Source organism: Bicyclus anynana, chromosome 18 (assembly GCF_947172395.1).
Source record: "Bicyclus anynana chromosome 18, ilBicAnyn1.1, whole genome shotgun sequence".
In the NCBI taxonomy this organism is placed as follows: Eukaryota; Metazoa; Arthropoda; class Insecta; order Lepidoptera; family Nymphalidae; genus Bicyclus; species Bicyclus anynana.
In genome coordinates this window covers 7,305,542-8,302,108 of record NC_069100.1, presented here as the reverse complement: position 1 = coordinate 8,302,108, position 996,567 = coordinate 7,305,542, and the positions used below count along the sequence as shown (strand labels likewise).

The window sequence follows — 996,567 nt, the reverse complement described above, 5'->3', positions numbered from 1 at the left end:
TTTTCGAATCACTGCTGAGCTCGAGTTTCCTATTAGAATGAGAGGGGTTAAGTCAAAAAGTCCACCACGCTGGATTGGCGGATTGGCAGACTTCACACACGTAAAGAATTAAGAAAATTCTCTGGTGTGCAGGTTTCCTCACGATGTTTTCCTTCACCGTTTGAGACACGTGATATTTAATTATTAAAATGCATATAACTGAAAAGTAGAAGGTGCGTGCCCCGGACCGTATTCGAACCTACACCCTCCGGAATCAGAGGCAGAGGTCATATCCACATATCACGGCTCATCAGTTCTCTACCTACACTAATATGTGTCCTATATCTTTATATTTGAGCACGTTAAGCCGTCGGTTCCGACTTATTTTATCTACCGTGGTTCCGATCATTAATCATTATCATTAACAGCTGATAGTGATCATTAATAAGCCTATCATTATTACACAAATCATGCTCGTATTTGAGCAGTAAGGTGGGTTTTAACTCAATATCTCCTCGGAGACCGTTAAAATAGACTGATAATAAAAAAATCCTTATCTTTATCTATATAGACATATCTATACAAATAAATAAAATTGAAGTGTCTGTTAGTAATTTTTCAATAAATGATAAGTCACAAAATGCATATGAAACTTTCAAAAATCAATTTTTACATTTTTTAGCTGGCGCCACGCTAGCAATGTGGATTAGCAGACTTCACACACGCAGAGAATTAAGAAAATTCTATGGTATGCAGGTTTCCTCACGATGTTTTTCTTTCACCGTTTGAGACACGTGATATTTAATTTCTTAAAATGCACACAACTGAAAAGTTGGAGGTGCATGCCCCGGACCGGATTCGAACCCACACCCTCCGGAATTTGAGGCAGAGGTCATATACACAGGGCTAACGGCGGGTATAACATTAGTAAGGATAAATAATTACTACCTCACTGCAGTTCTCTAGTCCTGAAATTCATGTTGAAAATTGCGTTATTCTGATGACCTAAAATCATTTAAATTTCAAAATATAAATTGTCATTTCCTGTCCTGGTTAATACCGCTTAGATAGTGAAATAATGATCACTTTACTCGTCTTTCTATGTAGTCTGCAATTTTGCAACTTGGTATTGTTATGATTAGCAAGGGTTTTTAATAATGTTCCCAATAAGTTTCCAAGTAATATCGTCCATATGTCAGCGTAATTTGTCATTTTATACGAGGTAAATAAATAATGTAGGTATGTACTATGCAGTTATGATATTTCAGGAAGACGATTTGGTAGTAGAGTGGTAGAATGTGTTAGAAGTTTATAAAGGTTGGCAACCCTAGTATTATCAAAATTGACAAGGTAATTGGCCCAGTTGGGCTAGTGACCTATTACGGTAATTTGCCTATGACATTCAACTTCGTTTTAGCACTTTACCTTCGATGTATACACGTATTTCCTGTGCTTTAGGTGTATAAGGGTCAAAACTCATTGTTACGGAAACTACCTCTGCTTTGCCTCGCTAACTATATGGTATACTACTATACGTATCTCACTTTCAAAAAACTGAAGCAGACTTACAAAATTAATGGCGGTCGGTCTGTCTTCATAAGTGCATCTGTGTGTGTGTCGGCATATACGTATTATGCGAACTAGCAGAAGGGGGGTGCGTCACTTTTTTGTTCAGGAGACGGTGTCTGATTTTTTTATTACGTCTATGCTCATAAATATAAAATTCTCGTGTCACAGTGCTAGTTGGCATACTCCTCCAAAACGGCTTGACCGATTTCGATGATTGTTTTAGGTAGATCTGAAGTTGTTATTTACTTTTAAGCTAAGACCATCATGGCCATAGACATAGACAGCGTTATGACTCGTATTTAAAAAAAAATATTATTAAAAATTTCGTGTATTCATGTCTCAAAAAACATAATATTTTTTTCGCTAATGAACAATTTAGGAATTTTTAAAAAAAGTGTCAACTAGCTTAATAATAAATAAACACATAACTTCAGATGACCCGTTAGCACGTTTGAGTTTTGACCGCGATAAAAAATACTACAGCTATTTATTATTTGTATAAGAATTTATAATCACCTTATAACTCATTAAGTACCAATTTATTACATGTTTTTGTAATTATAAACATCGTAATAAAAATAATGTTAAAGGTCTCTAAATTAATAACTATAGTACGCTTAGTATTCACTAGCGGACGCCCGCGACTTCGTCCGCGTGAAAGTCGTTGTAAACTTTCAACTACCCCTATCCTACCACTACCCTACCCCTACCCTACCCTACCCCTGCCCTACCCCTACCCTTTTGTTTCTATAAAGAACATACAGACAGACAGACAGACAGACAGACAAAAATTTTACTGATTGCATTTTTGTCATCAGTATCGATCACTAATCACCCCCTGATAGTTATTTTGGAAATATATTTCATGTACAGAATTGACCTCTCTACAGATTTATTATAAGTATAGATTAAAAGGGCTCGTAAGTTTAACGTAGTGATTATTTAGTTCTACCGGACGCCCGCGACTTTGTCCGCCCTTAGACCTCCTTAATCCGGCCCTCTTGCAAAATCCGTTCTTAGTGGACGTATACTAAGTGTAAACTACCTCCCTGCCAAATTTCATCTTTGTACGTCAAGTGGTTTTCGAGCTTTCGCATTTATATTTTAAGATATACCTAGTACTCGTAAGGACGTACGTTTCGTCGTAAGGATTTTTTTTATTTGTCTTCAAGGAACAGGCAAAGATATGTGTCCATACAGCCTGTCCAATCGTGTTGAATTCTAAAGTAAATTCTATAATAATACTACTACACTTTGATCTTAGCCAAAAGGCCGAGAAGCGAATAAAGAAACAAAGCCCTGCTTTTTCTTATGGCAAAGATGTAGAAACTCATTTTAGTCAATAGTTTTATAATGCCCCATAATAAAAATATAGTTATCTATGGTATTTAAGAAAATGAAAAGAAAAAATTAAGGTAACATACGTGGGTATTAAAAATTTGTTAGAAATACTTTAAATTCAAAAAATAAAATTAGAAATAAAAAATAAAAGCTCAAAAATTAATCGAACTGTCATAATAAAAAATATAGTTTTAAACAGCGTTCTAAATTCGAAACCAAACTAAATAAGTAATAAAATCTTCTATTTTAAAACGCACAGAAAGTAGGTAAGTACGCAAAACGAATAAAATTTCAAAAGTGTGGTCATAAAAAGGATATAAAACTCTCGCAAATTGCAATCATAATATGTTAAACTTATAAAATGCATTAACAGTAACCTTAAAATAATATTATAAAGTAGTATAATATTTCCTTACCGGAACTGGTTCGGAGCTTGAAGACACTCGGCACTCACAAATAGTTTTACTACAATAATATTTAATGCTCGATTACGCTACCTTTTAATCGAATTCCAATAATGCAGAATAATCGAAAATGAATTAGGCCTGCAATTGCGCTTCTGTCATTATTATCGATATTGTATCGTAATATTTAAGAACAATATCGACATTATCGACATTATTAAATCTTATAAATTTGAAGCATAACCGCGACTGAACGGGAACGGGAGTATTAGTCAAATTAAAAAATATCGCAAACATATATATAAAAGACCGGCCAAGTGCGAGTCGGACTCGTGCACCGAGGATTTCGAAACCTGGGCGGCTATTCTGTAACGATGTTTACAACTCACAAGTCCGAGATTGGAATTGATGTCAATCTTTCTCTGTACACGATACTATAGAAAGATAGTGGTGAATTCGAAACTTGCATTAGCGAATTATACAAAACATCGTTTAAGAAAAGATCTCCTGTCGGTAAAAGTTATGGTTATTTTATTGCTAAATGTTGACGTTGCATATTTCAAGATTCACAGTTCACGGGAAGTACCCTGTAGGTTTTGATTTCCTTGCAAGATGCCAGTTCCAAAATATGCGGCTTAAATTTTGTTGCAATTTAAATGTATTGTAGACAAGAGTATTTGATATGAATTTCAATTTAATAACTCTACGCATAAATGAGGAAAAGGAAAAAGGTTTAAAATTATTATAACTATTTTTATTTTATGATGTGATTAAAACTTTACGGTTTCCGCAATTTTTCCTTTATCTATGTTATACGAAATTGCTTCGTACGTAGTTTATGGGAAGTACCCTATAGGTTTTGATTATTTTGCGAGTGTCAAAAATTTGCAACATAAACGGCTATATCTTTTATTTGTGAAGGCTTAGAAGTTTGATTATTTCACAGCTCTTAGGGACAGTATAGCTGAGTATTTGATATGAATTTCAATTTGATACCTCCATGCGTTCCTGAGAAAAAGGGTCTTGACGGACTGGCAGGCAGACGAACACCGAAGTGATCTCATAAGGGTTATGTTTTTTCCTTATTAGATTCTGAATCCTAAAAATAATAATTATGCACAACACAACAAAACACAAAACATAGCGCAATTAATATTTATAACAGCATTTATAAAAATTATAAAATTATAGAAATACTTTTTCTACCAACAGTGACAGATAATTGTGACTAAATGTACTTAAGGTTACCTTGTCAGTAATTACCTGGGATTTTATTAAACAATCTGGTATTGTCGCTTGGGATAGGATCCGACACGTTAAAGTATGCGCGTTATCATCTGAGTCGTCCGGTCATAAAAGTCAAAAAAGATAGGAATGTGCAGCGCGCCTACCTGCGCACCCTAATTATCGATAAACGGCTACCTGCGCACGTGCTAATGATGAGTCAATAATGATTTGGACGATTCTGATTGGTCGGTTTCTAATGTAATTGCATTGCGTATTTTTTTTGCTATAAATGTGTTTACTGCAATTAAATAAATACATTCATGTGTTACTAGAACTTCAAAACAAAGATTTACAAAAAGCTCTAATTAGAGATCACGCGCCGCTTATAATAAATTTGGCAGAAGACGAAGATTCTGATGATGAAGACTCAGATGAAGATTAATTTTATTTAGTTAATAATTATATAATATGAAATATGTATTATATTAAATCAAATATTGTTAATTTTTTTAATTTTGTGAACAAGATACGATAATAAACTTTACTTATCGATAATATGTCTTTCATTGTTACACCCTTCACTAGACGGCTCCATAAGACCCATAAGTGCAAGCGAGATAGATATAGAGAAATGATTTATGGCCCTAAGACTCAGTTGTTAACGCGCGTACTATAGTAGGTATCTACAGTGAATTTCAATTTACCTTTTTATTTATTCTTTCATTCTTTTCCAAGACATCTAATAGAAAATAGATGACGCTAGGTGTTTTGCTTTCCTATTTACGCCAATTATGTAGCAGATTATACTTTTTAATTCATCTAATGCAACGTTTCTTAGAGGCATTTTAAACGTCTTAATCTAAGCAGGTGGAAACGCGGCTTACTGCTAGTTTTTATAAAGCCATAAAACAGTGATAAAGCACCTTCCGAGTTAGTCCACAACGTCGCATTCGGGTTTGCGCGGTCGCGAATATAAGACGTACACTTTTTCTTTATCGAAATTGATTTAAAGACTTTATCGATATCTCGAAGCTTTTCAGTATACGCGTCACTATTTTCGTTCCCGGCGTCCAGCGTTCGATTTTCAAACTTACCGCCATCTTGATCGTTTTTAATAACTTTCACGCGTTCTATATTACAATATAGTCTGTGGCCACGTGGAAAATTTTGTACAAACTTTTTTTAAAACAAAATGCTAATGGTATTCAGAATACAATATTATTTGTATTACGCTATAAAGTAAGCTTGGCTAAAGAACTTTAATTTGGCGTTTAAAGTGTGAAGGAGTATATAAGAAGAAGTATAGGTGAGTGATTAATTTCTAAAATTAATTTTAAGATTCTCAGATGGAATTTATTTACTTCGTTTTTAATTTAAGTTTTCACAGTATATCTATTATTAAGATTCTTGAACTATGTAGCTAATGTGTAATCTAAGTTATTATTATGCAATCATCGACCTTCGTTTGGAGTTTTTTTTTTGGTATAACGTATCTTGGTAATAAGTATTTGATTATAATATGGGAGTCATGATAGCCCAGTGGATATATCCTCTGCCTCCGATACCGGAGGGTGTGGGTTCGAATCCGATCTGTGGTATGCACCTCAAATTCTTCAGTTGTGAGCATTTTATGAAGTAAAATATCACGTGTCTCAATCGGTGAAGGAAACATCGTGAGGAAACCTGCATACCATAGAGACATACCAGAGAATGTTCTTAATTCTCTGCGTGTGTGAAGTCTGCCAATGCCAACTCCTCTCATTCTGAGAGGAGACTCGAGCTCAGCAGTGAGCCGAATCTATATATAATATACATGATAATGAAGTATAATATTATAATTTAATCATTACCCGTAACTCCATCATGATGAGTTTCGAGGTATCAATAAGAACATTCCTTGGATGCGTTCAAAGCTGTTTTTTTTATTTTTTACAAGTTAGTCCTTGACTACAATCTCACCTGACGGTAAGTGATGATGCAGTCTAAGATGGAAGCGGGGTAACTTGTTAGGAGGAGTATGAAAATCCACAACCCTGTCGGTTTATACACAGCATCGTACCGGAACGCTAAATCGCTTGGCGGTACGTCTTTGTCGGTAGGGTGGTAACTATCCACAGCCGACGCCTCCCACCAGCCAGACCTGGACCAATTAAAAAACACCTCCGTCGTCCCAGCCGGGGATCGAACCCAGGACCTCCGTCTTGTAAATCCACTGTCATCTCACTTATGTTAATGATAGTCACCGGTGCTCTTTGAGGCAAGGAGGTGTAACACCAAAATCTCATATACTCGCAATATATGTACTAACGTATCAAGGAGGCAGTCGCAAAGTTACCTATCTACATTATAAAGGACCGGTAGCTTAGGTGATCGTATCAGAAATGAGGAGATCCGTAGAAGAACCAAAGTCACCAACATAGCTCAACGAGTTGCGAAGCTGAAGTGGCAATGGGCGGGGCACATAGTTCGAAGAGCCGATTGACGTTGGGGTCCCAAAGTGCTGGAAAGGTGACCACGAACTAGAGAGCGCAGTGTTGGTCGACCACCACCAGGTGGACTGACGACATCGAGCGAGTCGCGTATTGTGATGTTTGGAAGTTCCTACAAAAGGCCTATGTCCTGCAGTGGACGTCTATCGGCTGATATGATGATGATGATTTTAAAGAACACAACAAAACACAAAACATAGCGCAAAGAACATAGAACGTAGAACGTCCGAATTATTTCTGTCGGTGCTGATCCTAAGTTTATATAGTCGAAGTGTTTCGACTTAATCTATGTCGGAACTACGAATGATTTTGATATCTGATAGGTATCTGATAGGTATGATGGATCTTTTGATAAGTTAAATAGTAGATATGTCGCTACGCCCGTCCACCTGAGGTTAGGCAAAGGTAACTGATAAGCCTCATTCATGTGTCTAAAATTCCCTTAAAATGAGATACACTGATGCTATTTGGTGGCGAAAAATAGTAGATTGTTATACAAGTTAGCCCGCTTCCATCTTAGATTGCATTATCACTTACCATCAGATTGTAGTCAAGGGCTAACTTGTAAAGAATTAAAAAATATATATGGGACTAAAAAGAAAGAAAAGGAAGAAAATGAGTTTATTCATTTTTAGTGTCACAAACTGTACATCCTATAACGGGTGTAGCCCCGCGTGTTACACTCTACTTTTCATTCAATGTTTTATTTTAATTAAAAATTAAATGTACAAATTCTTCAATTTTGGATGTTAAAAGGGATATCGGGCTTTTTCCGATAACCTAATTCCCGACTTCTGTGAAGATGAATAATGAAACTGTGGGATGTGGACGTGGGAGTTAATAGTTGGGTAATAAAATTTTTCTTAAGTAGGATTTTTTTTCTTTATTCTTTCCCATAGGGAAAAGGCAAAGGTACACCGTACAGCCATGTCTTCAGTATAGGTATATCAATTAAATTCATATCAAATCCATGTATTCAAGTTTAATTCTACTATCGGTATACAGCCTGACTTTAGTTCATATCCGATTTAATTATAAGGCATATAGCCATGTCTTCAGTTAGTAGCTTCTTCTAAACGTGTCGCTATATGACATTCGTTATAGGATATTAACTGAAACAACTATCGGCACATCATGGCGGTAATCTCGTGAGCAAGGTCCAAGTATTTTGAAACTATAAAAGTATGATTTTTTGCCTATTGAATTGGACACACATGATATCAGTGTAACCTTCGCTTACGCAATAGGCGCTGCTTACGTGGTGCCCTGAGGTCGTTTAGTTCTTTCCTCAATTAACCGCCGGGTACAGGCCTGTTCCAGTCATGTGGCCTTGAACTGATTCCAACTGACAAGCGGGCATTAACCTCCTTACATTTAGGGTAGGGCTGTGAAACACTAAATGCAAAGTGGCTCGTCGTAATCAACCCATATTCGCTCACTGCTGAGCTCCTCTGAGAAATAGAGGGGTTAGGCCAATAGTCCACTACGCTGGCCCAATGCGGATTGGCAGACTTGACACACGTAAAGAATTAAGAAAATTCTCAGGTATCCAGGTTTCCTCATGATGTTTGTCCACCGTTTGAAACACGCGATATTTAATTTCTTAAAATGCACACAACTGAAAAGTTGGAGGTGCATGCCCCGGACCGAAACCCGGACCCCGGGCAGAGGTCATATCCACTGGGCTATCACGGCTGTGTAAGTGAATCTATGAATGTTATATTAGAGAACAGATATCGCTGGTCCAGTAGTTCACCAGGATGGATGACCAGATTCGAGTATTGAGTCTAAAATGTACTTATTCACTCTTGTCGTGAATCAATGACAGAAAATACTGAAGGATGGGCATTCCAAGCTTGTTTAAGGTAGCTGAAAACTCAAATTGAGTGAGCTACAACTTAACAGAACTACAAAAATAACGGTTAATATAAAAACGAGTTTGTATGAATAAGTTTATCATTAATTTTAATTGGATGACCATTATTATTTTCTATGAAGCTATACAACAACCAAACTGCGATCTTACTTTATGTTAACGCTAACTTGGACGGCTTATTTAACTTGTATAACTTTATGTATAGTAACTTGACTAGTTTTTAACCATCTTCAAAAAAAGGAGCGTTTAAAAGATGCATTACTTTGAAACGCAAAAAATAACATCGTATCTTTGTCCTTTCTATTGATCGGTTTGAAGGCGGTGCCAAAAAACAAAATAAGATCTATAAGAGCCTATATGGCATAGCACCGCCTTGATACGATTACGATGATATTGATGATTTTGATGATGATATTGATGATTACGATGATATTTTACGTCAAATTTGCATCTTTAAAGTCGGTTAAATTTTATTGTTAAAAAGATTTTATTATGGTATCACCAATACCAGATTGAGCTAATTCTAAAAATATAAAATCTTACATTGATTTTATTATTTATTATTTATTATGTATATTTTATATTTATACATGAACAAATGTACTATTTTTATTATTATATTTATATTTTTTTTTTGTAGCACTATCCCGCATTTAATTACATTAATTCCTTTATCCAAAGGTTGTTGCTTTAGCAATAAGACCGCCTTTGCACATACTTGTTTTATATGTTTTCTTTTGTTTTCTTAGTTATTGTTTTTGTTTTGTGCAATAAAGTATAAATAAATAAAATAAAATAAAATTGATTAACCCGAGCTACAAACTAAAGTTATATAAGTTGTGTTCCGTAGGATTTTTCCATAAAAACGGCATAAATTTACTTAGCGGGAAAGTTTGCTACAGCCCTCAGTGCAGCGCGGCCTTGCATAGCTATAAGGTAAAGGCCAGCGCCCACGGGTGCATGACTTTTATCACGTACCACCAAGATATCGTGTTTTATCTTACGTTTTGTACAAGGAAAGCCAGGAATAGGGCTATAATAGGCAGGAATAGGCATACTCCGACCTAATATCACGTGAGTTTTAGCCGTGTTTCATAATCAATTAATAAGATTAACACTCACGATAGTAATAGGGCAAGATCATTAAATTGTATATAGTAGCCGACGTCCTGCGGTTTCACCCACATAGTTCCCATTCTTGTAAGAATACGGGGATAAAATACAACCTATGATACACAAATAACATGGGTTTCTAGTGGTAAAAGAATTTTCAAAATCAGATCAGTGGATCCAGAGATACAACACCACAAACTTCACCTGTAAAGATTATATGATAATCTTTACTAATATTTATAGGAACTCCATGTAGGATAATCCATATAGGAACAGTTTTAAAGCGTATCATTATCAACCCATATTCAGCTCACTGCTGAGCACGAGTCACCTCTCAGAATGACAGGGGTTAGGCCAATAGTCCACCACATTGGAGAATGAGGATTGTCAGACTTCATTCACATAGAGAATTAAGAAAATTCACTTTTCTTGAAATAGACATTTCTTGAAATAGACATTTCTGAAAAAGGTGCATGCCCCAAACCGGATTCGAACCTACGCCTCCTTGGTGCAGTGGTATGCGCGGTGGATTAACAAGACGGTCCTGGGATTGACCCCGACTGGGCTGATTGAGGTTTTCTAAAATAGATCCAGGTCTCGCTGGCGAGAGCCTTCGGCTGTGGCTAGTTACCATAAACTGAAAAGGGTGTGGATTTTCCCGCTTCCATTTTAGATTGAATAAACACTTACCATCAGGTGTGATTGTAGTTAAGGGCTAACTTGTAAAGAATAAAGTCAGAGAAACTTACGAAGAAGAAGAAGTATGTCTGACAGTTGCAGGTATTATAAATAGAATCTATCTATCAGTATCTACTATTTATAAATAGACCTACTATGCGTGATATACATATAATTATCATCACTACGCAAATTTTTCAAAGACAAATTAGTGCCTGCTTAATACGGTAGTGCGCTTGAAAAGGGCACAGTTTATCATATTCATATCTCGACTGGTTTCTATGCGGCACCATTTTACATCTTCAAATTACCAGTCCAAATACTACGCACATATCGACCTAACAATATTGATTGACGTCAATAATAAGTATCAATCAGAAAGTTGAAAGTTGAATGTTGATTGCGATTAGTCATTATCAGATCATTTGAATGGTCTTTCTCGTTGTAGTAAAGGGGATTTTGAGATTAAACGCACCACACTACTGCAATGCGGGTTGGCGGGCATTTAGCGGTAATGTTTGATTCTATAACGATCACAATACGGTCAAAGATAACTAACCTATGGTAGGAACATGGGGTGATATATGCAAATTTCTTGCAACTGTTTAGCCTGAGGCTTCGGATCCCGAGGTCGTAGGTTGAGCTGTGAAATATTGAGCTTTTAATTTTTTCAAGGAATTAAAAAAAATAATTTAAAAAATTTTTGGAGAGCTTAGATGTCGATCATTATTATCACTTACATATTGATAGTGATCGTTAAATACCAATTATCACAATTAGCCCGCAAATTCGCGTTGGACCAGCGTGAAGATGAGGGCACTATATCTAATAAATTCTATAGTTATAATAAATCTTCATTCCTTTCCAAATAACTATCAGGGGGTGATTAGTGATCGTTACTAATGCCAAAAATACAATCAGTAAAATTTTTGTCTGTCTGTCTGTTCGTTAAAGAAACAAAAACTACTCGACGGATTCTAACGAAACTTGGTACAACTGTTCTTCATACTACTGGGCAGGTTATAGTATACTTCTACTACTACTAGATACTATCATCACGCTACAATCAATAGGAGCAGAGCAGTGAAAAGTAAATTTTGGAAAACGGGAGAAATTACTTAATTTTTTAAGCTTCCGTCGCAGCCTTAATGTAGGGTAGGGGGTAAGGGTAGGGTAGGGTAGGATAGGGTAAAGTGGTGGTTAGGGTAGTGGTAAGGTAGCGGTAGGGTAGGTTAGGCGTAGGATAGGGAAGGGTAGGGGTAGGGTAGTGGTAGGGTAGGGGTAGTTGAAACTTTACATCGACTTTCACGCGGATGAAGTCGCGGGCGCTGGCTAGTTCTCAATAACAGAGCGAGGGCAAGGTCCTGTAGTAGCCGTTAAAATTAACTGATAATGATGACAACGATCTAGGAAAAATCTAGGAATTGACGCATTTCATGCCTACAAATTACATTAAAATTAAAAAAAAAAAACATTTATTTCATTAAGGCTTAATACAAGCACTTTCGAAATGTGAGGTAATAATAACATTATTAGATAATGGTGATAATAATTAGTCGAAAACTTGAAATTAAAGTCACAAGGGTTCCAATTGCGCCTCAGAAAACCAGAGAACCCAATAACTATAGACAAGAAACAATTTCTTGCAACTGTTGCTATACTTTTTGTATACTAGGTTCTTAATACAGGTCATGACGTTAATTAAAATCATACGATATATTCATTTGCTTACTTTTCAAATTCCAGTTAGTACCTACTTCCACGAACGTAAGTTGAGGCGTAACTATGACCTGATTTATTATTCGTGTGTGTGTGCTTAGGTACATATAAAATGTAGGATCTGTCTGTATGGACTAAGATATAATGATTAGACATTCTCAATCAAAGATTTTAAACTATTAGATATGTAACTAACAAAGATCATAAAAAAAAGTTTAAAAATCTCTTATCCGATTAGAGAAAATAATCACCAAAAGGTAAGAAACAACATGGTATTAATCCACACAGCCTTAATCTACATAATAATATTATAAAGAGGTAAAGTTTGTGGTGTTGTGAGGATAATTTCTGGATCTACTAAACCGATTTTGATATTTCTTTTTCCAATTGAAAGCCCCGTTACTTATGAGTGTAGGCTATATATATTTATCCCTAATTATAGCTTAATGGTATCTGTCGGACTTATCACCGAGGGGTCACGGTTCGATCCCCGCCTTGTTTGGACTATTGTCGTACCCACTCCTAGTATCTACAGTCTTTCCCGACTAGTTGTAGGGGAATGGGAATATTGGTCATATTTATTTTAGAATTGAACATTCTCCTTATTAAAAGTCGGATAAAAATCGATTGGAACCAATTAAAAATATTAGTAAGCATTATATGCATAAAACAATTCAAAGCCGAAATAGCTGATTAGACATGCAATTGTATTCATTCATACAGAAATGCAATAATTAATTATTTATGCTGATTTTATATTGGTTTCAATTTACCATTTTACCGTTAATTCAGAATAAGCATAATTTATTCTAGGAATTAAACTACGCACTACCTTTTTGACACCAATGCCTAAATAAAATATTTATATTCAATTTTAATAATATTCGAAAACGCGTGAATCATCATTATTTATTATCAACCCATATTCGGCGCACTGACGAACTCGAGTCTCCTCACAGAATGAGAGGGGTTAGGCCAATAGTCCAACACGCTGGCCCAATGCGGATTGGCAGACTTCACACACGCAGAGAATTAAGAAAATTCTCTGGTATGCAGGTTTCCTCACGATGTTTTTCCTTCACCGTTTGATGAAATGCACACAACTGAAAACTTTGAGGTGCATGCCTGGACCGGATTCGCCCACGCCACGCCCTCCGGAATCGGAGGCAAAGGTCATATCCACTGGGCTATTACGTGCCTTGAATAACTCTAAAGACACGTGAATAACTCTAAAGAAATTAGAAGCTATTAAGCCGCATCCAGACTCGATGGCTTGCCGGGTGGAGGATCCACACTCTCTGTCTTATTAAGTTACATTGCATGTCTGCTACATGATGGACGTGATTGAAGTGACTGCATTAACTACTGCCAAGTACTACGTACGTATGTAGGTACCCCGCCCTTTCACGGTTTGGCTATGTTGGGATTTTTTATTCTTCTGTCGACCTCCTCAATTTAAATCCTTTATTAAATTGTTCCAATGTCAAAATGTATTTATTTCAATTAGTCTTTTTTTATTCTTTACATGTTAGCCCTTGACTACAATTTCATCTGATAGTAAGTGATGATGCAATCGATGAAAGGTGGCAAACTTGTTAGGTAGTGGATGTAAATTCACACCCCGTTCGGTTTCTACAAGACATCGTACGGGGACGCTAAGTCGCTTGGGGCTACGTCTTTGCTGGTAGGGTGGTACTTAGCTACGGCCGAAGCCTCCCACCAGCCAGACCAATTAAGAAAACCTCAATTGGACAAGCCGGAGATCGAACCCAGGACCTACATCTTGTAAATCCACCATTACGACACAGAGGCTGTCAAAAGTCTTTATAGTCTTAGTTCATAGGAATTTTTGAAACGTCGATATGCTATGAGATAATAGTGATAATAATATAATGCCCCATCCAGAATCTCCACAAGGAGTCTCCAGACTACACGATTGCCAACGGAATCCCATAAAAGAATTTTATTATACCTTCTAATCAAGCAACAAATCTTTGGCCTGACAGTAATAGAGGAGTCTACCATAGTCATTGTTATACACAAGGCCGCAGTACCGGACAGGGAAGTAGATGTCAATAAATATAGTGCTCACCTTACCCACACCTACTCGCACCTATGCATATTGCATTCTGCTTGCATAGAAACAGTAAGCGCTTATATACATTTTTTAACTGACTTAAAAGAGGTATTTTAAGACTATCCGCTATTAATAATCCTCCACAGGTCGTTAGATTACATTCAAAGTAGGTACTCGTAGTAAATACTTAATAATCTATGAGCTAAACCGCGATTTGTCTGGAAAAGTTCCGTGTTGCCGACGGAAACCTATAAAAGAATTTTATTATACCTTCTAATCAAGCAACAAATCTGTTGCCTGACAGTAATAGAGGCGTCTACCTCATTGTTGTACACAAGGCCGCAGTACCGGACAGGGAAGTAGATGTCAATAAATATAGTGCTCACTTTACCCACACCTACTCGCACCTATGCATATTGCATTCTGTTTGCACAGAAACAGTAAGCGCTTATCTACATTTTTTAACTGACTTAAAAGAGGTATTTTAAGACTATCCGCTATTAATAATCCTCCACAGGTCGTTAGATTACATTCGAAATAGGTACTCATAAATAATCTATGAGCTAAACCGCGATTTGTCTGGTAAAGTTCCGTGTTGCCGACGGAAATCTATGAAATAATTTTATTATACCTTCTAATCAAGTAACAAATCTGTTGCCTGACAGTAATAGAGGCGTCTACCTCATTGTTGTACACAAGGCCGCAGTACCGGACAGGGAAGTAGATGTCAATAAATATAGTGCTCACCTTACCTACACCTACTCACACCTATGCATATTGCATTCTGCTTGCATAGAAACAGTAAGCGCTTATATACATTTTTTGACTGACTTAAAAAAGAGTTATTTTAAGATTCGTATGAATGAATGTTAAGAGTGTTTTTCAAAGTATATTAGCAATATTTTAATATAAAACGCAGGGTTAAATTTTAATAGAAATTAAATTCGTTCAAGCGCGCAGAAAAACATGAAGCTTTTTAGGTTACCAAAAAGTTTATATTTTTCTGCGCAACATTATCTCACCGATCTAAGGCGATGAGTATTTTATTATCTTACTAAAGCCAACAACGTATTGTATTTATATTAATTCTTCATTGAGCAAATAGTCCAGGCTAGAGGTTCAACAATTGTATATATAATAGAATAGCTATCGAAACTTTTCAAATTTGAACTCCTTAGATAAATGGTGGAGTTTTTCATGCTTATTTTGTGGAATTTTTGACATACCACTCAGATGGCCTACGTAATAGAAAGTAGAGCTTGGAAGTGGGAAATGAATGCCTTCGTCTATAAATAGAGCAACACATAGGGGTACCAGGACTCTCAGGAGGTCTGACAAAGTCGCCATGTAACCCTCATTCATAACACTTGAGGTGTTAAGCATTAGACTCTGGCTTTAATTAAACTCTTTAGACATAACAAAACTAATTACGGCAGAGATGAGATATCACTATCTCAGAACTCTTTGAATTAGATCCTCTTTGATATATCGTGATGAACGGTTACGATGGTTGCTAAGCGTGGCAGCCAAGCGCAAACCAGTTAAAGTTCGACAGTAAAAGTATTGCATAATAAAAGTAGTGCAGGTCAAGTGATAGTGGCGGAAGACGCGACATTGGCCGGCTGAGAACCAGGCCGGAGCGATTTGAGGAATTGGTACTGGTACCAATTGCACTGGTGCCCGCTAGATATGGGATTAGATCATCTCTTCCGGAGATTGTATTGCTCTTAAGTTTACTTTGTTATTTGTTAAGCCAGCGCATGACTGCTATCACGCCTACCACTCATGCTTACCAATTATCATCAAACAATAATGAAACCCATGACGTACCATCCGAAGCCCGTTTAGATGGGACCCCATAAAAATTGTCATACATTTTTCATGTACTTAAGAGATCTCAGGTGTCTCAAACGATGAAGGAATAACATCGTGAGGATACTTGCATACTTGAGAATTTTCTTAATTCTCAACGTTTGCGGAGTCTGCAAATTCTCAGGTTTGCAGGTTTCCTCACGATGTTTTAACCGTCTGAGACATGTGATATTTAATTTCTTAAAATGCAAATAACTGGAAAATTTGAACCTGCGCCCTCCGAAGCAAAAGCAGAGGTCACATCCACTAACCTATTTATAGCCATTCTCTCAATTTTGCCGTATGCTTTCGCATATAAAAAGTGCATTAATTATAATAAGGACCGCACCACAAGTCCACCGGTTAGATACAGTTCAAACCAACCCTTACCATACTCCTGGCTCAATGAACAGCCAATAAAAGCAATTTGAGCTAATCAGTAGACCACCGAGCTTCGCGGAGTTGCCAACCACGAGCACATAGACCAATCAATGCACAGAAGTAGTTAATAGTTCATGAATATTTAGAACTAGCTGACGCCGCGCAGTTTCACCCGCGTGGTTGCCGTTCCCGTAAAAATACGGGGATAATATATAGCCTATAGCCTTCCTCGATAAATGGGTTATCTAACACTGAAAGCATTTTTAAAATCGGACCAGTAGTTCCTGAGATTAGCGCGTTCAAACAAACAAACAAACAAACTAACGTGGCTTTCTAGTGGTGAAAGAATTTTGAAAATCGGTTCAGTAGATCTCGAGATTACCCCCTACAACACCACGAAACTTTCCTTCTATAAACAGATGTATATCATACATATAGATATGTAATGTTGCATGTCTGCTTAATTTAAATAATTGAAAAAAACTGACTGACTGAGACTGCATAAAGTATAAAAAAACTGAAAAGAAATTAGAAAACAGTCGGGACCTATTAAATAATGTAGAAGAAAATCATTCTATCCAATATCTAAGGTCCCGACTGTTTTCTAATTACTTTCTACACTTCTGGACTGAGCTTATTTTTTTTCTTTTCAGTTTTTTTATACTTTATGCAGTCGGGTTTTTTATTTCTTTAATTAATTTATTTATTTTTTTATGTTGTTCAGATCAATTCAAGTCAAGTCAAAATTCATTTATATTGCAATTGGGCTTAGTTTACAAGCATTTTTATAACGGTACCTAATGTTATTAAATAACAGTGACAATTACCTAGTCAAAAAGTTAAAATGTAAGTTACGAGAGTTCCAATAATTATATATTTCCGTTGATATAATTCTACCGCCGCATCCACTAAAGTGTAGCGAATTTCATTAAAATTCTCTGACATTGTACGCCCGTTGAATCCATTTCAAGAATTTAAATTGCTTTATCTATAAAGCGAGTAACAAATTCATTTCGCTATTTTCCAATCTAACAAAGCTGTGTGTATCGAATAGATTGTTTTACAAATTTTCTTTTTGTATTGTTTTCCCTCTTTCTCTGTTTTTAATTATCTGTAATTATTACGCCCCCCTCTCAATTTAATTGTTTTTTTTAGGTCAGTTCATGTAGAAAGCTAAATCTATTATAAGTTATATGTTTTTCATTTAATCAGCATCTTTTCAAGAGAGACAAAAGTTGATAAAAATATATTTAGTATACATAATACTTTACTAATAGTATTTACTGTTTTTAATGAAGCGGTTTGCGGCGTGATTTTCGGTTTTAAATTTAGCCAGACTATATGGGAATGCCGCCAAATTTTGGTTTTGAAATTTTCGTCCCATTTATCATTTATCCGACCTCAATATTGAATCCAACGCTTACTTTAAGATGAGAAGACATAGCTATTGTAAATAATTACTCACAATAGCAATGCTGACTTTACTTGTAGTTTTCTGACTTCTTTTAAAAAACTGATCAAGTTTCGTCATCAACCCATATTCGGCTCACTGCTGAGCTCGAGTCTCCTCTCAGAATGAGAGGGGTTAGGCCAATAGTCCACCACGCTGGCCCAATGCGGATTGGCAGACATCACACACGCAGATAATTAAGATAATTCTCTGGTATGCAGGTTTCCTCACGATGTTTTCCTTCACCGATTGAGACACGTGATATTTAATTTCTTAAAATGCACACAACTGAAAAGTTGGAGGTGCATCCCCCGGACCGGATTCGAGCCCACACCCTCCGGATTCGGAGGCAGAGGTCATATCCACTGGGCTATCACGGCACATCAAGTTTACTTAGTGATTAAGTGTTAAGGATTAGTTTGGTGATTTTTGTATTTATATTGTTATCTCGTGTTGTGTTGTGGTTTAAGTGCTGTGTATGATAATTTATTGTTAAAATGCTGGAGTCACACCAAGAAGGTGCAATCGTACTTATTACGTTTTATGTATGTTATTTAAAATTGTAACAAGATTGTTTCTGACGGCCTCCGTGGCGCAGTGGTCTGCGCGGTGGATTTACAAGACGGAGGTCCTGGGTTCGAGCCCCGGCTGGGCCGATTGAGATTTTCTTAATTTGTCCAGGTCTGGCTGGTGGGAGGCTTCGGCCGTGGCTAGTTACCACCCTACCGGCAAAGACGTACCGCCAAGCGATTTAGCGTTCCGGCACGATGCCGTGTAGAAACCAAAAGGGGTGTGGATTTTCATCCTCCTCCTTACAAGTTAGCCCGGTTCCATCTAAGACTACATCATCACTTACCATCAGGTGAGATTGTAGTCAAGGGCTAACTTGTAAAGAATAAACCTTACCATCAGGTGAGATTGTAGTCAAGGGCTAACTTGTAAAGAATAAAAAAAAAAAAGGTCTGGCTGGTGGGAGGCTTCGGCCGTGGCTAGTTACCACCCTACCGGCAAAGACGTACCGCCAAGCGATTTAGCGTTCCGGTACGATGCCGTGTAGAAACCAAAAGGGGTGTGGATTTTCATCCTCCTCCTAACAAGTTAGCCCGCTTCCATCTCAGACTGCATCATCACTTACCATCAGGTGAGATTGTAGTCAAGGGCTAACTTGTAAAGAATAAAAAAAAAAACCACTTTTATGAAACAAATAAAAATAATTACCTATGATGAATATGACAGTTGTGTCTGTAATGTAATTGTCCTGTGGGAGTGCAATAAATGCTCTCCGAGAGACTGCATGGCGACACCGCTCTTACATTGGAGTGCCTGCGAACATTCTGTGGACTTTGGAGCATTGCATCACTTGCTATGCGTTAGAGGACGAAATACACTTAAAAAATAGATTTTTATGTGTTCATAGGGATGATGACAGTCTTTTAAATTGCATATTAAGAATACATTAATAGTAAAGCAATTTTGTAAAAGTAACAAGGTATCTGCGATCATTACTTTCGGAGCTACAGGGATTTAAATTAGATTTGCGGCGCTGCCGCGGATCCCTGAAAAACGCCCCATACAAAATGGTACGAACTTATGACGTCGAAGGCAATTAATGATCGTTAGATTTGTATGGGCGTTTAAACAAAATTACTAATATCTTTGTTATTTCTGCGTTTATGTTTATAGTTCATGTATTAAAAAATGTCACATTTAATGTAAGAAAACTGTATGAATTTTCATCTAATTACGATAAAATATTTTTAGTAGATTTTGAAATTTTATAATCTTATTTATTTTGCAAATATCCAGTCAATCTTTGCTTTTTATGTTTAAATTAGTTAACATTGACCTTATTTACCCAAATGTATCATAAAAATCAATATATTCAAACCTAGTCATCATCCCCATTGTAGGTAGAAGAGCTTTTGTGACAAGAGAGGAAGTACTGTGCTTAATTTTTGCCGATATGCAGCTGTGGGAACACGGCAATGCTACTTGGCGGTAGATCCGGAAGGTCTGAAGAGTATGATTGCCGTTGTAATTCATCATTCTCAACCCATATTCGGCTCACCGCTGAGCTCAAGTCTCCTCTCAGAATGAGAGGGGTTAGGCCAATAGCCCACCACGCTGGCCCAATGCGGATTGCCAGACTTCACACACGCAGAGAATTAAGAAAAATTATGTTATGCAGGTTTCCGCACGATGTTTTTCCTTCACCGTTTGAGACACGTGATATTTAATTTCTTAAAATGCACACAACTGAAAAGCCCCCTACTTCCTCCGGAAACGGAGGAAGAGGTCATATCCACTGGACTATCACAACTCTACTTGGTGTTACTGATACCAATGATATAGAACAACATACAGGCAAGTCCATAGTCAAAAGCTAGTCATAAAGTGACGTGTACCCAATGTACCTACATGTTATAATATACGTCCACTGTGTATGACGTTGCACTCAATTAACGAAGCAATTAAAGCAATTAATTTTAATTAACTAATCACTGTTACTGAGAACACAGAGTTTCCCATATTCCTATTACTCAGCGAGCACTTAAGGAAAATTTTCATCATTATCACCTTATTTTATAGAAGAATACCTTATAGAAGAATACTTTATAGAAGAATACCTTATAGAAGAATACCTTATAGAAGAATACCTTATAGAAGAAAGGATATGGAGCTTAAACCCACCACGCTGCTGCAGTGATAATACTTGCCTGTTTAAATATTTTTATTTTTTTTGTTAGCATGAAATTCAGTTTTCATAAATCCCACGGGAACCATGGATTTTCCGCGATAAAAAGTAGCCTACAACCAAACCAGTGAAAGTCCCATTTAAATCCTTAGCCGTTTCAGATATTAATAGAAAGTCTATGACAATTAAAATGTTTAAAAATGTGTGTATGGTTTTTCCTGATCATGCGTTTTGCTAATACACATAGATATTTTTTTTTTATTCTTTACAAGTTAGCCCTTGACTACAATCTCACCTGATGGTAAGTGATGATGCAATCTAAGATGGAAGCGGGCTAACTTGTTAGGAGGAGGATGAAATCCACTCCCATTTCGGTTTCTACACGACATCGTACCGGAACGCTAAATCGCTTGGCGGTGCGTCTTTGCCGGTAGGGTGGTAATTAGTCGCGGCTGAAGCCTCCCACCAGCCAGACCTGGACCAAATTAAGAAAACCTCAATCAAATCAAATTCAAATTCTATGACTTTTTCGGCATATATCTACGGTTTACACAAAATAAATTTTCGTATTTTGCAATGCTTTGTAATCGCTATAATGTTTCGAGTTTTACAGTTTCACCTGTTTAATATTTTATCATAAATTATGGTAATCTTATCATATGGCGATAAGTGATAACGGATAGCCCATGTATGTTAATTGTATTCTGTTAAGTCACGTTGGATTCGAACTTGGCACTTTTTATAGAATACCAAATTAATGACTGAACTAGCATCATGTTAGATCCAAGTTTTGAGTGCCCAAGCAACCGGTGGTCAGGGCTCCAGAGTGAGGAATCTCCTCACAATACGCGCCGTCTTAAGGATTACTGTCTTCTGTATCCGACCATTGATTCAACAGTCAAGCGAAAGCTATTATGTTTGTTGGTCGAAGCTTTTAGCTATGAGACCTTTGACTGAAACGACTATATTAAAACAATAAATAATGTTTAACAATAAATGAGGTACACGTATTCATTTAGAAAAACAACTAGGTGTCCTCCATTTTGCAAGTTATATTCGTGAAAGCCTAAGCAAAATAGGCTAATCTATACTAATATTATAAAGCTGAAGAGTTTGTTTGTTTGATTGAACGCCCTAATCTCAGGAACCGATGGTCCGATTTGAAAAATTCTTTCAGTGTTAGATAGCCCATTTGTTGAGGAAGGCTATAGGCTATATATTATCCCCATATTCCTACGGGAACGGGAACCACGCGGGTGAAACCGCACGGCGTCAGCTAGTCTTATAATAATGAGGACTATACCACAATATAAAGTGGTACGCCTACATTATAGCTCTAAAATATCGTATTCCAATGCTGGTTTACAGGCTTGAATATTTCTAAGAAGAAAGAAAATCTCAGTTTTTCACAGCCCGACGTCGAACCTTGAACATCTTGAAAAACATGACGGACGGAAAATGCTCTCATAAAATATAATAGTACACAGCTTCTTCGCCGGCGAAGACGAGGTCCCCGATATCTTACGTCACCCGGGCGGGGGCTTTATTACTCACAATCAGGGGGGCGCCCGGACTGATACAATACACACTTTCAAAACGACCCTCTAATACGGGGTCCGAGTCTCAGAAGAGACACACATAGAGAGTCGCCCCAAACCCCCTGATGACGTCGATAATTCCCATAAATAGCCCAAGACAATCGAGAAAAAGAAACTTGATCCGAAGCCACATAGACTAATCTCTGGACCGAGATGGCAGTAACACATACTAATACGGCAAGTTAAATAAAACCTCTGAGTCTCAAAGGAAATGCTCTTAATAAACGCTCAAAAGACATTTCACCCATCTCTCCTTGTGCTTTCGGGCCCCACCAGGCTATACTTCTCCGCTCGTCCAAAAGCCCCATCCAGCCCCGTCGTTGGGGACCCATTATGGAGCCTATGGCACTTCATCATCATTATCAGCCTATTTTAACATCCCACTGCAGGGTCAGGCCTCCCTCCTCCTCTCTTATAAGAGAGCTATTCGGCTCACTTTTGAGCACAAGTCTCCTCTTAGATTGAAATGGGCTAGGCTAATTGCCCGACACGCTAGCCCAAAGCGGATTGAAATATATTCTATTAAAAATTTTAATAAAAAAAATTCAAACGACTTCCAACTCAAAAAATATCTTTAACTAAAAAGCAAAAAAAAGAATTTTCAAAATCGGTCCATAATTGACGGAATTATCGCTGGACATACATAAAAAAAAAAAAAAAAAAAAAAACATACATACAGCCGAACGTAGAACCTCCTCCTTTTTGGAAGTCGGTTAAAAATAACATCCTACCTATGTGCTACCTTCTGATCAGTTTGAAGGCGGTGCCAAGCCAGTGATGTTTTAATTAAATACGTTTAAACTACAAAATTTCTGTGGTTATTCCAGAAACAGCTTTAATTAAAACACGACACTGGCTTGGCACCGCCTTCAAACTGATCAGAAGGTAGCACATAGGTAGGATGTTATTTTTTGCTTTTTAGTTAAAGATATTTTTTGAGTTGGAAGTCGGTTGAATTTTTTTTATTAAAATTTTTATTTTTTTATTTTTAGTGTTAGCATACCCACTGCGTGTTTACAGTCACAACATATCTAAGTGGAAAGTTCTTATCAATTCTTCATCACCAGACCCTTAATACAGTCGCAATCCATCTAGGTGGAAAGTTCTCATCAGTACAAATTTATCAAGTCCAAACACAAGGTAGCTACTGTGAACCGTCGAGGAGTTCTCTTCACTATCCCTCGTCTTCATCATCAGACCCTTAATACAGTCACAATCCACCTAGGTGGTAAGTTCTCATCAATACAAATTTATCAAGTCCAAACACAAGGTAGCTACTGTGAACCGTCGAGGAGTTCTCTTCGCTGTCCCTCGTCTTCATCACCAGACCCTTAATACAGTCACAACCCATATAGGTGGAAAGTACTCATCAATACAAATTAATCAAGCCCAAACAAAAGGTGACTGCTGTAAATCCTTGACGAGTTCCATCGTCTGTGTTTCGGCTCCATCATCAGACCAACTCCAAACCTTCATAAAGTTGTAGTGGTTTAAAATACCTTATGGAAACACTAACAAACGTACTAGCCGTCTCTACAACTTTCGAAAGTTCCTCTCAATTTCTCCAGGATGCCATCATCCGATCCTGACATGAAAAAAATGGGACCACCCTGGAAGTAAACCCTACAAAACAAAAAAAGAATTTTCAAAATCGGTCCATAATTGACGGAATTATCGCTGGACATACATAAAAAAAAAAAAAAAAAAACATACATACAGCCGAACGTAGAACCTCCTCCTTTTTGGAAGTCGGTTAAAAAATATATTCTATTCTATTGACTTAAGATAAATGATTAACAATGACACCAACGTATAGAATTAAGAAAATTCTCAATTGTGTAGGTTGCCTCATGATGTTTTTCCTTCACCGTTTGAGACACGTGATAATTAATGTCCTATAATGCACATAACTAAAAAAAAAACATACATACAGCCGAACGTAGAACCTCCTCCTTTTTGGAAGTCGGTTAAAAAGTTGCAGGTGCATGCCCCAGACAGATATAAACCTACGAGTACGCTCTCGGAATCGAAGACATCGAAGGAAAGGTGCAGACTAACTTGTTAGGAGGTTGAAAATCCACACCCCTTTCGGTTTCTACACGACATCGTACCGCTGAATCGTTTAGCGGTACGTTACTGTACGGTACGGTAGGTTGTATCCACTGGGCTATCGCGGTGCATACTCATTAAAAAAAAAAAAAACTTGCAATAAAGGCGTCCTAAATCCCCAGTTAGCAGGGTCCCAGGTTGCGTGCACTTCTGACGCACATGCTAAACACTTTCCACGAATGCTCAAGTGACCCAGATCGCGCTGTGCGTCACTGCACTGGTTTCATATTCATCACTTCTGTGCACTTTCTACGATTGTCTTTTGAATTACATTTGATATTGAAGTGTAAATGTTTTATACATGCCTTTATATAATGTGACGGATGATTGGTCTAGTATTATAAGGTTGCCTGGAAGATCCTACTAATATTATAAACGCGAAAGTTTGTATGGATGTATGTTTGTTACTCTTTAACCATTCGCTGCCCGCGAGTATTTTATCGAAAAGCCCGTCTGCGTTGAAGAAGCCGACAGTCAGGGAATGCGGTTTTAATCTACCGTTGTGAGCCATTTAAAAAATCTTTATATTCCTCTATCGCGCGGAGCATGATACTGTGCTCGCCTATTGCCCTTAGTTTACTTTATATTTTTTTACATGTCACGTAACGGAACATTTAGGAGTCAAGTGGTTAAGGCCGCTACTACTAAAGCGATGGAACACATGATACAGCGAAAAATCCATGGTTCCTGCGGGATTTGAAAAAAAACTAAATTCCACGCGGACGAAGTTGCGGGCGTCCGCTCGTAAGTAATAAATAATAAAATCATATATGAGACAAAACACTCCAGTGATTCATCCATAAACAGTCTAAAATAAATTTTGTACCATTCAAAATTACTCTCATTATTCTATCATAAAAACTGATACAAAAAATTGGGCACGGTAAAAAGGATTATCGCTAAGCAGAAGTGTCGGAAATGACGTCATATTTTGTTACATCATCGTAATGGTCTTTTTAATTTTTTCCTCTTGTTGTGATGTGCCAAAAATAGCCTCCTCCCTTCATTCAGAAGACGATATGCACAACATTTACTACCGACAAAATACTAGACCACGAGGGCTAATAAATTGTATGATTGTATAATGTATAGTGATAAAATATATTTGATCAAGCTGTTAGACACTTTGATTTACATTTTACTAGGTCTTGCGTTCCTTAACATGAGGTGGGTGGTGGTTTTCCGAATAGATAATAATTTTCTTGAAAGTCTTTGAGTTGTTGAACGAAATACATTTTGTGAATGAGGGGTAAAAGTATGACTTAGTGACATATCAATATATTTTTTTGAAAACATTTGAAACCATAAAAATTTAGGAATAATATATACCTAATAAAGACTTTTTCTCGAATGGCACAATAAATTAGAAATTAAAACTGTAAAAGTACCTTAAGAGCTTAGGTGTAAGTATACACTTACACCTAGGCTGCTAGGCGTACCTTACTAATACTACTACTAAACTAATACTTTTTAAAAGTAATTGTTACATTAAATTTTGTTTTTAGTTTTAGGGTATCGGTGTAGGTACCACATCCCTTCTTGTATACTTGTTACTTGTTGACTTCGACGTCCCAAGTGGTTTTAAAGCCGGCCGGTTTCGGGTTGTCGCAAAAAAATTAAAAAGAGGTCAATATCAAGGCAACGGAAGATTACACGAAAACTGGAACTTTGGCCGGAGATTTACCTACCATCTAGTATGAATTTTAGAACTCTATATATCTATCATAGGTCGCAGAAAAGCTACCATACACATATAGGATTTTATATTTTTTAAATTGACCCCACTTCTACTACACTTCTACTTCGACTCCACTTCTACTACAGGGACTTCCAAACATCACTTGCATCCAGTGAATCCCTGCGACCCGCTTGATGTCGTCAGTCCTCCTGGTACGTGGTTGACCAACATTGCGCTTACTAGTGCGGGGTCGCCATTCCAGCACCTTGGGACCCCAACGTCCATCGGCTCTTCGAACTATGTGCCCCGCCCATTGACACTTCATTTTCACAACTCGTTGAGATATGTGGGTGACTTTGGTTCTATGACGGATTTCCTCATTTCTGATTCGATCAACTAACCTACCGGTTCTTTATAATGTAGATAGGTAACTTTTGCAACTGTCTCCTCCAATACGTCTAATAAATATATTGCGAGTATTTGGGGGGTGTTACATCCCCTTGCCTCATGGCATGGGGGCGTGTAGCGATGAACGAAAAACCCACGACTGATGCACCTCACTTCCCAGCACGCACGAATCTTACCCTCGCCCGCATATCATGGAAGTGTCATCAACGAACTGTCACCATTTTTATAATAAACTAGCGGACGCCCGCGACTTCGTCCGCGTTAAACTCGATGTAAACTTTTAACTACCCCTACCGTACCCCGTTTTATAATTATTATTAATATGAACTTTATACAATAACAATAAAGCTCAAATTAACTACGTTTAAGTTAGAAAACATTTGTATGGGAAAAAGACAAAAAGGGCTATTTTTATGGTTTTTCCGGCAATTATTCGAATTTTTCTCGCCGTAATAACCATCCTAGAACTTCAACGAACATTTTAAAAAAAGAATTGGCCAAATTGGTCCAGGCGTTGTTGAGTTATGTGAAAACCAACGCATTTTGCGATTCATTTTTATATTATAGATGGTAGGTAGCTAAGTAGATAGAAATGAAAGAACAAAATGAAAGCAAGCAAGGCTTTAAGGGCCCTTCATGTTAAACGAATATACATACAAACAATGTATTATGCAATTGCGAAAATATTCGAAAAGAGAAGGTCAAATCAAAACCAGTTTTGGAAGCTTACGTCATATTACACCACAGAAATTTTTTATACTTTTTTTGAGGACTTTTTTGTAGTTCTTTTTGCGAGAAATGAATTAACGTTCGGAAGAAATGCTTTTCATCGTTTTTTTGGTTTGGAACAATCGAATGTTCAATGTAACATTAAAAGGAAAATCCACCTTATGTTATTACATTTAGAGCTTAAAGTTGTTTGAGTTAGTGTAATAATAAATTCGCCCTGGTAAGCTGTCGTAAAACTTTATACGTAATAAATGGTAACTTAAAATGGGTTCCGTTAACTATTAAACATCATCATGTATAATGAATATAAAAAATACATTTAATTATATTTTTATAATTGACGTATAGAATACCACCGCCTTAACAAAAATATTAATTCGAAGCAAATAATAATTACATATTCCGGAAGGTCAATTATTTCCTTATCTATTAATAAAATATCATATATGAAAAAAAAAATGTGATTTTTTGTAAGTAAATGGAGCCAAGGTACAATGAACTAACCCTATGTACCCTATGTATGTAAAACATTAAATAAACAACATTAAAAATGAACTTTTCTAAAATCTTTTTAGTATCTACCTAATACAAAACTAAAAAAAGTTTTTATTTAATCTAGACATGTACAAATGGTTGAAGTACCAGGATCCTTAATAGTAGTAAAGCATTGAAGTATGTGAACTTTGGCACCTGTAGGCATAGTCTCAAAGGAGTTTACTCCTTAAGAATCGATTTTTTCATATAATTATAGCCCCCGGTATGAAAAAATATGGGCAGAAAATTCGATGAACGAACGACAGCGTTACGTTTTTTGTGCGCAACCTATTCTGCGCACCTTTCACTTTTTATGCGTAAGTATTGAGACTGCTACGGGGCAACATACACCTATTTAGACAGTCGATCTGAAAGAGTAAACTCCAACTTTTTTTCTAATATGGCAGGCAAAGGTTTAAATTCTACTTTCACGTAACTCTAACATTTTAAAATCGCCAAAACGACTTTCATCGGCACTCGTCCTTCGGAGCACACCTGCTGTCTCGTTTTTGCCGCGTTTTTTTGCTTTCCGCCATGCTTTTTTTTAGAATTGACTCATCCGTCAACTCTTTCTTGTTATAAAAAGAAAATTACAATGTTGTTAATACGGTATTCAAATTCAAATTCAAAAGCCTTTAGTGCTGACTTACACGGTAATTTTGGTGGTAAAAAATTATGTGTACATAATCTGTTCGTAAATTACTTAAAATTACCTACACTCATAATAATTTTACCTTAGTTATACATACCTACCTTCGAAGTTCTATCATCATAGTGATATATTATAGGGCTTTTGTCGTTTATTTAAAAATGAATGAGATCATCATATTATTAGGCGTATCCAAAAACATAATGAAATAGTGTTTCCATTCAAAGTATTTACTAAAACGTTACCTGAAAAAAAGCTCCAGTCAAATTGGATCAATAGTTGTAGAGAAAATTGCACACATATTAAACAATACGGGTCGATAATCGAACCTCCTTTTCTGGTTAAAAATCAGAATTGTAGGTCATATTTTTTTTTATTAAACAAATATTATTTTCTTGGGTTACTAGCAACCACCAATTTCGATCTATACAAAGCCTGTCCATAATCTAAAATTGACGACGTAAAATGAAATAACTAATGTTTCAACTGAATCAATATTTGATATCTACTCAACTTTAATGAAAATGGATAAATTTAGAAAATTTAATTAAGAGATGTTGAAGTTTGCGTAAGCATTTTCTCATCGGTATTTTCAATAATATAACTATTATACAAACTATTTAATCTGTACGCAGAACTTGGAAAATAGCGTATGAGTAAATTCATGTTTAATTGCTTAACAACAAGCAGACTAGTGTTGTGCGGTATGGTAACTTTTATATCGATAATATTTAGAGTAATTATTTTTCAATATTTGAAATTTATTAATAATAAGATCGTGAACCGTAAGCAGAAACCTAGGTCAAATGTTCACTTATTATAGTGTTGTAGTAAGTACTCGGTTTTGCTCCTGGTTTATTGAAACTTACAGTCAACTAATTTAAAAAAGAACTTACAGTGAAGTAATTTTTCAGTATAGCAAGTCAATAAATAAGAAGGTCGATGGGTCCAAAATGGTAATAGGAATGTAATTTAATTTTTAAGGTTACGATCTATTATTTTCATTACTTTTTTATTAATATTTAAGCTTTTTGAAGATAGATGATAAAGAAGTATGAAGGTCCAGTTATTATAGTTTGTACATAGTGGGCTTGTACTAGTAGATGAAGTAGTAGAGAATTGGAAAAATAATACTTTTTTAGTAAAACTGCTACAGTTATTTTTTAACTGTAGATACTCAATTAAAACTTTAAGATTGCCTATATAATCTATTTTGAACTGTTATGTAATATCGATAAATATACATAGGTAACACAAGGCACACCACTAGAGATAATTTCAAAGCCCACATAATTACTAGGTTTATTTTGTTTCCAATGCCCACTAGAACCATTATTACTCAAATTAAAGCAACATTGTAAAGATTTTTAAAGTAAAATTAAAAGTAAACCTTACTTCCATAGACATAGAATAGAAATTTGAAAAGCTGGTAAAACACATAAATTACTTCTACGATGGGTAAAGAGCGCTTTACAATTTAACGACTTACCCTCAATTTTTTTTCTATTTCGCTCAAGGAATAGAATTTGGATTCTTTAACAAGGTATAATTTTATTTTATACACCTGTTTAGAGTGCAGAGTAAAAGTGGTGCAGGTACCTAGTGTCGTGCATAAGTTTTGTAATTAGTGTAAGCTAGGTAATCTATCATTATCATCAGGTGCCCTCTTCAAACTGAAGTTTGGCGGTCAGATGGAGAAAACTTTTCCGATCGCTTGAAATATTTTTCAGCTGGCTGTAATTACTCTTGGTCCACTCCTTAATATCGTCCACCCATTTACGTCTCTGCCGTCCTCGTACCCTTTTTCCGGCTATCTTGCCTTCTAGGCTCAACCTAGGAAACTCGTAGAGGGGTCCTCTTTGCAGATGTCCGAAAAATGCAACCTTCCGTCTCATTACAGTTGTCATAAGCTTTAAGCGTTTGCAAGGTAATCTATACTAATATTATTAAGGCGAAACTTATATATCATATAAATTATGTAATGATTTAACAAGTATATGTCTTAAACTAAAATGTATATTTTTTTTTATTTTAGCGCATTCAAATAAAAGCCTAAATAAGCTTTTATTAACTAATTAAGCTTAGATAACCTTATTAAAAGATTAAAAAAAAAAAAAAAAAATATTCTTGACTTTTTAGTTAACGCTGGAGACATTCAGTCTGTTGATCTCATTCAACGCATTATTGTTACAAGTTGTTCGCCGATTTTTGAACTTATTTAGTTAACTAAAATAGATAGGCATATGCCAGGGCTCAAAGTCACTCAGCGGGTAATGGAGCGAGCTATGCTTTGGGTTTCACTGCGTGATCAAATCAGAAATCAGGAAATCCGCGGACGAACTAAAGTCACTGATATATCTCAGCGAGTCGCGATGCTGAAGTGGCAATGGGCAGGCCACATAGTTCGAAGAGCCGATGGGCGTTGGGGTTCCAAGGTGCTGGAATGGCGACCCCGCACCGGAAAGCGCAGTGTTGGTCGACCCCCCTCTAGGTGGACCGAAGACATCAAGCGGGTTGCAGGGAGCCGCTGAATGCTGGCGGCTCGAGACCGTTTTGTTTGGAAGTCCATGCAAGAGGCCTATGTCCAGCAGTGGACGTCCATCGGCTGACAATGATGATGATGATGACATTGCAAACTTTTTTGTGATTAGGTGATCATAAGTACCTACTATTTATATATTATGTTACATTAAATCTTTAACAGTTTTGGCAGCCTTCGCAAAATAATGACTAAGGGCAAAAATTGGATACCTTGGGTTACATTTTTACAATTTAGAAGTGACGCCATATTAGATGAAGTCTGATATCACTAAATTTGCGAATTATTCTTAGCAAATCATTTGACACCCACATTGTAGAATTGCATTAAAAACAACTGGTCCGCCATGTTGGATTTAGACTGACGTCACTTTATTTTTCGAATTATTCTTTGCAAGCCCTTTCATTTGACACCCACATTGTAGACGCGCATTATATACAACTATTCCGTCATCTTAGATACACCACCATGTTGGATTTAGAATGACGTCACAAAGTAAACCATGCATTGCAATGCACATATCCAAATAAAACAAGTGTAGGTATAAAATTTCAGCTTAATTGGTTGAAGATATTGAGATTGTAGCATATCTTGTATTGATATCTTGTAGCTCAAGATTGCTTCAATATTGAGCTACAAGATTTCACCTGAATAAACATGCATATACATACATACATTGTAAGCTAAATGAAAGCTTGCATAAAAGTCATTACTTACTTCTACAAAACTACTTCACTAGATGATGCAATAACCATATTTTGTAGAATAATAATGGATTATTTAAATCATAAATGCTAAGGTTACTTAGTTTTCATTATTCTGAAAGCCACAGTCAGCGAATAGAGCTTTTATGTGTGCGTGTATATGTATTTGATTCGGTATGCATGTGTGCCAGGTATTGAATTGCACTATGCAAGTGGCGCGTTCCGTAGAATGCTGAGTTGGTCTAAATCAAATTGCATCATGTCTTGCGACAGCATCGTACGATACTATGACGTTGTTAAGCCGCTAGTACATTAGGTGTTTTATACACATATTAGAACATGCAGCACTTCTTATTGCTAGCCAACATAAAGGGAAAAGATTGCCATTGCCATTGCCTATAAGAGCCTCTCTAGCCATGTTAACTTTCTAAGATAGAAAACGGTCACGAAAAATAAAAAACGTTTACGAAATGAATTTCGATATCGATATATCACCTGATCAATGTAATCGAATTGAAAAGTCTTAGCGAATAATAAAATAGGAATAAAATAACACAAGCTGGAATGATTAAACTGTATTCCAAATAACTTATTACTCATTCTTAAACAAATCGTTACTTTAGTAGATGGTTAATACATTAATTAAATTTACCTAACATTAACACCACATAGGCACATAACATGACATCATCATTTTCATAGACCACAATACCCAACCAAACCTCAGAGTAAAACCATAATCATTAATAAACAGTACAGATTAAAATATTTATCTGGAAGAAGGAGTTTTTATATGTTGTCTTATGTATTTATAATTATTAAATAATTAAAAATCTAACACGAAGTTTACCATGATGTCTATTCGTTCAACGGAATCCCTAGTACAAAATATAGGTATCGTTTCTAGATTAGACTTTTATATTGGGTGAGTTTGTTGTGGGCTCTTCTCCGACCAAGCTGCGTTTGGATCCTTCGTAACTTTGATTTTAAGATTTCGACTAATTATTATCACCATTATATAACCATATAATTGTGACGATTCGGAAGTGCATATAAGCTTAATTGAATAATAATATACGGATTTCCTAATTTTATGAATAAATAATTACTTAATAAATGAATTTTTTAGACAGGTCTTAAAATTAAATGTCCATTGCCATAGATTCAATGTAGGTATCGCTCTGACTTAATTCAACAAATAATCTAAGTATCCAATCGGAATTTTGAGTAAACCTGCATAGGTTTACTCACAAATAATGTGGCTTTCTATTGGCAAAAGTATTTACAAAATGAGTTCAGTAGATCCATAGATTACCCCTACAACCTCACAAATTTTACCACTCTACAATATTAGTATAGATTCGCCTACATAACATTATTAAATTACCGGAACCCACGACCTCATATTATAATTTCAATAAATAAATAGCAATAATCTCTGCGCCTAAAGGAACATATCCAGACAGTGTGACAAAAACCCGTGACCCTTTTCGAAGGCGCAGGAAGGACACAATCGTCATTGTGACGTCATGTAGGAAGCGACCACATTCCGACGGGCTCTCTATGAATGACCACAGTGACCACACGTTTGTGACAACTGTAGGGTTTTTTTTATAAACTTAGTCTATTTTTTCAACTAACAAAACAATTCATAATATTACTTACATCATTGTCGTCATCAACCCATATTCGGCTCACTGCTGAGCTGGAATCTCCTCTCATAATGAAAAGGGTAAGGCCAATAGTCCACCACGCTGGCCCAATGCGGATTGGCAGACTTCACACACGCAGAGAATTAAGATAATTCTCTGGTATGCAGATTTCCTCACGATGTTTTCCTTCACCGATTGAGACACGTGATATTTAATTTCTTAAAATGCACACAACTGTAAAGTTGGAGGTGCATGGCCCGGACCGGATTCGAACCCACACCTTCCGGAATCGGAGGCAGAGGTCATATCCACTGGGCTATCACGGCTCACTACTTTACTTACATCATTAAATGGTTGAAAAGGGGTTAGAAATTTGTTTAAAAATTTATTATATTATTTTATTATGTAAAATAGTACAATTTAGATGATTTTTTACAATATTCTTATTATATGTTTTGTCTCGAGTGAAACAATGATTATATTACAGATATATAGATAAATTGATAAGCTAATAGACTTTGAAACAGATCGTCTCGATCATTTTGATCACGAAATAAATATATGCCTATACATAATGATTAGTTAATTATGCGATAAAGTTATAAATTATATAAAATCTTATCGTATCTTGATTTCAGCTGTGCGTTATGCGCAGTTTGATGATATTGCTTGAATTACGCAGTAGGTAATCATCAAATTGCGTTTTGATGATTTTGGCTGGTGGGAGGCTTCGGCTAGTTACCACCCTACCGACAAAGACGTACCGCCAAGCGATTTAGCGTTCCGGTATGATGTCGTACAGAAACCGAAAGGGGTGTGGATTTTTATCCTCCTCCTAACAAGTTAGCCCGCTTCCATCTTAGATTGCATCATCACTTACCATCAGGTGAAATTGTAGTCAAGGGCTAACTTGTAAAGAATAAAATAAAAAAAATAAGGTTGATTGCGAACAGTTAACCCTTAATTCATCATCATCATCATCATTACTGGATGGACGTCCACTGCTGGACATAGGTTTCTTGCATGGACCTCCAAGCATAACAGTCTCGAGCAGCCCACATCCTGCGGTTTCTTGTCAATCCGCTTGATGTCCTCGGTTCACCTAGTGGGAGGTCGACCAACACTAAAACGATAAGAATTAATCATATCACACTCTGAAATTTCAGACATTTCCGAAGTCCATGTTTCAAGTTCATGTTTGCCAATTAAATATTTACACGAACAATATTTCCCGTAAAATAATATTTGAATTAGTTTATCTAATTACAAATAAAATATCATTGTCGGTCTGTTATCAAGACACTCCTTACACGACAGGCTTTAGATTATCACGCGTTTAATTAGTGATTTATAATGCAATAATTTGTTAAATTGTACCAACAAAGAACTTAGTTACGGATTTAGAATTTTTTAATAGGATTTATAGTAGTAATAGCGGAAGCCCCCATTTCACCACTTTAGGGGTTGGATTTCTTAAAAATTCTTGAATCACATTACATTTCGTATTTTTTTTTTATGATTCACAAACAAATTTTTAAAACCGTAACTTTAAAAAAGAAGGACTTTCCATACAAACTTTCAACCTAACTTTGAATATATTTTACACACGTAATTAATATGCATATTGCATACCGATGCCAAATTTTAGCTTGCAGACAGAATGACATTCACTTAAAAATAGCTTACATGATTTGTTTACTTAAAAATCTACTATATAAACTTGCCCTTAATTACCCTATTTCACTAGGGTACGGCTGAACCAATTTCGACATTTCTTTTTTTCGTGATTTATTGTGAGAAGATTCTTACGAAAGAAAAGAATAGGAAAACTACGCCGAACGTTAGATAAATTAAATAAAAAAGTTACATTTGTATTACCCATTAGGTACAAGACTTGTAAATTAATGATCTTGAGGGAGCAAATTAAATTTACCTCTATACTTAAAGGTAATTTTTCAAGGTTGTAGGTGTATTCTCTGGGTAAACTGAACCGATTTTGAAAATTCTTATAGAAAACCACGTTATCTGTGAGTATAATAGGCTATATTTCATCCACGTATACCCAAGGTAACGGGAACTACGCGAGGTTCTGCTAGTAGTTAATATAGGACAACGTCAAACGGGTCAGCTTAGAAAGAAAAACACAATCACAATTCCTAGATATTTCCCAAAACGAGCTCAGTTAGACTCCGCGCCACGTAAGAAGTCCCGCGCCTAAATCTGAACTAAAATTTTCAGCGCCTTACACAAATGACAATAAGACCGCCATTACCAAATGACAATGAACGCTATTAAGACATCATCACCGCGTCTACGGGACTTGTTTCGTGGCGCGGAGAATACTTACAATGTCCTATCTATACTAATATTATAAAGTTGAAGAGTTTGTTTGTTTGATTGATTGAACGCGCTAATCTCAGGAACTTCTGGTCCGATTTTAAAAATTCTTTCAGTGTTAGATAGCCCATTTATCGAGGAAGGCTCATCAAATATATTATCCCCGTTTTCCTACGGGAACGGGAACCACGCGGGTAAAACCGCGCGGCGTCAGCTAGTCTACGCCCCTGCAAGGATACTTGTTACTTAAGAATAGGTTTTACATATAAGTATCCCGGTTACAATGTAGGTATTTCGTTACTCTTATCGATGTGGCTACATAAATCATAACCTACATAGATAACGGTAACGGAAAGCTGTTTTATAACGGAATTGGTTATATCTACAGCTACTACTTATCATTGATTTCTTATCAATGAAATCGTTAGGTATGTTGCATGAGATCGTACTAACTGGAATATTCTATTTAAGATTACTGCCTCGATGGTTTGGTGATTATTTGGATATGAATCTAAATGTTTCGGGTTCGAAACTTCTCTTGGCTACATTTTACAAAGTTGTGACTTACGGCCAGTTCCTTCATCGCAAGTAACGTCATAAATCAAAAGTGTCGGTCTTATTCACTGAAAAATAAAGTCTTCTTTACTACTTACCACTTTTACTGTTACTTTAGCGTTACATGAAGAAACTGGCTGTTAGAGGTGAAAAGTCTTCTTTACTTATTATATATTATATATAACTAGCGGACGCTCGCAACTTTGTCCGCATGGATTAAATTTGTTCTATTGATGAAAACCACATTAAAATCTGTCGAGCAGTTAAAATATCTAAGCGTACCGACGGTGGGAGGCAATTTTATTACACGACTGCCAAGAATGGTTATGTTTTTCGCGCGTATCTTGGTTCTAATAGGTATTCTTTATTTTATACCATGTAACGATAATAGAGTTTGGCTAAGGAAAGTAGCGACTGAAATCACCCGCGAAATTAAAAGAAAAATCGGTGAAAATTCTCAAAATTATATTGCAAATATTGGAATAACTGTGTTTAATACTATTCACATACAAAAAAATAATTTAAACAAAGTACGAAAACGCATGATTTTTTTTATTTGTTTAAATGTTTTTTTTTTTAAATTTGGCGGGCGATTTCAGTCTCTTACCTACCTACCTACATACCTACCACAGATAATATCGTCGGAAGATCGTAGATTCGATCTTCGTCTGACAATCATTATACCCGTTCCTAGTTTTTGTATTCTGAGTCCTTCATAAACAGTGTATTGTTACCGTCCGCATTGATAGTCTGATAGTCTTCAGTATCTATTTCTCAGACTAATTACATAAGGGCTAGTATCACACCCAAATTCACGAACAAAATTATGTCAATTTTCAAAAAAAAAAAAAAGAGCTTAGATTAGGTATATCGAATACTTAACTAGAAGTTGTTGACCGTCTTATACACCATTCAACTACACAAAAAAGTATTTTTACGGAGCTCTTTAACCGACGAATAAATTACAACTATGAAACATGGATTCCATTGTGACAGTTTTGAGAATAGCATTAGATCGTTGATCAAATACTTTGACAGGTAAGTAAAGTCTAGCGAGGGAGGTCCCTTTCTATTAGTCTGAGGTCCTCATTGATAGTCTACTTATCTTCAGTATCAATTTCAAGTTATCATATTGTTTTTTCTTTAACTCATCGGCTTGATGCAAATCTTAGTTCACGACTTCATTAATATTCACTACGCACCATATATTGATTTCTATAGAAAGGAAAAAATAAACGCACCATGAATGTAATAACTAATAAGGATACTTTTTTGTACATATTTTATCTGTAGTAATACATATTATAAAGAGGTAATATTTGTGAGTTTCTGTTGTTGTAGGGGGTAATCTCTAGATCTGCAATACTGATTTATTAAAATTCTTTTACCAATAGAACGCCACGTTATTTGTGAGTTTCGTACGCTCATGACACTCACAAGTAACGTAAACGTGGCATATTACTCTAACCCCGTATTTTCACAATAATGGAAAAACCGTGGGTATGGTATAAGTTAGTTTTTAACCTTGAAGTTTAGAAAAAGTAATTGCTTATATCCTCACAGCGGGAAACATGACAGCTAATATTTACTCGCTCCGCAGAAAATAATATTCTCAGAGAAGACGCCCTTAGAGAGTCGTTCCGCCCATCTACTCTGCTTCTGCCTTCGGGCCCCATCAGGCGATGCTTCAGCGCTCGTCCAAACCCCCCGGTGACGCTGCTGAGGTCCCATAAGGAGCCTACGGCACTTACACAATCAGAAAAAAAAAAACAGAAAATAAGCTAGTGACAGGAGCCGCCGACACACCGCGGGGTTTCATAAGGGTGCACATATCAACGCCTCCACCCTACCTCCCACTCTCAGCAACCTTCGTTACCTCGACACCCTCGTCGAAGCAGTGGTAACTACACCGTTCCTTTAGACATCTCTTGCATTAGGCGACTACCACGACCAATGTCTTCTCGGACCAAGGCGCGTTTGGAACCCTCGTAACTTTAGTTTTAAGTTTTCGACTATTATTACCACCATTAAATTAAATTAAATTATGACATAATCCTTGACCTTTCAAAAGTGCTTGTTAACTAAGCCTAATTGAAATAAATGAATTTTGACTTTGACTTTGACTTGAATATCCGCAACGAATAGTTTAACTGAAGAAATGAACATCGCGCTTATAGTCTGGCAAGTTCGTTTATGACACTCCCATGATATGCAGGCGACGGGGGGAAAGACGCGTGTGTGAAAACGTGCGTGCGGGGAAGTGAGATGCATCAGTCGTGGGGTTTTCATTCATCGCTACACACCTCCCGGCCCGTGCAGACCATCGAGAGTGTCACAAAGTTGGCAAGCTATAGCTGTCACGACTGTTACGCTCAAACTACGTACATTTAGACGGCCTCCGTGGCGCAGTGGTATGCGTGGTGGATTTACAAGACGGAGGTCCTGGGTTCGATCCCCGGCTGGTCGAATTGAGATTTTCTTAATTTGTCCAGGTCTGGCTGGTGGGAGGCTTCGGCCGTGGCTAGTTACCACCCTACCGGCAAAAAACGTACCGCCAAGCGATTTAGCGTTCCTGTACGATGCCGTGTAGAAACCGAAAGGGGTGTGATTTTCATCCTCCTCCTAACAAGTTAGCCCGCTTCCATCTTAGACTGCATCATCATTTACCAACAGGTGAGATTGTAGTCAAGGGCTAACTTGTAAAGAATAAAAAAAAAAAACATAATTTGCTATGAGCGCTTGCACACTTTTTTCCATGATTGTATAATTGCCGTAGACTCCTTAATGGAACCTCAAAAGCTTCTCTAGGGGGTTTGGGCGAGCGCAGAAGCATGGCCTGATGGGGCGTCTAATGGCGTCTCCTTTTACCTCTGAAAATTAAAATTACTCTCTGACAATTTATTCTGTAGGTAATGTAGATTACAATAAAATAAAATAAAAAATAAAAAAGCCTTTTATTTCGCACAAAGTAAATTTTACATAGTGAACTAGGTTAATAAAATTTTAATTTTGTTACAAAACTAAAAAAATACAATTTTTCTCAAGTAAAAAAAAAACTATACATAACTTACTTGAGATTACAATAGGTACTTGAAATTAAATTACACATACATATTATATTATTACACACGTAAAATGTCCCAGTTCGTACATGCAGCGAGGTCACCGCGGACAGGAAACACGTGGCTAACATCGTACGATCTTTCGACGTAGTAAAAACTTGGTCTCGGCGCGCTCTGCAAACACGCGGCGGAGATACGGCTTAGGGGCGCGGCCGGTTATCAGTTACCTTTACAACTGGCCCATTTGCGATCTTGGCATTGCTTCCTTTATCTCTTACTAGCTGACACGGCGCGGTTTCACCCACGTGGTTCCCGTTCCCGTAGGAATACGGGAATAATATATAGCCTTTCTCGATAAATGGGCTATCTAACACAGTAAGAATTTATCAAATCGGACCAGTAGTTCCTGAGATTAGCGCGTTCAACCAAACAAACAAACTCTTCAGCTTTATATTATTAGTGTAGATATTTTAGTATGACTCAATGTTGGTTTTGCTTAAACTCAAAAACTGCATGACTGATTGAAAAGTTTCATTTTAACATATTTCTGATGAACCGAGTACTGAACGAGCCCGAGGGTAAATTTTTAATGTACTTACCAAATAATTCCTAGATAATAAATTATTATCTCTTATTTTCACAATAAATTAAACAACCAAATCAATAAACTACACTTTATTTTATTGTGTTGGTCTCCTAAAAAGTTCGTTTTCATTGCACAGTGATTAATAATAAATAATAAATAATTTATTAAATTTTAATTTTAACACAATGCTTCATAAAAAGCCGATATATAAATCAGTACCAATTATGTAATTTATTACAAAAATTCTAATTTGAAAAGGTTATTTTGATAATTGAATTTGTTCTAAATATGTTAAAATTAAACTTTTCAAAGTGCAATCCGAATAAACAGAAACCATTCATTTATTATTGGTATATGGGTCCAGTGACTAATAATACATACAGTCCCATATAATAATAATACATATTGAGTGTAGTTAAGGGTGAGACGTGATTGCCCAGTGGATATATAGTGCCTCTGCCTTCGATTCGGAGGGCATAGGTTCGAATCCGGATCGGGGCATGCACCTCCAACTTTTCAGTTATGTGCATTCTAAGAAATTAAATATCACGTGTCTCAAACGGTGAAGGATAACATCGTGAGGAAACTTACATACCTGAGATTTTCCTTAACTACGTGTGTGAAGTTTGCCAGTCCGCATTGGGTCAGCGTGGTGGGCTATTGGGCCTCTCATTCTGAGAGGAGACTCGTGCTCAACAGTGAGCCAAATATGAACTGTTAATAATGAAAACTTTAAAAAATGATGATGATATGGACCCAACTTAGAAATAGACCCTTTCCAATCGAATAATCCAGAATTATAAAAATTGGATCACTCAGTTAAAGTTACGCGTGTTCATAAATAATAAAAAAAACATATTAGACGTGTCGAATTAAGTAAGAATCATCCTAGTATCCTCCATCCTAGAAGAATAGTACAGCAAAGGTAAAGGTAAAGGTTTTGACAACCCTGATACAACGTGATAATCACACACAATTCGTAAACATCATTCGTGATACATTATATCCTCTCGCTGGCACGTGTAGTGTTGAGTATAATGCTCAGACCAATTATCTTTGGACTTGTATCGCACTTAAATTCACCAACAAAATTGTCTATGTTTTTTTGAGAAGGACGAAGTAAACTTGCAAATCGAAGATATATAAATATATCCTATGTCCTTACACTACACACAACTATAATTTTTAAATCGTAATACACACACGTGTAATTTTATCACAATGAAACATCGATTCTATTGACGCAGTTTGTATAAAAACGTTAGATCGTGATCATATACTTTTGACAGAGGGGTAACGTCCAGGTCCTATAGTAATTGGTCTGAGGTATAATGTAAATCATATTGATATTACATGACTAAGATAGTATGCATAATATTTTCATATCGAAAAATATTAGCATTAAGCCTTGGATTTAAATTCATACTTTTTTGTATGAAAACATCTTTTTAGAATTTAAACTATCGTGAGTATTATTCAGTTTGGATCGTGCCGTGTTGCAAGAAACCAGCTCATGACTAAGGGCCCCGTATGGGTTCGAAACTAGTCGGTCATACTCCGACCTTATATCACGCGAGTTTTAGCCGTGTTTCATAATCAATTAATAAAAAATCGTTTATGTCAAGTGAACTTCATATTTTATTTACAAAAACTTTTAAAAAGTCAAATCTGTCTTTATTGACTACTCATTTGAAAGATAGAATCTGTAGACAGACAATGTTACATTTTAATTAATAGTATGTATTTTATTATTTTATTTTTATTCTAATTAAATTACTTTTCTTTTGTCTTCATTCCGGCAATCATATCAGCCGATGGACGTCCACTGCAGAACATAGGCCTTTTGTAGGGACTTCCGAACATCACGATACTGAGCCATCTGCATCCAGCCAATACCTGCGACTCGCTTGATGTCGTCAGTCCACCTGGTGGGGGGTCGACCAACACTGCGCTTTGTAGTGCGGGGTCGCCATTCCAGCACCTTGGGACCCCAACGTCCATCGGCTCTTCGAACTATTCCGGCAATATCCGGCAATGGACTACTTAAATCTGTCCAAAGCACAAAAGGTAAAACTTGTAGAAAATGCCTCAAGTATTTGACATTTTTCTTTTCTTAAATCAATTCTAATTCTTCGGCTGGTGGAAGGCTTTGGCGGTGGCTAGTTACCACCCTACCGACAAAGACGTACTGCTAACCAATTTAGCGTTCTGGTACGATGTCGAGTGGAAACCGAAAGGAGTGTGGATTTCATTCTACTCCTAACAAGTCAGCCCGCTTACATCTTAGATTGCATCATCACTAACCATCACGTGAGATTGTAATCAAGGGCTAACTTGTATAAAATGAAAAAAAAAATAAAGCGCAATCACTTAATGAGCCGTGATAGCCCAGTGGATATGAACTGTGCCACCGATTCCGGAGGGTGTGGTGGGTTCAAATCCGGTCCGGGGCATGCACCCCCAACTTTTCAATTGTGTGCATTTTCAGAAATTAAATATCACGGGTCTCAAACGGTGAAGAAAAACATCGTGAGGAAACCTGCACAGCAGAGAATTTCTTAATTCTCTGCGTATGTGAAGTCTGCCAATCAGCATTGGGCCAGCGTGGTGGACTACTGGCCTAACCCCTCTCATTTTGAGAGGTGACTCGTGCTCAGCAGTGAGCCGTATATGGGTTGATAACGACGACGAATCACTTAATTAAAAATACGAAAATAAGCAACTTTTACAATGGATTGAAGATGAGAGCATATCCGATTGCTTAATTAGTCATGACAATGGTGCTCGAATTGCATATTGCAGACTGAAAAATTTTTCAATATTTATTTATTACATGATGATTACAAGTATGTAAGTATTAATTGTTTTTTTTTTCATAAATTTTTTTATTCTTTACAAGTTAGCCCTTGACTACAATCTCACCTGATGGTAAATGTTGATGCAATCTAAGATGGAAGCGGGCTAACTTGTTAGGAGGAGGATGAAAATCCACACCCCTGTTTAGCTTTTACCCTATAGGTTGCTTGCGTAACTTCAGGCCAATATTTTTGCAGGCGGTAAAATTATCCTTGTATTTATTGTGTTTTGTTAACTTTAATGGTTTTGTCGGCCTCCGTGGCGCAGTGGTTAGCGCGATGGATTTACAAGACCGAGATCCTGGGTTCGATCTCCGGTTGTTAAAAATAACGTTCGTTGTTGACCACAAGTAACATTGAGACGTGGAAATTTCCTCTTTTGAGCGCCTCATTTTTCATGACAACACATCTTACCTTACCTTATCAGCCGATAGACGTCCACTGCTGGTCATTGGCCTCTTGTATGGACTTCCAAGCACAACGATCTCGAGCCGCCAGCATCCAGCGGCTCCCTACAACCCGCTAACACATCTAACAGTATTTAACATCATTGATATAAGGCACTTGATTATCGTTTCACCAAAATTATATGCAAGTGTTAATAACACTTAACAACTTGTTTAAGACTCCGACTGTATTAGAATAGAGCTTGATTTCTATTGTTAAAAATGTTAGACGATGGAAAAATTATATGCAAGTGTTAACAATACTAACGTTGACTTTATTTCAACTGTAATTACTTAGCGATAGGGTTCAAATTGAATTGTTTAAGTGTTACATGTTAATTGTCTTGTCGTCCGATCGTCTGTCCGTGCAATGTGTCACGTAACCGAAAAAAGTTGTGCGTTTCCATTGTTACATACGGCACGATATTCTATGACTTTTTTCCAAATTTTAAAAATAAAGCAGTATTTTAGATAGCAGTGATAATCCAGTGTACATACGTGTATGACCTGTGCTTTCTATTCGGAGGACATAGGTTCGAATCCAAACCGAGGCATGCACCTCCTACTTTACAGTTATGTGCATTTTAAGAAATTAAATATCACGTGTCTCAAACGGTGAAGGAAAAACATTGTGGAGAAGTTTCGATTGAATTGATTGATTGAGATTGAAGCGAATTCATATCAGAGTTTTTTCTTAATTCTTTACGTGTGCGATGTCTGGCGATTTGCATTGGGCCAGCGTGGTGGTCTATTAGCCTAATCTCTCTCTTTCATGAGAGGAGACTCGAGCTCAACAGTGAGCCGAATAAAGGTTGTTAATGATTTTGATCGTGATATTAAATAGTACAAATAAAGGGTTATTTCAATGATGAGAACATTTTGCAATTAATAATTCACCTGTGGTGAAATCAGTATGCATTTAATTTTGCTTTTTATTTGCAACCTACTTTTATAAATTTATATTTCGACTTTTAGAACAAAGCACAAATAAAGTATAGCTTGCTTACATTTCTTAATCTACTAGTGACATAAAAATACATTTTATTAAATTCTAAGATCACTTTTAATAAACAGAGGGAAACATAAAGGGAATAAAGTTACGAGTATTAGTCAAAACAGAATTCGCCGACGACACAGTGCTTAAGTCAGCTAGTAGAAACTATAGGTTCCAAATTGCAGATATAATATGACGTACTTTCCCAAAAAAATACCTAGATTTGCTCTTTAAATTAAAAACCTTGAAAGTTCCATGATAAGTGAAAATCGTAAGTGCCGCGAATCTTAACCGACATTAACAAACTTAACAAATCTTAACTTGCCGCGTAACTTTTTACTCGTATATATTATGACGTCCCGTCTTTCAGGACGTACATTAAAGAAAGTTCTGTTGCTATGCGCCTTTGGAAACGCGCGCGAGATCTAGGACGTCAGTTTTTTCCTTCAGCGTCATTTGCTGTTCACCCCTCGCTTTTACATTTAAGGGCCCGTCTTTGGTAAAAAATTAAATTTTGATTAAAGGGATGTATTTCCCCCCGTTTTGTTCAGCAGTCGTATGATATTTTGTAATTGATCAGGTAAACAGACGCATAGCCGAGTATTGTAATCATTGTTCCTAGTATGCCTTGCACTATACTTACTATTTTTAGTACACATCTTTTATAGCTGATGGGCAACGGCGATGGCGATTTAAAAAATCAAAATCGAGCTTTGTTTATTTAATTAGGCTTTGTTTACAAGCACTTTTGAAACGTCAAGTTTTGCTATTTGTAAAGACCAAAGTTTCGGTTCGGAAGGAGCAGGATTTTTGATATAAGCATAGTATACCCCAAACGAACTTTATCATATCATATGGATTGATAAACATATGTAAGTACCTCTCGTCAGTAGACACCCCATGGCGCGCATCCTAGATATACTGGTAGACCATTTTTTTTGTTTCACCAATAATTTAGTCTATAAAAAACAGCAATGATTAATATAATATTGTTTCCTCTAGTTATCTATGTATCTAAATATGAGTAAGTTGGATTGCCGGACTTTTAGGAGAATTGGTTATAATTTCAACATTAAGCTCTAGTTTACGCTAGTGGCTAGATATTGATATTTCTATATTGTATAAATATAATTTGACGAGTATTAATATTTGTTAATATTGATGTTGTTATTAAATCCTACTTCCTAATAAATTCTAAAACCTTAATAAAAGCTTTCTATTTCTAAATCGGTTTATAAAACACCGAAGATAGAAAACGTAGGCCCTTAAACAGGTAGAAAATAATATCCCCTTATCAGTCGTTAGCCGGTATTTTAACTGTTGCCGAGATTTTTTGGAAAGATTTTTTACTTCACGTAATTTAGTGAACCGATTGTGTAAAGATTGGCCTTTGTTTAAAGTGATTTTGGGGAATTCTTCTCAGACAAAATTATGTGATAGATTCTTAGAAGAATTTAGGGAATTTTTTAACAGTATTGGCAATGACTGTTCAGGTGCCGGGTATTTTTGCCACGTTTTATTACATTACTAGCGAACAAGGTCGAGCTTTGCTTGTGCACTTCGCATAAGTCCCTAGTCCTACCCTACCACTACCCTACCCAATCCTATAATGTATCTACGAAATGTAGGCATGCGGTCACATACATTTCGTGGATTCATTCTTATTAAAATTGATTAGCTTCACTTTTCTCTATATATCATCCATATACTGAATCACTTCATCGGTAGATACCTACGGCTTAATTTTTTACACAATTTACCACGATAGCCTGGGATCCGTGGAACAAATTTACAAGTGATTAAATCAAGTTAATTTTCCGTGAGTAACTTCATCTTGACGAGACGCTCAACTTTTTTATTTACGAAAATTCTTGATTCTGGTATGTAGCTGGGTTACCAGATAATAAAAATTTCTGAGCGTCGGAACGAGACAATGTACCACGCAATTTGTAGGACATTGTGGCTGTTAAGTTGTATTAATTAAGCAACAGTAAAAAATCATCTGGTTAGTATATACAAATAGGTAGTTTAAGGAATAAAATAAGAACACGTTGTACTTTTTCTACTTTTTAACCGACTTCAAAAAAAGAAGGAGGTTTCTCAATTCGACCGTATATATATTTTTTAAACTACCTATTAATCATTAGTTTAAAAAATTCCATTATTATTTCTCCTGAATTTAATATCTCCTTTTTTCTATTTATGAGCAAACTTGGAATATTTACTCGTATCAGTAATAAGCTTTACTACAATAAAGGATAATTCAGTACGTACATGCCTTTTAGGTTTCTGTGTGTTCAAGGATTTTCCCTGCGTTGTATCAATAAAAAAAATAGAAAACGGTTTTTTTTCCTGAAAATTTTTAATACTTATGAGTTTTTTCGTAGAATAGGGAGTTAGGTAACCATTTTACGTAAGTAAACAACGAATTAAGCCACGGAACAAAGCAAAACAATTTTTTACAATGTCTGTCTGTCATTTTTTATAATGTTTTCGTCTACTTCAGCTTTTGATATACATTTTTTATGCTGTCATGTCTTGAAAGTTCTCATGATACATTAAGGCGTAATTCTTCTTATTTAGCCGACATCGTAATAAATCAAAACCTTAAGGCAATAATTCTTGCACTAATTAAAAAAAATCATTCTTTGCTCGTACGTAAGAAAGTATTGTCGCCTGTAGCACCACAAAGGTTTTACTTAGATCATAAAATTGTGATACTTGTTTTTCTCTTTTCAGTTCATTACTTTTTACGCAGTCAGTTTTTTGTTTTTATTTCTACTTTTTAATTTCTTCAAGACATAACTTTATTTTAATAATTTAAATATATTTTCACGATATTTTATATGATACCCAGGCAAGAAAAAAACGTACTCACTTCCCACCTTTTTTCCATAAAAGGGCAAATTTATATAATAGGGACTTCCAAACATCACGATACTAAGCCACCTGCATCCAGCGAATCCCTGCGACTCGCTTGATGTCGTCAGACCACCTAGTGGGGGGTCGACCAACACTGCGCTTACTAGTGCGGGGTCGCCACCACAGTTCGAACGAATTCAGTGACTCCATATAAGTTAAAAACCGTCCAGTTGTTTGGATTTTAGGGCGTTCCAAAGAAATGGACATACATGCACGCCTACATACATACCTACCTACAAACATAATTGCGCTCGAAAAATATTACCCTCCTTCTGACGCAATCGGGTAAAATGTAAGAATTTATTGTACCCCTGTTAACGAGGAAGTCATTTCAAAGTATGTTAAAGGAAGTATGGATGAAGTATCTACTTTTTCTAATATAATCTAAATCTGTTTTTCAGATAGCATAAGTACTGTCACAATCGCCTGTATGACGTTCATAATACGTAGGTACTATTATCATGAATCGCTGCAAACTTTCAAAAGTGAAACGAACTGTCGCCCGCACCATCCTATTTTTTTTTTTTATTTTTTACAAGCTAGCCCTTGACTACAATCAAACAATGGAAGCGGGCTAACTTGTTAGGAGGAGGATGAAAATCCACACCCCTTTCGGTTTCTACACGGCATCGTACCGGAACGCTAAATCGCTTGGCGGTACGTCTTTGCCAGTAGGGTGGTAGCCACGACGGAAGCCTCCCACCAGCCAAAAAACATCCTACATGAAACGAACTGTAGATCTGTTTCTTTCTTTGTAATGTGAGGTTGTGAATATACGCCTTAAATATTTGACGCTTCTAGATCTGAATACTAGACAAGTCTCTCGTCAAGGCTGCCTTATAAAAAACTCCTATATCAAATCTTCCACACGACCTTCTTACTGGAGGTAAAACAATGTGAGGAATATTTTTAAATCGATTCATATATTCAGGTTACTGTAAATGTATTGACTATTAGGTATACAAAACGGATTTTTCCGATTGTATCGAGCTTTTATTTTTGTTTGCGAGATAAATTTATTTTGTAGGACGCAATCGCGATGTCATTTAAGGACTTTTGAAAGGCTGCGCGGGTGTAAATTGTGCGTGTGGGGAAGTGAGGTGCATCAGTCGTGGGTTTTTCATTCATCGCTACACGCCCCCCGACCCGCGCTGACCATCGGGCTGACAAACGAAGTTGCCAAGCTATCCTATCATTCATCATTATTGTCAACCAATATTTGGTTCACTGCTGAGCTCGAGTCTCCTCTCAGAATGAGACGGGTTAGGCTAATAGTCCACCACGCTGGCCCAATGCGGATTGGCAGACTTCACACACGCAGAGAATTAAGAAAATTTTCTGGTATGCAGGTTTGAGCATTCGACTCTGTGGTATCGGATCACGAGCCTAAATGAGAAATTTTAGGACTCAAGTCTAACTCCCTGTGATCCTTATATATACTAGACGGAGGTCCTGTGTTCGATCCCTGACTGGGCCGATTGAGATTTTCTTATTTAGTCCAGGTCAGGCTATAGTTACCACGCTACCGGCAAAACACGTACTGTCAACCGATTTAGCGTTTCGATACGATGTCGTGTAGAAACCGAAATCGGTGTGGATTTTCATCCTACGCCTCACAAATAAGGCTGTTTTTAGTTTAGATTGCATCATCAATTACTATCAGGTGAGATTGTCAAGAGCTAACTTGTAGAGTTAAAAAAGCTACATAGGGAACGACCTTTAGTTAATTAATGTAACACGTGTTTTAGCTAATGAAAACATAATATAAACAGACAAATTCCGTTCAAATTAGAACGTTTCGAGTATGGATGTTGTTTTCAAAATATTGCATAGTTCTCTAATTTAGTAATCAGTTAGCGCTAAAAGCTGGTGCCAGGAATAAATAGTTTGCACGGAAGGTATCAAGTGTCTAATAACATCCACGTTACACTGTGTGCTAACAAAAGTATACCGCAATAGCTCAGAGGCGAAGAGTTATCACCAAGAGGTACTGGTTCAATCCCCGCCCGATGGACTATTTTCGTACCCACTCCTATTACAGTCTTTTCAGACTAATTGGATAGGAATATTGGTCATGTTTAAGGCAAATATTCTTTGAAAAAAGCAGCTGCTTGAATATTGGCAGTGAACCGCCACCGGATTCGGTCCCAAAGAATATTTCAATGAAGGTTTCAGCTCGAAGACTTAACTGAAAGCTACCGTAAATCTATTTCGACCAGTGCGTGCCAGTGATGACCTACGGATTCTTGGCTGCTAACTACGAGTATGAGCCTCAATAGCTCAGAGTCACTCAGTGGGCGATAGAGTGACGTATACCTGCAAGATCGAATCAGAAATGAGTAGATCCACAGTAGAATCAAAATCACTGACATAGTTCAGCAAATCACCAAACTGGAGAGGCACTGAAGACACATATTTCGAAGAGCCGATGTATATTGGTGTCCCAATCCATGCCCCAGAAAGCGCTGTGTTGGTCGATCCCCCACTTGGTAGGTTACTGGGAGCCGCTGGACGTTGGCGGCTTGAAACTGTGGTGTTTGGAGGTCCATTAAAGGAGGTTTACGTCCAGCAGTGGACGTCCATCGACTGATGATGATGATGATGATGATAATCATCCATCCATGATAATGGAATTCAACTAATTAACCGATGGGCTATTACTATACTTACACCTTTCGAAGCGAGTATATTTTCTTATTTTATGGTTTCTTCTACGTTATGTTTATTAGCTCGGTTCGGCATAAATTGTGCTTTCTTTTAAATAAAGCCACGTGACCGGAATAGGTACTCTGTTTAGAATTTCAAACTCAATGGAAATTTTAACTTTCGTCGGTGTTGTCGGGCTATTAAAGTAGCAGAGCTAAATATTGTAAATATTATAAACTAGCGGAGGCACGCTTCGTTTGCGTGAAATTATTTTTTCACTAATCTTTCGCGGCATCCATTCGTAAAATACCGTTACAGATCAAACTTCAAGGGTCTCTATCTAAGGAATTTTTCGAAGCTAAGGATCTGGCGACTGAATAAATGATTCCTCATGATGTCCTGCAGAAGATATCAAAAAGTTACGTTTTATAATTTGGACTATTGAGAATCTGGACCGTAGAAATCTACTGCCTTCCAAAGCCATAGTTAACTACCGCACTTACCGATAGTAGGAGCATGGTTTTTAACCAAGGATAAAGAAAATAGCCTATATGTTGTACTATAACCTCCTCTACTTACCAGTCAATCGTAATATTAATAAGTACGAAAGTCCCATTTAAATCGATTCAGTCGATCCAGAAATTAGCCCAGACAAACAGACAGACCGATAAAAAATGAATAAAAGCTTGACCGTATTTTAGTATCTCGAAAACTGTAAAACATGCAACCCGAAAAACTCTTTTTACACAGTAAGTTTAGCACCCAATTAGCATTTTTTTTTGGGACAATTCTGGAAATATTTATAAAAAATTTGTGGGGCGGGTGATTTTGTAAAGCCTGATTTTGGGCCTGTAAAGACAGAGCAATATTTTGGACTCAACCAGTATTGGTCGGCATTTGTCTTTCTCTTGTCTTATCGTCTCAAAATATGATAAACGCATCTTGGTTTGGTTTGGTTCTTGCTGAACAACGCTACAGGTATGACTGTACCGCCTGTTTCATAGCCCCACAACTAATCAATAACCAAATCAATCGATGTTTACATTCGACGCAGATGTATCGCAGAATCTCTCAACGCCACGAGTCTATTCTCAAAAAGTAAAACATTTACAGCAAATTGTTTACATTTTGAACAGGAAAATAAGCATGCGCCGACGAAAGATTTTGTAAACAAAACCACTTCATTAATGACTTTGATACGAAGCTGTTTATTCTTACTTTTATTTTATTAAAAACTAGGAAACTTTTAGCTATTTACAGTAGACGGCTATTCAGTGTACAAGTTAATTAACATTTTTTACAACATGGTAAAATTACTGCAGCAACTTCTAAATTAGAACAGGTATCGAAAGCTTCATAGTAGTCATGCCAATTTTGGTTGGGCAGGGAGAACAACACGAGCGGAAATAACTATTACTACTCCATAGAAGAAGTTATGAAATGACCTTTTCTACCTTCATTTCTAAATTCTTTGTTGGTAAACAGTATTCATCAAGACAGGTTGTAGTATATATAAATTTAGATACATTTTCAATGCAATAATTCAATAGGCTAGTTGACACTTTTATTTTTTAAATAGACTTAAATTGTTCATTATCGTTCTACTAGACTGAAGAAAATTCATCATGTTTTTTTTTTGAGATTTTTATTTTATTTTTTTTTAAATACGAGCCAAAACGCCTGTCGGCCATTATGGTGTGTTTCATGGCGTCACGTTAACAAATTCTTTATCAGATGGAGCGTTTGTCAAAAAATATTTGATGACAATTAGTCTGACGTTTATTAAATCAAGTAACGTTGTCACGGCACAAAATGGACGACAGTGTTTTTTTATTCTATACAAGTTAGTTAGTTAGTCTTTGACTACAATCTTACCTGATGGTAAGAACGTCTTAACCGGTAGGGTGGTAACTAGCCACGGCCGAAGCCTCCCACCAGCCAGACCTGCACCAATTAAAAAAAAACCTCAATCGGCCTAGCCGAAGATCGAACCCAAAACCTCCGTCTTGTAAATCCACCGCGCATACCACTGCGCCACGGAGGCCGTCAAAGTTGTTAAAAACTAAAAGTTTTTAAGAATAAAGAAAACATCAGTATATATTCCATGACCCAGGATTCGAACCCAAGAAGTCGCGGTCCAAAGCCACATGCGATTACCACTGCACCAATGAGGTACTGATTATAAATATATACTTTGCTGATACTTCAAAAAATAGTTATAATTATATTTCTTTTAAACTTAATGTCATTTAATTTTAACTTATATAATTTTAATTTTATTAATTAAACATTTGTATACCTATTAATGGTGAAACATTGTTACCTAATTCATAAGAACATCTTTGTATAACTAAATTTAATGTTTCTTGTATGAAATTTAATGTTTTCTGATTCTGATGTTTTAAAGGAGCTACTTAACCCTACAACCCTATACATACCCTTGAGATTTTCTGTCTGGCTGGTGGGAGGCTTCGGCTGTGGCTAGTTACTTACCACCGTACCGCCAATGAGGCCAAGCGATTCAGCGTTCCGGTACGGTGTCGTGTAGAAACTCAAAAGGGGTGTGGATTTTTATCTTTTTCCCAACAAGTTAGCCGGCTTCCATCTTAGATTGCATCATCACTCACTACCAGGTGAGATTGTAGTCAAGAGCTAACTTGTAAAGAATAAAAAAAAGCATAACAATATCTTATTTATTCATAATTATGTCAAATTATATGATTCAACTAGCTGACCCGGCAGACGTTGCTTTGCCATAAAAACTATTTGTAGGGGTTATTTGGGTAAAAAAATATTACTTATAGGTATGAAAATAAATGTGGGCCGATTCTCAGAGCTACCCAATTCTTTGTCGTTACACTCTTAACAGAGTGGTCGTGTTCGTCATTTGGTGGCAAGCCTCACTAGCCGTCGCCATTAAAATCAAAATCAAAATCAAAAATCATTTATTTCAAGTAGGCTCAGTTTACAAGCACTTTTGACACGTCAGTTGACTTTGTAAAGATTCTACCACCAATTCGGAAGGCAGGTTCTGCTGAGAAGAAACCGGCAAGAAACTCAACAGTTGCTCTTTTTAAAAAATCATACAGTATTATAATTTACAATTGATGATAACATTTCTTATAGTTTTACTTTTTGTGTGAATGTGGAAGCTGATCGAATTGCATCCAAGCGCTTTATCCGTTCCTTCATTCATTTCCTTCTCTTTCATTCATCATTCATTTGATCCATTCCTCCCGTAGTGAGGCTCTCCTAGCACATTCGTGGAGCGATCCATGAAGAGCGGTTTTTACTTGGTCAGTCCAGCGCATTGGTAACCTGCCACGTGCTCTTGCACTCTCCACCGTTCCTTGTACTAACCTATCCAATAGGCAGACAAATTGACTTAAAGTTTGGTAACAAACACCGACATGAGAATTTTATATATTAGATATCTTTTTTTGTACAAGGATAACATATTTCCTAATAGTTTTCCTCTTGCGTAATCTTTGTATCGCTAGATAACGGTAGATAATGCGTACGTGACGTTGTATGCGTAGACAAATCGAATGTGCGTATTCCTTGTGTCAAGGGCTTGCCTCAGTGCCTCAGTCCTCATTCGCACGAAAGTTAAAAAAGCGATTCGTTTAAACCCAGCGTTAGCGTTTTTATTTACGTTCTTATTTTAATTCACGGTCTATTTCCAACGCCCAAAATTGAAAATACAACACTGCTCTATAAAAAAGCGTCTTGTTTTAAAAACGCTGTCGAGTGAACATATATTTGGGAGTGCATTTGTTGTAACGCTTTTTTAACGTCCGTTAAAAATACTCTCGTGCCATTGAGGCGTTACGTCGAATTTTGTGTGTCAGTTTCTACACGCAATTCACTTATGTTGTAAGCAGGAGTACTAATGTACAAGATGGCCTTATTACTAGCCGGTGGTTTCACCCGCGTAGTTCCCTTTTCGTTGAGAATACGGACATAAAATATAGCCTACGACACTCACAAATAAAGTAGCTTTCTAGTGATAAAATTATTTTCAAAATCGGTTCAGTAGATCCAGAGATTACCCCTACAATACTACAAACTTTATCTCTTTAAAATATTAGTATAGTATTGTATATTATTAATTCCATTAATTCCAGTCAGTAAAATGACATTTCAGTGACAATTACACTTGTCATTTTATTGACTTGAATTATTAATCGTTATAAGTCTTAAAGAAAACGTGTAAAGCCATTTCCTATTCCTCACGTTGTGTTTGTCAAATTATTACCGCATTATTATACAGTACGTAAGTATTACCGAATTGATCCGATTACGTGATTTTCTGAAAAGTTTGAATTTAAAATTTAAAACTCATGGAAAATCACTATATCTCATTTTTGCGTGTTTATGGTCGTGCATTAACTCAAATTTTTATTTTACACAATAATATATCTAATAATTGAAAATATCTTCTAATTGATGGTGTAGTCACGCCCTAAATAACTTGGCTTCGTCCGTAGCTTCAGTCGTCTATGAAAAGTATGAACTAGGTAGTTATTTTTTCTCCCAACAATATTTAAAGAGAATTTTATTTTCAATTTTCTAGGGAAATGTGCCTAACAAAATGCTTGATTGGTATATTAATCACATTATGTCCATTAAACATTGAATTTAATTTAATAAAATTAAATTCAATGTTTAATGGACAATTTTTAATTAGCATTAGGTCAAGAATGGATGCAGATGGAGCAACTCAAAAATCTCTTAAAATATAGATTAAAATAATAAAAAAAAGTTGTTGTATTTTTTGGAGTCGGTTAAAATTTTGCCAAAAAGTAGGAAACAAAACGATATTGAAATTCAGTCACACTTTTTATCCCATGATTTCTGATTTTCATACATTATGTAACCTTTGGTTTTGTGTGATTGGAATTTGTAATTTGGTTGTATCTCTTTTTTTGAATTACGTAATATGATTATGTAAAATATTTATACCGTCGCAAAGAAATATTGCTAATGTGTCAACCGTTTGAATAATGCAAAAGATACATGAAAAAGATAGAGTATCTTGTGTATGTACAATTTTTTCAAGAATACGTTTCTTGAAAAAATAGTAGTACCTAATCGAGCCACCAGGTGGACTGACGACATCAAGCGAGTCGCAGGTATTCGCTGGATGCAGATGGCTCAGTATCGTGCTGTTTGGAAGTCCTTATAAAAGGCTTATGTCTTACAGTGGACGTCCTTCGGCTGACATGATGATAATGATGATGATGATGATGATGATAATCGAGTGTCTGTCCAATAAAGTCCTGTATAGGGTTGACACTACCCTAATCCCTCATTCGCAACAAATGAATTCCCAAGTACATGTTCACACGACAGCGTTTTTAAAACATGACGCTTTTTTATCGAGCAGTGTTGCATTTTCAATTTTGGGCGTTGAAAATTGGCCTAAGCAATCAACGCGAGAAATTTCATGACATCGTTCCCAAAATTCCTCAGTGCCTGTCTAACGACAAAAGTCCTCAAAATGTGCGTGTTGTCAGTTATAACCATAGATGTGACATTTGATCGAGCTCCATTAGAAAGCTCAGAGCATCTCAGCTGGCAATAGAGATCTGTGCTCGGAGTATCACTCTCGTACCTCTGCGTTATCAAATCAGAAAGGTACGATCTGCAGAACAACTGATGCGGTAACGCTTACAGAACAAAGTTCAAAGAGGCGATGGGCACTGCAGCCTCAAAGTGCTGGAGTGGCAACCCCATACTGGAAAGCGCAGTTGATCGATCCTTCACTAGTTTCGATGCTTACGGTTTACAGGGAAAGGGAAAGTGGGTTAGAGGGAGCCGCTGGATACCAGCAGCTCAAGACAATGTTATTTCTATAAAATTACTGTTTCTTAATTCTGTATCTTTCACCTCTCAAAGCTCCTTATAGTCCTACTAATATTATAAACGCGAAAGTTTGTATTGATGTTTGGATGTATGTTACTCTTTAAAGCCGCTACTACTAAAGCGATTTAGCTGAAATTTGGAATGGAGATAGATTTTACTCTGGATTAACAAATAGGCTACTTTTTATCCCGAAAATTCCATAGTTTCCTGAGATTTGCGAAAACTGATGATTTTGATGATGTGAAAGTTTGTTACTCTTTCACGCCTCGACTACTGAATCGAATTAGCTGAAATTTAGTATTGAGCCTGGAATAACACATAGGCTACTTTTTATCTAAGAAAAATCCAAGGTTCCCGAGGGATTTGTGAAAAACTAAATTCCACGCGGACGAAGTATTATTATGTAGAATATGATCAGCTAATTCATTAAATTGCAAAAGTCTAGAACCGCGCAAGACTCAGTAACTGTAGGATAGGATCAGCGATGAGGATTGCAGTGCCGTCTCTCTAAGATTTAAAAAAATCCAACGTGACTATTGTTCTAGGCCTTAGTCAATGAATTCGCCAAGTGCCTCAGATGGGGCAGTTACACACAAGGTTTCACCTGAAAATCAGCGCCACAGCTCGCTGTGGCATCGTGCTGATGTGGACACCTTTTTTGTCCACGACCATATAGATTTATGTATATTCTGTTTGTTTCGTTTATTACTTAACTTGTCAGCAAAATAAAATATATTTATGGCAAATAAAAATATATTCTATTCTATTAAATTCTATACTTATGCAAAATTAGCTGTGTAGGTAATATAAGACATTCTCGATTTTTCCTCCAACTTTAAAATTAAAATATAAACTTATTCGCAAAATCGCACTTCGTTTTTTGTGTCACATAATTGCACAGATGCTGTATAAACGTACGTGAGTTGATCGTATTCTACATTTCAATGAATTTTATTTTGCACGGCGGGGTTGTATTGTAATTTCATATCAGATTCCTTACTACGGGTAAACGAGAAAGGATCGAAAATGTACTTGTATTATCAGTTTCAATAAATAGGAATTACATAATCAAATGATTACTATCAGTTTATAATAATTTATTCCAGCTAAATGTGTCATGGCAGATCGCATGCACAGAGTCTAAAAAAATATCTAAGTATCAAATAAATATCAAAAATTAGTAAAATCTATACTAATATTATAAAGTTGAATAGTTTGTTTGTTTGATTAAACGCGCTAATCTCAGAAACTACTGGTTCGATTTGAAAAATTCTTTCATCTTATCTATATCTTATCGGCTATAGGCTATATATTATCCCCATATTCTTACGGGAACGAGAACCATGCGGGTGAAACCGCGCAGCGTCAGCTAGTCATGAACAAAGATTAGACTTTATCGTTGAATATATTACACCCTGTTAGGCACTGTGTCATAAAACAGAAAAGCATTTTATTCTTGATTGGTAATGGAACAAGATCTTTTCTATTGACTCTAAATAATCAGAATCGGTAGAATGGAAAATAAAGTTAAATACTCGTATGTAAATGAAACGAGTAATCGGTGTACAAAAGTAAAAAAAAAAACAAAAAAACTAGCCAGTCAACTTGAGAAACTCCTCCTTTTTGAAGTTGAAAAAAGTATTTTTTCCACTAGGACTTAAAATGCTTTATTTCATCCCAGCTTTGGTTTGCTATATAGACGGGCTTTGTAAGCAAGAGAATTAAAAAGACAATTTATAAATATACTAGCCGCCGTTCCCGTAGGAATACGGGGATAATATATAGCCTAACCTAACCTAACCTTTCTCGATAAATGGGCTATCTAACACTAAAACAATCATTCAAATCGGACCAGTAGTTCCTGAGATTAGCGCGTTCAATCAAACAAACAAATAAACAAACTCTTCAGCTTTATATATTAGTAAAGAAGTATAGATAAGAGTACTTAAAATCGAGATGTTATATCTTAGTAAGGGCACACAGATGGCGATAACCGGAAATTGGAATGAATAGAATTTGAATAGCTTTACTTTACTTTTCACCTTCATCTACGATAGCGTCCGGTCAGACCACGCCCCGGCTGAAACGCCGAGACTAACATTTACAGGACAGACAAATAACGAGATAAAAGTATATAGAATTTAAAGCAGAAATACCTAAAAATATCGGCAAATCACATTAAAAATATTAGGGACTAGAGGACGATTTAAAAATAAAGCTTTCAACCCCTATTTCATTTCAAACCCCTTCCATTTTTATTTAAATTTACTAATCAAATTCAAAACTATCATAGATACTCCGAGAATGGTTCGGTCCATCGCCCGCTGTGTGACTCTGAGCTTTCTTATGAGACCCATATACTATGAGATCTATGGTTCCGAGACTTGGTCGCTAATAAGTCTTAAAACTATAGCTTGGCAAGTTCATTGATGACACTCCCATGATATGCGGGCGACGGGGTGAAAGACTGAGCGGGTGTAAAATCGTGCGTGCGGGGAAGGGAAGTGCATCAGCCGTGGGTTTTTCATTCATCGCTACACGCCTCCCGGCCTGCGCGGACCATCGAGAGTGTTACGAACGAACTTGCCAAGCTATAAAATGTCAATGCTCGTAACCATAGGTCATCACTGGCACGGACTGTTCAAAGAATTATGTCTTCAGGCAATGAGGAATTTCCAGTGTTGAGCACATTATTATCCTTTGTTTAGTCGGGTAAAAGGGTCAGCCACCGAATTTGATATTGTTTTATTCAACCAAGAATACCAAATTCCAAGAAATCGATGCTTAGAGTGCGAATATCGAAATGACCGTATCGATTAATATACAATTATACATCTGAAATTCAATGACATTTTGGAAATCGATTCAGGCCACATTTTGCATTTTTTTTTCTTATCCTCGTGTATTCGGAGCCTTGAGGAATTCTTGATACTGCTTTATATGGACGATGAGATGTTTATTGCTAGAGTTCCAATTACATTATTCTGTGCCACGCGGTTTTAGCCACGAAGATCCTGTTCTCATGAAATCAATGTGGCGAAAGTAGGTAGATATTATTCTTTACTCCTGATTCCAGTGAAAGAGCTCTGTGAAAAATTTACTCCTGATTCCAGTGAGAGAGCTCTGTGAAAAAAATCGTCCAGATCTATTTATACTTTGTGGAGTTGGTAAGTGGTGAAACTACCTCGAGTTTTCGAAGCCTGGAATAGAAATGTATGAAAAATATTTATGGTCAATACATTCATATCCGGAAAATGAAATTTAAGTTAAACATTTTATTAATCACTCGCAACTTTTCAATAAAAAAGAACTATTTACTTTGTAAAAAGTTTGGATTGGAATATTATAAACACGATTACGTTCATAATACATAAAATGTCTATGAAATGAAATCTGGAAGTAGGTATTAATTGATTATGAAACACGGCTAAAACTCACGTGATATTAGGTCGGAGTATGCCCGACTAGTTTCGAACCCATACGGGGCCCTTAGTCATGAGCTGGTTCTCGCATCGCAGCACGATCCAAACTGACCTGGCATACTCCGATCTAATATCACGTGAGTTTTAGCCGTGTTTCATAATTAATTAATTATTAAATAACACTCATGGAAGTAGGTAAGTATTTATACTGTATTAACTCCTAAGTACACACGATGATGATGATGATTAAATTCCTAGATCTGTTTAAGTTGGATTTCAAAGGGACTCTTGGGACTTTGAACCCCTTGACTTTCCATACGATTAACACTCTAGAGGTGATAACATCTCACTCAATACCCATAGTAAGTACTTCACTATACTTCTTGTTTTATTTATCTAGGCCAGTACGGGTATTTCAACGCAAAGGACACAAAAGAATAACTGTGGTTTAACTTTTTTATTTTTAAGGTTTATCAATGAAATGGTGGGAATACAGCAATGCTTCTTGACAGCAGAGATAGTGCTTCCGCGGAAAAAAATTGTTGCAAAAATCTCTTCTACCACAAAAACTCCCTAGTCTCTTTCTATACTAATAACTACTCTACTACAACTCCATAGTCTCTTTCTATACTAATATTATAAAAAAGTTTCTTCATGTAAAGCTAAAGTAACAGTAAAAGTAGTAAGTAGTAAAGAAGACTTTGTTTTTCAGTGAATAAGACCGTCACTTTTGATTTATGACGTTACTTTGACTGTTACTTGCGATGAAAAAAACTGGCCGTTAGTTAATAAACAATCAAACACTTCAGCTTTATAATATTAGTATAGATCTTCACTTATTATCTGCACTGCACTAGGCAATGTAGCCTATTTACTTGGAATAAACGAGCTTGCATTCGCAAGCTGCAAGCTCTCATGGTTCATTGATCAGAGCCACCCAAGTTCAGTTGGCAACTGCAGTCGGAAGTGCAAAAGGATAAAAGCGCTGCAAGGTTGATAAACGATCAATTGAACACTCGCTGGATGGTTGACACAATCGAGCGTCGTTACTTCACGCAAACTAAATGTTAAGGGCCCTCCTTATTTTTATGAATTATTTAACTTTTCATTTTAAGAAATTAAATATCACGTGTCTCAAACGGTGAAGGAAAACATCGTGAGGAAACCTGCATACCAGAGAATTTTCTTAATTCTCTGCGTGTGTGATGACTGCCAATCCGCATTGGGCCAGCGTGGTGGACCATTGGCCTAACCCCTCTCATTCTGAGAGGAGACTTGAGCTCAGCAGTGAGCCGAATATGGGTTGATAACGACGACGACGACGACGACGACGACGACGAATATATTCATCATTAACAAACTTCAGACACGAAGAGAATTGAGAAAATTCTCAGGTATGCAGGTTTCTTCACGATGTTTTCCTTCACCGTTTGTGACACGTGATATTTAATTTCTTAAAATGCACATAACTCAAAAATTGGAGCCAGGCGCATGCCCCGGATTGGATTCGAACCTACACCCTCCGAATCGAAGGCAGAGGTCATATCTACTGGGCTATATATTATTTTAAAAATAAGAATGCCGTGACGGCAAATAAATGAAGAATACAATAATGTGAATAGGTGATCACACTTCACTTTTTTTTATTTCACAGGTTGTGCTTAACTTAAAAAAAATATATTTTATTACTTAATTAACTTAGTTTTTCTTAATTTTACAAATCTATACAATACTTTTTTTGAGGAAATACAATAGGGAACTCAGGCTATTAAATAGTTGTTCCCTAATGGTGATGATTCCACGTGGGCATGATTTTGTACATATAGAGGTACAAATCGTGCCCACGAGGAAAGGTGGCAAGAATACTGTCTGCATTTCCGCGATGGACAGCCTTAGCGCAAAAATGAGCCAGACCTTCAACACTAGCCATTCTGCGTTGAAGAAGCCGACAGTCAGGGTATGCGGTTTTAATCTACCGTTGTGAGCCATTTAAAAAATCTTTATATTCCTCTATCGCGCGGAGCATGATACTGTGCTCGCTTATTGCCCTTAGTGGGTTTACTTTATATTTTTTACATGTCACGTAACGGATACGATGGACGACCGGTCATTTAGGAGTCAAATGGCTAGTAGAGGTGAAATAATTCGGAGACATTTTTTGGCATTAATTTAGTTGTAATCAACTGGCAATCGGTGGTTTACGAATCTGGCGCCATCGTGAGAAACTTTTTGTCATAATACTACTAATATTATAAACGCAAAAGTTTGTATGGATATTTGTTACTTTTTAACGCCGATACTACTAAACCAATTTGGCTGAAATTCAGAATAGAAATAGATTTTACTCTGCATTAACACATGGGCTACTTTTTAACCATGGGAAAAATCCATGGTTTCCGCGGGATTTGTGAAAAACAGAATTCCACGCGGACGAAGTCGCGGGCGGCCGCTTGTTAAGAAATAAGACTATAACGTCTTATTTCTTAATTGAGCTATTTGTCTGTCTGTGAATTCAGAATAAAATAAAATTAAAAGATATTTTCTTTTTCAGCCCTTCAAAGACAGCCCCTTAACTAACATTTTGTTACTAAGCGATGTTTGATTGAGCCACTATCGGACACACGCGAATTCGTACGCGTGGCATTTGATTTTTTTGTATTTCTATTATCAGCCTATTTTAACGGCCCACTACAGGGCCAAGCCTCCCGCCTTATAGAAGGGTATATAGAGCCTAGACCCACCACGCTGCTTCAATGTGGGTTGGTGGAATAAGCCACGGGTTGTCCTAATGGTTTCAGATCTTTATTTTCTCAAAAGAATCACGTTAAATTCGCTTTGAGAGATACAATGAACTAAACTAAGATAATTAATTATTTACGAGTGTAAAGATTAATTACATTTCAAATTATACATACAAAAAATTAAATAGTAAAATTAAATAATTGTTATAAATGCGGATAGTTACAAGTTACAAGTTAGAAAATTACATGCTTGTTACGTAGAATACACGACTAGTTTTAATAAAACAAAAATTAGAGGTTATTGAATGCGATTTGCACGTGTAACAATGACATGTAATACAATAAGTTAAATTTAATTTCTTTTCGAAAATAAACATAAATTAAACTTTTTTTATATCGTATCTTCTTCGTAAAAGAATGCACAAAATCCAATAATTTTTCAATCAATCAATAAAAGAAGTGCAAATATATTTTTTTAGATAAATTTTACAATAAGAAACTTATTCAGATTTATCTTCAAAGCCTAATATTTGTATAAGTTATGAATCCCATGTGGATTGGTGGCAACTGGCAGTTTGGCGTTGGATAGCCAGGCTGATCCTTTGCATAAAAAATGAGTCACCGGTCGATCAATTAAAATACAATAAAAAAAAATTAATAACGGTTAATAATTAGAAATTATAATTAGGGTCAAAATATGACACGGAGCCGCTGGATTCAGGCGGCTCGAGACCGTTGGCTTGGAGGTCCGTGAAGACTATGTCCACCAGTGGACGTACATCGGCTGATAATGATATCAATGACATAATTATTATAACAAAAAACTTCCTATCTCAATAAGAATATTTGCTAAGCAATACCATAGCACCTTATTAGCTTAGCACCTCCTTTCGCTCTCTGTAATTTTTTTTAATAAATAAACATAAACACACATCACTACCTAGCCCCAAAATATGCGTATAAGTTAACCTCCATAATAATGTACAAAGACATTTACAATTTTTAAATTGCTAGACAGATCAAATTAAAAAATTACAACGCCATCTATCCCAGACGGTGCTAAACTTTAAACAAACCTTGAGTCTACATTGAAATATTTCTAATATTCTAACACTAATATATCGGTTATAATAAGAAAATGTTTAAATTAAAATATTTGAATACGATCACACGATTGGTTAATGAACCGTACGATTCTACGTCGTACCTTATCGCCCTCTTGTAATACCATAGAGAAATAGCGTCATATGCGTGCGTTTTTCAATTTGGAATTCAATCCGGCGACGCCTATATATATGCCGTAGTACTTGGGCAGCACATTTAGTCCCTACCAATGCTCCTGTGAAGTGCGAACGAATTTTTAAATTTAGATCTTGTAACATTTTTCTCGTTCACTTTGCGTTCAAAAATTTTTGAAACTGTGATTTGAAATCGTAATTTTTTTGCAATAGTTTTAATTTGTGGTCGGTATTTTTTTTACTATTCACAATAATTTAATTAAATTATTATTTTTTTTATTGCATCGGTTTTTAAAGATATTTTCGCGCGTGTAATAAAACCTTCACGGTATTTTTTAAAAGGTAAGTTCTTTTTTTTTTTTTTTTGTAAATACAGTTAAATTTTTTGTATTTTTTATTATTGTTTTTAATGAAATTTACCAATTTTTATTATAAGTTTTAACCTGCGTTGTACAAATGAATGAAATAAAAAAAGGTTTTTTAACAAACGCTGCCGTGGGTAAGCGTTTGCGGTAAAAAAAAAAGATGATGCAATACAAACTGTCTATTACTGTCCCTTTGCCTTTGGTTAATAATAGAAAATCACCTTGTTCTACAGAAAAGTAAATTCTAGTTAATATTTAACGTTTTAAAATGGTTAATAATTACAATAGAACACGTAAGAATAGTTTTTAACTGTTTTACTTTAAAATACTTACTATACTTATTTGCTTTAAATAAATATATCTATATCAATGTTGTTTCTATAAAATAAAATGTTTTCGTTTAATTTCGTCGGCAAAGTACGTAATAACTTAGTAGACAAAATTTATTTTTTAAAATGGTCAGCCGGTAAAAAAGTATTTTAATATATATATTTAATCGCTTACAAAGTAATTGTGCGAGGATGCCCCGAAGAATTAAGAAGTGCCTTTTTTATTTTTATATCAATAAAATAAATGATTTATTTTATTTACAAAATTTTCAAGTTTATATCTCAATTTTCTTCTGTTTTTTTTTTAAATTTAAATCCCGCAGAATAATCGGTAAAATTTTCCAAAGCGGTATCGTACATACAAAACAAACCAATGAACTTGAGAATTTCTTCCTTTCCGAAGTCGCTTAATAACGTAATATCAAATGAAACATTATTTTGCGCGTAAGGCCTTTCCCTAAAACTATAAATCATCTTTGATAGTCACCCTAATTTGGAAGGCTCACAACTCGTGTTGGAGCCGCCTTGTGGATTTAAGCTCAATATTCTCTATGGTTAGAAGAATGTCTGTATTCGGGTCGTTGAAATAGACTGATAAACATGATGATGATGGTTTATGCACTTTATTCCCTTAACCGGTGTCCATACATTATCGTACCGGAACGCTAAATCATTTGGCAATACGTTGCTAACTGGGCACGGTCGAAGCAGTATTTAAAGAATATTTGCCATATTATCTATTAAATATGACCCTTCGTCGGAAAAGACTGTGTTAGGAGTGAGTACGATAATAGTCCAATCTAACCACGAGTCCGCCCTCTCTTGGTCCTCTCGGACCAAGGCGCTTTGGAATCCTCGTAACTTTAATTTTAAGTTTTCGAGTAATTATTATCACCATTATTTTAAGAATATCTGACGTTACGAAAGAGCTTGTAAACTAAGCCTTTTTGAAATAAATGAATATTGATTGATTTATTGCCCCTTTACCGTTGAACTATTGTAGCTTTTTATTGTATGATTTTTTCATTGTATAAAATATTAAATAGACCCGGATCGAACTCCGGACCTTTCTGTCGTACACCCAAGATACGTCTTTTGGTTGCTCTGTCAAAAACTTCATCAACATCAGGCACACACAGGGCAAGGGTTTTCTGCTTATAGAAATTGAATATATAGCTTAGACCCGCCATACTGCTAAAAATGGCGTTGGCGGGCTTAAAGTTTGAATTGCATTGACCGTTAATGTCAATGATATAATGACTGACACCGACGGCTTTGAAAACATTTGCCATACCTTTTATAATATGACCAATATTCCCATCCCCCTCTAACTAGACTGTGTTAGGAGTGGGTACGACAATAGACCAACGGGGCGGGGATCGAACCACCACTCGGTGATGAGTCGTGGTTCGATCCCCCTATCTTACCGTTGAGCTATTGAGGCTTGCGCGCAATGGGATGCGCGGTGGATAGCACTTCTAACTTCGGACTGTTTTTAAAACACTACTCAGTACTGTATTTGAACGTCAATTAAAAAAAACTCTCGTGCGAATGAGGGCTTAGAAAAAATTTCTTTCATTAAAGTAAAATTTCTTTTGTTTCAGAATAACCGTTACCAAGAATCTCATCCCGTACAAAGTAATAGAGTATTTGTATATCGAATAGCGATGTATTATTTAGTTTTGATTCTCGCCGCGGTGGCGCTGGTGGCGGGCCGCCCGTCCACCGTTGACAGGCATAACAAACTGCTGGACATTGACAACCACATCGACCCTAATGGTGAGTACACTGCTTCTTGATAAGCCGAAGTTGCAGTTAGTGGTAGGGTGGTGGTTAGTGGTGGTTAAGGTAGTGACCCTGACTGACCAATAACGACCTCCATGACGCTGTGGTAAACGCGGTAGATTTACAAAATGGATGTCCTGGTTCGATCCCCGGCTGGGCCGATTGAGGTTTCCTTAATTCGTCCAGGTCTGTCTGATGGCTTCGGCCGTAGCTACCACCCTACCGCCAAGCGATTTAGCGTTCCGGTACGCTGTGTATAAACCGAAAGAGGTGTAGATTTTTCATCCTTTTCCTAACAAGTTAGCCCGCTTCCATCATTTTACATTACATTATACAGTAGTTCTCTCTGTTAGGACGATAGTTACCTAATGGCGAAAGTGTCTAACCAATATTTTTTTTTAATCCCTTCGATCGAACCCAGGACCTCCGTCTTGTAAATCCACAGCGCATACCACTGCGCCACGGAGGCCGTCAAAAAATTTAGGTTCTTACACAAATGTAAATCTACATTATCTGCGAGTAACATAGGCTATATTTTTATCCCCGTATTACCACGCGAATGGGGACTACACGACTGAAAACGCGGGGAGTCCATTATTACAATAGGTTTAAACTATACACGTTAGTTAGTTTGTAGTTAATTATAAACCACCGTATATCGTTAACTTTGTGAGCGAATTGAAGTTTTAAATTATCTTTTTTCGCTACATCCAATTATATTGAAACCTCCTAATATATTTTTTTTAATTTATCCCTCTATAGTAGTACCAACTGGAAAAGGAAAGCCGTTCGTAACACTGATAAACGGGCCGCCTGCGACTCTCGCCCACCATGCCGGCACCACTCTCGAAATAACCTGCGAGGCGGTGGCCGAACCCGCGCCATCTGTGCACTGGTTCAAAAACGATGCCCCTGTGTATGAGGTAAGTTTGTTTCATACTTATAGTTTGTAAACAAGGAATTATTGGTCCATCTGGTAGTAGGTAAGTCATGGAAAACCATTGCCTATAAGAGCAATACTTTGCAGAGAATGCAAGGAAATCCTTGAATGCCTTATCCTCGGCAACTTAAATAATAGACGCTAAGCCTCAGTGGCCTATTGGTAGCTTTATCCAACAAAGCGATGCCATTAGGCGGCGAATGATGGAGTCACGAAAGTACAAACATACATACGGGTCGAAAACAGGACTTCCTTTTTCGTTATCAACCCACATTCGGCTCACTGCTGAGCTCGAGTCTCCTCTCAGAATGAGAGGGATTAGGCCAATAAACCACCACGCTGGCCCAGCTGGATTGGCAGACTTCACACACGCGGAGAATTAAGAAAATTCTCTAGTATGCAGGTTTCTCGCGATGTTTTTCCTTCTCCGTTTGAGACACGTGATATTTAATTTCTGTAATGAAAGTGAAAAGTTGGAGGTGCGTGTCCCGGACCGGATTCGATCCCACGCCCTCCGGAGTCGCAGGCAGAGTTCATATCCTTCCTATCCATATTCCATTTCAACATCATCATTATGAGCCGGTAGACGTTCATTGCTGGACATAAGCCTAATGCATGGACTTGGACGGTGTCGAGCCCCAGCATCCGGCGGCTCCCTGCAATCAACACTGCACTTCCTTTTTTAAAAACGTATCGCATCATCAAACATTAAAATTGTTTTTTTTTTTTCAGTACGACAAAGAGTCTAACGAGATCATAGACACGAACCCGAGTTCCCTCGCGCGGGTGACATCCACCCTGCTGGTATCTCGGTCTGAGGACCCAGCGGAGTACACGTGTCTGGTGCTGGCTGGGTCCAACACCGCAAGAGCTTCCACTCTGGTGTATAGCGCTGGTGAGTCTCCACAAGAACTTATGGCCATATCACTTTTATGAGTCTACAAAAAATATTTTTAACAAAACAATTGAACCGACTTTAATCTTTAAAGTCGATTCAGTTTTTTTGTTAAAAAGATTTTATATTTCTGTTTTCAGTGTGTTCTAGCCTCAGATTAAATACGGACTAGTATCGCACCCAAGTTCACGAACAAAATTTTCTGCCATTTTTTAAGGAAAACTAGCTTAAATTTCATACATATTTTATACTAAACTAGCAGTTTTTGTTCGTTTTTTACACCATATAACTACACAAAAAGGTATTTTTACGGAGGTTTTTAACAGACGGACACGATTGTAAACTATGAAACATCGATTCTTTAGAGATGATTGTTTATAATCGCATAAGATCGTTGATCATATACGTTGTCAGAAAAATAATGTCTTGCGAGGCAGGTCTTTATCTAATTAGTCTGAGGTTCTAGCATAGTGACGCCACGCCACGCCCGCCACAATATAGGCAATTTCATTCACTAATTTCAGTTATTCTGATTTTAACACATTAAATCCTGAACCAATTTTCGTAAAAATTTAATGGGACCAATCTGGAAGTAATACTCTTTCAAACAAAATAATAATCTTCAAAATTAGTTAATAAATGACGAAGTTATAAGGTGACAAGCATAAAATAACTGACGCATCAAATTGAGTGTATACTCGTACCTCCTCCTTTTTTGAAGTCGGTGAATAAAGACACATTATGATCATAAAACAAGCATAAAGTTCTACACCCTACTACCGCTATACTCAGTTGATATTTCTCTTGAGCAGTTTGAAATACCTTTTAACCCAGTTTGACAGGCAGAGGTATGGAATAAATTAGTCTAGCCTAAATTTCTGGCTATCTACGTCGTAGCTTTGACGGCCTCCGTGGCGCAGTGCTATGCGCGGTGGATATACAAGACGGAGGTCCTGGGTTCGATCCCCGGCTGGGCAGATTGAGATTTTCTTAATTTGTCCAGGTCTGGCTGCTGGAGGCTTCGGCCGTGGCTAGTTACCACCCTACCGGCAAAGACGTACCGCCAAGCGATTTAGCGTTCCGGTACGATGCCGTGTAGAAACCGAAAGGGGTGTGGATTTTCATCCTCCTCCTAACAAGTTAGCCCGCTTCCATCTTAGACTGCATCATCACTTACCATCAGGTGAGATTGTAGTCAAGGGCTAACTTGTAAAGAATAAAAAAAAAAGCTGTCACACGCCTTAGCTTACAACCAGTGTCACGTTATCCACATCTACATAGGAACTTTTCCCAGCGTCGAATTTTCATTTCTAAAATGGCTTAAAGTAGTAGTTATATTTATAACTAGCAAGTGCGAGTTTTGAATTCACCCCTATCTCTCTCTGTCTAACACGATACTATAGACTGAGAAAGATAGAGATAGTTAACGAATAGCACTACTAGTCTGATGGTAGGCTTCGGTCGTGACTAGTTATTACCTAACTGGCTAATTTGTCTTTTTTGTATTCCTCTACTCAAACATCACCTCTTTCATTTAAGCGCGTCTTGGACCATCAGTTAAATGATTATATCACATGAGACATTCAAGCATTAAAATGACGATTAAACAAATGAAAAAATGTCCTTTCTACACATTTTTTATGCAAAACACGTTTTTCTCCACGATCTCAGTTGATTGTATGATGCATGTGTAAATCATACATAAACGAGTATGTGGTTTAACGTAATACGTTTGTTTTTTTTTTACTTTTTATAGAATATACCAACATTAACATTATTAATAGGTACTTATTTCAGTCTGATTAAAATTAAATTAAACTATCAACAAAATTACATAATAAAAATAATCAAATGTCACAGTCTACTTTAATAAAGGAAATTAGATATGGGACTTAGACCCACCAGACCACTCTCCAATTCTGTGACGATGCGGATCGACGGGCAGACGGTGGTAATGCTTGAATCTGTAATGATCAGGTATTTTTGACAATAATGGGAACCGGCATAAGAACCGACGTTATATTATAAACAGCCCCCCTAACCAAGTGGCACGTTGATTCTCTTTCTACGATCGCTAACGCTTCGAAAACTAGAAAGATGTATAAGAATAACAGATCTTGATCACGTGGACCGTCGATAGCAAATGTCATTCCCGTACATCTATCTAGTTTTCGTAGCGTTAGCGATCGTAGAAAGAGAATCGACGTGCCACTTGGCTAAGAGGCTGGGTGAGTGTGACGCCACCAGCTTTCCAACTCCGGTCTGAGGATTTTATGTGAGGATTTTATGTGAGGATTTTATGTGAGGATTTTCATGAAAACGACATTAAAATTATAGTGAGACTAGCAGACGTCCGAGATTTCGACTATGTGAAATTTAGTTTTTCTAATCCGGATTCTGGATGAACCATGGATTCTCTGTATGTGATATATGTGATATATCTTCCAGTGAAAGTCCCATTAAAATCCGTTCAGCAATTTCGAAGATTAGCCAAGACAAACAGAAAGACGAAAAATTTTTAAAATGTTTGATAATATCTAATATCCTGTAAATATTTATAAGCACTTGCAAAGACACAGTTATATATAAATCACAGACAGATACTTCAATTTTATTTATATATATTGACTAGCGGTCGCCTGCGACTTCGTCCGCGTGGAATTTAGTTTTTCACAAATCCCTCGGGAACCATGGATTTTTCCGGGATAAAAAGTAGCCTATGTGTTTTGCCATGCTATAATATACCTCAATACCAAAATTCAACTAATTCGGTTACGTAGTTGAGGCGTGAAAGAGTAACAAACATTCATATCATTAAAATCATCAGTTTTCGCAAATCTCGAGAAACCATAGATTTTTTCGGGATAAAAAGTAGCCTATGTGTTAATCCTGAGTAAAAAATCCAAATGTTAGCCAAATCGCTTCAGTAGTAGCGGCGTTAAAGAGTAACAAACATCCAAACATCCATACAAACTTTCGCGTTTATAATATTAGTAGGATAGGATGAAAGCTGTGTCTTCCAAAATATCCACATCCACTGCATAGTAAGAAAAAAGGCCACTATACTATTTGATGGGAAAAGTATTGGCAAAGTGAAACCGTACCAAATAAACAAAATCATTTGTCACATATAAAAGTTTGTATGTAACGCAAAACTAGGGTAAGAGTTGGTAAAATAATGCACACTTCCTTACCATAACCTTGGTTGTTTTATGCGCCTTTTACGGGGAAACTTGTTTATGTTATCCTGTGCACATTTGCTATTAAAATTACGTAGGATTATATTTTGGCCATATTTTTTTACTTACCTATACTCCGTTTTTATTGTTCGGAGCATGATTTTATATAGTCTTTAAAGGTAATATGTATATAATTGATTATTAAAAATAAGAAAATAATCAATTTTAATCAGTTCCTGGCATATACGTGTTCAACCAATTATACCTATATACAAACGAACTTACAGCTTTTATAATATTAAATTCGGAAAAAAAGTCGTTAGATCATTCATCATCATCATCATTATAAACCCATATTCGGCTCACTGCTGAGCTCGAGTCTCCTCTCAGAATGAGAGGGGTTAGGCCAATTGTCCATCACGCTGGCCCAATGCTGATTGGCAGACTCCACACACGCAGAGAATTAAGAAAATTGTCTGGTATGCAGGTTTCCTCACGATGTTTTTCCCTCACCGTTTGAGACGCGTGACATTTAACTTTTTTTTGTCGTTAGACATCAAAGCATATTATTACGCAAGATAATATTTTTGAAATTCACGAACTGTTATATCATAAAGTATTTTTTCCATTTAACATTAATGCGTCATTAAGTATAAAACTCTAAAACGGCTCAACAAATCTGGATGATATTTAGTATTTTTTTTTTTTTTATTATTTACAAGTTAGCCCTTGACTATAATCTGACCTGATGGTAAGTGATAATGCAGTCTAAGATGGAAGTGGGCTAATTTGTTAGGAGGAGGATGAAAATCGACACCCCTTTCGGTTTCTACACGACATCGTACCGGAAAGCTAAATCGCGTGGCGGTACGTACGGTTGATACCAGCCAAAACAAAAAAAAAGTAGGCCAAAAAAAAAAGGTAGTAGGTATCTACCTACAGAGATACATAAATTGTAAACACATCATATTAAGTTAGACCACAACATATATTTTTACTGTGATATGACCACGTCATAAATGCTGTGCAGTACAAGGACAAATTAAAAATAAAATATATGTAAATCGAAACGAAAAGTGTCGCCTAAAAGAACCTTTTTGAGTAGTGATATGGTTGTGTAAAAAGCCTAAACTTGTGGACTATAATGATAATAATTTAAACGATAATAATTATTTGATCGTGCCGCTATATTTTTTTTAATTCGCTCTCGCTACTTGTCAACAGATGGCAGCACGGATACATCAGAACGCTCCAAGCTGGTGCCTCTAGCGCCTCGCATCCTGGTCTCCTATAAAGTACTGGTGGACGTTATGGGCAACAATGTGGTGTTACCTTGCCGCGTGCGCGGACACCCTCGACCTATCGTCACTTGGAAAACCAGCAATGGACAGGACGCAAGCGATGACCCAAGGATGAAGGTAAGATAAAGGATTTTACGGCCCTCGTAACGCAGTGGCGTGGTGGATTTACAAGACGGAGGTCTTGGGTTCGATCCCTAGGCAGATTGAGGTTTTCTTAATTGGTACACGTCTGGCTGCTAGAATTACGATGTCTTTTAGAAACCGAATGGGGTGTGGATTTTCATCCTCTCCCTAACAAGTTAACCCGTTTCCATCTTAGATTGTATCATCACTTACCATCAGTTGAGATCGTAGTCAAGGGCTAACTTGTATTAGAATTTAAAAAAAGGATTATTTATTTATATTGTAAAGAGAAAAGATTGTATTTTTGTGTGTATAGAATAAACTCAAAAACTAATGGACCGATTTGAAAAATTCATTCACCACTACAACAACTAGTACAACCACTCCATAGAACCTTCTAAATATACCATCATGCATTAATTTGTAATATCTTAAAGGGGTATATAGCATAAGAATAAACATAAGCAGCATTTTCGATGATAGTTCCCAGTTGTCATTTTCCGACATTTTCAACAATAACTCATATTTCATTCAATTTACACAAAATCCTATCAAATTATAAACCGAAACCTTCCTCATGGTTGTTGGCAAACCGCATGAAAATCTGTTCAGTACTTTCCAAATTTATCGCCAATAGACAAATAGATAGTCACTTATTTTATTTATTATTCAACAAAAAACACATTTCAATTAAGCCTAACCATAGTGCAACACAAACCACAATTGGTTTTACTGTGCACTGGTTATTATTAGGTACATAATACAATAAGTATTTATAAGAAAAAACTAACTTAAATCTACAAAATTAACGAATTATAATTATTTAAATGATAATTCGTTAATTTCGATACTTAGTTAAATCCTATAGCTTATTTATTTTATTTAATTAACTTACTCGAGTAGTAAGTTTAATAATTGCGATTTATCGTTATGTCCAAAAAAAATTTTTTTCGCCCCTCGGTGAACAATATGTTTTTTTCTTCCCAGGTGCTGCGTTCAGGAGAGCTGTTAATATCAGATCTGCGCTGGTCCGACATGGGAGAATACTATTGTCAAGCGAGCAACCTGTTCGGAAGTACGGAGACAAGAACCTTCGTCTATCCGGCCAAACAGTAAGATTCCATTTTACGTCTCTATTTATTTATCTTCTCCTTGTAGGTCTAGTGATTAATCTTTGTGGATCAGAATCACTAGGTTATAGATTCCTGGGTTCGAGCTTTGGGTCGGGTTTTGAAATACAAAGCTTGTTTTTTCTTCTAAAAAAACAGAAAAAATATGAGACCAAAGTTGGGAGTTGGTTGTGTTACACCCCCGTGCCGTCGAGAGACTTGATAGTCCAGTGGATATTACCTCTGCGTTTGTTTCGGAGGGCTTAGGTTCGAATCCGGTCCGGGGCATGCACGTCCAACTTTTCAGTTATGTGCATTTTAAGAAATTAAATATCACGTGTCTCAAAACGGTGAATGAAAAACATCGTGAGGAAACCTGCTTACCTGAGGATTTTCTTAATTGCAATGTGTGCAAAGTTTGCCAATCTGCATTGGGCCAGCGTGGTGGACTAAGGCCTAACACCACTCATTCTGAGAGGAGACTAGTGCTCAACAGTGAGCCGATTATGGGTTATTAATGATGGCCCTAACCCCACCAACGCGCATTGTAGCAGCTTATTGACTCTATATCCCCTCTCCTATAAGAAAGGACGCCTGCTGGCTTATTGATCTTTATTAACAACCTATTAAAATAAACAACTAACAAATGTCAGCTACCTACTATACGATATCCACGAAGGGTTTATTAATCGACTAGCTGACGCCGCGCGGTTTTACCCGCGTGGTTCCCGTTCCCCTAGGAATACGGGGATAAAATATAGCCTATAGCCTTCCTCTATAAATGGACTATCTAACACTGAAAGAATTTTTCAAATCGGACCAGTAGCTCCTGAGATTAGCGCGTTCAATCAAACAAATAAACAAACAAACTCTTCAGCTTTATAATATTAGTATAGATTAATTAAACTTGATTTTTTCTTTTCAGGCGCAAGGCGTTCACCGACAAAAAAGTAAAAAGCCTCGAGTAAACCAAATTCCTGTTGATAGTTTAGTTTGTAAGAGCGCTTCACACGCGTCGCGAGACGCTGCGATTTTTTTACATTTCATAAGGTTAAGTGTATTTTTATTAAAAAGGTCGGCTGGTCCGGATTTTAAAATTTTGCAAAATTGCTTTTAATATTTTTATTTTATTTGTTCCTGGCATGTTTGCAATGTTACTTCAGTAACAACTCGCGCGCCAATCTTTGTAAAATAGTTGTATTAATTTATAAACTTTCCTTATGTGAACAACAATTCGTTTCTATTGTATTTACTGGCTTAGGAATATATAGAAAACCAACATACAAAGTGGTTTTTACCTAAATATTGTAAAACAAATATTTATACAAATGTGAGTGTACCTACTGTTATTTACATAGAAAATGGTAAATAAAGTTATGAGCATGTTGACAACATAGAACAATTTAAATGGTGAATGATTTAACTTGCCTAAAATATTTATTTAATGTTTTCAATTTTTAAGTAAATGTTACACCTGGCTGAGTTTGTTGTGGGCTTCTTCTCAGACCAGAGCGCGTGTGGAACCCTCATAACTTTAGTTTTACGTGTATGGCTATATTTATCAATTTAACTTCACAATAATGTAAATAAAACAAATGTTCAAAAGTAAAACTCACTGAATTATTTGAATAGTTTTTTTTTTTACTTTCACAAACTTAATATTAATAAAAATAATAATAGTATTTAATATAGTATAATATTTTGGCAATAAAAACGCCGCGTTTCAACCGCCTGTGTGAAGACACTCTAACTGTACCCCAGTCTGCCTATTTTTTTACTTTATTGTTTTTTTAATAAATAATAATATAATGTATTATTAATATTATAGATAGAGACGTTATTAATATTATAAGGAACAACTATTACTGTAATGGTTAATGTGATCCAATGAATACTTACTGTAGACTGTGATTCAAATAGATATCGAAATAAAATACTATGAAAAATATTGGCTTTTTATTTAAAAACCTTTAATTAAAAAAAATATATAAATAGGTAGTCATTTCGTAAAAACCCTCTTGGGAAAAAATATCAATATTGATTAGTGTTATGTAAGTACTATATTATAAATATTCTTTTTATAATTTACTAGTAGACACCGTGCGTTTTCACCCGCGTGGTTCCCGTTCCCGTAGGAATACGGGGATAAAATATAGCCTATAGCCTTCCTCGATAAATGGGCTATTTAACACTGAAAGAATTTTTCAAATCAGACCAGTAGATTTCTGAGATTAGCGCGTTCAAAAAAACTCTTCAACTTTAGTATAAATATGTACATAAATAATGTACATTAATACATACTTTAATATTATAAATGTGAAAGTCGAAAGTAAGTCTGTCTGTCTGTTACCTATTCACAGCTAAGCCACTGAACTTGGATGTAAAGAGATGAATTAAAACTAAGCTACTTTTCATCCCTAAAAAATCCATGGATCCCGCGGGATTTATATATTCAGCAGCAGTGACGTGCATAAGGTATTTAACTAGGGTAACACTTTCGGTAAAAATTGGAAAATTCCTTGTCTAACTATGTATTCTGTGATTCAAGGTTTGTATTGAGTCCTTACAAATTCATTAGGCAGTGCATTTTCGCATCTATGCAGTGCACGACACGGGTCCGCAGCTGATTATATCTAGATATACTCATATTGAAAAAATATTTTAATAAAAAAAATTCAACCGACTTCCAACTCAAAAATTAACCTAAACTAAAAAGCAAAAAATAACATCTTACCTATGTGCTACCTTCTGATCAGTTTGAAGGCGGTGCCAAACCAGTGATGTTTTAATTCAAGCCGTTTAGATTACACAATTTCTGTGGTTCTTTCAGAAACAGCTTTAATTAAAACATGACACTGGATTGGCACCGCCTTCAAACTGATCAGAAGGTAGCACATAGGTAAGATGTTATTTTTTGCTTTTTAGTTTAGGTTAATTTTTGAGTTGGAAGTCGGTTGAATTTTTTTTATTAAAATATTTATTTTTTAATTTTTAGTGTTAGCACACCAACTGAGTGTGAACTGACTGTCCTCCGTCTTCATCACCAGACCCCCTATGCAGTCACAATCCATATGGGTGGACAGTTCTCATCAATATAAAATTTATCAAGTCCAAACACAAGGTAGCTACTGTGAACCGTCGAGGAGTTCCCTTAACTCTCCTTCATCTTCATCACCAGACCTCTAATACAGTCATAACCTATCCAGGTGGAAAGTTCTCATCAATACAAAATTATCAAGTCAAAACACAAGGTAGCTACTGTGAACCGTCGAGGAGTTCCCTTAACTATCCTTCGTTTTCTTCACCAGACCCCTAATACAGTCACAACCCATTTAGGTGGAAAGTTCTCATCAATACAAATTTATCAAGTCCAAACACAAGGTAGTTACTGTGAACCGTCGAGGAGTTCTCTTCACTGTCCTTCGTCTTCATCATCAGACCCTTAATACAGTCACGACCCATCTAGGTGGAAAGTTCTCATCAATACAAATAAATTAAGCCCAAACAAAAGGTACCTGCTGTAAATCGTTGACGAGTTCCATCGTCTGTGTATCGGCTCCATCATCAGACCAACTCCAGACCTTCATAAAATTGTAGTGGTTTAAAATACCTTATGGAAACACTAACAAACGCACTAGCCGTCTATACGATTTTCAAAAGTTCCCCTCGATTTCTTCAGGATGCCATCATCAGATCCTGACATGAAAAAAATGGGACCACCCTGGAATCAAACCCTTCACAGCAAAAAAAGAATTTTCAAAATCGGTCCACAAATGACGGAATTATCGCTGGACATACATAAAAAAAAAAAAAAAAAAAAAAAAACATACATACAGCCGAACGTAGAACCTCCTCCTCCTTTTTGGAAGTCGGTTAAAAATTAAGAAGAGTAGAAACAATTTCAGTTCCAAAAAATTATTCTCTGTCAAGTCAATCAGTGGTATTGTCTTGAAGATCACATGTTGAGTGCCTACCTAAAGTAGACAGCCAATTCAGGCAATCAGTGGTATTACACCAGGGAACCCCTATATACCAAAAGAAGGTATCTTCATCTTGTGATGAAACCTATTACAGGACTCAAATGTGATTACAAATATAAGAAAACTAATGTCGAACAAAGGTTATTCACAACACTTGTCAGGACAACTTAATCAAACTGTAACCAAAATAAGACCCTAGAATGGCAGAGAATGACCTTGAGTGGAGTCACGTACTTGTGAACGATGTGTGTAGGGTTAAAGGTACCTTTGACTGATATCAAACACTCCCCTTTTCCACTCAAGTCACTCTCCCCGCCTATCCCAAGTAACCCATAAAGAATTACACAACAAGAGATGTGGACGGCTCGAACGCCACGAGCACACTGAAGTAAACACGAGATCGAGCGACGTCATATTCGTCACAGACTACTATTTCCAACACTAAACGGCGATAACAAACCTAATCTTTTTCCTTAGTGTGCCTTAGGGCTTGCTTATATAAGCGTCCATCACTGATGACTGGACATAAATTTCGAATAATTAAGACAAATCATTTCAAATTCCGTTTTATGATGTATTCGTGATTCTACACCATTCGTCGACGTTAGCGTGCGAATGCGGCCACAGAACTTTACCTGCCATCGAGAAAATAAAAGCGAATCGTATTAGGTAATTCACGAACCGGCAAAAATAATGATTGAATGATAATGAATGTTTTAAAAATATTGTATTAAAAAATAGTTCACATCAACGGAGAGAACGACCTTTGGAAGTCGAAAGAAGAATGGCCTACTTACCTTTTGTTAAAGGGGTAACTGATAAAATTGGATCGTTCCTAAGGAAAAAATACAACATCAAGACTGTGTTTACTCCTTTACAAAAGATCGCCCACATGATGCGTTCTCCAAAGGATCGTTTGCCATACCAGTGTCCAGGTGTGTATAAAATCGACTGCAGCTGTGGTAGCTCTTATATTGGACAAACGAAGAGGCCCATAGCAACCCGTGTAACAGAACATATACGAGCGATAAAAAACAACGACCCGCAAAAGTCTGCGATAGCTGAACACATTCTAAGAAAATTCTCTGGTAATGCAGGTTTCCTCACGATGTTTTTCCTTCACCGTTTGAGACACGTGATATTTAATTTCTTAAAATGCACACAACCGAAAAGTTGGAGGTGCATGCCCCGGACCGGATTCAGACCCACACCCTCCGGAATCGGAGGCAGAGGTCATAGCCACTGGGCTATCATGGCTTATCTGGTATACCTTGAGTAAGTACTTAGAGGTAATTATGGAGTTTGGATGGTGTTAAATTTTGAAGATAGCAGGTTTCGAGAGACCAGACCCTCGATCGACAAGTAGAAAATGTAATTGTTTTATATTTTCCTCAGCATAAGAGAAATCATGGTCCCCAGCCGAAACACACCGTTAGGTAAACTTTAGGGTCTCTAAAGCAGCATTATCTAGTATTAGGTCTGACAAGATCGTTGATGACACTCCCATGATATGCGGGCGACGAGGGGAAAGACTGCGCGAGTGTGAAATCGTGCGTGTGGGGAAGTGAAGTGTCAGTCGTCGGTTTTTCATTCATCGCTACACGCCCTACGATGGACGACGCAACGGCCCGAGCGACCCATCGGGAGTGTTACGAACGAATTTGCCAAGCTATAGTAAGGAGCTTTTTTGAAAAGTTAGCCCTTCTCGATCTCAGGTGAGATTGTAATCAAGGGCTACCTTGTAAAGAATAAAAAAGGGTGATCATCATTATCATATCAGCCGATGGACGTCCACTGCAGGACATAGGCCTTTTGTAGGGACCAAACATCACGATTCTAAGCCACCTGCATCCAGCGAATCCCTGCGACTCGCTTGATGTCAGTCCACCTGGTGTGGGTCGACCAACACTGCGCTTACTAGTGTGGGGTCGCCAATCCAGCATTTTTCGACCCCGAAAGTAATAAAGCAAATATAAAGCATCCATCGGTATCCCAAAAAAAGAATAACTTAGAGCGACTTAACTCCATTAGCGCGTTGCGTTACGTTGCGACGTCAAAGCGCTGCGTCGTTTTCCATATCATCATCATCATCATCATAGATATCGTCAGTCCAACACTGCACTTTCTAGTGCGGGGTCGCCAGTCCAGCACCATGGCCCATGGGACCCCAACTATTACTCGACTATAACTAGGTAGGTATAGCACCACTTATGGGGTTGTGCCCCCAAAGCTATCAGTGTCGCAACGCGCGTGATGTATCATTTTGTAAGCGCAGAGAGTAGATATGTTATTGAAAATGCAAATCGGCGCACGCCTCGATAGCTATCATTAGATGTGGATTTGTGGAGCGCTGAGCATCGGCGCGATAGATAATTCGTGCATTTGGAAAATTGCGTTGTGTAGGTGTTTACAGCCGGGTGGAAGGCATAAGCGGAAGCGGAAATACTTTTGTGGTTCCTTATGGGATATCTTTAATTATATTTTTCTCTTTTTACTGTAGTAATCGTTGGGTAAACAGGTATAATAGGTCTATGGATGTTAAGCGGAAAACCATAACCTGTGTTCGTAATTTTTTAAGGAGTTTACTCCCTAAGAATCGATTTTTCATAATAGCCCCAGGTATAAATAAAATATGGGCAGTAAAATTCGATGAACGAATGACAGCCTTACGTTTTCAACAACCTATTCTGCGCACCTTTTACTTTTCAGGCGCGATTATTGAGATGTACATATGGAGACATACATGCTGCGGGGCAACCTATTTAGACAGTCGATCTGAAAAAGTAAACTCCATTTGTGACACTGACACACACTTTTTTATGGTAAAAATTATGATTTGAATTTTTTTATAAAAAAAATGTTTAAGTATACATTAAAAAAAATGTTACGATACATTTGTCTATTATTCCGAATTGAATTAGCTAATGTACTATTGGTTATTTTTTACAGTTTTAATCACTTTTTTCAAGACACTAACTTAAAACGAGGTTTTATTTGCAAAGGTGATATACATATATTTTCCTTATTATTAATTCCATATTTTCTTAATTCCATTATTCATTTATTTAATGGCGTAGTAGGGTTTTCTACCTACTTGTTTTCTAAAAGACACAATAAGCTCCTCGTAAAGTGTATTATAAAATTTCTAATTCTAATAATGCGAAAGTCCTGACTGACTTTTACCAAGACTTGTGTATAAAAATTACAAAAATAAATATTTTTTTAAAAAATGTCGACCATTCTGAATATTTTTTTTTTGTATTTGTAAGAATATATTATGTACAAGCGATTTCTCATTTACATTCGCTTAAAATCGCTAGTATCTCATGCCTTGAAGCGGACATAAAATAATTAATCGTTATTTGCAGCGTACCGAGACACATCACGACTCCATTGAGCAACCGACCACCGACAGACGCGTATAGTACATATACATATTATAGCGTAGCGCTCTTTATGACAGAGACCGATCGAGGAAGTACTACCTCCAGGGTTGCCAACTTTACCAGCGCATTCCAGCCAGCATTCTATGTAACAAATGTCATCCGGTACCTACTTGTGGATAGTCAGTAGGTAGATGATATATTGTCAAATGATTTGATGTTTATTTTAATAAGTTGAAGATCAAAATAATGAAAAGGCCAGCTGGTCATGCTTGGTCAAAATTAAAAAAAAACAGAATATGTATCATTGAGAGAGTTTTATTAAAAGTACAGATGTAAGAGTATAAACTTAACAGATAGTACGAAACTAAATACAGGTGTAGAATAATCTCTTCTTCTTCAAGTTAAACTTGCTCTCGCTTTTAACATTTATGATATACGGCCTAACAATACGTCGCCGCCGTCACAATGTTAGCTGAGTCGGAAGATAGCGACCTGACCCCAACAAGTCCTTGTAACACCCAAACCGATCGGAGGGTTGGCAACCCTGACTACCGCTATGATTATTTCTCCAGCCAAACAGTTTCGGTGTGAAATAGTGTATTGAAAGATGGCCGACTATTTTGACTCCTGTACGTTACAGAAAAAAAATACGAAAAATCATCATCCATAGGATATAAATAAAAAAGTGTCTGTTAGTAATTTCAAGATAACTCAAGTAATTATAGTTATTTACATGATACTAAAACACAATCAAGTTCTTTTTTTGAAATTTTTGTATGTCTGTCTGTCTGGAACGGCTGAACCGATTTAAACAGTGCTTTCACTAATAGATAGAGGAGGTTATTGAGCAACATATACGCTACTGTTTATCCCGATAGTTCCCGCGGAATTTATGAGAAACTGAATTTCACGTTAACAAAGTTGCGGGCGTTCGTTTGTTTTATAATAAGTCAAAATAACCAAAAATAATTTCCATTCACTGTTGATATTTTTTGAAACCTACAAAATAGCTAGGTATCTAGTATCTATCGTCACCTCGAAGCAACGTAAACATAATTATTTATGTATCAAAGTTATCCGTTTTAGGACTATTTGATTAAACAATATTTTGAATTGAATTGAATTGAATGAAATTCACAAAGACGTGATATCCATTCAATACCAAACAACTCGATGTGAACCTGTCCAACTTGGCCTCATCTTTTGACTGCCAAAACGAGAACTGTGGATTGACACGATTTATTTCTATGGCCTACGATCCTATGTAATCCATGAAAATATGCTTTGAATTTGGAACCACTATTTATGTCTCTCGTTCAATTATTAGTTCTTTTTTTTTAATTTTTAACAATGTCAATTTAAATATAAAATACAAAACACTATTAAAAATTTATATAAAGAAATCAACCCTCCCGCTGCGGGATATTTGAGTGCCCAAGCAACCGGTGGTCAGGGCTCCAGAGTGAGGAACCTCCTCACAATACGCGCCGTCTCAAGAATCACTGCTTTCTGTATCCGACTCTTGATCCAACAGTTAAGCGAAAGCTTCTTAAGGTGTCGAAGCTTTTCGCTATAAGATCATTGACTGAAACAACTATCGGAACAATAATAGTTGACTCAACATTCCACATGGCGGTATCTCGTGAGCAAGGTCCAAGTATTTTGATACTTTTTCCTTTTCGGCTTTAACCAGATTATCTTCATGTGGAACAGTAATATCAACAATTATTGCACGACGCACTGACCGATCAACTAGCACTATATCAGGTCTATTGGCTACAATATACCTGTCAGTGATAATCGTTCGGTCCCAGTAGAGCAATGCATTGCTATTTTGAAGAACTGACGCTGGATCGTACCTATAGTAAGGCATCTCAAAATCGATAAGGCCATACTGAACCACTATTTATTATATTATATTATTATTATTTATAGAGAAATAATACATTAAGGTACTTAAGCTAACTTATCCTAATAAGTATACAAATCATGCCCATGTGGGTGGCAAGAATACTGGCTGTATTTCCGCGTTGGACAGCCAGGCTGATCCTTGCGGAAAAAATGAGCCAGCCCTTCTGTCACCAGTCGAGGCAACTAGCCGCGGTGAAATGATTCGGTGAATTTTTTTGGCACTGCGACTCCATGGCCCAAGGGTCTCTACGGCCAAAGCTACAAATATGTAACTCTCAGTCAGAGAGGCATACTTGAGCCACTTATCGGTTTCAGCTTTTTGTGCTGAATCACTAGATTTTAAATATCTTTCTGCCAAAAATCTTTATGATAAACTACCCTCCTCCCAACTTGTATCAATAACGAGGTTATTAAAAGTGGTTACTAACCAGCTGTTTTTTTACTGTTGCTTAATTAATAGTTATACAACTTAACAGCCACAATGTCCAACAAATTGCGTGGTACATCTCGTTCCAACGCTCAGATTTTTTTTTCCTGGTAACTCAGTTAGCTACCAGAATCAAAAATTTACATAAATGAGCACCCTGTATAGGCTGACTTCTTGACTTTTATACGATTACGAAGCTGGCTATCACAGACTTATTGTTGTATAGAGCTTCATCATTATCTTCAACTTAAATAAAACTAATTACATACATTTTCAAACATATAATAATACTGCTACTGACCTTAATATCAAAAATAATGACATTGTTATTAATAATATAGAATCAACAAAATTTCTAGGTATTAATATTGACAAATTCTGTAACTGGAAAGCTCACATCCATGGGGTACACAACAATTTATAAGCTATAGATCAATAAAAAATTTGAACAACAGGTTCAAATACAAGCTATGTATACCTATGCAGAGGCACAAAGTTACCAGCAAAAATGTATACTGCATGGCGGTAACTTTATTCAATCACCTACCTGAATACATAAAAAAATTAGCTGTAAATAAATTTAGGAAGACATTATTTGATTTATTAATGAAAAAGTTGTACTATAGCGTCAATGATTACATGAATGAAAAACTTAAATAGGGACATTGACCATAAAAGTGACATTTATATTGACATTTATATTAACATTAATTAATTCGAACTTTGTTTTATTTTTATTGTTTGTAAATTTGTAATTTGTAAATTAATTTGTAAGATCTGTTAACTTTTGCACGCCAACTATGGCAGGATATGTGTTAAAATATAATATAAGACCTATGTAAATGTACCATATTCTGGCGAAATAAAATTGATTGATTGATTGATTGATTCATCGCCATATCACTCTATGGACGTCCACTACAGAATAAAGGACTTTTTAAGAAGATCCAATCACTACGATCCAGAGCCGTCTGCATCCAGCTTCTCTCTGCGACTCATTTAAAGTCGTCGGTCCACCTAGTGAAGGCTCTACCAACACTGCGCTTTCCGGTGCGTGGTGGTCATTCCGTCGCCTTGCAAACTCAATGTCCATCTCCCATTGCCACTTACGCTTCGCCACTCAACTCTACATAACTTAACGAGCATAATGTATAAGCATAACAAACTAATTGAAGCACTCATCAATTAAAGTAATGAAATGATCTAAAAAGCTCTCATCCGCCGATCGGCTGTCGGAGCGACCTTGCTCTGAATCGATCGCATCTAATCGCGAGTTCGTTATATCGCTGCTTGTCATAATAATGGTTACTACATGTTTAGTGATGCTACTACGTACTACTTGATATCGATATCTTATTTTCGGTACACAGGTAAAGGTAGATTTCTTACCTATGTACCGATATACTATTTAAGAGCTTTGTAAAATAGGTAGTAGGTAAACTCATAAAAATATTATTTTTATTTTGAAATTATAAAATTATTATTGTTTTTTAACTAATTACCACTGTGTGATACTCGCTTAATCAGTTATTTACTCATATTCAACTTACATACTTAAAGAAATTGCAAGTAAAGTCAAAGTCAAAAACTTATCATATCACCGTGCGGATCCATGCATAAATTATCAAACCATTATCAAAAGAAAATTTTCATCGACACTAAGAACACTAATAAAATTATGAAAAGTCATGTAGGTAATTTTTCATTATAGTGTTTCGATAAGAAAATCATACCTAGCACCTTGTTGATCTATACTGGTATAAAATATATACTGGTAGCATATATTTTTTTCACATATAGGACTCACTTTTTATACCATTTAAGTAAATTGTTAGTGATAGCCCAGTGGATTTGGGCTTCGCCTTCGATACGGGCGTAGGTTCGAATCCGGACCGAGGCATGCATCTCCAACTTTTCAGTTATGTAAATTTTAAGAACTTAAAAATCACTTGTCTCAAACGGTGAATTAAAAACATCGGGAGAAAATCGGCACACCTGAGAATTTGATCTACGTGTATGAAGTCTGATAGTGATAATCTACATTAGGCCAGCGTAGTGGAATAAAGTCTAACCTTTCTCATTCTAAGAGACTCGTGCTCAACAGTGAGCCGAATATGGAATGATGACGCCTACGTTCTTGACTCAGGCTCACAAAATTTTTAGAAACTTAGTTTTATCGATAGAAAGATTTATCGATATTTAAATAATTGTATACCGCACATCCCAATAACGATTTTCATCTTCAATAAATAATTGACCTTAAAGTAATTACATGTTATTGTTTGGGATGATTTAATAACACGTTTTCAAAATATCTCGATGTTTGATGATTCGATTACGATCAAACTATAAACAAATTATAATTAATACTTTTTTAATATAAGAAAAAATTTAACTTGTTATTAGAATGATGCCAGAATTATCACCTTACCTATCCTGCAGAACTTTTTAATAAATTTTTTTTTTTATATTAATACATGTATTAATATAAAGAATTAAGTACCTGCTACAATAATGCCTGGAGAAATGTAGAAAAATATGCGTGAGGAAACCTGCATACCAGAGAATTTTCTTAATTATCTGCGTGTGTGAAGTCTACCAATCCGCATTGGACCAGCGTGGTGTATTGGCCTAGCCTCTATCATTCTGAGAAGAGACTCGAGCTCAGCAGTGAGCCGAATATGGGTTGACAACGATAATTATGGACGTAGTGATTTATGGGAAATATTTGACTGACTGACAGTGACTTTTTAAGAAGTCGCAAAAATTCATGCCGACTTTACATTTTATACCTGCCCTGCAAATGAATTACGAGTACCGTATAATATTATACTTATAATTATTTTTGTAATTATTATTATAACTACCTTGTTGGTCTAGTGGTTAGCTTGCGGCTCTAGATCATGATGTGCTCAGTTCGAGTCTTATTCGAGCCTATGAAGTTTTTCTTTCGTCAAATTATGATTAGCCTGGACTTGGGAAATTAGTCGACCGGTAGACCCCTAGTGCATCGTCATATAAATCCCAAACCCGTCATCTCGCAATGAAGCAGCATGGTGGGTCTAACCACACAAATCTCTTCTTCTATAAATTTTTTTTTTATTTACAAGTTTAGCCCTTGACAATACAATGGTAAGTGATGATGCAGTCGAAGATGTTAGCGAGCTACCTTCACACCCGTTTCGTTTTCTACACGACATCGTACCGGAACGCTAAATGGTACGTCTTTGCCGGTAGGGTGGTAATTAGCCACGGTCGAAGCCTCCCACCAGCCAGACCTTTAAGAAAACTTCAATCGGCCCAGCCGGGGACCGAACCCAGGACCTCCGTCTTATAAATCCACCGCGCCACGGAGGTCGTCAAAAAGAGCCTTTAAAAATAGGCTGATGATGATATTACTAAAATAAACTCGACTTTTTTAAGTTAAAAGTTAAATATTACCTACACAGTAAGCGCTGATAAGGCTCGATTTGTACTGTAATTTAAATTTGAAGGCTTTAACTAGAGCACGCCTCACTTCACCGCCTTAGGTGATCGATACGCCACCGCAGGCAAGTATGCTCTACTACACGCACATTTGTTTTTATTCTGTCAACGACTAGCTTAATTTACAAGTTAATCAGGTCTAACGTTTTTTTTTATTCTTTACAAGTTAGCCCTTGACTACAATCTCACCTGATGGTAAGTGATGATGCAATCTAAGATGGAAGCGGGCTAACTTGTTAGGAGTCTTGTAAATCCACCGCGCATACCACTGCGCCACGGTGGCCGGTCTAAGCAGGTAATACAGAAATAGACAGAGAGAATATAGTAGAGACATAGATATTAGAGTTCGACAGAACTTAGTCTCACCTGAGGGGATCACAGAGACAAAATACAATGATCGTAATTCAAATTAGTAATAAACTTTCAAAATTTGATCCTGGAGATGCAGAATTATTCTGATATTTATTAATAATCTTCCAAGTAAGAGTGAATAAGTGTTAGAGTAAAAGGACCTCGACAGTTACCTGAGCTGGATAGGTACCTTTCGCTAACGTATCCGGGATTTAGTATAAAAACTGTTAATAGTATTCTTTTTTTTTTGTATAAAGACCTACATAAAACGCACAACAAAAATAATTTGTGTACTAAATATGAATCTGATTTTCGAGTAGGATTTAGAAACACTTCTCGCCTCAATCGGAAGAATATTCGGCAAATGGTAGAGCATACCGACGATCGGCTCACATTCGTTAGGCCCATCTCTCATCTCTAGTAATGGAATCTCACGTGCTCAGGATGCTGTGTCAGTATATATAGACCTCGTTTGGAGATTCACCATCACTCCACACTCATCCTCCAATCGATACAAACATACAACTGATTCGATTTGGTTATTGTGTAACACTGTGGTTTAGTTTGAACACAACTATACAAATCTATTGGAAATTTGGAGATAAAATCAAATTAAACAAAATGAAGGTAAATAGATAATTATTATAATTACATGGATTAATACTCAAGTTAATTGATAAATTAATTTACTAAGATCTCATATAATATGTAATTGATAAAGTCTACGAGAATCAATAACAGGACGGCTATTTTGTAACGATTTTTTGTAAAACTCACAAGTCCAAGTTTCGAATTCATCTCTATATCTCTCTCTGTTTAACACGATACTATAGAAAGAGTAAGATAGAGGTGTATTCGAAACTCGCACTTGCGAATTATACAAAACACCGTTCCAGAATAGCTCTCCAGAACTGAAAGATCACGAAAGCCTCGTTCTTAATTCGCTTTGGTACGAATGCATGGCATGGAGTGAAAAACATTCAGTCTTCTTGAACAAGATATGTAGGAACATCGCTCTGGCGATAGACATTCTCGGAGGACTATATTTGTTTTAATTAATGTGTCAGTATACTAATTAGTTCGTACTTATTCGCCGAAAAATATTCTCAGTCCCCTCCAATTACTCGTAAGTCTGAGTCAGGAGTGGGTGCGACAATAGTCTAAGGGTTCATTTACACGAGCAGCTACTGCTACCGACGACTGCAGTCGACTGCCGTTGGCTGCCGCCGAGACGTCGAAGACTGCAGTCGACTGCAGTCGTCGGTAGCAGTTATATCTCGGTGTAATGTCCGGACTATCTTTGATATGAGGCTTCAATGAAAATGTCAATTTAGAGAATAAAAATTAAAAAACTATTAAAAATATTGATTTAAAATAGTTATTAGATTAAAGAAATGTTACTACTCACAAACTTTGACAATTCTATGATATTTTTCAGTTTATTTTGGTGTGCTGCGTTCTCGTGGCTTCGACAATAGCAGAACCTCCAGTGGATAACAGGTTAATTAATAATTACCTACTATTATTTATAATCTCTGCGTGATCGAATTAGAAATGAGGAGATCCGCAGATGAACCAAAGTCACCGACATAGCTCAACGAGTCGCAAAGCTGAAGTGGCAGTGGGTGGAGCATATTCGGAAAGCCGATGGACGTTGGGGTCTCAAGGCTCTAGAACTAGAAAGCACAGTGTTGGTCGACCCCTCACCAGATGGACTGACGACATCAAGCGAGTCACAGGCATTCGCTCGATGCAGCGGCTCAGGATCGTAATGTTTGGAAGTCCCTACAAAAGTTCTGCAGTGTACCTACGTCCATCGGCTGATATGATGATGATTATTATTATTATTTATAAGGTAGGTATTTGGTACTCAACTGTTCTGTTCCGTTGATAGGTTACTTAAATTTTAAGTGGAAACCTCTTTTATTATTGGACTTTATTATCTGGTTTTTGAATTTACAGGTCAATACTTTTTTAGATTTAATGGTTTATAATTTCGTTTCCAGATACCTTCCACCACAATCTTTTAGTTCATCCCCATCGCAAGCATACGGCGCTCCGGCTTTTGGTCAGAGGCAAACTGGTGCTGGGTTCAGGTAATTATTAAAAGCTATTGAATTATTTACATCAAAATTTCCTTATTATTAGAAGCCACAACTTATCAATCAATCAATTATTATTATTGCATTTTCAAAAAATAAATAGGTACCTATCACGTGTCTTTTATCCTAAGAATTTCCTTAATTGTCTACGTGTGTGAAGTCTGCTAATCAGCATTGAGCCACGTGGTAGACTATAAGCCCATCCCCTCTCATTCGTGAGATGAGACTCGTGCTCAATAGTGAACCAAATATGGGTTGTTGTTGATGATGATGTCTTACTTTTACCTACTTTCATTACTTTTATCTACTTGTATAATTTGATAAATCTAGACTTATTTCACTAGAAACTGCAAAAGAAATTTCTTAAAATTAGATTTTCTTCGCTTCGCAATAAATATGTAGGTGTTTGCAAGCTATTCAAATTGTAAAGGGATGGACTGATATTTTTAAGATCTAGTGATAGGTATAGGTAGGTATCTTACGTATAACTCGTGCGCATTAACTTGATACCGGGCTTTCAAACACAACTAAACAAACAGAATACAAACATGATTCGGGCCAGGTGTCAATACGCACGAGCTGTATTTAATATCTCGATCAAATAGGTATTAATTTTTTAATGGTTTGTTTTACAGAACTCGCCCTTCGTCAACGTACGGCACCCCATCAAGATCTCAATCTCTCTCTAACCAATACATACCTCCCCGATCATCACCAACTTCCCAATACCAAGCACCGTCTTCCCAATACCAAGCACCCTCATCCAAATATCAATCGCCCTCATCTCTGTATCAAGCGCCGTCTTCCCAGTATCAAGCACGCTCTTCCTTCAACCAAGCATCGTCTTCCTTGTACCAAGCTCCAGCAAATCAGTACCAATCACCGTCATCTCAGTACGGCTTGCCAAGCCAAGCTCAACGTTCAGCTAGTGGATCTTACACTGCACCGTCGCAAGAATATGGATTACCTGGACTAGGAAGAGGTATAAAATTTATCTTAAATACCTACCTACTGTAATAATGGTTTTCGCCCGAGGAAATACCCAGACCAAACCTGAGCTAGTTTGAAAACTATATTAAATCTAAATTGATTCCAAATTCCGAACGAACCCAGGATTTTCAGGATACTAAAAACTAAACCATTGTCGACGCCATAGAGGTCGTCAGTCGTCAAATAAAGTGCTTCAAGATCTCAACGGTAAAAACGGTTGGACTCATCACAGAGGGGTGGTGGTTCGACCCCCGCCCCGTTGGTCTATTGTCATACCCCTACCCACTCCTAGCACAGTCTTTCCCGACTAGTTGGAGGGAAATGGGAATATTGATCATATAAAAGATATGGCAAATATTCTTTAAAAAATGTCGCCATTTTTAATTACTTACATAATCATTTCAGGAGGCAATCAAGCCGTATTCGGAGGTAATGACTTGAGTCAAAGCAGGCAGTATCTGCCACCAGGCAGGGGGTACGATGACGGCAGCAATGGGGTAAGTGACTGCCACTATTCTATTCTATCTAGGTATTTTTATACTCGTATATAGGGTTCTTTGTGAAACAGCTTGTGAAGTGAAGCGGTGTAAAAATAAATTGACATAAAACTTACACTGTATTTTCTAAGGCTTTTCGGGGTCAGTAAAAGGGCGTCACCAAATTAGACACGGGCAGCAGCACCTCTGTCCTCTACCCTCTAAATAAAGCCCAATGCTTGCTTACATTAACAATCACCGGTATAGTGCTAGTATCCTACTCGTACATATCCGATTGATAGATAGATCACGTGACTACAAAAATATCTTGCAATAAGCTTAATTAATGGCCCTCACTGTACGATATGTCGAAACGTAATGGAATCGCTCGAATAGCTTGTGCTAAGGTCCTTGCCTTCCTTTACAACTGCATTCAGTTCTTGATAATGTGTATGGAATTCATTTACATCTCTTGACTATAATGCAGGAACCCGCAAACTATAGCTTCGAGTACATGGTGCAGGACGATTACTCGGGCAATGACTTCGGACACCGCGAGTCGCGACAGGGAGACCGTGCCGAGGGAGTTTACTATGTGCTGTTACCTGATGGAAGGAAACAGGTCGGTATCTAAACTGAATTCTACACCTTAATGAGGAGTATCTGCGTGATGAAATCAGAAATGAGGAGATCCGCAGAAGAGCCAAAGTTACCTATAGCTCAACGAGTCGCGAGAATTAAGTATGTCGTGGCTATGGACGGGCATATACATTCTTTAAAGATCCGAAGGATGTTGGGATCCCAAGGTGCTGCAATAGCGACACCATTAGGAAAGTGGAATGTGGTTGACCACCAGTCGACCACTAGATAGACGACATCTAGCGGGTTACAGGAAGCCGATGGTTGCTGGCGGTTTGAGACCGTGGTGTTTGGAAGAAAAGTAGATGGTCCATGTCCAGCAGTGTACGTCTATCGGTTGTTAATGATTAAGATGATTATGATTGTTTAAATTCAAAATTCATTTACTCAATTTTACTTTTAATAGGTGAAGATTACGTCATAATTTAATTTAATCTAATGGTGGTAATAATAGTCGAAAACTTAAAATTAAAGTTACGAGGTTTCCAAACGCGCCTTGGTCCGAGATGAGCCCACAACAAACTCAGTCGAGGTTTATTTTTTTTGTTTACCACCATTTTACAAACTTATTTAAAACTAAGCACACAGTCTAACACCAAACTTTTTTATCATTTATATACTCATTAACACTATAAGACTTTCCTAAAAGCTTGCGTTTAATAAAAGAAAATAAGTATGTTAAAGAAAATAAGTACGCAAAGGAAGGCAAGGTAAGTTTATGACGATGCTAATTAACTGCCCTTAGACGGTTACTGCACTGGCGGTTAGGGGATCCCTCGGGCGGGTCATCAATAAATGTTAATTTGAGATTTGAGACGTGCACTTTGCACATACTAAAAATATCGAGGCGTCGTTATCAACCCATATTCGGCTCACTGCTGAGCTCGACTTTCCTCTCAGAATGAGGGGTTATGCCAATAGTCCACCACGCTGGCCCAATGCGGATTGGCAGACTTCAGATGACAAAGAGAATTAAGAAAATTCTCTGGTATGCAGGTTTCCTCACGATGATTTCCTTTCCCGTTTGTGACACGTGATATTTAGTGCCAAGGGTCAATGTGTTTGTGTTTGCAGACGGTACAATACGAAGCGGACGAAGAAGGATACAAACCGCGGATATCGTACGAGGACACCGGCCGAGGAGCGGGCTACGACAGAAACAGCCAAGCTTACAACAACCAGTATAACAACGGACCATATTAACTGGACCAATTTAAAAGCTACCTACAATCTACATATTAACTTAGATACCAATTAGAATCGATTTAGAAATGGATAATCGATTACGTTCGGCATCCTATGCTTACAATAGACGTATTAGGAGTAATAGATCACTTACGTACTTCGTTTTCAATGCTATGCGTTACAAAACCTTATCCGATAAATTATAAGAATCTTGGTACTTGGTACCTACCTATTAATAATTTAATTTATTTTCATCTCAAATCTCACCTATGCTTAATAATAGTAATTTGTAAATAATTTTCTACGACTATGCTATGATTTAATGGATTTTGAATAATTGTATTTCTATTATACAGCTCGTGCTGATTAACTTGACACCTGGCTCGAATGATGTTGGTACTGTGATTGTGCGGTTGTATTTGGTAGCCAGGTGTCAAGTTTAATGCGCACGAGTTATAGTACTCAGGTACTATAATGAAAGGCCAGTAACACCAAATTAGAAATATACTTGTGTGTTTTTTATATTATTTATTGTAAATATACATACTTCGACATGGATATATGAAAATAAAACAAAAAAATGGTTTTAAGACATTTTATTATCTACTTTTACCTATATATTTAATTAAATTATGGTTTGGACAAAATCGCGCCGCAAGCGCTACTATAAATAGTATGAGAAGAGCGGACTATGTAGCGTGCTCGCTCGTACAATAAGGCTGCCTGTCCACTAAAGCGGAGTGAGGCAGCGGAGCGGAGAAACTGACGGAGTGTCGTACGGTGTCTGTCCACCGGAGCGGAGTGAGAATGTAACGTGAAGCCGAGTTGCAGACGTGATTCCCTGCTCCGTTTCCCAGCTCCGCTTACCATTTTTATATGAATTTTTTCTCAGCTTCGTTTCTCGGCTCCGCTGCCTCCCTCCGCTTCGGTGGACTGGCCGCCTTAGGTTCATGGCAATAACTAGTGATGTGTAACACTTCTATCGATAATGTTATCGACAAAATTTTAATGATATAACACGAACAAGTCTTGTACCGCGTGACTAACCCGTTCACACCAGTTCATGATAAGATACGCTCAATTTTACATGCCTAATTAAAAAAAAACATAATTTGTCACTACCTGCAGCAATATATTTTTTACATATTATTATAGATATGTATAACATTTTTGAAGTTCCGTAGTTTTATAAAATCACACCTCTATTTATAGATCTACAAGCGAATTTTTCAATTAATTTTATGTAATTTTTGTAAATACCACTCTTATATTTGGAACAGAGTAACATAATTACGCTTTTTTTTAGTATAAGTAATTTTTTTTATATCGAAAAATTCGCCAACAGAGCAATTATAGGCAACCGATAATCCAACAGGAGAAACAAACAAAAGAGAATATGTTTATACTTTTTTATATGTTCTGACATAACAAACTATAATGAAATAATATCCCGAGATAAACCATTATATTGTACAAAATAAACTCTTGAAATATTTGACACATTTTAACCATTATTAAACGCCGCCATTTCAACGTGCTATGCGCCCATGGACTATGACGTCACAAATGTCAAAGGACACTTCCCTATTGGTCGCCTGAATTTGTGTAACGTGGAAAATTACATCACTTTTCGAAGTGACCAATAGCATAGTTTCACAATTACTAAACTTCTTGTGGATTTTACCAGGAGCGAAGCTACTGCCGTAACAGCTGTATCAATGATACGGGGCCCCCGGACTGCAGGGGCCCATTACGTGTGAAAGCAAAAATTAGTAAAATGTTATCCACAATCCAAATTAGTAAAATTTAATCTGCCTATAAAGTTTTCACTTTTGTGAATAAAGTCACATGACATTTCTTGTGTGAATAAAGTAAGAATGAAATCTTTACCCTTCGTATGGGCAACCCCACTAATTTTGATACTGGGCCCCCTTAAGGCACGCTACGCCACTGGTTTTTACACTAGTTTTAATAACTAAAAGAAGTTTAATCTGTGTAAGTTAACAAAATTTTATTATATTAAAAAAAAAAAAAAATTTTGTTAACTTACACAGATTAAAAACTAACAAAATATTGTTACGAGTAATAATAATACATACCAATAAGAAATACAAGGAAAAATATCTACCCTTTAGCTGTCTAAAGATTTTAGCTGTTTGTGAAACAATAATAACTTATTTCTTGAAAAAAAGTACACTTTCCAATACAGACACATAATAATAAATAATAATATATTTGACTAGACATTACGGTAAATTTATTATAGTCAATTTTTAATTACATATGTATAATAAAAATGTCATGTATGATGAGATACACTTTAAAGTATAAAAAAAAATGTTAAGTCTTGTAACATTAAAGGATTATCAACAAGTTAGTTGACACTTTTTTAAAAATGGTCTTCAATTGTTCATTATCGTTCAAGTAGATTAAAAAAAATACATCATATTTTTTTGAGACATGAATACATAAAAATTTAAAATACATTTTTGACAAACGCTGTCGGTCATGATATTTTAACTGTTTCATGAAGTCGCGTTAACTCTAAACCTTGTTTGGAGTGTTTAACAAAATTATATGTTATTAATTAGTTTGACGTTTATTCCTCTAATGACATCAAGTAACATCGTGACGTCACAAAATAGACGACAGCGTTTTTGACGTTTGAAAAAATTTAAAAATAAGTATTTTTTTAATTATTTTTCTATGAAATCCTTATCCTTATAACTTTTATCAATCAATATCGATATATTTAGGACACTTATTTCAAGCACTATACGAAATTAAAAAGAATTTCATCCGAAAAATCTTCAGATTTATTACTTTACTTCATCACATAGAAAGAAAAACCTTGTTCTTTTACCTAAGCGAATTCTACTAAATATAATAATATTAATACACAATTTACATAATTTATTTTCAACAACAAAAAACATTAACAAAACAGTAACAAATCAAAACACGACAAAAATAAATAAAATTTAATTTAAAATAGGGAACTTTGTTCGCGTAGTTTGAATTCATTTATATTTTATCCATTGTCTCTCTGACTATCCATTGACTATCGACCTAAATGAAATTAAGCCTGTATTTTGTTGCAAGCTACGCATATTTTTTATTTTTTCAATTATTAAAAAAGTGAAAAGACAAACCAAGGTAAAAAATATTTTCAACAGGTACCTACGAGTATATTGTCTGAGATACTCGTATTTCAATATTACCAGTGGACATCCGTGAATTTATTTATTTAGCATATTTTTTGTTTGGCTATTACTATTGTAATAATAATATGCTAAATAATGCTAAACAAAAAAATTCTATCTTTGAAGATTATTTCATCAAGATCGGTCCATCTGTTAAATCGTGAACAAACTATTATCACATTTATTAGAATAATTAAGTATTCAAATTAATATTAAAAATAAATATATAATACACATTCAGTATTATGAAAAAAAGCAAAAAATAATTTACCAAATAATAATTGCATTTGCAATTCTCCGCTATCAGATTGAAAAGTAGAGAGAAGCAAAATGTAACAATAATTGCCTATTCATAATGAACTTCTGGATTGCAACGCCTGCTTCTATTCATTAATCGATCCTAACGCTACATAGCTAATCGAATTATTATCGATGGAGCCTACGATAGTCAGTTTGTCAATCCATGCTCCTAACCAGTGGCGAGCACAAAGTTTTTAACTAGGGTACCATTAGAAATACAAATTGTACAAAATGGAAAATTCTTTCTCCAATAATAAGAAAATTTCTTTCCCTCAGGTTAGGCAGTGCATTTTTGTATCTATGAAGTTCCCGCCACTGCTCCTACATAAGTAGCTAATTATGGAGTTTGTAATGTGGTTGTTTTGGAAGGTTCCTTTGGCCAAGTATAAAACGTAATTTGTTGGTAATTTCTATGGGGTATCATGAGGAATAATATCTCCACTAATCTTAACTTGTTAAAATGATTTCTCATATGTGTAGAGGGAAAATTAAAAAAATACAATTCACACTTATATGTATGTATGGTGGAAGGCTTCGGCCTTAGCTAGTTACCACCCTACTGGCAAAGACGTGCCGCCTAGCGATTAACCGTTCCGGTACAATGTCGTATAGAAACCACACTCCTGTAGGTGTGGATTTTGATCCTATTCCTAACAAGTTAACCTGTGTCTATCTTAGATTGCATCATCACTTACTATCAGGTGATGTTGTGGCCAAGGGCTAACTTGTAAAGAAAAAAAAATATGGTGACAGTCTGGACCCATTAAATCGGCCAAAGCCAACACATTCCAAACTCAATAATTGGCTAGTATTTGAATGTTAAAAATTCACTCGTTCTATTGAATAAATGAATTTCAAACATACAAAATTTTCAAAAAAAATAAAGAAAAAAAAAACATTGTGCTGCTTGGGCTCGTCAACCTTTGGCATAAATATTAAGCCTCATCGCTACAACTAAACCTTAATATTTCATCATCGATAAAATATGTCAGCAGAAGATGCGAATTAAGAAGAACCTTCACCCATCTGTTTATTGGATAAATAGTGTATTAAAAATTATATTGCGCGAATGTTGTCTTAAAGTAAAATATAACATATTATTACATGAAGAGAAAAAGACACATTGTCAACCAACAACATATGAAATATTTTCGATTCGTCGCTATTGATAACAATTATAACGTCTTGACGAGAACTCGTGGCGCAAATTTTGGCTGGTGAGCGGCTTCGGTCGTGGCTAGTTACCACCCTACCGGCAAAGACGTACCGCCAAGCGATTTCGTGTTCCGGTACGATGCCGTGTAGAAGCCGAAAGGGGTGTGGATTTTCATCCTCCTCCTAACAAGTTAGCCCGCTTCCATCTAAGACTACATCATCACTTACCATCAGGTGAGATTGTAGTCAAGGGCTAACTTGTAAAGATTAAAAAAAAACCTTTAAGCTTACGGACCAAACTATCATTAGTAATAATGGTCAAAAATTCTTTGGCCAGGAGTTTTTTTGGTAACCTAGTTATAATATATTTTTTAACTTACTAATTCTGAATATATACAACTCAAAGGTGACTGACTTACATAGTGATCTATTAGCCCACAGCCAAAACCACTCGACGGATCGGGCTGAAATTTGGCATGCAGGTAGATGTTATGACGCAACCGCTAATAAAGTATTTGATCAATCCCCCCCCCTCCCCCCCCCCCTCCCCTCCTCCCCCCCCAAAGAGATAATAAATAGGGGTTGAAAAGTTTGTATGGAAAGTCCTTAATTTTAGAGTTACAGTTTAAAAAATTTGTTCATAAATCATAAAAAATAAGAAATATAACGTTATTCAAGAATTTTTAAAATTCAACCCCTAAAGTGATGAAATAGGGGTTGAAAGTTTACATTGACTTCCACGCGGACGAAGTCGCGGGTGTCCGCTAGTTTAACATAAAACCTTTCATCCTTATTCGTCTCAACACATTCCATAAACAAAAAGCGAAATCGGAAAGCTATCGCTCTTTCGTTGCGATGTGAATAAAAACGATATTTTCGCCACTATTGGATGAAATTTGTCTTTATTTCATTTCGAGATATATCGTGGTACCCTACATGACTCCAACAGTAGTTGATCCAAAGCCAATGAACAGATAGGTGAAGGTCGTTTCTAATGAGACTAATAGAACATCTCTAAAGCAAATCAAACATCGTATTCCAAGCACAACACTTTTAATATAAATCTAATTTAGTGGACCTGCACTAAGTACTGTAAGTACTACTTTACTGAGACATCACAGTTACCGAGATTAGTGTTCTAGTTCTAGTGTATATACTATACAATTGATTGAGTATTTCTCATCAGTCGTTGCAATAACAGTACATGTTGAGGGATGGAAGGGATGCGCTGATGCAGTGAGGTTCGTCGTTGTAACTGAAATTTAAAAATTATTTAATAAGTTAAATGATTTGTGATAAGGACTTTTATCGATTTCTTTCATAATAAAACTATGGTAGTTAAATCCTGAGATAAAACATTACTACTATCTGTAAAATAAACTCTTATACTATCTGATATATTAGCTTTTTTATTATTATTTCCCATTGGGAAAAGGCAAAGGTATTACACCGTACAGCCATGTGTTGACATATTAGCTTTTAAAACACCGCCATTATAGCGCGCTATGCAAACGTGGATTATGCCATAAATGTCAAAAGACACTGTCTATTGATTGCGTAAATTTGGAGCCTGGAAAATTACGTCACTTTTCAAGTTTCACTATTATTAATTTTCCTCCCTCCTTAGATCAGAGCTTACTGCTTTCAGGCAATTCGGGTGATGACACTCCCGTGATATGCGGGCAACGGGGGGAAAGACTGCGCGCGTGTGAAATCGTCGCGTGCTCGTGGGTTTTTCATTCATCGCTACGAATACCCCGGCCCGCGCGGACCATCGCGAGTGTGACGAAGTTGCCAAGCTATAGACATACCACGCTACTCCGGGGCGAGTTAGCGGGCTTATGGTGATAATATTAAATTCTTTAACGACTTCTGTCAGATGTTAAAAGATATATGAAGTTTTTCAATAAAGAGAAAGAGTTTCATTTAGCAAAATCGCAGCAAGCCGCAGAAACTTTTGGGTCTCGCGGACGTTCAAGTGGATTGTCATAAGCACCAGGCACAGGAAATGAACTTTTGAGTCTCGAGAACGTTTGGTGGTACATGTAAACCGGGATGATTTCTTCCCGGGAACGGGTACAACGCGGCAAGTTGCCATATAAATTGAGAGAAAAATAAGAAATTGTATTATACTTACGCATTTGTCCTAGAGATGTCTCTAGTGTCGAGTTGGAAGCGGTCTTCTTTGACGACATACGTCATGGACGCTTCGTACACCCCCCGCCCGGGCCCTACTGTTAGCTGAAATGGACAACACTTCAAAATAGCGACTACAAAAAATATATCAATAAGAGGTAGCCCGCACAATGTAAGAAGAAAAGAAAGAAAAGAAAATAAATTTATTCAGATTTAAAACTTACAAACAGTATCCTACCCTAAAGACAGCATGTCTGTCTGTAACCCTTAAAAAGAAAGGATGTACAGCTCAGCTTATGCCGTGTACTACGTACAAGTATAATGCACGGCGCTGATTTTCAGCTGAGACCTGTGTGACGCCACAGCTAACATAAAAGTATATGAACAAATTCAAATGAATTAAAATCAATTAAAAAGTCATTTACATATTTTACTTTTAGAAGATAAGTGCATTTGTGTGTAAAACTTACGGAGCGTCAGAAAAACAGAAAAATGTTTATAATAAACTAGTAAACGTACAAAAATATTTAGTATCGCGATTAAAAAATAGGAATTGGAGGTAGAAGGGTACTCTACATTATCATACAAAACTAAATATATAAAATTTCATTAAAATCGGACGAGCCGTTTTGGCTAAGAGTGGGACTAAGATTAAATTTTTCGAGTGTTTATTTGTTACGATTTAACACAAAAACTATCTGACCAATATTAAAAATTCTTTCACCATTGAAAAGATACAACTTCACCGCGTGGCTACATTTTAGCTCCACCTTCAAGTTTAGTATTCCATTTTGTTTTGCCTTACAAACAGTTGTTATTAAAATAAATGTTTCTCTAATACATGTATGTTAGAAAACTAAAAAAAAAACCCCACATTCTACGCAAGAGAAAACACAGGGGGTTAGCTATAGTATGCGCATTATCATCTGAGTCGTCCGGTCATAAAAGTCAAAAAAGATAGGAATGTGCAGCGCGCCTACCTGCGCACCCTAATTATCGATAAACGGCTACCTGCGCACGTGCTAATGATGAGTCAATAATGATTTGGACGATTCTGATTGGTCGGTTTCTAATGTAATTGCATTGCGTATTTTTTTTGCTATAAATGTGTTTACTGCAATTAAATAAATACATTCATGTGTTACTCGTTGCGCACTATGGATACTAATATATAATAAATTTGGCAGAAGACGAAGATTCTGATGATGAAGACTCAGATGAAGATTAATTTTATTTAGTTAATAATTATATAATATGAAATATGTATTATATTAAATCAAATATTGTTAATTTTTTTAATTTTGTGAACAAGATACGATAATAAACTTTACTTATCGATAATATGTCTTTCATTGTTACACCCTTCACTAGACGGCTCCATAAGACCCATAAGTGCAAGCGAGATAGATATAGAGAAATGATTTATGGCCCTAAGACTCAGTTGTTAATGCTATTAGTATAGTATTAAATTTTGGAAACTGTCTCACCTTAACTTGATAGTTTTCAGTCAACGGTTGGACCTTTCGTCCAAACTTCCCCACGTATCCGTCGGCATCTTTCGCCCCCACGAAGGTCAGAACACCAGTGTTAGCCCTTTGCCGCATCACCCAAGCGACCGAAGTCAGCGTACGAGGCACGCATTTGGTCCTACGATCAAATTAAAAGTCTCCTTCACTAGGAATTAGATATGGAGATGCATCGCACCCAAATTCACCAACAAAATTGTCTGGCGTTTTTATAATAGGGGAACCTAGAATGCTAAATTCGCAGTTAAGCGTTTTGGGAATCGATTAGATTTGGTAGAGTTTTATTTTGTAACTTGAAACCCCTCTCACTCCATTACTTTACGCTCAAGTACACTGTTGTTGACCATGACTAATAAGTAAAAGTCATGGTCTTAAAATACGTTATCAAATCAAATCAAACTTTCAAAATAATAAATTATTTATCTTCTAAAATAATAAATTATTTATCTATCTTTCATAAATTTTTCTTCTTTCCATATAACGACCACTCTCTATAACGCTATAAAATGTACAGTCGTTACATAAAGTTTCCACTGTATAATGTAATTCAGGATTTTTTAAAATTCCACCCCTAAAGGGTTAAAAAGGGGTTGAAGTTTTTTAAATATAAATCATTTAAGTTTTGATTTACGAAACTATAAATAGAATGGGTGAAATAGGGAAGTGAAGTGAAGTAGAAAGGGTGAAGGGAAAGGGTTTAAAACTTACCGGACAGTTTCTGTGAGCGAGTTGATGAAGTCAACGAACGCGTTGGCACTCTTCTGGTACAGCGGGTCAGATGTGGACACGTTCTCCCACGACAGACACGAACACCAGTGGGGCTCGATGCCCGCCTCGCTGCAGGACCTGTTCTTTGGTATCTGGGGGAAAAATTGTTTTTTTTTTAATGACGATTTTCAAAAGAATTTGGTTGTAGGACGTGGGACTATAAACTTACCGGTTCTAACTAGGTCTACTTGTCGACTATTAAAAAGAATGGAGCTGTTTCGCACCCAAATTCACCAACAATAAAGTCTGTCGTTTTTTGAGGGGGACGAGGTAAACTCACACATCCAAAACATTTAACATCATTAAGTATATTCTGTGTCCATACACTACACACAACTATATAATTGACTCGCAATACACACACGCGTAATTTTTACACAGACTACCAAGAATATATAGAATGTTCGATGTTCGATTACTTGATCGATTTTTTACTGTTCCGTCAAAGGAATCGATTATTTTTAGAAATCGTACTTTGCGTTCTTTAGTACACAAACAACACTCACCGGTTCCAACAAAGTCAGGCCTCTAGTCAAGTCAGCGCCCTTGATTTTGTAATTGTTCCAGAAATGTCTCAAGTTCAACACGTCGGCAACTGTGGCATATATGTCGTGGGATATGGTCAGCACTTTGCGTTCTTTAGTACACAAACAACACTCACCGGTTCCAACAAAGTCAGGCCTCTAGTCAAGTCAGCGCCCTTGATTTTGTAATTGTTCCAGAAATGTCTCAAGTTCAACACGTCGGCAACTGTGGCATATATGTCGTGGGATATGGTCAGCACTTTGCGTTCTTTAGTACACAAACAACACTCACCGGTTCCAACAAAGTCAGGCCTCTAGTCAAGTCAGCGCCCTTGATTTTGTAATTGTTCCAGAAATGTCTCAAGTTCAACACGTCGGCAACTGTGGCATATATGTCGTGGGATATGGTCAGCACTTTGCGTTCTTTAGTACACAAACAACACTCACCGGTTCCAACAAAGTCAGGCCTCTAGTCAAGTCAGCGCCCTTGATTTTGTAATTGTTCCAGAAATGTCTCAAGTTCAACACGTCAGCAACTGTGGCGTATATGTCGTGGGGCGTGGTCAGCACCTCGGCGTTCTTCAGCAGACTCTCCTGCGCGCTCGGGTTGCTCTTAACGAAGGCGTCGGGCAAACGTACCGCCATCAGAGGTAGACGCTCCTCGAGTTTACCTTGGAAAGTGTCACGTACGTTGGCGTACCTGCGGGAAATTATCATTATCAATCAGTTTGACCGACTTAAAGTCAGGAATCCCTAGAACATTTTGTACACCTGAATATTAACAAGCTAATTTTTAAACTCACGAAAAATTTGCTGGTAGCTGACTGAGTTACCAGGAAATGAAAATTTCAGAGCGTCGGAACGAGAATGTACCACGCAATTTGTAGGACATTATGTCTGTTAAGTTGTATTAATTAATCAACAGTAAGATCTGATTAGTAACAACTTTTGTTACTCTTCCCTCCTTCCAACTTGTAACTCCCAGACTCAAGAATTTTCGTAAATAAAAATGTTGATCGTCTCATAGAGACGAAGCTACTCACGAAAAAATAGCTTATTAGGTAGGTAATCAGGTGTACAAAATGTTTTAGAGATCCCTGACTATTATTACTGGGTTATTAATGGATCAGGACTCACTCCTTATAAAGGGAGAGATATGGAGCAGAAGAACAAATGACACCGATAGCTCTACAAGTCGCGAAGTTGAAGTGGCAATCGCGGCGCACATATTTTGAAAAGCTGATGGATTTTGGGTTCCCAAAATGATGAACGTTGGGTTCTCAGAAACCGCTAGAAGCATCCAGCTCTAGACTGGGTTTTGAGTGTCCAAGAAGGGCCCATGTCCAGTAGTGGACCTCCATTGGCTGATAATAATTATGAATGATGATTTACGACTATGTCGCTAATCACCACGAAGAACCTACGAATCCAAGCGACGACTCAGACCCGACAAAAATTCTATAAACAGAAGCATCTAAAGGATGTTGACTATACATTATTTTAAATATTGTGATATTGACTTATCGTTGCAAAATTAATAAAGACAGAACTTGCATACTCAATGAAACATACCAAAAGCATCTTCGGAAACATCCAAATCAACTTTGAAGAAACCTGGTACAACTTTCAAAAGGCTAAAGAGACGAGCACCACAAGATGTCATGAAATAGACTCTACATTATTCTGTTTGGACAAATCAATGTATTTTGCATCTAACACGCCTTAATATAAACACTTAAAATCCAGCTGAATGTCTCACGACAGATTGCATGAATAATGAGAGTCTAAAAAAAATTATAAATTGTTTATTTTTGTACAGAAACGCCTACTTCTATTCCTACTTCAACTGACCTTGGACCATGATCGCCCATGACGAATAGAAGAGTGTCCTCTTCTCTCGATTGTCTCTGAAAGTCCATAAGGAACTCAGCAAAGTCATCATCGGCCGTGGAGATCATATTGAAGTCATCGTGAGTTATATCCGCAATGAATGTGAAACAAAACTTCTTGGCGTCGAGGTTTAAGAACTGAAACATAATTTCAAATTCGGTAAAGCCGTGATATCCTAGTGGATATGACCTCTGCCTCCGATTCCAGAGGGAGTAGGTTCGTATCCGGTCCGGGGAATGATCCTTCAACTTTTCAGTTGTGGGTATTTTAAGAAGTTAAATACCTATCATATAAGAATTTTCTTAATTCTCTGCGTGTGTCAAGTCTGCCAATCCGCATTGGGTCAGCGTGGTGGAATATTGGTCTAACCCCTCTCATTCTGAGAGGAGACTCGAGCTCAGCAGTGAGCCGAATATGGGTTGATAATGATGATGAAATCCAACACAGTGCACAGAATTCAAATCTTTATTTCAATATACAATCATCTTCATTCCAAGATATTAAGAAGATAGATTATAAAGAGTTTGTGAGATTGTAGGGGATAATCTCTGGTTCTACTGAAATACTTACGAAAATTCTTTTACCACTAAAAAGCCACGTTAATTGTGAGTAGGCTTATTTTTATAATATGATTATATTTTATCTCCGTATTCTCACGAGAAAATAAAATACGCCGGTGAAAGCACGGATCGTCGGCTAGTATCCATAAACAAATATTTAGCTGACTCACGTCTTATCTTTGCAGGTTTATTTGTTTTAATACTTATCAGTGGCGAGCGCAAGGTAATTAATTAAGCAGTACAAATACAAATTGTAAATGGAAAATCCTTCTCCAATACAGCTTCGTAATAAGGTAGACCGTAAATTACATCTATGAAATGCACGTCACTGATACTAATAGTCTATGCCCACAGCGGACGGACAGTTAGGCAGAGATGGCGAAACTATAACATTTTAAGGATCCGTAGTCAACAAGGAACACTTTCCTTTCCATTGAACGAAATTTAATGATGTTTACACAAGCAGGCGAATTATTTAAACCATTTTGTGCGTTGTCCTGACTATAAGTCAAGGATTCTGCCAAAAATGGAATATTGACACAATTTCATTCTTACAAGGAATGGTTATCAAAAATTCTCCTTTTGTAGTTGGGACGTGATGATAACCAAGCTTTGAAAAGCTATAAAGGCCATTTAAGCAAGTTAAGGAGAGATGTTAGCCCTTGACTACAAATTCACCGTGATGATGCAATCTAAGAAGGAAGCAGGTTAACTTATTAGGGATAAGATGAAAATCCACACCCCTTTCGGTTTCTACACTATATCGTACCGGAACGCTAAATCGCTTGGCAGTACGTCTTTACCAATGAAAGCCAAGGTCATCTCGCACCTACTTCTACGGCGTACAAACTAACCACATAACAATTTTTAGTAAATGATATAATTAAGATATGGGTTCATTTACACGAGCAGCACGTTGCCAACGGCAGCTGGCAACTGTTACCGATGACTGCAGTCGACTGCAGCCAACGGCAAACAACTGTAGTCAGCTGCTGCCGAGATATCGGCGATTGCAGTCAACTGCCATTGACTACCGCCGAGTCGTCGCCGACTGCAGACGTCGGTAACAGTTGCTGCTATTGTAAATGAACCCTAAGGATGAGGCAACATACTTGGTCAGTAATGTTAAGCATAAGTTTGTACTGCGGCCGGTCACCGACGCAGTACTTCGTCTTCTTGTTGTGCCACTTCTGCCCGTTGGCGGACTCCTCCAGGTAGAACGCGCGCAGGTAGTGGTCGGCCGGCTGGTGGTTGAACCCGTTGAACCGGTACTGGAACGTGCCTATCGCTGGCATGTCTTCGAAATACGCGGTGCGGTAACTGTGGATCACCCATACACATATAATAGCAGACACTCTACGGCTCCACCCGCGTTCCCTTTCCCGTGGGAATACGGGGATAAAATAAAGTCTTTAACACACACCATATATAATAATTTTCAAAATCAATAGATACAGAGATTATTCCCTACATGAGGTTGTAGGGAATAATCTCTGGATATCTGGAAGCTCTCATAGGCTATATTTTATCCCCATATTCCAAGAGGAACTGGAATTAGGCGGGTAAAACTACGGGGCATCTGTTAGTAGTTTATAATAATAAGTAATGCTTATTTCTGCCACCAAGCAGCAATGGCGTGTTATATTCTATTAAAACAGGCACATGAGGCTTAATGTAATCAAGATAAAGCATAGGTCTTCAGATTGACTGCACAAGCGCATTGTACCATGTGTTTCTTGGGAAGTGATGCTCTGTGGGGGATGTTCATCAACATATTTTGTCAAGTGACTATAAAAATAAACTATACTACATTTTCAACAATATTTATAATATTTACTCGTGTTTCTAGAATTTTTCAAGACCGAAATTGCAACACATACCCATATTCCTTCAACTTGTCAAACATAAATATTGAAGCATCTAAAGTCCCGTTGTTAGAAGTCTTCCTTCTAACATCTGGAAGTTCCAACTCTGTCTGGCCCGTCAGTATGGGGAACAAGGCAGCCGGGGTTCCATCTCCTACTATATTGTAACTGGAAAATGTTATTGTTATTAATAGTGTAAACATTAAAAAACAGTGACCCTAATGGAGCACCTTGAGAAACTCCAAATTAGTGATTGATTTAAAAAAGATTACAAAATAGCTTCACAAAAGAGGCCGGAGAGAGGGGAGAATCCACATCCGCTGGAACTATTGTTGTACATAAGATGGAATGAATATGATATCTTTTTAGTCATGAAATTCTACAACTTTTATTTAAATTTATGTCCTTTTCGTAACAAACCGATCAAGTGTGTATCGGGCCACAAAATCATCCACATTTTGCATGTAGGAGAGGTACAAATATTTTTAGCAAGGTTTCTACTTATTACTGTCTGCGATATACCCAAATACCATACCAAATCACGACTTTCTCATCCCAATAGTCTCCAAATTAAAACATGGACAGTCAGGACTGCAACACTGAAGATCACTGACTTGTCGAAACTATAAGGTTTTCTATCAGACTAAGGAACCCTATAAACGCAATAAACAGTTAATTTTAATAATAGTTAGTTAACCAACTCACCCATTCAACACTGTAGCACCCAATATCTCGGTAAGAACTTTGTAACTTTTGGGCATTCTTCTAATAAAACCGTTTTTGGAGGTTGAGTCGAAACCTATTATTAACACATTTATAGGTTCCGCTGGTTTGGAAGCCTTTGGATGCACAGATTTACGGAACCCTAGAGTATAGCCTATCCATTTTGATGGGAGAACACTGAAAAACAAAATATAAAATTGTAATAGTTGCTGTTGTAAATATGTAATGTAATTAAAGTAATAATTTTAATAAAAATTAAATTGATAAGTAAAATATCGATTTAATCCACCAATTTCATATATTTATTGCAAATAAGTAATAATAATGATAAGAATCTTAAAAACTATGAAAATAACATACAGTATAGGCCAAATGTTATCTCCATTATGTTATTGTGATCTTAAAATAACTTGTTTAAATAAGTGATTACATTTTACTGTGTAAATATATAATCTATAGTATCTATACTAATATTATAAAAGGTAAATTTTGTGAGTTTGTTTCGGTAATATCTAGATCTACAGAACTGACTTTGGAAATTCTTTTACCAATAATAAGCCACATTATTTGTAGTCACTTTAGTCATGGGCTATATTATATCCCCGTATTCTCACAGGAACGGGAATTACGCGGGTAAAACAGAGTTACAACAATACATATAAAGTAAAATGTGATTTTCTTCTTACCTGTCTATATGTTTTCCTGAACACACTACTTTGACATGGTCACTTCTATCCAATTCGTAAACGTCACCTCCATATATATCAAAATGCGGTTCCACTATACGTTTAAAGTCATTTATATACACTATATCACTGTACGAACATACTATATCTTTTGTACTGTTCAAAATTTCTGGTACCACCCTGCATGTTGAGTGCTGAAAGTATTATATAGTATTTTATAACATGTATTGTAAAAAACATGTACTATATAATTAAAAAAAACCCCGGACATACGAGTAGTGCGAGTAAATATGATTCCAACCTATGTTATGTTTATTGAAATCTGACCAAAAATCTATATATCTATAAATAAAATAAAACTCTATCGCCTGTTGAGTGATTTTGATTTTGAGAAGACTTAGGAACCAAGCCTCGGATTCGTAGTTCATCACTGAAGGCAAGTATTAGTTTAAATAAATAAAATATACTGGAACTTACATAACATTTAACCCAATCTTTACCGTAGCACACGACTTTGGGCACTGGCTTCTCAAACTGAGCGACCTCTTTGGCAAAGGGATCTAACTTTGGTATATCACAGCCTGTTCCTTTGTCTTGTTTGAGAGCCATTTCCAAACGCTTTTCTATATACCTAAAAAAAATCATAATTATTACTTTTATTACTTGCAAGTAACAGCAATTAAATGTGCCGCCATACCTTATTTTTTATCATTTATTATAGGTACCCTCGTATTATAATTTTTTTTAATAACTCTTTGCAGTTCACTAAATGGACCGACAGGGGAAGATTACAAAGGGTATCAAGATCTTAATCCAGCTCTGGCATTTAAGTGACGTTGTAGTTTCAATAATAGACACATATTATTCTATACCAGTTTGGCTTTGAGTTTGGATGTAGTAGTGTAGCCTTATCCATATTAATATTTAGTTTGTAGATTATCTATAACTTTGTAGCGTGTCCATAGTGATATTTAGTAAGTTTATCCATATAATGTTAACGACAGTGTAAATCCCATGTGGCATACACATGTCGACGCATGTGCTTGCCAACCACTAACTTGAAGCTCTAGCATTTTGTAAAATATGAAATCACATAATTTATGTGTTGAACAGTAAACGGTGATCGATAAACACGCTTTTCTTTGCCCCCTTACCGTCTAACCACACGCGGCAAACAATTACATCACGAACGCGTTTATGTGTGAAACTGTAGACCTCAGACCAAATACATATTGACTTGTATTGCACCCATATTTTTAGAATTTAAACTAACATAAGAAACTTGGAGCAAGATAGTGTTAGTTCGATTAGTCTACAAGAAGACGGTTCCAACCAACATGACATTCACCCATCCCTCAACCCCTCTCTCAACGCGCGCTTTGACGGGACAAGGTAAACTCACACATCGAAAATATGTAACATATCGAAAATATGTATACACAGTTGTGTGCAGTGTAAGGACACAGAATTTAATTCGCAATACACACACGTGTAATTTTAACACATACTAACAAAATAACGCTTAGATTCGTTACACGAAATATTCGATTACTTGATCGATGTTTAGCAGTTTGCAGAATTGATTCAATTTAGATATTGATTTTAATACAAATATGATATAATTGAGTTAGAAATACTTACAAATAAAATATAACTTCATATTTTAGTAAACTAGAAGTTATTATGAGCAAAATTATGTATATTCTCTGATAATAATGTAATATACAAAAACAAATACAATTTTAAGCTGAAAAAAATAACTAAAAATGGATAAATCTACCTAAATACCTGTAATCTAGTATCCTATACATGCACATCCCATCACTAATAATTTTGTGTGTATGTGAAATACTATACTAGATTCTATACTAGGTTGCAAACTTAAAAGAAAAAGGTAAAAGGAGAACATTCGTTCAATTTTAGAAATTGTCTATTAACTAAGGAAAATAATAAAAAAAATATTGTCTACTTACTCAATCACTGAACCTCTGAAATGAAAAAAAAACACTTTGGTTAATAATTTAATCATGCCAATTTCAAAAACGAAATACAAAAATAAGAAAAAATAAAAAAAATATTAATCTAGTCTATTATATTCAATTATACTTAAATTATATCTATTTTAGTTATGTAAATTAACCGTGTCTGTTTATAAGGGTTATAAAAAAATTGAGCTATGCTTATTTTGAAAAGTCTATAGTTTCTTAAAAAGCATTAGACAAATCAAAATATTTTTAAAACAAAACTATTTTTTTGTTACTAATTTTTATTTATCTCTTTTTGTAAAGGAAAGTAAATAAAACGATTCTCTCTAAAAAGTCATTCATTTTGAAAAAAAAATATAAATTAAAAAACGTAATAGAACTCTAAATAGTTTTTAAGGCATAAATAGATATAACCTAAATAACAATTCGAAACATACTAACATAACAATAAACAATACAATTACAAAAACAATAAAATAACATAACATAACATAACATAACATAACATAAAATGTAAAAAAAAATTTTTTTTTGAAGCAAATGCTAAGATGCACTTTTATTTTTTATAAGTGAACAATAGCTTTATATAGATACAGACACTAAACATGCATGCAAATGAAAACTATTATAATAAGCATAATTTTAAACATCTAACATTATATTATCTACACGATGCGTTTCAGTTTCTATGGCTAATTCAAATAGTAAATTGCATACTAAGGGTTTTTGAAACTCGAGCGCATTTCTCCATCTCACTTCGATTTACAACAGAAACGCGATACCGAACAGTTGCCTCTATTCGCACGAGAGTTTTTTTAACGGACGTTAAAAAAGCGTTCAAATACAATTCCCAAGTACATGTTCATACGACAATGTTTTTAAAACACGACGTTATTTTTCGAGCAGTGTTGCATTTTAAATTTAGAGCGTTGGTAATAAACCTTCACTTAACTTCATAGTGTATTTGAACGCTTTTTTAACGTCTGTTAAAAAAACTCTCGTCCGAGTGGGGGCGTAAGAAACCCTTACGTCACCGGTTCATACTCTATTTTATCACATGCAATTATTAGTTTAATTACTTACTTAAACTTAACTCTAATGGCACCAACATTGTTAATACGAAATCATGCGTAGGTCTAACATGCAGAAATCGACAGAATTACCGCAAGTGTGGTTTGCCCTAAAGTTTATGCATATATGTTTAGGAAATTATGTTTATAAAATAACTTTTTCATACAAAACTACTTTGTTTTTCTTTTTTTTTTTTTCGTAGGGGGGAAAATCCTCATGGACACCCATGTTGGGTAGTGCCGGACTCTTACCGGCTAAAAACCCCTCCTACCTTCTAGACGTTTGGTGTTCCTGCCATAAAGCCTACCACCAACGTCGCGAGTCTTACTTCCCATTCTCTCTTTCATCCTTCTCCTTGATCTTCATTAGTGTCCAGATAATTCCTAACTATATTCCATTTCTCACTGCATTCCAGCATTATATTTATTACATTATCTGCTGTCATCTCTTGTCATAGGTCCTTCGTTACTCTTTCAGCTCGGAACCGAGGGCAGGAAAAAATTGTATGTTCTGCATCATCATTGGGGTCAATGCAGTACATGCAATTGGAGCTCTCCGTTTTTTTGATACAAAAATACTTGCTTAAATAAATACATATACACAAATACTACGCTTGCGTTTGACTGAAACGATGACTTCTTCAAAAACCGTGATGTATTCAAGGTCTTTATGAATTATAACAGAAAAAGATATTTTATATATAAAACGTATTGTTGTTAAAAAAATAATACATACCTACCATAGAAAACATATCTACAAGTATCTATAGTATAAAATGATCATTGCTTACAATAATCACCGATTATCTAAGTAATATGTAAGTTATCTAAACAATACATGCGTTTTATCTGTTAAATAAAAAAGTGTGCTTTATGTTAACATAACAATTATTATCTATCGATTCACATGATATGATATTATACGTGTTATTAATTGTAATCATAATTAAATATATCTGCTTTAATGGTTAATCGACATACCTACTTGACTTTCAAAAAGTGCTTGAACTACCACTACAATACAATATGTCTACTTGATATTTTCAAATTCAAGTGCCTCACTACAAGCTCTTAAATCCGTAGCTATTCCATAATATTTCGGTATTTCGTACCCTGAATGCCATTATGGTACGTTTACACGCTTGCGAAGCCTTGGCAAGGATCGACAATTGCAAGCATGTAAAAAGGGCGTTTGGCTTGGCTTGCGTGGGCTTGTGCCTGCTTGCTTCCGATCCAGTCGATTGTCGGTTTTTTACGCAGATCAAAGGGCGTTTGCGGCAAACGTTTGCGATGCATTTACATGTTGGTCCGCGTTTAGTAGCCATTGTGATCTCGCGGCGAGTACACGCTTGCTTGATTTTACAAAAAATAAATAAAAAATGAGTTGCTGGTCGAATGAGGTAATAAAAATACGTTAAATCAAATGCAATAGCCGTCACAAGTTCGGTGTCCGCCATGCTTGGATTTATATTGCAGACAGACGCATTCACAAGCGTATAAACGCCTTTCTAACGCCAAACGAGATTTGTGGAGGCTTGGGACTGTTTGCAGTTTGCCAAGGCTTGGCAAGCGTGTAAACGTACCTTTAAGCTTATTGCAGGAGCGTTTTTTGGACGTCGTCGAATATTTCATTCACTAAATTCGTACCATTTACTGAGACAACATTACCTACACCCTTATGATGGACAGATATCATGATGGTTTTGCAAAAGGTTGTGGTAAGTCACCAATTCCTCAGATTAGGCCTTTAATCTATCTTTTCAGCTTGATTTTACTTGAATGACGTGACTATCACCTCCCAAATGAAAATGGAAGGAGAAAGTATGAAAATCGATTCTTTAATTCACAACATTTATACATCTATACTAATATTATAAAGAGGTAAAGTTTGTAAGTTTGTCACATTTTTTAAATGGGGTAATCTTCGGAACTATAGGTCCGATTTCAAAAATTCTTTCACCAGTAGAATGCTACATTATCGGGGAGTGCTATAGGCTATAGGCTATTTTATATTAGTATGATATATATTTGCCGAATTAACACAGTTTTTGTCATACAGGTCGTACCGAAAATCCTCTTTAGCAGACTTATTCGCATGCGCTGACTTAACCATTGTGTAAAATTGAAATTAATGTATGGAGGCTTTATGTATCTTTAAAAGTTCTACAAAAAAGTCCGCGACACCATATATCTATCTTCTATATATTAGCAGATATAGTACCTTTTGTGTTTTAAAAATTATAAATTATATATACTTAGGTTTGCGTCATTATTTATGCTACTTAACTTAAATCCTTATCAAAATAAATTATTTAATAATCACAAAAATATTATGGAGATAATATTTGCCCTTTAAAGTATGTTAATTAGTTAAATAGTTTCGAATATAATACAACATTTCTAAAAGACGCAGAAATCCGCTACATGATGCCCCGCGCTTTCAATTACGTAGTTCCCGTTCCCGTGTGAATATGGGGAACAAACATAAGCTATGACACTCGCAAATAACGTAGCTTTCTATTGGTAAAACAATCTGTCAAATCGGTCCAGTAGATCCAAAGATTATAATTTTAGCATAGAAGTCTCTATTCTCCTTTGTCATCGCACCACGCTCATAGGGCTGGACCGATTTTGCTACGGGTAGGGGTAAGGTAGGGAAGGTATAGGGTAGGGTAGGGTAGGGTAGGGTACAGGTAGGGTAGGGGAGTGTATGCCTAGGTTAGGGGTAGGATAGGGGTAGGGCCTACCCCTATCCTAGGGGTAGGGAAAGGGAAGATTACGGGTAGGGTAGGGTACGAGTAGGGTAGGGGTAGGGCCTACCCCTATCCTAGGGGTAGGGAAAGGGAAGATTACGGGTAGGGTAGGGTAGGGTACGAGTAGGGTAGGGGTAGGGAAAGGGAAGATTACGGGTAGGGTAGGGTACGGGTAGGGTAGGGGTAGGATACAGTTAGGGTACGGGTAGGGTGGGGGTAGGGTAGAGGTAGGAGATCGATACTGAAGCCTATTTTCTATTTTTTGTCTGTCTGTTTGCCTTTTTTTGACCGGGCATCACGCTGAATCAAATCCCAATGAATTCAAATGATACTTAAGACGATTTGAGACCTTAATACGTAGAAGGATAATAGGATACTTTTTGTCGCGAAAACAAAATCAGAAATGGGTGAAGTAGGGGTAGAAAGTTTGTACGGAAAGTCCTTAATTTTTCTAGGTACATTTGTAAATGTAAAATGATAAGTGGACTATTTATTAGGTATAAGTTATAAAACTTGCAAAATAGAATGTGAAACAGGGGTTGAAAGTTGACATCGATTTTTACGCGGACGAAGTCGCGGGCGTCCGCTAGTTTATACATATTTACACTTAACTTAGTATCAAACATGTATTCAATTATGTACGCCTACAATGCTTCTGAAAGGCATCCTTAGGTAAGGTTTCTTCATAGCAACCAACTTGTATCGTATATGCAAGTGCGCAAACAATATAATTGTTGTTAAACAAATAATAATTATTAATATTATGTAATTATGTCAGCAAGTGGTTACGAGGACATGTAAACGTTTTCCATAACTCGGCCATCTATACTAATGATAAAAAGAGGTAAAGTTTGTGGTATTAGTAGGGGAAGTAATCTCTGGAACTACTGAACCGATTTTCTAATATTCTTTTACCACTAGAAAGCCACGTTTGAGCGTGTCGTACGTAGGCTATATTTTATCCCCGTATTGTCATGGCAACAGGAACTACGCGGATGAAACCGCAGGACGTCTGCTAGTAAATAATAATCTTGCACTTGTGTGAGTATAGTGTATATGTAATATGTAGGTATGTCTGTATTTTCAGATGCGTTTAAGTGTATACTGGGAAGGCGGTTCGTTGTATTAGCAATTTAAAATATTGGTCTTATTAACAAGAGCAGTTGTCATTTAGAAAAAAATCTACTTTTTATTGAAAATTAAATATTTGAATATTCAAGAAAACTTGGGAATTATTTCGAGACTATCAGACGCCGCGCGGTTTAATTCGCGTGGTTCCCGTTCCCGAACTCGGGGATAGTGTAACTTCCCAACAGTGAACGAATTTTTCAAATCGATTCAGTAGTTTTCGAGCCTATTCAATGCAAACAAACAAACAGTCAAACAATCAAATATTTATAATATTAGTATAGATTATTTACCTACCATGCACTTGTTCGTGTTGTGACCAAAATATTATAGTTTACCCGATTGTCTATTTCATTGCTATTAAACTTTTCAATATTAAGTTTAAGCTTGAAATACGAGTAGGTAGTCGTAGTAGGTAAGCGCGTTAGTATAAACATGCCATATTACCTAATAGGTACGTTTTCCTTATTTTATAGAGATTGCATTATTTTTGCACGCAACAGTACCTACCTTTTTTAATGTTGTATACTCGGACCAATTACCATAAGACCTGCCTCGCTAGACGTTACCCCTTTGTCAAAAGTATATGATCACGATCTAACGTGTTTATAAAAACTGCGTCTATAGAATTGATGTTATAATGTGTTAAAATTACACGTGTGTGTATTACGATTTAGATTTATAGTTGTGTCGAATGTAGAGACACAGAATATTTATTGGTGTTAAATATTTTCTACGTGTGAGTTTACCTTGTTCCCCCAAAACACTTCTGTTGGTGAATGTGATACAAGTCCATAGGTAATTGGTCTGAGCTTGTATATAATGATGAACGATGATGCATGACGTAACAACCCAAAGCAAAGCAAGTTACCTTTTTGTTGTTATTAATTTATTATAAATCGAATCCTGCAAGAAATAACATCGTAACTCACTTTTGGGCTCTTTTGGATTACAATCGTATTCTTACTGTAAAATAAATAATGCTCAAGTCCTTCTCGTAAAGATTTTGTACATTGTGAATTATACAAAAAGTTAATAAAATAAACTAAAAGCAAAAATCTTTTTTAAAAAAAGCTTTTATTTAAACGAAGAAAACGTATATTATTTTATTTTAATTTTATTTTTTAGTTATCACTGGCTAGGTCTCTGAGTCATATTTTCAAGTTACTCTTAATAAGCCCTTTCATTTGATACCCATATTGTAGAAATGCATTTTAAATACGTACCTATTCCGCCATCTTGGGTGGTTCGCCATATTGGATTTTGAATGCAACATATCGTGCATTGTCATCCAAACTTAACACGTATACAAATTTCAGCTCAATCTACTTCAAAATTGAGTATAAAGAATCCACCTCAACATACATACATACATACATTACAAGCATTAAAAAAAGCTTTTAAAAAATTATCATACAATACAGTTGATCAAAGTTAATCAAATGTATTATTTGCTTATAATGGCAAGAAACAATTACGCATACTGTATCCTTACTACGCCTTACGACTTTGAAACAAACGCCTAGCTTATACAGTGTAAAAATACATAAAATATATAAATGTAGACCGATACTAATACGATGTAAAAAACAAAAATGAGTACATTTTTCTAAATCTTTAATGCACTCGTCTGAAAAGTCACTAAATAAGAGTTACCATGATATTCCTTGCAGGTTTCGTTGTTATGAGTGATACATGACAAAATCCCAAATTACCTTTTGTTAACATTAGGAGATTGTAAAACTTCACCCATCTTATTTCCCATAGAGTGTGCAGTACCAGCATTAGATTTATTAAGTGTTATTATTCTAAAAGTGGAAACAAGCAAAGTAGCAATTAATTGACTACAAAAAAAAATCTAACAGCAGCAGTAAAGTCTGTAATCTATCGATAAGTCGGCAATAAAATGAATAATAAAATGTGGCAATTTCCGTATGCATCCAAACGTCGACTGATTACAGACAGGTGGTAAAAAAGGGCATTCCTTTACCTACTAGTAAAGGAGTGAGCGATTCTAAAAGCTTAAAACTCAAAACCACACCAATTTTAAACATACTATAGAAAAAAATAAGATGTCATTCATAACAATAATTTATTAATATTCAAACACAAACTACACAATAATTATAGTTTAAACTTTATAGTAGGTAATGCAAAGAAACTTAAGTAATTCATAATTATGTTTATCAAATAAGCATCAGTTTTCTTAAGACTTCTTTCGACTTCAGTGTTTCTTAACACTTAAAATTTATGCACCTTCAAGGCAGGATATAATAGGCATCTTCTAAGCAAGTGCTCTCCAACCTAGACCTAATTATTGTTTTCCACCAAGCATGATTGTAGTCAAGCTCAAGTTTTTGCTCAATTTCTTGAACCTACAGTCCTTACGGATTTCAAGCCACCTAATCTCTGCTAAACTGTGGCTAATCTACAAGCAAAGTTGGCAAGATATCTTATCAGCTTTAAATCACACTTTATCAAGTAGGTACGTGCCACAATTTTATTAGGTTGATATAGAATATTATCGCCGATGTGGGTTTTGATTTACGGCAATATAGATTCTCGGAATACATACGGACAATATTCATGTTTGAGAGAGGAACCATTGCCCTTCTAGAACTGCAGCAAATTCTGTATTAGAACCTGTATCCAAAGCTGCTCCTGATCTTGATCTGACAAAGTTTGGCTGTGCAGGGAGAACAACACAAAAGGAAAAGGGGGAGTGCTAATCGATTTTAAAGGGATTCCTTAACCCTACACGCGTTGATCACAAGTCCCGGGCTTTGCTCGAAGTTTTTCGCTCTGCCTCACAGTGAAACTGGCGCCCGCACTTTGAATCCATGGAATACTAAGACATTCGACTCTATTATGAGAAGTCGTAACCTAGGTTATACAAAGAAATTGTCATTAACGCTAGCACAATGTTATCTTTTGTTATCGTCCCATTCATAGATTAATGTAGGTACTATTGAACACTTTACTATAAGCTTAAACCAATGTACCACTTTTGAACTTAACTTTAAATTTGACTTAGTAAAAATTGCTTTTTGGTCACATTTAATAACTAAAATCACCTGCTAAAAAGGGTACAGTGCAATCGTCCTTTAGTTATAGACAACAATCCAAGTTGTACATAATCAAACGCTTTATACAAATCACAAAAAGACTGAACGACCTTTTATAAACAGAACAGCTTAAAGACTGCAAATTATTATTTTTGAAATCATTAAGTAACCTATTTTATGAACCTACCTAACCAATTTAGCATTATCTTCTCTAAAGCTAGCTCTATGTTAAAGTGTTCTTTATATTAAGACATTAATCGTTATTATCAGCTCGTTCCTTGCCCCACATTAAATTAGATTTGTTATTACATGCACAATTAGCGTATTTTTAAGTGGCACTTTGCAGTTGCTAACAACTCGAAAATCCTCTTGTACCTATTCAATGTTTGTGATATTTCTGCTTTCTCGTGAAGTGTTGTCGAGATATCTACTACAAGGCTCTCATGCTATGAGTATACACAGTCAAATGGTACTTAAATTAATTTGAGCATACTTTTCCCTTATTGGTCATTGCCCTTAAATATATTTTTTTTATTTTTTTTCATTCGATAGTCTTACTGGTTTTAAAGGCTTTAAGCCCTCCCACAACTCATTAAGATTCGCCCTACTGCTGTCCTACGTGAGTTGTCCGTGAACCCGATGCTTTTGGTGTTATGCCTCATTTTTATTCTATCATGTCCTTCATACATTATGTAAAAAATACATATGGTGATCGAACTTCCGCGGTCAACACATATGGCGGGTCTAATCTAGATGCATAGTCTATGATATACTCGTATATACAAGTGATTCGAAGAAAAAAAATAAAGGGATTTCCGAAAACGATTTCATTATAAATATATGACTAATAAATTATACTAATTATCATATAGATAAGTAGGTACGCGATCTATCTATCTATCTATATATACTCGTATATACAAATGATTCGAAGAAAATAAATAAAGGGATTTCCGAAAAAGATTTCATTATAAATATATGACTAACTAGCGGACGCCCGCGACTTCGTCCGCGTAAATTTCGATGTCAACTTTACTACTACCCCTACCCTACCCTACCCCTACCCTACCCTACCCCTGCCCTACCACTACCCCAACCCTACCCAATCCCTACATCTACCCTACCCTACCCCTACCCCCACCCTACCCTACCCTACCCCAAACCTACTCCTACCCTACCCCTACCTTACCTACACCCTACCCCCATCCTACCCCTACCCCCATCCTTCACCTACTCTCACCGTACCCTATCCCTTTCCTACCCCTATCCCACCCGTACCCCTATCTCACGCCTATCCTACCCCTACCCTACCACTTCCCTATCCTACCCGTACCTCTACCCTACCACTACCCTACCACTACCCTACCTCTACCCCTACCCTACCACTACCCTAAACCCGGCCCTAAACCTACCCTACCCCTACACTACCCCTACGCTACCCTACCCGTACCCTACCCTACCCTGTAACTTCTCTATCTTACTCCTACCCATAGCAAAATCGGGCCAGTCCTTCGAGAGTGGTGGTATGACCAAGAGAAATAGAGACTCCTATGCTAATAATATAAAGAGGTAAAGTTTGTGTGGTTGTAGGAGGTAATCTCTGGATCTACTGGACCAATTTGGAAAATTGTTTTACCAATAGAAAGCTACGTTATCTGCGAGTGTCATAGGCTATGTTTGATCCCCATATTCACACGGGAACGGGAACTACGTAAATGAAAGCGCCGGGCGTCATATAGCGGAATTTCTGCGTCTTTTAGAAATTTTGTATTATCTCCGAAATTATTTAAGTAATTAACATACTGTAAAGGGCAAATCTTATCTCCATAATATCCTTGTGATTATTAAATAATTTATTTTAATAAGGATTAAAGTTTAGTTGTATAAATAATGACGTAAACCTAAGTATATAAAATTAATAATTTTTAAAACACAAAAGGTATTGTATCTGCTAATATATAGAAGATAGATATATGGTGTCGCGGACTTTTTTGTAGAACTTTTAAAGATACATAAAGTCTCTGTACATTAATTTCAATTTTACACAATAGTTAAGGCAGCGCATGCGAATAAGTCTGTTTAAGAGGATTTTCAGTCCGACCTGTATGACAAAAACTGTGATAACTCGGCTAATATATATGATACCAATATAAAATATAGCCTATAGCACTCCCCGATAATGTAGCATTCTACTGGTGAAAGAATTTTTAAAATCGGACCAGTAGTTCCGAAGATTACCCCATTTGAAAAATGTGACAAACTTACAAACTTACAAACTTTACCTCTTTATAATATTAGTATAGATAAACTATACTAATTATCATATAGATAAGTAGATACGCGATCTATCCCCCACAATATAAACCACGTGCCATACTTGGAACTCAATACGCTATCGAGATTCGAGGTATTTAGTTACTGTTTCGAGTATTTTACCGATAACAGATAATATTGTTGAAATAACAGCAGTAACACGTTGACGAGTACACATCAGATCAACGCTCCTGGCATGCCCAGCTACAGATACAATTACTTTATGCAGCTATTTTTCAAATTTCAACATTATCTCACACCCCAAACCCAAACAGACTGCGTAAACTGATTTTAGCTTTAGCAACCTTACTAATACTTTTGCTATCAAAAGTTTTAGTAAGGTTGCCTTTGCGGCGTTCACCGAAAAATCGAATTAATCACTTAAGACACTCATGATCAACCTCCACTTCACTTGTGAATTTACAGAACTATATTGAATAAAATGCATTCTACTTTATGCAATAAAACTCAATGCAATGACTCCATGTCACAATGGTATACGAACTGGATTTACAAGAGTCCTGGGTTAGAGCCGGCGGCTGGACCGATTGAGCTTCGGCCGTGGCTAGTTACCACCCTACCGCCAAACCATTTAGCGTTCCGGGATACGATATCGCGTAGAAGCCGAAAGGGGTGTGGATTTTCATCCTACTCCTAACAAGTTAGCCCGCTTCCATCTTAGATTGCATCATCAGGTGAGATTGTAGTCAAGGGCTAACTTGTATAGAAAATATAAAAATCAACAAACCAATGAAAATAAAACAACCGCTACATGTGACTCCTACGAATTTCCCGCCAAATTCCTGATTGTAACTTTTGAAATTAGACAAATTACAAATATCCTGTGGTCTATAGGAGCTCTAACTCTACCCTCTTCATGCTCTACCAAAAAAAACCGTGCGGAATAGCAAGCAAAAGCTAACTTAGAAACAACATACCTTCTTGTGACATCTAAGTATGGTTCTCTGTATGGAGTATTCATTGAGATGTAGTAGAGAACAGAGAATATGATGATCATGACTATAATGATTTGATTCCTCTTCGAGCGATACCATCGTTTGGTCTTGCCAAGTGACATCTGAAACAAATCATCATCATCATCATCATCATCATATCAGCCGATGGATGTCCTCTGCAGGACATAGGCCTTTTTTGGGCTATGGTCTTCCATACAAATGTTGGGGTTCATTTACACAGTCAAAGGCGGTCGCCGACTGCAGTCGACTGCCGTGACTGCCGCCAAAACGTCGTCGACTGCAGTCTACTGCAGTCGTCGGTAGAAGTTGCTGCTGGTGCGAATAATTGACTATAAAAGAAACGAGGTCAACACCAGCTTGCAGAAGTTGACTTTGCTGAGGCAAGTTTGCAATTTTAATGAATCCGGCCAAGTCGGACTCGCACACACACGGTTCTGTACCTTTATCTATAAAAAAATATTCGAATAGAGAAACTTCCAATCGTTTTTGAAGTTGATTAAAAATAGTGAAAAATCACAATAATTGTTGTATAGGAGCCCCCTTAAATATTAATTTTATTCTGTTTTTTAGAACCATTTTGTTATTAAAGCTGTAACAGAAATAAATCATCTGTGAAAATTTCAAGTAAATATCACAGTCCATTAGATAGTAGAAGTAATAGGGTGCCATTTTTACCCTATTAATACAGAACCCTAAAAACCATCTGACTCCATGGCATTTAGCTGTGGGGTAGTAAATCTAGCATAACGTGCATTTAAAGGTTCCTTAATAATACTGTCTATTAATAATACCCCTTGGTTTACTCGCAATGATGAATCCATCATATGACCTACAAGGAAACCCCAACCATTTGTAAGGAAATCAGAAAATTTTGTAGAAAGGTCACACAATTGCTGACTACTTTTACTTTTATTTTATATTTTAGATGTAATTATATATAATCATTTTAATAAATAGGACACAATCAATAGGACAATAATGAACATATAATTTTGTAGTTTGAGAATAGTTTAATTTTTAACTTATAACAATGCTGTATATACTTTTAAAAGATGGCTTCCTGTAGCACTAGCATTATGATTTTCCCATGTATAATAAATGATTCTGGTTGTCATTGTTGGTATAACTAAACAGATAAATAAATAAATAAATAATAAATAGATTAAACACCTCAGACGCCTTGCTAATTCAATAGTAGAAGCAGTGCCTAAAGCAAACTGACATACTTGATAATAATTCGTAGATTGTAGAGTGAAAACTATATAGATTCATACTTTATTCATTCATTAATAGTTTGAGTGCAAAAATAATTTAACTGTTACTTAATCTAATGTATTCTGCAGTATCAATATAAATAGTTGATTTATACATACCCACCCTACATACATACCCTACTACACTGTAAAACCAATTTCATACTTTGTTGGAAACAGATTGAAAATACCACAATGGACAACTGTTTTATAGCCACTTGCAGTTACAACTATTAATTACATTAAATACAAGCTTTAAATCTTAATTAAATTTGCATGCTCATAAGTTTCATTAAGTATGAATTTATTGGGTCTCAACATGGCAATATATTAGGACTTCTTATATATTTTCTTTATTATGCAATATAGAATATATTATAATTTATAACACATAAATTTTGTTAAGATAATTAAAAAATTTAATTATAGGTAATAATTTTTCCTAACAAGAACTGTTTTGTATAATAACTTTTTTACTACCTATTAGTGTAGCAGTGCTTTGGATTCATGATGTTTTTAACATTCCTTTTTCTTTCTTTCTGTTTTCATTCCATCTATGCTATGATCATGATTTGTACCAACATGTATGTGAAAATTATGACCACCAAGCAAGATATAAGCCATTTCGATTGTGGGTTCGATTCCCACAACTGGAAAATATTTGTGTGGTGAGTATGGGTGTTTTCCAGTGTCTGTGTGTATTTATACATTATATAATTATTTATATGTAGTATATTAATGTATATGAATATTATAATATCAACTATCTTAGCACCCATAACACAAGCTACTCTGTATGCTTACTTTGGGGCTAAATAGTAATGTGTATTGTTTAAGTATATTTATTTATTTAGTTTATATTTAAATACTAAATTTGGGGATCTATATTAACTGCCCATGAAGAATATAAAAATTCACTAAAGTAATCTGAATTATTTGAGACTAGACGCCTTTTTCCAGGATGAAAGTAGCCTATCTGTGACTACAGAGAAAAATCTATTTCCATTCTAAATTTCAGCCAAATTGCTTCAGTAGCCGCAGCGCAAAGGAGTAACAAATATACACACAATCTTTCAAAAACACAAACTTTTGCCTTCATAATATTAGTGTGATTATAATTAATTATCATAATAATATCAACAAACAAGATCTGTTGATTGTTGATATTATTGTCAGAAAAATAACAGGTGTCACTTGGAATAGACAGGCAAATAACCGTTCAGTGTGGCGCGCTCTAGGGAAGGCCTATGCTGTAAAGCACAACAATCTCGACACGCCTGTGTCAATCAAATAAATTTTTAATAATTTAAAGATATTTGTGATTGTTAAATAAAGGCTATTATTATTTATATTATTATCAACAAACAAATTAAAAATGAGGATTTGAATCACTAGTCATTTTGGTGGGCTCTAGTCATGGATAGTCAACTAAAATCGTAGTTCCCATTCCAGTGGAAGTACTGATTATATAATTTATATAAATTTATATAAAAAGTTATTATTATTGAGTTAAAGGTGACTAATACAAAAATAACTAAGAAAATGGGTTAAGGTGTTTAAAAGTTGTGGGGTAGAATAACTGAATGTCTGCATATATACTTGAGTGGCGTTTCAAATGAAAGCAGACTGAAAGAAACTATCTTTCGTAAGCTTCGTTTTATGAAAAAATTGGCACATTCAATCAATTCAATCAAAATAGTTTGTATTGAAATCAACGATTGAATTCACAATTTTCTTTAACCCGGCCCACATATTGCAACAACATTTAAACTTTTCTGTTATGATAGAAAGAATTTCTGGCATTCAAGTATTTGTAAAATAATTCTAGATAATTATAAAATCTTGGGGGTTTTTCAAAATTTTTTTAATTTTAATTTTATGTATAATGTTCCTTGCATACCTTGTGAAGTATTGCTTTTTTTATAGTCAATGAATTTTCAACATCAGGTGGGTAAGAAATGTATTGCATTGTGGTACGACTATAATAAACCAAAAAAAAAATTAACAACATTATGATAGGTCAACCTTGCTCTGCAGTTTGTCTTATCATAGAGCTTTCATGATCATCATCATATCAGCAGATGGACGTCCACTGCAGGACATAGGCCTTTTGTAGGGACATGGAGCTTTACTTAAATAAAAAAAAATTTACAAGACGGATGTCTTAAATAAATTGCATTAACCTTTGGCAAGTTAACAGACATTACTCAATGATTTTATTACACAAAGGATATTATTATTTTCCTTAAAATAAGGCGAGTTCTAATTATTATATACCTTCATTTAACCGTATTGTGGAAACTGGACACTGAAATTTTTATAAACATACACCATCGATTTTAAACCATTCAGATCAAACTGACAATTTTTAAACCAGCAGTTGAAAATTTAACACATATTTCCATATTATATTAACTGCTTATCTGTTATTTTACTATGATTGAGTATAATTTTATATTATAATTTATTTTCCTCGTAATGGTAGACTTGAATTTTCCATTTGCACAACAAATTACAAAACACTAATCCCGAACTGTCAGTTTCAAACTGACGGACGGTCAAAGAAAAAACCAAACCAATCTTGATAAACAGACGCTGACGTTGACGGTGATATCTTTAACGCTGACGGTGACGTTTAAATTGTAAGAGGACTTTTCAGTTCACCACAAACGGGAGAAACGAAGTGTTACCAGCTCCTTAAAAATATATATCCCTGAAAATGATACGCAATACAAACCTCTTATGAAATCAGTATAATTTAAATCTGCCTTACAGGAGATCATTTATTTTGGACCCTTTTTGAAAGTACCGGCCAACAAAAAAAAAATACGAATCATTAGGACTAGCCATTTGGAGTAATAGCTAATATGGCATGAAAGTTCTATGAGGGCTTTTTTATACAGGTTCGACGATTCGTTATTTCCATACATTTTGTTGATTTTCAAAAGTGCCCGCCAAGAAAAAAATCTGGTACGTATCGTTACAACTTGCCATTTTCAGCAATAGTAATTATGGCATAAACATTGTAGTATAGCTCTGTGTCAAGTTGTATAACTTTTTCGATGATTCCTCAAATGTATATATTTTATAGATTGTTTATCAATAAGCTAAGCTACAAAATGAGGATTTCCTTTATGCAGAAAAATTATAGTTGGGAACCCTGAAAGATGTAAAAGCGTATAGATGCCTGTCAATTGTTGCACTGACAATTCTTGACATTAACAAATGACAGTAACCGTGGCATATAAACAAGATTTTAATTTAGCCCTCTACATTCTCGTCCAATTCGTGCGCGAACACATAAACACGCTGCCTAACATGAATGTAAAAGCTTCACGTGAATGTGAGTTTGTTTGTTTGCTACGCTTCACGCCTCAACAACAAAGCAGATTTATTTTTCACCAATGTGACGCTCCATTAACAGCAAGCAACATAGACCATATTTATTCCTGGAAACTATATTAAAACGGGAATTATTGCAAAAAATAATTAGTGAAAACGCGGTAATCCACTAGTATTTTATAGTTTTACTTAACACAAAAGATGTTTTATATAAATTTTGTCATACCTACCATTCTGTTTATTACTTTGTCATACAAAACTTCTAAAATTGCGATTAAAAAATAGGGAGCTGAGAGTAATGCCTAGTTCGGACTACTTTAGTATTTTAGTCGAGTACGAACAAGTTTTGGATTTACCACCGAAAAAATTGTAAATTCCCTATAAGAGAGTGGAAAATAGATACTTTAGACCTATTCTCATAGCCTCATAGTTAAGTAGGTATATCAAATGTCCATCATGTCAAAAAATATTTCAAAACAGTCGAGCGATCGAGCTGTTTCGGACGAGAGTCACAAATGTGGTTGCCACAAAAACTGTACAAGGATGTTATTGTCGACTGCAAAGCATGTACCTACCTCATCATTATCAACCCATATTCGGCTCACTGCAGAGGTTGAGTCTCCTCTCAGAATGAGAGGGATCCAATGCGGATTGGCAGACTACACACGCAGAGAATTAAGAAAATTCTCTGGTATGCAAGTTTTCTCACGATGTTTTTCCTTCACCGTTTGTAACACGTTATATTTAACTTCTTAAATGCACACAACTGGAAAGTTGGAGGTGCATGCCCCGGAACGGATTCGAACCCACACCTTCCGGAATTGGAGGCAGTGGTCATATCCACTGGGCTATCACGGCTCTCACCTACTTCTCTCACCTTAGGTACCTACCTAATGAAGTATTAAGTTGATACACTAATTTAGCAATTAATTAAACATATTATTATACAATATGTGCCTACATTAACTTATCGCAGTTACCAGTTAAGAGATACCAGTTACAGTAACCAGTTCCAAGATTTTAGTAAGTATAAATAAAATATCGTTGAACCAGTTGACCAATAATACGAGCCAAGTGGCACGTCGATTCTCTTTCTAAGATCGCAAACGCATCGAAAACTAGTAAAATGTATGGGAATGACAGATCTTGATCACGTGACATGTATGTTTAAAATAGAAGTGCTGGCATAATCACATTAGACCGTGTACAGTCGGTGCGATAGTTTTTAAACTTTATTTTTTATTTAATAATTTTCCGTTTATCGATTAACCTTCCACCACAGACCACAAATGAAGCCTTCCACTACACTATAATCCACTGCAATATTCTACGAGTACCTACATCGTTCTGGTTCTGGTATGAAACGACTGGACCGCGCGAAGTTTAAGTTGACCGGGCATCACGCTGAAACTACTGAATGAATACGAAAAGGCTTTATTTGGGAAACTTTGTGTCGATAGAATTAAATCAGAAGGCGGTGAAACAGGGGTTGTACTACCAGAAAAATGTTAAAAATAATACTTATCATTCAAAATTTTTCAAAATTCTACTCATGAAGGAGTTAAAAGGGGTTTGAAGATTTTTATATGTAAGTAGGTATATAAATCGTCCATGTTTTGAGTTACAGTTTTGTAAAAAGATTATTGGACTACCTATCTATTAAATATATAATATTATGCGAATATATAAATAGAAGGGGGTGAAGAACGAGTTGAAAGTATAATTCGATTTCCACACGGAAAATGATTGTGCGGTGCTACAATAAATATGTTAATTATTATTATTCATAGCACTTACCCTAATTAAAAAAACTATAAAATTGTATAATATCATCAATAATACACTCATTTTGTTTTATTTTAATTCAAATACCTATTATATATTATTACCTATATACCTATATTATTTACAAAATACTAACTTAATTTCAACTTACATCTTTCACATCTTTCACGACAACTATTCAAAAAATTTTAATAAAAAAATACAACCGACTTCAAAACCTAAAAACGTACCCACTAAACTAAAAAGCGAAAAATAACATCATAATATGTTCTACCTGCTGATCAGTATGAAGGCGGTGCTAAGCCGGTGATGTATTAATTCAAGCCATGTGAGCATATCTTATAGATTTAGATTTTGCAGACAGTGTTGTTTCATGTGGTCCTGTCAGAAATGGCTTAAATTAAGCATACTGATCAGCAGGTAGAACATATTATGATGTTATTTTTCGCTTTTTAGTTTAGTGGGTACGTTTTTAGGTTTTGAAGTCGGTTGTATTTTTTTATTAAAATTTTTATTATTTTTAAATTTTTAGTGTAAAATTTCTTCTCAAACGAATACATCAGACCCCTAATGACAGTCACAACCCATCTTTGTACAAAATTCTCAGCAATACAAATTAATCAAGCCTAAGCACAAGGTAGCTACCGTAAACCGTCAAGGGGTTCCCTTCATTGACCTTGGTCTTCATCATCAGACCCCTAATAACAGACACAACTCATCTAGGTAGAAAGTTCTCAGCAATACGAATTAATCAAGGCCAAACACAAGGTAGTTACTGTAAACTGTTAAGGAGTTCCCTTAATTGTCCTTGGTCTTCATCACCAAACCCCTAAATGACAGTCACAACCTATCTATGTGGAAAGTTCTCATTAATACAAATTAATCAAGCCCAAACACAAGGTAACTGCTGTAAATCGCCAAGGAGTTCCCTCGTCTGTTTTATGACTCCATCATCAGATCGATTTTAAACCTTCATAATTTTGTATTTCTTAAAGGTACTAAATGGAAAAGTTTACGAACACACTAGATACCCATATAATTTTCGAAAGTTCCCCTCAACTTCTCCAGGATTCCATCATCAGATCTTGACATGATGGCAATGGGACCAAATGGGGACTATACCGTTTCAAACAAAAAAAGAATTTTTGAAATCGGTCCAGGCGTCTTTGAGTAATCGGTGTACATACATAAAAAAAAAAAAAAAAAAAAAAAAAAAATACCGACCGAATTGAGAACCTCCTCCTTTTTGAAGTCGGTTAAAAATGTCAGGTGTTGTCAGTTTCTCATGTGGACATATTTCTCACCACGATCGTAGACAGAGAAGTTAAATTAAGTTTTATTTTCTGTCTACGGTCTAATAATGCGTCATATCATTATCATACATCTTTTGGTAAATATAAGGGAAAGATGGGAAATATGAAATCAAGAATGCAACTTGGAGGAATTAAAAATCTTCGTTAACTCTTTCTTAACGCAAAAGAAAATTCTTCAATAATCCTTGAGTTTAGGGATTTGATGAGGTGGTGGAAAAGGCCACCGTGTCACCAGTGGTAGAGATGGAACTTCGCGGGATTTTGGTGGTTTGGTTTGGTGAGTCCAGCATAACCTCCTTGCATCCCCGTGGTGTGTCGGTATCAATGATATTAAATACTGCTAGTAGATGTGTTACCTACTAGCGCATGAAAAATTAGACGCTCAAAAGAGGAAATTTATATTCAACTCCATGTTGTTAGTTGTAGCCAACAATTAACGTTAACGTTTTTTTAAAGAATATTTGCCATATCTTTTATAGTATGAGCTACATTCCTATTCCGCTCCAACTAGTCGGGGAAGACTGTGCTAGGAGTGGGTATGACAATAGACCAACGGGGCGGGATCAAACCACTACTGATGAACACGACCGCTCTTACCATTGAGCTATTGAGGCTATTAAATTAAACAAATAATACCTAAATATCGTCTACAATGTCGAGTTGTGTGTTTGGGAAGTGTAAAAACTATATGTATATTGTATATACATAAATATATAATGGAGTTAAATACAAAATTAATTGTGCACGTGTGCGCTCAGTAGTGTAGCTAAATTCGGATCACTTTTAGCGGTGATTTTGTAGGGATTTAACGTGTCTATAGTATAAAATATTTTGAATAAAAAAAATTCAACCGACTTCCAACTCAAAAATTAACCTAAACTAAAAAGCAAAAAATAACATCTTACCTATGTGCTACCTTCTGATCAGTTTGAAGGCGGTGCCAAGCCAGTGATGTTTTAATTCAAGCCTTTTAAATTACGCAATTTCTGTGGTTCTTTCAGAAACAGCTTTAATTAAAACATGACACTGGATTGGCACCGCCTTCAAACTGATCCGAAGGTAGCACATAGGTAAGATGTTATTTTTTGCTTTTTAGTTTAGGTTAATTTTTGAGTTGGAAGTCGGTTGAATTTTTTTTATTAAAATATTTATTTTTTAATTTTTAGTGTTAGCACACCTACTGAGTGTGAACTGACTGTCCTCCGTCTTCATCACCAGACCCCCTATGCAGTCACAATCCATATGGGTGGGAAGTTCTCATCAATATAAAATTTATCAAGTCCAAACACAAGGTAGCTACTGTGAACCATCGAGGAGTTCCCTTAACTCTCCTTCATCTTCATCACCAGACCTCTAATACAGTCATAACCTATCCAGGTGGAAAGTTCTCATCAATACAAAATTATCAAGTCAAAACACAAGGTAGCTACTATGAACCGTCGAGGAGTTCCCTTAACTATCCTTCGTTTTCTTCACCAGACCCCTAATACAGTCACAACCCATCTAGGTGGAAAGTTCTCATCAATACAAATTTATCAAGTCCAAACACAAGGTAGCTACTGTGAACCGTCGAGGAGTTCTCTTCACTGTCCTTCGTCTTCATCATCAGACCCTTAATACAGTCACAACCTATCCAGGTGGAAAGTTCTCATCAATACAAATAAATTAAGCCTAAACAAAAGGTACCTGCTGTAAATCGTTGACGAGTTCCATCGTCTGTGTATCGGCTCCATCATCAGACCAACTCCAGACCTTCATTAAATTGTAGTGGTTTAAAATACCTTATGGAAACACTAACAAACACACTAGCCGTCTCTACGATTTTCAAAAGTTCCCCTCGATTTCTCCAGGATGCCATCATCAGATCCTGACATGAAAAAAATGGGACCACCCTGGAATCAAACCCTTCACAACAAAAAAAGAATTTTCAAAATCGGTCCACAAATGACGGAATTATCGCTGGACATACATAAAAAAAAAAAAAAAAAAAAACATACATACAGCCGAACGTAGAACCTCCTCCTTTTTGGAAGTCGGTTAAAAATTATCATTGCTCTATATAGATAGATAATGACAATTAAATACGCACCAATGCCCTCCCCACTAAAGGTCATAACACACCTACCTAACCTACTTGATGAAAAATTTAAAAAATCCTGTTTAAAGTGTTAGCATATCTGGAAGGGATCAACTCAAGCCTTCCAGTATTTTTTGTATGAAACCCAGAATACATACTCGTATGTACAAGTACTGCTACGCACAATGCACATTGATCGGAAACGTGTTGGCCTCGCCTCGGGACAAGCACACGAAGCGAGGCGATATAGTGACGATCACTTGCTGAGTTCATATTGTGTGCTATGACCCTACGCATGTACCAGTATGCTCTGACCCTAACAATGAAATCACTGTATGTTATTGTACGTACCACTATTGTACGAATCTATTCGTTCCGCGTCCCAGTTAAGTTATTCACACTCACACTCACAGGCCAGTATTTGTGTATTTACAGTGTACCAATGACGTGTGTTACATAATACTAAACTAATTTAGGTGAGTTAAGTTAAAATTAAGTTAGTAAATTAATATCTTAAAACTATTAAATAAATATGTAGGGGTAAGGTAACTTAACCATGTACGTAGCTATATTTTTATCTGTTTTTGATTATTTTTCTATTCTATATTGTGAGTAGCTAGTCGAGCGCTGTTTATGTAACTTTTCCTCTGTTTCAAAACTGTTTTCAATAACTTGTTAGGTCGGTGGGTATGTGTTTTATTTAAGACTAGCTGTCGCTGCGCGGTTTCACCCGCGTGGTTCCCGTTCCCATAGGAATGTGGGAATAATATACATATAGCTTATAGCTTTCCTGGATAAATGGGCTATCTAACACTGAAATAATTTTTCAAATCGGAGCAGTAGTTCCTGAGATTAGCGCGTTCAATCAAACAAACAAACAAACTCTTCAGCTTTATAATAAAAGTTAAGATTGGTCCTAAATGATTGGTCCAGTGCTTAGCTAGCTTAAGATGTGAGTACATTTTAGTTAGTAGATTTTATGTCCAGGTCCAACCTATTAAATATGTGCATCATCATCATTATCAACCCATATTCGGCTCACTGCTGAGCTCGAGTCACCTCTCAGAAAGAGAGAGGTTAGGCCAATAGTCCACCACACTGCGGATTGGCAGACTTCACACTGAGAATTAAGAAATTTCTCTGATATGCAGGTTTCCTCACGATGTTTTTCCTTCACCGTTTGAGATACTTGATATTTAATTTCTTAAAATGCACACAACTGAAAAGCTACGGGTGGAATCGGAGGCAGAGGTCATATCCACTGGGCTATCACGGCTAAATAATATTATCATGTTACATAATATATATTTCCTCTTTGGTCCAAGTATCACATTGTGATTTTCTTTGACAATGCAGTTGTTATTGTTAAATTGTTTAATGTTAATTAGGTTGTTATTAGACCAAAGTTAGCGAATAGGTCAGCCAGACGAGACGAATTATGCACTGTGTACTAATAAACTGCTTCATACAAAATATACGAGTATGCAATGTTAAGCCAATAGTCCACCACGCTGGCCCAATGTTAATTGGCAGACTTCACACACGCAGAGAATTAAGAAAATTCTCTGATATGCAGGTTTCCTCACGAGTTTAGTTTCCGCTAGTTATAGTATATGGAAAATTTAAGTAATTAATATCAATAATTCGTTTGCAGATATGAAGTTCCTAATAATTTTTACGGCCGCCCTGACCTTAACATCTGCAGATAAACGATGTACCGGCGTAAACATAGATAATAAATATTACAACCTCAATATTATCAAAGACGGCATTAACCATGTACACGACTTAGTTGTAAACAGAAACGATAACTCTATATACTTCACATATGAAAGTGTTGCGCAAAACGCACCGAATAGAGTTCTAGCTCATATCGACATTGGAACTAAAGTTGCAACAGTTATTGACGGTATCAGAAATGCGACAGCGATTGCCATAGACAATTTCAACAATAAAGTCTACGTCGGAGGTGGAGATGGTCTATTCAAAATAAACGAACATAAAGTACCAGAAAGATTACCTATACATGACGATGTTATGTCTATGCATTTCAAAAATGGACTGTATTTCGTTAACAGAAGAAAAGAGGCTTACAAATTTGAAGACGGTTTCGCATCACTGGTACCAGAATTGAAGGGCATCAAAGTTGACAGACTAGTAATAGATGATGATAAAAATATTTTTTTCACTGAAGACAGGAAGCTTTACAGAATCAAACTGGACACAAGAGCTGTTAACACACACGAGAGGCATCTAGCGTATTATATCACAACAGATATTTATTCCAAAGCTTATTTGTGTACAGACAAAGGATTGTACGCATATAATAAATACAAATTTGTGTTTGATAAAATAGGGGAGTTGCGTAATTTAAAGGCATTGTCATTTCATAGGATGAATGATCCGGTGTATGCTGTTGCTGATTATATTGTTAAGCTTAGCTTAAGCCCCATTGGTTGTTTTGATGATTGAATATTTGATGTTTGATTAAAATATATGGAATTGCAAATAATTAAGTGAATTGGTATTTCCTCCAAGGACTCCTCTTCCATGCGTCTACATAGATTTACTAGAGAGCATCTAGAGAGTAAATCTATGATTTACTAGCAGTAAGTGGTGTAACGAATAAAATATTTTTGATATGACGTACTTTTTTTTAAATTGAAAATGAAAGTTTTTAGTGATTCTTTGTTGATTCTTTAACATTTAATCTGTGGTTGTTAGTAGTAGGGGGTTACAAAATTAATAGTTTATGAAAACATTTTAGAACAATCTGCTAGGATAAAATAAAACAAAATGATTGTCCAGCAGTGGACGTCCATCGGCTGTTAATGATGAATGATGCTGATGACATCATAACAACATGTAAATGTCTAGATTCTAGGACCTAGTCGCCAGGACCTGCGGTGTTCGAAAGCACGATGCGGTTCGACCCGCAAAGGAATCTCCTCTTCAACTCTGAGAGAGATATCTCTAGGATTTCCGCGTAAGTACCAAATATGTCTATTCTGTGTAATTTACTTTTGTCCGAAACTATATCCGCTGTATCAACCATTATTGAACACGAGATATGATAATGAATCCCGCTTTCGTATCGACGAAGAACAGAAAAGCTCTTTAGTCTTTATAAGTATAAGAGGGAATTTAAATTTGCAGTGTAAACCCACAATGTAAATTCAGTGCTGATTGGCAAATATTTTGTTATGTAACTTAAGTAAAAAAGTGGTAGTCCGGTAGTCTCTGACATACGGGGATGTAGGTAACACCAAATTCCTAATTTCGGGTTGTTATTGAGAATATTTTTGGAAAAAAGAAAAACTAAATATTTCATGTAACATTAGGTTGTGTACGTGTAGTAGGTAGTATTAATTAGTAACGAGTTTGTTTGCTTTCGATTTCTTTCGAATTCAGAGAACTATTATTGACACAAGTGTTCTACATAACTAAGGTTTGTTGTCCCATTTCATAAGTTTATACATAGCCCGGATAGCTCAGTCGGTAGAGCATTGGACTTTTAATCCAAGGGTCCAGGGTTCAAGTCCCTGTTCGGGCGGTTAACTTTTTTTCATTATAATTTAAATTAAAAATAGAAGAAATATAACAATGTTAATAATTGATGTTTTCTTCATCGCTATTTTTTGACCCGTAGTTTAAAAAAACAATATATATTTTTATAGCACCTAGGTGGGTGCCTATAACTATAGGTGGCGGCCTATAACTTGACCTATGCGCCGCATTTTCGGATGTTAACGACGTAAGCGATTGTAATGTCGATCGATTGCAATCGCGTACGAAATTTTCAATTATTTGACATACGGATATGTCTTTATATTAACCGACATAAAAAAGGGAGGAGGTTCTCAATTTGACGTGTATGTCTTTTTTTATTTTACCTCATAACTTCGTCATTTCTTAACCAATTTTGAAAATTCTTGTTTTGTTTGACAAAGTATAATTCCAGCTTGATCCAATAAAATTTCATGAAAATCGGTTCAGTAATTTTGTGTTATAATGAAAATACCGAAATTGACCGTACTGTGGCGTTTTCGTTACTTATGCTAAGACCATAGATTTATGAGTCGGTACAAGTACGCTAGGACACACTAAAAACAGAATAATATAATCTTTTTTCACCGCCTTCAAAGTGATCAGACGGTAGCACATACGAGTTCTATTTTCGCTTTTTACACGCTTTATATTAACTTCACTTGTAACTTGTGTTGTTGTATGTATGTAAGAAAATCTTGGAATCATAATTTGACCCACTTCCCTGTCTTTGATTACGATGAAATTTTGCACACGGTCTGAGTTCTGATGACAATACATGACTAGCTAAGAAACGTCATTACAAATCCAATATGGCATCCTCCCCAAGATGGCGGATTGACTGTTTGAAATTCACCCCCATGATATGGATATCAAATGAAAGGGTTTGCTGTCAGGAATACGAAAAAATAGTCACGTGACTTAAATCCAATATGGCGGACAGGCTATTTGAAATGCACCCCTATGATATGGGTATTCAATGAAAGGGTTTGCTGAACACGGGACACGAAAAAAATTATCACTTGACCTAAATTCAATTGTAACTTTTAGTGCGTGCTAAAGGCGTGTTTTTTAAACTAATTTCAAGTTATTAGTTTATTTTTGTGATTTTGAAATTGGTTGATTTTTTTTTGTTAAAAGATTTTATGAATAATCGATCATTCGTTATTTAATTCATTCCTTCGTTTATTCATTCATATTTTACAGGTACGGCTCGGAGTCCGTGTGTGTGTGTGTGTGAGTGCTCTTCACCCACCCTTTCTCAAATACTGCTACTGTAAAACCTACCACTACTTCAACTTGAAGTATATTATAGAGTTTTTTTCTTAACACACTTAAATAGTTATAAGGTATACTTACTAATAATAATTAGGATATTCCTTTTATGTAAAAGATCCGTATTATTATACATTATTAACCAATGATATTAAATACTGTTAGATGTGTTACTAACGCTTAAAAAATGAGGCGCACATAAAACAACGGAATCACACCCCAGAACACCACTATGCCATGTTTGGCACAACCTTGCGAAATGCTCTGCATTGTGCTTCAGAAACCAAGCAAATATTGGGCATACAACATTGATTTTCAGCTAAAGATGTATTTTCGTGAATAAAAATATATTAAATGAAATATAATTAGTAAAAATATTTTTATTTGTTAAATTACTTAAGATAAAGGTTATTGATATCCCGGTGGTCCATACGCCGTGGAAGGTTTGTAGCTGGTCCCCGGGGAATTCAATCCGTTTATGGATCCGGTAAACTGTGGTGCATTGTAATTATACCCTGAAAAAAATATTCAAAACAATATTGAGCAAAGTAAATATAAATAGGTAATAACGCCCCCTTTAAAGGCGTTTATAGCTTTGAATGGACTCGCAAAATGGAGCAAATTTTACACAACTGCCTTTTAATACAGTAGACAGGTACCGTAAAGGTACCATGATTATTCGCTTTTTGTACCGTACAAAAACATCGTGAGGAAACCTGCGCAGAGAATTAAGAAAATTCTTAGATAAGCATCTAAGAATTTTCTTTATTCTCTGCGCGTGTGAAGTCTGCCAATCTGCATTGGGCCAGCATGGTGGACTATTTGGCTTAACCACTCTCATTCTGAGAGGAAACTCTAGCTCAGCAGTTGATAATGTTGATGATGATGAAGTACTTGTATACTAACCTTGGTTATTATTATGAGTGTCGGGATATCTCGCCTGTCCCTCATACCGCACATTCGCATGAAAGCCGGTCTGCCAGTCCGCGTGGTATGTCACTAGAAAATTATTTAAAATATTATTTACAACTAGCGGACGCCCGCAACTTCGTCCGCATGAAAAACGGTGTAAACTTTTAGTCCCTATTGAATCCAAAGATTTTATAATAGAGAAAAGTCACTAGTGCGTCAAAAACTGAGGCGAACAAAAGCGTCTATTTCGTTGAATTGCATAGTAAACAAGGAAAGTTATTTAAACAAATAATACCTAAATACGTCGAGTTGTGTGTTTAGGAACTTTAAAAACGGTATATACATAAATATATAATGGAATTAAATACAAAATTGTGCTTGTGTGCGTTCAGTGGAGTAACTAAACTCGGCTCACTTTTTGCGGCGATTTTGTAGGCACGTAACATGTCTCTAGTATAAAATGTTGTTGATTGTACCCCATTATATTTTTATTTTCACGGTAAAAAGTATCCTATGAACATCTTCGAAGGAATATGAACTCAAATCATGCCAGATTTCATGCAGTAGTTTCGGTGCGATGCGCTGTCAATAATAAGACGTACAGACAGGTAGGCAACCTACCTCCAAAAAATCTATAAAAGGACGATAGGTATTTGTATACTATTATTTGTTGAAAGTCTCATTAAAATCAATATATGCAAAGGTAGTTGATAATACCTTACCATGCATTCAGAATAATGTGCCTAACTCCAGCCACAGACTATCAAGTCTGCAGCGCTGTCTGCAGCGTGCGTAGAGATGTAGGCAGTAAAGAACATATTGAAACCACAACAATTATCGTATTTCCATACTACTTAAAAACTATTGTCTGAAATAAATTTTTGTTTTTGATTTGAAACTCTGATATTTTTCTCATATCTACGTGCGCTGCAAGCAACGCTGCCGAATTGATTGTCAGTGGTCGAAGTAATGCCTAAATTGGTCAAGTATCCCATCCTATTCTATTCATAACACATGAACCACGGATTAACTTTATTAGGTAGTCCGTAACATAAAGATACACTGACATCACGCTCACACACATACGTTTAAGTGTGATGTGAATTGTGAAAAATCTGTAATTGGCTGTAATTATCTGTACTATAAAGAAATTTTATATTATTTTATGTTAAGTCAAGATGTAGATTTATCTTTACAATATACAACAGGTATTGTAATTTCAATTTCTAACTTATGATTCAAAGTAAATTCTTTTGGTATTCAAGTGAAAGGAACAAATTTTAGTAACGATTTTTACATAATGTACCCCTTTCAGAACTAAAATAGCAATTGTGACGAAGTGTTTTAAAATAATGTACTAATGTTTTACATCTTAAGAATCCTTATTAAATGAGCATGTTATTAAGGTAGATGTACAACTTTGCCTAGTAAATTTTTTATCAACGTGACCGTTAAATATCAATAAAAATCGTTAAACATAAGAAAAATAATTAAGCCCATTTTATGGAAAAAACTCAGTTTGTAGAAGAAAAAACCAAAGTTTCATTGGCCGAAACAACTATTCAAAAATAATTACCAAGCATAAAATCAACAGCTATGTAATTTTTCAGCACATGGTACTAAACTGCATTCAAGGTAGGGATTTTTGTATTTTGTACAAAAAGCAATACATATAACTTAAAAGCCGTAATTTAATTTCGGCTAACATATATTGCGTTATTTAAGTAGACCTTGGTGTCAGCTATCACCCTGTAAAATATGTCGTAGTATTTACGGGACACCCTGTATATTATAAATATATCAATAAATAAGTCTGCAGCGCGTGTAGAGATGTAGGTATAGAAAAAAAATATCAAAATATGGTCGTTGGTGTGGTTTCGACATATTTTTTTTTTCTTTGTATCTTGCCAATTAGGCATGCAAATTATTTAAAATTTACATCTTTACAATTAAAATATGTATGAAAATAACAATAATATCAACTTAAATATTCATTTACACTGTAGAATGCCTGTTGAGTTAGGTATTTATATAAATTATTTTTAAAGCAATTTATACAAATACCTAATACCTTTATTTTTTTCACTGCCCACATTCCTAAGCGCTGCAGACATGACATTATACTTGAAAGTGTGTGGCTACCGTAACAGTGTTTACCTATCTGCGTCCTCCCATCCGGCAGCTGCACGCGGTACTCGCCGCGCACCACGTTGCCATCCGACATCTCACGCCGATCGTAATCGTTGCCGGACTGCGCGTCTTTCACCGAATAACCGAACTCGTACGACTTTGGCTGACAAAAAAAATAACCAACAAGCTCATGATTAAGAACTCCGGATAATTTTCAAATTAGTCGGGCATAATCCGACAAAGAGTCGTGATAGCCCAGTGGATATGACCTCTGCCTCCGATTCCGGAGGGCGAGGGTTCGAACCCGGTCCGGGCATGCACCTCCAACTTTTCAGTTGTGTGCATTTTAAGAAATTCTAATTCTCTGTGTGTGTGAAGTCAGCCAATTGGGTCAGCATGGTGGACTATTAGCCTAACCCCTCTCATTCTTAGAGCAGACTCGAGCTCAGCAGTGAGCCGAATATGGGTTGATAATGATGATGATGATGAATCCGACAAATTATGTTTCATCTCACAGGATTGGAAAGATTGCCTTTGCAGTTTGAAATCAAAACGCCAAATTCTACTTTATCTTTCATCTTAATGATCATTATTAATGATTTTATAAGAAATAACACTGTATAATTTATGATGCAAAAGGATTTATTTAATAAGATTGTAACAAGCAACGTTAGTAATGCGAACCAGAACCAAAAAGAGTATAAAATTGAAAGTGACAGCTAATGTCACAGACACAGTAATACAGAGTAATGATGAATTACTAAATATAATATGTGTAAGGCGGTTTTAAAGACATTTCCAACAATTATGTGTTTGATACAGCATATACGTACCTACATTTAAAACTGAAATATAAAAAAATAAAAGCTTTTTTTACCGTCCATCCATCCATCCAAAAGTCACATTTAGACCTAAACATTCTACGTTCAAATCTGAGTATCTTACTTTAAGTTCAACCCAACCGTTTTCCTCAAGACAATTCCCATCCATTCGCACTGACTCTCACTTATAATTTTCAAGAATGCAGCGAATTGAAAATTCCGATTCCATTAGCTAATAGCGCGCCGTGTCCGTAGAGACGACTCTAACGAGCCTTATCCTTATTACGAACGAATTTGTGGCGTCCGAGTAAACTATATTGGGGTCATTATCGGACACCAACCTGGGGAGCGATGGCACAGTGATAGAAAGGCAAGAATTGAGAATGAAACGTTAATAATAAATTCCTAAATTACTTATAACTAAACTAGTGCGTGTTGCCAGTGATGACCTACGGATCCGAGACTTGGTCGCTGACTATTTTTAGAAGACTCAAAGTCACTCAGCGGGCGGTGGAGCGAGCTATGCTTGGAGTTTCTCTGCATGATCGACTCAGGAATGAGGAGATCCGCAGACGAACCAAAGTCACTGACATAGTACAGCGAGTCGCGAAGCTAAAGTGGCAATGGGCAGGCCACATAGTTCGAAGAGTCGATGGACGTTGGGGTCCCAAGGTGCTGGAATGGCGACCCCGCACCGGAAAGCGCAGTGTTGGTCAACCCCCCACTATGTGGACCGAGGATATCAAGCGGGTTGCAGGGAGCCGCTGGATGCTGGCGGCTCGAGATCGTTGTGCTTGGAGGTCCATGCAAGAGACCTATGTCCAGCAATGGACGTCAATCGGCTGATAAGGTAAGCTAGAAGTTCGAAGAGCCGATGGACGCTGGGGTCCTGACATCAGGTGGGTTGCTGGGAGCCGTTGGATGCTGGCGGCTCGAGACCGTTCTGTTTGAAAGTCTATACAAAAGGCCTATGTCCAGCTGTGGATTTCATATTTCATCGGCTGATGTTGATGATGATGAAACTGGAAGTACCATTGTTCCCGTGATTATAATTTGTTTTCGTTTTCGAGTCGGGCTACGTATTGCGGAGCTTTTCTTTCTACAAGTCATTAAAAAATCTCAGTACGTAGTTGGAAGCTGGTGGTGTTACACCTCCGTACCTCGGAAAGCCAACGATGTAGCTCAGTGAGTCGCGAAGTTGAAGAGGCAATTGACACTTAGTTCGAAGACCCGATGGACGTAGGGGGCCCAAGGTGCTGGAATGCTAGAAACCGCGGTGTTGGTCGAATAGGTGAACCGACGACGTAGACAGCATTGTAGGGAGCCGTTGGATGCTGGCTCGAGCCCGTGTTGTTTAAAAGTCTTTGCAAGAAGCCTATGTCTAGCAATGGACGTCCTATTAACTATAAATGAATGGTTACTCAAATTGAGCCCACTTGGTTGGTTTAGGTTTAAATAATTCATCTATGAAAGGAGTTTAGTAGTATTTTAACCACTCTGATAAAAATAATTAAATATCTACTTATTCAATGGTTTGGTTTTTCTAATGGGAGTGAGAATAAACGCTTCCTTGACCGAGAACAAAATGCAGATGCGTGTTGATGTTATTTTAACAAACTTTAATAAGTATCAATGAAACAAAAATGTGCTCCAGCTATGTACTAGCACGAGTGTAATTACGATGAGTTGTTCAAAACGACCTCTACGCTTGTTTATACCAATTTTCCACATACATCCGCGATGACAAATCATAAATGAGTAACAAACCGAAAACTCCACACATCAAAAACCAACCTTAACGCAATCAGCGATAGATATCAAATTGGTTTGTCAAAAAAATGGTATCAACCGCACGAGTTAATTGGTTTTAACTTCAATGAGATAATATAAGATCAAAACATTTTACACATTGTAGTCAGTTTCGTACGAAAAATACGTATTCACACACGTTCTTCTTTTTACTAAAAAACCGTAAAAATGTCACTTAAAGTAAACATCGTAATATTACCTATCGTACTATTAGTTTGTGTGGAAGCAAGAATACGTATATACATAACCGATACTCCCATAGAACGAATTGGAACTAGATTGTACAAGAAAGAACTGTTGACAAACGAATTTGTCGACGCTAAAGAACTGGCCTACGATTCGGCGACAAGAAACTTATATTTCATGCACATGGACGATTTAATACAGAATTCAGGAAGAGCTGTTGTAAATATAATAACAAAAGACACAATGCGAATAAATGGTATAGCAAGAAACAAAGCAACTGCTGTGGATCAAGAAAGCGGCGAAGTATACTTCGGATCAGATAACGGCCTTTACAAATACGATCCATTACTCGGAGAAGCTGTTAACATAGGACTGTATAATATGAATATATTGAAAATAGTGATTAGAAACAACGCAATGTATGTCATAGATGCGAACAGTCATAAGATATACAAAATTTTCGACCACGGCTCAAAAGCAATACGTGTTGGTAATATGAAAGCGGTATTGGAATTCGATGTTGATTATCATAGGAATATACATTACGTGTCAATGTGTGGTGTTTATTGTGCTGTTAATGGTGATGAAATTGTTAAAAACAAGGATTTGACTGCAGTTTACCACTTTATAAGCGATGAGTATACAACTTTTGGTGTAACTGAAAACGGGTTGTATGAAATCGATTGTTTCAACGGCACGGCCAAGCATGTAGCGGATCTAAACTTTTCTCCAAGAAGTATAATATTTGGCGACTACGGTGATATATTTTATTCGGTCGACAGCGGCATCTATCAATTAAAACCTATTAGTTCTTATACTGTGTATAACGTTAAAAGAAATGGAACGTGATTTACAGGTTATTCATTGATTTTTAATGTTGGTTTTAACTTAAAGCAGTACAGGTTTGCGTCCAACGACCATTAATTTATTTGATTTCCAATTTTACATAAGCGTAGTCAATAATAAAAAAATATATTAATATGTAATATTTTTTTAAAATGAAATATTCCTGTGTGTGTTTTTTACATGAAAGCTTTAAACAAACTAATAATGATAAGTATTACCTAAATATTAAACCCTTTATATAATTTACATATTAAGTTAATTTCTATTAAAATTGAATTAGGAAAGTTTTCTGCTTATTTCTATTTTTAATCGACTTCAAAAAGTGGAGGTTTTCGATAAATCGGAATCCTTTTATTATTATACTAGCGGACGCCCGCGACTTCGTCCGCGTGTAAATCAATGTAAACTTTCAAGCCCAATTTCACCACTTTAGAGGTTGAATTTTAAATTATTTTTTAATTACATTATATTTCGTATTTTTTTATGATTTATGAACAAATTTTTAAAACTTTTCATTTTTTTTCAGACTTTTCATACAAACTTTCAACCCCTATTTCGCCCCCTTCTCATTTTATTTTCGGAATAAAAAGTATCCTATCACCTTCTCCGTATTACGGTATTAAACCGTGCCAAGTTTCATTTGAATTCATTCAGTAGTTTCAGCGTGATGCACGAATAACAAAAAAACACGGACAGACAGACAAAAAATCGAAAAAAAAAATTTTTTTAGCTTCAGTATAATGCCCCCAACAAAAATTTACAGAATGTACAAATTGTACAGAATTCGTTTTTTAAGTTTAGATTCTAGATGGCGCTGTCGTCCGTTATGCCACGTTTGTTGTTACAAATGGTATAAGTAAAATCCCAAATTGCGAATAAATGTATATAGAATGTGCATATAATTCGACAAGTTTTATTATAAGTATAGATATATATAAGTATAGATTATTAAAATTAAAAATATAGATAAGCAATAACATTAGAATCAATGATTTCCCCTGAATCGCCCAGTTCACGCAGAGGCACACTTGTTATTCCTAAATTACCTATCCATTGTTGAAAAAAAAAATATTTTAAAAAATAAAATAAGAAATAATATGTACCTAAAATATATTGACTTATAGATCTAAATAACCTAATTCAATTTTGTACTTCATTAAACAATTGTAGATAAATAAATTATTGTAAATTATAACCTGTTGGATTTTTAACCATTTTATCGAGAAAATTTAATTTATATTTAAAGAAAATAAACTTTAATAGAGCTCGTATAGAGTAAACTTTACATAGAACGTAACTTGATTAGTGCAAGGAAACAGTGCTATAGTAAGTACTAACTAAAATTTTCTGTATGTAACTATTATTTTACAGTGCGTGTTGCTAGTGATGACTTACGAATCCGAGATCTGGTCGCTAACTGTGGCCCTCATAAAAAGGCTCAAACTCACTCAGCAGGCGATGGAGTGAGTTATGCTTGGGGTTTTTCTGCGTGATCGAATCAGAAATGAGGAGATCCGCAGAAGAATCAAAGTCACTGACATAGCTCAGCGAGTCGCCAAGCTGAAGTGGCAATAGGCAGGCCACATAGTTCGGAGAGCCGATGGACGTTGGGGTCCCAAGATGCTGAAATGGCGACCCCGCACCGGAAAGCGCAGGGAGCGGATTGCAGGAAGCAGCTAGATGGTCGCGGTTCGAGACCGTTGTGTTTGTAAGTCCATGCAAGAGGCCTATGTCCAGCAGTGGACGTCCATCGGCTGTTAATGATGATGAACTGTTATTTAAAGCCTATTTTTTTTATAATACAAAGACATTAGCGTAAGTCATCATCTAAATAATACGGGCGCCCCCATGAACCTTCTATTGCTAAAGCTTTAGCTTTAGCGTTCTGTGGGGGTGATACAAGTTTGACACGTCTGTATGTGACACATGGTGACACCCGTGAAACACACAGTACGAATTTGAGGAACAACTGCAAACTCGTGGAACGGCAGAATATTTTTTTTTACATCAAGTCACATCGCGATCAACCTCAGACCAATTATTGTATAGGACCTGCCTCGCTAGACGTTACTTTTCTGTCAAAGTATATGATCAACGATCTAATGCGATTATAAAAACTGTCTCTATAGAATCGATGTTAAATAGTTGTAATCGTGTTCGTCGATTAAAGAGCTCAAGCCTTTAGCGCTACAAGATCGTGAGATTACTTGATCGTCAGTGGCTGACTTTACACGAATTTGAATTTGCACAGGAAGTGTTGACTTACAACTTCATTTTCATTTCCATGGTGGTGATGGTGACTTGCTTGGTGGTGGGACTGGCCGTTGTCATACTGTCCCGGGGTTGTGAAGGAGTTCGGTGGTAGGTAGCTGCTAGGGAGCGCTAAACCTGAAAATGGAAAGTAAGGAAATAGATATTTAATGAATCCTATAGTAGGTACTAATCCGCATTGGGCCAGCGTGGTGCACTAAGGCCTAACCCCTCTTATTTTGAGAGGAGACTCGTGCTCAACAGTGAGCCGAATATGGGATGATGATGATGATGATGATAGTACTGATTGATTTCTACTTAGTAGCATAGCGTCAATAGCATGACGTGAAAGCCCAGTGATAGACCTCTGCTTTCAATTCGGAGGATGTAGGTTTGAATCCAGTCCGAGGCATGCACCTACAACTTTTCAGTAGGTAGTGCATTGTAAGAAATTAAATATCACGTGTCTCAAACAGTGAAGGAATAACATCGTGAGAAATCCTGAAAATTATCTTAATTCTCTATGCGTGTGAAGTCTGCTAGTCCGCATTGGGCTAGCGTTGTAGACTACCGCCTAATCCCTCTTATTCTGAGAGGAGACTCGTGCTCAACAGTGAGCCGAATATGGGTTCTTAATGATGATGATCGTTACGCTTAGTTGTAGTCGGTTATCGGTGTTTGAATGGTGACCCCGCACTAGAAAGCGTAGTGTTAGTCAACCTCTCGCCAGCCCCTGTAGCCAAGTGGCACGTCGATGTAAAGGATTAAAGGTAGAAGGAAATTATAATATTAGTGTGATAGTTCTAATCTATTACTATTAAAAATATTATTTCTTACCGGTTTTAGGTGGTAGATATGTATCAGAGGGCCTGTTGAAAGCATTGTGGTTGTAACTATTTGGCTGGTAGTGGTAACCTTGGACGGGGGGCTCCCCGCACACCAGTGGTACCACGCTCAGTGATAGAATACTCAAAACCTGTAATTAAAAAAAATTAAACATATTACAAAATATAAAAATAGGTAAACTTCCATAAAAATCCAACTGCGCAGACTTCCCAACACCAGGTTGAATTTGAGATTTTTCTTGAAATTCCTCAAGATTTGTGACAAAATATATTTTCCGAAATACTTTTCTTTAGAGTAAAATCTATTTCCGTACCAAATTTCAGCCAAATCAGTTCAGTAGTTGCGGTGTTAAAAAGTAACAAATATCAAACAAACTTCCATACAAACTTTTGGGTCAGATTAACTAGGATAATATCTTAGTTGAATCCGTTTCCACCAGTGCTAAGCTATATGCACTAATGAATATCGTTATCAACCCATATTCGGCTCACTGCTGAGCTCGAGTCTCCTCTCAGAATGAGAGGGGTTAGGCCAATAGTCCACCACGCTGGCCCAATTCGGATTGGCAGACTTCACACACGCAGAGAATTAACAAAATTCTCTGTTATGCAGGTTTCCTCACGATGTTTTCCTTCACCGTTTGAGACACGTGATATTTAATTTCTTAAAATGCACACAACTGAAAAGTTGGTGCTAATGAATGATTGGTGGATATCAAAAGCATAGTACAGTAGCACATCTCTAGTGGAAAAGCACCCTAAACGCTAGGGAAGGAAACAATGGGTGCGATGGCCGATACGCTCTGCGTGGAAACCACCATTACAAGTAAAACCACTCTCCCACGAAGTGTCGAACTTAGAGAGAACCTACGGTTGTTTACAGGCTCATGTTACTTGGATTTGCATACCAGTTTTCACTTTCAAGTTCATTATTCATCATCATTATCAACCCATATTCGGCTCACTGCTGAGCTAATGGGCCCCTCCCATTCTGAGAGGCGAATGCATCCTAAATTCCCGACCGCTGGGCTTAATAAGTTCTGACCGCCGAATAATTACGCCGGCCCATTTTTTAATGACTACTCCTTTACAATATTTTCCAACCGCACCGTTAACCGATGATAAACCCAATTTACGCAACAGAAAACAATTAATTGATAGTTTAATTGTGTCATATTGGAAAAAATGGCGCATAGATTATCTGCACACTTTACAAGTTAAAAATAAATGGTGCACGCCAGATAACCCGATTACAGTAGGTATGGTCGTATTGATCGGATTTGATAATCTGCCACCTTTACAATGGCCTCTTGGTGTTGTATCTAAAGTGTTTCCCGGAACAGACGGTGTTGTACGGGTCGCTTTAGTAAAAACCGAATTTGGTGAATTTAAACGCCCTGTGGTAAAACTATCTCCGCTTCCAACGCAATAATATTAATTTACAAAAATAATTATCTTTAGTAATAAGTAAATTTATCTTTATACCTACACTAATTAAGCTTATTTTATATATAACTTATATTCCTCATAAAAATCCCTTTAATACATAGTTAATCATATAGTGTATGCTATTATAGCTCATTATTTAGTTAGGTTTAGTTTAGGTATACCATTATTATCATTATCAATTAGGCCAATAATCGACCACGCTGGCCCATTGCGGATTGGCAGACTTCACACACGCAGAGAATTAAGAAAATTCTCTTTAGAATGTCTATCATTTTTTTTATTCTTTATTTCTCTTAAAGAATAAAAAAAATGATAGACAAAAAATGAAAGAATTTTTATTTTGGTATGGAACTTGATACAAGTTATGCTAAGCAAGCAATACTTTTATACGCATATGTGAGGTACATGCCACAAACTGTGATATATTATTATGATGCTATTAGTGACGACATCACATAATCAAACTTAAATTAGGTAGGCTGTATAAAAATTGCGAAAAAACCACAACATGTCGGTAACACACTACATTACATCCATAATACTTTGTTTTATGACACTGCAATCAAGGAAACGACGTTATAATCTGCTATACATTTAATATGCGTTACAAATTACATACATTCTCTTTCTACGATCGCTAACGCTTCGAAAAGTAGAAAGATGTATGGGAATGACATTTGATATCACGTGATCAAGATCTGTCATTCCCATACATTTTTCTAGTTTTCGAAGCGTTAGCGATCGTAGAAAAAGAACCGACGTGCCACTTGGCTATTGGGGCTGTATTTTATAACAGTAGCTATGGTAAAAGAACTGCGAATGCTGCGATAGACCTGCACTATCTTTTAATAATACCTTTGAAAGTATAGCTAGTAATAACTTTTAGGAAGTTTTTTGCAGCTATCTTATGACCGACAGAAATTGTCATGTAATGTAATGTAAGAGCGTCAAACAAAGTACAATTTTAACAATTCAATTCAATGTTTATTCTTTGTTTTTGTAACTTTATTATTATTCCGAAATAAAGATAATCCGTAACAACGGGGTGATAATAAACAAGTACAGTTTACACTAACTAAGTTAAACAAGTACTTTTAAAAAGTAAGTTTTTTTTTCGTATTGAGTAAGTGCCGATGGCTCCATGTGGGACGGGACCACTACGGCGTCACCGGGGGGTTTAGGCGAGCGCAGAAGCATCGCTTGATGAGACCCGAAGGCTGAAATAAAGATAGAGGACGGAATGACTCTCTAAAGGCGTCTCCTATGAGACTCGGACCTCGGCTTAGAGGGCCATTCGGGAGGGTGTAACCATGACCTGAGTGAATCAGTCCGGACGCCCCCAAGATCGTGAGTTAGGAAACCCACGTCCGGGTGACGTTAGATATCGGGGACCTCGTCTTCGCCGGCGAAGACGCTGTGGTGCTTGTGATTGTGTTGCCCGCGAAGCATCGTCGGTCGTCATGTCATCGTCTGGATCGTAAAGTAAATCGTAAGTTTGACTGTTCGTATAGAGGCTCTACCGCCGCGGTTAGTATCTATATTTATCTATATAAAAAAAAATCTATATTCCCCTTGGTCACGTCATCACGCGTGATGCTTTAACAATTTCCTTATTTTTTTTTATGTGTTTGTTATTGTCAGGAAAAGGTTCTTATGACAGAAAAAAAACAAAAAAATGCAGGGGTAGGGTGGGCGTTGGGTAGGGTAGGGTTAGGGTAGAGGTAATTGAAAGCGTACATCGTGTTTCACGCAGACGAAATCGCGGTCGTCCGCTAGTAATAATATATAAACTCTCAAACTAATATAATAAATATAGATTAAATGGCACCATGACATAATCAATGCACTTTCAATGCTCTATATAAAGGGTTATTAGACCCGAGTATGACTTGCATAGCAATCAATGATGACTTAACAATAGCCATGCATATATGCAGCGGTTAATTTATGATTACCGTGTTGATTGTCATATAGAGATATTCTATTTAAAGAATAATATTTAGCTTCTAATATTGTAGTAAGCCCATATTCGGCTTACTGTTTAGCACAGGATTCCTCTCAGAAAGAGAGAGGTTAGGCTCGTGCTCAACAGTGAGCCGAATATGGGTTGTTAATGATGATGATGATTATTGGAGTTATAAGGTACGCGTGTGACATAGAAACCCGTTCATCAGAAACTTTTGGTTAGCACTCACATCACTGAGAAAGGGTTAAATGAAAAGGAACTAACAACTGGGATTCCTATGATCCATGGTTACTGGAAATGTTGGAAAACCAAGGCAAACGTTCCTGGATCAAATCCAGGATATTCTCAATCATTATATTCCCCAGGTCAAGAATGCTCTTAAACGACGAACTTATAGCTAAAGATTGATTGAAAAGAAAATATACAAGGATTGTATCAAGTGGATGGACGTGGTCTCTGCCTTCTATTCTAAAGGAATTAGGCGTGATTATATCAATATTATATGTACGTTTCTGCTTCAGTTTCACACATAAACGTCCTGTTTAACACCCTACTGTTAGGTACAACAAAACATATATTACAAGACATTATCTTACTTTCCGGACACGCATCCCAGCGGCCTTATCTGGACGCCCTGATAACTTAGACTTTCGCTCTTAGCACCAATAAAAAAGAAATGAAACACAAACGGACCCCAGAAGAGTACTCCGTACCGTACCCTAGCAAAAGAATATATTTTTAAACCCTACAAGAACATCATTGATAAACGTATAAACAACATGTGATTTTTAAAACTTGTAATGTCCTATGAACTGATTGGAAATAAAACAAAAATAGAAAATTACATGTACAAGCATATCTCGTTTATAAATAAGTTTCAAAATGAGATTTCACACAAATCACAGTAGGTAATATAAATTTTACAATATAAACAATTTTATCTTCTATATTTATATTCTATATTATTCAATAAATTATGTTACTTACCCTAAAATAATCCATTTGATGAGGTAGATATGTTTTAGGACACCAAACTGAAAAAAAATAAATGTATTTTTTACTAACTGTCCCGGCAAACTTTGTTCTGCCATATAACTTTATTGCGTACAAAAATACTAAAGTTGCAAATTAAAATGGATTTGGGTCCCGGATTTAAAGGCCCGTGAGAAGACGGGGGTAAAATATAGCCTATGACATGCACAAATAACGTGACTTTCTCGAGGTAAAAGAGTTTTAAAAATCGGTTCTGTAGATTTAGAGACTACCCCCTATAACACCACAAACTTTACCTTTTTATAATATTAGTATCAATCAATCAATCTATCAATTTATTTATTTGCAGATATACATATATATACATTATATATATCTGTAGATATATATTTGCATTATATATACAGGTGGTCGGTAGATGTAGATGGTAAATGTATCTTGCCAATTTGGCATGATATAGATTTCGTTAACACGTAGTTTATAGTAAGTTAATAGTTATATAAAACTATTTTTAGACAGTATATAGTCAATATTCATTTATTTCAAAGGCTAAGTTTACAAGCACTTTCGAAAGGTCTGGTATATTATAAGATATTGATGATAATAATAATTAGTCGAAAAGTGTAATAATTATTGTTTGACGGCCTCCGTGGCGCAGTGGTGTAAGCGGTGGATTTACAAGACGGAGGTCCTGGGTTCGATCCCCGGCTGGGCCGATTGAGGTTTTCTTAATTGGCCTAGGTCTGGCTGGTGGGAGGCTTCGGCCGTGGCTAGTTACCAACCTACCGGCAAAGACGTACCGCTAAGCGATTTAGCGTTCCAGTCCGATGCTGTGTAGAAAACGAAAGGAGTGTGGATTTTCATCCTCCTCCTAACAAGTTAGCCCGCTTCCATTTTAGACTGTATCATCACTTACCATCAGGTGAGATATTGTAGTCAAGGGCTAATTTGTAAGGGAATAAAAAAAGAACTCAAAATTAAATTTACGAATTTTATAGATCCTTCAGTTCATCACAGAGATTTTTTTAGCTATTTAGCACTAATTATTAAACTAAATAACAATAATGTAGGCCATTGTGACTTGTGACCGGTGCCGGTGGTATGCAAATTGTCACATGGAGCTAATTTGTGTAATGATAGTAACGTAACATTGGTTTGAGTTAATTCATGCTATCATAACAATGTTACATTTTGTAATAAGTTATTTAAGAAGAACTATCTATCTTTGCTAGTTTTATAAATAGATAAAGAATAAAGATTAAGAATAAGTTACTTGACTTTATCTTAGTATGTTAATAATATAGTGTAAGTTTAAGTTAAATTGTATTATTTAAGGTATATTGTAAATTGTATTGTTTAAGTTATATTGTAAGTTCAGTTAAAGACAAGTTACTAATTAGTCACAAAAATAGGCAAGATCGTAATTTTATGACGTAGTATTTTATAAAAATACGATCTAAGTCGATATTATTTTATAGTTCAAAATCGGATGAACTAGATCCTGATCTACTTCAACCGATTTTGAAAATTCTTTTACCAATAGATTATTTGTGTCATAGGCTATATTTACCTCCTGTCTTCTCACGGGAACGGAAACCACGCGAGTGAAACCACAGAGCGACTGCTAGTGTACGATAAAATCACTGTAAACTTGTTTTTTTTTTTTTGAAAATAGCATTCCGTCGCGGACTTTTTTGAAGAAAAGAAGAATATCCAAATAACTGTTGTTCTGTTAAATAACGAAGGGATAAGTAGTGTTTTTCATAAAAGCTCTAAGTCGGCTTGACTCTTCCAACAATTTATAGTCATATTTTTACATATTTACACAAAACCTTTATAAAATATACCTATATAAACCTTCCTCTCAAATCACTCTAGTGAGCAGATTTTGAGTTTATCGCAAACAGACAGACCGATGCTTTGGAGGACGTTGTTGTTTATAATAATTATGTATAGTATAGATAATGTGTTTCATATTCACTAATAAAATATTCAGGCGCCTATATGAAATTTTACCGCATATTTCCACAAAGGATAATTTGTGAAATTAATTTCATTCGAATTTCAACTACTCTATGGCTTATATAGTTGATGGAACAATCTTATAGGAGTTGAATTATTTTATTAATCTATAATGTAGCTTTCGAATGGTGAAAAAATTTTTAAAATCAGCCTAGTAGTTTTCGAGCCTATTCATTACAAACAAACAAACAAACATACAAACTTACAAACATAAAAACGAAGTTTTCCTCTTTATAATATTAGTACAGATATCTATACTAATATATAAAGCTGAAGAGTTAGTTTATTTGTTTGGTTGAACGCGCTAATGTCAGGATTTGAAAAATTATTTTAGTATTAGATAGCCCATTAATCGAAGAAGGCTATAGGCTATATTTTATCCCCGTATTCCTACGGGAACGGGTATCACGCGGGTAAAACCGCGCGACGTCAGCTAGTTATACTATATATATATCTAAGCTACTTACAGTTAAAACGAATGAAATCTCTGTATTGGTAACTTTGAACTAACTTTTTTATCTTTCTTGCTTCTTTTGCTATATCGTGTGTATAGTTCAAAGTTAATATCCACAGTTAAATAGTTAAGCACAAGTTAACTGCACCACCGGAACGAACGGCGCGGTTGTCTCTTCCACACTGTGTTACAGTTTTGCGAAATAATGTTTTTATAGAGCGGAACGCGGAGGGCGTCTGTCCATTGTCTTTGCGATCGTCTTCGGGCTGCTGAGAGTGTAGGGAGCATGGCAATCAAATTAGAGAGATCTAAATGGAAATAGATCCATAATGAGCAAAATAATAAGGCCCAAGCCGTGATAACCCAGTGGATATGATTTCTGCCTCCGATTCCGGAGGTTGTAGCTTCGAATCCGGTCCGGGGCATGCACCTCTAACTCCAACAGTTATGTGCATAATATGAAATTATGCCAGCGTGGTGGACTATTGGCCTAACCCCTCTCATTCTGAGAGGAGATTCGTGCTCAGCAATGAGCCGAATATGAGTTATTGAAAATTTCTTATGAGGAACAAAAGCTCGATATTTCACAGCACGACCCCGGACTTGAATCACTGTACCAAGGAAGCAGTTATCGTTACCAAGCAGAGACCTACATAACGTTGGGGGTATTATATCCCCGTATTCTCACGGGAACGGGAACTACGCGGGTGAAACCGCGGGGCGTCGGCTAGTTAATTATACAGGAAACAGGAAGATAAAACGTTTATACCTATTACCTACCTACATATAGAAGTTCATTGTACTCTTAAAGCTTCTGTTTACGCGCTTTGCCGTTTTTCCTTTGAAACACCAAAAACGTGTCGTTACTAAGGCCATCAGCTTTGCGATACTGCAAACTGGCGATGTTATCGCGGTTGTAGGTAATATTTAAGATGTTAACCGCTTTATTGCAAACATGCTTTGCTTGGCTACTTTTCTAAGACATAGCTCTAGCATATTTTCCTTGTAAGTTCTCTGTTTTAGTAAATTTTTAAATCATTATATTTTCAACAATCGTTGAGACGACGTTCCCAGTAACAACTTTCTTGTATCTGTATCGTGTAAAGTTTGATACAATAATGTTTTTCATTCATTGTTATTCCCGTTAAAATACTGATAAATCTATGTAGTATGTAATGAAAAATCTCTTTTGGAATTTTCCTAACATTCCGTCCAAAACCAAAGCTTTTAAGATATATTTTCCCATACAAAAGACTTCAACGCACAACGCGTTAAATGAAATAACAAACATTAAAAAAAATACGCGCCGAATTGAGAATTTTTAAGTCGGTTAAAAAATAACAGAGTTTCCACCCAATGCATATGAGAGCCTGCGACAGCCAGACATACCTACATCTACATCAGAGACTACGGGGACTACGGGGACTATGAAAGTACATAATATTATATCAAAGAATATATTTTAAAAAAATGTTTTTTTATGTGTTAGCAATAAGTTAATAGTGAATACGAAATCACGCGACTCACGAAAAATAGTTGTTTGGTAAATTACGTATTTACCACTAAAGTTACTCCTTTAAAGTTTAAACCCATATTCGGCTCACTGCTGAGCTCGAGTCTCTTCTCAGAATTAGAGGGGTTAGGCCAAACCACGGTGAGAGCACACACGCAAAAAATTAAGAAAATTCTCTGGTATGCGGCTTTCCTCACGATGTTTTTCCATCAACGTTTGAGACATGTGATATTTTATTTCTTAAAATCCACACAAGTGATATGTTGGAGGTGCTTTCCTCGGACCGTATTCGAACCCACACCCTCCCGAATCGGAGGGAGGATTATATCCACTAGGCTATCACGGCTTTTTAAAATTACTCAATGTTAGTGAATCGGCCAGCTGCCCTCTCTTCCATATCTATGTTTTGATGACATCATTTGTTCACATTACTAATTTCCGCATGTAATTTTGTGCAAGATCCCCAGACCTACACGGATAAAAGATTTGTATCTTAATATTTGCAAAAGGTCTGAATCTCTTGAACTTTGACATCGCTTGAGGACACTTTTAAGGCAAATTGCCTTTTAAAAGATTTTTGAAGTTACAAAATTATTTAAATATCTACCTACTCATCAAAGTAGATTCTTTCCGATAGTAATGGATATAACCTCTGCCTTCGATTCAGAGGGCGTAGGTTCGAATCCGGTCCGGGTCATGCACCTCCAACTTTTCACTTAAGTGTATTTTAAGAAATTAAATATCACGTGTCTCAAACGGTGAAGGAAACACATCATGAGGAAACCTGCATACCAGAGAATTTTCTTAATTCTCTGCGTGTGTGAATCCGTATTGGGCCAGCGTAGTGGACTATTGGCCTAACCCATCTCATTCTGAGAGGAGACTCGAGCTCAGCAGTGGCGTGGCGAATGAGAATTTTCTTAATTCTATATGTGTGTAAAGTCTTCCAATCGGCATTAGGCCCACGTGGTGGAATATTAGCGTAAACCCTCTCATTCTGAGAGGATACTCGTGCTCAACAGTGAGCCGAAAATTGGTTGTTAATGATGATGATTTCAAGGGGCTCTTCGACTTTTTTTTATTTTATTTTTTTTTTCAAAATCAAAATCAAAAATCATTTATTTCAAGTAGGCTCAGTTTACAAGCACTTTTGACACGTCAGTTGACTATTTGTAAAGATTCTACCACCGGTTCGGAAGGCAGGTTCTGCTGAGAAGATACCGGCAAGAAACTCAACAGTTGCTCTTTTGAAAAAGTCATACAGTATTATAATTTACAATTAATAACAATTACTGTTTACATTTTTTATAGTTTTACTTTCTGTGTGAAGGTGGAAGCTGATCCAACGACCTCCAAGCATCTTTATCATTAAGGAACTCATCAATGTTGTAGTACCCTCGACTAAGTAGATGTTTTTTAACACATTGCTTAAAGCTATGCATTGGCAGGTCCATCACAGTCTTGGGGATCTTATTATAGAAGAGTACACCCAAACCTACAAAAGATTTTTTTCTCTTTGGAGACGATATGCAGAAATAACTAACTTATGCCCGTGTCTAGTAAGACGTGGGTTTAAATCTCCTTTTCGTTTGTACAAATTAATATTTTGTCTTACATATACTATACTGTTATATATATATTGACAGGCTACTGTTAGTATACCTATTTCTTTAAACTTTTGACGAAGGGACTCGCGTGATTTTAATTGATATATTGCTCGAATTGCTCTTTTTTGAAGAACAAATATAGATTGTATATCGGCAGCCTTGCCCCACAATAAAATACCGTAAGACATTACGCTGTGAAAGTACGCAAAATAAACAAGCCTAGCTGTATCAACATCAGTAAACTGTCTTATTTTTCTCACGGCAAATGCCGCTGAGCTAAGTTTACCAGACAGTTTTTCTATATGAGCACCCCACTGAAGTTTACAATCCAAGGTCACTCCCAGGAAAACTGTGGAACTCTCCATTTCCAGTGTTTCACCATCGATCATTATAGACTTATCTAATTTTTTAACATTTGGCAATGAAAACTCAATACATTTAGTTTTCTTGGCATTCAAAAGTAGATTATTTGCAGTGAACCAATGCGACACATGCGATATGGCACGGTTTACGTCGTCAGAGTTATCTTTATTTCTGTCGGACTTAAAAATTAAGGATGTGTCATCAGCAAACAGTACAATCTCACATATGCCGCTGACATGGTATGGTAAATCGTTTATGTACACTAAAAATAGAAAAGGACCCAGAATTGAACCCTGTGGGACGCCCATTATGGTAGTGGAACCGTGCGACATTTATGCATACCTTCTGCGTTCTATCACTGAGATAAGAGGCAATGAGATCGAGTGCAACACTTTTGATGCCATAGTGGCTTAACTTGAGTAGAAGGGTGTTATGGTCAACACAATCGAACGCCTTGGACAGATCACAGAACACACCAATAGCATTCTTAGAACCTTCCCATGCTTCATAAATATGTTTTAAAAGTTTAGCCCCTGCATCAGTTGTATTGCGACCTTTTGTAAAACCATACTGTTCAGGATGAAACAAGTTATTTAAATTAAAATGACATAAAAGTTGATTTAATATGATTTTTTCAAAGACCTTGCTAAGTGTTGGCAATATTGTAATCGGTCTATAATTATTAAGATCTGATTTGTCTCCTGATTTAAAAAGTGGTATCAATTTGCCATGCTTCATTAGGTTCGGAAAAATACGTAAGTCCACACATTCATTAAAAATAATGGCTAAGTGGGGAGCAATTACATCAATTATATTAGATATTACTTTCACTGACAAGCCCCACAGATCTCCGGTTCTTTTTAATTTTAACAAATTTTTTATTCTTTACAAGTTAGCCCTTGACTACAATCTCACCTGACGGTAAGTGATGATGCAGTCTAAGATGGAAGCGGGCTAACTTGTTAGGAGGAGGATGAAAAATCACACCCTTTTCGGTTTCTATACGACAATGTACCGGAACGCTAAATCGCTTGGCGGTACGTCTTTGTCGGTAGGGTAGCAGCCAGACCTGAACCAATTAATTATTAAACCTAAATCGGCTCAGCCGGGGATCGAACCCAGGACCTCCGTCTTGTAAATCCACTGCGCCACAGAGGTCGTCGAAGTCTTTATATAAATTGTAATTGTGACGGTCAGTCGGTAACGAATCTACCCACTGATTCGGAAAGCGAGGCCTGCAAGGATAAAGATAATTTATCAAAAGCAGTCGTGACTTTACAACATCAATTTCTAACATAAAGCACCTAATCAGGGCTCCGGTAAAAAGTAAAATGGATAACTCCATTACTCAAGTTTCGACACGTCTATACAGACGAAGTTCGTGGGTAATACGACCTTCGATAAACTTATTAAAATAAGCAGATGATACTGATCCATTTGTAATTTGGTAATTGATAATTATGTTGAGAGACTAGGTTAATATTTTTTTTTTTTGGAATATAACTACTAATATTATAAAGAAGAAAGAAGAAAGAAAGAAAGAAAATATATTTATTACTACATTATGCCACACACCACAATTATTTAAGAATAATACCCTGCAAACGCGACAGTTTGTATGGATGTATGTTTGTTTGTATATTTGTCACTCTTTAGCCGCTACTACTGAAGTGATTTGACTGAAAATTGGAATGGAAATAGATTTTACTCTGGATTGACTACTTTCATCCCGGAAAAATCCATGGTCCCCGCGGGATTTGTGAAAAACTGAATTCCACGCGGACGAAGTCGCGGGCGTCCGCTAGTTTATCATATGTCTTTTAAATCATCATCATCATTAACAACCCATTTTCAGATCACTGTTAAGCACAAGTCTCCTCTCAAAGTCAGATCGGTTACGGATTGCCAGACAGTCTACCAATCCGACGCAGACTTATTATTACGTACGTAGAGAATTAAGAAAATTCTCAGGTATACAGGTTTCCTCCCGATGTTTTTCCTTCACCGTTTGAGACACGTATTTATTTTATTTCATAAAATGCACATAACTGAAAAGTTGGAGGTGCATGCCCCGGACAACCCATTTTCAGATCACTGTTAAGCACAAGTCTCCTCTCAAAATGAGAGCGGTAACGGAATGCCAGGCAGTCTGCCAATCCGACGCAGACTTTACATACGTAGAGAATGAAGAAAATTTTCAAGTATACAGGTTTCCTCCCGATGTTTTTCCTTCACCGTTTGAGACACGTTATATTTTATTTCATAAAATGCACATAACTGAAGAGTTGGAGGTGCATACCCCGGACTGGATTCGAACCTATGCCCTCCAAATCACAGCTGTTGTCTTTTAAATATGATCAATATTTTAATTCCCCTCAAACCAGTCGGTAAAGACTGACTCTCCGTGATGAATCCGATTCCTTTACCGTTGAGATATGAGAGAGAGATGGTGTTGAATAGAGATCTTGAAATAGGTCCATGCTGTCTGAAAAACTAAAGTGTTTTTTACTCATTTTGAATAAATTAATCCCCTGAATAATCGCTCATGTTTTCTGATGACTTCAGTTAACCAAAGTAATAAAATTTGCCTTTAAAGTCTGTAGTTATTTTCCCCTGAAAGCGAAAAAAGTATATAACAATTTATTCTTTCTATCAACTAATCTAGCAAATCTAATCAAATCCAATGACGCTTTAGTAACTGCAAATTTAGCATACCGGACTACCCTATTAAAATTACAACTGTTAAAAGTTAGAAATCTAATATAGACTGTTTTTTTTTTTATTCTTTACAAGTTAGCCCTTGACTACAATCTCACCTGATGGTAAGTGATGATGCAAGCGGGCTAACTTGTTAGGAGCAGGATGAAAATCCTCACCCCTTTCGGTTTCTACACGGCCGGAACGCTAAATCGCTTGGCGGTACGTCTTTGCCGGTAGGGTGGTAAAAAGGCCACGGGCGAAGCCTCCCACCAGCCAGACCTGGACAAATTAAGAAAATCTCAATCTGCCCAGCCGGGGCTCGAACCCAGGACCTCCTTGTAAGTCCACCGCGCATACCACTGCGCCACGGAGGCCGTCAAATAATGTCTGTAGTCTGGCGAATATGCTATTGTGGCGAACGAACTCTTTCGTTCGCCCACTTTAGGTTAGGCCATCTACATTTCACATTCCAGATTCATTTCATATTTAGAATTCCGTCGACCGCGCATGCGTGGATATATTGTTTCGCCCATCCATTACATCTTTACCAATTATCCATTTCTCACTACCTCATCTATTTGTTAAGCTTTTATTTTATATCCATATACAATTATTGTTATAATAAGTAAAGTAAATAAATATACAATCATCGTCTTCGTCATAACTATATACTAAAATATATAACCTCTATGGCGATACTATGCATAGCTTGAATCTGTGTACCAAACCATATTTGGGGTAAAACTGTACGCACAATAGCCCATGCAGTTCTCACGGGGTTACGGCAAATTTTACAAAACGCATGCAAATCATTGTGGTGTAATGGTGGAAACGTGGAAAGTTGTTATGTTGCTACAATTAAAACAATCATGTTGTTTTAGCTGGCTACTATAACTTCTGTGGAGATATTTAAAACTAGTCGACGCCACGCGGTTGCACTCGCGTAGTTCCCGTTCTCGTAAGGTTACGAGGTAGACTTATTAAAAAACGGTATATACAATCCAAAAATTACTACAAACTTTACCCTCTCTCTTTATATATTAGTTAACCGACTTCAAAAAGGAGGAGGTTCTCAATTCGGTCGGTATTTTTTTTTTTTTATGTATGTACACCGATTACTCAAAGACGCCTGGACCGATTTCAAAAATTATTTTTTTGTTTGAAACGGTATAATCCCCATTTGGTCCCATTGCCATCATGTCAAGATCTGATGATGGAATCCGGGAGAAATTGAGGGGAACTTTCGAAAATTATATGGGTGTCTACTGTGTTCGTAAACTTTTCCATTTAGTACTTTTAAGCACTACAATTTCATGAAGGTTTAAAATCGATCTGATGATGGAGCCATAAAACAGACGAGGGATCTCCTCGGAGATTTACAGCAGTTACCTTGTGTTTGGGCTTGATTAATTTGTATTAATGAGAACTTTCCCCATAGATAGATTGTGACTGTCATTTAGGGGTCTGATGATGAAGACCAAGGTCAAGGAAAGGAACTCCTTAACAGTTTACAGTAACTACCTTGTGTTCGGACTTGATTAATTCGTATTGCTGAGAACTTTCTACTTAGATGGGTTGTGACTGTCATTAGGGGTCTGATGTATTCGTTTGAGATGAAATTTTACACTAAAATTGGAAAAATAATAAAAATTTTAATAAAAAATTACAACCGACTTCAAAACCTAAAAACGTACCCACTAAACTAAAAAGCGAAAAATAACATCATAATATGTTCTACCTGCTGATCAGTATGAAGGCGGTGCTCAGCCGGTGTTGTCTTAATTTAAACACATTCAGAAAACCACATGAACGGGTTACCTACGAGTAAATTTCAGTCTTCGCTACTGGTACCTCCCTTAATTTCGACTTGCACGATCGACATCGTGGCATGTATAACCATAATTTAAAGTCCGATGCTTACTTTCATCAAAACCTTTGAGCACGCCACGGCGGACATCGCTTTCGTAATTTGGACAACATAAAACAAAGCATAATATGAAAATCGAAACAATATTTACATATACCCATTGTATTGAAATGGGCATCTCATAGATAGTTACATCACCTGTCAGGATGTGCATTTATCATATAGCCTTCCTTTCTTCGCCAAGGGTCCGAAATGGTCATAAAACAATTAAAGAAACATATTGCACAAAATACAAACATATAGATGTTATAGTACCTGCCTACTTGTCTGGTACAAGGCATAAGCGATTTATTTTAAGTTTTTACCTACTGGACAATGTTGGCTTCTGCAGCATCTATCAGTAGGTACTCTCTCTTGAAACTCGAAAACTACTAAATGTATTTTCAAACAGATTTCAGCAATATACAGAATGATTTGTAAGGAAGGTTTAAGTATATAATTTGTTAAGGTTATATTGTGTAAATTGGTTCGAATTATTATGACGAAAAGTAGCGGACGCCCGCGACTATGTCCGCGTGGAATTAAGTTTATCACAAATCCCTCGGGAACCATGGATTTTTCCGGGATAAAATCCATGCTATACTATATCTCAAAACCAAATTTCAGCTAATTCGCTTTAGCAGTCGTGGCGTGAAAGAGTAACAAACATTCATACCATCAAAATCATCAGTTCTCGCAAATCTCGGGAAACCATGGATTATAAGTAGCAGTAATTTCCATTCCAAATTTCAGCCAAATCGCTTCAGTAATAGCGGCGTTAAGGAGTAACAAACATCCAAACATACAAACTTTCGCGTTTATAATATTAGTAGGATAGGATTATTTTAAGTGTCAGAAAGAAGTAGTCCTTTTAATTAAATCTGTTTTTTTTAATTAGAAAAATTAAAGAATAAAGGGCACTTATTCTTTAACTTAAGACACACAATAATTATAAGTCGAACACAATCGACTAGTATTAGCGACCTTGCTCTACATGGTTCAATACCGGAGCACTGTGTTATGGGGAGGTATATTCAATGGTGCGATGATAGCATTTGACGGCACGAATAATTACGTGTACCTCCTTGCTTCGGTTAATCCAAACCAGAGGTTCCCAAACTTTTTTTTCGTAGACCACTTTCTAATTTAACTGGTTCCGGTGGACCCCCTGCTAAAGGGGAATGATTTACGGCCCATACAACGCCGGATAATGGAACCCAGGTATGCCCCCGTTTAAAAGTATATGGAAATGTTAATATGATCTAGTTAAATAATTGGCTTAGTAAAAGTAGGTATGTTTCTTAAAGAAAAATATTTTTTTTATCACTCTTCTAGGGCAAATTGTTCGCCGGTGTACCAAACCAAAGGCCAAGTAACATTTGAAGCTGTAATTTTTTTTTTCTGTTATCAACAAAACTTAACAAAAAAAAAATCTAACAAAGAAATCAATCACGTAAATCCTCGAAAAATAACGTAAAAGTAGGGCTGTATGGTCAACGATCTTAGCTTGTCCCCGTTGTGGACAAATTAAAGACGAATTAAAAATGTCGTAAAACGTTATAGCAAACTATTTTTTTGATATAGTGATGATTTCATTATTAAAGTAGAATTATCAAGATTTTTTTTAGATATAAGTACCTAAAGTGCTGGGTGTAGGGTAGGTCTGGGCCGGGGATGGTCATTCCCCTTTCTATCCAAAACTTGACAAAAGATGTGATTAGAATCCTCTATAGAAATTTTCGTTGCAGCTGAATCAACACCCACCACGAAATAACAATTTTCAAAAAAAAACGTGAGATTTGCATTGATTGTGCTATGAATGGATGACAAAAAATTATATCACCCAACTTTAATTTTTGAATTCTACTAACAGCACAAGGAAGCAATCAATTCACAATTATTTTATTTAGAAAACTCCCTATTCGGTATGAAACCAGATAATTTATCTTGAACCCCAATTTTTGTGTAACATCAACGTAGACCCCTGGGGTTCCATCGACCACTTTGGGAATCGATGATCCAAACTGATGAGTAATTGAGTAGGTTTAAGGCAGCGTGGTACACTTAAAGATCATTTAAATGTTAAAGTAATCTTAATTATTGTTCTTTCGAAAATAGTAATTAGCAAAATAACCGCTTACATCACTCATCATCATTTAGCATATTTTTAATGGTTCACAGTAGGAACATTATAGGAGAAGCTGTTTGAAGCTTCGACTCACTACGCTACTCCATTGTAGGTTGGTGGGGTATAGGTTGACTTCATATATACCGACCCACGACTAATAGAGCCAGATGCTTATTATAGAGCCAGATGCTTATATTACCTAACCATAGCGGACTAGAAACTTTAAGCATAGGTATATGCATTTAAATGATGCAAAACGCAAATACTTTATGGAAAACCGATTGAGTATCCGGTGGACATAGCAATTTCAGATAAACGAAAAAACCCCAATAGCTCAACGGTAAAGGACTTTCATCACCCGACCCCCGCCTGCTGAACTATAATATTATCGTACCCTAACAATGACGGGTCTAAGCACCATACTCCATAGTTTTTATTTCAAACCCTCATCATCTGTACCCAAGTATGCCTGTTAGCCATAGACGCAGTTATAAAGCAACTGCTTTTAGATTAACTAGATTAGTATTGCTCAATTTGAGCATCTTCGGACGAGAGATGGAGAAACCTATAATCTCTAAGTATAAATCAAGGTGATTTTCATCGCTATGCATAATATGGGAACTTGCTTAAGAAGTAGGGTGACCAAGGTTCATAAGAAACCGCATTTTCCTAAGATAAAAAGTTTCTACAACGAAAATTTATTTTGACGGGATAGGTTAAACAAACGGGCAATAATTATGTTATTATATTTAAGAATCCATTGTTTTGGAGTTCGTAATACCTAGTATTTATTATTCGTATTCGTATTTATACCACTTACACTTTGTAATTTACATTTTTTTTTAATTTATAAAAAAAATACCTTCTGAGTGTTAACAGAATCGCTTTCCAAAGCACAAGGGTGTAGCACCACTAACTTCCCAAATCCACGCTGTTACAGATTTTTTTTTTTTTTTTTAAAAAGAGCTCATATCCCGACCGATGGATTCGAATTCAGGATATCATGATTCAAAACTATATCGTACCACAATCTATACTTATAATAAATCTATAGAGGTCAATTCTGTACATGAAATATATTTAAAACTAGCGGACGCCCGCGACTTCGTCCGCGTGAAAGTCGTTGTAAACTTTCAACTACCCCTATCCTACCCTACCCCTACCCTACCCTACCACTACCCTACCCCTACCCTACCCTACCACTCCCCTACCCCTACCCTACACTACCCCTACCCAACCCCTACTCTACCCCTACCCTACCCCTACCCTACTGATTAAGGCTGCACTTCTTTATTTATTCCTCCCACCGCGAGTCGCGTCGAGCGCTGCAACCGTTACACAAAAATAATCCTTAAAGTCCTTAAAGCATGAATTGGTATTCATTCACGCGCAATGGCTTAGCGTATTTCATGTATAACTTTGGTGTTTCTTTACCGATTTTTATGATTCTTTTTTTTATTGAATAGGTAATAATGTTAACTTTCTTATTAGGGATAAGTGATGAGTGTTATAAACATAAGGGTAAACAAATATAATCAGAAAGCTCCGAACTGCTAAGCTATCGGGAGTTACACGTGTTATTGTGAGTCAACCATAAAAGATAGACATATATATGCTGTTGTGTTTTTATAGATAATTTTAAGGAGAACATTTCCGTCATACATGATTTCTATGTAGCTTTAACCATTAAGGCTGTACACGCGACGTAAGCTTAAAAAATTGAGTAACTTCTCCCGTTTTCTCAACATTTCTCTTCACTGCTCTGCTCCTATTGATCGTAGCGTAATGAAAAGTATACTTTAACCTGCCCAGGAGTATGTTGAATAATTGTACCAAGTTTCGTTAAAATCCGTCCAGTAGTTTTTGTTTCTATAAAGAACATACAGACAGACAGACAGACAGACAGACAGACAGACAGACAGACAGACAAAAATTTTACTGATTGCATTTTTGGCATCAGTATCGATCACTAATCACCCCCTGATAGTTATTTTGGAAATATATTTCATGTACAGAATTGACCTCTCTACAGATTTATTATAAGTATAGAAGATAATTGGCAAAAATGCAATCAGTAAAATTTTTGTCTGTCTATATGTTCGTTATAGAAATAAAAACTACTCAACGGATTTTAACGAAACTTGGTACAATTATTTTTCACTAGCGGATGCCTGCGACTTCGTCCGCGTGGAATTCAGTTTTTCAGAAATCCCGCGGGAACCATGGATTTTTTCGGGATGAAAAGTAACCTATGTTTTAATTCAGAGAGAAATCTATTTCCATTCCAAATGTCAGCCAAATTGTTTCAGTAGCCGCAGCGTAAAAGAGGAACAAACATACTTACACACAAACTTTCGCTTTTATAATATTAGTGTGATAGTGTGATACTCGTGGGCGTTATAGTACACTTTCATCACGCTACGATCGATAGGAGCAGAGCAGTGAAGGGAAACGTTGGGAAAACGGGAGAAGTTACTCCATTATAGGTACTTACTACTGTAAGGGCTGGATCAAAGAGGTCTAAGGGCGGACGAAGTCGCGGGCTGCCACTAGTATACCATATAGGCTTACCACTGTATCTACATAATAGTTGGCGAAACTCACATAAACACGATGGACAAGTCTATAACAGTCATAATTCATGGTATTCCTACAAAAGAAGCGTTAATAATGGCAGTGTGCTAATACAGTCTTCCGCGAAACGTTTAATTACATGCAATGTGTGAAAATACTTGCTTTGTGTGACTATGACCCCACACGGGAGCTAGGCCTGTTTCACCATCACCAGGCTACTAAATGGTGGACTTGGATTTGTCATTGGACATTGAGTAGATTACCTATTTAGCTTTTAGTGCGCTTAGGACTTACACTATAACAAGTCAATAATTAAAAAAATTCGACTGCCTAACTTGCTTGCATCTAGTCTTCCGCCTCGCGTATTTTGTATAGCGATTAAAAATAACGTTCTTCTAATTGTAGGTTTTTTTAAATATGGTAAGTAGGTACCATTTTGAAATCTTCTTGATGAGCCCTTCACTTTGATGCCCATTTACCTACTTACCTACCGAGTCTATAGCGTCTCATAGTTGTCATGTTGTTTTTTTTTAACTTCACCTATTCGTCCTAAGAACACTTGGGTTATTAAGACAAATCTAACGATAACTTAATTACGTGAATCCGTTAATTTTTGGAAGATATGAGGTAATAAATAATGTTACATTTACATACATACCTACCTACAAGATACGCGCGAAAAACATAACCCTTCCCTTTTTGCTGTCGGGTAAAAACTACTATAATACACATTTATAGCAAAAAAAATACGCAATGCAATTACATTAGAAACCGACCAATCAGAATCGTCCAAATCATTATTGACTCATCATTAGCACGTGCGCAGGTAGCCGTTTATCGATAATTAGGGTGCGCAGGTAGGCGCGCTGCACATTCCTATCTTTTTTGACTTTTATGACCGGACGACTCAGATGATAACGCGCATACTATAAGCTTAGTCTTGGTACTATTATAGCTACCTACTTGTACATATGTTATCTGTGGCTACGTTACCGACAGTAGGTATTTAATACCTTTGTACGTTACACTAAGTAATTCGAATGTACAAAATACTTCTGAAGCCGTTGCACATTACGACCACATGGTCACACCACAGTCGTTCATTCGCCATCTTGTGTCGAACGGTAACTTTTATAATTACCCAATGGCGTAGCTACCAAGGGGCTAGGCTAGTGGCCACAGTAAAAGGCGTTGCAGGGCCCCGGGACCTTCAATCTAAGGGGACCCTTGAATCCTTTCCAGACTATCACGATCGAACTGAACTTCGATTTCTATATGAATAAGTATCTACCTACATAGGTACCTATTTAATTTTTTTACTTGATAAAAATCAGTTTTTATAGTAGATAGTGGTATATTTCTTTACTATGGTAGTGTAGGTAGTGGGGTCCCATATTTTTATTTGCTCTGGGTTACCAAACTACGCCACTGTAAGTACCTACCTCATCATCATCATTTCAACCAATATTCGGCTGACTGCTGAGCTCAAGTCTCCTCTCTGAATGAGAGGGGTTAGGCCATCCACCACGCTGGCCCAATGCGGATTAGCAGACTTCACACACGCAGAGAATTAAGAAAATTCTCCGGTGTGCAGGTTTCCTCACGATGTTTTTCCTTCACCGTTTGAGACTCGTAATATTTAATTTCTTAAAATGCACACTGAAAAGTTGGTGGTTCATGCCCCGGACCGAATTAGAACCCACGCCTTCCGGAATCGGAGACAGAGGTCATATCCATTGGGCTATCACGGCTGTAAATCGTAAGTACAATACCTACCCCAATAATATATCATTGACTTACCCAGTTACCCCTATAATCATTTTTTTCTATGCTTTACTAATTTGAGCTATTTATTGTTGAAACTTTGTTCAATACAAAAACATATCCATGTTAAATACGAGAAACACGTTGATGATTCAAAACTTTAATCAAAAAAAAACAAAGTTGTAAATTGTAATCGTTAGTTCACAAATGTTTATTTATAGGAATTTAACGCCACCTAGTATCGAATAGCCTAACTATAATACACACGTGCCGTCGGTGTTTGTAAACAAAGCGGCATTTCTTTGTTACACTCAGGGCTGCCAAAAGTTCACAAGTTGAGTTGTAAAAAGTGATAGAGACAAGAACAGATATCTTTCTTGGAGTTTTGACGAATTCTCTGGTGCATTTGTACTGTAAACGATAACATTACAGCCTTGCAGCGGAGAAGAGTCCATACTCTATAGACGTCGATACCCGCCGGATTACCTTTTAAAAATCCATACATACGGATTAATTATTGTAATGAATGAGCGCAAACTAGCCGTGCGTATGAAAAATGAAGAGACAAATCGTTTTGTACGAGTCCTGTGCTAGCCACAAACTGTCAATTATTCTCACGTTTTTGTAGTACCCACGACTATAATTGATCGTGTGTTGGTCATTGCGTACAATGAACATGACTTGTCTAGTATGCCGCGTGGGTAGTGCCGTTTGCTTTTTAGAAACGCGAGAATAATTGACCGTCAATGGCGAGGAACATCAACAACGATGAAAACCCATCTAGGGTCTTGCGGTGCGATGGGTGAAGGTAGTACGTAAAGTACCATACTTTCCACTGATAGTGGAGGCTTTAAAGTTTCATCAGAAGTGGTGAATCTGTGCCAATCAGTCTACTTGGCAATCCAAAGCAGCCAACTGGTATTTTGCCGAGCCGTCAAAAAGATGATGTTTATAATTGGAATGTTCGTTCGATTTACAGCTCGGAACGGCTTGATTATTCCGGCAATCTTAGCTATCAGAGAATGATGATATGCATATTATATCAGACTGGTGAGAGGCTTCGGCCATGGCTAGTTATTACCCTACCGGCAAAGGCGTACCGCCAAGCGATTTAGCATTCCGATACGATGTCGTGTAGACACCGAAAGAGGTTGGGAATTTCATGCTCCTCCTAACAAGTTTCATGCCCGCTTTCATCTTAGATTACATCATCACATACCATCAGGTGAGATCGTAGTCAAGGGCTAGCCTGTAAAGAATAAAAAAGCATCATCATCAATATCACATCAGTCGATGGATGTTAACTGTAGGACATAGGCCTTTTGTAGTGACTTCCATATATTCGGTTCTGACTAAACCTCATCAGGAGGTTCAGAGGACTGCTAACACTAGAAACTTCACACTAGAAACACAGTGTTGGTTAAAACCAACAAAAAAAATCAGCATAATGGGACCCCATCGTCAAGCCTTGGTTTTCCTATCATTTACAAAGTGATGGACTTTATAAATGACAGGTAAACCGAGACTTTTATACCTTGTGCTTTTGAAAAATGAGGAACCAAACCGCTTATCTTATGCCTAGCAGTCCTATGATAGAACAGTAAAAGGCGAGCGAGTATAAGCAGATGCACACTCGGCGAGGCACCTTTAGGTATATCCGCTACTGACGATCAAAACGTCATGATGGCAAGCACATCGCGACCAACATACGAACAGTTTTATCGGCTGTCAAGCCGATAGCGCTGCAGGCATGTGAGATTACTTGTTCGTCAGCGACTGACATTAGTTTAAAGTTGGTTAACACTCCGTTGTCTTGCTCGGCGATCCAGCGAATCCAACGCAATCTGATACCTGGTAGAGCCAATAAGTTTAAGACAATATGTTCAGGTTTTCTTTTAAGAATTTCTAACCCAGCTGCCATTCTATAGTCACACAACTTCCCTCCTTACTTTCCTCGCTACTTCTCATGCCACTCGACTCGGGTAGTGTCTCGCTGCGGCATAACACAAGTGATCCTTAATTTGCTCATAACGTAGACTAGACACCAGGAAATTCAGTGGAAGTAAACTACAGATCTTCTGAGCGAGAATCAATGAGTTTTATTAGAGAATCATCAATTCAGTAAAATAATAACAGTAAAACAAGCAAATTATTTAATTTTTTTGTATGCAATTTGTAGATTTGGCAGCCCTGACGGTGGGTTTCTTTTGATCTCGCCGAAAGATCGCTCGAAAAGCAATGAAAAAATTTAGTTTTGCAGAAACTTTTGAAGGGTAAAGAGCTCTCAATGATTGACTTCAAGTATAGAAAAGTTATAGAAAATGTAAGTTTTTCTTTTGTTATTATTTTAAGAAAATGTTATCGTAGAATTTTCAAGCTTGTTACAACCTTAACAAAGCAAAACGACATACTCAAAATATCAGTTATGTTGGGAAAAATATCAAAGTAAACTTTTTTTTTACTGATTGCTTTGTATCGTGGGTAACCAGTAGCATGCACTTCATAGATACAATAATGCACTGCCTAGTGTTTACCCTATGGACAAAAAAACTTAAACCTGTGTTGGAGAAGGAATTTTATATTTTATACAATTTGTATGTTTAGTGCCTACCCTACTCAAAAGCGATAGCCTTGTGCACGCCCTTTCTGTAAGGTAAAGCTTAAAGCTTTACTGTTCTGTGGGGGACCTACTCAAGTCTCCCAAACTGCTAATCTCACATGCTTCTGAGTTTTTGTCTATCCTGCAGATTGACCAACGAGACTCCAGCGAAAGACAAATTGCGAAATTATTTTTGCATCAATTTTATTTAATTTTTGACGAATATTTTAAAAGTAGCGCCCTTACCATGAAAAATAATAGATTAACAGTGAACAACTTAACTTCTTCACATATTGAAAAATACATTGACAAGTGAAACATTGTTCGTAATCCGAATATTACACAAAATATGTAAAATAAGACACTGATTTTTCGACAATTAAATAGACAAAACAAAAAGATTATTTTGAAACAAAATTATTAAAGTGACTCATTTGGGCGTGGTCACTAAAATTCATTTCCTCTACACAATTCATTTCCGCTACACAATTCTATGAAAAATGGCTAAGGCTATCATCTTAATAAGATCAAAACAAACTCAATAAAACTAAAAGTAATGTTTTAATTAATATTTTAGAACAAAATGTTTCCAACGAAGAACGCGAGTGAATACATAGGTGAAGCAAGCTGGTTCTCTCCACAAAATGGAATGGGTATGTTTTGTTTACATGTCATTTGTTTTTTTTTTTTCCTATTTTCAAAAAAAATCGCATTACTACGAGGTAATACGATATAGCTTTACTACATACTCATAATAATACGATATCGCTATAGTAATGTATAAAATTATTTACATTAGTCAGCTTGATTGAGGCGAATACGCTAGCAAAAGGTCAAGCAATAATAAAGGCTTCTATCTGGATGGGTGACCATATTAGGACTCACTTTTCTTCGCGAAATGAACTTGAACCTTTAATGATCGTGTTCTATACTTACTAATATTTAAAAAAGTAAAAAGGTAGTTTGTGAGATTGTAGAGGATAATCTTTGGATCTACTGAACTGATAGAGACATTCTTTTACTGATAGAAAGCTACGTTATTTGTGAGTGTCAAACACTATTTCATGCCCATATTCACAGGAGAATGGGAACTACGCAGGTAAAACCGCGGGGCGTTTGTTAGTAGGTGAATAATAGTAAATAATGATCTGTGACACATCCAAGTGGGGTGGTGGGTATAAACTCAATATCAGATAATCTATAGTTTGACGCCTCTGGCGCAGTTGTTTAAGAGCTGCTTTATAAATGGGAGGATCTGGGTTTGATTCTGATTTTACTAAATTGACCAATTAGAACCAAGTTTTTTGTATTAGCTCATATATCTACTTGAAATAATTAAAATTTAGATTTTTTAAAGGGTTGGACACCACTGTCATACAATTATAATCCCACAGACAAAAAAATATTATAAGTTGTCTATTGAAAATTGAAATATACATATACATATATATTGTATTACACTTAGCTGTTTGTTGTGATGTTCTTGTTATTTACAAATTGTTCCTTAATTAATAGACTGCACTGTTTCCTCCAAATAGGTAACCTGAATTATATTATTTGTTATTACAACTTTCAGATGCAGATTTATTCCTTGCCTATAATTCTCCTTTTCCAATAGCTCATAGATATTCCAGTTCCACAGATTCCACATCACCGGAATCCTATTTCAATACACCAATCCAGCTGACTCAATCTACACAGTATAGCCCTTGGTCTGACACTCAGTCAAATGATAGCAAACTTGGCTACCGGATGGTATATGATTCTTTGACCCAAAATAATTTGTTTGAGTCTTCGAATTCTGACAATAATGCAATAAGATTTAACAATAACAGAAATTTTTCATACTTTGGCCATCAACAATATGTCAATAGCCCTACAAAGCAATATCCAGTTTTTGATTCTCAAAATTATGATCAAAATCAGATTTGCAATACTCCAGTGAAAGTAAGAGCTATTGTTGGTAGAAAAGTTTTTGAATCTGACAACACTGAGATAAAATCTGAAAATATTGATTACTGTATACGGCAACCAAAGGGACAAGAAACTAATCATACACAGTATGAACTATTCCCATCTAGTGAACATAATTTTGGGTGTACCCAAAAAGAATCTCCAGATCTATCGACAAATTGTATGTTTTCCCCGTCACCCATGATGCCATCACCAAATTTGTCTCAAAATGAATCATTCCCATACAGTGAACATGGGTGTACACCCAAAAAAAAATCTACAGACCTATCAACAAACAGTATGTTTTCACTATCACCCTTATCAAATTTTTCACAAAACACTTCACAATTGTCAGGCATGTTTCATGCAGAACAAACGCCATCTACAAGTAGATTCCAATATACTGAAAATCTATCACCAAAGTACGCAAATCCAGTTCAATACAATGACATGCTATTGTTTAACAGTTTTAATAATATTTCTTATGACAATAGTGACAATAAGTCAGTGACATCAAATTCTACCTTTTATTCTGGATTCAAAACTCCCTATAAACCTTCCCTTCGTAGAGCATCATCTACATCAAGCCAGGCGGGTATGCCACTCTGCACATTTTGTCGCAAGAATGGTGAATCATCATCAGTCTATTTGGACCACTGTGTTAAAGAAAAGATTGGTAACAAATACAAAGTCACTTGTCCAATATTGAGGGCACTTGTGTGCCAGACATGCGGAGCTTCTGGAGACAATGCTCACACAATGTAAGTTGTTTTTTTTTAATTTGCTTTATAAGAACTACAACATTATTTAAAAACTATACATCTTTCTTCTATGTACAATCATTATTTATTCTTAAATTTATAAAAATTATTCTTGACATTATAATATTATTATATAGATATTAGAGCCGTGATAGCCCAGTGCATATGACCTCTGCCTCCGATTCCGGAGGGTGTGGGTTCGAATCCGGTCCAGGGCATGCACTCTCTTATGTTTATAACACTCATCACTCATCCCTAACTAAAAAAGGTAACATTACTACCTATTCAATAAAAAAAGAATCATAAAAATCGGTAAAGAAACACCAAAGTTATACAAGAAATACGCTAAGCCATCGCGCGTGCATACTAATTCATGCTATATGGATTATTTTTGTGTAACGGGGGGGGGGAATAAATAAAGTGCAGCCTTAATGAGTAGGGTAGTGTAGGGTAGGGGTAGGGCAGGGGTATGGTAGGGTAGGGGTAGGGGTAGTTGAAAGTTTACAACGACTTTCACGCGGACGAAGTCGCGGGCGTCCGCTAGTCATGAATAATATTCTCCATACCCCTTTTTCCTCTAGTATTAAATGGTAAGCTGTATATATGTGTGTATCACATCACATCACACTATCACACTAATGTATTGCTACCATGGCATGTCTATATTTTAATGTAAATTTTTGTTTGTTTGTTTTTAAAGAAATTAAAAAAAAAATGTTGTTTTCAGAACTTACTGCCCTGTGCTGCGTAAGACTAATAACGGAAAGCCCCTACAATCAACTACTGTAACATTGAAAAGCACAAGACTTAAGAGTGATGGTACAAAACGTAACAAATAGTATGTACACACCTTTATGAGATAATAAACTGCTATAATGTTGAAAAAAAAGGTTCGAAAAATATTGTTATTATTTCGTAAATATAATCAAGAATTTGTAGTAGTAGTACCTACCAGGGGCGTGCACAGGGTTTTTAACTAGGGTATGCACTATAGTGTATTGTATATACCCTAGATGAGATAGAAAATTTTCTATCACAATAAAGGTTCGTAATGAGTACTCAGGGTAGGTGGGGCATTTTTTGCATTTATGGTGTGCACGCCACTGGTAGCTACCCAGTGTATTGTGTGCTAATGTATCAACATCGTTGAATAAAAAAAGATTTATTTCTGTATTTGAGACTTGTATTTTTTAAACTACTGACATTTCTGAATTTTTTTTCATTTATATCTGGTGTTTTATTGTATAAAATATTCTCTATAGGTTTTAAGTTAAATATTATTGTTCATGTTAATTATTGCACACATGCCTGTATTATGTACTATATATATATAGCCTGTTGCATAATAATGTAATAATGTTTTCATAACTGATGATTTTCGATGATGTCTTTATGTATGGAGTTAGACAAAGACAGATAGAGGGGATCGAGGCTCACACTATCAAGTTATAAAAATATCGTTTAGATATATTTTTAAAATCCTGTATTGAGGGCGCCACAAGTATTTGAAGCCGTTAGTGGGATAAAATATTAGTTCCTTTTTTCCGCAACATGATGTTATTTTTGTTAAGTTTGTAAGAAAATGTTTTTATTCCAAGAGGTTTCATTCTAGTGTGTGGCCAGGCCATTAAATATTAATACTAAATAAAAAAAACACTTAGTGCCATTAAAATGTTTTTAATGTTAACAAAAAATAATAAGTATTAATTTTTTCGTTGTAAATAGATGACAAATTGACAAAGTTATTGCGATAAGAAATTTTTACTTTTCTATTTGACAAATTAATATTGACAAAAAATGGAAATAACGATAAAAATAATAATAGGGATGATGACAGTTTTTTAAATTGTATATAAATTAAGAGTATACTAATAGTAAAGCAATTTTGTAAAAGGAACAGGGTATCTGCGATCATTACTTATGGAGCTACAGGGATTTAAAGAGTCAGATTTGCGGCGCTGCCGCGGATCCCTGAAAAACGCCCCATACAAAATGGCTCGAAAAAATGACGTCATATGCAATGTAATGATCGTTAGATTTGTATGCGCGTTCAAACAAAATTACTAATATCTTTGTTATTTGTGCGTTTATCTTTATAGTTCATTTATTAAAAAATGTCACGTTTAATGTAAGGAAGCTAAAACTGTATGAATTTTCATCTAATTACGATAAAAAAAATTTAATAGTTTTCGAAATTTTATAATTTGATTTATTTTGCAAATATCCAGACAATCTTTGCTTTTTATGTATAAATTAGTTAACATTGATCCTATTTACCCGAATGTATCATAAAAATCAATATATTCAAACCTAGTCATCATCCCCATTGTCATTTAATTATTGACATCCTTTAATGATCGTAATTTAATCTGTTAGTAGGTATTATGTTTAAGTCCGTGAATGAGTAAGAGTATGTTATTATGAATGACTTTACATAATTTTATCATTAGTATATTTTATATTGTTGTATTATTAACTTTCATCATTTACTTTACATTTTGACTACTTATTAAAAAAAATCATAGCAATTACAAAGATAAAACGGAAAAATCAAGATAATGAAAGACATGGATGGCCAATATTTTTTATTTTGACACAAAAAATGCTCTAATTTTAAGTTTAGTTTAGGCTGTCTGTTTTAAGTAATCAAGGATTTGTAGCAAGGTTTAAGTTAAGTTAAGTGTGTTACCCCAGCCTCATGACTACTTGTTTTACATTTTGACTTTTGACTAATTGATGTTACAATCTGTTTTTTTTAAATTACTATCACAAGAATTCATTGATAAAACATTTTTTTTAATAGAAGAAAGCTTCCTAAGCATATTAATATATATATATATATATATATATATATAAAAGACTGAAAAATTTACAAGAAATTACGTACAAAATAATGAGTAAAAACCAAGACTGTACCTATAATTATTGTGATCTCTCGCAGACTTAATTTAGGCTATGTGAAATATGATCTTTATTGTTTTTTTACTATAATTTTAAAGTACCTAGGTAATGAGGTTGTTTTTTTTTTCAGAGGTTTCTTTTTATTTTTGAAGTTATGATGACTAAGGTCATGGAAAAGGAATCTTTTCAATTCGTTAGGTTAATTTTAATGTCGATGTTTTGTTACTTTACGACTTGATTGAAAAGATAGTTATTGTACTTCAGAATTTTTTTTTTTTTTTTATTATGTATAAGCAAGCGCTTAGCTGCAATCACGCCTGATGGTAAGCAGTGATGCAGCCTATGGTGGAACGCGCTTGCCTAGAAGATGCCTATTCACTCTTGACTTGAAGGTACCCATGTTGTAGGAGGTGGGGAAAACGGAAGCTGGAAGAGCATTCCACATCTTTGCAGTGCGTATAAGAAACGAGGAACTAAACCGCTTAGTACGGGTCCGAGAAAGCATTTAATGTGACATACCTTGATGTAGACACACCTTTATGATTGAATTATCAGTGTTGTCATATGCTAAAAATAACGTGTTAACATAATATGTAGGTACGTATGTTGATTGTTGATATTGAATATGAGATTTTGATGTAATTCAAAATTTTCTGTGAAATATGTGTAAAAATTATGTTGATATAATATGCTACCCAACTGTGTTGTACAATTTTTTTAAGCATATTGCTTAGATGTCATACAGGGTTCTCTGTATCTGGTATGGACTAGGCACATAGCTACCATTTGATCAGCTTAAAGTTTATTAATTAAATTAAACAAAATGGCAATTTAACAGTTGATTTTTTTATCAACACTACAAAAAGTAGGTATTGATTTGTATTTAAAAATTTAACATTTATGGTATAATTATTTGCTTCGAATTTTTAAGAATTGAGTTTATTTTTTAAGTCAATTTTATGATTTAAAAAATTAGTATCATATTAGTAATTTAAAAATATTAATTTCAAATAAATGTATGTACTTGTTACATACATTTATATTTATATTCCTATGTAAATACATTTTTTTATGTACTGTACTTTGGTACTCCCTAAGTTTTAACCTCTCACGAATTTCTATGGTACCTTGGTATCTATGTACTTCCTACTTAGATATTCTTAAAAAAAGCATGTGGTTTCTAATTGTGTATATCTAGGTACCAATAAATTGCTATTAGAAAATAGTACCAACACTACACGAAAAAAACATTTTCTATTGAAAAAAAAAATTATGAAAATTGCATTTTATTCGCGTAGGTAGGTACGAGTACCAACTAATAGTTAGTACTGATTGTATTTTGATCTCGGGATAAAGTTAATAATTTGAGATTTTTAAGTTGTGTGTTTTTGATATTAAAATTTTATTAATTTTTATCTATTTGTTTCATTTTCTGATGAATGTATTTGAACTTGTAAAGGACAACCCTGGCAATAAATGCTTGGACTACTTAGTACGGTTATATAAACCAGTACGTCCTACATTAGAAATATTACGTACTTGCTTAGATTACGTGAGTACAGATATAGGGTAAATATTGTACTTGGGCCTAATTGTCTAACGCAAACGATTGAATTTGACAATTGAAATCGTACGTTTTTACTTGTCAAACGGCTATTTCGGATTGTGTAAGCCAATGGAAAGCCATCGGTTGGGCATAGTTTGTTCATTACGATTAGATCGTTATTTTTATACGAAGAGTGAATGATTTGTTAAGATTTGACAGTTATTTGCGATTGTCTTCGAATTGTGTAAAGTTTTATGGTCATGGCTTATGTCAAAAACTTACGATGGGTCTTGAGTCACCTTTGATCGTAAAACGGACAAATTGTGGATGTCCAAAATTCCAAAATAATAATTTATATTTTGTTAAATATCTAAAATTAATATTTTTTTCCATTCTAAATCTCTCAATTCAGTCTCCCCGTCCACAGTTAGCATTTTTAGGACGAAACTTTGCGAAGTGTTTTGTTTGTAAACAATGAACTCTGTTAAAAAGAGTAATAAATAATATATTCTTTGCAATGAACCTATAAAGTCAAAACAATGAAGTTAATTGAGTGCTATTAATCGATTTATATAGGATGCTGAGACTTGGACTCTGAGAGAAAGTGAGAAAAAGAATATACACGCTCTAGAAATATGTTGAAGAAGAATGCTTGAATATCCTGGACACAGTCTCACTCCTCCAAGAACTGGGGATCAAACAGCATCTTTCTTCCAGCATCCAATGCCTTCTTACACACACTTTCTTTGGACGTACCAGAGAAAGAGACGATAAGTCCATAGAGCGACATAAACTCAATACCTACGATATTTAATACCATACCATGTTTTAGATTTCTGCGACATCTTGCATGTTGTTGTATCCAATGTGTTGGGATCTGTGTTCCAGGGCTTATGTGTGTGGTTTAGTTAAGTTTGCTGGTTATTAAGCAAAAAGGAATCGAATTTCATTTTTAAAATTATGATTATGGCGAACGAACTCTTTCGTCATCGCTCATAGGTACATTTACATTTTCCATTGGTGCATGCCCACCCTAGGAATCCTAGGATTCTGAGCTAATAATAATAATAATAATAATAATAAGCTTTATTTTCCCATTTAACTTAACAATACTTAACAATATCTTAAAACTATTCTAACTAATCTATATATTCATCTAAATAGTTAATTTATGTACTAGTTAATAATGGGCCCCTTCGGGTATAAGCCTCCTCCATCTTTTTCCAATTGTCCCTTTCTTTTGTGAGTTCCATCCAACCTTGGCCAGCCACTGCGGTAATGTCATCTACCCACCTTCCTATAGGCCTTCCTACCTTCCTTTTACCAAGGGGACCTTTCCAGTAGGTAATTTTCTTAGTCCACCGTTTGTCCTTTAGCCTGCCAAGGTGGCCTGCCCATCTCCACTTAAGTCTTTGTGCATGGTCCAGAGCATCTGTGAGATTAGTTTTTTTCCTAATAATCATACTGTTTATTTTGTCAGCTTTTTTTAGTTTCAAGATACTCCTTTCCATTGCACGTTGTGTGGTGATGAGTTTATGCCTCGAACTTGTGTTGTAGACCCATGTTTGGCAGGCGTAGGTTAGGCAAGGTAGAATAGTTGTCTCCATTACAACCCTTTTTAAATTAACAGTGTAATTTCCTTTGAAAATTTCTTTATGAGCCCAGAACTTTTTCCATGCTATATTTGCTCTTCTTTCCACCTCTGCTTTATTGTTGTCCTTGTTAAAAGAAATTTGCTTTCCTAAATAAACATAGTTCTTTACATATTCTATTATCTTATTGTCTAATTCTACCGGTTTTTGGTGGTGGTTGGTCATTATTTTTGTTTTGATAAAGTTAATCTGTAACCCTACTTTTTTGCTTTCTACACTCAGCGTCTTTATCATTTCTTGAAGTTCTGAGGCTGATTTAGCAAATACTGCAATGTCGTCTGCGAATCTTAGGTGACTTAAGAATTGGTCTATGATCCAGATTCCCTTCTTTTTCCAGTTTAATGTTTGGAATACATTTTCTAATACTGCAATAAATAATTTTGGTGACAGTGGGTCACCTTGTCTGACACCTCTTTGTATTGCAATTTCTTCGCCTTTATTTTCTAGTTTGATTCTACTAGTTGTGTTTGAGTAAATATTTTTAATAATGTCTATATATGTGTTGTTTATATCACATGTTTCTAATGCTTTCCAAATTGAGCTGTGGTAGATGCTGTCAAAGGCCTTGAAGTAGTCAATGAAGGCAATATAAAGTGGTTGATTGTATTCACTGAATTTTTCTATTATTTGCTCGATTGTGTGGATATGGTCAGTTGTAGAAAACCCTTCACGGAAGCCTGCTTGTTCCACAGGTTGCATGCTATCTATATGAGATGAAATTCTTTTCAGCAGGATGCTTGAGAAGAGTTTGTAGATGCTGGGAAGCAGGCTTATCGGTCTGTAGTTTCCCAAATCTAGCGGGTTTCCTTTTTTGTATAATAGAATTATGCTTGATTTACACCACTGATGTGGTACTTTTCCTTGTACTAATACTTTATTAAAAAGTGTTGTTAGGAATGTGATTAATTTGCAGGCTCCTATTTTTAGCACTTCATTACTTATGTTGTCTGGGCCTGGGCTTTTGTCTGGTTTTAACTTCTTTATATAATGTAATATTTCTTTTTCAGTTATTTCCTCAACCTTTTCTATCTTTTTATTGTGATTTAACTTTTCTTCTAGGCTGTCTTCTGGTGATCTTTTATATAGTAGCTTATAAAAGTTTGTGGCGCATTGTAGAACTTGTTTTCTTGTCGTTGATTCTTTGTTGTCGTTTTCTAGTCTGCTAATCCATTTTTTGTGTGTAGTAAGTTGTTTGTTAGCTTTTTTTACACTTCGGAAGTTGTTTAGATTCCATTCAATCACTTTCTTTCTGTGATTTTCATAGTCTTCTCTAATCGCTTTACTTGTTTCTTTGTAGCAGTCTCTTGTTCTATCTTTCATTTCTTTTGTTTTTTTCTTGATCATAGTTAGTTTTAGATTCTGAGCTACCGAATAGGAATAGGAAATAATAGTAGATAAGCCAATGGGTGGGATTAGAATAGGATAGGAATAGGGAATGAGTCAAAGCGAAGCTTGTCTGTCTGCTATATTATCTTAGTACACAAACTACACTTACATTGAGACTAAATGTTGATGTGTGTATTTTATAATATGCTCAATATTAACAATTTTGCTTTACAGGATATTTGGAATATGCCCTATAACTGCAGACTCCAATATTACAAAAAGCACCTGCAATACAATAGAATAACATATTGGTGTGCTGAAGAAAAGATGGCAAAGGCTTTTAGCTGATAGGACATTGTACTGATGACCCTGTTATCTGGTCAAATCATAAATGTGTGTGTATTATCAAAATATTTGCATAGATTGTGAAATGCTGATGATATTTGATTTGGTCTTTGATATTTGAAAATAAAAGAATACTTACTTCGCTGAGTTTGTTTTTTGTAGTCTTTTCCAAAACTAAAGCTTTCAGTTTAACATTTTACTATTAATATTTTTTTTTACCATTACAATAATTAAATAAATTATTCAAAAAAGTGTAGTTGTAAAAAATACATTTATAATACCTGTGTATGTTCACCCCCTGCAGTTTCACCCACATAATTCCTGTTCCCGTGGGAAGGAATACATGGCCTATAATACTCAAATGTGGATTTTTATTGGTAAAATAATCTTCAACATTGGTTCAGTAGGTCCAGTGTTTACCCCTACAATCTCACAAACTGTATCTTTTTATTACAGTATCTTGACTACTGGTATTCTAAGAATTATGAAAATGACACCTCTGAGGGTGAAATAGGGGTTGGAAGTTTATAAAAAAAAGATTTTTTAAGTTTATTTATTATAATAATAATAAATACAGTAAACATAGTCTTTCAGTTAGACATTTTTTAAACCCTGAAACCACAAAGCTTAAAAATAATCAAATATATACTTCTCATCCAAACAGTCAGCCTGTACAGTACTTGCAGACACTGTTTTGATGATTAGATTATTTTCTTAAATCAGAAAAAAAGTCATCATCATGGATCAGTCATCAATCATGGATTCAGCCCTGCCCACTGTACTTGACAACATATTGGCCATACTTAAATGTTAAAGCATGTTTATTTTTAAATATGTTTTACCGTAAATAAATTATTACAGATGCTATCTTTCTAACAGCTAGCAGGATAGGTACAATGAAGTTACACACTAAATAATCAAATTTATTTTATAATTAACAAAAATGAGTAAGAATATAGATGCATGGCTGACATAGAGAACTCCTGGAATTAGACACACACACACACCACATAATTCTTAAGCTGGCTCAGCTAGTCAGTCTTGTTGTCAAAGCACTCATCTTCATGTCTCTGAGTCAATATCAGTGGTTCATCATAATGGTCTGTTCATAATAATCAATTTAGTCTGAAATTAAAAAAAAAAAATAATCTTTCATACTAAAAGTTAGATAGAATCTTTGAGAGGAAAACATTAGGAGTGGTGTCCTGGGTTTGATCCCTGGCTGGGCCGACTGAGGTTTTCTCAATTGGTCTAGGTCTGGCTGGTGGGAGGCTTCGGCCAGTTACCACCTTACTGGCAAAGACCTACCACTAAGCGATTTAGCATTCCGGTACAATGCCATGTAGAAACCAAAAGGCGTGTGGATTGTCTTACTACTCCTAACAAGTTAGCCTGTTACCATCATAGATTACATCATCACTTACCATCAGGTGAGATTGTAGTCAAGGGCTAACTTGTAAAGAATAAAAAAAAAAACCTGCTCCAATGTGGATTGGTAGTTATGGTGTTAATATACCACTATCAGATGTTAATGATAATTAATGTTCCGAAGGTCCTGTGTTTGATCCCCGGCTGGACCAATTGAGACTTACGGCCAAGCAATTTAGCATTCCGGTGTGATGACGTGTAGCAACTGAAAGGGTTGTGGATTTTCAGTTTAAATTGTAAAGAATAAAAAATAAAATATAACAGTAACATTTTGCTCTCAGTAGAGGATTTTGTATGGTATATCTAAATGCCTAGATAAACTAACTCTGCGAACCCATTGTAATTATGACACTGTTGTTGGCTGGTGAAGGAATAAAACACCCTAAAGAGCTAGAGAACTGTTCAAATCCTTTAATAATAAGTCTGTTTGTGAAGTCACTAATCACACACTAAGGTAAACCTATGTATATTAGTGCCGATTCATACGAGACTTAGAGATTAACACTGGGATAAAAATAACATGCGGACTTTTCTAAGAGACAGAGGAAATGCCCACTCTCTCCTTTTGCGCAGCCCGGATGTGCTAAATACTTCCAAACAAAGAAATTACTGCTATAACTAGTGCAGGGACAAGCAGCAAGTAGTAGACAAGCAGCGCGATCACTTATTAATCGGGCATTGTTGATTGTTCTTCAGTTGGCTAACTGTAAGTTAACCACTTGTAGTTACGCTAACCACCTTAGCCCTGCCTTGCCTGAGTTAAGGGTTGTTTTAATGAGAAACTTCTTAAGAAATGGACATCGACAAAATTAGATAGAGGTAGTTTTTCTTTTTTGTTTACTTTTATATTTTTGATTAACAATAACACAAACGAAGTAAACTTTGCTCCTAAGATCACTATAATTTAGTAAAACTTTGCTGAATTTCTAAATTCTCTTTAAAACCTGAAAAATAAAAACTTTGTTTTGTTTATAAAATTTAAATTTCTAATCCACAGGTTATTAATATGCTATGTTTCACCACAGACTAATAGGATACCCCATTATTTTGACACTAGCCTACACAGACAACAGGGAGATTACCAAATAGTCCAAATAGCCCTTGGTTAAATTCGTTAATTGCGTTTTGTTACTTGAGTTGCATGTACCATTTTCTCACGCTATTTTCTTCAATAGTAGATATTTTTCGTGAAATTTAATGCTTCTTTAATGTTTTAAACAAAAGACATAAAACTTTGTTAAAATATATGCATTATTATGGAGTTTGACTTAAATTTGATAATATTATTAACGATAGTTTCACTATCGTTTTGCATAAACAATACGCAATCTTCATGAATGATTTCAGTTCATCGTTCACCATCCGGTCTTCATATAATGAACTAAATTAGACAATACCAATGTAAAGTTACGATTGATCGTTGATCGTAGCCGATCGTATGAACTTTACGATCAATGAAGTCCGTTAGACAATTAGGCCCCTTATATTCATTGCAAACGTCGGTCATCGGTGGATTATTTTTAGCTTGCAATTGACGGTCAAAAGCGTAACTCGTGTTGGTTTGTTTTGTATTGCAAAATATGCACGTACATATTTAACAATTCATTTATTGTCTATAGTGTGTGTCTGATAAAACTGAGAAAAGTTATTTAAAATATCTGCAAAGAGTTAATTCGTTGGTCCTTATTTGCTGTATTATTGTTCTATGAACATGGCGACTTGGCATTGGCCTATAGATACTGATAACTATCCAGTTATGCGCATAGTTACACCCAGGAATGTGGAACTTCGAGGAATTTTTGGAATGTAAGTACCTTTATTTATTAATTATCATAACCTATCCTAACTATACATAAAAATCAATGCCACTTCGAAGCAATTTTATAACTCAAGAACGGGCTCACATATCAGAATCAAATGTTTAGGCATTGTTCGGACTATTTATTTAGTAGATGGTATAAGTTTGCACAAAATCGGTCGAGCGGTTCTTCATTAATCACATTTTTTGTAACAAATATTCAGGCGTAAGGTTATGGAAGAAGTGCACATAAGTCAAAGCGAAGCTTGAATGAATGTCTAATGCACGAGTAGTTAATATGAATAGTACAGTCGGATACAGTTAACCTGATACTGTAAGACATTCTGATTCTCAACTAATTTTTACTAGAATCATGAAGAAGGAGTTCAGTAACTAGACCTACCTACTAATTTAACTAATTAACCTAGCCATAAATAATTAATTATTATCGATTTAAACAGTAACAGAACAGTAAAAGTTTAAATTTACCGCCAAAACGTCAGTGATGGAATATCGTAATAAATTAAGAAAAGAAATACTCCACTTTTTCAGTTTTCGACTTGAATAAAAAATATGTTTGCAGACATTTTTTTCTAAAAACAATTCTTCGTGTCTTACGGAAATAAACAAGTCCCAAATTATTTGAGATTTTTGATGGAGTTTTGTTCTTCTTTATGTTAGAAAACGGTCGCTGCAAATGCTGCAGTGCATTTACAACGAACACAAATCGTCACTTTGACATCCGTCAAATAAATTGTCATTTCATTTGTCAAATTGTCATTGTCAATTTTATTTTTAAACAAAAATGAAGAAAACATGAAAATCTCGGTTGTTCAGTCGCGTTTTTTCACCAAAGAAACGTAAACGTCGAACCTGATATGCAAAATTTATACGTGTTATTTAATAATTAATATAAAATCGGCACTAAAAACAACATACCAAAATGAGTAAATCTTCAAGTCAGGTCTCAAACGTTAATTTCCAAGAATCCCGAACGTCGGGCCAAGCGAAAAGCGTCAAAGAAGACTCTTCAACGACTCCAGATTTCATTTACGGTGGGCCGTTCATAAAAGTGGACAAAGATGCGAAATTTCTGGACACTGCGACGCCTTTTAATATGCCGTTGCAGGGCACTTTTAAAAAGTACGTACCTACTTAAATAACCTAATAAAAGTAGTATACGGTAATAAACATTCAACTACTTTTAAACCTACCTTCCAAACTGGTAGTTTCTGTACAAACAGACATTAGAATTTTGTGAGGACCTTTTGGAAATATACAAATAAATTTTAATTTCTAAAATTTATCTATCTTCTCTACATAGAAGAAATTACTGTTAATTACACTATTTATAACTCAAGAACTGGCTGGTCTGAAATTGACTAAAAGTTGGTGGAGAGGTAGCTTAGAACCAGGAGACATAGGATACTTAGGGCAGGGGTAGGGTTTCACGCAGACAAGTCGCGGACGTCCGCTAGTTTTTAAATAAAACGGTCTAGGTATTCGACAATAAGCTTGATGTAAGGATTCTGGTTCTATTTTCAAATCTTTTTTGACAATCTAAAAATTTATTAAAGCATTCAACAGCTCTCATGTAGAAGTTCATTTAAAAGTACCAAGCTGCTGCTGCTGTAAGCTGTAGTCAAGGGCTATCTTGTAAAGAATAAAAAAAAATGTTGCCTACATTAATCACAACTGCCTCTTTTCAGGAGTTAGACTATGACTTCTGAACTCAAGGGTTGAGAATAAAATATTGAGCTTCAGTTTCGTGTAAGAAATTCTCAGAAAATATTTTCTGTTGGCCCGGGACATTAAAATTAACATCTGATATAGACTGTAACCTCTTTAGAACTACAGAAAATTCTTACCAAATTTAGCTTGGCAGGGAGAACAACACAAGCAGAGATGAGAAGTGTTAATTGGTCACAAGTCCATGGCTCTGCTCTGAGATTTTCTCTCTGCCACATCATGGACCCGGCAACGATATGGTGAAACTATGGAATGCTAAGATATTTGTCTCAATAGCTAAACATTATCACTCCAAGCCTATTAACCTGCAATATAGCAGTATTGTATGTCATGTCTCCTACAAGGAGGGAGGCCTGAACCTGTGGATTAAATTAGGCTGATAATGTTGAATTACAGTATGAGGAGGTAGGAATAGTTAGGAGGACTTCACAGTTCACAGAAGGTAGTAAATGTATTATAGTTAATGATTTTTTTTAAGAACATTTGCCATACCTTTTAAATATGACCAATGATTCAGTTCCCCTCCAGCTAGTCTAAGAGTTAGGCATGTTAGGAGTGGGTACAACAATAGAACTGTGAGTGGGGATTGAACCACCAGCCCTCGGTGATAAGGCTGGCCTCATAACCACCAAGCTATTGAGACATGATAATGAGCATGATATAATTTAATGATGATGTATGAAAAGTGTGTTGGTGTTAATCAAACTCAGGATTTCCTATTTTATAGCTACACATGCAAATTGTTAGATATATTATCAAATTATGTCATTACTATAAATTCTGTGTATTTGAGCATATACAAAATAAATAAGCCATTTGGTACAAAGTTGTTTGAGGCTGTTACCCCAAAATTTGAGCATATAAGGCTCATACAGTGGCAAGGACAAGGTTTTTAACCAGGCACTAAACATACAGTGCTATAAATTGAATGTGTCTTTAAATTCATGAGGAAACAGACATCCCTTTATGTAGACAAAATGTCAATAATATTAAGTGGGAATATTAAGTGGGTTTTGGCTGGTGGGAGGCTTTGGCCGTGGCTAGTTACCACCCTACCGGCAAAGACGTACCGCCAAGCGATTTAGCGTTCCGGTATGATGCCGTGTAGAAACCGAAAGGGGTGTGGATTTTCATCCTCCTCCTAACAAGTTAGCCCGCTTCCATCTTAGACTGCATCATCACTTACCATCAGGTGAGATTGTAGTCAAGGGCTAACTTGTAAAGAATAAAAAAAAAAAAAAAAAAAAAAAGTGGTTATCACCTATGAAGTTAGTAAAAATGTACTTAAAGATAAACTATTATTATCACATCATTACATTTAACTACGAGTATATGACTTTATAGTCCACTGTTTGATAAGCTTTTATCTCTATAGAATAAGATCTTGTATGGTTTTAATGGAGTATCACAAGAACTTTGCAAACATTAATAATGAAATGCATTGTTTGTATATTGATGTTGTTAATAGATTAGAATTGTAAGCTTCAAGTACTTGTGAAAATCACATGGAAATCTGATATGTGGATTAAAAGATTAGAAAGACAGACAGTGGGAAATAATCTCCATAGACAAACAACATAACCAAGTTCTTGTTAATATACAGCATGCTCAGGAGTATTTCCCATAACTCTAGGGTTATATTCTTTAAGGAAAAATAATTAAAAATGTCTAGGTGTGTTCTAAAATGAATATTTTCAGAGTAGAAAACATTTCTTTTGTAAATAGATCTTAAATTGTGTCCCTTATATCGCATCCTTATATTATGACCTAGCCGAACTTATTCATTGATAAATATCATGAAGTACCTAGCTTACTAGTGAAGTTTGGAGTGCCAGTTGCAGTATCTCGTTGATATCTACAGTCTTACCTCTACGATTACATATATTTTAAAATGCAAGGATAGATAAAGGCGTGTGTTTACGGAAAGTCAGAATTATTTGAATAATTTTGTATGAAAACATAAAAAGTTTTTTTTTTATTTTATGCAGTTTGATTGCTAAAAGAGGACTTGTCTACACCTTGAAATTATGAGAAATACTCTCGAGCACTCTGTATATAGGGGTAGCCAATGCTACAGTCTTACAGAGCGTTTTGGGTGACAAGTACTTACTTCATGCATTCACTAACAGACGCCCGACCTGTGGAACAGATTTCCATAACAAGCCAAAGAGGAAGCTGCTGACAGGGAATCTGCAGCAAACTAGCTCTCGGGGAAATCCTTGAATGATATGATGATATCAGATACATGAATGTCTTATTGCCTATGAGCAGATTGCCATGTTGCAGAAAGTACATATAAAAAAAACTAACAGACGTCTGCTAGTTTGTCTCTGTTAAACTGTTTAGAACTTTTAAAAAGGAATAACTCTGCCATACATAATGTTTTCGTAACTTTAACTGTTTATGCAAGCAAGGAAAGCTCACAAAAGGAATATTTTTTCCTTTTATTGCCACATTTGTCATTGATGTTCTATTCCTATTGGTTGTAGCTTGACGCTATATACGTCTGTACGCCTTCCTTCATAAATTGACTAAATTGACTCGAACATAATTTTTCAATTGTGTCCAGTAGTTCCTCACTAACCGCGGGGGGTCTGCTATTTTTATAATCTTTACTTCTATACTAATTAATAAATAATTATAAAGCTGAAGAGTTTGTTTGTTTGAACGCGCTAATCTCAGGAACTGCTGGTCCGATTTGAAAAAATCTTTCAGTGTTAGATAGCCCACTTATCGAGGAAGGCTATAGGCTATATATTATCCCCGTATTCCTACGGAAACGGGAACCACGCGGGTGAAAGCGCGCGGCGTCAGCTTGGGATGGTATAGATTGACACTTGACAGCAGAGGCGTAGCGCGCCTTGGACGGGCCCTGTATCAAAATTATTTGTGGGGCCCAATTAATGAAGGGTAAACATTTCTCACATAACAAACAAAAATTCTCGCTTAAAATGATTATGACAGTGACTATAGAATGTTTCCAACTTTTTTTTATTTTTTATTCATTACAAGTTAGCCCTTGACTAGTACAATCTCACCTGATGGTTAGTGATGATGCAATATAAGGTGGAAGCGGGCGAACTTGTTAGGAGGAGGATGAAAATCCACACCCCTTTCCGTTTCTACACGACAACGAACGCAAAATCGCTTGGCGGTACGTCTTTGCCGGTAGGGTGGTAACTGGCCACGGCCGAAGCCTACCCATCAGCCAGACCTGGACCAATTAAAAAAAACCTCAATCGGCCCAGTAGTAGCTACGCCCCTGCGTTGACAGGCGTGTGTTGCCTCCCGCAACTCTTTTGCCTTCCCCCACCAATGTCGTCGTACTCCACACAGTAGGTATTTACAACCTACAGCATAACCTCGCAAAAAACGAGTTAGTTACGAGATTTGCCTGTAACAAAATGTCCAAGGGCTAATCTATTTCTGTAACTAATTTATTCAAAATCGGACTGGACTAGTAAAGCTTTTGCATAAGCATAGATACTTACTTTTTAATTTATAATAATAATTAGCAGACAGAAGTTCCCATTCCTGTGACAATATTTGTGTGATGAGCATGGGTTTTTTCCAGTGTCTGTGTGTACATTACATAAGTATACATTATATAAGTATTTATATCTAATATATAAAAATAAGTCGGGTTTTCCTTCCTGACGCTATAACTCCAGACCGCACGAACCGATTTTCACGATTTTGCATTCGTTGGAAAGGTCTCGAGCTCCGTGAGGTTTATAGCAAAGAAAATTCAGGGAAGAGGTAGGGGTAGGGTCCCTACCCTACCCCTACCTCTTCCCTGAATTTTCTTACGTAGCGTAGCGTTGTACGTACGTACAACGGCCAAACCTTAGTGGCCAAGTGCGGATAAGGCCCAGGAAGAAAAGAAAGAAGAAAGGGGTAGCGTTGGGTAGGGGTAGTTTAAAGTTTACATCGAGTTTCACGCGGACGAAGTCGCGGGCGTCCGCTAGTGTAGTATATAAATGTATATGAATATTATAATATCAACTATCTTAGTACCCATAACACAAGCTACTCTGTATGCTTACTTTGGGGCTAGATAGTGATGTGTATTGTTTAAGTATATTTATTTATATAAAAAAAATATGGGGATATAACATATCCTATCTTACGTGATCTTACTCAGTGATAATGTAGCTTTTTATTAAAGAAGGATTTATTAAAAATCGGTTCAGTACTTTCAATAAACAAACAAAATCAAATCTCAACTTTAAATATGTATTTTTTAACAAATTCGATACCTATGAGAATTTATTTTTCTAATAAAATTTTAATAACAAATTTGTTTATTATAAGAAGAATTAAAAACAACAAAGGATTGTATGAATGAGAATAAAGTATGTTCTTTTGTGGTCTTTATTATATTATATTACACAGTCAATATTTGTTTTACAATTATAATAATTGTTTTTATAATTACATATTTATCTATGTTGATGTACATTTACATGAAATCTACATAATCATATGGATATTTATTTTAAATACTTTAACATTACTTATAAACTGTTTAGTTTAGAAACAAAGGTAGGTAGGTGTAATTTGTCTACTTTTATAAAATTGTAATTAATTTATTAAAAGAAAAATGTGTCTTGTACACCATATGATAAAGAACAAAATTGATTCAAAATCAAATGAACAGATTGCAGAGAGTAACAGCTGTACATATTTGTCTTCAAACAAAATGTCTCAATTGTGACCCATTTTATACTGTCATTGACTTTTTCGTCGTACATCATAGAGCCCGGATAGCTCAGTCGGTAGAGCATTGGACTTTTAATCCAAGGGTCCAGGGTTCAAGTCCCTGTTCGGGCGGCTAACTTTTTAACGTCGATTTTTATATTTTTTTATTATATTTCTATATTATTTGTTTTTTGATATTTATTTTGTATTTGACTTTTTTTTATAGAAGTTTTATGATCCAGGATTTTTATCACCTACACCATAAGCCATGCGTTCATTCCCCTGAATACAAAAATTTCGATACTTTAGGAAAAATTAAAAAAACATTTGTTGTTTTGTTTTTTTGTGTTTTTTAGAGTTCCGAATGTACTTACGTACAAAAACAGAACCCTTATTAATAATTTCATATGTTCTATTCCAGGAGTTTCGCGTATTATTCGCTAATAGAACGCCTGCCTATAATCCTAACTAAAGTCATCGATTACTTATCGCGCGAGGGTTCGAAGATCAAGTCAACACATAATGCGGTAAGGCCAACTGTTACTTCTTTATTTACATTAGCAGAACCTCGCGGTTTCTCTCGTGTAGTTCCCGTCCCCATTGGTCTACGGGGATAAAATATAGCCTATGACGCTCACAAATAACATGGCTTTCTCTTTGTAAAAGAATTTTCAAAATCGGTTCGGTACTATATCCAGAGATTATCGCCTACAATCTCACAAACTATACATCTTTATAATATTAGTATGTATAGACTTGTGTGCCTCATGGTTTCTCCTGCGTAGTTCCCGTTCCTGTGGGAAAACGATAAAATATAGATTTATAAGTTGGAAGTGGAAGAGATATAGGTAAGATAATTCTACCCATACCTCGGTTTCTACGCAGCATCGTACCGGAACGCTAAATCGCTTGCCAGTACGTCTTTGCAGTGGTAAATATAGCCACGGCAGAAATTTAGAAAATATACCATCCTAAACTAACCCCAGTGGCGTGCACGTCATAGACGTATTGGAGAAGGAATTTTCCATTTTGTACCTCTAGTGCATACCCTAGTTAAAAACCTTGTGCACGCTGCTGACTGACCCCTACTGGGAATCGAACCCAGGACCTCCCGGTTGAGAACTACTAAGATGATGATGATGATGATGATGATGATGATGATGATGATGATGATGATGATGATGATGTTAATGATGAATTTAATTTTGCAGACTAATGAGGATATCCGCAACTTGATCCAGTACATAACTAAACTGAAAAACGATTTGGTGACAAACAAAAAGTACGATCTCCTCACAGTAGATACTCCAGAAGCTAAGAGATGGAACCAGTGGATCGGAAACGCACAAAGTCCGTACTACTTCACCAATCTGTGGGTGTTCTCAGAATGTTACGTTTATAGACGACTCAGAGAAGGCTGCGAGCTCATGTAAGTTATCTTTTAACTACTTCGTTTGTACCTATTAAACTTCTCATGAAAAAAAAATCGAAACAGAGTCCGAAAGTACTGTTTAGGCGTACTACTTTGATTTATAAATTTTAAAATACTGGTAACGGATGCGACTATTTGCTTGACCCCTCGCTTTGCTCGTGGTTCAATCTTAGAATCCTTCGCTTGCTCGTTGTTTTATACACGCAGTATCACAAAAAACATTGATATTGTACCAGTTGACAAGATAATGGTTCAGTAATGAAAACAACGTTGGAACCATCGATCGTAGATCGTTAGATGGGCCTCAACGCGTCGCGGAATTGTCATTGGTTTCGCACATTGAGTACGTCATCACTCGTAACACATTTCTCTTTAGTCATATTGTGGCTTTGGGTAACGACATAAAATTGAGCGTTCTTTAATATGGAGGGGTCCATCTAACGATTTATATCGATGGTTGAAACAACATAATAAAGTTAAAGTGTAATATATTAATAAAAAGATGATAACTAAACATATATAAATATATGCAAAGATATTTCCCACAATATTTGCTTGGGTGCCAAGCACTGATCACAGAACATTGGCTGTTGCAACGTAGACAGATATAGTCGCATAGAATTTTATGAAGTCTGCGAAATGAGCTGCGATTGTCCCTGCGTGCAGGTCATACCTACGTAAATAACGCGCGCGGGGTGATGCCGTCGCCGCGACCCTACGTAACCGGTGATACCTAAAATATTGTATTGCAATATAACAGTTAAATAATTGCAGTTTAAAGCACGATTATCTGAAATTCCAAATAGAGGCACAAAGTGTCTCTATTTCGTGGTGCCATTTATATATCTATGGATATATAGACAACCAAATGACTTGCATAATAAATAACTATTAAATCCAGTTTTTTTATAAATTTCAGCAAATCTCTAAATAAATTCGATCCGTTCGACGAACAAAAGGACAAGTCGTTCACAAACAGTCTGGAGCCGATGTGCATGGTAGCCGACAAACTGTTCACTATGTTACCGTTGAGCGACAAAGACAAGAGGAAACAGGACTTCATTACCTTGATTAAGGTAAGCATAGCCTTAAGGCGGAATTGTATTTGCCTGACGTGTCGTGTCGTGACACATCAAAACAGAATCGGTATCACACATTTTGTATGCGACACATCAAAAAGTCAAAAGTCAAAATTCATTTATTTCAAATAGGCTTAGTTTACAAGCTCTTTCGAAACGTCAGGTAATAATATTAAACTTAAGATAATGGTGATAATAATTATTCGAAAACTTAAAATTAAAGTTACGAGGGTTCCAAACGCGCCTTGGACCGAGAAGAGCCCACAACAAACTCAACCAGGTTTATCCTTTTTTAGTTTATCACCATTTAACAATAGGTATATACGTAGCCTGTCATGTATATATATATACATTTCATTTCCAAGCAATTTTGTCATTTACATAATCATTGACACTATAATATGACTTTTCTATAAGCTTACGTTTAATAAAAAACTTTGAACTTATTGAGAGACATGCCAGTGATTTCATGTGGCAGTTTATTATAAAAACGTATGAAATTGCCCTTAAAAGAAAAATCAGAAGCCATCACGACATGTCACAACACATAAAGCCGGTAGCTCAATTGCGAAATGCCGATTTCAATCCGTTATTACATCCTGTCAACGTCAAACTATGATTTTCGTTTCGCGAATTAGTGTCGCAATCGCTAATAGAGCGATGCGGATAATGACACTGTCGATAAACGGATTTATATTTGTCTGACGTGTCGTGTCGTGACGCATCATACATTTTGTATGTGACACATCAGTCAAAGTGTAAACGTTACCTGCAAAATAGAGCCTCAATAGCTCAACGGTAAGAGCTGTCGGACTCACCACCGAGGGGTGGTGGTTCAATCCCCGCCCCGTTGGTCTATTGTCGTACCCACTCCTAGCACAGTCTTTCCCGACTAGTTGGAGGGGAATGGGAATATTGGTCATATTCAAAAATATGGCAAATATTGTTTGTAAAAAAAAATGTATGATACCGATTCTGTTCTGATGAGTCACGACACATAATATATTCCTATTAAAAAAATCTCGAGCCTTTTGTAGACGTGATAGCCCAGTGTGTATGGCTCCTACTTTCGATTCGGGGACCCCTCGCATTCTGAGAGGAGACTCGTGCTCAATAGTGAGCCTAATATGGGTTTTTAATGATGATGTTGATGTTCCCTATTGTGTCTTGTGTGTGTGGTCATTGAAAAGACTACTAATTTGAATGATATTTTTTTTTGTATATTTGATAGGTCTATAGTATGATAACATATTAGAACAGTAATTGTAAATTATTTTTCACACCTCAATGTAGGTAATAATTGAAAAAAAAAAAGAAATTCTATGAAAGAAATTTATTTGGCAGAACAACATACCTAGTTTTGTTTTACATGTTTTTAATTCCAGTTGTGTCTATGGGCGAATAAATGCGATCTCTCGTTGTCTCTGGGCGAGGAGGTGAATTTGAACGCAGAAGGCGGCAGCGCATCGGCCACTATCGTGAACCCGCTGCAAATGATTGTAGATCTTAAAGATATGGTAATATGATTTAAAATTGTATATAATAACTTGAATTGTCTTATAAAGTACAACCTATTCTGGGAAGTCCGTTTGGACGTTTGGAAGTAAAAGAAATTTGAATCAGTTTAACCAATTAATATATAATTATCAATGAAATATAATTCTGGTCTCCACGATACAGATCAATCTAGTGTGGAGACCACAGGCAACCAAATGCTTAGTTTTTGTATGTATTTTGGTAAATAAATATTTTTTTTAATAATGTATATGAATTATAAAAGTGGAACTGTTGAGTTTACTGGCAGCTCTTCTCGAAAAAACCAGCCTTCTGAACCGGTGGTAGAATCATTAGTAACTAGTCACTACAAACGAGCAAACCTTAACTTCTGACTTAATTTAAAAAAAAAATCTCGAGACTTTTGTAAAAGTCTAAAGTTAAATCAAAACATAAGTGTGGCCAAAATAAAAAAAAAATATCTAATTCTAATTCTAATCTAATTTTTCAGGTATTAGTCGATGAGTCAGCTAAAATCTGTGATACAATTTGTACAAAGGCGGAAAATATGAACAAAGCTATTGAAGCGGTAAGGAACATTGTATTTGAATTCCAATTCTTCTTCTTTAAACTACGTAGAGTTTAATAGTAACTTAGACCATTTAAATAACAGGACCTGCCTCGCTAACCGTTACCCCTCTGGAAGAGATCAAAAATCTATGATCTAACGCGTTTATAAAAACTGTTGCTATAGAATCGATGTTTCATTGTAGTAATCGCTTTCGTCGTGTAAGGAGCTCCCTAAAATGCCGGTTTGTGTAGTTAAATGACATAAAAAACGGCCAAAAACTTGTAGTTTAGTAAAAGACGGAGTAACGTTTCATTTGAAAGTATTTATTAGATTAATATCTTTTTATTATTATTTTTTATTTTTTTATTTTTTTTATTTGACTATTTATTCATTTTTTTCCGCTGTATTTAAGTTTATTTCTTCTTCTTTTTATTTTATTTTTATTTATATTCTTCTTCTTTTTATATATTTTTACGCAAATTTTTGTAAATTTATTTTTAATTTTTTCAACTATTACTTTTAAATGTTAGCACGACCTATGCTTTGTGCATGATGTGGCTAACTTTATGTTATATGATTTTCACTACCCTATTTTTAAGACAATTTAGGTCTATTTACATATGATTTTGTTGGTGGTTCAAATGAATAAATTATAACAGCTAATGTGTTAACATCTCTCCATTGAAAATTTCAGCCAAATCGGTTCAGTAATTGCAGTGTAAGCCGTGAAAGAATAACAAACATACATACAATTTTTGGCTTTAGTAATATTAGTGTGATTCAAGTAGTCATATATTTCAGAATACCGTTTTCAAAGCGAAATGCAGTTGTCACAGACTCGCGACTCTAGCGGGAGTGCCGATACGTAAACAAGAGGTTTTTTTGACCTATTATGAAAACTATAATTTAGTCGTTTTTAGAAGCTTTTTGATATAAATAATAAACAGTTAAACAGTTTTTCAATTCAATAAGCTATAGTGTTCATATAGATTTAGTGTAGTCAATCAAATTCGTGATAACTATCTCTCGTGAATATTGCTTTTTTTTTTTGCAAGAAAGTGTCCTTTCTGTACCTATCTCTTAAAAAGTGTCAATGTTGCAAAAATTTACAGAATCCTCCTATAGTCTCTATCCGTGCATTTGTTTCATTGTAACTCATTAACTAGCGAACGCCCAAACGGCTTCTTCCGTGAAATTTAATATATCAAAAAACCAGCGTGAACTATGGAAATCCTGAAAAAAATAGTAATCTAGAGTATAATCTATCTCCATAGAAAATTTCAGCCAAATCCATTTAGTAGTGTTAACGTGAAAGAGTAACAAACATCCATACTTCGTAGTTAGTTATAGATTATGTATGACTTAGAAATTTCGATTCGGATCTTTGTATATTGTAAAGTAACGTTAACATTAAAATAATTTGTTTTTTTATGTATAAATACAGATTGCTCGGCATATTTCCCATAACTCTAGGGTTATAATCTTTAAGGAAAATTAATTAAAAAACTTTCTATCCTTGCATTTTAGAATAAGTAAAACGTGTGATACATGGTCGGAATTATTTGAATTACTTTGTATGACAACATGAAACGGTTTTATTTTGTAGTTAAAAAAACATAAAAAGTTTAAAATTATGGGAAATACTCCCGAGCACCCTGTATAGTTTGTATTATTCATATTGATATTAGCATCTGGCAAAACTGTGGGTCGCTAGCTATGTATTATTTTTTAAATAATTTCAGCACCCCGAAGAACCACAAGAAGTGAAGTCCGAAGAGGCACAAGAACCTCCACCGCCGGAGCAGATACCCTGTCCTGCTAAAATGACACTACCTCAGGTTACCACATTTGGTACGTCGTTTATTCGTTTTTTAACCAACTTCAAAAAGAGGAGGTTTACAATTAGACACACACGTATGTTTTAACTTTGTCATTTATTAACCAATTTTGAAAATTCTTTTTTTGTTTGAAAGAGTATATGCTTCCAGATTGGTCCTATTTAATTTTCATGAAAATCGGTATTATTTTTGTGTTAAAATAACTGAAATAACTAACTTGCGATAAAAGGTACTCGTACGGTCGGCTTCAGTATGCCCGTGCCGTCCACTTTTCTTTTTGTGTAATTCTTCATGGGTTACTTGGGATAGGCGAGGAGAGTGACTTGAGTGGAAAAGGGAGTGTTAATTAACTGGTAAAGACGTCTTAAACCCTACATACAACGTTCACAAGTACGTGACTCCACTCAAGGTCATTCTTTGCCATTCTGGGTCTTATTTTGGTTACAGTTTGATTTGTTAATTAAGTTGTCCTGACAAATATTGTGAATAACCTTTGTTCGACATTTTCTTATTTTTGGAATCCACTTCTGAGTTTGCTAAAACAGTTATTTTGTAATTATAGACATATGCTTTATTTTTTTTAGATGTACCTATTGATATATTTTCAGATATAATATGTGACAACGCAGGATACGAACTGTTCACGGACCTGTGCCTCGCTCATTTCCTCATAGCGCAGGGTATCGTTGGACGGGTAATTATTATTATTATTTGTATTTATCTATGAGATATGTAAGATCCGTGAAAGCCTCCTACCAGTCAGTCCTGGTACAATTAAGAATATCAATCGGTCCAACCGGGGATCGAACCTGGGTCTCCGTCTTGTAAATCCATCGCGCTTACCGCTGTGCCATAGAGACCGTCAAAAAGTGGAAGAGTATATTATATTGGGAATCTGAGAGACATAAGCCACTTATGTTTGGAAGGAGAAATCTTTGCTCTGTTTATAGACGATGGTTACTTACTATCATGGGTTAACATCAACGACATCTCGTAAAGAGAAAAGACAAATTGTCGACCAATCGCCGCATTGTTAAAATATTGCTCTCTTTCTTTCGTACCAACGAAACGAAAGAGAAAGGGATATGTTCGATTATGCCGCTATTGTTCAACATTTGTCTTTTTCTCGTCTCGAGATATCGTGGTGTACATTGTAGGTTAACAAGTGGACTTTTATTTTTTTTTCAGGTGAGATTCCACTTGAAAAGCATACCGTGGTTCGTGTCAGATGTCACTCCAAGAGATTTCAGGTGAAAGCAATAATTTATTTACTAGTGGTAGTTAGTGGCGGGCATAGAGTAGAAACCGAAGGGTGTGTGGATTATCATCCTCCCCCTAACAAGTTAGCTCGCTTGCATATTAGATTGCATCATCACTTACCGTCAGGTGAGATTGTAGTCAAAGGGTAACTTGTAAAGAATAAAAAAAAGAATAGAATTTCAACCAGGGTAAACACTAGTTCATGAAACCTTCAAAGAAAGAAAGAGGAAAAAGAGACATTTTATTGTACAACACTAAGATAATTCATATTGAATAATATAATTTCAGATACGTGATAAAATCTTGTGCAGACGCAAAATTCAATAAAAAAATACCGCCAGAGCCAAAAGCAGGTAAATTTGTATGGAAGAACATTAATTATTATTAGATAATATTAATTTATTCACAGCAGGAAAGAAATTCAGTTCACATATCCCCCGTTTTCATTTGCCATTTGAATCTCTATTTTACCCGACTGCAAGAAGGGTTATGTTTTTCGCGCGTATCTTGTATGTATGTATGTAATATTCTTTATTACCTCATATCTGCCAAACCGCTGAACAGATTTACTTAATTAATATTATTTTAGATTAGTCTTAATAACCCAAGTGTTCTTAAATAGGTGAATTTAAAAAAAACCAATATGACGACTATGAGACGCTATAAACTCGAGGTGAAAAATTTTTTTTTGTTCTAATATTGCAATATGGGTATCAAATTCAAGAGCTTTTTGTGAGGATTCTAAAATGGTAAATCATGGCCATGTTTAAAAAAAAACTACAATTAGAAAAACGTTATTTATTAGTTGTCTATACAAAATACGCGAGGCGGATGACTATAGGTGCGAGCAGGTTTGTGAAGTGAAGTTATAAAATAGAGTAAATATATTGATTATAAAAATCGGCTAAGTGCGAGTCGGATTCGCCCACCGAGCGTTCCGTGGAATTTTTTGAACATTTGTTTAACCTCGGTTGGGCGTATAAATTATCGTACTTTGTAATAAACGTAATAAATAAATCCGAAATTAAGCATCTATCGTAACTAAAAAGTGTGAAATGAATGTGAAATAAATTGGATAGAATGATTTTCTTCTACATTATTTAATAGGTCCCGACTGTTTTCTAATTGCTTTCTACACTTCTGGACTGAGCTTGTTTTTTTTTCTTTCAGTTTTTTTTATACTTTATGCAGTCGGGTTTTTTTTGTTTGTTTAATTAATTTATTTATTTGACTAATTAGTTGGGAAATGAGAATATTGGACATATTTAAAAAAATATATAGTGTAGGTATATATAAAAATGAATCCATATATCCCTTGATCACGCCATCACGCTTGAAAAGCTGGACTGACTTCACTATTATTTTTTTTATGTGTTTGTTATTGTCAGGAGAAGGTTCTTATAAAGGGGTAGGGGAATGGTAGGGGTAAGTTAATTGAGAGAAGTAATGATTATTTAGAATATAATATTTTTATTTTTCGAATTGAATTTTAAAGATATATCTTTTAGATAAAAGTGTTTCTATAATTGTAGATGCAGCTGAAGGGGAGGCAGAGAGTGAGCCTACAATAATAAACTCGGAAAACTTGAATCGACTCGGCCACGAGTGGGGGAATTTTGTAGAAGATGGCGTTTTCGTTATCATGGTAACTAGGTCTCATATTTTAAACCTGGCTGAGTTTGTTGTGGGCTCTTCTCGGACCAAGGCGCGTTTGGAACCCTCGTAACTTTAATTTTAAGGTTTCGAATAATTATTATCACCATTATCTTAAGTTTAATACTATTACCTGACGTTTCGAAAGAGGTTGTAAACTAAGCCTATTTGAAATAAATGAATTTTGACTTTTTGACTTTTGTCTTTTGACATATACGAAAAACGACAACGCAACGTAATGCTACGCACTAATGGGGCATTGCTCTAATAAGGAAACTCAACTCACAGCGCTGACGTTGTTGGGTATCATAAACTTGTCTGTCGTGTTTTCTACCACCAACTGAGGACATGTTACAAGAAATTTTGTTTATTTAAGTAGCTGACGGCGCGCGGTTTTACCCGCGTGGTTCCCGATAATAGCCTATAGCCTTCCTAGATAAATGGACTATCTATCACTGAAAGAATTTTTCAAATCGGACCAGTAGTTCCTGAGATTAGCGCGTTCAAAAAAACAAACAAACTCTTCAGCTTTATAATATGTGTAGTGCGCTTGACTACAATAGGGATGATTACTATGCTACAGCCCTACTCGATGTGTACTGTTAACCAACAAACTACTTAGAAATGAAGGTAGAAAACGCATGTCATTTCATAACTTTTTAATTTTTCGTGAGGAAACCTGTGATATCTGCCAATCCGCATTGGGCCAGCATGGTGGGCTATTACCCTAACCCCTCACAGTTTGAGAGGAGACTCGTGCTCAACAGTGAGCCGAATATGGGTTGCTAATGATGATAAAATATTAATTGTTTACAGTGCGACGATTTCTGGACTTCCCCCCACGTATATAAAGACATGAAAAAGTATGACCCGGAACTGTACAGAAAACTGCAGTTCGCAGTCGCATTGCTGTTCAAAGGCGATCTGAACTATAGGAAGCTGTTGAATGAGATGAACTGCGTACCCACCGCTGGGTTCGAGCCTTCTCTGCAAGGTGGGTTTGTGCTCTATATTCTAAATCTATATTTAAATATTTTCTAACAATCAAATTGAAACTAACTATTCTAAAATAATAATAATTTTACTCTTACTAACAATACTAACTTACTAATACTCGGTTTAAAAGAATAACTAAAACTATTGTAACCCTAAGGAATAAGGATTAATAAAAAGCTTTATTATTAATATTCTAAATGACAAAGAGTCATGGTTAAGTTAAATAACTTTAAATAGTTTAAAAAACTAAAAGACGCTTTTAACACGCACTAAAAAATTACAAATATTGGATTTAAGTCACGTGGCTATTTTTTTCGTATTCCTGACAGCAAACCCTTTCATTTGATATCCATATCATGGGGGTGGATTTCAGACAGCCTGTCCGCCATCTTGGAAGTCCGCCATGTTGGATTTGTAATGACGTTTCTTAGCTAGTCATGTATTGTCATCAGAACTCAGAGCGTGTGCAAAATTCTAATCGAAAACCGGGAAGTGGGTTAAATTAAGATTCCAAGATTTTCTTACATACATAGTTACAAGTGAAGCTAATATATGCGTGTTAAAAACAACTGTACTGAGCATTATTTGCAAGACACTCCTGTATTCATATCATAGATCCAGATGCTAATATTGGGGATTGTTCTGCAAGCCCGGATAGCTCAGTCGGTAGAGCATTGGACTTTTAATCCAAGGGTCCAGGGTTCAAGTCCCTGTTCGGGCGGTCATCTTTTTTTTATTTTTTTTTCAACATTTTTTTTAATAATTTTAAATTAATATAAAATTTTAATTAAGTTTTGATAATTTTCTAAATTTTCATTAATTCAGATTTCATTGTGTATTCTTATGGTACATTGATAATATAAATAATATTTTGTATAATAATACTCAATTAAAACCAATAATTTACTCGTAACCTTGTAAAACACTTGTGAGATTAATGTTGTGTATGTTTTTTTTTAATAATGGTGTTTTCCATTCCTAAAGATCATAGAATTTCAATTCGTAAGTTTGAGTTAAAATTGAATATTTAAATTTTATTTTTAGATGTTGTAATGATTGTTGTAATCATATCATTTGCAGTAGAATATTGTAGATTTTAGTCTGAGAATGCTCCAGTTTGTGAGTGAAACATATGTAGGTATTCTTTGGTCGGATCTGGGTTACATTGTTACTTGGGTTTGTTCATCTTTTTGTGGAGAATAGCAAAATAAATCAATTATTTATTGATCTATTAACAAAATTAATGTTGTTGTTATATTTGATATAGAGTATGCGAAATGTTGAATCCATTTTCATAATTCTATTATACATTTTGTGTAATTTAACAGTAAACTTACCACTTTTTGTTAAATTAAACAAATACACTACGGTTAGACATCTATTACATAGTTTGAAAAGTGCTTTAATTTTTTTTAGCCTTTTTCAAAAATGAATGATCTGCTGTAGTCTGTTTCTAAAATACTGTAGTAAAATCATTATTATATTCATTTAAGTTTTAAACCATAAAATATTATGTAAAAAATCTTAATACATTTATCTAGTACAAATTATATATACTTACTTACTTAACTAAAATGCTTAACCGATTTTGATGGCACTCTTTCAGGTTTTACGCCAGCGCCGGTTATTGCTCTTCGCACGGTCAAAGCTGACACAATCTGCGGTCTACCTGATGGCAAGTGGGAGGAGCTCAATCAAATTGACGACAAATGGATGGAAACAGGAAATTATGGGTAAATGTTCATTTTACTCTTTGCTTCTGTTGTTTAGTAGCGATAATATTAGTTAACAATTACTTTGACGTTTAGTACATCAAGTATAATCTACATTGTGACGTCACAAAATGAAAAACAGCGTTTTTGACGTATGTAGATTTTTAAATCAAGTTTTTTAAGAACTTTTATTAATTGATATCTATATATATCGGATCCTTATTCCATGTACTGCACGAAACTAATATTGTTTGTATTAAAGTTGATATGAATCAACTATCCTATTGTAACGAGAGTAAAACATTATCGCCCTAATGAGCCCGCCAATCCGCATTGGAGCTGAATGGTATGTAAAATCCCTTCTCCTAGATGAGGAAGGTATGGGCCTATCTACATTTTGTGTGACAAGACAAGTGACTTGAGTGGAAAAGGGCAGTGTTAGATATCTGTCAAGGGCGCCTTAAACCCTTCACACATCATTTACAAGTGCGTGACTCCACTCAAGGTCATTCTTTGCCACTCAGGGTTTATTGGTAACATTCTTAGTGGGAATTGTTAGACCTGACAGACTTTCATTCAATAATTGTGTTTAGCAGACAACCGCTTCAAATGTCAAACTCATTTTTTTCCGACATATTTAAAAATGTATTTATGTAAACAGAACTTATAGTGTAAGCTAATGGTATCAACTTCTGTTACAGAGTTATCCAGTTCTGTGATAAAGCTGACCCTCTACCGGGGGGCGACGAATTCACTAAATTATAATGAAATGAAGTTCCTTTATTTATAGGCACGTTCCTATTTACGTATTGCACAATTCATATCAAATAATATATAGTCAGGGATCCGTAGAACATTTTGTACAACTGATTACTATCAAGTTAATTGGATGAGACAATCAACTTTTTTTATTTACGAAAATTCTTGATTCTGGTTGCTAACTGAGTTACCAGGAAATGAAAATTTCTGAGCGTCGGTACGAGATAATGTACCACGCAATTTGTAGGACATTGTGGCTGTTAAGTTGTATGACTATTGATAATTAATTAACCGTAAAAAAACATTTAGTCAGTTATTAAAAGTTGAATGAAGCTACTCACGAAAAATTAACTTGATAGTAATCAGTTGTAAAAAATGTTCTACGGATCCCCGACTAATTGTCTATGATTCATCTTTTATAAAACTAAAATATATCGTAATTACACTGTTCGTCGCTAGATGTCGCACTGCAGTGGGCAATTTTGAATCTAGCTTATTTCGTCTAAGGCATATCTCGCACTAAGTGACCACGGCTACGATTTTTTTTTTATTTTTTTATTTTGAATAAGCAAGCGCTTAGCTGCAATCATGCCTGATGGTAAGCGATTATACAGCCTATGGTGGAACGCGCTTGCCCAGAAGATGCCTATTCACTCTTGACTTGAAAATACCCATATTGTAGGTGGTGGGGAAAACTGAAGCTGGGAGAGCATTCCACATCTTTGCAGTGTGTATAAGGAAAGAGGAACTAAACCGTTTAGTACGCGCCCGAGGGATTTCGACAACGTAGCGGTGCAGATCTCTGCGATGCCTAGCAGTCCTGTGGTAAAACGGCGACGGCGGCACAAGATCGAACAGTTTCTGAGCGCACTCCCCGAAATATATCTTGTAGAACACCGATAGGCAGGCAACCTTTCGGCGATGCTCTAAGCTTCGAAGTTTATAGTCAGCCTATTTAATTTATTTAATACTCTCATTTTTAATTTGTCGTCGGCCACTGCTGGTCGTTGCCGCCCAGTGCGCAAGGTGCCTTAATTATTCTTAGCGCATGGTGTCTATGAATATATGCAAGATGTTATTATCTATGACAATCAGTGCGACGTCAAGTCTTTCAAATAATAAAAAATACATATTTCAAACAATATGTTTATTTATTTATTTAGGGATAATTATATTTTTTTTTATTCGATTTAGCATATTTTGCATGATGCTCATTCATTCACTAGTATGAAATTCAATAATTTTTTACTTTTATGTAGTAAGATGTCATGTTTATGTGATAAATTGGTAACATTCAAAATTGATTGTGTACGCGGTATTTAGTTAAATTTAAGTATGTGGGTATGATTTTAGGTCGCCATTTTTAGAGTGAGATGATTCGATTTTTGATATTATTATCTGAATGTGTTAAACACAATTTTTTTGATAATTTAGTTTTAGGGGAATCATTTTAAATAAGTATGTGTGAAGAAAAACTGGGTGCAGGGACCGTAGAGCTTTGTTATAGAGAAAAATTTAATAATGTGCATGTTATGTATATATTATATTAAATAAGGGCAAAGTTCGTCATAAGTGTGATAATCTTAATTGTCATTTTATACTTGGTTGAAATAAAATGTTTAAATAAATGTGTGGTGTTTAATTAATTAAGCAGCTGAGCTGTAGCCCAGTGGATATGACCTCTGCCTCCGAATCCGGCGGGTGTGGGTTCGAATCCGGTCCGGGGCATGCACCTCCAACTTTTCAGTTGTGTGCAATATATGAAATTAAATGTCACGTGTCTCCAACCGTGAAGGAAAAACATCGTGAGAAAACCTGCAGACCTGACAATTTTCTCAATTCTCTGCGTGTGTAAAATATGCCAATCCACGTTGGGCCAGCGTCGTGGACTATTAGCCTAACCCCTGTCATTCTGAGAGACTCGAGCCGAAAGAGCCGAATATGGGTTTAAATTAAATTTTATGAATTAATTAATTTTCACTACTCTTGCTCAAAAACACTGTCATATTACCACGCCACAGCGGGGCTATTTCAGTGGCGGCGGTTAATTGTGCGGCGTTTGAAATATGATAACTTTCGTGCAAAGTTCTGACCGACGTCTGCGGTCGACCCTGTTCTTCTTACATATCATCGGTCTAGATGTGATAGATCGTACGCGCAAACTGACGAACTTTACAGCAGAGACAAGAAACATCTTTTTGACTACTCTTGCTCAAAAACACTGTCATATTACCATTCCACAGCGGGGCTAAACAAGCATTTCAGCCTCTAGGGGCTAAAGTAATTTTGTTTTTTAATTCTTGTCTGTTACGAGTACTAGCCAAGCACTAGCCTACTATAAAACGGAGGAGGGTTTATTCGAAAATAGAATCATTATAGGTAAGGCCCCTTAAGGCCCTGATTGTTTTGAAAAATAAATAAAAAACTTTAAATTGGAATGAAATGCAGCGTTCTAGTCTGTGGAATGCGCTAATTTTTTTTTTTTATTTTTATTGAGTTGCGAATAGAGCGATGTTTGAAGATTTGGGACATCCTGTACGGTGAAATACCTTTGCCTTTTTCTCATGTGAAAGAAAAATAAAATTAAAACATACGATCTACATTTTGGGCCACCGTGGTGGATTTGCAGAATTCATTCACGCAGTTTCCTGACGATAGGATAATGATATGATAAAATAATATTTTAGCTGCCGATTGATGGTTTTGTAGGTTTCATTCCGGCGTCAATTGTAGCTTTGCGGGTTGTGAAGACCGACCTTATCTGCGGGTTGCCGAAGGGCAAGTGGGAGCAACTGAATAAAGTTGACGAAAAGTGGATGCAAAAAGCGCAATATGGGTATATCCATTTATTATTGTAACTGAATCATTGTAAAATAGTAGTGATATACTCCGCGCTACGAAACAAGTCCCGTAGACGCGGCGCTAATGTCTTAATGACGCTCTTTGTCATTTGGTAATGGCGGTCTTAATGTCCGAAAAGCCGTGATAGCCCAGTGATATGAACTCTGCCTCGAATTCCAGAGGATGTGGGTTCGAATCAGGTCCGAGGCATGCACTTACAACTTTTCAGTTGTGCATTTTAAGAAATTAAATGTCACGTGTCTCAAACGGTGACCTGCGTACCAGAGAATTTTCTTAATTCTCTTCGTGTGTGAAGCCTGCCAATGAAGTGAAGGCCCAGCGTGGTGGACTATTGGCCTGACCCGAGAGGGGTTAGTGATATTCTGAAAGGAGACTCGAGCTCAGCAGTGAGCCGGTTGATAATGATGTTGATGGTCCTATTCTCATTTTGTCAATGAATAATAGCGAATCATTGTCTAGTAGAGGTTAGCTTATCCGACTAGGTATATTTTGACGGCCTCCGTGGCGCAGTGGTATGCGCGGATGATTTACAAGACGGAGGTCCCTGGGTTCGATCTCCCGCTGGATATAGTTTTCAGTATTTGGGGTTGTTCCAATACTTAAACTAATTTCCAGTTCGATCCAGTTCTGCGCGAAAGCTGAACCGCTGAAAGTATCCGATAGACCGTGTGCAGACTATGGTGTAACATGCTTCGGTGAAGTTTGTCCACAATAAATAAGTCCTCGGCTGAACCTACAATTTGAAAAAAAAACCAAGCCTCAGTAACGCACTTCCAGGTTTTCGTTTTAATAAAAATATTTTGAATTTAATTTAAAATAAAACGCTTTTTTATAGAATTTTAAATAAAAGTAAAAATACACGATGGGTCTTTTAATTTACCAAAAATGCAAGTGAAGCTGATATTATTATTATACGTTTATTGGAATGTAATTAACGATACGAAAAAAAAATTATAGCACCTTGTTTGAGCCTACCCGTTTCAAAGATCTTTAAGCGCTATCTATTGATAGTTTAAAGCGAGTTTAAAATAACAACAACTGTTTCACTATACCTGTAGATGGCAGCACGCATTGCCCGAATTTGGCCCGAATGGTCTAAAAACTTTTTTATTAATGAAATGTAACATGAAGTTACGTCTCATTTTTAAATGAGACGTAACATGAAGTTACGTCTCATTTTTAAGTATTTATATACAAAAAATTGTAATAAAAACAATATCTAAAAAGAATCGACTCTTCAGCCAGAAGAGCAAAACATCGATCAATTCAAATATTTGTTATAACAGTGTAAAAATTACACGTGTGCGTATTGCGAATCAAAATAGTAGTGAGTAGGAAACAAAATATATTTATTCCTCCTCCTCTCATACCTCGTTTCCTCTCAAAAAAACGACAGACAATATTTTATTCGTGAATTTAGGTGCGATGCTAGTCCTTAAATAATTAGTCTGACAGACATGACGCTAGAATCTAGAGCCATAAATTCAATCAAAAAAGATATGCTCTGGATTCTAGTTTTTTTAGTTTTTATATGTCAAATGCCGTACAGACTAAGTTAGTATTTTAGTCGAGTACGAACGATTTTTGGGCGGTAAATCCAAAAATTGTTCGTACTCGACTAAAATAGAAGTACTAGGCTGAACTCTGCATTACCACAGAAAACATATGGGCATTGCTGGCTTGCGTCTTGCGTGTAAAAATCCTTAACATCATAGACAAATTACAAAATTGACAGTTGAAACCGGAAATCAACTCCTCTAGCGGTGACGTGCTGAACTATTAAAAACGTAATGGTGGCTGCTTGAGTGAAGAAATCATTGCTGACAACATATTTGTAAAATTTCTGAAAACCTTCAGAAACTAATAAAATTCAATGCAAACTTGAAACTTTTAACAGGTATAGTGACCAAAGTTCTTTTGTTTATTTACATTGTTTGCCTTATTTTTTTTATTTATTCTATAGAAAGTCTATAATAATGGCTGACCATTACAGAAATGTATAAAAAGATTTATTTCCATCTATTTTGTTTATAATGGTGGCAATAGATTTAAAATTAGAGGTAACTGATAATATTGTCAATAAGTTTATTAGTGATAAGAACAATAACAATCATTAAAAACTCAACAAAAGCTGTAAAGTTGAATTAGCATTACATAATTTTAAACTCAGAATGAGGTCGTCTTTTAAAATTTATTGAGATACGTACAACGATTAACATTTTATTTACAAATAAGTTAAGATTCATATATTAAAGTTTGTTTTATATTTTATTTCCAAGACAATATTTAAAATTATCAAATACACATATGGAACATTAAACACCAAATTGATTATCATGAAAACAGTAATAAGTACTTATCTTTTTTCTTTTTAATGTTACGAAAATTTTTAGTTAACGCCCCGCAGTTTCATCTGCATGGTTCCCGTTCACGTATTCACACGTTTCTAGTGTAAAAAGAATTTTCAAAATCGGTATAGAGGAATCCGGAGATTACTTCCATTTAACCTCTAGACTAGAATAATAAATATAGATTATTTACTTACCTTAGAAACATGAAGTAGTATTTTTAAGATGAATAAACCTTTCCTTTATAATAAACATGTAATAGAATAGTAGATTCAAATGTCTCAAATGGTGCAGGAAAAACATAGTGAAGAAACCTGCATACCAGAGAATTTTCTTCATTCTCTGCGTGTGTGAAGTCTGCCAATCCGCATTGGGCCAGCGTGGTGGACTGTTAGCCTAACCCCTCACACTCTGAGAGGAGACTCGTGCTCAATAGTAAGCCTAATATGGGTTGTTAATGATGATGATGAATAGTAGATACTGAGTGCTGTAAATTGAATATTATTACAAAGACAATGTGATAAAATAAGAAAAGAAAAACGAAAAGTAGTGTTATTAATATGTTGATGAATTATTTCAGGATGAATGGGTGTTTTATTTGCAACAAAGTCACTCTAAGGAATGTTGTAAGCATATTTGGGGAGGTAAGTCAAAAATCTATACTAAGAGAGACAAATATCTTAGCATTCCATGGATTCACCGTGCGGGTGCTAGGTCCATCGCGTGGTAGAGAGAAAAACGCAGAGCAGAGTCCTGAACTTGTGACTACAGGATGTAGGGTTAAGGAATTGACGATTGATCACACTCCCTATTCTCTGCACGTGTTGTTCTCCCTGCCTAGCCAAATTTAAAAATAAAGCTGTAGGGTTCGTTTGTTTGGTTGAACGCACTAATCTCAGGAACTACTGGTCGCATTTGAAAAATTCTTTCAGTGTTAGTTATATATTATCCCTGTATTCCTATGGGAACGAGAACCATGCTGTGTCAACTAGTTTAATAATATAATGTGAAACTTACATGATGTTTCAAGATGGTATATTCCTTGCCAGTAGTATGGTAACTAGAAGCCAACCATCATACCAACCCCATATCAAAATCAATCTCTGGTAAAAGCCTCAAATTCCTCGCTTTTAAGGTTAAAAGCGAGGAATTACCAAGGATAACAGAAAATAGTCGGGCATACTCTGACCTAATATCACGTGAGTTTTAGCCGTGTTTCATAATCAATTAATGTGAATAACACTCACGATAGTTTAAATTCTAAGATAACAGAAAAGGTCGTTAAAAAATCATTATTGACTGGAGAAGTTGTGTGGTGTGACTTTTACTTAGTATAATAGTTAAAATCAATTTCTTTTCTGACATATATTTGTTGTACAGAATAAAAATAAGAAAATAATCTGTTTGTATTTTTTTCCAGTTACCTTTAAAGTCTGGCAAAAGCTTAGTAACCGTAATTAGTGAAATAATAGATAAAAAAATCATCAAAGGCTCTGTACACAGTGAGGTGTTGTGTAAGAAATGTCAAAAGTTTTTATTGGAATATGACTCACTACAAGTAAGGTAAGCTTTTTCCATTTGGTCCGCAAATACCAGGCTCCTAGGAGCAATGGTTGGCAGTACAGAGATGCAATAATTAACTGCATTCCTCTTTGTTTGTTTTAAAAAAAAAAATTTCATCCACCACCACTAAATCATGACATGATATTTTTTTTTTTGCTCTCATTATTCCTGCAAACTGTCCTTCGACATTCAGCTGGATTTTGTGTTTATATTAAGGCTTTTTAGAAAGCAATGCAATATCTTAGCATTCCATGGATTCACCGTGCAGGTGTCGGTCCATCGCCTGGTAGAGAGAAAAACACCAAGCTAAGTCCAGGACTTGTGACTACAGGATGTAGGGTTAAGGAATTCCTTGACGATCGATCAACACTCCCTTTCTCTGCTCGTGTTGTTCTCCCTGCCTAGCCAAATTAATAATTTATAATATAATAATTATTAATATAATAATTTATTGTCTATTGTATGATATCTTGTGGTGCCAGGTTTCTTTGCTATTAGGTTCTTTGCAAGTCACGCAATTGTTGATAATTAAAGGTAAACCTGATATGATCTCATATATATTTTTTAACAAATACAATTATTTTTTAGATCAAAAGTAATAAAGTACGAACTTACAGAGAGTTTCAAAAAATCATTAACCAGTCACAGTCTCGATTATGACAGCTACAATGAGGAAGTTCCAAAAATCAACATTCTGGCGAAAAAGCCTGAACCTAAAAAGATAGTGTTGCCAGCTTCCAAGTTACAACCTCTGCCACCTGATTTTGTCTTGAGTGGTGGGAAATGGTCGATGACAAACAGTATCCCTGTGATGCCTAAAATTAAGGTAAATATGTACTATTTCGCTTGGAGGTACGTCTTTGCTGGTAGAATGGTAACTATACCCAAAGTCACCAGCCAAAATATTAGTATAGATTATGGATTTCTTGAGTTCCTCATTGTTTAGCCATTATGTCTTACCCTTCCCCTACTCTACCCTAGGGTTAAGGGTTTTGAGAAATAGATGTTGGGCCGATTCTCATACCAACTGAATATGCATATAAAATTTCGTAAGAATCGGTCAAGCCGTTTTGAAGGATTATGGGAACAAACATTGTGACACATGAATTTTATATTTAAGATTTTACGCACGTTTTGATGAATATATAACTGTTTTCAGAATGTGATGACTCTGCCATCTTCGTCAACATTAAATCTCAAAGTCACAGTTGGCTCATCAGTGCTGACCCAGAGCATCAACACCAACACAATAGCTAACAAAACCAAACTCACGCAAAACATTATACCAAATATGACCATTGACCCAAAATTGATCATGACCACGAAAGAGAGCACACAAAACGACCACAAATACGCATCCCCGACGAAAGATGACCACAAATATTCGTCAGATACAAGCGATTCTAAATTGTCGACTCAAGTTTCGCCGAGTAAACCAAACTCCGTTCTAACTTTCAATGTTAATTCGTTGCCAAAAGATTTCCTTTCGTCCGCCATTTTGAAAGTGGATCCCGATTTTGATAGATCTTCAAATAATGAAGCTAGTAATGATTTGGAGAATAATGACGATCAGCCAATGGAAATTGATGAAGGTAAAAAAATAACATAATGACTCAATTAGAACTTTTAACGCCTATTTTACTGTATTTAACTACAGGGCACGTGTTTATGCTTCAATGACGGCCTCCGTGGCGCAGTGGTATGCGCGGTGGATTTACAAGACGATGGTCCTGGGTTCGATCCCCATTTGTCCGATTGAGGTTTTCTTAATTGGTCCAGGACTGACTGGTGGAAGGCTTCGGTCGTGTTACCACACTACCGGCAAAGACGTATCGCCGATCGCTTTAGCGTTCCAGTACGATGTCTTGTAGAAACAAAAATGGGTGTGGATTTTCATTCTACGCCAAACAAGTTAGAATGCTTCCATCTTAGGTTGTATTATCACTTACCATTAGGTGAGATTGTAGTCATGGGCTAATTTGACCGCTCGGCGGTACGTCTTTGCCGGTAGGGTGGTAACTAGCCACGGCCAAAGCCTCCCACCAGCCAAACCTGGACCAATTAAAAAAGCCCAGCCGGGGATTGAACCTAGGACCTCCGTCTTGTAAATCCACCGCACATACCATTGCGCCACGGAGGATAGCAGTGCCACAACTGAGTTATTTGTAAAACTCGTTTCTTTATAAGTGTATGAATCATTGACCTTATAATAAAAGGATGCTCAATCATGTAGAAAATTTCACTTAAAAACTGGCCAATTTTGCTTTGATAGTTTAAGAATTATTGGTAAAGAAAATTATACTTAAAGGCCTTTAAATCTAGTTTAATATTCAATAAAATCCAAAATTCACAGCAAATTCAACCATAAGTATTGAGGTTAAGGTTGAATTTGCAAATGCGACTAGTTGAATTGATTGCCAAGAAGTTGTGTTTGGCACTCATTGAGTGGGGACGTTTTTTGGTCGCTGATTGTGCATCCACTTTTTAATAGGAGATTGAATGAATGAATGAATGAATGAATGAAATATACTTTATTGTACACCAAAAATAATAATTACAGGCAAGAAATTAACTTAAAAACTAATGTACAATTGGCGGCCTTATCGCTAATGAGCGATCTCTTCCAGACAACCAATCGAAAAAGAGAAAATAAATACAAGGAATAATGCATAATGACGGGTGTACACATAAAAAGAAAAGTAGGAGATACATTACACTTATATAATTATATATTAAATCAAAATCAATATATTTATATATATATGTATATATATATATGAACACATACGAATATACATACATACCTACCAACAATTACATATATACCTAAATAAATAAGGATACATTCAAATAAATATATTTATTATGTTGTTGTATGATTGTTGGTATGAATGAATAAATTAACAATAATTTTATTTAACCATACATGATGAATATCCTACTTAGAAAAATAATGTTTTTAGATTGTTCAATGGCAGTTCTATCGAAAAACCCTCAAGACAGATTAAAGTTCCAGGGGAATATTCTAAAGGTGAGTGAAAAATTGACAAGTGTTTCTTATTAAAATGAAAATTCGTTTATTTGAAGTAGGCTTAGCTTTTAAGCACTTTTGACTGTTTGTAGAGACTCTACCACCGGTTCTTAAAATTCGTTCTGCTGAGTAGAGCCAGCAATAAACTCAAAAGTCGCTTTTTTTTTTGTTTACTATGTGACGGTGTTTGTCGGTGAAATTACCTTATCATCCGACAAACGTCCACTGCTGGACATAAGGCTCTTGCATGGACCTCCAAACACAACGCTCTCAAGCCGCCAGCATCCAGCGGCTCCCTGCAACCCGCTTGATATCCTCGGTCCACCTAGTGGGGGGTCGACCAACACAGAGCTTTCCGGTAGTCAGCGACCAAGTCTCGGATCCGTAGGTCATCACTGGCAACACTTAAATTAAATTAAGACAGTTCATTTTTAAACGCCTCAGTTTCGTCGCGCTAGTGACATGTCTAATAGTATAAAATCTTTGCACACGATTATCTCAGCGCCCGCATGGTAAATCTATGGATTGCTAAAATATGAGTATACAGTGTAAACTCTATAACGACACTAAAGGGACTGAAAATTTAATGGCGTTATAGAGAGTGGTCGTTATATGGGAATTTGTTTTCGTCAATGCACAGTGATTTTCTTTTACGTTTACTACTTGAAAGTTTGTGAACATCTAAGAATACAATAACGTATTAATTCCGTGACTTCTACTACAACAACAGTTTACACGTGCAATCCCAATTTGTAAACAAAAAAACAAATTTCTTAGAAAGTATTTTTTGCATGATGCCGACCGTCCTAGGCTAGGATAATAAAGCGACAAAAGAACGTATACAGTTGCACGATGTTCACTTATTTAGGCAACTTAAAAGGTACTTTTTATTACCTAATTGTCGTTATAGAGAGTGAGTGTAACGTTATTATAGAGAGTATCATTGTATGAAAAGCAAGCTAAACTTATCAAATCCATGTGATATCGACGCTTTAGCGAGTTTGACGTTATATGGAGTTTACACTATGTTTGTAGGTGGATATAGAAGAAGATAAATCAGACTCGGAGTACTTGGATATGAAGCTCTTGGGAGATGGCCAAGGACAGTACGTGCTGGGGAAACTGATCCTGCAAGAGGAAGACGGAGACAACGACGGCGATGCCGAGGAGCGTGAGTATTCTGTATACCCGCACTGGCTTGCACAAGGTTTATAACTAGGGGAGGCACATATACAATTTGTGCAAAATGAAAAATTTTCTGTACAGTACAGATGTGTATAGCTTGGCAAATTCGTGCGTAACACTCCCGATGGTTCGCGGGGGCCGGGAGGCGGTTAGCGATGGCAGCAAAACCCACGACTGATGCACCTCACTTCCAGCCGTGCAGTGTCCGTCGCCCGCATATCATGGGAGTGTCAACAACGAACTTCATCATTATCAATCCATATTCAGCTCACTGCTGAGCTCGAGTCTCTCAGAATGAGAGGGGTAAGGCCAATAGTCCACCACGCTGGCCCAATGCGGATTGGCAGACTTCGCACACGCAGAGAATTAAGAAAATTCTCTGGTATGCAGGTTTCCTCACGATGTTTTCCTTTACCGTTTGAGACACGTGATATTTAATTTTTTAAAATGCACACAACTGAAAAGTTGGAAGTGCATGCCCCGGACTGGATTCGAAGCCACATCCTCCGGAATCGAAGGCAGAGGTCATATCCACTGGGTTATCACGGCTCAGAAATTGAGTGTTTATATTTATTTAATAGGGATGATGACAGTTTTTTAAATTGTATATAAATTAAGAGTAAAGCAATTTTGTAAAAGTAACAAGGTATCTGCGATCATTACTTTCGGAGCTATAGGGACTTAAAGGGTCAGATTTGCGGCGCTGCCGCGGATCCCTGAAAAACGCCCCATACAAAATGGTACGAACTTATGATCGTTAGATTTGTATGGGCGTTTAAATAAAATTTCTAACATCTTTGTCATTTCTGCGTTTATGTTTGTAGCTCATATATTAAAAAAATGTCACATTTAATGTAAGGAAGCTAAAACTGTATGAATTTTCATCTAATTACGATAAAATATTTTTAATAGATTTAGAAATTTTATAATCTTATTTATTTTGCAAATATCCAGTCAATCTTTGCTTTTTATGTATAAATTAGTTAACATTGACCTTTTTTACCCGAATGTATCATTAAAATCAATATATTCAAACCTAGTCATCATCCCCATTACTCTCTTCAGATACAATAGTGATGGACGGGTCGGACGGTTCGATATTGCGCGTGGTTTCGGGACAGAAGCTGGTCTACGACGAGGACGGGAAATTAACACTCGTGCCTAACGACTTGGACACCAATGACAACGGCGACACTCAAGGTACATAACAGTACCGCCTTTTTGGAGATTGTGGTACGAGGTCAATTGACCTCGTACGTCTAGCGGCTTCAAGAGTTACGAGGTATATGGACCTCGTACCGCACCACAAAGTTTTACACACAAGTATGAGGTCAAAAAACCCCGTACCGCAGCAAACGTGTTACTAATCGATTATTCATATATAGCCGCCGGTATGAAAAAAATATGGGCAGTAAAATTCGATGAACGAATGATAGCTTTACGTGCGCAACCTATTCTGCGCACCTTTCACCACGGCCTGCTGCTCGTCGGTTGCGCACCTTTCACTTTTTAGGCGTATATTTAGACGTACATAGTGTATGCTGCGGGGCAACATACACCTATTGAGACAGTCGATCTGAAAGAGTAAACTCCATTCGTGCGTTGGAGCTGATACACACTTTTTTGTTTTTTTATTCAATCTCACCTGATGGTAAGTGATTGTAAAGGATAAAAAAAATATAAAAGTGTGTGTCAGCTCTAACAGTATCTCACCTGATGGTAAGTGATGATGCAATCTAAGATGGAAACGGGCTAACTTGTTAGGAGGAGGATGAACTAGCCACGGCCGAAGCCTCCCATCAGCCAGGCCTGGATCAATTAAGAAAACCTCAATCGGCCCAGCCGGGGATCGAACCCAGGACCTCCGTCTTGTAAGTCCACTGTGCCACGGATATTCCGTGCATACTCTGTGTTACATAAGAAATTGTTTAGCATATATTATTGTAATTGGTAGTACAAAAGGAGAGGTTGGCTTTGTCCCACTTAAATAAGGCCAAGGATATATTGATTATGTAACATATTCATACACTAGATGACGCCGCGCGGTTTCACCGGCGTGGTTCCCGTTCCCGTAGGAATGTGGAAATTATATATAGCCTTCCTCGATAAATGGGCTATCTAACACTGAAAGAATTTTTCAAATCGTACCGGTAGTTCCTGAGATTAGCGCGTACAATCAAACAAACAAACAAACTCTTCATATTTCTTCTTTATAATATTAGTATAGATAACCACTATTTCATTAGACTTTTTTTATATTTCAGACTCCAACGACGAATCTCAAATAGAACTGCAAGTGTCAGGCGACGAGGAGACAGCCAACGCGATAATAGCGGCCGCTCAGGAACAAGGTGAGATACATAACGGCTCATTTACACGAGCCATAGAGTGCAATATTTATACTCTATCGAAAATTAACATATTTTTGAAGTGATAACTTCTTAAGCCGTTTCTTGAGCCGTGAGTCCGGTCCGGGGCATGTATCTCCAACTTTCCAGTTGTGTGCATTAAAAAAAAATAAATATCACGTGTCTCAATCGGTGAAGGAAAAACATTGTGAGGAAACCTGCATACCAGAGATTTTTTTTAATTCTCTGCGTATGAAAAGTCCTCCAATTTTCCGCATTGGGCCAACGTGGTGGACTATTGGTCTAACCCCACTTATTCTGATAGGAGACTCGAGTCGAGCTCAGCAGTGAGCCGAATATGGGTTGATAATGATGAACTTCTTATGGGAGGGTAAACCGCTTCGTAACGTAACGCGTTACGGCGCCACTCTGTCTGGCTTCCCTATCTTTCATGCATATGGCAGCAGGTTTAAGTTATCGCTCGTAGATGTACATGTTTTTTGTTAAAGTCAGAACATTTTTTCGTTTTTGCAACTACTTATAACTATTACTGCTGCAACTGCAACTACTACTGCAACTTTATAAAAATAGTCCGACGGCTGCCGCAGGTCATTCACGCTGACGTCGACGGCTGCCGCAGATCATTGACGCCGTCAGTCGTCGATAGGTTAGTGACGGCAGCTGTTGACTCTGCCGTAGGCAGTGTGCCGCTCGTGTAAATGAGCCCTAATTAGACAGACTATTCTAAATTCCTAAAAAGTCCGCCAAGATCCATGTTAGCGTGACTAAAATAATTATTTTTTAAATTGAACAAAGCTTGTCAAGCTTTGTTATTCATCAACGAAATATTGACTCTTGACGAAAGAAATACTTTGAAATTTATTTGACTTTAATTTTAAACTTACTTGACATTAATTTTAAATTGATTTGACATTTAAAATACATAATTTAATATTTATTGACATTTATTTTTTAGTTAATATTTGACTTATTTATATAGATATAATTAATTAGCTGTAATTTACCTACTTTTATTTTTATTTTAGATGTAAATATATATATAATCATATTAATAAATAGGACATTAATGAACATATAATTTTGTAATTTTAGAATAGTTTATTTTTAACTTTTAACCGGAAAACAATGCTGTTTATACTTTTAAAAGATGGCTTCCTGTAGCACTAGCATTAAGATTTTCACATATTTATGAATGGTCCTGGTTGTCATTGTTGGTATATCTAAATAAATAAATAAAAGACTTATTGTTCCGGTACAATGTCGTGTAGAAACCGAAAGGGGTGTGGATTTACATCCTCCTTCTAACAAGTTAGCCCGCTTCCATCTTAGATTGTATGATCACTTAACATTAGGTGAGATAGTAGTCAGGGCTAACTTGTAGAGATTAAAAAAAATAATATTAGTGTAAAAATATTGACCAAAACAACGAAGGAATCGAAAATATCGCTCTGTCTTTTGTCCAACAACAAAAATAAATGTTTTCGATTTATGTCTTTCTTTCGACACGATATCTCGAGGCATTTGTTAGAAATTGCTCAAAGTTTATATTTTTTATTGCAGGTGGTGCATTTATAAAAGTGGAGTCCGGTGAAATGTACAGAGTGGAGTCTGTAGAGAGTAAAACTGAAGAAGATAGCTTTAAACTGGAGACACAGTCGGCGGTAAGTGATCGCTTAATTTGTTTACACAGGTATCCCGTCTGTCTCTTTAAATCAGTATCAACCTTATTTAGAGCAATTTCCCAAACGCTGTGGCTTTTATTAACAACCTATATTCGGCTCACTATTGAGCACGAGTCTACTCTCAGATTAAGCGGGGTTAAGCTAATTGTCCACCCCTCTGACCAACTGTGGATTGGCAGACTTCACACACGTAGAGAATTAAGAAAATTCTCAGGTATGCAGGATCATCACGATGTTTTTCCTTTACCGTTTAAGACGGGTGATATTTAATTTATTAAAATGTCCATAACTGAAAAGAAAAAAGGGGGGGGGGGGGGGGGCTTACGGGGCTTACAAACAAAAAAGGCTCACAAAGAAAAGAAGTCATATCCACTGGGTTATCACGGATTATAGGCTTTATAAAACATAAGTATTATTATTGTGAATGTAATCTATTTGTAACATTTTCACGACTAGACAGCTGAACCGATTTTGATGAAAATTAAGTAGATAAAAATTTCTTAATTTCACTACAACAAAAAAATATTTAAATGCAAATTGCTTGGATACATAAAGTGTCGTTTAAAATAACCTTTTCAGCGATTTAGTTTCCTTGATATTCGGAGTATAGCTAGCTATTTGACTTATTTTGCATTTCAGATGATTTTGAATGAAGATGGACAATTCCGGTGTTTAATGTGCGAAAGAAACGAAAACAAAGGCAAGTTATTTATTTTTTAGACTATTCTTTCGACGTGTGAGATATAGTGATTAATTCTTAATTAGTACAATTTATAATTTTTTTCTTAAAGAATATTTGCCATATCTTTTAAATATGACCAATATTTCCATGCCCGGGATGAAAAATAGCCTATGGTTTTTTTTTTATTCTTTACAAGTTAGCCCTTGACTACAATCGCACCTGATGGTAAGTGACCATGCAGTCTAAGATGGAAACTTCCCAAACTTTTTTTTTTCATAACTTCCAAAATTTAGCCTATTCCGGTGGACCCCCTACTACTTTTCTACATAAAATCTTGCCTACCGAACCGGTGGTAGAGCCAGTACAAATGGACAGACTTGACGTTTCAAAAATGCTTGTAAACTAAGTTAACTAAGTAGTTGGAACTAAATCAATTTAAAATCTTTAAATTTTTACACACACATTTTCCTAATCTGTATTGGGAATTGCCTTCTTTAAAATTAAAACTTTTTAATGTTAACCAAAACCAGCCAGATACGAATGGTACAACCAAAGAGATTTTGTTACAAGATCATACCATTATTTAGAAAACTCCTCATTCGGTATGTATGAAATCACTATAAAACCAGATAAATTTACGAATTGTGGACCCCCATTTTTTGGGGACGCCGGCGTAGACCCCTATGGAGGGGGTCCACCGAGACCACTTTGGGAATCACTGATCTAGAGTAAAATCTATTTCTTTTCCAAAAAAGGAGAAAAACACACACAAGTTTTCGTCTTTATTGATATTAGTGTGATTTTAGGAGAGCCAATATTTGTGGGTGATTCAGACGCCACTATGGAACACTTAAAAAGCTACCACTCCGCCAGGTTGTATATCTGTCGCATCTGCGGCCATATAGAGAGAAAGAGAAGCGACTATGTGCTTCACATGGGTAAGTGGAGGTATTCATTAGTTTCATCTATTTATATTTCTATTATTCATTCATCATTTGCAACCCTATTCGACTCACTGCTGAGCACGAGTCTCCTCTCAGATTGGGAGGGGTTAGGCCAATAGTCCACCACGCTGGCCCAATGCGGATTGGCAGACTTAACACACGTAGAGAATTAAGAAAATTCTCTGGTATGCAGGTTTCCTCACGATGTTTTTCTTCACCGTTTGAGACACGTGATATTTAATTACTTAAAATGCACACAGCTGAAAAGTTGGTGGTGCATGCTCTGGACCGGATTCGAACCTACGCCCTCCGGGATCGGAGGCAGATGTCATATCCACTGTACTATCATAGCGGCCAAACTATTATTAACCATTATTAACTATAATTAATTATAATTTTGCCAGAAGCTTTTGAGGTCACCTACTTGCAATATATTTTTTCATGTACTAAATTTGATATAAAACACTTTTCATCCATCAAAAGGATGGGTGAAAAGGCACAGATGGGTATTAGAAACGACCTTCATCCATCAAACATATGGGTGAAGGTCGTTTCTAATACGGATCGTACAGTGGAATTCATAAACGTTGTAGGGGCATCCCCAGGGGATCATTCAGCCGCTGATTGTCGAATTTAACCTCTATTTGTTTGAGAATTTGACACTCAGCGGGTGAATGATTTGATTTGAGTTGAATTCTACTGTTAGAGTGTACTTATTATAGCCTATTTGATTAAGGATTTAATGTCTCCGCCCTCAGACCAACTATTGTATAGGACCTGCCTCACTTTACGTTAATTTTCTGTCAAGTATATGATCAACGATCTAATGTGATCATGAAAACTGTCTCTATACTATCGATGTTTCACAGTTGTAATCGTGTTCGTCGGTTAAAGAGCTCCGTAAAAATACCTTTTTGTGTAGTTGAATAATGTAAAATACGGGCAAAAACTTATAGTTTAGTAAAAGATATATACCAAATCTAAGCTGGTTTTCCTTAGAAAACGACAGAAATTTCGTTTGTGTATATGGGTTCGATACTGGTCCATCTATATTTGGTCTGAGTCTCCGCCACACGTTTTAGAGGATCACAACGCCGGCACGAGCTCCGCACAAGCGCATCTGAAGGGAAAGATGCACGAATGCGTCGTATGCGATAAAAAGTTCCAGTAAGTGCTATTTGTATCATCATCATCATATCATATCATCAACATCATCATATCAGCCGATGGACGCCCACTGCAGGACATAGGCCTTTTGTAGGGACTTCCAAACATCACGATACTGAGCCACCTGCATCCAGCGAATCCCTGCGACTCGCTTGATGTCAGTCCGTCCACCTGGTGGGGGGTCGACTAACATCTGCGTTTTCTAGTGCGGGGTCGCCATTCCAGCACTTTGGGATGCCAAAAGTAATAAAGCAAATATAAAGCATCCATCGCTTTCCCACAAATAATAACAACTTAAAGCGTTCGCTCCATTAGCGCGTTGCGTTACGTTGCGACGTCAAAGCGTCGATACTGCGTCGTTTTCCATATATTGCCATATTAAAGCGTTCGCAGCGAAGTTACAACTGCCTTTATAGCGAAGTTAACTTTGCCTCATTTTTAAAAGAATATTTGCTATGTTTTTTTTTAAATAACCAATATTCCCATTTCCCTCCAATTAATCTGAAAAGACTGTTAAGAGTGGGTATGACAATAGTACAGCGGGCGGGGATCGAACTTTATCGGCGACCGACGGCCCTTTTACCACTGAGCTATTGAGGTTTCACTCGTTTCGATCAATTGTTAAAACTAAATGGGTTGGCGCGTCGTCTTGCATAGCATTTCGTTCTTCGTCGCAGCGCAGTTGTTGCATACAATGCGTTGATCCGTTGCGACGACCTGACGCATAAGACTAATGAGTTATGTCCCTTATACATGGACTCGAGAAGACAGTTAACCCTCATTCGCAGGAGAGTTTTTTTAAACGGACGTTAAAAAAGCGTTCAAATACAACAAATGCATTCCCAAGTAAATGTTCACAATACAGCGTTTTTAAAACACGACGCTTTTTTTCGTGCTGTGTTGCATTTTCAATTTTGGGCGTTGGAAATAGACTTTCATTTAACTTCGTCGTCATCATCATCATCATCATCATATCAGCCGATGGACGTCCACTGCAGGACATAGGCCTTTTGTAGGGACTTCCAAACATCACGATACTGAGCCACCTGCATCCAGCGAATCCCTGCGACTCGCTTGATGTCGTCAGTCCACCTGGTGGGGGGTTGGCCAACGCTGCGCTTACTAGTGCGGGGTCGCCATTCCAGCACTTTGGGACCCCAACGTCTATCGGCTCTTCGAACTATGTGCCCCGCCCATTGCCACTTCAGCTTCGCAACTCGTTGAGCTATGTCGGTGACTTTGGTTCTTCTGCGGATCTCCTCATTTCTGATTCGATCACGCAGAGATACTCCTAACATAGCTCGATTTAACTTCATACTTAATTTGAACACTTTTTTGACGTTCGTTAAAAAAAAAAAATCGTGCGAATGAGGGCTTAACGTTGAGTATTTATTTTCAGCACCAAGGCGCTCTTGAACGGGCACATGAACATGCACAGCGGGTCGCGTCCATACAGCTGCACTATTTGCCGGAAGTCCTTCGCCTCCAAGTATACCTACCAGTCGCATCTCAAGACGCATCTTGTGAGTATCATTTCTGATCAATACACTAGCGTAGTTCCTGTTCCGGTGAGAATACGGGGCTAAAATATAGCCTATGACACTCACAAGTAACGTTGCTTTCTAGTGGTAAAAGAATTTTTAAAATCTGTTCAATAGATCTTTTAATGGGATTTTGGTTTTTTTTTTATTTATTACAAGTTAGCCCTTGACCACAATCTCATCTGATGGTAAGTGATGGTGCAATCTAAGATGGAAGCGGGCTAACTTATTAGGGGGAGGATGAAAATACACACCCCTTTCGGTTTCTACGCGGCATCGTACTGGAACGCTAAATCGCTTGGCGGTACGTCTTTGCTAGGAGGGTAGTTGATTCATATCAAATTTAATATAAACAATATTAATTTCGTGTAGTACATGGAATAAGTAAGGGTCCAAAATATACATAACTAGATGACGCCCGCGACTTTTTGAATTTAGTTTTTTACAAATCGCTCGGGAACCATGGATTGTTCCGGGATAAAAAGTAGTCTAGGTGTTAATCCAGGCTGTAATATATCTTAACAACAGCTCTATTTCAGCTAATTCGTTTCAGTAGTTGAGGCGTGAAAGAGTAACAAACATCCAAACATCCATACAAACTTTTGCGTTTATAATATGTCGTTATCAACCCATATACGGCTCACTGCTGAGCTCAAGTCTCCTCTCAGAATGAGAGGGGTTAGGCCAATAGTCCACCACGCTGGCCCAACGCGGATTGGCAGACTTCACACACGCAGAGAATTAAAAAATTCTCTGGTATGCAGGTTTCCTCACGATGTTTTCCTTCACCGATTGAGACACGTGATATTCAATTTCTTAAAATGCACACAACTGAAAAGTTGGAGGTGCATAACCCGGACCGGATTCGAACCCACACCCTCCGAAATCGGAGGCAGAGATCATATCCACTGGGCTATCACGGCTCTTTATAATAATAATAATATGTATCAATTAATAAAGTTAAGGATTCCATATAAAACTTAATTTAAATATCAAGTATTTTTTTAAATATTCCAAACTTCAAGAACGATGTCGTCCATTCTGTGACGTCACTAACACACTTGATGTACAAAACGTCTAACTAATTATTATTAACTAATATTTTTGTCGAACGCTCTGCTTGGTGAAGAATTTGTAAACGTGACGTCATGAAACAGTTAAAATTGACCATCATGGCCGACAGCGTTTTGGCTAGTACTGTCAAATAAATATATAAATATAAAAATTTTGTGTAAAAAATCTCAAAAAATATGATAATTTTCTTTCAATCTACTAGAACGATAATGGTCAATTTAAGATCATTTAAAAAACTCAGACCAATAATAGAAGGACCTGTATCGCACTCATAGTCACGAACAAAATTGTCTGTCATTTTCTGAGGAAAACGAGCTTAGATTTTGTATATATCTTATACTAAACTAGAAGTTTCTGTCTGTTTTTTACACAATTCAATTACACAAAAAGGTATTTTTACGGAGCTCTTTAACCAACGAACACGATTACAACTATTTAACATCGATTCTATAGAGACAGCTGTTATAATCACATTAGATCGTTGATCATATACTTTGACAGAAAAGTAAGTTCTAGCGAGGCAGGTCCTATATAATAATTGGTCTGAGTAAAAAAGTGTCAACTAGCCTATTAGCACCGCCGATCCCTAACACCGGACACATAAACAAAGTTGAAATTTCATTTCTCTCCAGGACCGCCCACGACCGTTCAAATGCCAGCAATGTGACAAATCGTTCTTCACGCCGCAGAATTTGTCGCAACACGAGAAAACGCACTCCAACGTAAAGGACTTCGTGTGCAACTTATGCGGTAAGATCCCAGAACCCAGGTGTTGGCAACTTCGTTCGTAACACTCCCAATTGCCCGCGCGGGGGATGCGTGTAGCGATGAATGAAAAACCCACGACTGATGCACACTTTCCCGCACGCACGATTTCACTCCAGCGCAGTCTTTCCCCCTTTCGCCCGCATATGATGGAAGTGTGTATCAACGAACTTTTTAAACTATAAGAATGTTCACTACTTTCAAATGTTAGCTTTCTGTATTATCCGTTGAAAATTAAAGACTCTCGTGAAAGAATTATTTCGATATGTTAATGGGGATGATGACTAGGTTTGAATATATTGATTTTTATGACATTCGGGTAAATAAGGTCAATGTTAACTAATTTATACATAAAAAGCAAAGATTGTCTGCATATTTGCAAAATAAATAAGATTATAAAATTTCAAAATCTATTAAAAATCTTTTATCGTAATTAGATGAAAATTCATACAGTTTTGGCTTCCTTATATTAAATGCAACTTTTTTTTAATATTTGAACTATAAACATAAACGCACAAATAACAAAGATATCAGTAATTTTGTTTGACCGTCCATACAAATCTACCGATCATTATGCACCTACGACGTCATTAAATCGTACCATTTTGTAGGATGTTTTTCAGGGATCCGCGGCAGCGCCGCAAATCTGATTCTAAATCCCTGTAGCTCCGAAAGTAATGATCGCAGATATCCTGTTACTTTTACAAAATTGCTTTACTATTAGCATACTCTTAATTTATATACAATTTAAAAAACTGTCATCATCCCTATTATTATACACTTTTGTGCGAAGCGCTAGTGACATATCTAATAGTATAAAATCATTGGCAGGTAAGGCGTTCGGCACTCAACACAACTTGGAAGTACACGGCGTGGTGCACTCCGGGAGCAAGCCTTTCGTCTGCGAAATTTGTAGGAAAGCCTTCGCGCGGCGCGCTGAAGTCAGGGACCATATGAGAATACATACAGGTATTATATATTCTATTTGATGTCATATGCGGCTCACTGCTGAGCACGAATCTCCTCTCGGAATGAGAGGGGTTAGGCTAATTGGCAGACCAGCACACACGTAGAGAATTATGAAAACTATCTATACTAATATTATAAAGAGGTAAAGTTTGTAAGTTTGTAACATTCTTTAAATGGGGTAATCTTCGGAACTACTGGTCCGATTTCAAAATTCTTTCACCAGTAGAATGCTACATTATCGGGGAGTGCTATAGGCTATATTTTATATGGGCATCATATATATTAGCCCAGTTATCAGAGTTTTTGTCATACAGGTCGGACCGAAAATCCTCTTAAACAGACTTGTTCGCATGCGCTGCCTTAACCATTGTGTAAAATTTAAATTAATGTATAGAGACTTTATGTATCTTTAAAAATTCTACAAAAAAGTCCGCGACACCATATATCTATCTTCTATATATTAGCAGATAATTCCTGTGTGAATATGGGGATCAAACATAGCCTATGACACTCGCAAATAACGTAGCTTTCTATTGGTAAAACAATTTTCCAAATCGGTCCAGTAGGTAGGGTAGGGGTAGGATAGGTGTGAGATAGGGGTACGGCTGGAATAGGGGTAGGAAAAGGATAGGGTACGGGGAGGGTAGCGGTAGGATGGGGGTAGGGTATAGGTAAGGTAGGGGCAGGGTAGGGGTAGGGTAGGGTAGAGGTTGGGGTTGGGTAGAGTAGGGGTAGGGTTGGGATAGTGATAGGGTAGGAGTAGGGTAGGGGAGTAGTAAAGTTAACATCGAATTTTACGCGGACGAAGTCGCGGGCGTCTGCTAGTCAGGTATAAATAAAGAATAAAACATTGAATTTATTTATTTTTTTATACAGGCCAACAATATTTAAGACAACAAAATAATTTACATAATATGATATAAAATAGATATACTGGAAATACAGATTTAAAACATCATCAATAATCATCAATACTTGTACAGTAGACACAGAAATACTTATTATTAATTGAAAAGAGAAAAACACAAGACAGTCAATTTTCGAGTTTCATAGGCTATACAAGGAATGGATGGATATAGTAATGGATAATATACCTTAAGGTAGCCTTCCATTCTTGGCGACCACGCGACCCACTGCTTAGTATGAATTTATATGGAGCACTAAACAAAGACCGAGACCGCGACCAGTTTTGTTTAGTGTTCCATATAAATCATTTTGACGGCCTCCGTAGCGCAGTTGTATGCACGGTGGATTTACAAAAACGGAGGTACCTGGGTTCGATCCCCTGGCTGGGCGGATTGAGATTTTCTTAATTTGTCCAGGTCTGGCTGGTGGGAGGCTACGGCCGTGGCTAGTTACCACCCTACCGGCAAAGACGTACCGCCAAGCGATTTAGCGTTCCGGTACGATGCCGTGTAGAAACCGAAAGGGGTGTCGATTTTCATCCTCCTAACAAGTTCCGCTTCCATCTTAGACTGCATCATCAATAATCAGGTGAGATTGTAGTCAAGGGCTAACTTGTAAAGAATAAAAAAAAAAAGCAGTGTGTCGCCAAGAACGGAAGGCTACCTTTACATTAAAATGAATATATCTCCCAAGGCGAGCGGCCCTTCAAGTGTGACGTATGCGGAGCTAGCTTCACACAGCGCTCCAACCTGCACTCGCACAAGCGCGCCACGCACCTCGACGACAAGCGCTACCACTGCACGCAGTGCCCGAAGAAGTTTAAACGGAGACGGTAAGTACTTACCACCAGCAGCGACAGTGCTTGTACCATATTTTGTTGTAGAGGATACACCTCGAGTAGGTCCCAGAACTTGTGACTTGTAGGTTTCAAGGAATGCATCAATACGAACCTTCCCAACCCGACATGTTCTCCATGACTACGCTAAACAATTTATGATCAATAATTACAACACAAATCATTAATGCACAAAATCACTAACGCGACTGGCAGCGTGACGGTGTTCATGTTGCCTAACAAAAAACTGAACCAAACTCATCAAATACACTCTTATTTACACTCGTACCATCACTGTTATCACAACTTCGTACCTCCTTTTATAACAATATAAATAATAATTAATGTTAATGCCATCCGTACTCGAGTACTAAGCAAAGTGGATGGTTATACCTTACTTACTACTCTTGAGTCTTTTGTATAACTTGCCGCAGCGTATGGATGTTGTCTATGGTACTAATTTTGAAATCCGGCTTGTTCTGAAGGCAGGAAGTCATCAAACCTACGAGCGAGACGATTCGTAATGACTCGAGAGTTCGCGAAATTGATATAAATAGAATTAGCTTGTACCTCATCCAAGTCCCGTTCCGTCTTAGACTGTATCGTTACTTTACAGCAGGTGAGATCTCAGTCAAGGGTTAACTTGTTATTGAATAATAAAAAAAACAAAACATAATTTGTCTTTTTCTACTTGCCTATTTATCGGTTATTTGTTTGGAAAGTGAGCTCAGGAACTTTACAATTTGTCTTATCGCAACTTCAAAGAAAATACTCTATGTTTGCAATGGATATGGAACTCATGTTCTCTTGGTTCGCACCCATAACAGAGATATATTTATTAACATAAATAAATTATTTTATATGACATTCAGTGGACTCGCACGAAAGGGTTTATAAATAAAACTGCTGCTACGCGCTCATGTATTAAAGTAACTACCGTAAAGTAACGTTATACTTCGATTCAATAATAAAGATTATTGTTATGTCCTCTAGTTTACTGGACTATCACATAAAGGCGTCGCACACGGGCGAGCGACCGCTGGTGTGCGAGCTCTGCCACGCCACCTTTGTATACCCCGAACACTATAAGAAGCACGTGCGCATCCACAGCGGCGAGAAGCCCTACACCTGCGAGGTAACTGCTACCACTGGTGCCACTATTGCCAACATTGCTGCCACTACTGTTACCAATGCTGCCACTGGTGCCACTATTGCCAACATTGCTGCCACTACTGTTACCAATGCTGCCACTGGTGCCTCTGTTGCCACAACTGCTACCACTGATGTTAATGCTGTTTCTCTTTCTCTTCATATACTCTTCAGATTCAGATTTATTGAAGTAAAATTTCTTTACGCACGCTTGACTTGGGATGTAAGTTGGTGAATGCGTTATAGAAAGCTACATTGGGTGAAGCTTTTTAATGCACTCTGCTATCTACAAGCATAGTCAAACAGTGTTTTGAATTACCAGGTGGGGTTCTTAAACTTAAAAGTATACAAAAAGGGAGAGTCCTAAATACTTTAAAAACCTGTTGTAAATCTTTTCTATTGTGAATAAATTTTTTGTTAAATATTTACTTCTAAGGGACACTGGTTAATTTTTATTATTTTTTTCAATCTTGATCATCAAAAGGCTTAGTTTACAAGCTCTTTCGTTCTTTTCTAATTGTGATAATAATCATTCGAAAACTTAAAATTAAAGTTACGAGGGTTCGAAACGCGCCAGTTGTTTCTATTTGGGCTGGAGGAAACTTCTTAAAATGTTGGTTGAAGCTTTTGGCTCTTGAGATAATTGATATTATTATATTACAAGGTGTGCGGCAAGTCGTTCAACTCGCGGGACAACCGCAACACGCACCGCTTCGTGCACAGCGACCGCAAGCCCTACGAGTGCGTCGTGTGCGGCGCCGGATACATGCGCAAGCAGCTGCTCTACCACCACATGAACACCAGCGTGAGTTGTGACGTGTGAACAAAGTCATAAGTCAAAGTCATAAGTCAAAGCCTAAGTCAAAGTCATACGTCAAAGTCATAAGTCAAAGTCATAAGTCAAAATCATAAGTTAAAGTCATAAGTCAAAGTAATAAGTCAAAGTAATAAGTCAAAGTCATAAGTCAAAGTCATCAGTCAAAGTCATCAGTCAAAGTCATAAGTCAAAGTCATAGGCCATAAGTCAAAGTCTTAAGTCAGAGTCTTAAAATAAAGGAGAATGCGCCCACATAGGCCCCTTTTGACTTTCATGTCGTGAACCAATTTATAACAAAATTAAATTGCAATTTTCTGAGATCACGTTGTTTTAAAAATAAATAAAATAAAAATAAAATAAGTTTATTTCAGGCCTTGACCCATAGTTGTTAGTGTACAAAAAAAAAAGACAATAGCTTAAATTATATGTTAGTAAAGTAAATACAGACCAAAAAAATAAAAAATAAAAAAAAAGAGAAATAATAACACTACATATTTAGGTATAATACTTACTTAAGATATCTGCCCCTACATACTGACACACCGGGCACACAGGTATGTGTGTGTATCCAGTGCCTCAGTATGGGACAGTCATACTTTTCGCTAATCACCCTCAGGAAGGTGTTAGTGCTCCCCTTCAACCTGCTCATCAGCGTTGCCGTTCGTTTCCGTATGACTGTAGAGAAGCTGTCAGTCCTTCCGTACGCAAACATTGCTGATGCACTACAGTACCGTGGGAGCCCCAACATCACCCTGAAGGCATTGTTGTATTGCACTCGGAGTGCATTGTATGTCTTCTGCGTATAGTTGACCCACAGGCTGCACGTGTATAGCGTCTGACAGAACGCCTTAAACAGTGTTACTTTTACGTCTACAGTAGACCGCGCAAACCTGCGAGCCAACATATTGCATCTGACAGCAATATCTCTCCTTTCCCTTTCCATGTCCATGTCGTCGCACAAACCCTCAGTGACAATATGACCGAGGTATTTGAACTCCGACACCCTCTGAAGCTCGATTCCTCCCAATGTTACTGGTGGTACATTTTCTAATTTTCGCGAGCCCACCCGAAACACCAGAAGTTCGCTCTTCTTAACATTATACAGAAGGCCATGCTTCTGCGCATATCTCTCACAAATTGTAAGCAGCTTCCGGAGCGCCCTTACTGATGGGCTCAACAACACCATGTCGTCAGCATAACTAATATTGTTAACACACTGCCCATCTATTGAGCAGCCGACACCAGCGTTGCCGAGCTCTATAATTAGTTGGTTCATGTAGAGGTTGAAGAGTGCTGGAGACGATAATCCCCCCTGTCTCACTCCACACTCCAACCTGAACTCATCAGAAAGAGTACTCCTCCATTTGACCTGGTTAGTCTGATGGTCATACCAATACTTGAGAATATTGATCACTTCCTGTGGTACTCCCGTACTCTCAATCAACTTAGACCAAAGTATATCATACCTAACCAGGTCAAAAGCTTTCGAGAGGTCCAGAAAGGCAGCGTATACAGGTGTACTCCTATCAGTGTAGTATCTAACGGTATGTTTGAGCGTCAGAATCGCACTTTCTGTCGAGACACCCGGTCTAAAACCAAATTGTGCATCGTGAATTCGCAGATATTTGCTTAGCTGACGCTCCAACAGACCGTCAAAAACCTTGGCTATAACAGTAGCCAATGAGATCGGTCGGTAGTTCCCCTTCTCAGTAATATCCCCTGTTTTGTTTTTAATTATGGGTATGACCACCGTCCTCATTAGCTTCGCCGGCAGATATGAGTAGTTATATGTATAAAGTTTATTTCAACCTGGAAGTAAAGTTATTACCTTTCATTGATTAACAATTAATTGAATAATAACTTCCTCTGAATGACTGTCAGATTAAAAATGTTGCTAGATTTAAAAATCATCCCTTATCGACATAATTATCGTAATCGATTTTATAATAGAACGAATTGATCATAATCATAATTAGTCGTAAAAATAGTAACTGATTACATATAAAACAAAAATTTAATTTCTACAGGGTCATTTAGCAGAGTCGATAGTTGTGAATCAGCCGAGAGTTACAAAATTAGGTGATAATGTAAGTGTGACTATTTTTTTATATCTATATCTATACTAATATTATAAAGAGGTAAAGTTTGTAAGTTTGTAAGTTTGTAACAATTTTTTGAAATGGGGTAATCTTCGGAACTACTGGTCCGATTTTAAAAATTCTTTCACCAGTAGAATGCTACGTTATCGGGGAGTGCTATAGGCTATATTTTATATTTCTGTCATATATAACTACTGAGTTATCGCGGGTTTTCTCTTACAGGTCGGACCGAAAAACTTACTTATTCGCATGCGCTGCCTCAACCATTGCGTATAACTGAAATAAATGTATGGAGGCTTTTTGAACCTTTAAAAGTTCTACAAAAAAGTCCGCGACACCATATATCTATCTTTTATATTTTACCAGATATAGTACCTTTAGTACTTTAATAAATTATTTAAATTTTAAACTATATATTATAAATACAACACACAATGTGAAAAACATATTTATGTATAACTTTTAATATACTGTAGGAAATAGTAGTCTGAGACTGATATTACGTCGCTCGATCTCGTGTTGGGTAGTGCCGACGCTAGGTGGTGCGACTTGTTTCCGTAAAGAGCAGGGAGTTAGAGAGGGGTAGCGATCGGTTGGCAGGAACGACTTGTGATATAAGGCGCTCGTCGTACGGTCGGCTTCAGTATGCTCGTGGCGTTCGAGCCGTCCAAATTGCTTGTTGTGTAATTATGGGCTACTTGGGATAGGGGAGGAGGGTGACTTGAGTGGAAAAAGGTAGTGTTTGTTAACTGCCAAAGGATAATAATAATAATAATAAATATACTTTATTTGCACACCACAAAGACAAAAACAAGTGAAATAAAAACAAATTAGGAAGAGATCAGCATACAAAAGGCGGCCTTATCGCTAAGTAGCGATTTCTTCCAGGCAACCTTCAACACATCATCATCAAAGGATCATTTAACCCTACACACAACATTCACAAGTGCGTGACTCCAGTCAAGGTCATTCTCTGCCATTTATCGGGGAAGGCTATAGGCTATATATTATCCCCGTATTCCTACGGGAACGGGAACCACGCTGGTAAAAAACAGCTAGTTAAATAAATTTTCTTGTAACATGTCCACAGTTGGTGGTAGAAAACACGACGGACAAGTTCGTGATACCCAACAACGTCAGCACTGTGAGTTGAGTTTCCTTAAGATAAAGATAAGATAAGATAAATATACTTTATTTGCACACCACAAAGACAAAAACAAGTGAAATAAAAAACAAATTAGGAAGAGATCAGCATACAAAAGGCGGCCTTATCGCTAAGTAGCGATTTCTTCCAGGCAACCTTCGGTTTAGGAAAACTTAAGGACATCAGCAGGTTTCCTTATTAGAGCGATGCCACATTAGTGCGTAGCATTACGTTGCGTCGTCGTTTTTCGTATATATATGTATTTTAATATGCATCAGTGGCGCATGCCATGCGCGCGTATGCACGGTGGATTTACAAGACGGAGGTCCTGGGTTCGATCCCCGGCTGGGCAGATTGAGATTTTTTTAATTTGTCCAGGTCTGGCTGGTGGGAGGCTTCGGCCGTGGCGCGTTACCATTCTACCGGCAAAGACGTACCGCCAAGCGATTTAGCTTTCCGGTACGATGCCGTGTAGAAACCGAAAGGGGTGTGGATTTTCATTCTCCTCCTAACAATTTAGCCTGATTCCATCTTAGATTGCATCATCACTTACCCTCAGGTGAGATTATAGTCAAAGGCTAACTTGTAAAGATTAAAAAAAAGCACGTTTTACCATAGGCTGCATCATCGCTTACAATCAGACGTGATTTATGCTAAGTGCTTGCTTTATATCAACTCATATTCGGCTCACTGCTGAGCTCGAGTCTCCTCTCAGAATGAAAGGGGTAAATGAATTTTGGATTTTATTTGATAGTTATTTTACCTGGTCATCATTTACATCATCGTCAGGTAAGTGGTCGAATATCGTATCTCCAGCCTTCAATTCAGACTCTATTGTATTATCTTATATCTGGCAACCCCACAGTTGCAGTGTGAAAGCACCTTTATGTTTTAAATTGTGTTGGGTATACTCTTTTTACTAGTGTACGTTTTTTTATTAATCAAGCAAAGATTGAAGTATATTAAGTAAAAAGAAATAATCATTTAACACTGGGTGCAATTTCACTAGGCAACCTATTTGCAATATATATGTGAATGTGAATATTTTTTTATCTTAAATAAAAAAACAGATGAGGGTATATATTCCTTATGTCGGATCTCGTACTAAAAGCTTTTTCTTTTTATTATTTTCAGATATACACAACTGAAGAATCAGAAAAGTTGGCACTTCAAGACAAAAATCGTAAATATATCTCTTATTCATACAAATATCGTAAATCGTAGAAAAAAACATAATAAAAAATGTAACCCAGTCATTTCCATTGATGTTTTTTTTTATTAAATTGAAAATGGTCCTTTTTATGCTATTTTTGAGCAACTTTTAAGCGAATTTAATATAACTATTTGTTACGCAGGTAAAACCAGTATAAGTCTAGATTCACAGAGAGAAGATTCAACTTTATTAGCTATACGTGAGTATGATCATAATTAATACAAAAATAGACAACATTACCACTTTTTATTGATTGAATTACTACAAATGACTAACTGACTGATGAAATATATTTTTAGTTTTCTTTTTTTTTTCAATTTGTTTTGAAAAATTTGTGTTTCATTGTATAATGTGCCATAAAGTATTTTCTTCTTCTTCTTCTTTATAGGGGGAGGGGGGAGGGGGGGGGGTCTGTAAGGAAACCTTGCCATAGAGTAAATAGTTACTTTTATCCCATATTCTAACTTTTATAAAGTGTGCATTATTCGTTTGTTTAATGATTTCGGGCGTAGGTTCGAATCCGGTCCATCTTTTCAGTTGTTTTAAAAAAATCAAAAAATTAAATATCACGTGTCTCAAACGGTGAAGGAAAAACATCGTGAGGAAACTTGGATACCTGAGAATTTTCTTAATTCTCTGCGTGTGTGTAGTCTGTCAATCCGCATTGGGCCAGCGTGGTGGACTATTGGCCTAACCCCTCTCATTCTGAGAGGAGGCTCGTGCTCAACAGTGAGCCGAATATGGGTTGATAATGATGATTCGTTTGTTTTCAGGGAACGTGGAGTCTGAATTGAAGGCTGGAGATACGATATTCGACCACTTACCTGACGATGATGTAAATGATGATCAGGTAAAATATTCAAATAAAATTCAAAATTCATTTATTTCAATTAGGCTTAGTTTACAATAGTATTAACTAAAATTTTGTCTAATTAGCTTTTTATTTACCAGCGGCGAAGAGTCTATACAGGCCGATTCCCGCTCGGTTACCTTTAAAATCAAATTTTAAATCCATACATACATACATATCATACAGGCTATCCCCGTATTCTCCAATGCGAACGGGAACTAAAAAGTTGTGAATTAATACATTATTATAGTTTGCGTCACAGATTAAAGAATAATAGGCAGATAGAGCGCACAAACCACGACGCTGTCGTAGCTATTCCAAATACAAAATTCAAAAACAAATACATTCTCAAGTCAGTACGACACGAAGCGTCGCATCAGTAATTTTCAAATACAAGAAAAATGTCTTGTTTTTAAATATTTTAAAAACTGTTCACAAAACCTTGTTTTTTATTGATTATTATATCAATTTACGTTATTGTTGTTAGTGTTAAATTTTGAAATACAAATTGTGATGAAATTTTGTATATGCGGATGTCAAGGAGACTATAGCCTCCATAACTCAACGGGGTATATTTAAACCGAGGGGTGGTAGTTCGATCCCCGCCCCGTTGGTCTATTGTCGTACCCACTCCTAACACAGTCTTTCCCGACTAATTGGAGGGGAATGGGAATATTGGTCAAAAAAAAAAGAGACGCGTGACGTTTGTTGGGTTTCACCGTTGTAAAGACTCATTCTGGATCATTCTTTATTCTGTGATTTGCGTGATGCATATTTTTTGTTGTAATTTCCAGTCAGCTCCGATCCGGTTGGTGCCGATCGAGCTACCCGACGGTAGCAGCGGCTGGGTGGCCATCAACGCGTAGAGAATAACAAAAGCTTGGGTTCTTATCATTATTTTGGACCTTTTCCGCACTAGGTCACAAAGCTGGCCGTTGTGCGAAGGTCATTTGGTCCTAGATGGATTATTACAGCAGCTACAAGACAATGTTTTCAACCTTTTGTTGATGTGACTAGGAGTCGTACAAAAATTCTTGAGTCTTCTATTGATGGTTGAAACATGGTATGTCATCATATTTAGCTCACTGTTGAGCACGAGTCTCCTCTCACAATGAGAGGCTAATAGCAGACCATCACGTTATAGAGCAACATATGCCTACTTTTATCCCGAAATATAATATAATATGAAATCTTTTTATTATTTAACTTTTATGTATTTGTTAAAACAGTGTAACAGATATTTAGGAATATACCAAAAATTTTCTGAATTGACGGGAATCGAACCTATGCCTCTTTGATTATAGAGGCCAGAGTGCCTTTCCAATTAAACCACTGCCTGAAATTATACATGATATTACATAATTATATAGAATCTTAGGTAAAGTAGGTAAGTTGGTTTTTGAAACCACGATTTCTTTAATAGCAAGGCTAAGCCGTCAAACAAATGTAAATATCATCATCATCATCACTAACAGCCTATATTCGGCTCACTGTTGAGCGCGAGTCTTCTCATAGAATGAAAGGGATTAGACTAATAGTCCAGCACACTAAACCCACTGAAAAGTTGGATATGCCCATAGTAAATACAATTATTAGGAAATATCTAAAAAAATATTACTGTCATATTGATTGTAATATAATGAAACATCCTCAACGATATAACTTGGTAATTAAGTTATTTTAGAGTTAAAATTATGTTACAAAAAATTAAATCAATTGTTTTTTATTTTTATTTGTGTTGTTGATAAAAAATTAAAGCTTTTTTTATGAAATATATTGTGGTTTTTTTTAATTCAATTATAATACAATTTCACAGTACCTCCAGATTTCAAGACATTTAGGTAATTCTTTTGATTTAAAAAGCCGAACAGACGAAAATAACCTCCTTTTTTTCCTAATATGTTAAAAATCTACACCAGCTCATTCTTCATTATAAGTGTAAGTACTTTTAACGACCAGAGTCACGCCGTCCTCCTCATAGAAGAAGCTGATTTTAAGTTGAAATCTACTATTTTTTTTTATATATTTACAAGCTAGCGCTTGACTACAATCTTACCTGGTGGTAAGTGATGATGCAATCTTTCCTCCTCATAGTAGAGCTGATTTTGAGTTGAAATCCACTAAACTTTTTTTTTTTATATTCTCTACAAGTTAGCCCTTGACAACAATCTCACCTGATGGTAAGTGATGATGCAATTAAGATGGAAGCGGGCTAACCTGTTAGGGAGTGAAATCCACGCTCCTTTCGGTTTCTACACGAAATCGTACCGGAACGCTAAATCGCTTGGCGGTACGTCGGTAGGGTGGTAACTAGCCACGGCCGAAGCCTCCCACCAGCCAGACCTGGACCAATTAAGAAAACCTCCATCGGCCCAGCTGGGGATCGAACCCAGGACCTCAGTCTGTAAATCCACCGCGCCACGATATATATCAGATGATGAATGAACGCGGACCAAAAACTCGCTCTACGAGGCACGGGATGAATGTCACAAACTTCCCAACTCCAGGGTCCTACTAAGAATTTGTTGCAGAATATCAGCTTGAGTAATTCGCATCGACATTGGTAATGAAACGTTAACAGACAATTGATGGCTACAAAAGCTATTAAAACAAAGAACAGACAAAATTACAAACTTTGCAGCATCGTCGTAATGTTGCTTGACTGTCGATTTTTTATCGGTTACCTACATTATGGAACTTCACCATTTATTCAGTATAGATGGTGGAGAGAAGTATATTTTTATTGGTAAATTATTGAATATTATATTAATTGACGTAATTGTTGTAAGTGTTAAATTTTCAAATACAAATTATGAAAAAAAGTTTGTATAGGGGGATGTTAAGGAGACGCGAGAGCCGTGATAGCCCAGTGGATATGACCTCTGCCTCCGATTCCGGAGAGTGTGGGTTCGAATCCGGTCCGGGGCATGCACCTCCAACTTTTCAGTTATGCATTTTCAGAAATTAAATATCACGTGTCTCAAACGGTGAAGGAAAAACATCGTGAGGAAACCTACCGCATACCAGAGAATTTTCTTCTTTCCCTGCGTGTGTGAAGTCTGCCAATCCGCATTGGGCCAGCGTTGTGGACTATTGGCCAAACCCCTCTCATTCTAAGAGGAGACTCGAGCTCAGCAGTGAGCCGAATATGGGTTGATTGACGACGTTATTGTTATTAGCATTAAATTTTCAAAAAAAAAATTATGAAGAAAGTTTGTACCTATATGCGGATGTCAAGGAGACGCGTGACGTTTGGATTTTTTTATGGGTTTTACCATAGAATTATAATGTACTTGTATCGAATCGTAAATCTATGGGTTTCACCACGCTACTTGTAAAGACTCGTTCTGGAACATTCTTTATTCTGTGGTTATAAATTCTTCAGTGCAGCAACAGTGCTATAGTACCTACTAACTAAAGTTTACCTACTCTATGTAATCGCTATTAAAGTCTATTTTCTTATAAAACAAATACATTAGCGTACGTCTGCATATATGTGGATACGCGGGCCCCGCCCCCTTGGTCTTTTTATTGCTAAAGCGTTAGCTTTAGCGTTCTATGTTATGTCACTGGACAAATGTGGTTAGGTTTATTACATGTACTTTTGCACAATTCTTCCCATATGTAAATTAATTAGAAAGTTCTGTAGTTATGACGGAGTGTATTTAATTCAAGCATGCAGCATTCATGGTATTCTGATTTCATGAAGATCTTACATCTTACCATACTTACCATAAAAGATCCATAAACAAGTTTTATGTCATTCTTCCACATTACCTTGTATAGCTGCTATTGTCTGTTATCACTAAAACCGCGGGAAAATCCACTTCAAAATGGCTGACGATACTCTTGATTGAAGGAAAAATAGCGTATACCGGATACGGGTACGTTGAATTTATTGCAAAAAAAAAAATAGTAACTATATTAAAAAATACAGCTCAATCAAAAACATTGTTTATTTCTATACAATTTACATTTTGTTTTCGCGTCTTACGTGCAGCCTCCTAACATTAAATATAATTTTTATTACATAAACTTTACAATAAATTAAAAGAAATAATGTTAATCACGTAATAACTTACTATTTACATTTTGAACATAAATACTTAATTTTCTGTTAACATTAACGTTCTATACATTTATGATCTTTTTGGTGCGAATAAAGCCATTTGAATAATAGTTGCTTCTGCGACGTTTTAAAATATCAACCATTATTTAGTAAATATATATTTGAGCAATTATATTAATAATGGCACGTCAATCACAAAAATGGGTAGAATAAAAACAATCATGAAAATGAGTAGAATCTTCTTTGTAATTGTTACCTAATTTAGGTATATTTCAAATAAATAAACGTAGGTAGGTATATTAATATAAGTACCTAACCAATGAATGATGCAACATACTAGTATGTTGAAGTTACGTTGGTTATGAGTGTAAACATAATCCACCAAATTCATAAACATGGATTGAAATTGAAACCTTAATTATTATTTTCAAAGTAAAGTGGTCCTAATTACTACTGTTTAAAGATCACTTTATTTTAATTTGAGGTTTAAATTCTAATCCATGTTTATAAATAAGGCCGATAGGTATATGATTTGTTGAGATACATAATTTATGAATGTATGAGATAATAATTATAATGTATACCATACAAAAAAAAGACGATCAAAAAAGAGATTCTTATTAAACCTTATTGCATTTAAAATGAATAATTGAGGAAAATTTACATAAATAAAATTTATTTGAGCGACCCAAAAGAGTAGAAAATAAATGAGGGCGCTAGTGTCGATCTAGTGGCAACCCTGTAAAGACTATCTGTTTGTCATGCTCTTTCTAGTTGTATGCTGTTTGCTCACTCTAACAATGCAAGCTTTAAGGTAGGTACTACAATCTCTTGTAGAGAAAATAGTCACTTATTTTCTTAACCTACCCACCAGTAGCGAAGACTGAAATTTTTTCGTAGGTAACTCGTCCATGTGGTTTTTTTTAGTCTGAATTTGTTTTTGGCCGAGTACAATTTATGTCCGTAAGCGTGTTCTCGTGGTTTTTTAAAAGGTAACCCGATAGGAATCGGGTTGTTAAGAACCATCGGCCCTGCTACCTACCAATTTTACCATAAAAATAACCTTTGGTATAACGTACTCACCTCTTTATTCAGTGGATTGTGTCCGATGATTAAAAATACTAATTCTTGATTTAAGTACACTGTTAAGTTGCCTTTGAACGCTTTGGTATGTTACTTGTATTATTAAAGCAGGGAGAAATTATAAATATTTATAAACATTATTTTCTATGAAGTCTCATAGCATATATTAGCTTTAAAAAAATACGATTTTAATAATTTTATGCCTCTTCATTCATATTTTTAGGTGAACCCTCATTAAAATGTGCCAAAAAAACTCCAAAGTGTAGTATCTATCGGTGTAGAAGATATGTGATAATAGACGTTTGTCTGTTTGTGTTTAATATTCAATTTAATAACATTTTCAACTAAATAGGTATTTAAAAAAAAATGTTTATATCATATAGGTACCAATTTAAAAATTAATTCGTAATGTCACCATTCAGTTGTAATTGAATGACATTCAATTATTAATCAATGGTATTCAATTTTAATGCAATTAACTTTGAAGTTTTTTTAATAAATTAGCAATTTCATCAGCGGTCTTATATCGGCGGTCAAACTTGCTATTGAGCATAAAATGAAATTTTGTATGTCAGCATGCGTCAACGACATTTGACAAAAATAAATATTGTCGACTAATTGCGGCAGAGTTACTCTTGAAAATTTCTCTCTCTCTTTCCAACTCAAAGATGTTCGATTGCAGCGCTATTGGTCGATATTGGTCTTTCGTCTCGAGGTATGTCGTGGTGCGCATCTCGGAGCTACTAACATATTCCTGAAGTACGAGTATGTGCACTCTCGATTGTAAGATCATGCCATAATAGCATGCAAACTTTATGACGTTTCGTAACATCGTGCGTTAAGCTGTGCAATACAAGATTTTAGGTATCAGCGGTAACGTAGGGACGCGACGAGAGGATATCACCCCGCGTAGTATCGTCGACAGCCGATTTCCGAGACGTCTTAAAGATTGCATCCGACTATACTCTGTCCACTTGTGTGATATAGCGTGATGTTAGTGTGACTTTACACTATTTTGTATATTGTGCGTTCTGTACCATCAGTAGGTATAGCATGTTGATGTAAGTTATACAGGTGGATGTTTTATTTCTTGTTTTGAAAAAAGGGAATCTTGGTTTGATCCACTGGTTTCAATTCAACATCATAAAGTTTAACGGTTCAAATTGTAAATTAATTAAAAATTATAAATCAAAATCAATTAATAGTGATAATTTTAGGAAGGATACAAATATATAGTTTTTGTTACCACATACTCAAATAAAGGCTTGATAAAACGGTAATTTTTTTTTTAATTTTATTAATTTACAATATGTACTAGAATGGTTGTGTTTAAATGAAAGAGGTTTGTTGTGTTGACATGTATTTAATGTTTTACCATGTAAACTACAAGTACCTACTACCAATGCAATGTCTAGAAATAAGAGACAAACTAAAAAATAGAAAATTGTTACATTATTCATATTAAAAATATGTAAAATGCTAGAGTGCCTTTGTTATGTCTCGCCGTACCATAGGCATGGTTTCGTGCTATGTACGTGTAACTATGAGTATACTGTGAGTTTTGCAATCTTTACCATACGTTTTTTTTACAAACTTTACTAATCTGTTTTCCCAAAAAAAAAAAAAACAAATGTTTAGGGTTTGATCAAATTAATCTATGGTATGACATTTTATTGTTTATTTATTTAACACATATAGTCATATAACATGTTTATCTGTTACTGTACGATTTTGCAAAACTTACAGCAGACCTCCATACATGTTATGTTGTGAATTTTATATAATACACAAGAATACTTTGAGCGTGTATTCGACCATTTTGTATAATATGTCAGGCAGTTTAGTAGTAAACGTTGTAAAATTATGAACCCTAACTTTAAAATGCTTAAATAATTGAATACATATATTAGTTTCGAGAAGAATAATTGCATTTCATTGAGTTGAACAATTCAAACTTTTAAATGTTTCATACTCAAAACTAATAATTGTATTCAAATAGATTAAACATCTAATACGTTTATCCTTCAAAATACCAAAAGATCATCATCAATTTTACAATATTACTGCTAAAACGGGCTAAAAGGGTTTCGACAGTACTACGTCATTTTTATTAAATTTTTAATATGTATTACGTCTCATACAACATCCGGCGCACATCAATTAATAATAAAACAATTATTACAGAAAAACTCAGTTTTCCATTCCATATATACAACCAACAAAAACATAGTAAGCTATCACGACATCGAAGTCCTATCGCTAACACATTTTTTTTTCCAATAATTTGAAAATATTTTCTAGAGAAAAAGATATGCATCTATTATTCTGATAACAATAGTAATTTTTAACCAGCTATTTTTAGGACTATTACTTCATTTTAGTTAATTTTGTGCCGACTATAACACTGGTTACGCTACAAAAAAATTACAGATTTATAATCAAAATATTAAATTACGTAAGTATCTAAATTGAGATGGGATGTCATCCAAGAATATTAAGCCGACATACTAGTAACTTTTAGATTTTACTGAAATTGACGACTGTTTTAATTTTAAAAACTTTCGTGGTTAAATTTTCCAAAAAAAACTTACTGTTGAACCAAAACATTCTATAAAATCAAAGGGTAAACTTTAAACGTAGGCGTCCACATATTCGCAAAGTACGTATTGGACGCATCGTATCAAACGGGTTTTTAATTTTACGATAGATAAAATCCGTTCGATGCGTATCAGTGAACGCACTTGTACGACAATGAATACAACGATCCGTTGCATGCGATGCACCCGATTACTACTCACGATGCGGATCTGTGGATGCCTACCATTAAGCGATTGACAGATTTGGGTGCCACATCATAATCATTTACTAGTATCATAATTTTTTTCACACCGTACACATTTATCTACGCTAAAGTAATTTAATTCTAACAAAATTGGTTTTTTTTTGGATCAAAACTATTAATAAATAAAACATATAACCGGTCAAAATTTTGCAGGCAATGTTTGTAAAAGTGTAAATATAGGGAAACCAACAAAAAAAGCGTTTGCTGCTGTTCATGATAACAACGTTTTAAAAATGGCAGATTTTTATAAATTATTCGGTATTACTACAAAACAGTGTTCACTTAATCAGTTATTAAATATCATGCCATGATATAGTTTTACAGCACACAATAAGAGAGTGATAGCATATGCTTGTAGGTAACTAAAACACAATTTTCTAACAAAAATGTCTTGAAGAACACCTGCAAAATATGACCGTACCAAATGTTACTATATATGTAGGTATATAGTTATTGTGCAACCAGAGTCTAATCAAATCTTACATTAAAATCCATTCGCCACATTTTATTTTAATTATTGTTTTTAAGAAAATTTTTTAGAAAATCTGTTTACGGTCATATTTCTTTTCCACTAGTCGAATATAATTGACATCGCAATGACACTTACTACTAGCCTAAAGAAGTGCTAAATTCTAGTTTTACTTATATTTATTACACATTTTGGTTCTTCAAAATGGATAATGGTAGCAATTTTGTAAGACACAAAAATTTAACTGAGACTAAATTGATATTGCTAAAGTTGACCGCACATTGTCGCAAGGAAACAAAAGGAGTAACCGAATACTAGAATGAAAATATCAGAAGGTATCCGCATTCCAAGCGGTAAGTACTAAAATTAGATGTCCAATGCCTTTGCCGCTTATTACAGTGATGATACAATGATGTGCGATCACTTTATAGTCACCATTGGTGGAGTTGGTGACACTATTAAGTTCTAGAAAATTTTAGTAATAATTATAATTTCATGTAAAACATAATTGATACCAATATTTGGATGACCTAATGTAGTTTTATTGGAATTAACATGCCACATTATTGTAAAGCAGAATCGTTACATTATAACAAAATTTAATTACTTCATTTTAAGGGAATACTCGATTTTATTTACACGCTTTTTAATTTTTATGCAAAAGTAAACACAAAGAATCCATATTTATTAAGTAACATAGATGAACATGAAAATGTATTCAATTCACGGAAGTGTCACTATAATTGAATGTTTAGTGACAGTTCAATTACAATTATTCAAATGAATGGATCTTACTAAAAAAAATAATTAAGTAAATTAATTGTAAACTTACATTGGATGTCGAAAATATAGAATTATGAATTTGATATAATAATTATGCGTATTTACTATATTGCAAAGAAGGATAAATCATTTTACAAGATATTAGAAAAGGGTGATTTGAATTTTCAAAGTCACGAAACACATGCAGATGCGGTAACCACATGCACACTCGTAAGCATGGCCTACATTATGTTACAATAATAATTACTAAGTATTAAGAAAAAAAAAATAAAACTCAAAATCGTCTACCTCCATATACCATTTTTACTTTATTCTCTTGTACAAATTCACAACTGCCAAGTTTTTGTAAACAACGTACAACTAATATACCTCGTACGCAAAGAATTAGGGCCAGCGGATACCATCGGGCGGCCAATGACAAATGTTATCAATCTAATTAGGTATAAATAAAGCATATTTAGGACACAAAACACGTTGAAATCCAATAGCATGCCCTATTATGAAAATATATTGTGTGTGCTTATTTTGCCTTCATACGTTGCTTTGACGAGCACATTTACTTAGTATTTTTCGGTCGTCCGCTTGTGTACGTTGGCCCCAATTCGCAATCAATATAAAATTTGAAAGAGAAAAAAAATCTACAGCTTTTCGCTTTTGCGTACCACACATTCACGAAACTAATTCATATTCATTAATTCATTAATACTACTAATTAATCCGTCACTAAAAAATGGGATAAGTGGCTTTATATATTATTTTTTAAATACCGCTTTCATAACACTCCACATCAATTTCAAGTTTGATTTGACGACGCAGAGAAATTAAAAATCAGTCGCAATCAAAACACATCGGGTCGCAAAATATAAAATATACAACCGCGACAGTTTGAAAACGGCACTAATAGAATGATAAGAAACTAAAAACTAAATATTACCTTAATTACCAATTAATTAAAATGGGAATAATGCTTATAAATTCTAAGCCGCTCGCCGAAACAAACCAATAATCCGAAACGCGCTTTGCATTGGACGGTATGCCCAAGAAAAAAAATAAAAAATTAAAAAAAAAAGGGAAAAATAAACAAAAAATAATGGAAATGTAATCGTGTTATACTTGAGAATTGTTACTGTGTCTAATATTATATTAAAGAAAAATACTAATGTCTTTATATGAGTGAAATAGATCACACATTATAAAAATAGTGTCGTACAAATTTTTCTTGAATTACTTCGCGTATATTGAAGTATATTTCGAAATTTTCAGTTTTGCATATCGTCGGTCTAGATGTGATAGCTCGTGCGTGCAAACTGACGAACTTTACAATAGAGATAAGAAACATCCTTTAGGTATCACTAAAAGTCGTTTTATGCGACCAAAAACGTTTTTAATGTACGTACTACAAGTTTTTTACGGGTTACCACCGGAAAACTGTTTGAAGCTTTCCGCATCAAAATCTATTTTTACCAAAAATTGTTAGTTACGAGGTATCACATAAGGACCGACGATATAACAAACAGATTTTATAAGAGAAAATGATCTTTGATGTTGATGTTTTAGTCATCATAAAAAATAAAAAGAAGTTTCATTTAAAAAATATTTGGAAAAGTAAATTATATTTTGTTTAAAATATATTTATTCACTTGCACGTCAAAATTATATTTGGCATCAAGCGTCCATATTATAATAGTTGATGGATTTGTTGAAGTTACACTTTTCGTATTTTTAATATTAAGAAAAATTCGTACGACAGCAAAGGAATTATAGAAATGTTGCCATTGCAAGGAAAAAAATACCGTACATTCAGGGTGTTATTGTAATTATGTGGCGCCAAAAAAATGTATTTTTTGAGGGTAATTATTTTTGTTTAAGCAATGGCAATCCCGACTCCCCCCCTCCCTGCACTCGTAGTGGTGTGGCTGTGTGTGTCTGTGTGTTGCCGTCCGTCTTGATATGTGTGTTTGTGTGTGCTCCGCCAGATCGCCGTTAGCTAGAAAGCAAATACGTTCATGTAAGTTTGCATGTATTGACACAGCGCGATCGTAGACGAAAAATCATAGAGGAACTGTCATGTCATGTTGACAAACGTTACTTTACCGTTTTACATTAAATGTGTAATGTTTTTTTTCGATGTGCATTTGTGTAAGATATATTTTTTTTGTGAGAACCTCAATTTTTTTCATCCAGATCGCAAATGTTAAGTATAAAGTTAATATGTATCTATGTAATAAATCTCTAAAGTGGGGGTAGAAACAGAATTATTGAAAGAAACGGAAAAACACAACAGAGTGAGAAAGAACAAAAAAGAAAACTAGCAAAACTGGACATAATAGACATTTATTAATACTCATAACTCACTAACTTTTTTATTTGTCTTTTTGATATGTAAGTAAGTGACTAATTTTACCACAATACACACAGAATGCGTAAAATACTGGCGGTATATCAATAAAATATCGTTCGAAATACTATAACTCACATCTATCCTCGAAACTTACATCTATTTTTTAAAAGAGTATTTGTAAAGATTTTATTAAATTGTCTATATTTTTAGCAAAAAAAAGACAGTTTCAATTGCATTTTTTTTTTTTTTTGTAAATGTATTTCGAACGATTTCTATAGTTTTTATTAGTAATTTACGCCAAAATAATACAATTGACATACTTCACATACAGGACAAGCGAATACGAAATGTACAGTCGAGCACAAGACGTCTATTCTATTTTTAATATAACAATTTACACTACAAAATATTTTGCATTTTAAGTACAAATCTAAATTCATTAAGCCTATTTAGAAAGCAATTAAACGCTTCCCGTTAAAAATATACGACGACTGTGCTCGACTGTACATGTTTATTTTTAAAATACATCTTATTGGCAATAATCTATTTAGAATCGAAAATTGACGTTGCAGTCAACATTAATTGTTATTGTTTCTTTTAAATCAGATATGTCATTCCAATTTATGTTTTGTTAATGAAAAATATGGAATTGAATTCTAATAATAATTGTGTACTCATATTTGGTATTAAGTCAGTTGTTTCATTGTAGTAGTAACAACCTACTGAAGACAAGTTAGTGTCATAATTTAATATTTCAACGTAAAATATATTAGAAAAAAGCGTAATATGTAACAATTGTATTTTTTTCATTTTCTATATTTCTCATCTTAAAAGTACCAAATACGTAATTTAAAAATATTTCTATAAAAAAATCTTTTTTACTACTTATTTTATGAAAACTTTTTGGTAATATGTAATTTAAAAATCTAAAAGGCGTTTTCTAATCAAATAAAACTATCTCATATTTCAAAATTAAAACTTATATACTATTTATGTGTTGGTAACGATTAAAAACCTATCTAACTATTTTGAGACCTCTGAACTAGTGCGCCAATTTAATTCAACACCTATATTAAGAAAACGAATAATGCAATTTTTTTTTTATTATACTTTTACTGACACTTTTATGCGCGATTAATTATATTTTAACTTTACCTATTGGCGAAAAAAAAATCAAAATGGACATTTATGTACATTTTTATTAATACATAATATTTAGAATACCTAAAAAAATTTTATCTAACATTTTTAAAACTTTGGCTAATTCTTTTTGGCTTTGATATTGTGTAAACAGAAACAAATTAAACAAGCTAAAACAAAAACGTATATATTTTTGGGTGTCATTTGATAAAAATACTCACGATTAAATGATAAATATATTTTTATAAATAATATATATTTTTATTCGGGAAGTGTACACTTTTAATTATAAGAATATAATATTATTTAGAAAACGGGGAGGGTATATTTATTCTTAAAAAGGCGCTATCTATGTTTGCCTGTGAAAAGCTCTCGAATAATTAAAAAAAAATCCTCGCTGTATATCTGCGAACAACCTTGGTAGAAACGCTATCAAAAGGAATAATTTTTGAAAAAGGAATGTCTTCCGACCCGTACAACCCCGGCCCAAGGAACCCAGTTATAGCTTGGCAACTTCGTTCGTAACACTCCCGATGGTCCGCGCGGGCCGGAGTGCGTGTAGCGATGAATGAAAAACCACCGACTGATGCATCTCACTTCCCCGCACGCACGATTTCAAACCCGCACAATCTCCCTCCCTCCCCCCACTCCCCCCGTCACCCGCATATCATCGGAGTGTCATCAACTTGCCAGACTATAGGTACACCCCACGTGTAAAAGTATATGGATATTATAATATGATGTATAAATAAGGATCTGGTTAATTAATTGGCTTAATGAAAGTATGTTTCTTGAAAAAAAAAAAAAATTATCACTCTTCTAGGGCAAAAAGTTCGCCGGTGTAACAAAACGGCGAAGTAACATTTAAAGCTGTATTTTTTAGTATTATTTTTTTCTGTTACCAACAAGAAAAACAAACAAACCAATCAAAAGTCTACAAAAAATGTCCCCAAGACTTGGGGACAAATTAAAGATGAATTAAAAATGTCGTCGCAGTATTTTTTTTTTGATAAAGTAATCATTTCAATGTTATAAACTAAAATTATCAAGATATTTTTAGATATATGTAAATTGCCGGGTAAATTAAAGATGAATTACAGATGTCGTTGCAGTATTTTTTTTTGATAAAGTAATCATTTCAATGTTATAAACTAAAATTATCAAGATATTTGTAGATATATGTAAATTGCCGGGTAAATTAAAGATGAATTACAAATGTCGTTGCAGTATTTTTTTTTTGATAAAGTAATCATTTCAATGTTATAAACTAAAATTATCAAGATATTTTTAGATATATTTAAATTGCCGGGTAAATTAAAGATGAATTACAAATGTCGTTGCAGTATTTTTTTTTTTTTTTGATAAAGATATATGTAAATTGCCGGGTAAATTAAAGATGTCAAATGTCGTTGCAGTATTTTTTTTTGATAAAGTAATCATTTCAATGTTATAAACTAAAATTATCAAGATATTTGTAGATATATGTAAATTGCCGGGTAAATTAAAGATGTCAAATGTCGTTGCAGTATTTTTTTTTGATAAAGTAATCATTTCAATGTTATAAACTAAAATTATCAAGATATTTTTAGATATATGTAAATTGCCGGGTGGTTAGGGTAGGAGTGGGCCGGATCTCATTTCCCTTTCAATTATTCTCTAGTCTTCATACACAAGTGATACCAAACTGAAATAAGAATTTTCCAAGCAAACATATCATGCGTTCTGTTAGCCTCTATGGTCCCTACTGTAAAAAGGTTTAAAATATATGGAATATATTATCTGTGTTAAAACAGTCATTTTTTTTTTCAAAAACTCACTTTATCAATACACTGCAGTCCAAAGTCGACCAAAAGTATTTATATAGAAATAATCTTTGAAAATAAAAGATAGAATACTAATATTGAAAGGCAGCATTCACTGACAGATTAGTATTGCAATGCTGTCCTATTTGAAAACATGCCAACGGATCAGGTGTCGCGAATGATATGCATAAATGTCTAGTTACAATTTTAATAAATTATTATCATTTTATTATTTATATTATTTTTTCTAAAAAAAAAAATCCTGTTCAGAGAAGCACTGCCCTATAAGAAACATTTAAGTATTATGTAAGATTGTTTTCCTCAACCAATTTCCTATTTTAAAGACAAAATAATAGAAATGCCTTCAAATCCATTAATTTAGTTAAAAAATATTCATATTTTATGTATGTAAGAGTACTAACAAATTTATTGTACACCTTTTTTTTAAGAAAAACATCTACACAATACTTAAACGGTCCGTTGTACCATTTCGGTACAGTAGTACGGTACGGTACGTTACGAACATTGGACTGAAAAAAATATCAATATTTTTAAGAAAATCAATTTAATTAGTGTTCAGGCCAAGAATGCATTACTCGAACAATACCGTACCGAGAGAGATTTGATATCTATTTACTTTTTCATTAGGCCGGCAAACATCTACTGTATTTTACATTACACGTATATTATTATTTTACATTAAATATATATGGAGAAAAAACGGCAGAATATATATAACTTATACGACAATAATATACATTCTACATAATATATTTAGACATTTAAACAATAACTTCAATAAAATAGCTATAATATACGTTTAACTACTCGTACATACAGATTTGTGCTATATGGAAACCAACCATAATACATATATGAACGTGTAATGCACAAATTCGGACTCGAAGAAGATCACGGTACGATTCCTTTACCGTACCACTACTACAGTATCGTATCCCTACCGTACTGAAATCGTACCGAAAACATACACAGGATGATTTATTAAGCGATAGTGGATTGCCATAACTGAAATTTTAAGGAATAGCTAAAAACTACTCAAGACTTCCAAATTTTTACAGATTATTGAGTTTTCATACATAATATATAAAAATACAGAAATGATTTTTTTTTATAATCAAGCAAGTTGATCATTTTTATATAATAAAAAGAAATTATTATTGTATATATTATCTTTCTAAAAAACCGGTCTCAAGTATTATTTTTCACTATTCCTCAAGGCACACTCTTAATACTCATCCTGCATATTTATAAATAATAAATGTAACTACATAAATGGCTTACGTAAAGCCTTATTAAGTAATTAATTAAAAAAAAATACCAAATCGACTTAACATTGGTCCAACAACGCCCTACACAATTTACAATTTATGACACTCATGTCTTTTTTCAACACTTTGCATTTCGAAACATATATATTATATTATATATGTTTTATATATTATGTATATATTTTTACACAATTAAAAAGTAACATCTCTTATATGTATTATTCACGGAAGTTGGAACTGTTTTATTGACTGGCACGCTTTTGTGTGGAATATAAATCCTGAACCCAAACGGAATTATTCAGTTAAAAAAGGAAAAATGTAGTATATTTATATTAACAAAATATATTATTATATACAGATAAACAAATTCCTTTTCCTATTTTTTTTTACTTTTTCGATTGATATCTCAATAACGATTAACGATAAGTAAAAAAAAATCCTTCAAAGAGCAATAAAAAAGAACGCATCGCATCTCAACGGAGAACCGAGTAATTGTAAAAAAGAAAACTGAATATAACCATTTTTCAAGATGGCAAAAAATGCACAAAGGAAATCTTGGTCGAGAATTTGAAGTTGAACTTTTCTAGGCCACTCCCACGAGTACCAGCTTTCTCGGAAGATTTGCCTTTTTAAATAGAGTCTGGACTCTTAGTTTTTTTTTAACTGAAAAAAAAAATCACATAAAATTTCTCCCGCCTGACTATTTTCTTACTCAAACGTGGCTCTTAAGTCATTGAGTGGACTTTTTTCCTCCCCATATCCAAACACAGTTCCAACTGGCGTGGCGCGCGCTGCGGCGGTACCTATCTTACTGGTAGTAGGATCTCTTACTAGTAGTCGTGCTCGAGCCCGTTGTTCTGCCCTTGCCGCTGGTTCTGCTCGGGCGTTTGGTTGTGCGCTTTGACGGGCGGCTGGCCTTTGCCCTGGCCGATCTGTCGCGACGACGAGAAACACAGCTTCATTACGAACGGGAACTTCGCACCTGGAATGTCGAGCGGCTCATTGTAATCGGGAAGTGCTGCAGCTATGCTATGACTTTACACCGTATCTTCAGATACAGTGTTTGGTACTCATTAGTGATTTCATTTATGAGCGAGGACTTCCTCGACAGTAATATATGAGGGCATTTTAATACTTTAAAAGTACTGTGGTATAATAGGTACACTGTATCAAGCAACAAAGTGGATGTTTTAGATAGTGTTCTGTTAGAGCTTCGGAGTCATTTTCTGATTGCAATGGTTCTTGACAATTAAATTTTGTGAATTGGGCCAGCGTGGTTGACTATTGGCCTAACCAATCTCATTCTGAGAGAAGACTCGAGCTCAGCAGTGACCCGAATATGGGTTGATAATAATGATATTTTGAGTTTGTGCAATGATTATGTAGGGTATTTTATATCGAGGCAATGATTTTTTAGATAATATGTTGAAGAAACGCTTCATAAGAATGTTTTTTTGCAAGGTTTCACAAAAACATAAAATGTGTACAGAATACAGAAGAAATACTTGCTGTTGCTGTACTTAATGTTTTAAAGCAGAAAAGTTCAATTTGTTTGGCAAGATAAACAGTTGTACATTATTATCGGCAGCCTTCATCTCATCTTCTGAAAGGAAGGCTGCTTGTCCTGGATTACGCTAAAGAATGCAGCCAGGGACAGATACGATTGTTTCGGCCATAAGCACCAATGTGTAAAATGACTTGAAGAAAAAGACATGATGATGATGATGATGATGAAGATTGTGTGGAATTGAGGATAGATGACACTTGCCTGGATGCTGAATGGTGGCGTGGTTGCACGCCATGATGGCCATAACCGACTGCGATATGTTCTGGAACTCCATCAGGCCTGACGAAGACCTGTAACAATAATTGTTATTGCTGTTTACTGTGTAAGATGGGTTGCACAACAAAATAAAATACCGCGATTTTTCTACAGTAGCTAAGCAGTTCCCGCCATGCAGTCATTAAGAATCCTTCCCGTAGAAGTGGGCTACAATCGAATCGTCTGTCACGTCGGGCGAGGTGTTGAAGTGACGCCGTAGTCCTTGAACACCTGCAGCAGCTGATCGTCCGACACGTCGGGCGGGGTGTTGAAGTGACACACGCACTCACCTCTCACTCATGAGCGGGAACTTGGAGATGGTGTGCGGCGGAGCGACGCCGTAGTCCTTGAACACCTGCAGCAGCTGATCGTCCGACACGTCGGGCGGGGTGTTGAAGTGACACACGCACTCACCTCTCACTCTTGAGCGGGAACTTGGAGATGGTGTGCGGCGGAGCGACGCCGTAGTCCTTGAACACCTGCAGCAGCTGATCGTCCGACACGTCGGGCGGGGTGTTGAAGTGACACACGCACTCACCTCTCACTCTTGAGCGGGAACTTGGAGATGGTGTGCGGCGGAGCGACGCCGTAGTCCTTGAACACCTGCAGCAGCTGATCGTCCGACACGTCGGGCGGGGTGTTGAAGTGACACACGCACTCACCTCTCACTCTTGAGCGGGAACTTGGAGATGGTGTGCGGCGGAGCGACGCCGTAGTCCTTGAACACCTGCAGCAGCTGATCGTCCGACACGTCGGGCGGGGTGTTGAAGAAGTGCAGCACCTGGATTGAAGGATTACGAATGAATAAATTAAAAAAAAGAATAAACATATTGTTTTTAAAGCCAAGGTGAGGTACACCTTATTAAGCGAATATTTGACGATTAATCAATATGTCCTTTGACCGGCATCCAAAAATTAACAGCCATGCCGAAGATGTATTTGTTTAATTTAATTTGTCAAATAAGCAACTAAAGACAAATATTTTTGACAAATATAGCATTCGCACAGGTAGTTGTTTGTCAAATACACAAATAACGAACAGTCAAATGAAGTGCCACCATAACAGATTATCAAAATGTCTTCTCGTTTCGATGCATTCAACTGTTGAAATTGCCATTTCACAACTCTAGCCAAACTGAATTCGAAAACTTCTTCCAATTCGAATATCACTTCGAATACTCTACACGTAATCCACCATCTATCTGAATTACCCTTCAGACTTTATTTTCCAAGAATTCAACCGTAAATACGATTATTTTCATGTCATCATGACTTGTGATTGTATACAGTAAAGATTCTCTTTACTGTCACTTTAAAAGGAGATATTTTCTTACCTTGGACGGGGGCTGTATTCTGTTCTTGTGTATGGAGGCGGGCGTGAGGAAGCGGTTGTTCTTGTTGCCCACGTAGTCCTTGAACGAGGGGCTCTTGTCCGGCAGCGGGTAGGGGTTCATCACTTCCGACAGGTATGCCTGTTTTGAGAATCTGAAAAAAATAATAAAAATTATAATAAAAAAAATACAACCGACTTCAAAACCGTACCCGTAAAACGTACCCACTAAACTAAAAAGCGAAAAATAACATCATATTATGTTCTACCTGTTGATCAGTATGAAGGCGGTGCTAAGCCGGTGATGTATTAATTCAAGCCATGTGAGAATATCTTATAGATTTAGTTTTTGCAGACAGTGTTGTTTTATGTGGTCCTGTCAGAAATGGCTTAAATTAAGACAACACCGGCTAAGCATCTTCATCATCAGACCAATAATAACAGATTGTAGTGCTTTAAAGTACTAAATGGAAAAGTTTACGAACACACTAGGCACCCATATAATTTTTGAAAGTTCCCCTCAATTTCTCCAGGATTCCATCATCAGATCTTGACATGATGGCAATGTTGTTCTTTTAGAGCAGACGGATATGTGGATACTTGCATGATAATCGGCAAATAACTTGCCAATGCCAATGACCTCAGACTAATTACTTAAGAACTAGTACTGCGCCCAAATTCACGAACACAGTAACTGTAATTTTTTTGAGGAAAACGAGCTTAGATTAGATTATCTTACTAGCTGACGCCGCGCAGTTTCACCCGCGTGGTTCCCGTTCCAGTAGTAATAATATATAGCCTATAACCTTCCTCGATAAATGGGCTATCTCACACTGAAAGAATCATTCAGATCGGACCAGTAGTTCCTGAGATTCGCGCGTTAGTATTTTTGCGGAACTCTTTAACCAACAAACATGATTACAACTATGAAACATCGATACTATAGAGACAGTTTTTGTAATCGCATTTGATCGCTGATCATATACTTTGACAAAAGTAACGTCTAGCGTGGCAGGTCCTCATGTAATTAGTCTGAACCAATGATAGACGATCAGCCCTTGTAGCCAAGTGGCACTTCGATTATCTTTCTACGATCGCAAACGCTTCGAAAACTAGAAAAATGTACGGGAATGACATTTGTTATCAACAGGCCACGTGATCAAGATCTGTGGCAGATCATACGAGTAATGTTCATGGCCGATAGTGTAGAGGAGGCCTAACACTTACGCCAGTGTGAGCGTGTAGTCCCCCACGGTGACGTTGTTGAGGTTCTGTACGCAGCGCTCCACCGACACGCCGTCCCCCATCTGTACCATTGCGGTGCCCTCTTTGGTCTTCAAGAACTTTATCTGCAACACGTAAATATATCAAGTAAGACACCCAAAACGGGTGAGGAAGGAACAAAGGACTGGAATTTAGTAATAGCTTTTTATTACATACTAGTGGACGCCTACGACATATTACATAGACTTCCTCGTTAAATAAACTAAGTATTCAGTACAAAAATATTTTTCAATACGAACCAGTAGTTCCAAAGTTTAGTGCGTTTAACCAAACAAACAAACTTTCCAGCTTCATATAGTTAATGCTTATTTAACGCCTACAAGCAATGATTCATATGGCATAGCCGCTGTGATTACAGATATAATATAAGCCTTAGGGTTCATTTACACGAGCAGCACGTTGCCAACGGCAGATGGCAACTGCTACCGTAGACTGCAGTCGGTGGCAGTCCACGGCAATTGCCGACTGCAGTCGACTGCCGTTGACTGCCGTTTATTGCGTCGACACGTTGACGACTGCAGAGTTGCTGCTCGTGTAAACTAAGCCTTATGTCTCAGGTCGACTAGTACAAGGATAGAATGCCCTACGAAGTTTTGCTCTGTTTGAAATAATTTATTTTTGACGGCCTCCGTGGCATAGTGGTATGCGCGGTGGATTTACAAGACGGAGGTCCTGGGTCCAATCCCCGGCTGGGCCGATAGAGATTTTCTTAATTGATCTAGGTCTGGTTGGTTAAAGGACTCGGCCGCTGTAGTTACCACCCTACCGGCAAAGACGTACCACCAGGCGATTTAGCGTTCCAGTACGATGTCGTGGTAGAAACCGAAAGGGGGGTGGATTTTCATCTTCCTCCTAACAAATTAGCCCGCTTCAATCTTAGATTGATCAGGTGAAATTGTAGTCAAGGGCTAACTTGTAAAGAATAAAAAAAATCAATTTTGCTCTTCATATCACGTGGTCCACTGCGTCGCTACTTTACCGCTGATACCTAAAGATGCGTAAGTTGACTCACTCTGACGACGTTCCCGTAGAGGCAGCACAGGTTGAAGAGCCGGTCGGCGTTGACGGTGGCGGGATCCAGCCCGTACACCATCATCACGGCGCCCTGCTGTGGAGGAGGAGCGCCCTACATACAGATTATCTGTGTCACATCATCTTATTAGTCAATCAATCAATCCGTCAATCAAAATCCTTTTTACTAACACTGATCCATCGAGCTTCGTGTCACCTAAATTTTAAATTTATCAGCTGTTCTTTTCGGTATATTTTTTTTAAACAAGGGTGGCAAATTAAACAAAATAATATTATACCTAATATAATATATCGGTCGAGTCGTTCTCGAGTTTTAATGACACTGACGAACCGTATTTGCTTTTACCAGTAAGATTATTATATAACAGCTACTCGTACATTAATATAACAGGCATTCGTCGTACAGTATCGTCTGAGAAACTACTAAGTTTTAGTGGCGAAGGATGGAATTTATATGAAGCTAAGCCGTCCCAAAGAAAACAAAATTCATATAGTGTGATCCTAGCTCCGGTTTCTCATATATCTAGATACAGTACTACAATGAATATGCATGGATTTTTAAAGGTAACCCGGCGGGTATCAGCTTGTATGAGCTATTCATCGTTGCTAAGTATGTATGTTTACTTCTCAATAAGATCGCATACAAGTATGATTGTTGGCGACACTAAACTAAAGGCAAGGCTCAAGATATAATTGAAATTTTTGTCACAGTGACTTTTTGTCACCTAGTGTCACCCACGATGTAACCGATTGCTTTTGTCACTCGACAAACAAGTGCCCTTATTTTTAACCGACGAAAGACAGACAACTTTAACAATTCAACGTGTATATTTTTTCATGTATGAACACTCGTAAGTTTTTATTGAGAATTCCGATTTTCATATTCTTTTTGAATGACGGATTGGATTTCGAAGAACTACGAGTAGCTGTGACTAAACGTTGCTCAGTCAAACATAAGTCCGTCCACCCGTCTGTTCGAACCTTCATATCATGTCTCAAAATTGAGCGCACTTCCATATTATAGTCATACCCATATTGTCATGGCCCAGAAACAAAATATCAGCCTAAGAGCCTATTTTTCAACGGACTTCAAAAAAAGGAGAAGGTTGTCAATGCGACGCGTATGTTTATTTTTTTAAATGTTTGATTCCTCCCATTATTGGTCCCATTTTTTTTTTCATGAAAATCGAGTATGTTAAAATCAAAATAACTAAAATACGTCTTTGAAATCGGTTCCTTCTTTTATGTAAAAAAAATTATTAAAGAATAAAAAAAAGATATTTGAAATCAAGTGGCAACTTTATCGGATAATTTTCAGGCATATTGTTATCGGACCCACGAAGACGGGTAGATGGCTTTGAAGAAAAACGCCCCACTATCATGATTCTCTACGTTCATTATGTCGTACGACTCGCGATGAATATCACATTTAAGTATGGTCATGGATGAATATTTTGTTCCCGTGCAATTGTCAAATATTGTTCGACTTGGTGACAATAAATCACATAGACAAAAATCATAAAGTAAGCCGCAGACCTAACACCTGCCTCAGGTTAACGAGCGCGCGAAATTTGTACAAAATAGCATATACCTAATAGCAAAATAAATTAATTTTCTACAGTACAACAGAAGAATTTAAGAAGTAGAAAACAAGACAAAAATAATGATTCGTGCTTGCTACTCTTACACTCAACGTGCACAGGTGATTATATTGAAAGCATCTGTAAAACAAAAAAAAAACAAAAAAGAAACAAAGATATTATATAAATGCTCGACATTAACAAGCATATGAGGATGCACACAAAGACATTTTATCAGTTCAAAACGCGACAAACGCGTCGAAAGAGTTCTTCGGACGCGACAATCGCAATATGTACCTTTAAACATATACTCGTGCAAATATGATATTCTATTAAAAACAATAATACTAATCGTAAATTGTGGTAAAAATCATTTAAAACAGTTATCCCTTTTAATAATGGTTTGTTCTGTAATTTGCAAGTTTCCTCAATAAAAAAAATAAAGTTTGCAATAGATATATTGTGCGCTTAAATGTCGTAATGTGCAAATGCAATGAACCGCGCTTGTGAGCGAAGTTATAACACGTTCGCTTGAGCAACACTATCCCAGATATTGTGTTTTCACGCGAAACTAATTATTATGATACTTTAATTAAGCAGCTTATTGAGGCATTCTGCCGTATCAAATGTGTTCATATCGAGTGGAATGTTATGTGCAAGGTACGAGTAGGTATGGATATTTTCTGTGTCACATTCCTGCGTTACGTAGGTACAAGTCACAAGTATGTGATGGCCTGGAAAGTTGCCCAGTATGTGCGAATTTAGGATATCATGTAACCTTACCCTACCTTATCAGCCGATAGACGTCCACGGCTGGACATAGGCCTCTTGCATGGACCTCCAAGCATAACGCTCTCGAGCCGCCAGCATCCATTGGCTCCCTGCTCCGCTTGATATCCTCGGTCCACCTAGAGGTGGGTCGACCAACATGGCCAGCCCATTGCCACTTCAGCTTCGCGACTCGCTGAGCTATGTTAGTGACTTCGTCTTCGACTTGGCTCGTCTGCGGATCTCGCTCCATCGCCCGCTGAGTGACTTTGAGCCTTTTAATAAGGCCCATAGTCAGCTGACTGTTCGTACATGTGCGTACGATTTAAAAAAAAACTGGCCAAGTACGAATCGATCTAGCAAATTAATAAGTGTGTTTGTACTGTGACAGACAGACGGACAGACATGCGAGTTATCCTGTGAGGGTTTTGTTATTTCCTTTTGTGGTACGCAATTTGAAATACGAACTTTTGAAATGAAACTGAAATGTCGCGTCGGTGTAAACTACGAACGTAAGAAGTTTCACCAAAATATTGCGCTATTTCAGAATAATTCACGACGACTTGAGAATAAGTTGCTCATACGAACGTGGTCATAATATAAGTAATGGTGTATGATGATGAGTTTACTAGTCACATTTTAAACCAGTGATTTCTCCTGATGTTGAGTGACAATGCATTCAAAGACCGATGGAATCTGATTGAATGGATAGATGGTATCACTGAATGAGTTAGTCACGAATGAAGCTGGCGATACTATCTGAGCTAAATTAAATACCTATACTATATGGCGTGGCATACATTGATAACCCATTTCGGCTCAATGTTGAGCACAAGTCTCTCAGAATGAGAGGGGCAAGGCTAATAGTCCACCACCCAATGCGGATTTACAGACTTCACACACATAGAAAATTACGAAAATTAAGTATGTCGGTTTCCTCGCGATGTTTTTACTTCTACGTGATCTTTATTTTTTTAAAAATGTTTCTTAAATATTCATAACTGAAAAGGATGTGCATGTCACGACTCTACTCGGCTTGCATATAAACGTACGTATTTAATTTAGTGTGCATTTTACACTAAACATCAGGTAAACCATACAGCCTGTTCAATTAGTAGTATAAAATTCTACTGACAATAATAATTCAAAAAAAATCAACCTTTTATACTACTCAGAGGCAACATCATAAGCTTGTTAACACGTTCGTTGCGGTACGAGGTCAATTGACCTCGTACACCTAGCGTCTTCAAGGGTTCAAATGGTCAAATGGTCAAAGGGTCAATGGACCTCGTACCGCACCACAGGAAAGTACAGGAAAATCAGTGCCGCAGCGAACGTGTTAAATTAAAAACACATACATACAAAAGAAACAAATAAAAAAAAATAAGAGCTCAGGTACATTACTCACTTGCGGATCTAGTCTAGAATCAAATACCTGATTCTGGGGCGGCATGGGATGGTGCATGGGGGGAGGGGGAGCGAAGGCCTCTGCGCCGTACCCCTCCGGGCCGTAGCCGCGACCGTCGCGCTGCGAAAGTTGCATCGAAATATGTCACTGCTTATGAGGCTGACAACGCATTGATAAAGACTATAATATCTTTTTTTATGATTTTGCCCAATAAAAAATATATTTTTTTTAATTTTTTTGGTACAGATTTTTTATGGCAACCCTAAAACCGCCACGATTTTGGCGATTTACAAATAAATACTTTGTTGACGAGATTTTTGTAACGGTTACAGAAACATTTCAAATGTTATTTACATTAAAATTTTAAGTAACCGTTATAAAAAGAAATAACTGAAAAAACAATTTACAAATAAATAGTATCTGTCAAAAATAGTACGATCTAATGAAATTACCTGATGATTATTTAATTTAAACAAACAGCTTCAAAGATCTTCATAGCTACATGGTGCACTATAGCATGGTGCGAGTGACAGTCCATTTCACTCTTGAAATTTCGCCGCGATTCACGATAATAGTACGTATTTTGAACGTCATAAGACAACTGTCACCCGCACCATGCTACACCGCACATAGTATAACAACCACTCGTTTAGATTAGAAGTTACAATGCGAAACTATAACCATCCTCTCTTTTTTTATGACAGGGGTTAAAACAAAAAAGAAATAATTATAGAGAGTTCCATTAATTAAATATAGTCTGACTAAATAATTTTTAATGACCACTTACCGGGTGGTGTGGCGGGGGTGGCCCGTGTCTGTCTTTCATCATGCCGGGAGGGGGAGGACCTCCGCTACCAAACTCCATATCTGAAATAGAACAGATGCGACATTTATATTTTAAATTATGAAGGTAGACACGCAATAATTAATCATATTTTGTAGCTCGTATTTTATTTTCAAAATTATTTTACCATAAAGGTTTGGTATATTTTTTTAAATTTTTAGTTTTTTTTCAATATCATTATGCTGCAAAAAATTATAGTAGATTATAATAACTAAACTAGCACTAATCTTTTTTTTTCATTTTGAAAATGAAGTTTGTACTAAATCAGATCTGTGGTTATCAAGAGAAAGATTAATGCCCGCTGATTTTTAAAATACTGATACGAGCAAATTATATTTTTCCTTTATTTTTATAATTTACGTTCCTTATTATTTAGTACGAATTATTGCGATACAGAATTGTAAGCAAGTAGTTATTGCACTCTCTGTCCTATTGCGAACATAAAACTGAACAGAGGGCCTAGTGGCAGTCTGATACTGTGACGATTGCGTTAACGTAAACGCGAATTTTTAACCATTCGCTGCCCGCGAGTATTTTATCGAAAACCCCGTCTGCGTTGAAGAAGCCGACAGTCAAGGAATGCGGTTTTAATCTACCGTTGTGAGCCATTTAAAAAATCTTCATATTCCTCTATCGCGCGGAGAATGATACAGTGCTCGCCTATTGCCCTTAGTTTACTTTATATTTTTTTACATGTCACGTAATGGATAGGATGGGCGACCGGTCGTCCATTTAAGAGTCAAGTGGCTAAGGAATCTAGTGGCACTACTGCACAACTGTTTTAATTCCATATACATTCGTGTTTACGTTAACGCGATAGTTACAATATGAAAACATTGAAAACTCCCACTAGGCACACTGTATGTTCGTTCACACGTAAACCTCACTTATCCTATCAATTATATCCGCGAACCAGTATACCAATAAACCGTCTGGATTCAGTGACTCACTTTACGCAAATTGTAACTCGCTAAAAATAAAAAATATGAAATTATCATAACGTATCCATTAAGAAGCAAGCGCGTTCCCTCTTAGACCACATTCTCACTCACTATCAGGTGAGATCATAATCAAGCGTGAGTTTATTTCCTACTAGCTGACGCCCCGCGGTTTTACCCGCATAGTCCCCGTTCCCGTGAGAATACGGGGATTACACACTTATGACACTCACAAATAACGTGGTTTTCTAATGGTAAAATAATTTTCAAAATCGGTCCAGTAGATCCAGAGATTAGCCCCTACAACACCACAAACTTTACCTCTTTATAATATTAGTATAGAAGTATAGATAAAATAAACCGTTCATCTGTCATTTCCCCAATGAATACGCCAACCTGTTGGTTTTTCGCTAGCTACCCTCACACAGCCCCGCTATTAATATTAACGTATTCAAATGAAAATGCTCTCAAATACCATTAAACCGACATGGGGCAAATCGACCAATTACATTAACATAAAAGCCCCCAAAAGGGAATCAATATCAGTTTGGACGTAATTTTATGAAGGTGTTATTAAAGGTACGAGTATAGGATAGGTTTAAATCAGAATCAAATTGCTAACTTGGTATAAAACACCAATAAGAAGATTTAGTGAATAAAAGTGATTAGAAAGAAGATCTTTTGATAAATATAATTATTAATTTGTAAAGTAAAATGCATTTAAATAAAAGTATCACTATTATCACTTAAGTAAGTGATACCTATTAATGTAAAACTAGCGGACCCAGTCAAGCTTCGCTTTGACTTATACCTACCCTACCACTACCCTACCTCTACCCTAACCTACCCATACCCTACCCCTACCCTACCTTGAAAACTGCGAAAAGTCCCATACACAATTTCATCCTCTCTTTTAAGGGGTTGGGGTAAGAATAAAAAAAAATGATCCACGGTTTATTTTTTATTTTAGCCCATCCTTGTAACTATCTCCACTTAAAAATCACGTCAATTCGCTCCGTTTTGCCGTGACCGACACACACACTTTCAATTTATAATATTAGTAGGTATGGATTAAGCTTCTCCAGTCCTTCTCCATATTATAAACCTACTCGTATATGGAGTCACAACTATGCCAAATCCTCTAAGCATGATCAAAAGAGCGTTCCAAACTTCTTGAAATTTAAATTTAAACGTGTAAAAAATCGGGCCGAGTGAAATCAAAAATTTAGATTTTGTATACATGGAAAGAAAATTAGAAAAAGTGGCAACTTATACAAAGTATGTTAGAGTACAGTTTACCAATTTTCTTTAAATCATCACCTTTACACGAAATAGATATATGCCTAATTCAATGTAATTTTTTTATAGCCTTAAATATTTAAGTGTACGATTTATGGTAACTAATATAAGATTTGATCAAAACAGTATTTCAAGAATTTATAATTTCAAGGGACGCTTCACACTTACCTACTATTGGGCAAAAAACGAATAAAGTCCATTTATGGATTTTCCAGGACTTCTTACACCTTCGAATGTTTGGCGACTGTCGCAAGGTATAAGAAGTTAAAACTTAATAATGTCACACAAACAGAGTAGGGTAGGGTATATAAATACGTATATATGCAGTAGCCTACGCACACATGCAAAGGGTTTTGAGGTATCGTTGAAATGAAAGTCTGTATTTGCCATATATGGTTTATTGTGTCGTATGTTCACATCAATGTATAAGTACAATATATTGTGCTTTTGCGTAGAAATGTCCTACTACTATGGATGAACTTCACAAGTTTTTTTTTTTTTTTTTTTTTTTTATTCTTTACAAATTAGCCCTTGACTACAATCTCACCTGACACAAGTTTGAATAATTGATTACACTTCGACAACAAAAATAATTTAAATTAATCAATATAGTTGGACATTTCTAATTTAATTGAATATATACTGCTTAAGTAACAATAGTGTAAGTAAATCTCATCTAAGGGTCTATTCAGATATCGTGGTTTTGCTCTTTTAGTGGAAAAAAAACTTGCTACCGTAAACTAATGCACGCTAAACATACGAGTAATCAGGCCATCCAGGCATTAAAGCGAGTAAAAAAGGTGCTAGTTGTATTTTAAACGACTAGTGATATTCGATTTTATTGTAGCACTAGTGTACAAACTATCAAGATTTCAAACCGAGAAACCGATAAACGATTTTTAAAGATCGTAACCAATTTTCATGATATGTGTGAATAGACCCCGTAATGATATTACCGTCACAAATACACATGTATCAGTCTTTTGTCTGTATATGTTTCTATGCTTAATATATTATGTATAGTACAATAGATGGTATGTAACAATAATGCATAAAAGTATGTCATAGCAACAGAATGTAGAGTTAACTATAGGGTTAGAACTGACAACACAAACCAACATACAGTATTGGACATAATGTTTGAACACGAATGTACGAGTAATAAAGGGGGTTATTTGCAGAAATCGGAATCTTCTCATATACTTACTATAACAGAAATATAGAAATTGAGTGTCTGAATTTTGAATAAAATTGCCAATAAATATTTGGGAAGTCTAGTTGTAGAAGAGTGCACTTACGTAGGAGTTTTGTAGTTCACGGAGACAATATAAAATATAGGCTTCATCAAGATTTTATCAAGATCGGATAAAAGGAAAGAAAGTTATCAAGAAAGAAAAACAACAAGTACATAGATTTTATCCAAGACTAGTTTTGACACTCGCAAATAACGTGACTTTCTAGTGGTAACTTTCAAAATCGGTTCAGTAGATCTCAAAATTAACCCCTACAATAACACAAACTTTACCTCTATAATTATAATATTAGTATAAAAAAGCTTACTCAGTCCAATGCTTTACGTCGGTCAACATTTACAAACACACTTAAATCTAAGGTTATAGGTAGGTACATCAATTACACACTAGCTTTACGTCTGTATACCGGCTCTTAAAATTCTGTCAGGTAATTTCACATTTTAAGAAGAAAAAAAAAGCACTCAAGACGGGAGAGAAATATCAAACGAGAAAATGTGCCAAATGGGAAAAGGAGAAAATAAAGTATCACATTCTAAAAAAATATTGATTGTTAATAAATACTAGGTAAGTGAACCAATAAATGACATTTAAATATTATTGGATATAGAATAAAATACTTAACAAAGATATCATATAAATCAAAAGAATAAAAGTCACATTCACGCAATGGTCATTTAAATGCATGATGCAATAATAGAAATCCGACGACGGGAAAAGGTAGATTTTAATCTTCTTAAGATCTTAGACTTAGGATATCTGTTGTGATAAGACACATATAGATATTTGTATATTATAAGAACCGGTAAACACTTCGATACATACAAATACACGAACTATAGTCAGGAGGAGGGACATTCTCATTCAGTGCAACCCTCCATACAATCGTACAAACCGTTCTGCACAGGGTCGCAGGAGTGCTGGCTATGCTGGCTGTGTTGGCTGTGCTGGCTGCAAGAATCTTCGCTGCAAGGTCGAGGCTGTGGTGTCGTAGCCGTGGCGGCATCTGGCGATATCCCACAATAGTTAAGTCCAAATTTTCATTAACTATATAATTTGCTCCTGTTACCACCTCGTTTCTGTACTGCCTTTATCTGTTTGTAATATTTCGATACGTTATTGTATGTAAGTTTTTTTTATAATCTTTTGTTGTATGTATGGTCATGGTAAGTAACGTACCTGTTGTCTGAGTAGATAGAAAGTCTATCGAAAATAGGCCTTTCTCTGCTTCAGCTATTCTGTTTAAATGTCCTCTGGTGGATTTAGATTTGTAGCGACCTTACTTTTGGTTTTGAAGATGACTGCTGTGTACTTTTGTATTTTTTGTTGTTTGTGTAGGTATGATTTTTTTTATTTTTGCACATTGTTTTGTTATTTTGTCAAATGGTGTCCTGTTTCTCTTCTGTCTCATCGTTAAATTGCACTTCCAATGTTTCGAGCTATTTATGTTCACATATTTTAATTTCCGTTTAATCGTTTAGTTGTGTAAGAGTATCAGGGCTGGATATGGAAGAATTTATCCAAGGAAGTATTGTTAAAATTACTACCACACGAAGCTTATCAAGTATGCCTCAAATTGATCTTAAAGGAATACTTTTTAGGGCATATTCCTAGCATGCAGTACGAAGTTATACTCCTTTTTTACTAAACCCCAATGGCTCATCTGTCTTTGCATAAGTTTTTAATTAACACAGCGACATAACTATAGACAATTTCGTTGAACCAGTGCCACAAAAACTAACTATAGAAATTACTCAACATCAAGTAATATAAAAAATATATTGTAAATAAATAAGTAACAAAAGTGCGTTTGTTTTTTTAATTGAAATATTAATGGTATTACGGATCGACTATTGGCAGGCTTTCAAATAATTACCACGGTCACAGGAGTATGCTTTTAAACAATTAACCGAGTTTAGGTAGGTAGCTGTATATTGGGTTTGCTCCATCGCCACAGTTCAGCAAACGAACAGATCGGAAACAAGCGCATTTTGTTAAATGGTTTTTGAAAATTACCGGCGTTGCATATGCACAGCGCAATGCCGGTAATTTTCTTAAATTGGATGAACAAGTAAAAATTAATAAGAAATCAAAAACCAAAACATGTGAAATATTATTATTATTATGTCAACTGTATAATTTATAATAACCAGTTCACAGTAAAATCAACTTTGGTCTATGTTGCACTATGGTTAGGCTTAATTTCAATATGTATTTTATAGAATAAAAAATAAAATAAAAAATAAACTGATATAAATATCTATAATAATGATATAATATGTATAAACAATTTATTCAAATGGGCAATTCTTGTAAAAAAAAACAAAAAAAAAATATGTAACAGTAATAAAAAATATACTAGTAATAGCACCGTCATCTGATATATTTTTTTTAAATATTATCTCCTAATAATTACTAACTAAACAATATATTATTCTTTTTCTTGACTTCTCGCTTATATATTAAGCAAAGTTGATAATAGTTATTCACTGCAACACATAGTTATTGATAATCATAAATTCAACTAAACACTATTATGTTATTATCATAGGTCGACTCAGGACTCTAATCTAGGACCTCGAGATCCAGAAACAACCGCCAACCAACTAGATCAATGAGGTTTATTGGCTATTGGTAAGATTGGTAGACTTTTTACTAAACTGTACGTTTGCTAACTTGTGATCTCCCCATATGGGAATGAAATCAGTGGACGATATATTGAAATATGTGGTTCATTGCAAGTCAAAATAGAATAACTTTATTTGATAACAATACAGAATAACTTAATTTGATTACAATACAAACAAAACATGGGTCAGATGTTGACGGTAGATAGGAGTTGGTAGGTTGGTAGAGTTAGTAGGCTCTTCTCATATGAAAAAATATCAGCCGTATGTATGCACTATTATTGCATTGACTCTTAGCACACACTTTTGAGAGTAAAAAAGAACATTAGTCATATTAAAATAAAAGATTATGACGAATTGAGTACCTTCCTTTTTTGAAATTGGTTAAAAAAAAAGGAGCACCTTTTAATTAAAGCAAATAAATAAGTTATTTTCTTTGTCAATAATGACTTTTTGTCAACAAAAATGGAACTTTATAATGACACCGTTTAGATTCATTCTTATTTTATCGCTGTTTCTGGAAAGTAGGTCGAAGTAGATTTTATTGAATTAGTGTCACGAGATAGAGAAAAGCTATAGAAAAAATACTTTCATACCGAATTAACGCGTTTCAATCATAGACTGCGTCACAAGTGATCACTTACCATCAGGCGATGTACCTGAAATCAATTAATGATTTTACTGTTTAATTACAAACATCAAGAAATTTTATACTTGTCATAGATAGGACAAATGTTTGAGATTAGGAAAAAGAGCCAATTGGCCAATTTTTATAAATATAAATTTAGCTGAACATAATTTACATAATCAACTATCTTAAGATGTTAATTTGATGACGCGAGGAACAGTAACAAATTTTCTAGCGATGCGACACTTCTTTATACACTGTGTACGACGACATCGCATTTGCTTTTCTATCCAGCCCAGTGATAGATTAATTAATATAAGAAACACTTTTGGTCTAAAAGAAGATGAACTAAGAAAAGAAAGTGATAACTAAGCAGAGGATAACAGAAATCATAAAATAAACATGGACATACAAAATACTGAGGATAACAAAAATTAAATAATAAACATGATTTTTTATACAAAAATATAATTTACACAAAAGTAAAGTAATTAAAGTAGCCGCTCTATGTTTAAAGTAGATCTCTATGACAAAAATGAAAACCTATCAAAACAACTAGCGCTTTTCGATTTATAAATCAAAAGTGGCAATAAATTCCGATGCGATATATCCAGAGTGTCGGCAATGTTAAATAATTCATACAACTGTAACAGTCTGTGTTGCCGTGCGGACGCGGGCGGCTTTGACAATCTATAGTCCAAGAACCAGTGAACCACCCACAAAGAAATAACGATGCTTCTTAATTTTTTTACCTGGTTTAGTATAAATCTTCGACTAAATTATTATTACATATAAACCCAGAGCGACACTTGTCGCAAGGAAACCGCCCTACAATGCGCTGCCCTGCGCCTGTTAACAAGGGTGAGATGTGGGCTCACATCCTTGTGTTAAGCTTCATACGCCTGTATTTTAATCGGAAATAATTTAAACCACTTTATTGGATAACCGTGCCGTGATAGCCGTGATAGCCCAGTGGATATGACCTCTGCCTCCGATTCCGGAGGGTGTGGGTTCGAATCCGGCCCGGGGCATGCACCTCCAACTTTTCAGTTGTGTGCATTTTAAGAAATTAAATATCACGTGTCTCAATCGGTGAAGGAAAAACATCGTGAGGAAACCTGCATACCAGAGAATTTTCTTAATTATCTGCGTGTGTGAAGTCTGCCAATCCGCATTGGGCCAGCATGGTGGACTATTGGCCTAACCCCTCTCATTCATGTTAGGTAGCGAAAATAAGCACGGCGGTAATATTTCCTCGGAATAGCTCTGCGCATATATCTCAACAACCTTACTTTACTTAACAGTTTTTACACTTTTAGTTTAATTTTCAGAATCAGAACCATTTATTTGCAAGAAATATCATACAAAGATGGTGTTATGTAATAAGTAACAATGTTACCTTTAAAAGATATGCAAATATTTAATTATAATAAAATAAATTAATTAAATAACAACGCCATAAATTGATAAAAAAAATTAAAATTGAAATTCAATTCAATTACATGACGTGATTATAAATTTATCAAGAGCGAAATACAAAAACTGCATTTGACTTTGCCCTTGCATTGCATTAAACAGAACAGTACAACTATTTTTCGAAGATATACCAATTTTTTAATCACAAGCTTATAAATTTTAAATTTTTACCTTTTTGAAAGTTGCTAATATCACATTAAATCAATCACGACGAGCTTTAAAGCTTTTTAGTTAATATATGGTGAATCGTGGTGAAATGACTAGTTAACGTAAACACAATTAAATTGTCAATTTGCCCAAAAAAAATAAGTATTACATTATTTAAAAATATTATCATGGAATATTTGACAATTTTAAGTAAAAATCAGTCACCAGCTCTCAGCCTATAAGTGGACACGTGAGTTCTAACGGAAACGGCGGAAATATGACGTGAATTCGTGACTATTTCCCAATGTTTTGTTTTTATTTTTGCCGTTATTTTTATTTAACGGTCAACCCGCCGCGCTGTGTATACGGTAATTGGATCGTTCGAGTGCTTTTATAGAAAAATATGTCCTCGACAAGGATTTAAAAGTTTTGTGTTTCGATTATTATTTTCTGTTTTTGTAATGTTTGAATTTAAACGTCATTGTTGGTTCAGTGGCTAGTCTACGTGACTTAGGATGACTAGGTCCTGAGTTGGTGAACTATATGTTTGCTTTGATTGATTTTCTTTTTTTCAATATACAGGGTGTCCCGTAAATACTACGACATACTCTACAGGATGAAGGCTGACATCAAGGCCTACTAAAATAACGCAATATATGTTAGCCAAAATTTTACGATTTTCAAGTTATATTAATTGATTTTTGTACAAAATACAAAAATCCCTACCTCCAGTGCAGTTTACTGTACGTTTACGATTAATATTGTGCTGAAAAAACAGGCCTAATTACATTTTATGTTAAACTTTTTTTTTGTATGTACTTTTAGGGGTCACAGTGAAAAAAAAAAAAATTACTACGCAAAGTTGTACATCTAGCTTAAAAAACATGTCGATTTAATAAGGATTCCAAAAATTTTACATATTAGTATGTAGGTACACTATTTTCAATAACTTGGTCACAATTTTCGTTCCGCAATGGGTTGATTATGTAAAAATTGTCGAGGTATATTCTGTAGTAGCCTCAAGTTGGTGGAGTATATGGCACAACCCATGTCTGAACGTGTTAAGATATATCATTAAAATCTGTATTGTGGTCTAAACGTCAACACACTAAGCCCTGAAAACCCGCATTGAATGTTAAAACTTTCGTTAAGAAATAACACGAAAACAGCTGAACTTATTAAGACGGCACGCAAATAGTAAACTTTCATTAACAAATAGGATTAATTTTATTTTCAACTAACTGACGCCGCGTGTTTCACCCGCGTGGTTCCTGTTCCCGTAGAAATATGGGGATAATATATAGCCTATAGCCTTCCTCGATAAATGGGCGATCTAACACTGAAAGAACTTTTTCGAATCGGACCAGTAGTTCCTGAGATTAGCGCGTTCAATCAAACAAACAAACTCTTCAGCTTTATAATATCAGTATAGATTTATCTGTTCACATTTAGCCCTACTTATTGGCATGCGCTTTACTACCCTGCATACTGATTCAGGTTATTTGACTTGTAGGCTTTGTTACGTTGTGATCGGATCTGGGATTTAGGACCTAAAAAAACTAAATCCCACGGGGATGACGTCACGGTGTCCGATATCCGTGCATAAAATTCGGTGCACACAAAAATAAACCGTGTTTGGATGTCCAAACTGCACGTGCAGTCAACTTGTCAGCTTTTTGTACATGTGCGAAGGGATGCGAATCTGAAAAAACTTAGTGTAGGAGCCGGTTAACTAATTTTGTCAACCATTCATTCTTTTTGTTATTTTTAGGCCTCTCCGACTCTCTTATTACCATGCCAAGGTTTTGACATCAAATATTTGTTTTTTTTTTTATTTATTGAAACATTTAAATAAACGGAACTAGGATACGCAACACTCAAAAAATATGTGCCAAGCTATTTAAAACTTTTTTAAAATTTACTCGCACTTATTCGTTTTTACATTTTACGGCTTGTGTTACCGCAAGATTTATTTAGAAATAAATATTCGATGAAATCGTTAATCAACTAGAAATACCGGTAGTATGAAACTACTAGTAGTATAGTGCCAATAACAAAGTTTAGTTAACGGTAGAAGCGAAATACGCATCTGTAACCATGTGATAATATCAAAAAAATACAAAATAATCTCGTTAATAATGTACGTTTGGACATCGTAACAATGTACGATGTCCAAACATCACGTGCAGTCGCCTTGTCAGCCTTTTGTACGGCCGAGTGAATGCTTTGTATGAACACATTATAGTCAGAGAGCAGAGGTCTGCAGTTCACAGGTATAAGCACAGGTGTTACCTTTACTAAGGATGTTATTGCCTAAGGGAGCTTGCCCACAATTGATGAAATGCCAGTCACTGTTACAGACTGAGGCTGTATCACTAAATTCTATATATTGAATTATTATATCATATCAAGTCAGACCGTAGTCAGCCGAATTCGACCAAGAAATAACTAATTACATATAATAAAGATAAATGAGTAATAAGAAAATATAAAGATAGGATAAACAAAAGACTAAAATAAAACTCTTGCAGTGTGCTATGTTATAATATAGGTACTGAAATATAAAATCGAGGCAATATATTTTTTTATTTTACATATGTTTCATACTCTTAAATAGCCTCTCTCAGCTGGCTTTAAAAATAAATAAACTGAAAGTTTTACTCTAGTATCCAGTACAAGCCCAATGAAAACTTTAAGAATAATAAAGTCATCATCTCTTGCACTACTTACATGAAAACATTTTCGTAAAATATTAACGTGGCATTTCGTAGTCGATGTTTCTGTGTCCATTATTTTTATTTTTTTATTTCCACCCGCACTTCATAGCCGGGGAAAAGTTTTATGCTTTCTATTTCAGTACATAATTACTTATCCGCTCGAGAGAGCCAAGTTTACATAACAAAAGGACATAATGAAATTTGTGGTGTTGCACGGGGAAGTATTACAGGGCCGGAACAATAAAAGACTGTCGTCATAGATACACATAATATTATGTGTGTCTGCGAGTATAAAATACGTGTATAATACCTATATATAATATTAGTTATAGTAGTTTTATATCTAAATATGTGTTGTTTCTAAATATAAAACCAACATCAACATAATTGGTTGTTTAAATTTATTATATAAAAGGTTTTTCTACTTTTTTATGATTCTCAGTGGCATAATGCAAAACGCTCGAGTTATATAATCGTTAAAATTATTTTATATCAACTAAATGTAGAAGTCAATAACAAACACGCAAGTTAAACTGAATCCAACTAGATTACGAGTATAACGTGATACCAATTTCCTGATACGAAATAGATTAGAAGTTACAACGGAACTACAGTTGAAAGGTAATCCGTTGAAATATGCTCAAGTTTATCGTAACATTTACATAATTGGAGACATTCATTAGCATAATTTCCCTCAAGCTACAATAGGAAACGTAGTAAAGGGCGAGGAAAAGCCTTTTGAATAAAGAGGTATTAGTTCAGCAGATTAAGGGGGCCAGGGACGATATTTATGAAAATCAAATTACGGTTTGTTTTGGTTATTCGAGATGAATAAACAAACGGGGGCGAAAACTGTATTGATGACCTCCTTAGGGTACGATGTGCCGGGGGTATTGAAATATGCTAATTGGAGAATTTGAAATTTCAAAATCCACTCCATTTTAAGCTAATGGGTGTGGGTGAGCTCCCTTTAGTTAGGATTAGCTTCCAAGAAAGTACATTTATTTATTTTATTATATTAGCGGTTAAGCTTCGCTTTGACTTATTTTTACTTACTTCTTCCCTACCCATACCCTACCCTACCTCTGCCTTGTCCCTACGTACTCCCATCCTTGTAATGCGCAGGCGGGGAATGAGTTTGTGGATACCCAATCAATCAAATGGATACAAACTCTTTTCTTCATTATGAGGTCGATGCAATTAATTTAAGACGTGAGTTCAAAGATATTAACATTAACAATAGACATCATACTGATATATAGTTTGGGTATACTCTCCTATAAGCGATGGGTATATCCAAAAGATTTACAAGCAGAACGAAGGTAGAACGTAGCAAAGCGACTATGAGAGAATGCGAGCGTTTAAATGTTGTCTTTTTCGAAATTACCTGAACGCCGAAAAAAAACAGAATAGAAAATAAACGTATTTTAGAAATCTATCAGAGCGTATATAATCTTCAGGATGGTAGCTTCAGTGCAACTATAAAACCTTATAAACGTATTTAAAGGCGTCACAAAAGGAACTTTTCCAAACTCTCGCGGACTTTTACTACTTTCCGAACTTGCATCTAAGTTCCGACTACAATACAAGTTCAGAAATCGGTGCAAGTTACAACTTCTAACTACTTTGTCACTCCCGAACGAATGGAACTTTTAAATCCCGTGAGGTAAATACGAAGTGAAGTAGTCAGTATTATGTAGGTGAGTCTCTAATTGATCAAGTAAATGGTGAGGCGTTTACTTATAGAAAATAAATTATTTTATTTCACAGAAATTAAATCAAATGACGTTGACTTACTTTCTAAATTTGTTTTTGATGTTTAAACCCATTTATTTACTTATTGATAAAAATAATAAAATGTTTGTATTAAGAAATTAACTTGTATAATATATTTAAAATCGATAAGTCGCGAAGCTGAAGTGGCAATGGGCGAAAAGATGATAATTCGAAAAACCAATGGTCCTAAGGTGCGAGAATGCCGACCCCGCACTAGAAAACACAGTGTTGGTCGACCCCCCACCAGGTGGACAGATCGTCAGATCGATCAGAGCGGCTCGTGATGATCGTGATGTTTGGACGTCCATACAAAAAGCCCATTTCCTTTAGTGGACGTCCATAGGCTGATATGATGATGATGCTTAATAGGTACTACTATGTAGCATTCCTGGATGTTACATGCGCTAATATGTATTATATCTTTTATAGGACGAACTGTCAGCTTTTCTTCGTATCGTAAAACTCATTGGAAGTTCCACAAGAGATAGCTTAGGCTTGGCTACGTAACGCAAAAAAGTTCCACTAAACCAAATTCACTTGCACATTACAAATAGCCTTCATTCTTTTTTTTAACTAACTTAAAAAAAGGAGATAGGTTCCCAATTCGACGCGTATGTTTTTTTTAAATCATAAAGTTTCAGGATTTTCAGACAGTTCTTTCCTGTGGTTCGGCTTTAATTAATACGCCACTGACTTGGCATTGCCTTCAAATTGATCAGAAGGTACGATGTTATATTTCGCTTTTTAGTTTATTTGTGTGATTTTGAAGTCGGATGAACTTTCTTTGATAAAAAGATTATTTTTTCATTCTTTACAAGTTAGCCCTTAACTACAAACTCATCTGATGGTAAGTGAAGATGCAATCTAAAATGGAAACAGGCTAAATAGTTACGAGGAGGATGAAAATCCACACCCCTTTCGGTTTCTACACGACATCTTACCGGAACGCTAAATCGCTTGGCGGTACGTCTAGTTTCGCCGTTGTAACTGTGTTAAAATGAACCCACCTGTTTCCATCAGCTAATTCAAGGCCCTATAAACTTATGTATTGTTAGTGTGGTATAGGCAGGAATCAAACTCACTGTAGGGCTGCGGTCGACCCCCTGTGTACTGCGGGGACTGGAGTAGGGGGGCGCTGCGCTGCGCGGGCTGGACCTCCTCAATTACTGCAAAAAAATAATTGCTTTTAATTTCTCAAAAAAGAAAGACTTATTCAAGTATAAAACAAAATGTCATTATAGTAGTATTTCCCGGTGGGTTGGTTTACATACGTTTACATCGTCGTGTTTCACTAAACGACGTGTCTATTAATGCAAAACCTAAAAGCCTAGAAACTTAACACATGGACAACTTTTTGTAAAACAAAATGTCTATACTTAAAAATGATTGTTTCAATTTATTCCTTGAAACCAAAAAGTTCAACACCGTAGACTTCATTTTTAATTTAGTCGTCAAACATTCCAAGACATATGCATCATGTGCAAAAAACATTGTTTACATGAACCTTATTCAATATGGCACTATGTTCTTACTTTTGTGCTTAGTTAAACGGAATTAAACAAAAAGTAAGCGCGCACGGGGCAATAGCTCAATTGTAGCGTGCAAAAGGAATGCAAATTATAACAATTAATATAAATTAATTAAAAAAAAAAAATCATCGTAACTCGTCACCGTCAGCGATTACTTTAAAATCGGAAACACTAGCATGACCGCCGTGAACTTTTTCACGCGGGTGTCGATTCTATAAAACTCCTCGTTGAGAATAATGGTGTTCAACTATGACATTCAAATAACAGTGACACCACATTACCTTGAAAGGTCAAACTTTGTGTGGGAGAGGTCAAACATTAAATTTACTTAGAACCATCTAAAGACATTGAACTATTACTTTAGAGCAAAGATGCCATTTAAAATTAAAATAACTCATCTTGTAGAACCAATGACGAAGGGCAATATCAATTACTGTCATATGAAAAATGCTGTAAGTGGAATGCAAAAATCAAATAAAAGAAAAAAAACGCTCCGCTTTATGAAAACAAATAATTTGGTAAACAAGCTATTCGATTTGAAGTAAGTAAAAAGCCCTATCGGATCAGAGGTTATCTCGGCGGTCATGCTGAGTGTGCATGTATCGACACACTTACCGTAAATTCAAATGTGTCAAGCGAATCCTCCTGGCGACCCTCCCTCCGGTCACTTCCCTGCACATATAAAGACCACCACACTCTTTATCTTCTTTAATTTCTTTTTTATTGTTTGCAAAAACTAATTCGTTAAAATTTCCAAAAAAAATTTAATCTTTCACCACGCATAGCGTTAACGCTGCATGCCAATTCCACGATAAGTTATAAAAGCTACAAAAAATATAAATGGACATACGAGTATAAAACAAAAATGTATATTCCATTCTGTTGATCGGTCTGTCGATCTGTTCTGTGTTTTTGCTGAGACATTTCTATACTGTGTTTGTTCTTGTGTTTCCTGTCTGCATGTTCGTTGTTGTCAATTCTGCTTGTCAAGTCTTCATTTCAATGTTTTTTTTGCTGTTTGGTTTCTTCACGTTAAGCATTATTATGTCTCTCATACGAAAAGATATCAAGAGTGTGTTTGTCTTTAGTTTTATATGTGCATGGAAGATTACTTATTAATATAACAATATCAATGCTTATATTAAAGTACACAGAAGATGTGACAAGGTTCACCAGACAACATTTTTCAAATCTGAAATTGTATTGGACTAAAAGTCATTCCAGTTAATTTTATAATACTATTATTTTCATAAAAACCAATATTGATCTGTTCTGTCTCTTAACCTAGAAATATAAATAATGACAACACAAAATTTAAGCCAAAACGATTTTAAGGACAGAATTCAAATTAATTTCTCTTGCGTGAAAATATTATTGATAGTTATAGAAGATTGACTAGAGATTTCTTAGTTTGGTACGTATGACATTATCAGACATACGAGTACCATTATATTCAAATGTAAGATCCATCTGTAATGTGAAATCTCCATGAAAGAAACACAATTAAAACTGATAATACAGATATAGATAAAATTACTATCAAAGAAATTAATAATCACGCGATAGAAAACATTTCTTTAAAAACTAACTTAGACACGTATGCCAAAAAGATATTCTTTCAAAAAGTTCTTTAGAGTAAAATAGAAGAATTTAAGTAAAATTTTGAACTAGGTACTTCAAAACTGAACCTTGTTCATCTCCTGGTGTACATCTGTTATGTTATTATTACACTGTAGTGGATGCAATAAATAGCTATGTAGAAAAGCGAGATAGTAGGAGTGGAAAGCTGTTATAGAATAGAATAGAAAAGCATGAGTGTCAAAGTTTCAGAAAAGATTCTAACAAAGATTTTTGAACCAAAACCATCCATTAATAATCCCGAATGACAAAATTCTATATGTTGAAAATATAAATTGTTATTTACTAATATTTAACGCTTCAATAAAAATGGCTTTCTTTCTTTGCTTTCTTAGGGAAATTCAAGCGTACTAGTTTAAAGAATAAAACAGGAATACACTTTTGAAAATTACTGTTCATTGTGTTTTCCTTCTATAAATTAATAAAGCTGGTTAGATTTTTCATTTAATTTGTTTTGTTATCCTTTCCCTTTAATGTATACCTACAATACTTATTAATTTACGTACAAAAACTTGAACGAACTTCCATAATCAATTTCAGTTCTTTATCAACTGTAACTCGGGAAACAAAAGTTCCATTTGAGTAGTACGTAAAAAACAGAACTACATTTTTTTCCTTTTCATATTTTCATGTACATGTAAAGTACAATATGTAGTCATATGTAGACGGACTTTATCTTTGTCATTAATTTTATGATGATTTATTTAACTGAAACTTTGACACGTACTTAATGTTAGATTTGTAAGCGATACGTACCAGTTTATATAGGTGGAGTGCTGAAGCAGTACCTAAATTATTAAAAGTTGTGTTCTGACGATCGACAACAATAACTTTATTACCTTAATAACATCATCAAACTTAAGAAACATAATGATTGAATCGGATTATAATTAATTCCATATTGTCAGTTTGTTGATACATATGATATGTATAAACTTAATTCTTTGAATAGAAAAAATATTAGAATCAACTGTTGTCGATCGAAAAATATAGTAATATATTATAATAGTGTCAAAGCTGAAAAGTATCAATAAAATATAGGCTTACAAAAAGTTAATGACAGTTAATTCTGTACAGTCCATGTGAGCTCTGTGAAGTGGGTATGGTGAAGTGTTATTTTGTCATTATTTATGTATTGGGTTCTGGTTCAGATAATTGACGTTCATACTTCATTGTAGCAATGTGGCTTGTGATACCAATACAAAAAATATATTTATTGATTGTCTAATCTGATAAAATAAATAAATTCACCCATTTTGGATGGATCTTTGTTATTTAATCACGATAGAGTGACTGAACATTTGAAACTCGGCACAGAGACATTATAATCTAGAATAGCACTAATGTTAATTCTTATCCCGGATGATAACGGGAATGACGAGGCGGATAAAACTGCATGGCAGAGCTAGTAGGTACTTTATGTTTTTAGTAAAACAGGCCACTAAAGCTTCATTTAATAGTTTGCTGTCCACGATAATAAACAATAAATAGATTAAAGGTTCAGTAAAAGTAATAAAAAGAAAGAAAAGGAAATCAATAAGAGTAATTATAAAATTACTGAACTTTTGACAAAACCCTGCACGAACCAAGCAAATTGCTGAAGCATAAAGCGATAACTATAAGGTGTTGTAGTCTTTGTTCATATTAACTTTAACGATGAAAAAGCTTGGATCTCTTCCATACGCACAATACTCATAAGACATGTACTATATTAAATTGAAATATAAATTACCCATTATTATGGATTATAATAATCTAACTCTATAATATAAACATAAGTGAGCAAATAAACACATGATTGGTTCACATGGCACAATTTGTATTTGCATCCATATTGCACCTGGAAATCAGATATCAAATAGGCCGAAGTTCTCCAATATAACAGGTAGCTCGATTTCAGTAACATTCCAGTATTACTCGTACGTGATAAATACAAATTATAGTGACACGCTGATTTTAAAAATTTGGACAAGTTTAAAAAAATATTTTGAAATTATGTCTAAATAATACTAGTTACTGTTTTTAAAGCATTATGCTTTAAAAACAGTAACTAGTACATTATTGACTATAGAGAATTCTATTTAGAATTATTTGTTAAATAATGAATCTTATATTTTTTTTCCTAGATATTCCGTATTCAATGGTGCAACAACAACTTAACATCTCGAAGAGGCTGTCTACCACCTGTCTTCAGAGGATCCTCGAATACTTCGGCCACATTGCCAGGAGAGAAGGAGATAAGTTAGAGAAACTAGTGATCACTGGCAAAGTGGAAGGATAAGACTTCGAGGACGTAGCCCGATGCGTTGGTTCAACCAAATTCGCGCAACTCTCGACACCAAAGTATACGAAGCTCTGCAAGTCGCGAAAAGCCGAGCCACATGGCGCGACATCGTAAAGAAGCAAGCTTGTGTTAGGGGTCACGACCCTCAGTTATGAGGAATACGACGCAAGGAAGGAAGGATTCCGTATTAAAAGTGATAGGATTACTAATACTTGCATAACTGTAAATTTCGCAGGCGAAGTCACAGACGTTATTTAGGATTCAGTAACTACAATAGTACCGTAACTAAGCTCCGAAAATTCATAGTACCGTTGTATCGGGAATAGCGAATGGTTCACAAAAGCCAAAAGGACCCCGTACCCATTAAGCTTTGAGCAAAAGAGAATGCACGATTAAACCCTTTGCGGTGTTGCAGTGATCATTTTGGGCTTGCAACAGAGACGTATTGATTTCGACTTTATAGTCGGATTGGATACATTTTCAACCGAGTTTTAAAAGTAGGAACAGTTTTTAACCGACTTCCAAAAGGAACAATTTAGTAGCTACTGGCCATGTATGTGATAGATTTCACTGCAATGGTGAAATGTATGAGTAGCACTTAGGACTTGTTTGTATTTCTTAAGTATATTAACCACAATGGCTAACTAAGGGCCTTATTAGAAGGCTTAAAATCACTCAGCAGGTGATAGAGCGAGCTATGCTTGGAGTTTCTCTGCATCATCGAATCAGAAATGAGGAGATCCGCAGACAAACCAAAGTCACTGACATAGCTCAGCGAGTCGCGAAGCTGAAGTGGCAATGGGCAGGCCACATAGTTCGAAGAGCCGATGGACGTTGGGGTCCGATGGTGCTGGAATGGCGACCCCGCACCGGAAAGCGCAGTGTTGGTCGACCCCCCACTAGGTGGACCGAGGACATCAAGCGGATCGCAGGAAACCGCTGAATGCTGGCGGCTCGAGACCGTTATGCTTGGAGGTCCAAGCAAGAGACCTATGTCCAGCAGTGGACGTCCATCGGCTGATAATGATGATGATGATGAAGTATATTAACAAATTGTTGTTTTTTACGTTTTGTTTGCTATTATTGCTTTTAACCTTAAAAGGGCTTGAATTATTTGTCCGTATTTTGTTTGTTCTAACATAAGACTCAAGAGTGTAAAGCAAGAAAATTAATAAAAACCCAGAGCAACATATAATTAAAAGAAATAGGTAATTTCATAAGAAAATCCCAAATTTGACAGCTAGCCAGCGGGTGTTTGTAACTAATATACATTTCACCGTTTGTCAATACCGATATCGAATATCTAATAATATTGGAGAGAGATCTCCAACACCCGGCGGAATGTCAAAGGACACCCGACACCCACTTATCGGCGTGTGATTTCCAATATTTGTCTCTGCAAATAACATGAAAGGACAGATCATGTGCATTTAAAGACAATTCAGACACCCTAGTGACATTCGCGCGAATCAAATATCGCGTATTCTATCCGCGCGAAATTTATATTTAGTAACTATGTATGTAATAGATTTCACTGCAATGGTGAGATAAAAAAAAAGTTCTAGATGACACGAAGTACGAGTAGTTACATATTTGAATTTTATAAGTATATTATCATATTATCATTCATGTAAAGGAACACTTCATATGCGTTCAGGAATTGATATAACTTGTTTAAGAAGTATTAGACAATGAAGCATGCATCTCCGCCTGACAACCAACTAGTCTATTTCAAAGTAAACCAAGCGACTTCCTCTGGTCGAATATAGATTTCGTGAAAATCACACACGAACTCGTTGCCTTACCCGAATAAAAGTGTCAGTCAGACACAGGATGCAGGACAGCTCTGTGTCGCATTTTGTCAAGATAAAATCACATATTTACGTTACAAACTTTAGAACAGAAGAAAGATACTAGCGGACGCCCGCGACTTCGTCCGCGTGGAATTTAGTTTTTTACAAATCCCTCGGAAACCATGGATTTTTCGGGGGTAAAAAGTAGCCTGTGTTAATCCAGGCTATAATATATCTTAATACCAAATTTCAGCTAATTTGGTTCGAGGCGTGAAAGAGTAACAAACATTCATATCATCAAAATCACCAGTTTTCGCAAATCTCGGGAAACCATGATTTTTTTCGTGATAAAAGGTAGCCTATGTGTCAATCTAGAGTAAAATCTATTTTCATTCCAAATTTCAGCCAAATCTCTTTAGTAGTAGCGGCGTTAAAGAGTAACAAACATCCAAACATCCATACAAACTTTCGCGTATATAATATTAGTAGGATATATATAATATTAGTAGAAGTAGGATAGTAGGATTATACGAGTATGAATTATGATTGAAATTATAAAACCGCGCGATTCTTTTCCTGTCTGAGCCTGCCCTTAGTAAGTCTCGCCTACATTTCTCGTCCTACGCGCGAGGCATCTTTATTTCATTAAAACTTTTAATGAGCCCTGTTTAGTGACCTTAATAACGATCTTTGTTATTACTGCACGGCTCATTTTTTTTTACAACGCTGTGTTCTTTCTTGTAAATGGGGACCCCGCTCTCTTTCTTTATATTGTTTCTTTTTACCAGATTGACGAAAGGAGAGTTGTGTACACTACAGCCTTTATATCTACACAATATCCATTGTTTGATGTATTTCAACATAATTTTACATTGGATTTTTTTTCGGTCGGGGGATTTCGATTTTTTATTTTATTGAATAGATCATACTTTTCCATTTGAAATGAGGTGTACATTTCGCCGTATATAGCCTATAGTTATAGCCGTGATAGCCCAGTGGATATGACCTCTACCTCAGATTCCGGAGGGTGTGGGTTCGAATCCGGTCCGGGGCATGCACCTCCAACTTTTCAGTTGTGTGCATTTTAAGAAATTATATATCACGTGTCTCAGTCGGTGAAGGAAAACATCGTGAGGAAACCTGCATACCAGAGAATTATCTTAAGTCTGCCAATCCGCATTGGGCCAGCGTGGTGGACTATTGGCCTAACCCCTCTCATTCTGAGAGGAGACTCGAGCTCAGCAGTGAGCCGAATATGGGTTGATGACGTACTGTTAGTTTCGGCTTATCGGTGTTTATAAAAAAAAACACTTTATTAACTAAAACTGAACTTTATTATTTATAATTTAACTATAGTTCGACAACAAGCTCTATTACTTCGGATCACTATGTTTCGCGACTCGCGAGGACCTGCAAAGGGTCTATAGGCGGCTAGTATTACCAGGGGCTTAGCCTTGTTACTTAGTCCAGACCGGCGGGCATAAACCAGGTCCGTAGCTGGACAGCAATTCGGCTAATCACCAGAACGACTGAATGTTTAGAGGCAGAGCTACGGTTTATAAAGCATATATATTGCTGACAGAACATTTATATCTGTGTCACAGCTCTGCACTATGAATATAGAATTTAGGGATGTAACACCTCCCCTCTTTAAGACGAAGCATCATAGTAAGTAAGATGTGAGTAGAATATTACAATAGTGATCCAAGTATTACAATAGAAGAAATAGAAATGAAAATTAGGAATAACATAATCATATTTTTTCTTTTCCTACATAGGTAATAATATTTAAGATAATACAATCACAAAGAAATAGAAAATAAAAAACTTACAAAATAACATTTTCTTATTATTACAAAAGAACCAGTGTATTAAAATAGCAAATAGTATATAGTAGACTTATGTAATAGTATAAACCAAACATGAAATGGCATTTAATAATTTAGTAACAGTATTAGTATAATAGTAATTATGGAAAAGTACTAAACATAACATTTCAATGTAAATTTCTCCTTAGGAAAGTAGGAGAGTTCTCTGAGCTACTATTGGATTCGAATGCTCTATTATGTGTTTCATAATCGGAGCTAGTATTAATAGCTTGTATATTTTGATTAGGTTTAGTATAGCAGCTATTAAAAATCTGAATACAGCAACCAGAACTAGAATCTAAACTATTATTACGCTTTCTTCGATTACAACATTTTTTATACATTTTGAAAGAAATATAGCATAATACGATTAAAGATACGAGAGTTGTACAAACACTGAAATAACTTCCATATTTAATATGGTAGGGTTGGTTTTCAATCTTTTCAATTTCATCGTTAACTTGATTTAATCTATGTGTAACGTAATGCAAAGAATCTAAGTTTATATGAGATAATTTAATTGGTGTTAGATATGGAAGCGTAGAATTTATTTTCTTTCTGGAACAGCAATCGTCATTTATAATGTTAAAGTTAGGAGTAGGCATATACAATGCAGTTTCGTATTCTACTGAAGGAGAGAATTGCAAGAGTTTATGAAAAGCTGTGCATCCTTTTGGAAGCTTGAGAATTCCTGTTCCAATTATATCATAGTCGTTAATACTATTGTTACATTTAACCGAGAGCTTAGCTATGTTGGATTGAACATATATCCATTTATTATTACTAATCGTTTGCCAAACGTCAATATCACTAACTACGTTTTTATAATCACATGTGTCCGGTATTTTATTTATGTAAGCACTTAGGATTTGCACTTCACACGTAGGATTTGCGACACTAGAATGCACATTGCCTAATTTGCACAGGCGATAGTTATTTGTTAGAGTTTTGCAATCACTGATCGAGTCTGTCATTGAATACAGTAATTTATCGTCTGTTATTGCCAAAAATTTAGCAGTAGGGTTGATCATAGCAAAGGAATGTGGGTTATTGATATCATGGGCAGTAGGAAGGGCATAGACATGGTACAAATTATATTCTTGTAAGAGAACAAGAGGAATTTTAACGACAAATACTATTTTAGAGTCAGTGATGAAACTAGAAATTTGGGATATATCTAAAAGTATGTGCATATTTTCTAAATTCAAGGGTAAGGGAAAATTTTGGGGAACTTTATTTTTATTAGAGTTTAATTCATTATAAAGTTGCATAGGAGATAGTATAGAGGGATGGACAATGTTTTGTTTACCGAATAGGATTGCGTCAATGATATCCTTGAGGTTAAAATTTAAAGTCATTAATGAGCTTTCTAAAGCACTAAAGGTCATTGTGAGATGTGATGACGCTTCTAATTTATTTGTAGTTTGCAAAACGTTATCTAGGATTTTATCTAATTTTTCTATGTTACTGTTAAGTATTTGCTCATTTTCATTTAGTTTCTGAATAGTATTGTAAAATGTACTAATAGTAGAAGAGATAACATGAATATTTTCTTTCATTAAAGATGCAAGATGTCTCTGGTCATCTTGAATTGCATTTATAGCATTAGTAAATATTTGAGCATCGTCTTCATCTAGGGATCCAAATAGTTGTTTAAGTATGGGTCCACCAAAACCGAACCATGAAGACCTTTTAGAACGACCTTTTTCCTGCGTAAGATGAGATAGAGATTGATAATTATTTTCAACATTTTTTAGAAGTATTTCTAAAGGACTAAGTGTGTTAGAACAATCGGACTGTATTTTAGCAGATTTATAACTATGGCAAGTTTCTTTTACGGTATATATAACATTTTTAATGTTTTCTACATGAGGTTTTATGTAAGATAAGTCAGTAAATGTAATAATATTCCAGAAGTTATTGTAGTATTTTAAGATTCCTAGATTATCGAAATATAGACCTGGGCTATCGACTATTGGCGTTATTAACTCGGTTGTGGCGATGGTGCCTGGCGCGATGACCCTGGAAGAGAATTATCGTGGGCTAGTTTAATTTGATCGAAGTGGTAACGGATCTTACGTCTATTAATTTGAATGGTGACGTTATTATTATCATGGGTTTCTATGATTTTAAAAGGACCTTTCCAGACTGGGGAGAGAGCTTTACGTAATCTGTGATGTTCTCTTATGTAGACCATATCTCCAACATTATAGGTTTTTTCTTTAGCATGTTGATCATAATAACGTTTTGATCTTTCTTTACTTCTAAGTATATTTTCGCTAGCTAAATTTCTAGTGGTATTCAATTTATGTTTTAGATTTTTGATGTAATCAGGATAAGTGGCTGTGGGACTTATGTCGTAGATAGAGCTAGGTAAATAGGGCTTACAACCAAATAGAAGTTCATGAGGACTAAAGTTTGTAGTGGTATGTGTCGTACTATTATAGGAAATAAGAGCAGTGGGAAGATATTTATGCCAATTGTCTTGTTCCTTGTTAACAAACGATTTTAAATATTCTTTAAGCGTGCAATGGCTTCTCTCTAGGGAGCCGTTAGTTTGGGGATGATAAATGGTCGAAAATAAATGTTTAATCTTAAAAAGAGATGCCACTTGTTTGTATATGTCAGCTATAAAGTGAACTCCTTGATCGGAGAGAATTGTTCGAGGAATACCGAAATGAGAGATAAATTTAACTAAGCATTCCGAAGTTTGTTCAGCCGTGGCTTGTACTATAGGATAGGCCATTGAATATTTTGTTAAATCGTCTTGGAATGTTACAATATATTTGAATCCTTGGGGTCCAGATTCAGGCAGAGGACCGACTACGTCTGTAAATAGTCTTTGAAGAGGTTCCTGAGAAGTAGAAGTAATTTCCATAGGAGCTTTATTAATTGCTCTTAATGCTTTGTTTTTCTGGCACTGAGAACAATTTTTAACGTAGACTTCTATGTCCTTTTTCATGCCTTTCCAATAATACACATCTTTAAGTTTGTTGTACATACGGTTTGAGCCAATATGTCCTCCCATTGGAGTATCATGATTATCTTTCAATATTATGGGAATTTCGTTAGGAGTAGGATACTTAATTTTATTATGATATATATTTATTTTAATTTTAGTGTTGTGAAAAATAAATGATATGATTTCGTAAATTAATAAAAACCTAAGTTTATCATAAGGATTATCAAAATCAGAGATAGAAATTTCTGTAACTTGTGGATAAAATATTATTAAATGATTACGTAATTCTTTTAGAACCTTGAATATATCTCTGTAGGTGGCTGAGTCATAGTAGTGAGTTTTAGTGAATAGATGGAAGTAGGTTTTGTTGTTAGTAGAAGACACTGTTAGACTATTCAATTCTCTTTCGGACATTTCAAATTCATTTCTGTTTTCTAATGTGCTAAGTATGTTATCACAATATGGGTTGGAAGTATCTAAATCGATAGAGGTAGGATAGGCGATATAAGTACATGCTGTTTCGAGTAGGCTTTGATTTGTTTCTGTAATTTGTGTATCATGTAGCATAGGACTGGAACGTGATTTGATAAAGGATTCATAAGTCAAGTTGTCTGTTGGGTCAATATCATCAATGGTATGTATAGGAGGTCGAGATAAGGCATCGGCATTATTATTGATTTTGCCTGGTTTGTAAATAATTTCATAATCATAATCTTCTAGTTTTAGACGCCATCTTACTAGTTTACTACTAGGATCTTTACAGTTCATAAGCCATATTAGTGGTCGATGATCAGTTACGATTTTTATTTTCCTACCATAAAGATAAGGTCTAAAAGTTTTAGTACCAAATAGTATTCCTAGTAATTCCTTTTCTGTAGTACTATAATTACCTTCAGCTTTATTAAGAGTCCTAGATGCGAATGCGATAGGAAGGTCACTACCTATTTCACCCTGGGAAAGTACGGCACCCAAAGCGTAATTTGATGAGTCTGTAGTCAAGATAAAGGTTTTCGAAAAATCAGGATATTGAAGGATTGGTGCATTAGTAAGCATGGTTTTAAGAGTATTGAATGCGTCTTACTGTTGTTGTGACCAAATGAATTCAACATCTTTTCGTAAGAGACTAGTTAAGGGTTTAGTAATTTTAGAGAAGTTGTTAATAAATTTACGATAATAACCTGCGAGACCTAAGAAGCTTTTTATATTTTTAGGTGTTCTGGGAGTAGGGTATGAAGCTACAGCTTTAACTTTATCGGGATTAGGAGAAACTCCTTTGTCTGAAATGATATGACCAAGGTAAGCTACTTCCTTTCTAAGGAATTCGCATTTATCTGGCTGTAGTTTGAGATTATGTTGCCTAAGGGCATTAAAAACTAATTTGAGTTTACTGATATGGCTTTGAAGATCGTGAGAATAAATTATAACATCGTCTAGATAAATGAAACAATGTATTCCTTGGAGGCCAGAAAGTACAGTATTCATGAGACGTTGAAATGTGGCAGGGGCGTTTTTTAGTCCAAAAGGCATTCGGGTATATTCGTAGTGATTGTTATTCGCTGAAAATGCAGTTTTTGGAGAATCTTCTTCATTCATGGGAATCTGATGGAATCCAGAGGCTAGGTCTAATGTGGAAAAATATTTACTGTGTCCTAATTGATCTAGTATTTCGGTGATATTAGGGATAGGGTAAGCATCGCCTACAGTGATGTCATTTAATTTCCTATAATCAACGACAATACGCCATTTCTTTTGGCCAGAAGCATCGAGTTTCTTAGGAACGATCCATATTGGAGAAGACCATGGAGAATTAGAAGGTTTTATAATTTTCTGATCTAGCATTTTTTGAATCTGTTTGTTAACTTCCTCTTTATGGCATTCTGGATACCTGTAGCTTTTGACATGAATGGGCTGAGAAGAAGTAGTTTTAATTTCGTGACGTAGAGTGTTAGTATGAGAAAGGATATCGCCATTAAGATAAAATAGGTCGGAATACTCTTGACAAAGGTTTAGGAGTGCTTTTGACTCTTCTGAGTTTAAGTGAGATGACCTGATTTGGCTTCTAACTTCTTTATTACGATCTGAAAATTTTGAGAGTGAATTTACATTAACATTGTTAATAAAGTTAGTCTCTATTTCCTGGAATGTATCGCAGGGATGAAGTTCGACGCAAAAGGTTTGAATTTTGACTTCTGTATTTGTCGTATTTAATATAGAAACGTTTACATGATTATTAGGCTTTACTGTAGTCAAGCAACTGGACAAGTATACTCCTTTTTGAATTTGCGATTTTTCAATGTAGCCAGTTTTTATTTCTGGATTGATGACATTGCATTCTATCATCATTTCACATCGGGCAGGTATTAAATATTGAGGTTTTGTAAAAAAGATTTTGATTTGGTGTTGACCAATATGTAGAGCGTTTTTACCATATTGTATAATGCAATTATTATTTTTCAAGAAATCGTTACCTATTATGCCATCGAAATTAAATCCAAGGGATTCAGATACAAGGTGGAATTTACTATAAATTGTTAGTAACTTTTCTAATCTAATATCTAGTTGAAAATGGCCAAAACTTTCTGAGTATTGGGCTGTTTCATCTATGCCTTTAAATTGAATTTTTTCGGATATGAGTTCAGGTTGTTTTGATAGCGAAGTCCTTTTGATTAAGGATATGCTTGATCCTGAATCTATTAAAAGTATTAACGGTTTACTTGAGTATTTTGAATGAACATAAATATGTGGTAAATGAACTTTATCATTATATTGAATTTTATAAATTGTTTCGGAGCTAGATTTTGCTATTATATTTTTCGTAGGAGTTTTACGGGTTTTGGTATAAATATTATTTTTCTTAGTATTTTTATGAGTGAGTTTAGAGGATTTAGTAGGTTCAATAGGCTGAGTAGATTCGATGGACGTTTTGGATATCGTGGGTTTGTTAGATACAGTGGAATTAGTAGATACAGTGGAATCAGTGGATACGGCGGAGTCAGTGAGTACATTAGAACTAGTAGATGCTGTGGAATTAGTAGAATCAGTGAATTTAGTAGAAATAGTAGAATCAGTGGATTTAGTAGAAATAGTAGAATCAGTGGATTTAGTAGGATTTTCACCGTCATGGGTTTGGGACTGGTTACCCTGTTCGTTGGCGCGTGTAATAAATGTATTATTTTTTTCATAATTGACTGTATGATGAAAATAGGAATTAATATTATTCTTAGCGTCATTTTGTACCTGGGGTCCTGAGCGACGCAAACATGGAACCCTAATTAGTTTAAAAAATTGTCCTCAGGTATGTTATGTGAGTTATTCTGGGGACTATTTTCGTAAAGATTATATACTTTATTATTCTGATTTTGAGGAATTTGGCGCTTGGCATGGTTGTATTGCCGTTTTCGGCATTGGCTTATATCGTGGCCTAAATTTCTGCAATATCTGCAAATTATTTCTTTAGGAGGTGGTGTTTGTGAATAATGAGTTATCTGTTTATCTTGCGCATGGTATGAGTTAGATTTATAAGGAAATGGTTTGGTTTGGTTTAAACTAGAAGAATGAGGAGTTGACGGAAAAGCGGCTTTATGCACAGATTGATTAAAATAATTCGATCGGTTCGGCCTATGTTCTATGGGTCTCTTTGATGACTGGGCGAGATTGTAAAATTTTTCCTCTTGAATCGCTAGGTTAATAGCTTCCGCGAGGTTACAAGGGTCCCTACACCTAAGAATATTAGAAATATGGCTTGGTAAACCTAACAAAAAGGTGTGCAAGGCGAGATCTTCCGTGTCGGCAAGTCTCCCTTTTATTTCGCCAGGATCCTTAGTAGAATGGGAAATATCAGTTTGTAATCTGGTTAAGAATGTTTCGAGACGCAAACTGTATTCTAAGATGGTTTCATTTGGTTTCATCTTGCAGTTTTGGAGGTCTAAAAGTAGGTGGCTTCGGTGTTTAGTTTCACCAAAATTGGATTTTAAAAATTGTTTTAGCTCAAACCAATCATCAAACACCTTCAATGAGCAGGCTATTTCGGCTTTCCCTTCTAATTGTGAAAGAATATACTGGAAGAGGATGTTTGCATTTGTCGGATTTACTAAGCGAAGGGCGTTTTCAGAGTTTCTTATGAATGATGTTAGTTTGTTTCGATCACGGTCGAAAGGTTTTATGAATCGGGTTAAATCGCTAAAATTCATTCTAAGGGATTCTGCGGGGGAAATTTGGAGTGGAGCGGGTGTTTCTTCCCGTTTTGCCATAATAACTTAATATTTTACGCAATAACAGAAAATAAACCAGTGTAATAAAGTCAATGACTCGAAAAAATTACTCACAGTAGTACAAGAATCGGTGTCATTGATGAGTCGGCGAATTAATCGGAGCAGCGGCGCAGTGTGTTGCAACGCCGGGTGAGTCGATCTGGGTCGCGCGTGCAATCCCGCACGCCTCGTCGCGATGTAGGTGATGTTTCAGGAGTCTGGACCGCGTGGCAGCACCTCTCGGCTGGGCAGTGAACCCTCGGGAACGACAGGGTATGGCACGATGTGGTCTTATTGTCGGAGTAGCTGGGAGTCTGACTATCCGTCTGTCAGAGAGATCAGGAACGGCAGCAGGGCAGGCAGCTTGGCTCGGAGAACTATAGTTTCTGGACGTCGTCAGGAGTAGGCGTCCAACAGGAATAAATCCCACTTCTGACACCAAATGTTAGTTTCGGCTTATCGGTGTTTATAAAAAAAAACACTTTATTAACTAAAACTGAACTTTATTATTTATAATTTAACTATAGTTCGACAACAAGCTCTATTACTTCGGATCACTATGTTTCGCGACTCGCGAGGACCTGCAAAGGGTCTATAGGCGGCTAGTATTACCAGGGGCTTAGCCTTGTTACTTAGTCCAGACCGGCGGGCATAAACCAGGTCCGTAGCTGGACAGCAATTCGGCTAATCACCAGAACGACTGAATGTTTAGAGGCAGAGCTACGGTTTATAAAGCATATATATTGCTGACAGAACATTTATATCTGTGTCACAGCTCTGCACTATGAATATAGAATTTAGGGATGTAACAGTACGTACGTACATTTCGCTCGTTAGTCGTTACCTACTTCAACCAGTAGCAAAAAAAAATACATCAGTAAAATATGTAGCCTTTTTGGCAGTCAGACACGCAAAATAGCGTTTATAAAAAGAGGCAATATCAATAAGAACACCGTGTCAAGTGCGCCCCGACGCGGGGGAGCTACAATAAAGGAAAAAGAATCACTAGTGATGTACCCGCCCCGCACGCGTCGCTTTGCCGAAACGTTAGGCCGAAATGTTTCGGCACATAACTTTCGGCAAACAACTACTCTAATAATAGTTCGGGGGGAACTCAAATATTAATCAAAATTGTGTATCCTTCGTAGTTTAACTAGAAAGACGCCTGCAAATTTTTCTAGTGTTAAGTTTGGTTTTATTTGGGAAACTTTTTACTTAAATCCGATATCAAGAAAACAAAATCTATATGTTAAAATAATAAACTTATTGATGACATTAACGTGACGAGATACCTACTCGATCTTAAATAAATTAAGCCTATAGATTTTGTTTGTAATATTTACTTTCAAAAAAATCTTTTTAAATAGGTGACACAAATTATTTGACACAAGCGAATAATTTAAAAATTAATTTGTCTACTAGAAAGCGAAGTAAAGCTGGCAAAATATAGAAAAAGTTACACCTGTTCCAATAATCAACTGCTAAAAATTATCGGCCTACGAGCCTACTTTCTGATGAAAATGTTTAATTTTGATAAGTTCAAAACAGATAAATTATGCTTACCAAAGTTTACTAGCAAGTAATCAAATAACTACGAGTAACTAGACTAAAATATCAAAACGCCCACGTTTAAAGTAACACAACTTTTTAATGGAAAATGCATTAAGGTGGATTCATTACATTTTAATTCAGTTTGGAAGATAATTTTAAAGTTAGAGGCATAATTTAAAATGTAAGCGTGTATTTAGTAACTTTGTTTTTAAGTTGTAGTTTTTATATATTATTACTTGTCAGAGCCCGTGGATGGTTAAGTAGATATCCATCATTTATAAATAGAACATCACCATTCGGTGCTCACTCGTTGGGAACACACACACATATTATTATACGTGCCCACACCTACTAGTACGCCTCACACATACCTACGCTTCAGGTTACACCAACACATACGCCTTAGGTTAGTTAAGACATATAGGTGTTAAGTCTCTGTGATGTTTCTAAATCATAGCACATACCGGGTTAAAAAAATAATAGCATCAGGTGGTGCTACTATGGAATTATATAATACTAGCCGACACCCGCGTCTTCTTCCGCGTGAAATTCAGTTTTTTACAAATTCCGCGGGAACCATGCACTTTTCCGGGATGAAAATTAAAATCTATTTCCATTCCAAATTTCAGCCGAATCGCTTCATTTGCCGCAGCGTAAAAGAGAAACAAACATACTTACACACCTACACACAAACTTTCGCCTTTATAATATTAGTGTGATTTTGCATATTAAAAAAAAAACTATATATGCTATAATCTATTCTTTTGGTATCGCAGTAGTGGGGTAAAAGAAAAATTTTGCGTCCGAAATAAGCAGCCGAATTTCACTACAGCCGAATGTTAGGAGCATCACTAGTTTTTACATATAATTGAATAAAGTAATTTAGTTTTTTACAAATTCTGCGGGAACCGGTTAATCCAGAGTAAAATCTATTTCCATTCCAAATTTCAGCCGAATCGCTTCAGTGTAAAAGAGGAACAAACATACTTACACACTTACACACAAACTTTTGCCTAATATTAGTGTGATTTTGCATATTACAAACAAATTATGCGGCCAAAATAAGCCGAATTTCACTACAGCCGAATGTCAGGAACATCACTAGTTTTTACATATAATTGAATAAAATATTGCGGCGGAGTCAATATCTGCGCGGGCAGGCTGTTGCTGTGAATACTAATGCCGCGGCGCTCGCGGCGGGGACTCATCCTGACAATGGTACCAATTTGCTGTAACCAAAACTTACTATAAAAGAAAATCTTACATACTCGTAGGTAGTATATCAAAGATATCTATACCAATATTATATAAAGGAAATATTTGATTGTTTGTATTTTTGTTTGCATTTAATAAGCTCTGAAATACTGAACCGATTTGAAATATTATTTCACTGTTGGGAAGCTACTATCTCCGAGTGTTACTCGTATAAGCTATATTTTATCCCCGTATTCCTATGGGAATAATGAAAAAGAAATAGAAAGAAGAGTACAGCAAACATGGAATAAATACTGGAGTCTCAAAGAGATTTTTAAAAGTAACATGGCGATACCCGTTAAAACCAAATTTTTGAATTCTAACCTCCTGCCAGTGTTGAAATACGGATGCCAAACTTGGAAATACACGGCCAAAGCAAAAAACAAAATAAAAACCTGCCAACGTGGCCTTGAACGTAGCATGCTAAAAATAAAAAGATTGGATAAAATAAGACACACAAAAATAAGGTCTATTACAAAAGCCACCGACGCCTTGAGCTATGCACTAAAACTAAAATGGAAGTGGGCAGGGCACGTGGCTAGACTGAAGGATCAAAGATGGACTTATAAAGTCACTTTGTGGAGAGGCCCACAAGGCAAAAGAGGCAGAGGAAGACCATTGGCGAGGTGGGAAGATGAAATTAAAAAAGCAGCTGGCCCATATTGGTACCAAATAGCACAGGACAGAGACAATTGGACATCTTTGGAGGAGGCCTTCACCCATTCTGGGGTTCTTGTGTAAAATAAAAGAATTACTAACGTTTTAACATATAATTAAGTTATTATAAAACTCTGTAAATTTATGCAAGAAATAAAAGGCTTTTTTATTTTATTTATTCCTATGGGAACAGGAACAACATTCTTCTAGTAACTATAGCTTGGCAACTTCGTTCGTAACACTTCCGAAAATCTGCGCGGGCCGGGGGCCGTGTAGCGATGAATGAACAATCCACGACTGATGCACCTCACTTCCCCGCACGTACGATTTCACACCCGCACAGTCTTTTCCACCCGTCGCCCGCATATCATGGGAGTGTCATAAACTAACTTGCCAGACTATAAAGCATATTTCTAGAGAAAAATAATATTCTAAAAAAAACTACTTGAAATTATACATTGGTATATCATAACTGGCATATACATTTTTTTTTAATAATTTAGTATCCAGTAGACGAATGCTACCCCTAATTTCCAATCATTCGCTAATACCAGAATTTATTTTAATTTATAAATAACCAAAATTTCACAACCCGACCACCTTTTCAAATGTCTAGAATAAATATATCTAAGTCAACATTCAATCAGGACGACGTCGATTATAATATTGGGTCTGCGAGAGTGTAAAAAAACCAGCGGACGCCCGCGACTTTGTCTGTCCTTAGATCTCCTGAATCCGGCCCTGTCGTAAAATCCTTTCTTAGCGGACGTCTACTAACTACAAACCGTATACTAACTACTAACTACAAACCACCTCCCTGCCAAAGTTCATCTTTTTACGTCTAGCGGTTTTCGATAGTGATTGTCGCTTTTATATATGTATTGAGATTATAATTATATCGTCTTAGAGACAGCCAACCAGGTAGTATCAGTTCAACACGAAATAACTCGCAACAGTCACAAGTGAAGGTAGTTCGAACATAAATAATGCAGCATATCGACGTATACCACGAAACGCTCGGAATATCGAATCACTGGCAGTTCTATGAAATTGATCACTTCGGTCACGACACTCCTACAACGAGGTCCTATAATTATGTCGCCAATATACATCTTTATAATATAGGTATAGACCCCGGCAGGTAAGTTGAACCATAATGACATTGTCTGCGCGAGTACAATTAATAGAAATAATTAAATTGTAGTGTCTGTCTGTGTAATCACAGACAGACACTACAATTTAAGTGTAGGAGTTTAAGGAGTGTTACCTAGCTATACTTTGTAATACAAAGTATAGCTTGGTAACACTCCCGATAGTCCGCGCGGGCCGGGAGCGGGGTAGCCACAGATAAAGGAATTAACAGCGTTAGCTTTTAGCGATGTCTGTTCTGTGGGGGTAGCGATGCCCGCGCCCACGACTTCACACCCGCGCAGTCCTTCACCTCGTCGCCCGCATATCATGGGAGTGTCACAACGAACTTGCCAAGTTATAACTGTGTCTTTTCAAGAGCCTATGGTTATTTACAGGATAACAAAACACAAACAAGGGTTTTTTATAGTTTTTGTCTGTCTGCTAAGGAACGGCTGATTTTCTATAAACAAACGGCTTTGTTTTAACTAATACCATTTTTTTTTATTATATTTGTATTCCTCTTTGTCGCTACATTCTTGGCAGAGCGGTTGTGGTCGGTATTTAGGTGTTGTGGCAAGCCTCACTATTCGGCGCCATTCCTTTGGTAGTGTAGGTCTCCTATCACATTAAGAGGGAACGAGAAGCGAACGAAAGAGCGAATCATGGAGAGCGTTTTTCACTTGGTCAGTCCGGGTGACGTGCCATCAGCTCTTGTGCCCTCCACTTTTCCTTGCACTACAAGTCATTATATGTGTCGTCTCGTCATTTGTTATGTCCAAAGAAAGTTAGTATACGACGTTGGTTGGAAGAAAAGTAAGACGCCCAGTTCTAGGAGGATTGAGATGTTGGTCCGGAACTGTGTCCAGGGCGTCTAACTTCGTTTCTAACATTCTCTCAGATTTCTTTATGGTCTTAGCACCATAAAGAAATACTTGTACAGCCTTAAGGAAAATTATATAATATATAATTTTAAGTCAAATATTACTTTTCCTGAATTGAAACTGAAAAGTACTTGGACTACACATACATGGTACTTCATTACAATTCATTTCAATTTGTGCCCCTCTGTGCTATGCACAACCCTATTTTGAACCTACACACAATGGAAGAATCGACCTTAACATTCACAATTTAAGATTACGATTCGTATACCGCAATCAGGTGCCTATTTCCACTGGCACTGTCAAAAGGAATTTCGACTCTATTTCTTTGTACGTAGATACGGAATTCACAGAGCACCATTTTGTAGGGTTGTTGAATATTTTATGTCAAGTCGTGTGATGGGACAGAATTCGTACGGTCACGAAAGTTAACAAGGTAGAGTGAACGTACTGTAAGGTACAGGATGTTTCGGATTGCAAGTATTGAATAAACCTCGTATTTATTGATTACTCCTAAAAAGTTACGTATTAAGAGTCCATTTATATTTTATTTATTACTATAAAAAACGTAATTTTTTAGATTTAAAAACGTACTTTGAAACAAACATACAGCCGCATATAGAATATCCTCCTTTTTTGAAGTAGGTTTTAAATAGAGGTACATTAATTAACAGTAATACATACAGTCGACACATAGTAAATATTTTATATTACCGCAAAGATGTTTCATGAATGGAAAAAATTAAAAGGGCGTAGCATAAAGTTTATGTTTTGTATTTTTTTATTTAAACAAATCAAAAGTCGATTGTGGATTTGATATGTCATTACGGTTTTACCAAAATTGGATAGTAAAGTAGTAAGTAGTAAGGCGATAAATAGAGTCATTAACTAAGCCATGAGAGTTACAGATACGCCTGGTTCGAAAAAGCTAATAAAATACTCAGCCAGGTGAAATAATAGGAAACACCCTGTATACACACAGTATAGTAAATATATCGAAAAGTTTATTTTGAATACGCTTTGAATATGTCATGTGCATGTTGAAGGAAAATCTATATATCAGGGAGTTTGAGGCGCTCAGGTTTGCGCTTTGAGGGCGAATTTAGCTCCGTATTTTTCATTTTATTGTGAAAATTGGCGACGTCACCACTACTGCGGTCTATGGCTTTACAGAAAATCCGGCTTTGGTCTGGTAAGACAATTTGCCTTATTGCAATGAAGTTCTTTTATTTGGCTTACCCGTACAGACCTTCAGTTTGACCTGTACAGATTTATGTAATCGAAATTTCAATCAAAATAATTTGTAACTATACCTGAAGGACACTACAGATGGACGATTTTAGTTTTACTTGATTTTAACTGCAGGTCTGTACGGGTTATAATAGAGTTTTACCAGAAGTTTCAAAACTAGATTCAAAATAAGAAAACCGATGTTCAATTACGGTTATGATTCACAATATTTGTCATGACAACTTAATTAACAAACTGTAACCGAAATAAGACCCTAGAATGGAAGAAAATGACCTAGAGTGGAGTCACGCACTTGTGAAGAAACACTCCCCTTTTCCACTCAAGTCACTCTCCCCGCCTATCCCAAGTAATCAATAAAGCCTTACACGACAAGAAATGTCGACGGCTCGAACGCCACAAGCATACTGAAGCCGACCGTACGACGAGCACCTTATATCGCAAGTCGTTCCCGCCAACCGATCGCTACCCCTCTTTAAAGCCCTACTCTTTACGGAAACTAGTCGCGCCACCAAGTCATGTATTGTCATTACAACTCAGAGCGTGTGCAAAATTTCATCCTAATCGAAGACCGGGAAGTGTCAAATTAAGATTCTCAGATTTGATTTTCTTACATACATAGTTACAAGTGAAGCTAATATAAGCGTGTTAAAAATACTACTACATTGTAAAGTGACTTGGCGTGTTCAGATGACAATCTTCGTACCTCAAGTAACTATCGTATGATGAATATCAAAAAGCTCCTTTCTCAGAAACACCATTACCACGGCATTACACCTTGATCTAATGGACGGAAACGGAGGGGAGAGGACTGCTGGGAGGGAAATGGGGGATGATTGGGGGTAGGAAATTGCACTTCGCAAGGTTTGCCGGCGTCTGACCTCCTTATTGTATGGAAATACCACTTTCACACGTAACACGGTGACAGAATAGAATGGTAATAATAATTACGAGTAGAGATTTGATTTTGCTGTGCCCATGGTAAATTTCTTTAATTACAATCTCTCCCACCGCCAAGGGTCACTGGCAGAGATCTCTTATAGAGATAAGTGTTTCCTTGTCCACTGTTTTTCTTTTTACTTTTGTGTGTTACTAATATTGGTACAAAATAAATTTAAAAAAAAATAAAAAATAAAGTGGTGTAGTTCGCCTGTTTAGTTCCTGATCATTAGATACAGAGATCAAGTCCCGTGAACGATTTTATGATTTGATTTCATTGAGTGAACCCCTTTGACATAATACTCACAATACAAACAACAATTTTCAAAGTGCCTCTTGTGAATTAATCCTTAAAATAGAAGTAATGCTAAAAATTGGTACGAATGCTCAAGATACTATTATAAATGTTTTGTCCCCATCAATCCCCCTTGTGCAAAAAAAAAAATATAATTTAACTATATATTTATTAATAATTTATCCAAGATTTTGATATTCATATTATCTGGTAAACAATTTCACTAGCCAGTGCGGCCATACAAAGTCATAGTATAAAATTAAACATTGAAATTTTGGAAAAAAAAAAACTCTCGTGAACAACTCGTTGAAATTCATTGCGTTAGGATTTTTTCCTTGCTATGAACACAGTTACCTAGCTAATTCAAATCTTAAGCTTTAATGTATGAAGTTATATAATCTATAGAGTTTAGCACCCACTAAATATAATTTATTTTATTGGTCTATAATCGAAAACGACACATATTTGTGATATAGAATTTAATCCCCATTTTCACATGTATGTTTTGATAGGATATGTATTTCAAAAACCATGGAGTGACTTTCAATCTTTACTACACTTAGCCCTCATTCGCACGAGAGCTTTTTAAACGGACGTTAAAAAAGCGTTCAAATACAACAAATGCATGCCCAAGTATAAGTTCACACGACAGCGTTGTTAAAACACAACGCTTTTTTCGAGCAGTGTTGCATTTTCAATTTTGGGCGTTATAAATAGACCTTCATTTAACTTCATACTATATTTGAACGCTTTTTTAACGTCCGTTAAAAAAACTCTCGTCCGAATGATGGCTCTGGTACTTATTCCACTGTTTCAGAGTGTATACTCCTATAAATTTTGGATTATACGATTTCGCTATATTTATTCTATTGTTCACAAGTTTGTAAACCGTATTTAGAATGCTACCCAAATATAGATAACACACTCGATAGTTATTTGCGCAGAGGCGCGTTGATCGATATATTTGGTTTGCTCTCCAGTGTTGCCACTCTGTCGGGGGATTTTTCCCATTTCGCTCCCGATGGGATTTGATCGCTCGCCCTGGTTTACATACTCGTAGAGTATGACAATTTGTATTTTTAAATACACTTGTTTGAAATTTCGATGATTTGAATACTTTATGTTTTTTCTGAACACTCTTGATAATAATTTATACTCAACTAGCAGACACGCTGCGGTTTCACCTGCGTAGTTTCTGTTCCCGTGGAAATATGGGGCTTCCGCACATGGGCCTCCGGTTTCAGTTAAAAAAATTAAGAAATGCATTGGCCATCCCTCCGATTTCTTTTTCTTTTTTCTTTGATTTTTCCATTGTAATTTTTTACTATTTTTATTATGCCCGCTGTAATATTTTTGTAACTCTATGGTAAATTTATCCTGATTGACAATTTAACGGTTTCACTTCCGATATATTATAATTATACCGAAAAATAACACGTTAAATTGCAATCAGTATTTTCAGTTCACAATATGACGGCATATTATATTATCACGAGTGAGATTATAAACTAACGTAACTAACTCTTATTGTGTAATTATTTATGGGTTACTTGGGATAGGCGGGGAGACTTGAGTGGAAAATGGGAGTGTTTGTTAACAGTCAAAGGTACCTTTAACCCTATACACAACGTTCACAAGTGCGTGACTTCACTCAAGGTCAATCTCTGCCATTCTAGGGTCTTATTTTGGTAACAGTCTGATTTGTTAATTAAGTTGTCCTGACAAGTGTTGTGACAAACCTTTGTTCCACATTAGTTTTCTTATTTTTGTAATCACTTTTGAGTCTGCTAAAATTTAGTGGGTAGTGAATAAAAAAAAACTCACATCAAGAGCGACAGCATATTGGATCTACGATTGGACAGACGCCAGCGCGCGGTATTGTATCGCGGGTAGTTGGAGATACGCGACGCGCGCCAAACACTGCCTTATCGCGGAGAAACCTGCCTCGCACGATGTGATGTTCAGTGTATCGTGTGCACACTCGTACTACGCTATATTTAGTACAAGACACCCACGGGAACTATGGATTTTTCCGGGATGAAAAGTAAGTAGCCTATGTGTTAATCGAGGGTTAAACTTTGCAATTGCACGTTGTAGAGTTAACATCTCCTGAGGATGCTCCAGTTTCGGGGTGAAACGTACGTAGAGAGTATTTTGTCGGACCTGGGTGACGTTGTTGCATGAGTTCGTCGGCTTTTCTCGGATGATAGCAAAATAAATAAATTATTATCTATTCATGATGAACTTCCGCCTGCTTCTATTGAATATTTAATCCAGGGTATTAACTATCTTTGTTTTAAATTTCAGCCAAATCGGTTGAGTAGTTGCGACGTTAAAGAGTAACAAACATCCATACAAACTTTCGCGTTTATAATATAACTGTTGGAATATGGAGATAAATTATAGGCCAAAAAATAAAAAAAATATGGCTAAGTTTAGCCGTTAAAGCATAACAAACAAACTCATTTTCACATTTATATTAATAGAAGATGGTACTTAATAGATATCTGCAGATATCCTTATCCAATTTCATCATCACATCATCTTGCATAGTTAAGAAATTTCTCCCGGTAACTAGTTTTTAAAAAAAGGTAAATCGCTTTATTGGGATAGGGAACTAAACTGCAACAAACAGAGACGAGTATATAAAGAACAAAGATTTTAATAACAATCCCTATTTAATCACCTATAAGGAATAATTTTACTTAAAGGCCGAAATAGAGTAGGTATTAGATACCTGAAATTAATTTTGATGGATCCGTGATAAAAGCTATAAGTTAGTGAATTTTGAATAAGACCTACATCGCAAGTTGGCTGGGCCGAGTATCTTTTGGAGCCGTTATAAAACACATTAGTCTGAAATATTTTTATGTTTGCAAGTTTGTTTCCGTTTCCGCTCAGTTTGTTTTTATGGCGGCCATTTTGGCGGGCGGCGCGGCCTCCGGGCCGGCCTTCTGAACTTTTAATGAGCCTTTTTTTTTGTTTTTTGTGCTTCAACCTTTTCCCTTCATTCTACCCACATTAGCATACAAATTTGAAAAATAAATATTACATTCACTTCACACTCGAACCTGAAAGGTTAAGCAATCATTAGGTAAAATGTTTTGTTCCCGATTTATAAATGAAAGAATGGCACCTGTTGTGCCTTTACATTACAATAAAGTAGACGGCCTCGTGACGCAGTGGACAGTGACTCTGCTTTCTGCATCCTCGGCCGTGGGTTCGATTTCCACAAATGGAGAAAATATGCCTGTGTTTTGAGCTTGGGTGTTTTCCAGTGTCTGGTTGTATCTATATATTATAAAAGTATTTATATGTAGTATGATAAAATCAGCTATCTTGGTAGGTACCTATTATGTCAGCCACTGACGACCAAGTAATCTCACATGTATCATATTAGTTTCATATCTTATAAATAAATAAATGAAACTACTACAATACACTTAGCTGTGCGATAAAACTGATCGTGTGTTGGTCGCAATTGGCATGATGTCATGGCACATCGTGACATACGTACACATCAGACATCGGACGTAGGTATCATTAGTTTATCATTATCAACCCATATTCGGCTCACTGCTGAGCTCTAGTCTCCCCTCAGAATGAGAAGGGTTAGGCCAATAGTCCACCACGCTGGCCCAATGCGGATTGATAGACTTCACACACGCAGAGAATTAAGAAAATTCTCAGGTATGGAGTTTTCCTTCACCGTTTCAGACACGTGATATTTTAATATGGGTATTATTTTTCCAAGTTTGTACAGTTTTGCCCCATATAACCAAATGCAATTTGATAGCTAATGATCTACTACTGCTCGTACTACTATCACCCCTTAAAGGGGTCGCTATGTATTTCCGGTGACCCCGTCTATATCTATAACTCAGTAACAATCACTATTAATTTAATTTATAGTTCTATAATAATGTCAGAAAGTGCCTTCAAACTACGGCAGAGCAACACCACAAACTTCCCAACTTCGAGTTACTATCGAGAAATTCTTAGAAGCAAAGTATCTAGGGCTCACGGATACGTAACCACATACACTAACCATTGGACCAAAGGGAATGCGATACTAATTAGATTTCTCAAATTCAAATTAAAAATGTTGCTAGTTATTAACGTCTAAACGTCAGCGTCCACATATCCGCAACGCACGCAACGGACGCATCGCATCAAATCGATTTTCAATTTTGCGGTAGATAAAATCCGTTCGATGCGGATCAGTGGATGCACTTGTATGATTTTCTATACAATGAAAATTACAAACCGTTTGTTGCGATGCATCCGATACGTACGATGCGGATCTGTGGACGCCTACCATGATTCTACTCTAAATTAAACACAGATTATACAAAAATAGCAGCAATATTGAAGCTTTAAAAGCGAGGGTAATCGCTTTCGACTTGACATCCGCAATATCCGGCAGCGGGGCGCCCCCGCGCGGCGGCGGTAATCATTCTATAGGAAATCTATTGATTAAGCTTCTTGATAGATTGCATTAACAGTTTGAAGATTTCTGTAAAATCGATCAATCGATAAGTTGATTAGCAACGTGGTTATTGTTCAAAGGTCGGTTCGGTGCATTATCGGCCATAATAAGTTATGTAGTAATGTTTAAAGTATGCAATGTTACATAATTTGACAGTAAGTATCAAGTAGTATCAGCAGGTATCAAGCATTTATGCTGCTCAGAATCACACAGTGGGCGATGGACATTGAGCTACGATCAGAGTATCTCTGCATGATCGAATCAGAAATGAGGACATCTGCAAAAGAACCAAAGTCACCGACATAGCTCAAATCAATGAGTCGCGAAACTAAAATTGCAATGGACGGGGCATATAGTTCGAAGAGCCGATGGACGTTGAGGTCCAAAGGTGCTGAAAAGGCAACCCCGCGCTAGAAAACGCAGTGTTGGTCGACCATCCACCAGGTGAACTGGCGACATCAAGCGAGTCGCAGGGATTCGCTTGATGCAGGAGGCTCAGGATCGTGATGTTTTGAAGTCCCTACAAAAGGCCTATGTCTTGATATAATGATGATGACATAGTTAGTAAGATTAGCTTATAGATTAACATAGCTATAAGTATTGCCTCATTGATAGGATGTAGAAATAAAGACCATTTTACGAGAAAATAAATCCACATGGATGAAATCGCAAGCTTAAGGTAAAAAAAATATAAATGTCGTATAAAAAGGGTAGGTTGATATCATCTAGCTTCGAGATAGAGTTAGAAAGAAAAATGTTCTAAAAATACAAAGCTTTTAATGCTCATTCGATATTCTTTTAAAAGCGTCCTTAATTCTCGTCCGGTACCTAACTATATTAAGGAAATTATCCGTACATTAGCAAAAGTTAACTGACTCTTTGCAAAACGGGCGGCAAGAAATCACAACTTTTAAAAGTGTTCCATCTACTTTTTAAATTGAAACCTCTTTTAAAAGGCGTCGTTTGCTTTTATTTAACGGAGTGCCGTTTTCTTTAAGACTTTACGGATTAATATTCTTACTTAATAACATTTTTAACTTTAAAATAACCAGTGGCTAGTTTAAAACTATTTAGCCTTGAAACAAATAATTTCTGTTTTGTAGTTTTGAATAGAACTTTTAAAAACATCCATTGTTTATCAAAATATAGAAAAGTATGTATCGGTCGCATCGCATAATAGTAGGCGTCCACATATCAGATATGATTTTCGCGTAATCCAATCCGCGTAAAATTTTTAACTTTACGGTAGATTCGTGCGATCCCTACGTTACGTTGCCGATCAGTGGACGCACTTGTACGACTTTCTACACAAAACTAACTACAATCCGTTTGATGCGATGCGTCCGATACGTACCATGTGGATATGTGGACGCCTACCATAATAGGTAGATAATAATTATTATGCGGTGATAATTCTTCTGATTCCTGAAGTTCAGATTAAGAAGTTTCAGTTCAATTAAGTTGGGTATTATTTTGTTATATTAATCTAACAAAGTCATTGAACTGAATAGGTACACAGTTTCAAAAATTAATTTACCAAATTATGAAATACATATTTCTGTAATCTTCGTAATTTTTTTAACTGTATTTTTCTTGCATATATTCATATGGTATTTAGGTAGTAGTATATATTCATTATAAGGATAGCGCCGACTGTTTCACCATTCGAATATAAACAGAGCTATCCATTTCATATATCCATCTTAACCGAAGCCAGACTAAAAATGTATACATAGTAGTTTTGTTGCAACATATCGTTGTTGTTGTCTTGTTGTTTGTTGTAAATTTGTTGTATTGAGTAATTAATGTGATTATAAGATCAAAAAACATGCACACAATACTTACAGTTTCACATGCGAATATCTCTAATACTATTAGAGCTTTTTTTTTTTTTTTTTATTCTTTACAAGTTAAGTTAGCCCTTGACTACAATCTCACCTGATGGTAAGTGATGATGCTTCAAGAATATGCATATTGTAATACTCATATATTACTTAATGTATTCGGTAAATTTTACATTGCAAATCATAGTGGTATAACGAATAGCCCAGTAACCGTATATCTATATACAGTGGCGTGCGTATACTTTTTGATAAGGCAAATATTATACAAAATGGTAAGTTTGTTTTTCAATGTAATACCACTTATTAATTTGTGTAAAGTTTTACGTATATTATAAAACATACGCCATTGCATAGACATAAATGTTGAGCTATTTTCAATGATTCCATAGACTGCAAACACTTCGTAATTCAGTCTGCATCCACCTTTATATGAGATATTGTTTGCAATCGAAAAGCCGTCTATTTAGTAGCGAAAAACTAACGACAGTGTAAAAAATACCATATATTTTTTAAAGTACAATAGTATAGTCTGTTTATAGAAACAGTTTTATACCATTATAAATTATCTACAACCTGGGCAAAATTAAGTTTTAAGTAACAGTTAACAAGGTCCAGTTAAGCCCTCATACGCACGAGAGTTTTTTAACGCTCGTTAAAAAAGCGTTCAAATACAACAAATACATTCTCAAGTAACAGACATATCAGTATATAGGTTCACACGACGTCTTTTTCGAGCGGTGTTGCATTTTCAATTTTGAGCGTTGGAAATAAACCTTCATAAAACTTCATACTCATATACTTCATACTTCATACATATATTTAAACGCTTTTTAACGGTTGGTTAAAAAAATCCCGTGCGAATGAGGGCTAACTCTGACGTTCGAATTCGATTGCAAAAAAATCTCTTATAGCCTTAAACTACTAACAAGTAGGATTCGAACCTACATTCTGTTTTGTTAAATAACCTACGCTTTTCAAAACACCGAGAAATTATTCGAAAGAGGTTATATTCGTATATTCACATACTATACCATTTTATTAATATATAGATACACTAATAAAAATATTGTAAGATGTTACAGAATGTTCAAGGTTTCCTACAAATTAAAATAGTATTGTTTTTAGCACAATACACTTTTTATTAGTAGCTTTATTTTAATTATGGACTCGTATATACGCATTATATATGTATACATACCTACATAATGCGTATATACGAGTACAATATATATCATATTGTACACTTTGTACATTGTATACAATATATATCCAGATGGATGAAATTATTTAATTTAAAAATGGTATAGTATGTAAAATTATAGCATATATTAAAATTTCATGAAAATACTTACATGTGTAGTCCCAACTGTCCTGGTCATTTTTGAATACGTTCAGTCTTTCAGGCTGAAACAAGAGAAGTGAAATTAAATGTGTGTTTTAAAAATAATTTCAATAATATCTTCGCGCTTCTAATATAAGTTACAAGTAAAATTGAAGAAGGATCTGACTGCTTAATACAAATTTAAACTTCGTACCTCACAGCGATTCTAAAAGGCTTCTATTTTTCAAGGTACAAGTATAAAATCGTTCTATATGGGACCCTAAATAGAACAATGACACACACATCTTCATAAACCGCAGTGTAGTGTAGGTAATTTCAAAAATTGAAGTCCGAAACGAGACGGTTACAAATGGTCGACAATAAATAATGGCAAGTTTGGCGTCTATCCGCTGGTTACGTTTGCCAAATCCCCGAGACCATCCACCATCGAGTGTGCAGCCAAAACGTACAGTCAGCGAGCTCAAGACCGATGTTATCAGTGTTACGCCAGCCACTCACGATCAAGTCTACCGTCAAGTATGCAGGACGCTTAGGGATTTGAGCACTTCCAAATACGGTTATGGGTATGGTTTTAATATTTTGTTATCTACCTACATCCCTAAGCATCTAGGTCTAAGATGCTTGAGATATATCTCGAGACGACAGAATGTCAAACGTCAACCAATAATTGAAAATAACAAAAGAAAGAAAATAATTTTACTTTGGTCAGCTAAACTTAATGCTATGTACAAATATAATAATTTTATTAAAAAAAACATAAATTAATGAAAAAGCACACTGAACAAACAGAGCATAAAGCTGCAGCTAGTTACGAGTACAATAATAACGCGCTTGCCTAGAAAATGCCTATTCACTCTCATCTTAAAGTTGCCCAAGTTGTAAAAATTAGGAAATACTGACTTCGGGAGAGAGTTCCATACCCTAGCCATGCGTATAAGAAACGAAGAAGCAAATCGCTTCGTACGAGTTCTAGGAATGTCAATGACGTAAGGATGGTAAGGATGGAAACCTACCCGGTGTCTTGCAGTGCGATGGTAAAAAGGCGACGGTGGTACAAGCTCAAATAGCTCCTGTGCACACTCTCCGATATATATACAACGTACAACGATTACAATCGAGTTTCGAGCAGTGGGCTAGCAGTGGCAATAATGCTCGAAGCTCCCGCATTAGTGGCATAACTCCAACACTAATGTATTGAGGTCGTCAATGCACAAGACGAGTTCGTCCAACATCGATCTATCTATCACCCGAACGCAATTACGGGCGGAATTGAAACACCGGGCCCAATCGAGCTAATGCCGGATCCTAGATCTAATCACGTTAGCGGGATATTATACCCCAGGGCGGGGCGGCGGGGTAATGGGTTAGCATTTGTTTATGCACTGAGAAAAAAATCCTGGTGCGCCATACTTAAAATACGTAGCAAAGACAGACACTATTACGCTTATAGGTACAATAAGCCGCGTCATTACTAAGTATACGGCATCTATTGAACGTATCCTGCACCTGTAGTAAATAGTGATGTGCTAGCTCCTTGCGTAAGTAGCTTATATAGGTAGCTTATTTTTTTCAGTGTGCCAATTATTGTCATTCATCATTCATCATCATCATTATCGATAGACGTCTACTCCTGGACATAGGCCTCTTGCATGGACCTCCAAGCACAACGGTCTCGAGCCGCCAGCATCCAGCGGCTCCCTGCAACTCGCTTGATATCCTTGGTCCACCTGTGTCGAGGGGGGGTCGACCAACACTGCGCTTTCCGGTGTGGGGTCGGTCGGGGTCCATCGGCTATTCGAACTATGTGGCCTGCCCATTGCAACTTTCGCTTCGCGACTTGCTGATTGTCATTGGTTTATCGATATCCGTGTGCTTTCGGAACATCTAGAGTCAGCCATTGGCGGTCAATTATTCTCACGTTTCTGCAGCGCAAATGGCCGCGAAAACGTTTCATAAGTCGAGTCGCACGCAGCGACCAATAAACAATCAGTTATAGTCGTGGGTGCTGCAGAAACGTGAGAATAAGCAGATCGTCAGTGGCGTGCAGAGGGCATTTATGTAAAAAAAAATATTTTATACTAATATGAGTAATAACATTATCTTGTTCGGTAAAAGTACTATGTAAATAATACCATAATAATTACGTTTATTTAAAAAAAATATATTATTTCTCCCCTATTCTGAAAGGACATCACCTACCTATAGTATTCAAAATAATAACTTAAGCTAAATAGGTAAACGAATGTAACGAATGTGACGAACCAAGTAACCCAATTTTTGTTGAAATCTGTCAAACAATTTCATTGTCAATCATTACCGTAGCGTACCGTATAATAGTAGTCGTTCTATGGAAGCACAACTACTTAAAAGAAGTGTGGGTGGAGTAGAAACACATAAGCTTCTAGATCACATGCTCGGTGTGTTTAAAGAATACCCTTATTTAAAATCCCATTATATTACGTAGAAGGTAAAGCAATTTCCCGCGTCTTAAGCAGTTTGCATAATCTGCTCGCGGCCTTACAACATATTGAGAGAGAGAGAGAAATTTTAAAAGCGTAGATGCAACCTAATTTAAAATTTAAATATTTAAAACTGGGCAAGTGGCGGCGGCTTGAGGAAAAGGCGCTCAGAAGTAAGCCGAACGGCTTAGCCCTTCAGGAAAAAGGTCAAGGCTTGAAAATATTACCGTAGTAAATCCGACTTGACGGATTAATGGAAACACCAGTAAATCGTAATTATTTTTATCCAGAAGCCATCTGACGTAGTCGGAGTATAAGTCCATTTATACATTACAATGTTCTGTAGAAGAAGAAAATTTTGAATAGCCCACGTACTAAGAGAGAAGTAATTACATTAGTTCAATGATCACACTATCACACTAATATCACATCACATCACACTTCACACTAATATTATAATGACGAAAGTTTGTGTGTAAGTATGTTTGTTCCTCTTTTACGCTGCGGCTACTGAAGCGATTTGGCTGAAATTTGGAATGGAAATACGATTTTACTCTGGATTAACGCATACGCAACTTTTTATCCCGGAAAAATCCATGCTTCCCGCGGGATTTGTGAAAAACTGGATTCCACGCGGACAAAGTCGCGGGCGCCCACTAGTGAATAATAAATAAACTACATATACTTTACATACTAATACATACATATTGTGTCTATCTCAACGAGAATGAGGCGTCATGTGTTTAAAATTCTTATACATATAGTACAAATCATAATCACAATTTTATCGATGGATGAAAACTTTAATTCAATCCGATTTCTAGCAAACACAAACATACGGTACCTAATTTTTTTTTTTTATAAATCTTGATTCTAAAAAACCCCTAAAGAAACTTCAATACATTATTCCAACACCAAAGTAATTTCCATTGTCAAAAGAATAAAGTACCGCAATAAAGGTTGACAAAATTAGTAAACAAGTTATTGAAAAGAGTATATATATCCATTTACCCCCAAGGGTGAGAAAATCTCGTCGCGGTCCCTTCCGTCGTATATTTTATTTTCCGCTAATCGGAAGCGGGGCGACAGTGTAGTCGTGCGCCATTTTTTTTTTGCAACGCGAGATCATAAATTATTGAGATAAATTTTAATATAGATTTTATAATACGAAAAATGCTTAAAATGAAATAAATATTCGTAAGTAATTTTCTTGTGCAAGGAATGCATTTTTCACAGCACAGTTCCTGTTGTGATTCAACTGTTGCAGGATTTTTTATTTAAATTCTCTACAAGGTAGCCCTTGACTACAATCCCACCAGGTAAGTGATGAAGCAATCTAAGATGGAAGCGGGCTAACTTGTTAAGAGTAGGATAAAATCCACATTCCTTTCGGTTTCTACACGACATCGTACTGGAACGCTAAATCACTTGGCGGTACGTCTTTGTCGGTAGGGTGGTACTAGCCACGGCCGAAGCCTCCCAACAGCCAGACCTTGAACAATAAAGAAAACCTAAATCGGCCCAAACAGGTATCGAAACCAGGACCTCCGTCTTTTAAAATCTGGAGGCCGTCAAAATTATTGTCATTAACTAATATGGTGGTAGAGAAAATAAAAAAATTGAAAAATTATAATTTGCTTTTACCTTTAAAATTACTATGCAAGCTTACGTGTATTGACGAAGTCTGGATGTAGTAATGTGTATTTCGATGTATGAAAATAAAATATTTCATACATCGAAATACACATTACTACATCCAGACTTCGTTAATTGTAAAGAAAAAATAAAAAAATAAAAATTTTAATAAAAAAAATTCAACCGACTTCCAACTCAAAAAATAACTTTAACTAAAAAGCAAAAAATAACATCCTACCTATGTGCTACCTTCTGATCAGTTTGAAGGCGGCGCCAAGCCAGTGATGTTTTAATTAAATACGTTTAAACTACAAAATTTCTGTGGTTATTCCAGAAACAGCTTTAATTAAAACACGACACTGGCTTGGCACCGCCTTCAAACTGATCAGAAGGTAGCACATAGGTAGGATGTTATTTTTTGCTTTTTAGTTAAAGTTATTTTTTGAGTTGGAAGTCGGTTGAATTTTTTTTATTAAAATTTTCATTTTTTTATTTTTAGTGTTAGCATACCCACTGCGTGTGTACAGTCACAACCTATCTAAGTGGAAAGTTCTTATCAATACAAAATTATCAAGTCCAAACACAAGGTAGCTACTGTGAGCCGTCGAGGAGTTCTCTTCACTGTGCTTTGTCTTCATCACCAGACCCTTAATACAGTCGCAATCCATTTAGGTGGAAAGTTCTCATCAATACAAATTTATCAAGTCCAAACACAAGGTAGCTACTGTGAACCGTCGAGGAGTTCTCTTCACTGTCCGTCGTCTTCATCATCAGACCCTTAATACAGTCGCAATCCATCTAGGTGGAAAGTTCTCATCAATACAAATTTATCAAGTCCAAACACAAGGTAGCTACTGTGAACCGTCGAGGAGTTCTCTTCACTGTCCGTCGTCTTCATCATCAGACCCTTAATACAGTCACAATCCATCTAGGTGGAAAGTTCTCATCAATACAAATTTATCAAGTCCAAACACAAGTGTCATGATTTTTATAAAAAAGTAGTCTTTGTTCTCTATATTTTTATTCTGTGGATAAAATCTGTAGTCTGTGAAACGAAAATGACAGGTCCGATGTGATTGGCTGTTACAAAAGGCGCCATTTATTGTAAGACCAATAGGAACGTTTGGCGGCAAAACGAGGAATTGGAGGGGTTGGTGGCGTGAGCAGTGTTAGAAGGGAGAAAAAAGAGGATTATTCGGGGAAGTGTGGTGTTGAGAGGTGGTTTTGGTGAAACAGTGGAACAGTAGAGATATTATTATTTAATTTGTAATTGTAAAAGGTGGAATAAAGTGTTGTAAGGAACTAGCGGAGTATAATTTTCATCACACAAGGTAGCTACTGTGAACCGTCGAGGAGTTCTCTTCACTGTCCCTCGTCTTCATCACCAGACCCTTAATACAGTCACAACCCATATAGGTGGAAAGTACTCATCTATACAAATTAATCAAGCCCAAACAAAATGTGACTGCTGTAAATCCTTGACGAGTTCCATCGTCTGTGTTTCGGCTCCATCATCAGACCAACTCCAAACCTTCATAAAGTTGTAGTGGTTTAAAATACCTTATGGAAACACTAACAAACGTACTAGCCGTCTCTACAACTTTCGGAAGTTCCCCTCAATTTCTCCAGGATGCCATCATCAGATCCTGACATGAAAAAAATGGGACCACCCTGGAAGTAAACCCTACAAAACAAAAAAAGAATTTTCAAAATCGGTCCATAATTGACGGAATTATCGCTGGACATACATAAAAAAAAAAAAAAAAAAAAAAACATACATACAGCCGAACGTAGAACCTCCTCCTTTTTGGAAGTCGGTTAAAAATGAATTAAATATCTGCCAACCCTGACTACAGTAGGCACCTAATGAAAAAAAGGGAAATCAAGTTTATAGTCGGGCGTGAGCTAATAAATATTCATTTTTAATATTGTGTCCCCCGAAAATGTCCCCAACAAATCGCGACACGCTCCGGAACGGCCCTTTTGACACCGTTTAGTATACAAAAGGCGCCGTTACGTCACTTCCGTTACTGAAAAAAAACACGCGCCGAAATCCCAAACTCGCCCCACAATGGACATTTTATGGAAACGTGGCGCGAAAAATATATTTTTTTTTTATTATGAAATATTACAAAATGTTTCCTTTGTTGAGAGTCTATTTTTTCATTGATAACGTCGTTTTTGTGGGGCACATTTTATAATTTTGTCATTGATAAAGTTGCTTTGGAATTTTATTTTCATCCACACTCAATGACATTTAATTAAGCGCTGCTGAAGAACACAATTGCGCGGAGAGACGTACTTCGTGGAATTGATGAAGGTATGTTATTAATTTGTGAGGTTATAAACAATTCATAAGTAAGGTATTTTGATTAACATGATTGCATACGCAAATAACTCAAACTTCCCATAAAATCCTCTATCTATACTAATATTATAAAGCTGAAGAGTTTGTTTGTTTGAATAAACGCGCTAATCTCAGGAACTACTGGTCCGATTTGAAAAATTCTTTCAGAGTTAGATAGTCCATTCATCGAGGAAGGCTATAAGCTATACATTATCTCCGTATTCCTACGGGAACGGGAACCACACGGGTGAAACTGTGCGGCGTCAGCTAGACTTCTATATGCGTATGTATAGTGCATATGTGATTAGCCCGATAATAATGTAGCACGGTAATATGTTCATTCATTGTGCTTGTGTTTTACTTATAATTCGCATATTTCCTAATTATTATTATATCGTTGCTTCGTATAACAATGCACAATCTCTTGCGTACATTTTATTGTTTTAAACATTGGTGCACCATAGTGGGTCTAAGCTCCTAATTCCCTCTCCTATAAAGGAAGAACCCTAACGTTGAGTCATTGAAATAGACCAATCATATCAATTGACTGTTTTATCATAATCTATCTTATTATAGTTTATATTGTACACCCCTCCACAACAATCTCCTTGGTGGTTAACTTATCGATCATTTAACCGGAGCCGCTGGAGCATAAACTAACACATATTGCGCCAGTTTGCAGCACCAAGTTAAAGTTAACATCGATTATTAACTTTCGAAGTTACCGCTCCAATTATGGGGGAGAGAGCTGTAGCAACTTTGAAGAAGCTTTCGCCGAGATGCTTTTATTAGAAGTGTCAGAGCTTTATATTGTCGATAAATAATTGGTATTTACACGAAAGAAAGGCTAACCTAAACCTAATAATAAGTAGTCCTAACGAATATTATTATAATATATATTATATATAAGAAGTCCTAAAATTAGCGGACGCTCGCGACTTCGTCGCGTCGGGGAATCCAATTTATCACAAATTCCGTGGGTACCATGGATTTTTTCGGGATGGACAGAAGCCTATGTATTAATCCAGTGTATTATCTATCTTCGTTTTAAATTTTAGCCAAATCTGTTCAGTAGTTAAGGATTAACAAACATCCGAACAAATATCCATACAAACTTTCGAATTTCAAAGTATAAAATTAGTAGAAAAAGTGAAGGAATTTTACCCACAAAAACCTGACCGCTACGAAGTCTCTGCTGATTAGGTTTTACATTCAAATAGTCATTATAGAAACTAAAGATAGTCGACTAGTTGACAACTATTGTAGTCGGTGACTAGTCGCCAAGGAGTATCATATTCTAGATAAAGCGATATTATGTACGCACGTTAATAAAATAATTGTTTGTATTTTTGTAATAAATTCACAACTATAAAGGATTGAGTGGTGGATTTAATATAAATTTTACATCTACAGAGTTATTACAAAGGGTATGTATTGCCAAATTGAGATTACTTTCGTTCTTATACTTAGCATTTTCTTCGCTGAAAGTGAAATGAAAAATTTATTTATTTCTCGTACACCCAAGGGGAATGTCTCGCAACGCTTAGGATTCACCAAAATTAAGAAAACAATGTAAAATAAACGAAACACATCGACACACTCGCAGGTGATTTACGCTTAAATCATCTGTACCTAAAGTGTCCTTTACGGAAAGCTCCGAAACCGTGATCGTCTTCGCCGACTGGTCGGCTAGTCGGCACATCTCTAATAGAAACGAATACAACTGATCACATAAGCGTATTGTAACTGACTGACTGATCATCATCATCAACATGAGCATATTTTAATAACACAATTATATGCTCCCGACCGAATTGTTTTTTTTTCGGCCATGGCGGCCATTCTCATTTTGAGATTAACCATGTATGCAGGAGTGGTCTGACCCGGGATTCAAACCCTGGATCAGGAAATAAAATGGCTTTGTGTTTAAAAAATAAAATCAATACATACCTTAGCAAATTCAATCTTGAGTGTGCAGCATCCAGAGTATATGTCGCAGCCGTGTAGCGCCTCTTTCGCGCGCGTCGCCGACTCGATGCTCTCGAACTTGTGGCGATGGGTTAAGGTTCATATTGCTTTGACAATGACTTACTACATAAAATAATCATTATAGGGTAGCTGACTAATATCAAATTCAATATAGACAATATTAATTTCATATAATACTTAGAATAAGGGTCCGAAATATACCAATTTTAATAAAAAATAGTATAAGCATATTTTAAAAACTCAAGTTAAAAATTGTGTAGTATTCGCGTTTATACCAAAAACACTATCCGCCATTTTGTGACGTCATAGTAGGTCATCTTAGTAAACATAACCTAAACGTCAAACTAAAGGATATCCGATTTTTTATGAATATTATTTAAAGGGGTACATACCATGATAAAACGATGAGATTTTTAATGTAAATATTAAATCGCAGCTCGCAACTTCTGGGTCGAAATATCGATATTAAAATTCTCGTCGTTTTATCGTGGTTGAACAACCATGAAATATGTTAAAAATCCGTTTTTTTGCTTAAAAACGATCTAAATGCTTTGTCTGAAGTCTTATTCATTTCGTCCGCTCACTAACTACCCAAGTGTATTTCATTACAGCAATAGATAAGTGATTAAAAACCAGAGAGAATTTCACGTGTAAGAAACACAAAATCCGGAGAGCTTTGGCTTTTTGGTGGCAATCAAACAGCTCTTACCATCGACGAGATTTAGCGATTATTCAAAAGCTTCAAACCGTTCACGGGAACGTTAGCTACCGTCGCTTGGTTTTACATCTCATAATAGCATTAGGGACGCGACGCAAGTCATAAGCGAGCGATTTTATATTTCTTTAGATAAAAGAAAATCTTTTTTAATCGCAACAAACAACAAACGTACATACGCATACATGTTATAGCTGTGCTCCATTTACCCGACTTGATCCCATTTCCGTGGGAATCCTAAGTAATACTAAAACTAAATATGCGAGTGTAATTTTCACGCCTAAACCACTTAACCGATTTTAAAATTTTATTTACTAATGGATAGTTACATTATCGGCGAGTAACACATGCTATATTTTATCCTTATATTCGTACGGAAACGAGAACTACGCGGATGAAACCGCGTAGTTTTCTCATGTATCAGATGCATTGGAAACTTTCTCTTGCAGTCTGGAATAGCAAACAGCTGTTGTGCACTTCAGACTGTAAGACTATCTATAATCCATTTCTCTACTAAAATATAATGTGTAGGTATAGGTAAATGGTGTAACAAGTCCGAAACAATAGTTTCTACAAAGTTGCATGGATCTTAGCATCTTCATGACTTATTCACATATACACATTTTTTTTATTATTATTATTAATTTTCCGCTCCGTCTCATCATAGACAAGCGGCCCGAACATCAAAGTCGCCTGCCATCGCGACCGTAATTTGGGTCGGAACTTTGAGCAAATTTGAATAAAACCACCGTCCGTCGCCGAAAAGGAAAAAAAAAACTAATTACAGCATAAAAAGTTTGACGAAAAGTTGCTAAGCGAAGTTTTAAGTAAACATTTGGGAGTTTTGAGTGCATATTGTTCAATTAAAAAGCCATGCGATTTAGTTCCATTTTCAAATTTATTATCTCACTAAATGTACACGCTAATCTCATAAACGTAGCCAACCTTTATAGTCTACTGTTATAAGCTGATATCATAATCGAAGGGGCAATTAAGAACTTATGCCCGCATTAATGAGATGTTCCTCAATATCGAACTTGAAGGTTGTACTACGTACATACCTACCACTCATGTACCTACGTACTCTTGATTTAAGTAACGTCTATATTAGAAATCGAAAAAATCCTACATCCTCACAAACTTGGATAAAATATTGAATAAACAATATAATTAAAGTTTTGTTACAATAATGCATGCTGTCTGCAAAAATGACGATATGTTAACTCTAAGTTAAGTAAACAGTACGTTCTTTTTTGGAGAAATAAATATCTTTAAACCGAATATGGTCTATATTCACCACGCATCTTTAATGTGGATTTACGGTCTTAGAAGATAGTGTTTTACTCTGTAACAATGCCTACTTCTAATGCATGAATAATCCTGTTTACGTTAAGACACCTGCAAAAATATTTCTATTCATAAAGCTAATAAGCAATACAGGTGAATCTATGAAATACAGCGATTTAAACAAATAACGGAATAATTTGTAGTGAAACTGAAGTTTTCACACATCCGCCTCGCGTGCGGTCGACGCCCGACTGACCTTGGTACAGATCATTGAGATAGGACGCGTGTTACACCGTCGCGTTTGGTTTACCTACTTACTATACTTTATCAAGTCTCGTGTAAAATAATTTTAATAAATCTGGCCCTATTGCAAAATCCTTTCTTAGCTGATACCTACTAACTATACAACAGGCGGTTTTCAAGATTTCGTGATGATTTTACCTTAATGACCTTTATTTATTATGACCTTTCGCATGTATATATTAAAATAATAATCTAGGTCTGATAGATTTTTTACATTCGTAGGTATGTATAAAGCGTTCTACATTATATATTTTGACTTCCCTGTATGTATGAGGTAGGTATATATTATGTTGGCGTACTACGATACGTATGTACAAGTCACATGATGACTTTGTCAAATAATAAAATTTCATGGCAACCTGGTACGCAAACATAGAAAAAGAACAAGCGTAACAGTGTAAGTCGCGCACGTCACAGTCCGGTGTAATAGACGGTCGGTACGTTCAAAGCACGTGCTAGCAATATTTCATCGCTACATACGAGGTATATGTTATATATTTTTTTTTTCAAAACGCCTCAAACGTAAATCAAACGTTCAAATCGTTTTATTTGTTTGATTTAAGCTCGCACAGTCGCATATGTTTTTCATTATTCTATATTTTTCTTCTGCTAATATATTATATTCCATTTGTTTGAGATTTATTTCCAAATTGCCGCGAGGTAATAGATTATTGCTCGGGTAATTTGTTGGTATTTGTTTTGCTGAAAGCTGAAATTGTTTTTTTTTTCTGTTTGATTTAAATAGAGACAGATGTTTTTTACGTCGGTTTTTATCACATTTTACTTGCGTGAGTGAGCTTTTATATTATAAATGCGCAAGTGTGCGAACTTAGTTGTAGGCACTTGTACAATTTTTTTAATGCTTTTTATGGTTACCAAATTAGCTGAACTTTGGTAGAAATATATATTGGACATGTAAGTGTTAAGTCCTTAACACTTACTACTACAATGTCCAATATATATTTCTCTTGGAACTCCCATTGTTGTCATTTTTAAGTTGATGACATTACTTATCACCAAGTAGGTGGTCCGCTAATTTTGTTTTCATTTTTTTTTCACTTTATAATAATGTACAAGAGACCATCCGCAACTCCGTTTATAGGTAGAAACAATTTTTATGTTTTATACTGATATTATAAAATAAATAATCTTTTTAACATAAAAATGGAACCGACTTAAAAGATATTTTTCAGTTATTTTGATTTTAACACTAAATTACTAAACCGATATTTATGAAAATGAAATGGGACCAATCTGGAAGTATACTCAAACGAAAAAAAACACATAATTTGTTACTTAACGAAGTTATGAGGTAATAAACATTAATAATAAAAAAAAAACATACACGTGAAATTGAGAACTTCCTCCTTTTTTTGAAGTTGGTTAATAACAATATCTTTATGTATTCACGTTTATTACTCCAAGACTGTTTACGCAGAATTTCATGATTTCTTTTACGTCTACATGTTAGTAGCTAAATAAAAATCAGAATTGGTTATTTACTCGTGTTTGTCTTACGTACCTACTTGAATTTTTCTTATATACTTCATGCATATAAGTTACATAAGACGTAGACTAAGAAACAAATGTACGTAATAAGTTTTAGAGCGAAATAATCATTATTTTAAATCGGTTAAAATTATATCAACAGTATCGTAAATATTATTTGTCTAACAAAACGTATTTAGACTTTACAGCCAGTTCTCAAGACCTTTTCTCAATCTGAGTGATACACTTATTAAACACTCATAAGTTCTGAATCATAGGGTTTAATTTCGTGTAATTTTGAAAAACCGATTTTATTACGGCACTTAAGACGTCAATGCCATAAAATTTCCAGAACAAACTATTGTAGTGCGATAATATTTATCTTCGTTAAGCAACCGTATTTATAGTTTTAACCTAAATGTTAAATATAGACTATTTATGGCATTGCATAAAGAGATTCTTAAGATTTCATAAATCCGCAATCCATAGGTAGGTTAGATAGAATTTAATTGACTGTGATTGATAGTTCAATTTGTTATTTAATCGATATTAAGATCTGTATTCGATGTAATATTCTTTTTTTTAATATAATGTAAATAATATAATCCCAAGGTACTGGAATGGCATGAAAGCTCAGTGTTAGTCGACCCCCACTAAATGGACAGAAGACATCAAGTGGGTTGCAGGGAGCCGCTGGATGCCGGCGGCCCGAGACCGTGAATCGTGATGTTTGGAAGTCTATACCAGAGGCCAGTGGACGTCCATCGGCGAATAATATTGATGATGATGATGATGAATATAATGTAAACAATTATACATTTAGGGAAAGGTTTCTGGACAGAACGGGGATAATTTGAATGTTCGCTTTGATTTTTCTTGAAAAAAAAAAAAAACATTCTTCAAAACTTCTATTAGCATAGAATAAGAGGGTCATTCATGTCCTTGGAACAGCACTGGATTCCGTTAAGCTCGCTATACTAAAATAATACTTAAACTGTTTATCTGATCGTATCCAGCAAGAAAAGTACCTAAACAAAATATCGTATCGTGATCGCATCATAATCGTATGGTTAGAGAAAGCGTCATAACCCATTTCTCCATTATACAATCCACCTGTTGTCCTCCATTCGGATATAAAACACTACCCGTACACCGAACAAAGTAATTCCAATCATATGCGTAAAGGATTAAGGCTCCATTTGGAATATGGGAGTAGAGCCAGGTATAAATATGGCGGAGCGTATATTTTTATAAAAAGAAAAAAAAAAACTATCTAGTATCAAACATTAAGGCGTGTTTATTTATATCCCCTTTTTACTGTTAACGATATGACCCATTGCGGTGGTTTGTTGAGGTGGGGTTATGCTGACAGCGTTTTACTTACTATTATTTTTTTCACTACGCGTTATAGTAGCGAGCAACTGAGCGTTATCTATGGTTATTCAATTCATTCAATGCTCGTTTGCAAAAATGCTTATAGGAGAGCGATTTTCCCTGCCATTCAGCAGCTAATATAATATGGTTGGGTAAAAGTTCCTTATAAAACAAAGGATGATAGAGGATAATATCCTACAATTCTTGAAAAAGTATTTATTGCGTTTATATATTAACGAGAAATGCCGCGTGTGTGTTTGTTTATTTATCTATAGGCGTTGACATTATCAATGGACATACAAAGATCCGCAAGACACAAGCAGCGCATAATCGTAGCGGCCTCTATACTGATGACCAGACCTTGATGTTCTTTTTTTATTATTTAAATGACTTTACAATTATTTCTTATGCTATTCTCTCACCAAACTCATCAGACATAACATTAATTGTTAATGCTTTTGTTTAATAAACACATAATGAATGATGAATGAATTTAAGATAAATAGAAAAAAAATATAATATTTCTCCATAATATGATAAAAATATCGCTCCGCTTATGAACCCGCCCCGCTATTATTCACACCACCAACAACCCAAGGCGGTGAAAAATATACAGCCTAGTTTTATGATTCACGCCGCTCGCCTAAGAGGTTAGGTACATTTTTATGTTATTTGTTATGTTATTCGCGCTGCGAGTATGAAAGACGGCTTTTATTATGGCGTGTCATAATTTGTGAAGACTGTGATTTGGTTCTAAATGTGTTTTATTGCGTAAGCGAAGATCTAGTTTTGGTGTAGGCTTATTATTTGTCTGGGAAATTGAAAAATTGAAATGTTAGTCATATTCGTAGTTGAGTTTACACGCTTCACTAGGCTCAAGTTACCTATGCACCACGACATATCTTGACATTAAATAGCGACCAATAGCGGCTGAGTCGAAAAATACCAAATCCGGGCTTTTTCTTTAAAAAAAAAAACTCAGTGTCTCAGCCCGACCCAGGATACAAACTTCGTGATCCGAACTCACTAGGCTAACCACTTAACCAACGAGGTAGACCAAAAAGTTTTACTACTACTAAAATGGTGATCAACAAAGTTGATATTGAAAAGGATATTCAACCATGGCCTGCACGCCATTCTTCTTGAACACAACGATCCTCTGCACCAGCCCGTGCGGCGTGCTGATTGTGTGTATGACATCCTGGAACAAACAGAATAGCACGTTTAATAAGTAATAACCAAGGAGCCGAAACTTCAGTACAAAGACTTTTGGACATACGATATTATGCATGCGTTGGTTGCGGAAATAAATTAGGAAGTATTAAAATTGGAAAAGTGTTCCGAATTTTAGGTGAGTTCTTGCTAAAACACGTACTGTGTATTACTATTATTTTTATTTTTAGTATTAGTTAATAGTTATTAAAGACACGTACCAAATACTCAGTGGCAAGCGATTTTACGTCATATAAGACAGTAAGCTTACATTAATTTCAACTAAGTTCAACATAGTCATTTGGACCAGTGGGTTATACATTAATTTCAACTAAGTTCTTCATAGACTATGTATAACTTAGTTGTGAGACTAGTTATTAAGACTTACTTGTCTTATAAGACGTAAAATATGAAAAAGGTACGATATAATAATCCTCAGCTCGATCCCGGGAAACATTTTTGTCTTTTTTTTTGTTTTTCTCATTTGATTTGAAAAAAAAAATAATCAAAAATCTTAAATTGCCGCTGACTTTAATTCAAACATATTCCGTATGCGGAAATAATGTAGCTGCTATGTCGAACGTTTTCATGTATGTAGAGTACCTATCACTTCTTCTCCTTGGAGTATATATTCTTTGGTAATAACCATAGCTTTAACTATTATTATCTATACACTAGCTGCGCTGAAGCCAGTGGTTTTCGTATCATTTAACTTTTCTTTATCTATAATTGTTGAAATGGCATTTCATACAAAGTTACCTGATTCTTTAGATTTTTCGGGTTTTTTTCTGTATTATATAAAAAAGGTCAATCAAATTCACTTTGTTTGTGCAAGACTAACGAACACCAATGCAGTATTACAACATACAAGAAGGTAAAATAATAAAAATAGAGTAAAAAAAATATAAAAAATCTCGGAATATCACCAAAGAGAATATCATAATTACAGTCTGTTTCTTAACATTACGTAATATATAATTTAAGTTTCTATCCTCCATATTCTTTGAAGCAGTTCCGTTATGGAATGGAAAATAAATTTTCCAAGAGAAACAGCCTGTTTCATTCAGCGAACTGTTGAAAATTAATTCTGTGTTTATGACCGCCACTCGAAATTATAAAGGAAATATGAGGAGAAAAATTTTCTATTTTCTCTCTCCGTTTTCTCCTTGTTAAATTGCCTGTAGCGGAGAGATGATGCTTGGACTCTGTCGCCGTAGTTTATAATTGAGGACTCTTTGTGGGGACGTTAAAATAAGGTTTTTTTGTTTTTATGAGAACGGATGCTTATCTGTTATTTTGTTTATTATTATAACTTCGTTTTTAACATTTTTATAATGTGTTTTTGAACAGAAAAATGGAAGTATATAATAAAGCTATTCTGTTATGAATTTCTATAACTCAACTGTGTTTTATAATCGTCTTATCTCTCGCTATCTAACAGTCTGGAGTAAGACAGAGAGAGATATGGACGAAATCGAGCCTCACACTGTGGAGTTAGTTACACAAAAGATCCTAACAGAATAGCGCTACAGATGAGGTTTTGCTTTTAAATTTATCTACTTACTCGTATCAATGATATTTAACACAAGAGATGTGGCACTAGCGCGGACAAATGTGGAAAATTGACTTAACTTCATTTAGTCACTCATTAAAAAACGAACGTTATTTAAAAAAAAGCAACACCTAAATATCATCTACAATGTCGAGTTGTGTGTTCAGGAAGTGTAAAAACTATATATACATAAATATATAATGAAATTAAAGACAATATTGTGCATGTGCACTCTACCGACAAAGACATACCGCCAAGCGATTTAGCGTTCCGGTACGATGACGTGTAGAAACCGAAAGGGGTGTGGATTTCATCCTCCTCCTAACAAGTTAGCCCGATTATATCTTAGATTGCATCATCACTTACCATCCGGTGAGATTGTAGTCAAGTAGTCAACTTGTAAAGAATAAAAAAAAATGTGTGCGCTCAATGGTGTAGCTAAATTCGGATCACTTTTTGCGGTGATTTTGTAGTGACGTAATTTATCTATAATATAAAATTATCATTGACTCGTATAAGTCCTTTGTATTGTGAATGTACGTACATATATGAATAACACAAACTTGTAACGCATCTCTATCTATATCATAGAGGTACTGTAACGTTCAAGTAACTAATATAGTCAATCGCTACATACTAGATGATACAAGATGCTTTAACCACGAGGATTCAGAGTTCAGAAAAATCCTACAAAGACTTAGATTTCATTGTTAAAGACGGATATAGGTAACAAAGAACGAAACTAAAACCTTCAGTACCTTCACGGATTCAAATCTAAGAGGGTTTAGGATTGTTTTTCACTTAATTAGAAGAGCTATTTAAAAAAAACGCCCAATAATCTTAAAAAAAAAACCAAACAAACGAAAGACCGAACAAGGAAGTCACAGGCCTCTGTTAGTATATACTCGTATTCTCGTAATACAGTAATCGTATGTATAAATGCAAGCGATCTAGTTCTCTCGTCTGCACGCCGCAGACCAGGCAAATTGGAAAACATGTGACATTTCACTTGCAGCAGGTGTAATGCAATCTGCACTCGAGGAAATTCCATCTACGAACTAAAATGAACACTGTTACTTTGTACTATATTTATTCGTATATAGTGTGATAATATTGTTGTATAGTGTGATAATATTGGTCTGTATCCATGCATCTTTACTATTATTAAATATAGGATGAAAGTCTGTAAGTATAGAACTCTAATTAGAGTCGAAATGGAAGAGTTCTGGATATTTTTCCCGAAGAAGTCACAGGCAATAGACAGTCAATTATAAATTAAGAATTACCCTAATTTATAATTACATTTACCGTATAAATCAACTAACAATAATAGCAGAGACTCGAAACCTTTTCCGTGTATAAAGAATAATTAGTAATCGATGATTATTTTATAATGAAAAATTCTAAATGATAATTATAATGACAATTACATGGTATACTACTTAACTAAAATTAAATAAAAAATAGATCTATTAGATTCGGAAAGTAAACGGACTGTAGATCGGGTGAGTTTGAATGTTTGTTTAGGAACTATAGAGTTTGGATCGACCGGCTTTGGGCAGTAGCCAAGAAGTAGCAGGTATCAAGGGTCTCAAGATACTCAACCGTCAAATTGAATATAAAACTGTTTTTTTTTATAATGGCCATGGCCAATAATCAAGGTCTGGTATCAGAGGGCGAGACCCTGTTCTCTTGTTTTTTAATATTTTTTATTGACAGTTAATATAATAAATTATGATTGATTGACTGATTGATGTTATAATGAAGGTAATAGGAAATAGTGAAAGTTTCAAAAGAGCTTTTAAACAACATAAAATAAACGAATTTGAATTGCATTGAAGCTAACCTACAAACATCCACATCTTTAATACCAGTAGAACTCACACATTACACAGTAGAACAAAGAAACAGTGCACCCACTTTAATATATTTATTTTGCAGCGATATAAAGGCCGGGTGCAATTGTCGGCGACACGTGTCCGAGCCGTCGCTCGTGAGAGGGGAATTTTAATAAAAAGCTCGCGCCAACGTCTAGCGGACGCAAATGTTATTGGGTCCAATTCCTACAAGTGGTCGCGGCATATTGCCCGCGTACACCGCTTTGCAAATTTATCGTACACTTCAAAATTTTAAAATTTTCACAAAAAAAAAACCTATACCGAGATTCTATCACGACATACTTTTGTAAAATACAACAACGAAAGAACATCGGACTTATTGATATACCTAGTGGTACTTAATTAGTATTAAATTAAATATATTTTTTCGGAATTTACATAAAGGAACATTGATTATCTATACTAATACCTATTATAAAGAGAAAAACTTTGTTTGTATGTATGTTTGATTGTAATGAATAGGTTTAAAAACTACTGGACCGATTTTAAAAATTCTTTCACGATTCGAAAGCTACATTATCCACTATCCACAAGTAACATAGGCTAAATTTTATTTTGGAAATAAATAGGGTTCCGTAAGATATTTGGGTTTTTCGGACACAAGGTGTAAAAAAATCAACCAGAAAAGTATGGTAGGGGTAGGTAGGAGTAGGGTAGGGGTAGGGGTAGGGGTAGGCTAGGGGTAGGCTAGGGGTAGGCTAGGGGTAGGGTAGGGGTAGGGGTAGGATAGGGGTAGTTGAAAGTTTATATCGAGTTTCACGCGGACGAAGTCGCGGGCGTCGGCTAGTTTTCAATACACATGTAATATATTGTGTATAATTGTTTGAAAGAGCAACCCTAATAATCTTCTGGAGTACTTCAAATTAAAATCCATCTCCTCACAGGGCACAAACAAAGAACAAAATTTTATAAATTGGGTTAACAGGAGGGAATCCAGTTGTCGGACGATTAGTACTAAACAAATCACGTTGCAAAACGAAAAATACAGGCACAGTGTAGAGTGCACATAAAACCAATTGCTTCCATTACGCACAGCCACTGCTAGTAGGTACGACTTTAGAATTAGGCCAGACCACTCTCATCTCAAAACATTTCCAGTACAGACATGTCCGCGAGAGAATGTGCGCAATTTGTTTGGCCGACGCTACATCTCAAAGTAAGTAATAGCGAATGCATATCATTTGAATTTCTGAATCCATCTCAAAGCGAATGTGTACCTACACGGGTGGCGCGCTCCGAACGTATATAAATAAACACAAGAGTCTGTCTGTCAATTGATATCAAACAGTAGGTATGTACGCACAGCTCTTATAGAAATATCCAATTAAATTAACGTTTTATCTTGACGCAAGGCATGTCAGAGAAGAAACAAAAATCCTCGACGCTATTCCACTTTAAACGCATTCTGTTTTTGTTTTAAATGTATTTTCTTATTGTTAATTCCCATTATTATTATTGTAATTACAATTTTTTCTACTTTAAGTTTTTTTTTTTTTAGTGGTAGGTAGATTTACTTTTTGTTTCTTTTTTTAATGGTAAATTATGAATTTTATTAAAATAAACGCATGTTGAGTTAGTCTGTAAGTGGGGTGTACAATGTAGCATATTACTTTTTAATGCATGTTATGTTTAATTAGTCATAAGTATTTGTATACAACGTTGGCTTCTGAATAAATAAATGCTACACCTACCGCTTAGAAATCAAATGAAAATCCTCTCTTTATTGTTCACCATAAATTATATTTTATAAACTACTAGCGGACGCCCGCGACTTCGTCCGCGTAAATTTCGATGTCAACTTTACTACTACCCCTACCTTACCCTACCCCTACCCTACCACTACCCAACCCCTACCCCTACCCTACCCCTACCCTACCCCCACCCTACCCCTACCCTACCCCAAACCTACCCCTACCCTACACCTACCTTACCCCTACCCTCCCCGTACCCTATCCCTTTCCTACCCCTATCTCACGCCTATCCTACCCCTACCCTACCACTTCCCTATCCTACCCGTACCTCTACTCTACCACTACCCTACCTCTACCCCTACCCTACCACTACCCTAAACCCGGCCTTAAACCTGCCCTACCCCTACGCTTCCCTACCCGTACCCTACCCTACCCTGTAACTTCTCTATCTTACTCCTACCCTTAGCAAAATCGGTCCAGTCCTTCGAGAGTGGTGGTATGTCCAAGAGAAATAGAGACTTCTATGCTAATAATATAAAGAGGTAAAGTTCGTGTGGTTGTAGGAGGTAATCTCTGGATCTACTGGACCGATTTGGAAAATTGTTTTACCAATAGAAAGTTACGTTATTTGCGAGTGTTATAGGCTATGGTTGATCCCCATATTCATACGGAAACGGGAACTATGTAAATGAAAGCGCCGGGCGTCATATAGCGGAATTTCTGCGACTTTTAGAAATTTTGTATTAACTCCGAAACTATTTAAGTAATTAACATACTGTAAAGAGCAAATCTTATCTCCATAATATCCTTGTGATTATTAAAGAGTTTATTTTAATAAGGATTAAAGTTTAGTTGTATAAATAATGACCTAAACCTAAGTATATAAAATTAATAATTTTTAAAACACAAAAGGTACTATATCTGCTAATATATAGAAGATAGATATATGATGTCGCTGACTTTTTTGTAGAACTTTTAAAGATACATAAAACCTCTATACATTAATTTCAATTTTACACAATAGTTAAGGCAGCGCATGCGAATAAGTCTGTTTAAGAGGATTTTCAGTCCGACCTGTATGACAAAAACTGTGATAACTCGGCTAATATATATGATACCAATATTAAATATAGCCTATAGCACTCCCCGATAATGTAGCATTCTACTGGTGAAAGAATTTTTAAAATCGGACCAGTAGTTCCGAAGATTACCCCATTTAAAAAATGTGACAAACTTACAAACTTTACCTCTTTATAATATTAGTATAGATAAATACAAGATTCTTAGTTAAGTCCACTGTAAGTTGACACATCATCGATGTGGTTTAATAATAATAATAAGCTTTACCACTGACTTAAATAATATGTATTCCGATCGTATAAAAAACCCCTCTTCTTTTTAACGTTCTAATATAAAAAAATTATTGATTAACAATTTGTAAAGATTTCCATAGTCTTTCCTTTCGATAGTCTTAAATATTTGGACATTTCTAATGAACTAGAATATATTGGATCTCATATCAGCTGGTGTGCAAACACATTTCAGTTCAGATAGGAGGGAGGGGAGGCATCCATTACCTCTAATGATATTTGGTGTAATAATGCACGGATTACGTATTTCTTGACTAACCTAATAAAGACAACTGACAGCAAAATATATTAGAAATGTCTACATTATTATTATTATATTATAGACTCAGAATACAGAAAAACACCAGAAGCCACGTTTAGATGTCATTACATAGCGCGCAGTGTGTCCAAAAATTGTAGCAACATCCCGCACTCGTCGCACCCACCCGCGTAATGTTGCTAGTACATGACGCTGTTAAATTTTTTGTGGTAAAGGTTTATACTGTTAGAAGGAAAACAATAAGTGTACAGTTCATCACATTCAATGTTAACTTATACGGTAAATAAAAAAAAACAGTGGGACCGGTTTTCTAGTGATTGCTAAGAGTCAGCAAGAAAATGAACTCTTGCTTGGAAAATTAATATAATTTTTATTTATCTATACCTTATTTGCAAAATTGAATGACAACCGCTTAATATTACTGCCCAAATTTAAAAAATGGGCGCAATTTTGATTTTATTTAGGTATTATAGGACCGATTTTTTTTAAATAGATATTTTAGTATCGCTTATTAAAATTGAATGACAACCGACAAACAAACAAATGTGCAAACAGATAAGAACGAACGAACTTATTATAATATAGTAAGCCATTGTTCTTTGTAAAATTTTAAAGCTTTAAGATTATTTTACACTTTCTTTATCTGCGCTGATTACGCACTTTTATTTCAACTTACTTGCCGGAACCTATGCCTACCTATTTAGTTGATTAATATTTTACTTAAATAATAAATCCTTGATTAGAAATTAAAAGTAGGGAAAATCAAAACCATTACATTGGCAACACTTACAAAATGGAGTCATCGGTTTCTATGACAACGAAATTTACGTAAAAATTATTCATTATTTATTATAAGAATATTAATTTGTGCTACTTACATGTGAAATGTGATCCTATCCAGTTTCTTTTTTTTACCAACGGCATTTTTACACGAAGGAATAGCACAAGACGGCTTAATTTAATTTAATTTGTCACCTGTATAGCACGTCAAACAACACGACAAACACAGAGTGAGTAATCGCTTGGTCGTGTACTAACTCATAAAATGTGTAGTTTAAATGGCTTCACTTCTTTGCGCTATCACCCCTTCTGGTGTTTTTCTGTATTCTGAGATTATAGACTAAGCAGTTTTCGCTGAAGCGCCTATGTCATTGTGCTACTTGTTGGTTAATGTATTTAGCCAAACGGTTCTCAAATATTTTTTGTATAAATCAATCAATTAGCGCTGGACTGCAATAATATACCTACTCCTATGTTTAGTGAACATGCAATTTTAGGTGATAGCGTGTCAAAATTGTAAAGCTGTTTCTTGAAATGGCTAGAATTGAAAATTGGAAAGCTGTGTCTAGAAATTCTGGAAATTGAATCTATCACGGACTTGACAGCGTTTTTTTTTTAATTCTCTACAGGTTAGCCCTTGACTATAATCTCACCTGATAGTAAGTGACGATGCAATCTAAGATGGAAGCGGGATAACTTGTTAGGAGTAGGATAAAATCCACACTCCTGTCGGTTATTACACGACATCGTACCGGAACGCTAAATCGCTTGGCGGTACGTCTTTGTCGGTAGGGTGGTAACTAGCCACGGCCGAAGCCTCCCACCAGCCAGACTTGCGTGCGTGTAGAAACATGTGGCTACGTCTTTTTCAGAAGGATGTAACTAGCCATGGTCTAGGCAAACCACCAGAATGAAGTTAATATAGAACCATTAATTATTTTAATGTGCCTGAGGCGAGTAATTGAGTCCGCAACTTACTTTTAAAAACCAGTTTTTAAAAAACTTCGAAATGTTTTAAAACTAATGACTTGGATGAATCAAAAAAATACTATTTTACTTTTTGTTACATTTTCAAATGTTGGTCCTACGTAATCTACGACGAGCCACGAGACAAATGATAGAATTTAATGCAACCGACACAGTTGCTGAGAGTTTCTGTAACACCAAACTGCCCAACTTATACTCGTACAAAGCTACTATCAAATGTTCAAACTATACCCAGTGCATGCATTCTCCGAACTTCCAACTATATGCATCTAGCTGCCATCTTGCGTAACATGACAACATGGTAACAGGATAACTGGGTAACTTGGCAACTTCGCGTCCGGTACAGGGTCCTCGGAGGTTAATTAAATTACGGCCAATCCTATAATACTAACTCCGTTCATAACTGTTTGATTAGGACTGCGTGATTTGAATCTTAAACGGCGTCGATCCGGTTTATCACCGTCCACAGACGAGATGTGCACAGAGATGCTTAACCGACATTGAAAAAAGTTAAACATATTGATGTTGTAAATTGTGATTATTTTAAAGAGGCATTTTCAGAGTTTCTTATTGACTTAACCGGTAGTCACAAACAGACAATTTTGACATTGAAGGTTTGTCAACCAAGTCAATACATCGTCATCAATACTTAAAAATACAATTGAAGTGATTTCAAGATGACTGTGTTTTTTCAAGTGTTTATACTTATTTACATGAACAACGAACAATATTTAAAAAAAAATGTCTGTCTTTCTGTTTGATCGGGCTAATCTTCGGAACGGCTGAACCGATGTTAACGGGACTTTCACTGGAAGTTAGAGGAGGTTATGGAGCATCATATAGGCTACTTTTTATCCCGAAAAAATACACGGTTCCCACGGTATTTGTAAAAAACAGAATTTCACGCGTACAAAGTCGGGGGTGTCTGCTAGTTTTAAAAAAACTAAATAGATTTGATTTAATGAAAGTGTTGTTGTAAAACTACTAATGAATCTTGATTTCCCGTTCCTGATTTGCACTGCGTAAGTATGGAAAGCCGTTCCAGTTGTAGTTTTCCTTATCACCTATAAGGTAAGTAAGTATCTTCAAATGTCACCAACATAAAGTTCCACCACAGGCATAACCTTACCAACAAGCTTTCAATTAAATTTTTTCAAAGTAATTCTGACGGCCTCCGTGGCGCAGTGGTATGCGTGGTGGATATACAAGACGGAGGTCCTGGGTTCGATCCCCGGCTGGGCAGATTGAGATTTTCTTAATTTGTCCAGGTCTATATAATGATTTATTTATTTTGCTATCATCCGCGAAAAGTCGACGAACCCATGCGACAACGTCACCCAGGTCCGGCAAAATACTCTCTACGTACGTTTCACCCCGAAACCGGAGCATCCTCAGGAGATGTTGACTCTACAACGTGCAATTGCAAAGGTCTTTGATAGCAAAATAAATAAATTATTATATAATCATGATGAACTTCCGCAAAGTAACGCCTGCTTCTATCCAATATTGTCCAGGTCTGGCTGGTGGGAGGCTTCGGCCGTGGCTAGTTACCACCCTACCGGCTAAGACGTACCGCCAAGCGATTTAGCGTTCCGGTACGATGCCGAGTAGAAACCGAAAGGGGTGTGAATTTTCATCCTCCTCCTAACAAGTTAGCCCGTTCCCATCTTAGACTGCATCATCACTTACCGTCAGGTGAGATTGTAGTCAAGGGCTAACTTGTAAAGAATAAAAAAAAAGCGTGATTTACTTACAACCAAGAGCTAGCCTACATATTTGTCTAATAAAAATATATTATTTAAACAATTTAAAAACACCTTCTTAATTCTAAAGTCACAATAATCCATGACGTTCAAGACACGTTTCAGAGTGTTATTTTTTGCAAGCGACTTCTAAGGGACATTGAAAATAGCAATACAAACCAAACAAAAACAAAAATGTACAAAGACTAACCAGAAAAAGAAATTGAAAAAAAAAAAACACATTCCTTCAGACAAACGGTGGAACATCAAAGAAATCGTACGAACGTAGCTGGCATAGAAGGGTAAGCAAAAAAAACTTAAACTAACTTCAAAATTAATTAACTCAAAACTATTTTTTTGCTACCTGGCAGCAAAACTATATTCAGCATCCTTTTTAATTAATACAAATAAACCGTATCTTGATGTAATTAAAAAGTAAATTATATACTGAACTTTACTTTCGTGACATAAAATTTTTGATCGTAGAGTTTGAGATAACTCTGTGACACGTCTTAAACTCATAAATGAAATTTTATTTATTTATTTAGAAAGGAAAAATTACAGCTAAATACAAAAATAATAAAAATAACAACAGAAAACAGATTATAGCCAATTACAAGTTTTCGCAAATAAATTTTACATATTAGATAGCAAGCTCGCAAGGAAAACATACTCTAATAAAACATAATCCAACAAGAAAAAGAGATAATGATAATAATAATAGAGATAAATTAAAAGAAAAGAAGAAGAAAAGGCGAAAGAGAAAAACAAACTACAAAACTAAATTGGTAAGTAAACAAGCAACATAAACAAGTTTAAGTACTGTTTAACAACATACTGTTGTTATTCTATGCCCAAGTTAGCTGCAACAAGGCAGATATAATTGAAATATGTTTTTGGTTCTACGCATATAAGATGCGTCAAACTTCTAGACCGCTCTAAAGTTGCAACACGCTGAAATGCGCAAAAATTATAACACCACAAGGGTATGCTTTTTTACACTGCGCAGTGCGCAGTTATACGCCTAGAATATTATTCTGTAAACATTATAAAGAAACAAGAAAATATCACCCGTTTATAGAAAATAACGATTACATTTATTTTTCGTTTGTATTTAAAATATCGATTTATTATAACATTTAAATCAGTAATTCAACAGTGGAATATACTTATGTTTAAATACACTCTACAGTTAAAACATATTCATTCGCGGTAGTTAAATTTAAAAAATGTTTTCATTATGTAAACTTAATTAATACAAATTGGTTTTTGCCGACGGTACCCGCATCTCCCTACAGCGGCACAGGGCGACAGTGTCTCTGCCAAATTGATTCGTTTCCACAAATTATATTTATAACAGACCTTGTCATTATAATTTACTGCGAACTTTGAATTTAAGGTACAAATATGCCAGAAATTACGCCACATTATTAATACACATTTATTATTTTATACCATTAGAATTAAGAGCTTTGTATGAAATTAATTTTGTGACTAATGATGTTAAATTAATCTTTCATCTTCTGAAAGAAATAATAAGATAAATTGATTCTATTTTATTTATGCTTCTTGGAATCAATGCTTGTATAAACAAAGAAAAGCTACTTTCTTAAAGTTGAAAAAGATATTATGTAAATTAGAGATAAGTAGAGACGCGATAGCCCAGTGGATATTACGTGTGTGTGATGTGGAAGTGGACATTACCTCTGCCTCCGGAATCGGAGGCAGAGGTAATGTCCACTTCCAACTTTTCAGTTGTCTGCATTTTAAGAAATTAAATATCACGTGTCTCATACGGTGAAGGAAAGCATCGTGAGGAAACCTGCACATCAGAAAAGTTTCTTAATTTTCTGCGTGTGTGAAGTCTGCCAATCCGCATTGGGCAGCGTGGTGCACTATTGGCCTCTCATTCTGAGAGGAGACTCGAGCTTAGCAATGAGCCGAATATGGGTTGATAATGATGAATTGTAAATTGTAATAGAAATCTTTTTGTGAATCTAAACATTAAGCTTTCTATTCTTGTGATAATAAATGGACATTCTATTATTTTTATTCGTAACATTTATTACTGTTTATTGCTTCATATACCCGAAGTACATGAATGTACATTCACCACTCACATGCATAATTATGTATGGAAGAGTCTGACCACAAGTCTCGGGTTTCATATAGATAAGGGGTCTTAAGTCTAACAGTGAAATTCATAGTCGTTGTGGGGGCGCCCCTAGGGGATCGTTCAGAATTCAACCCTCAGCGAGTGAATGGTCCCCAATGTCAACCATTGGCGGCTAAGTAGGTAGTCCCAGTAAGAAAGAGATAGCGATATTTCCGGTTGTCTTGCTATTGTTTGGCTTATATATCTTCATCACCAAAAACGTCGTTTAGTCGCATCCTAAGCCCTAAGAACTAACTTGCCGTTGAATACAGAAACTAATTCAACCTCCTCCAATTAGAATGCAAATTAAAATTATCATTATTTAGCCAGTGGACAAGTAAAACCAACTGTGGTTTATGTTTTATCATGTTTAGGCTTAATTTAAATATATGTGTGTTGTAGAATAATAAAGCCACATAAAGCCTACAAGATTGGAGCGCGCAATTCTAATTTCAGCCTACCGTACCTTTTTTTCAATAATTCAAAGTAATTCGACCCTACGTGGCAGGTACGTGTCGGCGCCGCGGCGTAGTTTCAATTTACTTGCAAAATTCAGCGAGCAACGAAATTAAATGATAAGAGTAATTCCGAGTCCCTTCGTAAATTTCTGCGATTAGAATGATTTGAGGGACTCGAGTTGGTAATTTTTGGAAATTGTATAGTACGTTTACAGTAAAAATAGCTTAAAGATTTTTGAGAGAAAAAGTAATAAATAAGTAGCCAAACATGTGATACTAAAATTTATAATTGGATTTTCGTCACATTTTGCATTAAAGATTGTTTTTTTGGCATAGGTTGGGTTTTATTTGCTAATCGAATTAAGTAAGAGAATTTGATGCTCAGCTTCAGGTTGGGTAGGGTAGGGATAGGGTAGGGGTAGGGCAGTGGTAGGGTAGAGTAGGGTAGAGGTAGGGTGGGAGTAGGGAAGGTTAGGGGTAGGGGTAGTTAATAAGCGCATGTAAGTCAAAGCGAAGCTTGACCGGCTCCGCTAGTAGGTATTCGAATAAAAAACTCAAGGCAAAAAAATACTGCGTAATATTAAAATATGAAACACCACTGCTCGTTAACTTTGCTCAAGAATGTAACTAAGATTTAGTAAATTGTATATTTTAATTAAGACGATACGTAAGCAAGCAAGCGTTGCGAATAGGTTATCCACGCTTTACCGTATTCGCGGAACGTTTATATTTTCGGCTATTTTTAAATTTCAATAATCACCAATACCGAATCTATCTATTTCTTTATTATTCACTAAATTACTTGCGTGTTTTTATATACCTAAGCAACAGTAGGTATTTTTTTTGGGTAGAAGTTACTGGGTACAGATGTCAATGTGTATGCAACAATTTATGACTATCGTTTGAGTTGTGAAAGCGTAAAATCGTAACAAACAAACAAAGTTACTTTCATATTTGTAATATTAATATGGATGTTTTATGATGTCTATATTAAATCAGGCGTTACTGCGTGTAAATGCGCAACGAAAACATCAAAATAAAAAATTCTCTTCATCCATCTTTGATTCTGTGCACAGAGGCACAATTAATATTATTTTTAACCTATGATACATATTTGTGACAAAGAGTAGGTACCATGAATTGCCTAAAAAGTATGTCAAGACTACATGATTAATTAACCCTCAAAAGCCTTGATATCGATCCTCGCTCGGTAGACTATTGTCGCACCCACTCCACTCTTAGAACGAGCTTTTAGCTTAGTTAAAGGAGAAACGAGTGTCGAATACATTGATTGTGTTCAAAAATTGGCTGTTATATTTTTTTTATATTAAAAAAAATGTGATGACTAAATTACCATATTAGATTACGAATATTATTTAAACGGGTACATACCACAATAAAACGTCGAGATTTTTAATGTCGATATTTCGACCAATTTGCATGGACTGGGTCCAACTGGGTCGAAATATCGGCATTAAAAACCTCGTCGTTTTATTGTGGTATGTACCCCCTGAGTTAAAACTTTAAGTTGTCACTTAAACCCAAGTCCCGATATATGGAGACACGATTGTGGTCACACTAATTGCAAGCGCGTTATTTTAAGGAAAACTCACGCTCCGCGATTGAGATCCTCCTACAAGCGAGCAGATGTTACTCCGTGCAGGCGTACCGTGGAGGCGGCTTGAGTACAGACTACAGTCACTTAATTTAATCTCGACGGTAGATGCATTTTAAAATTTTCACCTCTTTGTAAATAAGAGAGTATTATGTAGTAAAATAATGAGTTGAGTGCCAAATAGGGATGATGACAGTATTTTAAATTGTATATAATTAGGAGTATACTAATAGTAAAACAATTTTCTAAAAGTAACAGGATGCGATCATTACTTTCGGAGCTACCGGAATTTATAGGGTCAGATTTGCCACGGATTTCTGAAAAACGCCCCATACAAAATGGCACGAATTAATGACGTCGTTGATTCGCTGATCGTTAGATTTGTATGGGAGTTCAAAAAAAATTACAAATATTTTTGTAATTTGTGCGTTTATGTTTGTAGTTCATTTATTGAAAAATGACAATGAAAATGGAACCAAGTGGTTAAGGTCGTGAATCGAATCTATGACCAATCGATTTGAGTCCGATCGCTTTATCTGGGATTAACATATTCTAAAGAAGAAATAGTTATCAAGTAGCGATGCCGAAAATAACAAAGTCCAGAATAAAGTGTTTTTAATTGAGTTCTGGTCCTAGCAACCTATGTATAGGCCAATGTATGTATACAAGCGAACAGGTTAATTTTTAAATGAAGGTAAAAGCATTTTAAATGCATGAAGGTATTTTTTTTAATCTTACAAGTAAGCCCTCGACTACACAATCTTACGTGATGGTAAGTGATGATGCAAACTAAGATAGAAGCGGGCTAACTTTTTAGGAGGTGGATGAAAATCCACACCCCTACACGACATCGTACCGGAAAGCTAAATCGCTTGGCGGTACGTCTTCGTCGGTAGGGTGGTAACTAGCCACGGCCGAAGCAAATAAACCTATTAAGAAACCCTCAATCAGCCCAGCCGGGGATCGTACCCAGGACCTCCGTCTTGTAAATCCACCGCGCACTGCACCACGGAGGCCGTCAAAATGTAGATATCTAATGGGAAGGTCAATAAAGAAGTATATGTTTTTTTCAAGTTTATTATGTCCAAAAATTATCAATTGTTCCTTCCGCAGAGGGCTTTCTAAAATAAGCACCCAATAGCTTGTATCTGTCGATAGGAAATTGGCTTTAAAACTTATAAAATCAAAATGGTTCCCGCGGCACCGTCGGGACTCCCCCGTCTACCGAGCGGTTGTTAGACCAAATTGAATCCAATTGGAAAAATATTATATGCTAACTGTTTTCTAATTCATTTCATTCTTAGAATTTGTTCACTTACTTTTTATTCATTGTAAAATACAAGTAGATAGAGCTCGGCTGGCTGGAGTGACTCCAGCGGAGACCAGCACCAAAAGGACCTATGTACAAAGGCTAACCCTAGTGGCCAAGTGCGGAAAAGGCCCGAGAAAAAGAAGAAGAAATACAAGTAGATATCTGTGGCGAAGAATAAAATTTAGATGAATGTAAGCCTCCCCAAAGAAAAGAAAATTCATGTAGCGTGATACTAATTCAGGTTTGTATGTACATCTAGATACAGTACCACAACAAGTATGGATTTTTAAAGGTAACCCGGCGGGAATCGGCTTGCAAGAACTCTTCGCCGCTGGTAGATATAGTGATCTGACTAGCGTTTGTCCAAACCACTATTATTCATTCATATCTGAGTATTCAACTGTGATCTGCCGATTAATTGCTTCACAATAATTTCCGTGCAAAATATAAAATATAAAAACGTTGCTAGCCGCTGCGTGCGAATCGTTTGTATGGAATTCCATAAATTTTTCGAAGACTTACAATTTGTTTCCTCAAGTTTCAATGAAATATAACCTAAAGTTAAAAGACTAGTTAAAATATTTTTTCCGCGAATAAAACATTAAATGGACAAACAGACATACATTTTTGTAGATTTGTTTTGGGATAGGATATTTTAATAACAGTCCAAAACAATACAGCGTCACTTCACTTGGTCAGACCTATACGCCCGTCATATAGTAACAAATAAAAACACAAAATCTATAAGCACCTTTATAAAAGAATGGAATATTTCAAATGAAAAAAACTCTCGCAAGTTCATAAATCAATTCGCATTTGTGAAATATTCATTGAGCCGAACTGTCGCCCTGTTTACTCGCGAGTGATATATGGCGCTATCGTAAAAAAAAAACTATCGAAACAGGCACCTTACACGCGGAGCGTGCGGAGACTCTATATTTGTCTACTTGATGGAACTTCATCATTATCAGCCTATTTTTTACGACCCACTGAAAGTATTAAAGCCTCACGTCTCCTTTAGGTGAGCGGGAACTTAGACAAACAAAGCTGCTTCTCTATAACGGTAAGTAGGCACAGGTGCAAACTTTATGACATTTCGAAAGAAAGATGCGCAATGCAAAATTTTAGGTATCAGCGGAAATGAAGCTCTGGCCTCTCACCCACCGGCCATCGCCTCTTGATCTTAGTGTAGGTACTTTATGTATACAGTCTTTCGAGATTGATTCATGATATTTCGGTTCCCGATAATTTACTTTCAAATTTGTAAAAAAATCTGTCTAAAATTAAATAATGGAATGGAAAGAAAAAAAATAAACATGAAATAAAAACAAATAGAAATGAAGCGTTGTTTATTAAGAGAGTGATATATGAACGGCAATAAACTATTCGGAATGTAAGGCACCTGATGCACGGAGCGTTTGCAAAACTGCCAAATTAACTAAACGTAGTTTCTCCCGTAGGTATTTAGTAGTAACTTTGATAAGTAAGTTAATTAATAAATTCAATATTTTTTTTCTATTTTTGTGTAGGTTATATATTTGTGGTTACATTACATGCTACCTTAAATATTGCAGTGTTTTCATAGAGCAAAAAGTAGTTTTCATAGCTTACATCAGTTTAATCAGAGAAATAGAAAAAACGAATTCCATATGCTATTACTAATTGGACAGACAAAATCAAGCGAGTCGCAGGGGGTAACTAGATGCAAGCTGCTCAAGACCGTGGTATTTGGAAGTACCTATAAAAAGTCCATGTATTTGTTCATCAGCACTGATGATAATGACGATGCTGCTGTTACCAAAGGGTTAATTGTATTGAAATGTCCAAGTAAGCATTTCTGAGTATATCGGAAACACAATAAAGTGTAAATAACTAAATAAACAAATAAAACGCTCAGTGCGACCGCTAGCCTAAAGTTATTAATCGTTGCGCATAAAAATTTTAATGACTTCTAAACCGTGGCAATCAATCTAATGAGATTTTTTTTTTCAAAATAGCCACTAAAATTTATCGCGACAAAGTTCTCAAGAACGCCGCATAACAATACGACACGTGTTATAAATAGGGGTGCTACTCGATTTCGGCAAAAAAACATTTGGAATTAATTACCATCATGAATCATTTCAATTTCAATGAAACAATATGTAGTTTTTTAAATTAGTCGGGTATATTCCTTCATAATAATAAAACAAAAGTCGTAGAGATCTTTGTGATGAGGAGTTCTTTGTTGTATGGAAACGTACTATCGACGTGTTTATTTCTGCTATCAAACATTACTAGTTTTAATTTGAACATGATGTTTGCCGTTCTAATTGTACGCAAATGAGGCTTCACGCCTATACTCCGTATTGACGGGCGCAAGGTAGTGCATAGGAGAACGTTTATCTAGGGCAAAAGTATTGCTCTGTGAAAGGCGACGATTTATTACTAATAACATTATGTGGGCCATTTCTTAGTTTCGTCAACAGAAACTTTAAAAACTGTATTGGGTTGGTAAAAAGTAGTTACTAATGGACATAAAAATAGTCCAAAAACGTTGTAAACTTTACCATTTCCAAGTGTCGATGCCTATCATTTTCTATTTTTAACTGAGCTATGAATAAACATGAAGTGCAATCACAGTAAAATAAATAGGTACTGTTTCACTTTTTTGCGTTTCACAATTTGGCGTTGGCAACCCTAGAGCTATAGCTGTGTCAGAGTGTGTCACAAACATGCACTCTGCACTAAATCATTTGCTAGGAGAACAGATGTTGTGTATCACACACTCGTATCATAGTTACACAAGTGAAATCCACACAAAATAAGACTTTAAAATAACTACAATAGTGTTCACAGGTTTTTGTTCGAGTTATGCTTTTAAATTTGTTTTTATACTTAGTAATATAATAAAAATATTTTTTTTAAAGCCATGATTGCTGATAAAACATAATTAGCGTCATAAACTTCAGTAAGGTTAATTACTGTATCTATTGTACTTACATTGTATTATTAGATATTGTACAACTCAGATTGTGTGAAACGGTTACTATTCCACTAAATATTAAGAGTAGATCAAATTGATATATTTTTTTTAAGCTAACATGCCATGCTGCTCTTTTTAAAATCTAGATTTTTGATGTCGTGACTGGTGACTCAACCAACAGTGACCAAGGCAGATTCTAAGGAGTACATTATGTTTGTACTTATATTTCATAGAGTATGCACCAGTGGCTAAGGATGGAATTTTGATGAAGCCGTCCTAAAGAAAAGGAAATTCTTATAGCGTAATACGAACTCTGGTTTCTCATATAACTAGATACACTACAACAATGAATATGCATGGATTTTTAAAGGTAACCCGGCGGGAATAGGCTTGCATCAACTCTTCGCCGCTGGTATGTACCATATGTAATGAATGCAATTACTTATTTTATGCAGAAATATATTTAAAAAATATATTTATTACATAATGGAACTTTATAGCAATAATATAAATCAATTATATTATTTTTTTGTTACCAAATAACAACAACGAAGCTGTCCTTACAGAAAAACACTAAACAGAAACAAGGATCCTCTGCTTTTTAGGTAAAATAAAGTCCTAGATTCTGTGCAGTGAAGCTAGATTAGGTAAATCTGAACTCTCCGATTTCGCTTCGGGTAACAGCGCGGCCTCTCTCGGAGAGACTGTTGTTTTCTCCGTATCCGGGGATTACCCATGGTTAGGGTGACTATGATATTTGTAAAATGTCGGACAACTCGTCACAAACTTTTTATATCGCCGACCGTGTTTGTGGAACATTAGAACAGCAGCTGACTTAAAAAAACTTATTACAATCGCGAAAACTTAAAGGTGACTGACTGACATAGTGAACTATCAACGCACAGCCCAAACCACTGAACGGATCAGGCTGAAATTTGGCATGCAGGTAGATGTTTTGACGTAGGCATCCGCTTAGAAAGGATTTTAATCAATTCTACCCCCAAGAGGATAAAATAGGGGATGAATGAAAACTCAATTACATGCGGACGAAGTCGCAAACGTCCGCTAGTTTACTTAATAATAACATAAAGAGTAGTCATTTAATACACACATAATTGTACATAAATAAGTCTCGTCTCTGATCTAAATTTGGAATGTCTCAGCACAAATAAAGCACAGGCAAGAATCCACCAAGGATTTACAAACAAAAGTTTCACGCTAAATTATGTGTCAACATATATCAATTCGAAAATCAAGTAATACCTGACATAAGTTCCATAAGTGTCCCAAAAAATCCGCATATACTGGTCACAATAGTAAACTTTATATTGCAATGCCCGAGGAAAGTGGACTTAGTATAAACATAGTAGAGGAGAGTATAGGACGCTGTTTTGAGTTAGGTACAAGTAGTTCCAGTACTTGCGCTAAGGCTTCTGGAACCTGTTTCCAAGAAAACTCTCGTCAATTTACTTATAGAGTTACCTAGTTGTTCTCGAGTTACCGTAAGTACTTGTTTTACTTGTACTCTAAATGGGTAAGTAAATAAACATACAGGGAATGTGAAAATACGAGTATTTTAAGCATTTTTGCTGCGGCTTTGTCCGTATCGTGCCAATCATCGATATAAATCGTTAGATGGGCCCCTCCATATTAAAGAACGCACAATTTTATGTCATAACCAAAAGACGTGCACGCACATCTTAGTACGTAACAAACGCATGCTGTGAGTGGAGGTGGACTTGAAAAAATATTTACTGTTTTTTCTTATTTTAATCCCTAATTATGCCTTCGTGTTTATTTTGGAAGTGTAAAAACACAAGCCACAACATGAATAAAGAGAAGAAAAGTGAGAAATAAATGACAATTCTGCGACGCTTTGAGGCCCATCTAACTCGCTACGATCGATGGTGCCGTAAGGGAATTTTTAATACTTACTTATACCTACGTATCTACCTACAGTTTCATTTTATTCATAAAGAGCTCTACTTTAAAAATATAGGATAACGTTAATTGTATTGTAGCGTTATCCATATAAATAATAATAATAATAATAATAAAGCCCTTTTATTTTCTCCTTATAACATTTACAATATTTTTTAGTAACAATAATTCCTTAAATCTAGTGTTAGTATAGGTATTTAATATTTACAATAGGTATGTTAAAAAATATGTTTTTTTTTTTTTTTTTATAACAAAAGAGTTTTTTAAATTACAAGGATCCCTCATAGGGTATAGGCCTCCCCCAGTTCCTTCCACTTGTTTCTGTCTTTTGCCATTACTGTCCAATTTCTTCCAGCTATATGTATAAGGTCATCACACCAACGGGATTTCGGACGTCCTACACTTCGTTTTCCTCCTGGACCTGGCCATACTGTTGTGGAGTGAGTCCATCGTTGGTCTGTTGATCTAGCGATATGGCCAGCCCATCTCCACTTCAGTTTTTGTGCTCGTTGTACCGCGTCTGTTAGCTTCGTTTTCTTTCTTATTTCTTTGTTTTGCACTTTATGTAGCCTGCGTAGATTCAGTAAACTTCTCTCCATCGCTCTTTGGCAAATGGCTATTTTGTTTTTAACTTTATTTGTATAGACCCATGTTTGACTACCATAAGTTAATGTAGGAAGTATACACGTTTCCATGACAGTTCTTTTAATGTCTAAACTATATTTGCCTTTCATAATTTCCTTCTGTGACCAATATTTATTCCAGCTTAAAGTTATTCTCCTATCCACTTCGTCCTCGGTGTTGGAATCATTGAATGAAACTTGCTTGCCCAAGTATATATACGAATTAACGTATTCGATTTCAGTTTTATTTAAGTATATTTGTTTAGGTATACTATTAGTTATAATTTTCGTTTTTGTTATATTCATTTCTAGACCTACTTTTTTACTTTCAGTGTCTAGGGATTTAATCATCTTTTCCAGTGTATTACTGTTTTCAGCAAAAAGAGCAATATCATCTGCAAACCGTAGATGACTTAGATGTCTGTTCGCTATATTTATACCTTTGTCTATCCAATTCAGTTTTTTAAAAATGGTTTCCAGTACTGCGATAAACAGATATCCATATAAATATTATTATGTAATTATTTATAGCATATCCATATTAACATTTACTTCGTAGATTACGTATAAGTTATCAACGACAACGTACCAAATTGTAAGTCGACATGTGGCATGCACGTGAAGACACTAACAACTCGAGAACACATTCTTAGCTCTACTAACTCTACAACCCTAATATTTTCGATGTGTGAGCCTATAAGGTTCTTAAAACGACGGACAATTTTATTGGTTTTGAGTGCGATACAAGTCCAAAAGAAATAAATCTGAGTGTGGTTCTCTGATAAAAGATTGGAATTTGGTCAGAACCCTAAGCAATGAAACGACAACGCGTTTATAAAAAAGAATACAGCGGACTCTGTGGTCAGGCAGCTTCATTCAGCGAATCTCGAATGTTAACTTTGTGTTTGTATTTTAATTTCACAGCTCGTTCGTTGTGGACTTGAAATTCGTGGTGCGTGTTTACGGGTGGGTTCTTTTTATTAGAACTGTTTTTTGTAAAACATCGTTTAGTTAATAATCGTTATAAAAAATGTTAGACTTTTTAAGTCCTTTTTTGTATGTGAATTCAACGCAGTAGTGAAGAAGTGCACTGTGCAACAGGCGAATTATAGGGCTCGTGTAAACAGAAGATTGAAGTAAGTGTCTAGAATTCATTATAAGAGATTATTAGAATAACGGCAAAAAATCTATACCTACCCTATACCAATATATAAAGCTGAAGAGTTTTTTTGGTTGAACGCGCTAATCTCAGGAAGTACTGGTCTGATTTGAAAACACAAGACGAAGGTCCTGGGTTCGATCCCCAGCTGGGCCGATTGAGTATTTCGTAATTGATCCAATTCTGGCTGGTGGGGGGCTTCGGCCGTGGCTAGTTACCACCTCACCGACATAGACGTACCGCCAAGCGATTTAGTATTCCGGTACAATGTCGTGTAGAAACCGAAAGAGGTGTGGATTTTCATTCTACTCATAACAAGTTAGCCCGCTTCTATCTTAGATTGCATCATCACTTACCATCAGATGAGATTATAGTCAAGGGCTAACTTGTAAAGAATAAATAAAGGCGACCAGAACTAGTCACGAACAAACTCACCCAATAATGACCCAGTTAATACGAATGACAAATAAATTGCATACAAATTGCAATTAAACCAATTTGCCATTGTTAATTTGTAACTACCGCCGATTATTGAGTTAACATGTTGTACGTACAACATACATACGTTCATTGATTAACCAAACGTCATTAGGGTGGACGCACACTTTTCACCACATCACTGTACGACAGTATGTATTAGACAAAACTTGCATGTATCTAGTTTTAAATAGGTCACTTTGTTCACGTGATCTTCAATGATATTAAGGTGCAGTGTGCCTAGTGTTGACGTAAACGCGAATTTATATGTAATTGAAACAGTTGTGCAGTGCTACTAGATGGCGCTGTTTCAATTCCTTAGTAATTCTCGTTTACGTTAAGGCGATAGTAACAGTATCAAACTGCCACTAGGCCCTCTGATAGACTTGAGCATTCACTTCTAACAGAACATCTAGCATGCGCCGTTTTTATATTTGTCGAACTGAACAACGAGCCGAGCCAAGCATAGAGCCAAATATTGCTACGAACATCTTGAGAATTGTAGCGAACGCTCTGTTCGATGCTCGTCAAAGATATTCTTAATGAAGATGTCACACTTGACGGTCGCGTGAGCTGCATTTATACTCATTGGTTATTGTAAGGGCCAGGCTTAATAAAACACAGATTTACTTTGTGAAAACGGGACGTATATGGTGAACGTATATGGTGACGGTTAGGCACTTGGCGTCTGGAACGTCTGTGGTGTCATTATCTATGACACCACAGACGTTCCGTTTTCGGCCCTTTATTGTAAGGCACAGAATACATAATTAATGGCATTTGCGTCGCTAATAGTTATGTAAAAAAAGCTTGGCTCGACGAAAAGCTCCAAGCAAATCTGCTCGCTGAAATGCTAATCGAAAGTAACATTCGCACGAATGCTCATTACAAGCGAATGCTCAAGTCTATCAGCACCTTTAATTAATGGTACAAAATGAATTAATTTATTCACATTTTTCATCATGGAATACTAATTGTTTTAATTAATATACAAAATAAATGGCAAAAAGTGTAATTGATTTTTACGAAGCAATTTCGTCGTCTCCGTCATTTAATTTCAGGCCCGTCTCATTATGATAATTTTATTCCAACCAATCTTTGATGAGTTTGAGCAATTTAAGCAGGTAGGTAGGTACATTATTATAAATGTAATTTTACTAAAGTACTATTTTATATTCAATTAATTATTCTCAATATTAAATAGCACAATCGTTTTAATGCTAAAATAATTTTGTTAACCGACTTATAAATTATAATTTATAAGTCGGTTAACAAAATTATTTGCCGTTGAAATAAAATGAAAATTTTAGCAAAGGTCTACTTAAAAAAAGGTTCACTCTGGCCTATTAGATTTAGATTAGATTAGTGTTAGATCCAAACTGCTCCAGTGCAGGTTTGCGGCTTATTACAAATTTTGTTAAGTAGTATATTTTTTGATTACAATCAAATATTATACCACTTAACGCTAAATACATACGCAGGCATTATAAAAGAAAATATACACCAAACTCCACTGTATACATTCACGCCGGAAAGTTCCTCAGCTCATAATAAGCTTTAAGCCAACTTTGCGGAACTTTTCCTTTTTCCGCACTTCGCTTTGTGGCGCGGCGACTGGACCCGCGACGCCGCGGGCGGGTGCGGGTGCGGAAGAGGCAGCTGTCGCACGTTTCCGCACCGCACCGGAAACTGTAAACAGTACGTGCGGCGGGCGGATTGTGAACTTGACCGCAACAACGACGCAACAATGAAGTTGCTAACTAGCCCAGTTGCGGACACAAAAAAGCCAAGCTATCTTGAAAAAAACAAAAACAAAAGAAGACAAAAGTCTTCGAACAGTGCGTGTTGCCAGTGACGACCTATGGTTCCGAGACTTGGTCGCTAACTATGGGCCTCAAAGGAAGGCTCAGAGTCACACAGCGAACGATGGAACGAGCTATGTTAGGAGTGAAGTGAGTGCGAAGCTGAAGTAGCAATGGGCGGGGCACATATTTCGAAGAGCCAATGGACCTTGGGGTCCCAAAGTGCTGGAATGGCGAACCCGCACTAGTAAGCGCAGTGTTGGTCGACCCCCCCACCAGCTGGACTGACGACATCAAGCGAGTCGCAGGGATTCGCTGGAAAAAAAGCAGATCCCTACTTGAAACAGGGACAAATGGACACTTGAATCTAATGAAAACTAGCACTTTAACGACAGGTGTCCATAGTCCATCCACATCGTACCTACGTATCGGACGCATCACATTAAACGGATTTTATCTACAGTAAATTAAAAATCCATTTGATGCGATGCGTCCGCTACGTACGTTGCTTACTAGTGTACCTACCTACGATTAAACTTACTAGTTCACAAAAAATTTCAGAATCAAAAAATAGTGTTTAACACGCGACACACACAATATTTTTAGACCTATTCAACAATACCCTAAACCCTAACAATACCCAAAAAGATAAAAGAGTAAAAACAAATCCATACTTTACATATGTATGATGTAGTGCTTATACCTAATATAGTACCTATCCTAAACAATAATTTTCAACATTTTATTTTATTTAAGCTAAATAAAAACTTATTACTAATAAGTTAGTAGCTCCGTGGCTTAGCTCAGATAATAATCTGACGGAAAGACGGAGATGGCGATACTACTTGTTGACTGCAGAACCTTAAAAAAACAAAGTCAATTAGTAGGTAATGTTACCAATGAAGCCTTGGACACACTGGTGTATTAACCCACTGCGAGTTATGCCACTGCACAACTGGAAACTATTCTCAACGTAACAAAGTAACGGCTTATGGCGCGTAACGTCTTAGTTGTGCCGTTTATCTCGTTACAGTAACGAGGTTAGCAGTAAGACGAAGGTGTAAGACACTTACGGGGCTTCCCTCAAGGCGGCCAGAGTCTGTATTGATTCAGTACACTCACCCAGTGACGTGAAAAGATGCAAAAATGCACTGCCTACCCTCAATACAAACCTATATAGGAACGCAGAATACATAGATAAACAAGGAATTCTCCAATTTTCACTTATAGTGCAAACCCTAGTCAAAAACCTTGTGCACGCCACCGTACTCACTTAATGATCTATATCCGTTTCTGTATACCTACATGAGGCCCTGGGTTTGAGTCCTTTGTCGCGATTTTCTGCCTTTGAAGAAAGTCTTAGCAACAGCAGAGTTTGGAAGTTGGTGTTACAATCCGTGTTTAAAAATCAAAATTAATTTATTTCAAGTAGGCTTAATTCACAAGCACTTATGAAACGCCAAGTTTGACCATTGAAAGACTCTACCATCGGTTCAGAAAACAAGTTCTGCTGTGTTTTGGAAAACGCGTTAAGCCGTCGATTCCAATCATTAGCATCTGTTGTGATCTTTACAGAGTCACACAACAGCCCCCTTGGCCGACATTGAAGTAGCATGATGACTTAAAGTTCCAAACTACCCCCCTCTCCCCTATAAAAAGTGTCATACCACTAAACATGAATCCTACCATGAAGTAGTATCTATTTCTCGCAACGCAAACCGCTACGCAACCGAGTCATAAGGCAATACATAAAATCATCATAGATAAGTAAGTATACATATATTTTCGACCCAAACAATTTCCCATCCCATTCTATTATTCCATCATAACGTGGAACGGTGACACGAAAGTTTATATCCTCTCTCGGGTAGATTAGAGGAATCTGTCCTCAGAGAATCATTCTAGAGTAAACAAGGGCCGCCATTCAACACACGACAAGCCCGACGAACGTTCTAAAATTTTGTTGTCTTATATAAGTATCTTAACTAATATTCTGAAGACGTAAAAATCGTAGGAGTAATCTCTGAATGTACCGAAACGATTTGAATAATTCTTTTACCAATACAAAGCCACGTTATTTGTGAGTGTCAAGGATATATTTTATCCCTGTATTTTAACGGAAACGGGAACTACCGCGTGAGTGAAACCGTGTGTGGAAATTCTATTGTGTGATAATGACGTAATAATTAATTTTTGTGTTTTATATTCTTCCTGCATGATAATGTGATTGGTGTGTTCTGATGTGATATTTAATCTTATTAAATACAAATTTATTATTTTTTAGCACACCATATCACTCTAGTCTCTAATTTAAGAAAGTCTCAGGTTCAATCCCGGCCAACCATTTAACGGCCTCCGTAGCGCAGTAGCACGAGCGATGGATTTACAACACGGAGGTCCTGAATTCGATCCTCGGCTGCGACGATTGAGGTTTTTCTAATTCATCCAAGTCTGGCTGGTAGGAGGCTCCGGCCGTGGCTAGTTACCACCCTATCGACAAAGACGTACCGCCAAGCGATTTAAAGTTCCGGTACGATATCGTGTAGAAACCGAAAGGAGTGTGGATTTTCATCCTCCTCCTAAACAAGTTAGACCGCTTCCATATTAGATTATCATCATCACTATCACTTACCATAAGGCGAGATTGTAATTAAGGGCTAACTTGACGTCATCATCATTATCAACCCATATTCGGCTCACTGCTGAGCTCGAGTCTCCTCTCAGAATGAGAGGGGTTAGGCCAATAGTCCACCACGCTGGCCCAATGCGGATTGGCAGACTTCACATACGGAAATAATTAAGAAAATTCTCTGGTAAGATTTCCTCGCGATGTTTTCCCTTCACCGTTTGAGACACGTGATATTTAATATCATAAAATACACACAACTGAAAAGTTAGAGGTGTACGCCCCGGAACTCACACTCTCCGGAATCGGCAGAGGTCTTATCCACTAGGCTATCACTGCTAGGCTAACTTGTAAAGAATTAAAAAAAAATGGATCGTTATTCAAATGTCGTGTCATGAATGGCTAGCTTTAATCCCTAATCCGAGAGCGAGGCCCCGCACCGGACCGAGAGTCGTTTAGCGCGCCCCCGTTCCCTCTAAAAGTCTAAACCCACTCAGACTTGTTGTCTGATAGAAAAACTTCCCCTTGCAAACACAATTATAAAACTTTTTCGCGCGCCATAAATTACGCATACGAAATTTCGGACGAAACAATAGAAACGTCCATTTAATAGAAAGGCCCCGAAGTTTATGTTACTGGTGGTTAAAATGAATATTGTATTATGTTTTGGTTATCTTATTGTACTCGTACCTATAGTTTTGACAGCCTCCGTGGCGCAGTGGTATGCTCGGTGGATTTACAAAACAGAGGTCCTGGGTTCGATCCCCGGCTGGGCAGATTGAGATTTTCTTAATTGGTCCAGGTCTGGCTGGTGGGAGGCTTCGGCCGTGGCTAGTTACCACCCTACCGGCAAAGACGTACCGCCAAGCGATTTAGCGTTCCGGTATGATGTCGCATAGAAACCGAAAGGAGTGTGGATTTTCATCCTCCTCCTAACAAGTTAGCTCATTTCTATCTTAGACTGCATCATCACTTACCATCAGGTGAGATTGTTGTCAAGGGCTAACTTGTAAAGGAAAAAAAAAAAGTTACATAAGACTGTTCTTTTAAAAATACTGTTACATTGTGAATTTAATACTATTTGATTTCCCGAGTAAAATTCGTTGATCCATTAGTTAATGGTTAGTCTTTGTGGTTTCTGATCATGAATATTCGGGATTTTGGGGATCGAACCCAGGACCTCCGTCTTGTAAATCCACCGCGCATACAACTGCGTCACGGAGGCCGTCAAAAATCTGTTAAAAATGACGGACACTTCACACGTATGACTTAACCGACTGTTCAGTTAAAACAGAACTTATAGTCCATAGCACGTGTGAGCTTATTACGAAGTTACTCCACACGAGAAAGGTCAAATTAAAGCCTCCACTAATACTCCTAAATAAACTATCAGTTTAAACCGATCTAATCCACACGCCGCGGTTACCGGGTTAGCCCGTAAGTGGTGGGTATAAAATAGTAAAACGCCCTTAATTATGGACAGACACGGGAAAAGGGTTAAACTAGGGGTTCTGCTCGTTCAAAATTAATATAACAACTGAATGTATAGCCTTATTGAAGCCTTATAGAAAAATTAAAACTAATTTAATTCATTAATACACGTATTTTGAATTAGCCATGAAGCCATGAACTTTTATCTCATCATCATCATCATCATCATCATCAATATCAACCCATATACGGCTCACTGCTGAGCTCGAGTCTCCTCTCAGAATGAGAGGGGTTAGGCCAATAGTCCACCGCGCTGGCCCAATGCGGATTGGCAGACTTCACACACGCAGAGAATTAAGAAAATTGTCTGGTATGCAGGTTTCCTCACGATGTTTTCCTTCACCGTTTGAGACGCATGATATTTAATTTCTTAAAATGGCCACAACTGAAAAGTTGGAGCTGCTTGCCCCGGACCGGATTCGAACCTACGCCCTCGTATCGGAGACAGAGGTCATATCAACTGGGCTTTGTCTATCACGCACTTAATATGTTATTTTTTTTTAATTTGCAAAATAATACAGTAGACATGTATTATCGCCAAATTAAAAATTATATATTTGGACTTTAAATACAATTAAATTAAGTTTTCTTTGAAATACTTAATTTTATCGGTATATTTTGGGCCCTTATTCCATATACGTACTACACGAAATTAGTATTGTTTACATTAAATTTGAAATGAGTCGACTACCCTATTGCAAAATGGTTGTACTAATTCAAAAATGACCCCGTAAGCAAAGACAACGGTATGCCATTTTTTTCACAATGAGATCGGAAAGCTATAGGAATTCGTAGAGGACAGTCATACATCTATTTTTATTTAAAATCGGAATCGGAATTCATAACGTATTGGAATATTTTTCGACATCAAAGACTTTATATGCGAATTCTTTATTTTTATTCAATCATCAAAGTGAATATCAAATACTATGTCAATAGAAGTTAACAAAAAAATAAAGCAAAATTTCAAAACTGCACACAATTTGAATGTTTGAACGCAGCATGTTTTATTCAAATCAAAACTAACTGACTATTATTCATTTAAATTTTATTTTGCCGTCAATGTGACGTGAATATCGTAATTTTTTAAACTGCATTTAAATTAATGGTAGGCGTCCACAGATCCGCACAGTACGCATCGGATGCATCGCATCAAACGAATTTTAGTTTTTTTCTATAGCAAATCATACAAATACGTTCACTGATTTGCATCGTACGGTTAATCTATAGGTTACTTTTATTCACTTAAGCCATCATCGGCTTCCCCCAACTACTAAAAAAGCCTTCTCTTTCCTTTAAGCCTAAAAGGAATTCGTGCTCTATACTTAGCAAATAATGGATTTTATAGATCCGATGGGTAATAAGAAAAAAATTTAAAACGCGAAATTCGTTCAAAATTACGCCATTTCATGCCGATTACCTGCAGTGAAAAATCGCCAAATCAAATTACTGAATATAAAAAGTTTCCACCGTTCAAAAATTTAAAGCGTGCAGTTTCTCTCGGAAATACAGGTACATAAATATTTTATTGCGCCTGTGGGTAATGGTAGACAATTGCAATGCACACGTGCAACGTTATTAGCCTCTTTTTATGCACGTAGACTTTACAGCATTTTCAGGTATGACACAGTTTAAATTGATTTATTATATAAAATATTTTTAGCCTCCAAAAATGAAACACACAATATTAATCAAATAACCAATCATATTTATTATATTTAAAAAGTATGAAAACACTAGTGTTTTCATACTTTCAAAAGTATGAAAACACTAGCTCACGCCGCGCGGTTTGATTCGTGTGGTCCCCGTTCCCGTAAGAATACGGAGATAATATATAGCCCATAGCCTTCCTCGATAAATGGGCTATCTAGCATTGAAACCCATATAAAATTTCAACCCCTACTCACCTCTATGGTGTAAAAAAAAGGCTTGAAATCTTACGTACTAGTCCATCATTGATTTTTCATAATACGGTATTAATTAATTAATACATTGGCACAGAAAACATATGTACAACTATTGATCAAATGTTAAATATATTTAGGATTAAAAATAGCATGAAAGCTTACACTAATTTACCAGCAGACAAAGTCACGGACGCCCGCTTGTTACATATAAGAGCGTTTCACATGAACGCTCTTAATGCGATGGCGTTATGTGATAATGAGAGATAGTACGTGACACGCGACTCCGCTTAGCAGCAGGTGATTCCCGCGTCGGCTGCACACAGCGGGCCGTTACGTAATTCATACTTTAAACGGCAGATTAAGGCCGGCTACACGGGAACGGTTTTAGTTTAAAACAATTAAATATTTCGGTGGGCGTTTATCGCGCGACCGCAATGCGATTTATTTGCGGCTAGGATTGTGCGATTTTATTCGAACTACCCACCGGCTTTGCGCGAATTTTGGCAAATACTGAAGCTACGGTTAATATAAAATTTATTTCACCTGCGGAATCATTCCCACACATTTTATCAATAATCTCAGTTTCTACTGACCAAACTTATATTATACTTAAATACTTTTTATAAATATACACTGAATCACACTGTAATTAATGAGAGTTGCCTAAGCACAAGACTAAAGTTCAGTTTAGTAGTGTTCCTTCTGATAAAAGTATAGGCATGTATAGATATGTATTAAATAGATTACAACCGTAGCGTGAATGACATCTTTTCAAACTTTCACTTTTATAATATTTTTTAGATGGTACATAATTTCTAGTACTAAATTCGAGCTGGGGCAACAAAAAATTAGTAATACACAACATTGCTACTTCAAAATCGAAAAAAAATAATAAATGACTTTGCAATTGCACGTTGTAGAGTCAACATCTCCTGAAGATGCTCCGGTTTCGGGGTGAAATGTACGTAGAGAGTATTTTGTCGGACCTGGGTGACATTGTCGCATGGGTTCGTCGACTTTTCGCGGATTATAGCAAAATAAATATATCATTATTATATAACAATAAATACGATAGGTAGCCGGAAATAACGGAATTACAAGCGGAAAAAGTCGCGGCGTCTGCTAGTGATTAATATTTTAAGCAAGCATTTGGGCAAAGGCATAAAAAGAAAACACAACACGCTGAACAAAAAGTTAATCAGCGGATAGCCTTAGCTATTCAAGGCAATTGCTAGTGGGTAGGTATCTACCGAAGCTAAATTTTTAATGGCTACCCTCAGGCCAGACTTAACCCTTACGAGGGGGTAGGTAGCGAACAGGGTGGGTGATAAATAAAACATCGCGCGTGGAGATTTTAAAATTACCGACCATTTGGGAGGTGCTTAAAATTTAAATATCAAAAGAAGAGGAAATTTTAACAACTTAAACCGTTTTTCAATTTTTTAATATCGTACGACATGGCTTTTGATTTATAAATTTTGTACCATCATTTTAAACAAGACTTACTGAGTTAGAATTTTATTACGCTCACCGTTAGTAACGAAGCATCCCAAGAGATTATTCACTACTTTACTTACGCGGTATATGGCACGTAACTTTTATTTCTTAACAACTTATAGCCCAGGATATGTTCCACGGATCCGTGGCACGTATGTATATATTTTGTGATGAGCTTGCGCTTTCAATTATAGACGCCACGCGGTTGACCCGCGTGGTTCCCGTTCCCGTAGGAATACGGGGATAATATGTAACCTATAGCCTTCCTCGATAAATGGGCTATATAACACTAAAAAAATTTTCAAATCGAACCAGTACTTCCTGAGATTAGCCCGTTCAAACAAACAAACTCTTCATAGCTTTATAGTGTTAGTATAGATTAGTACGTGCAAAAAATAATAATAAAAGAAGAAATTTTCAGCGCATTATTTAACGGCATCTCTTGTAAGAGTGATGAGTGTTTTTCCATCTGGTCTGAAACAGCTTTCACCAACAAAAGAGTGCTCGTTTGAAATTCATAAGCCGCGCTAAGACGCGAACCGTTCACTGTTTTATATCGCTCATAGCTAGATATTGCCCTCGACTTCGTACGGTTGGTGACTGGTATAATCGTTTAATTTTGATTAGTAAGTGATGGTTAAATCAGAGGTCCCAGGTTTAATTCCCTGATCAGTTTAACAGGGTAATTGACTCATATCAAATTTTATACAAACATTATTAATTTAGTGTAGTACATAGAATAAGGGTTCGAAATATATCGACATTAATTAATAAAAAATAAGGATTTCTTATAAAAAATAATTTGAAATCATGTATCTTTTAAAATTTTCCAACTGTCAAAAACGCTGTCGTCCATTTTGTGACGTCACAATGTTTCTTGACGCACTAAACGTTAAATTAATATTTTTGACAAACGCTCAGTTTGTGGGATTTGTTAACGTGACGTCATGAAGCAGATGAAATATAGACCACCATGTCCGACAGGCGTTTTAGCTCAAGACTGGTAATAATAATTGTTTACGTTTGTAACCATTTATGACAAAGATCAGGACACAAGATATAATTAAAGAAAGAATTAAACAAAAAGATGCTATCCATGTCACACAGAGATGTGGGTGTATCCTTCCCAACTCTTATATATTGAAACAATTTTGAAAGATAGAAAACCTCGACTTCATGCATAGGTTAGACTAACTACTGGACTAACGACCGTTTGGCAGTTTTTTTTATTCTTCACAAGTTACACCTTGACTACAATCTCACCTGATTGTAAGTGATGATGCAATCTAAGATGGAAGCGGGCTAACTTGTTAGGAGGGGGATGAAAATCCACACCACTTTCAGTTTCTACACGACATCGTACCGGAACGCTAAATCGCTAGGCGGTACGTCTTTGTCGGTAGGGTGGTAACTAATCACCAGTTCGACCATCGCCATTAATCTTTATTTTCAATAATATAAAATAATATTAATAAGTAAGGCAATACACTCGACTTTGAAGTCCATAAAGTAATTTAATAGACATTTCAAAAGGCTTAAATGGTAATGGATCCGTTTGATAGGCCTGTTGTAGGTAATTAGATAGCTCTTATCATCCCATAGAGACTGTGAAAGCCCGCTCGGAATAATTAATGAAGTTTGTTTTGTTAATTAATTAACAACCACTTAATATTGAATTATTTAATTAATTATTTAAGAGTACTTTTGAATTAATGTTCAGCACGGGGTTGCATGAAGTTTATAAAATAGCTCTTATAATAAGATCTTTTTATGAAATAAAAATCACAGTCCTTAGTCCTTGAGCCCAGTTACAAAATATTTATTCATGATCATTTTTGAAACACACATTCTAATGTACACACACACACACACACAAGCACGCGCACGCATTTACGCGACTCACACACACTCACACATAAACACAGACCGACAGACAACAGACAGTAAAAATAGTCAGGACAGCGTCCTAGGGCATCAGAACATCGGGCATTAAAAATTGATTTCCGAAAAATCTTACTTACTTACCACAATTTCGGGCATTAAAAATTGTTTTTCGAAAAATCTTACCTACTTACTACTACGAGTAACCATCTAGCTGCAAGTTAAAAAAACAATACAATTGCAAAACTCTTATGTAGTAAGACGGTCGCAAAGTTCTCTTCTTATAATCACAAAGAGAGATAAGTGGCCCAAGTATAATAACTGGTTCGCTTTTGAATACAAAGTCTTTCTAACATTCCTAAGCTGTCTGCAATCCGGCAATTTGAGAGACGGGAAAGAATATTTAAAAAGAGCGACAGGAAATCCAGTCTTTTTAAACCACTCTGAAACTTTCAGAGACGCTTTCACTCCGTGGACTGTGATTTTAGATATTCCGCTGTAAAGTTGGGTGTTATTTCTTTTAAGATTTAGCGCAAGAACTTTATCTACAACGACCTGCTCTCATCAAGTATTTTAATGAAATTACCACTCTATACGTTCATAAGAAATTAAATATCACGTGTCTCAAACGGTGAAGGAAAAACATCGTGAGCAAACCTGCATACCTGAGAATTTTCTTAATTATCGGTGTGTGTGAAGTCTAATCCGCATTGGGTTGGCGTGGTGGATTATTAGCCTAACCCCTCTCATTTTTTTTCTCATTTCGACTCCCCTCTCATTCATGAGAGGAGATTCGAAATCAGCAGTGAGCCGATTATGGTTTGATAATGATGATGATGACCATTCTTTACAATTAAGCAGGACAGGAGACACGTGCTCAACAGTGAGCCGAACATGGATTGTCAATGATGATGATGAGTTGAACATCAATAGCTTAACGGTAAAAAGGCCTGACTCAGAGAGGTGGCGATTCGATCCCCGCCCGCTGGGCTATTGTCGTACCTACTCCTAAGGTTTTCAACAGGCTTTTCCGCCTAATTGCAGGGTACTAAGAATATTGGTCCTATTTAAAAAATATGGCAAACATTTATTAAAAATATACCAATAAAATAAGTTATATTAAATATATATTATATAATATTTGTTTCGCTTTTTAGCCAATTATTTTAATAGGCCTTAAAATAATTGGCTTAGCTGTTGACAAAAAAGATACTGAGAAAATATAGAAACCCCATGATTTCGCGCGTTCAAAATACAGCTTTTCATCGATGGCTGGATATACAACATTGATTAACGCTTATAAATCATAAACATAAGGAAATCAAGTCTACATTGAAATATAGTCTCTTATGGAAATATATTTTAGGGGCATTTTTTTTAAAGAATAATTGCCATTTTTTAAAGAATAATCGGGCGATGACCGAACCACGGTTTCTCGTTGATGAGCCCGGTCTCTTTACCACTGAGCTATTGAGTCTGTATTACAGGGTACTGATCCAATTTGGATGAAATTTGGTGTATAGATAAATTGAACTTTGGAGCAAAACATAGGCTACTTTTTATCCCAGAAAATCCATGGATCCCCGGAATTTGTAAAAATTCATGGATCCTCAGAATTAGTAAAAAAAAACTTGTAAGGCCAATACACCGACGTGGCGGTATCGCTGATATTTTATTCGTGCGCAACGTATAACCTCCGCAACGTGATTACACGTGAATAGTTAATGGCTTCGCGCTTGTTCCGATTAGGGGGTTCCCTGGTTACACGGGGTGGGGGGTTACATGGGGGAGCGTAATGTTTACAAGGGGGTATGGGGTTTGTTCATATTAATATGTTCATCTGCCTCCGAGTCAAAATGAACAACAGGATCGCAAACCAATTAACATACTAATATAACAATGGCGGTAAGTTTTTAACCTTAGTATGTTTAGGACTAAAGTTTACCAAATCTTTTTATTTTCAATTGAGAGCCTGGTTTCGATTCTCAACATAAATCAATTTAATATTTTATAATTCCTAAATTACCTTAGGTTTGGTCTGGCGCTATCGGCCGAGGCTAGTCACAACCCTAACGGCATAGTCGTACCATCAAGCGATTTAGCATTCCGGTATGATTCCGCGTGGCAAACATTAGAGGTATTGGGTGAAAAGAAGAATATATGGAAGTGTTCTTATAATCGATCTCCCAAGATTTATCTTAATGTACTGGTACAAAATAGTAAAAGTCTAATTTACAATGATTTTCTTATACAATTTGTTACGATACGTGCCTACAAAATCACCGCAAAAGTGATCACACATGCACAATTTTGTGTTTACTTACATTATATGTGTACCTATAGTACATATAGTTTTTACGCTTCCTATACACACAACTCGACATTGTAGACAATACTTACGTATTATTTGTTTAAAAAACTTTTGTTGTTTCTTAAGCGACTAAATGAAATTATTCTACTAAACTACTAAAGACTAAATAAATTAAGACAATTATACACATTTGTCTGCCTCAGTTTAGATGTACTAGTGGCCTATATCTATCTATATACTAATATTATAAAGCTGAAGAGTTTGTTTGTTTGTTTGAACGCGCTAATCCCAGGAACTACTGGTCCGATTGGAAATTTTTTTTCAGTGTTAGATAGCCCATTTATCGAGGAAGGTTATATGTATATTATCCCCGTATTACTACGGGAACGAGAACCACGCGGGTGAAACCGCGCGGCGTCAGCTAGTATAGTATAAAATATCATTGCTAATTTAAAATAATAGAATCGTATCCAAGATATCTCTTTTAAATATCATCGCAGACTGCACATAAAGAGTCGCCATAATGAAATGCATCGCAGGACAAAAATACAACGCTCGTCGACCCGGAAGCGTCCGGGGCCAACTGATCGATCCTTGGCGTCCGTACAGACAGACGGACGGCGCTTTTTTGTTTGCTCGCAACAACTACATGCAGCGTTCGACCACTATTGTTTTTCTTGCGGCCCAAGACACAAGATATAACGATAATAATTATTATTACATAGAGCCTCAGAAGCTTAACGTTAAGAGCCGTCGGACTCATTACTGAGGGGTGGTGTTTCGATCCCAGCCCCGTTGGTCTATTGTCGTACCCACTCCTAAAATAGTCTTTCCCGGCTAGTTGGAGGAGAATGGGAATATTGGTTATATTTAAAAGATATGGCAAATATTCTTATTAAAAAAATATTACTCTTATATTAAAAAAACTAGCGGACGCCCGCGACTTCGTTCACGTGGAATTTAGTTTTTAACAAATCCCTCAGGAACCATTGATTGGAGCCTATGTGTTAATTCAGGCTATAATATATCTGAATACCAAATTTCAGCTAATTCGGTGCACTAGTCGAGGCGTGAAAGAGTAACAAACATTCCTATTATGAAAATCATCAGTTTTCGCAAATCTCGGGAAACCATGGATTTTTTCGGGATAAAAAGTAGCCTATGTGTTAATCCAAAGTAAAATCTATTTCCATTCCAATTTCAGCTAAATCGCTTCAGTAGTAGCGGCGTTAAAGAGTAACAAACATCCAAACATACATCCAAACATCCATACAAACTTTCGCGTTTATAATATTAGTAGGAAGTAGGAAAGTAGGATTAAGAGCTGTGATATCCCAGTGGAGACTTTTGCCTTCGATTCGAAGGACGTAGGTTCCAATCCATTCCGGGGCATGCACCTCCAAAACAAAATTTAAGTTGAGTGCATTTTAAGAAATTAAATATCACGTGTCTCAAACGGTGAAAGAAAAACATCGTGAGGAAACCTGCTTACCTGAGAATTCTCTTTTTATCTCTACGCGTGTAAAGGGAAGGGTGGAATACTAGCCTACCTAGACCCTCTCATTCTTAAAGGAGACACGTATTCAACTTATAAATACTTGTGGGTTGTTAAAAATGATATTAATAACGCCTGCGAATCCAATATACGTTCCCTTAGGCCACACACTAAGTCTGGCGTTCGTCAATGCAAAAATAGCACCGCCAGTTTAATTGTTATTCCTTTGTAGTCCGCCGATCGGCAGTCGCTGTAAGCCCCATATAAATTAACTGCTTATCCTGAAGCCGATTCGTATTGCTGTTGTCTTTTATCGGTTTTTATTATTGGTTGGCTTTTACGCGCGCTTCGGATGTTCGCTTCGGTTTTTTTTAATACTTGATAATACTAGTACTGGTAGATATATTGTACTTAATAAATACATTTATAAGTTCTTTTATTGTTCTTTACATGGTTCAAGTTTAGTAAAACTAGTTTGTAAATCAAAGGTTACGTAACTACGGTTAGCCTGGTCGGGTAGTGTAAAACCCGCTAAATAACCCTAAATATTCGTTAAAATGGGAAAAAAAATACAAGCGATAGCTTATTGGACGCGGAATAAAATTCTGAGAAAGGTGTATTTTTTATTTTCTGCAAGCAATAACTGCAGTTTTTACAACTTAAATACAAAATCATGAGGCCCTCAGCTTATTGACTATAACTCAAAAACATCAGTGATCTGACTCGTATACTTAAAAAATCCAATTAAAGATAATTTTTTATCCCCGTATTCCCACGAAAAATCCGCGGTTAAAACTGCGAGGTATCCGCTAGTAAATCCGTAAATAGTATGAGGTCATTAACTCGCTCCTAATAACCCATTTCGCAGAATAAAACGGACTACAAATAACCAACAAACGGGTAAGTAACAATAGCTGTAGGAATAAACGGCGCAAAAGTCTAAAAGATAAAATGGCAGAAGCCGAGAATGCCCTCAGGATAACTAGTTAATTTATATGGAGCTTACGTTGGGCCACGGGAATGGCTGCGAAGGGCGGAGCGTTGGGCAGGATGGTAATCGCGTGGTTCGATTTTTAAATCTCTGAGTTACCGCCGCAACGAGAAAATTGTCTATGATTATGTATGCATACTAATACTGTTTGTGAGTGGTTGAATTACCTATAAGTTTGAGAGAAATAATATGCTAGTTAGATTTCTAACAAATCCGTGACGGTTTTCCATTTAAGATCGAGTGGAGCATGAGCGTTTACTTTCAGATATAGGAATATAAAGAAAATACACAATATTGAGTGGCGATAGAAAAGGAGTCCTATGCGGCCTAACCATAATTTAAAAATGTTTTACTTATTAATTTCTTTGTACAGCAGAATCTGTAACTTATTCGCCTGACCTATAATTCTACTAGTCACTGGTAAATGACCAGTGATCTAGTAGAATTATAAGGCGATTTTAAAGATATGACTGTATGTCAAATGCAAATATATGCATGCTTGACATACATATCTTTAAATTCGCCGTTCACGCGGCGCGAACTTTTCCTGCGGTAAATTCCCGTGGCCTGCAAGTAAGCGCTGCATCGATACCGTATAAAAGGACTGCAATAATGGCTGTAGTGTGTTTGTACCCACATTGGCCTTTTTTCTAGAGCCTTGCAAGAGATACACAAGTATAAGGGGGTAGACCAGACCTCGCAATGATTTCCTTCATACACATTCTCGTAATCTATACGTTCACGATTCTATTATAGTCCTTGGTGTGGTATTCGTTGCGTAATGGGACGCGTGACATTGTGGAAGCAGTATATCACTTACGATCGTCAGTATATGATTCCATTAAGTAATTAACTAATCATATCGCTTTGATTAGTATCCATAATTCCATATCCATAATGCTTCAAAGGATATGGTTGACATTCGAATAAGAGGCACATAGGATTTAATTAATTAATACTTATTACAGATACGAGTAAAAGTTGAAATAAGATGGATAGCACATTGTAGAATGTAACATGTTCCTAAAGTGCGTAAGCTAATGAGTTAAACCATTCTGTAATATTCATCATCATCATTCATCATTAACAGCCGATGGACGTCCACTGCTGGACATAGGCCTCTTGCATGGTCTTCCAAACAAAACGGTCTCGAGCCGCCAGCATCCAGCGGCTCCTTGCAACCCGTCTTATGTCCTCGGTCCATCAGGGGTGGACCAGTGATATTAATTTAACAAAATGTAGGTATACTCTTTCCAAGTTACGTTAGTTTTGACGGCCTCGGAGGCCCTGGGTTCGATCCCCGGCTGGGCCGATTGAGGTTTTCTTAATTGGTCCAGGTCTGGCTGGTGGGAGGCTTCGGCCGTGGCTAGTTACCACCCTACCGATAAAGACGTACCGCCAAACGATTTAGCGTTGTACGATGTCGAGTAGAAACCGAAAGGAGTGTGGATTTCATCCTACTCTTAACAAGTTAGCCCGCTTCCATCTTTGGGATTGTAGTCAAGGGCTAACTTGTTAGCAGAGAATAAAAAAAAAAAAAAAGTTAGCACGCTGCTATCTTACATAGCATCGTTACGTGGCATCGCAATCAAGTGACAACTTGTCGAAAGCGTCGTCTTGTTTCAGCGTTCTGCACTCCGCGCAGTATAGTGGCAATTACTGACTGTACAGCGGCGAGAGTCAGACAAAAGACCGTATAAAATAAAGGAGCAAATGAGCGATGGCCCCTCTCCCTGTGCAGCCATCCATCAATCGTGCATCGATCCCATCCGATAGAGTCGTTACAACACATCTCTATCTTGCAAACGTATGTGAAACTATCGAAAAGCTTTTAACCGTATGATAACCCTTAGTATTAATAAATGCGAAAGTAAGTATGTCTGTTAACTTTTCACTGCTAAACCGGTTTTGATGAAATTTGGTATAGAGCTAAATTGGACCTTAGAGGACATTTATTTTTATTGCATTTTATCACGAAAATTTTATCTATGGTTTTCGCGGAATTTGTGAAAATTTCACACGTCCACTAGTCAATAATAAATTTCTTTACATTATGTAATAATCACATAAGTTTCAAATCACAATAAAGTGATAAGAATGTGAAATAGTATACAGAACAAAAAAGAAAAAAAAAACAAGTAACGAAAAAAAAAAATAGAGCGAGAGTGTGAGAGGGGAAAATGTGACCGTGTTCGTTTTTCGTACTTTTCACATTAACGCCATTGAGGAGACATTCCTTACAAGTGCGAGTACCTCGACGTTCTAAGAAATTACGTTTTGAAAATAGCTTCCAACATTGGTTTTCTTCACAGGACAGAAACTAAAGTTTAACTTCTTTGAGCGGTGATTTTCTTAGAAAAACACATCATAAACATTAGTTATTTCCATAGAAGAACAAAGAAGTTTACGTTTATTTCTAGAAATAAATTAATTAAATTTAAGAGTACGAATAGTTAAAATTACTATGAGAGGTACTCGTAGTTAATCACATATAGTCAGTTGATCCACTCTGATGCTAGTTTTTATAAAAACAAAGTAAAGATAAGGAGACAGGATAGCTGTGGTAGTGAGAAAATAATAAAATCTACAATAATGTACTGTATAACTATAAATATAATATTAATATTTGTCTATGGCCAATTCATCTATTCCACAATGCTCATCTAACAGATTAATCTATGGTTCACACATAGCATACAAATTCTGGTACACCTAAAACGTTCACAGCATAACTATAAAGTATGACAGTAGCTAAACCCAGGATTTATATCCGCCACAGCGCGATTCGGTCTACGTAGCGATGTTTGGACAGCCGTCAGACGTCCCCGAGTGAATTCCTAGCTCAGCGCTGCGAACCTCGTCACGACGTTTGGTGCAAGTGAAAAATAATAGTTATTGAGTTATTATTAATGATACATACATTTATTTATTTATTATTTTATTAAAATATAAATATACATTTTTTTTACATTTCTTAATATAACTTATCAGTGTTACATAAACTCGATTGAGTTTTCTGCACACCGGCAATCGTCGTCAGCACTTAAAATAATAATAACTTATAATATAATACAAAACGCACACATACCCGAAGAAACAAATTAAATTTATAAGTGAGGGTATGTGCGCGCATTGGATAATATAGTCATCAATATAAGCCTTTAAACAGTCCACTAGAGAACCGGGCCTCCCTCCTTAAAAGAGAAAGACCTCCTTGAAAATTTAGACCTAGCACGCTGTTTCAACCAGCAAAGGCTAAATAACTGGATCCAATGATATTTAATACTATAGACATGTTCGTGCCAACAATATCACCGCAAAAAGTGATACGAATTAGCTACTCCACTGAGCGCACATATGCACAATTTGCCGCTTTTGTTCGTCTCAGTTATGACGTGACTATCTTTATAATAAAATCTGAGAATGGATTAATGATGATGTTATATAAACAGTATTTAGTCGTAGTTAGTTTAAAAGTGAGTAGTACTCTTGGTGAAGTCACATTCATACCTTTCAAACGGAAACCCTTCAAGTTTCCGTTTGAAAGGTATGAATGTGTAACCATAACATCAACGTCTCTCATGTCGCAGGTTAAAATACGCAGGTCGTAGGGCGTATTACTGGCATGAAGTGTTGCTCTATAATTATAGGCGATGATTTTCCAATTAACATTTGGGAGGCGGTCGTATTGAAATGTTTTAAGATGAATAACAAAATTGCGCTAATCACACTATCACACTAATATTATAAAGGCGAAAGTTCGTGTGTAAGTGTGTAAGTATGTTTGTTCCTCTTTTACGCTGTGGCTACTGAAGCGATTTGGCTGAAATTGGGAATGGAAATAGATTTTACTCTGGATTAAGACATAGGCTACTTTTCATCCCGGAAAAATCCATGGTTCCCGCGGGATTTTTGAAAAACTGAATTTCATATCAATTGAGCGACGAAGTCGCGGGCGTCCGCTAGTTTCCGATAAAACTACAAAAACGAAAAACAAAAATAGTTTTATATTTTTTTAATACTTTTCATTAAACAGTAAACAAACAAAACCGCTGCCTCTTATGACATGTACCAACGTATTACAAGAACAACGGTTAGCTCGGCGCGAGGCGGCGGGAATGCGACGCCCGCCAGACACCGCAAAGTTGCGTGGCGTTTTGTTCGGCGATGAATGTCGCCCGCTCGCGTTACATTCGCGTCGTACACTTTATTTTGTCTCGGCGAGAATGTGGGACCGCCTTTGCGGTGGCTTTAATCTTTGCATCGGAACAAGGGATTGCATGTAAGGGAAATGGGATTGGAAAAAAATGTTACACGGACTTCCATGTTCTTTTACTTATTTGCTTTACTACGAGTGCTTGTACTTTGTGATGCAGTTGTTCATGTGTTGTATCACGATCGAAATGTGGATGTGATTATATTTAGGATTTTTTAATGACTGACGCAAAAAGAGAGTGGGGTTTGAGAATCTTATCTGTGTCCGTCTGTGGTTGTAACGTCCAAAAGTAAAGGACATTTACCATTTAGACAGAAAGTACCTACATTTTACAATGTAGGTCCTTTAAAATGTAGGTCCTTAGCTACATAAATGTGCATGTGTATGTAGGTACTAAACAAAGCCAATGTCAGTATTTTCTCATTATGTTATAAGGAATTTTGGGACCCAAAAATTGACATTTTAGCTGAATTGGTGTCCGGGATTTTTAAAAATTTTAACCGGAGTAACAGGACATGTTGACTGTACAAAGTTTTAGTGAAAAAACTTTTTTTTTGTTTAACTTTTCACTGAAACATTGTAGAGTCAACATGTCCTGTTGCTCGAGTTTAAGGTGCATTAGGATTAGCCGACGGATCTGGGTGACGTTGGTGCTTGGGTTTATCAGTTTTTCGCGGATAATAGCAAAATAAATAAATTATTCAGGTTTGTAATTTCGTTAAAATAATCATGTAAGATGATAGTAAAAATATAAAATCGCTGCGCCTTGATGTAAAATGACGTACTCAAGGTCATTTCGATGAAATATAATTAAATTAGATGATTACAAAAAAGAAGATAGGGGATACTGAGATACATACTAGGCCGATTGGTCTTATTAGGAAATCACATAAATGCAACGCATCTAACTATCCAATCCGCTTAATGTCCGCATGCTCAGTAAATCACCCCGCGCGGTCAGTCGATTAAGATTTATTGTCCTTCCATTATCTGAGGCGCCGGCCGAAGCGCTTCTTGGATTACTTTGCTCTGATATGTTAAATGTACATGCATTTTTTTTACATAGCGAGCGCTTGGCTGCAATCATGTTCGACAGTAAGCTTAGATGCAGCCTATGGTGTAATGAGCTTGCCTAGAAGATGCCTATTCACACTCATGTAGTAAGTGGTAAGGAAAACGGAAGCTGGAAGGGCATTCCATAACTTCGCAGTGCGGATCAGGAACGAAGAACCGAAACGCTTCGTACGCGTCCAAGGGTCATCAACTATGGATTAAGAGTCTGCATCCAATGTATGGATGCAGACCTCTGCGATGCCTGACAGTTTTATGGCAAAAAGGTGAAGAGGGAACTAGATCGAAAAGTTCCTGAGCGCACTCTCCGAAATACATCCGATGTCGTGTAGAAACCGAAAGGGGCGTGGATTTTCATCCTACTCATGACAAGTTAGCCCGCTTCCATCTTACGAGTAGATTGCTTCATCACCATCAGGTGACATTGTAGTCAAGGGCTAACTTGTAAAGAATAAAAAAAAAACTCTTGATCTGGCCTCGACTAAAGAAAAGGATACTGGGTTGTATTTTAACTTACTCTCCAAAGACGTAATCGAGAGCTTACAATTAATCTGAACTTTACAATTACAAATTTGTTTAAAAAGCCCTTTACAAGTCCTCGTTCTTTAAAGAAAAGGAGCTAGACCAACCCACCACGACGTTCCGATGCGGGTTGGCGAGCTTTTTTGTTATTCACCATCAGATGTAATACATAATGGCCGGACCGAGCTTAATGTGATGTCCAAGACACAGGGGTAACACTACCAATTTCCCAACACTGAGCTGAATTTTCTTTCAGAATATCATATGAGAGAAGATTTAATGAAAAAAATATTTGCAAACTCTTCATCTTTCCATCCAAGCATAGGTATAAGCTAGTTTTGAATTCTTTAGAAGTTCATTTACTTTTTTTTATTCTTTACAAGTTAGCCCTTGACTAATCTCACCTGATGGTAAGTAATGATGTAATCTAAGATGGAAGCGGGCTAACTTGTTAGGAGGAGGATGAAAATCCACACTCCTTTCGGTTTCTATACGTCATCGTATCGGAACGCTAAATCGCTTGGCGGTACGTCATTGTTGGTAGGGTGGTAACTAGCCACGGCCGAAGCCTCCTACCAGCTAAAACTAGGCACGGCCGAAGCCTCCCACCAGCTAACTTACTTGTTTCGACCTAAATAGATCAAGGTCACGAGACCCACGCTGTATGAAAATAAAAGAGTTATATTTTTGGGGTTAATACGTTACGTAGCCCGATACCCATCACTCGCGCAACGTATCACGTAGTTAATAGGGAACGTGATTTGAACCTTTGTGTCGTCTCATGACGAAGCGTTTCCTTGTTAACCCTGTCACACTCTTTGTTTTGCTATAGTTTCTAAAAATGTTTTGCACTTTTTTAAACATTTTCCATATATTTTTTAACCCCCAATGCAAAAAGGGATGAAGCGATTTCAATTTAGTTAGTTTTGTATGAAAGGCTATTTATGTGCGAGTGTTCATGTTTGATGAAAATCGGTTGAGCCGTTTAAAAGTTCTGGGGGGTAAAAGTGGGGAAGAATAACCGAATGTCGCCAAATACTCGAGTGGGGTCTCATATGAAAGCGCACTGAAAGAGAATATTAACGAATTGATCGAGAGTGTAATTAATAATTTCATGACCTTAAGGAGTTTGCCCAAATTTTCTATTTTATGTTATTATTATGATCAACATACATGTTGCCTTCCAATTAGTTGGAGATGATTGCATGGGTAAAACAATAGTCCAGCGAGCAGGGATCGAAAAACCATTAAGGGAAATATTTTGAACCAACGCGAAACAAAATACGTGTGGTATAAGTTTACCGAATGACCGATTTGCATACAGTTATTTTTTAACACAGAGCTGGTTTAATGTGCCGCCTGTCCTATTATCATCTTCTTTACCTTAACCTATTTAATAGGTTTGGTAAAATAAGTCAATCTCTTCCATTCGCTTCTATTACGAACTTACTTTTATATTACTTACATATTATAACTTAACTTATCATATGCTCCTTTTACACATGACGTGTCTTCTTTCACACACTCCAACCAATTTCAAAGGTTCATGATGAAAGTAAATTTATTATTCATACTTATATAGATTAAAGGATCGTCGTCATCAACCCATATTCGACTCACTGCTGAGCTCGAGTCTCCTCTCAGAATGAGAGGGGTTAGGCCAATAGTCCACCACGCTGGCCCAATGCGGATTGGAAGACTTCACACACGCAGAGAATTAAGATAATTCTCTGGTATGCAGGATTCCTCACAATGTTTTCATTCACCGATTGATACACGTGATATTTAATTTCTTAAAATGCACACAACTGTAAAGTTGGAGGTGCATGCCCCGGACCGGATTCGAATCCACACCCTCCGGAATCGGAGGCAGAGGTCATATCCACTGGGCTATCACGGCACGATTAAAGGATGCAGAGTTCAATTTGTTTGACACCGGGAATAGTTAAATAAAATAAGTACCAAACAAAATTGTGAGGATCCATGTTAATAAGTACTGGTTTTAGAACACCCTCTATTTCTCTAATCGGTTCAAAGTGTAAGGTCGGTACGGAAATCGCCGTAACGCTCATACTAACAGCGCTCAAGGGAAATCTTTTAGTCGCCATTTAGCCGAAAATCTCTGCCCTGGGGGAGACCCTTCGGCTGAGTTTACTCTCATTGACTGTTTGTTAACAAGTGCAACCTTGAGTTTTAGCTGTGATTTCATTTAGGGGTTGAAATAGAATTGTATGATTTGACGTGTTTTCTGGTGTACCAAATAAGCTACACAAGGAGAGTTTCTTGAATGTGAAGCAACCACCTCTTTCTAAGCACAATTTTATTGACAGTGTCTGCTTGTGTAAGAATGCCTGCATCAGACTCGTTTTGTTGATAATATGTGTGGTTTATAGTATAAGTCCTCTTCGGTCAGCCAGTTCTATCGCCAGTGATGACACCAAGACTTGATCGCAACTAAGGGTCTCATAGTCACTAAAAGAGCGATGGTATACGAGTTATGTTCAGATTTTCTCTGAGTGATCGAATCAGAAATGAGGAGATTCGCAGAAGAACTAAATCACCGACGTAGCTCAGGGAGTCGCAAAGAGACAATCCGCATATAGTTCAGAGTCGAAGTACGTTGTGTTGTATATATAATCCCTGTATTCCAAAGGCAACTTGGAGCTGCGCGGGTGACTACCATGGTGCGTCGGCTAGTTTTTTTTTTAATAAAGCCACTAACGAGTGCGACTTACTTCTAGCTTGATATTCTCAGATAACGACACCGCAACGATATTGGACCATAAAGCGTAACAGTTGTAGAAGCGGAGAGATAAAATTATATCGACCTTCTTGTACTTGTTCACATACCGATTGTCACGCGTTTACTTTTATTACACATTCTGCGTTTATTGTTTCGACATGTAGGAACATCAGTTATACAATAAAGACTGTGTTCTCGTAGTATATCGTAGCAGGCAGCAAGCAGTTTTCATAGCATGCATTGCCTACCTTGAAGACTCATAATAGACCTATATTAGTAAAGGAAATTATCATTTTGTACAATTTGTACGTAAAGTGAATATCCTAATTAATAACCTTGTGCACGCCACTGACAGCAAGTACACGCTGAAGACTAAGACAAATTAAACAACATCAGAAAATCTCGTAGAAGAAAGAAAAGCTATGTATTCTATAGCTCGACCCCAGGACTCGAAATCAGGACCTCGTGATCTGGAGCTACATTTGCTAACTAGGCAGTTCATCGTGTTTAAAGTAGCAAAAATAACGTGTTAAAAGTAGTTAACCGTAGCAGAAATAAAATAGGCTCTAGAAAAACACAGAGATTTTAGGAAGCAACCTTGCAAAAGAAAACGAGCTATACGCAATGATGTTAAATACTGTTAGATGTGTTACTAGGTCATGAAAAATGAGGCGCTCAAAAGAAGAAATTTTCACATCTCAATGTTAGTTCTTGTCAACAAAGAACGTTGTTTAAAAAAATAATACCTAAATATCGTCTACAATCTATCGTCGAATTGTGTGTCCAGGAAGTTTAAAACTATATTTACATAAAGAAAGATTATTATCATTGGCTATATGTAAATAATATACACTTCGAAAAAACCGTTAGATCAAACTTTAATGGTTCATAAAATGACGGCCTCCGTGGCGCAGTGGTATGCGCAGGTGATTGCATAACGGAGGTTCTAGGTCCGATTCAGATTTTCTCAATTGGTTTCAGGTCTGGCTGGTGGGACGCTTCGGCCGTAGCTAGTTACCACCCTACCGGCAAAGATGTACCAAGCGATTTAGCGTTCCGGTACAATGTCGTGGAGAAACCGAAAGTGGTGTGGATTTTCATCCTCCTCCTAAAAAGTTAACCCGCTTTCATCTTAGATTGCACCATCATTTACCATCAGGTGAGATTGTAGTCATGGGCTAACTTGTAAAGAATAAAAAAAAAGAAAAAAAAGCCAGTTTCTTCATGTAAAGCTAAAGTAACAGTAAAAGCAGTAAGTAGTAGAGAAGACTTTATTTTTCAGTGAATAAGACCGTCACTTTTGATTTATGACGTTACTTTGACTGTTACTTGCGATGAAGAAACTGGCCGTATGATGAGATATCAGTTCAATATCGAATTTCTCTACACACCAAATACAATCACCGAGTGAACCAACAACTAAAACAATACTACTCATTCATAATAAGGAAACCGTAGAAAATAAGACCAATATACGTAAGTGCTATTTCCTTTATACGTGGACTTGTAATTAGAATCGAGACCCGCCGCCCGTTACTAGAAACTAGCAATAACCGTTTCGGGGCAATATGGCGGCGCTCCCTGCGGCCACGTGTTGGTTGGGCGCCATAATAATCATTTGTATACAAAATTTGGAATATCTAGTCTAAAACGGCGAATTATTTGTTTTATTAAAACTACTAAAGGCCGGTTTCACCACCTTCTCCTATAAGTCGAATAGTCTAATTAACCGACTTTAAAAAGGAGGAGGTTCTCAATTCGGTCGGTATTAGGGGTCTGATGATGAATACCAAGGTCAATTAGGGGAACCCCTTAACGGTTTACTGTAGCTACCTTGTGCTTGGGCTTGGTATTTGTAATGCTAAGAATTTTGTACCAAACTGGGTTGTGACTGTCATTAGGGGTCTGATGTATTCGTTTAAGATTAACTTTTTTTTTACACTAAAAATGGAAAAATAATAAAAATTTTAATAAAAAAATACAATCTACTTCAAAACCTAAAAACGTACCCACTAAAATAAAAATAACATCATAATATGTTCTACCTGCTGATCAGTATGAAGGCGGTGCTTAGTTATTTGATCTGTGATTTTATTTCCAAAATCTAAGAGATACTGTATTTTAAGGACGGATGGGACGATAACTTTAAAATAGTTACCTATGAAATATGAATTATGTACGATCAATAGTTTAGTTACCCCATTAAAAAATGGAAAAAATGTTACAACTAGTCCCTCTCTCTCCCGCTTCTAAAATATCACAAAACATTACAAAAAAACAAAAGGGGAGGGAGGTTTTTTTACCATAGACAAACACTTGTATCTAAAGGGGGAAGAGCTATTCTGAGACTGTAAAATTACTAATAAATTTTATTTTATATAATACACATATAGTCAAGGAAAGCACACATATTTCAAGGCTACCACAACAAATGCGGTTGTATTGTTTCCTTTAAACATTGTCAAAAAGTCCTTAGTCGAATGTCAATCGCTTTTCTTTGAAGAATTCTTGAATAAATGTCGCAATATTATGAAAATATCAAATGTAATTACCATGAATTAGACGACAAAATAATATTACCAAGCAATCTAAGAATTCCCCGAAAACTATTTAATAGAAATAATTACGTTCTTGAAGAAATTTCTCAGAATAAAGAACAAGAAAATAAAAGGGAGCAAACATAAAAATGCATTATACACGAAGGCAACGTTTGAAGGGCTTAAACGGGTGGAAGGAAAGGTAAATTGGTTGCATGTAGTCCTACACCGCGCACTTAAGTGAACCATTTTATACATGTTTCAACTTGTACACGGAAACGATTCTGAATAACAGAGATACGGAAAAACGATGCTTACTTCGATCAATACAGTAAAAAAATGTTTTGGAAGCTATATAATTATTTTCGACCTTTTAATTTATATCGTTGCCTTATCTGAGTACCCGTTATGAATCAGTATTGGGAAAGGAATTTTTCATTTTGTACAATATGTATGCCCTGCCCTAGATAAAATAGCTGGGCGCGCCAAACTTCGAGCCTACTCTAAACCCGACCCTTACAGAGTGGTTCCTCCCATCTCTTCTGCTTCTGCTTCCGCGGTGCTTTCGGGCGCTATCAGGCGATACAAAATGCGGTGACGCCACTGACGCCACTGACGCCACTGAGGTCCCATTAAGAAGCCTACGGCACTTATACAATAAGAAAATAAAAAATCTGAAAACGAGGTGTATAACTGCGCAGTGAACCTGCAGGGTCATTATATCTGCGCATTTCAGTGTGATGCAACTTCACAGCGGGCAATTCTTATACGCGTAGAACCAGAAACATATTTTGGGCATAGAAACATATTTTGGGCATAGAAATAACTTGGGCATAGAAAAAGAACATTTGATAAAATTCCATTTAAGAATTCAAGATAACTCCGTTAACGTGTAATAAAGACATCTCAAACTCTACAATCAAAAACAACATCAACATCTGTTTATAAACAAATTGCTTCAATTACCGTGTTCAAAACATCAAACCAAAAACTTCACAGTTCAGAACACTTCGGACAGTGCATTAACTGAGCAATTTACACCGGAAGTGATCATGACTAAACAGCTTCTATCAACATCTGACAGGATGTTTGTCGAACAACTGACACGAGCCAGAAGTCTCAAGATGTTTGATGGAGACGCTTTTCCTGTCTGCAATTACGATATCTCCGAGGGTTTTGCGAATTAAATCGGATAGGACGTGGGCGCATATCCCGACGTTCAAACTATTGGAAAAGCTATTTTTAGTGCGACTAATTGAAATGGAATATTAGTTGTAAGTTGAGGAAACATACTGGCTGTTTTGAAATCTAAATCGGATTATTTGTTGAAAACTCTTAATTTATTTAATTAACTCGAGTAATAATAGGTAGTATTCTGCAGTATTCTGGAATTTATTTATTTTTTATATCATTTTAAAATAATGGTTAGAAATAATGTTGTTTGAACGTCCTTAAAAGAGGCGTATGTCCTGCAGTGACCGTCCAGCTGCTACTGATAGCGGTTATGATGATGATGATTATAAACACATTAGCAAAATCACAACTAAATTTCAAATTGCTTTTTTTTTAATTAGGCAAATTAATCTTTATTTTAAAATGTCATTGTTTTTTTTATATTCATTCATAGTAATAGCTTTTAATTAAATTTATGAACTTAATTATAATCAACCAAAAAATCAAAACTGTGTTGTATATCAAACCAGTCTAAGAACAAGCCCACAAAAGCGAGTATTTTTTTATATATTAAAAATGAGTATAGGTACAGTGAATATGAGTATAGAATATAAAGTAAAAAAAGTATTCGAAGAATGTGAAGAACTATAAGAAAACGGTAGAAGCAATAAATCCAATCACGCGGGCAAAGCCGTTAAAAAAAAATAACATAGAAATAAACATCAAACCTACACACTACACGATACTTGTAGCGAACTAAACTACATTTATTAGTTACAATAAAAATCTGCCGTAATCTTTTATGGGGCACGAAAACATACTTTTTTTGCAAACTCAATAATATTACTGAAGTGTAACAGTAGCGCAATAGTAAGCGATTTTTACGATTTTCGCTTAGTAGGTTAACCTTTATTTGCTTCGTTGGTTTGGTTTGGCGGTTTCACCACCTTCTGAACTCACGGTTACACTACCAACATTAGTGTTAGATTTAGTTTTCAATTCAATTTTTTGATTATAAGATTTAGTTTTGTTACTTTCTTAATTTATGTCAAGTCAAGTGGGTCAGAAGGGGGTTAAACGTAAATAAAAGTGTTTCTTACGATAGAATACTGATTGTTCATTGATCAATAGTATAGAATTATTGTTTATACTCGTAGAGTCGTTCGCACTACATTTCTTTGGTCACATGCTAATTTCGGTTACCTAATTTCATCAATTGTACATTTCTGAATATTTTTTTTTTTATTGTAGGAGGAAATCCTCATGGATGACATCCAGGTATCCTGGATGACGATGTCCGACTTCACCGTTTATTATGTGATACTCGGCGGCCTACGGACTAAAACCTCCTACATTCGCAGACTGCAACATTTCTGAATGTTATAAAACGAAGTCGCTTTATCTTCCATTCCAGTCTATCGATTGAAAATAACGGTCGATGATATTATAATAGGTAAAAAGAAACTAAATTGAAATTGCTTCATCCCTTTGGGAGCTATGATGCCACAGACAGACAGACACGTCAAACTCATAACACCCCATTTTTTGCATCGGGGGTTAATAAAAAGAAGTAGCGCACATTACCCATCTAGATAAATTATCAAAATCTGCTGATATCTAAAAGATATTAAAATAAACAGAAAGGTTCGCAGAAAAAGTTGCCATGTCATCGGAGGCCGGTCGAGTTTTGAAAAAAATAACACGAAGTAATCTATCTTTTTGATCGCTTGTACGCTAAATATCGCCCGTCCGGTGTGATGGACGTTTTTTAATTAATTCATACCTTATTTTAATCCCTTTTTTTCAATATTTAGTGGAGAGTATCTTTTGATCGCACCCCGATTGATTATTATTATCTCTTGATAACTCTTCGATCTTTTCTCATTTAGAAGGTTCGATTTAAGTAAGGTAAATTCATAAATAATTTTAAAAATCCGGGTTATTTGACCAGTTCTATTTCAATCTACCATATGGAGTCTCCTTCACACGTGTAATTAATTCCCATGGGAAAACGAGGATATAATATAGCTTTTTTACTCGCGGATAATGCAGCATTCCATTGGTGAACGATTTTTTATAATCGGTCTAATAATCTTACCTCTTTGCTACTTTAAATAACACAATTACGTATGATTTTTAAGACGTTGGCATTTTTTACTTGACTTGGAGAAGGGTTATTCCTACTTCTGTTTGATCGCTAAGGTTAAAACAATAACCTAGTACGTACCAATCTAGCAGTTGCATTTTGAATTCCTAATGGCCAAACACACACATTTGATGACTTTCTCTTATAGGTACAGTGAGTGGTATAGAGGGTCAAATGCTACACCTAATTCTATCCAATAGAACCGGAGATACAGTACCCTAGTTTGAATAAATCTACCTACTTGCATTTTGAATTTGGAATGAGCGCAATAGTAAAAGTCGAGTTCGTTTCACGTGTACATTTGTTACAATTGTAAACTTGAGCGTAACAAATGGTACACCGGAGAGGCGAAGTGGAATGGACGGTCAAGTGTACAAACTTTATTGTCAGCCGCATCGGAGTCTCTCAGAGTGCCTTTGTAGGGTTTTTGTTATATGCGAAATTTTTGTTTATGTTATTTATATGCAAATGGAGACCGGCCATTTTTCATACATTGCTGGGCCCAGATTTGATGAATGAGCAATATCCAAAGTGTGTCATTTATTAAATAACTAGCGGACGCCCGCGACTACTTTGTCCGCGTGAAACACTACCCCAGCCCTAACCTACCCACACCCTATACCTACCCTACCATACCCCTACTCAACCCTACTCCTACCCTACCTCTTTCCTGAGACCTTCTGACACAGGTATTTACTTAAAAGAAGGTCAGCCCTATTATTTAATTTTATTTTATTTATAACAACTTTATTGCACAAAACAGAAAATAACAATAGAACACATACATTTTTGGGCAAAAGGCGACCTTATCACTAATAGTGATCTCTTCCAGGCAACCTAATCATAAATAATCTAAACATCCTGTCAGATGGGAAATGGCAATACAATAAATTATAAGTAATATTCACTAAATAATAATAACTAATATAATAAATAAATAAAAACACCATAATTAAATATTTCCATATTATAAAAATATATACTTTGTACAATTGTACACAATAATGATAAAAACAGCAAAACATGAAATATACATAACATACACCTACATCTACATAGATACATACATACATACATACAATATACATACATACAAACATACATACATACATACATACATATATACATACATACATACATACATACAAACAAACTACATACATGCATACATACATACCTACATATATATAATAAACACATATATATTACAATGATAGATAGTGTTTCCTTACACGATTTTTAAAAATAGTCAGGGATTTTGACCGTCTAATATGATCTGGGAGTGCATTCCAAAGTGTAGCTGCTTTTATAGTAAAAGACTCTGAATATGTTCGAGTGTTACACCTAATCTTACCTAAAACGTTTTGCCTACAAGATCGTAGTGTGTTCCTAGAAGTGCGAGGGCCCAGGAAGTTAAAACGCTCTTTTAAGTAGGATATATGTAGATTACGCCGAAGCCTTATAGGTAACCACTTGAGCTTCCTACGGTATTCTGTAATAATACCGTAAATACATTTAATTTAGGTTAATGTAATGTTTAAACCGAATAAAATTCATTTTCATTTTCATTTCACCTCTAAACCTACCCTTACCTTACCCCTAACCTAAGTACCTACCCTATGTACGTCTTCTGGTTCTAAGTTACCTCTTCACTTTCGTTTTCAATCAAATCGTTGATCAATCAAATAAATCAAAGATGCATTACTATAAAAAGCGAAAAATAACATCTTACCTATGTCCTTTCTACTCGTATTCCGTTTGAAGGCGAGGCGTATACTAAACAGTCTCTTAAAGTTTATATTGTTGTTTTTTTGGCACCGAATGCAAACTTGGATAAATTCATTTATTCTATAAATTACATTAAGCATTTTACTCGATGCTGGCGGCTCAGAACCATGGCGTTTTGTAGTCCTTACAAGAAGCCTATGCCCAACAGTTGACTTCTATCGGCTGACAACGATGATGATAAGGATAATAGGTATCTATCAACTGCGACGCGGCTTAATGAGCCGATACCTAACGGGTATCCACATAAATGTTAGAGCTTCTCTGGTCCCCTACATAAAGTTTACACACGGATTATCATGTGGAGCTAACTTTGAATGTTCACAACGTATTCGATATCTCAAAACTTCGCTTTTGAACTCATGTTCAAACAAAATCTTTCTCTATTAAACTTTAAACAAAACGTGTGTGCTAATTTCGTTAGGATTTATCTGAGATACCATCATTATCAACCTATATTTGGCAGAGGGGTTAGGCAAAATAGTCCACCACACTGGACAGACTTCACACACGTAGAGAATTAAAAAAAATATTTTTTTTCATTTTAAGAAATTGAAAGAAAAATTAAATATCACGTGTTTTGAGACACGTGATATTTAATTTCTTAAAATACACAAAACTGATAAGCTGGAGGTATGAGGAGCCATTCCTCGGAACGGATTATAACCTGCACCCTCCGGAATCGAAGGCAGAGGTCATATGCACTGGGCTAACACGGGTGTACGCATATTTTACGCTAATTATTTAATGTGCGATATGTTAATATTATGTTCGTTCTCTACTAAGATGAGGTAGGGCAATCAACTGATTCCGTCAGGTTATAGTAAAAACACTACGACTACTAACATGGCATAAAACAGATTTTCTTTCAGGTGTTCTTGTTATTTATTTATTTATTTTTTATTCTTTACAAGTTAGCCCTTGACTACAGTCTCACCTGTAAGTGATGATGAAATCTAAGATGGAAGAGGGCAAACTTATTAAGAAGAGAATGAAACTCCACACCTCTTACGGTTTCTACACGACACCGTACCCGAACGCTAAAGCGCTTGGCGGCACGTCTTGGTCGGTAGGCCAGCCAGATTACCAATTAAGAAAACCTCAATCGGCCCAACCGGGGATCGAACTCAGGACCTCCTCCTTGTAAATCCAACGCGCATACCACTGCGCCACGGAGGTAAATTATCTTATATCATAACTTGTAATTAATTATTAATTCTAATATAATTGAAACTCAACTTTATTTTCATGAAAGTAGAAAATATTTTCAGATTTCCAATTTCCTATGGCACATTTAGAGGGACGATAAGAGTCATCTGAAAAACAACTTAACAAGTCAGGAAATAAGGTGGATTTTGTACTGAGGTGTATGAGGTTAAAGTAATTAAAAGTTTACATCGATGATGCTCAGGTAAACGTATTAATTCCACGTTTGAAACAATTACTCGATTAATGCGTTATCTAACGTGCATCGAACATACGAGTAGGTACCTACCTAATTTTGAATTTTTAACATCGCATAAGTATGGTTCGTCAAATTAGGATCGCGTTGCGAATTTTTTTATCTAAATCTAATATATTAAATTCTCGTGTCACAGTTTTCGTTTCCATACTCCTCCGAAACGGCTTGACCGATTTTGATGAATTTTTTTGTGCTTATCCGGTATTTATGAGAATAGGCCAACATCTATATTTTATAACCCTAAGGGTAGGGGTAGGGCAGGGGTAGGGGTAGGGTAGGGTAGGGATAGGGTAGGGGTAGGGTAGGGGTAGGGTTGGGGGTAGGGTAGAGGTAGTTGTTTACATCGAGTTTCACGCGGACGAAATCGCGGGCATCCGCTAGTTTTTATATAATAATTTTCTTCTGAGCTGATAGTGGAAGTTATTGGCCATGAAAGCAAACTTAGTAATAAACAAACATGGTGTTTTTCAATTAAACCAACCTGCTTCTAACACAATCTTCTTTTATATTTTGCGCTTTTATATAAAGTCAAAGTTAATTTATTTCAATTACCTACACTATTTACAAGCACTTTCGAAACGTCCGGTAATAATATTATTAGATAATGGTGATAATATGTGGTTAGGTATAAATAATTAAATAAAATAATTGGCAGAAAACTTAAAATTAAAGTTACGAGGGGTCCAAACGCGCCTTGTTATAAAATTTGTTTCCGTGATCTAGACGACTATTTGGAACAATATATTAGTAAGTACCTAACTAGCAGACGCCTCGCGATTTCACCCGCGCAGTTCCCGTTCCCGGGAGTGGGAATTTATAATAATTATACTTCCATAAAAAGGAATACTTCCATTTCTACTTGCCTATAAAATAAAAAAATATACCTCATGTCCAACAAATATGAGTGGACACAATATTTTAGTGCAAATTCACAACCAAAACGTACTTTAATGAGCAAGTTTTTTTTTTTTTTTTCAAAATAGTAAATTGTTACCTTATTTCCAAGTCCAAATAACACCGATAGTAGTTGTGACTTACCTGAAAAAGAAAAAAATAGTACATTATAATTTTGTTTTTCACTTAAAGAATTAACTAAGTCCATGTAAATAAACATAGGTACTCGTAAATGGTGTTTATGCTAGTAATTTTTTTTAAATGGTCACACAATCTAGCACATAGCTACGCTGTTTTCCTTTACTGTCCCTTTTTATTGTTGAAAGCCCAAAAACGAAAATGTCCCAAGGATGAAGTAAGATATTGTACAAATAAAGAGCAGAAGATTTTTTATAGTAATAACTAGCTGACCCAGCATTTTTTTTTTTTTGCAATTTGGTAACAAACACCGTGACAAGTACAATTTATATATTTAGATTAACGGATCAAGCAGTTGATTGACCAGCAGGCCTACTAAGTATAATATTTTAACTACAACTCAACTAATGAATCACTGCGTCGTTTTTCATCGTATTTTAATTTTTACAATCATCTAAAACAGTGTTTTCAACGAAATTACATAGTTATCGTAATTTTACGTAAAGTGGCATTAGCAAGTAGTAACTTTATTTTAATGAAACAATGAAGCTAATCATCACAACCACTTGATGGCAAAAGGAAAAGCCAAGGACATTTCGTTGAAATAACTGTGTTAGATGATCATATAAAAGAAAATACGATGAAAAACGATGTAGTGACCCATTATTAATTGAGATCCATTATTGTAAGTGGAAAACGATCATTTGTACAGAGCAACAATTCGCAGGGCATGCAAGGAACACGTCCTACAAAGTACAAAGTACCGCTCTGTGTCCATTAACCTGAGACATATGTGATAAGCCTTTGTATGCTTCCGACTGCCTATATAGCTATACACTTATAGACTACAAGCCCTTGAACACAAATTACATGTGAAATGACCCAACGTGAATAACGCTTAGAAGGCTGTTACATCAGAAAATAACTCTGAGCACTATGCCGTCAATTCTGAGCGGTACAGTGGTGAGTAGGGCTTATAGCCTATTACACATGTATATTTTACATAGGAGAACAAGTTGAACTAAAGTAGAACAGCATGCGTTTCTTTTATATTTTTATAAAAATCTTTATTTTAAAGAGCTGAGTCCATTTTGGACTATGCCGGTCCGTAAGGCCGCCTTTGTAACAATATACTAATCTTATAAATTTAATCTGAATTTAATTAATTTCCTTAATACTTGTTTCTTTTGTTAAAGTCCAATAATGGTGAAACATTCATCATAAAAAAAAAACTAAAGCTTGAGATCGTATTCGCAAGTTTCTACTATTTTAACTCTTTCACTCTAATATATATTATTTTGAAAATCCTACTAAAATTGGTATAAACTTCGCAACCTACTTGGAAGATTACTGTCTGTATGATTCGTTACTCGTGCGGTAATACCATTTCGTTTTCAACGCGTACATCACAGCTTTCATTAATGGAACTTAGTGATAAGGGTGACCGTGACATCTGTAAATATAGGACAAGTCCTAAAATGATAAATATTACTTTTATATATATTTATATTTTATATATTATATTATTATTATATATTTTATATTGTTACCCTAATTCTATCGTTCAATCAAAGGCATTTATCTCTATTAATTTGCTTTGCCATAGATAGCATAATAAGTAAGAGCATCCGGTTGCATCACAGCCATTTCAATAGCGAATTTCGTCGTTCCCTCAGAATACAGAAAACCACCAGAAGCCACGTTTAGATGTCATTCTATAGTGCGCAGTGTGTCCAAAAATTGTACACAACAGCCTGCACTCGTCGCAATTCTCACCCGCGTAATGTTGCTAGTACATGAGGCTGTTAATTTTTTCCCTATTTTGTGGTAAAAATTTATAATGTTAAAAGGAAAACAATAAGAGTACAGTTCACCACATTAAATGTTAACTTGTATGGTAAATAATAATAACAGTGGGACCGGTTTTCTAGTGATTGCTAAGAGTCAACAAGAAAATGAACTCTAAAAAATTTAAGACAAGGACAAATAAATAATAGATATAATAAGACGGTTATTATAAAACTTATCAACTAACAAACTAAAGAAATACATATTTACAATAATAATTTTATATATTCCATATAATTATATTATATTATTATTATAAATATGTATTTCAATCGTGTGCACAGTTATTATTATCTCGTCTTATTTCTCTAATTTTTATGTCTCTTAAAATTCAAGTATAAATAAGGCCATTGAATTGGTTTAATATCTTTTAAGAATGTGTTTTGAAGATAAAAATATTTTATTTAATCCTCTTGCTCAAACAAACAAGCAAACAAGTAGGTACACAAACAAACAAAAGACCAAACAAGCACACGAAAACAAACAAATGTGCAAACAAACACACAAACAGACAAGAACGAACGAACTTATTATAATATAGCACGCCATTGTTATTTGTAAAATTTTAAAGCTTTAAGATTATTTTACACTTTCTTTATCTGCGCTGATTACCACAATTTTATTTCAACTTAATTGCCGGAACCTATGCCTACCTATTTAGTTGATTAATATTTTACATAAATAATAAATCCTTGAATTGAAATTAAAAGTAGGGAAAATCAAAACAATTACATTGGCAACACTTACAAAATGAAGTCATCGGTTTCTATGACAACTAAATTCACGTAAAAATTATTCATTATTTTAACATAAGAATATTTATTTGTGCTACTTACACGTGAAATGTGATCCTATTCAGTTTCTTTTTTCTACCAACGGCATTTTTACACGAAGGAATAGCACAAGACGGCTTATTTAATTAAATTTGTCACCTGTATAGCACGTCAAACAACACGACAAACACAGAGTGAGTAATCGTAAAATGTGTAGTTTAAATGGCTTCACTTCTTTGCGCTATCACTCCTTCTGGTGGTTTTCTGTATTCTGAGGTCGTTCCTTTCATTTTATGTAAAAATAGAGACGAAGTTCGCTATTGAAGTGAAAATTACACAAAATAATAACCCATATTTTCATTTACACAATATTTCTGTGGTCAGAAATAACGAAACAGGTAAACAAAAAGTAATTGTTGTAGTATTTATTGTTATTTGGTAGTCAAAAGTGCTAAATGATTAGTTTATAGAGAGGTTTACTGGCTGGCATCTACTCAAAATTGGCGATGCGCTATCGCGTATCCGATTTAGATGAACACATATTTTATCTACATAGCCATATAAACAGAAATTTATCGTTTTCAATACACAAGACCTAGCAAGACATATTTCATTTAGTGGAAAGAGAAATATCCTATTACTTATTGCAACATATTATTTAAATAGTCCAAAATATAGTTTGAGGTAAGTTTCCTAACTAAATATAAATAATTTCCTCATTTCTTTCTGTTTGTTAACTGTGTTAGATTATTAGATAAACACATGGTCAACCTACACATAAGAAGCTCAAGCAAAACAAAGATAAACAGAAAGGTCTGTACACCTACGCTATAAGTGTTATGCAATTCAATGCCTTTTTACTTGAACAATAGAGTTGAAATTAACTTCAAATAAATGAAAGTAACTCAGCACAATATTATGCTATGCCATTGAAGCAGTCTTAATTCTAAAGAGATATGGTTGAAAATTCAGGTAATTTGAATTGAAAATGTAAAATTACAGTCAAATCCGATTACATTTGTACTGATAATGTTGAGTTATAAGATTTTCGCCGTAAATCTATGAAGATTCTATCTCTTAGGCTTCGCAGTAACAATAAATGATTAAGCTAAGACAGCTATGAAATCCTTCAATTACTTAACAATACAAAGGTACTCGTAAAAGACTTCTCAGAGAAGAGAAAGGGGAGCCTATCTTATAAAATCCCTTTTAGATTTGACTCGACTAGCGTTGTCAACTCAATGTTCTGGATCAAAGACTGGCCCAGAGTCTAGTCGAAAAAGTTGTTGGGTATTTTGTAGACAAAATTTCAGTAACTTTTGATACATTCAGTGATTGTTCATTATAAAAATATAAGTTCACGTCTAAGATATTGGATACACCCTGTGCCTCAGAGAGTACGTTATGTCATCGGCTACGGTCATTATAATTAGTAGTCAGTTATGAATATATATCTATCTATCTATACTTACAATAAAACTGTAACAGGTCAAATTCTTTACATAAAAGTAATTTTGAAAAATTTTGTTGGAGGGCATTATATAATCGATATTGAAGCCAAAAATATTTATTTTTCGATTTTTTGTTTGTTTGTCTGTCCGTGATTTTCTTGGCCGGGCATCACGCTAAAATTACTGAATGAATTCAAATGAAACTTGACACGGTGTAAACCATAATACGGAGAAGGTTATAGGATACTTTTAATTGCGAAAATAAAATAAGAAGGGGGTAAAATTGGGGTTGAAAGTTTGTATGGAAAGTCCTTAATTATTTGAGTTACAGTTTTGAAAATTTGTTCATAAATCATGAAAAAAAATACGAAATACAATGTGATTCAAAAATTTTTAAAATTTAACCCTTAAAGTGGTGAAATAGGGCTTGATAGTTTACATTGATTTCCTAGCGGATGAGGTCAAGGGCTAGTAATTATTCTATAAAATCATTAATGAATTAAGTATAAAATATTACTATTAAATTATGAATTATGTATTATAATCAGAACAGCGTGTTTAGGTTTAAGCGACTCTCACAAACAGTCTAATAAGGATGATAATAATACATAATATTATATGATATATGTTATTTCCTATTCAAGTCATTGTTAGCGACAAGTGTTCAAACGGCTGTATGAAAGTTTTGTAATAAAAACCTGTTTGGAGCGAAATCGATAACCCAATAACTCAATACAAATAAAAACCTATTCTGCTAGTTGATGGATGGATTGTAAATAGAAACAGAAAATAATAGTTATAATTGAACGAGTATTGGGATATTTCGCCGAAAACGACAGCCGAAATATATATTTGTTTTTCCGAATATTTCAAGTTAAACGAAAATAACTTTATTGCATCAAGCGAGTCGCAGGGATTCGCTGGATGCAGGCGGCTCAGGATCGTGATGTTTGGAAGTCCCTACAGAAGGCCCATGTCTTGCAGTAGACATCCATCGGCTGATATCATGATGATGATGATGATGATGAACGTTTTTGCATTATTCTGACAAGCGAATGTCGAGTAGTGACCCTGCTTTTAATCGTGTGTTTAATTCCCACAACTGGTTTTTTTTCGTGTATCTGAATATTTTCCAGTATCTGCGATGTTTGTTTAAATTTAAAAATATCGATGTAGCTCACACGTACACAATATTTAATATAGCGACGCACGCGATTTCGCACACGTGAAGAATTTATGGATTTTCTCAGGATATTTGTTGCTCAATAACCTCCCTACCAGTGAAACTCTCGTTAAAATAGGTCAAGCCGTTCCAGAGATTAACCCGATCAAACAGACAGACCGTCAGATGCGCCGTATTCTGCCAAAGATTTACGTGAAATATTAGGAGAATTATGTTAAGAACATTTGTAGTAAATTCTTATTTAATTTGTTACAAAAGATACCATCTCTGTAATTATTTAAACTTTTGTTCAATTAAGTAATTGAGTAAAGCAGGTAAGGCGTTGAAATATTTCCAAGGAAATATGATTTTGCCTCAATATTTTGAAAGCCACTCTGGTTTATTTGTGAGGCTTTTGAGCTGGATGCGGGTGCAAACTTTGGCCCCACTCGCTTTACCCGAGGGCCACAAGTTCCGACGCTCACACCAAATCCGCTCCGCCCTGCGAGCGTCAGCGTCGAGTAGAGCGTTGAAAAGAAATGTATTGCCCATTAGGAAAGTTAGAAAACATTGCAACAAATTGCTTATTTACTGAGGGCGGATTTGTATGAGCCTCAGCTGTTCGGCTTTTTTAAACATCGATAATAAAATTTGAAGAAGAAAATTCTGATCGTCGACCAAGGGTAGAGGCTTACCGTCGACCACAACTGCGAGGACCTGGGGATTCTTCGGATGTTAAGAGTTCTCTAAATTCTTAACACTTCTGACAATTACAGTAAGTAACACATCCGAAATAGGGATGATGACAGTTTTTTAAATTGTATATAAATTAAGAGTATACTAATAGTAAAGCAATTTTGTAAAAGGAACAGGGTATCTGCGATCATTACTTTCGGAGCTACAGGGATTTAAAGAGTCAGATTTGCGGCGCTGCCGCGGATCCCTGAAAAACGCCCCATACAAAATGGCTCGAAATAATGATCATAGGCAATGTAATGATCGTTAAATTTGTATGCGCGTTCAAACAAAATTACTAAAATCTTTGTTATTTGTGCGTTTATGCTTATAGTTCATATATTAAAAAATGTCACATTTAATGTAAGGAAGCTAGAACTGTATGAATTTTCATCTAATTACGATAAAATATTTTTAATAGTTTTTGAAATTTTATAATCTCATTTATTTTGCAAATATCCAGACAATCTTTGCTTTTTATGTATAAATTAGTTAACATTGATCCTATTTACCCGAATGTATCATAAAAATCAATATATTCAAACCTAGTCATCATCCCCATTATCGATTAACCTCGGAATCGGTCAAGTCACGAACGTTGCCTAATGACTGACTGACTGACCGCATGGAAACACATAGTTTTAAATGTGTAAGTCTTAATTGTTGATTCGGCGAAGCCAGTGCGTATACATAGCAATAATTTATAATAGTAGGTACGAGACGAAGCGTTGCCGTTTGAGCGGCGGCGGCGGCGGTCTCTAATGAGCAACGACACTGAGCCCGGGCGATATTCCCGTGGCCCAGACGTTACGCGGCGTGTACCTATTCCCTAAAGTTAGCGCTATTCATGATTATACCCCTACCCCCAGTGTGCTTACACCGGAAGCGAGCTTTGAGGTAATTTTAAATTGGTTCTACAGAAACATATGGAGGCGGTGCCTTTTCAACACTGAAATTTTTAGATTGCTACGAGTATGTTAATATTTTTATAACACGGGAGTGTTGGTTACGAAATAGTTTAAAGCAGAACCATTATAAAACTAGTCTAGAAGTAACCACTTTTTTATAAAGATTAAATTATATGCACCTGTTATAAATAGACTTCCAGCTCTGTTCTTACTACATTCATTTCATGTTAACATTGCTTTATCATGCTCGGTAATAGCTTATTGTCTAAAAAAATCCAACGACACTGAATACCATAAAAGTATTTTTTTTCTGTTAGTACAGTTATATTTGTAGTTCGAAGTTTTTCCAGGTAGCAACAGTGACCTAAATTTTACAATCATATCTAGTAAAAACAAGAAAATCGGTCTAATCGCGGAGTAAACTGACACATAGAGACACATAAAAATACTAGTGCCACGATTTTGTACTAAGCCTTTAACTTCTTTACTTTTCTCTTCAATCTATTATAAGGACATTGATCGAAGTCCCCAAGTACCTAACACATTTAGAACACAAACAAGGAATAATTCCCTCATCACCCATACCTAAGTCACTTGTGATTAAGTAACACAACTTCGTGAGAGGGAAGGGCAAAAAAATACATGTTTGCCCAATTTTCGCGTTCGCGAAAACTTTTCTCGGCAAAAAGATTAAGTGACAAAGGCGTGGCGAAAAGTTGCCATTAAATCGCCTTGAGACCGTTAGTTTAAGTAACATTTCTTTGCTCAAAAAGAAGCTATACAAGCAACTTATAAAGTACCAGGCCAATTGGTCCGAAAATTATATGACCTCTTTCTCTGAAATAAACCTGAAAATCAAAAATAATATTAAAATAAATTTAAGTAAGAGAAAATCCTGTTGTAGACACGACAATATTTTATTAATAAAAAAAAATTGTAGCTAAGTATAGTTTGCAGCTTTTCCGATTATTAACGAGAGATAAATGGTACTGGATTATTTGCGTACCTATTTGTCATTCATGACGCAGTTATAACCATCAATTTATTTTAAACTTCTTAAAGAAGCCATATAATTTGGCGGCCTACGTGGCGCAGTAGTGTGCGCTGTGTATATACAAGACAGAGGTTTGACTGTTGGGAGGCTTCGGCCGTAGCTAGTTTTTAGACTTTGCCCGTACCACTCTACCGGCAAAGACGTACCGCCAAGATATTTAGCATCCCGGTACGATGTCGTGTAGTAAACCGAAAGAGGTGTGGATTTTCATTCTACTCCTAACAAGTAAGCCCGCTTCCATCTTAGATTGCATGATCGGTTACCATCAGGGAAACTTGTAGTCAAGGGTTAACTTGTAGAAAATAAAAAGAAATAAAAAAAAATATAACTTTCATACGAGTAAGTATCCTCTAGAAAGGTTGAATTTGAAACAATACATATCGTGTACCAAGAAGAACCTTATTTAATTAAAAGGAATTTAAAGAATTTCGCTTATGTGTTGTCGTGCAGACAACAAAGAATCGATTGAGCTCGATTGTCGTTTTGCGAATTCCGAGCATGTGGGTGAGATCTAATTTGTATTTGTTGAAACGTTCGCATAGCTTAATTCTAACTAAGTATTCTCGAACTGCCAAGCCACAATGAACGGTTTAGTTTCGTGCAAAGTCTTTTCTGAAGCTATACGAGTCGCTTTATGGATTTAGGGGGAGGTTCCCAGAATCCCGCGGTCGTGTTTCACTTAAAAATTTGCATCTCGCTAACTTTGCTAAGTTAAGTTCCTTTTTTCGTAACAAGTAAGAAACTTAACTTGTTAATTAAGTAAGCCAACTTTGTTGAAGATTAAAGTCTTATCGAGCTTTTAGGTATGTAAGTAAAGTTTGTTTTATAATGTGTGGAAATATATATCGATTTTTTTAGTTCGTGTGAGTACTGTCTAGTAAGCTGAACTTTCAGCCAAGGCCAGTAAAGTTGTTTATTTTTTATTTAAGCAAATTGCATTTCAGTCGTGGGGTTTATAGACAGCTGTTAAATTTTTGAATAATACGTTCGTGAAGTAATTAAATTTATATCCAAAAATAGAAAGTTACGACGAATAATAATCTAATTTAAATCAAATCCAATCAACAAACGGCGGTTTTCCATTAAATTTTAAACTAGAAATTTGTGGTGAATAAATAATTTAAACATTTGAATTTGCGGTCGCGAGCAAATTGGTTTGCATGGAATTCTGATTTTTTATAACTTTTATCACCATTTCCGATCTGGAATGGAATAGAACTAGACCTATATAACACTGGTCTGAGCTAAATAACTAAGCTGGTAATTTAACTTTTTACCCGTGCTCGTCCGAGAAAGTACTAGAACATTGATTATTTTTGCTGCCAAGAAGGGTTGTCTAAAGGGTAACGGGTTTTCAAACCGTCTCATGATGACGACCTTTATACCCTGCGACGTATTGCTCTGTAAAGCTGGATTTATATTTGTCTGACGAGTCGTGAACAGAACAGAATCGGTATCATACATTTTGTATGGTAACGTTTACACTTATGTGACATGTCGTGGTGGATTCTGATGTGTCGCATACAAAATGCATGAAACCGATTCTGTTCTGATGCGTCACAACACGACACGTCAGACAAATGTAAATCCGCCTTAACAGGCGATGATTTTTCACTTAACACGATATATGTTTGTTCCGTTATCTCTTATTAAATTAAACACTTAGGTATACCACTATATTTTTCAATATGCTTTATTTTACTACTACCAGAACCACGCAGTGTTGCCCCGCCTGGTTCCCATTTCCGTGAGAATAAGGAGATAAAATATAGCCTATATTACTCCCTCACAATGTGTTTCTATCAGTGAAGGTATCTTTTAAATCGGTCCAGCAGTCTAATGTTAGTGTAGATTGTATAAAGAGATATAGAGCTGAGAAGATGAATGCTCTAGTATTGGCAACGCGTAATTCTATTTGGGAAATCTGCGAACCCTCTAAAAACTGATTAATAAATAGTTCGGAAGAAGCAACTTTCAATCTGGGATTCTCGACAGCTGTGGCGTCTTGCTCAAAGGCCCGTTCGAAGCATTACTTTACTTTAACGAATAAAATTATCAAGGTCAGAGCGCTTTTGCCTAGAAAGTTCACATAGAAAATTCATTCTTGTTATGAAGGTGCACAAATCGTTCCACATCTTATCTTGGCTGTAGAGCTATTCTGCAAACATGTTTTATATAACTCACTAATGCGAGTTCCGAATTCACCTCTATCTTGCTCATTTTATAGTATCATGTTAGACAAGGAGAGATGGAATTGTACTTATTCGAAACTCGCACTAGTCACAGAATAGCCATACTGTCGTACTTAACTTTAAACGTAGCCGTGTGCCGTGTCTTACAATGTTGTGTTGTTAAGCCTTCCTTGTAATTACGTCAGCAACCATACTCTTAAAAACCTGCCTTGCTTCTCCAGTAGTAACTTAAATAGATTCAGATCACGAGGTCCTGGGTTCGAGTATTAGGTCGGGCTATGAAATACTGAGCTTTTCTTTCATCTACGAAAATTATCAGTAAAATTCTCAGCCCAGACTCCGAAGTTGTTGCTGTTACGAATCCAGTGCCGGTGCCGGTCATTATCATTAACATCAGTATATAGTGATCATTAAAGATTTTAACATCAGCCTTAGCCCACAAACCCATATTTTACCAGCATGGTGGCTTTAAGCTCCATATCAGCTCTCCAATTAGAAGGGAGAAAGTGCTGCATTATTCTGTAGCGACCTTTTAATAACTCGTCAGTGTGAGTCAATTTTATCTCTATCTTTCTTTATTTACATGAAACAATACAGAGACAGACAGAGACGGATTCGAGACTCATATTGTCAAGTTATAAAAACATCCGTACCGAATAACGCTTCGGGGCGTTAAAGCTGATAATTATGATCCCCATCAAACTGACACAGAGGCGGCATAAGCAAGCACGTTTGCCCAAACGAGCTGTGTCACAAAGAGAACAAATATCGAAAGGCTGTGCTGCGACGCAATTACATCCAGCCGTGGCCGGTAAGCCATTCAAAGCCCACTGACGGCCGATAAACAAGCCGGCCGCAAATTAAACAGATGGCGCCACGAGCAACTGGTGCCGGCCCTGTGCACGTGAGCTCGGTTACATGAAAGGAATAACTTAACATTACGTCGGCCACAGACGGTCAGGTACCATACAGAGTGCGTACTAACTAACTGCTAAGATTTGGACTTTCCGGCGTCTGTGCTTCCTGAGACGTACAATTTAAGCACTTTAAGCAATTTAAGCATAGGCGTCTTCTAGGCAACCGCGTATCACCTTACACCTCATTTTGACGGCCTCCGTGGCGCAGTGGTGATTTACAAGACGGAGGTCCTGAGTTCGATCCCCGGCTGGGCAGATTGAGATTTTCTTAATTTGTCCAGGTCTGGCTGGTGGGAGGCTTCCGCCGTGGCTAGTTACCACCCTACCGGCAAAGACGTACCGCCAAGCGATTTAGCGTTCCGGTACGATGCCGTGTAGAAACCGAAAGGGGTGTGGATTTTCATCCTCCTCCTCCTCCATTTTAGACTGCATCATCACTTACCATCAGATGAGATTGTAGTCAAGGGCTAACTTGTATAGAATAAAAAAAAAATCATTTCTTCCATCAGGCATAATTGTAGTCAAGCGCAATCCTAATTCATCATAAAAAAGTGAAAAAATATCGAAACCACACTAATAACTAGTATACTAGAAATGTTTTAATATTTTTTCACTACCTACATCCCTACGCGCGCTACGAGCCGCGCTGTATACTTCACCGTCTGTGGCAAGCATAAGGCACTCACAAATAACGTGGCTTTCTATTGAAAAAAAAATCTCCAAATAGCTTCAGTAGATTTCTGAGTTACCGAGGGATGGTAGTTCGATCCCCGCCCCGTTGGTCTATTGTCGTACCCACTCCTAGCACAATCTTTCCCAAATAGTTGAAGGGGAATGAGAATATTGGTAATATTTAAAAAATAAAGCTATTTATATAGGGGACCTTTACCTCTTTATTATTAGTAGGTATAGACTAGCCGACGCCCCGGGGTTTCACACGCGTAATTCCCGTTCCTGTGAGAATATGACATTCAAAAACAAAGTGGCTTACTAATGGTGAAAAAATTTTTAAAATCGGTTCAGTACATCTTTAGATTACCCCCTACAATACCACAAACTCTACCTCTTTATAATATTAGTATAGAAGCATAGATGATGCGTTTTTATTGCTAAAATGTCAGTAAAAACTCATATAAACGGGCTTCAAAGTGTTAAAAGTGTCATAAATTCACCAAGACGAGCAAGCCCTTAACACCTAGTTTCAGAACAGTTACTTACCTAATCCACTACATACGACTCTCGGGAGTTAAATGATGCAACTTATGTTTTAACAACTCGGTCGCGCGGTGGCTTAGCGGGAAATCCACGAGATAGTTTTTTAAGTATCGCTTTTAATCCGTTGATTTGTTCCAAAATGTGCTCTAAGCGGATTATACAGAGTTGACTGTTCTCGACTCGACTTCCTTTGTTTTATGAATGAATGGAAATTAAATTGAAATTTACAAACACCTTTATGAAAAGAAAGCTATGTACACACGCAGTGGTGAGAAGGTTTCTAATAATTATAATAAGTTAGATTGGATATCTAATCTATGAGTATATTATAAAGAGGTAAGGTTTCCGGTGTTGTAAGGGTTAATCTCTAGATCTACTGAACCGATTTGGAATATAAAAAAGGTAGACAAAGTCTCCATAGCTCACCCAAGGAATTACATTCGTAAGAAGCAACAAAACAAAAAAATCTTTTATAATATAAAATAGTGGCTTTTTCGTTGCGTAGGCAAAAGCGATATTTCAACCGCTATTGGTCAACAATATGTCTTAGTTGACGTATGCTAGGCTGAGTGATTAAACCACTGGAGGATAGAATTTATAAAAATACTTAGTATTTTTAAGTGCACTTCTTTTTCACAAGTAAGTAAATTACATCAATAATTTAAAAAAGGACTTGACAATTTTGTTGATAACAATGCAAAGTCACTTAACCTTCAGAATAAAAATACAATTTAAGAGTAACAACCGTAATGTCTACAATGTTTAACCCTAGCTACTCGTACATACCTATTATCCACCCGTATGGAGAGTCGAAGCAACGGAGAGGTGCACTTAGGTAAATGAGAAACACAAAGGTGTATTCCGTTCCGCTTTGGTATTTAGGTGTTAGCGCACGGCGTACTAAAAACTGAATATTGAGGGTACACTGTAATACTACTGTGTTATGGAAGTTGTTCCGTTTCCATTCCACTTCCGCTATAATGAGATTCTGCATTATTAAGAATACTTCTTAATACTCGCTATATTTGCCTTCTACTCAAAACTAAAAAAATTAGAACTATATTGTTTTTAACAAAAACATTCAACCGACTTCAAAATCATAAAAATAAACTAAAACGCGAAAAATAACATCGTGTTCTGATCACTTTGAAGGCGGTGCCAAGCCAGTGACGTATTAATTGAAGCCGTTTCTGAAAGAATCCCGGGAAAAAACTGTCTTGAAATCCTAAAATATTTAATCGGTATTATACAGGTCCCGTAAATAGCACGACATACTATACAGGGTGATAGCTGACATCAAGAAATACTAAAATAAGGCAATATATGTTAGCCGAAATTTTACGTAAAAAGTTTAAATTTTTCTACGGCAAAGTAAGTTTGTTCCAAAAAATGGGACTAAATACTATAATAAAAAAAAATTTACTTCTTTACAAAAATCTATATAACTTGAAAACCGTAAGATTTCCGCCAACATATACTGCGTTTTTTAGTAGGTCTTCATGTCAGCTATCAGCCTGTAGAGTATGTCATACTATTTACGGGACACCCTGTATATAATTATCAGTTAAAGTAGAGCTTAGACCCATCACGGTGCTGCAATGCTGGTTGGCGGTCATTATCAGGTGTTAGTGATAATAACCGGGCTGATGGTTTAACGTGCTCTCCGAGGCATTCTGGGCTTAGGATTTTAACTGAAATTTTCTTAGAAAAGTTAAAAAAAAGAAAATATCAGTATCATAAAGCCCGACCCACGATTCGAACCCAGAACTTCGTGATCCGAAACCACTGGATCAACGAGGATATTACACCGATGAAATTATTGAGAAAAATACGTTATATAATTGGACGTTTGACTCAAGATTCGTATACAATACATACATGCTAACCATTGCACTACCTCATTAATAGATTTTAAACTTACCCCAGCTATAAATAGCTGAAACTTTAATTGTTTTGAAAAGTCACCGGGTGAACGATTAAGGGCAAACAGAGCCCAAAATTAATAATAATAATATTCCGGCAGCGGTGTCCGAGGGCCTCGTCCTGTCTCGCTCTAATATAAAAGGGTCGAGGGAACGAGGAATAATTGATTAATACTTTGTAGGCCAATTTGTACAACGGAAGGGACTGTGTTGTAGCCATCGAGCTATACCTAGCGCCTACTCGTATAAAATTAATCTGTCCAATCTACACAATCATGTATTAATGTCGTCAAAATTGGTTCAGCTATTTAAGTGCGAAATATTTGAAAAAAAAAATCAAGATTGGTTTTTATCATCATCATTATCCACCCATATTCGGCTCACTGCTGAGCTCGAATCTCTTCTCTCAGAATGAGAGGGGTTAGGCCACCACGCTGCGCTGGCCCAATGCGGATTGGCAAACTTCACACACGCAGAGAATTAAGAAAACTCTCTGCAGGTTTCCTCGCGATCTTTTTCCTTCACCGCTTGAGACACGTGATATTTAATTTCCCAAAATTTCTTCCCAAAAATAATTTAAAATTTTTAGCATCCCAAAGGAATAAGCAAACTGAAGTGGCAGTGGCCGAGCCATATTTGTCACAGAACAGATGGCCGCTGGGACAGGCGTGTTGAGTGGAGACCACGTACCAGCAAGCGCAGTATAGGACGCCCTCTAGCCAAATGATCCGACGACATGATGAAGGTAGTAGGAAGTGGCTGGATGGAGGAGGAAGGCGGAGAATCATATGTGGCGGCGCATCTAGCAGTGGACGGATACAGACTGACGATGTCAATATAAATCAAGTTGCAACGTTTGGTGATGGTTTGGATCCTGTGCGGTATAAATGATGAATTCACAACAGAAATACCTAAAATCAAAACAAATTTCAAACTGTAATTACTTTAATGATAGATCACAAAAAATATGAAAATGTCAATCTCCGCCTATGAATCCGGAAATCAAACAAAATATCAGAAAACAAACAGAGCAATTAAAACAAAAGAACAATTTAAAATAAAAGAATGGGGAGTTCAAAAGAAAGCCATCAAAAATCGGCACGAACCAAAGTAATAAACAACCGGAGGCACAGTTTAAGTATCATTTGGATTAACAAGAGGCTTTTGACAGAGAAGGTATTTAAAAATGGAATGTTTAACGTTAAACAATTTCAAGCGAAATCTGTATTGTGTATAGACACAAGGTGGATAGATAGATAGATTTAATTGAGCGAACACTTTATATTTTTAACCGACTTCAAAAAGGAGGAGGTTCTCAATTTGATTTGTTTTTTTTGTATGTACACCGATTAGTCGAAGACGCCTGGACCGATTTCAAAAACTCTTTTTTTTGTTTTAAACGGTACACTTCCCATTTGGTCCCATTGCCATCATGTCAAGATTTGTGGACAGGTGTATTATTTATTAGACCAGTTTGTGTGTGTGTGTGTGTGAGAGAGAAAGAATGTCCGCCGTTTAAAAAAATACTGATCTGATTTAACTAACGTTTTCGTTATTTCAATGCATATTTATCAGGGTTAGTTTCAGAAGGTTTCAGAATTTGACTGCACACCTTATGATAAACAAAGATGCAACCTCCTGCTTGCCTAGTGCCTGTTCTACGTCACTCGGTGGTTGACAAACGGAAGCTCGAAGAATATTCTAGAACTTAGCAGGTCATAATAAGAGAAATGAAAAGGCAAACCGTACGTAGTACGCGTCCCAAGAATATCTACTACCAAACGGTTAATGTCTACGATGATCACTCTTGTGTATAGATATGACAATAATCCTACGGTTGGCGATTGAATCGAAGATATAACGGATTTGAATACGTCCTCCGAGCTGTGCAGGTGTTGAGGCTTAATATTAGTATACATAACGAGGCAAGCTCGTGTCCCATTAATCATAACCTAGATACGTATTGAAAGGTCGTTCGTGGCGGGTCGCAGCAGGAAATGGCCCCGCACCGGAACTTAGGTATCGACAATACGCGCTGTGATGAATTGATCTACGCTGCTTCGCAGTTAGTTCGCTCCTATGTAATAACCTGTGGTTAATACAGATGTCATATAGGCGTAGTTAGCGTTGCTAGGCGTCCGGATAAAGCCAGATATGTAGGCTTTTTGATTGCGTGTCCGGCTTGTCCGGTCTTTTGTTAGGCTTATTAGCTAAAAAAGTCTTATTTGTGCCTTTCATTAATTAGTATTTAATAAGATATAGACACGACATTGATTTAGAATTTGCAAATCATCTCTAGATAGTAGAAATTTTGGTAGGCGTGAAGGCGTCCATAGATCCGCACCTTACGCAGTAGACATATCGCAACAAACGAATTTTAGTATTCTTTGCATTGAAAGTCATACAAGTGCATCCACTGATCCGCACCGTACGGATCGCATCGAACGGATTTTAATAATATATAATAAATAGAAATTAAAATATGTACAAAATGTAAACAGCAGTTAACACACTTTTTCCTGTTTAAATAAAGAATTAATTTATATTAACATCACCACAGGGGGATCGAAACTAGGGCAGAGTCCATATTAAAATTTCATCGTTTAATCTCCCCCAATGTACGTAAGTCGTACAGTATGTAGTTAACGCTAACAAAGTTCAAGTTGCAATTCGGCTCGTTCAAACTTGTCCAATCCCCGCTTCACACGTCTGAGCCTCTGAAGATGCCCGTAAGTTCACTGGATAAGGGAAACTGCATTTTCGAACTTCGCCACAATGACGATATCTTGCAAACTTGAGCTGATCTTTTGGTAACAACTAACCTCAAAACTAAATGTGTGAAATTCGGATACGTTAAAATCTTATTGTGTTGCCAGTGATGACCTTTGGTTCCGAGACTTGGTCGTTAACTACAAGCCTCATAAGAAGGCTCAGAGTCACACAGCGGGCGATGGAACGAGCTATGCTAGAAGTATCTCTGCGTGATCGAATCAGAAATGAGGAGATCCGCAGAAGGACCGAAGTCACCGACATAGCTCAACGAGTCCCGAAGCATACATACAAGCATCATATTACGAAGAGCCGATGGACGTTGGGGTCCCAAGATGATGGAATCTCGACCCTCCACATAGTGGACTGACGACATCAAGTGAGTGGCAAGGATTCGCTGGATGCAGGCGGCTCAGGATCGTGATGTTTGGAAGTCCCTACAAAGGGCCTATGTCCTGCAGTGAATGTCCAACGGATCGGCTGATATGATGACGATGACAATCTTATTTTACAAACAACAAGTTGATGTCCGCGTCTATACCTTAATAGAATCCGGCCTGCAACGTGGAATCCTGTTTTTTGGTATAAAAATTCCTTTTTAAGGAAAGGTAGTATGAATAATATAGATTTTACACAATCTCTAAATCGTCAATCGGCAAGCGTTTGACTAATCTATCAACACACACCAAATTTCAACATAAACTTATTGCGTACCAATTTGGCATTGTAACTACACATTCTCTTTGACGTACGTATACGTAATACGATATTTAGTCTCTCATTTATTTACTTACCTTTTTTTTATTTTTAACAATGTTAATATAAAAATAAAATACAAAAAACTATTAAAAATTTATAAAAAAATAAACCCTCCCGGTGCGGCTCCAGAGTGAGGAAACTCCTCACAATACGCGCAATAATAATTCTCAAGAACCACTGCCTTCTGTATCCGACTCTTGATCCAACAGTTAAGTGAAAGCTTCTTAAGGTGTAGGTCGAAGCTTTTCGCTATAAGACCATTGACTGAACCAACTATCGGAACAATAACAGTTGACTCAACATTCCACATGGCGGTAATCTCATGTGGAAGGTTCAAGTATTTTGATACTTTTTCTTTTTTGGCTTTAACCAGATTATATTATAACGATATTATTTTTACTTACTCTGTTTCCAGAATCAATGTTATTTTTGCTCACTATAGACACTATATCTTGCTAAATGACCATAAGCTATAGAAGCTCATAAGGCTATATTAAATCACAGTTATCGCCGGGCAGGTGATCACGAGTAATGACGTCATAACTCACGCGTACACACGTCCGCAGAGGTAACGCGTGGACGTAGTGCGTCCGACACATAAATTGAAGCTGCTGTTTCCGTTTTGCGCTGATACGTGGATTAGCATGTTCCATTGTCTCTCTTTATATACCTAAGAAAGAGAGTGATGGTATGCGTGCAATCTTTTACATACAAAAGTATAGGTCGCAAGCAACTACTTGCTAGTTGGTCGTGTTTTACGAGCGGACTGGACGAGAGGGCCTAAGGAACGTAACATAAATATTTTAATGTCACAGGTGCATGACTCTTTTTAACCGACTTCCAAAAAGGAGGAGGTTCTAGGCTGTATGTATGTTTTTTTTTTTTTTTTTTTTTTTTTTTTTTTTTTTATGTATGTCCAGCGATAATTCCGTCAATTATGCACCGATTTTGAAAATTCTTTTTTTGTTTTGTAGGGTTTACTTCCAGGGTGGTCCCATTTTTTTCATGTCAGGATCTGATGATGGCATCCTGGAGAAATTGAGGGGAACTTTCGAAAGTTGTAGAGACGGCTAGTACGTTTGTTAGTGTTTCCATAAGGTATTTTAAACCACTACAACTTTATGAAGGTTTGGAGTTGGTCTGATGATGGAGCCGAAACACAGACGATGGAACTCGTCAAGGATTTACAGCAGCCACCTTTTGTTTGGGCTTGATTAATTTGTATTGATGAGTACTTTCCACCTATATGGGTTGTGACTGTATTAAGGGTCTGGTGATGAAGACGAGGGACAGTGAAGAGAACTCCTCGACGGTTCACAGTAGCTACCTTGTGTTTGGACTTGATAAATTTGTATTGATGAGAACTTACCACCTAGACGGATTGTGACTGTATTAAGGGTCTGGTGATGGAGACGAGGGACAGTGAAGAGAACTCCTCGACGGTTCACAGTAGCTACCTTGTGTTTGGACTTGATAAATGTGTATTGATGAGAACTTTCCACCTAGATGGATTGCGACTGTATTAAGGGTCTGGTGATGAAGACGATGCACAGTGAAGAGAACTCCTCGACGGCTCACAGTAGCTACCTTGTGTTTGGACTTGATAATTTTGAATTGATAAGAACTTTCCACTTAGATAGGTTGTGACTGTACACACGCAGTGGGTATGCTAATACTAAAAATAAAAAAATAAAAATTTTAATAAAAAAAATTCAACCGACTTCCAACTCAAAATATAACTTTAACTAAAAAGCAAAAAATAACATCCTACCTATGTGCTACCTTCTGATCAGTTTGAAGGCGGTGCCAAGCTATTGTCGTGTTTTAATTAAAGCTGTTTCTGGAATAACAACAGAAACTTTGTAGTTTAAACGTATTTAATTAAAACATCACTGGCTTGGCACCGCCTTCCAACTGATCAGAAGGTAGCACATAGGTAGGATGTTATTTTTTGCTTTTTAGTTAAAGTTATATTTTGAGTTGGAAGTCGGTTGAATTTTTTTTATTAAAATTTTTATCAAACATACAAAAACATAGGTATATCCTAACCTCCTAACCTAAGTCTATAAAAACAATATATAATCAATTGCAAATAGATGGCGGCAATTGTATTTAAAATGGCACTAATGAACTATTGTGTAATCAAAGGAAAGCAAAATCACTTGAGATTGAAACATAAAAAGAAAAGTTCAGATCCCTTTTTAGGATAGATCGTAATGAACATAAAAAGAAGTAACTACATAATTTCACAGGGAGTTTACAGGTTGTAGGTACATCGTAGTACACAATTGGCAGACTTCACAACGCAGAGAAATAAGAAAATTCTCTGGTGTGCAGGTTTCCTCACGATGTTTTCCTTCACCCTCAAACGGTGAAGGAAAACATCGTGATATTTAATTTCTTAAAATGCACACAACTGAAAAGTTGGAGGTGCATGCTCCGGACCGGATTCGAACCTACGCCCTCCGAAATCGAAGGCAGAGGTCATATCCATCTGGGCTATCAAGGCGTAGGTACAATACTATTTAATTATTGACCAACTAAACTATTATTCAAATTGAACAAATTAATCCATCTTTTGAAGTGTAAAAGGGAATTTCGCTTACAGAAAACGAAGGAAATGCGTAAGTCAGACGCCGAAGCAGATTACGAAGCAAATCCCGCGGAAGCCGGCAAATTCCTCGTACCGTAATGAAAGGCGGCGTCGCCGGCTAAACACAATGAGATTAGACAAGCAAAGTACATAGTGACGCTTGATTATCTTAACTCGTACTTAGGTTAACTTGTACCTTCCTTACTTAGGTGCTTCTGCACCAGCGGTTCCCGAATTCTTTTAACTTCGGAACCCTTTTTGTTTCACCATTTTTCGCCGGAAACCTTTCGTCTACGGAACGGCGGTTTAAGAAAGAAGTAAACTAAAGACGGGAATACACTTACGTCACGCGGCGTGTGGTAGCGCGCCAGAAGCATATCGGTTGTCTACATGGTGCCATGGAATTTTGGAATGCAATATTTTATCAATAATTATATTAAATCAATAATTTTGTTGAAAATGAATAATAAATTACGTCAATTAAGATTATTACAAGTGAAACGATTTACAATATAGATTTTTTTATCCTTTACAAGTTAGCCCTTGACTACAATCTCTCCTTATGGTAAGTGATGATGCAGTCTAATATGGAAGCGGGCTAACTTGTTAGGAGGAAAATCCACACCCCTTTCGGTTTCTACACGGCATCGTACCGGAACGCTAAATCGCTTGGCGGTACATCTTTGCCGGTAGGGTGGTAACTAGCCACGGAGAAGCCTCCCACCAGCCAGACCTGGACAAATTAAGAAAATCTCAATTTGACCAGCCGGGGATCGAACCCAGGACCTCCGTCTTGTAATTCCACCTCGCATTCCACTGCGCCACGGAGGCCGTCAAATTTTGACTTTTCGCGTACTTACGTACATTTTAAGTTCCAATCTTTCAAAATTATCAAAATTCATTGGAAAATCATTCCCTGAAAATGCAACAAACAGGCAGACAAAGTGACTTCAGTAATTACAATATTTAATTCATATTGTAACGGAACAAAACCACTACTAGCTTTACAATAATGGTTACATAATTTTACATACAGAGTAATGTAGATAGAGTAACAGCACTGTGAAAATAAATTTGCAGTTACAATAAAAATGCAAACGACAATTTCATAAAAAGGCTTTCTGCCCAGGACAATGTACCGCCACATTAATGGACTTCGCGCCGTTACATCGCTTGCAGCGCTTCGGTCCTTTTCTATAGAGGCCGGCGGTGTTTAAAATTCATCGCTTGTAAGCGCTGGAAGTTCTTTAGCGGAGTATCCTTTTCAAGGAATGGATATTAGCGGAGCTCCATTGTCGGCTTAATGTATGGAACAGTTTTCGAAATGTATATTCAGAGATTTTACGGGTTAAATGAAAAAATACATTTGCGGAATAGTTCTCGAGTCGGGAATAGCTAGCTGGAGAGAGAATTTTGTAACTTTTCATATTAAAATTTTCGCGGCCGTGTATTGTTATTTTTGTGGCGAAATAGATATAGCCCTTGAATGCGATCTCACCTGATGTTAAGTGACTATTAAAACCTGATTTATGTTTGTCTGACGTGTCGTGTCGTGACGCATCAGAACAGAATCGGTACGAATTTTGAAAAAAAAAATTTTTTTTTTGTTTGAAAGAGATCTCATTTTCATAATAATCGGTTTAGTAATTTTAGTTTAAAATCAAAATAAGTGAATAAAATACGTCTCTGAAAGTCAATTCCATTTTTATGTTAAAAAGATTATTTTATATTAATAACTTCAAAAAAATATTATATTGAAAGTACAGGCACTCTTAGTTATACTATAGACATTATAGTATAGATATATATAAGATAGATGATAGGGAAAACATATTGAAGACACACGCGGCAGTTTCTACTCGTCTGTCCTTGGATGTCACGTGGATGACCTTATGACATTTTGTTCTGAAAACATCAATATCCCACTGTACTAAAGCTATGTATAGTAAATGGAGACAAAGAAGCTCGTGGCCTTTGACCGTGGCTAGTTACCGCCTTAAAGGCAAAGACCTCGACTTCAAAGACGGCCTCCGTGGCGCAGTGGTATGCGCGGTGGATTTACAAGACGGAAGTCCTGAGTTCGATCCCCGGCTGGGCCGATTGAGGTTTTCTTAATTGTTCCAGGTCTGGCTGGTGGGAGGCTTCGGCCGTGGCTAGTTACCACCCTACCGACAAAGGCGTACCGCCAAGCGATTTAGCGTTCCGGCGCGATGTCGTGTAGAAACCGAACGGAGTGTGGAATTGTATCCTTTTCCTAACAAGTTAGCTCGCTTCCATCTTCGACTGCATCATCACTTACTATCAGGTGAGATTGTAGTCTAGGGCTTACTTGTAAAAAATATATAAAAAAAAATCAGTATCATTTTATTAATGTCGCACAAAACAAAAAAAAAATCTAACAACACCAATGTCCATATATCAAAGCTCGTATAGTAATTTCCGCTCCAAACGACCGTTGGATTTAAATGCTTAAAATCCATTTTCCGTTACACACTCATTTCATCGTGCGGAATAAATCATTGCGGCTAATTGTTTCGTGCAACTGTAACGCTCTCCACTGATGACGTCATAGAACTTGAAGTGTGGAATTTATTGCCTCTTCACCTGGGTATTTTTTTAACCAATCTCCAGCCAGAAAAAAAAAACAAGCAGTCTGTCCGTCCGTGGATTAGCGCAGAGACTATCAGTAGGTACTAGAAAGCTGTAATTTCATCATCATCATTAACAGACCATATTCGGCTGACAGTTGAGCAGGAGTCTCCTCTCAGAATGAGAGGTGTTAGGCTTTAGTCCACCACGCTGGCCCAATGCGGATTGGCAGACTTCCACACGTAGAGAATTGAGAAAATTCTCTGGTATGTAGGTTTCCTCACGATGTTGTTGTTGTAGCTGTTATTGTTGTTGATGATGTTGTTTTCCTTCAACGTTTGAGACAAGTGATATTTGTGTGTTCTGTTTGTTTATTTTATTTTATTACTCGTGTGTGGACAAATAAAGATATATTCTATTCTATTCTATTTATTTTTTTATCTAATCTCGTGTCATAATGTTCCAATTATGAAATTAACAAATATAATAAAATGGCAAAGATTATTCACATGCATACATGTAATAAATTAAAAAGTTACAATACAATACTGCTCTTTGTATGGAAAGTGTGTTATAATATAACTTTTTTTCTATTACAGCACAGTTAGAGCTCTGGGTTATTGGTCTTTTGTGCATAATTTCAAGTTGGTAAATTTTAATGAAATATTTAATTAATTTTATTAAAATTAATTAATTTTAAGTTGGTATATTAATTTTGTTAATTTCATGATGGAATATATTGTTCCAACAATCTTTAACGATTTTCCGGATGCGGTAAAGAATCTTCTAAAAGATACCAATATACTCACGAACGTACATAAGCGGAAACTAAAGAATTATTTTTTGGGACAGCCTGTGTAGCGTCGCAGCACCGGTTCACTCACACTTTTATTTAACTACCCTATAATGATTATTCTTGGTATTTATCCTCTTCTGTTTGTTAATCTGTTTATTTATCCTCTTCTGTTTGTTAATAATGTTCTGTTTGTTCCTAAATATTGTATTATGCAATAATAACCAGTGCACAGTAAAACTAACTGTGGTTTGTGTTGCACTATGGTTAGGCTTAATTTCAATGTGTTGTTTGTTGAATAATAAATAAATAAATAAATAAATGAGATTAGATAAAGTAGAGTATGAAACGTACATAACTTGGCATTAAAGTACTCGTGTCTCTATTATAAATGTCACTTCGTTCGTTTTATAAAATGCAACTTATGCTTTAATGACCGTCATTATGCAACGGGTTCTTAATCTACTACTACTACTACTATTTAGTGCATGTTTATTAGGCGGCAAAATAAAATGTCGCAAAATGTTTTTTTTACTACATCCCCTACATGTTGGTTTTCTCCTAAAATAAAAAAAAACAAGATAGTCGCTCTTTCGCATAGCTATATTAATAATGCAAACAAAGTGGTAAAAAAGGCTTACAAAAGAATTTTATGGATAGTAGGTACCTACCATTCTCCTACATGAAAAGTGAATATGATTGTTTTTTTTTGTCGTTTATCGTATGATGTTGGATATCTTTGGATAAGTCTTCAAAAATATTGTGGGTATAATAACACCATTTCTTAATTCTAGAATCTATTTATACATTGTGAGATGTCGAACTGCTAATTCAAAAATCAAAATCAAAATTCATTTATTTCAAGTAGTCACGGAACCACTGCACAAGGCTCGACACGTGCTTGGCCGGTTTTATTGTTCTTGCTCTAACAATAAATTAACATAAGTGCGCAATATAGATTGTCAAAATACTACCTCAACACAGCCATAGGATATCCAATATAACTTTCGAGATACGAACTCAAATTCGTGCCTTTAATGGCCCGAACGGAAACTTTACCGGTATAGATAGCAGATAGCTTTTAATCTCGGTTTTTGATCGGGTGACTTTGTGATCGTTCGATTTCAATTTAAGATTCATTTCAAATTTCGAACTTCTAAATATCTATCTACCGTCGAAATTGAAATGAAATAACTCAAACGTGAAAATCATAGAAAACGAGAAAAAGTGGTAAGTAATCTACTCTCACACGATATAGATCGTTGCCTAGAAACAAAATCGCATTCGACACATTCACCTTTAAACTTAACACTTTCGCTGCGGCACTGATTTTTCTGTACTTTCCTCTGGTGTGGTACGAGGTCCGTTGACCTCGTAACTCTTGAACACGCTAGACTGACAAGGTCAATTGACCTCGTACCGCAGCGAACGTGTTAAAGTAAGTAAAAATAACGCCTGTCTCTTTGTTTTTATTGTGTCTTTTATTTTTCACCTTTTACTTGCACCTTTCAAACGAAAACGACGACACTTAACGTCAGAAAAAACATAGCAGTTTCACAGGCAGTTACAAAAAATACATTAACAACTACTTAAAATACCTCATAAGTTATTTTTAAATTATCTCATTTTACTATGATGATTGAAATAAATTAGCTCAATTTTGGTCAATATTTGTGCCATCAAAAACCTCACTGCCTACCCTGTTATATAAATATACAATTCGCCTACGTTTAATATTAAATTACGTCACGTAATTTAATATTAAACGTAAGTATATGCAAAATTTCAGAACAGTCTGTTGAACTGCTTTTTCTAAACAAACAAATACTACAAGTTAAATAAAAGCTCGTGAAAAAATTGCTTCTAAAAATGTTTTATCTTCATTCGCAATAGTCAACGTGGGGAATACAAAAGAACGAACGGCACGGATACGATCCTATACAGACTGTATAATAGAAAGCAATCACCCGAGTAATATCGAGACGAACGAATGACCGATGAATGAATGAATGAATGAACGAATAGATGAATCAAAATCAACGCGGCATCTGCTGCTGACGGGGAGACATTACCCTTTACAACTCTTGTCGGTATTAATGTTGGACCACTGGGTCTAATACAACTGAGTCGTCAATGAAACTTCGAACGAAATAACGCATTGCATATTTAATACATACAAGTACACACATTACTTTTTTGAAACAATATTTGATTTTGAAACAGTATTTGATTCATATACAATACGATTTGTAGATAATATTAGGAATATCATTTGTATTTATTTATACTTATTCATTAACAGTTGACGGAACAAGCGGATGATCACTATGAATCATCAGATGAAAAACCATTGCTTACAACAGAACAATTCTCATCAGGATATGGATGGAACGCGACTTACAATATGCTGCTCTGCCATGACTACCAATCAACCTCAAGAAACATGTGCCAAACATACTCAATTACATTCAAGATCGTGTCACCAAGAAGCATGGCAGTAGTACGTCAAAGAAAAGCTCTGACACAGAGCTCAGCCAGTATAACATATAGTTCTACTAATACTAAAATTTCCACATGATTGCGTTTTGTGAAAATCTCTCTAGATCTCTTCAATGTGTTGCTCAAAGAATCGGTCATTTCCATATAGCGGGCACTGTGCCCCATTCTTCGCAAAAATGGATTTCGGAATTACGCGTCAAAGTCAAATGCAGTGGAATCTTTTACGTTTTTTTTTATCATCGCCCGAAAAGACTCGGCGAGAGATTTTTTAGTTAAATGTGATCATGAAGTTGTGTCCAAAAAACGCTTTCGAATACCGTTCTACGCTTTTCTGTGCTTTGCAACCATGTATTTAACAAACGAATTTAAATTCGAAAGTTAATTTTGAAAAGCCAATTTGCGCTGAATCTATCAAAAGTTCGGAGGGCAGATTGAGTATTTTTTTTGTTTTTTTATTCTTTACAAGTTAGCCCTTGACTACAATCTCACCTGATGGTAAGTGATGATGCAGTCTAAGATGGAAGCGGGTTAACTTTTTAGAAGGAGGAAGAAAATCCACACTCCTTTCGTTTTCTACACGACATCGTACCGGAATGCTAAATCGCTTGGCGGTCATGGCGCCTTTGCCGGTAGGGTGGTAACTAGCCACGGCCGAAGCCTCCCACCAGCCAGACCTGGACCAATTAAGAAAATCTCAGTCTGCCCAGCTGGGGATCGAACCCAGGACCTCCGTTTTGTAAATCCTCAGCACATTCCACTGCGCCACGGAAGCCGTCAAAATACGGTAGGTATACAGGCGAGATTTTTTTATTTACATTTATAAAATTTGATTGAATCAGGTGAAATTGTGGTCAAGGCCAGCCCTTGTACAAAATGAAAAAGAAATTGTAATTTACGATTAATGATGAAGAGATGAAAGCACCCACCTCAATCTCATACAAAAAACTAATATTTCGAGGAAGAGTGAAAAAGTGTAAATTCCTTCACTCATTTCAATATTATTGTTCAACTTCAAACACAAATGTTTAAGTTACAGTTTTACTTATCTAATGTTCACAATCACTTATTGTCTACTTTAAAAATCTTATGAACACAGAATACAGGCAAGCGAACGTCTCCAAGTTTTGGACTCTTACAGTGCGCAAAAGCAACTTTAATTCATAACATCTTTACTCAGAAAACTTTAACTTCTCGTATACCAAAGCCAGTTCTCCCGGGCGACGCAATAACTCATCTGCCGGTGTGAAATAAAGCAACACAACAAATAATACAACACAACACATAAAGCAACACAACAACGCCGTTCTGGAAAACAACACACGCGTGTAAACTCGCAACTAAACACGGGAAACGTGCTTTGATATGATTTATATCTTACGTGCGATACACGGCCTGCAATGAACGTTACCAGATGAACGTATGCGATAAAATTACATTATCGTAAATGCATTGTGTTGAAATTTATTGCTTATCTTGTTGCAGTCGTCTCTGAGTTTGAGTAGTATTTTTCATTTCATCAACAAATCAACATCCAAAATATATTTAATTTATAATCGATTTTTGCAGAATACAAAATTCATTTATTTCAAGTAGGCTTAGTTTACAAGCACTTTTGATACGTCTATAAAGATTCTACCACCGGTTCGAGAGGCAGGTTCTGCTGAGAAGAAACCGGCAAGAAACTCAACAGTTGCTCTTTAAAAACATTCATACAATATTATAATTTTCAATTGATGACAACATTACAATTTCTTATAGTTTTCTTGTGTGAAGGAGAAAACTGATCCAACGGCCTCCAAGCATCTTTATCATTGAACTTATCTCATCAACGGTGTAGTAACCTCGACTAAGTAAAAGTTTTTTGACACATAGATTAAAGCTATGCATTGGCAGTTTACACATTTAAACAAGTGATGACCTTGTCAGACAATTTTCAGGGGGTGTACCTACTTGTTTTCGGACGCACCTAAATCTGGAAGATGGCTTAAAAATTACCGTACTAACACCCTACCACCATGGTTCGCCTCGTTCATAGTTTTGTACATGAATATCTGATGCACCAAGATTGAGCTGAATGGTATAAATAAATATTATGTCCCTGGGCCCAAAGACCTATCTTCGCTTATCGTTCGCATGTGATCATCATCATCAGCTCATTTTTGATAGCAGCCACTGCAGGATAGCCCTTTAACCATAAAGAGAGAATTTTATCACACTAATCACACTATATCACAACAAAACCCTTTCGGTTATTATTAGAAATAAGCATGACAATTGATTACAATGATTCAAAGGACCAACTCAAAGAGTCCTGCTATAAAGGTCAATAAAAGCTGCTATTAATTACAATAATTCAAAGGGACAAACTCAAAGAGTCCCGCTATAAAAGTCAATAATAGTTAAATTCAAAGCCTCAAAATAAGTTACTATAATCTCACAATATCAGCACAGATTACAACAGCAACACTAAACAAAGGGCCTCAAATCATTAACCAAAGAAAATCCGGCGTCGGAAATTTTGAAGACGCAATAAATCAGCCGAAATCCCATCAAACGTCACTTAACAGAGAATTGGGGATGAAAAGGGGACCAAAAGGAGGGCACTGGGGGGATGTTAGGGAACACAAATCAAACAAAATTAATGAGACTGACACTAATACAATCCTCATCCAATCTTTCAATGAACGCTCCACGGTTGGTGACTGTTGATTTATTGGAATATCTGAGATGCTTTCAGCACTTGAGCGTGGAAAATAACTCCGGGACAAACACAAACACAGACGGATAATTTAAAAACATTATTGAACAGCAAAATTTTTGTACAAAATAGTAAAAGATAATTTGGATAAACGTAGGTAATATTAATTATAATCAGTCCTAAGATAGTTTCAGTAAATGCATGTTATAGCTTAAGTAGAGCTACATAGTCACTTTAGTGACCACAGAACAGACAACGCTTGCGTTGTTCCGCACACCAGGGTGTACGTGGGCCCCCTTGCTACTGCTATTACTAAAAGCGTTTAAAAGCAAACGCTTTTAGTAATAGCAGTAGCAAGGGGGCCCACGTACACCCTGGTGTGCGGAACAACGCAAGCGTGTCCGCGCATGTACTAGCAGTCTTGTTTTGTTCTGTGACAAAAGGAATAAATAATATTCAACTCTAAAGTAAGGGTGACATATTTAATTTTTCACTAAATATTAAACAGCCATTTAGGTCAAGCCCCTGGGTACGCTGGTTTCAATACAAAGAATTGACACTTTATAAATTTAGTTACCTCTTATATCTGTGTTAGTGACTAAGCTCTTTAAAAAAAATAATAAAAAAAACAGTAAATTATATAAAATGTGTGCCAGTTGTAATCAAGACAGCTTCATAAATATTGAACGGCATGAATATTAAACAGAACCAAGCGTGATATGATTAAAATTTATGTATGAGATATTAAGTAGGTATAATTGACTTTTTTAACCCAAATACTTTGTCTTTTTTTCAATTTCGTTAAACAAAAGTTGGATAGAAGTTATTATGTAAAAAAAATCCTTCTTAAAATCCAAATACCCTAGTTGTATATACTAATAGGTACCTTATTATAAGTGCTTATATTATGCTTTTGCGCTTTGTTGATTTAACATAGGTCTTTATCAATCTCTGCATAATAGTTTTCCGTTGTCATAGAGAAAAAAACGTAATAAGGTACTAAACGTAAATTTCATCCAAAAAAGGTGCTTTTCACGAAGAATAAAAAAATAACTTTTAAAAGTCACATTGCGAAGTTGTGGATAATAGCCACAAATAAACATTTTTTTAAAGCCTCATTAAAATTATATAAACCGTCTAAGAAGAAGATGCATTAAAATAACTAAAGCCCTATACAAATTAGGTCATTTGAAAGTAGTTTTCTAAATTCGGTTAATAAATAAAAAAAAAACTTGCCGGGTGGTCCGCTAAGCTCCAAGCTGACGAAAACAATCAACAGCCCATATTTCACTCAACGCACAGGCGAAGAGTTGATTTATTGAAAACTTTTCCACAACTACCGTTCGCTTTATTTTTAGCCGTTCCCTTTTATAGTAGGTACGTACCTAAATTGTTTTCTCTTGCACATGTTAGAAAATAGCTTCGTAATCCAGAAAAAGTATTGACTTACCTGAAACAAAAACAGACATTATTTAAGGACATGTCATTTTACTTATTTATTCTCAAAAAACTCGACATAGTTCAACGAGTTGCGAAACTGAAAAGACAATGGGCGGGACACATAGTTCGAAGAGCCAATGGACGTTGGGGTTCCAAAGTGCTGGAATGGCGACCCCGCACTAGGAAGCGCAGTGTTGCTCGACCACCCACCAGGTGGACTGACGACATCAAGCGAGTCGCAGGAATTCGCTGATGTTTGGAAGTCCCTACAGAAGGCCTATGTCTTACAGTGGACCTCCATCGGCTGACATGATGATGATGATGATGATGATGATGATGATTCTCAAAAATTCTGCCTTCTAAACCAATAGCAGAGACACTACAAAATTAAAGTTGCTCAAAAAGTTGCTTTACTTGCTGAAAATGTTCGCCGGTGTACCAAAGCGGCGAAGTAACATATTAAGTTGTATTTTTTTTTCTATTACTTACTACAAGCACAACAAACAAGCAAATCATAAGTTCATTGTCATTGTCACCGTTGGGGACAGAGAGAGACGAATATCTTAGCATTCCATGGATTAACCGTGCAGGTGCCGGGTCCATCGCTTGGTAGAGAGAAAAGTTCCGTGTCCTGGACTAGTGACTACAGGATGTAGGGTTAAGGAATTCCTTGACAATCGATCAAGGAATAGAACGACGAAACGAAAGAGTAACAAACATTCATACAAACTTTCGCGTTTATAATATTATTAGGAGGATATGAGATGTACTATTCATTTATTTACCTTATGTTACTTTTAAAAACCAAAATTACGAGTAAGAAGATTTGTCAAATGAAAATTATTCACAAAAGTAATTCCAAAATTATTTTCAATTTATGTTCTGTTTACGGATTTGACCACCTCCAGTTGGGTTAGCTTTGAATACAGTTACTCGTAGGTGTATACCTACTATTTAAAGCGGCATTAAGCAAATGTCAGCCGCCGGCGGGCGCGGCAATGTGTTGATAGTCGAATGAATCACGTCTTCTCAGGTGCCAAGACGGCTGAGCGGCCTGCAACACGAAACTGTGGCATGCGGCACAAGTGTAAAACATTCTGTTATATTCAATTATTATTAATTTATTAGCCCTCATTCGCACGAGAGTTTTGTTTAACGGACGTTAAAAAAGCGTTTAAATATAGTGTGAAGTTAAATAAAGGTCAATTTTCAACGCACAAAACTATTTATAACTCAAAACCTCGAGTTTTAATTATATTAATTTCTTTTTATTTAGTTAGGTTTATTCACTTATTTAGATTAAAATAAAATCCTTGTATTTTTAAAATTTTAATGATATAGGATACAAGAGTGGACCTGTAATGGACCATCTCCTTTTATTAACTAATAAATGAAACAGTCGAGCAGTGCATATGTCTTTTTCTTTTCTCTGCAACCTTCATATACCAACAACAAGTACATTGAGTGTGATGTACGTTGAGACGCACTTACTTTACACGCAAGTTACTGTCGCCCGCTAGTAACAAATAACTCGCATAATTCAACGAGTATTAATAAAATCCTCGTAAACCCAGAGCGACACTTGTCTAGCCCACCCTTAAGCCCCTCATCCACTGACACTGGTAGCTGTCAGCCATTTTGCGCTCGGTGTATTTATAGCGGCGCATTCACTTCGCACCGCGTAAACCCCTCGAGGAAACTGGTGTAATACTCCTGGAATTGTAATAATTACTGGGCGTGACATGTTGGCAACGCTTGTTATAGGTATTTGTGTAAACCTAGTGACCTATCCTGAGCTTACCGCGATGCCAGGCGATAGAAGCCTGTGATTCAGTAATTTGTTGATTGGGGAACTTAGGGTAGGTACAAGAGTTTATTTTATGGGCGCTTGACTGTTGTTTTGTTTGTTCCAGAACCTGAATTGCCAAAAACTACCTACTAATCAGTCAATATTTACAAGTATTTATTTACTTTAATCCATACTTGTATTAATCAATGCGAATTTGTATCTTTTTACGCTTTTACGCGTAACTCCAATGGTATTTTATACTAGAGATGGGGTACTAGCGCATCAAAGCTGAGGCGGACAAATGTGTATAATTGTCTTAATTTTATTTAGTCGCTTATTAAACAACAAACGTTATTTAAACAAATAATACCTAAATGTCAAAAACAATATCGAGTTATGTATTCAGGAAGTGTAAAAACAATATATATACATAAATATATAATGAAATTAAACACAAAATTGCGCATATGTGCGCTCAGTGAAGTCGCTAAATTCGAATCACTTTTGCGATGATTTTGTAGACACGTAACTGATCTATAGTTTAAAATTATCATTGCTTAACTCACTTTTTTAAAAATCCGATTTTAAAAATTCTTTCGCCAAAGAGAAAATGTATGTTGTCACGTTAACGCACGACAAGACGTAGGGGTAGTAAATTTTAAAAATGGGTTCAATTCACCGTTAATGGAGGAAGAAACTGGATGAGTTTTAAATATCTTATAAATGAAAATTAGAAACAAACATAAAACAGCTTTGGTAAATAAACAGAGCAGCTTTACAGTATTTTTTTGATAACATGCACATTCTTTGAGAAGACATTAAACACCTGTGGATTTATAAAGCTAGTTTTTACTATACTACAAAATATCATTGCACTGTCCATGGAAACTGTCCTAATAGATGCTTTTAATGCACAAACGATGCGTCACACGCATTCGTCATGTCCGCTTGATTTTATTGCCAAGTGTCGCATAATGCGTATTTATAGAGGGGATTAACAATAATAATAGTAAGCTCCTCTAGAGCTATTGTTGAATCTCTTGGATGTGTTTAAAGCAGATAAATGATAAAATATAATGTGGTGTAATCGTTTTTTTTTTTTTGGAAAATTAACAGATTTCACTGACGTGACGGATTATTACTAATAGAATGTTGCTAATAAAAAAAGACCAAGGAAATATTACTGATACCATGCTTATTCAAGCACCATTCATAATCATATCAGCCGATGGACGTCCACTGCAGGACATAGGCCTTTTGTAGGGACTTCCAAACATCACGATACTGAGCCACCTGCATCCAGCGAATTGTTACGTCCCCATATAAATGGTAAATAATAGATTTCAGGTGTTATGTATACAGAAATCGTAAAATTTGTTATACTTGTAAATATTTCCACAAACAAATAAATTACAAATTGTGGATATCATGAAACAGCCCATATTCGGCTCTCTGTTGAGCACGAGTCTCCTCTCATCGATGCGTATTGGCAGACTTCACACACGTAGAGATTTAAGAAAATTCTCAGGTATGCAGGTTTCCTCAAGATGTTTTTCCTTCACCGTTTGAGACACGTCATATTTCATTTCTTAAAATACATATAAGGTGGATTGATGAGGATATTCAAAAATGAACCAAATTTGTTTCTCTGAAATATCAAAGTTTGGTTTTATTTAGGTAAATATAATAATTTAGGTTCACTATTACAACAATCATGGCATATAACTCACCTGAAATATCAAAGAAACGACATTTAAAAGTACACTAATATCCTCAGTAATATTCTTTTTATAAGGTTTTTAACTTTAAAAATGCACAAAACAATGTTATATTCTCCGCCATTACATCACGCGTCACCTCGGTCGACATCCACGGACAATTCATAGACGCGCGAAGCGCGGCAAATTTGAAATGTCATTTCATTACATCTCCCCCCCTTAAGATCGAAAATACTAAATAACAATAACAATGTACCTATATACTATATTGATGTCTGTTTTCTTCTACTTCATCTTCTTCAGCTTCTGTTGTGACAGGTTGTAATTTGGTTATGTGGAATAAAGTTGATTCTGGTTTTCTGTTGCCATTGTCAATCCTATAAATGGACTTCGATATTTTCTCTACTATTTTGAAAGGGCCTATTTTTAATTCGTCCAATTTCTTTCTATTTAGTCTGTTTCCATTTTCTACATATACACTGTCTCCTATATCTAACTCTTGCATTTTTCTATTTTTATCAAATATTTTCTTGTTGTACTTATGGGATTTGATTGTATTCTCTAATGCTAATCTTTTATCAGCAATCCACTTCTCTTCTTTTTCTATTGTTTTAATTTCGTTTGGTAGAATACTGACATTTGTACCATCCAGTAAATATTTTGGTGCAAAACCTGTAACAGAGTGTTCTGTCTCATTATATTTCTGTATACATTCTCTTGCTACTGTTGTCCATGTTCTCTTATTATTTTTCTCATTTATTTTACATCTTATTTTATTTACTATGGTTTGATTTAGTCTTTCATTCAAACCGTTTGAGAATGGTGTATTCACAGCTGTAAAAATTAGTTTAATATTATTCTCTTGCAAATATTGTTTAAATTCTTTTGAATTGATGCCCGGATATTGATCTGTCAGAATTATTCCAATCTCATCTGTCTCTAGTACTTTCTTTGTTAGTTTTATAAAGTCACTCGCATTCTGTGTTTTTGAGGTCACAATAAATGCATATCTTGTGTAGTGGTCTACTAAAAGGTGTAGGTATTTCTTTGTTGACCTAGATCCCCCAAAGCCACCGATGGTATCCATTGACATTATCTCAAATGGTTTTGTTGCTGGTCCCAATTGTGACATTAATCCAAATTTTCCTTGACATCTTGATTTATTTTTTATGCATATTTCACATGTTTTACAAATGTTTATGATGTTTTTTGTAAGGTTTTTAGCTGTATATATTGGACTTATTTTTTTCTGCAATTGTCTGATCCCAATATGGCATAAATCTTCATGCACCTTTTTTATAAGTTTTTTACTAAATTCTTCTGAGAGGATAATCTTTTCATGTTTCTTTATTTTTTTGTAATAAATTTCATTTTTGTGTATTAGATTTTGTTTTTTTTCTTTTATTGTTTCATTTTTCTCTTGGTCTTCAACAATATCATTTATTTGTATTAAATTAACTATTTTCAATAGGTCCTCTTTGTTCTCTTCTGATTCTAATACAGGGTTTCGGCTCAGACAGTCTGCTTCTACATTTTCTTTACCAGGTATATATTTTACTGTAAAGTCGTATTGAGATAGGTAATATGTAAGGTCACCCAGTTCTTCATCTGTCCTGCATTTAATATTCATGTTCTCTAGAGGTTTATGGTCTGAGTAAATAGTGAACTGTTTTCCAATGAGCCAGTGTTGCCAATATTTAACAGCTTCTTTCATAGCAAAACATTCCAGATATATAGCCTTTTTTCGTTTTTGTGATTCATTCAGTTTTTTTGAGAAATATGCCACTGGTTTGTCTTTACCGTCTAGTTGTGTCTGTTTTAATATAGCCCCAACACCCTCTAAAGACGCATCTGTAAAGATTTTTATTGGTAAGTCTTTGTCAAATATTTCCAGCACAGGTTGAGAACATAAATATTTTTTTATTTTATTAAATGATTCTTCGCACTTCTCTGACCAAATGAACTTTTCGTTTTTTCTCAATAGGTTATGTAATGGGTCTAAGATAATTGCGCTTCTTGGTATGTATTCATGGTAGAAGTTGATTTTTCCCAAAAATTGTCTGATATTCTTTTGCGTCTTAGGAGTTGGAAAATGTTTTATTGAAATCAAATTGTCTTTTAATGGTCTTACTGAATTATTCTGAATTATATGACCGAGATACTTCACCGAGTCTGATGCAAAGGTACATTTCTTAAACTTCAATCGAAAGCCTTCTTTTATTATTGCCTCTAATACATTTCTTATGTGTCTTATATGTTCTTCAAAGGTGGACGAGTATATCAAAATATCATCAATATAGTTTACAGAGTATCCTGTGAGATTGTGCTTTCTTAGAATATTGCTTAAAATTCTCTGAAAAATTGCTGGCGATGTTTTCAAGCCAAAAGGGAGGCAAGTCCACTGGAAATGCCCATCTTGTGTGACAAATCCTGTTTTACTTCTATCTTCCACCCGTAGCGGTATTGCCCAGAATGCTGAGTTTATATCCAGTGTAGTAAAAAACTTACAATTTCTAGTTTTAATAATCAAATCATCTATTAACGGGAAAGGTTGAGCTTGTGGTATAATAATTTTGTTTAATTCTCTGAAATCTACACATAAGCGGGATTTTCTATTTTCACCTCTTTTAAATGCCAATGTCACTGGAGCAGCGAAAGGACTGTAAGATTCTTCTATTAAATTATTCTTTAATAACATGGATATTTGCTCTTCAATTTCTAATTTATCTTCTATTGTACATCTGTATGGTCTTTTGCTACAATATGTATTTACTAGTAAGTCTATGTGAGCTTCGTAATCTTTAACTGATCCTACATCATACTTGTCCTTAGCAAAAATTGTTTTGTACTCCTTTATAATTTTCTCTATTTCATTCTTTTTTTTCTCATCTAAATGGTCTATTGTACTTACAAATTCCTCTGTTTCTATGTGTTCATTGAAATTTATTGTAAATATTTTTCTATTATTTTCTTCATTTATGTTAGTTTTAGACGTCCTGTCCTGTATATTTGTTGTTTTTTGTTCTATTTGCAAGTCTTCATTTTGGGTTAATTTGAATTTTTTTATAATATCCAATCCTATTATAAAATCATCAAAATCTTCATTTTCCACTATATATATATCCATCTCTTCTTCTAAATCAAATATTTTTATTTTTATTGTAATCAAGCCATCCGTCTTCTTTACACCATTAACCGTTTTCATATATGCTACATTCACATTGTCTTTTTTTTTTTTTAATTTAATCAGTCTTGAATTTATTAAAGAGATCTGTGAGCCTGAATCATAAATTCCACTCACTTCTAGTTTATTTTCTAATAAAAGCTTGATTCTGATTAATGGTGTACTTACTCGTTTTTTTTTTCAGTATTTATATCTACTTCAATAATTGAGTTATTATTCACATTTCTGGCTTTAAAGCCCTTTTCAGATTCATTTTTCTTTTCAGATTTATTTTTCTTGAACCAACATGACTCCTCTGGATGATATCTGATTCCTTTGTCCAAAGATTCACAAGTCTTACATGGCTTCTTCTCATTAGTTTTATTTTTATAACGGAGTGTACTACTCTTTATTATAGTTGAGTTTTTCTTGTACATCATACCTTCATGTTTCCTTATCTCGTTGAACAAATCAGTTGTGTCATTAAGATCGTCCCTGTTTAACTTATTTAAGATAAACCCAGGTAAACCTGTCGCAATAAGATCTATCATTGTTTTGGAGTCTATTGATTTGTTTATATCTAGTATAAGCCGTTCTTTTCTTATAGCATAATCAATTAACAGTCCCTCTTTATACCTGAATGCGAGAGCATTCATAACTATGTCCCATCCTTGGTTTTTAAAAGTTTCTAGAAATTTGTTTTTCCATTCATTCCATTCAGAATTTATTGTTAGTTTTATGACCATCGAGCTATACCAATCCAAACAAGATGTTTCTAAAAATAACCTTAATATGTCTATTTTGGTTTCATCTTTTGTTATATTAAATCGCTCACACTCTTTTTCAAAGTTCTCTATCCATTGCATTGCATTAGGATTCTTGCTTGTGAATTTTTCAAGAACAAATTTCTCTGAAACATTTTTTAGGTTATGTTGATTTTCTTTCTTCGTTGTAGTTTCTATTAATTTTTCCAAGATATGTTGCAAATTATCATCTTTATCTTTTGGTTGTTTTGAGCTCATTTCTTCTAAATATATGTCTAAAAATTGCATATTACCTTCGTCATCAACGTATGTTTTCTTTTGATCTTCATCCAACTTTATCCATATTTTTCTACTTTGATGCCTTTTCTTTATACTATTTTTTATTTTTGAGAAGGTATTCATCTTGACAATATATGTATGATGAGTCACCGGCTTCAGCTCATCAGGTAAAACATAACATTTTCCTTCTTCTGTAGATATTGAGGTTATGGCTAATACATTAGATTTGCCATCATTTGAGGCTATCATCGTAAACTCAAATTGCAGCCGGTCCATCTCCTTTTAGTTAACAATAAATGTCGTTTTATAAGGTGGATTGATGAGGATATTCAAAAATGAACCAAATTTGTTTCTCTGAAATATCAAAGTTTGGTTTTATTTAGGTAAATATAATAATTTAGGTTCACTATTACAACAATCATGGCATATAACTCACCTGAAATATCAAAGAAACGACATTTAAAAGTACACTAATATCCTCAGTAATATTCTTTTTATAAGGTTTTTAACTTTAAAAATGCACAAAACAATGTTATATTCTCCGCCATTACATCACGCGTCACCTCGGTCGACATCCACGGACAATTCATAGACGCGCGAAGCGCGGCAAATTTGAAATGTCATTTCATTACATACACATAACTGAATCAAGTTGGAGGTGCATACTCCGGATGGTAAGCGAACCTACGCCCTCCGAATCGAAGGCCGAGGTCATATCCACTGGGCTATCACAGGCTACAGTTGCGGATTTAAATAAAATTAATTATGACCAATACATAAATCAAATCAAATCACAATTCACTTATTTCAATTAAGCCCAGTTTACAAGCACTTTTGAAACGTCAAGTAATGAATAATGGTGCTAATATTACGTATAATTGATCGAAAACTTAATCCTTTTTGTTTTTTTATTTTATTATTATGGAAATTTTATTTATAGTACAGACAGTCGATTTCTACTAATTCATAATACATAATAATAGACACTTCATGATCTTTTACAAAAGTACATACTCATAATCAAATACTATCACATCTAATTGCATGCCCGCTCTCCGCATAGCTTGGCAATCGCGTTACATCCTACAATACATGCGTGTAGCAATAAATTGAACAATGGCCGCTAGAGCCGCTTATACCCAGCCCTCTATAAATACTAATCTGACACTTGCTAAATCCTAAAGAAGTCTACACACTGAAGACTGAAATCTGACGCAAAGATAGACAGTTCTTTGAAAAATCTAAAGCCGAAGAACGTATTATTATGTGCTACTTTTCTTAACCTATAAAGCATCCGAAGAGATAAGCTAATATAACACTACAAATTCATTACAGCAGTATCTCAATCATTAAATACTCGAATTATTAAGTTAAAAGTTAAAACAAACAAAGATATGGGGACTGCTGACAGAATATAAATTTAATGTTTTGATTATTTATACTACTGGTCAAATATACTTTGTCGCCAATTTGTACTATTGGCTACGTTTGTATATCGGTGATCAGTGGTTCTTTAATAAAAAAAAGCTTTAGGAAACGAATATATTTAAAAAATATGTCAAATTCTGATAATAATTGATGCTCAGTTTTAACTAGGAGTTAAAGCAAACAAAAATATGGGGACTGCTGACAGGTGATCGGTGGTTTTTAATAAAAAAAAATCTTTTCGGACACAAAAAAAAAATAAAAACTACGTCAAGTTCTGATATGTGATGCTCAATTATAACTAGGAATTACAAAATGTATCACGCTAATCGCGTTTCTATAAAGAACAGGTGGAGGCGAAACTAGGTCAAACGTGAAGACGACGTCAGAGGATTATTCAGTATTGCCCTCGCAAGATAATTACAATACACGTTCATCCCTAAGCCCTCACCGCCGCAGAACCGCCCCACGATTAGTTACACGGAACAGGGGTGCCATTCCGCTATTTATACACTCGTCGACGAACTTTTCGCCAATAACACATCACTAACAATAATGTTGCTATGGAAACAAACGTTGTCACAACGCTGTTACTGTACAGAATGCAGGTGAGCGCGCCGATCAGTCATTCAACGTGTGCAGTGTCGTGAAGGCTCTTAACGATTGCCTTGGTAACACAGCAACTTCAACAAGAATCTATTAGGCCTGGAATACACAGATTCTAAAAAAATGCTAATAGGTAGCATGCATATTTAAAGTACAGTTACACATGCTCATTACTAGCATGGAAGTATGCCACTTTTGAGCAATTGCTATTGAGATGATTACAATAAACGTTCATCCCTATGCCCTCGCCGCCGCAGAACCGCCCCTCAATTAGTTACACGGAACAGGTTAGCGCGCCGATCAGTCACTGCGGTGAGTGCGGTGTCGTGGAGGCTGCTATCGATTGCCTTGGTAACACAGGAAGTTCAACGAGAGTCTAAAGGTACAGCTACACATGCTCATAAAATGTTATGCATAGCATGCTCGAAACTTGCGTGGTCTTTGAACTGACACATTTCTTTTTATATAACGATTTATTTATTTTGCTATCATCCGCGAAAAGTCGACGAACCCACGCGACAACAACACCCAGGTCCGACAAAATACTCTCTACGTACGTTTCACCCGAAACCGGAGCATCCTCAGGATATGACGACTCTACAACGTGCAATTGCAAAGACTTTGACATTTTTTTTGTGTTTAGAAGGCTTTTCTTCGGCATATTCTACATATGCCTGCTTAAAGAAAACCAAATGAAAACACAAGCTGTTTAAGCTGAAAGGTATTCGATATTGTAGCAAGTTCTCTCCTAGTGGTATTTAGTAGCACTGGAAAAAAATAGATAATCAAGTAGCCTTAGAAGCCCAGTAGTAGTCAGAACTGTAAATTCATTCACAGAATTGAATAAAATCATCATTTTGGTTGCTGAACAATGTGTTCTAAAAACTTTTGTGAAGAAAAAGAGAAAGAGTTAGACGATTTGGGTTTGTGATTAGCTACGTAAGAAAAAACTCGGAGCAAGATTCTCGCAATTCTACTAGCAATCGAGAAATGCGAGAAGATATCAATGCTTACAAAGGTCATTTGCGCATGTTACTGGCTTGCTAAATAAGCAATAAGCTAAAAGCAATAAGCAAAAGCAAGCACCCCATTCTACCCGCGCTACAAGTAGCATGCCTAGCATCGAATGCATGCCTAGCTCGAAATGAACATGCCTTTTACTAGGAATGTTTTGGCAGTCCTACTAAGTAGCATGGTTCTATGCTAGTAATGATAATGTCTAACTGTAGCTTTAAGTTATGATAACTTTCGTAGAATCTCTATTACTAAGAAATGTTCTTATAGCATTACAAAATGCGAAAAAAGAATTAGTAATGACGACTTATTTATTTCAATACTCCGGTTTAAGTTTGGTAGTTCGAAGGTAGAAAGAAAAAAACGTAAAGTGAAAACTTCAAATTTCCGCTGGGACCAGTCAGTCGATCAACGATACGCGAGGAGGGCGGACGTGCGGGCGGACAGGAAATGAATTCGATTCTCACTACTGGCTGGCAGATCGCGCGATATGTCGAACGCCGATATTGGAAAAATGTCCAATTGAAATACTAACATAGTTATTTCACGAAGGAAGGACTTTTTCAATATTGGCTCATTCTTATAGATGATAGATTCGATAAGTAGGAGTAAATGCACAAGTAAAAGATCTGTGATTCTGCAACTACGAGTATGTATTACGAGTGGATAATTTATGAGTTAGAGGACCTGTTTGTTACACCACACTTGTTTTTTCCGCTAAGCAGCATCGTTTTCGAAATTAAAGTAAGAAGCAATTAAATTTAGTTAAGCAGTAATCACTTAGTAAAATGATAAATTAATTGTAGTACTTTATAATACTAATAATAGTGCTACTGTAAGACAGGGTAGGTTAGGTTAGGTTAGCGGACAAATAAGGATAATAACTACTTTAACCTATTTCGATTGACACTTCTTCATTAAGATATTGTAGCTTTACCTTACTAGTTTTCGAAGTAAAGCATACGCTTTACTTGCCAATAAAATTACTGACACAATGCCTTATGTTGACGGATGTAGGTGGTGCAGTTTATATTTCTACTGGGAGTTGTTCTACAAGGTCATGATCTGCTATTTTTTTTTCTTTTTTGCTTTTACAATTTATTTCTTGTATGAGAAATTTAAAAACAAAACTAAACAACGCTTACATACACAGCTTCAGAGAAATCGTCGTACCTGTTATGAAGCTATAATAATGATCACTAAAACCCATCAAACAAATCAAAACTAACTCGCAACCAATCGACTGAATCACGTTAATGCACTCGTAGCTCAATTACGACGGATCGCGCTTGGCGATATACCAACAAGAACATCGTAACCGTATATTGAATCTTATTAACTCTACATTAGATATGTTAATGCGATGATAGTAGATTAATGTTATGAGATTTTGATAGTTCTAGTTCAATAGACATGTATACATGTGATATTATGTTAATTATTATAATGTAAATGAAGTTACCCAACTGTTACGTCGGTTCTGTGGTAAATTAATTCATCTGTAAGTATATTATGCGACCTTAGGGTTTCGCACCAGTTCAGGTCAATAAGTAGTAAAGGAAATCTGAATTTTTTTACCAATACATTCTTAATACCGGCCTAGATTGAGGAAGGCAGCATATTAGGGAGGTTCAGCCCCGTGTTGTATGATTTTTAGCTACGTCTGACTAGTCTTTGATTTAGATTTTCTTAGATTTTTTGTTTGTGTTCTTGCGTGTGCAGTCAAGTAGTTTTTTTTATTCTTTAGCCTGTAGCCCTTGACTAAAATCTCACCTGATGATGATGCAATCGAAGATGGAAGCGGGCTAACTTGTAATGAATTGAATGAAAATTAACACCCATTTTGGTTTCTACACGACATCGTACCATATGTACGATTATACAAGCATAATCAAACAAACTACCCGTACTGTTAAGAAGTACACGTACCTCTCCTACACTCTGCAACCTGAGGAGGTAAGTGCCTGCAATTTCACCGACAACCAAATAAAAAGTCTGTCGACAAGTCTCAGTACTAAAGCCCAACACTAACCTTTAACAATACTCGATGTGTAAGTCTAAGTTTTATTCTTTTTCTTTTACTACCCTCATCGTAGAAAATTACGTCACAACGTTCTCAAGGAAGCGCAGATAACAGTATCGATAGAAACAAAAATGTTATTCGATAAAATCCAATCGCAGCAAACTGTAATACGACAGACGACACAACCGGCGTGTAGCTACGACAATAACTGCAAACAGACAGTGGAAGTTGCCTCTTTTCTATTATTATTTGTACAGACAACAGGGACACACTACGAGGCGGACTATCGATTCGTATCTATTTCCGGGTTCCAACGTGCCGCCATACTTATGCTTTTTATGCAATGACAAGTTAGTGTTGAACTTTGATCTCACCTGACGTTAAATGACGATGCAATGTGTCGTTATCAACCCACATTCGGCTCACTGTTGAGCTCGAGTCTCCTCTCAGAATGAGAGGGGGTTAGGCCAATGGTCCACCACGCACCAATGCGGATTGGCAGACTTCACACACGTAGAGAATTAAGAAAATTCTCTGGTATTCAGGTTTCCTCACGATGTTTTCCTTCAGCGTTTGAGACACGTGATATTTAATTTCTTAAAATGCATACAACTAAAAAGTTGGAGGTGCATGCCCCGGGCCGGATTCGAACCCATACCCTCGGGAATCTGAGGCAGAGGTCCAAATGGGCTATCACGGCTATGCAATATGCTAACCACAAAAGCTCCGGACTCAAATTCAGAAGGCTAATATTTTTATCAATCTGCCTCGTTGGTGCAGTGGTTAGCCTATGTGGTTTTGGATCATAACGTCCTGTGTTCGAATCCTGGGTACTATGAGATACTGAGATTGTCTTTCTTTTATGAATTGTTCAGTTAAACTCACCCTAAAATGTTTTTCAGATAGCATGGGTACGGTGACAGTTGCCTTATGACTTTCATAATACATACTACTAGCGGACGCCCGCGACTTCGTCCGCGTAAATTTCGATGTCAACTTTACTACTACCCCTACCCTACCCTACCCCTACCCTACCACTACCCCAACCCTACCCTACCACTACATCTACCCTACCCCTACCCTACCCCTACCCCCCACCCTACCCCTACCCTACCCCAAACCTACTCCTACCTTACCCCTACCTTACCTACACCCTACCCCCATCCTACCCCTACCCTCCCCGTACCCTATCCTTTCCTACCCCTATCACACCCGTACCCCTATCTCACGCCTATTCTACCCCTACCCTACCACTTCCCTATCCTACCCGTACCTCTACCCTACCACTACCCTACCTCTACCCCTACCCTAAACCCGGCCCTAAACCTACCCTACCCCTACACTACCCCTACGCTTCCCTACCCGTACCCTACCCTACCCTGTAACTTCTCTATCTTACTCCTACCCTTAGCAAAATCGGTCCAGTCCTTCGAGAGTAGTGGTATGACCAAGAGAAATAGAGACTTCTATGCTAATAATATAAAGAGGTAAAGTTCGTGTGGACTACTGGACCGATTTGGAAAATTGTTTTACCAATAGAAAGCTACGTTATTTGCGAGTGTCATAGGCTATGTTTGATCCCCATATTCACATAGGAACGGGAACTACGTAAATGAAAGCGCCGGGCGTCATATAGCGGAATTTCTGCGTCTTTTAGAAATTTTGTATTATCTCCGAAACTATTTAAGTAATTAACATACTGTAAAGGGCAAATCTTATCTCCATAATATCCTTGTGATTATTAAATAATTTATTTTAATAAGGATTAAAGTTTAGTTGTATAAATAATGACGTAAACCTAAGTATATGAAATTAATAATTTTTAAAACACAAAAGGTACTATATCTGCTAATATATAGAAGATAGATATATGGTGTCGCGGACTTTTTTGTAGAACTTTTAAAGATACATAAAGTCTCCATACATTAATTTCAATTTTACACAATAGTTAAGGCAGCGCATGCGAATAAGTCTGTTTAAGAGGATTTTCAGTCCGACCTGTATGACAAAAACTGTGATAACTCGGCTAATATATATGATACCAATATAAAATATAGCCTATAGCACTCCCCGATAATGTAGCATTCTACTGGTGAAAGAATTTTTAAAATCGGACCAGTAGTTCCGAAGATTACCCCATTTAAAAAATGTGACAAACTTACAAACTTACAAACTTTACCTCTTTATAATATTAGTATAGATATAGAAGTATAGATAATCGCGAATCGCAGCAAAGTTTCAAGAGTGAAACGAACTGTTACCGTACCCATGCTATCTGAAAAAACACCCTAGTTAAGAAGTTGGTGGTACCACACCCCCGATCCTCGGAGAGCATGTTAAGTCATCGCTCGGTCTCAGCGATCATCATTAACATCAGCAGAGCTATTCTGTAATGATGTTTTGTATTACTCGCAAGTGCCAGATTCTAATTCACCTCTATCTCTCTTCGTCTAACACGAGACTATAGACGATAGAGGTGAATTCGAAACTCGCATTTGCGAGTTGTACAAAATATCGTTACAGAATAGGCCCCCTGATAGTGGTGGTGGTGGTAGTCATTAATGAATTTAACATTCTTACCCAAAGCCCGCCAACCCGCATTGGGGGAGCGTGGTATGATTAAGGAGGTAATGATGATGACGATTTCATCTTACCGTTGGACTATTGTCGTACTTACAAGTGTTTCGCTTTATTGGAGGGGAAAATAAAAAGTCATGTATAAGGCTTCTAAAAATTTATTAAAAAAAAAACAATACAAGAAAATGGTAACACGTTAACTTGGTACTGTTGATTTAAATATTAAGTTACACGAACGTCTACTCGCTACGAACTGCCATATGGAATATCAATAAGTATAGCATAAGCACGTCTCTCACTGTTTTCATAGCTTTAGTTTAGCACAAAACTACAACACTGTAACACCATTTGCACAGAAGCATGTAAAAACTTCAGCAAAGGATTTCAAACGGTAAACACTGTAAAGAGAATTCACAAACACAGCTTTGGAAACGGTACGAAATAGGACCAAAAAAGCAAAGCATTTCATAAATTCGTACCAAATGTGACCGTTCGCAAGGAGCGTGTGCCGTTTCCGGCAATAACGGGGTGTACGAGCTTATCTTTTCCCTCCATTAGTCGATTGAACAAGACACTTTTGTTTGGAATGCCGCGCGCGGAACGCTGCATCCTATTGTTTTGTGTTTAGTTGTTGAACAAGTTACAAGATTTGGCGATTCAGATTAATATTAGAGGTTTGAGGTCTCCTAAAGCTACAATCTCTGAAACTCCGTAGTTGCTTACTGCAAAGGAAGCATGGGCTTTGCTTCGGGCAAGTGAGAGCGTTGCCTGATCTAAAGTATACATAGATCTGCCATGTTTAAATGAAAAATTGAAAATTTCGTTATTACATACTGAAGTTAAAGCTAAGTTGTGCTAAAGTTTGTTCTGTGTCCTACAAGTTATAAGGTTAAGGGTTTCAAACAATTTTAATTTATGATATTTGTCAAGGTAATGTTTCACTATACAGTTATGATTGAGCTCTCTTACCTGAAAGGAAATCTCTATAATTTTTATGTCTTAATATTATAATATAATCTAAATGTATAAAACCTATTACGAAATCTCGAAAATCGCTTGAAGTAGAAAGAGGAAGTTTTGCAGGAAGTTATTTATAGTAAACGAAAAACGGTTTTGCGTTAGAGCCGAATTGAGGAGGTCTAAAGGCGGACGAAGTCGCGGGCGTTCGCTAGTATAAAATTACTTTACAGAAGTTCATTATGGTTAATTTAGTTATTATGCTATTCTCTACTGTACAAAACGAATTACCCAGACTAAGCTCTACGAATTCGTTTCACTGCTCAAAACTCATAAGGAATATTGACTGTTTTTTTAAGTAATTGTCAATAAGTCAATTATTTACAGTCCTAAATGAAAGTGATTTACAGTTCTAAATGAAAGAGTTAATTCCGCCACATCTCATGAATTGGGCCTCGTCATGTAAGCAACACAAAATGAATAAACGGCGAATGACAATGCGATCCGCTTATTTGCGTTTTCTCTGTTTGTGTTCTGCGGGCAACCGACGGACCTGTGTGTGACGTTGAGGCAGCGATTTATAGCCCTCCGTGTTGTAAATAGAACAACGCGTCTCTATGGGATTTGACATTAGTCCCTACTTTTATGAAGTTGCGTATTTCACGAAGTTATAATGCTTTAAAAACTATACAAATGCTTAATTACAAATTATTGATCACAGGGATGAATAAATTAAATTCTAATGACTTGACAAAATCTCTGTAATAATTATATTAAACAAGGTCACGCTAATTACATCATTTATAACTCATAAATCTACGCACTCATTCGTATAACCTTTAATTTGTTAGATTTGCCTCCGCCTCAAATAGCAGAATAACTAAGGTATCGGAAAACCAATTAAGTATAGTGTAAACATATTTCTATTAACATATTAAGATAGCCCAGTGGATATGACCTTTGCCTCCGATTCCGGAGGGTGTAGGTTCAAATCTGGTCTGGGGCATGCACCTACAACTTTTTAGTTATGTGTATTTTAAGAAATTAAATATCACATGATTCAAACGGTGAAGGAAAAACATCGTGAGTAAACCTGCGTAGGTACATGAGAATTATCTTATTTCACTGCGTGTGAGAAGTCTGCCAATCCGCATTGTGTACCAGCGTGGTGGACTATTTGGCCTAAATCCTTTATTTATTTCGATAACTTTCAACTTCAACTTCAAGTCAATATTCTGGTGCTGACCCAAAAGACGTCCTCTTTGTAGTAGTATTGCAGGTAGTTAAATATATATATAGTCACTCACGCACTATGAAGTTTATTTTTAGGTATGATATAAAAATAAGAAAATAAAATGAGCAATTCGCGAAGGAGTGACTACAGTTTGGTCGTAAGTAAACTAAACCGAGCGGTAAATGCCCTGCGAAGGCGCGATCAAATAGGACACTTTACTGGCTATTCACTTACTACCTTGGCTAGCTCTAATAATAAAATAACGGTCACATAGATTTTTCGAGAGAAAATCAACGGTCACGGTGCCGTCATAAGCAAGATATAAATAAAACTAAAATAAGGCAGATGTCTAAAAATCTAATATCTTGGGTCACAAAATAAAATATTATCTTCTTATTTGAGTATCAAAAATAACGACAGAAATACATTCTAAATAAAGAATTAACCCAACCAATTAATTAAACCAATAAGGATAACGTTCAAGACTCGTTTGAGAAGCGGATAATGTTCCAAAAAAATGGAACACTAAAGGAGTGCGAATTTCGAAACAAAAATAAATTTAGATTTAGCTTACTTATATCAAAGCAAAACATTATTTTAACATTATCGATTGTATTAGTATTGTTAATAGAATTTTCCTCTGCGGTGTTCAATGTCGTACCTATTTGTTTATTTCTGATACTTACCATGCTATTATTAAAATATTCAAGTAAACTCGCTCAAAAAATAAAAACGTGTGAACGGAGCACCGAAGCCTGCCGCGAGGTGATACGGCCATTTTAACTTTGGTCGTATCCTTTTAACTATTTAAGTTAAGTGAATTATTTGAGAGAGGTGCGCGAAAACGACTTTAGTTCTGTCTCGTGGGTAAAAACTATTTCTTTTTATTCGGCGATAACTTAGCTCTTTAATTACCTACTTAACTAACGACATTTCAAAAGCAGTTTATTTCGATGTACAAATTGCATTTAAATGAAATGGCATGCGTTTATCTTCATTTCTAATTTGTTTGTTGGTAAACAGTACACATCGAGTATGGCTTTAGTCAGTGGCGTGCACTTCATAGATGCAATAACGCTTTTCCTACCTACCTATACCTATATTGGAAAAGAAATCTATACTAATATTATAAAGCTGAAGAGTTTGTTTGTTTGGTTGTACGCGCTAATCTCAGGAACTACTGGTCTGATTTGAAAAATTCTTTCAGTGTTAGATATCCCATTTATCGAGGAAGGTTATAGGCTATATATTATCCCCGTATTCCTATGGGAACGGGAACCACGCGTATAAAACCGCGCGATGTCAGCTAGTTGTACAATATGTACGTATAATGCATACCTTAGTAAAAGACATTGTGCACGTTACTGGCTTTAGTATAGGTATATGAGTCACACAACACGTTTGGGAAGGTTTCAGAACTACTACAATGATTTAAAGATAAATACCGTTTGCATCGTTCTACTAACGTCGTACGTCAGGAACAGCATAGAGAATAATTTTTCTCAATCAAGTTAAAAGCAAACTAAAGTAAACCGAGCTAACAAACTTTGCACAAATCGGACATCCCCGGTAACAAAGTTAAACAGTGTTTGCCAACTAGTTGGACAATTAGTCTCAACTCTGGTGCCGGCGGAATTATCCTACAATAACATCTGTTAGTGGCGCATGCAGCGGATTTCAGCTCAGATGAAATTTTCACATTTTAACTACAAAAGTTGCATATTTTACAAAATTTGAAACATAAATGGAATGGCTCGTATTAGACATTGCGTAACTTTGTCTGCATTTAACTAATAAATGTATGTGCACTTACAAAGCTAATTATTTATTACTAGCTGACGCCGCGTGGTTTCACCCGCGTGGTTCCCGTTGCTGTAGGAATACTAATCCGCTATACTAATAATAATATATCCGATAATAGTCCGCTATACTAATTTTATAAAAAAATAAAAAAACATTAATTAATATGATTCCGTTTGCACCACGGAAATCGAACCTCATTTCGTTCAAAACTATAATTGTAGTAGTGTACTGATTACAAGCGCGCCTTGAATGTTTGAAAACTGAAGTAAACCTAATTTGAAAAGTTCGTAAAACTATCACTGCCTTATTTTATTCATCGGAAACTTCAAGTTTTACTAAACTTCGTCCTCAATCAAGGAGAATTCCAAGCACGTCTATATTCTACAAACTAATCAACCAATTAGTTGATCAACTCGTTTCTTAACCAATCTAATCTAAATATTAATTGGTTCCTGATCCCATAGTAACACGGGGATAATATATAGCCTATATCCTTCCTCGATAAATGGGCTATCTAACAGTGAAATAATTTTTCAAATCGGACCAGTTGTTCCTGAGATTAGCACGTTCAAACAAGCAAACAAACTATTCAGTTTCATAATATTAGTAAGTATAGATTTAGTGTAAAAATGTAATTTTGAAAATAAATAAAAATAAAAATACGTCTCTACATAATATTATAATCATAAAATTATTTCTTCATACAGGGCAAATACTAGAAAATGAGTAAACGACGAAAATATACTATCACTGTAAATATAACAGAAGTTAGATTATTTCAAACAAAATACATAACATTTATGCCTCCAACAAGTCGCTTGAGCAGTTGACTAACCAGTTTGTCTCATGAAGGATCTTTTATAAAATACCGTTCAAACTGATGCACTCAATTTGACGCCGCTGTAATATTTATTAAAAAGTTGCGTTGTACCAAATAAATCGAATAAAATTTTCGATGATTAGCCCGAATTTTGAATAATAATAAATTTAAAAAATATATATTATTTACAAGTAAGACTACAATCTCACCTGATAGTAAGTGATGACGCAATCTAACATGAAAGCGGGCTAACTTGGTAGGAGGAGGATGAAAATCCACACCCCTTTCGGCCCAACCGGGGATCGAACATAGAACTTTCGTCTTGTAAATCCACCGCGCACACAACTGCGCCACGGAGGCGGTCAAAAAAAAGTCGACGGTTATATGCATAAAAATCGTCAACTGATCGCCCAATCAGTCGAGACTTTGCATAATCTGTGAGTACAGTCAAAACATTTGCAAGAAACTCGACGCGGGATAATTTTTCATCAGACACACTGTACCGGGAAGATAAGGAATGAGATTGGCGGAAAGAAGGAGGGGAGGGGGGATTATTTTAAGAGTTTGTTGACGACAAAATTCTTGATACTTGTTATTAATCCCCGCCACGTCCAGTTTATATATTGTAGTGGAATTTTAATATTTCAGATACAGCGTTTCGACGTAATTTGTGTGATGAATTAATTAATCACAAATATCAAGATATTTTCATCTCACTAACTCTGCAAGTCTTTCCTTGTAGTTCAAGCACAATATAATTACTTAATCTACTAGCGTGCAAAGTTTATAAAATGAAATAACATTTGGGTTGTCCTCGATTTAGTAAGAAGAAAACTTGAACAAAATTATATTTTTTCCTAAAACAACCTTACACATATTGGAACCGAAACGTTAAATTCTGAAATTAACGTTTCCTTGTGTTGCAACAACGTGTCTTTAACAATGCAATCAGGAGTTAAAATTTGTAAGTGTTATAAAAAGCCTGCGACAATCAACACTTATCAATAGGTAACCCCTTAATACGAATTATTCTCGCAAGCCATTAAAGTTTTCGATAGTATTTAAAGTAGTAGGATTATTTTTATGCGACTGAGCTCGTAAGCTGTAAACCATCGTCGTCTAAATGCTCCATTTATCTATCGCAGGCCAGAAAAATTAAAAACAAATGATTTTGTAAACATTAAATTGCTTATTAGCTACTAAGCACCTATATCTTATGATGTGGTAGTACTTCTTCGTGTGACTTATGTCAAAGACACAGATGTTTCTAGTGAGTAGCTATTTAATCTTAATAAAATGCGGACAGAGATACTTCATAGTTGGTATCCACTAAGAACGGATTTTGCGACAGGGACGGATTCAAGAGGTCTAAGGGCGGCCGAAGTCACGGGCCTCCGCCAGAATCTTATATTGCAGTCAAGCATTGAGCTGAAAAAAAGGAAATTACTTAAATCTGACGTTTCTAGAAAACTACAGCCGTGTGTGAGGAACACTAAGTTTTAACACGTTTGCCTTGAGATACAATTATTCCAACTTGTGTGATTAATGAATGACTACTGGCACTCAAATTTTACGTGGCAACAAACCTCGAACGAAAGAAGTATATCCCATACTTCTGTTCGATTCGGTAACGTTATCGATATTCGAAAACTATGGGATTTGTAACCTCGTACTAAATGTACTGACTCGCCAAGTTAAAATTGTTTTCGCAAAAACAATTCTCCTACAAAGCAATCGGAGTAAAGCTGCAAACGAACAAAATAAAAGAATCCACTAAAACCTTTATAAATTCAAAAGTGGACTGAAATACAATAACAACGCTTAGCTGAATCTGTCCACTCGGCTGAACTGTTTAACAAATAAAGAAAAATGTAGAACAGAAATAACAATTAAACCTTCGTCCATTCACATCTAAAATTGATTTAATTTTCTAGACTCTTTTCTATTATTTTTTGTTGCAGCATTTGGGATTTTTTGAAGTTATTTGAATATCACATACGCATCTAGTCAATTTTATATTTTCTTCATTTATTTTTATGATTTTAAGCCTATTTAAAAGGCCACATTAGGGCTAGGTCTCTTTCTTTATAGGGGAGGCTGCTCAAATTTTCCTCACGAACACGGTGGTAAAGGGTTGTCTGCGAAAAATCAGTCCTGGATTCCAGACATCATCATAATCATATTCCGGACTGAAATTTTCAGGCAACCTATTGACAATTGACATATTTATTGATATATTTAATGTGACATATAAAACAAAAAATCATACAATAAATGAAGGTTTTTTTTAATTCTTAACAAGTTAGCCCTTGACTACAATCTCACCTGATGAGGATGAATTCCACACCCTTTTCGGTTTCTATACGACATCGTACCGGAACGCTAAATAGCTTGGCGGTACGTTTTTGCCAATCAAGAAAACCTCAATCGGCCCAGCCGGGGATCGAAACCTCCGTCTTGTAAAGGAGAAAGTTATCTCTAATTACTACTGTAAATTGTTAATACAGTCGCCACTTTATTATCGTTATCTACACAGCGCTTTAAAAATTAAACTGTAGCGGCGAGAGCATTTAATTTTGAGAACACTCAGTTTATCAGTAGCGTAAGTGATGTCGTAACAGCACTCTAAGCTACCATTTGGAGCTACAAATTAACATACCAATTTAAATTAAGCTTAGGAGGAGCGCCAGTACATGTAACACACTATATGCAAATGAAGATGAACTGAACAACGTGCCAATAAATCCGCTTGTGTTAGCGGGATTCATTTCGTGAAATAGAACCCACTAGTTTTTAAGCAGCGTTGCCAATACCTATTTTCCAAATTCCCTATAAATGGGAGCGAATCTCCCCAAATTGGGGAAAGAAAATATCCCTATTCCCCACTTGTAGAAATTAAGTAAATTATGTTGGCTTGGCTGAGTTTGATGTGGGTTCTTCTCCTGATGATGAATGATGAAACCTGAATATCTACAGTAAAATAATTCTTAATTTCAACCAACTGTTATACAGAGCGTAAAAAGTAATCTTAATCTAGTCAACACCGTAAAAAGAACGCAAGTCAACGATAGTTAGATATACCTTATTTTAAAGGCCGAAAGTTTGTAAGCCCATGCTCCTTCTATAGGTAAAGTACATACGGTAGTCAATTATGGAATTTTGACTAACAAATACATACTTTTCCACACTCGTATATACCCTGTCAGCTTAATTATTTATTACTAGCGAACGCCCGCGACTTCGTCCGCGTAAATTTCGATGTCAACTTTACTACTACCCCTACCCTACCCTACCACTACCCCAACCCTACCCTACCCAACCCCTACATCTACCCTACCCCTACCCCTACCCCCACCCTACCCCTACCCTACCCCAAACCTACCCCTACCCTACCCCTACCTTACCTACACCCTACCCCCATCGTACCCCTTTCTTACCCCTATCCCACCCGTACCCCTATCTCACGCCTACCCTATCCTACCACTTCCCTATCCTACCCGTACCTCTACCCTACCACTACCCTACCTCTACCCCTACCCTACCACTACCCTAAACCCGGCCCTAAACCTACCCTACCCCTACGCTTCCCTACCCGTACCCTACCCTACCCTGTAACTTCTCTATCTTACTCCTACCCTTAGCAAAATCGGTCCAGTCCTTCGAGAGTCATGGTGGTATGACCAAGATAAATAGAGACTTCTATGCTAATAATATAAAGAGGTAAAGTTTGTGTGGTTGTAGGAGGTAATCTCTGGATCTACTGGACCGATTTGGAAAATTGTTTTACCAATAGAAAGCTACGTTATTTGCGAGTGTCATAGGCTATGTTTGATTCCCATATTCACACGGGAACGGGAACTACATAAATGAAAGCGCCGGGCGTCATGTAGCGGAATTTCTGCGTCTTTTAGAAATTTTGTATTATCTCCGAAACTATTTAAGTAATTAACCTACTGTAAAGGGCAAATCTTATCTCCATAATATCCTTGTGATTATTAAATAATTTATTTTAATAAGGATTAAAGTTTAGTTGTATAAATATTGACGTAAACCTAAGTATATAAAATTAATAATTTTTAAAACACAAAAGGTACTATATCTGCTAATATATAAAAGATAGATATATGGTGTCGCGGACTTTTTTGTAGAACTTTTGAAGATACATAAAGTCTCTGTACATTAATTTACATTTTACACAATAGTTAAGGCAGCGCATGCGAATAAGTCTGTTTAAGAGGATTTTCGGTCCGACCTGTATGACAAAAACTGTGATAACTCGGCTAATATATATGATATCTATATAAAATATAGCCTATAGCACTCCCCGATAATGTAGCATTCTACTGGTGAAAGAATTTTTGAAATCGGACCAGTAGTTCCGAAGATTACCCCATTTAAAAAATGTGACAAACTTACAAACTTACAAACTTTACCTCTTTATAATATTAGTATAGATTATGTTTAGTAATTAATCTTTAGATCATAAACCATACCGATACGCCAAAAAACGCGGCAAAAGGAAAATATCAAAACATGGGTACAAAAGCAGAGTACCTATTTTCATCTATTTTCATCATTGCTGAAAAAATAAATTTTGTATACATTTTCCTCTTCAATGGCTAAAAAGGCATTTCCTTACTCGCTCGTATAAGCCAGCCCTATCAACTCAATTATGTTTAACAAGTAACCTTTAAATGGTGAACGATTCCCCTCCCCCCGTCGCCCCGCGGCGCGGGTCGCCCTGCCCGATGACCCGTGAAACTCCCCATGGACCGCTTGTACCGGTTGCATCATTCCTTCCACGTGATGCGTTTTATATTGGAATTCGTTAAAAAAATGTTGAAGCCTAGATAGACGTCATTCCAAAAATAAATAAATTAGTTTAATTGATAAAACCTATTTATAATTTGATCTGTATGTATGTTTATCAAAAATATGGGTTATTTCAAAAACAACTCATCATCATCAGGTGCCCTCTTCAAACTGAAGTTTGGCGGTAAGATGGAGAAAACTTTTCCGATCACTAAAGATATTTTTCAGCTGGCTGTAATTACTCTTGGTTCACTCCTTAAAACTTAAAAACAACTACTTATATGAAAATTAATTATTTCTATAAATTTCAAAAAATGTGTATTGACACAATTTCTGAAATTCGACATTGAAAATAATTGCTGGGTCAGGGTCTGGCGTTCGTAGGTAACCAGAGTGAGTCTTTACAAGAAACGATGAAACCCATTAAAAAAAACAAACGTCACGCGTCTCCGCAAACCGCATATACAAACTTTTTTCATAATTTGTATTTCAAAATTTAACACTAACAAATATTTTAGTTATTGTGAACAGTTTCTTAAATATTTAAAAACATAAGAAGCCTTTTTTCTTGAATAATATTGAAAATTACTGATGCGACGGTTTGTGTATTACTGACTCGAGAATGTATTACTTTTAGAATTTTGTATTTGGAGCGGATACGACAACATCGTGTTCCGTACGCTCCATCTGTATATTATTGTTTAATCTATATTTAGGATATAAAATTACATTAATTCGCAGACAACGTGTAATTTTGTAGTGATATATAATAATGTAGATTACACAAAAAATTTGGAAGAGGTGTGGATTGTCATCCTCCTCCTAACAAGTTAGCTCGCTTCCATCTAAGATTGGATCATCATTTACCATCAGGTGAGAGTGTAGTCAAGGGCTAACATGTAAAGAACATAAAAGACCGACGATTAAAGAACGCCAGTGTAAGGTGACTGTCAAGGTAGCCTAATTACAAATTTTACAACCTACGAGTATATCAGAAAGTCGTACAAGTTTATTAATTGGCCTTACTCGGCACTCCATTTGTTCTAGCGGAGTGTGAATCAATATCCGTTAGAGCGGTCGTGTTTTGGCATGTGAAACACACGGATTAGCGGATTTTAGTGCTAAATAGAGATGAGAGAACATGTCGAAGACTAGCTGACGCCACGCGGTTACACCCGCGTGGTTCCCGTTCCCGTAGGAATACAGGGATAATGTATAACATTCCTAGACAAATGGGCTATCTAACATTGAAAGAATTTTTTAAATAGGACCAGTAGTTCCTGAAATTAGCGCGTCGATTTTTTGTCAAGAGATATGTCTTTAGTCGCATGCTAAGCATATATGTGACATTGCAGTCAATTGCTAACTTGTAATTAAATAAAGCAACTAGAAAACAATTCTAGGCGGTGTAAAATTACAAGGTATCATTGCCACATAAGTCTTGAAATCAACAAAATAGATAGTCTTAAACTCCTCAAAGGCATTCGCCGTGCTCGGCTGCTAAACAGCAAGCATCGGCCAGCCATTAACCAGTAATTGGATTGCTCACCGAATCAGGCCGATTAGGCAGCGTGTCCCTCTTTTTAACGTAATTGGGGTGATCGTGAACCCCGACGTGTAGGTATTCGTACTCATTGGCTAAGCTTCTAATTAGATTACTACCAGATTACTCGGTTATTGGATCGATTTTAAAATGTAGACGACCTTTATCTTTATTGTTCCCTAAATCCACTTGTGTCTTTTCCAAATTTATCTTCTTAATATTTCTGCGAAAGAATGTTACTAATGATGTCACTAATTTGTGTGCTATCGGATTCTATACCAATATCTTATATAAACACGCAAAACTTGGTATATTTGCAACATCATATCGTATAGTACCTACTCGTATATAGAAGAAATAACAAAGGACTTTAAGGAAAACCTTGGGGTACACCGATTGATCTTAACGCAGTATTTTATTCAACAATACATGAAATATATTATTTTACCTTATTTTTATTATACCATAATTTTTACCTTAGACGCCATGAAATATTAAATACATCTGCAACTTACCTGAAAAGATATAAAAAATAATTTTAATCTTTACTCATATTAGAAAAGAGGTAAAATTTGTTGTGTTGTAGGAGGTAAGCTCTGGATCTACTAAACCACTAGAAATCCAAGTTATTCATGAGTGTCATAGGCTATATTTTATTCCCGTTTTCTCACGGGATCGGGAACCACGCATGTGAAACCATGGGGCGTCGGCTAATAAAAAAATATCCCAATTTAACAAAAATAGATACATCAAAGAACGTCGCCAGTAGATTAAACAGTGCACCCTGAAAGCTCAGTAATTTATTTCCAACTGTAAACAAACAAAAGTAGTAAATAATCTGAAATTTTCCAACCACACGTACACTCGAACTAATTAAACAATACTCATCTGTCATTTACGTAAACAACAAGAGAGCCTTCCGTATTGGAATAAAACATAGTACACTATAAAACTGTAGCTTCTAAATCAATGGCAGTAAGAGCTAAATTCCATCACAGTATTAATTACTACTTTGTAAAACAAACAAGTTATTTCGTAGTTAGTATGGACTTTATTATTATATACCGTAGAGATTGAAATCAAATATACAGATAGGGAAATACAAAATGGTAATAGACCACGTGGGAAGGGGAACGCACTAGTGAAAGTTTGCACTCCAAATAGCAAAAACCACATTTTGTTGTATGGCACAATTTCATAAGAGATAACAAGCAAGTAAGTTGCTTTCTTATACTTATTATTACGAGTATTTAATTTAACGTTCGATGACAATTTAATTTTTGTTGTATGGTGTACTTGTGCCAGTCAGAAATTGGCAATATTGAACATATAGGTGCACGCATAGTAGCTATATATAACATAAGTTTATAATAACTTTGTTATGTTTTAGTGTTTTGTTGAATTCAACTTTTTTTAAACAAACACTTATCAAACTGAGACAATATAATGTATACTAATATTATACAGAGGTCGAGTTTGTGAGGTTGTAAGGGGTAATCTTGGGATTTACTGAACCGGTTTTGGAAATTCTTTTACCACTAAAAAGTCACGTTATTTGTGAGTGCCGTAAGCTATATTTGATCCCCATATTCTCACGGGAACTGAAACAGATGAATACGCGAACCGTCGGCTAATGTAAAATTATATCGCAATTGTAATATAAAAATACTAGCGGACGCTCGCGACTTCGTCCGCCCTTAGACCTCTGGCGAAAATCCGTTCTTAGTGGACGTCTACTACCTACGAACTAATCTGTCAAACCTCAACTTTTTATGTCAAGCGATTTTCGAGATATCGTGATGAATGGACCTTTCACATTTATATATTAAGATAAAAAATATATTATTTTATGAACTATAAGTACATATTACAATTCATAAAAAAAACGCTTTCGCTCGTAACTTATAACCACTTTTCCCCACTGCAACGCTTCGTTCGTTCATTGTGTGTACCTATATACTTTTTTGCCGTGCATTACGAATATCGAACGTAACACGGAGAATCGATGACGTAACAAATACACGTGTTGCGTGTTATGTTGCGAAGATGCTATCGATGAAAGCAATTTGACAACATTGCATGTTACATGAATAGTAACTAGGACTTAAATTGTAGGGCAAACCATCGTAGAGCATTGTCTTCTAGCTTGCATTCCCTGGTGCATCCTACTCTATTACGAGTACAGGCCAAAGGACTGATCAGTAAGCATTGCGATTGTAATGGTGGTAATTATAGTCGAAAACTTAAAATTAAAGTTACGAGGGTTCCAAATGCGCCTCGGTCCGAGAAGAACTCAGCCGAGGTTTATTTATTTTTTACCACTATTTGACAAGTTGGGTTAATTTGATTGGATGGAAAGCGATATTTTCGGTTCCGCCGATATTGGTCGACACATGTCTATTTTCGTAGCGCACCTACTGGGACAAGCTACGCTAAAAAGTTTTAATATTTTTCAACAATGTTTTGGGATAATCATCATCATTATCAACCCATATTCGGCTCACTACAGAGCTCGAGTCTCCTCTCAGAATGAGAGTGGTTAGTTGGCCATGGTGGAATGCCGGTTTGCTCACGATATTTTTGTAATAGTTGTATAACAGAAGTTAAAAAGTCCAGATTATTAATTAACTAAAATACAAAAACAAATGTTTTTGTATTTTAGTTAATTTTTCAGTCAGCTATTATAAAGTTATATTTTATTTACTTGTTCCAAATGCAGAATGTTACTTTATATGCCTACATGAATAAATAACCTTCTAAATGAAAATTAATTAATTAAAAAGTACCTACTATGAAACTGATAGAAAAAATTAGATTTCCGAACAAGCTCTTGACCCAATTGCGATGCCAGTGAGGTTTGGTATAGACTGGTTAAATTAATGTAGGCCTCTTTACAATATGAAAATATATGTGGGTATAGATTATCTACTTAATGCTAGCCACCCACATCCAATAAGCCACATGCCTGCAACGCTAACGGCTTGACATCCGCGCGATGGCCGCGATCTGCATGATGTCATGCAAGTTACAGACTTCCGTAAAAAAAATAAAGACAAAACACTACAAATAACTAGGCCAAACCAAGAACCATAAACTACGAGTAAAACAAAAAGCACTAAACTAACGAACGAGTTATTAAATACACATATTTTCAATCTATCTATCTTCATCGCTGTCAAAAGGTTAGCAATTAACCGTCCAAAGTGGAACAAAACCGACAAGAGTGGACAAAAAGGGATTTCCCGAGTTCGGAAACTAAAAGAAGGGATGGGGGTTCCAAATTTGAAAAGTTCCGCACCGGCCCGAACCAACTAAAACTATAGCGGACGAGATATCGTACTCGTAAACTTTTCGAAAGCAAGATGTATTCATCCCTGGTATGAAATTTAAAGTCTCTCTTTGGTGCCGTACTGTTCGCAAAAAAAAAATCAATCAAATTTTTATATTATGTCAGACTAACTGTTGCCCGCAGCTACGATTGTAGTAGGAGTTATTTTTTTTTCTGGATGAAAGGTACCGAATTTTATTTCGTGTCCTGACAACGTGTAGGTACGAAAATTTTGTGATAGTCGGTTGATTAGTCAAAACATGAAAGCGTCACAAACAAACAAACAGCCTGAATAACTTTTCAGAATATACTTGTACAGGGTTATTCACCTTTTACGCCCACTCATATACACATATAACATATTTTAAACGCGATTTTTGTATGTATGACATTCATATGACAGAACAACGTTTACCGGCTCAGCTAGTTCAATACAAAAACCTATAAACATTAGCTGTCATTTTGCAGTTTTGCTGTCTCTACTGACCGTACACTCATCTTGACAACTACTTGATTGTGTTACAGAAGTTTTACAGGCAACGGTGGTTTAAAAATCTGGTACTATATGTCTAAAAACTAGTGCTTTTTAATTCGCCTTTTTAAATTTTCGAATTTTGTTCAGATTTCAATCTGAATCAAAGACATTGCTAGGTACAAGAAAAATATATGACTAGATACCGCAAGTCAGATAGATTAGTATCCAGCGCCAGATTTCCATGCTTGTAGATAAATCATCGTATTTATCGTATTGAATCGTTTAACATCAATTTATGATTTTGTTTATGTTTGGATATTATTTATTACAGGTCACTGTCGCCACACTGCTTAGCTCCGCCCATCTCTTCTGCTTCTTCCTTCAGGCACCATCAGGCGATGCCTCTGCGTTCGCCCCAAAAGCCCGGTGACATCGCTGAGATCTCATCAAGAAAGTTAGGGCACTTACACAGTCGGAAAACAAAAGAAAAGAAACCACTTAGCTGAGACGTTGCCGCGCATTATAGGGTTAGGTATGACGACAGAGAGAAGCAAGAGAAGAAGTACGCGCCAACCAGAGATCTGGTGACGTCATCGTACCAATAATTTTCATACTACAGAATGAACAAACGGCGTCTAGCTATATACAGGATGCTCGGGATTATTTCCCATAACTTCGAGGTGTTGACGAGTCCACTTATAGGAGGAGCCGAACTGTATAACTAATATTTCATACAAAGTAAATAAAATAATTCCGACTATCCATGTAACACACGCCTTTATCTATCCTTGCATTTTAAATACGTAAAACTTGGCTACGTCATAATTATAAGTATGCGTTTATGGGACACAATTTAAGATCTATTTACAAAATAAATATTTTTACTTCGAAAATATTCATTTAAGAACACATGTTCCTTAGACATGTTTAATTAATTTTCCTTATAGAATATAACCCTGGAGTTATGGGAAATACTCCCGAGCACCCTGTATAACTCTGTGTCTAAGTAGTACTTTTTATTTTTGTATGTATGTAAAAGTTCTATAAAAGACATAGTAAACCCGGAACAGATAACTAATAAAAAATATGAAAAAAGGAATATATTACACAAGTTACAACAAGTTAACCCCGCAAACGGCCCGCAGGCGGTTCGGGCGGACAAGATAACGGATATAGACGTTAAATAAAGTGTCCGATATTGATGTATAGACCGCAGCGCGTTTTAACTGCGCAGTTTCAAATGTACCTACAGTTTTACCTAATCGAAATTTCAATTAAGACCATTAGAAAAAAAAATACAGTTAAAACGGAAACTTTTTATAACGTGCTACAAACGTGCAGTTTTATCATAACTCACCAGTTAGACTGTTCACGTGTACGCGACAGTTGTACATGTGTCCGTCAGTTTTAACTGCACAGTTTTCGATTAGATAAAACTGTACAGTTAAAACTGAAGGTCTGTAGGTCTTACACTAACTTTTATCTCTAGGCCTGACAGTGAAACCAACCCCTGCAGAGAAATTCCCGTATTTTTGAACTTTGTACACAACATCCGCTTCAGTTGACGTCAGAGCCAAGTGACTTCGTACAACATTACATTGTTCGCTTTGAAGGACCGATTAGGGTCTATAAATATGACAATTGTTGGGTTATTTCTGAAACCACGTTCGTCTTTGACGCCCAGATACGAAATTTACACAACAGCGCAAAAAAATTTAAATGCTAGTACCGTACTCGCCATAATAGAGCGAAAAATTGTATAAAATTGTATAGAAAAATTGTATAGAGCCTCAATAGCTCAACGCTAAGAGCGGTCGGGTTCATCACCGAGGGGTGGTGGTCCGATCCCCGCCCCGTTGGACTACTGTCGTACCCACTCCTAATACAGTCTTTCCCGACTACTTGGAGGGGAATGGGAATATTAGTCATATTTAAAAAGATATGGCAAATATTCTTTTTGGAAAAATAAATAAAAATAAAAAAAACTAAACAAAAAAAAAATAAAGGATCAATAAAGTATGAGAGACTGGAATAAATAGAGTTTTCTTCTATCTGTGTTATCGTGAGTGTTCCTTAAAATTTAGGATCTTGCTCTAGCCTTTTATCGGATTCCCTGCTCTACATTTTTTTCATTCATTCAGCTCATTTCAGGGCAACAAAATATGATAATTGTTCGTTTATTTTTGTAATAACGCTGCCCCGACATGCGAAGGTCGAAATGGAATCGCAACGAGGGACTTTATTGCTACGATTGACATAAGCGACTGTCGGGAAACCTTAGGCGTCGACCTCGTGTTGTGTGGAAAAAATATAGCTGCATCTTGTTCATTGAGTTTAATGAGTCACAATCTCAAACTATTTTCAGAATCGTGTATTGCACTTTGTAAAATAATATTTGTGAAATTTGTTTTCAGTTATACTATACTAATTCAATAGACAAATGGTTCTCATCAAAACAACAACACCGGATACTTCAATTTACATAAACGATTTTTTTTTTATATTTTTACCTAAATAAAATACGCCACACGGCATTTCGAACTGTACCTTTATAGGAAAATCGAACTATTATAAGCATAAGGTAAACTTTCAATGCATATCAACAAACTTCAATAATAAATAATTTTCGAAAATGCTGCTGGCTTTGTAATTTAGCGTCGATAAATTGCTTGTTTTCATCATAATGAACTGACATTGTGTTCCGGCGTTTGCGGTCGGGCCGTTCTGTTTACGCGTCGCGATGTAATTCACAATTACCTACCGCATTAACATACTTTTACAGACAGTGTCCCGTTAGCGCAGTGATTATTAACTGTATCTGTATTGATTTTCTTCTTTTATTGAGACAATCCATGAAGATTAATGCCCAAAGAATAACTACGCTGGGCGTGCGACTTGGTCATTTGTAGGGCTGGATTTTTTCCGTACCGGTGTCGGTGCTGCCCCAAACCAGCCTGTGTCATTTGCCATCAATTTCCGAATCCAGCCAATCCCGAGGCTCTAGCGACCGATTAATGGCTGTTCTTCCGCCATTAATCGGTCGCCAGAGCCTCGTCAGTCAGTCTGCAAGGTGCACCACGAGCAGGTGAGGTGGCACTAGCCTCTCCCCCCCCCCCCTCCCGCTAGGTCGGTTCGAAAACATCAAGCGGGTTGCAGGGAAACGCTGGATGCTGGCTACTCGAGACCGTTGTGCTTGGAATTCCATACAAGAGGCCCATGTCCAGCAGTAGACGTATATCGGCCGATAATGATGATGATGATAGTTGATTGAGACACTAGGATCGCCTTACGAATATACGCCTGTTCTTACGAAATTCAGATGTTGTAAAATTGTAAATTTTTTTTGTAATCTCTTCTCTTTTTAATTTATTTTCCAAACCCGCAGCAACTTCTCTACAAACAGTAGACTTAATGACTTTGTGAAATAACCGATTCTGAACGAGCTTTATTCACTTTGCATACATTCAAGATCTACTGTTTTATTACAAACTAGCGGACGCCCGCGATTTTGTCCGCCGTCAGACCTCTTTAATCCAGCCCTTACAGTAGTATCGCTTCAAAAATGGAGTAACTCCTCCCGTTTTCCCAACATTTCCCTTCACTGCTCTGCTCCTATTGATCATAGCGTGATGAAAATTATACTACAACCTGCCTGTAGTTTTCGTTTTTATAACGAACATACAGACAGACCCAGACAGAAAAATTTTACTGATTGCATCTTTGGCGTCAGTATCGATCACTAATCACCCCCTGATAGTTATTTTGGAAATATACTTCATGTACAAAATTTACCTCCCTACAGATTTATTATTAAGTATAGATCTAGATATAGCCGTATTTGGCAGCCGTCCGTTAGGGTTATAGGTTAGATATGAATTGCCAGCGAGTAACGTGTAGGTACCGATGTTCCGTGAGAGCCTCGTGGAGCATATAAATAATTTAGCGGGGGCCATTTGCACGCTACGCCGGTGCCTGCCTGCGATTTGTACCTACATCGATTGACGGGTGACAATCAATAGGCGAGGGGAAGGTACAACCTACGGGTACTGAGAATGCTTTATTTACAGAAACATAAATGAATTGTTTCAGACTTAAATAAAATAAATCATGTCAACAATTTGCAATGGTCGGCTCTCTTTCTATGTACATTTCTATATTCTTTATATGCACATGGTACATAGCTAAGAACCTTAATGAAAAAAAAAACTGCGTCTAAATCAGTCCAACCGTTTTAAATTACAATGTTATTAGTTAGTGGTCCTAACTATAGAAAGAAAATAACAATATTAATCCTAATCAACAATCAAGTAAGACTAAGATATCGGTCAGTCCAGGTTATGAAATATTTTTATTTAAAATTTTCAGCAGTAACTATCTTGGAGCTAAAATTTGGCCGTGTTTAACCCCGTGCCCCGGAAAGCAAAAGCTAAGCCGTTGGTTCCAGTAACTATAGTTAACAGCTATTCGTGAGGGATCGTTGCAGAATCTATTTTTTTTTTTGACAAACCTTGATTTTTGATGACTTTCGTGGCGCAGTCGTATGCACGGTGGATTTACAAGACGGAGGTCCTGGGTTCAAACCCCGGCTGGATCGATTGAGGTTTTCTTAATTGGACCAGGTCTGGCTGGTGGGGCTTCGGCCGTGGCTAGTTACCACCCTACCGACAAAGACGTACCGCCAAGCGATTTAGCGCTCCGGTACGATGTCGTGTAGAAACCGAATGGGGTGTGGATTTTCATCCTCCTCCTAACAAGTTAGTCCGCTTCCATATTAGATAGGCCCTGTAGTTAGGCATTTAAATAGGGATAATGATGAGGATGCAACTCGGCATCTAATAGTAACATCACGTTCTCACATAAATCTTATGTACAGGATTTTAGCAACACATAATGTATATGTATGTAAGTCAGCCCTCATGTTTATATGTATGACATAAATACACAGCCCGAAACAGGATATCGTATCAATCATGCAATCATTTCGTTTCATATCGCATTCTCCTATTTCCTATCTATGATAATATTTCCAATAAGCAAACGCCCACGACTTCATTCAGAGAGATTTACTTTTTCACGAAATTATTTTTCTTCTCTAAAAAATTCTAAAAAGATCTCCAATATACGTTTCAACAATATTTTATTTAATCATTTATACATTAATTCTTAAAATAACTATCAAATTAATAAAAACCACTAAGGAAAAGAAAGAAGCGTAAGTTTGCCTTCGTAGCAAAAGCGTAGACAGTGCTACGGTAACCGTAGACGTTATTGACGGCTACGCATTCTGTGTAGCGAGTTTTGTAGCGAATTAACCTTCGTAGCAGTTACGTAGCACAACTCGGGAATAAGAAGCTTTAGTTACAATATACGAGCATCTACTGAAGGCTGGTTGAATCATTGATATCGAAGTTACGAACAGGGTTATCTGACAAAATATATTCAAATTCAAAATTCATTTATTTCAAGTAGGCTCAGTTTACAAGCACTTTTGACACGTCAGTTGACTATTTGTAAAGATTCTACCACCGGTTCGGAAGGCAGGTTCTGCTGAGAAGACCCACATTTATTTGACCCACAGGTGTCCGCTAATAAATTCACAGAGTTTGTCAAACAAAAGCGTGTGAACAAAAATATTTTATATATCCGACGTCAGCAAAACGATATCTCTCCGTACAAGTCAAAATCAAACGAGATCGAAACCCGATATCGCAATGTCGCCGTGAATCTCGGGCCTGATTGATCCTATAACACCCGACACGGGACTTATTTGAGTTATCCATGCTCTGAAGAAAATCACAAACCAGTGGTGTATTTGATAAGTGTCGTGCTGAAAAAAATCATATAAACTACGGTACTTCGCTCGCAAAGAAAATATAGGGCTATATTATAATAATGTAGGGACACACATATATGTAATGCAAGACAATATACAGAATACACAGCAGGCGATGGAACGAGCTATATCTGCATGATCGAATCAGAAATGAGGAGATCCGCAGAAGAACCCAAACTCACCGACATAGCTCAACGAGTCGCGAAGCTGAAGTGGGCGAGGTAGATAGTTCGTAGAGCTGATGGACGTTGGGGTCCCCGCACTAGAAAGCGCAGTGTTGCTCGACGATTCGCTGGATGCAGGCTGTTCACACACCCTCCGGAATCGGGAGGCAGAGGTCATATCCACTATGATATCACGGCTTTCAGTTAAACTCATAATACCTTTTGAAATCATATTGAAAACCGTACAATGAGCTGATTCAAACATGATGAATACAATAATAACACAAACGTTGTTCATTAAATAAAAACTCGGAAATATTAAAAGTATTATATGAAAAGATAAAAAGCAATCATCGACAAAATGTTTTTACAGAGACATAATAAAAAAATGACACCAAATAAGTTAAAGCAACACAAAAATATAAATAAAATGAAAGATAATAAAACAAAACAAAGGGAGCGCGCGCGAATAAATCAGCTAATTCATCAAACAACGCAATACATAATGCATGCCCGGCCTTATTTCCCGGAGGATTTGTACGAGATAAAAAAAATATCCAACAACAATCACTTTTGATTACTTACGTCCGCGTCCGAGTGCGAGTCCGTCCGAGGAGATCCATTGCGTCTAGAGTAAGAAACACGATTGGCAACATCCAGTGGTTGAGACACCTGGACGCTTGCCAAGGATTTTAGGTTCAAAATGGTGGTATTTGAGTCTTACTACATTTGTCATATGAAATGTAAAGTTTTCGATTCAACTTTAATTTAATTTTACCCAGTTGGATATCAAAGTTAAGCGTTTTTCTTAATTCGAATTGCTAAACTCTTAAATGCCCTTCCAACGTCTGTATTTCTTGCCTATTATAACTTGTAAGTTTCAAAGAAAAAGTAACTAAGACATCTACTAAACAAGCGCATTTCAATTTAGACCTTGTCATTGATTCCTATCAGGCATCAAGCCTATTCATTGCTTAAAAAAACTTTGTTGAATCAGCTATCCAATGGTGTAATTAAAATTTGGATAAAGATGATACCTACGTAACTGCAAACCAAACTAAATGACTAAAAGCTAGTAATGTAATCAATAGAACATGTGATGACAATGTGAGTTGTAGTTTTAAATGTACGTACTTTAATTTTTGACTTTAACCGGACAACAATGCTGTAAATACCTTTAAGAGATGGCTTCGTTCAGCACTAGCACTATAAGTTTTCCTATGTACAGATTATTATTAATGTATTTTGTTGCAATTATTAGTGAATTAATAAATAAATAAATAATTTATTAAAATTCCCAGACATTAGACGATAATTGTACCAAAAGATATTTCGTGTTCGCACTCCACGGCGCGAGTCAAAAACATGATCGCAGCAGTGCAACTAGTAACAGCAGTTGTCAAGTTAAGGCACAAGTTTCCGTCAGTAATTTTAAACTACCCACAGCCGCGTAAGCGAATGCTCGTTTAACAATCTCACAAGTTGCTGTGTTGCAAGTGTCACGAGATGTTTCGAGGTCGGCCAATGTTCGTGTCTACTGTTTTCAGACACAAATAATGTTCTTGGAATTAAAATGAATTTATTTGATAGCCATTCATGTAAATCGACAGAGAAGTATGAGTATTCTAAAGAGACGAATATCTTGGCAATCCATGGATTCACCGTGCGGGTACCGGGTCCATCGCCTGGCGATCCTCTCAATAAAAAAAGTATAAAAAAACAGTTTTACTGGTAAATTGTTGTTTTTTTTTTTCAGATTGTGTATTTGCTATAGGTTCCATAATGGACGAGCGCATTGGTGATGGCCAGTGTTTTAGCATAAACTATCACTCACTACTTCCTGAAATTAGTGTATAGACAAATAGAACTACTTTATTGTATCCTTTTAAGGCCTTAAATTTTGATAAAAACTAACTTTACCGTATCACCCGCAATCCAATGGTATGTTCGAAAGTTTCAATCAGACATTTAGCGAAATTAGTGGTAAATACCCTCCGGTGAGGTTAGGACATACATAAATACCACTCTTTTTCATAGAATGAAGAACATGAAAGCACGAAGGTGACTCCAGCGAACGTAATTACTGTAAGAAACTACGATTGCCTGACGAACCCGAACGAACGATACCAGATTTTACTTAAAAACCATAATACGCAACATTAATTACAAAGATACACAGCTGTTGCGAGACGCGCGACTCTCGAAACTAAACCAAGTTGTCAAGAAATCAGCGGACCGAAGCGAGCCGAGCCATAACAATTATAGCAAACTCGAAAGCGAAACTTAAGTTGAGGACGTGCTCAGATGTTCAGACTAGTTTTATTTCAGTGCAAAACTTTGATTGGTGTTGTCGTATAGCGCTACAATAACATACTTTCAACAACAGTTATTGAAAATCGTTTTCAATAACTGTTGTTGAAACTTTATTCAACTCTGTTGTATTTTTTCATAGCAGTAGTTAATCTATACTAATATTATAAAGCTGACGAGTTTTTTTGAGTGAACGCCCTAATCTCAGGAACTACTCGTCAGATTTGAAAAATTATTTCAGTGATAGATAGTCATTTATCGAGGAAAGCTATATATTATCCTCATATTCCTACGGGAACGGAAACCATGCGGGTGAAACAGCGTGGCGTCAGCTGGTAGTCAAATAAAGGGCCGGACTGATGTTTTGTGGAATGTTTATTTATGCTTAATAGGCTTGCATTTGACTACAATCATATCTAGTACAAAGCAATGAGGTCTAGGATAGAACGCGCTTGCCTAGAGAGTGCCTATTTCTCTTGTTTTGAAGGTCGTATCGTCGTAAGGATTGTAGGTAGCAGGAAACACAGACGCCGAAATGTATTATGGAAAATTATTCCCAACTACTAATATAACGCATCAACACGCAGGTACTACTGGCTAAGTACACTTCCTACTATACGTTGTCCTTAGTACGTCTAACTGAGCTATACTAAGTAACTCGAAAATTAAAAGAAGTAACAGAACTGTAGTAACTTTCCGTTATTACTTACTGACAAGTTAGCCATTGACTGCAATCTTAACAGATGTTAAGTGACGATGCAGCCTAAAATGGAAGTGGGCTTACAGGAAAGAAGCACAAGTTTATCCTACCTTAACTTAATCGACGGGTAGAAAGTCACGTTACTGGCGAGTGTCATAGGCTATATTTTATCCCTGTATTCTCACGGAAACACGAACTATGCGGATGAAACCGCTGGGCGTCGGTTAGTAGATATCATATAAAGTTAATTTAATCAACGAAAAGGAAATAAAACAACGATATTAAGCGTAAGGAAAATACCAAAGTTTATATCACTACATAACAAAGAGCAATTTGGGGCAATCACCAAATAAGTCAAGGGGAAAAAAATAAGGAAAATTAACAAAAAACAAAAATACGACTGCCATCTTTTTTAACGGGGGTGATTATTGCGACAATCATTTTTGCGGCGGAGTCAACTCAATTGTTATTGAGGTTTGGGCGGTAAAAAATTCGTTGATGAATACCGTATCGCTTACCATAAATAGTCTATCAAATCAAGTAATTTCTTGTAAATGCTTGCTAGCCACTTGAGCAATGTATGTTCAAAAATGATCTCGAAAATGAGGCAGGCGATATACTCGTACCTACATCTGTAAAGTTTTGTATACAGATAAAATGTACTAATGTATTTTTGTATATAAATGTGTATAACAAAATAAAACTAAAACCTTGAAGAAGGTTCATTTCCCTAAAAAAATATAGACTTTGATTTAAAAAAAATTGAATTCCTGTTTCAAACTTCAGTTACCATCTAATTTTATTTTAAAATGTAATGTATGAATCTAAATCGCTGTGGGTATGGCCAAAACCTATGAGTATGCATCAAAAATTAACCCCCTCCCCTTTGCCGTGCAGGAGAGATAGTTGAGGGGTAAAGCGAAGTGGCGGAGTAGTAAGAGACTCCTCAACTAAAGGGTTTGGCGCTGGCAGTTTAAAACGTTTTTATGCCAATTATCCTATGAAAGACCACCAAATGAAGAAAAAGACAACTATTGAGTCTTTATTTAGACTGCCAGTTAGTTTACAAATTAATCATTAATGCCGATCTAAAATTATTTGATTTTTTACTCAAAAACAAAAAAAAATATCTTCGTCCTTAGCGAATAACTGACATTCACCTGACTGAAACAACAAAATAAAAATTTCACAATGACATTTTTATTATTAGTTACATATTATGTTATACGTAAACTAAATTATAAAATAACAATTTTGAAAGGGATCTTCACCCGATTATCCAATCTTGTCTTTAATAAAGCATGATAGTACGTCTGATGGGGTAATAATGGTAGTTAAAAAAAATATATTCGTCATACGAACTAACTAACCATATAGTATTAACATAATTGATTCCAATTGGAATGGATTCCCGTTCCGTGTTTTCATAAGCATAAATAAAGCATTAATGTAACGATAAATAACCAAAGCATTCAGACAGGATATCCGGCCGGAGACCGCCGATGGTTCATTACATGTTCAAACAGCGATAATATCTCGACTACCCCCATTTCTGATGTTTAACTTTGGAAATCAAATTTATCAAAAGATAATGAGTAGTTAACGAAGAAACCGGCATTTATCTTTGTTATTTTCTTCAAGCATTCGTTAATTTAAAGAGTAGACACCGAATTACCATAACTTAATTCACGTACAACATCTTTACATAATCGAATAAGCTTTGGACTCTATTAACATAATATTAACTATATTACTCCGACAAAGTGTCAGAAAACTTTACATAAATTACTACCCAGCTAAGCTGTGTTATATTAGCAAAATTATTAATCGCGCCAAGCTTTTAGGGCTATTACAAAATCAGTGTACACTGCATATTCAAACAATAGCACTCCCCGCCCCTGTATAAGCGGTGTTAACTCGTCGAGAGCTCAATTGGAAATGAGTCGAATGAGAATGGGCCGTTTCGCAAATTTGAATTTGGAACAACCGTTGGCCGGTGTTATGAATGCTTTCAGAAATTAGGCTTTTGAATGTGCGCTTTTATAATTGGCCCTCGATTTGCATTTATGAAAATTCGATTCGTTGCATTTTCGCGGTTTCTCTTAATATATTCGTCTATTATGTTTTGAATAATATTGAACGTTAGATACCAAAACACTGTCAGTTAACTTCGGTTAAACAATGATACTGTATAAAACATTTGCTTTACGGGGAACTGCATTGCTTGCATTTTGGTAAATACTCGTACGTCTACAAAATGTGTTTATCGTAAAAACAGTGCGATTAGAAAAATCTGCACTTCTTCTCTCGATAATAATGAATAACTAATATTCTATTAGATGGAAATTCTTTTAGATATAAATTAATACGTATTTTAGGCATAAAAATTGGGATAAAAATAAATAAAAACCTATCAATTTAAGAGAATTTCTACATTGTAAATTGTCGGTAGGCAGAAAAATTACGCCATTAAAAAGTCAACGTAACGTGGAGTGGTCGTATGAGGGGCGGAAGTGACGTCATCCGCTCGAGGGCCCGCTTACGGCGAGCTTTAATCAAGGATTCCCTTAATGCCGTTGTCAGGAAACGCATCAAAGGTGCCTCGCCTCGGAGCCTGTAGAGGCACTTTTTTAACGTAAGGGCGTGGCACAACTGCCGGCGGTATCCACGTACATTTAAATAAAAAGAAATGCTACACAGAGCAGCGTTTACTAAAAATAGTACAACTTTGTGTTATGAATTGAATGAAAAGACACAGATAATTTATCACATCACACTATGTGTGTGCAAGTGTGTAAGTATGTTTGTTCCTCCTTTACGCTGCGGCTTCTAAAGCGATTTGGCTGAAATTTGGAATAGAAATATATTTTACTCTGGAATAACAAATAGGCTACTTTCATCCCGAAAAAATGCATGGGTCCCACGGGATTTGTGAAAAACTGAATTCCACGCAGACAAAGTCGCGGGGGTCCGCTAGTTGAATATAAAATAAGAATATTATAACTATGTGTGTAAGTGTGTAAGTATGTTTGTTGCTCCTTTACGCTGAGGCTACTGAAGCGATTTGGCTGCAATTTGTAATATAAATAGATTTCACTCTGGATTAACAAATAGGCTACTTTTCATCCGGAAAAAATCCATGGTTCCCGCTGGATTTGTGAAAAACTAAAATCCTCCCGGATAAAGTCGCGGGCGTCCGCTAGTTGAATATATAATAAGAATATTATACAAAGGATTTTTTTTTGTTAAATGCATTGTTTTGTAGCGGAACTCTGAAACTACTGCACCCATTTAACATTTTTCAGCGATAGACAGAGCTACATTATCAGAACCGTATTCATAACAAAACAATACCAAGGAATACTAGCTAAGATCACATCCTACAATTCGTTGCTCTATCGCATATCGACCTGAGCCATAAGTATTTAATCTCTTAATATCTCATCAGCAAGCAGAACCTTCAGAATGAAACAAATACTATTAGGCTCTACAGAATCGAACTACAACTGAAATCCTATACTTTATCATATTCTTACATTAATCCGGACCATTTTTCAGCCACAAAAGCCGCCCCTTAAGCCGTGCGCGAACGTTCAACAGTTGAACTATAAAATTACTGCAATATTCAAAACTACCCTCATAATTAAAGATGCTTAATTTATTATGCACGAAGTTATCACGGCAAGTAGATTGTCATCTGCGGTGTACCGAGCTGGGGAAACTTTCAACCGGTCTAGGGTGCTAGGGTGTGCTTGCTTCAGCAGTTTTGACGGACAAGTCCTTTTGTAAACACTATTCTTAGCACACTATTCTTATTTTCAGAACTTGTGGAGGCGCTGATGTGCTAGTGACTATATAAATTATTAACAAAATGTTAATAATTTATATAGTTACTAGCATACGTCCCGCGGATTCACCTGCGTTCCTGTAGGTGTTAGAAGTTAAAATATAGCCTATGACACTCACAAATAACGTGGCTTTGTAGTGGTAAAAGAAATTTCAAAATCGGTTCTGTAGATCCAGAGATTAGCCCACAATGCCACAAACTTTACCTCTTTATTATATTAGTATAGATTCGAAACATATTGCTAAAACAAGCACTAATATACTTATAATGCAATTGTGTAATTAAAATGTAATTATTTGGCATTTAATTGAAAACTTATTTTATGAATTAATACCTAAATTTAAATATAATTCTGTGCTGTGATAGCCCAGTGGATATGACCTCTGCCTCCGATTCCGGAGGGTGTGGGTTCGAATCCGGTCCGGGGTATGCACCTCCAACTTTTCAGTTGTGTGCATTTTAAGAAATTAAATATCACGTATCTCAATCGGTGAAGGAAAACATCGTGAGGAAACCTACATACCAGAGAATTATCTTAATTCTCTGCGTGTGTGAAGTCTGCCAATCCGCATTGGGCCAGCGTGGTGGACTACTGGCCTAACCCCTCTCATTCTGAGAGGATACTCGAGCTCAACAGTGAGCCGAATATAGGTTGATGACGACGACGTCGAAATATAATTCGAAAGTCAGTAAGTCTACCATTCTCAATTATCTCATTACTACTAAGGTTAAATTTCCTTTGCAATCGTGGATAAGTCTGAAAATATTTTAACGCACGGTCACCCTACCCGGTGAGTGATATATGCCCGGGATAGGGTTTTAAATCTTTAAACTTGGACAAGTTTGGAGCACAGTTGTAACTAGTTCGCCCGGGGAAGATCATATGCGCACCCGGTTTCGCGTTTTGAATAATTCCAACATACTTCCGCTACCGGGTTTATTTACCCGGTATACTGTTTAACTTTGTTATTCATTCGCATATCGCCGGCTTACTAACTTATCTTCATTAACTTTACTAAAGTGTTTTAAGTTACTTACTTTAACTTGATTATTCATCATCATCATCATAACAGCCGATAGACGTCATTGCAGGACATAGGCCTTTTGTATGGACTTTCAAACATCGCGATACTGAGCCACCTACATCCAGCGAATCCTTGCGACTCGCTTGATGTCGTCAGTCCACCTGGTGGGGGGTCGGTCAACACTGCGCTTACTAGTGCGGGGTCGCCATTCCAGCACTTTGGGACCCCAACGTCTCGGCAACAACTGAGCGGTGCCACTTGACGTATAAACAACTGAGCGGTGCCGCTCCGACGTCGCAACGCATTCACCCCTCCCCGCCTCGTCTCGGTGGTTGCAAGTCCGGTGCGGTGCCGGAGCGCATCGTGTGACATGCAACAGATATTTCTATGTAAGACGACGCAGCGACACCGCACCGCCGCCGCAACGCATCGTGTGCCCCCGCTCTTAGTCGTAACCGTAAGTACAAGTGGAAATATATTATTACCTCATTAAGCCGGGAATCGAAAAATAAACTAGTTAATGCTGATACATACCTGAAACAGAAAGAAAGCGTTAATTAGAAAAAAGTTAAACTAAATTAATTACAAAGATAAAAGGTAACTTTCAACAAAAAAGTAGATTTTACAGGTTAACTAGAATACCTAGGTTTAAATAAATAATAATAGCTAATCGAATAACGTTAACAAAATAATCGATATTTAATCGAAAAAAAGATTCGATATCAATAGAGGCAATTTGTATGCGTGCTAGTTAGTTATTCGATTACACGGTACAGCTTTTTTCATTGTTCGTTGTTCGACATGAAAGCTCTGTAGTAACTACACACAAAATGAGCGTTTGGTTTTTCAAAGCAAAACTTTTATTTAAAACGTAACATAATAAACGAATCGCGTAAAGAAAAATCTGCTAGTTAATCAAATAAAAATATCGATATCAATAAATGTAAATAGATTGTCGGGTTGTTACTCAATTCTACAGAACCAGTGACTATGTTATTCACTAGACACACAAAACGCCATAATTTTATAGAAAATATCTTCATCATCGGTTTTCATAATAACCTTTGAGCATGGGCAATGCATATATGCTTGAATAAAGTGCCTAGTGCCTCAGAACTGAGTGACTTTCAGTAAGTAAGGTACCTACTCCTAGTTACTATATAGAACTCCACAAAATACGAGAAGGAAATTCTTCATCAATCCAGATGCATAAAAAAGACGGTAACCAGTGCTATTATATACGTATGAAGGGCACGCTCATAACAGCTTTATTCACTGTCCGCTAGTTTCAAAATTAAAGAACAAATACCATCATTTAAGAAAATTTCTTTGAAACTTTATGACAATGAAGCTTAAATGTATTATCAAACAATCGAATTACCGATCGAATAAAAGACTCGATATCAATCGAGGCGAGCGAAGCGCGCGTCGGTTTTGTTACTCAATTACGTCCGTAGCGTCCGGACGGGATGAAATCGTATTAAAACGGCACGTTTATAAATATATTTTAAACAGCCCTTCATACGACTCACTGCTATATGTAAAAGCTCTGTAAGCGACATTGGAAGACATAAATAAAATAATTAAAGCAACTGCTTACTGTTCCACATGGCGATAATCTGCTGAAAGCTGAAACGGAAAAGCATCAAAATGCTTAATCTTGCTCACGAGATTACTACTGGTATATGTGGAATGTCGAGCAAGCCGTTACAATTTATTGTTTTGATAATAATTTCAGTCGATGGTCTTAAAAAGAAAAGCTTCGATTAACACCTTTTAAGAAGCTTTCCTGTTGGGTTAAGCACGATGTAATCTTTGCGACGCCGCGCCGTCGGCGCGAATGAAAAAAGGTTCCTTTCTTTGGAGCCTTGACTTTCTGAAATAATATACTTCTCATAAAAAAAAGTCCGCAAATAATGTTCAGGCTGACTTTTCGTTCTTTGTTTTTGATATCACGGCAAAGGCTAATTTATCATAGCATAATAACAAAAAAAATGTAAGTAGTAAAATTATTATTAATGAATTGTCTTGTCTAATGTCTATAGAATGACAAAGTATACTTAAAGTAATAATAGATTTAAACAAACATTCTAAAAAAATGTGCACCATAATATTGTTTTTTTTTATAATATTAAAACTATATAGTTCTAAAACGTAATGATGCGACTGGCGACAGGTGACAAATGTGCCATTACAAGCATTTATATTTTTTAAGAATAAAAAAAAATTAAAATAAATTCAAAATAAATGCACTTACAGTATTTTTATTTAGAGCAGTCGATCCAAACGGAACGGGAAATATATAAATATTTCATTGGACGCGAGCACGAACGCCGCGCTACGGACGGCTACGGGATATTTAATTTAAATACCAATTTTGTAAATGCACAATAACACAAATTAAATAGAGTACGTAAATTTTTACGACTTTTTAATACTTTTCATTTAAGTTCCCTTACTAACAGAAACTCGCAACTTGTCGGTGTGGAATATTGTTTTTTTTTATATACTAGCGGACGCCCGCGACTACGTCCGCGTGAAACGCGATGTAAACTTTCAACTACCTATACTCTACCCTACCATCAGGTGAGATAGTAGTCAAGGGCTAACTTGTAAAGAATAAAAAAAAAGTGTGATGTCCCACGTGGTCCAGGAACATTCACCTCGGCCTTCCCCTTACAACCTTTCCATTCACCAAGCCATAAAAATCATTTTTGTTAGTCTCATTCATTCTCTTCTCTACGGGTTTAAGCCATCTGGCTAAGAATACCTTTCTTGATTTTAGTTACTTCATCTTCTTTTATACCACAATAGCTGACGCCCCGGGGTTTCACCCGCGTAGTTTCTGTTCCCGTGAGAATACGGGGATAAAATACAGCCTACTACACTCACAAATAATGTGGCTTTCTAGTGGTAAAAGCATTTTTAAAATTGGTTCACTAGATCCAGAGATTACCCCCTGTAATAACAAAAACTAAACATCTTTATAAAATTAGTATAGACAACGTTCTCTTATTACACTAATAAATAAAAAGGATTATTATTTAACTTCCTACATTTAACAAAATGGTTATGAGCTACATAATGGTAGAAACATACTGGTAATTAATTGAGCTACTCTTAATTAGCGGGCAAATTGCGCGAGTTTACGAGATTAAAATTCACTAATTAATTAATTGCGCGGACTATAATGGAATTACTGACTTATTGTACCAAATGTACACCGAAATATTGTTCTTTGAGGTAACTCGTACAATGGTAGATGGAAGAACTACTACGATCCACAGCATTGCTGGAATTTAATTTCAAAATTATAATTTAAACAAATTTGAAAGAGGTCATAGAAAAAAATTAAAAACCAAAGAGCTATTGTTTTTTCTGTAATCCGTATCAATTTCAAAAACCATTAGCGTATTTTTGTATACGTTTTTATAAACAAAATAAGCAAATAATGCAAAGGATCGGTTGATATAACTTTACATGTGTATATTTTTTTAATGAAAAAAAAATAATAAATAAAAGAAGAAAAAATGAGAAAGATTACTAAAAAATAAAGGCATTTCTGACAGAAAAGTTGACATTCAAGATAAATTGTCTAATTGGTGAATAATTGTTTAATTTAGTAATTGGTAAATTGTGACAGTTGGAACTCAAAAAAATGTTTCTATTATATTTTAATATTGAGCATTATTTTATTGCGACTGGACGTAAAGGACATAAATTAAGTCATGATCCCTTCAAGTAATTTAATGAATTTAAAGTAATAACTAAACATAGCTCTTTAAATAATTAATTAAAATACGGGTACCTAATTCATAATCTTTTTAACATAAAAATGGAACCAAACATAATTTCAATTATTTTGATTTTATAACAAAATTATTAAACTTATACCATCTTCAGCTGTGATAGCCCAGTGGATATGACCTCTGCCTCCGATTCCGGAGGGTGTGGGTTCGAATCCGGTCCGGGGCATGCACCTCCAACTTTTCAGTTGTGTGCATTTTAAGAAATTAAATATCACGTGTCTCAATCGGTGAAGGAAAACATCGTGAGGAAACCTGCATACCAGAGAATTATCTTAATTCTCTGCGTGTGTGAAGTCTGCCAATCCGCATTGGGCCAGCGTGGTGGACTATTGGCCTAAACCCTCTCATTCTGAGAGGAGACTCGAGCTCAGCAGTGAGCCGAATATGGGTTGATGACGACGACCATCTTCATCAAAATGAAATGGGACCAATCAAACTTTCTTCTCTTCAAATCTTTCAAACAAAAAAAGGATTTTCAAAATTGGTTAATAAATGACTAAGTACGGTAACAAACATAAAAAAGCATACACGTCAAATTGAGAACCTCCTCCTTTTTTTGAAGTCGGTTAATAAAACCGAATCCCACAGAAACAACTTCATGGGTAACAGTAAGTTTGAAAACCCGACATAACTTTGCATGTACCATCATATTATAATAACTTAATCGAACTGTCATAGTGACATACCTGCTCGTATTAAATATATTCTTTAAATAGAACTTGACAAGGGTCCGGTTAGGACGGGCCGTGAGCCCGTGACACTCACCTTATGACGTAGTATGGGATCTTATTGACATCTTATTATATTATCGAGAGGATAAAATATTCTATTAAAGCAAAGGGTTCATTCCGGAAGCTGATCCATAAAGGTTAATGCTATAATACCATATCTATACATTTAAATATAATATTATAGTAGAAACTACATATATAAATGATACGTATAACGTAAGTAAATACTACGTAAGTGTACACCTGTTCACCTGACTATACCTAATATTATAAAGCTGAAGAGTTTGTTTGAACGCGCTAATCTCAGAAACTACTTTCCGATTCCGATTTGAAAAATTCTTTCAGCGTTAGATATCCCATTTATCGAGGAAGGCTATATATATAGGCTATATATTATCCCCGTATTCCTACGGAAACGGGTACCACGCGGGTGAAACCGCGCGGCGTCGGGCTTAAGTCTCATAATCTCGTCTGATGGTTTTATGTGGGGATTTCCAAATATCATGGTCTCGAGAAACTTGCATGCAACGAATCGCTTGATATGTTCTACCTGAGGTAGGTCGATCAAGAATGCGCTCCGGCACGGGATCTTCATACCAACCACAAGTTTTAAAATAGTTAAGGCTACCATTATAAATTTATATAGAACTAGCGGACGCCCGTGACTTCTTCCGCATGAATCTCGATGTAAACTTTCAACTACCCCTACCCCTAGCCCTACCCTATCTCTACCCCAGCAATTTTATGACACAAGAACCTTCTACTGACAATAACAAACACGTAGTGAAATCGGTTCAACCGTTCACGCGTCATAGCGTGATCAAGGGATATATGAATTCATTTTTATATGTATAGATGAAAAAAAAATCCTTCTCCAAATAAAGGTTCGTACCGTTGAGATATTGAAGCTTATAATACATTTTCTTTGTTTTCCTTACTATATAAACAACTAGCTGACGTCGCGCGGTTTCACCCGCGTGGTTCACGTTCCCGTGGGAATATGGGGATAATATATAGCCTATAGCCTTCCTCGATAAATGTGCTATCTAACACTGAAAGAATTTTTGAAATCGGACCTGTAGTTCCTGAGATTATCGCGTTCAATCAAACAAACAAACTCTTCAGCTTTTTAATATTAGTATAGATAACGCCAGTATAAATAAAAATCTACTCAATACAACGCACCCAGGTGCTCTGTACCGAATGTATATCTATTACTTACTTGGGCCCGTGTAAGAGGATTTGTGTTCCACCCCTCTGTAAATTAAAACAAACCGGAGCTGCCGTTTAAAGTGAGTGCCCGTGTTTTGTTTAATACTATCCTCATTAGGGCAGTTTTAGCCCTCGGATATACTGCATACAAAAATGTCAATTGTATTTCCCATTGTAAAAATAATTTAAAGTTTTCGGAAAAATTTTCTCCATCTGACCGTCAAACTTCAGTTTGAAGAGGGCACCTGATTATGATAATTAAGAAAATACTACTTACTATAGCTTGGCAACTTCGTTCATAGCACCCAATGTTCCGCGCGGGGCGGTGGGCGTGTAGCGATGAATGAAAAACCCACGACTGATGCACGTCACTTCCCCGCACGCACGGTTTCACGCCCACGTAGTCTTTCCCCCTGTCGCCCGCATATCATGGGAGTGTTATCAACGAACTTGCCAGACTATAGTGACTTTCTGACCAGTTCTTTCATGCAGTTGTGAACTCATTGCTCCCAAATCATATACGAGTACACTAATATTATAAAGAGGAACGATTTGTATTTTTGTATGTAACAAATAACTCAAAAACTACTGGACCGATTTTAGAAATTCTTTTGCCATTAGAAAGCTACATTATCACTCCATAACATAGGCTATATTTTATCACCGGATTCTCACGGGAAGGGGAATTATGCGGGTTAAATAACGGGGTGTCTGCTAGTATCTTCTAGTTATCCTTTTTACTAACGTAGACTCTCTATGTTATCCTTTTATAGGCTTTCGTGACAATATTTAAGTATACTTTTTAAGGTGCTGGAATGGTGACCGCACCGGTAAGCGCAGTGTTGGTCGACCCCCTACTAGGTGGACTTTAGCACATCAAGCGGATTGCTGGAAACTGCTGGATGCTGGCGGCTCGAGACCAAAGCAAGAGCAAGAGCAAGAGTTATGCAAGAGGCCTATGTCCAGCCGTGGACGTCCATCGGCCGCTAATGATGATGTTGATGATAATTTTTATTACAAAAGTTGAATGTTTGTCAGATCATATGCCTACCATAGTAGAGAATAAAACTCCTAATAAGCATGCAACCATTTCAAAGTCTACTATTATTTTCCTGGTCCTAAGTTAACAAGAGGTGGTAACCCTATCCGCTCTTAAAAAGGGAAAATTAAAAAAAATATATATGCTTATACAAAAAATTTATCAATAAAAAGTGAGTTTAAACTTTCTAGTGTTTCATTCATAAAACACCGTATGTACATGTTATATATAAACAGACCCATTTTTAAATGAAAAAGAGAGAAAAAAATCTATACGAAGCAAACGAAAAGCCGACCGAATTTCATTTCAGTTTTTCACGTTGAAATGAGAAATGTTTTCCACCTTTGTGTACCTGGCTTTCGGCAATTATGTCTAACACTATACGAGTATTTGAATTTCAGTTATATTTTTGGACACACTTGAATTTTTCAGTGTTCTACTTAAACACGACGGAACTTAGTCGCGCCAGGTGTTTTATTTCTATTGAAAATATCCTAATATTTAGTAAAAGGTTGTACGACGTTTTGAGGTATAGGTATGTCGGTAAATACAAGTCAAGAAAATTCAATAGACATTTCACACAAGGAGTAGAATGACCATTTGACGGCCTCCGTGGCGCGGTGGATTTGCAGATGGAGGTCCTGGGTTCGATCCCCGGCTGAGCTTATTGAGGTTTACTTAATTGGTTTAGGTCTGGCTGGTAGGAGGCTTTGGTTGTGGCTATTTACCACCTACCATCATTTATTTAGCTGATATGCTGGTAAATTTTGCCTTCCGGTACAATGTTGTGTAGAAACCGAAAGGGGTATGGATTTTCATCCTACTTCTAACAAGTTAGCCCGCTTCCATCTTAGATTGTATCACCACTTACCATCAGGTGAGATTGTAGTCAAGGGTTAACTTGTAGATAAAAAAATAAATACCAGTAAATGATGATCATTAATACGCATAGTAAGTTACCTTTCCCTTTTATGTTATACAAGCGAACGCCCCACGGTTTCACTCACGTACTCGTAGTTCCAGTTCCCGTTAGAATACGGGGATAAAATATAGTCTATGAGTCTATGATAACGTAGCTTTCTAGTGGTAAAAGAATTTTCGAAATCGGTTCAGTAGATTTATTGTCCGGGAACCGTAGTAGGTAATTTTTTTACAACTAATTACTAACCAGCTGTTTTTGTACTATTGCTTAATTAACAATTATACCTACAACTTAACAGCCACAAATTGCGTGGTACATTATCTCGTTCCGACGCTCAGAAATTTTTTAATTCCTGGTAACTCAGTTAGCTACCAGAATCAAGAATTTTCGTAAATAAAAAAGTTGATCGTCTCATCGAGATGAAGCTACTCACGAAAAATAAACTTGATAGTAATCAGTTTTACAAAATGTTCTACAGATCCCTGACTAGAGATATTACCCCTACAATACCACAAGTTTTACCTCTTTATAATATTAGTATAGAAGTATATATAGATTGTTCGTTGAACTACATGATAGAAAATACACCCCGCACGTTCGAGCTTTCCTCAAAAACTATAAACTATCAAAGTCATGTGCGCGGGCTGTCGCCAAAATCACGCTCGCAGCGAGCGGGCGTGCGGGATTGAAATCTCTGTGTGGCGGACAAATATCGGTAACTGCATATTGGTGGCGCGGATCTGCGCGTGTTCGGCAGAACAAACGCTCACACCATATGCATATTTGCATTTTTCGACGATATGTTGTGTTATCGCCTCGGCTTCAGTGTGCTCGTGGTGCTCGTTCGATCCGTCCACATCTCTTGTGTTATTCTTTATGGGTTACTTGGGATAGGCGCAGGGGGAGGGGCAGGGGGGAGGGGCTTTGAGACTTGATTGGAAAAGCGGAGTGTTTGTTAACAGTCAAAGAATCCTTTAACCCTACACACAACGTTCACAAGTGCGTGACTTCACTCAAGGTCATTCTCTGCCATTCTAGGGTCTTATTTTGGTTACAGTTTCATTTGTTAATTAAGTTGTCCTGACAAATGTTGTGAATCATAACCTTTGTTCGACATTAGTTTTCTTATTTTTGTAATCACCTCTGAGTCTAGAAATCGTTGCATGCAAACTCTGTATATGAGAGACTGCGATGGCTAGACATGTGCCTGCCTATGCTCCTACAATAGCTAAGTATCTACAGTAGCCAATTACAGAGTTTGAACTACTCGTGTGGCGGACAAATATCGGTAACTGCATATTGGTGGCGCGCGGATCTAGACATGCTCGGCAGAACAAACGCTCATACCATATGCATATTTGCATTTTTCGACGATATGTCGGTGTAATCAAACACTGCATATGAGAGACTGCGATGGCTAGACATGTGTCTGCCTATGCTCCAACAACAGCTAAGTATCTACAGTAGCCGATTACGGAGTTTGAACTACTCGTGTGGCGTACAAATATCTGCATTTTTCGATGATATGTCTTTGCATGCAAACACAGCATATGAGGGACAGTGATGGGCCAGATATATCACATATTATTAAGGCAAAAATTTGTCTGCTTATGCTTATACTATAAGTAAGTGGACGGAATCCAATAATGAAGTTTATTAGTATCAGTACATCGTCGTTAATTTTGGCAATACCTAAATGAATTATGATTTTTTATGAACTACTAGTGACGCCGCGCGGTTTGTTCCGCGTGGTTACCGTTCCTGTAGGAATACGGGGATAAAATATAGCCTATAGCCTTCCTCGATAAATGGGCTGTCTAACACTGAAAGAAGTTTTCGCGTTCAATCAAACAAACAAACAAACTCTTCAGCTTTATAATATTACTATAGATGTTGGCTTTGGAAAAATTAATGTTTCTAGGGTCAAAGACCTTTAACCGTGCCAGTATAAAGCCCATTTTTTTTTATAGTTTCCTCGGCATAATATGATACATCATGTCCCCGGTCGCCAGTCACTTTTGCTGCAAACCTTTAATAAAACATCGATGAAAAGAAAACCAAAAAACACCGTTTTTGTAGGAAAACTTAAAAGGTTTGGCGAATGGAGACATGATTCTTCATGATCACTGTAGAAATTATATAAAAAAAAAGTTTTATATTTAAACAATTTAAGATCTGGCCTTGAAATTTGCTTCAAAGCACGGTCTTAATTCCATAATTCCTTACCTACGATAGGAGTACGGGCTAACTAACTTTCAACTTAAATACAATGAGGTAAGTCTCGCTATCGCAAGCTCTCGGTTTAATACACAGTGGCGTGTTCGTTTATACAGAAACGCTTTGTCGAGACACCATCTCCACAGACGAGAGAATTGCAACGAGTTGGTCCTATCTGCTATAATCGGATAATTTCCACGGTACAACAGTTATTCGTCCGGCGTATAATCACAATAGAAGCTCACTGTGGAGATTGGCCCAGGATAGAGTTAGCATAGAACTTGGTTGAATTAGCACGGCGAGACTATTGCCGCGGTTCTATCGTCCGGTGCAGATGGCAACTTCTTAATATTGGTGTAAAATATATCAATAATCTATACTAATATTATAAAGATGAAATATTTGATTGTTTGTTTGTTTGCAACTATAGAAGCATATTGAAAAATTATTTCGCTGTTGAGAAGCTGTCCCCGAGTGCTATAGGCTTTATTTTATCCCCGTATTCCTAAGTTGTGTGTATTTTAAGAAATTTAATATCACGTGTCTCAATCGGTGAAGGAAAACATCGTGAGGAAACCTGCATACCAGAGAATTACCTCAATTCTCTGCGTGTGTGAAGTCTGCCAATCCGCATTGGACCAGCGTGGTGGATTATTGGCCTAACCCCTCTCATTCTGAGAGGAGACTCGAGCTCAGCAGTGAACCGAATATGGGTTGATGACGATTCCTAAGGGAACGGGAACTACGCTTGTGAAACCGCGCGGCGTCGGCTAGTAATATTATAAACAGCAAATATTGTTTGTTCGTTTGTTGGTAGGGAATAGGGAAACAATATTTCACCAATGGACAGCTACATTATAAGCGAGTAACATGCGCTATATTTTATCCCTGTATTCCTACAGGGATGACAACTATGCTCTTTAACCTGATGTGATCGTAAATCAATACAATAAGTAGCCACCACAAGCCAAAATTAGAGAGTTAGGACATACAGCAATGACATATTAAATATTATGATTATATTTAGATACATACGAATACAATACGTAGGATATTTAGATAATAAATTAAAAGCACTCCTGACCCGATAAACCCGTGAAAGCCTGCATAATTAACGTAAACAAGCGTTATTGAATAGCGATTAATTATGAAATTAATTATTATTAAATCACCGGATGTTATTCGGATCACGTCTGTTTGTCGGGCTGTATACGCGCCTATTGTTTGCCGACACCACAGAAAGGGGTCTTAATTAACCGATTGGTTATCGAAATTTTAGTAAGGTTCGATTTCACCGACATTTGGTTAAACATAATCAACCGTTTAAATAAATTAAACGCCGTTTAGTCCAAATTTCCTGTTCACCACAGCCCATATGCCGGTTAAGGACGTCAATCGGGCGGTTATCTTAACCGAGCTTGTATACCCGGATATTATTCGGTTGAGACGTCTTTGACAGATATATTTGCAGGTGATGTTTTTGTAACGCTCGCAAGTTTCGTAAAGTTTACTATCTCAACTACCAAAATGCAAAGGACCCGTAAAATTATAGAAAGTATATATTTAATATTTAAAATAATTAATTGTCTCCCATAAATCAATCACTTCCTTTGAGGTTTTATGCAACTGGATGCATGCCAGCTTTGATTTATAAATAAAAAACATTAAACATGGAAAAAAAATCAGTGTTTCTAATACGTATTTTTCTAAATCCCTACAAATCGAAGCTGAAACTCCCCAAATTGGGGAAAAAAAACATATCTCAGTTCCCCTAAAAATCCCCGCCATTTGGGGAATTCCTCACAAGTTGGCAATGCTGTTATAGATAATAAATAAAATGTTCATAGATCGTTCACTCGCCGTTCTCAATTGCTTAGTTTACAAACCAGAGTCGACAAAATCCACACCTGTTTTCAACCTCTTTTGTTATACCTTCTTCTTTAAGTCGAGTCATGGTGTCAATCAAGCTCCCTCCGTCAGTGATCTTCCGACGTGTAGCAAGGCCGCGACTCGGCTCATCTCAATATCAAAAGATCCGCCCATAGTGTAGTGAGACATTTGCAATTCAGGTCACGTTTGAGAGTTTAGCGTGCGCCACAGATTGAAATCTTGTATTGCCATCGCACTGTAGCTAATGGACCGAGAGGGTGTAAACAGAGTAAACAAGTGCGTGGTGGTTTGTTAATTATAAACTTACTGTTTTACAGTAACTTTATAATTAACAAAACCAAGATTCTAATATTCAAAATTAACTTATTAATTGTTATCAGTTACATACACTCATTTATACTATTTTGCTATCCCATTTTCCTTAACAATAAAATATTTTTAACAAACAAATTTAACTGACTTCAAAATCACAAATGGCGCTTGGTAGCGCCACGTTGCGGGAAATTTCGTTATTTTCATTTTAACATAAAATCACTGAACCGATTTAACTAGTTACTCCATCTTTTACTAAACTACAAGTTTTTGGCCGTTTTTTATTCCATTTAACTACACAAACCGGCATTTTTAGGGAGCTCTTTACACGACGAAAACGATAACAATAATGAAACATCGATTCTATAGCAACAGTTTTTATAAACATGTTAGATCATAGATTTTTGATCTTTGACAGAAGGGTAACGGATAGCGAGGCAGGTCCTGTTATTTAAATGGTCTTAGGTATCAACCCTTAATCGCCTCACTGCTGAGCTCAAGTCTCCTCTCAGAATGAGAGGGGTTAGGCCAATAGTCCACCACGCTGGCCCAATGCGAGTTGGCAGACTTCACACACGCAGGTAATTAAGAAAATTCTCTGGTATGCAGGTTTCCTCACGATGTTTTCCTTCACCGTTTAAGACACGTGATATCTAATTTCTTAAAATGCACACAACTGAAAAGTGAAACACCCTCCGGAATTGGAGAGGTCATATCCACTGGGCTATCAAGGATCTTACGAGTATACTTACGTTTGATTTCATCAATATACTCGTAACTTGGTAAACGGCACACTCGCTCATAGTAGCTACACACGCCATGGTGGGCTCACCTGTTCACTGTTGCCCAACATCATAACATTCACCACCATGATCGTATGTCACAGGGTTTTATGTGCGGCGCGGGACATAAAAACTAATATAGAGCGGCTCGGATTGTTGTAAAATAGACCCTTTTCGGACACCTACAGATAAGACACGCTATAAAATCAACTATAAAACGGGCTCAGGGAAAATTCGGCGCTCACGACAACATGCGTGGAAGTAAGAAGTTTGATCAGTGACTACTTTACTATAGCTTGGCAACTTCGGAAAGCGGAAACTGAACATAGGAGATGAAGGGTCGTAGCTGACATATTTTCAAAATCAACAGAACGTTCTGTAATCAGGCAGTTCAAAGATAAAACCGTTTGATTTAATTTTTCTTATAAATAGGTGTAAAATTGTAAGCGAATCATGTTGCATTCTTAAAATAATGTATTTAAATGATTATTGAATTATTTAATAAATATACGTTAATATTTTACGAATTGTAGTAGAGATTTTGCGAAATACTACAAAGAGTGAACTTTGCAGTCCGGATGTGGTATTAAATTAAATAGACATGTACGCCAAGGACCCTCCCACGGGTACTCGACGGTAAATTCATATCGGCCAGGGCTGCCACTCGCTCCTATTTTATTAATACCTACTAGTAGGTACATCAAAAACCGTATTAAATAAATATAATCAATATTTTGTGAAACATTAATAGTTTAAAACAAATAAAATGGAAAATAAGCAGCGGGAACAGCCTCTATTTTATTTAATACCTACCTGTATTTTCAAGAGATATACCTACCTGTGTTTTCATCACATAATAAAACATAGATGAATAAAAAATAAATATGGCGGTAGTACCATCCCGATAGTACCTATGTATTGTTCTATGTTCCGATCTGAAAGGATGGTTGTTGTTGTTATTACAGACTCATCAGGCTGAACACCTATGGCTAAAGTTGACTAACGCAAAGGGCTGCGGATTGCAGAAGAACAGAATCCTTAGAATCCGCCCTCTCTAATAGTCGATGGTTTCCACTTAGCACCAGATGGCCTGTTCCATCAACAGTTACTACAAAAAACATAAAATATTTGTGCATACATATAACGCTGGACTGTCACATTAGATTAGGGTAACATTAATATACACTAATATTATAAACAAGAAAATATATATTTTTGTATGCAATGAATAAATTCAAAAACCACTGGACCGATTTGAAAAATACTTTCACCAATAGAAATCTACGCATTCCCACGGGAACGGGAACTACGTGGGCGAAACTGCGAGGTTCTGCTAGCTGATAAAACAACAAATAAACAAAAAAACACACCACACAACGTACCCTTTCCTTCTTACTAAACATAAACACTCAATTGTTAATCATAATTTAATTTACGTAGTACTTAAATTGTAAAAACACTCGAAATACAAATAAACTCGAACACTTCGTTGGGTCAACAGAACCTGACAATAGACAACCCTATCGCTCCACTACAGAGTAAACTTTTATTGGAGGGTACCTTATAAACTTCCAAAGGGGCAGGACGAGGGTACGTTTAACAATTGAATCCTCGACTCGAGTTGTTGGGTTTCTGATAGGACCGATATATACATAAGCTTTCGACGCAAACCCGATTGTGTCCATACAATACCGGAATAGTAAATTTCATTGAGCCATCTATGTTTTATCTATTTTTGGTAACAAAACTGCGTAACCAGGATTTTGTGTCCAGAAAAAGATTGGCGTGTTTTTAACTGAAAAATATTCTTATGTACAACAATAGGGCAAAAAGTGGTTTGATCCTTTATTATAGTGAACGAAGGAATATCTCATCAGACATACCCAACTGCACGGAAAAGTAGCCGGGGATTATGTGGGATTTTTGCCTACTACGAGTGAAATCGCCTCAGAGGTTCCAGCATCTAAAATAGGGTACATAAGTCACATGAAGGCGCATGATCAAAGCCCTCGTCGGACTTGACAGAGATATTAGTCGCTGTTGCCAAATACGGCAGAGATGTGATGGTGATGATGAACATACTCAGTATGTAGGTGGTGCTTAGCCGGTGTTGTCTTAATCTAAGCCATTTCTGACAGGACCACATAAAACAACACTGTCTGCAAAATCTAAATCTATAAGATATTCTCACATGGTTTGAATTAATACATCACCGGCTTAGCACCGCCTTCATACTGATCAGCAGGTAGAACATATTATGATGTTATTTTTCGCTTTTTAGTTTAGTGGGTACGTTTTTAGGTTTTGAAGTCGGTTGTACTTTTTTTATCTTGAAAAAGATAAGTTGAGCATTTCATAGCCTGACCTTGGGGTGGAAATCACGACCTCGTAATTCAAAGCGACATATTCTAACCAATAGATCAACACAGCAGTTGTAGCTACGCTTTAATACTAGGTAAAAACCTGTAAATGACCATATATCATCGGTACTGAAATTATTGATATTAATACGAGTACATAATATATATTTTGTAGAGTAGGTATACTTTTAAAAATACATAAATGTTTAAAAACGTAAGAAGTCCTCTATTATAATTAGTTAGTAGTACCACAGTACTCGACCGAGTATCATAATCTACCACTCAAAACTGACGCATCGCCAAAGGAAATTCTTGAGACAACTTCACTGCGAGCACTTACTTCTTATGATGTTATAATTAACCTTCAAACGACACAGTAATCTAAACTCTGCCAGTTGAATGAAAAGGTCGAATTTTCATTGTGCGATTTTATTACGCGAGAGTCAAAGTTGCCGGTTTAAATGACGCAACTTTGTAGTACTTTTAGTTCGGTTTTCGAACGATAAGTTGAAAATTATGATTTACGATTCAATTTGAGTGTCGTTATAGTTTTTTTGATACCCATGTGATTAATTGCAGTTACCTAGAGTTGCGTTTACATTTGCGATTTATGTTTCTTCATGCATTTCTATCAATGGGAATGATGACCCGGTTTGAATATATTGATTTTTATGAGTCGGTTTTCGGGTAAATAAGGTCAATATTAACTAATTAATACATAAAAAACAGAAACTGTCGAGATTATTTAGTCAAGGCCGAAGCCTTTCTCCAGCCAAAACCCTGTTACCGCTACAAAATTGCTTTACTATTAGCATAATTTTAACTTATTTTAACTTATATCTATACAATGTAAAAACTTGTCAACAATCCTATTACAGGGCGCACTGATTTGAAATGCATTTTAAGAGAGGATGAAAACATCTCATCAGATTGAATGCACCTCTCCTTCGGTTCGAAGGGCGTAGGTTCGATTTAGTCTGGGACATGAGCCTCCGATTTTTCAGTTATGTGCATTTTAAGAAATTAAATACCACGTATCTCAAACGGTGAGAGATAAACATAATGAGGAAACCTGCATACTTGAGAATGTTCTTAATTCTCTACGTGTTCACGTGAAGTCTGCCAATCCGCATTGGGCCAGCGTGGTGGACTATTAGTCTAACCCCTCTCACTCTCACTGAAAGGAGACTGGTTCTCAACATTGAGCCGAATATGGGTTGTTAATGATGAATGATGATGATACTTAAATTAATTCTAAAAGTTGCCTTAAATATAATATACAGCTAGGTATCTCAAATTCCGAGACTGCTACCTAATGTTGCCTAAAATCACTGGATCAATAGAACGACGACGAACAATACAATGTTTTGTCTGTCCGTCGCATTTACGTCGAAAAATCGGGCAGACGTGATTTATCTGACCAATAATACTCGAGCGCCGCACCGTGCACTGGCATGATAATAATTCATTGAATTAGCTCTGATCATATTCCTGGCAGGGAAGTTTTATGACCCTCTCAATATGTAAGTACTTACCTACCAGTAGCGAAGGCAGAAATTTTCTAGTTGGTAAATATATACCGCTTTTTAGTTGCGCAGAGGCGTTTATTGTACAGATTGTAGGAATACTGTTGTTATATCATATACATATTTCGAACGTATAAAATACATTACAATAATGTGGGTATATGAATGTACGGCTTTTGAAAAGTAACCCGATTGGAATTGTGTTGTTAGGATGCATCGCCCCTGCTACCTACAGAAGAATTTTCTTTGAAGTATTATGCTATATTATACAGGTACAGTTTGTGGTATTGTAGAGGGTTATCTCTGGATCTACTAAACCGAATATAAAAATTCTTTTACCAACAGAAAGCCGCGTCATTGTAATAAACTATATTTTAACCCCGTATTCTTACGGGAACGAGAACGAGAAACCGCGTAAAAATTAAGTTGCTTTCCGTTTCGCTAAACACCACAAAGGCTACATCAATTTGAAAGTCTTTTTTTTGTTTATTTTCCCTAATAGTGGACAAACATATAATTTTAATTGATTATGAAACGCGGCTAAAACTCACGTGATATTAGGTCGGAGTACGCCCGACTAGTTTCGAACCCATACGGGGCCCTTAGTCATGAGCTGGTTCTTGCATCGCGGCACGATCCAAACTGTGATATCACGTGAGTTTTAGCCGTGTTTCATAATCAATTAATATGAATAACACTCACGATAGTTTAAATTCTAAAATATAATTTTAAATTTTAAATCCCAAATATTGGAATTCATTGGAAATCGAACTCGAGAACAATAATACATATTCAAGAGTATACAAGCTTTTCACTGTACCACAGTCCGTAATGTCGTTATTATGTAGATAAGTATAATAAATTATTATATACGAGTATTATACACATAAAACAGGAAATAGCGTGTTAGTGAATCTTCTACGCTCGAACAAGTGCAGCGAAAGTGAAACGCAACACTGTTTTTACTCCATTTTCGCATTCAATGCCAGCTATAAGGAAAATATTGTTTTTAAATTATAAAGTACTGACCTAACACACTAAGGAATAACGTGCCTTTCTAGTGACAATAGAATTTTCAAAATCAATCAATAGCTCAATGATGAATGATAAGAGCGTCGAACTCATCACCGGTGGTGGGTGGTGGTTCGATCCCCGCCCCGTTGGTGTATTGTCGTACCAACTCCTAATACAGTCTTTCCCGACTAGTTGGAGGGGAAAGGGAATATTGGTCATATTTAAAAGATATGGCAAGTGTAATTTTAATAAATCAAGAAAAAATCAGTTTAGTGGATCCAGAGATTAATTACCTCCTACAACACCATAAAGTTTACCTCATGATAATTTTAGTTCCCATTCCATTCATTCGCAGTTCCCGTTTCCACCGTGGTGTATCCCGTTCCCGTGGGAATATGGGGATAAAATATAGCCTATGTTACTCTGTGAAGATGTCGCTTTATAACGTTAAAAAAAAATTTAAAATCGGTCTAATAGTTTTTGAGTTAAATCGTGTACCTACAAACAAAAAGAAACAAATGCGCTGATTTTTGAATTTGATCAATCGATATTTTAATATAAAAATTCATGTATTATATGGCACTGTTTTCAAGATCATAAATTTGATTATTTTTGTATGTTTTCAAACGAAAATTTTTATATGATAGAATTTTTTCGCAGACGAAGTCACAGCTAGTAGCCAGTAGCCAGTATTATACTCACTACACAGTAATATTCTGCTCACCCACGCGACATACTCGTACTCTTATTGTGGGAATTTAGTTATTCAAATGAAATTTTCTTTATAAAAACTCCGCCATACGGATAAAGGGTGAAAATGGAATACGTCTGAGAGTTACGTCATGAATTCCCTTTGTATTCTTATAGTATAATATAACAGATGGTCATACAATATGATGTTTTTGTTGAATGTTTATAACACTATATCTGTCATGGGTCTGTCTGTACGTGATGAAGTCAAAAATAAAAGTCTCACAAAAATCAAAATATTCAAACCTAGTCATCATCCACATTACATTGAAAATTGAATTACGGTCTCCAATGTAATGGAGATGATGACTAGGTTTGAATATATTGATTTTTGTGAAACTTTTGGGTAAGTAAGGTCAATATTAACTGGATCTGGATTGCCTGGATGTTTGTAAAATAAACATAAAATTTTAAAATCAAATAAAAATCTGTTAACATAGGTAATTAGATGGAAAATCGTACATTTTTAGTTTCCTTACATTCAGTGTGTCATTTTTCATTATAAACATAAACGCACATATAACAAGATATTTGTCGTATCATACAAATCTAACGATCTCGTGAAGCGACGACGTCATTCTTTCGTGGCATTTAGTATGGAGCGTTTTTAGCGATCCACGGCAGCGCCGCAAAATTGAGCATTTAAATCCCTGTAGCTCCAAAAGTAATGATCGCAAATACCCTATTACTGCTTCTTTACCGTTTGCAAACTCTTAATGTCTAAACCATTTCATGACAAAGAAGTCACATAGATTTTCGTGTTTTTTTTTCCACAAAATCATCAATTTTCTCAACAATATCTAATAAATATAATTAACCCGTAGATCCGTTTAGATGTGAACAAATTAACTGATCCCAGATAAATCTCCGTCCCGTTCCCTCGGGCACGTATAAGTAGGGGTGCGAATGAAAGGCAAATGTTTGCACAGCAGTCGAGCCGCGATCCCGAGCTTATTAACGCGGGTAGTTTGCGATCGGTCGACGATGACCTTTGCGAAGGATTAGTGAGAGTGGATTTAAAGAAATTCATTTTGCAAATACATTACATTATTACTCTTTGACTTAAACCTATAAAGCCGTGATAGCCCTCTGCCTTCGATTCCGGTCCTGAAAATGCACCTCCGACTTTACAGTTGTGTGCATTTTAAGAAATTAAATATCACGTGTCTCAAACGGTGAAGGAAAAACATCTTGAGGAAACCTGAATACCAGAGAATTTTCTTAATTCTGTGTGTCTGAAGTTTGCCAATCCGCATTGGGCGAGCATGGTGGACTCTTAGACTTAACTCTCAATTCTGAGAGGAGACTCATTGCTCAACGGTGAGCCGAACATGAGTTGTTATGATGATGATGATGATATTGCTTTAATCACTTGAGTTTTCATTTGAAAAAAAAGACTGCACTGTTGAGCTGTTACTTCCTCCAGTTTCGCTCGCTCAAATATCGGTCTCGTCAATTACAGTTTGTGTCCTACATCCCATTCTGACAAAAGGAATCGGATGTCACACGAGTACCATGACATAGCAACATTAGTGTTTCCATTACAAGAACATATTGTGTAACGCACAATTTCAGGAAAGTTGAAACACAACCTCATTGTTTTCCAATATCAAAAAGAAGATGAAACGTAACATTACCCTACGACCGGACGCCGTCACGGTTGATCTAATTGCGTGTAATTGCGGACGCGGCCGCTGCGAGCGGACGCGGCGCGTCAAACGTTTTGACAGCTGTCAAATTTGACACCTCCGCGTGTAACAATGGACGCTATTTTGGATTGCTGTGTCACGCTAATTGTGTTGCGGTTTCGCGCTATTTTCGTGGTTCATATGAATACTGGTTCCTGGGGCTCCCTCGGAATGAATACCCGCTAACCAATATAACTACTCGTACATCATAGCAAATAACATTAAAATTCATAAGTAATCAAGAAACATATATTGTTTTAACTTGTAACTAACTGGTTGGCTTTGGCGGGAAAATCGTAAGAATTCTCTCCCAAGATCTAAAGCAAGAGTGTTTTGATTGATTAATGCGATGTTTTTGCTGGACTCCAAAAGTTTTGGTAAGTAACGACCGACTGACGGACACTTTCGCCCTCATAGAACAAACTATATTTAATATATACCGATACCCGCGTGGTTCCCGTTCCCGTAGGAAAACGGGGATAATATATAGCCTATAGCCTTCCTCGATAAATGGGCTATCTAACACTGAAAGATTTTTTCAAATCGGACCAGTAGTTCCTGAGATTAGCGCGTTTAATCAAACAAACAAACAAACTCTTCAGCATTATATACTTGAGCCTATATGCAAAAAAAGGCGAAGCTGTACACTGAAGGTGTACAACGCAAGTAGGTACTAAAAAAAAAGAAATACCGATTTTTAAATTGCATTACCTACGTATAAACAATTAGTAATAAAAGCTCTCCCTTAAGATTATTGACTCATAACAGAACCATTCATTCCAAATGAGAAACTTAAGCCAACGCCTAAAGTTATTTCACATAACTCTCTCTTAAACTTAAAGACCCCCTAAGAGTAAGACAAATTTTCCTCCCCGTTACATACAAAGTTAAAAATTGAAAATTAACTTCCGAAAAATTTCCTCCCGTTTTCCGCAATAACTGAACGCCTCCGCTGAATAAACAAACAATATTTTCGAGTTCCTCAACAAGACGTGAAATATCCCCGGCGTAATGGCGTCGGGGTTAAAAATTAGCTGAATGTGTCGCAATGTCGCAGGCCAACTTAGTGCAGGCGTCCACTGTACAATGACATTATAAACTAAACACGCATTTGTTTGTGCGTTCACACAAAGACAACACTATTCTTTGATATTAACTGATTTATTTGGTTTTCTATACATTGATTTAACAAAACTAATAAAAAAATTCTTTCATATAAGGTGCTACATTGGTATACGTTGAAATTGTTCCACCATTCTTTGTTCATGTTGTAGATGTTTTACGAGCGTATTTTATGTACTAACAAAAAGGTGGGCTGATTACATCATTATGAAAACAGGGCGAGAATGGATGTCTCTCGCAAAAGATACAGATTAATGGAAGAAGAAAGAGGAGGCCTTCACCCGAACGGGATCCACATCACAAGAAGATAACTAACCATACAAACATTAGAATAAATATATAGATATAATTATAATTTAAACTAACACACCTAACAAACGTTTGAAATGTAAATTGATGTGGAAATAAAAGGCTTTATTATTATTATTATAAGTACTAGTAGAATTCTATATAGATACTATGATACTTGTTACTCTTTTCATACTTCAAAAAAAGGAGGAGGTTATCAATTCGTCGGAATCTTTTTTTTTAACGTCTATGTCTCGTTTGAAATAGCGCGCGAACATTGTTCATATCACAGAATAGAAAAAAAAACATACATACAGCCGAACGTAGAACCTCCTCCTTTTTGGAAGTCGGTTAAAAACGCTAAAAGCTAACGCTTATATTACAGTAAGTCCGCCAACTTACGCTGGAGAGCTTGGCAAACGTACATACTAATGTCTGCCTCTAAACTACAATAATGTAGATGTACCGTACACTACGACGCAATAATGAAATAAGGGATAAAAATTCGTATTGAAATGTAATTAACATTTAAAATTTATATTATATTAAATTATTCAGAAAATTCAGAAAGATTAAGAATTGCTCAAAGTCAATAATTTTCGTAAAATGAAAATAATAAAAAAAAAATATTGTGAGACAGTGAAAGCTCACCATTATGTCCGAAGGCTTCTTTTGAAATATTGTTTCTACCATTGCAATTTGAGAAGGTCTAGCGTTTAAGAGGAAATCTTTAGTTTGTGTAATGATGGACATTAATTTGAAAGAAAGAAGTGTTTAAAGTATTAAATTTCAAGAACTTCAGCAATAAAAATTGGACTAGCAATTTTTCAAGACAACTTCCGTAAACAATAGTTTTAATCAAGATATTTTCAGCAGTACAATTATTTATTTTTCGACTGAATATCCAATTTTGATTAGTAGAACCATTCCTTATAACAGAGCACTAACCAGAAAAGTGGTTATTTTTAACTGAATATATCAGTAACGTAGCCGTGATAGCCCAGTGGATATGACCTCTGCCTCCGATTCCGGAGAGCGTAGGTAAATTTTTCGGTTGTGTGCATTTAAAGAAATTAAATATCAGGTGTCTCAAACGGTGAAAGAAACATCGTGACGAAACCTGCATACCAGAGAATTTTCTTAATTCTCTGTGTGTGAAGTCTGTCAATCCGCATTGAGCCAGCGTGGTGGACTATTGGCCTGACCCCTCTCATTCTGAGAGGAGACTGGAGCTCAGCAGTGAGCCAAATATGGGTTGCCAGCCAAAAAAGCCGAAGCCAAAGGTGTTACTCCCCCATGGCTCAGTACGTTAAACCTTGTCATATCTATTAAGATCTGGTAGTCATTCCAGAATCAAACAATATAGTTCTTGGAGAAGCGGTGTGGTTACAAGCTCCAACTCCCCATTTCTATATGAAGAGAAGAGGTCATATGTGGACTATTTAAACAAAATGTTGACGATTGTTGCGATTGAATCAAAACGATCAAAAAGACAATTTCTAGTTACTTTCCATCTACATATATTGATTCGGACAGATGTTACGTGGGCATTACTTCAGTATTTACAAGCCATATAATACGATAAAGGAACACTAAGCACGCAGTAGCGAAGGCTGAAATTTTATCATAGGTGGTTTTTAAGTCTGAATGTGTTTTTGACAGAGTACGGTAAATTAATTACGTCCGTAAAACTCGAGTATATTTAAAAGGTAACCCGATAGGAATCGGGTTGTTAGGAACCATCGCCTCTGCTATACAGAAAGACTAAAGAAAAAAAAATATGAGATACGTATCGTGTATGTCCGTATGTAATCATGTAGGATTTAATAAACAATAGGTCAAAACACCGTGAAAATTGGGTGACGTTAATTAACATGCGGCAACTACCAAACTGCCAATTAATTACTAATTAATTAATTGGTGGGTAAGCAAATTTCGCAATCAACAGCGAAATGTGAACCATAACGCCTAACTTGCATATTCCATACAGGTGATTCATTGCACGAGTTTTGCAAGTTAACGCCTGTAGTCTATTCTGTAACGCGTGCTACGGACATGCAGTTTCAACTGAACAGTCGAACTGTTCATTTAATACAGAAATACACAACAAAATACAAGGAATACAGAATAAAAAAAAAAACAAAATACTTACGTGTGTAGTGTCCGTCAGTTTTTACTGTACAGTTTTTTGTAATGATTTTATTGGAATTACGATTAGATAAAACTGTACAGTTAAATCTGCGCAGTTAAAACTAAGTATGTAATAATGTTTTTATGCCTCGAAGTTATCTCTTTTTGTCTTTGTCAAACACCATACTATAGACAGAAAGAAACAGCGGCAAATTCACAACTCACTCAGTCGAGTTGTAGAGGCATCGTCATATATGTATATGTTCTATTCTGTAACGATGTTTTGTCTGACTATTTGTCTGACTATTTTTTATACAACGACATTGTGAAATTCAAATTTGTCACTAGGTACTTCTCTTTATCTTCGGTTTTAGAAAGAGAGATGATAAATATCATTAAATAATAGCGCTACTGATTGACCTCGAGTGATAGCAATCAAAACTTAAATCGATACTAAGGTTCACAAATATCGATTCATGAAACTATATTCGATTTTCATCACTAAGCCCACGAACCCACTTTAGAGTAGCATTGTGGGCCATAAATCAGACTGATGATCATAGTTAGCAGTAATTAGTAATTCTGCAAACACCAGTCAAGCGAGACCCGTTACAGCGAGCGTGCAATATTCGATACAGGTGATTTATAGAGCGAGCTGATTAAAGCGGCTCAGCCGATTTATTAACGCGAATATACATGCACGCGAAAATGAAGATACGATTTTTTTACACACCAATATAGTTATTAGCGTGTACTACATAAATGCAAAATGCACTGCCTATTATATACCCTTAAGAGTTTACACGTATTACAAACCTGTATAGGACAAATAATTTTCCATTTTGTACGATCTCACCGTACAGTGCCTATAATGTGCCTAGTTAAAAACCTTGTGCACGCCTCTGAATAGAATTAGTGCAGAGCATAGAACACAGTTAACTGCCAGTTCCGGTCATTATCATTATTGTCTACAGGAGGATATCTCTCCTACACGGAGGCACGCCAGGCCTTGTAGGTCCCCGTTAAAATAAGCTTACGATGAAAGTTGATGGAACAGATAGATTGTCTATATAAGGATAATTATTAGCCTATTCACTAATTTGGTCTTTATTAACAACCCATTAAACTAAACATCTGATCAACTGATAAATGTCATCTACCTACTGTATGATATTCAGGAAGGAAAAGTAGCCTACTCGTATGTTTATCCAGAGTAAAATCTATTTCCATTCCAAATTTCAGCCAAATCGCTTCAGTAGTAGCTGCGTTTAAGAGTAACAAACATACATCCATACAAACTTTCGCGTTTATAGTAGGATGTACTGAGCTGAGGACCCCGCACCCAACAAGTCCCACCAAAAAGTCCAACCCAATGATAATGATTTAAAGGACACTTTTAAGTGTTTATTTTTTGTACTCGATTGAAGCAGTCACTCACATTATTAATTTTATTTTATTAAAAAACTACGAGTATACGATTATACGGGTTACTTCTAATCTAGAGTTTTTATTATTCGATTGTACAATTGTATATAATATATATGTATACGTCTTTTTAATGTCTGAATGTAATATTATAATAATAATTAAAATTATATATATTATGCATACATATTTTGCTTTAAATTATCTAATACGATAATAAATTTTTAAAAATTGGTTTTCTCAATGCGGGGTCTTTAGGCACTGCGCATGACGAATTCTTAGTTGCTATGGATCGTATTCAGGTTGATGTCATGGCAATTAATGAAACCTGGCTTCGTCCAGGTGAGGAAGGGCGAGCGCCCACTGTGCCTAACTATAGGTTCATCCACATCCCTCGTCCAGACACAGTTTGCAGTGGCCGAGGCGGAGGTGTCGGTTTCTATATTAAAAGGGGAATTAATTTTAGAGCATGTCAATTCCCTCGGCATGAGACCGTTGAACAAATGTGGTTAGGTTTTACTGTTAATACTCTTAAAATTGCCATTGGCACTGCCTATAGACCACCGTGGCTGAACATTGATCTATTCTTGGATGTTCTTACAGATACTATTCAGGCATTATCAAGGCATGATCGTTTAATTTTATTGGGAGATTTTAATGTAAACTTATTAGATAAAAAGGATAGTAAAAGTGTTAAACTTACAGATTTTTTTAATTATTTACAACTAAATCAGTTAATTACTTCCCCAACGCATTTCACAGATTCTACTGAAACTTTAATCGATATTATCTGTACTGATTTGCCTGTTAGAAGTGTAAGTGTTATGCCAATTATATCCCTGAGCAGACATGCTGTTTTAAAGTGTGTTTTGAGTGTTAAGAAAGACAGAATTATGTCAAAGACGGTTGTTTATAGGCCTCTTAACAGTGTACGCATGGATTCTTTTGATAGGGATCTCGACGCAATACCTTGGGATGACATTTCGTCCTTGTGTTGCGTCAATGATATGGTGGCTGTTTTTACAAGATATGTCATTGAATTATTTGATAAACATGCACCTTTAAAAACAAGAGTCTTTAAAGAAAAGTACAGCCCGTGGATTACGTCCAACGTTAAACTCATGATGAAATTGCGAGATAATGCGAATTCAGTGGCGAAGTGTCAAATCAGATGTAAATAAAGTAAACTATAAGCAATATAAGCATCTGGTGATTGAAGCTATTCATAGTGAGAAGCGTGCTTATTTTAAGCAAGACATAAATAATAAAATTAAACAACCCAAAGTCCTTTGGCAAAATTTAAAAAGTACGGTCTTGCCTAAAAAGAGTGATCAATTGCCGATGCATTTCAATGACGCAAATGCAATTAATTCTCACTTTCTTAATGTACCAGGTTCTAAGCACGTCTCGTTATCTCAGCTAACATATTATGAGTTCAATAAGCTGTATGAGAACACCTTTAATCTTAGCCCAGTTTCTGATGCCGAAATTTTAAAAATACTTAGACAGTTACACTCTAACGCTGAAGGAACAGACAAAATTGCATTAAATATGATTATCATGACATTACCTCAAAGTGTTAATTGTATTAGTTCCATTGTTAACTTGTCAATAACAACATCTACTTTCCCACGTAATTGGAAAATTGCTTTAATTCGGCCACTTGCCAAAGTTTCCAACCCTCTCACACTAAAAGACCTTCGTCCCATAAGTATTCTGCCTTGCTTATCCAAAGTATTAGAAAAAGTGGTATATTCACAACTTTCTTTGTATATTGAAAACCATTTAATTTTGCCAGATAACCAGTCAGGTTTTAGGGCTGGTCGAGGTACGGTAACAGCGCTTCTGGATGTGACCGATAACATTCTTAGGGCACAGGATTCAGGTATGTGCTCCCTCTTGGTACTGCTTGATTTCTCTCGGGCATTTGATAGTATCAATGTAGCACTTTTACTATCAAAGTTATCTTATTACGGACTCACCGTTGATACTGTTAAGTGGTTTGAGAGTTATCTTAACAAAAGAGCACAGTATGTCCAAATTGTACAAGAGGGAGGTAAGGAATATCGCTCGGCATCTGCTCCGGTTGAGAGAGGCGTACCTCAGGGTTCTGTCCTTGGTCCGCTTTTATTTATTTTATACTCTGCGGATATTGCCAAAGAAATTTTACATTGTAAATATCATGCATATGCTGATGACATACAACTGTACTATCATTTTAAGCCAGAAAAACTTCATGAGGCAGTTCGCTTAGTTAATGAAGACTTGGACAGGATATTATCTTGGTCAGATCGTAATTGTCTTGTTTTAAATCCATCTAAGTCAAAATTCATGTTAATGGGGTCTGACAAGCAATTACGTTTGATTGGTCCACTCGTTAGTGTCAATATTGGAGGTAACGTCATTGAAAGAGTTGAGCAAACGCGGAATTTGGGATTGCTTATGGATGAAAAGCTGAGGTTCGAAGACCACATAGCGGAAGTAGTTCGGAACTGTTTTTACAGACTGAAGATTCTTTACAAAGTTCGTCATTATTTATCAATTGAATTACGTACGCAGCTAGTAGAGGCTTTGGTGCTGTCTAAACTTAACTACGCTGACGTTGTGTTCGGACCTCGGCTTTTGTGTCGTACAAAGCGTCTCATACAAAGAGTGCAGAATGCATGTGCAAGATTTTGTTTTGACATTCCCTCCAGAACTCATGTTACTCCTTTTCTAAACTATCACCGATTGTTAAAAATGAGGTCTAGGAGAAAATTGCATCTTGCAGGTCTTCTCTTTGGCGTTATCAAACTGGGCAAGCCACCTTATTTATTTAATAAGTTGAATTGGTCTAGTGACAATGAAAGGGGTCTACGAACTTGTCGTAATGTGCTTCGAGTCCCTTTTCATCGTACTGCAGCTTTTAGGGGCTCATTCGCGTACTCCGCCACTAAATGCTGGAATAATATCCCTCCGCCTATAAAGAACCTTAAGAGTAAGTTTACATTTAAGAAGAAATTAAAAAGATATTTGCTTAGCAAACAGGAGGAATTACAGGATTATGTGGCGGAGTTTTCACTTCTTTAGTGAATGAAATTTCCTAGTAATCTTCATAGATTTCGTTATTTAGGTACATACTACAGTAGTTTTGTAAACTAGTTAATGCAAAAAAAAATATTTTCTTTTTTCTTTTTGTTTTTATTTTTATTTTATTTCCTCATTTCATGTTTCAATTATTATACTCGTAGATTGTTAGATATAAGGCTTATCATTATTGTGTATGTGTGTGTGTGTTTTATTTATACCTTTTAATTTTATATTGTTGCTTAATTTGTTGAAACACTTTTATTTGTTTAGCGTAATCCTATTATTTAGCATATTAATTCAAGGTTGTTTGTTTTTAATTTAAAGGTAATAATATAGCATATTGTCACTGTGGCTATGTATATCCGTGGTGTCACCTGGATCGAGGTAGCAGCTGAAAATCAGCGCCGCTTGGCCAAGTACTTTGCTTGGTTTATGCGGCACAATGCTGAGCTGTTACCTTTTTTCAAGGTTGTGCCAAACATAACGTAGTGGTTTTTGATGCTTCAACTACTTTAGTTTTGATTTTCAATTGATCAGGTGGTTGAAGCATCAGACACAACAATAGTGCTTACTTAGGCATTGTGGTGTATGGCACAATTTTTTTTTTTTAAATAAATGTTTTTTCTTTCTTTCTTTCTTTTCTTTCACTTGTATTTAATATAACAAACACGGGAAAACGTCAACTATTTCCCATTAAATCGTTAACGAGTTAACGATTTAATGGGAAAGAGAGAGAAGAGCACCTTCAAATGTTGACTCCACAGATCGCAAAGGGAAACAAATTAGTCTTCTGAGACGCTCGACACCTACTCGTATTGTAACAGGAGTGTAATATTGTAATTCAGAATCTCCATAAGGAGAACACACGATCGAAGCTCCTTGAACAGGAAACTTATTGTGAAATTGTTTAACTCGCAGTGATATCGCTATACGCACTCTTTACGCCTGTCAACTACGAGTGTCCACGTAAGTTTGATTACATCGTTAACAATACCCTGACATTAAGCGATCCTGCGTGGCGGCAGAAACAACCTGTGAAGTTCAGAGCCACTACTTAGCAATAAGGCCGGCTTTGCATGCCTATTCTTAGTGTTAATTATTCATTTTTTGTGTGCAGCAATTGTTTGTTTCTCTTATTGTCACTCTTCTTCTTCTACTACAAAATATTGAAATAAAGATCCGCTATGTCTCTGGCTCCAAATCTTATCCGTTTATAAAATATTCGCAGTATCTTGATTATCACATACTCTAAGTCTAAGGCAAAGAGGCTGGCGACGTCAAGCTATCGTGCAATAAGGGCCATTATAATTTATATACGTACGCGCGTGTAATGGCACACTAAAGTGATGTACCGCTTTCGCTTCCTACGTTATTAATTTTGCTCGCGAATTTGACAATATCAATGAATACTATGGAAAAAAATAAATGTCTAAGTAAATATACATTCAAATACGCAATCTGTTTACGAAAGTACTTTGAATTTGCTTGTAATAATATAAGCATTCTCTTAATTGTCACTTTGATGGACCAGGAGAATTTTGATGAAAGATCAGCGTCAGTGATGTAGGTAAGTTCATTCTCAAAAGTCTCCATTTTTCGCAAAAAAATAGATCAAATGCTATAATATGTAACAGTTGAAAGTAATCAACCTCCTAACAATTTATATTAGCCTGGTACTCTAGTCTTATTATGATGATTATATGTTTATGAATAAACAATGAACAATTTTAGTAAACATTACAAACATTGTAGTAAGTGAGTTATAAATCAACTTCATATTAAGTAGGTACTCTGTATTACTCGGATACTTTGTTTGGTCTTACGGTTTGGTGTTACTTGTGCGATTTAACTGAACAGTCGAACTGTTCACGTACGTGTGTGTCAGTTTAACTGTACAGTTTTTTCTAATAATAATTGAAACTGCGATTGCATGTAACTGTACAAATAAAACGGCGTACTTAAAATTGAAAGTCTGTAGCGTCTAGCCACATAAAAGAACTTCGTTCCAAAAATAGTGCCCTATAGAGATATAAAATGGTAACCGCATTATAACTAGGTGACCCCTTCCCGCGCCGCACCGCCCCGTCGTGACACCTAGGTGAATATTTTCAAAGAGTTTCATCCGAGGCGGAACGTTTATTTGTTACTCAGCCGCGCGCTAATTGCTTTCTTCCAATTCCACCCTGATAATGGGTTAGGCTGTGGGACAGGCCACGAGCGAATGGCGGATCAGTTAGGGACATTACAACCGCCGAGACAGGGCTAGGCTTCTTATTTGGGATATTGCGCTTCAATGTGAATTGATGGGCATAGGATAATTATGCTGAACTATCCTTAATCCGGGCTGAATTTAACTGAAAATTTCTCAAGAGAAATAAAACTCAGTATGATAAACTGAGTTTTATTTCTCTTGAGAACTGCTGACCAACGAGTTATTCTTATAATTAATACTACAACAGCTCACATTTTCGCCGTTTGCTAAATCCAAAAACTATTAAAGTAATTTCCTAAATTACTTATTTATTTATTTTTCGCAGTGATGTCAACATCCTTCTATCCTACTAGTATTATAAACGCGAAAGTTTGTATGGATGTTTGTTACTCTTTAACGCCTCAACTACAGAACCAATTTGGCTGAAATTTGGAATGGAAATAGATTTTACTCTAGATTAACATATAGGCTACTTTTAATCCCATAAAAATCCGTGGTTCCCGAGGGATTTGTGATAAACTAAATTTCACGCGGACGAAGTCGCGGGCGTCCGCTAGTTATGTACATATACCTCGTACATAAATACGAGTATGTAGGTATCAGTGGTGATATACCTAATCCATTTAAAATAAGAATATTGTTACGTCGTTTCGTAGGGCGTATTTAAAGTGCCTGAAACGAACATAGATTCTTTATCGCTGATATACTCGTAGATTTATTTAATAGGGTACACCCGCAGAAACGCAAAAATTGATTTCCGCCTCCGCCTGTACCTTAAAGAGGTCATTATTTAGCGAGTTCGCGGCGGTTTCCTTGTCGCTTCGCTGTTTTACGCTTCGCTTTTAATTAAACCCATTTCTTTGGCGCCAAACTACGATTTTTCTTCTTATTAAATTTATTCAACTGTAGAACTTCTAATTAAATAATACAAACTGATACATTTATATTATTATATTTAATATAAGTTGGACGTGTCTCTCAGATAAATTTATTTAAAGTTGGCGTAATACTGAAACAATAAATTCTTGACTTTGAAAAGTAGATAACTTTATTTGACTTAAGCCAGCCACACACGGTCTTGACGGTACATATTGACCGTGTGTGGTAAGCAACCAATAGACAGAACAACCTTGTAAAGCTACAAGGATGGTATTGGGTTCGATAGTTTGTAAGGGTATATTTTGTTAGTTCTAAAATTTCGCGGTTAAATATTCCAAATTCCTTAATTGAGCTTTAAATTAACTATTACAAACGATCGTTTTCAGCTTTGCTTGCATTCATTTTGATAAAGAACAGTGCTATTAATTATTATTAATGAAAGACTTTCATTAATAATAATTAATAGCAAGAGATTCTTTGTACTCCTGAGAAAAATGTATGTAAAATTGCATTTTGGTGAATCAAAGACTGTATGAATCCGAGCTACAAACGTGCAGTTTTAACTAAACTGTCAAACTGTTCAAATAAATTGTACGTATATAATGTTCGTCAGTTTATGTATAACTAATTAATGAAACTGTAAACCTAATGATTTTGATTAATATTTCGGTTAGATAAAACTGTACAGTCAAAACTGCACAGTGAAAACTAAACGTCTGTAGAGTGGGTTATGTAATTCATAATATTAGTTAGGGCTATAACACAGTCAGCAAATAGACAGTGTTGAAACATGAACCATAAATCAATTCCACATCCAAACCGCAAATTAAATGTAAACATTTAACGATAATTGTCGTAATTAGGTTTACGACACAAATCGGCTGTAAACAACGGCGTTAATGGGCATTGCGTCTAGATAGAGCGGGACGTCGTAAATTATCCGGATATTTTGTCAAAATTATATCAAATGCATGGATTTCGTTATTTTTATGACATTTTTACATCACTAGACACTGTTCTGCTGGAGTCATAAATCTGAACTAACATTAAAGAGATTGTTTTTATTTTTAGACTATTTAAATTATTTATTTTATTGAATTGTTTTTCTATTTCTATTTCTTTGAGAACGGTACTTTGTATTTAAGAAATACCTAAGTCCCTTTCAGTAAGACAAAAAACAAAGTATTTTGTTTTTTGTCTTTTAGCAAGCTGTATTTCTTTAAAAAATATATGAGAATTTAATAATAATAATCATGTGTTATCAATTCTTATTTACTTGTACCTATTAGTATAGCCACTACGTGCACAAGGTTTTTAACTAGGGTATGCACTATATGTACTAATTGCACAAAATGGAAAATTCCTCCTCCGAAACAGGTATGTAATGAATCATCAAGCATTGCGTTTATGCATCTATAAAGTGCACGCCACTGCAGTATAGTAGTGCACTTGTCTACGCGAATTTTAATAAAATATTTAAACGGATTTATCTGGAAAATAATAAGCAGTAAGAAAATAAAACTTACTGGTCAAATTAAACAGCTTATACTGTGGCCGACGCTTCCAAACGATCCACTTGACGTGATAATCAATTATAATCCCGTTAATCAACGTTCGACACAGTGCTAGAATGTTCCGGACGATTCGATTAGGTGATGCGGTGTTGTTATCTAAATTGATTTAATCCTCTTTTTCTATCGAAAAATAAAGATGTAATGTGAATTATATATTAGTATCTTATCAGCCGATAGACGTCCACAGCTGGACATAGGCCTCTTGCATGGACCTCCAAGCACAAACGTCTCGAGCCGCCAGCAGACAATATATTAGTAGTTTAACTTAAAATTCCTATTTTATTAAACCGCCAACAACCAACAGCAAAAGCAAAGCATCTTTAGATATTATAACTTAACCATTAAACTGTGCAAATATAATTCTCCGAACTGTTATTTTCACCGCGGCAGTTGCCTCGACTGGTGACAGAAGGGCTGGCTCATTTTTGCGCAAAGGATCAGCCTGGCTGTCCAGCGCGGAAGTGCAGCCAGTATTCTTGCCACCATTCCACGTGGGCTTGATTTGTATAGTTATTAGGATAAGTTAGCCAAAGTTCCCTATTGTATTCTTTCTTAATAAAACTTTAAAATTGTGAATATATTTATACTGTTATTTGTGTAGAACTGAAATCGTATTAAAAAAGCCTTTAGTTTGTCAAATTAGACTATAACAATTTTTAATCAAGTTAAAAAGCAGCGCTATTCCGAAACGATGTTTCGAATTCACCTTTATATTTCTATCGTATCGTGTCATACAAAAAAAAAAATTGAAAACCCCCCAAAGGCCATGAAATTATTAATTACACCCTCGATCAAGTCATCAATATTCTCTGTCAGTGCGCTTTCATTTGAGACCCCACTAGAGTATATTTGCCGACATTCGGTTATTCTTCCCCACTTTAAACCCCCAGAACTTTTAACGGCTCAACCGATTTTCATCAAACATGTCTAAGAACAATCGTACATAAATCACCTTTCATACAAAACAAACTAAGTTGTAATCGCTTAATCCTTTCGGGAGCTCCGGTGCCACAAACACACACGTCAAACACACCACCTCCTTTTGCATCGGGGTTAGAGAGAGAAGAAATGAATTCGAACGAATAAGTGCCAGCGGCGAGGAGTCTAAACAACGCTATTCCTAGCGGCTAACCTTTTAAAAATCAATAATACCTACTCGTACGTATTCATTATTGTAATTTATTTATACGCTCGAAATAGGTATACTCGTACAATATTACCACAGCATTTCTACAATGTTTACAATAAACGCCTGTGCGCATGACTAAAAAATCTATGATCGGGTTACCTATTACAAAATTTCAACCTTCGCTACTGGTAAGTGCGAATACGTACGTAGCCAATTTTCTCAAAAACTACTATAAATTGAATAGTTTTCGTGATTTAAAAGAATTGGAACCGTTTCTCTTTAACCAAATTTTTAAATGTCTGGCATATTTTAGCAAATTCCATTACCTCTAGTCATAAAAAAGATTAGAGGTACATGGTACATATTCACGTAACCCAGGTCGTTCACCTAAATGGAGCCGGTCATTCGTCTGGCTGGACCGAAGGTCAGTGCCAACATGTACAGTCGACCACGTGCTTTTCAATCATCGGCCACTGTAAACGTACACTCATTAGAGTTCCGTCGACAAATAAAAACTGTAACTACGTGGTCTGGGCAAATTAAAGTCAAGGAATGAGGAAAAACCGTACGATTAAAAGTCGTGAGGTCCTATAATGCATAAAAATGCTGATGGCATATAAAATGGTAGTCAAGTACTTTTTTCACATCATAGAGTGTACCTGGGAGACGTTTCGTTTATCAGTATTTTATTAAAAAAAAAATATTGCACAAAATCTATTAATATTATAAACTAGCGGATACCTGCGACTTCGTCCGCGTGGAATTCGGTTTTTCACAAATCACGCGGGAACCATGGATTTTACCGTGATGAAATGCAGCCTACGTGGTAATTCAGAGTAAAATCTATTTCCATTCCAAATTTCAGCCAAATCGCTTCAGTAGCCAAGGAACAAACACACACACTTACGCACAAACTTTCGCCTTTATAATATTAGTGTGATTATGTAATCAATTATGTTTGGCCATTAGAAATAATAACAATGTCTACGGAACTCTCCACTTTTAAATGCTTAATATTGTACAAACTTTATAAAATCTAAAACGAATTCCATTTTACATTACATTGTATGAAACTTAAAATACTTTTGAATACAATTTCGACTGACGTACAAATTGTTTCAGAGAATATACTAAAAAACGAAAAAAAAAAAATTAAAATGTGCAGCCGAACGGCTAGCTTCCATTTTTGAAGTATATAAAATATGCAGTAAACGACTGCTTTTCCCGGACGGTTGGGCTCCACGTCAGTGTTTAGCCGTTTTAAACCGGCTAAGCCGGTTAGAGCTCTTTTTAAAAGAGTAATTGCATAATGTTACGGCAAAAAAGCATTTCTGAAGGTTTTTAAAGTGTAACGGTAACGTACATAACTAACAATTTAAAAAAGAAGCAGTATTATGACACCATATTAAATACTTACTTGTAATATTGACAACTGAATACTAGTGAAAGACAATATGTTAAAATCATTACAGAAATTTAAGTTTAGCCCGACAATTTGAATATTATATAAAAAAAATATTAATTTGCATATTTACATTTATTAAAAAAATACACATTTAATGTAAAAAAGCTAAAACTGTATGAATTTTCATCTAAAACAAACAAGATTTTTTATAAACTTATTTATTTTACAAATATCCAGACAATCTTTGCTTTTTATGTATAAATTAGTTAACATTGACCTTATTTACCCTAATGTATCATGAAAATCAATATATTCAAACCTAGTCATCATCCCCATTCAAAGTACTTTGCTGACCTAGTTTTGGTGCAATTTGTCACATTTTTGTCCAAGGTTACGTATTTTACGCAATTCTATGTAAGGAGACGCGTGAGCTCGAGTATCTCCCTCATGCTAAATGTCGATAATTACTTTCCAGTGTTAACAGTTACTTCCTGCGGATGCTCATTACGACTGGGTTACACATTACATTACTGTAATGGAACTTTTCTATAATACTTAAAGAGTTTGGGCTACTGAAAACACCTAGAGACTGAAATCGCCTGGTAAATTTCGAGTTTATGTCACACTATTAGCCTTTACACTACTATTAGGTTACACTGAGAAATGTTAAAAAAAAGGATTAAATATTCTTTTTTTTTAACATTATTTAAAAAAAGTCATGCAAACAAATTAAATAACGCATACATTTCTACCTATATACAAAAAAATGCAAGTATTCTGAGTTGTACCAATATTTGCACTACAATTTTGGGAATGCCTTATGAATTTTTTTAATTTGTCGGGCGATTTTAGTCTCTACTTTCATTAGCCGAACACTACGCACAGTCTGGTTTTTTTTTTTCAGAAATATTAGTCAAGTGTGAATGAGTCATTCCGTACAAATATGAAATTAATTAGTTTGTATTACTGTGAGTTAGAAGAGTATCGAGAATTGTTCAAAAGAACAGTAATGATTTTAATTTGCGGCTAGAAAGTATTATCCTCTTATTACGATAGCCACCATTAGTGAAATGAAACAGTTTTTGCTATTTATTTTTGCGATAAAATATTACAGGATAGATCAACGGGAAATATCCAATAAATAGATTCCCTTGTGAATGTTATAAAGTCCGCGGCATAAACGACCGTATCTTTAAAATGAAAACCAATGCCACGTGGATAAAATCGAGGGCCTGCAATAACAGATCCCGTTTTTAAAAATGTTATGAAATAAAATCATTTCTGAATTAACACACTTTGCTTTGTCCATCCAATGTTAAAAAATAACAAACCGACATCGTTATTAAAAAAAAGAAACATTCTATCCACATCACCGGACCGAGTTTGTTTAGCGCCAACTGAAATAACAGTTCAACCGCAAAACGCACATTGGACCAACATTCTGTCAAATATTGGCGCAAACATTGGTGCAAAGGTTGGCGCTGTTTTATAAGAATTTATAACGACATCGGTTGATACACGAGGTGACTGCCAAGAGTTCCCTTTACACACGTCTTGTTACATTATTTTGTATACAAGTTTACATCTTAAATTAGTGTTCGGCGGTTATTTAGTAAATATGAGTATAAAGTATGTGGTGACAGTTTTATCATTGATACTTTTCGTCTGCGCAGATTTCGGTTTTTAGGTTTCTTTTCGTCTTAAAATAAACATTTTTTACAAGCATGTTGTTTGAATTGATAGCGAACGCATTAAATATATGTAACAGAAGGTGGGAGAAGTAAAATAATACTTTCACTGTACACAAATTTATTCGATAACAATTTCAGCATAGCTTCCGCTATAATGTTAATATTACACGCTGATGGTAGTATAAGAATAAATCTGCCAAACAACCCTCTATTTTATAATATTTGCAAAGTTAGTGTCTACTGTTGGTAACACGAATATGTTAATAATACAAGTACGTTTTAATAATAGTTCCGGAGTATTATTATACAAACCAAACGTTATAATTCTATCTAAAACACATTAATTAATTAGAGGAGATTTATAACGATCGTAAATTAATATTAAAATATGGAAACACAAAGTTGAGAAATTAAATACAATATAAATCATAACGTGACGTCACAATTGTTAAGAGTAAAACAACCAATGATGAATTTATATTATGTAAAATAAATAATTATATTTATATAAATCATTAATAATAACCTCTACACTGTTCGGATTGATAATCATTGTTAATTAATTAAATTTAACTATAATAACCGGAAGTCATAAAAGTATGAAATGGAATGACGCTACTATACGCTAGGCGGAGACACGTATCTATACGAAATAGGCGGGAAGCAGGTACTATTTATAACATATAATTTACTAAATAACTTACATGCCTATATTTGACTGTCTTTCCCAGTAATTGAACAGATGACACTTACCTGAAACAATAAAATAAACGTTTTCATTATTTAAAATTTTAAACTGTTACATTATACCGTGATTTAAAAACAAATACTTTTCCGTGGACTATTTATCAATTCCCAGTCTTGGTGTTGGCTTGTTGTTACAAGTTCCTCGATTACAGGTAACGTTAACTTTCATTATTTATGTTATTGTAGAGGGGAGGTACCAGTGTTGATATAAATAAGAGGATACTTGATGACTTGAACTCAGTTGTTTGTTAGGCAGCGTAGACTCCGTCACGCTGCCGATCGCGTTAGTGATTTTGTGCAATAATGTTTTGTGTTGTAATTATTGTTTATAATAAACTGTTTACTGTGGGCATGAAGACCCAAGAATTTAATACATTTGCTTAATATTTTAGAGAAAAAGTTGGTCTGGCAAAAGTTTACATTTCGCACGAAGAATAATAGATAGATATACATAGATAGGTTTAAGTAAGTACGGTATAGTGTATGAATCATGGTGGCTTTGTGCTATACATTGTTACAAAGGTATAAAGCGGACAATTATATAAATACAAAATTAAAGTCATCACCTGCTCAAATCAACCCTGCATTCGTGTACCTCGAATTGTTACATTCCATGATCTCAACGTATATTTTCTAAGACGAAGGGCCCCTTGTAAGACGTTGTCGATCCCAAGGTCGATATAGCCTCAATAGCTCAACGGTAAGAGCGGTCAGACTCATCACCGAGGGGTGGTGGTTCAGTTCCCCGCCCCGTTGGTCTATTGTCGTACCCACTCCTAGCACAGTCTTTCCCGACTAGTTGGAGGGGAATGGGAATATTGGTCATATTATAAAAGATATGGCAAATATTCTTTTTAAAAAAAAGAAAAAAAGAAAGAAAGAAAGAAAGATATACCACTTTAAGTATCACAGCTCTACACTAAGCTACACTTTATATTCAGAATAGTGTTATCAAAACGGCATTTCCAATAACACAGCGTACACGTTATCTTTCACATACGCGCGTTAAGACGGAGCTGTATAAGCGGCAGTTAGCCTATCGGTAGCCGGTTAACGGGCGTATAAACGTACGGTTGGCAGTTATGTAGTTATCGTTTAGTTATATCTCGTGAGGATTATAGATATTACTTGTACAGACTACACGATTAAACAGTCGTGCCCACTGTTTTTGCGTTAATCGATTGATCAAATCTTTAATACTCCGCATATTATACGCCTCAATAGCTCAACGGTAACAGCGGTCGAACTCATTACCGAGAGGTGGTGGGTTCGATCCTCGCCCCGTTGGTCTATTGTCGTAACCACTTCTAATACAGTCTTTCCCGACTAGTTGGAGGGGAATGGTAATATTGGTCATTAAAAATTGCATATAATACATTACATAAAATACTATAATAGATTTGTTTGTTTGTTATTAATTTTCAGTTTAGACAAATCGAATCAATTTTGACGAAATTTGTCACAGAACTACAATAACACATGCCCCGCGACACCCGCGACACCCGCGTAGTTCGCGTTCCCGTAGGGATACGGGATAAAATGTAGCCTACGTTACTCGGTGAGAATGTAGCTCTTTAATGGTGGAAGCATTTTTCAAACTTCAAGTAGTTTTTCAGTTAAATCGAAACAAACAAATCAAATCTTACATCTTTATAATCAATCTTAGAAAAAAGAAACACCCAATAATTTCGTTTAAGAACAAAAACATGAGAAATTCGTCTTTAAGGATTTTAAGTCCATACAAGATTCGACACTTTTTAATCTGATCGCTAGATACTGATTTGTTAAGCAATAATCAGGCAAGTTCGTTGACGACACTCCCATGATATGCGGGCGACGGGGGGAAAGACTGCGCGGGAGTGAAATCGGGGAAGTGAGGTGCATCAGTCGCGGGGTTTTTCATTCATCGCTACACGCCTCCCGTCCCACGCGGACCATCGGGAATGTTACGAACGAAGTTGCCAAGTTATATATAATTTTAGAGGACATCGAACTTTTTTTGCTACGAAGCAAAAAAAAAAGAAAACCTTTAACTCTTTTATCGCCAATCAAATAGCCAACAAACAGTCAACCCGCAGTTGTGTGAATGGAGGACTTTGACGAACCAAAACTAATTGAAACATCTTCAAAACGATCTCAGCCAATAGAGACTCTATTACAAAGGCGATACGTACGAGATTAGGTCGCGGTCGCGGCGGGAATGGTAATTTCTATGAGCGTACTACATTTTATAGGCCGTAAAATGGTTCTATTCTTAAAACGGGGAATAAGCGACTGAAATAAACGTTTGGCCACCAATGTTCGGTCAAAGTTCCAATGTTCGTGAAATTTATGGAATTTTTTTGGAAGTTTCTACAATCGAAGGTTCCTCTCCTCGTTGAAACAAAAATATTGCACATTCTGTGTTCGATTTTGAGTACTTAGATAATTTGCAAATCATGACTGCCCCTTTGGTTCAGTGGTTAGTCTGTGTGGCTTCAGATCACGAGGCCGTGGGTTCGAGTTTTGAGTTGAGCTGTGAAATACTGAGCTTTTTTTTCTCAAATAAATTTTCAGTAAAAATTCTCAAAGCGGTCATTTAAGTCACCTGAAGCCGTGCCGTGTATTATGTTTATGTGTACTATGTACGGCCTATGCTGAGCTGTACACCCTATCTTTTTAAGGGTTACAGCCAGGCATGCTGTCATTAGGGCAGCCTAATGTCTAAACCCGTTTAAATAAATAATATTCATAATGAACAACCACGAAATAAGTTTAAAATCATTAGCCTAATGTCTGTAACTCAATTTGAATAAATTTATTTTCTTTCTATTTATTTTTTAAATCGGTGGTGTAACGAGTTAGCCCGCTTCCAACTTAGATTACATCATCACTTACCTTGTAGGCAAGGGCTAACTTGTAAGGAATAAAAAGAAAACCCTCCGGAATCGCAGGCAGAGGCAGAGGTCATATCGCCGCTCCTGTGTATGTAGGTATATCCAACATGAAACTGCTAACGCCTGGGCCTGAGATAGCATCTTCGCACAACCCCCCACCCAAGTGCCGCCTATTTACATAATAAAGGAGTCAAGTGTGCCTCGACCCGACTCCCCAACTTAACTAATATCAAACATTCCTACAGTTTAAGTTAGCGAGATAATCTGGAGAGACCGTTTGCGGGCAAACGCCACTATAAAGTTTGATTGATATTTAGTATTACAACCCCCTTACCTAATGGTCAAAGTAATAACAGGTCATTGAACTCTACTGCTGTGTTATTCCAGTCTTATTAGGTTCGAATTCTGGCCAGGCCAGGTGTTTTTCTGTCTCCTATGAAACTTTCAGTAAAATTGCCTAATGTTGGTCGTGAGCGCGGTCACCATTCCAGCACCTTGGGACCCAACGTCCATCGGCTCTTCGAACTATGTGGCATGCCCATTGCTACTTCAGCTTCGCGACTCGCTGAGCTATGTCAGTGACTTTGGTTCGTCTGCGAATCACCTCTTTCCTGATTCGATCACGCATAGAAACTCCAAGCATAGCTCGCTCCATCGCCCGCTGAGTGACTTTGAGCTTTCTAATAAGACCCACTGTCAGCGATCAAGTCTCAGATCCATAAGTCATCACTGGCAACACGCACTTTTCGAAGACTTTCGTCTTCAAGTACTGAGGAATTTCGGGTGGGTAAAACATTACACTAGGCTAATAATGATCATTGAACTAAACAGCTTTTAAAGGTACCTATAATTACACATGCTCACCTTCACCTTCATCTCTCCCTGTCACGATACTATAGACAGAGAGCGATAGACACAAATTAGCATGTGTAATTGGAATGTTTGCTTTGAGCATGCTTATTCAGGAGCATACTTAAAAATAGCACGTTTTTAGCATGCTATTTTAGAGCCTGTGTAACACTACCTTTATACTAAAATTAAGTTAGGTAGTTAAATTTTGGAATGTATTGATATAAACGATTGTAAATAAACCTAAGTAAATAAACAAATAAATGGAATATATACCTAATTTACAATAATTGATACGAGCGAACTGTCCAACACGCAAATTGCATCACCGGGCATTGTTCAAATCAAACTAGTTATACAATAGCCACAATGTTTCAATCGCGTCTGTTGTTTGTGTAGTAAGTTATAGCTTTTCTATAATTTGGTTTCCGTGTACTTTGTTTGGACATTGAGTGCTTCCACAATCAGATGGAGTGCAGCGGGGTATGAGGGGTACAAAGGGGGAAGGGGGGGTGCTTAAAGTCTTTTGTTCGTACCCCTTTGTCCCACTGCGGGGCAATCTATCGCACTTTATTGAGTTTACATTAAATTGTACCGGGGAACAGGGTGAAACAAAGTTATTTATCTTTGTTACAGGAAATTGACAACTCGTGCATTGCGGGCCTATTGTTGAACAATACGTTATCGGGTTATAACGAAAGTTATTATTTACTTTCCCCCACACGCTCGAGTTATTACAAAAGTATAGACAATTATACCGATCGCTCGATTATAGTTAAAGGAAAACAAAACAAATAATTCCTACTAATAAATTAGCGTGAAAGACCGCCAGAAAAATTTTAGTCTAAAGGTAATGTTTACACATGCTCTAAAATAGCATGCTAAAAACGTGCTATTAAGTATGCTCCATACGAGCACGCTTATCATCGGTTTACATTTGCTAGCAATAAGCATGCTATTTTTAAGTATGCTCCTGAATAAGCATTCTCAAAGCAAACATTACAATTACACGTGCTAATTTGTATCTATCTAGTACTACAGAATAGCAATGCTGATCGACTATCATACTCAATAAGCAAACCTGTTCGGACGCGCAGCAAGTAGCATGCTCATAAATCGCACGACTGTTGATTCTTGAGCAAGCTCGAAATAAGCATGCTCATTATTAGCAATGTTGCGATACACATGCTAAAAAGTAGCAACTGCTCAATAGTAGCATGCTTTCGTGTTCATGCTTGAAATGAGCATGTGTTGAAATTGTAAACAAATAAATGAACATGCGATCATCATGAATGGTGATGAAACCATACGGAATATACACTAAAAATTCCGTAAAAATTGGTCAAATTTGATCGGAGGAGTTTGATGACAAGCACTGTGACATGACAATTTTATACAAACAGATTTAAATATATAATTCAGATGCTTCAATAAGTTTTCAAAGTCGCATGTCAGGCACCATTTTGAAACTGATAACCCGACCGGATTACAGAGAACATCTCGACGACGCACCCGATCCGCGACATTATGCAAGAGATCAAAGCATATCTCCTTCCAACTGGGGAGACCGTTCTACTTCCTTTATTGTGCCAAGTTTGCACACGATACCTATACGCTTAGTTGGTAACTTCCAACTATTATTCACTTGATTTTGACGGCCTCCGTGGCGCAGTGGTGTGCGCAGTGGGTTTAGAAGACGGATGTCCTGGGTTAAATTCCCAGATCAATTGAGATTTTCTTAATTTGGCCAGGCCTGGCTGACGTCTGGTTTGGCGTTCCGATACGTTGTTGTGTAGAAACAAGTAGTCAAGGGTGTAGTCAAGGGCTAACTTGTGAAGAATAAAAATAATTTTTTTGTAGAGCTATTCTGTAACTCCGTTTCTATAACTCTAATAATTAATTTTTTCTTGTTTGGAATTAAAATCTTGTTCATTGACCATTTTCATTCATTCGTTCACAAAGCCCATCAAGAACCTATCTATCGCTACCGCCGCTATCTTAGAACCAATAACCCGCTGGACGTCCATTAGTGCCTTCAAAATCTAACATCTAGAACATAAACATGATTCTAAAATCGGTTATAAAATAACCAAAGATGTTAGCTCTTATGGGAGAAATGTAATAAAAATATTAAATCTGTAGTAAGAAAAATCGTCACTGCCTTCTTTCTCATAGCCTAATAAAATATATGACTTTTACTCCATATTTACCAATGTACAATATAATATAGTTTAAGATAAATGTCCGAGCGCCATTTTGGAATCGCCGGACGTCCGTGCGTCGGATAAGAGCAAACGCCTCGGCATCGACGCTTCTACTCCGCGACATAATGCGAGAGATCAAAGCTTATCTGTCTCCAAGTGTCAAGATCATTTTACTTCATAAATTAATCAAAGTATGCTATTATAACCATCTTTGGTTCGCTCACAATACTCATATTCTAGCACAAGAGAAATGATATGGATTCTATGTCCCAAAATTTAGAAATGTTGCCACTATTTCCCTTTTCAATACCTAATATATGAGCTTCACTGCCTATTTACCAATACTATGTTCAAGATAAATGTACCGAGTCCCAAGTCGGGCGCCATCTTGGAACCGATAACCCGCCGGACGTCCGTGCGTCGGATAAGAGCAAACGCCTCGGCATCGACGCTCCTACTCCGCGACATAATGCGAGAGATCAAAGCTTATCTGTCTCCAAGTGGGAATTTGCGAGTAAATTGTAGCAGAGCACGATTTTATAGGACTCCACTCAAGTGTTTGGGATGAACCGCCAAATCTCGACATTAAATTTTACGACGCTATACACCTGGCTATATAACTTGGAAAATTTTACAAGAAAACACGTAAAAATAAAAAGGAGGATTAGTGGTAGTCAGTAAATGTTCTAACTTTACCTTCTTACTTTTACTCTATTAACCTTTTACTTTATCGTATAGGGTTGACTACTTAGTTAATCAAACCTATTGAATTTTTATTTAACACAACTAAAGTTGACTTATTTTATTCGGAAATGAATTTCTGTCCGTTAATCAGGTTTAAACTCAAAAACGATCGAACTATTTAAGTAAATTTTTATTCTTATTAACATAGTAGACATACCTCTGTAGATTTCAATATGCAGACCGTTCTATTTCAGACAGAAAAGTCCTCAGGGTAGGTAGTGCATTTTTGAATCTACGATGTGCATGCAATGAACATAAGCATCTGAGTTAAGTGAGCCGTGATAGCCCAGTGGATATGACCCCTGCTTCTGATCCCGGAGGGTGTGGGTTCGAATCCGGTCCGTAGCATTCACCTCCAGCTTTTCAGTTGTGTGCATTTTAAGAAATTAGATATGACGTGTCTCAAACGGTGAAGGAAAACATCGTGAGGAAACCTGCATATCAGAGAATTTTCTCAAGTCTATGCGAGTGTGAAGTCTGCCAATCCACATTAGGCCAGCGTAGTGGACTATTGGCCTAACCCCTCTCATTCTGAGAGGAGACTCGAGCTCAGCAGTGAGCCGAATATGGGTTGATAACGACGACGATCTGAGTTAAACCATACCCCTGACTTCGATACACAGCAATACTGAATAACAGAAATAAGCATGGAGATATAATTTCCCCGGAAGAGCTGTGCCACAAAGAAATCCGTCATTATAAAAACAACAATACCTTAACAAATGCGCGGATAAAAGAACATTTCCTTCCCAGCATCCTTAAATATTACATCTCGGTATCTCCCCGCAACAGAGATTCATAAAAACGAAAGCACCTTATATTTATGAGCGGTCTTCACTATAAGCAGCTCTTAGAAGATTAATGACCACCTATACTGGGTAATTTGTTGCGCCTGGCCCCTTCGAGATATGCGAGACTTACCGGAGCCTTTCAGACCGAAACTGCGATAGCTAGACATACTTCATTTTAGAATGGCTGTAACTTCGTCAACCCATGCTCCTACTAGTTTGTTTCACAATCCCGCGGGAACAATGGATTTTTACATTTTCCTGGGTTTTATTATGATATTGTATCTCCAATATGTATGTTCTCTTACTTGGTTATGGACATATCTTTCAATTATTCGTATACCCTGATCTAAAATAACGTCAACCCATGCTAATACTATTTTGTTTCACAAATCCCGCGGGAACCATGGATTTTTACATTTTCTTGGATATTATTATGATATTGTGTCACCAATATGTATGTTTTCTGACTTGGTTATGAACATATCTTTTAATCATTCGTACACCCTGATCAAAAATACTGTGCTAGAAAATATACAGCATAGAGTACGAACTACGAATGTAAATTACGATATACCAAAGGATATATTTGAGAATACAAATCTACAATAAGAAAACCTCTGTTGGTATTCCAAGAAGTCTTTATATCCTCAGCTTTACACAATACCTATTGTGTTGCAAGTGTATTCATTACAATGGATATTACTGTGCATTACATTAGAAGTTAATTATTTATAGAGCTCTATGCCATTAATATAATACATTATAAATAATTATTATGAATACATTAGATCAAATACAATGATAACAATGTGGCTACATGAAAGTCTATAATATTCAATCCATACTGAATTTGTGGATATTTGAGTGTTCTCTTAATTAGAAATTATTTATTATTTTTAGTCCCATAGAAATTCAAATAGAAAACAATCAATATTTGTTTCACTTTGCTCTAAATATAGGAATATTTACAAATATGGGAAATACCTTCGAAAAATCGTAATTGTAAAAGTCGTAAAAGTTTTTTTTTTTTGCAAAAATCCCGATCTTTACCTATATACTGATCTGATACTAAAGCAACAAAAGAAAAGGGGGAAAGGGTAAGTTATTGCTCAGTGAAAAAGAAAACGAACATCAAGCAATTACTTCAGTAAATAAAAAAATTATATTATTAATAATATATTAAGTAAATAAATTTATAAGTAATTAAAGTGAACTTTAAATGTGGTATGGGAATTTTCGTCTAGAATATCTAAACAAACTCATAGCGAAATTAAACGAAAACGTGAAATTGTTCATTGAAATGTATTGAGATAACGAAATCGTTCGAAACCATCTAAGGGAAAGAGTTCTCAAAGGAATATTGGAAACTTTTCAAAGAGAATTCCACTTAAAAAGCTCTGCGATGTAACGTTTTTTTAGTTAAAACTTTAAAATGTATGATCCACCAAGTCTTTGGCGAGCGGTTCGGATTCGCTTTCGTTAGTTAAATCTAGCTTTAAATAAGATGAAATGAGATTCTTTAACATTTATCATTTGGTAAGAAGCTATTAATAGATGTTCTATTACAAGATTAGAGTTTTGCTTCGGTTGTAGTAGAAGTGTGAACACAGGCATGGACAGGTTGTGACTTAGGTGTGTGAAACCAACACACCAACGTATAAACTATCAACTGCCTGTGAACGGTTGCTTAGCAACGGTAAATAAACGTGTTTCCATTGACCTTTTATATTAATAGGAGATCGATGCGTGTTTCAATGTCACACACATCTCCCTGTATCACTATAAATAATTTAACAATTGACGCTACACATGCTCATTTCAAGCATGAAAGCATGCTACTATTGAGCAGTTGCTACTTATTGGCATGTGTATCGCAACATTGCTAATAATGAGCATGCCTATTTTGAGCTTGCTCAAGAATCAACAGTCGTGCGATTTATGAGCATGCTACTTGCTGCGCGGGAGGTAGGGGGCGTGCTTTTAGTGCGTCTGAACAGGTTTGCTTATTGAGTATGCTAGTCAATCAGCATTGCTATTGAGCGATAGATACAGTGTAATTAGAATGTTTGCTTTGCATACTTAAAAATACATGCTAATTGCTAGCAAATGTAAACTGATAATAAGCATGCTCGTATGGAGCATACATAATAGCACGTTTTTAAAATGCTATTTTAGAGCATGTGTAACAGTACCTTTAGTTTACAAACGCTGATCTTTTAGTTTACACACACAACTTCTCTCTTCTCCGGCGTTACGTTACTACTACACCCAAAATCAAACTTCCTAAAATGGAACTACCAGCACGCCATTTCACTAACTTTGACGTATGTTAATTGACATACGAAATAGAGATTCTAATTAACAAATGTCATCCGGTGCCCACTGACAACCCTTCGTGGATATCACACAGTAGGTAGATGACATTTCTCAGTTTATTTGATGTTTATATTAGTAGGTTGTTAATAAAGTACCAAATTAGTGAATGTACCAGCTGGTCCGGTTAACTAAAAGTTCCATAACATGTGTTGCACGGCGATGTTCCGATTCCGATGTAGCCGATAGTTTTCCACATTACATCAGGGAGGCTATTCTGCAACGATGTGTTGTATAACTCGCAAGTACGAGTATCGAATTCGTCTCTATCTTTCTCTTTTTATAGTATCGTAATAGACAGAGAGAGATAGAAATTAATTCAAAACTCGCACTTGCAAGTTATACAAAACGTCGTTACAGAATAGCCCTGCTGATGGCTCATCTGTTTTAGTCGTTATTTCGCAGAATAAAAAAGCAATAAGTCAAAGTCGAAAAAAAAAATAAAAATATCATCTCTAATAATAATAAACCAATAACCAATAAACCGACGGTCGGTAAGTTCGGTCATTTTAATCCAAAGACAAATTTGCGCAAAGCCTCCTTTTTTCTTTGATCCCTCAATAAATTGGGGAGGGACACAATCTGCGATATTTCCAATGAAAAGCTCGATAAACCTATAATGAAACTGTTCTACTGACTGACAGAATATTAAATAGCCCAACGAATTATTTATCCACGATCAGAACGTATAACAATAATGTTATTTTTGCCGGTTTTATACACCATTCAAATACACAAAAAGGTATTTTTGAGTTCTTTAACATTGGATAGAAGCAGGCGTTACTTTGCGGAAGTTCATCATGATTATATAATGATTTATTTATTTTGCTATCATCCGCGAAAAGTCGACGAACCCATGCGACAACGTCACCCAGGTCGGCTCTACAACGTGCAATTGCAAAGTCAAAGTTTTGCAATTCTTTGCAATTGCACGTTGTAGAGTCAACATCTCCTGAGGATGCTCCGGTTTCGGGGTGAAACGTACGTAGAGAGTATTTTGTCGGACCTGGGTGACGTTGTCGCATGGGTTCGTCGACTTTTCGCGGATGATAGCAAAATAAATAAATCATTATATAGTTCTTTAACAGACGAACACGATTACAACTATGAAACAGCGATACTATAAAGACAATTTTTCTTATCGCATTAGATCGTTTATCACAAAATATTACTTTGACAGAGAAGTAATGTCCAGCGAGGCATGCAAAAACTATACAATGATTGATCTAAGACTACAATAAATATATTACAATACAACTAGCCGACGCTCGCGATTTTGTCTGCGTGGATTTGCGTTTTTTAAAAACCCCGCGGGAACCATGGATTTTTCCGGGATGAAGTAGCCTATATGTGTTACTCCAGAATACAATCTATTTCCATTCCAAATTTCAGCCAAATTGGTTCATTAGTTGCGGCGTTAAAGAGTAACAAATTCATACAAACTTTCACGTACATAATAATTACAAGTAGTTCCTGAGATTAGCGCGTTCAATAAAACAAACAAAAAAACAAACAAACTCTTCAGCTTTATAATGTTAGTATAGATTAGTAGGATGTAAACATAGTAAAATGTCAGTAGGTATGACATGTTTTTCCGTGTAGCTTTCCCAAACGCGCAATAAGGATCTCTGTTCCAAAAGGTTTCTCAAAATTATTTTCTTTATTTATTCAGATTGTGTGCTTGGTGTTGTCATCGCCATTTTATTCACCCGCATGTTATGACACGGGTTCGTAGCATGACGGATAGCGGGTGGTTTTACGTTGCGGAAGTTGTATAGAGGTGGATATGGATATACCTACTGCACCACTCAACGATATTTTATTGTGTTACGAATATATTGTTGAGTTTTCACCGAAGAATATTCGGTGACAGGTTTTGAGGCGACGTGGCAAATAGTTTTCGAAATATCGCCTAACTGGTTGCAAGACATGTTGACCAACATGTCGAACTACATAGAACATTTTGTTTTTTAATCTAAACTAATGTTATAAAGAGATAAGATTTGATTGTTTGTTAGTTACGATTTAACTGAAATAACTGAAATACAATAAATAACAATTTAAAAAATTCTTTCACTACTAGAAAGTCACATCTTCATCAAGTAACACAGGCCATATTTTATCCCCATATTACCACGGGACTGAGAACTACGGGAGTAAAAACGCGGGTGCGTCAGCTAGTAATAAACAACAGGCTAATTCTTCAAACAATATTATAATATAAAAAAAATACATGTGACACTATTCGTACACACTTATTACCTAAAACGCCATGATAATATAAAAAATCCAATAAAGTTATGTACCTAAATATCTATTGGTTTAAGTTTGTTTTGTAAAAGAGTATCTATTGATCTCTATTCGATAAATATTATTTCTCTTTAACATCAATGTTACTTTGTAAGATCAAACGACTTCATTCATTTTTTCATTTAAAATCTAGGCAGAAAAAAAAACAAACAAGATTAATAAGAATCCGAAAAAATCCTTAATGTAATTCAAATCTTTGTATAGCAAGATTACAGAACAATAGAGCGTTGTCTTTTATGGAACAATTCCTTTTATTCCGACTGTTCCAAATCCGAATGAAGAAGCAATTTCTTGTCCAAATAATGGCGGAGCTTTTAAAAGTCTAATACTAACAAAGGGAGACGTAATACGCAATAAACAATATATCTAGATATCACGGGCTGGTGCTACAAAGTCTTAAACCTGAACCATATTGTATGGCACGCTTACAGGGATACAAAGCAATATGTTAAGCTTGCGTCACACTAAGACTCGACGTACATTTTTCTACAGACGATATATTTACACCTGAAGTTCATTATTTTTACAGTTCCGTACCTCAAAAGGAAAATACGAACCACTTGTACTCTGTTGCCTGTCTGTCTGTATGTTTGGCTGTCTGTGAAAAAAATAAATGAGCCAGATATTTTTTTTTATTTTGCAAAAAAATTAAAACACTACAACAAGGTTTGAAGGTGTAAAACTTTAATTTTTTTGCAAAATAAAATCTTTAGCTTGGACTCCGCAACCCATATAGAAGTTGATTTAGCCAGCTCTTTAGTTATGTGTTAAATTCGTATAGAAAAGGTACATGTCAAGTACAAGTCATTTCAGATTGCCTCAAATATCTACACAAATAATAATAAAATAGTTAAAAAAACTAAAAAACACGCTTTTAGCACGCACTAAAAATTACAAATGGAGTTTTTTCGTATTCCTGACAGCAAACCCTTTAATTTGATACCCATATGATGGGGCTGCAATTCAAATAGCCTGCCGGCCATCTAGTATGTCCGCCATATTGGATTTAAGACACGTGACTATTTTTTTCGTATTCCTGACAGAAAACCCTTTCATTTGATACCCATGTAATGGGATTTCAAACAGTCAGTCCGCCATATTGGATTTGTAACGACGTTTCTTAGCTAGTCATGTATTGTCATCAGAATTCAAAGCGTGTGCAAAATTACATCCTAATCGAGCACCGGGAAGTGGGTCAAATTAAGATTCCAAGATTTTCTTACACACATAGTTACGAGTGAAGCGTGTTTAAAAGCCGACCAGCTCTTCAGTTTTAGGAACTTTTTCACAAATACCCGCTGCCTGATTTACATATAAATTAACCGATATTATCATATCGTATATCATTCATCATACCTAGTAGTACTCTGAACTGCTTCATGCGAGCTTCGTCAAAGCCTACTACAATCCAATACAAGTCCGATTGAATATCTCGGTGTGTCCCCAGGCCAAGGACACAATAGTGTTCAAATTGAACGCTCAGCCTTGCCTCCCAACCAGCATCTATAACTCACGAGATGAGCACAAAAGGAACAAACCGTCTCATCTCCTATTATGTATCAATTTCGGGGTACACGTGTTTTGCGCGCGGATTCATTTTATCTGAAATTGTATTGGATAATGTCATCTTAACATACTATAAAACAACAAAGTCGCTTCACTACGACATTGTTTATATCTTTTAAACTAAATGAAAGCATGCTACTATCGAGCATTTCCTATGTGTATCGCAACATTGCTAATAATGAGCATGCTTATTTCGAGCTTGCTCAAGAATCAACAGTCGTGCGATATGAGCATGCTACTTGGAGGGGGGCGTGCTTTTAGCGTGTCTGAACAGGTTTGCTTATTGAGTATGCTAGTCGATCAGCATTGCTATTCTGTATTCTCTTCTTCACCTTCATCTCTCCCTGTCTAACACGATACTATAGACAGAGAGCGATAGATACAAATTAGCATGTGTAATTGGAATGTTTGCTTCGAGCATGCTTATTCTGGAGCATACTTAAAAATAGCATGCTTATTGCTAGCAGATGTAAACTGATGATAAGCATGCTCGTATGGAGCATACTTAATAGCACGATTTTAGCATGCTATTTTAGAGCATGTGTCACAGTACCTTAATACCAACGTATAGTATATAATTGTTTTTTGCCCTAATATGAAAAATGTCTAAGAAATAAATCCCGCTACCAACTTGACATCGTAACGTAACATCAGGGCATGTAGCCATGTGACACATCGACTCGCTTTCTACAAACGCTAACGCTGTGAAAACTAAAAAAATACACGGGAATGACAGATCCAATCGATACGTTGATCACGTGACCGATAACGTGTCGATAACGAATGTCATTTTTAACGAATGTCATAATATATTTTTTTTTTAATTTTTGCGTTTGCGATTGCAGAAAGAGAATCGACGTGGCACATGGCTACAGACCCTGGTGAGATTATTGTCTAACTTGTTTGTAAGGTTGAATATAAAAAATACCGTACATAACCAGGTCCCATAAGGAACAGTTTACATTCTCCCAGCCCCCTCGCCACCTCCCGCCGACGTTAAGCACCCTGGTGACAAATTGTGAAGTCGGCCAAGCGTGAGCCGGCGCGCGTGCTTATTGAATCCTTAATGTGCACGTTTGAAATAAGAAGAGCCTTTATATTCTCTTCAGCCATTATGCACAAAATTATTATTACTGTACTTCCTATAATTACATGGATACTGTCATTCAGACTTAAACACAGCAATGCTGCTTGACGTCAGGAATAAGCATAGAGGTAGTAGATATCTACCTTCCTGGACGAACTTCGTCACAAAAAGTTCTATTAGGTACTAAGTACTACTAAGAGGTGCCGATTGTCCCTATGGTAAGTGATGATGCAATCAAAGATGGAAGCTAACTTGTTAATAGTAGGATGAAATCCCACACCCCTTTCGGTTCTACACGACATCGTACCGGAATGCTAAATCGCTTGGCGGTATGTCTTTGTCGGTAGGGTGGTAACTTGCCACGGCTGAAGCCTCCCACCAACCGGACCTGGACCAATTAAGAAAACCTCAATCGGCCCAGTAAGCCGGGGATCGAACCCAGGACCTCCGTCTTGTAAATCCACAGCGCACACCACTACGTCACGGAGGCCACCTTTTACGCCGACAATGCTGTTTGACGTCAGGAATAAGCATAGCGGTACTTCTTTGGACGAAATTCGACACAAAAAGTAATACGGAACCACTTGTACTTTGTTGCCTGTGTGTCTGTATGTTTGGCTGTCTGTGGAAAAAATAAATGAGCCAGATAATTTTTTCGGATCTTTTATGACTTTGCCAGATGCTTGAAACACTACAAGATTACTTATTTTTCACTCGTCAAAATTTACTTTAATTTTTTTGCATAATAAAATCTTTAGCTTGGACTCAACGACCATATAGAAGTTGATTTAGCCAGCTCTTCAGTTCTGTGTTAAATTCGTATAGAAAAGGTACACGTCAAGTTTTCAGATTGCCTCAAATACCTACACAAATAAGAGGTATCGATCCTCCTCCTAATCTTCCAATTCAAACAAAGGCATTATATTGTTTCAAAGGAAATATGAACTCATATAACATAAGCCTACTAAATCCATAAACGACACTAACATCAAAACGGCCAATGTAGCGTGTCGCAACTACGCTCGCATACGCAGTACACACGACTCACGCAAAACGTATCAAAACTCTGAACTCGTATCAAAGTTACATTTGTCGGCGAACTGTGTAACGTCGCAGCAACAAGTGGCGCATTACTCGCGCGACAAACACTCGAATGTTACTTACTATGTTATATGTATAAACCACGTTTTCACTAAGCCACTACTTTGTCGTACAACCAAATTCTCAGAGTAAACTTGCTTCAAAATGTACTAATAGTTAAAAAAAAACACTTCTCCTTCTGACTAATTGGCGGGGAATTGAATATCACTATATGTATAATTAGCGAACACCCGCGACTTTGTCCGCGTGAAATTTAGTTCTTCACGAATCCCTCGGGAGCTATGGATTTTTTCGGGATGAAAAGTAGCCTATGTGTTAATGCAGAGTAAAATCTATTTTCATTCCAAATTTCAGCCAAATCACTTCAGTAGCCGCGCAGCGCAAAGGAGGAACAAACACAAACACAAACACACACACACACACACACACACACACAAACTTCCGCCTTCAAACATACATAAAAAGTGTGATACATAAAAATATATTGCACAGAATGAACAAAGTCACATCGATCTCACAACATTTATCTCGACTCTTTCGAGAATCACTTGAAAAACAATAGTAATAAACACCGGCTGCGAAGTCGCACAGCCGCTGCGTAGTTCGAGTTTGATCGCGCGAACATAATCTCTTAAACTGTCGTCGATATAATCCGCGCCTCGGACGAGTATGATCTGACTTTATTCCATTCGCTCGCCGAGTTTCAAAGAGGTTTTATGATAATAACATTGTGAAACTATTGATCATCTTCATCAGAGGTTCCCAAACTTTTTGTTCTCATAGACCACTTTCTAATTTAACTGGTTCCGGTGGACCCGCTGCTAAATTTATCCACAACTCGACAAAAATGTGATTAGATTCACATATGGATTTTTTTTTGCAGCTAAATCAACAGCCGCCACGAAATAACAGTATTAAAAAAAAATAGTTTAAGTTAAAAATCGAATGTGCTTTGAGTGGATGACTAAAAGTAAAAAGTGATTTCAGCCAACTTTAATTTTTGATATCTACTCACAACATAAGGGAGCAATGAAACCAGATAAATTTTCGAGGACCACCGCTTACGAATTTTTATGTCACGTCAACGTAAAGTCTTCCGTAGACCCAAGAGGGTTCATATATGTACCACTTTTGGAGTTGATGATCTATCTACATTAATATTTAAAAAGTTTTAAGTTTACACACACACAAACTTTCGGCATTATAATATTAGTGTGACAATTACACATACAAACGAACATGCTAAAACGATAACCTTTCCCTTTGCAATACTCGGGAAAAAATACACTCTCCGCTCGTAAGATCCATTCAACTTTGGAAGGATAATATCACCTCAGGATTTTACTGCTAGTGCCGTATTTGCATTATTCTTTTTTATTGTCATGACTCCCAAAGTACAGTTTGGGAGTTCCCAAACGGCCTCGGATGAATTCGAATAAGGCTTCACAGGGAACGGAGAAACTTTGTAATAATGGCACAAGAATTTTTTTTGCACAGGATTGTTTATTCTAAACTGACGAGCCTTTCTTTGTTAGATGATGGAGGAAAATATTTAGTCGAAATGTTATGTATATTATTTAAATCGGTTCAAATTCGGTCTGGTTTCGGTCGCTGCTATTTATTGTCAAAGACCTAGCGCCAAGCAATTGAGAGTTCCGGTATTGTTCAGCATGACCTGAAATGAAATGTTTCATTTAATTTTCCTGATGACCTGCAGCATATTTTATACATCATCACTTAGCAGCAGATGAGATCGCGGTCAAATGGTAAATAATAGTTTAATACAAAAAAAGACAAAGGGACGCACGGTCCTTATTTCAATTAATCTTAACATTATGTAGGTATTCAAAATAACTAGTCAAATGACCACTTACGTCATTTGTTTTTACAAAACCCGATTTTTTAGCGCAGCTGGAGACGCGTATGCTTCCTTGATACAAGATCATGTGCAATTCCTCTCGAGTTAAACCACAATCACAATCATAGTACCTAGATCTACAACAAAAAGTGAATCGAGAAAACTTCTCCCCATCAGTTACTCAGTTCGTCCGGAAACTATCCAAGTCGAATCAAATTTGAAACTATAACACTTATGATAGCGTTCCCGGAAGTTCCCGAAGTGACGCGGCGCGACCGCCCACTGCAAGAATGAAAGACCCGGGCCACGGCACTATCGCTCTAACGGAGACTTCTAATAGATAGAAGTAGACTCCCAAATAGTTTCCTGATGCTATGCTTATTATGCGTATAAGCATAGCATCAGGAAACTAGCACTAGTATTATGCGTATTACTATCGCAGAACAACAAGTATGAAGAGTATATATATCGGAAAAAATACAGGCACATGAACCATAGAATACAACATAAAGAAGTGTTGTTCTGATTTAGGCAATGGTTTTCCACTTAATATCACATGTGCCAAATCTTGTTACTACAACAAAGCGTCATTTCAACTTATTACATTAATAGAATAAGTATGTATGTATAATACTATTATACATACAAATGTATACATTCACGGTTAGTTTGGGAAACAAAGCATGGTCAACAAGTGAACTTGCTAAGTTGTATTATTTCAAATCACAGCAAGGGAACATGTAAGGAATAACAGCAGGTTTTACAAAATTTTGCGCAAGGGTCCAGAAAAAGAATAAAGGATTTTTCTCGAGGCTTTTCTCGTAAATGCTTAATTGATTGAATAAATAATTTTAAGTTGAAATAAATTGATTTAAAACATTAACACCAACGAAACTGTAGACATAGTGAGTCTATTTTAACCGTTAGACGCTGACGTTTGTAGCGCCTCGAGCGTTTAGTTTCCTGGCCCTCGGGTTATAATATTATGTAGAGCAATGCGAATTTGCTTCTTGCATACCGTATCGTGGCTCTCGGTTTATAATATTATGATTTCAACGCTCAACGCTGACGCTCGTAGAGCAAAGCGAATTCGCTTCTAGCGTCACGTTTCGTGGCCCTTGGGTTAATCTGATAATAATACTTCAGACGTAGCTGGAACAATTCCCTCTACACGGTTAGAATGATTTGAGAAAACTCAGAGTGTATTCTCGCGCGACCCACATACACGTAGTTTGCAGAAGTTTTCTTATGATTTTTTAATGCTGTAAATGCAGTATCATTCCACTTGATGGAGCGGCACCTGTATTCGCTATCAGTCTGTTTCAGAAAATGAAACTAGTTTGAAATTCAATGTCACTTGACAGAAGATTTTTCGCTAGGAAATTTTTCTATTCTATTCTTTAAAGTTTGTTTTTATTTTATTTTTTTTTATTCTTCACAAGTTAGCCCTTGACTACAATCTCACCTGATAGTAAGTGATGATGCAGTCTACGGTGGAAGCGGACTAACTTGTTAGGAGGAGGATGAAAATCCACACCCCCTTCGGTTTCTACACGGCATCGTACCGGAACGCTAAATCGCTTGGCGGCACGTCTTTGCCGGTAGGGTGGTAACTATGGTGCTAAATCTGACGTTTTAGCTAACATCTAACAATGGAATTCATAGACGTTGTAGGATCATCCCCAGGGGATCATTCAGCCGCTGAGTGTCGAATTTAACCTCTATTTGTTAGAGAATTTGACACTCAGCGGGTGAATGATCACCTGGGGGTGCATACCCCTACAACGTCTATGAATTCCACTGTAGGAATGCCCTTCCGGCGTCTGTGTTTGCTATCACGTACGATTTGTGCACCTTCAAGGCAAGAGTGAATAGGCAACTTCTTGGCAAGCGCGCTTTAACTTAAACCTCATCAATGCTTACCATCAGGCATGATTGTAGTCAAGCGCAAGCAACATGAAGAAAAAAAAATACATACTTGTTCCCTATATTTTGTCATTGACTCCAGGCTGCTACTTTATATTTGTATTTAAGCAGGACTCTAACCTTGAACTTCATGTTAATTGATTATGAAACACGGCTTAAATTCACGTGATATTAGGTCGGAGTATGCCCGACTAGTTTCGAACCCATTCGGAGACCTTAGTCATGAGCTGGTTCTTGCATCGCGGCACGATCCAAACTGATGATTAGCCGTGTTTCATAATCAATTAATATGAATAACACTCACGATAGTTTAAATTCTAAATTGAACTTCATGATCGGTAGCCGAATAAGTTAACCACTGGACCGAAGAGGTAGAACGAAGAAACACGTAAAAAGGGGATCGGAACGCGTAATGATGCGAATCGACCAAGTTGGCATTCATTCAAGCAACAGGTCCCTCTGATTGTTGTTTTTTGCGTTTATAAATCGACGGCTCTGAATCGGCGCAGGGATTGGTGGGAGTCGAATAAAGTGTTTAGGCTTATTTGACACTCCGCTGCGTTACTTGTAACTTTAAATCTATACAAACAAAACAAAGCTGTTATTTTGTTTTAAATACGCTGATCTTTGGAAATACCTTTGAAATTATATAAATTATTAATATTTTAACTAGCGGACGCTCCCACTTCGTCCGCGTAAAACTCGATGTAAACTTTCAACTACCCTACCCCTACCCCTTTTTCTATTTTTTTATTTTTTTTCTGTCATATGAACCTTCTCCTGACAATAACAAACACATCAAAAAAAATAGTGAAATCGGTCCAGACATTCTCGCGTGATGGCGTGACCAAGGGATATATGGATTCATTTTTATATTATAGTAATAGATTTATAGAATCTTCAAAAATTCCGGAGGACGAAAGTTTTAAAATAATTAAAAAAAAAAACAATTCTTTCGAAATCAGTCTTTGGCCTCAAAACAACAACATTTTTGTTTAAGGCACCTAGTATGTCCCAAAAATGGATTGCGGCCACGACCGGATTTTTTGCATTTCGCATTCAGTCTCACCAATGGATACAAAACAAATCGCCTGTGACGACGCAACGCTTTAAGCTTAAGACTCATCTATCGGCACGCATACATAGCGCCTACGTATCGCCTCGAGGCATTCAGTATTCTTTGTATGTACTTCAACGCACACTATAACGGATACGCAATGGAAAAGGAAGCTACGGCGCTACGTACGTAGCCGTTCCGTGTCCGCTCCGATAGATGAGTTTGCGCTTTAATATTGCATGTCATTTACATTTAACGGAAGATAGCGCAGCATCGACGCTGCGACGTCGCAACGTAACGCAACGCACTGATGGAGCATCGCTTTAATAGCGAAGGAGCTAATATACGTACAGTAGAACCCGTTTAATACGATTTCGCAGTGACCCAACTAAATACGCGTATTGAATTACTATGAGTGGGAGATAGTGAAAAATATAACGACTAATGTCCTACACATACATAATAATAAAAATTGGTGTATTTGGTGTAAAGACTACCTACCTAATTATGCTACTTAAAGTAATCACTGAATCTGGTATGGCAAAAAGATGTTGATGCATTAGCAATTACGAAATTTTCAATTAAATTTTGCAGTGCGTCTTCAAAATTTTCACTTTAAAATCGCATCATGTCAAGGGTCGTTTGCTGTCTGGATCTTTCAGTTCTTTAAGATATCATGTATTAGCCTTATCCTGCAACCTTGTATAAGGACCTTTATGCTGTCCTCATCTGTCTGTTGGAATTACACCCGTGTGACATGTAGGCGTATTAAACGGTATGACGAATCGTATTAAGCGTTGGGAAATGTATGAAAACGTGTCTCATGTTGTAGGGACTGGCGTAAAATGACGTATTATGCGAGAAATCTCCGAGATATATGACGGCCTCCGTGGCGCAGTGGTATGCGCGGTGGATTTACAAGACGGAGGACCTGGGTTCGATCCCCGGCTGGGCAGATTTTCTTAATTTGTCCAGGTCTGGTTGGTGGGAGGCTTCGGCCGTGGCTAGTTACCACCCTACCGGCAAAGACGTACCGCCAAGCGATTTAGCGTTCCGGTACGATGTCGTGTAGAAACCGAAAGGGGTGTGGATTTTCATCCTCCTCCTAACAAGTTAGCCCGATTCCATCTTAGACTGCATCATCACTTACCAGTCAAGGGCTAACTTGTAAGGAATATAAAAAAATCGTTTTAAGCGTGATCGTCTTAACCGTGTTCTACTGTATAACGAAGAGTATATCTCACCACAGTGATGGGGTAGGCCGGGTTGATGATGGTGTAGAGCAGGATGTGGTTGGGGCGCGCGGGCAGCTCGCGCTTGCGCCGCGGCTCGCCCGACATGTAATTGTTTCCATTACTCTGTAACAAACACACAAACTAATTTAATAATTTTAAAATGGTAACTTCTTATGGAAAGGTAAACTGACTCGTAACGTACACATAGTAGAGTATTTCAGCTACGAGATTAAAACATTGATATTGTCGCAAAATTCATCACCATATATCAGCTGAAGCCAAGGTATAGGAAAGGGGATGTGGAGCTTAGATCCACCACGCTCCTCCAATGCGGTTTGGCGTGTGGGGGTAACACACACGTATACGTGATATATGTAAATGTAAAATACTACTTGTGCATTTCGTAATAATTATGACGAAGTCGTCATCCTGTAGTTGTAGGCTTCAGTCAATTAAAGTGTTTATGAGTGGAGCCTACGTTTTATTGATTACCCATAACCGCTACCCGGGACACGACATACCTTGCATACTACCATATACTAAAGGCGATAATGTTTCTTTTGGGACCACTATCAGATGTAAATGATGGGAATGACCAGAACCGACGACCTAAGGAGCTATTCTTGGATCTTCCCAACTCCGGGATAAAATTTGAACTGAATTTTTTTAAGAATAAAGAAAATCACTGTAAAAGTAGGTAATATTTACTAACAATATCGAATGTGTGTGAAATTTGTGTGTTCCTGAACTAATGAAAAGCTATAAATAACCTGATTATTTAAATCAAGTATTACTAATATTTACAGTAAAATAATAATTTAATCATATTGGCCAACTAAGCAATTTGGTTTTACAACAGGTGGGTACTACGTTAAACGTTATAACTTATAACGATGCAAACATGTAACATATTCCAGTAGCTTGGGCGAGTCTCGTGTGACTATAATTTCACCGACAATTATACCTTTCACACTAAAACACAGCGAATACGAAATAATTAAATTATACATAACATTTCTGGAAAATTAAACAAATCAACAAACTCAAAAAAATATACTCCAAAATATTTATTGATCAAAGACATCCTATTAAAGTTGAATGTATGAATGTTTGTTTGGATGTTTGTTACTCTTTAAACCCGCAACTACAAAACCGATGTGGCTGAAATTTAGAATGGACATAGAGTTTACTATGGATTAACACATAGGCTATTTTTCATCCCGGAAAAATCCATGGTTCCCGAGGGATTTGTGAAAAACAAAATTTCACGCGATCGAAGTCCGCTATATTCTTTTAACATAAAAAATATGTAAAAAGTGTAAACAGCAGTTTGCAAGCAAGCTAATCAGTTTTTCCCAAACCACACCGTTTCACCCGTGAATCACGATGAAACATTTTTAAACCAAAATTAACGATAAAATAAAAAAGAAGACAAGTCCATCACGCACAGAATTAGCACGAGCCAATCACACATACTGGTATTGTGTACACAAATAAATAAAATGACGTCTATTTACGGATCCGTCACTCTCGCTTTACGTGACTCATGAAAAGAGCGTGCGCACACGCGCGATACGGGAGGACGTCGTTCTGAATCAAATTCAAAATTCAAATTTCAATCAGGCTTAATTTACAAGCACTTTTGAAAACTCAAGTTATGTCATAATTTAAATAAATCTCATGGTAGTAATAATAGTCGAAAACTTAAAATTAAAGTACGAGGGTTCCAAACGTGCCTTGGTCCGAGAAGAGCCCACAACAAACTCAGCCAAGGTTTTTCTTTTTTTGTTTACCACTATTTTACAAACATACTTATCTAGAACTAAGCACACAATCGTATAGTGCAGTTTTATCATCTATAATCTATATAATCCTTAACACTATAATAAGACTTTCCTATAAACTTGCGTTTAATTAAGACTTTGAACTTTTTAAGAGACATGCTGGTAGTTTCATGTGGTAGTTTATTATAAAAACGTATGCAATTTACCTTATAAGAGTTGCTAACCTAGTGTGGTGTGCAGCAATTTTATTTTTTATTTCTAACATTAATATCATTACAATCACACTTTCTTTCAAAGTTACTTACGTTTTTATGAACATACACTAAATACACTCAAATATATACTGACAATGTATCGGGATTCAAAACCGCTTATGTCAAATGTAATCGGTATATCTACCTACCTATTTTATTTAGTTTAAAGCGAATAGGCTTTGAAACTACTGGACGAGTTTTCCTTTTTTTTACCAATGGAAAGCTTTATCATCAGCACAGACCCCCGTTGTTTTTTTTATCCCCGTATTCTCACGGGTACAGGAACTACGTGGGTCAAATAGCATAGGGCACTAGTATCACATAATAAAAAAAATACTGACTGACATATCAACTACCCGTAACTAGTTAAGCTAGTTAGTAAAATAGTAAAAAATATTTAGACAACAGTTATATTTTGTGACACAAACTGACTAAAACAAAATTTAAATAGAAATTTTAACTTTAAATGGATGGCATGGGTAAAATTTGCATGAAAGTTTTAAGAGACGTCGTTTATCATACCTATTACTAAAACGAGTAATATCCATTTTCGATAAAACGTATTTTTTTGCTAAAAAAATTTACTTGACGGTTTTGAATGTCGTACGTGAGTATTAAAAAACGCGTATAATGCATGCGCTGGGCGTATACGCGTGTTTAATGATGATTTATTTGACGGGCGACAACTTGAAAGATTTATTTTTCATGACAGATTACGACGTCTTAAAAAGCACCACCCCCACACGGCACACTTTTAGGTGGTAATGTTTTTAAGGTGTTATATTCGATGGGATTTTCACAATCGATGTGAAAGGAAGTTTTGCAAACTGTATGATCGTATTGGATAGAAGCAGGCGTTACTTTGCGGAAGTTCATCATGATTATATAATGATTTATTTATTTTGCTATCCTCCGCGAAAAGTCGACGAACCCATGCGACAACGTCACCCAGGTCCGACAAAATACGTACCTACGTACGTTTCACCCCGAAACCGGAGCATCCTCAGGAGATGTTGATTCTACAACGTGCAATTGCAAAGTCAACTCAGTTTGACTCTACAAAATCTTCTTATACTAGGAAAACTATGCTTAACGATATATTTTTATAGGTTATACTCATTCTTGTAATATTTTTGGAATTCAGGAGTCATGCGTATAGTAAAATAAGATGATGACTACTCCTTAGAGCCAACGACAACATATGGGATTAACAGCCGTCAGGTGTTTGACGCAAGTTTTACAGTATTCATAATAATCGATGTGCAATGAACAAGTTCTATGAATTGTTAGCGGTATCTTTACGAGTATCGGATTATAAAAAATGTTCAAGAACATTTATAACCGAAACCAACAAAAAAATATTTTGAGGTCGTTATTAAGGTTGACTACTGTTCTTGGCGACCGCGTCCTGCGACCGCGACCGGGTCGCACGACCCACTGCTTAGTATGACTTTATATGGAACACTAAACAAAGGCGGTCGCGCGACGCAGTCTCGGGCTTTGTTTATATAAATTCATACTAAGCAGTGGGTCGTGCGACCCGGTCGCGGTCGCCAAGAACGGAAGTCAACCTTAAGGTTGACTTCCGTTCTTGGCGATACAGGTTCTTGGCGAACAGAAGATTATATTAATATAATCTTCTGTTATGAAGATTATATTAATATAGTCTTCTGTTTATACCTAAGAAGCCAGCATAATAATACGGAGTAAAATAGTAACTAATAGAGGCAACCCATAATTACAGAATATTCTGCAAGACACACATGGCCCAAGTCTCCCCTAAGTAGAGGCTAGTGCCAAGTCAGAGTCGTTAAAAATAACACCACTGACGAGGGATCCAAGTTACCACTGCTAATATCAGTAAATACTCGTAAATCTCGGCATTTTGTAGAATTCAAGTAACATACGAAGACGTATGGGCTTCGCATAAATACTTCACTTTGCACACCAAAGTCACGCCATGAATCAAAACACGCCGGCAGCGAAGGCAATTAAACGTCAGTGTGTCACTTGCCTATAAATCAGAATGCAATGCGCAGAGCACTCGATACGCAGAGATATTTAATTGACAAGTGTACGGCCGAAGTTTTTAGTAGCCTCTACACATTAGCGTTTCACCAACCGAGCTTCTCGATCACCTGTAGACAATTAAACGTCAGTGTGTCACTTGCCTATAAATCAGAATTCAATGCGCAGAGCAGTCGATGCGCAGCGATGTTTAATTGACAAAATAATGTACGGTCGAAGTCTATAGTAGCCTGTACACACTAGCGTTTCACTAACGGAGCTTGTCGAAAACCTGAAGACACCTACAGCCAAGCAATAGAATACATCCCGCGTGATCGCGGTGCAGTGGACAATGGCCCTGCTACCTGCATCCGAGGCCGTGGGTTCGATGTGTGTGATGTGTCATCATCATCATCATTTCAGCCGATGGACGTCCACAGCCGGCGATATCTTAGTAGCCATAACACAGGCTATATATACATTTACTTTGGGGCTAAGTAGTTGTGTGTGAATTGTGTAAGTATACTTAAAAAAAATAGAATAGTGCTGCAGTCTGAATATAAAAGTTCCGGAGTCAAACGTTGTGGTGTTTACGTAGGAAACACGTAATTAAATGAAATTTTAAAATTTTCACGACATCTTATTAGCAGTTGTTATTTTCACTAAATTGAAAATAAAACATTAACAGTGATATTACTTTGAAAGCAGTTGACTATACTACAGGTTCGGAAGGCATGGCATAAAATTATTCTGAGTGCTTCTTAACTACTATAAATTTAGCTGAATGATTACCATAAGAAAGTAAATAATATTTGTAATACTGTCGGATTATTATCAGCTGATTTACCTCATCCTAAATGTCAGTATTGCCAAACGAATCGGACGATAACGGTCTTATCCGGCTTTAAAGAAATCCGTTGTCCGTCATCAAAGCCGCCAAATAGAGAAATGTCTGCTGAATTTCTCGAAATTCTAAACAAATTAATCATAAACATTTAATTACAGGCTGCCTGGATCACACGACCCAGGCGATCAAAGAACATTTCTCAGAATTGGGCGTATGCTTGAACTCGTGAATCTAAACTCAAATACATATTATTTACACGTACAACTTCCAATAAAATAAATAAAAAGGTTTGTTACCAAGCGACCGAAAAATATTTTGTATTTTTTTGGTTTGAGGTATTCTTTCTTATTTTGTATTTTTTCTCTATCTATCAACATCATTGATTTATATTGTAGCTACATACTCATATACCTACACACCATTGTGACAAAAGCCCTGGCCTTCGCACACACAAGTTTATAACAAACAAACTGGTAATCACACGAGAGGTCGTCTAATTTATTGTTATATTATTCAATGTACAGACAAGGTTTGCATTCTTTCGATAAGCATAACCTCAGATGCGAATGGCGTCAGCAACAAAGCTTTATAAATCAATCTATCAATTAAACGTCGAAGTGTCGCCGGCCTATAAATCAGCATGCAGTGCACAGAGCACTCGAGGCGCAGAGAAACATAATTGACAAGTGAAATGGTCACAGCACGGCGTGACACACGTGTCGTATCTCGTGTCACGTCGATATTGACATATGGTGTGTATGTTATATAGTAAACTGAAATGTTTGTAGAACTAAATTATAAAGATGGATTAATTAAATTAATAATCAGTTCATGCTTATCTCGAAAAGTTCAAGGAGTTTTGGTCTTCAGACTCTGGAACAAAATATTTATTCATGACCGTACCGCTCAAACTTTGTGTGTGATATTCATGGCGAATCAGGCATAATTATGAACGTAGCGAACCATGGTGGTGGGAGGTTTTCCTTCCAAGCCATCTTCCAGACTTCGAGGCATCCGATAGCAAATACGTCCCAACTAAATTGACAGCCAAGGTGACCACTAGATTTTAAATATCTTTATATGACAAAATCGGTTCTAAGGTTGTAAATTAAAAAAATATAAATTTAAGTAATTACTTGTGAGTACGTTTGAAGTAACCTCTTCATTCTTACTTAGAGGATTCTCAAATAGTACGTAGCAGAAAACTGCATAACGCCGAGAAAAAGCTTTCCACGTGAAATGTTGTTCAGCTGAAGAGTTCTCTCTAAAAATCTGGCCATTCAAGATTATTTTTTCGCGAACTTTCAGTGCAATGTCTAATTCCCCTGACCTACTAACCCTCTTGACACGTAACATTAAAATCATAATAGGGGAGGTCAAAAAAGTGCTCCAGGCAATAGCTCGAATAATCTAACACATTAAAAATGCAACAGGTTCTCAACTATTCACATAATAATATAACAGTTTAACAAAAGATTGGAAAACTGTTATAAATATTTGTTTATTAAATTGCATTTCGTGTTAGTTAAAATGTAAAACTGTTGCACCTTTGGAACAAGTACAATACTTATAACAAATACGACAACAATTATAATTTTTCAACCTGTGTTTGTCAACGCCTCAATCATTATCTGACAGTAAGTGCATTGGAGCAAAATGGTGGGCAAAAGCTACAGACTCTACTACTACTCTCTCTTATTAGAGACAGGGGACATGTGCTTTGAAGTACGCCATCAAAAAGAAAATAGGTCAATGATGGAAATTATAGTGTTTTATTTTATTTTTCAGAATTTTAATAAATTACGTCAAATTAGATTAGTCTCTACGTGCTGCCTGCTCTATGCAAACAGCGCATCATTACTGTCATATCTAACTGTCAAACAAGAGCGAGTATGCTAACTACGCGTGTTCTCGGAAAAGCCGTGAAAATTAGCTCTCTCTTTAATTAGCAGGGTTTAATTACTTTCCACGGCCCCTTGGGCTAACCCCATTGCCGTATAGACTACACATACTGGAGTCTTTGAGACACTGTTCTTTTATTTGGCGTGAACGTCGGCATTTAACTGCGCTGTCACTAATACCAATACATTTTTATTTCTTTTATTCGTACCATTATTTATTTAATAGTATTTTAAAATAATTTCAAACATTACACTTTTTTGTACATATGTAAAATAGTTTGTATCTAAGCAATAATAATGCACATAATTTTGTATCTTTAGTAGATTTAAACGGGGGAGGGGGGGAGGGGAGAACGGTAATAACATCTAAACCGGCCTAACTTTGAGCCTCACCTGCACGCGGTGCCCCCTGCTAGACAACGGACGAGGCCCTGGCGACCGACCAACGGCGGTATAACCGTACATACCTTACCGGACTTCTGGTAAGACTAAGCAAGCAGCGGCTTTGAGATTCAAATCATCTCAAAAATGTCTGGTGCAGAAGGCAACGGGAGTCCACTGCACTATTTTTCCTAGTCGTCAGTATGGAAAAGTCTCAGAAAAAGATGGCCCCGAGTTCCTGGCGTCCCTTGGATGGGACAGGGGTGCTAAGAATCCCCAGGAGGCAAACACAGCATCTCAAATTAGGTACGTGGAATGTAAGAAGCTTGAAGAGTCCAGAAAAAGTCTACGTGGAACGAAATGAAACGTCTGGAAATTGTTATCCTGGGAATTAGCGAAGTAAGATGAACAGGTCAAGAGAAACACAATATAGATGACGAATTTGTAATGTTTTACTCTGGTGACAAAGATTCATCTAATAAACATGGGGTGGGTGTCATCATAAATGAAAAACATGAATACCAACGTAAGTCTGTTACTGTTTACTGATAAATATAATTGCCAATATTAGATGGAAAATATTACTGCGTGTCGCTAGCCTATTACCGAGTGTACTACCTTGTCTCCGTGACAAACAGATTTAAATTAAGACTTAAAAACATATTCATCAAATATACAAATAATAAAAATATTTGGAAGGTAACGTCAAACACGTATCGCAAAGTGATCATTTACGTACAAAGGCAAAACGCCAACGGATAAGAAACCTCCACCGTACCTACTTTATTCATATTCAAAATCCGTCTAAAACCAAATTAGGACTGTAACTAAATTAGATTGGGGCCCGAATAACATTTTCCATTTTCTTGGCTGTCTTGTTTATTGGATTCAATTTATAGACTCTGAGCGGTTAAATTGTAATCAAAACTGCTTACAATTCATGGCCGCAAGGCACTTTAGATTTTTTAGATTTCTCCCAACTTTCATCTACAGGTAAATAAAGATAAAAAAAGTCCAGCAATAGTAAAATCAGTTATGAAAAAATATAAGGAACCTATTGAGAACTTTTTTCTCTTATATAATCAATTCGCTCACATTCCGCGTCAGCTTATGACTTGTTTATATTGTCTTGTAAGTCGTGTTGATGAATATTCATACGTTGTTTTTACTACATTTTGTTTAATGCAGTTCTGTTATGTTTATATTGGCGTTAAACTTAAGTCATGTAAGTTTAGCTAAAGGAATCTAGCTATAGCAGAATACATGTTTAACAATTCTTATTCTAATCACTTTGATTGTTCTTCTTATTCAATTTATTATTATATTTCAAAGTAAGCAATGGCAATGTTATTCAAGGTAATACGAGTGAGTACCAAATTAAAAAGCATCTGTATTGCTTTTATATTTATTTAATGACAAACTTATACTCATTAAATAAAAAAACAGCAGATCAGCTGTAAAGTGTGGAATGCCCATGCGACTATTTCCAGCCACCTACAGGCTAAATACCTTCAAGGCAAAGGTGAATAAGCACTTCCTAGTCAAAACCTAGTTAATCTATCTTAGGCCTCATTGTTACTTCCCATTAGACATAATTTGAATCCAACGCAACCTTAAACGAAAAAATCCTATATTCCAACTTCTGGGTTATAAACCAAATATTGATTGGTCACGATAATTACTCATCAATGATAAGTATTCTCGCTACGAAAGACTATTGACCCAACAAAAATGAAAATTTTTCCTTTACTTTTTTGTAAGCGTGACAAACAAACTGGCAGTAGATGTCACAGCGATAACAAGAAATCCGCTGTCTCTCATGACTTGCACCACATCGAGGGTTAGCCGTGATGATGAATATTCATAGGGCGTCTTATTACGATTGTCGGCTGATAGTGGATTGTTTGGGGCGATTAGAGCGGGGCACGGCCTGACTTTGATTCCTACCAACCTGTTTGATATTGAGCTAATAACAGAGTTACCGATAACTGTTTAATAATAATAGTTTTGCGTATTTCTGCGTAGTGATGACTTACTGAGAGTTGGTCGCTAACTATAGGCCTCATAAGAAGGCTCAAAGTCACTAAGCGGGCGATGGAGCGTGCTATGCTTGGAGTTTCTCTGCTTGATCAATTCAGAAATGAGGAGATCCGTAGAAGAACTAGAGTTACTTGGCTCAGCTCGTAATAATATATGTCTGTCCCGGTCATTATCATTAACATTGTACAGAGCATTATACATAGTACAGAGCATATTATTAGCATAGTACAGAGTGGTCGTTGCTTTAACAGTATCACCTGTATCCAGCAACTCCAATTGGAGCAGGTTGGTAAGCCTATAAAGTCCATATCCCCTCTCCTATAAGGCGGGAGGCCTGGCACTGTAGTGGGCCGTTAAAACAGGCCGGTAATGATGATATATTTAAACCAAGTACCTCCTCGACGAGCTTTCTCTCTAAGTTTTCTATATACTTAAGTCACACTCGATGTGCAATGTGTACCTACAAATTAAAAATGAAGCTAGATAGCTAAAGAATATTGCTAGTCATTTCACACCTTATTTTAATTATAATTAACTTGTTTTTAAATTAATGTAAATAAATTTAATTAATAAGCTTGGAAAAATTGGATAAAGTTCATATATGTTAAATAACATTTTATAAATAAACAATACTTAATTTAAAATAAATAAGTCATGAAACGACATGCGTTTTCTACCTTAATTTCTAATTTGTTTGTTGGTAAACAGTGCACAGCGAGTATGGCTTTAGTATAGGTAATAATCTCTAAAATCTAAAGTAAAGTATTAATAACTTAATCCCCAAAGTATCAACTAATCCCCACGACAGGGATTTCGAAGGTATGAATTAGAATAAATTAACTGTTACAACCACAATCTGGGGTATGAAACTTGTCTTAATGGATAAACAGATAACATAAACAGGTTTTATTGTTATAGTTGAATGTTCGCCGCTAAGGCAATTATCTGCCGGTGTTACACACTATACTAACTTCATAATTTACTGAATTTATTTCCAACGGAAAATTTATAGGTTTAGAACATTGTACAAGCATTTGCCCACCATTTTATTTACATAAAATATTTATAGATAGTTAAATTAGGTTCCTTAACCCGATCCTGTAGTCACAAGTTTAGGACTCTGCTCGGAGTTTTTCTCTCTACCACGCGATGGACCCGGCACCTGCACGGTGAATCCATGGAATGCTAAGATATTCGTCTCAATAAAATCTTACGAGTCCGTAAATAAAAATTACCAAAAATACAAAAAAGTATTCTTAAAATAGGTTTTTGTGATTACCTCTGAAAGTATTGAAACCATTTTGTGCAGTTTAATAAACATTTAATTTCTATTGCCTTTGGGTTTTGGACTTTCAGAAATATCATTAATTTATTATGAACTAGCCGACGCCCACTGTTTCTCACACGTAGTTCCCGTACCCGTGAGAATACGGGAGTAAAATATGCCTATAACACTCATAAATAACGCAGCTTTCTAGTGGTAAGATTTTTCAAAATCGGTTCTGTAGATCCAGAGATCCTATAATCTTTAACCTGATTATAATATTTATTTTTTATTCTTTACAAGTTATCTAAGATAGACGCGGGCTAACTAGTTAAGGTTACGGATTTCTACTCGACATCGTAGCGGAACGCTAAATCGCTTAGCGGTACGTCTTTGCTGATAGGGTTGTAGTTAGCCACAGCCGAAGCCTACCTCCAACCAGACCTGGACCAATTAAGGAAACCTCAATCGGCCCTTTGCGTTTCGGATTCGAAAGTAAAAAAATGTTAATTTTTCTATTTCAGAGAGAATAACAATACTTGTTACCATTAGGTAAAAGAATTTTAATTGTACCTATTCAAATGCCCCTAATTAATTATATACCGTACGCACGATATAATGGTAATTAAAATAAATTCCATTTAAGCACATACCTACCTCACACAAATAATAATTAATAAATTATTAATTACCGCTAAATATTATGCATAATGCGAAAGCGGCATCGCGTGATAATTTATTAAAATATGATATGCTAATTGTTATTGTGATTTTAATAATATTTCACCATTTAATTACCTACGTTATAATTAAAGTCTGGTGTGATTTTTCTCATTTAATACAGTACAATCTTGTACCTAAATCACTGGGACCATCTCTATTTTAAAATACCCTTATCGCTGACCTTTTAAGTGAGGGGTTGCCATTCTAGCACCTTGGGACCCCAACGTCCATCGGCTCTTTTAACTATGTGCTCCGCCTATTGCCACTTTAGCTTCGCGTCTCGTTGAGCTATGTCGGTGACTTTGATTCTTCAGCGGATCTCCTGATTTCTGATTCGATCACGCAGACAAGTTCTATTGCCCGCTGTGTGACTCTGACTTTGACCCTTCTGGTAAATAATTTAATGATGTCGATATCATGAGATTGTTCAAAACATGTTCTAATTTGAATATTTAGTATGCTCATCACACAAATATACAATGCAATAGGCACAGTTTTTTAAATTGTATATAAATTAAGAGTACCTATGCTAAAGGTAAAGCAATTTTTAAAAGTAACAGGGTATCTGCGATCATTGCTGTCGGAGCTACAGGGATATATAGGGTCAGATTTGCGGCGCTGCCACGGTTCCCTGAAAAACGCCCCATACAAAATGGTACAAATTAATGATGTCATAGGTACATAATGATCATTAGATTTGTAAGTACGCTCAAACAAAATTACTAATATCTTTGTTATTTGTGCGTTTATGTTTATAGTTCATTTATTTAAAAAATGTCACATTTAATGTAAGGAAGCTAAAACTGTATGAACATTCATCTAATTACGATAAAAGATTTTAATAGATTTAGCAAATATCCAGACAATTTTTGCTTTTTATGTATAAATTAGTTAACATTGATCTTATTTACCCGAATGTATCATAAAAATCAATATATTCAAACCTATTCATCATCCCTATTGTGGCAATCGCATCAGATGTATTTAAGCAAGGTCCACTATCCATTACACATATATGCAGTTTAAATAGATTTATGTTTTCCTTGGAAAAAACGCATTTTAACATTATTAACCGAGTGTTCACCTACTATGTATATCATTTCTCATAATAGAGCGATAACTCACTAAGGTACTCCACTGTAAGAGTCAACATGAACGCGATATTCATCCAAAATCAGCAAAAACTTCGTAAAAACCCACTCACCCTCCAAGATCGTACTGAAACGCAAACCTGTCATCAATAAATAATAAAGACTTTCATCCAGTTAACAATTTTTAGAGCTTATTTGAATCCAGCGCCCGGCTGGCACCTTACAGACGAGTTCCGCATTACAAACTAAACTCAATTTCAACTCTATCACGCAAGGCGCTAAGCACATATTCCCGTGAGCATAAAAGAATTACAGATGCAATCACTCGGGCGCACATTCAAATTTGCACTTTAACACGAACGATTTAAGTCACAGTATTGTTTATTGATATTGCTATTCGATATAATTTTTGTTACACACTCCAAGTGAGCCAATTTCCACTTTATTTTTATGGCAGCAAGGTTAAATGTTGCATATGCGAATAACATTATTCTTTCAGAGTTTCAGACTACACAGTGTAGTGGAGTCGCAAAAGTCTGAAAGTATTTTATGCGGCAATGCATGTAACTTGTGCGAGACGTATTTTATAATTTAAATTCCGACTTTAAAGTTCAACCCTAGTACAGTTTACGCAAACACATTGTGTATGTAAGCGTGGTCGCTTTCAACAGTGTTTAATAATGTCAAACTCAACAGAAACCCAAAGGAGTTTTTTTTTTTTATTTTACTTCATTTTATAATGAACTATGAAACTCTTTTATTTCAATACCTAGTTCTAACGATTACTTTGAAATAATACAAAACAAATACCAAGTTGACTGACTACAGTCTCACCTGATGGTATAAGTGATGATGCAATTTAAGGTGTAAGTGGGGTAACTTGTTAGAAGTAGGATAAATATCCACATCCATTTCGGTTTCTACACGACATCGCGCCGGAACGCTAATCTATCTAAATAATCCGACAGTGATAGAGATAGATCATCATTGCCTTTACCTTATGTGGGATAAGTTAAGTGGGGTCGGCAAAATGTGAATCTCGTCCAATCGCCTCTATTACTCGTCAACTCATCATTCACTTTATACACGTGTCCTCTTTCACACACTCCAACCATCTCTTGGTATTCCTCTCCTCTTGTGTCCTTCCACTTGCAATGTCAACATTATTCTGGTAATATCACTTTCAACTTTCCGCATTACATATCCTTCTCCATACCAAGTTACTTTTTACTCCTCAATTTTTCTGTCACTGACGCCACTTTAAGATTCGCCTTTATTACTCGTCAACTCATCATCCACTCCCTTTACACACATGTTCTCTTTCACACATTCAAACCATCTCTTGTGTCCTTCCACTTGCAATTTCAACATTCTTCCGGTAATATGACTCATCCCTCCGCATTACATATCCTTCTTCATACCAAGCTACTTTTTACTCCTCAATTGTTCTGTCACTGATGCCACTTTAAGATCCACCTTTATTACTCGTCAACTCATCATCCACTCCCTTTGCACATATGTCCTCTTTCACACACTATAATCATCTCTTCTTTGGCCTTTCTCTCCTCTTGTGTCCTTCCACTTGCAATTTAAACATTTACTTGGTAATAAAACACCCACATTACATGTCCTTCTCCATACCAAGCTAATCTTTTACTCCTCATTTTTTCTGTCATTTATTGTTTTTTTTTTGTAGTAAATAGTGATAAAGATACATACTTAAATTTTATTATTTTAATTCCGCCTTCCTGCATTTGAGCAGTGTGGTGGGTCCAAGTTTCCAAACCTCTTTCGTTTAAAGAGGCTTAATAAAATTTGTAATAAATGTAATGTTGACAATATATTTTAAAATACCGTAATTTTAATATTTAAAGTGAAGAATAAAAAAAAAGCGACCGGGTCTAAATTCCCGCGTTTATGTACGCCTGCTAATTGGGCCCGTGTTCGTGTTTTTTTTCCCGCCTTTTTATTGGAGCTAACGAAGTCGCCATTTTGGACGTTTGTGTAACCTTATCATAATAATAATTTTCATCGTGTTTTTCATCTGAGTACCTACTTACTTACATTTTTTTTTCATTTTCATGCGCTAATAATCTCGAGAGAGAAAAATCAAGTTTTAATACTAATTTTTAAATTATTAAATGGGGCTAAAAGTGAAACCTTTAGTTTTTTCAAGTAGGTACAACAATTAATAGTGGTGGTCCTTAGTGGAGCTGACATTAAACGAAAGGAGACACCATTTTTCATACATTACTGGGTGAATGACCCGTAAAGTTATCAAATTTGTGATTTATTATAAAATAAAAAATATTTAGTCATTTCTTTTTTTTCTACAACATGCTGGATCAAAAATGGTCGTTCTCTTTTATTTTTCGGTCGTCGTTTGGTCTGGCAACACACGTTATTTTGTGAGCAGTTTATGTTTTAAACTACCCAGTGTAATGTTTGGCATTTGTAATCGCATAGATAAGCGCAACACGACCACACAAATAAATACAGAAACATTTAAAAATAAACCCAACGAGTATAGTTTTTGAGTCTTATATTGCATACAACTGTGTTTAATTTTCGAAACCATAGATTCATGTTAATAACACCAGCAATCCATTTCCCGTACAAAATGTGTCCTTTATCGACGTAAACCAGAAAATAAAGATGTCCTGCGTTCACAAAGCAAAGTTAAACTTTAGCCACGTGCTTTTAATGTTAAACATTGACTAGCAGATGCTCGCGACTTCGTCCGCGTGGATAACCCATTGATTTTAACCTTCAGATAAAGTTTTCTTGCCAATGCCCTCTCTCTTTATAAGAATTAACCATTAAAAGAAGCCTATTACACTCCTCATGGGTCTGGCTAACTTACGACAAAAGTTATTTATAGTTGACGTGCAGTTTCCGAGATAAGTTCGTTTAAAGTTTAAACAAACAAATATATTATGTACGTACGAACTTTTTCACTTTATATTATTAGTATAGATCGAATGCGGCTGAACGGCTTTTGTAAGATTTCTTTATCCTTGAGTTAAATGAAAGAAGCTGAATCTTATAAACAAACAAAGTGTATGTTATTTACATATTTATTTTGAAGTTCATATTAGTATATTACGCGCGCATTGCATATTTTACACAAAAAAGTGATTAAGACATAGATTTATCACATACTAGCAGACGCCCGCGACTTCGTCCGCGTGGAAAAAAAATTTTACAAATCCCACGGTAACCATGGATTTTTCCGGGATGAATGTGTTAATCCAGAGTGAAATCTATTTCCATTCCAAATTTCAGTCAAATCGCTTCAGTAGCCGCAATGTAAAGTGGAACAAACATACACACACACACACACACAAACTTTCGCCTTTGTAATATTAGTGTGATAGAATGTGAGTAGTAGCAGGATTCGTAAGCCGTTTTATGTGCCCCGAAATGGGAGCCCTTAACGTATCGCTACGCTTCGATAAGTACGCTCTTGTGCGTGTCGGTAAGTGTAATTAGCTTAGCTCTTACGCTCACATAGTCACTAAAGTGGCTTACGTCTGGAGTGAAAAATTGTTAGGTGTTACGGGTCTAAAAGATAGTCTAAGATTTAAGACAAAAATCTTTAATAACAAACAAGTGTCCGGCATTTTACCAGCTATTCGGCTTAAAAGCGTGGCAACCCTAGCCGCACTCCATTTCCCGTACCAAATGTATCTATCTATGTTTTATCGGAGTTTTTCGAATGAAACTCGAAAAAGAAACGCATTCCATCGCCGGATTAGCATCGATCGCCGTAAAACACGAACACGACGGTCGCTTGGCGCCCGCACAAAGAGATGGAAAACCCATCAAATTGAATTTTAAACCTCAACACAGAGTTTGCTCTGTGACGCATTGATTGCTGTTGACTAACAATGGGTTATAAAAAAAAATCTTTCTAATTTTTTTTTCAAAAAGAACTTCAAAAGGCACGCGCTGTATTTTTAACACGTTCCGCATTGTTTTAGCCGAAATCACTTTCAGTTGAAACTTTTATGACAGCTGTTAAGGAAACCATCATTCATCATTAACAGCCAGTGGACGTTCACATCTGGACATAAGCCTCTTGCATGAGACTTGCAAAAACCACGGTTTTGAACCGCCAGCATCCAGCCGCTCCCCGGAACCCGCTTGATGTCCTTGATCATTTTAAAGAGGGCCAGGTCAATCAACACTGATTTCTGGTGCGAGGTCGCCATTTCAGCACTTTCGGACATTAATACCCGTCTATCGTCCATTAAGCTCTGCGAACTATGTGCCCTGCCCATTGCCTCTTCAGCATCGCGACTCTTTGAACTATGTCAGTACCTTTAGTTCTTCTGTGGATGTCCTTCATTTCTGATTCGATCACGCAGAGAAACTCTAAGCATAACTCGCTCCATCACCCACTGAGTGACTTTGACCCTTTATATAAGGCTCATAGATTGCGACCAAGTCTCAAGTCAAGGACAACATGATTCCGATTTCTAGTTTTCCGTAAACTAGTTAAGATCTGCCGATGTACTATGAGCAATAGACTGCCTCGACGACCAGAGGTCACAACGACCAGGATAACATCGCGCACTTGGTCCCAGACCGGGCTGGCACCCTGCCACTGGTCCAAGCTACGTTTAGTTATAGTTTGCTATGAGAACTCGCGCACCTTGACGGCCTCCGTGGCTATAACATTCATTCAGAGTCATTAGAACGTTCTACACGTAGAGACCGTCATACGTGATATATTTACGTAGGTTTTCTTTTTGTAGTAATACCAAAGTATTCTCATAAAACTAAACCAATCCAAATAACTAACATCTAAGACGTGGAAACGAGACATTCTAGTAAACTAGCCGTAAGGCGTCAACTAGCCACCGCTGAAGTCATTTGGCAACCGTACAAATTGCAACACGGGTCGTTATTACCCCTTAAATGTTTCTACATTCTTAATTGGTTAAGAAAAGAAATCTTTAATTGTTCAACAACATATTACTAAACACCTGCAAGTAACAATAACGTATCTCATTTTTCGTAACTTTACAGGAAAGCGTGTCAAAGTTTCAAAAAATCTCATTAAGTACCATAAAGCATTAAGGACATTCAACCTTTAGTAAAATAGTCAGTGAGGGTAAATCTATACTTACACGTTGTATATATGTTCCTAATATATTTATTTTAGTACTTTATGTATGTTACCATTCTTTCCCGCTACACAAAATTTGTAAAATTACATTGTTAATTAGACATACAGTTTCAATGTTGAATGATAATATTCAAATTTGCAAGTAAAAAAATTGTAAGTCTTGAGTTACAATGCTTTAAATGTAATTTTTTAAGTTTCTTTAGATGATATGCCTACTTTAACCTAATTTGTTAGTAGCTTTTAATATTAATTAGTATGCTGAGAAGCAGACCAAAATTCGATAACTGGCCAAGCCAATATTTTGCTTCAGACAGGAAGGCAATTCAACAAAAAATCAAGTATCCCAATATCAAGTGCTACAGATATTCTAAAGTAGACATTTATATATTTTTGCAAAAAACAATACAAATAAATAAATGAAATAAATATAATAAGTTAGGTAGAAAATTTCATCAATTGTTACGAAAGAAAAATTGTAAGTAAACTAACTTTATGTCAACAGTACTAAGAAAAAAATATTCCCGAATATAAAAGCGTATTTTACTTTACAATTATAGTTATGTTATATTATTGATAAGAGTTTAGTCAAGTGCATGTATCTAAATATACCTTTTTAAAATCTTCACTGAATCATGATTTACAATGTTTTTCCACTGTCTAAAATCGTTATGCGAAGGAATTTAGATAATAAAACATTTTTTGTTTGCTAAGATTATGATTGTAACTCAAAATCGGTAAAAAGTGAGTTACGATGTTCTTTCAGGTGTCGCAGGTGTTTGTTGCAGTTGTCGTAATGACATCAATAGTGCCTACGCGTCGAATGCTACGAAAAGTTCAACGCGTAACTTAACGATATATACCTACAACATACATGCCATAGACTCTACGGCGTAGAGTATAAGATAATCTGTGGTATTTTTCCAAAGTTTCATTTTATAGTACCATACGGAGGTATTCAAATAAAGATCGTCGCTATTCCCCGAGTTACTTAACAGAAAATATGTGTATTTCCCGCCCCATTATGCGATTGGAATTTACTTCTAAAGAATATTATCCTTTATACACGAGTAGTACGAGTATCTAACGTAGAAAGACGTTTAAAGTGTTCTCTAATACTAAGGATTTATTTTACATTTATTCCTGTTTCTTTAATTTGAAAAATATAACGTTTTATAATGCATACACCTTCAATGTTAAAGTGCAAAAGCTGCGTAAACATATTAAAATAATAATTAATAGTTTAAAAAACTAAAAAACACGATTGATACCCATAACATGGGGTGCATTTCAAATAGCCTGCCCGCCATATTGGATTTTAATCACGTGACTATTTTTTCGTATTCCTGACAAGCAAACCCTTTCATTTTACATCCATATCGTGGGGATGGATTTCAAACAGCCAGTCCGCAATCTTGGGGAGGCCGCCATATTGGATTTGTATAGACGCTTCTTAGCTATTAACATGTATTGTCATCAGAACTCAGAGCGTGTGCAAAATTTCATCCTATGTAAAAGCTGGCCAAAGTAAAATTTCAAGATTTTCGTAGTTACAAGTGTAGCGTGTTAATGAAGTCAAGCTTTTATACTTTTTATTAAGAAAGTTAATTTCACTCTCCACCTAATTTGCGTATCGCGAGGTTTATATGTATAAACATCGATGCTCAAGGAGTAAACTCCACAACGGAAACGGAAACTAAAAGCAACATTTGAGAATTTCCAACGAACTATATGTACGTCGTCAACCCGTTACCGCTAAAGTCATTTGGCAGTCGTACAAATTGCAACACTGGTCGTTATTACCCCCTAACTGTTTCGACATCTTAATTGGCGATACGTTAAATAAAAGTGTCAAAATAAACGTACGATTATGTATTACGACGTTTAACGAGTTGTAATGTTTTTCATTCCGTGTAATGGCGTGCGAAATATATTGCACGTGGTATGAAATCTTGTGGATTAATAAAATAGAAACAGAGAAATTGTTTTATGAATGAACTGGTGTTCGAATGAAGTCGCACTCGTAAGTGTGAATGCCACAGCTTTTTATTTATTGACCGACAAATTAGCGGTTGACTGCGATTTTCTTGTTTGTTATAATTAGTAGGTATTTTAGCAGACTCGGAAGTGATAACAAAAATAAGAAAACTAATGTCGAACAAAGGTTATGATTCACAACATTTGTTAGGACAACTTAATTAACAAATCAACTTTATTAACGAAAATAAGACCCTAGAGAATGGCAGAGAATGATGACCTTCTATTATGCTATCTATCTAATGACCTTGAATGAAGTCACGCACTTTTGAACGTTGTGTGTAGGGTTAAAGGTACCTTTGACTGTTAATAAACACTCCTCTTTTCCACTCAAGAACCTCTCCCCGCCTATCCCAAGTAACCCATAAAAAGTTACACAACAAGAGATGTGGACGGCTCGAACGCCACGAGCACACTGAAGCCGTCTGTACCGCAAGTCGTTGCAACGCGGCGATGACAGGTATGCTTGTTGGCTTTCTAATCGACTTCTAAAAAGGAGGAGGTTCTACGTTCTGCTGTATATATGTTTTTAATTATGTATGTCCAGCGACATTTCCGTCATTTGTGGACCGATTTTCAAAATTATTTTTTTGTTTGGAAGAGTATTTTAACAAACCATTTATTCTACGCTACCGGACGCCCGCGACTTCGTCCGCGTGGAGTTCAGTTTTCACAAATCCTGCGGGAAACATGGATTTTTCCGGGATAAAAAGTAGCAGTAGTATGTTCTCTGGATTAACAGAGAAAAATCTATTTCCATTCCGTTAAAGAGTAACAAACATCCAAACAAACATACATCCATACAAACTTTCTCGTTTATAATATTAATAGGATTTATCTAGAATCTAATACATTAAGAGGTAATTCATTAGCGATAGGATCAGCTATTTGTTCCTTTTTCATTTTATTATCGACACGTCCGCGTCTCTGTTCGTGTTAAATTCTGTTTTTTTCAGGAACCACACCTTGGAGTAGGCTACTTTAGCTCTGTACCAAATATCATCCAAATCGCTTCAGTGTAACATGAAAAGGTAACAGACAGACAGACTTTCTAGTTATAATATTAGTACGGCTGGTGCAAAAAAGGGTCTTGCTGGACTCGGCTAGGATAGTCCGCTGGTTTCTCCACCTGTCGCCCTGACCCCCGGCCGTTTGGTCTCCCTGCCGGGGTGAATCCTCCGACCGGTGCATATATGTATTTATGTACCTAGTGTATATTTTAAGTTTATTTATTTTGCATATTTAAGTAAGTTTGTTTATTTTCCCTTTGGCTTTTTATATATATTTATTTTGAACCGGGCGTGAAAGTTTAATTCATTAGTTTGGATTATTATTGTGTTTCATTTCTTTTATTATTATTATTGTCATCAAGCAAATTATTTATTCAAACAGTACGTCACCTAAACGTACTCGTAGATGCATTGGATAGATATTTTTTCCATTATATTAATGGTGATAGCATTTCGAGAAGTCAAGGCTTCAGTTGTTCAGGCGTTTTAATTAGTTAATATAACCTGTCAGTGGGTTCGTGAATCAATTTGTTAATTTAATATTATTATTAACGTTACTTTGATGAACGTTCGTCTAATCTGATAGATTAGACCTTGACATTTATTTAATAACTGTTAGTTAAGGAACCATTCCCATGGCACCTAATATGGAAATGGCGATAGTTAGGTAAATCTATTAATTAAGCTTGGCAATATGAAACTCCAAAGCCATTTTCAAAACCATACAAAAAATATCACAATGAATTTTCATAATGTTTCAGTTTAAAAGCCGTTTCTTTCCTTTCTCTTTTTTAAATCCCTTACATACAAAGTCAATTAACAACTTCTTTTAAACGTGTTGAAGTAATTATCATAAAACAAATATTTATTTTAAATTAGCATAGCAATAACACGTTGCATGCTAATAGGCAAACATTTGCACGGTTATGAAATTACTTAATTAATTAATTGAAACTAGAAAAACCTCTGCACAATCGAGATGAAAATGTTTAATGGAAGCAAGGAACGTTTTGCATTATTATAGCCTTTATTTGTTTACCATGCAGTAATATGTTTATTAAGAACCTTGATAGCCCTGTGGATATCCTCCTTCCTCTCTGGACCTCTGCCTTCGATTCGGTGGGTGTATGTCCGAATCCGGTCCTGGGCATGTGAATGAATATCACGTGTCTCAAACGGTGAAGTTACGTGAGGAAACCTGTATACCTCAGCATTTTCTTAATTCTACTATACGTGTGTGAAGTCTGCCATCCGCATTGATTATAGAATCGATGTTTCATTGTGTTAAAATTACACGTGTGTATTACAATTTACAGTTTATAGCTATGTCTAGTGTAAGGACACAGGATATATTTATTGGTGTTAAATGTTTTGATGTGTGAGTTTGCCACATCCCTCTCGAAAAACGACAGACAATTTTGTTAGTAAATTTGAGTGCGACACAAGACTAAAACCCGACGCTAATAACTGCGCCGTAGAGGTTGTTAAAACTTCATGGATTTATTTAGCGCTCATCTCTGAGGATGCATGAGACGGATGGCGATTACCACTAAATCCATCAGTAACTCGTAAACGAACCGCCGCAATGTAATATAAAGGGCGATACAAAGTTGCAAGATCGTTAATGGCGCACCGCAATGACCGCATTTGAAAATTGCACTAAAATGTCACGCGGTTTCCATTATAGGAGCATAAAATATCAGCTTCCCTTGCTTTAGCACAGCGTTAACTTATTATTTTAAGCAAACGATCGTAAATAACACGTAAACGTGTCTTGACATTTTATTTATTTACTATATTAATTTATAGATACCATCACCTATAAGAGCGCAGCCTCAAAGCCTATAGAAAACTTCAGAAGGTATGATCGCGCATAGGAATGAAGCTCTTGAAATTACTCTTATTTGGTGTAATTTCACGAACAAGCGATTAGTCACTCTGTGTATTGTTTTCTTTTTTATTCTTTACAAGTTAGTCCTTGATTACAATCTCACCTGATGATAAGTGATGATGCAATCTAAGATGGAAGCGTGCTAACTTGTTAGGAGGAGGATGAAAATCCACACCCCTTTCGGTTTCTACACGACATCGTACCGGAATGCTAAATCGCTTGGCGGTGCGTCTTTGTCGGTAGGGTGGTAACTAGCCACGGCCAAAGCCTCCCACCAGCCATCTTGTGATTATAATGTCACCGTAAATGTGACTATAATATTTTTTTTTGTTTAAGAAAATGTTGGTGTATAAATTATTGGAAATTGGAAACACTATATGATGACTTGTTTTCCTACAGTAGTAAGAAATACATCACCAATCACTTACGATATTTATTTACATTGCCACAAACAAGCGATAATATATTGCGTTTTTTACACTAACGAATAAAATATAAAAACAAATCGTCTATCAGCCGATAATCAGCACATTGCGTCCATCAACAGCCAATAAACGTTTGGCTCCGATACAAAATAGCAAGATCGTTATTACCCCCACGATCTCACTTTTAAAATGCACCGTCGGGGTCATTAGAGGCGCGGCGCTTGCATCCGACGGGTTGATATCGCTTCTTTTTTTTTTGTCTCTAAACGAAATAAATAGGAAGAAACGACTTTAATTCTACTTTTTGTTTTTGTCATTTGGTAGCATTTATTTTTACACCATCTTAGCTTCGCGAGTCTGTGTTAAAAGTCATACCTAATTATTCCTCATAGACAGAACAAATGCATGTTGGATTTACCGAATTTGTCAATTTTTAGCAAAATTTTGTATTTCAGAATAAGAAAATTTAATTTCGAAACGTAATTGTTGATTTAAACAAGGAATTAACTGAATTTAGTAATTACTTAATTCTATTAGTTTATCACTCGGCCGTGTTTTGGCAAACATTAAACGGAGCCCACTATCACTGGTCCCTCGGCACAAACGACCCAGCGTCGTTTGTAGTGTTAAATTGCCGGAACGAGGTCGCTTATCAACCCTTCCTTACACTCACTGAACTTGATGTCGTTTGTTTTTTTTATTCGATGGCTAGTTAGCGCTCGACTGCCATCTCACCTGACGGTCAGCGAAAACGGTCTATTAGCGTTTTTCCTTGGAATTTATACAGTAGATGCTATACCGCCCCATAAAATCAAGTATTATTCAACAATATAACCAATTTTTTTTTTAACCTACTTCTGCAAATTAGACAAACAAGAGTATTTTTGTAAATCGGTTAAACAATTTTCAAGTAATCGGCATTATCGGCTAAAAACTCCAAAATCGACCTCAATAAAACGAGAAGATTTATAGTATTTTAAATGCTATTAATTGCATGTTTTTTTTTACTTTCTTAGATTATGATAATGTAAACAGACACTACTTATATACTATGCATTATATTACAAATATATACTTTGCATTATATTATAAAACTAAATCGCCGTTCGTTATACAATAATAATATAACCTAACGTATACAATGCGTGTAAACAAAACCTTCTTGAAATAATTAAGCTAAATAATGCTACTAATAATACGTATGAAATATATGTTTTAATTTTATTTAAGAAATTTTGCTAGTACGAAATCCACTAAATCAGCTAGGAGATAACAAATTAAACAAGACAAAGTGTATCCGCAATTAATTCCCAAGCTTCAACTCGCAACACACGTTCCTTACGTAACAGAGTTCAATGAAACAAAAGAGATTTGAGATCTTTGTAACCAGTCTGCCCCAAAAAGGTCTACAGTAGTACACAATTAGGTAATCCAGAAAGCCTCTGCTCAGTGGACTGAGCGCCAACACGGCGTATCAAAGCAACAGGCCCCTCCACGCAAATGACCCTCCCAGAGGATTAAACTACCGGAAAAAGTGCTCTTATCATTCCCCCTATCTTTATTGTACTGTCTGTCTTGAGCCTATTTGTTTTAAGGGTCGTAGAGGGAGTTGCACTATCTATGCCGACTATACGTGTGGTATAATAACTAGCGGTCGCCCGCGATTTCATCCGCCGTTAGACCTCTTTAATCCGGCCCTCTCGCAAAATGCATTACTAGCAAACGTCTACTAACCAAGCCAAGCGGTTTTCGATGTTAGGTGATGAGTGACTTTTCGCATTTATATACTCGTACCTAATTTAAATTATAGTAAGCTCTTCTCTTGACGATTCTTAGCAGAACGTTCCGTACCGGTAGCGTCTTTACGAATGGTCATACTTGACGTTTCAAAAGTGCTTGTAAACAAAGCCTACTTGAAATAAATGAAGTTTGATTTTTTGATTTTGATTTTTAGGCCGATTATGTTTCAATTGTGACATAATTTACGATTATAAGTTTATTTTGGTTTGATACCCGAGTGTATATTTTTTATTTAGATACAGAAAAAGGTTAAAGTGCGCGTATTTCAGCTATATAAGTACATAAAGGTCTATACATCGAATGTTAATATTTAGTATTGGCATTTTATAATACTTAGATAGTCTACGACCCGTACTAAAAACGACTTTCACCCATCACAATTATTAACCATCATTAATGATAGTTTGGCCTTGAATTTTGGAGGCAACCTACTCGCAATATATTTTTAACGTAACGTGTTTTGATATAAAACACTTTTCAACCAATAAACAGATGGGTGAAGGTCGTTTCTAATACGGATTTTCTACTAAGACGACAATGTTACTTTTCTAACTTGCGTCTTTGTTTACTACGCAACAGTTTTTTATTTCTACGTTTAAAATTTTTAAATGAATGGTTTGGGAAAGAACACATGTTTACGTTTAACAATCGTGCAATCAGTCAATGAGTTTTGATGGGTTTTAGGTTAGATGTTGGTATGTAACATGAGTATCCCCCACTGAGGACTATTCATATTGTTGTTAAAATTGGACTATTACACATCCAGCTCCAAATTCGATTATGATAAAAATTATTCTGAATTAGTATTGTAACGTTCAGGTCTTGAAGAACACAACAGCAGCGTTACGTTACGTAATAATACTTTATTATAGTTTGAAAGTACTAAGTATTACTATACACGAAAAGTACTAGAAGGGAACATATTACACTATTGGGTGGAGGAGCTTATAAGTTAAGACAATAACAACATCATTTAGTTAAAGGAAATAAACATCCGCACTTTCCACTCGTATTAGCTGTTAATGATCATTAGTAAATCGTAAACAACATTGTTATCGTTAAAGGTACACTCGTCTACATAAGTCTTATACAAAATCTATTGTGTACAATCAGCTACAAAAGTGTTAAAAAAAATAGTGAACATTATAATATAACTTTCTATAAAAAGTGGACACGCGCATTTTGAAATAGCAACCAATATAAATTACAAATGGCGATCGTGCGTACACATAATCTTTTAATTCCATCGACGCTAAAATAATAAAACACCCCCAAATCCTATGAGCCACTTAATGACCCATAAATAGCATAGAATTTCAACCCAATTATTTCGAAACATTCCAGATGAAATCTGCGAGTTCCACCCGTTTCCCATCCACCCTGTGCCACCTCGCATGCATTCAGTTATTCCAATTTCACGCCCCACCGAACAAAACTGAATCCGGGCATTTATATGAAACGCGGGTCGCGAGGAATAAGTGACCTCGGCATAAATGTGATTGATTTCATATTTTCAATTTAATTTAATTGTTTTATTATTTAAATAATGATTCCATCACAAACATAATTGGGCCAATAATTGTAATTTTATCTGTATAATGCAGTAATAGTAAACCTTTTTCTGACAGCTATGACTATGACTATTTCTGCCGCCAAGCAGTTTTGCTCAACGCCGTTCTGAAGGGCTTAGTGTAGCATAGTTGCCGGTGTAATTACATTGCTCATAAGGATTACTTACCATCAGATAATTACAATTTTATCTGTATCATGCATTAGTAGTAAACCTTTTTCTAACAGTTCATCCGCTATGACTATTTCTGCCGCCAAGCAGTTTTGCTCAGTGCCGGTCTGAATGGCATAGTGTGGCGTACTTGCCCGTATAATTACATGTATATGAGACTTAAGTCATCAGGAAATTATAATTTTATCGGTATCATGCAGTAGTAGTAAACCTTTTTCTCACAGCTCATCCGGGGGTGTACCGCTAGGACTATTTCTGCCGCCAAGCAATTTTGCTCAGTGCCGGTCTGAACGGCTTAGTGGTATAGTTGCCGATATAATTACATGCGCATGAGGCTTAAGCCATCAGAAAATTATAATTTTATCTGTGTAATGCAGTAGTAGTAAACCTTTTTCTGACAGCTCATCCGGGGGTGTACCGCTAGGACTATTTCTGCCGCCAAGCTATTTTGCTCAGTGCCGGTCTGAAGGGCTTAGTGGTATAGTTGCCGATATAATTACATGCGCATGAGGCTTAAGCCATCAGAAAATTATAATTTTATCTGTGTAATGCAGTAGTAGTAAACCTTTTTCTGACAGAGCTCATCCGGGGAGTATCGCTAAGACCGGTGTAATTATTTGCACATGAGGCTTACTTACCACCAGCCAGTGAACCATCTGTTTAGCCCATCAATTAATTATTTATTACGATATAAAATACAATAACAAATTCGGACTAAACGTAGGCGTTCGATACGTACAATGCGGATCTGTGGACGCCTACAAATATGAGTATTGTTTAGAATTTCTGAAGGGCATGTGCCAAAAGTGGGAGTCTTTTGGCAGACATAAACAATGAATACAGGAGATAATAAGTATGTTTAAATAAACTTAACGTGGTTAGTGAGAGCTTAATGGGTATAGCATGGTGAAGTTCTGCTATAGGAGACAGTAAAAAGTTAAATTACCCTATAAGCGATGAATATTAAAATAATAAAAAGGTTTGTTTTTTTCATAAATTTCGCCTATAGCAAGTTATAAAAATGCTATTGCACAATACATGTTACATGTAATGTGTGGAGTACAAAGGGCAATAACATTCCATTACCTTTCTGCCTTACTTAGAGAAATTTTCGAGAAACCTTAGCCAAAACTTATTGAACAATAACAGTACAATTAGGGACTAACAGCCAATACCATAAATCTTATGCCTTGGTATATTAAGACACCGTTTGCTTATTCGGACTCGCAAGCAACTAATGGACATATAACTTGGCAAGTTCCTTGATGACACTCCCATGATATGCTGGCGACGGGGGGCGAAATCGTACACGCGGAGCGGGCGCATGGACTGCGCGGGTATGAAGTCGTGATATCACTACCCCCCCTCCCGGCCCGCGCGGACCCAGTGTTTGTCAAGCTATAGAACTTTTAACAGACTGAATATTTTTTAATTAACAACAAGAGTATTATATGGAGCCATGTTATATGGACATCAACATTGGAACTTCTTGAACTTGGAACTTCTGGGAAACAAGTTCAGCCGCAAGCCATTGACCTAATCTCATTAAGGCTGAGGCAATTAATTTTATTACAACCGTATATTAATGACAAACAAACATGATAACATGAAAGCAATAACGGATACCATTTACCTATCTAAGTATTTACTTAAGTAAGTAAATAATAATCTATACTAATAATATAAAGCTGAAGAGTTTGTTTGTTTGTTTGATTGAACGCGCTAATCTCAGAAACTACTGGTCCGATTTGGAAAATCTTTCTGTGTTAGGTAGCCCATTTATCGAGGAAGGCTATAGGCTATATATAATCCCGGTATTCCTACAGGAACGGGAACCACGCGGGTAAAACCGCGCGGCGTCAGCTAGTAGTTAAGAAAAATTACGACTCAAAATACCTATACTATTGCATAACTTAGTACTTAAACCTATACTAAAATAAGTGCAAGTTTAAAATATTAAATCTAGGATTTAGTAACAACTTTCTAGAAAACTTCATCGAAGAATGTGAAGCTTTAATAAAGCTACTCTCGGCTCTCAATATCCCAGCACTCTTAGCTAAGCTGCATACACACAAACAACAACATATTGATATCATATACGTAAGACGGAGATACAAGACAAAACCCCTTTATCCACTATCTCGTATTATGTGTACCGCACTTAAATACCGGGCTTAGATGAGAGATGTTTATACGATACGATTTGTATTAGACACGACATTTTTATAAATTAAAGGAGATGGTCCAAAATTGTGTGGAGCCCATGATCAGTCATTGTCCCTGGCAGAAATAAAAGATTTTGAAGAATTAGAGTAAATTCGTATACAAATATACGAATTTACTCTAATTCTTTCGAAATAATATTCGTTCTCTCCCAAGAAATGCATCCATAGAAATCCATAGAAACACTACTATGGGTAATAATGGCGGATAGATGACGTTTTCAATGCAGTAGTCGATTTGACGTTTGCTGTCAATTGTCATGTCACAGTTGCTTTAAGGGCGCCTTCTTGATATAACTCAAAAACTTGGATTTAATTTTATTTCTTACTTTTTATTTAGTACATTTATTCACTTATTTAGATTTTAATAAAATCCTTGTATTTTTTTTTTATTTTAATGATACGGACCATGTCCTTTGAGTTACCATCCTAATTAATGATATCTTATCAGGGCTCGCGGTAAGTAAAGAGGGCAGAGCCTAGAGTAGAACTGGACCTAATCACTCCTTTGTTCTAATGGGTGTTGGAGGAACATTTGCAAATGGTATTACAACTGAGATTGTTAGTAATTGAAATTCAATTTAGGCTATTATGCGATTTGATACAAATATATTTTATGTAACAGCAAAGTATGATATTGTTTACAAACGCATAATAATACAAGCTAAAATTTAATTCAATCATTATAATATAGATAAGTGCTCAATATCAAAGAGGAATAAAAAATAAAATAGTTTTCGGTGTACGAGTAAATTAAGGGTATCCAAATACATAATAAGTTCATTAATGCTTTGTTTGTTAAATTATCACTTGCACTTTCACTTGCACAATGTTCATTTGGTTTTCTAAATTAGGTATGAAAATTACAAAAATGTCATAAAATTGTAAAGATATCACGATACTGAAATCGTACGCCAAACACGTCGTAAATTGTAAACGTCTTGGGCTTATCGAATAAGTTCAATTCGGGCGGGCGGGGCTAATAAAAGGTCCATTCGAGATTGTATTGACGGATCGCGAGCGGATGGGATCACTTGATTTATAGCGCCCTGATTTGGACCATTCGCACTTACCGGGGGATTCAAATAGGTACAGATGTTTATTTAAAGTTAAAGATATATACTCCTAGTTAAATAACCTATGGTGCAGTTGTGGAAGCGTTGCTTCATAATTGAGGTGTCCTGAGTATGACTCAATTTGATTATTGTCTTCTGTTAGGTATTAAATCAGCTCAGAACTTACCGTAACCTCGTATAGCTTAGAGTCGATCACTCATCTTTATAAGTAACTAGCGGACGCCCGCGACTTCGTCCGCGTGAAACTCGATGTTAACTTTTAACTACCCCTGATGATGATGCTCGGCCAACAAAATCAAAGACAGACAGACAAAAAATCGAAAAAAAAAGTTTTTAGCTCCAGTATCGATTATATAATGCCCTCCAACAAAAATTTTCAAAATATCTTCAATGTACAGAATTTGACCTGTTACAGTTTTATTATAAGTATAGATAGATAGTTTTACTTGACTACGAAACAAAAACTTCGGTTCGTCATCCAGGTATGAGCTACTTAACCGTATATTCTCTTATTGTATTTTTCTAAGTTAAAGACACGGTCTTATCATTGAAATGAATAAGTGTACCTACATGGAGCAATTTAAAAATGGCTCAACTTAAAAAAAGTCTGGTACTTTAGATATTGTTTGGTGTATTCACAGAACATAGATATATCCCTTAGGCTAGCGCTTATTTACTTGTTATATCCGTGGGTGAACCTAATCATTTTGAGGATAATACTAGTAGATGATAGATATAAAGTTGTAAACTTTTTCCCCGATTTAGTTATCATTAGTCTTCTGAATCACCCCACAGTAGAAACCAAATTCAAACACGTGGTTATTATCCCAAAAAGCTCGTAAGCAGTTCCTAACAAGAGAAGCTCTCAATCCGTCAAGTTAACAACTTTTAACGACAGATCGCGTTACGCCCCGTCCGAAAACACCGGCCTTTCACGTCCCTGGGTCCTGTTACAACGACAAACAAAGCTGCCTATTCCCTCGATCAACGGGGTGATGCGTTGAGGGGAGTTGCGATGTTTTTTTTTTATTAAAAGCAAGCGTCGAGTTATTGCTGACTTATCTATAAATTCTATCTTTTAAACTAGCAGTTTATTCAATACAATCAGAAAATCTTGACCTTTCAAATGTTCTTGTAAACAAAGAGTACTGTACTTGTGAGAGTTTGTTCAAGCCAAGATAATATCAGCATGTTATATCTCCATTAAGTCGCTGTTATGGTTTAAAAGCCATGATATAGTTAACTGTTGATGATTAGCTCCACAGCGCTTATGTCGGCATATTCCTACCATGCATGTCTTGAGAAATACATACCTAGTATCGCAATTTAATATTAGGCATCGTGGAAAATTAATGTTTTTTCTCCGTCAGTCAATTTCTACGGCAAAAGTAACTGACCACTTGGTCTTATACCACTAGGCCAGAGTTAAAGTGTTTGATTTTCTTACATACAAAGCTATTTAGTCCGTAGATGTACATGTGCAATACGTTTAAATGACTGAATACGTTTAAATGAATGATAAATGAATATAGTTTTACCTGTTTTTCAGTAAAACATAAAACGTTACGTAAACTTTAAAAAATTGTACGGTAACTGTGCAGGATAATATTAAATTCCTTTTACCAGTAATAAATATATAACAAAAAATTCTAATATCATTAGTCATCAAATCTGGGTAGCTCTAGACAATGTGTCATAAGCCAAAAGTCATAAAAAATTTATCTATTTTATATTCAGTCACCATGTCAGCTTTTACGCGTATTCCTCTATGTAAATCAACAGTGGAAAGTTCCTACGCGACTAGAGATGTATTTTTTAAGTGAACCCGCTTGAAGGACCAAGTTTGTTTGGGCGGGACAAGGCATTAGGATCGTGTTATCTTTATATTCGTCAAAGTGAAGTGCCTTTATTAAATGTTTTTATAGTACAGTTTAGTATTTACAATCCTAGGGCGAAAAGTTCAGCTATTATAACAATTATCAACCTATTTTAGGGCCCACTATAGGGCCAGGGCTCCCATTCGCTATAGAACAGAGAGGGGATATTGAGCTAAAACCCACCATATTTTGCTCTAACGCGGGTTGATGGGCTATCCAGCTATTAATTAAACACTAGTAACTAGCTAACGCCCCGCAGTTTTCATCCGCGTATTTAGAATATAGAGATAAAATGTAGCCTATGCCAAAATTTTTAACGTGGATTTCTCGGGGTAAAAGAATTTTCACAATCGGTTCAGTAGATCGAAAGATTACCTAACCCCTACAATACCACAAACTTTACCTCTTTATAATATTAGTATAGATGGTTTGCAAGGTAGGTAGCTTCTTTTGAAATGTACTTCAAGTTCAAATACATTTTTTTAAGGTACCTATAACGAACAATAACATAAAACTGAAATTTTAAAAAATCCCCGAAGGTCTTGAAATTATTAATTACACTCTTGATCAAGTCATCAATATTCTCTTTCAGTGCGCTTTCGTTTGAGACCCCACAACTTTTAAACGGCTCAACCGATTTTCATGAAACATGTCTAAGAACACATAAGTCACCTTTAAAACTAAATTAAAATCACTTCAACCGTTCGGGAGCTATGGCGCCATAGACAGACAGACGCGTCAAACTTATAACACCCCTTTTTTGTGTCGGGGGTTTATTCAGACAACAAACCAAAAATACGTGTCGAATTGTAAATCTCCTATCTTATAAGCTGGTTACAAACTTCTAGTATTTGTATTAAAACTCAGCATTGAAGTTTGAAATGAAAAAAAAAATGCAACACTGAGTTTTCGACCGTTACAGCTTACCCAGAAGGCTACGTGAAAATTTCTCACCGGCCTCAGCAAATATGTAAACACGGCCTTACCTGTAAACAAAATAATAAATGTATCAAACACCGCAATAAGTCCCTAACGTCAACTAGGGCTAGGGTTGTCAAAAAAAACTTAATTATATTAAAACACAATTTGATACACTACGGTGGCTTAACCGAGTTTAAAAAAGTGGTTTACTACACACTGAAAGAGTACACTTATATTTTCTCCGAAATCTCCTATAAAAATAGTTGAGTGTATAGTTGAGTGACACTTATCCGCATGTACAATATTATCGCTATACCTAGAAATTCTTGAATGACATTATAAAGCCGGCCGCATACACTCGTTTTCCGAATCCATTTTCCGTTTTCGGAAAAATGTATGAAATCATTATAAAATGCATTAAATGACGCACATGTACGTTTTTTTCTGAAGGGAACAAATTCCGAGCGTGCGTAACAAATGAGAGCCCTTGCGACAATATACATTCCGAATGAAGAAAAACCATAAAGTATGCTGTAGTCTCACGGAATTGCAAATCGAAATTACGCATTAGGAAAACGAAAACGGAAAACGAATGTATGCGGCCGGCCTAAGCTACCTTCGATATCCCATAAAAAGTAACTTTATATTTACACTTTATCGCATTTACTATAACTAGAAATTCTTGAATGTCATGAACAAACATAGGCTGGCCAGCACACACACAATATTGTCACACAAGATAGTCAATAATATCCATCAGTAAACGGCCTAGCACGCAATACGGGCCGCATAAGCACAACATTATTAATACATTATAAAATACATAGAGATTTTTAACATATTAAGGTCTGATAGTCCATTTCATTGGACTATTTTAAAGCCGACTGTTAGCTTTATATTCTTGAAAATTTAAGAACGTAACGAAATTTCTGTTAAGTGAATTGAAAAACGTCGTTTATTCCTACAGCTATGTTTAATGCAAGTGCTATAGAATTTGGCACCCGTTGAAGCTCGGATTTCATATAACTCTTATTGTTAATGTCGATCTGTCTGTGCAATCTTTTAAGTTATTCGTTTACAAGAGTCACGTTCTCCTAATGCTATTGGTACCCATATAATTTTATCAATTTCAGGAATCTTGACTGAAATCATTCCTGACGGTAAGCGATGATGCAATCATGGTAGTATGCGATTGCCTAGCGGCGCCTAGCTTGTGCCTAGATTGTTCTTTGAAGGACGCAATAAAACAAAATCACATGACCCCATAAACAAGAGGTGCTCACGATACAAAGGTATACTCGTATTAATTAAATATAGAAAGACATCATAATTAAAAAAAATCCACCTACACGTAAGTATAAAATATGCGATGCGTAAATACTTTATGTCGAAATGCTTTTAAAACCCTCTCATATAATGTTACACGTGTAAAATTTTTAAACGATAAACAGTATCTACTTAAAGCATTATCTTCATATTTTATGTGAAGTATCAAAAAGTAATTTCGTATAATAATTTTTTATTCTGATTTATTCTGATATGATAGAAATAGATCTAAATGTAAGGAATATATAAAAATAAGGGCTCAACAAACGTGATCTGTGAATAATAGCGAATGTGACTAATTTAAAATAATTTAATTTGATATGAGTCAAGTACCCTGTTTAGACTATATATTTACTATAGACGAAGTAAAAAACCTGACGAGTCAAAGAAATTACATTATAAGTTAAAGAAGTTATATAAAAGTGACTATTTTTATGTACCACTTTCGCACACATATTTTCAAGTTTCTAGCAAGAATCATTATAATAAATAATAATGCATCTAATTTATTGCAAATCAAATAAATGTTACATTTACTTCATTTGCAATAAATTATATTAGTTTAACTTTCTCGACGATTTCAAATAATTATTACATCATTTGACAACCCTAACTAAAACATATTCAATGTTTAATAAAATAACTTATTTGATTTTCAACCTTAATCATACAAACCTAGAGCTTTAAATCAACCAACCGTCAACCACATTACATACTGGTCAGTCAAAATATGGAGGGACGGAATAAAATATTTGGACAAGAGGTTTTCCTTTTAAAAACAAAAGAGGGAGGCTTTTAGGGGATATGAAATAATAATGATAAAAATCGGTCACCAGGGTATCGGGGGCACGCTTTAGTTTTCTGTGCTAACAGAATTTATGCGGCCTTTTATTATGAGCTTTTGTTTTATGAGTCGAATTCATGCCTTTTGTGGAAATGTTTTTAAAAATTGTAGAGCTTTTTTAGGTCCTTACATATGAAATTAGCGTCTTGTCGTACTGGCCTCTTTGGTCTCAAATATCTCCTCTTTGGTTAGGAGTTCCAATTTCAAATATTACAGCTATTTACTCATGCTTTTGTGTTTTGAAAACCATGCCTCGTTTGTTTTTCTTTGCGTCACTTAGTTTACAAAATGGAAAACTTGAAATTTATGTTATTTACGAGTACGAGTTCCATCGCTGCACCAGTGCAGAAGAATCGGCTCGAAGAACTAATGATGTGTATGGCGGTGGTATCGCAGAACAAAGTACAGTGCGTTTGAAGTATTGTGGAAGCGGATCCATCGCAAACCACGTCACGTCGAAAAGTAGACAGTGACGTAGCGTGGCGACGTTACTCGTCCTGCTCACCGCTCCCGCTTGTCGGTTTTTGAGGACAAGTCAAGGGACAAATACGGAGCATAGCGATTAATTGCGCTAATACAACAATTTGTGGGTATAGAAGGAAACATCGCAGCAGCGCAAGAAACTAGAGTGGCGGATCGCAGGCCCATTAAGTTGCATTTACGACAACGAAAACTGGGAATTATCATAATCATCATCATTAACAGCCAATGGACGTCCACTGCTGGATATAGGCCTCGTGCACAGACTTCCAAACATAACGGTCTCGAGCCGCCAGCATCCATCGACTCCCTGCAACTCGCTTGATGTCCTCAGTCCACCTAGTGGGGTTCGACCAAAACTGGGCTTTCCGGTGCGGGGTCGCACCTTGGGACCCTAACGTCGATCGGTTCTTCGAACTCGTATGTGCACTGCCCATTGCAACTTTAGCTTCGCGACTAGCTGAGCTATCTATGACAGTGACTTTGCGGATCTCTTTATTTCTGATTCGATCACGCAGAGAAGCATCGCTGGCAACAACTGGGAATAGTTAGTCTTAATTTAGTTAATACTCGTATATATTTATTCCATCATCCACCTGTCTCTACGACAGTTTTACTAAGACAGTTTACAACAAAGTAACCTCTTATGTTCAATATTTCTTACATATCACATTTAGGCAGTACTTACCGACGTTTTGTAAGGAAAAAAAGGTTTTTCTTGTTTATACGCGTCGCCGCGGGGTCACGCGACGTTCTATGATATCAACGCATTCCGCTTGATTTTATCAGAAGGGATTGAAAGGCGGGACGGGGGAGGGGGTTAACGTTGGTATATTGCGGTTGTGCACGGTTTAATATGTTGCCGGTAAAATGGAAATATTGATATTAAATTTACATATTCCCTTTTTATCCGGTGGGCTTATCGATTTTACCCTCCTTTTCAACAAGGATTTCTTAGTTACCTACTCACTGAAACTATTTGACAAAATTTTAACTAAGCAGAAAAAGCTCACGATGTCGTTAAACGGTGAAGGTTAAATAGTATGAAAGGTCTTTGCTCAAAGATTAAAGGTTTGGGACTTTTCAGAGCTTGAATTAAAAGATTTTTTTTTATAAACTTTGCTTTTAATGTGAGTTGATTGCTAAAAATGATCTGTAGTAAAAGTAGCTAGTAAAAGTAAAGCAATTTTGATGGTGTTCTTTTCTTCGAAGGCATTAGGGTTCATTTACACGAGCGGCAACTATACCGACGACCGCAGTCGACTGCAGTCTGCTGCGACGTCGCCTGCCGCCGAGACGTCGCCGTCCGCAGTCGTCGGTAGCAGCTGCCGCTCGTGTAAATGAACACTCTAGTTGTTCCTTTAGAGAATAATATAACACAGCATCGCAACTTTTGTCTGGGTGGTCAACCCTGATAATTCTAACTTTTAAATCTTTGTAAAAGACTTTCATACAAACGTTTAATACCAAAATCCGCACACTTATCGTCCGCTAAGCTCCGCTCCGAGTGAACTAACTCGACGAGTACAAAACGTCGGCGGATAAAATCTAGCGCGTCTCAAACCCCGGCCAAGTTGCTGAACTGTGTACACAAGACCGTCTTTGTCCCGGTTAATTAAAAGATACACAGATTTGCCGACACTGGATATATTCTAAGGCACGATATGATGTTCAAACCTAGACTATATACTAGTACATGTGAGTCAGTGATAGCCTGATATGACCTCTGCCTCCGATTCCGGTCCGGTCCGGGGTATGCACCTCCAACTTTTCAGTTATGAGCATTTTAAGAAATTGAATTTGACGTGCCACAAACGGTGAAAGGAAAACATCGTGAGGAAACCTGCATACCTGAGAATGTTCTTAATTCTCTACGTGTGTGAATTCTGCCAATCCGCATTGGGCCAGCGTGGTGAATTATTGGCCTAACCACTCTCATTCTGAGAGCTCAGCAGTCAGCCTGATATGGGTTGATAATGATGATTACTTGTATAAGTAAGTTATAAATATGTTGTCTTTACTACTTTATTTTATTATAATATTAAATAACTGGACCGGGCAAGAACGTACACCGTACAAGGGGAACAGAATTTTCACTACAATAAGCTAGTTCCAGAGAACTACTAAGTACGACTATGATACAATGCAGTGAGACATGTACATCCGTGTACAATGGTACAAGCAGTGAGCGGGTAACAACGATCTGCATCGCGTGCGGTGAGGCGGTAACGAGAGACAGTCGACACTGTCCATTGTGGGGAATTAGGGGACATTATTGTCGTGGACTCCACTACTTCGACACATTTTTCTATCGTATTTAACCATATCTTTTGTTAACTTACGCCATATTAATTTTTTTTTTACTATCTGTATTGGGGTTGATCCATTTATATAGTCGCTCTAAGTAATGTATACTAAGCTAGTACTAAATAACTTCCGAGTACAAGGATGCTACAATCCAGTGAGACATGTACATCGGTGTAGAATGGTACATGCAGCGAGCGGGTAACAACGATCTGCATCGCGTGCGGTGAGGCGGTAACGAGATACATAGTCGACACTGTCCATTATGGGGAATTAGGGGACATTATTGTCGTGGACTTAACTATCATATACGATGCATCGAATTTAATATTACGCTAACTTATATAAATGTTTTATTATACTTATCTTTCTTTATATATTTTTTTACAATTTGCATTGGGTACAGCCTAATGCTTGGCTGAAAAGTCTGATGGTAGGCGATGAAGCAATATATGGTACGTAGGTGTTAGTCTTTATAAAAGGATCATGACTAAAGGTCTCGTAAGGGTTAGAAACTAGTCGGATTCTCCAACGATAATTAAGTAAATGTGTACCTTGTATGTGTAGCTTTTTTTTGTACTTCGATATTATGGAAAGTACTGACTATAGTTTTTAGCGTACTTTTCCTTTTGTTTTTCTTCAAAATATATACGCCATGTATTTTCAACGTCACTATTAACCACGGAACTATTGAGTCTTTAAATCTACCAGATAGATAATCACTCACCATATATTCAAGCTGACAGAAAACATGTTCCACATTCAGATTTCGCGTTAAAATTAATACGTTTTCCACATTTCCACCTCAGATCTACTCTTTACATGAATAGTGGATTCTGCAAATGTGCCAACATCAGCAAGGCCTAACCGATAATCGCTTTCAAACGGTTTTCTAATTGCTGAGCGTCTTCTGATTGGACCGCACTACTCAGCAGTTTTATTCAAACGTAGCGCTAAATGATCAGCGTAGGCCACACCTTCATCATACGTGGTGAAGATATATTTAAATTAAAGTTAGTGAAACTGCAAAGGATTTAGCTAGTGTCGGTGGGTTTTTATATATACTAATATTATAACCGGGACCGGGAATTTCGGGGCCGTTTTGTTTGGAAGTCCATGCAAGGGGCCTATGTCCAGCAGTGGACGTCCATCGGCTGATAATGATGATGATGATGTATAAAAGTCAAAAAGTCAAAATTCATTTATTTCAAATAGGCTTAGTTTACAAGCTCTTTCGAAACGTCAGGTAATAATATTAAAGTTAAGATAATGGTGATAATAATTATTCGAAAACTTAAAATTAAAGTTACGAGGGTTTCAAACGCGCCTTGGTCCCAGAAGAGCCCACAACAAAGTCAGCCAGGTTTATCCTTTTTTAGTTTATCACCATTTAACAATAGGTATATAAGTAGCCTGTCATGTAATACATTTCATTTCCAAGCAATTTTGTCATTTACGTAATCATTGACACTATAATACGACTTTTCTATAAGCTTACGTTTACGTTACGTTATATTACAAAGAGGTAAAGAGCCGCTGGATGCTGGCGGCTCGAGACCGTTTTGTTTGGAAGTCCATGCAAGAGGCCTATGTCCAGCAGTGGACGTCTATCGGCTGACAATGATGATGATGATGATGAAAGTTGTAGTAGGGGAAATCTCTCAATCTACTGGACCGAATTTGACCATTCTACCACTAGAAGGCCACTTTATTTGTGAGTGTCTGAAATACTTGATTCGAGTCTTAAATATCTTTATTTTTTTGACGACTTTTGAAATCTACTTTACAACCTATTCTCATACTTACCAAAATCATTAAAGCCGCGCGAGCTGTTTCCCGAGTTTATCATCTCCGAATCTAGTCCGTTATGCACGCCATTGACGATCAAATTATTCTCACGTTTTTGCAGCACTCACGACTATAACTGATCGTGTATTGGTCACTCGCTCGCTCGACTTATGAAACGTCTTCTCGGCCGTTTGGCGCTGCAGAAACGTGTGAATAATTGATCGTCAATGGCGTGCATTATAAATTACAATCCAGTCGTTATTTAATTTACATTTTTATTTTATTAATTCATAAAATAGGTATTTCAAAACAACTAAAACTCCATTAAAAAGTTTCCTTTCGACCATATGCACGAGAGGTAAAGACTTTTTTTTACGAACTCTTACGTATGCAGAAAATAAAACGGCAAAGAAAACATATTTTAAAAAGAAGTTTTCAGTAATTCAATGTAAAAATATGAAATACATTTAAAAATTTTAGTAGCACAAGGCAAAGAAATTTAAGCATCAAATATTAAGTATTCACTGTATCGTTGAATAAGATTTTAAAAGCACACTCTGTACAACGTAGGCATCTACTAGTGTTGTGCCGGACTCGTATCCGTAGGTATCTGCGGATACCGTCGTCGTCGACGTCATCTTCTTCTTGGTGGTTGTCTGTACTGCTCAAGGTCGTATCCGCATGTCACTGTCCCTGTTCTGCACTATGTTATCTTTCTCAGTAGTTGTGCGCGATGACCCGATAATGCGTCACCAGTAGTATTCTGCTCACACTGCGCCTGGTGAGTCGCCACAGTGTGCGCTGTAGCACATTATTAGCCTCCAATCAGTCGAAAAAATTGTGTTGAAAAAAGGAGTGTTTTTAGACAAAGATCTAACAAAAACAAACAAATCTACGATCTATATCTACGAATCTACTAAACGATCTAACAAAGAAGATCGATACAGAATCAAAGACGTAACGACTATTCTTGTATGTCGTTACATACGACAAAAGTCTAGCATGCAGAGTTCGAACCCACGACCTCTCAACGAGAGTCCAGCCGTTCTGCCAATAAGACTATATTTTATTATCGTTTCAAATTTTCACGCACCGAAACCGGTTGAGTTGGATAATTCAAATCTGTAGCACTATTCTGTAACGATGTTTTTGTTGATTGGGAGCTTCGAAATCGTATCTATCTTTCTATGTCTAACACGATGCTAAATAGGATGTAGATAGAGAGCGTTAGATACGAGTTAGAATAGCCGTAACCGTATACAGTATAATAGACATCAAATATCCGTATTCGGATCCGTATCTACGGATACACATTTTTTACGTTCCGGTACATCACTAGCACCTACCAACGCTAAAGAAGTAAGATTTCAAGACTTGCGAATTGCAATTCACGCTTGCATTAAACATTATTCCGTGTCATACCGGCATCTCATTATGCTGCCTTTCAAGTGCCTTTTCATTATACAGAAAAATACATAAAAAGATATAAATAATGAGATGACCTGGATGATGTTTAATAATATAAAGTTTATTTATAGCTCTTTTGATTATTGACTGAGTATATCTTCAAAAAATAAATAGTAGAAAAGTTTTATAATTTAGACTACATAGAATAAACAATGTAAATAATCTAGTTTTCGAATAAAAAATACATTTATATTTATGCACTCATTACATTATACGCTAATAATATTATAAAGACGAAAGATTTGTATTTTTGTATGTAAAGTATATACTCGAAAACTACTGAAACGATTTGATTTTTTTTTCACCAATTGACAAAACTACGCGGGCGAAACCGCGAGGTTCTGCTAGTAGTTAATATCCGGAACTAATAAACTGGTTCAACAAAACATTTTTGTAGCATTTTTTTATATAAAAGTTAGCCCTTGAATACAATCTCAGCTGACGGCAAGTGATGATGCAATCAAATATGGAAGCGAGCTAACTAACGGAGGAGTATGAGATGCGCCGGGGATCGAACACAGAACCTCCGTCTTGTAAATCCACCCATACTACTGCGCCACGGAGGCCGTCGAAAATTTTCACTACAATACCGTTACGTCAGAGCTGTGATAGTCCAGTGGATATAACCTCTGCCTCCGATTCCGGAGGGAGTGTGTTCAAATCCGGTCCGGGGCATGCACCTCCAACTTTTCAGTTGTGTGCATTTTAAGAAATTAAATATCACGTGTGTCAAATTAATTCTCTGCGTGCCCAGCATCCGCATTGGGCCAGAATGGTGGACTATTGGCCTAACCGCTCTCATTCTGAGAGGAGGCTCGAGCTCAGCAGTGAGCCGAATATGGGTTGATGACGAACGACGATGACCGTTACATCCATTCCACTCTGAGGTATTATGCACATTGAATAGACAATATTCAATCTTACACTTTCCAAAGGATTTGATAGACAGATTGTTGGAAAAATGAAATACAATTGCCTTTTGGATATACTCGTATGTAGCAAACGAGCATCCAAACTGCAAGTAAAACTGTATCCACTAAAATTGAATCAGAGAGAGAATAGAGAGTTGGCATAACAGCAGGTATGTCAAGCCGACAGTTCACAGTTATACCTGTCACGCGCCCCAAATACCTAACGCTTTCCGAGTTATCAAATTTTGAAAGTATCCAGCTGTTCTATTTTTGAAAAGCGGCTGACGGGCTGAACCTGCTTTTTATTCTACCAATAAATTATTATATTATGAAACAGTTCCATTATCGCGCCTGAATGAAGAGTTATTTATAAGGTTTAAAATTAATAATATTTGCATTTGGACTGCGGGCTAGCGACAGCCAGCTATGATATTATAGATTGCTTGGGACAATGGGGATGATGACTAGGTTTGAATATATTGATTTTTATTATACATTCGGGTAAATAAGGTCAATGTTGACTAATTTATACATAAAAACACAGATTGTCTGGATATTGCAAAATAAATGAGATTATAAAATTTTAAAATCATTTATTGTAATTAGATGAAAATTCATACAGTTTTAGCTTCCTTACATTAAATGTGACATTTTTTAATACGTGAACTACAAACATAAACGCACAAATAACAAAGATATTAGACATTTTGTTTGAACGCACATTCAAATCTAACGATCATTACATTACCTACGACGTCATTAGTTCGTGCCATTTTGTATGGGGCGTTTTTCAGGTATCCGCGACAGCTCCGCAAATCGGACGCTTTAAATCCCTGTAGCTCCGAAAGTAATGATCGCAGATACCCTGTTCCTTTTACAAAATTGCCTTAATATTAGCATACTCTTAATTTATATACAATTTAAAAAACTGTCATCATCCCTATTTCATGTAGTATTCAACAATGGACATTTCCAAGTTAAATGTCACCGACCTCCTTTCAGCATTCCTAAAATAACGTACACGTACTAACAGTATGGTATACATGGAATTATTAAAAACTATATGTCGTTTTGGAATCACAAGACCGTAAATTCACAAGGCCGTGGCTAGTTAGCCCCCTACCGTCAAAGACGTACCGCCAAGCGGTTTAGCGTTCCGATACAATGTCGTGTAGAAACCGAGTAATGTGTGGATTTTCATCCTCCTCCTAATATTTAAGCCCGCTTCCATCTTAGACTGCATCTTCACTTACAACCAGTTGAGATTGTAGTCAAGGGTTAACTTATTAAGAATAAAAAAAATATATTTATCGACAAATACGTTTTTGTATTTCAGTCATCTACAGGAAAGTGCTTTCAATTCGAAGTCAAAGAGATTATAAATAAGAGTAAAGTTTAATAGGGCGGTCACGTAGAACAAAATGGCCACTCTTAATGCCCCTGATATAATTACAGGACCCTTCCTAGTCGCGTCTTAATGGACATCCGGCTCAGTAACCTACCTGAACTTTTTTATTGAGTACAAAATAATTTTAAATTATATATAGTAATATAGCTGACCAAGCAAATGTTGTTCTGCCGTACAAATTACTTTCATACAAAAATTTTAATTGGGGGTTTACCCCCGTGGTAGAAAGAAAGTTTTGGTGTATTCCTTATTTACACCAAAACTTTTTCTACCCCCAAAATAGGAGGAAAAAAACTTTACGACCTATTCTCATATAAATATGAGTTACGACACCAGTCTTAAGTCGGCCCCCCTAACCGAGAAGGCCTAATTAGATTGACGGAAACTTGAAATTAGAATAACGTATGCAGACAAAACCATTGCAATCTACAGGATATGTCCTCGCCCAAATCATTCATATCATTGCCCAAAACAAGTAAGTTGTTCTGTTTTGGGCAATGATTTTCTACTTAACATCAGTAGACCTAACATGCGTACCACGACATATCTCGTGAAGAGAAATTGTCGACCAATAGCGGGAGGGTCTGGAAGATAAGGCGTTATTTGCGACTCTGCTGCTATTCGACATTTGTCTTTCCTTTCATCATTATCATCATCATCAAATCAGCCGATGGACGTCCACTGCAGGACATAGGCCTTTTGTAGGGACTTTCAAACATCACGATACTGAGCCACCTGCATCCAGCGAATCTCTGCGACGCAATCTAGCGTATCTTAAGTCCATATATGCATCTTCCGTCAACTATTAAAAACAATGTTTCAAATATTCTGAATTGCGCGACGGTGTTTTAATCTACGACCTTTTGGATTCCAGTTCATTAATCAAAATCAAAAGTAGAAATCCAGGTTACATCCATAATTCAAACAACTTGACCCGCAAATTCTGAAACGGAATAACGGTAGGTATAGCGAATAGCTGATATCACGGAATTAGGTCACACGACACTGTAACCTATTTAACTTAACTACAACTTTCACCGGCTGACGGAAAAACTAATGAAAAAAATTGTATGTTCAAAGCTTTGACATTTTATTCTTTACGGACGATCATTGGTTTAAAGTTTATAGATACAGGATCAAAAATAAAAAAAAAACATACTTTGAAGTGGCACTCATACTTAGATCTGCTGGGTTATTCAGTAATCTTTGTCTATTAGCCACCTGAGGTAATTAACATCAAATCAATATCAACCGTTTTTTATTTAAATACAATTTATCGAAAATCATAATGTCAAACAAAGTGGTTAGTTAGCAAAAGAATCATATTGAATAAGAAATCACGAAACTATATACAGGCTGCAAGCTTTTCTTGATGAGTTCTGTTTACCAACAAACAAATTAAAAATGAGCTAGTTGATAATTTTCGTGTATATCCACTGCAGTTACTCAAAGTTAAAGAGTAGGCCAGCTGGTCTGTAGGTGCCTAAGCTTTTAGTATAAAGCTAGCAGCTACCTAGCGGCACATAAATAATTACTTAATTAAATGCAGAGGTGTCCTGGAGTGAGTGAGAGTGGTGTGCAGAGGTTTTTATTAAATATTTCTATTTAATAAAAACCTCTGCAGTTAAGCGCTTAAAAGCTCAGCAAGTCGCGGCAATTGGCAGGGCACATAGTTCGAAGAACCGATGGACGTTTGGGTCCCAAGGTGCTGGAATGGCGACCCCGCACCGGTAAATGCAGTGTAGGTCGACCCCCTCTAGGTAGACCGAGGACATCAAGCGGGCTGAAGGGAGCCGCTGGATGCTGGCGGCTTAAGACCGTTATGTTTGGAAGTCTATGTACCGCAGTGGATGTCCATCGGCTGTTAATGATGATGACGATGATGATGAGAGATGTCCGGTCCGGATGATACCTCTTAGAAACCAAGTGTGTGTTTGGGGAGAAAAATGTATCTTGAACCGTATAGTCAATTAACATCAAGTGAGTTTTTTATTAATCCTAAGAGAGCTTAGGATTATTTCGTCTGACCAATAAGCAATCTGTTATATTAATTGAAACCATATTAATATTATTAAACAAATATGAACGGGTATTTGCAACTGTGAAATAGTATAGTCAATTAACATCAAGTGAGTTTTTTATTAATCCTAAGAGAGCTTAGGATTAATTCGTCTGACGAATAAGCAATCTGTTATATTAATTGAAACCATATTGGTATTGTTAAACAAATATGAACGGATATTTGCAACTGTGAAATAGCAATACACAAAAATAGAACCTTTATTTGAAAATTCTGCCATAAGTACATCACAATGCCTTAGTAAGCGCTATGTCTGATTCTTCAACCACCTCGGCAATTGAATATCGACCCTCAAGTAGTAGAAGCATCAACCACCACTCTGCCATGTTTGGCACAACAATATAACACAAATGTTTAGAATGTTCCCTTTTATGACATGTAGCACAAAAAATCCATCAACCAAGATCGATCTTTTTCGTGACCAAGTTTTTTCCATCTTCCTCTCCCTCTCTGCCATCTGTACTGAAGTATTCCTGTCCCCCTCTACCGCAAGGACCTCTCGACTGTGAGGAGATCTCGAGCGCCCTTCAGGACGTCTTTGGATGGTGAAATCGTTATTCCAATATTCCGTCGAGGACTTAATTTGTTCAGACAATAATAACGCGTACAATGTAAGTGGTTTGGTAAATATTGTCGGCATTTCTGTATTCATAATTGTTTGCGACGCTTCGATTGGTTTACAGCTGCCAATTTGGCGCTGTATTGTTTCAAACAGATTAATCAACCATAGACATAGACAATTGAAATGGGCATCAGTATCAACTTAAAAATAGCTTACAGAGATACGAGTATTTGACTTAGTAACTATATCTGTGTTTATGTTCACAGACTGATTTGAATTCGATTTTTTCAGATATGGGATTATAGGAACTCATATAAAAAAACTTTACGATTTTTCAGTTTATCCCTGACCCTAAAATTATCACAATTTCACAAAAACAAAACATTGACTAAATTTGAAATTAAAATATTTCGCGTTCGCGTTCGAATAAAATTTATTTGAATTTCAATCTGCGTGCCAATCCACATAATTAAATCTCAAAAAGCTGGTTACAAAACCTTTAATTTAATGGGTATTATTTAAGAATGATTTTATAATTCTACAGTTACGAAGTCGTTTCTATTTAACTCTGTCTAAAGTATCGTGTCAGACAAAGAGATATACAGACGAATTTGAAACTTACTCAGTCAAGTTATAAAAAGATCATAACAGAAGAGCGCTACTGAAGTTTGTTTTACACTGTGTGTGTGCATATGGATCTAAAAACTGAACCTCCTATTTTGAAGTCGGTTAGAAATAGAAACTAAATAATTCGTAACAAGGAAGCTAAAATTCAGGCGATAAATTCCCACGTAAGGTGCTCTGAGACGATAATAATAAATCTTAACGCCTCTAGTCAGAGGTTAATCGGGTGAAATACATTTAAAGTGTTTAATATTTCACTTAAACCTAGTTACGGCGTGCCTTTATCTAACGCTTGGGTACAGTTTGACTAAGGGCCAGTTTCACCATCTGATAAATGTCGGATAGCTTATTCATTTGCGTCTATCATTTGACATTAAATCAAGAAAGTGACAAAACTTGCGTTTAGACTTGTTCCTCCTTTTTCGAAATTAATAATGCATATGATATGTCTATATATATAATCTGGCGCACCATATCCGAAACGAAAAAAGGATATGTTGTTCATCAAAAATTAAAGGACTATCTAGACAAGAAGTGCTACCACGCGGTTAAAGAATGAACGATACAGACAATCAAAAATATAATAAAAATTTTTAATAAAAAAATACAACCGACTTCAAAACCTAAAAACGTACCCACTAAACTAAAAAGCGAAAAATAACATCATAATATGTTCCACCTGCTGATCAGTATGAAGGCGGTGCTAAGCCGGTGATGTATTAATTCAAGCCATGTGAGAATATCTTACAGATTTACATTTTGCAGACAGTTTCATGTGGTCCTGTCAGAAATGGCTTAAATTAAGACAACACCGGCTAAGCACAGCCTTCATACTGATCAGCAGGTAGAACATATTATGATGTTATTTTTCGCTTTTTAGTTTAGTGGGTACGTTTTTAGGTTTTGAAGTCGTTTGTATTTTTTTATTAAAATTTTTATTATTTTTCCATTTTTAGTGTAAAATTTCATCTGAAACGAATACATCAGACCCCTAATGACAGTCACAACCCATCTAAGTAGAAAGTTCTCAGCAATACGAATTAATCAAGTCCAAACACAAGGTAGTTACTGTAAACTGTTAAGGAGTTCCTTTAATTGACCTTGGTCTTCATCATCAGACCCCTAAATGACAGTCACAACCTATCTATGTGGAAAGTTCTCATTAATACAAATTAATCAAGCCCAAACACAAGGTAACTGCTGTAAAACGCCGAGGAGTTCCCTCGTGTGTTTTATGGCTCCATCATCAGATCGATTTTAAACCTTCATGAAATTGTAGTGCTTAAAAGTACTAAATGGAAAAGTTTACGAACACAGTAGACACCCATATAATTTTCGAAAGTTCCCCTCAATTTCTCCAGGATTCCATCATCAGATCTTGACATGATGGCAATGGGACCAAATGGGGACTATACCGTTTCAAACAAAAAAAGAATTTTTGAAATCGGTTCAGGCGTCTTTGAGTAATCGGTGTACATACATAAAAAAAAAAAAAAAAAAATACCGACCGAATTGAGAACCTCCTCCTTTTTGAAGTCGGTTAAAAATCGGTGCCCCTACTCACTTGACATTATACAATGTAAACTTTATGGTATTGCTTAAACAATAAATAAATGACTGACACTTAACAGAAGGTGGTGAAGATGGCCCTGACTACTATTCACTACAAGCAGTTTATATATATTTACAATCCTGACGATGACACAACGACCAACAATGCTTCCCAGGCAACACCAATACAAGCTACACAGCGTCTTCGCCGGCGAAGACGATATCTGTCGCCACTCGGACGTGGTTTTTTTTTTAACTCACGATCCCGGGGGCGCCCTGACTCAGGTCATAACACCCTTTACGGCTCTCTAAGCCGAACTCCGAGTTACGTTGTTACCAGATTTTTTTACTAATTCAATATTTGCTTCCAGGGATAATTAGATTTCCATTTCACTAATAGATATAGGCATCCTTTAGTGTTAATCGATGAAAAGAGTTCTTCGGAACTAAACGCTAAAAATAAACATTAGAAGTGGGAAGACAAAGGTCAGGTGCTGGAAATAAACTAAGATGTTGTTAATTATTCAACAGGGCACTTAGATTAGATTTATGTTGGCTGAAAATACCTTCACTGGAGCTAAACTTATTTGTACATGATCTAGTAATGTATGTACAAACTCGTAGGTAGTGATTCAAGAGAAAGGTTTATTACACCGACGAAGTGGCAATGGGCATGGCACATAGTTCGAAGAGCCAATGGTCGTTGGGGTCCCAAGTTGCTGGAATTGCGACTCCTCACCGAAAAGCGCAGTGTTGGTCGACCCCCCACAAGATGGACCGAGGACTTCAAGCGGATTGCAGGGAGCCGCTGAATGCTGGCGGCTCGGGACCGTGTTGTTTGGATACGAGAGGCTTATGTCCAACAGTCGACGTCCATCCGCATGATGATGATAGTGATGAACCCAAGACTCGAAACCTGGACCCTATTGATCCAAAGCACAAATAAGCAGCATCGGACCAACAAGACAGTTTTATAGTGTAGTTAAAGATAAATTTAGGTATGCATAAAAGTATCTTGATTTAAGATTTACAAACTTTCACATTTTCAATGACAACGTTCATCTCTCACACATCCGGCTTAAGACATTGGAATAAAAATGAAAGAAAGAAAGAACAATGAAAGCGTATTGTCTTCCGCCGCCGCGAAATATTCCTTGGCTGCATTCATATGAGTGACATTCGGCGTTAAGTCGTTTACCAACCATACAGTTTGGTACTACGGCTATCATATTACATGAACGTCTATCAGTAAGAAACCCAATCATTTTGTAAGTAATTTTGACTAATATGCTTATAAATTACTCGTTTAATTTTATCATTAAAAGGAAAGTAGATACATATAATATTTGTTTGATAAATGTTCTATTACGAAAAGCAACTGACGGATTTAGATGAAATTAACATTCATAGTATCTTGTATCCCAATATGTTTGCTCATTTATTATTCACCCAAAAAGTAACGCGGTCGCTCACATGTAGCTGATTATATAACATGTTTATTAACGAAAGCTAAACCCATTGAACTCTAATTTGTTGAACTATTTAGACTACAATCTAATGTGACTGTGTGACATTCACGTGCGTTCACAACTGTATGATTAATAAACAGCGTTACTAAGCCGCGTTCTCGGAGAGCAAACAGTAGGTATTAAAATAGTAAAATGGAATACGAATATTTTCACAAGTGAAACAATAAGCGGCTGAGCTGACGCAATATCATGGACTATTTGAATGCAACTTTTGGAAAAGTTTACAGTAGGCTACATATTTCCAACTGCCACGTTTATTTTACATTGATCCAGTAGTTAACGTTTTGTACTACGGATCATGAAGCCCTGGGTTCTAGACTGAGATCAAGCTATAATGGGTTTTTGTTTCAATAAATGAAATACCTTTGCTTTGAGCATACGAAATGTTTTCATTTCTATTAGATGGCGAAACAAACAGACGAATCTTAATAGCCTGGGTATATTAATGTGTATATATGTATCTACGTACATATGTATGTATCTCGAGACGAAAGAAAAACATATTGTCGACCGAAATCGAAAATATGCGAAAGGACGAAAGAGAGAAATATTTCTCGAGATATCTCGTGGTACGCCGTCGATCCTAACCCTAGGACAACCTAGCACGCACGTTTGCTAAGAACACTAGAAACACGTCTTATAAGTGCAATGTGCCACGATACAGCATCGAAGCATTTCGAAGAAATTATTTAATGGCGTGTGCCGAAAAAATAAAACCCACTTCCGTATAAACGTGCTATCATTTAACACCAAGTGAGATCGCAGTCTAGCGATAATGTTTGTCGGATAAAAATATCGTATAATAATATTGGATATATTTTCTGCTTCCACTGTTTGAGTGGACAGTTGCGCCACCTATCCATTATATTTTAATAATAATTTTATATTGTGATGTGTGACATTATCTACTTTAATTCGATTCGACCACTAGGCCAAATGGCCTCCACCCCGGGAGGGGTTGGAAGAGACAACCGGGGGAGAAAGGTCCCCCGCGACGCACCCGGGCAAGGAGACGAAGCCTCGAGGCCTGTACCCCCGCCCCGTCATCACAGGCTGGAAAGACCCACACATCACACTTAAAAGTAAGTAAGGATCTTTTCTTCCTTATTCTTTCTTTCTTTCTTTCACAGGATATCAAAACGACGAAAAGGTGGTAAAACCAAGTACATACTAAAGAAACAACGACTCAACGCGAAATTATTAAATTCCTTTATCTTCATATTCACCCTTCCTTTTCCACATTTGCTTTGATAATTTTTTTTATTGCTCTCTTCGCAATTGTATCTTTGAAATACAAATTCGTTTATTATATCAATGAAGTTAATGTTACGAGCGCTTGAAGATGACACTGTCTGTTAGAAGCACTACCGGTATAGCAGAATATACTGAAATGCTACTCAACTTAAATCTATCTGTAACTTTGCCAGCGTATTTCACTGCATTAAATTGACCGATGAATAGAATGATAGATAGTTGATTGATGAATAGAAATAAATAGAAAAGAGTAGAATAAATTCCCAGAACCATAACAAAACAACAATCTCCAAAGCTCATAGATTAGCGAAGTTAAGTAATCCGATGTCGAGCCTATGGACGTTGCGGTCCTTAGGTGCTGAAATGGCGACCCCGCACCGGAAAGCGCAGTGTTGGTCGACCCCCCACTAGGTGGACCGAGGACATCAAGCGGGTTGTAGGAAGCCGCTGGATGCTGGCGGCTCGAGACCATTGTGCTTGGTTCATGCAAGAGAGCAATGTCCAGCAGTGGACGTCTATCGGCTGATAATGATGATGATACTTGTAATCAAGACAAGCCTCAATAGCCAATGGTTACAATGATTGCCACTGGTAAATAAAAAAATATATCACATCACACTAATATTATCACATCACATCACACTAATATTATAAAGGCGAAAGTTTGTGTGTAAATATGTTTGTTCCTCCTTTACGCTGCGGCTACTGAATAATAGATTTGCCTGAAATTTGGAATGGAAACAGATTTTACTCTGGATTAACACAGGCTACTTTTCATCCCGGAAAAACCATGGTTCCCGCGGGATTTGTGAAAATCTAAATTTCACGCGGACGAAGTCGCGGGCGTCCGCTAGTAATAAATAAAATCAATGAATGACGTCAGCACTTCACAAAACGCATTCGAACGGGCCACAAGAGTAAAATCTCGAAGTAATGTGTGTTCATTTCAAAAACACTAAATACCGTGATTTGCCAAAATTCCGTCGATCCTGTTTACATACACCCACTTACGTGTCGGGCGTTGTTTGTAAATTACGTGAACAAACCCGGCAACGGCGCACATTTCAAAGGAAATTCGCTTATTTGCGAAATATACGATAAACATTTCAATGGAGTAATTTGAGATGAATGAAATGGGAAAACAAATAACTACACAGTGTAGCATATACGTTGCCGCCACTTAAACAATGCTTGTTTTACAAGTTAAACTATCGTGTTAGCCATAATAGTGAAATGTACTCGTTTCGAATACACACGGGGCCCTTAATCATAAGCTCGTTCATATTCATTAATCAACGGGACAACAAGTCCGTTTGGCTCACCTAGCGTCAGCGTTGGATTACGTTAGATTATCTATCTACTATATAAAAATAAGTCGGGTTTTCCTTCCTGACGTTATAACTCCACGGTTTTGCATTCATTGGAAAGGTCTCGGGGCTCCGTGAGGTTTATGGCAAAGAAAATTCAGGGATAGGTAGAGGTAGGGTAGGGGTAGGGGGTAGGGGTAGGGTAGGGTAGGGGTAGTTGAAAGTTTACATCGAGTTTCACGCGGACGAAGTCGCGGGAGTCCGCTAGTTTATGATAAAAATGATTTTAGTAAGTAATATTGACAACTATGAGTGTTAAAATTCTTTGGATTTTATTTAACATAGAGTAACATAGAGTTAAACATATCATACAAAGTAAGGAACTGCATCTATGTATTCCGGACCATACTCGTAATCTCTAACCATGAATAAACTCAAACGTGCAAAACTTATAACAAAATGCATATTCATCATTTACAAAGAGGCGGCAACCAGGATGAGGTAGCCGCCTTTTTTGCCTGCAACCATTACCTCCTTTCGGGTAGCGAAAGGTGGGGCCGCAAAATGTGCATCATTTAAAACCGAAATGCATATTCATGTGCGAAATGCGAATATTTCTCAAAGGCGTTGTGCAATTTGCCTTGTTTTACGTTGAAATACCAAGTTAGTGCACTCCACTGTGTCATTTAAGTTGTGCGCCGCAAAGTAGCTTTACAGTTTACACCTTCGCGATTGTGTTTTACGCGGAGTGCTCTTGTGTTAGCACTTAACGCGGAGTTATTGTGCTGGCGTGTTTTTGCCCAATCTATCTACATATCAACCATACTGTACGTGAATTCAGTAAAAGGGTATGCCAATCCCCGGCCTCGGCCTACCCTAGCCACCCCTCCATTTACTTATTAGAATATTTTTTTTTTCGTTTGTCGTTTTCTTTTTTATTTTATTTTTTTTATTGACAAAGAATACAATAAGGATCTTAAGCTAACTTATCCTAATAATTATACAAGGCTGCATTTCCGCGCTGGACAGCCAGACTGATCCTTTGCGCAAAAAATGAGCCAGCCAAAATCTTGATTATTCTACTATAATGATGAAATCATTTCTTTATCAAAAAAAGTTCGCTATAACGTTTTACGACATCTTTTATTTGTCCCCAACTTTGTTGCTACAAGCAAAGATTTTCCGTTCGTTGACCATACAGTCCGACCAGTTTCATAACATTTTTTTGTAGACTTATGTTGCTTGTTTGTTCGTTTTCTTGTTTGTTTGTGTCTTGTTTGCTTGTTGGTAAATGAAAATTTTAATATATTTTTATAAAGCTTTTCATATCAGAAAGGCAAGCCATTTTTGATACTTAATTTTTGACGTGACAACGTCATAAAGTTCGATGAAGCCGGCTGTACACTAGAAAAAAGATGACGTCATACGTCGTTACCTCGTTCTAGGGTTGCCACCTTTTTTTTAAGAAATAAAGTATATTCTGGTTTATGAAGATAATTAAACAGTATTTTAAAAAAACGAACATTTTCTTTTGAAAAATGCAACCATTCCATCAGTATTTTCTTATAACGTTGTCACGTTTAACTATCGTCAGTAAACTGACTTTACAGACAAACAATTTTTTTTTGGTGTTTTATTTTATACTAGCGGACGCCCGCGACTTCGTCCGCGTAAATTTCAAGGTCAACTTTACTATTACCCCTACCCTACCCTACCCCTACCCTACCCCTACCCCCACCCTACCCCAAACCTACCCCTACCCAACCCCTACATCTACCCTACCCGTACCCTACCCTACCCCTACCCCCACCCTACCCCTACCCTACCCCAAACCTAGCCCTACCCTACCCCTACCTTACCTACACCCTACCCCCATCCTACCCCTACCCTCCCCGTACCCTATCCCTTTCCTACCCCTATCCCACCATTTAAAAAATGTGACAAACGTACAAACTTTACCTCTTTATAATATTAGTATAGAAGTATAGATAGTATAGATATAGATAATCCACTAGTAAGCAAATAGAAGTACGTTTTCTATTTTATAGTATCTAAGACAAGTTCTGCCATGTTTACAGACTTACGAACACGGGACTTACGGAGGGCGCCCGTAATAAAGGCACGTTGTCTTTCCGGCGTTATTAAATTCCTCAACGTAATATGAGCGACGTACGACAAAAGACATCTCGCCGAGGGATTTGCTGTAAGCAGTACGTAATCTTTAACCGGGTTCCTGTGAAAGGGATGAACGAGAAAGATGGAAAAGCAAAAGAGAAACATGACTGCTATATTCATATATTTCAAAATTCATTTATTTCAATTATGCTTAGTTTATAAGCATTTTCAGAAACACCAGGTTCAGGTTTATTTTATTAGATAACTAGCGGACGCCCGCGACTTCGTCTGCGTGAAATTCGTTGTAAACTTTCAACTACCACTACCCTACCCTACCCTACCCTACCCCTATCTTTATTTATTCCCCCCCCCCAACCCCTGCGAGTCGCGTCGAGCGCGGCAACCGTTAGGTACACAAAAATAAGCCATATAGCATGAATTAGTATTCACGCGCGATGGCTTAGCGTATTTCTTGTATAACTTTGGTGTTCCTTTACCGATTTTTATGATTCTTTTTTTATTGAATAGGTAATAATGTAAACTTTTTTAGTTAGGGATGAGTGATGAGTGTTATAAACATAAGAGTAGACAAATATAATTAGAAAGCTCCAAACTGCTAAGCTATCGGGAGTTACACGTGTTATTGTGAGTCAACCATAAAAAATAGACATATATATGCTGTTGTGTTTTTATAGATAATTTTAAGAAGAACATTTCCGTCATACATGATTTCTATGTAGCTTTAACCATTAAGGCTGTACACGCGACGGAAGCTTAAAAAATTGAGTAACTTCTCCCGTTTTCTCAACACTTCTCTTCACTGCTCTGCTCCTATTAATCGTAGCGTAATGAAAAGTATACTATAACCTGCCCAGGAGTATGTAGAATAATTGTACCAAGTTTCGTTAAAATCCGTCCAGTAGTTTTTGTTTCTATAAAGAACATACAGACAGACAGACAGACAGACAGACAGACAGACAGACAGACAGACAGACAGACAGACAGACAAAAATTTTACTGATTGCATTTTTGGCATCAGTATCGATCACTAATCACCCCCTGATAGTTATTTTGGAAATATATTTCATGTACAGAATTGACCTCTCTACAGATTTATTATAAGTATAGATGGTGATAAAAATTGGTTGAAAACTCAAAATTAAAGTTACGAGGTTTTCAAACGCGCTTTTGGTCCGAGTAGAGCCCTTTTATAGTGTAATGTTCGGGTGCACAGAAGGGGTCTTGAAGAATACAACAGCAGCGTTACGACGTAATAATACTTTATTATAGTATGAAAGTACTAAGTATTACTATACACGAAAAGAACTAGAAAGGAACTAACTACAATATTGGGTGGAGGAGCTTATAAGCTACGACAATAACAACATCATTTAGTTAAAGTAAATAAACATCTCTGGACTTTACTCTAGTTAGCAGTAATTAGTCATTAGTAATCGTCAATAACATCATTATCACCAAAAGTACACTCATCTACGAAAGTCTTATACAAAATAATAGTGTACAGTGAGTTACAAAAGTATTCTTAATATTACAAACATTACAATCCTCCCCCTTTAAGAAAATAAACACAGTTTATTTTTATTTGTTCACAAATTAAATCTTATTTCGAACCTTATATTATAATGAATGATTACACATTTTACAATATTAATGTCAATAACATCATAACATAATTGTAACTTAATAATAACATAATACTTATTCATTTTGAAACAAATCAATTTACTTTCAATTGAGCAATTCTGGTACTACGCCTTAAAGGTGTTTCAGAATTTTCTGAAGGAATTTCATCTAATTCTATATCTCTATTTTCATTGTTTACTTTTAATGTTATGCAATTAGTTATTCTTGCACAACAAGACCTAGTGTCTTCTAATGCTAATATTCTATCATTTCTATTACAAAAGAAATGTCTTCTCCATATATATTTAGCTAAACGGTATATAACATAAACAAAAACCATTTTTAAAATCGAAAAGAATATATATGCTAAATAAACATTGTTAACGACTTTATCTAATATAGTTTCATTTTCCATTTTGTTAATAGCAATAGTATCTACTTTATGACTCGCTAAATTTAAACTTTCTAAGTCAACTTTTTCATGATATTTTAATGGAATGAAAGGTATATTAGTTATATTTTTGTTTCTTATTTTCTTACAACATTCATCTGTAAGAATATCAATATGTGGTAAAACAGAATTATAACTACTTTCTAAAATCTTACTATTAGTTTGTAACATAATGTTTGTTGTGTATAATTTACATCCTTCTGATAGTTGAATTATTCCTGTGTCTACTAATTCGATGTCAATTGGTTCTTTATTTCTACAATTTAATGTACCAATAACTTTATGTGGTGTAACAAATAACCAATTATTATCTTGATGTAACTTATACCATTGCTCTATTGGTATATAAGCTAACCTAGTATCACAAACAGTAGGTAATTTTGTGTTACCATATAAAAGTTCAGTTTCACATATTTTATTCGTATGGACCGAATACAGAGGTTTTTCTAATTTACATATGTATTTTTCGTTGTTATAAACTTTCTTGCATTGACTTAAATTCTCTAAACTAGTATAATGAATTTTATTATTAGATATCAAAAAATATTTAAAATTAGGTAAAATAAATATAAACGTTTTGTCAGTACTCTTAATTGGAACTGGCAATACTTGATACAAATCATAACTAGCTTGAGTTATTAACGGAGTTTTAATAACAAAAACAATTTTATTATTAGTTACATAAGACACAAGATTTACTAATGAAAACAATTCTGGTATATTTTTATCAATAATTTCTAAAGAGTATTTTGTCTGAGGTGGTAAATATGATAAGGTTTTCCTTAATTCAATTCCATATTGTTCTGGAGTTATTATTACCGGGTGAATAGCATTATTTCTCACAAACAGTATAGCATTTACAATAGTTGAAATTTCATTTTCTACCTCAGTTGTTATTAAAGTCAATAATGACATGTGTTTGTCGATATCTTGTTTAATTTTTTCATACTAATTATATATGCATTTTTTTTTAAATATATAATTTACAATATCATTAATATTACTAATTATCACATACAATCATTCTGAAACCGCGTTTTTCAATCTATTTATATGTACTACTACATTTTTATTTTTAATCTTAATCGTAACATTTGTTGAAGAATTAATTTTAATTATTTTATAAGGACCTAACCAGTAAGGTGATAATTTTCGTGACCTACCAGGTTTTACTGATTCATTACTTAAATATACTAAATCTCCTATTTCAAATTTTACGTCTTTACTTTTCTTATCATATATTTGTTTATTATATTCTTTGGAATCTATCAATTTATTTCTTGCTATTTCTCTTGATTTTCTTAATTTTAAAATTAATTCGTCTAAGTATGTATCATAAAAATATTTAAATTCAGGATCTTTACTTATAGAACTTGGTAAATTTGCTTTAAAACCAAATATTAATTCAAATGGTGTAAACTGAGTTGAAGTATGTACACTCGTATTATAAGAAAACTTAGCAAAATCAATCCATTTATCCCAATTACTTTGGTCTTCATTAACATAATGTTTTAAATAATCTGCTAAGGTTGAGTGACTACGTTCTAATGCACCATTAGATTGCGGATGGTATGCACTAGTATTAATTTTCTTTATTTTAAATAATTTTGAAACTTCTTTGATTAAATTCGAAGTAAAATCTGCTCCTTGATCTGTTAATAAAGTTTCAGGTATTCCAAATTTACAAATAAAATTTCTAACAAAACAATCTGCAATGCGTTTCAGCATCATGTTTAGGTAATGGATAAGCTTGCGAATATTTCGTTAAATCATCTTGTAAAGTTAAAATATACTTATTTCCATCTTCTGATAACGGTAAAGGACCTACAATATCGAGAGCAATCTTCTGGAAAGCTTCTGTAGAAGTAGAAGTGATTTCCATTGGATTCTTCTGCTTTTTCCTATTTATTTTATTCTTTTGACAAGATTCACATTTATTAATAAAATCCTTAATGTCTTTCTTCATAGTTTCCCATTTATATTTAGCTTTTATTTTCTTATAAGTTTTGTGAAACCCTATATGACCTGAAATTACATTTGAATGATTTTCTTCTAAAATCAATGGTATATCCTCCCTTTTTGGGGTTTGAACTATCCCGTGAAAAACAATAATTTTTATGTTTGTATCCTTAAATATATATCTTATTATAGTTCTTATTTTATGCCATTTAAGATGAAAGTTACAAAAACTAGTTAAATTTATTTCGTTCGTATTTTCTTCTAATAAAGCATGTTTCAAATTCTTAAAACATTCAAATAAATCTTCATAAGTTACACTATCCCAACAATTAATCTTTGGAAATGTAAAATAAATTTTCCTATTATTATCTAATATACTTAAAACTTCATATTGAATTGGTTTCTTAGTTTTTAATTCTTTTATATACGATTCATATTCTATTAAATTCTTTTCATTTTGTACATCTAAATCAACTGATGTAAATACTATTTTATCTACATTATTAGGAAGTTTATCATTATATTCTTCGAGATTATTAAACAGAATTGGTTTTCTTTCCATTTCCTTCAAAAAGTTTGAATAGTTTTCTCCGTTTTTCGTCACACTATATATTTTAATATTCTCAATAACCATATTTTCTGGTTTTATTCTACTTAATGCGTCAGCATTTTGATTTAATTTCCCTTGTTTATATACTATTTCGTACTCATATTCTTCCAATAATAGCCTCCATCTGACTAACCTAGAACCTGGGTCTTTAACATTCATTAACCATGTCAATGGTTTGTGATCAGTTATAATTTGAAATTTACGTCCGTATAAATATGGTCTAAAATGTTTTATTGACCATACAATCGCTAATAATTCTTTTTCTGTTGTTGAATAATTTATTTCACTTTTTTTTAAAATTCTACTAGCGTATGCTATCGGATGATCATCTGAACCTAAACCTTGAGATAAAACACTGCCTATCGCGTAATTACTAGCATCCGTTGTTAAATAAAAAGTTTTTGAAAAATCTGGATATATTAAAATTGGTTCTTCACATAGCTTTGTTTTTAAAGTTTCAAAAGAATGTTGTTGTAAGCTTGTCCAATTAAAAACTTCATCTTTCTTTAATAATTTAGTAAGAGGTTGACTAAGTTTACTGAAGTCTAATATAAACCTTCGATAGTAACCTGCCAAACCTAAAAAGCTTTTTATATCTTTAGGATTTTTAGGAACCGGAAAATTCTTTACTGATTCTATTTTCTTTGGATCAGGTTTAACACCGTCCTGTGTAATCAAATGTCCTAAATACATAACTTCTGTCTTTAAAAATTCACATTTATCTGGTTGAAGCTTTAAATTATGTAAAGATAATCGATCAAATACTTCTTTTAATTTTAAATTATGATCTTGTAATGAATTTCCATATACTACTATGTCATCAAGGTAAACAAAACATTTAATTCCCTGTAAACCCACTAAAACGTTATTCATTAATCTTTGAAATGTTGCAGGTGCATTTTTTAATCCAAAAGGCATTCTAGTGTATTCATAATGACCTGAAGGAACACTAAATCCTGTCTTAGCTTGATCTTCTAGACTCATTTTAATTTGATGGAATCCCGATGCTAAATCTAATGTAGTGAAATATTTGCTATTTCCTAACTGATCTAATATATCGCTTATTTGAGGTAATGGATAAACATCACCCACGCTAATCTCATTTAATTTCCTAAAATCTATTACAAGTCGCCATTTCTTTTTACCTGAAGCGTCCATCTTTTTAGGTACCATCCATACAGGAGAATTCCATGGACTATTAGATGGTTTAACTATTCCATCTTTCAATAATTTTCCTATTTGTTCGTTAACCTCTTCCTTTAGTGCTTCTGGATACCTATATGATTTTGTATTAATAGGAATGTTACTGTTTGTAGGTATCTCATGCATTACTGTATCTGTTGATGACAGTGGATCACCTTCTAAATAAAATATATTATTATATTGTATACATAATTCTAATAATGATTCCTTTTCTTCTTTGTTTAAATGACTAGTCCTCAATGTTTGCTTTAACTTATCTATACGATTTCCTTTGTATGCCGTCTCATTCGTAACTTTGTTTATACTAATTATCTCATTCGTTTTCTGTAACTCATTAACTAATGGTTCTAATTTCACAAACAACTTATTTATTTTGACTTCCTTATCAGTCGTATTCAAACATACCGTTAATGCTTTGTTTTCATTAACTTTAACAATACTTGGACATAAATAAACACCGTCGGATAACTTTATTGGTTCCGATATTATTCCTTCCTTCAAATTAGAGTTCTCTATACAAATCGATATAACTTTTTCACATCTTGGTTCTATGACACAACTTTTTTCATTATTACTCATATTTTTATTCAATTTCTGTGGATGAACTTCACAATTTATTTCTAACTTAATACATTCACTCTCTTTTCTATTTTTAATTATCGGTGGATATACATCACCGTCTACTTTACTTCTATCATTTTGATTTATCTGCGGATAACCGTCGCAGCCTAAACTATTCTTATAATTTTTTTTTACGTGTGGATAAACGTCACAGTCTATACTACTTTTACATTTTTTATCTATCTGTGGATAAACGTCACAGTCTGTATCATTTCTATAATTTTTATTTATCTGTGGATAACCATCACAGCCTTTATTACTTCTATCTTTTCTATTTATCATTTCATTTCTCACTATATTTTGCGGATAAACTTCGCTATTACTTTCATTATCATTATTATTTATCTGTGGATAACCATCACAGCCTTTATTATTTCTATATTTTCTTTTTATCATTTCATTTCTCACTATATTTTGCGGATAAACTTCGCTATTACTTTCATTATCATTATAACATTTATCACAATTTTCTTCATCAAATATATCAATTTCTAAAGTATTTTCACTTATATTACTATATCTTATTTTTTCATGTTCAATATCATAATATATACCACATATACGTATTATATCATCTTCATAACTAATAATTGACCCCGTTTTTGATAAGAAATCGCCACCTATTACTCCATTACATTGAATAGGAAAGTAATCGGGTACCACGTGAAGTGTATGATTAACTCTTTTGTCTCCTATTTCAAATGTCAATTGGACACTGCCTAAAGTATTGGTGGGGCTAGCATCTTTATCTATGCCTTTTAATTTTATTTTGTGGTTTTCACATATCAACGTATCTTTTTCTAATGAATCTAGTTTTATTAATGTTACTTCGGCTCCTGTATCTATTAGGAACTTATTCTTGTTCTCTACAATATTATTTGATACTAATTTTACATATGACGAAATACGTGTATCTACATATCTTATTCGGCCTGAATCTAATTTTCGGTCTTCGGGTCGGCCACGGGCCTCAGACCTTTGGAGTTTAAATGATTATTATTGTTATTTCTAAAGTTTTCATTAAACCTATTGTTCCCATAATTTTGCCTGTTGTTGCCATAATTTCTATTATTTGAACGATTTAATGTATTATTTTGAGGATTATTACTATAATTATTACGACTTACGTTTGGATTATTCCAACAGTCCCTAGCAAGGTGTCCCCTTTTCTTACAGACAAAACATGTAGGTACATTATTATTGGAATGGTTTGACTGCATTTGTCGAATTTGTGGTTGACTTCGACATTGGTGACTAAAATGTCCTAACTTATTACAAATCGAGCATCTTTTAATTAAAGGGTTATAAGTATGTTTTAAACTCATTTCTTGTCTAGATTTTATCTCTTGTTCTTCTGATATTGCTATTGAAATTGCATCTTCTAAGGTAGTAGGTTTTTGAGATTTCAATAGTATATGCAACTGTGGTAAGAGACCACTAATAAAAATATTAAGAGCTTGATTTTTTAATAATTCTACGTTAGCTTGTCTAGCTTCTTTTGTTAATTTTGGATCTAGTGATTTTATTAATTTTATGTAGCAATTTTCGACCCTATTTGAATATCTTAAAACTGTTTCATTATTACCTTGTTTACAAGAGTTTAATTCTAATTGCCATTGAGCAAATGTACGTTTTTCTGAATAGTTTTCCAATAAATGAGTTTTTAAATTTTCCCATGAAGGAAAAGATCGGTTTAGTAGTGTTGATCTAATGTTTCCCTCTATTTTGGATAATACTACTGACACAAATGCTACATTATAAATTGGATTTAACAATTGATAAGCATTGTTGCAGTTATCGATGAACACATGTAAATTGGATTTATCCCCGTCGTATTTATTTATCATTCTTTCTGCGAGACCTATATCAATATAACCACTTGAGACAAACGTTTCTTCTGATTTAGACATTTTGTTATTTTAAAATATACTATAGGTTATTAATTATTTTTCACAAAAAACCCTATAACACGATATAAAATAATATACGAAAACACAATATAATTTGACACAATAATTCAACAATTATACGACTTACTTGTACGTAATTGAATTAATTGCGGAGTTCCTCTTCTTCTCGAAGTTTGCCGTTGAAGCGTTGCAGCGCGAACACCACTGGAGACCAACTAGCTGTAACTGGGTACCGACGATTGTTTGAACGCCGATATTAGACCGTAGTCGCCCAGTGCCTTGATTGACTCGTTGATGGTCTTGTTACTTGAGAACTTTTGGACCGTAGACCTCGTCTTCTTAGTAAACTCGTGTTGTATTTTCAGACGCCTTCCTTTGTTGTCCAGTACGTATTTAACGCGAAGAACTGGAGCTTGCCCGTCGAATACTTTATCAGGAACAAGTCTTTTAGTAAATTATTAAAGTACTATAATATTGCAATAGACTTTAATATATTAAATTTACTGTTGAAATCCCACTTCTGACACCAAAATGTAATGTTCGGGTGCACAGAAGGGGTCTTGAAGAATACAACAGCAGCGTTACGACGTAATAATACTTTATTATAGTATGAAAGTACTAAGTATTACTATACACGAAAAGAACTAGAAAGGAACTGACTATAATACAATATTGGGTGGAGGAGCTTATAAGCTACGACAATAACAACATCATTTAGTTAAAGTAAATAAACATCTCTGGACTTTACTCTAGTTAGCAGTAATTAGTCATTAGTAATCGTCAATAACATCATTATCACCAAAAGTACACTCATCTACGAAAGTCTTATACAAAATAATAGTGTACAGTGAGTTACAAAAGTATTCTTAATATTACAAACATTACAATAGCATTTATAGCATTTCATTTTACTGAAATAGTCAAGGTTAATTTAATACAGTCAATAATATATATACATTTTGACATGTAAATGAACCGAGAAAGCTGAAGATGTGACGTGGTGAGGGCCTCAAAAAGTTTAACTTTAAAGACTTCCTGGGTGCACTTTCCAACATCACGAAATAAGTTAGGTACATTTGGCCAGTCTGGCCTATTTACATATCCGGTTGTGACGTCAAGTAGGTAAATATGTAAGTAGACTCAACCACCGGTTCGGGCAGCAGATACGGGAGTGTCGAGTCCCGTCGGGGATCGAAGCCGTGACGTCACGGTTCCATTTAGACAACGCCTTCAATATCGACTGTTAAATTTAACGACGCGCCGCCCTGCATACGGTCGTAGGGTTAGAGCACACTAGCGATAATAAACAAACGTTGTTTTTACCTAACATGAGACATGAGACATGACATGACATGACATGACATAGAGTGTGCTCATAGCGAGTGTCACCTGCGATGTCAGAGGCGAGAATATGGTTGCCGGCAAATTTACAGACAAGTGAAAGTGTACCCCGTATCATTAAAATTTTAAAAATATAAGGATTTTATTAAAATCTAAATAAGTGAATAAATCTAACTAAGTAAAAAGAAATAAATAAAATTAAAACCCAAGTGTTTGATTTATATCAAGGTTGCGCCCATAAAGCAACTGTGACAAGACAATTGACAGCAAACGTCAAATCGACTACGTCATCAATCCGCCATTATTATCCATATATATCAGTGTTGCATTTCTTGGGAGATAATGAATATTATTTCGAAAGAATTGAAGTAAATTCGTAGATTTGTATAATCAAAAATAGTTAAAAAAAATATTTTCTTTTATTTCCCCCAGGGTAAAATGACTAATCCTGGCTCCTTTTCAAAAAAAAAATTCTCCTGAGACCGGACACTAAATGACGAAGAACCTACATACGGCTTCGGTAATTAGATTTATATAAATCCACTTTATTGTGTTGTTTAATCTTGGTACACATTAAAGAGCATTTAAAAAAAATCTAAAGTTTTTACATTGTACAGATTTTTTTTGTGAATTTAAAATAAGAAAAAATCACATTTTAGTCGATAAGTCGAAACAAAACAAAAAGTCGCTAGTGTGTCATGCACTTAATTTTAACGACGCTCGCACACGGTCGAGGCCAATGGATAGATGATATTAAGGAAAGCAATTCTCGTCTTTAGTTCACGTATTTTAAAGTATATTTTGGTTTGATCGTGAATGCATTTTGGAATGTCTATTACAGGTTGTAAGGGAAGACGTTAATGAAACTCCTAAATGTTTGATTGGCCGAATAAAGCTCAAGGAAGATGTTCCGATGCTAATTTTCATTGACATTGACGTAAGGCAGACGTGGAATAAACCTATTGGATACACAAGGTGCTATTCTAGAGAAACTATACCCCTTTATACACTAAGACTAGGATAATTGCTACTTGGTTCAACAACTACATAGAATTGGGATGTTGACTAGGTTTAAATATACAGTATTGATTTTTATGAGAAAAATTCGAATAAATAAGATCAAAAAATAAAAATAAATAACGAACCGCGGCAGCGCTACAAATATGACCCTAAAATCCCTGTAGCTTCGAAAGTAATTATCGCAGAGAGCCTGTTACTTCTACAAAATTATTTAACTACTAGCGGACGCCCGCGACTTTGTCCGCGTGAAAGTCGTTGTAAACTTTCAACTACCCCTACCCTACCCTACCCCTGCCCTACCCCTACCCTACCCTACACTACCCCTACCCTATCCCTACCCTACCCTACCCTACCCCTACCTTACTCATTAAGGCTGCACTTCTTTATTTATTCCCCCCCTCCCGCGAATCGCGTCGAGCGCGGCAACCGTTATACAAAAATAATCCATATAGCATGAATTAGTATGCACGCGCGATGGCTTAGCGTATTTCTTGTATAACTTTGGTGTTTCTTTACCGATTTTTATGATTCTTTTTTTATTGAATAGGTAATAATGTTAACTTATTTAATTAGGGATGAGTGATGAGTGTTATAAACATAAGAGTAGACAAATATAATTAGAAAGCTCCGAACTGCTAAGCTATCGGGAGTTACACGTGCTATTGTGAGTCAACCATAAAAGATAGACATATATATGCTGTTGTGTTTTTGTAGATAATTTTAAGGAAAACATTTCCGTCATACATGATTTCTATGTAGCTTTAACCATTAAGGCTGTACACGCGACGGAAGCTTGAAAAATTGAGTAACTTCTCCCGTTTTCTCAACATTTCTCTTCACTGCTTTGCTCCTATTGATCGTAGCGTAATGAAAAGTATACTATAACCTGCCCAGGAGTATGTAGAATAATTGTACCAAGTTTCGTTAAAATCCGTCCAGTACTTTTTGTTTCTATAAAGAACATAGACAGACAGACAGACAGACAGACAGACAGACAGACAGACAGACAAAAATTTTACTGATTGCATTTTTGGCATCAGTATCGATCACTAATCACCCCCTGATAGTTATTTTGGAAATATATTTCATGTACAGAATTGACCTCTCTACAGATTTATTATAAGTATAGATTAGCGTAATCATATTATTTGTACTTACATATATATATACAATTATAAAAAACTATCATCACCCCTATTAATTACACACTACGAACAAAAAATATGTCGCTTAATTATATCTTCTAAGAAGAAATAATTAAGCGAATATTATTTCTAAACTAAGCGGTGTCCCGCTAAACGTTGTTCTGTCATATACCTAAACCTATTTCATACAAAAATACTAAAATCCAGATCCCGATCTGCGTAAAATGAGAGATAATTTATGTAAACGTAGAAAGTAATAGGATTTAGCTTTAAGATAAAAACTATTTATTTATGGTTATACTTACAGGTTTTTCAAAAGATAATAGGAAAAAAATTGATTTTGAAGAAGTACCTATTCTAGCGTGGAAACACAAAGTTGGAATCTTAATGCTGGGATCTCTGATGACGTCATTTAATTTCAATAAAGAAAAATTCTTCCGGTTATAGCGATCAACTTTAAACGTAAGTCCACTCCTCCAAGAAATTAATTAAATCATCTAAAAGTTTAAACCGGCAATTAACATCGCTTCACGTGATAACAAACCCTATCACGATCAAGATAAGATAGAAAATAGAATAAGACAGTTTCTCGTAATCTAATCACCGTTCCTGCAAGCTGACGGTATGTTTATACGACGCGAAAACGACTTAAGCACTTAGGACTCAAGATCTATTTTATAGTGCATAAAAGTTAATGACCTAAATGGATATCAGTTTGTGTTTATTGTTATGTTTCGCTGTTCAAGATATGCTAACTTCGAGAGAGTTGCAATGAAATTCAAATTACCGAATGATTCGATAAGTATTTATATTAATCATATAATAGTCAGGGATCCATCTACAAAGTGCTGGAATGGCGACCCCGCACTAGTAAGCGCAGTGTTTTCCGACCCCCCACCAGGTGGACTGACGACATCAAGCGAGTCGCAGGTATTCGCTGGATGCAGGTGGCTCAGTATCGTGATGTTTGGAAGTCCCTACAAAAGGCCTATGTCCTGCAGTGGACGTCCATCGGCTGATATGATGATGATTATGATGATGAGTCAGGGAACCCAAGAACATTTTGTACGCCTGATTAATAACAAGCTAATTTTTCATGAGTAGCTTCATCTCGATGAGACGATCAACTTAATCACGTAAACTGCCGATAGCGAATGTCATTCCCATACATTTTTTTTAATTTTCGAAGCGTTAGCGTTTGTAGAAAGTGAATCGACATGCCACATGACTATGGTCCCTATCTTTGATGGAAATTTCCCATGGAACTAGCTTAGGATGCGAATCGTGTCATGCCAGTCGCTCGCCCAGCTAAGCACAAAACGTGTTTTCGTAGCACACTGTACTATATACTATACTATACCTACTACATCACTTCGCTCGTAGTATAAAAACACACTAAAAACCGTAGCTCAGCTACGTCGCACATCTTTCATGGAAACGCATCTTACGGGCTTTATATTTTTCAATATTGAAACTTTATACACAGATTTTATTTTGATGATACTAAAAGGAGATCATTCATTTTGGGCCCTTTTTGAAAGTGCCGGCCAACAAAAAAAAAAATGGCACGACTCGTTAGAATTAGCCATTTGGAGCAATAGCTAATATGGCATAAAAGTTGTCGGGTGGCTCTGAACCAAGTTATACAGGTTCGACGATTCATTATTTCCATACATTTTGTTAATTTTCAAAAATGCCCGCAAAGAAAAAAAAAAAATGGTGCGTATCGTTAGAACTACCCATTAAAAGCAATAGCTAGTATCGCACAAATGTTGTAGGATTGGTCTAAACCAAGTTACTATGGTTCGATGACTATTTACATACTACTTTACTAAGGCGCGAAATATTAACCATTTATGGCACATACAAACAAATAAATCAGGGTTATCAGGGTTATTAATCATTAGTAGAATTTTTGTTCTGAATAAAAAAGAAAAATAAATTGTTTTGACGAAATCCCCCGACGGTTCAAACTTAATTGAAAAAAAACTGAAATAACTTGAAATTTCCCGACCAGGGCCAGGCGTGCTCAATTACTGGTTGGCGGGCCATGTCATAACCATGTCATAACAATCGTTACGACATGGTGATGACAATGCCTGACCACCGACGGCTTAACACACATTCCTTTGAGACTTGGTGATACACCAACAGCTTCTGAACTTTACCCATGGAGCATATACTGAAGCATTAATGGACCACGTGACTCAAACGGGTCATTTATGGTGCCTTCGTATCAATATTGGCTTAGGGCCGGAACGTGACCGGCGTAGGAAGAAAGGGCTAAAACCGAGACGTCGCTCATAGAATCTTTTTACATACGGAGCGAATGTTCAATACTTCTACAATCACGCGTGACATTTCACACTTATATTTGGAAGGTCGAGCTGTGCAAGACGAGAAGTGTTCTTTTATAAAAGAAAAACGTCGTTACCTCTATTGTATCTTCATTGTATGACCTATATAAATATTAAGAAATTAAATATAACATGTCTCAAACGGTGAAGAAAAAACATCGTGAGGAAACCTGCATACTCGTACATAAGCTCTTAAGTTTCATTTTATAATTCACTTTGAAGCTTCCCACATTTCTTAAGAAAAAAGCTTTTTTTTCGAAATTGGTACACTTTTGCCCCATAACCTAATGCAATTTGATAGCTAATGATCCCTACTATCATCCCTTAAAGGGGGTTACTATACGTTTCCAATGACCCTGTATATAAACTATCTTCAAGTTTTCCCTATATCGTTAGAGTGCATTCACGGACTAGCACGTGTGGCAGGTGTTATTTACAACGGGGCATTATTGAATCAACCCTCGCTCAGCCCTCCTCTCGGGCAACACTTCCAGCTCGGCCTGCGTTGTAAAATATTCAAGATAGTTTTCCTTATCATCCCTCAACTACCCCGGTGGTTTATTGGTTAACGTGTTTGGTTACCGATCAAGAGGTGAGGACCGGGAACAAACCGTGAAAATAAAATTATTCAATTGATTTCATCCTGGAAATATCAAGTATCATCCTGGAGTTGGGAAACACGCTCGTAGATCAGAGAGCACATTCATTAACAACCCATATTCGGTTCACTACTGAGCTCAAGTCTCCTCTCAGAATGAGAGGGGTTAGGCTAATAGTCCACCACGCTGGCCCAATGCGGATTGGCAGACTGCACACACGTAGAGAATTAAGACAATTATCTGGTATGCAGGTTTCCTCACGATGTTTTTTCTTCACAGTTAGTTTGAGACACGTGATATGTAATTTCTCAAATGCACACAACTGAAACGTTGGAGTTCACATCCACTGGGCTGTCACGGCTCACTGATCAGATCAGAGAGCATATTAAGCCGCCATTTTTGGTTAGTTGTTATTAGCATATGTCGTTACAATAATAACAACGCTAATTCTTTGTCCTTGTCGGAGAGGCACTCAAAGAACAACAAGAATCATTACCATGTGTGATCATCAAAGAGTCATACATTTTTATCTATAGCCCGTTACCATACAGCAGCATGGTAGACCTTCAAAAATAAATAGGACATAGGAAAAATAATACCCCAAGGAAAAAAATTATTTCCAAAATCAATGATTGAAAAAAGGTTTGTCAAAATTCAGCTCACAGCAGTGCTCAGTTTATACAATACAAGCTTTTCAAACTCTCGCAAAATATTCAATTTTAAAGGGGGACTTCATAAACTGCATCTCCCTGGCGAGTTTTCCCAAGTTTCCGCAAAGCAACACGTGTAGAGAGATGTTTTTCAATAAGCAGCAGTAAATAACGTAGGAGGGCTCGTGTTGACCTGCTATGAATAAATATAACCACATGCCGTCTCCGCTTGTGAGGATCACGCAGAAAAAATATATTTCACTCGATTACGCAAATCTCACAAAATTCACAAGTACAAATTCAAATTTGGTTATATGAAGTTATAATTAAAAATTATATCAACTAGGCGCCGCGTAGTTCCAGAGCCTACTCGTATTCAAAACAAACAAAGATACTGTAGCCATGTCGCATGTCGATTCTCTTTCTACAAACTATAACGCTTCGAAACTAACATATTGTACGCGAATGACAGATCCGATGAACAACTTGATCACGTGACCTGTCGATAATGTATCTCATTAATTACCATACATTTTTTAATTCGAAGCGTTAACATTTTGTAGAAAGTGAATCCCTGATGGTGATCGATATATAACAGAAAATTATCATTCTAAGCCAACTCGCATTGGAATGTGGTGGGTCTAAGCTCCATATTCCCTCTCCTAACAAAGGAGGCCTGTAGTAGGCCATTAAAATAGGATGTTAAGTAAACAATATGTAACTTACACATCAGAAGAATATAATAAACAATTCAAACAAACAAACGAGCCCATCTCTACGCATTTTCTTAAATTAAACAAATCATTTTCATGTCCAAAATTACATTCATATGAGTCTTAGTGTTCCAATTTTTCCCGAGGCCAACTAATAGAGCCTGGATACTGGGTCCCAGGCGCCCCGCTCTCACTCTACGACTCGCGTCGTCCGCCGAATAATTGGATTCACGCCAAACGATGCCCGTGTGCACAGAACTAGATGAACTGGAAATGCTTTTTTCATTTACTCTTAATTAATGTTGTGAGATGGTGATAAAAAAACAATTTGCCTACAGTGGCGTGCACTGGACATAAATGCATTGAAATTCACTGAAACTCATTATGAACCTATATTAGAGAAGGTCATCGACATATCATATCTCAACGAGTCGCGAAGCTGAAGTGGCAATGGGCAGGGCACATAGTCGATGTACGTTGGAGTCCCAAGGTGCTGGAATGGCGACCCCGCACTGAAAGCGCAGTGTTGGTTGACCCCCCACCAGGTGGAATGACGACATCAAGCGAGTCGCAGGAATTTGCTGAATGCCTATGCCTATGTCCTCCATCGGCTGATATGATGATGATGATGATGATGATTGGAGAAGGAGTTTAAGAAATAATGACAGGAATGCGCTATCCTAGTTAAAAAAGTTAATGCAGGCCACTGTTTGCCTGAATTTTTTTGGTGGCTTATACTTAAGTTTAGCTCACGCTTTGCAACGGCCCCACATATTGGTAAGCGAATATATGACCTAATATAATCTTGTTTAAAGATACCGGAGTTATAAAAAAATTTAAAAATTGTCCTCGAAAGGCATTTCAGGCCCTAAGCATGCGTATGAGAGAATATGATGCAAAACACTACAAATGTTAGGGACGTCAACGAAACATGGTATATACATATGTCGTTGATGGTGGGATGACGGGTTTTCTTCAATATTGGGGGAAGGAGTTACGAGTTCTAGGAGGTTCACTATCCAAAATACATGACAAAGAAAATTTATACAAAGTAAAGCATTTCTAGTAGGTAATCTACATCCTTGACTCACACGAGCTTACGAGGATGCCTTTTAATAAAAATTGAGAGATGTCACTTTTTTTTAGTCTATCCACCGCACTAATATTATTAATGCCATAGTTTCAGTATGTTTGTTTGTTCCGTTTTACCGACTTAACTGTAAAACCAATTTTGATTAATCTTGGTGAAGAGATAAATTGTACATAACCATAATCACAAACGCGTAAAAAAGAGATAGACTATTTCTTGGGTTTCAAAAATATTCTCTCGCACTCATACGAGTACCTACATAATCGTATGTATTATAAGGGTAATACAATATGACATATATTTATGTATTTTGGAACAGTGACAACAACTAAGTGAACAAATTGCAAATTTATTTTATTTTGATAGCTGTATTATGAATTGCTTGGCCAGCGATGTGCTGTTGGTATAATAAACTTGCAGCACTTGGAAGAAAAAGTGTCATTTCAGCTTAATTTACGCGATTGCATTTTTCCAAGGATACTTATATTTTCTGCGTAGTTACAAGGTTAACTTAGCTTATAAAACTTGCGCTGTTTATTCGTACGATCGTTAGCCAATTGGGATGACGCTTAACATATTAAGTCCTATTGAATTGAATATAATAAATAACATGAATAGTTTAAAAAAAATTAAAAAAATAACATGATTATCATGGGGGTACATTTCAAATAGTCTATCTTGGACGTCCGCCATATTTGATTTAATGCACGTGACTATTTTTTTCGTATTCCTGACAGAAAACCCTTTCTTTTGATATCCATGGGGGTGGATTTCAAACAGCCAGTACACCACCCATTCCCAAATTCTGGGCGGCAACAGAATTTTTTTAGAAGTAATTAAAGCTTTATATTTCATCGTCCAAAGCAGGCAAACCACTCATACTCAAAACCAATGATTCAAAGCCACATAAGCTAATCACTAGACCAAAGAGGTTTCAAACCATTCCGTCAATCTGTCAATCCAGGTAATCTACGAAGCTTATCAGAAGAATCCTTTCTCGCACTGATTGTATCACAGTTCCGTGACTAGGCGAAGCTTTTTTAAAATGCGCCCGTAAACATGACAGTATGGCAGCGATATTAAATTCCTATGTCATATATCGTTGAGCGTTTTAAAATTGCCACCCGAACATAACCTCGCTTGTTGGACGATTTTAAGCTTTAACCCAATAGTGTAACAGTCGGTTGGGGTGAAATTTAGAGGTCCTTAGTCAAATATAAACTCTTCCAAAGACGCTTTCATACACACGAAATGGAGACAATGGACCGTGCTTTGGATATCGTCCCTTAACACTATAAATCTATTCTAGACAAAGCTATCAATAGAAGGGAACAGACACGAAAAGAGGCAAAACAACCATCGTTTTTACAATTCTTTGGCTACATACTTCCGAATGGTATACTTAATTAATATATTACAGACTACGGCGAAGCCAAAAGGACAAGTTATGATTTTAAGTCTATTGTTCCTGATATTTTGACGATTTTAAACTTTAAACAACAAAGGGTTGGGATAAAATTTAAAGGTCCTTAGTCAAATCTAAACTCTTCCGAAGACGCTTTCTTACACACGAAATGGAAACACTGGACCGTGCTTTGGAAATCGGCCATTAATACTATTAATTTATCCTAGACAAAGCTATCAACAGAAGGGAACAGAAACGAAAAGAGGTAAGACAACCATAGTTTTTATATTTCTTCGGCTACATACTTTCGAATGGTATGCTTAATTAATATATTACAGACTACGACAAAGCCAAAAGAAAGAGTTTTGATTTTAACAGTACGAGTATGTATGTTCCTAATTTTCTTGCGTAGTCGGGCTAGTTTTTTTTAAACTTGTTACTTATTTTTGTAAATAAGTATGCGAAGTAATGAAATTATGTATAGCTTTGGAAGTTAGCAGTTTTAAGGGCTAGACCCTAAACGTGATAGGAGCATAAGCTAACAAAATTTCAGCTTTATTGAAGTGAAGCAGATCTGGACCTCACAGGTTCTTATAGCTTGGCAACTTCGTTCGTAACACTCCCGATATTGCGGGCCGGGGGTCGTGTAGCGATGAATTAAAAACCCACGACTGATGCACCTGACTTCACCACAAGCACGATTTCACACCCGCGCAGAAACTGCGCAGGTAAAACCGTGGAGCGACTCCTTGTGTGTAATAAGTAAGTCTCCAGCATAAGGATCCTGCACTTAAATCGACCACACACGAGCGATCATTAACCATCTTACGGATCGTAAACGTGGCGTTTCAGGCACTTAGTATTTAATAAACATGTTGCAGTACGAACGATGTACCAGCGTTTTAGGATTTAAGATTTACAACCCGCACCGGGCACGATATTGATGACGGGTTATAAAATAAGATGATAAACTGGGTTTAACTTTAAACTTGGAACGATAAACGTTATGTGAGTTTGGAGTTTAAACCTAAAGATACACGAATTTCTTGCAATTACTTAAATAGAATTTTTTTTAATTTTCATTGAAAGAATTCGGTTTCCTTCATAAAAATTATATTCTTATTATTATTCTTAAATATGTATAGCACCACCAGTGAGCCGTAATAGCCCAGTGGATATGACCTTTGCCTCTGATTCCGGAGGGTGTGTGTTCGAATCCGATCCGGGGCATGCACCTCCAACTTTTCAGTTGTAGATATGTATTTTAAAAAATTAAATATCGCGTGTCTCAATCGGTGAAGGAAAACATCGTGAGGAAACCCTTGGAAGTCCTTACAAAAGGCCTATGTCCTGCAGTGGACGTCCATCGGCTAATATGATGATGATGATGATGATGAATAAGACTGTTTCCTTCCTGAATCAATAGGAAAGACATACTCCTAACACAGTCTTCATTCATCAATCATGATGATGAATGATGAACGGGAAAGACTGTGTTAGGAATGAGGAAGAACGGGCGGGAATCGAACCCCGACCTCGCGGTGTACCATGGAACTTTTGAGGCTTTTAAATACGTAGCGTGCTAGTGCTTTATTTTATTTTACTTTATAATTTTTTTTTAGTAGGCGTTAATTTATATTGTTGTTATGATTGATTTAGAACTAAAACATACCCTTTTTACGGTTGTTATGATACCGCGACTGTAGTACAAGGAAAAACGGATAATAACTGCGTCTGAAACTTACCTGAAAAAAGAAAACGAAATATAAATAAAGATAATCATACTTCCAATAAACGCTAAATATATTGAAAAATTAAAGTAAATTAATTATTACAAAAAGTTAACATCAACTTCAGTAGTTTCTTGAAATCTTTCACGCTAATCAAAAATAATAAATCATGGTCATAATAAATAAGAAATATAATGTAGTTCGTATATCAGTTGCCGCTAGTAAAATAAGGTAATTCCACACTTGTGTAATAAAAATATCAAAACCGGGCATCGAATCCGTGACACCCGGACTATAAAAAAAGTCGTTAAAAGTTCAAGAGTACCAGGCGGTCATAAACACCGTAGATCTCCCAATGCGTTGAAAAAGTCACGCCAACTTATTTATGTCGCAGAAAGGAGCCCATGATTGCACGCGATGATAAATTTTGGCCGAGACATTATCAAAGTAATAAAAAATATTTACACTCCTCTTGACATATTCTTGCATGACACGCATTGTCCAAAGCAAACCTCAATATATGCATAAAACAATGAATAAGAAAAATGTTGAATATGCCGGTATGAGCTTGCGAATGCGGGAAGAAGAATATAGATCACTAGTCGACGCCCCGTGGTTTCACCCGCGTAGTTTCCGTTCCCGTGAGAATATGGGGATAAAATGGGGTTACCTATGGCACTCACAAATAACGTGGCTTACTAGTGGTAAAATAATTATTTAAGTCAATTCAGTAGATACAGAGATTACCCCCATACAATACCACAAACTAACTCTATAGAATATTCGTCAACCCATATTCGGCTCACTGCTAAGCACAGTCTCCTCTCAGAATGAGAGGGGTTAGGCCAATAGTCCACCACGCTGGCCCACTGCGGATTGGCAGACTTCACACACGCAGAGAATTAAGAAAATTCTCTGATATGCAGGTTTCCTCACGATGTTTTCCTTCACCGTTTCAGACACGTGATATCTAATTTTTTTAAATGCACAATGAAAAGTTAGAGGTGCATGCCCCGGACCGGATTCGAACCCACACCCTCCGGAATCAGAAGCAGGGGCTATACACTGTCTATCACGGATCTTCATAGAATATTAGTATAGATGAACTAAATGTGAACAAGTGTATTTGACTAGGAAACACTAGATGCATAGTGATCCTTAGATTAATAAAGAAAATAGGTGAAGGAGGAATAAATCGAACAGACCCTTTCCGAATGTATCTTGTAAGGGTAACACACTACCGACAATCCAATCTAATCCAATACAACAACGTCATAAATATTTTCTCACCACATTTTCAATTACGTATATTAGCAAGGGGGGGTATGCCTTCAACAATTTATTACGAGCCGCATTACAATTTCTTCTGAAAGCAATTACACTGCACACCACATTTCCGGACCCATAAACAAGCGTTCACTGTACACTGGAGGACAGTAAATGTGTGTACTGGAGAACTGTGATTTACGCTTATTGAATTGTTCACAACGTTACCAGGCCTTTTTAGTGTTCCGTAGACAACACGGAACTTTATAGTTTAGTTTTAATACGTCTCGTTGGTCTGCCTTTGGCAGCGGCTGCTTATCACATATGTTAGACCTTTGTGGTGCGAACGACAATAACGTTCTAAAGAAAAATTATAGAAATAACTGGATAGTTTCAGATTTAAATTCAGTGTCGTAGATGTGCAGGATTTATTTCCTAGTCTTTTTAGGATTTTTTTTTTCAGTAAAAAATAATACTTGCCATATTATATATAATATGACCAATATTCCCATTCCCCGCAAAATAGTCGGGAAAGACTGTGCTAGGAGTGAATACTACAATAGACCAACGGGGCGGGAATCGAACGCCCACCCCTCGGTGATGAGTCCAACCGCTCCTACCGTTGAGCTATTGAGGCTTTTATAACGTTAACTATAACGTATATATCATTAACGTATATTAAGGATAGTTTTTCATGAAAACTAGGTTCTTTATGCTAGCCACTCACCATGCAATAAAGAAAGAAAGAAAAAACATATAGTCCAAAAAATGCCGCCAAACTTAACAACTTAATATCATATTCACTTAAAGGCTTATTTTTATATTTGGCACAACCCTGAAAAAGAATTCAGCTTAGCATTGTACTGCATGTACGATTAAGTATCAAGCAAATGTAGGACACACAGCGCTGATTTTCAGCTGAAAATCTTGATCCAGATGACACCACGGAAATGCGTAGCGATATAACTAAACTAAAAGCAATACCAAATTAAATGTAAATAAATAAGCCCACATGTATGCAGCGCTGATCGATCGCGACTAACACGCTATCAGTTATATCAGACGTCAAGCAGTTAGCGCTGCAGGCATGTATGCTTACTTGATTGTCAGTGGCTGACATAACATGTCACGACACCAAATTACCCCATAAGACAAATGGAATAGCATATCTTCATCAATCATCCAATCAGCTGATTCAAATCAACACGCATCGCGTGATATAAGGTTGCGTGTGTTACGGATGTGTGGAGCAATTTAATAAGTTTGAATACTTAAATTAAACTGTTCCTGTCGTGTAGGAACTGGATGTACTCTGAAGAGCTCATAATCGTTCGTTATCAACCCATATTCAGCTCACTGCTGAGCTCGAGTCTCCTCTCAGAATGAGAGGGGTTAGGTCAATAGTCCACCATGCTGGCTCAATGCGGATTAGTAGACTTCACACACGCAGAGAATTAAGAAAATTCTCTGGTATGCAGGTTTCCTCACGATGTTTTCCTTCGCCGTTTGAGACACGTGATATGTATTTTTTTTAAATACACACAACTGAAAAGTTGTGTTGTGAGGTGCATGCCCCGGACCGGATTCGAACCCACATCCTCCGCAGTCGAAGGCAGAGGTCATATTAACTGGGCTATCACGGCTCACAATACGAGTAGGTACTATATACCCACAAGTAGGCCCAGTATAGCTTGCGTCAATGGCTTATCTTTTGAACAGGAATGTAGGTGATGTTTTCGTTGCGATGAGACGAAAGAGAAAACTTAATTGTCGATGCTGTCGCTATTGGTCGAAAATCTGTCCTTTTCTAATATAGCTTATAGCACTCGGGGATAGTGTAGCTTCCCAACAGTGATATAATTTTTCAAATCGGTTCAGTAGTACAAACAAACAATGAAATCTAACCTCTTTATAATATTAGTATAGATATTTCTCAATATTGGGAATCTTTTAAATATGACCAACATTCTCAACATCATAATTACTATTAGTCGTAGCTTTTAAATAATATAACAAAAGAACAAAATATACAGAAGTTTATAAGTAATAGCCATATATGCGACATCTACGCCTCAACAGTAAATCATAACACATTCCAACAATTCTTCTGAAAGCAATTACGTTGTATTCAACTTTGTTCCAATAAACACACATACCAATGTAGAATAGAGGGCGCCAACAGTTTGCAATCACTGGAGAAATGTGAAACACAAATTATTAACTTCGTATCAAACTACCAACGCGAATAAATATTTTTTTAAATTGTATTTACGTATAATTAATATAATACGTATAATACGTACTACATTATGCTGCCTTAAACCTGAGATATAGATTAAATAGTTTTTTTTAACCGACTTCCAAAAAGGAGGAGGTTCTACGTTCGGCTGTATGTATGTTTTTTTTTTTTTTTTTTTTTTTTTATGTATGTCCAGCGATAATTCCGTCAATTATAGACCGATTTTGAAAATTCTTTTTTTGGTTTGTAGGGTTTACTTCCAGGGTGGTCCCATTTTTTTTATGTCAGGATCTGATGATGGCATCCTGGAGAAATTGAGGGGAACTTTCGAAAGTTGTAGAGACGGCTAGTACGTTTGTTAGTGTTTCCATAAGTTATTTTAAACCACTACAACTTTATGAAGGTTTGGAGTTGGTCTGATGATGGAGCCGAAACACAGACGATGGAACTCGTCAAGGATTTACAGCAGTGACCTTTTGTTTGGGCTTGATTAATTTGTATTGATGAGTACTTTCCACCTATATGGGTTGTGACTATATTAAGGGTCTGGTGATGAAGACGAGGGACAGTGAAGAGAACTCCTCGACGGTTCACAGTAGCTACCTTGTGTTTGGACTTGATAAATTTGTATTGATGAGAACTTTCCACCTAGATGGATTGTGACTGTATTAAGGGTCTGATGATGAAGACGAGGGACAGTGAAGAGAACTCCTCGACGGTTCACAGTAGCTACTTTGTGTTTGGACTTGATAAATTTGTATTGATGAGAACTTTCCACCTAGATGGATTGCGACTGTATTAAGGGTCTGGTGATGAAGACGAAGCACAGTGAAGAGAACTTCTCGACGGCTCACAGTAGCTACCTTGTGTTTGGACTTGATAATTTTGTATTGATAAGAACTTTCCACTTAGATAGGTTGTGACTGTACACACGCAGTGGGTATGCTAACACTAAAAATAAAAAAAATAAAAATTTTAATAAAAAAAATTTAACCGACTTCCAACTCAAAAAATGACATTAACTAAAAAGCAAAAAATAATTTCCTACCTATGTGCTACCTTCTGATCAGTTTGAAGGCGGTGCCAAGCCAGTGTCGTGTTTTAATTAAAGCTGTTTCTGGAATAACCACAGAAATTTTGTAGTTTAAACGTATTTAATTAAAACATCACTGGCTTGGCACCGCCTTCAAACTGATCAGAAGGTAGCACATAGGTAGGAAATTATTTTTTGCTTTTTAGTTAATGTTATTTTATAATAGTACAACATGTGCTTGTAAGATCATACTCTTCAAACGGGGAAACGGCAATGGCAATTCTACTTGAATACAGTATATTGCAATAGTATTTTCTCGGACGAGCGATCATAAAATCTACTAGCAAAAATACGTATAGCGTTGGTATAAATATTCAATTTTATTGTGTAATACTTGATCTTACACCGCAATATATAGATATTTCTAAGAAAATGTTCAATATTTTTTACATATAAGTCCACTCCATGGAGGCGCGCGTAAAATTATTCAATATTCAATATACGCTAAATCAGTGCTCTCTAGTGTACGGACGGACGTTTACCGCTCTCGAGTGTATGCTTTTTGTTTATTTATCGCAACCCTTGTGCAAAATTTTGATATTGAAAATACCCGTGTGCCACAGTTTGCTAATCAGACAGATATACCCATTATGAAAGCAACTCTTTGCCAACGTATTGACATTTGACACAGCGCTACCATTCAGAGACGGGAAAACAAATAATCATATTCTAGACAAATCGTACTCGTAGGCACTACGCACTGTTTAGTCCAATCTAATATTTTGTACAGTGCACAAAATTCATGAAATTTAACTTGTCTAACACTGATTCAGGTACGGCAATATATAATTACATCAAAAGATAATTACATCGTTTAGTTTTAAATTTGAATAAAATATTTTTAACCCAACTGTACAATACCGCAACAGTGGTCGTGTAACCAGTACGCCACATATTTATAGGAATTATACAGTGTACCCCACAAACACATTTTCCACAAAACGCAGTAACAATAAATAAGAATACAGAGTACAGTTGGGAGCCTTTTATGTCCCGCGGTACACTGGGACACTGATTTAAATTTTACAAAATTCTCTTATAGAACACATATTGTACTCGTAAATACTCACTACTGTTAGACCGTCTGTCTTTCACGCAGCAACGATATATCTAAAAAGCGTATGCAATTATTTTTGACGCTAGCAGTAATTTAAGTATAATTAAAATGATTATTTTTTATTTTTTTAGTGAAATCTGAAAGATCATGGGAAAGTTTTTCACTTAATTGGTAAAAAAAATGTTAGATACCACCTAGTCGTTTTTAGAAAAAATAATAATTGGTTAGTTTCACAATTTTTTTTGTCGGTCAAGTGTGAACCGGCTCGATCCTTGGGCTTTATGGTTCGTATCCGACCATATCACTGAAACAGTTGTGACTTAAACATAACGTAACATTTTAAAGTAAGTTCAGATATACGGAAATAAATTTAATAACTAATACTTTTCTACTTTAACATGTTAATCTTTTTATTATCTACGTCCTACCTTGGCCATTTTACAGGTTAACAAAGATTTAAAAGTGTCAAAAAATATTTAAAAAAAAAATACATAGTGCACAAACTAAAAATATTTTTATACTTTGAACAACCACGAAATAAGTTTAAAATCATTATTTTAATTGAAATTCATCAACAAAATTGTCGTTATTTGTGGGGGACGAGGTTAAATCACACATCGAAAATATTAACCACCAATAAATATTTCCCTTGTCCTTAGATTACACACAACTATAAATTTTCAATAGTAATACACACACATGTAATGTTAACACACTGACGCAGTTGGTATGAACAGCTGGCCTATTTTCTATTTTGGTTTTTTTTATCAACCCATCAAATTAAAAACAAATCAATTGACAAAATGTCATCCACATACTATGATACAAATTACAAATGTCATCCGGTACTTACCGTGTATATCATATAGTATGTAGATGACACTTTGTTGTTCACTTCAATAAGTTGATAATAAAGACCAAAATAGTGAATTAGGCCACAGGAACACGTTAGATCATGATCATACAGTTTTGACAGAGGGGTAATTGGTCCGAATTTGAGTTGATTAAAAATAACTTCTTTATGGCGCTACGTTTGCACATATTGTGAGGCAGAGTATATTATCAGCTTCAACCGATCTCGTAGGGATATTTTACAATAAAGCCAATGAAACGTCCTATACCCTTTCAACTAAACAAATGAAAATTAAATTTTCATACGCTTGCAAATAAAAGAGTATAACAGAAAAGTGCTCAAGTAATTGGAAACACTGAGCTCTTTGGCTAATGAAATTGCTTTAACATTAAAAACTTTTGACTGGAGATTTTCCTGAATTCTTCTACATAAATATTAATGTTTGTAAGTTTCTTCTTGATACACTTATTAATCACACATCTTGTTGTTATGCTTGGGTAACATTTTTCGTTCGTCCAACCTGACCCTATTAAAAATACGTTCTGCGACTTCGTAGAGGTACTAAGCAATTAAAACTGTTTTTTTTTTTAATATCACCTTAACAGTGCTACTAAAACACATCGTTTGAATGGTTTTTAAGTATTTAAAGAACAAAGAAACTTGGTTCCGTGATACAGTTCAGAACAGAGTGCGAGAGAAAACAAAAATGTCTAACTATTTAAGGCATTATTTTTCATTCTACAAATATCAAAACCTTGTTTTTAAATCCGACTAATATGCTAACTTCCGCTTAACTAAACCTTACGATTAAAAAAATTCATGGAACTATCGAGAAAATAACTAACTAAAAAATTCAAACAAAGTTCATAATTTAAAAAAAAATCAAAAACGTTTCCGAACTACGTGTAAATTTGTAGAATCTCGAATTACCCTCATAAAAATGCATAACTAATTGCAATCAATACTCCGCCATCGCGAGAATGGAAATCTTATTAGTGCTTCTACGGAATTAATTAAGGCTACCTAGCGAAATAAATTCCGCCAGTTTTGTTTCGCGGGAAACTTGTTCGGTGCAATTCCTTCATGGAGTAAGGTGCAATTGATAGGAGGAAGCGTATTGCATAACGGTTCTATGTTAATTAGATCGAGCGAAACAAAATGAAGTTTTAAAACTTTTTATTATGTATATTTTGTATGTTATGTATATAATTATGATTTTAAAGAACATTATTATAAAGAATTATTGTAAAGAATCGTTATGACGATTTCTGATTAAGAATACATGAAGAACGAGGGTATATATTTTTAGATTACCTAAATATAGATAATTATTATGACATTTATTAAAATAGATTTAGATGAAATAAATATAAGATAGATGACAAAAAAAAATCTTGGAATTCATGGGTTTCGCTTTCTTCTGCACATTAACTAGCACAAAATATTGTTATGTGATAGTGTTCATGGATCTGGAATGAGACACCTGATGACTCTATGAAGAGACTTTATTTACTATTCGGTCTCTTGCCGGCTCGATAGAATATGCTATCGGAACAGATAGTCCCTACTACAAAAGCCTGTTTGAAATGAATTGATTCTAATTTGACGGTCTTTGTTGCACTTATCGTCTCACTTTGTTGCACTTATCTACGAGTAACACAAAATACATCTGAAAATTAAAAAACTAATAAATTATAAAAGAAAACATGTACCAATAGAAATAAAATAAATGTGCTGTTACATTTATAACCTGAAAAACAACTAAATCTCCGAACGTGGAGAAGCATCAGAACGCACGGCGATCACTCTACAACGAATAACATTTATAAGAATAGAATCCTTAGAAGAAATTTACTGCTGAACTAAATAAAACACCATCCGCTCGCAATCTATAACTTGGACATCATTACAAGCATCTGAAAAGTTTCGACTCTCATTGTTTCCGCGAGTTTTGCCGGCTTATTGATATTCCCGACTATGCCGGATATGAATATACATTGAATATTTAATAATGCCGCCATGTTCTTTCTTCTTGGCAATAGTTATCCTCTATTTTTTCCGGCGGGACCATAAATATTTATGATTTAAGCTCAAAGAAAACTGATTCGAACTGAGATAGTAGAAGTAGAGTACTATAAAACTACTATGTTTATAAAATAGCTTCTAAAGCATGACTACTAGATATGTTTTACTAGATATAATCTAACTTTGTACGATGAATAATCGTTTTGTATTGAGCGATATAAGTTTACTAGTTTCCCCATTGGGCCAGTGGTTTGAAGCCTGTGGCATTAAGATCACGTGGTTTTGATCCGGAATATGAAAAAGATTTCTTTTTTTTTAAATTTTATAGTAAAACTTCTCAATCCTGAGTTGGGAAGTTGTTGGTGTCTTGCTAAGCACATTAAAGTGTTTTCAGATAGCATGGGTACGGGACAGTCGCCTGTATGGCGTTCATAATACGTACCAACTATTATCGTGAATCGCGGCAAAGTTTCAAAAGTGAAGCGAACTGTCACCCGCACCATCCTACATGAAACTAACAGTAAGCCGTATATCCTAGTCATCATCATTAACATCTTGTACACGTAGTTAAAGAATTAACATTATCACCCGTCATGATATTGATCAATGATTTCCCTACATGAATTTTAAAATATTTAAGTAATCATCATTTTGATAGCAATTTAAGAATAATAATTATTTAAATATTTAAACATTTATATTTATCTCCTGGCTTTGTCAATTTCTATGAAATAATTTATTTTATTCAAAGTAGAAAAGAAAGGATTAAGTAAGGTATCTGAATGAAGAATAGTTCCGAGGTCTTACTGCTTTAACACTTCCTATAAAACTTCTTAATGTCCCCCTTATACCCCGGACAGTGGGAATGAGATAGCATAGCATAATATTTCAACGTTTGCAGAATATCGTACTAGAATTTAGAGAGAAAATGTAGCTGTAGTTTATTCAACTCGCTTTTATTTTCCCAAAGAATATTTTTTACACTGGCTATTTTATAACGTGCTAGCGCTAAAATTGTCTCTCTTTAAAACCATGTCAAATTCCGTTACGTTCATTTTAAAAGTTTAACAGTGTAGTATTATGAATCCAAATATTACGTATATGACTAAATTGTAATACGACATAAATTGTAACAACACGAGCGAAGAAGGGAAGTGTTAATCAATTTTCAAGGTATTCCTTAACCCTACATCCATTGGTCACAAGTCCTGGACTTTGCTCAGTTTTTCTCTCTGCCACGCGATGGACTTGGCGCACGAACGGTGAGTCCATGATTTGCTAAGATATCGTCTCGTTAAGAGCCTTATTTATACTCTACAATCAGGGACGTGCATTTCATAAATGCATAATGCATTGACTACACTGTGTAGAAGAAATTTTCATTTTAAACAATTTCTTTATACCTTATAATAACCTTGGTTTTCTCTTTTTTTATTCTTTACAAGCTAGCCCTTGACCACAATCTCACCTCAAGGTAAGTGATGATGCATTCTAAGATGGAAGCGGGCTAACTTGTTAGGAAGGAGGATGAAAATCCACACCCCTTTCGGTTTCTACACGACTTCGCACCGGAACACTAAATCGCTTGGCGGTATGTTTTTTAGGTAGGGTGGTAACTAGCCACGGATGAAGCCTCCCACCAGCCAATCCCGGACTAATTAAGAAAATCTCAATCTGCCCAGCCGGGGATCGAACCCAGGACCTCCGTTTTGTTAAACACCACACCACTATCTACGACAGAGGAATCAAATTTACTTCTTAACTGTAATTAACGAACCTTAAGCATCTCAATAATCAAAATGTATATTAAGTATTATGCGAATCTTTCAACATTGTATAAATTGCATTGTACGCAAATCATTGATTCCTAACATCAAACGCTCGCAGACAATTTATTCGCGCATGCCGCAGCCAAACCGACACATAACAACGCCAGCCATGAATGAAACTCACGTAAACAATAACAGATACGTTCTAGAACGTAACACGTTAGCGCCAACGCACAATGGAGGAACGAGGGAAACCGATGACGGTAAAGTAAACGGTGGATTTTGTTTATTTACAATTTTTCAACCGCGTAGGCTTAAAAGCCAGTCTTTAAATAAACCTTGTATCATAAAATTCAATATTTTTTATTGTACTTACCATAAAATATCGTTTGTAGTTTAGTAAATAATTTCAACATCACATCGTCCGCAAATCATTGATTCCTAACATCAAATGCTCTCAGACAATTATTCGCGCACGCCGAAGTCTAAACAATACATAACAACGCCTAGCCATGAATGAAACTCGCGTAAACAATACCAGCTCCGAGGTAGACCGTAATACGTTAGAGCCAACGTACAATGTATAAGCAAAGCGGCGGTGGAATTTGTTTCTTAGTTTTTTTTTTTTTAAGTTTAGTCCAATAGAACTAATTTTGAAACCATAACACCCTACCGCTGAATACTTTGAATAGCGCGTAGAATCCAGTCAGTATTTGTAAAGACCAGCGAAAATTATCATCTCTAGATTGTTACGATAGGACAAACGTAGACATATATCTAAGCGCGTATCTTAGTCCCGTTGACAAGTAAATTATTATATTCAAATTCACAAGTATTTTATGTTATTTGGAAACGATACTATATTGACATTATTGGATTTTACAAAATTGTACATATTCGTAATAAATTACTTTTGTTTCCGTAACAAACAAATATATTTAAACAAACGGTCCATATCAGAATGTTCTACAATAAAAACGTCATAAATCGTCGCGCCCGCAATGGGAGTTGGCCCTAATGTTTACGATTTGCATCGCAGTGAAACCGCAAGCGGGCGCCTTTGAGCCGTGCGACTGTTTGTCCGTTACTATTTTAACTTTTAATTCACTACTAGAATGATGGATGTGGTTTTTTATAAACAACAGCTATCATTTTAAATGACACCCAGCTTTTGTTGTTTTGTTACTGGATTTATAGATTGCAATCATTGTTTCTAAATATAACAAAGTCTTGTTTAATACTATACTTAGGCTATATGTTAGAAAAAAAAACAAAATAAGAAATGTTTGTTTTTAATAGGCCTAACATGCGACCAACGAAATATCTCGTAAAGAGAAATAGACAAATTGCATCCAAGAGCCTTAGATCCTCAATAGCTAAACGGTAAGAGTTGCTCGCCTCGCCCCGTTGGTCTATTGTCGTACCCACTCCTAACACAGTCTTTTCCGACTAGTTGGAGGGAAATGGGAATATTGGTCATATTTTAAAGATATGGCAATTATTCTTATAAAAAAATAATTGAAAAAAAATAGCGGCGCAGCCGGCAATACCGTTATCTCTATATTGCATTAGGACAAAAGATGGGACTGGGACATTGGTTGACATTTTGGCTATTTTCCGTCACGAGATAATTATTAGTGGGCCTATATACTAGGCCCACTAAATCAGGTTATACATGGTTCGATCAATGGATGGAGCTTTTATAAAATTATTAGTCAAATAAAAAAAAATATCTCTTGAGATTTCATAGCCACACTTCCCTACGCCATTACATTACATACACATTTACTCTCAAGATATGTTCAATTCTCTCGAAGCACGCGCAGTCCTTGTTCTAAATCGTCCATTGAGCCAGCTCGAGATAATATCTGGTATCTATCATCTAGTGTACGTGGGCACATTCCAAAACACATTATGCGCTTTGCATTGACGTAACATATGCCATACAAATATTTACATATAAACCGTAAGACTGCCCTCGTCCACGTGGTTTTAGGTTTTGATCGTACCCACAGAGTAAAGATCATACTGAGTGAGTCTTTACAAGCAACGTGGTGAAGGCGGTGAGACCCATAAAAAAAAACGCCATGCGTCTCCTTGAGAGGCGCGTGATTATATTCGCGTGGTTGCCACTCAACATTGCTGAGTCCTAGGGTTGCCACTTGAAATAAAATAATACTCAGAAATATTTGAAAATATAATTGTATTTTAATTTAAATAAATAATTAACATATTATTTTGTACCTAATGGACAAAAATTATTACCTATCTAAAGCGCATTATTTGGTTTAAACCCGCAAGGCTCACTACTAGGATTGACAACATGAAGCGAATTGCAGGAAGCCGCTGGATGCTGGCGTATCTAGGCTCATTAATGTGCACAAACCTTTATTCCTTTATTCATATATCACGGGATATCTGGCATATCTCGTACTGGCGCATCCTCGGTGGGCAAATTCCAATATCATACATATTGCATTGACGTAACATTGTGAATAATAGGTACGTGCTACGAGGTGTGTTTGGTCGGTAAGCCGATGGTATACCCAATTGAGAGGCGCGTGATTATATTCGCGTGGTTGCCACTCGACATTGCTGAATGGTAGGGTTGTCACTAGTAAATAATATTCCGAAATATTCGAAAATATTTAATTGACTAGCGGACTTCGTCCGCGTGGAATTTAGTTTTTCGCAAATCCCTCTGCAGCCATGGATTTTTTCGGGATAAAAGGCGACATTGCTGAATCGTAGGGTTGCCACCTCAAATAAAATAATACCCAGAAATATTCGAAAATGGAATTGTATTTTAAATAAACAACATAGATAAACCAATACAGCCAATTTTTTATTTGCACTTTAAATTGGTTTTGAAAAAAACATTTTCTTTTATTGAGCGACAAACAGCTAACTGAACAGGAGAGCCGTTGTGTCATATAAATCTTTTTTTGACTTTTTTACTAAATTTATTTGTCCCAAATTGTCTATTCATTATCAAAATACTTTTTTTACTGGAATTGGAATGGAATTCAGTCAGTTAACATGTAACAGTTTTTAAAGAAGATAGAAATAATTATTCTATAATTCTGCGTACATAACAATGGGCCTTAGCAAAATAGCGTCTGTGACAATGTGACAAACACAATTTGGAAGAAAACTTCCAAATGTCAAATACAGAAAAAAAAATAGCATCTCGCATCCTTAAATCGAAAACAGAATAATCAGCTAAGCGTGAATCAACGTGCAGTGTAGTACGCTGGCTAAAAGCCAACTATTTAGGATGACTACATACTGTCGATTGTCTTTGTAATAGCTCTCCAGAGCTTGGCAATGAGCATGCCCAGACTAGCTGTGTCCCACAGTTTTACCCACATAAATCCCGTTCCTGGAAGAATATTGCGATAAAAAGTAGCCTATTTGGTACTCCAGAAAGTAATCCATCTAGTTGCTAAATGTTATTGATATCCATTTAGCCGTTTTGGTGAGATTTAGTAACGAATATCCATCCATACCATACCATACCAAATTTACAAAGATAGAAACGGGGTATTTGGATATTATATAATTGTTTTTGCTCGCAGCGTTATCTTTCTATGTTTCCCTGACAATGTTTATTCTAAAGTTCGTAAGGCTTGGCGAGTCGGGTATGTTGCAGTCGGGTAAAAATAACCACATCACATGCAAAACGGTTTTTCTCAAACATCTTGTGAGTTAATTAACTAATTCAAAACGAAACCGGTATCTTTGTTGCAAAGTTTGTAACCTATTTTTAATTGTAAGTTTAATTTCATGTCAAAACATGACAGAAACAACACTATTTTATTTAAAAACTGCGAGCTTTTACAAGTTTTATTATAAGTTATTTATTGGTAAACTACTCGTCTGCAGGTAGCCTTACGTATTAGGCTAACCCACTATCCAGGTGACAACGGCGACGCCCACCAAAATACGTCGTTCACCCAATAAATTATACCCACACCTCGATGACCAATTTCACTAACCGCTCGGCCATTACTTCGTCGCATGAGCGACGAATTATCGACGGAAGTTACACACGAATATAGTCGTAACTACTTAACATGTTACTTAATTGTAAGACGATAGATTAGGTACGTCATGTTTTTTTAATACATGAAGCTGTACTTGACGTAAGATTATTGGAAAACAAAATGAGCCCAATTAATAGTACACTTTAATACCGGCATATACTTACTATGAGTTTCATTACTAATCAGATTACTTATTTCTAATTTATGCTTACTGTAAAACTTATTTAGACTTCCCCCTTTCGCATCTCTCTTCTCCATTTCCATTCGATCTGACAATTTACTCCAAAACCGGTACATACTCAAGATACGTTGACTCGACATAAAGAAGGCCTACTATTTTTATATTTCTGTAGTAGGTATGTATCTTTCATCACTTATCGCTTGCACCACAAAGTCCTGGCCACACAGCAAACTATATTCACTACTCTCCTCTCTTTCAACGGCATTAATTATAAAGAAAAATGTCTACCGGTGCGCGCTTGTCAAAATACCGCGGATCGTGTTGAAAAATTGTGACTAATTTTGTTTTTTTCTTTGAACGGTTTACAAAGTGATTAGAAGTACATCGTCGCTGTTGTGTATCTATGTGGAACATTGATATATTGCGAGTGGACTATTATGTCCAATTATACAATTTATTCAACTTAATGATAGTAATGCATTACTTGTATGTATTCAAAAAAGCATTGTTACCGAAATTGTAAGTAACGCCAAACTGGATCGATGAGTTAAAACCTATGTTTTAGAGGTTTGGCAAGTTTTCCGAGCGAATGAACCCTGCGAGGTGATAAACTTTTGATGGCTTCTTGACAACAGACGGACAATCAACCGCTCGTGTCAACTACTTATATGTATAACTAGTAGATCCCACGCGGTTTCACCCGCGTGGTCCCCGTTTCCGTAGGAATACAGGGATAAAATATAGCCTATAGCCTTCCACGATAAATGGGCTATCTAACACTGAAAGAATTTTTCAAATCGCTCCAGTAGTTCCTGAGATTAGCGCGTTCAATCAAACAAACAAACAAAGAGATGATAAAAAGAAGGCCAGATGCTACTGCTCTTGACACAAATGTAAAAATGTAAGTTTGTATGTGGTAAACCTCATTTGTCATAATCACCGACCATGGTGTTTCGAAGTCCGTACAAGGGGTCTTAGCAGTGTACATCGGCTGATAATGATTATTATCAAAAGCGTTTAGGTTATGCAGTGCAGTACACGCCATAGGACTCCCCCATTGGTCTCCACTTTTCTATGTCTCGTTCATTCAAGACCGACGACCTTTTTTAAATCATCTTCTCAACGTTTCACCTGCCTCCCTATATTTCTCTTGCCATCCCTAGGACAACATTCTGAAATTGTTTTTCACTATTTCTCGCCCTTTTCACGTGACATTTGTCGTAAGTGTAGGATTATTATAGTTATAATCCATCCATCCATCAATTCACCACCACAATTCTTTATCGCCCGATCCAAAAATGAAGCCAGCAAAGCGAACAAAAGCAAACAACATTGTAGAACAATAATTTAATTGTAGACTTACATCGGGTTTAATTAAATGTTACAGAAGTCATGGACTGAATTTATTTGGCACGCACCCGATATTGCAGGGTACGTACTCGTAGGTACGCACAATATTTTATGTCTGTTCATTTGTTTGTATTGTATATTTGTTCTCTGACGGCACGGATTTATGCGAATAACCGTTTTAGATTGGTAGAAACCTCAGACCAATTACAGAAGGACCTGACTCGCTAGATGTCACCCCTCTGTCAAAGATCAAGAATTAATGATCTAACGCGTTTATAAAAACTGTTCCTATAGATTCGATGTTTAATTATTGTAATTGTTTTTGTCGTGTAAAGAGCTCCCTAAAAATGCCGGTTTGTGTAGGTGAATCGCACAAAAAACGGTCAACAACCTATACCAGTTCACTAACAGATAAAATATTTCTAAATTAATTTAAATTTGTGATAAAAACATATTTAAAAAGAATCGATTTTTCTGACGGAACCGCAAAACATAGTGGTGTTAAATATTTTCGATGTGTGAGTTTATCTTTTCCCCCTCATGAAACGACAGAAAATTTTGTTGCTGAATTTGGGTGCGATGCATCTCCATATCTGATTCCTCTATGGATAGAAACAGCAAAGTGGCGCAAGTAGATTACAATCCAAACCGCATTGATGGATCAAATATAGCCTCAACAGATCAATAGTTGAATAATTATTTTAAATTTGAACGGTCCTGAGGTTTATATTTGGACGGTCCTGAAGGTTTCGCCGTAGTCGGGCAAAAATTAACACCGATGCTTTTACAAAACAAGTTTAAATTTATCGTATGGAGTAATTATTTCACCAGAAAAAGCGATTTACAAAATATATGTATTTTTGGCGGGCGGAGGGATATTTCCAAAATTCAATTAACCGGCGACAGCCGGAAATAAGGGGGTGTAATGGTGTCATTGTGAAACAAAACGTTGTGCGGCGTTTCACTTTGTTATTCGTGTCGTAAATGTCGGATTTAAATTTTAAGTAAATGTGCTTTATCGGATGGATATTTAATCATCATCACAACTAACAGCCGATGGAGGTCCACTGCTGGACATAGACATCTTAGACTTTCAAACACAACGGTCTCGAGCCGCCAGCATCCAGCGGCTTCCTGCAACCCGCTTGATGTCCTCGGTCCACCTAGTGGAGGGCCGACCAACACTATGCTTTCCAGTGCGGGGTCGCCATTCCAGCGCCTCGGGACCCCAACTATGTGAACTGCCCAATGCCCTGCGCCAAAGGTTTGCTGAATATTTAATGACCTAGTGAAGTTCTAAACTTCAACGAAAGTTTTCGAACGAAAATAAAAATGTTTTGCTCGTAAATAGTCAAGAACAGTATAATTTTCCGATTTGTTAATTTAAATAGCATACTTATGTAACTAATTTCCTTTGTGCGATCAATAATAAGAAAGAAGAAAGAAAATAAATTTATTCAAATCTAAAAGTTACAGACAGTCAGTAACTTTTAACAGACATAAGTCCCTACACTTATGACATCATATCTATCTAAAAAATTCAGGCAACTTTTCCCAAACGTTGTAAGCCCTTATTTAGAAGTCTCTATTCATTGTACTTCAAGCTCCAAGTGTCAAAAAAAAATTGGACTCATGCGTAAGACCCATTATTCCACAAATTCACAAAAAAACAGTTACAGCCGATTTTCCACCAGTGGGAGTGTTCCAACACCGAGAATTTGAGTATCGTCTCCTCCCCGTCACGTCCCCGTATAGCCCTTAATCCGTCCACACGCGAACTCATAAAATATGAAACAAGTGTTGGTTACATAAATCAAGACGGGATCGGCGTGTGTACAAAAGCCCTGCTTGTCAACATGGTTTAGATTCAAGGACAATCAACGATAATACGGAAAAACTCGCGAAGATAAAACGTACGTTTTCCATTGGGAACATAACCAACCGCCATTTTATTTGTTTTGACTAGCGTAGTTCCCGTTCCTAAGAGTATACGGAGATAAAATTTAGCATATGTCACTCTAGCTGATGGGAGGCTTCGGCCGTGGCTAGTTACCACCCTACCGAGAAAGACGTACCGCCAAACGATTAAAACTGAAAATCAGCGCTACGTATCCAAATTCAAATGGTCACGTAGCATTATGCTGATCTGGGGCCATTTTCTGGGTTATGCCACACATCGCAGTGTATTGTCCTGGATGTCATGGTGTACTGGAGATATTGTGATGTGTGGCATAATTTCGAAATAAACGCATTTTTCTTTCTTTCTTTCTATTTAGCGTTCCGGTACTATGTCGTGTAGAAACCGAAAAGGAGTGTGGATTTCATCCTCCTCCTAACAAGTTAGCCCATCTTATCTTAGATTGCATCATCACGTACCATCAGATGAGATTGTAGTCAAGGGCTAACTTGTAAAGAATAAAAAAAAACACACAAATAACGTGGCTTTCTAGTGGTGAATTTTTTTATTATTATTGAATCGATTTTGAAAAATGTTAAACTAATATTCTAAAGAGGTACAGTTCGTGGTATTGTAGGGGTATGTATGTCAATAATGATGAAGCAAGTACAACAGTGATGATGAAGTTGATCTAAAAATAAATTGGTGAGACCCCCCACAAGATTGACAATATATGCCAAGAGTTCTTTTTGTATGGCAATAAAAATATATAATAAACTTCCTCATAGTCTAAAAGAGAAGCCCTGGTCAATATTTAAATGTAAAATTCATAATATTTATTATAAAAAAAGTTATTATGACATTCAAGATTATTTTATGTACATGGACATTTTGTAACATATTATTTTGTAATTGTGACATTTTATTAATTTACTTTTGTTTTTTTTCTCCGTTCAAATGTATTTAATTATTTAAGATAATTCATACACCAGTTATGGTAAAATAAAGGCTCAATTCTATAAATGTACCATCATGTTAAACCTACATTTTCATGAATATAAAAAATACATTTTCATGAATACAAAAATAACATTCATTCACTCATTCATAAGCACAGAGACAAACCAAGCGCTTCCCAGTTAAAAAGCATCACTCTGTTAAATACCTCACAATTGATACACCAATGCATCAGAAATATCGCAATACAATAATACATTCCAGACATATTCATAGATACATTCGAGACGGTGAATGTGGGTCGCGCGGTAAACTTGGAGGTTTCAAATGTTCCGCAAAGCCAAAGTTAGGCTGGCAGTCTAGACGGCTTAATATTTGAGGTAGGTCGCGGCCCATTTCACTTCGGCTGTTAGCTTGTTTGTGTACGCTGTGTTGTTTGAATACGTATTACACATAACTTTTAAATATTGGATAGAAGCAGGCATTACTTTGCGGAAGTTAAGAGTGTGCAACATGTAATTTGGTGGTTACAAATGGTTCTGGATCTCAGATTCTGGAAAAGTTAGGAGCCTGATATTTAGGTAAATGATATTTCAAAGTGTTAGCTTCGTTATGACTATACAAAATACACAATTTGTAAAACTTTTCTCGATAGTTTATTTTTTTGAAAAATACATGTTTTGCTCACATTTTGCTTTCAATCTCAGGAAAAGCAAACTTATTTTCTTAAATTTTTGTTTTATATAGAAAATTAGGTATATATCTTGAACATGGCCATTTTGTTTTTCGTTATGTTGATTAATTTACTTGCAATTAGTTAAAAATTGTTTTGGCGCTCACGTCATAAAATTTGCGTCGCGCGTCAATCGCCCCGTGCTTTTCACTCACGTGAAAGTCATAATTCGGCGTCTCGTTTGCGCTTCGAATTTTATCCATATCGTACTGACACGCTGCGCGCTCTTAAACATGATTATATATCACCCAGGTCCGACAAAATACTCTCTACGTACGTTTCACCCCGAAACCGGAGCATCCTCAGGAGATGTTGACTCCACAACGTGTAATTGCACGTAGAGAGTATTTTGTCAGACCTGGGTGACGTTGTCGCATGGGTTCGTCGACTTTTCACGGATGATAGCAAAATAAATAAATCTTTATATATCATAATTTCTTAGGTAGGTAATTTATTAAAATTCAAATAAAATTGCGAATTCATAAAATAGGTATGACGGCCTCCATGGTGCAGTGGTATGCGGGGTGAATTTACAAAACGGAGGTCCTGGGTTCGATTACCGGTTTTCTTAATTGGTCCAGGTGTGGCTGGTGGCCGTAGCTAGTTACCACCCTACCGGTAAAGACGTACCGCCAAGCGATTTAGCGGTCCGGTACGATGACGTGTAGAAATCGAATGTGGATCCTCCTCCTAAACTTGTCACGGCTAAGCCGATTAACACAAATTTTGGAATTCTTTTATAAACAAATCATAGGAGCAGAATATAGGCTACTTTTTGTCCCTAAAATAAAAAGAGAAAGGTGGGTGAAATAGGATTTGAATTTGTTATATGCAAGAAATACCAAAACTCAGCCCCTAAAGGCGTGTAAGAGGGTGATGAAAGCTTACACTAATTATTCGCAAACGTAGTCGCGGGCGTCCGCTAGTCTACTATAAAAGAAAAATTGAAACAAGAAGTATACATTTAAAATTGGCGCATGCCAGCGGATTATGCGACGGATGTATGCAACGCAACGTCGTGGCGCTAGCTTGGCAGGTTCTACTTGGCACTGTAATACATAAAACCAATATCTAAAAGCTGCACGTAGATAAAGTATGGAGGCACGTAAAAGTATGACGTCACCGTCTAGATAACCGTAAATCTTCCGCAGCCAAAGCTCCGACGGATCGTCTAATGAATTTACGAGCGGCGTCTATAAATCAGTTGCACTCGTTCTGTTGGTGCTACAAATAAAAGAGCGTTTTGTTCTATGCGTTTGAACTTTGCAATGGTAGCAAAAATCATTTGTTAACTTCCGTTTATATATTTTTACATATCTATACTAATATTATAAATCTGAAGAGTTTATTTGATTGAACGCGCTAATCTCAGGAACTACTGATCCGATTTGAAAAATTCTTTCAGTGTTAGTTGCCCATTTATCGAGAAAGGCTAAGGCTTCATATTATCCCCGTATTCCTACGGCAACGGGAACCACGCGAGTGAATCCGCGCAGCGTCAGCTAGTCATTTATATTCTACTTAAATGTCTGAAATAAATGAATTAATGATAAATAAGTATAAAGCCAAAATTATTCAATTCTGTGTAGAGATTTGATTATTTATCAAATAGTTCTACTTTAATTAATCAATTTGTTTTAAAACAAAAAATCACTGCTTACCTTCCTATAACTTTATGATAAAGTAAGAGTCTTTTATTTAGTGTTTTTGTTACTCTTACACTTCTTGTTCAAAGCCTATAAAACTTATTGAATTAATTCAATTCTGATTAAAATTTGTGTACGCAAATTTTGGTTTCAAGTACTAGTACCTAATCAGATTTAGCAATCACAGACAAACAACTTCAAATCTTATTTATTGGTATTTATTTAACATATTCTAAATCCCTTTGATGTTCAATACAGAAAACAATCGCAAGTCAATGGCCCTTGAGATCGATACGCCGCAACGATAGACCAATACTTCAAATCATCTCCGGACTATTTATAAGGAATAATCGAATCGAAGTTTTAAAAATAGCCCCCGCACAGTAAGTACACGCACGTCTGAGAATGGGGTCTTTGCCCTGGCGATTATTAATCACATTTAATCGAGCATCACACTCGGAATACCTAGCAAAGGTCGGCTATTCTCGCACCACTCCACTCTGCTCCCTGATGCCCCTTGATTTATCCGCGCCACTATTAAATTCATTGGGTTTCATCCGATCGGAACGGTAAGCACTATTCTTAGTCTTGCATCTTGTAAAGCCGGGTACTCATTAGCGAACTGTAACCGTAACTGTTGCATGTTATGTAACCAAAATTTATAGTGTGTATGTGGTTCGCGAACTAGCCGCGAGCGAACCGTGTTATAGTTCGCAGCGAGCCGATGATAAAAAGGTACTCATTATGTAACGTAACCGTTACTTTAACCACAAATCATAGTGAGTACGTTGTAATGGAGCCTGCCGCGAGCTGTTGGCGAGCGGCACGCAGCGAGCCGATGGATGTCGGTTTTTGGCGCGAACCAAAGGAAGGTTGTTGTTACGTTCACAGTAATGTGGACATCGCGTACACATACTGTATCTGTTCTTAACAGTTCTGTTGTTAACAGTTACAGCAGACTGAATGTGTACGGTGGGTGAGGGCGTTCGATGAACACGAAGACTACAATATGGGTACACACTAGAAACACGTTACTGTAACTGTCCGGTTACAGTTACAGTTCGCTTATGAGTACCCGGCTTAAGACTGTAGCGAGCAAAGTAATTCAAATTTAATTAAATTAAAATGAAATCTCAACTATCTTCTTTGTTTGTTTGGAAATTGCGGTTTAACTTGTGAACGGGTTGGAGGGCCTCCGCGGCGCAGTGGTATGCGCGGTGGATTTACAAGACGGAGGTCCTGGCTGGGCCGATTAAGGTTTTCTCGGTCTAGGTCTGGCTGGTGAAAGGCTTCGACCCACCCTGCCCCAAAAACGTACCGCCAAGTGATTTAGCATTCTGGTACGATGTCCGGTAGAAACCGAAAGGGGTTTAATAACAAGTTAGCACGCTTCCATCTTAGATCGCATTATCACTTACAATCAGGTGAGATTGTAGTCAAGGGCTAAAACATGTATAGAATATTTAAAAAAATGCTGACAATATAGGTAATATTTGTACAGACACAATTTGACTCAGCAATATTAAAAATGTGCTATGTGATGAACATGGGATAATTTTTGTCTTCAGAAATCAAAAAGTTATCGCGGAATCTTTTAATAAATAATAACTAATTCTATAACTCGAATACAGTTATTATGTTTGGTATTGTACAATTAACAATAACAACCATGTAACAACCAAGTAATCTTCGCGTCTCGAAATGGTAGAATGTATCTAAACAGTCTTTATTTAACTATCTTGAAAAGAAAGATAATTATTTTTATTAAATACTTGTTGATTATGAAATCTATACTAATATTATAAAGCTAAAGAGTTTGTTTGTCTGATTGAACGCGCTAATCTCAGGAACTACTGGTCCGATTTGAAAAATTCTTTCAGTGTTAGATAGCCCATTTATCGAGGAAGGCTATAGGCTATATTTTATCGCCGTATTCCTACGGGAACGGGAACCACGCAGATGAAACCGCGCGGCGTCAGCTAGCAACCCATAATTGAGAACAGAAAACATTTTACCATAATGAACTAGTTGCCAGACCTAGAGCCATAACTGGCAAATATTCTGAATTTTTCATGAACAACAGCACTATGAAACGGCGATATGAAATACCAAGCTAATTAAGCACGAGTAACTGTAATTATTTTCTCACTAATTAACTGCAGGAGTAAATAAAAGTTGCGTGCGCTGTTGGTATTAAATTTCCGCTTTTACGTAATTGTGAGGAAGACTTAACAACCAAACGTCGTTTTACTTATCTGACATTTTTATTAATCATTCATCATCATTTATATTTTATCATTTATTTTTTTTCATTCATCATCATTTATTTTTTAATATATATATATATATATATATATATATATATATATATATCATAACCTACCTATAGTAGATCAGTATGGTTGGTTGAGTGTCGACTGAATCATGCAAGTCTTTATTTAAAGTAGGCTTGATTTAAAAGAGTTTTAAGTAAACACATCTGATATATATTTATTTTCTGAAATAATTTAAAAGTACTTTTATTCTCCAGAGCAGTGATAGCCCAGTGGATATGACCTCTGCCTCCGATTCCGGAGAGTATGTTCGAATCCAGTCTGGGGCATGTACCTCCAACTTTTCAACAAAAACATCGTGAGGAAACCTGCATACCAGAGAATTTTCTTAATTCTCTGCGTGTGTGAAATCTGCCAATTGCATTGGGCCAGCGTGGTTGACTATTGGCCTAACCCCTCTCATTTTGAGAGGAGACTCGAGCACAGCAGTGAGCCAAACATGGTGATGATATTCTCCTACATAATTTTCATAGTTCGTACAACACAATGTTACTCGTATGTAAACAAGGGCTCCATTTTTGGAGTTGGTCGAAAATCAATACCGTAAAAAGTGAAATTCCGACCAAATCCGTCACACGATATATCCGGACCAATAAAGCCAATAAACCGGTGAAGTGTTGCGTGACATCCGCGTGGTGACGTGACCCATTTCTGACGTTACAGCTAGCGGATAGACGGACAAATAACTATAAATTGTATACGCCCTGCGTACACGTGCACATCTCCATTGTACGACGTCATGCTTATTAATTTCACAATAAATATGTACCTACATAATATTTTATTATTTATTTATTTATTATTCTACATAATTTTAGCAGACTCAGAAATGATAACAAAAATAAGAAAACTAATGTCGAACAAAGGTTAGTATGATTCACGACATTTGTCAAGACAACTTAATTAACAAATAAAACTGTAACCAAAATAAGACCCTAGAATGACAGAGAATGACCTTGAGTGAAGTCACGCACTTGTGAACGTTGTATGTAGGGTTAAAAGCGCTTTTGGCTATTAACAAACACTCCCCTTTTCCACTCGAGTCACTTTCCCCGCCTATCCCAAGTAACCCATAAAGAATTACACAACAAGAGATGTCGACGGCTCCAACGCTTTGCAAACTGAAGCCATCCGTATCGCAAGTCGTTGCAACGCGGTGATTACAATAATACATATTGACATTGGGCCTAACCATAATGCAACACAAACCACAGTTGGTTTTACTGTGCACTGGCTATATTTGTACACCACAAAACAAGGAAACGAACAAATAAGTCAATAAGAAGTAGAATACAAAAAGGCGGCCTTATCGCTTCGCAGTGACCTCTTTCAGACAACCTTAAGTTTAAACTTTATAAAAAATCCTATTTGCTGAAATTTTTCAAGCTTAGTGTTTGTTGCAAGTACTGTAAAAACGTCGAGTTTTTTTCGTTTGTCTCAATTAACTATCACTCAGAATGAATGTTATTTAAACGGGTACATACCACGATAAAACGACGAGATTTTTATTGTCGATATTTCGACCCAGTTGCATGGATCGTGGTCACGACGGGACTGAAGTTGCGAGATGAGAAGTGAAGTCAGCTGTTAGGGGCAAAATCGATCTACCCTCTTTCTTGTTCTTTTTCTTTTTTCAACGACCTCGCGTTTTTGGCTGTTTAGGCAAACCACACTCACGACATCGCTTTTGTTATTATGCGTGTCGCGGCGCCCTCTTTTGTTATTATGCGCCACGCATAATAACAAAAGCGATGTCGTGAGTGTGGTTTGCCTAAACAGCCAAAAACGCGAGGTCGTTGAAAAAAGAAAAAGAACAAGAAAGAGGGTAGATCGATTTTGCCCCTAACAGCTGACTTCACTTCTCATCTCGCAACTTCAGTCCCGTCGTGACCACGATCCATGCAACTGGGTCGAAATATCGACAATAAAAATCTCGTCGTTTTATCGTGGTATGTACCCGTTTAAATAACATTCATAATGAACAACCACGAAATAAGTTTAAAATATCACTCAGAAGTCATTATTCTGAAAAGGAGTTCACAAAAAGACGCTGTTTGAATAATTCACAAATTGTTATTATTCCTACTTCATGAAGATTGCATCAACACAGTAATAAATAGTATTCGCCAGTACTAGTCAGAACTTGAGTGGAGTTCCGTTAATAAGAAAATAAATACGATTCGACAAAAAATCCTATTAATAGCAAAACACGAAGTTAAAAAGGTCGGAACCATTAGATATTGGTTAAGTGATCTGATACGAGTTCACAAAAAAATGCACTTTCAATCACTAACCAATTATTATTATTATTTCTACTTCCTGAAGATTGATGATTACATCATCACTGTCCAACACAGTAATAAATAGTAATCGTCAGAATATGACTGAAGTGGAGTTCACAAAATCGAGACCATAAGCGGAAAATAAAATCGATTCAACAGAAAATACTGTTAAGACGAAGTTCAAAAGGTCGGAACCATTAGAAAATGGTAAAGTGATATAATACGACAAAATAGACGTGTCGTCTTAACGCATAAAGTTCAAAAGGTAAGAACCATCTGGAAAGTGGGAAAGTAATACGACAAAATAAACGTGTCGTCTCAACACGGGAAGTGTAAACAGTGTGATGACGTCTTATTTTAGCTACACATTCGCGTCCATTTGTCTTATTAATGGCGTACGCTTGATGCCTGTCCGTCTAACGTCCCGGGTGTACGATTTCGTCCACATATATTCAATACCGGTATGGTGGGGCCATGGAATTTGCATTCCAAACTGAAAGCTTTTCAAAATAACTACATTGCTATTGTAACATGCTTTTGAAAGTTTCCTATTTTATTTAACAAGTGAAAAAACTTAAACGGACAAAATCATTTGAGTTATTTTTTTATTTTGTGCTGACGCCACGTATTTTCATCCGCCTTGTTCCTGAAACACTGAAATGGTTTTTCAAATCGTTATTCCTGAGATTAGCGCGTTCAACCCAACAAACTAATAAACAAACTCTTCAGCTTTATAATATTAGTATAGATAAGCAAGCGCTTAGCTGCAATCACACCTGATAGTAAGCGATGATGCAGTCTATGATAGAACGCACTTGCCTAGAAGATGCCTATTCACTCTTGACTTGAAGATACCCATATTATAGGTGGTGGGGAAAACTGAAGCTGAAAGAGCATTCTACATCTTTGCAGTGCGTATAAGGAAAGTGGAACTAAATCGCTTTCGCTTTAATTAAATCGACAATGTAACCGATATTTGATCGGTTACATTGTCGATACTAAATCCTAAATCTTGGGGCTTATTTAATAGTCTGTACACTAACTCGTCGATATTCCGCGGACGCGTATGTAGCTACAGTATAAATTCACTACCTACGAACGTAATACCAAAAGTATACTTTGCAGATGTTAATAGTTATGCGGATAAATCTTGCAACTTTCGTCTATCTAAATTAATATTATAAACTTTTCCGTTTGTTTGTTACGAACAGGCTCCAAATCTATAGGACCGATTTTAAAATCTTTCACCAATTGAACGCTACATTATCAGCAAATAACATAGGTTATTTTATCCCCGCATTTCCATGAGAATTGGAACTACGTAGGTGAAAAGGTCAAAGGCACATTTGAAAAATATCCAGATAGCAATCTAATATTTTGACGGCCTCCGTGGCGCAGAGGTGTGGGTGGTAGATTTACTAGACGGAGGTCCTGGGTTCGATCCCTGGCTGGGCCGATTGAATTTTTCTTAATTCGTCCAGCTGGAGGGAGACTTCGGCCGTGGCTAGTTACCACCCTACCGACAAAGACGTACCGCCAAGCGATTTAGCGTTCGAGTACGATGTCGTGTAGAAACCGAAAGGGGTGTGGATTTTCATCTTCCGCCAAACAAGTTAACGCGCTTCCATCTTAGATTGCATCATCACTTACGATCAGTTGAGATTGTAGTCAAGGGTAAACATGTAATGAATAAAAAAAAACTCTATAAGGATATTTTTCAAATGTGCCTTGCCTAAAATAATAATAAGTTTAATAATCTCGGAGATATTTGACATAAACACATCACGAGCCTCTCCCTTTCGGAAGTCGGTTAAAACGTTTCTAATGTACTAGCTTAGAAAGGTAAAAGCCAGATTCGTCATTTTTGACGCACCCCCGCATCACCCCGCGCCCCTTCCGTGTCAATGTTTATTTTGATCAGAATGATTAATTGGTTCGTATTTGTTGGGGAAACAAAAGAAAAAAAAAAGCCTAATACTAAATACCTACTAAATACCTCGCATAAAAGAGATACTCACTGAGAGATACTCTGTGCGCTTTTAGGCATTTTAAAGATTTTTGGCCACATCTCAGAAATCAGGATTCAATTGAGCGATTGGTAGTGCAGGGCATAAAGACAGGAGGTACCTATATGCCTATTACAACAATAAGACAGATAACTGCAGTTCGTTTAATTCTTGAAAGTTTGCCGCGGTTCACGATAGGTAATATGAACCTCATACAGGCGACTATCACCGTACCCTATCTGAAAAACACTTTAATAAAGCATGTTTTCATGCCCAAGCCGCAATAAACCGATTCCAAAAACTCTTTCACCACTGTAAAGCTCCATTATCGGCGAGTAATATAGACTTTACTGTCTCCGTATTCCCAGTCCCACATCAATGAGGACTACGCGGGGCGATCGCTAGTCTATACTAATATTACAACTACTAAACCGATTTTGAAAATTCTTTTACCACAAGAAAGCCACGTTATTTGTGAGTGTCTTAGGCTATATTTCATCGCCGTATTCTCACGGGAAAGGGAACTACGCGGTTGTAACCGCGGGGCCACAGTAAAAAATAAGCCACAGTCTCGCTGTTCAATCACTCCATTCATGAAAACCAAGACGCGAAAACTGCTCCAAGTGTAAATAATTACGCAGAAGGGACCCTATCTGTCTCCCAGCGAGACAGTTATGGGCTGTTACCATGATTTACGCTGTGGTCTTGCTTGCAAAATGCGAGATGTATAATTAGTCATCGCAGTGAAATTAGATTGAAATGAAGTTCGGAATTTGTAATTTACTGGGTGTGTACTTCGGAGAACTCGACCCTCTGTGGCGCAGTTTGAAGATGGCTCCGGTAGATTATGGATTAGGATTTTGTTAGATTTTCTGTTTAGGTATTTTAGAATTTATGGTAATACTAGCGGACGCGCGCGCCTTCGTCCGCCTGAAATTTTATTTTTTCACAAATCCCTCGGGAACCGTGGATTTTTCCAGGATGAAAAGTAGTTTATGCGTTAATCCACAGTAAAATCTATTTCCATTATAAATTTCAGACAAATCGGTTCAGTAGTTGCGGCGTTAAAGAGTAACAAACATAATACAAACAAAGTTACAACTATCGCCTTTCTATACTTCTATGCTTATAATAAAAAAGGGAGTTTGTGGTGTAGGGCAATCAGGATTACGGACCGATTTTAAAAATTCTTTTACCACTAGAATGCCACATTATTTCTGAGTGTCACAGGCATATATTATATTTCAGGCGTATTATCAAGGGAACTGGAACTACGCTGGTGAAAACGCGGTGCATCGGCCAATAAAGAAATAAAGTTTGTGAGGTTTTTGGAAGTAATATCTGGATCTAATGGACCTATTTTAAGAATTCTTTTACCAACAGAAAGCCACGTTATACAAGACTGTCATAGGCTATATTTTATTCCCACGGGAACGGTAAAAACGCAGGTGAAACCACGGGGCCATTACTAGCTTGACATATATTCGTGAGTCATACGTACCCATACACCACAATAATCAATGCACACAAGCGTAAGTGATAGGTGGTTAAAATTGAAAAATCAAACTGCATAATTTTCTGCCAGAGAGGGTAATTAGGGTAATTGCTTCCCCAATTAGCGGATAGCGAAGATGGTGCGATACGAACGTGACCTACATTCAAATAGCTACCAAATCGCCGTGTTCGATAATATACGATGCAAGTTTTCCAATGGGAGTTGTGTGCTATTAACCATTTTGGGACGTGTTCCTTACTCTTATACAGCTTTTTGACCGTATGGATATGTCTACTTAACAGTCTCCTAATTGTAACTCTTTAAACTACTTATTAGACTTTAACAAAATAAATGTTACAAGTTCGTAGATTAGAGTGGGAAATTATTTCATTTAATTCAATAAGTTTAGTTATATCTATTTTATTGGACCCTATATCTTTAACATTTATAATATTTGTTTCTTTAATTTCTTCTACGGGTGGTATTAAAATTCATTATTTTTGTTATTGTGAAAGGGAGGTATAGTGTTGGTATAAATGAGAGGGTATTTGATGACTCGAGCTTAGTTGTTTGTTAGGCAGCGTGGACACCGTCACGCTGCTAGTCGCGTTCGTGATTTTGTGCAATAATGTTTTGTTGTAATTATTGATGATGTTTATGTTGTAATTATTGATCATAATTGTTTAGTGTGGGCATGGATAACATGTCGAGCAGGGGAGGTGAGTGTTTATGCATTCAAAAGGGATCCCTTAAACCTACTTCTAGGGTCACAAGTCCTTGGACCTGCTCGAGTGGGTGCGAAAGTGGTTTTTATGTAATTAGTGTGAGGCTGATGATGATGAAGCACTAAATAATTTACACACAAGCGTTTATTATGGAGAGCCGTGATAGGCCAATGGATATGACCTCTGCCTCCGATTCCGGAGGGTGTGGGTTCGAATCCGGTCCGGGGCATGCACCTCCAACTTTTCAATTGTGTGCATTTTAAGATTTAAGAAATTAAATATCACGTATCTCAAACCATGAAGGAAAATCATCGTGAGGAAACCTGCATACCAGAAAATTTTCTTAATTCTCTGCGTGTGTGAAGTCTGCCAATACGCATTGGGCCAGCGTGGTGGACTATTGGCCTAACCCCTCTTATTCTGATAGGAAACTCGAGCTCAGCAATAAGCCGAATATGGGTTGATAATGATGAAGCGTTTATGCTGGAAAACTTACTACTACATTTCAAGACGAGCCTTCGTTCGGGAACAGAAGAATAGGAAAACTATGTTGAAAAAAAAAAAAAACTCATAACTAATATGATAATTGCGCGCGAAGCAAATCCGTTGACAGGAGACTCGGCCCACCATACATCAACTACTGACACCGTGGGCGACGACAGCTGGTGACTGATGCGTTGTCCGCGCGGGGGGCATGGAATTCTATTTATTGCTATGCGAATATTATATTCTCTAACAAAAAACCGGACAAGTGTGGTTCGAGCTCGCCTATCAAGGGTTCCGTACAAACCTATCTTCGCCATAAATCGAAACAACACATTATAAAAATAATCTATACTTCTATACTAATATATAAAGCTGAAGAGTTTGTTTGAACGCGCTAATCTCAGGAACTACTGGTCCGATTTGAAATATTCTTTCAGTGTTAGATAGCCCATTTATCGATGAAGGCTATAGGCTATATTTTATCCCCGTATTCCTACAGGAATGGGAACCACGCGGGTGGAAACCGCGCGGCGTCTACTAGTTTAAAATAAGCTTGCGCCAACGAAGATCTTGCATACGATACCCCGCACGACACGGTTAACTTAATTAAGAAATTGCACCGTCGTTTCTTGCATAAAGACTCAGTTTTTTGTGATTTTATGTTGTTATTTACATTACTTAGATATTTGCTTAGGCATCTGTTGTATAACACGATATTACTTGCCTTTCATAGTTCTAGGGTAACAGGAAGTATGTAACCTATGAATTTTGATTCGATTTGATACCTCCTTCCTGAGATAAATAGTCTTGACAGACAGACGGAAAATGGAATGATCCTGTAGGTAAAAAAGTTCCGTTTTGCTGTACCCTAAAAAAAGGCTTAGGTAAGCCCTAAAAAGAGGCTTAGGTAGCAAAGTTAACTCTTAGCTAATCACCATCGCTAATATGCGACCAATGAGATGATCCCGTGACGAGAAATAGACAAAATTCTACCAATGGCGGTGCAACCGAAATTACCGCTATCTCTTGTGTTGCGTTGGGACGAAAGAGATGGGACTGGGACTACTCCGCCACCATTGAATATTTTTAACCCCCACGCAAAAATAGGGGTGTTATAAGTTTGACGTGTCTGTACGTCACGGATGAAGCCATTTCATAGTTTTTTTAGTATTAAAGGTGACTAATGTGCGAGTGCTCTTAAACATGTTTGACGAAAATCGGTTGAACCGTTTAAAAGTTGTTGGGGGGGGGGGGGGGAAATAGTGGGGGAAGAATAACCGAATGTCTGCAAATATACTCGAGTGGGATCTCAAATGAAAGCGTACTGAAAGAGAATATTGATGATTTGATCGAGAGTGTAATTAATGATTTCATGACATTCAGAGGTTTTTCAAAATTTTCAATTTCATGTTATACATATTTTTCTTAACTTGGTCACAATTTAGCGCCACAGATCAAATAACTAACTAGCAAGCTCTAATAAGTAGCTAATGACCAAAATTAATTTCCATCCAAACAAATTAAGGTCACTGCCGCACCGAAAATCATATTTCAAAATTCGTCGCGATGTAGGTAGCTAGGTCACCCAAATTGTCTCTTCTTTTCAATTTAACGACCTACCTTTGAAGCATATTATATTTAGCGTTCCTACGAGAACGGGAACAACGCGGGTAAAACCGCGCGGCGTCAGCTAGTTAATAATAATTCTTTAGACTTAGCTTACATTCATAAGTCTCCACAATGATAGTTGGTGGCAATTTAGGTGTTAGGATGAAAGAAAAATTTCCCATACATTCCCACACAGTTAGTGTAGTAGTTCACCCTTTACGTTTTTATATGAAATGGGGGTGACGCGTTAATTACAGCGTGGGGTGCCAAAATGGTGTATTTAGTTGTACGTATTTAGTAAGGGATGACGGAAGTGGAGACGTTGGGGAGCTATTACAGCTTTCGTACTAGCGTTTCTCTGAAGCTGGCTTTCATACTCGCGTTGTAGCAGAACGCTGGTGTGAAGGTTATAATAACCCATAGTAAATCAACGATGTCTTATACATAGTACTCGTAGTTAGGCCAATAGTTTACCACGCACACACGCAGAGAATATCAAAATTCTCCGGTATGCAGGTTTCCTCACGACGTTTTCCTTCACCGTTTGAGAGACAACCTACATTACATACACAAAAGTTGAAGGTTCATGCCCCGGACCGGATTCGAACCCATACCCTCCGGAATCAAAGGCAGAGGTCACACCCACTGAGCTATCACGGCTCTTCTAGACTAGAGCTAGAGATTCTTCTAGATTAGGTCTAGAGAATACCTCTTACAATACCACAAACTTTACCTCTTTACAATATTAGTATACACTAGCGGACGCCCGCGACTTCGTCCGCGTGAAACTCGATGTAAACATTCAACTACTTCTACTTATAGCAAAGAAAATTCAGGAAAAGGTAGGGGTACCCTACCCCTACCTTTTCCTGAATTTTCTTTGCTATAAACCTCACGGAGCCTTTCTAACGAATGCAAAAGCTTGGAAATCGGTTCGTGCGTTCTGGAGTTATAGCGTCAGGAAGGAAAACCCGACTTATTTTTAAATAGTAGATTATTTAAGAAGTTATTTAAGAACCTTATCATAAGAATTTTCTATAATCTTGAATTTAATAAAAGCGTATACATATGATGAAAGTAAAAAAAAAGTAGCGATACAATATTAACAACCTTAATCGATACTGTAGGTAGGTACACATAAAATACGTACCTACTCGTATTTTCATCGCATAGGCAATACCGTAGCCTGCTTTTTCCACTAATGCGCAATTTCCGGCCTCCATAAACGAATACCTATATTTTGACGCCTCATAAAAACTATAAATATTTACACATGTGATGGGAAAACTAAAAATAATTCTTAATTGATGGAAATAACTATTAAATTCATGCTGTAATATGACTAGAAAAATTTATTAATATTTTCAGATATCTCTGACAAATTTCTATAAGCGTAGCTAACACGAGGTTTTGGGTTTGATTCCCAGCTAATTTCAATTAGTTATTTCAGTCTAATATATAATAACTAGCGGACGCCCGCGACTCCGTCCGCCCTTAGACCTCTTTAATCTGGCCCTCATGCACAATCCGTTCTTAGCGGACATCTACTAACTATAAACCACCCAAATCCTTGCCAAATTTTATCTTTGTACTTACATCAAGTGGTTTTCGAGATTTCATGACCTATCGAATTTATATATTTTTTTTTTTTTTTTTTTTTTTATGTAGTATAGGCTTACGCTTGACCACAATCAAGCCTGATGGAAAGCAATGATGAGGTCTAAGATGAAGCGCGCTTGCCTAGAAGATGCCTATTCACTCTTACCTTGAAGGTGCACAAATTATACGTGTCAGGAAACACAGACGCCGGAAGGGCATTCCACATTTTGGCAGTTCTTATTAGGAACGTTGACGCAAAACGTTTCGTGCGGGTTGATTGCACGTTGACAACAAAAGGATGCCATTTTTCACGGCGTCTCGCTGTTCTGTGGTAAAATGGGGACGGAGGAACTAGATCGTAAAGTTCCTGTGCACACTCTCCAAAGTATATGCGATAAAAGACCGATAGACAGGCAACGTTGCGTCGGTGTTGAAGACTTTGCAATTTTGCCCTTGTCAACGGTTCATCACCTATGATACGCCTAGCGCGACGATCAACCGAGTCTAATGCAGCGAGTTGGTATTTAGCAGAGCCATCCCATAGGTGACTGCAGTACTCCATGCTGGTTCGAACTTGTGCCTGATATAGGGTGAGAAGTTGTTCTGATGTGAAGTACCGCTTTACCTTGTTTAGGATGCCTAACTTTTTAGCTGCTGTCTTGGCCTTATTCTCGATGCATTTCCCGAAGTTGAGATTGGAGGATATGTTAACACCCAATAGCTCGATGCTATCACAGATGGGAATGGATATACTTTGGAAAGTGGGAGCCAAGGTGAAAGGGCTCCTTTTAGCAGAAAAAAGACACGCCTGAGTTTTTGCTGCATTAAACTGAACCAAATTAGCGTCACCCCAGTCAGACACCATCTCCAGGTTCAAGTTAACGCGCTCAACCAGGGCCTTTCTAAGCTCTAGGACTTCAGCACCGCTGGCTCTTGAGTTTGACATGTATCTCTCCGTTACCGTACTGTCATCTGCGTACCCAAAGATACCGGGATTCAGCAGATCGTTAATGTGAAGCAAAAACAGTGTAGCGGAGAGAACAGACCCCTGAGGTACACCGGCATTGACAGCCATTAGGTCAGATGAGCATCCGTCAATTACTACTCGGAATGACCGTTCCCTCAGAAAGTCAGAAATCCATTTACAGAAGCCATCAGGTATCCCGTACGCCGGTAGTTTGCTAAGAAGACTAGCATGCCATACCCGGTCGAAAGCCTTGGAAATATCGAGGGAAACAGCAAGGGCTTCGCCTTGTTTCTCAATGGCTTCACCCCAGATGTGGGTGGCATATACTAGAAGATCGCCAGTGGACCGATTTGTACGAAAGCCATACTGACGGTCGGATAAAAGTTCGGTTTCTTCTAGGTATGCAAGGAGTTTGCCATTGAGCACACGTTCCATACTTTTACAAAGTAAGGACGTAATGGCTATTGGCCTATAGTTTTCCGGTTCGGCACGGCTTCCCTTTTTGGGTACCGGCTGCACATTAGCAACCTTCCAGGACCGAGGGACTTGAGCAGTTTCCAGAGAAAGGCGAAAAAGACGTGTCAGGACAGGAGACAGTTCAGGGGCGCAATTCCGTAAAACTACTGCAGGGATGCCATCTGGGCCACTAGCTTTATTCACGTCGAGGTTACGTAGTATTTTCAGAACCTCACGCTGACGAATACGTACTTCCGGCATAACTGAGTTACAGAGAGGAAGGGTCGGGGGTGGAGTATTCCCAGCATCGAGTCGTGAATTTTCTGCAAACAGAGAAGCTAACAAGTTAGCTTTGTCTGTTGCAGTGACAGCCAGAGACCCATCAGGTTTTTGCAGGGGCGGTAGAGAAGGACGACAGAAATTCGATTCGACCGACTTCGCGAGGGACCAGAAAGCTTTACTACCACTGGGGTACGTAGCAAGCTTACGTCCGATGCGATTAGTACGGTCAAAACGAGCTTTTTTTAAAACCCTTTTGCATGACTTGGCAGCCAAGTTGAATTCTTTTTTTAGTTTTTTGACGTCTGGAGCCTTGTGAGCGCGCGCATTAACCCACGTCACAAATGCAGAACGCTTCTGCGCTTCCGCAGCGGCGCAATCAGCATTGTACCATGGGTAGACCTTGCTATCAGGTGACACGTCAGAAAAAGGAATAAAGTACTCCATTGCCTGACGAATCACATCCGATATAGCGCTTTCACAGGTCGAGGGGTCGTTGGAAGAGAAACAAATTCGCTGCCAAGGATAAGAGGCAAAGAAATGCCGCATCTCATCCCAATCTGCTGACCTGTATCGCCACACCCGCCTCTTAGCATTAGGGTTAGGGATGGGAGGATAAAAATTTGATACAGTCTTCACCAAACAGTGGTCGGAAGTGCCTAGGGGAGCAGCAACAGATATATTAAGATCACGGTTCTATCAGTTATAGTTTTCAGTTGTAATAAAAAAATAATAAAACGTGTCTTAAACGGGGAAGGAAAAACATTGTGAGGGAACCAACATGCACTGAGAATAGGGATGATGACAGTTTTTTAAATTGTATGCTATTAAGAGTATGCTAATAGTAAAGCAATTTTGTAAAAGGAACAGGGTATCTGCGATCATTACTTTCGAAGCTACAGGGATTTAAAGGGTCAAATTTGCGGCGCTGCCGCGGATCCCTGAAAAACGTCCCATACAAAATGGCACGAACTAATGACGTCGTAGGTAATGTAATGATCGTTAGATTTGTATGGGCGTTCAAACAAAATTACTAATATCTTTGTTATTTGTGCGTTTATGTTTATAGTTCTCATATTGAAAAAAGTCACATTTAATGTAAAGAAACTAAAACTGTATGAATTTTCATCTAATTACGATAAAAGATTATTAATAGATTTTGAAATTTTATGATCTCATTTATTTTGCAAATATCCAGACAATCGTTGCTTTTTATGTATAAATTAGACATTGACCTTAATTACCCGAATGTATCATAAAAATCAATATATTCAAACCTAGTCATTATCCCCATTTCCTTAATTATCTACGTGTGTGAAGTCAGGCAATCCGCATTGGGCCAACGTAGTGGAACTATTAGCCTAACCCCTCTCTCTGAGAGGAGACTCGTGCTCAACACTGAGCCGAATATGGGTTGTTAATGATGATTAAAAACATTAAAAAGTGACTATCTGTACCTACTATAACACAACATCATCAAGTCAGTCAGACGTTAATTATAGCTAAATTAATAAAAAAAAAACCTATTTTTTTTGCAAAAGGAACCCCAACAAATTAATATAACTACCCAGAAAAGTTTAATTACAATTCCAAAGGGATGCCTTGCTGGAATTCATACCGCCCGGCGAACTTCAAAGTTAAATAAAATACACTGCGGGTTTCACTTTAACCGGTTTATTTTGAGTTAAAAACAGTTTATTTACCGTTCCTACTCTAATGTACTTTAGGGGAGGTTAACTTGTAATAGTATGATCCTAACAGAGGGGAGGCGGGTAGTCAGAAAATTCTCAGAATTAATGAATAATTAATTATTAATAGTAATTGGTTTATTCGTTAAATTTTGCTAGTGTATTTTGAAATATTACCCACAATAAATGCGATATCTTTACTTTATTTAGAGATAGACCAGGCGCTATGAGGAGATGAGTGTGCATGATATCGCATTCAGTTCACTGTTTTGAACTCTGAAAAGCATACAGATTATGATTATGGATGTCGCCAGAAGGTTTGTTAGTTTTTTATTTTTTATACCCTAACCTAATCCTCCCACCCTCTTCGATAAATTGACTGAACAAACAACAACAACAATTGCAACAATTTTATTGCTGGTTTTACTATGGTTATCCAATTATTTGTAATGATTAAATACACTAATAGCTAATCAATTAAAGAAAACACACAAAATTTAATAACAAGAATTCTTTAAAAAATACATCATTCGTGGAAATTAGGTTTTGTACATTTTCCAGGAGCCGTGATAGCCCAGTGGATATGACCGAGCTTCCGATTCCGGAGGGCGTAGGTTCGAATCCGGTTCGGGGCATGCACCTTCAACTTTTCAGTTACGTGCATTTTAAGAAATTAAATATCACGTGTCTCAAACAGTGACGGAAAAACATCGTGAGGAAACCTGCATATTAGAATTTTCTTAATTCTCTACGTGTTTAAAGTCTGCCAATCCGCATTAAGCCAGCATGGTGGACTAGTGGCCTAACCTCTCTCATTCTTAGAGGAGACTCGTGCTTAGCAGTCAGCCGAATATGGGTTGATGATGATGACATTTTCCAAAAGCACGCAAATTCCCACTAATCTGCATCCAAAACGTCAACACAGTAAAGCATCGCAAACGATGTGTACAGAATGCGTCGGTGTCACATGAATTCACCAATTACACGGCGACATTAAGTCGTTTTGAATCGCTTCCAAAATTAGCCCCATGATATATTCAGTACAAGAGCAAGTGAACTTATTGTTACAAGAGCTTAAACATGGTTTATTCTCAAAATGCCTCAATAGTATCAGTATTTTCAGTGATTCTTTGTCATGTAGCTTACCCTCACCCGCTAAGCAGCAGTAATGCTGTGTTAGGCAATGAGTTCATATTTGAGGTCATTTGCTTTTTCTATTAAAGAAGAGGAAGATACCAAAAAGTAGGAGGTGAAAACCTTCGAATTCGGTACAATTATTATAAGAAGTGATGATGGTTGAGAAAGTTAGACGTTAGGAATTAACTTTAGTGCAAAATTATTGCAATTGGTAAGGGCACTAGTAAATGCAATCAAGTTGCATCGCAATCACAAAACTCTTTAAAAAATTATTTTCGTAATCATAAAACGAAAACAAACAAATAACAAAAACGTACGATATGAAAGAGACGAATGTCTTAATATTCCATGGATTCACCGTGCGGGTGCCTGGTCCACCGTGTGACAGAGAGAAAAACTGTGAGCAGAGCCCGGGACACGTGGCCAGGTCGTTGATTTAAGGAATTTCAACATTAACAGTGTGAAAACGTGCATATTTTTTATCGAAGTATGCCAATTTTTAACCCATCTATGGTACTCACTAAAACATATGCCCGTAATTTCACCTCAAAATAACTGAATTCTCATTATCTTCGACGAAAATATTTCACTGCATGACTAATATAAACATACATCTTGCAAAAAAACATTAAACAAACAGGTCACCGGCTCTCGGCCAAACGTTAAATGTGATTTAAGCTATACGATGCAACGACCTCTAAAAAGTGCAACATACGTTGATTTTTATTACGTTGCGTTCTAAATAGTAAGTGGGATTTTTGACTCGCACGAAAGCCGGCAGCAGGGTGACCTGATGTTATTTCTGTCTTTAGTTATGGTTCAATATACTCGTAATTCTTTGGAACACGTCTTGTACAACAGAGACTTTTGGCTGATGCGGTATATTGTACAATCGCTTTTATAGATACCGACATACATGTCTCATTACCGTAGGGGAGCAGTGACCACGTCCTTCCAGCAGCGCCGGATTAGCCATGTAGGTGGCATTTTCTAAAGGATCGCGCCCAAAGGGGGCCCCACGTCCGAAATAAAAAAGGACAAATGGTAATAATAAATTTTCGACCATTTTCTTGAATACTTGGAGATTATTTATTTTATAATTACAAAAGCGAATTTATAGAAAATTTACTATGACTGAAGGACATGCGAAATGGTATATTGTTTCGTTTTTCAAACCTAAAAGGGCCCCCTGTTTACATTTGCTTCAGGACCCGCGCCTGCTTAATCTGACACTGCCTTCCAGATGCACTTTCCGTGCATACGTTTTTTCTTTCATTCTCATCAAATCTGTCAAACTCGTTCGTCGATTTAGGGTAGATACTCTTAAACTTTATTTAGAATATCCAGAATTTAGTCCAGAAACGTTCATAACGGCCTTTCCCTTTCAAAAGTAAAGAAAGCCTAAAGTCCTACTAAGTAATGATCACGGACGGAGGTTACATCACTTTTGTTGTACCTACTACTGAGAATTTTTGGAACGAATGACTTTTTTGGGAGTACATCGTACAGTAGTTGACGGCCTTCGTGGCGCAGTGGTATGCGCGGTGGATTTACAAGATGGAGATCTTGGGTTCGATCTTAATTGATCCAAGTCTAGCTGTTGGTCGGCCGAGGCTACTTACCACCCTACCGACAAAGACGATGTCGAGTATAAACTAAGAGGGGTGCGGATTTTCATCCTACTCCTAGCAAGTTAGCCCGCTTCCATCTTAAGACTACATCATCACTTACCATCATGTGAGATTGTAGTCAACTTGTAAAGAATAAAAAAAAAGATACAAAAGCGGATGGAGATCGATTCCTTAAGCTATACAGTTATTTGAATCGTTGTGTTACTAAAGCAAAAGTAACCGAGGTCACAACCCAGTCTCTTTTGTAAGTTGAACCCCGTTCGCAGCGTCCCCGCAGCGCATTCAAATGAGGCGAGAATCCACTGCTTTACATAATCTAATAACAGAGCCTGTCAGTTTGGTGCTTACTGTGTTTATTTTAACTGGCTCCTGACCGCAAACGAGTTCCGAGGGACGGCCCCGACTAATTATGATAATAAACATTCATGATTGTTATATAATGGCCACGAAAAACTTGAAAACGGATTTATGGAAACATGCGTGTATACATTTACTAGAGAACGCTCGTGACTTCAATTGCGTGGAAAACCTTTTAGAGCTTTTAACACGTTCGCTGCGGTACGGGGTCAATTGACCTCGTACGTCTAGCTGCTTCAAGAGTTACGAGGTCGACGGACCTCGTACCACACCACATCAAGTTTTAGTATGAAGTCAAAAAATCTCGTAACGCACTAGAGTAAGGTACAGAAAAATCAGTGCTGCAGCGAACGTGTTAAGAGATTGATTTTTATGTAACTTCAACGGTTTCCAATGCTTTTTTCTTGATGCTTTGACTATAGTCATCATAGCGTGACATTATATAAATGGACACAAAAAAAATGCAATTCTAACAAGTAGTTCCTGAGATAAGCGCGATTATCCAAACAAACGAAACTCTTCAGCGTTATTTATTGAAAACAATGGGCGGGCACGACTAACTGCCAACCGTACTATAATATAGGTATAGTAGTAGTAGTATTTCGGATCGGCGTACTATGTACCTACTGTTAAAGAAATATATAGTAGGTACGCAAAAATACTATATTTTGAACACTGAAATCTAACACGAAATTTTCATTTTAATGAATGAATTTTTGACAGATGCAATAGTCTAGCCTATCTTGCTTTACTGAGTTCCAAATATTAAACGAACAAATTAGAAAAAAAAAATCTTTTGATTGAATACGATATTGAATACGAGTGTTCCTAAAACCAGGTCTAATAACACCACAACAAACTCAACCGTTCTGGAAATACGACCGTTCAAATTCAAACTCATTCAATGTAAAAAATAATAGGCAGATAAGAATAAGAAGGCACATAAACATAATACATCAAAGTAGAACACGCACCGAAACAAAATTACTACCATAAACAATAAATAGAAGATAAGTCTATACTCTATAACATCCATAGAGTATAAATTTTACATTAAACTCAAATCCCAATCGATTAGTGGTTATAAACCATAAAGCTTTATGCGAAACATTCGTAACCCAAATTCGTATTGTATCAGTTAAATGGTTCAATAGTTTCTTGGCGTCCGCTGTATTTTGATAACTCGTTCAAATATAGAGTATTGTGTTGATTTAAATAATTTATAGGTTATCAAGACATCGCGTGTTGCATTGTAAACATAAGTAGATACCTAAATACATTCTCTATTCAGAAACAATATTATGAAGAAATAATATCATTTTAAACCTCTTATTGTCCTTTTCATCTCTCGTATTAGTCTCGGCGGCAGGCGACGGCGTCGCCGACTGCAGTCAGCGACGCCATCTCCTGCTGCCGCGACGTCGCCGATTGCAGTAGAGTGCCGTCGCCTGCCGCCGAGACGTCGCTGACTGCAGTCGACTGCGGACGTCGGTAGAGTTGCCGCTCGTGTAAATGAACCCTTAGAGATTTTTGATAATGAGTTACTTGCCTCGCTGATAATGTGGTTATCCTGGGAGACTTAAGTAAGTAGCACAGAAAACATACTATAACAGTAGCACCACCAACGATATTTTATACTATAGATATGTTAAATGCCTACAAAATCACCGCAAAAACTGATCCGAATTTAGCTACTCCACTGAGCGCACACATTCACAATTTTGTGGTTCCTTAGACTATATATATATACGTATAATATTTTTACACTTCCTGAACACATAACTGGACATTGTAGATATATTTACGTATTGTTTGTTTAAATAACTTTTGTTGTTTAATTAACGATTAAATTAAATTAAGACAATTAGCCACATTTGTCCGCCCCAGTTTCGACGAGCTAATGCCATATCTCTAGTATATATCGTTGACCACCACCATTCCACATCAGCATGATTTGTAGTTATTAGGATAAGTTAGCTTAAATTTCCTAATGTATTATTTAATAATATATTCGTGGTATCCGTATCCTATTTACGGAAACCTCGCGAATCAGTTACTAAAGAACGTCCACGTGAAATATAGCTTTTCACAACAAATCCTTCGGAAACCATGGATTTTCCGGCATAAAAAGCAACCTATACATTAATCCAGGATATAATCCATCTCTATTTCCAATAACAATCAAATCCATTCAATTTGAGCCTCAATAGCTCAACGGTAAGAGCGGTCGGTCGCATCACTGAGGGGTACTGGTTCGATCCCCGTCCCGTTGGTCTATTGTCGTACTCCTAGCAGTCTTTCCCGACTAGTTGGAGGGTAATAGGATTATTAATCATAAATTATCCTACTTCCTACTAAACCCGAAAAGTTGTATGGATGTTTGAATGTATGTTTGGATGTATGTCTGGATTTTTGGATGTTTGTTACTCTTTAACGCCGCTACTACTGAAGCGATTTAGCTGAAATTTGGTATGAAGATATACTTTAGCCTGGATTAACACATAGGCTACTTTTTATCATATTATTATTTTTATATATAAAGAGTAATAAACATCCATACAAACATTCGCATTTATATTAGTAAAATATTATACTAGGTACAAGACCGAACAGAAATCTCACCCAGTACCTTTTACTTACAGTCCAACATACATTATCTAGATCACCTATACTCAAAGCTGCTCAAAGTGTGTTCCGCGGATCCCTAGGATCCGCGAAGCCCCTGTAGGGGTTCCGCGAGAGTTTAGAAAAAAGTAAACACACCTCTCTCAGGTCGAATCATGCATCAAAAAACAGTTTCATACCTCCCACTAGTTTTTTTTCTTTTATAATATCTTCTATTATTATACTTGTTATGTAGTAACTTACTAAGTATGTAATAAGTAGTAACTGTTTCATTGTACTTTTATTATAAATAAATAAAGAATACATTTACAAAAACAATTGTTTTATTGTAGGGTTCCGTCAAGTATTTCGCCGTCCAAAAGGGTTCCGTCACCAAAAACGTGTGAGAACCGCTGATCAAGATATTAAATTCAACGTACATAAACATTATTAACTATAAATATCAAGGTAAATATCAACGTAGAACGCCATTCCTCTTATAGCACCGGCACGTGGGTGGAAGATTCTTGCTGAATGAATGATCAAAGATTTAATATACAAGCTTTAGTCTGCGACTGTATATGTATTATTGTTTATCTCTTACGTAATTAAGTATATTAACAAAACAGTACAAAGTACCTACCAATATAATTATAAAATGTTTACTTATAAAATTATTTAGGCCTAATCCCTCTCATTCTGAGAGGAGACTCGAGCTCAGCAGTGAGCTGAATATGGGTTGATGACGACGATAAAATTATTGTAAAGATGTAAATTTTAAATAGTGAAATTGTCATTTGAATCATTAAATACTTAATAAATAATTTGCATGCCAAATTGGCAAGATACATTTACCATCTACATCTACCGACCACCTGTATATAATGCATGTATCTGCAAATAAATAAATTGATTGATTGAATGTACAGACGCTGGATTTTTTTTTAATTTCGAACAAAATTGTTAATTACATAATTACATACTTCGTGGAGGTTAAGCAAGAAAAAATAATTTAATAAATTGGGTACGTAAATAATGGAGGTAAAATATATTATGAACTATTTTTTCGTTTGATTTGATTTGATTTTAAAGGCAGGCGTCCACAGATTTGTATCGTACGTATTGGACGCATGGCATCAAACGGATTTTAGTATTATTTTTATAGAAAGTCATACTATTATTCCGTCCACTGATCGGGATAGCATCGAATGGATTTTATCTGCCGTAAAATTAAAAATCCGTTTGATGCGATGCGTCCGACACGTACGATGTGGATAAGTGAGCATAACAAAAATTTTGGCTGGTGGGAGGCTTCGGCCGTGGCTAGTTACCACCCTAACGACAAAGACGCACCGCCAAGCGATTTAGCGTTCCGGTACGATGTCGTGTAGAAACCGAAAGGAGTGTGGATTTCATCCTACTCCTTACAAGTTAGCCCGCTTCCATCTTAGATTGCATCATCACTTACCATCAGGTGAGATTGTAGTCGAGGGCTAACTTGTAGAGAATAAAAAAAAACATATACTGAACTAAATTAACAGCAAAACTCGCGTAAAACTGTCTAAATTCAAACTCATTCAATGCTCTTAAACATGAGCTTGTTTTATTATTTAACCGACTTCCAAAAAGGAGGAGGTTCTACGTTCGGCTGTATGTATGTTTTTTATTCAATGACAATGACGCCATTGACTGCGATACGTTTTTGCCAGTATGATGGTTACCAGCGAAGATAGATGCCTTTTAAAGTTTCAACATACCAAACTTACGCCGTAAACGCGTAAGCTAATCTAAACTAATATTATAAAGCTAAAGAGTCTGTTTGTTTGCTTGAACGCACTAATCTCAGGAACTACTGGTCCGATTTTAAAAATTCTTTCAGTGTTAAATAGCCCATTTATCGAAGAATATAATAGGCTATAGGCTATTATCCCCGTATTCCTACGTATCATCATCATCATAATCAGCTCGATTCTCAGAATGAAAGGGATTAGGCCAATAATCCACCACGCTGGCCCAATGCGAATTGGCAGACTTCACACACGCAAAGAATAAAAACATTCTCTGGTATGCAGTTTCCTCACTATGATTTTCCATCACCGTTTGAGACACGTGATATTAAATTTCTTAAAATGCACACAACTGAAACGTTGGCGGTGCATGCCCCGGACCGGATTCGAACGCACACCCTCCGGAATCCATTCCAATTCCTACGTATAGGCAGGTGAAACTGCGCTGCGTCAGCTAGTCAAGTATATACCGACTATTTCACGCATATCCATTTCTGCACTATTAATCAAGTTACTTCTAAATTGTCACCCAACAACAATTATAATACGTTATTCGCGAGAAGTGATGCATGACAGACGCGTACACTTCCCGTTACACGACACGTGACATTAAAAGCACGCCGGCATGCATGAATCACGCGCACACGGGGGCGGAGCCAGGCGTGCCGAGAGCGTGCCGATTGGCCGGCACAGAGACGTGTGGCCGAGTTGACAATGGACATACCGTACTACACTGTCATTATAACTAAGTGTAGGTGTTTGGGCAGTTTGTTTACTTTTGGAAGACTTTGGATGTATAGTCTGGCAAGTTCGTCGATAACACTCCCATGATATGCGAGCGACAGGGGGAAAGACTGCGCGGGTGTGAAATCGAACGAAGTTTCCAAGCTAAAGCAGTAAGGTATAAGGTACACAGATAAGATAGGTAAGGTACACAGAGAACATTTTGACAATAAACAGGTTTAGGCTAATTGACCACCACAATGGCCGAATTGTGACGGTTAAAAGTTGAATGAAGATTTGTCTGCCGAAATTGGCAAATCTTCATTATATAAATAATTACCTTAAATTATGTCAATGAAAAAGGCAAGCTTCAATATTTTAGCAGGACTGTACAGGACGTACGTTTCAATATTAAAATCATCGTTACATTTTCTTTATTTCTGTAGAAGATTTTTGGATCAAATTTGCCGCCCTAGGCTACAGCCTCCTTAGCCTACTGGTAAATCCACTACTACATCTAACATAGTTTTTTCTACGAAATGACCTATAACTACGCCATTTTACATCAAGTGGCAATGAAGTTTTGTTTTAACAATCATCTAACATGAATATTTTAACATAACTACGTAAATACCAGTTTTTTTTGTTAAAATAATGTCAATAATTGCTACTTCCACTACTATACTCATCTTACTTTCCGTGAAATGACGATAATTATGTAGTTTCGTTGAAAAAACAATGTTAGATATGTGCAAAAACGAAAACACGATGAAAAACGATGTAGTGACTGATTATACAAATGGTACACCGAGATACACAACACTGCTGGCCTGTAATGAGCCATTAAAATAGACTGATAATGATGATGAGATAACTTCCCAATTCCATGTCCAAAATATAGTAGTAAGAAGAATCTAGCGTACAATTTGCAACCTTAAACACCGGTGATTCAGCACCACAATAGACCTAAATGGCGCATTACACCTAACTCGCTAACTGCCCGCCCTCGCCGGTATAACATAATGACAGTCATTTAGACGCTATATCGACGTTTGAACGATACATTACACGTAACTAATAGTTACTAAGACTTTCGATCATTTCAGGCGATTTTATACACTTTGATTTTAACCCGAATTAAGCTACTTAGGGCATCCCAGCTAGGGGTCATCAGAGACAATCAAGAAAAAAAAAACACTTTTTCCACAAATTCATCCCATCTAGCATAGGATAAGGACAGGAGGAATAAAACATACATATGTTATACCTCCTCACATGATCCTTATGTATCATTATTTTTACATGCTTTTATATGCTTCACTTGTAACTATGTATGTAAGAAAATCTTAGAATTTTAATTTGACCCACTTCTACTAAACTATTTTATTTTCATTAACTTTTTGTAACTACCTACAATAATTAGGAAAATAGGATAGCGTGGCCTTCAGAGAAAGATTGCTTAGAGCATCAAGTTGGCTGAATCCTGCACTGATTTTAACTTTAGAAATAAATGCCTTTAAGATTTACTTTTTTTATTCAATCAGATCAAGTCTGCTGTTCACGAAGAATAGCAAATTAAATATGCAATTCATTGTACATGTGATTCCAACTAACAATAGGGCTAATGACACAATACCTGACTAACTACCAGCTTGTTGAACATAATAACTTGCATTGAAAAACTGTTCTACCTACCAATATTGATGTTTGAAAGATTTGTTATGAAATTGTTAATTCTTCGAAAATAAATGAAAAAACCTTCTTTTTTATACAAAGTTTATTTATTTAATTGTCTAAAATAAGGCTTTGTTAACCTACTGCTCCAATTTAGTTGGAGGTTTCGTGTTTTCCAATGAAGGTTTTAATGATTAATTTTAGCATTTCAATTTTTTTAATCTTTTATAACAGCGGATACCTCAAAGTTGCACACAATTTGGTTTTTTAGAAACCATGAAATACAATATATTTACCAGAGTCACAGCAAACAAGGTGCAGTGGAAGCAGTTGGAGGAGACCTAGGTCAGGCGACTCAAAGAAATGCAGGATATTATGTTATAAACATTTATGAACTTAATGTAGATTGCTAGTTTGGAATAAAAGGGTTATTTATAGATCATTTTGGTAGGCCATAAAATACATTACATACAAATATCAATAAACCTGTAAACTTTACTAACTTTACCTGTAAATTTCTTAGTCTAGAATTTTCTTAGATCTTGGTCATGATACTAAGTAATTAGACAGCAATTACATATTATCAATTAACCAAAAAATTACATTTAAGCATTCTGAACAAGAAAAATTACAAATAAAAATTTTAAAATGTTATCAAGTTATAATTGCTTTTGTGTCATCTTATTAACTCTAATAAAAAAAATATTTTTATACAAAGTTTAAAGAATATAGAGTCAAAACTCAAAATTCTATATTTTTTTAATTCATTTACATCACACATCAAATCACAAATTTTACAAGGTAATAAAATAAAGTAAAACAAATTTTATACCATTAATATTTCAGCAATTAAGAATGGTCATTATTTATAAACTAATTACTGGTAAATTAAAAAGCAATCATGTACAACAAATAATATTCCAACATATTTAACCACACACTAGAAGAGATTGAGACCACATAGTGGTTGAAAATATTTTCAACCATTTGTCTGAATGTGGTGTGACAAGAATAGATAAAATAAGGAATGAGTATATAAGAGGAAGTCTGAAGGTGGCGCCAGTGACAGAAAAATTGAGGAGTAGAAGGTTAGCTTGGTATGGAGAAAAATGTTGAATGTGCAAGTGGAAGGTCATAAGAGGAGACGAAGGAAAGAAGAGATGGTTGGATTGTGTGAAAGAGGACATGTGTGTAAAAGGAGTGGATGATGAGTTGACGAGTAATAGAAACGAATGGAAAAGATTGACATATTTTACCGACCCCACTTAAGTGGGATAAGGGTAAGGAGATGATGATGTCTGTATGAATGATATAAATAGAAATGTAAGAAAAAAAGAAAAAAAAAGATAAAGCACATAAGACTGATTTATTGGAAGTTTTGATTTAGTAATAAATATAGAAATAGACTTATAGTAGAAGAATAAATGTCAATGAAATGTGTTTGTTGACACTAAGATAAAATAAGGAATGAATCTATACTTATATTATAAATCTGAAGAGTTTGTTTGTTTGTTTGGTCAAACGAACTAATCTCAGGAACTACTGATCCGATTTGAAAAATTCTTAGTGTTAGATAGCACATTTATTGAGGAAGGATATAGGCTATATATTGTCCCTGTATTCCTACGGGAACGGGAACCACGCAGGTGAAACCGCGCGGCTAGTATAATATAAAGGGAAGTTTAAAAGTGCTTCTAGTTGTGGAGTAAAAGGTTAACTTGGTATGAACATGTAAAATGGAAGGATGAAAGTCATATTACCAGAAGAATGTTGAAATTGTAAGTAGCAGGACACAAGAAAGAAACACTACAGAAAAGCCACATAGTACAAAGCCAAAATAGTATTTACGAATTAAATGACTTTTATAAATTGAAATCAATTTTACTTATTTATTATATTTTTACAATTTGACATACACTTAAATTAAATATTTTATTATTTTTATTACTTAAGAATTTCAGTATTGGTATAGTTATGGTAATTTTTATTTTCAATCAAATTAACATGCAGCATGTAATAATAATTGAATATTTAAATTACTTATTTTTAAAATATTTGCAAGCCTAACTCGTGGCAAAACATGTTTGGACCTTTGTATTTATTGTATCTGTTGTTACCCATGTTTTAGCAAATAAATTATTATTATTATTATAGGAGGATATGTTTGTAGAAGGAATAAATCATGAATGATAGAAGTTACAAGAAGAATATATTGCCACTTAAGTAGGATAAGGAAGAAGTTGATAATTACACAAACAAAGTACAAGGACAAGTTAGATTAGGTTTCTTATTGCATTCTTTCTCAATAAAAAAAAAGTAAATCAATTATTGATATTTTATATTTAACAGTAAATAACATTTTTTAAAGATATAAAATCAACCTAAAACTCTTGCACCTGGGCATAAATAGGTGTGAATGGTTCCTAAGAGATATTTTTGTCTTGAAATGTTCCTAATCAAGCACTAAATGTTTAATTATATTTGAGAAAATATTCATTAAATTATTATATAGAAAAATTAACAGTATGTATTTTGCAAGTATATAAATATAGCAGAGTTCATATTGTAATTACTCATTTGAATTTTTACCATACTTTCCTTATAAATGAAAGTAAATATAAATCTATCCTTCTCACATTACGCATAGAGATTATTTTTGCTTTAGACATCGGGCCTTTGTTGCCGGGTTTATGAAATTAAAGAATTTAGATTTTTCCCGCGCCACGCCGCACCTAATGACCGAAACATGTCAATCACAATAATTGACAGCCTGGCAGCGGACTATTTTCGTTCAGCCCGGCGATCCCGACGCTAAAAAGAAGCTTTCTTCCCAACCAAAACACAACTGAAGCGTCACAATAAAATACTCTTTGTCACCTGTCAATATTGTAACCTCAAATTTTACGAAATCAACAACGTAACGTGCGTATGACAAAACTACAACTATTTAGGTAATACAAAAACAGTTGTAAACATATTTAATGTACAATTCGTCGTAAATGAAGATAAGTAATTGTTACGTGTCTGTGCAAAACATGACGGAAGATTCAAGACAAAACACGGCCATTTTCGTTGTGTATGTTGGAAGATAAAATTTAAAAATTTACCCTTTCCACGTCGAGGTCGGTCCCACTGCAAAGTCTCTTGCCACCACCACCGTTGTAAGCCATTGTACACCACAATACAAACACAAATCACACCGTAACTCGATAAGCTGTTGCCGAACACGAGTAAACCACCTCCTTCCGAGGTTGAGAGCAGACTGAAAGAAGTAAAGAACGAATGGATTTAATAACAAGCCGTGAATGAACGAGAGTCGAAAGAACATTCCGTCACAGACATCTAAAAATATTACCATAAACTATTGTATTCATGAAAGTTGAGAAACAGTCAAAGTAAAAGTGGACACTAATTCAATGAAAAATGTTAATTTTAAGGCAATTTATACTTCAAGTATAAATACAATAAATACATTCCAAGTTTACGTACACTGTCATGCATTAATTTATCTAATAAAATGGTAAACGAAATTGATGACCAAAGACAATCAAACTTGGCAGTCAATTGACAGTTGTCACAAACTGCTAGTTTGTGACACTGACAGTTGGGATCGGGACAGTTGACAGTTTGTCATTTTCGTTTGTTTACATTATCACGATTTTTTAAATGTTGATGATTCTTTAAAATTCAAACACATTAAAATCAGTTTAAAATGGATATCGATGAAATTGAAATCAAAGTTGAATATAACGAGACGTACGAGACTGATCCCTTACAGACTATTTCCCAGAAAAATGAAAAGGTTATGTTTGGTTCTGTAGTTTTTATTACCTTCCGAATCTAAAAACAATAAAATAAATTATTCTAACTGAAATTATGTTTTTAGAAAGAAGATCAAAGTGAAAATTCAAACGGATTTGATGATGCTGTCAAGGAACTTAACTTACAGTCACATGTATGTATACAAATCTAATTATTTGGATCAACAAAATAATATGGTGATTAGTTCTATTAGCTAATAGTTAAGTTTTTACAAACTTAAGTAATATGTGCATGGACAGAACTCAACAGGCTTCATATTTTGGTGTAATATACTATGGAGAGACAAATATCTTGACAATCCATGGATTCACTGCGCTGGTGCCGTGTCTATCATGTGGCAGAGAAAAAAGCACAGAGCAAAGTCCAGCACTAGTGAGCGATAGATGAAGGGTTAAGGAATTCCTGGACAATAGATTAACACTCACCTTTTCCGTTTGTGTTGTTCTCCCTGCCTATCCGACTTTGTAGATATGGAAATCTAACAAAAAGTGATAAAAAATCAAATATACTTAGCTGTTTTAAATGCATATTAATTTAATTTACCACTGATATGAGAAGTAAGGATGATCATCTATGTACAGTTATCATTCACATTTCAAAGGGTGGTTTTCACAAAGTAGTAAAATAAATTTTGTGCATAATGGCAAATTTAATATGTTTTTTGCTGCATTTCATAAAGTAACACCCTGTTTCTATTCAAATATATTTTGCTTGGGGTGCTTTTGATAATAATGTGTCTTGTATTTTCAGAATAAAGATGAAATTCGTACATCTTGGTTCCAATCAAAAGATTCAGATGGAAAACTGTTGTGCCAATATTGTAATCTAAAATATTCTACAGTACAAACTTTGCGTTATCATGTGAAAAAGAAACATACTGAGGAAGCCACAAAATTATTAAAAATAATCATAAACAACAAGAGAAATTGTAGGCACATATGCCATATTTGCAAAAAAAGATTTAAGGATATGTTCAATTTAAAATGTCATATGTCTGAACATTCTATAGAACTGGTAAAATCATCCTGTATGCATTGCAATGCTACATTCAATAATACTAATGAATTAACAGAACATATTCATTTAAAACATCAAAAAGAAACTAAAATGACATACATGTGTAAATTATGTGGGTATCGTACATCAAAAAAGTCCCATTACAGCCAGCACAGAGATACCCATAAGGAAAATAAAGCGTTAATATGCAATTTCTGTGACTATAAAACAAATTATTCGCCAAACTTAAAAATACATGAACGCACTCACACAAATGACAAACCTTATTTGTGTGATTTTAAAAATTGTGATTATAGAAGTGCTACAAAATCTGCATTGAGAAGTCATCAATTGAAACACTATCCAAACGAAAACATGCTTTTTTGTGACAAATGTAGTTATCGGACAGTATATAAGCAATCTTTGAAGAAACATCTTGATAGTCACAAAAGAAATGTTGTATCAAGAAATGCTAATAGAGAAGTTAATAATTAAAACATTTTAGATACAATGTATTATTTTATTTACAAATAGTACTATACATCTTTAAACTACAATACAAAAAAAAATGGTATACTACATATCATTATGTACAATATTTCGAGATTAAAACTTATAATATGCTTCTTGTCTTATGCACAGCTGTTACCTTTAGTTATTCACACTATAAAAAAGTTTGTGTGTGTGTAAGTTTGTTTGTTCCTCCTTTATAAGCTGTACAGGCTACTTTAGTATTTTAAAATACTAAAGTAGTCCGAACTAGGCCTTATGCTACTGAAGCAATTTGGCTGAAATTTGGAATAGAAATATATTTAACTTATAGGCTACTTTTCATCCCAAAAATACCCTTTGGTATGGTACACACAGGATTTATAAAAAACGGATTTCCACGCGGACAAATTGGCAGGCGTCCGCTAGTTTACTATAAACATGATGAGTTACATTACATTAGCAAAACTATATACAAACCAGACACCAACACTAGCATAGAGGCAAAGTGGCGTCACAATTGCTAATATGTTCATAAATAAAAAAAAGTCAAGTCTATGGTGCCTTGAGCATAATTCTATTTTGAATGCCACTGTTTTATTTCATTGGAAGTTTGCTGCATCTGTGTTGCATTGATTTTAAAAATGTAAATAGGCTCACCAGTATTATTCATAACAAAATAAATGATTTATAATCATATACACAAGTGAAGTGAATTAGTTAAATATTGGATAGAAGCAGGCGTTACTTTGCGGAAGTTCATCATGATTATATAATGATTTATTTATTTTGCTATCATCCGCGAAAAGTCGACGAACCCATGCGACAATGTCACCCAGGTCCGACAAAATACTCTCTACGTACGTTTCACCCCGAAACCGGAGCATCCTCAGGAGATGTTGACTCTACAACGTGCAATTGCAAAGTCTTTAAAGTAAAGACAACGTCCTGGGTGACGTTGTCGCATGGGTTCGTCGACTTTTCGCGGATGATAGCAAAATAAATAAATCATTATATAATCATGAATTAGTTAAGTTAAAAATTAATGTGGTGCTGGTTTGTGTCCGTCAACATAGAAATTCCTTGTTGCCTTTGGTAATGTCAACTCCATCCCCTCCATGTCCTTTGTTAAGGTGATTTGACAACCTACAAAGAAACAGTACATTAAAAAGTATTGTAACATTAGTTTTAGGAAACAGAGGCTCTATATTTTTTGGTCAAACCCAGGACTTTGTGCTCCATTCACATGACTCATAAATCAATGAGGCAGTTAAAAGAAACATCTCTAAGCTATAGTCTGGCAAGTTCGTTGATGACACTCCCATGATATGCGGGCGACGGGGGGAAAGATTGCGCGGGTGTGAAATCGTGCGTGCGGGGAAGCGAGGTGCATCAGTCGTGGGTTTTTCATTCATCGCTACACGCCCCCCACCCGCGCGGACCATCGGGAGTGTTACGAACGATGTTGCCAAGCTATAAATAAAATATTTACTTTGAAATTAAGAACAACTTTCATTGCATCTATTGCAAAATTTTCTTTGTTGTAAAATGAAATATTTAAAACTCACCTAGTCTAGAGTTTTCCTTCAAAAATGGCGCCATGTCCAAGAGATCATCTTCCTTTTCCTCGGGATCTGTCAACTTGTCTAGATAGTTCTGATGTACATATACATGGCAAGTTGTACATGCTAAGGATGCTTCACATGCACCTTAAAAAAAAGAATATGGGTTGATAACAAGCAAACAGAAGTTTGTCCATCACAACTAGATTTTATAGTGCAGTATATTGATGTTGACAAGAGCCTTTAAAATAAATATAGGAACCATAATGGAGATCAGTTGGGATCAGTTGTACATCAGAGCAGCAGAACTATTACTAAATGCTTAATGTGTAATTTAGTAAAACTGATACATATAACATCTAAAAGTAATCCTGGCAAAAAAATCCTTTCATTTAGTACGTAGCAGTGGCGAAGGATTAAATTTTGAGAAAGGTAAGCCATCCCAAAGAAAAGGAAATTCGTACAGCTTGATACACACTTCAGTTTCTCATACAATACATCTTGCCCGCTGATAACTAACAGTTTTGGTGAAAATGGGGATAGAATGACACAAATAAGATGGCTTTCTAGTGGTAAAAGAATTTACAAAATTGATTCAGCAATTACCCCCTACACCACAAATTTTACCTCTTTATAATATTAGTATAGATATAGATGCAAATACAAACCTTCCATTTCAATTCCATATCTATGTGCCAAATACAAAACATTGTCACCTACTTTGCCTCTCACTTTGGTCCTTTTTCCATCTTTGTCAATATAAAATATGTTAACACTGCAAAAAATTGTATATGCGCTTAGCTCATCAACTTACAAAAAATAGCAGAAGCATGGGTATGGTTTCTTATATTTTATGAGACAGATAATAATATTGTAGTGAGCAAGAAGATCATACATTATATGAAACAGTATAAGTATAGTTGCAGTCAAGGTCTAATTTGTAAAAGAATAAAAAAAAAACTCAAAAAGAACTCAAACTACAGACAGATATTGCATGATCATTGATCTTTTTGATAATAATTTTGAAGATTAGATTAGACAGATATACAGATTGGGATTATAAAAAAGAATCATAAGTTTTATGTCTAGATAGAAACAATAACTACAACAACTGATTCTAACAAACAGCTAAATACAAAACATGACACAAAAAAAATACATGTAACTTACACCTCATCTTCCGATTTTGGGTCTTGCCATTCATATTCACCATGTCTTAAGACTGAAATAATAAGGATAGGTTTGAATTTATTAAAAACTAACCTATTTTAGTTGTAAAGTAGGTAGGACTGGTTCAAGGGGTATATATGGAACCACTGTATGAAATACAATTGCCAGTGTGTACAGTGAGTTAAGTTGCAAGCTGTTGAATTTGTTTTTGCCGGCCCTTCTAAGCAAAACCTGCCTTCCGAACATGTGGTAGAGTCAACCTTGATGTTTCAAACTGACTATGGCCCTTATTAGAAGGCTCAAAGTCATTCAGCGTGCGATGGAGGGAGCTATGCTTGGAGTTTCTGTGATCAAATCAGGAATGAGGTGATTAGCAGACGAACCAAAGTCACTGACATAGCTGAGCGAGTCGCAAATAAAGTTTGTTGGATCTGTGTATTAATGTAAGTATGTAATGTAGTAATGATGTAGGTACACTAAATCCTCAATAATGTAGGCTGTCCGGCCTGTGTACCCAAACGTCAGGCCAAACTGACTGGACTGTCCGGCTTTTAATTTCGGCCAATTATTCAGATGTACTTAAATGTTAGGTTAGATTACACAGACAAGGCAGACATTACACACACAAATTTTCCACGGTAAATTTTCACACAGCAAAACGTACACGGCAAGTTGCCCATTATTTACATAAAATTACTACATACAACATTTAAAAGTTGTTCTACCTGAAGATACGGTAAATAACCTTTTTTGTATCGGGAACCTGGATTGAATCAACTTAATATTACGAATTACGTGGAGCAACTTTAATGTTCTCATCATTTTGAAGTTTTTGAACATTCAATTAAAGTAAATCCATGGTACTGAAATGTAAATAAAACATTTTTTGTAACACAGTTCGAGGTTATGAATTTGAAGTTTAGAAGTGTGAACTGTGAACTGTGATTTTGACAAATGACAGAAATAACAGTAAAACATGCTTTTTTTAATCTACAAATTACAACTCAGAAATTATTATTTTGTATTTTATTGGCATTTAAAGCTAATCTTATATTTTGGTATGTAATGTAAGGAATCGGAGGTAGAGGGAGTATCTATCTTACTCTAGTCTAGGACTAGAGACTAGGTATGGACGATACAAAACATATATAGATATTAAATCTATATATTGCAGTAATATCAAAATCTATATATCAAAACATTCGGCATCTATATATTTTCTGAAACACTATATTGCCGATGTGACTGAATCGGGCAAATCGTACATGAATCGGATTCAAACCATGTATTCGGCAAAACCCTATATTACAAGTCAAAATGAAACTTATGTCTCAAATCTTAAGGCACTAATTAATTCATTCCAAAAGCAAAACGCGATTCAGCAAAACACTATATTTTTTTAATACAAGTCAATATGAAACTTATGAGTCACTACATAAGGTACTAATTCAATCATTCCAAAACGCGATTCCGAAAAACACTATATTTTTTTAAATACAAGTCAATATAGTACTTATCATAAATACATAAGGTTTCAATTGTAGTACAACAAAATGAATGACATATTATGACATCGAAAAAAGAAGTACGTCAAAATAATGCAGGGTCTACTTATAGCAGGTATTTTCAATTTTCTACCATTATATTTACGAACTATTGTTTTAATACCCAAATAGATGGCATCACAATTCACATGTAAATATCATTCATTGTAGTTTATGTTTCTTTAAACAGATGGCGGAACGAAGAAAATAAAAGAATTATCTAATAAATTAATAATCTTTTATTAATTTATAAAAATAAAAACTAATATGATTTAAATTGTATATTATATTCATCCAATACAACAAAATGTATGTTGCAAAGTTTAAATAAAACATGAAAAAAGAAGTATGTCGATTATTTTCTTAAACCATCGTTTTATTTAACTAAGAGTTAGATTACCCAAATACTCAAATAGATGGCATCGCATGTATCTTCATTATAGTTTATGTTGTTGTAAGCAGATATCCGAACGAAGGAAGTTAAATAATTATATAGGTATTGTTGTGTTGTATTAATTTGTAATAATAAATTACCTACATACAAAAGAAAAAAAACCTATAACGTAATGCATTTTTTTTGCAAACCAAAACAAATGAACATGTTATTCACAGGATGGCGCAAAACAATAGGTTCCTTTGGCGCAAACACAGATGGCGCCAAGAAAAAAAAACAAAATTAAAATAAAAAGGGGAAATATAAACCTTTAAAAAAATTGACAATCGCCATAAAACTTGAAAAATGTAACCTCAAGTAAATTGTTATTGTATTGCCTCCGAATCAACTAAATCGAGCACATGCTACGTGAATTCGATTCGCTCTCGTACTATCTATTCGGCAAAACACTAGATTACAAGTTAATTTGGTACTTATTACAAACACCTGTAAATTGCTTATTATCTTTTGATTGATAAGTAGACAGGTATACCAAAAAAAAAAGAAGTAGAGTTAGAACAACCGATTGTAATTTGTTTAAAATTACAATTATTTTAAAAGGAAATTAATTCTATAAAATAATGTTTTTTATATTAAACAAACAACAAGTAAAATCAAGTAAATTTTATAGTACTTAATGTTGTGTAACCATCGCATCAAAAAACAATAAAAATAATTGTGCGCACTCTACACTCGAGGCGATAGCGCTATGAATGAACTGCGACTGTAGAGCCCGTTCGCAGGCTTCGCGGCTTGTTAATTATTTTCAAAGTCTTCCGTGAATTCGAAGACAACCGTATTGTATTCCATTTTTTGACGGCCTCCGTGGCGCAGTGGTAGGCGTGGTGGATTTACAAGACAAGATTTTTCTTGGTCTTGGTCCAGGTCTGGCTGATGTGAGACTTCGGCCGTGGCTAGTTACCACCCTACCGGCAAAGACATACCGCCAAGCGAATTAGCGTTCCGGTACGATGTCGGATTTTCATCCTGCTCCTAAGAAGTTAACCCGCTTCCATCTAAGATTGCATCATTACTGGTGAGATTGTAGTCAAGGGCCTGTAGAGAAAAATAAAATCCTCCGATGTAATTGAATCGAGCAAATCGTACTTGAATCGGATTCGCTCTCAAACTATGTATTTTCGGCCAAACCCTATATTACAAGTCAATATGAAACTTAAATCTCATTACATAGAGCACTAATTAATTTATTCCAAAACGCGATTCAGCAAAACACTATATTTTTTTCAATACAAGTCAATATGGTACTTATAACAGAGAAATAAGATTTAAATTCTAATACAACAAAATGTATGCAAAGGTAATGTCATCAAAAAAAGAGGTACGTCGAATTAATGCAGGGTCAACATTTATGAGATATTTTCAATTTATCACCATTATATTTACGAACTATTATTTTAATACCCTAAAAGATGGCATCACAGGTAAATATCATTCATTGTAGTTTATGTTTCTTTAAACAGATGGCGCAACGAAGAAAATAAAGGAATTATATTATCAATTAAGTATTCTTGTAAATATAAATTACAATGTTAACATGTTATTAATAGATGGCGTTAATGGCGCGTACCAATTTGTTCCTTGGCGCAAACATAGATGGCGCAAAGAAAAAAAAACTTTAATTCGTAAATAAAGAAGTCGGTTAACTAAATAAATAAATATATAACAAATTAATTAAATAATCATTAAATAACTTAATATAAAAAAGGGGAAATATATAAACCCTTAAAAAACTTAACCTCAAGTACATAATCTGTGCCTCAAGTAAATTATAAATGTATTGCCATAATCTCACTAGAGCGATAAGGAAGTGACATGAATCCAGTAATACAAGATAGATTCAAACTAATGTATGTTTCAGAAAACATATAGTCTTAGAAAATATATAGTTTCAAAAATATATAGTTTCAGAATCCGATATTCAATATCAATATATAGTTTCGATTTGATACACAGAGAATCCGATATTACCCACACCTACTAGAGACTACGGTAAAAACCTAATTAACATGAGCCAACAATTTTTGATTTTTGTAATTTTTAATAATTGGCAACACTTGACAGATTAAGTCATGTCAACATGTCATTGTCATTTCATATTCTTGAAAAACGTCAACAACATCCATATTGCTCATTTTTCGTACATAATGATTTTAAAAATATAATTATCGATTTTAGCTACAAAGGCATTGAGGACGAATAGATTGTTAAAATGTAATGAAGGGTTTTATGTTTTAATTGTTAACAATATACTGCCATAGTATCTCATGTTGTGAATATTGGTGATAGAATTTTTATTATTATAAGAATACAAGGTGAGTTTTATGATCAAATGACGTGTATAATTTTAATATCACTGTTATAAAGGACCTTCGTGGTATAAACCAGATTTCTGTAATATTCCACTTATCAGAATAGATCGAAATTATCATTTTAAACATAATATTACTTTTAACTTTATGTGTTCTAAAGTAATTTGTATATTTAATAACCATTGTACAACCATGTGCCTAAAATAAATGTTTTTTTTGTATAATCTTATCATTTTGTGCTGCTTGAATTTCCTCATAACTATTGTTATCAATTTGTGTGATCTACCAAAGTATTTATAGTAATGTTGACTTAAAACTCTTGGAGGTATAACTATATAATGTTATTTTCCACACAAATCTTACTTAATAAGTAACAAAGTACTGGTTTTTTTATAATATTTTATACATCAGATAACTTTGAAATTAGGATATTAAAGTCAAATCCTTTTTAGACTATACTAAACCATATTCAATGTGTACTGTTTATTGGCAAATACTAATAATAATATATGTTAAATGGACAAATAATAATACTTGTTAAATAGAATTTTCTTGTAAAAGTAATTGAAAAACATCTGTCTGGGGAGGACCATATAAAATCAAGAGGCAAGAGAAAAAGCAAAAAATAACATTGTATTTTTCATTGATTTTTGATAATTTTAATGACTATTAAGACTCCAAAAATATTTTTATGTGTGTGAAAATTCACATAATTACTTATACAATAAAAATGGAGTTAAAAAATGTTATTTTATAATAGAATTTTTTTATAGTAAAAGTAAATAAGTATCATAAATAAATAGTATTTAAGATGTACTAAATCAATGGAATAAATTGAGCCCTTGGGATAAAGGTATACTTTAAAAGGTAGACAAACTATGGTTGAGAATTTTTAGAAATCTGTAAATATTGTATGGTCCAAATTGTGTCAAATAGTATATGAAATCTATGGACTGAAGTCTTATTTAGTATTTAAATAAACTGAAAAATAGTTATAATTTCTATACCTATATTTTGATACATCTAGAACTTTGACCAATTTTTGCATGTTTGGCTGAAATGACTCACTGATCTAAAAGAAAGATTTTGGAAAAATATGAGTAAAACTGAAAAAGATTTTTAATTTCTATATATTTAAATACATCTAGATCATTGAATTTTAACAATCATTGAACCAATTTTAACAATTATCACCAATCTAAAGCTGATCAATTTTTTAGAATCAATTAGGGAAGTTGACTTTAATTTTTCTTGTTGAATTTAAGTTCAAATTTAATTTTTTAAACAATAATAATTTTGAATAGTAGTAGTCCGAAATATATCAATACTAATTAATAAAAGTTATGGATATCTTATAAAACTTAATTTAAAAATCATGTATTTTTAAAAATTTTTAAACATCAAAAACGCTGACAATGCCATTTTGTGACTTCACAACATTACTTGATGTACTAAAAATCAAACTAATTGTTAACTAATATTTTTGTCAAACGCTCTGTTTGTAAGGTATTTGTTAATATAGTGACGTCATGGAACAGTTGAGCATCATGGCCGACAGGCGTTTTAGCTCGTATTGTCAAAAACATATTTAAAAACTAAAATTTTCATGTAAAACAAAATTTGAAAATTTTTTTTTCAATCTAGTAGAACATTCATGGACAATTTATGACTATTTAAAAAAAGTATCAACTAGCCTACTATTTTAGTATGAGATCCGGTATGAAAATATCTTATCTGTTATTTGGTATAAAAAATAAATAATAGAAAATATTCACATTGACACATTGCAAATAGGTTGCAGAATAAAATCGTGTTTAAATGTTTTATTAAATATATTCATATCTGCACTAGTAGGGGCTTCCAAACACCACGATCCTGCATCCAGCGATACCCTGCAACTCGCTTGATATTGTCAGTCCACCTGGTGGGGGTCAATCAACACTGAGCTTTCTAGTGTGGGGTTGCCATTCTCTTTTTTTTCTCATCATTCTCAGTCGCGGCTCTTAGAACTAAGTGCCCCGCCCATTACCTCTTCATCTTCGCGATTCGTTGAGTTATGTCGGTGAATTTGGTTCTTCTGTGGATCTTCTAATTTTTTGATTCAATCACGCTGAGATACTCCGAGCATAGCTCGTTCTCTATGTCGGTGAAGTCTGCCAATCCGCATTTGGCCAGCGTGGAGGATTAAGGCCTTACCCCTCATTCTAAGAGTTGACTCAAGCTAAACAGTGAGCCGAATATGGGTTGTTAATGATATGAAAGTGAAAACTCAGAAGTTGATCCAATGGCGTCCACCTTCACACAGGAAGTAAAACTAATGATGTCTTAGTTTGGTGAATCCTTTTTAAATACTTGCAATGTTCATACACACATACAAGTACAGTCAGACTACTATTGTAAAAATCTACATCAAACTATCGGGAAGTTATAAATCCTCTCTGTCGTCATACCCCCACACACCTTTAATGCTATTATGCATTATAGCATCATGTTAGACAGAGAGAAATAGAGATGAATTCGAAATTTGAACTAACAAGCGTTATAGAATAGTCCTACTGTACTTATTTAGTCTATAAGGCTCAGATAGGTGATTTACCTTTAATACTATAACTTTTTTGTTGCAGGTTAGTTAGTATATATTTAGAGTAAATGATTTTTAAAATATGTCGATTAAAGATGAGAAATCTGATATAAAAAATTTAAAAATTGAGAAAAAAGATGGTGACAAAAGAAAAGATCCCACTTCATTCTTGCCAGAAGAAGCAATGTCGTACGAAATCAAGTCAAAGAAAAAGAAGAAGAAAAAAAAGAAAGACCTAACAGAAGACCCATTTAAAGATATAGAGGAGAAAGTCACTTTGCCGACTCCAACATTTTACGACCCGACTGGAGATATCGACCCAGAACCAGTCCACCATTTGGATCCAGAAGTAAATATAAAGGTTGAGAATATTGAAGTGGAGTTGGATTTTAATGATGTAAGTAAAAAAGTTTTATGCACAAAAAGCCTCAATTAAAAATACGCCTTTCATACCAAACTTATGATACACTTATATCACAAGATTTTCTACACCTTAACCCCTATCTGGACGACCCTTAGCGCCACTATTACATTCTACTATTTATTTATCACTCGTCGCTACACAATCTTATCTATACTTATAATAATCTAGTAATATGAACAGCTTTACTCAGCAGAGCCAAGAGACGTGTAGAAATGGATAAGTCGAATTGGTGACAGGTGACAATTTTACCATATGTAATGTAATTTATACATAGTAAAATTTCAGAATGATATCTTAGAAAAATCTGGCTCTAAAATGGTTGATATAGACGTTATAAAATAAATAAAATATAGGCCATCATGTTGGATACCGTTTTGGTTTGTATTGTACATGTATTAAAAATATTTAAAAACTGAAATTTCTATGTATTCATGTCTCAAAAAATATGATATTTTTTTTCAATCTAGTATAAAACCTTAAAAGTGTCAACTAGAATATTCTCAAGTGTAATCGTTTGTTACAGTTTGCAAATGATAACGGTTTAATGGTGGAGGGACCTCAGAGTGAAGATAGCCAAGAACCGGCTGTGAAGATCGAAGATCATAACCATGAAGCAGTGCTTCTAACTTTTGAAAGTATACTTAAAGACAAGAGCATGCTTGGTCTAGTTCCAGATGAAAATGTTTTAGGATTCAGCGCCATTACAGCTCCCGCGCCGAATTTTGTGTGCAAAGTCTGCCATCTAGTCTTTCAAACTCCGAAAACATTGAGAATGCATCAAAAAAGAAAGCACAAGTCCTATCGAAAGTCCTTTAAACATATATGTGATTACTGTGGGATGGCGTACGAACAAAAAAACAGTTTGGTGGCACATATAAAAAGAAAACACGGACCTGATTCAGTACCTGATGATTTGGAAGAGAGGACGTGCGACGTATGTGCCCTAGTTTTCAAAGGAATTGCAAGATTGCGCATGCACATGCGAAGAAAGCACGGTTCTTTCGAAGAGTCCTTTAAATATATATGTGACGAATGTGGACTGACATACGACAAGCATAGAAGCTTAATTGTGCATATGCAAAGAAAACATTCGAACGAACCCAAACCAGTGCTGGATACGTGGTACAATTGTCCATTTTGTCCCAAAGTATTTACTAAAAGAGAGACTTACGTGAGACACGTACAGCGAAAGCATAGGATAAATGACGATGATGATAAGAAGAAAGAAGAAGAACTAGGAACTGAAGGAATGAAGGAATTGTTGCATTGCAAGAATGAACAAACGGGAGAGATAACTTGCAAAGAGTGTCCGCTAGTTTTTTCGTCATTGAACTTCTTGAAGTTGCATATGAGAAGGAAACATAATGCGCTAAAAGATGACTTCAGGTTGAAATGTATGATATGCAATCTGTCGTATGATAAAGTTGAAAGTTTAAAACGTCACATCAGAAGAAAGCACGATAAAGGAACATACTGTGATGTTTGTGAGATACAGTTCGAAACTCGCGATATGTATCTCCAACACACACACAAAAGAATGATCCAAGAATGCCACATATGTGGTCTCGTTTTCGCTTCTAGAGGGGGTTTGTGTAAACATTTGCGATGTACGCACAAAATCGAAGCGCCTAAAACTGTCTTCTGTGATATTTGCGGCGAAAGTTTTCACGATAAACGTCAATTAAAACCTCATTACATGAAGGTCCATTTGAAAGTATCGTACACCTGTCGATATTGTAAGAAAATATTTAGGGCAAAGGAAAGTTACAGACGTCACGTTCTGTTGAAACATCCAAACCAGAGTCAGAGTCAGAATCAGCAGAAATGCGATCACTGTCCAGAAACGTTCTTGGATGAATTCGAACTGTGTAAACATATCAACATAGCGCATCGAGTGCAGAAAGGCAACGAAATTGGTGCTATGACATTAATAGAGGTGAAGAAGGAAGAAATGGACATACCAGCGACATTTCAATGCACGAAATGTCCAGACAACTATGACAGTTGGGAGCAACTGAAATTGCACTATGAGCAAAATCATCAGAAAATATCCAACACACAGTGCCAGGTTTGTGGTGAGATGGTGCCTGAATTGGAAATACAGAAACATATCAAAGTACACAGTAATGATACTAAGGTACAGTGTAGATATTGTGAATTCGAAACGTCGAATCGTGCCAGTATGACACAACATATGCTGAGACATAAAAACGCGACAACTTTACACTGTGACTTCAACGGTTGCAGGTACAAAACTTATTACGAACGTGCCATGGAGAAGCATAAGAGGAAACACGAAGATTTAGGCCTCAAATTGCAATGTACGCAATGTCCTTTCCAAACCATGAATAAATACATTCTGAGATATCACGAGGAAGCTCACGTGACTGGCAAAAAGAGGTATATGTGCGACCAGTGTGACTATGCGACCATTTTACCTGCAAACTTAGTTCAACACAAATACAAACATTCATCAGAAAAACGGTTCAAGTGTGAAGTCTGTCCGTTCGCGACGAAGTACAACACGTCGCTGCGTTTTCACGTTAAGAAAAAACACTGTGATCTCCCTACATTCAAGTTAATTACAAAATGAATTTCTTTTTTAATATTACTGTTAATGTTTAAGTATTTTGGTGTTGTCTTTATTAATTTGATTTATTAAAAAACAATTTATTATTTTTGTGGCTTTTTAATTCTCCCCAAGAGTAGAAATATATTAGCTAAGGAAGGTTTACTGATGAAGGATTCTGTTCTACAGCAATTATGATTTTTTATCTAAATGGAACTACTCAAAGATTTAATTTATAATCATACTAGCGGACGCCCGCGACTTCGTCCGCGTAAAATTAGTTTTTTTAGAAATCCCTCGGAAACCATGGATTTTTCCGGGATGAAAAGTAGCCTATGTGTTAATCTATACTTATAATAAATCTGTAGAGAGGTCAATTCTGTACATGAAATATATTTCCAAAATAACTATCAGGGGGTGATTAGTGGTCGATACTGATGCCAAAAATGCAATCAGTAAAATTTTTGTCTGTCTGTCTGTCTGTCTGTCTGTCTGTCTGTCTGTCTGTCTGTCTGTCTGTATGTTCTTTATAGAAACAAAAACTACTCGACGGATTTTAACGAAACTTGGTACAATTATTCTTCATACTCCTGGGCAGGTTATAGTATACTTTTCATCACGCTACGATCAATAGGAGCAGAGCAGTGAAGGGAAATGTTGGGAAAACGGGAGATGTTACTCAATTTTTTAAGCTTTTGCCGCGTGGTATGTTCGTTATTGAAACAAAAACTATTCGACGGATTTTAACGAAACTTGGTACAATTATTCTTCATACTCCTGGGCAGGTTATAGTATACTTTTCATCACGCTACGATTAATAGGAGCAGAGCAGTGAAGGGAAATGTTGGGAAAACGGAAGAAGTTACCCAATTTTTTAAGCTTCGCGTGTCGAGTGTGCAGCCTTAATGGGTAGGGTAGGGGTAGGGGTAGGGACTAGGGTAGGGGAAGGGTAGGGTAGGGTTGGGAAGGTGTAGGGTAGGGGTAGGGTAGGGTAGTTAAAAGTTTACGTCTACTTTCACGCGGACGAAGTCGCGGGCGTCCGCTAGTCCAGAATAAAATCTATTTCCATTCCAAATTTCATCCAAGGAACAAACATACACACACACACAAACTTTCGTCTTTAAAATATTAGTGATAGCGGTCATGCTTTCGCTTTCGCTTTTACTTATGTACACATCTTCCCTACCCCTACCTTACCCTACTCCCTACCTAAACCTACCCAACCCTACTGTGCCCCTACTTTTCCTTTACCCTACCGCTAACCCTAACCCTACCCTACCCCTGCCTTACCTCTACCCTACCCTTACCCTACCCCTACCTTACCCTACCCCTACCTTACCCGTACCCTACCCGTACTCTACCCTACCCGTACCCTACCCTACTCGTAATGTAGCATTCTACTGGTGAAAGAATTTTTGAAATCGGACCAGTAGTTCCGAAGATTAAATAAATAAATAAATAAAAGCCTTTATTCGCTGACCTTTTACATTTTGACTTATAATTAATACAATTTTCTAAATTCAACTAAAAATAAAATAAAATATAATTTTAGCAACCACTTTGTAGGTCAGGTTGTCCTGCGACATAGGCCTCCCCCGCTTTTTTCCACTCATCTCTGTCTTGAGCTAACCTCCTCCATCCTTTTGGTAAATCATCCTCCCATCTTTTGATTTGACGTCCTTGACGTCTTTTTCCGTTTCGAGGATACCACTCCATTACATCCTTTGTCCATTTTCCTCTATCTGTCCTTATTATATGACCTGCCCAATTCCATTTCAGTTTTCTTAGAAACTAGGTTCTTTTCAGTTCCGAAGATTACCCCATTTAAAAAATGTGACAAACTTACAAACTTACAAACTTTACCTCTTTATAATATTAGTATAGATATAGATATAGATAATACTAGCCACCCACCACCAGCCCTACCCCTACCCTACCCCAACCCTACACTATCCCTACCCAACTCAACTCCAGCCTACCCCTACCCTACCCCTATCCCCCCCGTACCCCTATCCTACCCCTACCCTACCACTTCCCTATCCTACCTTGTAAAATTGTTTTACCAATAGAAAGCTACGTTATTTGCGAGTGTCAAATAAAAAAAAGATGTTGGCCTATTCTCATAGATACCGGATAAGCACAAAAATTTTCATCAAAATCGGTCAAGCCGTTTCAAAGGAGTATGGCAACGAAAACTAAGTATAGGGGTGTAAGGGGGAGGCTAGTACCAGTCTGTCTCCCCAATTGCCAACCTCACCTGCTCGTGGTGCACCCTGCAGATGGACCGACGAATGGCGGTATATCCATTCCCAAAGGCTAGATTATGAAATGCCTCAGGCCGGTGTCGGGCAGCAGCGACATCGGCGCGAATAATCTAGCTCTGCGCTGACCAACCCGCATGCCCAGCGTGGTCAGTATCGGGCAAAACTTTGTATGGACCGAACAAATATAACACAGCCCCTAGTCCCCGGCAGCCCCGCTATTCCTGGCTCTGGCAGCGGTTACGGTAACGGCGGGGCAAGGGGTGTTAAGAATCTCCGGCAGAGATTCCGCTGCCAACCCCGACGACTAGACCTGGCAACATATAACGCACGCACTTTGAGGTCCGACGAAAAGGAAACGAAAACTGTGACACGAGAATTTTATATATTAGACTTAACTGCTTATTAACGCCACAGTTGCAGTGTGAAAGCAGGCAACCTTTTAACAATAACTAGTATACGATTATTTTAAATTAACCAATCAGGGAAGGAGATAATAAATAAATTAAAAAAAATATGAATTAATACTATGCGGCCGCGATTTAACTAGGCAACCTATATGCAACGTGTCAATGTGAATATTTTCTGTCATTTATTTATTATCACAAAATACATAGCCTATAGGCTTCCTCGGAAGCCTATAGGCTGTATATTATCCCCGTATTCCTACGTAAACGAAAAACACGCGGATGAAATAGGGCGGCGTCAGTTAGTTTGTTTATAAAACGCGCTTCTTTTTTTCCCGCTATTGAAGGTACCATTTTGCAGAGGCGCCATCTGTGATTAGCTTTTACCGGCCCCATTGCACATGCCTTTTTAGTTCGAACAGTGCTCTATAGATGGCGCTTGAAATCTAGTTGTCACTTTTTTATACATGGTCATTGTCAATATCGTTCTACTAGATTAAAAAAATATCAAAATTATTTTGAGACACGAAAATTTGAAATAAAACAGAAGGTAAAATAGGTTGTAAAATTTTGTATGGAAAGTCGTTCATTTTAAGAAATGAACGATTAATGGATACGTAATACGTATGAGAAGTATTATAAAATTCCAGCGGATGTCTCTATTTCGAGATCTAGACATTTTCATTTTGTCCAAACAAACTAAGCGAATAGTACTTGTAGAGCTTACTGTGCCGTGGGAGGCTAACATTCCGAAGGACCACAGTATAAAAGTGTATAAATATTATGACCTAACAAATTAATGAAGTAACTAAAAATGGCTATGTAGTTAGTCTGTATGCCGTAGAAGTAGGTGCGAGAGGATTACCAGCAAAATCTCTCTGTAACTTGCTTAAAGACCTTGGCCTCTCTAGAAGTGCAGCTAGTTCTATATGTACCCAGCACCCGCACGGTGAATCCATGGAATGCTAAGATATTCGTCTCTCCTTTAAAATTCCACCCCTAATGTGGTGAAATATTGGTTAAAAGTTTACTTTGATTTCCACGCGTGTAAAGTCGCGGGCGTCTGTTAGATTTGATATGAGTCAAGTACTCCATTGGTGTAGGTCGAACTGTGCTCAAAAGATGGCGTTAAACGGATTCATTCATTCATCATTCATTTTACCTCTATGTATCCTAGTAATCTGTGATAATAGCATAATTTCATTTGACGTTTGTGATCATAATATTCTGTGGTCCGTAATTTTTCGAGAAAAAGTCCAGTTTGACGTTTGTGGTTGTGGACTGTGGTAGTGATCTGTGGACTGTGGTCCACTTCCAGTCAAAGTCAGCAGTGCTTTTGTGATTCTTTTCTTCTTTGCTTTGTAAATGTTTGTACTTGTTAAATGGTTGCATGATTTAAATTTTCAATAATTATACACTCCTTTGTGATTAGTGACTCTGTTTTTGTCACATGAATATTCTAAAACAGTGATTTTACTGAAGAAAGATGACTCTGTTGAGTCTTCCTGAGCTCGTCATCGAATATATATTTTCATATTTGTCCTACGATGAAATTGCTAAGAACAGACTGGTAAGTTCGATTTTATTTATAGATTTGTCAATATTTCCTATTTCATTAAATACATCCACCTATTTTTCATGTTATAGATAAGATAGGTACTATGTACTGGTTAAAATTCTAATTGCATTGAAAAATCAATAATCTGGGCGCACTTCACGCATGCTAAATACTATCAGATGACTCTATACTATCAAAGATATAAACTACGTATAATTAGCTTAATAGATGAAATGCATGCCAGATTTAATCTTCAAATATGAAGAAGATTTTCCTTTATCAGCTAGTTTTTTTTAATCCAAAGATGATCATCCCAATATTTTTTTGGTCCAAGCTCACAATCCTGAACATGACTCTTAAAAAAGTATCTGAAAATGAAATTGAGATTCTAATCCTCAAATAAGAGAGAGAGTCCAAATTCTCTATTTAAAGAGAGAGTAAAGTATAGACATAGACTATATACTTAGTTAGAGATATAGTTTTAACTCTGAAATCCCTTAGCCATGGGCTATTTTTATATACACATGTAGTAGAGTCTATTAATTGGAGGTGAATAGAGTATATTGGTTATCTATTAACAAAATTAATGATTAATAATAAATATATTAGGAAATACATAAATAGGGTGTGGCTGTGCCATTCATACAAGCATTTTGTTGTATGTGAATTTGTGTAATTGGTATGTGAATCAGTGTTTATGCTGGTAATCAATGATGTTAGAAGAAAAAAGAAGTAGATAGGTCACATGCGGACTGCAAGTGGCATGTTAAAAGTATGCTAATAAGCAAACCTGTTCTCAATCACCGCACTGTCATCGCACCATTGTCAATGCCTCTGTAATAATTTTTGTGTGCCGGTTGTAAACATCAAATGTGGTTTATGTAACCTATCTACCTGTATTTTTTTTTCTCATTACTGGCAATGCATATAAAATATGTTCATTGTATATTGTCCTTATCTAGAAAGCTTTTAAAGCTGAAGAGTTTGATTGAACACGCTAATCTCAGGAACTACTGGACCAATTTGAAAAATTCTTTCAGTGTTAGATAGCTCATTTATTGAGGAAGGCTATAGGCTATATATTATCCCCGTATTCCTACGGGAACAGGAACCACGCATATTAAACCGCGCGGCGCCAGCTAGTTTATTAAATAAAATCAAATATAATGTATCTAAACCATTAATTAGAAAATGTCGGCAGTGCTATACATTTTAACTATCGCAAGCTCATCACAATTACTGTAAAAACAAATTTTTGCAGAGATCTTGTAATAGGTATACCAAAAAATATCAACATATTCTTTTATATGTATGATAGGTTGTTCTATGTACCTTTGTAATAAGTAATCTATATTACTCACAGATTAAGTAATAGGCAGAGAGAGTACAAGGAACGCTGCTGTGATGCAGCCATTCCAACACAAATTCAAAAACTAATACATTCTCAAATCAGCCCATAAAGCATCACATCAGTAATTTTCAATATTATTTAAGAAAAACAGTGTCTTATGTTTTTAAATATTTATAAACTTGTCACAAAAACTAAAGAAATAAGATAGTAATTATTGATTATTATTAGTCTATTATGATATTAATTTACTTAATTGTTGTTAGTGTTAAATCTTAATATACAAATTATGAAAAAAGTTTGTATATGTGGATATCAAGGAGATGCGTGACATTTGTTTTTTTTTTTGGTTTCTCCAGCCCCACCTCGCAACTTGTAAAGACTCATTCTGTATCATTCTTTATTCTGTGAAAACTTTACTGGCTTAATGTTAATATCTAGATTAGTTTAATATCAAGTAAAATTTACAGCTGTTTGTTTTCCATCACACTAATATTAAAATGGCGAAAGTTTGTGTGTGTGTATGTTTGGTACTCCTTTACGCTGCGGCTACTGAAGTGATTTGGCTGAAATATGGAATGGAAATAGATTTCACTCTGGATTAACACATAGGCTACTTTTCATCCCAGAAAATCATCATGGTTTGATCTCTGCTTGCTGGACTATTGTTAAACCTACTCCTAACACAGTCTTCTCAAAGAGTCTTCTCAAGGAGGGTAATAGAAAAAAAAACAACTTAATGAAACTCAGCAAGATTAACACATATTGGCAGGACTTCCATGCCAATGTGTGTGAAGTAGTACCTTGTCAAAAATTATTATAAAAATTAATTTGTTTCCAGACTGCTAGTTGTACTATACTGATATCATCAGAGAAAAGTTTTGGTTGTCTGTTTCTTTGTTTGCTCTAAAACTACTGGACTGATTTGAAAAATTCTTTCACCATTAGAATTCTATATTATTTGTGATGATATTATACTATCTATACTAATCTATACTAATATTATAAAGCTGAAGAGTTTGTTTGTTTGAATGAACGCGCTAATCTCAAGAACTACTGGTCCAATTTGAAAAATTCTTTCAGTGTTAGATAGCCCATTTATTAAGGAAGGCTATAGGCTTTATATTATCCCCTTATTCCTACGAGAACGGGAACCACGCGGGTGCAACCGCGCTGCGTCAGCTAGTATATTATATACTTACTATTACTATAATTTACCATTTTACTATTTACTAATATTATAAAGAGGTAAAGTGTGGTGTTGTAGGGGAATCTCTGGATCTACTGAACCTATTTTGAAAATTCTTTCATCTCTAGCAGGCAGTGGTATTTGTGAATATCATAGGCTACATTTTATCCTAGTATTCTCACAGGACCCATTCCTGTACAGAGGTAAAACTGTGCAGTACTACAGCATACTAATATTATATATGGAGAAATGATTTGATTGTTTGTTTATTTGCATTGAATAGACTCCGAGAACTGATTTGAAAAATTGTTTCACTGTTTGGAAGCTACACTATCCCCGAGTGCTATAGACTATATGTTATACCCTTATTTCTCCTGGAACGGAAACTGCGCGGGCGAAACCGTGAGGTTGTGCTAGTATTATTACACAGAGGAGTTTGTACTTGATTTGAACATTTCAGGTGTCAAAAGAATTTAACGAAATATGTAAGAGGTTGTTGAACCGAGGTTTTGTGATGATAGAGAAGCGTCATGCAAGTGTGCTCAAGAATGTCAAAGCTCAGCTGCCAAGGAGGGAATCTGAACGCAGGTAAATTATTTTTTCATGAACGCAACAACCACAAACGCCGCTACAAGGAGCAAGAAGGGCTACAAAAGTAGCTGAAGCGCGCGACAACCACTTGTGGCCGGTAGTCGACTTGCGGTTGGTGGCTGCTACTTTTCGACTCTAATAGGTTTACTGAGATAAGAGAGAGAGAGCTGTGCGGAATCGCCAGGTTTACTGAGATAAGAGAGAGAGAGAGCTGTGCGGAATCGCCAGGTTTACTGAGATAAAAGAGTGAGAGCTGTGCGGAATCTCGCGACTGGCGTGTTGCGACGTTTTGTGTCGGCGTTTTGTGGTTGTGGCCGGTAGCCCGGGTGCGGAAGCCCTTAATTGTATAATCCAGTGATTTACCTAATTATAGTCTAGTGTCTATTTGGTTTCGGTGTATAGAATAGTGTTTATTAATCGATAAAAATCATTTTAAAATATGTTAAAGTTTAGTAAAGCTTTCCCAGTGGCCCTAGAGCCAAACGCTGGTAGACACGGAAATTCGTTGACCACGCGAGGTTCACTTGTGGACAACGCGGCGTCCACCTGTCGACGACAAGTGGACGCCTAGCGACGAGGCGGTGCGGGTCGCGTCCCGGGTGGGTCTAATGAGCTATGACCTTTAATGTGTCAGTCTTTCAGATCTTTTTGTACATAAATTATAAATAGAATTTAATAATCAGTTTCAATCTCCAAGGAGGTATAGTCAATCATTTGGGTTGAGATCATTTTGAAATGTTCATAGTCCTTTTTTGATTTTCCAGATATCACCCACTGGCTAGACATTGTGACATACTGACATCGATAGAGACTCGTATATCTATGCTCAATATGACATACATGAAGTTCATAGACAATGGAATATGCTCCTTCATACCGGGAAAGGTATGTATTTTTTTTGTTCTAACAAATAATATTTCGATGCGATGGAGCGAGCTATGCTTGGGGTTACTCTGAGTGATTGAATCAGAAATGAGGAGATTCGTAGAAGAACCAAAGTCACTGATATAGCTCAGCGAGTCGTGAAGCTGAAGTGGTCATCATCATCATTATTAACAGCCGATGGATGTTCACTGCTGGACATTGGGTTCTTGCATGGAATTGGACGGTCTCGAGCCGCGAGTATCCAGCGGCTCCCTGCAACCCGCTTGAAGTCCTCGGTCCACCTAGTGGGAGACCAACACTGCGCTTTCCGGTGCGGGGTCGCCTTTCCAGCACTTTGGGACCCCAAAGCCCATCGGCTCTTCTGTTCTCTTCTGGATATACTAACCTATTTTAACAGCCTGCTACAGGGCCAGGCCTCCCTCCTTATAGGAGAGGGGATATGGATCTTCGTCACACCACACTGCTCCGATGCGGATTGACGGGCTTAGGGCGATAATGTTAAATTCAATAACAACCACTTTCAAATTATAATCACAAAGACCGGGTCCGACGGCTTTATATGCTGAAAAAAAAGAATGAAGGGTTTTACCAATATCATAAACTACGGAAGGCCAAGGCAGACAAGAAGTAAGATAGATATCGGAAATCCAAGCTTTTTAGATATTGTTTATATTGGCTGTTGGTCTACCTTATTGAGGTCATTTATGAAGTCATCGACAACTACCTCTAGGAATGGTGTACACCTTTTGTAGTCAATATTTCTACCAAGAAATTTCAAACGTACTGCTTCGGCAATTGTGGTTAGTCCCGCATCGTAGAACGTATCCCCAGACATAGGCAGTAGCATTTACTTGGCTTTGTCCTCAGTCCCTCAGTGCACGAACAGAACTCATCCACTTCATTTATTAGTTCCTGAATAAGGTCATCTGCAAAGGCTAAGATGGACTCAGTGTAACTTATTGTTAATTGTTATATTCGAAGGTGATCGACGAAATCAGACGCGTGCTAACCATCGTGGAGTCGTCTAACACGCCGCCGCGCGCGCACGAAGTCCTGCAAGAGCTTCGCGACATATCCAGCATGGCGATTGAACACTTTGACGACAAGATCTCACCAGCCTTCCGCAAACAACTGCACGAGAGCGTCTTGCAGCCCACTTCTGGGCCCTCGCGTAGTGAGAACCAGAGTAAGTAACGCAAAAGTAGTATTTTTTTTTATTTTTTTGAGCATTTTGAGTACAAACTATCGTCTTTCTGCAAACGCGTGCACGAGAGCGTCGCGCAGCTCGCTTTTGGACCCTCACAAGGTGCAAGTTAAGAGTAACTAAGGCATAAGTAGCTATGAGTATTTTTTCTTCTTTTTTTTCTTTTTTTTTGTGAATTTTGAGTACAAACTATCGTCTTTCTGCAAAAGAGTGCACGAGAGCGTCGCGCCCGTTTCCAGACCCTCGCAAGGTGGGAGCCAAAGTAAGTAACGCAAAAGTAGTCAAGAGTTTTTTTTCTTGTTTCTTTTTTTGAGCGTTTTGAGTACAAAATGTCATCCTTCCGCAAACGAGAGCACGAGGGCGTCGCGCTTCTGGACCATCTCAAGGTGAGAGCTAGTGTAAGTAAGGCAAAGGTAGCCATGAAATATTTACTTACTTTTTCATTTTTTTTTAGAACATATTGACTACAAGATAGCCTTGCGCCATCGACTGTTTGGGGCCGCGGATCGGACCGAACCGAGGACCTCGCAAATCGAGACTGATAGTAAGTAAAGCAAAATTATTAATTACTAGCTGACGCCGCGCGGTTTTACCCACGTGGTTTCTGTTCCCGTAGGAATACGGGGAAAACATACAGCCTATAGGCTTCCTCCATAAATGGGCTATCTAACACTGAAAGAATTTTTCAAATCGGACCAGTAGTTTCTGAGATAAGCGCGTTCAATCAAACAAACTCTTCAGCTTTATAATATTAGTATAGATTATTAGTTTGTTTAGCATACAAAGTAATATCCGCCTTACGCAAAAAGTACTCCGTACAACGCCAAGCACCTTCACTGGGAAAATTATAAAAATCTACTCTTACCTCCCAGAAGTCAAGCAATCATCAAGGAGTATATGACCAAGTGGCGTGCACTTCATATATGCAAAATTGCCCTGCCTACCCTAAGGAATCATTACGAACCTGGATTGAAGAAGGAATTTTCTATTTTGTACGATTTGTACGTATAGTGCTTACCCTATTTAAAATAATTGTGCACGCCACTGATATGACTCCAATATTTCACATAGGGACGCAGTAACAAGAATCATATTACAATAAAGGCAAACAACACGGGCCAGCAAGAAACGCATTGTCAGCATTTGAAACACTAATAAGCCCGTCCGTCACATTAATTTCTCGCAAATAAGCAAGCAACTTTTAACATACTCAAAGAGTCAACGGCTACTATGATAGAAGCATTATTGTAAAATAACTCTGGTCCAATGATTTATTGTTTCTTGCTGTTACGCAGTATACCATTTTCTTATGATTATCTAGCGGACGCCCGCGACTTCGTCCGCGTAAAATTTAGTTTTTCACAAATCCCTCAGGAACCATGGATATTTCCGGGATAAAAATCCTATGTGTTTATCCATGCTATAATATATCTTAATACCAAATTTCAGCAAACTCGGTTAAGTAGTCCAGGCGTGAAAGAGTAACAAACATTCATATCATTAAAATCATCAGTTTTCGCAAATCTCGGGAAACCATGGATTTTTTCGAAATAAAAAGTAGCCTATGTGTTAATCCAGGGTAAAATCCATTCTAAATTTTAGCCATCGCTTCAGCAGTAACGACGTTAAAGAGTAACAAACATCCAAACATCCAAACATCCATACAAACTTTCGCGTTTATAATATTAGGAGAATAATTGCGTCGTATTGTTTTTAATATCCATTGGGAACAAACATTCAATCATTATTTCATTTTTAGGGTTCCTTACTGAAAAAGAAAAAAAACGGAACCTTTATTTATAAGATCACTTTGTTGTCCGTCTGTCTGTCGAGGCCATTTACTTCTAGTCCTGTCAAATTAGACCAAAAAATAAGAGTAAAGCTACATAAGTTCCCAACAATCCGATTGGCAAATGTTATCATCAAAAACCAGAGTACAGTACTAGAACAAATCTCAAAACATTATTTTTAATTAAATCTTAAAAAACAGGGGTCTATATTTTTTTGTATTATCCATTATTATTTCGGAATTTCAAATTGAAGTGTGGGGTGAGGAAATGGGGTATCATATGAAAGGGATATGATACGGAACCCTCGGTGGGCGAATCAGACTCGCACATGTCTGTTTTTTATTCTTTAACCGACTTCGAAAAAGGAGGAGGTTTTACGTTCGGCTGTATGTATGTTTTTTTCTTTTTTTACGTATGTCCAGCGATATTTCCGTCAATTAGCTACCGATTTTGAAATTTCTTTTTTTGTGTAGTAGGTATTACTTCCATTTTTTTCATGTCAGGATCTGATGATGGCATCCTGGAGAAATCGAGGGGAACTTTTGAAAATCGTAGAGACAGTTAGTGCGTTTGTTAATGTTTCCAAAAGATATTTTAAACCATTACAATTTTATGAAGATCTGGAGTTGGTCTGATGATGGAGCCGAAATACAGACGATGGAACTCGTCAATTAACAGCAGTTACCTTTTGTTTGAGCTTGATTATTTTGTATTGATGAGATCTTTCCACCTAGATGGGTTGTGATAAAGGGTCTGGAGATGAAGACGAAGGACAGTTAAGGGAGCTCCTCGATGGTTCACAGTAGCTATCTTGTGTTTGGACTTGATAAATTTGTATTGATGACAACTTTCCACCTTGATGGGTTGTGACTGTATTAGGGGTCTAAGACGAAGGACAATTAAGGGTCCTCGATGGTTCAAAGTAGCTACCATGTGTTTGTATTTGATAATTTGGTATTGATAAGAACTTTCCACCTAGATAGGTTGTGACAGTATTAGGGGTCTGGTGATGAAGACGAAGGACAGTTAAAGGAACTCCTCGACGGTTCACAGTAGCTACTTTTTGTTTGGGCTTGATAATTTTGTATTGATGAAAACTTTCCACCTAGATGGATTGTGACTATATTAGGGGTCTGGTGATGAAGACGAAGGTCAGTTAAGGGAACTTCTCCACGGTTCACTGTAGTTACCTAGTGTTTGGACTTGATTAATTTTATATTGGTTATGACTGCATAAGAGGTCGGGTGACGAAGACGGAGGACCTTTAAGAAAACTCCTCTCCGGTTAAGACACCTTTCATGTTTTTTTGGATATTCATATTACGTGTGGATAAAGGGGGAGTGAAATTTTGTATATGAGTTAAGGTAGTATTTTCAAAATTAGGATTGTAGGACTTAGGTACTTATCAAAAGAAAATGACTCAGTAGGTATGCTAACACTAAAAATTAAAAAATATAAATTTTAGTAAAAAAATCCAACGAATTCCAACTCAAAAATTAACATAAACTAAAAAGCAAAAAATTATCATCTTATCTATGTGCTACTTTCTGCTCAGTTTGAAAGCGGTGCCAATCCAGTGTCGTGTTTTAATTAAAGCCGTTTCTGAAAGAACCACTGAATTTTGTAATTTAAACGGCTTGAATTAAAACATCACTGGCTTGGGATTTTTATCTAAGTAAATGTTTTGATATAAGCACCAACCGTCTTTAGTTTAATGCGCACCGCTCTTAGACTATAAGTTTTATTCGCAATATAAACACGTGTCAAGTATCAGGTAGCTGCTCGAAGGGAAACTGAACAGATTACGTCAGCATTATGCCGATACAATAGCTTGGTGTTATAAATAAAATGTGTTTTTCTTTAGAGTCCAGTAGACTGTAGTGTGTCACTTGACATTGTATATTGTCACTTTTTTTTCGCGACATTGGAGTATACTTAAGCATAATGAGCTTCCCTGCATACCTGAAGCCCAGTTCCCCTCACACACATGACTTTGTTGAACTGTCTCCAGGTCTGATATTACCGGTCAGGATGCGTGAAGAGTTTCTGCACATGCGTCGCAGGACGATCGTCAACTCCAGGCTGTCTCTGTACCTGACCGCTCAGTACAAGAAGTACTCTGAACAGGTGAGGAAGGGGAGGGGTGAAGACTTCATCGTCATCATATCAGCCGATGGACGTCCACTGCAGGACATAGGCCCTTTGTAGGGACTTCCAAACATCACGATACCCTACGATCCAGCGAATCTCTGCGACCTGCTTGATGCCGTCAGTCCACCTGGTGGGGAGTCGGCCAACGCTGCGCTTTCTAGTGCAGGGCGTCATTCCAACGCTTAGAAACCCCAATGTTCATCGGCTGCCAGGTCTAGTCGTCGGGATTGGCAGCGGAATCTCTGCTGGAGATTCTTAATCTACCGTAATTAAGTTACCGTAACCGCTGCCAGAGCTAGGAATAGCGGGGCTGTCGGGGACTGGGGGCTGTGTTATGGTGCTGGCCATAAAAGTTTCGCCCAGTACTGACCACGCTGGGCATGCGGGTTGGTCAGCGCAGAGCTAGATTACTCGCACCGGTGTCGCGGGCCTAAGGCATTTCATAATCTAGCCTGTGGGAATGGATATACCGCTATTCGTCGGTCGCCAGAGCCTCGTCGGTCTATCTACAGGTTGCACCACGAGCAGGTGAGGTTGGCAGTTGGGGAGACTGACTGACACTAGCCTCCCCCTTACACCCCTAGTGAAGACCTTAAACTCTGGTGAAGACTTATTGAGATGAATATCTTAACATCCCCGGATTGGCTGTACGGGTACCGGGTCTATTAGTGACTGAGAGGAAAACTCCGAGCAGAGTCCGGGATTTGTGACCAATGCCTCAATAGCTCAGTGCAGTGGCGTAGCGTGTTTTGGGCCCCGGTATCAAAACTAGTTGGAGGGGCCCAAATTCAGGGTAAAGATTTCTTCACAAAAGAAAAGAAGCTTGTTTAAAATAAACATGACAGTGATTATGAGTGTGATTAATCAATGTAGGATGTTTCCAACGTTTGGACTTAACCCGGAAAAAAGCAGATTGTTTTTTTTTACTTTTGGCAAATCGAAGTGAAATCTATAGGCAGTTTTTATAATACGATTTCCCGGAAAGCATCAGATTAAGTAAGATGGATTACATTTTACTATTTTTTGCTTTCACACGTAAGGCCTTCCCTTATCATTGATATGGCTGTACGGCGGTAACACTAGTCATGTAGCTACGCCCCTGGCTCAGTCACTCATCACCGAGAGGTGGTTCAATCCCCGCCCGGTGGTCTATTGGCGTATCCAATCCTAACACTATCTTTTCTGACTACTTGGAAGGGAACGGGAATATTGGTCGTATTTAAAATATATGGCAAATCAATAACAGCCGATGGACGTCCACTGCTGGTTATATACTTCCAAACACCACGGTCTCAAACCGGTACCATCCAGCAACACGCTTGATGTCTTTTTGATATTGCAAATATTAAAAAAAGAATATGTGGTTAAGGAGCTTCTTTGATACTAGTTAATTTACATGATAAAATCATTTTAGTATACATGCCAATAACACAGGCTACAGGTATATAGGTAGGTAGTGATGACCTATGGTTTCGAGACTTGGTCGCTAACTATGGGTCTCACAAGACAGCTCAGCGGGCAATTGAACGAGCTATGTTAGGAGTATCTCTATGTGATCGAATCAGAAAGAGGAGATCCGCAGAAGAACCAAAGTCACCGACATAGCTCAACGAATCGCGAAGCTGAAGTGGGCACATAGTTCGAAGAGCAAGGTGCTGGAATGGCGACCTCGCACGAGAAAGGACAGTGTTGGGCGACCCCCACCAGGTGGACTGACAGGGATTCCCTGGATGCAGGCGGCTCAGAAGGATTGTGTTTTGGAAGTCCCTACAAAAGGCCTATGTCCTGCAGTAGACGACCATCGGCTTATATGGTGATGATGATGACAGGTATATATACTTTGAGGTTAGAGAGTGATGTGTTTGTTTTAGTATATTTATTTATTATTCCCATTTGCAGGTGAAGGAATACAAACAGTTTGCATTGCGGCAGCACAAAGCAATCCGTCTGCTTACCAAAAGACAGAGAATGCAAAGTATTGCTATAGGTAAGTGCATTTCAATGATACATTGCGCTTTGTGAAAAAATAGTTTAGCAGACTCAGAAGTTGCTTTATAGAAATAAGAAAAACAATATCGAACAAAGGTTTATGATTCACAATATTTGTCAAGACAACTTAATTAACAAATCAAACCTCAGCCAAAATAAGACCCTAAAATGGCAGAGAATGATCTTGAGTCACGCACTTGTGAACGTTGTGTGCAGGGTTGAAGACGTCTTTGACAGTTAACAAACACTCCCCTTTTCCACTCTGCTCCCTCTCTCCGCCTATCCCGAGTAACCCATAAAGAATTACACAACTAGAAATGTAGACAGATCGCTACCCATCTCTAAATCCCTACGTTACCGAAACAAGTCGCGCCACCTAGCGTCGGCACAAGCCAACACGAGATCGAGCGACGTCATATGCGTCTCAGACTACTATTTCGTATAATAGGTTGCAATTTTTGCAACACAGTTCATAATTAACAACCTCAGATCAACCTTCTATTGGACATGTATCGCATTCAGATTCACAAACAAAATTGTCTGTTGTTTTTTGCGGGGGACGAGGTTTACTCACACATCGAAAATATTTAACACCAATAAATATATCCTGTGTACTTACACTACACACAACTGTAAATTTTGAATTGCAATACACAATGAAACATCGATCCTATAGATGCAGTTTGTATGAACATGTTTGATCATGATTATATATTTTTGACAGAAGGGTAACCTCTAGCAGGTCCTATAGAAGGTACTTGGTTTGAGTTCGCAATCCATATTTGGCTCACTGCTGAGCTTGAGTCTCCTCTTAGAATGAGAGGCTAATGAGGGGTTAGGCCAATAGTCCACCACGCTGGCCCAATGCGAATTTGCAGACTTCACACACGCAGAGAATTAAGAAAATTTTTAGGTATGCAGGTTTCCTCACGATGTTTTTTTTTACCGTTTGAGTCACGTGATATTTTATTTCTTACAATGCTCACAACTGAAAAGTTGGAGGTGCATGTCCCGGACCGGATTCGAACGCCTTCCGAATCGAAGGCATAGGTCATTTCCACTCAGTTACCATTAAATTTTTGAATAAGTTAAATGTAATTTATGAGAAAAACTGCAAAATTGATAAACTCGCGTTCAACGATGACTGACAAAATTATTTGATCAAGGTTGTTGGAATTAGTAGCAGCCTTAACATGCTTCCATGCTCATCATCGTATCAGCCGATGGGCGTCCACTGCAGGACATACGCCTTTTGTAGGGACTTCCAAACATCACGACCCTGAGCCGCCTGCATCCAGCGAATCCTTGCGATTCGCTTGATGTCGTCAGCCTACCTTAGTGGTCGACCAACTCTGCGCTTTCTAGTGCGGGGACACCATTCCAGCACCTTGGGACCCCAACGTCCATTGGCTCTTCGAACTATGTGCCCCGCCCATTGCCACTTCAGTTTCGCGACTCGTCTAGCTATGTGTTGTAATAGTTGAATGAACAAGTTTGTACTTCGCAGCCGAACTCAAGAAGCGCTTGGAAGAAAGTGATATTAAGTATACCGAGCTCTCACTGTCCCACACCAACCAGACTGCTGGGGGGAAAGCTATTCCAGGTGAGAGTTATATCAATTTACTAGCGGCAGCCCGCGACTTCGTCCGCCCTTAGACCTCTTTAATCCAGCCCTTACAGTAGTATCGCTGTAAAAATGGAGTAACTTCTCCCGTTTTCCCAACATTTACCTTCACTGCTCTGCTCCTACTGATCGTAGCGTGATGAAAGTATACTATAACTTGCCCAGGAGTGTGAAGAATAATTTCCAAGTTTCATCAAAATCCGTCGAGTAGTTTTTGTTTCTATAACGAATATACTGATAGACAGACAAAAATTTTACTGATTGCGTTTTTGGCATCAGTATCGATCACTAATCACCCCCTGATAGTTATTTTGGAAATATATTTCATGTACAGAATTGACCTCTACAAATTTATTATAAGTATAGATAACACATTTGCTAGTAAAGTGTCCTTATTTTACCAATTTCAATATCGTAATGTATCTCATTACGCACTTGTGCGTTATTGTAATGTAAAACGCACTTTTTATCATGATAATCCGTCTAAAACGAACGCTACTTTTTTAAATCTTAGCAAAGACTTTTTAAGTTTGTAAGTCAACATTTAATTAATAAAATTAATTTTGTGAGAAAATGTAATAAACATTTTACTTAAACTTTGCCCAGCCGTTCCACAGATTAGCCTGGCCAAACAGGAAAACAGACAGACAGACAAAAATCAAAAAAATGTTGATTGTGTTGTAGTATTGTGTAAATATCTTTAAGCATTTGAGACAATAGTTATTTTAATTTTTTTATTAATAGTTATGTATGCATTGATCACAGATTAATCAATACAGAATAATCAAAATAGGCAGATGGAGTGTCGTACTCACAAATACAAAATTCAAAAACGAATACATTTTCGAGTCAATACGACACGAAGCGTCGCATCTGTAATTTTCAATGTTATTCAAGAAAAATGGCGTCTTATGTTTTTAAATATGTATTTTAAAAACTGTTCTCAAAAACTAAAGAAATAAGATGGAGTATTTTTGCATTGGTAATTATTGATTGTTATATTAATTTACGTAATTGTTATTAGTGTTAAATTTTTAAATAAGTTTGTATATGCAGATGTCAAGGAGACGCGTGACATTTGTTTTTTTTTTTGGCTTCACCGACTTCAGCACGCAGTTTGTAAAGACTCACTCTGGTTACTCTGTGGTATTCATCATTATCAACCCATATTTATATTTATCAATTTAGTTTCCCATAAATGTTAATTTTGTTATTTTATTACTCTGTTCGTTCTTGTTTCATTATTTTATTTTACTTTGTATTCATGTATAAGTTTTAAGTTAAGACACGTCACGTAGACACGTCCGTGAACTCACAAGGTTTCACCTGAAAACCAGCGCCACAGCTCGCTGTGGCATTGTGCTGAGGTGGATACCTGTTTTGTCCACGACCAGATATTTGTATGTTCTGTTTGTTTATTTTATTTTATTTTATTACTCGTGTGTGGACAAATAAAGATATATTCTATTCTATTCTATTCTATATTCGGCTCACTGCTGAGCTCGAGTCTCCTCTCAGAATGAGAGGGGTTAGGTAAGGTCCACCACGCTGGCTTCACACACGCAGAAAATTAAGAAAATTATCTGATGTGCAGGTTTCCTCACGATGTTTTCCTTCACCGTTTGAGAAACGTGATATTTAATTTCTTAAAATGCACACAACTGAAAAGTTGGAGGTGCATGCCCCGGGCCGGATTCGAACCTACGCCCTCCGGAGTCGGAGGCAGAGGTCATATCCACTGGGCTATCACGGTAGTATAGTGGTAAGTATCCCCGCCTGTCTTTGGTATTGGTTATGAAATTTTCTTATTATTATCCAGTTCCAGGCGCATCGAGCGATGCTGCATCGGGATCTCAATCGCTCCGCAATTTTGGAAGTCAAATCAAGTTGGACCTGTCCGTGCTGCCCATCGGCACGTCTAAAAAGAACCAAACTAAAGGTAATTTCATTGTTTACATAATATATAAAAACCCAATTTTAGGTTCCCATACTAACGAGGAATTCTTAAAGTTTCGCCAAGTTTCGTTTCGTCTGTCTGTCTCTCAGAGTAATTCGTAAGGACTAGTATCGCGCCGAAATTCATGAACAAAAAAAAATCGGTCGTCTGTAAAGTCGGCTTACTGACGATAGTTGAACGTTAGAACGGTTGCATTGTTCTAAAGAAAATGTTCGTTTTTCTAAAATACTGTTTAATAAACTTCATAGACCAAAATATACTATATTTCTTGTAAAAAAAGTTGGCAACCCTAGAGTGAGCGAACGACGCATGACGTCATTTTCTTCGAGCGTGCAGCCGACTCCATCGAATTATAAGACGTTGTCACGTCAAATGTTTGAGTTTGTTGTGGGCTCTTCTCGGACCAAGGCGCGTTTGGAACCCTCGTAACTTTAGTTTTAAGTTTTCGACTAATAATAGTCGAAAACTCACAAATACAAAATTCAAAAACGAATCAATCTTTTTTAATACCACCATTAAATTATGACATAATCTTGACCTTTCAAAAGTGCTTGTATACTAAGCCTAATTGAAATAAATGAATTTTGACTTTTTGGCTATTCGAAAAAGATAGTGCACGCCACTGTGTATAGATGCATATTTACATGTTTAATTTTTATTTTACAGCAACGCCGAACATGAAGCCACGCAAGCCGCGTATGAAAGTCCCCAGTCTTTCAGAAGACATGGATTCGAATTTGGACATGACAATTGACGACTCAATGCTGGCAAACATATATTGGGCGACCAACAAAATCCAACAGCTGTCAAGCTTGGGAAACATGGCCAAAAACTTTGATGGGAAGCTGAAGCGACGCCTCCAGAGCCCAAAACCGAAGAAACAGGATACTGAGGCAAAGAAAGCGAAACTTGATTAAATGATGGTCGACATATGGAGCCCAGGCCTGGTCTGTGTACAAGCTATACCAAACTATACTCAGTGGCCTCAGACCAATTATAGAAGGACCTGTATCGCACACATAGTCACGAACAAAATTGTGTCATTTTCTGAGGAAAATGAGCTTAGATTTGGTATCTATCTGATACGAAACTAGAAGTTTTTGCCCGTTTTTTACACAATTCAGTTACACAAAAATGTATTTTTACGGAGCTCTTTAACCGACGAACACGATTACAACCATTTAACATCGATTCTATAGAGACAGTTTTTATAATCGCATTAGATCGTTGATCATATACTTTGACAGAAAAGTAACGTCTAGCGAGGCAGGTCCTATACAATAATTGGTCTGAGTCAGTGGCACAATTATCCGCCATTTTACTAATAAAATTAATTTTGTGAGATAAAATGTAATAAACATTTTACTTGAACTTTGTCCAGCCGTTCCACAGATTAGCCTGGCCAAACAGAAAAACAGTCAAGACAGACAAAAATTTAAAAAAAGTTGATTGTGTTGTAGTATTGTGTAAAGAGACAAGAGTGATTTTGAATTTTTTATTAATAATTATGTATGTATTGATCACAGATTAATCAATAATAGGCAGATGGAGTGTCGTACTCACAAATACAAAGTTCAAAAACGCTCTTTGATATGACGCGAGTAGATTAATTGGGCAGATAATTAGGCCTCTGAGTATATTTTTGATTATTCAAATTTAAGAGTTCACTTTTAATTTTATTTTGTTAGAGCCTCAATAGCTCAACGGTAAGAGCGATCGGACTCATTACAGAGGGGTGGTGGTTCGATTCCCGCCCCGTTGGTCTATTGTCGTATCCACTCTTAATGCAGTCTTTCCCGACTAGTTGGAGGAGAATAGGAATATTGGTCATATTATTTAAAAAATACATGGCGAATATTCCTTTAAAAAAATATATTTATTCTCCCAGGGAAGTGCTACAGAAATGTAGTTTTAACTGTTCAGTTAAATCAAAGAATTTAACTGACCAGTTTTTTCTAATGATTTTAATTGGAATTTCGATTAGATAAAACTGTACATTTAAAACTGCGCGGTCAAACTGAAGGTAGAGTTCTTTTCATGAAAGATGTCCCGCGGCCAAAATCTGAACTAAAATTGACAGCGCCTTACACAAATGAAAATAAGACTGCCATTACCAAACGACAATGAGTGCCATTAAAACATTAGCGCCGCGTCTGGTGGACTTTTATCATGTAAAGGACTTTATTAGCGCCTGTGATACAGGTAAAAATGGCGGATTGATTTTATTTTGACGATTTCCGTCGAAAGTGCCATTTGTCAAATGGCCAATGGTAATAGAGTGCGTGCAAGATAAGTCTGCACGCGACTGGCAGTGCATTATGTTGCCAGCGTTAGTGGTCTCTTTTACCCGCCAAGAGATAGATAGAGATAGACAACAAGATGGCGGCACTTTTGATTAGTACCGATTTTTGCCACGCGCAAACTTATCTTGCGCGCACTTCATAAAAATATTCATTTTGTTCTTATTTATTCTATTATTAATAAAATGTATTTTTTAATAATGGTATATATAGTACATAGACCTGGCCTGAAATTGACCATAACATCCTTTTCTATATATTATACTAACATCCCACGTTTCACCCGTGTAGTTCCCCCGTTCCCGTTCGATAATATATACAGGATGCTCGGGAGTATTTCCCGTAACTGTAGTGTTAGGGTTTTCTTTAAGAAAAATTAATTAAATATGTCCAAGGAACATGATTTCTAAAATGAATATTTTCGGAGTAAATAATATTTCTTTTGTAAATACATCATGAAATGTGTCCCTTATACGCATACTTATAATAATGATGTAGTGAAACTTATTAATTGATAAATATCACGATGTACTAGTGCCAGTTGCAACTATCTCGTCGCTCTCGTCTATGTTGTCTAGTACTGTCATCATCATCTTAGCTTGTCATTGAATAAAAAAAAATTCTTTTCATTTTACCTAAAGGCGTGTGTCTATCCAAATAATTCCGAATATGCATGTATAGCCGGAATTATTTGTATGAAAACATGAAAAGTTCTTTTTAATTAAAAAAAATAGTTATGCAGTTAGTTAAATTTTTAGTTTAAAAAAAATAGTTATGCAGTTCGGCTGCTATACGAGGACTTGTCAACACCTTGAAGTTATGGAAAATACTCCCGAGCACCCTGTATAGTCTATGTTACTTGATGTATCTTTATATTGGTAAAATAATTTTCAATATCGGTGTAGTAGATTCATCAGATGTCACTAATTCGTAAATTTTATCTCTATAATTAGTGTAGATTGATATTATGTGTTCTTTAAATTTCATAATTACGTAGTCTGTATGTATGTGGTATAAATATTCTATATAATATACTTGCAGATACTCCAAGTAGTTTCTGTTCCCGTTGGGGTCAAAGTATAGTCTATGTGTCTATGTTACTCGGAGAAAATGTAGCTTTCTATTAGTAAAATAATTTTCATTATCGGTGTAGTAGATTCAGTCATTACAAAGTAACAAAACTTTACCTTTGAATATTAGCATAAATTAATATTTGTTTAGTTTTAAATTATTACTGAGTCTGTACGTATGAGGTATAGATATTCTGTATATTCTGTGTTACTCGGTGAAAATGTAGCTTTCTCTTAGTAAAATAATTTTCAATATCGGTGTAGTAGATTCAGATATTACAAACTAATAAACTTTACCTTTAAATATTAGCATAGATTAATATTTGTTTAGTTTTAAATTTTATTATTAACGGAGTCTGTATGTATGAGATATAGATATTCTATTTACTGAAGACAGTTTGGCTTGGAAAGCTATATGAGTAGATCTCTTTGTGAGTTTATTATTTCGCCATGTATCCCTTATAGATCTAACATGCACACCATTAGTGCTAACGTGCGACCAATGAGATAATCTCGTGAGGGGAAATAGACAAAGGACATGTCCCAATTTTGGGCCTTTATTCCGAGTGATAAAGGGGTGTGGATACCTACTCCTAACAAGTTAGCCCGCTGCCATCTTAGATTACATCATCACTTACCGTCAGGTGAGATTGTGCTAATCAAGGGCTAACATGTAAAGAACAAACAACATAAAATAAATTTAGGGCTTAAAACCTAAAATAAAAATATTTTGGAAACCGCATTTTTTTTAATCAATTATATAAAATGTAATTCTGTCCACAATATGAAATGAAGTGACTCTTTATTGTACACCACAATTTATGAATACAAAAAAAAAATATTTGACGGCTTCCAACGCAGTAGTATGCGCGGTGGATTTACAAAAAGGACGTCCTGGGTTCGATCTCCAGCTGGGCCGATTGAGGTTTACTTAATTGGTCTAGGTCTGGCTGGTAGGAGGCTTCGGCCGTGGCTCGGTACCACCCTACCGGCAATGCCGTACCGCCAAGCGATTTATCTTCATTCTCCTAACAAGTTAGTTCCATCTTACATTGCATCATCACTTACCATCAGATGAGATCGTAGTCAACGGCTAACTTGTTAAGAATAAAAAAAATATATATAATAAATAGTCACACAGATACAAAAGGCGGCCTTATCGCTAAGAAGCGATCTTCTAATGTGTCATCTCAGATATACTGGTAATATGTCGTTGAAGCGTGCAGTAATAATTTTAAGTATATTCTAATTAAATATTATTTTTTTCCTCTAGTTTTTAGTCTTATATTTATGTATGTTGACTTGGTAATTAGAGTTAGTCGATTGTGTTAGTATGTATTATAAATGATTAAATTTATTTAATCTACTTACCTCTTTGCTTAATTAGCAAAAAATCGTAAACTATTGAAAAGAATACAACTCTAAAGAATTGAAAACGTAAAGGTTTCCTGTTTTCACGCTGCAACTGTGGGGTTGCCAGATATAAACATTTAATTAATGTTATAAAAATACCCTCATCTTTAGTCGTCTAATATGTCAACCTAGCAAACGCCCACGACTTCGTCTTCGTCAGACCTCTTTAATCCAGCCCTTACAGTAGTATCGCTGTAAAAATGGAGTAACTTCTCCCGTTTTCCCAACATTTCTCTTCACTGCTCTGCTCCTATTGATCGTAGCGTGAAGAATAGTATACTATAACCTGCCCAGGAGTATGAAGAATAATTGTACCAAGTTTCGTTTAAATCCGTCAAGTAGTTTTTGTTTTTATAACGAACATACAGACAGACGAAAATTTTACTGATTGTATTTTTGGCATCAGTATCGATCACTAATCACCCTCTGATAGTTATTTTGGAAATATATTTCATGTACAGAATTGACCTCTACAGATTTATTATAATTGTAAGTATAGATAAAAGCTTATTTTGTGCTTAATTTAACTGTATTAGTTGCCTTTGATCTAGTTCATGGTTTTTGTAAGAAAAATGTGTCTGGTTTATATATAATATGGTCGCAAATATAAATGCTGTAATATGTAGCTCAGAGTGTGACTAGAGAAAGAAAGACTAGGGTTTATCTCAAAGGGTTTATTTTGTTAATTTTGTAGTACCGCTGGATTCATCAGCCTCTTTAAATGGAGTTTATACCCACCGTGCTGCTCTGATGCAGGTAGGCGGATGATATTCGACTCAATTATCATTATTATGATGTTAATGATAATACTTTATTTACTGGGATCGACGCCATAACTTGCTTTTCAAGGCACAGGGTGTAAGTGTCACACCACCTTTTATCTTTTAAACTCTGGGCTAGGATTTTTTACTGAAAATTTCTTAGAACAAAAAAAAGCTCAGTTCTTCACAGCCTAACCTAGCCACCTAGGACTCGATCCCAGGAACTCGTGATTCGAAACCACATAGAAAGTTCGGTCTATTAGTATTTTGGTGATTCTTACGTATAATATAAACAAAAATATTAATCTTTGTTAAAAATAAATATGTTAATATTTAACTCACAGAACATGTTATATTAAATACCTATTGATGTAAGTTACTGGATAAGATATTATATAAACGGTATAAACGTAAATTCGGAGTATATAATGAATGTCTGTAACTGATTAAAAAAATAAATGTATTAAAATCTCTTCGTTTAGAAAATAAAGCATAATAAATGCAAATAATGTTTTATTTAAAAATCCCTGTCGATTAAGACTCTACCTTACTGAACCAAGGAACTCTGTCTTGTAAAACCAAAATTCAAAAATTCATTTATTTCAAGTAGGCTCAGTTTACAAGCACTTTTTATACGTCAGTTGACTATTGGTAAAGATTCTACCACTAGTTCTTAAGGCAGGTTCTACTGAGAAGAAACCGACAAGAAACTCAACAGTTGCTCTTTTTAAAAAATTCATACAGTATTATAATTTATAACACATTTGCTCGTAAAGTATCGCTTATTTCACCAATTTCAATATCGTAATGTATCTCATTACGCACATGTGCTCTAATGTAATATAAAACCTTTATCATCCGTCTAAAAACGGACGGTAGTTCTTTAAATCTTGGCAAAAAGTTTTTATGTCAGAAAAGTGCTCAACTAAAATATCATAAAAAACCTATACCTACATCATCATTATCAACCCATATTCGGCTCACTGCTGAGCTCGAGTCTCCTCTCAGAATGAGAGGGGTTAGGCCAATAGTCCACCACGCTGGCCCAATGCGTATTGGCAGACTTCACACACGCAGAGAATTAAGAAATTCTCTGGTGTACAGGTTTCCTCACGATGTTTTCCTTCACCGTTTGAGACACGTGATATTTAATTTCTTAAAATGCACACAACTGAAAAGTTGGAGGTGCATGCCCCGGACCAGATTCGAACCCACACCCTCCAGAATCGGAGGCAAAGGTCATATCCACTGGGCTATCACGGCTCTTATGTAGGCACTTACTAACCTTTAAAAACTAATAATGTACCCTCTTAATTGCGTAACTAATTTATGCAACTTAAGTAGGTATGCAAGTTGTAATAACAGTAATGTCATGTCAAATTACCTACATTACACCGGCTTTCTAAGTTTCACTTTTGTCACATTGGCGGGAAAAATGCTATATATTTTGGTTACATTTTCTTTTATGTGCCATTTTATAGTGAGGTCTGTGTGCAGCGACACGGTAATGAGACAAAAGTTATTGTAATTTTAATATTTTATTTTTACTTAATAAATAAATTAAGTATTTATTATACATATTAATATATTTTTACTTGTATACTATTATAACTAATTTATTATATACAAGATTTATAATTTATTTCATAAGTAGGTACCTTAGTATGTATTTGTATTGAGTAATTTAAATTCGTAAAATAATTAAGTACATATTACAATAACAGTAGTTAATAAGTCGAAATATAATAACATTTAACCTAACTTCCTGTACATAATTATTATTATGGATACTTACGTGTATTATTTATTCTTCTTGGTAATAAATTTTCATTATGTTTGTGTTTTATTTGCATTTAGGTTGTCACCTTAACAATGAAATCATGAACAGTTTATTACAGCATTTTTGTATTCCCGCCTATTTTTCGTCGCGTTCGTTTTTAATTTTACAAAAAGAAATAAATACTCAACATAATTATTAGATTTTAATTTCACATAATTATAATTATTTAAATAAAACTAATTTAATTGACTAATATAGGACTTTTTACTCTACCATCCGTAATTGTTAATTGTTTTATTATGGGAGTGCATAAAACGACTAGGTAATATTTACTGGATAGATATAAATTACAAAATCTCGAGCAGAATTGAATAGGTAGCCGATAAGCTTTGGATCAATTTTCAATTTTCACACACTTCCATGTCAATATTTTTTTACTTTTTTAGCTATATTTATTAGCTTTTCCTATAAGGAAAAGGCAAAGGTATTACAACGCACAGCCATGTATTCATATCATAATATACGAGTTTACATCGGCTGTCGTTGTCCGTCAGTTGGTCCTAAGTTAAGTCATATTATAATGCTTGTAAGGCATCCTTACCAAAACTTTTGAGTCCAGCAAAAAATCGAATTAAACACTGTCGCTCAACTTCCACTTCACTTGTGCAGTTAGAAAACTATATTGAATAAAATGCATTCTACTTTATACAATAAAACTCTAAATTGCAGCAAATCAATGAAAATAAAACGACAGCTAAGAGCTTCATCTATTTTCTACAATTTTCCCGCTAAAACTCCATTTAAGTAATGCCAGTAAGGTATTCCCTTCTGTATCTGTATCCTCTCTGACAAAAACCAGAGAGGATAGAGATGCCAAGCAAAAAAAAAGTTAACGCGATAGCAGAGGAACGATTAAAAATACAATGTTGTCTATTGCATGTGGTCATAACTTATGTCAGCGTGGAATCCCGAAGGACCAGCGGAGTAGTTGACCAGTTGCATCCTACCGTCTGGCAAGAGGACGTGGTAGGTTCCTTTGGTGGATTTCCCTTGTTTAGCTTCTCTATGGCCGAAGTAGTTTCCACTGTCTTTATCGTGAACTCGGTAGCCAAAATCGTAGTTTGCTGCGTAGTGGAGCTGTAAAAAAAAAGTATAATGTCATTCATCATCATCAACCCATATTCGGCTCACTGTTGAGCACTTGTCTCCGCTCAGAATGAGAGGGGTCAGGCCAATAGTCCACTACTGTAAAGAATCATGAAAATTCTCAGGTGTGCGGGTTTCCTCACAATGTTTTTCCTTCACCGTTTTGACACGTGATATTTAATTTCTTAAAATGCACATAACTTAAAAGTTGAAGGTGCATGCCCCGGACCAGATTCGAACCTAAGCTCTCCGGAATCGGAGGTAGAGGTTATATCCACCGGGCTACCACTGATTCATAATGTAAGAGACACATAATATTAAAGGTAATTTTACATTTTTTTTAATAGTAACCGACGCCCGGCGTTATCGCCCGCGTAGTTCCCGACCCGTGAGCATAATACGGGGATAAAATACACAATATATCTGACACTCACAAATAACGCTTTGTAGTAGTAAAAGAATTTTCAAAATCGGTTTAGTAAATCCAGTTACCACTTTATAGTATTTGTGTAGATATAGATAAGTAGGTACCCATAGATTAGAAATGAAAGGGTTTGCTGTCAGGAATACGAAAAAAATAGTCACGTGACTTAAATGCAATATGGCGGACAGCCTATTTGAAATGCACACCCATGATGTGGGTATCAAGCGTATTTTTTAGTTTTTTAAACTATAGTAAACACTTGCTGCTGACCAGTAGAATCTAGAAATTGCATGCATGCCTGTGATGTCGGTTTGTTCTGAAATTGGATAGATTCCGTTCAAACTAAATCTGATCAAATTTCTTTAGTGATATGGTATAAAATCACAACATAAGTAGGTAGGTTACAGTTACGGTTAGAAATGTCTGAATTAGAAAAGATACTCACCTATCTGATTAATAGGATATACCCATGGGTAAAGATCGTTCCTAATTCGGATCTCAGACCATTAGCCCATTAGGTAATTCTAACTTTCTTTAATTCTGTGTGAGCTATCGGAATAGAAAGCGCATGCTTGACGGGAGGTCACGGATTGTATACAATTGTGCCTCTAGAGACTAGAGGGTAACATTTGCGTAATAGTCAGTATGGTAGTTGAAGAAACATGCAGATGACCCCATTTGCCTTATTTCAGGATGGAATGTGTTAATTAATGGATTGATGAAAAAATTCAAGCAGAAAGGTTCTGTATCTACCTAGTACGCATCGCCTACAGGAGCAGATTACCTTAATGTTGAGAGCTTCCTTAAGCCTAGCATGCGACCAAAGACATCAGAAATAAACAAGCAATGACGGCGGAGTAGTCTTAAGATAGTAGCTCATTAGAGCCACCCGGTACACGACTCGCACCGCCTCGTCTCGAGTGGTTAGTAAGTATTCTTCGTATAGATTTGTATGGGCGTGCGCTCACTACATCAATTCCGTACCATCACCGGATCACTTCGCTTGCGAGGAGCTCGATGATGGCTTGTCTCGCGTGAAATACTACTTGGAAATTCGTTGACCACGCGAGGTTCACTGGTGACAACGCGGCCATCCGTGGTCCACACTTGTCGACTAAAAATGGACGAGGCGGTGCGGGTCGGGTCCCGAGTGTCTCTAATGAGGTACGACCTTAAGACTACTCCGCCGTCATTGCTTGTTTATTTCTGATGCCTCTGAGCGTCCCTCGACATTGTTCAGCTGCCTTTAGGGGTAGTTTTAAATATGCCGCCACTCGCTGCTGGAATAATATTCCACCGCCAATCCGTGATTCCCGAAGCAAATTTGCTTTTCGTAGAAAGTTGAAGATTTTTTTACTAGATAGACAAAAGGAATTTGAGGATTGTGCGGTGGAAATATCAATTTTATAGAGGGAATCAACATAATTAGGATAAATAGGATACTCATTTTTTGGAATTTTGAAATTTTAGTTAATAATTTAGTTATTTTCATTTGAACATGATTTTCTATTTACCTATATATATTTATATACTATAAAATATATATTATGCATTAATAAATACATACACTTCATAATATTATAAATGTATATATATAAATTGCATTGTCGTTTTCCATTACATACTAGTATCATATTATATCTGTAGTTTAATTAGTAATTATATATTTTTAAAATGTACCACATATTTGCTGCTTATTTTAATTTAATTTAGTTAATGTCAATTTATTTGTACAATTATAAGCTGTGACGTCACACGGGTCTCAGCTGAAAATCAGCGCCGTGTGTTATGCTTGTATGTAGTGCACGGCATATGCTGAGCTGTACACCCTTTCTTTTTAAGGGTTACAGACAGACATGCTGTCATAAGGATAGGGTACTGACTGTCTGTAACTTTTAGATTTGAATAAATTTATTTTCTTTCTTTCTTTCTTTCTTTCTTACCCTTACTCCTCTTTCGCCCCAACGCAACACTCTCTATTTTGACATTTCTCTATCTACGGCCGTCAGCCTGAGCTAAAGGTGTGGGACATTTCGCCGACAACCATTTATGGTACACCTCGAACTGAAATACTGCCATCCTACTGGAGTAGGTATGTACCTACTTGCTGGGCTTTAGTAACCGAACTGGTAGTTTTTTCCCAAAAAAACTTATTGTCCCTGTGAGACAAAATAATTGAAAATAATCAAGGTTAGATGTGGAAAATAAATTATTTTTGAAACTTTTGTATTTATAGTAAAATGTAATTCTTACACATTTTAAAAATAAAATCAAGTATACACAATTTGTTGATTTACTTCATATATTTTTATTTCAAACCTCAATAGCTTCGCGATCAAGGAGCCGCACTAAATACCGAGAGTACATAAGTTCGAGCCCCGTCCGTTGGACTGTTGTCGTACCCACTGTACAACTTGCTAAATCGCTTGGCGGTTCGTCTTTGCCGGTAACTAGCCACGGCCGGAGCCTCCCACCAGCCAGACCTGGTCCAATTAAGAAAACCTCAATCGGCCCAGCCGGGGAATGAACCCAGGACCTCCGTCTTGTAAATCCACCGCTCATACCACTGCGCTACGGAGATCGTCTATAGGAAAGTTTTTTAAAAGAAAAAATATTGTAATATTTCCTAATCCGAGCCATTTCCAAGAATTGAATCCAGGACAAGGACTAAACTAGGACTACTAGGCAATACCAATTTTAATAATGTCTATAAAAATCGCAACTAAAGTTCCGTTAAATAACATTAAATTATTTTATTTATTTATTTTATTTATTTTATTTATTTTATTTATTTTATTTATTTTATTTATTTTATTTATTTTATTTATTTTATTTATTTTATTTATTTTATTTATTTTATTTATTTTATTTATTTTATTTATTTTATTTATTTTATTTATTATTCAACAAACAACACATTGAAATTAAGCCTAACCATAGTGCAACACAAACCACAGTTAGTTTTACTGTGCACTGGTTATTATTGCATAATACAATAATTAGGAACAAACAGAACATTATTAACAAACAGAAGAGGATAAATAAACAGATAGTTAGTTTAATAGTTTAAAAAACTAAAAAGACACGCTTTTAGCACGCACAAAAAATTACAAATATTAGATCTAAGTCACGTGATTTATTTTCGTATTCCAGACAGCAAACCCTTTCATTTGATATCCATATCATGGAGGTGTATTTCAAACAGCTAGTCCGCCATCTTGGGAAGGCCGCCATGTTGGATTTGTAATGACGTTTCTTAGATAATCATGTATTGTCACCAGAATTCAGAGCGTGTGCAAAATTTCATCCTAATCGAAGAATTCTTACATACATAGTTAGTTACAAGTGAAGGTAATCTATGCGTGTTTAAAAGAAGACTGCTTCATCCTTTCTTTGCAATACCTTAGATACTGATCTAAGGCATATTGCAACATTGTTAACCTCCAATACAATAATTCGATACAGTGGTATTTCTAAACGTTGCTATGAAATATCCACGGCATGCGAACATGCAGCAATTAATCAATTAAGCAAATATGCTAAACAACTATCGACCTGTGAAACGAAACACTGTGAAGTAATCCGAATTTTAATTTCTTAAGCGCTTCTAAATTTTTATTGTTAAAAGATTTTCATTTTAACGTTTTTCATTGCCAATATACCACAGTATGTATTCTACATTATTTTAAAAAGTTACGCTATAAATGAGAAGCTATCCGTAGTTAACAGAAGCAACTAAAGTGACGGTCAATAAGCGATAAGTTTCCATCTTTAGTCGCTAAACGTCGGTTCGAGAATGGCACACGAAGATGATGATAAATACCTAAATGAAATGATACTTTTAATACTTAAGGCCTAGCATAGAAATAGAGTATACTCTATATATGTGCTAGGCCTTAATCCACGCTATTAGTTTTGCCATTCACGCTGGATCACTAAGATAAATTAGATATGATGTGGCAATGGTGTAGGATGCGCTTTAAAAGAGTTTCTTCAAATATATTTTTAGACAAGTTGTTTTCCACCACATAGAATCTAAACTGAATAAAGTTTATTTTATTCATTTGAAATTGTATAAGTATTGCAATTGTATAGAGATCCTAAGAAATTATTTCATCCATGAGTATTTAAATAGATCCTAATAATATTATAAACGCGAAAGTTTGTATATATGAATGTTTGTTTGGATGTTTGTTACTCTTCAACGCCGCTACTACTGAAGTAATTTGGCTGAAATTTGGAATGGAAATACATTTTACTCTGTATTAACGCATAGGCTACTTGTCATCCCGGTTCCATGGTTCCCGCGGGATTCATGTAAAACTAAATCCCACGCAGACGAAGTCGCGGGCGTCCACTAGTAATGTAAATTAGTATAAAACCTAAAAATAAGCGTGTTTTATTCTAGGTATTAGTATAAAGTATTTTTGTTTAAAAGTACACAGATAAATTAGAAACAACTTAAACTTGTATTTGCCTATAATAATTAAATAAATTAAAATCTAATTTTATGTTACAATTAATTATTTATAGCGAATGCTATTTACATAAATCGAAACAGAATAAAATGCATAAATAGATAAATAAATTGAGTTTAATATTAAATTAATTTATCCATGAAACTTATGTAATTTGTGAAGGTTGTTTCTCACGTGCCTAAAGGGATTCCTTTTCTTATATTTCCTCGGAAAATGTGGTGGTCTTTTCTTTTTGTTTTCCTTCGAAACTTGGTAAACGTCCAAGTGTTCTATATTCAGGTTATGGTGACCAATTAGCTCGTTTAACTGAGATTGTGTCAACATATAAATAGGTTCAATTACATTTTGGAAATTACTTAAAGTGTTTATTGTTGGTAATTCAAATTTTGGCTGCACATAAGTTTGTGGTGTGAAAATAGTTGCAGGAGTACCATAAATTGGTACACCATAAGAAGTAGAAGGTGGGACGCTGTATAATTGTGATGGATTAGACAGGTTTGGACGGCGGTAATGTCGTATTTTTTTCGAAAAACTACCTTTAGACTCTATGTAACCGGAAGATGGGGCGTAATTTTTGACATCGTAATCTGATGCGCCAAAATCATCGTAATTATAATCATCGTCATCGTAAATCGGATCGTATTTATTGTGAGGCCGATTTTTTAACTGTGGATAGTCGTAATCGTCTATGTAATCCGTCGCCTCACCGATAGGAAAGTTGGGAGTTATAAAAACGTTGAAATCGTTAACTCGTTTCTTGTTTACCGGATTTAATCTTATAAGGGATTCAGATGTTGGAATGTCAGTGCTATTTGTACTAATCGTCGCTTCTGTAGTCGTTTTTTCACCCTCCAAAAGAAATGGTTCAGTTTCCAGTTCCGAACGCTTGGTTCTATTGGGTTTTTTATCTGCTTTATGCGTACCGTTTTTAAATATCTTATTAATACTTACGTTGTCATCTCCAAACGCTGAGGTCTGTGTCCCGTCTTCTAGTAAATGCTGAACACCTGTTGGTTCTGCATTATGATGTAAATACATTTCACTTTTGCTGTCCCCCCCGTCTACATAAATGGGTTGGTACCCATAAGTTAATGATTCATAGTGAGGGTCATTTTCTTGTTTAACATAATACTCTTCTTTTATATGCTTTGGCTTAAGTCCTGCACTTATAGTTTGACTGGCAACTTCGACTTTGTAATAGTTGTTGCTTTTTGTTGTTGTAGTTTGTTCTGGTATTTTAGTTGGTGGAATTGGCTGTAGATTAAATGTGACCGGGCCTTTATTGGGATCTTCTATATCATCTACGTCTTCAGTGATTGGTGTATAATCTTTTGTAACATGATCAGGTGCAAACGCGCTGGCATACGTTTGAGGTATCTGCGTATACTTTAAGTTATCGTAATTTTGTGCTATACCATGTTGTGTTGGGTCTTTGAGATAGAAATAAAAGTCTACAGGTACCCCTTTGGTAATATCTTCAGGAATTTTGCCATTATTTAATAAGGCGTTAAACTCTGTTAGTTGTTCTGTAGGACTCTTGTGTAGTAGAGAATTAAGCGCTTGAATGTCTTGTACTGATTTTAGGCTATTGACGTTATTTGGGTAAGCATATTTCGCGTCACTTGGTACTGCTGATGTATATAGGCTAGCTAGTTCACTTGGTTGCGCGATACCAGCATTACCATTTGGTTTTATCGTTACTCCGTGTTCGTAACTCGGAGCAGGAGATGCGTACACAGTTTTATACCTTTTTGTTTCTAAATTCTGATGGTAATCTGACGAACCGTAGGACCTATGATTTCTATTTCTCACATCTTTGATAACTGCATCAGCTTTAGTGATTTTCGTTGGTTCTGATCCTTGGAAAAATTTAATATCTCCTCGTTTAGGAAGTTGTCCTCTGTTTGTTCCTGATAAACAGTCAATTTGTGCTATGTTTCCTGTATTTTCTAAATTTGGAACTCTCTTCTTTTGCACGTTTCTTTGTTTAACCGGTCTCCCCAGAATCCTTACAGGTGCTGCAGTAACGGGGCCATCTTTTAAGGTCGCCTGTTGATTTTCCAATGTAAGTTGATGATTTTCTTGAGAGTCGTGGTAAGCTTTCATGTAGCTGTCAATTATTTGAGGCCCTTTGGACCATCTTTGTAGCTGAGCCTTATGTTGCCTTATTCTTTCAGCATTGAACATTGCTTGCTGGTTGTTTCTATGAATTCTAGCATTTTGTATGGAATTACCAGCTAGAGGATTGCCAAACGGTAAATACCCTGGGTTATTTGATAATCTTACGGAGTCGTCTATCCTCTCTTGTTCGTTATTGCTTTCGAACACTGGTCTAGGGTTTTGTTTGGCTGTAGCTGTGAGGTGTACTGTTATAAATAGTATGATGGTTACAGAGGTGGTGCATGCTGTTTTCGCCATATTATCTGAAAAGAAGAAATACTCGTTACTAAAAGAGTAATTCTGTTAACTCTCATACAAGTAGTTTCAATTTAATGCCGGTAGCTGTAGGTAGTTGTTTACAATACACTTGTGATGATAATTGTATGATTGTAGCGTGCTAGTTTGGAAGAGGTACGGGCTACCAACCTATATATGATACCGAGACGACTACCTACTTGGGTATTACGATCTACTCGGCGGTAAGTGTTCGTCGGTAAATCATTAACTAGTCACACTGGAACCTAAAACCCTTAGCAGATAGCTAAGGAAAACATAAAATCTTTAATTGACCAGAGCTGGCAATATAATTGCTTGTAAACTTGGATTTGTAGTTATAAATGAAATAATTTTTGACGGCCTCCGTGGCGCAGTGGTATGCGCGGTGGATTTACAAAACGGAGGTCCTGGGTTCGATCCCCGGCTGGGCAGATTGAGATTTTCTTAATTTGTCCAGGTCTGGCTGGTGGAAGGCTTCGGCCGTGGCTAGTTACCACCCTACCGGCAAAGACGTACCGCCAAGCGATTTAGCGTTCCGGTACGATGCCGTGTAGAAACCGAAAGGGGTGTGGATTTTCATACTCCTCCCTATATATATATTATTATATAAGTTAGCCCGCTTCCATCTTAGACTGTATCATCACTTACCATCAGGTGAGATTGTAGTCAAGGGCTAACTTGCAAAGAATAAAAAAAAATCCTAACCGTGCTAAGAGACGTAAAAAAGCAATAAATCCATCATGATTAAATTAAAAACATATTCGATAAATCTAAATTGCCTATTAGATATATTTTGTTATGTAAGTTTTTAAAAATATCACAAAAGGTCATCTATTTGTAGAAAGCAAGTAGGTGTATAGGAAGTGTATTATATATTATAATATATTTTAGTGCGTGTTATACCGTCATGACAAACAATTAAATATAAATTAAAATATATCACAAGTCATTCAGATGTATTTTAATAAGTGCCGGTGCATATATCGAGTTTAGAACGCGCTATTGACGCGTTTGCTATATTTGCAGCCACAGAATATCCAGAATGAGGCTTTACAAGCAGCGTGGTGAAACTGGTGAAACCCAAAAAAACGTCACACGTTTCCTTGACATCATTGTCGTCTCCTTGGCATAAACAAACTTTTTCATAATTTGTATTTCAAAATTTGACAATTACAACAAGTATGTAAATTAATATAATAATCAATAATTACTAATAAAATACTCCATCTTATTTCTTTAGTTTTTTTTTTGTGAAGAGCTTTTAAACTATTTAAAAACATAAGACGCCAATTTTCTTGAATAATATTGAAAATTACTGATGCAACGCTTCGTGTCGTGCTGACTCGAGAATATATTCATTTTTGAATTTTGTGTTTGGGACGGCTACGATACCGTCGGTCGTTATTTTTTAATCTGTGGTTTGCAGCTATACAACCTAGCATATTAATTGATTATGAAACACGGCTAAAACTCACGTGATATTACGTCGGAGTATGCCCGACTAGTTTCGAACCCATACGGGGCCCTTAGTCATGAGCTGGTTCTGGTCATGAGTTTGGATCGTGCCGCGATGCAAGAACCAGCTCATGACTAAGGGCCCCGTATGGGTTCGAAACTAGTCGGGCATACTCCGACGTAATATCACGTGAGTTTTAGCCGTGTTTCATAATCAATTAATATGAATAACACACACGATAGTTTAAATTCTAAAATAACCTAGCATATTTCAAAGTGTCACTGATAGACACATACAAGAGCCGCATATTATCTTCTCCTCCTTCTATTTTCGGTCACGAGCCAATAGTACAGTAGGTGACATTACATACAGGTAGAGGATTGACTGACATATAGCTAGCATATGAAACGCTCCGTGTGCATAGACCTTAAATGTTACGTTGCGTGATCGATGATTTGCAAAAAATAAATGTTACGCATCTTAAGTAAAAAAGTGTTACAAGTTACATATTACGCCGGTAATAACCCTAATGACCTTACTAAAATAACTAATGTCATGGTTTTTATTATAACTTTTTCGATCTATACGTTGCAGTTTTAACTTTTTATTAGTGAGGTTATAAAATAATAGGTTCGATTGTAGCCATTTTGGGAGATCGGTCACACTGATCTGTGGACTAATCGGTTGTATTCAGCTGTTAACACGTTCGCTGCGGCACTGATTTTTCAGTACTTTTTCAATACAATACGAGGTTTTTTGACCTCGTACTAAAACTTTTTGTGTTGTGGTACGAGGTTAATTGACCTCGTACCGCAGCGAACGTGTTAAAAAAATATTAATGTCAAAGAAATTCTGGCAAGCAGATGAGCATTTCTGCAAGAAACACCAACAAATTTCTACAGATAAATTTAATACGCAATTAGTTGAAAATACGGGATATAAGAAACATTTAATTCAATAAACAATTTCAATTAAGTGAATCGAGTATCAACACAAACATGGCCCTTTCTCTCGAAGGGGATAAAACATCTCTAACAAAGTAAAGGACCAGCAGGTCAAATAAATATAATATGCCGACGTAACGTACTAATAGGTTTTATTTCCTCTGGACGTTCGTCTAAAAGTCATTTCAATCCCTCGGGAGCTGTACTTTTTTCATTTCGCCGGCTACCCAGAAAGAATAGCTTTTAGACTTAAAGCAATTACTATTCTCAGGTGCTAGGCCACAACCCGTATGCAATATTTAATTTCACTTGCTGGAAAGTGGCGGGTGTGAGTTCCATTAATACTGATAGTCATCAAAAAAACCTATAATTGCTATTTAGTGTATCCTGTGAGATACAGACCTCGGGTTTGAGTGAAATATAGACCGATGGGGTTTGTGCATCAAGTGTTCACTCATAAACTCTACGTCTTTACGCTTTTGTGATCGTGTAGTTAAATTTCACGTATGGATGATTAATGGAACGCTAAGTCTTCTCTTAGGCTTGGATATCGATGTAGGCATGTATGGGAAATCGCAAATCGCACGGACGGACATGCAAACTTGTTAGTATGTGATAGTGAAAGTCAACGTCGCTGAGCTTACGGTATCGGTGGTCAAAGACACCGACTCTGTGATGTTACTTATGTAATTAAACGTTTTAGGAATTCGAAGGCTTAAATTTCTTAAACTTAAATTATAATTATAAAATAGATGCTGAGATTGCCAGGCATTGTATAAATTGTTAATACAGACATAATACATACATTTTAATAAAAAAATACTTTAAACATGTTGCGTTAGTTAGTTAGGGAAGGCGTTATACTCACATTTTGTGAGTATAACGCCTTCTCTTTGTGCACGTCACTGCCATTAGCTTGGCAAGTTCGTTGATGACACTACCATGATATGCGGGTGACAGGGGGAAAGGACTGCGCGGGGCAGAGGGAAGGACTGCGCGGGTGTGAGTCGAGCGCGCGGGGCATCGCTACCCCCTGCCGGCCCGTGCGGACCATCGGGAGTGTTACGAATGAATTTGCCAAGCTATAGGAGTGGGTACGACAATAGTCCAGTGGGCTCAGTAATGAATCCGGCCCCTTTACCACTGAGCTATTTAGGCTTTTTAGCCAAATAGCATTATTATATATATATATATTATTATTATGCTATATACACCGTGCTACCGGCCGCGTCTATAATCCGCCGCGACACATATGTATCCATTACGAGAAACTCTATAGTAATTTTAAAAATAAGCTGAAGCACATTTACGCGCTATCGAAAAAAAAAATTAAAATTGATGAAAAAATTTCAGAACATCCTGTTTCATTCTGTTTGGAAAGAAGAAGTTAATGAACTTTAACCTAGTTTCAGAAATTTTGTTGTTTAATACCTACATACCTACTATTTTTGATACACCTAGTCGGCGGCAGTGTCTTTACTAGGGCTGTTAATAAAATATCGATATATCAAAATATCGACATTATCACTTAATAGCGATAAGTATTCATTACTAATATTTTTATGGACGATATATCGATAGTTCGATGTTGAAACGTAGATATCGATACTAGATATTATTAAGTTTTAATTTTTTATATCCCTCGCAAATTATTTAAACTAAAACATTATCAAACATAATCTACTTTACTTTATTTATACTTTATTACGTTTTTCATATTTTAGTTTATTTAATTGCATTTTATCGAAAATGTCACGGAAATAAGTAAAACGTAATGTATTCAGATAGTATACACTACTTTACCCTCAGACAAAACTTTAAACATGTTTAATCGTATTAATTTACTTGTCAATTTAGTTACATAAACAAATAGTGAAGTTTAATAAATACTTAATTGTTAAAAGTTTTCATTTAGCCGAAAAATTTATTTTGAAATTATCGATATATCGAGAATCCGATATTTTAAAAAATAGCAAGCCCTAGTCTTTTGCGGTTTCCTTTTTGATAACGCCGCTCGCCGCCTAACCCGTAACTATTGTCGGCAATGTCCAAAAATAGGTACTGGTAAGAAATGTATCTTTCGATCGTTTCTTATAACGCAAGGTGATTGGTTGGGTCTTAATAATTCGATCATTCGGGTCACGGGTCTTTTGTGTTTTGTGTATCGTTACGACTCGACTTAAAGTATGTAGTTACTTGAGTCTTAAACTGAACATCCGTAGGACATGAATCGGAACCCTTTTTTTATTCGTTACAAGTTAGCCATCGACTACAATTTCACCTGACGGTAGTGTAGTAAGTGATTATGCAATCTGAAATGGAAACGGACTAACTTATTAGGGGGAGTATTTGAATCCACGGCTTGGCGGTACGTCTTTGTCGGTAGGGTGGTAACGAGCCACGATCGAAGTCTCCCACCAGCCAGGCCTGGACCAAAACACCAATCGGCCCAACCGAGGTTCGAACCCAGGACCTCCGTTTTGTAAATCCACCGCGCACACCACGCCACGAAGGCCGTTAAAATTCCGAACTGATCGGATTTTAGGTTGCTATTCTGTAGAGTGATGTTGTACGACTGGCCGACGAGTATTCGATTCAGATAATTGTTACAAGTCCAATTCAGTGTGGTGAACAAAAATCGTTCGCAGATTATTTGAGGCGCTGACGGCCGCGTCACTCGCTCACGCACAAGTACTGATCGGGTATCAGAGATTCGATCAATCGCGATCGACACAGGTCTAGTACGGGTTAACACCCGTAAATGAAATAAAATTTAATTTAAAGAAATAGGTTAAAGTGAATGACCTCAAAGCTCAAAGGGACCGACAGGCTGCCGATGTGACTGCGACGAGGAGGTAGGTAGATGTTTGAAAATACAGGATGTGTTAAAATAATCGATTTTTGAAAGTTTATTACAATTGTAACTCCTTGAATTGTACTTTGTTTTTTTTTTAATAACACTGATGGATAATAGACATTGGGTACATTATGTGGGAATTTGGTTTAAGACGAATAACGTAGCGCGGTGTATATATAGCAATTTATTGGCGTTCCAAACATTCAATGTCACAGTATAGTTCCGACTTGTTAGCTATGTCAACAGGCACGCCTATTGCAATTCGTGTCATAAATTATAATAATCATTATTATTACAGTTGGTATATTATATTTAGCACGTTGATAACATTATTTATTAGTAATTTTGTACCTCTTTAGTACTATTTGGATACTTATATATTTGGGTTTGAGTAAGGTATGTCGTGTCCCGGGTAGCGGTTATGGGTGATAAATAATAGTAGGCTCTACTGATAAAACACTTGTATTGACTATCAGTTACAACGGTTAGGTAACGACTGGCGACAAACCGCCCGTATAGACTTCGTCATAATTACGAAAATGCTTAAGTAGCATTTTCATTTACAATCTATGTGTGTGTGACCACCACATCATTCCACCCCCTTTTTTTTTACAGAAAACAATGTATAGGTAGTATAGGGGTGTTTCATTCTTAACACTATAAGCACAATGCTGACAAAACGTTTCACGAGGAGCATACACTTGTTACACTTAAACTAATGAACTCTGTAAAGCTAACAACAAAAAAAATTTAAACAAAAAAAAAATATAAATGACAATGTAAAATTTGTATAAGTGTAATATTATGTAAACAATTTTGTAGAACACCTTCAAATACAATTACTTTAAGCAGAATATGGTTTTTACTTTAACATTGCACAACTAATTTCTTAAAATTATAAACATGACGAAACAATTAACAATAATGCAACTAAGCATAACGTGCAGGTACGCGGCTGACGCGACCACTGCTCGTTGTTTTGCATTTTACACCGTTGGTATTATAAGGGACCGTACACACTGTGACTTTCTTTTTTAAAATCGGTTCCGTAGTTTTTGACGACATAGTATTTTGGGGATTATCGTTTTCCTCCAAAATATAAGCTGGTTTCAACCGATCTATAGAAACTATAACCTGACGTGTGGGTAATTGGACCTTAAAAACTTTCTCTGTCCTGCTAATTACTCGGTACGGACCGTCGTAAGGCGCTTGGAGAGGCTTACGCACCGCGTCGTTCCTGATAAATACTTTGTCACAAGTGTGTAAATCCTGGTGAACAAAAATTTTTCTCGAGTCTTTATTGACCCTTTTAACAGGTTTTAAATCATTAATTATACTTTTTAATTTGCTTACATAACTAGAGCTATCTAAAATATTATCCTTACTTATATCATAAAATTCACCTGGCAGCCTAATACTTGTGCCGTATACCATTTCAGCACAACTAACATTAGTGTCTGCCCGTACAGCGGCTCTTAAACCTAGTAAAACGGTTGGTAGTTCTTCTACCCAACTTTTAGTTGACAGTCTAGCCATAAGTGCTGCTTTTAAAGATCTGTGCCACCGTTCTATCATCCCATTACTCTGCGGGTGATAAGCGGTAGTGCGGATCTTTTCAATACCCATAAGATTCATGAGTTGCTTGAAAAGATTACTCTCGAAACAACGACCTTGATCGGAAGTACACTTAAAAAATACTCCGAAACGCGTTATATAGTTTTCATAAAGAGCTTTGGCTACTACTTCAGCTGTGATTTCTTTAATTGGGACAGCTTCTGGCCAACGCGTACCTCTATCTATCATAGTCAAACAGTATCTATATCCCTCGGGTGATGTATTGAGAGGGCCTATTATGTCAATCATTAAGTGACTAAAACGATCTACTTTCTCGAAAGTACCTAAATCGGATACAGTATGCTTTTGAATCTTAGATCGTTGACATGGGATACAGGCCTTAGCCCATCTTCGGATATCTTTATTCATACCTACCCAAAAGTATCTATCTCTAACCATTTTGTTGGTAGCGCGAATACCCGGGTGACTTAAACTATGAATTGCATCGAAAGCGATACGTCTAAAACTTTCCGGTAAGTATGGTCGGGCCTTATTAGTCGATGTTTCGCAAACAACGCAACTATCGGTCCCTGGCATCACGATGTTTTTGTATTGTATTTTTTTCTTTAGTTCGCTTAACTCTTCGTCATCATTTTGTACACGTGCGAGTTCCGCGTAATCAATGACCGTAGGACAAACAATTTCTTCCACGCGGGACAAAGTGTCAGCTACTATGTTATCTAACCCGCTCACGTGGCGTATGTCCGTAGTGAATTCGCTAATGAACATTATCTGTCTAGCTCGCCTAGGTAGCTCTTTCACGCTACCTATCTTTGAAAAAACATAAATTAGAGGTCTATGGTCAGTATACACAATAAAATTACGACCTTCTATCATATATCGAAAGTGAGCTATCGCCGAATAAATGGCTAATAACTCTCGATCATAGGTACTATATTTCCTTTGTGCTTCCGAGAACTTTTTAGAAAAATAAGCAATAGGTTTCCAAACGTTACCTTCTCTTTGCTGTAGAACCGCACCCATGCATGACTCTGAAGCATCCGTCATAAGCGCCAAAGGTTTGTCTATCGCAGGATACGTTAACGTCGCGGCGTCACTTAGGCTCTGTTTACACTGCTCAAACTGAGCGTTTGCTGAATCAGTCCAAGCGATTTTTGACTTATCTTTTTTTTTTGTATTCGTTAAATAGCGATCCAACTCAGACTGCTTTTCAGCGGCACCTGGTATGTGTGATCTATAGAAATTTAACATACCTAAAAATCTCCGGAGTTGGTCCACAGTAGCTGGCCTCGGAAACTCGATGATGGCTTTCACCTTCTCATCGAGTGGACGAATCCCTTCCGTTGTTACTTCATGACCTAAAAACTCCAATTTTGTCTGTTCGAAACAACACTTTGATATATTCAGAGTAATACCGAACTTCTCTAAGCGACTAAATACTTCCTCTAAATGTTTTCTATGCTCGTCGACGTTGTTACTTGCAATTATTATATCATCTATATACACGAATAAAAAATCTAAGTCTGGGAGTACGCTATGACACATAAAACGCTGAAAACTTTGGCCAGCATTTCGAAGGCCAAAAGGAAGTCTGATGAACTCGAAAGCCCCGAAAGGGGTTGACACAGACGTCTTTTCAATGTCCATCTCGTTAACTGGTATGCAATTGTAAGCTCTGTTTATATCTAAACGTGAAAAAATTTTCTTACCAGCGAGTAAGTACGTGAAATCGCGTAACCTTGGTATAGGGTAACTATCAGGCTTAGTAATAGCATTTAAGCGCCTATAGTCACCACATGGCCTTATCTGCCCATTTTTTTTAAGCACTATATGCAGAGGGCTTGCCCACGCGCTTTTACTGGGTCTGCATATTCCCATTTCACACATTAACCGAAATTCCTCTTTAGCCTTAGCGTATCGGTCTGGCGGTAACGGTCTTGCTCGACATTGAACAGGCGGACCGTTCGTCTCGATGTGATGACAAACGCTATGCTTAGGAACTTCCTTAAAAGATACCGGTTTAGTTAAATCTGGATATTTAGCTAACAAACTATAATGTGGGTGTTGATTATGAATTGTAGTTATTGAACTTTCCATGCACTGTGACATACTAGCAATAACATTAAAATTTGTTACCTGATCCACTAGTTTCCGTTTACTAAAATCTACCACTAACTTATACTTAGTTAAAAAATCGGCTCCTATTATAGGCTGTCTAACGTCAGCAACTATAAATGTCCACCGAAATGCTCTCCTTAACTTTAAATTTAATACTAAACTATGCAACCCAAAAGTCTTAATAGGTGTACCGTTTGCGGCATACAGTCTATAGTCCTCGCACGCTCTATTTTTCTCGCGCACTGCCCACCGGGGTAACACCGACACATTAGCACCACTATCTATTAAAAACCGTAATTTACTGTTTTCGTCAGTTATACACAAGCGGTAATTTATCGATGGGTCACAGCCTCCCGCTGCAGACAGGACCGAAGCTAGTTTTCCGCACTGCCTGTAGGCTGGTTCGATGTCTTCCACGTACACGGTTGAACACATTTGTGTGCTCGGGCTCTAAACTTATAGTGGTAGTAGCAAAGCCAGTCTGGATCTGCCGGTGTCCTCTTCCTGCTACCGCTAGTGTTGCGCGTACGTGGCGCGCCGTGTGACCGTGATCGGCTTCTCCCACCGCTACGCTGGGAATTTTCAATTTTTCTTAGTCGTTCGCCCAGCTTGTGGATCTCCGCTATGACATCTGGAGAATCACTCCTTGCACTCCGTACTGCGGCCACCCCCTGTATAGGCATTGCATTTTCTGTCACCTTGTCTGCCATTCTGGCCAAAGCGTTAATATCGCTTAAACCTGATGCCGTGAGTATTCCTCTCACCCATCCCGGCAAATGGTTTTGCCAAAGGATGGTAAGGGTTTCATCTGTAACTTTGCCACTTGCCAGCTCTTGCATTTTCCTCAGCAACTGCGATGGCTTCTGGTCGCCAAGCTCCATTTCAGATATCCATTTTTGTACCTTTCTATTTTCTGACTCCTCATAAATGTCAAGTAATCTTGTTTTTAATGTATCATATTTACCATTTTCCGGCTGTTTGACTAATATGTCTGTCACTTGTTGTATAACGTCTTTTCCTAATTTCGATATGACAAACTGAAATTTTGCCTCGTCAGACATCTTCTGCGGGTGTAGCACTGCCTCCGCCTGTATGAACCAGTGTCGCGGCAAATCCGTCCAAAATTCAGGAATTCTCGCCGATACAGACACGCCGGAAACTGACACCTCTGGTTGAGCCATTTTAAATTCCAATGTGTGAGTCGTTACGTGTTGCTACCCGTGCAAAATAACCGCTAATAAAACCGAGTCGGGGTCACCACTTTTGTACCTCTTTAGTACTATTTGGATACTTATATATTTGGGTTTGAGTAAGGTATGTCGTGTCCCGGGTAGCGGTTATGGGTGATAAATAATAGTAGGCTCTACTGATAAAACACTTGTATTGACTATCAGTTACAACGGTTAGGTAACGACTGGCGACAAACCGCCCGTATAGACTTCGTCATAATTACGAAAATGCTTAAGTAGCATTTTCATTTACAATCTATGTGTGTGTGACCACCACAGTAACCTCAATGGTTTAACAGTTAAAAGTGATCGGTCTCAAAGTTGTTGAGGTCGAGGGATCCCCGCCAGGTTTGAACTTATGTCGCAAAAGGAGTGGGCCTTTTGCTTATAAGGGAAAGGGAAATATGTTCATCATGATATGTAGATCATGTTTTTAAAACACGTGTCTAATAAATATTGGATAGAAGCAGGTATTACTTTGCGGAAGTTCATCATGATTATTACTCTACAATGTGCAATTGCACGTTGTAGAGTCAACATCTCCTGAGGATGCTCCGGTTTCGGGGTGAAACGTTCGTAGAGAGTATTTTGTCGGACCTGGGTGACGTTGTCGCATGGGTACGTCGACTTTTCGCGGATGATAGCAAATTAAATAAATCATTATATAACGTGTCTAATATTTCTTTTAAACTGTTTGGACGGGGAAGTAGGTAGGTACAGCGAATACATTTTTATTGCTGAGGATCTGGAAAGGCGACGCCGTATCGAAAAGTGAAGACATACTAGGTGGACCGATGACATCAAGATGATGCTGGCAGTTCAAAACCGTGTTTGAAAGTCCCTAAAGGAGGCCTATGTCCAGCAGTGAACGTCCACCGGCCAATAATGATGATGAGTTACGAGCATTTACGACTAATTCTCAAGACCAATTAAATGAATCTTAAAATTCGAGTCGTCATCGGTCGAGCTGGTTTGAAGGAGTGACGCGAGATTTAAATGTATATAATTAAAACACTCTTCATTGATCTCGTAAAAACTCGACAAATGCTTATCCTGGATAGCTATACCTATATATTATTCTAACTTAAATAGGTACCTACTGGTTTGGCTAAAAACAAAAAAATATATAACAGATCTTCACGCGTCCGCTATGCGAAGACCAGAGCTTTTTAATAGAAAAAAAAAAATTAAAATCGGTCCATAAATGACAGAATTATCGCTGGACATACATAAAAACAACATACATACAGCCAAACGTAAAATAACCGACTCATTCATGTTAACCGCTCTTTTTAGCCGACTTCTAAAAAGGAGGAGGCTTTTTAGAAGTCGGTTAAAAAGAGCTGAAACATGAATGATTAATTTAATGGATAGGTACGGTTTTTACGCGTAGATATATCCCAAAATAATCAGTTTATAAGCAGCACTGCATGTACCTGTATTTCAATACGACCGTCATTATACGAGTTCCTTATAAATGACAAAATAAAATATAATATCTTGGAATTTAATTATTTACGGATATCCGTTATGTGATTATACTATAACCTACATTTGTATGTCGAGCACAAATAACATGATTATGTCGAAATTTATTTATTTATAGACATTCCAATCAAAATTATATTCATCTGTTAGTTTATTTATATATAATGAAGGTAGGTTACTATAATTATAAATGCAAATGTGAGATAATTTGGAAGGATCAATGTGTGTGAATTTTAGAAGTAGCTTAGAAAATTGGGGATTATGGGGATATACCTACCCACAAAGCTGAAAACGCTCAAGCTAATATTGGAAAAAAAAGTTCCTTTCCCGATTGGTCGAGAATTTGAAGTTAGGTGAGTTTTTTGTGCTCCCCCGACGTCATATTCTATCTTGGCTGGTGGGAGGCTTTGGCCGTGGCTAGTTACCACCCTACCGGCAAAGACGTACCGCCAAGCGATTTAGCGTTCAGGTACGATGCCGTGTAGAAACCGAAAGGGTGTGGATTTTCATCCTCCTCCTAACAAGTTAGCTCGCTTCCATCTTAGACTGCATCATCACTTACCATCAGGTGAGATTGTAGTCAAGGGCTAACGTGTAAACAATAAAAAAAAATATATCCAAAATTCAGCTTTCTCGGTTCATTTGTATTTCTAAGCCGTTTTTTCCGACATACTTAATGACTATCACAATGGGTAAACATTACGGTCGTAGGCCATACATTAATTCGCGTTTTTACAAATCTCGAGTACCTATGTGTAAAATCTAAACCGATTCTAAATTTTAGACAAATCTGTTTATTGCTTGCGGTGAGATTGAGCAAATATTATACAGGGTGCTCGGCAGCATTTCCCATAAACATTGCACAGCCAGTTTGGATTTAGTACAGACATAGATACCTACTACCAACAATGAAATAACAAAATCTATTATGTAGGTATATTATTTTTTGTTTGTTAATTAACCAATTAACAACAAGGCAACTTTTTATCAGTAGTAGGTAGTACTACAAAGTTAAAACATTAATTTAAGATAAATTAACAACATGTTTTAAACAAAACGTGTTATTACCAGTTAATTAGGTATTCTGTTGATCTAAGATGCCAATGCAGATTTTGAATCTGCCAAAACAAAACAGCTAAACAGAAAACGTTCTCGTGAGAGGTTTACTTTATAGCAGTATTGTATTCGTTTAGGCTTAGAACTGACATAATACATTCTCATACTTATTCTTAACTATCCGACGCCCTGCGGTTTAAGCCGCGTAGTTCCTGTTCCCATGAGTGTACGGGGATAGAATATAACATAAGACACTCACTAATAACGTGGCTTTCTAGTGGTAAAAGAATTTTTAAAATCGATACTGTAGATCCAGAGATTACCCCTAGGTGATCTCTGGATCTACAGTATTTTATATTTATGGATTTACAGTATAATATATTTTAAATCACAATATTAATGTTAACCAATATTTGTTGTATTGGGACTACCACAAATATTGATCTTAATATTAAGTAATATTGTGAGCGCGAAAGTTTGTGTTTAAATATGTGTGTGTTGTTAGCTAGATATCTGCTAACAAACACCTGATACCTTGCTAACAAACACCTTAAAAATTGATACCTTGCTAACAAACACCTAAAAAACAACACACCTTGAACCTATACTACAGAAATGATTTGACTGCCATTTGGAATGGAATTAGATTATTACCTACCTACACATGCTACTTTTTATTTAGGAAAAATTCTCGGTCCCCTTGGGATTTGTAAAGACCTGAATTTTACGACACGCAGACGAAGTCGCGTGCATTTTATAAAATTGTCTCTCTCATCATCATCGTCATCATCATTCATTAACAGCCGATGGACGTCCACTGCTGGAAATAGGCCTCTTGCATGGACTTCCAAACGCAACGGTCTCGAGCCGCCAGCATCCAGCGGCTCCCTGCAACCCGCTTGATTTCCTCGGTCCACCTAGTGGGGGGTCGACCAACACTGCGCTTTCCGGTTCGGGGTCATCTTTCCAGAACCTAGGGACCCAAAGGTTCATATAGATAGGGTTTAAAAACAGACTTGCTATCACCACCAATAAGTGGCACTGATGACAATATTGCAAACAGATTGTGTATAGTTAGCACTTAACCTAAGTAATTCGCACGAGGTTAAGTTTTTACTGTCTTTCTCATAGTTACGTACATTGTGGAGTGATTGTGTATTGTCCGTGAACATTATCAAGTGTAAGACTCCCTTCACACTGCTTTGGACTGGCAATGTAGTTCGCTCGTTAAAGTATTGTCGTACTCAATTCACTTTTAAAGTTTTTTCCTTTGAAGGGGAACGTAAATTTTGGTCATATTTAAACAAATATATGTAATTTTATTTTGACGATCCAAAACTTTTTTTACTAAACGTTGTGGATCGTCAAGGCGAAACAACTGAAGCTCTAGACTACGTTTTTACGAAGGGTTTCGTCGTATTTTTGTACTCTTAAATTCGGCCTGAATACTGATAAGTACAATTTTACTTAGGGTTTGTTTGTTAGAGGATTCACGTAGAACATCAGTCTATGTTATGATAGAGATAGAGATAGGGTAAGTGAGTGTAGAGTTAGGAGCTTCGTTCTATATAAGATCTGATATACGTACAGTGAAAGCATCATGCATACCTCTTGGCATAACTTTACATGAAAACGTTTTTAATGGGAACATCTTTTCGATGTTCGCCTTTTTGTCACGTGGGATATAAACACTTTCAAAACAAGGAACAGGCATCTTAAACACCACAACTTAGATCTCGCCATTGTTTTCTATCAGGCAAATCGTCGTTATCAACCCATATTCGGCTCACTGCTGAGCTTGAGTCTCCTCTCAGAATGAGAGGGGTTAGGGCAATAGTCCACCACGTTGGCCCAATGCGGATTGGCAGACTTCACACACTCAGGTATGCAGGTTTCCTCACGATGTTTGTCCTGATATTTAATTTCTTAAAATATACTCAAATGAAAAGTTTGAGGTGCATACCCCGGACCGGATTCGAACCTACGCCCTCCGGAATCGAAGGCAGAGGTCATATCCACTGGGTTATCACGGCTTAATTGCAGTAAAGTGAAGAAATTTGGTATGAAAAATAGGAAACAAAAATAATGGCTGAGTATTTTTTATTGTGCTAGCCTGAAGAAGCTCTTACAAATAATTATATACACGACAATATTCTGTTGATACAATACTCAACAATAAGCCTCAAAAACTGACTAGTTCAGATATGCTATTTAGTGCGAGGTTCTAAGTACAATCCCTAGGCATTTAACATTCTAGTATTTGTAAGTTTTTACTAAAATATTGAGTTTACATACTTACATATTATAATCTGTCTGTCTGTTCGCGATTACTCAAAGACTACTAAACGGATTATCATGCAGTTTTCATGAATAGATAGAGTAGTTTATGAGGAAGGTTTGTGTATATTTCAACTTCTCGTGTACAGTTATTGGAATACAGGTATTTTTTTTTTTTTTTATTCTTTACAAGTTAGCCCTTGACTACAATCTCACCTGATGGTAAGTGATGATGCAGTCTAAGATGGAAGCGGGCTAACTTGTTAGGAGGAGGATGAAAATCCACACCCCTTTCGGTTTCTACACGGCATCGTACCGGAACGCTAAATCGCTTGGCGGTACGTCTTTGCCGGTAGGGTGGTAACTAGCCACGGCCAAAGCCTCCCACCAGCCAGACCTGGACAAATTAAGAAAATCTCAATCTGCCTAGCCGGGGATCGAACCCAGGACCTCCGTCTTGAATAATTGTTGAAAGTGTTGGAAAAAGAAAACATGGCCTAATCCCTTGCAGATATAGCAAAAACATGTATAGTGGAATATTATATTTGTCTTTGATAGCGTCTAGTTTATCTTTTGGACGAAGTCGCGGGCATCTGCCAGTGGTAAATAAAAAAATGTGTTTTCGTATATGAAGAAAGTGTCTAAACGAAAATACTTTTGGAAAAAAAATTCCATCGACTAATGAATCTGAGATTTTAAATCAACTCTCTCTAACAAAATAGCTAGTTTAAGAGATTTATTTCAAAATTTATGATCGCAAAATTCGTTACCACGACCGTGACCTATAGAATTTGATTCTAATTTCGTCATTATTTTATATTTCGTCGCATAATTATATGATAATATATTCGTATGATTATAATGCTATAATATCTAAAGCCTGTTTAAATTAATGCAAGCGTACAATATATTATGACAAGGAGTGCGTTGTTGTGAAAGAAGCTTCAGCCAATATCATCATCACTAACAACCCATATTCGGATCACTGTAGAGCACGAATCTCCTCTCAGTATGAGAGGAGATTCGTGAGGTAAGGCCTTAGTCCACCACGCTATCCAAATGCGGATAGGCAGACTTCACACACGTAGAGAATTAAGAAAATTCTCTGGTATTCAGGTATCCTCACGATGTTTTTCCTTCAAAATTTGAGACACGTGATATTTAATTTCTTAAATACAAATACAGTGAATATACATAGTATAGATACTTATATTAATTAAGAAGAGGTAAAGTTTGTGGTGTTGTGGCGGGTAATAACTAAAATTGTTTTTGAGTGTCATAGGCTAATTGTAATTTTATACTCGTATTCTCATGGGATGGAGGCGTGATAGCCCAGTGAACATGACCTCTGCCCCCGAATCCGGAGAGTATGGGTTCGATTCCTGCTCGGGGCATGCATCATCATCAATGACAACCCATATTCGTCTCATTGCTGAGCTCGAGCCTCCTCTCAGAATGAGAAGGGTTAGGCCAATAGTCCAACACGCTGGCCCAATGCGGATTGGCAGACTTCACACACGCAGAGAATTGAGAAAATTCTCTGGTATGCAGGTTTCCTCATGATGTTTTCACCGTTTGAGACACGTAATAATGAATTTCTTAAAATACACACAACTGAAAAGTTAAAGGTGCATGCCCCGGACCGGATTCGAACCCACACCCTCCTATCACGGCTTCACAATGGTTGGATGGATAATGGTTATGATCAAATCCAGTGCCGTTCAAATGACCAGCAAACTTACAAAATGGAGGAGCATTTATCAAAAGATGACTCGCCAAGGTGGTCACGATCCTCAGTCATGAGGGACCAACTGGAGATGATCAAATCGCGACTTACTTTTCCCCCATCCTAAATCCCGCGCCTAAAGAAGTTTAAAAAATCACGTCGAGTGTGAACGGGCCCTTATTCATTTGGTCAAATCGGACTATACATCCGAGTGAAATCTTTTAAATCCGGAAACTGCTCGCGCACGCTCCATTACACAACGCCATATGAATATCACTTGCGCAACCTCGTGTCATATGTCATACATTTTTTATACAGTTAATTACTTTAACCGACAAACTTTACTGTGGTTAACTATTTCTTTCGTGTAAATAATTAGATAATAAGGTTTGGTTAAATAATTAAGTAAATAATTTGGGAGTATGTTTTTGAAAATATTTCTCGCACGTCCCTGTTTATTGAAGGAGGTTCTCAATTCGAGTGTATGTTGTTTTTTAGTATGTATGTTACGCGATTAACCGAAGACGTCTGGACCGATTTGAATAATTGTTTTTCGTTTGATTAATTTGAAGGCGGTGCTAAGCCCGTGTCATGTTAATTTAAGCGGTTTCTGAAAGAACACTGTCTGAAAAAGCTAAATCCTTATGATATCTTTATATAGCTTCTAATACATCATCGGGTTAGCACCGCCTTCAATCCTCCGATTCCGGAGGGTGTTTGTTCGAATCCGGTCCGGGGTATGCACCTCCAACTTTTAAGAAATTAAATATCACGTGTCACAAACGGTAAAGGAAAACATCGTGAGGAAACCTGCATACCAGAAAATTTTCTTAATTTTGTGCGTGTGTAAAGTCAGCCGCATTGAGCCAACGTGGACTAACCCCTCTCATTCTAAGAGGAGACTCGAGCTCTGTAGTGAGCCGAATATCGGTTGATGATGATGATGACTTCCAAATAAGCTTCTGTCTGCATAGTCACATAACATCGCAGTCAATGGCTTACTTGTCATGAAATAATACAGGGTGATTCGGTCTTTAGTGCGGATATTTTTTTTCGTGGTTCTGTATCATTAAAAGAATATAAATCTACAAACAGTTCGATACATTTTATGTAATTTTTTTTTTTAATTTATGTCTCTAAAATAACAAAATAATGTACATATTATTACTAAACAAGATATATTCAGCTTAAAAGTGATCTGGTGACGTCCTTTAGGTATCAAACGAAAATAAAATAAACGCACAATAGGGTGACCCTAAAATTCTGTTCAAAAGTAAATAACTTTAGCTAACGATAATTTTGTTATTTTTGAGTTAAAAAAAAAAAGAAAAAATACGTGATCATTAAATTTTGTTTATGTACAAAATATAAAAATATCCGCACTAAAAAAATTTTCTTCCTGTATAAAGAAATTTTCAAGACATCTTTGAGTAATCGGTGAACATACATAAAAAAAAAGATTCCGACCTATTGACGATCTCCTCCTTTTTTTAAGTCGGTTAAAAAACTACTGTTTTAAAATGACATTAGCAGTTCTTATGGCATTCAAGCTCGCGGAGTAAATGCCTACATTATCAACATAACGGGTCACCGCGGTCAAGGATCGCAACTTTCATTTGTAAACTTTAGCATTCGTATGGTCTTCAGCCTATACACACTTCAGATACTTTATGACTGGGATCTGGAGGTCCAGGGTTCGGAGTAATAAAAATAACCTTATTGGGTTTGGTTCATTACAATCTTAGATAAATAATAATTGCTCGTTCGAACAGTACGAGACTTAGGTTAAATCTATGATTGTAATTGTCAGGCCAGGTCATTGTTTTTTGTTTAAGAATATTTGCCATATCTTTTCAAATTCCCCTCCAACTAGTCGGGATAGACTGTGCTAGGAGTGGGTACGACAATAGACCAATGGGGCGGGGATCGAACCACCACCCCTCGGTGATGAGTCCAACCGCTCTTACCGTTGAGCTATTGAGGCTAGAATATTGTTGGAATGGAACCACGACTTCGTCCACGAGAAGTTCAGTTTTTCACTAATCCCGTGGATTTTCAGGATAAAAAGTACCTTTTATGTTGCTCGATAACCTCCTCTATCTTCCAGTGAAAATGTCATTAAAATCAGTTCAGCCGTTCAGAAGATTAGCTCGGATAAACAGAAAGACTGACGGACAGACAACAGACAAAAACCTTAAAGGAGCTTGTTTGTTTTTGTATGTCTTGTATACATAACTATAAGCACTACCGAAAGCACAGTTATTTAAAAACACAGAAGTACACTGCAATTTTATTACCCGACAACGACGAAGCCAAAAGGAAGGGTAATGATTTTGGCAGTCTATGTATGTATACGTTTGTTCCACCGTAGCGCCTAAACTACTGAACCGATTTTAATAAATAAGGTTTTAAAAAAATTAGTAATAATTCAAATTGAGACATTGACCACGAGACCACGGCTATACCATGACCATTTTTGTTCCTATGCATGTCTCTTAGATCTGAAATATTTTCGTGTTTCGTTCTTTTATACCCCTTTCTTCGTAGTCGGGTTATAGTTTTTGAACTTTATTTTTTTATATTATGTAGGTAATTAGGTATTAATTAGGCTAGTTATAGCCTAGTGGATTGAATCCGGTACGGAGCATGCAACTCTAAATTTTTAGTAATGTGCATTTTATGAAACTAAATATCACGTCTCCGCATTGGATCAGCTTGACTATTGACTATTAGTCTAACCACTCTCATTCTGAGAGGAGTCTCGCACTCAACAGTGATCCGAACATGGGTTGGGAATGATGAAATGATGATGATTAATTAGGCTACAAGCTATAAGCACTTCTAAGAAAGGGGCTATAAGCTTAGTCCCACCCTCCCACCACACTGTTCAGAGGGGATGATGACTAGGTTTGAATATACTGATTTCTAAGAGACATTCGCGGTGCAGGCGTCTTACAAGTTCTTAATATCAGCTGGGAGATGGGAATGTCCCAAGGTGCTGGAATGGCGACCCCGAAAGTGCAGTGTTGATCGACCACCACTAGGTGGACTGACCACGTCAAGCTGGTTGCAGGGAGCCGCTGGATGCTGGCGGCTCGAGAATGCGGTATTTGGAAGTCTATACAAGAAGCCTATGACCAGCGTGGACGTCCATCGGCTGATAATGATGATGAAGATAAACTGGCGTGCATATCATATATACAAAAACACACTGCCCACCCTGGGCACTAACTATAAATCAAGAACAAGATTTTCACTTTTTGAGTATGTTTTTGCATACCCTAGTTAAAAATCTTATGCACGCCACTGTGATGATGGTATATAAAAAGCAAATCAAGCCATTGTTTCTATGCCCGATTTTTTGGTTCGCTTAGCCCACATTCGCACGAGAGATTTTTAACGGACGTTAAAAAATGTTCAAATACCTACAACAAATGCGTTCCCTTATATGTTCACATTACAGCGTTTTTGAAACATGACGATTTTTTATCGACCTTCATTTAACTTCAAAAAAAAAACTCTCGTGCGAATGAGGAACAGTATTAATCACATTAATGTTATAAAATACCTAATTTAAAAATATTATTTTAGAACCAATGATGTTATATACTGTTAGATGTGAAAAATGAGGCGCTCAAAAGAGGAAATTTCCACATCTCAATGTTAGTTGCGGTCAACAACGAATGTTATTTAAACAAATAAATAAATCGTCTACAATGTAGAGTTGTGTGTTCAGAGTGTAAAAACTATATATACATAAATATATGCGAATGAGTACTTTTTATTATTATTTACATTAATGTTATAAATAATAAAAATACTATTTTAGAACGTTATTAATCGTAACATGTACGTAAAATACAGATACCATTTAAAAATAAACCCCTCAACAGACACTCACCTCAATATTTTATCCAAGAAAAGCACAAAAAAATAACCACAAAAATGCACAAATAACACAAAGTATACAAACAACACGCACGTCTATACACAAGGAGGCATGGTCGAGTTTTGTGTAGTGTGCCACAGATCACTATAGGTAGTGTGCTAACTTACTCGGCGTGACTTTGGCTGGTGGAATGGGGAGCATCTTGAGGACATTCTAAACAGGTGGGACATTTGAAACACGTTCGAAGTTCCCATATTAACGTTATTTACATTTATTTCAACATATTATACAAGATGCACGAACTTTACCCTTATTGATAGTCGGAAAACAGTAATATTTCAAATCTAGCGGACGCCTTCGACTTTGTCCGCGTGGTAATCAATGTAAACTTCCAAACCCTATTTCACCTCTTTAGGGGTTGAATTATAAAAATTTTTGAATTAAATTATATTTCGTATTTTTTTTATAATTTTCGAACAAATTATTAAAACGATAACTCTAAAAATGGAGGACTTTCCATACAAACTTTTAACCCTTATTTCACCCTCTTCTGATTTTATTTTTCCTATAAAAAGTATCCTATAACCTTCTCTATATTATGGTCTCAAACCAAGCAAAAGTTTCATGTGAATTCATTAAGTAGTTTCAGCGTGATGCCCGATAAACAAAAAAAACACGGACAGACAGACAGACAAAGAATTGTCTGTGATTTGTTTTTTTTTTTTAACTTAATTGTAGCTTACCTTATTTTTAAGTTTTACTTACCGAGCCGCGAGTATCCAGCGGCTCCCTGCAACTCGCTTGATGTCCTCAGTCCTCCTAGTGGGAGGTTGACCAACACTGCGCTTTTCGATGCGTTTCGTGCTAGATACAGCCTGATGACACACGGTGGACTTACAGCGGAGTCTTAGTAACAGGGTTCCGTTTTATCCTTTGTGTGTGGAACCCTAATCAAATCAAATCAAATCAAAAATCATTTATTTCACGTAGGCTCAGTTTACAAGCACTTTTGACACGTCAGTTGATTATTTGTAAAGATTCTACCACCGGTTCGGAAGGCAGGTTCTGCTGAGAAGATACCGGCAAGAAACTCAACAGTTGCTCTTTTGAAATGAAAAAGCCATACAGTATTATAATTTACAATTGATAGCAATTACAATTTCTTATAGTTTTACTTACTGTGTGAAGGTGGAGGCTGATCCAACGGCCTCCAAGCATCTTTATCATTAAGGAACTCATCAATGTTGTAGTAACCTCGACTAAGTAAATGTTTTTAACACATTGCTTAAAGCTATGCATTGGCAGGTTCATCACAGTCTTGGGGAACTTATTATAAGTACACCCAAACCTACAAAAGATTTTTTTACTCTTTGGAGACGATATGCAGAAATAACTAACTTATGCCCGTGTCTAGTAAGACGTGGGTTTAAATCTCCTTTTCGTTTGTACAAATTAATATTTTGTCTTACATATACTATACTGTTATATGTATATACAGGCTACTACTAAAAAAGAACCTCTAGCAAAAGCAAAAGTGAATTTAGCAATGACGTAAATCGTGTAAGTATGATACAAGAGTTGCCATTGTTGTTCAGTGAAAATACCCGCAAAAACAGTTATCTCGTGATCAATGAACTATAATTGCTGGGAACCGCGTAAGTATGTCTCGGAAAAATTCTAAAACATCTAATAAGCGTAGAGATCTGTACTGATATTACCTATACAAAAAAGTTTACAATCGCATTTTTAAAACATTCACCTGTCAGTATTTTCGTTAAAAGACGTCTAATTACAGAGTAAAATATAGAATTATCAGCATCATCATCATTATCAACCCATATTCGGCTCACTGCTGAGCTCGAGTCTCTTCTCATTCTGAGAATAGGCCAAAAGTCCACCACGCTAACCCAATGCGGATTGGCAGACTTCACACACGCAGAGAAGTAAGAAAATTCTCTGTTATGCAGATTTCCTCACGATGTTTTTCCTTCACCGTTTGAGACACGTGATATTTAATTTTTAAAATGCACACAACTGAAAAGTTGGAGAGCAAGCCGCGGACCGGATTCGAGCCCACACCCTCCGGTATCGGAGGCAGAAGTCATATCCACAGAGGCTATCACGGCTCTGCCTTTTGAGAAAAATAAAAGAAAATAAATAATAATAAAGTAGCTTCGTAATGCTATTTTCAACCCCGGACGCTAAAAGAGGGATGTTTGTCGGTCTGTGGCATCGTAGCACTCAAACGGATGGACCGATTTCGATGCGGTTTTATGCATTTATTTATTTATTTATTTATATAAAGCACGCCAACAATACACATATTAAACGTTAAAACATAAAATAACACATATTAAAGAGTTCTGATATGCATATAAACAATAGGCGCACATAACATTTATATAATTATATGTCAACACTTAACTAATTATAGGTATGTCAAATTTATAGGAAGGATTAAATGTCAATATTAATTATTACCTAATTTAAAATTAATAAAATAGTATACAATTTTAAAACAATAGCTTAAAGAAGAAAACTTAACTTAATTAAATACAATTTTTAAATTAATTTACTGGGTAGGTAGATTATACAAAACAAAAAGAATAAATATTAAGAAAAAAACATTAACATTAAACTAAATCTTACTAATAATAGAGACAATTTAATTATTATGGAGTTTAAAATGGTAAAGCCAGTATTGATCCGACTCACATATAAGCAACATTTAAACTTTTCTATTATGATGGTCATAACTTCTGGGATAAAAGTCGTTATTCTAGTTAATTTTATGACCTTCGGAGGTTTTTCGTAATTTTTAGCTGTGTATATTAGTATATCTACTTGTAATATTAATCAAGTAGGTACATAAATAGGCTAAACTTATTATAAAAATAAAATATGAGGAAATATCAATACAACTACAACTACAAAATTAAAATAAATTAAAATTAAAACTAATACCTAAAAATATTTATCAAAATTTGCCGCCCTTGGTAGGGTGCCCATCACGCAGGCAGCATTCCCGCGTTGAATTGCGATTGAAATTCAACGCGGGAAAATTGTAAATTGTAGTATTTAATATTAAAAGTGAAATATATAGTTGTATGCGTGAGTGTTTACTAATATTGCAATATTATGCGTTTTTAACCTAAAAAAATTTTTAATTTATTATTCTAGTATGCGTAGAAAGTTTACATTAATTTCGTCAATTCACACATCGGCTCGTTGGTCTAGGGGTATGATTTTCGCTTAGGGTGCGAGAGGTCCCGGGTTCAAATCCCGGACGAGCCCAAATCTTTTTATAATTTTTACCTTAATTTACAATGTTTTATGTATACGTAATTTCTTTTTATTTATTGATCAATGAATAACTGAGCAATTTATTCGATTTTTTATATGTCTCCAGAGATGGCGCTAGTCACAATATTCAACGCTTAATTTTTTTTAATTATTGTAAATGTAAACCGAAACCAAAAAAAAAATACATAACCCATAAAAATAATTTATTTAATCCAACACATTTTATTCACCAAACTATACAAATTAAAATTAAATTTCGTCATTACTTAAATACTAGTCATAAAATAGTCATCGGGTGGGCAGGGATCATTCGAATCTATAGGCTTAAATCTGTAAATCTTCCCTTTAGTGCCTATTATTACGTTGTTTTTATCAAAAGCCATGCCAGTTATTTTAAAAGCCAATTGTCCTATTTTAACAGGCAAGATACTCTTTGTAGATAACCTAAAAAGAGATCCCTTTACTGCCACTACAGCTTCATCGCGATGGTTTAATCTTAGTATAAATTTCAGCTCTCTTGTGAATCCTTTATATTGAACAGGTTCGTAGAAGTCTGTAGAGAAGAAATACAATCTCCCATCGACGTACTCATAAAACGCGTTGCCTTTTCTGTCCAAAATAAAGCTGTATGCTTTAGGAATTTTCTCATATCGCTTCACAGCTGCAGAATTGTTCACAAACTTGAATATTTCATGATTACCGCCTGTTATTATGTACATTTGGTTGTCTGTTTTGTCTATAAATATACTGCGGATATCATCGTCTCCTATTGGCCGCTCTGCGCTTATTCCTGTTGTTGAATAGTCGTAGGTCATAAGCCCCTGATTGGTGCCGACGTAGATTGTATTGCTTGCTGCATCTATAGCGACGCATTGGCCGATTATCTCGTCGGATATTGGTAGCTCTTTGATGCCTAGTGCTCCGTGTTTCAGAAGGTAAATACCTAAAAAAACAAGTGCATAAAGATTAGTCAATAAGATTAGTAAATAATTTAATTTGCTCTTATACGTGAAAAACTAACGAATCCATGCAACATCATCATCATCATCATCATCTTCATCATCATCATCATCATCATCATCATCATCATCAATAACAGTCCATATTCGGTTCACTGTTAAGCACAACCGTCTTAAACTAAGCCAAGGGCCCTTGGGCACACAAGAAATTGGGGCCCTTTTGGAAAGTTTAAAAAACGAATTATACAAACATTGTTTTTACTAAGTATTGTCATTATTGATTTTAGAATGCTGCTGCTTTTGTGATTACGATTACGTTAACGGTTTAATTTGAGATTTCTGTTGAGTAAAATCTTCTATCAGGTAGGTATATACTTGATACTACTACTACTAATATTATAAACGCGAAAGTTTGTGTGTAAGTGTGTAAGTATGTTTGTTCCTCTTTTACGCTGCAGCTATTGAAGTGATTTGGCTGAAATTTGGAATGGAAATAGATTTTACTCTGGATTAACACATATGCTACTTTTCATCCCGGAAAAATCCACGGTTCCCGCGGGATTTGTAAAAACTGAATTCCACGAGGACGAAGTCGCGGGCGTCCGCTAGTACTTAATAAAGTCAAAAATTTTGAAGGATTTATATTGTCAGTCCTGTCGGGTTTTATATAGTCGGGGCCCCCTGAGAGTGGAGGCCCCGGGCACGGGCCCCGCGTACCCTTATGGTAAAGACGCCACCAGACACCAGGGGCGCAGCCGCATCAGCCGTATCAATGAAACGGGGGCCCCTTACGTATAAAAGCAGAAATTAGCAAAATGTAATCCATAATCTCACTTAATCTGGTGCATCCCGAAAAAAAAGAGAATTTCATTTAAGGGATGACAAAAGTAAAAAAAATATATATTTTCCCTGGTTAAACATCATACATAGGTTAGGACAATTCCATATTTACCTATTTTATGCAAGCATATTGCATAAAATCACAAACCTTTGGTGTAATTCCTCTTATGCAGCATGAAAAATATGTTATCCGTTTTTGAGTCAATCACGATGCCTGTGGGGTAGCCATCTATCGTCGCTATCAGTTGCCTCTTATAATATTCTCCCCCTATCTTGGTCTTCTCGCATCGTTCCGTCGCGACATTACCACTAACTGCCAGTAAAATTATAGCAACAGCGTTTCGTAACGTAGTCATGGTGCAATCATGTCAGGCGGTAGTTTCTTCTTATATAAATAACTTCTAGAATAGAATAGAAATAAAATGCCGACCGAATTATTTATTATTATTTAGCTAGACACCATTTAATTTGCAAAATAATAATCCCTCTATTTCGTTCGCTTCTATCATTCATCAATATCAGTTGATGATGACAAATAATCCCATAACACACATATCCACTTTCACACACTCCAACAATCTCTTCTTTGGCCTTCCTCTTCTCATTATAATTATCATTATCAGCCCATGGACGTCCACTTCTGGACATACGCATCTTGCATGGACCTCCAAGCACAACACTGTCTCTATACTAATATTATAAAGAGGAAAACTTTGTTTGTAAGTTTGTACGTTTGTTTGAGCCGCCAGCATCCAGCGGTTTCCTGCAACCCGCTTGATATCCTCGGTTCATCTAGTGGGGGGTTGACTAACACTGCGATTTCCGGTGCGGAGTCGCCATTCCAGAACTTTGGGACCCCAGCGTCCATCGGCTCTTCAAACTATGTGGCCTGCCCATTGCCAATTCAGCTTCGCGACTTGTGACTCTGTCTCCTCATGTGTCTTTTTGCACTTCCAACATTCCTCTGGTTCATGATTCATCCTTCCACATCACAATATGTGGATCTGCCATTATTTTCATACATCCCATTGCCATTATCATACGTAATTATCACTATTAATCACTTACCTTAACCTTCAGAATTATCCAATCCGGTTATCTTAACATGAAAATCAAAAAAAAAAGAGACTAATGCAATGTGTATGCGACAGCAATGGTGAAGGAGCCTTGCGCTGAGTGATCGATGACAGTTCTTTATAAAACAACCTATTGAATTGCAAGTCGGTCCGTTTGTAAACAACGCTGACTGTCATACATAAAACGTGATTCGAATTTATAAGACTGCCTTTCTTGAATGTAATATGCTCTCGACCGAATTTATTTTTTTCGACCGCGGCCAATCTCATGTTGAGATTAATCATGCACCTACGCATAAGTGCGTACGCAAGTTATAGTGCATAAGTGTGTACGCAAGTTATAGTGCACAAGTGTGTGTGTGTGTACGCAAGCACATCGGATCGGACTATGACAGTGAGGGAATTCCCTCACTCTCATAGTCCGATGGATTTTTTTTTAATTAAACATATTTTTTGGAGCAACCTGTATAAAGTAATAGATATAATAGATGAGTGACGTAATATCTCTACGGTAACAAAAACATCTGAAGTCGCACAGGGTGGGAATGAAGTACAAAAGGTTTAGTTTAACAATTGTACAAAGCCCTAAGACTACCTACAAGTACTTCCTTCAAACATACTCCTATCTTGTATTTAGAGTTCCGTAAAGTTCCTTACAGTTTTAGCATATCCGTCTGTTCGTCAGCGATTAAGTTTTGAGATTCTATATTTATATGAGTATCAAACACTGCTACAAAGTGGTAAAGACTAAAAAAAATATATTTTTACACCTATAGAATGTTTAATAGGCAAACTTTCTAGTATAGCGTTAGAAATAAATAAAAAAAAAACATTGAAATGCATTCATTATAACTAATTTCCGAGGTATAAACCTGATTCTACTCCACTATTAGTGAATTCAACTCATGTATTTGTATTTGTTGTTACTTGTAAAGGATCTAAAGTTTAATAAATATTACCTAAAAAGTGTGTTTCGAGGTTTGACATTAAACTAAATATTAACTAAACATTTCTCGTACAAGGAAATATATAAAAAAAAGAATTGTCTTTGTCGTCGTCGTTATCAACCCATATTCGGCTCACTGCTGAGCTCGAGTCTCCTCTCAGAATGAGAGAGGTTAAGCCAATAGTCCACCACGCTGGCCCAGTGCGGATTGGCAGACTTCACACACGCAGAGAATTAAGAAAATTCTCTGGTATGCAGGTTTCCTCACGATGTTTTCCTTCACCGTTTGAGACACGTGATAATGATAATGCACGCAACTGAAAAGCTGAAAAATTGTCTTTGTACTTAGAAGATGTAGCAAAATGAAAATAAAAGTAGAGGCAATAATTTATTCGTTTACTAAAAAAATATAAATCTAATTTTCACAATTGTTACTAAATTCATAAATTACGCCACTAGTGGCCAAAAATATACTATTACCATGAAACGCTAGACCGGAAGGCACGAAATCTAGATCCATTAGTTTCTTAGGTATCATTGAGCTTGGTTTCAGCCAATACAACCCATCATTGGCAGCTAAAACGACTCTTCCATTAGAATCGATTGCCATAGCTCGTGCCGAGTTCTTCGGTATACCAACAAATTCTATCGGCTCTTGGAAACCTTTCAGTAACATTTTCACGTATTTCGATTCGCACTCGTAATAAACATTGTCCTTTTCATCTACAGCTAAAATAAAAGCGCATGGCACGTTTTCAACTCTATTTTTCTCGTTTGTTACTAAATCTATTTCATAAACCTCACTATCTGGGTACAGCACAGCATACAGCTTATCGTTCGATGGAGGTTTGAAGAGCTGTGTTATGTCGTCTCCTTTGAATCCTATGAAATTGGCTTTGTTAGTTTTATTTAGAATACTAAGTCCGTCATCAGTTGCAATGTACACTTTATTGTTTTCAGCATCTATTGCAGCTGCTTGCCCATTTACATTATCAATTTTGATTGGTTCACTTTCCCTCAGTACATACTGATCCATTTTTGTTTGCACGTCATCGCTTTGTAGTGACTCTATATCTATTAATGTAAATAGTAGGTCTTTGTTCACCGGATTGATTACTAGATTCGTGGGAAGACCTTTGATGGTCAGTACGGATCGTTTAGCGTATTTATCTCCATCAAATATTGAGCAGTTTTCAGTGTATACTGATGTTATAGCTAGAAAAATGATTGCGATGCGCATTTTGGACCCTGAAAGTAACATAAAACATATTATAATATGATAATGTAGCAATTTAGATTCGTCGCTGTTCCACCCGTTCCCGAGGGAATATAATAGGAATTGCCTATGGTACTCACTGATAAAATAGCTAAAATCTCATATATCAAAAGTCCGTCCAGCCGTTTGGACTGTAGGGCCAATTTTTAAATTGACTTTGCTTTATGTGTACTCCTTATTTTCTTTTTTTTACCTAACAAAAGTCCGAAATCTAAGTAAATAAGCTTGCAACAAATATTACCACCACCTCACACACACAAAATGGATCAATCGTTGGACGTTCACTGCAAGACCATTGGACCATTCCATTTGTAGGGACTTCCAGACATGACAATCCTGAACCGCCTGCACATCCAACGAATCCTTGCGAATCGCTTGATGTCGTCAGTCCACCTGGTGGAGGGTCGACTAACGTCCATCGGCTCTTCGAACTATGTACCCCACCCATTGCCACTTCAGCTTCGCGACTCGTTGAGCTATATCGGTGACTTTGGTTCTTCTGCGGACCTCCTAATTTCTGATTCGATCACGCAGAGGTACACCGAGCATAGCTCGTTCCATCGCCCGCTGTGTGACTCTGAGCCTTCTTATGAGGCCCATAGTAAGCGACCAAATCTCGGAACCATAGATCATAAGTGGCAGCACGCACTGTTCAAAGACTTGTGTCTTCAAAATGAAGTTTAGAGTTTTTGAGTAAAAAAAAAAAACTTACGTTAATTAGAAGACCGGCGAGCCTCGACCGATGTGGCCAACTCACTGACTCGTTTTGTTATTTATTGGAACTATAAATTAAAATATAAATAAAAGAGGCAACAAGTTCGATGAACGTTTATCAAAAATGGAGCGAAAACACTTGATTGGAGGTAAACAAACTTTATCCAAATTAGGTTGTTGGGGTCAAATTGCAGAGAGAACTAGGGCCTGTTTGTTCCAATCGGTGTATTTGTTTCAAATGAATTAGGAAATGTTTTAATCGGATATATAACTTCGTTGAGGAAGGAAGGAAATGCCGGTTGTGTGTTCACATTGTACAAATTTTCAATTGGTAAAAGTCGAATCTAATGTTGCAGTTAAGCTACGTTGAAAGATCTATTACACACGTAGAACTTCAGGTACATAAAATAAAAACATGTACACTCAGAGTCACAATTACCCGCGCACTTTAATATACTCGCGTCTTATTAAAATGGGCGGATAATTGTGCATCTGAGTATATTTTTTATTCCGGAAAACGATAGAGTTCCTGTGGCATAGGCATGTTGGATTTTTTTAATTTTGGGTGGTTTTTTTTATTTATTTTGTATTAATTACAATTCTCAATTGGAAAAAGTCGGATCTAATGTCGGAGTTAAGCCTATAAGGAGAGATCTATTATACGCATAGAACTTCACTCAGATATAAAAACACGTATTTTATTTTTATTCCGGTAATGTGGCATTTTGGAAATCGGTTGATTTTTTAATATTTTTTTTTACAAAGTTTAACGGGACCGTTAGTCTAAATAGGTAGATATTATAAAGAGGTATGATGACGGATGTTTCCCCATTAGAAAGCTACATTATCACCGAGTTCGTTATCAACCCATATTCGGCTCACTGCTCAGTTCGAGTCTCTCAGAATGAGAGGGGTTAGGCCAGTAGTCCACCACGCTGGCTCAATTCGGATTGGCAGACTTCACACACGCATAGAATTAAGAAAATTCTCTGGTATGCAGATTTCCTCACGATGTTGTCCTTCACTGTTTGAGACACGTGATATTTAATTTCTTAAAATGCGCACAACTGAAAAGTTATTCTAACCCACGCCTTCCGGAATAGGAGGCAGAGGTCATATCCACTGGGCTATCACCAACTAACATAGGCTATTTTATATTTGTATAGGTACCCACCTATACAAGCGGGTAAAAACGTGGTCCGTCTGCTAGTAAATAAAATATATCTGATATAATAAGTACAAGCACAACAGGCGGCCTTATCGCTAAAAGCGATCTCTATCAGGCATCCTATTGTTACGCACGGTTACAGTAGAAATTCGTCGGTACGTCATTTCGTCGACGAATCGGTATACAATGGTCCAAGTTTCTAATATCAACTTCACGCACTATTGCCAGTCGGTTTGCGTGTTTGTTACTAGTTGTGTAATTGTATAGCAGTTATACAATATCGCAGACGACGCTGCAGTATAAGGTGTTAAGAGATAGAGAGGTTGGATTTTGGCAGACTAAAGGCCCTCTTGCTGAATATATCGGTCCGAACATGTCAATCTAGGTATGTGAAGTCTGCCAATCCGCATTGCACCAGCGTGGCGGACTATCGGCCGAGCCATTCTGAGAGTAGACTCGAGCTCAACAGTAAGCTGAATAAGGGTTGCTAATGATGATGATGATGATGATGATGATGTTGATGATGATGATGATGATGGTATCGATCATCGGCAGTTGCGTGCATAAGTATTTTAATTACGTGAAGATTATAAAATATAGGATCCTTTATATTGAATTTTCGGGATAGTATATGCTAATAAATTTTATCGGTCGCTAGGTATGTAGCTTACCTTATAGATAGATGTCCACTGCTGGATATAGGCCTCTTGCATAAACCTCCAAGCACAACGGTCTCGAGCCGCCAGCATCCAGCGGCTCCCTGCAATCCGCTTGACATCCTCAGTTCACCTAGTGGGGAGTCGACCAACACTTTAACTTCGCGGAGCTATGTCGTTGCTGTGGTTCTTCTGTGGATATCCTCGTTTCTATCACGCAGGGAAATTCCAAGCATAGCTCGCTCCATCGTCCGCTGTGTGACTCTGAGCCTTCTTGCGAGGCCCATAGTTAGCGACCAAGTCTCATCACTGGCAACACACACTATTCAAAGAATTTCGTCAAAATGCCTACAGAATAAATGATAACAAACTTGTTCACCACACGGATTGCTATAATAATAGCGCCCGAGGAAGTCTCTTCGCTATATAGTATTTCTCCCTTCCCGCTTATCGAACGAGCCATATATTAGGTAGTCCAGAAATAAAATTGGATCTGTTTAGGTGATTGGTCGTCTCTATTCTATGAATTGCGCTAAATGTAAATTGTCCCACCGCTCTATAGGACCTGCGTTTGTCCATATCTATGCCAGTGTAATGTTTACCTACCGCATAAAGGCAACTGGAAATCCCTCCCAGGTTGTTCAGAACCGAGATTAGTACGTGTCATAGTCCTGGGAAGTCCCTCAGGCATATTGTGTCCGGGTGTTCCCACCTTGGTAACGGCGAATAATTGCAAAGACATAATCAAGTAGCCAAGATAATCCACCAACAGCTTGCTCTTCAGTATGGCGTTATCGATTTTGAGATGCCTTACTATTGGTACGACCCAGCGTTAGTTCTTGAAAATAGCAGTGCATTGCTCTACTGGGACCGAACGATTATCACTGACAGGTATATTGTAGCCAATAGACCTGATTTAGTGCTAGTCGATCGGTCAGTGCGTCGTGCAATAATTGGGGCATGGGAGTGTCATAAACGAACTTGCCAAGCTATAATAAACTTCGTGCATTGGAGAGATGGAATAGTTGCAGGGAGACGATATGACAATTTCGCAAACAAAGAAAGAAGCATATAGCGTGTTGTTTATTATAACAATAGTATACCTCGTAACACCGTGTTTTGACACTGAGTTTACGTACTGATATGAAATTATCGGCGAACTTTGACTTGACCGCGCGACTACTGATAGCAATTTCAAATTATCTAACATACATTTTTCCAAATACACGTATTTACGAGTACCTGTATATTTTCTAGAACTGCTAAGATATAAACATGATCTACATTTAAGGCAATTAGCCACCTTTGTTGGCCTCAGTTTCGACGCGTCAGTGACATCTAATAGCATAAAATCTTTGGATCTCTATGTTTTTATTTTACTGTACAACGATTCGTGGTTCAAAGCTTTGTTTCCGATGCCAGAGTCTGACAGCAAACCTAACATATTGTATTCGTCGATTTTCTTATCGTGTGCATAGTATTGAAGCAGTGTGTTTCAGGGCTGAAAGCTGGCGGTATTGTATCCGGTTGGAACGCAACGCGTTGTAGCAGGCCACGTAGTTCGAAAAGCCGAAGGACGTTGGGGTCGCAAGGTGCTGGAATGGCGACCCCGCACCGGAAAGCGCAGTGTTGGTCGACTCCGCATTAGGTGGAACGAGGACATCAAGCGGGTTGCGCCGCTGGATACTCGCGGCTCGAGACCGTTTTGTTTGGAAGTCCATGCAAGAGGCCTATGTCCAGCAGTGGACGTTCAACGGCTGTTAATGATGACGATTTGAAGTTTTGTGAACTATACCTACCTACATAGAAAGTTTGACTAGCGAGAACGTAGCGTAAGCGATATTTCAGCATTAAAACGTTCGTTAAAACTGTCGATAGATATAAAAAATACGAGATCGTTGAAAGATCCCGTGTGCCTAGTGGGAGTTTTCAATATTTTCATACGGTTACTATCACGTTGACGTTTACGCAAATTTATATGGAATTGAGACAGTTGTGCAGTAGTGCCACTAGATGGCGCTGTTTCAATTCCTTAGAAATTCGCGTTTACGTTACGTGACAGTAACAGCATCAAACTGCCACTAGGCCCTCTGTTTACTCTGAGTAATAAGTTGTCGCCAGTAAAGCGTTCGATAAACGCTGTTGACAACGGGCGTTTGTCAATGGTACCTACAATATTCTGATTCGCTATCTCCCAATATCACGGCCAAGCAAAAGTTCATCGGGTTATAATAAAACTAAAGTTCGTTCGACACAGGAGTCACTACATAAAGTGGCAGTTATTACACGTTTTTTATATCACCTAACATGGGGTAGGGTAGGTGTAGGTGTAAGGTAGGGTAGGTGAAAGGTGTCTAGGCTACAATGGCGAAGGCGAATTTAGATGAAGGTAAGCCGTCCTAAAGAAAATTAATTCATATAGCGTGATACAAACTTTGGTTACTCATATCATTCATCATCTAGATACAACAATGAATATTCATGGATTTTTAAAGGTAACCCGGCGGGAATCGGTTTGCATGAAGTCTTCGCCGCTGGTAAATATATGGGTAGGAAAGAAGTAAATTCACATATAAGTTAAAGCGAAGCTTGACCGGGCCCGCTAGTAATTATGATAAATTAAGAAATATTTTTTATTAATCCTGGCTTTTGGCTGGTGGGAGGTTTCGGCCATGGGTAGTTGCCACTCTACCGGCAAAGACGAATTAACGAATATTAACGAAATTAACGAAACGTTAAAATTCATATGTTTTTAAATCTGTTCGAAGTTGAACTCTAGCATAGTGTTCCTACCCTCAGCTATCATAAATAATAATCGGTAAACACTTAAAAATATTGTTTCCCATTAATTAATTGTACATATCTTATGCTATATTAATAAAATTCATAATATTCATAAATGTAATTTATTTTAATATTAGAAAATCAATAGACTTTATGATTTTATTTTACGTTTCAATGATTCGTGTTTCGAAGCTATGGTATTGATATCAGTCGACTTTTGATTGAGGAACTCGCCGAGCTCTTCAATAACGGTACCTAAAAGTAAAGCTAAAATATTGTACTCATAGATTTTCTTATCGTAAGCATAGTATTGAATCAGTCCGGCTTCCGGGGCGTACGCTGTTGGCAACGTATCAGATTGGAACTCTATGGGGGTTAGTTCACTCGTCCCGTTAGAGTAAATAACATACAATTGATTACCAGTTACAAAAGGTACACCATCTTCGAAAAAGAATGGTGGTTTAACTAACGTGACCTTTCCAGAAACTTCTGGGAGACCTTCTATTTTCTTCACACCATCGCCAGTGCGCACGTAGGGTACGTTGTCATCGGAATAGAAGTAAAGATTGCTTTCGTAATCCAAAACAATTTTCTTAGCTTTTACAACGTCTTCTAAGAGCTCCTTTTTCTCACCGTTGTCACTAACTTTGTACACTTCACGACCTTCAGTCAAGATGTAAATAACATCACCTTCCTTCTCTTTAGCAATTCCTACAATGCTGTCTGTTATTGTTCCGTATTTTTCAGCAGAATTAGTGGCTGGGTTGTACACATAGAGACCGTCTTTAGCTGCAAAGAAAACTTTTCTGCTACTATCTCCGGATGCAGCGGCGTCCCTTCCGTTGCCAAGGAGTTTCTTAGCCTTTCCCTCCTTGAGCACATACAATCCCTTATCTATATAGCTTCCATCTGGTTGTACGTCAGCCTCGACGAAGAATATAATAATGTCAGTGTCTACTTCATTCGATTCAGAAGATCTTGAGTCGTCTTCGTCAAAGTTGAGCGAGTTAAGAGGTACAAGTAATTTCACAATGTCATGGTCAGACTTGTATTTTATGAAATCTTGGACGTAAAACTCCTTGGTTATGACAAGCTTATCATCGTCACTAAGGGAGGGCGCGGCAGTCAGCAGTCCAACCAGCGCGAAAGTTGTAAAGCACGTCAGAAGCCTCATGGTTGAGTCTGAAATAGATTGAATAGAAATATTTTTATAATTTGCAAACACATTGTAAAATTGTAACCGTCTTATTCTGGCCACTTTATTCATCTTGTACTTTTACATATACAATCATACAATCAACTAACGTATACGCCGGTTTTGTGAACAATAACCCTATTTCGAAGGTTTGACTAGCAAGAACGTTGTGCAAACGTTATCGATGTTGTCCTTTTTGTTGAATTTCACCAGTATGAGGCAGTACGTAGTACAAAGAGGGAACGAACATAATTATGAGTTGGGGCGAGGAGAATACTGAGACATGCGATCTTGAGTGTGCGGGCTGCGCTGATCTACGAACAGAGGCTCAGGGACCAAGGGGAAAGGTAGAAGCGCAAAACCACATATAAAAGACGAGGAGGAATAGAGGAAGTACTCACAGATGCTCAGAGCTATTATGATTAAAAGAGAGGAAAGATAACAGGTCGAAAGGAAAGAAAGTGATAATTGAAAAATAAAAAGTCATTACGAATAAATTCATAACAGTTCATTCCGTGCTGATAGGCAGATAATAAGAAAAAAATATGAGTTTGGGTTGACAGAATCTTTGTACAGATCAATATCTCCACTTATCTCGAAAAATATTAGCCCGATTTTGTTGCAGTTTTCATTGATAGGTTTGGATTCGTTTGGCGGTCACCTTTAATACGTCGTTACAGAACAAAGTTCGGTGAAACTGCTGATACGTAAAACCGCTGATAGATCGTGTTTACGAGGAGACATTGGTTTATATATAATTTTTATTTATTTTCTCAACATAAAACTAGCCTTACAAGAAAGTCTTAAAGGAGATTAGTTCTTGTGTTCACGATTCGCCAGTGCAACAATACGCAAGGTACCTATAATTCTGATTCGCTATCTCCCAATGTCACGGCCGTGCTAAAGTTCATCGGGTGATCATAATAATTGTAACTAAAGATAATAAATCTCGGTGTGCCAATCCAGAAAAACGTATATTTCGACGCTCACCGACCTACGAATAGAACTATGAGATAAGTAATATAGTCTTATACTATAAGTACTTGTATACTTAATCATCAAGTAGAGAAAAGTAACTCACCTGTCGGATCAGATCTCGTAATCGGAATGAGTATGGAAGATGGTCGTTGCAGAAGAAATACTAGTTGGGGATGTGTTTATCTTGTCCCCTGCATTATCTGTACGTAGAGGCGCGGTAGGGTAATTGTATATTTTTAAATTCTAAATACTTTTAAGTACTTTAAGTGTAAGTGAATTAATTACACACAATGGGGATGATGACTAGGTTTGAATATATTGATTTTTATAAGGGTAAATAAGGTCAATGTTAACTGATTTATACATAAAAAGCAAAGATTGTCTAGATATTTGCAAAATAAATAAGATTATAAAATTTCAAAATGTATTAAATTTGTTTTATCGTTATTAGATGAAAATTCATACAGTTTTAGCTTCCTTACATTAAATGTGACATTATTCAATAAATGAACTATAAACATAAACGCACAAAAAACAAAGATATTAGTAATTTTGTTTGGACGCCCATACATACACACCTAACGATCAGCGAGCCAACGACGTAACTAATTCGTGCCATTTTGTATGGAGCGTTTTTCAGGGATCCGCGGCAGCGCCGCTAATCTGACCCTTTAAATCCCTGTAGCTCTGAAAGTTATGATCGCAGATATCCTGTTACTTTTACAAAATTGCTTTGCTATTAATTTATATTTAAAAAACTGTCATCATCCTGACCCTTTAAATCCCTGTAGCTCTGAAAGTAATGATCGCATATGCCCTGTTCCTTTTACAAAATTGCTTGCAAAATTATATACAATTAAAATTTAAAAAAAAAACTATCATCATCCCTATTCAACTAGGCAACCTATTAGCGATGTGTCACTGTGAATGTTATCTATCATTTATTTCATAACTAGCGAACACGGTCAAGCTTCGCTTTGACTTATGTGCACTTCTTCCTTATCCCTACTCCTATCATACCCCTATTCTTCCCTATTACATGTAAATTTCACCCCCTCTTATAAAGAGTTGGGGGCGGAGTAAAAAAAACCGATGCACGGTTTTTTTTAGTCCCAAACTAGGGAATGGGGACTACGCGGGTAAAACCACACGGCGTCTGCTAGCTTAAATAATGAGATGGTGAATTTTCTCGAAAAGTCTATCTAACTGTATGAACCCGAAGCTATCTAAATTAATTAAGAGTTACGTTGGTGACCTGCCGGCTTCTTTATCACATTATATAATGATTTAGTACTTTTCCAACCCAAAAAAAAAATGTTTATTTGATTAGCACCGCTCGTGTATCTTCAGTCCAGTAGTTATCGTAAGAGACTTCGGTCACCATGAGGTCATTATGAGGTCCTGAGTTTCAAGAGCCGTGATAGCCCAGTGGATATGACCTCTGCCTCCGATTCCGGAGAGTGTGGGTTCAAATCCGGTCCGGGGCATGCACCTTCAACTTTTCAGTTGTGTGAATTTTAAGAATTTAAATATCACGTGTCTCAAACGGTGAAGGAAAACATCGTGAGGAAACCTGCATACCAGAGAATTTTCTTAATTCTCTGCGTATGTGAAGTCTGCCAATCCATTGGGCCAGCGTGGTGGACTATTGGCCTAACCCCTCTCATTCTGAGGGGAGACTCGAGCTCAGCAGTTAGCCGAATATGGGTTGACATGGGGCTATAAATTTATCAACCTATCCGTAAATCCATTTTAGAACAGCGTGGTGGGTATAAATTCCAAATCTTCTCGCCTTTAAGAGCGCGCAGCACGTCGGTACGATATGGATAAAATTCTAAGCGCAAGCCAGACGCCGAATTATGACTTTCACGTGAGTGAAAAGCACGGAGCGATTGACGCGGGATGCAAATTTTATGACGTGAGCGCCAAAACCATTTTTACCTAATTGCAAGTAAATTATACAACATAGCGATAAACAAAATGGCCAAGTTCAAGATATATACCTAATTTTGTATACAAAACAAAAATTTAAGAAAATAAGTTTGCTTTTCCTAAGATTGAAAGCAAAATGTGAGCAAAACATGTATTTTTCAAAAAATAAACTATTCGAGAAAAGTTTTACAAATTGAGTATTTTTGTATAGTCATATCGAAGCTAACACTTTGAAATATCATTTACCTAAATATGAGGCTCCTAACTTTTCCAGAATCTGAGATCCAGAACCATTTGTAACCACCAAATTACATATTGCACATTCTTAAGAAGGCAGGTCTGCCCCTGTTAGGTCATTCAAATAAGCATAGAGATGAATCCGAATGTCTAGTAAAGATTTACAATAACATTACCTAGGACCTGACCTATTTAGTTCTCAGTGATTTTAAAAGAATTTCAGGGTTCCGTTTGTGCATTATTAAGGTCATCATCATTATTAACCCATATTCGGCTCACTGCTAAGCTCCAGTCTCCTCTCAGAATGAGAGGGCCCAATAGTCCACCATGCTGGTCTAATGCGGATTGGCAGACTTCACACACACTGAGAATTAAGAAAGTTCTCAGGTACGCAGGTTTCCTCACGATGTTTTACCTTCACCGTTTGAGACACGTGATATTTAATATTTTGAAATGCACATAACTTGATAGTTGAAGGTGCTTGTCCCGGACCGGATTCGAACCTACACCATACGGAACCGGAGGCAGAGGTCATAATTTTACAAATCAGCCCACATAGAACAGTGACAACAATATTGGCTGCATTTTCGCGTTGGAAATATTACCTTTAAGGTCCTAACTAGCGATTTGAAGTTTTGTAAATAAAATCCATAACATTTATAAACGTAATTTGTTTATGTATCAAAAAAAAATATTTCGCTGTGTAGGTACCCTATGTTTTTATTTTACGTTTCAATGATTCGTGGTTCGAAGCGATGGTTCTGATTTCATTTGCTTTCTGGTTGAGGTAATCGCTGATGTCTTCCAAAACGGTGCTTATCAGCAGAGCTAAGATATTGTACTCGTAGATTTTCTTATCGTGTGCATAGTATTGAATAAGCGCGGTTTCCGGGGCGAATGCTGTTGGCAACCCATCGTGTTGGAACTCCATATGAGTTCGTTGGCTCGTCCCGTTTGCGTAAAGAAGATACACTTTGTTACTAGCTATGTAAGGTACACCGTTTTCCAGAAATATTGGTGGCTTAACTAGCGTAACTTTTCCCGAAACTTCTGGGAGACCTTCCACTCTTTTAACACCTTCGGTCGTGCGTACGTACGGTTTACCATCATCGCCATAGAAATAAAGATTGTTTTCGTAATCCAGGACAATTTGCTTAGCTTTTACAACGTCGTCTAAGAGCTCCTTTTTCTCACCATTGTCACTAACTTTGTACACTTCACGACCTTCAGTCAAGATGTAAATAACATCGCCTTCCTTCTCTTTAGCAATTCCAATAATGCTGTCTATTATTGTTCCATATTTTTCAGCAGAATTGGTGGCTGGGTTGTATACATAGAGACCGTCCTTAGCCCCGAAGAAAACTTTTCTGCTGCTATCCCCGGATGCAGCGGCATCTCTGCCATTGTCAAGGAGTTTCTTAGCTTTACCTTCCTTAAGTACATACAATCCTTGGTCTATATAGCTTCCATCTGGTTGCACGTCAGCCTCGACGAAGAATATAATAATCTCCGTATCTGATTCTTTTGATTCAGAGGAACTTGAGTCGTCTTCGTTAAAGTTGAGCGAGTTAAGTGGTACGAGAATTTGGACAATGTCGTGGTCAGCTTGATACTTCACGAAATCCTTAATGAAGAATTCCGTGGTTATCAAAAGATCGTCATCGTTGTTAGAGGTGGGCGCGGCAGCCAGTAGACCAACCAGCGCGAAAGTTGTAAAGCACGTCAGAAGCATCATGGTTGAATCTGGAATAGATAGAGTAGAAACATCTTTTAAAAATTGCAAACACAAAAGTAACCGAAATACGCCGCGGTGGGAACGCCGAGATAACATGTCCCATATTATCCCTCTAAATAAAATCAAACAAATCAAATACCTGATGAGTGCGGTATAATCTAGTCTAGCTTTTCAGCACATTTAGCAATTTTATCGAATACCTTATTAATATTTTTCCGTGGCCTTTAAAAAGAAGGCCCTTATTTTCGAGGATTTTCTTTCTAAAACTGATTGGCATACATATACGTAAATGTTAACGGATATAATGAGAACAAAAAAGTAAAGAGAATAGAATGAGAAAATAAATAGAAAAAATTTGTTAGAGGATGACATGAATAAATAATAAATACATTGCTGTATCCGTGCCAACCTTGGAGTTCAGAGGACTATACATGCTCAGCTAATATGCAATACTAAGAAATGATTTCCTTTCCTAGACGAAATTAATAAAAAAAATTAGCTCTCCTGTATTCTGTCACATCTTGTTTTTAATTTCCGGCAAAGCTTGAAGACCGAGAGGCTTATCAATGATACCTATAATTTTGATTCGCTATCACACAATGTCACGGCTAAACCAAAGTTCACCGGGTGATACAAACATAGATAAACAAGTGAGAGTAATACTGGAAGAGATCACTAATAGGTATTGAAGATTTTGTTCTGACTGACTAAATATATGTTTTTTAAATTTATACTTATGTAAATCATGATCAACCGAGAGTTTATTATAACATTTCTCGCATGACGATGCTAAGAATAATCTTCTTAGTTTATTCTTACCTGCCTATTACACTTACTGATAACTTAAAAGAGAAAGCGCATTTGTTTTAAAGATTCAAGTTGTTACAATCAGTTTCGGAAGGTTCGTGTAGAAAGTTTAATTTGAAGAAAGAATAATCCTTGAACGCAATTGGATCGGCTTTGGAAGTAGTGTTAATTATTCTATGTAGTGAAATAGTCTGGTTAAAGCTGAAAAGGAAAAGTATCAAAATACTTGGACCTTGTTCACGAGATTACCGCATTGTGGAATGTTGAGTCAACTATTATTGTTCCGATAGTTGATTCAGTCAATGGTCTTATAGCGAAAAGCTTCGACCAACACCATAAGAAGCTTTCGCTTAATTGTTGGATCAGAAGGCAGTGATTCTTGAGAAGGCGCGTATTGTGAGGAGGTTCCTCACTCTGGAGCCCTGAACACCGGTTGCTTGGGCACTCAAATGTCCCGTAGCGGGAGGGTTAAATTTTTTTATATAAGTTTTTAATAGTGTTATGTATATTTTGTATGTTAAAAATTTTCAAAAAAGGAGAAATTAATAAATGAGATAATAATAGATTGCCGGGAGCCGCTGGATGCTGGCGGCTCGAGACCAAGCAAATGGAAGTCCATGAAAGAGGCCTATGTGTGGAGGATGGACCTCCACACATAGGACTCTTTCATGCTGAGCTGATAATAATGATGATGATGATGAACGTCTTATCTACTGTAGGTATAGAAACAAATCTAAAACGATATCGACTAACTACTAAAAACTTTAACCAACTAATCTTAAAACTTTATTATTATAGCACAAAAAAACAGGAGTTTAAGCTAGAAACGGCGGTGTAAATGAATCTAGTTAGTTAGTTAAAAGTGTTATGTGGAGTATCGTATGGAAGAGCTTCGTTGGCAGAGTTCTAAAGGCGTATACAGAGTTTGAATTAATTTTGATAATTTAAATATATAATAAAGTAAATAAAAAATAAAGTTTTCTATAGCCCCTATTTGTTTCTCCTAGTAATGGATGCTCTGACATCAGACATACAGGAAGAAGCACCTTGTTGTATGCTGTTCGCCGATGATATTGTACTTGTCGGAGAAAACGCATCTGAGGTACAGAGCAGACTGGGAAAATGGCAGGAGAAATTGGAAAGTGTTGGTCTACGAATCAGTCAAACGAAAACTGAATATTTATTCTTGGACTTTGGCGGTACATCTCAATCTTCCAAAATTGCCTTAAATGGTGTAACCCTACCAGCTTGCTCCGATTTTCGGTACCTCGGGTCGCTTTTTCAAAACGATGGCAATGTGGACCGAGACGTAAAAAGTAGAATGAATGCGGGATGGATGAAATGGCGACAGGTCTCAGGTGTACTATGTGACCCGCGAATGCCTCTTAGACTTAAGGACTTAAGTAAAATATACAAAACGGTTGTAAGACCTGTCGTGCTGTATGGATCAGAATGTTGGGCGGTGAAAGGAATGGATAGTAAACGATGTGAACGAAATGCGTATGTTGAGATGGATGTGTGGTGTGACAAGAATAGATAAAATAAGGAATGAGTATATAAGAGGAAGTCTGAAGGTGGCGCCAGTGACAGAAAAATTGAGGAGTAGAAGGTTAGCTTGGTATGGACATGTAATGCGTAGAGAGGAAAGTCATATTACTAGAAAAATGTTGAATGTGCAAGTGGAAGGTCATAAGAGGAGAGGAAGGCCAAAGAAGAGATGGTTGGATTGTGTGAAAGAGGATATCTGTGTAAAAGGAGTGGATGATGAGTTGACGAGTAATAGAAACGAATGGAAAAGATTGACATATTTTTCCGACCCCACTTAAGTGGGATAAGGGTAAGGAGATGATGATGATAGTTTTCTATTTATGACGAAGAATGATTTCTGAACTCTCGGTAAGCGGCTACGACCTTCATTATCTTTTCCAATAATTGTGAGATGGTGTTGTTATAAATGATGGTTTCCACTTCATTTCAGTTTTGTTATTATTTATACTTGTACAATTATTATCAAGTAGCACAAAGTAGCTCACCTATCGGATCGTGATCTCGTAACAGGAATGAAGATGAAAGATGTTTGTCGCAGAATATATATCAGCTGGGTATACGCTTGTTTTCTGTGGTATAAGTTTATCGTGTTCTTAGTAGCATTATCATTATATCGCTAATATACAACTCGCGATATGGTGACCAAACTTTTAGGTTAAATAAACAGTACAACATAAAAACTAATAACGCTAATCTCATACCCATTTGTATTTTTGTGTAGTTTATAAAAAAATCTGGGAAAAAATAATACAGATAACAACAATAAATATAGGCATTGAATTCAACACAGGAGAATAAATCTCTTAAATATAATTAGTTCACTTTTAAATGTAGTTTATATTAAATGTTGATTAGAATGCTTTAAATCAAGTTATTTTTTTGACGAACAATTATCCAAACAGAATATCCAAATATTCTTACCTATTATTAATGTTTGGTTTGATGGTAGTTCGTAATGAATCTTAATGCATTAGCCCAGCACCAGCGAGAAAACAAGTGGTGGATAATTGGTGGTTTTTCGAAAAATGCGTGTTTTTTTTTTGTTATTCGCTCGCTACAGTGGATATACGTCGGCTCTTCGGATCTTTTATACCTATTAATTGGTGGCATTTTTAGGGTGTATATTTAATATTATAATTACTCATGAACGTTGAATTATTACCTATTAACTAAACGGTTCCCACCACGGCTCTATTATATTAATTCTCTTAATATATAAATGCGAAAGGTCTTTTCATCACGAAATCTCGAAAACCGCTCAATGTACAACGCTGAAATTTATAGTTTGTAGGTATCCACTAAGAACGGATTTTGCGATAGGGCCGGATTAAAGAGATCTATGTACGGATGAAGTCGCAGCGGTGTCCGCTAATTTAATATAAATATTAAATAATTTAAATAAACATCCCTTTACTTGCTTATATCGTAGTACAGGTAATGATGTTACAATCTCAGTCTTGTTAGGACTGTACTGCGTTGGACACTCTAGCGTGGTACCCCTACACGAAGCTATAATATAATCGGTAATTAAAATATTGTTTCTCATGAATTTTCACTGCAACTTCTTAAATATTATGGTATCAAAGCAAATAAACAAAATTAGTCTTTGTATATACAAATTATTTTATTCATAAAAAAATCAATATAAAAATAAAAGTTTTAAACTAAACTAGCGGACGCCCGCGAATTCTTCCGCATGAAAATCGGTGTTTTTCAACCCCTTTTTCACTCCTTTCTATTTATATTTTACGCATGTTTTGTGTATTATAAATAGTCCACCATTCATAATAACTCAAAACATGGACGATTTATATGAAAAAAAAAACTTTTTGACTCTTTAATGGTAACATTTTGAAAAATCTTGAATTATTTTATTGTAATCGATTTTGTCGTGTAAGGAGCTCCCTAAAAATACCGATTTGTCTAGTCAAATGGCATAAAAACCGGTCAACAATTTCTAATTTACTAAAAGATAAAGTTACGTTTTATTTGTAAGTATTTCTAAGTTAATTATATCAAATTTATAATAAAAACAATACACAAATTAATTCAATGCCGGAACAGCAAAACATCGATCAAGTAATCGAATATTCTGTATAACGAATTTAAGCAATGTGTATTAAATGTATTGCTATTATACATTTAATACACATTGCTTATATAAATATTAAATGTATTGATATTTAAATTTATAGTTGTGTGTACTGTAATAATGTATTTATTGGTGTTTAATATTGCGATGGGTGATGAGTGAGATTACCTCGTCCCCCTAAAAAAATTACGGTCAATTTTATTGGTGAATTCGTGAGCGGTACTGGTCCATTTGTAATTGGTCTGAGTATTCAAGGTTTCCTTTGTTCTTCCTATTTAACTATTTTATCTGGATTCCGAACCTAACCCAGTAAAATTGTTTTTCTATTAGGAACGAATGAATGACGTTGTGGATATAAAGAAATGAACGAATGATGCTCAAAAGAAAACAAACTGTTCAACTAAAAGTTAAAAATTTATTTTATAAAATCAAATGCTCACTTCACAATATTTTGTCATATTAAACATTATATTATCTATAAAATTTGTATACAATTCACAATAATCTTAAGGCAACGTCTTGGGTCACAATATGTTTTATTGTCAAAAAATAAAATAAAAACAAAAGAGATTTCTTTCTGCAAAAATGTCAAGTGTCAGCCATTAAAACGCCTTGAGATTTTTGCTTTGAAACTAAAAATAACATAAAACTAAATTAAATCATTTGATTCGTTTTGGGGAAAGAAATGTTTGGGCAATATTTTTACATTCCATCCCCCAAAAAAATAAACAAATTGATTTAAAAAATAATTAAATTCATAATTCGATCTTTTTAATATATTATATAGAAAAAGTAACTGCCTTTGATATTTGTATGATTGTATTATTTAGTTCCTTGCATAAACGTAAGAGCGCATTCACATAACTCATATTAGGTCGGTATAGTCATAACAAAAAAAATATTTAACTATGATTTTGCACAAAAACTCTGTCGAATTTTGGTGGAAAACTTGAAAAATAAACACTTATTAATCTTACTAAAGAATAAAATAGATTTAAAATTACATATTTAAAAACAAATTTGAACAAATATTTATTCAACAAACAACAATGACGAACAGATTTTGATACTGTATGTGAGAAAACATAAAAAAATGCGAACATTAAATTTGGCACGAATTGGCAATATGTTGAAGTAAAAATCAACTAAAACAATTTAACATGTTACAAGTGCTTTTAGAGGTTGACCATAAATCAGTTAAACATTATGAACTTAAGCGTAGGTACTAAAATTGTCTTTAACACGTGCAACGATTGATTTTAATGGGGCCATTCCATAGCGCACGGGAGATTTTAGGAGGTTTTTATAGGATTTATTTTGACATCATGTCTATTCATGTTCTATTTATGGTCACCCCTAAATATTAAGCCATAGACACAGCTATATTAACACATCCGTGCGTTCTTATCATGCAGTTAACTAGCATTGGAACAGTAAGCTTATTTTAATGCAATACTTTTTAAAAAAAATTAATCAAAATAATCATTAGGTACTTTAGATTCCAAGTTAATTTTTTAAACTATTTTGAAAACGAGGATCAAAATTATGTGTATGGTTTTTGTATGACTACGTTGTGGATATGATTTTTTTTTAATCAGTTTGATATTAGTAACACTTTACTGCACAATTTTTATTAAATAAATTATAGAATAGAATCGAATAGAAGAATATAAACGTGAATCCTCTGTAATAAATTATAATAAAATATTTTTTTGTTCATATTTTACGATTGTTTTTTGTGTTTGTAAAACATAACAATGAAAGAACGCATATAGAATATGTTAATAAAGCTTCACATTTTTTTTTTTAAAAGAATGTCTATCATCGTTTTCTTTGTCTAGTCTGTCTCAACGATTATTGTAGTTTTTTTTTCATTCTGTCAGGATTGACAAACTATTTTTTAAAAATATATTTTTTAATATTCTAGCTGTAGTAAAATATAAGATTCATAAAAATATATGAATTTAAAACAGTTATCTAAAGTTAACTTAAAATAATAGAAGTAAATAAAAAGGAACCTTATTTTTAGACATAATTAAATTTCAATAACATTTATTTTAGTAATATTGATTTTGATGACAATAATATTACATAAAATTAAAAATAATAATTGAACACAGATACTTAAAATATTCTTATGTTATGTACAAGCTGTTTTGCAAGTAATTAAAATATTTTTTGCTTTTTACTATTGTATAGTAACTAAAAAAATGTTTGGGTAATTGCACATTAAGTAAAAATAAATGTAGTTGGTAAATGTAAAAAAATGTGTTTTTTTTTTGCTTGGAATGCTAAAATATTTTAAATAATAATAATTAAATTATTAAATAATAAAGTAAAGAAAGTGCTTTTAATAAAAAAATAATAGAAACAAAGCAAAGGCGGAATCAGACGGTTCGTTGATTTTAATGATTTTTTAAGTCAATGAAATTACTCATTATTATTACAAGATTATAGAGAAGAACATAAAAAATATTGTTATTCAAAATTTTTTTAAATTTTACCCCCAAATGGGGTTGAAAGATTTTTAAAATTAAAAATCGTACATTTTGTCTAGTGACTAATGGACTGTTGTTTAAACAAAAACAAAGTAAAAATATCCACCTCTGACGGGTGACGGGTAAACTTTTAACTTCTATTTAGGTGTTAAAAAATTGAGTAATTTGTTTAATTAAACTTTTTTCTCTTCATAATCATAATTTTACTTTAAAGTTAAGCTTTGACAAATTAAGTAAGTAGGTTAGGCATCAAATTGGTACTTTAAAAAAAGACTCATAATAGTCACTGCAAAAGACCTGACATTTTAAAAGTGCTTGTAAAGCAAACTTGAAATTAACGAATTTTGATTTTTTGTAAAAAAAAAAAATCACACGAACCGTCCAATACCGCTTTAACATAACGAATGCAAGTACAACGAAAGATTCAGTATATGTGGCCCTCACTTGGAGTGCACGAGATTGAGGAACTCCTCCCGTGTCTTGGGGTCGTCACGGAACACTCCGAGCATGGTGGACGTCACCGTCTTGCTGTTGATCTTCTGGACTCCGCGCATCACCATGCACATGTGACTGTGGGAAGAAGATATAAGTACATGAGCTTCTTATCGCTTAAATACATATATGATACAGCTTCGCTTTATGCCCTTAAACTTGCCTATGCATAGCGAGAAAACGAACATGAAGATTAGAGAGCATGTGATGAATACGTCTTTATAAAGCCTATACTAAAGCCCTAAATAAAAACTCGTTGTGGAATATTTATCAACAAATAAATCTATAATATTAAAATGAATCGCAAAATGCGTTGGTAAGCGCATAACTCAACAACGCCGGGACCAATTTGGCCAATTCTTTTTTTATAATGTTCGTTGAAGTTCTAGGATGGTTTTTACGGTGAGAAATATATATAATAGAATAATTTCCGGAAAAACCATAAAAACAGCCCTTTTCTTTTTCCCATACAAATGTTTACAAACAAAAACGTAGTCAATTTGAGCTTTATTGTTATTGTATAGTTATTGTATAGTTATTGTATAAAGTTCATATTAATAATAATTAGAAAACGGGGTAGGGGTAGGGTAGGGTAGGGTAGGGTAAGAGTTGGGTAGGGATAGTTGAAAGTTTACATCGAGTTTCACGCGGACGAAGTCGCGGGCGTCTGCTAGTTCAATATAATAGTATACATGTCTTGCTCCTGTAAATAATACGACATACTCTACAGGTTGTTACCTGACGTCAAGGCTTACTAAAATAATGCAATATATGTTAGCCGAAATTTTACGATTTTTAAGTTATATAGATTTTTGCACGAAATTCAAAATCACTACCTTCAGTGCATTTAGTCATATCGTGTGCTGAAAAATTACTTAAGCGTTGATTTTATGCTTGGCAATTATTTTTGAAAAGTTGTTTGAGCTAATAAAACTTTAATTTATTCTTCTACAAAGTGAGTTTTATTCCAAAAAACGTGATTAATTACTTTTTAATATTGTATGTTTTGTGTTGTATGTAATTTTAACGGTCACATTAAAAAAAAATGTAGTAGGCAAAATTGTAAATCTAGCTTGAAAATGTGTTCATTTAATAGGGATTCCAAAGATGTACAACATTAGTACATTTTTCAAAAACTTCGTCACGAAAGGGGTTTCGATCCGGAAAGGGTTGATTGTGTAAAAATTGTTACTAACTAAAATGTGTACCTGTCACTTTAATAAATAAAAAAAACCGGACAAGTGCGAGTTGAACTCGCGTGACGAGGGTTCCGAACGTTGTTAATCTATCATGTTTTTGAAATTTCCATGTTGTTTTTGAAATTTCCATGTTGCCCCCCAGAAGAACCTTTACATTCAAAAAATTTATATTTCTGAGGTTATTTTTCAGAAATCTTCAAGTAGAAAGCTAACTACTGTATTATTTTCCAATTTTTAGAAACAGTAGTTTCTAAAAATTAAAAAGGGCAAGGTCAATTGTCGTCTATTTGTTTAAATAACTTGAAAGCTATTTATTTTTAATTCCAAAAAAAAATATTTTTAAAATCTTCTTATCAAGACCTTTCATTTGTAGTATCACACGATGAAGTTAGTAAAAGTTTTTTTTTCAACTTTCCATCTTACCCCTCATAAGTGTCCCCCATATTCAAATTTTATTTATTCACGATACATCCCTGTATTTGGGTCACAAGAATTTATACGTGTACCAAATTACAATTGGATTGGTCCAGTACATTAGGAGAAAACAGACAGACCTTAAAAAGGGTTCCGTTTTTGTACTACGTACGTTCGGAACCCTAAAAAGTAGTATAATGATACTCACACTCCCTCAATAACGACAGCGACTCCAGCGGGTCGCACCGCCTGCGTCACAGCCACCGCGATCTGCTTGGTGAGGCGCTCCTGCACTTGCAGGCGACGGGAGAATATCTCCACGATCCTAAACACAAATTCATTCATAATTCATTTACTACTTTTTAAGCTAACTTGTTCTAAAATAAATTAAGTCCATGTGGAATTGTGGCAAGAATACTGGCTGCATTTCCGCGTTAGATAGCTTAGAGTAAAAAATGAGTCAGCCCTGTTTGTCACCAGTCAAATACTACTTATAACAAGCTTATTCAGGAAGTCCTCAGAAACAGCTTTAATGATTTTTATTTGTTCAGTTTTGTTTCTTGATATTATTTGAAATCAGAAACCTTTTGGAGTGGGGGATGGAATGATTTATATTATTTAAACAATATTTATGCTATTTATATAATAAATAATTAAAAAACAAAACACTACCAACTCCACAAAACACAAACTTATGCAGGAAACTAATAAGCAGAAGAAAACATTATAATATTTTCTAACTACTGATTACTTTGAAGCCGGTGTGATGTGTGAATATCTCTTCGTAAGTCGTGTCTGGTCAAGGTAACAAAAGTATTGTCACTCTGGTTTATCGAAAACCTGATCATATTATTGTTACGAACTATGGTTCGAATATTTGGAACGAAACACCTGGTGACACGTATAAGACTTTATTCCACTCCTTAAACCGAGTACCAATACACACTTCCAAACGTAGACAATTCGTTGTCCAATATCGTAGATGAGTTCACTAATGTTCACTTGTATCGCTGGTATCACTCTGATGTTTCTCCACTTCGTTCCGAAGTCACACCGCCTCGAGCGTCTTTTCCGGCGTATATTTATACCAGTAACAATGATTCTAGATCATTCTGGAATTGCCTACACGCGTGTTGTTTATTCCACGAAATTCGACAAAAACAATAACAAAAGATTTTTTTTTTCTGATTGTGTAAGTGCCGTAGGCTCCTTATGGGACCTCAGCGGCGTCACCGGGGGGTGTTATCTCAAATAGTAAACAACTCGACATGACCGAGTGATTATGGACCTTATGTCACTAGCATTAGGGTCCTCCGAAAATTTATCTTACCTGGCTAATTTGCTAAGGCCGAGAATTTTGCCCTGCGGTAGATACCCGATGGACACCTTCCCATAGAAAGGCACTAGATGGTGCTCGCACATCGAGAACATTTCTATATCCTTCACCACCACCATCTCGTCGGTATCTTCATCAAATATGGCGTTGTTTAAGACCTCTGAAATGACAAGTGAAATATGAATATTTTAAAAAATAAAAAAAAACCCGCTAGCGTAAACTTTGCATACAGTGACGTAAGCGACATCCTCAGCCCTGATGCCTTCTTAATCTGGGCTTCTTGCAAAATCCGTTCTTAGCGGAGGTCTACTAACTATAAACTACGTCCCTGCCAAATTCCAACCTTTTACGCCAAGCGGTTTTCGAGACTTCTTAATGTGATCTTCACTTTTATATATTTAGATAGAAGATACATAAATTTGAGTTGGAAAAAAGTAGGTACCTAATCAAATATTTTTTCTTTAGTGTAGTGAAAGTGAGTGAGCGTAAAGTATAAAATTATTTCAGATACGGAAAAAAATAATTGATTACTTTATCCCTAACTATAATATAGTCACTAAATAATTACATACCTTCTAAACTTTGGTCATAGCCTTTTGTGAAGAATAGCATAGCCTTCGCGGCGCGTTCTGGCGTCTTCAGCAAACCTTGCCTCTCGGGATCTTCGCCTAGACCTGAAATCATATTATGAAAAAAAATTAAACTACTACTTATTTTATAGTAGGTAATTGATTCAGCGCTTTCAGAGGAGTTGAAGGTTCCAGAATATTTCAAAACAATAAATCCGTAGTTAGTTAAATTCATATATTTTTCCAATTTCTGTAATTTGTGAAAGCTTATTATTTTGGGTATACTAGGGATGAAACGATACCATTGAGGTATCGATACTTTTACTCGATACTGTATCGGTCGTCAAGTATCGGCTCTTACTCGGTATCAGTTGAAAAGTATCGATACTTACTCGTATCGAATCGTTTTTGGATGAGTAAAAAACCGTAACATGTACTGGTATTCTTTATTGTTAAGTACATTTATGAAAAAAGCCTGTCTTTGTAGTGCTTCCCAAAAATATTAATTTTTCCAAACGTTTCCCAGTTAAATTTAAGCGAAGTGGCGGGTGTTGACATAGACAAACAAGTTTGCCAACTACACAAACAAAACTAAGGCTAGGCTGCCTTCAAAAATTTCAATTTAAGATATGCAATTTTCAATTATCAATGTTAAAACAAAATAGTGACATTGGTTTACTGATATGAGTACTTTTGAGCGATACCTACTCGATTCTTAATTTCAAATTATCGATACTAAAAGTACTTGGTATCGGAGCAAAAGTATCGAGTACATACTTGTATTTACTCGTATCGTTTCATCCCTAGGTATATCTACTGTACTCGTAATTGCTATTTGTATTATGGGTATAGTAATATCCAATAAACTTGTCATTATTGAGTTTTGTAGAGTAAAGTTTTTTCTAAGTTTTCTGTTAAAATTCTCTGGGAAGTTGGGCACACCCCTGTGCCTCGGAGAGCTTGTTAAGCAGTCTGTACATCAGTCACCCTAAGTCCGCTGGGTCTAAGCTCCATATCCCCTCTCTTGTAAGGAGAGAAGCCTGGCCCTGTATTAAGCTGTTAAAATAGTCTGATAATCTATACTAACATATTTTACTGAAGAGTTTTTTGTGTGAACGTGTTAATCTCAGGAAATGCTGGTTCGATTTGAAAAATTCTTTCAGTGTTAGATAGCCCATTTATCGAGGAAGGCTATAAGCTATATATTATCCCCGTATTCCAACGGAAACGGAATCCACGCGGGTGAAACTGCGCGACGTCAGCTAGTAACAAATAATGATGATGTAATAAATTGATTAAAAGCGCAGTGTTTGTCGGTCCTACTAGGTGGACCGAGGACATCAAGCGGGCTGCAGCGAACCGTTGGATGATGTCGGCTCGAGACCGCTATGTTCGGAAGGCTTCTGTCCAGCAGCGGACGTCTATCAGCTGATAATTGTGATGATGATGAAATGAATTGATTGATTGTTTACCTGTCAGTAGCAATCGGTAGGAGTTGGCCATGTCCGGCAGGAGAGCCTCCCTGGTAGGCGGGCGGTGGTCCAGCTCAAGGTCATGGTGGAACGTGCAGTTTTCATGGCCTGCGGACAAAAGAAATCAAACTTTAGAGCATTTCTTTTTAAATTTTTCTTTATTCAAACCGATGATTCCTTTTGATCTTTGATTTATTGCGGCATTTATTCTATATCGTCCGTGTAACTACGAATACTATTCTTTTACTTGTTAGAAAGGGTCATGCTTCATTTTGGTTAAAAAAAAGATTTTGTGGAAAGTTTCATATAATAAGTAATAATAATTATAATAAGTTTGGAATTTGTAAATGTGTTATCTAAACCAATCTCGGTAGATTTATTAAGGTAATAAATAAATCAAGGAATTCAAATCCGATTCGAATCCGGTCCGTGGCATGCACCTCCAACTTTTCATGTGTGTGCATTACGTGTCTCAAACGGTGAAGGAAAACATCGTGAGGAAACCTTGCATATCAGAGAATTTTCTTAATTCTCTGCGTGTGTGAAGTCTGCCAATCTGCATTAGGCCAGCGTAGTGGACTATTGGCCTAACCCGAGGTTACTCGAGCTCAGCAGTGAGCCGAATATGGGTTGATAACGAAGGAATTAAAAAAAATAATAAGTATAAAATACTCAATTGAACAAGTTGAGATGACAAATGTTTTTGAGGTTACTTTGAAATAGGATACAATTTAGTCAGAATTCAGGTTTATTCCAAAGCCTACAATCTAGATAAATTTATTCTAACGCATTATCCAAATTCTGTTTTGACAGAATTTCCATAAATACTACAGGGGTTGTGTAAGTAATTGTATTGTGACAAACATTGTATGGTAAATAATAGGGTTAATAAAGTATTTCATTTCATTGCTACAGTTATAGAAATCGTTACAGTAATACATACTTTGAATTGACATTGATGACGCCAACGTATGGTTTGAAAGTGGACTGTATTTGGGATTTAAAATGTGATATGGCAGGACTCGGACAGGAACCAGACGGGAATAATAAGGCACATACCTTTGATATCCACTCGCGTTTCCCGCCGACTTTAAGAAGATGACCGGCCAACCACTGGTTTATGAGACGTCACCATATATATGAATTGCTCGGGGAATACAGCAATTAAGAAACCCCGAGACAAATGGAAGTACAGTTTAGGCACACATTTACACTTAATAATGTTCACACTGAACGGATGGCTTATATTATCACCATCCCGAGATGCACTTCGCGTTCACACGTGGCAGTTCTCGATTGTACTTAACGGCTTATATCATCACCGCGGTAGGTTTCGTACTGACCGCGCGGGCATAATCCACTGCATGGATTATGCCCGCGCGGCCACTGGCCACACCATATTGCTAGCCACAATATGGTGTGGCCAGTATATATTGTGCCTTATTTTAAGGTAAGGTTAGGGACTTCAGGTTTAATGGTTTAGGTAAGGTAAACAGGTAAGGTATATGAGGTATTGAACGCTGGCGTAACCATACGCCCCCCCTTAATGGGTACCCATTAAAAAGCTCCAAACTTAAACCGTAGAGTGCTCGATACGTAATGTAAACCTATATAGTGAGAGATTTTCTATCTATTCTATTTCCGGCCATTGGTACATACCAGTGGTCGGAAATAGAATAGATAGGTTGCCTATGTAGGCAACCGCAATTTATAGTGTAGAAAAAATGAGCTTTAATTTTGAATTTATATTATTTTTAACACATTAATGCAAAATCGCAACAAAATGTTACCTGTGAAGAGGTTGCAGATATAAAAATTTTAATAAAAAAAATTCAACCGACTTCCAATTCAAAAATTAACCTAAACTAAAAAGCAAGAAATAACTTCTTACCTATGTCCTACCTTCTGATCAGTTTGAAAAAACATACATACAGCCGAACGTAAAACCTCCTCCTTTTTGGAAGTCGGTTAAAAATATATAAGTTTTGATCATATACCTACTCCATTGATGCATAGAGCATGTCATGTAGAAACCGAAAGGGGATTTTGATTCACCTACTAACAAGTTAGCCCGCCTCAATTTTAGATTGCATCATCACTTACCATCAGGCAAGATTGTAGTCAAGGGCTAATTTGTAATGAAAAAAAAAATCCTATGTGTTGGAAAGCCCAGGTCTCCAAAGCCACCAAATTAAACCACGTCTGGTTCTAAATATGTCTTTTAAATACTAATTACTAGATTCTAAGTTGCTATGTGATCTTCTTTTATTGATAGTTTTCCTTTTGATATAACTCCCCCCTTTTATCCTCGCTTGCGCGGTACTGAAGAATAGAAGGAGAGAGAAAAGTGGTAACACGGTGGTTATCCCCCATCCCTGTTACACGCAGACGAGTACTCATATGTTGTCTATAATTATATTTAACTACAACGCATGAATGGAATTTACTCTTTCAGATCGACTGTCTAAATAGGTGTATGTTGCCCCGCAGCATACTGACGCCTGAAAAGTAAAAGGTGCGCAACCGAAGAGCAGCAGGCCGCGGCATGTGCGGGCGCATAAAAAATGTAACGCTGTCATTCGTTTATCGAATTTTACTGCTTATATTTTTTTTATACAGAGGGTTATATATGAAAAATCGATTTTTAAGGAGTTAACTTCAACTGTGGAAAAGACAGACAGAAAAGAAGAGTTATGTGTAAGAAGAATATGAACAAACCAGGTGTGGTGGAGGTCCTAGGTGTCATTGGAGTGCCAGGCACCTCGAGTTCGCTCTCTGCGTCGTTCATGTGGAAACTCTTCAATGCCTCCGGTTTCTTGCTGTACTTGTTAACGAACGAACCCTTCCCCGCGCAAACGTCGCCATTTTCTTTCTCCTCGGAAATTGAATTTCGAATTGAGCGCGAGCTGACGCGTCTGATTAGCGATGATGGCGGCACTGGCACATCTGGCATTTCCTTTCCGTTTCCGTTTACGGCGGCCATGTTTAGTTTTTCATCTAGAAACGTTTGTAAGGTGTAAAGCAGATACAGGTTAAGGTGTAAGTATAATGTGTTGTGGGCTCTTCTTCCAAGGCGCGTTTGGTACCCTCGTAAGTTTAATTTTAAGTTTTCGACTATTATTACCACCATTAGATTAAATTAAATTATGACATAATCTTGACCTTTCAAAAGTGCTTGTAAACTAAGCCTAATTGAAATAAATGAATTTTGAATTTGAATTTGTGATTGTTTTTTTTGTTACAATTCAATTCAAATTTAATAATAAGTGTAAGTCTCTCTATTTTCTAAATACGTAAATTATAAGTTCTTAGAACTTTTAATCAAGTAACATTATTTATTATGAAAAATTTCAATTATAGAATTTTTTTTTAATACTTAATATATATATAATAATTTACACTTAATATTAATAAATAGCCAGGTACTAGTATATCCCTATTTAATGTACAAAACAATAATAAACGTAAACGAATAAAGAGCCTTGTAAAATAATTACCAAGTGTAAGTTTTAAAATATTATAACAATAGAACCAAGTGGATTTAAGTGTCTTTAAATGCGAATTGAAAGTGGAGCCTACACCGCCAAGCCTACCTATTCTTACTCTGTGATTCCAGTACAATACCCTGTGCCAGAATCGCAGACTGTAGACAGCAGTGGCGAAGGATGGAATTTTGACAAAGGTTGGAATTTTGAAAATTCCATCCTTAATAGTTATAAAATTACTATTAAATAATCACTATATTTTATTCTGAAAAATGATACTGAAAATGATACTTGATTGATATACCCCGAGATGGTATAGTTACACCACCGCGTCTACATTTAAATAAAGCGCAAAATTTTAGATTAGAAGTGTCAATAATATTTCCTTACCCTATAGAGTACAGACGTGCGAAGTGTATCGTGGTGCAACAAGTTATGAAATCCAGCGTATATGTAAGTAATCTTTTGGGTTATCGACTTTGGTTTATTGCTTGTAAAACGATAACCCGACGCTTGGCTACGCTTCCGAGGGTATTGTCTACTGTCCATTGTTTTTAATGGGTCTTTTGCTTTGACTATTTAGACTATGGACATGTTTCGCAACCAGATTCAGCAACAAAAAAGTCTTTTGTTTTTTAAAGGGGGACGAGGTAAACTCACACATCGAAAATATTTAACACCATTAACTCATATTCATATATGTGTCCATACATAAATGAATATGAGTTAATGGTGTTAAATATTCTGTGTCCATACATTACACACAACTATAAATTTGACTCGCAATACACACACGCGTAATTTTTACACAGACTAACCAACACATTGCTTAGACTATCCACAGAATATATACATAGAATCTTCGACTATGATCGATTTTTAGATGTTCCGTCAAAAGAATCGATTCTTTTTAGAAATTGTTTTTTCTTACAAATTTGATAGAATTAAGGTAGAAATACTTACAAATTAAACGTTACTCCATCTTTTACTAAACTACAAGTTTTTTGCCATTTTTATGTCATTCAACTACACAAACCGACATTTTAGGGAGCTCTTTTCACAAAGAAAACGATTACAACAATGAAACATCGATCCTATAGCAACAGTTTTTATAAACGCATTAGATCATTCATTTTTGATCTTTGTCAGAGGGGTAACGGTTAGCGAGGCAGGTCCTTTTATTAATGGTCTAAGGTCTTTTGATATACACCCTGAATTGTTATTGTGCGGTCGTGGTTGAGTATGTTGGCAACATATAGCCAAAACTAAAATATGTATGTCTAAACAAACATAACCGTGTTTCATTACAAATAACTCAAACTGAGAGCCCAGTGGATATGACGTCTGCCTTCGATTCGGGGGGCGTAGATTCGAATCCGGTCCGGGGCATGCACCTCCAACTTTTCAGTTGTGTGCATTTTAAGAAATTAAATATCACGTGTCTCAAACGGTGAAGGAAAAACATCGTGAGGAAACCTGCTTAGATGAGAATTATCTATCCGCATTGGGCCAGCGTGATCGATTATTATCTGAGAGAAGACTCGTGCTCAACATTGAGCAGAAAATGGGTTGCTAATGATGATGATAAACCAACTATGCAATAATTATAGGTAGTTAAATTTTCGGTTAGTGATTAATAGCAACAGCTTTTACCAGAAAGATTCGGTTTAGTAATCTTACGTAATTATTTACGTAAAATGCAAAAATCGAAAGTCGATGAACTTTTATCTGTCTCTTGCTTTGAAAATTGTCAAATCATGCACTGGCGAAGGCCTTACACGAGTAAGATTTTTTTTTGGTATTCTGATTTTTATCAAACTCGGCTTGCTTTAAGTGCGCGCTACAAGGCTTAGGATATTTTACCAAACTAAAGAAATAAGATAGAGTATTTTTTATTAATATTATTCATCATTATATTAATTTACGTAGTTGTTGTTAAAGTTAAATTTTGAAATACAAATTATAAAAAAAGTTTGTAGATGTTTGATGCGGATGTCAAGGAGACGCGTGACTTTTTTTCTAAGTGTTTCACCAGCTTTACCACGCTGCTTGTAAAGACTCATTCCTACCTAAATAATATTTACCTAATCTTAAAAAAAAGAAAAGGCATCACGGAATCTCGAAAACCGCTTGATGTACAAAGATGAAATTGGGCAGAGAGGTAGTGTATAGTTAGTAGGTGTCCACTGAGAACGGATATTTGTTATTGACGTCTCAATCATTGATTGACTTTGACATCGACAGCCCGCGTTTGCGAAGACTGATAATCAGCGAAATACGTATCAAAAAGGAATATTTAGATCACTTCGTTATGCATTTACAAAGCTTGATCAGAATGAAAATAATGAAATATACTTATTTTCCCTGTTGGCGAATTTTAGCAATTAATAAATATATGGCTCGACATATATATAACTTTCCATGGCCCATTAATACAGCATATAACACAGAATATGAATTCTTCATGGTCCATATTTACCCCAAGAGCTAAAGGTAATTACGGACATATAGCTTTTTGTTTTTGATTAAAATTTAATAAATATTGATTAATCTCATATGATAATTAATGTTGAATTATAGGTAAATAACTACAGTTTAATAATTAATAAAGACAGACTGATTATTATTAATAGTTTGAGTTTTATTTTTGATTCCGCTTAAGCGTCTGTAATTCCTCCACCTTACCCTATATCGGCTAAGATTCTAAGTAAGATATATAAGATTTTTAGTATATTTTTCATTTCTGTATTGTATCTACTGTGGTATTGTTCTCAAAAGTTGGCCCAATTTCAGATATCTTTTTTAGTAATCTACGCAAGCGAAAGTGCGTCTGCTAGTGTAATTGTATATACGTATATATGTTTTGTATAGAGATAAAATTATTTGCTCCAGTTCATAACATGACAGATATTGATTGAACAATAATATTTATGTGTTTCCGATAATATATACTGTTTGTGAGCTAAAGGTCAATTGTTTTCGTAGTTTTTTTACTAATGTCTTTATTTTGTTATTACATATAAAACCTGATAACACCGTGATGTTATTAGATCTGACAAAATAAAAAAAAACCGATACTTAAAGTTTGCTTATTGTTACCGCGTACGTACTGGAACATACTGGAATGGCTTAGGCTTGTTCGGGCTAGTTTAGCAGTTTAGTCGAGTGGTTAGTAAATGGTTTAGTCGAGTCAATCTATTTTACTCTATTTTAACTGGTGAGTAGCGCCTCCGTGGCGCAGTGGTGTGTGCGGTGTATTTACAAAACGGAGGACCTGGGTTCGATCCCCGGCTGGGCCGATTGAGATTTTCTTAATTGGTGCAGATCTGACTGGTGGAGGGCTTGGGCCGTGGCTAGTTACCACCCTACCGACAAAGACGTACTGCCAAGCAATTTAGCGTTCCTTTACGATGTCGTGTAGAAACCGAAAAGGTTGTGGATTTTCATCCTCCGCCTAACAAGTTAGCCGGCTTCCATCTTAGATTGCATCATCACTTATCATCAGGTGTGATTGTTGTCAAGGGCTAACTTGTAAGTTGTAAGTATAAAAAAACTGAGTTGCGGCTTAATTAAATATTTATAAAAAAACCTGGGAAAACACAGTCAATTGGATATTTGACTCTATTTGAATATTATATCGATTTTATGAGATTTAGGTAAAAAATAAATATTCATACATGAATAAAAAATAATCAACAGCAGCATTGGAAAATAAGTAGGCGGTATTCTCTAGATTTATTAACCAATTTTGAAAATTCTTCTACCACTAGAAAGCCATGTTATTTGTAAATGTCATAAACTATATTTAATCCCCGCATTCTCACGGGAACGGGAACTATGCTGGTGAAAGTGAAGTGGGAAGTATTAGCCGTCGGAGTTGAAGTTGGACCGAACAGTTTATAACTAAATACCAGAAAGTATCCAAAATATTTATTTCAATCATTATCATCATCATCATCATCATCATCAGCCGATGGACGTCCACTGCTGGACATAGGCCTCTTTAATGAACTTCCAAGCACATCATTAAATCTCGACCCGTTTAATTAAAAGCGTATTTAATATGCAATAACAAAAATACAACCGACTTCAAAACCTAAAAACGTACCCACGAAACTAAAAAGCGAAAAATAACATCATAATAATATGTTCTACCTGCTGATCAGTATGAAGGCGGTGCTAAGCCGGTGATATATGGACGATGATCACTAGACACCCATATAAATTTCGAAAGTTCCCCTCAATTTCTCCAGGATTCCATCATCAGATCTTGACATGATGGCAATAGCATGGACCAAATGGGGACTATACCGTTTCAAACAAAAAAAGCATCTTTGAAATCGGTCCAGGCGTCTTTGAGTAATCGGTGTACATATATATATATATATATATAAAATATTGCGAACGAATTGAGAACCTCCTCCTTTTGAAGTCGGTTAAAAAAAGAAAACGTTCTTTTTAATTGACGCCAATAATATAATTTATTCAGCAAAGTGATCTATGACCATAGAGTAGGGCAAGGTGGTTAGGATATCAATAACGTACTGGCCCTGATACGACACCTAACACCTAACATAGCGGAACGACACCTAATAACTGGATCAAGACTAAAACATTCCCAACCAGCGGTAAATTCATAAACAACGGATCCAAATACAATGAACCAGCAGGTCAAGCGCGTTCTAACGTTTTTCTATCTTACTTAACGTTTACAATAATAAAGAAAACTTAATATTGTAAAGAATGAAGATTTAAAAAACACAACTATTGAGTTTATTGCCGGGTATTTTTAACAGAACCTGCCTTTCGAACTAAGTCAAAAATTGACGGTGCACTAAAACTACTTAGACTAGGCGCTGTGAGATAGTGAGTTTACATAAACCGAGGACCGCATTCTGTTAACAGTTTGAATTTAGAAAAGCATGTAGATTACGATTCTGCTTGTTGCCAGGAGATCCATTCTTTTGTTTTACTCTACCCACTTTGGTGTCGAGTGTAAGTACATATCAAACGCTATCAGTTTTATTGCTTGTTTTATTAAGAACATCCATTTTTTTATCAATCACACTAAAAGCTATTAAAAAAAATGTAAAAAAGTAAACTAGAATTTTTCAAAAACGCATCACTTTGAAACTACTGGATATATTCAACTGAAACTTGGCATGATTTGTGTTCATGCTGCGAATAAGGTCATAGGATAGTTCATGTAACAGAATGCTCCTCGGTTTATGTAAAGTCACTACCTCACAGAACCTGGTCTAACTTGAAATAAATGAATTCCAAAATTCCATTCCCAATGTTGTAAAGTGTCACCTACCAAAAATTGTTATAATGTGTGGAACCAAAAGTTGTTGTAAAGTGACGTATTACCACCATAATTCCTACTACTACCAAAAGTTGTTGTAATGTATAGTATCGTATTACTACCAAAAGTTGTTGTAAAGTTTGAAGGCCTCCGTGGCGCAGTGGAATCTACAGTGGATTTCAGAGATGGAGGTTCTGGGTTCGAACCCCGGCTGGGATAGAGGTTTTTTTTAATTGATCCAGGTCTGGCGGGAGGCTTTAGCCGTGGCTAGTTACCACCCTACGGCAATAGCGTACATTCAAGCGATTTTGCGATTTAGCCCGCTTCCATCATATATTACATCATCACTCACCATCAGGTGAGATTGTAGGGTTAACTTGTAAAGAAAAAAAATATCAAGGGTATTACTTACTACACGTGACGAGGTGATCGAGACTAGAATGAATGTCAACAGAGGTGTATAAGCAAAACTTGTTCAACTTTCATTTTCGTCGCCGCTATTTATAGCACGAGTTTATTTAAATATAGATCAATGATGGTAATTAAAAACTTAATGAAACCTAAAATTATTATAATAAATATGATTTTAATTCTATAAATATAACAACTGATTTAACTTTACTGATTAAGCCGCGAATTTTGTCTCTCAAAAAGTTCAAAGTGTAAACGCAAGCTTTTAGTAAAGTCTTATTATAGTGTTAGTGAGTATATAAATGATAAAAAAGCTTGGTGTTAAACAGTATTATAAGACTGTGCTTAGTTTTAAATAAGTTTGTGAAATGGTGGTAAACAAAAAAATAAACCTTGGCTGAGTTTGTTGTGGACTCATCTCGGACCAAGGCGCGTTTGGAACCTTGTAACTTTAATTTTAAGTTTTCGTCTATTATTACCACCATTAGATTAAATTAAATTTTGACATATTCCTGACCTTTCAAAAGTGCTTGTAGACTAAACCTAATTGAAATAAAAGAATTTTGAATTAAAATTTTGATTATAGAATTTTTATTGCAATTTTAAACCTATGAAGTTAATACGCGAACACGAAACTGTTAAGGTTCCGAAAGTACAGGGTAGTTATAAAAATGCAAGCATTATAGGATTACTCCGTCCGTCCGTTTGTCATAGTAAATTTTCTCAGAATCTAAGTTGTGAATTGTTACTCATATTTTAGATGCAGGTGTAAAAGCTAGCGGTTGCCTGCAACCACGAAATATGGGTAAGCAGTGATGCAGCCCATTATGAAAACGCGTTTGCATAGAAGATGCCTTTACTGTTGAGTTCCAGATACCCATATTGTAGATTGTAAGGAAAACAGTAAATGGAAAGGCGTTTATTTGCAGTTATCTGACACCGCACGATTTGACCCACGTAGTTCCAGTTTTCGCAAGAATACTGGGATAATATATAGCTTTTAGCCTTCACCGATAAATGGGCTATCTAACACTGAAAGAATTTTCCAAATCGGACCAGTAGTTCCTGAGATTAGCGCGTTCAACCAAACAAACAAATAAATAATATTATTATAGATACGTATAAGGTATGAGTAACCAACCGCTTAATATGCATCCAACGGATCAACAACGAAGAGATGCAGTTCTCTGCAATATCTAGCATTCATTTAGAACGGTGTAGGAAGCATGGATCAAACAGTTCCTGAGCGCACTTCCTAAAACATTATCTTGTAGAAGATCTATGGATAAGCAATGTTAAAGCGATGCTTTAAACTTTAAAAGTCAAAGTAGGTAGGTAAACCAATAAGAAGCTTTGATTGTCATCATCATATTCAGCCGATGGATGTCCATTGCTGGACATTATCATCATGTAAAGTATAATACTTGCTTGTATTATAATATAACAAAGTATGTGTATGATTGGTTACTATCGAACTTTCTGCAGGTCAATAGGCTATAGTTGGACTTTTATAAAAAGGTCTTTATCTTTTTATAAAAAATTAGCGTTGTACTAATGATATATGATTACATAAAAAAATCAATTATTAAATATTTTTTTGGCTATACGAGCCAGAACGCTGTCAGCCATGTTGGTCTATATAACTATTTCATGACGTCACATTAACACTAAACCTTAACCAAACCGAGTGTTTGGTAAAACTATTAGTTAGTATTTATTAGTAATTCATCGATACAAACTTGTGACGTCACAAAATATTCGACTAAAATTAAATAAATACATAATAATTTACTACACTAAACTTTGTACCTAAATCAAACCCGTGGACTGACATTGCAAGTTTAGATCGCGACTCAGCGTTAACATAGCCTATTTAGGCGTCCAATGACGTCAATATTGTTTATGATAATGTTTAAGCCTAAATTGGTATAAATTTGAAAATTGTTCATTCTGCAAAACATATATCAAACATTCCGCGAAATAACAATCTATTTATAAATCAAAATTTTAAAATAGCCAAATCTATACATTACATTTGTGTGTATTTTAAGAAATTAAATATCACGTGTCTCAAACGGTGAAGGAAAAATATCTACCATCATTATCAACCCATATTCGGCTCATTGCTGAGCTCGAGTCTCCTCTCAAAGTGAGAGGGGTTAGGCTAATAATCCACTACGCTGGCCCAATGCGGATTGGCAGACTTCACAAAACCAGAGAATTAAGAAAATTCTCTGGTATGCAGATTTCCTCACGATGTTTTTCCTTCACCGTTTGAGACACGTGATATTTAATTTCTTAAAAGGAACCCACACCCTCCGGAATCGGAGGCAAAGGCATATCCACTGGGCTATCACATATTTGCTCTAAAGTGAATATTGTTATTTCATGAGGATAAATTGCTTAAAAGTTTAGGTACTGGTTACTAAATAATGACTACATATATTTCAATGACAATCACGAAAATTTAAAAAAATATATAATGAAACACAAGCACCCGGAAAATGAAGTTTACAAATCTGGTTTTTGTAAAATTACTAATACGAATTACAATCTAAAATATCGCCGTTTATTTGGGCTGCGTTTATATTTAATGGAGGTTTTTATGTTTAATATTTTTTACATCTTCAAATTACCTATATATAATACTCGTATGTTAAAAACCTTAACTGCTGGGCTGGCTTGATTTTATTTGGTCCCATTTCGATTTCAATTATGACAATAATCGGTATTTGTTTTATTAACAAGACGGCCTCCGCGGCGCAGAGGTATGCGCGGTGGATTTACAAAACGGAGGTCCTGGGTTCGATCCCCGGCTGGGCAGATTAAGATTTTCTTAATTAGTCCAGGTCTGGCTGGTGGGAGGCTTTGGCTGTGGCTAGTTACCACCCTACCGACAAAGACGTATCGCCAAGCGATTTAGCGTTCCGGTACGATGCCGTGTAGAAACCGAAAGGGGTGTGGATTTTCATCCTCCTTCTAACAAGTTAGCCCGCTTCCATCTTAGACTGCATCATCACTTACCATCAGGTGAGATTGTAGTCAAGGGCTAACTAACTAACTAAAAAGAACCCAGCCAGGATGGCATGGGATCAAATCCGGTCCAGGACATACACAAGGCGGTGAAAGAAAAAAATCGTAAGGATACAAGATACAAGATTGTTTTTAATTTTCTACGTGTGTGAACTCTGCCAATCCGCATTGCCAGCGTGGTGAGCTATTAGCCTAACTTTTCTCATTCTGAGAGGAGACTCGTGCTCTACAATGAGCTGAATTGAAACAATGTTAATGATGATGATCTATTGACATTTTTTTTTGTTAAATGTAAACAGTTCTTATGAAAATTAATATTCAAAAACTTTTTTCAAAAATTTTTTTTATGTTGCACAGGCTCGTGCTTAACTACAATCGTATCTGACTAGCGGACGCCCGCGACTTCGTCCGCGTTGAATTTAGTTTTTCACAAGTCCCTCGGGAACCATGCATTTTTCCGGAAAAGTAGTCTATGTGTAAGAGTAAAATCTATTTCCATTCCAAATTTCAGCCAAATCGGTTAAGTAGTAGCGGCCGGCGTTAAAGAGTAACAGACATCCAAACAAACAAACATCCATCCAAACTTTCGTGTATTAGTAGGGTGGAAAGCAATGATAAGGTTTAAGACGGAAAGAGTAAACAGGGTTATTCAAAATATCCCGTATAAATCATCAAAAACTTACGTTCACCGTAGTTCCCGTCTCTTTGGGAAGACAGGGATGATATATATAGTCTATGTTATTCACTGATAATTTAGCTATCCATTGGTGTAAGAAGTTGTTACAGTTTACCCACTTTTCTTGTTGTACCTATTATTTTCTCTACATTACACCCATTGACAAGGGTGATTAAAAGAAATATCTTGTGCCATTGTTTTGGTTGAAAAAACTTATATGAATATTTCGATGTCCATTATTTTAAAAAAAAAAAAACAACAATTTTGTTTAAGTGCCCGCATTTGATGCAACGTGGCGGAACGCGTTTGGAATTCCAAATTATTTGAATTCTGAACTGGATATGTTAACTATTTCGTTTGTAACAGTATGGTGCGCCACTTTGAACGAATCACTTTCTATTTCCATATACCTAAAATAGTGATTTTTAAATTTTTACTGAACATTGTGTTCCGATCAATCTAATTTGTGGGTTGAAAAAACCGGGTGGGGTAACCAACGATGCATTTTGTTAATAACAAGGCTAAAAAGTAAATAACAAGATCTCAATTCTAAATTAACTTAAGAAGAATTAATCATTTCCATTATACGTTTTTTCACTCGTAATGAGTCAGCCCTCTAGAATAGACTAGACTAGACTACTACTCTAGACTAGAATCTCACCTGATGATAAGTGATAATCTACTAGACTAGAATCTCACCTGATGATAAGTGATGATGGAAGCGGGCTAACTTGTTGGAATGAGGATGAAAATCCGCTTGGTGGTACGTCTTTGCCGGTAGGGTGGTAACGAGCCACGGCTGAAACCTCCCACCTGACCTGAACTTATTAAGAAAACTTCAATCAGCCCAGCCGAGGATCGAACCCAGCAACTTCGTTGTCACAGACTACGTATATGGGTTTACTGCCAGAGTATACTATATTTTTCTGTAGTGACATACAATATAGCTTGTCATTTCACATTAGTGCTCTAATGAAGGGATATATCCTATCCCCACTGCTATATTTTTCTTTTGTTACCCCCCCACGCAAAAAGAGGGGTGTTATAGGTTTGACGTGTCTGTCTGTCTATCTATGGCACCATAGTTCCCGAACGGATGTAGCGAATTCAATTTAGTTTGTTTTTGTATTAAAGGTGACTTTTGTGCGAGTGTCCTTAGACATGTTTGATGAAAATCGGTTGAGCCGTTGTTATAAGTTGTGGGGGGTGAAAATGGGGAAGATTTTTTTTTATTATTTACAAATTAGCCATTGACTACAATCTCTGATGGTAAGTGATGATGCAGTCTAAGATGGAAGCGGGCTAACTTGTTAGGAGGAGGATGAAAATCCTCACCCCTTTCGGTTTCTATACGGCATCGTACCGGAACGCTAAATAGCTTGGCGGTACGTCTATGCCGGTAGGGTGGTAACTAGCCACGGCCGAAGCCACCAACCAGACAGACCTGGACAAATTAAGAAAATCTCAATCTGCCCAGCCGGGGATCGAACCCAGGAACTCCGTCTTGTAAATCCACCGCACATACCACTGCGCCACGGAGGCCGTCAAATCAATTTTTCTTTTGTTAACCTCCCACGCAAAAAGAGGGGTGTTATAGGTTAGACGTGTCTGTCTGTCTAACTGTGGCGCCATAACTCCCGAACGGATGAAGCGATTTCAATTTAGTTTGTTTTTGTATTAAAGGTGACTTTTATGCGAGTGTTCTTAGACATGTTTGATGGAAATCGGTTAAGCCGTTATAAGTTGTGGGGGGTGAAAATGGGGAAGATTAACCGAATGTACTCGAGTAGGGTCTCAAATGAAAGAAATACTGAAATACGTCTTTGAAGCCGGTTTTATTTTTATGTTAAAAAGTTTATTTTTGTATTCAGACTTGTGAAAATCGTATCAATAGGCTTTCCTAAAACCATACCAACCATGACATAAAGGTACAATCCCTTAATAAGCGAAAATTTAGAACAAAATCGATAAACAGTGCGAACGAAGCCAGGGGGTTTGTTAGTGTAATCATTGATTCGGAAGTAGTAAGATGAAGGTATATTTATCATAGTAGGATGTATAATATCGGAGTCAATGCCATTTATAATAGACGCGGCTGACTGTACTTATATAACTAGTTTAACTTGTTTTATGTACTTAAGTTATTTTATTGTTGTTAAGCGTATTTTTTTAATGATGGGCATTTGTATGACTAATAATAGGATTACTTCATTGGTACCGTGGGAAGTTGGTTCGGCTACGGACACTAAGGTCCAGGGTTCGAACTCTGGGTCAGGGCATCAAAACATGGGATTATTGGGATTGGGAGATCTTAATAGCAGCCTGGAGTTGGGAAGTTGGTGGTGTAAGTACACCCCCGTGACTTGGAGAGCAGAGAGAGAGGAGTACTGCGCCTGATCTCTCACAGGTCGTGTCGGTCTGTTGTCCCATCGGACTATAACAGTGAGGGAAAAGAGTATACCAGTGCTTGAAAAGGGGACGGAACGACTCTCTAAGGGCGTCTCGAGTGAGGCTCGGAGTTCGGTTTAGAGGGCCGTTCTGGAAGGGTGTTTTGCCCTGAATGTATCAGTCCGGGCGACCTGAAGATCGTGAGTTAGAACACCCACGTCCGAGCCACCCACGATTAAAGAGGTCTAAGGGTGGACGAAGTCGCGGGCGTCCGCTAGTTTTGTATAAAATGTAGTATTGAATCATTTTTATTAAGCTTAATACATTGGTCCGAACGGTATTGTTAACCTTGAGTTTTGCAAGGTTTATGTCAACGAGATTGTTTTTTTGAAAAAAGTTCATGTCATAACGGTTTCGGTTAAAATTCGGTTTGTCTACTGAGAGTGCTGTTTTGGGGCTGAAGCATGCTGTCACATACTATGCCAAGAGGAAGACTCAGATTTACGCCTGTTTTCTGGACTTGTCTAAAGCATTTGACCTGGTTTCTTATGACATCTTATGGCGAAAGATGGAGGAAGCAAAACTACCTCCAGAACTCACCAATATTTTTAAATATTGGTATAGAAACCAGGTCAACAATGTCCGGTGGGCAGGCGCATTGTCAGACTCGTATGGGTTGGAGTGCGGAGTGAGGCAGGGGGGGTTAAGCTCACCTACGCTATTCAACCTGTACGTGGATGACTTGCTTGGCGAGCTCAGCAGCACTAGAACCGGCTGCTAGATGGAGTGTGTTTAAATAACTTAAGTTACGCCGATGATATGGTGCTGTTGAGTGCGTCAATCTGTGGTCTCAGGAAGCTCATAGCTGTATGTGAGGCTTATGTGGAGAAACATGGTCTTGCCTATAACACTAAAAAGAGTGTAGTGATGGTCTTTGAGGCAGAGGGTAAAACATCTAAAAATCTAACCCTTCCACCCATCTCGCTGAATCGCGTAGCATTAGAGAGAGTGAATAAAGTCAAGTACCTTGGACACGTGTTGACCCCTGACCTTAGAGACGACACTGATATCGAGAGAGAACGGAGAGCGTTATCAGTAAGAGCTAATATGTTGGCTCGCAGGTTTGCGCGGTGTTCCTATGCCGTTAAAATTACTTTGTTCAGAGCATACTGCACTAGCTTCTACACGTGCAGTCTGTGGGCCAAATACTCTCAAAAATCTTATAACGCTCTCCGTGTACAATACAACAACGCATTCAGGGTGTTGATGGGGTTGCCCCGCTTTTGTAGCGCATCGGGGATGTTCGCGGATGCGCGTGTCGACTGTTTTTACGCCACAATGCGCAAACGTTGTGGATCCTTGGTGCGCAGGGTGCGGGGCGGCACCAACAGCATTCTTGCAATGATTGCGAGCAGGTTGGACTGTAAATATGTGAATCACTGCTGTTCCATGTCAAATGGATTGGAACGGCAGTGACACACATATTACTAGTACGATATATTTAATAGAATAAGTTTGCTATAGTTTATAAGTTACTAACACATTCTATTTTTACTAACACAATTATGAGCCTATTGAAGCTTGAAAAAAATAAATTATTATTATTATTATTATTATTATAACAAAATTGTGCATTATATTAATGTTCCACATGAAATTAATCTGGTGACCTTGCTCATGAGATTACCGCCATGTCGAATGTTGAGTCAACTGTTATTGTTCCGATAGTCGTATCAATCAATGGTCTATAGCGAAAAGCTTAGAATTAACTTTGACTTTGACTTTAACACCATATAAGGATTTGCTTGGCTGTTAGATCAATATATGGTTAGATTTCTTAAATTACGCAACGAATTTTAATTAATCTCTACTTATAATATGAAGCTGAAGAGTTTGTATCTCAGGAACGATTTGAAAAATTATTTCAGTGTTAGTTAGCCTATTTATCGAGGAAGGCTATAGGCTATATATTAACCCCGCATTCCTACGGGAACGGAAACCACGCGGGTGAAACCCCGCGTCGTCAGCTAGTCTTTACATGTCAAACTTTAAGCCTACTTGAAATAAATGATGATTTTGATTTTTTTTAATTTTTGTTTACACTTTATCCGTAACTATACGTAATACTAAACGTAGTAGTAAGAGCGTGTAAGTATACTTGTATTTCAGCTTACTAGACTTATAAATTTTCTTCACTTTGATGAATCAGTCAATCTATCTATATAACTATCATTTATATAGACCTTTGGGCATAGTAATTTGACATTGTATCGATGAATAAGTTAGTATCATCAACAATCCTTAATCCGTTGAGTACGAGTCTCCTCTCAGTATGAAATTGGTTAGGTCTTAGTCCACCATGCTGGCCCAATGCGGATAGGCAGACTTCACACACGTAGAGAATCAAGAAAATTCTCTGGTATGCAAGTTTTCTCACGATGTTTTTCCTTCACCGTTTGAGACACGTGATATTTAATTACTTAAAATGCACAAAACTGAAAAGTTAGAGGTGCATGCCCCGGACTGGATTCAAATCAAAGGCAGAGGTCATATCCACTGGGCTATCACCAATCAGTCAGTAATTCCGAACTATTTATGTACGATTAAGGGGCAAAATAAATTCCTTTCTCTGATCCCGAGTGGCAAATAAGGCAAAGGACGTCCGTTCACTTTGGCTAGAAGGCCGAGTTGTACTTAGAAGAACGGAACCGTTATATGAATCGCGTTTGTTTATGTAGTCTGTATTAAGAATGCGTTTCTGACAGCTCGTCATTAACGTGGTAACTTTGTTGTGACGTCAACCACGAGATTAGGGTTCCGCACGTCAAAAAAGTAAACAATGGAACCCTTATATGATCACTTTGTTGTCCGTCTGTCTGTCTGTCAAGACTCTTTATTTTAGCGAATCAAGTTGATAACCATATATTGAGGTCTACGTTCGCATGAATTTGTGAAAAAAACATATTTCCAAGTTTACATAAAGAAAATTCAAAAAATTCAAAATTCATTTATTTCAAGTAGGCTTAGTTTACAAGCACTTTTGAAACGTCAACTTTAGAGACTACCACCGCAATGGTAGTTTCTACAAATACCTTTGCACCGGTGCCAAGTTTTGTTGTTTTTTGTTGACGCTTACACCATTAAACCACGGAACTGATTATAAAATTTCTTTCACAAACGGATTGCTACATTATCAGCGAGTAACATGAGTTATATTTTATCCCCGTATTTCCAAGGGAACGGGAAATATGCGGGTGAAACAGCGGGGCGTCCGCTAGTATAGTAGAGGTTTTGTGTCATTGACTCTTACGATCTAAAATCTAGGATATAGTCTGTAAACACCGAATTCCACGCTAAGTTTCCGCTATTTTTTGTATCATAAAAATGCATTATGACGATCTTTCTGATTTTAACAGCAATTAACATTGCATGCAGTAATTACGTAGAACATTAGTACTAGGAAGTTCATAAGCAAAATCGGGGTTTTTCATTTTAACCGTGATTAACTAATTCATTAACCGTATTAATTGTATTCTTAATTGATTACATATTATATTTAAATCTTTGGTTTAATGTGTTTTGTAATCTAGAAATACTATGACATTAAAGAAAGTTAGGAGTAATGACATTCATTGAAACGTTAGGCCATAGACAATCACAACAGGAAACGGAAGCTTGGAAAAATCCTAGGTATGATGACATTGACAGTGACGTTCAATCAAGTTGACACAGTTTCAAGGTTAATTTTTTGATTAAAGTTTTATCTGTAATATTTAAATCAATACTCTCTCATAAATCGTCTACAGTTTTTTCAATATTTCTTAAGTAATCGCCTTTTAATGATTAACATTACACTTGTCAAATATTTATATACTTTTTAAATTAAATGGACTCTATGTCAAATTAAATCCTATATGATGACCGAAGTTATAAAATATGTATACTGAAATTAAAGTCTAGGTTCAATTCGCATTTAAAAATAGAAGACGTAAGAAAGGCTCTCTATTTGTTTAACTTATGTATTAATGCAAAAAATATTATAAATGATTAATTCGAAAACATTCAAAATTAAACTTAATGCTACACACGTTAAAATAAAAACTCTTTGGTAAAGATTAGACAAACACCGGCAAAGTCATTCACGCAAAAAAGATCGCGCGTAATCCGCACTCATCGGACGCAGTTTTTTGTATCTTAATGATAATAAATAAGTCCTTCTTGTGTACAATCATGAATAAAAAACAAAACAATCTCACCACACAAAAAAAAAACAACATGCATTCTGCATTCGAAAATAAAACGAACAGTACGTATTTTTTCAATTACCAATTTTACCAAAGAGGATTTATTTGAAACGGGACTCTTTGTAAATTAAAAAAAAACTGTCACAAGATAAAAACGCGCGCCATCGTATTTTTATGTTCTATTTACTTACAAAATTAATGTTTGGCAATTATGTAAACGAAGCACAGATTAACACTGAAGGTAATAATTAAAAAAAAACAAAGGATGTCGTTCAGAGACGCGTGGCCGCGTCCTGCACTTATGGCTGACTGGTGTTGTGTTCGATCAACAGATGATTTTATGTGAAGCCAGCGCGCTTGTGTGGAAACAGGAAAAATCGATATGGCGGCAAATGACAGCGTTTTCGCGGGGTTTTTCGGGACTGCTAAAGTCGGATAATATAAATAAGTTTTTACTTGTAACTTTATATGATATCGGTTTTTGAATATTTGATTCGATTGATTAATATGGATAAACAATTTTTGGAGTGTATGAATTAAGTTGAATAATAATCTCTATAGTTATGAGAAAATATAATTATAATGATAAACTAATTTTTTAACTATAGGCTAATAATGTAATATATTAATTGTTTTTAATATAAGTTAATAACGACAAACTAAAAATGCGTACTTACCTACGTACGTATATTTTAACTTGTACTATTTACGAGTAATTGAACTTTGACATACTTTCTAGTTGATATTTTTTTTCAGTCGTTTGTTTCATATTTTTGTAATAATTTTTTGATCTAAGTTTTTTTTTATAAAATTATTTAAAAAAAAAACCAGTAGGTTGTGTTAAAAATTATACTATGCATATTGTAATCACAGAAGAAAGATCATACAGAATGAGTCTTTACTTTTATAAATTTGTATTTGACTATTCAACAACATAAATTAATATTCTTAATAATCAATAATTATTATAAATAAAAAAATACTCCATCTTATTGCTTAAGTTTTCACCGCAAGTCATCTTAGATTGTATCATCACTTACCATCAGGTGAGATTTCAGTCAAGGGCAAACTTGTAAAGAATAAAAAAAAACTATGCGTTTGGGAGTTCGACATTCAGCCATGGGGGACCATTGACTGAATGTCGAACTGACTGACTGCAACATCTATGAATACCACTGTTAGCCTCTTTGTCCGGGTAGGGCGAGTCTTGCTTGATTTTTTTCCAGCTCCTTTAAGGTTAGTACGGCGCTCGAGTTAGTACACGTTCAGCATCATAGGCTACCAAAAAATTGTCCCGTCGATCAATCTACGCCACGACACAACGCTGATCCAAGTGTAAACAGAAAACATACAAGAAGTTACTATAATCTGTACATTCTGTTGCATGTAAACCTGACCCTAGGTTATTGCCCTTTATAAATAAGTGCATAAGCTTATTTACGAATAGCGTGCGACCGTGACTTGGCTCCCAGTGTATAATAATCTTCCAAAGCAGAAGAGTTTGTATGTTCGTTTGTTTAAACGCGCTAATCTCCGGAACTAGTTACTAGTTATCTTCATCATTATAATTTTCAGCCGATGGACGTCAACAATAACGATTAATTTGACGTTTAGTACATAAAATAACACTATGACGTCACAAAACGGACGACGGTGTTTAAGAAATCCTTAACTTTTATTAATTAATATCGATATATTTCGGACCCTTATTCCATGTACTACAACCAAATTAGTATTGTTTAAATTAATTGTATATATATATTTTTTTAAATTGATATGAGTCAACTACCCCATTTGTCGTGAAATTAATTGACTACTATGTTTTCTATACGAAAACAATTAAAAAAATATTTATAAATTATAATAATACTACATTAATAATACATTTATTTATAAATTAAATTAAAATAAATGTATTTATAAAATATCAGAACTTCGTGTTCTACCCGGGTATTTCCAATTCCTGTGGTAATTTGGTAATAAAATGTATTTTATAATTCTTTTCTTACTCCCTGATAATGTAGCTTTTAATTGGTGAAAGAATGTCTATAATCTGTTCAATAATTTTTGGGTTTACGTACTCGTGCAAATTTACAATTATTTCCTCTTTGTAATAATATTGCTCACGAGATTACCGCCATGTGGAATGTTGAGTCAACTATTATTGTTCCGATAGTTGTTTCAGTCAATGGTCTTACAGCGAAAAGCTTCAACCAACACCTTAAGAAGCTTTCGCTTAACTGTTGGATCAAGGGTCGGATACAGAAGGTTCTTGAGACGGAGCGTATTGTGAGGAGATTCCTCGCTTTGGAGCTCTGACCACCGGTTGCTTGGGCACTCAAATGTCCCGCAGCGGGAGGGTGGATTTTTTTATACATTTTTAATAAAATTGTAGATTATCGGACGTCCTCAACTCAGTTCGCGTGAAATTCACATACAAACAAAACAAATTTTTTTAGTCAGGTACTTTTTATCACGGAACCATTTACCAACATAAAAAGTAACTTATGTTCAGTCTCGGTGTACCTACTATTCAAATAATAAGTCACTAGATCGTTTTTCGTTGTGTAATCATCTAACATACTTATTTCAACGATAAACTACGCCATGTTATATCAAGTGGCAGTGTTTTTCGTTTTTACGACCATTAAACATGATTATTTCAACGAAATTCTTTTCTTTCTTTCTTTCTTAAAATATCGATTTTTCGTTAAAATAACGTTACTAGTTACTTGCTATTATTATTATTAAACTAATGAAACTTTAGCATATTTGATATATGAAACTTTACCATATTTGATATAATGACCATAATTATGTTATTTCGTTCAAAAAAACACGATGATTAAATGATTGCAAAAACGTAAATTCAATGAAAAACCACGTAGTGATTCATTATTTGAATGGTACATCGAGAAACATAATAACCCTGCTGTGTCAAGGCCAAATCCCTAAAATTCATCAAAAACGGTTTAGCGGTTTAACCGTGAAAAGGCAACAGATGGACGGACTTTTGCATTTATAACATTAGTATACCTACCTGATATAGATATAGCGACTACTTATGTGGCTATAATAAAATGTGGACCTAGACAAGCCGGGAATCACATAAATACCCGAGTCGTTAGCACAGGAAAATCCGTAACTAAATAGCTAACAGGTAAAACTTTTAAGTGAAATCCCATTAGCCATTGCCAGTGAGTGAAAGAACCTGTGGGTGATTTGTTATTTAAATAAACTTTCTTATCTTATCTAGAGGATGCATTAATTGGAGTAGATATACCTATATGGTACTAGCAGACGCCCGCGATTTCGTCTGCCCTTAGACCTCTTTAATCCGGCCCTATCGCAAAATCCGTTCTTAGCGGATACCTACTAACTATAGACTACCTCTCTGCCAAATTTCATCTTTGTAAGACAAGTGGTTTATGGGATTTTGTAATGCATTTATATAAGCATGATTTTGCTAGTGAAATTCGACCATACAAAAATTTCGATGATTTATTGTACGAATTATATAAATCATCGAAGATTTTATATAGTCCAATTATTAATTCGACCATATAATTAGTTATGTTTTGTTAAGTTATAATATAACTTATTCTACTCGTATTTGTGTAAATATATTATACGGAAAAATGGGTTACGAGAAATTGGGAAATGTATTTACATTTCTTAATTCCTCAATACAATTCTTAAAATATCGTTTACTGAGGAAATAGAATTGAGAGCCGTTGATAGCCCAGTGGTTATGACCTCTGCCTCCGATTCCGGAGGGAGTAGGTTCGAAGTAGATGAAGGAAAAACATCGTAAGGAAACCTGAGAATTTTCTAAATATTCTACGAATGTGAAGTCTGCCAAACCACATTGGGCCAGCGTGGAGGACTATTGGCCTAACTCCTCTCACTTTGAGAGGAGACTCGTGCTCAGCAGTGAGCTGAATTTGGGTTTATAATGAATTATATATGCGTTTGTTACTACGTAACACTGACTCTCGGTAATTCAATTATAAGTTAATATTTGTTTTAGAACAAAGTTCCCTTCGTAGAAACGACGAAATCCCCCATTCATGGTGACAAATCGTTTGACGTACTGTATGTAAATTACCTGCCGCTATGTATGGACACATCAGTGTAACGGCGAATAGCCGCGTCAAAATAAGTGACGTCACAAATACGTAGATCTTTAAACACATACGTTCGCGTGTTTTCGTTGAATATGATACTATTTGATTTGATCTAGCTATGTGACGGTTGTAACGATAAATTATGAAAGTGTTGGTTGCGTTAGCTTTAAGTAAACAAAACTATACAAATACTAGTGGAAGCATGGGACTTCGTCCGCCCTTTGACCTCTTTAAATCTATTTTAGACCTCTTTACCTTGACGTTCTTAACGGATAAACTATAAACTACCTCCCTGCCAAATATCTTTCTACAACTTCATGTTTTCGAGATTATATTGAGATTTTTTGTTGCATTAATATAAATAGTTAATATGCAACAAGAGTTTAAATGACTCACGAGAATTATAGACGGTTTTTTTCATATTGTTACAATTTAATAAAAAGATATATACGATGATTAGTAAATTCGTTAGATATCTGTCTGTAAACTTTATAATTTACTAATAAACAAAATCTGTGACCGAACTCTTCTGTTTTATTTAAGTTTTCCCTTAGGTAGGTATTCGTATTTCCCCCACTTTCCCCTAACATTTTATATGCGCAAAATAAATTCAAATTTTTTTATCTGTGGCTTACAAGAACCGTAACAGTAATGGGTCTCGATTACATGATTAGAGTTCGTATTTAAGTTATTCGATTTTCAAATTAATTTTGCGAATTTATGGGACGAAAACAATTTAATTTAATTTTCATTGTTATTTTTTCCTTTTCTATACTAATATTATAAAAAGGAAAACTTTGTTTGCATGTTTGTTTGTTTGTAATGAATAGGCTCAAAAACGACTGGATAGATTTTAAAAATTCTTTCACCTAAAATTCATTTTGGATTAAAATAGGGTTCCGTAAGATATTTGGGTTTTTCTTACACAAGGTGTTGGTGGTAGAGTAGGGGTAGGGGTAAGGGTAGGGTAAGGCTAGGGTAGGCCATCATGGCCTATTGTTAAAAAAATATAATATAAAAAAGCATAAACTAGCGTATTACACAGTTTATCTCTTTATTTTTTTTATTCTTTACAAGTTAGCCCTTGACTACAATCTCACCTGATGGTAAGTGATGATGCAATCTAAGATGGTATCGGGCTAACTTGTTAGGAGGAGGATGAAATCCCCACCCCTTTCGGTTTCTACACGACGTCGTACCGGAACGCTAAATCACTTGGCGGTACGACTTTGTCGGTAGGGTGGTAACTAGCCACGGCCAAAGCCTCCCACCAGCCAAACCTGGACCAAATAAGTAAAATAAAAAAAAAAAAAAAATCGTTTATTTCACTTTCTAAATTTACATAAATTAGTGCGAGTTTGGAACCTTCTTTTAGGAGTAGTAAAACTACCGCTGTATTAGAAGGCTCCGCTCTTCCATAGCTAGTACAGAAATATCAAAATCTAAATGAACATTACAAAATTAAAGTTAAAATTAAAGTGTGTGTGTGTGTATGTGTGTGGGTGTGTGTATTTGTGTATGTGTGCGTGCGTGTGTTTGTAAGTAACCTCATAAGTAACCTCTTATAAGTAAACCTCAAGCGGTCCAGCCGGGGATCGAACCCAGGACCTCCGTCTTGTAAGTCTACTGCGGACCTCTGCGCCACGGAGGCTATGAGAATAGCGTTGTACATTGTCCACCTTATTTAATTAAAGCTTCAACAAAAATTTCATTAAATAAGTTTCATCTGAGAATTTAGTCATATAACGTAATATTATGAAATATCACGAAGAGTTCTAAAATATTCCAATAATAATTAAAAGTAATATTAAGTTAATTTATAAAATATTCCCTTACACAATATTTTAAAACATATACTAAATATAAGACGGTTATTAAAATCAAATTAAAAAACAATTAATAGGTTAATTATAACGGAAGAACAATTTATGATCATAAACTAGCTTTGTCCTTGACACCGCATGTGTTCGGATCATGGTATATTATCATAAAATGGTTGCCATAGAAATATAAATAAACTAGCAGACACCCGCGACTTCGTCCGCGTGGAAATCAATGTAAACTTTTAAGCCCTATTTCTCCACTTAAGAGTTTGAATTTTAAAAATTTTTGAAACCCATTTTAATTCGTATTTTTTTATTTACAATTTTTTAAAACTGTATGTAACTCTAAAAATTAACGATTTTCCATACAAACTTTCAACCCATATTTCATCCCTTTTTTATTTTATTTTCGTCATAAAAAGTATCCTATAACCTTCTCCGTATTATGGTCTTAAGCCGTGCCAAGTTTCATTTAAATTCATTCAGTAGTTACAGCGTTATGCCCCAATAACAAAAAAACACGGATAGACAGACAAAACATCGAAAAATCGTATAAAATTTATAAACAACTCCAACAAACATTTTCAAAATATCTTCAATGTACAGAATGTACAAAATGTATAGAATTCGTATTGTAAGTATAGATTCTAGATGGCGCTGGTGTCAGTTATACCACGGTAACGTTTGGTGTTACAAATGGTATAAGTAAAATCTCAAATTGCGAATAAATGTATAGAATTCGACCAGTTTTATTATAAGTATGGATATAGGAGATAGATAGATAGATTATAGATAGATATACCTAGATAGATAGATATAGAATATAGATAGATAGACCTTTCTGCAGACTAATTCACTATCTTTGACGTATGCTAGTTGACATATACTAAATTGAGGTTCTATATAAAAATGTCATCCGATGCTTTTTGGTGGATATCACACAGTAGGTAAATGACATTTTGTCAATTAATTCGATATTTTAATAGGTTGATAATATAGACCAAAATAGTGAATGGGCAAATTGTGTCTGTAGAGGTTATTTTTTTCTTTACAAGTTAGCCCTTGACTACAATCTCACCTAATTGTAAGTGATGATGCAATCTGAGATGGAAGCGGGCTAACTTGTTAGGAGCACGATGAAAATCCACACCCCTTTCGGTTTCTACACGACATCGTACCGGAACACTAAATCGCTACACTACAATCGACTACAATCGGTACGTCTTTGGCGGTAGAGTGGTAACTAGCCACGACCGAAGCCTCCCACCAGCCAAATTTCAACTGCTATATGCAGTTAAAGGTCTTTTTTTATATTCTTTTCTCTAACAAGAAAGCCCTAGACTGCAATCACACCTGATGCTAAGTGATGATGTAGTTTAAGATGGAAGCAGGCTTTCTTAAAAGAGTGTAGTTTGGGGACCTATTTGTAACAAACAAACAAACAAAAATCAAATCATACCTCTACAATATTAGAATAAATAAAAATAGCCGTAAGAATATCAGCGGTATAATACTAGTATACGCTAAGCTTGCAAATAAAAGTCACATAATAAGGCTTAAAAGCCACTAGGAGTGTAATTTCATCCCTCCACGCCTAGGTTTCTAGAGCTCTTTAGTGGATTTTAGCTTTATTTCTATTTACTTCGTTTGCTATATTCTACTTATTTGTACTTCGAAGTGTCTACGTGATCAAATGAAACCACGGACGTGTCTATTGATAAAGTTCGCAGTATCTTTTTAACCGACTACGAAGAAGAAAAATTACAGGGTTATGATTTTAGCAATCAATGTTTAATTATTTATTTATTTAGCGGACGCCCGCGACTTCGTCCGCGTGAAAGTCGATGTAAACTTTCAACTACCTCTATCCTACCTCTACCCTACCCTTACCCTACCCTATCCCTACCCTACCACTATCCTACCCCTACCCTAGAAACCCCCTATAAACATAAGAGTAGACAAATATAATTAGAAAGCTTCGAACTGCTAAGCTATCGGGATTTACACGTGTTATTGTGAGTCAACCATAAAAGATAGACGTATACATGCTGTTGTGTTTTTTTTATATAATTTTAAGGAGAACATTTCCGTCATACATGATTTCTATGTAGCCTTAACCATTAAGGATGTACACGCGACGGAAGCTTAAAAAATGGAGTAACTTCTCCCGTTTTCTGAACATTTCTCATCACTGCTCTGCTCCTATTGATCATGGCGTGATGAAAAGTATACTATAACCTGCCCAGGAGTATGTAGAATAATTGTACCAAGTTTCGTTAAAATCCGTCCAGTAGTTTTTGTTTCTATAAAGAACATACAGACAGACAGACAAAAATTTTATTGATTGCATTTTTGGCATCAGTATCGATCACTAATCACCCCCTGATAGTTATTTTGGAAATATATTTCATGTACAGAATTGACCTCTCTACAGATTTATTATAAGTATAGATTTAAAGGATGCCAACAATACACATATTAAACATTAAAAAACAACAGAATATGCCACAAAAATTCTGATATGTTATTAACGCTAGGCGCACATAACATTTTATATAATTACATGTCAACACTTTAATAATAATTATATGTCAAGTTTTTAAAAAAGATCATACTCGTATGTCAAAGTTAATAAAAATGTATACTATTATAAAACATACAGGAAAAAGAAATTGAATTAGAATAAATTACAAGGTAAAATTACATACAAAATTATAATTGAGAATAATATTAAACTTTATAGTAATTATAGCTTTATCAATTACTATAAAATTGTGATTTTAAAGTAATTGATAAAGCCATGATAGCTCAGTAGATATAACCTATGCCTCCGATTCCGGAGGTGTGGGTTCGAATCCGGTCCGGGGCATGCACCTCCAACTTAACAGTTGTGTGCATTTTAAGAAATAAATTATCATGTGTCTTAAACGGTGAAGGAAAAACATCGTGAGGAAACCTGCATACCAGAGAATTTCCTTAATTCTCTGCGTGTGTGAAGTCTGCCAATCCGCATTGGGCCAGCGTGGTAGACTATTGGCCTAACCCCTCTCATTCTAAGAGGATACTCGAGCTCAGCAGTGAGCCGAATATGGGTTAATAATGATGATGATGATGATGTATCATTGACTTATGTGACAAATAAAAGGTATTTTATTTTTATTTATTATAAGCGAATCATAGTAAAAAAATATATAGCTACTCGAAGCTAAAAATAAACATGCTGAATATAAATATGCATTTTTATCAAGAAAAAATGCTAAATGCACAACTAAACCGATAACCTCCAATTTATAATCGTTTGTAGAGAGAGGTGAAGGTTGTACCAGTACTTTACTACAAGCAATAAAGTATTTAATTAGATCAATTAGACATTGTTTTTATTACCTAGATACTTTGAGCTTTGCTGCCATTTTTACATTAAATCTGCAATTTTTTTTTATCATCATCATCACCTATATTCGGCTCACAGTTGAGCATGAACCTCCTCTAGTCCACCATGGAACGAAACGTGTGTCATCAACCTGAGGCCTGATGTGCGTGTAATTGTACTAGCAACCAACGTCACCTGGACGTGGATTGTATCCACGGTCACGGAGGCGACAGCAATGATAGATAAACTCTTTCCGAATGGCTTTCTAAGTCAAGGTCCGCTCACAAGAGCAGGGCCGTATTGACTACATCCGCAATGCAATTAACAGGGCCAATTTTGAGAAAGGTCTTTTTTTGGCGTAGTGGTATCATCCGTCCACTGCAGGACATAGGCCTTTTGTAGGGACTTCCAAACATCACGATACTGAGCCACCTGCATCCAGCGAATCCCTGCGACTCGCTTGATGTTGTCAGTCCACCTGGTGGGAGGTCGGCCAACACTGCTTACTAGTGCGGGGTCGCCATTCCAGTACTTTGGGACCCCAACGTCCATCGGCTCTGCGAACTATGTGCAGTGGTATGCGCAGTGGATTTACTAGACGAAGGTCCTGGGTGCAATCCGCGGCTGGGCCGATTGAGGTTTTCTTAATTAGTCCAGGACTGGCTGGCGGGAAGCTTCGGTCGTGGCTAGATGTCATCTTACTAGCAAAGATTGACCGCCAAGCGATATAACGTTAAGGTATGTCGTGTAGAAACCGCAGGGGGTATGGATTTTTATCCAACTCCTAAAGCCTGCTTCCATCTTAGATTGCATTATCACTCAGGTGAGATTGTAGTCCAGGGCAAATTTTTGAATAATAAAAAAATCCATAACGGGATTTTTAAATCGATAAAGATATTTAGAGGTACAGCATCTCGAGACAGATGCCTTACTCATCAGGAACATAAGAAATATTCGTATATATAAATTATAAATCTTCAAAACAAAGGACTCTTTCATTCTTTCATCTTTCCTTTTCAATTTTAATTAATGTCGGAGCGCAAGGCCCCTCGCCGATGATTGGTCCCTAGACAATTACCTACTTTGCTTAATCGTAAATCCGGCTCTGCACAGGAGACGTCCTTAGAGAGTCGTTCCGCCGTCTCATCTTCATCTAGTATTGGGGCACTATATGGTAGATGTTTTTTTTTTTAATAGTGGCTTTTATTAAACGTATTCTGCTATATCAGGTCAGATGGGCTATAGGTTGGGCTAAAAAAAGTTTAAAAATAATGTTTTAGTATTCGTTTCGACGTGTATATTTTTTTTAAGATTTGTTACCTCATATATTAGTCATTTATTAACCAATTTGGAAAATTCTTTTTTGTTTGAAAGAGTAGGTCACATTTTATTTCATGAAAATCAGTTTGGTGATTTTGTGTTAAAATAAGTGAAATACGTCTTAGAAGTCGGTTCAATTTTTATGTTAAATATAAATAAAAGAGATATTATTTAAATTACCTACAGGTCAAGCTAATAAAGTGCGATTAAATTTCCGTCGATTTCTTTGAACTCTGTTAATAAAACCATACACAAAATGTAATCACGTCGGTTGAAGTAAATATAGAAATAAAAATATGACCTCTGTGCTCAAAACTGAAAAGGTCAACTATAAAGTATTATAGTTATTATTAAATTGCGTTTGCCGATGACTTTGTCCGTAGATTTTTAGCAGACCCGACAGATTTGTCTATTTCATTGAATATACATGTTTTTTTAATTCTATACAAGTTAGCCCTTGACTACAATCTCACCTGATGGTAAGTGATGATGCAGTCTACGATGGAAGCGGGCTAACTTGTTAGGAGAAGGATGAAAATCCACACTCCTTTCGGATTCTACACGGCATCGTACCGGAACGCTAAATCGCTTGGCGGTACTTCTTTGCCGGTAGGGTGGTAACTAGCCACGATGAGGCTTCAACCGTGGCTAGTTACCACCTTACCGGCAAAACTAAGTAGCCAGACCTGGACCAATTAAAAAAACCTCCATCGGCCCAGCCGCGGATCGAACCCAGGACCTCCGACTTTTAAATCCACCGCCCATACCACTACGCCACGGAGACCGTAAAATATTTTTGATTGTAATTGTTTTTCGTTTTACTTGAGCCTAGAGTTCATTTCTTAATTAAAGTATTAGAGAATATTAACAAAAGATTTAGTATTTTCTAATATATTTTTTTAAAGAATATTTTATTGAATTGGATTGAAAATGCTATATACTAAATACCTGCTATACATACCTATACCGCTTTATCTATATCATCATGTTAGACAGAGAGATATACAAACGAATTGGAAACCTACACTATCGAGTTATTAAAACATCGTTAGAGAGGTTGTGTGTTCTAGGTTTTAGCAAGTAATACTCTTTTATAGGATGGTTATTTACTATTGTTAGTGTAAATAAAGCATATGAATTGTACATACAAACACACATAGTAAAATGATTTATATATCGAAGTGATAGTGATAATATAGCATTTTTCGAAAATGTCGACCTTGCCATTGCAACCTTGCACGATTCAAAATTAAAACCGGAAGATTACTTACAATTATAATATACTTTTAATATGATAAAGATCTTAAAATGAAATAGTGTTCATTACAATTTAATTTGTTAGGATTATTTTAGCCTCGACCACCTGTTAAGGCTGGCTGTATACGACCTTCTTTGGTTGAGCAATTTTGTAAATAAATCGCAATGCAACATTATTAAATTGATTGCTATTTTCTGAAGTCCAGGATTAAGTATGTAGATATGGTAAAAACTATTATAAATATTATTCATTGTAGTAAATAATGCAATAATATTAAAACTATATATACAATAGGTAATATTAAATTTTGATATTAAATCCCAATTTAATTTTTAGAGAGAATTAAAATTAATACATGTACATCAAGAATCAATATCTCATTTTTCTATTAGTTATAATAGTTAGACGAGTATGATTTTTATCGCTTTATTTTTCGTGTGTGTTTACCTATTTGATTGGTAGGTATTTAAACTAAAAAAAAGTCTATACGCCTCAGATTTTAAGGGTATAATTATTTAAGCACAGATATTATGCTCGCCGTATTCCTAAGTCATCGTTTCTTTTAACTTTTTTTTATTTTATGTAGGCTTAAATTTTTATAAAGTATCTAAATCAAATCGAATAGGCTAAATCAAGTCTATCTATCTTTTTATAGTGATACCGATTGTCTGAAAAAAGGATAAAAAAGCTCTTTTAAATAAGTTTTTTTTTTAATTTAAAATATAAAAGACAAACCTTATTCATGTTGTGGAGATATTTCACGTCTTTGGTCATCACGTCTGTAAGAAGCCTTATTGGTGGCAATGGGTAATGGACGAAAACGCGATATCATCGTCGCACGCTACTATGCAATATCTAATTACTATTACATTATACTAGATAACTAGTTATATTACTACTAATCACTATAAACAACCAGGGCCGTAGCCAGGTGTCCTGATAAGAGTGGGTTTAGAAGTGAATTATAAAATATTGTTGTATATCAATTAGTTAATCATTTTGTAATAAAATAATTAATTTAATTACAATATAATTTGACATTCTCTGAACAAAGGATTGTGATTAACTGGAGTTTTCCAGTTGACTGATTCTCTATTAAAACTTTAATGTGCTGAAAATATTTTTAATCAAAATTTACAATGATATATTTTACGTCATTTGCTTACTTTATAGGTTTCATAATTTGACTAATTACAATTTTTATAAAGTTCCGATAACCGAGATTTGAGTGTATATAGTGTATCTACAACAACAATGCTAATACTTTTTATTTTATATTCAATCTTAAGACATAATCATTATTAATTTGGAGAAGGACGGCGGTTTCACTCACGTAGTTCCCGTTCCCAAGAAAATAAGCGTCTAAAAAGAGTAATTTTCAAAATCAAAAAATCTTGAAATCTCACAAATTTACAATCTTAAACTTTTTTATAATATTCAGTATAGATGAGGTTAATTTTTTTATAACATTCGTTTCTAATCAATCCATGTTTTAACATATAATACTTAAAGAACGTTAATTTTATATTTGAGTTGATATAAATGATAGAAGTGAAAGACTTCCTCTTTCATTCATTTAATTCGTATCGTAATTCGTAACTCATTCTGTAACATGCTATGCCGATCCTGCTTATCCAGGGAATATTTTATTTAAGGTTCCTGTATATCCAATTAAGTAATTCCTTGCTAAAATATTGACGATGTTGTGATAGTTTGAAGTTAAGTAAATAAATAAATCAATCATTTTTTTTGTATCATAACCCCCTCAGATACAAATGGCCTAGTGCCGGCCCTGTCAAATACAACATTGTTACATAAGTAGAGATAAAGAATTGGCAGCAGTCAAGTTCATGTCTCAAAATGTTGTAACATTACATTGACCTTTTGCTCACTAATAAAGTAAGTGGTGATACCGAATAACATAACTTGCTGTCATATACCGAATAGGAAAGTTATATAAAAATAGTAGCTGACATCGCGAGGTTTCACCGGCGTGGTTCCAGTTCCCGTAGAAATACGGGGATAATATATAGCCTTAGCCTTCCTTGATAAATGGGCTATCTAACAATGATAGAATTTTTCAAATCGGACCAGTAGTTTCTGAGATAAGCGCGATGAAGCAAACAAACAAACTCTTCAGCTTTATAATATTAGTATAGATTAATAACTTAGTTGGAATAAGGGTCTGGAACATAATAATAAAAAAAAAACATTTTACCAAACATCTTAAACACCATATAATGACATCATAGTCTCAGTAAACATTCTGTACTTTTGGTATAAATATTAAAAATCATGGTTTGTAATAAAAACTAAAAGGCAAAATGTTGTGTAATGGTGATAATTGAAATCGAAGGCTTAATATTCAAGTTACGTGGGTACCAAACACGTCCTTCCGAGAAGAGCCCACAACAATCTCAGCCATGGTTTTTTTGTTTATCACCATTTTACAATATATGTTTAATTCTAAATAGTTACAGTAACATAGTGAATTTCATTTCTAAGCTTTTTTATCGTTTAAATAACCAAAATCGGTGTAAACTTTCTTTCCTTATATCCCTATTTATGTTTCTGGCAATATACATACCAGTTTTTATAACTATGCTATTTACCGTATTTCACTCCCTTCTGTTCTTATTTTCGAGTGTTCTAAATTAAATTAATAGATAAATAAACTAGTTTTAAATATTGGATAAAAGCAGGCGTTAGTTTGCAGAAGTTCATCATGATTATATAATGATTTATTTATTTTGCTATCCTCCGCGAAAAGCCGACGAACCCATGCGACAACGTCACCCAGGTCCGACAAACATCCTCGGGAGATGTTGACTCTACAACGTGCAATTGCAAAGTCAAAAGCAACGAGTATAGTGTAAGAAATAGTAGTGTGAGATGGATATGACGTCGCTCGATCTCGTGTGTCCACATATCTTGTTGTGTAATTCTTTATGGGTTACTTGGGGTAGGTAAGAAGCGTGACTTGAGTGGAAAAGGGGAGAGTTTGTTAACTGTCAAAGTCGTCCTTAACCCTACACACGACGTTCACAAGTGCGTGACTCAACTCAAGGTCATTTGCCATTCTAGGGTCTTATTTTGGTTACAGTTTGATTTGTCAATTATGTTATCCTGACAAATGTTGTGAATCATAAACCGTTGTTCGTCATTGGTTTTCTTATTTTTGTATTCCAGTTCGGAGTCTGCTGGAACAATTTATTTCTTTCTGAAACTGGTATCTGTCTTGGTATTTGGTTAAATACTAGGACATCATCCTTGGGCAACTTGCAAATCATTCTGAGTAATAACCATAAAATAATAGAATCGTTATGATACGCAAGTTTCTGCTTAGTTAGGTTTACGGGCATGGTCTAATTAGCACCAAGGCTTGTAGTGTAAGAGACGGTCGTAGGCTTTCCACTAATTCTAGTACAACTAATGTAAAACAATTTTTATTTTAATTTATTTTTTAACATAAATAGTAAAAAAAGGTTACAAGAAATATAGCCTATGTGATACTCACAAACGATTTTTTTTGGCAAATTTCTATTGTCAAAAGAATTTTCAAAATCGGTTTAGTAGATCCAGAGGTTACCCCATACAACAAAAAGCATATAAGTAAAATTTTTAAATTTTTTTTAAATTTATGCGTTTACCTCCTATGACCTCACAAAATTTACCACTTTATAATATTAGTACAGATTTATAAATAAGTTATTTACAACATTTGTATCCAGTAAGAATAAAATGCTTAAAAATGTATCTGTGAATATACTCGATAATTTAAGCCGTTTCTGACAGGACCACATGCAACAGCACTGTGTGAAAAATCTAAATCTTTATGTTATTCTACATGGCTTGGATTAATACATCACCGGTTTAGCACCGCCTTCATACTGATCAGCAGGTAGAACATATTAATATTATGGTGTTCTTTTTCGCTTTTTAGTTTAGTACGTTTTTAGGTTTTGAAGTCGGTTGTATTTTTTTATTAAAATTTTATTCTAACATGAACATTAGCTGTTTTTGACACGTATTGTAGGACTTGCGTAATTACTTGTAGGAAATATTGCGACCATCTCTTAGACTATTATTGAAAAGCACTTGCAGCCTCGAAGGCTCTTGGTAACTACAAGCATGATATGATTCATACTCGACTGTTGAAGCACTGTCTGGTTTTGTAATATATATAGTTAGCGGAAGAAACAAATGGCAAACCTAATTTTAAGAAGAATGAGGAGATTCGTATAAGTTAATGGTATAGGTACTCGTAGAAGCTCAAGTTGCAATGCGCTGAGGGACGATGAGAATAAAGATTTTTTTTTCTTTTAGTAATTTTTTATTAAATTTTTGTTATTAAAATTACTCAAATTTTACCTACAATTAAAAAAACTCTACATTAAAAAATCTGATGAATAGTAAAATATTTTTTTTTGTTATACTTTTAGATGATTACCATGAATGAAACCAACATATATTAAATTGAACCATTTATGAGGTTTATAGTTTAATTGAAACATTTGATTTGTATTCAAAAAATATTGAAAATCAATTTTGAACAAAAAGCAGGGTACATAAACAAAACGTGACGGTGATCCCACAAAAGCTAAAATCGTGTTGTGGAGAATGAGATAAGAGATAAACATTGGAATTCCAAGGTGCTAGCATGGCAAATGGTGACCCTGCTGAAGAAGGTAAGAGAATGACCAGCAGATCCATCCATCCATCCAGCTAATGCGATGATGACGATGAATATACTCAACGACGGCCTCCGCGACGCAGTGGTATGCGCGCTGAATTTATATGACAGAGGTCCTGGGTTCGATCCTCGGCTGCGCTGATTGAGGTTTTCTGAATTGGTCCAGGTCTGGCTGGTGGGAGGCTACAGCCATGACTAGTTACCACACTACCGGCAAAGACATACCGGCAAGCGACTTAGCGTTCTGATAATTCCGACAGCGTTTTCATCATACTCTTAACAAGTTGGCCAGCTTTCATCTTAGATTGCACCACTTACCATCAGGTGTGATTGTGGTCAAGGGCCAACTTGTAAAAAAAAAAAAAGACGGCCATAGGTCAACATAGCAGGAGAGAGGGACAAACACTGCGTCTTTGGGTGAGTACTTAATGGCCTAATGGATACTTAATGCCCTAACGACCAAAGAAGGAGCTATTAATAAAAATAAACTGTAACAATTACAATAATAAACAAATGACATATTTTCCATTACCGTGATGTCCTTGATCGAGTGGGTTTTTCCAGATGTGACAGTAAGCTAAAGTAGCTACATCCGGTAAATATCCGGGACTGAAAAACCCCGGCGTTATTTATGGAATTAATAGTTTTTTAACCCCTGACGTGTAGGTATAAGAGGTGTTTGTTGAGTTTGACGTGTGTTTTTTTTTTTATTCTTTTACAAGTTAGCCCGTTACTACAATCTCACCTGATGGTAAGTGACGATGCAGTCTAGGATGGAAGCGCGCTAACTTGTTAGGAGGAGGATGAAAATCCACACCCCTTTTGGTTCCTACACGGTATCGTACCGGAACGCTAAATCGCTTGGCGGTACGTCTTTGCCGGTAGGTTGGTAACTAGCCACGGCCGAAGCCTCTCACCAGCCAGACCTGAACTAATTAAGAAAATCTCAATCTGCCCAGCCGGGGATCGAGCCCAGGACCTCCGTTTTGTAAATCCACCGCGCATACCACTGCGCCACGGAGGCCGTAAAAATGTGTCTCTGTATATGTGTGTCAGTTTGTGGCATTGCATACCTTCTAAAGTAATTAGTTACAATAATATTTAAGGAGAAAGTTTGTGTGTGTCTGCAAGTGTGTGTTTGTTCCTCCTTTACGCTGCGGCTACTGAAGCGGTTTGTCTGAAATTTGGAATGGAAGTAGATTTTACGCTGGATTAACACATAGGCATTTTCATCCCGGAAAATCCATGGTTTCCGCGGGATTTGTGGATAACTGAATTAGCGCGGACGAAGTCGCGGGCGTTAGCTTGTAAATAAATAGTTAGACTTGCACAATATACACATCATTACTTCGCCCCAAAGTATGCGTATAGCCTGTGTTATATGTACTAATATAAGTAATGGACCGATTATGATAATTTTTGGTTTGACCGATTATGATAAATTTGTCAACTGTCTACTATCAAATGCGGATCAGGACCCATGAACCGTGCTACCTTCCAAAGCTACCGTAGTCGAAACTCCGTACTTACTTTTGGTAAGACTCGGACCAAATACGTATGGACTTGAATTGCACTCAAATTCATCTACAAAATTGTCTTTTTTATGGTGGACTAGGTAAACTCACACATCGAAAATACTTAACTTCACACTACACACAACTATCAATTTGATTTGCAACACACATGTTTAATTTTTACACAGACTAACAAACACATCACTTCGGCTCGTTACACAGAATAGTTTGACGACAACCGTGGCGCAGTGGTATGCGCGGTGGATTTATAAGAAGGAGGTCCTGGGTTCGATGACTGCCTGGGCCGCTTGAGGTTTTCTCAATTGGTCCAGGTCTGGCTGGTGGGAGGCTTTGGTCGTGGCAAATTACCACCCTACCTACAAAGACGTACCGCCAAGCGATTTAGCGTTCCGGTACGATTTCGTGTAGAAACCGAAAGGGGTGTGGATTTTCACTAACAAGTTAGGCCGCTTCTATCTTTGATTGCATCATCACTTACCATCAGGTGAGATTGTAGTCAAGGGCTAACTTGTAAAGTCGATTGGTCGATCGATATTTTGCTGTTCCGGCTGAAGAATTGATTCTTTTTAGGTATTGTTTTTATTACAAATTTAATATAATTAATTTAGAAATACACAAATGAAACCACGGCTCTACCATTTTGGTACCTACGCATTTCTGTATTTCGATCTGAAATATTTTCTAGTTTCGTTCTTTCTAAACCGCATTGTACGTAGTCGGGTTTCGTAGTTTTTAAACTTTACTTTGTTACTCTATTACATTCAAAGTTAAAAAGACTTCCAATAGTAGAAAGACTAAAGCAAAATGTGGAGAAAAAAAAATATATTCAATTTAATTTCATTGTTTCCAATCAGATCATTACCTGCACAGCATCCAAGAACCGGATTTTTTGACCTTGGTCCGATAAATCTAATTAATTATTTATAGCTATAATTCTCAGTCGAGTACCACAGAAATACTTCTATTGTTACGGAATGTACCTTTGTACATAAATAAAGATATTTCTGGCTGACATTGTAACTTGTAACCTAGTTTTCCTGCGAATGAAAAACTGACAAGACATTCGAATATACTTAGATCAAGTAAATTCTTACTTTCCAGCCTAGATAAACTCACACATCGAAAATACTTCACTTTACACTACACACAACTATCAATTTGATTTGCAACACACATGTTTAATTTTTACACAGACTAACAAACACATCACTTCGGCTCGTTACACAGAATATTCGATTAGGTACTTGATCGATCGATATTTTGCTGTTCCGGCTGAAGAATTGATTCTTTTTAGTATAGTTTTTATTACAAACTAGCTGACACCGCGCGGTTTCACCCGCGTGGTTCCCGTTCCCGTAAGAATATGGGGATAATATATAGCCTATAGCCTTCCTCGATAAATGGGCTTTCTAACACTGAAAGAATTTTTCAATTTGGCCCAGTAGTACCTGAGATTAGCGCGTTCAAACAAACAAACTCTTCAGCTTTATAATATTAAGTATAGATATACATTTAAATAAAATTGAAGTATCTGTCTGTGGTTTTAAAATAACTGTTTACCCGACTGCAAGAAGGGTTATATTTTTCGCGCCTATCTTGTATATATGTAATATTCTTTATTACCTCATATCTTCCAAACCGCTGAACAGATTTACCTTATTAAGATATCGTTAGATATGACTTAATAATCCAAGTGTTCTTAAATTGTTTTTTTTTAAAACCAACACGACGACTGTAAGACGCTATAAACTCGAGGTCAAAAAAATATTTTTTTTTCGAATATTGCGTTATGGGTATCAAATTCAAGGGCTCATCAAGAGGATTTTAAAATGGTATGTCATGGCCATATTAAAAAACTTACAACTAGGAAAACGTTATTTATTAATCGCTATACAAAATTCGCGAGGCATATGACATAGGTGCGAGCAGGTTAGGCAGTCGGGTTTTTTACATTTTTAATTATTGATTTTTTCAAGTGCTAATTACATAGCATTAGTTTTTATTTAGTGCTAATTACATGATACTAAAACATAAAGTTTTTGTCTGTCTGTCTGTCTTTCTCTTTGTCTGGGCTACTCTCAGGAACGGCTGAACCGATTTTAATGGGCTTTCACTGGAAGAGAGAAGGTTATCGACCCGCATATTAGTACTACTACTTTTTATATAAAAAATACATAGTCCGGCGGGATTTGGGAAAAACAAAATAAAGTCGCAGGCGGGTAGATACCTACGATTATTATACATTATAAGTATAATAAGTCAAAAATAAAAATAGGCTGAAAATTAAGAATTTACTTGGTCTAAGCCCGCATTCGCACGAGCGTTTAAATATACGTTATGTTGCGTTGCAAGGCAGGAAGTAATAGGAAATTCAGAAAATAGTACACTATGTCAATCCTATAACAGAGAAGATAAACATACGTTCCTAGTTATATTTTTTTTTTATTAAAAAATGTATTGGAAAAGGGAGTGTCAGAAAATAGTACTCCTATAGTCCATCGGGATGGAATCAAACCCATAACATCTCGGTTTGAGTAACCCTCTTACCGTGCTATAGAGCTATTTATGATGGCTATTGTTGAATATTGTCAATCCGAAAAATATATTTTGACCGTCGCCGTGGCGCAGTGGTATGCGCGGTGGATTTACGAAACGGAGGTCCTGGGTTCGATCCCCGGCTAGGCCGACTGAGATTTTCTTAATTGGTCCAGGTTTGGCTGGTGGGAGGTTTCGGCTGTGGCTAGTTACCACCCTACCGGCAAAGACGTACCGCCAAGCGATTTAGTGTTCCGGTGCGATGTCGTGTAGAAACCGAAAGGTGTGTGACTTTTCATCCACCTCCTTAACAAGTTAGTCTGCTTCCATCTTAGACTGCATCATCACTTACCACCAGGTGAGATTGTAGTCAAGGGCTAACTTGTGAAGAAAAAAAAATCCTCTGCAATGTTGCGCGAGTAAAATGTGTGATAAACAAAATAAAATGATTTTTCTTTTGTATTGAAAGAAAGAAAAAATGTTTTTTGGACTCACAGACAGACTCATAAACACAGAAGGCACCAAAAAATATATTTTTAAAAAAGGAACTAAAAATAAATGAAATGTGATGGTACCAGTATGGTCTTCACTCACTATGCTACGCTAGTGATAATCCACCAGAGCAACGCTGGTTTTTCGTGGAGCCATGTGGTTATATTGGTTCTTTTGTATTAGGTATTTATTAAAAAAAAAAAACAAATTTTTCACAGTAGAACGTGGATAAAACTTTAGAATATAGACAATTAGGTTTAATTTAAAGATTCATGAATACTGAAATTCATGAATTTGTTTTTACAATAAATTAAATTAAATTGTTGTTCAAAATAAATTAAATCAAACCTAAAATATTTTTTGTTTGATAATAAAGCTTAGATTATTATTTTTGTAAACCAATTTTTTTTTCTGTAGTAAAATTTCTAAAAAATAACGTTTGATCCTATTAAGAACTCCTTTGTCCGCCTTGTATTAGCTGAAAAAAAAAGGCTTTCGCTTTCTAAAAATTCATAATAAACTTACCGTTGTCATTCTTCTTTCCATTCTTCGTAACGATGATCGATCCGTTTCCATTCTTTTCCAAACACTGGCTGGTGGGTACGAGTTCCTTCATTTTCACTTTTGAATTTTTAAATTTAGAACGCGCGGATTCTGCCCGTTTCGCGCGCTTTTCAACGTCACTTTGACAGAGAACAAAATGTAGCTCTACCGTTGGCAATGGCGGCAATTATTGGAGCGGGGAACTTGTCTGCCACGGAGTTACGGCCAAGGTAATCTGAGAACGATACTATAATCGTAATAAATATATATGGAACGGAATCCGGCGGTTATGACTTGGGCTGAAAAATTTAAAAAGTTCAAAAAAAGAAGTCGCGTTATCGATGGCGTGTGTTGTAGTGGGGCGCAATTTTTTTTTCTTTATATAAAGCAAAGGTTTTTCCTAATATTGTGTAATAGTTTAATATAAACAATGCGCAGATCAGGAATTTATATGACAAAATAATTATTGTAGTAATTAACTGATATAGGAAAATTCTTATTAGATATCATAAAGTTATCTTACCTACTACATTTTGACTGCAGCGTAAGTACTTGCTCACATCTTTGAAAACGATTATAATCCGCAAATAATAATTATTATTTGCGGTCTTTTAGATCATAATGCGGCTTATGGTCAAGCAATTTTATTATAAACAATGATAATTTTATTATAAACTAAACTATTATGCCACATAGCACCTTGGGCCTAGGTGTATTCAGGAATATATCATACCATATTGCTCCAATTTAGTTGTTTTTTTCATTTCATTTTGTTTTTTTCTGATTGTGTAAGTGCCGTGAGGTGTTTTTTGGGACCCACGTGACCCACTAAGCGTGACCCAATAAGGAGCCTAACTTAGCTACATAGAGAAATTCGTAAGGAGTCGCACAAAATTGTGAACATAGAGAAACATGGTGGCAAGGCGTTGTCCTTCCAAGCTATCTTTCAGACTTCGGTGCACCCAATAACTAATATGCCCACTGAAAATTGTCCGACAAGGATCATCATAAACAGCCCACATTTAACTCACTATTGGGCACGAGTTTAAACTAAAAGATTAGGCTAATAATCCACCACGCTGGCCCAATGCGGATTAGCAGACAGAGAATGAAGAAAATCCTCAGGTATGCAAAGCGACCGACAAAGACGTACCGCCAAGCGATTTAGCGTTCCGGTACGATGTCGTGTAGAAACCGAAAGGAGTGTGGATTTTCATCCTCCTCCTAACAAGTTAGCCCGCTTCCATCTTAGATTACATCATCACTTACCATCAGGTGAGATTGTAGTCAAGGGCTAACTTGTAAAGAATAAAAAAAAAAAATGCAGGTTTCCTCACGATGTTTTTCCTGCACCGTTTGAGACAAGTTATATTTACATTATCTAAAATGCTAAAGTTAGAGGTGCATGCCCCTGACCGGATTCGAAGTCCTCCGAATCGATGGCAGAGGTCGGATCCACTAGGCTATCATGTCTCGTGGGCTATCACGTCCGACAAGGATCACTTGATTTTACTTAAATATATTTCTTATCTTAGAAGTCATGATAGCCCAATGGATATGACCACTGCCTCCGATTCCGGAGGGTTTGGTTCGAATCCGGTCCGGGGCATGCACCTCCAACTTTTCAGTTGTGTGCATTTTAAGAAATTAAATATCACGTGTTTCAAACGGCGAAGGAAATAATCATGAGGAAACCTGCATACCAATTTTCTTAATTCTCTGCGTGTGTGAAGTCTGCCAATCCGCATTGGGCCAGCGTGGTGGCCTATTGGCCTAACTCCTCTCATTCTGAGAGGAGACTCGAGCTCAGCAGTGAGGCGAATATGGGTTGATAATGACAACGACATTTCTTTACCTAGCTATTTAGCAAATATAGGTTTCAGATCATAACGTTCGTGAACCTCGATTTCGATTTTCGATCGAATTCATGTAAATGGTTTTCTTCTTATTTTTTCAGATAAATTACAACTGGATTGTATTACTGCTATTTTTATCCAAAAAAAAATTGATTATGCCTTCCATTAATATTTTTGTACGTACGACTCGATGGAAAGTTTTCTTAATTACATTATAATGGCGAAATTAATTTTTGTATATCAGCTTCTAAAGGTTCATAATGACTTTGCTAATCTTATTAAAAAAGCCGTTTGAATATCAAATAATTTAGTTTAATATCAGTTAAGTTTGTATAAACAATAAGCAATAAATAATTTGTAAAATTAATAATTATATGTCGCCGTGGAAGCTTGGCTCACTGAGGGATCGGTGGCCCCAAACCTGATAATTATCATGTTTGCTCTTTAGTTGTTTCGAATCGGCTTATTGTCTAGTGGTCTAGTCATTTTGCAGTAAAAGTGCTGATCCGTTTTGATTTAATTAATAATTGGTCTCTCAAGTAATGATGACAGGTGACAGCAGTAAAAAATAAACTCTTTAGGTTCTGTGTTGAGATTTTGCTGTCATAACGGTCAGCAAAATCTACGTTAATTAATTTAATAAATTTAGAATCAAGTTTTCATGTAATTAGGTTTTGATTTTTTATTTACTCTTTAAGTAATTAAGATTGTCCGTACGCTCTATCTGCCTATTATTGATTAATCTGTGTTGTGAGTATAACAAAATATGAATAAGTAGTTGTCTGCTACTTTGTTTGGGTTCACGTTACAACCCCATTCCCTAACCCATCCTTACCGTTAGAAAGGAATAGGTAATAAGGCTTCATAAACTTTTATTTTCCGTCGGTAGGCTTTCGCCGTTGTTAGTCGACACCCTTTTACTAAACGTGCCGCAAAACGTTATGCCGTTCAAAGATTTTATACTATTAGACTAGCTTAAGCCGTGCGGTCTCACGCGCGTGGTTCCCGTTCCCGTAGGAATACACGGAGATGATATAGCCTATAGCCTCCCCCGATAAATGAGCTATCCTATATAACTATAAATGACTTCCTGAGATTAACGCGTTCAACCAAACAAACAAACAAGCTCTTCAGCTTAAGATTGTCACTAGCGCGTCAAAATTTAGGCGAATAAAGGTTTTGACGGCCTCTGTAACGCAGTGGTTCTGTGACGGCTTCGGCCGTGGCTAGTTACCACCCTACTTACCAAAGACGTATCGCAAATTTAGCGTTCCGGTACGATGTCGTGTACAAACCGAAAGGGGTGCGGATTTTCATGTAACGCCTAACAAGTTAGCCCGCTCCCATCCTAGATTGTATCATCACTTATCATCAGGTGAGATTGTAGTCAAGGGCTAACTTTTAAAGAAAAAAAAACATAGAGCACTTATACCTGCACTTTTTATATCCGTAGCTATAATAGATAAACATATCTACGTAAACGATTTTCTGTCGAAGCGTGGCAAAGGAATCCATTACTCCCTATACATAATAAACTTCCCCAGATTAACGCCTATTCATAATTATGCAATTTTAACAATGAACAATATTAAAAAATATTTAAATAGATGATCAGAAAAGCGAAAAATCTATGAAAATCTATGTACTTAGGGGCTCGTATTTTTATTTTTTAATCGTACACTGACATACTTAAATACCCAACCGTTTCTATTAATGTGTTATGTGACAGTGACCCTATAATTCTATCACTTACCGTTGGGTGAGATGCTTAGCTTTTTGCAAACACAAGGACAAGCAAAAACATCACACGAAAATTTAGGAATAAACAGCGCATGTTTCTACTAGCGGACACCAGCGACTTCGTCCGCCCTTAGACCTTTTTAACCCTACTAATATTATAAACGCGAAAGTTTGTATGGATGTTTGGATGTATGTTTGGCTGTTTGTTGCTCTTTAACGCCGCAACTACTGAAGCGATTTGGTTGAAATTTGGAATGGAAATAGATTTTACTCTGGATTAACACATAGGCTACTTTTTATTCTGAATATTTGCGAAAACTGATGATTTTCATGATATTAATGTTTGTTACTCTTTCACGCCTCAACTACTGAACCGAATTAGCTGAAATTTGGTATTGACATATACTATAGTCTGGATTAAAACATAGGCTACTTTTTATCCCGGAAAAATCCAGGTGTCCTAGGGATTTGTGAATAATTCCACGAGACGAAGTCACGGGCGTCCGCTAGTCCGGCCATATCACAAAATCCGTTCTTACCTACTAACTATAAACTACCTCCCTACCAAATTTCAGCTTTTTACATCAAGCGAGCATCTCGAGATTTCCTAACCTTTCACATTTATAGATTATGATGACTTCCTAACTAAACCTGTGTAGGTACATCTTAGTGAACCTATACTAATATTATAAAGCTGAAGAGTTTGTTTGTTTGTCTGTTTGATTGAACGCGCTAATCTCAGGAACTACTGGTCCGATTTGAAAAATTCTTTCAGTGTTAGATAGCCCACTTATCGAGGAAGGCTATAAGCCATATTTTATCCCTGTATTTTTACGGGAACGGGAACCACGTGGGTAAAACCGCGCGGCATCTACTCGTAGTATGATAACTGTGATAAACTCTAACACCTCTGTTTATTTCCAAATGTTATTAATTTAAATAAAGTACATTGATAAATCTTTTGTTTATAAAAACTTATCAAAAACCGTTACATAATTCTAATTAAATTTTATTATATTATGCTAATTTGTACGGTAAGTTTATCATTATTCTGAATAGGATAGATATTGTACAGTATTTTTTTTTTTCTTTTTTTAATCTTTACAAGTTAGCCCTTGATTACAATCTCACCTGATGGTAAGTGATGATGTAATCTAAGATGGAAGCGGGCTAACTTGTTAGGAGGAGGATGAAAATCCACACCCCTTTCGGTTTCTACACGGCATCGTACCGGAACGCTAAATCGCTTGGCGATACGTCTTTGCCGGTAGGGTGGTAACTAACCACGGCCGAAGCCTCCCACCAGCCAGACCTGGACAAATTAAGAAAATCTTAATCTGCCCAGCCGGGGATCGAACCCAGGACCTCCGTCTTGTATATCCACCGCGCATACCACTGCGCCACGGAGGCCGTCAAATATATTGTGTATGTGATATTTTATGTTTGTGAATTTGCTTAACCCTATTTGTACAGCAAATTGTAATTAGTAACGATTTTTAAATCAACCCCTTGGGGAACGTAAATTGCAATTGTGACGAAGTTTTTGAAAATTATATACTATCTATCTAACATTTTTGGAATCCTTATTAAATGAACATGTTTTTAAGTTAGATGTACAACTTGGCGTAGTACACTTTTTTTAACTGTGACCTCTAAAAGTACATACAAAACATCGTTACAATAAAAAATGTAACAACCAGTTTCTTTATGTAAAGCTAAAGTAACAGTAAAAGTAGTAAGTAGTAAAGAAGACTTTATTTTTCAGTGAATAAGACCGTCACTTTTGATTTATGACGTTACTTTGACTGTTACTTGCGATGAAGAAACTGGCCGTAATTCGTTAACAAAAAAAAATCATTTAGTGAAACAACTATTTAAAAATCAAGCATAAAATTAACGTTCAAGTAATTTTTCAGCTCGGATTAATTACGATATTTTAGAATTTTGGAGAAAGATATATATTTCGTTAATTTAGTAGGCCTTGATGTCAGCTATCACCCTGTAGATTATGTCGAACTATTTACGAAACAACCTGTATATACGCAGCTGTTATATATCGTTCTTAGTCTAATCCATAATTATTTTGTTTAAATACATACATAGTACCTATGTCCTAGAGTACTAGGTACGATAGCAGCAGTGCACTGAGCAGTGATAGCCCAGTGGATTTGACCTCTGCCTCCGATCCCGGAGGGTGTGGGTTCAAATCCGGTCCGGGGCATGCACCTCCAACTTTTCATTTGTGTGCATTTTAAGAAATTAAATATCACGTGTCTCAATCAGTGAAGGAAAACATCGTGAGGAAACCTGCATACCAGCGAATTATCTTAATTCTCTGCGTGTGTGAAGTCTGCCAATCCGCATTGGACCAGCGTGGTGGACTATTGACCTAACCCCTCTCATTCTGAGAGAAGACTCGAGCTCAGCAGTGAGCCGAATATGGGTTGATGACGATGAGTAGGTCTTGATGTCAGCCTTGTAGAATATGTCGAACTATTTACGGGACACCCTGTACATGTTGCTATTTATCGTTTTTAGTGTAGTCCATAATTATTTTGTTTAAATACAGACATAAGTACTAGGTACGATACGTATACTATTATCTATACTAATAGGATAGGGGTGGTTGAAAGTTTACATCGAGTTTCACGCGGACGAAGTCGCGGGCGTCGGCTAGTTAAATATATTATAGTGGGCTAATTTGTCAGTCTTATCAACTATAAAACAAAAAGAATCCAAGGAGTTATTCTCGTGTCGGTAAAAACCCTGGTTAATAAGTAACCGCCTGCTGAATTTCTTAGAAGCCGTTTATTAGCAAAATTAATTTAAAGGAAAAACGCTAGCTTATACTATTGCCTAGAGCAGATTAACGAATTTAGTCCAGTTAGTTAGTTAAGATGAAGTCTATGTAGCTTGGCAAGTTCGTTCGTAACTCTCCCAATGGTGCGCGCGGGCCGGGGGCGTGTAGCGAGGAATGAAAAACCAACGAATGATGCACCTCACTTCCCCGCACTCACGACTTGACACCCACGCAGTCTCTCCCCCCGTCGCCCGCATATCATATACTGTAAATGTAAATATCATATATCATTTAAATCATATATTGTAAATTAACAGTACAGTAGGTAAGTACATGAACTTTTCTTTCTCTTAAAAATTTTCAGTAAAATTTCTCAGTCCAAAATTTTTAGTTCTTTCTTTTCTATGATTTTAATTTATTACTAACGGACGTCCCCCCGACTTAGTCCGTGTCCGCAAATAGATTGATAATGAATAGTGTCGCGAGTACTGTCTAACCCTTAATTCGCAGTCTATAATGAAACTATCAAAGCAATTTGTTGACACTGGCTGTGTCTAGCAAACGTTGATTTGTTGAATTGTTAATGTGGAATAAGAGCATGCGACGGCTAGACTTACCTCATTTCATGAAGGCTGAATGTTTGTCACCCTGCTAGGGTTGCCAACTATACTGTTTCAAACAGTATTTTACTGTTTTTCGCTAAATTATACTTTTTACTGTTGAACAAAAATAATGTTTTTAGCATCAAATTGCAAACACATATTTTTTTTTCATTAATGAATGCAAAGTGGCGAGAGGATAGAAAAAGAGCATCAATTTAATAAAACTTAGCACCTTATTACTTTTAATTTTATTTGAGATGAGGCGTATGTAGTTTTTAAAAAAATATTGTAAATTTCGGCTAACATATATTGCGTTATTTAAGTAGACCTTGACGACAGCTATCACCCTGTAAAGTATGCCGTAAAATTTACGGGACACCCTGTATATACATAAATTTATAATGTAAGTAACAAAATTGTGCACGTGTGCGCTCTGTGCTGAATTCGGATCTCTTTTTTATTGTTTCATATTTTTTTTTATGTGCAATAAAGAATATATCTATCTATCTATCTCTTTTTGCGGCGATTTTAAAGCCACGTAACATGTCCAATAGTGTAAAATCGTTGTTCAAACTCCATAATTGGCTACCGTGCTTCAATTTTGACGGCTTCCGTGGCGCACTGATATGCGAAGCTGGGCCGATTGAGGTTTTTCTTAATTGGTCCAGGTCTGACTTGTGGGAGGCTTCGGCCATGGCTCGTTACCACCCTACCGTAAAGACGACAAAGACGTACCCGCCAAGCGATTTAGTGTTCCGGTACGATGTCGTGTAGAAACCGAAAGGAGTGTGGATTTTCATCCTACTCCTAACAAGTTAGACCACTTCGATCTTAGATTGCATCATCACTTATAATCAGGTGACATTGTAGTCAAGGGCTAACTTGTAAAGAATAAAAAAATGAGGATGGGTTTTGAATCTTTATAAATGAGGCGTGTTTGGCTCTCGCAGGCTTTTAGTCCATTGAGATCTGTGTCACGCGGCTTCTGAGAAGTGCTGTGACGTCACTGTGATGGAGATTTTTTAAAAGCAATTAACTTTGCAGCCTTCATTATAAGAGACCGATGTTGTCCTTCCGGTTCGAAAATAATAAACAGAATTACAGATTGACTTTTTTTTCAAAATGACTTTTCGTCGTTCGTCCTAGGTCCGTCTCTCCGATCACAGTAAGTACCTTTGCTGGGTCATGTCTTAGTGTTAAGTAGGGCTGATTATATTTTAGAGCCGTGATAGCCCAGTGGATATACCTCTGACTCCGATTCCGGAGGGTGTTCGAATCCGGTCCGGAGCATGCACCTCCAACTTTTCAGTTGTGTGCATTTTAAAAAATTAAATATCACGTGTCTCGAACGGTGAAGGAAAACATCTTGAGGAAAACTGCACACCAGAGAATTCTATTCAAAAATTCCAAATTCAAATTCATTTATATAATTTTTTTTTCTTTATTCTTTCCCGTGTGGAAAAGGTAATGGTTCATTTATTATAATTAGGCTTAGTTTACAAGCACTTTTGAAACGTCATGATTTAATTTTATGGTGATAAGTAAAATCGAAAACTTAAAATTAAAGCAACGAGGGTTCCAAACGCGCGTTCGTCCGAGAAGAGTCAATGATACCTACTTGACTCTTGACTTGATTAACTACAGATATAATTTTAGTTGGAAAAGTTTACAAAGAATCTTAAAATAACATTGACTAAACCACGTACCGATCACGCTTGGCTGCGATTCGTTAACCACAATCACTTTTTGTTATGAAATAGTTGTATTTTCACGGTCGCCAATTATATAATAGACATTACACATATTGTTTGTTTGGTTGAGGTCAAATGGATTGAAAGATCTGGAATCGTACTTAAAAAATGTATATACGGTCGAATTGAGAAACCTCCTCCTTTTTTTGAAGTCGGTTAAAGAACATAGATTATAATGTGATATGTTATCGTAAATCTGTCACCGTGGTATATTGACTCTTAGCACCTTATAATATCAAAATTCAAAATTCATTTATTTCAAGTAGGCTCAGTTTACAAGCACTTTTGACACGTCAGTTGACTATTTGTAAAGATTCTACCACCGGTTCGGAAGGCAGGTTCTGCTGAGAAGATACCGGCAAGAAACTCAACAGTTGCTCTTTTGAAAAAGTCATACAGTATTACAATTTACATTTGATAACAATTAAATTACAATTTCTTATAGTTTTATTTCCTGTGTGAAGGTGGAAGCTGATCCAATGGCCTCCAAGCACCTTTGTCGTTAAGGAACTCATCAATAGTGTAGTAACCTCGACTAAGTAAATGTTTTTTAACACATTGCTTAAAGTTGTGCATTGGCAAGTCCATCACAGTCTTGGGGATCTTGTTATAGAAGAGTACACCCAAACTCACAAAAGATTTTTTAACTCTTTGGAGACGATATGCAGAAATAACTAACTTATGCCCGTGTCTAGTAAGACGTGGGTTTAAATCTCCTTTTCGTTTGTACAAATTAATATTTTGTCTTACATAAACTATACTGTTATATATATACTGACAGGCTACTGTTAAAATGCCTATTTTTTTAAACTTTTGACGAAGGGACTCGCGTGATTTTAGTTGATATATTGCTCGAATTGGTCTTCAATCTCGATTCTCAAAAAATATAAGTTTAAGGTACCTTCATCATTGTCAACTCACTATTGAGCACGAATCTCATCTCAGAATGAGAGGTTAGGACTTAGTCGCTGGCCCAATGCGGATTGGCAGACTTCACACACGTAGAGATTTAAGAAAATTCTCCGGTATGCATCAGGTTTCCTCAAGATTTTTTTTCTTCACAGTTTGAGACAAGTGATGTTTTGACGGCCTCCGTGGCGCAGTGGTAAGCGCGGTGGATTTACAAGACGGAGGTCCTGGGTTCGATCCCCGGTTGGGTCGATTGAGGTTTTCTTAATTGGTCCAGGTCTGGCTGGTGGGAGGTTTCAGTCGTAGCTAGTACCGCCAAGTGATTTAGCGTTCCGGTACGATGTCGTGTAGAAACCGAAAGGGGTGTGGATTTTCATACTCCTCCTAACAAGTTAGCCCGCTTTCATCTTAGAATGCATCGTCACTTACCATCAGGTGATATTGTAGTCAAGAGCTAACTTGCCTGTACTCTAGGTTGTGATGATAACAATGATCATCATCATCTCCTTACCCTTATCCCACTTAAGTGGGGTCGGAAAAATATATCAATCTTTTCCATTCGTCTCTATTACTCGTCAACTCATCATCCACTCCTTTTACACACATGTCCTCTTTCACACAATCCAACCATCTTTTATGATTATGATGATAACAATGATATTTCAAAAAATATCATTGGATGTTAAGTAACAATATTTCTTGGAATAATGTTGTTTGTATGACCTTAACTTTTGCCATTTTTATCATGAAATATACACACTATAAAAACTATGATATTATTTGGTTTAATTGTATTATGTAAAAACTTTATCTTTATTTAAATTTGACCAATCATCTATTACTATTTTATCTAGGAATTTGTTTACATTGCTTCACTATTTATATGTTATAATCAAGGAACGACTTTTTATGCTAGATAATATATGTTACGTGCTTACAAAATCACCGCAAAAAGTGATACTGATTAAGCAACTCCACACATCACAAACATGCACAATGTTGTGTTTACTTACATTATATATTTGTGTATATATAGTGTTTACACTTCCTGAACACACAACTCGACATTGTAGACAATTGTTACAAATAGTACTTTCCGCGTCTTTGGTATAGTGTAATTATTTACATAAATACTAGCGGACACGCTCAAGCTTAGCTCTACCCCTAAGATTTAGGGGTTTGAAAAATTATAGATATTGGCCTATTCTCATTGATACCGGATAAGCACAAAAAATTTCATCAAAATCGGTCAAGCCGTTTCGAAGGAGTATGGCAACCTCAGACCAATTATAGAAGGACCTGTATCGCACTTATAGTCACGAACAAATTGTCTGTCATTTTCTGAGGAAAACGAGCTTAGATTTTGAAAGAAAGAAAGAAATAAAGAAAATTATTTTATTTGGACACACACACACACACAAACATAATACACAAAAGACAACAAATACTTTAAAACTAAAGAAAGTAATTTTAAAAATATAGTGAACTAATGAATTAGAGATATTAAACTAATAAAACTAAATTAAATCCAAAAAAAAAAATATATAAAAAAAAAATGAAAAATTTTGTATATATCTTATACTAAACTAGAAGTTTTTGCCCGTTTTTTACACAACTCAATTACACAAAAAGGTATTTTACGGAGCTCTTTAACCGACGAACACGATTACAACTATTTAAAAACATCGATTCTATAGAGACAGTTTTTATAATCGCATTAGATCGTTGATCATATACTTTGACAGAAAAGTGACGTCTAGCGAGACAGGTCCTATACAATAATTGGTCTGAGATGGCAACGAAAACTGTGACACGAGAATTTTATATATTATATATGCTATCTGAAAAACCCTCATAATGGTCAAATAAATTTTTCTGAGGTACCCTAAAAATAAAAGAAAAATTAACTAAATATTTTTAATAGAAATAAAACAATTATAACATTTAAAAACACAACGATAATTAAATAATATTAATATACATTAGTAACATCAACATTCATCATTATAAACCCATATGTGGCTCGACTCTCCTCTCAAAGTGAGAGGGGTTAGGCCAATAGTCCATCACGCTGGCCCAATGCGGATTGGCAGCTTCAACATTAGTAGACTATCAGTGGAATTCATAGACGTTGTAGGGGCACCCCCAGGGGATCATTCAACCGCTGAGTGTTGAATTTCAACTTTTGTTTGAAAATTTGACACTCAGCGGCGAATGATCCCCTGGGGGAGTCCCTACAACGTCTATGAAATCCACTGTGTCTAAGCTAAAAGGACTCCGCAATGAGTCCCCTAATGTTAGTGATAGATCCCACGACGAAGAGTATCAGTCCGAAGACAGTGATGAGGATGTACCTCCAGAGCCTCCACTTGCCCGGGCCCAGACCAGGGTCGGTCCAGTCCAGGCACAGTTCTATGAACGCAGGGTAAATGAAACCGAGGTTCGATATGCAGAACGAACCGAGCTGTGGAAAACAAAACAATCACTATTTTTTCATTTTTTTTTTATAATTATTCTCTACAAGTTACCTGATGGTAAGTGACGATGCAATCTAAGATAGAAGCGGGCTAACTTGTTAGGAAAAAGATGAAATTTACACACCTTTCGGTTTTTACACGACATTGTACCGGAACGCTAAATCGCTTGGCGGTACGTCTTTGTCGGTGGGGTGGTAACTAGCCACGGCCGAAGCCTCCCACCAGCCAGACCTGTACCAATTAAGAAAACACAGGGGGATCGAACCCAGGACCTACGTCTTGTAAGTCCACTGCGCATACCACTGCGCCACGGAGGCCGTCAAAATCAATCTAAATATATAATAGGGTAGTTGACTCATATTAAATTAATGATAAACAATATTAATTTCGTATAGTATCTACATGAAATAGGGGTCCGAAATATATCGATTTCAATTAATAAAAGTTAAGGATTTGTTATAAAACGCAATTTAAAAATCACGTTTTTTCAAATTGCCAAACGTTGTCGTCCATTTTGTGACGTTACAATGTTACTTGATGTACTAAACGTCAAACTAAAGAGTAACTTTTGTCTAAAGCTCCGTTTGATTATTGGATTAGTTATCGTGACGTCATGAAACAGTTGAAATATCATGGCCGACAGCGTTTTGGCTCGTATTGTCAAATAAATATTTATAAATTAAAATTTTTATGTAATCGCATCAAAATTATCAATTTAAGACCATTTAAAAAAAAGTGTCAACTAGCCTATTGGTTATACAGAATTCGAATTTCATAGATAAGCTAGGTACTCAGATAGATACATAACCTTCTTGCAATAAAGGTATCCATGAGGATTTCCCCACGTAAAAAAAAAAAGGTACTCAGATAGATAATGCAAGCAAGTTAAAAGGCGTTTTATTTGCAAAAATTCTTACCAATCCAATAAACTTGGACACATTTGGAAATACTGTAGCAATAATCGTGATTCCACAGATGAAAATAGCTCTGTAGACACGCTCCCAAAACCAAAATTTCTCAGAGTTGTACTTTTTCTTGATGTAGAACCACATTAGTTCAAATGGGAACCAAAAATTCAGGGCATACGTCACGTATATCATGATGGCGAATAAACACTTGAGAAATATTGGAAATCTAAAAAATGGATATTTTATTACGCGCGCAAGAACTAATTTATTACTTTATCTAAAAACAGATAACTGAATAAGGAAACTAGATAGAAATGTTTTTTTTAATATGACCAATATTCCAATTCCCCTCCTGAAAATTATTGAAATTTACATAATGAGATCCTGTAGTCAGGATCTATTTATTCTGTAGTTAGGATCAGTAATATTGGTCATATTAAAAAAATATTTCTATCTCGTTTCCTTCTTTCGTTTCTTTCTTTTTAATTGCAGGATCACAAAAGGTGAGAAGAAAAACGACTAATTTGAAGTTTTGCAGCGGAGTGTCTGTTATATTTTAATTTTAGTCTATGTATACAAGATTTTCATAGACAAAGTAAATGACGTTACTTAAAATTATAATATTACAGATGACATATCTGTTATAAGTTAAAGTCTACACTAGCAGAGTATAAGGTTCGACCACACTATCAACAAAGTCATTCTTTGGCGTTAACACCTCCAACTAGTCGGGAAAGACTGTATTAGGAGTGGGTACGACAATAGACCAACGGGGCGGGGATCGAACCACCGCCGATGATGAGTTCGACCACTCTTACCGTTGAGCTGTAGGCTTTAATTAATACAATAATACTTACGGTGACAAAGGAAAGTTAATTGTAACAGGCGATCTGCTTCCCTCCCCAAAAGCCCAGTAACCAAAGAAACCAATGGTCACCACAATGCTTACCACTATCGCCATGCCTGAAATTATTAAAAGAACAATTATTTTTTTTAAGATTTTGATTAGTATTAGGATAAAATAAGTTTATTTGATTAAATAGTTATAACACAACAAGTAAATAGATACATAAAAAAAAAAGAAAAATCTATATAACATCGTCGTCATCAACCCATATTCGGCTCACTGCTGTGCTCGAGTCTCCGCTCAGAATGAGAGGGGTAAGGCCAATAGTCCAACACGCTGGCCCAATGCGGATTGGCAGACTTCACACACGCAGAGAATTAAGATAATTCTCTGGTATTATTATTGAGACACGTGATATTTAATTTCTTAAAATGCACACAACTGAAAAGTTGGAGGTGCATGCCCCAGACCGGATTTGAACCCACATCACCGCAATCGGAGGCAAAGGTCATATCCACTCGGCTATCACGGCTATATAACATATTATTAGAAAAATCAATATGATATTGTGCATCAATTACATAAATTCGATAATGGTAATACTGACTAAATAGATAGAGTGCATTTAATCAAACCATAAATTGAGTAAATATTATATTCATACGACTAGTTTTCAAATAAAAAATTACAGCATCAGAAGAACCATTTTACAAAAAATAATCCTCCATTACAAAATAGCGAATTACATATTTTTTCATGACTCCATCAATTTGGGTAATGGGTAAGTAGAATATATTATTATTTACATTTAAACAATATAAATCCAATACGGCTGCTATGCAATTAAAAAGACGGATTACATATTTTTGAGGAGTTACATTGCAACAAGTTATCCCGAAGTAAATGAGAATTAGGAGGTCAATCTAGGAGGATAAAACAAATACTGCGTATGATCAGAGTATTAGGAGCCGAATGTCAATAATCTCCAAAGTATCATAAGAGGAGGAACTGTCTCAATAATCATCATCACCATCATTATCAACCCATATTCGGCTCACTGCTGAGCTCGAGTATCCTCTCGAGAGTGAGAGGAGTTAGGCCAATAGTACCACGCTAGCCCAATTCGGATTGGCAGACTTCACACACGCAGAGAATTGTGAAAATTCTCTGCGTGTATGCAGATTTCCTCACGATGTTTTTCCTTCACCGTTTGAGACACGTGATATTTAAAATCTTAAAACGCACACAACTGAAAAATTTTGAGGTGGTGCCCCGGACCGGATTCGAACCCACACCCCCCGGAATCGGAGGCAGAGGTCATATCCACTGGGCTATCACGGCTCTCTCAATTATCTCAATAATTATCACCATTAAATCATGACATAACTTGACGTTTCAAAAGTGTTTGCTTCAAAAAACTAAAGCCTAATTGAAATTTGAATTCAATACTTATCGAACTACGAAAATACCAGTAAAACATAACCTCCAAGAAGTGCAAGAGCGATCTTCTTCGGTTTCTCCATATTGTTTTCAATAGCCATCACCGCCCCCGTGCCTTCCATACTGAATATACAAACACCCATGAACTCGAATAGTCCAGTCACGGTCTTAAACACTGGCAACTTAAAAGGATCCGGGGGGGAAGATTTGATGCAGTAGTAGACTGTTGCACACGCAACCTTTACTAAAAAAATAACACAGATTATAGAATAATAGGCAGACAGAGCGCACGGAACACGACAGTGTCGTACCCGTCACAAATACAAAATTCAAAAAAGAATACAATTTTGATTCAGTACGACACGAAGCGTCGCATCAGTACCTTTCATAATTATTGCGTGCGCTCCATCTGCCTATTATTGATTAATCTGTAAGCCGGGGAATATTAATTATGTCATTCATAAGGCCGGCCGCATACACTCGTTCACCGTATTCGTTTTCCTAATGTGTAATTTCGATTTGGAATTCTACGAGACTACCGCAAACTTTACGTTTTTCTTCATTCGGATTGTATATCGCAAGGGCTTGCATTCGTTACCTACGCGCGGAATTTATTCCGTTCGAAAAAAAACAAAAAAACGAACATGTATTTTACATTGCTTTCATCATGCATTCGGTTTTCACACACGGAAAACGCATTTGAAAAACGAATCCGGGAAACGAGAGTATGCGGCCGGCCTTAATTAATAATGATTTTATGCATTCGGTTTTTCGTACACGGAAAACGGATGCGGTAAAAAACGAGTGTATGCGACCGGCCTTACCTTCCCTTAAGAAGTTCATCATCATCATCATCATCATATCAGCCTGCAGGACATAGGCCTTTTGTAGGGACTTACAAACATCACGATACTGTGCCACCTGCATCCAGCGAATCCCTACGACTCGCTTGATGTCGTCAGTCCACCTGGTGGGGGGTCTACCAAGAAAAACTTAAGAAGTTATCACTTCGAAAAATCAATATAATACGACGTACATATAATAATATCAGCAACAATAGAAAACGGCGCCAAGTACTTGAGGCTGGTGATCATGCCGATGCACACACAAGGGATGACCAGCAGCAGGATGTACACCCGGAGCGGAGGGTCGCCGGTCAGCACCACGTCGTTGGTGCCCTCCACCAGTTGCTTGATGGTGCGCGCTATCATGATCTGGTACACGCAGCACGAGCCGAACAGGTTGAAGCAGATCGTAAAATCCACCATATACCTGATAAAAAATAAAATGAGTGTGCTTGAGAGTGGGGGAACGCGATGCGTTGCGGCGCCGCAACATTGTTATGTCGTAGCGGTGCCTTAACAGCGTTGGACTGTCTGTAAATCCTTGTGACGCATAAACAACTGAGCGGTGCCGCTCCGACGTCGCAACGCAATCACCCCACCCCGTCTCGTCTCGGTGGTTGCAAGTCTGGTGCGTCGCTGAAGCGCGTGTGTTACTACAGATGTTTCTATTTAAAATGACGCAGCGACACCGCTCTGGCACCGCACCGCCGCCGCAACGCATCGTGTCCTCCGCTCTTAGACAGTTGGTGAGGTAAGGGTGATAATTTTCTTTAACGACTATCAGAAGTTACTAACGCATAACAAAACACGGCAATGTAACACCACCAACTTCCCAACTCCGAGCTAAGAATTTATCTTCTTAGAAGAAAAAAAAACACTTTTTCACATAGCCTGAATCAGGATTAAAGCCCTCGTGGCTCTAAGCCACATAGGCACTGGACCATTAAGGCACTAATTAAAGAGAACTGTCCCTGTAGCCAAGTGACGCGATCCTCTTTCTACCATTGCAAACGCTTCGAAAACTAGAAAAATGTCTGGGAACGACAAATCTTGATCACGTGACCTGTCGAAAGCAAATGTCATTCCACACTTGACTTGGCTAAAGTGCCACTTGGCTAAAGGACAGGGTTGATTAAAACTTGGAGAGATGACTTTAGTTAATTAGTGATTCCATACGATCCTGAAGTCCGCTGGTGTATATCACATTTATATCAGTACCTAAAACACATGCTGTATTTCCGCATAGATTGGAAGGGACCGATCTCCAGCGTCGCCTGCGCCAGGTCAGGGTAGCTCATGGACGGAACCTGCACGCGTCCGTACATCCGCTGTGCTGAGCGAGCTATCATCTGTAACATGTATATATCTTCATCATTATCAGCTTAGTATTAAGAAAGAGGGGATGTAGAGCTTAAACCAGGCACACTTATCGTCATCACCATTATTATCAGCCGATGGACGTCTATTGCTGGACAAAGGCCTCTTGGATAGACTTCCAAACATCACGGTCTCGAGCCGTCAACATCCAGCGGCTTCCTACCACCTGCTTGATGTCCTTTGTCCATCTAGTAGGGGGTAGACCAACAATGAGCTTTCCGGTGCGGGGTCGCCATTCCAACACCGAAGAGCCGATGGTCATTGGGGTGTGACCCCAATGACCATCGGCTCTTCGAACTATGTGCCATGTCACTTCAACTTCTCGACTCGCTGAGCTATTTTGGTGACTTTGGTTCTTCTGCGGATATCCTCATTTCTAATTCTATCATGCAGAGAAACTACAAGCATACATCGCTCTTTCTTTCTAACAAAAGGTGGCAACTGTAAACCGATTAGGAGTTACCCTTAACTGTCCTTCATCTTCATCACCAGGCCACCAATGACAGTCACAGCCCACCTAGGTGAAAAATCATCAACAATTCTTACTAAGCAAGCCCAATCAGAAGATAGCTACTGTAAACCGTTAATGTGGAGTTACATTACCTGTCCTTCGTCCTCATCATCAGACCCGTAATGACAGTCACAACCTATCTTTTTTATCTTAAAAATTCTCGTCGAAGCAAATTAATCAAACCCAAACATAAGGCAGCTGCTGTAAATCGTTGAAGAGTTCCCTCGTCTGTGTTTCGGCTCCATCATCAAAATGACTGTAGACCTTTATTAAATTGTAGTGCTTTAAAGGGCTTTATGAAAAAAGTAAGAAACGGTATAGCGGCCCTTACGATTTTTGAAAGTTCCCCTCAGATTCTGACATGTTGACAATGGACCACCTCAGGAGCATACCCTTTTAAATCGGTCCCGGCGTTTTCCAGTAATGAGGTAACATACACACAAAAAAAAACATAGACTCGTATTGAGAACCTCCTCCTTTTTTTGAAGTCGGTTGAAAATAAAAATGGTTGTTTACTTACATACATAGCATAGCTTATGCAAAACCCGAATACAAGAGTGAGGACAAAAGAAGACCACAGTCCACACATCTTGTAGCTTTCGTGTATGGCCACCACGCCACCACCGAGGCATGTCTTGGCTATGTGGCCGATGGTTTCTATCACACTACATAAACAGACATAAAACTGATCAAAAACAAAATATCATCATCATCAAAATATCAGCCGATGGACGTCCACTGCAGGACATAGGCTTTTTGTAGGGACTTCCAAACATCACGATCCTGAGCCGCCTGCATCCAGCAAATCCTTGCAACTCGCTTGATGTCGTTAGCCTGGTTAACCTGGTGTTAACCAACACTGCGCTTTCTAGTGCGGGGTTGCCATTCCAGCACCTTGGGATCCCAACGTCCTTCGGCTCTTCGAACTATGTGCCCAGATCATTGCCACTTCAGCTTCGCGACTCGCTGAGCTATATCAGTGACTTTGGTTCTTCTGCGGATCTCCTCATATCTGATTCGATCACGCATAGCTCGCTCCATCGCCCGCTGAGTGACTTTGAGCCTTTTAATGAGGTCCATAATTAGCGACCAGGTAAAACGTACCCACCAATATTAAGGTATCATACTTGGTGGAGGTACTGAACAACGTGCAAGGTATATTCCCATACGTTCATCTGCCGTGCTCGAGTAACTACAAAAATCCCCTCTTCGGCTCCCCTGTTATAATCAGTTCCACATTTAAGAAAATTTGAGAAAATAAGCCACTACAAAGATCGTAAACTAAATAATTTTCATTTACTTCGTTCTCTTTTTGGGTTCTCTTTTAGATGCAAAGTCGTAATCCTTCGCTGCCTGTCCAGTAGCCTTGATTTCAAACTTGTGATGTCCTCGTCTTCGATGTTGTGATGTCTTCGTCTGGGATGTTGGCGGACCATTCTAACAAATGTCAATACGTATATAAATAAAATTAATGTATCTGTCTGTGATTTTAGCTATAGACACGTTACTAAAACTGAATCAACCTTTTTTAAAATTTTATCTCCTGGCTAATCTCTGAAACGGCTGAATGAGAGGGGTTATGCCAATAGTCCACCACGCTGGCCCAATATGGATAGGCAGACTTCACACACGCAGAGAATTAAGAACATTCTCTGGTATGGAGGTTTCCTCACGATGTTTTTCCTTCACCGTTTGAGGCACGTGATATTTAATTTCATGAAATGCACACAACTGAAAAGTTGGAGGTGCATGCCCCGGACCGGATTCGAATTCACACCCTCCGGAGTTGGAGGCAGAGGTCATATCCACTGGGCTATCTTCTTTCATCACTACTTAACCCCAAAGTAAGCGTACAGCCTGTGTTAAAGGTATAAAGATAGCGGATTTATCACATATGGTATTCGCTGCAGATGTAACTTTGATCATTGATAATCTACCTAAACACTGTAATACTTACAGTTTCATCCATGTGTTTTCTTTCTAAAATTCTTTATCCGAAAACTAAAATTATAATCAACTTATTTATCAGGCACGATATTCATAACTATTTAATGCACAAAAGAGTGGTATACTCAAAATTATTATTTTTAAACTATTTATTTTTATTTTTAAACTAAAAGTTATTACTATTTGAAAAATATAGTAGACAAGCACAATGTCATACATGTTATACTTACATCTTTTTTATTACTAGCTGCTCAATATCATGACCTCTTTCTTGAAATCATAGATTTTATAGAGTACAGATTACCAGAGTAAAAACCCCGTCTTTCAAAATATCAGAAATCAGTGGCGTAACTAAACCATGTCAAATTCATTGATTCACTTATTTTTTTCAATGTTTTTTTTTCTGAGCTCACGTCTTTGCGGGCTACGACAGTCCTACCACCCTGTAGTTACGCCACTCTCTGATAAAGGCCAATATCTGCAATAGGTACAAAATTGTATAATAACTTCGTAACAATAAATGGTTAAATAAAACCAATTTTTAATATTGTAGACGATTTATATTATTCACAATATACAAACAATAAATACGTACCTAAACATAAAACACCGGTAGATATATAAATAAGAGTTATCAACAAAATTTTTAGCACGGGAAAATTCCTACACTTCACTGTTCTCTACACACCATATCAATGGTTTAGTTCATGCCATATTCAATCCTCCAAACATAGTGCTTAGACAAAAAATATCTTAAAAGTAGTTCCGAAACAAGTTAATATAAGAAAGAATTATTATACAGATGTTAAGGAAAATAATTATAGTTCAGGTATAATTAACTTTATTTTGTTATTCCCCACGAAAAAACGAGGAATCCAAGAGACAACGTCACTTAAATTCGACGATTCGATTCAATCCTCCCCAATTATTTGCTTTTTCAAAGCTATGAAAGGTTAAGTCGAAAGGGACGAAGTGTCCCTTCAGACTAAACCTTTTATAGCTTTGAAAAGAGCAAACAGAATTGAAAATTGCAGAAATCTCCGATTTTACACGCACGTTGAGGATTTTCAGTCGGATCTAGGTGACATAGACGCTTGGATTCTTTACTTTTTGCAGAAAATAAAAAAAAATATCTATTCATAATGTGTTAGTTAAGCTGTCATGATTCTTAAAACACTTCCTTTATAAGTTCCTTAGCATTAATATAAGTGCCGACGACGCATAAAATTGCACCAAATATGCAGATGATGATACATTTCCAGAGCCTCCATTTGCACAGACCGAGCCCGGGGTCCTCCCAGTCCAGGCATAGCTCTATGAACGCTGGGAACATGAACCCCATGCTTGACAGGCAAAAGGAACCAATCTGTAAAAGGTTATCATTGTTACCTACGAACTTACTTTGTCACTATCGACAACCCGCGTAAGTCCAGTTCCCGTGGATTAAGAAACAAATATTGTCAAGATCTAGCTTTCTATTGTTGAAATAATTACAAGTTTAAACTGAAACACTGAAAGCGCAACATCAAACAAACAATTCACTTTGGGTTGCTCTTTAAGCTGGTGTACCCCAAGGAAGTATCTATATCCCAACGTTGCTTTTTATCTATAAGAAGTAATTGAATAAAATAAAACTATATCTCCTCACTCCTCCGCCTCTATGCATATATGATTTAAGGCTGCAAAGTAGCAGTAGCTAATAAAAATAGCTCTAGCAATTACTCTAAAAATTTTATGAAAGTAAAGACATAATTCCGTGAAATTAACGAGTGAGTTTGGTTATTAAACCGGGCTACCGACCTTCATTAGAACTGGCGGATGCTACACACGAACAATTGAACTAAACAGTTCGACTGTTGAAAACTGTAGGTGTGTAGCTCGCATAATGCAGCTAAGTAATTAAGTAACTAGCCAATCCAATAAACTTGGTGACAGCGGGAAAGATGACTGCGATGACTGTGATGATAAACACGATCAACGCCCGCCAAACCCTCTGCCAAATCCAATAGCCGGACTCCTCGTACCGCCGCTTTATGTAGTACCACACCAGGTCGAACGGTATCCAGAAGTTCAGGGCGAAGGTTACGTACACCATCACCGCCATTAGAACCTTTAGAGCTATTGGGAAGCTGGAAATTAATAACAGTATATGTGAGTACCTATTTTAACCGAGTGTCTTGATTACTTGGGTCATAAAATATCCCTCGATGTGTGGCATAAGTTACAATCATGACTTAAAGAGTTGCAAAAGTGGCAATGAGCGGGACAAATAGTTCGAAGAGCACTGGAAAGTATAGTGTTGGATGACCCTTACTAGCTGGAACGACTTCATGTAGGTCACAGGGAGCTGCAGATGCTAGCTGCTGAAAATCGTGATGTTTAGAAAGTTTGTGTGTAAATGTGTATGTTTGTACACTTACATACAAACTTAACGCTACGGCTACTGAAGCGGTTTGTTTAAAATTTGGAATAGACATAGATTTTACTCTGGAATAATACATAGGCTACTATTCATCCCGCAAAAATCCATGGTTACCACAGGATTTGTGTAAAACTGAATTCCACGCGGATGAAGTCGCGGGCGTCTGCTAGTTAGGCTATGGTTCTCTACCAACCATCAGATAACTGCAACAATAACCTGTTTGGGCCGTCAATTATTACAATAAAAACTCTTTATTGTATTGAATGTGACGGAGATATAATATTTCGTAATGCCATCAAGTTAACTCACGGCTCCAGAGGGAAGTTCAGTGTGACGGGAGACTTGGACCTCTCACCGAAGCCCCAGTAGCCGAAGAAGCCGACAGTCATAACTATGCCAACCACTACTGCCATACCTGGAAGGATCATGACATTGATAAAATTTTATTGTACGAGTAACATTGGATGACGCCGCGCGGTTTCACCCGCGTGGTTCCCGTTACCTTAGGAATACGGGGATAATATATAGCCTTCCCCGATAAATCGGCTATCTAACACTGAAATAATTTTTCAAATCGACCAGTAGTTCCTGAGATTAGCGCGTCAACCAGATAAACAAACAAACTCTTCAGTTTTATGATATTGGTATAGATTATTTGTCGGATCTATGGTGATACAGATTTGACTATCAGATTTGTTAGACACAGATTTGACTATCAGATTTGTTAGACATTCAAATTAGTACCAAGTAATCTGATGATCTATGTAATTTGATCTATGTTAGCACAAATTTGTCAGGGTTTATTGAATTAATACAACAACAAACAATACAAATCTGTGTCACCAAACTTTGTCTGTTTTACATAATATCGTGAACTTGCACAAATTAAAAATGTTCTTATTCTCAGACCCTTATGTCCAGATTTCCGGAGAGTATACCAATGATTTACAGAAACAGTTACTTCTCGACCACGTTAACTAGACACGGAGTAGGTTTATTACGTCACGAGGGTTTCTGATAGGAATCATCATCATCATTCATCCATATTCGGCTCACTGCTGAGCTCACGTCTCCTCTCAGACTCTCCTCCTGCATACCAGAGAATTTTCTGAATTCTTTATTATTATTTTTTTATTCTTGACAAGTTAACCCTTGAATACAATCTCACCTGATGGTAAGTGATTATGCAGTCTAAGATGGAAGCGGGCTAACTTGAAAGAGGAGGATAATGAAAATCCACACTCCTTTCAGTTTCAACACGACATCGTACCGGAACGCTAAATCGCTTGGCGGTACGTCTTTGCCGGTAGTATTCTCTGCGTGTGTGAAGTCTGCCAATGCGTATTGGGCCATTAAAGATAGAACAGTAACGGAATGTTTTCTATTAATGATTTTAATGATTAACATTTTCTTATCGTTTACGTCACGCGGATTTTTATAGGGTTGTAAAAAACAACCCTATAAAAATCCGCGTGACGTATTGAACCCAGGTGCCTAGTTGACTTGGTCGAGTAGTATAATAATAATCAACCAACCTCCACATAAGACGAGCGCTATCTTCCTTGGATCTTCCATCGAGTTCTCAATAGCCAAAGTGACCCCCACCCCCTCCATACTAAACACACACACTCCCATGAACTCAAAAAGACCGGGTATAGTTTTGAACACGGGGAAATCAAAAGGGCTTATTTTTTGATGCTTCACTGCGTAGTATATAGTAGAAGACGCCACGAGCACTGAAAATCAAAGTAACGTGTTTTTTTTTAATCTGTTCTAATATTTTTTTTAAATAAACGTTTTGCGGCCCTACCACAACCTCTTAAATCCGTGGCGATTCCATAATGTTTCGACATTTAGTACCTTGAAGGTTTTTGTACAGAGTCCTATAGCGTATTAGCGTATACTAATTCGTACCACTTACTGAGATACTTGTGACATTACTTACGCCCTTAAATAAGATGTATGTATGAGATGTATTATGAAGATGTAGATCATTATGGTTTTGCAAAAGGTGGTGGTAAGCCCCTGTTTTACACCCATACCACTAAACAAAGAACTAAAAACGTTCTTTGAATTTTTAGTAAATTTAAAATAAGTATAGCAAATTCTACGCCGAACACATTGACTATACAAAATATATATTTCATCGACAAACAATTACGGCATAAATGTTTAACGGATCAAGATATTTGAAAGACAAATGTTTTTGATGTCAAATCTTAGAAACCCTGAACCAGAATTTTAAATGCCAATATGCAGGTATATTTACAGAGGAATAACATTAAAGGGGTATTGCAATCCCTAGGAATGTGCCCAGTAGTGGAATTATACCTAATAGTATACGCAATGATATGTCCAGACCCATCTCCTAAACTAAAAAGTCACGCACATCAACTCTGCCAGTTTGCTCAAGTACGTAAACGCCGACACGCACACAGATGCACAAATGAAGACATGCAGGCATTAATTTCCTAAATCTGATAGATAGGTACTCGACGCTATTTTAATGTGCTTCAGTTGTTGGATAACGAGATACCGTCTATCCGTCTACGTACTGCCTGATGGACAACGGAAAAACATAAATAAACTTACATATAATAACATCAGCGGCCAACGAGAAGGGCGCAAGATACTTCAGCGTGGTGATCATGCACAGAAGCACGCAAGGCACCAGAAGCATGGCGACTAGCTGCCTCAGCGAGGGGTTGCCTTCGTTCGATATCTCATCCGTGCCCTCGATCAGTTGCTTGATGGTGCGAGCGATCATGATCTGGTACACACAACACGAGCCGAACAGGTCGACGCATATAGTGAAATCGACGGCATACCTTAAGGAAAATACAATGGAATCAGTCAGAAATGTCAGCTTTGACATTTTTTTAAAATACAGTTAATTTTTGGTGCCAAAGTCATGTAATGAGGGCCATTGTAGCACGAGTGATTTTTGTGACAGCATGGGTTCTACAATGGTTAGTTACATGCAGTGGCATACAGTACTTTATCTACAACCATGATAAAAGAATTAACGCCCATCCTAGGTTTAGTCTCGGCGTGGTCTCCTTATTAATTATTTCTAAAATGAGCCGGCTTTTAAAAGTTAAATCTGTGTGTTACATAGAGCCAGGCCCTTGCACTTATTTATTCATAAAAAAATTCAAAAATTCTCAAGGTATTTTAGATTTAGTGAATTGCTGGGTGGTTAGGGTAGGCCAGGACCGGTGATAAGCATTTCATAGGCATTTAATAGCGTCACACCAGGTTTCCGGGGTAAGCAAAAAAGGGATACTGTTGACCCACAGAAATCATTGACCACTCTGGAAACAAGGGAGTTGAGTCAGCTATAGATTTGAAAAAGCGAAAATAACATGTATTAAAATTGGTATACCTGAAACATTTACTGTATTTCTTCAAGGACGCAAAGGGTCCGGTCTCCAGGGAAGCCTCTGCTAAGTCGGGATATGACATCGCCGGGACCTGGACCCTACCGTAAATCTTCTGCGCCGAACGCGCCAATATCTGGTACAAGTATTCAGTTTTAGGTGTATAGAAAGATGAGTGGAGTTTTATAGTATTACGACAAGGTTTCTGGTTCTCCTGATTATGTAGTACTACCAAGAGCATTATTGATGTATTTCTTGTGATGTCGGCTTCTGTATGCTCGCGGCGTTCGAGCCGTCCACATATCTTGATGTGTAATTCTTTAGGGGTTAAGTACTTGGGATAGGCGGGGAGAGTGACTTGTGTGGAAATGGGGAGTGTTGGACTGTCAAAGGATCTTTTAACCCTACACACATCGTTCATAAATGCGTGACTTCACTTAAGGTTATTCTCTGTCATTCTAGGCTCTTGTTTTGATTATAGTTTGATTTGTTAATTAAGTTGTCCTGATATCATCATCATCATCATCATATCAGCCGATGGACGTCCACTGCAGGACATAGGCCTTTTGTAGGGACTTCCAAACATCACGATACTGAGCCACCTGCATCCAGCGAATCCCTGCGACTCGCTTGATGTCGTCAGTCCACCTGGTGGGGGGTCGGCCAACACTGCGCTTACTAGTGCGGGGTCGCCATTCCAGCACTTTGGGACCCCAACGTCCATCGGCTCTTGTGAACTATGTGCCCCGCCCATTGCCACTTCAGCTTCGCAACTCGTTGAGCTATGTCGGTGACTTTGGTTCTTCTGCGGATCTCCTCATTTCTGATTCGATCACGCAGAGATACTCCTAACATAGCTCGTTCCATCGCCCGCTGTGTGACTCTGAGCCTTCTTATGAGGCCCATAGTTAGCTACCAAGTCTCGGAACCATAGGTCATCACTGGCAACACGCACTGTTCGAAGACTTTTGTCTTCAGGCACTGAGGAATTTCGGACGAAAAGATGTCGCGAAGTTTCCCGAATGCAGCCCAGCCGAGTTGGATTCGACGGTTCACCTCTTTCTCGAAATTGGACCTACCTAACTGGATCATATGTCCTAGGTATATGTATTCGTCTACAATTTCGAGTGCAGCGTTCTCAACTATAACTGGGTGGAGCGATACATGAGCATTACACATTATTTTTGTTTTGCCCATGTTCATTTTCAGGCCCACCTGTTGAGAAACGCTGCTGAGGTCATTGAGCATGGTACTAAGGTCATCCAGAGTCTGTGCCATGATGACTACATCGTCCGCGAACCGCAGTTGAGTGATGTACTCGCCATTGATGTTGATGCCAAGTCCGCCCCAGTCCAGAAGCTTAAAGACGTCTTCCAATGCGGCGGTAAATAGCTTCGGAGAGATCACATCTCCCTGACGCACTCCTCGCTGCAACTGGATTGGCCTCGTAGTCTGATCCTGAATACGGACTGACATAGTGGCGTTTTCGTATAAGCACTTCAACGCTTGGATATACCTGTAATCAATTCGGCATCTCTGCAATGACCTTAGCACAGCCCAGGTTTCCACCGAATCGAAGGCTTTCTCATAGTCCACAAACGCTAAGCAAAGTGGCTGGTTATACTCGTGAGTCTTCTGTATAACCTGCCGCAGCGTATGGATGTGGTCTATGGTACTAAAGCCTTTTCGGAAACCGGCTTGTTCGGGAGGCTGGAAGTCGTCAAACCTATTAGCGAGACGATTCGTAATGACTCTCGAGAACAATTTGTAAACGTGGCTTAGCAACGAGATGGGTCTGTAATTCTTCAGCAAGGTGTTGTCACCTTTTTTGAAGAACAGAACCACCACGCTCCTATGCCACGCCTCAGGCGTCGTGCCCTCGTGAATGACGGAATTGAACAATCGCTGAAGGACTTTAAGTATCGGTTTTCCACCCGCTTTCAGGAGTTCTGCTGTGATTCCGTCCTCACCTGGCGCCTTATTGTTCTTCAGGTGTTTGAGAGCCACACTAATCTCGTATAGGCTGACGTCCGGGATATCTTCGGTATAGTGTCGGGTCAACTTGGCTCTGGGGTCTTTAGCCAAGTTGTCAACAGGCTGCTGAGTAGTCGTGTATAGCTGTCCATAGAACTTCTCGACCTCACTTAATAACTCGGGCTTGGAAGAAATCAGATTACCGTGCTCGGTCTTCAAACGCGTCAGCTGCCTCTGTCCAATAGACAGATCTCTGGTGAAAACTTTCGAGCCGCGATTGTTTTCAATCGCATTTTTAATACGCTCGGTATTGAAGTTTCGCAAGTCGCTGGTTTGCGACTTAGAGATCTGTCTACTGATTTGTCGGTATTTTGACGCATCTGCTGAAGACTGTAATCTCATTTCTTGCCTCTCTTCCATGAGTTTAAGTGTATGGTCTGAGAACTTTTTGGTTCTTTTCGTACGGTGGGTCTTATAGGTGTCCTGATAAATACTGTGAAAATATTGTGATACATATTAAATTATAACCTTTGTTCGACATTGGTTTTCTTATGTTTAAATCCACTTTTGAAGCTTCTGCTCAAAATATTTATGTAGTTTTTAAACGTCCTGAATAGACAATATTATGGTATTATTTGTTTAAGTAACTTTCTTTGTTTACTATGCGAATAAATTAAATTAAGGCAATAGGCCGCCTTTGTTTGCGCCGTTTTCGACGCGCTAATGACATATCTAGCAGTATATCTTTGGCTTTAAAACAATGATGCAACTAAAAGGAAATATTAAATCATAATAATGTCACGCATTGAAAAAACCATAATACCAATAGACCAGGATCTCGAGAATATGGACTTACGAGTCTGTGGTAGCCAGACCTCATTTTAAGAAGACTGAAAGTTTTTTAGTCTGTGCTCCTGTAATGTTTTATAACACTTTTTGTAGCTGATTGTACGCAATTGATTTTGTATTTTGCCAGATTCAAACCCACACCCTCCGGAATCGGAGGCAGAGGTCATATCCACTAGACTATCACGGCTCTCTTCTCTGTATCTTCCCTTCTATCATTCGTCAATTTAACATCTACTCCTTTTACACACTTTTAGTAGAGTTTTCCTAATATAAGAGCACCTTCGCCCATCTGTTTACTGGATGAAAAGACTTTCATATCAAATTAAAGTATGAAGTCACGGCCAGCGGATAGTTAAGCGCGCGGCCGGAGGCTACACATATTATGTACAGCTGAAGTCACGAAGGCCGGGGTACGCTAAGTCACGGTCGGGGGTCTGTAATGCGATACCACTGCGACACGGACGCCGTCAAAAGTTAACGATCTGGACCCTCGAAACCTTCCCAAGTCACCACAGCCCAAATTAGCTATCGTACATGATAGGAACATTCTTGGAAAAGTTTCAGTTTTCGCAAAATGAGGTACATACTTATTCGTAAGTCTGACACTCGCAGGCACTCGTACTATAAAGTTGTTTTTTATAGTACGAGTGGTACTGGTATATACATACCACTGGTATATACCTTAAAGCGTACTCATTGGTGATAATGACCGAGACCTTTATTAGTTTTTATAGTGCACAAGTGTGAGCGCAAACACTGGAACACTATTTCCATATTCTGATAATGATTTTTACATTTTATAGACAAAATAACAACCAGCCCTGTAAAACAATAACTATAATCTCAGCTGATTTTTGAAGATAAATAAAGAGCCTCCTACTGGAGGTCTCATAAAGAGGCGATGGGGTGAGCTATGCTTGGAGTTTCTCTACGTGATCGCATCAGAATTATATTATATCGGATATTATAGATATCAGAGCAGGAGGAAAGCAGAAGGAGAGCAGGAGAACCGACATAGCAAAGCGAGTCGCGAAGCTGAAGTGGAAATGGGTAGGCCATATAGTTCGAAGAGGCGATGGACGATAGGACCCTGCACCGGAAAACGCTGTGTTAGTCCCCGCTAGTTGTTATTTACATTATATGTACAGGCGAGCGCTTGACTGCAACCATGCTTGATAGTAGGAAATGAGACAGCATAATTATGGTGGAATGCGCTTGCCTAGAAGATGCCTATCACTCTTATCTTGAATATACCCATGTAAGATGCCTATCACTCTTATCTTGAATATACCCATGTTGCAGGTGATAGGGAAAACGGAAGTTGGAAGGGCATTGTATAACTTCGCAGTGCGCCAGGAACGAGGAACCGAAACGCTTCGTACGAGTCCAAGGGACATCAACTACTTATGGATGTACTCTGCGATGCCTGGCAGTTCTATGGTTAAAATTTGGTAAAGGAACATGTGCCTCAGGTATAAATACACATATACTAATGTTATAAAGCTGAAGCGTTTGTTTGTTTGAATGCGCTAATCTCAGGAACTACTGGTTCGGTTTGAAAAATTCTTTCAGTTTTAGATAGCCCATTTATCGCTCTTGACAGAGAGGTCGTGGTCTTTAGGACGTATTGGAGGCAGATGTAAAACGCCTCACGAGCATTCGCCACTTCTCCCTGTGTGTACATCAATGTTAGATAGCCCATTTATCGAGAAAGGCTATAGGCTATATTCTTCTTTGTCGCTGCGCTCTTGACAGAGCGGTCGTGGTCTTTAGGACGTATTGGAGGCAGATGTAATACGCCTCACGAGCATTCGCCACTTCTCCCTGTGTGTACATCAATGTTAGATAGCCCATTTACCGAGAAAGGCTATACTCTTCTTTGTTGCTGCGTTCTTGACAGAGCGGTCGTGGTTTTTAGGACGTATTGGAGGTAGATGTAATACGCCTCACGAGCATTCGCCAGTTCTGCCTGTGTGTAGTGAGTCGTGTACATTCATGCAAGGGACCGCCTACAGCAGATTTATCTATCAGATCTGGTCGGTCCATCGCATGGGTGGCCTTCCGCGTGACCTAGTTCCCTCCACCTTCCCTTGCAAGGCGTCCGATACAGTCATTCCCTCGCCGGGAGACATGTCCAAAAAACTAAAAGAATGCGACTGTGTACTAATGCCCTTCCGGCGTCTGTGTTTCGTGACACGTATAATTTGTGCACCTTCAAGGCAAGAGTGAATAGACATCTTCTAGGCGAGCGCGCTTCATCTTAGACCTCATCATTGCTTTCCATCAGGCATGATTGTGGTCAAACGTAGGCCTATAAAAAAAAATGTGTTTTATGTCGAGTTCTTGGAGTATAGAGACGTTTTTTTTTCTAATAATTTAAAGCACGCCAACAATACACATATTAAACATTAAAAAACAATACAATATGCCACAAAAAATCTAATATGTATATTAATGCTGGGCGCACATAACATTATATATAATATCGACGTTAGTGCGGCACTCAGTCCAGGAGCTAGGCTTTATACTATCCCTGTATTCTTACGGGAACGAGAACCACGCGCTTGTACCGCACTGCGTCAGCTAGTGTTTAAATAAATAGGTGTACGTACATACATACAGTAGCTGACACAACACCCTAGCACCACTGTCAGCACCACGGACGTCCACAGGCCGCATTGCTTGTACGACTCGTGGATAGCCACGACACCTCCGCCCAGGCAACTCTTGACCAAGTGTCCGATTGATTCCAACACACTGAAAAATAATCACTAAATAGCTTTAGGGATAACAAAATTTTATACTATCTATACTAATATTATAAATGCGAAAATAAGTCTGTCTGTCTGTCTGTCTATTACCTTTTCACGCTTAAACGGCAAATCAAAATGAATTTTGGTAATAAATGGGACCTTGGAGCAGAACATAGGCTACTTTTTATCCCTAAAATAAGAAGAGAATGTGGGTGAAATAGTTGGTGAATGTTTGTATGGAAAGTCGATAGAGATAGCGATAGAGATGGCAACAGCGACAGCGACATTGTCATGTAGAATTATCAAAATCGGACCACTCAGTAAAAAGTTATGCATACATAGTCAAAGTCAAAGTCGAAATTCATTTCTTTCAAATAGGCTTAATTTACAAGCTCTTTTGAAACGTCAGGTAAAACTTAAGATAATGGCGATAATAATAATTCGAAAACTTAAAATTAAAGTTACGAGGGTTCCAAACGCGGATTGGTCCGAGAAGAGCCCACAACAAACTTAGCCAGGTTTATCCTTTTTTAGTTTATCACCATTTAACAATAGGTATATAAGTAGCCTGTCATGTAACACATTTCATTTCCAAGCAATTTTGTCGTTTACGTAATCATTGTCACTATAATACGAAATAATATACGAATAAAAACTTTGAACATAAAAAAATATATATATGCGTCGTATAACGAATTACTAGATAACCTTCTCTTCGTTCTTTGTCGGTTGAGAAATGTCTAATCTTGACATAAATTGGCTTACGTAGTCTTCTTCCCCGGTGGCCGGGCTGCAATGAAGTCGTAGTTTTTGGCTGCGTCCCCTGTCGCCTTGATTTCATACTTGTGGTGACCACGATGCCTCACTCGTTGACCGACTTGGTTGCTTTCGTCAACTTGTTCGACCTTTAAAGTTTAAAAACCCAACTACGTAAAAAAACGGTTTACTGACTGATACTTGAACGTGACAACGTTATAAGAAAATACTGATGGAATGATTGCATTTTTCAAAAGAAAATTTTCGTTTTTCTACTAGTAAAATACTGTTTAATAATCTTCATAGACCAGAATATATTTTATTTCTTGTAAAAAAGTTGGCAACCCTAGAGCGAGGGAACGACGCATGACGTCAACTTTTTTCGAGTGTGCAGCCGGCTCCATCGAATTATAAGACGTTGTCACGTCAAAAGTGGTCTAAAAAGGACGAAATAAGAAAATATTTCAGATAGAAGTCGAGAAAGGCACTAAAATAATCATGGTAGAGCCGTGGTCGCACTTATTATCTCTACTGTAAGATTAATGGTGGTGTTCCTTGCTGTGTACTGCGTTATACAGTAGGACTAGTAGTTATTTCATTCATTAAAATCGGTTCAGTAGTTTAGACGCTAACGTGGAACATACATACATACATGTACATATGTAACATTTAAACATACACGTTTAGTGACATTCGTGGCTAGTAATATATAAACACGACTTATAGGATCTTCTCAATCCTAGATCTCAAGTTCCGTGCTCTGCTCGGAGGGTTTCTCTCTGCCATCGTCATCAACCCATATTCGGCTCACCGCTGAGCTCGAGTCGCCTCTCAGAATGAGAGGGATTAGGCCGATAGTCCACCACGCTGGCCCAATGCGGATTGGCAGACTTCACACACGCAGAGAATGAAGATCTCTGGTATGCAGGTTTCCTCACGATGTTTTCCTTCACCGATTGAGACACGTGATAATTAATTTCTTAAAATGCACACAACTGAAAAGTTGGAGGTGCATGCCCCGGACCGGATTCGAACCCACACCCTCCGGAATCGGAGGCAGAGGTCATATCCACTGGGCTATCACTGCTCTCTCTCTCTGCCATACGACAGCGAATCCATGGAATGCTAAACTGTTGATACTTACTGTTTCGACCATTTTATGATTCCATTATCACAACTTTAAAGAGTAAATTCTAGTAAAAGATATATCGTCAATATAAATCTAGATGTATACTGGAAACAAATGTATCTATTTACTTCTTAGAATTTTGAAATGTGACGTGAAAGAATATTTGACACTATGAAAGTGTAACGAATTTTAAAAAGTAACTGTTATAGGAACTCAAAGAATTTTTACATGAGTCAAACAAAATTTTAATGATTAATCAGACTTGCTTAAAATTAGATCAAGATAGTACAAGATCCGGCATAAAAAATACGTAGCCTCATCTGTTATTTATTAATGGTAACAAATGATAGGTTGCATAATTAAATTACCCTTATTGAATGATTTGCTTTTAATTAGATTTATTTAATCTACTAGCGGACGCCTGCGTCTCCGTCCGCGTGGAATTCAGTTTTTCACAAATCCTGCGGGAGCCATGATTTTTCCGGAATGAACATTAACCTATGTATTAATCCAGAGTAAAATCTATTTCCATTCCAAATTTCTGTCGAATCGCTTCAGTAGCAGCGGCGTTAAAGAGTAACAAACATCCATACAAACTTTCGCGTTTTTAATATTAGTAGGATTTCCACTTAGGTTATTTTTTAAAGAATATACCCACCAGAATTGATATCGTAAAGGTTGTTTCACAAAAGCGCGATTGTGGGGTTGCCAGGTATAAACAGGTGAGTAAATATTATATTTTTTATACCTTAATTTTTTTAATCTGTTGTAAAAGTTAATCTAGTTAATCTAGTTCATGGATTTCTAGATTTTGTGTGTAAATTTAATGTGGTAAAGATGCGTTAGGAAACACGGATTTTGGAGTTTGATCCTCTATTGCTACTTCTATATGGATATTGGAATAAAACAAAATAATATATCGTGTATAATTATTTACAAACATTAATCGTTTATTTAAGACCAAAAATATCACCTTCCGTTTTTATGTGAAGGCACAAACATCTAGTTGTACAACAGTGTGATTGTAATAGTAATAAATTACAGATATTACAGAATTACAGTACTTACATATCATATGTATGACAATATAATGCTGTATTAACTGAATAAATTACAGATTAATTTAACAATTACAATTTTTACGGAACACATTTTTAAAAATAACAAAGATGCTAGGTATGTAATGTTCTTGTACATTACCATTACACAATTTAAATATAAAATTTAATTTAAATAAGTATGTATGTAAGATGTATTTAAGTTCTTTTATTTTAAAAAAAAATCAATTTGGTAATTATTTATAAGAAATGTGGTTCCGTACTTATTGTAATAGCATTAATGTACATAAATTATTTTTTTATTAATTTGGAATTCGTAATTGCCACGAAGCATTAATTGCAAATTATAGAATTTACACAAAACGCTTTACACGTAAATACGCCATTGAAATATTTTTAATAACACTATCAATAACATTTTATTTCCTATTATAAAATAATCATAGGCTAACAATTAATTTCAGGGGGGAAAAATATAAAATATGAAATTATGTGAATTTAGACTGAGTTCGAAATACAATACACATACGTTTGTATAATATATACATAGATATTATTGGTTTAAGAATGTATATTACTAAAGTATATTATGATACTTACATAAAACACAGAACAAAACTGCACTTTTTTACTATTAGCCTATGTTATTGTTATTTTGTAGTACATTTTTTCTACATAGTTGATTGTACTTTTCATGTCATTTTAGTCATCTACAATGACATATTCATGTTAAAATCTACGTTTTAAAAGCAATGCATTACTGGGTATTCTTAAAAAAATGGTCTCTTATATGCCTTTACATTATACGACATTTTCTAACGCAGTCATTTAAATCAGTGTTCCGCAAAATTTACGTATTTTTGTACAAAAACAAAATAAATAAAATAAAGTTAGTTTTATATTTATTTATTATTCAAATCAAATTTAATATTAAATTTGATATAAAAGGATTATTTAACAGAGCCATCGAGTATAAGGTAGCTTCACTTATTTGATTAATTTGAGACAACGTCCTTTTTTCATGGCCACTAACTATTCACTGGGCACAGTATAGCGTGGAAGACTGATTTCAATGATTTAGAAACGTGGGTCGCAACAATTTCGTTGCAACGCGTTTGTCGCGTTTACACTATGCGTGAAAATATCGTACTGTGTAAAGACTCTAGAATTTAAAAGCGATTTTAATATTAAAGACTAGCTGGTAATATTTAGGCGTGGAACTTTCAAAAAAATTACAATTGCATGATTTTATATGTGAAATTTTATTTTGATTGTACTTCAATTATTTGATTAAAAACACAAACATAAAACTATTTGTGCGAATTTTAGCAACATTGATGCATTATTCGAAAATTTAATATAAGTATACCTATTTTCTAAATTAGCTAACAAAAAAATGTAAAAAAATATGAATTATTTTGTAAGACTTATTACTTTTAAAATTTTAATTATTATTTTAGCGTTGTAAAGAATAATTTTTGAAAGTACAACGCCTTTTTTCTCTATTAAATACATTACTGGAAGATTAGGATTATTAAAAAAAGGTAAGCACCTTTTGGAACTATTGTATTAATATAGGCACATTTTTATTAAAACTATGTATTTTAACTGGTATTAGTTAATTAATTATTATTCAATTATTTTATTTCTACTGTTGTTTATTTAACAATAATAATTCTGCCATGATTTGTTTTTATTTGCGTCAGCGTCCGTAATCTACCACATTGTTTTTTTTTAATTTTCCATAGCATTAATTAATTAATATTCAAAATAAACTTCGATAACACTTAATGTGATTAATTAAACTTAATTACACTTTGGTAATAATTACCTACATTTTTAATACAAATTATTTAAAATTAATGTGAGAAAGCTTACATAAAATAAAAGGAAATACATATTTATATTAATAAATGATTTTGAATTAGGTAATCATTTATTAATTTAATGGATTATTCATTTATTTCACGTAGTTCATTAAAATATAATTGTATAATATTTACAATAAAATAATAATAGTTTAATAAAAAATTATATTATAATAATTACATAAAATGGTTAGTGTTATTTCTAATGTTAGGTTTATGGTTACCATTTGTTATACTGAATAAATCGAAAGATGACGGAAAAATTTTAAGTAACTTGGCATTAACAAGTCCTTCGTTAAATCGAATAGTTAATAAAAAAATATTCTTGTTGTTGTATTTTTGCACAAAATATCACAAATACATAAACAAACACTCTGAGCCTCTATAGAACGTAAAAAGTAAGTAAAACGGAATTCAAGTATACCTAATCAATATAATGTATTTCCTCTTGATTTTTCAACAGTAAAAGCAGACATCTAACTGCAATAATTTCCAAAAAAATATTTTTTTACGAATATTTTTAATAGGTACATCGATAAGCGGTGTTTTAACATTGACGAAATAAAAATAAAAAAAACACACCAAATATTCTAAGAGCTGGTGAACATTTTATTTATAGCATTCATTAATGGTTTGATAAAAAAATATATAAGAGTTGATACATTTTCACTTAATTCAAGTTTAAGACTACTTATCAGCAGCCTTTTTTTAGAATAATTTAAAAACAATATCAAATGTATCATGACAATTAAAAAAAAACAGTTTAGTGTGTTTTTATTCGTAAAGTAGTTTTGACTTTTACTTACATATCTTCAATAGTGCAAGTCAAAAATGCATAATTCGTACAATAAGCAACAATAACAAAAAAGAACCTGGATAGATATTATTTTTGCACAAACACTATGAAAAATTCGTCCACCAGCTCCAGGTGTAGAATGTAGATACTTGTCTTATACCAAATACTTGATACTAAAAATAAATAATTAAGCTATGCCCGCCATTTTACATTCGCACGAGGAGGTACATCAGTGCCGTCGCCAGGAAATACTGCGCCGGTGTGTGTGTGTGAGCACTGCCTCGGTATACTGAAAAAAAAAAATTAAATACTTAAGTCCTTTAGTTCTTCTCATTTGAAACATTTGGAACTATATTTAGACATAGTTCTTATTTTGTTGTTTACGACTTGTAACAAATTTAAAATTTTGTAAAAAAAATTGACGGATTTAAGTGTAATTTTGTTTTTTTTTTAGTAAAATAAATTTGAGTGCAATGCATAAAATTGAATCTGTAAATGCAGGTTATTCACGTCACTTTATAACTAAAGGACTAAAGAATGTTACATTCACTGAAGACATTATGAAACAGATGGTAAAAGATATGTCAGCTACGAATATATGATAAGCTAGCCGACGTCGACGCCTCGGGCTTTCACCCGTGTAGTTTCTGTTCTCGTGAGAAAATGAGGATAAAATATAGCCTATGATACTCACAAATAATGTGGCTTTCTAGTGATAAAATAAATTTCACGATCGATTCACTAGATTCAGAGATTACACCCTAAAATACCACAAACTTTACCTCTTGATAATATTAGCATAGTTATATTCTCAAAAATGGTGTTTTTTTAATGCAATTAAGTTGTTGTAAAATAAAAATAAAATTAATTTACCTGAAGCATGCTGGATGGGCTGTGGACGCGCTTCTAAAAAATAAAAGAACAAAAAAACGCAAAATTAAAACCAAATAAAAAGAAACAAAAATATTTAAATTACTTAACATAAAAAATTCAAATAAAGAAACAAAATAAAAGTGTTACATAATTCTATTAATTAATACATAATTTATGATTCCTTATTCCGTAGAAATTTTTAAATTAATAGTAATTTGAATGTATTAATCATAATTATTTAATGTATTAATTAAATAATTGATTTCAGAATGAATCGGCAACGCTTCACTGATATGTCTTTGCAATGATTTGCAACGATATTTTCGATATCGTTGCTTTAGCTCAAATAGTAGATTGTTATACAAGGGGCTAAAAAGACTCGTTATATACGAGGTATTTTTAGGGCCTGAGACGTAAGTCGAGGGCCGCCTAAATAGAAACCGAGTATATATTGGGTTTAGCCCCGCGTGTTACACTCTGCTTTTCACTACGATTGCGAGAAAATAAAATAGTTTAGTTCAATATTCAATGATTTATTTAATTGAAAATTAAATGTACAAAGTCTACAATTTTGGATATTATGGGAGATGCTTTTACCCGGTAACATAATTTCCGACTACTGTGAAGATGAATAACGAATATATGACTTAAACGTGGGAGATAATAGTTTAAAAAACTCCTTTCGTAAGTGAATCCATTTGTTGTTGTTCTCTTCACTTATTAAATTTTTCGTAGGTAAGTATTTAAGTAAATGCGTCTGGACTTTGATGGTAACAGAAAAATGAATTGAAAATTTCATCCATCTCCAAATTAGGATCACTATTCTCAGTAGATGAAGACACCAATAACAATTAATGTTGAAATATATGAAAGTTACGGTCACAAATTTACAATTATTTTCTGAAATAAATCAAGTGTGTATTATTTGTTTTTTTAAATTCTCGCTTTTTAATCTTATTTTTTTCACATGAGAAAGGGCAAAGGTATTACACCGTAAAGGATGTCCCATGTCTTCAATAAAAATTAAATAAAAAAATTTACGCATTCCACAGACAAGAACGCTGCATTTATTTCCAATTTAAAGTTTTTTATTTATTTTTCAAAACAATCAGAGCCTTACCTATAATGATTCAATTTTCGAATAAAACCTCCTCCGTTTTATAGTAGGTTAGTACTCGTAACAGACAAGAATTAAAAAAACAAAATTACTTTAGCCCCTAGAGGCTAATATGCTTGTTTAGCCCCGCTGTGGAGTGGTAATATGACAGTGTTTTTGAGCAAGAGTAGTGAAAAATGTATTTTTGTGTTGACTTTGAACTTTGACGTATGTTAGCTACCTAATATATTTACAATAAATCAATAACGACCACATTTTTCGTATTTTGTATGGTATTTTGTAAGGTATTTCGTAAGGTTCATCTACCTACTATAGGGTATCCACGTGAGGTTGTCAGTAGCCTACAATCTCTATTTTAATCACTTAGTTTTAAATGAATAGTGAATAAGAAACCAAGTTACTTAAGAATTAATAACAAAAGCTATTCTAAAGCCATACTAGCACTGTTTACCAAAAAAAAAAAAATAGAAATCGCAAGTTATTTTATAACTTATTTATTTTGATTTATGAGTTGTTTTTATAAAATGTTATTAAAATATATTACTATATCTAATTGTTCTAAGCTTATGTTGTATCTTTATTTTTAGGAGCTGGGTCCATTTAGAACTGAGGCATCTTGTTTATTTTAATGAATTTTGATTACTTAATTAATTTTGATTAATTTAATTAAATTTGATTAATTTAATTTTTTTTCATACATTTTTTTAAAACTGACCTCTGATTAAGATGTTTCATTATTTTCAATAATTGAAGACCAAGTTAATTTTAATTAATATTTGGTTTGAAATGACTAGCGATTTCTATCGTCATTTTTAATTTGTTTGTTGGTAAACAGTGCACATAGAGTAGGTATGGCTATAGTTGGTAAATGTTCACTAATATATGTCAATGTTAGTGAATTGGCCCACCGACGTGACGTCACATCAGGCGATGCTTACCGTACTCAACGATGGCCGGGTTGGTGTGCGCGCTCCAACTCTTCTCATTCTTCACCTTCACGGTGACTTCGTACTTGCCGCCGTTCCCGAGGTCGTTCTCCAATGAATAGTCCACCTGGTACTCGTGAGGGTTGCTGCTTTGAGGTACTGGCACGTTGAGAGTCTTCCATTCTGCATTCTGGAAACGAGATTTTGAGGATTACGAGGCATGTATTGATATTGAACTAGAGGACGCGCGCGACTTCGTTCGCGTGGAATTCAGTTTTACACCAATTTCCGCGGGAGCCATGATTTTTTCCGAGATGAAAAGTAGCTGTTAATCCAGGGTATTGTTAATCTTCGTTTAAACTTTCAGCCAAATCGGTTCAGTAGTTGCGGCGTTATAGGGTAACAAATATCCCTGCAAACTTTCGCGTTTATATAATTAGTAGGAAGTAGGATGTTACTATTTAATATTCTTGTCTTAAGATATATTCTAACATTTAATGGAATCGTTCCAGATCGATGACATTAGTTTAAATCAACTGGACCTTAGAGCAGAACAAAGGTTACTTTTGTGCCGATAAAATTCATAGTTACAACGAGATTTGTGATCAGAATTTCTCAAACGGAGTTAGACCCTTAATTTAAAATAATTTAATGTGACCATTTTTCTGGGGCTCCATCCAGTAAAGTCGCCACGGGCCTCAGTACAGATACGAGTAGGTCACTGCTAATAAACTCATCTGAACCCCAAACTGCCCCTTTCCTTTTGTAATAAGAAAGCTATTCAATTCTCCGTAGAAATCGTCAGAGATATGGGTAAACTTGTACTTGTCCGTAAAGTAAGTCCGCTTCTATATCTAAATAAACTTTAAATCACAGTCAAGGGCTAACTTGTCATACAATAATAAAGCATTACTTACCCCATCAAGTTCCTTCAGTTGCAGTTCGATGGTTTCTAGTGGCTGATGCGAGTGGATGGTGAGAGAGATCTTGGGACCGTCGACTTGTAGGTTATCCAACACGGGGCTCTGTACGAGGTCGATCGACCTGTTGTGACTGCCTTGTTCGTTTTCCGCCTGGAATCAAAAAATAATTAATTAATCATTAAATCCTGGGAAATACTTGTGTCAATTTTGATATTTTTTACAGCTTTTAGAAAAGCTGAGCACCGGACTGTTTGAAGGGGAATTTGACGGCCTCCGTGGCGCAGTGGTATGCGCGGTGGATTTACAAAACGGAGGTCCTGGGTTCGACCCCGGCTGGGCAGATTGAGATTTTCTTAATTGGTCCAGGTCTGGCTGGTGGGAGGCTTCGGCCGTGGCTAGTTACCACCCTACCGACAAAGACGTACCGCCAAGCGATTTAGCGTTCCGTTATGATGTCGTGTAGAAACCGAATGGAGTGTGGATTTTCATCCTCCTCCTAACAAGTTAGCCCGTTTTTATCTTAGACTGCATCATCACTTACCATCAGGTGAGATTGTAGTCAAGGGCTAACTTGTAAAAGAATAAAAAAAAAAAAAAATTGTAAATAACATATTGAAGGACTGCAGTCCGGACACGACCTTCAGCAATAAGGAATACGTCCTAAACGAGAAGATAAGTTATTATATAAGGTTCATGAGACATTATTATTAACTCAGCTAGAGCGGATTAACTTGATACCTGGCTCGAATGATGTGTGTTCTGTGTCTGTTTGGTTGTGTTTGGTAGCCAGGTGTAAAACTAATGCGCACGAGTTATATATCCAATTGTTCTAAGCTTCTTAATCAAATGAATTGTCATGTCAACAATTCACATAGAGTTTAGCTAGAGTGAACTTACCTCACAAGTAAAAGTGCCGAAGTCCTCATCTCGAAGCGGCAACACGGTGAGGTTAGAGCGCTGGCCGGAGGTGCTGATGGTGTACGCGCGGGACGAGTCCTCGATACGTTGCCCGTCCTTGTACCAGCGGATGTGAGATCTGTTATAACAGAATGAACAGGTAAAACTTAATAATTTATGCTTAGAAACACTACGCAAGCTTAAAACAACAAAACCGGACCGCGTACAAGGTATACGCACTCGTACAGAGTTGATAGAATAGACAAAAGAAAGAGAGAAAGAAAGATTTATATTTGGCAAAACACAAAAAAGGAAATCATGAAACATAAATACAATAGAAAAATATTTATATTATTATTACATTTTGTGAGTGCTCCAGCTATCCGAACTAGTTAGAAACGGAAAACTGGGACTTCCCTACTATTATATTACAATCCTATAAATGTTATCATGAAAATATGCCCTTCTACGTTGGTGTTTATGTGTGTGTGTGTGCATATGCACAAGTGGGCGGTTTATCCATAAAGAAGAAAGAAGGCAGTTCTAAAAACAAGTTATACCTTTATGGGGCGCAAACTGCAAAAAATAGCTAATAGGTTAATATGTTAACTTTGCGTAAATTCTGTAAAGTGACAGCTAGCCCAAATGCCTTATTTTCTGTGGTTACAGCGCTGGTATATACTCCGCGCCATGCAACGCAATAAACGCAAAAAAACAACGCAACTCCCGTAGACGCGGCACTGATGTCTTAATGGCGTTTATTGTCATTTGGTAATGACAGTCTTATTGGCATTAAAAGTAAAGTTTGATTTGCTAAATTTGAAACGGAGAAAGGCGAAACTTTTAAAAAGCAAAGGCTAATACTTAGTAAATGCATGAACTGTTCCCTTAAAATATAAGTGATCAAGCGGTGATGGTGATCTTTAAATAAAAAAACTACTCACGCAGCATCATCATGTACAGCACACTCCAATATAGCTTCGACGCCGACAGCCGAGTTGACCACGGTCCTGCTGATGTGCACACGGGGTTTGCCTGCAAGTGGGTATACGTATGTTTTTGCACTCTGTAACCAGCCTGTGCCTAATATTATAAAGACGAAATGTTTGTATGATTGTTTGCTTGAACGCACTAATCTCAGGAACTACTGATCCGATTTGAAAAATTCTTTCAGTGTTAGATAGCCCATTTATCGAGAAAGGCTATAGGCAATATATTATTCCCTAATTCCTACAGGAACGGGAACCACGCGGATGAAACCGCGCTGCATCAGCTAGTAATCTAATATGTGGGAATTAATATGTCATTCGTCGATCGCCAGAGCCTCGTCATTCCAACTGCAGGATGCACCAAAGGTAAGGTCAGGCAGCAGCGACACCGGCGCGAGATATCTAGCTCTGTGCTGAACAACTCGCATACCCAGCGTGGTCAGTATCGGGCAAATCTTTGTTTATGGACAGCTGAAACAACACACAGCGCCTAGTGCCCAGCAGCCTCGCTATTCCTGGCTCTGGCAGAGGTTACGGTAACATCGGGGCAAGGGGTATTAAGATGGTTCCGAGACATAGTCGCTAACCATGGGCCTCATAAGAAGACTGAGAGTCACTCAGTGGGCGATGGAACAAAGTGTGCTTGGAATATCTCTGCGTGATTGAATCAGAAATGAGGAAATCCAGAGAAGAACCAAAGTCACCGACATAGCTCAACGAGTCGCGAAGCTGAAGTGGCAATGGGCAGGCCACATAGATCGAAGAGCCGATGGACGTTGAGGTAACAAGGTGTTGGAATGGCGACCCCGCACTAAAGCGCATTGTTGGTCGATCTCCCACCAGGTGGACTGACGACATAAAGTTATATCCGGGTTATAGCCGCTAGATGCTGGCAGCTTGAGACCATTGTGTTTGGAAATCCATGCAAGAGGCCTATGACCAGCAGTGGACGTCCATCGGCTGTTAACTCAAACCAATTATGGTATAGGACCTGCCTCGCTAGACGTTACTTTTCTGTCAAAGTATATGATCAACGATCTAATGCGATTATAAAACCTATCTCCTGTTCGTCGGTTAAAGAGCTCCGCAAAAATACCTTTTTGTGTAATTGAATTATGTAAAAAACGGGCAAAAACTTCTAGTTTAGTACAAAATATATACAAAATCTAAGCTCGTTTTCCTCAGAAAATGACAGACAATTTTGTGCGTGACTATGAGTGCGATACAGGTCCTTCTATAATTGGTCTGAGGCTGTTAATGATGATGAATGACGAAGTTACCTCTAACAACGACGTTAACCTCCGCCTGGTTAGTGCCGACACCGTTAAACACGTAGCAGTAGTACCGGCCTGAGTGAGAACGCCTGACGTTCTTGATTGACACCGTGTTACCGACGAACGTCGCGTCTTCCTCTTGCAGGCGTTTGTTCTGTTAAATAATTAAGAGTAATTATACAGGGTCACTGGAAACGTATAGCGATCCCTTTAAAGGGTCATAGTAGGGATCATTAGCTATATAGTATAGGGTCATAGTAGGGATCATTGCATTAGGTTATATGGGGTAAAAATGTACCGATTTTGAATAAAAAGCTTTTGTTTTTTTTGGGTGTTAACAAAAAAAATCATTAAAAAGCAACCATAAAATCCACTTTGAAGTAGTGTAGATATACAACTTTTTAGTTAGTGTATTTAAAATATCACGTATCTCAAATAGTAAAGGAAAAACATCGCGAGGAAACCTGCATATTTGAGAATTTCTTAATGTGTAAAGTCTGCCAATCCGCATTTGGCCAGCGTGGTGGACTATTAGTCTAACCCCTCTTATTCTTCACTCGTGCTTACCACTGAGCCGATTGGCATTAACCAATGCGGTAGAAACTTCATTGGTTAAAAAAAAACGACTTTTTAAAATTTACGATTTTTGAGAAATTTAATTTTGAGTAGATTTTGAACTACTGTTCAAATGATTTCTATGTTTGGTGAAGCTCTTTTAAAACTCTTTCCTACATAGTTCTAGGTAACCAGTTCCTTAATTTGCGTATTTTTTAATGGGTAAACAGCTGAACATCTTAGCATTAAAAATTAAATGAAAAAGTCATTAAAATCCATTCACTATAACTGGATTCCAAAGTATGAACCCAATTTGTCTCCTGACTATCGGGATGAAAATAAAAATAGTGAAAATGGTAGGAACAATGAAAAATAAAAAAAAAAATTCCCCAATAAAAAAATTCAAGTCTAAATTGAAATTTAAAAAATTATTGAACCGATTTCTCCTCGACAAACAGATGGAATTCCAGCATCATGTGGCGGAGTTTTCTTTCTTATAGCAAATATTTATATATTATACTATGTGTAACTTATATGTGTAATCAATATTATATTTAATAATGTACAAAAGTAATTATTCATTCATATTACATTTTTATATAAATATTCTTTTTCTTTTTTATTTATTATGTAGTTATAGTAAGTAAATATAATAATAATAGTATAGTAGGTGAATTTAAACTTGGGAATAAATTTGATTGTTGGTTTTAATACTGTAGGTACTTTAATGTTATATAATTTTTCTTTTTGTTCTTTTTTATATTTTTTAAACTAGTTATAAGTTTTAATTTGGTTTTGCTTTTAATATAGGTTTATGTTGCCTGTTTTCGTGGTGGCACTTAGAACTGGGTCCTAGCTGAAAATCAGCGCTGTATGTTCTTTGTTTATGGGGAGCATACAGCAATATGCTGAGCTAGGACCTTTTTCTAGGTTATGCCACATATCGCAGGGTATTATTCTTAAATAATTGTGATGTGTGGCATAATGTAGTAATAAATATATTTTCTTTCTTTCTTTCAATGTTGTTTAGTTCCAGAGTATAAACACTAAAGGAAGTCTAGATATTCCTCGTATATCACCGCTTCCTTGTTCGTAAATTGGGTGAGCGTGACATATCGACAGACGGGCGGTTGATGTGTGTTTGTTTGTTGTTATCTCGTGAACTAGGAATTGAACTTGATGTAAGACAGATTGTATGGGAAGGAATATGAATGGAATTTATCAATTAGGTTTTGTTTATTAGGGTCGACATTGAAGACCTCCCTAGAGTGACCGATATGGCATTCTACATGTACCAAGTGTACATGTAGAATGCCATATCGGTCACACCGACAAAAACAAAGGCGGTACGTCTTTGTCGGTACACCAACAAAGACGTACCGCCAAGCGATTTAGCGTTCCGGTACGATGTCGTGTAGAAATCAAAAGGGGTGTGGATTTTCATCCTTCTACTAACAAATTAGCCTGCTTCCATCTTAGACTGCATCATCACTTACCATCAGGTGAGATTATCAAGGGCTAATTTGTAAATAATAAAAAAAAATACACGTAGAATAGTGGTAAGAATACTGCATTTCCACGAATTTAATTTTGACGGTGACGTTATAGCCCAATGGATATGACCTCTGCCTTTGATTTGATGGGCGCAGGTTCTAATCCGGTCAGATCTTTGTGCTTAAAGGTCCATGCAAGAGGCCTATGTCCAGCAGTGGATCTATCGCCTGATAAGATAAAGTAAGGATGGGTGAATGATCCCTTGGGGGTGCCCCTACAACGTCTATGAATACCACTGTTAGCAAACCAATATTACAGAAAACTTACAATATTGTCTTCGTCTCTGGACCAAACGATCTGAGGAGGTGGAGAGCCGGTGACGTCACAGGTCAGGAGTAAATCCGAACCTTCGAGGAGTTGTCCATTGTCTGTCGCCGTAAATTCTGAAAATTAGAAAAAAATAGTAAATAATTAATCAATGATTGCCAATCATTGATTAATGGTGGATGTATCATCTTGTTTATATTATAACTTTTTTCTAAATAATCTGGTGACTGGTGATATCATCTAGATCCAATAAAGGTTGAAAATTGTAACCCTGCTTACATGCTACATTAAAAATTTAAATACTATTGTTATATTGAATAGGCTCTGAAACTACTACACCGATTAAAAAAAAAACTTTCACTATTAAAATTATCCCTTAAGAACATAGACTATACTTTATCCCCGTATTCCCATTGAAAGCTACGCCGATAAAGCCGCGAGGATGATGACAGTTTTTTAAATTGTATATAAATTAAGAGTATGCTAATAATAAAGCAATTTTGTAAAAGGAACAGGGTATCTGCGATCTTTCGGAGCTACAGGGATTGAAGGGTCAGATTTGCGGCGCTGCAAAACGCCCCATACAAAATGGCACGAACTAATGACGTCGTAGGTAATGTAATGATCGTTAGATTTGTATGGGCGTTCAATCAAAATCTATACTAATCTATACTAATATTATAAAGCTGAAGAGTTTGTTTGTTTGTTTGTTTGTTTGATTGAACGCGGTAATCTCAGGAACTACAGGTCCGATTTCAAAAATTCTTTCAGTGTTAGATAGCCCATTTATCGAGGAAGGCTATAGGCTATATATTATCTCCATATTCCCACGGGAACGTGAACCACGCTGGTGAAACCGCGCGACATCAGCTAGTTACTAATATCTTTGTTATTTGTGCGTTTATGTTTATAGTTCATATATTAAAAAAATCACATATACAAGGAAGCTAAAACTGTATGAATTTTCATCTAATTACGATAAAAGATTTTTTTAAAGGGTTTTGAAATTTTATAATCTCATTTATTTTGCAAATATCCAGACAATCTTTGCTTTTTATGTATAAATTAGTTAAAATTTACTGAAATGAATGTATCATAAAAATCAATATATTCAAATCTAGTCATCATCCCCATTCAGTGCATATGCCATATTCCCCATATACCATGCGTATTTTTCATAACACCCTATATTTTCGATAAAATTTGGTAAAAAAAATGGATATACTCACTGACAATCCTCGGTGACTCGAGGATAGCCAACGTGTGCTGTATCTTGACTGGGTCCATCTGCAGCACTTCGCACGTGTAAACGCCGCTGTCAGATGGACGCAAGTCCCGTATCAACAGGTCCGTAGAGTTTGCGGCTCTGCAATCAGAGAAACAAGGTTGGTAATCTATTATAATCATACTGACCAGCTGGCCTATTCAATATTTTGGTCTTTATTATAAATCTATTAACACGTTCGCTGCGGCACTGATTTTTCTGTTCTTTCCCTTGGTACTGTACGAGGTTTTTTGACCTCGTACTAAAACTTTCTGTCAGGTCAATTGACCTCGTTCCGCAACACAGAGGTACGGTACGAGGTTTTTTAACCTCGTACTAGAATTTCATGCCAGGTCAATTGACCTCGTTCCGCACCACAGAAAATTTTAGTACAGGGTCAAAAAGCCTCGTACCGTACCAGGGACAAGAACAGAAAAATCAGTGCCGCAGCAAACGTATAGATGACATTTTTTCAATTGATTTGTTGTTTATTTTAATAGGTTGATAATAAAGAACAAAATAGGAAATCAAAAAAAAAAAAAAATCAGTTGTCTGTAAAGTTGGTTTACTGACGATAGTTGAACGTGACAACGTCATAAGAAAATACTGATGGAATGGTTGCATTTATAAAAAGAAAAAGTTCGTTTTTCTAAAATACTGTTTAATAATCTTCATAGACCAGAATATACTTTATTTTATTGTTGTTGTTTGTTTGTTGTCAAGTTGGCAACCCTAGGGCGAGGGAACGACGCATGACGTCATCTTTTTTCGAGTGTGCAGCCGGCTTCATCGAATTATAAGACGTTGTCACGTCAAGGGTCGGTAGAGTAGGTTTCAAAGTTTTCTCCTGAAAGTTGTGATCCTTTGTGAAACTTTGGTATTTCAAACAAGAGTGCATGGCGTGTGCTTATTCAATAAAAAAAAAATGGATCCATAGTTACATAGAGTATCTGTCGCCAACGCCGTAAGTAGACAGGTCCTGATCTGAAGGTTTTCGAGTGCCGATAAAGTAGTTCGTGTCGTTCCTCCTCCACTGCACCACAACGTCGTCTGTGGAAAGAGATACACCTTTTAGCCTATCATGTTATCCTGGTACCAATTTTAGAATACTCCTAAAAAAACTATGATGGCTCTGTCAAGTGGAGTGGGGGGATTGGGGAGTTTGGAGGGGGGTTGACTTCGGATAGGAAAGTCTTATTATAGTGTTAATGATTATATAAATGATAAAAAAGCTTGGGGTTAAACTGTATTACACGACTGTGTGCTTAGTTTTAAATAAAATGGTGGTAAACAAAAAAAATTGACCTTGGCTGAGTTTGTTGTGGGCTCTTCTCGGACCAAGGCGCGTTTGGAACCCTCGTAACTTTAATTTTTTGTTGACTATTATTACCACCATTAAATTAAATTAAATTATGACATAATCTTGACTTTTCAAAAGTGCTTGTAAACTAAGCCTAATTGAAATAAATGAATTTTGAATTTTTGATCATGGTTGGGTTCTGGGTCGGGATATAAGATACTTAGATACTGGGTTCTGGGTCGCTGTACTTTCTCTTTTCTAAGAAATTTTTAGAGTTCAATTCTTAGCCCAAAGTTGGGAAGCCCTGCGGTTTCACCCCCGTCCCTTTCAGGCTACAGGGATAATATATATATAATATAGCCTATGACACTCACAAATTACGTGGCTTTTTTATTAAGTCTATGACCTCACCTGATGCTAAGTGACGCAGTCTAAGATGGAAGCGGGTATACTTGGAAGAGGTACACGTTCTACCCATAGCTTCTTTTCTTTTTTTTTAACCGACTTCCAAAAAGGAGGAGGTTCTACGTTCGGCTGTATGTATGTTTTTTTTTTATTCTTTACAAGTTAGCCTTTGACTACAATCTCACCTAATGGTAAGTGATGATGCAGTCTAAGATGGAAGCGGGCTAACTTGTTAGGAGGAGGATGAAATTCACACCCCTTTCGCTTTTGACCATTAGGTACCTACTACGCGGCATCGTACCGAAACGCTAAATCGCTTGGCTGTACGCCTTTGCCCATAGGGTGGTAATTAGCCACGGTCGATGCCTAGTGATAACTAACCACGGCTTTTTACTGATGAAAAAATTGTCTAAATTGGATTAATATAATGCAGAGATATTGTTGGTTTTTCACTTCCTAACCAAAAGTCCTATCGTCCAATCACATTTCTATTTTTTTTTATTCTTTACAAGTTAGCTCTTGACTACAATCTCACCTGATGGTAAGTGATGATGTAATCTAAGATGGAAGCGGGCTAATTTCTTAGGAGTAGGATGAACATCCACACCCGTTTCGGTTTCTACACGACATCGTACCGGAACGCTAAATCACTTGACGATACGTCGTACGAATTAAGAAAACCTCAACCGGCCCAGCTGGGGATCGAACCCAGGACCTCCGTCTTGTAAATCCACCGCGCATATCACTACGCCACGGAGGTCGTCACATGCAGTAATGACGTAATTATTTCTATTTGACATTCCGTCTGTCACTTCCGCCTCCGTTAACCGGAAACGTCAATTTTGGCGCCACCGGAAGCGGCGACATTTTGTTACGCAACTTTATTGTGCCATCATTCTGTTTTACTGCCGCTTTATAGGTGTTAAGACTTTGAGGAAACCTATCAATTATACCTGACATTACTATAATAAATACATTGATTGATACTAGATGCATTAAACAGTTATATACATCGTATGTATGCATTAGAATACCTATCCATTGCCTTCAGCTCTCATAAAATCTATTTAAGAATGACTTAAGTCGCTAGACCTTGAGAAAGTTTCCTGAAATGCAATAAATAAAAACATTTTGCTTTTTTTCTGTGAAAATCCAGTAATTTGGCAAGCAGTTTTTTTTTCAATTACCTACTTAATTAAGAATTGCTCGTAAATAATCTTAACATAGTAGATATAAAAATCAAATCGGTTCTTATCATGCTTATACGAGTATCAGGCCGGAATTAGTGATGATACACACCCGTGCCTCAGAGAGCACGTTAAGAGTGTGTAATATGTAATTTGGTGGTAACAAATGGTTCTAGATCTCAGATTCTGGAAAAGTTAGGAGCCTGATATTTGGGTAAATGATATTTCAAAGTGTTAGCTTCGTTATGACTATACAAAATACACAATTTGTAAAACTTTTCTCGATAGTTTATTTTTTTGAAAAATACATGTTTTGCTCACATTTTGCTTTCAATCTCAGGAAAAGCAAACTTATTTTCTTAAATATTTGTTTTGTGTAGAAAATTAGGTATCTATCTTGAACATGGCCATTTTGTTTTTCGTTATGTTGTTTAAGTTACTTGCAATTAAGTCATAATTCGGCGTCTCGCTTGCGCTTCGAATTTTATCCATATCGTACCGACGTGCTGTGCGCTCTTAAGCTATCAAATCATTAGCCAAGTAACCCCCCAACCCGCTTCTGAGCAGTGTGTTGGGTCTAAGCTCCATCATCTATAAAGTAGAGAGGATTGGTAGTGTAGTGGGCTGTTAAAATACGCTGATATAATGTATTATTATTATTTTAAAGAGGTAAAGTTTGTAAGGTTGTAGGGGATAATCTCTGGATCTACTAAACCGATTGTTAATTTTTTTATTGAAATCCACGTTATTCGCGAGTGTCAGTATTTTATCCCAGTATTCCTACGGGAACGGAAACTAGTTACGAGCAAGACGTCCATAGTCAGTCAGTCCATGGTCAGAACCATAAGACGTCTGCTAGTGATAAATAAGTTAATAACAAATCTCACTGGATTAGTATTGATGGTGACACTTACCGGCAGGTGACACTTTGCACTCGAGGCGCACAGTGCGTCCGATGGTGACGTTATAGGACGCAGGTTGCGTCACTATTTTAGCCACGACTGCGTCTTCTTCTTCTTCGTTGCCTAGACATAAAAAAACACATTTTTCAAGACAATAATTTTGATTATTTTACTGCAATCTCTCAAGATCTCTCAGTGGCACTGCAATCTGGTATGGTATGCAAAAATACCTTTATTAAAATTTTGACCTTCGATATTTCATGACGAGTGACCTTCGCCATAAATAGATATAAGATGGACCATGTACTTGGTCTATTAATTGATAATAATTAATATAAAAATACCTTCTCCATCGTTCTGCGCTTCGTCGTCAATCCCTTCGTCGTTCTGCAGAGGCTCGTCGAAAATGTCATCGTTGGCGTCGCGACGAACCAGCGAATGTCGGGCTTCTGTAACAATGAATACGAAATATGTGAGTTACAGTGTCTATGGTCCTCATGAGAACGCCTAGAGTCACTTATCGCGCAACAGAGCGAGCTGTGCTCGGAATATCTTTAGAAGAACAAAAGTTATCAACATACCTCAACGTTGCGACTCGTGGAGTCGTTGAACTTTTAAATTTTTTTATTCCTTGTTTTATACGCCATAGTATTGTTAGGGGTGGCGAGAAAAGAAATTCGAGGTTCACAAACACACCACTTTAATAACACAACTTTTAAATATAATCACAAAAACTAAAACCCGCCTCATTCATGAAGCCACGTTTAAAGGAAGAAAAATAGTCAAACATCAATCTTTTATCTATACGGATATTGACATAACTTCATTTGTGAATTATGTCAATATACGTTTTTAAATCTAATTATTTATTTTAGTTTAGTTTAGTATGTTTTAGTTTAGTTTTAAGAACAAAGAATTACTTGTCATTATACGTCATGGTACGTACGTATGTTGACAACACTACAGTTATAACCAGGTTGTTTGTAACATATAATGTAGCATATCCGTTAATACAAATGCCTTCTTATTTAATTTTCTAACAGTATTAACTTTGGATCAAGAGGTCCTCGGTTCCAGTCCTATGCCGCGCTATGTAATATTAAGCTTTTCTTTTTTGGAAATTTTAAATAAAAATTCTCTGCCTGGACTTTGGAATTTGGTGTTACATCCTCGGAGAGTACGTTAACCCGGCGATGCCGCTCATTACCATTATCATCTAACAATAATGGTCGTTACCGAATTTAAGATTCGTCGTTATCAACCCATATACGGCTCACTGTTGAGCTCGAGTCTCCTCTCAGAACGAGAGGGGTTAGGCCACCACGCTGGCCCAATGCGGATTGGCAGACTTCACACACGCAGAGAATTAAGAAATTGTCTAGTATGCAGGTTTCCTCACGATGTTTTCCTTCACCGATTGAGACACGTGATATTTAATTTCTTAAAATGCACACAACTGAAAAGTTGGAGATGCATGCCCCGGACGAATCGAAAAATCCGAAAATCCGAAATCGGAGGCAGAGGTCATATCCACTGGGCTATCACGGCTATTACGGAATTTAAGATTACCTACCACTAAGCCCGTCATCCCACATTGAAGAAGCATCATGGGCCTAAGCTCCATACTTTTCCTATAAGGAAGGACTCTAGCCCTTTAGTGGATCGTTAAAACATGCTGATAATAGTGAATCATGAAAATTTTTATATCCTGGTAACTCAGTTAGCTACCAGAATCAAGAATTTTCGTAATTAAAAAAGTTAATCGTCTCATAGAGATGAAGCTACTCACGAAATATTAACTTGATAGAAAAATGTTCTACGGATCCCGGACTATTCCTCAAATCAAGTTCGCAAAGTTATAATAATTTTTCTCCTAAAGCAATAAATATCTACTGAGTTACAAGTCCTTAACTCCAGTAAGTATGCATACTTGTCTCCGAGGAATTAACATAATGTTCGCTTCCTTTAACGGTCCGATCCGATGGGCATAATGGAATGGATCCTGCATTGCTTGAGCAAATACCTTACCGACGGTTCCGACTTATAGGCGAAGGCGTACTTTATAATTTATTTAATAATAACACTGAACCTTACAATTTAATATTACTTAATCAACATTATACTGATGCTTCAAAGTGTAACGTACTCATACGAAAATCGTGTCTTTGTCTTTGTCTATCTTTGTTACTTGGATTGCTCGGCTTTTCACGAAAAATAGCTACCTAAATAAATCAATTTACAACACTTTTTCTAATTTTAATTAAATGGTTTTATTTTATTGTGCACTAGCTGACGCTGCGCGGTTTCACTCGCGTGGTTCTCGTTCCCGTAGGAATACGGGAATAATATAAAGCCTATAGAATTCCTCGATAAGTGGGCTATCTAACACTGAAAGAATTTTTCAAATCAGACCAGTAGTTCCTGAGATTAGTGCGTTTAATCAAACAAACAAACTCTTTAGCTTTATAATATTAGTATAGATTTGCTGAAACAGCATTGAGGGTTTGCGTAAGCTCAAAAATTTTGCCAGAGCCAAGCCTAAGGGCTAGGTTTATTTACTTATGGGGCAAAAATGACTTTTTAGAGCATGTACTGTGAGACTCGGACCACGAAATAGGAGGAAGAAGCTGTCTAGACGTATACACAGTATCTCGCTACCGCTTGTGAATTATACCACACCCAACCCGGAATGTTCGGTTGTTTTCCACACTGGTAATAATTCTAAAATTGTTTCTGGATTGTCTGTTGATGCGTTATGTTTAGTTTTACCTTTTAAGGGCGAGCCCACCGCGGCCGCAGTCTGTTTGGGTATAAAGAAATGAATTGGTAAACATTTGAATATTTCATTTGAATATTCCAATTGGAACCCTAGTAACTTTAATTTTAAGTTTTCGACTATTATTAGCACCTTTAGATTAAATTAATCAATCAATCAATCAAAGCCTTTATTACTTCTTAACAATAAATTACATAGTTATTTTAAGTTTATTTATCCTATATATGTATATTTGTGTTAGTGTGTTAGTTTATTAATATTTAACAAAATTGCGTGTACATTTTCTTTTTTTTTTACAATTGTTTGTTCTTAAATAAGTGTTAGAAGGTTATAATTGTTACGTATGTTAGTATAGTACTTAATAATTATGTTAAGCATCCCTCACTGGGTAGATTAAATTAAATTATGACATAGGTAATCCTGACCTTTCAAAAGTGCTTGTAAACTAAGCCTAATTGAAATAAATTAATTTTGAATTTTTTTTAATTATCATCAGGGTTGAAACGTTCTTAAAGTTCAATAAATCGTGAAAAAAACGCGGTAAAATTTTCATTTCAGACTTCATTTGATGACCTTTGCGTAGCTTAAACTACGTATAAAATCCATGAAAAAAGGACTTCTTTACAGATTATGTTTCTTCGAACTGATTGTACAGAAACCGTACGAATAAATTTATTTTATTCATACGGCTTCTGGATAAATTGTATATTATTAGGCATATATTTATTTTCCCTTTACGAATAAACCACTAGACAACTAGGCAACACAATAAGTACCCGTATGTCTACTGGAAACTGATATTAAATTATTCCACACATATTATCGATTGATTCAAAGTAGCAATACGACAGAAGTCGGGTGGCGCTGCCTGTATATTCATGAGCGAACAGACGAGTGGAGTGAATGTAAATCACTTTGTATTATAAAATATAATATGTGTATATGTATACAACGAGGTAAGACTGCGTGTCGGTCATTTTGCTATGAAGAGAATACTGATTAGTTTAAACTTACCGTGAGTGAAGGTACCGGCAAAGACGTACCTCCAAGCGATTTAGCGTTCCGGTACGATGCCGTGTAGAAACCGAAAGGGGTGTGGATTTTCATCCTTCTCCTAACAAGTTAGCCCGCTGTCATCTTAGACTACATCATCACTTACCATCAGGTGAGATTGTAGTCAAGGGCTAACTTGTAAAGAATTAAAAAAGGTAGAAAAGATAAAAAAGTAAATTTCTAAGCCCTACTATAGAATATCACGCACGCAAAATTTTCCTGTTTTAAATTGTTATGTTCAGTATTTTAAAATTGAATAATTAACTTACCCACATTTTCACCTATTTAAGGCAATGATGTTATATTATCTATACTTATATTATAAAGCTAAAGAGTTTGTTTGTTTGTTTGATTGAACGTTTTAATCTCAGGAACCACTGGTCCGATTTGAAAAATTATTTCTGTGTTAGACAGCCCATTTATCGAGGAAGGCTATAGGCTATATATTATGCGTATTCCCACAGGAACGGAAACGCGGGTAAAACCGCGCGGCGTCAGCTAGTTATGTATAAAATTTCATTGATTTAATGTAACTATAAAATTCATTACAATAAGTCAAAATCTTAAATCCTTATTAAGTATCTACTTAAGGGTTAAAGATTATTATTTAAGATTTAAGACCCATCAGAGTAAAAGGTTCAACCTATAACGGAAAAGAAAATTTTGGTAATGGCCTGTCATGCATTTGGTTCATTCACTAGGTACGTGCATCTTTAATTATCAGTGTGCCTAGTGGGAGTTTTTAATGTTTTCATACTGTTACTATCGCGTTAACGTAAACACGAATTTATATGGAATTGAAACGTTATACAGCAGCGCCACTAGATGGCGCTGTTTCAATACCTTAGAAATTCGCGTTTACGTTAACGCGATAGTAACAGTATCAAACTGCCACTAGACCCTCAGATATTTATGATGCCAAAATATGTTGTCTATTAGTTATTACATAATTTTATTAATTCGTAAAATAATACGCAACGCAATAAAAAATATATATACCTAAGTAAATACTTAGAAAAATTGATAATAATCACTTTAATAAGACAAAATTATAAATAGACATAAATATAAGTAGAAGACACAGAAACTTGTAATTATTTTCCAAGGCAATTGCAATTGCTAACCACTTACTATCGAGTGAGTCACGGTTAACAGTTTTTTTTTTCACATAACTGCCGGTAGTAGACAATTATTGAACGATATGCAATTACTGGACGAATATAGCTGATGGCATCGACACAGTAAATACATCGAGGTGTTCATTATTTAACCTAATATTTCGATTCGATTCTATTAGAAATCCCAAAAATTATAGTCCACTTGGGTAATTGACAATTACTTAATACAGCGTAAGTTAAATTAGCTATGTAAATATGTAACGCCAGCCACACACGTTCAATTTTACCGTCCAATTAGCAGAAAGTTTGGGATTGGAGGGTTGGGATTTAAACAGTGAAAAAAAATCTGAACCAATAACCATAGAGTAATTTTCTAAGCAGATCTGGAAGCAGTAGGCACTGCAGACTTGACGATTGACTTGATTGTGAGAAAAAAATATTTTCTATAAACAAAAAGGTAGAAAGTAATTCCACGTATTTGTCCATGGCCTAATTAAGCATGGCGGTCGACAAATAGGTCATTTGGTCATCGCTAATGTGCATCGTGCTAATAGATTGTTTGAATTATGTGCTCCGGTCACGACATGGTTGGCTTTACACTAATTTATTATTAAATCAACTAAATATATTAGTAATTATGTTTGTAGAAATTGCTTTAGAGAAAGTGTGATTCTTTTGCTAATAAAATGGTGTCTATATTTTGTATATCTATACTAATATTATAAAGAGGTAAAGTTTGTAAGTTTGTAAGTTTGTCACATTTTTTAAATGGGGTAATCTTCGGAACTACTGGTCCGATTTTAAAAATTCTTTCACCAGTAGAATGCTACATTATCGGGGAGTGCTATAGGCTATATTTTATATTGGTATCATATATATTAGCCGAGTTATCACAGTTTTTGTCATACAGGTCGGACCGAAAATCCTCTTAGACAGACTTATTCGCATGCGCTGCCTTAACCATTGTGTAAAACTGAAATTAATGTATGGAGGCTTTATGTATCTTTAAAAGTTCTACAAAAAAGTCCGCGACACCATATACCTATCTTTTATACATTAGCAGATATAGTACCTTTTGTGTTTTAAAAATTATTAATTTTATATACTTAGGTTTGCGTCATTATTTATGCTACTTAACTTAAATCTTTATCAAAATAAATTATTTAATAATCACAAGGATGTTATGGAGATAAGATTTGCCCTTTATAGTATGTTAATTAGTTAAATAGTTTCGGAGATAATACAAAATTTCTAAAAGGCGGAATGCCGCTTATGTTTAAGCGCCAACCGCCAAATTAAGTTGAACCTTCCTCTATAGGTTTCTACGTATTTTATAGGGATCAGCATTTTTGGTTATCTATACTAATATTATAAAGAGGTAAAGTTTGTAAGTTTGTAAGTTTGTCACATTTTTTAAATGGGGTAATCTTCGGAACTACTGGTCCGATTTTAAAAATTCTTTCACCAGTAGAATGCTACATTATCGGGGAGTGCTATAGGCTATATTTTATATTGGTATCATATATATTAGCCGAGTTATCACAGTTTTTGTCATACAGGTCGGACCGAAAATCCTCTTAGACAGACTTATTCGCATGCGCTGCCTTAACCATTGTGTAAAACTGAAATTAATGTATGGAGGCTTTATGTATCTTTAAAAGTTCTACAAAAAAGTCCGCGACACCATATACCTATCTTTTATACATTAGCAGATATAGTACCTTTTGTGTTTTAAAAATTATTAATTTTATATACTTAGGTTTGCGTCATTATTTATGCTACTTAACTTAAATCTTTATCAAAATAAATTATTTAATAATCACAAGGATGTTATGGAGATAAGATTTGCCCTTTATAGTATGTTAATTAGTTAAATAGTTTCGGAGATAATACAAAATTTCTAAAAGGCGGAATGCCGCTTATGTTTAAGCGCCAACCGCCAAATTAAGTTGAACCTTCCTCTATAGGTTTCTACGTATTTTATAGGGATCAGCATTTTTGGTTATTAAACTCTATGTAGGCGTTTTATCCATTTACCAATAGATGGCGTTGAGCAAAAACACCATATTTTTGTACGGCGCTAGGGAGATTTATGCCGACTACATGATGATCGAAATTGATTGTTCATACATTGGTGTTGGTGGTGAAAAATTTACTTAGATGTTGGCAAGTCGATGTTAATTGTTAATGATTATGTTCTACTTCTAGGCACGTACCACGTAGGTAGTTAAAGTTAGCTAGGTAAGTACGCTTTGGTTAGTACTAATCAATTTTCACTATTATTCATGAATGTGGTTTATAACGGAATTGAGAAAAAAAATGTTAGGCGACATCCATTCCTTTCCTTGCAACTAGAGTTGGGTAGGACATGACTTGAAAAAGAGTTTGTAAGTAGAGGTGAGTCGTACTCGCTAAAACGCGTACTGAGTATTACGAGTACGAGTACGCCGAGAGACGCGCTCCAAAGACTAGCTCCACGAGTATTTAGAAGTACGAGCCATTAGGACCTATAGAATAGATACGTACTCCTAAATACTCAGTGGCCAGCGATTTTACATCATATTATCTGATACTAAGCGTACATTAATTTCAAACGTGTTCTACACAGTCATTTGGACTAGTGGTATGTACGCAAGGTACAATAAATTGATTCCTGAGTTCGTTCCCGGGTAACAGAAAATCATTTTTGTCTTTTTATTTTGTTTTTTTCAATTGGTTTCTTCAACTATTTTTGGTTTTTGTAATCCACAAAAAAAAGAAAAAAAATTGCAAACAAAAATATTTCAGTCATTAATTTATAAATTTCAATTTAATTTTATTATTTAGTTATTTCTTTTAATATTACCTCATGATACTGTCGGGTTACATTAACTTGTTACTTTAGCGGATAAATAATAAATCACAAATAAACATTATGTTTTTAAAATAAGGATTAAAATCAGGGACTCCTATTATTGGAGTATTAAGAGTATTAAGTGTATACTGCGTTAAAAAATCGGTCTTATGTTTGATAAGGTAAAGACAATTTTTCATCGGCAATGGGACGTCACTCACACATTCTTAAACGAACGCGTCCGGGAACGCGTCTCGCGATGTTTTGTCTGTTGGAGTATGAAGTGTTTATTGCGTTGAAAAACCGGTCTTATGTCTAGACAACAAAGTCTATTTTCTTTCGGCATTGATAGAAGTATCTCACTCACACATTACTAATCGAACGCGTCTCTGAACACGTCCCGTATTGGTTGGACCGTTAGAGTATTTGCGAGTATTGGACTCGCACTCTGTTGACGTCTTGCGCTCCTCGGTACTCGGTACTTCTAAATACGCTTAATACGTGTATAAGTCCCTGCTCCGTACTCGTACGCCATACGTCTTCCAACAAACCTAGTGTTAAGACCTGCTCCAGTATATACGCCTCACCTCTATTTGTAAGTGTTGCCTCTTTTTTGTACCGAGGCAGTACAATGTCCCACTTCAAATGAGGCGAGGCGTACTGAAGCTTGGCACTACATTTGAATTTTGAAGTAACGAATACAAATGTCATATTTGAACTTTGTTTGAAGCAACGTGTACAAATGTCATGTTTGTACTAGTACAATAATATAGCTTAGTAATCATAGATTTACGATTCGGTACAAGTATTCTATGTTAGTAATAGTTTGTCTTACATACTGATATTAAATGCCAAACTTATTTTTAACCTATATAAAATAGATCGATTCACCTTGGTTATTATATTTCAGTTTTTAAATTATTAAGTAATTTTTATTTTTATAAAATGTCAATTGAATAAATCCAAATTCAAAAAATAATATTTCTAAACGCATCGTATACTATTTCCGTCGCGTTAAGGGATATAGTACAAAATTATATGACAGGACCACAGAATGACGTCCCATTCGACTTTTGTACTAGTGTCTCGCTTTCTCTCGCGTACGAGTAAAGCAACTACCGCGACAGAAAATGTGAAGTAGTACATTTTTAAATGTTGAGCCGCTCTTACATTGTGACGTCATGTACGGGACAAATGTCCTGCCTCTTGTATGTCCTACTCAACGCTACTTGCAACTATTCAAAAATCCATCCGATATTACCCCAACGCACCTGACCTTACTGTTTGTCTGACTCTGTCTATTTACGTATTTGCTTTTTAGATTTAGAAACAGAGATTAGAGACATACTTTAAGTTTTAATTTATAGTTTAGATACGTCGTACTTTCTTTGTTTAGGTTCAGGTAATCAGGTTTAAACTTTAAATTCAAATAAATAATTTGTAATTTTATTTTATTCGTTTCGTTTCGACTTTCGACTTTCGTCATACGTATTTCGTGTAATTAGTTATTATTTCGTTTTATGGTATTATTTCGATTGTTGTGTATATAAATTAATTAAAACTTAGTAAGTGTAATTATAGTGTTTTGTGTTAACTTAATTTTGTAAAAGATATACATACATAGTCTATACTAATATTATAAAGAGGTAAAGTTTGTAAGTTTGTAAGTTTGTCACATTTTTTAAATGGGGTAATCTTCGGAACTACTGGTCCGATTTTAAAAATTCTTTCACCAGTAGAATGCTACATTATCGGGGAGTGCTATAGGCTATATTTTATATTGGTATCATATTTATTAGCCGAGTTATCACAGTTTTTGTCATACAGGTCGGACTGAAAATCCTCTTATACAGACTTATTCGCATGCGCTGCCTTAACTATTGTGTAAAATTGAAATTAATATATGGAGACTTTATGTATCTTTAAATGTTCTACAAAAAAGTCCGCGACACCATATATCTATCTTCTATATATTAGCAGATATAGTACCTTTTGTGTTTTAAAAATTATTAATTTTATATACTTAGGTTTACGTCATTATTTATACAACTAAACTTTAATCCTTATTAAAATAAATTATTTAATAATCACAAAGGTATTATGGAGATAAGATTTGCCCTTTACAGTATGTTAATTACTTAAATAGTTTCGGAGATAATACAAAATTTCTAAAAGACGCAGAAATTCCGCTATATGACGTCCAGCGCTTTCATTTACGTAGTTCCCGTTCCCGTGTGAATATGGGGATCAAACATAGCCTATGACACTCGCAAATAACGTAGCTTTCTATTGGTAAAACAATTTTCCAAATCGGTCCAGTAGATCCAGAGATTACCTCCTACAACCACACGAACTTTACCTCTTTATATTATTAGCATAGAAGTCTCTATTTCTCTTGGTCATACCACCACTCTCGAAGGACTGGACCGATTTTGCTAAGGGTAGGAGTAAGATAGAGAAGTTACAGGGTAGGGTAGGGTACGGGTAAGGAAGCGTAGGGGTAGTGTAGGGGTAGGGTAGGTTTAGGGCCAGGTTTAGGGTAGTGGTAGGGTCGGGGTAGAGGTAGGGTAGTGGTAGGGTAGAGGTACGGGTAGGATAGGGAAGTGGCAGGGTACGGGTAGGATTGGGGTAGGGTATAGGTAAGGTAGGGGTAGGGTAGGGGTAGGGTCGGGGCAGTGGTAGGGTTGGGGTAGTGATAGGGTAGGGGTATGGTAGGGGTAGGGTAGGTTAGGTTAGGTTAGGGGGTAGTAGTAAAATTGACATCGAATTTTACGCAAACGAAGTCGCGGGCGTCCGCTAGTATTTTACAAAATATATAGATTATAGATATATAAATCTATATATTTTACAAAATATATAGATTATAGATATATAAATCTATATATTTTACAAAATATATAGATTTATATATAGATTATAGATTGTAGGTCGTAATGAAAACTTTCGTCCTGACTGAATAATAACACATTTAATAAAACTAGGTACAACTAAATACAGCGTTTTGTTTTATAATAAACGAATAATGCCTGCAACCAATGAGTATAAAATTATCTTTGCCTGCAACTCCATCCGCGGGATATGCGATTACCATGGATTTTCACGGAATAAAATTAAACTTCTGTGTTAATCCAGGATTATAATCTATGCTAAATTGCCAAAAATCGGGCCTGTAAGTGTAACACATGTATACCTACACACAAACACAAAATTGCGCCTACCCTTTATTATTGTAGTTATATCTTTTTTTGTAGTTATTATTTTAAGATAGAACTCAAAATCGTAATGTTTCATTAAGATCGAATATTTTTGAGTCTCTATCTCAGACAATTTTATTGCATAACCTCAAAACTTTATCGTTGTAACTACGTAACAAGTGCTTCCTTACAAAAAAACTATTTTAAATAAAAAAAAATACACCGAGCTAATCTCATCATATCGACAAGTGTCAACTTATACCAATGTTTGTCTTCACTAATGGCTCTAGCAAATTAATAGATTAAATAGAAAAAACCTTGTAAAAGCCTTGATATGTTTGCTTGTGACAAACATTTAATCCCACAAGTGAGGCATCCATCACGAGCCGGCTCTGTTAATTACAGCTAATTGAAGCGACCCGGTTCTACTCGTAGTCTGATCAATTCTACTTCCTTATAAAGCGCGCCATTGTGGAAAATTCTCGTAATTTTTACGAACGACCTAATTTTGATCAAAAGATGACAATTATGAGGACTTATTAAGAGATTTCGGAGACTTGGTCTCTGACTATAGGCCTCATAAGAAGGCTCAGAGTCACACGTCGGGTGATGGAACGAGCTATACTAGGAGTATTTCTCCATAATCAAATTAGAAATTAGGAGATCCGCAGAAGAAACAGTCACTAACATAGCTCAATGTGTCGCGAAGCTGAAGTGGCAATGGTTGGGGCACATAGTTCGAAGAACCGATGGACGTTGGGGTTCCTAAGTGCGAATGGTGGAATGGCGATAGCGACGATTATGATAATGATCAAGATATAACAATTATGAGATGGCTTGAAGGACTACCTAGTACAGATTTACGATTAATTATTTAAAAAGAAAAGATTGTAGACAGGGATTCGTAGAACATTTTTTACAACTGATTACTATCAAGTAAATTTTTCGGTAGCTTCATCTCGATGAGACGATCAACTTTTTTATTTACGAAAATTTTTGATTCTGGTAACTAATCAAGTTACCAGGAAATAAAAATTTTAAGCAAAAGTAAAAAAGCTGGTTAGTAACAACTTTTAATAAACTGCTTATTGATACAAGTTAGGAGCAGGGAAATATATCAATTATAACTAACAGATAAGGTATACACGCGCATGCGTATGCTAATTCTATAATATCTTTACCCCATGTTATTGTTAGTATACTATGATTTATGGTATAGTGGTAGATCTATGTATTTGTAGGTGGCTATAATTTTATAAAATGCCTTTCTAATAAATGAGTGTATCTCACGTATGACATCCAATAAGATTTATTTGACCAGCTGCATTCTCTGACTCATTCGAAATTTGAAATATACCCTCTCAAAGAAAAAAAAATCATATCTGCCGTGTTAAGCTTTACTGCCTTAGTAATAAGAGTTATTCTATACTAATATTGTAAAGAGGTAAAGTTTGTGGTACTGTAGGGTTAATCTCTGCATCTACTGTTTATTCGACTGCCCACGTTCCTTTTTTCTCGCTTACGGTTTACTTGATCGTGTGTGGCGGGCATTACATTACCTTTTTTGGAGCTCTGGTAAAAAATACTAAATAACGAATATAAGAATTAACAAACATTAAAAAAACATACGCATCGAATTGAGAACCACCTCCTTTTTTCGGAAGTCGGTCAAAAACAGATTTAAACACAAAAACACCGCATTTAGGTTAAAAATCAACTTATTTAAGTAAAACCCATCCGATTTGAACCCTGAAAAGCCAAGACATAACTACTGCACCATATAGGTTCTATTAATCTAAAAAACACATAAATATAAGTCACTTGTAGTGACTTAAATTAATCTATCCAATGATAAAAAGCACCCAAAATAGCTTGACCTCTGCAACACAGTTCAGTGCTTTCAAAAATACTGGTTTGATCTTGAATATAGTTCATGTTACACTGGTCCGGTGTACGCGGCATTTCTTTTGTACATTTGATATCCTAATATTAAGCGGTGTGAATGAGATTATGAGACACTTACTTGTTTTGTCGGCTTTACTCGTTTAAATGGAAAGTTTTATTTTGGACTTTGCTGCTTATTAATTTATTTCATACATTTTGGATAGGTACTTCCTCCAACTAGCAGAAAGATAGCAAAAACTCAATTGTCAGATTTTCATAGCCAGACCCAGAATTTGAATCTAGGACAGTATGGTCCACTTCAGGTTACCGACTAGATCAACGAGGAAGAGTAGGATCAAAGGGAGAAGGAGGAAGAAACTTTTTTCTACTAAAAACTCCTCCAAATTATTTTAGAATATTTGCAATAAAATGTAGGTAATACGATCGGAGCCCTGCTGTTTCCAGTCTCCATTTCTGTGTAAAATATAGTCTATGTAACTCGCTGATAATGTAGCTCTACATTGATGATATAATTTTTCAAATCGGTCCTTTAATTTCGGAGCCTATCCATTACAAACAAAAAACATTAAAACAATCTTTCCTCTGTATACTTAATACTAAATACTCGAATTAAAAAAAAAACTTTCTATGGTTTCTAGCATAGGTTCTCAACCTTGTCCCCTTAGAGAATCATCTTCATCGCATAACGCCCACAAGAGGTCATTCCTGCAAACGTTGAGAACCAATGTCTTAATTATAACCTCACGCTTGCATGAGTCACACACAAAAGGTCTAGTTTACTGTCAGTGTACAAAACGCGCTAAGCAGTAAGTTTATAGCTTTACTTGTATTTTGTTAGCGCGCCTCCACTGTGTTCTTGTGATAACATTCAATACTTTCAAATATTTATTTTGACCGCGATATGCGTGGGACAAGTCATAAGATTTGTGTTAGATATTTAGTTTTAAGTAATATTGTAATGCAATAAACATTTATTTATTCATTCAGTATAAACCAATATTTAGCTCACTGCTGAGGTTGAGTCTCCTCTCTGAAAGAGAGGGTTAGGCCAATAATCCACCACGCTCAAAAAGCTCACTGGCAGATTTGACACACGCAGAGAATTGAGAAAATTCTCAGGTATGTAGGTCTCCTCACGATGTTTTCCTTCACCGTTTGAGACAAATGATATTTAATTTCTTAAAAAGCACAAGCACAAGCGAAAAATTAGAGTTGCATGCCCCGGACCTTCACCCTCCGGAATCGGAGGCAGAGGTCATATCCAATGGGCTATCACGGCAGTGCACACTTTTACCAAATTAAAAAAAAAGACTTTATAAAATAGTTTTTGTTCGTTTTTGTATCTTATTTGTGTGCAATAAAGAATTAAAATAAATAAATACTTTCTTAAGTCTTAACCGTATCCACTGCACCCTTTGAGAAGCATCATCTTCCCCTGAGAAATTTACTTAAAAATTCTTAGAAGAAAGAAAAGCTCAGTATTTAGCTGACCCAGGATTCAAACCACTATAACCACTGGACGAATGAGGCAGAACCTAGTACAAAATATTAAACCCCTTATCATAGTGTCCTACGTAATCCTCTACGTCTTTCAACTTGGGACACACCTAAGACAATGTACCTAGCAGGTGGACTCCGTTCTAGTCGCCTCTGTTTGTACGTAGTCATACTGTTGAATTATTTCTACGTTCTCAGTGTTCTTGACACAGATATTTTCCGGTGCATCGTAAATAATATGATATTACGATATAAATTACTAATATTTGTAATGATCGCCCACTGTTGAGTCGATAAACTCGATGGGAAAAGATATCTTGATTTTTTTACAGGTCAGGAAACCTTATGGTGTTTTACAAAGTGGACCTTCTCGATTCTCTTTTAAATGGCGGCTAATTTGATTTAGTCGCGCAGCTATGAAAATATATTTTCTTTGCATACATATAGTATAATGTATTTTTTTTAATTGGTTACTTAAAAAAATCCTGTAAAGTGTAAAAAAACGGCTAACGTAATCGTAATCTTGGTTCAATATTTGTGAAAATCACCCTGGCACATAATAAACATGCATATTTATAATTTATATACATACACATAGATCGAACACAGAACCTTTGATAAAGTCGATTAGATTGACAAAAGGAAGAGAAGAATGTATTAAACTTGCCTTGCCTTGCCTTTATTTTACTCTCATGTGTATCAATGAATGAAATGAAAGAAATAAAAGTGAAACTGTACGTCATAACTTTATATGCGAAAAAGATCATTCATTCATCACGAAATCTTGAAAACCGCTAAACTTACAAAGATCAAATTTGGCAGAAAGGCAGTCTATAGATAATTAGATATAGTAGGTTAGGTAGGTAGGTAGATATAGTAGGACCTCTATCGCTTGGTCTAAGGGCGGACGAAGTCTTGGGCGTCCGTTAGTTTAATATATTATACGACTAGCGGACGCTCGCGACTTCCTCCGCGTGGAAATCAATGTAAACTTTTACCCCTATTATTTCATCACCTTCTATTTTTATTTTAAGCCATAATACTTAAACTTGTTTCGTATTTTTTTATGATTTATAAACAAATTTTTCAAAGTGTAACTCTATAAATGAAGGACTTTCAACTCCTATTTCACCCCCTACTATTTTTATTTTAAGATCAAAAAGTACCCTATGTTTTGCTCCAAGGTGCCATTTACCATTATACCAAAATTCATCTTGATCGGTTCAGCAATTTAGCCATAAAAAGTAACAGATAGACAGACTTATTTTCGCATTTATAATATTAGTATAGATTTCATACCGAGTTGGCGGAGTTGGTACTTCAAATGACTCACCTAAGTTCCCACCGCTTATCGAGCAGCCATCGATCTATCAACGATATTTATTTGTTTAAACATTCACTGCGATTTATTATATTGTAGCCATTGAAATAATACTTCAACGTTGTAAATACATAGTATTTGTAATAGGAATACAAGTGGTGCCTATTAAAATAACTATAATGTAACTAATAGTATGAATGTGAAAGTTTGGGTGGTTGTACGTATTGATGTTTGTTTATATCACGCAGGTAAGTACCTGTACGATTCTTACGCCAAAACGGATGATCCAGTATAGCCTAGAACTACATTTTATGCCCATATTCCCACAAAATGGGCACTGATTCCAATATGAATCTATATAAATTGTTTTATTTATTTATTTATTTATTTATTTATTTATACTTTATTGCACAAAATAAAACAATAACAAAGAAAACATAGAAAACAAGTATGTGCAAAGGCGGTCTTATTGCTTATAGCAATATCTACCAGACAACCTTTGGATAAAGGAATTAATGTAATTAAATGCGGGATAGTGCAACAAAAAAAATATATATATAATAATTAAAATAGTATATTTATATATAATACATGTATAAATATAAAATATACATAATATATAATAAAATAAATATATAAATATACCTGAGTAATAATTATAAAGAAACTACGAATTACAACTATACAGGTAATATTTGAATAAACGACTTTTAAAAGTTCCCAGTGTCTTTGAATTACGTATTTCATAAGGAATTGTATGTAATGTTCGGGATTTTCTCAGAAATACTGACACAATTTTTATAGACATTTCTAAGGCAAGACACAAAATTGGACGTTGTATTGTAAAACAAAGTAGAAAAAAAACGAAAAGTACAATTTACTTATAAGGATGTTTACATTCGTGAAAATGATTCGTTATAGCGACAAAATTCACTTTACCTAACCAAAAGGTTAAGCATAAATCATTGATACCAAAGTACTAGATTTTTCTAATATTATACTTACTTATTTCCCTGTGCGTCTACTGTAAGACCTATGGTTTGGGATTTTCCCATACTGTCCCAGTTAAATAATATAAAAGCCAGCAATAACACCATGAGCTTGTGTATGACATCAGCACGCCATGGGGAACGGATGTAGAGTTTATTTATATTCGGCGATGACTCACACAGCTAACGACTTTCGCGGAATTTTCTCGGGATTAGTTCAGGGTCTTAACTCAGCTGGATGTGCTGAGAACTTTGCTATGTTATTTTATGGCATTTTTATATGTAGGTTTGATGTTGTATTGCTTGCTTGGCTTGCGCTTGATCATTGCTGATGGAAAGCAATGATGAGTTCTAAGATAAAGCGCGCTTGCCTAGGAAATGCCTATTCACCTGCCTTGAGAGTGCTTAAATTATTTTTTTTTTGTTGTCTAATACGATTCTTACGCCAAAACGGATAATCTAAAATTACCTACCTAGGTATAGCCTGGAACTACATTTTAGGCCTATATTCCTACAAAAACAGCCACCAATTCCAATATGAACCTTTGTACGTAATTTTCTGCAATTTTCTCAAAATACTGACAATTTTTTTTACATTTCTCAGGTATCTGTCTACAGATATACCTACATACTCCTAGAAAATTTGACGTTTTTACAAAAAAAATACATTATTTACCTATGACGTTTACAGGAAAAGGATTCGATAAAGCGACTTTATAAAGCTCCTAACCAAAAGGTCAAACATAAATCTCAGATACCAAAATATTTTTTTTTGTTGTTGGTGAGGAAAATTGTTTTTTTTTTTTCAATCGGCAGGTCATGTCCGACTTGCACGGATAAAAATAATCTCCCCTGTACTCCGTGGTCAGCGCGGAACCGCATTTCTTCGCACTGAGCTTCCTGGTTATTATCTTTAGCTGCTTTGTGCGATTTTCCCCTCTTTTTCCTCTCCTCTTTTCATCGTGGCACGGAGCATATGGGCGTACTTGTCATTGGACTGTCATTCACATTTTTCTGATTTTCGAAGCGTTAGCGTTTGTAGACAGAGAATCGACGTGCCATTTGGTTACAGGCCCAGGAAGCAGTGTTGAACGAATCACCTTTAGTTTTAGTACAAGTAAATTGCGTCACTGTACTGTGTATACTAAACATTGCATGGCGTATAAAAAGATCGTAAACTTGCGTTTGGATTAGGGAAATGGCCCGCTTTTATATAGGTTACACAGTCTTGCTTCAGCTAATTCGTTAGTTAGTTTGTCGGTACATTCTCTCCAAAAAAACAACCAAGTAGCTATTTAAGTATTTATAGTAATTTTAGTATTTAGTATCATCAGTAGGAATGCTTGGAATCTCTTTAAGGGATAAAGTTCGGAACAAAGTGACTCAACAAAGACCGATATTGACCGACATAACTCTTAGGGCTTGTACATTGAAGTGGCAGTGGGCTGGTGATGTCTGTCGGAAGACCGATGGTCTTTGGAATCGTGATGATGAAGATTATGGTGATGATCATAATGATGGAGATGATGATGATAATTATGATAATGATGATGATGATGATAATGATGATAATGATGATGATGATGATGATGATGATGATGATGATCATAATGATGGAGATGATGATGATAATTATGATAATGCTGATGATGGTTAGCCTATGGGGTCTTGAATGATCCTCGGTTCAAGTCCTAAATCAAGCTTTAATATTTAGAGTTAGTTGCTTATAATTTGTAACATGTTAAGGCTGTTATTACGTGCTCACAATACGTTTATTCTTGTGTGGCCACCATCGATGTTCACGACACGCCCCATGACACGTAATATAGAAATCTTTGCTCTGTACGGATGTTTTCTATCGGTCTATGGACTTCTTTGTCTACGATCGCCTTATATGGGAAACTGACAACTAGTAATATACCATGTCATATATTCATATGTGATGTTATGTACTTTGCTACACATGTTATTATTTGTAGACGGTAAATAGACCACCACTGATTAGCGTACCGTTGTCCGTTTAAATATATTCGAATTTGACATTGTTTTACCATGAACCATTTAACACTTTTCTGACTGACCTTAATATCTAAAAAACGTCAACGCGTCATGACACAAAATACTGATTCGCCTTGTCTTATTTCTCAAAGTCCAAGCATAAGCGAAACACGTCATCAACGCGTCTATTTACTTCTCTGTCTACGGTCTGCCTAGTCTATGTACAATGACGTCAGTCCAACATAGAAAATGAAAAGCATCAAATTACAGAATTGCCCATAAATTCAACATCCACCATAAACATTCATTTGCTCCCCGTTGAGGCATAATTTTATTGTACTTTTATTTTATTGTAATTTGGCTATGCCCCAATCTAGGTATAATTTATTTAATAGCCACAATAAAATTAAAAAATACATTAAAATTAAAAAATTTATGAAAAAGACTCAAAAACTAATTAAATTTCATAGTACAAATAAAAAAAACCTGGCTTTAAGAAAGGAACGGTCACTATTAATTAAAAAAGTAAACACTTACTGTTCTTTACTTGAAAATTCCAGGGAAAAATATGAAAATGAAACTCAAAGTTTACAACATGAACTAAATCAGATGGAAAATAACTTGCAGGAAATAACTGCTAAATATGAGTTGTCTCAAAGTCAGATCCATGATCAAATCATAGTGGCTGAAGAGTTGTTAGCCTTAGGTACATACAATATGGCCCGTTTTGAGTCATTAAGTAACAAATGCCAATGTTCAAATCAGGTTACTCAGGACTGTAGTAGTGTTTTATCTAATTCTGGATATATTGACTTGAGCCAAAATGTGCAATGTAATAATAATGTTATTCCAATTCCTTCAACCTCAGATAAAAATTTAAGTTCACATAGTTTTAATTTGCCAAAAAAGGCTCAAAAAAAGACTCTAATAATTTCTGATAAGTTAGGTAAGGATTTTGGCTCCATTATGAGCCAATACCTGAACCATTCAGTGACTAATAAATGTTTTCCAGGGGCTAGTTTTAATTATTTAATAAATAGTATAAGTACAGAAAATGTAGTTGGCTACTCAAATGTAATTTTGATGTTAGGGAACAGTTTGAAAATTAAAAGGCATCAAATCATAAAATGTGTTGAAAAGCTTTTGGTATTACATAGTAGAACCAAATGTAAATTTACATTATGTGCATTTCCATACTTTAAGTCAAATGCTAAAGAAAATAAGCATATCCATAATTTGAATCTTATGTTATACAACTTGACATACCATCACAGCGATGCATTTTTTTATTTTGACATGAATAAGTTTATCTCATCTTATTCGTTGACTAAAGATAATTTATATCTGCCAAAAAAATGTAAGCAGCATGTTGCCTCTCTGTTGGCTTACAACTTAAATGAGTCAGTTACAAGTGTTGTAACACAGTCTATTGACATTAATATGACATGTAATAATAGTAGTTATGTTTCTATTCTATCTATTGACCAGAGTACGAATGATAGTACTGTCTCAATTGTTAATTGTAATTTAACCGATCCAGTTACAAGTATTGTAACGCAGTCTTCTGACATTTTTACAACCTGTACTAATAGTACAAATATTTCTATACCTGACTGCAGTACCAATCCTGGTACTGTTACAATTGAAAATTTTTTAAACTAGAAGATACGACAACGGAGATGCACTGTAACATTAACCTTGTACACCAAAATATACAGAGCATCAACGGCAAGGAATTAGAAGTTGAACTATTTGTAGAAAAATTCAATATACACATTTTATGTATTACGGAGCATTGGCTCACTAACTCACAGCTGTCAGTTCTTAATATTAATAATTATTCATTGTCAAGTGTGTTCTTCAGAAGGGCTGGTCATGGTGGCTCCTTAATTTTCTTACATAATAACTTAAAATGTAAGGATAGAAAAGATATAGTTAGTCTTTCTGTGGAATGCATTGTTGAACTTTCTTGTGTGGAGTTGGAACAAATTATTATAGTATGCGTGTACCGACCCCCTCCTGCTGACTTTGATCAATTTGAAGAGGTAATGGAAGATGTAATGAGGCGATTGTGCACATCTTCCAAACAAATACTGATTTGCGGCGATTTTAATGTTGATATTCTAACAGAAAACACAAAATCTATTAGATTTCTTAACTTATTTAAATGTTTTGATTTGACGCATGCTTTTAACGAACCTACTAGGATAACCGCAACTTCAGGTACCTGTCTAGATAATATATTTTATAATTGTGTGCTTGAGAAAAAGAAGATAATAAATAAATTAAGCTCAGATCATAGTGGTCAAATAATTACTATCTTAAATAATAAACCCAATAGCAATCAATGGGTAAAGTGTAGGCCAATATCTGAAAGTAAATTAAAGCGATTTAAAAACACAATTATTTCTAAAATTCCAAGTCTTGCATTTGAAAATAATCATCCAGACATGCTCTTTGGTACACTTTTCAAGTCAATAGACAGAGAGTTTAGTAAAATTTTTAACTTTAAACGCATAAATGCTAGCCAAAAATTAAAGTTTAGCGAATGGGCTACTGTAGGCATCTATAAAAGTAGAGATAAATTGTACGAGTTGTACGAGGAAAAACAATATAATCAAACGCGAACTTATTTAGATTACGTAAAAAGTTACTCAAAAATTTTTAAACGTGTTTGTATTCTTGCGAAATCGTTACACATCAAACAGAAAATAATTGAGTCTGAGAACAAGATACAAACCACCTGGAACATAATTAATAGAGAATCAGGAAAAATCAAACCGCGGGATATGAGTTTTGAATTAATTGTCAATGACAAAAAGGTAAACACTGATATCGAGGTTGTTAATGCCTTTGAAGATTTTTTCCAGAATGTTCCTATCTTGTTAACTGATTCACTAGATTCGTCTGCTACGGAAGCCCAGAGACTATTAAGAGGCAATGTTAAAGAGTGCAACGTTCTTTTTGAATTTCACCACATAACTGTATCAGACATTAAAAGATCTTTCAATTTATTAAAATTAAAAAGAACCGGAGATCTGTGGGGCATGTCAGTGAAAGTAATATCTAATATAATTGATATCATTGCTCCCCACTTAGCTATTATTTTTAATGAATGTGTGGACTTAGGTATTTTTCCGAACCTAATGAAGCATGGCAAATTGATACCACTTTTTAAATCAGGAGACAAATCAGATCTTAATAATTATAGACCGATTACAATATTGCCAACACTTAGCAAGGTCTTTGAAAAAATCATATTAAATCAACTTTTATGTCATTTTAATTTAAATAACTTGCTTCATCCTGAACAGTATGGTTTTACAAAAGGTCGCAATACAACTGATGCAGGGGCTAAACTTTTAAAACATATTTATGAAGCATGGGAAGGTTCTAAGAATGCAATTGGTGTGTTCTGTGATCTGTCCAAGGCGTTCGATTGTGTTGACCATAACACGCTTCTACTCAAGTTAAGCCACTATGGCATCAAAAGTGTTGCACTCGATCTCATTGCCTCTTATCTCAGTGATAGAACACAGAAGGTATGCATAAATGATATAAAGTCGCACGGTTCCACTACCATAATGGGCGTCCCACAGGGTTCAATTCTGGGTCCTTTTCTATTTTTAGTGTACATAAACGATTTACCATACCATGTCAGCGGCATATGTGAGATTGTACTGTTTGCTGATGATACATCCTTAATTTTTAAGTCCGACAGAAATAAAGATAACTCTGACGACGTAAACCGTGCCATATCGCATGTGTCGCATTGGTTCACTGCAAATAATCTACTTTTGAATGCTAAGAAAACAAAATGTATTGAGTTTTCATTGCCAAATGTTATAAAACTAGATAAGTCTATAATGATCGATGGTGAAACACTAGAAATGGAGAGTTCCACAGTTTTCCTGGGAGTGACCTTGGATTGTAAACTTCAGTGGGGTGCTCATATAGAAAAACTGTCTGGTAAACTTAGCTCAGCGGCATTTGCCGTGAGAAAAATAAGACAGTTTACTGATGTCGATACAGCTAGGCTTGTTTATTTTGCGTACTTTCACAGCGTAATGTCTTACGGTATTTTATTGTGGGGCAAGGCTGCCGATATACAATCTATATTTGTACTTCAAAAAAGAGCAATTCGAGCAATATATCAATTAAAATCACGCGAGTCCCTTCGTCAAAAGTTTAAAGAAATAGGTATACTAACAGTAGCCTGTCAATATATATATAACTGTATAATATATGTAAGACAAAATATTAATTTGTACAAACGAAAAGGAGATCTAAACCCACGTCTTACTAGACACGGGCATAAGTTAGTTATTTCTGCATATCGTCTCCAAAGAGTAAAAAAATCTTTTGTAGGTTTGGGTGTACTCTTCTATAATAAGATCCCCAAGACTGTGATGGACCTGCCAATGCATAGCTTTAAGCAATGTGTTAAAAAACATTTACTTAGTCGAGGGTACTACAACATTGATGAGTTCCTTAATGATAAAAATGCTTGGAGGCCGTTGGATCAGCTTCCACCTTCACACAGGAAGTAAAACTATAACAAATGTAAACAGTAATTGTTATCAATTGTAAATTATAATACTGTATGACTTTTTCAAAAGAGCAACTGTTGAGTTTCTTGCCGGTATCTTCTCAGCAGGACCTGCCTTCCGAACCGGTGGTAGAATCTTTACAAATAGTCAACTGACGTGTCAAAAGTGCTTGTAAACTGAGCCTACTTGAAATAAATGATTTTTGATTTGATTTGATTTGATTTGTACCACACCCGGTGACCCAGTTAGGGGGGAAAGTGCGATAAATCTTCTTATATAGGTTGGCATCTCATTATTAAGGACTTTGGTTTAACACTGTGGTCATATTGCTTTGTCTTTTGCACACGACATCGCTTCGTTGTTCTAAAATCTGAGAGTAATTTATGACTTGGCGATACGCGAAAATTTATTTAGGCACTGAAGACAATTTATCTTTATAGAATACCATTTACGAGTAACAATATTGGTGGTCACCGGTTGGTTGAAATTTACCATAATTAATTTTAATTTCGGTTTAAAGATATTTATTTCTCCAAAAAAGAACGTACTGTTCACTTAACTTAGAGTTAACATATCGTCATTTTTGCAGACAACATGCATTATTGTGAGAAAATTTTAATTATATTGTTTTTTCAATATTTTGTCCAAGTTTGTTAGGATGTAGGATTTAATCGATTTCTTGAATGCTTTTATGTTGTTTAACTCCTTAATGGAGTTTGGCAGATTGTTATACAACTGAGCACCCTCACATAATATGTTTTTATTTCCATAGGTTTCGTTTAAACCTCTAATAATTGCAGATTTTACCAAGGGTAGACAGTTGGTAAGCCAGAGTTTATATTATTTAACACGCTCACAACTGTAAATATGGCTCACACAGACAGAAAGAGTTCCTCATTATGATCCTGTGGTCTGCGTGTGAGTGATTACCTAATGTATATAATTATGTAGATAACTTCTTTGCACTGCGCTAACAGCACGCAGCGGAATCTGCCTGCTATCTACACAAAGGAATAAAGGTACCAACGTTGCCCAGAACGCAGAACCACGCAGAACTTAGAACATCTGCTCTAGCCATTTTACTAATCGATTCTCTATCTATAAACGCTGACAATTTAAAAAGTAAATAAATTGCATAAGAATAAGTCGTTATTAATAGATAGGTCACTTGACCATCCTATCGGATATTATGCCCATGTATTCCCATGCGTTTTGTTATATTTGTCCAAGTTATATATTCTGTAACATGGCTAATAATTGATTTATTAATGGCTGAATGAATACAGTCAGCGCGCGCCCTTAGTCTAATTAAAAACGTTCTAACTGAATTTGACAAATCTAAGCTTCGAAGACACAACAAGTAATAGACGCGGGTAAGTTTAGATTCTTCAAAATTATCTTCAAAACCGCATGATATTGCTAGTATTTAATGAAATGGAAGATAAGCAAAAATAGCAAGTGATTTCATAAAGCAATAAGATTATTATGCACGCTCATATCTGAATCATAAACTGAGTAATAAAATATAAACAGTCCTTGACATTGACGAGTAAATAAAATAAACAATGACGTGATATACCTACATAGGCCAGTCAATCTAAAAGTTACAATTAACCTTGCATTTGTCAGAGGACGTAATTGTATCTTTTAGATATTAAAAAAAAACATACATACAGCCACATATAGAACCTCCTCTTTTTATTTTTGTAAGTCTGTTAAAAATGCCCGCAGTATTTTTGCGTGATCGAGTCAGAAAGATGAAGATTCGTAGAAGAGCCAAAGTCACCGACTTAGCTCAACGAGTTGCGAAACTGAATTGGTAATGGGCGGGGCACATAATTCGAAGAGTCTATGGGGACGTTTGGGCCCCAAGGCGTTGGTATGGCGACCCCCCACAAGTGTACCTTCCACCAGGTGAACTGACGACATCAAGCGAGTCACACGGGATTCGCTGGATGCAAGCGGCTTGAACGAGGCTATTTTGAATTCGCTTTTGATCACGCAAAAATGTTTGTAGAAATTGAAAAATTTATAGCCCTTTTATGAAAGCATCGATCATGGCCACCGGCTATCTGAACACATGGCCCTTTTGTATTTTATTACCTAGCCCTTGTTATAGTATAATTATATTTAGATTTTAATACGAAATTGTTGTTCCATAATGCTTTTATTAATTAACTAACTTTATTATAAAGAGATTTAAGGTCGCTGTATATGGAACTCGTTCCATAATGCTTTTATTAATTAACTAACTTTATTATAAAGAGATTTAAGGTCGCTGTATATGGAACTCGTTCCATAATGCTTTTATTAATTAACTAACTTTATTATAAAGAGATTTAAGGTCGCTGTATATGGAACTCGTTCCATAATGCTTTTATTAATTAACTAACTTTATTATAAAGAGATTTAAGGTCGCTGTATATGGAACTCGTTCCATAGTGCTTTTATTAATTAACTAACTTTATTATAAAGAGATTTAAGGTCGCTGTATATGGAACTCGTTCCATAATGCTTTTATTAATCAACTAACTTTATTATAAAGAGATTTAAGTTCGCTGTATATGGAACTCGTTCCATAATGCTTTTATTAATTAACTAACTTTATTATAAAGAGATTTAAGGTCGCTGTATATGGAACTCGTTCCATAATGCTTTTATTAATTAACTAACTTTATTATAAAGAGATTTAAGGTCGCTGTATATGGAACTCGTTCCATAGTGCTTTTATTAATTAACTAACTTTATTATAAAGAGATTTAAGGTCGCTGTATATGGAACTCGTTCCATAATGCTTTTATTAATTGACTAACTTTATAACCGATTTAAGGTCGCTGCATACGAAATGGAGTTAGGACATTGGCCAGGACACTTATAATCATCTTATTTGTAGAAATGTATTAAAGCGTTAAAATTAAGTTGGCATATATAATTATACCAGCGGTCGCCCGCGACTTCGTCCGCGTGGAATTTAGTTTTTCACTATTCCCGCGGGGACCATTGATTTTTCGGGTTGACAAGCCTACCTATGTGTTAATCCAGAGTTAAATCTATTTCCATTCCAAATTTCAGTAGTAGCGGCGTTAAAGAGTAACAAACATCCATACAAACTTTCGCATTTATAAATTAGTGTGATACTTATTTTATATTTTAAATAATATTTATATAACCCGAAGAACTTCGTGGCAACGAAAATTTATCAAAAAAAAATTATAATTATTATTTTAATGATATTTATCAGTGAAGTCACAAGTGTCAATTAAACAGAATAAAATCGCACTTCCAATTAAAACTTAAATGCTAAATCAGAAAGGATGTATGATATTTGTTACACACATAATCTGGATTTTGATAAAGGTTACTTAGATTACAATCTGAAATATCACAAACATCTATACTACATCTAGCACTTCTTTTTATCCAAATTTTATCAGAAAACTAAAGAGTACTTACGGAATAGCTAATATCCTAAATACCACTAATTTTTATTCTGTACAATTAGCCCTTGATTAATCTGATTGTAAGTGATGATGCAATCTAAGATGGAAACGGGCTAACTTGTTGGGAAGAGGATGAGAAACCACACCCCTTTCGGTTTTTACATTCGTACCGGAACGTAAAATCGCTTGGCGGTACGTTTTTGCCAGTAGGATAACTAGCCACGGCCTCTTACCAGTCAGACCTGGACCAATTAAGAAAAGCTCAATCGGCACAGCCGGAGATCGAACCCAGGACCTACGGAGGCCGTCAATAAATTACAAATTCGAAAGCATTCAATACTGCACGTGCTTAAGCCACATGCGCCATGACTTCGTGACCCAATTATGGCAACACCGAGCGTGGGTAAATTTGTTCAGTAACAATTTACACCTAAGCCGAAAGAAACGAGCGCGAGCAATTTGTACCGCCAATATTTGTGTTGGGCGAGATTTGACCCAATTGTCTTCTTACCCAGCTGGGGCGGCGACTTTAACAACCTTAGCCCTCATTCGTACGAGAGTTTTTTTAACGCACGTTCAAATATAGTATGAAGTTAAATTAGGGTCTATTTCCGACGCAAAAAATTTAAAATGCAACACTGCTTCAAAAAAGCCGTCGTGTTTTAAAAACGCTTTCGTGGGAAAGCATTTGTTTTATTTGAACCCTTTATAAGTCCATTAAAAAAACTCTCGTGCGAATGAGGGCTAAAACATATCTGTGGCGACCAAGGAGTTCGTATTGTCAGAGGACTGGCTGATTTCTTTAACCTGCCAGCATTCAAATATGCGCCGATAAGTATTCTTCCTTGATCAGCATATCATCCATTAAAATATATCCTTCCATCATTTTGTTAAATATTTATTTTATAAATTCATTATAAAATTATAATGCAGCAAAATACCACCACACTGTTCCAATGCGGTTAGCGGGCTAGAACAAAGTTTTTATACTATTAACAATGTCACTATAGGGCGTCGAAACTGAGGTGGACAAAAGTCGCATTGAAAGTTATTTAAACGAATAGTACGTAAATATGAATTAGACGAAGAAGAAGTGTAAAAACGATATATACAAAAACAATAATGTAAATAAACACAAAATTGAGAATACAAAATATTACAAAATATTAGTGATTTACATCATTTAATTGTTATAGAACATAAAGCGAACAGATATCTTACGACATGAGAATGTACTATATCCTACCCAGGAGGTATGTTAGCGCATTATGTATTCTATACGCAATAGTCTAGGTCATACGTCGTGACTAAGCGCTATCTCTAGCATTCCTGTTCTCATGCCTAGCTTTATGTTAGCGCTTTATAGCAATGTTTATAATATACGCCTAGCATACGTTTCATTAGGTATTTAATTAACCACAGTAAATCTTTCATAAGCCCAAGGATTATTATAAATTATTGCGGATTTAAGCAATCTTTTACATTCAACTTTCTTCCATATATTTATGTTTAATGTGTCTTCCATATTGTAGTGTACATTAAGTTTAAACAAAATAATCAAACCCATAAAATTATAAAAATAAAGTTATCAAAAAAACCCAGGTTGTCTTTTTTTTGTAAAAATATATCACCAATTTATTCTAAACTTATTTTACACTATCTGACGCCGCGCGGTTTCACCCGTGTGGTTCCCGTTTCCGTAAAAATATGGGGATAATATATAGCCTTCTTCGATAATTGGGCTATCTAAAACTGTAAAAATTTTTCAAATCGGACCAGTAGTTCCTGAGATTAGCGAGTTCAATCAAACAAACTCTTCAGCTTTATAATATTAGTATAGATTTTAAACTGTCTAACTAAGTCTAGTATGCAAACAAATCCTTGTTTGCGTAATTGCGTAGCAAACATCCAAACATACAAATACATAAACACCTTCAAAGCGTAGTGATATGTTGACGAAATAGTTATACATTCGAGTCAACAGTTTTTTGTAAATGCCAAAATATCAGTCCGGTCAAGAATTTTATAAATAAAGTCACAGCGTACAGACAGACGGCTTTGGCAAAGCAATAGATTATAACTATTAAATAAATGGTCTGGTCAATCTTTGCCATACTTGGGAAGCCCTATAAAATCGAGTCATAAACATCACTTTCTATGAACATCCATTATGGTTTACGATTATTTTTTGTACTGACAATAAAACTAATGCAAGACATTGAAGACGGATGTATTGGAATATACTTCTACCTACTACTTGACCTTATAACTTTATTAACGAGTTATGTTCTTAAGATCCTTATGTAATATCGATTGTGGGGTTGCATAGTTACATTTAGAAATATGTTTGTTCTCCTTTAAGGAAATTCTCCGTAGCAGATCAGAGTGAAGCAGTTACACTCTTACGAACTATGTGCCTCATAAAAAGGCTTAGAGTCAATTCACTATTCTCCGAGTTTCCTTGTAGAGAGATGTACGAGGGTTCCAAACGCGTCTTGGTCCGAAGAGCCCGCAACGAACTCAGCCAACCCAAAGCAGTAACACTACCAACTTTCCAACTGACTGAGAATTTTAACTAAAAATTTCTTAAAGAAAAAAAAACCACAGTACCTTATAGCCCGACCCATTCGAACCAAGTATCTTATGATCATAAGCCACATAGGCTGAACCATTGAACCAGCGACACGTTAGTTTGTATAGAATGTAATATTATCAACTGATTCATTATTGAATGAAGAGCTTTCACGATAAATTCCAAGTGTAAAATCAATACAAGAGAATCGTTATATGGAACTATTGAAACGTGATCTTGACAAGTACGAGTAGGTAGCAGATATGAGAGAGGGTGACTCAAAAGCGATTGTACTAAGGACTTAAGCAGATTTATTTATAGTACTACTTCAATATATAAACAGGTGGGATGACTAGACACTAAGACTATTAGTGACGGAGTTAGTCCATGGAAGATCAAACACCCCTGCATGCTTCGTTCCTAATTCTTTCGTTTTCCTTATAACGTCCTTTACGATCCTGACGATGACATAACGAACGACAATGCTTCCCAGGCAACACAAACACAAGCTACACAGCGTCTTTGCTGGCGAAGCCGAGTTCCCCGATATCTGATGTCACCCGAACGTGGGCTTTTTAATCCACTATTTCGGGGACGCCCAGACTGATGCCCTTCTCGAACGGCTCGAAGCCGAAGTTCAAGTCTCAGAGAGACGCCTTTACAGAGTTGTTCCGCCCATCTACTCTGCTTCTGCCTAAAGGCCCCATCAGGCGATGCTTCTAAGGTCCCATTAAGGAGGACACAGTCAGGAAAAGAATATTTTGTTTTTCCTACCGCCTACGACGTGGGTGGTATCCAAGTCAAGATTCAGTAGGACCCATTCTATCAAAGGCTGCATTTTCGCTTACCATCTCTCATGATTGCAGCCAAGGACTGGCTTATACAATATAAAAGTAGAAAAAAAAAATGGAGTTAAGTAGCTATACTTTGGTATAGTTATGCTGTTTTTTAAGTGAAGAGTATCGTTGCCAATATACTTGCAGGCAGATGAGGCTTATATATCATGTCACCGATTTAAATGCATCCTATAACACAGATGATAATAATTTTCTAGTAAGTGATTCATGAAATCCTTAAAAGTTACTCGTAAGTCAGGAATGTTAGTAATATAAGCACTGCGTCGTAATCCTGACGAGGCAGCGACGCCGCGAGCTGATCAGTGTCAATTGAATTGCTGGATAGCGAGCGTGAGTCGGCGTGTAGCGGTGGTGCGAGTTATAAGAGCTATATATATTCTATTTTCGATAGAAAACTTTTTTGAAGTAGGTCCAGAAAAAAAATAAAAATACCTGAATAATAGCAAAAAAGAATTACAGACAAAACTAGGTCACATGTTAGGTCTTAAACCTGTTTACGTTTGAGGAACGACATATTTAGGTATATTTGTTGGATTTACAGATACTCTGCTACCCGCAGCACCAAGATATGACAGTAAATCCTCTTACGTTTTTTTCTGATAGTAGAATATCCTCAAATGATAATATTTACTGTAGCTACAATATTCAATGTCTTTATAATGTTTTTTTACCGATATAAATCAATTATAATCAGACATTAAGTATTTCCTCTTCAATTATAGTACTATGTGGTGACTTCATAACGTATTCTGTATATTTCTAGAAATCATTCTCGAGTAGTTTTCTTAATTATTATTACGATAACAAGTAGGCCCTTGATTGCGATCTCACCTGGTGTTGAGTATAAGAAGTCTGAGACGGAAGTGAATTTACTTGGAAGAAGTACAAGTTTATATTACCCATATCTCTGACGGTTTCTACACGACACCGTACCGGAACGCTTAATCGTTTGGCGGCAAAAATGTAGTATAAAATTATCATAGCTTGGCGGTACATTGTTGCCAGTAGGGTGGTAACTATCAAAGATCAAAGAAGGTTGCGTCAAAGAGGTTGTCAAGATAAACAAAATTAAATCCCGCTTCATCGTATGTCTTGTTCCCTCTAAATGCACTTCACGAGGCCAAGCGCGAGTATTAAAGTTAATTTGTTTGAATAAAAGTGCATCAGATACTAGCTGCGTACTTAACGTAACGACATCTTGGAATATTATTATTTGGAGATAAATCTTCCTTGTCCTTTTGAATTAGCGTCCATAGTTCGTAGGTGGATCGACATCCGAAAGGTTCCAAGTTCAATCCCAGTCCATTGCACTAATTGTCAGCAACAGTAGGGTTGGCTTGACGGGCTAAGGCGTTAGGGTGATAATTTATTTATCAATACCAGCTATACATGCTATGAGCTGGTTCTTGCAACGCGGCCGAGAACCAGCTCATGACTAAGGCCATTTTAATTTATATAGCGGTAGTACCTCCCCGGATGATCTAATCATTTTATACTTATTCTTCTCATCCCAAACTAGGATATAAATTAACATTATACAACGTCGGTCGTAATTGAGTCGCAATCAACACAGACATTTTCTTGTTAATTGTTAAAGTTATTTACAATTCTGATTGACGCACTTCCTGTGTGCATAGCAAATCTAATGACCTAGCTATCCTAGCTGTTCGCTCATGATGGATATTTCCTAGGTAACCTTACACCTAACTTACATTGGCTACTTCTTAATACTTTAACTACTTTTCTGTTAAGTATTTACGTAAATTAGTACTTATCAGCAAATACATTCATTATCGTTTATGGTCTGCGTTACACCCATTTGAATAAGCTTAGGTAGGGTACAGTCATTTTAAAATTTTTTCTCTACTTCAGTAAAGTCAAAATTCTGTTGTTGGTTTTTTTGATGATATTTTGTGAATCATATTCAGTTTTTTGATTCTTAAGAAAAAGTTTTGTTATTTTCTTTCTTTTCCCAATTCAAATTAATATAATAGTAGTACTAAAATTTTTTTTTCTTTTCAAACCATTTAGTCTCCAAAACTAAGTAAAGTAGGATTAATAATACTAAAGTTACAACCCTAAAACGAGATTTTTTGTCTAGCAATAAATTCTAGAGCCGTGATAGCCTAGTGGATATGACCTCTGCCTCCGATTCTGGAGGGTGTGGGTTCGAATCCAGTCAATTGTGTGCATTTTAAGAAATTAAATATCACGTGTCTCAAACGGTGAAGGAAAAGTGAGGAAACCTGCATACCAGAGAATTTTCTTAATTCTCTGCGTGTGTAAAGTCTGCCAATCCGCATTGGGCCAGCGTGTTGGACTATTGGCCTAACCCCTCTCATCTTGAGTGGAGACTCGAGCTCAGCAGTGAGCTGAGTATGGGTTGATAATGATGATGATGATGAATAAATTCTAGACCTTTTGATCTAAATTCTAGAGCGTCTAAAACAATGTTTAGACTTTATTTTAAGCGGGAACCACAGATTTACAGAATGAAACGAGTTCAAATTAATATAAATGGAATTGGCAAAAAAACGGTTTCACCACTTAAGCATAGCGGCCATGACAGTTTTAATTAAGCCTCGCTGTAAAGCGATACGCTCATGTCGCAAATCTGAGGAGATTGTCTCTTTTTTTTTGAGATTTGTAATACAATACTTTTGTATCAGTGTGCGATTACATTTTGTATTGCGTTACAAAAGAAATTGTATTTTATTATGCAATGAAAATGGCTACTTTGCATACTTTGCACTGACTTAACTCTCGTCCAACTCTCGTCTCTAAATAGAAAGAAGCCTGCCCCCCTAGCCAACTGGCAAGTTGATTCTCTTTCTACGATCGCTAACAAGACGTGGATTTACAAGACGGAGGTCCTGGGTTCGATCCCCGGCTGGGCCGACTGAGGTTTACTTAATTGGTCTGGCTGGTGGGAGGCTTCTGCCAAAAATCGGCAAAGACGTACCTCCAAGAGATTTAGCGTTCTGGTACGATGTCGAGTAAAAACCGAAAGTTGTGTGGATTTCATCCTCTTCAAGTAAGCCCGCTTCCATCTAAGACTGCATCATCACTTACCATCAGGTGAGATTGTAGTCAATGACTAAGTTGTAAAGAAAAAAAAAACATACAGAAATATACGTCATATTTATAACAACCCTCTGTTTTACGTCGGGGCTAAAAAACAAATGATTATCTTTAAAAAATCATAATTATTGGTCCAGTAGTTTCGAAGCTATGATGCTAATGGTACTGACAAACAAACAGACAAGGCAAACTTATAACACTCGTCTTTTCTACGTCGAGCGTTAAATAGGCTATAATGATCATTCGTAAGACCACCACGGAAGTAACATTACAATAAAAAAATGCACCTAATCACCTGAACTCCCATTTTGGGGCTATGTAAACAAACGTACAATCCAACCGGTCAGCATATCCTTTTTTGAACTTGACAAGGAGTTGGTTTTATTTTAATCTTATAGCACGAAACCCGTTCAACTCTACAGCTCTATAAGAAGGCTTTACTTGACCTCGCCTTTTGTCCTTTTCTAACGTACATTTTCCCGGCGAGTGGGAAAGAGATGCAAGAAAGTACGTGAGCTTGTAAACTGTCTACAGTGTTCATTCACTCTGGGACTTACTGCACCGCATTCTGTTATAGTGATGTACAGTGTTCGATAATAATCATTAATAATTGTCGATAAAAATAACTATAAAGTTAACTAACAATTAAATCTGGGCACTTATTGAGCAAATTCAATGCATAGCAATTTGAGAATATTATTATTAGAATATTAAAATAGGACAAATTTAAATTTTAGTACTAATTTACGGAATGTAAATATTCTTGGTAGGTATATATCGAATATTACGTTTATTGTTAGAATAAATAGCATACTTTAGAGACATACGTTCTTTATTTTAGTATTTTAGTATTCTAAGAAAACCTCACGGAGCAACCTGTGGACGTGTCTAGTTAATCTATACTTATAATAAATCTGTAGAGAGGTCAATTCTGTACATGAAATATATTTCCAAAATAACTATCAGGGGGTGATTAGTGATCGATACTGATGCCAAAAATGCAATCAGTAAAATTTTTGTCTGTCTGTCTGTCTGTCTGTCTGTCTGTCTGTCTGTCTGTATGTTCTTTATAGAAACAAAAACTACTGGACGGATTTTAACGAAACTTAGTACAATTATTCTACATACTCCTGGGCAGGTTATAGTATACTTTTCATTACGCTACAATCAATAGGAGCAGAGCAGTGAAGAGAAATGTTGAGAAAACGGGAGAAGTTACTCCATTTTTTAAGCTTCCGTCGCGTGTACAGCCTTAATGGTGAAAGCTACATAGAAATCATGTATGACGGAAATGTTCTCCTTAAAATTATCTATAAAAATACAACAGCATATATATATCTATCTCTTATGGTTGACTCACAATAACACGTGTAACTCCCGATAGCTTAGCAGTTCGGAGCTTTCTAATTATATTTGTCTACTCTTATGTTTATAACACTCATCACTCATCCCTAATAAGAAATTTAACATTATTACCTATTCAATAAAATAAGAATCATAAAAATCGGTAAAGAAACACCAAAGTTATACAAGAAATATGCTAAGCCATCGCGCGTGAATACTAATTCATGCTATATGGATTATTTTTGTGTAACGGTTGCCGCGACTTGCGGTGGAAGGAATAAATAAAGAAGTGCAGCCTTAATGAGTAGGATAGGGGTAGGGTAGGGTAGGGTAGGGGTAGAGTAGGGGTAGGGTAGGGGTAGTGTAGGGTAGGGGTAGGGCAAGGGTAGGTTAGGGTAGGGTAGGTTAGGGGTAGTTGAAAGTTTACAACGACTTTCACGCGGACGAAGTCGCGGGCGTCCGCTAGTAACAAAATAAAATCACTCCTTTATCGATAAGATAATCAAGCTTATCAATTATTATCAATATCCTATCGATACATTTCACATCACTATCTATCCAGGCCGGGATATCCGACCGGTTCCCGGATTGGCAAGCAGTTTTTGTTCTAAGTCTGGCCGTTCTTATGTCATTCACTATGTATGGGGTTTCATTCACAGCGTAAGTCTACCACATCTAGAAAACCTACATACCAAAAAAGGATAGAAATTTGAGTAATTTACCTCCTTACCTTGTAGTAGTAGGTAAACTACTATATTGCACAACTTTGCCATTTTTTTTTTATTTTTAAGGACTTAAAATTATTTACGAAAAATACGTAAATTATTTATTTGCTAAAACTTCTTGTAAAAAATATGCATGCAGGTAACAGAAACCCTCTCAAAATCCAAACAGTAGAAGAAAATCGCAAATCTGCGAGTAAAAACACACATACACACGGGTTCTATCCAGAACTTTCATCTTTCAAGTCAGTTTAGAACTTGTAAATTCAACTCAGCGAATAAAACTCATGTAACAAAAGCTTCATAAAAACCTAATTGTATTTCACAGTCTGCTTCATGCAACATGTGGTGTTTTCATGTCAAGGTTAGCCCATGTTATTAATAAATACATGTTTAACCTATATACTTAATGAACAGTTGATGGGCGGTTTGTTCAGCCAAAAAGTCAATTAACTAATGATAGATTATGGTAATATTCTAGTCATAAAATAGGATGTCCTTCAAGCTACTTAGAATTCTGAAAGAAATCCTATTACGAGTAAGACTAAGCCTAATATTTATATAGTTTTAATTATACAACCCTACTCCCTACATCTTAGAGTTCATTATCCCAATTTGGGTGCATTAAACATATACAAATCAAGTATCTAAAGCACAGAAAACATATGTCTAAAGTCTAAACCAATATATACTTAAAGAAAATGGTAAATATGTAAATGTAAGATTTGATTTATATTTGTTACGAATAGTCACCGAAACTACTGGACCAATGAAAAAAAATCTTGCAGTAGTAGAAAGCTGCATTATCAGCGAATAATATATATTTAATCCCAGTATTCCCGTGGGAACGGGGACCACGCGAGTGAAACCGCGGGAATGAAATAACTTTTTTCAAGATTTAGCTTGGGAAAGTCGCCTTAAAATTCGTTTGTTGTTAAAGCCTACACAATGTAAATAATTGTAGATGGATAACGCACATACCGGACTTGACACCGCCCCAGCGCAGGATAGCGAGTAATTGCAGTCCGCGCGGGGCACATGATTGACATCGTCCTACCCTTAGGCCGAAAGGTCTCAGCCCCGATAGGGGCTAAAAGAACATGACCGGGGGAACAAGATCCCCCGCGCCTTACCCGGGCAAGGAGGCATAGCCTCGAGTCCCGTACCCCCACCTGGATTTTTGTCCGGGAGGAGATGACCTGCCTGCTGCTATAATGAATGTCATGACACCTTTACGTTTTCTCCAAGGAACAGTAAAATAGTAGTAGGTACGAATACCTTGATGAAAAATGAGGACGTAACAAATAATTATTTCAAGTAAATTAATTACATTAAATAGGTACCAGTGTGTTTAGACTCATTTAGGTCATAGATAGATAATAAATTTTCAATAAAATATATAAAATGTTTACCTTAATTTAGTAAATATTGGACTAGTTAATTCATCCCTAAAGAGTCTATTTGTGTACTAGAATAATGTAATTACGAGTAATACGTGTTCGTCACTAAGGTAAATTGTTATTAATAATTGTGTATTAATAACCTGCTTTTTAGTCTATTACTTTACTTTTACTTTTTTAGTTCTGAACATTTATTATGTCGAATCGGTTATGAGTTCAAATCCCGGATTACAAATGAGATGTTATTAATTTTGAAATATCGCAACTTTTTTACCGGGTATACTTTGGAGGGTGTACCCAGATATTCCATTATCTTCTTCCTCCTTCTTCTTTCTACCACAGAACAGAAACACATGAACGCTGGGATCCTTATTACCATGTGGTTTATATCCAGACGAGTCGCACTAAACGTTTTCCATAAAGAGTGGTATGCATTTTCAATGTCTGAGTTTTCTGCCACATACAAATCAAACACCTTCAGGGCAAATGTGGATAAGTGTATTCAAGGCAAGCCTATCTTAGACATCATCATTGTTTTCTTTCTTGGAGGTCTATTTACTGTAAGAAATATCTAATAATATTTTAAAGATGTAAAGATTGTGGTATTGTAGGGGGTATTCTGTGAATCTACTGAACCGATTTCTTTGAAACTTCGATTGAATTAAATTCGATTGAAAGTTCTTTTACCACTAGAAAACCACGTTTTTTTTGAGTGTTATAGACTATATTTTATATATTATTAGTATTCCTACAGGTGCAGCAAACCACGGTGCGTCGTCTAGTGTTTCTATAAACTAATTATTCAGTCGTAATATATTTCTGTCGTTATGTACAAAATAATCGTAGGCGCACTATCCTAATAAAGTTAAATAAGTTAAGTATCGAATAGTTAGTAAGTATTGAATCAGAAATGAGGAGATTCACAGAAGAACCAAAGTCTTATAGCTCAGCGAGTCGCGAAGTTGAAATGGCAATGAGCAGGGTACATAGTTCGAAGAGCCAATGGTCGTTGGGGACCCCAGGTGCTGAAATGACGACCCCGCACCGGAAAGCGCAGTGTTGATCGACCCCCACTAGGTGGAGTGAGGACATCAAGCGAGTCGGCTGCTGGATGCTGGCGGCTCGAGACCGTTTTGTTTGAAAGTCCATGCAAGAGGCCTATGTCCAGCAGTGGACGTCCATCGGCTGACAATGATGATGACGAAGTTAAAGTATCTTTATATTAGTTTAATCTAAGAATCTATAATAAAGCTCTGAATACCACAATTTGTTTATTTACATTTCCATCTAACCTAAATACTAATAGTATGAGTAGGTATCTAGGGCATCTGCCAAATCTTCTACGCCGTTTATTTCGCTAAGATCTGTACTTGACCTATATGAAAATGATTTAATGTAAATACAAAAGTCTATACCTAATAATTTTATGGCTCTCTTGGCATCGTATACAAATGCTATAGCCAAAATAGTAACGTTCTGAGTTTAAAATTGCGATTCGTTTTTAGGGTTCCGTATTTTTCTGTATTACATGAAAACTTGACTGCGATGTCATCTAACATTAAGTGACAATGCTGTCTTGGTAGCGGGCTTACTAAGAAGATGTACGAGTATAAAATAACTAGCTGATGCCGCGCGGTCTCACCTGCGTGGTTCACGTTCCCGTAGGAATACGGGGATAATATATAACCTAACCTAACCTTCCTCGATAAATGGGCTATCTAACACTGAAAGAATTTTTCAAATCCAGTAGTCCCTGAGATTTGCTCGTTCAAGCAAACAAACTCTTCAGCTTTATAATATTAGTATAGATATGTACAAATAGCTCTGGCGATATTTACATGGTATCATTAGAGGAGTCAATAAATTAACGATAAATGAAGGAATCTATGTGGAGTGAAATGAAGGAGTTAAAGTAAATGGATTTTAATGATTTTTTTTATTTGATTCTTATGCTATATTATACTTTCAAAATTCCAATAGATTAAAGCGAAATAATTTCGCCGCGAAATGCATCGCTAAAATAGTGTAACCTGTGCTAACACCTATAGTTTTATTGATAGTCCTAGAGTCTGGCTGGTCATTTATGAATTAAGTTCTATTTTCAAAATTCCCACAGATTAAAGCGAAATAATTTCGCCGCGACATGCAGCGCTAAAATAGTGTAACCTGTGCTAACACCTATAGTTTTATTGATAGTCCTAGAGTCTGGCTGGTCATTTATGAATTAAGTTCTATTTTCAAAATTCCCACAGATTAAAGCGAAATAATTTCGCCGCGAAATGCAGCGCTAAAATAGCGTAACCTTTGCTTACACCTATAATTTTATTGTTAGTCGTAGCTGGTCATTTATGAATTAAGTTCTATTTTCAAAATTCCCACAGATTAAAGCGAAACAATTTCGCCGCGAAATGCAGCGCGCCCATATCAAAGCTTCGCGGTCATTGCTCCCAATATGGCGCTAAAATAGAATGCGCGCGCCATTACAATTCTTACCTCCAAATTGTTTCACAACTGAACAACTTCACACTTTATAATGTACAATAAAAAGTAGTAAAACGGTGTTCAATGAATGGGTAACGCTTCTTTGTTTGGACTTCCGGCCCGTTTACTATAAAAATAAATGTTTTTAACATTACGATTTCAGTAGGTAGATGTGTCGGTAAAAGCTTACTCAAGTCATAGACGCAATAAAAAGATTTAAAGGCATTAATTATTATTAAAGTAATGACAATTTCATATTTTCTTACATTTGACATTAAACTCTTTTTATCTACAAATAATAAAGGAAGGAATGAAACAATAGCTTATATGTATAAGTACCAGTATGTTAAAGATTAATAGAAATTGACCTTTGCTTATATCTTAGTATGATTCCAAACAGATCTTTGTTTTTTAAAAATTAAATAATATCTCCTGTGAAAATCCATCTTGAATACAGGCTTGAATTAAGGGGTTAAGGACCAACAATAACAACCAGTAATTGAAGTCCCAGACAAGCTTACTGTATCTACTAGAACTCATAGATTAGATTAAATTCATCAGCCTTAGCCAATCAAAATGAAGTGGTATTATTATTTAAATTACGAATACAAAACCTTTTTAGAAAAGAGCCAAAGACAATGGATGCGTAAATCGAAAACAATCGCTTTGACAACTAAATCTATTCGATTATCGATTTAATTCATCAGAGCGACTAACAGTTTACTTTCAGTATTGAATGAATAATTTAAATCTTGTTTGTTTTAGAAATAAAGGAATAATGGCCGCCTATTTATAAAAAAAGGCTATTATAGATAAATTCATATCTTTAATTAAAGATCTTTTGGATGGAAATGCTTCAGGTCTATATACCCACACCACCATTTATTAGATAAGCGCATAATTACAAATTTATTTTGTCTATGGATTACAAACCAGATAGGTGCAGTGCACAAACTTTATCTAATTTAACTCCTTAGTGGTCTATGAATGAAAAACACAACGTACCTACGTAATTATCTTTATCAGCCCATTTCATTGAATCACTACAGGGTCAAAACTAAGGAGTCTCTCCCAAGACTAAGGAGACTATAGGAGAGAAGATTTTAAACTCACTGTTGGACACAGTGAAGATATTAATGATAATGACCGAGACATTTTAACGTATTCTCTAAGGCACAATAACTCCAGCTGATGTTGAGAATTTCCTGGAAGTAAATCTCAATATTTCATAACTTGACCCAGGATTCGAACCCAGGGACCCAGAATTGAAAGTCGTTTATGCTAACCACTGGACCAACAAGGCATTACATACATTATAGTTTAAAATGTAAGCAACCGCGAATTCACAGACTATTTTTTAAATCCCGTATAGAATATTTTGTATTGATCCTTCTTGTCTATGGATTTGAATGTAATTGATATTTATTGCACTTTCGCTTTTAAAAAAAAAGAACAGTAATAAAATCGTACAAAAGACTTCCAACCACGGCGTTCAATACTCGTTAAATGATCGATAAATCATTTGATTCGATTGCGGCGATTAAAATCATCCCTTCAGGTCAAAAAACTCTCAATTGGTGTGGTACTTGGTACCTACCTAATGAAAGAAATTTAACAATGATGCGGGTTTTTATTGTCGCTGGCTTACTGTCAAATGTCACATGCGACCTCTACTTTATGACTGACTGTTTCTTTGATTAGGTAGATTTTTTTCTATGGTGTATAGGGTTAGTATACATACACAACCTACCTACTCGGGTATGAGTACTTTAGAATTATTATTTTAATAAAAATTTTCACTTGACACCTTTATACTATAAATATGATCGCGAAAAGTGATATTGTTACTAGCGCTCTTTTCAAAAAAAAAACAAAATAATAATTACTAGTACATAGTTGGCAGAAAAGTACCTATTAAGTGATAGATAACCTAATAAATACCCCGTAAAACACCATAAAATAGTAAACATGAGAAGGAAAATCCTCAGAAAAATCATAAGATACCTAATAATCTACATAACCTAGACCTATCCATAAAAGTATTAATGATTTTATTTGGTCACCTCAACGAAGCAGTCAAGGGTACAGTTATTACATACTTTACCACCTAGGGAGATAATGATTATCAGATGTTTACGCTGTTAACCTAACTGCTACTTACTAACATATCGACAGCTTTATGTACAAAAAATAAGTTAACAGGTAATAGATTACGGAGTAATAGAAATAGAATATAATAGAATCAATACTTTGTTTTTTTTTTTTTTTTATTGAGAAAGAATACAATAAGGAACTTAAGCTAACTTATCCTAATAACTTTGTTACATAAATAAATATAAATTAAATTATTGTATTGACTGTTGTACCTAGTTCGGTACGCTTATGGATTTTGCTTTCACCCTAAATACCTAACCCCTTTTGTAGTAAAAAATTTTTGCTATAAGTTTTTTTTGTATATTTTTTGTACGAGTAATATGACTAATCCATGTAAAATAGGTAGACATATATAAATACTCTCCATTTTTTTTCTAAAATTGTCCCATTATAGTATAACAGTTACGACCACTGATGATGATGATGATATGATACGTAGCTTTTAACAATTAATAGCTAACAATTAGTAATTCACTGGTTTCATAGTTACTTGCATGGACGCCAGCAGCGTATACGAGTTGAAGATTCACACTCCGACTGGTGTTCAGTGAGTGCTGGTGTACCACAAGGTGGCGTGTTGTCTCCTCTCTTGTTTTCAATTTTTATTAGTACAATAACTCTAAATTTATCTTCTTTCTACCACTTGTACGCTGATGACCTTCAATTGTATGCCCAAGCTAAAATAGAAGACTTACCCCTTAAAATTAATTCAATGAATAAAGATTTACAGGGAATTGTTGAGTGGGGTAGATCTTATGGTCTGCAAGTAAATGCTTCTAAAACACAGGTCATCATTATAGGCAGTCACAAACAAATTGCCCGTATTAACTGGACAACACTTCCTTGTGTTGTTTTTGATGGAGTTCAACTACCATTTAGCGATACAGTACGAAATCTAGGTGTTGTATTTGATAAATATCTCTCCTGGGTCCCTCAGGTTAGCGAAGTGAGCAGGAAGATGTTTGCAGCAGTACATTCTTTGCGACGTCTCAGTAACTTCCTGCCTATACCTACTAAAATTACGTTGGCTCAATCTCTCCTTTTACCAATTCTTGATTATGCTGATACTTGCTATCTAGATTTAACTATTGAGCAATTTAATAAACTTGAGCGTATTCAAAATCTCTGCATTCGGTTCATATTTGGACTTCGAAAATATGACCACATTTCTGAATTTCGGACTAAGCTCAAGTGGCTTCCGATTCGTCTTCGCAGGAATACTCATATTCTGTCTCTTTTATACTCTGTTCTTTTCCATCACTATACTCCTTTTTATCTGAAAGAACGGTTTGAGTTTCTTAGTGATACTCACTGTCGTTCACTCCGTTCTGACGATAACCTTATCTTAAAAATTCCCACTCATAGTACTTCTTTTTTCTCTAGATCCTTTGCTGTCGAATCCGTAAGGCTGTGGAACTCTCTCCCTCCTGATATCAGACGTGCGAAATCTTTACCGATATTCAAGGGGCTCATTGGTAAACATTACTTTCCACCTTAAATTTTGTATATATTTTTTTTTTTAATAATTATCGTCATGGTTTGTTGTGTTTATGACATGTTTATATATATTTTTTTACATGTTTATACATTTATATTTATTATTTATATATCTATATTTATATATATACTCGTATACGTATGTATAAATATTGTAAATATACAATTTGTATTATTTGGTATATGTATCGTATTGTATATTATATATGTTGATATTTCTTAGTATTTTGTTACATAAGTATTTAACTATTTTCTTTTTTATGCGTTATTTTCTTTTATATATTACTTCTGTACACCCTAGCCTATATCTTTATAATTTTTATTATTAGTTTCTTCGTTAGGTTGCCTGGAAGAGATCGCTTTTTAGCGATAAGGTCGCCTATTGTGCATTTTTCTTTCTTTCCATTATTTTTCTGTATCGTATGTTTCTGTGTGGTGTACAATAAAGTATATTTTAATTTCATTTCATTTCATTAATTAGCTTTTAATAATTAACTATTAACAAATCTGATATTTCGATGAAACAATTTAAGTACTCTTTAAATTTTTAATGTATTAATAGATTCAATTTAACACCGCAATAAGTGGATTTAAACAATGGTGTACATTTAATTAAAATACAAACAACAATAGGTAATAAAACTTTAACAATTAAAGCGTGTGTAATCCCGGCCTAACACCAAACCATAGACAAGTACTTACATGTATAAAGACGCCATTTTGAATGTTCCGGGAGTGCAATATGGCCGTATTTAGTGTAAACGTTGGAAAAATAAAATTCGTATTCATTTGAAAATGGGTTAATGTGATTCTTTTCACGCCCCAGTAACCCCTTGTTGTGTTAAAAACGGATTTACTTTATGTGTTACATCTTGTTAAATTACGAGAGTTTGTTCAACGTATACAGACAAGCCAACTTCAACCTATTTAGTAATAAGTTTGGTATGCAATTATTGTAACCTTCCTCGATATTTATCGAGGAAGGGCTATCTAACACTGAAACAATTTTCCAAATTGGGCCAGTAGTTCCTGAGATTAGCGCGTTCAACCAAAAAAACTCTTCAGCTTTATAATATTAGTATAGATTCAACTTAGTTGTAGTAGTCTAATATGATGTTGTACTGTGTTTACCCTGATGCTGACAGGACTTGACTCTCTTCACGTAAGTAACTACAGCATTAGACTTAACTATTCTTCTCGAATTCGCTTAACCTACGTATGATTATTACTTAGATATGAGTTGTTACTTCTCGCCTCTCGGCAGCCGACAAAGTTTGCACGTCTGTAAGAGCTTTTATATCTAGTAAATTATGGGGTACACAATCAAGATAGCTGTAATTTGTTTGGAAGTTTTATTACTGTTTATATAGGTCTTATTGCATAGTCCATATACAATATGGAAGCTATATCGCAATAGAAAATTACGCGAATGGAAATGGCGGTTGTGGTAATCGAACTTAACAAAAAATTTAAATGTGAAAAGTGGCCACGTTTGATACAAACAATGTTTTGTGCAGTACGCTTCACCAATTTAATGTGAGCCAAATGTTTTAATCATAGCTAGGTACCTATCATCATCATTATCAACCCATATTCGGCTCTCTGCTGAGCTCGAGTCTCCTCTCAAGATGAGAGTGGTTAGGCCAATAGTTCACCACGCTGGCCCAATGCGGATTGGCAGACGTCACACACGCAGAGAATTAAGAAAGTTCTCTGGTATGCAGGCTTCCTCACGATGTTTTTCCTTCACCGTTTGAGACACGTGATAATTTCTTAAAAGGTACCTATACAACGATCTTAAATTTTAACACATTTCCTCTTTGTACATATAGGATAAGATTCAGTTAGAATTCCAATTATCAAACAGTGTGTTGGACAACCATCTGAAGATGAAGATAGGTACGTATATTCGATCATCATTAACAACCCATATTCGACTCACTATTAAGCACGAGTCTCCTCTTAGAATGAGGAGGGTTAGGCCTTAGTCCACCACGCTGGCCAAATGCGGATTGGCAGACTTCTCACACAGAGAATATATAAAATTCTTAGGTATGCATTAGGTTTCCTCACGATGTTTTTTCTACACCTACATGATTTCCAATAATCAATGATTACATATCAGTATCTCAAAATACAGGACATGATATGTATCTCAAAATACATGATATCCAATCATTGATTATTTATTATTTATTACTTGCATCATTATTTTTTTCATGCATTTCAAATGTGTCAACTACCTCATTAGTGGTATTTCATTTCGATTCACAAGGGCCTGGATTCAATTATTCCTAGGTCGAGCTATAAAATATTGAGATTTCATTCTTTCGAGAAATTTAATGATAGCCCACCAAACCGCATTGAAGCAGCGTGGTGGGTCTAAGCTACATATCCCCTCATATAGGGAGGGATGCCTGAACCTGTATATTTATCTACTCACATTAATGATTTTATTAACATTCTAAACAATCACTAAAGTTTAAAGTCCCATGGCAATGTCTAAATATTATTATCACCAGTTTAGACTCCACCAACGATTCATTTCTCCCAAAAAGGAAAACGTGTACATTGTACTCCCACGTTGTGATAACATCTTAGAACGTATGGAAGGTCTTACATTTCTAAACGTTAAGTCAGCTTACAGTTTATTTATATCCTCTGTGGGTAGAGGTTAATTTAAATGAAATTTTATTTATTTTCATTTAATACAATCAAAAGATAATACCTATTTACTAATTTAATTTACACTTTTATTTCATTTGTAAGACGATAGATAAACTGACCGGAGTCCAATTAAAAGAAAGAAAACAAGTGTGCTCTATGGTTACATTAAAAGGACCGAATGCATTCGAAATTCGAATTCGTTAAATGGAACTAAACAACGTTCTTGTTTCAAATTTATTAAGTTTGATGTACACTTGGAACATGTGATTTTCTTAAAGCACAATTTATTTTATTAAAATTACAAAATAGCATACAGCTACAGCTCTATAAATTATAATGCCATGATTTTTTATGTTAAATATTTATATAAAATTTAAACGCAAAAAATATGTCAGAAAAGAACTTTTAACTATTAAGAAAACTATTGGACTTTTAAAACAGAATTACATCCATGTAAATAAGATTTTATTTTCTTTGCAAAACCTGAAGACGAACCTATAATATTTTTTTAGCCAAATAGCCAAAAATACAAAGAAACTATGGAACCGCTCGGTGTACCCTCAGCCTTCTCGGTAGCTTGGCAACAATTACCAAATTCCCTGCGCCCATATTGTTTTAGTGAGGGGGTTAATAACCTAACACGAGATAGGGTTGTACTGACATAGACAACTTAATGTCGATTTATTTTTGTCTCGTGGTTTTTAATAGCATCAAACTCAAAGTCGTAACCATGTAATGAACTAATTAGTATTCTTTTTTGGTTTATTTATTAATGTAAGTATGTAATTTATATACCTATACTTGTGCTTAATTACCGTTTATTATACATATTATAAGTCGAGAATTTGCAAAATAACTTGTAAAGTTGGCACTTGTAAAGATTTGAATTTTAGAATTTTTATTTTTAAAAAGATTTGTGATACTAATAAACTAGTTTTGTAGTAGATAGTAATAGCATCTGTGACAAGTAATAAGTAGTAGTAAGTATCATGAATTATTAAATGGCCTAACATAATCTATACCAGCGTTAGTAAGGCTAAAAAAGCTTAAGCTTTTTCTGCAAGTTATCGTAATAAGCAAGTGAAATAAATAAGTAATTTGTTAGAGATGATATGCGCAGATTACAATGAATCAAAACACCATCAAAATCAATTCATTAAATACATTGATACATCGTGTAACACAATCAAGACATTGACAAGAATATAAAACCCGTACCGATGTAAAAGTATCTGCGTCTAGAATTTTAAAATAAAATCGATAGATACGATCAAATAGATGTATTTTTAGTCACATCACTCACAAAGGGCGTCACCGCGTCGCGCACGCTTCGCATTTTACTAATCATTTGCTTTTAATTCACAAAACTGTTCACACACACAACCCTTATAGCCCTGAGAATAAGATCGTTAATCGTTTGTAAATATTTTTGAAACGTACAAAATAATTTGTGGATGTCTTACGAAGGCGGGAAACACCAAAATCGGGCTGTCAATCGCTCCTGTACAGGAAACCATTTATTTTTGTCGAATCAATTAAAATAATTGATTTTACAGATGCAACTTGGCTTCTCGATTTTGGTATTTTTGTGTCGCGTCACTGCACTATCGCATGGGAAGCCGTTGCTGAATTTTGTTTTCGTTCTTTTTTCAAATAAATTGGATGAAAGGAATTTCGAGCGGGAAAGAATTTGTAGAGTTGAATTCGATTATTTTTTTTTTAATAATAGAAGGAAAGCTTATTTAGGCCGGCATTCGTAGTGCTTTTTTGTTTTTTTTTTTGGATTTGACTTCATAATGATTCTTTGTTTCGAAAATCATTCCGGTGAATAATATTTTTTTAAGTAGTAAGTAACCCCTAGTTTTTTTGTTCGTCATCAACCCCTATTTGACTCACTGTTGAGCACATGTCTCCTCTCAGAATGAGCACGAATTGGCAAACGACAGGTTTCCTTACGATGTTTTCCTTCACCGTTTGAGACACGTGATAATTAAATTCTTAAATTGCACACAACTGAAAAGTTGGTGGTGCATGCCCCAGACCAGACTCGAACCCATACCCACCGATATCGGAGACAGAGGTCATATCCACTGGGCTATCACGGCTCAGGTTTTTTATTCAGGCTCTTCGTATTAATTTATGTAAGGGGAACCCATCACATCGCATTAGTTTATAGATAGAATACATTCTAAAATCAATTAAAATATCTCAATATAAATATTTACTTAGTTTAATATCGAAATAATAAATGCAGACATCTAACAACTACATTAAATCAAGAATGCGAGAATAATAAATAAAACGAACAATAATACCAACATTCCGATGTTAAATAGTTAACCGCAAACAGGCAAAGGTTTATGAATATTATGCCTAATTAATTAGCATGCACGCAATCACATAATAATTATGACTAACCAATATCTAACTAGTCTTGTCACACCTTTAGATTTTATCTAAGTAAATAATACCAGTTTAACCTGAACTAAGCTTCTATACAGATTGTATATTAATGTAGAAATATGCAAAATGGACAGGAAGGCCAGAAAACCTTGACCGCCGGTTGTAATACTATTGTAAGGTAACTAAAGTTCAACCTTATTTGGTTTAATTATCCAACAAAGCTTTACTGTAAGTTACACGGTTCCTACAAACAATATGTCTTACCATTTACGCCATATTAATTAAAATACTACTACTCAATTGAGAATTTATGATAAGTATAATTATAAACCTTTAGATTAGTAACATTGGCCCTTACAAGTACCTATAAGACTTGGATTAAAAAAATATTTCTAAAGAGTCAAGAGTCAAGCCTGTTTCGGTGTCTCTCATGGAGCTATTAAGATTGGTGTCTCTATCTACTTCTGAAGGTTAATTCAACTATATAAGAGAGTATGAAAAACAGACTTTGCTGTTTTTATAAAAAAAGAGTAATTTATCATTCAGGATATTTGTAATAAAACCTTTTTATGCAAAAGGTCAATATGTATCGTCCGTTGAGCTTTGTCATTAAAAAATAATTTAATAGATATAAAGTAAATAAGGCCTTTAATAAATATGTTTTAAACTTGCCTGCAGAATTCCTTTCACTGTAAGCCATAAGAGTTTACATAATCCGTTTAACCGTTAGAATGGAAACTTTTTTGGAACGGGGACTGTCATATTTGTTTTGAGATTCAAATTCGCTACGATGTATGAATAATTAATTAATTTCATTGAGGAATTAAAATAGTCTAGGAGACAGCAGTCGGTAAAATCTGCCTATTAATATATTTACATAAAAAATTTAATTGATAAAAATGTGAATTTAGAACTTGAATTTAAAGTTAAGTAAGACAATTTTTTTTATAATTGATGGTTTATTCCATGTTAAGTGGTGTAAACGTCGCTAATAATGAATTATTAACGTTGCAGTTTACCACAAATAAAGGGTTGATGCACGTTCTAAAATGCGTTCAATATGCCGGACAATTAAGCCTGTAATTTAACCGTATATAATATATTATTTTAAGCTATTACTGCATAACTAAAGCATACTTAACAATATTACTTCAAGCGAAATAAGAGCGCTCGCACGAGATGTCTTGATCAGCTTATTGCTCTAACAATTATTAGCTGCCTCCAAACTGATCAGCCATCGCATAATAACATACCACAAATTGTAGGGCACACTCATGTCTCTGCATGAACATGACCATGCGTCTTGTGTTTAGGCCCTAAACGCAAGACGTCATGTTCCACTACACACACACTGCCTAAACTTTAGGCAGTGTGTGTGTAGTATCTGAGGTCGATTTAATCCCGCTTTTACAAACAACCAAGCGATAATTTGAATTTTATTTATCCCGCTCGTAATTTGTCTCTAGGTGTAGGACAAATAAGTACTTGTATTTACTAAAACCTTGTTTAATGATATAATTCTGCAGATGTCCTGCTTCGGCAAAAAAAAATGGTCATGTTCCCCACGTCCTACTAAACGCTACATTGAGTGCATCAATTTGAAGCACAAGTTAGTAAACTTCTCTAAATCAATTGGAGTCACGTTTTAAATTGCTACTAAGCGAATTCTACTTCTTCTTATTTAAATGATTGTGGTGTACAAATAAAGAGTATTAAAAAAAAAAGTTTTTGCTGTTATCTCTCAGTCTATGAACATTAATATTCACAATGCAGTAGACAATACATAAGAATCGGTCCTTCCTTAGACAAAGGGAGTACAGCGCTTCCCTCTGGGTTATACAAAACAGGTGCGATTAATTAATAGCTTAGCTAGGTTTAATACGTATTCATCATTATCAGCCTATTTTAAAGGCCTACTGCAGACCCAGGCCTTCTTAAAGGAGAGGAGAAAAGGCTTCCTTAAAGCTTCAATTCGAGTTGGCGGGCATACGGTGATTATGTTCGACGTGATTGGAATCGACGTTAAAATTACGAGAGTTCCAACGATGCAGTAAAACGCATTGCGTTTCTTTGATTATTATTTAAATTATGGTTTTTTTAACACTTTAATGGGTCAATATTGGTTTCCGGTAGCACATTTGCTGTATCTAGGCTTATTCGACAGTAGCTTCAATTCCCAGTCTATTGCATTGCATGAAAATATTAACGGTTTTAAATTACCATACCTAAGCCGATTTCAGCATAAATTTATGCGTAATAACAGCATTCGTTGCTTACCAACTGAAAGTTTGTTGATTAATTACCTGAAAATGGAAAAAAAATAATTAAAATTCAAAATACTATAACAATAATATACACTATAATAAAAATATCACATGTCGTAATGTTTTTATTAATGCTTAAAAATACAAAATAATGGAGGACAAAATACAGTCAACTTCTACTACTGAGAATTCCTTGCAAAAATGTAAGCGTCACATAGCCCAAGCCTGGACTCGAACCCAAAACATCATGATCCAAAGCTGCATAGGTTAACTACTGGACTAACGAGACAGTACGTTCACCCTACGACATATTGTCTCATAAAGAGTCAAGAAAAAATCTCCATCATCACACTAATATTATAAAGGCGAAACTTTGTGTATAAGTGTGTGTGGGCTACTGGAGCGATTTGGCTGAAATTTGGAATGGAAATAAATTTAACTCTGGATTAACACATAGGCTACTTTTCATCCCGCAAAAATCTATGGTTCCCGCGGGATTTGTGAAAAACTAAATTCCATGCTGACGAAGTCGCGGGCGTCTGCTAGTTTTTCTATAAAAATCATCCAATTTATTAAGAACCGCTAACAAAGAACAAATTTTAAACGCGTGGCTCATCTATTATTGGTTGTATTGCATGCCTTTGTGCTATTTTCCCGATATTATTGGTATTTTAAAAAAGGAATTGGGTTTTTAGGATGAAATCGGTGTGCAATCGAAATGGGTCATCGCACTAGTTTTGGTTTATTTTGGGTAATTTCTGTGTATTGATATTTTATTTTAGTGCAGTTTTAGGTTACTCAAAATGCTTTTTAAATAATACTTATTAGCTGTTGTTATATTAAGTTACACTTACCTACTCGTATGAAAATTAAGGTCAGCGCAATGTAATGCCAAGCGGTTTCGTGCTGACCATGGAGTAAAAAGGAGGTTATTTTTAGTATTTTTAGTTAAAAAAAAAAGGACCTATGAAAATTGGATATAGGTCCGTCCAATACTTTCGGAGGTCACTTTAAAACTATACAAAATTGTTTTTAACGGGACCCACAATATAGAATTTTTCGTCGTAGAAATTTTCGCTGAATCTACTGGACCGATTAAGTTGTTTGATAAACATATCAATTCATGTGACTTTATATCGCTTATGTGTGGATAAACGAAATCTGAATTTAAACTAAAAAAATGCAAACTGTGATATCAAATGAAATATAATTCTTTTTTTTTTCTATTAAAAAAATGCAAAGTGTGATATCAAATGAAATATAATTCTTTTTTTTTTCTATTAAAAAAATGCAAAGTGTGATATCAAATGAAATATAATTTTTTTGTTTTTCTATTAATCCTTCTTTATCGACTCGATATATTAATAAAAAAAAACTGCATAATCGCTCGAGAACAAAATAACTTTATATCAATAACAATAATACTTATTGTAATAGACAACGTAATCAAAATCTTTAGCCAAAAACTTTCCTTTATGCCATCACACCATGGAATCTATGTTTGGATAAAATTAAAACAGACACGTCTATTTGCTTTGGCACAGTCCCAACACGGACATCCTAGGAATAGACACGCGCTGGTTTTTTTTCGTCTGTGACTCCGGTATTTTTAATCTGTCGTCAATAAATCTTTGAACTACTTAGCATGTGTTTTCGTCTTATTCAGAACCTAAAGATTAATCGTTCATCAATAGATGGATTGATTCAAGAAGGAAGGTATATATAAATTACATATTATAGCGCAGAAAATCTATCAGATATTTAAAAAAAGAATTTTTCAAATCGGTTCAGGCGTCTTCGAGTAATCGATGTACATACTTAACAAAATACCGGTCAAATTGAGAACCTCCTCCTTTTTGAAGTCGGTTAAAAAGCGGAGACACTGTGGCTGCCGGGCCCACTTTTCGTCCCAGTTGGCAACAGTCGGCGGGTGCGGGGTATGCCATAATAGGGATGATGACAGTTTTTAAATTGCATATAAATTAGGAGTACCTATGCTAATAGTAAAGCAATTTTCTAAAAGCAACATTGTATCTGCGATCATTACTTTCGAGGCTACACGGATTTAAAGGGTCAGATTTGCGGCACTGCTACGGATCCCTGAAATACGCCCCATACAAAATGGCACGAATTTATGACGTCGTTGATTCGCTGATCTTTAGATTTGTATGGGCGTTTAAACAAAATTACAAATTTTTTAAATGATATTTGTGCGTTTATGTTTATAGTTCATAAATTGAAAATGTCACGTTTAATTTATGGAAGCTAAAAATGTATGAATTTTCATTTAATTACGATAAAAAAAATTATAGTACATTTTGAAATATTATAATCTTATTTATTTTGCAAACATCCAGTCAATCTTTTTTTATTGACCTTATTTACCCGAATGTCTCATAAAAATCAATATATTCAAACGTAGTCATCATCCCCATTATATTCTGTAGTTTAGACTAACCATAGTATTAGTATCTGAAGCCATGTTAGTATCTATCGTATGTAGCTAGGGTGGGAAGCTATTAGAGATTAAGATGTTATCGATATTATTCCATAGAGATCGAAATATCGTTGGTGATCGGACGTAGTTGTGTTGATATGTAGGTATGTTTGTGTATACTAACCGAGCGGGCAGCTTCCTGTAACCCGGTTACGTTTTTATAACCCGACGGACTATTCCCGTGCGGCCAGTCACTGTTTAAATTCGTTCCATACAATGTACGATTCATACAAATGTTTATACTGTTACGTAAAACGGATCGCGGTGCCATATTATGAATAATGATGAATGAATGGTGCCATATTGAACCTATACCTATTATAATGCTGAAAGTTAATTTGTTTGCTTGAACCTTAGAAACCCATTCTTCGAGGCTACTGGGCTATATGACAATATGCTAGGACCAACAGGAGTCATGGAGCATGGTAATATTTCTTTTAGACCTTCCGTTGAGTGCCTTACGCAAAAATCATGTTTGAGGCATTGTTTCCCATTAAATGAAACCGAGGTCCAAAGTTTGTCAAGGCTAACCCACGCGAACGAAATCGTGGGCGTCCTACATACAAAATCTTAAACAATATGAACCCATCGAATTTGGACTCCTTTTTCTTGAAAACTCACTAGAGGTAAATATTGTGAGTTTGTTAGTTTGCAAGTTTGAAGGGGATAATCTGGATCTACAGAACCGATTTTGATAATTCTTATACTTTAACACAGCTACATTATTTATAAATGGCTTGTGCTCTGTGACGGCTTGACGGCCTCCATGGCGGAATGGTATGCGCGGTGGATACCTATACATGACGGAGGTCCTGGGTTCGATCCCCGGCTGGGCTGATAGAGATTTTCTTACCACCCTACCGACAAAGACGTGCCACCAAGCGGTTTAGCGTTCCGGTACGATGTCGTGTAGAAACCGAAAGGAGTGCGAACTTTCATCCTACTCCTAACAAGTTAGCCCGCTTCCATCTTAGATTGCATCATCACCTTCAGGTGATATTTTAGTCAAGGGCTAACTTATAAACAATAAAAAATGCTACAATTTAGCCCCGTATTTCTACGGGAACAGAAACTGCAGGAAATCCGCTAGTTTTATAAAAAAGCTGGTTTTCAAATTTAAGTATTAAAATATTAAGTTATTTCATTATATTACTGGCAAGCTAAGTATACCTACTAAGGGCATAAAAGGGCCCATTCATCAGTTCTCAAGTTACAAGCGCGTGCCAACGCTGAGTGGGCTAGATTGTGTAATGCTTGATTATTATGAGTGCATGATTTATTGGCTTTATTTTTATGCTACTGTATCAATGAGGTTAATGGACGAGACGGGCTTAGGTATTGGATATTATTACTATTATATAAAATACTAACATAATTTTAGCCGTGATAGCCCAGTGGATATGACCTCTGCCTCCGATTCCGAAGGTTATAGATTCGAATCCGATCCGAGCATGCACCTCCAACTTTTCAGTTGTGTGCATTTTAAGAAATTAAATATCACGTATCTCAAACTGTGAAGGAAAAACATCGTGAGGAAACCTGCATACCAGAGAATTTTCTTAATTCTCTGCGTGTGTGAAGTCTACCAATCCGCATTGGGCCAGCGTGGTGGACTATTGGCCTAACCCCTCCCATTCTGTGAGGAGACTCGAGCTCCGCAGTGAGCCGAATATGGGTTGATAGTGATGATGATGATGATGAACATACTTTTTGTTAGGTACTTGTATAATATATTTAAATATGTTATGAGATCCGCAGAAGATACCATGTCATCGACTCAACGAGTCTCGAAGCTAAATTTACGAGGTAGGGCACATATTTCGAAGATAATCCAATAAATGTTGGAGTTCCTATGTGTCAGAAAAGCGACCCCACACTAAAAAGCGAAGCGAAATTCTTGATAGGGTGACCGGCGACAAATAGCGGAATACGGGGAGCCGATGCGTGATCGAGATCGTGATGTTTTGAAGTCCATACAAGAGGCGTATATCGGCTTAAAAGTAAGACATTTTGCGTACCAGACAATGATACTCACATAGGCATTTGTAACATTAGTGATAACTTTACGTATATGTTATAGGTTTGGTCAGCGCGTGTTTCACAGCCCAACATTTTGATCTATTTTTTTATGCTAGACAGTTTGGCGCTTGAAATCATGCCTGATAAAAACAATATTATATTCTCTAAGTTTTATCATACTTGGCGATATTCTCACAAATCATACGTGGCAGGAAACACAGACGCGCGGAATTCATTGCAAACTCAAATATCTTGGAAGCAGACACATTTGATGACTTTACGCGGAAACGAGTGAAATAGAATGTAGAATAGCATTCTACATCACAGATAGGTACAAGTAGTAGCAAAATTAAATTTGTTATTCTATCCATACAGTGGCGTAGCTAGGTAATCAAGGGCCCTAAACTGGTCAGATTTTATCAAGTCAAAATAATAAATTACTAGCGGACGCCTGCGATTTCGTTCGCCTGAAATTAGTCATTGATAAATCCCTCGGGAATCATGGATTTTTTCCGGGATGAAAAGTAGCCTATGTGTTAATCCAAAGTAAAATCTATTTCCATTCCAAATTTCAGCCAAATCAAAAAAAAAAACATCCATACAAACTTTTGCGTTTATAATATTAGTAGGAAGTAGGATATACAAATACATAAAAATGCTAAGAAGCTACTTTATCATCAGATCTTTTTTGTTTTCGAATTTTTCAAAGTTCATTTTCTAGTAAGGATTCGAGACCCTCTGCTGAGGAGCTGAGGTCCGAGGGTCTCGAGGCAACCCGCATAGCCCCTGGGCAGCTATGCCATTGTATCCATACTACCTACTGAGATAATGCATATTTCTATTCTATTCAAAATTGTGATATTTTACAATCGTAATCGGAATGGAATCGTAAAAACACAGTCACTCTGTCTCTTCTCCTATAAGGAGGGAGACTTAGTATAAGGAGGGAGACTTAGAGGTACTTTAAATATGCTGATAATGATGAAACTACATTTTTCATCGCGAAATTCCCAAGTTAAGCAGATGAGAGCAGGCTAAATCGCAAAGCAAAGCTAGTCTTTCAAAAAAGCGTGATCTTTGCATTTATGGGATATGCTTTTAAAACCATAAGTTCACTCTCACCATAAAACCTCAAACAACACCATATTAGCTAAAACAAAGTGAAAACCATGAGTCAATAGAGTAGAGAAAGTTCCCATCCAAAACCATGGACATCTATATAAAACTTAACACTGTATGTCCGTCACACAGTACCAACCTTATACGGCCGATCTGCTTTTACCTTTGATTCATGAATAGTGTTGTACATGACTGACCATTACATCGATAAAACAGTCGATAGGCAAGTAAAATACACGTCAAACTTTCTAAAGATAATTTTAATTGACAATTGAATGAAGGGGTTTTCTATATTGATGCATATCTTATGTTTGGTTTAAAATTTAAGTGACTTGAGATATTCCAGAACCAACGTAAAATTTAAATTCAATGCTTAGATTTTCTTGTGGATTATTTCTGACGCTCATGGGATCAAGAGGTTGTTAGATTTAGCATGCTATTAAAAAGAGTAGATAAGAATATTATGGATTTACTATTCAATGTGTAACCTCTACCAGTGAGTGTTACATTATGCGTAACGTGTAACCACATTACTGTGTGGTCTTGTAGATATGTCTGTGGTTTTGTAGCTCTGAAACGGATGAGCTGATTTTAATATACCTATTTTTGTGACTTGATTTTTGCTAAAGTATTTTTAGCAATATTAAAAATTAAAGGTTTTTCTTCTGCTCACAAAATTGTTTTTTTTTTAAGAATTCTGTTAGTATCATAGGAGTGTATCATAAAAATAAAACATATAAAATTTTAAACAATATTTGCTTAGGTTAGCGTCATTTTATTTAGTAAAATGACACATTACAATTTACAAAATAAAACTTAACTAAAGCCTAATTAATAATGTTTTATAATGCGAATATTAAATTTAAGAAACCTACTCAAGTATAATAACTTAGATCCTATTGACATAGACACATAAAATCGATGTCGATGTCTATTCATATCGACATCGCCGCACCACTATTCAGTACTGACACAATTCCTAATAGGACATCACGATCTACCCTTATAAAGCTAAGCTCGCGAGTTATTTTTATTTATTAATTGCCATTGAAAGTCGTAACACGCCTTACCTTTCTCGGCAGTTGGTTAATTTCTCTATGATAATTGTTCGTAACAAAAAGCCGTTTGTATGTGACAGCATGCGATACTTTTCCTGCTTTTTTTCAAACCTGCCCCTTTCTGGGTTAGCGAGTTACAGCTGAATAAGGTCTGGACATACAGACTTGAAAATAGACGCCACATGTTCCTGTCTACTTTTTCTGTACACACGTTTACGTGTGACGTCATACGAGTATGTGTAATGGGATAGCAAACTGCCCAACTAGTAATCCGTCTGAACTTTTGGCATTTATTTCAATAAATTTTTTCTCTTATTAGAATACTAGCGGACGCCCGCGACTTTGTACGCGTGAAATTCTGCTTTTTATAAATCCCACGGGAACCGTGTATATTTTCGGGATAACAATATATGTTGCTCCGTATGTTCTATCTTTTAGTGAAAGTGGATCTTTCACTAAAATCGGTTCAGCCATTCCAGAGATTAGCTCGGACAAACAAACAGACAAAAATTATAAAAAAGGTCGATTTTGTTTTAATATTGTGTAAATAACTATAAGCACTTGAAAATTTACCTTTTTGGAAAACACAGAAAGACTGACACACAGCTGATGAATTTAGGAAGTTTACTACCTTGGTACCTTGTAGTATGAACTCAAATTACACAGTTTCATTTGATTTGATTCAGTAGTTTCAGAGTGACGCGCGACCACCAAAAATGCAGTTTTGGCTTCTGTATTGTTATTCTTCTTATTATTATTGTATCTTCTAATAAAAACTACAAAATATCAATGTACTAGCTGACACCGCGCGGTTTTACCCGCGTGGTTCCCGATCCCGTAGGAAAACGGGGATAATATATAGCCTATAGCCTTCCTCGATAAATGGGCTATCTAACACTGAAAGAATTTTTCAAATCAGACCAGTAGTTCCTGAGATTAGTGCGTTCAATCAAACAAACAAAGTCTTCAGCTTTATATAATAGTATAGCGTATAGAAGTATAGATAGAATTGGACCTCTTATAGATAGATTACATATTAAAGATGCACATAAAAGTAGACCATATACGCTGGTTGGCCTTCGGTTAAAGCTAAATATAAAAAGCTTATTGACTCAAGTGGTACGCTATGAAATGCATTCCTGTTCGTACCGGCTGATGGGTTACAGATTATTCAATAAAAATACTGAATTACTGCTCTGTTTGCGTTATATTTATTTATTTTACCATAAATTACTATTTCACGTTTCTGCAAGGAAAATAAATTAACTTTATACCCACAAAACATAAAAATTTTGTTTAGAGTAGACCTGAAAAGCACTACTTAGCTAGTTCGGTATACCTTTATTTTCAACGGTTTTAAAAATAGTTGCTTCATGCAGCACTCTATGATTAAACCTCAGAAATTCTTCATGGTCAAGGGGCCGATTAGGTTTACTTAGGTTAGGCTAAAGGTTAGGGAAAAATTATGGGAACATTTTGCCATGTTTAAAATCATGTTTTATAAGAAATAAGCTCGCGCTTGACCACGATCTCACCTCATGATCAGTGTATATGGCCTAAGGTGATATGTGCTTGCCTAGAAGATGCCTATTCACTCTCATCTTAAAGATGCTCTAGTTGTAAGAATTACGAAATACTGACTTTGGGAGAGAGTTCCATATGGTAGCCATGCGTATAAGAAACGAAGAAGCAAATCACTTCGTACAAGTTCTAGGTATGTCAACGACGTAGAATGTATGCGTTTTTGTGAATGACGTCATTGATTCTTACCACTTTGTATGGGGCATTTTTGAGCTATCCGTGGCAGTGCCGTAAATATGACCCTTTAAATCCCTGTAGCTCTGAAAATAATGATCGCAGATACCCCTGTTACTTCTACAATGCTTTACTATTTGCATACTCTTAATTCATATACAATTAAAAAAACCGTCATCATCCCTATTAATGAATTCAAGGAGCTTTACAAAAACTGCTTGCATATTAAACAGCCTGTGTCCCAAGCATCTATCGCTATTCAGCGCAGATCAAACACAGTTAGATCACGTTTAGAGATGAACTTGGCAGCTCGCCAGAGCCAGAGGCTTGCATCACAGTTACTTGGTAATCAATGAAATTAGTACAAACCTACAAACAAATGAAATGTCATGATGCTATAATTATGTACAATGGATTGTGGATTATTTTAGGAATTACGGTCAGAGAGCGAGAAAACTCAGTAATTCTGTGGCTTAATTACGTGTAAAATTTTCGGGAAAATCTGTTCACATTGCCTGGAAATACAATACCATAAAAAACAACACTTGTAAAATGTAGCAATTCTACCGCAAAAAGTTGTGAGATCCATGTAATACCAAGTCGATTACCTTATTCTGTCTGTAATAAAGGGATCTTCTGTTTCAAGTTATAACGTAATTAGCTAACCTAACAACATCATATAGTGACCATATCAATATTAAAAATCTTTATACTTTAAATAAATATAGTACGATAATTGCATCACAGTTACTTGGTAATCAATGAAATTAGTACAAACCTACAAACAATTGAAATGTCATGATGCTTTAATGCTGTACAATGGATTGCTAATTAATTTTAGAAATGATCAGAGAGCGAGACTGAGCGAATAAACTCAGTCATTCGGTGATTTGATTTACGAGTCAAAATTTCATGAAAATCTATTAAAAATAGATGTATATTAATTATATACTTATTTAGTTCTGTGATCTCTGCCTGGAAATGCGGGTTGCTTCGCAGTTACTTGGTATACATTAGTACAAACAAATGAAATTCCTCAGGGCCTGAAGACAAAAGTTTTCGAACAGCGTGTGTTGCCAGTCCTACGGTTCCGAGACTTGGTCGCTATAACTATGGGCTTCATTAGAAGGCTCAGAGTCACACAGTGGACGATGGAACGAGCTACGCTAGGAGTATCTTTGCGTGATCGATTCAGAAGTGAGGAGCTCCGCAGAAGAATCCCCCACCAGGTGGATTGACGACATCAAGCGAGTCGCAAGGACCCACTGGATGCAGGCGGCTCAAGATCGTGATGTTTGGAAGTCCCTATAAAAGGCCTACAGTGGACGTCCATCGGCTTATATTATGATGACGATGATGAAACAAAAGAAATGACATAATGTAATTATGTGAATTATTTTAGGAATGATCTACTCCGATCATAGAGCGAGACAGTACCTACAAGAAAGCTTTCGGTGAAAAATTAAAATCAGCTACATAGTATCAGAGATGTCCTGACGACCTTTGCCTAGAGAAGCCTTGCTTTGGAAACGGGAAATCTCGGGTTCGATACATACAAGTAGAATGATTAATTTTCGCATGCATACCGTAAGGCCCTGGCGGAAACAATAATAAGCTATTTTTTTTAAGAAATAGTCTAAACAGGTCAGCATTTTGTGAACCCGTTTTCATTATTAAAACATATTTGCTATTTCTTGAGATGAGCGTGTTAAAACACAACGGCTACTTTTCATATAATAATTTATAACCCATTATTAACTGTAAACGAATTTCGCGTGCTAAAATAGGTCAAGTTCGTACACTTGGCCACATTATAAATTAGGCGTGTTATTAGTGTAAACTGTAAACTGTATATAACAATGGTTTCCTATGGGCAGCGTTGGGGCCACTTGGTGTGTTTATAAACGGACTGTTTGCACGTGCAGAGTGAGTTTTGCTCTTGAAATTTATTTTAAACATCCTTACATAATTATTTTAGGTCTCTAGGGAAAATGGCGCGTGCCTTTCGGTATAATTATAATAATATAGCCTTCTATTTCCCTAATGAACTTTACACCACCACCGGATTAGCTATTTAAGCAATTGCTCAAGGCACCCATCTAGGGGTCACCAGAGATGATCGAGAAAAATAAAAATAAAACACTTAGAATAGTCCAAAAATCAGTAAATTATGTTATGCCGACGCCATTTATAAGGGATAAGGGAAAGAGTATTAAACCCAAATTCGGCTCACTGCTGAGCTCGAGTCTCCTCTCAGAATGAGAGGGGTTAGGCCAATAGTCCACCACGCTGGCCCAATGCGGATTGGCAGACTTCACACACGCAGAGAATTTAGAACCTTTTCTGGTATGCAGGTTTCCTCACGATGTTTTCCTTCACCGTTTGAGACACGTGATATTTAATTTCCTAAAATGCACACAACTGAAAAGTTGGAGGTGCATGAACCCACACCCTCCGTAATCGGAGACAGAGGTCATGTCCACTGGGCTATCACGGCTCTTGTATCTATAGTAAAATCATTTCCTTCTTTTTTTCAAACAAAAGTAACAGTGACGGCGGTAATTTTCAAAAATGTTCCCACTACAGTGCGGCACAGAGCTCGTCGGCTGGAGCATGTATCCTGAAATAATTTATATTGCGATCGTAAGGAACATGTGCGTAACGCTACACGCCTTATGCAAGGGCAGCTCGCGGCTCCATTGTACACAGGTTTTTGTAGTAAAACGGGTTGACATCAGAAACGGATTTAAAGGGCAAAACACTATTATTGAATGAAAGTCTGTCAGGTCTAGCAATTCCCATCAAGAATGTTACCAATAAACCCCCAAATGGCAGAGAATAACCTTAAGTGAAGTCCCGGACTTGTGACCGAATGATGTAGGGTTAAGGACGTCTTTTAAAACTAGTTAATACTCTCCTTCTCTACTCAAATCATCCTCCCCAGCTATACCAAAATTATTCAACCAAAGATGTGGACGGATCGAACGTCTCGACAGGTATGAGTTAGGCCACCCGAGCGGTTTACCACTACTCCCCACCTAACTCACAGAAAATTTCGTACTATCTCGGCTCATGACGACACGGAGCCGACCGATCGAATGACCCACTCGCGCTGACACACGCTTGACTCGGGGAGTAAGCTGGAGAGTGTGTAACGCGAGCGTTACGATATGTGTGATCGGGCAAAGCTAACGGACGTTGAGAGGGAGATATATGTTAGTGTCGATAGAAAGATAGCTAGTTACGTCACAGCAGGAACAAGTTTTATTTTTTTCTGATTAGTAAATAGGCGTAAACACAACTTTTATCATAACTGTTGAAAGCAATGGTATGTTTTATTATGCGCCTTTCTGTTTGTTATATTTCAATGTATTATATTTCATAAAATATACAATCATAGCAGCACAGTTATTTAACTGACTGCAATTTATAAACCGATTAACATTCGCCCATAAACAGCGGACGTCCGCGATTCCAAGCGCAATTCTGGGTATTTCACAGCAAAAAGTCAACGTCCGATCTCATTATTAAACAATACTTACATTACTTCAGGAGTATCCATATAACACAAACCTTTTCCCCTAAGTTAGAACAAGGAAATTGATGGCGATGATGATGAAAGTGGTAATTTCTGATGCCAGAATCAAGTTGTTTGACTACATTCATGCCTGATAAAAACAATATGATCTAAAATAGGCCACGGTTGCCTAGAAAATACGTATTTACACGAGAAATAGATCAGCTCAGAAATACTATTCGCCACCAAAATCGTAGGCATTTGAACGTCATCAACCCATATTCGGCTCACTGCTGAGCTCGAGTCTCCTCTCAGAATGAGAGGGGTTAGGCCAATAGTCCACCACGCTGGCCCAATGCGGATTGGCAGACTTCACATACGCAGAGAATTAAGAAATTCTCTGGTGTGCAGGTTTCCTCACGATGTTTTCCTTCACCGATTGAGACACGTGATATTTAATTTCTTAAAATGCACACAACTGAAAAGTTGGAGGTGCATGACCCGGAACGGATTCGAACCCACACCCTCCGGAATCGGAGGCAGAGGTCATATCCACTGGGCTATCACAGCTCATTTGAACGTGAATTTGAATAAATTAAATTTCTGACTTGAAAAAACCGTTGAGTTAAAAAGTCGGCTCGCAAGATACAATGGAACCAAACTGCTACATACTTAAGTATACGAACAGACAATATAGGTCATACAAAAGCTTTATGCTTCATATTTTTAAACTCGCCACTCGATTCGAATATCAATTTAGTTTTGAAAAGTTAAGAGTTCTCGCTCCAAAGTTTAGGATTAACTAAACGGAACTCACGATGTTTTTGGCTAATATCCTACAAATATTATAAACGTGAAAGTTTGTATGGATGTATGTTTATTTGGCTCTATCGATTAAGCTGTAATTTGGAATGGAAATAAATTTTACTCTGGATTAACAATTTACTACTTTTTATGCGGAAAAAATCCATGGATTCCCTAGATTTGCGAAAACTTGATGATTTTGATAGTATGAATGTTTGTTACTCTTTCACGCCTCAACTACTGATCCGAATCACTTGAAATTTGAAGTAGAGATAGATTATAGCCTAGATTAACACTAAGGCTACTTTTATTCCCGGAAAAATCCATGGTTCCCGAGGGATTTATGAAAAACGTGAAAATAAAACTCATGCGGACGAAGTTGCGGGCGTCCGCTAGTTTATTATAATGTCGAATATAGAAAACTTGATTTTTCCAGAGCGTTCGATGCTATAAACATCACTCTACTTCTGTCTAAATTAGCTTTCTATGGATTTGATACTTTAACGATTAAATGGTTTGATAGTTACCTTACTGGTAGATCTCAGTTTGTTGAAATAAAAAATAGTGATAATACCAGTACGGTATCGGCTACATCTGGAGTTACGAGAGGAGTACCGCAAGGGTCAATATTAGGGCCGCTGCTCTTTGCTATTTATTCGTCGGATATTGTAAATTGCTTTCAATACTGTGATTATCATATTTATGCGGATGATGTGCAACTGTATATATCTTTTTATCCTAAAGACCGTGATGCAGCTGTCGCCAAATTAAACCATGATCTGAATCGAATAAGTAACTGGGCTAAAAGGAACTGTCTTGTTTTAAATCCTGAAAAATCTGTGTTTTTGCTTCTGGGTTCTAGGCATAACATTAGTACTTTAAATAATCTAAATTTTAATATAACTGTTGATAATAATAATATACGAAGGGTACATGAAGCTCGAAATTTGGGTGTCATTTTTGACTCTTCATTGCATTTTGAAAAGCACGTGTTAAATGATGTACGACTTTGTTTTTATAGACTTAAATTATTATACAGAATCAGGCAGTATATTGGCATAGAACTAAGGAATAAGCTGTGCGAGTCGCTGGTGTTGTCAAAACTTAATTATGCTGATACAGTATTTGGTGGTAGATTGCTAGTTAGAACTAAAAAGCTAATACAGCGTGTCCAGAATGCCTGCGCTCGCTATTGTTACAATATTCCGCCAAGGAGTCACGTTACACCGTATATTAACAACGCAAACCATTTAAAAATGGATTCGCGTCGAAAACTACATTTTGCTACTTTGCTCTTTGGCGTGATAAAGAACGGTGTCCCAGAGTACCTTGTAAATAAATTGAGGTGGATAGAAAACCGGACAACAGGTCGATTACGAAACACCTCTATAGTTTTATCGATGCCTCATCACAAAAGCGCTGTGTTTCGTGGTAGTTTCAAGTTTGCCGCCACTAAGTGTTGGAATGACTTACCTCCACCAATGCGAGATATACGTACTATTGGGTTATTTAAGACTAAATATAAAGCTCTTTTATTATTGGATCAGCAAACAAATAACCCCTAGTACTAATTCCTTTTCTCCTTACTACAACACTATGGTGGCGGCAGATCGTTCATTTTACAGGTTGACTCGTATTAATTATTGTTTGATTTTCCTTGTTAATTTAGTTTCCCATAAATGTTAATTTTGTTATTTTATTACTCTGTTCGTTCTTGTTTCATTATTTTATTTTACTTTGTATTCATGTATAAGTTTTAAGTTAAGACACGTCACGTAGACACGTCCGTGAACTCACAAGGTTTCACCTGAAAACCAGCGCCACAGCTCGCTGTGGCATCGTGCTGAGGTGGATACCTGTTTTGTCCACGACCAGATATTTGTATGTTCTGTTTGTTTATTTTATTTTATTTTATTACTCGTGTGTGGACAAATAAAGATATATTCTATTCTATTCTATTCTATTCTAAAAGATGGCGACGTTTCGTTGCACAAATTTACAAACAACGACAGTATAGAACAATTAATATTTTGACGATTTAATTGTTTGACGCTGTAACAGAAGGAACAAATATATTTGGCTGTGCCAACACCTGCATAATAAATATATAAATAGGGTTGACTCGTATCAAATTTAATAAAAACAATATTAATTTCGTGTAGTAAATGGATTAAGGGTCCGAAATATATCGATATTAATGAATAAAAGTTATGGAAACTTTCCAAATGTCAAAAACGCTGTCGTCCATTTTGTAACGTCATAATGTTACTTGACTAAACTTCTAACTAATTGTTGACTAATATTTTAGTCAAACGCCCCGTTTGTAAAGGATTTGTCAACGGGACGTCATGAAACAGTTGAAATATAGACGTCGTCTCGAAAAAAATATGATAATTTTTTTTAGTTTAGTAGAACGATAATCAACAATTTAAGACCATTTAAAAAACGTGTCAACTAGCCTATTGTTGTGTTTTGGTGTTTTCCAGTGTCTGTGTGTTTTTATTCATTATATTTATTCATTATATAAGTATTTATATGTAGTATATAAATGTATATTAATATTATAATATCAACTATCTTAGCACCCATAACACTGTATGCTACTCTGTATGCTTACTTTGGGGCTAGTTAGTGATGTGTATTGTTTATATTTATTTATTTATTTATTTTATTATAGTCCAAAAGAGTGAGCCCATAACGATGAAAACTCTTCTGTTAGCAGAAGCCAATGGCGGAAGTTAGAACCCATTTAAGTATGTAAACATAAAAGTAGGTCGCGCAAGCAATGTGTTTTTACTTCACAATATTTTTTATCAATGACTGAGTAATGTATAGTGATGTAATAAATAACAGAGTCGATAAACTTGAGGAAGAGACTGACCCGCCGATAGCGGCGTTGAATGGAGCTAATAATGGACTACATACGTCATTTACATACGCAGAAATTATACGAATACGCTCGTGACTTTCCCTGCAAATTATTTGTGACTAGGACTTCGTCCGCGTGGAATTCAGTTTTTCATAAATGCCGCGGAAAATCCTATGTGTTAATCCAGAGTAAAAGATATTTCCATTCTAAATTTCAACATTTGGCTGATCCGGTTCAGTAGTTGCGGCGTTAAAGAGTAACAAACATACACACTTACACACAAACTTCCTGAATCTCGCTATTTTCAAGTGAACAAGATATTATATCACCCCGTTTTTCGAAAATCGAGTTTTCACTCCAGCAGGCTTATTTACTATCTTTGACGTATGCTAGTTGACATATTATACGAAATTATAATTCTATGTAACAAATGTTATCCGGTGCTTACTGGTGGATATCACACAGTATATATATATATATATATATGACATTTTGTCAATTGATTTGATGTTTATTTTAATACGTTGATAATAAAGACCAAAATAGACCAGCAGGAAGCTATTTCACGATTGTATTTCTGACTGGTTATTTGTGCGAGTTTTGAATTTAAGCCATAAAAAGCATCAGTCGCTGCCAAATACGTAAAAATCGGTTTATTGATCTATTCTAGAGATAACAAAATTTTAAATTTTCAAGAAAGTCCCTTATCAATCATCATCATCATCATTATCAACCCATATTTGGCTCACTGCTGAGCTCAAGTTACTCTCAGAATGAGAGGTGTTAGACCAATAGTCCACCACGCTGGTCCAATTGGCAGACTTCACACACGCAGAAAATTTAGAACATTCTCAGGTATGCAGGTTTCTCACGATGTTTTTCTTTCACCGTTTGCGATACGTGATATTTTAATATCTTAAAATGCGCATAACTGAAAAGTTGGAGGTGCATGCCCTGAACCTGTTTCGAACCTACATACACTCTTCAGAATTGGAGGCAGAGGTCATATCTACTGGACTCTCTTGCCCTATCAACCTGCAACATTGTGATGGGTCTACGCTACATATTCCCTCTCCAAAATGAGTGAGACCCTGTGTGGGCCATAAAACCTGATAATGATGTTCAACGTCCAAAATTTCATTCATTATTATTGTTCACATAATATTATCTCCCGAAAGTCTCCATGAATGAGTCCATTAAAACGCGTATAATTATCTCGGAATGGGGGAAACAATTGCATCGTGATGGTCGATAATTGAGACCACACCTTGATGTGCGCCGCCCGTGACCAATGGTGTCAAAGATTATGTTGCATGGTGACCATACTTTATGGGTTTTAAAATTTTTCTCTATTAATTTTTGCCTACAACGCGCGGCGACTGATTTCATCTTCAGACTAGACTACATTGTTTTGTTTTCTGTTAAATAATGAAATCGGTCAAGTCCCTTTTTTAACCAGACTAAATAATCTTCTCTATTAATTTTTGCCTACGACGCGCGGCGACTGATTTCATCTTCAGACTAGACTAGCAAACATTTCTTTGTTTTCTATTAAATAATAAAATCGGTCAAGTCCGTTTTTTAGACTATACTACTCCAGACAATGTGTATACATAATCTTATGATAAACAGTTGAATAGGAAAAGTGAGAAAGACAAACAAACAAACTCACTTACACATTCGTGTTATTAGTAAAAATAGACTACATACTTACATAATCGTATCATGATTTATCCATAATAATAGTGCCGTTGCAAAAATAATATGTTTTTACCTGAAAAAAGATAATTTTGAATTAAAATCTTGTCTCAAACGGCAACTTTACAAAACCATATGTAATCGAAATCTAACCTTGTTACAATATCGATTCTCATTCTACAATTGTTAACGTTTCGAAAATTAAAATCTTTGCAAATTACACAAGTTAGAGGCTGTAAAAAGAAAATCGATAATTCTGAAATATATCTGGAGGTCCAGAATAGCTGATATTTTTTAACCAGAGAGCAGATCTCTGGTTAAAACATTATAACGACCTTCCCACGTAAAGGCCTCACTGTTTTACTACAGCCTCTAAGTATTTGACAGCCATAACAAACAGAGATTTTTTAAATTCATTACCAACTGCGTCAACCCTCAAGCCTCAAGAGGAACAAGTGGCTTAATCTCGAGTGTAAGAGCAATCAATTCCAACAAATTGCAATCATTAACGACTATACCACAGTGTAGATTAATTAGAACTGACAATTTTATGAGCAACGATATAGAATGGACGGTTTTCTTCGACACTAAAGTGTAGTGTAATATACATAGTGAAATTCTGACTAGGTATATTAAACTACAAAGCAAAATATATACTACCTAATATATACTACCTAATATCGTGTAGAGGCGCTATTCTGTAACTATGTGTGATAACTTGACAGTGTGAGACTTTATTTCGTATTAAATACTCGTTATAAAATAGATAATAATAACACTTGTTTTTAAGATTTCTGTGGAATAGCGCTACTGAAGGGTATGTGAAAATTGCTTTTTCGATCTTTTCGATTGTTCGACATATTTTCGATACACAAAGATTGCAGTTTTTTTATATTATTTATTTTAGGTAATAACACAAAAAGATATTTGTTTTAATGTTGTCAATTTAATACTGCAAGTTTGATTTAGTCGTTTATTGATAGTCACATTGAGTTGATATACCGGAAATTATAAAGCACGGTCTTACGCTGTGGTGTTTGCTGATAAAGTTCTCCTTATATTGCGTCTTAGACATAATTGCGTCGCATATAAAGTCAGTTTTATTATTATTGATTTTCAAAACAATTCTAAATGGTTTTAGTTCTCATCACTGGTGATATTTGTACGTAATAGTGTATCTATCAAATGTACGAATCTTTAGGCATTAAGGCATTATATTAAAATAGTCGTTTAGATGATTTGAAAATATTTTTTTTATTTAGCTCATACAAAATCAAATAATTTTATATATTTTTTTTGTAAATTAAAAGCAACTGCTACTGACAGCTCTATCAACATACAGCTCAAAACCAAACGCTGAAAAGTAGGTATTTATGTATACTGTTAGTTATTATAAAAGAACTAAAGTTTTTTTTTTAAATATAGTCCCTAAATTGAGTATTAAAAATAATATTGAGTATTACTACTTCTTCTTACTACCTTACTTAGATAAAGATTCTAATATAATGAAGTTGCTTCCATAAATATAGCATAGTGTGGTCACATGTCTCGCCACATGTCGTTCCGCGTGGTAGAATGGGTCAGTGACCGTTTTATGGGTAACTCTGATCGCCAAATTTGGACAATTAAAAATTTTAGACTGCGTTTGTGACAAAAAAATGTAAAACTCGGCGAAATCAAATTTTCATCTTACTTACCATTCATTCATTACAGTTGGTAAATTTTAAGTGAGGGATTGACACGACAGTCCACAAGGTCAGTAATAAAATAATATAAAAAAATGCCACCAATAAAAAATCACTGCACGATAAAGATAATATTTGTTAAAAAATCTAATTTCCTTCGTTTAGCTATCCTTTGTAAGTCACATGACTTTGACATATTGTACATCTGTTCGTTATCAACCCATATTCGGCTCACTGCTGAGCTCGAGTCTCCTCTCAGAATGAGAGAGGTTAGGTCGATAGTCCACCACGCTGGCCCAATGCGGATTGGCAGACTGCACACACTGCACACAAAGAATTAAGACACAACACAAAGATTAAGACTGCACACAAAGAATTGAGAAAATTCTCTGGTACATGCAGGTTTTCTTACGATGTTTTCCTTCACCGATTGAGACACGTGATGTTTAATATCATAAAATGCACATAACTGAAATATTGGAGGTGCATGCCCCGGATCGGATTCGAATCCACACCCACCGGAATCGGAGGCAGAGATCAAATCCACTGGGCTGTCACGGCTCTCTACATCTGTTTTTATGCAATAGAAAAATAACCACAATGTATATTATATACCAAGACTTTATCTATTTATACACTCTAGCATTTGAGACTGGGTAATATCTAGGTCAATGGCTTTGCAGTGCTTTTAATAAATAGCGGGATTGTGCCGAAAAGCTATATTTATATCTAACTACCCACGTACTTAGTTATTATGGGTTATATCGACCTACAAATTTTCGTGCTAGGAAGTGGGTAGGGATATTTTTGTATAATCATTTCTAGATCTAGCCGTATTTGATAATGGTTTAAAACCGCCTTCCAAAAAATTAGACGGTTAAGTTCGGTCTACAAATTGATTATTTAATAAAAGGGACTTAATGTACGGTTAACGACTCCACCTTCTGAGGAGGCAATGGCACTGATCTCAGTTTTTTTTTTTTTAAATATAGGCGAGCGCTTGGCTGCAATCATGCTTGACACTTGACAGTAAGCGATGATGCAGCCTATGATTTAACGCGCTTGTCTAGAAGATGCCTATTCACTCTTGACTTGAATATACCCATATTGTAGGTTGAGTGAAAACGGAAGCAAAAAGGGCATTCCATAACTTAGCAATGCCATTCAGGAACGAAGAGCCAAAGCGCTCCGTACACGTCCAAGGGGCATCAACTGCTTATGGATGCAGACCTTTGCGATGCCTGGTAATTATATTTATGGTAAAAGCTACAGATTCAAAATGGCAAGAGAGAACCTAGACAATACAGAGTCTGTATCCAAATTACATATCAATTCTCTTATACAAACGCTTCGAAAACAACAGAATGTAGGGGAATTATATTATATCCGATTGATCACGTGATATATCGATAACGAATGTCATTTTTTTACTATTCGAAGCGTTTCTACAAAGAGAATTGATGTATAACTTGGCTAAAGGCGCAGGTCGGTGACTTCACACTTATTGAACTGATATTTGCAAATACTATATCTAACGTTGAGTCTGGTTGAGGTTTTAGTGTAATTTGTTTATTCACTGTCTATTCCCGAACGTAAATGTATCCTAAAGCAATCTATCCCGACGTGATCTAATGCCGAATAATCGGGTTTCTAGTTTATTTATCGACCTGGTTTATTTGGACGCTTTCAATTGCTCTGAGGTGAGTATACAGCTCGTAAATTGTTGGTAACACTTTTATACGTGTTTATTGAATTCTGTTAAATGTTTGTATTTTTTAGTATGTTAGTGCAGGTGGTGTATTATTTTTTTAATTTTATTTATATCATTGGAGATCACAAAGTTATGAACTCGTTACTTAAATATGCGTGTTTTGTTTGTACGTACAAATTTGTAAACAAAACCTTTGTCAAAGTTCATTAACCTTATCACAATCACACCGCGATAAATAAGCTGAATATCTAAAAGATCATCCATATTTGTTACAAAAGCTCAAAAATAGCACGATAAAGAGGCTGAACTTAACACTTATAGGTAATTGGGCTATGATGGGTACAAAACCAAAACATAGTCTTAGTCAGACTAGAAATTTTGCATTAATTACAAAAAAAAATATTTGAGGACAGTGCTAAAGTGGTATTCTTTCTTAAGGTCGTGCCTTCCAGGACATGACATGTCTTAGTGCTTTTAATAGGAGCGTTCTAGGTTCAGATCTCGATTGGTAAATTGGTAATTTATTTGGCAATGGGATCTTTTTTTCCATTTAAGTGAATACGGCATAAAAATACGTTTAGTAGTTTTCAATATATTTTAAACAGCAGGCGGCAATGACACTTCTTTGTAATTATTATGGAAGTTGCAATCACAAAACCTTTACCTGTTTTAGCTTTAATTAAAAGTACACCTCTTTGGTTCTATAGAAAACACATCTTTTTTTTCTTATCTGTGGCGCTCTCTCCTCTTGCCCTTTCGTGACCCGCGCTTGTAACTTGTATTAATCTATACTAATATTATAAAGAGGTAAAGTTTGTAAGTTTGTAAGTTTGTAACAATTTTTTGAAATGGGGTAATCTTCGGAACTACTGATCCGATTTTAAAAATTCTTTCACCAGTAGAATGCTACGTTATCGGGGAGTGCTATAGGCTATATTTTATATTTCTATCATATATAACTACTGAGTTATCGCGGGTTTTCTCTTACAGGTCGGACCGAAAAACTTACTTATTCGCATGCGCTGCCTCAACCATTGCGTATAACTGAAATAAATGTATGGAGGCTTTTTGAACCTTTAAAAGTTCTACAAAAAAGTCCGCGACACCATATATCTATCTTTTATATTTTAGCAGATATAGTACCTTTAGTACTTTAATAAATTATTAAAATTTTAAATTAAGGTTTACGTCATTATTTACACAACTAAACTTAAATCCTTATCAAAATAAATTATTTAATAATCACAAGGATATTATAGAGATAAGATTTGCCCTTTACAGTATGTTAATAAGTTATATAGTTTCGGAGATAATACAAAATTTCTGAAAGTCGCAGAAATGCCGCTATATGACGCCCCGCGGTTTCAATTACGTGGTTCCCGTTCCCGTGTGAATATGAGAGCTAAACATAGCCTATGACACTCGCAAATAATGTAGCTTTCTATTGGTAAAAGAATTTTCCAAATCGGTCCAGTAGATCCAGAGATTACCCCCGACAGCCACACAAACTTTACCTCTTTATAGTATTAGCATAGAAGTCGCTTGGGAAATTATAGTCTTTTGGTCATTGCACTACGCACAAAAGGCTGGACCAATTTAGCTGAGGGTAGGGATAGGATAGGGGTAGGGAAGGGGTAGGATAGAGGTAGGGTAGGGGTAATTTAGGGAAAGTGTAGGGTAGGGTACGGATAAGGTAGGGGTAGTGTAGGGTAGGGGCAAGGTAGAGGTAGGGGAAGGATATGGAACGTATAGGGTAGGGGAGGAGTAGGATAGGGGTAGGGTAGGGGTAGGGTACGGGTAGGGTAGTCTTACTATAAAATAAACGTTTAAAAATTTTACAACGAGTATATTATTTAATATCTACAATAATGTAGTTATTTAGTGAAATTGGGTCGATAGTTTACCAATCGTCTCAGCAAACAGACTTCTATTACCATTCAAAAGTAAATAAATGAAATTCATACAAATAACTGTAGACTATTATTTTTGTAAATATTTACAAATTGGTTTGTGGTAATGATAACAAAACTAAATTAATGTTTTTACCGACATTGTGAAAGGGTGAAAAGGGCCTGAATATCTGAATAGAATACATTTGAATGTATTTTTACTATCTGCGCTCTATTGCGTTTGCGCGGCCATTGTCCAGAGTTAATAGCGTGGCAAATGTGGACACATTACTGTATTTTATTTGTAGGGTGACCATGATTTTATAACCTCTACTTATTATATCGAGCCGTGATAGCCCAGTGGATATGACGTCTGCATCTGATTCCGGACGGTGCAGTTACGAATGCGGTCCGGTCCGGAAGAAATTAAAAATTACATGTCTCAAACGATGAAGGAAAAAAGGTGAGGAAGTCGTGAGGAAACCTGCATACTTGAGAATTTTCATAATTCTCTACGTGTGTGAAGTCTGCCAATCCGCATTGGGCCAGCGTGGTGGACTATTGGCCTAAACCCTCTCATTCTAAGAAGAGACTCGTGCGTCAGTGAGCCGAATATGAGTTGATAATGATGACTTATTATATTGAAGCTTTGCTTAAAATTAATAATAGATTGTAATAGAGCACATTACAGGTGCAAGATACTTTAACTCACATGCCTAAGGTTAATAGTGGCATTTGTGTTGCGTGGTTGACGAATCACACCTTCGGGGTTATTTTTGATCTGACATATTGAAGCTAAAAGAGCACCATATTGAAGCTATTCATCAGTCATGCTTTTCTACCTACATTCAATTTGACTCTGACATGAAATTCAGACTGCTTTACCTCGTCACACAATACTGCCTTCTGTTTTTTACATGGTTAAAATCAATCAAAAACTTCTTAACTAAAATGAAATTTAACTGAATTTATTACATAAACTAGAGTGTACGATCAAAGTATCACATGTCTTTACATAATATCAAAAATTTCCTGCAAAAACATAAATATTAGTCAACCTACAGACGATTACGTATAGACATAAACAATGTTTTTACAATAGTTCAGGAAACTTACGGACCTGTCACTACTTCCGCCTTTTTAACTTTAGCTAGTTTGTTTTATTTAGTTAAATAGTTTGTTCGGTTGCTCTGAGTTATCACAAAATGCCGTCACCATGGACTTTTCCGAAAAAAAAGTGGGATTTGTTAATCTAGGGTACAATCCATTTCCAAATCCAACCAAATCGAATTAGTTGTTGCGAAGATAAACATACACAATTAGACTCCGCAACACGAAAGAAGTCCCACGGCTAAAACGTCTACTAAAATTGACAGCGCCTTACACAAATGACAATAAGACCGCCATTACCAAATGACTATGAGTGCCATTAAGACCGCCACCACGTCTACGGGACTTGTTCCGTGGCGCGGAGTATACACACTTTTACGCGAATTTATTAGTACGATCTATTTATGGATTCAAGACTGCATCTACACCAACCGAAGGTAGAATCTATTTTCGAATTTTCAGCTGAATTCTCGTTGAGTATTCAAAAGAAATTAACGAGAAAACGATCTATCTGGTCCATTATCAAAAGAAAAATATTACTATAGAAGCTCTTACAGAAAGAGTTGGAAAATCGCTGCGATTTTAGATAAAAATTTATGCTGAATATTGGAAGTCGACTTTGTTTGAAGAAGTTTTAGATCTTCATTTCATATCCGATCCCATTTTCCTTTAATCGTCTTACTCTTTTCAATTTGGTTACAAAACAGTACACGTAAGTACATAAAAGATTCTCATGAGAAAAGAAAGAAAGGAAGGTTTAGTGTTTAGCTTATGTGTATTCGGAGCATGAGGTCCTGAGTGCTATTTATGAGATACTGAGTTTTTCTTTCATCTGAGAAATTTTCAGTTAAATTCTCAGCCTGGTCTCTCAGTCGGTATGTTAGTGTTTTTACACCCCCGTGCCTCGGACGTTAAGCCATCGGTCTTGTCACGGTCATTGCCATTAACATCTGGTAGTGGGCGTTCATCAATTTAACATTATCACCCTGAGCTCGCCAATCTGTATTGAAGCAGCGTGGAGAGTCTAAGATCTATATAAGGAGGGAGACCTGGTTCTGCTGATGATTTATTTTAGTATTACAAAGCTTGCAGAATTAATAACGCCGCGTTTTTATCCAAAATATGTGAATCGCCTTAACACCTATTGCGCAATATATGGACTGGGGCCAAAACTGTGTTATGCAAGAAGTGATGCATTCTGTGTCAGAGTAATTGATTCCGAATGTCTCTCCGGATTTGGATGAGCTTTAGATATCAATTTTACTAGCTCACTGCAGGACCAGACGTAGGTTTCACAGGAAAGGAGATGGTCCAAAATTGTATGTCCAGGATAAATCATTGTACCCTAGCGGAAATAAAAGTTAATATTAATTTAAACTATTTTTGATTATAGAAATCTACGAATTTACTTTAATTATTTCGAAATAACATTCATTCTCTCCCAAGAAATGCAATACTAATATGGGTAATAATGGCGGATTGATGACGTTTTCAATGCAGTAGTCGATTTGACGTTTGCTGTCAATTGTCATGTCATAGTTGCTATACGGGCGTCATTTTGATTTATCTCAAAAACTTGAGTTTTAATTTTATTTATTTCTTTTTATTTAGTTTTTTTATTCAATTATTTAGATACTAGCGGACGCCCGCGACTTCGTCCGCGTGAAAGTCGTTGTAAACTTTTAACTACCCCTACCCTACCACTACCCTACCCCTACCCTACCCTACCACTACCCTACCCCTACCCTACCCTACCCCTGCTCTACCCCTACCCTACCCCTACCCTACACTACCCCTACCCTACACTACCCCTACCCTACCCCTACCCTACACTACCCCTACCCTACCCCTACCCTACCCTACCCCTACCCTACCCCTACCCTACCCTACCCTACCCTACCCCTACCCTACTCATTATGGCTGCACTTCTTTATTTATTCTCCCCCCCCGCGAGTCGCGTCGAGCGCGGCAACCGTTACACAAAAATAATCCATATAGCATGAATTAGTATGCACGCGCGATTAGCGTATTTCTTGTATAACTTTGGTGTTTCTTTACCGATTTTTATGATTCTTTTTTTATTGAATAGGTAATAATGTCAACTTTTTTAGTTAGGGATGAGTGATGAGTGTTATAAACATAAGAGTAGACAAATTTAATTAGAAAGCTCCGAACTGCTAAGCTATCGGGAGTTACACGTGCTATTGTGAGTCAACCATAAAAGATAGACATATATATACTGTTGTGTTTTTATAGATAATTTTAAGGAGAACATTTCCGTCATACATGATTTCTATGTAGCTTTAACCATTAAGGCTGTACACGCGACGGAAACTTAAAAAATTGAGTAATTTCTCCCGTTTTCTTAATATTTCTCTTCACTGCTCTGCTCCTATTGATCGTAGCGTAATGAAAAGTATACTATAACCTGCCCAGGAGTATGTAGAATAATTGTACCAAGTTTCGTTAAAATCCGTCCTATAGTTTTTGTTTCTATAAAGAACATACAGACAGACAGACAGACAGACAGACAGACAGACAGACAGACAGACAAAAATTTTACTGATTGCATTTTTGGCATCAGTATCGATCACTAATCACCCCCTGATAGTTATTTTGGAAATATATTTCATGTACAGAATTGACCTCTCTACAGATTTATTATAAGTATAGATTAATAAAATCCTTGTATTTTTTTATGTTTAACTCTGTAACTATATTGAAAGAAAGTGCAAAATGCTGAGCTGGGCCCTTTATCTAGGTTATGCCACATATTACAGGGAAATCTTTATTGCTCCATTGTTTGAGTGGACAGTTGAGCCATAATATAATTTAGATTTTATAATAATGACGTGATATGTGGTATTACTTAAAAATAAAGATCTTTTCTTTCTTCTTTCTTTCTTTCTTTCTTTCTTTCTTTCTTTCTTTATCACTATCAGATGGTAATGAACTGTGTTACAAGGATGTGTGCAGTAGCGAAAACTGATATTTTTTCGTAGGTAACCCCTTCATGTGGTTTTTAATCTCAATGTCTGAGTACCTACGTTAAATTGTTTACGTCCGTAAAACTCGTGGATTTTCAAAAGGTAACCCGATAGGAATCGGGTTGTTAGGAACCATCGCCCCTATCGTATAATAACAGCAACATATTTATCCACTAGAACACTAGATCAACAAATGAATGACTATAAACGCAGTGATATAACAATACTATTTAAGGTTTATTTTTTTTTTTGTACGTGGGCTACAAATAATTTTATAATTATAAACATGTATCGACATTATATCCGTAGCAGGAGCAGAAACAATAGATCAAAGGGCACACCGACACCGACACCGGCGAGATGGTATCAATTTCGTTGTAAGATTGGTAGGTTATTAGGGTTCAGCGGTCAAAATAACAAAGACCCTTATATTTCCGCTGTATCCTTTTGGCCAGCGTCTTAAAAATACGTCAAACAGAACCTTACCTATTTAGAAAATCGATGTTAGCAGTCGTATAAATTGTTAGTCGTATAATAATTTTACATTCAGAGAGTAAATAAATATTAATCTTTAGGCATAGACCTATTATTTTCCATGTAACCTTTGTAAGTTAAAATTGTCTCCTTAAATTAACTTAAAACTCACTCAAATACTAGGTATTCAATCAGAAAAGTGTCTACAACACAAAAGCTAATGCGTTTAAGGTATCTGTAATTAACAATGTCATACAAGGTTATTTGTTCTGATAATAATATACAAAAGTATTAACAAAATTATATAATTGTACAGCGAAGATAACAGAAAAAAGCTCAATTTTGAAGCTTTCAGGAGAATAATAGTCGCTGATTTAGTTAAGCGTATTTTTGTTATGACCATTGACGGAACCCTTTACTGCGCATGGCCCGACATGCACTTGGGTTTTTGGTTGTGGTCCGACTTTTGTGTACGTGATGACGCGTACAATTCCAAGGGTTAAAGGATTAAACCGCAGGTAATCTTGTTATATAGCATGTTTTTATAACCGGTTTTGCCTATCGGTAACATCTCGAGGGAATATCGGGAAAATTAGTTGTATTAGTTGTATTTCCGTTTTCGTGGAAATATCGGAAAATAGTTCATATCTCATTGCTGAACACGAGTCTCCTCTCAGAATGAAAGAGGTTAGGCCAATAGTCCGTCACGCTGGCCCAATGCAGATTGGCAGACTTCACACACGCAGAGAATTAAGAAAATTCTCTGGTATGCACCTCACGATGTTTTTCCTTTACCATTTGAGACACGTGATATTTAATTTCATGCTCACAACTGAAAATTTAGAGGTACATATCCCGGACCGGATTCGAACTATATTCGAACATATCCACAGGGCTATTCACGGCTCGGCTAGTTGCATGTACCTATTTGTGCCATTCCAGGCTATAGATAATCGATCTATGTGGCTTTCATTCGGATCGGTCCATCTAAAATAATAGTTAATTATTTGACTAGTCCGATTTTATTTTGTGGGTATCTAAATATAACTAGGTGTATAGCACAGTAAATCGGGACTCGAAGCAAAACTTCTTCTGACGTCAAAACAAACATGAATTTGAAGAGGAATTTCACGCTGAATCATATCAAATATGTTCTAAGATAATGAATGTATGGTCTATTGTACTGTTAAGAAGAGAAAGAATCTATGAAGCGGAAGAAAAGAAAATTACCTATATCCAAATCATTCAATGATTGAAGAGTACAAGATCAAAAGGTGATTTCGATTACACGCTCCGTTGAAACGATTTAATTTCTTTCAAAATAATAATCGAATGGAAAGTGATTAACATACTGAACTAAAGCTTGTTCATTCGTGAGTGATTGAATGATATTTCAAAATATTTCAATCACTCACGAAAAAAAAGTAGGTACAATTTAAATTTTAAAAAAATCTAAACAAAATACCAAGACTAGCACTTTTTCGATAACGCGTAAATGTAGTACCTAATTTAACTGTCTGTGTGGATTGTACAATCTAAAACTAAACACTTAACTAAACTTTAGGACATTAAATTTACACAGAAGTTGTCTTACTTCACTCTCGTAATCCAATGGGACGTTAATCCCACAAAAGCGAAGAGAGATGCACTGACGGCTTGCACTTTCCAAAGCACGGCGACACACCAATGAAGAAAACAAAAATATTTGAATTTGTAGTATGTAACATTGGCTCAATGATTTTCTCTTTGTCTATTACCTATTACAAAGGTAGGTTAGATGGTACACATCCACTAAATATCGTAGTAATAGAGCTTTTATGCCAAAGCTACGGGGATTACTAGAATACCTAATAAGTAAAGTAATAAGCAGTTCTAGTATAATAAATACTAGGTTTGTTAGTTATCATGCGCTTACTTATAAAAGATTCATCTGTTCTCAGTTATTTTTAAGGTAGGAACTTAAAACACACGTCGCAAACTTTTAACTACGAAATTCTTACATACAACTATAAAATTTTGAATTGACTGCGATATTGTTTCTCCAGTAGTTTCAATTATTTATATCGAAAGCTTCAACTTAAGTAGATAGAAGCTATTCGTTTGGCTCTATGATTAACCCCTCGACATCTGCATTACAGGTACAAACCAAACATTGCAGGTCATTGGCGCCAATTTCAGGCTTCCTCCTTAAATTGCTAATCGATTGGGCGAGAGCAGACGTCCGGACATAATGCCTGGAACACGATAGTCACGCATCGAGTTGAGGTCGAGTCTCCTCTCAGAATGAGACGGGTTAGGCCTATAGTCCACCAGTATGGCCCAATGCGGATTGGCAGACTTCACACACGCTGAGAATTAAGAAAATTCTCTGGTATGTAGGTAGGTTTCCTCACGATGTTTTTCCTTCACCGTTTGAGACACGTGATATTTAATTTCTTAAAATGCACACAACTGAAAAGTTGGAGGTGCATGCCCTGGACTGTATTAGAACCCACACCCATCGGAATCGGAATCGGAGGCAGAGGTCATATCCACTGTATATGTACTTCTTTTTGATCTTACCAGGGACCCCAACTCTGGACCTTATAAGCACCAAATAAGCTTACAACTAAACAAAAACAGAAGTTTCACCCATAATAATCCCATTCTACCAATCTAACGGTAATAGTTCGATATGCCACTTAGCAGTAGAACGTAAATTACATAATCCTATAATACCAATAAATTTCTGTAGCTATGTGATTCAATATCAAACCCCATGGTTTATGGTGGTCACTTATACAGGTTTAGTGGTGTGTAGGCGGGCGGGTATTAAACTGGATCTATCACTGTGGGCAGTACCCCATTTGAGTATATTTTTTAAATACCAAAGTTACATTTTCAAACATTCATTTTAATAAGATAAGGCAACACAGGATCAAAATAGCTGCCTAGTGGAAGTTTTCAATGATTTCATACTGAGACGATCGCGTAAACGTAAACGCGAATTTAGGAATTGAAAATGTTGTGCAGTAGTGCCACTAGATTAGAAATTTGCGTTTACGTTTACGCGATCGTCACAGTATGAAAACATTGAAAACTCCTACTTGGCTACTACTCGGATGGGAATTTCATGAGACTTGTATGACATTCTAATCAGTAATAATTTATTATGAAACACGGCTAAAACTCACGTGATACAACGGAGTATGCCCGACTAGATTCGAACCCATACGGGACCCTTATTCATGAGCTGAATGGAGTATAACAGAAGCGTCAATTACGCCACATTGCGTCAAAAGTCGCGTGAATGTTTGTGAATTCTCGCGATTAGTAACATTTGTCACTATATGCTAGCCACAAACGGTCAATTATTCTCACGTTTCTGAAAAGCAAACGGCAGTACCCACGCGGCATACTATACAAGCCATGTACGCAGTGACCAACACACGATCAATTATAATCGTGGGTGCTACAGAAACGTGAGAATAATTGACCGTTTGTGGCTAGCAATACGTATTACCAACCGACCGAGCCATCCCTTTGCGCATTACAGCGCATGTCAAATCCGTCTATGGAAAACGCAAAGCTAGATAGCTTTAGCTTGGCAAGTTCGTTGATGACACTCCCATGGTATGCGGGCGACGGAGGGAAAGGAATGCGCGAGTGTGAAGTCGTGCGAAGTTCATTGATGACACTCCCGTGGTATGCGGGCGACGGAGGGAAAAAATGCGCGGGTGTGAAATCGTGCGCGGGGGCAGAGGGAAGGAATGAGCAGGTAGTAGGTAGGCAGTAGTGCTCGCGGACCATCGGGAGTGTTACGAACGAATTTGCCAAGCTATAGGGCAATTCTCGAGAATACGCAAGCAAGGATTTCATGGAAGACACGTGATTTATTTTTTGTCCTGTATTTCTTTAATTAGTTTAGGTGTTATACAATTGACATAAAGTTTACTACGCTTTGTACAAAAAAATCGCTTCTAAGTTCTGTTCTATGTATGTTGAGCCCAAAAATACCTATTGTTCTTAAAATTTACTAAGTACCTACCTACTATTCTTTGTGTTTAGTTTGCCCTTTTACTTTTAGTTAAACCTTGTACTCATCATTGCGTAATAACTAAGATGGCCCATGAATAGTTAAACTACTATGCAAATGGGCTTCGAAACTGGTTACTTAACGAGTAAACTTGAAAGTGTTTAACCAATGAAAACGAATCTTTGTTTACTTTGGTCCCATAGTTCAGTACTTTCCTTTATTTTGCTTTTTCTTGCTAATATTGTGGTGTTCGACAAAGTGTATTTGTATTATATTTTCAGTCGCTTGTTCTGAAACTTTTCGACGGCCGCGTGGCGCACTGGGTAGTGACCCTGCTGTCTGCATCCACGGCCGTGGGTTCGATTCCCACAACTGGGAAATATTTGTGTGATGAGCATGGGTGTTTCCCAGTGTCTGTGTGTATTTATACATTATATAAGTATTTATATGTAGTATATAATTGTATATTAATATTATAATATCAACTATCTTAGCACCCATAACACAAGCTACTCTGTATGCTTACTTAGGGCTAGATAGTGATGTGTATTGTTTAAGTATATTTATAAAAAAAAAAAAAAACTGTTAGTAAGAAAACACGCTCTAGCTATTTCGAATAACAATAATAAAAGAACTAGAAAAAGAAGAAGCAGGACAGTTTGTGTCATGTTTTTTTGTAAGTTCCGTACTTTCCGTTTCCGTTAAGATCTAATAAAACGGAAGCCTTATAGAAATTACTCGTGTCTGTTCGTTCTTCTATTACATTAATTAAATTTACTGCGAATTACACCGAGAACTTGAAAACTACATCGATTCGTATGACCCAAAAGCAGATGCAAATATACGAAATCTGAATATGGGAGTCAGTTTTGGAAGGCAAGATGAAAAATCAAAAAAACTGCATGGAGTAGAATATCATATAAAAAGTCTTGTCAGTATTTTTGGTAGGGTTTCTGATTTTTTTTATAGGAAATAGGAAAGGACTTCAGAAAGAATAGGCCCACGTTTAGCCTAGCTGACCTGTGTGTGGAAATCCCATAAGTAAGCCGTGATTTTAAAATAACATGGTACGAACTTACATTACCTACGGAACCTTCCCGGTTTTAATATTCTCCTCCTTTGTAATTCGCATTGCAACTGCTAACGTGGTAACGTGGTTACAGTAAACTCTTATGAAGGAATCAGTCAAGAAAGATTAAAAATAAACACAATAAAGCCTACAATTAGCCTACCTGACTATAGTGTGGAAAATATCCACTTTCATCCCTCCAATGAATTCTCACAACTTTATCATCCGTTATCTAATTTATCGCCATATAATGACTGTTTCACACTCAATAAAGAGTCACTATCGACTGAATAAAGACATTAATACACTTGAGAGAGACCTTTGTCTTGGTCCTTTCGGGGAATTGATGTCTCTTATACCAGTGTTACTGGCCAAGTGGGAGTTAAGGGCAAAACGTCTTGTTTCTGGATGGAAATTCTTTATCTATTGTTTTAACGCTAATCAATTTCTCTCGTAATAAGTTGAAAAGTTAAATGCTGCACACACATATGAGTATAATTTACTGGTAGAGTTGATTCTCTTGTTACTTCCAAGATATTTTGACAACTTTCCTTCTTTTGGTTGTTCAGTATTCAATACACACAATCGTATCAATTAATCAATTTTTTTAGCATCTCTTTGTAATTATTTTTTCTATCTCATGATTCCAATGCAGATCCTTATAATTAGATCAAAACTAACTTCACAATTAAGCAGACTTCACAGTTTTTAAATAGATGTTAAAATATAACCCGACTGCCAAACGATAAACACATAATTCCATGTAAGAAAAAAAAAATAACTTAACAGTAGTTTTGCAAACGCCAATTTACCTGGTAACTTGATAAAGGTAGTCATTTCTCAGAATGCCAGGTAGACAGACGGACATGCTAACGGTCAGTAGACATACCCTGGCCACATATATAATATTTTATATAGTAAATTTCCAAAGAAACGTCTATAAAAATCAAAGACATACCCGATTCTTGATTATTTTTTTAAATCAACCCAATTTTAAAAGCATTTAAAAAACTTTGTTTGTTTGTTTGTGCCAATACACAACATTTTTTTTTTTCCTGTCTGAGTAGGTGCCGATAGCTCCCTGCGGAACCACTACGGCGTCACCGGGGGGGTTGGACGAGCGCAGAAGCATCGCCTGATGTGACCCGAAGGCTGAAAGAAAGATAGAGGACGGAACGGCTCTACTAAACTACTCTACTACTCTCCTACTCTAAATACACAACAAAGACACTTGTTGTGTATTGGTACAACATAATTGTTGTGTTTTGGTAATACACAATCTTCCAATATCCTAATTTTGGACGAGAGAAAAACAGTGAATATACTAGTTGGAATCCAGAGTCAAGTGGGAAATTTGAGTAAGTACCTTAATGCTGAAAACGAAAGAAGAATGGGAAGCGATAAGAAATTTCTTAGAAAGAATACTAAAGTGCAAATGAAATGAAAGGAAGAACAGGGTGAAAGGAGCAGGAACACCAGGTTAGAGACAGGAGGTGTTTTTTTAGATAGTAAGAGTCCTATGTTGTCCAATTTAAGGATCCTTATGAGGAATTTCTCCTCTTAAAGAAAAATTAAAAAAGAATGTCCAAACCGAAAGCTCTGATTTGAAACTAGTTTATTTACGTTCTTGTGGGAATACGGAAATTAAATACAGACCATGACACTCATCATCATCATGACCATGAGTAGCTTTCTAGAAGAATTTTCAATATCGGTTCAGTAGATCTTGACATTACCCCCATAACCTTACAAACTTTACTTCTTTATACAAGTAATATTAGTAACTAAGAACAATTGAGGCTTTTATATGTATAGACTAGCTGACGCCGCGCGGTTTTACCCGCGTGGTTCCCGTTTCCGTACGAATACGGGGATAGTATATAGCCTATAGCCTTCCTCGATAAATGGGCTATCTTACTCTGAAAGAATTTTTCAAATCGGACCAGTAGTTCCTGAGATTAGCGCGTTCAATCAAAGAAACAAACAAACTCTTCAGCTTTATAATATTAAGTATAGATTTATGTCTGTCTATCGATACGATGTGAGTCAATGTTTTGGACTTTCAAGAAAAACTAATAACAAACAAAAGATCGTGACGGTCCGTCAGTTTTATCTGTGCAGCGGCAGATCTCAATATTTCACCGCTCGTGTTACACACTATCTCGCGCGTGAGCCGCCATAAAAATATTAAAAACAACATCGTTCCCGCCCGTACCAACATAACTCACCCATGGCTCACCCATGGTATAGTCATTTCGAAAAGTGATTCGATAGTCAAAGTCAAAATTCATTTATTTCAAACAGGCTTAGTTTACAAGCTCTTTCGAAACGTCAGGTAATAATATTAACCTTAAGATAATGGTGATAATAATTATTCGAAAACTTAAAATTAAAGTTACGAGGGTTCCAAACGCGCCTTGGTCCGAGAAGAGCCCAACAAACTCAGCCAGGTTTATCCTTTTTTAGTTTATCACCATTTAACAATAGGTATATAAGTAGCCTGTCATGTAATACATTTCATTTCCAAGCAATTTTGTCATTTACGTAATCATTGACACTATAATATGACTTTTCTATAAGCTTACGTTTAATAAAAACTTTGAACTTATATCGATCGATCGATATCCATCACTATATCGATATTGAATCTCTTTTACCGCCAAGCACTATTTTTTTATTATTTACAAGTTAGCCTTTGATTACAATCTCACCTGATGGTGGATGATGCAATGATAGAAATGTGCTAACTTATTAGGCGTAGGATGAAAATTCACACCTCTTTAGGTTTATATACGTCATCGTACCGGAACGCCAACTCGCTTGGCGGTACGTCTTTGCCAGCAGGGTGATAAAAGCTCCTCACCAGACCTGGACCAATTTAAAAATTTTCAATCGGCCACCCAGGACCAGGATGATACTCTCATGTGGTTTATGTTTATAACAGATATACTACACACGGAAGATTTAACTGAACAGTTCAACTGTTCGTTAAAGCTTTGAGTTAAAATTGCACTGAAGCAATTAGAGTAATCATGAATCTCGATTCATTACATGATATGACGTGTCAGTGATTTTTTGTTTCTGCATCGACATGGCTAGTGGTTATATTATAAAATGTCGTTGGTTATATATAAAAAAAAATGTTCAATCTTTGCCGTAATTGAGTAAAACCTACTGCTTCGGTTTCTTACAATCTCAAATAGATATCGTTCAGCCGTAACCTTAGACCTGGCTATAACTCATATTATCACAAAACTGCACGCTTGTTTGTGTCGACATCACACACAATACATCACTGTATTTCATAGTTCTGTGAAAGCAGATAATATGAATTATTCGTTTATCTCCAAGTAATATGAACCAGTATGTCGGCACTTTTTGGTACTGTTTGATATTATATTACGTACTGTAATGGGATCTAAATATCTATATAGACCACACTGTAATTGCGTTCTACATCCTAGCATCGCTAATAAAGATGTATGTTGGTACCAATGATTTTTTGTGAACGCTCTACAGGTTTTTTAGTCCTTTTATTATATTATGTAGCCTTCACCCACAGTCAAACATAAAAGCCTGTCGTTAGACTAAATTTTGTGTCATTTTAGAAAATATAATTCTCTTACCGACGCCCCACCGTTTCACCCGCGTAGTTGCTGTTCCCGTGAGAACAAGAAAAAAAATAGTCTATGACACGCAAAAATCGATTTTTATAGATAATAGATAATAGATACAAGGATGAAATAGAATCTTAGACCTCCTGGTTAAGCAACACTTAGTACAAGTAATTCAAGGTGGAAGTGATGAAATGATAAGTAATTATACCTACCCCTTTGTAAACCAACAAACTAAGCAAAAAGGCCAGTGCTAAGACTAAGAGCAGTACGGCATCGTCAAATGGACAGAAATCAATCCAAATACCTCCCAAATTAGATTCGCAGTTGTTCGTAAAAGTTCCAGGAACGTTCTTGAATTTCGTGCGCGACTGTCCTCACGCCCCGGTGGTCCTAACCCCATGTAATGTGTAATTTGGAGTCATTACGGTGCACCGTCACGGGCCAACGGTAACCGGTGGTTCACCAACATGACCAACGCTCATCCTACACTATGAGTATACGGGTATTTTAATCAAACCATCGAAAAAGGGTTATGTTTTAAACGTATATGGCTCATGGATTCTTCATCGTATAGTTAAGAACCATCTCTGTTACATAATTAATCATCATAATCAACCCATATTCGGCTCACTGTTGAGTTCGAGCCTCCTCTTAGAATGTGAGGGGTTAGGCCAATAGTCCACCACGCTGGCCCAATGCGGATTGGTAGACATCATACATGCAGAGAATTAAGGAAATTCTCTGGTGTGCAGGTTTCCTCACGATGTTTTCCTTCACCGGTTGAGACACGTGATATTTAATTTCTTAAAATGCACACAACTGAAAAGTTAGGAGGTACATGCCGGGACCAGATTCGAACGCACTCCCTCCGGAATCGGAGGTAGAGGTCATATCCACTGGGCTATCACGGATCTCAATATCCTATACTATACGGGTAATTTAATCAAACCATCGAAAAAGGGTTATGTTGTTGTATATGGCTCATCGGTTCTTCATCGTGTAGGTAAGAACCATCTCTATTACATCAGCTTTCAAATAAAAAATAACTGCTATACAATCGGTCTATTCGGTCAGAAGCTGCCACAGACATACACACATTACAGACATGTCAAATTTAAATCACCTAACACTTTTACGCCATAGGTTACCAAAAAGTATATTTACAATGACAATAGATATTATGGCGAACATTTACTCATTGTTTTTCGTAACTGCCTCGTTGGTCCAAAGGTTAGCTTATGCGGCTTTGGAATCTTGGGTGGAGCTAAAAAAACCAAGCCTCTCTTTCTTGTACAAAATTAACATTAAATATTCTATGTCCGGAGTTATTTTTTTTTTCAATTCAAAATTCTATTATTGAGCTTTAAAAAAAATCAACACAAAATCTATTATAATATTATAAAGCTGAAGAGTTTGTTTGATTGAACGCGCTAATCTTAGGAAGTACTGGTTCGATTTGAAAAAATCTTTCAGCTTTAGATAGCCTATTTATCGAGGAAGGCTATAGGTTATGTATTATTGCCGTATTCTTACGGGAACGGGAACCACGCGGGAGAAACCGCGCGGCGTCAGCTAGTATAGGATAAAACGGCCATTGTGCTAAAATCTTTGAAATGTTACAACTGCCAGATTTCTTCCCGAACCCTTTTTGTTGTTAAGTTGACCCGCCAACCTGCACTAATGCAGCGTGGTGGTTCTAAGCTCCATATACACTTCATATCTTATAGGGGAATAAGAAGGGAGGCCTGGCCCTGTACTGGGCCTTTAAAATAGTCTGATAATGATGATTACGTTATTCCGTTACTCAGCTATGTTACAGTCCATTTGGTGGAGTTTGCATAATTCGATACGCCCAGTCAATTTAGTCAGGCCGCGGTAACCTTCTGCCGAACTGGGCCGTGTCGGTACATTAAACAAACCATTACGCGTCTACAATATCATAGTCAAGGATTAACATTTTACATCATATTCAATTATTACTACAACGCTATAGGAAGGGTTATGAGTTTTGCAGCAATCTCACCTGATGTTCAGTGACGATGCAGTCTAAGATGAAAGCGAACTTGGAAGAGGTATAAAGGAACAAGTTTCTAATTCTACCCATACCTCTGACGGTTTCTACGCGCCTTCGTACCAGAGCCTGTACGTAGACATTTTTCTAGTTTTCGAAGCGTTTGCGATGGTAGAAAGAGAATCGTCATGCCACTTGGGTACAGGCCCAGAACCCTAAATCGCTTGGCGGTACATCTTTGTAAGGTGGTAACAAAAGTGAAGTGATCCAAGAGGTTGTTTTATAAGCCACACAGATGAAGTTTCCGACATAGTATTTAAATAAATAAGATTCAATAGATCCTACTTTTAGCAGACTCAAAAGTGATTACAAAAATAAGAAAACTAATCTCGAACAAAGGTCATGATTAACAACATTTGTCAGGACAACTTAATTAACAAATCAAACTGTAACCAAAATAAGACCCTAGAATGGCAGATGACCTTGAGTGACGTCACGCACTTGTGAACGATGTGTGTAGGGTTCAAGGCGCCTTTGACAGATATCTAACACTCCCCTTTTTCACTCAAGTCACTATCCCCGCCTATCCCAAGTAACCCATAAAGAATTACACAACAAGAGATGTGGACGACTCGAACGCCACGAGCACACTGAACTCTGAAGCCGTCCGTACCGCAAGTCATTCCAACGCGGCGATAATAATACTAATATTATAAACGCAAAAGTTTGTGTGTATGTAGGTTTGGATGTTTGTTTGGATGTTTGTTACTCTTTAACGCTGCAACTTCTGAACCGATTTGGCTGAAAAATTAAAATGAAGATGATAATACCCTTTATTAACACGTAGGTTACATTCCCGCGGGATTTGTGATAAATTTAATTCCACACGGATGAAATCGCGGGCGTCCGCTAGTATTCAATAAAACCGCGGGTGAAATCGCAGGTGTTTGCTAGTCCGATCAATCGCAATATATCGGTAATGTTATTGAAGGTGGTAAACGAAGCCGGGTGGGGTCACCTAGTATAATACAGCACAATAATAACAAAAGGCGCGTGTCCGTCCGTCACCTGCCGTCCGGGTGTGCCTCCTGCCTTTTCAAAAACGGCCATATTTCTTTTCGAGCGTGCCGATTGGCTGTCGGGTGACCATGATTTTTGGACTGAATGGTCAATACACTTATTTATATAGACCTAATAATAGAACGGAAATAATTGAAACCGAATGACTTTGCTTTGAATAAAATTTGAATTTTATCTAGATGACAAAAAAGCAGCAAACGCCCTGACGGTTTTAAACCACTTCATATCAAAACTCTTTACCAGTAGGCCAGTAGCCTGCACTTCATAGATGCAAAAATGCACTGCCTACCCTAAGGACTCAATACAAACCTATGTTGAACCACAGAATATATAGTTGGACAAGGAATTTTCCAATTTTTACTTATAGTGCATACCCTAGTTAATAACCTTATGCACGCCACTATCCGACCAGAATTGAGCCAATTAAAAAAATATTAAATATTTTAAAGGGTATGCAAAATTGGCTTGAGTTAGAGTTAGAGTTGGCTTGAGTTAGTTTGAGAGAGATAAATTGGCTTGAGTGGGGATCGAATCCTGGACAGTATCACGGTTGCGAATGTGGTATTCAACAGAGAAAGGTGAACATTCCCAACTGTGATCGTCAAATGTAGAGTATATTACGCATACTGTGGTTTTACGCCTAAACCACTTCACCAAATTATCTTAACCTATGAAAAGTTACAATATCAGCGAGTAACATTGGCTATATTAATTATCTTCGTACTTCCACAGGAAGAAGAATTACGCGGATGACACATAAATATCACATATTAAAACTAAAGAGTATACCTACGTAGAAAAAAAACACTTTATAAAGTAATGCAACACAATACGAATCCTAATAAAAAAAAAAAAAAAATACCGACCGAATTGAGAACCTCCTCCTTTTTGAAGTCGGTTAAAAATACGTAAACCTAGTTTTTCTATTTAAATGAAAATGCATCCGTTCATATTTGTTTAAACACAGGCGTTGAACTAATTCGTTGGACAAATATAAACCAAACGATGGTGAATTGGGTCAAACTGTTCCACAGACCAGACAAATGAAATTTAAACATCATTAATTTTGTGTAAGTATGAAAAAACGTTAATTCATCAAAACCCTTTTGATGTATGAAAAATTACATTCTTTATTGCATATACATTATGAAAATATGCGCTTTTTTATGTTTCAAGTTGCACAATTATGGATTACACTATCCCGGAATTCTTACATCATTTAGACGTGGATTCCAGTCAGGTAATGGGGTCAGTTATAGTTGAAAACGCTGCACTCGAAATTGTAGACCAGAATACATATACCTAGGACATATGATCCAGTTAGGTAGGTCTAATTTCGAGAAAGAACCGTCGAATCCAACTCGGGCAGAATTCGGAAAACTTCGCGTTATCTTTTCGTCCGAAATTCCTCAGTGCCTGAAGACAAAAGTCTTGACCAGTGATTGTTGCCAGTGATGACCTATGGTTCCGAGACTTGGTCGCTAACTATGGGCCTCATAAGAAGGCTCAGAGTCACACAGCGGGCGATGGAGCGAGCTATGTTAGGAGTATCTCTACGTGATCGAATCAGAAATGAGGAGATCCGCAAAAGAACCAAAGTCACCGACATAGCTCAACGAGTTGCGAAGCTGAAGTGGCAATGGGCGGGGCGCATAGTTCGAAGAGCCGATGGACGTTGGGGTCCCAAAGTGCTGGAATGGCGACCCCGCACTAGTAAGCGCAGTGTTGGCCGACCCCCAACCAGGTGGACTGACGACATCAAGCGAGTCGCAGGGATTCGCTGGATACAGGTGGCTCAGTATCGTGATGTCGAATTCCCTGTAGATCTAACATTACACTTTCAGTGTTCCTACGTTTTATGGTCACCCTACATACGGTAAAAGCTTCAAATACCTTTTGAAGTAATGAATAGGTTTCTTTATTACAGAATTACCTTCACCGAAATACAAACTACTGAAGCCTATTGTTGTGTTTCTATAAAGTATTTCCAAGAATTTGTACTCAACATAAGTACCTACTTAGTAAAGATAGTATATACTTAAGTAGCTATCTATAATTTTCAAGATCTTTGTTATTATATTGTCTTTTATCTACTTCATTAACAGTCGATGGACGTCCATTGCTGGCTTCGACCATTAATAACAGGACCTGCCTCGCTAACCGTTACCCCTCTTGCAAAGATCAAAAATCAATGATCTAATGCGTTTATAAAAACTGTTGCTATAGAATCGATGTTTCATTGTTGTGATCGTTTTCGTCGTGTAAAGAACTCCCTATAAATGCCGGTTTGTGTAGTTGAATGGCATAAAAAACGGCTAAAAAATTGTAGTTTAGTAAAAGATGGAGTAACGATTCGTTTGTAATTATTTCTACCGTAATTTTATCAAATTTGTAATAAAAACAATTTCTAAAAAGAATCGATTGTTTTGACGGAACAGCAAAAAATCGATCAAGTAATCGAATATTCTATATATATTCTGTGGATAGTATAAGCTATGTGTTTGTTAGATGTGTAAAAATTACGCGTGTGTGTGTTGAGAGTCAAATTTATACTAGTGTGTAGTTACACAGAATATATTTAATGTTGTTAAATATTTTCGATGTGTGAGATAACCTCGTCCCTCTCAAAAAACGACAGACATTTTTGTTGGTGAATTTGGGTCCGAAACAAGTCCATAATCTAAATAGTCAAAGATTGCTGGACATAGTCGTGTTGTTCTCTCGGGCCCGTTAAGGCCCGGGGGGAGACGCAACCAAGGCAGACGCCTTCTACACGCGGGATCTTTCATCTACCGTGTCGATGGTAGTGTCGTTGGATCGGCTATAAGAGCCTATGGTTTAAGCCAGAATGGCTGAAATAAGATGATTTTATAACACCGCCGCTGGGTTTGCCACCGCTTAAGAAAGCCCTGCGTTGGTGTTGTTTGTATAACCCAAGAAGTTTGAGGTAGATAAGGGAGGATGCCCTGCAACAGTGAGCCGATTATGGGTTGCTAATGATGATGATGATGATGCTTCTGTAATTAGTCAACTGAAATTATCTAGCTAGAATACTCTAACCACTTTATAGAGTTAATATTTTTTAAAAGGAAGCAATAAATATCTGCGTCTGGATAACAAAACTACGTTTTAAAAATGGCGCCAAAATCAAAGCGAGCGCTAAGTAATATTCCGTAAAATATGCAGCAGTAAAACAGGAAGATCAGACAATTTTCAACTTTACCGGTTTGTTTTCGAAAACTGTTTTTACACTGCAATATTTACAAACACCTTTGCACCAGGTATCCGGCGAGGAATTTCTAACAAAAACCGAAATAACACGTAGCGAAAAAAAAATAGAAAAACTCGAACACAATCTGTGAACTGAGAATTCCGTATGTATTTCCGTATTCCTTGCATGTCATCTGCAAATGTATATAAAGTGGTTTTACTTTTATATTATCAGATAAATGGACATTTTGTCTGTGTAATATCCTTTTTTTTTGAAAAAAAAAAAATGGTTTAAGACATTTATTGATTCAAAAAGAAATAACATTACCCGGATTTGAAATTTACTTAACGGATTTTGCGACAGGGTCGGATTAAGAAGGTCTAAAACAGACGAAGTCACGGGCATCTGCTAGTTCAGATATAATAACTTTTTTTTCCAAATATTTTTACAATTTGTGTTTCTACGGAATCCTAAAAACCAGCGGTTCTTTTTTGTCCGGAGTTAAGAGTAGATTACCGAACAATGGGCAAACTTCGCTGTTTATTCCCGATTTTATCGTCATCTCGAAAGAAACAATGCCTTGTCGTGACCGCACTATTGTTTTCCATCAATTTCGATACAATCTATGCAATTGTAAGCCTTGTTGTACTAGAAATAAGAGCGCCAATTGATTTTATATGCATTGGTTATGTTTGCCGATAATTTAGGTGCTTATCTGAAGTAGCCGTCAACCAAGACGCCTACGAGCCAACATACTGTTTCCGATATACAATAAGGCTTGTTTTTAGAATGCATATATTCTCTGGTTTATTTTATTGGTATAGTTACACAATTATAGTAAAATGTAATTTTAGTGCATTTCTATCTCAAATTTCAATTATGATTTCAATCAAGATTTGATTGAAATCATGATTGAAAATGAGAGAATTAAAATAAATAATGTAATTTAATAAAAAAGTATGTGCTAACTCCAGTAAAAAAAAAATATAAAAATAGAAAATCTAGCAATTTAATGCAAACACTCTAAATATTAGATTACCTTGAGTAGATTATGAGGGTTCTAAACTCACACAAACTGTGTTTAAATATAACTTACAAGATACTTAGACTAATACATTATTTTGTTGCTATCAAAATCTAAAGACCTAGTTAAAAATAAACAGAAATACAGCGTTTTCCTTTGTATAATCCATTTGCAACAAATCATACATATTTCTACAATCCTAATAGAAATACGCGTATATCTTTTGGACCAACTGGTCCAATTCACTGTCAGATACGTTATAATGCATCTCATCTTAAATGTAAGAGGCTTGTGGGCGAAACATTACGAATTGCCCGCACTAAATGACCATAAACGTTGATGGGTTGATGGCTCTCTCAACTATATAGTATTGGTCTTATAAAAGGGGTCTTCATTGGAATGAGGTCGTTAAAGCTATATAAATGATAGCAAACATATAAAAACATCTTCCTCCTGAACTGCCAATGTATCTTTTATAACTTAACTTTAAACTAAATCTAATTCTTCTTAAAGCTTCACATCTAACGACCATCGGCGATTATTTTGGCAATTTGAACTCTGAAAACTGCCCTAAATATTGCCCAAGTGCTGGGTTTAAACCTCTGGCAAAGGTTTTTTTCGCTAAGATGTTTTTCTCCTCCGCGTTCATTTTGACCTGATTATCAACTGTAATACGTCATTTGGTCCTCGAAAAATATGCCCTAAGTAATCCAGATAAGACTACTTAAAAAGCTTACATGATAGAAATAGGATATTCAAAAACTCAAATAGAGCATCATTTAGACGCTAGGAATGGTATAATGACACTGCCATCAACTATGAATCTCTTGATAGATGTTAGATGTTGTCTGCAATTGACATTCAAATCCAATCCGTCCATTAAAAAAAATACTATTTTGGCTATAAACGGAAATCGATCCCAGGGAAGGGAACTACTGAGAATTATAAAGCAACAAAGCAAGGCAACAGTTTCTTAAACGCTCGATTAGAAAATATCCTAAACTTGAAACTTTTGATATCATCTCTAAAAGAGTAGTAATTTAAAACCAAATGAGTAACCATTAAATCATAGAGACAAGGGGTTGACATAACTAATATCTTACACGTTTTGAAAACACAAGAATTTTAATTCGAAAAGATAAAAAAGCGGTAATTTTACGATATGCCCTGAGACGCACTCCGCAGGTGGCATTATAAAAACGACACCTATTATTTGATTTTATTTTCAAATCTAACCGTTGCACGTGTCTTCGTCCGTTAATTTTAGAATTTCAAGAAGAACGTAATTTTCAAAATTCATCGTGTTTCATTTATAATGATATTTTAATGGCCTACGCCAGGTACGTAAGGAGAAGGAATATGGAGCTTAGACGCAACAAGCTTGTTGAGTAATAAGAGTAACTGCTTATCTTTCTGAACGCGTTGTGTTGTGAAATAGCGAGCGGGTCCGACGGCCTATCATCATCATCATATCAGCTGATGGACGTCCACTGCAAGACGTAGGCCTTTTGTAGGGACTTCCAAACATCACGATCCTGAGCCACCTGCATCCAGCGAATCCCTGCGACTCGCTTGAAGTCGTCAGTCCACCTGGTTGGGGGTCAATCAACACTGCGCTTTCTAGTCGTCATTCCAGCACCTTGGGAGCCCAACGTTGATCAGCTCTTCGAATGTGCCTCGCCCATTGCCACTTCAGCTTCGCGACACGTTGAGCTATGTCTGTGACTTTGGTTCTTCTGCGGATCTCCTAATTTCTGATTCGATCACGCAAAGACACTCCTACCCACGACGACGACATGACAGACGACCTAACGTATTGAAAATTACTTTCCTAATGCCTAATAAAGCCCCATATAATGAATTTAAAACTATAAAGAAAAAAGACAAACGAATTCATTGCATGTATTTCAAAGAGCCCCTTACCATAGACATAATGCCCCTTACATAGAAAAGGCAACAGAAGTCGCTTGTTGAAGCAGTGAGCAACAATTTTCAATTTAGCGGTCCATTGACACACAAAGCGATCAGATACGGCACGCGGTTATCTGATACGCGATCTATTGGCGCGAGTGTGTACAGCACAGCTGCTCCTTTGACCTATTGCTGGTCGCTTCCTGATGTACTGTAGCTGTAATATATTTACTTCTATCAAGTACTAGCTGATGGAGAAACGGTGTCCTGCCACAGAATGTAGACCTACTAAGACTGCTATCTTGGTACCCATAACAAAGGTAAATAATTTACAAGCTTACTTTGGAGCTAAATAAAATAAAATCCGGAACGAGGAAATCCGTAGGAGAACGAAAATAATTGATGTAGCCCAAAGAATTAGCAAACTGAAGTGGCAGTGGGCGGGCCATATCTGTCGTAGAACAGATGGCCGCTGGGGCAGACGTGTTCTGGAGTGGAGACCGTGTACTAGCAAACGCAGTGTAGGACGCCCTCCAGCTAGATGGTCCGACGACATCAAGAAGGTAGTGGAAAGTGGCTGGATGAGGGAGGCGGAGGATCGTGTGTGGTGGCGCGCTCTCGGAAAGGCCTATGTCCAGCAGTGGACGAATACAGGCTGTTGATTGATTGATTACTTTGGAGCTAAGTACTGTGCTTATTTGGAGCTAAGTAAGTGATGTGTATTATTTAGTACTAACTGATGATGAAACGGTGTCCTGCCACAGATCGCCTGATCGTAGGCTAAAACATTTTTTTTTAAGAAATCTTTATCTGATATGCGATGTATTGCCACGAGTGTGTATAGCACAGTTGCTCCTTTGACCTATTGCTGGTTGCTTCCTGATTCACTGTAGCTGTAATATATTTACATACTTCTATCTAGTTCCACTAGCTGATAGTGAAACGGTGTCCTGCAATGCAACAGATCGCCTTATCATGGAAAGCATTTCTCGTTTTTTTTTTAAAGAAACCTACAGAAAAATACAGCACGCTGTTGCCTGATACGCGATCTATCGACACGTAGAGGAAAGCTATAAAAAAAACTAAATAAATAATATTGGTACACTTCACTATAACCCCAAAGCTGCTGAATGTAGGCTCGTGCCGCGGAGTTTGTTACCATATTCCTCCGAAACGCCTTGACCGATTTTTATTAAATTTTTTGTGCTTATCGGGCAAGTCTGACGATCGGCCAACATCTATTTTTCATACCCCTAAGTGAATAATTTATAAGGTAAAACAACGTTTGCCGGATCAGCTAGTAATACTTATACATATAAATAACCCAGACACTGGCCGTCAAATATAACTTCTATCTAATAACGAAGAGAAGTGGTCGTGTCACAATCATATCGCCGGATTATTGACCAAAGCATTTATATTTTTTATTAAAGCAATGTAGTTGTGCACACTGTTATCTGATACGCGATCTATTAGCGCGAGTGTGAATAGCACAGCTGGTCTTTTGACCTAATGCTGTCGGTTCCTGGTTCACAGTTCACACTAACTATAATATATTTACGAGCACCTATTACATATTTCTATATGGTACTTACTTGGTAAATATACAGGATAAACCTGGCTGAGTTTGTTGTGGGCTCTTCTCGGACCAAGGCGCGTTTGGAACCCTCGTAACTTTAATTTTAAGTTTTCGAATAATTATTATCACCATTATCTTAAGTTTAATATACCTGACGTTTCAAAAGAGCTTGTAAACTAATCCTATTTGAAATAAATGAATTTTGACTTTTTGACTTTCAAAATACTTAATGACTCGACAGCCTTTTTTGACTCCTAGCTTGATCGTAAACCACCTTCTTTGTAAACCGACGCATTAATTACTTATTTTAATTTAGACTTTCTAACCGTAACAAACGTCTAAAATACAGGAATTCATATTTAAAATTAGTAGGATTAATGAAACGGGTTACTTCTATTAATAAAAATTTTACTATAGGTATTCGTTTCAAAAATGTTTTCCTTAACGTCCAAACTAATGATCAAATATAAGATCCAAAATACCCATGAAGCCATGACACAACCGGACCTTTGACCAATTTATCTTAAATACGTTTCCCCTCAAAATTCCCCTAATTAGTCGTACAGGCGTTTAAATGGTATTTATAAATTAACATATTGTATTCCCCTATAAAGTTACTAGCCAAATGCGCGCCAGATGTAACGGCCATGTTGATGACGTCACGCTTTCTAGGCTGTTCCATCTAATGTGTGGAAGATAATTTAGTAATAGAACACTAGTTGTATTAGTTAAGTTGTCTGCGACTTACTTTTCCGCGTTCGCGCCAAAGTAAGCTTTTCCCGGATGTTTCATAAACCCAATATATTAAACAGACTAAGTATTCCACAAATCTCTTATTTCCTATTAGGTACATAAATATTAAAAAATAATTTTGTACAACGTGCAGTCGTGATCTCTTGAGGATGAAAATTCGGATCGAAAAGTGCGTAAAATATTTTCAGTTGAGTTTGGTTTCGTCAGGTTTTCGTGGAAAATAGCAAAATAAATCAATTATTCACTGCTGCTATGAATAATCTGATATTAATAATTAACAGTTTTTGCTCACTTTGTATACTTTTTTAGATTATCAAATAGTTTTCCATGCTTCCGACCGAAATTCGACATAATATCTACTGTATAGTTCCAACTATCAGCTAGTTGGAACTATTTGCATGCGGTTTAACACGCGTGGTTCCCGTTCCCGTAGGAACACTGAGGTAATATATAGCCTATATTCGTCGATAAATGGGCTATATATCACTGAAGGATTTTTTCAAATCGGACCAGTAGTTTCTGAAATTAGCGCGTACAAACAAACAAACAAACAAACCCTTCAGCTTTATAATATGAATATAGATATTCCTATTTCCGTTCCAACTAACGAAAACGTAGACCTTTAGGCATTGCAACCTCCTTCTTCCGTCATTTAACCATAGACTTATTCATTAAATACTAATGAACCGTTAAGTAATGAACCATTTGATGTTAAATAGATGACCATCACCATTTCACCAGAAACAAGCCGTACAATGTATGTACCCGACGTTAAATATACTTAGGTGAAAATTAATATACTTTTATTATTACAGATTATTTATCTCACTAATGGCAAGATAACACTGTTATACAAGCAAATATAGTTGCCATGGCAACGCGCTTCCCGACACGCCGGCGCCTCTCACACCCCAAAACTTGACAACTAGACAGACAGTACAACAGTAGATCTATATAGATAATAGAAGCATACTTTCAATGGTACAAATCGAATAGCATTTTTATATTATTTCTGTTCCTTTAAGTTTTGTGTTCTGTGATGGAATACAATAATTTATTTAACTGATACAGTCTTGAGTTACGAAAGTTAATGACTGATTCTATACTAATTAACTATTATAAAGCTGAAGAGTTTGTTTGTTTGATTGAACGCGCTAATCTCAGGAACTACTTACTGTTCCGATTTGAAAAATTCTTTCAGTGTTAGCGGTTTCACCCGCGTGGTTCCCGTTCCCATAGGAATACGGGGATAATAGCCTATAGCCTTCCTTGATAAATGAGCTATCTAACACTGAAAGAATTTTTTCAAATCGGACAAAGTAGTTCCTGAAATTAGTGTGTTCAATCAAACAAACAAACAAACTCTTCATCTTTATTAGTATAGAAACACGTAGTGTTAGTGTAATTATGTCTAATGTGTGTGAAGGTAAATCGGTCAGTGACGCTGATTAACTGTGCGGCGTTTGAAATATAATAACTTTTGTACAAAGTTCCGACCGACGTCTGCGGTCGACCCTGTTCTTCTTACATATCATCGGTCTAGATGTGATAGCTCATACGTGCAGACTGACGAACTTTACAGGAGAGACAAGGAACATCTTTTAGGTATCACTAAAAGTCGTTTTATGCGACCAAAAACGTTTCCAAGAGTGTGCAATATGTAATTTGGTGGTTACAAATGGTTCTGGATCTCTGATTCTGGAAAAGTAAGGAGCCTGATATTTGGGTAAATCATATTTCAAAGTGTTAGCTTCGTTATGATTATACAAAATACACAATTTGTAAAACTTTTCTCGATAGTTTATTTTTTTTAAAAATACATGTTTTGCTCACATTTTGCTTTCAATCCCAGGAAAAGCAAACTTTTGTTTTGTATAGAAAAATAGGTATATATCTTGAACATGGCCATTTTGTTTTTCGTTATGTTGTTTAATTTACTTGCAATTAGGTAAAAATGGTTTTGGCGCTCACGTCATAAAATTTGCGTCGCGCGTCAATCGCTCCGTGCTTTTTCACTTACGTGAAAGTCATAATTTGACGTCTCGCTTGCGCTTCGAATTTTATCCATATCGTACCGACGCGCTGCGCGCTCTTAATGTACGTACTACAAGATATTTACGGGCTACCAGAAAAGCTGTTTGAAGCTTTCCGCATCGAATTCGATTTCAGCTCAACGTAAAGACATTTTTTATTATTTATTCTTTTCTAAAAAAAAACGCCACACGTATTTTAATGCAAAATATCTAAATTGGTTAAAAAATTACGAATTTATGAGGAAACAAACAAAAAAGCCTGAAGTAAAATAAAAAATGCACACAGTCCTAGTTTCCAAAAATAAATAAGAAATTGCAGGATAATAATAACGTCGGCTAAGATAATTTAAGACTTATAAATGCTTATTAAGTTTTATGAACTTATAAAACACCAAAACCGACATAGTTATAATTCAAAAGGCATACCATTCTACAGTTCTCTATGGTGGACACATTCATACGCTCAATTATACAAACCGATCACGCTAACTTTAGGCAAATGCTTTACTAAGAATTTACGGGCAGCTATTTTAAAAGTTTTTCCTACTAAATAGTTCTGTTAGTCCAAAGTGACAGCGGGTAGATTTATTTAGAATTTATATTATTATTAAGTACTAACTAACCTCGTAACTCGGTGATTTTTCTTGCTTCTTTTATTTTTATGCTGTTAGGATGTAGAGAAAAAAAATAAGTTGCTTTATTAAGGCCGAAAAGGCATTCTCAGTTCTTGTAAAAGTCACTCCAATTACTAGTATAATACTAATTCAATTAACAGAATTAATAAATCTAACATATAAAATACTCGCGTTGCGGTGCTTGTTATCAATCTCCGACCGATTTTAATGAAATTTTGTTTGCATATCGGGTAGGTCTGAAAATCGGCCAATATCTATTTTTCATACCCTTAAGTAAAGAACATAAAGGGCAAAAAAGCAACGTTTGCTGGTTCAGCTAGTAATATCCATAACTGACTCTTACTATTAAACTTATTAATGGAAATAAGCTTTATTTTAAGGTTTTGACATCGTTGCAATATGAAAACTTTAACAGTATCTGCTCCGCTATCACTGCGACCATACCTTTCGTCAGTGAGAGGTAACTAACCGCTGTAACAACGGCCACACCTCCTGACCCAATGTCGTCGTTTGCATTTACAATGTTGTTTTTACGTGACGCTATTCCAATGTTTAGTTTTTTTTTTGGTTACGCCCTCTGATCAATGGGGGTTATTAAAATATTAGGGTTATTTTACACGTATCTAGAGGTAGAGCTTAGTAAGTAATGAATAAGTCAACCATAAGAAACCCAAACCCAAAACTGTTTTAGTTTTGGGTTTGGGTTTATAGGGTTGACTTTAGGATTGGTTTTTTAGCCTTTACAAATTTAGACGTGTATATTACAAGATTTTGGTTTGGTTTCTGAAGGTTTGTAAGGGCGTTGAGCAGAATTAGAATATTTTTTTTTGTCATAAATCAAAGAAAATTAGTTGTAGGAGTAAGCATGAAACTTTTAGAGCGAGTGCCTGTCGTGACTAGACCTTTGTAATTTTATAAAAAATAAAAGTTAACCCTCTACCTACTTACGGCAATTTTGAAAAATTACGAAGATCTGGCATCTCATATCTTTAACCAAGTTAAATAAATGCATTGTCATTGGTTCCTATATTTTGGTATTTGTAAAAAAAAAAGAATTTTGTTACAGCAAAGTACTAGGGCAACATAATAGATATGGAGATCACTGGTTAGCATATGAATCCCTTGGTGATTCACCGACCGACCTATTGTTGGGTACATTGTTAACGAAAATTGACTCGCATTGAGGTCAGAGTGTGATCCTTTGATAGGACCGACAGCATTACAAGCATGTTACTACTTTTATTTTGTTTTTCAATTTGTTCGATACGAGAAAGGCAAAGATCGGTGATCATACAACCTATACGTAATAAATTCTTGGGTTGATAATATGAGTATTTTTAATATAAGAACTATAGGCAGAAATTACTAGGAAGTCTATTATTTTTTATTCTGCTTATAACTCTGAAACCATTATACATACTCAAATGTACCCATTGAATGACTTAAACTCATTCATAATGTCGTCTGCATAAATAATTGAAAATAAAGAAAAATCTGTGAGTATACCTTCATAAACGCAGCCATATTGTTTTGTACAATTCAAAATTAGAACCGTATCCAAGGTGTCGGAAGTCGGCCATATATTTTTGAGCCGAACAGAAAGCAAACGCGTTTGACAGTTCGAAATTCAAATGTCGAATAGTTTTAAAAATAAAACACATTCTCTATGTCATTGTTTGGCTTTATAGTGATGTTACCGCATCGATATGTGTGTTCTAACTTGTTTCTTGTTTCTTTTATGTGGTGGTTACTTATTGTTACTTTTTGTTGACTGTAGTGAGCTCGTACCTGGTTTGTTTTGAACTATTTTTGTATTGTACGGTCTTACTTTCTTTGATGTTTCGGAATGCTGTTTTACCTGCAAAAAAAATGAATATTAAAATTACGCACACAGCTGATATTTATTTATTGAAAACATTTTGATAAGTTTCTTTTTAATTATTTAGATATATATAGAATACCAAATGATTACTATCATTTATCTTTATTGTAGTAATATTTATCGAATATACATATATTACGAGTACAAGTTTATATAAAATTAATAGAACTACTTAAATTGACTACCTATTATAATTATAAAATTAATCTTTGCTTTGTTTTAATTATAAAAATTGTTTGCAACGTACTTTTCATTTAAACCCTTTTAAAAGAATCAAATACACATATACCTACCTATACATTGTGTGTACTTTTAACTATTAGTGTTTAATAAACAATGTAATTTAGTTTTAAGATTTTGAAATTTTGTAGCGAATTAAAACTTGCGAACTTTTCATTTGTACCAAGGTTTTGTTATATTTGCAAATAAAAAAAATTTATTTGAATTTGAATTTGTGATCCACCTAAATAAAGTCAGGATACAGTACATTGCAGTACAAGTAGAATATGACTCATAAACAACTCGTCGAATGACACGAAGTCGCGGCCAGAAACTCTTAAATACAAACTGTCCTACATCTGAAGTAAGAACATCAAACAACTTTCCCAATTACAAATTGCCTTCAAACGGTTAGCTAGATTTCTCGATAGTTTATTAATTGTGTTAGAACAACCCGCAACAACTCGTTAACCATCATTCGATACGATTGCATTCCGATTCCGATTGTAATCATTCGTTCAATAATCGATGCGAGATATTTATTGATTTCTGCGCTTTAAAATGTGATTGATATTTTTAATTTTTTTCTTTATTTGAATGCTTACGTGTCCCATTATAAACTGGCTTCAAAAAATAATCTCTTCTCTTCTTGGTCGCATTCTTCATTGCTGAAGGTCGTGTCCGCACTGCAGTCCCTTCGATGCGTTGTTAACTATTCCCCTCCACACAGTCCGGTCCTCAGCTTTTCTAATGGCTGTTGTTACAGGGAGTCCAGTGAGTGACTTAACCTGGTCAGACCAGCGGGTAGGTGATCGGCTGCGTGGTGGTTTCCCTTGCACCAAAAAATGATAACAAAATATAAAACTCTTAGCAGTTCTCGGCTAATGTATCTATTTACAACCAAAGTTGCTAATTTATGCTTTTAAATTCCATAGTTATAACGTTTTTAAGCAGTATAAGTCATTATTATTAACACACTATGCTAACATCTAATATTAATAAATAATGGAGTTTAAGATTTCCACGAAATATAAGCACTTATTCATCTACATCAAATGCTTGATATTAAAGCTTATATCACGGTGATTTTCCATCAATGGAAAACCAACTTTATCTAACAGGTAGTAATCATCAAAATCGTGCGCACTAAAATTAGCTATAGACTAAAATAGACTAACAAAACTGTCACAGGGCAGGATGCGTTTGTATCTCAGACTTATATTTTTTTTTATACATCAGATGGCTAATTATAAACTTTTCCTTGTTTATTTTATACATTCTCCGAGCTTAAACAGCTATAGGAGATTATCGTGGATCTTAATAATTGTTAAACATTTCTGTCATGGTATACGATGTAACTTGGATTATTTTGCCAACATTTAATGTCGTCACTGAGTACAGGCCTGCCTAAATAAGACCCACCACGCTGCTTCAATGCGGGTTGGCGATCTTACGAGTAGGTTGATTATGTTTGACTCCACGACGTCATCAAATCTATACTAATATTATAAAGCGGAAGAGTTTGTTTGTTTGTTTGTTTGATTGAACGCGCTAATCTCAGGAACTACTAATTTTTTATAAGATGCTGATGATAATGACAGAATCCTACGACTTTTGCTATCTGAAACACTATCGATTTCCCAACTCAAGGTTCCTATTGAGATTTTTGGGAAGAAAAAAGCCCATATATTTCATAATCCTATTATAGAGTCAAACTCAGCGCAACGTACTCCAAAGCTTACTAATGAACCAACAAGACAGTTATCAAATAGTAAGATTAAAACCCCTAAGTAATAGCACAGAATACATCACAATAATTGATTAAAGGTAAGAGGAAGGGCGTAACATGTGTAAAGTATTGTATAGAAATAATTATGTTTGTAAACAAATATTTGCCTTATCTAATCTTGATTTTATCTCCATCTAGTAACAGCGGTAATCAATTTACTAGTATTTAAATAATCTATACATGACATTCATCAATACTCAATACATATAAATCAAGTTGAACTGTCAGTCTGTGATTACAAACTATGTAATTGTGCTTTCTCAAGTGCATATTTATTTTACACGATACTTACCTAAACAAATACAAGCTTATTCAAAATTTTCTGTCTATTTGTTCTGTCTAATTTCTTATATAGTAAACCAATTTTAAATTTAAACTTAAAGCACTTAAAGTTAGATGAGATCATTGATTAACATATAGACTACTTTTTATCCCGGATTAATCCGTAGCTCCACCGATATTTGTAAAACACTAAATTTCGCGTGGACGAAGTCACGGCCATCCGCTAGTTGACAATAAATTCAAAATCAAGATTTTAAATGCGCTTGAGTTTATACACCCTCGTTGTTGGTATTGATGTCAAGAATGCGGAATTCGTTATTGGTATACGAGATTAATTCACGTTGACGACCAATTCAAATCGTCATACGATACCGACTTGGTAACGTACTTTTCTTGATTCTCTTCTTGAACATCAAGAATACTATCATTCTTGGTGTTATAATACTTACAATACTTGTTCTATTACAGAATCATTCTCATTGATTAACGCCTCGTTTTGACCAAAATCTCTACAACTCAGTTTTTTGTACAACCAGTGTTAAAATGTATAATTTATGAGAAATACTTAATTGAAAAATTTTACAATTTTTGTAGCTTTCTAGAAAAGGTAAACCTTCAAACAAAATCAATTTCCTAGAAATTTATTAGTTCAAAAATGTAAAATACTTGTTGCATTAGTTAAGAGAAATATTGACGCTATGAAAATTATGAATACTTATAGAAATGTTTACTTTTATGAAAATAAAAATAACGAATAAATAGGTACTTTTATACAAGTAACTGTACTGAACGTACTGCAGGTCTTAATAATAATTTAACTGTAAGCAATAGGTAACAAGAACTATGTAACAATAACAAAATCAGTAGGTAATGAAGCAAATGGACAGAAATTCCGCACCCATATTTATGTTAGTCGCGTGGCGTGAATTACCAATATCCTAACATTAGTAATACCTTTCAAAACACTTATTACGATAATGAACCTTATGCCTAAAGCAAGAAGGGAGTATTTTTAATTTACAAAACAGCAGTAAAAGTAGTTTAGGGATAGTCAAAAATTTGGAGTTTCGTTCAAAACATTTTCAACGTTATATTCAATAAAATAAAGTTGAAAATTGTTAGCAGTGAGTATTAATTTGAAAAGGTCAAGTCGCTCAATCATAGGACCCTGGGGGGTGTATCAGTCAATCGGTTTCAAGTTGGGAGTAATATTGCCAATTATAATGTCTGGCTTCTATTTGTAAGTTAACAAATATTTTCTTTCGTACATTCTCGAGAGTATGTTAAACACAATAAAAGTAAACTGTCATTAAAATTTTATTACGAAATGTAATAAAGTCACCCACAAATAACTATTAATTATATTAAAAAGAAGAATAACAGAACACAAAGAAGAAAACTTGAGTTTTTGTCTGTATTTGATAGACATAGATACAAGGGCTCTAACTCTCTCTCTTATGATGAAACTATCATCATATTTTTTTATAACTTATAAAAAATACGCAGATGAAGTCACAGGCATCTGTTAGTCAGTAGTCTGTCTGTGATGTCAATTCAATTATAAATTCATTGATACATAGTAGATAACATTTTAATCTAAAACAAACAAAATTACAGGCATAATTAAAAAGTTCCTCAGGGAACTCTATTATCCCCAAAAGTTTTAAATATATTCATAAAGGGCGAACTCAAATGCATTACAGTTAAACGATCAGAATAACGTTGACACTATTTAAATATTCTAAACTATTGACCAAATGGCCAAACATATGGTCAGAGCAGAGGTAATTTAAAACCAAATCGTATATCAATATGTCGTCTGGTATACTGATTGATTAGCACAAATCATGAGTAATACTCGCAATTGTTTTAATCGAAGCGTTTGATTGGTTAAGTTATGTTCGTGTAATTAACTTATGAATACTCGTTACACTGTCTGTTGTGAATATTAATTCAGTGCATTGTTGGATGGTGTTTGATTAATTTATTGGTGTTTACTATGTCCTTGGTTCAAAAATACATACTGAGTATATCTTCTATAGATATAATAGAAGACTACGAACCGAATATATGATATTAGACAGTTTACGAATGCAGTTAACCTAATAAGAAAAATAGATATTTGTATAAATGTTCTTCCTCTTCCTCTTCTAAAATAAGGGAGGCCTGGTCTAATATCGACGATAATATTATGACAAAAGTATGCATAAAAAAATTATAAAGCGATTGCACTTTCACTCACAAGTGGTTGTGCTACTCCAAAATATTTTCCAAATACTAATCGTTTATTGTCAAATATACATCATGTTTGACTACAAGTAATAGAGGTCTATTGACAACAAAAACGCAAGCCATTTTTTAATTAGGTTAATAGCAGCCTCCGGTCAAAGACGGAGAAAAGACTATAAAAAGGAAAACTAGGTCGGGGTCTTGATGAGACATCGCGTCTTCAAACGTAGTTCAAATAGCTTGGCTAATGGAAAGTGACACTACTAATTGACTCGTAAAACTTCTTTTTTTCTTTTTCAAGTAAAAATTGACGGAATAAGCTCACCGCTTGGAAAATCTTTAAGAAAATCAGTAGCAAAAATATACGGTTTCGGTTTATCATTTTCAACTTAGAACGTGAACGGTACACTATGGCTAGCAGAGCACGTTAAGCCATCGGCTCCGGTTACAATCAATTACATAACGTGTAAAAGTCAAACATCCCGCAATTAAGTCCGCATAATTATATGATACTGAACTTTAAATCTAAAAGAGAACCTAAGCCCTGCAATGGGCGTTTTGAAGTTGTTTGATAATGATGATGAAGATGACACTGACAAGATGACTTACAATGCGACCATACCTACGGGTAACGCATGTATATATTGACCGGCAAAGATACTCTTTACTCCGAAAAACAATTAAGATATAGGGCGACAGAAACAAGTAGACTAGCTAGACTAAGTAGCAACTTGCGATCCGAAAAAGGTCATCAAAGAGCCCTACTTCAATATCAAACTTTTTACTATAGGCATCACTGTTCCCATTTCAGTAGCCCCGTATAATTTGCATTGCTAAAATTGGATTGTATAGGGGCAGCGCCCTTGCTTTATACTTTACATCTATATTCACTGGAATTGGCCAATGAATATCGATAGTTCCTATTATCTTGATTAAAGCGATCTGATCGAAATTGATTGGTTGGTGTGGACGTTTCAATTACTTTTATTGCTCGCATTTTGCTTGTAATATCTTGATAATTTTATCAAATTCTGTTAGTTATCGTGCAATATTAAAGGTTACGAATGTTAGATTGTATGTCCTTATGTTAGAAAGACCTTCATTTAACTTCATATTTTCATACTACATTTCCGTTGAAAAAACGCTCGTGCGAATAAAAGCTTAGATTATTTGATTGATAACTCTAAAATCTCTATAAAAAATGCGACTCGAATCATGGACCTTAATACATGGGTCAAGGCCCCTACTAACTCTACATCTCATGGCTCACAGTATAAGAAATTATCGACCCATATCTTTCTAATTAAGCACCGAACAAATTGTCTGTGATGCCAGCTCTGTATGTCTGTACCAATTAAGTTGCGTTCTCGTAATTAATTTATACCGTTATTAAGGTGTAAAGGGACCGTTAACTAATAACAACCAATCGAGAAGATAATATTTTGACTGATGATAATGTATTTTGAATTTGTGTTTTTTTTTATCGACACATTGTACACGATACAGGGGATCCTTGTTAGGAAATGACTGTAAAAGTTGTTAAGCATGATCTATATAATTAAAAAAATAAACAACATAATTATTAAGGTTACTGAAAAATTATAACTTATTTTTCATTTTTTTATTATTTTATTTTATCGATATTAGCTATAGGCATCACTAAAAAAATTACATGTAATTTTTTGAAAGTAGTGATTTTGTAAAGTGGTGTGGTATGTGGTTAAAGTTATACACGGATTAATTCCCTTTTAAGTTTTTTTGACAGTTTCAGATTACGTTGTTTATTGTTATTATCTATTATTTAAATGTTGATAACTAAATTATAAAAGTCTAATTACAAAAATGCTGCATGAAAGGACTTTATGAAATGGGTATCTATACTAATATTATAAAGCTGAAGAGTTTGTTTGTTTGTTTGTTTGATTGAACGCGCTAATCTCAGGAACTACTGGTCCGATTTGAAAAATTCTTTCAGTGTTAGATAGCCCATTTATCGAGGAAGGCTATAGGCTATATGTTATCCTCGTATTCCTACGGGAACGGGAACCACGCGGGTGAAACCACGCGGCGTCAGCTAGTAATTTATATTTGTGAGGTTTCTCAAATTTCGTGCCAAAATTCATATATTCGTGCCAAATTGCAAGGTTGTATATCAACAAGTGCCGTATGCTTTTAATGATCTAGTAAGAGGTTGAATGTTAAAAAATCACTTTGATATTATGTATCTTTTTATAGAATAAACTACAAAAAAAATAGTTACGTATTTTTCAGATAGACATTAATAAAATACAGATTAGGGTTTTTTTTATTAGTTCTATAAAGATTACATAAAATATGATTTACATAGCAGTATAGTGATTGGAACCATCCCATTAAGTTGGCAGTATTACTACCGCAACTTGTGACGGGCGGCTACGGTGACGAGGTGCATGTCTTTGTGTTTGTGATTGGTATATGTGTGTTGTGTTTGTGTGGTGTATGTGAGTATGTATAATATCTTTAGAAGCATAAGTTTACTCTTGGCGTTATTCGTAACCTATCTACATTTCTATGAAAACCACATAAAAATCTCACAGTTGCTTTGGACATTAGCGTAGGTACCAAAACAAACAGACAGACTGAAAAAAATAGGGATACTCGGTGTCTAGCCCTCTCTGTGTAGATAAAATTTATTATTAAAAGCAATAATTGTGATGTTTAACTTTATCGATATTACAATCAAACATCACTATTTGCTATATCAGATGTTTCTTACACCCAAAAGGGCTAGAAACGAAACCGTAAAGGCATTTAAAAAATGTGTTTACTTTTTAAATTCACACCTCGCGCAGGATTAGGAATAAAACTCGTTATGCCTTCGCCACTTTAACGCCTAATTAAAACCAATATGGCGGCGTAACACAGACAATAACATAAACAATAGAGCAACAACTGAAATTCCTTTCCCACGCCTGTGAAGGGTGCTTCTCTCTTTAATGTACTTAGTTAGAAAGGGACGGAGGTTCTATTTAAAACTATTTAACACAACTGATATTAATGTTTCTATTTAATTTGACAGTTTCGATCCCTTAAATTATAAAGATGTTTATCTTATTTAATTTTACATTATTCTACTTATAAATTATTCTTTTATTTAATACCTTTTCTGCAAAATATGAATTTAAAATTAAATACCCCATCCGTTACATAAAATCAGTAAAAACGATTGAGGCTGTATGGTCAAAGACCTTTGCCTGTCCCTTAGAACAGGCATAACAAGCTAAAATGATACATACTGATTTTGATTAATGACAGTAGCTTTTTTTAAGTCGGTTAAAATTGTGATACATTTCTATTCTTAAAAGCCAATCCTGTCACGCTTGTGTAGGTACGATGAAAAGGTGTATTTTTTTTACTATCATGATTCTCTGATAAGAGATTTTAGTTCAAATATTGTAAATTTTAAGCCTGTTTACATTTCACATTGCTATGAGTCTCCTGTCCTTTTCATTATTAAGACGTGTGAATGAAACGGATTTATTTTTAGTCATAAGAGCCTGATTCGAATTCCGTAATGCTTAATTGTATACCTCGCCAACCATCGTTGGAGCAACCTGATGGGTGTAAGTTTCATATAATCTTTCCTATAATTTTTTTTCTGACTCCCGTCCTTGAAGCGGGCATTTGATAATGTTGAATGCTAGATTCAACCAAAAATTTTATAAAAAAAAAATATAAAAAACTTCCTGTGTAACGAAATTACAAATAAAATCCGACATTCGATATACAGATAATTCCGAAATAAAAAAAAATCATGTTGACATAAGATGGTCAAAAATGCTAATTTCAATTGAATACGAAATGCTTCAACCGGGAATCAAACCCGTATAACTTGAAAAGGTGAAACAGGTTATCGTACGAATCTAAGCAGACGCGGCATACAGTCGCGTAGCGTGATGTGAGGTGTTTAACAATCCCATAGAAATGCCCATCATTTGTCACTGTCAAGTAAAGTTGATTGCACATTAACGAATCGATTCGATAAGTGCATCTTAATAAAAAAAAAATATTTTCTTAAACTACTAATTGATGATACAAGCACCTGATTTGAAATTGAAAACCATCTCCTTCGTATACAGTTCGTAATTTTACTGGCACCTATCACTTTCCACTAACACGCATTGGAGTAGCCTGATGGGTCTAAGCTCCATATAGGGAAACCTACCTTGTGCACCGTTAAAATTGGTAAAATTAATATAATTACTAAATAGATACCTTATGATTTATACCATTAATACAGATTGGCGTTAGCTTTTCTTTCTTGACTGAGCTAACGCCACGGTCCTCCATTATATTATGTCAAACTAGCGGATCCCCGCGACTTCGTCCGCGTGGAATTCAGTTTTTTTACTATTCCCGTGGGAACTATGAATTTTTCCGGGATGAAAAGTAGCATATGTAGTAATCCAGAGTATAATCTATTTCCAACTCGCTTCAGTAGCCGCAGCGTAAAGGAGGAACAAATATACACACAAACTTTCGCCTTTATAATATTAGTGTGAGGTATATTTATTACAGTGTCACTAACAACTTTGTAAGTGTTGAACCTAATTATTTTCAAATTTCAATGTAGAAACGACTTTATTTGTTTTTATAAGATTAAGCTTAACTTATAGGTCTTTATAGTGTACATAAAACAAAAAAGCTGAAATGCCTCCTCCTTTTTTAAAATTTAATTAATGTTCAGCGATGCGGTTTATAGAGCATGCGGATAGTGTCGTAATGTGCAATCACCTTTAACTCGTATAGTAACGGTCGTTCGTTTGATTAAGACTGTTGTCCCGAGATCGGTTCCGGCTAACGTTGATTTATAACTTACCAACAGACGTTAAGTCAAAAGGTGCCAGGTTCGATTCCTGGTATTTATTCATACTGTTTACTAGTGGAATCCAATCCACTTTAAACGTACGTCGAATACAATACCCACTCGTATTTGTTAACTTAGTAAATTATAAAATATGTATAAAGTTTACATTTTTGTTGACCTTAAATTTATGAGGATGGCTAATTTTGTACCTTAATAAAAATTTTAACATTATTTGTTTTGTACAATAAATAAAAAAAATCTGTCTATCAGTGCTTACCCTAGGAACAAGCTTTGTGCACACCATAAACATCGCTCGCAAATACATAAACGAAAATCACAAAATACATATCAAGATTCAAGGCTAAAATTTCCTTAGTTTAATTGAGCAGGTAATCGAACCCTGAACTTCCCAGTCAATAATGCAACGTTAACATGCGTCAGAGAGGTCGTACAAAGAACAAAACCTTTCTTCCATTAAGATGAACTGGTTAGACCGGTTTGCAGTTTCACTCAAGTTTAATGATTCATAAATCATAAACTCCGGCCTTTTGGAGAAATGGGGAAGTAGGTGAAAGCTATAATAAACTCATAATGGTTAAACCAATGGGTTTTAATATATTCTCAAAATATTTCAAAATACAGTGTTTTCCTCATTCTTTATTGTACTTACACTCAAAATATCTCAAAATACAATTTTTTCCACTTTTTTTCATTTCGTTCGTTCATTATCAACCCATACTCGGCTCACTGCTGAGCTCAAGTCTTCTCTCAGAATGAGGGGTTATACCAATAGTTCACCACGCTAACCCAATGCGGATTGGCAGACTTCACACACGCAGAGAATTAAGAAAATTCTCCGGTATGCAGGTTTCCTCACGGTGTTTTTCCTTCGCCGTTTGAGACACGTGATATTTAATTTCTATAATGCACACAACTGAAAAGTTGGAGGTGCATGCCCCGGATCGGATTCGAGCCGACACCCTCCGGAATCGGAGACAGAAGTCATATCCACTGGGCTATCACCTTTTTTTATTTAATTTCTTAAAATGCACAGAACTGAAAAGTTGGAGGTGCATGTCCCGGACCGAATTCGAACCTACGCCCTCCGAATCGAAGGCAGAGGTCATATCCACTATAGGCTATCACATCTCTCATTCAATTCATACGTAGTATGTAGTAGTAAATAGTAAGGGTAGATAGTTGGAAAAGACTATACAAGTTGATACCCAAAGTGAAGGAATGTCATGATCCTGCATCAGAAAGCGGAGTTGCTTGATTTTAACTAAGATTATTTTCGTATAAGACTAACTTAACCGGTTATTCTTTTGTAGTTTCCTGTGGTACGTGAAACTACATAATAACTACTATAAAGGAGTCGTCTACGTGTATTCTGTACACGTATACGTATGCATACGCCGTCAAATATTTGTCCCAGCGACACGTATCACAAATATTTATTATCATAAGCAGACATCGCGTGCCCTGGGGCCACTAGAGTCGACGCTCAACCAAATTGGCTTTGAGTTGTAAGCGTCAGCGTTTAGCGTTATTGTTAGCTGTCAACTTGGGAGACGTGTTTGATTCAATGGCGTCCAGGGACTAGGCGGTGCAATGCCTTCAAGCTCAGGGGGCTTTCTAATTCTGACTAGAAAATTGCGATCTGAAACTGACAATTTTCAAAACGAAAAAGACCTGATGAATATTTTTATGGATGGTATAGGTGGTAGTGGGGCCCATTTTTTTATTTGCACCAGGGCCTTTGGTTACCTAGCTACGCCACTGGTTTGATTATCTAACATTAATGTTCGAGGTGTCAAAGAGTTGTGAGTAGTGGCATAAGTATACTATCTGAGGCCGGAGGCGAATTCATTGGAGCCCCAGAAAAATTGTCAGATTCTATTATTTTAAGTTAGATTACTTCTGATCCTTTCAGACCGTGAGCTCATTTAGCCTACCCCTACCAATTATATGTATTTGCATACTAAAATGCTTATAATTATATTTTTATAGCATTATTGCAAGCAGATTTTGGTACTTTTTCATTGATTGTGCTTGAATCAATAGTATACGTAGCTGTTAGGTGTATTGTGTTATCATACATAGTAAAATTTGTATTGTTTTATGCTGAGAATTTCAAAGGCTTTAAGAAGTAGTTGAAAATTTGACAGAGCAGACCACTTTTAGCCAGCTGGCATTTGAATTGTTTTTTTTAATATTTAATCAAGGTGCGGTTTCGTGGCCCAGAGTTACACTTGTCCTTTTTGTAACCGCGCTCCTTCTGATAGTAGTATCTTTGTCCCATCATATTACCGGTATTAAACCTACCTTTGAAACGAAGAATGAATGTTTTATTTACTTCACTACACGCAATTTATAGGTTTTTTGTGATACAAGTAGAACACTTCTAGGAAAATCTTTGATATTTCACTGAATTAGATAAATTTTTTCACGCTGCGAAACAAAACCACTTCGAGCGGAAGGTATGTATGGATGTTTGTTACTCTTTCACGCCTACTTGAAATGGACATTTAAATTATACCCTGGATTAACACATACAACATAATGTCATCATTCAAAATTAATCTGTTGTTTTTACGTTCTAAAAAAATCTAACTAATCTTAATTAGTTTTGCTATAAGTACAGCGGGTACTTTTATTTTACTGTAACTTTGATTTTAAGTTTTCGGCTTTATTTATCACTATTGTCTCCCAACATAACCGGACGTTTCAAAAGCGCTTTTAATATTCATCATCATCATTAACATCCCATATACGGCTCGATGTTGAGTACGAGTCTCCTCACAAAATGAGAAGCTTTAAGCCTTAGTCCACCACGCTGGCCAAATGCGGATTGGCAGAATTCACACACGTAGAGAATTAAGAAAATCGACAGGTAGGTATGCAGGTTTCCTCACAATGTTTTTCCTTCACCGTTTGAGACACGTGATATTTTTTTCTTGAAATAATTAATTGTAATAATTAATTTAAATTTGACTTCACTCTGTTAAGTACACAGTTACCTAGCATGGCCTGCAAAGTAATGGCCTGACACACTACGATATTTTGCCTAAAATCAGGTGGATTAATTGCTTTTACCGTTACTGTGAGTATTAGTAAAAAAAAAGTTTCTTCGTATATTCATGGCATTGCGTATGCATGCATAAAGCCATCCACTCTCCCTCACGCATGCATTCGACATGCATTCCGTGATTATGAATCAGCTGCGCAAAGCGTGAGCCGTGTGTTGAATGTGGTTCCATAGTTCTAGACTGTACAAACAGATTGATTGAACTTTTAAAAGTTTTATCTGTCAACTCATTTTTGAGGCGAATTTTATAATCCTACTAATCCTACTAATACCTATTATAAACGCAAAAGTTTGTATGGATGTTTGGATATTTTGTTACTCTTTAACGCCACAACTACTGAACCAATTTGGCTGAAATTTGGAATGGAAATAGATCATACTCTGGATTCACACATATGCTTTCGCAAACGCGAAAGTTTGTATGGTTGTTTGGATGTTTGTTTGTATGTTTGTTACTCTTTAACGCTGCTAGTACTGAAGCGATTTAGCTGATATGTGGATGGAAATAGATCTTTCTCGAGATTAACACATAGGCTACTTTTTATCACGAAAAGGCCATGTTTTCCCGAGATTTGCGAAAACTGATGATTTTGATGATATGAATGTTTGCAACTCTTTCACGCCTCGACTACTAAACCGAATTAGCTGAAATTTGGTATTGAGTTAAAGTTAAAGTTAAAAAGATGATCGAATAGTCTTGTTTCAAAATATTTGTCAACAGATTTTACATTACATGCGTTGATCTCTAGACACAGCCGTATTATTCGGAAGTGACAGTATATATATTGGGGTGTTGGGTTCGGCGAGTAATTCCATCAGATTTGCATTACTGATAATGGTAATACCGTTTCCAGGTAACGGTACAACTGATTGATGGGTTAAAGTCATTCGTCAATCTCACGTGAATAATACTTGCTTGAGTATGTCATTATAGAGTGCGTGCAAGATAAGTCTGCGGGCAACTGGCCGCGCAATAATGTTGCCAGCGTTAGTCTCTTTTACCCGCCAAGAGATAGATAGAGATAGAGGACAAGGTAGCGGCGGTTTGTTTGATTAAACGCGCTAATCTCAGGAACTACTGGTCCGATTTGAAAAATTCTTTCAGTCATAGATAGCCCATTTATCGAGAAAGGCTATATTCTATATACTAGCGGACGCCCGCGACTTCGTTCGCGTGGAAGTTGTTGTAAACTTTAAACTACCCCTATCCTACCCTACCCTACCTCCACCCTACCCTATCCCAACCCTACCACTACCCTACCCCTACCCTACCCTACCCCTACCCTACACTACTCCTACCCTACCCCTACCCTACCCTACCCTACCCTACCCCTACCCTACTCATTAAGGCTGCACTTCTTTATTTATCTCCCCCCCCTGCGAGTCGCATCGAGCGTGGAAACCGTTACACAAAAATAATCCATATAGCATGAATTAGTATTCACGCGCGATGGCTTAGCGTATTTCTTGTATAACTTTGGTGTTTCTTTACCGATTTTTATGATTCTTTTTTTATTGAATAGGTAATAATGTTAACTTTTTTAGTTGAGTGATGACTGTTATAAACATAAGAGTAGACAAATATAATTAGAAAGCTCCGAACTGCTAAGCTATCGGGAGTTACACGTGTTATTGTGAGTCAACCATAAAAGATACACATATATGTGCTGTTGTGTTTTTATAGATAATTTTAAGGAGAACATTTCCGTCATACATGATTTCTATGTAGCTTTAACCATTAAGGCTGTACACGCGACGAAAGCTTAAAAAATTGAGTAACTTCTCCCGTTTTCTCAACATTTCTCTTCACTGCTCTGCTCCTATTGATCGTAGCGTAATGAAAAGTATACTATAACCTGCCCAGGAGTATGTAGAATAATTGTACCAAGTTTCGTTAAAATCCGTCCAGTAGTTTTTGTTTCTATAAAGAACATACAGACAGACAGACAGACAGACAGACAGACAGACAGACAGACAGACAGACAGACAAAAATTTTACTGATTGCATTTTTTGCATCAGTATCGATCACTAATCACCCCCTGATAGTTATTTTGGAAATATATTTCATGTACAGAATTGACCTCTCTACAGATTTATTATAAGTATAGATTATCCCTATATTCCTACCGGAACGGGAACCACGCGGGTAAAACCGCGCGGCGTCAGCTAGTTACCACTAAAATAGGAGCAAGAAAGAATTAGTAGCTTTAAGAACGTACGTTTCTCACTTCAGTATACAAATACACGCATAATCAACCTCATAGGTACGTCATTACATCATAATTTTTAATACGCTTGAGTAAGTAGCAATATATTTTAAAACCGCTTCCTTCCTTCCAGATGGCTACCCCCGTCAGCCCCTAATTACCCCCATCAAAACACAACGTGACAACCCGACGACAGATTTATAAGGGCACAAAAAACTACGGCGACGAAGCGTGGCATTGAGTTATTTTCTACCACTTGATTTTTTTTTTTATTATTAAACTAAGTTCTTTAACAATACGGTAGTTGACTCATATCAAATTTAATATTTAAACAGTATTAATTTCATGATTATATAATGATTTATTTATTTTGCTATTATCCGCGAAAAGTCGACGAACCCATGCGACAACGTCACTCAGGTCCGTTGACTCTACAACGTGCAATTGCAAAGTCTTTTTTTTTTGCAATTGCACGTTGTAGAGTCAACATCTCCTGAGGATGCTCCGGTTTCGGGGTGAAACGTACGTAGAGAGTATTTTGTCGGACCTGGGTGACGTTATCGCATGGGTTCGTCGACTTTTCGCGGATGATAGCAAAATAAATAAATCATTATATAATCATGATGAACTTCCGCAAAGTAACGCCGGATTCTCTCCAGTATTAATTTCGTATAGCCGACCTCATGACCACTGCCTCCTATTCCGGAGGGTGTGGGTTCGAATCCGGTCCGCGGCATGCACCTTTAACTTTTCAGTTGTGTGCATTTTAAGAAATTAAATATCACATGTCTCAAACGGTGAAGGACAACATCGTGAGGAAACTTGCATACCAGACAATTTTCTACATGTGTGAAGTCTGCCAATCCACATTGGGCCAGCGAGGTGGACTATTGGCCTAACCCCTCTCATTCTGCGAAAAGACTCGAGCTGAGCAGTGAGCGGAATATGGGTTGATAACGACAAATTTCGTATAGTATATGGAATAAGGGTCCGAAATATATCGATATTAATTAATAAAAGTTAAGGATTTCTTTGAAACTTGATTTAAAAACCATGTATTTTTGGTGATATACATTTATAATGGCTATAGACTTGTATTGATTATACCGCTGTCAATTAATATTAATTAAAATCTGTCATAACTACAACGAGAACTTTTTCATTCACTCAACATTCATTCATTAAACGGTCTTCCGGGTTGCGAATTAATTTCCAAGGTTAGTAATTGAAGGAAATAAAATATTCATTTGTCAAATAAGAATAAATTTGTACAATTCGGTCAATGTTTTACGAATCTTTGACCGATTTTTTGCAAGTATCGTCCTTGTTCATTAAGAGTTAATTTTTAGAGCTAGTCGGGAGAAATAACATATTTTGATTATTTTTTATATTTTCTGTGTTTGTCAGATAAATAAATTTTCTTTCATTCTAAATTGAAGGGTGTGTTTACTGCCCCTGTAGCCAAATAGCACGTCGATTCTTTTTCTACGATCGCAAACGCTTCTAAAGCTAGAAACATGTATGGGAATGACAGATCTTGATCACGTGACCTGTAGATAGCAAATGTCATTCCCATACATCTTTCTAGTTTTCGAAACGTTAGCGATCGTAGAAAGAGAATTGACGTGTCACTTGGCTAGGGGAGCACCTCTTGCTACACGGCGCGGCGTCGCAAAATGTGTTTCCACTGACACGCGAAATTCTGCGATCGAATCCATCTGACAACTTACGCTGATCTCACCCTAAGGGTGTTTCGATGTAAAGGATCTAATAGTTTATGCTACGTGTCGTATATTTGTTACTCAGACCAATTATAGAAGGACCTGTATCGCACTCATAGTCACGAACAAAATTGTCTGTCATTTTCTGAGGAAAACCAGCTTAGATTTCGTAAATATCTTATACTGAACTAGAAGTTTTTACCCGTTTTTTACACAATTCAATTACACAAAAAGGTTTTTTTACGGAGTTCTTTAACGGACGGACACGATTACAACTATTCAACATCGATTCTATAGAGACAGTTTTTATATTCGCATTAGATCGTTGATCATATACTTTGACAGAAAAGTAACGTCTAGCGAGGCAGGTCCTATACAATAATTGGTCTGAGATTTGTTATTTTGTTAATTATTACATTCTGTTCCCTCGTTAACCATATTGTTTGTGTTACACGCACATTCTATTTTTTCGATCGCCTCGACGCCTAAATTAGAAATGCACAGCTGTTTCGGCATATTTTATTGGGTACACCTACCCTATAGGTATATTAATTGACTCATTGGTACACCTTCAAAATTAAATATGTACCTATTTAGAAATAATAATATTATTAATATTAAGTTTTTTTTTTATTTATTATTTAAAAGTTAGCCCTTGATTACAATCTCACCTGTAGGTAAGTGATGATGCAATATCGTCGCTAAATCGCTTGGCGGTACGTCTTTGTCGGTAGGGTGAAGCCTCCCACCAGCCAGACCTGGACCAAGTAAGAAAACCTCAATCGGCCCAGCCGGGGATCGAATCCAGGACCACCGTCTTGTAAATCCACCGCGCATACCACTGCGCCACGGAGGCCGTCAAAAAAACGAATATTAAGCCTTTCTAAATATATAATTTCATTGTTAAAAATACCACAATTCAATGAGATTTAATATAACATTTAACTAAATTTAAATATCATTCTTGACAAAGAATTTAAATGATGATAGTGAAAATGATAGTTAAAGATTATAGTGACTAACTCGCAGTGTTCTCCGAGGTCATCATCAGTCATCCTTCGCTTGACAGTTGCGCAACCAACCAATCATTAGATAGCTATCGGTGACAAACAAAGTGTTCACTTATTATATAAGAAGTTTTTAATCAATCAAAAAAACATGGCTGAAATTTTGCAGGCTATTTCCACTTATTAATTTTCAGTGTTAGTACAAATTCAAATTCAAGGCAAAATCGTTACATCATACCGTTGTATGATTGGTCAATTAATATCAATAAAGCTCAGAGTACATAGAAATTGAACGAATATCAAGATCACATAGTGTCAAAGTCAATGTCATACAAAATGGCTTTTTTATTCAACGGTACGACCGCTATATGACCGCAACTTTCATTCAATAATTTATTAAGCCTTCCATACACTACTCTTGAAGTTGATCTAGGTTAATCGAATACGATAGTGTAACACACTTCACTTCGCTTCGCTAGCTCAACTTCCAATCTTGGCGGATTTTCCGAAGTTCGAACACAAAGTGTCGAATAAGTTCGAACACAAATTCATTTATTTCAATTAGCCTTGGCTTGAGTTACGTGATAGTCCAGTGGATATGACCTCTGCCTCCGGTTCGCATCCGGTTCGGAGCATGCACCTCCAACTGTTTAGTTGTGTGCATGTTAAGAAAATTAAATATCACGTGTCCCAAACGGTTAAGGAAAACATAGTGAGGAAACCTGCATACCAGAGCATTTTCTTAGTTCTCTGCGTGTGTGAAGTCTGCTAAACCGCATTGGGTCAGCGTAGTGGTCTATTGGCCTGAGCTCAGCAGTGAGCCGAATATGGGTTGATAACGACGAATTAGGCTTAGTTCACAAGCAGTTTTGAAACGTCAGGTAAAGTTATTAGTTAACAGGGGCACCATTTAACAATATTTAGTAGTTAATTTCCAACTTTTTTTTTTATTTAAATAATAACTAACACTATAATACTACTTTTATATGAGCTTGAAATCTGATGTGACGAATATGCACTTCGAAATTCGATTAACTTCATCGAGGGTTGCGACCAAACTTCGAAACGAGTAGGTAGTGTATTGGAGGCTTTATAGAATTTTCAATATCACATGGTGTCAAAGTCAATGTCATATGAAATGGAATTTTACATTCAACGAAGTGATCTACAGGACCTACATAATATTATGTGAATGACATCTATACCGCAACAAATCGACAGACTTTAAAAAAGTGTCTATTTAGATTCTAGATTTTTTAATAAAATTTGAAAAATTCAAAATTCATTTGTTTCAAGTAGGCATAAAATGTATATTTGCTTGTCGTTGGTCAAAAAAAAATTTGTAAATTACTCGGTCCAGATTTGTAATGATAATAGTGTTACACCCCTCTACCTCAGAATCGTCGGTCCTAATCATTATCATTATCATCAGCTGATAGTATTTTTAGTACTACTACTACTAGTGACGGCCGAAGCCAGACCTGGACCAATTAAAAAAACCTCAATAGGCCCAGCCGGGGATCGAACCCAGGACCTCCGTCTTGTAAATCCATACGCGCATACCACTGAAGATCAAAATTACTATTAAGTCTGCAGAAAAAATATCGTTCTAAGTATAATTTCGATATTTTTTCACAGCTGACATCCTCACGCTGCAGACGTAAACTTGATAGTGTGTAGTGGGCGTAACATCAATATCCAAAAACAATACAATCATTTAAGCTCGAGTGTCCCCAATGCCCCACAGACCGACTGCAAATAAGGGCGAGTATTTTTAGCGATGCGTCATTTCTTTGCTCAGCACTTAGTTCGCATGACACACTATGCCAGTACTTAGGGCATACAAATACATTATGGCCAATTCAGACCAAACGGAAAAATACTCCTCGAAATTTTCAAAGGGCAAAACCCTAGTAAATGTATTGTTAATTTAGTTTTAAGGCTTTAAATGTATTTTTAGGAGATTTTACATTACCAAACGGAAAAATAGTCGTGCTTTAAATGTTTGCACATCAGATCGGTTGGAAAAAGTTACATTAATTATAAGGAATTTAAAAATATCACAGAGGCATGAGCCTGTGGCCAGTTAAAAAAAATACAATAATGATGATGATCATTTAAATGTGCCATGAACGGTGTAAATTGAACGGAGTGGACCAAGATGTTCGAGCATTTTGCATTTGGTCTGAATCGTAACAATTAACAACTGACTTAGCGTTTCGGTACGATGTCACAACAATCGAGCACAAGTTAAAGAAACTGTAACTTATTTAAATCAGCGCGTTTATTGATTAAAATAAACGCATCGCCACATAACATCAGGTGAGAAAACAGTAAAGCTCTGAAAAAATAAAGAATCTTGTGTACTATCTGCATTACTCTCTTAGTTAATAGATAACCCGTGTTTGCAGTTCACTCCCAACAAGTCCTATCCAAACACCCTACTGAGGCAACTCCGCTGTGATGTAAGCGGTATTCATCGAACACACTACCAATGGAACTCGAAGTTAAGATAAGAAAAAAAACTTGCGGGAAAAAACTGATTTCTTTCATTAGCAAATTAAGGTCAGACTGCTAAAAAAATGCGTACTACTAACCCAATCCTGGCCTGGCTATTAAAAAAACATTTTGATTTTTTTCAAAATGTAAATGTACTTCACAAAACTTTGCTATTTTTGCTCATTATTGTAGGTAATATTAGTTAGTATTACACTAATAAGCAAAAAATAGCATCATTTTGATCAGCCTGAAGGCCGCATTTTCAAAATCGGTTCGACATTTAAAAAATCTACTATTTATGTACAACCACAGAATATGTACATCTCCACGCAAGCTAATGTTTTTTTTTTCAGACAAGTTAGCATTTGACAATATTCTTACCTTGTTAAACGACGATGTGTTAAAGGAAAATTCTTAGCAAATCGTTAGGTTTCACGTAAAGTCGATTTCAACTCGAAGTTAAATATGAGCGTGTAATCGTGGTAAAGGGTAGAGAGAATTTTTTTATCTTTCTTATGAAACAGATGATAAGCGTCTTCCGGGCTTATAAAAGCGCCAAAAGTGGAGCACTTTGAGTTCATAGATTAAGACAATGAATGTGAATGAATGAAGTAAGTATTAAACAAATTAACTTTTAAATAGATTTTAAATCAGATACTGCTGTTTCTCATCGAACAAACGGATTTTTTTCCTATAACAAAGTATCAAATCAAAAATTATTTATTTCAAGTAGGCTCAGTTTACAAGCACTTTTAACACGTCAGTTGACTATTTGTAAAGATTCTACCACCGGTTCGGAAGGCAGGTTCTTATTATTTATTATTTATTATTTATTAATTTATATTATTTATTAAGTATAGCACGAAACATGCCTTGCAATTGCCTCGTTGGTTCAATGGTTAGCCTATGTGTCTTCGGATCACGGAGTCGTGGTTTCGAGTCCTGGATCGGGGTACGAAATTCTGAGCTTTTCTTTCTTTATAGAAATTTTCAGTAAAAACTTACAAACTTGGTGGTGTCCAACCGATCATTATGTTTAATTGTCTAGTGGGTCTAAGCTCTATATCCCCTCTCTTATAGGAAGGGAAAAAATCAGTTTTACATGAGTTTTTAAGTTGTAGTTATTGCACCTCCAACTTTTAGTTACATGCATTTTAAGAAACTAAATATCACGTGTCGAAAACGGTGAAGGAAAAACATCGTAAGGAGTGTGAGGAACCTTCATACCTGAGAATTTTCTAAATGGGTGAAGTCTGCCAATCCGTATTAGGCCAGCGTGGTAACCCAATGCGGAAATTTAGCCTAACCCCTCTAAAGAAGTCTAGTCAAATCAAGTCAAGTCTGAGAAAAGACTTGTGCTCATCAGCAGTGAGCCGAATATGGGTCGTTAATGACGAATAATGATTAAGTACCGACTAGAAACCTAAGCTTTCAAATAACTTTTTTTTTCTTAAGTAACAAAATTTTTTTTTCGGACCCTTAATCCATGTACTATACAAATTCTCTTTATTTAATACAATAAATTTTGCTTTTACAATTATTTACACTAACTAAATACGATACTATTTAACTAAATAACGAACCTAACCTAAACTTATAAAATAAAATAAAAGGAAATATAAAATTATATCTACAGACTTAGGCGTCGTAGAATTCATCCTAATCGATGTTTATTGGTAAACTGCCCAGAAGGCTGGCAGTATTGCCACGTTGTATGGCAATACTGATCAGCCTTCTGGTCACGAGAAGCTTTCATATAAATTGAAACTAAATACAAAATAACATACAGACAAACAGATAAATAGATTAGAGACAGTTCATCTTATAACACTTTACCGAAGTCATAAACGGTGCACGTCCTGTAGAGAATGCATCAGCAAACGCATCTAAATACAGCTAGTTCAATATTAATCTTCAATGAATACCGTACAAGCTGAGCAGTTTAAAACAATAGCTCTCTGTAATAGCCAGTACGGACCATTGTTCCATGGTCTAGCTAACATCAAGGATAAAGAGTGCTTTACTAACTAGGACAGTAAACAGTTCTGGATTTAGGGATCAAACAAATAGATATTTTCCAATTTTCTTTCTACTTTTTTTTATTAAGACATCAACATAATTTGTTTTGAACTAAGTCTGCATTTATATTTGTTGGTCCGCCATTAAAAAAAATCTAGCGATTCAATAATGATCCGATTTTTTTTTTATTAAGAAAGAATACAATATGGAACTTAAGCTAACTTATCCCAATAACTATACAAATCATGCCCACGTGGCAAAAATACTGGCTGCATTTCCGCGCATGAGCCAGCCCTTCTGTCACCAGTCGAGGCAACTAGCCGCGGTGAAATTATTCGGTAAATTTTATGACACGGTGCTAAATATATGTTTCACCGCAAAGAAATTAAATAAACAAAACAATTTAAATCTAATTGTTTTGTTTATTTCATTTCTTTGCGGTTTCTATTTTCTAAAATACATACTTATAGTATTTTTATGTAAAAAAAAAATTACTATTAATAAATAAAAATATATAAAATAGAGTAAATTACTTTATAGATGAGAATCGAAAACCCATAACAGATTATTAACTAACATGAGACCAAGTGAATAGAAATAGACAAAATATAGTGGCGACGGAGTTGTCCCAGTCCCATCTCTTTCGTCCTAATACAATGAAAGAGATATAGGTATTTCCGGTTGCACCACCATTGATTGTAATATGTCTAATTCTCTTCATTAGATTATTTCGTAACCTCGGCCTGTCCAGTCTACACCTTAAACATACAGGATGGCAGAACAAATAAGCAAAGCGGTAGTATTTTCCCAAAGATTAGGTTGTTAAAAAAAACATATTACTATAAGATAAGTTGTGAATGGGCCACAAAAGAGGCGCTTACCGATGACTAACGAGTAACCATAAAAGATAAACATAAACATATGATGCTCATAACTGGTGAGATTACAAAACAAATTTGAATATTGTGAAATCATATCGCAATCAAGCGACTTGGGAATGTAGTTTTACAAGTTGGCGGTACTCATTTTGGTTAGAGTAGCTTTGGATTAAGTACCGATTGCCCTTCATAGCGTATAATATAACGCCCTGCGATTTCACCCGCGTAGTTCCCGTTCCCGTAAAATTACTGGGATAAATAACGCTTATGTCGTTCACAAATACCGTAGCTTTCTAGTGGTAAAAGAATTTTTAAAATCGGTTCAGTAGATCCAGCGATTAACCCATAGAATACAACATACTTTAAACCTTTATACTTTTATGTTATGTTATGTTTTTTTTGTGGTAATTATAAGAAGTATTTGTCAAAAGAAAAATGGAACCCTTATAGGAACACTTTGTCGTCCGTCTGTCTGTATATCTGTCCGTCTGTCTGTAAGTAGGCTGTACTTAGTCTCTACTCTCTTTTTTACTCTCTACTTTTTTAGAGTAGTAGAGTAGTACTAGTAGCTTTGTATTAAGTATCCATTGCCCTTCGTGGCGTATAAAGATTAGCCGGCTGAGTTATTTTGTAATATGTAAATAGGTAGTATTTATCTTATTGACCCACGTGTTTTTTTACAAGATGAGCTCACTCTTGACCATGACCTCAACTATAAGTGTAAATGTGGCTTAAGAACGCGTTTGCTTAGAAAATGCCTCTAATACTCGGTTTGTGAGAAACTTTTTTTTTTGTTCTTTACAAGTTAGCACTTGACTGCAATTTCACCTGATGGTGAGTGATGATGCAATTTAAGATGGAAGCGAGCTAACTTGTTAGGAGGAGGATGAAAATCCACATCCCTTTTGGTTTCTATACGACATCGTACCGGACCGCTTAATCGCTTGGCGGTACGTCTTTTACGGTAGGGTGGTAACTAGCCACGGCCTAAGCCTCCTACCAGCCAGACTTGGACCAATTAAGAAAACCTCAATCGGCCCAGCCAGGGATCAAGCCCAGGACATCCGTCTTGTAAATCCGCCGTCAAAAAAACTGTTTCGCTTATGGTTTTGATATTATGATCTGATAATATTCGGTGAAAGGTACGCAGAATAGGTTGCGCACTAAATTTTTTTTTCATACCGCGGGCTATGTATGAAAAATCTATTCCTGAGTAGTAACTCCAAAAACTCAAAATATCCGACGTTTATTACACATCCAAAAATAACAAATATGGTTTTAAATTTTAATTACACGCACATATTACCATATACTCGTATTACGGTATTCAATCACGTACAGTTCGGTCAGCTGAATGAATGATTGATTTATTGAACGGGTGAGCGGATTAACCGAACGAAGCATTGTGTTTATTGTAATGAGAGCGATTGTTCGCCGCGGGGGAATTGTTGCGTAATTTTAAATACAATTGTTACTTAAACTTGAATTGAACTGAGAGAACGGACTTTGGCACGAAAATTTAAATAGTTTGGGCTTTGTAAAAGCAATATAATCAATCTCAAATTATTAGTTATTAGCGGACGCCCGCGACTTCGTCTGCGTGGAATTTAGTTTTTCGCAAATCTCGTGAAACCATGGAATTTTCGGGATAAAAAGTAGCCTATGTGTTAATCCAGTGTAAAATCTATTTCCATTCCAAATTTCAGCTAAATCGCTTCAGTAGTAGCGTTATAGAGTAACAAACATCCAAACATACAACCAAACAAACAATCCATACAAACTTTCGCGTTTATAATATTAGTAGGATAGTAGGATTACGTGCTAATGGGTATATGACCTCATTTTAAGAAATTAAATATCACGTGTCTCAAACGGTGAAGGCAAAAATCATGAGAAAACGTGTATACCTGTGAATTTTCGATTCAGAGAGCGTAGGTTCGAATCCAGTCCGGGACATGCAACTCTAACTTTTCAGTTGTGTGCATTTTTAAGAAATTAAATATCACGTGTCTCAAACGGTGAAGGAAAACATCGTGAGGAAACGTGCATACCTGAGAATTTTCTTAATTCTTTGCGTGTGTGAAGTCTGCCAATCCGCATTAGGCCAGCGTGGTGGACTAAGGCCTAACCCCTCTCATTATTAGAAGAGCCTCGTGCTCAATAATGTGGGCGTGAGCCGAATATGGGTTGATAATGATGATGAGGTTTATTAATGGCGATATGAGATTCTTGCCCGCACTTCTCAAAGAATCGGCCTTCCGAACCGGTAAGAAACGAATATCTTAGTATACAATGGATTAACCGTACATGTGCCGGGTATAGGTATACATATAAACATGTCCAGCTAACAACGTAAAAAAATAAAATAAATAAATTAAATAACACTTAATCAACGATAAGCAAACGGTCCTACTTATTGGGCAATTACCAGTCATTGTAAAAGGATTATCAAATGTAAATGCGCACATATTCGATTTGATTTGACTAAATATCAATCATATATAAATATCAAACATCAATACACATTTCACTCTGATTAGAGAGTTGTTAACTCGACGTGTAAGTTGTTACTCAATAATCTGCTGTAAAGCAAAAGCGCATACGTCAGTGTGAAGGTGCTGTCAGCTCTATGTATGTATTTGTATGTAAATGCACTAAGCGGATAATTGTGTGTGTGCGATAAACATTTTATTCCCACCTATAAAACGCGACGACGCGTTAGTTCAGTCGACGTGTGGATGCGGTAATCGACCATCATTTAGATAAATATTCGTTTATTAAAAAAAAATATTCTTGTGCATAATCTATAGAATAGGTAGGAGAATAAGTATCATATTGCTCCAAGATTAGTAGAATTATAATTTCAAACGCCATCTTCTCAAGAACTACTTTTCGGATTGTTTTTGTATAATATGGCACATGAGATAAGCCATGGGTTTATTTTAAATTAAGAAATAACTGAAAAAAAAGAATGGCAGTTGCCTTATGAGATTCATAATACGTACTATTATCGTGAATCGCGGCAAACTTTCAGGAGTGAAACGAGCCGTCACCGTACCCATGCTACCTGTAGGTTGGTGAGAAGATCATTATGAATTAGTAATATCATAATAATAATTTAGTAATATAATTATAAAATGTTTACTTATAAAATTATTGTAAAGATGTAAATTTGAAATGGTGAAATTGTCATTTGAATCATTAAATACTTAATAAATAATTTGCATGCCAAATTGGCAAGATACATTTACCATCTACATCTACCGACCACCTGTATAATGCATGTATCTGCAAATAAGTAAATTGATTGATTGATTGAATTATTATTTCCGTCAATTGGGATGAAGTCACGGGCATCGGTTAGTTCAACTGTTGTGTATTTCGTTTTGTTTCAGTCAAACTACACATGAAATAAAATTTGTTTTTTTTTTTAAATTAACACACTCATAGTATTGGAGAACTATTTGGATATCCAGCTGGTTTTAAACAACGAAATGCCAGAATCAATACTAAAATTATCAATGCCCTATTTTTCTTGTAAAAACCTATAATAAACAAACACAAACAAACAAGTCAATAAAGTCTTACAAAATACCGCATCCATTGTCTCTTCCGTCGTAGGTAAGCCACTAAAATGTGTCGCGTTCCAATAATGTTCTGATAACGATGCAGGTGTACCTAATTAATTGGAGAGGTTGTTGACCCCTGACGCGGCCCTAGGTGCGGCTAATTAATATCTGTCTAGATTTTAGCGAATATATACTTCAATAAACGTGGATTTATGTTGAACTAACACGATATAAAGGCATTAGTACTACGTAGATTGCTTGTACTGTGAACTTTCGTAACATTTTCTGAACGGCTATGGGATGGTTTTTTGTTCATGACTAAGTTCACCAAATGACCAATTACCAAATGATAGAAATCAATTTGTAATTTGGAAACTTTGCGTAGAAAGAAAGCAAGAAAAAATAAATTAATCGAAAGCCTTTCGAGTGAATTATACATCGATTAGTAAAGCATTAAAGGTTGTAAGTAGATTATAGGAGAACCAAAGTTACCGCCATTACTTGACAAGATTAGGAGCTTATAATTCCCAGACCTGCGTGAATTTATAAAAGCTAAGAGTTTGTAATATTTATTAATGAAAGACATTATAAAAACGACATCTGCCGATCGAAGCACAAGCTCTAACTAATGAATGTAGGCTTAACAATAGGGTAACCACGAATCATGCTATCATAGAATTAAATATATTACTATAATACAATTTACACCGTGTGTTGGGTTAAAAAATCAAAGATCAGTTCATCTATGAAAAAAGCGTTGCCTGTTTATATTTGTACTAGTAGACGCCGTGCGGTTTTACCCGCGTGGTTCCCATTTCCGCAGGAATCTGGGTATAAAATATAGCCTATAGCCTTTCTCGATAAATGGGCTATCCAACACTGAAAGAATTTTTCAAATCGGACCGGTAGTTCCTGAGATTACCACCTTCAACCAAACAAACTCTTCAGCTTAATATTAAGTATTAAGTATAGATTTGAAAACTAATTAAATCAAAGCAACTTGGAAATTAAAACCTATGTTTCAGGTTTACAGACATACTCGTAGAGCAAACGCATTTTGAGACTTGCACCAAATTATACCTGCTGATTTGCTCTGTCATAGAACTTTTCATCATCAGATTTTCCACATGAGCTAATTTCACCAGCTGGTAATGCAGACGAGGTCTTTTGACTTACACTAACACAAAACGCCTACTCTGCTTAATACGTAGTAAATAAATGGGAATTTCTCTATTACAACTCAAAATATATTTACCCTACTTTAACGAGGGAGTACAATGAGATGTATTACACAATACGAGTGGGATAGTGTTACTATAGTTCGCATAAAAACAATCGCAAATTTATATACCATTAGTGATGTGTGTTTGTCTGTCATATTATGTTACTTGTAGGTTAAAGGCGTAGGATTGAAACTTAATGACCTTTATTTAATTTCGTAACCCAACATACGGTTTAAATTGTAAATAGAAGTTTTCCATTTCCAACTACATATCTACTTTCTACTGTTACTATAAATAGAAAGTAGATATATAGTTGAAAATAAATAAATATAAAATATATAAATAAATTAAATATATATAGCAGCGGTTCACTCACACTTTTACGGTATTTATTTAACTACACGCTAATGATTGTTCTTGGTTTTTCTTTTCTTTCGTTTGTTAATTATTTTTGTTCTTAAATATTGTATTATGTAATAATAACCAGTGCACAGCAAAACCAACTGTGGTTTTGTGTTGTGTTGCACTATGGTTAGGCTTAATTTAATTGTAGAATAAAAAATAAATAAATAATAAAAAAGTAAGATCCGGATGACGATTTGTTCTGGAGCATGGTGTCTTGTATAAATCATTGAGACCAATCGACGGATTGGCCGTGACCAACTCACTGTCATGGCTAGGATAGTACATCAGTCAGTCAGTGGCTTGCATGATGTTTTTAACCAGGGCAAGCAGTGTCAAACTTCACTGAACGGTTACCAATAAAGTTTAGTGGCTATATCGCGTATATCAATCTTTGTAAATCCGTTATTAGAACAGCTGAAAATGCTTTCCAAGTTTGCAATTCAAAGCCTTAAAAGTACGCTTGGCCGTTGATTTTGATCTTTATCATTAAATACTGATAATGATACAACATACAGTGGCGTGCACTTCATACATGCATTAAAATACTGCATACCCCAAGAGTGGTCTTCTTAGTGCTTATTAAATACAGATTTTTCCAGTTTGCTCAACTTTATTACTTGTGCATACACTGATCGACAACCTTATGCACGCCACTGACTATATACATAATATTATTATCCCAAATCCGCCAACGTCGTGAAACTGAAGGGACGATGGACGTTGGGGGTCCAAGGAGCTGGAATAGCGCCTCGCACCGGAAAGCGCAGTCCCTGTTGTCGATCCTCTACCAGATGGACCGACGACATGAAATGGGTTACAGGGAGTCGCTGGATGCTAGCGGCTAGAGACTTAGTACTTGGAAGTTCATATAAGAGGTCTGTGTCCAGCTATGGACATTTATCGGCTTTTAACGATGATGATGAAATCCGTCAATCTGTATTAGCGGTTTAAACTCCAGATTCCCTTGTTTTGGGTAAGAAAAGAATAGTACAGTCTGCCAAGTTCGTTGATGACACTCCCATGATATGCGGGCTACGGGGGAAAGACTGCGCGGGTGTGAAATCGTGCGTGCGGGGAAGTGCGGTGCATCAGTCGTGAGTTTTTCATTCATCGCTACACGCCCCCCGGTTCGCGCGTAGCTATAAGTAGGTTTGTATTCTTTAAGTGGCCGATGAATTCAGTGGCGTACACTTCATAAATGCGAAAATACACTGTCTTACCCCAATATCCGTTTTAGACCTTTTTTATGTTAACTCTCTCACCATCATCAATAGTAACCCATATTGAACTCACTGTTGAACACGAGTTTCTTCTCAGAATCAGAGGGATTACGCTAATATATGTTAATAATACGCTGGCTCAATGCGGATTGGCAGACTTCACGCACATAGAGAATTAAGTAAATTCTCAGGTCGATATGTTTTCTCACTCCGTTTGATTTTAGTGCTGACTCTAGTTAAATACCTAGTGCTCGCCACTACTGATGACGATAACCAAGTACAAAATATTTGAGGTTACAATTATTTGGTCACGTTCGATTTGATGTTCTCATTTACATTTAATACGCCATGACCAATCCGCAACCGGATGCTCTCTTCTTTTTGGTCACTTCGTGAAATGACATTATTATAAACTTTTTTTTATTTAGACACAGGTCATTGCCATTTGGTCACGCCTTCATTAATATCCGAATAATATTCTTTGAATTATTTAGCATATTTTCGTACTGTATTTAATCAAACATGGCCAATATATAGGGGCCTAGCATACGTCTACGACATCTCTTGTAGAGAAAGAGATACATGTATAGTCGACCAATAGCGGCATGGAAAATATCGGCAATCACAACGAAAGAGAGAGTCAATCACAATCTTTGGTCGACAAAATGTATGTCTTTTTTGATATCACTTAGGGCGCATCCCAGGTCACTGATAAGAAATGAATAAGAAAATCATCATAAATATTACCTGCCCGCCAGCCAAGTGGCAAGTCGATTCGTTTTCTAAGATCGCAAACGCTTCGATAACTAGGAAAATGTATGGGAACAAAAGATCTTGATCACGTGACCTGTCGATAGCAAATGTCATTCCCATACATTTTTCTAGTTTTCGAAGCGTTTGCGATTGTAGAAAGAGAATCGACGTGCCACTTACAACCATAAATATTATCTAAGTCTCCTGTGCCTGTAATTTCAGTCAATCATAGATCACGTCTCATTCATGATCAAAACGGCCACTAACATTTGGGTTTATTATAATATTCATTTCACTGCGTATTGGTCTGAGATTAAAAGAAAAATATATTAAAAACTGGATGCCAAACAAAAAATGTTTAAAAAAAAAAATTGTCACGATTCAAAACACGCGGACGTATTTCTTAATAGCAATTCTTGTATTACAGTCATTGATCCGAAATAGTTTACGTATATAAAAACTTAGGATGACTAATAAACATTTATAGAACCGGTTTACGCTAGATTCTGAATTACAATAAAACATCGTTGAGCCAAGGTCAGCGGTTTTTGTCACAACACTTAAAAAATCGGCGAGCAAAAAATAGGTTAGGTATAGTTCGTATGCTCCAAAGTTCGAGTCGCGAACACGAGGCATATATCAGCGGAATGTACAAAATAGAACGCGAGTCTAACAGTGGAATTCATAGACGTTGTAGGGGCACCCTCAGGGGATCATTCAGCTGCTGATTTTAGAATTTAACCTCTATTTGATTGAGAATTTGAAACTCAGCGGATGAATGATCCGCATACGACGTCTATGAAGTCCACTGTAAGACAGCTAGATATTTTTTTTTATGTTTTTTTTTTTTGTGCTCGTAACCGCTTGTTGGCTTTTCAAAGCCTAACTGAATGTGCCCTGCCATTTCAGTTTCACTACTGGTATATCAATTTTCCCTTCAATTTCTTGTTATTGTAAAGACTGTGTTAGGAATGGAACAATAGTTGTCTAGCGGGCGGGAATCGAACTCAAACCTCTCGGGATTAAGTCGGGACTATAACCAAAGTAATACTCTGCTATAACCGTGACGATGTTGAGGTCCTCATCACTCTGACTTTTATATGATAGTTTTATGTACATTCAATATACTTGCAGGCATATTTAATGTACAATTGACTGTATATTATGTGTACATACCCAAGTTTGTGCACATCCTACTAATATTATAAACGCGAAAGTTTGTATGGACGTTTGGATGTATGTTTGAATATTTGTTACTCTTTAACGCCGCTACTATTGAAGCGATTTGACTAAAATTTAGAATAGAAATGGATTTTACTCTGGATTAACACATAAGCTACTTTTTATCCCGAAAAAATCCATGGTTTCCCAGATTTGCGAAAACTGATGATTTTAATGATATGAATGTTTGTTACTCTTTCACGCCTCGACTACTGAACCGAATTAGCTGAAATTTGGTATTGAGATATAATATAGCATGGATTAACACATAAGCTACTTTTTATCCCGGAAAAATCCATGGTTCCCGAGGGATTTGTAAAAAAGTAAATTCCACGCGGACGAAGTCGGAGGCGTCCGCTAGTTTATTATAATTATGCTTGTATTACGTCAAAGAACTGTTTTGGAGCTGACGCCCAGTAGCGATGTCTGAAACTAAATGCAACAATCGTCCGGAGCCAATTGGCATATCAAATTCTACAAAATATCTTTGAAATATTTACACAGACTACATACTCGTATATCTACATTACGGCAAACAGCTGGCCTTGGCATTTTCTCTGTTTATTACTCGTCACTTTACATTAGTCTACAGTATATCATATAAGCCGTGATAGCCCAGTGGATATGACCTCTGCCTCCGATTCCGGAGAGCGTAGGTTCGAATCAGGTCCGGGGCATGCACCTCCAACTTTTCAGTTGTGTGCATTTTAAGAAATTGAATATCACGCGTCTGCATACCTGAGAATTTTCTTAATTCTCTGCGTGTGTGAAGTCTGCCAATCCGCATTGGGCCAGCGTGGTGGACTATTGGCATAAACCCTCTCATTCTGAGAGGAGACATGTGCTCGTTTAAAAAACTAAAAATATTTATTCTAATTTATATAATAAGTAAGTATATTTTGTTTATTTCCCGTTGTTACTCAAGTCTGTCAACTAATAATGACTCTACCAAAGGTAACGGAAAGCGGATTTTACCGAGTATAATTATTGTAAAAAACGAAAAATTAGAAAACTGTTTTAACTACAATTTAAAACTTTAACCTAACATATAAATGTGATTATCGGTGTGTTCGTTTGTTAGTTCCGCTTTCACGCCTAATAAACTAAAACGATTTTTTGATTCTCTCACCAATGGAAATTTACATTATCAGCGAGTAAAATACGATATATTGTATCCTCGATTCCCCACGGGGATGAGAGCTACACGGGTGAAACCGCGGGATTTCTGATAATATGATATAGATAATACTGTCATAGCCACAGAAACAGGTAGAACAGATTATAACAAGCATTTTTTTCTTGTCTATAAAAAGTAAAAAGTTACCTGAACAATGTGAGATGTAGGCCAGCACGAAGAACGCCAAGCATATAGAAAGCCTTTTCAACTCCATCGTGTTATCACTTTTGAAATATCGCGTCACTAATACCACGGGTAATACGTCAAATATAAAAAAAATATATATTTAGTACTAGGCACTGGAAACACTGTCACACAAGGCACATCACTAGCTCTGCATCAGGCACTTGGTTTTCGTTGATCTGTGAAAAAAAAATATTATTAGACCGTTTTGCTTCGTATCAAGAAATTAAAAAAAATATGCTAATGCGTTCCATTTAAAAATCTATTTTATGTCTATGCGTAATGTGCGAATCGTGTTTTATTGCGTTCCATTAAAAAGAAATAATGCTTGCAAGTAATCTAATATTCTGTTCATATTGTGTTAGTCATCGAAAATAATATGTATGTCTCTCACTCGGTATTTATATTTATACGTAGTCTGGTGAGATCGTTGATGACACTCACATGATATGCGGGCGACGGGGGGACAGAATGCGCGGGTGTGAGATCGTGCGTGCGGGGAAGTGAGATGCATCAGTCGTGGGGTTTTCATTCATCGCTACACTATTTCTCCGCCTTCTATTTATATTTTCGCATGTTTTCTAAATAATAAATAGTCCAATATTCAATTAGCAAAAATATAACCCAAAACATAAACGATTTATATTAAAAAATCTTCAACCCCGTTTTAACCTTTTAGAAGGTAGAATTTTGAAAAACCTAGAACAACATTATTTTTGGTACTTCAAAATATCTTCAATTAATTATAGGATAGGCTATCGAGCTGATTTTCAATATGTATGGAAATTCCTGTATACCTATAGTAAGTTGAAGTTGAAATCTAGAAGTAATAGCCCACGGCTACATACCACCCTTTTGGCGAAGATGGCTTCGCCAATTTTCAAATGACTAGAACCCATGAAGAACCCAAGAAGTTGTTTAAAAAAAACACCAATCCACGCCACTGTTCCAATTTTAAATAAATATTTTTTAAACCTTATAAAAATAACGCGGAAGTCATCAACCTTTTTTTATAGGTCACCAACTTGGTACTATATCTATAAATGCATTCTGTACTGCATCGTATACAGTGTGCTCCTATTTTAGAGCTATAAAAGAGATAGTCCGGGTCAACTCCTGCCAGATACGCACGTAAAACAGATAAGGCACGCCGGGTTGCTAAATACGTTTACGTATTAAGTAACAGGGACCCAAATGAGATGTCTAAAGCTTTTATTTGTAACTATTGTAAAGCTTTTAACTCTTTGGCTGTTATTTGGATACAATTTATGGAAACCCTAATTTCAAGGAGACAAAGTCGTAGTATCGCAAATACTTACGAATGAAAAGTAACAACTTTCTCATTATTCGTGTTGCGGCTTGTGTTTTTATACTTCCAAAATGATCACAAAGGCATAATTAAGGGATTACTTCTTTAATCCCTTTAATCTGTAAATTAATAAAACGGTAAAATATTCTTTAAAGTCACAGCATGCGCTTGTTGCATACTAAGCTAAGATGTGCGTGCACGTCTCTGAGTAATGACATAACATTGTGCATTCTTTAATATGGAGGGGCACATCTAACGATTTATATCGATGCCATGATGCTATTGATGTATTCATGCTGTCACAGTCCTGCTTCTCATATGTCCTAGGTCATATCCAAATTCTCATAGGTCCTATACTTTACGCCTACAAGACCTTCCTTAATACTCATATCAAGGTAGGCGTTAAATTGGCAGTAAATAAAATAAATAAGTAAACCATACAAACATTAATCGTTCTCGTTTAAAGAATAGATAAATCGAAGTCATCGTACACAGCCGATAACAAATAGGTATGTAATGTTTTCTCAATACATCGTTACAAAGATCAAAGACTAGGAAGGAAGCCGCCTGCGATAATAAATAAACGGTTATTTTTGTACCATCACCCCCTATAAGTACAGATTTCCGCTGGACGGATGGGTTATTAGACGATCGTGTTTTAACTCTGAAGGATTATGTATGACAGCAATTTGAAATTCGAACGTATTCTTATACTGGCATTCGAATTTCAAATCGGTAAACAATTTACTATATAGGTAATATAAAAAAAAATAAAAGAGATATGAAAAGATCAGTACCTAATCAATATATAATATTAAGTCGTACCTGTAAATTATAAATATACTTAAGGATTTTTACTGTTTGAGTCTAAGATAACTGCTGGAACACAAATAAATAAAAGAAAATTCTTGCGTAAACAGTGTGAAAATGTATAGATGCATAAATGTCGTTTTCAGTCTGTATGCACCTCTCTCCAATATGGTAGCCTCCAATAATAATCCTTCAGACTGTGAAGAAATTATAAGAAACACTAAAACTTAACCATAGATTTAGTTTAGTCTATGGAACTTAACCATCTAACTTCATACTCATCTTCAAAAGAAAAGAAAATATGATTGATGACTCACATTTAGCGTCAGGTTGTCTCTTTCTAACACGATTTGTCTCTCTTTTGAAGGGAAAGCGAAATCGTGTTGTACTGCGGTTCTCGGTTTGCATAGAATAATATGACCATAAATTTTGTGTTGTAACTCAAAGAACTTACAATTTATATGAATCCTCCTCTTTTAACCGACAAAAAGGTTTTCCCGAATGTTTGTTTATACCGAATTCCTCTTAGATACCTGGATCGATTTGCAAATTTTATTTAGTTACTGAAAGGAAGTCTCAAAAACCGAAATATTGATAAGTAGGTTTAGGTACCCACTTGCATTGAGAAGTTTTTAGACAAACTTCTCAATGATGCAGTACTAGTTTGTGGAAAATAATTTATTCCTGCAGTGGTACACCCTTCCTTGTGTTTTTTCTCCTATGATTAATAAGTATTTACTCCTCTTCTCTAGGGGAGTAAGTAGGGGAGTAATGGGAGTAGTATCCCGTAGGTCGGGCGAAAGCTCTTCAGAAACGAAAGGGCTAGATGAAGGTAGAGAAATGGAACATTTTCTGAGCGTATCTGCTGAGAGATTTGGCCTTCAGCTTACAAGGACGTTCGGACTGATAGAAAACCCTCCTTGGTTTACCGGATTACGGAATTTTTGATGATGATTTATTTTACAAATGACTGATCGGGCTGATGTAAAAATAGGAGATTGTTTTTAGTTAGCCCTTGACTATAATCTCACCAGATAGTAAGTGATGATGCAATCTAAGATAGAAACGGGCTAACTTGTTAGAAGAAGGATGAAAATCCACTTCCTTTTCGGTTTCTATACGATATCGTACCGAAAACCTCAATCGGTCTGGCCGGGGATTTAGCCTAGGACATCCATCTTGTAAATCTACCAATACACCAGAGTAGTTACGACCGACGACGTAGTCAAACGGCGATCAAATCAATGTCTATTGAGGCTTTATTACTTTTAAATCCAATGACTATGAAATTTTTGCTTTGCCTGTATTTTACTATAAGTTTCATGGTAAATCTACTTCGCTTACTTCACTCGTCGCGAGGTGCTAACAACTATTTGTACAACAAATTCACATAAACTCAAGGATGTTTGCTCTGGCAAGGTTGTTCGCTATTAATGTCACAAAGCTATAATGTTATTTTTGACACCAATACGTCTTTTTCATCCATCATCATCATAACCAGCCTATTTTCATTCACTTCAACATACAGTATTTTCTTTGCTATAAAATATATGAGTGATAGATTTGAAGCTTAAACCCATCACACTGCGCCGATGCAGAATGGCGGTCTTAAAATCTACCCCTACTGCTCTATCCAAGACATGGTAAACACTAGGACCTCATGATTTTCCAACCAACCAAATATTTTTTGACCAATTGACCAAAATATCTTTGTTAAGAATTATTTCTGTGACCTCAAACTACTAGTTGAAAATGATCTTAGCGCGATACAATTTTGGTTCAAATGGTAATAACGCCATCTAGTATGCGACTCGGCAACTATATTTACAAGGTTTGAACAGAGGTATTCAAGTTTAAATACAGATCGGGCTTATTATATCTTAAAAACACAACCACTATTGGTAGGTAACCAATATATATCGATTTAATTTAGTGTGTCGTTGTGAAATATTGCCCCCGGGGCCACTGGGGCTTTCTCGTTACGATAAGTGATAAGCGAGTAGCTCCGAGAGGAAAGATTTATTATTTTCGGGTTTATCTGTACGCTAACAAGGTAGAGTCTTTGTCTAACGCGGCCTCATTTTGCGACTCTACAAAATGTATTATATAACTAGCTCTTATTCCAGAGCTAGTTATAGACCTTCGTATACAAACAAACCAGTCTTCAAATACTAATGAGAAAAAAAATTACGAATAGTTTGAATTTTGCGGGAGTCTCGGACCTCGCCCTAACAGAGTTAGATGAAGAAAGAAGGGATAAACGACCCCTTCTTTCTTCACCTAACCCTCGGCCTCAATTTCTAGGAAAGCTTCAGCTTCAAACCCCCCGTTACCAATTACACAATCAGAAAAAAACATATTTTCTATCATCCTTGAAAAAAGTCCTTCATTATACGTAATAGGTACATCGTGTTTCAAACATGTAGAGTATAAAATCGATACCTTATCAGGATTTGCGTCAATGTTAACTTTGTACACGCAGCAGCATTGATATGCATTTATTTATTTAATCCCTAAGTTAAATTCTAAAGGTGGGTACTTACTGGCGTTATGGGGCGTAATGTAACATGTTACAAAGCGAACATAAGTGCAGTCAGTAAGGAAACCAGCAAATAACTGAAGCTACAGAATGTGGTAAACGGCATAATGGCATGCTTGCATCAAATGTTAAAATACGTCCAGTAACGTCAGTATGCATCTAGACATCATCATTCTATCTACAGGCGTCCGCAGATCCGCATTGTACGCATCGCATCAAACACATTTTAGTATTATTTTTATAGAAAGTCATTCAAGTGGACGCACGTCCACTGATCCACATCGTACAGATTGTATCCGTTTGATGCGTCCGATACGTATGATGTCCCATATAGACCAAGTTTTTCCCTAAAATAAATTTTACATATTTTATTTATCTTATTTGCTTTTTTTATACTCTACAAGTTAGCCTTTGACTACAATCTCACCTGATGTTGAAGATGCAATCTAAGATGGAAGCGGGCTAACTTGTTAGGAGTAGGATGAAATCCACACTCCTTTCGGTTTCTACACGACATCGTACCGGAACGCTAAATCGCTTGGCGGCACGTCTTTGTCGGTAGGGTGGTAACTAGCCACGGCCGAAGCCTCCCACCAGCCAAAAAAGCTTGCCCAGTCTTGTTTTCCAATATATTTAAGAGCCTATGGGTTAAAGCGTGCGCCAGGAAAAGTTTCTAAAATAGTTCCAGTTTTTTGAATTTGTATATTACGACTAAATAAAAAATCTGTCGTAGAAATCACTTCAAAATCCATCGCTCACTGAACAGCGATAACTCTTGCCTTGACATAGCTCAAGCATACTTAATATCAATTCATATATTCAGGTATATAGGCCTGTATGTATTAAAATATATAACAGAGGCTAACTTGTTTTTACACAGTTTATAATTCCATTTAGGTTTACAAGATGATTGATAGTAGATGGATGATTTTTTCTTTCAAGTGAGTGATTCGTCCCACAAAATGTGTATCTGCAGGCTTAAGTGTTTTTCAGATAGCATGGGTACGGTGACTGTCGCCTGTGTGACGTTCATAATACGTACTTTTATCGTGAATTGCGGCAATCTTTCAAGAGTGAAACGAACTGTCACCCGCACCATCCTACATGAAACGAACTGTAATTCACTAACTTTGACATACTATGTTATTTGACATATACGAAATTGAAGCAAGGAAAGGTGGAGGGAACTAGGCCACGCGGAGGGTCACCCATGCCATGGACCAACCAGATTAAATCTGCTGTAGGCGGTCCCTTGCATGAATGTACGCGACTCACTACACACAGGGAGAAGTGGCGAATGCTCGTGAGGCGTATTACATCTGCCTCCAACACGTCCTAAAGACCACGACCGCTCTGTCAAGAGCGCAGCGACAAAGAAGAAGGAGAAATTGAGATTCTATGTAACAAATGTCATCCAATGTCTACTAACAATCCTTCGTGGATATCATACAGTAGGTAGATGACATTTCTCAGTTGATTTGATGTTTATTTTAATAGGTTATTAATGAAGAACACATTAGTGAATAGGCCAACTGTTCTTGTCAACATGAGGCATAGATTTTAAGGCTAATGTGCCTGTATAATACTTTCTTTAAATCGAAACATTTCCGAACGAGCTCTTTCATGAAGAGAACTACTATTCATAATTATCCAAAACAACTCCAGTAGAACTTTTACTAAAAATATCTCAAAATAACGAAATTCTTATTTTGCCCGAACCAGGACTGGATCCCAGGACCTTGAGAGTCGAAGTCACATTTGCTAACCACTGGACTAAAAGGCGACTATTAGTATACTAACTATTTTTTTTTTCATTTCATCTCCTTCCAGCCTTCCTGGTACTGCAATATACGTGCATTACTTCAGGAAAGAAGTAGTCTATCACTCTTCGCTATTTGCTTTCTGTACATTATGTACATAATATACTATTAGATACATAATCTTTACCAGAATCAGCTTAGGTATCATAAAAATCTATATTATGAAGAGGAAAAGTTTATACTGTAGTAGGGTGTAATCTCTGAATCTACAGAATCGATTTTGGAAATTCTTTTACCACTAAAAAAACCACTTTATTAGTGAGTGTCACATGGTAAGTATATTTTATCCCGCACGAACAGGAACTACTGATACCGTGGGGCTAGGTATCAGCTAGTAATATGTAAAAACTGAAAATACAAAACACTGAGTTCTGACACAGCTGTCTACACAAAAAACACTCGAAGTTGTGCTGACATTACCGAATTAATTTTCATTCATTTGTTGTCGATAATGTATATCGATAAAAACTTGCACTCTTATCGATGTATCGATAAATGCTGCAAACCTGTTCGACGAAACTTCCTTGTACCATTAAAACAAGGTTAAAGGCAATTTTTAGCGTTTTGTATAAAGAAAGTCAAGATGTCTTTACATTTTTTATTTAACACATAACTGTGTGTGCCGGTTCGATATGTTTTCGGTAGCGTCAACAAAAAAATACTCGTCATACTGAAAGTGATTCGAGTAATTTATATTGGGAAGTGAAACTTCTTTTAATAGGTCAGGTTGTCTGCCAAGTGTTTTTTTTTAATATATTGCGGAGAAACGATTGCCCGAAGTGCATCAATAACCTCGTCCATGAAAGTCAGAAAATTCTAATTCAAATTATTTTTAAGGTAATTAAATATGATTATGTATAGAGTATTGTTTAGTGTAGGTATAAAGAACATGTCGTGTAGGGGAGATGATTGTTAATGCCAATGACTTATATTGTTATACGTTGTTGGTTAATGCATAATTTAAACCTACCCCCAAGGTCACATGTCCTGAGGCCTGCTCGAGAGGTTTCCTCTAAATGATGGTACAATCCCTTTCGCTGCTAACCGTCGCGTTGTATAGGTACAAGCTTTTTGCTCTGTTGTTAATCTTTGTCATGACTCATGTTGTAACAAAAACTTGACCAATCCATACCAACTAAAATGTTTTAACGCTCTAACTAGGCAACGGATCATCGTCTGAATGCACATTAGTAGGGGTAAAAGGGGTAAAAAAATAAATTGATGCATGCTAATATTGTTCTTTAGAAGTAAATAAAGAAAATGTTATATTTTACAAAAGCTGAAAACAGAAGAAACTGAATATTAAAGCTTCTTATCGTGCCTTACCCTGAGAACCCCAAAAAATACAGATATTTTTATTTATCGATTAAGTTTTTGTCTGTCGTTACCAATACGCGGTTTGCAACTGGACAAAAACCTGACCTACAGCGACTAATATGTTTATGAGTAAATTTTTAACGTAATTACTGTTTAATATGCATGACTGTAATCATCAGAAAGATGTTTAAGTCAATTTTTAAACTCACGAAATATATTAAGGTCATGCAAGCTTTATTCATGACATGCTGATCTGATAGGTACGGTGGACCTCTTATGAAGACTCAGATTCATACAGTCAGCGATAAAGCGAATTGGGGTGTGATTCCGCTATTTTATATTCGTCGATGTAATATTCGCCTTCAACGAATTTTATTAGAATTTGAACTTTATTACTATGGTATGCCAAAAATTCAATATCACTAACAACAAAGTTGTCATGGAAATGAGCGATGTCACATCGCTGCATAACTTTACAGAATATATCTTTAAGTTAAATTTAACAATAGCTTTGCGTCTCGATGACCTATGTCCGCTATCTATGGTTCTTAGACGGATTTCCTTATTTCTTATTCTAGTTCTTAGTTGGTGGGGCACAGAAAAATAAACATATAGGCAAGCGAACTCTATACTCTAGCATCGAACGCAGTGACTCTGAGCTTTTGTATGAAATCCATAGCAACTAAAAGTCTATTTAGGAAACATAAATTCCTACATTGAACCGAGAATCGAATCTTGAACCACCTAGCTTATAAAGCAACGGAAAATAAGTACAAAAGTTCAAAACTTTTTCTCTTTAACTAGCTTTCGCCCAGCGGTTTCACCCGCGTAGTTCTCGTTCCCATGAGAATATATGGACAAAATATAGCCTATAATACTTACAAATAATGTGGCTTTCTTGTGGTAAAAGAATTTTCAAAATCGCTTCAGTAGATCCAGAGATTACCCCCTACAATAACAAACTTTACCTCTTTAGTATTAGTAGATAGATTAAAAATCGGTCATCGCTGGTCATTCCGAACGGATTCCCTTGCGTTCGTGCTTAACCGTCTTTAAGATCCGTTACCGGCTCGATTTCCTTTTACATCTTATTTGCATTTTAAATGCCTTTTCGTACAAAAACCAGAGCGACTTAATTACTTAGGCGACTTACAACAATAAGACAATTATTCAAAATTAATTAGACAATAATTTATTATATGCATTTATTACGTTCTATAAGACTTGACTTAGATTTTCAGATACTAATTAATTTTGCATTTCTTATGATTACTATTAGTCTTTAAGCTAGAGTCAGCGAGTTTGACAATTGATCTACTTCGTATAAGCGGTGAAAATATATGTTTTTAATATTCTAAGTCGTAATTAAAAACTCGTGCTAAAGCTCGTGCGCTGTAGCAAGGTGCGGGTGACAGTTCATTTTACGCTTGAAAGTTTGCCGCGATTCACGATAATAGTACGTATTATGAACGTCATACAACAACTGTCACCCGCACTAAGCTACAGCGTACGAACCATAAATTATAGTTTCGTAAAAAAATCACAAAACTGTGTATTTTTGATAATATGAATGTATAAATATTAAAATAAAATCAAAGAAAATAAGTATTAAACAACAAATGAAGATGTACAACAACTATAGAAGTAGTTTTTTTTTTTAATATTCAGGATCGCGTTTCCAGCTAGAGAAGTCTGTCGGTTGTACGACAAACTTGTCGCAAGCCCTTAAGTCTGCAGTAGCCCTAACACAACTTGCTTTCCCTTGACTTTTATCGAGACAAATTAAAAGTTTTTTGGTGACAATTAAAAAACTATAAAGATTTTGTTGCCTTCCAAAGTAATTACTTTCCACCTCTACCAAGAAGATATCTAGAATTATTATTTGGAATATAAAACGAATTATGAAAGCTGTCTTTTAAGAAGAAATTACTTTATTTGTTAACTTCTTCATCATCATTATTAGGCTATTTTAACTTCATCATCATAGGCGGACGTCCTGGATTCGATCCCCGGATGGGCCGATTGAGGTTTTCTTAATTGGTCCAGATCTGGCTGATGGCTTCGGCCGTGGTTAATTTCCTAAAATGCACACAAATGAAAAGTTTGAGGTACATGCCTAGGACCGAATTCGAACCCAAACCCTCCGGAATCGGAGCTATCACATATCCGCTAGGCTATCACAGCTCTCCTATCTACGTATCTACTACATAACTATATCTGTACAACAATTCATCAAAATTGGTACAGTGGCTTTGATGTGAGAAACATAATTTATAAATCTCTGAACGGGTTTGGATTTGAATTAGTATGCCAATCATGTCCCATTGAACTTATTTCCAAAAATATGCCAAATACCTCTAGACGCTCGAAATGTTTATCAATTGTTATCTTTTATCAGTGTTGATAATACTAGATAGGTGATACGTATAATATTATGACATATTTTGTTTAATACTTATGTGCTAGAAGAAAACTTTACGAATATATTTTATTCATATTTATAAATAAAAACTACATTTTGTATGTTAATTTCATGAGTTTAAGTTAAAGTACCTACTCGCATCTATGGGTAAAATAAAAATTTTGCATGAAATTTGATAAAATTTAATAAAATAAAATGAATATTAATCCAATTTAATTCACAAATGTAAATTTTAGTAACTTGGTGTAATCACTAAATCATATTAATTTTCGTAAACAAAAAAGGCTAATGGTGATGGATTTCAAATTATCTACTTACCTGAGAATGAAAATACCTATCTGAAAAAAGCACCTGCCTAGTCGATGGATGCTTATACCGAGTACGTAAGCTAATAATTATCTGTGCCGCCCACAGACAAAAAGAAAGACTATAATAATTTGATTTTATAATATCCTTTTGCCGCTGCGCACATAAAAAAAAAAATGAATAAGTCTGTGCTAAGCTTTGTATACCTTATTGTGTACGCACCTAATTCATCGCGGTACTTTGTGAATGATTAAGCAATTCCTTTTCATTCACATTCAAATTTGGAATCCTAATCATGCGGCCATATAAAAGAACCCTCAAAACTTCAAGGCCCTTTTCCCCTTCATTTAATTTTGACACCTTTACATTTTTTATGGTATATTGCATCAATTCATTGTTTCGGACCCTTGTTTGCTAAATGTCTTTTTATATAAATTTCAAGGTTAGAAAGCTATCAGTCCCACGGTTGTCAGCTGTTTTTTTTTTCATAAAATTTTAAATGGTGGCGAAGAGAATAAAGTTTGTTACCATAGACATGACTATTGAGTTTATATTTGGGAAGATATTACTTCTACTACCAGCAATTTTTCAAGTCATGATGACAAAAAATATTAGCATATAAAGCTTGAATATCAAAATATTGGGGCCACTTCTAAAAATAATTTTCATTGAACGCAAAAAGGGTTAGAACTCAAAGCCGATGCTAAATATTAAAAATTGCACAATAAAAGAGGCGGGAAAGAAAAATAATTTTATATGACATTGACAATAAACACGCGGCTTAGACAAAAACCCCCGAAATTCGTTCAGAAGCCTATTGTTTTAATTAGAATCAGAATTAAACAAAAGAATATTAAAACAAAAGAATAATAAAGCGTGTGTAATATTGAATGTCAAGGTAGCGGGGGCGCTTATGTTAATATTTACCTATTAGCATATACGTACATATATCTAGCTAATTACGCAACCATGTATATACATTAGCACTAACATTCCATATGCGAAATGTTTTTGAATTGCTCTAAAACTATTCCGAAAATTTATTACAATTAAAATTTCCGAAAGCTTCATATAAGTTTTCCTGTGAGATAAGTTTTTATAGAGTAAAAATACTTTATGAGAATTTCATATCATTAATAATGGCAAAGTTAGATTATGTTATAACCTTGCCTATTAATTAAGTCTAGGTATGGACAAAAAGGAAGTGAAAAAAATATAATTCATTGTATATTTTTTCCTATTTTACTGTAATGAATGACATCATGATAAATTAGGTTGGTAAGTATTCTTTAGGTTTTTGCAATAATAGGTAAGTATTTATTTAATAAAGATGTATAGGAAATAGGATGAAAAGTCCACTATAATATAGCGTGTCCTAGATACGTTTTTCGCCGGAGGACGTGAATTTTTAATGTTAATCTTTTATATATTTTATGTTGTAAGGCTTAAAAAGAATAGGGCATAAATTAATGAAAATTGGATTAAAGACAGACCTCCTAACATGCTGACATACACAAGGTAGACATAAAATACCGAAATTAGCAAAAAAATGTACTATAGTAATTTTTCCCAAAGTAATTAACTTGCATTATTTATTATATTTATTTATATTTTATTTGTACACCAAAAATACACAAACAAAATAAATAGATATTATAAACAAAGCAAGGTACTAAAGATGGCCTTAGCGCTAAGTAGCGATATCGTCCAGACAACCTTAGGAAAACTTGAACTTGATACTTGAATAATACTCCTGTACTTACTATTTCCGATGTTCAACGCTCAAAACTCTTTATTATATTTTTATGTACGTTTTCGGCAATGTATTGTCTATTATGATTGTATTTTCTTTTAATTAGTATAATATTGTTTTGTAATGACTGTTTTTGCCAAAAATAAAAAAAAATTGTAGAGACTTGCAAATATCATCAAGCCTACCTTTTAAGCCAAACCATTTGAGGTTTTGTGGAAAATATAGACTGCTACTTTACAAAGGTAACCTACTATCTAAGACGTAGATTATGTTTTATGTAGTATCTCCACTAGATACAAGATAACAAATAACTATTTCGATAACTTTTGATTGAACGCGATTTAGGATTTAGGATTTCCTCTCTGCGTGATTTTTCACACGTACGCACTTTTTTTTTGTACTTATGTAATGACTAGCTGGCGCCGCGCGGTTTCACCCGCGTGGTTCCCGTTTCCGTTGGAATACGGGGATAATATATAGCCTTCCTCGATAAATGGGCTATCTAACACTGAAAGAATTTTTCAAATCGGTCCAGTAGTTCCTGAGATTAGCGCGTTCATTCAATCAAACAAACAAACAAACTCGTCAGCTTTATAATATTAGTATAGATTATAATATTAGTATAGATTTGTCTGATTGTGTAAGTTCCGTAAGCTCCTTATTCAAATTCAAAAATCATTAATTTCAAGTAGGCTCAGTTTACAAGCACTTTTGATACGTCAGTTACCATTTGTAAAGATTCTACCACCGGTTCGGGAGGCAGGTTCTGCTGAGAAGAAACCGGCAAGAAACTCGACAGTTGCTCTTTTAAAAAAATCGTACAATATTATAATTTACAATTGATGACAACATTACAATCTCTTATAGTTTTACTTCCTGTGTGAAGGTGGAAGTTGATCCAATGGCCTACAAGCATCTTTATTATTGATGAACAACGGTGTAGTAACCTCGAAAAAGTAAATGTTTTTGACACATTGCTTAAAGTTATGCATTGGCAGGTCCATCACAGTCTTGGGGATCTTGTTATAGAAGAGTACACCCAAACCTATATAGGGACCTCAGCGGCGTCACCAGGAGGTTTGGGTGTGCGCAGAAGCATCACCTGTGGAGCCCGAAGGCAGAAGCAGAGTAGATGGGCGAAACGACTCTCTAAGAGTGTCTCCTTTGAGACTGGGACTTCGGCTTAGAGGGCCGTTCGGGAAGAGTGTTTTGGCCTGAGTGTATCAGTAGAGGCGGCTCTGGGATCGTGAGTTAAAGCCCATGTCTGGGTGACGTTAGATATAGGGGACCTCGTCTTCGCTGGCGAAGACACTGTGTAGCTTGTGTTTGTGTTGCCAGCATTGTCGTTCGTTATGTCATCGCCAGGATCGTAAAGGACGTTTTTTGGGCGCCTAGATTCTTCTTATTATGTAATATATGCCCTTAGCTGTTGACGGCACCGTGGTGCAGTGGGTAGAAAACCTACTTCCTCCATTTACGGCCATGGGTTCGATTCCCACAACCGATAAAAAGTATGTGTGAGATGAGCATGGGTATTTTCCAGTGTCTGGTAGTTTCAGTAGAACTCCAGATCAAAAGGATCAGATTGCACAAGTACAGGTCTGTAGGACCCCAAATTAAAGTTAGGTACCTAGACCAACTTTTAGCGCAAATTATGTAGGAGCCCAGACTAATAGAACTGGTCACGCAAATTGGTATAGGGTCTGTAGGATCCCTGATTAAATGGATGTACCTAGTGGTCGCACAAGTAAGCTTAGGTAGGTCTGTAGGTCCTAGATTAAAAGTACCTGACTTTACTCAGAAAGCTTTCAACCTAAGATTAAAAAAATATATACTGTACATGTACAATCACCCAAGCTTGCCAACCTGCATCGGGGCAGCGTGATGGGTCTAAGCTCCATATTCCCCTCTCCTGTAAAGTAGGAGGTAGCCTTAAGTAGCAGGCAGTTGAAATAAGCTGATAATAATGATGATTACTAAAAAAACTACTGAGCTCTTCTCTTCTCAGTAGAATAATCCTAACGAACCCGTAGTTGGGACTACCTTGTCAAAACTTTCAATTTCAAGAGTTTTTAATGAACTCATGAAAAAAAGAGTTTTTATTTGATTTTGTATCGAACAGATAAGCCTGGATGTATTTTTATTTTTTTTACGGATATTCGATTTCCGTTTTAATTTCGGCTGTAAAAACTAAATTCGGTCAACTCATTTTATGATTAAAAGTTCAGAAAAAAAAGAGATTGTTAATAAACATAACACCTGTCTAAATAATATTTCAATAGATTTATTATGTTATTAATAAATAGAAATTAAAAAAATAACACCTAATTATACTGCGGCGCCAGTTTTTTTTAAATCAATTGTTATGTAATTTGTATTCTACAGTATCAAGCGATAACCAATAAATATCGATAAACCTAGTAGTTATCTACCTACTACTAATAAATCCTGTCCTATAAATATTATAATGGCATTTTTATACAATCGTTTATCATAGAAAACCATAAAACTTTACTGCCGGCAACAGATATGTTTCATTTAAAACAGCAATAAAACCTGCCGGTAACTATAACTAAAACTAACACCATCCCATAAATAAAATCATTTTCGTTCGCGGTGGCTGCATCCCAACCACTAGTCTAAAATAAATTCCTTACCACACTACCAAGTACCGGAGTTATTTTAGTTTTCGCAATAAGACAACGCGCGCTAAGCATTAAACGTAAAATAAAACCATCCGTAGAACACAATATGCACAGAATATATTTACACAACACTTTAAACCTTTGCACAGTATTTACAAAAAAAAAAGATAGCTAAATGGAACAATACAGCTAAATAGAAAAAAATATATATTTATTTCCGAACGCTATACGATTTGTCACATTAAAATGGAACGCATTCCGAATTCGAAAAATAACTTTTTAATTTATAAAGTTGAGCGCACATACCGGGCGGTTGTGAAACGCGACTATTCCAACGCGCTCGGATACTGAACTGAGGCTCGACTGCTTTCGAACGTATATCCGCCGCTTTACTTTCTGAACGTTCTGAATATACGGAACATCTCTAGCCTGTGTGTGCGTTTAGTGAAGGACGTCTTGTCGATAGTAAAAACGTCGATCCTCTAACCTCTAGCTCAATGGTAACATACCTACGAGTATTGTGTTTTAATAACCGTTATCATTCTGACCATACATGTAAGTATTATATCGCACATTGCAACTGATAACAAGTTTATGCAACAAAAATATAAACAAAGTTATTATTTATCCACGATTTATAGCTTAGTTACTAATAATAAAGTTATTGGTGTTATACAATATTAACTAACTTACCTACTATTTTCTATTATTATAAAAATAAACAATTATTTTGCAAGTAATTCTAATGTATTAACGATAGATTTTCCTTAATAAATAAATAATGAATAAGCAAAGTAAATTATACTGTTACTTCATCGTTCTTGCGGTGGAACATATTTTAAAGTTTCTACTGCAAGTAATACAATGAAGCTGGAAAGCTTTTTAAATGTGCAAATGTTTTGTTAAACAGAATATGAAATATGTATATTGTTATATTTGAATATTTAAATCAATTCTTCAAAAAATTTATAGACTTATTTAACAATGCGAAAAGGTCCTTCCATTCCTTCCATTTCGTTTAAATTAATTTAAATGGCGAGTAAAATCACGCTGCACAGTTACTTATAATCATTGCCTCGCATGCGTGTTATCTATACTTCTATACTAATATTATAAAGAGGTAAAGTTTGTAAGTTTGTAAGTTTGTCACATTTTTTAAATGGGGTAATCTTCGGAACTACTGGTCCGATTTCAAAAATTCTTTCACCAGTAGATTGCTACATTATCGGGGAGTGCTATAGGCTATATCTTATATTGGTATCATATATATTAGCCGAGTTATCACAGTTTTGGTCATACAGGTCGGACTGAAAATCCTTTTAAACAGACTTTTTCGCATGCGCTGCCTTAACTATTGTGTAAAATTGAAATTAATGTATGGAGACTTTATGTATCCTTAAAAGTTCTACAAAAAAGTCCGCGACACCATATATCTATCTTCTATATATTAGCAGATATAGTACCTTTTGTGTTTTAAAAAATATTAATTTTATATACTTAGGTTTACGTCATTATTTATACAACTAATAATCACAAGGATATTATGGAGATAAGATTTGTCCTTTACAGTATGTTAATTACTTAAATAGTTTCGGAGATAATACAAAATTTCTAAAAGACGCAGAAATTCCGCTATATGACGCCCGGCGCTTTCATTTACGTAGTTCCCGTTCCCGTGTGAATATGGGGATCAAACATAGCCTATGACACTCGCAAATAACGTAGCTTTCTATTGGTAAAACAATTTTCTTCTCTTTATATTATTAGCTTATAAGTCTCTATTTCTCTTGGTCATACCACCACTCTCGAGTTGGGTAGGGTACGGGTAGGGAAGCGTAGGGGTAGTGTAGGGGTAGGGTAAGTTTAGGGCCGGGTTTAGGGTAGTGGTAGGGTAGGGGTAGAGGTAGGGTAGTGGTAGGGAAGTGGTAGGGTAGGAGCAGGATAGGCGTGAGATAGGGGTACGGATAGGGATAGGGTACGGGGAGGGTAGGGGTAGGATGGGGGTAGGGTATAGGTAAGGTAGGGGTAGGGTAGGGGTAGGGTAGATGTAGGGGTTGGGTAGGGTAGGGTTGGGGTAGTGGTAGGGTAGGGATAGTAGTAAAGTTGACATCGAAATTTACGCGGACGAAGTCGCGGGCGTCCGCTAGTCTATATATAAAAGCGAATGGTCGCTTATCGCGAAGTATCGAAAGCCACTTATAGTTAATAGACCGGCTAGATTATGGAGGTCTAAGGGCGAACGAAGTCGCGGGCGTCCTCCAGTAATGTATAAAAAAGAAAAGGTTAAAAAAGCGAATTCTTTATTTATAAAATTTTAATAAAAAAAATTTAACCGACTTCCAACTTAAAAAATAACTTTAACTAAAAAACAAAAAATAACATCCTACCTATGTGCTACCTTCTGATCAGTTTGAAGGCGGTGCCAAGCCAGTGATGTTTTAATTAAATACGTTTAAAGTACAAAATTTCTGTGGTTATTCCAGAACCAGCTTTAATTAAAACACGACACTGGCTTGGCACCGCCTTCAAACTGATCAGAAGGTAGCACATAGGTAGGATGTTATTTTTTGTTTTTTAGTTAAAGTTATTTTTTAAGTTGGAAGTCGGTTAAATTTTTTTTATTAAAATTTTTATTTTTTTATTTTTAGTGTTAGCATAACCACTGCGTGTGTACCTACAGTCACAACCTATCTAAATGGAAAGTTCTTATCAATACAAAATTATCAAGTCCAAACACAAGGTAGCTACTGTGAGCCGTCGAGGAGTTCTCTTCACTGTGCTTCGTCTTCATCACCAGACCCTTAATACAGTCGCAATCCATCTAGGTGGAAAGTTCTAATCAATACAAATTTATCAAGTCCAAACACAAGGTAGCTACTGTGAACCGTCGAGGAGTTCTCTTCACTGTCCCTCGTCTTCATCATCAGACCCTTAGTACAGTCACAATCCATCTAGGTGGAAAGTTCTCATCAATACAAATTTATCAAGTCCAAACACAAGGTAGCTACTGTAAACCGTCGAGGAGTTCTCTTCACTGTCCCTCGTCTTCATCACCAGACCCTTAATACAGTCACAACCCATATAGGTGGAAAGTACTCATCAATACAAATTAATCAAGCCCAAACAAAAGGTGACTGCTGTAAATCCTTGACGAGTTCCATCGTCTGTGTTTCGGCTCCACCATCAGACCAACTCCAAACCTTCATAAAGTTGTAGTGGTTTAAAATACCTTATGGAAACACTAACAAACGTACTAGCCGTCTCTACAACTTTCGAAAGTTCTCCTCAATTTCTCCAGGATGCCATCATCAGGGTCTGACATGAAAAAAATGGGACCACCCTGGAAGTAAACCCTACAAAACAAAAAAAGAATTTTCAAAATCGGTCCATAGTTGACGGAATTATCGCTGGACATACATAAAAAAAAAAAAAAAAAAAAAAAAAAAAAAAAACATACATACAGCCGAACGTAGAACCTCCTCCTTTTTGGAAGTCGGTTAAAAAGATTTTCAAATTCCGATTAAATTAAGTAATAAACAAAAAAAATTAAAAGTAGTTTATATCGTATAATATAAACTAGCGGATGCCCGCGACTTCGTCCGCGTGGAATTTAGTTTTTCACAAATCCCTCGGGACCCATAGATTGTTCCGGGATAAAAAGTAGCCTATGTGTTAATCCAGGCTATAATTATATCTCAATACCAAATTTCAGCTACTTCAGTTCAATAGTCGAGGCGTGAAAGAGTAACAAACATTCATTTCATCAAAATCATCAGTTTCCGTAAATCTCGGGAAACCATGGATTTTTTCGGGATTAAAAATAGCCTACAGCTCAACCGATTTTCAACAAACATGTATATTGTGTACGAACACTCGCACATAAGATACCATAATACAAAAAAAAAACTAAATTAAAATCGCTTTATCCATTCGGGAACTATGGTACCACAGACAGATAGACAGACAGACAGACAAGTCAAAGTTATAAGACCCCTATTTTTGCGTTGGGGGTTAAAAATGCACAAAATCATCTACAAACTTACGCACGAAAATAACTACCTACTCGATGTTCAAAAAACTAAATAAACAAAATTATCGATAAAGCTACCTTTTCCATCCCTAATCCCGAAACATTATCCCATAATACAGAGAGTATACAACAAATTTGCTGAACCCACACTAACGCACAACGTAACTAGAGCTTTAAAGCTTCAGTTATTGTCAATAGCATTTTGTATTCTATTGTTATGATTATAAAGTTGCAAATTGAATTTATGTCTTTCAAATGGATGACGTTCTTCATTACAAACATATTACAGCAATTTTATTGTCTCGATGTTTCGCTTATCATACTGTGATGTCGCCTTTTGATGGTGCTATGATGTGAGAATGGCGTCATTATGTGAGAAAACTGTTGAAAATATATACAAGTACAAAAGGAGATGCTTACAGAGTCCTCTACGTATTGGCGTACCTAGAGGATTTTTGTTGGGTCTGGATTCGTTAGGATTTCAAATAATAAATCCATTATTCATATAGAAAAGTTATCATCATTATTAGCGGCCTTTTAAGTAGGGATGCAACATCGCTCATAATAAACATCGATGTTAAAACATCGATATTTTTAAAATTGAAACATTTTTTCAATTTTATGAACGATACATCGATGTGTTTTCGATGTTTTTTAGGATTGTTTAAGTCATTGCTTTAAACTTCGCAACAATTCGTGCTAGCTGCCACAGACGACAGATGAATGCGAAAGAGTAAATTAATATTAGGGTATGCTATTCTGCTAACCTAAGAATATAAGAAATTAAATATCACGTGTCACTCAATCGGTGAAGGAAAACATCGTGAGGAAACCTGCATACCAGAGAATTATCCTAATTCTCTGTGTGTGTGAAGTTTGCCAATCCGCATTGTGCCAGCGTGGTGGACTATTGGCCTTACCCCTCTCATTCTGAGAGGAGACTCGAGCTCAACAGTGAGCCGAATATGGGTTGATGACGACGATTCTGCTAACCAAAGAATATATACATCAAGGAGAAGAAGTGAATCTACATACATGAAAACGTTGGACATAGAAGCAACATTATTTCTGCAAAAACAAAAAGACAAAAATGTTTTTCTATTTTTTACCGGGATCATCTTCCCGGGATACCGGGATCAGATTCCTCAATCTCGTCCTATTTTCCGTAGTCAATGATTTTTTTTTATATAGAAATAGATGGCGTTGAAAAATATCGTTAATAAAACATCGTTCTCGATGAACGATGTTTCATCGATGTTAACATTATCAATATCGATGTTAAAACATCGATGTTTATGAACGATACATCGATGTTTTTAAACATCGATGTATCGTTTGCATCCCTACTTTTAAGTGCTTACTGCAGAGTATTAGATTTTCTTTAATTCGGAAAGCTTGCAAATGGAGCTAATAGCCACCGTACTGCTCCAGTATGGTTAGGCGGGTTTAAGGAGACTTTCTTATGCACGGGTGTAACTGTACCAACCTTCCAACTCAGGGCTTGGAATTGAAACAGAAAATTTCTCGATAGAAAGATAATCTCATTTCATAACTCGACCCAAACGAACCCTGGATCTTGTGACCGGAATTCACACTGACGGCCAAAGTGGCGCAGTGGATTTACAAGACGGAGGTCCTGTGTTCGATACCCGGCTGTCAGTTTGAGGTTTTCTTAATTGATCCAGGTCTGGCTGGTAGACGGCTTCAGCTGTGGCTAATTCCCACCCTATCTGCAAAGAATACCGCCAAGCGATTTAGCATTCCGGTGTGATGTCGTGTAGAAACCGGAAAGGGGTGTGGATTTTCATCTTATTCCTATAACAAGTTAGTTAGTTAGTTAGTTAGTTATTGCATCATCGCTTATCATCAGATAAGATTGTGGACAAGGGCTAACTTGTCTATACTAATATTATAAAGAGGTAAAGTTTGTAAGTTTGTAAGTTTGTCACTTTTTTTAAATGGGGTAATCTTCGGAACTACTGGTCCGATTTTAAAAATTCTTTCACCAGTAGAATGCTACATTATCGGGGAGTGCTATAGGCTATATTTTATATTGATATCATATATATTAGCCGAGTTATCACAGTTTTTGTCATACAGGTCGGACTGAACTCCTCTTAAACAGACTTATTCGCATGCGCTGCCTTAACTATTGGGTAAAATTGAAATTAATGTATGGAGACTTTATGTATCTTTAAAAGTTCTACAAAAAAGTCCGCGACACCATATATCTATCTTGTATATATTAGCAGATATAGTACCTTTTGTGTTTTAAAAATTATTAATTTTATATACTTAGGTTTACGTCATTATTTATACAACTAAACTTTAATCCTTATTAAAATAAATTATTTATTAATCACAAGGATATTATGGAGATAAGATTTGCCCTTTACAGTATGTTAATTACTTAAATAGTTTCGGAGATAATACAAAATTTCTAAAAGACGCAAAAAATCCGCTTTATGACGCCCGGCGCTTTCATTTACGTAGTTCCCGTTCCCGTGTGAATATGGGGATCAAACATAGCCTATGACACTCGCAAATAACGTAGCTTTCTATTGGTAAAACAATTTTCCAAATCGGTCCAGTAAATCCAGAGATTACCTCCTACAACCACACGAACTTTACCTCTTTATATTATTAGCATAGAAGTCTCTATTTCTCTTGGACATACCACCACTCTCGAAGGACTGAACCGATTTTGCTAAGGGTAGGAGTAAGGTAGAGAAGTTACAGGGTAGGGTAGGGTACGGGTAGGGAAGCGTAGAGTTGTGTAGGGGTAGGGTAGGTTTAGGGACGGGTTTAGGGTAGTGGTAGGGTAGGGGTAGAGGTAGGGTAGTGGTAGGGTAGAGGTACGGGTAGGATAGGGAAGTGGTAGGGTAGGGGTAGGATAGGCGTGAGATAGGGGTACGGGTGGGATAGGGGTGGGAAAGGGATAGGGTACGGGGAGGGTGGGGGTAGGATGGGGGTAGGGTGTAGGTAAGGTAGGGGTAGGGTGTAGGTAAGGTAGGGTGTAGGTAAGGTAGGGTGTAGGTAAGGTAGGGGTAGGATAGGGGTAGGATAGGGGTAGGGTGGGGGTAGGGTAGGGTAGGGTAGGGGTAGGGTAGATGTAGAGGTTGGGTAGGGTAGGGTTGGGGTAGTGGTAGGGTAGAGGTAGGGGTAGGGTAGGGTAGGGGTAGTAGTAAAGTTGACATCGAAATTTACGCGGACGAAGTCGCGGGCGTCCGCTAGTAAAAAATAAAGAAAAAACACTACTGGACCAACAATAACACTAAGATAGTAGTAACTAAATAACTCCTACTAATAATATAAACGCGATAGTTTGTATGGATATTTGTTGGATGTTTGTTACTTTTTAACGCCACAACTACTGAACCGATTTGGCTGAAATTTGGAATAGGAATAGATTTTACTTTGGATTAACACATAGGCTACTTTTCGTCCCGGAAAAATTCATGATTCCCGAGGGATTTGTGAAAAATTCACGCGGACGAAGTCGCGGGCGTCCGCTAGTAGGTATATGAATTGCTAGCGTAAATAAAACGGGTACATAATTACTGTAATAGCCGCTCAGGTCGCAAGGTCAATGTTAATTGTGTCATATCTACTTGTTATGTGCATCTTTGTTGTGCATTCACTAGCTACCACTAATATTTCTAGAAACCTATTATATTATACTAATGGACGACCCACGGTTTCATCCGTGTAGGGTAGTCCTATTGGAAGTACATGTGTGTTATCGCCGCGTTGCAACAACTTGCGGTACGGACGGCTTTCGAGCCGTCCACATCTCTTGTTGTGATCTTCTCATCACAATCACAATTCTTTATGGGGTTAGTGACTTGAGTTGCAAAGGGGAGTGTTTGTTAACAGTCAAAGGATCCTTGAACCCTACACACAACGTTCACAAATGCGTGACTTCACTAAAGGTTATTCTCTGCCATTCTAGGGTCTTATTTTGGTTACAGTTTGATTTGTTAATTAAGTTGTCCTGACAAATGTTGTGAATCATAACCTTTGTTCGACATTAGTTTTCTTATTTTTGTAATCACTTTTGAGTCTGTTGATCAGAGTTACTCATAAATCAAAAAATCATAATCAAAATCTGTCGTAAGTCGAGCAAAATAAAAAAAGCAGTACGGCCGTGCTATCGAAGAAATTGAAGCCATTTTCGACCCCCTATAACTTCGTTGTGAATAATACCAGAAGCATAAATTTTGAGTACCCAAACAGGCATTGTACAGATACAGCTTATTTCAAATTTCATTGAATTGGAACAAGTAGTTTAAGAATTATAACTAGTCAAAGTTTCCTAATTTTGCAACTTATTACGGTAGAACGAGTTGCGAGAATGGCTATATTTGACAAATGTTGTTTTTGATTCATTTATTTCAAGTATGCTTAGTTTACGAGCATCTTTGAAACGTCAAGCTTGACTCTATATACACATACACTCTACCTGGTTATAACAATCAGCTATCAGCCAATGAAAGTCCCGTTAAAATTGGTCCAGCCATTACAAAGATGAGCCGGTGTTTTAAAGACTTGAATGAAAAGTGAGTCCGGAATTTTGAACTCATTTTAAACCTTAGCTGAAAAAGTAGAACTTTGCGCACCGATTGCGAGTTGCAAAGACAGACTTTCCGAGCTAGTGAAATAAATACATATACCTACAAACAAACACATACGTAACTCCTCGGCTCACACTGTTAACGCTAATTGGTGTAAGGTCGCGGCAGATAACATTACAGTTAACTAACGAGGCGGAAATAAAGGCTCGGTTTCATATACCTAACACCTATTTAGATATGACTCAATCTAATAACATATTTGTAGTAAAAAAAAAACAAAATACTAAAAAAATATATAATAGCAGTACCTAGATGTGATATGACCTCTGCCTTTGATTCAGAGGGCGTAGCTTCGAATCCGGTCCGGGACATGCACCTCCAAGAATGAAATATCACATGTCTCAAACGGTGAAGGAAAACATCGTGAGGAAACCATACCTGAGAATTTTCTTAATTGTCTACGTGTGTGAAGACTGCCAAAACGCATTTGGTCAGCGTGGACTTAAGGCCTAACCCCTATGATTCTGAGACTCTCGACAATGTGAATTTTGAATTCATTTCTACGAGTATCTCTGTCTATATAAAGTTTGGTTTTAAACCGAATGAGTTCAGAACCAAAGGCATACACTGTCAAACTACCTAACCTACCGCTCTACTTTGTCTCTCAATAATCATCATCATCATATCATCATCAGGTGCCACCTTCAAACTGAATTAGCAATCAGACAGAGAAAACTTTTCCGATCTCTTAAAATATTTTTCAGCTGGCTGTAAATTACTCTTTAATATCGTCCACCTATTTACGTCGCTGTCGTCCTGGTGCCCTTTTTCGAAGTATCTTGCCTTTCGAGAACCTGGGAACCTCGTAGAGGGATCCTCTTTGATCCTCTTTGATCCTCTTTGCATATGTCCGAAAAATGCAACCTTCCGCCATAAAGTAGACATCAGCTCGCGCTTGCAGTTTGCTCTCTCCAGCATAACATTTAAGATAAAGTGTTTCTATGAGATTTTTAGCATTTTCCTTAATCCCCACATGTCAAATACTTGCAACCGCCGTAAACTGCGTAATATACTTACTTAATACAAATAAAAAATATTTCCACAATGATGAAAACCTGTGACTAGGCGCCTGGTAATGCCGCAATGTTTATTTATAAAGAATAAATGTTGCATATTATGTGCATCTGTATGCAACGGATACATACAAGATACCTTAGCATTTACAAGTAAATTACATATTGCAACATAGTAAATACTTAACTGCCTCGCTAGTATAGTGATTGCTCTATGCTGCATCGAATGAATATAGTAAATATTTTTTTTTTAATTCTTTACAAGTTAGCCCTTGACTACAGTCTCACCTGATAGTAAGTGATGAAACAAAATCCACACCCCTTTCGGTTTCTAAACTCTAACAGTTCGAATTAGAACTTCATTCATCATTCATTTGGCGGCCTCCGTGGCCCAATGGTATGCGCGGTGGATTTACAAGATCAAGGTGGACAAGGTCCTGGGATCGATCCCCGGCTGGGCCGATTGAGGCTTTACTAATTGGTCCAGGTCGGGCTGGTGGGAGACTTCGATGGCTAGTTACCACCCTACCGACAAGGACGTACCGCCAAGCGATTTAGCGTTCCTGTACGATATCGTGTAGAAACCGAAAGGAGTGGATTTTCATCCTACTCCTAACAAGTCAGTTCGCTTCAATCTTAGATTGCATCATCATTCACTATCAAGTGAGATTGTAGTCAAGAGCTAAATTGTAAACAATATTATTATCAATCTATCAGCATTGCAGCAGCGTGGTAGGTATAAGCCAGTGGTGTGCACTTCATACATGCAAAAATGCGCTGCTTACCCTGAGGACTCCTTACAAACCTAAATTAGAGAAGGAATTTTCCAGTTTGTAAAATATGTACATACCCTACTCACAGACCTTGTGCACGCCACTGGTCTTAGCTCTATATCTCCTATGAACATATAAGCTAGGCTGATAATAATGAAAACCTTAACTAAATAAATAATTGAGCTTACAATAACCTAAGCTTTATTTTTTCTGTGTTGATTGAATGCGTGTTGCGTAAGCGTTACTTAAACATGTTATTCACAGGCATTAGATCATTTCTGTTAATGCTAAAGAAACATAATTTCTTAAAATAAAATAGGTACTTACTAGTGTTTAAAAATCTAAGGTTAAGGTATATTGAAACTTAACATAAGTAAGGCGTTTGATAGTTTGCGTCGACATAAGCAACTACCTAAAAACACAGAGTACGTAAAAGTACAGGTAGTAATATCTAAGTATTATAATTTAATAAATAATATAATAATATGAAGCCTCAATAGTTCAGTGGTGAAGAGGTGGTGATCCCCGCCCGCTAGACTATTGTTGTACCTACTCCCAACACTGTCTTTTCGTCTACTTTGAGGGGAAAGAGAATATTGGTCACATCTAAGAATTTATTTATTTTAGCGAATATTCTGTAAAATATGCTCCCGACCAATATTTTTTTTAATTCGGCCACGGCGACCATCCTAATGGTGAAATTCACCATGTACGCAGGAGATATTATAGTGCAAAATGTAGACTCTCTTTTCACTCACTCCCATAGTCTGAAGGGAAGGCAGACTGACACGACCGGTGAAAGATCAGGTATAGGTACTTATCCTACGCCTGATTAAATTGTATGTACCTACATAATAGTACCTACTAACCTTTATAATTTTGTGTATAAGTCTAGAGACCCATCGAGCTATTTGCTTTTTTTAATTTGTTTAATTTTGAGTTTTAAGTTGCCAGTAATAAAATACGGTGTTGGGATTACAGTAGTACATACGGAGCTTTTATTTTAAGAATTTTTCAGTCAAAATTCTCAGCCCCGAGTTGGCTAGTTGGGAAGGTGGTGGTGTCACCTCCGTGCTTCGGCAGACACGTTAAGCCCTTGGCGTGCATAAGGTTTTTAACTAGAGTTTATAAGTAGTTTATAAGCAAAAAATTTTAATAAAAAAAATTCAACCGACTTCCAACTCAAAATATAACTTTAACTAAAAAGCAAAAAATAACATCCTACCTATGTGCTACCTTCTGATCAGTTTGAAGGCGGTGCCAAGCCAGTGATGTTTTAATTAAACACGTTTAAACTACAAAATTTCTGTGGTTCTTTCAGAAACAGCTTTAATTAAAACACGACACTGGCTTGGCACCGCCTTCAAACTGATCAGAAGGTAGCACATAGGTAGGATGTTATTTTTTGCTTTTTAGTTAAAGTTATATTTTGAGTTGGAAGTCGGTTGAATTTTTTTTATTAAAATTTTTATTTTTTCATTTTTAGTGTTAGCATACCTACTGCGTGTGTACAGTCACAACCTATCTAAGTGGAAAGTTCTTATCAATACAAAATTATCAAGTCCAAACACAAGGTAGCTACTGTGAACCGTCGAGGAGTTCTCTTCACTGTGCTTCATCTTCATCACCAGACCCTTAATACAATCACAATCCATCTAGGTGGAAAGTTCTCATTAATACAAATTTATCAAGTCCAAACACAAGGTAGCTACTGTGAACCGTCGAGGAGTTCTCTTCACTCTCCCTCGTCTTCATCATCAGACCCTTAATACAGTCACAATCCATCTAGGTGGAAAGTTCTCATCATTACAAATTTATCAAGTCCAAACATAAGGTAGCTACTGTGAACCGTCGAGGAGTTCTCTTCAATGTCCTTCGTCTTCATCACCAGACCCTTAATACAGTCACAATCCATCTAGGTGGAAAGTTCTCATCAATACAAATTTATCAAGTCCAAACACAAGGTAGCTACTGTGAACCGTCGAGGAGTTCTCTTCACTGTCCCTCGTCTTCATCACCAGACCCTTAATACAGTCACAACCCATATAGGTGGAAAGTACTCATCAATACAAATTAATCAAGCCCAAACAAAAGGTGACTGCTGTAAATCCTTGACGAGTTCCATCGTCTGTGTTTCGGCTCCATCATCAGACCAACTTCAAACCTTCATAAAGTTGTAGTGGTTTAAAATACCTTAAGGAAACACTAACAAACGCACTAGCCGTCTCTACAATTTTCGAAAGTTCCCCTCAATTTCTCCAGGATGCCATCATCAGATCCTGACATGAAAAAAATGGGACCACCCTGGAAGTAAACCCTTCAAAACAAAAAAAGAATTTTTAAAATCGGTCCATAATTGACGGAATTATCGCTGGACATACATAAAAAAAAAAAAAAAAAAAAAAAAACATACATACAGCCGAACGTAGAACCTCCTCCTTTTTGGAAGTCGGTTAAAAATTGGAAAATTCCTTGTCCTATGTCCTATGTAATCCAACATAGATTTGTATGACAGGGTAGACCGTACATTTTTGCATTTATGAAATGCACACTACTGGTTAATCCGTCATTCCTGGTCATTAAAATCTGATAACTCAAATTCATTTAACATTGTCATTATAAACATTTTATCAATATAAGGTTATTAAAATGACTAGACCTTTGAAACCTAAAATCGAAGATAAATAAAAATCGATAGTCGTTGTTAGGTTCTGGCGAAGACAGAATAAACCTATCAGTAACCTAACCTACCCAGCAGTGGCGTAGCGTGCTTTTGCCCTGTATCAAAATTAGTTGGGGGGCCTAAATGAAGGGTAAAGATTTCTCACAAAAGAAACAAAAATGCTATGATTGATTTATTGCTTTTGCCATACATTGCAACAATAGCCAGCTATTTGATATGTAAAACGATACTTACGAATTCTTTTACTAAGCCGCGAAAGTGACCTAGCCTAGAAAACTCATTTGAATTTTTATGTCAATGAGTTTTATTGAACCTATTTAGAAAAAAGGAGGTTTTTTTTAAGTTCCAGGTAATCCAGGTATGTAGGTTTCCTCATGATGGCCTAAATGAAGGGTAAAGATTTCTCACAAAAGAAACAAAAATGCTCGTTTAAAATAAATATGATAGTGACTTAACCTATGTAGAATGGTTCCAACGCTTTGTAGAATGGTTCCAAAAAAACATTGTATATTAGAAAAAAGCCTATCTACCTACCTACATTTTATTAATTTTTGCCTTCACACGTAAGGGCCCCCTGTAGTCCGGGGGCCCGTATCATTCATACGGCTGATACGGCGGTAGTTACACCCCTGCTAACCAGGTATTTTTTTCTTTTTTCTAGTGTTTTAAAAATTGCTAACACTGAGTCACTGACTAGTGTACATAGACCCTTAGATAATTTTCAACATAAAATAAGCTGTGGTTTCGCGGTTGAAAAGCAACAAACTAATTAAAAATACAGGAACATTTTCTTTACCTATACCTAATACGTGTAATACATGTTACTTAGTCATAAGGAAAAATGTTTGAAGGTCACCACTTTTTTTAAATTGTTTCTAGGTAGGTATAAAAAAAATAAGAAGTAGGTACACTGCGGTCGAAGGACCCCCGTCAGAAACGAAGTTAAGTTAGTTAGATATTAAAGATCTAATTATAAAACAAAGATAAAGATCTTTTCATGAGGTTTTTCCAATTCACTAATAGATAGAGAAATTCTTGTGAAAGGTTTCAGTACATACAATTTGTTAAGATTTTGTGTTATTAAATTAATCATTTACAAACCTTATTGGGCTAACTAATTGAGCACGAGTCTCCACTCACGAACGAACGAGAGAGGTTAGCTTATTAGTCCATCACATCATAGTTTAAGTATTTATATATTTATTATTTATCACTACTTCTACTACACACAGGCAGCCTTCACACAAGTAGAAGGTTTCCTCGCGATGTTTTTCCTTCACCGTTTGAGACACGTGATATTTAATTTCAAAAAATTCACATAACTGAAAAGTTGGAGGTGAGTTCCCCGGACTGGATTCGAAGCCCTACGAATCAAAGAAAGAGTTCACGGCTAAAATATAGCGGCTGTTAAAAGTGGTTTAGTTGGAAAATGTCAAGCCGCCTGAGAATTTTCATCGAGAACGCTGATACGCGTAACGTTTTCTCCTTACATGTCGATTTCAGTCAGTTCAATCTACTGCAAGCCACATAAAGTAACTTCGTGCTAATGATAACCAATTACACAATCTATTAGGTTTTCTTTAAGTATAGATCAGAAGTACTTTATTAATTGAAATATGTAAAATTATTTACACTAACTAAAACAACAATATTAATTTAGTTTACGCAAGACTATAATAACCGCATCAGTGTATGCGAGGCTATAGTCATATAGATACTTTTGCGATTATAATATTAATTTAGGTATGTACCTAAGTATAATTCATTTTGAGTCAGCCCCACTTTTCATAGTAGGTCGCCTGTCAATATTTACGACACATATTCTATGATTGATTTATTGCTTTTGAAAACAATAGCCAGCTATTTGATATGTAAAAGGACACTTACGAATTCTTTTACTAAGCCGCGAAAGTGTTACCTAGCCTAGAAAATTGATTCGCACTTTAAAGTCAATGAGTTTTATTGAACCGATTTATAAAAAAGGAGGTATTTTTTAGCTCCAGGTAATAAATCCAGGTATGCAGGTTTCGTCACGATGTTTTTCTTTCACCGTTTGAGACACAATATTTAATTTCTGAAAATGCACATAACTTAAAAGTTAGAGGTGCATGCCTCGGACTGAATCCGAACCTTCCAACCTCCGGAATCGAAGGCAGGATTCATATCCACTGGACTATCACGGCTCGTATTTATATCCTGGATTAAATTTATTATACATGGGCTTTTCTCCTGAAAAAAAAACAATGGTTATTGGTTCTGCTTTCATTTGTGAAATACATTTAGCGCGAAGTTGCGGACGTCAGTGTTCAGCTATTAAATAAATATATTGACAGGGTCATTCAAACCGTTATATGTCTTTAGTGGTATTTAGTGCCTAAAATATAGACCGCTTTGATGTCTAAAATAGACAATGTGACTTCCTCAAAAGACTGTAATGATATCATTTATTGCCCATTGACTACCAATTTGGACATACGAAATCGTTGTGTGACTTTTTGAGACCACTATAAAACAATTAACTTTGCCTGAATAATAAAAGGAGAAATTAAAATAATTTTGAATCACAAAACAAAAAAAATTGGTTTGATACCTATATGACTAGCGGCATTCAGCTTTTTGTCAAATATTGCAGTCAATGTTTTGGCTAGTTATTTTTAGGCATGCCTTGCCTATTTAACCAGATCGATGAAATGTATACGGTAAGAGAGTACATTAAAAAAAAATTACAAGCATTTTTTTAAATAAAAAACAACCGCAAATAAATGAGAAATAATTATTGCTGTTACAGTGAATAATAATAATGTAGACTTAGCACTTCATTACGACAATAATAAACTAAAATATGGGTTATAAAAACAATCCAGTCATCTTCGCAATGAATGACTCAATCATCATAAAACAGTGACACCGTAACTGACTCACTAAGTAGTTACTCGATCATCACGTTGACTTTTTTTTGGTACAACACATCCCGTATGAAAACGTGCTCATCATACTAAAATTTAATTAACTAGTGATGCACCTACCATAAATTGAATTCATTTGATACCAATAAGATCATAGCAGTTTTGTATTTGGTGGCCTTATTCATCACCGAGAACCGTGATAGCCGTGATAGTTAGGATATCACCTCTGCCTCCGATTCCGGAGGGTGTGGATGTGGTTTTGAATCCGGTCCGGGACACGCACCTCCAACTTTTCAGTTGTGTGCATTTTAAGAAATTAAATATCACGTGTCCCAAACTGTGAAGGAAAAGCATCGTGAGGAAGCCTGCATACCAGAGAATTTTCTTAATTCTCTACGTATGTAAAGTCTGCCAATCCGCATTGGGCCAGCGTGGTGGATTATTAACCTAACGCTTCTCTTTCTGAGAGGAGAATCGAGCTCAGGAGTGTGCCG

The 996,567-nt window shown here is 36.1% G+C and overlaps 27 protein-coding genes, 1 long non-coding RNA gene and 4 other non-coding genes across 53 annotated transcripts in view; 14 read left to right on the top strand and 18 right to left on the bottom strand.

The window, feature by feature from the left end:
• LOC112048273 (neural/ectodermal development factor IMP-L2) overlaps nucleotides 1-3,436 on the bottom strand; it is a 33,176-nt gene extending 29,740 nt beyond the window's left edge. The window contains exon 1 of the mRNA XM_024085751.2: nucleotides 3,306-3,436. The gene's annotated coding sequence lies outside the window, so the exon portion shown is untranslated. The remainder of the gene's footprint in view (nucleotides 1-3,305) is intronic.
• A 2,052-nt stretch (nucleotides 3,437-5,488) lies between these two features.
• On the top strand, nucleotides 5,489-75,095 carry LOC112048271 (neural/ectodermal development factor IMP-L2). 2 transcript variants are annotated; one of them, XM_024085749.2, is made up of 7 exons: nucleotides 5,489-5,826; nucleotides 65,420-65,594; nucleotides 66,363-66,523; nucleotides 67,273-67,435; nucleotides 71,839-72,032; nucleotides 73,026-73,150; nucleotides 74,073-75,095. In XM_024085749.2, the coding sequence occupies exons 2-7, from the start codon at nucleotides 65,483-65,485 to the stop codon at nucleotides 74,113-74,115; spliced, it is 798 nt and encodes a 265-aa protein (XP_023941517.1). In that variant the 5' UTR covers nucleotides 5,489-5,826; nucleotides 65,420-65,482; the 3' UTR covers nucleotides 74,116-75,095. The 2 variants fall into 2 exon arrangements, with proteins under 2 accessions (XP_023941517.1, XP_023941516.1); XM_024085748.2 differs by lacking the exon at nucleotides 5,489-5,826 and adding an exon at nucleotides 63,202-63,463.
• A 5,883-nt stretch (nucleotides 75,096-80,978) lies between these two features.
• LOC112048278 (pro-resilin-like) lies at nucleotides 80,979-92,636 on the top strand. Its single transcript, XM_052886978.1, has 7 exons — nucleotides 80,979-81,098; nucleotides 88,127-88,188; nucleotides 88,695-88,784; nucleotides 89,426-89,772; nucleotides 90,186-90,277; nucleotides 90,744-90,878; nucleotides 91,970-92,636. Exons 1-7 carry the CDS (start codon nucleotides 80,979-80,981, stop codon nucleotides 92,096-92,098), a joined length of 975 nt encoding a protein of 324 aa, XP_052742938.1. The 3' UTR covers nucleotides 92,099-92,636.
• Nucleotides 92,637-92,661: 25 nt separating this feature from the next.
• On the bottom strand, nucleotides 92,662-124,520 carry LOC112048274 (uncharacterized). The gene is made up of 15 exons (XM_024085753.2): nucleotides 124,238-124,520; nucleotides 120,669-120,808; nucleotides 116,068-116,160; nucleotides 109,390-109,404; nucleotides 107,894-108,047; nucleotides 107,417-107,610; nucleotides 106,713-106,907; nucleotides 106,023-106,175; nucleotides 105,255-105,462; nucleotides 103,544-103,719; nucleotides 102,140-102,392; nucleotides 101,109-101,260; nucleotides 100,362-100,521; nucleotides 98,876-98,979; nucleotides 92,662-97,993 (listed from the first exon to the last, which is right to left on the bottom strand). The coding sequence occupies exons 1-15, from the start codon at nucleotides 124,241-124,243 to the stop codon at nucleotides 97,921-97,923; spliced, it is 2,076 nt and encodes a 691-aa protein (XP_023941521.1). The 5' UTR covers nucleotides 124,244-124,520; the 3' UTR covers nucleotides 92,662-97,920.
• Nucleotides 124,521-130,801: 6,281 nt separating this feature from the next.
• On the top strand, nucleotides 130,802-132,989 carry LOC112048269 (uncharacterized). Its single transcript, XM_024085745.2, has 2 exons — nucleotides 130,802-130,953; nucleotides 132,132-132,989. The coding sequence occupies exon 2, from the start codon at nucleotides 132,134-132,136 to the stop codon at nucleotides 132,947-132,949; it is 816 nt and encodes a 271-aa protein (XP_023941513.1). The 5' UTR covers nucleotides 130,802-130,953; nucleotides 132,132-132,133; the 3' UTR covers nucleotides 132,950-132,989.
• Nucleotides 132,990-133,957: 968 nt separating this feature from the next.
• On the top strand, nucleotides 133,958-134,030 carry Trnak-uuu (transfer RNA lysine (anticodon UUU)). Its single transcript has one exon. It is a non-coding gene; the product is annotated as a tRNA-Lys (tRNA).
• Nucleotides 134,031-135,641: 1,611 nt separating this feature from the next.
• LOC112048270 (pro-resilin) lies at nucleotides 135,642-152,152 on the bottom strand. The gene is made up of 7 exons (XM_024085747.2): nucleotides 151,995-152,152; nucleotides 149,500-149,546; nucleotides 145,090-145,228; nucleotides 144,269-144,390; nucleotides 138,368-138,503; nucleotides 136,205-136,297; nucleotides 135,642-135,813 (listed from the first exon to the last, which is right to left on the bottom strand). The coding sequence occupies exons 2-7, from the start codon at nucleotides 149,512-149,514 to the stop codon at nucleotides 135,707-135,709; spliced, it is 612 nt and encodes a 203-aa protein (XP_023941515.1). The 5' UTR covers nucleotides 149,515-149,546; nucleotides 151,995-152,152; the 3' UTR covers nucleotides 135,642-135,706.
• LOC112048268 (ommochrome-binding protein-like) lies at nucleotides 141,068-142,979 on the top strand. The gene has a single exon (XM_024085744.2). The coding sequence runs from the start codon at nucleotides 141,139-141,141 to the stop codon at nucleotides 142,003-142,005; it is 867 nt and encodes a 288-aa protein (XP_023941512.1). The 5' UTR covers nucleotides 141,068-141,138; the 3' UTR covers nucleotides 142,006-142,979.
• A 17,500-nt stretch (nucleotides 152,153-169,652) lies between the features above and the next one.
• On the top strand, nucleotides 169,653-177,231 carry LOC112048276 (uncharacterized). Its single transcript, XM_024085756.2, has 3 exons — nucleotides 169,653-169,788; nucleotides 170,712-171,849; nucleotides 172,577-177,231. Exons 1-3 carry the CDS (start codon nucleotides 169,719-169,721, stop codon nucleotides 172,686-172,688), a joined length of 1,320 nt encoding a protein of 439 aa, XP_023941524.2. The 5' UTR covers nucleotides 169,653-169,718; the 3' UTR covers nucleotides 172,689-177,231.
• A 2,497-nt stretch (nucleotides 177,232-179,728) lies between these two features.
• On the bottom strand, nucleotides 179,729-182,044 carry LOC128198950 (uncharacterized). Its single transcript, XR_008251653.1, has 2 exons — nucleotides 181,097-182,044; nucleotides 179,729-180,744 (listed from the first exon to the last, which is right to left on the bottom strand). It is a non-coding gene; the product is annotated as an uncharacterized LOC128198950 (long non-coding RNA).
• Nucleotides 182,045-182,257: 213 nt separating this feature from the next.
• LOC112048262 (damage-control phosphatase ARMT1) lies at nucleotides 182,258-203,717 on the top strand. Of its 4 annotated transcripts, XM_052886913.1 has the most exons (15): nucleotides 183,625-183,988; nucleotides 189,717-189,822; nucleotides 190,507-190,724; nucleotides 191,647-191,803; nucleotides 193,192-193,323; nucleotides 193,812-193,889; nucleotides 195,614-195,722; nucleotides 196,318-196,403; nucleotides 196,898-196,959; nucleotides 197,258-197,322; nucleotides 198,502-198,614; nucleotides 199,439-199,616; nucleotides 201,225-201,351; nucleotides 202,032-202,120; nucleotides 202,772-203,717. In XM_052886913.1, the coding sequence occupies exons 1-14, from the start codon at nucleotides 183,789-183,791 to the stop codon at nucleotides 202,093-202,095; spliced, it is 1,695 nt and encodes a 564-aa protein (XP_052742873.1). In that variant the 5' UTR covers nucleotides 183,625-183,788; the 3' UTR covers nucleotides 202,096-202,120; nucleotides 202,772-203,717. The 4 variants fall into 4 exon arrangements, with proteins under 4 accessions (XP_023941504.1, XP_052742873.1, XP_052742874.1 ...); XM_024085736.2 differs by lacking the exon at nucleotides 183,625-183,988 and adding an exon at nucleotides 182,258-182,853 and having other exon boundaries at nucleotides 202,032-203,717; XM_052886914.1 differs by lacking the exon at nucleotides 202,032-202,120.
• On the top strand, nucleotides 189,355-189,427 carry Trnak-uuu (transfer RNA lysine (anticodon UUU)). Its single transcript has one exon. It is a non-coding gene; the product is annotated as a tRNA-Lys (tRNA).
• Trnak-uuu (transfer RNA lysine (anticodon UUU)) lies at nucleotides 200,267-200,339 on the top strand. Its single transcript has one exon. It is a non-coding gene; the product is annotated as a tRNA-Lys (tRNA).
• A 2,973-nt stretch (nucleotides 203,718-206,690) lies between the features above and the next one.
• LOC112048267 (zinc finger and BTB domain-containing protein 24) lies at nucleotides 206,691-235,056 on the top strand. 4 transcript variants are annotated; one of them, XM_024085742.2, is made up of 25 exons: nucleotides 206,691-206,848; nucleotides 207,880-207,943; nucleotides 208,720-208,862; nucleotides 209,451-209,688; nucleotides 210,022-210,454; nucleotides 211,826-211,893; nucleotides 212,929-213,064; nucleotides 214,144-214,278; nucleotides 215,343-215,429; nucleotides 217,008-217,108; nucleotides 217,769-217,829; nucleotides 218,618-218,749; nucleotides 219,838-219,922; nucleotides 221,322-221,445; nucleotides 223,170-223,287; nucleotides 224,134-224,271; nucleotides 225,871-226,009; nucleotides 227,006-227,147; nucleotides 227,826-227,966; nucleotides 230,006-230,065; nucleotides 231,168-231,221; nucleotides 232,356-232,404; nucleotides 232,577-232,633; nucleotides 233,208-233,284; nucleotides 234,079-235,056. In XM_024085742.2, the coding sequence occupies exons 2-25, from the start codon at nucleotides 207,881-207,883 to the stop codon at nucleotides 234,148-234,150; spliced, it is 2,853 nt and encodes a 950-aa protein (XP_023941510.1). In that variant the 5' UTR covers nucleotides 206,691-206,848; nucleotide 207,880; the 3' UTR covers nucleotides 234,151-235,056. The 4 variants fall into 4 exon arrangements, with proteins under 4 accessions (XP_023941510.1, XP_052742872.1, XP_023941511.1 ...); XM_024085743.2 differs by lacking the exon at nucleotides 206,691-206,848 and adding an exon at nucleotides 206,865-207,011; XM_052886911.1 differs by lacking the exon at nucleotides 206,691-206,848 and adding an exon at nucleotides 207,237-207,303.
• An 11,763-nt stretch (nucleotides 235,057-246,819) lies between these two features.
• Nucleotides 246,820-635,532, bottom strand: LOC112048265 (heterogeneous nuclear ribonucleoprotein L). Of its 8 annotated transcripts, XM_052886923.1 has the most exons (15): nucleotides 635,368-635,532; nucleotides 510,900-511,013; nucleotides 318,697-318,781; nucleotides 312,375-312,472; nucleotides 303,994-304,045; nucleotides 273,111-273,194; nucleotides 263,553-263,663; nucleotides 259,114-259,193; nucleotides 258,354-258,446; nucleotides 254,551-254,664; nucleotides 253,482-253,603; nucleotides 252,259-252,409; nucleotides 251,587-251,705; nucleotides 250,871-250,959; nucleotides 246,820-250,084 (listed from the first exon to the last, which is right to left on the bottom strand). In XM_052886923.1, exons 1-15 carry the CDS (start codon nucleotides 635,428-635,430, stop codon nucleotides 249,933-249,935), a joined length of 1,527 nt encoding a protein of 508 aa, XP_052742883.1. In that variant the 5' UTR covers nucleotides 635,431-635,532; the 3' UTR covers nucleotides 246,820-249,932. The 8 variants fall into 8 exon arrangements, with proteins under 8 accessions (XP_052742883.1, XP_052742876.1, XP_052742878.1 ...); XM_052886916.1 differs by lacking the exons at nucleotides 246,820-250,084; nucleotides 250,871-250,959 and adding an exon at nucleotides 265,929-265,943 and having other exon boundaries at nucleotides 251,565-251,705; nucleotides 258,327-258,446; XM_052886918.1 differs by lacking the exons at nucleotides 246,820-250,084; nucleotides 250,871-250,959 and adding an exon at nucleotides 265,929-265,943 and having other exon boundaries at nucleotides 251,565-251,705; nucleotides 254,551-254,646; nucleotides 258,327-258,446.
• On the bottom strand, nucleotides 280,600-282,699 carry LOC128198946 (uncharacterized). The gene has a single exon (XM_052886915.1). It carries the CDS (start codon nucleotides 282,697-282,699, stop codon nucleotides 281,269-281,271), a length of 1,431 nt encoding a protein of 476 aa, XP_052742875.1. The 3' UTR covers nucleotides 280,600-281,268.
• Nucleotides 566,127-568,614, bottom strand: LOC128198947 (uncharacterized). Its single transcript, XM_052886924.1, has one exon. The coding sequence runs from the start codon at nucleotides 567,871-567,873 to the stop codon at nucleotides 566,602-566,604; it is 1,272 nt and encodes a 423-aa protein (XP_052742884.1). The 5' UTR covers nucleotides 567,874-568,614; the 3' UTR covers nucleotides 566,127-566,601.
• Nucleotides 635,533-635,866: 334 nt separating the features above from the next.
• LOC112052436 (PR domain zinc finger protein 5) lies at nucleotides 635,867-637,589 on the top strand. 3 transcript variants are annotated; one of them, XM_024091509.2, is made up of 3 exons: nucleotides 635,867-636,062; nucleotides 636,147-636,215; nucleotides 636,833-637,589. In XM_024091509.2, exons 1-3 carry the CDS (start codon nucleotides 635,973-635,975, stop codon nucleotides 637,571-637,573), a joined length of 900 nt encoding a protein of 299 aa, XP_023947277.2. In that variant the 5' UTR covers nucleotides 635,867-635,972; the 3' UTR covers nucleotides 637,574-637,589. The 3 variants fall into 3 exon arrangements, with proteins under 3 accessions (XP_023947277.2, XP_023947276.2, XP_023947279.2); XM_024091508.2 differs by having other exon boundaries at nucleotides 636,147-636,258; XM_024091511.2 differs by lacking the exon at nucleotides 636,147-636,215.
• LOC112052435 (adrenodoxin-like protein 1, mitochondrial) lies at nucleotides 637,578-641,286 on the bottom strand. The gene is made up of 5 exons (XM_024091507.2): nucleotides 641,025-641,286; nucleotides 640,300-640,351; nucleotides 639,798-639,904; nucleotides 639,136-639,276; nucleotides 637,578-638,713 (listed from the first exon to the last, which is right to left on the bottom strand). The coding sequence occupies exons 1-5, from the start codon at nucleotides 641,137-641,139 to the stop codon at nucleotides 638,610-638,612; spliced, it is 519 nt and encodes a 172-aa protein (XP_023947275.2). The 5' UTR covers nucleotides 641,140-641,286; the 3' UTR covers nucleotides 637,578-638,609.
• A 3,101-nt stretch (nucleotides 641,287-644,387) lies between these two features.
• On the top strand, nucleotides 644,388-650,289 carry LOC112052433 (zinc finger protein 26). The gene is made up of 3 exons (XM_024091506.2): nucleotides 644,388-644,609; nucleotides 647,231-647,584; nucleotides 648,135-650,289. The coding sequence occupies exons 2-3, from the start codon at nucleotides 647,270-647,272 to the stop codon at nucleotides 650,202-650,204; spliced, it is 2,385 nt and encodes a 794-aa protein (XP_023947274.2). The 5' UTR covers nucleotides 644,388-644,609; nucleotides 647,231-647,269; the 3' UTR covers nucleotides 650,205-650,289.
• A 3,824-nt stretch (nucleotides 650,290-654,113) lies between these two features.
• LOC112052437 (F-box only protein 28) lies at nucleotides 654,114-675,187 on the top strand. Of its 3 annotated transcripts, none has more exons than XM_024091513.2 (10): nucleotides 654,114-654,418; nucleotides 657,404-657,531; nucleotides 658,299-658,419; nucleotides 659,401-659,605; nucleotides 660,078-660,167; nucleotides 663,425-663,540; nucleotides 665,464-665,551; nucleotides 667,061-667,156; nucleotides 669,003-669,116; nucleotides 669,801-675,187. In XM_024091513.2, the coding sequence occupies exons 1-10, from the start codon at nucleotides 654,335-654,337 to the stop codon at nucleotides 670,049-670,051; spliced, it is 1,293 nt and encodes a 430-aa protein (XP_023947281.1). In that variant the 5' UTR covers nucleotides 654,114-654,334; the 3' UTR covers nucleotides 670,052-675,187. The 3 variants fall into 3 exon arrangements, with proteins under 3 accessions (XP_023947281.1, XP_023947280.1, XP_023947282.1); XM_024091512.2 differs by having other exon boundaries at nucleotides 654,115-654,418; nucleotides 668,997-669,116; XM_024091514.2 differs by lacking the exon at nucleotides 660,078-660,167 and having other exon boundaries at nucleotides 654,115-654,418; nucleotides 668,997-669,116.
• A 1,010-nt stretch (nucleotides 675,188-676,197) lies between these two features.
• On the bottom strand, nucleotides 676,198-705,729 carry LOC112052438 (uncharacterized). The gene is made up of 3 exons (XM_024091515.2): nucleotides 705,570-705,729; nucleotides 683,458-684,929; nucleotides 676,198-677,595 (listed from the first exon to the last, which is right to left on the bottom strand). The coding sequence occupies exons 2-3, from the start codon at nucleotides 684,922-684,924 to the stop codon at nucleotides 677,389-677,391; spliced, it is 1,674 nt and encodes a 557-aa protein (XP_023947283.2). The 5' UTR covers nucleotides 684,925-684,929; nucleotides 705,570-705,729; the 3' UTR covers nucleotides 676,198-677,388.
• On the bottom strand, nucleotides 687,240-695,073 carry LOC128198966 (uncharacterized). The gene is made up of 2 exons (XM_052886977.1): nucleotides 694,464-695,073; nucleotides 687,240-687,271 (listed from the first exon to the last, which is right to left on the bottom strand). The coding sequence occupies exons 1-2, from the start codon at nucleotides 695,071-695,073 to the stop codon at nucleotides 687,240-687,242; spliced, it is 642 nt and encodes a 213-aa protein (XP_052742937.1).
• A 2,398-nt stretch (nucleotides 705,730-708,127) lies between the features above and the next one.
• On the bottom strand, nucleotides 708,128-713,067 carry LOC112057055 (uncharacterized). 2 transcript variants are annotated; one of them, XM_052886937.1, is made up of 3 exons: nucleotides 711,728-713,067; nucleotides 710,808-711,060; nucleotides 708,128-709,803 (listed from the first exon to the last, which is right to left on the bottom strand). In XM_052886937.1, the coding sequence occupies exons 2-3, from the start codon at nucleotides 711,013-711,015 to the stop codon at nucleotides 709,127-709,129; spliced, it is 885 nt and encodes a 294-aa protein (XP_052742897.1). In that variant the 5' UTR covers nucleotides 711,016-711,060; nucleotides 711,728-713,067; the 3' UTR covers nucleotides 708,128-709,126. The 2 variants fall into 2 exon arrangements, with proteins under 2 accessions (XP_052742897.1, XP_023953315.2); XM_024097547.2 differs by having other exon boundaries at nucleotides 710,808-713,067.
• On the top strand, nucleotides 708,780-708,851 carry Trnap-agg (transfer RNA proline (anticodon AGG)). The gene has a single exon. It is a non-coding gene; the product is annotated as a tRNA-Pro (tRNA).
• Nucleotides 713,064-714,922, bottom strand: LOC112056401 (uncharacterized). Its single transcript, XM_052886938.1, has 2 exons — nucleotides 714,670-714,922; nucleotides 713,064-713,929 (listed from the first exon to the last, which is right to left on the bottom strand). The coding sequence occupies exon 2, from the start codon at nucleotides 713,919-713,921 to the stop codon at nucleotides 713,097-713,099; it is 825 nt and encodes a 274-aa protein (XP_052742898.1). The 5' UTR covers nucleotides 713,922-713,929; nucleotides 714,670-714,922; the 3' UTR covers nucleotides 713,064-713,096.
• A 4,463-nt stretch (nucleotides 714,923-719,385) lies between these two features.
• Nucleotides 719,386-720,453, bottom strand: LOC112056400 (uncharacterized). Its single transcript, XM_052886976.1, has one exon. It carries the CDS (start codon nucleotides 720,451-720,453, stop codon nucleotides 719,431-719,433), a length of 1,023 nt encoding a protein of 340 aa, XP_052742936.1. The 3' UTR covers nucleotides 719,386-719,430.
• A 3,834-nt stretch (nucleotides 720,454-724,287) lies between these two features.
• On the bottom strand, nucleotides 724,288-725,410 carry LOC112056399 (uncharacterized). Its single transcript, XM_024096825.2, has one exon. It carries the CDS (start codon nucleotides 725,354-725,356, stop codon nucleotides 724,334-724,336), a length of 1,023 nt encoding a protein of 340 aa, XP_023952593.2. The 5' UTR covers nucleotides 725,357-725,410; the 3' UTR covers nucleotides 724,288-724,333.
• Nucleotides 725,411-730,198: 4,788 nt separating this feature from the next.
• LOC112056403 (GTP cyclohydrolase 1) lies at nucleotides 730,199-779,357 on the bottom strand. Of its 3 annotated transcripts, none has more exons than XM_052886934.1 (7): nucleotides 779,004-779,357; nucleotides 740,502-740,780; nucleotides 737,784-737,891; nucleotides 736,315-736,416; nucleotides 735,737-735,902; nucleotides 734,615-734,731; nucleotides 730,199-732,871 (listed from the first exon to the last, which is right to left on the bottom strand). In XM_052886934.1, the coding sequence occupies exons 1-7, from the start codon at nucleotides 779,092-779,094 to the stop codon at nucleotides 732,742-732,744; spliced, it is 993 nt and encodes a 330-aa protein (XP_052742894.1). In that variant the 5' UTR covers nucleotides 779,095-779,357; the 3' UTR covers nucleotides 730,199-732,741. The 3 variants fall into 3 exon arrangements, with proteins under 3 accessions (XP_052742894.1, XP_023952596.1, XP_052742895.1); XM_024096828.2 differs by lacking the exon at nucleotides 779,004-779,357 and adding an exon at nucleotides 757,517-757,675; XM_052886935.1 differs by lacking the exon at nucleotides 740,502-740,780.
• An 11,567-nt stretch (nucleotides 779,358-790,924) lies between these two features.
• On the bottom strand, nucleotides 790,925-799,053 carry LOC112056847 (proton-coupled amino acid transporter-like protein CG1139). Its single transcript, XM_052886975.1, has 9 exons — nucleotides 799,042-799,053; nucleotides 798,385-798,521; nucleotides 797,605-797,749; nucleotides 796,415-796,545; nucleotides 795,388-795,623; nucleotides 794,395-794,595; nucleotides 792,922-793,027; nucleotides 792,074-792,290; nucleotides 790,925-791,143 (listed from the first exon to the last, which is right to left on the bottom strand). Exons 1-9 carry the CDS (start codon nucleotides 799,051-799,053, stop codon nucleotides 790,946-790,948), a joined length of 1,383 nt encoding a protein of 460 aa, XP_052742935.1. The 3' UTR covers nucleotides 790,925-790,945.
• Nucleotides 799,054-799,640: 587 nt separating this feature from the next.
• Nucleotides 799,641-812,321, bottom strand: LOC112056081 (proton-coupled amino acid transporter-like protein pathetic). Its single transcript, XM_024096425.2, has 9 exons — nucleotides 812,310-812,321; nucleotides 811,175-811,314; nucleotides 810,269-810,413; nucleotides 804,839-804,969; nucleotides 804,046-804,281; nucleotides 802,989-803,189; nucleotides 801,763-801,868; nucleotides 800,944-801,160; nucleotides 799,641-800,397 (listed from the first exon to the last, which is right to left on the bottom strand). The coding sequence occupies exons 1-9, from the start codon at nucleotides 812,319-812,321 to the stop codon at nucleotides 800,200-800,202; spliced, it is 1,386 nt and encodes a 461-aa protein (XP_023952193.2). The 3' UTR covers nucleotides 799,641-800,199.
• Nucleotides 812,322-813,572: 1,251 nt separating this feature from the next.
• LOC112056080 (lachesin) lies at nucleotides 813,573-980,492 on the bottom strand. The gene is made up of 14 exons (XM_052886931.1): nucleotides 980,341-980,492; nucleotides 965,078-965,292; nucleotides 830,794-830,898; nucleotides 830,462-830,572; nucleotides 827,597-827,705; nucleotides 826,621-826,757; nucleotides 825,392-825,507; nucleotides 823,022-823,169; nucleotides 821,697-821,787; nucleotides 820,753-820,891; nucleotides 819,850-820,005; nucleotides 818,945-819,122; nucleotides 816,890-816,922; nucleotides 813,573-816,305 (listed from the first exon to the last, which is right to left on the bottom strand). The coding sequence occupies exons 2-14, from the start codon at nucleotides 965,142-965,144 to the stop codon at nucleotides 816,223-816,225; spliced, it is 1,473 nt and encodes a 490-aa protein (XP_052742891.1). The 5' UTR covers nucleotides 965,145-965,292; nucleotides 980,341-980,492; the 3' UTR covers nucleotides 813,573-816,222.
• Between the last annotated feature and the right edge of the window lie 16,075 nt (nucleotides 980,493-996,567).

Bases quoted from the DNA above. Each gene is read 5' to 3' on its own strand.
- LOC112048271 (XM_024085749.2), top strand. From the start codon at position 65,483: ATGTATTATTTAGTTTTGATTCTCGCCGCGGTGGCGCTGGTGGCGGGC. The intron at 65,595-66,362 runs GTGAGTACACTG...ATCCCTCTATAG, and splicing joins CAACCACATCGACCCTAATG to TAGTACCAACTGGAAAAGGA. The intron at 72,033-73,025 runs GTAAGATAAAGG...TTTTCTTCCCAG, and splicing joins GCGATGACCCAAGGATGAAG to GTGCTGCGTTCAGGAGAGCT.
- LOC112048278 (XM_052886978.1), top strand. From the start codon at position 80,979: ATGTTAGCTGAGTCGGAAGATAGCGACCTGACCCCAACAAGTCCTTGT. The intron at 88,189-88,694 runs GTTAATTAATAA...TTTCGTTTCCAG, and splicing joins GAACCTCCAGTGGATAACAG to ATACCTTCCACCACAATCTT. The intron at 89,773-90,185 runs GTATAAAATTTA...TAATCATTTCAG, and splicing joins ATTACCTGGACTAGGAAGAG to GAGGCAATCAAGCCGTATTC.
- LOC112048274 (XM_024085753.2), bottom strand. The intron at 98,980-100,361 runs GTGAGACAGTTT...TGTCCATTTCAG, and splicing joins CTGAAAACTATCAAGTTAAG to CTAACAGTAGGGCCCGGGCG. The intron at 97,994-98,875 runs GTAAGTATAATA...TTTAAATTTCAG, and splicing joins GACATCTCTAGGACAAATGC to TTACAACGACGAACCTCACT.
- LOC112048269 (XM_024085745.2), top strand. From the start codon at position 132,134: ATGAAGTTCCTAATAATTTTTACGGCCGCCCTGACCTTAACATCTGCA.
- LOC112048268 (XM_024085744.2), top strand. From the start codon at position 141,139: ATGTCACTTAAAGTAAACATCGTAATATTACCTATCGTACTATTAGTT.
- LOC112048270 (XM_024085747.2), bottom strand. The intron at 138,504-144,268 runs GTAAGTCAACAC...TTTTTTTGTCAG, and splicing joins ATGGAAATGAAAATGAAGTT to CCAAAGTCGTACGAGTTCGG. The intron at 136,298-138,367 runs GTAAACACTGTT...ATAATTTTCTAG, and splicing joins GGATGGGAGGACGCAGATAG to TGACATACCACGCGGACTGG.
- LOC112048276 (XM_024085756.2), top strand. From the start codon at position 169,719: ATGTTTCCAACGAAGAACGCGAGTGAATACATAGGTGAAGCAAGCTGG. The intron at 169,789-170,711 runs GTATGTTTTGTT...TACAACTTTCAG, and splicing joins CTCTCCACAAAATGGAATGG to ATGCAGATTTATTCCTTGCC. The intron at 171,850-172,576 runs GTAAGTTGTTTT...TGTTGTTTTCAG, and splicing joins GGAGACAATGCTCACACAAT to AACTTACTGCCCTGTGCTGC.
- LOC112048262 (XM_052886913.1), top strand. From the start codon at position 183,789: ATGAGTAAATCTTCAAGTCAGGTCTCAAACGTTAATTTCCAAGAATCC. The intron at 195,723-196,317 runs GTACGTCGTTTA...ATATATTTTCAG, and splicing joins ACCTCAGGTTACCACATTTG to ATATAATATGTGACAACGCA. The intron at 198,615-199,438 runs GTAACTAGGTCT...AATTGTTTACAG, and splicing joins ATGGCGTTTTCGTTATCATG to TGCGACGATTTCTGGACTTC.
- LOC112048267 (XM_024085742.2), top strand. From the start codon at position 207,881: ATGAATGGGTGTTTTATTTGCAACAAAGTCACTCTAAGGAATGTTGTA. The intron at 215,430-217,007 runs GTGAGATACATA...TTTTTATTGCAG, and splicing joins AGCGGCCGCTCAGGAACAAG to GTGGTGCATTTATAAAAGTG. The intron at 219,923-221,321 runs GTAAGTGCTATT...ATTTATTTTCAG, and splicing joins GTATGCGATAAAAAGTTCCA to CACCAAGGCGCTCTTGAACG.
- LOC128198946 (XM_052886915.1), bottom strand. From the start codon at position 282,699: ATGAAAGAAAATATTCATGTTATCTCTTCTACTATTAGTACATTTTAC.
- LOC128198947 (XM_052886924.1), bottom strand. From the start codon at position 567,873: ATGTCATTATTGACTTTAATAACAACTGAGGTAGAAAATGAAATTTCA.
- LOC112048265 (XM_052886923.1), bottom strand. From the start codon at position 635,430: ATGGCTTACAACGGTGGTGGTGGCAAGAGACTTTGCAGTGGGACCGAC. The intron at 312,473-318,696 runs AATATCCTTTTC...CCCATCGCCACA, and splicing joins TGGCGTGCAGGCCATGGTTG to AGTTCGAGAGCATCGAGTCG. The intron at 252,410-253,481 runs GTAAGTGTTAGG...TATTTTTTTCAG, and splicing joins GACTACACGCTCACACTGGC to ATTCTCAAAACAGGCATACC.
- LOC112052436 (XM_024091508.2), top strand. From the start codon at position 635,983: ATGAAATTGAAATCAAAGTTGAATATAACGAGACGTACGAGACTGATC. The intron at 636,063-636,146 runs GTTATGTTTGGT...TTATGTTTTTAG, and splicing joins TTTCCCAGAAAAATGAAAAG to AAAGAAGATCAAAGTGAAAA. The intron at 636,259-636,832 runs GTGATTAGTTCT...TTGTATTTTCAG, and splicing joins TGGATCAACAAAATAATATG to AATAAAGATGAAATTCGTAC.
- LOC112052435 (XM_024091507.2), bottom strand. From the start codon at position 641,139: ATGTTCAAAAACTTCAAAATGATGAGAACATTAAAGTTGCTCCACGTA. The intron at 640,352-641,024 runs GTAGAACAACTT...TTATTATTTCAG, and splicing joins GTTATTTACCGTATCTTCAG to TCTTAAGACATGGTGAATAT. The intron at 639,277-639,797 runs GTTTGTATTTGC...CTTTTTTTTAAG, and splicing joins ATATGGAATTGAAATGGAAG to GTGCATGTGAAGCATCCTTA.
- LOC112052433 (XM_024091506.2), top strand. From the start codon at position 647,270: ATGTCGATTAAAGATGAGAAATCTGATATAAAAAATTTAAAAATTGAG. The intron at 647,585-648,134 runs GTAAGTAAAAAA...CGTTTGTTACAG, and splicing joins TGGAGTTGGATTTTAATGAT to TTTGCAAATGATAACGGTTT.
- LOC112052437 (XM_024091512.2), top strand. From the start codon at position 654,335: ATGACTCTGTTGAGTCTTCCTGAGCTCGTCATCGAATATATATTTTCA. The intron at 660,168-663,424 runs GTAAGTAAAGCA...AACTGTCTCCAG, and splicing joins CTCGCAAATCGAGACTGATA to GTCTGATATTACCGGTCAGG. The intron at 665,552-667,060 runs GTAAGTGCATTT...TGTACTTCGCAG, and splicing joins AATGCAAAGTATTGCTATAG to CCGAACTCAAGAAGCGCTTG.
- LOC112052438 (XM_024091515.2), bottom strand. From the start codon at position 684,924: ATGGCGAAAACAGCATGCACCACCTCTGTAACCATCATACTATTTATA. The intron at 677,596-683,457 runs GTAAGTATTAAT...TTTTTTTTACAG, and splicing joins CAGCGTTTGGAGATGACAAC to CTCCACTACGCAGCAAACTA.
- LOC128198966 (XM_052886977.1), bottom strand. From the start codon at position 695,073: ATGGCTCAACCAGAGGTGTCAGTTTCCGGCGTGTCTGTATCGGCGAGA. The intron at 687,272-694,463 runs GTAGCGGTGGGA...TGTTTCTTGCAG, and splicing joins AAAAATTGAAAATTCCCAGC to AAATGCTCATCTGCTTGCCA.
- LOC112057055 (XM_024097547.2), bottom strand. From the start codon at position 711,015: ATGACTACGTTACGAAACGCTGTTGCTATAATTTTACTGGCAGTTAGT. The intron at 709,804-710,807 runs GTTTGTGATTTT...TTGTTTTTTTAG, and splicing joins TAAGAGGAATTACACCAAAG to GTATTTACCTTCTGAAACAC.
- LOC112056401 (XM_052886938.1), bottom strand. From the start codon at position 713,921: ATGCGCATCGCAATCATTTTTCTAGCTATAACATCAGTATACACTGAA.
- LOC112056400 (XM_052886976.1), bottom strand. From the start codon at position 720,453: ATGAGGCTTCTGACGTGCTTTACAACTTTCGCGCTGGTTGGACTGCTG.
- LOC112056399 (XM_024096825.2), bottom strand. From the start codon at position 725,356: ATGATGCTTCTGACGTGCTTTACAACTTTCGCGCTGGTTGGTCTACTG.
- LOC112056403 (XM_052886934.1), bottom strand. From the start codon at position 779,094: ATGAAGGAACTCGTACCCACCAGCCAGTGTTTGGAAAAGAATGGAAAC. The intron at 737,892-740,501 runs GTTTGTTCATAT...TTTTGTCCGCAG, and splicing joins TAGGACCTCCACCACACCTG to GCCATGAAAACTGCACGTTC. The intron at 736,417-737,783 runs GTAAACAATCAA...ATATGATTTCAG, and splicing joins CTACCGATTGCTACTGACAG to GTCTAGGCGAAGATCCCGAG.
- LOC112056847 (XM_052886975.1), bottom strand. The intron at 793,028-794,394 runs GTTATGTTTTAC...TAATAATTTCAG, and splicing joins CGCTCTTGCACTTCTTGGAG to GCATGGCGATAGTGGTAAGC. The intron at 791,144-792,073 runs GTAAGAATTTTT...TGTTTTCCACAG, and splicing joins TGTCCAAGTTTATTGGATTG to CTCGGTTCGTTCTGCATATC.
- LOC112056081 (XM_024096425.2), bottom strand. The intron at 810,414-811,174 runs GTAAGCCAATTT...ATTATTTTTCAG, and splicing joins CCACCGGGGAAGAAGACTAC to TGTGTTGGAATCAATCGGAC. The intron at 800,398-800,943 runs GCTAGTTACTTA...AACCTTTTACAG, and splicing joins TCACCAAGTTTATTGGATTG to ATTGGTTCCTTTTGCCTGTC.
- LOC112056080 (XM_052886931.1), bottom strand. From the start codon at position 965,144: ATGGAGTTGAAAAGGCTTTCTATATGCTTGGCGTTCTTCGTGCTGGCC. The intron at 830,899-965,077 runs GTAACTTTTTAC...TCATTGTTACAG, and splicing joins CTACATCTCACATTGTTCAG to AAGCCCGACATTCGCTGGTT. The intron at 816,306-816,889 runs GTAAATTAATTT...TTTTTTTTTCAG, and splicing joins GCCCATCCAGCATGCTTCAG to TATACCGAGGCAGTGCTCAC.